Source organism: Aquarana catesbeiana, linkage group LG04 (genome assembly GCF_042186555.1).
Source record: "Aquarana catesbeiana isolate 2022-GZ linkage group LG04, ASM4218655v1, whole genome shotgun sequence".
NCBI classification, from domain to species: Eukaryota; Metazoa; Chordata; class Amphibia; order Anura; family Ranidae; genus Aquarana; species Aquarana catesbeiana.
The window spans coordinates 52,427,893-53,519,074 of NC_133327.1; the positions used below are offsets into that span (position 1 = coordinate 52,427,893).

At 43.3% G+C, this 1,091,182-nt stretch overlaps 5 protein-coding genes and 10 non-coding genes across 38 annotated transcripts; 4 read left to right on the plus strand and 11 right to left on the minus strand.

Annotated features, from left to right (window-relative positions):
- Window positions 1–110,271: 110,271 nt before the first annotated feature.
- On the minus strand, window positions 110,272–177,651 carry LOC141139242 (uncharacterized). Of its 2 annotated transcripts, XM_073625179.1 has the most exons (9): window positions 177,396–177,642; window positions 150,889–150,996; window positions 138,239–138,477; window positions 136,007–136,187; window positions 131,455–131,561; window positions 125,612–125,758; window positions 123,175–123,255; window positions 114,297–114,509; window positions 110,272–110,613 (listed from the first exon to the last, which is right to left on the minus strand). In XM_073625179.1, the coding sequence occupies exons 1-9, from the start codon at window positions 177,397–177,399 to the stop codon at window positions 110,494–110,496; spliced, it is 1,200 nt and encodes a 399-aa protein (XP_073481280.1). In that variant the 5' UTR covers window positions 177,400–177,642; the 3' UTR covers window positions 110,272–110,493. The 2 variants fall into 2 exon arrangements, with proteins under 2 accessions (XP_073481280.1, XP_073481281.1); XM_073625180.1 differs by lacking the exon at window positions 150,889–150,996 and having other exon boundaries at window positions 177,396–177,651.
- Window positions 177,652–214,902: 37,251 nt separating this feature from the next.
- On the minus strand, window positions 214,903–214,974 carry TRNAT-CGU (transfer RNA threonine (anticodon CGU)). Its single transcript has one exon. It is a non-coding gene; the product is annotated as a tRNA-Thr (tRNA).
- Window positions 214,975–235,187: 20,213 nt separating this feature from the next.
- TRNAT-CGU (transfer RNA threonine (anticodon CGU)) lies at window positions 235,188–235,259 on the minus strand. Its single transcript has one exon. It is a non-coding gene; the product is annotated as a tRNA-Thr (tRNA).
- A 2,103-nt stretch (window positions 235,260–237,362) lies between these two features.
- On the minus strand, window positions 237,363–237,434 carry TRNAT-CGU (transfer RNA threonine (anticodon CGU)). Its single transcript has one exon. It is a non-coding gene; the product is annotated as a tRNA-Thr (tRNA).
- A 360-nt stretch (window positions 237,435–237,794) lies between these two features.
- Window positions 237,795–237,866, minus strand: TRNAT-CGU (transfer RNA threonine (anticodon CGU)). The gene has a single exon. It is a non-coding gene; the product is annotated as a tRNA-Thr (tRNA).
- A 294-nt stretch (window positions 237,867–238,160) lies between these two features.
- TRNAT-CGU (transfer RNA threonine (anticodon CGU)) lies at window positions 238,161–238,232 on the minus strand. Its single transcript has one exon. It is a non-coding gene; the product is annotated as a tRNA-Thr (tRNA).
- Window positions 238,233–241,735: 3,503 nt separating this feature from the next.
- TRNAT-CGU (transfer RNA threonine (anticodon CGU)) lies at window positions 241,736–241,807 on the minus strand. Its single transcript has one exon. It is a non-coding gene; the product is annotated as a tRNA-Thr (tRNA).
- A 26,795-nt stretch (window positions 241,808–268,602) lies between these two features.
- Window positions 268,603–315,144, minus strand: CIMIP2C (ciliary microtubule inner protein 2C). The gene is made up of 4 exons (XM_073629038.1): window positions 314,939–315,144; window positions 279,700–279,973; window positions 275,833–275,945; window positions 268,603–269,764 (listed from the first exon to the last, which is right to left on the minus strand). Exons 1-4 carry the CDS (start codon window positions 315,010–315,012, stop codon window positions 269,758–269,760), a joined length of 468 nt encoding a protein of 155 aa, XP_073485139.1. The 5' UTR covers window positions 315,013–315,144; the 3' UTR covers window positions 268,603–269,757.
- On the plus strand, window positions 274,287–274,358 carry TRNAT-CGU (transfer RNA threonine (anticodon CGU)). The gene has a single exon. It is a non-coding gene; the product is annotated as a tRNA-Thr (tRNA).
- TRNAT-UGU (transfer RNA threonine (anticodon UGU)) lies at window positions 297,514–297,585 on the plus strand. The gene has a single exon. It is a non-coding gene; the product is annotated as a tRNA-Thr (tRNA).
- On the minus strand, window positions 304,027–304,098 carry TRNAT-CGU (transfer RNA threonine (anticodon CGU)). The gene has a single exon. It is a non-coding gene; the product is annotated as a tRNA-Thr (tRNA).
- An 11,070-nt stretch (window positions 315,145–326,214) lies between the features above and the next one.
- Window positions 326,215–326,286, plus strand: TRNAT-CGU (transfer RNA threonine (anticodon CGU)). Its single transcript has one exon. It is a non-coding gene; the product is annotated as a tRNA-Thr (tRNA).
- Window positions 326,287–329,850: 3,564 nt separating this feature from the next.
- OTOF (otoferlin) lies at window positions 329,851–830,120 on the plus strand. 22 transcript variants are annotated; one of them, XM_073625194.1, is made up of 50 exons: window positions 329,875–330,094; window positions 402,872–402,930; window positions 503,729–503,817; window positions 522,982–523,081; window positions 546,137–546,354; window positions 606,502–606,522; window positions 613,009–613,044; window positions 625,447–625,488; window positions 687,339–687,412; window positions 700,037–700,163; window positions 701,383–701,437; window positions 705,459–705,590; window positions 711,606–711,668; window positions 712,629–712,713; window positions 712,805–712,964; window positions 718,011–718,197; window positions 726,478–726,664; window positions 728,163–728,386; window positions 731,167–731,275; window positions 735,164–735,347; window positions 736,416–736,536; window positions 742,301–742,401; window positions 744,575–744,665; window positions 745,441–745,557; window positions 750,529–750,681; window positions 756,774–756,963; window positions 757,420–757,544; window positions 758,726–758,860; window positions 759,503–759,664; window positions 761,145–761,264; window positions 762,192–762,353; window positions 767,017–767,179; window positions 767,869–767,939; window positions 771,173–771,202; window positions 773,855–773,980; window positions 776,072–776,138; window positions 780,253–780,371; window positions 782,993–783,127; window positions 784,031–784,168; window positions 787,647–787,774; window positions 789,083–789,253; window positions 789,929–790,089; window positions 791,921–792,063; window positions 792,173–792,261; window positions 799,311–799,409; window positions 807,345–807,586; window positions 807,956–808,134; window positions 814,128–814,228; window positions 819,364–819,559; window positions 823,385–823,523. In XM_073625194.1, the coding sequence occupies exons 1-49, from the start codon at window positions 330,016–330,018 to the stop codon at window positions 819,542–819,544; spliced, it is 6,051 nt and encodes a 2,016-aa protein (XP_073481295.1). In that variant the 5' UTR covers window positions 329,875–330,015; the 3' UTR covers window positions 819,545–819,559; window positions 823,385–823,523. The 22 variants fall into 22 exon arrangements, 21 of the variants coding, with proteins under 21 accessions (XP_073481294.1, XP_073481293.1, XP_073481301.1 ...); XR_012243739.1 differs by lacking the exon at window positions 799,311–799,409 and adding an exon at window positions 799,620–799,718 and having other exon boundaries at window positions 329,876–330,094; window positions 767,809–767,939; window positions 780,223–780,371; window positions 819,364–819,599; window positions 823,385–823,454; XM_073625184.1 differs by having other exon boundaries at window positions 329,876–330,094; window positions 767,809–767,939; window positions 780,223–780,371.
- Window positions 830,121–832,503: 2,383 nt separating this feature from the next.
- Window positions 832,504–914,811, minus strand: DRC1 (dynein regulatory complex subunit 1). The gene is made up of 18 exons (XM_073625204.1): window positions 914,681–914,811; window positions 910,059–910,228; window positions 897,926–898,013; window positions 894,605–894,717; window positions 891,118–891,301; window positions 888,106–888,243; window positions 885,971–886,057; window positions 881,731–881,853; window positions 878,844–878,983; window positions 877,002–877,136; window positions 872,522–872,760; window positions 867,414–867,532; window positions 853,657–853,746; window positions 846,619–846,702; window positions 845,385–845,494; window positions 840,113–840,259; window positions 835,999–836,101; window positions 832,504–832,653 (listed from the first exon to the last, which is right to left on the minus strand). The coding sequence occupies exons 2-18, from the start codon at window positions 910,190–910,192 to the stop codon at window positions 832,591–832,593; spliced, it is 2,097 nt and encodes a 698-aa protein (XP_073481305.1). The 5' UTR covers window positions 910,193–910,228; window positions 914,681–914,811; the 3' UTR covers window positions 832,504–832,590.
- A 17,706-nt stretch (window positions 914,812–932,517) lies between these two features.
- Window positions 932,518–1,017,986, minus strand: SELENOI (selenoprotein I). 2 transcript variants are annotated; one of them, XM_073625205.1, is made up of 10 exons: window positions 1,017,834–1,017,986; window positions 980,013–980,081; window positions 970,899–971,007; window positions 967,109–967,183; window positions 958,109–958,371; window positions 957,913–958,021; window positions 956,292–956,340; window positions 951,139–951,319; window positions 949,397–949,579; window positions 932,518–942,352 (listed from the first exon to the last, which is right to left on the minus strand). In XM_073625205.1, exons 1-10 carry the CDS (start codon window positions 1,017,924–1,017,926, stop codon window positions 942,239–942,241), a joined length of 1,245 nt encoding a protein of 414 aa, XP_073481306.1. In that variant the 5' UTR covers window positions 1,017,927–1,017,986; the 3' UTR covers window positions 932,518–942,238. The 2 variants fall into 2 exon arrangements, with proteins under 2 accessions (XP_073481306.1, XP_073481307.1); XM_073625206.1 differs by having other exon boundaries at window positions 942,287–942,352.
- Window positions 1,017,987–1,091,182: the final 73,196 nt, after the last annotated feature.

Genomic DNA, 1,091,182 nt, shown 5'->3' on the forward strand with positions numbered 1-1,091,182 from the left:
GGCCACTCACACCTGATAAATTAAAGTAGATCTTCACCCTCAAATACATTATTCCTCCTCTCCACCCCTCCTCTGGTCCTCTGCATGAATAGTGGTCTTTTTAAAAAAATGTTTTTTACCTTTTTTTTTTTTTCCCGTAAATTGTCCAGACCTGCCCCCCTGTCCTCTCTGATATAGGCACATGCGGCAACAGGTCTCTCAAGCTCTGAACTTAAGACACAGCGACTCTCTGTGGCTCAGTTCTCGGCTTCACATGCTCTCTGGTCACACTGAACACCAAAATGGCACTCCAGATTCCACACAGGCTCTAGTCTCTGGTGTAGAGCACAGACCCCCGGCAGCAGGTCTGCACTAGACAGACTACCCAGACCTCCAGTAAATTGCCCAGGAAAACACAACAGCAGAACACCCTGCTACACTTACAAACCTTGGGTAGTCAGAGCATGTTGTACTGCACAGGGACACCATGTGGTGGCAACTTTGGCATAAAGGACTTTTTATTGATCTATCCTAACAAAAGGTCCTTTTCCCTATTATTATTATTATTATTATTATTATACAGGATTTATATAGCGCCAACAGTTTGCTCTGCAAAGGTTTATGGCCAGATTAAAACTAAAATCTTGGGCTGACTCTCTGAGCCTGCACATAAAACATTATTATCTGAGCTGTCTTCATACTATGTATAGTTTGTGATTGTACTATTTTTACACAGAGGCAGCCATATTTTCTTATTATATACATAGGCCCTGCTTTATAGTGCTACACAATGGTTGTGCTTCATGGCTCCTTCTCACAAGTGCTTGCATCATTAGAATCTTTGGAAACAATGCACACCCCGTGTGGTTAGTATCTCATCACAGCACTTATTAAAGCTGAAGTTTTTCCCTGGTCCTCCTTTCTTTCTTTTCTCAGCAACAGGCTAATAAACTTCAAACAAAACCTTTCAGTTTTTATTGCATGCCTTATTATGTATCCAGTGGTGTCATCATTGTGTCTCTGTATATCTCTATGCAATACAAGCAGATCATGGCTAGTAGGTGGGGCATATCTTCTTGAAACCATCACAGCACCCTCCCTCAGTACTCCTCTCAAGGGCCCTCAGCCCATATGCAAGCATTGGGCTGGACCTTGCGAGGAATTATGCAAATATAAAAATGCCCTGATGGATGGGTGTCAGTCTGGAGGAGTGGGTGTTCCTAGGTAGACTGTATTTGCTCTAGGTAAGGCCCACATATGATGCTGAGCCACCCTGATTTAAATGAATGAAACGGGTGAGCCAGAGACAGGCTGGGGAGGAAAGTGCTAGATAATGCTGGATGTCCTCCAGCCAGGAAATTAGTTGATGAGGTGGGATCTAGCTTGCTGTAGCTTCTAATGCACATTGTGAAAAGTTCACAGTGTGCAGTGAAATTAGAGTAAGTAATTTCAGTACAGGAGAGGAGCCGGTACAACTGTGCAAGACAGAAGTCGGAGTTCAGATTTAGGAAGAAAACAGTCTGATATCATAAGTTATAGTGGCCAATCAGCATATTTTTCCATTCAGTACAATAACAAAAATATGAAAGAGCAAGTATGTAAAAAAATGAAAGTCGAAAAAAAAATTTAAGGTCACGTCTACCATTGATAGCGCGACATATGTGCACAATGAAAATATGTTATCCTTTGCATTTGGTAAAAATAATGAGTGTGATGGGAACATGGGAACTTCTCCTGGGGCAAAGACTGGTGTCAATGGTTCAGTGCTGCCGAATATAACAGAGCTATAGAAATATGGGACATCAAAAAATATATGCCTACTCATAAGAAATACAAAAAGCACTATTCTGCAGCTGAGAGGTAGAGGTTATATTTCAAGGATATGCATGGAGGCTGTAGTAACACAGACATTTCCCACGCTTAACAGCACTGTTAATACTTCAGCACACAAACATGTCAGACAATTGTATGCTTCCAAACCGGTGACAACAGCCAGGGAACTAGCCCCCTCCCCCCCAAAAAAAATAACCTTTCTAAAACACCCTAATTATCATGAAAAGCTACAGAGGACTGAATAGTACAGCACATTGTTCAGAATGGAGTGGTATGGAATATAAAATGAACAGCACAGAGTATAAAATGGGTCAGTGTGGGATCTAAAAATGTACAATACAATGTATAGAATGGGTCAGTGTGGGATATAAAATGTATACATTAAGTATAGAATGGTGAAGTGTAGAGTATAAAATGCACAGGGTAAGGTACAGCACAGATGGGTAGGTGTGGGATATATCTTTGTGAATGGGTGGAATTGGCATGATTGGGTGAAATTGGCGTGGATGGGTGCACCTGGTGTGATTGGCTGGAATTGTCTTGGGTGGGTGGAATTGGTGTGGTTGAATGGAATTGTCTTGGTTGGGTGGGGTTGGCCTGGTTAGGTGGGATTGGTGTGGTTGGGTGGAACTGCCTTGACCGGGTGCGATTGGTTTGGTTGGATAGAAGTGGTATGGTTGGTTGGAACTGGCATGGTTGGGTGGAACTGGAGTGGTTGGATGAAACTAGCGTGGTTGGGTGGGATTGTCTTGGTTGGGTGGGATTAGTGCAATTGGGTAGAAGTGGTGTGGTTGAGTAGAATTGGTGTGGTTGGGTGGAATTGACGTGGTTGGGTATAATTGGCATGGTTGGGTGGAATTGGTGTGGTTGGGTAGAATTGGTGTGGTTGGGTGGGATTGCTGTGGTTGGGTGAAGGGGTTGAGGGGAGGATGGATTATGCCCAGAGATGGTTTTACCTTATCCATGAGATTGACAATGCTTTCATAAATTATAGAAAACGAACCTAAGATGTTGCCTTTGGATCCACTTAAATTAAAAATCGAAATCCAAAACTGTTTTAATGTTGTCCAGGGGAGTGTTAAAAACCTTCTCAGGCATTTTTTTATTTTTATTTTTTTGTCCCCATCTCATTTCTAGTGATGAAAGCACAACAGGAAGAAAGAAAAAATCTTTCCAAATGCACGGGAATCCCCTGTTAGAGAGATATAAATTCAAAAGGTGTCCCCGTTACAGGGATTTCCCTCACTTCCTGTTCCAGTGACACCTATAAAATTTTGGATCTCCTATCACTTTATGCCCTGGTGACAAGTGGGGACACAGACAGCAACAAAAAAACCTGACAGGGGTTTTATCATTACCATACTGTGCACAAGTATTTGGCATCAGATACACTTTAAAATGCTTATACAGTATAGTGAATTGACCCCTACGTGTGAGCAGTCCTGTGGGAAGTAATGGTGGAGTGACATGGTAACATTGTTGAAGGACTCTGACATTTACATGGCTCCTGATTACTTTCGCACAATTTAATTCCCTCCGCCCAACCTAATCTGCCTGTGGACCTCATTTAATAACACCGAGGTCCCGGCATATTTTAATCATGATGTTGTGTGTAATCTGTGTAATCCACTCTGTTCCAGCAGCAAACACTCCCTGGAAGATCCATAAAACAGAAAACGCTCTTCATGTAATGCTCTGTTCAGAGGATAATAATGGAGTTCTTAGATAATGGGTACAAATAACAGTGCACACAGAACTCATTCTGCAGAGTGTACTTATTGTGTAAAAGGGAATTACAGAGGCTTTATACAATAAATAGGCAATGTATGAACACAAATAAATAAGTATGGACATAATGGAAAAATTAGAGCATGCTAAAGAGCGAGAGAGAGAGAGAGAGAGAAGGAGAGAGAAGGAGAGAGTGAGAACGAGAGAGAGAAGAGGGGAGAGAAACAGAGGGGAGTGGACGATAGAGAATGGAACAAGGGGGAAGAGAGACAGAGAGAAAAGAAAGAAAGACAGGGGGTGGAAGAGAGAGACAAGTAGAGGAAAAGAAAGGAAGGAAGAGAGAGAGAGAGAAGAAGAAGAAGGGGGAGAGAGAGATAGGAGGGGGGAAAAGGGAGAAGGAGAAGGAAGACAGAGTAGGAGGGGGAGAGAAAGAGAGGATAGAGTGGAAAATAGAGAAAAAAAGGAAGAGAGAGAAGGAGACGAAGGGGAGAGAGAGAGAGAGAGAGAGAGAGAGAGAGAGAGAGAGAGTGAGAGAGAGAGATAGAAAGAGAAGAAAGGGAGAGAGAAGAGGGGGGAAGAGAGAGAAAGGTAGAGGACGAAGAGAGAGAAAGAGAGAAAAAAAAGGGGGGGAGTCAGACAGAGAAGAAATAAGGACTGGGGAGAGGAGGAGAGAGTGGCAAGTAGAGGGAAAGAAAGGGAGAGAGAGTGAGAAAAAGAGAGAGGGAGTGAGAGAGAAAGAAAGAAGAAGGGGAGAGAGAAGAGGGGAAGATAAAAGAAGAGGAGAAGGAGAGGAATGGGAAGATAGAGAAGGAGGGGGAGAGAAAGAGAGAGAATGTAGAGGGGAGAGAGAGAGAAAAAATAAATAAGGACAGGGGTAAAGAGGAAAGGGTGACAAGTAAGGGAAACGAAAGGAAGAGAGAGAGAGAAAGAGAAGAAGGATAGAGAGTTAGAGAGAAAGAGAGAAGAAGAACAATGGTAGAGAGAGAGAGAGAGAGAGAGAGAGAGAGAGAGAGAGAGAGAGAGAAGGGGAGAGGGAGAGAGAAAGGGAAGATAAAAAGAAGGAGAGGAAGAGGAAGATAGAGAAGGAGGGGAGAGAAAGGAGAAGGGAGAGAGACAGAGATAAAAGAAATAAGGACAGGAGGAAGGAGGAAAGCGTGACAAATAGGGGAAAAGAAAGGTAGAAAGAGATTGAGAAAGGAGGATAGAGGGAAAGACGGAGAGACAGACGTAGGGGAGAGAGAGAGAAAGAAAGAGTGAGAGGAGGGGCAATAGAAGGAGGGGTGAGAGAGGGAAAAAGGAGAGAGAGAGAGAGAGAGAAGGGGGGGGATACAGAGAGAGAAGAAATAAGAACAGGGGGAGGAGAAGAGAGTGACAAATAGAGGAAAAGAAAGGAAGAGAGAGCAAGAGGAGAGAGAGAGAAAATAAGAAGGGGAATTAGAGAGAAAGAGAAGCAGAAGAGAGAGAGAAGAAGGGAAGATAAAAGAGAGGGGAGAAGGAGATGAAGATAGAAAAGGAGGGAAGAGAAAGGAGAGGGGAGAGAGACAGAGAGAAAAGAAATAAGAACAGGAGGAAGGAGGAAAGGGTGACAAGCTGAGGAAAAGAAAGAAACATAAGAAGGTGAGGAAGAGAGAAGCTAGCAGCTAGATGAAGGGTAGAGAAAGAGAGCAAGAAACTGAAGGAGGAGGGAAGGGATAGAAAGAGAAAGAGAGAAAAAAAGGGGGGAGGAGGGGGGCTGGAGGTGGGGGGGGGGAGGGAGAAGAAAGGGAGAGGAAGGAAGGGAGAGAGTGAAGCAGGAAAGAGAAAGAAGTGGGGGGGGGGGGCAGGAGAGAAAGGAAGAAAGATAAAGCAATAGGGGGACAGAGAGGGAGAGGGGAGCCAGAAAATGGGAGAAAAATGGAGAGTGATAGTGAAGGAGGGGTGAGAGAGAGAAGGGGGGGTGTAGGATCAGGAGAGAGAGGGATAGAGGAGGGGGGAGAGAGATTTGGAAGAGAGAGGAATAGAGAAAGAAGGGAAAAAAGAGAGATAGGGGAAGGGAAGAGAGAGAGGGGGGTTAGAGAAAGAGGGGATAGGGGGAGAGACAGAAAAGGGGGAGAGAGGGATAGAGAAAGGGGTGATAGTGGAGGGGGGTGGGGAGGGGACAGCAAATGGGCAGGAGAGGTAGAGATAGCGAGAGAAAGTGAGAGGGACAAGTAAAGGGTATGGCATCCTGCAATTAAAAAAAACACACTTCTTTCTTTTCTTTATTTAGAAGACACTGTGGGGTTCATTTACTAAGAAAAACGGGAAGTAATGGTCGCTCTACATTAAGTTACACCCAATTAAGCCAATTAAGACTTCAGCTAGGAGAACATGCGAATGGAAAAGCACGCTAATACTGGCGAACATGCCTTTTTAAATGTCAAATCAGCATATCCGCAAATTTTCAAGTGCCAATTGCTACCGAGTTTATTATATGCAACTGCACTGCAGTCATGATCACATCAATGTGAATAAAACATTTTTATGTGAGATGTGCTCTACTTAGTGTGCATCTATTTATGTATAATCCAATTGGTATTCCTAGTTTGTTTTCTTCTTTTGCTAACAAATGCAGTTATGAATGAGTATAAGGCCCCTTTCACACTGGGGCGGTGGGGGCGGTAAAACAGTTATTTTTAGCGCTGTTTTACTGTCGTTTTTGCGGCGGTATTCGCCCGCTAGCGGTGCGGTTTTAACCCCCGCTGGCGGCCAAAAAAGGGTTAAAACCGCTCGTACAGGGCGGCTATATCCGCGGTATAGCTGCGCTGTCCCATTGATTTCAATGGGCAGGAGCGGTTTAGGAGCGGTGAACACACCGCTCCTTCACCGCTCCAAATATGCGGCTGACAGGACTTTTTTTACCGTCCTGCCAGCTCACCGCTTCAGTGTGAAAGCCCTCGGGCTTTCACACTGAACAAACAGCGGAGGCTGTTTAGGGGCGGTTTGCAGGCGGTATTTTTAGCGCAATAACGCCTGCAAACCACCCCAGTGTGAAAGGGGCCTTACAGAGTAATGTCTGCTAATCTGTAAAGTTACATCTATTGAACATTTAAGTTACATACCTTTTATGTTTTTTTTCATGCTAATTTCATTTTTTATGAGACAATAAAGTAGTAATTATTTATGATCATTAATTATACTACACTATTATGCAGGTCTCAGCGTACTTAGCACAATGGCTTGGTGGAGTGCATAGTCTACAAAGCACTCAGGTTACAAGTTCAAATCACAGTCAACCTACCACCCACCTAAGGCAGCTGTGTTGATTTTTTCCAGTGCACAAGCAAATAAAAAACAAAACAATAAATAATGTAAACTAACACCCTTTTCTGGAATTCCACACCATAATATTATTGAATACCATTGCATGCATTTGAAGAGTTAATATTATAGAATCAACCAAATCGATGTGACGTTGGCTATTAGGCATTTGCCTATTTTCAGCATATGCTGCTGAGTAAAATGCAGTCATACAAGTGATACCATCCATGGGATTTGAACCCATGGCCTGAGTCCTTCAAGGAAGGAGTGCAGACCACTAGGCTACTGAGTTGAGCACAAGCATTCCTAGAAAATACATTTACTAGTGTTTGACTCTTTTAATTCTATACAATAATGTGCTGCATTTGAGGCATTATTATTATGGAAACAACCATGCCCATGCTGATGTGGCATTGGCTATAAGGCATTTACTTGTTGCAGGTAAAACATTCTAGCGAATATGCGAACACTATTATAGTCTATGGGACATGAACATGAAAAATCCAAAGTCCTTATTTTAAAGGTTTATATGCAAGTTATTGCCATAAAAAGTGTATGAGGACCCAGGTACTGCCCTAGGGCAGTGGTCATCAACCCTGTCCTCAGGGCCCACTAACAGGCCAGGTTTGCAAGATAACTGAAATACATTACAGGTGATATAATTTGCGGATCAGTGATTGCAGTATTCTAGTCTGCATCTCCCTAAGGTAATACATAAAATCTGGCCTGTTCGTGGGCCCTGAGGACAGGGTTGATGACCACTGCCCTAGGGACATGTATCAATGCAAAAAAATTAAAACAATAGTTTTTAAAGGAGCAGTGATTTTAACCACTTCTGGACTGCCGCATGCCGATATAGGTCCTAACTTTGAAGAGGAATATCGTTGTTATGGCAGCAGCTAGCTGCCATAACCCCGGTATCCTCTTCTTAGGCCGGCGGTCCAGTTTCCGATAATAGTGGCCTCTGTGGGGGAGAGGGCCCCCCTCCCGCCATGCTCCGGTGCCCTCCGCCGCTTACAGGAGCCGTCAGCAGTGGCGGAGGCGATCGGATGTTGTCCCTTGTGTGACATGGAGACGAGTGAGGGGAAGATGGCCCCCACCCGCCTCCATATCATTGCAGGGCGGAAGCGACGTCAAAACGTCACTTCCGCCCATAGCTCTTAAAGGCCTTTTTTTTTGTGATTTTTTTACCCCAGATATCATATTTAAGAGGTCCTGCCATGCTTTTTTCTATTACAAGGGATGTTTACATTCCTTGTAATAGGAATAAAAGTGACACCATTTTTTTAAAAAAAAGAACAGGGTAAAAATAAAAAATAAAAGGTAAAATAAATAAGAAAAAATGTTAAAAGCGCCCCGTCCCGCCGAGCTTGCGTGCAGAAGTGAACGCATACGTGAGTAGCGCCCGCATATGAAAATGGTAAAGAAAATTCAAAAAGGTAGCGCACAAACAAAATACACACACAACACACACACACACTTATGTTTGGAATTATCGGGAAGCTTCCTTTTAATCTAAACATAATTCTTCCTTTTAATCTAAACAATAATATTACATAAACTAGATTAACATTAACAGTTGTAAGTCTAACTTGTGAGATTTAGAAGTAACTAGAACAAGATAAAGGTCTGTTGAGGTTCACAAACAATAAACACATGGTCAAACTGGACAAAAACACAATTTGGAAACCATGCCCACAAAAACACACTTTTGAGGACCTTAATTCAAAACTATACAATCAAACATACCTAAAAATAACAAATGTCCAAGGCTCTGGCCACGAACAGTGATACCAAAAATCTACAAATTAAACTTGCACGTTGTTGGGCACGTGAGGCGTACAAAACAGGAAATTACAACTTTGTGAAGGCTGCTTCACACAAATTGTTGACAAAGCGCATTTGTCATTCATCATCAGCATACAACATTAAAATATGTGTGCAGGATCACACCAGACACATCCATATCTTTCCCCCAAAACACACAGTTTTACATTTGGTCCAAACCCACACTCGCTTGATTTATAATGTAATTTCTTGGGTTTCCATTATGTGAAACTCATCAAAAATGTAATCACTGGTGAAAAAAAACCATCGACTCCATTGCTGCTAAGCAGAAGTGCTAACCAGTTAGCCACTGTGCTGCCACATGGATGGAGGCTGCATCTCTGTAGTGTCAAATCGTCCTAAGTCCCAGGGGGTGCAATAAGTTAATCAATGCAGATGTCTTGTGGAAGGTCAGAGAAACATTGAACAACCTGTTTCTCTGATATGCCATCTGTTTTGAAGGCTGGGTATGGCTGATTACTGTCAGCATGCTGCTAGAGAACAATCTCTAATTTTGTTGCTTTTTGATTTGTAAGAGGGTGCAATTAGTGCCGGTGGGGAAATATTAAGGCTGATTATTGTCCTTGCCCATGGAAAACATATGGCACAATTTGCAATGGTGATGGAACCCTCCTCTACATAAATACTACATTTATGCATAATTTGTGTAAGGGCATGAGTTATGTTTAACAACATAGGGAGAACAGACAACTTCTCTACATGAAGTGGCATACTTGGGATTTGAACCAACAACCTCAGCGCTGCTAAGCAGAAGTGCTAACCCTTTAGCCAGTGTGCTGCCATATGGATGGAGGCTGCATCTCTGTGGTGTCAAACAGCCCTAAGTCCCAGGGGTGCAATAAGTTAAACAATACAGATGTACTGTGGAAGGCCGGAGAACCATTGAACAACCTGTTTCTGTGATATGCCATCTGTTTTGAAGGCTGGGTATGGCTGATTACTGTCAGCATGCTACCCCATCTTTAATTTTGGGGCTTTTTTAATGAATATTGCATTTTTTTGGACATATACCTATAGGTGGTGGAATGATGTTAGTCAGGAGTTATGCTTCTTGATTTATTCTGTTATATTTGGTGGTTCTTGGTGTGTGAGTGTAGAATCGTGATGTTACCCTCTGAATTTTAGGAATAACATTTTGATTTCTGATGTTGGTACACATATCACATTTTTTGGGGTAAATTATGATCATTTGGAAATACTAAACAACACACAAAATTGGGACTCATTTAACATTTGCATCAGCAATGGTATTGTGTGTGGTTTGTGAAGACACCTGTGGGAGATTTCTTACACATTACTAGCATTCTTAAAAAAAAAAAAATATATATATATATATATATATATATATATATATATATATATATATATATATATATATATATATATATATATATGAAGAAGAAGCAACGTAAAAACCCAGCAAGGACAATATATTTTAGATAAATAAACAATTCATCTCAAAATTAAAAAGTAACAATTGTACAATTATAAGCAATGGTTGAGACGCACATTTTCACTATTACAAATGCTTTTTAACCACACGCAAATTTGCTATTGCACTCTTTAAAAAAATGAATGGGAGTTAAATTGTGACTATTTTGCAAGTCTGAGCATACGCACTTGTGCTGGTACATAGTTGTAGAAAGAAGGGCAATTTATCTCTTCTCAGTTTTTCAATGATATTTTAGTTTATACATCAGTTTTTTCAGCAGTTTAAAAGCAGATTGTCTTTAAACAATATACCACATATTTAAGAACCATTTAGGTGATCATATCATGCTGTAAACATTATTTCCATTTGCAATTCCCATGTTTCGATCATGACTACTGATTTAGACTGTCTCTGTTGTCTGTGACCTATAGTGAATTCCATTTTTTGTCAATTTTTTCCCGAGCGCTATAGTGAATTCCATTTTTGCGCTAATTTGCACGGTTTTAGCCATTTTGCGACCATTAATTTGCGCATTCGCAAGTTTGCGCTATAGTAAATAAACCCCTGTGTGTTCTTTTCCTTCTCTATTTACAGGATGTGTTTTGGGTGCATTTATGGGTAGTTTTGTAATCTAATGTTAGTTATTTATCAGTGTAGTTGCTTTATTTCTGTATTTGTATTTTTTTTTGTTTTTTATTTGATCACAATATGTGAATTGTCTCTTTAAAGTAGCTTTTTTCCCCCACGATCTTTGTTTTTTATTTTTCAATAAAATAATGAAGCTAATTAAGGGTTAGTTTTTGCATAAAACAGAGCCAGGACAGTTGTAGGGACTTTTGTAACCCTCAGAAGACATTTATATCCAATTTCACCCATAAACACCTCAAAGTGTATCTAAACCCAAGATCAAAAATGATCAGATTTGGTGGCTGCACTAGTTTTCTCTTTTTCGTTTTTCCGTTATTTTTTTCTTTATTTTTCCCTTTATTTTCACCTGGTTATCCTGCCAGTAACACACTTCCTGTGCTAGGATGGCAAAGCTCACTCACTGCAGTGTATCTATAAAGGAGCAGCGTTGTTACCTCAGAAAAGAAAATGCATTAAAACTACAGTACACCTCCCCCTCTCCTTATCTCCATTACATACGGAGAAAGGGTACAGGTTCTGAGAGGCTTCCCGGGACAGTTTAGTAAAAATGCATGACTGTCCTGGCAAATCCAGGACAGCTGGCAAGTATGATGCAATGCAAGATTATCATGGGGCCCCCGTGCACCGGGGCCCCTGGCCAGTGCCCATGCATTAAGACAACCCTGCTTGTAGACAAAGTACTTATGCTGAAAATAGAAACCTAATGCAGCCACTGCATTCTATGCAGTTAAAACATATTCTGTGTGCAGCAGCCCCCCTAATACTTATCTGAGCCCATCTCTATCCAGTGATGTTGCAGGAGAGACTCGGCTGCCCGCGACTCCCCCTCCTCATTGGCTGAGACAGTATTGATAAAAGTCAGTGAGCCAATGAGAACAGAGAGGGGGCGGAGCCTAGCCACGGCTCTCTGAATGGACAAACGATGCTGCAGCTCAGCTCGGGTGCCCCCATAGCAAGCTGCTTGCTGTGGGGGCACTCAGCAGGATAGAGGGGCCAGGATCGCCAAAGAGGGACCCGAGAAGAGGAGGATCTGAGCTTCTCAGTGCAAAATCACTGCATACAGCAGGTAAATATAACATGTTTGTTATTTTTAAACACAAAAAAATAGACTTTAGTATCACTTTAAGTATGTATTCTTAAGGCCCCTTTCACATGATCTGACCGATCGGGTCCGCCTGTCCGTTTTTCAGGCAGATCTGATGGGGCCACCCATTTTCCTCTATGGGGAAGTGTATGTCAGCAGACAGCATGTGTCCGCTGACATTTGATCCAACAAAATCCGCTAAAAACAGACGGGCGGCGATACATTCGACATCCGTCCAGTGAGTCGGATCAGATGGGGTCGGATGAAAAGGATCCGCCCCGTGTGAAAGGGGCCTTACTCGAAATCTATATTCTATAAGTCTGTAAAAACTAATTTCAGAGGGGGTGGCAAACTAATTTCAGGGATTTCACCAATTTAACCCAACTAGAGGATGATCAAATGAAATGGAATCAGTATACACAGGTTTACTTCTTCTGAGAGATATTAAAGGAACACTCTAACCACCATAACCACTTCAGTGATTTGAAGTGGTCATGGTGGTAGGAGTCAGTATGTGCAGTGTTTCTGCTTGAGACCGGTAGGGGGGGGGCTGAGAGAGGGAGAAAGAGAAGTGAGGCTGAGAGAGACGGAGGGGCTGAGAGAGGGGGGCAACTGACAGAGAGATGGGGGGCTGAGAGAGAGAGTGGTGGACAGAGAGGGGGGCTGAGGGAGAGAGAGGGTGGTTGAGAGAGAGGGGGGGGCTAAGAGGGAGGGGGCTGCCACTTTCCACCCGCAGCTTGCCACCAGATGCAGCGTGCCACTTTCCACCCCCAGCCTGCCACCAGATGCAGTGTTCCACTTTCCACCCGCAGCCTTCCACCAGATGCAGCATGCCACTTTCCACCCGCAGCCTGCCACCAGATGCAGCGTGCCACTTTCCACCCGCAGCCTGCCACCAGATGCAGCGTGCCACTTTCCACCCGCAGCCTGCAACCAGATGCAGCTTGCCACTTTCCACCCGCAGCCTGCCACCAGATGCAGCGTGTCACTTTCCACCCCCAGCCTGCCACCAGATGCAGCATGCCACTTTCCACCCATAGCCTGCCACCAGATGCAATGTGCCACTTTCCACCTGCAGCCTGCCACCAAAAGCAGTGTGCCACTTTCCACCCACAGCCTGCCACCAGATGCAGCTTGCCACTTTCCACCCGCAGTCTGCCACCAGATGCAGCTTGCCACTTTCCACCCGCAGCCTGCCACCAAATGCAGCTTTCCACTTTCCACCCAGAGCCTGCCACCAGATGCAGCTTGCCACTTTCCACCCGCAGCCTGCCACCAGATGCAGCGTGACACTGAGCGGTATGTCAGGGCAGACCTGTTTGATGGGTTGTACATTGCTGCTCTTTACACGCATTAAGGAAGCTGGGGCAGTGAATCCTTGATAAGTCCAATTTCTCACAGTCAGGACTTTGCTACATGAAAAAAGGAGATGCCATCTTTTTCATCTAACAACAAATTTTCTATCTAGTAGCACTGTCCTGATTGTGAGTAATTGGGAGATGCAGTTTAACCCCCAATTTCTCACGGTTCACTGTTGTGCTGCATAAAAAAAAGGAGATACTGGCATTTGCAGACGTTTACTTTTAGCAGTGAGTTATGGCAATGATCTGCAGTTAGTCACATCCTGAAAATGAAGATGGGCTAGGCCTGGGCGTCATCATCTCTCACCCCATCAAACTGCAGGACAAAGCCTCGCAGGCTCCGCCTTGGGGATGTTCAATACGGAGTAAGTCTCCAATGAGAGCACCTCTTCAACTGCTGGGGGAGGAGGTGGGGGGAGGGATATGTCCCGACAATGTTCCTTGTCTCGTGTGGGCATGGCATGGCACCCCGCCCAGCAGCACAGCTCCTCACTGTCAAATGCATGCTTCCCTCTGTAGTTACGCGGCAATCCTGTGGAGAGCACTAGGTGCAGAGGAGGAGCTCTGAATGCTGGGCAAAAATCACAGCTGTGACTTTATTGATTGCTAGATGCCAGGTAGTCGGGATATCGCGTGGCACTTGTGGGTGTCAGGGAGCCGCAGCCGAAATGCGGGAGACTCCCACGCCTCACGGGAGACTTGGGATGTCTGCATATTGCTCCAAATGGTAAAAAACAAATACTGCGCTTACACTAATTAACATGAGCTGCGACTAAAAAGTAGTAAACCGTAAATCTAATAAAAATCAAAAAGTCGCGCTGAAAACAGGGTGGCAACAGACAAGTGCCTAGAAAGTCTCATAAAAATATGAGGATAGGTAGTGGTCACTGAGTGAATTAATTTTTAAAAGTACTAGTCGGTGTATAAATGCACTATAAAAATAAACAAAACAAAATATAGCAATTGGTTGATGGGACACAGATATTACTTGCTGTGTCCGTGAGGGATAATCAATATTGCGTGACTATATAGATAACAGGTGAATATCTCAAATACCAAAGATAATATAATATTGTGACAGATCTGTGGCTATGGAAGCTATATTGCTCCAAATGTTCGGATTCCTTTGTTTTGCTGCTGTGATCTGACTTTCTGTTAGAGATTGGCTACATTCATTCCCCATGCTCCCACTGTATGTTGGAACGTAGCCACCGTCTCATTCTATCTCCTGAGATGGACTATAAACTATGGGATTTTTAGTGAATATAGAGAAACATTCAGATGCAGAATACTTTATAATTCCCAAAGGGAAATGATTAATATATACATGACCGCAATTAACATGCCCAGCTTGTTACAATCAACAGGAAGTGAGTGTGAAAAGGAGAGGTCCAGGAGCTCACAGAGGATGTTACAAGGAGGCAGAAAAGCACAGTAAGAAATTATTTCATGAAAAATAGATTGCAGGGCAGTAGGTGGTGGATGTGTATGGATCATTTTTGGAGAATAAGAAAATCATTTAATGTCCTTCACCATTTACTTCAAAGCACGATGCCAAAAACCTCTGATATTGGGGTCAAGGAAACACTTGATTTGGCTCATTGACCCCCTGCTGAACTCACTGCAATGTCTGAGGGCTAAACAATGATATGAGGCTAAAGAGGGATTCATATTCAGCTTTGCATGCAAATCTAAAACGAAGAGAAAATCTACTGAGTGGAAACAAAGCACATTCAACACGGAAAATGACATTTTGGCAATCTTGCATGCAGGATCAAAGGACAAAAGGCCCGTAGGCCCTCAAGGAGAGAGAGAGAGAAGAACAAACACAAAGCAGCCCAGACTGTGTTTCCTCAATGTAATTACATTGTATGCAGTAGCTCAGAATGGGGCCATTGTGAGGGAGCGATAGAAGATGGAAGACCTGAAAAGGGCAACTGGGGAAGGGGGGGGGGGGGGCAGATGGACGACTGCCCTGAAAAGGGAAACCTAGGAGGGGTAGGGGTAAGGGAGGGAGATTGAAGTCTGCCCTCAAAAGGGCAGCCTGAGATGGGGTGGTTGGGGTGGGAGTCATGCTTACCTCTAATGCTGGTGGTCAGACACTATCACTAGCTTCTGTGTTCTTCACCTTTAGCAGCCCCATTTCCCATAAGGCAAGCAGGCCTACTTGCACTCGGTTGCCCCAGGACTTATACACAATGCTAGGGCAGGCGTGAACTCAGCACAGCAAACAGATACTTGCGGTTGGCAGACAGGCAGAGTGGTTGAATTACAGTTTAGGTTCAAGGCAGGCAAGGTTCACCATAGATAGGGCCACATCTGTAGTCAAAGGGCAGACAGAGTTCAGAGAGTAGTCGATATTCGAACCAAGGTCGTCCACATAGAATCCAATCTAGGAGAAAAGAGCAGACAAACAGTGAGCTTGGAACACGTGTAACAAACGCAGTATCATAAACATGAGGCTTCAGACTTGAATGGCTTAAATCAGGTTTGGTCTCCACCCAGAGGTAAACATGAGGTAAAATATTTGCCACTCCCAAAGATTATGTGCAACCCTGAGTGCCTGCATACTGTTCTTTAAGTGTGTTGGAATACGCTGTTCATGTATTTTGTGCAACAACTACATCAGCCAGTAGATGGCAGTGTTTATAAGTTTGTAGCTGAATCTATGGTACTCTATACTCTATTGTTTTTCTCTGATAATAAAGTTCCTGTTTTCTGTGTGCAGTTAGGCAGCAAAGCCCATGTGGACTGTGCACTGTCTGTTCTGTAGGGCTATATACAGAATGCGGTTAAACCACAGCTCAACTGCCTGTCTTCACTGCCCTTGGTTGCCCAGAAGGGCCCGTGCCACAACTGTGAGCCAAATGCTTGCCTTGCGACTGGCACATCGTAATAATATAATAAATCCCCATTTGGCTGTGATAAAAATTTGGCACTTAGGAGGTAACAGTATCATCTCCTGAATGCCTGACAGCCGCATAGGGGCAGCAAAGGCCGCCGCCCATGTGAATAAGCCCTAGAGCAACATAAAATTTCATTTTACCCCCTTATAGTAACACATGTCACGTGCTGTAGATGTATTGCAGCTCGATAATTAGCTGCTTGCCTAAAGTTGAGCTTTAAGTCCTCATTCACACGGCTTTTAAATCGTGCGACTTCATCTGAACTTGCATAATTTAGTTGTCAGGTCTGACTTAAAAGACATCTGTGCGGCTTCATGCACAGATGTCTATTGAAGTCGCATCTGAAATTGACAAAAGTAGTGCAGGAGCTACTTTTGCAAATTGGTGCGGCGCCGCAAACTCGGTGTCGCACCAATTGGAACAGGGCCATTGCCAGGAATAGGCTGCGACTTGGTGCGATTTGACCTGTTTAATCGCATAACAAATTGCTTCATTGTGAACAAGAGCTAAAAGAGCTCATGTGTTTTTAAGATACAGTGCATCAGGAAAATTTACATTTTCATTTTTTCCACATTTTGTTATGTTACAGCCTTATTCCAAAATGGATTAAATTCATTATTTTCCTCAAAATTCTACAAACACCCCATATTGACAACCTAAAAGGCATTTGTTTGAAATCTTTGCAAATTTATTAAAAATAACAAAAACGAACAAATCACATGTATATAAGTAATCACAGCCTTTGTCATGACGCTCAAAATTGAGCTCAGGTGCATCCTGTTTCCACTGATCATCCTTAAGATGTTTCTACAACTTGATTGGAGTCCACCTGTGGTAAATTCAGTTGATTGGATATGATTTGGAAAGGCACACACCTGTCTATATAAGGTCCCACAATTACCAGTGCATGTCAGAGCACAACCCAAGCCATGAAGTCCAAGGAATTGTCTGTAGACCTCTGAGAGAGGATTGTATGGAGGCACAGATCTCTGGAACGATACAGAAACATTTGTGCAACATTGAAGGTCCCAATGAGCACAGTGGCCTTCATCATCCGTAAATAGAAGAAGCTTGGAAGCACCAGGATTTTGTCCTAGAGCAGGCCCCCCCCCTTACATGTTTTGCGCTCATGCGCTTTTGTCAAAGTCACCTTTGACAAAGCACTTAGAACAGTGGACGCTTACACAACTGACTTCAGGACTCCTTTCCCCTTCATCTCCGCCACAGCAGTGACGTCACAGATGGCGCATAGGTGCGCTGAGAATATCAACCCTGCTCGTCTTGGTTGTTCCTTCTGGGGCCGTTTACATCACACAGATTGCCTTTCTATCCATCCTGCTGACCACCATCCAGCTGTGGCATCCACCTGGAGCTGGCAGGTTTTGCCAGCAGCCAGTACGCTCTCCTCTGGGAACTGAATTTTCTCCTCTCCATTTCCTTGGATGGTGATTGATGTTCAAACCATCTCCAGGCAAGCCTCCTGGATGATTGTTTTCCCCTTATCCACTCTGAGGTCAGTGGTAACGTTCACTACCATTTATTTTCAACTTTGACTGTTTAACCATTTTTTTACTTTATGGAATAAATAGCATTGTTTATACATACAGTACTACGTTGGAATTTATTTGATCATTCTTTCAGAGCGCTGCATTTTGTGTTTTTACTTCACCAATGAGGCCTGTATGGAAGAGTGGCCAGAGGGAGGCTACTCCTCAGTAAAAGGCACATGACAGCCCATCTGGAGTTTGCCAAAAGGTACCTGAAGGGCTCTCAGACCATGACAAACTAAATTCTCTGGTCTGATGAAACGAAGATTGAACTCTTTGGCCTGAATGGCAAGCATCATGTCTGTAGAAAACCAGGCACCACTCATCACCTGGCTAATACCATCCCTACAGTGAAGCATGGTGGTGGCAGCATCATGCTGTGGGATGATTTTCAGCAGCAAGAACTGGGAAACTAGTCAGGATCGAGGGAAAGATGAATGCAGCAATGTACAGAAACATCCTTGATGAAAACCTGCTGCAGAGTGCTCTGGACCTCAGACTGGGGCAAAGGTTCATCTTCCAACAGGACAAGGACCCCAAGCACACTGCCAAGATAACAAAGGAGTGGCTACAGGACAACTCTGCGAATGCCCTTGAGTGGCCCCAGCCAGAGCCCAGACTTAAACCTGAATGATTATCTCTGGAGAGATCTGAAAATGGCTGTGTACTGACCCTCCCCATCCAACCTGAAGTGGTTTGAGAGGTCCTGCAAAGAAGAATGGGAAAAACTGTCCAAAAATAGGTGTGCCAAGCTTGTAGCATCATACTCAAAAAGTCTTGAGGCTGTAATTGGAGCCAAAGGAGCTTCAACAAATTATTGAGCAAAGATTGTGAATACTTATGTACATGGTATTTTTTCGTTTTTTTATTTTTAATACATTTGCAAAGATTTCAAACAAACTTCTTTCACATTGTCATTATGGGGTGTTGTTTGCAGAATTTTGAGGAAAATAATGAATTTAATACATTTTTGGAATAAGGCTGTAACATAACAAAATGTGGAAAAAAGAAGCACTGTAACTACTTTCCTAATGCACTGTATATTGTTCTTTCAAACCCCATTGAAGAGACTTTTTGTTAAAATGAATTAATTCTCAATATGCATACCCAAACTAAAGAAAGCAGTGAATCTGGCATTTACCAAACATTCACTGCAGGTGACTCTGCTAGGTGCATGTGTTTTAAATCAGTGGTTCTCAACCTCAGTCATCAAGAACCCCCAGCGGGTCATGTTTTGGGAACTCCCCTTAGATAAAATAGCTCTTATTAATACCATGTCATTGATATTAATTTAAAGCAGTTGTGCAAAGTAAAGGAAAACCTGAAAACATGGCCCGTTGGGGGGTACTTGAGAACCACTGTTTTAAATGACAGTGATAGACCCACCACCAGTGATTGTTGAAATATAAATATGCTTAAAAGTGTATTGTACAGGAAGCCAGGGTTAGCTCCTGGAAGACAGATACACTATATTGTCAAATGTATTGGTACACTTGCCTTTATATGCACATGACTTTTAATGCCATCCCAGTCTTAGTCCGTAGGGCTCAATATTGAGTTGGCCCACCCTTTGCAGCTATAACAGTTAAACTCTTCTGGGAAGGCTGTCCACAAGGTTTAGGAGTGTGTCTTTGGGGATGTTTGACCATTCTTCCAGGAGCGCATTTATCAGGTTAGGCACTGATATTGGACGAGAAGGCCTGGCTCGCAGTCTCCGCTCTAATTCATCCCAAAGATGTCAGGACTCTGTGGAGGTCAGTCAAGTTCCTCCACCCCAAACTGATTCAACAATGTCTTAATGGACCTTGCTTTGTGCACTGGTCCAAATCATTTGGTGGAGGGGGGATTATGGTGTGGGGCTGTTTTTAAGGGGTTTGGCTTGGCCCATTAGTTCCAATGAAGGGAACTCTTAAGGCATCAGCATACCAAGACATGTTGGACAATTTCATGCTCCCATCTTTGTGGGAAGGATGGCCCCTTCCTGTTCCAACATGACTGCGCACCAGTGCACAAAGCAAGGTCCATAAAGACATGGATGAGCCAGTTTGGGGTGGAGGAAGTTGATTGGCCTGCACAGAGTCCTGATCTCAACCTAATAGAACACCTTTGGGATGAATTAGTGCAGAGACTGCAAACCAGGCCTTCTCGTCCAACATCAGTGCCTGACCTCACAAATGTGAAGAATGAAGAATGGAAGAATGGTCAAACATTCCCATAGACACGCTCCTCAACCTTGTGGACAGCCTTCCCAGAAGAGTTGAAGCTGTTATGGCTGCAAAGCGTGGGCCAACTCAATATTGAACACGGACTAAGACTAGGATGCTATTAAAGTTCACATGCATGTAAAAGCAGGCGTCCCAATACTTTTGACAATATAGTATATGTGTCGCCATTATTTGGGTTGTGGTCCCATAAAGGGGCACGACTCAAAGCACAGTGCAGGGTGACAAGTTCCAGGGTGAGCCAATAGATAAACTGATTTGCAGCTTTTGCAGGATTATTAAAGGGATTGTAAAGGCTGAAGGTTTTTTATCTTAATGCATGCTAAGAATTAGGATAAAAAGCCTTCTGTGTGCAGCCCCCCCCCCTAACACTTACCTGAGGTCCCTCTCTGTCCAGCGATGTCCACGAGTGTTTCAGCTGTTCAAGATTCTCCCTCCTGATGGGCTAAGACACAGCAGTGGCGCCATTGGCTTCTGCTGTCAATCAAAGTCAGAAAGCCAATCAGGGGAGAGAGGGGGCATGACCAGGTTGGGGCTCCGTGTCTGAATGGACACAGGGAGCTGTGACTCAGCTCAGGTGCCCCCATAGGAAGCTGCTTGCTGTGGAGGCACTGAACAGGAGGGAGGAGCCAGAATCACAAAAGAGGGACCCGAGAAGAGGAGTATCCGGGCTTCTCTGTGCAAATCCACTGCAACAGAGCAGCTAAGTATAACATGTTTGTTATTTTTATAGGAAAAAAACAAGATTTTACAATCACTTTAAGTTCTCATGTGGGACATGGAAGTTGGAAGCTTTGAAAGATTTTAGGTGGGAAAGAGCCTCCAGTCCTAACTATAGGTATTTAGGTCCAGAAATGGTTAACCTGCTTGCAGGAGAGGGCTGAAAAGGGCAGGAAACAGTCAGCAGGTGTCCCTGAGGTTTGAGGCAGAATATGACACACCTGTGAGAGGAACTGTGTACTGTGTACTATGTGCACTACTGAGACTCTGTTGGACTGTGGTGGCCTATCTTTGGACCCCTGGAGCAGACAGGGACTTCAGACCCTGTTAAGTGACAAGGTTCTTTTCTGGTGGCGAGACAAAAGTTATACCAAAGGTGGATGCGCTCTTTTGTTTGTTTTCCTTGCTGAAGTAAGCCATTTCAATTTATATATTGAAAAGTAAAGACTCTTTGCTTTTAACAACTCTGCTGGCTGGCGATCCCGGGCTCCCATAAATAATACAGTGTATATAGACAGACAGTGGGCTGACATCATTCACAGGTGCTAAAGACAGCGTGATGCCTAAATAACCATCTTACAGAAGTGGCTGGTGAAGAATGGGCACTTCCCAGGTTCTACTCATTTGTAGGCCCATGACTACCACTGATGACACATGTAGCACCCTTGTAGACATGTAAAAGGGTAGGTGGGAGTTAATTGTGTTTCCCGATTCTTTCTTAGCGGGTTTTTCCTGGGTCCAACCCCCCCAGTCCTGTGTGCTACAAAAGGGATGGAGGCTCAAACCCTGAGGGGTGTTGTTGCTGTTCTGTTGGTTCGGCTCCAGCCAGTTTGTTTTGGTGGGACCCGTCCGTTGCCGGAGTCTGGATTCCTGGTAATATGCTGAGGTCAGAGTCCACTGTCTAGGAGAATTGCTGGAACTTGGAGCCCTTCCTGAACATACCATCCATGGACTCTGCCAAGAATGGACTCTTTCCTGTACAGGTACGCTGGGGCAGCTGGACAGTAAGGCATTACTGTCCACAGATGCCCCAAGATACATGTGTGGTGACTCTGGTGACTCTGCTTGAACAACTCGGCCTCAGCACTCTCAAACACAGAGTCCCTGCTTGCAGATCCAGGCTGGAGTCCCAAGTGAGTGATCCAGGCCTAGGCCAACCCTTTTATCTCTTCTCCCAGCAGTCTGTTCTTCCTTCTCAGCCTCTGGTAGTTGTAGTTCCAAACAGTTCAACTGAAAGGGAAATCCCAGCAGTCTGAATTACAGGTCCCAAGATGCTTTGCTTAGTTAATACATTCAGGATGTGACAGCACAGAGTCCAAGCTCAACACTGGAGGGAAACAGCTCCACAACAGTAAGACTGCACAATGTCTCCTGATTGCAGGCACAGATAGCCGGTTCCTGGCTACACAGGTGAAGGGATCCAAGATGGAGGACACAGGAGAGTGACCCCACTGGAACTGCAGTAGTCTGGTAGCAATTTGGCAGAGGCTTCCCACATTTGTTGGGTTTTTTGACCCCTGGTCTAAATGGTAAAGTATCTCTACCCAGGGCCACCAGACCAACACATTTTATAAGAACCGGCCCAGGGGACAAAGTCCATCCCTCTTCGGGTTTATAGCTACTTTAATTCTGAACAAAAAAATAAAGCAATGTCCCCAGCAGCAACCAATGGGAGCTTTCCTTTCTCAGATACATTACTTTAGGTGTGACTTTCTGTTAAAGCAATATCTTGCATTTTAATTAGACTGACAGTCTTCTTTAATCTGTTCTTACTTAAAAAGTCTGTGACTCCAGGCCAGTCATTTTACATTTATTTCTTTATTAGAATGGGCTGTGCATAAAAATATCTTAGTTTTTTGTTTTATGTAGTTCAGAGTTCCTGCCTTATTGCTGTACCGCCAGGCATAATACTATATCACCAGCCCACACAGCAGATGGGCAGGATCCCTAATGAAATCATCAATTTCTTTGAGTGGAGTCGCTGCTGTTTTTATGTCACACGGCAGAGCTCCCTGATACCATTTGGCGTACTCGGCAGGACCTGTTTATAATGAAAGAGAAAGCACAACAAAAGAATTCCATCTCTGATGGAAAGAAGACGGCAATGGAAAGTTTTCTCGTTGAAAGACCTGTTTATGAGATGAAGGGTTGTGAATTATTACTCTAATGATTTATTAAACCTTCGTTCTAAGTGACCTTTAAGATTTAATAGTTTACATAGTCTTATGCTCCCTAGATGTAGTATTTGGAATATAAAAGTTGTGTCTTACAGCATTACTCACAGTGCTGTTAGTTGACTTTTGGGATGAAGCTACATGCCAGAACTTTTTTTGTTTTTTTTTAGATTTAGTTTCTGGTATAATAGCAGGGGGGATTTGGTAATTGTCACAGCTCATACACCTGAAAATATTACGTGGTATTTTTTCCAGGATGGCAACAAGTGGGTAAGGTCATCACTGTTAAGAAAAGGGTTGGTTCCGCTCGGGCAGTATAGAGATATATTTACCAGTAAATATGATAATGGCGGATAAACTACACATTGTGTCTTGGAATGATAGGGCCCTGAATCACAAATTTAAAAGGGCCTCAGTGTTCCAATACCTAAAACAGTCGAAACCACACATTATTTTCCTACAGGAGATGCACCTTGATGGAAGCAGGGTGATGACTCTACACAAACCGTGGATTCAGAGAGCCTTACACTCTACTTACTCCACGTTTGCCAGAGGGGTCTCTATATTTATTAACAGAACAATCCCCTGTACCATTCATCAAGTTATATCAGACTCGGGGGGAGATATGTAGCGGTGGTGTTGGAAGTATATCAGTGTCAACTATTATTGGTAAATGTATACATGCCTCCTCCATTCCAGGCCCAATTGTTGTATGACATGCTAACTTGATTGACATCGTGCTTGCACCTTCCCATGTTTCTGATGGGAGATTTCAATGCCGTCCTGGACGCAGCGCTGGACTCTTCCAATCTGAATAGGGGTGGCTCGGCAGACTTAAATGATTGGGCCTCCATGGCTGGTATAGTCGAGATATGGAGATGGAAACATCCGGCAGTTAGATGCTTTTCCCACATCTCAATGACACATAGATCCTCGGCCAGAATTGATCTGGCATTTGGTAACGATGGAATTTTACAGTATGTGGCAGGGGTTGAATATTTAGCAGGGGGACTGTCAGACCATAATCCTCTCTCTCTGACTCTGTCCTTTTCGGCGGGGAAGAGAAGGGAAGGATGGCATATCTCACCTAGCTGGTTACAAAATGAACAGGTGGCAGCCCAACTAGAGGAAACAATTAAGACATACTAGTCCACGAATGTTGATACTTCAGAACCACCAGTAGTGTGGGATGCCTTTAAGGCGGTTACAAGAGGGGATTGTATATCAGCCATTAAAACAGCACGCGTTAATGATAATGAGGAAATCAACCATTTAAAGCAGAGGGAAAGGGAATGTGCGGAGACTCATGCGGGATCCCCTACAAGGGCCTCTTATGAGACTCTACTAGAAGCACGGAGGCGCTTATCCTTACATGTTAAGGGACTGACAAGCTCGTAAATAACCAAAAATGCACATACAGTATTTGCAGAAGGTGATAGGAATGGTAAAATCCTGGCTATGTTGGTGGCAGATCACCACCCAATTGCACATATTCCAGCTATTAAAGATAAAGGGGGAACACTGGTCACTGACCCATCACTCATAATGCACGAGTTTATTGATTTCTTTTCAGCCTTATACTCACCTATCCCTAGCTATGACTCGCAGGCATTAGACTCGCTATTAGCAAAGTTACCTCTCACAAGATTGTCTGAGGAGGACTGTAATATGCTGGAGGCCAAGATCACGATTAAGGAAGTGCAGGCAGCAATCTGGAGGCGTAAATGATTCTCCTACTAAAACCAGGAAAAGACCCGACTGAATGTGCATCATATTGCTACATAGCACTTCTGAACACGGATCTGAAGATCCTAACCAAATTGATAGCGACCAGACTACCTCAAGTTATCCTGACAATAGTCAACATAGACCAGATGGGGTTTATGCCAGGGAAATCGACTGACACGAATTTAAGGAGGCTTTTCACTCACCTGCAACTTTCGCCAACTGACTCAGATACCAGAATTGTAGTGTCTACGGATATAGAAAAAGCCTTTGATTCTGTTGATTGGACGTTCATGTTTAAGGTTTTAGAAGTAATGGAATTCAGGCCACAATTTAGAAAATGGATCTGTATTCTATATAGAAACCCAAAAGTGGCCATTAGACTGGGATCGGCGGTGTCTGATTTCTTTGGGTGGGCAGGGGCACCAGACAGGGATGCCTGCTGTCCCCTTTCCTTTTTGCCCTGGTGATGGAGCCCCTGCCCACCGCTACGAGTTCTTACGGGGACGCACAGGCAATAAAAGTAAGTACGATTCATGAGACTTTGGCTTTGTACGCAGACGACATGCTCCTGTTTCTCAACGACCCGGGAGACTCGCTAAAGGCAATCCTGGCAAACTTGGACGAATTTGCAGGATTTTCGGGTCTGAGGGTGAACTGGAGTAAGTCGTCAATCCTTCCATTGGATGTAAAAGCCAAAGAGTGTGCAGACCCAAATTTGCCATTGCAGTGGGTAACGTTTCTCAATTATCTTGGGTTGAAAATTACTACGAATGTGCATGATTACCTTCCCTTAAATTTACCCCTGTATTTAGGCATTCATCTCTCAATGAAGTGGAGAGGGTTACCTGTCCAAGATCCCCCCCCTATAATGTTAGAAATGGCCCATGAGGGGGGGAGGGGGAATATGATAGGTGTACCTTATACTTTGGTGTTGTAAAATTCCCCTTAATAAATGCTATCTGGAGGTTGGCCAAGAATGTTTGTGTCTAATCTGCTTGCTATGTTTATGTGCAAAAATACAAATTTTTTTATGTTTTCCTCAACAGTTTCCTTCCACGCCACAGGAATGGCAGACTGTGGCCTCCCACTTTGCCCAGCGGTGGGACTTTCCTAACTGCGGAGGGGCAATTGATGGGAAACATGTCCACATCGTCCCACCACCGAACTCGGGGTCGTACTATTTCAACTATAAGGGGTTCAATAGTATTGTGATCTTGGCGGTGGTGTCGGCTAATTACGACTTCTTGTATGTGGACGTGGGGAAGAATGGCCGGATGTACGATGGTGGAGTCATCGCCCAGACGGAGTTCTACAGGCATCTCCAGAATGGCAGCTTGTACTTGCCACCTCCAGAGGACAATGTGGAAGGACTCCCATTCGTCTTTGTTGCGGATGAAGCATTTGCGCTGGGGGACCACCTTGTGCAGCCATTCCCGATGAGGACCCTCACCCCGGAACAGAGGGTTTTTAATTACCGGCTGGCCAGAGCCAGAAGAGTGGTGGAGAACACATTTGGAACCATGGCCAGCCGGTTCCGCCTATTTCTGACACCCATCCATATGGCGGAGTATAAACTTAATCATATAATCCTGGCATGCTGTGTTCTACATAACTTTTTACGCCAACATTCTGCCAACTATGCTGGCTCAGTTGGGCCTGAGGCCGGAATTCTACATGATACAACCCTGACGGCGCTTGAAAGTGGCCGTCCTGGCTTGCCCTCCCTGAGTGCCCATGATGTCCGGTTAAGATACCTTGAGTTCTTTGCGGGTAGGGGGGCCATCAATATGCCAGACAATTTGTGAAGCCTTTATCAAATAAAAAAAAAAAGCTAATCTTTGGTGACATTTACTGCTTGTGTTTGTTTTAGCTGACCCTGACAGCAATGTGGGGAGTCCTGAAAATGGCGTGATTGTGTAACCTTTTATACAAAGCACTGTTGGGTGTTATTTACTAAAGGTGTAGACACTTTGCACTACAAGTGCACTTGAAACTGTACTGAAACTGCACTTGTAGTGCAAAGAGGATTTGCCCTTAGGAAATAACCCCCATTTTCACAGAAAACAGCAATTACATCACCACAAAAGTGTTGTAGCGTTGAGACAATAATCCACACATTCTTGATTAACAAACTTTTTAATACCTGCACAATCACATGTGCATTTAGAAAAGGTTTTTAAAACAAACCAACATGTTTGTTGTATAACAATTTTTGGGGTAGCATTATCAAAAATAGAAATGTCCATTTAAGATAAAACAGGCATGTGTAAAACCAACAAGAAAGACAAAAATCTTGAACTTACAAAGTTCACATATGGTAAAACTTGAAGGCAATATCAGACATGAGTATTTAGGAACTGTGTTTGATATTGCGTTCAGATGGGGTGAAGTCACCCCTTGAAAAGCCAAATTTGGAAGATGCACACCAATTTACGAATGTCAACATGTGCTAGCTGCCATCATGGGGGTTCAAGGGACGTGTTTTGGGGGAGCAACCCCTTCCTCACAGCTACTTTATTATTGAGGAAGGGGTTGCACCCCCAAAACGCGTGCATTGATCTCCCGTGAAGGCAGATAGCACATGTTGGCATACTGTGTGCATCCTCCAAATTTGGCTTTTCGAAACCTTGCTAAAAAATTTTTTAGATTGTAGCACACAAAAAAACAAAGTGATTTTGTGGGGTTTTAAATTCGCGCCAAAACATCAATGATGTTATTATTTTTTTGAATAACATCATTGATTTTTTTCTTGAGGTTTTCCAATTCTAAATTACACCCCATGATCTCCCCGATCAGAATCTGGGCACTTTCTGATGTGAAAGGATCTCGATCCACAACATCAAGATCACCTAAAAAGAGAGAAACCAAACAAAAACAGGTATCAAAAATCTTCCGGCATCCATCTCTTACCTGAGTCTGTGGTCGCAGACACTCACCTGTTATGGTGACAATTTCCACCACATCTTCTTCCTCCTCCTGCTCAGCTTGGGTTGGGGGTATTTCCCCTTCTTCCAGAGGTGGGGGGTCTCTGATCTCCTCGGATGAGGGGTGTCCTCCGAGTCTTTTCTCCCCTATGTAAAACAAAAATGGTATAATTAGCACACAGATATTTGATGGCAGAACTATAAATAGGAAACATTGCTTGGAAGTGGGGTACAATTGTCTATTTGGGCAGAGTTCCAAGATGTAGCATTTTTATTGTCCTTTGTCAAGCTTCAATACTTTACCTGTCTTGTACAAGCTTCACAGATGGAGACACCCCTATAGTATACACTGGAGCACCTGTATGGGCTCCCTAATAAAAAGGGTGTTCTTGTGTCCCACACTAGTGCTCCAGCGTCCAGATGTGAAAACAGCTGCTGAGTGCCCTCTCCTTACACAGAATCTAGTTTGCATTTCATTCTAGTAACAAACCCATCTACACAACCAAATATTTTTCATACAAGTAGGCCCTAAAAAATGTTGGAAAATGCATATGGCCTAAACAATGGTGTTTTAGAGGCCGAAAGAAAAATGTTTGATACGAACGAATAATGTGCCCATGAACATTAAAGTTGCCATTTTAAACTGTACAACACTTAAGAAAAGCATATGGAGCAGCACGAACGTAATAAAGACAAAAAGAATAGGAACACAGCACAACTACTTACTTTTTTGCAGCACTCTCCGGATCTTTCGGTACTGCTCGGGCTCTCTTAATTTCAGGTCCGACCACTGCTTCCTGAGCTGATCTTTCGATCGACGTACCCCGAAATTCCGGTGCAGACTCTTGACCACTTTCGCAATGATCTTGGCCTTTCTGATATTGGGGCTGGGGTAAGGCCCATACTTTCCGTCATAGTCGGCCTTCTTCAGGATGTCGACCATCTCCAACATCTCCCCAAAGGACATATTTGTGGCCTTAAATCTTCTCCTTCTGGATCGGGACTTTTCCGGATCCGGGCTTTCCTCCTCCTCGTTGCTATAATTAGCACGCACCTGCTCTGACTCCGCCATGTGCTCTTCACCCACTGCGCCGAACGAAAAGGGGCGGGGAATAGACTAGAAAGAACGCCAGGGGCGGGCGGAGTTACACGCATGCGCAGTGTGTATAAAGCGTAACACACGTGCGTATTACGTACGATCTGTGAGCGGAGGAAGGAGCATTGGAGGTGCCGATCGTAATAACGAAGGTAAGAGACAAACTTGGGCCTATACTGCTTCTAGATTGAGGCCTATATTGTAACAAGATTAGGAGAGTTTTGGCTGACATTAGGGTTTGTCTTGTGTTGTGTCTTGCAGTGAAAATGGATATCTTGAATGATACAGATTTCATGGCAATCTTCATTGACATGTTCAGGGAGCTGCCTTGTCTGTGGGAGATCAACCACCCACATTATAGGAACCAAACAAAGAGGAAGGCAGCGCTGGATCAGTTGTTGGAAATTGTGAAGCAGGTGATCCCCACGGCAGACATCACATATTTGAAGATCCTAATTGGTGGCCTGAGGAGCACATATGTAAGGGAGTGCAAGAAAGTCCAGGATTCGCAGAGATCCGGAGCAGCAGATGACCTCTATGTCCCCAGGACGTGGTACTATGACAGGCTGCATTTTCTGGCAGGTCAGACTGAACCCGGGTCATCACTCTCCAGTCTTCCTTCCACGCTTCCTTCCCCTCCAGCTGAGGCTTCTGACGCCCAACCTGGGCCTTCCAGGCAGCAACATGTGGAGGAGCCCAGATTGAGCCAGGTATAGCATTCCTCTAAATAGTTCAGGTTGTCCAATCAATGATGTTAACTAGATGTTAGTTTGGAGTACTAATTTATGATTGTGATTGATGATGCAAAACATTACAACCATGTTCCTTTTTCATACACAGGGAAGTCTCAGCCAGGAGGTGGCCGGGCCGAGCAGGCTGCCTGATATGCCGGTCCCTCCCCTACACCCGCAAAGAGAAAGTGGCAGGAGGAGGAGTACCCTAGAGGAGGCTGCCATAGGCCTCTTTTGGAAGGCTACAGAGGCCCTGGGAGCACCACACACTGTGGAGGAGGACTTTGCTGCCATCATTGCCTGTAAAATGCAGCGGATGGAGGAGGGGCAACAACTCATGTGTGAGTTATTAATGTTGGAGGCTCTCAATAAGGGTTGAGGGCCCAACTAACATCTGATACCCACCTTTGTGACCTCACACATGGTCCTCCTCCTCCTCCTCCAGGTCCTCCTCCTTCTCCTCCAGGTCCTACTAGTCCTCCTCCTCCAGGTCCTACTCTTCCTCCTGCCACATCTCGAACAGCAGAGCCACAGCCAGGAAGGAAGCGTGGAAGGAAGACCAGAAAGTGATTACCCTGGATCCAGTCTGGTCTGGCAAAAGATGCAGCCTCTTGTGGTACCACAGCCTGGGGACACAGATGTCATCTGCTGCTTTCCAGATCTCTGGGACTTCTGGACCAGACTGCACTTCCTTACATATGGACTCCTCAGGCCACCAATTTTGATGTTCAAGAATTGATGTCTGCCCTGGGGGTCCCAGGCTTCGCTAATTTCTCCTGTTTCTCCAGCGTTGCCTCCCTCTTTGTTTGGTTCTGAGCCCTTAATAAAGGAATTTTGGTTTGAATTACACTTGCCTATGTGTGTTTTACTTCAAAAAGGACAGTTTGTTTGTGAGGATTCAGGTACATTTCAAATATACAATGTGAAATTAACAAGGGACACCAACACCAAGCAATCTCCTTGAGATTAAATAATAAAAGATATCAATGGTGTTGTGGTAACTTGACACACAAAACACACACAAAAATATTATGGAGTAAAACTAAAAATAAAATTAAACAAAGATCAGCCTTTGAAAAAATACAAACATAAAATCCAAAAAAAAACTGGCTTTAAAAAAAAAAAAAAATTTTGTCAGATGTGACAAATCAAAATATATTAAGGGAATCCCGATAAATAATAAAGAAAGAAGTTTGTGAGAAGTGTGTGTGAATATGAGCAGCAAAACTACTTCATTCTTCTCACATTATAAAGAAGAAGAGAGTGCGCTGTATTAAACCATTTTTTACATTGCAACTTGACGAAAGTGCTGTATCCATTGCGAACGCTAAGTTTACCAGACCGAGCTGTTCCGTGTCGGAATTTCTCCTGAGCATGCGTGGCACTTTGTGCGTTGGAACAGGCCACACACGGTCGGAATTGACGCGATCGGATTTTGTTGTCGGAAAATTTTATAGCCTGCTCTCAAACTTTGTGTGTCGGAAAATCCGATGGAAAATGTCCGATGGAGCCCACACACGGTCGGAATTTCCGACAACACGCTCCAATCGGACATTTGCCATTGGAAAATCCGACCGTGTGTATGGGGCATTACATATTTTTGGTAAAAAAAAATCCTAATAAGCGTATATTGATTGGTTTGGCCAAAACTTATAGCGTCTACAAACTACGGGATAGATTTATGGACTTTTCATTTTTTGGGGGTTTTTACTGGTAATGGCGGCTATCAATGATTTTAAGCAGGGCTGTGACACTTTTTGGGGGCCAGAGACAGTGACACCAATACAGTAATCAGTGCTAAAAAAAAATGCGCAGACACTGTATAAATGACACTGGCAGGGAATGGGTTAACTACATGGGGTGATCAAAGAGTTAAATGTGTTCCCTCAGTGTGTCTCTAACAGTGTGGGGGAAGTGCTGACAGAAAGAACAAAAGGATGGCTGTTCCTGATTACTAGGAACAGATAATCTCCATGTTCTCCCCTGTCAGAACAGGGATCCGCATTGTTTATATTGGCAGATCCCCGTTCTGCTTCTCTGTAAAGTGATCGCGGGTGGCTGGCGGACATCGCGTCCACCAGGCACACGCATCGGCTCCTCCTCCGTGCAGCGAGCGCGGGCCAACCATATCTTTTGAATGAAACAATGTACAGGTACAGTGGGGCAAAAAAGTATTTAGTCAGCCACCAATTGTGCAAGTTCTCCCACTTAAAAAGATGAGAGAGGCCTGTAATTGTCATCATAGGTATACCTCAACTATGAGAGACAAAATGTGGAAACAAATCCAGACAATCACATTGTCTGATTTTTTAAACAATTTATTTGCAAATTATGGTGCAAAATAAGTATTTTGTCAATATCAAAAGTTCATCTCAATACTTTGTTATATATCCTTTGTTGGCAATGACAGAGGTCAAACGTTTTCTGTAAGTCTTCACAAGGTTGTCGCACACTATTGCTGGTATGTTGGCCCATTCCTCCATGCAGATCTCCTCTAGAGCAGTGATGTTTTGGGGCTGTCGCTGGACAACATGGACTTTCAACTCCCCCCAAAGGCTTTCTATGGGGTTGAGATCTGGAGACTGGCTAGGCCACTCCAGGACCTTGAAATGCTTCTTACGAAGCCACTTCTTCGTTGCCCGGGCGGTGTGTTTGGGATCATTGTCATGATGAAAGACCCAGCCACATTTCATCTTCAATGCCCTTGCTGATGGGAGGAGGTTTGCCCTTTGCAGAGAAACAGCCCCGAAGCATGATGTTGCCACACCCATGCTTCACAGTAGGTATGGTGTTCTTTGGTTGCAACTCAGCATTCTCTCTCCTCCAAACACGACGAGTTGTGTTTCTACCAAACAGTTCTACTTTGGTTTCATCTGACCATATGACATTCTCCCAATCCTCTTCTGGATCATCCAAATGCTCTCTATCAAACCTCAGACGGGCCCGGACATGTACTGGCTTAAGCAGGGCGACACATCTGGCAGTGCAGGATCTGAGTCCCTGGTGGCGTAGTGTGTTACTGATGGTAGCCTTTGTTACGTTGGTCCCAGCTCTCTGCAGGTCATTCACTAGGTTCCCCCGTGTGGTTCTGGGATTTTTGCTCACTGTTCTTGTGATCATTTTGACCCCACGGGGTGAGATCTTACGTGGAGCCCCAGATCGAGGGAGATTATCAGTGATCTTGTATGTCTTCCATTTTCTAATTATTGCAGTTGATTTCTTCACACCAAGCTGCTTGCCTATTGCAGATTCAGTCTTCCCAGCCTGGTGCAGGTCTACAATTTTGTTTCTGGTATCCTTTGACAGCTCTTTGGTCTTCACCATAGTGGAGTTTGGAGTGCGACTGTTTGAGGTTGTGGACAGGTGTCTTTTATACTGATAACAAGTTCAAACAGGTGCCATTAATACAGGTAATGAGTGGAGGACAGAGAAGCCTCTTAAAGAAGAAGATACAGGTCTGTGAGAGCCAGAAATCTTGCTTAAAATAAATAAATATGTGGCGCTACCTCATCTAAAATATGATAACTGATGAAAAAAGTGGATAATCAGTAAAAATGATCAAAATAAAATAAAAAATCTTCAAAGTAGCGTACAGAAACCAGGTAAATAACAATGGCATAAATAGTGTAGTATATTAGAAGTTTTATTCATAAAAAATAGCAGTAACTTGCATAAAAGAGTCATGCGTTCCACATTAAATACAGGAGCTTCCGTGTTCGGCCGTACCCGGAAGCAGCAGCACCTGGCTCCCCCGATGGGTTCGATTCGGCCCATTGGGGGCCGCAACTACAGGTGAGAGGCTGGGGGAAACGCTCAGTGCACCCTGGAACCTGATTGGATTGACTAGTGACTATCGGACACTGGCCGTCACAGAGCTCTATCCACTGCACTTGCACTTTCTTCATCATCTTTAAAAGACCCTTACCTGCACTTTTGAAGATCTGCACCGTGCTGTTATCGGGAGCTGCACTCTATCATTTTATTGAATCACACTTTGCGTTTTGTTTGGACATTCTTCTGTCTTTATACTATATTATATATTATTAGCTCACCCAGCATCTTTTGCACATTTATATTTTTATTTACACTGATTATTGCACTTGCACTTTTATACCATTTGTTGTTAGATCTTTTCGGATTGCTACTTAGAGCTGCTTGGATTTTTCTGAATTGTGTAATTTTTGATCTTATACACAGTGTATGGTTATACTATTAGGAGTTTACACATTCCCTTATTATGTTTATGTCATTGCTCTTTAAGCTAGAGTTTCACTAGATGGAGTCTTCTTTTGGATTTTATTTTTTCTGAATTTATAGTTTTAATTTTTGGCATTCTTTATTTATGCACTAAGCACTTTTGCTAGTGAGGTCAAGACATTAAGTATTGTTTTGCACATTACTTTACGTCATTGCTATTGACCTGATTATTCTACGATTTTATTGTTCATTATATGCACCTTTGCACTTTTATTAGTGAGGTCACGTCATTTATCATCATCTTCTTTGCACATTTATTTATGCCATTGTTATTTACCTGGTTTCTATACGCTACTTTGAAGATTTTTTATTTTATTTTTGATCATTTTTACTGATTATCCACTTTTTTCATCAGTTATCATATTTTAGATGAGGTAGCGCCACATATTTATTTATTTTAGATTTGTCTTGAGTTTTGTGAGTACACTTCTTTATGTTGGCGGCTTCCCGTGTCTATTAGAGAGTGTGGTTTTTGCGCACTAGGTTTACTGTTTGTTGCAGAAATCTTGCTTGTTTGTAGGTGACCAAATACTTATTTTCCACCATAATTTGCAAATAAATTCTTTCAAAAATCAGACAATGTGATTGTCGGGATTTGTTTCCACATTTTGTCTCTCATAGTTGAGGTATACCTATGATGACATTTACAGGCCTCTCTCATCTTTTTAAGTGGGAGAACTTGCACAGTTGGTGGCTGACGAAATACTTTTTTGCCCCACTGTACGTTGTTTCACGCACTAGAGCCGCCTGGCCCCAGTATATGTGCAGTTGGTGTTCTTTAACTGTTTAAAGGTTAACTACAGTTTAATGGGAAAAGTCATATTGTAATTGAATGTTAATAAAAATTACCTTTCCCTTTTAATTTGTAGCTCTGTCATTTTCTGTAAGATGCAACATGGCTACCTGGAGGTTTTCTGTACACAGAATGTGTACAGAACTCCTCCCAGAAACATAATTTCCCACTTGTGTGATTGGCTCACTGATTTTCCCAGAAGTCTGCACTAAGATAAAAGTCAGATATCAGGCATCCCCTGCAACAAAATGTAATTTTTGGTGAGATATCCCCAATAGGAAATCACATCTAAATGGATGCTGGCCCTGCCACTTTTTTTATTAGAGCCCTACATGTGCAACAGCTGGTTGATAAATATGAAACCACTCCCATAAGACTCACTCTACACATGAGCACAGAGAAACACACAGGAATTTCTTCAGAATAACAAAAACTAGGGATCTGCAAGAAAGCTTGTTAAAATCCTTTTAATGTACATGGATTACCCAGAGGGGAATGTTTTTCCAAAAGTGGAGTTACTCTTTAAGTTACAATGGGGTGATATTATGTGTAGATGTACAGAGCGCTTAGCAAGGCCCTTTTTTAATGTGTGTTCAGGCGATCTCTCTGATGAAATTTCCCTCCAATTCAATAGGACTTTATGATGATAAACAGGGCTGATTATATTGACGACTTGTGTTCCTAACTGACTATGACAGCAGCCAATGATAAGAACCACTGTAACAGAGCAATATTTATATACAGCTTGACGATTATCTCCTCTGCTGTCCTTTTCATTAAAGTAATGAATATAAATGCAGCCAGCTTTTGCCTCTAAGATATCCAGCACACTAGGCATCTATTCAGGTAATAAATGACCAATGGTGTCCGGGCCGCGTAGATGGGTTTAGGTCTTGAATATTTGTTTGGTTTGCTGAACTTCTACTTGCTCCAAATGACTTCCCCTTCCAGAAAATTACCACAGGTCTGGCCATAGTTTTATACTTTTTAAGAAAGATGCATTGTATATTAATATTTTGTATCCCTATTTTTAGCCAGTAGGTGGAGCTTGTGACTCCTTTTGTAGATGTTTCTCAAGATTTCTTTAGCCCCATTTATTGTGAAAGGCCCAACAGATCAGACTCTTACATACAGTAGTGAACGAGTCAGAACCATGGCTCATCACAATAACTTATATCGGATGGGTATGTCTAGTTAATGTATTTACTCAATACTGTATGAACAAAAAATATATATAAATATATTTATATATTACATGTGTACATACAGTAGAGCTGCACGATTCTGGCCAAAATGAGAATCACAATTTTTTTGCTTAGAATAAAAAGATCACGATTCTCTCACGGTTCTTGCGACGTAAAATCTTTCACATTATACAAAAAAAAAATGGGCTAACTTTACTGGTTAGATTTTTTTTTTTTTTAAGTTCATTAAAGTATTTTTTTCCAAAAAAACTGCATTTGAAAGACCGCTGCGCAAATACAGTGTGACATAAAATATTGCAACAACCACCATTTTATTCTCTAGGGTGTCTACTAAAAAATATATATGTTTAGGGGTTCTAAGTAATTATCTAGCCAAAAAAAAATGATTTTAACTTGAAACCAACAAATGTCAATAAAGGTTTAGTGTTTAAGTGGTTAAACTTTTTTTCACTGACACTGGAAGTCTATTCCATTGACAAATTGTTACAATGTTTATACTTAAGTTCAACTGATAAAGAATGTTTTGTTTCTTGGCAGACTGTCTGTTTTTTCTCTTCCTTTCTTTTGAGGGCTGTGGCTTCCGAAGAGCAGAGAGGATTCTTTGCATAGAAAGAATTGTGAAACACTTTAGTCAAGATCGCGATAACGATTCTTGGTGATTAATTACGATAACGATTCTTGACGATTATTTGTGCAGCTCTAACATACAGCACATATACGTATACATTTTTTTTCTCCTGCCTTGTCTCGTGGCATCACGTGTCCTTCCTCTTCTGCTCCAGCAGTGGCATAAAAAAGTGTAGGAAGTGTAGCAGTAGCAGTAGTTCTGAGCTTAGGCTGACATGAAAAAAACATTCCCAGGGGGTGGGTCCATGACAGCTTGGACTCACAAGTAGTGGGTTCAATGACACTGCCCGTCATTCAATCTGGTAGACTGGTGACACCTAGTGGCAGAAAAGCACTGCTCAAAAGAAATTGAAGTTCTTGTGAATAAGTAAAACTCATAGGATTTCCAAAGCTTTCAGCCAGAGCCTGCACAAAACCAGTGAAGATCTCCAGACAGTGATGTTGTAAGTAAGTACTGTACAGGTTATGCTCAAAATGTTCCATTATGTTCCATTATGTTGAAAAGTGCATTTATTTTTTATTGGGGAAGCATATAAAGGTTTGGGTCAAATTTTCATGTACTTTTTAAGTTGATATACTGTATTTTTAAACTATTGTATATCTATTTCTATAACTATGTACAATCTTTGTTCACGGATAAAATTATTCAAGACAAAGGATGTTCAGAGCACTGCGGATTGAGGACAGCACAGCCAGAAGCTGCTTACCTGAGCAAGGTAAGTGATGAGACACTATAAAGTGTTAATTACTTGCACATGTACATAGCGTGTACTTAGCATGTTGAGCTGAGTTTAATAAAAAAAAAAACAAGCTATTTTCTTCAGAAAAGGAACAGAAACCATAAAGTAGCCTCATGCCTGCTGAGTCAAAAAGAAAATGCCAAATATGCAATATTTCAAACATACTTGACCTTAAAAAAAATACAAAATAAATATTATATATATATATATATATATATATAAATATATATATATATATATATATATATATATATATATATATATATTAGTTCTGTATGCTGCCTGCACTGTATTGTACATTTGACACGGCTGTCTGTGTCTCAGCAACATATGGAAACAAGAGCTGAGACCAGGAAGACCACCTCACAAGTAAGGGCTATTGTACAAGTGAAGGGTGTGTGTGTGTGTATACACATGTGAGGAGGGGGCTGAGTGCGTACAGGTGTGTGTGTGTGTGGAGGGGGGGGGGCTGAGTGAATACAGCTGTTGGATTGGGCCATCTCTTTGCTGGATTGGGATGTCTCTTTACTGAATATATTAGTTTTTTTTTGTTTAGGAGTCTTTTTGCTTTTTTTTTTTTAGATCTGCTAGGGGAGGATAGATTTTTTTTTTTGGGTGGGGGGGTCATTGAAAAGGTAGTGAGTGCAGTTAGTGTTAGTATAGTGTCCTGCTCAAAAGAGTCCACTTTGTCATAGTGGCAGACTTCATATTTTTTGGCCAAAATATAATTCCTTACTCTTAAATCTTGAAAGCACTGATGACTTGGGATACTCTTTACACTTTTTCTTTTCATATATTACGTTGTAAGAGTGTTAAAATAAAAGTGGGTGCACTTAAGGACTTGGTGGGATGGCCAGTCAGTGGGTCCTGGAGAATGTTGGGGGTCAGGACTGGGGAGGCCCAGGCCTAAAGCTGTGTAAGGGGCCCCAAAATTGCTGACGGCTGCCCTGGGAACAATATTTTTCCCCCTTCTATTTATAGTACATTTGATATATTGATCATAGTCTGGGTAACATCTGTTATTTATGAAATGTCTTGTATGGATTTAGTTAACAGACATGTTTATATGTACCATCTGTCCATTGTTGTTACTATACTTGTGTCCTTACAATGCATATTTATTGTTATGCCTCTATTCGTATACCTTTTACTTTTTGCAAAAAAATGTTTTTAAATAGTCAGATGTATGAATGAAATCAGAGGATATAGATAATTAAGGGCAAATATATAAACAGTATCTAAAAAAAGTGAATACTGTCCCCTCAAAATAACTCAACACACAGCTATTAATGTCTAAACTGCTGGCAACAAAAGTGAGAACACCCCTATGTGAAAATGTCCAAATAGAGAGGCCTGGAGCAAGAGGAGTGCAAAGGAGCTAGCAGAGGGCCAGCATGACAGGGGTGATAATGTACAGCAAGGGTTAAAGGAAAGTTGTTTAGGAAAGGTGGTGAGCGGGGGATTGGTTAGAAAGTGTGGAGAGTGGAGGGGTTTAGTTTATTTAGGGGGCAGGAGGAGTGTCCTGGGCAACACTGCAGGGAGAGTTTTTGGAGGAGAAGTTTTGCAGCCCCGAGCAGCGTGTAATGGCCGACATCGAGAGCTACGGGTGGCCACTGCCAACAATGGCCCTGAATAGCTCCACAGCCAGGTGGCTATGCTCCTTAGAGACAAGGCGGGAGCGGAGGTAGGGGGACAGGACCTCCCACGCGCCCAGAGGTCGCGGCCTCCAGAGCGTTTTTCACCGGGAGCCTCCCCCAGAGCATCACGCCACGTCACGAGCCCCCCCAAGCGGGACCTGTCAGGCCCACCGGCGAAACGGCACCCGGTTTCCACCGCGGTGGGGCCTGGACGGAGTCCTCGTCATTGGCGGAGCTCAGTGGGCGGGGCCTCGGCGCGAGCCAGCGTCTCCCCCCCGCCCACTCGGCGAGGTCAGCGAGCTTCAACGGACACCCCCTCATCTGCTTCTGCAGCCAGGGGGAAGGTCTCAGCGTGGGGGGATGACCGTAATGGCCACCGGGCCTACCGCATCCCCGGCTGGCGGCTCGGAGGCCCGGAGATGCACCCCTGCCAGGAGGAGTGGACAGCCCAACAGCTCTGTGTCCAGAGCCCCTGGTAAGAAGATGGCTAAATTGGGGGGTGGAGCCAGTGACGGGAGGCGTGGCCAGCGCAGGCAGGAGACGGCAGCGTCCAGGCCCTTATCCCTGGGGATGGATGACACAGAGCCCATGCAGTCGCCCAGTGACCGGTCTGAAGGAGAGCTGAGTGGATCAGAGGCAGATGAGATGCAGGAGCATCTGGCGCCATCGGATTCGGGGGCAGCGGCGACGGGGACACCCCCTGGTTGGCCCGGTAAATCACCTTCTGTATCATCTGTATCACTTACAAATGCATTGCAGGGGTTATTAGGGGTAGCTGCTGTGGGGGGGGTCAGGGACCGCAATGGGTGGGCCGCAGTCTCTATTGGCCACAGTAGGCGGGCCCGGTTCCCGCCTCTGGGGGGCCCGACGCACAATTGCAGGCTTTGTTGGGGGGCTTGCGGGACTTGGTACAGCGGTTTGCACCGGGCACGAGCGGGCAAGTGCCGCAAGCGTCAGTGTGGGTGCCAAGTGACGTATAACCCTTGGGCAGGGGGGGTTGCCCCCCCTGGTTGTTACGGTGGCGACAGGGCCCACTGGGACGGTGCCCCTGCCGGGGTCTTCCCCATCTCCTACGGTGGCGACAGTTGCGGGGGGAAAAAGCGAGTGCAGCACAGGAAGGTGGAGGCAAGACAGACGTGGTTCGCATTGCGGATGTGGCAAAATGCGAAGTATACGTCTGCTTCGAGGGGCCGCTGGGGTCACACCTGAAGCCAGAGGTCAGGGAGAAGATCGTGAAGGGTGAGTATGTGGAGATTTTTTCCCTCTTACCTCTGGAGAAGTTTAACCTGGATAGGGTTAAGCCAGATGATAGCAAAAAGGAAGATGAGGAGAAATGGTGTTACAGGCTAATCCCGCGCACGTTTTCAAACTGGCTGCAAGCGTTTGCCATTATGGCGAGCGTGATAGGTGAGAGGAACCCCGAACATTGTTCGGTGCTATTTTGCTACATGGATGCGATAGGGGAGGCCTACAGAGTGTACGGGGGTACGGCGTGGCTCAGGTACGACGAGCAGTTCCGGCAATGCAGGGTAATACGTCCCTCCCTGCGCTGGGACCATAAGGATATTAGCCTCTGGATGAAGCTAATGTCCTCAGCGCGGGCCCCAAACCAGTTTTTTCCAGGGGGGGCTGTAGGTTCATCTTCCCCCAGACAGCCGGCTGCCAAAAAATGGGGCGTCTGCTGGCAATATAATGAAGGAACATGTAAGTTTGGAGGCGCCTGTCGCGGTGGATCTCATCCCAGATCCCGCTGTTTTAAAAAGGGGAAGGGTCGCCCTGGAGAGAGTTTGGTAACAAAAGGGAGGACACCAGTCAGGGGTAAAAGGATGCAACCTTTCCTAAATAGGTATACGGACCGGGGCGGCCGCTCGGCTTTTGCGGGAAGGATTCTTGGAGGGTTTCAGAATCCCTAGTTCATTGGCTGTCATCCCACCAGTTGTGAAGAATTTGCGATCAGCATTGCTTCACCCCGAGGTGGTGGGGGAGAAATTGGGGAAGGAAGTAGCATTGGGTCGCATGGCCGGGCCGTTTCAGGAGCGGCCTATGCCGAATTTGGTGATTTCCCCTCTAGGAGTGTTACCCAAGAAGGAGCCGAATAAGTTTCAGCTGATACACCATTTATCATTCACAAAGGGGGGGCTTGGTCAATGACGCGATCGACCCGGATACCTGCTGTGGGATTGGTGTGCCGCTGTGGTAAGGGCTCGCTAATGGCTAAAGCGGACATCCAATCGGCCTTCCGCCTGCTCCCTGTCCATCCTGACAGTTTCTGGTTGTTGGGGTGTTGCTGGCAGGGTGAGTTCTAAGTCGATCATTGCTTGCCTATGGGCTGCTCAATCTTATGCGCGTTGTTTGAAACCTTCAGCTCCTTTGTGGAGTGGGTGATCCGGGACGTTTCGGGATTGAATTCTATAATTCATTACCTAGACGACTTCCTCTGTGTAGGACCCCCATCGTCGAATGTGTGTACGGTACCGTTATCCACTTTGCAGCATACGGCGGGTACATTTGGTATCCCGCTAGCAGGCGATAAGACTGAGGGCCCGACTACCGCTCTTAGCTTCTTGGGTATAGTCATCGATTCAGAAGCTATGGAGTGTCGATTACTGGAGGATAAGTTGGTGGCTCTTAAAGGGGAGATTCGGGCGATCCTGGGGCTACGAAAGATTCAGCTTATGAAGCTGCAGTCCTTATTGGGAAAGCTGAATTTTGCATGTCGTATCATTCCCATGGGCAGGGTGTTCTGCCGACGGCTGTCGGCAGCCACCGCGGGGGTCAGGTCTCCCAACCATTTCATTTGCATCACGCGGAAACATCATGAAGACTTGAAAGTGTGGGATACTTTCTTGTCACACTACAATGGTAAATCGTTGTGGATGGCCGGCCCAGTGAGTAACTGTGATTTGGATCTGTTCACAGATGCAGCCGGGTCTACAGGGTACGGGGTGTTCTATCAAGGGCAATGGAGCGCGGAGCCTTGGTCCAGTGATTGAGTGGAGGCTGGCTTCTGTAAAAAATCTGGTGCTGCTGGAGCTGTTTCCAGTGGTGCTGGCAATCGAGATATGGGGTGAGTCATTCAGGAATTCGAAGGTTAGATTGAATTGTGACAATCTGGGAGTGGTGCAAGTCATTAACCGCATCTCAGCGTCGTCACAACCTGTCGTTCGGCTGCTGCGGCACTTGGTGCTGCGTTGCCTACAGCTGAATATGCTTCTATATGCGGTGCATCTCCCGGGGGTGGATAACACGTTGGCTGACGCCTTGTCTCGTTTGCAGTGGGACAGATTTCAGGAGCTGGCTCCGACAGCAGAACGGCAGGGTGTTCCGTGTCCCTGATGGATGTGGTCGATCGCCTTGGAGCCCTCGCAGGATGGATAAGGGGATCGGTGAGTGGGTCCACGTGAGGGTGGGCGCTGGTCAGGCAGGTCGGCATGGATCCAATGTCTGCGGAGGTAAGGTTGTTAGTCGTCTATTTTGTTTCCAGGAATCTGGAGCTAGGGGTGTCGGTTTCAGCGATGGACCGCAAGCTCACAGGTCTGGCATTTTTGTTCAAGTTACAGGGTGCAGCAGATTATACAAAGGACTTTTGTGTTCGACAAGCAATGAAAGGCTACCGTCGGTCACGAAAATGTAGGGATGTCAGGAGGCCAGTGACTTTTGGCAACCTGCGAGTTTTATCGGATCAGTTGGGTACGGTATGCACATCGGCATACGAAGTGTCCTTGTTTCGGGCCGCGTTTTCGCTGGCCTTTTTTGGTGCCTTCCGGATAAGAGAGCTGGTTAGCTCTTCCAGATGGGTTCCGGAGGGTTTGAGAGCACAGGACGTGACGTTCAAAGGGGTTAGCGTTGAGGTATTGCTGAGATGGTCCAAGATGGATCAGGGTGGCAAGGGGGTGAAGGTGTGGCTATATCAGTTGCCGAACTCTCCGGTGTGCCTGGTGAGGGCGGTGAGGGACTTCCTGGGAATTCGCCCAGTAGCGGACGGGGTGTTGTTGATTCACAATGATGGGTCACCTTTGTCAAAATTTCACTTCGTGGCAGGTTTCAGGAAATGCTTGAAGGCAGTGGGTCTGGATTGCACGCAGTATGCTTTGCACTCCTTCTGCATTGGAGCGGCCACAGAGGCTGCTCGATGTGGGTTGAACGAAGATGCTGCTAAGCGGATCGGCCGTTGGGACTCACGGAGATTCCGTACCTATGTTCGGCCGCACTTGGTGGTCGAGTAGAGAGCGGCCCACTGATTTGGAACTTGAAGGGGAGGAGTGGTGATTAAGGGGATTGTTCAAGGGTTACAGGATGGGGGTGGTTAGCTGTTATGTTACCTTGGTTATCTATGATTTTTTCTTCCTTTCTTTCAGATGGAATCCAGAGGGGTCTCGTCTGGATATTGGGCCACTCTTATGTGTTTTGGAGGGCAAGACGGGCAGACATGAGACCTAATGGCAGGCAACTGGGGATTTCCAGGGATGAGGCATGTATCTGCTGGATAGGAAGGCCAGGAATGCAGTGGGCTAGGGTGTTGCCTGAGGTGCAGCATTTTGCGCGCCTGGACAGACCGCCTCATGTGTTGGTGCTTCACGTCGGTGGTAACGACCTGGGGGGGTCGTCCCATATGGGAGCTCATCAAGGATGTTAAGATTGACTACTTATGCTTGAGAACTTCCTTCCCTAGGATGTTGATCATTTGGTCTGATATTGTGGCAAGGACAACTTGGAGGTTGGCAAGGTCTGTGGACCGCTTAAACAAAGCCTGTATTAAGGCAAACAAAAGGGGGGGCCAATTCGTGATCCGGAAAGGAGGTTTGGTGGTCTGCCACTGGGAGTTGGAGAAGGATGTTGGGCTTTACCTTCGAGGGGACGGGGTTCACCTGTCCAAGGTAAGAATTGATCTCTGGTCCCTGGGGTTGGAGGAGGGGATACAGAGGGCACTGAGAGTGTGGAGGGGCTCCCAAGGGTAAGGGGGTCACCCTTGTTAGCTGTGGCGGTCTTTGATTGTGGTAACTAACCCATGAAATGGAAGTGTGGGGGACTCATTGGTGGTATGGGCGCCCTTGGTGTGTACAGTTAACACGGGTTAGCTGAAGATGGTAATGGTGACACTGTGGGTAACGAGTTGTCTTCGGGCTGGTGTTATCACGGCCGTAGGCCTAGTACGGTAAAAGGCCTGCAGTGTAGAAGTGGAACAGAGTTATGTTGGGAAGTGCCGTCAAAGACCACCGGGAGAAGAAACTGATATTTGAGTTTTGTTATGGTTAAAATGTTATATATATATATTTTTATATACCTTATATTTGTGAATAAAAGGCTGCTATAGCCAGTTTTACTCCAACAAAGTGTGGCTTCGTCATTATAGGTAAGGTTAAGTGGGAGTTTAAGGTTGGAGCATAATAAATGGCGGCAGTCATTAAAAGGGGAGGTGTGCATCTTATCTACACTGGTCATGAGCCTAATTAGCCATTTTCCCTCCCTGGTGTCATGTGACTCATTAGTGTTACAAAGTCTCAGGTGTGAATGGGGAGCAGGTGTGTTAAATGTGGTGTTATCGCTCTCACTCTCTAATACTGGTCACTGGAAGTTCAACATGGCACCTCATGGCAAAGAACTCTCTGAGGATCTGAAAAAAAGAATTGTTGCTCTACATAAAGATGGCCTAGGCTATAAGAAGATTGCCAAGACCCCGAAGCTGAGCTGCAGCACAATGGCCAAGACCATACAGTGGTTTAACAGGACAATTTCCACTCAGAACAAGCCTCACCATGGTCGACCGAAGTGCACATGTTCAGCGTCATATCCAGAGGTTGTCTTTAGTAAATAGACATATGAGTGCTGCCAGCATTGCTGCAGAGGTTGAAGGGGTGGGGGGTCAGCCTTTCAGTGCTCAGACCAATACGCCAATTCTAAAGATGATGCACAAGAAAGCCCACAAACAGTTTGCTGAGGACAAGCAGACTAAGGACATGGATTACTGGAACCATGTCCTGTGGTCTGATGAGACCAAGACAAATTTATTTGGCTCAGATGGTGTCAAGCGTGTGTGGTGGCAACCAGGTCAGGAGTACAAAGACAATTGTGTTTTGCCTACAGTCATGCATGTCAAGGTCTGGGGCTGCATAAGTGCTGCCGACACTGGGGAGCTACAGTTCATTGAAGGAACCATGAATAACAACATGTACTGTGACATGCTAAAGCCGAACATGATCCCCTCCCTTCGGGGACTGGGCCGCAGGGCAGTATTCCGACCTCAAACACACCTCCAAAACAACCACTGCCTTGCTAAAAAGCTGAGGGTAAAGGTGATGGACTGGCCAAGCATGTCTCCAGACCTAAACCCTATTGAGCATCTGTGGGGCATCAAAAAATATGTAAGAAATGGGATTTTAAAAGGTACCCCTGATGTAGGAAAGAACACTATCAACTAAAAATATACCAAATATTTATTAATACAGTTTTACAAAAAAATGCGGTAAAATGTGAGAACAGTTTTACATTCACAGTCAAAGGTATACATCCTCAACCTAATATTGACAATGAAGGAACTGTGGTCACAAAGGGTTCAGGACATAACCATGTCCACAAAATTTCAACATGTTTCGCCCGGAAGGCTTCATCAGGAAAATGGACGAGGCTTTTCAATTATCCAATAACAAAATTCACGATAAAAACAACCTTGGATGTTCAAAAAGAAAAAAAGGGAAGAAAATACATGAAGCATTCACATTTATACAACTTGAGAGCTCTTTAGCTTGTGCAACCATAACTCCACCAAAGCCCCCCTCCAAAAACAAAAACAGAAACAAAGCAACCCCACCCCCCATCCCACTCCCCCCCACCCACCACCAACCCCCATCACACAGGCTCACTCCCACCCAACACAACCCCCGTGTCAACTCCATACCTCTATATAGAGTTCTGGGGAAGTCGCAGGATACGAGGTGTCAACTGAGAGAAGAAGGGAGGAGGGGTACCCCCAGAGTTGACTCCCCCCTGTAGTCCAGATGGATGCCTGATCACCCGTAGGGAGGGATGTATATTCTTATGGATGAAGACCATCACAGGCAAAAAAGATGATTACAGTATCTGTAACATATATCATAGATAGTGAGATTCCACACATATTGCGGGTGAGGAGAGAGGTAATCCACAAGAAAAACTAAACAGTGGACACTACTCACCAACCCTCGAAGAGTAGAAGAGTATTTATATTGGGAGCTCATGAGGACTGAATGGCACAATATCAATTGTGAAAGAGCACCTGTGCAAGAGAAGACAGAGCTGCTCCACAGTTTCTGAAAAAAGTATATAGAAATGCATGTAGCTATATTAAACTTAGATGCAACAAAGAACATATGTACACTGCGATTTTAAATCTTCAAGAGCACCTGCTCACCTTAAAAAAGTATCACATCGTTATGTAAAAAGCTACAACATTGTACCACTAATCTACATCCACATATGGAAAGCTGTATCAGTATGCACATCATTATAACTGACTCCATGTTATGTTAGTATCCCTTTTCCGAAAGATGTATTGTTTCCAATAGAGGCAACCCTGGCCTAAACAACCAATCTGGAATTAGTCGCGAGAGAAATAATAAACGTCTGGTGGTCCCATGGTATTCAAACGCAGTAAATGTTAACAAAGCAGAGGAAGAGGAAAGGCACTCAATGGGGCACATTCTCCCAAGAAGACATGAGTGAGCAGATCAAAAAAGGGCTGATGTTTATAGAAAAGGCTTATAGCTAATCCCCTCATTGGGGCCAGGGGACCGAGTAGCCTGTAAACAATAGATCCATCTCGTCTCCAATTGGAGAAGTTTATTGTCTATATCACCGCCACGTTCATGTTCTGGGATGTGTTCGAGACTGAAAAAAACAATAACTTTTAAATCGAAATTGTGGTATAGCCCCACATGACGGCTAATAGGTGTTTCCATCCTATGTTTGGAGATAAGGGACACATGGTACCTAATTCTACAAAAAAGTGGGCACTTTGTTTTTCCCACGTAAAATGCCCCGCAACGACATTTCATTAAGTATACGGAACCAACCGATTGGCAGTTTGTTCTATATTTAGGGGTCCAGATGTTGTTATTGGGAAGAATGACATTGTTCCCTTCTAAAATGAAGGGACAATAGTTGCACCTGCCACAAGGGTAGGTGCCTGTGGGGCATCCTCAAACGGAAGGTGGAGGAGCGCAAGGTCTCTAACATCCACCAGCTTTGTGATGTCCTCATAGAGGAATGGAAGAGGACTCCAGTGGCAACCTGTGAAGCTCTGGTGAACTCCATGCCCAAGAGGGTTAAGGCAGTACTGGAAAATAATGGTGGCCACACTTTGGGCCCAATTTGGACATTTTCACTTAGGGGTGCACTCACTTTTGTTGCCAGTGGTTTAGACATTAATGGCTGTGTGTTCAGTTATTTTGAGGGGAGAGCAATTTTACACTGCTATACAAGTTGTACACTCACTACTTTACATTGTAGCAAAGTGTAATTTCTTCAGTGTTGTCACATAAAATGATATAATAAATATTTACACAAAATGTGAGGGATGTACTCACTTTTGTTAGATACTGGCACCTGTTTGAACTTGTTATCAGTAAAAGACACCTGTCCACAACCTCAAACAGTCACACTCCAAACTCCACTATGGTGAAGACCAAAGAGCTTTCGAAGGACACCAGAAACAAAATTGTAGACCTGCACCAGGCTGGGAAGACTGAATCTGCAATAGGCAAGCAGCTTAGTGTGAAGAAATCAACTGTGGGAGCAATAATTAGAAAACGGAAGACATACAAGACCACTGATAATCTCCCTCGATCTGGGGCTCCACGCAAGATCTCACCCCGTGGGGTCAAAATGATCACAAGAACGGTGAGCAAAAATCCCAGAACCACATGGGGGGACCTAGTGAATGACCTGCAGAGAGCTGGGACCAATATAACAAAGGCTACCATCAGTAACACACTACGCTGCCAGAGACTCAGATCCTGCAGTGCCAGACGTGTCCCCCTGCTTAAGCCAGTACATGTCCAGGCCCATCTGAGGTTTGCTAGAGAGCATTTGGATGATCCAGAAGAGGATTGGGAGAATGTCATATGGTCAGATGAAACCAAAGTAGAACTGTTTGGTAGAAACACAACTCGTCGTGTTTGGAGGAGAGAGAATGCTGAGTTGCAACCAAAGAACACCATACCTACTGTGAAGCATGGGGGTGGCAACAACCTGCTTTGGGGCTGTTTCTCTGCAAAGGGAACAGGACGACTGATCCGTGTACATGAAAGAATGAATGGGGCCATGTATCGTGAGATTTTGAGTGCAAACCTCCTCCCATCAGCAAGGGCATTGAAGATGAAACGTGGCTGGGTCTTTCAGCATGACAATGATCCCAAACACAAACACGGCAATGAAGGAGTGGCTTCGCAAGAAGCATTTCGAGGTCCTGGAGTGGCCTAGCCAGTCTCCAGATCTCAACCCCATAGAAAGCCTTTGGGGGGAGTTGAAAGTCCATGTTGTCCAGCGACAGCCCCAAAACATCACTGCTCTAGAGGAGATCTGCATGGAGGAATGGGCCAACATACCAGCAATAGTGTGTGACAACCTTGTGAAGACTTACAGAAAACGTTTGACCTCTGTCATTGCCAACAAAGGATATATAACAAAGTATTGAGATGAACTTTTGATATTGACAAAATACTTATTTTGCACCATAATTTGCAAATAAATTGTTTAAAAAATCAGACAATGTGATTGTCTGGATTTGTTTCCACATTTTGTCTCTCATAGTTGAGGTATACCTATGATGACAATTTTTTTTTAAGTGGGAGAACTTGCACAATTGGTGGCTGACTAAATGCTTTTTTGCCCCACTGTATCCCATAGTTTGTAGGTGCTATAACTGCCAGACAAACCAATCAATATACACTAATTGAGATTTTTTGCCAAAGGCTTGTAGTAGAATACATTTTTGCCAAAATTTATGACGATATTTGATTTATTTTTTTATTGGAAATGTTTTATAGCAGAAAGTAAAAAATATTGTTTGTTTTTTTTTCAAAATTGTTGTTTTTTATTTATATAGCAAAAAATTAAAAACCCAGAGGTGATCAAATAACACAAAATGAAAGCTCTATTTGTGTGAAAAAAATTATATATATTTTAGTTGCATACAGTGTTGCAAGACTGCGCAATCGCTAGCTACCCTGTTTCCCCGAAAATAAGACCTAGCGTGATTGTCGGTAATGGCTGCAATATAAGCCCTACTGCCCAAATAAGCCCTAGGTAAAGTCCTTGTAGGTCTTATTTTCAGGGTAGGGCTTATTTTCAGGCAAACAGGGTAGGGCTTATTTGGGGGGTAGGGCTTATATTGCAGCCATCACCGACAATCACGCTAGGTCTTATTTTCGGGGAAACAGGGTAAGATAACGCAATGCCGAATAGCAAAAAATGGCTGAGTCATGAAGGGGGGGGGGCTTCCGGAGGTCAAGTGGCTAGGGAAGCACTTTACTGACATCTCCCCCTGAAAATACTAATTCACTGGCTGTCATGGTCATCCTCTGGCTTCAGCATTTTCTGACCTGGAAAAAGGTGAGTGCATCAGGAATTCAGACCTTACTGGATACATTGTAGATCAGGGTCAGTGTAAAAGATGACCGCCGTTGTCACAGGAAGATCAGCAATGGCGGCCTATGGAACGTTGGAGATCAGCAATGGTGGCCTACGGAACGTTGGAGATCAACGATGGAGGCTTATGGAACATTGGAGATCAACGATGGAGGCCTATGGAACGTTGGAGATCAGCGATGGCAGCCTATGGAACGTTGGAGATCAACGAAGGCGGCCTATGGAACATTATTGATCAGCGATGGCGGCCTATGGAACATTGGAGATCAGCGATGGCGGCCTATGGAACGTTGGAGATCAACGATGGCGGCCTATGGAACGTTGGAGATCAACAGTGGCGGCCTATGGAACGTTGGAGATCAACGATGGCGGCCCATGGAACATTGGAGATCAGCGATGGTGGCCTGTGGACTGTTGGAGATCAGCAATGGCGTCCTATGGAACTTTGGAGGTTCAAGGTCACTGCACTCCCAGGCTATGGTAATGCCATTATGGCATAATGGAAGGGATGTGGTGCGTCAGCCGCCACCTCGGAAATAAAATTACCAGCAGATATACGTTTCATATTTGCGATCTTGGCGTTTACAGAGAACAGGAAGTAGATTTAATTAGCTGTCACTGCATACGGCGTGGATTTCACGAGGTGTTTGCACAAGCCAGCCGTCTGACACAATTATACAAATAAGGAAAATATGAAAGTGTCTAATGAGCTTTTACTGCAATTCCATGAATCTGCTGAGAGATAAAATCACATTTAGGGATGAGCCGAACACCCCCCGGTTCGGTTCGCACCAGAACCTGCGAACGGACCGAAAGTTTGCACGAACGTTAGAACCCCATTGACGTCTATGGGACTCGAACGTTCGAAATCAAAAGTGCTCATTTTAAAGGCTAATTTGCATGGTATTGTCCTAAAAAGGGTTTGGGGACCCGGGTCCTACCCCAGGGGACATGTATCAATGCAAAAAAAACTTTTAAAAACGGCCGTTTTTTCGGGAGCAGTGATTTTAATGATGCTTAAAGTAAAAAAAAAAAAAGTGAAATATTCCTTTAAATATCGTACCTGAGGGGTGTCTATAGTATGCCTGTAAAGTGACGCGTGTTTCCCGTGTTTAGAACAGTCCCTGCACCAAATGTCATTTTTAAAGGAAAAAATCTCATTTAAAACTGCTTGCGGGTTTAATGTAATGTCGGGTCCTGGCAATATGGATGAAAATCAGTGAGACAAACGGCATGGGTACCCCCCAGTCCATTACCAGGCCCTTTGGGTCTTGTATGGATATTAAGGGGAACCCCGCACCCAAATTAAAATAAGGAAAGGTGTGGGGCCACCAGGCCCTATATACTCTGAACAGCAGTATACAGGCTGTAGGTTTGTTGTTAAGTAGAATCTCTTTGTAATTTTGAACGGGTACATTTTTAACGTGTTTAGCTCCAGCCAAAAAATCTTTTTTAAGCTTTTTGGAAAACATAGGGAAGGGTTATCACCCCTGTGACATTTGTTTTGCTGTCTTTCCTCCTCTTCAGAAGATTTCACCTCACTTTTTGTCCCAATGGATTGGAAAGCATCAGTGGAAAGGAGAAATGTTTTTCCCATATTAACTCTTACAGGAGAGAATTTCCCTTCCTAGGGGTAGATTTATTCTCACTTCCTGTTGTCTCCTTCCGTTTGCAATTAGGAGTCGTTTGTAAGTTAGTTGTTTGAAAGTAGGGTCCTGCCCTATATACTCAGCAGAAATTTGGGCCTTAGGTGTTGCTGTGGCCACAACACTGTAAGCCCTCACAGGGCTCTGCTGTGAAATATTAGATCAAGAATTGTAATTACATGCCCCTGTTGAACAGGAGCTGAAAAATTAGGCCTTAGGCACTGGTGCTGGTGCCACAACACTGCAACCCCTCACAGACACTCTAGTTGGAATGCAGGAACGAGCCCTGCTGCAAAGTATTGCATCAAAAATTGTAATTACACGCCCCTGTTAAACAAGGGCTGAAAAATTGGGCCTTAGGCACTGGTGCTGGTGCCACAACACTGCAACCCCTCACAGACACTCTAGTTGGAATGCAGGAACGAGCCCTGCTGCAAAGTATTACATCAAAAATCGTAATTACACGCCCCTGTTAAACAGGGGCTGAAAAATTGTGCCTTAGGCACTGGCGGTGGCACCCAGAACCAAAAATGTTCTTACAAGCTATCAGCGTGATGATTGAGGAGGAAGAGGATAATTACTCAGGGATAGTTACTCAGCATCAGCATAGGCAGTCTTTGAAGGGATCTGAGATTTCAAAAAAAATTATTCGGTTACATCAGCATCAGGTGCTTGGTAGCTGGTGGTGATCCAAGACTCATTCATTTTTATGAAGGTCAGTCGATCGACCGAGTCAGTGGACAGACGCACCCTGTGATCGGTTACCACGCCTCCAGCAGCACTGAATGTGCGTTCCGAAAGAACGCTGGATGCAGGACAGGCCAGTAGCTCAATTGCATACTGTGCAAGCTCTGGCCAGTGATCCATCCTCAAGACCCAGTAACCCAGAGGATTTTCGGTGGGAAAGGTGTCCAAGTCTGATCTTGCCCCTAGGTATTCCTGCACCATGTAAAACAGACGCTGGCGATGGTTGCTGGAACCGATCATACCTTGGGGCTGCGGACCAAAAAATTGTCTGAACGCATCGGTCAGACGGCCACCTTCTCCACCGCTCCTTCTTTGACTGACCGAAGCCTCAGCAACACGTTGTCCAGAAACAGGAGTTTGTAACCTCCCAGTCTCTGGGAACGCGTTGCACAGACCTTTCTGCAAGGCCTCCCGAAGATGTTTCATCCTCTGCTCCCTCTGCGATGGCAAGATAAGGTCCGCAACCTTACCCTTGTAACGTGGATCAAGGAGGGTTGCCAGCCAGTATTGGTCCTTCTCCTTGATACCACGAATACGAGGATCCTTACGCAGGCTTTGCAGGATCAGGGAGGCCATGCAGCGTAGGTTTGCTGAGGCATTCGGTCCGGAGTCCTCTGGGTCACTAAGGACGACATGGTCCGCAGCCACCTCCTCCCAGCCACGTACAAGTCCATGTGTTTCTTGGGACTGATCCCTTAAAGACTGCTGCTGATGCTGAGTGCCAGGCTCCACCTCCATACTGACACAATCTTCCTCCTCCTCCTCCTCCTCTTCCTCCTCGTCCTCTTCCTGTGTGATCGGCGGGCACGCAGGAACACTGTCTGGATAAAGGGGGCCTTGAGAGCTAAGGAAGTCCTCCTCTTCCTGCCTCTGTTCTGCCTCAAGTGCCCTGTCCATTATTCCACGCAGCGTGTGCTCCAACAGGTGGACAAGGGGGACAGTGTCACTGATGCATGCACTGTCACTGCTCACCATCCTCGTGGCCTCCTCAAATGGTGACAGGACAGTGCATGCATCCCTGATCATGGCCCACTGGCGTGGGGAAAAAAAACCAAGCTCCCCTGACCCTGTCCTGGTGCCATAGTCGCACAGGTACTCATTGATGGCCCTCTGCTGCGTGTGCAGCCGCTGCACCATGGCCAACGTTGAGTTGCACCTGGTGGGCATGTCACAGATTAGGCGGTTCTTGGGCAGGTTAAACTCCTTTTGGAGGTCCGTCAGCCGAGCACTGGCATTATATGACCGGCGGAAATGCACACAGACTTTCCTGGCCTGCCTCAGGACATCCTGTAAGCCCGGGTACCTGCCCAAGAACCGCTGCACCACCAAGTTAAGGACGTGAGCCAAACAGGGCACATGGGTCATTTGTCCCTGTCAGAGGGCAGAGAGGAGGTTGGTGCCATTGACGCAAACCACCATTCCTGCCTTAAGTTGGCGTGGCGTCAACCACCTCTGAACCTGCCCCTGCAGAGCTGACAGAACCTCTGCCCCAGTGTGGCTCCTGTCCCCCAAGCACACCAGCTCAAGCACCGCATGGCATCTTTTGGCCTGCGTACTTGCGTAGCCCCTTGAACGACTACGGAGCACCGCTGGTTCCGAGGAAGAGGCCATGGAGGAAGAAGAAGAGGAGGGGGTGGAGGAGAGAGGTGTGTCACAATCATTAGCATTTTGGAGGCGTGGTGGCGGAACAACCTCCAACACTACTGCACCTTGTCCTGCATCCTTCCCAGCTGCCAGCAGAGTCACCCAATGCGCCGTGAAACTTAGGTAACGTCCCTGTCCATGCCTGCTGGACCATGAGTCAGCGGTAATATGCACCTTACCGCTGACCGCCCTGTCCAGCGAGGCATGGACATTGCCTTCCACATGCTGGTAGAGAGCCGGAATCGCCTTCCGTGAGAAAAAGTGGCGTTTGGGTACCTGCCACTGAGGAACCGCACATTCCACAAACTCACGGAAGGGGGCAGAGTCTACCAACTGAAAAGGCAGCAGTTGAAGTGCTAGCAATTTTGCCAAGCTAGCATTCAACCGTTGGGCATGTGGATGGCTGGGAGCAAACTTCTTTCGGCGGTGCAGCAGCTGGGGCAGGGAAATTTGCCTGGTACAATCTGACGTCGGTGTACCAAAATCAGATTGCCCACAAGTACGTGGCTGTGACACACCTAATTCTACACCTTCATTCCTCTCAGTGCAGGTCTCAGAGAGGACTGAAGGTCTAGTGGGGTTGGAAATCTCAGCTGATGAGGAGCAAGCAGAGGTCCTCTTTGTTCTTTGGTGTGGGTCTTTTAGATACGCTTGCCAACGAACTGCATGGCAGGTCAACATATGTCTGGTCAAGCATGTGGTACCCAAGCGGGAGATGTTTTGGCCACACGAGATACGCTTGAGACATATGTTGCAAATAGCAGCGGTGCGATCTGATGCACTCGTCTCAAAAAAGGCCCACACCAAAGAACTTTTTGAATAACGCGCAGAGACTGCAGCGCCCTGCACATGTGGAGCTTTGGGGTGTGATGCAGTCAATGTGCTGCCCTTAGGCTGGCCCCTGGAGGGCATCCTGCCTCGTTGGTGATGTGCCGCCTCCTCCTCCTCCTCCTCCTCCTCTCTCCTATCAGGCACCCACGTTGAGTCAGTGACCTCATCATCCCCTCCCTCCTCATCACTGGAGCAAACCTGGCAGTATGCTGCAGCAGGGGGTGCAGGACTGCCAGATTGTCCTTCTTGGGCACCCCCTCTGTCCGTGCTCGTGTTACTGCCTTCATCGAGCTCAGTATCATCATCAGAGCCTTCCAAACGCTGGGCATCCTCCTGGAGCATGTACCCAACACTGTGGTCAAACAGTTCGAGGGACTCCTCAGGAGGACATGGTGGGGCTAGGGAAGGAGTCACTGATGACATTGAGCCAAGGGAAGAGGCCGCTGCTTTGCCAGACAAAGTACCCTGGGCATGGGTGAGAGAGGATGAGGAGGATGAGGACGGCTTGGTCATCCACTCGACCAAGTCTTCCGCATGTGGCGGCTCAACATGGCCAGCTGCCGAAAAAAAGGCCAAGCGTGTCCCATGGCCACGTGCTGATGAGGATGCACCGTCTCCACGACCAGCACTAGACACAGAGCCTGCTTGCCCTCTCTTATTGGCTTGTGACTGTCTGCCTCTCCTTCTTGGCCTTCCAGACATACTAATGGCCTGTAGCTGCACTAAGCTGGGATATATATATATATATATATATATATGTACTGATACTGCAGCTAGCAAAATCAACTGCCTGCCTGTAGTATGAGAACACCACCAACCTTCTACAGGTAGCTTTAGCTGAACACTGTGAGGTGGACGCACCCCACTAACTTGTAGGTTTAGCTGAACACTGTGAGCAGGGCGCACCCCACTAACTTGTAGGTTTAGCAGAACACTGTGAGCAGGACGCACTGCACTAACTGTAAATAGTCTAGCTGCCTGACTGTGGTACTAATAGGATCAAAAGAACACCAGCAATTTTCTTTAAAATACTGTAACAAGACAAGCCTGCCTGTCAGTAAGAAGATAACAGGAACGGATCTAGCTGAACACTGTGAGCAGGACGCACCCCACTAGCTTGTAGGTTTAGCTGAACACTGTGAGGTGGACGCACCCCACTAACTTGTAGGTTTAGCTGAACACTGTGAGCAGGACGCACCCCACTAACTTGTAGGTTTAGCAGAACACTGTGAGCAGGACGCACTGCACTAACTGTAAATAGTCTAGCTGCCTGACTGTGGTACTAATAGGATCAAAAGAACACCAGCAATTTTCTTCAGGTAGCTGTATTTACTGTAACAAGACAAGCCTGCCTGTCAGTAAGAAGATAACAGAAACGGATCTAGCTGAACACTGTGAGCAGAACGCACCCCACTAGCTTGTAGGTTTAGCTGAATACTGTGAGGTGGACGCACCCCACTAACTTGTAGGTTTAGCTGAACACTGTGAGCAGGACGCACCCCACTAACTTGTAGGTTTAGCAGAACACTGTGAGCAGGACGCACTGCACTAACTGTAAATAGTCTAGCTGCCTGACTGTGGTACTAATAGGATCAAAAGAACACCAGCAATTTTCTTCAGGTAGCTGTATTTACTGTAACAAGACAAGCCTGCCTGTCAGTAAGAAGATAACAGAAACGAATCTAGCTGAACACTGTGAGCAGGACGCACCCCACTAGCTTGTAGGTTTAGCTGAACACTGTGAGGTGGACGCACCCCACTAACTTGTAGGTTTAGCTGAACACTGTGAGCAGGACGCACCCCACTAACTTGTAGGTTTAGCAGAACACTGTGAGCAGGACGCACTGCACTAACTGTAAATAGTCTAGCTGCCTGACTGTGGTACTAATAGGATCAAAAGAACACCAGCAATTTTCTTCAGGTAGCTGTATTTACTGTAACAAGACAAGCCTGCCTGTTAGTAAGAAGATAACAGAAACGGATCTAGCTGAACACTGTGAGCAGGACGCACCCCACTAGCTTGTAGGTTTAGCTGAACACTGTGAGGTGGACGCACCCCACTAACTTGTAGGTTTAGCTGAACACTGTGAGCAGGACGCACCCCACTTACTTGTAGGTTTAGCAGAACACTGTGGGCAGGACGCACTGCACTAACTGTAAATAGTCTAGCTGCCTGACTGTGGTACTAATAGGATCAAAAGAACACCAGTAATTTTCTTTAAAATACTGTAACAAGACAAGCCTGCCTGTCAGTAAGAAGATAACAGGAACGGATCTAGCTGAACACTGTGAGCAGGACGCACTGCACTAAATGTAAATAGTCTAGCTGCCTGACTGTGGTACTAATAGGATCAAAAGAACACCAGTAATTTTCTTCAAAATACTGTAACAAGACAAGCCTGCCTGTCAGTAGGAATATAACAGGAACGGATCTAGCTGAACACTGTGAGCAGGACGCACTGCACTAAATGTAAATAGTCTAGAAGATAACAGGAACGGATCTAGCTAAACTGAATACAGTGTATATATATATATATATATGCAACACCTGGGATGCATATATATACACAATACACTTTAAGTGCAGCTAACTGACTGACTGTCCTGCCTAATCTAGCTAACTCAAATGAAATGACACTGTCTCTCTCTCTCTCTAAGCACACCGGAACACACTGCACAGGGCCGCCGTGCAGGCGGCCTTATATAGTGTGGGGCGTGTACTAAATCCCCTGAGCCATAATTGGCCAAAGCCTCCTTGGCTTTGGCCAATTATGGCTCTCTGTTAAGGCGGCGCTGTGATTGGCCAAGCATGCGGGTCATAGTGCATGCTTGGCCAATCATCAGCAAGCAATGCACTGCAATGCCGCAGTGAATTATGGGCCGTGACGCGCCACACGAATTTGGCGCGAACGGCCCATATCGTTCGCAATTCGGCGAACGATCGAACAGCCGATGTTCGAGTCGAACATGGGTTCGACTCGAACACGAAGCTCATCCCTAATCACATTGTTCCATTTACTGACCATCCGACCTTGGAGGACGGAAACCACAGAGAGCAGTGCATGTCATCACCCATTGAAGTGACCCTGATTTCATTTTAAAATGGATTGAATGCCTGAGTGTATATAGGCTGAGTAATGTCAGTATAACAGTTCCGGGTATTTACTACCACACACTGAGCTCCCTGCTCCCCCTGACAATGCCTTCATCCGCTTCTCTCTCCAAAAGGACAGAGCCATTTTTGTTCAAGCATCATACAGTGTCACCATCTACTTCCTGGACTAAGATGCCAGCTCAGAGATGACAAAGTCATGTAAATTACGAGGCTGTGTTCACAAATGCTTGACATAGATCATCCACTGCTGCAGCCTTACACCTTGTGACTTGCTACTAAGTTGCAACATACAGTCTGATTACTGGGGTATTGGAGATTGGAGAAATGCTTCCTCCTGCCTGCAGCAGACTAATGATATCAGTGCAGCCTAGACAACCCGTGCCCTTCAACACAAGGTAGTTGTTAAGTACTCACACACCACCACTCACACACCACATAGAGTACACACACACAAAGAGCACACACCACATAGAGTACACACACAAAGAGCACACACCACATAGAGTACACACACACAGCATACACCACATAGAGTACACACACACAAAGAGCACACACCACATAGAGTACACACACACAAAGAGCACACACCACATAGAGTACACACACACACAAAGAGCACACACCACATAGAGTACACACACACAAAGAGCACACACCACATAGAGTACACACACACACCACATAGAGTACACACTCAAAGAGCACACACCACATAGAGTACACACACACAGCACACACACACACCACATAGAGTACACACACACACACCACATAGAGTACACACACACAAAGATCACACACCACATAGAGTACACACACACAAAGATCACACACCACATAGAGTACACACATACACAGAGCTAGACATGTGCGGTTCGTTTCGTTCCGAATTAATATTCTGACAATTTTTTTGTTATTCAGAGATTCGGACATATCCGAATATCCAAATTACAATATAAACAAATTTTACTGAATGCTCCGAATAACGTAACGAAATTCTGGACCACTGTCATCATTACGTGTGTCTTCAGCTACCTTCTTATTACTACATCAGATATCATTGCGGATAAGTGTTGGTTGTTCAATTTTGTGCACCGTTCCAAGGAACTATGGTCCCACTTGATTGGTCCAGGACCACTTCCTATCAATCCCTTGCAGGAATATAGCCAAGCATTGACTCCCGTATATACACAAATATATCCATCCCTCTGTGTTGGCACTATTTTTAGGGTGTAAGCAATACAACTGGGTTTCATATATGTCATAGATCTCATTTGTTATACATATATGGTCATTGGGTATTGTCATGAGAGGTGGACATGGAGTCTTACCTGTATGGATGTCACGTTTGAATGATTTGGATTTTAATGTTGGCTTTACTATGCATTTGATACAATAAAACAGTTTTTGCAATTCTAATATGTACAATGGGCTGTGTTTATAGGTACACAATTGGGTTGGTAGAGCTCATACAGGTTTTTTAATTATGAGTTATATACTAATACACAGAGCACAAACACATACACAAAGAGCACACACCACATAGAACACACACAAAGATCACACACCACATATAATACACACATACACAAAGAGCACACACCACATAGAACACACACAAAGATCACACACCACATATAATACATACATACACAAAGAGCACACACCACATAGAACACACACACAAAGAGCACACACCACATAGAACACACATATACAAAGAGCACATACCACATAGAACACACATATACAAAGAGCACATACCACATAGAACACACACAAAGAGCACACACACCACATATCATACACAAAGAGTACACACCACATATAATACACACATACACAAAGAGCACACACACCACATATCATACACAAAGAGCACACACCACATATAATACACACATACACAAAGAGCACACACACCACATAGAACACACATATACAAAGAGCACATACCACATAGAACACACACAAAGAGCACACACACCACATATCATACACAAAGAGCACACACCACATATAATACACACATACACAAAGAGCACACACACCACATATCATACACAAAGAGCACACACCACATATAATACACACATACACAAAGAGCACACACACCACATAGAACACACACATACACAAAAAGCGCATACCACATAGAACACACACACGCATACACAAAGAGCACATACCACATAGAACACACACACACACAAAGAGCACACACCACATAGAACACATACACACACAAAGAGCGCATACCACATAGAACACACACACTACATAGAACATACACACACACAAAGATCACATACCACATAGAACACACACACACATATAGAGCATATACCCCACATACACAAAGAGCACACAACACACAGGAGCACATACAAAGAGCACAAACCCACAGAACACACACACCCAGCATGCACCAAACACACTCGTTCACATATGTGCATGTGTATAAACCAGGTTAGGCACAGGACTCTTGTTAATAAAGATCGATCACAACACACATTCTATCTTTGTTTCAGTTTTACCTAAGATGACCTCGCTGGGGTTACGTTAATATGCTGCCAACAGAAAGGGCTGCGGACGCAGGTTAGATTGTCAGCTCTGCATTCCCTGACAAGCCTTGTACAGCACTGCAAGAGCCTGCATGCAGTAAAGAAATAAAAGGCCGCAGTGATACAGAATAGAATTGATTTAGAAAGAGCTTTGGAGGAGAGATCCATTTCCTGAAGTGTTTTTTGCCAGAGAGATGAGGCTGGGACCTGGGTGAGTCAGTGAGGACCTGTCACTATCAGTACCTACATGAATTGTCCACCTGCGTAGATGGAGCATGACTCATTCCCGCTGTCCCCTCTCCAGTCCGTTCCATTAGCCGGGATAATAAGTCATAGGCGGTATGTGGAGAATAACACCGGGGACTTATTTGTCACCTGAAGGGACCGGCAGACCTCTGTTGTTTAACCCTCTTCTACTTCACTGTCTGTAGAGTGTGGTGCTGTGTTAGGCTGGCCATACATTATACAATTTTCTTATTCAATTTCCTTTAGATTTACCTTCAACTATGTAGATCAAGGGCCTGCCTGATTGCCTACAAATTGAAAGTGTTTAGGTTTGACCTCATATTATATAGTTTTGGTAAATCTAAGTTCCATTTATACATAAAGTTGAAGTTTAATCTGCTTTCATTTTGCCTTCCCTTGTTCCTCTCTCTCCCCCTCATCAACATGCTACTATTTTTTTTTTTAATAAAACATTTTCAACACATATCTTATTTTAGACCCAGTGACACCATCACTGGGTCTCTGAGGCTTCTCTATTCAATGTGGCAGAACATGGCTGGTAGGAGGGGCCAGCAGAGTGCTGTACGTGGCTTCCTGAAAACATCACAGCACCCGGCCTGGCTCTTAGGAGGAGATATGGGAAGATCAAAATGGATTGCTGGATGGATGTCAGTCTGGAGGAGTGGGTGATCCTAAGCAGGTTGCATCTGCACTAGGTAATGCCTACATGTAATGCTGAGCCTCCGTGATTGAAAGAACTGAAATCCAAAGAATGAAAGGGATGGGCCAGGCACAGTCCAGCTGGGCAGGAAAGTGTTGTATGATGCTGACTTGCTAATTGAAGAATCAATCACTGCCATTTAAAACACATGGACCCAACTCTTTTGATGTTTCCAAGAACTTTTAACGTAGTAATTTAGGATATTCTGTTCTCACTTACTTCAAGTTTAAAAAAAATAAAAATCAATAAAAAAAAAAAAAGCACATGGGCCCCCGAAGATTCTACAACAGAGAATGTTGGGTGAAAGTCAGAATTTTTGCTTTTTTAACAGAACCTCTTGTGATTTGCAACAAAGTTACAATGCATTGTCTGATCATTGGGGAAGAGGAGACTGAGGAATAGAGTTGCCACCTCATCATTTTAAACCCGAACACCTTTGAATCACACAGGTTCTGAGGCTAATTAAATGCAGATAAGGCACCAAGTGAGTTTAATTACCACCTTAATCAGCCACAGAAATGGTGTAATTAATATGTGTTTGGGTTTAAATGGATGAGGTGGCAACCATACTGAGGAAATGCTTCCTCCTCCCTCCGGCAGACTGAGGAATAGGGATGACCTTGGGTGTGTTCCAACGAGGATCCAAACCCTCATGTGTGGGCCCACCAGGAAGCTGTCACCTGTATGGGCCAAACACTTGCAGCCGGTGCATTCCCCCGCCCCACAGCCACGTGTAGGGCATGGAATTCCCTGACCACAAATTATTGGCTTGTACAGGTGGCAGCTTCCTGGTGGGCTCACACATGTGGGTTTGGATCCTCGTCTGAACATGCCCAAGGTCATCATTACTGATAACTTAATCCCAATCTAGGAAAAATCCATAACTAGAGATCAAGGACAGCTTTAAAAGGCTAAAAGATAGATGGAACTTTTATTATATTGGCTGTATATTGTGACAGATTTTTTTTTTCAGTGATTGAAATGTTCTGTATGTATCTGTGTGTCCTGAATGACCGTTGTGGCACTCATTTGGCCAAATTGTTGTCATTCTCATTAATCCAATGTGGCAGATAGAGCACAACCATTATTAGCAACCTAGAGCATCTGATGCCTCCCAATAGTTGTCTATCTGGCTTTGGGCTCATCAGGATGAGATACACTTATTACTGTTCATGATTTGGAGTTAGTGTAGACCAACTGGCAGACAGCCCAGCAGGGTCTGTCACATTAGGCTGCTTAAAGGTTACCTGCTCTGTAGTTGGTGGCATTGCTTTCTTAGAGTAGGAGCCATGCACCCAAAATTTGTATTCCTATCTTCTTTTGGAAAGCCAAGATCACCTAAGGCAACCCCTTCCACTTCATTGAGGACATTGTGTTATGGTTGTGACTCCTGGTGTAGAACCAATCTCCTGGCTGTGGTTGTGTGATTGTAACAAAACCGCTGCGTCACCAATGTCAGGATGAGCCTTGTGAAGAAACGGAGGTATGTCTATTTAGGTGTAGCACCCTCTTACATAGGTGCTAGGTTAGGTAAATGTAGTTCAGGCTCACTGTAATCAGTGTAGATGCATGTGATTATTCAGGTCTGTTCTGTGTTTCTCTGGCTACAGGATTGACTGCTTCCTCCTGTCTGTCTGGAAATTTTTGGAAGATAGTAGGCAGGGAGAGTCTAATCAGCACCTGAATATTTATGCAGCCCAATCCCTGGGACCATGTACCCAGATACTTGCACAGGGACGTTTCGATATATTGATTGGACAGTGCGCCATTTTTTCACAAAAACCACGTTAACAGGGAATTCCCTCCCACTGAGCCATTATGTTCTTCTGGCTATAATAGCTGCTGGCAACAATCGCATGTAAAATCCGACAGGTTGTACAAAAGTCTCTCCCTTTCCACCACATCACAAAGGTGCTCTATTGGATTGAGATCTGGTGACTGTGGAGACCATTGGACCTCATTGTCATGTTCAAGAAACCAGTGGTGAGATGATTTGAGCTTTGTGACATGGTGCATTATCCTGCTGGAAGTATCCATCAGATGGGATGGGATCAATCAACTTGAGTAAATTCAGCCTGCCCATACATGGTTCAAATCTTGGCCAATTCCTGCTGAACTGTCTATGGCCGGCTTAAGAGAGGTAATTCCCAATGAGGCAGAGGTAGGGGTGCAACTGATCTGCAGCCAGATGAGATATCCTTCAACTGTCATAACTAGTGTTTAGGTACAAATTTGATGAGTTTGGCTCCCTACAATTGATTCTTCTTCCCCCTTGGATTTTTTTGGAACTGGAAACTATTCTGACATCTGTCAGCTGAGATATCCTGAGGATAAGGCGATCAGTCTCTTTATCTCCCATTGTTCAGAGTCTTACTGAAAGTTTTCAAAATTCACCAAAGTCTTACAAAGACAATCTCATAAAATCCACAGAGCTTATAATATTTCTGTGCTGCCAAGCTTTAAATATTGATCCATTTCTATGAATGTTTAATGCCATTATGACAGCCGGTAAGAGCGAGATTAATAATGTCCAACCACATTGCTTGCGTCATTTAAAAACCACGCTCACTGACGGCATGTTGTTTAGAATAGCAGCCACAGACATTTTAATGAAGGGGTAGAAAGGTCATTTTAACTTGCCCCAAGTACATCATTATTTAGATGCCACCACCTAAAGGGGGGTTAGATGTTAATTCTGAAAAGGAGACTTTCTCTCAGTCCCTGAGGGAGTCCCAGAGGTGAACCTATAGTGTATTCAGTACAGATCCTGAGTGACTTTTATAAAAAAAAAATTCTTAAAGGTCAGTTGTGGCTTTTTTTTTGTAACATTTAACTTTGTATTGGAAAAATAATAATTATATTAAAATGCATGAATCCCAATGATATATTTTTCAGTACGGTTGATATCACGTTTCACTGTACACAGTTTTATTTAAAAAATATTCTTTTGTGAATCCATTGCAAAGTTTCTTACCCTGAGATCCTGTTGGTAATAGCATTTTCTGTTTAAGGCACACAAAAAGAAGCAGTGTTGTCAGCCTGGTATGAAAGCTCCTGAATGTCCAGGCCACTCCAGTTACTACAAATCCCAGAATCTTCAATGTGCCCCCTGATGACGTAATTTGTGACGAAATGCGTTGGTCGGAGCCGGAAGCCACAACATCGCAGCGCATGCATGCAACACTTAGGATTCTGGGAATAGTAGTATGATGTGGCTTACTATACCTTATGAGGATGGAATTTTTTTTTAACCATTTTTAATCAACATAATCATTTAGATTTACACTATTGGAAACACTTTTTGTTTCTACATGAATAGGGGAAAAGCTGTCTGGAAAAAACAATGGTTTTTGCTCTGAAAGCATGGAAAGCATGCTAAACAGAAATTGGGTTCCTGAGCTGGTGCATGATTAGGAATTACAGATAAGTTGTTGGAGCAGAAGCAAACAGTACGGTAGCTGTGATAAACAAATATGATCAATGCTTGTAAGTCAATCCAATACTCAGAAATTCCAACAGCTGGTAGAGGAACCATCAGGACAATGTATTTGGAGACGAGAAGCAAAACAGCACTCTATAATTCAGACTATTCTTAGTATCTCCACATTCTCTAAAGTACCAGAGAAAGTCATGTTGATACAGTAAAATTATTACCCTTGTCAGCACCTGGGCTTTACAAATGTCATGGAAATTTCCTGAGTTAGTTGTATATCAATGTGATAATAGAGTATAAAAGAGGCCAGAGCGAACATTAAACTTTGAGGCGTACAAAAAACACAACCCATCCGTCAAGGTCTTCAGTTATCCATTTAATAATTCGTTGCAGTTGACCCCGGAGCACATGCAAAAATCCCAATATTGACTATATTGTGGCTTTCTGGGAACACCATCATGCAACACAGGGTGGGCATGAATATACCTGTGAGTATTCCCGAAACCTGACTAATATAGCCTACTATACTACACTTACTGGCCACTTTATTAGGTACACCTGTTCAATTGCTTAGTAACATAAATTGCTAATAAGCCAATCACATGGCACCAACACAATGCAATTTGGCATCTAGACGTGCTAAAGACGACTTTCTGAAGTTCAAACCCAGCATCAAAATGGGGAAGAAAGGGGATTTAAGTGACTTTGAATGTGCCATGGTTGTTGGCACCAGACAGGCTGGTATTTACAAAAACTGCTGATCTACTGGGATTTTCACGCACAGCCATCTCTAGGGTTTACAGAGAATGGTCTGAAAAAGAGAAAATATCCAGTGAGTGGCAGTTGTGTGAAAGAAAATGCCTTGTTGATGTCAGAGGAGAATAGGAAGAATGGTTCGAGGTGATAGAAAGTCAACAGTAACTCAAATGACCACTCGTTGCAACCAAGCTATGCAGAAAAGTCATCTCTGAATGCACAACACATCAAAACTTGAAGCAGATGGGATACAGCAGCAAAAGACTACACCGGATGCCACTCCTGCCAGCTAAGAACAGGAAACTGAGGCTACAATCTGCACAGGCTCACCAAAATTGGACAATAGAATATTGGAAAAACATTATCTGGTCTGATGAGCCTCGATTACAGCTGCGACAATCAGATGGTAGGGTCTTTAATTTGGTGTAAACAACATAAGAACGTGGATTCATCCTGCTTTGTATCAACTGTTCAGGCTGGTGGTGTAATGATGTGGGGAATATTTTCTTGGCACGCTTTGGACCCCTTAGTACCAATTGAGCATCATTTAAACACCAGAGCCTACCTGAGTATTGTTGATGACCATGTCCATCCTTTTATGACTACAGTGTCCCCAACTTCTGATGGCTCCTTCCAGCAGGATAATACACCATGTCACAAAGCTCAAATCATCTCACCACTGGTATCTTGAACATGACAATGAGGTCACTGTGCTCCAATGGCCTCCACAGTCACCCGATCTCAATCCAATAGAGCACCTTTGGGATGTGGTGGAAAGGGAGATTCGCATCATGGATGTGCAGCCGACAAATCTGCAGCCACTGCGTGATGCTATCATGTCAATATGGACCAAAATCTCTGAGGAATGCTTCCAACACCTTGTTGAATTTGTGCCACAAAGAATGAAGGCAGTTCTGAAGGCAAAAGGTGGTTCAACCCGGTACTAGCAAGGTGTACCTAATAAAGTGGCTGGTGAGTGTAAGTGTCATTGCACTGATGATGGAATTTAGATGGTACTATGAAGTGGTGGACATGTAACAAATATAAAGTAGACGTTATCCTCATTTGTCTGCAAAAGAGGAAATACACGTTAAATAACTATAATTAATGCATAATTATATAAAGAACTGTAAACCTATAAGATTTATTCTTTAACCACTTCAGACCCAAGCCGATTCTGACATTTCTCATATGCTTGTAAAAATCTGCATTTTTTGCTACAAAATTACTTAGAACCCCCAAACTATATTTTTTCTGAAAGCAAAGGCCCTGGAGTATAAAGTAGTGGTTGCTGTATTTTTTTTCTGTTAAAAGATATTTGCACAGTGGTTTATCAAATACAAATTTTCAGGAAAAATGAACTTTAATGAATTTTAGTGCACACAAACACAATATAACACCAAGATGATGTTATGCCGAGTAAATAGATACCAAACATGTCACACTTTAAAACTGCGCACACTATGGTACATTAAATTATTCTTAGCCGGTCGCCTGCATCCTTAACAACCATGAGTCATCATCTGTCAGCGGGCTTCCCCACTGACAGATGAATGAATGCCGGCATTGCCTGTCAATAGAAAATGGTGTAGGGTCCCCCCCCTAGTCCATACCAGGCCCTTCATGTCTGCTATAGATTTCAAGGGGAACCCCACGCAAAAATGTAAAAAAAAAACAACAGCGTGGGGTCCCCCCCAAAATCCATACTAGACCCTTATCTGAGCATGAAGACTGGGAGGTCAGAAAAGGGGGGGGGGCGCTCGCTCATGAATCATACCAGTCCACATGCCCTCAACATGGGGGGGTGGGTGCTCTGCACCCTCACCCCAAAGAACCTTGTCCCCATGTTGATGGGGATAAGAGCCTCTTTCCAACAACCCTGGGTTGTGGTTGTCAGGCTCTACGGATGGGGGGCTTATCAGAATCTGGAAACCCCATTTAACAAGGGGGCACCCAGTTCCCGCCTCCCCCCCATATGAATCGGTATTGGGTCACTTGTCCTTTTGAAGAAGTCACATGACAAGTGATGCAATGCAATGGGTGGAGCTGGTGACGTCAATTTCCGGTGTTTCGTGCATTGGGGTTGAGGCGAGGAGCTCACAATCTGGATTACTATTTTCTGCTATTTTACAAGATGTGGAAAGTGTGAGTGCAACATCCATGTTTTTATACAATAAATCTTTTAAATGATATTGCGCACTGATCTTTCCTTATATATTTTGAGTACTATTGGAGAAATCGTTCGGTCTAAAGAGAGCATGTGTCCCCCCCCCTCCCCCCCAGCCATATTGGAGCTGGCGTTCCTGATTACAGAGGATCTTCCTATGTTTAAAACAAGGCTTGATTAGGGGCCTTATTTTTAGGTGAGCGGCCAATATACTTAAAGGTGGTGGTGTTGTTGACGACAATTTATATTCAAGCACGTATTGGAATTTCACTTTTCAGTGAGAGGGACTATTTGCTCACTTTCTTTGAATTACAGTGGGGACGGAAAGTATTCAGACCCCCTTAAATTTTCACTCTTTGTTATATTGCAGTCATTTGCTAAAATCATTTAGGTTCATTTTTTTTACTCATTAATGTACACACAGCACCCAATATTCACAGAAAAACATTTTTGCAGATTTATTAAAAAAGAAAAACTGAAATATCACATGGTCCTAAGTATTCAGACCCTTTGCTCAGTATTTAGTAGAAGCACCCTTTTGATCTAATACAGCCATGAGTCTTTTTAGGAAAGATGCAACAAGTTTTCACACCTGGATTTGGGGATCCTCTGCCATTCCTTCTTGCAGATCCTCTCCAGTTCTGTCAGGTTGGATCGTAAACATTGGTGGACAGACATTTTTAGGTCTCTCCAGAGATGCTCAATTGGGTTTAAGTCAGGGCTCTGGCTGGGCCATTCAATAACAGTCACAGAGTCGTTGTGAAGCCAATCCTTCGTTATTTTAGCTCTGTACTTAGGGTCATTGTCTTGTTGGAAGGTAAACTTTCGGCCCAGTCTGAGGTCCTGAGCACTCTGGAGAAGGTTTTCGTCCAGGATATCCCTGTACTTGGCCGCATTCATTTTTCCCTTTGCAACCAGTCATCCTGTCCCTGCAGCTGAAAAACACCCCCACAGCATAATGCTGCCACCACCATGCTTCACTGTTGGGACTGTATTGGACAGGTGATGAGCAGTGCCTGGTTTTCTCCACACATACCGCTTAGAATTAAGGCCAAAAAGTTCTATCTTGGTCTCATCAGACCAGAGAATCTTATTTCTCACCATCTTGGAGTCCTTCAGGTGTTTTTTAGCAAACTCCATGTGGGCTTTCATGTGTCTTGCACTGAGGAGAGGCTCCCGTCGGGCCACTCTGCCATAAAGCCCCGACTGGTGGAGGGCTGCAGTGATGGTTGACTTTCTACAACTTTCTCCCATCTCCCGACTGCATCTCTGGAGCTCAGCCACAGTGATCTTTGGGTTCTTCTTTACCTCTCTCACCAAGGCTCCTCTCCCCCGATAGCTCAGTTTGGCTGGACGGCCAGCTCTAGGAAGGGTTCTGGTCATCCCAGACATCTTCCATTTAAGGATTATGGAGGCCACTGTGCTCTTAGGAACCTTAAGTGCAGCAGAAATGTTTTTGTAACCTTAGCCAAATCTGTGCCTTGCCACAATTCTGTCTCTGAGCTCTTCAGGCAGTTCCTTTGACCTCATGATTCTCATTTGCTCTGACATGCACTGTGAGCTGTAAGGTCTTATATAGACAGGTGTGTGGTTTTCCTAATCAAGTCCAATCAGTATAATCAAACACAGCTGGACTCAAATGAAGGTGTAGAACCCTCTCAAGGATGATCAGAAGAAATGGACAGCACCTGAGTTAAATATATGAGTGTCACAGCAAAGGGTCTGAATACTTAGGACCATGTGATATTTCAGTTTTTCTTTTTTAATAAATCTGCAAAAAAGTCAACAATTCTGTGTTTTTCTGTCAATGTGGGGTGCTGTGTGTACATCAATGAGGAAAAATAATGAACTTAAATGATTTTAGCAAATGGCTGCAATATAACAAAGAGTGAAAAATTTAAGGGGGTCTGAATACTTTCCGTCCCCACTGTATATTTTCATGGAACTTTTACATATTCATGGACTTATATAATGCACTTTTATGGCTTCACATTAATGCGCTGCAATATATATTTTGTATTTGCCTTTTATCATTTAATCAATTTGAAAGTTGATTATTGAGTAAGCGCACCATTATTTGCTTTGTATATTCTTGTGAGGTCACTTTTAGAATGTTAGCAGCTGATCCTAGTTAATTATTCACAGTAATAGGTTCATTCACATAGCAATGCGCAAGTTATTTACTATATTATTTTACATGACATCACGTGATGTCAGAAGGGGGCAGTACCACCGGGTGATGTAACCTGGTGGCCCCACCCCTTACCTATATAAGACCTGTTAAAGCGCAGGGCGGGCAGATGGCAGAAGGCCTCCCAGGAGGTGAAGCGTTCTTATTTTTTCTATTTTTTCAGGTCCAGCAGGCGTAGTGATTGACAATAGATTTACATCGAGGGACACTATTTATTTTTCTTAATAAAAAACTTATCAAAAACTGTTTCCTGTCGTTCTTACTTTTTGAGACCCAATACCTATACACATGGGAGGGAGGCCGGGATTTGGGGGCCCCCTTGTTAAATGAGGCTTCCAGATTCCGATAAGCCCCCCGCCCGCAGATCCCGACAACCACAGCTCTGGGTTGTCGGGAAGAGGACATTGTCCCCATCAACATGGGGACGTGGTGCTTTGGGATGGGGGGGCTGATCGCTCGCTCCCCCCCTTTCCTGATCTGCTGGGCTGCATGCTCGCATAAGGATCGGGTATGGATTTTGGGGAGAACCTCACGCCATTTTTTAAAAAAAGTTTGGCGTGGTGTTTTTTTCTTTTTTTTTTAACTAGCAGGTGTCGGCAATTGTAACCGAGAGTCCATTTAAATGTCATTTGACTTTTTTTTTTCTTTAGAAATTTTATTTTTGCTGCAGCATATGTTATACATGCTACAGATGTGCCACTTTGCAGACAGACTAAGGGGACCCCCAATGCACTATATTTAAAGGAATTTTTCATTTTTATTGTTTTACTTAAAGTGGGGTTCAGCAAAAATGACTTTTCTAAAGAAAAAAAATGCATGAAATGACAATTAAATTCCGGGCACTACAATACCATTGCCAGCCATATAAAAATGTTTTTAAAAACGGCGTGGGGTCCCCCCCAGTCCATACCAGGCTCTTCGGGTCTGGTATGGATTTTAAGGGAAACCCCACACCAAAATTAAAAAAAAGTGTTGTCCCCCAAAATCCATACCAGACCCTTATCCGAGCATGCATCCCGGCAGGTCTGGAAATGAGGGGGTGGAGTGAGTGCCCCCCCAAACCATACCAGGCCACATGCCCTCAACATGTGGGGATGGGTGCTTTGGGACAGAGGGGGCTCTGCGCTCCCCCCCCCACCCCAAAGCATCTTGTCCCCATGTTGATGGGGACACGGGCCTCTTCCCGACAACCCAGGGCTGTGGTTGTCGGAGTCTGTGAGCAGGGGGCTTTTTCGGAATCTGGAAGCTGTCTTTAGCAAGGAGGGCCCCAGATCTCGCCCCTCCCCCAAATGTGAATGGGTTTCGGGTACATTGTACCCCTTCTCATTTACCAAAAAATGTGTCAAAAAGTAAGAACCACAGGAAACAGTTTTTGACAAGTCCTTTATTAAAAGATAAAAAAATAAGTGTCCCTCGATATAATCCATTGTCAATCACAACGCCCGCCGGTCACAAAAAATAGAAGAAAATTAAAAACGCTCCGACTCCTGAAAGGCCTCCTGCCATATAGGCAAGGGGCGGGACCACCCATCTACATCACTTGGTGGCACCGCCCCCTTTTGTTGTCACGTGACAGTCTGGTATGGATTTTGGGGAGGACGCCAAAGCACCCACCCCCTTATGTTGAGGGCAGGTGGCCTGGTATGGTTCAGGAGGGGGGCACTCACTCGTCCCCTTTCCTGACCTGCCAGGCTGCATGCTCGCATAAGGGTCTGGTATGGATTTTGGGGGGACCCTACGCCAATTTTAAAACATTTTTCTATTGTCGGCATTCTTTATCTTTACATTCATCTGTCAGTGGGGAAGCCCTCTGACAGATGACGACTCATGGTTGTTAAGGACGTGGGCGGCTGGCTTCCCAGCCTGCTGCTTAACAACCAGCTATTTCTTCACACAAAATTCGGATTGGTCGATCGTTTTTCGACAGATTTGAATTCTAATGGTTCTGAAAAGTTGAAATTCGTAAGAAATTCGTAAGAGTAACGAAGCTCCTAGCTGGGAGAGTAAGTTCCTGCCAGTGACGATGGGTAGCCCTGACAGACGCACCCTGCGGCTATCCATCGTCACTGGCAGGAACTTACTCTCCCGGCTAGGAGCTTCGTTACTCCCTTCTATAGATTCTTGCCTGCAATTGTGTGGTCCAGTTCCCCTGTTGGCATTATCCTATTGGGATCTGGCACCCAGGGATATTTTGCACCAATTGGTACAGTAGATGATGTTTGGCAATGGTGGTGATTGCTCTGCTTTCTAGACTTGCACTAGTAGTAAAAATGAATCAGTGATGTCGTTTTATGCCCTGATGAAGCGAAAAATTCTTTGCGAAACATGTTGGCTGACAATCACGAATGAATTTTGAACATACTACTGGATGGTCATATTTTTTGTATTTGTACATGTTATGTCTGATATGCATTTTTTAACTATGTTTAAATAAAAATCCATATATTTTATTGATCTGACTGATCTTTACCTACTACCAATAGACGCACTATCTCTCTATAAAATCCCATCCCCCCTGAAAGAGTACCATCTTTCTTTTTATTTGTAAAATAAATTAATAATATGTCATAATAAATAAACAAATAATCCCTAACCTTAAAAAAGATCTTAAATAAATTATTATTATTATTATTATTATTATTATTATTATTATTATTAATAATAATAATAATAATAATAATAATAATAATAATAATCATAATACTAATAATTTATTTATTTTGTGTTAGGGTTAGGGTGTTTATTTATTATCATTATAAATGTATTATTATTAATATTTTATCTTTTTAGGGGTTAAGGTTGCGGGTTCATTATGTATTTATGTATTATTACACAGTATTCATTTATTGTATTTATTATTTATTTATGATTATTTGTATTTATATGTGTATTTATTTTACATTTATTTATTTCTGTATTATTATTATTAGTAGTAGTAGTATTAACACCCTAAGGCTAACAAAAATAAATAAACAAATAAAAAATAATAAATAAGACAATAAATAAAATATTAACCCCCTAACCCAAACCCTAATCCTCTTGATCCTGCCAACCCTTGTAACTGCCATTTTTGGGTTACATGTAAATGTGGAGAAGAATATTTGTTAACGTCCACTTCTCACTTTGTTGCAGGTTGATCTTATTTGATGACTTTGCTTATACTAACCTTCCCTGAACTCCATCTGGCCTGACCCCTGCTAGTTTCCTCAGCTACTCATTTGCCCTTTTGATGTCTGTTTACCCCTGGCAACATTGTCTTCCATCTGACCTATTAGTATTGTCTCTGTCTACCTGGATATGGTCCTTGGGCTGACCTGTATCTTATATTGCCTAACAACTGGTACATACTTACCAACATTATGGTCCTGGATACCAGGACAATGTTAGCCCTGCCCATGGTCCACATTTCATTACCCACTTTCTGGGAGTGTGTACCCAAATCCTGCCTACTTCATGGGATGGCCCTGTCCAGATCCCCCAACCTCTAAATATGCAGGGACTGTCCACCCTTTTTTTTTGCTTCTTGATGACAACGATCAGCAGTACAAATAGACAAGGCAAAGCTCCTCAGTGGGGAAACAGACAGCATTAAAAACCTGACATAGGGCCTAGAGCTTCCACACTCTAATGCCCCGTACACACGGTCGGATTTTCAGACGGAAAATGTGTGATAGGACCTTTGTTGTCGGAAATTCCGACCGTGTGTAGGCTCCATCACACATTTTCCATCGGATTTTCCGACACACAAAGTTTGAGAGCTTGCTATAAAATTTTCCGACAACAAAATCCATTGTCGGAAATTCCGATCGTGTGTACACAAATCCGACGCACAAAGTGCCACGCATGCTCAGAATAAATAAAGAGATGAAAGCTATTGGCTACTGCCCCATTTATAGTCCCGACGTACGTGTTTTACGTCACCGCGTTCAGAATGATCGAATTTTCTGACAACTTTGTGTGACCGTGTGTATGTAAGACAAGTTTGAGCCAACATCCGTCGGAAAAAATCCTAGGATTTTGTTGTCGGAACGTCCGATCAATGTCCGACCGTGTGTACGGGGCATAACTGAAACCAAAAAGATATGCCTTAAATTATTTTTTTTAGCAGAAGAAACTTTATGTGTCTTTTCTTCTAAGAACTTTCTCATGGCCATGTTCTTTTCTTTTTTAGGTGTATACAATGCATGTGCAGTGCACACTTCCTGTCCAACTCCAGAATCTGCAAGATCCTGAGAATGCTGAGAATGGAGCTGGATGGCAAGCAGATGGACCTGGGTGCCACAGAGTACCATAGATGGTACCCAATGGCAAATACATCATAGTTATACCATAGGTGGTACCCAATGGCCAAAAAGGAGCAACAGGAACCCAAACGAAGATGCGGGGTAAATAGTGGTGATGGACAGAGTGATGGACAACTCTGACCTGTCAGTACTTGAAAAGGACAACTAGCTTGTAAAGTCTACCAAAATGTGCAACTACCAGAATGCTAGCTCAATCATCCTTTCATCTGTTGAAATTCTTCAAAATGGTAATTGCAAGAATGAGGTACCATATGACCTTCTCCCCTTACCTCCAGGCATGGAGTGGTCAACCACCACCCGAAAACGCTTTCACATGGTGGACAGAAGGAGATCATTAACCCTGTGTAAGTTCCAACATGAAACTTACTAAGAGAGCAGACCCATGACATAAGAAAGTAACTGATCAATGGGGTAGCTGGGAATATCAATTAGAGGAGGGGGACTACAAGAGAACCTGTCTCACTTTTACCCCAAATGCAACGAGACATCTTTTGTTTAATGCATTAAATTAAATCAATGCTTCCTGTTCTCCATCTGTTAATATTACCTGTAAGCATTGTGGAAGTTACAAACATAAACTTTCAAGAGCTGTTTATCCAACAGAAGCCAAGAACCGGGACACCCAGTTTACCGGTTTACACTGTTCGTCTCAGAATATAAAGAACAAGCCATCCTAGATCCAGCCAATGCCACCATCTTCTAGAATATTTAAGAACCTTACATCCTGAAATAATCTATTTAGAGACTTTCACAAACATTCCTTCTTGTGTCTGTGAACCGGCAAAGCTTCTACTTTGGTTGGCCCCCTCAACGACGGAGCCGCTTGCTGATAAACGTCCGTAGATTAAGACGGTGGATTTTAACTGGCGCTGTTTTATTTGAAAATGTGATGATAATCATAAGTGTGTGTATATGGCTGTAGAAATTTTCCACTGTTTTATTAGTGTAAGGAGATGTCTGTGTTTATGAGTGTCAAGTACATTATTTTGACCTATAATCCTGTGTACGCCGCCTTCAAACACAAGATGTTAAACGAAACAGTCTTCCCAGTCTGCAGAAACACCAATCTATCAGGCCTATCGACAGCCAATAATACAGGAACCATTTTGTGGCCTTTAGAAATTTACCTGTCTTCTGACTACAGCACAACAGATGTGAACCTGAACTGGATGTTTCAAAAAAGTGGAAACAGAGCCGCACTCTATAAATTCACACTGTAGTATTTATTCCAGGTAGCTGGTTTCCACAGACAGTCTGCCTTACGCCACACTCCACTAGCACGTTTCATCCCGATTTTGCTTACAGTGGTATTAAAGGTTCGGCTTTTTTAAAAAAAGAAAAAATAATAAACATGTTATACTTACCTGCTCTGCGCAGTGGTTTTGCACAGAGCAGCCCCAAACCTCCTCTTTTCGGTGCTCCCGGCTCCTCCCCCTTAACCAGTACCCCCATAAAGCAAGCTGCTTGCTACAGGGGAACTGGTCTCCCAAGACCTGCTCTATGCGTCCATAAGACACATTGAGCCGTGGCTCCCCCCCCCCCCACTCTGTCCTCATTGGCTCACTGGATGTGATTGACAGATGCACACCAGGGTGCATGTGACAGGGTGACAACACAGGTGTACCATTAGGAGACAGTTGGCACCAAACAGAAAGTGCCTGTACAAGAACCGTAAATTCTGGATCACCAGGTATTATTTTAATGAAAGCTGCAATTTTAAAAAAGCTGTAAATGCTTCTTAAATTTGCATTGACATGTTAACCTCTTGCCACCCACGTAACGCATATGTGTAGAGACAGAGGGTGAGCTTTAACGCCCGCATACCACACATATGCGTCCACGGACAGCCAAGGTTTCTCTTCACTACCAGCACGCTGACCAAGCTGTCAAACAGCTCTTGGTTCCTAGTCATGATCAGGAGCCGGTGGGAAGTGCTCCTGATCAGGTGACCACTGTGACAGCCAATCCCAGTGGTCATTTGATCGGGAAGTCCATGCTTCCATGCCAGCAGAAGCCCCAGGTGCCACTAAAAACAGACAAAATCTTTTTTCCAATGTCAAGTTGGTGTCTGGGTAGTCTGCCTGGTGGACTTCTGGAGAGACAAGTACAGCTCATTATATCCAACAGAAAATCATGATATATGAATGGATGGGTTGACCTATCAATCATCCACCCATCTTCTTTTCATAAATTACATTTCTTTTCAAATATTTTTTGATGCTTAGACATAATACTTTAAACAAAAACATGAAAGGTAAAAATCAAGGAAGTACAGGTAATGGTACTAAGGCAGAGATACAAGATCATACCAAGCAAACCGTAACAGATATAATTAATTGAAGCTGTAGTATTGTTTTCATGAATGGAGGGTCTGGACTGAAAGGGTGACCATAGTTGGGCTATCTTGATGACAGCCTTTGACAGCATAAACAGTTACATAGTTACATAGGTGGTTAGGTTGAATTAAGACATCCATCTATCCAATTCAACCTGTGTGGGTGTGTGTAAATAATTATGTCCTTTGCATTTCCCATATATCTGTAGATGGTTTTCGATAAGATGCCCATCTAAAAATTTCCACACTTTCTGCTAACACCACCAAATGTGGAAGGGAGTTCCACATCCTAACCTTCTTGTCCAACTTCAGTGAATGGCCTTGTGTCTTCTTAAATTACCTGATAATAAAAAAATGTTTTCCCTATGCTAGCACCACCATTAAGATAATTGTAATTCATTCATAACAGCTGTGTTTCCTATGCTGTGATTGGCCCACAGCTATCACATGGTACCTGGGCCAATTACAGAACCCTGTACCATGTGATAAGCTGTAGCCAATCACAGATCGCTAGTAATCACAGCTGTTATGAATGTTACCCATCAATGACAGTACAAATCATTGCTGCTACAATGATTATAGTGTAAAAAAAAAAAAAAAAAACGCTGATCACTCCCCCCCACCCAGAGTAGTACAGTGTTACTATGGTGACACTGAACTACTCTGATGACAGTATATAAAAATATAGGAAAAAAAGGGAAAAAAAATGAATCAAGAATTATTTATTTATTTTTTAGCATACTGTCATCACTGTAAAAAAAAATGTGAAAAAAAAACATTTATTCAATTTCTTCATATTTGAAAAAATTGTGACAAAAAAATAACATCCTTAAAAAACTCGCCATGCCTCTTACTAAATGCCTCCAACTGCCTACATTCCAAGAAGGGGGTACTTGTACTGTCCTGGTAATTTAAGGGCCTCAAGAATTGAGACAGGCCATCAGTACATCAGAATTAATCAATATTCAAATAAATATACCATAGTCTGTAAACGCTATAACTTTCACACAAACCGAGTAATATACACACTGAGCCACGGGCAGGGTTAGCGGTAAAACGCTGCTAGTTTTAGTGGCGCTTTACCGTGGTTTTAGCTGCGCTATTCGCCCACTAGCGGAGCGCATTTAAAACCCACTAGTGGCCAAAGAAAGGGTTTAATGCGCCCGTGTACCGCCGGTGCCGAAGAGCTTTGCAGGTGCTTCGGCAGCTGTGCCTATTCATTTTGCTCCAAAGATGCTGCTTGCAGGACTTTTTTTAATGTCCTGCCAGCGCAGCCCCCCCAGTGTGAAAGCACTCGGACTTTCACATTGGGGTGGCAGGGGAGGCGTTTTTCAGATGCTTTAAAGGCATTATTTTTAGCCCTTTAGCACCTGAAAAATGCCTCAGTGTGAAAGGATCTTATTGGGATTTGTTTTACCAAAGACATGTAGCAGAATACAGTGGAAACTCGGTTTGCGAGTTACCCGGTTAACAAGCGTTTCACAAAACGAGCACTGTATTTCTAAAAATCCTAACTCGGTTTGCGAGTGTTGTCTTGCAAAACTAGCAGGATTCAGGCCAAAAGCTGTGTGCAGTGCCGCTTTTGGCCTGAGGTGGGGGGCGCCGAACCGCACCGATCGTCGCCATTCGGAAATGCACGGAAAAGCCCGAGGACAGTTCAGCTGACCGCGACAAACCTCGGAAAGGCTCATGAACGGAGTCTTTCCAAGGTTTGCTCGGGCCTTTTTGGCAGTTTCTGAGGCTCTCCGGCGCCCCCCGCCTCTGGCCACATGCATCCAATCGAAGTCAATGCAGAACGAACTATTTTCGTTTCCATTGACTTCAATGGGAAAACTCGCTTTGATATGCGAGTACTTTGGATTATGAGCATACTCCAGGAACGGATTATGCTCATAATCCGAGCCTCCACTGTACATTTTGGCTCTTAATTATGAAGAAATGAAATTGCTAGTTAACCACTTCAGCCCCGGAAGAATTTGCCCCCTTCCTGACCAGGCCATTTTTTGCAATTCGGCACTGCGTCATTTTAACTGATAATTGCACACTCATGTGACGTTGTACCCAAACAAATTTGATGTCCATTTTTCACAAATAGAGCTTTCTTTTGATGGTATTTGATCACCTCTGCCTTTTTAATTTTTTGTGCTATAAACAAAAAAAGAGCGACAATGTTGAAAAAAACCACAATATTTGATAGTTTTTGCTATAATAAATATCCCAAATAAAAAAAAAAAAAAAAAACACTTCCTCACTTTAAGCCAATATGTATATTTCTACATATTTTTGGTAAAAAAAAAAAAAAATTTGCAATAAGCATATATTGATTAATTTGCGCAAAAGTTACAGCGTCTAAAAAATAGGGGATAGATTTATGTCATTTTTATTATTATTATTTATTTTTGTACAAGTAATGGCGGCAATCTGCGATTTTTATCGGGACTGTGATATTGTGGCGGTCAGATCGGACACTTTTGACACTATTTTGGGGCCATTGGCACTTATACAGCGATAAGAGCTAAAAATAGCCATTGATTACTGTATAAATGTCATTGGCAGAGAAGGGGTAAACAGTAGGGGGCGATCAAGGGTTTAACTGTGTTCCCTGGGTGTGTTCTAACTGTAGTGGGGATGGGACTGACTATGGAAGGAGAGACATCAGTGTTCATACTTAGTAGGAACACACAATCTCTCTCCTCTCCCCTGAGAGAACTGGTATTTGTGTGTTTAAACACAGATCCCAGTTCTTGCTCTGTCATGAGCGATCGCGGGTGCCCGGCGATCACCGCGCCCGCCAGGCACGCTCATCGGCTCCAGGGACATGCGCCGGGCGCACGCGCACCTGCTGTCATGTCTTAAAGGATCGACGTACAGTTACAGCGATTTACCCAGCCGAGCCAACCTGCCGCAGTATAACTGGGGTGGCTGGTCGGCTAGTGGTTAAAGCATATGTTACCCCAACATTTCATGCTCCAATTGTGTGCCTCCTGTACCATATACCTGTAGGAATAAGTATCCTGTTCTCCTTGTATTGCTTCCTTTCTGTGAAATACCTGGTGTTGACCACACTAAGCAGGAGAGCACATCGTTGTCAGTTCTCTAGCCTGCTCTCCTCCAATGATCAAGCATGTCCTGACACGCCCCCTGCTGTCTCTCCTATCCCCAGCTCTTTTATAGCTGAGAACAGAGGGAAAGAGAGGCCTGGAGTAATAGAAAAGCCTAGACGGAGGGCCAACATGACTGGGTCAGAAGGGGTTTGAAAATAGGAGGAGTAGTTACTAGGTAGGGAATGTAAGAGTGGGCACTTACCTGATTGGTAAACGAGGGGAGCGGGAGTGCCTTCAAGAGTTGGTATGTGGGAAGGGTCTGGGTGGAGCTTAGTCAGAAGAGAGCTTGGACGGGACATCTTCCCATCCTCCATCCTTAGGGGTTATTGGGTTGTTGTGTTTGTTTTGTTTTTTTTTTGTTTTTCTTGCAGGTCATGGAGCTGAGGCGATTTTGTCATAGTGGCTGGCGGGGTACGAGGTCCTTGGATGTGTGATAATTAGGGGCAAAAAGGTACATTTGCAGGGTCCCGCCTGAGGTATGGCTCCCATTATTTTGGCTGGTGGTTCCTGCAATGTTGGTTTGTCTCCGAGACGGTGCTTTCTGCAGCTGGAGGCCTAAAATGGTGGTTACACAGGTACTTGGAGTGTATGCCCACAAGGACCTCAGGGGGCCTCTGGAATACTGTCTGATGTTCATGTGTTAATGTGTGAATATGTGAATATGTTATGTATATATTTGGTTATTAAAAGGCTGCTATGGCCATTAAACTCCAGTTTGTGTCATGTCTGGTCAATTTATCATAAGTGGTTGGTGGAGTGGTGGTCAGGCACTGGGTCAAAGCCTCTTTGGTACCCTAGTCATGTCTTTTTTTTTAAAAAAAAGGGGGGGAAGCTATTTATAATGTTTTTATATCTATACACAAATGTTTTGCCTTTCATTTCTATTTTAAACCGAATGGATTATTTTACAAGGTGAGGGTTTACATACGCTTTAAAGTAGTGCTGAATAGCAAAAAATGCTCTGGTCATGAAGGGGGTAAAACCTTCCAGAGGTCAATTGGTTGAACTCAAAAGTTACTGTAGATATCCATAAAAAATATTGAAACATTTGGTTGCTGAATATTCTTGGAAAAAAAAGACGCTGTCTAGGAATATGCGCGGTTGTTTCTTTGTACGTTTTCTATTAGATGACAACGTCTTCTTCTACTAATGTCCCAAATATTCACAAAAACAGCGCACCACTGGCTGGCCAATGGGCTGCGCACTGTGACAAACAAAACCCCTTCTTGTATGCTTTGAACACTACATTTGACTTAAAAAAGTGTTGCCGACAATAAACGCTATTATGCTAAATGCATTCATTGAAGTGCGGTCCCAGCTTCAAGGTCATTACACTGTATTCATAAAACATTGTTTAAATGCTGATCCCAAAGAGCCACGTTCATCCTATTTGTGTTCATGAAATGACTCCCTTCAGTTCATGACATTTACATGCATCTACTTAATTGGTCCCGCACCGGCTGGGAAGCTTTAATAACGAATAGCGGGCGAGCCATACCTTGTGAAATTACTTGTTCCAGGATCTCTCTAATTATTTACAATACACGAGGAGAGGTTGCATTGTAAATAAGCTGCTGTATATTTCCAGAGAGTGCTTATCCTATTTTGTAATATTATCTGTTTTTTTTATGTGGCTTATACAGTAGGTTTTTTTTTCTTTTTTTTTCAATTTTTTCCCCAATTTTTTATAAACGTATGTAGCGCTTCCCCCAAAGGAGCCCCTTGGTAATTTGGGTTCTCTGTTCTGCATCTTAACGCTAAGAACAACCTAAGTCCCATTGACACATCCTGCCTGAGTGAAAGTTACTGCAAGCACTTATAGGAACACGAGTATAGATATCTTTAACTTGGCTGTGAGTTTGCACCAGGAAATAGTCACAAGACCGTTTAGTGGTAAATGAACTCAATGTAATGGTATAGGTTAGAATAAATGGTGGTTTGAGCTTAAATGAGCATACAGAGGGTATTTTCAGACACAGTCCACAAGACAGTATAATTACTATGCCAAAGTAACTTAGAACAAAGTTCTGTACCACTAGACTAGAATTAACTCATGAATCAGTAAAGTCAGCAATAAACAGTGCATGTAAGCATTAACTGCATAATAATATTACAACAAAGTTAGAGAGTGGTCTAGGAGAGTGGCATATGATATGGGGCAAACTCTAGTCCTAACTCTTCAGCTGATAGCGTTGAGACCCAATTGTGCTGTTGGTGCACATGAGAATAGTTCCAGTCAAGCCTGCAGGCTGCAATAAGGCTACTAGATGACTGTAAGGTCAGTTCCTAAAGGGCTCAGTCTCTAGCAGCAGAGAGTAAACCCCCACATTAGAAGCACACCAGTCCCAGGGATATTACAGCTCACCATCTGGCCACATACAGTGATTAGACCACTCTCTGTTCTCCACTCAAGTGACTTTGTCTGTTGGCACCCTCAAACTCCGCACTCTGGCTTCCGCTCAGGCTGTTGATATGCAGCAGTAATGGTGCAAACTGAACAGCGATGTGCACTCTCCGAACTCCCTCACGGCAAGAGGAAGCCTTTTCCTGTACAGCCTGAGAAAATGTAGCTCTTTGCCCTCTTCCTGGCAATATCTCTCTGGAAAATGCAGTTAAAAAGCTCTTGATCACAGTAGAGTCATTTTCCTTATGACTACAGTTCCCACAGTGCAGTGCTGCCTGACTCAGTCTATTGAACTTTTCCTGCTCAGCCACTCCCCCTTCTTGCTGATATAGCTGTTAACCAGTTCAGCACCGCAGAGCAGCAGCCATAGAGAGCAGCTGCTGCCAGTGTTCCTCTTACTCTCCATTTTTAGCCAAGCATCTGGCTACATTTAGATGTAGGATTATGTAGACTTTCTCTCTAGTTAATACCTGTATACCAGACAGTGCTATCAGCTTCTTTGCTGAATAAGTCTCCTGAGGTTTTTCACTAAAGAGTAATTTTAGCCATGTTCCTATTTTATCTGTTAAAGCAGAACACCATTTCAAAAGTGAAAAAAAAATATAGCTCATTAAAAGATAAAATATAAAATCATTTTGCTGCAATACTCACCTTCAATCCACATATATGTTAAAGGTGTATAAATATTAGCGAACAAAGCAAACAAAAAAAATGTAATTATTAATAGTTTATAAATAGAAGTGAACAAAAAAAATCAGCAGGAAAATAATAATTAAATGGAGAGGGAAAATAAGGAGTTAATAGGGCTGATTAGAGTAACTTAAGGGTTAATAGGGGGTTAAACAGAGAAACATTTAATACAAAATAAACATTGTTTTTTTTATTTGACAGGTTGCTTTAAACTGACTTCATCTGCAGATCGAAGTTCATTCCTTTGATCCTGTAGATGTATAAACAAAAAAAAATGTTTCTTTTGATAAACATTGCCCGGCTGCTTTTTTTTTTTGACAACTCAATATCTGGGACTTAGTGTACACTTCAGCTGTCAACAGAGGAACCCCACTGACAGCTGAATGAGTCATCAGTTGTTAAGGAAGCAGCAGCCCCGCTCCTTAACAACTGATCATTTCTGGCTTTTTTTTTTTTTTATATTTCAGCTGGCAGTGGGGGAATCCCGCTTACAGCTGAAAAACCGAACCTGAAAGGATCGGTTTCAGGTATCGGAGCATTTGCACCGATACTCATGCAAATGCTTAGTATCGGCACCGATACCAGTATTGGCGCAACCCTACTCTAATGTAAGGGGCTTTTGATGGGGACACTAATGTAAGGGAGGACTTTCATGGGGACACTAATGTAAGGGAGGACTTTCATGGGGACACTAATGTAAGGGAGGACTTTCATGGGGACACTAATGTAAGGGAGGACTTTCATGGGGACACTAATGTAAGGGAGGACTTTCATGGGGACACTAATGTAAGGGAGGACTTTCATGGGGACACTAATGTAAGGGAGGACTTTCATGGGGACACTAATGTAAGGGAGGACTTTCATGGGGACACTAATGTAAGGGAGGACTTTCATGGGGACACTAATGTAAGGGAGGACTTTCATGGGGACACTAATGTAAGGGAGGACTTTCATGGGGATGGTGATGTAAAGAATGAGGAAGCATGCTGTGCTTACATGCAGATTTTGGTTTTTGAATGACAAAAGAGTCTTCTGACTCCTCTCACAATCCCTTAAACACACTTTTCCCTTAAATTTGTCTTGCTGAATTTAGCCCCAAATGTCCAGAGGTGGTCAGAGGAGCCAAATAATGTGTATAAGAATAGAATACACATATTACAACCACATCCCAAAGAAGGAGTATTATCCAGAGCCCATGAGATTTAAGGGGTGGCAATACCTTCTCCACCCGAACATGACTTTTTTCCTCCTTGAAAGAAATCTGCCAGCTTTGCCACTTTTGCTGTTCCCTGACATGACTCTGTGTTCATGTCTGTGAAATGTACTTTTTTAGCCCCCTCTCCAGAGTGCTCTTCCTGCTCGGCACTTAGATTGTGGCCGTGTGCGTCAGAAGTTACGGTAAAAGCGGGGATGTTTGCCAAGTAAGTATATGAATAATTTATCAGGGCTATAAAACAAACACAGTCACATAACACAGTGCTCCTTGTATCGGCATTACTATAAAGGCACAATCTGCGAGAGGCTCTAATTCTCAAGCTGACCTCCAAGCAAACCGCTAAATACACAGATAAAATCCATATAATGAAGCTGTTTTACCTGACAAAGAATTCGTATTTCTGTCCATCCAGTCTTGAGATTTGCACAGCTTTGCCACAAAGCACAGCCAGCTTAGTGACCTGACTTTTCTCTGCTTCAGTTATGGAATTTAGATAGCTCACCTACCCACCCCTAGCCTGTGATTGGACAGTGAAGAAGCAGCAACAGGTTGATGAGTTGCTCCATACACCCTCCTCCTGGGAGAATGTTCCTTACCAGCTTATGTGCCGAGCCCCTCTCACTAGTTTGAGTTGTACTGTACAGTGAGCAACAAGGGACATATTACCTGAGGCTACCAAAAAGGACTGCTGTTACCCCTTTAAAAATTCAATGCTCCCACTCCTACTAGAGAATTCTAAGGTCCAAGAGCCACGCATCAAGCACCAACAGGCTGCATATGGGCTTTGGGCCAAGCGTTGGGCACCAGGGGGCTAGAGAAGCTCATGGGTTGCCTACTAGGAGTTGTCCCTGCCCCTACTATCGACAACTTTGGTGGAGACCAGGCACATCCAGTCCCCACATTCGATGAGAGACATTTACCATCAGACAGCAACATAGTATACTTCTGTCTGTCTAGTGTAGGGATGTGTTACCCTCATTTGTACTAGTTTATCCAGTTTTACTGTAATGCAGGGACTTCTCCAGTGGGGTGCGTTTAGCATCTTTCTACGATGTGTAGCACTTACCTGCACAGAAGCCGTTGGTGATGATGGGTCCTCTTTTCTGCCACGGCTCTAAAAACCACTCGGTCCCCACTATCTTACTTGGTCATACACTAAAGCCGTTTACACCTGTGGGTTTAAGGGTTAGTAGGCCACTACAAACAGGAGGTAAATCAATAAACAGGAAATTAAACACACCTAAAGATGCTATAAAGGGTGAAATGGTTAATTGCCCACTAATTAGCACTCAAACGTTATAGCAAGACTAGGTTAACTTACTACCGGTAACCAGGCCTGCTGTTAGAAATCACAGGGCCCCATACAGCCTATCTGACAGGACCCCCTTCCCCCCATCCGAAAGTGATGGAGGACATAAATTTATCAGTCCCTTTTTCTGTAGCCTCAGCTGCACAGATGAATGAATAGGAAGCGCTCCCAGGCAGTTTAGTTTACTGTGCTGCAGTGATGAATAGACACAGGGGTGATTGGTACCGATCGCTAACTGTGTTCATTCACGAAAGGAAGGGGCCAGTAAATGACATATTTAATGGCTCCTTACCCTGTTCTCCATCTTAATATATTTCCCTGTGTGCCCACAGCAGCTCCTGGTGTGAGAGGAGAGGAAGGAAGTTGGAAGTGCTGTGAGCAAAAGGGGCACACAGGGGGCCCGCACAGTAGATGGAAGGAGCGCATGTGCTAGAACCAATCTCCATGCAGTGCAGCTGGAGGGAGGAAAGAAGAGGAGAAGCCAGTAGCGCTGCAGGGGGAGGCAGAAGAGGATCGGTGTTTGTAATAAGACAGTACAGCCGGACCTCCTGTTCAAATGGTGCCCGGGCCCCCCTTTTGAACTGATGGGGCTTGAGCCCAGCAGAGGAGAGCTGGCCATACTGCCTTATCAATGGACTTGCCGGTAGCTAGAGTCTCTAAACAAACTACCAGTTCAGAAGAGTAAAAAAGGGCCCCGGTGTACACCTTCTGCATACAACCCCATCAGCAGGCAAAAAGGTGTTTTTTTTTAGGCTTGGATAGAATGCAGAGGGATTAGAATACCTGTTCTAATCTGGGGGCCCCTTTGTTAAAGGGGGCTTCCAGATTCCGGTAAGCCCCCTCCCCGTATACCCCCACAACCACAGCCCAGGGTTGTGGGAAAGAGACAATTGTCCCCATCAACATGGGGAGAAGGTGCGTTGGGGTTGGGGGGGCTGAGCCCCACTGCCCCAAAGCACCCACCCCCCCATGTTGGGGGCATGTGGCCTGGTATGGTTCAGGAGCGGGGGTTGCCCGTCTGCCCTCTTTCTTGACCTGCCAGGCTGCATGCCCAGATAAGGGTCTTGTATGAATTTTGGGGGCTCACGCTGTTTTTTTTTATTTTGGCATGGGATCTGGAGGGGACCCCACGCCGGTTTTTTTTCTTCAGGCAAATGTTTTTTGTTTTATTCAGCTGTCAGCGGAGAAACCCATTGACAGCTGATGACAGAGATTGAACTGTTTATCCCATCCTCCAGGTCGTTTTTGAACAAATTAAATAGGATTGGTCCCAGCACAGAACCCTGGGGGACCCCACTACCCACCCCAGACCATTCCGAGTACTCCCCATTTATTACCACCCTCTGAACTCGCCCTTGTAGCCAGTTTTCAATCCATGCACTCACCATATGGTCCATGCCAACGGACCTTATTTTATACAGTAAATGTTTATGGGGAACTGTGCCAAATGCTTTTGCAAAATCCAGATACACTACATCTACGGTCCTTCCTTTATCTAGATGGCAACTCACCTTCCTCATAGAAGATTAATAGATTGGTTTGGCAAGAACGATTCTTCATGAATCCATGCTGATTACTGCTAATGATACCGTTTTCATTACTAAAATCTTGTATATAGTCCCTTATCCCCTCCAAGAGCATGCATACTATTGATGTTAGGTTAACTGGTCTGTAATTCCCAGGGATGTATTTTGGGCCCTTTTTAAATATTGGTGCTACATTGGCTTTTGTCCAATCTGCTGGTACCATTCCAGTCAGTAGACTGTCGGTAAAAATTAGGAACAATGGGCTGGCAATTACTTGAATGAGTTCCCTAAGTACCCTCAGGTGCAAGCCATCCGGTCCCAGTGATTTATTAATGTTAAGTTTCCCATGTCTAATTCTAATTCTGTCTTCTGTTAGCCATGAGGGTGTTTCCTGTGATGTGTCACGAGGATAAACACTGTAGTTTTGTTTAAGGAAGCCACCCAATTCCCTCGTGAAAACTGAGGAGAAGAATAAATTCAATACCTTTGCCATCTCCCCATCATTTGTAACTAGATGTCCTTCTTCATTCTTTATGGGGTCAATATGGTCTGTCCTCATTTTTTACTGTTTGCATACTTACAGAATTTCTTGGGATTTTTTTTGCTCTCCTCTGCTATGTGTCTTTCGTGTTCTATCTTATCTTATCTATCTTGCACCCTTAGATTTCTTGTTGCATTCTTTAAAAAGTGTGAATGCTGATGATGATCCCTCAACCTTGTATTTTTTTAAGTCCTTTTCTTTTGCTTTTACATTTTATGCATTTTTACATTGGCGTTAAGCCATCCAGGACTTTTGTTCACTCTTTTAAATGTATTACCCAATGGGATGCACTGGCTAATGCTCTTACTTACTTATGCCCTTAAATCAAACCCATCTCTCCTCCGTGTTCTTTCTTCCTAAGATTTTATCCCAATTTATATCATCTAGCAAGGTTCGTAGTTTAGGGAAATTCGCTCTTTTGAAATTCAGTGTCTTTGTATTTCCCTTATGTTTCCTATTTGTGTGATTTAAACTGAAGCCAATTAACCTGTGATCGCTGTTCCCTAAATTGCCCTGTATATCCACATCCGTGATCAGGTCTGTATTGTTGGTAATCAGTAGATCTAGTAACGCTTTATTCCTAGTCTTTTTCTACATTTGCATTCTTGTTGAATACACAGAAACAACTTACAGCCTTACAAATATTTTTTTAGGTAAAAGGTTCATATCTCTCTAGGCCAGTGGTTCTCAACTCCTGTCCTCAGGATCCACTAACAGGCCAGGTTTGCACAATAACTGAAACACATCACAGGTGATATCATTTGCTGCTCAGTGATTGTAGTGTCCTAGTCTAGATCTCCCCTAGGTAATACTTAAAATCTGGACTGTTAGTGGGTCCTGAGGACAGAAGTTGAGAACCACTGCTCTAGGCTATATGGCCAAATGTTTGTGCACACCTGACCATTATACCTACACTCTCTTTGTCATGTTACAACGAAATATGTAAATGTATTTTATTGGGATTTTATGTGGTAGAACAACACAGAGTGGCACATAATTGTGAAGTGAAAGGAAAAAGATAAACTGTTTTCCAAATTTTTTACAAATAAATATGTGAAAAGAGTTGCATGCATTTGTATTCAGCCCCCTTTACTCTGGCCTTTATGAAAGAGTGGCCAGAAGAAAGCCATTGTTGAAAGAAAGCCATAAGAAGTCATGTTTGCTGTTTGCGAGAAACCATGTGGGGGACACAGCAAACATGTGGAAGAAGGTGCTCTGGTCAGATGAGACCAATGTTGAACTTTCTGGCCTAAAAGCAAAACACTATGTGTGGCAGAAAACTAACACTGCCCATCACCCTGAACACACCATCCCCCCCGTGAAACATGGTGATGGCAGCATCATGTTGTGGGGATGCTTTTCTTCAGCAGGGACAGGGAAGCTGGTCAGAGTTGATGGGAAGCTGTATGGAGCCTAATGCAGGGCAATCTTAGAAGAAAACCTGTTAGAGCCTGTAAAAGACTTGAGACTGGGGTGGATTTTCACCTTCCAGCTTGACAACGACCCGAAACATACAGCCAGAGCTACAATGCAATGGTTCATATTCATGTGTTAGAATGGCCCAGTCAAAGTCCAGACCTAAATCCAATTGTGAATTTGTGGCAAGACTTGAAAGTTGCTGTTCACAGAAAATCTCCATCCAATCTGACAGAGCTTGCGCTATTTTGCAAAGAAGAACGGGCAAAAATTTCACTCTCTAGATGTGAAAAGCTGGTAGAGACATACCCAAAAAGACTTGCAGCTGTAATTGCAGAGGAAGGTGGTTCTACAAAGTATTGACTCAGGGGGGCTGAATACAAATGCATGCCACAATTTTCACATATTTATTTGTAAAAAAATTTTAAATCCATTTATCATTTTCCTTCCACTTCACAATTATGTGCCACTTTATGTTAGTCTATCACATACAATCCCAATAAAATACATTTACATACCTGCTCTTAAAAATAGTTCCCCCTGTGTCCCCGCTGGCACCACTGGGTGGGTTCCTGTGGTTCCCCCCAGGCGAGCAGATGGCCTTTTTTGGGCCTTGGGTGGTGGATGGAGATGCCAGTTGCAGCAAACTCATGAAAGATGGTAAGCTCCTGAGCTTTGACGCCCTACAGGCCAGGCATCAGGGCTCATGAATGAACTTTTGGAGGTATAGACAACTACACCACTTCTTTGAGATACATGGCCGCACAATTAGAGATCCCTCACCCCGTTTGAGCACCTCTTCATAAATGAAGAACCTATCCCTCACATGGTGTCGGAATTGTACCGACTCCTAGGCTCTGCTGCCCATCAATCCAAACCCGCCTACATTCGGAGGGCAGGAATTCACCGATTTTCAACTATCCCACCTATACCACCTCACACACTCGTCTTCTGCAGACATGGCACGTATCTACCCTTCCGGGTCAGAGCTTTGCTGGCGAGGCTGTGGACACAGAGGCACGCTTGTTCATATATGGTGGGAATGTCCTATAACCTTGCCATTTTGGGAGGATGTCAAGGACCAAATAAAAAGCATAACAGGGATAGATGTACCTTTCTCTCTGGCGCACTTCTGCATATCCCCCCACTGAGCTAATATAAAAAAAAGTGTGCTGCCCCATTTATTGAATGCAGCAAGGCGCCTACTTCCTACTTATAGGAAGCAGTCCAGAGTCCCTACCCAGGAAGAGTGGATCAGCAGAGTGAGTGCAGTCAGAGAGGCTGAGGACTGGATAGCGACCTGCAGGGGCTCCTGAGACCGGTTTATCAGTATCTGGACGCCCTGGACTGAATACGCCACAGACTCTAGAGATGTACCCTCTAGCTTAGATATAGCTTTACTAGAACTGGCAGACCCAACCCTTAAAATTCGCAGGCTGTTAAGAACTTAGAAGACAAGGAGCTACCCTTCGACACATGGCGGCTATTGGAGTCCAACGAGGTTGACTGACTCATTCGGAGATGGTGTGCTTGGTGTGGTCATGACTAAGGCTTCCTACAGGATTTCAGGTACGCCCAGATTGCTCCCTGCCCCTGCTTCCCTTCTCCTTTTTCCCTCTTCTTCCCCCCCCTCTTCTTTTTTTTTTTTTATATCCTATGGGTTGAATATGTCCTCCGCTATATTGATACCGGTTTAAGGACTAAACGATATGCTGTTGGCTACCGTATATACCTAGAGTCTCTACACTCACGGGATGGGCCCTCTATTTATGGAGGGCACTTGATGTCCTGCCCGAGAGTATAATGTGACTCTCTGGTGCCCATGGGGCGTGCGGGGGGTAGGGGAGGTTAGACGGAGGCTATTGGGCACCCCTCCCTCTGCCCCAGCCGCAGGCCAGGGGACCATATCATTATCATAGTTTAATTGCTAGCCGCCTCTGGCCCACCACCAGAGGTAGGGCTGTCATGCAAGAGGCCTATACACCCTATTTACCCTCCGCACCTGCTACAGCTATACACAACACTGCCACCAAGGCGGCGTTTCTAATCTATTAACCGGTGATGGCCCCTCAGCCAACCCACACATTACCCACACGATATTTATTTTATTGTTTTATTTTATTTTATTTCTCTGTTCAACCTGTTCATCTGTGCCGTTTACACACGCCAGACCCATGTGGGTCAGCGATTTCATTCTAATGCAAAATGTTGGACATGTCTTGTTATATGTGCTTTAAAAATAAAGATTATACAAAATACATTTACATTTTGGGTTGTAACATGACAAAATGTGGAAAATTTCAAGTGGCATGAATACTTTTTCAAGGCACTATACATTTATGTATAATGAACACCAGCAAGAGTATAGACTGAAAGGATTGTAAAGGAGTTCCTATCTAATGCAGGAAGCTACCACACTAAAGGGGATTTCCAGGCTGGCCTATGCAACTTTAGGACCCTAATGAGAGACCAGACACAATAGGAATAGGATGGGGTCTCATTAAATAGTAACAACAGCAATGTCCAGGATGCAGGCCTAATAATCTTCACCGGCAGTTGGAGCTCATTAGATTAAATCCACATGGAGTACAGTAACATGATGGTGAGCAGAGTAGCTTAAACAGGCTAGTAATACTCCTGGGAGAGGTGTGGGGGAAAGGCGTCTATGTACAGCGTCTTATGTAACGCAGTAAAGTGTTCCCAAAGATAAGGTGTCTGTACACAGTGTTCTAGCAGAGTAACCAAATAGGGGTTGCAAATGATGGGCGATTGCTCTCTCACCACCGACTGGACCGGATGGTTGCCCCGTGAATAATGACCTTGAAAGAGACCCCCTTCAGGTTGGCGAACAGCGATGACGGACATACGGCGATGAGCTGGATACGGACAGTCGGAGTGTCAGTCTGATGAATAGGTGGATGTCTGACGGACAGAAAGCAGAGATGGGCCCTCCCAGGCCAGGCTGGAATCACTTGATAACTTGATAACTGTGTAGTAGGCCGCAACCCTCCTTCTCGGCCACAGAGAGGTGTGCACTCCGCAAGGCACAATGAGAAGAGAGCGCAGGGCAGGTCCACTTGCTTCTTTATCCTTCCTCCCAGGGATCTGTTTGTGTTGCAAAGGGATCTCTGGGATGTGTAGTCTGGGGATAATATCACAATAACAGACTCACTGATCTAAAAGACTACTGGTCCTAGAATCCTCCTGGCTTGGCTCATGGCTATGATCACAGTTATTGCTGCCCAGCACTAGAGGGACATCAGAATAAATGCAGAATGATGAGGGTGGTCTGTACCATAATATAACTGTAGTCCACTGTTACTACACTTTCTTTCTCTCTTTCAATTTAGTCTATCTGTCTGTCTATCTATCTATCTATCTATCTATCTATCTATCTATCTATCTATCTATCTACAGTATCTCACAAAACTGAGTACACCCCTCACAGTTTTGTAAATATTTTATTATATCTTTTCATGTGACAACACTGAAGAAATGACACTTTGCTACAATGTAAAGTAGTGAGTGTACAGCTTGTATAACAGTGTAAATTTGCTGTCCCCTCCAAATAACTCAACACACAGTCATTAGTGTCTAAACCACTGGCAACAAAAGTGAGTACACCCCTAAGTAAAAATGTCCAAACTGGGCCCTAAGTGTTAATATCTTATGTGGCCACCATTATTTTTCAGCACTGCCTTAACCCTCTTGTGCATGGAGTTCACCAGAGCTTTGCCACTGGAGTCTTCTTCCACTCTTCTATGACGACATCACAGAGTTGGTGGATGTTAGAGACCTTGCTCTCCTTCACCTTCCATTTGAGGATGCCCCACAGATGCTCAATAGGGTTTAGGTCTGGAGACATGCTTGGCCAGTCCATCACCTTTACCCTCAGCTTCTTTATCAAGGCAGTGGTCGTCTTGGAGGTGTGATTGGGGTCATTTTCATGTTGGAACACTGCCCTGTGGTCCAGTCTCTAAAGGGAGGGGATCATGCTCTGCTTCAGTATGTCACAGTACATGTTGGCATTCATGGTTCCCTCAATGAACTGTAGCTCCCCAGTGCCGGCAGCACTCATGCAGCCCCAGACTATGACACTCCCACCACCATGCTTGACTGTAGGCAAGACACACATGTCTTTGTACTCCTCACCTGGTTGCCGCCACACACACTTGACACCATCTGAACCAAATAAGTTCATCTTGGTCTCATCAGACCACAGGACATGGTTCCAGTAATCCATGTCCTTAGTCTGCTTGTCTTCGGCAAACTGTTCGCGGGCTTTCTTGTGCATCATCTTTAGAAGAGGCTTCCTTCTGGGATGACAGCCATGCAGACCAATTTGATGCAGTTTACAGCGTATGGTCTGAACACTGACAGGCTGACCCCCCACCCCTTCAACCTCTCCAGCAATGCTGGCAGCACTCATACGCCTATTTCTCAAAGACAACCTCTGGATATGACGCTGAGCACGTGCACTCAACTTCTTTGGTTGACCATAGCGAGGCCTATTCTGAGTGGAACCTGTCCTGTTAAACAGCTGTATGGTCTTGGCCACCGTGCTGCAGCTCAGTTTCAGGGTCTTGGCAATCTTCTTATAGCCTAGGCCACCTTTATGTAGATCAACGATTCTGTTTTTCAGATCCTCAGAGAGTTCTTTGCCATGAGGTGCCATGTTGAACTTCCAGTGACCAGTATGAGAGAATGAGAGCGATGACACCAAATTAACACACCTGCTCCCCATTCACACCCGAAACCTTGTAACACTGATGAGTTACATGATACCGGGGAGGGAAAATGGCTAATTGGGCCCAATTTGGACATTTTCACCTAGGGGTATACTCACTTTTGTTGCCAGCAGTTTAGACATTAATGGCTGTGTGTTTTGAGGGGACAGCAAATTTAAACTGTTATACAAGCTATACACTCACTACTTTACATTGTTGCAAAGTGTCATTTCTAGTGTCATCACATGAAAAGATATAATAACATATTTACAAAAATGTGAGGGGTGTACTCACTTTTGTGAGATACTGTAGGTATAGTAGTCAGGTGTTTTGACTTTGGACTCTATCTATCTATCTATCTATTCATGATATAGCTATCTTTCTACATTTCGTGTTTATGTCTTTCTCTTTTTCTCCCTAGTTCATCTATCTATATACAGTATCTCTCTTAGGACAGTAAAACTCTCATCTGACTCGGTGACACCATGCAGTGTCTTCTGGTGGATTGGATGACACCATGCAGTGTCTTCTGGATTGGGTGACACCATGCAGTGTCTTCTGGATTGGGTGACACCATGCAGTGTCTTCTGGATTGGGTGACACCATGCAGTGTCTTCTGGATTTGGTGACACCATGCAGTATTTGTCTGAGGTTATTTTTGTCACTTTCCTAGTCTTTAGAAGAAGGTGAGTGCACACATGCAGCCTAAGGCTGGGCCAGGACAGAATGCACAGGGACCTGGACACTGTTTTTTTTTTTTTTTTGTTCAGAAGTCACCTCTTACCTACAACTGGAGAGTGCAGCAAGTGAATAATGCATCCCTCTGCTTTCACCTCCTGTCAGCATGCTGTCTGTTAGCCCAAGTATACTGCAACAAAGCCTAATTGGCACCAACACCTCCACTCCCTTTCCCAATTCTGATACTTACACCAATTGAATTTTATTTTTTTTCTAAGTACGTTGTTTATGGATTCTTAATTGCATTTTTAATTAATTTCTTAATTAATTTCTTAGTTGCATTTTTTTTTTATTTCATCACATTTCTTTACACTCATCCTTTTGGTGGCAAAACAAAAGCTGGGGGCAGCCTTGGCAATTTTGCTATTTAGTAGAAGAACATCTCCTTCTGCCCCCCAGCAGGCTGTCGGATCAATCCCCCGGTTCCTCCCCCACCAATCAGAACTGTGGATGATATTAGTTGCTGCTGCTCCTTTTTTTAAATTCCAATATTGTTTTTCCCATCAACTGCTTTAGACAATAAAGACAATCCACAGCTTAACAATCCTATTGATTTGGGACAAACAAGGCTTCCATTTTGGTGATATTGACCTACAGTTATTATTTTATTTTAAGACAAGCCCAAAAGGAATACAAATAGATAATTGTTTTTCAGATGCATCATTAAAAGTGTTACTGTAGATACAATGTAGACATTTTATGGTGTGATTTGTCCCATTAAGGGCCAGTTCACATCAGAACAGTGTGGGAAACCCACATTACAAAGTAGGGGGGATTAAGGGCTAATCCACACTAATCCTCCTTTAAATCGCAGAGCAGCCGGATCGATTCACCACTCCAGGTGCTCAACGTTGCCACTGCTCTAGGGGGCAGTGTGATGCACGAATTATCACATCATGTTGCCCATTAGCGGCACTAATGGGCACTGACAGACTGCTCTGATAGACATCACTGATGGGCCCTGGTTGGCAGCACTGGTGAGCACTGTTGGGGCTGCACTAATCATCAGGAAACTGATGATCAGTGCCCTGATTATCAGTGCAGATGTCCCATGTGTGGATTTGCCAGTTTCCCGCTCTTCTCACGCATTGTTAGCGGGAGGAGAGGATTGCCTATAACCGGCAAATCCTGTTTACATCCATGACCAGCTCTGATTTGACACAGCTGATCACGTGATAAAGAGCTGCTGTGATTGGCTCTTTACCCAGATCTGTGATTAGTTGCATCCAAGGAACTCATCGATCACAAATCACTGCCGATGTGCGTCGAAGGGGGTGCGCAGGCAGCGCGAGCATGGTAGGACTGTGTGGCCGTGCTGTAGCCGTCATTCGACTATAGAGCGGTCATTAAGGGGTTAATTGCAGTTAGAAGCTGATTGGCTACAATGCACAGCTGCACCAGATTTTGCACTCTCCAGTTTTAGGCTGGCCATACATTATTCAATTTTCTCATTAAATCTTCCTTTAGATTTACCAAAACCATATAATATAAGAAACAAAACAAACTTTTTGCCAGGGATGAGAGGTCTTAACACAAGCACCGCCTACCCAAGATACAATTATAGAGATTGAGCAAGCAAGAATGGGAGTTTAAAAGTGCAGAATTAATGAACTTTGAAACATTATCAATTTCATAATTTTATCGAACAAACATATATAAAATTTAAAAAATTATTTTTAAAAAAGAATCGTCCTCTTCATGTTCGGCCTATACGCATGGCTTCTTCTGGAGCTCTTGTAAGACCTTTATATACAATATCACTAAAAAAAAAAAAAAAACATTTTAATAGACATGTGTAGACAAGGGAAATTATTTGGCGGGATTTTTAAGGGTGCCAACAAAAAAGAAAAAAAAAAAGTAATTACAATACTCCATAGTAAGTATGTAAAATTACAAGATTTTTATTGTTACATACAAAACATAATTAAAAAGATTCGGTATAGGTTATATGCACGTGTACAAGGATACATCTAGAATTCACAGCAGATGATAAAATATAATCACTCGGTAATAGCGTTGGAGTGATTGTCCCGACATGTTTTGCCACTCTTGGCTCATCAGGGGATGTTTTAAAGACAATTAGATGTAACACTGCATAGAACAGAACAAAGTAAAAAGCATTACATTAACTTTGGAACTCCAGCGAACCACGGGGAGAGCCATTATCCACAAATGGAGAAAACTTGGAACAGTGATGAACCTTCCCAGGAGTGGCCGGCCTACAAAAATTACTCTAAGAGCATGACGACAACGACTCATCCAGGAGGTCACAAAAGAACCCAGAACAACATCTAAAGAACTGCAGGCCTCACTTGCCTCAGGTAAGATCAGTGTTCATGATTCAACAATAAGAAAGAGACTGGACAAAAATGGCATCTATGGGTTCCAAGGCCAAAGCCACTGCTGACCAAAAAGAACACAGAGGCTCATCTCACATTTACCAAAAAACATCTTGATTATCCCCAAGACTTTCAGGCAAATATTCTATGGACTGAGACAAAAATGTAACTTTTTGGAAGGTGTGCGTCCCATTACATCTGGCATAAAATTAATACAGCATTTCATAACAAGAACATCATACCAACAGTCAGACATGGTGGTGGCAGCGTGATGGTCTGGGGCTGCTTTGCAGCTTCAGGACCTGGATGACTTACCATAATTGATGGAACCATGAATTCTGAGCTCTATCAGAAAATCCTAAAGGAGAATGTCCGACCATCAGTTTGTGACCTCAAGCTCAAGTGTACTTGGGTTATGCAGCAGGACAATGATCCGAAACACAACAGCAAGTCCACCTCCAAATGGTTCAAACAAAGCAAAATGTAGGTTTTGGAGTGGCCTAGTCAAAGCCTGGACTTAAATCCAAATGAGATGCTGTATGATGACCTTACACAGGCCGTTCATGCTGGAAAACCCTCCAATGTGGCTGAATTCAAACAATTCTGCAAAGAAGAGTGGGCCAAAATTGCTCCACAGCAATGTGAAAGACTCATTGCCAGTTATCACAAACGCTTGATTGCAGTTGTTGCTGAAGAGTGACACAACCAGTTATTAGGTTTAGAGGGCAATTACTTTTTCACATAAAGTCAGGCAGTGGTTTGGACAGCTTTTTTGCCTTAATAAATTGAATCATCATTTAAAAACTGCATTTTGTATTTACTCGTGTAGCTTTGTGTAATAATAAAATTTGTTTGATGATCTGAGTCATTTATGTGTGACAAATATGCAAAAAAAAAATAAAAATCAGAGGGGGCAAATACTTTTTCAAACAACTATATATATATATATATATATATATATACACACACATATATATATATATATATATAAGGTTGTTTCATTTTTCCAAAGATCAAAGATGTGATTTTCATATGACTTTGCTTACGCCCCATGTCTCAGTGATGCAAAAGATATATATGTCAAATTTCAAGAAGATTGGATAATATTTAGGGGTTGCACACATAGATCACTTTTATCAAAGCAAAGTCTGTGGGCTTCACTTGATAAGTAGTCATATACAACAATGCTGGATGAAGAAAGTTCCGTTCAAGGCTTTCTAGAAGAACGAGTGAAAATGGTTAAACTACATCCAAAATGTCCTAAAAGACGGGAGTCATCCAAGAGAAGACAACAAAGAGTTATTACAACTCTCACTCCTGTACCTAGGAGGTCGGTCTAAAAACTACTTCAGTTTCAGGATCCCAGGGGAACTGCATCAAGCAAAGTGGATGGCAAAGGCAATATATGCACTTAAAATTATCCTCTTCACTAAACAGTTGAATATTCCTCAACAACAATTAGAAGGAATGAAACGGGTTTAGCAAATTTTGTCAGCCTCATATATATTCGCTTTTGGCCTGAGGAAATTGTAATTGTAATCAATGGGCTCCAAAGAATGATTTGGATATGCTACAGCTTTTGAGCACTTACACAGATGCAGACATCAAAAAATGTGCTCTCGCAGTTGCTAAGAGACACCTTTGGTATCTGTCAGAAACAAATGTAGGATTGGCTTTTTTGGACGAACGTATTACTCAGGCTGTTAAGGAAAATATGACTAAAAAATTTAGAAACCAAACCTGCAAAGAAAAAGTAAGTGAAACGATTAGAGGGTGAAAACATGGCTTTTAAAGGAAAAGACCTGATCCATTTAATTACTAATAAAACAAAGACGTTCTTTGAATTGTTTGGGATCCACGACGTGACAGAATACTGCAGTGATTCTCTAAGAAGCCATGTGAACGCTCTTAACCACTTACCGTCCGCCGCACGACGATGTACGTCCAAAGTGTCAGAGGTAAGGGTAGCCCCGAGGGTCTGGGATGGCCAGTGGGAAAGTGAACAACTTTGCAGCTCCTAAGGGAGTAGTGCGCTACATTATATATATATATATATGTATATATATATATATATATATATATATATATATATATATATATATATATGTAGCGCACTACTCCCTTAGGAGCTGCAAAGTTGTTCACTTTCCCACTGGCCATCCCAGACCCTCGGGGCTACCCTTACCTCTAACACTTTGGGTTCCATCCTTGCAGTAACACAAACTTTTACAAAGTTTACTCAAGAATATTAAACATAGACACAAGGATTTTACTCGAACAAGTGTAACAGTGATTACTATAACTGTACCGCTACATAAACGTAATGCAGCAATGCAAAGAATATTCACAACAATCTGTACATATAAAGTTGTCTTGGATGACCCCTGAGAGTGCGTCTCCAAGTGGGACTAATGCTCAGAGTGACAACGCCTTAACTCTGGGCACCTTCCCACTTCCAGCACACCTAGGTAACCACAGGAGTGCAAAGTTATCAATACAGTGCAATGCAATTACTAGGGAGCTCCCCCTACTTTATGATGCAGTCCCTCTTAATACCAATAGGATGCAAGGCCTTGCAATAAGAGATGCAGTCTTTAGTCTTCTGTCTTCTGCTAGCTATTTGTGTTGTAGTAATTGTAATCCACACAGTTGAACAAACAAGGATTATTGTAGGGTGAGCGTTAGAACTTCACTTGCCACGCAGCACACTTACAACTGCCTTTGGTGTAAGTGGTTCTGAACTGCACAGTGTCAGTAATCAATGGAGTGTAGGCTTGAGGCCTGTTTAAACTCAGTCCTTTAGATAAGATCTCCTCTGTGGGACTACAGGTCCTAGCAACACTGTGTTTAGAGTCTAATGCCCCGTACACACGGTCGGATTTTCCTTTGGAAAATGTCAGATCGGAGCGTGTTGTCGGAAATTCCGACCGTGTGTGGGCTCCATCGGACATTTTCCATCGGATTTTCTGACACACAAAGTTGGAGAGCAGGAGATAAAATTTTCCGACAACAAAATCTGTTGTCGGAAATTCCGATCGTGTGTACACAAATCCGACGGACAAAGTGCCACGCATGCTCAGAATAAATAAAGAGATGGAAGCTATTGGCCACTGCCCCGTTTATAGTCCCGACGTACGTGTTTTACGTCACCGCGTTCAGAACGATCGGATTTTCCGACAACTTTGTGTGACCGTGTGTATGCAAGACAAGTTTGAGCCAACATTCGTCGGAAAAAATCCTAGGATTTTGTTGTCGGAATGTCCGAACAAAGTCTGACCGTGTGTACGCCTTATAAGTGTGAAAAGGTGCGTTGATAACTATGGGCGGCAGCCCTCTCACCCAAACAGGCCTGGAGAATAGAACAGCTCCGCACTGGTTGTCTCAATCTTGCTTCACGACAGCCGGTGCCATCACACTGCTCTGTCCTGCGAGATGAACCGGGACCTTCTGATGGCTCTGACAGGTGCCTCTGGATCCTTCCGAATCCGGTCACACAGTCTTTCCAGCACATAGTTTCTGCAGTTGGTGTAGGCCACGCTCTCTGGAAACCTCCTCACAGGTCCTTGTAGGCAGGCCATGCGTCCAGAAGAGAAAGAAAATGGCCGTGTGTGTCCTTTTATAGCCTACCCAGCATGCAGTTCAGTGCATGCTGGGTAGGTAGGTTCTTGTATAATGTTAGCAAACAGTCACTTCCTGTGACATGTTCTTTAAACAAAGAATAGATAAAGGTGTGAAAAAATGCTTTAAATTAGGAATGCTTTCAGAAATAGAATTGCTAATCATTTGTATTACATTATTATTTTTTTATTAATGAACACAATCCAGAAAATGGAAAGTAAATCAACAGAAGAGATATCCAAATCAAATCAATATTTGGCTTGAGCACCCTTTGCCTTAAAAACAGCATACATTTTTCTAAGTACACTTGCACACAGTTTTTGAAGACACTCGGCAGGTAGATTGTTTCAAACATCTTGGAGAACTAACCATAAATATTCTGTGGATGTAGGCTGAATCAAATCCTTTTGTAATCCCAGACAGACTTCATTATGTTGAGATCAAGGCTCTGTGGGGGCAAACCATCACTTCCAGGACTCCTTGTTCTTCTTTACACTGAAGATAGTTCTTAATGACATTGACTGTATGTTTGGGGTTGTTGTCCTGCTGCAGAATACATTTTGGGGCCAATCACATACCTCCCTGATGGTATGGCATGATGGAGAAATATCTGCCTGTATTTCTCAGCATTGAGGACACCACTGATCCTGACCAAATCTCCAACTCCATTGCATAAATGCAGACCCAAACTTGCAAGGAATATCCACCATGCTTCACTGTTGCCCGAAAACACTCATTATTGTACTGCTCTTCAGCCCTTCAGCAAAAAAACTGCCTTCTGCTACAGCCAAATATTTCATATTTTGACTAATTAGTCCAGAGAACCTGCTGCCATTTTTCTGCACCCCAGTTTCTATGTTTTTGTGCATAGTTAAGGCTCTTAGCCTTGTTCCCACGTCGGAGGTATGGCTTTTTGGCTTAAATTTTTCCATGAAGAACACTTTCGGCCAGACTTCTCCAGACAGTAGATGGGTGTACCTGGGTCCCACTGGTTTGCACCAGTTCTCTGCTAATGGCACTGCTTGACATCTTCTGATGTCGAAGGGAAGTAAGCATGATGCTTTTGATTTGAGACTGATGGAGTTGTGGTTTGTCTCTGAAACATGTTTCCCATGAGTCACAGCGCTGTGATAGCTCTCTCTGCTGCAACACTTGGGCGTAGCAGTTCTAGAGATCCTTATGCTGGAGCCTGTGAGTGACTTCCGATGGCTGTAATGGTCCTCCTGATGTGTTCAATCCACGTGTATTATATCCACTACTCCTCCATTCCTGGATGATATCCCTTCACCCCTTTTGAGAAAAAGCTGTGCTACATTGAGCCCTTGCATTATTTACTTTTGTTGTTTTTACGTTAATAAAACTTTCTACACTATATGGCTGTGTGGTGCCCCTCTCCCCCCCCCCCTTTCTCTTAAGTAAGCATGAAGTGTCTTTCATCTGCTGCATTAGGTTTCCTTGGCCAACCACTGTGTCTACGGTCCTCAATGCTGTCCGCTTTTTTGTGCTTCTCCAGAAGAGTTTAAACCGCACATCTTGTAACCCCAGTCTGCTTTTTTTTACCCCAGTCTGCTTTTAAGTCTTTGCCTGGGAGAGACCTTGGTGATGCAGTATAACTACCTTGTGTCTTGTTGCTCTGCTCAGTCTTGCCATGCTGTATGTATGACCTGTGACATGAAACTGTCTTCCGCAACCTCATCATAGTAGCAGAGTTTGGTTATTCCTCACCCAGTTTTAAGCCTCCTACTCAGCTGTTTGGGTTTTAGTTCATGACTTTGTTTCAACCTACATATGAAATTGATGATCATAATCTTCTTGGTATAATTGGTTAAAGATACAACTGAATCTAATCCTACAAAATCCGTGACAAGTGTGCAAGTGTTCAAAGTGTCCAAGTGTAAGAACTGATGCTGGTTTGAAGCTAAAGGGTAGTCACGCCAAATATTGTTTCGATTTTTATTCTGTTCGCTCACTTTGTATTTTGTAAGTTGCTAAAAATAAATAATTAAAATATATTTTTGAAAGTATTCTCACTTTAGAGCTCCATATATCTTTCTTGTCTCTCTCTCTCACTATCTATCTATCTATCTATCTATCTATCTATCTATCTATCTATCTATCTATCTATCTATCTATCATTTTTTAAGGAATGTATAATTTCTTTAATATTATAATTGGTTCTCACAAGGTTCCAACAACTATAGTTTATTTTTTGTTTTGTTTTTTACATTGTATTTGTCAGCCTATAATAAAAAACAGAGCAGGGCTTTATTAACAATATATAAAATTAAATCCTTAAATGTCGGTTAAAAAATTGAAAATTTTTTTAGGTAGGCAAATTAGTTTTAGTATTAAGATTAAGTTAACCAGACATGTGGTAACACTGATGAATTTGCAATTTCTAAGCTTCAGTGAAACCTGGGCATGAAAGGGTTAAGGATTTATGTTACCAGGTAGACAGGTACGCCATGTGTTGGTATGCAGGTCAATGGGGGTTAATTGTTTCGACGTGTTGATGATAGATTTCATGCTGCACACATCTTCATTTACAATTGGCGTTGGTATGAGCAGAGCCCAGCATACCGTGTGTTTTGATTATAGACTCCATGCAGGAAGAGAATAAGGACTATATAATTGCACACCATATACTCACCCACATATAGCATACATATGGTATATTGCTTGGTATAGGGACAGGCAAGGGAGGTTTTACCGAGACGTAGCTGAGTGCCGGCATGTAAGTAATCTTGTTGAAAGCAACAGAACGTGTTTTAAATGAACCTGTTGGGGAATGGCCATTTTCAGCGTGGCTCCAGGCTAGCACTGTCCCAGGACACAGCCTGGATGGAGCCCCTGATGCTGACAGATAGCAGTTTACCTTTAAAGGCTCATCCCACTCAAAACTGATATTTCAGTGTTAGGTGAATTATGGGGAGTTAACCCACCTATCAATCTCTTCTATATCTTAAAGAGATTCTATTTGTGAGATCTCTGCACTGAGTTCCCAGGTGTACACATCTGCCGTACCCATTATGAGGGGCTCCCACCATCCCTGTGCAGAGTTCCTGGGTCTACTTACCTGGTGTACCCAGTATGACAGGTTCCAACCATCCCTGTGCTGAGATCCAGGTCTAAACACGTGCTGTACCCAGTATGAGGGGTTCCCATCATCCCTGTGCTGAATTCCAGGTCTACACACCTGCCATACCCATTATGAGGGGCTCCCACCATCCCTGTGCAGAGTTCCCGTGTCTACATACCTGTTGTACCCATATGGAGGGGCTCCGACCATCCCTGTGCAGAGTTCCCGTGTCTACATACCTGTTGTACCCATATGGAGGGGCTCCCACCATCCCTGTGCTGAGTTCCCAGGTCTGCACACCTGCCATACTCGTTAGGAGGGGCTCCCACCATCCCTGTGCTGAGTTCCTGGGTTTACACACCTGCTTTACCCAGTATGACAGGTTCCCACCATCCCTGTGCTGAATTCCCATGTCTGCACACCTGCCGTACTCATCAGGAGGGGCTCCTATCATCCCTGTGCTGAGTTCCCAGGTCTGCACACCTGCTGTACCCATTATGAGAGTTTCCCATCATCCTTGTCCTGAGTTCGTGGGTATGCACACCTGTTGTACCTAGTATGACGGGTTCCCAACATCCCTGTTTGATTCTTTTTTATTTCATATTATAGGGAATATAACAGGAGGAGCTGAAACACCAAAAAGTGCCAGGTGGATTGACTCAGCTCATCAGGCTTTACTTATAACTCCTAGATTGTAAGCTCTAACGAGCAGGGCTCTGATTCCCCCCTGTATTGCATTGTATTGTAATTATACTGTCTGCTCTAATGTTGTAAAGTGCTGCGTAAACTGTCGGCACTATATAACCTCTATATAATAATAATAACTAACATTTTACTTTTGGGTGATGTGAGTCTTAATCTGTGATCAGAATAATAATACTTATTTGCTGCATGGGTTATCCGCAGACACAATGCTCTCAAGGAATTGGGCAATATTGTAGGAAGGGGAATAAAATATTTTTACTGCCATCTAGTGGTCAGATAAGCATATGCACTTTTACTGAAAATTGTCTCTTTCTTGTGTTACAGTTACGCTGGCCACCTACCTTTAATTCCTTGTTTATTTTCTGCGCAGCTTTGTTACAATCAATGGCTTTCATGCTTAATGAATACTGCTCCTCTATCTAAGCACATTGTAACACCAATTTGGGGCGGTGTGTGTGTTGTATGAATACCGGGTATCATGACAAGTATAGAAATATTACACATATAGTTTGAAAACACTGGAGCATTTTACAACTAGATTCCAAGCTAGCTCCCACTCTGCCATCCGTCCTTTACATTATTTTTAGAGAGTTCAGAAACCTTAAAAATGCCATTGCACCAAGTAAATTGAAAACCCTAAATGGAGTCAGAGCTATGGATATCTGGTTTTTCTTTGACCAAAGGACTGGGATTTTCCAATGCAAAAGGGGCTGTCCGACTTGCCAATTCATTTCCCATGGAAGGTTCAATTTTTCTAATAAGGATGGTACGATATTATCCATTAAACATTTTATTGCATGTTCATCAGAATACGTAGTGTACATCCTGCGTTGTCAGTGTAAACTCTTTTACGTAGGTCGTACTAAACTATACACCACGTAAACCTAACGGTAAACATCGTAGGTTCATCAAAGAGGGATGTGTGCCCCAGCATTTACTTTTGTGCCATAATAAAGATTATAGATGTTTAGAGGTCCTTGCTATTGAGTGTACAGCATTTCAGATAAAACCTTAATTGACAACTATGCAAAAGAGAAACTTTTTGGATTTTTAAGCTCAATACATTGTCTCCACATGGCTTCAATGAAGAACACTAACGAGTCACATGACACCGGGGAGGGAAAATGGCTAATTGGGCCCAATTTGGACATTTTCACTTAGTGGTGTACTCACTTTTGTTGCCAGTGGTTTAGACATTAATGGCTGTGTGCCGAGTTATTTTGAGGGGACAGCAAATGTAAACTGTTATACAAGCTGTCCACTCACTACTTTATATTGTAGCAAAGTGTCATTTCTTCAGTGTTGTCACATGGAAAGATATAATAAAATATTTACAAACATGTGAGGGGTGTACTCACTTTTGTGAGAAACTGTATAGCATGGTATGACATTGGGTTAAATTGTGCTTTAACGTAATCTTGTGTTGTTTTAATCATGTAATTAATTCATTTTTAACGTATATCTGTTTGCATAATTTATCTTAAATGCATAGAATTTTAATACATAGAGCTATAATGAATTTAGCAATCTTAATTGGAATTACTATCTCCCTTTAGGAATTGACATTTTGAGATCAACAGAAATATCCACAGATGGTAATCAGATTTATTTTCTTATTTATTCATTATGTATCCATAATTATTTATAGTAGGTGAGGTTTAAAAAAGACACAAGTCCATCAAGTCCAACCTATATGTGTGCTTTTATGTTAATTTTACATTGTATATACCTGTATGTTGTGGTCATTTAGGTGTCTATCTAATAGTTTTTTGAAATTATCGATGCTCCCTGCTGAAACCACAGCTTGTGGAAGAGAATTCCACGTCCTTACCGCTCTTACAGTAAAGAACCCTCTTTACTGTTTCTTATTTAATTATTATTTATTTTGTATGCCTATTAGCAGATTTTTTTTTCCTTTATATTGTTTAGTTTTATTATCTCATAATTTCTTTCTTTAACTGGCAATTATTTAATCAATTTTTACACATATGAATTATTAATCTGATTGCAGATGTTTTTAAGTGCGGTTATAATAGGTTGGAGATGATGTTATTAAGCCTGAGGTTCTTTGATTATTTTTTTTATTCATGCTCCTCCTCTTCCTTCTATTTTTTGCCCTTTATATTTTGGAGTTTTTTACTGTGATCAAATTGCTTGACAAAGCGCATGTGCGCGAAACGCTGATCCTGCAAACCAAAAAAAAAATATATACTTCTTTTTCAAGCTTTGACAAAAAAACAACTTGAAGCTGAATTTTCTGGTTTCTATGCAGAGCTACACCAGATTTTGCACACTTCAGTTTTAGTAAATCAACACCAAAGTTTTTTTGTTTTGATTTCTTTAACTCTTCTGTCTTTTAAATTATATATATATATATATATATATATATATATATATATATATATATATATATATATATATATATATATATATGTAATGCTTGGCAGCCAATACTAATAGAAAAAGCCTTATTTGTCCTCGAAATGCAGTTTTTCCTAGTAACCCATCCTCATACCGCCCAGAACTCTGCAATACTAGCTAACTGGACATAATGTACTTGAAGTGTTAAAGTCATCCTGCACACATAATAATTAGGTGCCATAGTAAATGTTGTCACTGTTATCACCACTGTACAGAACATGTTAGTGGCGTCTTCGGAAATAAACACACGCTTTTGAAGTTATACACTGAGAGATCTTATCTGATCCCGTCAAAGTGTGTATGCTTTCCCATGATTCTCAGAGGGTCGCCATCTTGCCCCATGTATCGCCTCTCTCATTGTCATTATTTACAGATCTTTCATGGGAAATAGTCATATCAAAGAGGGTAGGTTATGTATCACATGAATTGGCGCTGTACATTGCCCAGGTCATAGCGGACTGTTGTATGTGAAGCTGGCAGAGGATTAAAGACTATACACTGAAATAGGCAGATTTACTCATCGGCTGCCAAGGCTGTGTCAACGAACACAGAAAAAAAACAGCAAAAAGAGGAAACAATACCTTGTAATATGAGATCATTGTTCCCATTCACACTGAAGATGGAAAGGCGTGGTGACCAGATTAATGGCATTCAGAAGGGAGATATCAGAGATCAGGAGTCCTTACCTCCATAGGATCCCTTTATTCAAGAAATCCTCCTTCCTACTCTGAGAGAGTAAGTGGAGGTCTCTCCGTGGTAAACACTAAAGCTTCGTACACACGATCGGACTTTCGGACAACAAAACTGTGGAATTTTGTCAGAAAAGTGTTGTCTCAAACTTGTCTTGCATACACACGGTCACACAATTGTTGGCCAACAATTACAAACGTAGTGACGTACTACGTGGTTATTCAGATCTTTAGCGCCACCCTTTGGGCTCCTTCTGCTAATTTCGTGTTAGTAGAAGTTTGGTGAGTGTCGATTCGTGCTTTTCATTTCGCACTTTTCATTTTGCGCTTTTCAGTTCATTTCTGAACGGCCGTTCGTCAACCAGACATGTTGCGGAATCGGAGGAGATAACATGTTATTTATTATTGTCCTTGGAGTTATTGCTTTGACATTATTTTTTTGGTTAAATAATGATTTGATATATTTTTGGATGCATAGAATGCACTTTTTGGATAAGTTCTATTGGCAGATAGCATGTCTAATTTTATTTGTTTTCTTTTTTTAATGCACAATAAAAAAATTGTGTAGAATAATACTTGGCTATGTGTTTTACTTAAAAATGACAGTTTGGGAGTAGGCAGTTAAATTTAAAATAATACAATGTAAAATTGACAAGGGACACCAACATAGTTGTATCTTTGATCTTAAAAACTACGGGATAATGGTGTTGTGGTAACTTGCCCAAATAAAAAAAAATATATAATAATATTATTCTTGATATCACTAGAAAAAAAGAAGCCTTTGAAAATTCGTTTGCAATAACTCCATCAGTATCACCAGCAAAGCAGCTTCATTATTATCCCATTAAAGAAGAAGAGAATTGTGCGCTGCAGTTAGAGATTTCATAATTTGCCACGTCACGAATGTTAATTCTCCATTACGAACTCTAGTTTACAAGACCGACCGCTTCTGGCTCGTCCTTGATTTCGAGCATGCATGTTTGCACTTTGGACTTTTGTCCGACAGACTTGTGTACACACGATCAGAAAATCCGACAACAGACATTTGTCCGCAGAATATTTGAAGACATGCTAACCAACATTTGTTGGCGGAAAGTCCGACAACAATTGTCCGATGGAGCATACACACAGTCGGATTTTCCGCCAACAACCTGTCATCACACATTTCCATCAGAAAATCTGATCGTATGTACGAGGCTTTAGGGGTCTACTTTGCCACATTCACACGGGACGATTAGCTCTATGCCCCATGCAGGGCTGTCTTTTATTGAGGTGGGGATGCACAAGGTGTGATGTTCATCCCTGTCCCAGTTGTCCATTGGGACAAGCGACCACATGGACACAGCCGCTGTGTTACAATATGACATGTGTGTGTGGGTCCCCAAACTCGCCCTGTGTACGTTGGGGGACCCAAACATGCAAGCACCTACATGTTAGATTGTAAGCTCTAAGGAGCAGGGCCCTCTGATTCATACTGTATCAAAGTGTATTGTATTTGTACTGTCTACCCTCAAGTTGTAAAGCGCTACGTAAACTGTTGGCGCTATATAAATCCTGTATAATAATAATAATAATAATAATGTCATACTGGGACACAGCATACACAGGTGTCCCAATAAACAACACCTTTTGCATCCCCATGCCGGTAAACAACTGCCTTGCATGGTGCACACAGCTAATCAACCCGTGTAAACAGGACCTTTATGGAACATTCATTCAAATGTCACAAGCATTTGTGCAAGTTGAACTAAATGTCCCATATTCTTTATAAGAGATTAATGCTTGTATTATCTGCTCCATCTAGTGGCCAAAATTCAGTATAGTTTTCTGAATACCTCAATGAGAAAACTGTACCGCATATTGGCTACTAGATGGAAACGATACTTTTGCTACATTGGAATGGTGTGTATGATCAACATAAGTTCCTGTGTCATGGCTCCACCCCCTCACTCTGCTGTTCCATTCATAAAACAAAGCTTTGTGACTCTAAAATGTAACCTTATCCTCTTCCGGACTGACCCATGCATATATACTGCGGCAGGGCAGCCCTCCTGGGCGAAATCACATAGCTGTACGTGATTTCTAGTTTCGGCCTGGGGCGCGCCACCAGTGACCCGCTCCTGCTGTGTAATTGCACACAGCGGGGGCTAATCAGCGGGTCCAGCAGACCCAATGTTCACCTGCACCCTGCGATCTTTCCCATGAGAGGCAGAACGGCAGTCTGCCTATGTAAACAAGGCAGATTGCCATTCTGTGAGAGGGGAAAATGAAGATCTTTTGTTTCTGCTAGGCAGGAACACAGATCTCTGTCTTCCCCCAGTCAAAGTACCTCCCCACTGTTAGAAAGCACTCCTAGGAAACACATTTAACCCTTTGATCACCCCTGATGTTAACCCCTTCCCTGCCAGTGTCATTAGTACAATGACAGTGCATTTTTTTTTTAGCACTGATCACTGTATTGATGTCACTAGTCCCCAAAAAGAGTCACTTAGGCTACTTTCACACTGAAGGCCGTTTTTAGGCATTTTAGCGCTAAAAATAGCATCTGTAAAGTGCCTGAAAACTGCCTCCCATGTCACCCTAGTGTGAAAGCCTGGGTGCTTTCACACTGGGACAGTGCACTTTCGGGACGGGAAAAAAAGTCCTGCTAGCATCATCTTTGGGGCAGTTTGGGAGCACTCCTAAACAGCCCCTGCCCATTGGAATGAAAGAGCAGCGCTTTCCGAAGCTCCTAAAAAGCACTTCGGAAGTGTTACAACACAAAAGCTTTTAACCCCTTGTAAGGCCGCTAGCGGGGGTTAAAAAGCACCATGCTAGTGGGCGAAAAGTAAAAACTAAATTGCTGCTAAAGCGAGCAGCGATTTACCGCCAACACGGCCACAGTGTGAAAGTAGCCTTAGTGTCAGATTTGTCTGCCACAATGTCCCAGTCTGACTAAAAATCGCTGATCACCGCCACTACTAGTAAAAAAAAAAAAAAAATCTATAATCTATATCTATAAAAATAACCCATAGTTTATAGACGCTATAACTTTTGCACATATATACGCAATACACGATACGCTTATTGGGATTTTCTTTTACCAAAAATATGTAGAAGAATACATATTGGCCTAAACTGATGAGGAAATTTGATTTTTTACATTTTTTTATTGAAAGTGTTTTATAGCATAAAGTAAAAAATATTGATTTTTTTTTCAAAATTGTCGGTCTTTTTTTGTTTAAATCAAATATCACCAAAAGAAAGCTCTATTTGTGGGAAAAAAGGACATAAATTTTATTTGTGTACAGTGTCGCATGACCACGCAATTGTCAGTTAAAATGCTGTATCGGAAAAAATGGCCTGGTCATGAAGGGGGTACAACCTTCCCGGGCTGAAAAGGTTAAAGTGTATCTAAACTGAAGAGCAGAAAATGTAATATATTGCAGATTTTCAGTCCTTTGGTGCTTCGGTCTCATTTGTTTTTATTTTCCAGACCTTTTCATCTTTTATTTTGCCCATGAAACGTAACAATTATACTTAACCTGTCCCTAAAACATAATCTTAACACTTTGTGACTTCTTTTGGTGGGAGCTCCAAGGCTAGCATCCTGGCTCCATTACTTGTTGGATGACTGGGTGGAGCAAACAAAAGCACACCAGGCATTCTTTTCTCCGAGAATGATGAGTGGTAGAAGAGAAGACCTCCTCCTTTCTAACCATCTAATGGCTGTATTCTCTCAATAGGGCCCCTTGTACTATAGGGCCCTGTTCAGGAGTATGGTACACTATCTCCCAGCATGCACCATGTCCTACATTGAATATTTGGCTCCCAGTACACAAGTGTGTTTGTTTATAGCTTTAGTGCATCTGCTGGCACCAGGAACTAATGCTCCTCACTCAACATCTTCAGTGGAGCGAGCCGAATGTAATTCAGTGGAATAAAACCAGATGCTTAAGCAGCAAAGAGGCTTAACCATCGTCTGTATTTACTGGATACATTGTAAAGAAAGAATACATAGAAATGCAACTTGTTAACACTTTAAAGGACTGATACATAGAACTATGTTAAACAATAAAGTTAATGAACCTGCTTATAAAAAAATACATTTCTCCAAATAATTTCCAAAAAACCCTGCACTCTACATCTTTGGTCATTATGGCCATGACAATCATCCTATCTTTAAGGTCAGCAGAGCTCTGCGATGTGAAGATTTCCTCCAACTCCTGCTACTGCCATGGCCTGGCCACTAGGGGCAGCGTCTACTGTCTGCACAGCTTTGTGGGACAAGGACACCTCTCCAAGGACCTGTAAAGGATAAAAAAAAATTTACATGAATAATTTTTGTTTTTGAAAATGTTGGAGAGTTTATGTTTTCTTATAGTGTCTTATAGCTCTCAGTCCTGCATATTCACTGCAGCCATTACAATAGGTTAACTGGCTCAAACATTGTTCCAGATTAATAATTCACTACATAGTAGGACCAGAACGGAGATAAAAGTGCTGCAGCCTTGAAGCAGTTAGGTTTAGAGCTAAAAGAGTGAAAAAAAAACCCCTTAGCTGTACTGGAGACACACAAGAGGTCAGCTGCTTGGCACGGGCGCCATTCAGAGAATGTTTTGCATTTTCTCAATAGATGCCAAGCATTCTCTGATTGGACAAGGTGGGGAGTGTGACATCACCGTGGCGCCTCGTCACTTTGCCCAATTAGAGAATGTGAAAAGCATTCGCTGAATGGTGCCCATGCTGAGCAAACAACCTCCTGTGTCCATAATGCAGCTGGGCAGCCAATCAACACAGGACTCAGAAGCTAATGGAAACCACTGGAAAACAATGTATACTACAGCTATTTTCAGCTTCTATAGGGATCTCACAGGTATGGTATATGCATAGTTACATTGGTATCACCAATAATTGGACCCACGTAACTATGTAAAACGCAGAATTCAACTTTAAGGGAAATGTAAGGCAAAGGGTGGCAACAGCCAGTGAGGCAGTGAAACCATACAGAACTCCATAGCCAGAAACTATGGCAGATGGATCTCACTGTAGCCACATAATGCCTTGTTAAAGGGACCCTGCACAGTCCCCAAACATTGGCTATTATAACCAGAGTTCTAATACATCACTCTGCATACTAAGAAGGTGTACTGGCGTAAAATGTATGTTGTAACCTTCAAGAGGAATAAGACACCAAAGGTTAACTCCACCAATCATACTCTACCTCTAAATAAAATACATTATGGCCAAAAGTTTATGGACAACTGCCCATCACACTTATATTAGCTAATTGGACATCCCATTCCAAAACCATGGTCATTAATATGGAGTTGGTCCCCTTATAACAGATTTAATTGTTAAGGGAGAGCTTTCCACATGATTTTGGAGGGCGTCTATGGGAATCTGTGCTTCAAAAGAACGTTGGTGAGATCAGGTACTGATGTTTGATGAAAAGACCTGGATTGGAGTTGGTGTTCCTATTTATTCCAAAAGTGTTCAGTAGGGTTAAGGTCAGGGCTCTGTTGGGGTCACTCGGGTTCCTCCACACCAAACTCATCTAACAAGGTCTTTATGGAGCTGGCTTTGTACACAGGGGCACCATCATGTTGGAACAAAAAAGGGCCTTCACCAAACTGTTACCACAAGGTTGGAAGAGCACAATTGTGCCCTTCAATGGAGACACCTCAACTCATATATTTAAAAGGGGTATGTACACACTCTTGGCTATTTAGTGTATCACTTACCAGCAGGAATGATCTAAAGCAGGGGTCTCCAAACTTCCTAAACAAATGGCCAGTTTACTATTCTTCAAACTTTAGAGGGGCCGGACTGTGGCCAGTGGGAGTAGAAAATGTCTTGGCATCAATAACACCATTCGTGAGAGGAATGGTGCCCCATCATTGTTGTCAGTGGGGGGAATAGTATTCCATTGTTGGTGTCAGTGGGCAGAAAAGTGCCGCATCATTGGTGTCAGTGGCAGGAATTATGTTCCATTGTTAATGTCAGTGGGAGAAACAGTGCCTTGTATCAGTGGGGGATACAGTCCCCTGAGGGCCAGATAAAGGCAAGCAAAGGGCTACATCTGACCCCAAGGCTGCAGTTTGGAGACCACTGATCTAAAGCATGTATGGATCTTAATCCAAGCCCACCTGAGATATCTCGCCGGAAAGCTGTCTCTGCAGACCGACATTCATAAATGGCTAAGGCATACCCCCACCCTACATATAGAGGGAGGTGTATACCTGTGGTTGCGTGGCAAGGAATGCCTCAGCTCCTTATTATTGCCAATCCACAGCTTCCTGGCAAGATAGTTCCAGTGGGTTCTGACTAAGATCTTAAAATTCCTGAATTCTTCCATGCCTGTGGGCAATGCTGACCCTTTAGCCTAGGTTCACACTTGTGTGGGTTAGGAATGCTCTCAAATTTACATGCATTTCTGACCCACAGGCAAAATGCGCTGCTCTTAATTCTTAATGGCACCCCTACGCATCGGCAAAATGCCATGGCGCGATTTGAAAAAAGGATCAGCGATTTTTTCCCCCACTTTTCTGCGGGTAAGGCATCCCGTTAAAATGAATGGACTGCCTTACATGCAGAACGCAGTGCGCAGTGATGTGAACCGAGGCTTAGAGAGTAATCAGCTTCAATCAGTTGTAGTTATCTGAGTTTCTCTGGGATTGGAGTTGATATGTACAATGGGAATGGGATTATCCAGGAATGTGACCTCCGTGCTGAATACTAAACACACACGTATGTTCCATACACAAACTGTGCGTCTTTGTTTGGAGTCACATTACATGTCTGAATTAGAGCACGTTATGTTCTATACCTTCCCCGAATCTTACACCTTCGCTCCTTATTCAGAGTGTTGAGAAATAGGAGTAAAGCCAGAAATTAATCCTAGATTATCTGTGCTCACAGCAACCAGAAAACACAATACAAAGGCTATGTGACACAAAACACGATATCATCTAAATCTCCCCTAATACCCTCATACAGGAGAGCCATTCAACGTAAATGTGAAACGCGTTGTTAAAGTTATCTAAACCCTGACCATGAACTTCTCCTATTTGCTTCCTTGTGGCCTGGTCAAGTCTATTCTACCTGTAAGTTTAAATCCGCTAAATACATTCCCAGAGTATCAAAATAAAATTTGTGCAAAGTCTAAAAGTTTTGTTTTTTTAAATAAAAAACATGTTATACGTACTTACCCTGTGTAATGGTTCTGCTCAGAACATCCCCAATCCTCCTCTTTGGTCCCCCGCCGGCGCTCCTGGGTCCCACTCCTTTCTGAGTGCCCCCCGAGGAAGCCGCTGCTTTCTATGGGGGCACTTGTTCAGGCTCAGTCCTAAAACAGGCTATGCGTGTCTATTGACACACACACACATTGCTACTAAGCCCCGCCCCCACACACTCCTCACAGGATTTGATTGACAGCAGCTAGAGCCAATGGCTCCCACTGTTGCTTCTATTTCCAGTGAGGAGGGGGAGAGATCTGCTACTCTCAGGAACAGCCCCAGACTGGGATCGGGCTCATCTAAGTATTTAGGGGACGGAAGTGATTACAGAGGATTTTTTATACCTTAACTGCTTACCGACCACCTAGTGTATATGTACTGTGGTAGGTCGGCTCTATTGCACGAAATCACGTACCTGAATGTGATTTCGTGCAATAGCCACTGGGTGGCGCACGTGCACCGCGATCGCACGCTGATTGGATAGAGGGGAGCCAATCAGCGGGTGAGGCGGATCCAATGTTCCCAAGAGAGACAGATCGCCGTTCTGACAGGGGAGAAGATGAAGATCTTGTGTTCCTGCTAAGCATGCTGGGTTGAACAAAAAAAAAAAAATGAGTACCAGGCTTTAGAGTGAAGGTCCAATTTAATTTATCGTCTCATTGCAGTGCATGAATGAGAAGATATGCAGACAAATGGTTATTGTACTGGTGAGAAGTCTGTAGGTGAGATAAGTATTATCTGTTATTATCTTACCTCTTGAGTCTTGATATTGGCCGCACGAGCGCTGCAGGTTCCGCTTCCCCCAGCAAGCACCACGCTATCCGTACAGAATCTGGCTGCATACAGGAACTCGCCCTGAAGGTGGGGCGCTGGAAACAGGATGTCTTGTAGCAGATTACCGGTGCGGAAGTCCCACAGCTGCAAAGCGTTGTGTGCCACCCAGGAGGCGGTGAGGACATAGTTGTTCTGTATGTGGGAGAAAAATTTGCAAATGACAAACAATAGTAACAGCACAACAACCAATCGAAACCTTTGTCTCCATATGTGTGAATGCGGTTTGTCATGTAAAAAGAAGCTTACAGTGCGACTGCTCTTCCCTGATGGAATGTGCTACAAGAAGTCATATTGGTGAAAAAATAGTCTTCCTAATGCCGGAGATGCCCTGGGGTGAGCTCTGTTCACAGGCCTGGACTTCTCATCATACTCAGAGCTTTACATACTTCACTATCCAAAAGATCCAGAGTTAGGGCCCTTTCACACTGCTTCATTGAAAAAAAAAAATGCAGTAAAACGCATATGGGTTTTTGCTGCGTTTTTTTTTTTTTTTTTACTCCTGATTTCAATTATGCACCTGTGAAACTTAGACATGTGGCTCAAAAAATGCACCAAAAATTGTGTTGTTCTTTATGCATTTTCCATTTATTTCAATGGGGGGGGGTGTTTTTAGTCCAGTTTTTAACCAGTTCCCGCCCGGCCTACAGTCAAATGACGGCTGGGCAGGACTTTCCTCATTCTGGGTGAATGTCCTATAACGTCCTCCCAGAACACTCCTCAAGCGTGGCCCTGTAGGTGAAATCTGTCACCCGCCAATGAGAGATCACTGTACGGGCCTTATGCCAGTACCATGTGATCGCCGTGATCAATCACAGCAGATCACTTGACAATTGTAAACAATGGATGGTTTCCTTTCATGCCCACCAATGTATACAATTGTGTTGCTAGCTGTGATTGGTCACAGTGATCACATGATACAGACAGGACCAATCACAGCTAATCACATCAATACTCACTGAATGAATCAGTTTCATTCAGTAAAAATTATTGATTTACCAATAAAATGTATTGGTATAAGCAATCATAATGTGTAAAAAGAAAAAATCCTGATCACTTCCCCAGAGTAGTACAAGGTTACTATGGTAACATTATATTGCTCTGGTCACAGTGTGTTAAAAAGAAAAATTGTAAAAAAATAAAAAAATAAAAAGTAATAAAGAATAAAATTACTACATTTTTTTTTTTTTTTTTTTACATACTGTCACCAGTTAGTCTCCCTGATCACTACCACAACAGTTATATGATGACACTGTACTATACAAGTAGCAGTATAGAAGAAAAAAAAAAAAATTACAACTTTAAAAAAATCACCATGCCTCTTACTAAATACCTTGGACCGTCTACAGTTCAAAAAGGGGTCATGTGGGGATATTTGTACTGTCCTGGCCTTAAAAAATGAGTAAGGCCATCAGTACATCAGGATTGATCAATGTTCAGATATATACCCTAGTTTGTGGACTCTCTAACTTTCCTACAGTCTAAAAAATATACACCGATTTGGGTTATTTTCACCAAAGAAATGTAGCAGAATACATTTTGGCCTAAATTCATGAAGAAAGATTATTTATTTGCAAAATTTTAAAACAGAAATAAAGAAAAACACATTTTTTTGCATATTTTTCAGTCGTTGTTTATTTAGCAAAAGATAAAAAAATCTTGTAGTAATTAAATACCACTAAAAGAAAGCTCTGTTTGTGTTAAAAAAAATTATAAAAAATGTCATATGGGTACAGTGTTGCATGATCGCGCAATTCATTCAAAGTGTGACAGCGCTGAAAGCTAAAAATTGGCCTGGGCAGGAAGTGGGGGGGGGGGGAGGGGAGGGGTAAAGTGCCCGGTATTAAAATGGTTAAGCACGCTAAAAAGAAGGAAGCATGCAGGACTTTTAAAAACGCACCATACCCACAGCGCACTGGTGTGAAGAGTACCATAAGATTTCAAGGGATGCATTTTTCTTCTGTTTTTTTACCCAAAAAACACATGAAAAACAGATCCGTGTGAAAGGGCCCTTAGCCACACTCACAGTAGGGCACCTGAAGGTACCAGCATGGCTGATCCAAGCCCATGATGAGCTGAGTAGAACAAGGGCTTAAACTGACACTAAATAATATCCTTATTCTCCAAATATCATCTATACACATTCACTACTTAAAGTGTTACTAAACCCAGGACCTTGCATTCCCTATATCTGGTCTCCCAAAGTACACAGAACATGGAAATGAAATCGTTTTAGTAAATAGAAACTGCTAAATACCCTTTCTCATCAGCTGTATATAGCAGTCATGTGACTTCTATCTGTGTCTGGTTAAAGCTTGTAGGAGGAGTTTTAATTCTGATTTTACTGTCCTATGAGGCTGCAGGACCCCTGACCCTCTGTCTGGACAGTGCTGATTGGCCCTGTGCTGATCACGTGCACCCCACCAAGAGAAAAAGAAAAAATTCTCTAGCAATACACGCCAAACTGAGCATGTGCAGCTTGTCCCCTAGTCTCTGTTCTATCAGCAGATGGATTGGGGATAGTAAAAGAATGGGAGGATCAGAGAAGAGAGGATCAAACAGCCTTTTTACACAATGCAGAGGATTAACCCCTTAGGTTTCACAGTGAGTATAACAGGTATGTTCACTGCATATACAGACTGATTTTACTGTTGTGGGTTTAGTAACACTTTAATGTCCCTCTAATCTTTTTGTTCATGAAATTGTTTTTTTGCTGTATTTTTCTGCAGCCTTGTAATGTATTGAGCTCCTGAACCTATTCTCTCCCCCACCCCACTTCTATGTATTTGGAAAGAGCAGCGCATGTTAGTTGCTCTATGTACATAACACATCCTGTAGTCCATAGTCTATTTGGGGAGTGAGCAAAAGAGGGTGGCTACATTCCTACATATAGAGGACAAGCGTAGCCACCCTCCAACAGCATCACAATAGCAAAAAAATAGCAATTTGGAGATATGGAGGAGACTGAGAGCAATAGAAGGGTGGATATAAATAAAAAAAAAAAAAAAAAAAAAAAAAAAAAAAGAAAAATGAGAGGCAATTTGACCTAGTACGCTGGAAATTTGTGTATTACACCTGTGGTGCCATTCATTGTTAATGCCACTCCAAATGCACTAAGCAAGAAGTGTGGTTCTGTCATGTGCGAGAACACGCAGTAGACGCAATGAAACTTGCCGTTAAAACCCGTATGAAACCCAAAGCACAAGAAGGTGAAAGAACTGCTGAAATGAATACTGCCTTAAATGCAAAGTCTGATATTGTATAAGTGTAAATGAATTATAAATAAATTAAAATTTGTACACTAGCAAAATATATAATGAAGTAGTACAATTAGGAAGCTCCTTGGGATAATACCTGGAGCCACAATGTGTTTAAATCCCAACACAAAAAAAATATCAAAACGGCAGATACAAGTAGTGCATTAAATCATATCTCCATAAAAAATGAAACAATGAAAGAATGTAAAAAATATTTGAAAAGAGGTGAAAGTTCTGAAGGTACGAATGGTCACTCAATCATTTAAAAACACCACATTCAGTCCATGAAACCAAGATTAGCAAAAATAAGTGAAAAAGAAAAGGAAAAAAGGAGACGTTCCTTTGGTGTGCCACATCAAAAGCAGAAAAGTGAAAAGGTGCGAGAGCACTTCCAAGCCACCATTGATTGCAGGAGAGGAGTAATGGATGTGCCCTTACCCCATTCGTTGGACCTCCTCTATGGCGAGGTCATACGGGCTTGCAGATATAACCCTCTGCGGGGACAGATGGAATATTGGTGTCCGGGTCTTGTTAGCGTGCACCACCGACTCCGAGCTGATCCGACTGCTACAGCATCAGAAGGGAGACTCAGGATTCGGAGGATCCATAATTAAGAAAAGAAGGGGAAAACTCCAATAGTGTAGTAGTAATATCAGGGATTATTCGTCACGTATGACGAAACATGTAGGGCGTGGCCTCGCAGTGCTTGCCATCACGTGTTCTTTGTTTGCACGGGCGTTCAGCCTCTGCTTTTTTATGCTGGCTTTTTAGATCTAATGATTTTCATACTTGAATTTTTTGTATACATACCTTCGCTTTATTTAACTAATAAATCCCTGATATTACTACTACACTATTGGAGTTTTCCCCTTCTTTTCCTAATTATGGATCCTCCGAATCCTGAGTCTCCCTTCTGATGCTGTAGCAGTCGGATCAGCTCGGAGTCGGTGGTGCACGCTAACAAGACCCGGACACCAATATTCCATCTGTCCCCGCAGAGGGATATATCTGCAAGCCCGTATGACCTCGCCATAGAGGAGGTCCAACGAATGGGGTAAGGGCACATCCATTACTCCTCTCCTGCAATCAATGGTGGCTTGGAAGTGCTCTCGCACCTTTTCACTTTTCTGCTTTTGATGTGGCACACCAAAGGAACGTCTCCTTTTTTCTTTTTCACTTATTTTTGCTAATCTTGGTTTCATGGACTGAATGTGGTGTTTTTAAATGATTGAGTGACCATTCGTACCTTCAGAACTTTCACCTCTTTTCAAATATTTTTTACATTCTTTCATTGTTTCATTTTTTATGGAGATATGATTTAATGCACTACTTGTATCTGCCGTTTTGATATTTTTTTTGTGTTGGGATTTAAACACATTGTGGCTCCAGGTATTATCCCAAGGAGCTTCCTAATTGTACTACTTCATTATATATTTTGCTAGCGCACAAATTTTAATTTATATGTTTTTTACTTTATGGATATTTGGTGTATTTTGTTGCAGCTGCATTTTTGTGAATTTAAGTAATTTTTATTTACTGTGTTTTGCTCATTAGCGCAGGTTTTTTCCACCATTTCTTAGTTCTAACTAAATGAATTATACAGTAAAATAACAGTATATTCCCATTATAGAAAAACTCAAGCCACTAACGAAACAACCTGTATTCAAGCAGTTATTATTATACTGCCATCTAGTGGTCAGAATAGATATATATTTTTGGTGAAGATTTTTTTGCTGCAAACTGATCTTTCTGCACCCTTCTATGTATGGACTTTTCATGTTAAAGTGGAACTTTACTCTCCCAATCAACATTCATTATTTTTAATCCTCATGCTGCTAGCATTAGTAAATAGATAGGATAATATAAATATCATATTACTATATTACTACTATTAATTACTTTTTTAAACTTCTTTCTTTTTCTTTTCTTTTTTTACAGTTCTTCAGTTACTTCCTGGTTGCTTGTATAGGCAAACAAGGTCATACATCCCAGGAGTCTTCAGAAGGAGAGGAGAGGAGAAGGGGTTTTCCCAGCTAAACACACACTCCTGCATGCATGCTTGAGCTAAGGGCAGATGGATTCCAGGAAGTAAATGCTACATGAATCATTTGCCCTTACTCAAGATGGCAATGGCCAGAAATGCTAGCGGGGGTGTTTTTCCAAGTAATTTCTCAACAAAATAAAGCATGGCGACATGGATGGAAGGGGGAGTTTGCTATGAATATATGTCTTTGCTTGTGGTGCTTACATGCAGTAAAGTTCCTCACTACAACTAAAGGCTCTGTATGACAGAGACAAAACATGGAACCATATGCTGTTACTGTATGATGCTCATCTTGCCCATCTTGAGATATCGAACAAATCGTCCTCTCCGCTTCTCCCAAGGCTCCCTAAAGGCCTGGTTCACACCTATTCAGGTGGCAATTTGCATATTCCAGGTGCATTTTGCATTTTTCAATACACAATTTTGATCCATTGAAGTCTATGGAACCAAAAACCAGAAAAAAAAAAAGTCCCTGGCTCTTTCCATAAAATGCACAGATGTGAACATGACCCATGTTACATGGACTGTAGTTTGTGTCTGCAAAACGGAAAACGCACTAAAAAATGCATAGGCGTGAACCAGGCCTAATTATCTCTTTCCATGCTCACCTCCAGGACTTCTCCAGAAACATTACCATCCTCTGGAACTCCCTATCTCAATCCATCCAGTTAACTCCTACCCTGTCTGCCTTTAGCCGATCTTTGAAAACTCACTTATTCAGGAAAGCCTACCCCACCTCCACCTTAAATCTGTATGTCAACAACCTCTATCAGATCTTTACCCACAGCACTTCCCCCCTTTTCACTTTAGATTGTAAGCTACATGAGCAGGTCCCTCCTAATTCTATTATATTGAACTGTATTGTAATTGTACGGTCTCCCTTTATATTGTAAACAGCTGTGCACACTGTAGGAGCTATATAAATCCATATTAATAATTATAATAATATCCTCAATAATATGATGCGCAAGCCTCATAAAGTAAGGAAAAATCTTCCTTCATCTTTTAATCTTCCCTAACTGAGCCAAATCCTCCTTCGTTTATGTCTCACACGCTCCTCTTCCCAGGCTCTGCAGCTCACAGTTGAAGGGTCTCGGCAACAGAGGCAATGCTGTCAATCCAGAAAGCAGTGGGCGGGACTGGGTGTGACCAGGTGCTGATTGATAGGCTTGTGACTCAGCAGTGACAATAATGATAGCTAAGCCCCTGCAACATTTGTATATTCCACTTTAGCGTAAGCAGGCACAGCCAACATGAGAGTGACAACTCTACTCCGAATTCAGGAGCAATGCAGCATTGTTGCCATCCCATCACAGAAAGTTGCATGACGTTTGTATGAGTTTCCTTCCACACTCTGAAGACATGCTGGTCGGTTAATTGGCTCCTGTCTAATCTGGCCCTAGTATGTGTGTATGCATGTGAGACTCTAGATTGTAAGCTCCTTGGGGGCATTATCAGTGCTTTAAAAACGGCTATAATAAGAAATATGTTATTCATTTTTGGTTGCATTTTTCAACCAAAGTGCCAATGGTAGTTTTGTATGATTGTACAGCCAAAAATGAATGTCCACCACTTTTTTTTTTCTATTTTGCCACCTCTTCATGCACTTACTTAGGGATGTACTTTAACCTCAGAGCTGTCCTAGAAATTATAAGAGTACTATTCTGCCTCCAGTAGGGAAATTCAGACCGCAATATTCAATTTGGCCACTAGATGGAGCCCTGCATTAATTCACTGTTTTGCAGAAGCCAAAGACTGTTCAAGTTTAATAAAAATCTCCTATCATTCCTTTAGGCTAAGAAAATGAAACAGGCACATCATGGGAGCTCAGGCTCCATTTTAGGAACTGGCATCATATATGCAGCGCATGTTGTGGACTGAACTTACATTCCCTGCCAGCAGTATTGCTGGTAAGCATGGTCGTATTGCCGCCTGCAGCCTAGTTATTTCATTGTGTTCTCTATGTTTTATACATTAATTGTATGCGTACCTCCCACCTTTTTGAGATGGGAACGAGGGACATCTGTTAGAAAAAGTATGTAGGCATAGGACACAGGGAACTGATAGACTGCACCGATGGGCACTGATAGACTGCACCGATGGGCACTGATAGACTGCACCGATGGGCACTGATAGGCTGCACCAATAGACTGCACCGATGGGCACCGATAGACTGCACCAATGGGCACCGATAGACTGCACCAATGGGCACCGATAGACTGCACCGATGGGCACCGATAGACTGCACCGATGGGCACTGATGATGCGGCACTGGTGGGCACTTATTGGCAGCACTGTTGGGACTGCACTGATAATTAGTGCCCTGGCCGCACCTGGAGTATGCTGTCCAGTTCTGGGCACCAGTCCTCAGGAAGGATGTACTGGAAATGGAGCGAGTACAAAGAAGGGCAACAAAGCTAATAAAGGGTCTGGAGGATCTTAGTTATGAGGAAAGGTTGCGAGCTCTGAACTTATTCTCTCTGGAGAAGAGACGCTTGAGAGGGGATATGATTTCAATTTATAAATACCGTACTGGTGACCCCACAATAGGGATAAAATTTTTTCGCAGGAGGGGAGTTTAACAAAACACGTGGCCACTCATTAAAATTAGAAGAAAAGAGGTTTAACCTTAAACTACGTAGAGGGTTCTTTACTGTAAGAGCAGGAAGGATGTGGAATTCCCTTCCACAGGCGGTGGTCTCAGTGGGGAGCATCGATAGTTTCAAAAAACTATTAGATAAGCACCTGAACGACCACAAAATACAGGGATACAATATGTAATGCTGACATATAATCACACACATAGGTTGGACTTGATGGACTCGTGTCTTTTTTTTCAACCTCACCTACTATGTAACTCTTAGAAGTGTACATGTCCATTTTTAATCGGCTTTCTTCTTCTCTCCTCATGCTGTCAGCAGGAGGAAAGGAGTGCCGATAACTGGCTTCTGTTTACATCTGTGATCAGCTGTGACTGGACACAGCTGATCACATGGTAAAGAGCTGCTGATTGGCTCTTTACCTCAATCTTTGATCACAGACCGTGCCGCCCACACCCGCAGAGGGCGTGATCACGGGAGGCTGTCATATGACGGCCTCCCAGAACTAGTTGTCCGTGCTGTAGCCGTCATTCGGTCGTTAAATGGCCTGGTCATGAAGGGAGTAAAACCTTCCGGTGCTGAAATGGTTAATAAAGCTTCAAGATTACATTCAGTCTTGCTTATTGCCGAACAGGAGAGTTTAGCTGCATGTCGAGTTGAACATAAGGAAATGTATAGAGAGGACAGAACAAGTACCTAGGAGCACTTTTATATTAACTTTCTTATGGGCTCAATTATTATGCAAATGCCGATTTACGTTCATTTTCATATGGGCTCCTTTATTATGCAAGATGCATACAAATAATAAATCTGTTCCTAAATTACTTAAAATAGGACAAGCAACAGATTAACAGCAGCTCATTAATGTGTACCATGAGATCAGGCCGAGACACACTCACCCTGATGTCAATTCCAGGGCCGCAGATGTGAGGGCCGTTAATGACACGCCGCGCTTCTTTCGCCATGCGCTTGTCCCAGATCTACAATCAAACAAATCTTCAGCCAATAAAAATTTAACAACGTATAAATAAGAACACAAAAGGAGAGCACAAAACCATGTAGCAACACTGCATCTTTATTTCCAGTAAGTCTAGGTTCACAACTATGCAGCTGTGTTTGATGCGTTTTTTCAGTACATTTTGCGTTTTTAAACCAGCAGTTTTCATGCATTTTACGTTTTTTTTTCCTCTTTAAACACACTGTAAAACACACTTTATAAATCTGGTTGCTAAGGATGGGGCCGGGAAGTCGGCCACCGGGTCCTTAGCAACCAATGAGTCATCAGCTGTCAGCGGGCTTCCCAGCTGAAAGCTGAATGTTGAAAAAAAAATTGTGAAAAAAATGGCATAGGGTAAAGCCCTTTGGGTTTACTATGGATTCAGAGTGGACCCCCACACCAAAATTTTTTTAAAAAACGGCATAGGGTTCCCCCCCAAAATCCATACCAGACCCTTATCCGAGCATGTCGCCCGGCAGGTCAGGAAAGGGAGGGGACAAGCGAGTGCCCCCCTCCTGAACCATACCAGGCCGCATGCCCTCAACGTGGGGGGGTACCGGTGCTTTGGGGCAGGGGGGGCTCAGCAGCACCCCCCCACCCCAAAGCACCTTGCCCCATGTTGATGAGGACAAGGGCCTCTTTCCGACAACCCTTGCCCGGTGGTTGTCAGGGTCTGCAGGCGGGGGGCTTATCGGAATCTGGAAGCCCCCTTTAACAAGGGGACCTCCAGATCCCGGCCCCCCACCCTATGTGAATGGGTATCAGGTACATCGTACCCCTACCCATTCACCAAAAAAGCAGTGTAAAAGTTTAAAAATACAAGAGCCAGTTTTTGACAATTTATTTATTAGTAAAATAGCTCTGAGCCGCCGTCTGTCCCGATGTCGTCTCTCCTGGTGCCCTCCCCTTTTTCCGCCACCACTTTCTCCCCGAGCTGTCATCTCCCGGTGTCGTTGTCTTCTTTTTCCTCCTCCTCCTTAGCGTCGTCACTGCTGTCTTCTTCTTCCTCGCCAACTCCGCTAAAAAACAAAAAAAGGCTGGTTTTGTCTTCCTCCGTTGTTATGTTCCCTGCTCTCCGGCGCCTCTTTTATAGGCATGGGGCGTGGCCATCCAGTAACGTCACCCAGAGAGCCCACCCCATGTGACATGCAATGTCACATGTCACAAGGGGCGAGCTCTCCGAGCAACGTCATTGGATGGCCACCCCCCCATGCCTATATAAGAGACGCTGGACAACGGGGAACATAAGAACGGAGGAAGACAGCTTCACGAAAAGACCAGTTTTTTTTTTTTTTTTTTAGCAGGTAACCGGCGAGCAAGAAGAAGAAGACGTCGGTGATGACAGGAGGAGGAAGAAGACGATGACATCAGGAGATGACAGCTCGGGAGAAAACGGTGGTGGAAAAAGGTGAGGGCTCCGGGAGAGATGACATCAGGAGAGACCACATCGGGAGAGACGGCGGCTCAGAGCTATTTTACTAACAAAGGAATTGTCAAAAACTGGCTCTTGTTTTTTTCATCTTTTCACTGCTTTTTTGGTGATTGGGTAGGGGTACGATGTACCCGATACCCATTCACATAGGGTGGGGGGGCCAGGATCTGGGGATCCCCTTGTTAAAGGGGGCTTTCAGATTCCAGTAAGCCCCCCCGCTCGCAGACCCCGACACCCACCGGGCAAGGGTTGTCGGGAAGAGGCCCTTGTCCTCATCAACAAAGCACCCATACCCCCCCATGTTGAGGGCATGTGGCCTGATATGGTCTGGGGGGGGGGGGGGGGGCGCTCGCTCCTCCCCTCTCTTTCCTGACCTACCGGCATGCTCGGATAATGGTCTGCTATAGATTTTGGGGGGGACTCTACGCCGTTTTTTGTTTACATTTTGGCATGGGGGTCCCCTCCAAATCCATACTAGACTCGAAGGGCCTGGTATGAAGCTGGGGGGGGGGGGGGCCCCTACGCCGTTTTCTTCACAAATTTTTTGGACGGCAAATTACAATTTTTTTAAATTCAGCTGGAACCCCGCTGACAGCTGATGACTCATCGGTTGCTAAGGACGCGGCGGCCCGCTTCCCAGCCCTTCTGCTTAGCAACCAGCTATATACAGTGATAAAAAAAACGCAAAACACCTTAAAAATTGCATCACAAATGCACCACTTGCGTTCCTGGTGTAGCTCCATTGATGACTAATGTCAGAGCTATATAAATATATAATAAGAATAACGTGACTGTGGTAGGAATATTAGAGTGTGAGCTCCTCGGATACAGAGAGTGATGCGATTGGCTCAGTGTAGTGTGAGATATGTCAGAGCTATATACATGCATACAGCACAATTATCCTCACCTTGACAGAGTCATCCCATCCCCCAGTTAGGAAGATGTGATATTCAGAAGGGTGGAACCTCAGTGCGAAGATTCTGCGTGTGTGGCCGCTGGTCAGGCTCAGGTCATAGTCATGGAGGAAATCTGGGGCCATCAAGATGTTCAGAATCTGAAAAAAAAACACCAAATCTCAGTCAGTAAAGACTGGTCACATTGGGGCTGATTTACGAAAGCTGTGCGCCATCAGTAGAGGCGCACGGCGAGGCGCAACGCACATTTTCATATTTATGAAACGGTGCGCCAGGAACAGAGCGTGAATCCCCCATTTACTATAGTGATCTCAGCGCACAGGAGAATGCAATCTGTGCGCCACTATGGAAAATAGAAACATTTTCCACACCGTCTCCCAGGGGCACACCTATCTACTGCAAAGTTAAAGTAGTATGTGCCAGTTCTACTACATGTCACTGCTGCTATCTTGAACATTATCAAGGTCTCTCCCTTGTTGGATTTTGGACCCCTCTATTTTCATCTGGTTACTCCTACTATTGGATATCTGATGTACACCTGCCCCTGCTAGAGCTATATATATATATATATATATATATATATATATATATATATATATATATATATATATATATATAAATAATGAAACATTTGTTATAAGCATTCCACACTTTTGGAAACCTCCCGGCTGCTATGAATTTGTACATGAGGCTCACTCTCTTGAAGATAGTGAGATTCGCTTTTTTCCTTTGTTACAATTTTGAACCTCGTCTGAGTCCTGAAGAAGCCCCACGGCGAAACGCATAGACACATGACGCATAAGGGCTCAATGTACAAATTGTATCATTTGATTCATATTTTTATCTCTTTTTTTTTTAGCACTGTCCATGAATTGATGTACTTTTTCAATAAATATATTGAACAATATTAGTTGTGTTACTTTCCCTATTGTTTCAATGCCTATAAAGTCCGATTTTTTTGGTTACTATTTAGTATCCCCTTCTTCTCTGTGCGACATGGCGCACAGCATCTTCAATTCAATATTAACAGAAGATGGAGATGCCAATATTATGGGGTGATGTGAGGAAGTTTAGTAACAACTGCCCAAGTAACAAATATGCCCAAAATAGAATGAGAAAGTAACTTTTTTCGAGCAAGCCTGCTGTGCTTGCAAGTACGTTTAGAACTGCGTGAGATCAATGTAAACACTGCGCATGTGCAAGTGGCTCTTGCGCTCGTTCAAATGAGTTTGTTTACTGCGCGGCCAAAATCTTAGTAAATGTCAAGCAACGCAAATGCAATTGCGTGGGTTAAACGTGCGCACCTCTAAACATTTTTTTTTTTTTTTTTTTTTTTACGCTGGTTCACAATTTATGTATTTTTTAAGGAGATTTGCACACAGGTCATGTTAGCATGTTACGTTGCCAACATGTGAGACTTGCACCTTGTTAAAATTATGTAAAAAGACTCTCACTCCTCTACCTCCTTCTAAAAGGGCATTTAACCTTCCCCCTCTAATGCATATGATTTCCTTGGGCTAGCTTTTGCTTTTAAAGGGGAACTCCACACTCCACTCCATTCTCCAATGGCTGTGAGCTGCCTTCACCAATCCAAACCACATCCTTTTTCAGAGCATACAACAGGGCCAGCTAGGAAAGGGGCGAGAAGAGAGATCGCCCAACCCCATCCTGAACCATACAAGGCCACATGCACTCAACATAGCTGGCTGCCTTTGGGGCATGTTGGGCTCAGCCCAATACCAACCACAAAGCACCGTAAAGCCCCCTGTCTGCAGCCCCCCATAACCCCATGCTAGGGTTGTGTGGAAGAGGCCCTTGTCCCCCTGAATATGGGAACAAGGTGGTTGACTTTTGGGGTGCCCGAGCCCCTCCTGCCCCCGAGCATCCATCCCCTTTCATGGGCTGGCTTGCTGTGTGTTTGTTAGTGTTTTTGGGAGGGGCACAATATTTTGTGAGTTTGGGGTGGTATTTTTCACATGGGGGTTCTCATTTTAAGCCTTAACAGACCCAAATGGCCTTGTATGTATTTGGGGGGCAGGCTATTTTTTGTTTTGGGTTAAAATCTTGCAGCTGCAATATAGATTTGTAACTTTTCTCTATAACCGTACACCGTTGAAGAAGTATTTTGGATAAATGCTACAGATACACCACTTTACAGGCAGAGTGAGCCCCAAGTTACTATCTTTTAAGCAATTTTGCATTTTTAAAGGCACTTTTCCTTGTTTCTTTTTTTTGGCTGTCCAAATTGGTGACATTGATATATGTCCCTCAGGGTGGGACCTGGGCCCCCATACCCATTTTAAAGCCAATAACTAGAAGATAAGCCAAGATATTGTTATACAATATTAAGGATCTGGCGATCTCCCTTTAAGAATTCAGGTAGGAATCACAATTCTCAAAGTGAGTAATTGAACAACACAAACAGAACATTTTTCAACATACTTACCAGCCAGCCTGTGTAACAAAAAAATGCCCTGTCTAACAATTAACATTAACCACTTCAGCCCTGGAAGGATTACGGCTCTCATGACGAGGCCATTTTTTGCAATACGGAACTGCGTTACTTTAACTGACAATTGCGCGGTTGTTTGTCGTTGTACCCAAACAAAATTTATGTCCTTTTTTTCCCCACAAATGGAGCTTTCTTTTGGTGTAATTTGATCACCTCTGCGGTTTTTATTTTATGCACTATAAACAAAAAAAGACCAACAATTTTATAAAAAAATATTTTTTGCTTTCTGCTATAAAACATATCCAATAAAAAAATGTAAAAAAATCTAATTTCTTCATCAATTTAGGCCAATATGTATTCTGCTACATATTTTTGGTAAATATGGGATATTTTTATGGCATTTTTATTTTTACTAGTAATGGCAGTGATCAGCGATTTTTAGCGGGACTGCGACATTGCGGTGGACAAATTGAACACTTAAGTGACACTTTTTGGGGACCAGTGGCAGTGACACTAACACAGGGATCAGTGCTTAAAAAAATGCACTGTCACTGTACTAATGACACTGTCAGGGAAGGGGTTAATATCAGAGGCAATCAAAGGGTTGTGTGCTCCTAGGGAGTGATTTCTAACTGTGTGAGGGGTGGCTTAACTGGAGGAAAAGAGATCTGTGTTCCTGCTTAGCAGAAACACAAGAACTCTCTCTGACAGAACGGCGGTCTGCCTTGCTTACATAAGCAGATCGCCGTTCTGCCTCTCCTGTCAACTATCAGCGGGTCCCAACAGACATTGTGTCTGCTGGACCCGCTGATTGGGTCCCGCTGGTTCCAATTACAGCAGGAGCGGGTCGTCGGCCGTGCGCGCCCTAGACACAGGAAGAGACAACAATGTACAGGTACGTTGTTTCACGCAGCTGGGCCAACCTGCCACAGTAAATGTCTGGCGGACGGTCCAGAAGCAGTTAAAAAAAAAAAAAGAGAGAGAGAGTATAGTTGCACACATTTGCAAATATATGTGAAAGCCGCAGTGCATCCCCAAGGCTCCTCTCTATACTGCAGTCCTAACTTTATATTTGAGAATCTCCAAGTTGGAGTATATATATATAGCAGTGTACAGAGGAGCTGTGGCGAAGCACTGTGGCTTCCACATATATTTGTAAACGTGTGCAACTAAACCCTCTGTTTTTAACGTGAACTGTTAAGGTTCATGTGTTGTTATTCATGTGCACCTTACTGCAAAGGCTAGTTATAAATTGGGGTTGTTGCCATCTTTTTGTATAGCGAGTAAATCAACAACCAGCCCATGTACAGTCAATGCTTTCAAAAAGCTGGTATATAACAAATTGAGTGTTTCCACAACCTCAAAACAGTCCATTCAGAAATTAAAATGTCATTGAAATTCACGTGCGTTATATACAGAGTACAGAGTTTAGGGGTGCGTTACATACAGAGTGCAGAGTTTAGGGGTGCGCTACAGAGTTTAGGGGTGCGCTACATACAGAGTGCAGAGTTTAGTGGTGGGCTACATACAGAGTGCAGAGTTTAGTGGTGGGCTACATACAGAGTGCAGAGTTTAGTGGTGGGCTACATACAGAGTGCAGAGTTTAGTGGTGGGCTACATACAGAGTGCAGAGTTTAGGGGTGCGCTACATACAGAGTGCAGAGTTTAGGGGTGCGCTACATACAGAGTGCAGAGTTTAGGGGTGCGCTACATACAGAGTGCAGAGTTTAGGGGTGCGCTACATACAGAGTGCAGAGTTGAGGGGTGCGCTACATACAGAGTGCAGAGTTGAGGGGTGCGCTACATACAGAGTGCAGAGTTGAGGGGTGCGCTACATACAGAGTGCAGTGTTGAGGGGTGCGCTACATACAGAGTGCAGTGTTGAGGGGTGTGCTACATACAGAGTGCAGTGTTGAGGGGTGTGCTACATACAGAGTGCAGTGTTGAGGGGTGTGCTACATACAGAGTGCAGTGTTGAGGGGTGTGCTACATACAGAGTGCAGTGTTGAGGGGTGTGCTACATACAGAGTGCAGTGTTGAGGGGTGTGCTACATACAGAGTGCAGTGTTGAGGGGTGTGCTACATACAGAGTGCAGTGTTGAGGGGTGTGCTACATACAGAGTGCAGTGTTGAGGGGTGTGCTGCTTACGGAGTGCAGGGTTTATGGTGTGCTGTGATTTCCTTTCAATTACTGTTTGGCTATGGGACAGGAATTTAAAGCGGTAGTAAACCCGCTGACTTTTTTTTTTTTCTTTCCCTACACCTGTAAGGGAAAAGGCATAATGAGCTAGTATGCACCGCATACTAGCTCATTAGGAGATACTTACCTTAGAACGAGGTGCCAGCATCTCACCCGGTCCACGGCGAGGGAGCTGACATTTCCCCTCGGCGTGTCTTCCGGGTATCGCGGCTCCATCGCTGTGAGTGGCCGGAGCCACGATGTCGTCACTCCCGCCCATGCGCGCGGGAGACTTCTTTCCGGCAAGGTCCGGCATCTGCCGGTCTTTCAGCCGAGAATCCTCTGTGCGCATGCGCCGCTGCAGTCAGCGGCTCATTGCGAGGGGAATATCTCCTAAACCGTACATGTTTAGGAGATATTTTTTTTACCTACAGGTAAGCCTTATTATAGGCTTACCTGTAGGTAAAAGTTTAAAAAATAGGTATACAACCGCTTTAAGGAAAATCATTGCAATGGAACACAGATGATGAAAAAAGAATCTGATGGGAGTTAGAACCCTCCTTTGCTCTATCAAAATGAAAAAAACTTTTTGCCTATAGTTCTATTTTAACCTTTTCTTGTGATCAATAATTACCAATCTTCCAGAAGAGTCCACATGGAGGCACCTTTTTATTTAACAGATGCCTCTCCTGAATATGTATTTCCATTTTGGGGATGTTCTCTTTTACTGTTGTTCCCTTGACCTGACCACTGCTTAGAGCAATGCAGAAATCTCCAGAAAACCCCAATGACCATCAAGTGCGACCATCCACACTTCTCAATGAAAATGAGACAATCATACCCCCCACATGTGCTAAAATAGGTTGCTTGACCCTTTTGGACGGACATCCACTAACCTTATGAATGTACGTATACACGCACTACACTTTTTATGATAATTTCCATAGACGTACAACAGAACATAAAATCCTAAGAGAGATTCTTCTATTTTTTTATCTCTCTTTTTCACCTTTAATCCGCTCACCTAGAGCACCACCAGCTTATGGGGAAAAAATAATATACAAAAACACTACAGAATGTCTTCTGGGATCCTCTTATACGGCTCGGTGACACTGCCACCAAAAGTGGCCACTATGATATTCCACGCCTGGGCCATTCAAACATCAGACCATTGATCATGCATGTGACAAAGGACAATGTGTTACCTCACTAGTGTGACTGTCATACAGACGAATGTGGCGGTCTTTCCCAGCCGTGGCAAAAACACTACCGTCCATGCTGTAATCCATGGCATGGATCTCATTCTCAGGCTCTGTAATGATAAAACAGTAAAAAAAATGTTAAAAAAGGTTCAAAGTCAAAACACTTGACTATTATACCTACAGTATCTCACAAAAGTGAGTACACCCCTCACATTTTTGTAAATATTTTATCTTTTCATGTGACAAAACTGAAGAAATGACACTTTGCTACAATGTAAAGTAGTGAGTGTACAGCTTGTATAACAGTGTAAATTTGCTGTCCCCTCAAAATAACCCAACACACAGTCATTAATGTCTAAACTACTGGCAACAAAAGTGAGTACACCCCTAAGTGAAAATGTCCAAATTGGGCCCAATTAGCCATTTTCCCTTCCCGGTGTCATGTGACTCATTAGTGTTACAACATACTGGTCATCAGAAGTTCAACATGGCACCTCATGGCAAAAGAACTCTCTGAGGATCTGAAAAAATAATTGTTGCTCTACATAAAGATGGCCTAGGCTATAAGAAGATTGCCAAGACCCTGAATCTGAGCTGCAGCATGGTGGCCAAGACCATACAATGGTTTAACAGGACAGGTTCCATTCAAAACAGACCTCGCCATGGTTGACCAAAGAAGTTGAGTGCACATGCTCAGCGTCATATCCAGAGGTTGTCTTTGGAAAATAGACGTATGAGTGCTGCCAGCATTGCTGCAGAGGTTGAAGGGGTGGGGGTCAGCCTGTCAGTGCTCAGACCATACGCCGCACACTGCATCAAATTGGTCTGCATGGCTGTCATCCCAGAAGGAAGCCTCTTCTAAAGATGAGGCACAAGAAAGCCCGCAAACAGTTTGCTGAAGACAAGCAGATCAAGGACATGGATTACTATAACCATGTTCTGTGGTCTGATGATACCAAGATAAACTAATTTGGTTAAGATGGTGTCAAGAGTGTGTGGCGGCAACCAGGTGAGGAGTACAAAGACAAGTGTGTCTTGCCTACAGTCAAGCATGGTGGTGGGAGTGTCATGGTCTGGGGCTGCATTAGTGCTGCCGACACTGGGGAGCTACAGTTCATTGAGTGAACCATTAATGCCAACATGTACTGTGACATACTGAAGCAGAGCATGATCCCCTCCCATCGGAGACTGGGCTGCAGGGCAGTATTCCAACATAACAACCCCAAACACACCTCCAAGACGACCACTGCCTTGCTAAAGAAGCTGAGGGTAAAAGGTGATGGACTGGCCAAGCATGTCTCCAGACCTAAACCCTATTGAGCATCTGTGGGGCATCCTCAAATGGAAGGTAAAGGAGCGCAAGGTCTCTAACATCCACCAGCTCCGTGATGTCATCATGGAGGAGTGGAAGAGGACTCCAATGGCAACCTGTGAAGCTCTGGTGAACTCCATGGCTAAGAGGGTTAAAGCAGTGCTGGAAAATAATGGTGACCACACAAAATATTGACACTTTGGGCCCAATTTGGACATTTTCACTTAGGGGTATACTCACTTTTGTTGCCAGTGGTTTAGACATTAATGGCTGTGTGTTGAGTTATTTTGAGAGGACATCAAATTGACACTGTTATACAAGCTGTACACTCACTACTTTACATTGTAGCAAAGTGTCATTTCTTCAGTGTTGTCACATGAAAAGATATAAAAAATATTTACAAAAATGTGAGTGAGGGGCGTACTCACTTTTGTGAGATACTGTGTATATGTATGTGTGTAATTATATATATATATATATATATATATATATATATATATATATATATATATTCTTTTTTGTATGCTATCGCTTTGTAGATATAAGAAAAAAATACTCTTGTTCAACCATGTATCATATGCTTATGAGGTATGCTTTGTTTATATGCCAATTAAACAATTTCTCCTACCACGTGTCTTGTGCCTCACTGAAAGTCCCACAAACCCCTTACTTTTTTCTAATTTAGGGATGGAGGTGCATGTTACCATGCACCTCATTTAAAGTCCCAAAACCCCCTTTGCTTTCCATGTATGCAATCTCTGACTGTCCCATGTGCCATGGATGCAATCTCATACCACAAGCAGTCTTTATATAAATGTTATTTTAAATTTATTTTTACTTATAGAACTTGCCCAGAGAGTAGAGTGTTTTTTGATGGTTTTAATTTGAAAAGTACCTTGGTTTTCTTACCTTTTGGAAAATGTCCGCCACAGCCTTGGTCCATGCCTATCTCTGATCCTGCCTTCGGCGGCTGTGGGATCATGTGATCTCTGTGCAATCACATGATCACAATGTTAACAAAACTGTTATAAGTTAATTTCATTCATAACAGCTGTGTTTCCTATTGAGTGATGCTGTGGTTAGCTATCACATGGTACTTGGGCCAATCACAGCACCTTGTACCAAGTGATTAGCTGTAGCCAATCACAGATCACTAGTAATCACAGCTGTTATGACCCACTGGTGACATTTCAAAAGATTCCTGATCACCCCCTCCCCAGAGTAGTACAGTGTTAGGCCCCTTTCACACTTGTTGCGACTTGTCCTGCAACTTGGGACTGCAAAGTCGCATGACAAGTCGTACTCTATGATTTTCAATGAGGTCCATTCATATCTGTGCGACTTCAAATCGCAGTGACTTCAAAGTAGTCCCTGCACTACTTTGGTCTGATTTTGAGGCGACTTGAGGTCCCTAGACCTCAACATTACACAGGCATTGCTTCAAGTTGTGTCAAAAATCACATCAAAGTCGTGGCAAAATCACGTGACTTTCAGGTCGCACAAGTGTGAAAGGGGCCTTACTATATTGACACTGAACTACTCTAATGACAGTATGTAAAAAAAAAAAAAGAAAATGGTGTCCCTGCTCACTGACATAACAGTCATATGCTGTACTGCACAGGTGATAGTATGTGAAAAAAAAGGTATTTCATTTCTTCATTTTACAAAAAAAAAATTGACAAAAATTTGTAACTTCAAAAAACTTGCCATGCCTCTAACTAAATGCCTCAGACTGTCTACTTTCCAAAAAGGGGTCATTTGTACTGTCCTGGTGTTGTCGGGCCTGATGAAATGAGATAGGCAGTCAGTACATCAGGATTGGTGATGAGGTATGAGGGTTCTTAAAAAAGTTTCCACATTTTTTTTAACTCAAGTATAAAAAAGTGCAGAAACGTTTTGAAGACCCCTCATATATAGAAATTAGATAGGCCAGCAGTACATCAGAACTTATCAGAATTGATCAAGTTTCAAATATATATACGATAGTTTGTAGACTCTATAACACAGACCAATTAACTAGTTCCGGCCTTTTATTGTTTATATAATAAAAAATAAAAAACCCAGTGGTGATCAAATACCACCAAAAAAAAGCTCTATTTGTGTGAAAAAATTATATAAAATCCCTTCCAGAGCTCAGGTGGTTACTAAAGGAAATTAAAGTGAACCATCCACATGACGTCATGTATGACGAAACGGGCTGGGAGGAGTTACGCACATACGCTACTGCCCATGCGCGACCGGAGTTCGGCCATTTTGCTGATCAGCCCTGGATATGATGTGTATACTTGCCTTTTAATGCCGTTTTCATGTAAGTGCACTACGATTTCATTAAATGTGAAGCTTCTACAGTATTGTGCTATGTGGAGTTTTATGTCTTTCATGCACCACATATATTGAGTGTTATGGAGTGTCTCTGGAAGTTGCTTACTAGCTTGCTTGGGAGTTCACCATTGTATATACCATTTGTGGCCATCCCAGAGGACACATAGGACAAACAGGCTACTATTGAGTGGATTTGAAATCCAATTGAACGCTGTATCACCCCCTGAGTAAGGGTGGTCTCTGGTTTTCAGGTAAGCCTTCAACTGTTTTTGTGTGGATGGTGACACACTGGTGATTCTTCTGTTTCATACTTACCACACGGATCCTTTATCCTTAGTGGATTCCTGGGACTTTTTTTTGACTTTTGATTATTTTTGTTTGATTACATTTATATTGACTCATGCACTTTATATAGCAATGTTTGCAGTTTCATTTATTGAACTGCACCTTTAGCGCTGCACTTTTATATATGTTTTATGTGCCTGGTATCTGAGTACAGTGTACAGCTGCTTGTTTTTTATTCTGAGCACCTTTTCTTCTATTAACATATGCACGCAAGGTCCACTTTAATACACCTCTGCATAGCTTTCTTCTTTACTCTCTGCTGCAGGCCGATGGTATGGTGAGAAAAGGCTCTCCCATTTCTACATCTCACAACACAGTACCTGACCTGTTACCAGACCTGGGCAATTTGTGAGCACCAGAGAAGCTGGAATTGGCAGAGCATTTTTTGGGGAGACAGACTGTCATGTTAATGGTATGACCTGGCATCTCATGGTGTCTATCACCCAACAGAAGTCTTACTATGTTATCTCTTTATTCATAGCAGATTTTTATATTGTCATGTATGTGAATTTATATACCAGTCTATCCATACAATGATGGACCACGGCATCTCTCACAGAGGCAGGAGTACCGTACCTGTTAGAGTGAGAACATTTATCTGAGCCTGGAGGTCATAAAAGGAGACCAGGCCGTCCGCTCCGGCCCCCACCAGGATGTTGTTATTCTTAGGGTGGTAACTGAGCGCAGTGATGGCTTGCCTGGTGCGATGTCCAGAGAAGAGAGTTGAGACCAGGGAGCCGCTCTCTGTGTTCACGATCTGAAATAATCATTAGAATTAGCTTATGAAGTGCTGACACATTCCACAGACCTACTGATATACAGAAAAAAATCTCTGCATTTTTAGAAGCAGAGGTAAGCAATTGCAGCCTCCACATTTAAGTCATAAGAGTTTCCTGACGTCTGCCGTTTGCTTCTGTTACTCTAAACCACTCTGTCTTATGTACTGTTGTCCAGGTTCATCTATGTTCAAAACAGAGAACTATTTAAAGCTAAAGTTTAAACCTGCTTATGTTTTGGATGTCCTATTTTCCCTCTTCCCTTCATCAACATGAAGCACCCTGCTAGTGGGGAATAGGCAGATTTTGTTTTGCGGCTCTGCTGTAATCAGTGGAGCAGAGTGTAATTGCTTTAGGCCGCCCTGGGCTCTACAGGCTGCGAGTTTGATTGTTTTCCCCTGTTTTCTGAAGATTTCCAGAATATAGTGGGTGGAAAAGTCAGATAAGCAGCATGAATATGTATACTGCTCCAGCCAACCCCTTGGGAGGTGTGCCCAGATAGGGTAGTGCATAAATAAATTAGAGTACTAGAGAGCAGGGTTCTTTTCCAGGAGGAGAGGTTCCCAGCCAGAAGGGCTACCAGCCCTTCCTGGTCGCCCTACTGAAGGTTTTTGCCTGACTCATCAAGGTCCCAGCTGTGCTTAATCCTTTGGGAGCCAAAAGAGGGGTGCCACTGAGAATCTGGGATCTCTGCAGAAGAGCCCGCCTGCCTGAGTCTAAGGGAGGCACCTAAGCCCCAGGGACAGAGTACAGACCTGAGGGAGAAAGGATCTCAGTGACTGTTGCTAAGCCCTCGCTACACTCAGTTTAAGGCTTGCATGGCCTGGGACACCAGCTCTGTCCACTTCATGTCCTAACGCTTGGAGAACCATGTTGGAAGGTAATAAGTGCCCTCACATTCCTATTTAGTGTTCTGGAGTATCCCACAGCTCCCTAAACCCTATCCAAGTTATTCTACAATAAACCCCTAAACTGTTTTTTGAGGAGTGAAAGTTGCAGTTTGCCTGGCTTTTTCTGCTCTAGCAGGAAGAGAACCTGAGATGAATTAGCTGCCCTTTCAGGGGTGAGTGCTACAACATGCTAGGGAAATTGTTAAATAAAACCATCCCATTTTCATTACATACCTTATCATAGATCCAGTTATGTCATCCATAGGTCTTTGTGCTTCTCTGTGCGATGCAGGCAGATCATGGCTGGTAGGAGGGGCCGCCAGGGTACTGTACATAGCTTCCTGAAATTTCCCAGCACCCTACCTTATGAGGTACCAGTGACATTGCTATGGGGGTGACACACGCCAGAGGGGTGGCACTATCAAGTAGCACTGTGGCAGGCTGGGGGGGGGCACGCTGATGCGCCAGCCTGCTCAGTGCCCTACTGCCTGTCCTGCTGTCACTCCGCAGGTTACGAGGTGTTTACAGCACCAGGTGACACCAACCCTAGTGATGGCACTGCTCACTACTGCTCTCAAGAGCCCTAATGCAAGCAGTCGGCTGGCTCTTATGAGGGGTGGATGTCAGTCTAGAGGAGTGAATGTTCCTAGACAGGCTACATTTGCACATAGACCACCCTAGGTAACACCCACCTATGATGGTCTTCCATGATTGAACTAAAATCCAATGATCCAAGGGGCGGGCTGGGGAGGAAAGAGCTAGGTGGTGCTGGATGTCCTCCAGCCAGGAAATTATGCGGGCTTCATCTCACTTTGTTCAGCTTGTAATGCACAATGTGAGAAGCTCACAATGTGTAGTGAAAGCGCATAATTTCAGTACAGGAAAGAAGCCTGAATGGAAGGCAGGAGTTCATCTTGCTCTCTGTGTGGAAGCAGCAGTATCTATACAGCGGTCCACCACTCCCCTTGCTGAGCCATACCTATAGCTCTTTAGTCAGCAGGGGGCAGTACATTTTCTGATTGCAGAGCTCTAGCTGCAGCCTTACAACGCTTAATAAACATTACTATTGTTACTTCCTTAAAATGTTGTGATTTTTCTAATTTTCCTTTAAAAAACAAAGCTTGATGTGGACAATCCCTTACCTGAATGGCACCATTTCCAAATCCCACAGCCAGTTGTTTTCCACTAGGGGAGAAACGGAGGCTGTAGATACTGTGTGTGTCTTTGCTCAGTGGGATGCGGTGTCTTACAAAGAGCTCTCCATATCTCTCATCATCGTCAGAGCCCTCCTCTACGCTCTCTCCAGAGCTCTCCAAATCCTTGGATCTAAGAATGGCTTCCTCCAACCGTCGCCGAGACATGGCGGCTGAGATGATCCCAACTGCAAACCAAACCATTTTACAGATATGAGACAAAATGGACTGAACCAGGCTGCATAGGTGGTCTGTGATAACTTTGAAGTGGCACAAGATGACATCATGGAGAGAGCCTTTCATTCACTATAATGTATCCAATAGTCCAGCCATTCTCAACTAGGGTTCTGTGAAACTCTAGGGTTCCTCTAGAGCTGTGGTTCTCAACTCCTGTCCTCAGGGCCCACTAACAGGCCAGATTTGCAAGATAACTGAAATACATCACAGGTGATATCATTTGCTGCTCAGTGATTCCAGTATTCTAGTCTGCATCTCCCCAAGGTAATACATAAAACCTGGCCTGTTAGTGGGTCCCGAGGACAGGAGTTGAGAACCACTGACCTAGAGGTTGCTAGGGGTTCCTTTGTGTTGTGGCTAATTGACCTCCCATATGATGGTGCCTGCATCGTTCTGGGTCCAACACCACTTTGAAGGAGCAAGCTGCATGACATGACACCATCTATTTGACCATGATCTGCATGATCTATTTGACCATCTGTAAGGGTAGCATTTACCCACTACTGTAAGTGGAGCATTCTTCTCTGATCATCATTGTAAGGGGCATACTACAGACTTATTTATTTCTGATAAATACATTTTAGGTGGGGTTCTCCGAGACCGGAAAGTTATTTCAATTGTCCCTCTGAGGTAAAAAGGTTGTTAGGCACTGGATACATCTAATAGGTTCCAAACAACTGGCCACTGCCCCCACCCATTACTGGCATTTGCATCAAGGAGCACATCAAAGGGGTGAAGCATGTCAAACAAAACCAAAGAAAATTCCCAGCTCAACTCACCAGCCAGCCTGCAACCAACCAAATAATCCAAAGCACTCGCATATCAAAGTTTCCCCATAAAAGTCCATGGAAACAAAGATAATTTGTTCCGCATTGACTTCTATTGCATGCAATACCGCATGTGGCCAGAGGTGGGGGGGATGCCGGAAAGACTCGGAAATACTCTGAGACGGCTCGGCTGCATTCGGAAAGCTCAGAAAGGCTCGGAAACACTCGGCATCGGAGTGTTTACGAGTATTTCCAAGTGGCTCTGAACCATTCTGAGTATCACCGGCGCCCCCGCACCTCTGGCCAAATGCGGTACTGCACACCGCAGAGGCTTAAATCCTGCTTGTTTTGAGAGACAACATTTGCAAACCAAGTCTGGATTTAAAAGAAAAAATTGCTTGTATTGAGAAATGCTCGTTAACCACGTTACTTGCAATCCGAGGTTCCACTGTATTTGCAAAATTTTATAACAAACTGAGAAAAATTTGTTTTTTTTCCAAAATGTTCAGTCTTTTTTCTTTTTTTTTAGCAAAAAATAAAAACTCAGTGGTGGTTACCACCAAAAGAAAGCTTTATTTGTGTGAAAAAAAAAATTATAAAAATTTCATATGGGTACAGTGTTGCATGACTGAGCAATTGTTATTCAAAGTGCCACATCGCTGAAAGCTGAAAATTGGCCTGGGCAGGACGGGGTGAAATTGCCCCATATTTAATCAGTTAAAGTGCAGGTAAACTGGTACTAAATAGGGAGTATAGTCCTGCATACTAAAAACAAGCTCTTCCAAATGAAGCTACAAGTCTCCAAGTCTGAGGGGCTGGTACTCATTGTGTCCTGAATACTGTGTCCTAGATCCTTAGATGAGCTCTCTGCAAAAATTCTGGAAGCTAGGCCAGAGCTCCACCAACCAAAACAAAAGCTAGGACCCCAAAAAGGATTCTTGCAGACTGCAGGTGTCTCCCAGGGATGCCACAGGCCTCAGGCTGGATCTTACTCTCCCAGGAACAAAAGACCTCTGCTCTAGGTTCCAGCCTATTTATACCCCTCTCAGCCCCCTGCTGGTCACACACTCCACTAACCAGGGATTGACTGAAGAGGCACTTCAATGCAGGCATGGAGCTGTGTTCTTCCATATATCCCATACCTCAATGGGATGTAGGAAAAAGTAAGTGAGCCTGCACCAGCAAAACCCAGAGCAGACACTATTAACCACTTGCTTACTGGGCACTTTAACCCCCCCTCCTGCCCAGACCAATTTTCAGCTTTCAGTGCTCTCACTCTTTGAATGACAATTGCGTGGTAACACTGTATCCAAATGAAATTTTTATAATTTTTTCCCCACAAATAGAGCTTTCTTTTGGTGGTATTTGATCACCTCTGGGTTTTTTATTTTTTGTTAAATTTTGAAAACAAAACAGATTTATTTTTTGTTATAAAATTTTGCAAACAGGTAATTTTTCTCCTTCATTGATGTACGCTGATAAGGCGGCACTGATAGGCGGAACTGGTGGGCACTGAGACGGCACTGAGAGGTGGTACTGGTGGGCACTGAGGGGTGGCACAGTTGGGTGGCAATGAAGGGCATTGATAGGTGGCACTGAAGGCACTGCTGGGTGGCACTGATGGGTGGCAGTAATGGGCACTGGTAGGTGACACTGATAGGCAGCACTGCTAGATGGCACTAATTGGCATCACTGGTGGGCATTGATAGGTGGTACTCTTGGGCATTGATATGTGGTACTGATTGGTGGCACTGATTCACTGGTGGGCACCGATTGATGGCACTGTGGGCACAGACAGGCGGTACTGGTTGGCACAGATGAGGCGGCTGTGCCTCTTCCTCTGCAGGACCAATGAGGAGAAAAAAAAAAAAAAAAAAGATTACCGAGTTTCTGTTTACATCACATGATCAGCTCTCATTGGCTGACAGCTGATCACATGGTAAGGGGCCAGGATCGGCCCATTACTCCGGTCTGTGATCACCCGAGTCTCAATGACTCGGTGATCACAGGGCACGCAGGGAGCGTGCAAAGGGGAGGACGTCTGTTGACGGCCTCCTGGCAATGTAGGTCCACGCTGTTGCCGTCATTCGGCTATAGCACGGATGTGAAGAGGTTAAGCAATTATCGCTCTCCCTGGCTACAGAGAAGCCAAAAACTAAATTTAACACTAGTAGCCTACTATGGCGCTACATGTACGTGAGGAATTCTTCTCTGACCATCAATGTAAGGGGCATACTACCCACTTACACCCAATAAATTAATTTTAGCTAGGGTTCCCCAAGACCTGAAAGTTATTCAGTGGTTCCTCTGGAGTAGAAAAAGTTGTTAGGCACTGGGTACATCTAAGATGTTCCTTGATTGGGGTACCTATTCCCTCGCTCACTTATTTTCCTCATTAGAAACCCTAGGGTTGCTAGGGAGTTGTGGCTAAGTGACCAAATCAATCAGCATAGGTGGTCTGTGATAACTCCACTGTGGCACAAGATGCCATCAAGGGGCGAGAACCCACAGCTGAACTTTCCCTTCACTATACAATATATACTATATACTTTACTACATAGCCAATAGGCCAGCCATCCTCAACCAAGGTTCTGAGGAACACTAGGGATCGTCCAGAGATTGCTAAAGGGTCTATTGAGTTGTGGCTGATTGACCTCCCATATGATGGCACCTGCATAGTTCAGGGTCCAATGCTACTTGGCTGAGCCAGCTACATGACACCAATGATCTATTTGTGTAAGGCTAGCATTTTGACCACTACTGTAACTGGGACATTATTCTCTGACCACTAATGTAAGGGGCATACTACTCAATAAATTTGGTTTAGCCTAATTTCAGTAGTTCCTCTGGGGTATAAAGGCTGCTAGGCACTAGGTACATCTAAAGGGTTCCCTGAATGGGGTACCTATGCCCTCACCCACTTCCCTTACTCATTGGAGGGGCCAAGAATAGTGGCATAGCCGGTCAGAAAGTACTGTATGCATGCTGCCAGGTATCCCCTCCAACTGGTGACAGCAAATCAGAAGGAAAGTCTGGAAAGAGGCTGCACAAGATATGATAAAAGTGTGTATAAGGGCGCTCTGAGTAACAGACCAAGCAGATATCAGTCTGTGTAGAAATAGAAGAGGATCTTCGTGCACTTCCGGCAGCACTTGAAGAGAGAAGCAAACTCTGGAAGTAAAATGAAAAGAAAAATAGGCACTTCTAAGTGCAGAAGTAAAACTTTATATTTCCCAAAAGGGTTAAAAAAACTTACAAAAGGGTGGATGGGTAGGAGCACATCATATAAGTAATATGGCAGGTGGTCCGGCATTCTGGTAGTCCCAAGGAGTCTCAGGGATGTCTGGAGGTGTAATTCTAAGGTAGCATATTCTGAAGTGGATGGAGGCCACAACTCTTCTGGATACTGGGAAGACAGCAAACTGGAAGTGATGTCATGAAACTGAGACGCTGTCTTCCCAGTATCCAGGAGAGTTATGGCCTCCATCTGCCGGCCACTTCAGAATATGCTACCTTAGAATTACACCTCCGGATATCCCTGAGACTCCTTGGGACTACCAGAATGTCAGACCACCTGCCATATTACTTATATGATGTGCTCCTACCAATCCACCCTTTTGTAAGTGTTTTTAACCCTTTTGGGAAATATAAAGTTTTACTTCTGCACTTAGAGGCGCTTTTTCTTTCTTTTCATTTCGCTGCTCAAGATATGAGATGTGAGTGACATTTGCAAGATCTGCAAGGTTATTTTTTTTTAGGGATTGGGTGGCTCCATAATAAAATATTGCACAAGGCTCTAACTTACTGCATAGGCTAGACGTGAATAGACCTGTCGGTTGGTGACAACCGTGACTTGGCTGAAAAGCATTGCAAAGATGCCAGGTCTCATTTTGCAATCCAACGCAATTACAAAGACCTGACAAGGGATACTTGTCTCATGCCACACAGGAAGGGGAAAAAGGAAATAGCAGTTGAAAGTATATCTAAACCCGAGAAAAATATATTCCAGTTTACTAGATACAGTGGCTGCTTCAGTTTTCTGTTTTTAGTTTTTTTTTTTTGATCCTGCCAGTAACACACATCCTGTCCTAGGGTGAAAACAATCACTCATTGTACTGTACCTTTGGAGAAGCAGCACTGTCATCCTAGGACAGGCTTACAAAACACCCCCCACCCACCTTCATCTCCATAATATAGCATGGAGGTGTTCTGTAGTCTTCAAGTCTTCAGAGAAAGCTGTGAACAATGTAACTGATAAAAGAGCAGCACAGGCAGAGAGTACAGGAGGTTAACAGCTCTCCATATTTCTGATAAGACCGGCATATACAGTATGTGGCAGTATGGCGGTGGGCTTTAATGCCATGTTGCCACATATAGGCGTACAGCCCGTGGCACTGTTCTGTGTTGGGAGTGTGCTCACCCAGTACTGTGACTAAGGTGTCACCAACAGGTCACTGTTTATGATAAGTAGCATTTTCCAGTTTAGAGCTGTCAAACCCCGGTGGCTCTGGTCAGGGTAAGAAATAGGTTGAACCCATTTTATGCTTGCTCTGCTAAGGTGGAGGGCAGGGAAAACAAGATGGGTCTAATAAACTCCTAATGTCTCAATTAACCTTTGATGTCTCAATAAATCCCTGATGTCTCAAACCCCGGTGGCTCTGGCCAGGGTAAGAAGCAGGTCAAGCCCATTTTATGCTTGCTCTGCTAGGGTGGAGGGCAGGAAAAACATTGGGGTCAAATAAATCCCTAATGTCTCAATAAACCTCTGATGTCTCAATAAACACCCTGATGTCTCAATAAACACCCTGATGTCTCAATAAACACCCTGATGTCTCAATAAACACCCTGATGTCTCAATAAACACCCTGATGTCTCAATAAACACCCTGATGTCTCAATAAACACCCTGATGTCTCAATAAACACCCTGATGTCTCAATAAACACCCTGATGTCTCAAATCCCAGTGGATCTGGCCAGGGTAAGAAGCAGGTCGAGCCCATTTTATGCTTGCTATGCTAGTGTGAAGGGCAGGGAAAACAATAAACCCCTGATCTCTCAATAAAGAGAACCTATCACTTCCACAATACTATCACAATGGGGTTTGTCCGCCCTTTTTTGATAGCAAAAAATTTTAGTGAACAAAAAAATGTTAAAAAGTGTTTTAAATAATCTATAATATATAGCGGGGAGGGGAAAAGGACCCGCCATGTCCACCCCCCCCCCCCCATATATTATCGCACATACACACACTCAGGATACGTGTTCAGATGTAAACAGTGATCAGGTAACATATATTAGTTATTGCTGCCTATGTCGCAATGAGAGGAATCATTTTAGGGTAAACGTTAAACCAAAGCACTCAAGTATGTATTCTTCACTTGAAAAGTCCTTCTATTGCTTCACAACCTCTTCCAATGCAGCCACCTCCTCTTGCTCACTCCTGAGGACTGCGAGTGCACGTTGGTCTGTGAGTACCTGTGCATTATCTTGTTAAGTACCTGTGTATTGTCTTGTTGAGTATAATGCCCTGTACACACGATCAATCATTCAAACAACAAAATCCATGGATTTTTTCCGACGGATGTTGGCTCAAACTTGTCTTGCATACACACAGTCGCACAAAGTTGTAGGAAAATCCAATCGTTCTGAACGCGGTGACGTAAAACACGTACGTCGGGACTATAAACGGGGCAGTAGCCAATAGCTTTAGTCTCTTAATTTATTCTGAGCATGCGTGGCACTTTGTGCACACACGATCGGAATTTAACAGATCAGATTTTGTTGTCGGAAAATTTTATAGCCTGCTCTCAAACTTTGTGCGTCAGAAATTCTGACAGAAAAAGTCAGATGGAACCCACACACGATCGGAATTTCCGACAACACAATCCAATTGCACTTTTTCCGTCCGAAAACCCGACCGTGTGTACAGGGCATTAGTGTCAGTAAGCTAGTTGTTAGGTTGTCTTGTTGAGTATTAGTGGCAAAAAGCTAGTGGTTAGGTAATTTGGACAGGGTATAATCTCCAATCCTCGTTAAATTAGTAGGTACGATACCCGGTGGGTGTGGATGCGACTCTGTGTACATCTTGTGGCATGTATGCGTTCCTTGATCATCCGATCGAGGGCGAATACTGCTGTGCAAAATGTAAGCACATTGTTTCCCTGGAAGCCCATTTTCTAAAACTCGGGAAGCAACTGTCAGCACTGAGAAGACTCTCCATACTAAAGGAAAGTCAGGAACGTACACAGCAGGTACCAGCGCAGAGGTCGGTGGAGACAAGGAGGTGCAGGCACTAGGAAGGAGTAGATGGGTGACAGTCAGGAAGAGTAGAGGGGGAAGTGCCAGGGAGGCTGAGATGGAGTACCTTAAAGAATGATTTTAGGGACTTGGGAGCTAAATTGAGGAAAACAACCTCCAAAGTAGTATTCTCAGGAACACTACCGGTACATCGAGCCACACCAGAAAGGCAGAGGGAGATTAGGGAAGTAAACAAGTGGCTGAGGAGCTGGTGTAGTAAGGAGGGGTTTGGGTTCCTGGAGGACTGGGCCGACTTCTCAGTCGATTACCAGTACTATAGAAGGGACGGACTGCACCTAAATGAGGAGGGTGCAGATCAGCTGGGAGTAAAGATGGGCAAAAAGTTAGAGGGGTTTTTAAACTAGGTGACGGGGGAGGGCCCAAAAGGTAGAGATAGTCAGCGCAGAACATATTCCAGAGGGTAGTATTGGTGGCATTAGTGGTAGGTTGACTAAAGCACATAAACCCAAGGTAAGTATAGTAACAAGTCCTAGTTGCATCCATCTCGGAACACCCAATAAGAGGATAGTATGCGACCGATCTAAGCTACGTGGCATGTTCACCAATGCCAGGAGCCTTGCGGACAAGATCGGTTAACTAGAGATGCTGTTGTACAAGGAGGATTTGGCTTTTGTGGGAATTTCAGAGACCTGGTTCAACAGCTCTCATGATTGGCTGGCAACCATTCAAGGGTATTCCCTTTATCGCAGGGACAGAGAGGGTAAAAAAGGGGGAGGAGTATATCTATATATCAAAAATAATGTACAAGTGAATGTGAGAGATGACATCACTAAGGGAGCTAGAGAGAAGGTGGAATCTTTATGTGTAGAGAACCAAAGGGATGAAGCTAAGAGGAAAATACTGGGAGTATGCTATAGGCACCCTAACCTGAGGGAGGCGGGGGAGATGAATCTCCCATCACAAGTTGGATTAGCAGCAAGGATGGGAAGTATTATCATAATGGGGGATTTTAATTATCCTGACAGAGTGGGTGGAGGGAACCACGTATTCGTCTAAGGCTCGCCAGTTCCTAAATATCTTGCAGGACAATTTTATGGGCAGATGGTAGACGCACCAACTAGAAATAAAGCTTTACTGGACCTACTGATTACCAATACAGACCTGATCACGGATGTGGAAATACAGGGCAATGTAGGAAACAGTGATCACAGGTCAATTGGCTTCAGTATAAATCACACAAATAGGAAACATAAGGGGAATACAAAGACACTGAATTTCAAAAGAGCCAACTTCCCTAAACTATAAACCTTGCTAGAACACATGAATTGGGATAAAATCTTAGGAACAAAGAACACAGAGGAGAGATGGGTTTGCTTTAGGAGCATATTAAATAAGGGAATTTGCCAATGCATCCCATTGGGTAATAAATTTAAAAGAGTGAACAAAAGTCCTGGATGGCTTAACTCCAATGTAAAAATGAATATAAAAGCAAAGGAGAAGGCCTTCAAAACTTACAGGGTTGAGGGATTATCATCAGCATTCAGAGTTTATAAAGAATGCAACATGAAATGTACGGGTGCAATTAGGGTGGCTAAGATAGAACACAAAAGACACATAGCGGAGGAGAGCAAAAAAAAAAAAAAAAATTTGCAAGAAATTCTTTAAGTATATAAACAGTAAAAAAAAGGAGGACAGACCATATTGGCCCCATAAAGAATGAGGAAGGACATCTGGTTACAAAGGATGAGAGATGGCGAAGGAATTGAATTTATTCTTCTCAGTCTTCACGAAGGAATCGAGGGGGCTTCAGTAACCAAAACTGCAGTGTTTATCCTCATGACACATTGCAGGAAGCACCTCCATGGTTAACAGAGGACAGAATTAAAATTAGACTTGGGAAACGTAACATTAATAAATCACCTGGACCAGATGGCTTGCACCCGAGGGTACTTAGGGAACTCAGTCAAGTAATTCCCAGACCATTGTTCCTAATTTTTACTGACAGTCTACTGACTGGAATGGTACCAGCAGATTGGACAAAAGCCAATGTAGCACCAATATTTAAAAAGGGCCCAAAATACATCCCTGGGAATTACAGACCAGTTAACCTAACATCAATAGTATGCATGCTCTTGGAGGGAATGATAAGGGACTATATACAAGATTTTAGTAATGAGAACGGTATCATTAGCAGTAATCAGCCTGGATTCATGAAGAATCGTTCTTGTCAAACCAATCTTTTAACCTTCTATGAGGAGGGGAGTTGCCATCTAGATAAAGGAAGGCCCGTAGACGTGGTGTATCTGGATTTTGCAAAAGCATTTGACACAGTTCCCCATAAACATTTACTGTACAAAATAAGGTGCATTAGCATAAACTATAGAGTGAGTACATGGATTGAAAACTTGCAACAAGGGCGAGTTCAGAGGGTGGTGATAAATGGGGAATACTCAGAATGGTCAGGGGTGGATAGTGGGGTCCCCCAGGGTTCTGTGCTGGGACCAATCCTATTTATTTTGTTCATAAACGACCTGGAGGATGGGATAAACAGCTCAATCTCTATATTTGAGGAGGATACTAAGCTAAGCAGGGCAATAACTTCTCCGCAGGATGTGGAAACCTTGCAAAAAGACCTGAACAAATTAATGGGGTGAGCAACTACATGGCAAATGAGGTTCAATGTAGAAAAATGTAAAATAATGCATTTGGGTGGCAAAAATATGAATGCAATCTATACACTGGGGGGAGAACCTCTGGGGGAATCTAGAATGTAAAAGGCCTAGTAGATGATAGGCTCAGCAATGGCATGCAATGCCAAGCAGCTGCTAACAAAGCAAACAAAATATTGGCATGCTTTAAAAAGGGGATCAACTCCAGAGATAAAACGATAATTCTTCCGCTCTACCAGACTCTGGTCCGGCCGCACCTGGAGTATGCTGTCCAGTTCTGGGCACCAGAAGGAAGGATGTACTGGAAATGGAGCGAGTACAAAGAAGGGCAACAAAGTTAATAAAGGGTCTGGAGGATGTTAGTTATGAGGAAAGGTTGCGAGCACTGAACTTATTCTCTCTGGAGAAGAGACACTTGAGAGGGGATATGATTTCAATATATAAATACCGTACTGGTGACCCCACAATAGGGATGAAACTTTTTCGCGGGAGGGAGTTTAACAAGACACGTGGCCACTCATTAAAATTAGAAGAAAAGAGGTTTAACCTTAAACTACGTAGAGGGTTCTTTAGTGTAGGAGCGGCAAGGATGTGGAATTCCCTTCCACAGGCGGGGGGGCATCGATAGTTTCAAGAAACTATTAGATAATCACCTGAACGACCACAACATACAGGGATATGTAATGTAATACTGACACATAATCACACACATAGGTTGGACTTGATGGACTTGTGTCTTTTTTCAACCTCACCAACTATGTAACTATGTAACTATGGGATTTGTAGTGTGCATAGAGCAGTGTACACGACCACAACTGACATCCACTGTTCATTCCAAACAAACAGAAGTAAGAGGGAAAGGAAAGGTTCGGGAGCTCATAGAGGATGTTACAGGGAGTCAAAAAAGCACATAACCAAACAATTTCCTGAAACATAGATTACAGGGCCATTAAGCAGTGAATGTGTAAGGACTATTTTCAGGGAATAAGGATATTGTTTAGTGTCACTGTACCCACCAGGTACATTTATAATGACATGATGGACAAGTGAATAAATGAAGCCAGCTGTAGCTGTGAGCTTTGTACTGGCTTTAAGAGTGACACTAGCCCAGGCAGAACATCCATTCTCTAGTCCCTCCTGCGACTAATGACCCCAGAATTGACATGTATTACGTCACTTCCAGGGTCACAGCTGCCATTCCTTGGCTAGGATGCAACAATTATAATCTGTGCTGGAATAGCTGCATTACAGGGCGGGAGAGTCATAGGGAGTCTATTAGACACTCAATGTCTCCATAAAGGAGTGCCTGTTACCTGGCCAAGCTACCACATTGGAGGCTTCTTAGCTCCCTAGTATTAGTAATAACGTTAAAAAATAAATAATAATAATTTAAAAATTAAAAAAAAAGAATATAAAATAAAAACATCTAAAAAAATGGTTTAAAGCACTCCTGTCACCCCCATACACACCACATATAAAAAGCGCAGCATACAGCGAGCACATGTACAGTATGCAAACAATAATCGCTCCGCACAGGCGAGATATCATCGGACTGGGAGCAATCATTTTAGCACCATAATTCACTGTTAAAGGTAACTCCACTTTCGTGGGGAAAAAAAATAGCAAATAAAGAAATAACAAATGTCATTTTTGGAAAGATACTTTGAATAGGAACACGTCTAAAGGTATGCAAGCCCAGCAGATTTCCTTATTAGTGCCCTGTAGCTGCACCCCTGACAGTTAATTATAAAACCACTCCTATTAGACCCACTCAGTACAGAAGCACAGACAAACACATTTGGATTTCTTCAGAATAACAAAAAGTAGGGATCTGCAAAAAAGGTTGTTACAATCTTTGCAATGTACATAGATCACCAAGAGGGAAAAGTTTTTTTCTCAACAAAAGTGGAGTTACGCTGTAAGTATAATGATAATTTACAGTATAAAATCTTTTAAAGCCTCAGCAATGGAGAATTTTGGGTACTATAGCTTTTTACTCTTCCACGGGCATGTGCAATTTTAGGACTTGACATGTTTGGTATCTATATACTTGATCTTTTATTTTTTACCCCCCCCCCCGCCCCAAAAATTAGGTATAATATTGATTTCAATTTCTTCTGTTTGATAAATAACTGAGCAAACATAAATGCGACATAAAAACATTGCAGATACCACCATTTTATTCTCCAGGCTCTCGGCTTTCAGAAAGGAGGGGGGAGGTTACAGTTTTTTTCCTAGTAAAACAATGAGATTTTAACATGTGTGCAAAAAAAAAAAACAAAAAAAAAAAACCCCAGTAAACAAGTGGTTAAGGTTTTAAAGCAACACATATTTGGTATCTATGTACTTGACGTTGTTTTGTCTTGCATTTTTTTTTTCTTTGCTTAAGGTGAATTACATTGTGTTTTGTGCACAAAATTAAACTTTAATGTATTTTTTATGGAAAATATTGGTTTAAAAAAACAGTTGTGCAAATTTTGTGCAACTTAAATGTTTGCAAATACCATCTCTTTATTCTACAGGTCTCAGAAAATTTACATTTTGGGTTTTTTGAGTCCTTTTCAGATTTAAAATGATTTCAAACGTTTTAATATGTGTGCGAAAAAAGAAAAAAAAAACAGCTCAAGTGGTGAGAGGATTAAAGAGGATTTAGTTTGTGGAGACTTACCTTTGTCTGGACTCAGGAATCCTGAGCTGACATTGCCGATGGCGTTGGTCAGTGGCGCAGGGTGTCGTTTGCCATCTCCTCGGCTCTCAGAGAAAGTTTTTGGTTGAGCTAGAATATAAAGACAGGCAAAGTGTAGAGGAAGGCAGGGAGGAGAGTGTGAGCCGGGAATGTGTTATATGCATTTCCCAGGCAACGGCTTGGACACCTTCTACACACAGGAGACAAAGACTACAAACAAAGACAGTGCTCCTCCCCGCACCACCCTCCATACAGTGCATAGAGGAATCTCTGCAGGTCAAAAAGGTTACACTGTAAAACTAAAACAAAAAAGAAACTGTACTAATATTTAAAATGTATAAAAACAACAATAAAACAATATAAGTGCTGTCTGATTTTTGACTACAACCAGCAAACTGTTGGTGATACATAAATCCTGTATAATAAAAATGGTAATAATAATAATAAAAATAGAAGTAGTAATATTGAGAATAGTAATAAAAATAATAAAAGTAGTAATATTGAGAATAGTAATAAAAAATAAAAGTAGTAATAATAATGAACAAAAAAAAGCAGCAATTACAACAATTATCATATTAATAATTAATTATTATGCCCCTCCCCCTCCCGGTCCCGCTGACCTGTACCACCCATGATCGCCGGTTCTAAGCCCCGGTATGTCCGCGCCAGAAGCCCAGGGCTTAGAAATCCTCTCTGCAGTCTCCTTTCTGCTCCAAAGCTGACAGGACAGGCTATGCGGCTACTGATTGGTCGGCGTCACCCATGTGAGGGCGCTGACCAATTAGAATGCTCCAAAACGTCCCCCTAACGAGAGACGTTTTGGATATTCACCTCAGAGGATTTCTAAGCCCAGGCTCCAGCCTCATCAGCGCACATCAGTGAAGGAGAAAAATTACTTTGTTACAAAATTTCATAACAGAAAATCGTTTTTCTACATTTTTTCGTTTGTTTAGCAAAAAAACAAAAACCCCGGGGGTGATTAAATACCACCAAGAGAAAGATCTATCTGTTTCAAAAAAATGATAACAATTTTGTTTGGGTACAATATTGCATGACCGCGCAATTGTCATTCAAAGTGTGACAGCACTGAAAGCTGGAGATTGGTCTGGGCAGGAAAGGGGTAAAAGTGCCCAGTAGGCAAGTGGTTAAAGGGGAAAGGCGCTCTATGACCCATAAACATAAATGTGTCAAACTTGTCTGGTGAGTTTTCTCATACAGTGAGGGGAAAAAGTATTTGAACCCCTGCTGATTTTGTACGTTTGCCCACTGACAAAGAAATGATCAGTCTATAATTTTAATGGTAGGTTTATTTTAACAGTGAGAGACAGAATAGCAACAAAAAAATCCAGAAAAACGCATTTCAAAAAAGTTATGAATTGATTTGCATTTTAATGAGTGAAATAAGTATTTGACCCCTTCGCAAAACATGACTTAGTACTTGGTGGCAAAACCCTTGTTGGCAATCATAGAGGTCAGACTTTTCTTGTAGTTGGCTACCAGGGTTGCACACATCTCAGGTAGAGGTGCGCATCTTCTGGTCTCACCATTTGATTTGATTATGATGATCCTGTCAACAATTCAATTAGATTCCATGATGCATCACAATTAATGCCCATGGTTTTTATCTGAAAACTCAAGCAGTCAGAAGAACTCCGTTTCTTTATTTTCATTTGCTCTTTTAATCAGATTTTATTTGATTGAATTTTTTCCTTAAAACAAAAAGCACAGATATAAAATAGCCATATCACATAAACCTACAAAAAAAACAAAACAAAAAAAAAAAAAAACACCTATAAGACCACTTATACAAAGATATTTATAGTTTGTAATTTGGAGTTACCTACTCCACTAATGGGGACATAGACTTTGTCCATTGTGCACAGATGGCATCATACTTGAGTTTCTTAACAAATATGTATGTTTTTCAAAGGAAATAAGCCTGTTAAAGATTGTAAGGGTTTTTTTTTAAATAACAAACAGAGTGGCCCCGAACCCAGGCCCGGATTTACTCCCTTTGCCGCCCCAAGGCCGGGCCCTTCAATGCCGCACACACACACACACACACACACACACACACACATACACATACACACACACACCACCAGAAAGAGCCCCCAGACATGATACGGTCAAAGACTGCAGACATGATACAAGAGATGGTCAGAGACTGCAATCATAGTACAGGAGATGGTCAGAGATTGCAGACATGATACAGGAGACGGTCAGAGACTGCAGTTCCTATGGACATTAGTAGATAATGGCCGATAGGCCCTCTCACCTGACCCAGCGATACAGCAACGGTTCCCTCTGATCAGGAGTCAGCTCACTCTGAATTGCCCGTGGCGAGTCTGTTGGGTAGCACCCAGATCTGTATTCCTGCAATGACTCCATTCCTTTCTCCGCCAGGGATGGCGCCAGGCTGTGTGGCTTTCCCTCTGGTGGCGCAGGGCAGCGGGGTTCTCTCTCTGATGGTGTTCCCTCAGCACTGCCCTCTCCCTCTGGAGTCCTGGGTGTACTTTCCTGGGTGTAGACCCCCCCAGGACAAACCACCCCCCTCCATTAGTACAGACCCCCCCCCAGGACAAACCCCCATCCATTAGTACAGACCCCCAGCAGGACAAACCCCCCTCCCATCATTAGTACAGGTCCCCCCAGGACAAACCCCCCTCCCTTAGTACAGACCCCCCCCTAGGACAAACCCCCCTCCCTTCATTAGTACAGACCCCCCCAGGACAAACCCCCCTCCCTTCATTAGTACAGACCCCCCCAGGACAAACCCCCCTCCCTTCATTAGTACAGATCCCCCCCAGGACAAACCCCCCTCCCTTAGTACAGACCCCCCTAGGACAAACCCCCCTCCCTTCATTAGTACAGACCCCCCAGGACAAACCCCCCTCCCTTTATTAGTACAGACCCCCCCAGGACAAACCAACCTCCCTTCATTAGTACAGACCCCCCCCAGGACAAACCCCCCTCCCTTCATTAGTACAGACCCCCCAGGACAAACGCCCCTCCATTAGTACAAACCCCCCAGGACAACCCCCCTCCATTAGTACATACCCCCCAGGACAACCCCCCCTCCATTAGTACATACCCCCCAGGACAACCCCCCTCCATTAGTACAACCCCCCCAGGTCAACCCCCCCTCCATTAGTACAAACCCCCCCCAGGACAACCCCCTCTCCATTAGTACAAACCCCCCCCAGGTCAACCCCCACCCCCTCCATTAGCACAGACCCCCCCAGGACAAACCCCCCTCCCTTCATTAGTACAGACCCCCCCAGGACAAACCCCCCCCCCCTCCATTAGTACAGACCCCCAGGACAACCCCCCCTTCATTAGTACACCCCCCCCCCCAGACAAACCCCCCCTTCACTAGTACAGAGCCCCAGGACAACCCCCCCCCCTTCACTAGTACAGAGCCCCAGGACAACCCCCCTCCCAGGACAACTCCCCCTCCATAAGTGAACAGATGGAACAGATGGAGACAGGCTTGGGCGGGAGTGAGAGACACAAGAGAACACGCGCCCCCCCGCCCCCCGCACAGAGACCAGCCGCTCCGATCTCCGGCGGCTGCTCTCCTTCTCTGACAGGAGGAGGGAGGGGGGACAGGCTGAAGCCTCGAAAAATACAGCAGCGGCGGCGGTGGGAGCGGAGGGAGCCGCGTCTGGACACAGAGAGTAGGAGGAGGGAGAGGAGCACTCTAGCGCTTCAGCGCCCCCACCTCTCTGGTGCCCGGGTGCGCTGCATGCTGCTAGGTTAGTGTGGGGGGCAGCCGAGAAGTCATTGCAGGAGCGGCGCCGGGCCGCCCCTGTACCACTGCCACCCCGAGGCCTGGCCTCGGTGGCCTTGTGGGAAATCCGGCCCTGCCTGAACCTGCTCTTCTGGGATCCCCCGGCGGCTCTTGCGGCTCCTCCCCATATCAGATAACCCCCTCAGAGAAAAGTTTCAGCATTTGCGTCCATAGTCACGAATGCCGGACTCGGCCCCGTGGGAAGTAGGAACCACTTCAGAGATACTGACACCCATAGTGGATAGTCCATTTGGGAGAGGATGAGGAGTGCCAAGAACACTGCTGGGGCCAGGACCAGTTGTGCACACTCGCACCACCATCTCTCAGACCAGGGAGACCCAGGAACCCGAGGTGCAATGTCTGCAGGTCATGAAGGCTGACTCACGGCCACAGGGTGCATCAGTGGCAGCCTCAGCAACCAACAGTCCAGCTCTTAAAGAGGAAGAGGGGCTTCAATGGATTCAGAAGTGGAAGTCATCCAGTGAGGAGGAGGCAGGGATCGTTGATGTGAGGTCATCCTGATTCGAGTACCAATTTGGGTCCCTGGAAGAGGGAATCGGTGATTGGAGGTCAGAGGCTGAGACTGAGTGGGATTGGGGGCCGAGGGAAGAAGCTCCCTCAATAGGGAGGCTCCAGCAATAACAGCAGCCCCCCAGGAGAAGTTTTGTTGCCTCGGTGTCACAGAAGGAAGGACACTGTGGGCATCAGTCGGATGGACTCCACACCTCTTCATCCTAACTTGAGGGTTTGACTAGGATAAACAAGAGTCAGTACCCTGGTGATTGAGTGGGACGGAGTCTATTGCTAATCATATGGTTCAAACGTGAAACGTGTCTAGTTAGTCAGACTAGGATGTTGTTCTGTTAATCCAATTCATGCCTGAGGTTGTCCTCAGTTGATTATATATATATATATATATATATATATATATATATATATATATATATATATATATATATATATATATATATATAGTACATATGTAAAAATATACATATATAAAAATGTTATGTGTAGCATAGTTAGTTATGGGTGATCAGCCATTTCTCCGTCATCCAGCTTTGTTTGGCGGGGGGGTGCACTGATATAGTGCTTCTGGCAAAAATGCTCTTCTCAAAAAAAAAAATAATGTAAATATTTGAGCAGATGTCTATTTTTCTACGTAATTTATTGTGCTACCTGGCCACATATGGGGGATGCCCCATGGCCTTGTACATATGTTACTTCCCTTTTCCCCCTTTCCAAGTTTGTTGGATACTCCTTGTATATTTTTGTACAGATATTTTTGTAGGGGCGGATGCCCAAAGCCAATAAGGACATAACTTGTCTTGGTGGGGGGTGGATGTAGCACCCTCCAAGGTAGGTGCTAGAAGAGAGTATAGTTTTTGATATTTCTGCTTACCATAGGGTTGACACATTTTCTTCAAGTCAAACCCGAACACTTTAGAGGCGCCCAGTAAATTTGTTTTTGTTTTAGTGTACACTATAGGATTGTAACAGACTGGGACACCTTTGGGTACTCCAAAGAGAATGATAATAAGGCACACATAGTGCCCCCTCACCTCCTTCAGGCCCTGTTCTGAGCCACATTCCTGCCTGAATAATGTGTCCGGGTTTCAGGTGGACTAAAACCTGGACACATGATTCAAAACCCGAACTGTCCGGGTGAACCCCGAACAGATGGCATCCCTAGCTTACCAGGAAGATGGTCAGGTAAAACAGAGCGCTCTCTGCCTACCAGAGAGCAGGATCTATTGATTAGGGTCTGCTCACTGTACTCAGGTGCAGCTCAGCTTGTTTTGATTGCCCCCCACTGATCCAATAGGGAGGCATATAGGACAGTAGGAAGGAACCTGACAAGTGAGTGCACAGGCTTTGTTACAGTCCTAGCAAATGGCAGAGGACAAGTGCTGTATTGCATGTTGGGCTACTGTATATAAAGCCAGAGTACGTGTGCTCAGAGTTAGTTGAGCCGGGAAACAGAGTCCTGGAGGGAGGGTTTGGCTGCCTTCTCCTCCGCGGAGGCGGTCTTGCTGCCAGGGGTAGTAGACCCAGGGGCCTAGAGAGAGAAGCTGAACCCAGAGGTCCTGCAGAGCTGACTGGAAGGGAGACACCAGAAAGCATCTGATTCTGCCTACTGTGAATACAGATCTGTGTCTTTGGGGCCTGTGAAATGAGGGCCACCCCCTTCAGCTAGAAGAGTCAGTGGACGGGTGTCAGTAAAGGGGATGCTAGAGAGTGTCCTGAAGATAATGTAGTGCGTTAAGTCTGCTGCTAGTGAGAGCAAGAAGACTTAACCCTTCCATGCATGTGGCTGTATGGTCAAAGCAGTGTGACTGCTTCAACTACCAATCCGGTGAGGCCAGTGAGAGTTGTCCTTATCCTTTGTGAAAAGTTCCAGTTGGAGTATCCCACTCATCCCTTCTCCCATCCAAGTTCCAAAATAAAATATAAAAACACAAATACCCTGGACTGGTTATTGAGAGTGACGAGCAGTGGAGGGCACTCCATTAGGGGCACCCGGGCGCCACCCCCTTTCTCCACTCCACCCCCCTATATGGTGATAGATTCATGCATAGCATGAATCTATCCAAGGCCGCCGTGATCACCCCCTATTCATGAATCCGGCCTCTTTCAAGTCACCGGGTGCATGAATTACAGCAGTAGGTTTTTTTTTTTTTAAGCACCTGATTAGAGCCAGAGGTTTAAACACTGATCCTCAATATGGCCTATCAGAAGCGGGTGTGAGACCCGTTTTCCGATTGGCCAAAAAGAGAAGACTCCCAATTGGCCGCCGAGGAGGAAGGAAATGGAAGCCGCCGTGATGACCCGGAGAACGAGAGGCCGCAGGCAAGCCGCCGCCAAGCAGGAGAAGCCGCCAGTGATGAGGTTAGTGTGACTGACCGCCCAACCGACCCGGGGGGGAGGGATACTGTTTGCCACCCCACCCTCCCCCCAAAAGAAATTTGCCACTGGTGATGAGTAAACAGGAGTAAGGTTGGGACAAGCGGGAACTCCTAGCAAATAAGCGGAAACCCCTAGCAGCCAACTGGGAACTCTCAGCAATCAAGTGGGAACTATTAGCAACCAGCTGCAGGTAACCAGAGAGAGGCCTATGAAGTCAACACTCAGCAAGCCCTATAGGGACACTGCTACAGTGAGAATAGTAACACAACATGATACAGTCACAGACTGTGGGCATGATACAAGAGATGGTTAGAGACTGTAGACATGCTACAAGAGATGCTCAGAGACTATTGGCATGATACAAGGGATGGTCAGAGACTATGAACATGGTACAAGAAATGGTCAGAGACTATAGGCATGGTACAAGAGATGGACAGAGACTATGGAAATGATACAAGAGGTGGCCAGAGACTGCAGACATGATACAAAAGATGGTCAGAGACTGCAGACATACTATAGGAGATGGTCAGTGACTGCGAACATGATACAAGATATGGTCAAAGACCGCAGACAAGGTACAAGAGGTGTCTAGAGACCACAGACCACAGACATGGTAAAAAAGAGACTTAGAGACTATGGACATATACAAGAGATGGTCAGAGACTATGGACATGATACAAGAGATGGTCAGAGACTGCAGACATGGTACAAGAGATGGTCATAGGCTACAGACATGGAACATGAAATGATCAGAGACTATGGACATGATACAAGAGATGGTCAGAGACTGCAGACATGATACAAAAGATGACCAGAGACTGCAGACATGATACAAGAGATGATCAGAGACTGCAGACATGATACAAGAGATGATCAGAGACTGCAGACATGATAAGAGATGATCAGAGACTGCAGATATGATACAAGAGATGGTCAGAGGCTACAGACACGGTACAAGAAATGGTCAGAGACTACGGACATGATACAAGAGATGCTCATAGATTGTGTATGTTATATAGGAGTTGCAGGGGACTGGGAAAATGTTTCAAAACAGTTATAGACTGCAGACACATTACACAAGACTGCTAGAGGTCACTGCCATAACAGGGCAATAGGGAGATTAGTGTCTGCAGGGGCACTGAGGGCCACACAAAAAATTCCAAGGGGCTGCATGTGGCCCCCAGGCCATAGACTGGGCAGCAGAGGTCTGGATGGATCCCACAGGTATGGTATTTCCATAGTTACATATTTTGCTGCAAGCTAAAGCAATGTAACTGTATATAAAATCTCCAACCCTGGTGTTCTCCTTTAATGAATCCTACTCCCTGTCCTCCGTACACCCCTCCCCTCCCAATCTTCCCCATTGAGACCCGGGTACATCTTCCAGAAATGTGTGTTTGTTCTAATGTCTGATTCATTTCTCCCTTCTCTAGGATGTACAAAGAATTAAAAAAAATTGTGCCCAGATGGAGAAGGTGTGAAAAAAATAACAATCGCAGAACTGTTTGAATTTCCACCTTTGCAGGTAAGGATGCACATAATAAGAATATACTGTACACTTCCTCCTCCCAGGTCAATGGAGGACAGCGCTGCTGTCAAACACAGCCAATGAGCACGGGGAGAGAGATGGGGCGGGGCTGAGCCAAGGCTCTGTGTGTGAATGGACAGGCAAAGCCACAGCTCGGGATCGAGCCTGCTCGGGTGCCCCCACAACAAGCTGCTTGCTCTGAGGGCAATCGGGAGAGGCCGGGAGCGCCAGTGAGGGACCCGAAAAGAGGAGGATTGGGGCTGCTCTGTGCAAAACCATTACACAGAGCAGGTAAGTATGACATGTTTGTTATTTTTTAAAATGAAATAAAAAAAGCCTTTAATATCACTTTAATAATAATAATCTATTTTATTTGTTTATTTTTTGTTTATTTTTCTTTTCCATATGTTTTATTTTATTTCAAAAGGTACAAATATAGTGTACAGGCAGATGCCCAAAAGCTGAGTAACCGACGTATCAACAAAATATTGATCATGTCAAGGTAATACAGACAACAAGGTATCATCAGCAACATACGGTCAGTAGCACAAACCAATGAGAAAACCAGTGGTCACAGGATCAGTATGGAAAAATGGCCTTGGTGTCTAACACAGCATCAATCCATCATGGAAGAACTAGCTTCCAAAAAGAGAAGAGAGAATATAAAAAATATAAAACATAAAAAAAAACAAAAAGGGAAAAAAAAGGTGAGGGAGGGGGAAGGGTTAGGAGGTAAGCGAGAGAAGAGGGCATCAGGGGTATGACGAAGGTGGTATCCAGTCCACTAGAAGTCCTCTTACACAGCTGCCAAGGAAATCCTTGGGTGTCGGTATACAAGCCATGGGCTCCAAATTTTTAGGAATCTGGTATGAGTGTTAGTCGGAATACTGGTCAGTCCGTTAGTAAAAATGCCATCTAGGTGATATCACGCGGTCCAGCGATGCGGCCGCCCCAAGGCTCCCTCCTTTCCCCCTACTCTCCGCGGCGCCGGAATTGCAAGTGTGGGTGCCCAGCTGTGACAGCTTGCGGCTTCACAACCGGGTGCGCATGCACGAGTTGCGCTGCACTGCCTTGAATGGCCGGGCAATCTTCTGGGACCTGTGACTTGTCCCAGAAGATTGCAGGGAGGGAGGGGGAAGAGGTGAACTTCCTTTCGGTGCTGCGGCGCCGTGAGCGGAAGTGGGAGATGGGTACCTGTCAAAACTAGGTACTCACTCCCCCCCACAAAAAAAATGTGGCATGTCAGGGGTCACGAGTACTTAAAGCAGAAGTTTCACTTTGGGGTTGAACTCCGCTTTAAGAGTTCCCTTCACTGTAACTAAGGGGCCAAGCCTAACCCCTTAAAAACAACCCCACTCCATAATCCCCCCTCCACCAAATGATTTGGACCAGAGTACAAAGCAAGGTCCATAAAGACATGAATGAGTGAGTTTGGGGTGGAGGAACTTGACAGGCCTGCACAGAGTTCTGACCTCAACCCGATAGAACACCTTTGGGATGAATTAGAGCGGAGACTGCAAGCCAGGCCTTCTTGTCCAACATCAGTGCCTGACCTCACAAATGCGCTTCTGGAACAATGCCCAAACATTCCCATAGACACACTCCTAAACCTTGTGGAAAGTTTTCCCAGAAGAGTTGAAGCTGTTATACTGTAGCTGCAATGGGTGGGCAAACTTAATTTTGAACGCTATGGACTAAGACTGGGATGCCATTAAAGTTCATGTGTGTGTAAAAAGCAGGTGTCCCAATACTTTTGGTAATATATGTTATATGCACAAAGGCATTTAGGTGCGTTTTATGAGTGTTCAGTGTTTTTACTGCCCAAACGCTCCTCTACTGAATGCATTGGTGATGATTTTGTTTCTTCAGATTGTAAATGTTCTTCTTCTAAAATGCTTGGAAATGCCTTTGTGTGCATGGACACATAGGCTAACATAGAGGTGCATTTACAGGCTGAAAAATAAAATGTTAAATGCCTGTAAAAGCAAATTTAAAAAAAAAAATTTTTTTCTGCTCAGTGCGCATGAGAGCTTATGGGCATCTGTACACAGCAACTATGTATCTCAGGCGCAGAAATACATGTGCAAATTATGTTGTACGCACAAAGTTGCCCGTGTGCATGAGCTCTAAATAAACACCTGAAATGTAACCACTTCACCATAACCTGGTCATTTGCCCTCTTAATGACCAGGTCATTTTTTGCGATACGGCACTGTGTCTCTTATCTCTAACTGACAATTGCACGGTTGTGCGACGCTGTACCCAAACAAAATTGACGTCCTTTTTTTCCCCACAAATGGAACTTTCTTTTGGTGGTATTTGATCACCTCTGCGGTTTTTATAATTTGCGCCATAAACAAAAAAGAGTGACAATTTTGAAAAAAAAAAAATATTTTTTACTTTTTGCTATAATAAATATCCAAAAAACATATTTTAAAAAACACATTTCTTCATCTGTTTAGGCCGATATGTATTCTTCTACATATTTTTGGTAAAAAAAAAAAAAAATCGCAATAAGTGCATATTGATCGGTTTTCGCAAAAGTTATAGCGTCTACAAAATAGGGGAAAGATTTATGGCATTTGTATAATTTATTTATCTTTTACTAGTAATGGCGGCGATCTGCGATTTTTAGTGGGACTGCAACATTTTTAGTGGGACAGATCGGACACTTTTGATACTTTTTTCGGACCATTGACATTTATACAGCGCTATAAAAATGCACTGATTACTGTGTAAATGTCACTAGCAGGGAAGGGGCTAACACTAGGGGGCGATCAAGGGGTTAAATGTGTTCCCTCATGTGTGTTTCTAACTGTGGGGGGACGGGACTGACTGGAGGAGGAGACAGAACGCTGTTCCTAATTACTAGGAACAGCAGATCTGTCTCTCCTCCCCTGTCAGAACGGGGATGTGTGTGTGTCTGCAATCACGTACGGCCGCGCGCATCATGTTCCCTGCCGTGCAACGCGCCTACCATGGCTCTTAAAGGAGCCGATGTACCAGTACGGCAATTCGGGGGAACGAGCCGACCTGCCGCCATATAATGACAGCGGCTGGTCGGCATGTGGGTAAAGGATCCATGTTTTTAAATAAAATAATGTAAAAAGGTGACCTCCCCTATGAATCAATACTGCAGCAGTGTCAAGAATTAAATAAACTGAATGCAGAAGAGTAAATAACCCTTTCATGACTAAGCCTATTTTTGAAATTTGGTGTTTACAAGTTAAAATCCATATTTTTTGCTAGAAAATTACTTAGAGTTCCCAAACATTATATATATTTTTTTAGCAGAGAATCTAGAGAATAAAATGGCGATTGTTGCAATATTTTTTATCACACGGTATTTGTGCAGCGGTGTTTTAAACGCAAATTTTTGGAAAAGGGACACTTTCATGAATTTTAAAAAATCCAAAGAGTAAAGTTACCCCAATTTGTTTGTATAATGTGAAAGATGATGTTACGCCGAGTAAATAGATACCAAACATGTCACCCTTTATAATTGCACGCACTCGTGGAATGGCGACAAACTACGGTACCTATGAATTTCCATAGGCGAAGCTTTAAAAAATTTTTACAGTTACCAGGTTTGAGCTAGAGAGGAGGTCTAGGGCTAGAATTATTGCTCTCGCTCTGACGATCGCGGCGATACCTCACATGTGTGGTTTGAACACCGTTTACATATGCGGGCGCGACTTCCATATGCGTTTTCTTCGCTGCGCGAGCTCGCGGGGACAGGGGCACTTTAAAAAATTTTTTTTTTTTTTTTATTTATTTTATTTATTTTTTTACTTTATAAATTGTGTTTAAAAAAAATTTTTTTTTTTTTTTACTTTTATTGCTGTCACAATGAATGTAAACATCCCTTGTGACAGTAATAGGTGGTGACAGGTACTCTTTATGGAGGGATCCCTCCTTTACACTTCAAAGTATTCAGATCGCCGAAAACGGCGATTCTGAATACTGTGTACTTTTTAAATTCGGCGCCATTGGCAGCCGAGTAAACGGGAAGTGACGTCATGACGTCGCTTCCGCGTTTACAACGAGAAGGCTGGAACGAAGCCACTCACAGCTTCGTTCCAGCCCGCCCCCAGCCGCCGAAGGCAGCCGAATGGACACCGGGCCTCCCGATCGCATGGGAGGCCCGGTAACAGCGGCGGGAGGCGGCGGGATGTCCCCTCCCGCTCCTCCGGTATAACAACCGAGCGGCTTTTAGCCGCATCAGTTGTTATACATGGGTAGCCGATCGCCTGCTGTAAACAACGGTACCGGGATGATGCCTGCAGCTGCGGGCATCATCCCGGTATAACCCCGGAAAGCCGAGTACGCATATCTGTGTACGGTCGGCGGGAAGGGGATAAAGTTCACATGTTCATGTGGATGTACAAAGAGAGAAAAGCTCTACAAAGTCTCCAATTCCTTAAAGTTGACAGTATTGAGTGCAATCAACTATTAAAAAAAAAAATCATTAATAAGTCCAAAAACATAGAGTGACAGTTTTTGGACTTATTAATGATTTGTTTTTTAATTGTTGATTGCACCCAATACTGTTCACTTTGTTTTGGTGTTAAGACATTTTCCACTCTTTTATTCACATCACATGTGATACACACATATGGGCACACTATTATAATATTGGGCCAATAGATTTATATTTATGTGCTATTAATTTTTTCTAGCGCAATTCCACATTTTTTATTTTTCCAATACTGTGTTTATGTTGTGCAGGTGAATCGCTGCTTCAAGAGATTTATGATATTTCACCAGTACTCTTAGTGCCAATTCACACAGGGGCAACACGACTTCAATGCGACTTTGCAAGGCGACTTCAATGCAACTTTAAGCAACTTACAACGCGACTTCAAGTCACCTCCAGGACAGGTGACTTTGGCTGTGGCCAATCACAGAATAATCAGCTCTCTGGGAGGGAGGGGTTTGCCTGGGTAAACTAATTTATTTTCCTGTAAAGTCGCTTCAATATAGATGGAGATCCGACTTCCATTCAATTCTATGGGTACAGGTCGCCTAGAAGTCGGATTGAAGTAGTACAGGAACCTTTTTTGAAGTTGGAGCGACTTCAGTAGTGTCGCTTAAGACGCTCCCATTGACTATAATGCATTTCCCAAAGTCAAGCGACTTGAGGGATGACAAGTCGTTGTAGTGTGAACCGACCCTTAGGGTTTGGGTACACGTGTTTTATAATTTATTTACCATAGCGAAGTTTCTTCTTTCTTTTTTTATAATTCCTTAAAGTTGAACACCAATTTCATGTGTGATGCTTTCATTGTTTTTATGCTATATAAAATAGAGATCTTTTACTTCATTAGAACGGTTTGAAGACTGCAAATGAAGATCGGTTTTACTTCTCTCTTTTGCAACTCATTCATATGATTGATTACTAGAAAACAGGAGCCAGAAGAATTTCCCTGAACCTTCTACAACTTAGTTGTTTCTTAAGGCCTGTACACACGATCGGACTTTTTGACAACAAACATGCAAATTAGCTGTTTTGGAGCAACATCCAACCGTGTGTACGCTCCATCAGACAAACTTTTTCTGTTTCCATCGGACTTTTATTGGCTGTGCGAACGGACAAACTCTCCGGCAACAAAAGTCCGATGGAGCAAAGTTTGATCGTGTGTACACAAAAGCATTGGACTTTTGTACAAACTACAGTACGCGGCCGCGAGAATGTTTCCAGCGCGAACCCATTGCGCTGGTTCTCGGTGGCAGGGTACTGTACATCTTGCGCTGGCTGCAATAAGAAAAACACATTTTCCTATTGCGGCCAGTGCGAGAGGGAATTCCCCTCTGGGGGAATACCAGGCCCTTAGGTCTGGTATGGATTCCAAGGGGAACCCCCCTACGCCGAAAAAACGGCGTGGGTCTCCCCAAAATCCATACCAGACCCTTATCCAAGCACACAGCCCGGCCGGTCAGGAAAAGGGGTGGGGACGAGCGAGCGAGCAAGGGGTACATGGTACCCCTACCCATTCACCTAGGGAAAAAAGTGTCAAGAAAAAAAAAAAAAAAAAAAACACAGTACTCGGGTTTTTAAAGTAATTTATTAGGCCGCTCCGGGGGTCTTCTTCCGACTCCGGGGGTCTCTCAAGCATCTTCTCCCTCTCTCCAATGTCGTCTCTGCGCTCTCTGGTTCTTCTCCGGTGCCTTCTTCCTTCTGCCGGGCTCCTCCACTATCTTTTGCCGCTCTTTTTCTAGCGGAGGAGCCCGGACATCTGGATCGTCTTCTTCCCTCTTCTCTTCCAGAGATGTTGACACGACGCTCTCTCCGGCTATAATGCTGTCTGTGTGCTCTATGACTTATATAGGCTGTGACCCCGCCCCCCTATGACATCACAGTCCCAGGGCATGCTGGGACTGTGAGGTCATAGGGGGCGTGGTCATGTCATCCTATGACCTCGCCCCCTTATGACCTCACGGTCCCAGCATGCCACGGGACTGTGATGTCATAGGGGCGGGGTCACCGCCTATATAAGTCATAGAGCCACCAGAGAGAGGGAGAAGATGGAGAAACCCCCGGAGTCGCAAGAAGACCCCCAGAGCGGCCTAATAAATTACTTTAAAAACCTGAGTACTGTGTTTTTTTCTTGACACTTTTTTCCCTAGGTGAATGGATAGGGGTACCATGTACCCCATACTCATTCACAAAGGGTGGGGGGCTGGGATCTGGGGGCCCCCTTATTAAAGGGGGCTCCTGGATTCCGATATGCCCCCCGCCCGCAGACCCCGACAACCAACGGCCAGGGTTGTCGGGAAGAGGCCCTTGTCCTCATCAACATGGGGACAAGGTGCTTTGGGGTGGGGGGGCCGCAGGGCGCTCCCTCCCCCAAAGCACCCACCCCCCATGTTGAGGGCATGTGGCCTGGTATGGCTCAGGAGGGGGGGGGGGGGGGCGCTCGCTCGTCCCCACCCCCTTTCCTGACCGGCCGGGCTGCGTGCTCGGATAAGGGTCTGGTATGGATTGGGGGGCACCCCCACGCCATTTTTTCGGCGTAGGGGGTTCCCCTTAAAATCCATACCAGACCTAAGGGCCTGGTATGCCCCTGGAGGGGAACCCATGACGTTTGTTTATATAAAATTTGGCGTGGAGTTCCCCCTCAAGATTCATACCAAACACAGTGCCTGGCATTGGCAGGGATCCAAGTCGGATCCCCCCACCAGTGTGAACTCGGCTCACAAGGTGTCAATCTCGCCAATAAAAGTGGCGAGATTGACACAATATCAGACAACAATACAGAAGTTGACCAAAGGGTGGTGGTGGTAAAGAGCGGAAAAACCACGTGATTTGGTGAAAGTTGGCGGGAAAAGTCCTGCCGTCTGTATGCAAGACAAACTTCTGAACAACGCCCTTTGTACAAAAATCCAAAGGGAAAGTTTGTACAAAGTCCTATCGTGTGTATGGGGCTTAAGTTGTTTGTTTTTTACTTATGTTATAGTTCTTGTTATTTCTTAGGTATTTTTGGAAAGGCACACACCTGTCTATATAAGGTCCCACAGTTAACAGTGCATATCAGAGCAAAGACCAAGTCTTGAAGTCCAAGGAATTGTCTGTAGACCTCCAAGACAGTATTTTATTGAGGCACAGAAAAATGTCTGCAGCTATGAAAGTCCTAATCAGCACAGTGGCCTCCATCTTCCGTAAATGGAAGACGTGTGGAACCACCAGGACCCTTCCTAGAGAGGGCCGCTGGTCAAAGACAAAGACTGAACTCTGTGGCCTGAATGGCAAGCATCATGTCTGGAGGAAACCAGGTGCCACTCATCACCTGGCCAATACCACCCCTACAGTGAAGCAGCATCATGCCGTAGGGATGTTTTTCTGCAGCGGGAACTGGGAGACTAGTCAGGATCGAGGGAAAGATGAATGCAGCAATGTACAGAGTCATCAATGAAAACCTGCTCCAGAGCACTCTTGACTTCAGACTGGGGCGAAGGTTCATCTTCCAACAGGACAATGACCCTAAGAACACAGCCAACATAACAAAGGAGTGACTATGGGACAACTCTGTAAATGTCCTTAAGTGGCCCAGCCAGAGCCCAGACTTGAACTCTATTAAACATCTATGGAGAGATCTGAAAATGGTTGTGCACCGACGCTCCCTATCCAACCTGATGAGCTTGAGAGGTCCTGCGAAGAAGAATGGGAGAAACTGCCCAAAAATAGGTGTGCCAAACTTGTAGCATCATACCCAAAAAGACTTGAGGCTGTAATTGGTGCCAAAGGTGCTTCAACAAAGTGTTGAGCAAAGGCTCTGAATACTTATATACGTGTATGATAATATAATATGTGATTTTTTTTATAATTTTTTTATTTTTCATAAATTTGCAAAGATTTCAAACAAACTTCTTTTGCGTTATGGGGCATTATGGGGTGTTTGTAGAGTTTTGAGTAAAATAATGAATTTAATCCATTTTGGAATAAGGCTGTAACATAACAAAATGTGGAAAAAGTGAAGTGCTGTGAATACTTTTTCGGATACACTGTATATCTCCTGCCATATACTCACTTCACTGATTGAGGATATTTAGCGACTACACTTTGTATAATATGTCCATTTATATTACATTCATGGAGTGCTTTTTCTTGTGCTTTATTGGAGGTTGTTATATGTTACATTTCTCAAAGATCAGACTTCACTTTTGTGCTAACCTATGGTTTTAAATTGTTCAATAAAAATGTGTGGTTTTTAAATTATTTGTGGTTCTTTTTGGGGAAGTATGTGCACCCTTTGAAAGTTCCATACTCTGCTCTGCATACTGATTTATAGGGATGTGGTGCATTTTGCCCTTACCAACACCACATTTCGACACTAAAATCTTCATCAACCACTGGGACTATATGCAGGGCTCTGCAAGCTCATTTCAGATTATTGACCCAGAGTTTGAAATACTCTGTACTGCTGGAGGACTCTGCTGATCTTTTATTAAAAAGAATCAAGCAACAAATTGTATACAAAAGTAAAAAGCAAAGCCATAATACAATCATACTTCAACAGAAAACAAAAGAATACACATCCATGTTCAAAATATATGCCTTTCTCAATATGGCAGTCATCAACTCATTATGCGGGGCTCCCACCATCCCTGTGCTGACTTCCTCCTGGGGCTGTACCCATTATGAGGGGCTCCCACCATCCCGGTGCTGTGCTCATTATGAGGGGCTCCCAACATCCCTGTGCTGTGCTGACTTCCTGGGTTTGTACCCCTGCTGCGCTCATTATGAGGGGCTCCCAACATCCCTGTGCTGTGCTGAATTCCTTCTGGGGCTGTACCCCTGCTGTGTTCATTATGAGGGGCTCCCACTATCCCTGTGCTCATTATGAGGGGCTCCCACTATCCCTGTGCTGTGCTCATTATGAGGGGCTCCCACCATCCCTGTGCTGTACCGACTTCCTCCTGGGGCTGTACCCCTGCTGTGCTCATTATGGGGGGGCTCCCACCATCCCTGTGCTGTGCTGATTTCCTGGGTTTGTACCCCTCCTGTGCTCATTATGGGGGGCTCCCACCACCCCTGTGCTGTGCTCATTATGAGGGCTCCCACCATCCCTGTGCTGTACTGACTTCCTCCTGGGGCTGTACCCCTGCTGTGCTCATTATAAGGGGCTCCCACCATCCCTGTGCTGTGCTGACTTCCTGGGTTTTTAACCTCATCATAACGAATAATCGTAATTATGACAATAATAAAACAATATTAACGAAACGAACATTCTTATTTTGTCCGATTCTGAATCTCCCATCCACTACCAGTACCAGTCTCCTGCTCCCATATTAAAAAAGGTAATTTTCCCAACCCTCACTCAGCAGCAGAAGAAAACCTCTGATTGGTCAACAAAACACCAGTCACGTTTCCGTTGTAACGGAATTTGGATCCGAAATTCATCAATGAAATTTCGTATTTCGTATACAATTCGGAAGCATAGAAATTCGTATTTCGGATGCTTCCCGAATGTACGAATTTTTGGAAATTCGTACGAAACGAACAGCAGATGTCTAAAACACAGTTAATTTGCTGCACTGCAGTACTGTGCGATTTGGTTACAGTGCATTTTTATAAGTAGTGCATGCACTACTTTTGGTGCAATACACTAATGCCTCGTACACACGAGCGGACTTTACAGCAGACTTTTCGACGGACTTTCTGAATGAACGGACTTGCCTACACACAATCAACCAAAGTCCGTCGAATTCGTACATGATGACGTACGACCGGACTAAAATAAGGACGTTCATAGCCAGTAGCCAATAGCTGCCCTAGCGTGGCTTTTTGTCCGTCGAACTAGCATACAGACGAGCTGACTTTTCGACCGGACTCGAGTCCGTCGGATAGATTTGAAACATGTTTCAAATCTAAGTCCGTCCAACTTTTGAGAAAAAAAAGTTCGCTGGAGCCCACACACGATCGAATTGTCCGACGAAATCCCATCCGCCAGGCAAAGTCTGCCGTAAAGTCAGCTTGTGTGTACGCGGCATAAGATTTCAGCTCATTCAAATGAATGGGCAGAAAATGGCATTACACGGATTCGCACATAAATTCCTGTGCAGTTCCAGTGTGAACCGACACCCTTCCTATCTCCACCCTCTAATGTAGCCTTTCTCAACCTTTATACCCCAGAGCCACCCTTGAAATAATGTTCAGAACTTAGGGAACCACTTCTAAATCCAATTCATGGGGGTCAGTGGGAACATCTGAACATCTTTTACCAAGATGTTCAGAATGCCTCCCTTAGGCCCCTTTCACACAATCGGACCGTTCAGGTCCGCGCCTGTCAGTTTTGACGGCGGACCTGAACGGGCGATCCATGTTAGCCTATGGAGCGTCGGATGTCAGCTGACATCCGACCCCGTCCGATCCGCTAAAAGCAGAGGGATGGCTCTACGTCCAGGTCCGTCGCTGGCGGATCGGGTGAGATCTGACGAAAACAGACACGCTGTCCGTTTTCGTCCGATCCCTCCATAGGCAGCAGCGGCGCCTGACAAGCCCCTCCCCGCTCAGTGAGCAGAGAGGGACCTGTCATCCGCCGGCTCAGCGGAGATCAACGGACTGATCTCCCGCTGAGCCGGCGGACCGAGGCAGGCTCCGTAGAAACGGAGTCCGCCTCGTGTGAAAGGGGCCTTAGACAGCTAAAAGATCATTATTGTCCCTGGTGTCTAATATGTGGCCCAAGGGCCACATATAGTCTTATAGTATATGATGACCTCAGCAGTCTTTAGTGGGAACATTGATTAGGGTAATAGCATTGATCTCTATTAGCCTTGGGTAACATTTTCCCAGTTGTTTATTGTCTTCTGTAGCATATCCCCAGTCAAAAATAGAGCATGTGCACACTCTCTAAACCAGGGGTCTCACCCTCATTTCCTCTATTAGGTCTGCAGTTTACATCCTCTCAAGCATTACATATAGTGAGCATTATGTGCAGCCCTTTGGTAATGCCAGGGGCTGCAAAGCCCTCTTTAGTTCGTAAGTTGACAACCACTGATTAATGTCATGCAAAGGGGTAGGTCAATCAGCCACAATTCAAGGAACCAATACCAACCTCTAGAAGAACCCTAGGGTTCCACGGAGCCCTGGTTGAGAAATGCTGCTCTAATGCATTAAACATGGTGGTCCTGCTTTCATTTAGGGTCCTTTCACACTGAGGCAGTTTGCAGGCGCTATTGCGCTAATAATAGCGCCGCAGACCGACCCGAAAGTGCGGCTGCTTTGATTCCAGTGTGAAAGCCCTGAGGACTTTCACACTGGAGCGATGCGCTGGCAGGACGGTAAAAAAAAGTCCTGCTAGCAGCATCTTCGGAGCGGTGAAGGAGCGGTGTGTATACCGCTCCTGACCATTGAAATCAATGGGATGGCGCGGCTATACCACCGGCAAAGCGCCTCTGCAGAGGCGCTTTACGGTGGTTTTTAACCCCTTCTCGGCCGCTAGCGGGGGGTAAAACCGCCCTGCAAGCTGGGCCGCATACCGACGGTAAAGTGCCGCTTACAATAGCGGCGCTTTACCGCCGACGCCGCAGTGTGAAAGGGGCCTTAGAGGGAGATGTATGAGTGGACAGATCGTGATAAAAACTTTGCTTCATTGCTCTTGCTTTGTTATCTGAAATGCAAAAATTAGATAAAGTGGAATATTCATCTCCAGCCACAAATATTATGGGAAACATTTCACTATGAACTTTCACAGGAGCCGTTGCTTGGTTTGATTCATTTCCTCATTAGCGGCAATTTGCGTGCGATGCAGGTAACTTATTACTGCAGAAAGCAATTGAGGACAAACAGAAAAACAAACCAAAAAGTCGGAGAGAGAAGTATTTCTCAATGCAAATTTACATTCTTACACACAGAGCGCGTCTCTGAAATACGAACTCAGTGGAACTTCTTCTTATTATAGAGGACTTGTCATTAAAATTCACACTTCACGTGGATTGATAGGTCACATGGCAGCATAACCAAATCACTTTATAAAAAAAAACAGCTCTTCTCTCAAGAAAAAAAAAATAATTCCTTAGGCTAGGGTGACCAGATGTCCCCAGTTTCCACAGACAGTCCCCAATTTTAGACTGACCCCAGGAAAAAAAGTGTCCCTGATTTATCCCTGGTTAAAAGACTTTTCTTTGATTGGCCTAGAGCATGAGGAAGGAGGGGAGGGGTTTGTCTGCTCTCGGCTGTGTCCGGGGTTATTGATCATGTTAAATGTCGACATTACGTGGTTACATATAGTTAGCCTGGTTGAAAAAAGACACAAGTCCATATAGTTCAACCAATAAAAGGGGATCCAGAGGAAGGCAAAAAAACCCCAGCAAAGCAATAACCAATTTGCTCCAGCAGGGGAAAAAGTTCCTTCCTGATCCCCCGAGAAGCAATTTGATTTTCCCTGGATCAACTTTACCTATAAATATTAGTATCCATTTATATTATGTACATTTAGGAAAGAATCCAGCCCTTTTTTAAAGAAATGGCTAGAAACAGTTCGAGGGAGTCTATTCCACATTTTCACAGCTCTTACTGTGAGGAACCCTTTCCGTGTTTGGAGAATAAATGTATTTTCCTCTAGACATAAAAGGATGCCCCCTTGTCCTCTATGATGACCTTAAAGAGGAAGTAAAGGGCCAGATCACATGAAAATGACTGCTGCCTTCTGCCTGGGAATCTACAGTATACAATCTCCCTGTACTGATCGTGTTGTATTAAACCAAGTGACATTATACAAGAATAAACCATCATTTCTACAGATTATTAAACTAGATCAGAAGAGCATGGGCTACTTGAAGTGGTTCTAAAGGCAGGTTTTCTACCGGAATACATTCTCTGCATTAAAAGTAAAAAAACCTTTCACTGTTTGTACCTTTCCATCCCACCCTAAACACTTACCTGACACCGCTCTCCATCCAGCGCTGTCCCCACCTGCAGCCCCACTCTGCTCTCTCTTCCTGCATTCATGGGCTTGGCTGAGAGCAGTGGAAGCCATTGGTTCCCGCTGCTGAGAGTCAAATTTAATGAGGAAGTAGGGGGTGGGGCCGAGCCGTGCATGTCAATGGACGCACACAGCCTGGCTCAGGATCAACCCCGCACGAGTGTCCTCAGAGACCAGGAGGAGCCAAAAGTGCAAGGGACTCCAGAAGAGGTAGTACGGGACCACTCTGTGTAATACTTGCACAGAGCAGGTAAGTATAATATGTTTGTTTTTCTAATTTAAAAAAAAATAAATAAATTATAACTTTGCAATCACTTTAAGGCAGAACACCAGTCAAAAAAAATTTAATTATTAAAAGATACATAAAAAAATAATTATATATATATATATATATATATATATATATATATATATATATAAGCTTCTGTAATCTGTAATCCGGAGCTTTGTTAGTTTTGCTTGATTAAATGATTTCCAGCATCGTACAACCAAATTGTCCTGACCCCAGTCATACCTGTGACTGGATAGTGAAAGAAAAGCTTCTCTCCCCTATTGAAATGGCTTATTCTGATTTCATTGCACACTGTGAGCTTCTTACAGTTTACATCAGAAGCTGCAGCAAGTCACACAGAGCAATAATAGAGGCTCAGCATTACTTGTGGTCATTGTATTCAAGATTCTATGGACAGCCTCCTGCCAGCCCCTCCCACCAGCTGTGATCTGTCATAGAGAAGCACAGAGACCTAGTGATGATGTCATAGTCTAAAATGAGGGATGTCATGAAAATAGAAAGGTTTTCTTTTTTTCTTAGCGTGTTGAGGAGGGTGGAAAGGAGGAATCGGCCCAAGTTCAGACTTTTTTTTTTTAAGCCTCTGACATTGTGAGAAAAGATTAGAACTTCCCTTCCTGTCTTAGTGAGAGGACATTAGAGGAGAGGGAAGAGATGGAGACTCTCCATTAGCAGAGACAGCATTTCTCGTCCTTCTGAGGGGGGAATCTCAGAAAGCCTGCCTGCTCAGCGGTGATTAGCTGACAGATTCCCTGCTGTGCAGACAGACTCCAATGGAGCCGCTCCATGTGGAAGGGGCCCAACACATCTTAGTGCCTTTTGCAGTTTAGACACTAGGGGGAGCCCTCATAGTCTCTGTGTTATTACTCTGCTTTAACTTCTGAGACAAATTATACCCCACATACTCCCATACTATCATTGTGAAACAAAGCAGTAGAGCACAATTATTGATTCAAGAGGTAAATCGGAAGTCCCACTGACCCGGTCACCCAACAAATACTAGGGGTGAAACAGTGTATAGAGCCAACCAGTTCCACACACAAGAACACAGCACAAGAATATACTTCACCCCATTCTCTGGAAGGTGCTGCAGGCAGATTCAGGGTCACGGTTTCCTTTGGGAGAAAGTGTCCCAGATATCTCATGGATGTCCCCTCCTCTTCCACACCACGAGTACTAAATCTTGTGTATAAGATGAGCAGCAAGAGGTAAGGAATACATTCCCCGGGTGTAGGATCTCCGCACTGCTAGGACTCCTCATTACACCTCACAAACCAGAATGGCAAAACAAGCATTATGGGAACAAGGAAATACTTCGCAAGTCTAGCTCTGGGTTCATGCTTATAGAGTGATAGATATAGATAGAGAGATAGAGATATATATATATATATATATATATATATATATATATATATATATATATATATATATATATATATATATATATATATATATTCTTGCTGGCAGTAATACCCTATACAACACCTGTCATGTTACATGCACGAAGTTCAAATGTACCCGATTTGCTAGGAAGCCCCGCCCCCTAACCTCCTAGACACAGGTAGCCCCCCCGCCGGCCGCACAGCATTTCTACAAGCTAAGACACAAACTTCCATTCAGGCCACTTGCAAGCGCATTCAGGGCTGATAGCGTATATTTACACTCACTACTGTATGCATGTAAATGTAAGTACAAATGTTCACATCATTAACCACTTCAGCCCCGGAAGAATTTACCCCCTTCCTGACCAGAGCAATTTTTACGATTCGGCACTGCGTCGCGTTAGCTGACAATTGCGCGGTCGTGCGACGTTGTACCCAAACGAAATCAACGTCCTTTTTTTCCCCACAAATAAAGCTTTCTTTTGGTGGTATTTGATTGCCTCTGTGGTTTTTATTTTTTGCGATATAAACAAAAAAAAGAGCGACGATTTTGAAAAAAAACAAAAAAAAAAAAAACACAATATTTTATCATTTTTGCTGTAATAAAAATCCCCCTTTTTTTTTTAAAAGCAATTTTTTCTCAGTTTAGGCCGATATGTATTCTTCTACATATTTTTGTTAAAAAAAAAAAAAAAAAAATCACAATAAGCGTATATTGATTGGTTTGTGCAAAAGTTATAGCGTCTACAAAATAGGGGATAGATTTATAGCATTTTTATTTTTTTACAAGTAATAGCGGTGATCTGCGATTTTTATCGTGACTGTGACATTATGTTGGACACATCGAACAATTCTGACACATTTTTGGGCCCATGGGCATTAAATAAAGCAATCGGTGCTATAAAAAATGCATCGATTACTGTAAAAATGTCACTGACAGTGACGGGGTTAACACTAGGGGGCGCTCAAGAGGTTAACTGTGTTCCCTGGGAGGTGATTCTAACTGAAGGGGGAGGGGACTGACTAGAGGAAGTGACAGATCATGGTTCCTAGCTAATAGGAACACACGATCTGTCATTCCTCTCAGAATAAAACACGGATTTGTGCGTTTACACACACACTTCCGTGTTTTGTCCCCCGTGCTCGCGATCGCTCGTGGCCGGCAGTCATCGCGACCGTCGGCCATGAGCATCGGCACCCCCCGCTGTGCAGGGGGCCTGCTATATCGATCCCGCGAGCCGACCTACAGCTACCACGGTCCGCGGGATTGTGCCCACCTGCCGCAGGATAATGACAAGCGGTTAAATATAAATCATATGGAGGACGGAGGGGGCTGATTTTTTTTTTTTTTTTTTTTTATAAACACAGATGAGAGAACCGTGCTCAGCTGTGTGCACCATAGAATAACACACAGCTGCCTTCCGATCCATATAAAATGTACACATTACAGACCTGAGTGCAGAATATGTTGTACCCGTGTACATAGGCACTCTGTCTGGGCATTCTAATACGTTTTCATATAAAAAAAAAAAAAAAAAATCTCAAAGTCTGCACATTTCCTGATGCAGCCACACCACTACTTCTTAAAAAATAAGTTCACCTTTGGAAGATGTTACCTGTTCCTTCTGTATTTAGGGTAACCCACATAACATGTTCCCACTCCTTAACCACTTCCCGACCGGCGCACGCCGATGTACGTCGGCAGAATGGCAGGGCTGGGCAAATGGGCGTACAGGTACGTCCATTTGAATTCCCCGCCGTGTCATTGTGTGCACGCCGGCCAGGAGCTCCGTGAGTCGGGTCGCGGGTCCCGCGGACTCGATCGCTGCAGGGATACCCACGATCGTCTCACGGAGAGCAGGAACGGGGAGATGCTGATGTAAACAGCATCTCCCCGTTCTGCCTAGTGACAGTGTCACTGATCTCTGCTCCCTGTCATCGGAGCAGAGATCAGTGTACTGACACACACAGCCCCTCCCCCCTACAGTTAGAAACACCTCCCTAGTACTGATTTAACCCCTCCCTGCCCCCTAGTGGTTAACCCCTTCACTGCCGGTGTCATTTATACAGGAATCAATGCATTTTTATAGCACTGATTGCTGTATAAATGACAATGGTCCCAAAAATGTGTCAAAAATGTCCGACGTGTCCGCCATAATGTCGCAGTCACAATAAAAAAAAAAAAATAAAAAATAAAAAAAATCGCTGATCGCTGCCAAAACTAGTTAAAAAAAAAATTATTAATACAAATGCCATATCCCCTATTTTGTAAACGCTATAACTTTTGCGCAAACCAATCAATAAACGCTTATTGCGATTTTTTTTTACCAAAAATATGTAGAAGAATATGTATCGGCCTAAACTGAGGAAAAAAAATGTTTTTTTATATATTTTTGGGGGATATTTATTATAGCAAAAAGTAAAAAATAATGCGTTTTTTTTCAAAATTGTCACTCTTATTTTGTTTATAGAGCAAAAAATAAAAATTGCAGAGGTGATCAAATACCACCAAAAGAAAGCTCTATTTGTGGGGAAAAAAGGACGTCAATTTTGTTTGAGAGCAATGTCGCACGACCGCGCGATTGTCCGTTAAAGCGACGCAGTGCCGAATCGCAAAAAGTGCTCTGGTCAGGAAGGGGGTAAATTCTTCCGGGGCTGAAGCGGTTAAACCCCCCCCAGAGACAGTGACCTGTACGGGATCTTTTTCTTCAGCTCCGGGGCGAGCTCTGCTGGAGCCCCAGAAACAGCGGTAGCCAATCAGCGGATTCCTCAGATACAATGTCCACCAGGACCAGCCAATCGTTCTGGAGAGAGGCAGAACAGCGGTCTGCCAATGTAAACAAGGCCGATCACCGTTCTGCCATAGGGGACAATGGAGATCTTGTGTTTCTGCGAAGCAGAAAACACAGATCTCTGTTTTCTTTTAGTCAAAGCATCCCCCACAGTTAGAAAGCCCCCTAGGGACACACTTAACCCTTGGATCGCCCCTGATAAACCCTTTCCTGCCAGTGTCATTAGTACAGTAACTGCATGGGGGGGTGACAGAGATGAGACACACACAGGAGGGGGAGGGGGGGTATATCTCTCACATACAGAGCACTGTCGTGACACACACACACAGCCCCTCCACCCCCCAGACACTCCCCAGCCTCCACACTGCACCTACCCATAAGACATGGTACCCCTGTGTTCCTCCTCCGGGATCTCCGGGAGGAGAAATCCGAATCTTCTCTTCAGCTTCTACAGCTGCCGCTACTCCGGTCAGCGTACATTGGAAACTCACAGCGCGCGCGCTGCCTCTGATTGGCGGAAAGGGCTGACAGATGCGTCATACCAACCGCCCGAAGGCTGCCGGCGCCATTTTGACTTCGGCAGCGACCAGGAAGGAGGCGTCTTCTCGGATCTCCTGTGACAGGACAGCGCCCTATAGCGGAGTCATCTGGGACTACACCACAGCTCTTTTATCGGAGATAGTAAGTATCATTACTTTCCATGTAATCTTGTCAGTGAGGCCGGCATCAGGGGGGGGGCAGCCAGAGGCGGCTCTCTAATTTGCCTGATGGGTGTGTGGGAGAGAATGTCCCCAAGCTGGCGGGGTGAGCGGGCCGGACTGGTGAAGTGTCTTTTAGTATTGAGCGCTGCCTGCTGTGAGTTGTAGGGGAGGAGGGCGGGGCTTCCGGTCACTGCTGAACCCGTCAGGAGTGAGGGGGCGGGGCGGACTGGGGGGCGGGGAGGGGCGGACTGGTGAACTGTCTTTTTTGTATAAAGCGACGCGTGCTGTGAGTTGTAGGGGAGGAGGCGGGGCTTCCGGTCACTGCTGAACCCGTCAGGAGTGAGGGGGCGGGGCGGACTGGGGGGCTGGGAGGGGCGGACTGGGGGGCTGGTAGGGGCGGACTGGTGAAGTGTCTTTTTTGTATAAAGCGACGCGTGCTGTGAGTTGTAGGGGAGGAGGCGGGGCTTCCGGCCACTGCTGAACCTGTCAGGAGTGAGGGGGCGGACTGGGGGGCGGGGAGGGGCGGACTGGTGAACTGTCTTTTTTGTATAAAGCGACGCGTGCTGTGAGTTGTAGGGGAGGAGGCGGGGCTTCCGGCCACTGCTGAACCCGTCAGGAGGGAGGGGGCGGGGCGGACTGGGGGGGGGGCGGGGCGGCCTCTGATGCCTCGTAAAAAAGGCCGTTCGCTCTGCCCTGCTGCAGACAGACGAGACACCCGCCCCGCCCCCTGTGTTCTATGTGGGCGGAGCATATAGCGGGTGTGTTCTCTGTACATCACCAGCACACAAAGTCCATAGCAGTCACTTGTGTGAGGCCGAGTTATCTCCACCACACAGGAGCTACTAGTCCCGCCCACCCTGATGTCATGTAGAGGCCGGGATGCGGGATGAGAAGGCTGAGGAGCTGCTAAAAAACCTGCGAGGAGCCAGTGAAGCCCCGAGCAACAGTGCAAGAGGGGGGAGGGGTCGTTCATTTGTAATGCTATTAGTAATATACAGCATGGAGGGGGATAATGTACTGCCACTGATGTATTAGTGATCAGTGTCAGTTCATTAACCCCTTGTATGCTGGAGCATCAGTGCCATTTCTGTACTACCCCTAGGGAAACTAAAAGTGAGCGCCCCTCCCCCATCTATATGTGTCCCCCCAGGAGCAGTATATATACTGGGATTGTCTCCTGATAGGGAAGACACAGATATTCACAGAGATCACCCCGAGACATGAGGGCAGAGGATGGAATTATGACAGGAGGGCACTGATGGGCACTGGTTGGCACTGATAAGGAGGTGGTGATGAAGCTCGCTGCCATAACCCCGGTATCCCCGTTTTCGGACGGCTACAAGATAAAAGTGGTCTCTGCGGCGGATTTGCCTCAAGATCGCTTTTATCAGTGGCGGGAGAGGCCCTCTTCCCGCCGCGATCCGGTGCCCTCCGCCGCTTACCGGAGCCGTCGGCAGAGGCGATCGCGTCCTTTCCCTAGCTGTGCCTGGAAACGAGTGAGGGGAAGATGGCGCCCACCCGTCTCCATGACACTGCAGGGCGGAAGCGACGTCAAAACATCACTTCCGCCCATACGTCTTAAAGGTACATTTTTTTCAATGTCATTTTTTTAAATGAGTTTTTTTAATTTTTTTTATTGCATTTAAATATGAGATCTGAGGTCTTTTTGGCCCCAGATATCATATTTAAGAGGTCCTGTCATGCTTTTTTCTGTTACAAGGGATGTTTACATTCCTTGTAATAGGAATAAAAGTGACACAATTTTTTTTAAAACAGTGTAAAAATAAATAAAATCAAGTAAAATAAATAAGAGGAATTAAAAAAATTTTTTTTCAAAAGGCCCCGTCCCAACGAGCTCACGCGCAGAAGCGAACGCATATGAAAACGGTGGTCAAACCACACATGTGAGGTATCGCTGCGATCGTTAAAGTGAGAGCAATAATTCTAGCCCTAGACCTCCTCTGTAACGTAAAACATGCAACCTGTAGAATTTTTTAAACGTCGCCTATGGAGATTTTTGAGGGTAAAAGTTTGATGCCATTCCACGAGTGGGCGCAATTTTGAAGTATGACATGTTTGGTATCAATTTACTCAGTGTAACATTATCTTTCACAATATAAAAAAAATGGGCTAAGTTTACTGTTGCCTTATTTTTTTATTCAAAAAAGTGAAGGAAGGGGGTTTGTAAATTACATTTACCAGCCCCTTTTCCCGGCCTCCATCCTAAAGATCCCCTATAGCAGTCAGCGGGGGAGAAGCCAGCAGAGCCGTGGGGGAGGGGCACACAGTTATTTTTTTATCACATTTTTCCCATTATGGGTGTGAGTGGGGCCTGATGTCTAAGTTTTACCTAAGGCCTCACAAAGCCTAGAGCCGCCTCTGGGAACAGCCAGTACAGATGTAGGGGCCCCGAGTGTCACCAGAGGCCCCATGAGACTCTTCTGTCACCTCCGTCCTGACGAGTTTGTGCTGAATAAAGTCCGGAACCCAGTGCAAGTTCCCACACTGACCTCCGGTAACCGGATGGCCTGAAGAGGGCGCTCTAGTGTGGTCACCCCGGACACCTTCCCCCGTTCCCCGCATCTCTTGTAGGATGCCTGGACCCCCCACACACAGCGATCACCCCTCCATCCCTCCTCCCCGCTGACAGGCTGTACACCGAGGAACCCTCCCCCCCCCCCCCTCCGATCTTCTCATCTACACACCCAGGAGGAGGGGGAGGGGACAACGATCGGAGGTCTGTCACTGTGTATAGTTTATGGATGGATACATGGGGGGGGGGGGATTTGTGCAGACGGAATCAAAGATATTCAGTCTGCCACAGAGAACCAATGGGCATAGGACATGTCAGAAGGTTCCCTCTGTGTCCTCATCACAGGGGCCCCTCTCCTGCCCCAGACCTAAAGTTGTGTAAGGAGCCCCAAAATTTCTGATGGTCCATGTGTGTCTGGGGGGGCAATAGAGAGCTGGACCCGGCTTGTGCTGTGATGACCTGTCAGTGTTTTATTTTCTCTCCTTTCTGGTTTGAGGGAAGAGAGATCACTTTTCATACTCAGGATCAGAGCTGTCATTAGAGATCACAGGGGCCCCGAACACCCTACCTGACAGGGGCCCGAACACCCTACCTGACAGGGGCCCCGAACACCGTACCTGACAGCCCCCCCCCTCTGCCCAGTTCAAATGTTTGCCCCCCCAATCCCAACTCACATCATCCCCATTTCCCCCTCCTAGCAGGAATCTACTCCCCAAAAATTCCCCATAACAGCACAAATCCTTCCCAATCCCTCCTCCCAGCACAAATCACTACTTCTAGCGTAGATCCCATTAATTTCTCCAACCAGCACAAATCCAACCAATTCCTCCTCCTTACACCCCCCCCCCCCAATCCCTCCTCCTAGCACAAAAATTTCCCTCCCCATCCCTCCTCCTGGCAAAATCCCTCTCCCCATTCCCCCACTTAGCACAAATCTCCCCCCCCCACCCCTCATCTTACCACAAATCCCCCTCCCCTCCCTCCTCTTAGCACAAATCCCCCCCCATCCCTCCTCTTAGCACAAATCCCCCCATCCCTCCTCTTAGCACAAATCCCTCTCCCCATCCCTCCTCTTAGCACAAATCCCTCTCCCCATCCCTCCTCTTAGCACAAATCCCCCCATCCCTCCTCTTAGCACAAATCCCCCTCCCCATCCCTCCTCTTAGCACAAATCCCCCTCCACCATCCCTCCTCTTAGCACAAATCCCCCTCCCCATCCCTCCTCTTAGCACAAATCCCTCTCCCCATCCCTCCTCTTAGCACAAATCCCCCCATCCCTCCTCTTAGCACAAATCCCCCTCTCTATCCCTCCTCTTAGCACAAATCTCCCCATCCCTCCTCTTAGCACAAATCCCCCTCCCTCCTCTTAGCACAAATCCCCCTCCCCATCCCTCCTCTTAGCACAAATCCCCCCCATCCCTCCTCTTAGCACAAATCCCCCTCCCCATCCCTCCTCTTAGCACAAATCCCCCCCCATCCCTCCTCTTAGCACAAATCCCCATCCCTCCTCTTAGCACAAATCTCCCTCCCCATCCCTCCTCTTAGCACAAATCCCCCTCCCCATCCCTCCTCTTAGCACAAATCTGGGTGGAAATTAGCACCCCCCTGGATCCGCCTTGTCTGTGTCTCTCCATCCAGCAGCTGAAAGCTGGAGAGAGGAAGAAACCGGCTTTAAGTTGCTGCAGAGATCAGCACAGGGCATCGTTCTGCAATTGCTCTTACCCACCCCACCGTCCAATCTGCCTGCTGTCTGAGCCCCCTATAGGAGAACCGTGGAACAACCCTGATGATCATGCTGCTCAGGATCATTCAGTGACACAGTATAAAGTCACATACAATAATAAGTTACTAAGAATTACACCCAGCATATGAGATAAGAGAAGTGGTGCTGTGCAGGGTCCATACATACAAAATAATAACAGATACTGAGAATTATGCCCAGCCATTAAAATTACCATAGTACAGTTTAACTTCTTCAGATCCGCGCTATAGCCGAATGATGGCTACAGCGTGGACCTGCTTTGCCGGGAGGGCGTCTATTGATGTCCTCCAATGCCCGAGTGGCCTGCGTGCCTCCTGCAGGGAGCGCTCTGTGATCAGCAAAATTTTATAACAAACTATGAAACATGATTTTTTTTTTTTTTTCAAAATTTTCCATTTTTTTTGTTTAGCAAAAAATAAAAATCCCAGCTGTGATTAAATACCACCAAAAGAAAGCTCTATTTGTGTGAAAAGAATGATAAAAACTTAGTTTGGGTACAGTGTTGTATGACCGCGCAATTGTCATTCAAAGTGCATCAGCGCTGAAAGCTAAAAATTGGTCTGGGAAGGAGGGGGGTTTAAGTGCCCTGTAAGCAAGCGGTTACCCACTTGCCGCCCGCCCGCCATCAAATGACGGCACGACGGTGCGGCTCTTGTTCTGGGTGGACTTCATATGATGGCTCCTGCGCCGTCAAGCTGACATGGCTCTGACAGCCGGTCACATGTAAACAAAGAAGTGCCGGTGATGCACTCTTCTCGCCTCACAGTGACAGAGTGTGTTGTGAGGAGAGACGATCAGCGGCATTTCCTCGCAGGGGACAGTGAGAGATGTAATCAGGGCACCAGTGCCCTGATTACATTAGAGCGCAACCAGTGCCAGCAACCCATACTAAGCCCACCACAGCCAGAAATCAGTGCTGCCTATCAGTGATGCCCATCAGTGCCACCCATTAATGCATATTAGTGCCGCTTATCCATGCCGGCTATCAGTGCCCACTAGTGCCAGCTATCAGTGCTGCCTAACAGTGCCAGCTATCATTGCCCATAAGTGCAGAATATTAGTGCCGCCTCATCAGTGCAGCCTATTAGTGCCCATCAGTGCTGCCTCATCAGCACCCATTTACTGACAGAAAGGAAAACTTTTTTTTTTTCAACATTTTCGGTCTTTTTTTAGGAAAAACATAAAAAATCCCAGCAGTGAATAAATACCAACAAACGAAAGCTCTATTTGTGTGAAGAAAATTTCACATGGTTACAGTGTAGCATGACCGCGCAATTGTCATTGTCAAGTGTGACCGCACTGAAAGCTGAAAAATGGCCTGGGCAGGAAGGGGGTGAAAGTGCCCGGTAGATAAGTGGTTAATTATATGTAAAATCTATAAAAGGTTATAATATTTATTTGGTTACAGCGTTACTTGAAGAGAGAGAGGGGGGCGGAGCATTTTGCAGTTTAGACACTAGGGGGAGCCCTCAGTGGCTCCGTGTTATTACTCTGCTTTAACTTCTGAGACAAATTATACCCCACATACTCCAATACTAGCATTGTGAAACAAAGCAGTAGAGCACAATTATTGATTCAAGAATGTATTCAGGAGGTAAATCGGAAGTCCCACTGACCCGGTCACCCAACAAATACTAGGGGTGAAATAGTGTATAGAGCCAACCAGTTCCACACACAAGTACACAGCACAAGAATATACTTCACCCCATTCTCTGGAAGGTGCTGCAGGCAGATTCAGGTTCACGGTTTCCTTTGGAAGAAAGTGTCCCAGATATCTCATGGATGCCCCCTCCTCTTCCACACCACGAGTACTAAATCTTGTGTATAAGATGAGCAGCAAGAGGTAAGGAATACATTCCCCGGGTGTAGGATCTCCGCACTGCTAGGACTCCTCATTACACCTCACAAACCAGAATGGCAAAACAAGCATTATGGGAACAAGGAAATGCTTTGCAAGTCTAGCTCTGGGTTCATGCACACACAGTATCTCACCAAAGTGAGTGCACCCCTCACATTTTTGTAAATATTTTATTCTATCTTTTCATGTGGCAATACTGAAGAAATGACACTTTGCTACAATGTAAAGTAGTGAGTGTACAGCTTGTATAACAGTGTAAATTTGCTGACCCCTCAAAATAACTCAACACACAGCCATTTAAACCTCTGGCAACAAAAGTGAGTACACCCCTAAGTGAAAATGTCCAAATTGGGCCCAATTAGCCATTTACCTCCCCGGTGTCATGTGACTCATTAGTGTTACAAGGTCTCAGGTGTGAATGAGGAGCAGGTGTGTTAAATTTGGTGTTATCGTTCTCACTCTGTCATACTGGTCATTGGAAGTTCAACATGGCACCTCATGGCAGAGAACTGTCTGAGGACCTGAAAAAAATAATTGTTGCTCTACATAAAGATGGCCTAAGCTATAAGAAGATTGCCAAGACCCTAAAACTGAGCTGAAGCACGGTGGCCAAGACCATACAACGGTTTAACAGGACAGCTTCCACTCAGAATAGGCCTCGCCATGGTCGACCAAAGAAGTTGGGTGCACATGCTCAGCGTCATATCCAGAGGTTGTCTTTGGGAAATAGACGTATGAGTGCCGCCAGCATTGCTGCAGAGGTTTGATTGGTGGGGGGTCAGCCTGCCAGTGCTCAGACCATACGCCGCATGCTGCATCAAATCGGTCTGCATGGCTGTCATCCCAGAAGGAAGCCTCTTCTAAAGATGATGCAGAAGAAAGCCTGCAGTGTGATGAAGACAAACAGACTAAGGACATGGGTTACTGGAACCATGTCCTGTGGTCTGATGAGACCAAGATAAACTTATTTGGTTCAGATGGTGTCAAGCATGTGTGGCAGCAACCAGGTGAGGCATACAAAGACAAGTGTGTCTTGCCTACAGTCAAGCATGGTGGTGGGAGTGTCATGGTCTGGGGCTGCATTAGTGCTGCCGACACTGGGGAGCTACAGTTCATTGAAGGACCATGAATGCCAACATGTACTGTGACATACTGAAGCAGAGCATGATCCCCTCCCTTCGGAGACTGGGCCACAGGGCAGTATTCCAACATGATAATGACTCCAAACACACCTCCAAGACGACCACTGCCTTGCTAAAGAAGCTGAAGGTAAAGGTGATGGACTGGCCAAGCAGGTCTCCAGACCTAAACACTATTGAGCATCTGTGGGGCATCCTCAAACGGAAGGTGGAGGAGCGCAAGATCTCTAACATCAACCAGCTCTGTGATGTCGTCATGGAGGAGTGGAAGAGGACTCCAGTGGCAACCTGTGAACTCCATGCCCAAGGGGGTTAAGGCAGTGCTGGAAAATAATGGTGGCCACACAAAATATTGACCCTTTGGGCCCAATTTGGACATTTTCACTTAGGGGTGTACTCACTTTTGTTGCCAGCCATTTAGACATTAATAGCTGTTTGTTGAGGGGACAGCAAATTTACACTGTTATACAAGCTGTACACTCACTACTTTACATTGTAGAAGAGTGACATTTCTTCAGTGTTGTCACATGAAAAGATAGAAGAAAATATTTACAAAAATGTGAGGGGTGTACTCACTTTTGTGAGATACTGTGTATATATATATATATATATATATATATATATATATATATATATATATATATATATATATATGTACTGTATATATATATATATATATATATATATATATATATATATATATATTACACATATGTGTGATCTTGCAGGTAGTAATACCCTATGTAACATCTGTTAGACATGTGCGATTAGTTTTGTACGAATTCGTACATTCGTGAGGCTCTGAAATACAAATTTTTATGCATACGAATTTTGTACGAAATACGAAATTTTCGTTTGCGAACGTCGGATAAATTTATCATGACGAACTTTCGTTATTGTTACAAAAAGTTAACGAAACTAAAAGTTAAAAACCCAGGAAGTCAGCACAGCACAGGGATGGTGGGAGCCCCTCATAATGATAAATTCATCATGACGAACTTTCGTTATTGTTACGAAAAGTTTACAAACCTAACAAAAATTCGTATTTTGTACGAATCCGAATTGGATTTCGGACACAAATTACGATTTACAAATTAATTTTAAAACGGAACGAAACGAAATGAAACAAATTTATTGACGGCGCACAGCATCCCCCCCCCCCCCCCCCCCGCCGCACAGCATTTCTACAAGCTAGGACACAAACTTCCATTCAGGCCACTTGCAAGTGAAAATGCTTGGCGGCCAGGGCTGATAGCGTATATTTACACTCAGTACTGTATGCATGGAAATGTAAGTACAAATGTTTACAAGTGTACATCATTAATAAATATAAATCATATGGAGGACCAAGGGTACTGATTATTATTATTGTATATAAACACAGATGAGAGAACCGTGCTCAGCTGTGTGCACCATAGAATAACACACAACTGCATTTCGATCCATATAAAATGTACACATTACAGACCTGAGTGCAGAATATTTTGTACCCGTGTACATAGGCACTCTGTCTGGGCATTCTAATCCGTTTTGTTTTTATATAGAATAAGCAAAGTCTGCACATTTCCTGATGCAGCCACACCACTGGGGGGGTATGTTCTCCCCCCCCCACACCCAGTGCCCCAATTTAACCGCTTAACCACTTGCCTACCATACCAATTCTGACACTTCTCTCTTACACGTAAAAATCATTTTTTTGCTAGAAAATTACATAGAACCACCAAACATTATATATGTTTGTTTTTTTTTAGCAGAGAACCTAGAGAATAAAATGGCGGTCTTTGCAACTTTTTATCTCACACGGTATTTACGCAGCAATTTTTCAAATGCTTTTTTTGGAAAGGAAAACTGTTTCAAGGTTTAAGAAAAAGAAAACAGTAGTTAGCTCAATGTTTTTGCATAATGTGAAAGATAATGTTATGCCGAGTAAATAGATACCCAACATGTCATGATTCAAAATTGCACACGCTCATGGAATGGCGCCAAACTTCGGTACTTAAAAATCCCCATGAGCGACACTTTAAATTTTATTATTAGATCTAGGGCTAGAATTATTGCTCTCACACTAACGTTCGCGGCGATACCTCACATGTGTTTACATATGTGGGTGTGACATACGTATACGTTCGCTTCTGCATGTGAGCACATGGGGACAGGGGCGCTTTAAACATTTTTTATTATTGTTAATTTTACTTTTCTTTTTCTAGTTTGAAACTGAGAGGCACACAGGAGGGGGCAGAAATGAGAGGCACACGGGAGGAGGGGGGGGGGGGGGCAGATATGAGAGAGACACGGAAGGAGGGGGGGGGCAGAAATGAGAGGCACACAGGAGGAGGGGGGGCAGAGATGAGAGAGACACGGGAGGAGGGGGGGGCAGAGATGAGCGACACACGTGGGGGGGGCATTGCACAGCAATGATCTGAGGTCTGTCACTGTGTATAGTTTATAGATGGATACATGGGGGGGGGGGGGCAGGTAACAGGGATGCACATCACACATGGTGTGCACAACCCCCCCAATCCCCCTCTTAGCTCAAGTTATCCCCCCCTAACCCCCACTTCTTCTAACATAGATCTCCCCAATCCCCCTCCCCTAGCACAAATCCCCCCAAATCCCTCCTCCCATCACAAATCCCCCCCCCCCCCCCAAATCCCTCCTCTTAGCACAAATCCTCCCCAATCATTTCTTCTAACATAGATCTCCCAATCTCCCTCCTCCCAGCACAAATCCCTCCTCCCAGCACAAATTGCCCCAATCCCTCCTCCTAGCACAAATCCCCCCCCCCCCATCACTTCTTCTAGCATAGATCTCCCCAATCCCCCTCCCCTAGCACAAATCCCCCATTCCCTCCTCCCAGCACAAATTGCCCCAATCCCTCCTCCTAGCACAAATCCACCCCAATCACTTCTTTACCAAATCCCACCAATCCCTCATTCAAGCACAAATCCCCCCACTCCCATCCCTCCTTCTAGCACAAAATCCCCCCCATCCCTCCTAATACCACACATCTCCCCCCGTCCCTCTTTATAGCACAAATCCCCCCCAATTCCTCCACAAATCCACAACCCCCTCCAAATTACCCTTCTCCTAATACAAATTCTCCCTCCCTACCCAGCTCTCCCCCAGCACAAATTCCCCCCTCTTAACAGAAATACCCACCCCCTCCTAGCACACAGATTTCCCCCAATCCCCCCCAAATCCCCCCAAACTCTCCTCCTTGCGCATATTCCCCCCCCCCATTCCTCCTTCTAGCAAATATCCCCCCCCCCCAATCCTGATTACACTTCTCAGCACAGATAGCTTCCCACCCCCCCCTTCTCCACAAACGCACAAACTATTATTCCCCCTCATTGTGTACAATTTTCCTGTAACCTTCCCCTCTTCACCCTCTCTTGTCACTACAGCACTCCTCCAGCACATGAGAGAGGATCGCTCTTAGATGGCATTGGACTGCACACAGACACAGTTTGATTACCGCCCCTATCCACATTTCTTAATGCTGGGAGATGAGCAGCCCTTGGAGGAGATGGGGGGCGGTAATCAAACTGTGTGTGTGTACAGTCCGATGCCATCTCCCCACTCTGCCACTTCTCCTCTCACTGCTCCAGGATGCCATTTCCCTTTCCCGGCTTTGAGTGCGGGCGATGGCGGGGGGAGATCAGCAGCCAGTCAGGCATCACATCGAAGGGAGGGCTGGGGAGGGGGCACAACTGAAATCTGGGTGGAAAATAGCACCCCCCTGGATCTGCCTTGTCTGTGACTCTCCATCCAGCAGCTGAAAGCTGGCGAGAGGGAGAGAGGAAGAAACCGGCTTTAAGTTGCTGCAGAGAGCAGCACAGGGCATCGTTCTGCAATTGCTCTTACCCACCCCACCGTCCAATCTGCCTGCTGTCTGGGCCCCCTATAGGAGAACCGTGGAACAACCCTGATGATCATGATGCTCAGGATCATTCAGTGACGCAGTATAAAGTCACATACAATAATAACTTACTAAGAATTACACCCAGCATATGAGACAAGAGAAGTGGTACTGTGCATTGTCCATACATGCAAAATAACAGTTACTGAGAAATATACCCAGCATACAGGACAAGAGAAGTGGCACTTAGCAGATTCCATACATACAGAATCAGAACCGATACTGAGAATTACACTCAGCATACGGGACAACAGAAGTGGTACTATGCAGGATCCATACATACAGAATAAGAACAGATACTGGGAATTATGCCCAACATACACAGCCATTAACCCACGTGCCGTTGTACGACGGCAGAATGGCAGAGGTGCGCAAAAGGTCGTAACCATACGTCCCTTCATAATCCCGGGCCGGCGGCGCGTGCCTGTGGGTCCTGCGGACTTGATGTCTGCCGGTGGCCCGCGATTGTGACAAGGAGAGGCAGAATGGGGAAATGCCTATGTAAACAAGGCATTTCCCTGTTCTGCCTAGTGACATGACAGAGATCTACTGCTCCCTGTCATCGGGAGCAATGATTTCATGTCCTAGGTAGCCCATCCCCCCTACAGTTAGAACACAGTGAGGGAAAAAATTTGACCCCTTGATCGCTACCTAATGTTAACCCCTTCCCTGTCAGTGACATTTACACAGTAATCATTGGCTATTTTTAGCTCTGTATAAATGTCAATGGTCCCAAAATAGTGTCAAAAATGTCTGATCTGTCCGCTGCATCATTTTCACAGTCCTGATAAAAATCACAGATCACCGCCATTAATAATAAAAAAAAAAATAATAATAAAAATGTAATAATGCCATAAATCTATCCCCGATTTTGTACACTCTATAACTTTTGAGCAAACCAATCAATATACACTTATTGGAATTTTTTTTTACCAAAAATATGTCGAAGAATACATATTGGCCTAAACTAAGAAAGAAATTTTAGTTTTTTTAATATATCTTTTGGGGTTATTTATTATAGCAAAAAGTAAAAAAAATATTACTTTTTTTCAAAATTGTAAGTCTTTTTTTGTTTAAAGCGCAAAAAATAAAAACTGCAGAGGTGATCAAATACCACCAAAAGAAAGCTATATTTGTGGAAAAAAAAGGACGTTAATTTTGTTTGGGTACAAGGTCGCACGATCGTGCAATTGTCAGTTAAAGCGACACAGTGCTGAATCGCAAAAAATGCTCTGGTCATCAAGGGGGTAGAATCTTCCGGGGCTGAAGTGGTAAAATGACCATAGTATAGTTTAATTGTATGGAAAATCTATACAATGATATAACATTTATTTGGCTACAGTGTTACATGACCGAGGTATTTTCAGTCAAAGTTTCCAGGCCTGAAAAGTGTCAGTTGGTATGATCAGTTATTAGCAATTTATTAATAGCACCCCCCTAAATATTACTCAAGTTAGCGTTGTGTACACTTTGGGGGGAGAAGCTCTTATTAATCACTAATTCTTAATTTATCATAGAGCAAGGTTCACACTTAATTTTCACATTGTCAGATTGTGTTTCCTGTGGTTATTAGCGTTTTTATTTAAATTTTTTGCTATTATAATATTATTATTGTATATATTACTATTATTATTAATATTAAATATTTTTAGTCTTTTTTTTTTTACTTACACCAGCATTAAGATGCCACGACACCGGACCCGTGGAAGGCGATCCCGCCAGGAGGGAGGAGCGTCTCCAATTGCCCACCGGACACGAGGACAGCTTCGGAGGAGACGAGAGGACGGAGCCAACAACATGGGCCATCCTCCTGGAGACAACAACAGGGATCAGCACCCAGCGCCTCTGAGGCCGCCGGCAATGGAGCAGCCTACCTGTTCCATTTGCCTCAGTGAGTATAATGCAGAGGACTCTACCGAATTACAATGTACTCACAAATTCCATTCTGATTGTATCCACAGATGGGTAGAACAAAATGCGACTTGTCCCTTGTGCCGAACATTTATTCCATCTGGTTTCGTTGCATCGTATGAAGGTAATGTATACATTATTCTCGTCCTGGGGCTTGATGAAAATGGAGCCCCCATCCTGGATATCCAGAATGCATAGTATCCTCAGGCTATTAACACTGAAAAGGAGTCGCTTCATCCTGATTGAACTACCACCTCTCAGATGAACACTCCAAACATTTACCACTGAAAAGGAGTCGCTTCATCCTGATTGAGCTACCACCTCTCAGGTGAACACTCCAGACATTCATCACTGAAAAGGAGTCGCTTCATCCTGATTGAGCTACCACCTCTCAGATGAACACTCCAGACATTTACCACTGAAAAGGAGTCGCTTCACCCTGATTGAACTACCACCTCTCAGGTGAACACTCCAGACATTCACCACTGAAAAGGAGTCGCTTCATCCTGATTGAGCTACCACCTCTCAGATGAACACTCCAGACATTTACCACTGAAAAGGAGTCGCTTCACCCTGATTGAACTACCACCTCTCAGGTGAACACTCCAGACATTCACCACTGAAAAGGAGTCGCTTCATCCAGATTGAGCTACCACCTCTCAGATGAACACTCCAGACATTTACCACTGAAAAGGAGTCACTTCATTCTGATTGAGCTACCACCTCTCAGGTGAACACTCCAGACATTCACCACTGAAAAGGAGTCGCTTCACCCTGATTGAACTACCACCTCTCAGGTGAACACTCCAGAGATTTACCACTGAAAAGGAGTTGTTTCACCCTGATTGAACTACCACCTCTCAGGTGAACACTCAAGACATTTACCACTGAAAAGGAGTCGCTTCACCCTGATTGAACTACCACCTCTCAGGTGAACACTCCAGAGATTTACCACTGAAAAGGAGTTGCTTCACCCTGATTGAACTACCACCTCTCAGGTGAACACTCCAGACATTTACCACTGAAAAGGAGTCAATTCACCCTGATTGGACTACCACCTCTCAGTTGAACACTCCAGACATTCACCACTGAAAAGGAGTCGCGTCATCTTGATTGAACTACCACCTCTCAGATGAACACTCCAGGCATTTACTACTGAAAAGGAGTCACTTCATCCTGATTGAGCTACCACCTCTCAGGTGAACACTCCAGACATTCACCACTGAAAAGGAGTCGCTTCACCCTGATTGAACTACCACCTCTCAGGTGAACACTCCAGACATTTACTACTGAAAAGGAGTTGCTTCACCCTGATTGGACTACCACCTCTTAGGTGAACACTCCAGACGTTTACCGCTGAAAAGGAGTCGCTTCACTCTGATTGAACTACCACCTCTCAGGTGAACACTCAAGACATTTACCACTGAAAAGGAGTCAGTTCACCCTGATTGGACTACCACCTCTCAGGTGAACACTCCAGATGTTTACCACTGAAAAGGAGTCGCTTCACCCTGATTGAACTACCACCTCTCAGGTGAAGACTCCAGACATTTACCACTGAAAAGGAGTCGCTTCATCATGATTGAACTACCACCTCTCAGGTGAACACTCCAGACATTTACCACTGAAAAGGAGTCGCTTCATCCTGATTGAGCTACCACCTCTCAGGTGAACACTCCAGACATTCACCACTGAAAAGGAGTTGCTTCACCCTGATTGAACTACCACCTCTCAGGTGAAGACTCCAGACATTTACCACTAAAAAGGAGTCACTTCATCCTGATTGAACTACCACCTCTCAGCTGAACACTCCAGACATTTACCACTGAAAAGGAGTCGCTTCACCCTGATTGAACTGCCACCTCTCAGGTGAACACTCCAGACGTTTACCACTGAAAAGGAGTCGCTTCACCCTGATTGAACTACCACCTCTCAGCTGAACACTCCAGACATTTACCACTGAAAAGGAGTCGCTTCACCCTGATTGAACTACCACCTCTCAGGTGAAGACTCCAGACATTTACCACTGAAAAGGAGTCGCTTCACCCTGATTGAACTACCACCTCTCAGGTGAAGACTCCAGACATTTACCACTAAAAAGGAGTCACTTCATCCTGATTGAACTACCACCTCTCAGCTGAACACTCCAGACATTTACCACTGAAAAGGAGTCGCTTCACCCTGATTGAACTGCCACCTCTCAGGTGAACACTCCAGACGTTTACCACTGAAAAGGAGTCGCTTCACCCTGATTGAACTACCACCTCTCAGCTGAACACTCCAGACATTTACCACTGAAAAGGAGTCGCTTCACCCTGATTGAACTACCACCTCTCAGGTGAAGACTCCAGACATTTACCACTGAAAAGGAGTTGCTTCATCCTGATTGAACTACCACCTCTCAGGTGAGCACTCCAGACATTTACCACTGAAAAGGAGTCGCTTCACCCTGATTGAACTACCACCTCTCAGATGAACACTCCAGACATTTACCACTGAAAAGGAGTCGCTTCACCCTGATTGAACTACCACCTCTCAGGTGAAGACTCCAGACATTTACCACTGAAAAGGAGTCGCTTCATCCTGATTGAACTACCACCTCTCAGGTGAGCACTCCAGACATTTACCACTGAAAAGGAGTCGCTTCATCCTGATTGAACTGCCACCTCTCAGGTGAACACTCCAGACGTTTACCACTGAAAAGGAGTCGCTTCACCCTGATTGAACTACCACCTCTCAGCTGAACACTCCAGAAATTTACCACTGAAAAGGAGTCGCTTCACCCTGATTGAACTACCACCTCTCAGGTGAAGACTCCAGACATTTACCACTGAAAAGGAGTCGCTTCACCCTGATTGAACTACCACCTCTCAGGTGAAGACTCCAGACATTTACCACTAAAAAGGAGTCACTTCATCCTGATTGAACTACCACCTCTCAGCTGAACACTCCAGACATTTACCACTGAAAAGGAGTCGCTTCACCCTGATTGAACTACCACCTCTCAGGTGAAGACTCCAGACATTTACCACTGAAAAGGAGTCGCTTCATCCTGATTGAACTACCACCTCTCAGGTGAGCACTCCAGACATTTACCACTGAAAAGGAGTCGCTTCACCCTGATTGAACTACCACCTCTCAGATGAACACTCCAGACATTTACCACTGAAAAGGAGTCGCTTCACCCTGATTGAACTACCACCTCTCAGGTGAAGACTCCAGACATTCACCACTGAAAAGGAGTCGCTTCATCCTGATTGAGCTACCACCTCTCAGGTGAACACTCCAGACATTCACCACTGAAAAGGAGTCGCTTCACCCTGATTGAACTACCACCTCTCAGGTGAACACTCCAGAGATTTACCACTGAAAAGGAGTCGCATCATCTTGATTGAACTACCACCTCTCAGATGAACACTCCAGGCATTTACTACTGAAAAGGAGTCGCTTCACCCTGATTGAGCTACCACCTCTCAGGTGAACACTCCAGACATTCACCACTGAAAAGGAGTCGCTTCACCCTGATTTAACTACCACCTCTCAGGTGAACACTCCAGACATTTACTACTGAAAAGGAGTCGCTTCACTCTGATTGAACTACCACCTCTCAGGTGAACATTCCAGATGTTTACCACTGAAAAGGAGTCGCTTCACCCTGATTGAACTACCACCTCTCAGATGAAGACTCCAGACATTTACCACTGAAAAGGAGTCGCTTCATCATGATTGAACTACCACCTCTCAGCTGAACACTCCAGACATTTACCACTGAAAAGGAGTCGCTTCACCCTGATTGAACTAGCACCTCTCAGGTGAAGACTCCAGACATTTACCACTGAAAAGGAGTCGTTTCATCCTGATTGAACTACCATCTCTTAGGTGAAGACTCCAGACATTTACCACTGAAAAGGAGTCGCTTCATCCTGATTGAACTACCACCTCTCAGGTGAACACTCCAGACATTTACCACTGAAAAGGAGTCGCTTCACCCTGACTGAACTACCACCTCTCAGGTGAAGACTCCAGACATTTACCACTGAAAAGGAGTCGCTTCATCCTGATTGAACTACCACCTCTCAGGGGAAGACTCCAGACATTTACCACTGAAAAGGAGTCGCTTCACCCTGATTGAACTACCACCTGTCAGGTGATCACTCCAAACATTCACCACTGAAAAGGAGTTACTTCAGAGTTTAGTGTCACTTTACATCTTTAACAGCCTAGAGATTTGGGCAGTGCGTCTGGCTCTAAAGACCTGGACAATCCTAAGGGATTGTTCTGTCAGGATCCAATCCGACAATGCCATGGCTGTGGCCTATATCAATCACCAAGGGGGCACCAAGAATCTCTCAACTCAGAGAGAGGTGAACCATATTCTAACTTGGGCAGAAACAAATGTCCCATACCTATCAGCAGTCTTCATTCTAGGAATAGAGAATTGGCAGGCGAATTACTTAAATCGACAGCAGTTATTCCCAGGGGAATGTTTTCTTTACCCGACATGGTTTCGGGCTATTTGTCAAAGATAGGGAACTCCAGACGTAGATCTTCTAGCATCCAGTTCAGCATAAAGTTAGTCAACTTTGTGTCCACAACAAAGGATCCATTCGCATGCAGAACAGATGCGTTCATAGCCTAAATCTATGCGTTTCCCTCTATTCAATTGCTGCCTCGATTTCTTTGCAGGATCAAGCTGGAAAGAAAACCGGTAATTTTGGCAACCCCAGCTTGGCCTAGAAGGTCATTGTATGCAGAAATCATAAAGATGACAGTGGAGGATCCATGGTCCCTTCCACTAAGGCCAGACCTGTTCTCACAGGGGCCGATATTCCATCCTACTTTACGAATGCTAAATGTAACGGCCTGGCTATTGAAACCCACATTCTGAAGAAACGTCGGCTTTCCGGGTCAGTTTTCTCTACTTTGATTAATGCAAGGAAACCAGCTTCCAGAGTTTTATTAGAGTCTGGAAGGCTTATGTCTCCTGGTGCAAATCCAAGGGTGACACCCTTGGAGATATATCATAGGCAGAATTCTTGCCTTTCTACAATTAGGCGTAGAGATGAAGTTGGCCTTGAGTTCTGTTAAAGGCCAAGTCTCAGCCTTATCGATTTTACTTCAAAAACCACATTCTTAAACCAGGGTTTTATGCAAGGGGTGATGCAGATTAATCCACTATTTAAATCACCTTTAAGCCCTTGGGACTTGACTTTAGTCAGTCTAGTCTAGTTTTGTCAGTTACAAAAACAGCCAGTGAACCGATACAGCATATTCCCTTAGTCCTTCAGTCAAGGAAGCTGGTATTTGTGGTTGCTATATCCTCAGCGAGGAGGGTTTTCAGAATTGGCTTCTCTTTCTTATAAAAAGCCATATTTGATTATTCATCAGGACAGAGTGGTGTTACGCCCTCGTCCAGGCTTTTTGCCAAAGGTGGTTTCAGGTTTTCAGCTGAACCAAGATATTTTCCTGCCATCATTTTTTCCAAAACTATGTTCCAGGAAAGAAAAGTCACTACATTGTCTTGATGTGGTGAGAGCAGTGAAAATCTATTTAAAGGCAACTGCTCAAATTCTTAAGACTGATGTCTTATGTATTCTGCCAGAGGGTCCTAAGTGGACAGGCAGTGTCAAAATCCACTGTTCCTAAGTGGATTTGGCAAATTATAATTCTAACTTATGATTTAAGGGGTAAGATTTCCTCTTTTCAAGTTAAGGCGCACTCTACCAGAGCCGTTAGTGCTTCTTGGGCAGTGCGTCACCAGGCCTCCATGGCTCAGATCTGTAAGGCCGCAACTTGGTCTTCAGTGCATACATTCGCCAAAGAGTTTTTATCAGGTGGATGTAAGGAGGTATGAGGATATCGCCTTTGGGCGCAGTGTACTGCAGGCAGCAGTATAAGTCCTCAAGTCTGTGGGTACCCTGCGGGTTGCTTCTCCCTCCCCTCAAGTAGCATTGCTATGGGACGTCCCATTAAGTAATTACTTAAGGCTCTGTGTCCTATGATGTACGATAAAAAAAATAGGATTTTTATAAGAGCTTACCTGTAAAATCCTTTTCTTGGAGTACATCATAGGACACAGAGGTCCCGCCCCTCTTTTGGGATTTAAGTATATTGCTTTGCTACAAAAACTGATGTGCTCCTGGAAGGAGGAGGGGTTATATAGAGAGTGAACTTCCTTGATTGGGTTTACCAGTGTCAACATCTGAAGGTGGCCCATAAACCCATTAAGTAAACACTTAAGGCTCCGTGTCCTGTGATGTACTCCAAGAAAAGGATTTTACAGGTAAGCTGTTATAAAAATCCTATTTTTTGGATTAAGAAAACATACTTAAATTTAATATATTTTCTAACCACTTGCCGACCGCCTCACGCAGATATACTGCGGCAGAATGGCACGGGCAGGCAAAATCACGTACCTGGTACGTGATTGCCTTCCCGCGGGTGGGGGTCCGATCGAACCCCCCACCGGTGCCAGAGGCAGCCGGCATTTGTTCGCGGGTAATCAGAGGTGAGGGGGAGGCCATCCATTCGTGGCCACCCCCTCACGATCGCTCCCGGCGAATGAAATCCTTTCTCTTCCTCTGTAATGTAAACAGAGGGAGAGGAAGTGATGTCATCTTTCCTCGAGCCGGTCTTTTCGTTCCGGCGCCGAGGAGAGCAGACATCAATGTGAGTTTGCACAACACTACACTAACAGTAGAACACGCAGGCACACTTTTCACCCCCCAGTCACCCCCCGATCACCCCCTTGTACCCCCTGTCACAGTGACACCAATAGCAGTTTTTCTTTTGCATTGGTGTCAGTTTGTGACAGTTATAAGTGTTAGGGCTGTTAGGGTTAGCCCCCTTTAGGTCTGGGGTACCCCCCTTTAGGTCTAAGGTACCCCCTTAACCCCCCCTAATAAAGGTTAACCCCTTGATCACCCCCCGTCGCCAGTGTCACTAAGCGATCGTTTTTCTGATCGCTGTATTAGTGACACAGGAGACGCTAGTTAGGGAGGTAAGTATATAGGTTCACCATCAGTGTTTTATAGCAACAGGGACCCCCATATACTACCTACTAAAGGTTTTAACCCCCTGATTGCCCCCTAGTTAACCCTTTCACCAGCAATCACCGTATAAGTGTTACGGGTGACGCTGGTTAGTTAGTTTGTTTTTTATAGTTTATTATAGTTTTAGGGCACCCGCCGTTTATTACCTTATAAAGGTTTAACCCCCTAATTGCCCGGCGGTGATATAAGTTACGTTTTTAGGGTCAGATAAGGTCTGCGTCGCCCCAGGCAGCATCAGGTTAGCGCCAGTACCGCTAACACCCACGCATGCAGCATACACCTCCCTTAGTGCTATAGTATCTGAACGGATCAATATCTGATCCGATCAGATCTATACTAGCGTCCCCAGCAGTTTAGGATTCCCAAAAACGCAGTGTTAGCGGGATCAGCCCAGATACCTGCTAGCACCTGTGTTTTGCCTCTCGGCCCAGCCCAGCCCAGCCCACCCAAGTGCAGTATCGATCGATCACTGACACTTACAAAACACTAAGCACACATAACTGCAGCATTCGCAGAGTCAGGCCTGATCCCTGCGATCGCTAACAGTTTTTTGGTAGCGTTTTGAATCAGTCGCTAACAGTCAGGGGCTTTTTTGCCTGTGAGTCTCACTAGTGTACCCCTAAATTTAGAGCCCAAAATGGCAAATCGAAGGTACACTAGTGAAGAGGCCTACACGTTTCTGAGCATGACAGATAGTGAAGAGGAAGTCACTCATCTGTCAGATTCAGGCTCAGAATACGATCCTGTAGAGGACAGCGGCTCCATGACAGATAGCTCTGACGACGGAGTTGTGGTCCCTGCCAAGGTCAGGCGTACCAGACCCCAATCTTCTTCTTCTGTCCTTGAAGTGCAAGAACCGCAGGGCTATTGTATGGAGCAGAGAAGTACTAGTGCCGCTATTCCTTCTGGTGAACTGGCAAGCACCAGCGGCCTAGTACACCCTGGTCGTACATCCAGCACTGCAGTAACACTTGGTGACGTGGCGAGTCCCATAAGTGCAGTTCAAGCTGGCGAGGTGGCAAGCACAAGTAGTGTCCCGCTTCCACCAAGAAGACGAACACAGGCCCGTCGTGCCCATAGTGCCCTTCCTGCTGCATTCGCCAATCTGAATTGGGTACCCACCACTTCTGCAGCACCCGTACTTCCCCCATTCACTGGCCAACCCGGAATTCAGGTGGAAACAGTTTATTTTACGCCACTGGATTTTTATTCGCTGTTTTTCACCGAAGATCTCTATAGAGCTATTGTGGACCAAAGCAATTTATACGCTGGTCAACACATCGCCGCTATTCCCCAGTCCTCCCTTGCCAGAAATTGGAGACCAATTACAGTCTCCGAATTTAAAGCGGGGGTTCACCCACACCGCCAAAAAAAAAAAATATTAAAAGCCAGCAGCTACAAATACTGCAGCTGCTGACTTTTAATACATGGCCACTTACCTGTCCCGGGGTCCAGCGATGTCGGCAGGGGACGCCGAGAACCCGCTCGGTTCTCGGCAGCTGCCGCCACCATCCTAGGTGAGGGAATCAGGAAGTGAAGCGTTGCGGCTTCACTTCCCGGTTCCCTACTGCGCATGCGAGAGTCGCGCTGCGCGTCCCAAGTGGTCCCCGCTTTCTGCTGGGAGCTGTGTGTTCCCAGCAGACAGCGCGGTGGGGACAGGAAGAGGCATAGACTCCCATGGGAGTCTATGCCGGAAGTGGGTGCAAATACCTGTCTTAGACAGGTATCTGCACCCCCCTCCCTCCTGAAAGGTGCCAAATGTGACACCGGAGGGGGGGAGGGTTCCAAAAAGTGGAAGTTCCATTTTTGTGTGGAACTCCGCTTTAAGATCTTTCTGGGCCTTTCCCTCAACATGGGCATAAATAAAAAGAGTGAGTTGCGGTCATATTGGTCCACTGACCCAATTTACCATATGCCCGTGTTCTCTGCTTCCATGGCCAGGGCACGATACGAGCAGATTTTGTGGTTCATGCACTTCAGTGACAATGAACTCTGTCGTCCTCGTGGAGACCCTGGATACGATCGGCTCTACAAAATTCGGCCCCTCATAAACCACTTCAACCAACGTTTTGCAGACTTGTTTACTCCCCATCAAGTTGTCTGCATTGATGAGTCCCTGATTAAATTTTCTGGCCGCTTGTCATTCAAACAGTACCTTCCCAGCAAGCGTGCCAGATACGGGGTCAAGATGTATAAGCTCTGTGACAGGGCCACAGGCTATACATGTAATTTTATGGTTTACGAGGGCAAAGATAGTCACGTAGAGCCGACAAACTGCCCTGACTACATAGGAAGTGCTGGCAAGATTTTGTGGGACTTGGTGTCACCCTTATTCGGAAAGGGGTACCACTTGTACGTGAACAATTATTACATGAGCGTGCCACTTTTTAGTCACCTTTTTGATCATCAGATTGGAGCATGTGGCACCGTGCGACCTAATCGCCGGGGCTTTCCCCAGCGGCTTGTAGATTCCCGTCTTAGGCTGGGGGAGAGAGCCTGCTTGCAGTGTAATAATTGGAGGGACAATAAGTGGAGGGACAATAAGCCTCGGTTCACACTGGGACGACTTGTCAGGCGACCTAGGTCGCCTGACAAGTAGCGTCCCATTCAGTACAATGGAACCGTTCTAAGGGGAGCGACGCAAGTCGCTCCGACTTAGAAAAAGGTTCCTGTACGACTTCGGGGGCGACTTGGGGCGACTTGCATAGACTTCTATACAGAAGTCGTTTTGCAAGTCGCCTGGGCAGTCGTGTGCAGGTCGTGCCGCCTCTGGTGTGAACCGAGGCTCAGAATGTTTTCGTTCTTACCTCCCTTCATGCAGACACGACGGTCCAAATTCCTACGGCGACTGGTGTTGTGGAGAAACCCCTCTGTGTCCACGAATATAACCAAAATATGGGAGGGGTGGACCTCAACGACCAGTTGTTGGCGCCGTACCTAGTTGCCCGCAAGGCCAGACGCTGGTACAAAAAAGTGTCTGTTTATTTATTTCAGCTTTGCTGAACGCTTATGTGCTATACAGAGCTTCAGGATGGACTGGATCCTTCCTTAAATTCCAGGAAGAGATCATAACAGCCCTTCTGTTTCCAGAGGATGCTCCACCTCACCTTCCCCAACCAAATGCAGTAAGCCGGCTGCATGAGAGGCATTTTCTTTATGTCCTCCCGAGTACCCCTACCCAACGAGCCCCCCAAAAAAGATGTCGTGTCTGCAGCAAGCGCGGATTTAGGCGTGACACCCGGTATTATTGTAACTCCTGTCCTGACAATCCTGGTCTTTGCATTGGTGAATGTTTTGAACGCTACCATACACTAGTTGAGTATTAGCGTAGGGTACAGCACTGCACAGACTAGGACACACTTTCACAGGGTCTCCCAAGATGCCATCGCATTTTGAGAGACCCAAACCTGGTACCAGTTACAAAAGTTAAAGTTACAAAAAAAAGTAAAAAAAAAAAACAAAAAAAAGTAAAACAAAAAAAAAACACAAAAAAAATATAAAATAATAAAAACCAAAAATAGTTGTTGTTTTATTGTTCTCTCTCTCTATTCTCTCTCTATTGTTCTGCTCTTTTTTACTGTATTCTATTCTGCAATGTTTTACTGTTGTTATGTTTTTATCATGTTTGGTAACCATTTTTTTGTTTTCAGGTACGCCATGCAGCTGCAGAGGGGATTTATTTATCTTGACAGCAACAGCGTTTGCTCCCACGATACATAAAGCCGTGACTCCAGCGCTGTCGGAGGTGATTTCACCACCACAGTTACCTACTTCAGCATATATGCCGAAGCGTGGGGGCAGTAGTGGGTGGAGGAGCGATTTGCTCCTGCCTTTTGTGGGAGGATGCCCCCATGCTTCGGCATATATATATTTTAGGTAGGCACAGGTTGCATTAAATGTTTTATTTTTTATTATGTTTTTTTTTTTATTTGCTTTGCAGGTATGGTAAGTATTACTGTTATACTGTAATGTTACTTTGTTTTTTGTTAATCATCATTTGCTTAGCAGGTACGCCATTCAGTTGCAGCGCGGATTTATTTATCTTGACAGCAACAGCGTTTGCTCCCACGATACATAAAGCCGTGACTCCAGCGCTGTCGGAGGTGATTTCACCACCACAATTACATACTTCAGCATATATGCCGAAGCGTGGGGGCAGCAGTGGGTGGAGGAGCGATTTGCTCCTGCCTTTTGCGGGAGGATGCCCCCATGCTTCGGCATATATAAACGGTGCATTTTATGCCCATCATTAGAAGTGGGTGGATGAAGGGCGGTATTCTAATTGTGGGCATACCCACCAATCAATATCTTTTTTTCGTTCAGCCCACAGGCTGCATGAAAAAAAAGTTTACAATATATGCCCAACAAGGACCAGCAACGTACTGGTATGTTGCTGGACTTTGAGTGGTTATACCAGAATGATGCCTGCAGGTTTAGGTATCATCTTGGTATCATTCTTTTCAGCCAGCGCTCAGCTTTCATGTAAAAGCAATCCTAGTGGCTAATTATGCCCCCCCCCCCCCCCCCCCCACCGTCTTCCATGTTTTTCTCTGGCTCTCCTGTCCCAACAGGGAACCTGAAAATGCAGCCGGTGATTCAGCCAGCTGACCATAGAGTTGATCAGAGACCAGAATGGCTCCAAACATCTCTATGGCCTAAGAAACCGGAAGCTACGAGCATTTCATGACTTAGATTTCGTCGGATGTAAACAGCGCCATTGGGAAATTGGGAAAGCATTTTATCACACCGATCTTGGTGTGGTCAGATGCTTTGAGGGCAGAGGAGAGATGTAGGGTCTAATAGACCCCAATTTTTTCAAAAAAAAGAGTACCTGTCACTACCTATTGCTATCATAGGGGATATTTACATTCCCTGAGATAAGAATAAAAATGATTAAAAGAAAATAAAAATGAAAGGAACAGTTTAAAAATAAGATAAAAACGCAAAAAAATAATAAAGAAAAAAAAAATAATAATAAAGAAAAAAAAAAAAAAAAAAAAGCACCCCTGTCCCCCCCACTCTCGTGCAAAGGCGAACGCAAGCGTCGGTCTGGCGTCAAATGTAAACAGCAATTGCACCATGCATGTGAGGTATCACCACGAAGGTCAGATCGAGGGCAGTAATTTTAGCAGTAGACCTCCTCTGTAAATCTCAAGTGGTAACATGTAAAGGCTTTTAAAGGCTTTTAAAAATGTATTTAGTTTTTCGCCACTGCACGTTTGTGCGCAATTTTAAAGCATGTCATGTTTGGTATCCATGTACTCGGCCTAAGATCATCTTTTTTATTTCATCAAACATTTTGGCAATATAGTGTGTTTTAGTGCATTAAAATTTTAAAAAGTGTGTTTTTTCCCTAAAAAATGCGTTTGAAAAATCGCTGCGCAAATACTGTGTGAAAAAAAAAATGAAATACCCACTATTTTAATCTGTAGGGCATTTGCTTTAAAAAAATATATAATGTTTGGGGGTTCAAAGTAATTTTCTTGCAAAAAAAAATATTTTTTTCATGTAAACAAAAAGTGTCAGAAAGGGCTTTGTCTTCAAGTGGTTAGAAGAGTGGGTGATGTGTGACATAAGCTTTTAAATGTTGTGCATAAAATGCCAGGACAGTTCAAACCCCCCCAAATGACCCCATTTTGGAAAGTAGACACCCCAAGCCATTTGCTGAGAGGCATGTCGAGTCCATGGAATATGTTATATTGTGACACAAGTTGCGGGAAAAAGACACTTTTTTTTTTTTTTGCACAAAGTTGTCACTAAATGATATATTATAATATATTATATTGCTCAAACATGCCATGGGAGTATGTGAAATTACACCCCAAAATACATTCTGTTGCTTCTCCTGAGTACGGGGATACCACATGTGTGAGACTTTTTGGGAGCCTAGCCGCGTACGGGACCCCGAAAACCAAGCACCGCCTTCAGGCTTTCTAAGGGCGTGAATTTTTGATTTCACTCTTCACTGCCTATCACAGTTTCAGAGGCCATGGAATACCCAGGTGGCACAAACCCCCCCCCCAAATGACCCCATTTTGGAAAGTAGACACCCCAAGCTATTTGCTGAGAGGTATAGTGAGTATTTTGCAGACCTCACTTTTTGTCACAAACTTTTGAAAAAAGAAAAAAAACAAATTTTTCTTGTCTTTCTTCATTTTCAAAAACAAATGAGACCTGCAAAATACTCACCATTCCTCTCAGCAAATAGCTTGTGTTGTCTACTTTCCAAAATGGGGTAATTTTGGGGGGTTTTGTGCTATCTTGGCATTTTATGGCCTTCGAAACTGTGATAGGTAGTGAGGAGTGAAATCAAAAATTAACGCCCATAGAAATCCTGAAGGCGGTGATTGGATTTCGGGGCCCCGTATGAAGCTAGGCTCCCCAAAAGTCCCACACATGTGGTATCCCCGTACTCAGGAGAAGCAGCAGAATGTAATTTGGGGTATAATTCCACATATGCCCATGGCGTGTTTGAGCAATATATCATTTAGTGACAACTTTGTACAAAAAAAAAAAAATTGTCACTTTCCCGCAACTTGTGTCACAATATAAAATATTCCATGGACTCAACATGCCTCTCAGCAAATAGCTTGGGGTGTCTACTTTCCAAAATGGGGTCATTTGTGGGGGTTTTGTTCTGCCCTGCCATTTTAGCACCTCAAGAAATGACATAGGCAGTCATAAACTAAAAGCTGTGTAAATTCCAGAAAATGTACCCTAGTTTGTAGACGCTATAACTTTTGCACAAACCAATAAATATACGCTTATTGACATTTTTTTTACCAAAGACATGTGGCCGAATACATTTTTGTCTAAATGTATGACTAAAATTGAGTTTATTGGATTTTTTTTATAACAAAAAGTAGAAAATATCATTTTTTTTCAAAATTTTCGGTCTTTTTCCGTTTATAGCGCAAAAAATAAAAACCGCAGAGGTGATCAAATACCATCAAAAGAAAGCTCTATTTGTGGGAAGAAAAGGACGCAAATTTTGTTTGGGTACAGCATTGCATGACCGCGCAATTAGCAGTTAAAGCGACGCAGTGCCAAATTGTAAAAAGTGCTCTGGTCAGGAAGGGGGTAAATCCTTCCGGGGCTGAAGTGGTTAACCACTGAAACCTCCCAAGCTAATGTGATAAAAACTTTGCTTCATTGCTCTTGCTGTGTTATCTGAAATGCAAAAATGAGATAAAGTGGAATATTCATCTCCAGCCACAAATATTATGGGAAACATTTCACTATGAACTTTCACAGGAGCCGTTGCTTGGTTTGATTCATTTCCTCATTAGCGGCAATTTGCGTGCGACGCAGGTAACTTATTACTGCAGAAAGCAATTGAGGACAAACAGAAAAACAAACCAAAAGTCGGAGAGAGAAGTATTTCTCAATGCAAATTTACATTCTTACACGCAGAGCGCGTCTCTGAAATACGAACTCAGTGGAACTTCTTATTATTATAGAGGACTTGTCATTAAAATTCACACTTCACGTGGATTGATAGGTCACATGGCAGCATAACCAAATCACATTATAAAAAAAACAGCTCTTCCCTCAAGAAAAAAAAAAATAATTCCTTAGGCTAGGGTGACCAGATGTCCCCAGTTTCCACAGACAGTCCCCAATTTTAGATTGACCCCAGGAAAAAAAAGTGTCCCTGATTTCCGTAGTTTGGACACCCCCTAGAGCATGAGGAAGGAGGGGAGGGGTTTGTCTGCTCTCGGCTGTGTCCGGGGTTATTGATCATGTTAAATGTCGACATTACGTGGTTACATATAGTTAGCCTGGTTGAAAAAAGACACAAGTCCATATAGTTCAACCAATAAAAGGGGATCCAGAGGAAGGCAAAAAAACCCCAGCAAAGCAATAACCAATTTGCTCCAGCAGGGGAAAAAGTTCCTTCCTGATCCCCCGAGAAGCAATTTGATATTCCCTGGATCAACTTTACCTATAATTAATAGTATCCATTTATATTATGTACATTTAGGAAAGACAGTTCGAGGGAGTCTATTCCACATTTTCACAGCTCTTACTATGAGGAACCCTTTCCGTGTTTGGAGAATAAATGTATTTTCCTCTAGACATAAAAGGATGCTCCCTTGTCCTCTATGATGACCTTAAAGAGGAAGTAAACCCTGATGGGTTTACTTCCTCTTTGTTTCCCTGCAAAGGTAAAGCATAATGGGCTACTATGCATCGCATAGCCCATTATGTGTCACTTACCTGACACAGGAGCCTGCGATGTCACCTCTGTCCCTTCTTCCACAAAGTGTCCATCTTCCTTCCGGGTATCACAGTGCCAGAGCCGCGATGACGTCACTCCCGCGCATGCGCACGGGAGCCGCCGCTAACAACATATTGGCATTAGCAGCGGCATGCTCAGTGTGCCTTGCGCGCCGCTGTCTACGGCGCATGCACCGTATACGGCGGTGCCTGTCTTTTTGCAAATATCTCCTAAACCGTGTAGGTTTAGGAGATATTTCTTGGACCTACAGGTAAGCCTTAATCTAGGCTTACCTGTAGGACAAAGTGGTCTGTAAGGGTTTACAACCACTTTAAAGTAAATAACATAACACCAAGTTCATTGATCACATCCCCCTTAATCTCTTCTTCTCAAGAGAGAATAAATGCAGTTCCTCTAATCTTTCCTCATAGCTGACCTCATACTCCATGCCTCTTATCAGTTTGGTTGCCCTTCACTGCACTTTTTCCAGTTCCTCAATATCCTTTTCGTGAACTGGTGCCCAAAACTGAACTGCATATTCCAGATGAGGTCTTGCTAATAATTTGTAGAGGGGCAAAAATGATATCTCTCTCTCTGGAGTCCATACCTCTCTTAATACAAGAAAGGATTTTGCTCGCTTTGGAAACCACAGCTTGGCATTACATGTTATTATTAAGCCTATGATAACCCAGAACATCCAAATCCTTCTCCACCATTGATTCTCCCAGTTGTACTGCCCTTATTATGTATGATGCATGCACATTCTTAGCCCCCAAGTGCATAATTTTTCATTTTTCAACATTAAACGGTATCTGCCACATAGTTGCCCAATTAAACAGTGCATTGAGGTCGGCATGTAAGGGGGAGACATCCTGTAAAGATGTTATTCCACTGCATAACTTGGTGTCATCTGGTACTTTTAATCCCAAACCCTATATCATTTATAAAGGTATTAAAAAGTAAGGGTCCCAACACTGTACCTTGGGATACACCACTAATAACCTTAGACCATTCAGAGTAAGAATCATTAACCACTTCTCCCATAATTCGGTCTTTCAGACAGTTTTCTATCCATTTACAAACTGATTTTTCCAAGCCTGTAGACTTTACCTTACACATGAGCCGTGTGTGCGGAACTGTATCAAACGCTTTTGCAAAATCCAAGTATACCACGTCCACAGCCACCCCTCTGTCCAAGGTTTTACTTACCTCCTCTTAAAAAGAAATCAGATTTGTTTGACAACTTCTGTCTTTCATGAATCCATGCTGTCTGTTGCTTGACCGCTTGCCGACCAGCCACCGCAGTTGTACTGCGGCAACATGGCTCGGCTGCGCGAATTGCCATTATGTTACGCCTCTGGTGGCCACTAGGGGAGCGCACCTGCAGCTCGCCCCCAGAGTCAATGCGAATACTGGTGGTCTCGATGACCGCCAGGCTCCCGCGATCGCTTGTAACACAGTGAGAACTGGGATCTCTGTGTGTAAACGCAGAGATCCCAGTTCTCTGAGGGGAGAAGTGACAGATCGTCTGTTCATACAAAGTATGAACAGCGATCTGTCATCTCCCCTAGTCAGTCCCCTCCCCCCTTCAGTTAGAACACACACTAGGGAACACAATTAACCCCTTGATCGCCCCCTAGTGTTAACCCCTTCACCTCCAGTGCCATTTTTACAGTAATCAATGCATTTTTATAGCACTGATCGATGTATTAATGCCAATGGTCCCAAAAATGTGTCAAAATTGTCCAATGTGTCCCCCATAATGTCGCAGTCATGATAAAAATCGCAGATCGCCACCATTACTACTAAAAAATATATATATAGTTTAAATGCTATAAATCTATCCCCTATCCCTATAGACACTATAACTTTTGTGCAAACCAATTAATATACGCTTATTGCTTTTTTTTTACCAAAAATATGTAGAAGAATACAGCCTAAACTGAAGAAAAAATAGTTTTTTTTATATATTTTTGGGGGATATTTATTATAGCAACAAGTAAAAAATAATGCGTTTTTTTCCAAAATTGACGCTTTTTTTTTGTTTATAGTGCAAAAAATAAAAGCCGCAGAGGTGATCAAATACCACCAAAAGAAAGCTCTATTTGTGGGAAAAAAGGGACGTCAATTTTGTTTGGAAGCAACGTCGCACAACCGCACAATTGTCAGTTAAAGCGACGCAGTGTCGAATCGCAAAAAGTGCTCTGGTCAGGAAGGGGGTAAAATCTTCCTGGGCTGAAGCGGTTAAAGTATTTTTTTTTATCAGCAGGAACTCATCTATGTGGTCTTTTATTAAACTCTCCAGTATCTTCCCAAATATAGAAGTTAAACTAACAGGTCTATAGTTACTTGGTAAAGACTTTGATCCCTTATTAAATATAGGCACCACATTGGCCCTACGTCAATCCAGTGGTACTAGTCCAGTCATTAAAGAGCCCCTAAAAACAATGGCTTTGAATAGACAGAGCTCAATTCTTTTAGGAACTCCATGTCCTTCCCCTCCCGGCTTGTGCAGACTTTGTTGCGAAAGTTAAGGATGTAGATTATTTGGCACCTTGCCCTTGCTTGTGATGGTGACCTGAAGAGCACTCCTGAGCACACTTGACCCTGAGCAAAGTAGACTCAGTTACTCGCCACCAGTTGCCCCACCCAACCCCTACCCTGCTTCACCCCTAAACACGCCCTCATAAATAATCTCATGAAATTACACTATTAAATGTTTATGCAGAATTAAGTTACAAAAATAAATATTAACAACAACTTTATCAGTGTCCATTGATGTAGCCTCATCAGTGTCCATCAATCCAGCCTATCAGTGCCCATCAGTGCAGCCTATCAATGCCCATCAGTGCAGCATATCAGTGTTCATCAGTACAGCATCATCAGTGCCTCGTTGTCAATGCCCATCAATGCAGCCTATCAGTGCCCATCAATGCAGCCTATCAGTGCCCATCAATGCAGCATCATCAGTGCTCATCAATGCAGCCAATCAGTGCCCATCAATGCTGCCTCATCAGTGCCCATAAATACAGCCTTATCAGTGCCCATCAATGCATCCCCACCAGTGCCCATGAATGCAGCCTCACCAGTTCCCATCAATGCAGCCTCACCAGTTCCCATCAATGCAGCTTGATCAGTGCCCATCAGTGCCCATTAAGGCAGCCTGATCAGTGCCCATCAATGCAGCCTGATCGGAGCCCATTAATGTAGCTTCACCAGTGCCCATCAGCGCAGCCTCATTAGTGCCCATCAAGGCAGCCTGATCAGTGCCCGTCAATCAGATCAGCCTCATCAGTGCCCATCAATGCAGCCCGATCAGTTGCCATCAGCGCAGCCTCACCAGTGCCCATCAATACAGCCTCACCAGTTCCCATCAGCACAGCCTCACCAGTGCCCATCAATACAGCCTCACCAGTGCCCATTGATACAGCCTCACCGGTGCATGGGAATTAGAGCGAGGAGAGCCACCGGACAACACAGAGCGGGGATCTCCCACTGTGACACAGCATGCATTTGAATGAATTGACTGGTGGCCACAGTCAAACAAAGACCCGCCTCCTGGACCAGCTCCTATGATAGACGTCCCAACATTGGACCAGTGTGCTGTCCATCATAGGACGCGGGACTTCACCCTCACGTTTTTTCCACTCGCATGCACGCATTTGGGGGCTGTTCTAAAATACATTGCTAAAATTATTTACATTAGGCTTACATCTTTTCTGTGAAGGTTCATAAGGTCATGGTAGACCTAGTAGTAGGTATTCACATTCAACTGGACTTGTTTTGTAACGTTGAAGATGTTTGATAGCTGCTTCTTCTTCAATTATAACGAGTGTCATGAAAACACTCCAACATTTCTGTACACCTTAAAGAGGACCTCCTCCCATCTATAAAACAGACAATAACATGTAAAGAGGGGGAAATAAACATGTCCTATTGAATTGAAATGGCTGTCCTAATGCAGCTCATGTTAATGCATGCAAAAATGCACATTAATGCAGTGTGTTGGGACTCCAAGGTGCGCATGAGCCATTAACCCGGCAAGAAAATTTGATGGCCTGAGCTTTCCATAGTACTTGAACTGTCTGTTCCTCTTGTTGTATTTTGCTTAGTATAAAATACATGAAAACACTTTTGATGATTCCATGGGGAATGCCCTCAGCATAGTTTCAGCTTCAAACCTTGAAGCTTTGGGTTGTCAAGAGTATTCCTAATATTTTCTTTATGATCTCAAATTAAAGAAATCCAACAGGCAATGTTCGTCCATTGTTACAGCTCACCTTCTTAGGCTACGAGTTGTCTGTTAATTTTTTTGAGTCACTGTCTGAAAACAAGCATGCATACACTATATGGCCTGACCATCATTCATATATGAGCTTGTTGGATATCCTACTCCAAAACCATGGGCATCAGTACGGATTTGTCCTACTTTCCTTCCAACAATATCATCCTCCTCTTCTGGGGAGGCTATCTGTTAGTTTTTGGAGCATGTCTATGGGAATTTGTGCCAAAAGAACATTTGCAAGGTCAGGTAACTGCTGTTGGATGGGAAGATCTGGCTCACAATCAGCATTTGGTTTATGCCAAAGAAGTTCAGTAGTGTTGAAATTAGGGCTCATCAAAACTCATCCAACCATGTATTTAAGGAACTAGCATTGTGCACATGGATACCTTCATGCTGGAACAGAAAAGGGCCTTCACCAAACCTTTACCACAAGGTTGGAAGAGTACAATTGTCTTTGTATGCTGTAGCATTACCAGTACCCCTTACTGGAAACACTTGTACTCAATAATTTGGAGATGTGTCTACATAATTTTGGCCATACTGGTATGCATGATAGTCAGGCGCCCACAATTGTTTGACCATATTGTGTATTATAATGCCAAAATAAAGTCAGTATTTCTGATCTTAGTTGTAGGTCATTGTCTCAGCACATGATGGAGACCAAGGCAGAAAATATCAAAGCCTTTGGATAAGCATGACAGCCAGGCAAATGGTATTTTCAGGAGTAGAGGTCAGTAGTGGAATTTTACATATCCTTTTAGTAGGGGTAAAATGAAACTTTCCCTGCCAAAAAAATAAAAAACTGCTAGCAGGTCATACTATATATCTTCTGCAATGAAAGCCTCTTATATGCCAATTAGCAAATTCGTTTACCTTAGTGTGCAGCTCGGAGTACAATCGTGGCATGCCTTGGTACCAGGATGAATTAATTCCTGTGCGCATGCATGGGATTTACGGCATTCTGGGCTGGCCAATCAATATGGCTGAGGATGCAGATCTGAAGAAGACCCTTTGACACCTTTGTAAAAAAACAAAAAAACAAATGAACATATTTTTGCAGGTGAAAAAATGTGCATTTATTATTTTTTTTACTATGAGCCTGCAAACCGTTGCACACGCGATCATCAGATGCTATGCAGGACCCCTGCAGACCATCTGTGTAAGCTGTCTGCTCATACCTCACCCTGGTAGTTCATTGAGAACTACAAGCTAACAGCCACAAAGGCTGTCAGTACTTGTAGTTTTCACATTCGCAGAACTTTTTTTTAAATTGTGACAGCGAGCAGGGGTAGAAGATACCCCGATCGCTGTCAAAACAGGAGATCAGAGGGGTGCGGGGGCTGGTGCATCTGTAAAATGAATATGGGTGTAACATGTTACGAAAGGGGAACTTATTTAAAATATATTTCTATGTAGCGTTAGTGATAAGAAGTATGAAGTAGCCCCCAGTGACCACATGGTGGCAGCATTGAACAACACATAGCGGGCAGCTCCCGCTTGGTTTGGACTCGGCACCCTCAGGCATTTCACCTTCAGTAGAGAAAAATAGATCAATGTGAATGGTGAGCTATTAATGTTCCAGAAAATGAATGATGTTATACAATGTGGAATTAACGTGGGAGCTCAGGTAATATTGCTGTACGGTTTGTTCATCATAATGAAGCAAATGGATGTCATTTATTTGCCAGCCTGTTTTACTAGCAATTTACAAAGACAAATAAAGACGATAATAATTCATATTCAGCAAAAGAATGCAGGTTTCACTGACAGCTTCAATTACCAACCTAGCTATTATGATTACAAGCATTATATAGGATCCAAATATTTCTATTCATTAAAGGAAAACTGTATGGAGAGAAATATAAAAGCTGCCAATTGCCTGGTTGTCTCTGCGTTTTAAACACTGAAACACTTTCTGGAGCATACATTAAAGCTGAACTCCGGGCACAAATACCTCCATTTAATATACCGTATTCCTCAATAGAAACAAAGGATATAAATCCACTTTGTGTGCACCAAATGCCTTTGCAAGCCTAGATACAGTGCATGTGGAAACTATTCACAGCGCTTCACTTTGTCCACATTTTGTTATGTTACAGCCTTTTTCCAGAATGGATTAAATTCATTATTTTACTCAAAATTCTACAAACAATACCACATAATGACAACATGAAATAAGTTTGATTGAAATCTTTGCAAATTTATTAAAAATAAAAAAATGAAAATATCACTTAATAAGAAATGAAAAAAATGAAAAAAATGTACATAAGTATCACAGCCTTTGCCATGACACTCAAAATTGAGAGGTGCATCCTGTTTCCACTGATCAACCTTGAGATGTTTCTACAACTTGATTGTGGAGTCCACCTGTAGTAAATTCAGTTGATTGGACATGATTTAGAAAGGCTCACACCTGTCTATATAAGGTCCCACAGTTACCAGTGCACATCAGAGCACAAACTAAGCCATGAAGTCCAAGGAATTGACTGTAGACCTCCGAGACAGGATTGTATTAAGGCACACATCTGGGGAAGGATACAGAAAAAATTCTGCAGCATTGAAGGTCCCAATGAGTACAGTGGCCTCCATCATCCATAAATTGAAGAAGTTTAAAAACCACCAGGACTCTTCCTAAGTGGGTCACCTGGCCAAACTAAGCGATTGGGGAGAAGCATAAAAATTATTGCGGCGCTGAAAAGTTCAAAATGGAATTGAAGAGTGGGAGGAATCCAATCGCCAAATATATTGTGCAGATGTAGAAAGAGTCACTCGTCACCACGTGGTAATGTAGTCTGCTTACCAGAAGGTGTTAAGGATTAGGCATAGATGATAAATTCTCAATAGCATCCAGCAAATCCAGCCCACTGGAACCCCTCATCAGACCACAACATCCGTGGGATTTCCTTCACATATAAACATCTCCCAATGGTCACTTCAGAATTAGGCATTCAGGCATGTAGTCATCATATATCCGAGAAAAGAAAATGAAGGACCCATAGTGAAGCCTTTTCCCAGCAGTGCTTCTGTGCTTTTACATGGTTTTCTCGGGTCTTACTCCCAAGCAGAGGGACTTCTCGGGGAGAAGGGCCTTAGTCAGGGAGGTGACCAAGAACCCAATGGTCACTCTGACAGAGCTCTAGCATTTCTCTGTGGAGAGAGGAGAACCTTCCAGAAGAACAACCATCTCTGCAGCACTCCACCAATCAGGCCTGTATGGTAGTGGCCAGATGGAAGTCACTCCTCAGTAAAAGGTACATGACAGACCGCCTGGAGTTTGCCAAAAGGCACCTGAATGACTCTCTGACCATGAGAAACAAAATTCTCTGGTCTGACGAAACAAAAATTGAACTCTTTGGCCTGAATCGCAAGTGTCATGTCTGGAGGAAACCAGGCACCTCTCATCACCTGGCCAATACCACCCCTACAGTGAAGCATGGTGGTGGCAGCATCATGCTGTGGGGATGTTTTTCAGCAGCAGTAACTGAGAAGAATAGTCAGGATCAAGAGAAAGATGAATGCAGCAATGTACAGAGACATCCTTGATAAAAACCTGCTCCAGAGCGCTCTGGACCTCAGACTGGGGCGAAGGTTCATCTTCCAACAGGACAATGACCCTAAGCACACAACCAACATAATAAAGGAGTGGCTACAGGACAACTCTGTGAATGTCCTTGAGTGGCATTATACTCAAAAAGACTTGAGGCTGTAATTGGTGCTAAAGGTGCTTCAACAAAGTATTGGGAAAAGGCTGTGAATACTTATGTACATGGGATTTTTTTCATTTTTTATTTTCAATGAATTTGAAAAGATTTCAAACAAACTTCTTTCACATTGTCATTATGGGGTATTGTTTGTAGAATTTTGAGGAAAATAATTAATTTAATCCATTTTTGATATAAGGCTGTAACATAAAATGTGGAAAAAGTGAAGCGCTGTGAATACTTTCCGTATGCACTGTATTACATTGCAAAGTAGCAGCGATATTATCATTGTGCTATACGTAGCCTGTGCAGAGAGAGCAGAGCTGTGGGAGGGACCCAGCAGTCCCCGCCCACTACTGGATTTCTGTAGAAAACTACAGGAGGGGCGGAGACAAGACCAGTCACACTGCACAAGGAGAGAGAGCAGCAATGACCGGTCTTTATTACAGGAAGTCTCACACTGGATTACTGCACACATTTAGAAGAAATACACAAAGCACACCAAGATTCAAGGAATTATACACACAACAAATGTATTTAGACAATGTTTGCTTATCCCAGAGTTAAGCTTAAAAGAGACCCTGTAAGGTGGGGGTGGGGGTCTCTACCTCAATAATTAGATAAGGATTCACACCTTCACCTCCTCAGCAATATAAATCAAAGGATTAAAAAGTTGCGAAGCCTTTCTGACACCATTGATGGTATTACGTAACACAAAGCACATTGGTTCTTGCCTTGGACAAGCTACAAATGAGAACCTTTTGAGACAAGCAGGAGATGTACATCTTCCACAATTCATAGGCACAGATGGGAATTAAACCCATGATCTTTAATTTACGAGACCAATGCCTTACCACTTGGCCACTGTGCCTGCTGCTTGCTGCAAGAGGAATGGGAACAGGGGTGTGGGTCTTCAACACCATTTTAACATCTCTACCTCAGTAATTAGACAATAATTTACATCTTTAACCATGCACATCTGTAGGTAGGTTGAAACAGTGTTTAGTAAATCAGCGGCCAGTCCAGGCTGGGGAAAGGGCTAATCGTTTTAGATCAGCTCCCGGGCTTTTGGTCCTAACCAGCCCACCTGTGCTATAAAAAAGAGGGACAGCCAAGGTCCAGGAGCTGGAACAGGAATGTAGGTACCATTCGGTTCAAGTGTTGGAGTCTCAGCGTGGCCCTAGTAAAAAAACCTGGAATTGCAGAGGACATCCAAGCCATGGACATTGCCATTATGGACTTTCACCTCATGGAGTTATGCCTGGACCACTACATTATCTTAGTTAGGATTAGGGACAAGACGTTGTTTATAATAAATTGTATGCTGCATCAGGTTCAGTAAAGTTATAGTGACCATCATGTGCCTGGTCTGATGTTACTTGGTTCTGGCGTATTCCAAAGAACCTGGATCTGTAAAGCACATATGGGGTATAAAGTAACACTACTACATAAGGTTAACTTGGCAAGACAAGAAGAGGATTGTAATTGCTATGGGTAACTAAGTGAAGGAACAAGTGACAGGCAACCAGTTGTTAGGCATGGTACCTGGTAAGGAGACATGTCCCCTGGTAGCAAGGGGGTCATTGTCTGGCTCCCTCCCTAGCGGTCAGTATCAAATAGCAGCTTGATACGAACTTGTGTTATGGAGATCTTTGACCTGGTCATGAGTTATGGAAAGGGAAGCGTTAAGTGAGAGCATGCATGAGGTCCGTATTAGGTGCTTGGCAGGACCCCATTGTGTTACTGAGAGTGAGGTAACAGAGGTGCGCTGACTGATGAAGTAGGCTCAGGCTCAGCATGCTTTCCTAATGCAAACATACAAGTTATGTTGTGTAGTGACATGGGACAAGTCACTTTTCAGAGGAACTCTGTACTTTATTGCTGCACACAGGGAAGGCTCATCTCTGAGTCAGGAAGCTGCCTTAATGTTTGATTCTTCACATGAACGCAGCCTCCGCCTGGTCCCAGGCATTGATGAGCGCACTCTGCGCGAGAGGTACTCCCGTATTCACAAGCAGATGATCCCACCCACACACTTGGTGTAGTCATACACACCTTCCAACACATCAAAGGATTAAAAGTTACAAATGCTTCCTGATATTATGCAATTAGAACAGGGTGGTTACACACCTTGGACAAGATACGAAATATCTTTAACATTATAGGACAAATCATCAGCTGAATGTGACTAACAACTACTTCTGACCTGTACAAAAGGAAGCCTTTAGTGAGAAGCAGGAGATGTATATTTCTAGGGAACAGCTTCCTTCATACACAGATGAGGATTGAACCCATGATCTTTGGTTTATAGGCCCTCAAACATTACCACTTGGCCACTTTGCCTACTGTTGTCAAACTTTTAAAGGAATATCCAAATGCATATCACTTTTAAATATTTGCTTGTAGACTGCCCATGGTGACGCCCACATGTAATGCTGTGCCTTCATGCTTGAATGAACTGAAATCCAATGAATAAAAGGGACAGGCCAGGGCAGTCAGGCTAGGGAGGAAAGAGCTAGATGACACTGTCATGAACCAGCTAGGAAATGAGGCCAGGACATGGTCTTCATAGAGCTTTTACAGGCTTGTAGGCCATCATTGGTGCAGTATATGAAGACCATGGGGGTAATGTACTAATACTGGAGAGTGCAAAATCTGGTGTAGCTCTGTATAGAAATCAATCAGCTTCCAGGTTTTATTGTCAAAGCTTAACTGAACAAGCCAAAGTTAGAAGCTGATTGGCTACCATGCACAGCTGCACCGGATTCTGAGTGCTCCAGTTTTAGTAATTCTACCCCCACTGCTTGAAAGATGTATGGGTTTCAGTAAAAAAAAAGCAAGTATAATAGCGTGAAAAGTCAATAAAGGTTTTTGTTTATCCAGGTCATGGTGTAGCTAGACATTCAACTGGACTTGTTCTGTAATGTTGAGAATGTTTCATAGGTTATCCAAAGCCACTTCTTCAGGTCTAAAGAGTTTCAGGAAAGCATAGAATGCATCGGTGGGCTGTCCAAGATCCTGCTCTTGGATATTGCAAAAGAGACAAAATGGAATATCTACAGTTAAGTATAGATTGGGGGGAACCCACAACCTTTGGTTTATAGGACCAACACCTTCCTACTTTCCACTGTGCCTGGTATCTCTGTGCGTTAAATTAGATATTTAAGGTCTAATATATTTTTTTTTTTATTTCCAAAAGAAAAAAAAAACAAAACAGGAGCAAAGGGGGTACAGAATGAAGAAAAAAAAAAAGGGGAGGGGGATGGGGGAGTAACGGTGTTCATGAGATATCTATATTACTTTGGTTACAGGTAAAAATACATAACTTATGAGTTAACAGTCGAAGGGGGGCATAGGAGAAGGAAAAGAAGGGGGTAGGACAGGGGAGAGAGGGGGGAGACCCAGCAGTATATATATATATATATATATATATATATATATGTTAAATTCCTGACTTCAGGTTGGGGACCCGAGTGCATTTGGTAGCCTTAGCGGGGGGGTAAGCAATATTATAGATCAGGTCAGTGGATGATTTGTGAAGCCATATGTACCCTAATTTCATGTGCTTATCCCAGGTATCCCCCATCTTTGGCTGTAGTTCCTCCATAAGCATGGTGTCATTGATGATGTCTATTCATCTGCTGATGGAGGGGATGACTTCTGTTTTCCAATGCTGCGTTATGACATGGCGAGTGGTGGATAGAAAGAATCTGAGAAGATGGCAGTTCATTGGACCTGGTAGAATGGATAGGAGGGTCACCTTAGGGGAGGGAACGAGAGAGACATTATATATATCATTGTATATGTTAAAAACCTGGTTCCAGAAAGAGGGAACTCGGTCGCATTCCCACCACACATGGAGGTAGGAGCCTTTTCTTCTGTGACGTCAAAACGTCTGAAGTATTGGGATACATTTTGTGTACCATGACTGGATCCCTGTACCACCTAGATAGGAGCTTGTAATTCTTCTCTTGTGTAAACCCGGAGATTGAGGATTTGTGTGTGAGTGTGAATGAGGTGTGCCATTGTTCCGGGGGTATTTCCATGCTCACGTCCCTGGAATACCATTGCGTGAAGTTAGGTAATGTGATGTAGCTATGGGACTGTACTTCTGTAGATTAGAGAGAGGGGGTGTTTGGGGGTCTGAGAGAGACTACAGATATCCTCAAAAGCTGTGAGTGGTCCGTGGATCTCTCCAGAAAGACATAGAGTTTTGTTAAGTTGCGACAGAGACAGCATGGATAACCAGTCAGTCCAAGTGGGGGATTGTGCGTCCTGTTACAGTTGAAATCGGCCTGTGGTGGACCAACTGTCGTGCGGTGGGCCACTGCGTTATCGCGTAGGAACCACAGTGTCCCTGAGTGTTATGGGTAGGGTGCACCAGGTTATCAAATAGCGAGCTAGGGTCTGTGGACAGAGCGTAGGTGTTTTTTTTTACCATACCATAGGAAGAGTACCGCCAGTGTCAAGGGGGAGATCTTGGTCATTGAGTTTAGCGTTATACCCCCATAAGAGAGCTTGAAGGTCTGTTTGTGCCATATCTTGCTCAATAGAGGGTTTGGTCAGGGGACAGGGGAACCATTAGAGAAATCTTGATATTACGGCGGAGGCATGATATAACAGAGAGTCTGGGAGACCGATGCCTCCCCTGAGCCTGGGGGCACACAGCATTTTATTTTTAAGTCTAGAGGAGTGGTGGTGCCAGATGAACTTGATCGCTGTGGAGTGCGTGGAAAAAGGCATTGGGGAGGGTGATAGAAAGAGCTTGGAACAGGTACAGTAATTTGGGGAGAATGCCCATCTTAAGGACATTCATACAGCCGAACCATGAGAGTTTAAGGTGGTGTCATGATTCCAGTGAGCATCTAATTTTGGTCATGAAAGGGAGTAAATGTCGTGAAAGTCTCGAGGGATCTCAGTCCCCAAGTATTTAATCGAGCAAGGTTGACAATGAAAAGGGAATTACTGTAGTTTTGTGGATACGGCTGTCGGAGGGAGAGAGATATTTAGAGCTTCTGACAATATTTAGTTTGAAATTGCTGTGGGCTCCAAAGCGATGGGGATACTAATGTGTGGTTGCGTGACGTAAAGTAGCAAGTCATTGGCATATAAGGAAAGCTTGCAATGTGTGGAGGGTGAGGGGATCCCGTGAACGGCGTCATTACGACGGATCGCTTGAGCTAGGTGTTCAATCGTGATCGCGAACAGTAATGGGGACAGTGGGCAACGCTGTCTAGTACCATTCCTGATCTCAAATGCCTCCAAGACCTCCCCATTAGCCCTGGCTTTTGTTGATATATAGGGACATTATTTTGGTCAATAGTTTAGGGCCTAAGCCTATCTGTTGTAGGGTTGCTTGTAGAAAAGTCCAGCTGACTCTATCAAAGGCTTTCTCGGCGTCACATGCCAGTAAACATGTGGGGATATTCTGACTCTAAGCGTAAGATATGAGATGTGGTGTCTTTGTGGTGTTGTCCCTGGCCTCTTTAAGATCAACATTCAATAAAGATATGGGTCTATAATTGCCGCACTTCAAGTGGTCTTTTCCAGGTTTGGGCAATACTACTATCTGAGTTTGGAGAAGCTGTGGTGAAAGTGGGTGTGACTCATCCACCTCCTCAAATGCTCGCGCCATAACCGGGGCCAATTGGTGAGCAAACGCTTTATAGAACGGGTATTCCCGTCTGGGCCCGGGCTTTTTCCATTCTTGAACCCTTTAATCGCGTTCAGTAAGTCTTAGGACGTAATAGGTTGTTCAAGACTTCCCACATCGGGAGGGGGGATCCTAGGTAGGGCAGTGTCCTGTATATATTGTTGTAGGTCTAAAGGGACGGGGTTGGGTGAAGCACTCGTTGTTGAGGGAGGGGGCAGATTGTAAAGTGAGGCGTAGTATTCCTTAAATTCCGAAACAATTTCCGAATTCTTATATAGTTTTTGGTTGGATGGGGTGACAATGTGGGGTATGTTTTGTCTGGGGTGTATAACCAGGGCTAGGTGTTTCCTGCAATTATTAGCTTGGGAGTAGTGGATGTGGCTCCCTTTTGTTTTTGGCAGTCAACAAGCGTTCCATGAAAAGGCGTAGGTGGTCTCGACGTGCATTAGACAGTTCAGCCAGCGTCTTGGGGTCAAGTGTGCGTTTATGCATTGTTTCGAGAGAAGCGATTAGTGCGAAGAGGCGTTTAATGTCTTCTGTGCAAGCTCGCTTCAGTCTAGCGCCACGCTGAATAAAGATCCCCCTTAAAACACATTTCAAGGTTTCCCATTTATTTATGGCGGAGGTCTCATCTCTAGTGTGAGATAGGACAAAGTCCGCTATGGCTTTAGATACTGCTGCCGTGCATGCTGCGTCTGTGAGTAGGTTATCACTCATTCTCCATGAAGTTCTACGTGTGTGTTGTGGGAGTCTACCTAGGGTGATGTGTACTGGAGTGTGGTCCGACCTTAGTTTTAGTCCAATCTTGCTAGTGGGATTGTGGTCCAGTAGGGATTGTGAGAGAAAGATGTAAACAATCCCACTATAGGACTTATGTGCAGATGAATAGAATGTGTAGTCTCTCAGTGGGGTTGAGTAGTCTCCATGTGTCCACCAGGGAGAGATCGGTGAGGGTAGTGCATATTTTGGTTAGAGTGGCAGGGGAGATGTGTGACTTACCAGTGGAGGAGTCCAGTCTCGGGATAAGGGGGACGTTGAGATCACCTCCCAGGATCAGATTGAGGGTCCCAAAGGACCTGTCACAGAGGAAAGGAAGTGGAGCTGCTCCTGGTTAGGAAGATAAACATTTGCAATTGTGAATATTGTTTGCTTGTATTGAAATTTCAAAAACAAAAAGTGTCCCTTGGGGTCTATCTCTGAGTCTAGCACTTCTGGGGTGAAGGAGCGATGAAAAGCGATCGATACACCCTTAGATCTGGCTACAGGATTCATGCTATGGTACCAGGTGGTAAAGTATTTATCAGGGAGAGGCGGTATTGTGTCGGAGCGAAAGTGTGTTTCTTGGAGTAAAAGTAGCTGTGTTTTGGATTTGTGGAAATGGTAGAGTAACTGTCTGTGTTTTTCAGGGGTGTTAAATCCTCTGCAATTAAGCGAGGATATCTTTAAAGCTACGGTGGATGCCATGGGAAGGGGGGTGAGGATCTGCAGATTGTGATATTTCGTGAGATAGCGTGATCAGACACAATACTATGACTTATAGCTGGGAGGAGGGGGGAGGTGAGAAGAAAGAATAAGGAAAGAGGATTGGTGATCCGGGTTGGTTGTACCAGGTGCGGTTCAGTGTGCAGTTCTAGTGCAACAAGGTCCCGAAGTGGGTAAGGTTGAGAGCAGTGTGATGTTTGTCTTGACTGCTTGGAGCGAGGCGTTCTGCTCCCTCTAGTGACCATTATGGGGGAAGGCAATGGGCACTACAATATAGAACTAAAGTAAACTCTAAATACAGAGGCAGTAAAGGCTCTGCAAACCCTAATGTGGCAAAACTGGCTTGGGGCTTCCCGCCCCGGTCAGAAGATAAACTGGTTATGCGAACAGTGGTCACGCAACACCATTTAAGGAACAGAAAAGTAACCAATAGATGGATAATACATGTGAAATATATAACTGAACAAATATGCCCTATATAACTTAACCTTCAGGGCAGCTTTGTGGGCTGCCGTGTCCATTTATTCCTAGGGGTCCAGGTGGGATGACCTGTAAAAAGGGGGTCACCTACCTCTCACGGAGCCCTGGGTTCAAATGTAGAGAAGGGACGGACTCTTCACCAGCCGGTGAAAGGTGTGAGTTTGTCACCCTGCGGGAGAATTGTAAGCCCTGGAGCGGGAACGTTTCTTCTTTGAGTATGTTTCCCATCCTGAGAGAAGAGGGAGGCCGGGGGTCGCAGATCGGAAAGGCCAGTCCGGAACCTGTATTTGCAGCAGTTCAAAGGTTCCTAGGAAATTAGCCAGGTCTCCAAGTGAGCGGAAAACAGCCGATTTGCCGTTGTGGGATGCTAAGAGTTGGAAAGGGAATCCCCATCTATATTTGATATGTTTGGCTTGTAAGGCATCTGTGACTGGTTTCAGTGCTTTCCGCTTGGACAGGTCGGTGAGCAACATGACAGGGGTGTCATTGAATAGAATGGTTTCTTAAGAGCAAGCTGCCTGCATGATGTCCACTTTCATGTTGAAAAAAATGGATCCTACAGGATTCGGGTTGCTGGGTCCCAGAGACCTGTGGATTTAGTCTATTTCAATCGTTACATCTCTGGGTTTGCCCAGAAGCTGGTTAAACATGGTGGTAGCTACAATTGCTAGGTCCTTATTTTCCACAGATTCTGGTAAGCCGCGTATGCAGATATTATTGCAACGGCTTCTGTTCTCTTGATCATCTAAACCGTAGAATAGTTGTTGGATTCGATTTGTGTGCTCCTGTAGGATTTCTTCACGCTCAGAGATTCTAGTGACTGACTCTTCCACAGAGTTTTCACCATGCGGTGGCCTATGTCTTTGTGGAGGTCACTAATCACTCTCCTATATGATCTCTCTCTATCCTGTGTTCCCGACGCTCACCGTCACATACCCCCACTTCTTCGCCTGGCGCCTTTGATAGACAGAACACCGGTCCGAAGTGGGACCTGTGATGTCATCAAAGGCGTTGGGCCTAGAGGTAGGGCTATGTGGCGGTTAGCGTCGGGAACACAGGAAATTCTAAAGAAAGCTTTTACAGCGGGCAATCCCGCTTTCTGCTGATCCAAATGGCTCGCCTCTTCCTCTGCACAGGTTAGGCTGCATTGGGCACAGGTCACACTGTATTGGGCACGGGTAATGCTGCATTAGGCACAGGTGAGGCTGCATTGGGCACAGGTGAGGCTGTATTGGGCACAGGTCACGCTGCATTGGGCACAGGTCACACTGCATTGGGCAGAGGTCACGCTGCATTGGGCACAGGTGAGGCTGTATTGGGCACAGGTCAAACTGTATTGGGCACAGGTGAGGCTGTATTGGGCACAGGTTATGCTGTATTGAGCACAGGTGAGGCTGCATTGGGCACAGGTGAGGCTGCATTGGGCACAGATGAGGCTGCATTGGGCACAGGTTATGCTGTATTGGGCGAAGGTGAGGCTGCACTGGGCACAGGTGAGGCTGCATTGGGCACAAGTCACACTGTATTGGGCACAGGTGAGGCTGCATTGGGCACAGGTGATGCTGCATTGGGCACAGGTCACGCTGTATTGGGCACAGGCGAGGCTGCACTGATGGGCACTGATAAAGTTGTTAATATTTATTTTTGTAACTTAATTCTGCATAAAACATTTAAATGTAATTTCGTGAGATAATTTATGAGGGCGTGTTTAGGGGTGGAATTAGGGGCGGGGCATGGTAGGGGTTGGGTGGGGCAACTGGTGGCGGGTAACCTTAAGACCTGGCTAGTAGCTCAGAACTTGGAATTTTGAGCCCTGTTGGATGTCCTCCAGCCAGAAAATGAGTCTCTGTTTGACTTGCTGCCGTTTCTAATGCAGGCTGTGGGAAGCTCAGCCAAGTTCTCCTCTGTGAAATATACAGATGAATTGTGTGTGAGAGTGTTCTGTAGTCTTACCATGATTCCTATCCTAAGGTGCCAACTCTTCTCCTCCAGAGATACAGTGATTGAGAGTTGTCACCCTAGGATAGGAAGTGTGTTAGAGCCCTTGCACACTGGGGGGGTTTGCAGGCGCTATTGCGCTAATAATAGCGCCTGCAAACCGCCCCGAAAGTGCCGCTGCTGTGTATCCAGTGTGCAAGCCCCAAGGGCTTGCACACTGGAGCGATGCGCTGGCAGGACGGTAAAAAAAGTCCTGCCAGCAGCATCTTCGGAGCGGTGAAGGAGCGGTGTGTATACCGCTCCCTTACCGCTCCTGCCCATTGAAATCAATGGGACGGCGCGGCTATACCGCCGGCAAAGCGCCTCTGCAGAGGCGCTTTGCGGTGGTATTTAACCCTTTCTCGGCCGCTAGCGGCCGCATACCGACGGTAAAACGCCGCTAATAATAGCGGCGTTTTACCGCCGACGCCGCCCCCCGCCCCAGTGTGCAAGGGCTCTTACTGGCAGAATCACCAGCTGAAAATAAAGGGGGAAAGAAGCCGGTAAGCTGCAATATATTACAATTTGGTTCTTGGGTTTAGATACACTTTAAACTTTAAAGCTGAACTCTGGGCACTTTGAAATCTCCTGAAAGGAAACCCATTATTTTTTTTTTAATAAGCCTCTATGACCTTTGAAGGAATACTTACAGCAGGTGAGCGAGAGCATATTTTTACATCCATGCCCTGCAGACCTCCTTTATAAAGTTTTGCTGACAGCAGATAATTCTCTAAATTAAGAGATTCAATATGAAAAAGTGCTTTATATTTAATGAGCAGCGGGGTACGCTCAGACTCATTCCGTATTCCCAGCTTCAGCATTTGCGTTTGGCCGCCGAAGCATTAAGTTGAATTTTTTATCTGTTGTTTGGTAAGAGAAGAGAAGAATGCGAGGCTCGTCTTCCACTTCAACTGGGAGGTTAATTGTCACGTTTTCAGACAGAGGAGAATTAACATATACACAAAGGTTTAGAGTCAGGATTTTATGCAGTTGAATAAAAGTGACAAATAATGGGTAAACTGTACCATAAAGCTGTGTAATGTGTCATCCTAATGAATACATGGTGCAGCTGGAAAGGTCATCCACCCAAATTTGATATTCTCAGTAGATGCTAGAGTGCTAAACCACTTAAAGTAGATCTAAGCGAGTGTAAGCACTTTGTACCATAACCATTGCCTTTATCATTTTTTTTTTTTTTTTTTTTTGCATATTAGTGTTGCTGATCTCCTGCAGCCTCTTTCAGCCACTTCCTGTCTACATGCACTACTCACTCTGGAATGGCTTCCTGATAAAATTTCTTATTTTTTTGCAATTACGATGGAATCGAGATATACAATTACTTTTCCACTAGAGCTGAGCTCAGGCATCCTCCACACTCATCTCTAACCCAAACTCTGAACTTCTGCTTTTTGGTACTCCAAAGAGCTGCGCTGGGTCATTCCCTGCCCTGCAGCTCACATTGACCATCATTGGTACATTATATCAAAACCATGGCTTCTATAGAGGAGGACTTACAGAGTATTTTTAATGTAATGTATTATAATACAGTGGAACCTTGGATTACGAGCATAATCCGTTAAAGGAGAATGCTTGTAATCCAAAGCACTCGCATATCAAAGCGAGTTTCCCCATAGAAGTCAATGGAAACTAAGATAATTAGTTCCGCATTAACTTCTATTGCATGCAATACCGCATAAGGTGGGGGGGGGGGGCGCCGGAGAGCCTTGGAAATACTTGGGAACTGAGTTTTCCCGAGGGTTTCTGAGTATTTCCGAACAGCTGTTCCCACACACCTCTGGCCAAATGCGGTACTGCACACCCCATTAGCTTGAATTCTGCTCATTTTGCAAGACAACACTCGCAAACCAAGTCCGAATGTTTTTTTAAAAAGTTGCTCGTCTTTCAAAACGCTCGTTATTCACGTTGCTCGTAAACCAAGGTTCCACTATATAATTCCAATTAATAGCAAAAAAAATAAAAAATTATATAAAAAAAAAAGACATTCAGTTGTTCTTGTCAAATTGATGAATAAAATGATTCAAATTAGGCTATATGAAACTAAAATTAAAATGTAAAAAAAAAAATACAAAACATTCAACTAAAATAATCATGTAAGTGTAGCGCTACCCCCGCAGGAGCTGCTGGTTACTGATTCCCCTCTTTCTGCACAGCCAGGCAACATGCATTTCCAACTTGCATCCAGACACAAGAAATTAGTCTATGAGATTATTTTTGTTGTTTTATTGGGGAAAACAACTCGTATAGGTTATAGGAATTATGGGATGCCCATCATGACTTGAAGAGCAACAGAGATGAGGACAACTTCCTTCCTATGTACAGAGAAAATGTCCTAGACTGCTCTCCTTGCTAGAAACACCCAGTCTCTTGGATCAGTGGCAAAGTCCCTTACAGACTAGGAGCTCTCAGCTCCCTTTGGAAAATAGCACAACATGTTGCAAAACTGCATGCAGGAGTATCTCCTCTCCTGTAGAACTGTAGAACTGCTCCCAGCTCCACTGCCTGCAGTAACTACCAGCCCTCCTGTCTGCTTGTCTACCAGCCCACCCGGCTGTTCTGAAGATCTCACAGGACAAGGAATAAAAGAGTTAAGCATGGCGCTGTCTTTTGAAAGCCTGCTACATGTGGCAGTCTCTCCTCTTGTGAATCCCTGGGTGTGCTGATGTACTCATTCTGTCCTCCTTGCTCCCTGCTTCTCTCAGGCAAGATTCCTTCTCAAACTGGATGCTGAAAGGATTCTTCCAAGCCAGCCTGAGCTTCAGCCTGGAGGCAGAGCCCCTTCTAGAACAGAGGGTCCCCTCCTAGGCCACTGACAGCCTCCTCAGCACTCCATCTTCCAACTCCCCTGTTGGCCAGGCTCCACCATATTTAAGGACTGACCCAGGCCCTCTGCCTGGGGATTGGCCAGATTCCCACAAGTAAGCAGATCAGAACCTCCTGGCCTCTGCCCACTAACTTCCAGAAGCTTCTCCAAGCTTCTAGATCCAGGGGGAGGTACCAGAGACCCACCCTGTAGAGCCATCCAGTCTGCAGTAACCCAGCCCAATTACAGACTCGCACAGTTACCATTAACTGTGTGAGTCTGGAGGGTTAATGGTAACTAGAGGGTGCTGCATAAGCAAAAATAAAAGTTTTAAAATTCTTCTCCAAAAGTAATTATAAGAGAAGATTAAAACTCTCTACACCTTGTCAAATAAATGTTAAGCTTTGTATGTACGAGGGTTCTTCAAAAAGTTAAGTTTCCGCACTTTTTTAAACTAAGTTATTTATATATATATATATATATATATATATATATATATATATATATATATATATATATAAGAGTACAGAAACCTTTTGAAGTCCCCTTGTACATGTACTTCATTGTGTATGCTTTGTCTACTGCAGCCAACATCCTTGGCATTATACTAACTCTTTTTCCACATACCCACATTCCTTAGACCCTGATAAGAAAGTAACCTGCCTATGTACTGCTTACAATTCTAACATTAATGTGATACATACATACAGTATCTCACAAAAGTGAGTACACCCCTCACATTTTTGTAAATATTTTATTCTATCTTTTCATGTGACAACACTGAAGAAATGACACTTTGCTACAATGTAAAGTAGTGAGTGTACAGCTTGTATAACAGTGTAAATTTGCTGTCCCCTCAAAATAACGCAACACATAGCCATTAATGTCTAAACCACTGGCAACAAAATTGAGTACACCCCTAAGTGAAAATATCCAAATTGGGCCCAAAGTGTCAATATTTTGTGTGTCCACCATTATTTTCCAGCACTGCCTTAACCCTCTTGGGCATGGAGTTCACCAGAGCTTCACAGGTTGCCACTGGAGTCCTCTTCCACTCCTCCAAGATGACATCACAGAGCTGGTGGATGTTAGAGACCTTGCACTCCTCCACCTTCCATTTGAGGATGCCCCACAGGTGCTCAATAGGGTTTAGGTCTGGAAACATGCTTGGCCAGTCCATCCCCTTTACCTTCAGCTTCTTTAGCAAGGCAGTGGTCATCTTGGAGGTGTGTTTGGGGTCATTATCATGTTGGAATCTTGCCCTGTGGCCCAGTCTCCGAAGGGAGGGAATCATGCTCTGCTTCAGTATGTCACAGTACATGTTGGCATTCATGGTTCCCTCAATGAACTGTAGCTCCCCAGTGCCAGCAGCACTCATGCAGCCCCAGACCATGACACTCCCACCACCATGCTTGACTGTAGGTAAGACACACTTGTCTTTGTGCTCCTCACCTGGTTGCTACCACACACGCTTGACACCATTTGAACCAAATACGTTTATCTTGGTCTCATCAGATTACAGGACGTGGTTCCATTAATCCATGTCCTTAGTCTACTTGTCTTCAGCAAACTGTTTGCAGGCTTTCTTGTGCATCATCTTTAGAAGAGGCTTCCTTCTGGGACGACAGCCATGCAGACCACTTTGATGCAGTGTGTGGCATATGGTCTGAGCACTGACAGGCTGAACCCCCCCCCCCCCCTTCAACCTCTGCAGCAATGCTGGCAGCACTCATATGTCTATTTCCCAAAGGCAACCTCTGAATATGACGCTGAGCACGTGCAACTTTTTGGTCGACCATGGTGAGGCCTGTTCTGAGTGGAACGTGTCCTGTTAAACCGCTGTATGGTCTTGGCCACTGTGCTGCAGCTCAGTTTCAGGGTGTTGGCAACCTTCTTATAGCCTAGGCCATCTTTATGTAGAGTAAGAATTCTTTTTTTCAGATCCTCAGAGAGTCCTTTGCTATGAGGTGCCACGTTGAACTTCCTGAGACCAGTATGAGAGAGTGAGAGCGATAACACCAAATTTAACACAACTGCTTCCCATTCACACCTGAGACCTAAGAACACTAAGGAGTCACATGACATCGGGAAGGGAAAATGGCTAATTGGGCCCAATTTGGACATTTTCACTTAGGGGTGTACGCACTTTTGTTGCCAGCGGTTTAGACATTAATGGCTGTGTGTTGAGTTATTTTGAGGGGACAGCAAATTTACACTGTTATACAAGCTGTACACTCACTACTTTACATTGTAGCAAAGTGTCATTTCTTAAGTGTTGTCACATGAAAAGATATAATAAAATATTTACAAAAATGTGAAGGGTGTACTCACTTTTGTGAGATACTGTAAGCACAGTTAAAAAAGAAAAACTCAAATGCACCAAATAAACAGAACAGTTATTTGGAAAAAATGCTGTGTATCTTTTTGTATCTGTTCCCTATTGTAGTAGTTCTTATTATTTGGAACCATTGATCAATATTAGAATAGTAGTTGCCTATCTATAAAATTTCCTAGACATTTTAAAGGGTGGTGATAAATAATGTGTACTGGTCTGGAGTGGTAAGTGGGGTACCCCAAGGTTCTGTCTTGGGACCAATTCTTTTCAATGTATTCATAAATGATATAGAGAATGGAATAAATAGCTCAATCTCAGTTTTTGCAAACAACACAAAAATAAGCAGGGCAATAACTTCACATCAGGATATAGAAATTTTACAGAAAGACCTGGACAAAATAATGGGGTGGGCAACTACATGGCAAATTAGGTTTAATGTGGAGAAATGTAAAGTAATGCACTTGAGGGCAAAAAACATAAATGCAAACTACTCACTAGGGGGAGAACCTCTGGGGGAATCAAGGATGTAGAAAGATCTGGGGGTCCTAATAGATGACAGAGTGAGCAATAGCATGAAATGTCAAGCTGCAGCTCCCAAACCAAGGCAGAATATTAGCATGCATAAAAAAAGGGATATACTCCAGAGATAAAACAATAATCCTACCACTTTATAAAACTCTGGTTCAGCCACATCTGGAGTACTCTGTCCAGTTCTGGTCACCAGTCCTCAGAAGGGATGTGCTGGAACTGCAGAGAGACCAAAGAAGGGCAACAAAACTAATAAGAGGACTGGATGCTCTCCATTACGAGGAACGCCTGCAAGCACTTAATTTATTTTCGCTGGAGAAACTACGCTTAAGAGGAGACATGATAACGATTTACAAATATCTCAAAGGTGATCCCAGCATAGGAAAAAAACTATTCAGTCTCAGGGAGTGTAAGAGGGCACGTGGCCACACAATGAGGTTGGAGGAGAAGCTGTTTAAGCTTAACCACTTGCTTACAGGGCACTTAAACCCCCCTCCTATCCAGACCAATTTTCAGCTTTCAGCGCTGACGCACTTTGAATGACAATTGCGCGGTCATACAACACTGTACCCAAATGAAATTATTATTATTTTTTCACCACAAATAGAGCTTTCTTTTGGTGGTATTTGATCACCTCTGCGGTTTTTACTTTTTGTTAAAAAAATGTAAAAAACTGAATTTTTAAAAAAAAAAATGTTTATTTTTTTATATTTTGTTATAAAAAATTTAAAATGGGTCATTTTTCTCCTTCATTGATGTACGCTGATGAGGCAGCGGTGATGGGCACTGATAGGTGGCAGTGATGGGCACTGATGGGTGGCAGTGATGGGCACTGATGGGTGGCAGTGATGGGCAGCACTGCCAAGTGACACTGATTGGCACTACAGGTGGGCATTGATAGGTGGCACTTGTGGGCATTGATAGGTGGCACTTGTTGGCATTGATAGGTGGCACTTGTGGGCACTGTTAGGTGGCACTGTGGGCACTGTTAGGTAGCAATGTGGGCAGTGTTAGGTGGCACTTTTAGGTGGCACTGATGAGGCAGATGTGCCTCTTCCACTTGGGGACCGATGTCCCTGACATCCGAGCCGGGGATCGGCTTTTTTTTCTACTCACGCTGTCAGCGTGAGTAAAAAAAAAAACGATTATCTTAGGTCCCCCCGCTGGTCCTCTGGGCCCATCAGTTCTGACGAGTGCCCCCATAGCAAGCGCCGCGGCTTTCTATGGGGAACCCGAGCAGGCTCGCTCCCAAGCCGCTGCTCTGTGCGTCCATTCACACACAGGGGGTGGCTCGGACCCACCTCCATATTCTCCTTATTGGCTGTAATTGACAGTAGTGGGAGCCATTGCTGTCTCTTCCAATGAGGAGGAAGAGGGGAGGAGAGCTGCTGCTCTTGTGCACATCGCTGGATTGAGATAGGGCTCAGGTAAGTATTTGGGTGGGCTGCAGCACACAGAATGCATTAGGGTAAAAACCTTGAGCCTTTACAACCACTTTAAACTTGTTTTTTATGTGATTTTTGTGTGGTTTACGTATAATACATTCATTGTGCAGATCTGATATACCTGTACATTCACAAAATCAGGGCACAAAGTGTCATATTTCCACTATTGTGTGGGATTCCTATATTGTCAGTGCCACCTAGTGGCAATAATGCATTTTTTATTTAATAATAATCATAATAATAATATTAGTCAGGAGAAATAGTCTTGATGGCACTTGACTAAAACTTAAATCAACAAGTATTTTTCTTATTTCGACACTTGGCTGGACATTTTGTAATGTTGAAAACGTTCCATAGCTTATTTAAGCCATTATCTTCTGTTCTAATGAGCGTCAGAAAACATCCTGCGCCATGGAATGCATCAAAGCAGATGTGGGTTGTCCACGATTTTGCTGTTTGATATTGCAATATAGACCGGTGTTAAATTATATTGAAAAAATCCACTATAGGGAACCTATTCCATTTTCACCACTAGATGGCAATAATGAGGATTATTTTAACAATTGGTGAACATGGAGGGTTAATACCTTCAAAAGGCAGCATATGCAGTCAATTATAATTAGTAGCTGCCATTAATTAAATTTAGTAGTTCCTGGTTATTGGTAGTGAAATATTATTTATATCTGATAATGTATTCATTCTTTCTAATATATTTTTTGTAAAAAGTGTTTTGTAATTGCTGATGTGCCACATAGCCTAGACGTGAATTGCATAGGTTTAATTAAACTCCTATTCTAGTGAATTAAATCCTGAAGTGAATACAGTTGATTGCTAAGTGGTTAATGACCAATGGGTAAAAATGCCAGTAACAAACATGGCGGAATCAGCTTCCTGAAGACGACCAATCAGGTAGAAACGCGTAGGGGCTTTGGTCACGTAAGCATGACACAACTCCGCTGACGTCAATTCCAGGCAGTGAACCCGCAGCCAACCTCTGGCAACAGAACGAGGGACGCCCATCATCTCCACACACACACAATGCTGTTTACACCTAGTGCCAGGGTTACATGCAGTGCGGGCTAAATCTCCTTTACTGCTGAAGGTTATATTTTCTGTCCTGGGTAGAGATAAGGAAGCAGTACCAATTCAAACCACATTAGTTTTTAGTCAAAAAAATAAGACACAGAGTAGAAGTAGAAGTAGAAGCCTCCAGCCAATGCCTGGTAACTTACCTCCTCCTCTGCTCTGTAATTTTACACTTGCTACGAGTCTGAGCTGCCATGCCTCTGCTCTGATCCAGCACTGGATTCTCACTCTCCTCTCTTGAATGCTGGCGGTGGGGACGGGAAATGCACCAGCCACCAGGACGTCACGCTCAAGTACCGCCTCCGCCACACCCGCCCCTGCTGCCCAAACACAGTAGCAGTAGTAGCCGGTGTTCTGCCGAGAAAGTTCCGCTCGGCATATAAGTTCCCCCCTCTACTGCGCCTGCGCAGTAGGTATCGGCGGAAATAGCTGAAGCAGAACAACTGAAAATCAGCTGTACACGGCACCTGTAAGAGGGCCCCTCATGGGCTCGCTTCGCTCGCCACGCTTCGGGCACGGCCTCGCTGCGCTCGGCACTTTTAGATTCCCCCTCTAGGTCCACTTGGATGGTGGGGAAGGAACCTGGACCCAGAGCGCAGGCGCCGTGTACAGCTGATTGAAGCATTTGAGCTTCGGCTATCTCCGGCGGCTCACAGTAGTATGTACTGCGGAGGCGCTGCGCCTGCGCAGTACAGGGGGGGAACTTATCCGCCGAGGGAACATTCTCTGCAAGACACCGGCTCCAGGACTGCACGAGCCAACAGTCACGCATTTAAGGACAGGAGAAAAGTGCCCGATTGTTTACAAACAGTCCATAAGATAATAGATGGTTGGCAGCAGTGATATAGACATGTATTCGAGGGAACAACTACTATTAGGCACAGGCAGGGAGAGAACCTGTGATATTTGGTTCACAAGAACTTCTTTCTACTAGGCCATTTTGCCTAGCATCTGCTTGTCTTTAAAGGCAGACCTGTAAGTTAAAAAGGAAAGATTCCTAAAAATGGGAAATGGGGGGAAAAAAGTACCCAGGAGAATTGGTCTTGATGCCACTTGACTGAAACCTGAATCAACAAGTATTTTGATAAATACTTGTAAAAAGTAAATTTTGCTTTGTAGAAAAAGGACCAGAGACTCCAGTGGTATAGGATAGTGGACAAAGTAAATTGTGTCTCTAGATACAGCCCAATGTTATAATGTCATTTATTCAAAACTGCGTAGAGCTGTTAGTGGCTTGTTGGCCATCAATGGTGTAGTATATCAAAACCATGGTTGTATGGGGAAGGATTTATTGGCTTCAGTAAAAAAAAAAAAAAAAGTATAAATAGCGTGCTAAAATCATTGAAGACTCTTGTTTATCTAGGACTAGGTCGTGGTGTAGAAAGAGACATTCAATTGTACTTTAGAAGATATTCTATAGCTTACCCAAGGCACTTCTTCAGTTCTAATAAGTGTCAGAAAACATGCTGCACCATGGAATTCTTCAATGCAAATAGTCCAAGATTCTACTCTTTGATTTTGCAATATAGACATGCATTCTAGGGAACAGCTGCCATTAGGCACAGGCAGGGATTGAACCCATGATCTTTGGTGCACATGAACATCTTCCGCTTGGCTTTTGTGTGTAGCACACCACAGAATGCATCAAAGCATATGTGGGTAGTTTAGGATTTAGCTTGAAACCAAGGAAACAGACACCACTAGGCACAGATGGGAATTTGACCAACACCCTATCACTTGGCAAGTGCACCTGCTGTCATTGGCTTGTTAAAGGGATTAAAAAATATGCAAACCCATGACAAATGGGTGAAGTTTTGAAGGTTTTCTAAAAAAAAAAAAAAAAAAATAGTGCACAGCAGAATCGGTCCTTCCACACAATTATTTGAAACTATAGATGGAGCCCTTAGGGGAGATTAGTTATTGCTCTGACATATTCGGTGGTATGTGTAAGTTCTGTCTTGAGCTGTTGACCTCAGTACACAATGTGCTTTTTTTCCATGAAATGTGTTTTAAAGATAGTTAAATACAAATAAATAAATCAGAGTGTATGAAGGGGGGGGGGTATTAAAACCAGAGCAGACAGAATCTGGTGCAGCTGTGTATAGGAACCAATCAGCGTCTATCTTCAGCTTGAAAATGAAAGACAGATACTGATTGGGTACTATGCACAGGTTTTTTCCACTCTGTAAATCCCCCTATTACTATATAATCAGTTTTTGGTCACAAATGAGTATAATGAAACATTAACCTTATACAAGACAACCATTCCTCCCCTTCATTTGCTAAACATAAATTATAATGGTTTGGGGTTAAAGAGAAATGGTTTGTCAAAGCGTTTCAGCCAATAATTGAGTCATGATTAAGGCCATAATTGGCTGAAACACATTGACATTTGTGGCTGTTACCATGCATATTCACTAAATAAAGCCCATGTTTGCAGAGGATATACCGTGGTGCCGACTGTCTTTCTGGATTGATGTGGATGAGGCGTCAGCTGCCTAACCCTGGGCATCGGTATAAGACCCCTTTCACACTGGGGAGGTTTTCAGGTGCTTTAGCGCTGGAAATAGCCTCTGCTAAGCGCCTGAAAACAACCTCCCATTCATTTAAGTGTGACTTTTGACACTGGGGCAGTGCGCTTGCGGGACGTTCCGAAAAGTCCTGCAAGCAGCATCTTTGGGTCGGGTTGGGTGCGCTGTATTTAGCGCTCCCAAAACACCCTCCCCATTGGAATGAATGGGCAGCGCTTCGGAAGTGCCACAACACAGGAGTTTTTAACCCCTTCTTTGGGGTTAAAAGCGCCCCGCTAGCGGCTGAAAAGCACTGCTTAAACAGAGGTAAAGCGTCACTAAAACAAGTGGCGCTTTACCGCGAACGCGGTCCCAGTGTGAAAGGGGTCTTACAGTGGCAGGATTTAATGGGAGGTAGCAGTAACTATATGATTGTTTGAACTACAAACCTCTACACCTGGGATATGCAATTAGCGGACCTCCAGCTGTTGCAGAACTACAAGTCCCATGAGGCTTAGCAAGACTATGAGAGCCACAAGCATGACACCCAGAGGCATGATGGAACTTGTAGTTTTGCAACAGCTGGAGTGCCACTAATTGCATATCCCTGACCTTGGTCAGAACTTCCTGATTATGAGCTACAAGACACACTATACTCTTTACAGCGAATTGTACATTTTCATTTTGGAATTTTGTTTACTTTTCAACAAGCAGTTGTGGCTTATACTGAGACCCTGGCATAAATATTTTAGGGAGGTGTTAACCTCAGGCACAGATGGGGATTGAACCCATGATCTTTGGTTTACGAGACCAACGCCTTACCACTTGGCCACTGTGCCCAATGCTGACTTCTGTGTGTATCCCTTATGTGTAGTATATGTAGCGCTGACCCCTCAAGGAGCGGCTTAGAATTGGCTATATCCGTAATTCACATTTACTACTCAACCCTCGCAGCCCATAGATTCAAAGTCACAGTCCTTAGTGCTTTTTTTAACGCTTTATTCATTAACACAAACTGGGATAGGAGAAGGACTTCCTTTGAGATGCTTTCTTTGTTGCATTGTCATCTTATTATGGTTCTTACAGGAAACATCAAAGAATAATTGCGGATGGTCAGACAAAACATTTCAAACAATCTCTTTGATCAGGGAAGATGGAAGTAGATTTAATAGAGTATTAAATGATAAAGAGTCACTCTGAATAACTTCTTCATCTGGATAACTTAAAAGGAACAATCCATTTCTCTATGTGTGTGCTTCACCGCTACCTCTTTGCCACTACTTCCCACTTGCATGGTACTTTCAGATTAAATTACAGGAGAGCCATTCTGGTGACCTCCTAGCTTGACTGATTGGAATCCCAGGGCAATGTTGAACTCTAAGTCATGGGCCATAACCACCCATCTCACCGACTTGTGCATCAACAACCTCAGTCTCTGACAGTACTCTTCCCTTGGGCTTTCACTCACTTGATCAATAGTCCATGTGCCACTCATAAACGATCGATCGCCCAGTTTCCTTCCGTTTTGCTGCCACTTCATCCGAAATGATTCTTGGTTCCTCTGTCTGTCTACGGCCCGCTCCCCTCCCCGCAGGGGCGGCCTACGACATCCATTACTACATGTCGTCTGTTCCTCCATGAGGACCAGACCTCCACCCCTCTGGCTAGGGTGAAGCTCCGTTGGCTCCCCGGATGGGGAAACTCTCCCCTCCGGGAACCAGGCTGGGCCGCTCCGGCTCTCGCTGCGAACAGGAACAAAAACTCCTCCCTGACTATGTGACTCAGCTTTTTATATCTGAGTTCCGAGGCCTTGTCCAACAAATCAATGATTGGCCAGGACTCGGATACAAACACCTGCCACTCAAATATAGAAATCAACAAACAGACCTGTTGTAATAGCACAAGCCTGTCTAAATTTACCTGACATAGGAAACTGACAATAAAGGTCACCTATCTGAAAGTAGGTGCCCGCTACATATATATTTGGGGAAATTTGTGTATATACACAAACTGTTATGACCAGCCCAGGCACTGCCAGTTTATGACCTTGATTTGATCACTGATTTTAAGCTTTGTTCTTCTATTTTTCACTTTGCACCTCCAGTGTATAGCTCAAATCTGATTACACCCCTACCTGATCTTCTATATCTTTTATTTTCAGTCTGGTTTAAACATATTTGCGTTGTCTCCTTTTTAAGGGGTTGCCTGTTTAGTTTTTTTTCATCCAGATATGGTAATCTGGTGCCAAGTCATGATGATCAGTAAATCCATTGGAACACATTTCGATCATCCTAAAACGTTTTCTGGGCTCAACTGTGATTACACCTTTGCCTAATATTTGGTCTGGTTTAACAAATTGTATCATTCATGCATGATAATATGGTGCCAAGTATTGAGGATAACTGTGTCTAGTAGAACATTTTCCAATGTGGCTAAAGGTGAAGAGCACATGGTATGGTTGGCACATCCGGCTACGATCTTTTTTAAGGAGACCAACACCTGTACCATCTTTTAAAGCTTGTTTGGACAGGCTTTATCAGGCTGATACAGTGTACCATCTATGTGTAATATGTATTCAGTGAAATTTGAGTATATAGAAATTGTTCTTCACCACTTCTTATGCATCACTAACCATGGCCTTTCCAGTTTTTTTTAACCCATATTTGATTTCAAACTTTGTTCTCAAAGCTCTTCTAGTTTACAGCTCAGTCTGATTATTGAGCTATTTAATCTCCTGTGGTTTTTGAACTACAAACCTCTACACCTTGTTACTACGGTGGTCAGAACTTCCTGATTATTTTTCTGTCTATGAGCTACAAGACACACTATACTCTTTACAGCAAATTGTACATTTTCGTTTTCTAATTTTGTGTACTTTTCAACAAGCAGTTGTGGCTTATACTGAGACCCTGGCATAAATATTTTAGGGCAGTGGTAACCTCAGGCACAGATGGGGATTGAACCCATGATCTTAGGTTTACGAGACCAATGCCTTACCACTTGGCCACTGTGCCTAATGCTTACTTGTGCATGTATCCCTTATGTGTAGTATATATATTTGGGAAAATTTGTGTGTATACACAAACTATTATGACCAGCCCTAGCCAATTGTACATTTTCGTTTTGGAATTTTGTTTACTTTTCAACAAGCAGTTGTGGCTCAATAATCGGATTGAGCTGTAAACTAGAAGAGCATATATTTAATCTCCTGTGGGTTTTTGCCAGTCTTGTTTATCAACCTTGGCTATGTCTTCCTTTTGAGTTGTCACATTCATGTTCAGGTATATCACCCAGGTGTGATAATCTGGTGCAGAGTCCTGAGGGCCATTGTGCCCAGAGAAACACAATTCAATCATCGAAAAAAGGTGTGCATCAGGCACAGATGGGGATTGAACCCATGATCTTTGGTTTACGAGACCAACGCCTTACCACTTGGCCACTATGCCTTCCCTAAAACTATGCTGTTTGAATGGTCTTTATTTGTTCAACTGACGTGTATTGTATTCAGTGAATTGTGTGTATTTCCATACACCATATGATTGTTTGAACTACAAACCTCTACAACGTGGTCAGAACTTCCTGATTATTTTTCTGCCTAGGAGCTTTAAGACATGCTATACTCTTACTCTTTACAGCCAAGTGTATATTTTCGTTTCGGAATTTTGTTTACTTTTCAACAAGCAGTTGCTTGTACTTATACTGATACCCTGGCATAAATATTTTAGGGAGGTGGTAACCTCAGGCACAGATGGGGATTGAACCCATGATCTTTGGTTTACGAGACCAACACCTTACCACTTGGCCACTGCGCCTTATAAAAGTAAATGCATAAAGTAGCATACAAAGGAATAATTAAGCTTAAATAATATATAGTTTTCTAATTGACTAGGTTTTATTCAATACCCCTGTAGCCTTCTGTCATCCAGTGACCCCCGTTTGAAAGTTAGTTTCAGGGCCTTTTAGACATACAGTGTGCAGAGACGGACTTGTCATCCGCTGACTAAGCGGGGATCAACGGAGCGATCCCAGCTGAGCAAGCGGATGGCTGGATACAGATCCGCGTGTCTGAAAGGGCCCTTATACAAAATTAACCAATCAGCATAAGCACTGAGAAATGTAAGAAATATACGGTAAATGCAAGCTGAACACTGCAGGTTTCAGAGTACCTCTCAATAAACAAACAGAAATGTGCAGCACAGTTAAAAATATATATATATATATAAAAAATCCAATATAAACCAGATGTTACCAATGAGAGCAACCAGTGTAGATGATACATTTCACATCAAAGTGATAAATGTGCTGGATCCCACCACCAAGGAGCAAATCAGCCACTCGCCATATAATCATGACCTCTTAACCAACAGGAAAGTCATGAGAAGCATCCCCCTATGGGGTAAAACTGGAAAGAACCGCTGCAAAATGATGCTCCAGGCATGGCATGGTACTCCGATGCCGGATAGACATGTGCGATTGGTTTTGTACGAATAGAAAATACTAATTTTTATGCATACGAATTTCGGATCCAAATTCATAATGAACATTCGTAAGTGTTACGAAAAGTTAACAAACCTAAAAGTTAAAAACCCAGGAAGTCAGCACAGCACAGGGATGGTGGGAGCCCCTCATAATGATAAATTCATCATAACGAAAATTCGTAATTGTTACGAAAAGTTAACAAATCTAAAAGTTAAAACCCCAGATAGTCAGCACAGCACAGGGATGGTGGTAACCCCTCATAATGGACACAGCAGGTGTACAGACCTGGGAACTCAGCACAGGGATGGTGGGAACCCTATGGGAATTTCTATGCTTACGAAATACGAAATTTGTTAACGAATTTTGGAATTTCGAATCCAAATTCCGTTACAACAGAAACGTGACTGGTGTTTTTGTTCACCAATCAGAGGAAGTCAGCACAGCACAGGGGTGGTGGGAACCCATCATAATGATAAATTCATCATAATGAAAATTCGTAATTGTTATGAAAAGTTAAGGAACTTAAAGGTTAAAACCCCAGGAAGTCAGCACAGCACAGGGATGGTGGGAACCCCTCATAATGGACACAGCAGGTGTACAGACCTGGGAACTCAGCACAGGGATGGTGGGAACCCTATGGGAATTTCTATGCTTACGAATTTTATATGAAATACGAAATTTCATTAACGAATTTTGGAATTTTGGATGCAAATTCCGTTACAACAGAAATGTGACTGGTCTTTTTGTTCACCAATCAGAGGAAGTCAGCACAGCACAGGGATGGTGGGAACCCCTCATAATGATAAATTCATCATAACGAACATTCGTTATTTTTACGAAAAGTGAACGAACCTAAAGGTTAAAAACCCAGGAAGTCAGCACAGGGATGGTGGGAGCCCCTCATAATGATAAATTCATCATAACGAAAATTCGTAGTTGTTATGAAAAGTTCATGAACCTAAAAGTTAAAACCCCAGGAAGTCAGCACAGCACAGGGATGATGGGAACCCCTCATAATGGGCACAGCGGGTGTACACTCAGACCAGGGAATGCAGCACAGGGATGGTGGGAACCCCTCATAATGGGCACAGCGGGTGTACACTCAGACCCGGGAACTCAGCACAGGGATGGTGGGAACCCCTCATAATGGACACAGCAGGTGTACAGACCTGGGAACTCAGCACAGGGATGGTGGGAACCCCTCATAATGGACACAGCAGGTGTACAGACCTGGGAACTCAGCACAGGGATGGTGGGAACCCCTCATATTGATAAATTAATCATAACGAACATTCATTATTTTTACAAAAAGTGAACGAACCTAAAGGTTAAAAACCCAGGAAGTCAGCACAGGGATGGTGGGAGCCCCTCATAATGATAAATTCATCATAACGAACTGTCATTTTTTTACAAACGTTTACGAATCTAATGAGAATTCGTATTTCGTACGAATCTGAATTGAATTTCGGACACAAATTATGAAACACGAATGAATTTTCGTACGAAACGGAACGAAACTTAACCAATTTTTGTTGACGGCACACGTGTCTAACATTGCCGGATGTAATAGTTATGTGAAATCAAAAAAGCAAACAAATAGTGCTCTCCATTTTAAACGTTTAATAACACTATCTTTACAATCCCACTCATGGCATAGGCACTGTCCCCAGAAAAAAAGCGGTGGGGCGATCACAAGATAGTTGCGGGTGACGTCATCCATAAGGCTCCACCTTATCCTGGGACTACCTAATGATTAACCTTTACACTGGAGATATCTAAAAGTGGGTGCGTCTGAGTAATATAGCAAAAGAAAATCAGGCAGAGCTGACACCACTCAGTCCACTTAGTCCACATAGACTGCTAGTTCTTATTCTGGGACTACAGAAAGATTATCCTTTATGTTATTGAGCTATAAGAGTGGGCGTGTCTTAGTAGATTAGCAAAAAAAAAAACTGGGCATGGCTGATACCACTCAACCCACTTAGTCCACTAAGAGCAGGGGTCTTCAAATTACGGCCCTCCAGTTGTTCAAGAACTACAATTCCCATCATGCCTAGTCATGTCTGTGAATGTCAGAGTTTTACAATGCCTCCTGGGACGAGTAGTTCTGCAACCGCTGGAGGGCCGTAGTTTGAGGATCCCTGATAGACTCCTAGTTCTTGTCCTGGGACTACAAAAATGAACCTGTATGTTATGGAGCTGTAAGAGTGGGTGTGTCTTAGAAGATTAGCAAAAGAAATCTGGGCATGGCTGACACCACTCAGTCCAGCTAGTCCACAAAAATGATTTGTGTTGTCTGAGCAGATAGAGCCTAATATTACAGAGGCATTTATTCCATAGCACTGTTTAGGTTTTTTGACCATCAATAATGTAGTGTATGGAAACCATGGCTTCTATGGAGTAGGGGTGGTGGGTTTCAATGAAATACCATAAACCCATAAATTGTCTTGCTAAAAGCACTTTCTTTTTCAAAATATGTGGAGAAACGTATAGATTATTATAATGACTATTAATAATCAATCCATTTAAGCATAGAAAGGTTTTAAAAGTTGACGGAAGAAGGCTACAACTATTACTAGTACTTCTTCAGGATTATCAGGTGTTTTTCTGCCTATGGCCTTCAAGACATACGATAATGCTTTAGGTATATTTTATTTGGTCTTCCTTTAAAACTCAGAAGTGTTTCAGCCAAGTATTAATATTGATTTTCTGTTACGATCTGTGTTCATAGTAGTATACGAGCAGATGATGACTCCTCGGTAAATGCTTACACATAAAGCCAACAAATAGGGTATTATAGGAGGCATTTGGAAGATTTTGGACAAAAGTAGCCACCAGGCACAGATGGGGATTGAACCCATGATCTTTGGTTTACGAGACCAACGCCTTACCACTTGGCCACTGCGCCTTGCATAGGTAAGTAGAGAACAGGCTTTGATTGCACATTGAGTAACCAATAGACTATAGATATTTCTTTTACAAATATGGGAAGGAGGGAACACCCATAACACAAAATTCGCAATGTTTATTTATATAAAACATATTCACATATTCCACGAATACCATACATGGGCTGCCTTAACACAATGCATGTTATTGAACAATATAACGTAACAGACTGGACTAGTGTGCAATGTGCATGGGCCCTAAAGCTTGACTCCAGATAGACAATTTAAAGTGTTTGTTACCCCAACACTTCATATTCCTGATATGTGCCTGCTGTACCATGTACTTGTATGAGAGAGTCTCCTGTTCTCTTTCTATTGCTTCCTTTATGTGAAATCCCTGGTGTTCCTCACTTTCCTATTAAAAACTAACCATGCTAAGCAGGAGAGCACAGCGTGCTCAGTTCTCTAGCTATGCTGAGAACTCAGCCTGCTCTCCTCCAATGATTAGACCTGTCCTGACATGCCCCCGCTGCACCAATATTCACTGGCATGCTCAGTGTACTGCTGCCCCCCCCCCCAAGCTCTTTTGCAGCTGAGAACAGAGGGAATGTGATCACTTAAAAAAAAAGGGAAAATAGGTATTTAGGTGTTTATAATGTTTTTTTTTTCATATCTATACAAATATGTTTAGCCTTTCATTACTGTTCATTACTATTTTAAATTACAGAAACGGTAGTTGTTCCACTCACCAAAAGGATTGTGTATTTCTGTCCACCCAGTTCTGAGATTTACACAGCTCTGCCACAGAGCACAGCCCTGTCTGGTAGAGGAGAGGAGCTGCTTTTTTTCTACTACAGCTGTACTTTCACTTGCAGGTCTTCTTTATTATCCAAAGCATGTGACTGGACAGTGAAAGAAGGAGCTGATGAGGTCATATCTCTGTCACTCAGTTCTCCCCTCCTTTCAGCATGCTCTAACCTCTTGCCGACTGCCTGCCGTCGGCAAGAGGCTCCCCTGTGCGAATTGCCATAGCTGTAAGGGTGGTCATTTTAAGGGATATAGGGGGTATAGCTGTATAAATGTCAATGGTCCCAAAAAAGTGTCAAAAGTGTCCGATCTGTCTACCGCAATGTCCCAATAAAAATCAGATCGCCGCCATTACTAGTAAAAAAAAATAATAATTAAAAAAATGCATAAATCTGTCCCCTATTTTGTAGACACTATAAATTTTGCGCAAACCAATTAATATATGCTTATTGCGTTTTTTTTTTTTTTACAAAAGAATATATATGGGCCTAAACTGAGGAAGAGACTGTTTATTTTTAATTTTGGGATATTTATTATTTAACCTCTTGCTGACCGACTGCCGGCAGAATGGCTCCCCTGCGCGATCCGCCATAGCTGTACGGCGGCCGCTTTAAGGGGTATAGGGGGCGCGCTTGTGCCCGATGTGTCTGAGGTGTGGATGCGTGTGCCTGGCGGTCGCAATGTCCGCCGGGTACCCGCGATCGCTCCTGACAGACCCAGAACAGGGATGTGTGTGTGTGTATATAGTATATATAGGAACAACGATCGGTCTCCTCCCCCAGGCAGTCCCATCCCCCCTACAATTAGAACACACATGAGGAAACACATTTTACCCCTTGATCGCCCCCCTTGTGTTAACCCCTTCCCTGCCAGTGACATTTATACAGTAATCAGTGGCTATTTTTAGCTCTGGTCGCTGTATAAATGTCAATGGTCCCAAAAAAGTGTCAAAAGTGTCCGATCTGTCTGCTGCAATGTCACAGTCCCAATAAAAATCAGATCGCCGCCATTACTAGTAATAAATAAATAAATAAATAATAATAAAAATGCATACATCTATTCCTTATTTTGTAGACGCTATAACTCTTGCGCAAACCAATCAATATTTTGAGATATTTATTATAGCAAAAGGTAAAAATAGTGTTTTTTTCAAAATTGTGGTTTATAGCACAAAAAAATAAAAACCGCAGAGGTGATCAAATACCACCAAAAGAAAGCTCTGTGGGGGAAAAAGGGACATAAATTTTGTTTGGGCACAACATTGCACGACCGCGCAATTGTCAGTTAAAGCGACGCAATGCCGTATCACAAAAAATGGCCTGGTCAGGAAGGGCTGAAGTAGTTAAGCAGCACCACACCTGACTGGCACCTTGTGCTGTTTATTCCTCCCTTTCTGCTCTATGGTAGGCTCTAAGAGGCTGAAACCAAGTCAAATCCAGGTACTTACACTGCTTGCATTTAAAGAGAACATTCATTTTGACAAACCTTCCTGTAATATTTATGTGTGTGATAAAAGAACAAAAAGGGGTGCCTACTAAGTGCAATATGTTTAAAATGACGGTTTATTAATAGTGTAATCAGCCAAATGGCTACTCACATAACAGTTGTGAGAAACAAGCATGGATGTATCTGAGTATGGGGCGTGCAGTCACTCTGGGGTCCGGGGATACGCCCTCAGCATGGTACCAGTACGCTGAGCTGATCCTGGATAAGGAGAGGAGATCCAGAGAATGGGGCCAGCCGGCTTGCGTGCTGCTGGGCAGGGGCGAGCATGTGAGCCAGCCTGTGTGGATCCCTGCCGGCCTGTATGTTGCTCGGCGGCGGCGTGCGTGTCAGCCTGGAACGCACTCATTGCAATCCGGAATCAGAAGTGATGTTGGGGCATGTCAGATGACGCATTTCAAAGCTTCTGCTTTTTCCTCAGATCTGATTGGTAGTAGGGGTGTAGCATCACATATCACATTTGGCTGCCCGCTGGAGTGCGCATGCACCACCCCTAAGTCCAGGTTCAAACCCCACCATCCAAGTGGACATAGAGTTAGATTATAATTATGCCGAGCGAAGCGAAGCTGTGCCCCAAGCGTGGCGAGCGAAGCGCGGCGAGCGAAGTGAGCCCACGAGGGGCCCTGTAGCAACGCATATGGGGAACTTACGCATGCGCAGTGCGTAATTTCTCAGCGGAACATCACTTCCGGAGCAAAATGTGATGGGTCGCCGAATGTGTCATTACAGGGGCTGTCAATCTTATATAGGCTCCCGGGATGGAGCACAACAAATATGTAACACTAATTGCTATTGGATGAAAGTCACTGTATTACTGGCATACACTAGGTTACTGTCAGCAGTGTAGTTAAATGTTAAAACTCTTATGGACATACACATTAGCATTCATATCAATATATATATATATATATATATATATATATATATATATATATATATATATATATATATATATATATATATATAAATATGAGGAACAGAAATAGAAATAGATTATAATTTTTTTAATTGTATCTAGATATAGATATATATATCTCTCTATATATAGATATATCTCTATATATCTATATATATATCTATATAGAGATATATCTATATCTATAGATATATCTCTATATAGATATATATCTATATATATATCTCGATTCGTTGGTGTCCTTGGTGATATGAATGCTAATGTGTATGTAGGCACCCCCTTTTGTTCTTTTATCTTGCCTTCTAGAGTCTGCTTCATTCTCAAGGAAGCTGCCATCAGTGCTATTGTTTTATTGTTTTATGGACTTCTTGTTTTATACTGGGACTTTGCTCCTTTTAGGCTAATTCACTTTATTATAGATTACATTATATCTTGTACATAGCCCTTTGTTTAACACATGTTTTCTTATGCATTGTGTTTTCCATAACACAGTGCTTGTGCCCGTCTTCGCGCCATTTTTCCCTTTTTATTTAATATTTATGTGTACATTTAATGTATTTTATGCATGTTATTTATAACATTCAGAGGTCCGTTGCACCAGATAAAATGTGTGTAGGGTGAGGCCAGTGGCATATGATTTTGTAAATACACCGTTGATCCCTGGTGTGGTGCGTTTTGCCTGTGTAACTCTGTATCCTTTTGTAAGTATATCTACTTTTAATAAATCATGTGGTTTTAGCATACTACTCTATGGTCTTTTGTTATTTCTCCCATCATTACTTTGAGGTGCTGGCTTTGAAATACCAGTGAAGTACCGTGGAGGCGGCGGGGTCAGCGGTTTCCTGAGTGGTGGCCCCCTAATTGGATGATTTCTGTGCTGTTGATCTTTTATCATTTGGTTATCTTTACTGTTTGTTAAGGGAACTGGCACACTTGCCTGTGAGGTGGTTTGGGATTCTTACATGTGGACTTTCATTATTTTCAAGATTTCACATTTGGGCTTTTATATTGTAGCACTCTCTAGTGCTAGAAATGTAGATAGATTTTGGTATAAGTGTAGGTAAATTTTTGCAGGCTCGGCTCGCAGCCAAGCCTGTCTGTTTTTTCCTGGGTTGGGCAGAAATCCAGGGAGAGCTGGGTGGCTCACAGGCAGCATCACTAAGACCTCCCCCCTACTTCTCGAATGTTCTGGAAGAATGGGAAGGGAGGCAAGGTGGAGCTGCCTGGAGTATTCTGAGGGCCCTGACCAATCCCCAACTTGAATTGGCAGGTGGCAGCCCCCCTCAAATACTCGGGGTCATCCCAGCTTGGGAGGAGTTGTTCGGTTGGAAGCTGGAGATGGAGTGTTAGGCAGTCTCGGCCTTTGAGGGAGCTACCCAGTCTGGGAGGCAGGATGACCACAGAGGTGTCCTGGACAGAAGGCACGGGATCAAGGAGGAAAGTGGGAGAACCCTGCCAGGCAAGTCTCTAGGAGCAACAGCCAAGAGGGCTGGTGAGTGATACACAGTCAGGAGGACTGGGAGGCACGCCTGAGAGGACTGAGATGGAGCAGTCTGGGATGGGTGAAGAGCCAGTCAGGAGGACTGTGGTGGCACGGGCAGTGGAAAGAGGCAGCTGCAGCCAGGAGGGCTGGCAGGGCCTGAAGAGGTGGTACTGGGAGCAGTAGTTATATGTGGGACAACTAGCACTAAGGACTACCTATTTTTGCTACACCATAGGGGCCCGTGGTCCCTGCCTGCAAAGGGCATTTGATTTGGGCCCGAGCCAGTGTCAGACCCTCAACAACAGTGCTAGCTTGTCTTGGGATTGATAGTCTGCAAGCAAGTGTATGTGCTAGAGGTGAAAGGAGAGGTTGTATATATCGGAGTGTATATAGTTCAGTACCTACTAGAACTGCACGATTTATCGTTAAGAATTGTTATTGTGATTTTTTTTTCCCCCTTGCGATCTTGACAAAGTATTTCCTGATTCTTTCTATGCAGAGAATTCTCTCTGCTCTGCTGAAGCCAACAGCCGTCAAAAGAAAGGTAAAAAAAAAAAACGGGCAGTCTGCCAAGAATCACAACATTCTTTAGCAGTGGAACTTAAGTATAAATATTGTAACAATGGAAAGGAATACACTTTGGTGTGTAAATGAGGGAAGTTTAAACACTTAAACACTAAACCTTTTTCTGACATTTGTTGGTTTAAAGTTAAAATCATTTTTTTTTGCTAGAAAATAACTTAGAACCCCCCAAACAGTATATATATATATTAGTAGAGACCCTAGAGAATAAAATGGTAGTTGTTGCAATATTTTATGTCACACTGTATTTGCGCAGCAGTCGTTCAAATGCAATTTTTTGGGGAAAAATGACACTGAAATGAATTTTTAAAAAAACTAACCAGTAAAAGGTAACCCAATTTTTTTTTTTGTATAATGTGAAATATTTTACGCCGCGAGAATCATGAGAGAATCGTGATCTTTTTATCCTAAGCAAAAAAATTGTGATTCTCATTTTGGCCAGCATCGTGCAGCTCTAGTACCTACATATTTCATCACTCAAGGGGGCATCTCATATGCTCCCTATCTCCATCCAAGTTTTATACCCCTAATAAAACAAAAACAAAACAAAGTAGAAAGACTGTTTCTTGACTTAGTGTGTCAGGAAATTCGTGTGCCGCTACAATATATTTCTCTTTGAAGTTTACTTCTTTGTTATGCATAAGTGAATTATTTGTTATTTCCCGTTCACCTCCTCTTGACAGCTATTTTTAAGGTTATGTAGTACCCCCCCCCCCCCCCCCCCTTTACCCCTGGGCAGATGAGGAGGACCCCAAGGCGGCTCAGTTGACTAAAGTTTCAAGCCCCAGGGTTTAATTATTGTCTCTGTGGAGTGGAAGGAACTGGGACAACAGTCAATGTAGAACATTTGACAGAGCTTATTGGATAAGGGAACAGGATACCCAAAAAGCAACAAAAATGCAACTACATACATTTCTGCTAAGAACAAGCAATACAGAAATGTGGACTTTTAAACGAAGACTGGCAAATCATAACACCTGGCTGTACAAATACCTACAAACACCTACCAAATACAGCTGAGCCACCAGAATTCATCCACCAGCAGCAGTGTGCACCCAGCTCTTCAGGATTTTCTTTAGCATTGAAGTTACTTGCCGTGGGGCTCCATCCAGGCGCCAGCTTCACTCCTTCTGGATGTACCCTCCAGCAAGGCAGTGTAGGCCCTCCAGGCCCCAAACTCAGACCAGCTATTGGCTTCATCCTCCTCAGGAAGCAGACTTGGGAGTCAGAAGCCTCAACTTCAACCCTTTCTCTTGCCAGCAGCCCAGGAGGCAAGGACAAAAGACCTTTCTGAAAGGTCACCCCAAATATTTATAACCTCCCAAAAACTAGTAGTAAACTACCAGCAATTGGTCAGAGAGAAATTATTATATTAAATGATTGTATCTTCTTGCTCTGTTGCCAGGGACACTTTCCAACAGCAGAAATAATGTAGGCTTAGGGAAAGCATAACAAAAGCAAAATGAATTATTCATGCTCAGGCTGACTACAGCCTAGCAACAACACATAATGTAAACTATGGACACTCTTGCTTGGGGAAGGATCCTTACAGTTATGTATGAAGATGAAGGTAGGGGTGGAGGAGTTGGACCAGAATCTATGACATACAAGGAGGGAGGGGACTATGGTAGGGAATTGACTCTTCCTGGGGTAATCACATTTTCTAGCAAGTTCAAAGGCACATTGCTAGTGAATAAAAAAAATTTATAGAAAGGAAAACACTGCATGTAAACATTCAAAATACTTGATTCTTCTGTGCTTTCACCTACAGATTTTGAAGTTGGTGGCAGGGTCTCTTTAAAATAAACATTTAATGATGTATTAATGAGTACAGAGCTGTGTTCATTTGTGTCTCTTCTAAGTTCCTGGAGTTCAGTCTTAAAGTATTCCTGTACTAAGAATAATGAACTGTTCCTTGCTATTGACATATGAATGTTGTCAGTCGATAGAGTTCATTGTGGATGAGGCAGAACACAACATACATTAGAGTCTAGATAGCTTTGTTATTCAAAATTGTACAATGAGAGCAATGATTTATTCCTGGTAATTCCTGCTAATGGGAGGCCAGCTTGTTCAAGGTTCCCAGTTATATAACCAACATCCAATTTCCACTAATTTGAAGGAAAGCTACAGTATAAACTTTTTGGATCAACTTTATCTTTCTTAGTGTTTTTGAAGTTTTTAAGCTTGGTATTTTATTTAGTAGCTGTTGACTTCTGGGTAAATGTTAAGACAAAGTGAGACATAGATAGTGATAAGTACATGTAGTATTTTTGGAAAGAGCTACCATTAGGCACAGACATAATTGAACTCATGGCCTTTGGTTTGCAAGGCCAACACCTTACTGTTAGGAATGTAGATTGTCTAGGGGTATATTTAGACCCTCGATACCTCTGCATAAGGTGTACCTTCCAATCCCCACAGGCCTGTGAGATTAGCCCATTGAGACACTGATAAAAGACAATGACAAGGTCTCTCCGAGCAAATCTAAAAGTTTATTCTGTCTCTGTGAATATAAAGGGGGTATTGTGAGAAGGTACAGCCCCCTGAACATCATACAGATTGTCCAATCAAATACAGAGACATTTTATGACAAAACCGAAACTCAACAAAAATAATCATACATAGTCATTTCACTTACTACTTGGCTACCATGCCTGGTGCTTATGGACCTTTAAAGGGTTAAAGAAGGGTCAATCCAATGACAAAAGGTTTGCAGAACATATTCCCTTCCTGTGTTTGCTAAAGACAGATGATGGTTTTGGGTTTTACTTTTACAATTTGGCCAAAATTAGAGCTGTGTATGAAATCCATCAATGAAGTAGGAATAGGTTATGAGCTATTGAACTCTCTACCAGTGGTGTATTTAGATTTTGTGCTGCCCTAGGTCTGACTAAACTCATGCACCCCCTAATTTAAATACGACCCACCCTTCCTGTCAAGGCCACACCCAATACTATTTAAGACATGTCCTGTCATCTGTAAACGACACCCCTACCTCTTTCAATTGATGGGCACAGTGGCTGCATTTGATGGCACAGTGGTGGAAATTGTTGGGCACAGTCGTGGCAATTGATGGGCACATTGGCTGCGCTTGATGGCACAGTGGTGGCAATTGATGGGCACAGTTTCTGCGTTTGATAGGCACAGTGGATATGTTTGATGGCACAGTGGCTGAGTTTGATGGCACAGTGGCTGCGTTTGATGGGCACAGTGGCTGCGTTTAATGGGCACAGTGGCTGCGTTTGATGGGCACAGTGGCTGAGTTTGATGGGCACAGTGGCTGCGTTTTATGGGCACAGTGGCTGCGTTTGATGGCACAGTGTCGGTAATTGATGGGCACAGTGGCTGAGTTTGATGGGCACAGTGGCTGTGTTTGATGGCACAGTGGCTGCATTTGATAAGAACAGTGGATATGTTTGATGGCACAGTGGATATGTTTGATGGCACAGTGGCTGAGTTTGATGGCACATTGGCTGCGTTTGATGGGCACAGTGGCTGCATTTAATGGGCACAGTGGCTGCGTTTGATGGGCACAGTGGCTGAGTTTGATGGGCACAGTGGCTGCGTTTTATGGGCACAGTGGCTGCGTTTGATGGCACAGTGTCAGTAATTGATGGGCACAGTGGCTGAGTTTGATGGGCACAGTGGCTGTGTTTGATGGCACAGTGGCTGCATTTGATAAGAACAGTGGCTGCATTTGATGGCACAGTGGATATGTTTGATGGCACAGTGGCTGAGTTTGATGGCACAGTGGCTGCGTTTGATGGGCACAGTGGCTGCATTTGATGGGCACAATGGCTGCGTTTAATGGCACAGTGGCTGCGTTTGATGGGCACAGTGGCTGCGTTTTATGGGCACAGTGGCTGCGTTTTATGGGCGCAGTGGCTGCGTTTGATGGCACAGTGGCTGCGTTTGAAGGGCACAGTGTCAGTAATTGATGGGCACAGTGGCTGAGTTTGATGGCACAGTGGCTGCGTTTGATGGGCACAGTGTCGGTAATTGATGGGCACAGTGGCTGAGTTTGATGGGCACAGTGGCTGTGTTTGATGGCACAGTGGCTGCGTTTGATAAGAACAGTGGCTGCATTTGATGGCACAGTGGCGGTAATTGATGGGCACAGTGGCTGCGTTTGATGGGCACAGTGGCTGCGTTTGATGGGCACAGTGGCTGCGTTTGATGGGCACAGTGGCTACGTTTGATGGCACAGTGGCGACAATTGATGGGCACAGTGGCTGCGTTTGATGGGCACAGTGGCTACGTTTGATGGCACAGTGGCGACAATTGATGGGCACAGTGGCTGCGTTTGATGGGCACAGTGGCTGCATTTGATGGCACAGTGGCGGCAATTGATGGGCACATTGGCTGCATTTGATGAGCACAGTGGCAGCATTTGATGGCACAGTGGCCCCGTTACTAAAGCTGCCTGGGTAAATAAGTTTTTAAATAGGTCCTGACTCCTGGCTCGCTGTTTCAATCCACCTATATTATATAGATGGATTGAAACAGCGAGCCAGGAGTCAGGACCAATTTAAAAACTTGTATACCCAGGCAGCTTTAGTATATATCCATTCACTCACTCTCATCAATTTGTACCTGAGGGTTCCCGCTGCTTCCGTCGTCCTCTTCTCTCTTGCTCCTCCTCCTCTGGTTATAGAGAGACCTGTCCCAACTCCCCGCCCCAAGCTGGAGAGCATTCAATGATGCCGCGTGGAGGTGAGTAGGCAGGGCATCAAGCTTCGCCTCCGCCTCCACCAGTTAGCAGTGCACCAGGTATGGCCATTGGCCAGTGACACTGACAGTCAGTCATGGTCCATTTTATGGGGGCGGCAGTCACTCCCCCCCCACCAAGTACGCGCCCAAGCCACCCATACTCCCAGTGCTGAGTGCCCATGATATATAGCAAGGCAAGTCAGCCCCGGGAGGCTGTATCTGAGTGGGACCGGCTGCGGGAGGCTATATCTGACATGGGGAGGACGGGCCGGGGGGTTTTTGTGCAGGGGCAGCAAAAAAGCCGCCATTCCCCGCAAAGTGCCGCCCTAGGTCTAGGCCTTGTCAGCCTAGGCCAAGACACAGCACTGCTCTCTACACTAACAACTGATGACTTTTGGGTAATTGCTGAGACAAAGCGAGATGAATATTGTGATAGGCATACAAAACATTTTTAGGAAGAGCTACAGACAGGTGTTAAACGCATGATCTTTGGTTTACAAGGCCTATGCCTTACCACTTAGTCACTGTACCTGGTACAGAAGGGCCTTGTGTTGCCTGCCTACAAATCCAATTGTGCAACTAGCGCCTAATTACTGAGCCAATTATTCCAAATTCCGTAGAGCTGTTTCAAGCTTTTTGACCATCAAATGCAATGCAAATTTTTATGTTGGTAACAGGGTCTCTTTAAAACAAACATTTATTGATGTATAAATGAGTATAAAGCTGTGTTAATTTTTGTCTTTTCTATCTGCCTGGAGTTCAGTCTTAATGTATTCCAGAATAATGAACACGCTCTGTTGCTATGAACAGATAGCGTTATCTGTGGATATACGGTAGTTCATTGTAGATGAGACAGAACACAACACACATTAGCATCTAGATAGCTTTGTTTTTCAAAATTGTACAATGGGAGCAATAATGGTTTATTCCTGGTAATGGGAGCACACCTTGTTCAAGGTTCCATGTCACATAATGCTAACAAAGCCATACCCGTCCATTCTACATCGAAGACTGAGAAGGAAGGTGTCATTTTGGAGTCATAAAATTGAAGCTGTTATTCTAGACACAGCGGTTCAAATGCTGAGTAATTTATTACTTAAAAACTAATTTACTAGATCTGAAACCTAATTTTGAAGAGTATCTAAACCAGTGTTTCTTTTTTGTCTTGCGGTGCACCAAAAAGATCTAAAAATTTTCACGGCACACCTTAAAAGATTTAAGAATTTTTCCGGTGAAGAACGTATTTATTTTTACATATACTGCATATTTAATTTTACATTTAATGTGAAGGATGTGCCTGCTTTCGAGAGAAAATCAGAATGAAGCGAGGTTCCAAAGTCCACAAAAATGTGTGCATTTCAGTGTCGGTTTTAAGAAGTCTCTCTTTTTTCATTTGATTTCAGTCAATGCTGAAAATCCAAACTCACAAAACCTCGAAGACACAAATGGCAGAATTCCTTTGCTTGCTTTTGAACTGATTGAACGGTCTCTATTATTATAATATAATTAGAGCGATCGAGTTCTCCCAAGATCTCACACAAGTCTTGCGTTACGAAAGGAACCAAAGAATGACAGACTGACAGAGATTGAATGTTTTTATATGTTACTCTTTTAACTTTTGCGACATTGATTTCCCATTTCATTTTACGATATGTTCAAGGTTTCAAGACGCTAGCAATTGTAAATATTTTTCAAAACTCCCACGGCACACCTAAAAATCTTAGTGTAGGCTGTCATGCTAGGAGCAGACTACAGAACATCTCCTCCTCCTCCACATCTACCTATCATAGAGGGGACATATTCTGTAGTCCCCAGGAAATAACTAGGAACAATGTCATTGAGAAGAGAGCAGCACAGGCAGAGAACACAGGAAATTATCATCTGACAAGGTTGCAGGATCAAGAAGAAGGCATTTTTCTGCAGTCATCGAACAGATATAGCAAACGACTTTCAATGGCATGTTTAAAATGGAACAAAACCCATCGATTTAACGGTTTCAAAAAACAGTTAGCAATCCTGGCATGCAGGGAACGTAACTGTTACATTTGCTTGGGTTCTCAACCAAACTGTCAAACCATCAAATGTCAGGTGTCATAACTGATCCCATGTGTAGCACCATGGCAGTTGAAGATCAAACAGAGGCCAAGGTGGCAGCTTCCTTGGTTGAAAACTATAGGAGGGTTTAGTTCCGCTTTAACAAACTAAACTAAGGCAGATAAGAGAAGCTGATTGCTAGGGTTTATATATCCTTTAAGCATATACATATACTAGTTCCTTTATTAGATGCACCTTTCCAAAATAAGCTAGGACCCCCTACATACAATGTAGACAAAACATTTTTTGTTATAGACACATGTTATTAAAATGTGTAGATATGGAAACACATCTTTATATAGGATTTTTTTTTTTTTTTAGGAAAATGCATATGTATTGTGTATTTTGGGCAATATTAGGACAGCTGGTCATATCCACCACATAGTAATTAGCACTTGAAAAAGCCTAGTTCGATTCAAAGTCTTTCAAATTTAATTTGATAATAATCATAGAGAAAACTTTTATTTGTTATTAGCTTGGTCATTCTCCTATGATGACCAGAAAGGCTCATCAAAAATGATCACCTTTTAGGAGCAGCTGCTAGTGACAGAAAATTAGTATGTACAGTCTTATAACATAGTACCGGAATTTTATTCATGCCAACAAGAACCATCAAAGAACTGCTTTGAGTGACAACATTATCTGAACATTACAATTCAGATGGTTTTGATAGAAAATTACTACATAATGATAGTTTGGCTGGAAGAGATTTGAAAAGGAGAGGAAAGAAAGAACAGATCGAGCCTGAAACTTGAAGCAAGCTTTGTGACGAGAAGCTATACTTTGTATTGTGTTAAGTAAACTATACAATAACGATTTTTCTTTAAGTGTTTACATTCTAATGTTAGATTCTTTATATAACAGACTTTTTTGCTAAAATTACTTTGCAGAAAAGTGTTATTGAAACAAATTGTTGCTCCCCATCTCTTTGGAATGTCCTTTTGTGCAGTGTGAAAAGACTGTTAGTTTCCAAGTTCTACAAGGTGTTTGAGAGTCCGGATCACAGTGAAATGAATAAGGTGTTCCAAAATAACAGAAATTAAACTTTCTTGTAATTAATGTGCTGCTTGTGCAAAGTCTTAAAGTGATTGTAAAGTCTTGTTTAAAAAAAAAAAATCAACAAACATGTCATACTTACCTCCTATGTGCAGTGGTTTTGCACAGAGCAGCCTGGGTCCTCCTCTTCTCGGGTCCCTCTTCGTTGCTCCTGTGGCCCCTCCCTCCTGTCAAGTGCTCCCACAGCTAGCAGCTTGCTATGGTGGCACCTGAGCCGAGCTGCAGCGCCATGTGTCCATTCAGACACGGAGCTGCTGTTCTGCCCTGTCCCCTCTCCCCCCTGATTGGCTAACTGACTTTGATTGACAGCCGCAGGAGCCAATGGCGCTGCTGCTGTGTCTTAGCCAATCAGGAGGAAAGTCCCAGATGGCCGTGGGATTTGTGGAAATCGCTGGACAGAGATGGAGCTCAGGTAAGTATTAGGGGGTGCTACACACAGAAGGCTTTTTATCTTATAGAATGCATTAAGATAAAAAAAAAAAACTTCTGCCTTTACAACTCATTTAAGTGGTATAAAATGTTTATATTTAGGAGGTCCTTCGTGGAAGTTGTCTAGGATAGGAGCTTAAACGCCTCCTGTCTTGGTCAAGGGATTTGGACCTTAACTTGGCCCATGCCTTGTTTGAGGATCTCCGTGCACATCAATCTTATTAATTTTTACTTTTACTTTGTAACTCTTCTAAATAAAAGTTCCAAACCCTCACTGTGAGCAGAGGTTGTTGATTTCCTTTTAATTTGTTATATATTGTCCTCTCATAGATTTGTCCTGTACAGAGAGGGAAAAAAACATGCTGATTTTGTATGTTTGCCCACTGACAAAGAAATAATCAGTCTATAATTTTAATAACAATAACAATAACAACAAAAAAATCCAGAAAAACGCATTTCAAAAAAGTTATAAATTGATTTGCATTTTAATGAGTGAAATAAGTATTTGACCCCTTCGCAAAACATGACTTAGTACATGGTAGCAAAACCCTTGTTGACAATCACAGAGGTCAGACATTTCTTGCAGTTGGCCACCATGTTTTCACATATCTCAGGAGAGATTTTGTCCCACTCCTCTTTGCAGATCCTCTCCAAGTCAATAAGGTTTTGAGGCTGATGTCTGGTAACTCCAACCTTCAGCTCCCTCCACATATTTTCTATGGGATTAAGGTCTGAAGACTGGCTAGGCCACTCCAGGACCTTAATGTGTTTCTTCTTGAGCCACTCCTTTGTTGCCTTGGCCGTGTGTTTTGGGTCATTGTCATGCTGGAATATCCATCCACAACCCATTTTCAATGCCCTGGCTAAGGGAAGCAGGTTCTCACCCAAGATTTGAAGGTACATGGCCCCGTCCATTATCCCTTTGATGAGGTGAAGTTGTCCTGTCTTCTTAGCGGAAAATTACCCCCAAAGCATAATGTTTTCACCTCCATGTTTGACAGTGGGGATGGTGTTCTTGGGGTCATAGGCAGCATTCCTCCTCCTCCAAATAAAGCGAGTTGAGTTGATGCCAAAGAGCTCGATTTTAGTCTCATCTGACTACAACACTGTCACCCAGTTCTCCTCTGAATCGTTCAGATGTTCGTTAGAAAACTTCAGATGGGCTTGTACATGTGTTTTTTTTTTTAGCAGGGGGACCTTGAAGGTGCTAAAGGATTTCAGTCCTTCACAGTGTAGTGTGTTACCAATTGTTTTCTTGTTGACTATGGTCCCTTGACAGTTATTTTGCATTTCTTCCGTTTGCGAATAATTGCATCAACTGTTGTCACCTTCTCACCAAGCTGCTTGGGGATGGTCTTGTAGCCCATTCCAGCCTTGTGTAGGTCTACAATCTTGTCCCTGAAGTCCTTGGACAGCTCTTTAGTCTTGGCCATGGTGGAGAGATTGGGATCTGATTGCTTGCTTCTGGTGGACAGGTGTCTTTTATACAGGTAACAAGCTAAGATTAGAAGCACTCCCTTTAAGAGAGTGTTCCTAATCGTTACCTCTATAGAAGACACCCATTAGCCAGAAATCTTGCTGTTCGATAGCAGAGGTTATCGCAATAACAAGCTCTTTGTAGAAGATGTAACAGAAGAAAATATATTTAAAAAAGCATTGTTCTGCTTGATGCATTTCCTCACTAAGGGGATTTTTTTTTTCCGGTGTTTTTTGATATTTCTGCGGACAGTGGAGGCCTACCTATTGTTCTATATGAGTGGGAATCTTTGCACTAATTCTTTCTGAGATCTATACAGACCGTGGACGGCGTCACTTTTGATGGTTTTGCGTTTCCTCTAGACAGGGCTTTTTTTCTCAGAAAATAGGTGCAGGAACTCAACCACGACCTCTCAAAAAAACCCTCCATCACCCCACACAAACCCTCCTAACCGCATCAAATAGTGAGTGTGGTCAGATTTCACTAACAGTGGAAGGGGTGTTCTGACAAAACAGGCAACTCGGCAGAATATCGAACCACGTCACTTCCGGTTTATTTAAAACATGATTAATTGCAAATTCCTATTAAGTAATTTCACATGATGAGAAATACGTGTTTTGACACAAGAGCGGCAACCGAATGAAGTCCGATGCACGGTATTATGAACGGAGATTGTTGCTCCGCTCCAACACTAACCAACAAAATGGCTGCCTCCGAGGCGGTGACAACTTCATCCCCGTTATCCTCTGTGCTGTGAAAACATCCAAATGTTCCTTTAGCTGACTGCATTTGGTTGTTACTGTTGTGTCCAAACCCAAATTAGTCAAAATCTGCAATTACTGTGGGTTTTAAGAAACCGGATGCAACGTGGTTCTATATTCTGCCGAGTTGCGTATTTTGTCAGGACAGGGGCAATGAATACCTGGAGTGCATTATGTACAGAGTGCAGAGTTTCGAGGGGGGGGGGATGGGGGTGTTACACAGAGTGCAGAGTTCAGGTGGTGTGTTTGGGGGTGGGTTATGTACATAGTGTAGAGTTTAGGGGTGCACTGCATACAGAGTGCAACGTTCAGGGATGCACTACACACAGAGTGCAAAGTTCAGGGGTGCACTACACACAGAGTGCAGTGCTCAGCCTTCTTGAACAGCTGTTTACCTATGCATCCCCTATCCTCTTCACTTTCCCCCCTCTTCAACTCTGACCTCTGCATGCAACCCCCCTTCCATTGTCTCCATCTTCTCCTTCCTTCCTTAAAAGCCATCTTCCACATGTCTTACTTGTGTTGGTGTATTAAGCTGAAGCACCCAGCCAGCCCTAGTACCTCCCCGCACACTGTAGGTGGCTCTGCCTCTCTCACTTGCAGGGGGATCATTCAGTTGGGGTGTTGGGGTGTTGTTGTCCCCATTCTGCACTCAATGGCAGTCACTCAGGAGATCAAATCTATGGGAGCCATTGGTAGACAAGCTTACACTTGTAAACACAGAAGAAGACTTCTGTGTTTGCAAGTGATAGTGGTGAGTAGGGAGCAGAGTGCCTGAGCCAGAGGTGGTGGAACTGAGTTCCACCAAGTTCCAGCTGAAAAAAAGCCCTGCCTCTAGATGTTTGGTATACACAGAGTACTAAATCTTTCTTGTATTACATTTTGCAGTTTAAAGCGGAGTTCCACACAAAAATGGAACTTCCGCTTTTTGGAACCCCCCCCCCTCCGGTGTCACATTTGGCACCTTTCAGGGGGGAGGGGGGTGCAGATACCTGTCTAAGACAGGTATTTGCACCCACTTCCAGCATAGACTCCCATGGGAGTCTATGCCTCTTCCTGTCCCTCCGCGCTGTCTCCTGGGAAACACACAGCTCCCAGGAGATAGCGGGGACCAGTTACGATGCGCAGCTCACCTAGGATGGCGGCGGCAGCTGCCGAGAACCGAGCGGGTTCTCGGCGTCGCCTGCCGACATCGCTGGACCGTGGGACAGGTAAGTAGCCATGTATTAAAAGTCAGCAGCTGCAGTATTTGTAGCTGCTGGCTTTTAATATTTTTTTTTTAGGTTGATGTAGGTGGACCCCCGCTTTAACCTGATTGTTATATAGCTGCTAATGCTTTAATGTTTCCATGTTTTAGTCATTGTAAATAAAGGGAATAATAAGGTTTTAAAGTATATGTCAAGATCTGCTGAACCCCACTCTCTGTCCCTCTCCACATGCTACTGCTTTTTACTCCCAAGAGCCTGCCCACAAATTGTGTGTAGGGAAGGGTCACTCAGGAGATGTAGTTCCGGTGGCTTGCCAATGTCAAACAGAACTGAGCTCCCAGCAGCTGCCCCGTGACAATTTTACAAGCCTGGTGATGATTCATAGGGAGTAATAAAAACGGTTCCTTGTCACAGGAACACAGTTGATCTAGAAAAGAAGGAGATTTGGGGGTAATTATGGGTCATGCTTATACATATCCTTTATTTATTTATTGGTATTGTAATCCAGTTGGGTCATACAATAGTTGTATCTGTGTTCATATCTATGTGTACAATATTATTTTTTTATATACAGTCATTGTATTTCTCTTTCCTTTGCGGCCACCTTCAAAGCTTGCGGAAAAACTATATTGTTCATATTTTATTTATGTGCGTATAATAAGTAATATTTTTCTTGAAAGAGTAGCCTGAGTACTTTGCACTACAGAGTCATCATGATTCAGAGAATGTTACCAAGGGATTTTGGCCCATCATGGCCATCCACCGTTCCTTAGTAGGAAATTAAACATGTAGGCAGGTGCCTACAAGGGGAATGTTTTTTTCTAGCAAGTGAGACAGACTGCCTAGGTTGGGGAAGGGGGAAGGGTTAAGCTGTGGGTTGCTGGTTTCCCGGGTGATTTTTAGGGTCCTGCATTCCTTATTGGTCCATATATACTGTAAATAGTGCGAAGGTCATGCTCAAGGGAGCTTCTGAGCGGGATCAAATGGGGGCAAGAGGATCCATGTCACCTGGAAGGAGTAGCCTTCATCAGCCACCCCAAGTGAAGTCACCAGCCATGAACACCAATTATGGACTGGACTCACACCTTTACAGGTATGCCTGGGAAGGAGTTGGACTGTGTTGCATTTTATGTTGTAATTTTCCCAAGTATTTCAGTAAAACGTTGTTAACTGTTGCAAGCCTGGGCTGAAGTCATTCAAAGGGGTGCATGGCTGTAAATGGTGTATGAAAGCAACAGGGCCTGTAAAGCACCACTCGAGGAATGAGAGCAAGGTCTCTACAGAAGGTTGACTTGGTAGAAGAGTTGAAGCAGGAGAGCATTTGCCATGGGTAACCATGAACTGGTGAGAATGTATAGCAGACGCTCGTAAAGCGTGGTACCTGGTGTAGGTGACAGGTCCTCCATTAATGAGTGGATATACGAGAGGAAAGGAGAGCAGAGGTACCCCCCACATGTGTGCACGAGCGAGCCTGCCCACAAACAGACTTAGGACTTTTAATGTGCACAATTACAGTACATAAATGAAAATTGAAGATATGATTAATACCTGATTTTACAAAGGCACATAATTAAAAATATGACTTTAAATCATATGCCTATATGAGCCATTGCAGCATACAGATTTTATTGGTCATTCGAGCATTCTCAATTGGACTGCCATCAATCAAACCCTTATAGAAAATGGTAATACATAAGCCTATGTGGTTAATTAAGATATTTCATGTCACGATCAAGGGGTCAGGCTCGAAGACCAGTTGCTATAGCAGTGGAAGCTCACAGAGGAACCGGCAGGATAGGATAGGGACTAGGGTTGCCACCTCATCCCTTTCATCCCGAACACAGATGAATTACACAGGTTCTGAGGCTAATTTAATGCAGATAAGGCACCAAGTTAGTTTAAATTCCAACTTAATCAGCCACAGAACCTGTGTAATTAATATGTGTTTTAAAGGGAAGTATGGAGCAACCCTAATAGAAACACAGGGAGGTCACCCTGGCAGATGAAACAGGTTCACCTGAGATGTGGAATCTAAGTACTAACGGGTGTTCACCAGAGCTCCTGATGGTGGAGATGGATTTTGCTGCGTGTTAGCACCAGATCGCAGTCCTCAGGATCGCCCCACCAGGAGCAGGGCCGTCTTTAATATTGATTGGACCCTGGGCAAAACTTTTCCTGGGCCCCCCTCCATGCAGTTTCGCTCTCCACCTGCTCTGAGACATAAAATTGATAGTAGCTAGACTCAAAATCAGTTTACTGAATCAGATCAGACAGCTATTGAGATTGGTTGCCAGAGGTTACAGTGTATCATTACCGCTCATTGACTGGTTGCCAGAGGTTACAGTATATCATTACCACTCATTGACTGGTTGCTAGAGGTTACAGCACACATTACGGCTCACTGATTAGTTGCTAGAGGTTACAGCACATGATTTCTGCTTGTTGATTGGTTGCTAGAGATTACTGTAGATATGACCTCAGGGGGGCATGATATACATATCATTGCCGCCGGCCACCACTATTTACATATGAATGCCGCTGCTATTTACATATGAATGCCGGTAATTTACATGTAAACACAAGGTCTGTAGGTGAGTCATCTGTACACAATAGGGCAGAGCTGGGCAGCATTAGTAACAGCACTTCACACAGATTTTGGGACACAGCACAGGACTAAAACCTCAAGGGATGAGGGAATTTAAGCCAGGATAGTTGGCAAGTATGAGGCAGCTGCTTTGGGCCCCACAACAATGACAGGGCCCAGGGCAGCTGTCCCTTTTGCCCTGCCTTAAAAACAGCCCTGACCAGGAGGTGAGCAAGCCAGGGTCCAGTAGCAGATATAGCAGATAGGGATCAAGCAGAAGCATAGTTGAGGAACAAGCCAAAGGTGATTAACGAATAGTTGCAGGTTGGGATTAAGCAGAAGCATAGTCAAGGAGCAAGCCAAACATCGATAACGAATAGTAGCGAAGATACTGATGGCAGCAGGAGAGACAAAAGCAAGATATTGGCTGGAGAAGGCACAATATTCTGGCAACCAGGAAGTGCAGAGACATGGCTTAAATCAGGAAGTACATGGGAGGAGCAAAGAGTTCAAGGTTCAAGGCAAATAAGATTCACAGCAGGATCATTAAAGGAATTGTCCAGGGAGCTGTTAATTATGTCGGGTGGCTCAGAAAGCAGAGCCATTGCCAGACACAGCAGAGGTCCCAGATTCAAGCTCAGGTCCCGACATTCCAATAAAGACAAAATTTCAATTATATACAAGGGGCGACGGAGGTGTCCTATTCTTCTGCATGTTTTGCATCCTAGCTTCATCAGGAAGATATGTTGGCAAGATCTGTAATGTTATATGCTGCACCCGTCAAACCTAAAAAGTAAGAAGCTCTGAAGATTCCCACAAGACGAACAAGTTCTCTAAAGAAGGATACATGCAGCAGAGGGGACTGCAGGGGAAAGCAAGTGAAAAATGTATGATATCCTTATTAAGTATGGCAAGTGATGAATGAAGGATTAAACTTCAAATCTTGCCCCAGCTATTAAAAAGGGATTTGTTGTATTACACAGCTACCACAGCATGTCCCTCCCAGCGCCTCCAACCTTGAAGGTTGGCTGGGAAGATATCCAAATGTTTTGAAGAGCAAAACTGCCTGTGGATCTCATCCAGTAAGCAAGCGCCATACTGTCCGTACAAGCTGGGTCTAAGGAGGTATGTCTTTTCACATTTTTGAAACAGAACATAACCTCTTGCCTTTTTCTTCATGTTTAACCACTTGCTTACTGGGCACTTAAATCCCCCTCCTGCCCAGACCAATTTTCACTTTGAATGACAATTGCGCGGTCATACAGCACTGTACCCAAATTAAATTTTTATCATTTTTTTCCCACAAATAGAGCTTTCTTTTGGTGGTATTTAATCACAGCTGGGATTTTTATTTTTTGCTAAACAAACAAAAAAAGATGGAAAATTTTGAAAAAAAAAATCATGTTAAATAGTTTGTTATAAAATTTTGCAAACAGGTAATTTTTCTCCTTCATATGTGAGGATGAGGCGGCACTGGTGGGCACTGATAGGCTGCACTGATGGGCACGGATAGGCACAGTTAAGGCGGCACTGATAGGCACAGTTAAGGCAGCACTGATGGGGACAGATAAGGCGGTACTGATGGGCACAGATAAGGCGGCACTGATGGCCACTGATGGGCTCTGATGGGTGGCACTGATGGGTGGCACGGATAGGTGGCACTGATGGGCACTGATAGGAACCACTGATGGGCGGCACAGATGGGGGCACTGATGGGCAGTGATGGGCGGCACTGATGGGCACTTATGGGCACTGGTAAGTGACACTGATGGGCACTGATAGGTGGCACTGATGTGCAGCACTGTTGTTGTGGCACTGATGTGGGCACTGATGGGTGACACTGTGGGCGCTGATGGGTGGCACTGTGGGCACTGATGGGTGGCACTGTGGGCACTGATGGATGGCACCATGGGCACTGATGGGTGACGCTGGTGGGCACTGGTAGGCGGCACTGCTGCCTATTGCTCTGTCACTGGCAGGGGCAGATGATCGCCGTGATCGGGACTGATGTCCCTCTCACGGCCGCCGGTGATCGGCTTTTTTTTTCCTCCTCACGCTGCCAGCGCATTACCGGCTCCGTTTACATCACATGATCAGCTGTCATTGGCTGACAGCTGATCATGTGGTAAGGGGTCGGGACTGACCCCTTACTCTGATCTGTGATCAGGCGAGTCTCATAGACTCGCTGATCACCGCGCGTGCCGCGCGCGCCCTGCAGGGGGCGCGCAGGTCGCTTGTGCACGGGACAACGTCAATAGACGTCATCCCGGCAATGTAGGTTGTCGTCATTTGGCAATAGCGCGGATCTGAAGAGGTTAACATATTGATTTGCAGCAACTTGATCTGCAATGTGACTGTTGCATTAACAAGCAGTTGTGGGCACTGACCGAAACCCAATCTAGAGGTCATCATTTTTCTTGGAGCTTTATAAAATTATAGCTTGCTCCAGATTGAAACAAAAATCTAATTTTAGTGTTAGTATATTACAAATAGTATTGGTTAGCAACATATGTTCCTTTTTAGTTACACTATAAATAAATGTAAGCTTGACTTAACTGTGCAAGATGGACTTGGTGCTGGCTGAGCTGTACCTTCTCACCCTACTTCTGTGCATTTTATACTGAAATTGAATGAAAATGGGTCAGCGTAGTTGAATGCAGCAAGTTTTACTGATGGTTTATGGCTAGAAATTACAATCTAGAGAGTTATTACAGAACACGTGAATGAATCCTAGTCATGGGGACGAGCGGACAGATGTTTGATGCTGAACGCCTGCCAACAATAAGATCCCGGGTGTAAACAATGGCAGAGCGAGACATCTACTGTCCCAGTTCTCAAATTTTAAGCCTGAATAGAGATACGATGATGAATGAAGCTGGAATTCCCTCACCTGGGTTGAAACTCAGAACAAATGTAGAAAACACTACTTAACCCTTTCAAGCCAAGATGTCAAAACCAAATTTAGCAGCCTTAGTATGCTTGGATATACTGAATTATAGCACAATAACTAATGGCATACCTTTTTTAAGGACATATAAAAATGTTCCTATGTTTTATCCTGAAGATCACGTTTATTACTACAATTTTTTTTCATTTTATAGGAAATAACAATGATCATATTATAGGAGCACCCCATGGTTTTTCTCCTTTGGAAGCTAAAGCAGAACTTTACCCATAACAGCTTGATAAAAAATATTCTTTAAGGACCATACATTCACATTAATAATTATGCTGTCAAAATTAATGTGCTGTATATTGCCTCCAGCATTGTTCCTGTTTCTTCTTGCTAGACTGGACGCTGCCATTTTGCTAAAACCCAGAGCCCCTGAGCAGCAGTAAATGTTTAGGCTGTCAGCAGCTCAGCTTCTAGTGGCTCTTATTTTTAGCACAGTACCAAAAAAAAAATGAACAGCTGAGCATGTGCAGAGAAAAGTGAAACAGTGTATTACTGGACATTTAAACAGTATGGGTACTTATTTTAATGTTTTACATACCCTGCTATACCTGCAAAAGTATTACTTTAACAACAGATAAGAAAAACTACGCTATAGTTAGAACGGAAATGTCTGACCATTAAATGGGCCCAGTGGCGACTGGTCCATAAAAGACGCAGAGGCACCACCCCCCTAGTTTGCATAATCTAATCATAGAACTATTTATTTTTAAATAACTGATAATATGACTAACAAGTTTTAAAATCTTAATTAAAAAATGTTGGTGATAATATAATTTATTTAAAAATCAGTCGTTCTATGTGTGTGGCTGTGCACTGTGCGGGGCGCCGGACTAATAGGTTTCTATTAGGTCCATATTTTTTTTACAAGCATGTGATTAGAGCCTGAGGCTCTAATTGGCTTGTTTTAGCTTGTCCTCAGGGCGCAGAGCACTGTGCCCCGAACCTCTCACTTGTGATTTTAGCAAATCAATATTTGCCATTTGCTTCTGGCTTCTCATCCCGGCCAATCAGGACAGAAGGCTGAAGATTTGGAACCCGAAAAGAAGACCGGGTTAACATGGAAGCTGCGGTGTCGGGTATCAGGGGAGCTGTGACCGCTGGAGGGCTCCGTTTGTGGGATAAGTGCAGACCTGGAGGGGTTTGTTTGCGCCCCCCAGAATTTTTTTAGCACCAGCCACCACTGAATGGGCCTTTGAGTCGTTCTGATATTACCTCTTAAGATGGCCACAGATGGACTGAAATTTGGTTGGTTCAGCAGGGACCTAATATTTATGCCTGTTCCCTTTTGACAGAAGTTGATCTAATGATTGACTTCTGTCAAATGGGACTGTTGGAAATCTTTCTCCATCATTGGCTGCAGCACTGATCAGTGTATTCTGACAGCATAGGAGTCCTGACTTGCTTGCGTGGTTCGGGGAATTTGTTCATTTTTTTTTCGATCAGCCTGCTTAAGACTGTCAGTCTTAAGCAGGCCATAGATTTTACAATTTTCTTTCCTTCCACCATGGGTGGAATCCTCCCGCAGCCCTATTGTGGGAAGCCAAATGGCAGAACTTCCCACTTCCTTGCTGACAGAACACAATGATTAGTGTTGCCAGGCTGCAGCCAGTGCCACTAATCGTTTGAGAAAAGCCCAACAGGCTGGTTGTGGTCTGATCGACTTGTGTACAACCAGGGTGTCCATCAATGTATGGTTGACTTCAGGAATGAAGTTGTCGCTGATTATGCTCCTCTGATGTGCTTGCAATGAAATAAGGGGGAAAATGCATGGATAGCCTGGTGGTTCTTGGTACTCCAAAAGTTCTGTTTTTTGGTGGAGCATAGACCCAGGAAACTTCATCAACATGTGTATAATCTTTTCTGGGTCCATTGTTTGAGCTCAATTGACATCTATACCTCCTCCAAGTTGAGGTTGATGGGGGGATATGTACTGCCACAAAGGATGTCCTGGATGGCAGGTATGTATCCCCTCGGTGTGTCAGGTGGTGAACTCTCTAGGAGACACAGTAGGTGTTAATAAATGAAGGCGCTGATAAGTCCGAAGGAAGCATTAACAGGTAGTGAGATGTGTGCTGCACATTTGAACTGTAGAAACCAGCTAGGAAGCTCCACGTTTGGCTGGTTCTTGTAGTATCTCAGACATTTGGACTTTGTTACTTAGTTCTGTATTGTTATGGAGCTATGTTAAACTGGCATAGAGCATTTAAGTTGGTTTACAGAGACGTGGATTGGTATTTTTGTTTTAAGAAGTTTGTATCTAGCAATCTTGCTGATCCCTATAATATATATATATATATATATATATATATGTGTGTGTATATATATATATATATATATATATATATATATATATATATATATATATATATATATATATATATATATATAATTTTTTTTTTAATACTGTAATTGTATTTAGCAACTGTCATATTGTTCTAATGTCTGCTGTGGTCATGAAAGGGGCAGTTGCTGTGGTCATGAAGAAGACAGTTGCCCTGGATGAGAAGCAGTGAAGTTCAGTTTATGGATTTCCAATGTTCTCTGCACACTGTCAGTGTGAAAATAAAGTGTGAGATGTCTGTGATGTGGGTGAGGTACAGACGGCACAGCTGTATTCTCTGTATATACAGGCTGTGTGATGAATGCATGATCTGCTGCTGAGATGAGTCTGTTCGAGAAAACTTGAAACAATGACATTATTGAAGGTCAATATACTATTCATTCTGTGTACTCACTCCGTGAAGCCATGTGAATATTTCAGAGTTAAAGCAGTGTGAATATTTCCTATAAGAATACTACTTAGAATAAAGAATGTTATAGAAAATCTGTACTTTGCCTTTCTTGGCCATATAACAGGTTCACATTAGAGCAGGAAGGGTAAGTAACACAGTACATGTAAACCCAAAATGAACGCCATGCATTGTGTATCATAAACCAGCCTTTTTCAACCAGGGTGTCTTCAGGGGTGCCATGGCAAAATGTCTTAAAATTGCCGAAAAATGTTATACAAGCCAGCAGGTGGATCAAGTCTAACTTTTAGTTACACAAAGCCACTATTGTGCACCATTAGAACCTTCTAGCCAAAGGTGTCCTAACAACCAATGACTTCATCAGTTAATAAGGAGGAAGTCAGGCGCTTGCACAGCATCCTTGTTTCCCCCTCTCCATCAGCAACGAGGTTACATTAGCTGAGTAAGGGTGAGAAACTGAGGGAGAGGAATGTTGGAATATTAGCCGGTATCAGTGTGCAAAGTTGTGTTTGCTTTGGAAGAATAAATCACCTCTAACGTTGGGTGTCCTGCATGTGTGGATGTTGCTGCATTATGTTTAGTTTAGTTTTCTACAATTTAGAATGGGGTGCCTCAAGATTTTGCATAATTTTAAAGGGTGCCTTGATTGAAAAAAAGGTTGGCAAACTCTGTCAAAAACAAGTGATTTTTTTGTTATAGGACCCCGTCAGGTTAAAGTATATTTCAGACAAAAGGTCCCTCCAAAAGAATGCCAGCTGTCAAGAGAGTGAGAAATAAGGTATATCTCTCTGTTCTATTCCCCCCAGATCTAACAAGCTTTTGACCCTTACAATTGGGATGAGGGACACCCAAATAGGATTTCTATATGCTGATCAGAGTTTGGCTTTTATGATAGTATGTTTTATAGTACTTGAGACACTTTTTACCCCCGAGAAACCCTAGAAATAATTTTCAAGTCTTGGGGAACCCCTGCTTAGATCAGTTAATTGGGGATAGTGGAAAAAAAATTTCCCACTATCCCCAATTAACTGAACTAAGTGGGGGTTCCCCAAGACCTGGAAATGATTGCAGGGGTTCCTCTGGGTTAAAAAGGTTGAAAAGCTGCTCTAGTGTCTCAAGACCAAAACACAACAACTATACACTCAGCCCTACATTTGCTGCCAAGGGTAATTGTATGCAATTAAAATTAAATAGTGTATGAGGGATAGATTTTGTATTAAATAAAGGGTAGCTGATCAGTGAACTGTAAAAGTTAAAAAAATTTATAAACTAGTTAAATTAGAGATAAATCTGTTTGTAAGTGTTTTTTTACTTGTACAGGCTGACAGTTCACTGATGAGCTACCCTTTATTTTATACAAAATCTATCTCTCATACACTATTTAATTGTAATTGCATACAATTACCCTTGGCAGCAAGTGTAGGGCTGAGTGTTTAGTTGTGTTTTGGTCTGGAGATATTAGAGCAGCTTTTCAACCTTTTTACCCCCGAGGTATCCTTGCAATAATCTTCAGGTCTTGGGGAACCCCTGCTTAGTTCAGTTAATTGGGGTCAGTGAGAAAATGGCTCTTACTTTGGTGGTCAGCAGGAAGAACACTTCCCTTACAGTGGTGGTCAGAATGCCGCACATACAGACAGCTAAAAATATTATTGGTGTTATGTAGCTGGCTCTGCCATGTGGTGTTGGCATGTGGTATGCAGGCACCATTACATAGGAGGTCAATCAGCCATAGCTTAAAAAACCCCTAGCGATCTTTGGTGGAACCCTAGAGTTCCATTGAACTCTGGTTGAGAATGGCTGCACTAGAGTGTAAGCTCCTCTGGGGCAGAGATTGATTTAAAGGAGAAATACAGCCAAAGCTCATTTAGATGTACTTCTGTGGATCATAGAAGTGCAGTTCATTCTGCACTCCTGTGACCTGTTCTCAGCAGACAGCGGACTGATGGCGGCTGTCGGCTGACATCACAGTGCCAGTCCAGGCTCGGGCAAGATCATGACAGTCAAGTCAGGATCCGCCCACATGCCAGAACTGGCAACAGGCTCAGCCTCTCATCGAGCTGCTGGAGGGCCTGGGTCAGCCACTCCTGCCCCTCTACAGCCCAGCGCTCCAGTGAGCGAGTAGGGGGCAGAGCAGACAGTGGTGACTGATAGCCATCAGCTCTCTGCTCAGGGAAATGTGAGAACCAAGAATCGTGGTGTTTGATTGCTCGGTTCTCAGCATTAAAGTCGGCGGGGGACAGATGCAGCATCCACCTAGGTAAGTATGATTCTACTCAAAAAAACGAAAACATACTTCTCTTTTAAGACCTAAAGGATATTTTTGAGCTATGCAATATACAGTGTTCTGGCATTTGTTTTTGTTTTATATTGTCACCACGTATCACTGTATCCTACATGTGTATGTATAAAGAAAGATGTATTTTATTTTTTCCCCAAAGATAATCATGTTCAGTTTTAGCAGTATTCCATTAACTCTCCCAGTGGATAAATACACTTAAATGCATATTCCCTGATTTGTCTTTGATGTTCATTCCCATAGGACACAAGTTGATTTCCTGATAAGACTCAATATTTATTAATTATATCAGTTCTTTGATGGCAATAATGAGGTTTTTGGGTTCCTTGTATTCATGGAGGAAAGTAAGGCCATTTCAGATCCTGTTTAAAAAAAAAAAAGGAGAAAAATGTAAATTAATATAAATACAAACAAATCAATTCATAAAAACCATTATAACCTATACTGTCTACAAAAAAAAAAAGGTTAGTCGAAATAAAAGTCATATTTTAGTTTTGGTAGATTGTGAAGAGTTAAAGTGAAGATTTATTAAATTATAGGGAACATCTAGAAAAGTCAATTATGCCTAAGCAGCACCCTGGAAGATTTCCCTTTTTGTTTTACATTCCCCCAGAAAAATAGCAGTGCACTTCCTGTGCCTACAGCCTCGTAACTGTATATATATGTTTTATTAGGTGTCGGTTCCTGAAGGTTTCTCCTGTGTGGCTGACATTTGTCCACTTTTTGACTTGAAATGTCACAGGGGCACATATTTTTTTGTTAGTACTATGTATGTGAGCACTTTCAGATATAGTGTATTTACCCCGTGTGGGGTTCTGGTATTTCTTCGCTATTGTTTCGCTATTGTTATATATTTCTGTATTTTTTCTAAGAAAACAATAAAAACGATTGAAATAGAAATGTCACATGAGATAAAGGGTCAGTATCGGTAGCATCCTCTCCAACCCTAATGATACAGTATTGGATTTGTGTTTTTTTGCACACAGATTTCCTGTTTTTAATTTGCCTCAACATCCTCCCTAATGGAGCCTCGTTCCACCCCCGGGTCCTATAGCAGCCACTGATCACCCTGTTTGTTGCTTGAAGGTCAGGGGCTCACTTATCTGAAATCATCAATATTAACTACGTACTTGAAGTATTAGGCCCCTGTTGCCTTGTTTTCTACATATATAAACACATGTCTTTAGATGGCACTGTTCTATGTAACATTTGTTGATTTTAAACTTTTTTGTCTATAAATAAAATATGGATTTTTTAATAGAAATATTGTAGTCCTAAGTGCCTTTAAAGTCTGACCAAGTGGCCCCCTTCTCCCTTTTCTGTTCATAGTTAGATTTACGGATGTGGCAATGGAGTGATTCTAGTATTTGTATCATATGTGGGTTGAAAACAAAGACGGTTGCGCTCACCCAGGACTTCTTCAAGAACATCTGGTAAAAGAGGACTATCACTTCCAGGAACTTCGAATGAAATTACGGGCACCCCTGGACTTGAGTGGTGCTGTATTTATGTATTTCATCATCTGAAATACATCTTTAAAGTGGAGTTCCACTCCTAAAATTATTTTTGCCTAAATCAGCTGCATTAAAAACGAGTAATAACATTTGGAAAAAAAAAATTTTTTTTACTCACCTCTTAATGCCAGTTGTTTGGAGGTCCCTCGTATTCTGCCTCCTTCCTCATCTCGGCTGCTTACATCACTTCCCTCTGCGCCTCCGCTCGCTAGTGCTCCTGGGAGATGCTTGTCATCATTTCCCAGGAGTCACTGGGCAGCGCCGAGGGCTTCGTTGCCATCACAACGGAGGTGGGCACTTCCGACACCACCGCCCATTGTGATGGCCCGTTGTGATGGCATCGTCTGAAGTTTGCGGCGCTGTGCCGTACATACGGCGCATGTGTGAGAACGTGCGGTGCATGCTGGTCGCTCAGCTGCACCAGAGCCCGGCACTGTTTAGGAAATATTCACACAACATGCAGCCAGTGACATTACTCGCATGCGCTCTGAAGGATCGGCATACTGTGCCAGAACTTCAGAGCTCTACCCTGGAGCTGAGAGCTCCCACGCACATGGGTGACGTCTTCATGGCCTCGGCCATTCATACAGCCGGAGCCTGTGAACCTGGAAGGAAGACCGGGTGAAGAGGGCTGCCCTGGAGGGCTCCGTGTACAGGTACTGTAAGTCTGCCTTAATGTGCTAGTATGTGGTGCATACTAGTACATTATGACTTAAAGCGAAGTTCCACCCAAAAATGGAACTTCCGCTTTAAGGGAAGGTGACCCCCTGACATGAAACATTTGGCATGTCATTTTTTGGGAGGGGGGGCGAAAACCCTCTTTTGAAAGGGTTCCAGCTCCCACTTCCTCCCGGGCTCCGCGGCTCCACGCAGTGCTGGAAGTCCGTTCACCTCTCCCCCCTCCCTCTTGGCAATCATCTGGGACACGTCACAGGTCCCAGATTATTGCCCGGCCAGTCACAGCGCGCCGCGCTGCTTGCGCATGTGCGGTGCTTGCCCGGCTGTGAAGCCACAGCCGGGCGCCCACAGTGACAATGCCGGCACCACAGAGAGGAGGGAGAGACAAGCGGGGCTTCGTTCCCCCACATCGCTGGACCCTGGGACAGGTAAGTTTCCGATTATTAAAAGTCAGCAGCTGCAGTATTTGTAGCTGCTGACTTAAATTTTTTTTTTTAAGCGGGACTCCACTTTAAACCTGCAGGGGAGCCCATTGTTTTTTATTTTTCTGGCCGTTTACTACAGCTTTAAACCAAGCTATGTAAATTCCATATCATACAACTTTTGAGTTGTTTGAATTATTGCACCATAGCCACATATCTGAAAGGTTAAATGCAGCAACTTGTTAAAATGTAATAAAGTTTAACTCTTTATTACAGCGTCTAAGCCAAGAAATGCAACCTTGTCCTGGGTCAGTGATGCGAAAACTATTGAAGCCATTTGTGCAGCATTAAAGCCAGACAACTAGCACTTTTGGAAAGAACATTGAGCAATGGCAACCTACATGTGCCCTGAGAAAAGGCGGTCCCCGGGTTACAAACACGATAGGTTTCTGTAGGTTTGTTCTTAAGTTGAATTTGTATTTAAGTTGGAACAGGTACATTTTTTTAAGTGTAACTCCAGCCAAAAAAAAACATTTTTAAGTTTTTTTTGGATAGCATATGGAAGGGTTGACACTTTCTGCCCCTGTGACAATTGGATTTTGAAAATTTTGGGTTGTCGTGGAAACAAGGATTGGTGATAAAGCTTCAGTGGAGACACCTTTTTTCAATGATAACTCTCATGCCGCGTACACACGAGCGGACTTACCTACACACGATCACACCAAAGTCCGATCCTTTCGAACGTGATGACGTACGACCGAACTAGAATAAGGAAGTTCATAGCCAGTAGCCAATAGCTGCCCTTGCGTCGTTTTTTGTCTGTCGGACTAGCATACAGACAAACAGATTTTTTGATAGGAATCGAGTCAGTCGGAAAGATTTGAAACTTGTTCTATTTCTAAGGTCCGTCAGATTTTTAGACAGAAAAGGTCCGATGAAGCCCACACACGAACAAATTGTAAAACAATTGTCAATTGACCTTTGATGCCGAAAAGTCCGGTCGTGTGGAAGCGGCATTACAGGAGTGAATTTCCCTTCCTATGGGTAGATTTCCTCTCACTTCCTGTTGTCTACCTCCATTTGAAAGTATGAGTTGGATGTAAGTCGGGTGTTTGTAATGCCGCGTACACACGAGTGGACTTTTCGACGGACTAGGTCCGACAGTCTTTCCGACGGACTTTGCAGCTTAGGTCCGCCGGACTTTCAAACGAACGGACTTGGACACACACGATCACACCAAAGTCAGACTGATTCGTACGTGATGACGTACGACCGGACTAAAATAAGGAAGTTGATAGCCAGTAGCCAATAGCTGCCCTAGCGTCGGTTTTAGTCCGTCGGACTAGCATACAGACGAGCGGATTTTTCGACCGGACTCGAGTCCGTCGGAAAGATTTGAAACATGTTTTATTTCTAGGTCCATCGGACTTTTGGGAAAAAAAAGTCTGCTGGAGCCTGCACACGATCGAATTGTCAGACGGAGTCCGGTCCGCCGGACCAAGTCTGCCGGAAAGTCCGCTCGTGTGTACGCAGCATAACTCGGGGACTGCCTGTATAGGTTTTTTAAACCACCTGATGGATTGTAGCTAAGCTCTCTATTAGTGGCAAATTTTGCGAGGCAGAGAATTAGAAGGCATAAAATTATAATAAGTACAAGATAATTATACATGTATGATTTATTGATTTCTCCAGTCTGCTGTAGTATACTTTACTTTTCATGGTTAAAGTTTAAAATATTAGATAACAGTCAATATTTTGTGCAAAGTTGAGTTATCATGCAAGAGTGCCTATAGCTCCTTAAAAGTTATATAAAGCCCCAAAGGTGACACTTTGTAGATTTTCTTTGGACTGCTGTACCACTTTATTTCTGTATAAAACCACACAAGGTGCACTTTACCTTTAATAGCCCCTTTTTTTTTTTTTGGATGGTTGAATGGTATTTAACTGGACACAGTTGCCCTCGGGACTTAGCATACATTAGCAATGCAAGAGAAAGACAAAGCCAACCTTGTTAAACCAGATTGACAACAAAAGGCAGAAAAGATTAGGTAGCAGTGCAATTCGAGTTGAGCTGTAAACTGGAGGAGCAGACATACCAGAACAAGATTTGAAATCAAAATATAAAATCAAGGTAAAAACAATGGGCAGGGTCTGGGCTGTAAATGGCACAAAGGTTGTCAGTAACAATGTGTAAATACACACAATTCACTGAATACAATACACATCAGTTGAACAAATAAAGACCATTCAAACTGCACCATTTTTGGGAAGGCACAGTGGCCAAGTGGTAAGGCGTTGGTCTCGTAAACCAAAGATCATGGGTTCAATCCCCATCTGTGCCTGATGCATGCCTTTTTCGATAATTGAATTGTGTTTCTCTGGGCACAGTGGCACTTAGGACTCAGCACCAGATTATCACACCTGGGTGATATACCTGAACATGAAAATGACAACTCAAAAGGAAGGCATAGCCAAGGTTGATAAACAAGACTGGCAAAAAACCACAGGATATAAAATGGCTCAATAATCAGATTTGGGTTGTAAACTAGGAGAGCATATATTTGAAATCAAATACGGGTTAAAAAAAAACAAAAAACTGGAAAGGCCATGGTTAGTGATGCATAAGAAGTGGTGAAGAACAATTTCTATATACTCAAATTTCACTGAATACATATTACACATAGATGGTACACTGTATCAGCCTGATAAAGCCTGTCTAAACAAGCTTTAAAAGATGGCACAGGTGTTGGTCTCCTTAAAAAAGATTGTAGCCTGATGTGCCAACCATACCATGTGCTCTTCACCTTTAGCCACTTTGGAACATGTTCTACTAGACACAGTTATCCTCAAGACTTGGCACCATATTATCATGCACGAATGATACAGTTTGTTAAACCAGACCAAATATTAGGTAGAGGTGTAATCACAGTTGAGCCCAGAAAACGTTTTAGGATGACCGAAATGTGTTTCAATGGATTCGCTGATCCTCATGACTTGGCACCAGATTACAATATTTGGATGAAAAAAAACTAAACATGGAGGCAACCCCTTAAAAGGGAGACAGCGCAAATATGTTTAAAGCAGACTGAAAATAAAAGCTATAGAAGATCAGGCAGGGGTGTAATCAGATTTGAGCTATACACTGGAGGTGCAAAGTGAAAAATAGAAGAACAAAGCTTGAAATCAGTGATCAAAATCAAGGTAATAAACTGGCAGTGCCTGGTCATAATAGTTTGTGTATATATACACACATTTCCCCCGAATATATACTACACATAAGGGATACTCATACACATCAGCATTGGACACAGTGGCCAAGTGGTTAGGCCTTGGTCTTGTCAACCAAAGATCATGGGTTCAATCCCCATTTGTGCCTACATTGACATCTTGTTGTGTGGTTATTCTCCTCCAAGGTAGATTACTGAATTTAGTGCCTCTTAACACCTGGCACCAGATTTTCATACCTGGATCGTAAAACTAAACATGGAGGCAATTACTCAGAAGGAAGACAAAAAATGTAATTGGACCATTGTCCCAGTTCACCTTTGTATGCCACACTACATTTTGGGTTGTGAGACCCCTTCTAACTCACACTCTTAATATGCAAAGTTTTTCAGACTATTCTTGATGAGCAGATAGATGGCATTGTGATGTAGGCTCTATTATTTGGACTTATCTGAAAACTTACCTCTTACTTCTTCACCACAGGCTGGTACAATACCTGCTAAAGTGTAGTCACTAACCTAATTTACTGTAAAACAACGTGGATTGATATTGATGATTTCAATATATACTTTTTTCATTAAACAATCTTACCATTGTTGGGGTAGAGGGTAATTGTCCTCATTCTTCACAGGTAAGATGAAGTGGGGCACTTGTGGCACAGTTCCGGTTTTGTCTCGGTAGTGGTCTCTGTGTTGCTGAGCACTCTAAAAAAGAAGAGGAGTATATTAGTGTGTACGGTGCAAAGACATGAACATAGTGATAAAAATAAGGACTACCCTGTTTCCCCGAAAATAAGACCTAGTGTGATTGTCTGTGATGGCTGCAATATAAGCCCTACCCCCCAAATAAGCCCTACCCAGTTTCTCTGAAAATAAGCCCTACCTTGAAAATAAGATCTACAAGGACTTTAACTAGGGCTTATTTGGGGGGGAAGGGCTTATATTGCAGCCATCACCGACAATCACGCTAGGTCTTATTTTCGGGGAAACAGGGTAATTGGTCACATCATGTTTGGAAGAAGTAGCTAAAAGGGTTTGTGAACTTTTAATGTACTTAACCTTAGTGATCCCAGTGTCTTTCCCATCACCTCTGCTCCTCCCAGAAGAGTGGGAAGTTTCCTTTGTTACATAGTTACATAGTAGGTGAGGTTGAAAAAAGACACAGGTCCAACCTATGTGTGTGATTATATGTCAGTATTACATTGTATATCCCTGTATGTTGCGGTCGTTCAGGTGCTTATCTAATAGTTTTTTAAACTATCGATGGCCCCCTGCTGAAACCACTGCCTGTGGAAGGGAATTCCACATCCTTGCCGCTCTTACAGTAAAGAACCCTCTACGCAGTTTAAGGTTAAAACTCTTTTCTTCTAATTTTAATGAGTGGCCACGTGTCTTACGTGTCTTATTAAACTCCCTTGCACAAAAAAGTTTAATCCCTATTGTGGGGTCACCAGTATGGTATTTGTAAATTGAAATCATATCCCCTCTCAAGCGTCTCTTCTTCAGAGAGAATAAGTTCAGTGCTCGCAACCTTTCCTCATAACTAAGATCCTCCAGACCCTTTATTAGCTTTGTTGCCCTTCTTTGTACTCGCTCTATTTCCAGTACATCCTTCCTGAGGACTGGTGCCCAGAACTGGACAGCATACTCTAGGTGCGGCCAGACCAGGGTCTTGTAGAGCGGGAGATTTATCGCTTTATCCAAGGAGTTAATCCCCTTTTTAATGCATGCCAATATTCTGTTTGCTTTGTTAGCAGCAGCTTGGTATTGCATGCCATTTGCTGAGACTATCATCTACAAGGACCCCTAGGTCCTTTTCCATCCTAGATTCCACCAGAGGTTCACCCCCTAGTGAGCAGATTGCATTCATATTTTTACCACCCAAATGAATTATTTTACATTTTTTCTACATTAAACCTAATTTGCCATGTAGCCCACCCAATTAATTTGTTCACATCTTCTTGCAAGGTTTCCACATCCTGCAGAGAAGTTATTGCCCTGCTTAGCTTAGTGTCATCTGCAAATACACAGATTGAACTGTTTACCTCATCCTCCAGGTCATTTATGAACAAATTAAACCGGATTGGTCCTAGCACAGACCCCGGGGGGGGGACCCCACTACCCACCCCTGACCATTCCGAGTACTCCTTATTTATCACCACCCTCTGAACTTGCCCTTGTAGCCAGTTTTCAATCCATGTACTCACCTATGGTACATGTCAATGGACCTTACTTTGTACAGTAAACGTTTATGGGGAACTGTGTCAAATGCTTTCGCAAAATCCAGATACACCACGTCTACGGGCCTTCCTTTATCTAGATGGCAGGTCACCTCCTCTTAGAAGGTAAATAGATTGGTTTGGCAAGGACGATTCTTCATGAATCCATGCTGATTACTGCTAATGATACCGTTTTCATTACTAAAATCTTGTATATAGTCCTTTATCTTCCCCTCCAAGAGCTTGCATACTATTGATGTTAGGCTAACTGGTCTGTAATTCCCAGGGATGTATTTTGGCCCTTTTTTAAATATTGGTGCTACATTGGCTTTTCTCTAATCAGCTGGTACCATTCCAGACAGTAGACTGTCAGAAAAAATTAGGAACAATGGTCTGGCAATTACTTGACTGAGTTCCCTAAGTACGCTTGGGTGCAAGCCATCTGGTCCCGGTGATTTATTAATGTTAAGTTTCTCAATTTGTAATTCTGTCCTCTATTAGCCATGGAGGTGCTTCCTGTGCTGTGCCATGAGGACAAACACTGCAGTTTTGGTTACTGAAGCCCCCCGATTCCCTCGTGAAGACTGAGGAGAAGAATAAATTCAATGCCTTCGCCATCTCCCCATCCTTTGTAACCAGATGTCCTTCCTCATTCTGTATGGGGCCAATATGGTCTGTCCTCCCTTTTTTACTGTTTATATACTCAAAGAATTTCTTGGGATTTTTTTGGCTCTTCTCCGCTATGTGTCTTTCGTGTTTCATCTTAGCTGCCCTAATTGCACCCTTACATATCTTGTTGTATTCTTTGTAAAGTCTGAATGCTGAATATGATCCCTCTGGCCTTGTATTTTTTTAAGGCCTTTTCCTTTGCTTTTATATGCATTTTTACAATAAACCATTCAGGACTTTTGTTCGCTCTTTTAAATTTATTTCCCAATGGGATGCATTGGCTAATGCCCTTATTTAATATGCTCTTTAAGCAAACCCATCTCTCCTCCGTGTTCTTTGTTTCTAAGGTTTTATCCCAATTTATATCTTCTAGCAAGGTTTGTAGTTTAGGGAAGTTGGTTCTTTTGAAATTCAGTGTCTTTATGTTCCCCTTGTGTTTCCTATTTGTGTGATTTATATTGAAGCCAATTGACCTGTGATCGCTGTTTCTAAATTGCCCAGTATTTCCACATTTGTGATCAGGTCTGTATTGTTGGTAATCAGTAGATCTAGTAACGCCTTGTTTATAGTCGGCGCGTCTACCATCGGATCCATGAAATTGTCCCACAAGACATTTAGGAAATGGCGAGCCTTGGACGAATGCGTGGTTCCCTCCATCCAGTCTATGGCTGGATAATTAAAATCCCCCATTATGATAACACTTCCCATCCTTGCTGCTAATCCAAATTGTGATAGGAGGTCTGTCTCCCCCTACTCCCTCAGGTTAGGGGGAGATTGTGATCAATGGAGGTTGCAACGCGCAGGAGAAGCAGGATGTAACACTGAGGGTTTTCAACTAGAGGCTGTACAGTACAGGCAAGTATGTGACTTGCCAGGGACCCTGGGGGGGAGAGCACTTGGCAAGTGCACTAAAAGTGGATTTACTCTTTAATGGCCAGTGTTTTCTTGGCTCTGGAGGCACGATGAGTTACCTGACATTCATTATTTGATTTTTGGCCTTTCTAACCAATCTTGACTTTTTGTTTTGAGATTTTTTTTCACTGAGCACTAAAAAATGTGCACAAAGTGTGTTTAGACTGTCAGATGGTGTCAAGTTAAATTACATTGTGGGCCACATCAGCAGTATAGTTGCCCTCAAAGGGCCAAGTTGTATCTGTGGTGCAACATGTAAAGAGTGCAGAGTTCAGGAGTGCATTATGTACACAGTGCAGTGTTCAGGGGTGTGCTGTGTACAGAGTGCAGGGTTTATGGGTGTGCTATGCACAGCGTGCAACCCTCCCATATAGGCCGCTTGCAGGGAGATCATTCTCTTTCTCAGATTCTGAAGATTTGTCCCCACCATGCCATTAGTGAGTGCAGGGATCTGTTAGTTGGGTGAGAGGCAGAGGTGGCAAAATGGAGTTCCACCATCATGGCCCAGCACTGCCACCATGTTCTGGCTGCAAAACTGAGTGCAAAGGCCATATGATAAGGTCTGGTGGGCTGGATTCGGCCTGTGGGCCTTGTGTTTGACATATGTGGTGTAGACTGTAAGATGGTGTAGTTTATGAATGCAGTAAAGTGTTCCAAACCTTTCTGAACTGGTCCAGCTCCTGGGTCCTGTTATAGTCTACATGGTATCGGGACCAGCTAGGACTGTATAAGAACCTGTCCCAGCCACGGGATCGATTGCTCAGCACAAGTGCAGGGTCATTGGAGTAGCTGGTAGGGAACTGTCCTCCTTTGCAGTAAGGACTCTGGCTTGAACTGAGAGCTGAGGAACGGAAGTCCTGGAAGCAGCGCGCTGTGGTGTTTCCATACGTATCACCATAGGTGAATGCCTCAGTTGGAATATGTCCACGGTACCTGTGAATACAGTAAGATAAACTTTCTATAGATGAAATTGAATTACACCTCCTTTTGTAATGCTACCTATGTCCTTTGGTCCATCTCTGCTGCTACCATCCAGTTTTCCCCATGTCATCTCTTCTGTTCTACAGCATGAGGTATTATACAGCTTTACCAGTCAATCCCATTGTCTAACTATTGGTCTGTGAGAGATCACAGACCACAATAGGAAGATTTGTGCGAATTTGCCAGACAGCAGCTGTAAAAGCTGTCATAAAGCAAACGCTTAGCTGGAGCTTGTGGCATAAGTTCTCATTGAAATAGCTTTCAGATTCTAACTCAAGCTATAGAAGGAGAAATGGCCACATACTGGAGTTTACTATTCTGAAGATGAATGCATGCAATAAGGATTTACAATGCTTTCTGAACGTTTCAAGTGACTTTCTTCAGCTTCTTCTTTCTATTATTGGTAAATACAGATCTTAGTGGGTTTCTTGACTGTAGCTTGAAACATGGTATTTCCAGACTTCATAACTACCTGGAGCTAGCTAAAAGCTACAGCCAGCAAATTACATTGGATACCTGTGTATGTGTTTTACACTAATGCCCTGTACACACGATAGGATTTTCCAATGGAAAATGTGTGATAGGACCTTGTTGTAGGAAATTCCGATTGTGTGTGGGCTCCATCACACATTTTCCATAGGAATTTCCGACACACAAAGTTTGAGAGCTTGCTATAAAGTTTTCCGACAACAAAATACGTTGTCGGAAATTCCGATCGTGTGTACACAAATCCGATGGACAAAGTGCCACGCATGCTCAGACTAAATTAAGACGAAAGCTATTGGCTACTGCCCCGTTTATAGTCCCGACGTACGTGTTTTACGTTACCGCGTTCAGAACGATCGGATTTTCCGACAACTTTGCGTGACCGTGTGTATGCAAGACAAGTTTGAGCCAACATCCGTCGGGAAAAATCCTAGGATTTTGTTGTCGGAATGTCCGATCAATGTCTGACCGTGTGTACGGGGCATTAGACTGAGCTGGAGGGTGTTCTCAAGGAAGTATTTCCTGAGAGTAACTTGGGGTCTACTATTGCTGACCTCACCTTCTAAAAATGTTTGATGGCTGGATGGAATACAGAGTTATCTACTTAAATACTTAAACTTAAGAGCCTAGGATAAAAAAAAAATGGTATCTTCAGACTTGCGTACCTGTTCTGCATACTTGATCTGTGTTATTGATTCATAAGGTATTGAGGTATGCAGTGGCTCAGCATAATAGACAAGCTACTAATATTTTAAAAAATTATGGCTTCCGTGTTTCTCTTAGTAAAGATCCTTAGTGCTATTATATTTAGCTGATCCTTACCACATCTAAAAATCCTCAAAACAGGGGGGCACAAATCATGACCTTGGCTGTCCATTAACACTTTTTGACTAATTCCTCATGCCTTCCTTATTTTCTTATTGGCAAAAGGTAACATTAATGGGCAACATGAAGGTTTGAAGGGTACCAGTAGATTAGCCACAACAGCCTCCAGAAAGTTGTAGTTGCTACTTGTTTTTGGGAACCCAGGGGCACAGTGGAGATAATTGTAAGGAAAAAAACTGACTTTAAGAATGACTACATCCGTTTTTATTTCCGCCAGCTTTGTTCTGTAACACTTATCCTGTATCCATTACAGTTACGTTGCATTTAGTTATGTATGTAATAATCTCATCTAGCAGCAATTCAGTGTAACTACAGCTTGTTATTTTATATCTGTAAATGGTATAATCCCAATTTCCAGTATCTTGGGGCCAGTTGGTTTAGCCCTTAGATAGACCCCTTCTTCTTCATGTTTCCTAAATAGGCTACCAGCCTTTATAGCACGCATAAGGCTTAGAAGATTACACCGCAAATGACCAGTAAACATCCCATGTACTGCATTTTTGTGCACCCTCCCCCCGTCCCACTGCCACATTTGCTACTTTTTGGGGGGGAGTGGGTACCTTGTGTTGACAGGTACCCACTCCCACTTCCGGGTAAGATCGGCGATCTATGTGCATTTCTGGCACCTCTCTCCCCCCCCCCCCCCCCCCCCGCCTTCTGGGACACACACAGGTCCCAGAAGATGGCGGAACCATTTAGAAAGTGCAGCGCAACTCACACATGAGCAGTAGGAAACCTGCAATGAAGCCAGTTTCCTTTACTTACAATGCCGGCGCCTGCACCCTAGGCAGATTGATGGACAGGTAGAGTTAGGGAGGATAGGATAGGATAGGATAGGGAGAGTTGAACTGTCTGTTGAGGGTGCTTATTTAGCAGGTGACTATAATAGCCAGACAGACTGAGGTCTAAAGGCGGTATTTCAATGCATAAAGCAGTGTTTGAAGCAGAACAAGCATATAAATTCTTCACAAATCAGCAAGTGAGGCATACCTGTGTGGTTTGCTGCTGTAGGTAGATGTTAGGTTGGAGATGCCCTTTAGGTAAAATGCCAGTGGTCACTGGAGGAAAAAGCAATACTCTCCTGAACTAATGAGCTTGCGAGGGAAGATAGTGCATACTGAAACACCAACACTATCTCAATCTCCTTGTGACTTAGTTTAATCACCTTCCAAAATGAACAATAATTGTTTTTCTTCCAATGAAACCAATCTGGCAGCTCCATGTTCAGAATGCGTTTCTGCAGAGGCAAGCGATTATCTGGGGATTGCCGTGTAATTAGGCTATAATTGATTTCTAAAGCTTCATTATGCTGCAGAGATCATTTAAAGTCAAGGGAAAAATAACAGTCAGATAAATCAGATTTATCTTTTTCTTAAAGAATTTTTCCAGTCACCTACAATCATTTTATAGTAAAAGAGGATCTATCATCAGAATTCACATTTCACGTGACTCAACAGGGTAAATTTCCAAATTATAGTATTGCGTGGAGTAAAGTATCTCTTCCTTGCAGCTCCCCATCTTTCTGCCTAGGCAGCCCTGATCACATTGTCTGTGGCTACTATTCATTAATGTGGAGAATCTGTGGTTCTTAACCAATTAGACCTACCCTCTGAAATAAAGCTGCTCGTAAATGAGAGGATCAGAAGGACTGTGACTCTATTCATAATTAAGCTATTTACATAGAACCAAGGCTTAACTGACTGATTGAATAATGACTATTCAAACCACTTCCTATGAGCCCAAGGCATCAAGACGCCACCCACTACCCTGGATTCACAGGAGAATGCGGCAGAGAATGGCCCTATGTCATTACATGGTGATGCACTGTACAGAATTCAGAATCTACCTGTAAGCAGGTCTCTTAGTGCTCGCCAGCAATGCCCCGTGCTGGCCTAGGGACACCCTCCTAGAAGGGGAAAAAGATTTAGGACCCTCCTACTCAAAAGGGAAGTTCTGCCATCTTGTTTCCATACACATGCTCCTGACCCAAGGCCATACGACAGGAATAAAGGCCCCTTTTATCAATAAAGAACTTCCAGTCAGGTCCCTTTCAATGTTTTACTGGCGGAAAAAAGATACAATACATCCTGGGTTTATAGAACAGTACATGTTAATAGAACAGTGTGTCCTGCCAGCCAGCATTCCATACTTCACTCCTAATCCTCAGACCTCGAAATATAGAATATTTCTGCAAGCCAAGTGGGCCCATAGAGCGAAATATAGTCTTGGCACAAAACTACCACATCTCCTCCTACTCTCAAACTGCCTCTTTCCACCAGCCCGTGGCTACTCTGCGTCTCCTCTTTTATACGGGGGGAAAAAGATTCCAACCTTCATCCAAAAAAAAAAAAAAGTCCTGACCCCTGTTTACATGCCCACTGCTGTAGGTAGAAGAGGCTGGAGATGACCTGTCCTGTCCTCCACATCTACTCATTAACTTTTCCCTGTTTTACATGGCTGGACTTTCACAATAGAGAACTTTACAGCAGGGCTTGCCTAACTGTATGGAAACTGCTGTGGCACTGCCTGGCCAACAGAATCTATTTTTCTTTTGGTGCCCTATGCACCCTGACCTCTGCCATCAGACATAAGGCAGCTGTGCACATGGCAAGTCAAGCTGCCTGTGAACTGTACACCTAATTTCACAGGGGAACTCCCATGGTCCAAGAACACAGAGGAAGAAGGCATTATGTGGGCCAGGCAGTTCCCCTGCATTCTGTTATGCATTTTAAAGTAAACCCTGCAAGAGGTCTCTTTTTTGTCCAAGTCTAACCTTGGTAAATCAGAAGAAGCTGAATTTAACTTTTCCTTTAAATCTTTAGTAGTAGCAGTAGTATATTTCTTTTCCAAAAGGTCCCAAATATCACCCTGTGAAAATGCTGGCCAGCAAGGTTCCAGTTTAAGAGCCTTGTTCATCGAACTTCTCAGACAGGAAATCAGAGTCTAAAATATTTCCCAGGGCCAGAGATGCAATGAGAAATTTTCCTGCTCCATGACTAATTTGCATACAGTACCTAAATCACTTCCATATATATATATATATATATATATATATATATATATATATATATATATATATATATATATATATATATATATATACTTTATTGTCAAAAGTATTGGGTCACCTGCCTTTACACGCACATGAACTTTAATGGCATCCCAGTCTTAGTTCGTAGGGTTCAATATTGAGTTGGCCCACCCTTTGCAGCTATAACAGCTTCAACTCTTCTGGGAAGGCTGTCCACAAGGTTTAGGAGTGTGTCTATGGGAATGTTTGACCATTCTTCCAGAAGCGCATTTGTGAGGTCAGGCGCTGATGTTGGATGTCGGGTTGAGGTCAAGACTCTGTGCAGACCACTCAAGTTCCTCCACCCCAAACTCACTCATCCATGTCTTTATGGACCTTGCTTTGTACACTGGTCCAAATCATTTGGTGGAGGGGGGATTATGGTGTGGGGTTGTTTTTCAGGGGTTGGGCTTGGCCCCTTAGTTCCAGTGAAGAGAACTTTTAAGGCATCAGCATACCAAGACATTTTGGAGAATTTCATGCTCCCAACTTTGTGGGAACAGTTTGGGGATGGCTCCTTCCTGTTTCAACATGACGGCGCACCAGTGCACAAAGCAAGGTCCATAAAGACATGGATGAGCGAGTTCGGGGTGGAGGAACTTGACTGGCCTGCACAGAGTCCTGACCTCAATCTGATAGAACACCATTGGAATGAATTAGAGTGGAGACTGCGAGCCAGGCCTTCTCAACCAACATCAGTGCCTGACCTCACAAATGTGCTTCTGGAAGAATGGTCAAACATTCCCATAGACACACTCCTAAACCTTGTGGACAGCTTTCCCAGAAAAGTTGAAGCTGTTATAGCTGCAAAGGGTGGGCCAACTCAATATTGAATCCTTCGGACTAAGACTGAAGTGCCATTAAAGTTCATGTGTGTGTATCGGCAGGCGTACCAATACTTTTGACAATATAGTGTATTTAGGACGTTTGTTCAGTACACTATTTTAATAACATCCCTGTTCTTTTGTTGTACTGACAAATGAGCAAATGTAAAAAAAAAAAGTAGTATACAGTACAGGCGGTCCTCGAGTTATAGGGAAGGGTTAACACCCCTGTAACATTTGTTTTGCTGTCTGTGCCCCTGTTCAGAAGATTTCACCTCACTTTCTGTCCCTGTTACAATTGGATTTTGAAAATTTTGGGTTGTTGTGGAAACAAGGATTGGTGATAAAGCTCCAGTGGAGACACCTTTTTCTCATGATAACTCTTATGCCCCGTACACACGGTCGGACATTGATCGGACAATCCGACAACAAAATCCTAGGATTTTTTCCGACGGATGTTGGCTCAAACTTGTCTTGCGTACACACAGTCACACAAAGTTGTCGGAAAATCCGATCATTCTGAAGGCGGTGACGTAAAACACGTAAGTCTGGAATATAAATGGGACTGTAGCCAATAGCTTTCGTTTCTTAATTTATTCTGAGCATGCGTGGCACTTTGTGCGTCAGATTTGTGTACACACAATCGGAATTTTGTTGTCGGAAAATTTTATATCAAGCTCTCAAACTTTGTGTGTCGGAAATTCCGATGGAAAATGTGTGATGGAGCCTACACACAGTCGGAATTTCCGACAACACGCTCCGATCGGACATTTTCCATCGGAAAATCTTTCCGTGTGCACAGGGCATCACAGGAGAGAATTTCCCTTCCTAGGGGTAGATTTCCTTTCACTTCCTGTTATCTCCCTCCGTTTGTAAGTATGAGTCATTTGTAAGTCGAATATTTGTAACCTGGGAACCACCTGTATATACAATATATATATATATATATATATATATATATATATATATATATATATATATACAGTGGGGACGGAAAGTATTCAGACCCCCTTAAATTTTCCACTCTTTGTTATATTTGCTAAAATCATTTAAGTTCATTTTTTTCCTCATTAAAGCGGATGTCCACTGACGGTTTGTATTTTTTTTTTCAAACACTTAAAACATCACATAATGACAATGGCACACTCACGTTTTGCGTTAATTTCCTCCCCAGATGTCCGGTTTCGTTGCAAATAATAAGTTTTTAAAAATGTGGACGGCCGTTTTCATCTTGCTTGTGGGCATTTGAAGCCCACAAGCATTCACTTCCTAGTTCCAGTGATGCTGAGCTACCAGCATTCCTTGCTGGTTCCCGCGCATGCTCAGTTGTAACGGCGCGGAGTGTCGTAAGCATCCTGGTTGCCATCACAACGGGCGGCGTCCTAGGAAGTTCCCGTCCCATTGCAATGTCTAACCTCACTTCTTCTTTTCAAATCCCGCAACAAAATCTCGCGGGAAAAAAAAAAAAAAAGTTTTGCATTCTATGCTGTTGTCTAATATGAATGAAAACTTTAAAAATTGTGTGAACATCCGCTTTAATGTACACACACAGCACCCCATATTGACAGAAAAACACAGAATTGTTGACATTTTTGCAGATTTATTAAAAAAGAAAAACTGAAATATCACATGGTCCTAAGTATTCAGACCCTTTGCTGTGACACTCATATATTTAACTCAGGTACTGTCCATTTCTTCTGATCATCCTTGAGATGGTTCTACACCTTCATTTGAGTCCAGCTGTGTTTGATTATACTGATTGGACTTTATTAGGAAAGCCACACACCTGTCTATATAAGACCTTACAGCTCACAGTGCATGTCAGAGCAAATGAGAATCATGTGGTCAAAGGAATTGCCTGAAGAGCTCAGAGACAGAATTGTGGCAAGGCACAGATCTGGCCAAGGTTACAAAAAAATTTCTGCTGCACTGTGGCCTCCATAATCCTTAAATGGAAGATGTTTGGGACGACCAGAACCCTTCCTAGAGCTGGCCTTCCGGCCAAACTGAGCTATCGGGGGAGAAGAGCCTTGGTGAGAGAGGTAAAGAAGAACCCAAAGATCACTGTGGCTGAGCTCCTGAGATGCAGTCGGGAGATGGGAGAAAGTTGTAGAAAGTCCACCATCACTGCAGCCCTCCACCAGTCGGGGCTTTATGGCAGAGTGGCCCGATGGAAGCCTCTCCTCAGTGCAAGACACATGAAAGCCCGCATGGAGTTTGCTAAAAAACACCTGAAGGACTCCAAGATGGTGAGAAAAAAGATTCTCTGGTCTGATGAGACCAAGATAGAACTTTTTGGCCTTAATTCTAAACGGTATGTGTGGAGAAAACCAGGCACTGCTCATGACCTATCCAATACAGTCCCAACAGTGAAGCATGGTGGTGGCAACATCATGCTGTGGGGGTGTTTTTCAGCTGCAGGGACAGGATGACTGGTTGCAATCGAGAGAAAGATGAATGCGGCCAAGTAAACGGATATCCTGGACGAAAGCCTTCTCCAGACTGCTCAGGACCTCAGACTGGTCCGAAGGTTTACCTTCCAACAAGACAATGACCCTAAGCACACAGCTAAAATAATGAAGGAGTAGCTTCAACTCTGTGACTGTTCTTGAATGGCCTAGCCAGAGCCCTGACTTAAACCCAATTGAACATCTCTGGAGAGACCTAAAAATGGCTGTCCACCAACGTTTACCATCCAACCCGACAGAACTGGAGAGGATCTGCAAGGAGGAATGGCAGAGGATCCCCAAATCCAGGTGAGAAAAACTTGTTGCATCTTTCTCAAAAAGATTCATGGCTGTATTAGCTCAAAAGGGTGCTTCTACTAAATACTGAACAAAGGGTCTAAATACTTAGGACCATGTGATATTTCTGTTTTTCTTTTTTAATAAATCTGAAAAAATGTCAACAATTCTGTGTTTTTCTGTCAATATGGGGTGCTGTGTGTACATTAATGAGGAAAAAAATGAACTTAAATGATTTTAGCAAATGGCTGCAATATAAGAAAGAGTGAAAAATGTAAGGGGGTCTGAATACTTTCCGTCCCCACTGTGTGTATATATATATATATATATATATTTTATATTGCCATTGTGTCTGACAATTTCAGTATTAAACAAATAAACACTACCAGTCTCTGTATTTCCATATGCAAGCTGAAAGATCATTTTGTCGGTGAAGAACCCAACCTGCATGTGATCCCTTTGATTGGGAACCACTCTAATGGTACACTTAATGAGATTATCGAACAAATGATCGTCCATTTTTTTTCTCAGATCGAACCTGAAGAGTTTACTAAAGTCGCGAAAATTCTCGTACGACAGAAAAAAAATTCTGAAGTTGTGTAATGAGTTGTAATGTATTTGTATTGCATTTTCGAACGACAACTGTACTGATTAAACAAAAAAACGTATGATGCCAGATGGCAAAAAAATTTTTGTGCATGTCCGATTGGATAATATCGGATGAACTGTCATGATCGGCTCTCGAAAGCTCTGTACTAATGATCCGATTATCGTATGATTGCTTCAAAAGCTGTATTTTTCGTGCGATTTTCTGATTGTATGTATGGAGCTTAAATGGTTTCTGGTCATAAGTGGAAATTGGAGCTATAGGCTCTCAAAGAGAAGATTTTTTTTTTTAATAGCCCCAGCACAGGACATTCTGCCGAGGAACACAGATTCCGAGAGGAAGAGGTGTGAAGTCATTTTTGATGGGACTTTCTTATTTTGACATACTCACTATATTTTTGTCCTTATATTGAATATAGAGATATGTAGTTTAATCACTAGAGGGAGCTCTGTATTGCACTGTGATTGCTCAGCTTCCCTTCTGAGATAAGGAATTAGCCGCACGTGCAGTGCATTGCTTTAAACTGTTCTGGTGACTTGTAGACTTGCACAGTAAGGTAAAACCAGTAACACTGTTTAATCCTGACTCTCTGTGAGTTAGCAAACTTTTTTCCATAAGAATGTTTTTTTAATGATTCTTTGGGCCTCTAGACTTTCTCTATTCCAATCATTTCATCCATGCAAAACTCTGCTGTGTATCCTATAAATTAAAATTTCATGGCTCAGTGTATAGACATATGTGTATATATTGTATATATTACATCTAGAAGGCCCGTCGGTGTACATAGAAAGCACATACCAGCTGCCACTTCACCATACATGCAATGAATCCTGTAGCTATGTAAATATTTAAAAGAAGCCATATATAATGTAACAAGCCGGGTGATATCACATCTCCGGAAACAAGGGCACACTTCATGCTTAACATTGTACCAATCAAACAAAATAGAGAAACACAATGTAAATGGTTTTAGGACATACACAATGTAATTAATGACGGGTCACTGAATACCTTTAATAGGATATTTGTGCCCATGAACAGAGTGCTTGGGTTTCTAGCAGCTTACTAATTAGATAAATTAAAGTGTTTTTTTTTTTTACGCTGAGTCTGTGTCTGGATTAATGTCACAATGTAGTAGCAGAAATCTGGCCAGTTTTCTACCACAGCCAGAGGGGGCGTACTGCAATATTTCCTATCAGTGAAAGTGTATCTACAGCTCGGGCAAAATATTTAATATATTGCAGCTTATCAGTTCTTAGATATGGGACTGCCTTAGTTTTATTTTTTAGTCTGTTCTCCTTAGGGCATAAGACACAGAGAGCGTGGCCCCACCCCCCCACTCCCGCCTCATTGCCAATGGCTACTGCTGCTGCATCACAGCCAATGAGCCAAAGACACAGAGAGCGTGGCCCCCCCCCACTCCCGCCTCATTGCCAATGGCTACTGCTGCTGCATCACAGCCAATGAGGACAGAGAGACCCGGGAGGGCTGCTGTTCTTGTGCACATTGCTGGATCAGGATCAGGCTTAGGTAAGTATTAGGGGGGAGCTGCACACTGAAGGTTTTTTTACCTTCCTGCATAGAATGCATAAAGGTAAAAAACCTTCCGCCTTTAGAACCACTTTAATGTCTGTATTGTCACAATGAATAGTGGTAAATCAGCCTTATTTTTACCTGGTGATCCTGCCATAAACACTGGAGGAGTAGCCTTGTTATCCTAGGTCAGGAAATGTGTTAGCACTAGAATCATTTCCCCTTCTCCTCATCTCTAACATAGGGGATGTGTTCTGTAATCCACAAAAGAAAACTGAATAAACTGATTACACTGTTTGGGATTTTACAGACAGTGACAAGGACACCACATTTCTGCCAGCATTAACAGGTATTTTCTGTACTTGCAGAAAATCTCCTTAGCTTGAAAAAAAAGACAAATGCAGACACTACATCTAAAGACTGGAAAGCTGCAATATACACATTTATGTTCCTGGGTTTTGACGTACTTTAACCAAGCAAAGTGTGGAAATCTCCCCCACTTTTGTCTTATTTGTCCTGCCTTGGATCAGTACTTAGGTGTTGCAGCAGTGTCCTTTTAGCGTAGCCCCCCCGACAGCGCAGGAGTTTCCACTTTCACATTGAAATCTTTGGTGCCGCATCAAATTGACACAATTTGTAGCCAAGGCTGGTACAAAGTGTTGGCAAGAAATTAGCTGAATAAGTACGTTTTGGCAAACCTCCCAAACTTGGAACTTGAGAAACAGGGACACCTTGGGATAAAGAGCACATGCCTGACGCATAACACGCTGCACAAAAAATAAGAATGCCTAAATGGCACCGAATATTGGGCATAGCTTCAGAATAGTAAACAATAACCCGCTGCTCAAGAGAAGTCCACTGCTGTTATCCTTCAACCCCTCACATATTCGGGTACCAGCCCAGTTCGCATAACTGCATGCATAAAAACACTCCAAAAATCCAGACAACTGCACTCTGATAAAACATCCAACTTTATTGAGACATAAAAATTTGAAAATAGCTCCTAGACAATGCAGGAGTCAGGAGAAAGGGTCAACACGTTTGGAGATATCTCAGGGCTTAATCATGACACATGAGTGGTCTAAGTGGCAATGAATATTGGGCATAGCTTCAGAATGAGTGGCTAAATGGCACTGAATATTGGGCATAGCTTTGGAATAGTAGACAATAAGCTGGTCCTCAAGAGAAGTCCACCGTTGTTATCCTTCAATCCCTCACAAATTTGGGTGCCAGCCCAGTTCGCATAACTGCATGCATAAAAACACTCCAAAAATCCAGACAACTGCACTCTGATGAAACATCCAACTTTATTGAGACATAAAAATCTGAATATAGCTCCTAGACAATGCAGGAGCCAGGAAACAGGGTCAACACGTTTTGAGATATCACAGGGCTTACTCATGATACATGAGTGGTCTAAGCATTAACATTTCACCAAAGCTCCTGATGGCGGAGATAGGTTTGCTGCATGCTAGAACCTGGTTGCAATCTTCAGGATCACCCCACCAGGAGGTAACAGATGTAATAGGTAGGGATCAAGTAGGAGTGTAGTCAGTAAACAAGCCAAGGGTCAGTAACAAGTAGTTGATGAACAAGCCAAAGGTAGATAACAAGTGGTAGTGAAGATACAGATAGCAGCAAGAGCAGGATATTGGATGGTGAAGAGCACAATAATCTGGACAGGAACAGGAAGTGCATAGAAATGGCTTAACTAGGAAGTTCATGGGAGGAGCAAAGAGTTCAAGGTTCACCACAAGCAGGGTTGTCCAAAGGATCAGGCAGAGAGCTGTCCAGCATCTCAGGAGGCACAGCAGTAAAAATCACTGCCAGACGCAACAGAGGTCCTGGGTTTGGATCCAAACAATGATGCTTAGTGAGGTGGAAGATCACTATGCCACACTGCCACACAGGCTCTACATTGAGCTGGAGGTGGATGAAGGGACAAACGATCTATCACTTCACTCTGGGACATAGCCTGGTACAGTGGAACATGGGATTGTGTTAAAATCTCAGGGCAGTCCTGCAGGATTTGGTATATTTGGGGGATATAAGTTATGGGTTTATCAGGTATTGATCTTAAGTTTATTTCTTGGGGTTAATAAGATATAGGTGGTGAAAAAGATAGTTACTTCCAAAAAAATACACCACCACTTCAATAAAAGGGACATCCTTATTGCATCCAACAACATGGCTCTCTCCATGTCCTTGCTGAACATGTCCAAGCAGAGCTTACTCAGATCCACTTTAAGGATAGGTGTTCCATGTCTATCCAAACCTTTTTTTTGTTTGTTTTGAATAAATCGGGGAAGGATTGGAAATCCCTGTTGGAATTTTACTTCTAAACAAGAAAGAGGGAAGTGAGCAAAAATTTCCAACAGCAACACAGGCAGAAAAAAAAAATGTGTGTGTGTTTTTTTGTTTTTTTTTGTAGAGTGGGGAAAGGTTAGAACCCCTGTCAGATTGTTATTTCTGTCAGTGTCCTTGTTGCTGATTTTCTCTCACTTCCTGTCTGGTTAAACAGCTGTCAGCAGAACAGGAAGTGTGGATAAATCTCTTATGTGATAGCAGTAAGAACCAACTAGGGTTATGGTTCTTGCCTAATCCTTCCTTAACTAAAAAAGTGTTGGCTGGACATACATTTTAACTTTTCCTGTCTACTACACCCTAAACTGTCCCACTTGTCTTTCTTTTCTCTGAATTGGAACGGAAAAAGGCTGCAGCTTACTTGCTGGATGAATGTTTTATCAGCCTTCTTACATGACACCCAGCTCAGCTGGAGCAGGATAATCTTACAGGCTCACCTAACAAGCTTTTCTGTTTCAATTGCAGTTTAACTGGCTGATTTGTTTAGCGTTCCCTTACTGTATCCTCATATTGTACCCTCATACTGCATCCTCATACTGCACCCTCATATACTGTAACACCCTCATACTACACTCTCATACAGCAACCTCATACTGGAACCTCATACCGACCCCAATACTTCATCACCCTCATACTGCACCCTCATATTTCACCCTCATACTGCACCCTTATATCGCACCCCAATACTTCACCCTCATATTGCAACCTCACACTGCACTCTCATACAGCACCCTCATACTGGAACCTCATACTGCACCCTCATACTTCATCACCCTCATACTGGAACCTCATAACTTCATCACCCTCACACTGTACTCTCATACAGCACCCTCATACTAGAACCTCATGCCGCACCCCAATACTTCATCACCCTCATACTGCACCCTCAAATTGCACCCTCATACAGCACCCTTATGCTGCACCCTCATATTGTACTCTCATACAGAACCCTCTTATCACACCCCAATACTTCACCCTCATATTGCACCGTCATACTGCACTTTCATACTGCACTCTCATACAGCTCCCTCATACTGCACCCTCATACTGCACCCCAATACTTCACCCTCATATGGCACCATCATACCACACTCTCATACAGCTCCCTCATACTGCACCCCAATACTTCACCCTCATATTGCACCACCATACTGCACCCTCATACTACACTCTCACAGCTCCCTCATATTGCACCCTCATACCGCACCCCTATACTTCATCCTCATATGACACCATCATACTGCACCCTCATACTGCACTCTCATACAGCTCCTTCATACTGCACTCTCATACCCCACCCCAATACTTCACTCTCACATGGCACCATCATATTGCACCGTCATACAGCACCCCAACATCGAACCCTATCAGTGTTAAATGGTTTATCTGAACCTTGTAAGTGCTACTTTTGTTGGACAGCTTAGTCTGTTAAAGGAAGTGAAAAAAAAAAAAACAGACTTACTGACTGGATCACCAGGAGAAAATAAAGGGGGAAAAAAAGCAGGAAAAAAAATGAATACTTATTCAACAATGGCATCTAAGATTTGGTAAGCTGCAATATATTATATTTTTTGTTTTTGGATTTAATACCACTTTCAATTTTCAGGACAAACTTATAGGGGTTTCTCCTTTCTTTTCACAAAACTTTTGTGCATCGGTAGGACTTGGACAAAGTAGAAAGGGGTAGACACCCAAAAGCTAGTCCTAAAAAATTTAAAGTGTAAATTAAAAAAAAATGTATCAATTGTGTGCCGAATGCAACAGCAAGGATAATTTTTGCTGCACTTTGATGCAAATCATCACAGCCATGACATATGTACACTCCTCTCCACTCAATTGGCAACTTAAGGGAGAGCAGTACAAATGTGGCGCAATTGCCCATTTTTACCATCCCCCATATTTATTGATGTAAAAGTTGTCAAAAATGCCTCTATATTTTGTCCCCAAATAACAATAACCTATACCATTGCTCCAAGGGTTTGCATATAGTATAAAGTATCGCACTGGCCAATTTCCTGGATTTTTCAGCTGCTTTGTCAGAATGCTAACAATCTGATATTCATTGCAAAATGACATGGCCCTATAATAAATAATTGATCTGGAATAAATAAATAATTAACTCAAACGAATTACACAGCAATGAAGTTTTACTTGTCTCTAGAGAATTGTTGTTCACTCAGCTCCCAGTATGCAATCTGGGAAAGTGGAGAAAAGGTTGGTTTTCATGAAATGTATGCAGTGTCGCTGTATCCAGTACACAAAAGTTGCACCAGGGAAAGCCCAGCCCAGGGGTGACTTGCAACCTTTCCCCCTGAACTGGTAGAATTGTTATAAGGGTTACCAAACTTAATTCTTTTTTTCCCAGGTCAGTGGCTTAATTGTAGTCACCCTGCATTTCGAGAGTGTCTAGTAAATTTACCCTTCCTAGGTAGTAGTTTGCCAGAGACAATTTGTAGCTTCTCATTTGGTTTCTCCCCTATGTTCTAGAATTGCTGCTTATATGGACCACTGACACTGAGGGCCATTGTCCTGGGATGGTAGCAAATATTGTGCTGTTGAGTCTTTATCTCCCTTCTGGCTCCCACTTATATTTTCCTGTAGAGGTGCATGCTTGAGGAAGCCATAAAAGCTTGGGGAGTGGTCTGGTGAGCCTCTCTTTCCACCAGGCTTCAGCCTAGGGAGGATGTGTGCAAAGTATTTGTGCTGTGTAGGCCTGAGTCCTATAAGTCCTACCATATGAGTCTTTAAGCTGCCCTGCCTGGTTGAGAAGGGTGTGTTTCAAACGTAGAAGAGCTCAGTGGATGTCTGCTAGAGGGGGATCTATATTCGCCCTCCGGAGATCCTGGCACTTTCTTGGACTAATGAAGACTAATGAAAACTCAACTTGTCCAAAATCAAGCTTATAAGATTTCCTCCCCCATGTGCCTCTTCCCCTGACTTGTCTGTCAAGAGCAATGGCAAAACCATCCACCCGTCCCCACATGTCAGGGTGCTAGGTGTTATCCTGGATTCTGAACTCTCCTTTCGACCCCACATCCAATCACTTTCCAAAGCTTGCCGCCTCAACCTCCGCAACATCTCTAAACTACATCCCTTTCTAACCAATGAAACCACAAAGCTCCTGATTCACTCCCTGGTTATCTCTCGCCTTGACTAAACTCCCTCCTCATTGGCTTACCTTTAAATAGACTATCCCCCCTTCATGAATGCTGCTGCCAGACTCATCCACCTTACAAACCACTCAGTGTCTGCTACCCCTCTCTGCCAATCTCTCCATTGGCTGCCACTCTCCCAACTAATTAAATTCAAAATACTAACAATAAGTTACAAAGCCATCCACAACTCTGCCCCCAGCTACATCACTAGCCTAGTCTCAAAATACCAACCTAATCACCCTCTCCGTTCCTCCCAGGACTTCCTGCTCTCTAGCTCCCTCATCACCTCCTCCCATATCTGCCTCCAGGACTTCTCCCGAGCCTCGCCCATCCTCTGGAATTCCCTACCCCAATCTGTCAGACTGTCTCCAAATTTATCCACTTTTAGGCGATCCCTGAAAACTTTCCTCTTCAGAGAAGCCTATCCTGCCTCCATCTAACAACTGCACTATTTTCTCCATTAGCTCATCCCCACAGCTATTACCCTTTTTGTATAACTTGACCCTCCCTCCTAGATTGTAAGCTCTAACGAGCAGGGCTCTCTGATTCCCTCCTGTATTGAATTGTATTGTACTTGTACTGTCTTCCCTAATGTTGTAAAGCACTGCGTAAACTGTAGGCGCTATATAAATCCTGTATAATAATAATAAAAAAAAAAGACTGGAAATCCTTTTTGCTAATGGAGACCTAACACTTTCTCCCTGTGAAGCTGGAGCAATAAAACTCGAAAAGGTCAAAGTGACTGGTGCCCTTCTTTGTCGTGTGACACTCTCCACTGCGGCCATGGATCCACCCTCAGGTAAATTCTAGCCTTCTCTCTGCTAGATGTGAGTCCACTCCTCTACCCCATGCAGGAGGTGTGCTACTAATTGGTAAGACTTTGGTCTCATATAAACAAAAGATCATGGGCTATTCCATTTTTTCAAACGCATAAACAGAATGGCCGGTAACTCTGGAGATTCCATCTATAGTGTTTATTGTAACATAACCATGTTAAAAGTAACGGCTAACCCCCATTAATGCATGAATGAGATGTGACTTCTCGTGAGATGAAAAAAATAAACAAAAGAACTTTGATACAGTAGAATAACTCTTTAACAAGAATATGAGTTATATATGTATGACAAATATGTTCATTATGACTTATGTATTTTTATTACATTATAGATATATGATACACCTCATACCACTGATGAAGGAGATGTGAATTCTCTGAAACATGTTGGATAGAGGAAGACTCATTGTATCATCACAACTCTCATAGTTGGTGTACTAGTAGCTCTTTGGCCATGTACTCATTTTTTTTTTTATCCATTGATGTATTATTAAATATTGTTTTTATTTACCTTATATATTTTTGTTATTCAAGTGCCTTTAAAATCCCACCTCCTTGGGGAATTTTCTGTTTCATGTATTGAATCCTAGGGATGTGGCACATAGCCGAGTTAAGTCACCATTAGTTAATGAAGTCCTGCCTGGGTGACAACCATATGCCTCTTTGTGGTATCATAAAATAGAGGACTACAGGAAATAAAGGATTTCACAATAAAATAAACTCAGCTGAGGTGCCTTGGCACAGTGGTTCTCAATCTTGGCCATGTTTTGAGAATTTACAGCGCTAAAAACTGTGCCCTCATGTGCAGCTCTTGGGGAAGGAAATTTTTAACAAAGATTCAAAGAATAGCCAAGTAGTTGTTTTTTTTTTTTAAGTGAATAAGCCTAGACCATTTCGTAGCCCACCAGAAGGTTTTAGATCTTACAATTAGCCAAGTGTGCTACAAGCCTCAGTATACTATTATTAGATTTTGGGTTACAGCAGCTGGGGGCTCAGTGGCCAAGTGGTAAGGTGTTGGTTTTGTAAACCAAAGATCATGGGTTCGATCCCCATCTGTGCCTGCATTAGACAATTGCTTAAAAGCTTCAGCTTGTGATTTGAGATTGGTCGTGATGCACTACATACAAATCTAGTAATTTAAACATTTCTAGGTGTTATTCTAAAGCATAGTGTAGCAGTTTGACAATTGCCTGCATCATGAAAACATATGCCTCTTTGTGACACCATAAACTAGAGGACTATTGGAAATAAAGGATTTCATAATAAAATAAACTCAGCTGAGTGGTTCTCATTCTTGGACCTTAAGTGCCCCCAACAGGCCAATAGCTGTCCAAAATACCAAGCCATTGACTCTAATTTAAAGCACCTGTGCAAGATAAAGAAAAACCTGAAAACATGGCCTGTTGGAGGGTACTTGAGAACCACTGCTTTAGCACACCCTAAGGCCCCTTTCACACTGGGGCGGTTTGCAGGCGTTATTGCGCTAAAAATACTGCCCCAAAACAGCCTCCGCTGTTTGTTCAGTGTGAAAGCCCAAGGGCTTTCACACTGAAGCAGTTAGCTGGCAGGAGAAGAAAAAATCTCCTGTCAGCCGCATCTTTGGAGCGGTGAAGGAGCGGTGTATTCACCGCTCCTGCCCATTGAAATCAATGGGACAGCGCGGCTATAGCCGCGCTATACGAGTGGATTTAACCCTTTTTCGGCCGCCAGCGGGGGGTTAAAACCGCACCACTAGCAGCCGAATACCGCGGTAAAACAGCGCTAAAAATAGCGCTGTTTTACGCCCCCTACCACCCCAGTGTGAAAGGGGCCTTACAGGTAGCATACCCTGGATCAGTGTTTCTTAACTCCAGTCCTCAAGGCGCCCCAACAGGTCATGTTTTCAGAATGTCCATTATTTTGCACAGGTGATTTGATCAGTTTCACTGCCTTAGTAATTACCACAGCCATTTCATCTGAGGGAAATCCTGAAAACATGACCTGTTGGGGCGCCTTGAGGACTGGAGTTGAGAAACACTGCCCTGGATACACCTGTTGATCTTGCCAGATAAGTACACACATTGAGCAATCCTCCACTAACTGCTGACATTGTAACTGTACAACATTCACCACAAATCATTGCCCTATGCATTATTACTCTTCACTTGGCCACCGTTTCCACCCTGAGCATCAAGTGTCAGAGGAAGTTTCAACAAAACATTTAAGCACAGCCATACAAACATAAGGAAATAAGCCTTTTCATTCCATATTAAGAGGAAAGAGAGTTTAAAATGTCCCTATGGCGTGTTCCACAAGTCTCAGTATAGTGTTTGAGTTTGGGTTCAGACACAAGGCAGAGGAAGGCACAGTGGCAAAGTGGTAAGGTGTTGGTCTTGTAAACCAAAGATTCATGGGTTCAATCCCCATCTGTGTGAAGCCCTGTGCTTTATAAAGTACTACATATGAATATAGCTAATGTGTTAAATACCTTCTTTTAAACATTTCTAATTAGTGTAAGAAAGGATAGTACATGACTTTTTGGTGGGTAGTGTACTGGTACCTTGGTGGCAGTCTGTGGAGGCGTGTGTAACCTACAAGTAGATATGCTGTAATATATACTCCAATGTAACTAAGCTAGATGAAAAATCAGTTTTTTCAAAACAACTTAAACCAGTGTTTTAACGTAAATCAGCAAAAAACAATATAACATAAATCATGAAGAGCAAATCATCAAGTGTCCATCAAAAGTGTCCATAGAATCATGCAGTGCTCTGTGCTCCTCAATATACTTCAACAATCGAGCAGCTTCTTCTGTGTAGATAAGTCACCCATGTGTAGCACCCTCTACCAATAAGTAGGTGCTAGTAGTAATAGGATTTTTACTAGGAGACTGTCAGCACAGGCAAATTTAGACAGGCCTATGCTGTAAGCTAGGCCTGTCTGTTTTGATCTGGGGGGATGGGAGTGGTTAGTGTAGCAGTGGGTGTGACCACCTGTGCTCTAATTCTGAGGCGCCTCCCCTGCTTCCAGGGAGAATGTTCTGGAAGAGGGGTAGGGCCTGGGACTGGAGTGGCAGGCAGCTCATGTGGAAGTCCTGACCAATCCTCAACTGGTATTGTCAGGGGGCAGGCCTCCTATATAAGCTGAGGTAACATGCCACTGGGGAGGAGTTGTCAGCTAAGTGAAATGGAGGATGGAATACTAGACAGCAGCAGGGGGGCACCCCCATCTGGGGGGGGAGCGGTGCGCCGATCGCAGGAGGAGGCCCAGGGAGAGCTGTGAAAGAACTTTGCCATTATATGGTCATTGGCAGTGTCTTTATCATTACACAGTCATTGGTAAAGAACTCCTGGAGCAGAGGGGCAGGTGAAGCTGTCGGAACGTATGGTCCGGTCAAGTTCTCCATCAAGGACTGAGGGTAGAGAAAGGTCGGTGAGTGTACCACAGTGGTGGGCTGGATGTGCCAGGAAGTCTGTGAGGGAACTTTGTTTTTACACGGTCATCAGCAAAGTCTTCATCATTACACGGTCAATAATGGGGAGTCCTGGATCAGAGGAGAGACTGTGGGGATATGTGTCAAATCGATGTGGCCTGAGGGCACAGGAATTGCAAGCTGGGCTGGCTGGGAAAAGTAGTCCCCCAAGCAACATGTGCTTTTAAACTACTAGGCCTCCGGTGAGAGTTGATGCAGGCCTCTGGCCTAGTAGCAGTGAGCAATCAGAGCCAGCTTAAGGATTTATTCAGAGTGGGTCCTTCTTGCTTACAGAAGAGGATGTGACATTACTTTACTTCAGGATAAGCTTTGTGCAGGAGAGGAGTTCTGGGAACATCACCTTTACACGGTCAAGAGTGAGGTCCTCATTCCTTACATGTTAATGGTTCAGGAATGCCTGAAAACAATAGTCTGCGGGAGTTATGCAGAGGAGGAGCAACAGTCTGCATTGTGATGCAGGAGGAAGATCATAGCAATTAATAAATGCACATCATCTCTTCTGGCTCTAACTATGTGCTAGTGTGTGAAATCTTTAAAATATGATGGCAAATGAACTATCCTATGGGCATCCCATATAACCTTTTCCCCAACCAAGTTGTACCCCCCAATAAACAAAAACAAAACCAGAAAAAGACCGTTAATTGTCTCTGCAAGTGATGTTTGGGAGTCTGGCAGCGGGATGAATGGGTGGATGTTTGTTACTAGTGGTAACTACACCGCTACACATGTATTTTATCCTTTAACACAGACCACTCACCGGATCGCCATGACCCTCTATTGCAGGGGACTCAAACTGGCGGCCCTCCAGCTGTTGCCGAACTACAAGTCTCATGAGGCATTGGAAGCCTGACAGTTACAAGTATGACTCCCCACAGGCACAGGCATGATGGGACTTGTAATTTCACAACAGCTGGAGTGCCACCAGTTTGAGACCCCTGTTCTATTGTAATGTGGGTCATACAGCTCTTTTCCCCTTTAAGGGAGGGGGACCCCGGACCAGTATCTCTCTCTCCTCCAAAGAAAATCACTCTCCCAAATTAGAAGTCACCAAAAAGGAAGAAAAGCTTACATTGTGTAAAATCCTCACTTTATTAAAAACACTTCAGCTTATGATTTATATTATATTGTTTTTGCTGATTTACATTGAAACACTGGTTTAAGTTGTTTTGAAAATCCTGATTTTTCACCTAGCGCCGCTACATTGGGCTATATAATATAGCACTTATACACTGGGTGTGTAAGGGTAGCAGCGTTTAGTACATACATATATGGAAAGTTTTTGTATATTTTGTCATTTTTCTTGGTTAGTCCGAGGCTCGGGTTTATTGATTTGTCAGTTACAAGTAGATCAAAGAGCAAAGAATAGACAGGTAAAACATTCTAGAATATGTAAAGGGGGTGCATTAAACACTATCTACATCCTCTGAGCATTTCTTACACTGTTGGGAGCTTCTAGGCTACACAGCTAGCCTATGCCTCCAGTCAAATGTGGGTTCTAAGATCCCCACCTTACCACTTGGCCATGGTGCCTTCCTCGAGTGGCTCTTGGGTATGGAAGTTTTCAATAAAGAATCTAAAGACAGCCAAGTAGTTATGGTTTAAAGTAAATAGACCACCTGAAGGATTCAGACTTTTCAATTAGCCGTCCAGGTCTCCTACAAACCTTAATATACTGTCTATTAGACTTAAGCTTGCTATAGTTGAGGCTACAGTGGCCAAGTGGCAAGGCTTTGGTCTCAACAACCAAGGATAATGGCCTCAATCCCCATCTGTTCCTGTTCTAGGCAATTGCCTGAAATCTTGTGATTTTAGTTTAGTCATGATGCACTACATAAAAAAACAGTAAATGTGATAAAAAAACATTTCCTAGTATTATAATAATGCATCAGTCTAGTCCCATTTATCAGGAAAACACATGCCTATCGAGGGCTACCGGTATGAAAGGAGTTCATAATAATATAAGAGGCACTTAGATCGGCAGGGGTATCTTAGCAAGCATCCCCTTGGTACATGACCAAGATACACATGTTGGTCTTGCCAGACAAATGCACACACATGCATCTGAACAACCCTCTACTTGGCCACTGTGCCCTCTCTGAGTGTCAATTGTGGGAAGAAGTTCCAACAAAACATGTGAGCACCACCACATTAACATATGAAAAGAAAGACTTTTCATTCCCTATTATGAGGAAGAGGGTGTCAAATGTCCCTGCTGTGTGTCCTTTGAGTCTCAGTATAGTGTTTATGTTTGGTGTCTGACCTGAGAAAGGTGAAGGCACAGTGGACAAGTGGTAAGGTGTTGGTCTTGCAATTCTAAGATCATGGGTTCAATCCTTATATTTGCCTCAAATTGTGTGATTTTAGTTTTTAGTTTAGTCTTGATGCACTACGTTAAAAAACAGTAAATGTGTTGAAAAACATTTCCTAGTCTTATAATATTGCATCAGTCTAGTCCAGGGGTCTCAAACGGGCCCATTGATGCCTAAATGCATTGAGTTGCATTGGGTTGCAACCTAATAAAGTGGCCAGTGAGTATATTTATATATATATATATATATATATATATATATATATATATATATATATATATATATATATATATATATTTTTTTTTTTTTTTTTTTTTCTGTATATATGTAGATATATTTTTATTATGTTGTATGTTTAAAAGATTTTTAACCCCTTGCCCCTTAACCCCTTGCCGCCGAGCGTACGCAGATGTGCGTACTCAGCTTTCGGGGTTATACCAGGATGATGCCCGCAGCTGCAGGCATCATCCCCGTACTGTTTTTTAGAGCCAGCGATCGGCTTTCTGGCGATAACAACCGATGTGGCTAAAAGCCGCTCGGCTGTTATACCGGAGGAGCAGGAGGGGACGCCCACCTCCCGCTGCCTCCCGCCGCTCTTACCGGGCCTCCCGTTCCACCAGGAGCCTCGATCAACAATTCGCCGCCTCCAGCGGCTACTGACAGTCTGGAAGCCTCCTAATTGTAAACACGGAAGGGACGTCATGACGTCACTTCCCGTTTACTCGGTTGCCAATGGCGCCAGTTTAAAAAAAATATACAGTATTAAGAATCGTCGAAAACGGCGATCTGAATACTTTGAAGTGCAAAGGAGGGATCGGGGGTCTGAAAGACCCCCGATCCCTCCATAAAGAGTACCTGTCACCACCTATTACTGTCACAAGGGATGTTTACATTCCTTGTGACAGCAATAAAAATTATCAATTTTTTTTTTTTTTGAAAACACAATTTAATTATATAAAAATAAATAAAATAAATAAGAAAAAAAAAATGTTTAAAGCGCCCCCCCGTCGCCGCGAACTCGCGCAGCAAAGAAAACGCATACGGAAGTCACGCCCGCATATGTAAACGGTGTTCAAATCACACATGTGAGGTATCGCTGCGATCATCAGAGCGAGAGCAATAATTCTAGCACTAGACCTCCTCTGTAACTCTAACCTGGTAACCATAAAAAAAATTTAAAGCGTCGCCTATGGAAATTCTTAGGTACCGTAGTTTGTCGCCATTCCACGAGTGCGTGCAATTATAAAGCGTGACATGTTTGGTATCTATTTACTCGGCGTAACAGCATCTTTCACGTTATACAAAAAAATTGGGCTAACTTTACTGTTTCGTTTTTTTTTTAATTCATGAAAGTGTCCCTTTTCCCAAAAAGTTGCGTTTAAAACACCGCTGCACAAATACCGCGTGACATAAAATATTCCAACAATCGCCATATTATTCTCTAGATTCTCTGCTAAAAATATATATAATGTTTGAGGGCTCTAAGTAATTTTCTAGCAAAAAATACGGATTTTAACTTGTAAACACCAAATGTCAAAAATAGGCTTAGTCATGAAAGGGTTAATATACAATATGTACACACACTGACACATGAGCAATTCTCAAAGGCCACTGCTTGTCTATAATATTAGGACATTTTTAAGTAACTCAGCATTTTTCCCTGTTAATAAATAACAGATTATATGTAACACATCATAAAGAAACCATCAGATATTGGCTTCAGGCACAGATGGGGATTGAACCCATGATCTTTGGTTTACGAGACCAACGCCTTACCACTTGGCCACTGTGCCTAGACAATAAACATTGGGGGAGGAAAGTTTCAACAAAGCAACTTAGAGTAGTCAAGTAAACATATGATAAGATAACTTTACATTCCCTATATATGTTTTTGGAGAGCAATTTCAAGCAACAAAAGAAACCAATCAGTGAACAGTTAGCCCCGGTTCATACTAGAACACAATGCCGGAAAAAGTGCAATCGGTGTGTGTTTCCTGCACACCTTTAGATTTGCAGCGGGTTTTAGTGCAGTGTTAATGACATCCCAAAACGCAGGTCGCAAACGCAGTCTGTTTGCCTGCACCGGATCGCATGGAAAAAAAACAACCATGTGACCTGGTTGCAGTCTGTTTCAAAAAGTGGGAAATTTGAAAGAGAACTTAAATTGGTATCAAAGTTTTTTTGGAAGTTTGAATGTAATTAGTGCTAAAGGAAGTGGAATGACAGCGGGGGGGGGGTTGCAGGGTGAAGGGTTTAGGAAGTACACTCCCAGTGACCCTTTGAGGTGCTGTTTGGTTTAAAGTAAATAATAGACGTGTGCAATTCGTTTTTCCGAATTCGTTTTTTAACTAATTTAAAAAAAATTGTTAATTCGGAAATAACCGAATTCCCGAATTTCCGAATTTTTCTGAATATTTGGAAATTCGAAAATTCGGAAATTCAGAAATTAGAAATTTCAGGAATTAGAAAATTAGAAAATTTGGAAACCTGGAAACTTGAAAATCCAGAAATCCGAAAATAACAAAGGAACAAAAATCTGAACATCCAAAAATTTGAAATAATAACTTACTAAAAATAACTAATTATTAAATTATAGGTATTGCTTTCTTTTCAAATTTGGCTGTTAGCGAACGTAATGAATCCGAATTTATCTGAAGTTACGAATTATCCGAAAAAAAAGGAATGCCGCATCTGAACGAATGGAACAGAACAAAATAATAATAAATAATAATAATAATAAGTTATTATTTTTATTATTTATTTCTATTAATTCGTAATGTTCCATTCCTTTAGATTCGGCATTTGTTATTACGGATTATTTGTAACTTCGGATAAATTTGTATTCGTTATGTTCGCTAATCGCCAAATTTGAAAGGAAGTTCCAATACCTATAATTTAATAGTTGGTAATAGCTATTATTAGTTAGTTATTATTTCATATTTCAAATTTTCGTTTTTTCTAATTTTCAGATTGTTGTTCTTTAGAATTTTCGGATTTTCATTCTTATTTTTGGATTTCCGAATTTTCGAACTTTTGTAATGCGTAATTATAAAAATAAAAAAACTACTGACACAGTCCACGCCTCATCAGTGCCACCTATCAGTGCCCATCGGTGCTGCATATTAGTGCCAATGTCACATGACATACAAAAGTATCGGTACTTGTACTCGATCTTAAAGCGGTTGTAAAGGTGTTTTTTTTTTTTTTTTAAAATAACAAACATGTTATACTTACCTTCACTGTGCAGCTCGTTCTGCACAGAGTGGCCCCGAACCTGGTCTTCTGGGGTCCCTCGGCGGCTGTTTCAGCTCCTCCCCGCAAGCATTCACCACCTTCATGCGAGCTCCCTCGCACGGTGGTGAGTGCTTGCGGGCGCGCTCCCGTGATACAGCCGGCGGCTATAGCCGCTCGCTGTATCACTCGGCCCCGCCCCCCGGCGCGTCGCGTCATCGGATGTGATTGACAGCAGCGCGAGCCAATGGCTGCGCTGCTTTCAATCCATCCACTGCAGCCAATCAGCGGCCAGGGTGAGCGGAGGAACAGATGTCGGGAACGCGAAGCTGACTTTCGAGGCGTCAGGTAAGTAAAACAGGGGGCCTGGGGGCGGCGGTTCTGTCAGAAGTTTTTTCACCTTAATGCATAGAATGCATTAAGGTGAAAAAATTTTTACCTTTACAACCCCTTTAAAAAGTGCTATTGGTGCTATCCTAGTATTTATAGTTTTTTTTATATCTATACAAAAATGTTTTGTCTTTCATTTCTATTTTAAGCGGAATGGGTTATTTTACAAGGTGATCATTTCCAATCGCTTTAAGAAGTCCCGGTACAGACAGCGCCATTTAAAAGCAATGTTTCTAAGTAGTAGGAAAAGCGTTCGGTCTGCAGGCGGTAGGGATGGCGGGGAGTAAATATCTCTGACATGGAATATCTTTGTAATAACCGCTGTGAAGGAAACTCCGCTATTAAAAGAAGGAATAAAATGAGCCCCCGAGGGGCCCCCCATCCAGTGTGTAACTATTATCACAAATGATGTGATTCCAATCCTCATCAGTATGAGCGGTGAGAGGGCTGCCAGCCTGCCATCCATCGCCAGTCAGGATTGCCCCCCTGTGCTTCATTATACAGCCAATAAAACAAAGCCCAATTACGGGGGATGTCTGGGAGGACGGCTTCCATACACAAGGTTTAATGAAAGATTCAAGACATTTCCATCCTCTCCGCCGGGACTCCACCAACAGATAACCCCCCCCCCCGCGGTATTCACCCTCAGTGCCAGGCTTCTGTACACACCATCAGGAGAGGGCGCTGCCACCATGGGAGGGCACAATACAATCCCTTATAATGATCATTGTTCTCAGCTAACCAACGTATGACTGAATACAGGAACCTTTATAGTATAGAGGACCCATCAATAATGTATCCTGACTTCAGAATTCCACAGGAGACCCTGACACTGACCACCAATGTATAGGGGCACTACACTGACCACCAATGTATGAGGACACTACACTGACCACCAATGTATAGGGGCACTACACTGACCACCAATGTATGGGGGCACTACACTGACCACCAATGTATGGGGGCACTACACTGACCACCAATGTATGAGGACACTACACTGACCACCAATGTATAGGGGCACTACACTGACCACCAATGTATGGGGGCACTACACTGACCACCAATGTATAGGGGCACTACACTGACCACCAATGTACGAGGACACTACACTGACCACCAATGTATAGGGGCACTACACTGACCACCAATGTACGGGGCACTACACTGACCACCAACGTACGAGGACACTACACTGACCACCAATGTATAGGGGCACTACACTGACCACCAATGTACGGGGCACTACACTGACCACCAATGTACGGGGCACTACACTGACCACCAATGTACAGGACACTACACTGACCACCAATGTACGGGGAACTACACTGACCACCAATGTATAGGGGCACTACACTGACCACCAATGTACGGGGAACTACACTGACCATCAATGTACGAGGACACTACACTGACCACCAATGTACAGGGCACTACACTGACCACCAATGTACGGGGCACTACACTGACCACCAATGTATAGGGGCACTACACTGACCACCAATGTACGGGGCACTACACTGACCACCAATGTATGGGGCACTACACTGACCACCAATGTACAGGGCACTACACTGACCACCAATGTACAGGGCACTACACTGACCACCAATGTACGGGGCACTACACTGACCACCAATGTATAGGGGCACTACACTGACCACCAATGTACGGGGCACTACACTGACCACCAATGTATAGGGGCACTACACTGACCACCAATGTACGGGGCACTACACTGACCACCAATGTACAGGACACTACACTGACCACCAATGTACGGGGAACTACACTGACCACCAATGTATAGGGGCACTACACTGACCACCAATGTACGGGGAACTACACTGACCATCAATGTACGAGGACACTACACTGACCACCAATGTACGGGGACACTACACTGACCACCAATGTACGGGGACACTACACTGACCACCAATGTACGGGGAACTACACTGACCATCAATGTACGAGGACACTACACTGACCACCAATGTACGGGGACACTACACTGACCACCAATGTACGGGGGCACTACACTAACCACCAATGTACGAGGACACTACACTGACCACCAATGTACGGGGGCACTACACTGACCACCAATGTACGGGGGCACTACACTAACCACCAATGTACGAGGACACTACACTGACCACCAATGTACGGGGACACTACACTGACCACCAATGTACGGGGCCACTACACTAACCACCAATGTACGAGGCCACCACACTGACCACCAATGTACGGGGACACTACACTGACCACCAATGTACGAGGGCACTACACTAACCACCAATGTACGAGGACACTACACTGACCACCAATGTACGGGGACACTACACTGACCACCAATGTACGGGGACACTACACTGACCACCAATGTACGGGGACACTACACTAACCACCAATGTATGAGGCCACCACACTGACCACCAATGTACGGGGACACTACACTGACCACCAATGTACGGAGCACTACACTGGCCACCAATGTACGGGGGCACTACACTGACCACCAATGTACGAGGGCACTACACTGACCACCAATGTACGGGGGCACTACACTGACCACCAATGTACGAGGGCACTACACTGACCACCAATGTATGGGGGCAATACACAGACCACCAATGTACGGGGGCACTACACTGACCACCAATGTATAGGGGCACTACACAGACCACCAATGTATGGGGGCACTACACAGACCACCAATATACGGGGGCACTACACTGACCACCAATGTACGAGGACAGTACACTGACCACCAATGTACGAGGACACTACACTGACCACCAATGTACGATGACACTACACTGACCACCAATGTACGGGGGCACTACACTGACCACCAATGTACGAGGGCACTACACTGGCCACCAATGTACGAGGACACTACACTGAGCACCAATGTACGGGGGCACTACACTGACCACCAATGTACGATGACACTACACTGACCACCAATGTACAGGGGCACTACACAGACCACCAATGTACAGGGGCACTACACTGACCACCAATGTACAGGGGCACTACACTGACCACCAATGTACAATGACACTACACTGACCACCAATGTACGGGGGCACTACACTGACCACCAATGTACAAGGACACTACACTGACCACCAATGTACAGGGCACTACACTGACCACCAATGTACGGGGCACTACACTGACCACCAATGTATAGGGGCACTACACTGACCACCAATGTACGGGGCACTACACTGACCACCAATGTACAGGACACTACACTGACCACCAATGTACGGGGAACTACACTGACCACCAATGTATAGGGGCACTACACTGACCACCAATGTACGGGGAACTACACTGACCATCAATGTACGAGGACACTACACTGACCACCAATGTACAAGGACACTACACTGACCACCAATGTACGAGGAGCACCACACTGACTGACCACCAATGTACGAGGACACTACACTGACTGACCACCAATGTACGAGGACACCACACTGACTGACCACCAATGTACGAGGACACCACACTGACTGACCACCAATGTACAAGGACACTACACTGACCACCAATGTACGAGGAGCACCACACTGACTGACCACCAATGTACGAGGACACTACACTGACTGACCACCAATGTACGAGGACACCACACTGACTGACCACCAATGTACGAGGACACCACACTGACTGACCACCAATGTACGAGGACACCACACTGACTGACCACCAATGTATGAGGAGCACCACACTGACTGACCACCCATGTAAGGAGGAAGGGCAATTATTAGCTGTGTGTTTCTTTTCTGGTTCTTCTTATTTGCACACAATACTATGCAATGTACATATTTTGGTTATACTGATAAATGCTCTTCTTTAAAAATCACAAATGCCATCAATTAGAATTTGGATGGAAGTCGGACTGCAGTAAAAATCTTTCTTCATATATAAAGTATTTGGCAGGAAGGTGATCACATCAGACAAGGACCGGGGGGACATCTGGGATGAATTAAAGGATAATATGACATCATGTCAATGTGACAGCAGGGGGCGGTAGTGTACACACAATAATACTCCAAGGGATCTTTTTCAAACCGTAGTATGTGAAAATGTTTTTTATTCCTCTGATTGGTGCGCACAATCCTATCTATTCCCTGAGATCTCTGCTACAAATGACTTCGAATTAGAACACAATGCTCTGAAAGGAGACTGTGTGGTTCTAATCGGTGTTAAGTTCGCATTGTAAAGGATCAGGGTAATGAAGATGAAATGATCACATTCCTGTATCACACACCTTGCTTCTATGTATACAGTAGGTAGTAATTATATACCGGATGAAGATGAGGGCAGACCTGCTTTCTGCCTTACACGGTGGCCATACTGATCCTTCAATCTCACTGCAAGGTCTACCACACCGGGCCTGCCTGGATATTGTCCACTATCTGCAGTCTTTAATGATGGCAATATAATCATGGGGATCATTCACAAAGGTGTAGAAGGGACCCTTAGGGACAGTGGCGTTGCTATGGGGGTGCGGCCCGCACCCGGGTGACACCCATCAGAGAGGTGACACCAGAGCTTTTTTTTGCCCGGTGACCACCTCCGGCAATAGCCCCTTACGCGCGCTCACTGCTTTCACTTTCACACAGAACAGGTGACAGCGCCCCACTGTCCTTCCACCCTGGCTGTACATGGCAATCCTTGCACCCTGTACATAGCAAACTTCTGAGCCTTGCACCCAGTACATAGCAAACTTCTGGGCCCTGCACCCTGTACATAGCAAACTTCTGGGCCCTGCACCCTGTACATAGCAAACTTCTGGGCCTTGCACCCTGTACATAGCAAACTTCTGGGCCCTGCACCCTGTACATAGCAAACTTCTGGGCCCTGCACCCTGTACATAGCAAACTTCTGGGCCCTGCACCCTGTACATAGCAAACTTCTGGGCCTTGCACCCTGTACATAGCAAACTTCTGGGCCATGCACCCTGTACATAGCAAACTTCTGGGCCTTGCACCCTGTACATAGCAAACTTCTGGGCCTTGCACCCTGTACATAGCAAACTTCTGGGCCCTGCACCCTGTACATAGCAAACTTCTGGGCCCTGCACCCTGTACATAGCAAACTTCTGGGCCCTGCACCCTGTACATAGCAAACTTCTGGGCCCTGCACCCTGTACATAGCAAACTTCTGGGCCTTGCACCCTGTACATACCAAACTTCTGAACCCTGCACCCTGTACATAGCAAACTTCTGGGCCTTGCACCCTGTACATACCAAACTTCTGAACCCTGCACCCTGTACATAGCAAACTTCTGGGCCCTGCACCCTGTACATACCAAACTTCTGAACCCTGCACCCTGTACATAGCAAACTTCTGGGCCCTGCACCTTGTACATAGCAAACTTCTGAACCCTGCACCCTGTACATAGCAAACTTCTGAACCCTGCACCCTGTACATAGCAAACTTCTAAGCCCTGCACCCTGTACATAGCAAACTTCTGGGCCCTGCACCCTGTACATAGCAAACTTCTGGGCCCTGCACCCTGTACATAGCAAACTTCTAAGCCCTGCACCCTGTACATAGCAAACTTCTGGGCCCTGCACCCTGTACATAGCAAACTTCTGGGCCTTGCACCCTGTACATACCAAACTTCTGAACCCTGCACCCTGTACATAGCAAACTTCTGGGCCCTGCACCCTGTACATACCAAACTTCTGAACCCTGCACCCTGTACATAGCAAACTTCTGGGCCCTGCACCCTGTACATAGCAAACTTCTGAACCCTGCACCCTGTACATAGCAAACTTCTGAACCCTGCACCCTGTACATAGCAAACTTCTGAACCCTGCACCCTGTACATAGCAAACTTCTAAGCCCTGCACCCTGTACATAGCAAACTTCTAAGCCCTGCACCCTGTACATAGCAAACTTCTGGGCCCTGCACCCTGTACATAGCAAACTTCTAAGCCCTGCACCCTGTACATAGCAAACTTCTGGGCCCTGCACCCTGTACATAGCAAACTTCTGCACCCTGTTTGTATCACATTCCTGAACGCTGCACTCTGTAGTGTACTTCTGAACCCTGTGCATAATGCACTGATGGTATTTAACAATGCCTTTGTATGGCCCTCCCATTGACAGCACACCTACCCTTGATCGCGGTGTGCTCTCCCCCTGTGAGGGGGGGATTGTGGTGGGGGCGTGGTTGAGCCCTGGGTGACACCATCAAGTGTATTGTGGCAGGCTAGACAGGAGAGAGCCTTATGCGCTACCCTGCCAAGCCCTGCTGTCACTCCACAGCGACAGGACAGAGCACAGCAGCAAGCTAGGAAGTGAGAGCTGTGATGGTGCGGTAAAACATAGTATTTCCCCCCCAGGGGGGGGGGGGGTGAAACCATGTTTTACCGCACCAGGTGACACCAACCCTAGTGACCCTCATTCTGTGTGAATTGGGCAAAATTGAATCTTATTAGACTATTTCCTGTGCGGATCAAATTTTTTTCATTGATTTAAAATGGAATATACTGCATTTGGCCACTATATGGCGCCACTTATTGGACTTTCCTGTAATACTTAGCACCATCTAGTGGACAAATGTTTTATTTTTACATTTTAAATCAATTAAAAAACATTCAACAAGCACAGGAAAAACCTAATAACATTTTTTTTTTTGCCTCATTCACACAGAACGAATGTACATGAACTTTCACTGGTTGAATTACTATGCATTTTTTTATTTATTTTTATAAATACACCCTTTGCTATGTATGTGTAAATTGCTCAGTGTTTTGAACAACACTGTGGAATATGTGAGACCTAAATAAATATAAAATAATAGTGTATGACTGTGGTAGAGATATTAAAGTGCAAGCTCTTCGGATGGGACTGGCTCAGTGTTCTCTGTACAACACTGCAGTATATGTCAGAGCTATATAAATGTACAATCATAATGTATGACTGTTGGATGACATTAGAGTGTAAGCTCCTCTGGTACAGAAAGTGATGTCACTGGTTTAGTGTTTTCTGTACAGCGCTGTGGTCATACCTCCCAACTTTTCGAGAAGGGAACGAGGGACACCTTTTAGCAAATGTATGTAGGCAGAGGCCACGCCCCCTTAAAGGAGAATTATACGTTTAAAAAAAAACGATTAGGTAGCCCACAAGTGCTTTTTTTTTTTTTACTACTATTATTACTTCATACTGGTTTTGAAATTTACAAATGTAGAAATTAAGAAATTGGATGAAAAGTTTAACACTGAGAAACACTTTTTGATATATAGATCAGAGCAAAATGAGGGACAAATGAGGAGGAAAGAGGGACAGAGGGACATTGCTCCAAATCAGGGACAGTCCTTCCAAATCAGGGGAGGTACGGCTGTGGTATATGTCAGAGCTATAGTATCGTATAATAATATTGTGTGTGACTGTGGTGGGGACATTAGAGTGTAAGCTCCTCTGGTGCAGAGACTGATGTGATTGGCTTAGTGATCTCTGTACAGAACCATGGAATATGTCAGCGCTATATAAATGTATAACAATAGCGTGTGACTATGGGAGGACATTAGAGTGCAAGCTCCTCCGGTACAGACAGTATTGTCACTGCCTTGGTGTTTTCTGGTACAGTGCTGTGCTGTGGTATATGTCAGAGCTATATTAATGAATAATAATATTGTGTGACTGTGGTGGGAACATTAGAGTGTAAGCTCTTCTGGTGCAGAGACTGATGTGACTGGCTTAGTGAGCTCTGTACAGCACCGTGGAGCTATATAAATGTATAATAGTAGTGTGTGACTGTGGGAGGACATTAGAGTGTAAGCTCTTCTGGTACAGACAGTGATGTTGCTGGCCTAGTGTTTTCTGTACAGTGATGTGGTAGATGTCAGAACTATATTAATATTGTGTGAGTGCGGCGGGGCATTAGAGTGTAAGCTCCTCTGATACAGAGAATGTTACTGGCTTAGTAGCAGAGCTGTGGTATATGTCAGAGCTATACTAATGTATAATAACTTTGTTATTTGTTGTAACATTGTATAATATCATTGTTAACATTGTGTGTGACTGTGGTGGAAACATTAGAGTGTAAGCTCTTCTGGAACAGAGAATGCAACTGGCTTAGTAATCTCTGTACAGCACCATGGAATATGTCAGAGCTATATAAATGTATAATAGTAGTGTGTGACTGTGGGAGGACATTAGAGCGTAAGCTCTTCTGGTACAGACAGTGGTGTTGCTGGCCTAGTGTTTTCTGTACAGTGCTGTGGTATATGGCAGAGCTATATAAATGTATAATAGTAGTGTGTGACTGTGGGAGGACATTAGAGTGTAAGCTTCTCTGGTACAGACAGTGATGTTGCTGGCATAGTGTTTTCTGTACAGTGCTGTGGTATATGTCAGAGCTATATAAATGTATAATAGTAGTGTGTGACTGTGGGAGGACATTAGAGTGTAAGCTCTTCTGGTACAGACAGTGATGTTGCTGGCATAGTGTTTTCTGTACAGTGCTGTGGTATATGTCAGAGCTATATAAATGTATAATAGTAGTTTGTGACTGTGGGAGGACATTAGAGTGTAAGCTCCTCTGATACAGAGTATGTTACTGGCTTAGTAATCTCTGTACAGCACCATAGAATATGTCAGAGCTATATAAATGTATATAAAAAAAAAATGTGTGTGACATTAGAGTGTTAGCTCTTCTGGTGAGAGTCTGATGGGAAATGTGTTTATTGTACAACAGTGTAGCATATGTCAGCGCTATATAAAAGTATGATACTATTGTGTGTGTGGTGAGGCATTAGAGTGTAAGCTCCCCTGGTACAGAGAATGTGACTGGCTCAGTGATCTCTGTACAGCACTACGGTATATGTCAGAGCTAATACACTTTCCTTCCCCTCATTCAGGTCTGTGTATATAGTGCATTAGGCAGTGAGCAGGTGGGGAGGGGAGAGGGATCAGTTGTCCTTTAGGTGTGCAGACATGGAGCACATGTCATCCACTGACACTTACCCAGGCATGAGAGCAGGTGGGATGTAGGTGGCATTGTTGAGGGTGATCAATGTGCCGGCACTCCTGGACGCCATCTGTCACCCGGTGCCGTGACCAATGTGACTCACAGGGAAACCCAAGACCCTTGGCTGGAGGCTTCAGTACCCAGGACACACAGCTCTGTCCTCACAACGCTAACCTGCGTCTCCCTGGTAACCGTCACCGAGCAACCCGACAACACCACACTGTACACAATACACGCCTTCAGCCTGTGACATGCCAGGGGTTACTACTAACCAGAGAAACCAGTGGGTCAAAAACTACATAAAAGCAGACAAAAACGAATGACAGGTCATAATAAAGTCAATTCTTACTAGAGAGGGACCATGGGAGGGACCGTGCTTTGTACAGGCCATACACCATACAATGTGATTGAAAATTAGATCTACCTAAAAACTATATGTGATTGGAAAGTAATTGAATGGATTGTATAGGTTTGTCCTCATATTACATAGTATTAATAAATGTATATGAGATTGTAAAGGGATTGTACAATCAGATTGCAACAATTAAAAAGGGGTGCAGAGTAGAGAACATGTTAAAATCATTTCACCCAAGGCTGAGCACTAAAGTGTATAAAGCCCAAACTAGCTACACTCTTGGTCAGGGATGTAATTATGTATTGTGGGGTTTCATAGCAAAATTCTGATGGGGCCCCTAACTAAAGCCTTGTACACACGGTCAGATTATTGGACGAATTTTCGTCAGTTTTTTGTTGGATGCCACAATGGAAAGTGAAGAGGGTACTCACCATCAGAAAATTTTCTGATGACAGAATTCAACGTCAGAAGTGACGTAATGTGTTGAAGTGTCTTGTATGTGTTCTTTCATTTCTGAGCATGCCTAGTCTTGCTCTTCGGATTTTTTTTTGCCAGAAAATCGTACTAATGAAAAGAAAATCGGACGTTGTGGTCACATCAGACAAAAATTTTGGAGCCTGCATATCCAGTTTTTGTCTGCCGAAAATTCGTAATCGGCTGTCAAAAGCAGCATACTAACGATCAGAAAGTCGGCAGATCGTTCATCGGACGAAATTTATCTTCAAATTTTCTGACATTGTGTACGGGCCTTAAGACAGGCCATAGATGATGCGATTTCCATGGTTGCAGGAAAGAAAATTGCTTGATTCCCCCCATCAACACTGACTGTGGAATCTCTCTTGTGGAGCTATTGTGTTCTCCCAGAGTGTGTGTTTGTGTGTGTGTGTGTGTGTGTGTGTGTGTTTGTGTGTGTGGGGTGGGGAGATCCCCGCCAGGAGAACACAGTGATTATTGCTAGAGGCTATAGCATGTAAAAATCCAGCATGCTGGCTGTATCCAAGTCAATCGATGGATCAACTTGGGTACAATCAGCCTGCCCATAGATGGTTCAAATCTCTGCTAAGCCAGAGATCCCAGGTCCCTGATGAACCGGCCGTGATTTGAACCATCTGTTTGAACCAAACTTTTTGTAACTATGACAATACACGTCGTTGATCGTAACATCATTTATTATTTGCTCAGCTCCCCTTAACGCCTTTTCATTTTGCTCATGCATCTAAATGTGTATAGGCACGTCAAGCTCTTTGAGCATTTATGGATTTTATTAGCCAGAATATGAATTTATTCTGGCCATTGGAATTAATGAACACTCAAGCGCTAAACACAGCTAGCGTTTAGGCATTTATAGGCGTATTTGCACGCCTCAAGTGTTTTCTCGTCAAGCAGTTGTGGCCAGAAGCTAGACACGTGCACTGCCGAAAAGTTTGTTCATTTTTGTTTGATTTTTTTCGTTTTTAGGGTCATTCGTTATGATCACAACTCGTAAATTGGAAAATTTGTAAATTCGAAAATTTGAAAAATCCGAAAATAAGAAGGAAAATCCGAAAATTCGAAAGAATGAAAATCTGAAAATTCCAAATATTAACTAACTACTGTATGTACTCACTTATAGGCCGACCCGAATATAAGCCGAGGCACCTAATTTTACCACAAAAAACTGGGAAAACATATTGACTCGAGTATAAGCCTAGGGTGGGAAAATGCAGAAGCTACTGGGTAAACAATGCCCATCTGCAGCCTCACTGTGCCCCTCTGCAGCCTCACTGTGCCCATTTGCAGTCCAATGCCCCGTACACACGATCGGACTTTCCGATGGAAAATGTGTGATCGGAGCTTGTTGACGGAAATTCCGACCGTGTGTGGGCTCCATCAGACTTTTTCCATCAGAATTTCCGACACACAAAGTTTGAGAGCAGGATATAAAATTTTCTGACAACAAAATCCGTTCACATAAATTCCGATCGTGTGTAGACAATTCCGACAAACAAAGTTCCACGCATGCTCGGAATCAAGCAGAAGAGCCGCACTGGCTATTGAACTTCATTTTTCTCGGCTCGTCGTACGTGTTGTATGCCACTGCGTTTTTGACATTCGGAATTTCCGACCAACTTTTTTGTGTGACCGTGTGTATGCAAGACAAGTTTGAGCCAACATCCATCGGAAATAAATCCAGGATTTTGTTGTCGGAATGTGCGATCGTGTGTATGGGGCATAATTGTGCCCATTTGCAGCATAATTGTGCCCTCTGTAGTGTCACTGTGCTCATCTGTAGTGTCACTGTGCCTATCTGTAGTAACACTGTGCCCATCTGTAGTGACACTGTGCCCATCTGTAGTGACACTGTGCCCATCTGTAGTGACACTGTGCCCATCTGTAGTGACACTGTGCCCATCTGTAGTGACACTGTGCCCATCTGTAGTGGGGGGGGCTTTGTTACAATAGACGGCCAAACAGGTTGCATAACACAGCGGTAGACACACGCTGTTTTAGTAATGAAAGGTACGGCTCATTCGAGTATAAGCCGAGGGGCTGAAATACTCGGCTTATACTCGAGTATATACGGTAACTACGGTAACTAATAATAACTAACTATTAAATTATAAGTACTGAAATTTCCTTTCAAATTTGACTGTTAGTAAACGTAACGAATATAAATTTATTTGAGGTTACGAATTATCCGAAATACCGAGTGCCGCATCTAAACAAATGGAACGGATCAAATTAATAATAAATAATAATAATAAAAAGTTTGTATTAATATTATTATTATTATTATTGTTATTTATTATTATTAATTTGTTACGTTCCATTTATTTAGATACTTCATTAGTTATTTTGGATAATTCGTAACTTTGGATAAATTCGTACTTGTTACGTTGACTAACAGCCAAATTTTTAAGGAAATTCCAATACCTATAATTTAATAGTTAGTTATTATTTCAGATTTTCGAACTTTCAGGTTTTTGTTTTTTCGAACTTTAAGAATTTACGAATTTACACATCTACAAATTTTCAAAATTTTTACGAATTTATGAATTTTCGAATATTTGAATTTACGAATATTCGTAAAAATTTGTTAAACGGGTTTTCGTTAATTCAGATGTTTCCGAATTAATAAACTTGTCAAAATTAGTTAAAAAACAAATACATACGGAACTAAACATATTGCACATGTCTACCAGGAGCCTCCCAAACCACTCTTCACAATTTGGCATCGTTCACTACAACACATTTTTGGAGATTTTGGTTTAGTTTCCTATAAACTTCATTAGATCTTCCACTTTAAAGTTTAGGAATTTTAGGGTTTGCAATTTTTAGAAAAAAAAAATAATTCCAGAACTGATTGAATATTGTAGAAGTTCACTGAACCAAGGAAGCTACTTGGGTATAATACCTTCAGTTAAATGTGACTCGCTAGGCTACCCTGCGTCTAAAAGTACTTTTCAGTAACTCTTGAAATAAATCAAAATCTGTACTGGACGATTGTTCTGAAACTTGCAATACTCTATTGGTCACATTCTATAGAACAGTGGTTGTCCACTTATGAGCTAAAGGGGGCTTCCAATGTGACCCCTGACATCACCAAGTACATAATGTTCAATATACAGTATGTAATGCGTGAGAGGACGATCAGAAACTGCAGACCTAGTAGAGGAAATCAGAGAGTGTGGCTAGGCTTAGGCTACATTGTTGTCTGGGGATATGCTGCAGAAGACAATATGAAACTGGGAACATGTTACCTGAGGCTAGTAGAGATCAATGCTATCACCCTAATCAATGTTCCTTCTACAGACTGCTGAAGGCCACACATCCTATACCAAAGTGCCCCACGTGGCCCTCGGGTATAGGTTGGACACCAGGGCTATAGATGATCCGGCTGTTACCAGACATCTTTTAGGCTGTTCAGTGCATGTTGGCTGGTACCCCCGTTACTAGTCATTATTGAGAGCGGAGATATTCTCAATATATCTCCGCAACTATCCCAGATTAATAGAAGATCAAAGAGACATTTCCAACCTGCTACTTCTGATTCCATCTCCTTCTTCAGTTGCTGCAATTTGCAGGGCAAGATTGCTGCGTAATCATTTTAATAATTATTCAGAATTTGTTTGATTCTATGAATAACCCTTTTTGAGGCCTTTTGTACATGTATGCTACAAGCCCATTCATGTTCAACCTTCCCTGACATCCCTGATGGAAGATCTGGAGAGACAATGATTGAGTCCAGCTATAAAGAAGAGGCTTCCTGCAGTATCAACATCTGCCAAGGAGGGCAACTTCTAATGCCAAAATCTTTGAGGTTGTGCTTTGCCAATGCAAAAACCATAAAACGTATATAATCTTCAACTATATTTATGATATATATATATATATATATATATATATATATATATATATATATATATATATATATATATATATATATATACATATATATATATATATATATATATATATATATATATATATATATATATATATATGTATATATATATATATATATACAGTATATATATACAGTATATATGTACAGTGCCTTGAAAAAGTATTCACACCCCTTGAAATTTTCCACATGTTGTCATGTTACAGCCAAAAATGTAAATGTATTTTATTGGTATTTTATGTGATAGACCAACACAACGTGGCACATAATTGTGAAGTGGAAGTAAAATGATAAATGGTTTTCAACATTTTTTTTCAAATAAATATGTGAAAAGTGTGGTGTGCATTTTTATTCACCCCTCTTTACTCTGCTACCCCTAACTAAAATCTAGTGGAACCAACTGTCTTCAGAAATCACCTAATTAGTAAATAGAGCCCACCTGTGTGTAATTTAATCTCAATATAAATACAGCTGTTCTGTGAAGCCCTCAGAGGTTTGTTAGAGAACTTTCGTGAACAAACAGCATCATGAAGGCCAAGGAACACACCACCGAATGATGGCTACAGCCCCGGGAATATCCTTGACCGTCGGATCCGAAGGACCCTGCGCGTCATGGAATGGGGTAAAGAGCCAATGACAGAAGCCCTTTATCACGTGATTGCTCCATCCCAGTTGTGAACATACCGTAGCATGTCTGGTCCAGCTCCTCCCCTCTCCTCACATAGATCGGTACAGCGTGTGAGAGGAGGGAGCCAGGTGCTGCAGGGCTGTGGGTTGGATCTGAAGTGCCCACAACACTGATCTGTGCTTATTCATGCCCATCCATGGCTCATCCTATGCCCTTCCATGCTCATCCGTGTCCATCTATGCTCATCCGTGCCCATCCATGGCTTATACGTGCCCATCCATGCTCATCCGTGCCTATCCATGCTCATCAGGGCTCATCAGTGCCAATCCATGGCTCATCCGTGCCCATCCATGGCTCATCCGTGCTCATCTGTATCCATCCATGGCTAATCGGTGCTCATCTGTGCCCATTCATGGCTCATCCGTGCTTATCCGTGCCCATCCATGGCTAATCCGTGCTCATCTGTGCCCATCCATGGCTCATCCGTGCTTATCTGTGTCCATCCATGGCTAATCCGTGCTCATCTGTGCCCATTCATGGCTCATCCGTGCTTATCCGTGCCCATCCATGGCTAATCCGTGCTCATCTGTGCCCATCCATGGCTCATCCGTGCTTATCTGTGTCCATCCATGGCTAATCCGTGCTTATCTGTGTCCATCCATGGCTAATCCGTGCTCATCTGTGCCCATTCATGGCTCATCCGTGCTTATCCGTGCCCATCCATGGCTAATCCGTGCTCATCTGTGCCCATCCATGGCTAATCCGTGCTCATCTGTGCCCATCCATGGCTAATCCGTGCTCATCTGTGCCCATTCATGGCTCATCCGTGCTTATCCGTGCCCATCCATGGCTAATCCGTGCTCATCTGTGCCCATTCATGGCTCATCCGTCCTTATCCGTGCCCATACATGGCTCATCTGTGCTCATCCGTGCCCATCCATGGCTCATATGTGCTCACCCATGCCCATCCATGCTCATCAGTGCTCATCCATGGTTCATCCGTGCCCATTCATCAGTGCCCATCCATGGCTCATCTGTGCCCATCCATGGCTCATCCATGTTCATCCATGCCCATCCACGGCTCAACCATGCTTATCCGTGTACATCCATGCTCATCATTGCTCATCCACGGCTCATTCATGCTCATCCATGGCTCATCCACGGCTCACCCATGGCTCATCCATGGCTCATCCATGCCCATCCATGGCTCATCCATGCCCATCTATGGCTCATTCATGCCCATCCATGGCTCATCCATGCTCATCCATGGCTCATTCATGCTCATCCATGCCACATCAGTGCTCATCAGTGCTCATCTGTGCCCATCCATGCTTCATCCATGCCACATCAGTGCTCATATGTGCCACATCAGTGCTCATATGTGCCACATCAGTGATCATCCGAGCAACATCCATGCCACATCAGTGCTCATCCATACCGCATCAATTGATCACACCTGACGGCCTCTCATTTCTTGAGACACTAACAAGCCAGGGCAGTACAAATACCCCCCAAATGACCCCTTTTTGGAAAGTAGACATTCCAAGGTATTTAGTATGAGGCATTGTGAGTTTTTGAAGTTGTATTTTTTTCCCACAATTCTTTGCAAAATGAAGATTTTTCTTTTTCACAAAATTGTTATATAAACTGGTTATTTCTCACACACAGCATATGCATACTTGCAACTACACCCCAAAATACATTCTGCTACTCCTTCTGAGTATGGTGATACCACACGTGTGAGAGTTTTCCACAGCCTGGCCACATACAGAGGCCCAACATGCAGGGAGCACCGTCAGGCGTTCTAAGGGCATAAATTTCAAATCTAATTTGACTACCTATTACACTTTTGTGAGACACTGATGGGCACTGTAGTGGCATGGATGTGGCACGGATGAGTACTGATGTGGCATGAATGTGGCATGGATGAGCACTGATGTGGCATGGATGTGGCACGGATGAGTACTGATGTGGCACGGATGAGTATGGATGTGGCACGGATAAGTACTGATGTGGCACGGATGAGCACTGATGTAGCATGGATGAGAACTGATGTGACACAGATGAGCCCTGATGTAGCATAGATGTGGCAGGAATGAGCACTGATGTGGCATGGATGAGCACTGATGTGGCACGGATGAGCACTGATGTGGCATGGATGTGGCAAGGATGAGCACTGATGCGGTGTGGATGAGCACTGATGCGGTATGGATGAGCACTGATGTGGCATGGATGTTGCACAGATGATCACTGATGTGGCACATATGAGCACTGATGTGGCACGTATGAGCACTGATGTGGCATGGATAAAGCATGGATGAGAGCAGATGTCGCACGGATGAGCACTGATGTCGCATGGATGTGGCAAGGATGAGCACTGATGCGGTATGGATGAGCACTGATGTGGCATGGATGTTGCACAGATGATCACTGATGTGGCACATATGAGCACTGATGTGGCATGTATGAGCACTGATGTGGCATGGATAAAGCATGGATGAGAGCAGATGTCGCATGGATGAGCACTGATGTGGCATGGATGTGGCAAGGATGAGCACTGATGCGGTATGGATGAGCACTGATGTGGCATGGATGAGCACTGATGTGGCACGGATGAGCACTGATGTGGCATGGATGTGGCAAGGATGAGCACTGATGCGGTGTGGATGAGCACTGATGCGGTATGGATGAGCACTGATGTGGCATGGATGTTGCACAGATGATCACTGATGTGGCACATATGAGCACTGATGTGGCACGTATGAGCACTGATGTGGCATGGATAAAGCATGGATGAGAGCAGATGTCGCACGGATGAGCACTGATGTCGCATGGATGTGGCAAGGATGAGCACTGATGCGGTATGGATGAGCACTGATGTGGCATGGATGTTGCACAGATGATCACTGATGTGGCACATATGAGCACTGATGTGGCATGTATGAGCACTGATGTGGCATGGATAAAGCATGGATGAGAGCAGATGTCGCATGGATGAGCACTGATGTGGCATGGATGTGGCAAGGATGAGCACTGATGCGGTATGGATGAGCACTGATGTGGCATGGATGTTGCACGGATGATCACTGATGTGGCACATATGAGCACTGATGTGGCATGGATGTTGCACGGATGATCACTGATGTGGCACATATGAGCACTGATGTGGCATGGATGAAGCATGGATGGGCACAGATGAGCACTGATGAGCACTGATGTGGCATGGATGAGCATGAATGAGCCATGGATGAGCACGGATGGGCCATGGATGAGCATGAAAGAGCCATGGATGAGCATGGATGAGCCATGGATGGGCATGGATGAGCCATAGATGGGCATGGATGAGCCATGGATGGGCACCAATACCGTCTAACCGCCAAAGCCTCATGAACCGCTAGGGTAAACACTGCATGAGGCCTCACTGCTCTTTCTTACAATACAAGTCTAAATGTAGTCTGATTCACTAAAGCAATATCTTTTTTTATTGGTGTTCTTTTTTCTACGCTGTCATGCAACTGCAAATCTCCATCTCCCCTTTGTAATGTGAAGGGCTGGCAACCAGGATGAATTCTACAGCGCAGTGACATCACTCCCTGGCATCTACTGCTCTAGTCAGTACGAAGGCAGAGAGATGCCTCCTAGCAACTGCACCAGATGCGAGAGAGCGGAGCTTTGCGGTCACATGATCACATAGAAAAAATGCTAAAAAGGGTATTTACATAGGTATGTATAGAGGGCCAGGGAAGGGAACATTTAAATGTTGGTTTATTGCTTAGCCTTTCCCTCCACTTTAATCAACTGACATCCTTAGAGGCTTGAGAAAAAGGCATTACTGATTTGAAATGCGTAGTCACACTTCCTTCATGCCTCCCGGCATCTGGCCACGCCCCTCTTCACACCTCTCTATGTCTTATGTCTATAACTCGATTCCCACACTGTCAGGTCTCTGAGTTTGTTACTGAAGATTACTGCTCCATCTGCCTTGGATCGTCACAAAACTGTCCAGGATTTACTGAGGATGGCCACATAGCTTATGATATGCGCTTTTCTACTTATTACTTGTGAGTGCCCAATTTGCCTTTTTTTTTTTTTTTTTTTTATTATTATTAATAAATGATCTAATTTGCTGCCCTTAGATGGCACCCTCTTATGTTTCTTTGTGCGGCCACTTGACCGCATTGAACAAAGTGCTAAAAAAGGCATTTACTACATGGAACTTTGGAATGTAGTTATTTCACTGCTGTTATTGTATTTTGATGCAGTGACATGGTCTTCAGACACTACTACTAGGCGATGGCTGTCTACCTGACCCTATCCACTAACTTGTTCTCAACTGTTATTAGTATTACCTTGTTCATACATAATATGTCAAGTTATACCTGGATTTGTAGTTCATATATAAACCTTTCTTTTTCTTCAATAAACTTTAATGGGAAAAAAAGGCATTTACGTAGGGGGCTGTTATAAAATGTATTGGGGGGGGGGGGCAGGGAAGAGCACATTTAAAGTGTTACTAAACCCACAACAATAAAATCAGTCTGTATATGCAGTAAAGCATGCTTGTTATACTCCCTGTGGAATCTAAGTGGTTAATCCTCTGCATTTGTGTATAAAGGCTGCTTGATCTTGTATGCACAGATTCTCCTCTTCTTCCACTGACTCCAGAACATGTCCAGATAAGACAGAGCCTTTGAAGTCAGGCTGCACATGCTCTGTTTGGTGTGTATTGCTAGAGAGTTTTTTTTTTTCTTGGGAGGTTGCATGTGATCAGCAGAGGGCCAATCATCACTGTCCAGACAGAGGGTCAGGGGTCCTGCATCCTAATAGAACAGCTCAGTGCAGTATGAAAACTCCTCTTACAAGCTTTATCAGGAACTGATAGAAGTCACAAGACTGCTATATACCACTGATGAGAAAAGTTATTTAGCAGTTTATATTTACTAAAATAATTACATTTCCATGTTCTGTGTACTGTGGGAGAACAGATATAGTGAATACAAGGCTCTGGGTTACTGGTTGGTTTATTGCATAGCCTTTCCTTCCACATTAATCATTTGACATCCTTAGGTGTTTTAAAATTTTCTGGACTTCAATTGGTAAAACAAGCTTATGGCTGCAGCCGATGTCTCCCTAAAACAGGGGTCTCCAAACTATGGCCCTCCAGTTGTTCAGGAACTACAATTGCCATCATGCCTAGTCATGTCTGTGAATGCCAGAGTTTTACAATGCCTCATGGGATATGTAGTTCCACAACAGCTGGAGGGCCGTAGTTTGGAGATCCCTGCCCTAAAGAGAACCTGTCTGTGCTTCTTTAGCCCCCTTGTCATAGTAAAAGCATAAAAATTGTAATAAAAGAAATAATTTACCAAATTTTAAAGCACCCCCATTCTCCCCTGTATATACTTGTGAATGCATACACATGTGTAGATGTGTATGTAAACATGCACCACACATGTAAGGTATCACAAATGTCAGAGTAAAAGCAATCATTCTAGCTCCATAACTCTTGATTAACTCTAAACTGAAATAATTATGGTACCTAAAAATTTTCATAGGTGACACTTTAAAGTACCGTAATTTTTAGCTATTTCACGGACATGCACAGTTTTATGTCTTGACATGTTTGGTATCTATTTACTCAACACAACCCCATCTTTTATATTTTACCAAAAACGGGAGTGTGTTGTGATTGTGTGCACAAAGATTCATTTTAGTGTTTTTTTTTTTCCTGAAAATATGCGTTTGATACATAACTGTGCAAATATCCTGGGACGTAAAAAAACTGTAACTGCCACTATTTTATTCTCCAGGGCCTTTGCTTTCAGAAAATGAATGTTTGGAGGGTGTCAAGCAGTAGCTTAGCTGTCCTGTTGGAAAGGTCATTATGCAGTCCCAGCAAGTGGAGGGCGCAGTGGCCAAGTGGTAAGGCGTTGGTCTCGTAAACCAAAGATCGTGGGTTCAATCCCCATCTGTGCCTGGGTGATTTTCAGCATTTAAAGCTGAGTTACAGGCAAAAAACTTTCTCTTTTTTTATAATCCTCAATAGCCACAAAGGATATAAATCCACTTTGTGTGTACCAAATACCTTTGCAAACCTAGATATTTATTTGTAAAAGTAGCAGTTACATACAGTAGTTGGTAAGGTTGAAAAAAGACACAAGTCCATCAAGTCGTGTGTGATTATATGTCACTATTACATTGTATATACCTGTATGTTGTGGTCGTTCAGGTGCTTATCTAATACATTTTTGAAATTATCAATGCTCCCCGCTGAGACCACCGCCTGTGGAAGGGAATTCCACATTCTTACCGTAAAGAACCCTCTACGCAGTTTCCGGTTAAATCGCTTTTCCTCTAATTTTAGTGAATGGCTGCGAGTCTTTTTAAATGCCCTTTCACGGCAAAGATTTATCCCTATTGTGGGGTCACCAGTACAGTATTTGTAAATTGAAATCATATCCCCTCTCAAGCGTCTCTTCTCCAGAGAGAATAAGTTCAGTGCTCGCAACCTTTCCTCATAACTAAGATCCTCCAGACCCTTTATTAGCTTTGTTGCCCTTCTTTGTACTCGCTCCATTTCCAGTACATCCTTCCTGAGGACTGGTGCCCAGAACTGGACAGCATACTCTAGGTGCGGCTGGACCAGAGTCCTGTAGAGCGGGAGATATATTGTTTTATCTCTGGAATTAATTCCCTTTTTAATGCATGCCAATATTCTGTTTGCTTTGTTAGCAGCAGCTGGCATTGCGTGCCATTGCTGAGCCTATCATCTACTAGGACCCCCAGGTCCTTTTCCATCCTAGATTCCCACAGAGGTTCTCCCCTCTCCAGTGTATAGATTGCATTCATATTTTTGCCACCCAAATGCATTATTTTACATTTTTCTACATTTTCTACATTAAAGGGGTTGTAAAGGTATTCTATGCATTAAGGTGAAAAAACATCCGACAATACCGCCCCCCCAGCCCCCCCGTTTTACTTACCTGACCCCTCGAAAGTCCCGCGCTCGCTCCCGACATCCTCTTCGCCGCTCAGCCTGGCCATTGATTGGCTAGAGTGGATGGATTGAAAGCTGCGCAGCCATTGGCTCACGCTGCTGTCAATCGCATCCAATTACGCGGCACACCGGGGGTGGGTCTGAGTGATACAGCTATGGCCGCCGACTGTATCACAGGAGCGCGCCCGCAAGCACTCAACACCATGTGAGGGAGCTCGTATGAAAGTGTTGAGTCCTTGTGGGGGGGAGCCGAGACAGCCGCCGTGGGACCCCAGAAGACCAGGTTCGGGGCCACTCTCTGCAAAACGAGCTACACAGTGGAGGTAAGTATAACATGTTTGTTATTTAAAAAAAAAAAATGTATCTTTAGTGATCCTTTAAACCTCATTTGCCATGTAGTTGCCCAACCCATTCATTTGTTCAGATCTTCTTGCAAGGTTTCCACATCCTGCGGAGAAATTATTGCCCTGCATCATTACTATGCAGAGAGCAGAGTTGTGGGAGGGACCCAGAAGGCTCGACCCACAGGCTGCCTGCAGAAAACGACAGGAGGGGGTGGAGACAAGACCAGTCACCCTGCACAAGGAGCGAGAGAATCAGTGAGCGGTCTTTATCACAGTTAGTTGTTAGTTGTTAGTTAGTTGTTAGAAGGTGGCTACGCTCGTTCTCCATGGCCCTACTGTATGTAGGAATGTAGCCTCCCTTTCTTGCTCGCTCCTGAAATGGACCATGTGGATTTGTAGTGTACATAGGGCATTGTACATAACTACAACTAACATGCCCTACTTGTTCCAAACAAACAAAGTGAAGGGGGAAAGGAAAGGTTCAGGAGCTCAGGATGTTACAAGGAGGCAGAAAAGCACAATGAGAAATGAGCTCATGAAAAATAGTGGATGTGTACGGATGATTATTGGAGAATAAGGATATCGTTTAGTGTTTTTAAGCTGGACGTACACGTGTAGATATCTTTTGAGCAGAAATCTAAGGCGAAGTTTAGGTGCACAGCTAAATTCTCTGTGTTCGGATCGCTTTTCAGAGGTGTTTAACAGGCAGTGACTAGGCGATATAACAATAGATGACGATTTAACCCTACAAAATGGAGAAGGTTTCCCTATGGGGTTTTGTATTGCAGCAAAATATTCAAAGTAAATAGTAAAAATATGTTTATTACAAAAATGTAAAATACAGAGGCATAAATATCTGTTAAAACGTGAGCTCTGTGATAGTGGCTAACACACATACATCATAGTACAGTCGAAAAGTAAACATTTAAAATGTGGCATGATATACATATATAATGATAGTGAAACCACTCTGACGCGTTTCGACCGTATGTAGTAGAGGTCTTCTTCAAGGGGAAAAAGTACAGAGTTCTAGAAAATAGGCGCTAAAAACAAAGCTCCGCTGCTTATTTTTGATGCAACCCAACCACAAGTCTAAACAGGCACTAACATAATCCTCCAGAGTGTGGATGGAAGGATCCCCCCCCCCACTATCTATTCTATTCTGCCCCCCTGCAATCAGAGAACCCCTCATAATGGGCACAGCACGTGTAAAGACCCAAGGACTTGAGAATTTTAGATTGTAAGCTCCTTGAGAATAGGGACTGATGTGATCCTACGGTGGGCAGTGCAATGGTGTAGTGGGTAGCTCTCTTGCCTAGCAGGATTGCTGGTTCAAATCCCAACCATGACGCTACCTGTCCGGAGTTTGCATGTTCTCCCTATGTCTGCATGGGTTTCCTCCCACACTCCAAAGACATGCTGGTAGGTAAAATTGGCTTCTGTTTAATTTGGCCGTAGTATATGAACGTGAGTTAGGGACCTTAGATTGTAAGCTCCTTGAGGGTAGTGAATGTATATGTAAAGTGCTGTGTAAATTGATGGCGCTATATAAGTATCTTAAATAATAATGTAAAGCTCTGCATTAATTGTCTGCGCTATAAAAATACCTATAATAAAAAAAATACAGTGCAAGAGTATAGGGTAATGAGAGGAAAGTCTGGATGGCTGCACAACAAACTGAGATCCAAATGCCTTTATTCATAAGAACATGAGGAGCACTACATGTGCAAGGTAGGAACGGCTTACATGTTTCGTACATGTAATTGTTCTTTATCAATTGTCAGCGCTATATAAATACATGTAATAAATAATAAAAAAATTCAGTACAAGACTATAGGGTAATGAAATGAAAGCCCAGATGGCTGCACACCAAACTGAGATCCAAATGCCTTTTTTTCATAAAACCATGAAGAACACGAGGAGCACTACATGTACAAGCAAGGGAGAACGGCTTACATGTTTCGGACATGAATTGTTCTTTATCAATTGTCAGCACTATATAAATACCTGTAATAAATAATAACAAAATACAGTGTAAGACTATAGGGTCTTGGATTCCATTGGCGTATCTGGGACGTATTTGAGACGCGGCGCAGAGATCTCCAGTTACGGCGTGTTCTGCGGAGGGAAGACGAAGGCTGGATACAGAGTGAACAGAAATTGTGAATAATTGAATGGTCTGGTTTGGGCAGAAGGAAGGAAGAGGGGACAGAGTTTAGTGGTTGTGACTATGGTGGGAGGAGAATGAGACTATACAGAGTAGAATCCCCCTCCTCTGTCAGTGTGTGAGAGAGGGAGAGAGGAGCCGAGCTCCGGAGACAGGATTATCGCACTGCCTGGATGAGCCGTCCTCCCATCCATCGCTATGGCTTTAATAGTACACCTGAAGACCGTCAACGACCTGCGCGGGAAGGGGGACCGCATCGCCAAAGTCACGTTCAGAGGTAGAACGCTTCTTCTGCATGGCTTGTGCTGTATGGATCCTGTCTGAAGGGTGCACCATCCCTCCCTAGATATCATCTATTTATATATATATATATGTGTGTGTATATACATCAATGGTGGGGGGGGAGCAAAAGTTCTCCGCAGAACCGGAGGAGGGGAAAGGTGGCAGGGTAGCCTTTAACCCTTGCTGAGCAGGACGGGACCTACATCCCCTTCTTATACATTGCTGTTTATTATTATTATCATAGTGCTGCCTTATTCTACAGAGTTGTGTGATCACTTTGTCTGAAAAGCTTGCAATCTAATACCCCTCCATGGTCACATACACTGACAATATTATTTCATTTACATAGCTCTGACATGTTTTGCAGAGCTGTGTGATCTCTTTGTCTGAAGAGCTTGCAATTTAATACCCGTCCATCAATGTTTTTATTATTATTATTATTATTATCATAGTGCTGCCTTATTCTGCAGAGCTGTGTGATCACCTAGTCTGAAGAGCTTGCTATCTAATGCCCCTCAATGGTCACATGCACTGACAATATTGTTTCATTTACATTGCTCCGAGTTCTGCAAAGCCATGTGATCACTTTGGCAGAAGAGTTTGCAATCTAAAGCCCCTCCATGGTCACGTACACTGATAGTTCTGTAGAGCTGTGTGATACATTTGTCTGAAGAGCTTGCAATTTAATACCAATCCATTTATTATTATTATTATTATTTTTATCATCATCACCATAGTGCTGCCTTATTCTGTAGAGCTGTGATCACTTTGTCTGAAGAGCTTGCAATCTAATGCCCCTCCATGGTCACATGGACTGATAATATTATTTCATTTACATAGCTCTGACGTGTTCTGCAGAGCTGTACCATCCTTTTGTCTGAAGAGCTTGCAATTTAATACCTGTCCATCTAGTTTTTATTATTATTATTATTATCATAGTGCTGCCTTAATCTGCAGAGCTGTGTGATCACTTTGTCTGAAGAGCTTGCAATCTAATGCCCCTCCATGGTCACATACACTGACAATATTTTTTAATTTACATAGCTTTGACATACTCTGCAGAGCTGTGTGATCCCTTTGTCTGAAGAGCTTGCAATTTAATACTCTTACATCTATTTTTTATTATTATTATTATTATCATAGTGCCGCCTTTTTCTGCAGAGCTGTGTGATCACTTTGTCTGAAGAGCTTGCAATCTAATGCCCCTCCATGGTCACATGCACTGATGATATTATTTAATTTACATAGCTCTGACATGTTCTGCAGAGCTGTACCATCCTTTTGCCTGAAGAGCTTGCAATTTAATACTCGTCCATCTAGTTTTTTTTCTTCTTCTTCTTCTTCTTCTTCTTCTTCTTCTTATTATTATTATCATAGTGCTGCCTTATTCTGCAGAGCTGTGTGATCACTTTGTCTGAAGAGCTTGCAATCTAATGCCCCTCCATGGTCACATACACTGACAATATTATATTTCATTTACATAGTTCTGACATGTTCTGCAGAGCTGTGTGATCCTTTTGTCTGAAGAGCTTGCAATTTAATGCCCCTCCATGGTCACATGCACATATTATTTCATTTACATAGCTCTAGCTCTGACGTACAGTATACGGTGGTGCCCCAGGAACATACACTATAATGTCCAACTACAGTCACACTATCTTTATTATTATTATACAGTTATAGTATATGGCTCTGACATATTCAGTGGTGATGTACAGGGAACGCTGAGCCAGTCACGTCACTGTCTGTACCAGAGGAGCTTACATTCTATTGCTATTATTATTATACATTTATATAGCATTGACTTATTCTGTAGTGCTGTATAGAGAACACTGAGCCAGTCACATTAGCCTCTGCACCAGAAGAGCTAACACTCTAATGCCCCAAACGCAGCCACACACACTTATTATTATATACTTTTAGAGCTCTGATATATTCCGCGATGCTGTACAGAGAACACTGAACCAGTCACATCAGCCTCTGCACCAGAAGAGCTAACGCTCTAATGTCCCACCACAGTCACACACTATTCTTAGTTTACATTTATATGGTGCTGACATATTCTGCGGTGCTGTACAGAGTACATTAATCTAGGTAGATCTGTTTCTGCCCCGGAGGGGATGACATGACATCCTCTGTTATTATAATTACTGTACATGACTACAGTGCTGATATAGTTACATGGTTTGTAAGCTTGAGAAAAGGCACAGATCCATCCAGTTCAATTATATATAATGACCTAGTCTGTGTCACTGTACAGGGGGCAATGAGCCAGTCACATCAGTCTGTGCACCCGAGGAGCTTACACTCTAATATCCTCATTATAGTCATATAGGCACTGTTGTTTTAAACCTATAAAGTTCTGACATATTCCATAGTGCAGTACAGTATATTTAAATACTTCCATCAGTTGGTGTATCAGAGGAGCTTACACTATAATGTCCTTATAACAGTCACACACTATTGTCAGATTATATAACGATTATATACAGTAGCTCTTACATTTACCACTGTGCTGTACAGGGAACACTGAGCAATTCACACCAGTCTCTGCACCACAGGAGCTTACACTCTAAAGTCTTTATAACAGTCACATACACACTGTTGTTAGTATGCCGTTTTATAGCTCTGACATGTTCCGTAGTGCTGTACAGAGAACAGTGAGCCAATCACTGCAGTCTCTGTACCAGAGGAGCTCACACTCTAATGTCCCACCAGAGTCACACTCTATTATTGCTATACAATTATATAGCTCTGACACATACTGCAGTGTTGTACAGGGAACACAACAATTCATATCAGTCTCTGCACCAGAAGAGCTTATACTCTAATGCCCTTATGACCGTGATGCATACGCTATTGTTAGTATGCAGTTATATAGCTCTGACATATACTGCAGTGCTGTACAGAAAACGTGCGCCAGTCACATCATCGTCTGCATCAAAGGAGCTTACACTCTAATGTACCCCCACAGTCACACACTATTCTTATATATTTATATAGCTCTGATATATTCCATGGTTCTGTACAGAGATCAATAAGCTAATCACATCAGCCTCTGCACCAGAGGAGCTTACACTTTAATATCTCCACCACAGTCACAAATACTATTGTTATACATTATTATAACTCTGACATGTACCACATTGCTGTACAGAGAATACTGAGGAGTTTACACTGTAATACAGTGCCTTGAAAAGTATTCATACCCCTTGAAATTTTCCACATTTTCTCATGTTACAACCAAAAACGTAAACTGACAGGCCAGGCAAGGAGAGCATTAATCAGAAGAGCAGCCAAGAGGCCCATGGTGACTCTGGAGGAGCTGCAGAGATCCACAGCTCAGGTGGGAGAATCTGTCCACAGGACAACTAGTAGTCGTGCACTCCACAAATCTGGCCTTTATGGAAGAGTAGCAAGAAGAAAGTCATTGGTAAAAGAAAGACATGAAGTCCCATTTGCAGTTTGCGAGAAGCCTTGTGGGGGACACAGCAAACATGTGGAAGAAGGTGCTCTGGTCATATGAGACCAAAATTGAATTTTTTGACCTAAAAGCAAAACGCTTTGTGGCGGAAAACTAATGCCGCGTACACACGAGCGGACTTTCCGTCAGAGTAGGCTCTGATGGTCTTTTCAACGGAGTTCCGCTGAAACTGACTTGCCTACACACGATCACACTAAAGTCTGATCGTTTATGTACACGGCATAACACTGCACATCACCCTGAACACACCATCCCCACTGTGAAACATGGTGGTGGCAGCATCATGTTGTGAGGATGCTTTTCTACAGCAGGGACAGAGAAGCTGGTCAGAGTTGATGGGAAGATGGATGGAGCCAAATACAGGGCAATCTTAGAAGAAAACTTGTTAGAATACTTTTTCAAGGCGCTATATACCCCTGCAGTCACACACTATATTATTATACATTTCTATAGCACTGACGTACTCTGTACAGAGAACACTGAGCCAGTCTCATCAGTTTCTGCACCAGAGGAGCTTACAATCTAATGTCCCACCATAGTGAAATTATTAGTGGCGATTGAAGCAGAAGACATGAGTTCAGGAGATGGATATACACACTTTGTGGTGGAAGTTGAGCACAGGACCCTGGAGCTGTAAGGCTACAGCATTGATTATGGAGATTGGTGCCCCGTGTGAAGATCTGGACCGTCTGTTGGAGAGGACTGAGCACATTTATTGGATTCTTCAATGTCGGAGAAATCATTGAGTTCTGTTTATCTCTGAATTTATAGAGGGAAATTGAACTCCAGGTCATAGAACATTGAAATAGAAATGATTAACGGTCAAGCGGGAAAAAATTGGATGAAAAATAAACAGACTGGAAAAGGAATATTAAACAGAGTAAAATCCAATAATCACCCACCTTGATTGAAGCTCCTTCAATAGTAAAGGCCTCAGCATGCTACGCATTGCGTGAATGCAGCCCATTAATGTGAGTGGAAGGTAAGGTAGTGTCTTCATTGAGAAGGGGCTGGTGGTGCACCTGAAAATTTGGATATGCCCCCATATGTCCATGGCTGGCTACTGTAGGTCTGTAGACCCAGGAGCTCAATGCAGGCAGTGGCGGCCCGTCCATTTTTAATTTTTTTTTGAAGCACGTGATTAGAGCCAGAAGCTCTAATTGACTTTAAAAAAGGGTGGGCTCGGAGCGCAGTGAGCCCACCCAGTTGTGTGACAATAGCGAATGAACATTCGCTATTGTCACACTGATTCTCCTCCCAGCCAATCAGGAAGTGGGTCGTGACACCCATTTCCTGATTGGCCGAAAGGAGAAGCGATCTTCATGGCCAAGGAGGAGGATCAGGGAGGAGACGCATGGCTGGAGGTGAAGCAGGGGAGGCCGGACGAACCGACCCACCAGCCGCCACTGTGACTCCAGGGATGGCTCACCCACAGCGGCTTAGCCATCCAGCATCCAGCAATCCCGAGCTCGGACAGGGGAGGGAGGAGGAGGGGAGATCGGAGGTAAGGTAAGGAGGACGTTGGCGTTGGTTTTGCAAATTATTGAGCACCAGCCGCCACTGAATGCAAGGATGGTGAGAACTACTCATAATGGGCCCATGGAGTGTATAGACCTGGGAACCAAGTGCAGAGATGGTGAGAACCCCTCATAGTCAGATCTCTTCCAAGGAAACTTCTTGAGAAGCGGATCATGAGCTCTGCTTTTTGCGAGCCACTGGCCTTGAGGGATTGCCCAAGCCTAGTTTTGGGGGTGGGTTTGTGATTGATTAATTTGGAGAGAATCCCAATGAAGTTTAGGGATCAGGCTTGGCTTGCCTTTCATGGAAAACTATTTGTGAAGGGCAACTTGAAGTTTCTTTCCATGAGTGATCAGGGCTGCCCGAGAGTGGAGTGTGGAGGAGTGGTGGAGTCTATGGATCACTTTCTACTTCAATGCCCTTTTAATATAGAGGTGTACAAGAGGGTTGGGAGGGCTTTGAGTATACCCTTCCTCCCCCATATGAGTTATGCAGAGTGGGTGTATGGGGCATTCCAGACTCGTCGGGATTATGATTTGGAAACACAGTTTTTAGTTAGTCTAGTAGTCCGTTATTTCACATGGAGTGCACGGTGTCAGGTATCCTTACGGAGTAAAATCCTCCCTGTCGAAGTAGTGGTGCAGGACATTCTGTGTGAGGTTGGGAAGATTCGGGGTCTTGAGAAAGGCAGGTGGCAGCAGGAGGCCTGGATAAGGGCGTGGAGGAATATCAGGACTCTGTAGCTGCTGCCTGGTGATCTCGGGGTGTGCGGCTTTTCTTTGTATTCTTGATTCACTCCCCTAGATTTTCAAGATCAAGTATATTTTTGATAAAAGGCTCCATGCATGGTGACGGTGATGTTCCTTAGTCTGTCTCTCCCGTAGGGATTATGTTGTGTGCAATTTGGTTTGTACCATTTATTATGTTCTTGTTTTGTATTATCATATTCAATTATTTTGTAAATATGTTTTATTTATTTATTATGGTTTTATTGTATATATAAGTTGTTGGTTGTAAGATTTTTCAATAAACAAAATTAACCCCTCATAGTGAGCCCAGGGGGGTGTATAGACCTTGGAACTCAGTGCAGGGATGGTGGAAACTCCTCATAATGGGCCCAGGGGATGTATGGACCTGGGAAATCAGTGCAGGGATGGTGGGAACCCCTCATAGTGAGCCAAGGGCGGTGTATAGACCTTGGAACTCAGTGCAGGGATGGTGGAAACTCCTCATAATGGGCCCAGGGGATGTATGGACCTGGGAAATCAGTGCAGGGATGGTGGGAACCCCTCATAGTGAGCCAAGGGGTGTGTATAGACCTTGGAACTCAGTGCAGGGATGGTGGGAACCTCTCATAGTGGGCCCAGGGAGTTATAGACCTGGCAACTCAGTGCAGGGATGGTGGGAACCCCTCATAGTGAGCCAAGGGCGGTGTATAGACCTTGGAACTCAGTGCAGGGATGGTGGAAACTCCTCATAATGGGCCCAGGGGATGTATGGACCTGGGAAATCAGTGCAGGGATGGTGGGAACCCCTCATAGTGAGCCAAGGGGTGTGTATAGACCTTGGAACTCAGTGCAGGGATGGTGGGAACCTCTCATAGTGGGCCCAGGGAGTTATAGACCTGGCAACTCAGTGCAGGGATGGTGGGAACCCCTCATAGTGAGCCAAGGGCGGTGTATAGACCTTGGAACTCAGTGCAGGGATGGTGGAAACTCCTCATAATCGGCCCAGGGGATGTATGGACCTGGGAAATCAGTGCAGGGATGGTGGGAACCCCTCATAGTGAGCCAAGGGGTGTGTATAGACCTGGCAACTCGGTGCAGGGATGGTGGGAACCTCTCATAGTGGGCCCAGGGGGTGTATAGACCTGGCAACTCAGTGCAGGGATGGTGGGAAGCCCTCATAATGGGCACAGCAGGCTTGCAGACCTGGGAACTCAGCACAGGTATGATGGTTATCCTTCATAATGGGCACAACAGGCATACAGACACAGGAATTCAGCACAGGGATGGTGGAAACCCCTCATAAAGGGCACTGCAGGTGTACAGACCCAGGAACTCAGCCCGAAGATGGTGTCTCTGAACGACAGAAGTGACTTTCAGATGGTTTATCTCTCCAGCATCCTCCAAACAGTGAATATCAGGTTTGGGTGGACTGACTCTAAGGGAGATTGTAACATATGTGACCATTTTATGGAATATTTACAGTACATAATATCACACCTTGTTTCTGTTGAGAAATGATTTTGCAATACTTAACCCCTTCCCGACTGCCAGAATGGCATGGGTGGGCAAAAAGGCATACAGGTACGTCCCCTTTTAAAAGCATTGTTGTGTGCGCACCGTGAGCTGCGTGACCGCGGGTCCCGCGGACTCGATGTCCGCCGGGTGCCCGCAATCGTGTCACGGAGTGGAAGAACGGGGAGATGCCTTTGTTCCCCGTTCTGCCTGTCACCGGGAGCGGTGATCGCTGTCATGTTTATAGTAGCCCACCCCCCCCACAGTTAGAATCACTCCCTAGGACACACTTAACCCCTTGATCGCCCCCTAGTGTTGAACCCCTTCCCTGTCAGTGTAATTTACACAGTAATCAATGCATTTTTATAGCACTGATCGCTGTATAAATACCAATGGTCCCAAAATAGTGTCAAAGTGTCTGATGTGTCCGCCATAATGTCGCAGTCCCGATAAAAATCGCAGATCGCCCCCATTACTAATAAAAAAAATAATAAAAATGCCATAAAACTGTAAAACTGTCCCCTATTTTGTAGACGCTATAACTTTTGCGCAAACCAATCAATATACGCTTATTGCGATTTTTTTTTACCAAAAATATGTAGAAGAATACATATCGGCCTAAACTGAGGAAAAAAATGTTTTTATATATTTTTGGGAGATATTTATTATAGCAAAAAGGAAAAAATAATGTGTGCTTTTTTTCAAAATTGTTGCTATTTTTTTGTTTATAGTGCAAAAAATAAAAACCGCAGAGACGATCAAATACCACCAAAAGAAAGCTCTATTTGTGGGAAAAAAAGGACCTCAGTTTTGTTTGGGTGCAATGGCGCACGACCGCACAATTGTCAGTTAAAGCGACGCAGAGCCGAATCTAAAAAAGTGCTCTGGTCAAGAAGGGGGTAAATCCTTCCGGGGCTGAAGCGGTTAAACAGACCTAGTCACCACACCTAATATTGTTATATTAAATGTCATAAATTTGTACTTATTCATATTTCAATTTTTTTTTTTTTAATCATTGTATCTATGTTTGACAGCTCCATCTAGTGGCCATAATGCAGTAATTTCCTGATTGAAGTGTTTCAGGAGAAGACCACAATATGGCCACTAGATGGAGCTGACGAGCATAGGAAATTCACATATTAGACACATTATGGGGAATATTTGCAGCAGCTGTAAATGTGGTGATAGGGATTTTTTTTTTGTATAAATAGACCCTTTAGGCTCTTATTATATGAGATAAATATTTTGTTTGGAATCTCAACAATCCAAATGGCGCTCTTTTCATATTCTTGGTGGCTTTATCTGAGGTGACCCTCTTGTCTCTCGGTGTATCTAGATCTGCTTCATTAGAGAGACTATACACCCTGTTATAGATCATCAGCATCTAAAGGGAAATCCAATATATTAATATAAATGATATAATACTGTGGGAACGATTTCTTTCTTCATTTCTATTATTGATTATTATGGGTTCAGTATAGGTATTGATTCTTTGTAGATTTCCTTACAAGGGTTGTTTTTCTAATATTTTCCAAATCCCATATATTATTTGTATCCAGGTTCTCCCACTTACAGTTCCAAAAGCAATACAAATCTCACACGTATTCTATTACTTCCATACTCCAAACAAATAATACAAGTTTTGGCTATGCATACACTTTAATTAGATTCAGTCAGAGCCTAACTTGGGTTTAAATATAGACAACTCTTCTGTACTGAAATTACTTACTCTGATTTCACTGCACACTGTGAGCTTTTCACAATGTGCATTAGAAGTCAGATAGAGCTAGCTGCATTTCCTGGCTGGAGGACTTCCAGCATCATCTACCCCTTTCCTTATCAGCTTGATTGTCCCTGGGCCAAGTGGTATCTCCAGGTTGTGGCAGCTAAGGCACATGCCCTGGGTGCCACTTGAAGAGAGACACTGCAGCCATGCCATTCAGGGGCCTGGGTGACTGCTAGGATACCCCCTATCCTAGCAACCAATCATGCATCTGTCAATATGCACAGCTGGGCAGCTCCCAGCCTCCATCCAGTTCTTGCTCCACCTCTCCACCATGCTGCCGGGAAGTTGTGTAAGGCGGCAGTGTGAAGAAGAGGATTTGATGTGAAGGGGGAGCATTGATGTGAAGGGGGGCTGTGACGTGAAAGGGGGGGGCTGTGAAAACTGATATGAAGGGAGAAAGGCTATAATGTAAAGGGGGGACTGTGATGTAAAGAGGGGACTGTGATGTAAAGAGGGGACTGTGATGTAAAGGGGTACTGTATTGTAAAGGATGGACTGTGATGTAAAGAGGGGACTGTGATGTAAAGGGGTACTGTATTTTTAAGGATGGACTGTGATGTAAAGGGGTACTGTATTGTAAAGGCTGGACTGTGATGTAAAGAGGGGACTGTGATGTAAAGGGGTACTGTATTTTTAAGGATTGACTGTGATGTAAAGGGGTACTGTATTGTAAAGGATGGACTGTGATTTAAAGGGGTACTGTATTGTAAAGGATGGACTGTGATGTAAAGGGGTACTGTATTGTAAAGGATGGACTGTGATGTAAAGAGGGGACTGTGATGTAAAGGGGGGGGGGGGGCTCTTATGTAAAGGAGGGACTGTAATGTAAAGGGGGGGGCTCTGATTTAAAGAGGGGACTGTGATGTGAATGGGGCTGTGATGTAAAGGGGGCTAAGAAAACTGATGTGAAGGGGAGGCGATAATGTAAAGGGGGGACTGTGATGTGAGGGGGGACCCTGATGTAAAGGGGGGACTGTGATGTGAGGGGGGACCCTGATGTAAAGGGGGGACTGTGATGTAAATGCGGGGAGAGGGTGGGGGGCTGTGATATGAAGGTGACTGGGAAAACTGATGTGAAGGGGAGATTACAATGTAAAATAGGGCCGTGATGTGAAGGAAGGACTGGGGACACCAATGTAAAGAAGAGACTGAGATGGAAATGGGGGAATGGTCATGTGAAGGAGGGACTCTGATATAAACAGGAGACTGTAATGTGAAGGGGGGATTGAGAAGCGAAGGGGCAAATGTGATATGAAGGGGGACGCTGATGTAAAGGGGGGGCTGTGATGTGCAGGTGGAGGGCTATAATGTAAAGGGGGCTGTGATGTAAATGGGGTACTGTGATGTGAAGGGGGACTGTTATGTAAAGTGGGGCTATGATGTGAAGAGGAGGGCTGTGATGTAAAGGGGGGCTGTGATGTGAAGGGGGACTGTAACGCAACAAAAAGGGGAGCTGTGATGTGAAGGGGGGCTGTGATGTAAAGGGGGGCTGTGATGTAAAGGGGGATTATGATGTGAAGGGGGAGAGCTGTAATGTAAAGAGGGGACTGTGATGTGAAGGGGGACTGTAATGTAAAGGGGAGATGTGGTTTGAATGGGAGGGGGCTGGGCAAACTGATGTGAAGGGTGAGGTTACTAAGTAAAAGGGGGCTGTGATGTGAAGTGAGGACAGGGGACACTGATGTAAAGGGAAGACTCCAATATAAACAAAGGACTGTAATGTGAAGGGGGGACTGAGATGTGAAGGGGGGACTGAGATGTAAAGGGTGGACTGATATGTGAAGGGGGGACTGAGATGTAAAGGGGGAACTGTGATGTGAAGGGGGAACGTTATATGAAAGAAGAATGCTGATGTAAAGGGGGGCTTTGATGTGAAGGGGGGACTCTGATGTAAAGAGGAGACTGTGATATCAGAGGGGACAGAGATGTGAAGAGAGGAATGTGAAATGGGGGGGGCGCTATTATAAGTGGGGGACTGTGATGTGGAGAGGGTAATGTGATATGAAGGGGGACGCTGATGTGATATGAAGGGGGCACTCCGATATGAAAGGGGTTCCTGACCTGAAAGGGGACCTCTAATGTGAAGGTGGGACAATCCCTGCAGTACCAGGGAGAGAGTGATATCTTCATCCAGTGCAGATGTCAGAGTCTTTTAGCCCAATATTTACTGTGTCAGATGTGTGGACAGGGGTGTAATATCAGTGCTTGCCATTGGAGCTCTTTTCCGTACATACACCCCTGCCTGGCCCACCCCTTTCATTCATTGGATTGCAGTTGTTTCAGTCATGAAGACTCAGCACCACATGTAGGCACTACCAATGGTGGTCTACATGAAAATACATGCCTGGGAATGCCCACTCCTCCAGACAGGCACCCACCTATCAAGACATTTTGATATTTGCAAAATTTCACTCCAGAACCCACCCACTGCTTGCATCAGGATTTATGGCTCATGGGCTCACTTTAGACCTTGGGGTGGGGGCCGGGATACTCCAGGTTAAAGCGGATCTCTACACAACCCCCTCCCGTTCTTTTTATTAATCCTCACTTACTGGCAGGGGGTATCTGCTTATAGCCTCTTGCAGTCCCTGCCAACCAGTTCATGTGCTGAGAAGAAGCATGCTGATAGGAGAAAGCAGAGTGACACTGTACTGCTTCTACTTTCGCTGTCCAGTCAAAATCTGGGGGTGGGTCCAGGATGACCTGGGCTGAGAAGAAGTGGGTTTAATGATGCTGGCCATCACATTGAAGACATCTAGTGGCAAAAAAAAGGTACTGCAGGGAAATCCCTGGATTTAAGTTATATGTTGCAGCAGAAGCTAGTGTTTTTGTATCCTTTAATGGGCTATTCATTTTCATTTCTTGTGATTTTTGGCTGGCGTTCTGCAGGAACATAAGTCAGTGAGCAGTTTCCCACCGCATATATACTGCGGTAGGGCGGCCCTATTGCACAAAACGACGTACCCGTACGTCGTTTTGTGCACGAGTTACTGTGGGCGCCCATGTGCCCGCTGCACAGTGGGGGAGCCAAAGCGCAGGGGCCATCGGTCGTGATGTTTGCCGGTGACCCTGCGATCGCTCCTCAGAGAGCCAGAACGGGGATCTTGCAATGTAAACAAACAGATCCCTGTTCTGACAGGGGAGTAGAGGGAGATCTGCTGTTCCTAGTGATCAGGAACAGCGATCTCTCTGTACTCCCAGTCAGTCCACTCCCCCCCCCCCCCCCCCCACAGTTAGAAACAACTCCCTGGGGAACACTTAACCCCTTGATCGCCCCCTAGTGTTAACCTCTTCTCTGCCAGTGACATTTATACAGTGATCAGTGGATATTAGCATATAGCACTGATCGCTGTATAAATGTCACTGGTCCCAAAAAACTGTCAAAAGTGTCCGATCTGTCCGCCGCAATGTCGCAGTCCCATTAAAAATTGTTGATCACCGCTATTACTAGTAAAAAAAAAAAAACGGCATAAATCTATTTTCTATTTTGTAGACGCTATAACTTTTGCGCAAACCAATCAATATACGCTTCTTGCAATTTTTTTTACCAAAAATTTGTAGAAGAATACATATCGGCCTAAACTGATGAAGAAATGTTTTTATTTTTTTGGGGGGGATATTTATTATAGCAAAAAGTTAAAAATATTGTATTTTTTTCAAAATTGTCTTTTTTTGTTTATAGTGCAAAAAATAAAAACTGCAGAGGTGATCAAATACCATCAAAAGAAATCTCTATTTGTTGGGGAAAAAAAGGACATCAATTTTGTTTGGGTACAGCGTCGCACGACCGCGCAATTGTCAGGTAAAGCGACGCAGTGCCGTATCGCAAAAAAATGGCCTGGTCATTAAGGGGGTAAAACCTTCCGGTCCTTAAGTGGTTAAAGCAGTAGGATAAATATATTTAATGTGTACCTCCAGCTACAAAGGATTTGCAATCTTTCAGTCTAGTTTATACATGCTTGCCATGCTACTTAGCCTGGACATGAACTCTTGGAAACCTTTGCTGAATGACATTTAGCTTACTAAAGCACCGTGCATCAAAAACAATTTCCATTATTACTTAAATACTGTCTTTACCATTTTTTCTTCTCTTGTTGCATCTCAGTGCTAATCTTCTGCAGCCACTTTGTAGCCACTTGTAATTCGGAAATTCGGATAAATCCAAATTTCAGATAAACAAAAAATTTGTCGAAATGTTAATTCGGAAAGGAAACGAACGGCACATGTCTAGTAACCATGTCGGTGTGATGCATATGTAGCGCTGACCCTGACCTCCAAAGGCCTAATGGTGACCTCCAGAACCAGGGAGAGTTGACATCCTTCCTTGTAGAGTGGGTTACTAGGTATAATGGGTGTAATGCGAGATAGAATGATGGGCACCAGTCACTTTTTGGATGTAAACAAAATAGATTTATTGTCTCTTAACAAAAACTGGAGGAGAGAGGGTTAAGGCCAGGGCACCCTTAGGCAGATGTAATGGTAATTGGCAAACTCCGAGACAAAGCAGGCAGACAGCTATACAGGTTGAGGGCCTTCGGGCAGGATACGGTATAGGTCTTCTCTTACATCTCACAGTGTCCCACTCACTGAGCTCCCAGTCTTTCACTAGACTTGCAAATCCCAGTCGTCACTGGATCCTCTGAGCTCTTCCACAGCTAACTCGCTGTATACTCCTCAAGCGTCACCCCCACTAACCCGCCGAGTCCCTGGCTTGGCACTTGCTGAAGCTTTGCCACTTCTTCAACATCCCCGGTTAGTGAAAAAGGCTGCTCTGGTACTTCTTTCAGACTTCCATAAACTGGCCTCTGATAACAGCAGAAATGGTCCCTTGGTGGTGATTACTTCCCTTTTACCTCTAGCCTTGATCCGTGGTTGCCGCTGGCAACTGGAATGATCGTTCCCGATAGCAACAACTTGGTTCCCCATCTGGCTGAACCTCTGCAACTTGGTTGGACTCCAGGCCTGAAGTCCTAACCCCACGCTTTTTCTCTTACTCCTGGATAGGTCTCAGGCCGCCTAGCAGCCAGGTACTCCCGGGATAGGCCTCAGGCAGCCTAGCAGCCAGATACTCCTGGGATAGGCCTCAGGCAGCCTAGCAGCCAGGTACTTTCGGGATAGGCCTCAGTTAGCCTGGCAGCCAGGTACTCCCGGGATTGGCCTCAGGCAGCCTGGCAGCCAGGTACTTCTGGGATAGGCCTCAGGCAGCCTAGCAGCCAGGTACTCCGGGGATAGGCCTCAGGCAGCCTGGCAGCCAGGTACTCCCGGGATTGGCCTCAGGCAGCCTGGCAGCCAGGTACTCCTGGGATAGGTCTCAGGCAGCCTAGCAGCCAGGTACTCCCGGGATAGGCCTCAGGCAGCCTAGCAGCCAGGTACTCCCGGTATAGGCCTCAGACAGCCTAGCAGCCAGGTACTTCCGGGATAGGCTTCAGGCAGGCTAGCAGCCAGGTACTCCTGGGATAGGCCTCAGGCAGCCTAGCAGCCAGGTACTCCCAGGATAGGCCTCAGGCAGCCTAGCAGCCAGGTACTCCCGGGATTGGCCTCAGGCAGCCTGGTAGCCAGGTGCTCCCGGGATTGGCCTCAGGCAGCCTGGCAGCCAGGTACTCCTGGGATAGGTCTCAGGCAGCCTAACAGCCAGGTACTCCCGGGATAGGCCTCAGGCAGCCTAGCAGCCAGGTACTCCCGGGATTGGCCTCAGGCAGCCTGGCAGCCAGGTGCTCCCGGGATTGGCCTCAGGCAGCCTGGCAGCCAGGTACTCCTGGCATAGGTCTCAGGCAGCCTAGCAGCCAGGTACTCCCGGTATAGACCTCAGGCAGCCTAGCAGCCAGGTACTCCCCGGATAGGCCTCAGGCATCTGGCCTAGCAAACTGGAGCATTTTGACACACATCCACCCAGACAGCCTTCCAGGTGGCACAAAACAGCGATCACCTGACTCCACCCAAATAAATAGGCTCTCCCAGCAGCCCAAGGGGCTAAAGACCCCTGCCAATTGGCTGATACAACCCATCAACTCATAGTCTGGCTTCGCTATGCCCTTGTCAATCAAATGTTACCGGCAACAGTGCCAACCAGTGACAGAAGAGAGAAGTGCAGCAAACCCAGATTTAGGAACAAATTTGTGGATCTTCTGACAATTAGCCAGGACACTTACTACCTGGCAGACTAAATTTGTTAGCAACCCTGCCTAAACACCAGGGTGCTACACTTGTCATTGAAAGTACAGCTTGTAGCCTCCATTTGAAGCCCGTGTGACAGGGTGACAATGCATAAACACAGCTGAGAGACAGGGACAGAGAGTTGTCACCTTATAACAGGAAGTGTCTGAACAATGATCTTCATGGCAGGATCATCAGGGATTATTTCACTTAAAGTTGCAGATTTAAAAAGAATACTGTTAATGATTGTTGCAGTAATGTTAAAGTGGAACTCTGGGGAACTGAAGAAAGACCCACCACACTGCAAGGGTTGAATGCCCAGGATTCCAGGAAAAAGGACATTTTTACTCCCCTTACCCCTCATTCTCCTTCTGCTCTTCACTTTTCTCTGATGCTCCAGGCTATAGGCAGGCTGCTGGTCCTGTATTGGATGTGATGATGTCACAGCTGCGGAGGAGAGGCTACAAGGGATAGTTCACATGGAAGGAGGAGGCTGCAGGAGAGGGGGATAAGGTAAGTAAAAGTCCTTCTTCCTGCCCCCCCTAGGCAAAAAACAAGCATATAACCCTTGCTCTATCGTTTCTAGCACCACAAGTGGTGTGAACTTACCTTGAATACACTTAGGACCGCTTCACACCAGAATCGCACAGGAACGTGGTTCCTGTGAGTTCCCCTGCAGTGCGATTTTGCAGCCCATTCTGCTGCACCAGAACTCAGAAAAAGTAGTGCATGCGCTACTTTTGAAAAATGTGCTGCATCAAACCCCATGGAACTGCAGTAGCTGGTGATTTGGTGCCTGCAAACGCACTGCTTTCGTGCTCTGCACTTGGGGCTGCCATTAACAATGTATTGGCACCCACACCCGTATTTATTGGCGTATAACACGCACAGGCGTAGAACACGCACCTTCATTTTAAGAGGGAAGTTTCAGGAAAAAAACTTTTTTTTAAAATAAACTACTTTGAAGCAAAAAAATGGTCAGTGCCCATCAATGCAGCCTTATCAGTGCCCATCTGCAGCCTCGCCATTGCCCATCATTGCAGCCTGATCAGTGCCATCATTGCAGCCTTGCCCATCATTGCAGCCTGATCAGTGCCCATCTGCAGCCTTGCCACTCAAGCACGGGAGGACGTCCATGGATGCCCTCTCGGCAAATTAGGTTCCCGCTGCAGCCGTCTTTCAGCTATAGCGCGGATAGGAGTTGGTTCATGGCCTGCATGCTGCATCTTTGGTGTGCTTTTCAAAAGCACACCAAAAATTTACCGTCTATTTTAAGTCAATGGAGACACTCCGAAAACCGAGGGTGTTTTTTTTGGTGCATTTTTGGAGGTCACATGATTTTTTTTTTTTTTTTTAAATGCTGGTTGATAAAGTGGATGTAAACTCTCACACATAACCAGTGAAGTGAACAGCCTCAGAAGATACACAGAGATAAAACAAATCTCCCTACATAAGTTTTACATGTATACCTGCTGTCTTTCGCTTTATATAGTCTTTAGAAGGTGCACATCGTGTTACAAATCTTTCTTCCTGTTTCAGCAGTGGGTGGGGAGTCTAGGCATACACTGTGTGACAGCTGATTGGAGGAAAGGCACACACCCTCCCCTCCACATAGGCAGAGGAACAAAGAAACATGCCAAGCTGTGCTGTGAATAGACAAGCTCTCTGCTTTTCTATCTTTAAAGTGGTTGTAAACTCTCCCCCACAACTTTGTCCCATGTAAATCAGCATAAAAAACCCTAATGGACACTGCTTGTAGATATTTCCTTACTTGCTTAGTATTGTTGTAATCCTTTTTGTTCTTTGGAATGACATCACTGAGCATGCCCATATCTCCCATGATTTACGGCACACTCTGTGTGCTTGTCTGTCTATTATCAGGACTTCCTACGACACAACACTGAAATCCCACGAGACTGCATAATCACTCAGAGCTTCCTACTACTCCCCATGCGACCATGTCCTGGGCATAGGACAGCATTACTGCAGTCTTATCAGCTGAAGCTGATAAGACTGACATAGGCAATCACTAGATAATCAGCACAAGTTACTATGAAATAAAACAAGTCAGCTATGAGCAGGGAAGCAGGGTTGCCATAGAAACGTTGGATTGAGAAGGAGGCTTGGTTAACAGTACAGGAAGTGCTCAATGTAAGGGCGGAAATACACTCTACTGTGGACTCAGAAAAGAATACTTAAGATGGCGCTGCCTTACCCCTGGAAACAAGTTTTTTTAAAGTTTCTTTAAACAGTAAGTAATATGCGATTTGGGCTGGATTACAGTGGCTATAGTTTGATAATTACTTATTATAATGGACTAAATGAAAAGACGCATTAGAGTGGGAGAGTTTACTTCCTCTTTAAGTTCCTTCCCCAACACAAATTTTCAGGCTGGTTTTATCTCGTGTGTCAGAGAACTTGTCAGAAGTTATCATGCTGATAACGGAGGAACGAAGCAGCAGAAAGAGACGGGACTTAGGGCTTTGGAGAGTGATAAGTAAACACTACAGATATATGTGCCCAGGTCAGATTTCATGAATGGGGTTTACATTAGATATGTGCATTTCGTTTAGTTCCAAATTAGTTTTTTTAACGAATTTCGACAAATTCGTTCATTCGGAAATATCTGAGTTAACGAAAACCCGCATTTTTGTGCCTCTGCGTTTTTGAAAAGGGTCAGGGACTTTTTTCCCTCAAAATGCAGCATTTGCATGTAATAGACTTCAATGAACCTGCATCCAAAACACAAGTACTGCATTTTTAACATGATTTTGCTTTTTTTGTTTTTTTTTTTTTTTTTTTTTTTACACTGTATATAGCTGGCTGCCGCATCCTTAACAACTGATGAGTCATCAGCTGTCAGTCGGTTTCCCCACTGATTGTAAAAAAAAAAATTGTCGGCTAAAAAGAAATCGTGTTTTTTTAAATGGCGTGGGGATCCCCCTCCAAAATCCAAACCCCTATCCGAGCATGCAGCCCGGCAGGCCAGGAAAGGGAGGGGACGAGCGAACGCCTCCCCCGTACCATACCAGGCCGCATGCCCTCAACATGGGGGGGGATGGGTGCTTTGGGGCAGGGGGGGGCATCATCTCACTAATTATGTGACTTCTGAAGGTAATTGGTTGCACCAGAGCTTTTTATGGGGTTCATAACAAATGGGGTGAATACATACGCACACGATGCCAATTATCAGTTTTTTATTTCTGAAAAATAGTTTTATGTATATATTTTTCTAATTTTACTTCACCAACTTAGACTATTGTGTTCTGATCCACCACATATAATTCAGATTAAAAAAAACATTGAACTAAAGGCTGAAATGTAACAAATAGGTAAAAAGCCAAGGGGGGTGAAAACTTTTACAAGGCACTGTAGAAAAAAACGTCTGAAGCCAAAAAACAGCAGCTGTAAAAATGTCCAAAAACGTCCAGTGTGCGTGAGGCCTTACTTAAAGTTAAATAGTTGGAATAACTAGAACCAAAGTGATATCTAAAACCAGAGTGTTGTCTTTCAGTTCTGGATGGAGTAAGGAATGGTAAAATCTCCTGATGGATTTGGTTTTATACAAAGTTGATCTAACGATCGTTTGCGATCTGTGTTTGGAGTGCCTTTAACAATGTATTGGCACCCGCAGCAAATTGCAAAGGCAGAGCGAGTTCAGTGCGAGAAGCACACACTGAACGTGCCTTTCCTGCATTGTGTTCTGGTGTGAACTGACCCTTTCAAACCCGCATTCCAGTGCGAGTTCAGAGGGTGATTTGAAAGACATTTGTGCGGGTTCATGCACAGATGTCTATTGAAATGGCCCCCCAAGTCACCAAAAGTAGTGCAGGAGCTACTTTTGGAAATCGATGCGGCGCCAACGATTGGAACAGCGCCGTTGCTTGCAATAGGCTGCGATTTGACATGTCAAATTGCGCAGATGTGAACAGGGGCTTAGGCTTAAATTCCATTTGATTGCTTACAGTGCCTTGCAAAAGTATTCAACCCCCTTGGCATTTTTCGTGTTTTGTTGCCTCACAACCTGGAATTAACATGGATTGTTTGAGGATTTGCATCATTTCATTTACAGAACATGCCCACAACTTTGAAGATGTTTTTTTTTTATTGTGAAGCAAATAACAAATAAGGACAAAATAACAGAAAAAGTCAATGTGCGTAACTATTCACCCCCCTAAAGTCAATACTTTGTAGAGCCACCTTTTGCGGCTATCACAGCTCCAGGTCGCTTTGGATGGTCTCTTCCTCCTTGCAAAACTGCTCCAGCTCCTTCAAGTTGGATGGTTTGCACTTGTGAACAGCAATCTTTAAGTCTGACCACAGATTTTCTATTGAATTGAGGTCTGGGCTTTGACTAGGCCATTCCAACACAATTACATGTTTCTCCACTTAAACCACTCAAGTGTTGCTTTAGCAGTGTGTTTGGGGTCATTGTCCAACTGGAAGGTGAACCTCCGTCTTAGCCTCAAATCACACACATACAGGTTTTGCTCAAGAATATCCCTGTATTTAGCACCATCCATCTTTCCCTCAACTCTGACCAACTTTGCGATTTGACATGTCAAGTTGCGCCAATGTGAACAAGGGCTTAGGCTTAAATTCTATTTGATTGATTACTGTATATAGGGGAAATTGGATGAAGAAATGTAACTGGAGTATGCTGTGTGCCTGTGTGTGTCACCAACATTGAGAGACTTCTGATGTCACTAGGTTTTTTTGGGAGATACTGTACGTGACATATTCGGAGGTATGATTTAAGACAGCCATACATAGATCAAAATTCAGCTGGTTCAGCAGAGACTGGCCGAATTTTCATCCATATATGGGCTAGCTGGTTACACACAAGTCAATCTATAGATCAACTGGTACACAACCAGGCAGTCTGAGTTTTCCCAAACGATCAGGTTATAACCGGCGATAATTAGTTCTGCCAGCCTCACCGGAATACACTGATCAGCTGCTGCAGTGCAGGGAGAACGTTGCAAAACACAAAACAATGCTGGACTCCATGGACTAGTAAGTATACAGTGGGGCAAAAAAGTATTTAGTCAGCCACCAATTGTGCAAGTTCTCCCACTTAAAAAGATGAGAGAGGCCTGTAATTGTCATCATAGGTATACCTCAACTATGAGAGACAAAATGTGGAAACAAATCCAGACAATCACATTGTCTGATTTTTGAAAGAATTTATTTGCAAATTATGGTGGAAAATAAGTATTTGGTCAATATCAAAAGTTCATCTCAATACTTTGTTATATATCCTTTGTTGGCAATGACAGAGGTCAAACGTTTTCTGTAAGTCTTCACAAGGTTGTCACACACTGTTGCTGGTATGTTGGCCCATTCCTCCATGCAGATCTCTAGAGCAGTGATGTTTTGGGGCTGTCGCTGGGCAACATGAACTTTCAACTCCCTCCAAAGGTTTTCTATGGGGTTGAGATCTGGAGACTGGCTAGGCCACTCCAGGACCTTGAAATGCTTCTTACGAAGCCACTCCTTTGTTGCCCGGGCGGTGTGTTTGGGATCATTGTCATGCTGAAAGACCCAGCCACGTTTCATCTTCAATGCCCTTGCTGATGGGAGGAGGTTTGCACTAAAAATCTCACGATATATGTCCCCATTCATTCTTTTATGTACACGGATCAGTCGCCCTGTTCCCTTTGCAGAGAAACAGCTCCAAAGCATGATGTTGCCACCCCCAGGCTTCACAGTAGGTATGGTGTTCTTTGGTTGCAACTCAGCATTCTCTCTCCTGCAAACACGAGTTGTGTTTCTACCAAACAGTTCTACTTTGGTTTCATCTGACCATATGACATTCTCCCAATCCTCTTATGGATCATCCAAATGATCTCTAGCAAACCTCAGACGGGCCCGGACATGTACTGGCTTAAGCAGGGGGACACATCTGGCACTGCAGGATCTGAGTCCCTGCTGGCGTAGTGTGTTACTGATGGTAGCCTATGTTACATTGGTCCTAGCTTTCTGCAGGTCATTCACTATGTCCCCCGTGTGGTTCTGGGATTTTTGCTCACCGTTCTTGTGATCATTTTGACCCCACGGGGTGAGATCTTGCGTGGAGCCCCAGATCGAGGGAGATTATCAGTGGTCTTGTATGTCTTCCATTTTCAAATTATTGCACCCACAGTTGATTTTGTCACACCAAGCTGCTTGCCTATTGCAGATTCAGTCTTCCCAGCCTGGTGCAGGTCTACAATTTTGTTTCTGGTGTCCTTTGACAGCTCTTTGGTCTTCACCATAGTGGAGTTTGGAGCGTGACTGTGAGGTTGTGGACAGGTGTCTTTTATACTGATAACAAGTTCAAACAGGTGCCATTAATACAGGTAATGAGTGGAGGACAGAGGAGCCTCTTAAAGAGGAAGATACAGATCTGTGAGAGCCAGAAACCTTGCTTGTTTGTAGATGACCAAATACTTATTTTCCACCATAATTTGCAAATAAATTCTTTCAAAAATCAGACAATGTGATTGTCTGGATTTGTTTCCACATTTTGTCTCTGATAGTTGAGGTATACCTATGATGACAATTACAGGCCTCATCTTTTTAAGTGGGAGAACTTGCACAATTGGTGGCCGACTAAATACTTTTTTGCCCCACCGTATACAGTGCTGTGAAAAAGTATTTGCTCCCTTTCTGATTTGTTTTTGTTTTTTTGCACATTTGTCACACTTAAATGATTCATCTCATCAAACAAAGTTTAATATTACACAAAGATAACCTAAGTAAATACAGAATACAGTTTTTAAATTATGATTTCATTTATTAAGGGAAAAAAGCTGTCCAAACCTGCCTGTGAAAAAGTAATTGCCAACAAAACCTAATAACTGGTTGTTCCACCCTTGGCAGCAACAACTGCAATCAAGCGTTTGCGATAACAGGCAATGAGTCGCTGTGGAGGAATTTTGGCCCACTCTTCTTTGCAGAATTCATTTAAATCAGCCACATTGGAAGGTTTTCGAGCATGACTGGCCTGTTTAAGGTCATGCCACAGCATCTCAATCGTATTTAAGTCTGGACTTTGACTAGGCCCTTCCAAAACCTTCATTTTGTTTTTTTTTGAGCTATTCAGAGGTGGACTTTCAGATCATTGTCCTACTGCATAACCCAAGTGTGCTTGAGCTTGAGGTCATGAACTGATGGCTGGACATTCTCCTTCAGGATTTTCTGGTAGAGCGCCAAATTCACGGTTCCAACAATTATGGCAAGTGATCCAGGTCCTGAAGTGGCAAAGCAGCCCCAGACCATCACACTGCCACCACCATGTTTGACTGTTGCTATGATGTTCTTTGATGTAATAGGTCGCACACCTTCCAAAAAGTTTACCTTTTGTCTTATCAGTCCACAGAATATTTGCCCAAAAGTTTTGGTAATAATCAAGATGTTTTTCGGCAAGTGTGAGAGAAGCCTTTGTGTTCTTTTTGGTCAGCAGGGGCTTTCACCTTGGAACTCTCCCATGGATGCCATTTTTGCCCTGTCCCTTTCTTATTGTTGATTCATGAACACTGACCTTAACTGAGGCAAGTGAGGCCTGCATTTCTTTAGATGTTCTTCTGGGTTCTTTTATGACCTCTTGGATGAATCGTTGTATTCTTGGATTAAATTTGGTAGGCTGGCCACTCCTGGAAAGGTTCACCACTGTTCCAAGTTTTCTCCATTTGTGGATAATGGCTCTCACCATGGTTCGCTGGAGTCCCAAAGCCTTATGCCGTGTACACCAGACTGAGTCTGGTGGACAATTCGCCGTGTGTGGGCTTCATCAGACCTGCAGCGGACTTTTTCGGTCGAAAATCTGACGGACTTTAGATTTGGAACATGTTTCAAATCTTTCCGACGGACTCGAGTCCGGTCGAAAAGTCCGCTCGTCTGTATGCTAGTCCGACGGACGAAAACCAACGCTAGGGCAGCTATTGGCTACTGGCTATCAATTCCTTATTTTAGTCCAGTCGTACGTCATCATGTACGAATCCGTCGGACTTTGTTGTGATCGTGTGTAGGCAAGTCCGTTCATTCAGAAAGTCAGTTGGAAGTCTGTCGAAAGTCCGTCGGATAGTCCGTCGGACCAGTCCGGTCAAAAAGTCCGCTCGTGTGTACGTGGCATTAGAAATGGCTTTCTAACCTTTTCCAGACTGATACACGTCAATTACTTTGTTTCTCATCTGTTCATGATGTGTAGCTTTTTCAAATATTTTAGCGTGCTTCACTTTGTCAGATAGCTTCTATTTAAGTGATTTCTTGATTTAACAGGTCTGGCAGTAATCAGGCCTGGATGATTTAATATATAAAACTATACCTTTGATCAGCAGATGTTTAGAGAGTTTTTGTTACAAATATAATAGGGCTTTACCTGCGGTTTTAAGTGTTCTTGTTGCACGTTTTTTTTTTTAATCTACATCTAAGATTACCAGCTTATTACTCTTTTTACATACAAGAATTTGAATGTAATTCTCAAAACAATCTCCAGTTTTTGACCTGAAATAGGATTACTGCTGATCATTTGGTGCGCTGAGTGCTGTTGGCAAAGCCAATCTCACGGGCGGCTGATTGTTGGAGGCCTGGGTTATAGCTGCCAGGTCTGTTTTCTCCATCGTCACATCTCTCTCCTTTCTCCCTCCCGTCATACCGTTAATTCACTTTCATTCCAGCTGCTGCTGGATTCTCAGCAGTAAAAACCTCTTTTCCTTTGTGGTGCAATCAATAGTTGGAGGTGACGAGGAGCCGGGAGCCAAGGGAGCTCTTTACTACATCATCATTGACATGTCGGAGATGGATAGGACATATTACACAATACAATACAATTGCGGAGTGTCAGTGTTACTTTGTCGCTATAAACCCTCTCTGACATGAATATACTATGCTGCAGGACAGGTGATGATGATTTGGGTCATTCTATAGAAAGAAAATATGAACTGTCTGTCTTTCACATGTAAACCTTTCTGTCCCGCTTTCCGAAACAACAATTCCTCTCTCTAGTAAACAAGGCCCCCGCTCACTGCTTCAATAACACTGTTGGGGGCCCATAGAAATGATTGGTGACTGGTAACATAATTGGTAAAATACACATATAGTGTGTTTTGTTGTATTTTAACATCTTCGTCCCAGTCCCCGGGACTTTGTCACCTCCACCAATGGCCCAAACTTGATACTCCCACCTTCCAGATGGTCCTGCCTAGATCCTGTCCACTTCTGGGTGGTCCTGTCCAGATCACACCCTCTTTCTGGGTGATCTAAAGCCTAATTATTAGGAACTGCCCATTCGCAGCTGCAAACCCCTCAGCTATTGCCCTTCAGTCTGATCAGCTGTCACCCCCGCCAATGGCCCACACTTGATACTCCCACCTTCCAGGTGGTCCTGCCTAGATCCAACGCACTTTCTGGGTGTTCATGTCAGGTAATCCTTCCAAGATCCCACCCAATTTCTGGGAGTTACTGTCCAGGTCACACTCACTTTCTGGGTGGTCCAAAGCCTAATCATAAGGAACCACCCGCTCATGGCTATGTAACCCACTGTTAATACCCATAAGTCACATCAGCTGTCACCACCCGCCAATGGCCCGCACTCGATACTCCCACCTTCCAGATGACCCTACCTAGATCTTGTCAACTTTCTGGGCAGTTCTGTCCTTATCACACCCACTTTCTGGGTGGTCCAAATTATAATTATAAGGGAACCACCCACTCACTGTTGGAAAAGAACAACAGCATGTAATGTAAAGTTGTTAATAAACTGACAATACTGCATGCATTATACCTATCTATGCAGCAGGTGGCGCTGTAGTATCATAGTGTATAGTTCATGTTTTCTATGATATAACAGGATGTATTGTCTATCTCAGTGCATGTCCTTGTATATTCCTGTTTCCTGCTCATGTTCTCCATGCTGTAAGACATGTAATATATTTCTCCATGAAAGTAAAGCCGTATTACTGCATCCAAGAAGCTTCCAGGGCTTATTGCAATACTCTGCACAATACTCACAGCTGTGAACCCCTCAGCTAATACCCTTTCATCAGATCAGCTCTCACCCCACCAATGGCCCACACTTGATACTCCCACCTTCCAGGTGGTCCTGCCTAGATCCCACTTACTTTTTGGGTCTTCCTGTCAAGGTCACACCCACTTTCTGGGTGGTCCAAAGCCTAATCATGAGGAACCGCCCACTCATGGCTGTGAACCCATCAGTTAATACCCTTCAGTCACATCAGCTGTCACCCCTGCCAATGGCCCAAACTTGATACTCCCACTTTCCATATGGTCCTACCTAGATCCTGTCAACTTTCTGGGCAGTCCTGTCCATATCACACCCACTTTCTGGGTGGTCCTGTCCATATCACACCCACTTTCTGGGTGGACCAAATTATAATTATGAGGAGCTGCCCACTCACAGCTGCAAACCCCTCATCTAATACCCTTCCATCAGATCAGCTGTGACCCCCACCAACGGCCCACACCAGATACTCCCACCTTCCAGGTGGTTCTGCCTAGATCCCTTTCACTTTCTGGGTGTTCCTGTCCAGGTCACACTGACTTTTTGGGTCGTCCAAAACATAATTATGAGCAACCGCCCACTCTCTCCAAAAGAAGGGATGAGGCACAGAAAAAAATTGCTCTCCATTCCTTTTATCAAACACAACTGTTACTATTGAACCATTGTTCAATAGTACCATGTGTTGATAAAAGGAATTAAAGGAAAAAGCTATTTTTTTCTGTGCCTCAGTCCCTTGTTTTGGAATTATTTGTATTTGCAGCGCATGAAGGTGAATGGATTGCCCCGTGTGCAAAGCTATCTCCATAAAGATATGTTTTAATGAGTTTGATTTGGAGGAACTTCAGTGGCCTGACCCCTGACCTCAACCCTACTGACCTCACAATGCTCTTTTAGCCTACTAGGCATAAATTCTCACAGACACCCTCCAAAATGTTGTGAACAGCCTTCCCGGAGCGCAGGCTGTTATAGCCACAAAGGGGGAGCCAACTTTATAACACTCATGGTTTTAGAATGTGATGTTCAACAAGCTTATATATATATAGGTGTGGTGGTCTGGTGTCCACAAAGATTTGACTATTTAACCACTTGGTGCCACCTACTGCAGATATACTGCAGCAGGGCGGCACCACTGCACCGGAACATGTAAAAGTACCTGATCCGACTTTTCTGGGTAGGGGCTGGCGAGCCCACGCCTGCCGCCCTGGCTGTGCTACCATTCGCTCCAGCAGATGCCAATCAGTGGGTCCCGGGCCAATGATTTATGGACAGAATACGCTGATCAGCTGAGTGAATGACAACCAACACAAGGTGATGTGCTGTTTTTTTTTCTCCCTGCAAAGCACATTACTTAGTGAAAACAGCACACAGTAAACCCAATACACATTGTTAGGCACACAGTTAACCCTTTGATTGGCCCTGCCAGTGTCATTAGTACAGTATTATTAGCACTGAATATTGTATTAGTGTTACTGGAGATGTCAATGTCATTTAGCCAGTTCCCACCCAGCATCAGTTAGTGTCAGCTTGCCCGCTGCACCATCACAGTTCCACTATAAGTAGCTGATTGACGCCATTACTAGTATTAAAAGAACACAAAATCCCAGTATCTATACCATAGCTTGTGTATAGTCACTACAACTTTTACGCAAACCAATTAATATACACTTATTGAGATTTAATTTTTACTAAAGACATGTAGCAGAATACATTTTGGCCTAAATTTATGACAAGTTTGGTTTTTAAAACATTTTTATTGGATATATTTTATAGTAGAAAGTAAAAAAGTATTGTTTTTTTTCCTAAACCTGTCCACAAGGTTTAGGAATGTGTCTATGGTAATGTTTGACCATTGTTCCAGAAGCGCATTTGTGAGGTCAGGCACTGATGTTGGACGAGAAGGCCTGGCTCGCAGTCTCCGCTCTAATTCATCCCAAAGGTGTTCTATCAGGTTGAGGTCAGGACTCTGTGCAGGCCAGCAAAATTCCTCCACCCCAAACTCGCTCATCCAAGTCTTTATGGACCTTGCTTTGTGCAGTGGTGTGCAGTCATGTTGGAACAGGAAGGGGCCATCCCCAAACTGTTCCCACAAAATTGGGAGCATGAAAATGTCCGAAATGTCTTGGTATGCTGACACCTTAAGAGTTCCCTTCACCGGAACTAAGGGGCCAAGCCCAACCCCTAAAAAACAACCCAACGCCATAATCCCTCCTCCACCAAATGATTTGGACCAGTGCACAAAGCAAGGTCTACAAAGACATGGATGAGCGAGTTTGGGGTGTAGGAACTTGACTGGCCTGTACAGCTGAGTCCTGACCTCAACCCGATAGAACACCTTTGGGAAGAATTAGAGTGGAGACTGCGAGCCAGGCCTTCTCGACCATCATCAGTGCCTGACCTCACAAATGTGCTTCTGGAAGAATAGTCAAACATTCCCATAGACACACTCCTAAACCTTGTGGACAGTCTTCCTAGAAGAGTTAAAGCTGTTATAGCTGAAAAACGGTGGGCCAACTCAATATTGAACCCTACGGACTAAGACTGGGATGTCACAAGTGTGTGTAAAGGCAGGCGTCCCAATACTTTTGGGAATATAGTGTACTTCTGAACAAACAGATATAACACATACGTTTTAAAACTTTTACGATGAAAAATAAATTTGACTCAAAACTTTGATATTCTCCAAACAACTATATCACAATGTCCTCCTCAGTATCTCCAGTCTTTTGTTCTAGAACAGGGGTATAGAGGACTTGTAATAAAATGTTTCTATCTCCGGTGTTCTCACTGACGTTAAATTGACATTGCTTTCACCATATCGAGCGTTGAAGGATGGTTTTATAACTATGAGAACAGCCTCTTATATAGATTATTGGGTGTCAAGATCTCCTCTTCTGGTGTAAAGTGATTTCCTCCATGGTAATGAACAATCCCTGGGTGGTCAATTATTCCTCATGTCTCATCTGTCTAGGTCACTCGGCCACCTTATTGCTGCAATTAAGATATGTTGTAAGTTAAAGTACGTTTTCAGTGACAGGGAAATTATAGAGTGGGAGATCCACACAGGGAAAGCATTAAAAGGACCTGCCACCGAAATCAAATGGACTAGTGTTTGTGATTGACACCTTAAAGGGAGTCTGGACCCCCCCCCCCCAATCTCAGAGCTGGAATGGATGGGAGGTATGGAATGAATGTACAATGTCCAGGGAGCGTAGAAATGACAGCGGCCTATGAGGGATGATCCTGACACTGAAGATTGCTACAGATAATGTAGGATCTGGGAAGGAATAGCCATTTCTATACTTCATAGGTAAACATGTACACAGCATAAACTTGCTGTAAATATTCTTTTGGAAGTGTGCTAATGAATATAAACGTATTTTACTCCCTTCATGACCAGAGCAATTTTTGCTATTCAGCACTGCACTATTTTAACTGGCAATTATGCATTAATGCAATACTGTATGCAAATGAAATTTTTATAATTTTTTTCCCATAAATAGAGCTTTCCTTTTTTTTATTTTGAGATATAAATAAAAAAAGACCGAACATTTTGAAAAAAACAAACAATATTTTCTACTTTCTATTATAAAATATATCCAATAAAATCAAGTTTCTTTATAATTTTAGACTAAAATGTATTCTGATTCCAGTGTTTTTATTCCGAATTTCAAAGAAAGATTGTGCGTGCAATGTAGTACAGCCAAAATGTATTCTGGTACATGTCTTTGGTAAAAGAAAAATCCCAATAAGTGAATATTAATTGGTTTGTGTGAACGTTATAGTGTCTACAAATTGAATATATAGTGTCTAGTTACAGTGTCTACACATTGAAGTACAGTGGAACCTCGGATTGGGAGTAATGCGGGTAACAAGCGTTTTGCAATAAGAGCACTGTTTTTTTTTTAATTCGTAACTCGGTTTGCAAGTGTTGTCTCGCAAAATGAGCACTATTCAGGCCAAAGCGGTGTGCAGTACCACTTTAGGCTTTAGGCCTGAGGTGGGGGGGTGCCCGAGCCGAGCAGAGCCAAATGTCGCCGATCGCAGCCGATCTGCGCTGTTCGGAAATGCACGGAAAGGCCCAAGGACAACACGGCTGACCTTGGCAAATCTCGGGTAGGAAGTCTTTCCGAGGTTTGCCGAGGTCAGCCGAAGTGTCCTTGGGCCTTTCGGCCGTTTCCGAGGCTCTCTGGCGCCCCCGCCTCTGGTCGTATGTGGTATTGCATCCCATTGAAGTCAATGCAGAACAAATTATTTTAGTTTCCATTGACTTCAATGGGAAAACTCGCTTTGATATTCGAGTACTTTGGATTACGAGCATACTCCTGGAACGGATTATGCTCGTAATCCGAGGTTCCACTGTATATTTTCTCCTAAAAAATTGTTTTTGAAAAGAACGCTGCGCAAATACCATGACACATAATATATTGCAGCCATCTCCATTTTATTCTCTAGGGTCTCTGCTAAAACAAAAATATATATAATTGTAACGAAACGTCCCACACTCCGCTTATGTGCTTTCGCCATATACCGCTTCCTCCCAGTCTGAATATAGATATCAGATATTCCAACCGCTCCCAACAACAAGACAATACTCATTTGGTTGCTGAACATGGACTGTTTATTGAAAACACAGGTACATAGGTAATACTCTGGACAATCCCCCCCCCCCCACCTTTGCATTCCAGGCGGGGTAGACTGTCCAATCAGCAGAGAGAGCTGTTGGAGGAATTTGCGCCCACCAATCTCACAGCTAATTTACATACACATCTCATAATATCCAAGGCAGACAGACATAATAGAACATTGAAATACAGCCACACCCCAAACGACCCAGCAAAGAGTAGACAACAAAATGAGACAATATACCAACCACCCCAAGCTGGCAGAGACCTTCATGGCCTCCTTAATAATGTCCTTTTGCATTACATAACATAATATCTACCTAAATGCTTGTAGCTCCCTCAAATGCCAGGGCCCATAGTCGGTAGGCAAGAGGCATTCAGTGCCCTCCAAAAGCCTCTGTCCCGTGTGAGTCTGTCACAATAATGTTTCAGGGTTCCAAGTCATTTTCTAGCAAAAAATACAGATTTTAACTTGTAAGCAACAAGTGTCAAAAAAGGTTTAGTCTTTAAAGCGGAGTTCCACCCAAAAGTGGAACTTCCGCTTATAGGATTGCCACATTTGGCACCTTTCAGGGGGGAAGGGGGGAGCGGGTACCTGTTTTTTACAGATCACTGTCCCCACTTCCGGGAGACCAGGCTGCGGCGAATTACATCAGAAGCTCGGTCCCCCTCCTCCTGCCTCCTCCCTCCCTTTCTGCTGGGCCAGTGAGAGAGCGCATGGGTTCCCTTACATCGGCTGCGGTGCCGACATCGCTGGACTCCAGGACAGGTACGTGTCCTAATATTAAAAGTCAGCAGCTACAGTATGTCTAGCTGCAGACAATTAATTTTTAAAGGGGAGGGTGGAACACCGCTTTAAGTGGTTAAACTGACCTTATTTACAGACAGAAGTTCATTCTTTTGATCTAAAAGAACCAAGAGATACATTGTTTCTCTTTATCTCTGTTGATAAGAATTTGCCGGCTGAGGTTTTTTTTTCTTTTGACAGCTCTGCTTGGCTCTGCACTTGTTTAACGTGAATCGGGGAAATGCTGTATTACGATCGTGAGGGGGGTTGAATCGCGATAACGATTTTTTAATGATTAATTGTGCAGCTCTACTACAAACTATGGTATACAGTGCCTTGAAAAAGTATTCATACCTCTTGAAATTTGCCACGTTTTGTCATGTTACAACCAAAAACGTAAATGTATTTTATTGGGATTTTATGTGATAGACCAACACACAGTGGCACATAATTGTGAAGGGGAAGGAAAATGATAAATGGTTTTATAAATGTTTTACAAATAAATATCTGAAAAGTGTGCCGTGCATTTTTATTCAGCCCCCTTTACTCTGATACCCCCAACTAAAATCTAGTGGAGCCAATTGCCTTCAGAAGTCACCTAATTAGTAAATAGAGTATTTAGAGAGTATTTTAAAGTATAAATACAGCTGTTCTGTGAAGCCCTCAGAGGTTTGTTAGAGAGGTAGGGAGTACCCTCATCATGCCAACATCCAAAATATATATATAAGGATTGACCAAATCAAAAAATTGGCGGACTTTGTGGGCACACAATGAGAGGGAAACTTGATAAAAAAGTATACATTTTATTACATCATTAAAATTACAAAAAACATATAACCAACATATAAACAACACCCTGTATGGACACAGTTACCTATTACCCAATGATGCAGTTACAGAGGGCTGGATCTAGGGTATAGAAATTGATGTCATAATGTATCAAAGTAGGAGAAAAATTTCTGATCCAGTAATGCCTCCAAAAACGTCCTAGTTGACGCGTTTCACTAATATATTAGCTTCCTCAGGACAAAGACTTGGTAGGTGCTGATGAACTTGTGGCTCAGGGTATGGGGGAACCTCACAGAACTAACAGGTGACCGAGACAAACAAAAATTCAGATTTTCATATGTGTGTATAGAGACATGCATATCCTATGGTCTATGATAAGTATCACTGGTATGTAGCGGTTATTTGGAAATATATTAGAATATAGGTCACACACAGCGGTAAGTAGTAACAAATTTCAGCTGTAAATGTATACAGTATCAACAGTACCTGAGTGCTTAAACCCTTTAGGTATAGAAACCGATAGTATGTCTGAATATATAAATACTGCACTTGCTTAATTCAGTGTTGCTGCATAAGCAGGGGAAATGTACCCCCTTCAGCGCTGCACCCCTATGTATGGACTTCCTCGCTGTGTGAGGTTTGTTAGAGACCCTCAGTGAACAAATAGCATCATGAAGACCAAGGAACACACCAGACAGGTCAGGGATAAATTTGTGCAGAGTTAGGTTATAAAAAAATATCTCAAGCTTTGACATCTCACGGAGCACTGATCAATCCGTCATCCAAAAAGGGAAAGAGTATGGCACAACTGCACATCTACCAAGACATGGCCGTCCACCTAAACTGACAGGCTGGGCAACGAGAGCATTAATCAGAGAAGCAGCCAAGAGGCCCATGATAACTCTGGAGGAGCTGCAGAGATCCACAGCTCAGGTGTGAGAATCTGTCCACAGGACAACTATTAGTCGTGCACTCCACAAATCTGGCCTTTAGGGAAGAGTGGCAAGAAGAAAGCCATGCTCTGGTCAGATGGGACCAAAATTGAACTTTTTGGCCTAAAAGCAAAACGCTATGTGTGGCGGAAAACTAACACTGCACGTCAACCTGAACATACCATCCCCACTGTGAAACATGGTGGTGGCAGCATCATGTTGTGGGGATGCTTTTCTTCAGCAGGAACAGGGAAGCTGGTTAGAGTTGATGGGAAGATGGATGGAGCCAAATAGAGGGCAATCTTAGAAGAAGACCTGTTAGAGTCTGCAAAAGACTTGAGACTGGGGCAGAGGTTCACCTTTTAGCAGGACAACGACCCTAAACATACAGCCAGAGCTACAATGGAATGGTTTAGATCAAAGCATATTCATGTGTTAGTATGGCCCAGTCAAAGTCCAGACCTAAATCCAATTGAGAATCTGGGGCAAGACTTGAAAATTGCTGTTCACAGAAGCTCTCCATCCAATCTGACAGAACTTGAGCTATTTTGCAAAGAAGAATGGGCAAAAATGTCACTCTCTAGATGTGCTGGTAGAGACATCCCCAAAAAGACTTGCAGCTGTAATTGCGATGAAAGGTGGTTCTACAAAGTATTGACTCGGGGGGGCTGAATACAAATGCACGCCACACTTTTCAAATATTTATTTGTAAACAAATTTTGAAAACCATTTATCATTTTCCTTCTGCGCACATGACTAGGGTAGGTAAGAGATCACCTGAGACTGCCCCTACCTATGTCTGCCCCAATTATCTCCCTTTACTTATAAGGAATGACCACATAAAACATAAGTGGAGTTAAAATGGCTGAACATGGCCTTTTATTAAACATACACATTCTTTATAAAACATAACATAACTTATCCAGATATCAAGATTCAAGGTCTCTGACGGTGCTATATTGCCAATTTTTTGTGTCTGAGGCAGTGGCGTAGCGTGGGGGGTGCAGGGGGTGCCGTGGCCCCGGGCGCGATATTTAGGGGGGCGCCAGTGTGTGTCACTGGCTGCCTCCTCCTAATTTCTAATTTTGTGTCCCCGGGCTCCGGCCGCCATGTTAAGTGTCCGGCGCCCTGTGATTGGGTGTATGGGGGTCATGTGAGGCGCCCCGCCTCCGCACATGACCCCCATACACCCAATCACAGGGCGCTGGATACTGAACATGGCAGCAAGCAGAGCGCAGGGGAGAGAAGAAAGTGAGCCACCGCTGTGTTCTCCTCCTTATCCGGATCGATGCAGCCAGGATAAGAAGGTAAGTGTGTGAGAGTCATGTTACTGGGAGGGGGAGGGAGGGGGGCGAGAGAGAGACTGTAGGCAGGACAATGTAGTGTAGTATAGTATGGAGGTGTCCGGGGGAGGGGCGCTGATGTCCTATCCAGCAGGAGCCCGGGAGGAAGGACATCTCCCATGCTGTTATGATAAGGTCAGTACATTTGTTAGGGGGATGTTGTGTAATTATTGTGCTAGGGGACAGACTGCTGCTTCCCCCATGTAATGTGCTCTCTTGTGCCCAGTGCCCACCATGTCATGTGTCTTGCAGTGTCCCCCATGTAATGTTCTGTGCCCACCATGTCCTGTCATGTGCATTGCAGTGCCCCCCATGTAATGTGCTGTGCCCACCATGTCATGTGCCTTGCAGTGCCCCCATGTAATGTGCTGTGCCCACCATGTCATGTCATGTGCCTTGCAGTGCCCCCCATGTAATGTGCTGTGCCCACCATGTCCTGTCATGTGCATTGCAGTGTCCCTATGTAATGTGCTGTGCCCACCATGTCATGTGCATTGCAGTGCCCCCCATGTAATGTGCTGTGCCCACCATGTCCTGTCATGTGCATTGCAGTGCCCCTATGTAATGTGCTGTGCCCACCATGTCATGTGCATTGCAGTGCCCCCCATGTAATGTGCTGTGCCCACCATGTCCTGTCATGTGCATTGCAGTGCCCCTATGTAATGTGCTGTGCCCACTATGTAATGTGCTGTGCCCACCATGTCATGTGCCTTGCAGTGCCCCCCATGTAATGTGCTGTGCCCACCATGTCCTGTCATGTGCATTGCAGTGCCCCTATGTAATGTGCTGTGCCCACTATGTAATGTGCTGTGCCCACTATGTAATGTGCTGTGCCCACCATGTCATGTGCCTTGCAGTGCCCCCCATGTAATGTGCTGTGTCCAGTATGTCATTTGCTGTACGTTGCAGTGCCCACCATGTAATGCGCTGTGCTGAACAATGTCATGTGCTGTGCATTGCATTGCCCTTCATGTGATGTGCAGTGCCCACTATGTCATGATGTGCCTTGCAGTGCCCACCATGTCATGTGCAGTTCCTAACATGTAATGTGCAGTTGCATTTCCCACCATGAAACGTGCTATGCCATGCAGTGCCCACCATGTAATGTGTTGTGCCCACCATGTAATGTTATGTTCCATTCAGTGCCCACCATGTAATGCGCTGTGCCCACCACGTCATGTGCTGTGCCATGCAGTGCCCACCATGTAATGCGCTGTACCCACCATGTAATGTGCTGTGCCCGCCATTAAATGTGCTGTATCCATGTATCCACCATGTAATGTGTTGTGCCAACCATGTGATGTACTGTGCTATAACCCCCCCTCCTGTGTAATGTACTATGCTGTGCCCCCCACAGACTCACCCACTCACTCCCACCCCCCTCTCTCTCTCATCCCCTCTCTTTCACCCTGTTCTCTCTCTCACCCCCTTCACCCCCTACCACCCTCTCTCTCTTTCACCCTCTCTCTATTCCCCTTTTCTCTCTCTCTCTCTCTCTCTCTCTCTCTCTCTCTCTCTCTCTCCCCCTCTCTCTCCCTCTCTCTCTCTCTCTCTCTCTCTCTCTCTCTCTCTCTCTCTCCTCTCTCTCTCTCTCTCTCTCTCTCTCTCTCTCTCTCTCTCTCCCCCTCTCTCTCTCTCTCTCCCCCCTCTCTCTCTTTAATTTAAATTTCACAAAAAATTGTTTGCGTTTTCATTTTATTTATTTTCATAAAAAGGCCCACCAACATCCTTAGCACCAGGCCCATGATGCTCTTAATCTGGGCCTGAGTATAGTGGTTAGTGTAGTATAGTATAGTGGTTAGCATAGTGGTCAGTATAGTGTAGTTTAGTATGGAGGTCAGTGTAGTGTAGTGGACAGTGTAGTGTAGTGGACAGTGTAGTATGGTGGTCAGTATAGTGTAGTGTAGTGGTCAGTGTAGTATGGTGGTCAGTGTAGTATGGTGGTCAGTGTAGTATGGTGGTCAGTGTAGTATGGTGGTCAGTGTAGTATAGTGGACAGTGTAGTATGGTGGTCAGTGTAGTATAGTGGACAGTGTAGTATGGTGGTCAGTGTAGTATAGTGGACAGTGTAGTATGGTGGTCAGTGTAGTGGTTAGTGTAGTGGTCAGTGTAGTATAGTGGTCAGTGTAGTATAGTGGTCAGTGTAGTATAGTGGACAGTGTAGTATGGTGGTCAGTGTAGTGTAGTGTAGTATGGTGGACAGTGTAGTATGGTGGACAGTGTAGTATGGTGGTCAGTGTAGTGTAGTGGTTAGTGTAGTGGTCAGTGTAGTATGGTGGTCAGTATAGTGTAGTATAGTGGACAGTGTAGTATGGTGGTCAGTATAGTGTAGTATAGTGGACAGTGTAGTGGTTAGTGTAGTGGACAGTATAGTATGGTGGTCAGTGTAGTATAGTGGTCAGTGTAGTGTAGTATGGTGGACAGTGTAGTATAGTGGACAGTGTAGTATAGTGGACAGTGTAGTATAGTGGACAGTGTAGTATAGTGGTCAGTGTAGTGGTTAGTGTAGTGGACAGTGTAGTATGGTGGACAGTGTAGTATGGTGGACAGTATAGTGTAGTGTGGTGGTCAGTGTAGTGTAGTGGTCAGTGTAGTATGGTGGACAGTGTAGTATAGTGGTCAGTATAGTGTAGTATGGTGGACAGTGTAGTATGGTGGTCAGTATAGTGGACAGTGTAGTATGGTGGTCAGTATAGTGGACAGTGTAGTATGGTGGTCAGTATAGTGTAGTATAGTGGACAGTGTAGTATGGTGGTCAAGTGTAGTGTAGTATAGTGGACAGTGTAGTATGGTGGTCAGTATAGTGGACAGTGTAGTATGGTGGTCAGTATAGTGGACAGTGTAGTATGGTGGTCAGTATAGTGTAGTATAGTGGACAGTGTAGTATGGTGGTCAAGTGTAGTGTAGTATAGTGGACAGTGTAGTATGGTGGTCAAGTGTAGTGTAGTATAGTGGACAGTGTAATGTAGTATGGTGGTCAGTGTAGTATGGTGGACAGTGTAGTATGATGGTCAGTATAATGTAGTATAGTGGACAGTGTAGTATAGTGGTCAGTGTAGTATGGTGGTCAGTATAGTGGACAGTGTAGTATGGTGGTCAAGTGTAGTGTAGTATAGTGGACAGTGTAGTGTAGTGTAGTATGGTGGTCAGTGTAGTGGTCAGTATAGTATTGTGGTCAGTATAGTGGTCAGTGTAATATAGTGGTCAGTGTAGTGGACAATGTAGTGTAGTGGTCAGTATAGGAATCAGGTAGGTCAGTACTATTGTATTTGAAGGGACTCAGGGATAGCTAAAAGTCCGCAGGTTGGGGGGGCGCAAATTACTTGCCTTGCCCCGGGTGCTGACAACCTACGCTACGCCACTGGTCTGAGGCACCAGATAGCTGAGTTGCGACCCCAGCCACAAAGCACCAGCTCGGAGCCTAAACCAGATGACCTCAGACACCCACCGGTCTTAACACCAATATGCATTGTACCGTACACACTCAAGAACTCCATACCTCAGATGGATCCCCACCGTTTTCCCAATAACCATAAATAGACCTCCATCAGGGACCCCAACCGCCAAACAACAATGAAGGAAAACAGTACAACCATAAAATCAATAATAAGAAGGGTGGGTGGGAGGGATGCTCTTCCAACGATTTCCTCTCTGCAAATGAGCCAGGACCTCCCCTTCCGGACAACTGAACTCCCGGCCACTCTCTGTCACACCGTCCTCTGTGCCAATAAGGTAAGTGCAAGGACTGACCATGCTACATTACAATAGATCAACCCCTGCCGACCGGTTCACCTTTTCACCCTGTTATGTATGCCCTTTACTGACTTTGTTCCTCCTCTGTTCCGGGCATGTCTGGAGTCACTGTTTACAACACAGATCTCTGAAGGAATGTATGCTGTTCCTTCAAAACGCATGCGCCGGTGACGTCACCGGCTGCTGCTCACTAGAATATCTCCTAAATGCTGCACACTTAAGAGATATTAATTTTACCTACAGGTGAGCTATAATATTAGCAGACCTGTAGGTAAAAATCCCTGACACGACTTTACTACTACTTTAAGCTGAGAGGCTTTGATTGCACTGAGAGCTCCCTACAGTGCACACTACACTAACTACCTGCCTAATCTACATTCATTCACTAAATAAGGCCGCCGTGTAAGCAGCAGCCTTATATAGTGTGGGGCATGGACTTGCCTTTGGCCAATCTTGGCTATCACAGCACATCTCGCTGTGATTGGCCAAAGCATGCAAGTCAGGTACATTATGGGGTGCTCCGCGGCGGGCGAACTTTCCGCGAGCGCCCCATATGTTCATTTTTTCTAAGAACAAACGAATAGCTGATGTTCGAGTCAAACTTACGTTTTATTTTGAAAGCCTATGGCGGGCATAACACACCCAAAAACTTCACCCGGTGCCAAAAAAATGTGCACACACATAAAGAGTGAAACACAAAAAAGAGCAAACGGGTACACAAGTGTGCCTTGCCCTGAATCCCCCGGGGCCTTAGACTCCAACGGGGACAAGGGTACTTACAGTTGGTCCATCTGGCCGAAAACCAGACGGACCCCGTTCAATGGAGGGTCTGCTGAAACAGACCCACCCAAGTACTAGGTGAGGCTCCCCCGAAGGGAGACCACATGAGAGAGGGTGAACCAAGCCAAAAGGCCATGTCCACCCCCTCCCAAGACTTTCAGGGCTGGCCCGAGGACCTGCAATCCTACTAATCACACAGTGCAACAAACCCTGTACAAACATAAAAATACAATAAAGTGACAAACATAGGCTTAATAAATAAAATAAAGTGGGGAAGGAATAAGTGAAGAGGAAAGCGAAAAAGTGGCCATTGTGTGAAACAACGACCAGGCCCTCCGGCCAGGAATAAAAAATTCCTCTGGTACCAGCCAAAAGGCCCGGCCCAATAGGCAGGTGCTAAAAAAGCGTGTTCTAGCATATTATGCCAGAGGGTAAACGCCTTACATTTGACGAATTGCGTAATACCTTCCAACTCCCTACCAAAATGTTTTTCCGCTATTTACAGCTGAGACACGCAATTCAGGCTCAATTCCCTTCAGAAATTCAACTACATTCACATATGGTGGAGCGCTTCCTTATTTCCAAACATGTGGACAGTATCCTTTCCTCTTTGTATCTCCGGGTGTCCCTGGGAACTGATAACCAGGGGACTAGGCTACTTAACAAATGGAGGCTGGCTGTGCCCTCCCTGACGGATGACGACTGGGAAGAGGGAGTCCAACAATATATTCCGTTAATGATATCCGCCAGGGACAGGTACATCCAATTAAAATTCCTTCACCAGGCATACTACACACCCCAACGGCTTGCTAAAATTTATCCCTCTCACTCTGATAGGTGCCCAAAATGCAATACGGATATAGGTACTTTCTTACATGTGGTGTGGTCGTGCCCCCTTCTTCAACAGTTCTGGAGGGAGGTGGTGCAGTACATCAATTTAATTGGGAACCTGACACTTACACTGGATCCCCGGGTCCTTCTCCTGGGGATCTGTGATACCCTTATCGCGAACACCCATAAGAGGCTATTCGTTTTCTACGCTCTATTCTATGCAAGGAAAACCATTTTATTTAAATGGAAACAGACAAACCCCCCAACAGTGGGACAGTGGGAAACACTTATTGATAGGACCCTCCCTCTATATAAGCTCACATTTATGAGCCGGAAATGTCCCAAAAAGTTTGAAAAAATTTGGGGTGCATGGGTTTCTAGATGAATGGCCTCTGATGCGGATTCCCCCCCGGGAGAACTCGCTGAACTTATACACCACCAGTTCGGTTAAGAAATATTTAGAACACACTTAAAATTACCACTAAAATATACCTTTTTTCTTTGAGGAGGAGGTATTGCTCCTAAAAATATAACTTTGCAGTGATATGTATACATGTAACTAAGATGTGAACTGATGTGCCTTGCTAGCTTTTTGATGTAATACTGGAGACTATTTGGGTTTTTTCTTTTTTTTTCTTCCCCTTTCTTATATTTTTATGTATATGTATGGATATATGTATATTTATATATATATTTGTGAATGTACTTCCTTTTTATGTTTGTACTGAAACATTTCTCTGTTGGAGATAAATAAAAACGTAACTGTTAAAAAAAAGCGTGTTCTATGGTGCAGTGACCGTGGTGCCTCAAATCAAAGTGAATGCCACTCACAGTGATTTTTTGGCACCCCTAGACTGCCACTCCAGGGGCACATACTCCATAGGCTTTCAGTTTGACTCAAAGATCGAGCCCATCCCTAGTGGTTATACTGAATTCCTATCGGACAGTTGCACACAGTCTTGAAGTGGGAGGGTTTGCTTTGGAGAGACATGGATGGGTGGGATTCAGGGGCGTTGGGAGGCGGGGCCGTGGCGCACTCTGCAGAATTTGAGACTCTGCAAACAGTAGATACATTACTTTAAAAGTCATTTGCAAATAAAGATTTTACCTGTATATTATAATCTGGGAGTTCATCCACTCTTGGCTCGGAGACAGAGCTTCTTTTAAAGCGACTCCTTTGTAATCTGATGAGCTCCGAGCTTTAAACCTTTCCAGCTGCAGCTCTTCTGAGTGTTCTGAGATCCAGCTAATTACATCTACAGAGGAATATCGCTCCCCGCTGTCTAACACAATTGTTCCTGCTCCATTACCTCTCATCGCTTGGTCATCTATGTAGAGATGTTCCTGTGCTTTAGAAGGATACTACAATGTAACTTCAGTGGGCAAATATTTTCCATTATTAGTCTTAGGCCTTGTTTACACACGCGGAAGGTTTGCAAACACCACTGAAAAGTGGTTAGCGATGGATCATTTTTCAGAAGAGCCAGTCAGCAAGTGTTCAGGAGGCACAATGCCGCCGCCTTCTGAACGCTCATTTTTATTATTCACAAGGGGCATTTTAAATTGAAATCCCGCCAGGCTGTGCTGCAACTGCGTGCCTTAGACGTTGTTGTGGTGCAGTCCCATTGCCAAATAATAACACCACAATGAAAAAAAAAATAACACCGCAATAAAAAATACAGAACATTCCTTTTATATACTCATAATAAAAAAATGCAATAGAAAAAAAGATCAATAAAAAAAGGCCTTGTAACTCTAAATACACAAATACTACAGCATTAGTTGGGAGACTCCTTCAAAACACTGTGAAAATAAATACTGTCACAGACCTCCCTAAAACAATTATCATTCACACTTTAGGTCCCTTTCACACATGCAGATCGTTTGTCTGTTGACTAATGAAAAAAGGACATCAATGCATCGCTATGGAAAAACAAATGTAAATGGATGATCATCCATTTACATCCGTTTACATCCACTTCCATCAACATCCGTTTTTTGGAACGGATCAAAACTCAGTTTTTCTTCCGTTAAAAAAACAGATCAGGTGAAAAACGGATATAAACAGACGACACGGTCCGTTTTTGCATGAAAAAATGGCTCTAGGACTCACGTGGTTAAGGACTCTCAGATGTAAAACACGGATGTAAAAACAGATGAAAAACAGACAAAAAAACAATTAAAAACTGATGTAAACTTCATCTGTTTCTTCTTTGAAAAAAACGTGACTGAACAGGGCTTTGGACAGGCTTTGTTAAAGCTTTCTGAATGCTAGTCAAAGCTCCTGTCACTAAATAAAATGGTTAGCTTATAGTCCTGTTTTACACCTGCTTTTGCTTGGTTCTTCAAGGAGGCTTCGATGAGGCTTTGGTGGGGCTTCAAGTGAGCTTTGCGTTGAGGCTTTGAAGACGCTTTGAAGCACAACTAAAGCAACATCGGGTATAGTTTTTAAGCGAAGCAGAAGCAAAGCAAAGCAAAAGCAGGTGTAAATAGGACTGTAAGCTAACCATTTTATTTAGTGACAGGCGCTTTGACTAGCGTTCAGAGAGCTTTAACAAAGCTTGTCCGAAGCCTTGTTTTGAAGCAAGTGTAAACTAGCCATTAATGTGTGTTGAAGCCAAAGCAAGTGTAAATGAGCCCTTAGTGTTTTTCTGTTCCTTTCCCTAGCGTCTGACTAAGCAGAATTCAAATTGTTCTAATTGCCCCTGTTCATACTTGTATGCTCAGTCACTCCTGAACTCTGCACTCTGTACGTAGCACACTCCTGAACTCTGCACTCTGTACGTAGCACACTCCTGAACTCTGCACTCCGTACGTAGCTTACTCCTGAACTCTGCACTCTGTACGTAGCACACTCCTGAACTCTGCACTCTGTACGTAGCACACTCCGGAACTCTGCACTGTGTACATACTGCACTCCTGAACTCTGCACTCTGTACGTAGCACATTCCTGAACTCTGCACTCTACGTAGCACACTCCTGAACTCTGCACTCTGTACATAGTGCACTCCTGAACCCTGCACTCTGCACGTAGCACACTCCTGAACTCTGCACTCTGTACATATTGCACTCCTGAACTCTGCACTCTGTACGTAGCACATTCCTGAACTCTGCACTCTACATAGCACACTCCTGAACTCTGCACTCTGTACATATTGCACTCCTGAACTCTGCACTCTGTACGTAGCACATTCCTGAACTCTGCACTCTACATAGCACACTCCTGAACTCTGCACTCTGTACATAGTGCACTCCTGAACCCTGCGCTTTACGTAGCACACTCCTGAACTCTGCACTCTGTACGTAGCACACTCCTGAACTCTGCACTCTGTACGTAGCACACTCCTGAACTCTGCACTCTGTACGTAGCACACTCCTGAACTCTGCACTCTGAAGGTAGCACACTCCTGAACTCTGCACTCTGTACGTAGCACACTCCTGAACTCTGCACTCTGAAGGTAGCACACTCCTGAACTCTGCACTCTGTACATAGCACATTCCTGAACTCTGTACTCTATATGTAGTGTACTCCTAAACTCTGCACTCTGTATGTAGTGTACTCCTGAACTCTGCACTCTGTACATAGCACACTTCTAAACTCAGTATTCTATATGTAGCACCCCCCGATACAACCGGCCCTTTTAGGGCAATCATACTGCTGATGCGGCCCGTGATGAAATTGAGTTTGACACCCCTGATCTATGCCCTACTCTCAAAAAAGTACATGACGTACAGTACAGGGATTTTTGGTCTTATGAAGTTCAATAGGAACACCTGTAAAAGCTCAAAATGTTTTTGTGCATTTTGCTAATGTTTTTTATATCTGAAGAATTCCTCATCTTCTATAGAACTGCTCTTCTCTCCTTGCACCCCTCTATATGTAACACAGTCCTGTATCCTGTACTCTGTATGTACGCACTCCTGAACCCTGCCCTCTGTATGTAAAGCACTCCTGAACTCTGCACTCTGTATGTAACACACTCGTGAACTCTGCACTCTGTACGTAGCACACTCCTGAACTCTGCACTCTGTATGTAGTGTACTGCTGAACTCTGCACTCTGTATGTAGCGCACTTCTGAACTCTGCACTCTGTACATAGCACACTTCTAAACTCGGTATTCTATATGTAGCACACCCCAGATACAACTGGCCTTTTTAGGGCAATCACACTGCTGATGCGGCCCGTGATGAAATTGAGTTGCTGATGTTTTTTATATCTGAAGAATTCCTCATCTCTCCTTGCACCCCTCTATATGTAACACACTCCTGAACCCTCTACTCTGTATGTAACGCACTCCTGAACCCTGCCATCTGTATGTAACGCACTCCTGAACTCTGCACTCTGTATGTAACACACTCCTGAACTCTGCACTCTGTATGTAACACACTCCTGAACTCTGCACTCTGTACGTAGCACACTCCTGAACTCTGCACTCTGTACGTAGCACACTCCTGAACTCTGCTCTCTGTACATAGTCCACTCCTGAACTCTGCATGTAGCACACTCCTGAACTCTACACTCTGTACCAATTTTTTGATTGGTTTAAAGTACCATTGACCATCAATGATTATGGGATAATCTTTTGATTGGCTTACAGTGCCACTGACCATCAATGATTATGGAATCATTTTTTCATTGGTTTAAAGTGCCACTGACCATCAATGATTATGGGATCATTTTATGATTGGTTTAAAGTGCCATTGACGAACAATGATTATGGAATTATTTTTTGATTGGCTTACAGTGCCATTGACCATCAATGACTATGGGATCATTTTGTGATTGGTTTAAAGTGCCACTGACCATCAATGACTATGGGATCATTTTTAAAGGTAAAGTAATCAAAGATAATTGTGATCAATCCCAAATGTGTGGTCAGCGATTATTAAATACTAGCAAAAGAAAGCTCTACCTGTCCCAAAAAAATTAGATAAAATTAATTTGAGTACAGTGTTGCATGACGGACGGAGTATTTGTCAGTCAAACTATCACAGCACTGTAGGTGGAGCCTCTAGTTCAGGGGTAGCTAACCTTGGAATTTTAACTGTTGTGGAACTACAAATCCCATGAGGCATTGCAAGGCTCTGACAGCGACAGGCATGACTCTCAGAGGAAGAGGCATGATGGGATTTGTAGTTTCGCCACAGCTGGCCAGCCGAGGTTGCTTACCCCTGCAGTTATCATTACCAAAGTTCTAAACATAGAGAGAAACCAACTCTCAGGCATCAAGGGAACAGAAAAACACGTTTAGTCAGTTGATTTGCCTGATTTGTTGTGGTGCTCATTATGCTGTGATTGTAGATATAAATAGTGCTTAGGGCAATTTTCCTTTAATGAAAAGAAATGCTTTGTATACACTGCACCTGTGGCCGGGGGGCAGTGACAGGTGCCCTTTATCGGGCATTTCTCCGCAGACGTGCTCCAGCTGCCTAAACAGACCATTAGATGGTGCCCAGGCAGCCGCACAAGCTAATGAGCCAACGCTGTCAGATGGGAAACACAGCTGAAAAGAAAGAGATCTTCTGAAAGAGTTTGGATGAATAATTTAGAGAAGAGCTCAGTGGTAACTGGAGGAGCGGTATTGTATGGCGCAGGGCGTAATGTGATGCCAGGAGACTGCAGGTAGCCACAAGGGGAAGGGGGCAGCTGCCAGCCTGGCACTCTGCAATGACCTGGAACCAGCCAGCTCCTGAACAATGCATTGATAAAAGACTTATTGTACCTATGGTTACAGTACGATCCCTGGGGGAGAGGAGACTGAGGAAATGCATCCTCCTGCCTGCAGCAGAATGGTGACATCAGTCCATCCCAGCAAAGTTACAGTCATTGCAAAGTGCAGGCTTGATGAAAGAGAGAAGTAGAGTAGCGCAGGAACGTGTGAGCAGGTAAGTTAACCCCTGAATTCCAATGCTGGGATGGGGTCATTTTATTACTGCAATTGGCAAGTGTTTTACTCCTACTGACACCAATAATTGGGGCTTATTTATCCCACTGACACCAATAATTGGGGCTTATTTATCCCACTGACACCAATAATTGGGGCTTATTTATCCCACTGACACCAATAATTGGGGCTTATTTATACCATTAACACCAACAATTGGGCTTATTTATACAATTAACACCAACAATTGGGCTTATTTATACCATTAACACCAATAATTGGGGCTTATTTTTACCGTTAACACCAATAATTGGGGCTTATTTTTACCGTTAACACTAATAATTGGGGCTTGTTTAGACCATTAACACCAATAATTGGGGCTTATTTAGACCATTAACACCAATAATTGGGGCTTATTTATTCCAGTGACACCAATGATTGGCACTAATCATACAACCAACAACACCAATAATTGGGTTTATTTTACCTCACTGGCACCATTGATTGGGGATTACTTTATTCCACTGTTACCAATAATTGGGATTATTTTATCCCGGTGACACCAATAATTGGTGCTTATTTATCCCACTGACACCAATAATTGAAGCTTATTTGTCTTACTTACACCAATAATTGGGACTTATTTATCCCACTGATGCCAATAATTGCCGCCTATTTATCCCACTGACACCAATCACTGGGGCTTATTTATCCCATTAACACCAATAATTAGAGCTTATTTATCCCACTGACACCAATGATTGGCACTAATCTTACTACCGATGACTCCAAAAATGTGGTTATTTTACCCACTGACACCATTAATTGGGAATTAATTCGACTTGGGGATTATTGTATCCCACCAACACCAATAATTGGGGCCTATTGATCTTACTGACACAAATAATCAGAGGTTATTTATCTTACCAAGCCAATAATTGGGGCTTATTTATTCCAGTCTTGACAATATTCCTATCGCACACGTTCCTGGCAAATAGTTTTTAGAATGGTGGGTGCTGCAGAGATTACCAGCTGGGTCCTGGAAACACATTATTTATCCCACTGACACCAATAAGTGGGGCTTATTTATCTCACTGATACCGATAATTGGGGGTTATTTATGCCATTGACACCAATAATTCACACTTATCTTACTACCAATGATTGAGGCTTATTTTATCCCTCTTACACCACAGATAAGGAATACTTTATCCCACTAAAGCCAACGAGGAGGCTTATTTTCTCACACTGGTACTAGTTTTATTTTATTTCCCCGATACAACAACTGAGATCATTTTATTTCACTGACACCAACAATGAGGCTTATTTTATCCCACTAACACCAATGATTGGGGCATTTTTAATTACCACTGACATCAACGATATGACTCATTAAATATCGCTGATACCAACGCTGATACCAACTACGGGGAATATTTTACACCAACAATGGGGCTCATTTTACTCCCACTGGCACCAATGATTAGGGCTTATTTTATCCCACTGACACTGACTGAGGCTTATTTTATCTCAGTGGCACCAATGATTGGGGATTATTTTATCCCACTGAGGGTTCTTCAAAAAGTTTCCGCACTTTTTTAAAACTAGATTATATTTATAAAATTGCAGAAACTTTTTGAAGACCCCTCGTACACTATATTGCCAAAAGTATTGGTACGCCTGCCTTTCACGCACATGAACTTTAATGGCATCCCAGTCTTCGCCCGTAGGGTTCAATATTGAGTTGGCCCACCCTTTGCCGCTATAACAGCTTCAACTCTTCTGGGAAGGCTGTCCACAAGGTGTAGGAGTGTGTCTATGGGAATGTTTGACCATTCTTCCAGAAGTGCATTTGTGAGGTCAGGCACTGATGTTGGATGAGAAGACCTGGCTCGCAGTCTCCACTCTAATTCATCCCAAAGTTGTTCTATCGGTTGAGGTGCAGGCCAGTCAAGTTCCCCCACCCCAAACTCGCTCATCCATGTCTTTATGGACCTTGCTTGGTGCACTGGTCCAAATCATTTGGTGGAGGGTGGACTATGGTGTGGGGTTGTTTTTCAGGAGTTGGGCTTGGCCCCTTAGTTCCAGTGAAGGGAACTCTTAAGGAGTCAGTATACCAAGACATTTTGGACAATTTCAACTGTTTGTGGATAGCTCCTTCATTTTTCAACATGACTGAGCACCAGTGCACAAAGCAAGGTCCATAAAGACATGTATGACCGAGTTTGGGGTGGAGGAACTTGAGGCCTGCACAGACACAGAGTCCTGACCTCAACCCGATAGAACATCTTTGGGATGAATTAGACCAGAGACTGTGAGTCAGGCCTTCTCTCCAACATCAGTGCCTGACCTCACAAATGTGCTTCTGAAGAATGGTCAAACATTCCGATGGACAAACTCCTAAACCTTGTGGACAGCCTTCCCGGAAGAGTTGAACCTGTTATAGCTGCAAAGGGTGGACCAAGTCAAGATTGAACCCTATGGACTAAGACTGGGATGCCATTATAGTTCATGTGTGTGTGTAAAGGCAGGTGTCCCAATACTTTTGGCAATATAGTGTATACAATTTTGCCTTCCTCCTGCACAAAGTTGTGTCCAAATGAAATAATGGACGAGAATACATGCCCAGAAGAGCCAGGAGATATGAGAACACAACAAAGGAACCAAAGATTCAATCTGTGGCCTTCGCTTAGGAACATGGGAATCAAATCCTAGCACTGATTATAAAGAGAATGTTGGGTTTCCTGACCATGTTGCTCTGATAAGGCTGTTAGGTTCCAATAATGCTTAGCCGAGTTCTTTGTCATAACCCGTCAGCACTGCCTATGTCCCAGCCTGACGGGCGGATTAGGACACTGTTGATTGCTGGTGACCAGACAATGACTTCTAACAAAGGACTGTGGGGGAACGAGACGTTCTCTTATCAAGGAACCCACTTCTTCCTCGCCTTCCTGCAAGAAACTGACAAAGAACTCTTTAAAGCTTATTAAATCCATTAACTTGACGTCCGTCACATTCCACATCCTGCGTCTCTGGAAGTGACTTCACTTTATTGTCAGACCTAAAAATGAAATTCCAATGTTTTAATGTTTTTTTTTTTTTAACAATCTCTATATTGAGATTGGTGTAGGCCAATCTCAATAGGTGTAGGCCATCCTGGACTAACAAATGTTCTTGCCAACAAAATTCCCAGAACCAAATAGGTGAATAAAAACAAGCAAAAAAAAAAAAAAAAAAACCACAAACAAACAAGTATGTGTGGGCTCGCGATGAGCTCATTATCATAACAGTGACAACAGTCTACTCAGGTGTCCCTAAAAAGCAGGATACGGTTAAGGAGCAGATGATCAATCACATCCCCGTCCCCTAGTCCTCAATGTCCTAATGTTACTGAGAAAGAGAAAATAATCCCCTCTAGGTCAGCTACATTCATTTCATGGATTCTATTTTATTTGCAGTTCTTCACCTGCTTCTGTTCTGTAGATACCACGAGAGGCTACTCCTTTGGCTTTTATTAAAATCATACTAAATCAGTTTGGATTGTGTCGTAGAGCTCATTCATATATGCAGCAGATCTTGCCGCCCTTCTGAAAAGCGATCAGCGGTGGATATGTTGCCTCTTATAACCCTAAAAATGCCAACCTACTGCACTGTAACCTTATGCATTCCATGCAGTTGGGGTGCGGCCCCCAACTTGAATGGGTCACTTTCGACAGTGGTACCACTCGCCAAATGCGACATAACATTAAAGTTTTGCCACGGGCGTGAAGCAAAGCATCATGGCCAGAGCATGTGAACAGCCTTAAGTGGATGTATCTACTTATTCAGATGGGTATTTGGGGGCAGTAAGACTGTGGCTCATCCTTCTGCTTATACTGCTCCTCAGCAACATGTAAGAACAAGCCCTTACTGGATTCAGCTTTGGTACTCACAGGCATGCACCGCCCAGTACAAAAACCTCACCAGACATTAAACCGTAAACTTGAAGATATTCATGGGGATGCCACTTACTATACAACATGCTGCTAGTAATAGTAACTCAAGCTCTGTGCTCCGGATAATAGTCTAGGGCAGTGAGGGTGAACCGGTGTACACCATTCCGACGCACAAAGTTCTACCCTCGGAATCAAGCAGAAGAGCCGCACTGGCTATTGAACTTCATTTTTCTCCGCTCGTTGTACGTGTTGTACGTCACCGCGTTCTTGACGTTCGGAATTTCCGACAAGATTTGTGTGACTGTGTTTATGCAAGACAAGTTTGAGCCAACATCCGTCGGAGATAAACCATGGATTTTGTTGTCAGAATGTGAGATCGTGTGTACGCGCATTAGAGTTCTTTTGTTCAGTCCATAGGCTGAACAAAAGAAATCTATAGGTTTATATTTAGCTTTAGGGTGTAAAATGCATCAGCGAGGGGTGTGGATGGAATGTACCCATTCCTACTCGATCAGTATGGTTGATTTTAATGTTTTTCAGAGATAGCATTAGGATCTATTTAGGAAAAAAACATTTCTTCAGCTTGAAGGCTGAATTAAAAAAACAAAACAAAACATAAGCGCATATGGACAGCTTAAGGGCCCTTTCACACTGGGGCGGTTTGCAGGCGCTATTGCGCTAATAATAGCGCCTGAAAACCGACCCGAAAGTGCCGCTGCTTTAATTCCAGTGTGAAAGCCCCGAGGGCTTTCACACTGGAGTGGTGCGCTAGCAAGATGGTAAAAAAAGTCCTGCCAGCAGCATCTTCGGAGCGGTGAAGGAGCGGAGTGTATACCGCTCCTTCACCGCTCCTGCCCATTGAAATCAATGGGACGGCGCGGCTATACCGCCGGCAAAGCGCCTCTGCAGAGGCACTTTGCGGTGGTTTTAACCCTTTCTCGGCCGCCAGCAGGGGGTAAAACCGCCCTGCTAGCGGCCGCATACCGACAGTAAAGCGCCGCTAACAATAGCGGCGCTTTACCGCCGACGCCGCCCCAGTGTGATAGGGGCCCTAACTGTCAGGACTCTCCACAGCCTCATTAGTCTCACTGCAGGAAATGCTGATAGACAAGAGAATGTTAATGAATCGCTAGTATTGGTGATGGCCATAGGCACTTCTCCCCTCCCTCCTGTTATTGTATAATATTATTTGTCATTCAGCCCCAAGACCATCTCTGTGTTTACTGATGAAATAATCTCCTTCAGAATTTGTGTTTTGCCATATTCCATATTGTACAGTCTTTTCCTTATACCGCGTACACACGGTCGGACTTTCCGGCAGGAAAAGTCCGACGGAATCTTTTCAGCAGACATTCCGATCGCGTGTGGGCCTCATCTGACTTTTTTTTTCGAAAATTCTGACGGACCTAGAAATAGAACATGTTTAAAATCTTTCCGACGGAATCAGTTCCTATCCGGAAAACCGCTCGTCTGTATGCTGTTCCGACGGACCAAAAACGACGCATGCTCTGAAGCAAGTACGAGACGGCAGCTGTTGGCTACTTGCTATTGAACTTCCTTTTTCTAGTCCCGTCGTACGTGTTGTACGTCACCGCGTTCTAGACGGTCGGACTTTGGTGTGATCGTGTGTAGGCAAGACAGTTTCAGCGGAACTTCATCGGAACTCCGTCAGAAAAACCTTCAGAGTTCATTCCGACGGAAAAAACGGTCGTGTGTACGCGGCATAAGAGTAGCCGAACTGCTGTAACCATCACCAACATAAGTTTCACACCAAAAGTATCCTTATAGGCACTTATAAAAATGTATAAAACAAATAAAAAGCGTATATGATTGCAAAGTTTATAATAGGTGCTATCTCATAGATCCCAGGTACTAGGAAGTATTTGTACGTAAAAAAATCATTCAGTTGATGGTCATCATATCTTTATGGAAATTAGTTTTGTACAAATGGGGTAAAATCAAATATTTTCTAGCTATATTCTCTGCTCTTTGACTGTGTGAATGTGGAAAATACCTAATTATTGCCAGTAGATGGTGCTGACAATCGTAGAAAATGAGTATGCTCCTCAGCTCAACCTAGTGGCCCATAACGTGTAATAATCAACCAATTCATACGTTTGATAGCTTGACTTCACCTACTATGTAACTATGATCTGCCCAAAATATAGCCTGAGAACATTCGATTTTTCCCTGTGCACACAGAAATACTTTAGATAATATTTTGATAGAGGAAAAGCTATGCACATTTTTTTTTCTGATATACTTATGTCTGCTATGTATCTGTGTCTGTTGCCATGTTGTATACTGCTCAAGTTGGCATTTGCTATATAGTATTATTTTTTTTATATGTGGATATTACAAGCTTTCTTATATAAAGCTATTTTCTGCTGTAACTAATAGCAATTTTGTGGGCAAATAGAAGAAATTTAACACCGGTGAATGAAACCCATCAATAGAGAGATTTGGAGGCTTCCAGTGTTGACCTTCCTCTAATGAATGCTGGTTGGATAGCTGTCATTACAATTCTTTGGCTTCTGTACTTTTTCAGTCACTGGCCCAGAATAAAGGTGCAGATCAGAAGTGCCCAACTATTACTATTTTTTTTGGGGCACCATTTCTCAAAAAGAATATCAGAAAACTGCAGAAAGTGCAGAGAAGGGCAACCAAACTGATAAGAGGCATGGAGGAGCTCAGCTATGAGGGAAAGATTAGAGGAACTGAATTTATTCCCTCTTAAGAAGAGGAGATTAAGGGGGGATATGATCAACATATACAAACGCATAAGTGGTCCATATAGTGAACTTGGTGTTGAGTTATTCACTTTAAGGTCATCACAGAGGACACGGGGGCACTCTTTACGTCTAGAGGAAAAACGATTTCATCTCCAAATATGGAAAGGTTTCTTCACAGTAAGATCTGTGAAAATGTGGAATAGACTCCCTGCAAAGGTGGTTCTGGTCAGCTCAGTAGATTGCTTTAAAAAAGGCCTGGATTCTTTCCTAAATGTACATAATATAACTGGGTATTAACATTTATAGGTAAAGTTGATCCAGGGAAAATCCCATTGCCTCTCGGGGAATGAGGAAGGAATTTTTTCCCCTGCTGTAGCAAATTGGATCATGCTTTGCTGGGATTTTTCGCCTTCCTCTCGATCAACTGTGGGTGAAGGATTGCATATATGGGATTGTATTTTTTGTTTATTTTTTGGTTGAACTGGATGGACTTGTGTCTTTTTTCAACCTAACTATGTAACTATGTAATAAAGGAATTGCACTCTGCTGCAAGCTCAATATCTCTCCTCTCCCCAGGTTGTAGGAGCAGGCTCCTCATGGCCGTGAGCTTAGAGTTGCCACCTCATCCCTTTACACCTGAATACCTTTGAATTACACAGGTTCTGAGGCTAATTAAATGCAGATAAGGCACCAAGTGAGTTTAATTACCACCTTAATCAGCCACAGAACCTGTGTAATTAATATGTGTTTGGGTTTAAAGGGATGAGGTGGCAACCATACGTGAGCTGCAAGATATCCACATACAAGTCCTCCAAACCATCACCTTGACAGCCGCTATAACTTTATTGTAAATCAGAAGGATGCAGCATTCAAAGCCAAACCGTTGTTATGGCTACTAATGCATTTTCCTCCATCCTCCCAGGGGGGCACCATCACATTACCCTTTATTTGCAACTTATTGAAGAAGTCAGCATCACTCTCTGCACCTGGGGACCACCCACCACCAGGAGAAGGCCCAGAATGGTTTGGGACCATCATGATGACTTTCCTGGTTTACCGACAGAGCAATGTCACATTTAGAGCGATGTAGAATTGTTCTACGGGGATTGGAGTGTGCATGGGCAGACAGAGGTGTAGGGGTGAGAGGAGGAGGAGCAGATCAAGCCCTCTCTCCTCTCCTGTCCATGTATGGGAATGGGTCCTGTGCACACCCCTATGCACTTGGCGGTTGTGGTACTCGGTTACTTGGGGAGCCAGAGTCCATTATGAATGTTGTGTCCGGTTTAGGAGGTCTGAAACCTGGACACACAATTCAAAGCTTGAACTGTCCGGGTGAATCCCAGACAGGTGGTAACCCTACCTGTAAGCTTGTTTCTATTCCGTTACTTCCCCTCTGTAATATATAGCAGAAGTACAAGGCACATTGTCTTGGCATGAAGGGTGTCTATAGGAGCAAATTGCTACTGAAGTTCGGCTTCTCGGTTACCTCTTCACCCCGAAGACTCTGATAGGACAATGGAGGAGCAACATTAAACTGAAGAGGTCTCCCCCCTCCACCTTTTCATAAGTGTGCTCATAGTGCTAGACAGACAGCATTGTGAAAATCACTGCCCCTCTCTATGCTGTACAGGAGGCTAATATCAGAACAGATGCAGGTACTGTACTTATACTAGCTGTACAAAAAAAAAGACAATGAATATTTTTATTTTAAATGCAGATTTGGATAAAATGATTCTTATATTTGCTCGGAGGTCTGCTGTAAGGGCCCATTAACCCCTTTCTAATGCAGGCATTGGCCAGAACGCACACAACGGACGTTAACACATATTAAGTGAATTAGCGTGTTGCACCCCAATTTATTAACCCAATGACACACATGCATTGCAGTGCACCGCAACATAACATAATACATTACTATGTGTTGAGGTGCATTGCATAAAAAAATATATATAAAATAGCACATGTCCAAAGTTTTTCTATTTTGGTGCATTGCCAGCTCATTTATTTGAATGTGCTTGTAGGCAGGTGCCATCTCCCCTGCAGGTGGCATTCTATCGCAGTTGGAGAGGAAGTCAAGAAGAATTCAGTTCCTCTATGGTTTCCTGGGTCACTGTGGAAGCACCCAATTGGATGTTGCCACCCCATGAGACTCTGGCAGCGATCTTGGGTCAGCCAGAGCCTATTTAAGGGCCTGGCTCCCAGGTTTTGGCACGCTTTTTGTGAGTTGGTAGAGAAGGGACAGGTACTCCGCCTGTAAGGCGGTAGTGGTAGGGAAAGGTTCCTGACAAGGAAGAGTCTAGGGCCTAGGGTCTCAACTTTTTGGGCATCTTCCCGCTTTGGCACAAGACGGCCAGGCCACTTTCCAGACACTGTCAACCTGGCTGATACCTGTCATCTTTACATAGTTGGAAACCGTGAGTGTACCCGGTTGGGCGTACATCCCTCCGGGTTGTTGTGAACTGTCATTGCATTACTTCAATACAAGTTTTCCGTTGCACCTGTCTGAGTGAGTTACTGCCGCTGCACACGCCGCCCACATTAGCGAACGTGCAGTGTTGCCGCAGTGCACCAAAATAGGCAGGTGTGAATGGACCCTGTTGTGTTTTATAACCTCCAGGCAAAATAAAAAGATAAAAATAGACGGGGGGTCGCTGTATGTCGCCGGGTCCCCTAGAAGAGACACTGCGGATAATAGAAGTAGTTATAGAGAGGAATGATGATGTTAGCTGGAGGACGGTAATTCCATCTCATAGCCGGTAATGGGGACAGATCCTCTCCACAAATAAAAGCAGGAATCACCAGCTTGGGAAGAACAGCTGCAATTTTAGCATCAACGAAAGTGTCACATTGATCTTGTGTGAGGCCAATCATGGCTTATAGTCAGGAGAGAGCTTTGTAAACTAAGCATTGTGTCATTGTCATTTACTGTGCAATAAAAGAATGTCATCCATTACTGATCCACAAAGGGGGTTATTCCATACCATGGGAGTCCTTCCTCTATTCCCCTCTAATGCCGCGTACACACGGTCGGACTTTTCGTCTACAAAAGTCCGACAGCCTGTCCAACAGACTTCCGACGTACCTTCGGCGGACTTGCGGCAGACTTTCTTACGAACGGACTTGCCTACACACGACCACACAAAAGTCCGACGGATTCGTACGTGATGACGTACACCGGACTAAAATAAGGAAGTTCATAGCCAGTAGCCAATAGCTGCCCTAGCATGGGTTTTTGTCCGTCGGACTAGCACACAGACGAGCGGATTTCGGGGTCCGTCGTACTTACGACGTAAAGATTTGAAGCATGTTTCAAATCTAAAGTCCGTCGGATTTGAGGCTAAAAAAGTCCGTTGAAAGTCCGGAGAAGCCCACACACGATCGGATTACCAGCCAGCTTTAGTCCGTCAGCGTCCGTTGGACTTTTGTAGACGAAAAGTCCGACCGTGTGTACGCGGCATAAGACAACTACACATCTGCTGCTGCACAGATACAGCCTACAATATAGACATTTATTTATTCCATGGTACAGGCTGACTTTAATAAATCCTGAAGTTGTTTCAATCTTGAATTGAAGGCTAGTCCAACTTTTGTAGTACTTTTGTAGAACCTGATCTAATGATCAGTGTGCATTTACTCATTTTTTAAATGAAATCTGTAATTCCAAAGCTTTACATTTAGGGTCCATTCACACCAAATGTGTTGGTACATTTTTTTAATGTATGCCAAGGCTAGGACCACCTGTAAAAATAATGTATGTAAATGGGAGCAGTTTACACTGGTGCATTGCACTGATATGCGCTGGTTTGCCACAGAAAAAAAAGTAGAGCAAGCAATGCATGGTAACGCGTGCAATCGCAATGCAGCACGCATTGACGCACAGGAAAAACAGCAGGCCACCGTTGCTGTGTGAAAGAGAGAGAGATGAGGGTGCTCTTGTGGAGGTGGATGACCGGCCCTAGAGAGATGTGAGGGCGCTCTGGTGGAGGTGGATGACCGGTCCCAGAGAGATGTGAGGGCGCTCTGGTGGAGGTGGATGACCGGCCCTAAAGAGATGTGGGGGCGCTCTGGTGGAGGTGGATGACCGGTCGTAGAGAGATGTGAGGGTGCTCTGATGGAGGTGGATGACCGGTCCTAGAGAGATGTGAGGGCACTCTAGTGGAGGTGGCTGACCGGCCCTAGAGAGATGTGAGGGCGCTCTGGTGGAGGTGGCTGACCGGTCCTAGAGAGATGTGAGGGCGCTCTGGTGGAGGTGGATGACCGGCCCTAGAGAAATGTGAGGGCGCTCTGGTGGAGGTGGATGACCGGTCCTAGAGAGATGTGAGGGCGCTGTGGTGGAGGTGGATGACCAGTCCTAGAGAGATGTGAGGGTGCTCTGGTGGAGGTGGATGACCGGTCCTAGAGAGATGTGAGGGCGCTCTGGTGGAGGTGGATGACCGGTCCTAGAGAGATGGGAGGGCGCTCTGGTGGAGGTGGATGACCGGCCCTAGAGAAATGTGAGGGCGCTCTGGTGGAGGTGGATGACCGGTCCTAGAGAGATGTGAGGGCACTCTGGTAGAGGTGGATGACCGGTCCTAGAGAGATGTGAGGGCGCTCTGGTGGAGGTGGATGACCGGTCCTAGAGAGATGGGAGGGCGCTCTGGTGGAGGTGGATGACCGGCCCTAGAGAAATGTGAGGGCGCTCAGGTGGAGGTGGATGACCGGTCCTAGAGAGATGTGAGGGCGCTCTGGTGGAGGTGGATGACCGGTCCTAGAGAGATGTGAGGGCACTCTGGTAGAGGTGGATGACCGGTCCTAGAGAGATGTGAGGGCGCTCTGGTGGAGGTGGCTGACCGGTCCTAGAGAGATGTGAGGGCGCTCTGGTGGAGGTGGATGACCAGTCCTAGAGAGATGTGAGGGTGCTCTGGTGGAGGTGGATGACCGGTCCTAGAGAGATGTGAGGGCACTGTGGTGGAGGTGGATGACCGGTCCTAGAGAGATGTAAGGGTGCTCTGGTGGAGGTGGCTGACCGGTCCTAGAGAGATGTGAGGGCGCTCTGGTGGAGGTGGATGACCGGTCCTAAAGAGATGTGAGTGCGCTCTAGTGGAGGTGGATGACCGCTCCTAGAGAGATGTGAGAGTGGTCTGGTGGAGGTGGCTGACCGGTCCTAGAGAGATGTGAGGGTGGTCTGGTGGAGGTGGATGACCGCTCCTAGAGAGATGTGAGGGTGGTCTGGTGGAGGTGGCTGACCGGTCCTAGAGAGATGTGAGGGTGGTCTGGTGGAGGTGGATGATGCTGTGATGACCGGGATCGTTCCAACTGGAGCAGCAGCCAGGATGCTTCAAAATGGAGATGCAGAAAGGGAGAGAGATGGGGGCGCTCTGGTGGAAGTTGCCCTGTGAAAGGACCCTTAAGGTTAACCTGTTGCTGCCCACATAACACATACTGTAGGTATGTGTTTTACTGCCAACATGCCGTAAATATACTTCACTGAGCAACCAATTGCTGAGAGCGTTCATAGCTGGCAGAAATGGCTCCCGATCATGTGACCACTGTGACAACCAATCACAGTGGTCACATGGTTGCTGATCCTCTCTGACCCCAGCTTTCAGAACCTTTTAAAGGAACAAAAAGAGTTAACATACAAGCCAAAACTTTTTCATTAATTGTGTGAAACAGGGAATGGTTAAAATCCCATTTAGGATATTTTTAGTGTCTGCTTTAGTATGTGCTGAGCTCTCATCCAACAGTACTAAGATCTCACCCACCAGTCCCAAGATCTCATTAACCAATGCAGAGATCTCATCCACCAGTGCCAAGCTTTTATCAACCAATGCTGAGGTCTCATCAAACAGTACCAAGATATAATCAAGCAGTGCAGAGATCTCATCCACCAGTGCCAGGATTTCATTACCCGATGCCAAGATCTCATCCACAAGTGCCAAGATCTTATCAATCAGTGCTGAGATCTCATCCACCAGTGCCAGTATTTTATTACCCGATGCCAAGATCTCATCCACAAGTGCCAAGATCTTATCAATCAGTGCTGAGATCTCATAAGCCAGTTCCAAGCTACAATCCACCATTGCTGATATCTCATCCATCAGTGCCGAGGTCTCATCAAACAGTGCTGAGATTTCACTGACTAGTGCTAAGATCTCATCAGCCAATGCTAAGATCTCATTAACTACTGTCAAGATCAACCAATGGCAAGATCATACCAACCAGTGCAAAGATCTCTTCTATCAGTGCGAAAATCACATCTAATAGCACCTAGATTCAATCTATCTGCACCAAAATTGAATCTACCAGTGCCAAGATGTCATCTCCGAGAGGGCCCCATTCACATCTGTGCTTCTGTTGCGTTGCTGCACAAACCTTAATATACGTTCTGTTACTTTTTCTGTCCAGCCAAAATGTTTTTCTTAATTTGCAGAAAATAGGGGAAGTATTGGAGCCCCGTCAGACTTTTATTTCTGTGTAAAAAGTGGAAATGCTGCGCTAAACCAAAAATATATGTAAAGACAAAAAGCAGCTGACACACAAACAAACCAAGTCCACTAAGAAATACAAATAAAAAAGTGTAGCGCTAGAAAAACATGCAATGGTAAACATGTAAAAATAAGACAAACACACATTCAAGTGCAAAAAGTCTTATGCCCCGTACACACGGTCGCACATTGATCGGACATTCCGACAACAAAATCCTAGGATTTTTTCCGACGGATGTTGGCTCAAACTTGTCTTGCATACACACGGTCACACAAAGTTGTCGGAAAATCCGATCGTTCTGAACACGGTGGCGTAAAACACGTACGTCGGGACTATAAACGGGGCAGTAGCCAATAGCTTTCGTTTCTTAATTTATTCTGAGCATGCGTGGCACTTTGTGCGTCGGATTTGTGTACACACGATCGGAATTTCCGACAACGGATTTTGTTGTCGGAAAACTTTATAGCCTGCTCTCAAACTTTGTGTGTCGGAAATTCCGATGGAAAATGTGTGATGGAGCCTACACACGGTCGGAATTTCCGACAACAAGGTCCTATCACACATTTTCCATCGGAAAACCCTATCGTGTGTACAGGGCATAAGAAAAAAATGAAAAAAATAATCAAATGTCCATATGTGAAATATGAAACAGCAAAATGTGAAAGTCCTCATGAAGTAACAGTGAAGGGATATCTCCTCAAATTTCAAAGCAGAGGTGAACACCAGAAGGCGTATGGATATTCAATAAGGAAGGATGGGTACCCTTACCGGATCAGTAGGACGCACATACCATATAGCAGTTTGTCAAAAAAGCATAGGGAAGATCTCCCGTGATGTCCAGCCAGACAGTATCTTGTAAGCCACGAACACCGATGGACGCAAGAGGGAAGGTGATCCCAGATGGAAATTCGACAGCTGTTATCAGCCTCTTGCAATCATCTCTATAGCAGTGCTCAGGTTTGGGGAGGATGGAGCAGCACACAGAGCCAATCAGAAGTGTTGTAGTACAAAGAGTATGCAGATCTCCAAGTTATAAGAGAACACAAACAGCGTGAGATTGCAGAGCTTCCTTCCACCTCCCAGATTCAGCTGTGCATCAGCATTGTTTACAATGTATTGGCACACACTCACGCTGTGTATTCTTGAGAAAAAAAAAAATAGAAAAACCTGCTTTCCTGGTTAGTATTTTGCACCGGTACACGCAAATGTGCTCAAATATGTGCAAATGCACGCAAATATGCGCATATGAGCGTAAATGTGAATTTCCCCAGGAATGTATTGTGTGTGCGAATGTGAAAACGCGCATTTACGTGCATGAGTATGCACGATTAAGGGGAAGCAAATGCCTGAAACTACTTCCAAAAAAGCAGTTGCGCAAATATCAGTACCGTGTGCAAGAGGCCTTAGCCATGCCAAGGCAATGGAGCAAACACTGGGCATGCATCTCCACTACATTTCAATAAATACACATTGGGACCTTTCTCCATTTTCGGAGGTCAACCCATCAATTTAACAGTTTCAAAAACAGTTATATTCCCAGCATTCCAGGATGGCTAACTGTCACATTGGTTGTGCTCTCAACCAAACTGTCAAACCACCCAATGGCTGGTGTCATAACTGATCACATGTGCAGCATCCTGGCAGTTGAGGATCAAACAAAGGCCAAGATGGCAGCTTCCTTGGCTGAAAACAATAGGAAGGTTTACTTCCACTTTAATGTTGACTTATAGCACAGATGGATAATGTGGGAATATTTTAGGTCCAATCAAAAATCTAGAATCTTTACGTAAAGAGGCGGACCACCTCTATAGGAACCCCGATCACCTGACTCCACCCAAATATACAGGTTTTTCCAGCAGGCCAAGGGATTTAGGAAAACCCCTGCCCATTGGTTGAGATACCCCATATACTCCTAATCTGTCCTTGCTTTGCCCTTGTCCTATCTAATGCCACTTGGTACCCGGCCACCTAGTGGCAGAAGAGAGAAGTGCAGCAATTCCAGACTTAGGGTGAACTCAATTGATCCCTAACAACTGGCCAAGGCAACTACACCTGGCAGGTAAATTTAGGAGCAACCCTGCCTAAACACCAGGGCGCTACAGATACAACATTTGTGTTTCATGTAAGAGAAAGAACGTGGAGCAGTGCTACCCTATAGATGATAAACTATATAAAAAATGGCAAATGATGTACAATCATAGTAAACAAAACAAATACTATTGCAAAAAATGTGTAAAATGCATCAAAATATCATAAATAAATAAGTATATTACAACATTTAGCATAAGTGTAAACCAGTAATATCGGTCTGCAGACAGTTATTAACTGCTTAGTGACTACCCCAGGTACATGTAGTGCGATAGGGCGGGCGCTGTGCACTGGACCATGTATCTGGTACAAGATCAGCGCTTCTGGGTAAGGGGCATGCGCCCGCCCACCACCCCGGTTGTGCTGTTATTTGTTACAGCGCACAAGCCAATCAGCAGGTCCCGGCCAATGAATGATCGCTGGGACTTGCTGATCGGCTCCGTCATTCACAGAAGAGAGCGCGCTGTTGTAAACATAGAGCTCTGTACACTGACAGGCAATTTTGCTGTTTTTTTATTCCCTGAAAAGCAGGGAAAAAACAACAAGGTCGATTAGTAAAAGCAGCACATATTACACACATTACACATAGTTAGGCGCACAGTTAGCCCTTTGATCACCCCTAGATGTTAACCACCTTCCCAGCCTGTGACATTAGTACAGTGATAGTCTATAGTATTAGCACTTGTTAGGTTCAACTTTTAAATAAGTTGCTTATAGTTTATATTGCTTTGCCAAATTATTACTTCATATAGGAATTAAGACACAGAGTCAGGTATGTCTGTATCAAAGTTCTGAGCATCCCCAAAAAAGGACTGCTCCCTTTACTTCTTTTATAGGCAGTTCCAAAAGCAGTAATCTTATCGGCATTACCAAATGAGGTTAAGGTACAAAGAGTTTCTCATCAGCGAACATGTAATGATTATTCAGCAGTTCCAAATTCCATCTAGATACAGATTGATAGAACAATTGATACGTACACAGGTAAGAAAGGAGCACAAACAATTTAAATAGAACAATTGATACGTACACAGGTAAGAAAGGAGCACAAACAATTTAAATAGAACAATTGATACGTACACAGGTAAGAAAAAGCAGAAACAATTAAAGTGGAACTCTAAGTCATTATCAACCCTATCAATTTCCCCCTTTGACATCATCCTCTCCTTCCCCCTGGGTCCTCATGAATAAGTTCTAGTCAGTTTTTCCCCAGAGTCCTTTTCCTGACCGCGAGTTGTCAGAGGGGTAGAACCCATCCCCCTAGGTATTACCAACATCTTAAAATTCAAGAAGAGGAGTTTTATAGGAGTAGGGTGATGTCAATACACATTTATCAGTATACCCTGTCTATTCTCCTAATTTTCCTATTTATTTTCCTGTATACACATATATTCGTGATTGTAAGTGATATTAATATTAGAATAATAATTACCATTGGACTTAACAACCAGTGAAAGGTATTGGTTGCTGTAGAAGACATTCCACTAAATATATCCCACCAATGTGGTGCAGTATCCTGTTGTATCTGTGAGGAAAGATGTACTAGTCTACCTTTGTCAATAATAATTTGCTACTTTAGGATCATCTATAGCCCATTCGAAAGTTGTTGTTTCCTCTACTTCAAGTACATTAATACCAGGAGTCCATGCATATATTTGTAAAACAACAATCTTCAACAAAAAATATGTAAGTAGATATTTCATCATGTTGTTTTCTCGGGTTGTTTCTTGCAATGTGATGCGTGTATCCAGGTAGGTTTTCCTTCCAGCTTTACTGAGGTGGCTGTGGTCAAGAGTACTTGGTAAGGACCTTCAAACCTGGGTTCCAATGTCTTTCTGGTGTATTTCTTCACATATACATAATCCCTTGGTAGCAGAGTATGTGTACCTGTTATTGAATTAGGGTCTGGAAGAGAAGAATACACACTTTTGTGGATCTTAGTTAGACGTTGTTGTAATTGTATCACATATGCAGTCAAACTATCACATTGCAATTGCATAATCTGTGGAAAGTATAAACCCAATCTAGGTGCATTCCCAAAAAGTATCTCATATGGGGATAATCCTGTCTTTCCTGTTGGAGTGTACCTTATAGAGAACAAAGCCAAAGGCAGGCATTCTGGCCAAGGCTTGTTTAACTCTTGCATGGCTTTTTGTATTTTTAACTTTATTGTCCCATTTACTCTCTCCACTGATCCTGAACTCTGTGGGTGGTAAGGGGTGTGAAAACTTTGTTGAACCCCTAACATGGTCATCACATTCTGCATGATTTCTCCTGTAAAGTGTGTCCCCCTATCTGATTCTATGGTTTCAGGAAGACCAAACCTAGGTATTAACTCAGTGATCAGTTTCTTAGCTGTGGCTTTAGCTGTAGCCGATTTTACTGGATAACTTTCGGGCCAACCTGAGAATAAATCGATACACACGAGGACAAATTCAAAAGGGCCGCTCTTAGGCATTTGTATGTAATCAATCTGCAGTCTCTGGAAGGGGTATTGGGCCCGGACCTGGTGTTTACGTGGGGTTTTTACTCTCTGTCCTGGGTTATTCAGGAGACAGATTTGGCAGGCTGCACAGTAGTTTCTTGCAGTGCTACTGAATCCAGGGGCGAGCCATCCTTGGTTCACAATCCTATACATGGAATTGGAACTGACGTGTGTGGGTAGGTGAACTGCCGCTGCCATTGCTGGGTACAGAGAGGCAGGCAGGCATATTTTGCCTCCTTCCCTCCATACATTGTCAAGGTCTGGTGCTGCTCCCATCCTGACCCACTTATCTTTCTCGCTCTCCCCTGCTTGCTCCTGTAATTTACTCAGCTGCTGCCATGTTGGTTCTGGGATACTCACCTCTACCGCTGCTAAGGTCTCAGGGCTTCCTTCCCCTAGAGCTGCCTGTTTTGCAGTCAAATCTGCAAATGCATTTCCTTTTGCCTCAATTGTTTTTGCGCTCGTGTGTGCCGCTATCTTCATAATGGCTACTCGTTTAACCTTTTGAAGATTGTTCAGGACTCTCTTAATCCCTTCTCCATGTTTTACAGGTGTACCTGCTGCTGTCAGATAACCTCTAGCCCTCCATATGTGGCCATAATCGTGCGCTACACCATAAGCGTAGGCAGAGTCAGTGTAAATATTCCCTTCTCGTTCTTTTAAGTATTCTAGGGCTTGTTCTAAAGCTTTTAATTCTGCTTCCTGTGCTGACATGTGGGCTGGTAAGGCCTGTGCTTCAATTACCTGCGTATCAGTCACTACAGCATACCCTGTGTGATATTTACCCTTGTCATCAGCAAACCTACTACCATCTATATACAAGGTGTACTCAGCGTTTAAAATTGGTGTATCTGTAACGTGTGGGAATCCCATTGTCTCCTGTTCCATGAGCTGAAAACAATCGTGCTGATCTACTTCTTTAAACAAAAGAGTGTCAGTGTCCTCATTTCTTTTCTCACTAGTACTATTAGTACTATCATTCCCCCTTGCCAAATCTGGTGACTGAAGAGGCAAAAAGGTGGCCAAATTTAAGGTTGTACAGCGCTGAAAAGTAACATTTGGAGGTAAGAGTAAAGTACACTGTAATCTTAATTGCCTAGCCATTGAAATGTGTTTGGGCTGTACCTGAGACAAGATTGCATGTATGTCATGTGTGGTATGCACTACAACTGGATTGTCTAGAACAATCTCTGATGACTTATCTATGATAATTGACACTGCAGCTACCGCCCGTACACAAGACGGTGAACCTCTAGATACTGGATCTAATGCTGCTGAAAAGTAAGCGACTGGTCTTTGTTTTACATGTGCCTGTGTCAGAACACCTGTGGCGTGTCCAGTGATCTCAGCAATGTACAGATTAAATATCTTGGTGTAATCTGGTATACCAATAGCCGGGGCAGAAATCAACAACTTTTTCAAAGTGATAAACGACTCATAAGCTACTTCTGTAAGCACATACGGTACAATTTTCAAACAATCGTATAATGGCTGCATCAAAGCGCTAGCATGTGGTATCCACTGTCTACAATATGACACGATACCTAAAAACATACGCAATTGTTTGAAATTCCGTGGGGGTAACATTCCCTTTATCACTTGAACCCTCTCCTCGGTGAGATGTCTCGTACCCTGTGATATACAATGTCCCAAAAAGATAACTTTTTCCTGACACACTTGCAACTTTTTCTTATTAACCTTGCAACCTTTTTCTGCCAAAAATCGCAACAAATTAAGGGTGGTGGCCAAACAAGTTTCTTTGTCAGGGCAGCATAACAATAAATCATCCACATATTGTAACAATACACAGGAATCTGGTGGTACCCATTCTCCCAACACCGTTTGCAATGCTTGCGAATACAAGGTAGGTGAATGCGCCATACCCTGAGGTAGGCGTGTCCAGGTTAGTTGCCGATTTTTTATTGAAAATGCAAACCAAAGTTGGCATTCTTCAGCAAGCGGGACGGAAAAGAAAGCATTCGCTAAATCTATAACCGTAAAGTACATACTGGTTGATGGTATTTGTGACAGTAATGTATGTGGATTGGGTACTAAAGGTGTCATCGGGGCTAGTATTTTGTTGACCGCTCTAAGGTCTTGGACCATTCTATACTTAACCGGACTACCGGCTACTGATTTCTTTTTAACCGGGTACAAGGGAGTGTTTGCGGGTGATTTTACCTCTTTTAGAACTCCACTTTTTAAGGATTGGACCTGCATTTCTATGGCCGTCTCTTGGGGTGCACTAAGTGGATACTGCTTTTGTTGGGGAAGCACTGCTCCTGGAATCAGCTGTAGGGTAACCGGAGGTATGGGCAAAAGTCCAACATCAGCTGGATGTTTTTCCCATAGTTCTCCTGGAAGGGACGACAAAATCTGATCTAAGTCTGAAGGAGGTGTGCCGGACAATTCCGATTCCTCCTCTAGGTATTGTATCAGGTTACACATCTCCATGTGTTCTTGATTATCCCCTATAGCTAAGGTGACAGTGCCATCTGGGTGATAGGTAATGTTAGCTCCTATTTTCTGCAAAATGTCAGCTCCTAACAAATTAGTGGAGGCTCCTCTGGATACCAGAAAGCGTGAAAGGAACATGTGGTTTCCTACTTTAACTTTCAGAGGTTTTGTAAGCGGGGCGTCGGCTAAAATGCCATCATATCCAGTTATTAGTAAAGTGTCAGGTGATTTTTGGCCAGGGAGTAGTTCAGAGTCAGAAAGTAACGAGCGTGAAGCTCCTGTATCGACTAAACAAGAGATTTTCTTATTACCGACCGTTATATTTGTCTTAAGCATTGTTGTTTTGGATTTTTCTAAAACCGGGGTGAGTCATGCTCGTGGACCATCTCCCTGCTGCCTGATATGACTATTTTTGTTGTCCCTGGGCTGGTTCCTTCTCTGATTAACTGGAGAATCAACACCTTCCTCTCCTTCATCCCTTATTCTTTTCTTACAGTTGCGTCTGATGTGACCAATCTTGTTACAGTAGTGACAGGTACGGGGTTTGCAAAAGGAACCTCTACCTTGCTCTTGGGGACCCCCGAGTGCGTTGATAGCATGAGATTTCCTCCCTTTGGTTTCTGCTAAGTCCGCCTCTATGCCTTGCGCTTTTTGTAACAACGTCCCTCTATCTCTAGTTGCCCTCCACTCTGGTGTGCAGGCTTTCAGTCTCTCACTTATCTGTGGAATTAATCCCTCCATAAATTGTCTATTGAAGGCTCGGATTGTGACTGGCAGGGCCAAGTCCAATCCCTCATCTGCCATCATACTTTCCATAGATAAGTAAAATTCCGATACAGTCTGTCCTGGCATTTGCTTCATGGGTGATATGGACCCCCTCTCCTGTAGTTTTGCCTGACAAAAAGCTTCTAATCTAGCAATAAAAGGGGCCCTTGAGTCTATATGTCTGACATGTCCTGTCTCTAAATTGCCATCCCCATCAACTTGTCCTGCAGGTCTGTGTGGACCTATTTCTGTCATAAACTGGTTAAACAGGGTCAGAGTCATTTTGTGTCTGCATAGATCCTCCCCATCCTGCCAGGTCGCTTCATGTGTATTCATTAACTGTGTCACAAATCTACAAAAAGCAGCTGGCTTTACTATAATGCATGTATCAGTGCGTACGGGGGCTACAGTTTCTGAATGAAATTCTTGTACTCCACAAACCTGAAAAACCCATTCTCTACCCTTAAGTACAGGATATATCTTGTGTGGTTTACGTTCTATGTCAGTGTATGGGGGTGGGATGGCTGAGCTGGGAGCCTCGACATTTTTTGTTCTTCTATCTTTCATATCCCAACCATCACAATCTGGATTATACTTCCACCCCTCTTCTTTCGCTCTATTTGAGACCTTAATTAAGCATTGAACCTGACGCATCCATTGCTTCTCTAACACCTCTCCTTGTCTGTCCCTTTTTATTTCACTCCATACATCCGGGTCTAAGCCCGCTGCTCCTTTCACCTTAAATTTACGAAGGACATCCTTTAAGTCCTGTGCTTCGGTTTTCCCATAAATGTTCTTAATTATCTGTGGCACCGTATAGTGCGCCACAATTCCCTGACGGGGTTTTGTGTTCCTCTGGCCCATTCTAACAGTCCTGCCTAGGTAGCGTGTGGGACACTTAGTGTACAATATAAAGCGGCTACAACATATACAAGAATGAATAATTACTTTATATGCTAGCCCAATAGCAAACCAGCTAAGTTACACTAGTTCCTCGTTGCCTTCCTCCTAGGGTGCTAGAATTCTAGAAACCTCTCCGGAATGAGATTTCTGAAACCGAATTACTTTATATGCTAGCCCAAAAATAAATAATTACTTTATATGCTAGCCCAATAACAAACCAGAATGCGGCTACAACATATACAAAAATGCGGCTACAACATATACAAGCATTCCTTTAAGTGGCCAGGTATCCGACTAGATCTCGGGACTTTGTTGAGACCTTATTCCCTCCCCGTATCTGGGAATCCCTCTCATACACTCTTATCCCTGCTTTATGGAGCAGACAGGGCTTATACTCTCAACCCGTCTATGGTTTATGAGTTAGATGTGAGGTTAAGCATAAGCGTCAGACCCCCAAGCTCACAAGCCCTTAGGTTCCCAATCGTGTGAGGTAAGGCGCATTCCGTTGCTTAGTTCGGCAATCCCCTTCTAACTCATACCATCCTTGACAAGGCTCATTCACTTTCTCAACAAGACAGACAAGACAAACACAGATAACAAAACAAACAAATAATTCCAGCAATCTAAACTAAAATATGCAGTAATTCTAGACTCACCACTACAGAGGCTGGTGTTTTAAAACCAGGAGAACCGTAACTGACAGAACGGATAGGCACAAATCAGGGGAGCACAGAATATAAGAAAAATAAAGCTTTTTCTTACCTGCGCAGGTTTTTTTTTGATCTGTGGTTCCCGGAATGCCTGTCTTTTTGTTCCGTCAGCCGCGTTTGTCCACCTCTTGTAGTATCATCGGTGAGTCCCTGTTTCGGGCGCCAAAATGTTAGGTGCAACTTTTAAACAAGTTGCTTATAGTTTATATTGCTTTGCCAAATTATTGCTTCTATAAGAAAGATGACACGGAGTCAGGTATGTCTGTATCACAGTTCTGAGCATCCCCACAAAAGGACTGCTCCCTTTACTTCTTTTATAGGCAGTTCCAAAAGCAATAATCTTATCGGCATTACCAAATGAGGTTAAGGTACAAAGAGTTTCTCATCAGCGAACATGTAATGATTATTCAGCAGTTCCAAATTCCATCTAGATACAGATTGATAGAACAATTGATACGTACACAGGTAAGAAAGGAGCACAAACAATTTAAATAGAACAATTGATACGTACACAGGTAAGAAAAAACAGAAACAATTAAAGTGGAACTCTAAGTCATTATTTCAACCCTATCACACTGATCACTGTATTAGGTCTCATGCACACTGGGCATTATAAAAAAAGCCAGTAGCGTTAGCTGTAGAAAGCTGTAGCTGTAGAATGAGTTTTTCAGTGTTTTTGCAGTAGTGTTTTTTAGCTGTAGCATTTTTTAGCTCTTTTTAATAAATTATACTCCCACAAAAGCTTAAAGTGGTGTTCCGGCCGAAATTATACTTTTTAAATAAAAATACCCCTATAATATACAAGCTTAATGTATTCTAGTAAGGTTAGTCTGTAAATGAAGGTCTGTTTTGTTAGTTTATAGCAGTAGTTTGTTATTTTATAAACTTAAAGCAGGCCGTGGTCATCTTAAGTGTGGGCATCTGAAGCCAGACTGTATTTCTTCCTGGATCTCATTCTTGCAGATCTCGCACATGCTCAGTGCAGCACAATCAGTGTAAGGTTTCAGGTCAGGTTTCCATAGCAATGGCAGTTTCAGAGGAAGTTGCCGCCCCTTCCCAGAAGGCTTTGCAAACAGGAAATGATGCGATGGGCCGCGGCCATAGAGGAGGAAGTGAAAAATGAACACAGCAGATATACAGTAGGTGCTGAGAAAAAAAAAAAAATATCCAATTTGTTTACAGTGCACAGTTTAGTGAGGGATGCTGAAGAGTTGTAAAAGTGGGTGGAACTCCACTTTAAGGCTCAAATATGCTGATAAGCGCCGAATAGCCAAGTTTTTCAGTATTTTTAGCGTTTTTAAGGTTTTTTCAGCTTTTTTCAGAGTTAGAGCAGTTTTACAGCTGAAACTCTTCTCAAAACCCACTAGTTCTGCTTTTTTTTTTTCCAGACAGAAAACACCCCTGCCAAAAACTGCTGATAACAGCCTATGTGTGCATGGAAACTAAGGATAACATGCTGAGGAGTTTATTGACTGTAGAAAAAAAAGTCTGAAGCCAAAAACAGCAGCTGTAAAAATGTTCAGTGTGCATGAGGCCTTAGTGTTACTATTGATGTCAGTGTCAGTTAGTGTACCCCCCCAGCTAGTGTCAGATTGCCTGCCACACTATCACAGTTCAACTATAAGTCGCTGATCACTGCCATTACTAATATATATTAAAAAAAAAAAAAAAATTCCAGTATATATACCATAGTTTGTAGACACTATAACTTTCACGCAAACCAAATAATGTACACTTGTTGGGAATGTTTTTTCTTACCGAAGGCATGTAGCAGAATACATTTGGCCAAAATTTAAGAAGAAATTAGATTTTTTCATTTTTTTTTTTTTGCAGAAAGTAAAATATATATTTTTTTTAAAAAGTTGGCATTTTTTTGCTTTATATAATAAAAATAAAACACCCTATATAAAAAAAAAATAAAACACCCTATGGTGATCAAATACCCCCAAAAGGAAGCGCTATTTGTCTGAAAAAAAAATGATATAAATTTAATTTGCATACCATGTTGCATGACCTCACAATTGTCAGTTAAAGTAGCGCAGTGCCGAATAGCAAAAAATAGCCTGGTCATGAAGGGGGTAAAACCTTCCGGAGCTCAAGTACTGTAGTTAAAGTAATACAGCGCCACAATGTGCTAGAGCTGAAACAAACTCAAATATGTACAATAAAGTCCTCCAAACAAGTGTCCATGTATGCTCCATGTCAAATCTTTACCATTTCTGAATTTTGTCATATGTGCTCTGGAGTGCCCATTTAAAGTGCTCATATACTTTCCTCCTCTTATATGGTTCTGTAAAGCCAGCTCTTTAAATCCACCAAGCCTCTTTCTCCCCCACTTAGCCACCACAGACCTCTCTGGGAGACACAGACCATAGGGATCTCATCATTTACCACTTTAGTTAAAATTGTTAAAAACACAAAATTATAAAATGCACTCACATACTACGGTGCCCCTCCAGCACCTCTGGAATTACAAGTCTGCTTGATTTGTTAAAGAGTGCTGCTGCTCCCCTATGCCCTGGAGCCAGCATGCATTCCAGCAAGCAGGAGAAAATGACCTAAATCACCTAGAATCCCACCCTACGTGTTTCATCACATCTGGACGTCTTCAGGAAGCTTAGGTAATTATCCACTTCCTACCCGTAGGACATCATATGCTGCTGTCCTAGAGTTTTGGTGGTTATACCGGGCTGCAGGCATCATCCTGGTATCAACATTTCTGGCTGATGATGGTCTTTAATATAAAACTGATCCTAGCAGCTAAATAGCCATTGGATCGCTTTTAGAGATGGCAGAAGAGGGTTACCATTACCTTCCAGTGCCATTACGGGCTTTCCCATCCCTCCAGGGAGCCTGGGACTGAAGCTGGTGGTTCTGTCTGCTTACCATTAAAATAACCAAGGTACGGAACTTCCCTGATCATCTTTATGGCATAAGAAACTAGAAGCGACAAGCTTTTTGTCACTTCTGGTTTCGCTCAGATGATAACAGGCCATTATTGGCTTGTGAAAGAATCTGATCAAACCGATTTCTGTTTATTCAGATGCTTTTAAGGGCAGAGGAGAGATCTGGAGTCTAATAGAGTCTCAGTAAAGAGTACCTGTCACTGTCCATGCTATCACAAGGGATGTTGTTGTCCATTGTTTGTGACTGCAATAAAAGTGCTAAGAAATAAATAAATAAAGATAGAGTGTAAAAATTATTTTTAAATAATATAAATAATACAATTCAAAAAATGTAAATTTCCCTTCATGCTTGCGTGCAAAGTCAAACGCATACGTAGGTTTCCCACGCATATGTAAATGGTGTTCACACAACACATGTGCGGTATCACCACGAACATCAGAGTGAGAGCAATAATTCTAGCACCAGACCTCCTGTGTAACTCTAAAATGGTAACCTGTAAAGGCTTTTAAAACATTCACTATAGAGATTTTAAGATACTGTAGTTTGGCACCCTTCCACAAACGTATACAATTTTAAAGCGTGACATGTTAGGTATATATTTACTCATCGTGTACCACCATCTTTTATGTTTTACAAAAAATGGTTATTATATTGTGTTTGTGTGCACTAAATTTGATTAAAATGTATTTTTTCCCTCCAAAAATTGAAAAACTGCTGCACAAATACCAAGTGACATAAAAAAAAATTGCAACACACACCATTTTATTCTCTAGGGCCTCTGCTTTAAAAAATGAAATAATGTTTGGGGGTTCCAAGTAATTTTCTAGCAAAAAATGATGATTTCTACATGTAGAAAATAAATGTCAGAATCGGCCTGGCTGGCAAGCAGTTCGGGTGTTTTTGTGTTTCATAACCTCAACACTGAAGTTTACAGTACCTGTGGAGCCTAATGAATAAATGTGAACAGTCATTTGCTGGGACCAAATGTAATATTATACCATATTTCATTACATTGGGGGTGACAACTCTGTTATATTGATCTTTGTGGGTTTATTATTCCATATACAAACAATGCTCATATATATAAAGGAACTAAGAGTCCCGGTGGACTTTATATTGGAACTTTAGGATTGTGCTTATTCTGGAAGAGATGTTCAAACTCCCGTGCGCTAAGGAGAACACTTATGAATGAAGCTTGCTGCTTTACATCTTATTCATTACAGATAAATGTATACATACCTCCCAATGTTTTGAGATAGGAATGAGGGACACCTATCAGCAAAAGTATGCAGGCATAGGACACACTTCTTTCCACACCCCCTTAAAGGAGAACTCAGATGAAAGGTCTAGCACCGCTTTTTGAAAGATAAAGTGCATTTTCTATACAACTATATAGATCAGATCAAAATGAGGGACAAATGAGGAGGAAAGAGGGACAGAGGGACATTGTTCCAAATCAGGGACATTCCCTCGAAATCAGGGACAGTTGGGAGCTATGTGTATATATAATGTAGAATTATTATTGGAAAGTTTTCACAGTATGAAAACCCTTTGAGGTCTCCAGTATTTACAGTTTACCAATGAACATTGAAAAATATCCTTCATGCTGAGAATTTATAGGGTGCGGTATATAATTTATATGAAAGGTTAGCCATCACTGAAGAATATTATAAAGGACATGGACATAAATTGGGCTTTAGCAAATGTTTTTATGTGTTTTATGTGGGCAATAAAGGTACTGTTTTTACAAATGCAGTGAATAGTTTATCATGTATGGTATAACGTTTGACATTGGATAGATATTTAAAGCCCAACTGAGGGAAACTTGGAAACTATCCCTAGCGGTAGGGCTACACCCGCACTGTAAGGGTTACTGCTTGTTTAGTCCAAAGGGGAATAACAGTACTTTTACTTACCAGACCCTCTGCTCCTCGGTAGGGGGTTCTCCCCTACTCTCTTGGTGTCATCATGTCCAATGCAAGCCATTGGTCTTGATGATGTCAGAGCCTTAGACTACTGGAGCATGGGGGAGAAGACACTGCAGGAATCGGTATAGCAGCATGGAGGAGTGGAGGATCAGGTAAGTAAATCTAATTTAAGAAGTCCCCTAGACCTAAACGAGCATTTAACACTTGTAGAGTTGGGCTTAAATTTTATGAGACTTCCATAGATATTAGATGATCTCCTGGTCCAGGTGAAAAAAAATACAAATTGGAGGATGTCATCTAATGTCTACTGGGGGTCTTTAGCCACAACTCTCGAAGAGGTTTGGTGTAGTGTGAACTTGAGACCCAAAATATGGGTTGTCCAGTTTGTTCCAGATCTGAACCCATAACAGGCTAAGTGGTGTTACCTAATAACCATGTTATCTCATTAGACTTCTCACGCTCTGATAAAACGTCTCCTCTTATGTTTCAGGCCTCTCGTTTTACACCCGTGTGCTGGAGAACTGTGAGGATGAGGCCAGGTTTGATGAGGTATGAGATTATATTCTTCAATAATAACTGCAAAGTATCTCTTGATTGCATTCCCAGCCAATCAATACACTCAATTACAGCATTTGCAATGTCTACTGGATGATACTTTCATAGGGAAGATGGGAGAATTACCTAGTTTTCAAATAGTGGGGACAGCTTCTGCCAGGAAGAAATTATTAAAAAGAAAAAGAAAAAATAAAGATAAAAAGAGGAAAACACTTTAAAAAAATATATACAGTATCTCACAAAAGTGAGTACACCCCTCACATTTTTGTAAATATTTTATTATATATTTTCATGTGACAGTAGTGAGTGTACAGCTTGTATTACAGTGTAAATTTGCTATCCCCTCAACACACAGCTATTGATGTCTAAACCGCTGGCAACAAAAGTGAGTACACCCCTAAGTGAAAATGTTCGAATTGGGCCCAAAGTGTCAATATTTTGTGTGGCCACCATTATTTTCCAGCACTGCCTTAACCCTCTTGGGCATGGAGTTCCCCAGAGCTTCACAGGTTGCCACTGGAGTCCTCTTCCACTCCTCCATGACAACCTCACAGAGCTGGTGGATGTTAGGGACCTTGTGCTCCTCCACCTTCCATTTGAGGATGCCCCACAGATGCTCAATAGGGTTTAGGTCTGGAGACATGCTTGGCCAGTCCATCACCTTTACCCTCAGCTTCTTTAGCAAAGCAGTGATCATCTTGAAGGTGTGTTTGGGGTCATTATCATGTTGGAATTCTGCCCTGCGACCCAGTCTCTGAGTCAAGGGGATCATGCTCTGCTTCAGTATGTCACAGTACATGTTGGCATTCATGGTTCCCTCAATGAACTGTAGCTCCCCAGTGCCGGCAGCACTCATGCAGCCCCAGACCATGACACTCCCACCACCATGCTTGAATGTAGGCAAGACACACTTGTCTTTGTACTCCTTATCCGGTTGCTGCCACACACGCTTGACACCATCTGAACCAAATAAGTTTATCTTGGTCTTATCAGACCACAGGACATGGTTCCAGTAATCCATGTCCTTAGTCTGCTTGTCTTCAGCAAACTGTTGTGCATCATCTTTAGAAGAGGTTTCCTTCTGAGACGACAGCCATGCAGACCAATTTGATGCAGTGTGTGGCGTATGGTCTGAGCACTGACAGACTGAGCACCCACCCCTTCAACCTCTGCAGCAATACTGGCAGCACTCATATGTCTATTTCCCAAAGACAACCTCTGGATATGACGCTGAGCACGTGCACTCAACTTCGTTGGTCGACCATGGCGAGGCCTGTTCTGAGTGGAACCTGTCCTGTTAAACCGCTGTATGGTCTTGGCCACCGTGCTGCAGCTCAGTTTCAGGGTCTTGGCAATCTTCTTATAGCCTAGGCCAGAGATATGCAATTAGCGGACCTCCAGATGTTGCAGAACTACAAGTCCCATGAGGCATAGCAAGACTCTGACAGCCACAAGCATGACCCCCAGAGGCAGAGGCATGATGGGACTTGTAGTTTTGCAACGGCTGGAGGTCCACTAATTGCATATCCCTGGCCTAGGCCATCGTTATGTAGAGCAACAATTCTTTTTTTCAGATCCTCAGAGAGTTCTTTGCCATGAGGTGCCATGTTGAACTTCCAGTGACCAGTATGAGAGAGTGAGAACGATAACACCAAATTAACACACCTGCTCCCCGTTCACAAATGAGACCTTGTAACATTAATGAGTCACATGACACCGGGGAGGAAAAATGGCTAATTGGGCCCAATTTGGACATTTTCACTTAGGGGTGTACTCACTTTTCTTGCCAGCGGTTTAGACATTAATGGCTGTGTGTTGAGTTATTTTGAGGGGACAGCAAATTTACACTGTTATACAAGCTGTACACTCACTACTTTACATTGTAACAAAATGTCATTTCTTCAGTGTTGTCACATGAAAAGATCTAATAAAATATTTACAAAAATGTGAGGGGTGTACTCACTTTTGTGAGATACTGTATACTAATCTTGTTTCTTGTTTGTTCAAAAAGTACTGGTAATATGTTCTGTGCAGCTGTGTTTGCCAGTTTAGATTTCCTGTACCTAAAGGCTGATGTTGTTCTCCATTACTGTTGTCACAGCTCCTCCCACTATCAAATTGAGCAAACAATGGGATACCTGATCGGAAATACTATGCATGTGTTAATTATTTATTATCCTTAGTTAGATCTTCCCCTGTGTGTCATGTAATAAATCCTAAAGAGTTTGTAACATTTCACATTCCCGATATGTGCCTGCTGTACCTTGTACTGTATGAAAAACAATCCTGTTCTGTTTGTATTGTTTCCTTGTGAAAACCCTGGTGTTCCTGCCAGTCCCTCTGCTTTCCTATTAAAAACTGACCACACTAGGCATGAGAGCACAGTGTGGTCAGTTCTCTAGCTATGCTGGGAACTCAGCCTGCTCTCCTCCAATGATCAGACTTGTCCTGACACGCTATCTATACAAATTTAGCAAATGTGGAAAGGGAAAGTTTAATGGAAATGTAATATAAATTAATGTTTTATCTGTGTTGCCCAAAGTAATCAATATGAATCTGTAAAGTTATGATAGAAGTTATGGAGTGGGCATTGCATATGCTGAAGTGTAAATGGTCATATATGGTACCTACAGAGCTCGGGGTCCTAACTTCTAAGGGCTAATGACTGGTACATTGTTCTATAGATTTGAGACCTTGGCTCTGTATGATCTTGATGAGAGGCCACCAGAGTTGGGACATGCATGCATTGTAATAAATTTCCATTGATTTCAATGAAAAACACATCCATCAAAAATGCAAAGATGTGGGTTCAGTCTAAGGGGTATATTTATCAATGATTTTACCTGTTATTGATCCAAAATTTGCCCAGAATTCTTTGGTGAACATTTACAGTATCATGTCAAATTAGTGTTAAAAATTGCTCAAGATACACTAATTGTCATTACATTTCCAGAGATCCATCAATATCTATTCTTCAATAGGAAAAGGTCTTGATTGTAACATTCATCTTCTGTAACAAAAGGATGAATGTTATCTCCCCTGAGCATTGATATGACATTGACTTATTTTTACTAATGTTTGCCTGATTTTAGCTGTTGAATCATTACATTTTCTACTGAACATGCAACAATTGTCTAAAATCATAGATTAGGGGTGGCGCTCCAGGCCCCTTATCTGTCCAAGTCCGGTGACTCACGCTAAAGAGTTTAACCTCGGGAAGAGCTTGTTTCAATGTGTAAACATGTAATAAGAAAAGATCTCAAGTGCCGCACATCCAGGAAAACCTAATAATGTCTATAGCAAAAGCAACCTCAGGCCAAGCTCTGTCCAGGCCATGCCCTCCAATGCGTTTTGCTCCATTGTTGGGTTTTGCTGGATGTTCGACACTTGGGATATTTGCTTCCTATGTGTCTATGGAAAGTGCTGGAAAATACACATATTTGGTATTAGTCCAAGATGGGCAGTGATGTCGCAGGGTACTCCTTCCACAGAGGTGGGTGCTTACCATGACAGTGGCAGGAACTTCCGTTGTGCTCAAATGGATTTTGATCATTAAGGAAGGGGGGACCCTATTCTTTCTTCCCCTGACCTACCACTGCTAGATCGGGTGTCATGGGATATCTTCGGAGATTGCTGGAAGCTTTAGTTTAAACTAGATTAATATGGGTTTTTAAAATATGCATGGGGTGTGTATTTATGTTTAACCTTCTTATCTGCATTCATAGTGATTAATGGTCGAGGGGTCCCTAAAACCAGTTCAACATGAAGGGGCAACCATCTACTTGCCCTCTTGAGTAGATAAGGCCCCCTTCCCTGCCACTTGCTGGAGCTTCAGGCAGCTGTGTTTTGTGGAAGGCACTCATATCTATTGGGCAACTACTTTTAAAGCATACCCATCCAATTATGAAGGACATACGAACTGGTGTTAACATAGCAGGGTCCCTTGCTATGAGGATATCATCCCACATGCTTGGCATGTTTGGCTGCTTAGCTCTGGGAGGGGAGGAGAGGAGAGGGAAGAGGACACTTTTTTATGTAATGTTTTATATTAGAAAAAGAGTTAACTATTGACAACCTATATCTATTTTCATATGTACTCTATAGGGGAGATTTGAAGGATGTTCAACAGATGCTGCATTTGCCAGGTGATCATTCATCCTATTGTAAATAGAGTGAATGTAACTGTGGAATTCAGGATGACTGACTCTCAATAAAGGATTTACTGGGAAAATTCCCCATTGCATCCTTTATAAATAGCTCCCGAAATCTTACCCTAACTCAAAAACGTGAAGTCTTCCATAACACAAAATGAACCCTTTTCTATTCTGAGCTGAGATCATACAGTGCCCAGATACTTTCGCCAGAAAAAAAAACCTGTTGTGTCTAAGTATTTCTTTGCAGGATTTTGTGCTATGCATGTAGATATTATCTTGAAGATTATTAATTATCTACATCAGCCTTTCTCAAATAGGAATGTTCCAGAGATTGCTAGGGGTTCCTTGAGCAGTGGTAGAATAAACTCCCACCTGATTTTGCCTGCATAGTTCTGTCACCAATCCCACTTGGCAGAGCTGACAGCATAGGACCAGTGGAGCTCGTCCTCTCTTTTGTTAGTAAAGAAACTGCTGGCACCAATGATCATGTTAGCTGCCCCTGGAGGAGGGCATTCTTCTCACTTCTGACTGACCATCAATCCAAGGAACATTCTTTCCACTGATCACTAGTGTAAGGGGACCACCTTTCATTAACCACCAATATGGTGTGGCTTACATACCACAATTTGTATATAATTTTTTTTTAGCATGGGGTCCACAGAATCTGAATATTATTGAAAGGGTTTCCTATGGTAAAAGGGTTGAGAAAGGCTGATCTATAACATGCATATGATTTTGGATTATTATTTTCTAAAGATGAGTGGGTTTGTCCTTTTTGCCTTGTATTTTATTTTGTCCAGAACTTTTGGCTGTTTGCTTTAGCATTCAAAAGTCACCTTTAGCCATAGCCTTTTTTCAGTTTTGGATACAGTGGGAAATTGGTAAGGAGACATTTTACCTATAGGGACACTTATCTAAGAGGAGATTCCCCTTACTTTGTAAAGATTTACACTCACTTTATTCCATGTCTCTGGAACAGGACATGGAGGAAATTTCTGCAATAGGGCTTTAAATGAGAAAAAGGAGCTTTGGCTATAGCTCTAATTGAGATTAAATGTATGACCCCCCCCCTTCATTACATTTTTCAATTGAAGGTCAGAACGTAAAAGCAGACAAATCCAATATATCGCTGCCCAACATACCCAGGCTAGATCCGTATGTATGGAACCTAAGGGCTCATTTACACTTGCTTCGGCTTTAACACACATTAAAGCGCCCACCGCTTCAACATGCTTTTATGTGTTTTTGATGCTTTGCTGGTGCTTTGATGAAGCCTCAATGATGCTTCGGTGGTGCTCTGAAGAAGCTTCAGTGATGCTTCAGTGGTGCTTCGATGATGCTTTTTTGAAGCTTTGTTGAAGCTTGGCAGATGCCCTGTGTGTGTGGGGATATCTCATACCTGCATTTTCTCCAAAACAAAGCAAAGCTAAAGTTGAATTAAAGCCTCTCAAAAGCTGCAGGTGCATCAAGCGAGCTTTGCCATTGACTTCTATGGAGGCTTCGAAGATGCTTTGAAGCACCACTAAAGGGACATGGGGTATAATTTTTGAACCAAACCCGAAGCGAAGCAAAGCAAAAGCAGGGTGTAAACAGGATTGTAAGCTAACCATTTTATTTAGTGATGGGGCTTTGACTGGCGTTCGGAGAGCTTTAACAAAGCCTGTCATGTTTTGAAGCAAGTGTAAACTAGCCCTTACACTCTAGAGCAGCCATTCTCAACAAGGGTTCTGTGGAACCCTAGGGTTGCGCCAGAGGCTGCATGAGTCTGACCACCACCGTCAGAATGGCATTCTTCCCTCTGATCCCCAAAGTAAGAGGAATTTTTCCCCACTTACCACCAGTGAATTGGTTTTAGTAGAGATTTCCCAAGACCTAGAAATTATCTGTAAGGGTTCTTCCTGGGTATAAAGGTTCAACAAGGCTGCTAGAGTGTCTTCTGAAGTCATTGGTACATGACCAAGCCGTTGGTTATTCTCAATGGTCGGGCCCAAAGTCTGAACAATTTCAGAGAATGTCAGATCCCTAGTTGATGTACACTACTTCAGTCCTTGTGCAGGCCAGGTGGTGAAAACCTGGGTTTGTCTACATATGAATCATATATTATAGCTGAATCTGAGTCGTGTGGCTGGGGGGCAAACTGACAGTGTCCCTGGAATTCTTAATAGTCACTTACCAGCACTCCCCACAGCTCCTGCCCACATTGAAGACAGTGTCTCCGGTAATGGGGAAGCATGTGATTTCCTACCCAGTGACAATGCTGGAGCCTAGCAGCCAGTCGTTTGACTCACCATAGACATGATGTCACTGCTCACTTAGCATCTGACCCCAGCGAACACTAGGGATTTTAGTGTTGGTTGCAATGGAGGCAGGAACAGTAGGAAGATGCCAAAGTATTTATAAGAGTTTGGGGGGGGGCATTTATATGGATATTGTCATCCTACATCGACATGTCAAGATGACCATGTCTCTATAAGAACAGTGTGTGGCGTTTAGGAAACATTTATGTTTTTATCTGGCACTTAGCTTTCAAACTACTTTGTGCTTTTGCAGATGCCACAGGTATCCTTTGTGCATTTGAAGAAGCATCAGAATTTTCTGATTGTCATAGAGGAAGTACAGCTTGTGTAAGAAGAAAATCCGGCAAATTATAGCTTAACAAAAAAGCGATAATTGTAGGTGATCATTATAAATAGGCTTCCTAGTTTAACTATTATGTGCCTGTCAAAGCGTAGTGAGTACATTTTGAAAATTAATAGAACTGTATAGTATTTGCAACCAGGTTTGCACAGACTAGGTCCTACATTTTTTCAAAAACACTCAAGGATATATATAACCTAAAGGTGTGCTTAGGTGGCTTTTCATTGACGCCTCTCCATAGTATGGCTTGTAAATCTCTTAGTATGGAGAAGATCAATGTCAATAAACCACGGTGGTGGAGATCATCAGTAAACTTTAATGCAGTAAGACAACATTGTGCTGACACAAGTAAATACTGGAATGTGGCACATTAAAAACATGCTGAGACCACACTCTATTGTATCTTGAACAATAGATGACAATACCCAAGAGGATAAAATCTTCTTGTGTTTTATATATGTACAGGATGTGGCCAAGTAGATGTATAGAGAGCTAGGCTCTGTGTAAACACTGCAGACCATAAACAGGTCCCCTATGAGTTGGATCAATGACAGATCTGCACAATCACTTACAAGTCTGTATTTTTTTTTTTTTTTTGCTGCAGAATACCAGCCATGTATTCAATAAGAGCTCATGTAGATGGGCAGTACCTACCTGGTGGGGACTGAGTTGATGATCTTTGCTTAGATGGCTTTTCTTTGATGTTTCTTTATTGTATGTCTTAGGAGTAGATCAATATCTATTAACCATGGTGGTAGAGCTAATAAGTAAACATTGCAACTGCAAGACATCATTGTGCTGACACAATTAAATATTGGTATGTGTTAGATTAAAAATATGCTGAGACCACACTCTATTGTATCATGAACGATATTCAAAAGGTATAAAAGATTGTTGTGTTTTATGTATGTACAGGATGTGACCAAGTAGATGTATAAAAGAGCTTCCCAAAGTTCTATGTCAGCACACTACCGACCATTTACAGGGCTCCAGTGGGTTGGATCAGGGACATGTCTGCACAGGATGTGGCCATTGGCCAAATAGATGGATAAGAATAGATGTATAAGAGAGCTTTCTAAGGTTCTATGTAAACACACTGCAGACCATCGACAGGTCTCCCATGGGTTGGAATGGGGCTAGGTCTGCACAGGAAGTGGCCAAGTAGATGAGTTAGAGTGCATGTAAAAGAGAGTTTTCTAAGATTTTCTGTAAACACACTGCCAATCATCGACAGGTTTCCCATAGGCTAGATCAGGCACAGGTCTGCATAGGATTTGGCCAAGTAGATGTAAAAAAGAACCAAAGGTTCTATATGAACACACTGCAGAGCACAAACAGGTCTCACATGGGTTGGATCAACGACAGATCTACACATCGAACTCACAAGTCTGTATTTATAGTTGCTGTGAAACACTATCCAAGGAGTCCACAAGGACTTGTGTAGATAGCTGTTATGTACCTTGTGGAGACCAAGTTGATGACCCCTCTTCAGGGGTGTTGCTCCTCCAGTCCAGCTTCCCTAGAACTGCCAACAGGAATGTAAGGACACAGATTGGCACAGGTGCAGGTGTTAAAGCCCAACTCCAGTCAAAAAAAAAAATTCCCATGCAGTGGGGCTGGGCTCACACTGCATGGGTTAAGTGCTTGTTTTTGTCTAGGGGAGAGGAGAAAGGAGATTCACCTACCTAATCCTCTGATCCTCCCAGCACAAGACCAGTCCGGCGTCCCCAATGCTCCAGTGGCCCAGAGCAGACTTCATAGACCAGGAACTGTGCACCACTGGACCGTGGGGGAGCACAGTTTTCCAGTGAAATTAAGGATTGGGTGAGTATAAGCTTTCTCCACACCCCTAGACAAAATTAGCAGTTGAGCGGTGCAGTCCAGGCACAGCAGGATATGGCACTGCTTGGGCACAGATGTGGCATTGATGTGGCACTGCTGGGGAAGTGCTGGGCACTTGGAATATAGAAAAAAAAAACTCAAGCAGCCTCACGCTGCAGCTTCTCCCTGGAGAAGAGCTGGACATGATGCCGGTTTGTTGACAGTGATCGCTCCATCATTGGACGGAGCGATCACGTGGTAAAGGGCTGCTGGGATTGGCCCTTTACCCCTATCCGTGACGCGCCGAGTTCCGAGAACCCAACGGTCATGGACACTGCTGGATGTGCGCCCCAGGGGGCGTGCGAGAAGCTTTTCCCGGGAGGACGCCATTGTACGACCTCCCAGAATTAGCTGGTCGCGCTGTAGCCATCATTCGGCTATGGCCTGGTCGGCAAGTGGTTAAAGAAAAAAACATTTATAAAGATTCCAGACCTCTTTAATTCTCTGTATTAATGTAGTGTGATATGAAGGATTTGGCTCCCCCGTACCATTGTCCTGGTAATAATACAATCTCTGCCAGGGCTTATAAGGCGTTTTTCCTTCACATATTTGTTTTATCTGCTGTGTTGGGGTCATTGTTTGATCTGTGGCGGTATTATGCCCTTCATTTCTCTTGGCGAGGACAGTAAAGTCATTACACTGTTATCTAATGAGCTGGGCTGGGGAACAGCGAGTGCATATTTTCTTACACATTGGAACATTTTTAATACGGCAGTCACATTTTATGTAATTTCCCAGCGAAGTATGAACAGGGGGTCACTGCGGTTACATCTACATCCAGGCTGCTGTCCTTTTCTTTCCTTATAATGATGACTGCTTCATATACACTTTTGTAGAGTTTCCTTCCTGTATATCAAAAAAATTGTTCTCAAGCAGACTGAGCTAATTGAACAACTAATGGAAATGCTCTTCTGACCTTCAGCTTTTGAACTCTGTAAACAACATTTTTTACAGCAAAACAGTTAAAGTTTCTGAGTAGCCAAGACTTTCTTTAGGTTGGATTTACCGCTATCCAGTCTGCATTAGAACGATTTTCCTTTACTTCCTGTTCTGCTGGTTTCAGTTTCACCAGACATGAAGTTAAGGGGAAAAAATCTCCAACAGAAACAAAGAAATACATTTTTTTTGGAGTAAGGGCTGGTAACACCATAAGGGTGCGTCTAAGCACACCTACTTTTCTGCATTGCTCGTCTAGGGCAGTCTTTTTATTTCAATGGGCTGGCAAACACGTAGACACAATTTATTTTTTTTGTATACATAGTTACATTGTTACATAGTAGGTGAGGTTGAAGAAAGTCCATCAAGTCCAACCTATGTGTGTGATTATATGTCAGTATTACATTGTATATCCCTGTGTGTTGCGGTCATTCAGGTGCTAATAGTTTTTTGAAACTATTGATGCCCCCCGCTGAAACCACCGCCTGTGGAAGGGAATTCCACATCCTTGCCGCTCTTAAAATAAAGAACCCTCTACGTAGTTTAAGGTTAAACCTCTTTTCTTCTCATTTTAGTGAGTGGCCACGTGTCTTATTAAACTCTCTTCCCCCCAAAAGTTTTATCCCTATTGTGGGGTCACCAGTATGGTATTTGTAAATTGAAATCATATCCCTTCTCAAGCGTCTCTTCTCCAGAGAGAATAAGTTCAGTGCTTGAAACCTTTCTAATATCCTCCAGGCCCTTTATTAGCTTTGTTGCCCTTCTTTGTACTCACTCCATTTCCAGTACATCATTCCTGAGGACTGGTGCCCAGAACTGGACAGCATACTCTAGGTGAGGCCAGACCAGTGTCTTGTAGAGTAGGAGAATTATCGCTTTATCTCTGGAGTTAATCTCCTTTTTAATGCATGCCAATATTCTGTTTGCTTTGTTAGCAGCAGCTTGGCATTGCATGCTATTGCTGAGCCTATCATCTACTAGGACCCCCAGATCCTTTTCCATCCTAGATTCCCCCAGAGGTTCACCCCCCCTAGTCAGTAGATTGCATTCATATTTTTGCCACCAAAATGCATTATTTTACAATTTTCTACATTAAACCTCATTTGCCATGTAGTTGCCCACCCCATTAATTTGTTCAGATATTCTTGCAAGGTTTCCACATCCTGCGGAGAAGTTATTGCCCTGCTTAGCTTAGTATCGTCCGCAAATACAGAGATTGAGCTGTTTACCCCATCCTCCAGGTCGTTTATGAACAAATTAAACAGGATTGGTCCCAGCACAGAACCCGGGGGGACCCCACTACCCACCCTTGACCATTCCGAGTACCATTTATCACCACCCTCTGAACTCGCCCTTGTAGCCAGTTTTCAATCCATGTACTCACCCTATGGTCCATGCCAACAGACCTTACTTTATACAGTAAACGTTTATGGGGAACTCACCCTATGGTCCATGCCAACGGACCTTACTTTGTACAGTAAACGTTTATGGGGAACTGTGTCAAATGCTTTTGCAAAATCCAGATACACCACATCTATGGGCCTTCCTTTATCTAGATGGCAGCTCACCTCCTCATAGTAGGCTAATAGATTGGTTTAGCAAGAATGATTCTTCATGAATCCATGCTGATTACTGCTAATGATACATTACTTTCATTACTAAAATCTTGTATATAGTCCCTTATCATCCCCTCCAAGAGCTTGTATACTATTGATGTTAGGCTAACTGGTCTGTAATTCCCAGGGATGTATTTTGGCTTTTTTAAAAATACTGGTGCTACATTGGCTTTTCTCCAATCAGCTGGTACCATTCCAGTCAGCAGACTGTCAGTAAAAATTAAGAACAATAGTCTGGCAATTACTTGACTGAGTTCCCTAAGTACCCTCGGGTACAAGCCATCTGGTTCTGGTGATTTATTAATGTTAAGCTTCCCAAGTCTATTTTTAATTCTGTCCTCTGTTACCCATGAGGGTGCTTCCTGTGATGTGTCATGAGAACAAACACTGCAGTTTTGGTTACTGAAGCCCCCCGATTCCCTCGTGAAGACTGAAGAGAAGAATAAATTCAATAACTTTGCCATCTCCCCATCCTTTGTCCCCATCCTTCCCCATTCTTTATGGGGCCAATATGGTCTGTCCTCCCTTTTTTACTGTTTATATACTTAAAGAATTTTTTGGTATTTTTTTGCTCTCCTCCGCTATGTGTCTTTCGTGTTCTGTCTTACCCACCCTAATTGGACCCTTACATATCTTTTTTTTTTTTTGCAGAATCATGTTTATTGTCTTTGAAAAGTCAAGTTATACAGCATCATAACATCAGGCATATACATAAGATTGTGATGTTGTAAAAGATGTGATACAGAAAACATCTCATTCAATACAATACATCCAATTCAGCTTTGTGAGCAAATACAGAAAGAACGATACATAATACATTTTTATGTATGATAAAACAATGAACAACCAAACATCAGTTATAAACAAAGAGACATGCGGGTCTGTGCCCAGAGGCATATCTATGAAAATGTGTTCTATTGGGGACCAAGAGATATCCTCTTATTATTCGAATGATGAACTTGGGCAATGTGTAATTGGATCCATCGAGTGGGACGTAAGTTATCTCTTATCTTAAGAACGGAAGCTTAAGAAGGGCATTGATAACGGCTTAGATCTGTCAAGCGTGTGTGAATATAATCATGGGTCCGCTCCTTATTACTATCAAATTGTCAGTTTGTAGAGTAGCTTCCTGGATACCTCTTCGTGTGCAGAATTGCTTTGTCGTGTAATCTGCCTCTGGGTTGTTGGCTTGTGATAGGATTGCGGTCATCGGACCACAAGCAATCCTAATCTTAGTTGGGGAAGCAGGGGTATTAGTCCTGTCATGATGGGGTAGGGAGGTTGGGAGGAGCAGAGTATGAAGTAGGTGAGGAAGGGTTTGGGTAAGGTAATGGTATGCAATGTGACTCGGTGGTCTGTAAGAAGGGTCCTAAGCTTTAAGCATGAAGACATGAAGTAGGGTGAACTATACAATGGGAGGGAGAGTGTATGTGTATGTAAGATATGAAAAGAAAGAGAAGGTCTTAAGTGTAGTGAAAAGGAGTGTTAGGAGTCCTCCTCCGACAGAGTCCCAGGCATTGTTGTAAGTTCTTAGGACAGGAGATCCTTATATTCAGGTGTCGTTTGGAAATGTTGCCAGCAAGACCAAATAGTTCTGAATTTGGGGGACGTATCTTTGGCTTGGTGGATCAGTTCCTCCATTTCGGCTATTTTAGATATACGCTTGAGCCAGTCTGGAATAGTCGGGGGTTTAGTAGATTTCCAGAGAGGTGGGATGCACATTTTGGCTGCATTTAACATATGTAGTGCTAGTGAGCGATGGTAGTCTTTTTTCGATATAGAGGAGTGGTGCAATAACATTTGGGCAGGGGAATATTCAATTGGATAGGTGGTTATGTTAGTAGTGATACGTTGGACTTCTTTCCAGAAGGGTTGAATAAGTGGGCATGACCACCATAAATGGACCATGGAACCCTCTGCCTCTGAGCATCTCCAGCACGTCGGAGGTATGGAGGGGGACATTTTGTGTAGTTTAAGGGGGGTTTTGTACCACCTAGAAAAGATCTTAAATCCGTTTTCTTGTGCTGACACATTAATCGTACCTTTGTGTATATAGGAGTAGATGTTTTCCCATTCTTGGTCTGAAAGATCTAAGTCTAAGTCTTTTTCCCAGGCACGTGTGGCTATGTTGGATTTAGGTGTGTGTTCCGAGAAAAGGAGAGCATATAATTCTGAGATTACATGTCTCTGCGGTTCTGTCTGGGAGCATAGCACTTCAAAGGGAGTGAGCTGTCTAGAGTAATCCGTATTTTTGGGGGGGTGGGCAAGAAAGTGTCTGATTTGGTTATATATCCAAGACGGGAAGGGTTTTCCAGACACGTGTGCGGGTAGGTTTGTGATTGCTTGGAAGGTATTTCCTGAGAAGAAGTGTTTTGCGCGTATGTCGTCTTGGGGCCAGTATCCCTTGAGAAATGTGGAGTGTAAACCCGGTGGAAAGTCTGCATTATTTCGGATTGGTGTTAAGGGGCTTGGGTTGGATGAAATGTGGTGTTTTTGGCACATTGATTTGAATGATTGAAGTGTGGAGGAAATTAAAGGATGTTGTGAGCATGTCTGGGGAATCCGTCTTGTGGGCGTCCAGGGTAGTGATTTAACGGGGGTCAATGAGAATTCATTTTCAATTTGCGTCCAGGCTTTAGTGTGGGAGTGGACAGACCAGTCAACTATTCTGGACAGTTGGCATGCTTGGTGGTATTTTGCAATGTCTGGGAGGGCCAATCCTCCTTTTAACTTGGGCAGGGACAGTCTTTCGAAGCTAAGCCTGGGGCGGTTTGTTCCCCAAATAAACTCGTTGCAAGCCCTGCGGTATGAAGCGTAAAAGGCTTTTGGTAATCGTATAGGGACTGTTTGCATGACATATAATACTCTTGGGAGGATGTTCATTTTAAGTATTGCTGTTCTCCCAAACCAGGAAAAGAGTCCCGTTGACCAGGACTTAAGATCTTTTTGAATTTGTTGGAGGATTGGTAAGTAGTTTTTAATATACAGGTCAGAAAGGCGTGTTGGTATACGTATCCCGAGGTAGGTGATCGCCTCACGAGTCCACTTGAAGGGGAAATTAGACTGACATGTTTCAAGGGTCACTGTTTGTAAAGAAACGTTCAGGGCTTCTGATTTTTTAAAGTTAATTTGTAGGTTGGTCAGGAGATTGAATGTATTAAGGTCTTTAAGTAAGTTAGGTAGAGAAATGTGGGGTTCAGTCAGAAACAGAAGGATGTCGTCTGCGAATGCGGATAGCTTGTATGTAGTCCCTGATATGGATACTCCTTTGATATCCGAGTTGGCTCTGAGGCGTTGAAGGAGTGGTTCTAGGGTAAGGATGAATATCAACGGGGAAAGCGGGCATCCCTGACGTGTCCCGTTTGACATGGAGAAGGCATTCGACAGGTGTCCATTAACACGGACCTGTGCGGTGGGGGAGGCGTAGAGGGCTAATATAAATTGTAGCATACGTTCTCGTATACCGATCTTTTTGAGTACCTCCTCCATATAATCCCACGCAACCCTGTCGAATGCCTTCTCCGCGTCAAGTGACAAGAAGAATCCTTGCTGTTGTTGTGAAGTTAACCATTTGTGTATGTTGATGGCCTTAATAGTGTTGTCTCTAGCCTCTCTGCCCGGTATAAAACCAACCTGGTCCAATGAGATAAGGTTGGGTAGGAGAGGTAAGAGACGATTGGCTAGTATCTTGGCGTATATTTTTAGATCGACATTCAATAAGGATATAGGTCGATAGTTCGCTACCATAGACGCATCTTTGTTGGGTTTAGGTATCACCGATACATGTGCCGCAAGTAGGTCTCTAGGTGGGGGATTACCTGAGGAGACGGAATTAAATGCCTGCAGGAAATGTGGTTTGAGTATGTCAATGTAGGTTTGGTAATATCCGGTCGTTAAACCATCTGGGCCAGGGCTCTTCCCAGGTTTCAATTGTTTTAAAACCACATCCAGTTCAGCTGGGGTTATGGGTCTTTCTAGATTGTTTGCTTCATCAATAGGTATGTGTTGAGGGCAGTAATTTGAGAGAAAGTCCTGGATGGCTTTTCGTCTGTGGTTGTCAACCTTCTGTGTGTCGTGGGGATGCAGGTTGTAAAGCTGGGAGTAATAATTAACAAATTGTCCGGCTATTTGATCATTGGAAACTAGTCTATTCCCGGTAGGATCCGTTATTGAGTGGATTGTTGTGTTTGCTTTTTTGGCATGTAGAGCTCTGGCCAAGATTTTGCCAGATTTGTTGCCATACTCATAGAATATTTTTTGGGAAAGTATATAATTGCGTTTTGTTTGTTTGTTAAGAGCTTCTAAAAGCTCGGATCTAGCTTGGAGCAATTCCGGGAGAGACGTCACTGCCATGGATGATTTGTGTGCTGCTTCTAAGGCTTGTATTCGTGAGGTCAAGGTATTTATGTGTGTCTGTCTGTCCTTCCTACGTTTTGCTGAAAGCGCAATTAATTCTCCTCGAATGGTGCTTTTATGCGCTTCCCATCTCATCATAGGGGAGATTTCCGGGGAGTCATTTTCTTTAAAGTAAAGCAGGAGGCGTTGTTGTATGGCTGTCATGGTTGCTGTGTCCGTGAGAAGCGAGGGGTCCAGACGCCAAATATGGTGTCTGGGCTGAGTGTGTGAGAAAGCTAGCATCATGGAAATAGGGTGATGGTCGGAGAGATACATGGGGTCTATGGTGGTCGTCGTTATCATTGGCAGGTCTCTTTGTGAAATAAATAGGTAATCTAATCGGGAGTATCTGTTGTGTGGAGTCGAGAAAAAAGTGAAATCCTTCTCGTTCGGGTGGAGAGTGCGCCAGGAGTCGTGAAGTGATAATTCTGTCAATTGTGATTTAATTGCGCGTAGTGCGCTATATGGTAAGCTGGATGAACCGGTTGAAGTATCGTGTAGTGGATTTAGCGGGACGTTGAAGTCTCCTCCTAATATGAGAATGCCGTCTTGGAACAAAGTGAGTTTTCTTAAGGTGGACCTGAAGAAGGGTACTTGTTTCGTGTTGGGTGCATATATGTTAGCTAGGGTTATTCTTTTGCCGTGTAGTGTGCCCTTGACAAAAAGATATCGCGCTTCTGAGTCTATGCATGTGTCTGTAACGTGAAACGGGCAGTTTTTAGCAAATAAGAGGGAGACTCCTTTCGATTTTGTAGAGTTGTTAGATGCGTGTATGGAAGTTGGGAATCGATAGTTGGAGAGTTTGGGGATGGAGCTTGTTCTAAAGTGTGTCTCCTGGAGAAAGACAATGTCCGCTTTATTTTTATGCATGGAAAGTAGCAACTGAGAGCGTTTTTCAGGGATGTTAAGTCCCCTTGCATTTAGAGATATTATTTTGATTGATTTGTTGTTGGGTGATGGTGTGTGCTGCATATTGCTGGCGGGTTTGAACTGTGGATGAGCTGAGTAAGGATAGCGTGAAGAGTCCTTATACCTGAGCGTCTCTGTCGGAGGGGGACGAGAAAAGAGTTGTAGAGGGGATTAGACAGAGGTGTCAGAGAATTTGTGGCTCTGGAGGGGGTTTCGAAAATTATCCGGGTGTTTAGAAGATGTATGGGGATCTGAGGATACAATACTATTATGTTAGAGTGCAGTGCGTAAGTGGGAGTGAACAGTCGGGTGACTTCGTTTATGGGTGTGGTCGTTTCCGGTGATCAGCGAGATCCTGCTCGCTGGTCCGTAGGGACAAACTACCTAAGGTTAGGTAGAACCGGAGTGAGTCTGTGGCGTGTAATGAGATCTGAGATATATATCAGCTTAAGTGCTTATGGGCGCCACTGAAGTGAGGAGCGACTGACGTCGGAATGAAGGGGTGTGTTTTCGAATAGGAGAGGCTACCCGCTTGACAGGGAGGTGGAACAAGCCTATGTGGGAGGTGTAAAATTATGGTAAACTAGTGGAGAGGGGAACCTGGGTAATGTATGAATATATATGAGGAGTAATAACTAATGGGCGCCGAGGTGCTCGTTTAGTTACAAAGGCGTGCCAAACATTTGTGAGGAATTACCTGTATGTCTGAGGAAGAGTGTCGTCTGAGGTTTTGATTCTTATGTCCCTGGTCCGTGATAGTCTCTATTCAGGGTACCGTCTAGGCAAGAATAATCTAGTGTATGTTTCGTAAGTGTTACTAAGGTTTTGATTATCATAAATCGGCAGGAATCATAAACACTTCTTAAAAATGACCATCGGTGCTGGATTAAAGTCAAATACGGCTCATAACCGTGGAGACTCCAACCTATCATGCTATCATCCTTGATCCAACAATTGTGTATTGCGTTGGCTACTGCCCCCGATGTTGGGCGTGTATGTTTAAGCTCTATGTTTTGGTTTAACCGGTAGCAGTGAGATGTGCGTGTCTTCCATGACAAGTCGCGGCTAGCTGCTGTGTCACCAGCTGGAGGGTAGGAGACCGGGAATTCTAATCAAGAGGGAACATGGGCCTTCCCTCAGTCATGTCTAGGATACGTCTAGATGTGTAGTACCTTCCGTAACCTCTATATACTGGGTGGAGTTTCAAATCTTACGTGGCCATGAATAGAGTAGGGGCCCGTAGAGACACCATGCCCCCACGCCACAGGTCAATAGTGCATGCGTCATTGAGCATACCCTATGCTGGGTATGATGAGATGGGACGCCGAGGTCACCAAGCCCCTCAACCATCTGTGTAGATTGGCGTTTAGTGGAGATATTTTCCAAGTTAATAAGAACCCTGTTTGTCACGTTTTAATGCAACCAGGGTTAGTCTAGATTGGCGCAACCTGCTTCATTACTTGAACAGAGCAGTATATTAGTGTGTGTTGTAGGTAGCATGATGCCTCCGGGGCCCTCCCCTCCACCCATGAGCATAGGATAAATTTATGTGCATGCTGATCTACCAATTATGTGCTCATCGCTTTTAAAAGTTGGTACCAAAACCTAAGCCTTTCACATCATACATTCTAAGTATCATCCATACCGCATAGGAGGTGATGACTTGCGGGAACCGAATCTCCCCCACCTGCATGCTGCAAGTGGTGTAGCCGGGGTAATGTTTGACCGAGGAGTGGTAGTGTAATCAATGTTCAAGATAACCGTGTGCCACGCATCGGGCAATATCCCAGATTAATCTGATCAAACTTGTATTAAATTGCACATAAATTCGTGTATGAAGCATCGGTCTTATATTGTGTAAATTTGGCAATATCATGTAGGAGATCATTTATATCATTCCCGCGAACCATCACCCCCTCCATTCTTGTCCATTCAATTCCAGACTAGAGATATTAAGCATTAATGGTTAGCGTAAGACATTAAAAGGTTAGTGTTAGCACGAGAGCTTTTACGTTTCAGTTGGCTCTTAGAGCTACCCGTTCTCCCTCACTCTCCGATCAAAGTGCGTGTGAGTAAGGGATCAGAGGCGGAAAGGATACTGTGACTGTGAGCACATAGCTGGCGAGAGTGACCAAAGCCGTGTGATCTAAAATGTCATATCTTGTGTGATCTTGGTTTCTTCCTATGTTGAAGATAGTGTTGATCCGGGGTTCCTGATTCTTCTCTACATCAGCAGTCCCTGTGGTTTCAGTGTTCTCACTCATAGGGTGACGTTTCGAGCGGATTGGTTAGGTCTTGAGCCGACAGTTAGGACTGCAGGGGGCTTGGCGGTTAGCGGCTGGCGCGGTCAAAACGTAACATAAACCAGAGAAGGAGAAAAGAAAAAAAAAACAAAAAAAAAAAAAACAAACTGGAACGGAACTCACTGTAACCCGTGAGACAAAAGACAGATAGCGAATAGAGACTCCGTGTGTCATGCGATCCATCTTCGTTGATCAGCGGTCCCGGCGTGCTCGTCTGGTCTGCGGTGTGTCTAGCGGGCTGGGGCCCCTGGTAGTACCAGGTCCATGGAGTCGTTGTCCTGTTTCGGATGGGGATCGCTGCCGTCTGTAGCGGTGCGGCTGAGTGTCCATTGGTTCACTGTCAGGCGGGAGTCTTCTGGAGGCCGGAGGGCGGAATTCCGCATACCATTCGGGGACATCCGTGAACGGTATGTCAAGGGTTTCGCAGAAATAGCGTAAATCTTCCGGCACTCTGAGCAGTGCAGTGCGGCCCTGGTAGGATGCTGACAACCCGAAGGGAAATTTCCACCTATATGCGATGTCCTTGGAACGAAGTACTTCCAGCAGGGGGCGCAGTTCTCTCCGGCGCTGTAGTGTTATTGTGGAGAGATCTTGAAAAATGCGTATGTCGGCGCCATTGTGTGAGAGCTTTGTAGCCAAACGGGCCTTACGAAGCAGTTCTTCCTTCAGATGGTAGTCAATAATATGACAAATCACATCCCTAGGCGGGTCAGCTTCTCTCCCCCGTGGGCGTAGGGCGCGGTGTATGCGTTCCATACCTATGGGGGTGGTTGGTGGTTTATCCAGGAGACTGTTAAAGAAGCTGGATATCTCTGCTTGGAGCCTGTCAGCCTCAATCGATTCCGGCAGGCCTCTCACCCGCAAATTGTGGCGCCTGCCGCGATTGTCCAAATCCTCCAAGTGTCGATTCATATCTCGCAGTTGTAGGGTGTGTGTATCCAGGGCCTGGCATGTACGGCGGAGCACTGTAGAGTGGGTCGTGGTCGTCTTCTCCACTTCCTGGACTCTGCCTGCAATCGCTTGAATGTCGATCTTGAGATCCGTGATTGCCGCTGTTAGAGCTGCCGTGAGGGTGTTTTTTATATCCTGCGCTACGGAGTGTAGGTCTTGGAGGCTGGGTTGGGAGTTCGGCGTTAGAATCACTGCTCCATTTTCCTCCGGTAGGCCTGTTGTCTGAGGTAGGCCTCGTGTGGGCGCCATGTTGCCAGACTGTGAGCGGAACATTTCTGGTATAATGTGGCTATTCCTACCAGTCAAGTCGCGAGGGGACCTTGATCTGGATGCGGAGGAGCTGCGGGATGAAGTTCCCATGGTTTTTTCGCGTTAAGGCGGGCAAATAACCTCCGTTTTAGCTAGAAGATCCTCTCTGTCAGCGGGAGCAGAAGATTTAAGCTGCCATCTTCTCCCGAGGTCAGGCCACGCCCTGACCCTTACATATCTTGTTGCATTCTTTGTAGATTTTGAATGCTGATGATGATCCCTCAGCCTTGTATTTTTTGAAGGCCTTTGTCCTTTCCATTTATATGCATTTTTACATTAGAGTTAAGCCATTCAGGACTTTTGTTCACTCTTTTAAATGTATTTCCCAAAGCAAAACCCATCTCTCCTCCGTGTTCTTTGTTTCTAAGATTTTGGCCCAATTTATATCTTCTAGCAAGGTTCGTAGTTTAGGGAAGTTGGCTCTTTTGAAATTCAGTGTCTTTGTGTTCCCCTTGTGTTTCCTATTTGTGTGATTTATACTAAAGCCAATTCACCTGTGATCACTTTTTCCTAAATTGCCCCGTATTTCCACACCCGTGATCAGGTCTGTATTGTTGGTAATCAGTAGATCTAGTAACGTCTTGTTTCTAGTTGGTGCATCTACCATCTGACCCATGAAATTGTCCTAGAAGACATTTAGGAACTGGTGAGCCTTAGATAAATGCGTGGTTCCCTCCGCCCAGTCTATGTCTGGATAATTAAAATCCCTCATTATGATAACATTTCCCATCCTTGCTGCTAATCCAAATTGTGATAGAAGGTCCGTCTCCCCCTCCTCCCTCAGGTTAGGGGGCCTATAGCATACTCCCAGTATTATTTTCCTCTTAGCTTCATCCCTTTGGAGCTCTACCCATAAGGATTCTACCTCCTCCCTAGCTCCCTCAGTGATGTCATCTCTCACATTCACTTGTACGTTATTCTTGATATATAGAAATACCCCTCCCCCTTTTTTACCCTCTCTATCCCTGCAATAAAGGGTATAACTTTGAATGGTTGCCAGCCAATCATGAGAGCTGTTGAACCAGGTCTCTGAAATTCCCACAAAATCGAAATCCTCCTTGTTCAACAGTATCTCTAGTTCACCCATCTTGTCCGCCAGGCTCCTGGCATTGGTGAACATGCCACGTAGTTTAGACCGGTCGTATACTGTCCTTTTATTGGGTGTTCCGAGATTGCAAATAGGACTTGTTACTATACTTACTGAACTATATCAGGTTCACGATATCAACTATCCACTGTTAGTGATGCACCTCATTTAAAGTCCCACAAATCCTTCCCCCCTCTTTACATATACATAGGGATAGAGACACATGGTTTCATGGGCCTCATTTAAAGTCCCACATTTTCTTGTCATTGCATTGATCTACAGTTTATAGAAGTGAAGGGAGAATCAATGGTGGAGAAGGATCTAGGGGTTTTGGTAGATCACAAGCTCAATAATAGCATGCAATGCCAAGCTGCGGTTTCCAAAGCGAGCAAAGTCCTTTCTTGTACTAAGAGAGGTATGGACTCTAGAGAGAGATATCATTTTGCCCCTGTTCAAATCATTAGTAAGACCTCATCTGGAATATGCAGTTCAGTTTTGGGCACGAGTTCTCAAAAAAGGATATCGGGGAACTGGAGAAAGTATAGAGAAGGGCAACCAAACTGATAAGAGGCGTGGAGGATCTCAGCTATGAGGAAAGATTTGAAGAAGTGAACTTATTTTCTCTTGAGAAGAGGAGATTAAGGGGGGATATGATCAGCATGTACAAATATATAAGGGGTCCATATAGTGAACTTGGTGTTGAGTTATTCACTTTAAGGTCATCACAGAGGACAAGGGGGCGCTCTTTAAATCTAGAGATAAAAAGATTTAATCTCCAAATATGGAAAGGTTTCTTCACAGTAATGCCGCGTACACACGATCGGAATTTCCGACAATAAAACTGTGGATTTCTTTCCGAAGGATGTTGGCTTAAACTTGTCTTGCATGCACAAGGTCACACAAATGTTGTTGGAAATTTCGAACGTAAGAATGGGGCGACGTATAAGAGGTACGATGAGCCGGTAAAAAGGAAGTTCAATAGCCAGTGCGGCTCCTTCTGCTTGATTCCGAGCATGCGTGAGCTTTTGTGCGACGGACTTGTGTACACACAAGTTGTCGGAAAATTTGAGAACCTGCTCTCAAACATTTGTGTGCGGAAGTTATGACCGCAAATGTTCGATGGAGAATATACATGGTCGGACTTTCCAACAACAAGCTCACATCGAACATTTCCCATCGGAAATTACGATCGCGTGCATAAGATCTGTGAAAATGTCGAATAGACTCCCTCCAGAGGTGGTTCTGGCCAGGTTGGTAGATTGCTTTAAAAAAGGTCTGGATTCTTTCCTAAATGTACATAATATAACTGGATACTAACATTTATAGGTAAAGTTGATCCAGGGAAAATCCGATTGCCTCTCGGGGGATCAGGAAGGAATTTTTTCCCCCGCTGTAACAAATTGGATCATGCTTTGCTGGGGTTTTTAGCTTTCCTCTGGATCAACCGTGGGTGAAGGATTGTGTAGATGGGATTGTATTTATTTTATTTTTTTGGTTGAACTAGATGGACTTGTGTCTTTTTTCAACCTGACTAACTATGTAACTATGAAGGAGTTAAACCAGCAACTCATCAGCTGCACTGTGTACTTGCTATACACTAATTTTACCAACTGATTATAGGAAAAACAAGTATAAAAATAACTGGCTTTGGCTGCCATGTAACCATGGATCCAGCGTATTTATTTATGCTATAATGTTTATAAATTGCATACAGCTAGCCTTGATCTGTAACATTGACCCTCACAGCTGTGTGCGCTACCTTCAGTTATTGCCAAATGCATCGCCTGGCTGTGTTATCATGGCACTGATACCTTTTTAGGGTTTTATAGTCAAGGCAACAATATAGAAGTATTATGAATACAAAAGAATTTAAAGGATAAACATTAAGTGGCAAAACATTTCACTAGGATGCACTCAATCAAACATTCGTCTTCTCTACAACTGGAAAACGATTTACAAAATTTACAGCCAAGGACCATAAGGGCCCATTACGAAATATACAGCCAAGGACCATAAGGGCCCATTATGAATTTACAGCCAAGGACCATAAGGGCCCATTATGAATTTACAGCCAAGGACCATAAGGGCCCATTACGAATTTATGGCAAGGACCATAAGGGCCCATTACGAATTTACAGCCAAATACCCCAAGGGTGCATTACAATGGTACATGCATTGAAAATAATGGGCTGCCAACATACCCAAATGACCCAAACATTGGACACACCATGTTGTGTTGTAGCACGCTTGGACGTTATTCAAAGTGAGAGGCAAATTCAGTGGCGGCCCGTGGATTTTGGATGCACGGGCGCCGCCCCCCCATCCCTGCTGCCGCCCCCCTATCCATGCGTCTGGCCCCCTTCAGGACGCTTGGATTCCTATGGCAGGGGCAGGAGGGGGTGTATTTTTTGAAGCACCTCATTAGAGCCAGAGGCTCTAATAGTCTTCAAAAAAGGGTGGGCTCGGGGTGCAGAGAGTGCGCCCTGATCCCACCCAATTTTGTGACCATAGCGAATGACTATTCGCTATTTTCACACCGCATTGCCTCCCCACCAATCTGGAGGCAGGTCAGTGTGACCTGTTTCCTGATTGGCCAAAGCGCCAGGCATCCCTATTGGATGCTCAGCGCTTTGGCGGAAGTGGGACAGGGCGGAGGAAGCTGACTGGAGAGGAGACGCCGGAGAAGAGGCACCCGGCAAGTGCCGCGGGGGTGTGTGTGTGAGTGGGGTGTCCCGCGATCTATCCGCGCTGGGGGGTGTGAGCGATGTGTCCCGTGATCCATCTGGGGGGGGGAGTGACACTGGCAGCATTTGATGAGATGGGCACACTGGCAGCATATGATGGGCACACTGACAGCATTTGATGGGCACACTGATAGCATAAGATGGGCACACTGGCAGCGATTGATGGCACAGTGGCAGTGTTTAATGGGCACAGTGGCAGCGTTTAATGGGCACAGTGGCAGCATTTGATGGCATAGTGGTAGCGTTTGGGCACAGTGGCAGTGTTTGGCACAGTGGCAGCGTTTTATGGGCACAGTGACTGCAATCGATGGCGCAGTGGCAGCATTTGATGGCACAGTGGCAGCGTTTGGCACAGTGGCAGCATTTGATGGGCACAGTGGCAGCGTTTGAGGGCACAGTGGCAGCGTTTGATGGGCACAGTGGCAACATTTGAGGGCACAGTGGCAGCGTTTGAGGGCACAGTGGCAGCATTTGATGGCACAGTGGCAGCGTTTGGCACAGTGGCATCGTTTGATGGGCACAATGGCAGCGTTTCATTTGTACACAGTGGCAACGTTTGAGGGCACAGTGGCAGCGTTTGATGGCACAGTGGCAGCGTTTGGCACAGTGGCAGCGCTTGATGGGCACAGTGGCAGCGCTTGATGGGCACAGTGGCAGCATTTTAGTGCACAGTGGCAGCGTTTGATGGCACAGTGGCTGCAACTGATGATTTCTTTCAACATTTTTTTGCACCCCCCCCAAAAAAATTTTTGAGTACCAGCCGCCACTGGAGGCAATACAACACATGTAATGTGGATCATGGCAATGCACACATTCCTGATGCAAATGGAGAGGAGCTGGATATTGCAGACATGGCTTTTTTTTTTATTTTACCGAAGCTAAGGAATGATTTTTTTAAATGTATTTATGAAGCTGGAGTTGGGCTTAAAGCCCCCCAGGGTGACCAGAAACGGCTGAGCCGAACAACATACTCTTTAGAAAAGATCAAAGTGGAACAGATGAAAATCTATTATGCTGATTGCATTTTCTTGCCGCCGGCTGCCCAGTTGCTTGTAAAAAACACATTATATAGAATGCAGAATTGCGCCTGATACCCAGTTCTCGGTCACCGATGGCATAATTCAGAATGGGACATGAAAAGGAGGTTTGCGAGCGCTGATCACATTGTGCGGAGTCAGGAGTAAATGATTGCTGGGAATGTTATGGCTTATGTCAGCGAAGGATGCTCATTATTTTCCCAACAGCCATCCAAGGTAGTGTATGCGCTCAGTGGGGCTGCTTTGTGTGCTGGGCCAGAATCTGCGAGACTGTACCACTCTGATAACAATTAACCATGCCGCTACCTAGTTGAAGATTATCTAGCAGCTTGCACTACCAAAGTCATCATTTTATTGTCAAATACATCTGAAGAAACACAAAGCTGAGCAGTTAGTGGAGCTGGTATTAGATATTATTGTGTGTTAAATCTGTGCATGCTTATTAATGTGTCATTGTAACATGTGTAGGTATTTATTACTTCTCTCAGAGATCACAGTGCTCCCCTGGCAATGCCTTCACTGACTTTACTCTTCAGAGGGAGGGCACCATGTTTGTTCAGGCATCATCCAGGGTCAAGGAGTGTGGAGAATATTGTGCTCTGGATAACAAGGAGATTTTAACAAACAGTACATGACCGGCTCTTGAGATGTGATTATTGCACCACAGCAGAACTTCAGAAGAGGGAAGCACACTCTATAGGAAAAACAAAGCAGAGAAGAAGGCGCTTCTAAGTGCAGTAATAAAACACTTTAATGACAAGGAAGGATTAAAAACACTTACAAGATGGAAGTGAAAAGCAGGCAAATCAATGGATCCATGGTGTCCAACGGGATGCCTCCTGTGAGTAAGGACAGCTGCAGGTGGAAGTTCCAGCCAACCAGCGATGGTAAATACTGTCTCTCTGATCCAAGATGGAGGGCCATGCTGTCAGGACCAGCATGGAGTCTAGGCAACCGGAAGTGACGTCACAGTATACATGCTCAGAAACATATGGATAGGTAAAATACCGCGCCAATCTAATAAATCAAAGCAGCAGCCAACACTACAGAACGACTAGGACTGTGTAGAATAAATAAACAAAAAAGTGTAGCGCTAAAGTATATGCTGTGGAAAAAAAGGGGGTTTTAGAGCAGGGGGAGGTCAATCCACATTTGAAGTGGCACGTAACCCCATCCAGGCCAAAACCAAATAGGTGTGTAAACAAACAATATCACCACCTAAATAAAAAGGTGCAATGCTCTTTCTTTTAGGAAAGATGCAGATATACATAAAAATGAAAATAAAGTGAAATATATCAACAAATAATAATCTCAAAAGTCCACATTTTTGATAATGAGGAAATATAAAAAATGTCCACAATAATGGTGGGCAAGTGTAAATCCCAAGTGAATAATAAAAGCTTAATAATTTAGTCCATATATTGCATAGTGCAGTTGAAACAAATGGAACCCAAGGCAGATATCCTCACAATAAAGAGACTCCAAATCAAAGTGAAAGGTAGAATACTCTTACCAACTTCGGTGGACTCACAAGTCGTGGGCGGTGAGTCAAAAGAGCTTGTACTGTCTCACGATGAATGACAGTGTAAAGATGGGTTGTGCGCCGGAAGGTATCCTCCTTGGATGGGGGGCCCGGAACCTGTCCTGAAGGTCTGCACGATCACCGTTTTTGTCAGCATACATGGACCATATAGAAAAAAACAACAACAAGGAGCCTCCACATAGTGTGAATCCAAAAAATTGCTTCTCAATTGGCATTTATTAGATCATTCAAGATCATCAAAAACAATCCATAAAAATTTGGTTTAAAAGTAATAGAATCGATTCAGGTAAAATTGAAGAAAAATAAGCGTGGTGTGGGTGGCTGGGTACAAATTTTTGGAATTACACTATGTGGAGGCTCCTTGTTGTTGTTTTTTTCTATATGGTCCATGTATGCTGACAAAAACGGTGATCGTGCAGACCTTCAGGACAGGTTCCGGGCCCCCCATCCAAGGAGGATACCTTCTGGTGCACAACCCATCTTTACACTGTCATTCATCGTGAGACAGTACAAGCTCTTTTGACTCACCGCCCACGGCTTGTGAGTCCACCGAAGTTGGTAAGAGTATTCTACCTTTCACTTTGATTTGGAGTCTCTTTATTGTGAGGATATCTGCCTTGGCTTCCATTTGTTTCAACTGCACTATGCAATATATGGACTAAATTATTAAGCTTTTATTATTCACTTGGGATTTACACTTCCCCACCATTATTGTGGACATTTTTTATATTTCCTCATTATCAAAAATGTGGACTTTTGAGGTTATTATTTGTTGATATATTTCACTTTATTTTCATTTTTATGTATATCTGCATCTTTCCTAAAAGAAAGAGCATTGCACCTTTTTATTTAGGTGGTGATATTGTTTGTTTACACACCTATTTGGTTTTGGCCTGGATGGGGTTACGTGCCACTTCAAATGTGGATTGACCTCCCCCCTTTTTTTCCACAGCATATACTTTAGCGCTACACTTTTTTGTTTATTTATGCTCAGAAACATGTACTGCCCACTCTGACATCACTTCTGGGTTGTCTGGATTCCATGCTGGTCCTGACAGCACCGCCCTCCCAGGAGGCATCCCGCTGGATGTTATGGATCCATTGATATCCCTGTTTTTCACTTACATCTTGTATGTGTTTTTAACCCTTCCTTGTCATTAAAGTGTTTTATTACTGCACTTAGAAGCGCCTTTTTCTCTGCTTTGTTTAACATCCAGGGTCAGCAGCTGCTTACTGGACTGAATTGCCTGATTGCTGGCTCAGGGATGGCACAACCATATGAATTGCGACAACATTACAATTTCACAGTCGGGTTAGTAGGGGAGAGGAGACTAAGGAAATGCTTCCTCCTGCCTGTAGCAGACTGATGACATCAACTCAGCCTAAGGAAAGTCACTGGACATGGAGTCAAGGACGGCTTTTTAATGATAAAAGGCAAAGCTTTGAAAGAATGATTTCATGTGACATATAAAGTTACAGAAAGGTCCACTTGGTCTTAAACATTTCAGTACTGCGCCTTGTGGTGGCTTTAAGAACATGTGTCCATATGTAGCACCCCTAGCATTGCTAAAGTGCTAGAGTAAGGTTTTTGTTGTTAGTGTAAGTAAATTCAGGCTTGACTGGCAGCCAAACCTGTGTGTTTTTCTGGGTCAGGGTTGAGTGACTCAGGGAGGCTTGTATGACTCTCAGGCAGCATCTCAGATACCTCCTCCTACTTCTGGAAACTAGCAGAAGAGTCTAGAAGGATGGGTGTGAAGGGGAGGAGGAGCTGCCTGGAGTATTCTGAGGGCCCTGACCAATCCCCAACAGGGAATGGCAGGGGGCAGGCCCCCTCTCAAATACTCAGGGTCAGCCCAACTCGGGGCAGTGGAGTTAGGGTGGAAGATGGAGATGGAGTGTTAGGCTGTCAGAGGCCTTTAAAAGTGGCCCTCTAGTTTTGGGGGGGTGAACTCAGGCCTGGCCTCGGGTGGCCTATGTCCTGGCTGTAATGTAGGCTGTACATGATTAAGACCTTACAGTGATTTGAAAAAGTATTTGCCCCCTTCCTGATTTTATTTTTATTTTTTTGCATATTTGTCACACTTAAATGATTCAGATCATCAAACAAATTTTAATACTACACAAAAATAACCCAAGTAAATACAATTTGCAGTTTCTAACTAATGATTTAATTTATTAAGGGAAAAAGCTGTTCAAACCTGCCTGGTCCTATATGAAAAAGTAATTGTCTCCTATCTATAATAACTGGTTGTGCCACCCTTGGCAGGAACAACTGCAATCATGTGCTTGAGTTAATGGGCAGCGAGTCCTTCACATTGCTGTGGATGAATTTTGGCCTGCTCTTCTTTGCAGAATTGTTTTAATTCAGCCACATTGGAGGGTTTTCAAGCATGAACGGCCTGGTTAAGGTCATGGTACAGCATCTCAATCAGATTTGAATCCGGAGTTTGACTGGGCCACTTCAAAACCCTATTTTTTTTTTTTTTAGCCATTCAGAGGTGACTTGCTGGGGTGTTTCAGATCATTGTACTGCTGCATAACCCAAGTGTGCTTAAGCTTGAGGTCATGAACTGACGACTGGACATTCTCCTTTAAGATTTTCTGCTAGAGAACAGAATTCATGGTTTAATCAATAACAGCAAGTCATCCAGGCCCTGAAGCAGCAATGTGAGACGAGCCTTTGTGTTCTTTTTGGCCAGCAGTGGCTTTGGCCTTGGAACTCTCCCATGGATGCCATTTTTGCCCAGTCTCTTTCTTATTGTTGAATCATCAACACTGATCTTACCTGAGGCAAGTGAGGCCTGCAGTTCTTTAGATGTTGTTCTGGGATCTTTTATGACCTCCTAGATGAGTCATCCTTGTGTTCTTGAAGTAATTTTGGTAGACCAGCCACTCCTGAAAAGGTTCATCACTGTTCCCAGTTTTCTCCATTTGTGGATAATTCCTCTCACCATGGTTTGCTGGAGTCACAAAGGCTTTGTAACCCTTTCCAGATTGATACATGTCAGTTAATTTGTTTCTCATCTGTTCTTGAATTTCTTTAGATCGTGGGATAATGTGTTGCTTTTTGAGATATTTTAGCATGCTTTACTTTGTCAGACAGCTTCTATTTAAGTGAATTCTGGATTCAACAGGTCTGGCAGTAATCAGGCCTGGGTGTGGCAAGTGAAATTTAACTTAGCTTTCCAAAAAAATGTGGTAATCACAGTTCATTCATGATTTAGTAGGGGGGGGGGGCAATTTCTTTTTTACATAGGGCCAGGCAGGTTTGGACAGCTTTTTTCCCTTAACCACATCCCGCCCGGCCTATAGCAGAATGACGGCCGGGCAGTGGTTCAGTTATCCTGACTGGGCGTCATATGATGCGAGTAGAGGAGAGCTGATCGGCGGCTCTCCTGACAGGGGGGGTCTGCGCTGATTGTTTATCAGCGCAGCCCCCCTCGGATGCCTACACTGGACCACCAGGGAAGCCATAAGGACCCCCAGTGAAGCCCCCAACATGTGGATGGCCAGGTACGTACCCCATGGCCATCCACATATACAAAAATATGCCAAACATATGCCAATCAGTGCCCGCAAATGGGCACTGACTGGCAACATTAGGCAGCAGATCAGACAAGTGATACCCAGCAATGCCACCCATCAGTGTCCTTCAGTGCCACCTCTCAGTGCCCATCAGTGCCAACCTATCAGTGACCAGTGCCCATCTGTGCCACCCATCAGTGCCACCCATAAGTACCCATCAGTGCCACCTTTGAATGCCCATCAGTGCCGCCTATGAGTGCCCATCAATGCCGCATACCGGTGCCACCTATCAGTGCCCATCAGTGCCACCTATCAGTGCCTAGCATCAGTGCCACCTCATCAGTGCCCCCTCATTGATGCCATCTCATCGGTGCCCATCAGTGCCACCTTATCAGTGCCCATCAGTGCAGCCATATCAATGCCTGTCATTGAAGGAGAAAACTTACTTATTTACAAATCATTTTAACAGAAACAAAGAAAAACTTGATTTTTTTCAAAATTTTCAGTTTTTTTTTATTTGTTCAATAAAAATCGCAAAGGTGATCAAATACCACCAAAAGAAAGCTCTATTTGTGGGAACAAAATAATAAAAAAATTGTTTGCGTACAGTGTAGCATGACCGCGCAATTGTCATTCAAATTACAACAGCGCAGAAAGCTGAAAATTGGCTTGGGCAGGAAGGTGTATAAGTATCTGGTATTGAAGTGGTTAATAAATGAAATCATAATTTAATACTGCATTTTGTATTTACTCGGGTTATCTTTGTGCAATATTAACATTTGTTTGATGACCCGAATCACTTATGTGTGAAAAATATGCAAAAAATAAAAAATCATGAAGGAGGCAAATACTTTTTCACAGCACTGTAAATCTTTCCAGTGTTAAATTTTGCAATCAATCATTAAAGTGTCAAATGCTGAAGTCTCTACAGCCCACTGAAGTTCTGTTGTTTTACCACAGTGGTTCTTGCTAGGAGAGTGTGGGGTTTCAGTTTGACTTGGGTAGAAGTCTGGGTCCGATATAAAGGCTGGGTGTTGGATCTATGGGGGGCTCCACGTGGATACAGGGATCCATTTGAAGACCAATACAGACATTTGCAGGTATCTCAAGGCAGAGCATTCTTGTTACCAGGTTAGGTTCATATCAAAAAGAAGGAAAATCTGAAGGAAAGAGCAGGAGAAGCAGACAGTCTACAATTCTGTCACTGTGTGAAAGAGGGTATCTCTAACATCCATGTGGAGGAGCATTCATACCTTCAGGAGATGGGGATTGTGGAAGACACCTCTTGAGGGATGTCAAGGATGTTTTCTTTTTTTCATGAGTAATCTGTGTGAAGCTCTCTGAAGCCACCTTCCTATCATCTAATAGCTCAGTATGAGAACCTCCACTGGCAATTAGGGTTCTGGCTTTGGACCACTGTTAAGGTATCCTCTGGCAAGTGGCACAGGCTCACCCTAGGTGAGGATCTAAGTGACAGTTGGTCTTCACCAGAGCTCCTGACTGTGGAGATGGGTCAGAAAGCCTAGTGCTGGAGATTCCTGCGGCAGGCAGCAGAATAATCAGGTCCAGGCAGGCGTCAAGGTAAATGGCAGGCTGGAGACAAGTCAGGTCCTGGTATTAGCCAAGACAGTCAACAAGCAAAAAGTATTCCGTTCCAGGCAATGGGTCTTGACAAATTAAAACAAAAGTGTCCTTCGCGCTCGTCGGATGATAAAATACAAATAACAGTAATAACTAGGCTATTTTAAAGTGAAATTAAATCACATAGCAGATTGGTGGCAATATTGCAGCAAAATGAGGGTGTTCACACCAACACTTAGTATAGTAAATAATCAAATAAATTTTGCGCAGTATTAGTGAATTGTAAATCAACGTGTAAAATCAGTGAAAAAAGCGAACAAAATTGTGGCAATTAGGGTAGTGGTCAATGGGGCTACTGCTGCAAGGATCAAATGTCTCTGTATTGCAGCATATAGCTATGGTCACTATCTTATAATTATGGTGATATATATTTATATCCAAAAATTACCGTGAATAAAAAACATTAATTCCTGCAGCCATTATTAATTAGTGATGGGTGATATGTGCAAACAATGCAATAAATATTACCATAAAACATCAAACATAGTATCAAAAGTAATAGTGCAAGAAAGTCCACTTCAGTGCTCAATTAAAGTGCAAATACTAAGAATGAAAGTTCTTAGAGGAGATAGATGGGTAGCAACATAGAAACAGTCTGTAAAATTCTTCTATTCAATTCTGGCACATAGAGTGTGGTGGATATGTGTCCCTGCTGGTGTTGTCTCCTAATGTGGTCTCACAGGACCCTCACCTTCAAATTGTAGTAAACAGGCATTCAGTGATTATAGGTTTCTGATGTAGAAGTTGTCACTGGAATCCTCGCTTTCTTTGTTATTATTCCTCCATCGTTCTTTCTATATATTTCCGATCTAGTTCTCTCAGCAGTGGAGGAGATAAAACAAATAGGGGAGGGGGAGAAAAGAAGGCTCCACTAGCGTAATAAAGTTTAAAATCGGAGGGGGGGGTATTTATTTTAAGTAATGCTCTTACATTTAATACATTAAAAACAGGCAGAGTAATGAAAAAAAGGTCTGGCGTTCTCAGCGCCCTCTCACTTGTGCTTCAAAACGTGTGTACCACTCCGGCCACTCCCTAAGCGTTACGACACTGTCACGTGTCTTCATCTGGGGAACCGGATTGGCTGTTGTGTGTTAGCTTAAATACTATAGGACCGGAAATTCTTAAGCCGCCATCTTACTTGTGGTTTGTGTTGGTTTGTTATTGCGGCCATTTTTCTTGAGTCTAGGGAAATTAGATATCCTCCATTTTGTTAATGGATTCATACTTTACGAACCCTTGTACCTGGGGGCCTGAACGTAGAGTTCGATTTGAACTGCTTTTTAAATAATTTTTACATTTTTATCCTTAATAAATATGTCCATGCCCCTTTCCATAGGATTGAATATGGAATTGCTATTTTTTAATGTACATGTATTTTAGATTAAATTTGGCATTTCCATCCCAGTATTTCAATACTAATGATCTTATAACTAGTCCATAATGCAATTATAATATATATTATATTATGTCCTTTATTAGTTATTAGAAGGTTTATTAATATTTTTTACTATTAAAATTTTTATTATTATATTCTATTACAATTGTTTTTTAACAATCTATTTTCCTATAATTATATAACCATGTGTATAGAATGAATTATTGATCCATTGGGTGGATTGTCAGAGCACTCTCATGCCTGCTGCATTCACATATAAGAATACATTGTAAAATTAACTAATTTCAAACTATACCTATGACGTATTACTGAATTATTGAATCCAGGGACGCCGTAATATATATCTGTGTTTATATACGTATTCCCAATATTCATGAGCTGTTTAAATCATTATCACAATCTATCTTATTGGAATTTATTATAAATCCCCGTAATATAACATCTCTTGCGATATATTGCAGCTAAAATATGCCATGTTATTAAAGTAAGTTGCCACCAAAAAAATGGCCGCCCGCATTGACGTACACAATATAGAGGAATAACAACATACATCCTCAACAAAATGGAGGATATCTAATTTCCCTAGACTCAAGAAAAATGGCCGCAATAACAAACCAACACAAACCACAAGTAAGATGGCGGCTTAAGAATTTCTGGTCCTATAGTATTTAAGCTAACACACAACAGCCAATCCGGTTCCCCAGATGAAGACACGTGACGGTGTCGTAATGCGTAGGGATTGGCTGGAGCGGTACACACGTTTTGAAGCACAAGTGAGAGGGCGCTGAGAACGCCAGACCTTTTTTTCATTACTCTGCATGTTTTTAATGTATTAAATGTAAGAGAATTACTTAAAATAAATACCCCCCCTCCGATTTTAAACTTTATTACACTAGTGGAGCCTTCTTTTCTCCCCCCACCCCTATTTGTTTTATCTCCTCCACTGCTGAGAGAACTAGATCAGAAATATATAGAAAGAACGATGGAGGAATAATAACAAAGAAAGCGAGGATTCCAGTGACAACTTCTACATCAGAAACCTATAATCACTGAATGCCTGTTTACTACAATTTGAAGGTGAGGGTCCTGTGAGACCACATTAGGAGACACCACCAGCAGGGACACATATCCACCACACTCTATGTGCCAGAATTGAGTAGAAGAATTTTACAGACTGTTTCTACGACTGGACTAAAATAAGGAAGTTCATAGCCAGTAGCCAATATCTGCCCTAGCGTCGGTTTTTGTCCATCGGACTAGAATACAGACGAGCGGATTTTTCGACCGGACTCGAGTCCATCGGAAAGATTTGAAACGTGTTTTATTTCTAGGTCCATCTGACTTTTGTGAAAAATAGTCCGCTGGAGCCCACACACGATCGAATTGTCCGACGGAGTCCGGTCCGCCGAACCTAGTCCGTCTAAAAGTCTGCTCGTGCGTACGTGGCATAACACACAGTACTAGACACTTCAAACACTGAAGCTTAAACGTGAAGTACAGCCAAAGCTTGTTTTGCCTTACTTCTCCTGTGGCTCACTGGAGTGCAGTTCGTTCTGCATTCCTGTGACACATTTTCAGCAGACAGCAGGCTGAAACCCACTGTCGGCTGACGTCACAGAGCCGGTCCAGGCAGGGAAAGATTGCGACAATATGGTCGTGATCCGCCCACAACCCTGGACCGTCACACGGTTCAGCCTCTCAGCAAGCCGTGAGAGCCTGAGACAGCCTCTCTCACCCCCTCAACAGCCCAGCGCACCAGTAAGTGCAGGGGGGGGGGGCAGAGCAGAGAGCCGAAGTCCGGGCAGGGTTTCTGTGAGTACCATTGGGCATCCTGGCAGGGATGCTGCAAGTACCATTGGAAGTTCTGGAAGAGATGCTGTGAGTAACATTGGAAGTCCTGGCAGGGATGCTGCAAGTACCATTGGAAGTCTTGGCAGGGATTCTGTGAGTACCATTGGAAGTCTTAGTAAGGGAATTATGTGAGTACAATTGGAAGTCCTTGCAGTGGATTTTGCGAGAACCATTAAAAGTCCTGGCAGGGATACTGCGAGGACCGTTGGAAGTCCTGACAGGGATACTGCAAGGACCATTGGAAGTCCTGACAGGGATTCTGCAAGTAACATTGGAAGTCCTGCCAGGGATTTTGCAAATACTATTGGAAGTCCTGGCATGGGATTCTGCAAGTACCATTGGAAGTTCTGGCAGGGGAATGTGCAAGTACCTTTTGAAGTTCTGGCAGGGATTATGCAAGTACCGTTGGAAGTCCAGGCAGGGGATTATGCGAGTACCCCTGAAAGTCCTGGCAGAAACTTTGCCAATACCATTGGAAGTCCTGGAAGGGATTCTACAAGTACCATTGGAAGTCCTGGCAGGGATGCTGCAACTACCATTGGAAGTCTGGGCAGGGATTCTGCAAGAACCATTGGGAGCCCTGGCAGGGATTCTGTGAATACTATTGGAAGTCCTAGCAGGGGATTCTGCAAGTACTATTGGTAGTTCTGACAGAGATTATGTCAATACCATTGGAAGTCCTGGGAGAAATTCTTCAGGTACCATTGGAAGTCCTGGCAGGGATTCTGTAAGTACCATTGGAAATCCTGGCAAGATAGAGTGGAAGTTCTGGAAGTCCTGGCAGAGACAGTACCGTAAAAATCGCTGAATGACGGGCCTTTGTTCAAGAATGGACATGCTTAACTCTGCATAAATGGCATTCTTATGTTCCAGTCACTCCCGAGGCATACAGACGTAGTTGTGGAATAACATCAAGGTGCCTCCACCGACTCTAAAGCTAGCTTAGTCACTTTTGACATCTTATAGGTCTACTTTGGCTAGTTGATTTAGGTTTATTTCACTGCCAAGTTTCCCCCGTTCATTTGTCCCAGTTTTCTTTGTTTGCTATCACGCTGCTGAATTTTATTCTACACATGTGAGAGTCCCACTTGGTAGCACCCAGGGAGTTCCATGGCGAGGTCTCCTCACAAATATTTATTTGTTTTTAACATGACGGCTCCGGGCTGTGCCTGGTAAACAGCGGCTTGTATACAAATAGGATGTGCGTGTAGGCCGGGAGCTGTCCTCTGGGTTGCAGTGCTGATCATGATATGACAAAACATAAAAGGCAGCTCAGAATTATCCCAGCGTATAACCAATCCATTAGGCCCCATTCACACTTGTGACTGAAGCTGTTTGCAATTACCCGCAGGAGACTCAGTGGGGTTCCCTGTGATTTGCTGCGGGTGGGAAGATCTATTAAAAGCAATGGAAGCCTGACCCACAGATTTTCTTGGCCCTTTGCATGACTAGACTATCTGTTTCCAGGGTCGATCATTCACAGGTTACTGAGGTTAATGAGCGAACGAAGGCAAATCCAATTGCTTTCACTGGGGCTGCCCGCTTGCAGCTAATCATAGGGAACCCCACTGAGTCTCCTGCAGGTAATCGTAAACAGCTTTATTTGTAAGCGTGAATGAATGCTAAATCACTATATACAGTACATATATATGTAAAATAGTCACATCATAACAATAGGTCATCATTATTATCAATATATTTCTTTAGTTTGTCCTCCTGGTTCCCAATCGGTAGCCTGATGGCCATGTGCTTTGTTTTTGTACATGCCGTGCCCACCCTATACCCCAGCAGTCAGAAGTCACATCATTGATTTATAAAGGCCAATAATAGTAGTGATATTTAGCAGTCTCATTCAACATGTCTCCGACTGCTCCTACAGCAAGTCTCCAATCAGACCTGCAGTATGTCAGCAGTCTCTGATGATCTCCTGTAGCATGTCATTAGTCTGTGACATTCTCCTTGTGTGTGTCTACAGTCTCTGACTATCTCCTGTAGTGTGTCTGCAGTCTCTGACCATCTCCTGTAGTATGTCTGCAGTCTCTGACCATCTCCTGTAGTATGTCTGCAGTCTCTGACCCTCTCCTCTAGTGTGTCTGCAGTCTCTGACCATCTCCTCTAGTATGTATGCAGTCTCTGACCATCATCCTCTAGTATGTAAGCAGTCTCTGACCATCTTCTGCAGTATTTCTGCAGTTTCTGACCATCTTTTGGTAGTATGTCTGCAGTCTCTGACCTTCTCCAGTATTATGTCTGCAGTCACTGATCATCTTCTGCAGTATGTCTGCAGTCTCTGTCCATATCCTGTACAATGCCTGCAGTCTATGACCATCTTCTGTAGTATATCTACAGTCTCTGACCATCTCCTGTACCATGTCCCCAGTCTCTAATCATCTCCTGTACCATGTCTGCAGTCTCTGACCATCTCCTGTACCATGTCTGCAGTGTCTGACCATCTCCTGTACCATGTCTGCAGTCTCTGACCATCTCCTGTACCATGTCTGCAGTGTCTGACCATCTCCTGTACCATGTCTGCAGTGTCTAACCATCTCCTGTACCATGTCTGCAGTCTCTGACCATCTCCTGTACCATATCTGCAGTCTCTGACCATCTCCTGTACCATGTCTGCAGTCTCTGACCATCTCCTGTACCATGTCTGCAGTCTCTGACCATCTCCTGTACCATGTCTGCAGTCTCTGACCATCTCCTGTACCATGTCTGCAGTGTCTGACCATCTCCTGTACCATGTCTGCAGTCTCTGACCATCTCCTGTACAATGTCTGCAGTCTCTGACCATCTCCTGTACCATGTCTGCAGTGTCTGACCATCTCCTGTACCATGTCTGCAGTGTCTGACCATCTCCTGTACCATGTCTGCAGTCTCTGACCATCTCCTGTACCATGTCTGCAGTCTCTGACCATCTCCTGTACCATGTCTGCAGTCTCTGACCATCTCCTGTACAATGTCTGCAGTCTCTGACCATCTTCTGTACTATGTCTGCAGTCTCTGACCATCTTCTGTACTATGTCTGCAGTCTCTGACCATCTCCTGTACTATGTCTGCAGTCTCTGACCATCTTCTGTACTATGTCTGCAGTCTCTGACCATCTCCTGTAGTATGTCTGCAGTCTCTGACCTTCTCCTGTACTATGTCTCCAGTTTCTGTCCATCTCCTGTACTGTGTCTGCAGTCCCTGACCATCTCCTGTACTATGTCTGCAGTCTCTGACCATCTCCTGTAGTATGTCTGCAGTCTCTGACCATTTCCTGTAGTATGTCTGCAGTCTCTGACCATCTCCTGTAGTATGTTTGTAGTCTTTGACCATCTCCTGTAGTATGTTTGTAGTCTCTGACCATCTCCTGTAGTATGTCTGCAGTCTCTGACCATCTCCTGTACTATGTCTGCAGTCTCTGACCATCTCCTGTACTATGTCTGCAGTCTCTGACCATCTCCTGAAGTATGTTTATAGTCTCTGACCATCTCCTGCACTATGTCTGCGGTTTCTGACCATCCTCTGTAGTTCTGTATATCTGCAGTCTCTGACATTCTCCTGTAAGCATTACATCCACAGTCTCTGAGAGTCCTTTGTAGCATTACATGTACTGAATATTATGTGCAGCAGCCCCTTGGTGACATCAGGGACCCCTTTTACCTTGTCAGCTGACAACCACCGAACTAGACCGTTCTTCCAGCATACTATGGCTGCACCGGGAAGGAGAAACACTGAAGCTCTCATCGTAAATTCTCCCCTGCATGAGTTTTGCTGGCTGTCAGTACATTGGAGGGGATGTGCACATGTATCTTATGAGAGTGTCAGATACTGAACATTTGCAGAGTAGAAGCTGGTAAGAATTAGGAAAGTTTGCTGTAATCCTTGCAATGTATAAATTAGACTAAAGGGAAGTTTCATTTCTGGCTCCATGTGCATTTTATTTTGTATTGAAGTCTTATGATAAATTCACATTATTGGGCGTAAGTCCCCCCTGAGCCTCTCAGAAGCCCATGCTGGAACGGATAGCCCTGTCTGGTGACCTTTGCTCCAGCACAGTGGTTGTATGCAAGTAATCTCCAGGCGCTGTCTGTAGTTCCAGGAATGGATTGTTAGCCTTTAGTCCATGACTCATGCCGCTCAGCGTGGGAATTACCAGGGAATTAAAGTTTACAAGAAGCTCTACAAGCATGCTGGATACACTTCAGTGCAATTACATGGGGTCAGTCCCTGAAGTGGGATCTCAATTGAGGTCACTAGTCAATCTTATTTACACTGCCAGAAGGACTGAAGAAGTCAAGGCAAATGTCTCATATGGAGAACCCGGATCAAATCTCTCCCCTAATCAATTGTTGCAGATCGTGTGTCCCTGGGTGATGAATAGTAGAAAACCAAAAGAAAAAAAAAAAAAGAAAAATATCTAACGCCAGATAAACTTGACTTAAAGGGAAACAAAAACATATAAAATTACATATTTACATAGCATAGACCAGGGGACTCCAAACTATGGTGGGTGGGCAAAATCTGGCTAGCTGCAAAATGTTATCTGACCCGCAATTCGGATCAGTGGCCTCTTGTATATGTCATAGGTCTTACTTCAGGCCAGCCTAACTCCCACCATCCCAGTATCCAGCCCAGATTCCACTGGCTGCAGTGTCATTGTATCGTTGGTTTCTAGGACCTCCAGCATCCTAAAAGTCAGTCCCATGCTTGCCCCTGTGATGCCACTTCTGATGGGGAATCAGATATAAAGAAGGCTCTGATGGGGACTTTAATGTAAGATGGGACTCTGATGAGGACCCTGATGTAAGAGATGACTCTGATGGGGACCTTTGTTAAAGAGGGGACTCTGATGGTACCTCTGATCGAAGGGGGGACCCTGTCTAGCATCATCTAGCCCAGGGGTCTCCAAACTTTTCAAACAAAGGGCCAGTTTAATAACCATCATACTTTAAGGGGGCCGGATTGTGTCCAGTGGGGGTAGAAAAGGTCTTGGGCCCAGCATACATGAGAATAAACATGGTCTCTGGGTTGATGATTAGTAGGATGAGGAGTAGTGCCCCATTATTGGTATCAGTGGGAGGAATAGTGCCCCATCATTGGTATCAGTGGGAGGAATAGTGCCCCATTATTGGTATCAGTGGAGTGAATAGCACCCCATCATTGTTATTAGTGGAAGTAATAGTGCCCCATCATTGGTATCAGTGGAGTGAATAGCACCCCATCATTGGTATTAGAGGGAGGAATAGTGCCCCATCATTGGTATCAGTGGGAGGAATAGTGCCCTGATCATTGTATTAGTGGGAGGAATAGTGCCCCATTATCGGTATCAGTGGAATGAATAGTGCCCCATCATTGGTATTAGTGGGAGGAATAGTGCCCCATTATCGGTATCAGTGAGAGCAATAGTGCCCTGATCATTGTATTAGTGGGAGGAATAGTGCCCCATTATTGGTATTAGTGGGAGGAATAGTGCCTCCTCATTGGTATCAGTGGAGTGATTAGCACCCTATCATTGGTATTAGTGGAAGGAATAGTGCCAAACTATTGGTGTCAGTGGAGTGAATAGAGCCCCATCATTGGTATTAGTGAGAGGAATAGTGCCCCATCATTGGTATCAGTGGAATGAATAGTACCCCATTGTTGGTATTAGTGGGAGGAATAGTGCCCCATCATTGGTATTAGTGAGAGGAATAGTGCCCCATCATTGGTATCAGTGGAATGAATAGTACCCCATTGTTGGTATTAGTGGGAGGAATAGTGCCCCATCATTGGTATCAGTGGGAGGAATAGTGCCCTGATCATTGTATTAGTGGGAGGAATAGTGCCCCATTATCGGTATCAGTGGAATGAATAGGGCCCCATCATTGGTATTAGTGGGAGGAATAGCGCCCCATTATTGGTATCAGTGGAGTGAATTGGGGCAGCACAGTGGTGTAGTGGGTAGCACTCTTGCCTAGCAGTAAAAAGGATCGCTGGTTTGAATCCCAACCACGACACTACCTGCCTGGAGTTTGCATGTTCTCCCTGTGCCTGTGTGGGTTTCCTCCAGGTACTCCGGGTTCCTCCCACACTCCAAAGACATGCTGGTAGGTCAATTGGCTTCTGTCCAAAATTGGCCCTAGTATATGAATGTGAGTTAGGGACCTTAGATTGTGAGCTCCTTGAGGGTAGGGACTGATGTGAGTGTGCGATGTATGTGTGGAGCGCTTCATAAATTGACGGCACTATATGGGTACCTTAAATAAATAGGGATAATTGTAGACACACACCCACACTCACTCAGGTTGAACTGGATGGACTGGTATCTTTATTCAACCTTACTAACTATGTAACTATATAATAGCCCCCCCATCATTGGTATTAGTGGGAGAAATAGTGCCCCATTTTTGGTATCAGTGTAGTGAATAGCCCCCCATCATTGGTATTAGTGGGATGAATTGTGCCCCATCTTTGGTATTAGTGGGAGGAATAGTTCCCTATCATTGGTATTAGGGGGAGGAATAGTTCCCCATCATTGGTATTAGGGGAAGGAATAGTGCCCCATCATTGGTATTAGGGGGAGGAATAGTTCCCCATCATTGGTATTAGGGGAAGGAATAGTGCCCCATCATTGGTATTAGGGGGAGGAATAGTTCCCCATCATTGGTATTAGGGGGAGGAATAGTTCCCCATCATTGGTATTAGGGGAAGGAATAGTGCCCCATCATTGGTATTAGGGGGAGGAATAGTGCCCCATCATTGGTATTAGGGGGAGGAATAGTTCCCCATCATTGGTATTAGGGGGAGGAATAGTTCCCCATCATTGGTATTAGGGGAAGGAATAGTGCCCCATCATTGGTATTAGGGGGAGGAATAGTGCCCCATCATTGGTATTAGGGGAAGGAATAGTTCCCCATCATTGGTATTAGGGGGAGGAATAGTGCCCCATCATTGGTATTAGGGGGAGGAATAGTTCCCCATCATTGGTATTAGGGGGAGGAATAGTGCCCCATCATTGGTATTAGGGGAAGGAATAGTTCCCCATCATTGGTATTAGGGGGAGGAATAGTTCCCCATCATTGGTATTAGGGGGAGGAATAGTGCCCCATCATTGGTATTAGGGGAAGGAATAGTTCCCCATCATTGGTATTAGGGGGAGGAATAGTGCCCCATCATTGGTATGAGGGGGGAGGAATAGTGCCCCACTGTTGGTGTCAGTGGGAGGAATAGTGCCCCACTGTTGGTGTCAGTGGGAGGAATAGTGCCTCATATCATTGGGAGGAATAGTGCCCAAAGGGCAGGGATAAAGACTAGTAAAGGGCTGCATCTGGCCACAGTTTAGAGACCACTGATTTAGCCCTTTCCTCCCCAGCCTGACTGTCCATGGCCCGCCCCTTTCATTCACTGGATTTCAGTTCTTTCAGTCATAGAGGCTCAGCATTACATGTGGGCATTACCTAGGGCAGTCTGCATGCACATACAGTCTGTCTATGAACACCCACTCCTCCTGACGGACATCAAGGCATTTTTCTATCTGTCCAATTCCCCCTAAGGGGCAGCCCACTGTTTTCATCAGGGCTGAGGCCTCTTGATAGCAGTACAGAGCAGTAGTGATGTCCAGTTCATGAACGAATCGTTCTTTTGAATTGATTCTTTTCAGTGAACTGGATGAATCGATTCATCTGAGTGAACAGATCCGTTTGAAACAGTTCACTATGCACTCAATACATAGTATAGGAGAGCAGAGCAGGCCTGGTAATATGATCCTAGAGTGAGAGAGCTTGGCCCCTCCCTGCAACCAATCAGCATGCTCAAGGCACAGTGACACTCAGGAACTGGATACAAACTTAAAACAAGGGTCAAGAGTACACAGTACACCGAGTTAAAGAATCATACAAGTTACCAGAGTTAAAGAATCATAGGAGTTGTTAGAACATAGTACACTGAAAGAACCATGAGTCGCCACCAGTAGAACAATACACTAAATCAATGATCAGGTAGCAGCACTACACTACAGACTGCTTTAAAGACAGAGAGGACAAAGTCAAGATAACAAGTCTCTATATGATAGTTTGTTGAAGTGACAGGTTCTCTTTATTGCATCTTGGGTCTGTTATATGATCATATCAGTATAGGATTGTGCTCAGTAACCTGGGTAGCAGGTGTTCTGTCAGATCAAGCAATCTATAGGAGTAGCCAATATTGCCACTTACATGGTGCACAAACAGCTGTGTAAACGAAAAGCGGGTTTTTGTGCATGTGAACTGCATTCTGATGAGCCAACTTCACAGTTAAGATTGCTAGCCATCAGATTTGTCCGTAGTCTTTACAGTGCATAATGAGGCCCCTTTCACACTTGTGTGACTTGTCCTGCGACTTGGGACTACAAAGTCGCATGACAAGTGGTACCCCATGATTTCCAATGAGTACCGTTCATATCTGTGCGTCTTCAACTCACAGCGACTTCAAAGTAGTCACTGCATTACTTTGGTCCTATTTTGATGCGACTTGAGGCAGAGACCTCAAGATTACATAGGTAATTCTTCAAGTCGCATCAAAGTCACGGTAAAAATCGTGGCAAAAATTGCACGACTTTCAAATGGCACAAGTGTGAAAGGAGCCTAACGATTGGATTTTACTACCGTGGGTACTTCGCCCACCCGTGGTAGTAAAATCCGATCATTTTTCCTGTGCATGCACTGTAAAGATTACGGAAAAATCTGATGGCTAGCAATATTAACTGTGAAGTTGGCCCATCAGAATGAGGTTCACACGCACAAAAACCCGCTTTTCATCTACACAGCTTTTTGTGCGACACCAAAATTGATGACGCTGGTTGCTCTGACGGTCTGACACAATAGTATTGTGCTTGTGCTCTGAGCAGCAAACTAAATACAAGTAAACCTCCCCAGGACCTGCCAACCTTCTGTGAAGAATCATTCTTTTGATTCTAATCATTTAAGGTCGAGTCAGAGATTTGGTTCACTTGCTTGTCAGTAGACTCAGCAAGTGAACCGAAGAACCGAAGAATCGATTCATTGAATCGGTTCATTTCAGTGAGTAGTTCGAAATGAACCGATTCAATTAAAAGATCCGGACTTCCCATCACTACAGAGCAGGGTGCTGTACACATCTTAATGAAAACATCCCAGTACTCCGCCTCAGTACTGCTCTCAGGTCAGACACTCCCACCAGCCATGATCTGCCTGCAATGAATAGAGAGGCACAGAGGTACTGACAGTGGTATCTAGGGTTGAGCTCAGGTGATCTAAGCTTCTAATCCTTCTACAGATTACTACAAAGGAGCGTGTTGTAGAAGAGAATGTACACAGAATGCTTTTGCAGTGATGTCACAAATGACAATATGTCAATATGGCAGCTCCGGCAGACCTATTACATCTCTGCCCACCTCCCCTGCAGCAATAGGTACACAAGCGTCAAAATTTACTGATGTTTACTTAGGAACTTGTGATGCCCATGGCAGTGGCAGGCGCCCCAACCCCCCCCCCCCAACACCGCCGCAGCCCTCCCTATCCATGTGCCCGACCCCTTTCAGGACGCCGGACAAATGAATTACAATTGCAGGGATAGGACTTATGCCCTGTACACACGGTCGGATTTTCTGACGGAAAATGTGTGATAGGAACCTTGTTGTCGGAAATTCCTACCGTGTGTAGGCTCCATCACACATTTTCCATAGGAATTTCCGACACACAAAGTTTGAGAGCAGGCTATAAAATTTTCCGACAACAAAATCCGTTGTTGGAAATTACAATCGTGTGTACACAAATCCGACGCACAAAGTGCCACGCATGCTCAGAATAAATTAAGAGACGAAAGCTATTGGCTACTGCCCCGTTTATAGTCCCGACATACATGTTTTACGTCACTGCGTTCAGAACGATCAGATTTTCCGACAACTGTGTGACCGTGTGTACGCAAGACAAGTTCGAGCCAACATCCGTCGGGAAAAATCCATGGATTTTGTTGTCGGAATGTCCGATCAATGTCCGACCGTGTGTACAGGGCATTAGAGTGGTGGGGGCCCCTGGGCTTGAGTCACTTTCGGGCCCTACCCTTCTATACATTACTTTAAACCTTTAGTTTTCTTTTAAGCTCGCCACTCTGATACCGTTTGTCCACAATTACATCACTGTCTAATGCAGACAGGTTTTCTCAACGGCAGTAAATGAGGCACTACGTAACTGCCAATAACCAATCAGCAAACCTCAAGATAAGAGTTTAAGGAATTTTAAGGAAAAAACTATTTAAGGAAAAAAACTTACATTTAAATGCTCATCAAGGCAGCCTTATCAGTGTCATTTGCAGCCTTGCCCAGGCTGCAGTTTAACCGCAGTGACATGTCAGTGTCACTGCAGTTTAAATATGGCGCCGCCGAGATACACAGAGCCGGTCCTGTGTATCTCGGCTCCTGTCGGCTTTTCTCGGCTCCTCTCGCAGTCCCGCCCAGTCCATAGTTGCCAACATTGTAAAAAAAAAATGTGGGACACTTTTGTGGCTGTAGGCAGAGCCGTACAATAATTAGGGGGCGGGGCATTCGTTTGTAGGCGTGGTTTAGGAGAAATATACAAGTGCGGCGCGCGAAGCATGGGCGTGGTTTACGTGAAATAGTGGGTGTGGCTTAAATGGGCGTGGCTCAAGAGGGTGTGGTTAGAGTCTGAGATGAATGAGGGATGGAGAGGGAAAGGGGGAAAGGGGGAGAGGGAAATGACGGGACAGCAGCCCCAGATCCTACACAATAAAAATATGTGTATTCTAGAAAGTTTAACAATCAGCAGATAAAGATACTCCAAACAACTGGTGTTAGCACTTCAATCATCCCGGCACCATGGTTGTTATGGTGTCAGAATGATTGAAGTGCATTATTTCTGTTATTTCATTGTAATATAAAATGAAATCATTCAACTCACCATAATGCAGAATCAGTGGGATCCCTGAACGTGTCACTAGCCACGTCGCCTGCCACCAGCCGTCCGTCCTTGCGTCAAATGTCCCAGCAGAGTCCGTCCTTGCAACAGGTGTTCCAGCAGAGTCCGTCCTTGCATCAAGTGTCCCAGCAGAGTCCGTCCTTGCATCAGGTGCCCCCAGCGGAGCCCCCCTTACATCAGATGCCCCCAGCGGAGCCCCCCCTCACACCAGGAGTCCCCAGCGGAGCCCCCCTCACACTAGGAGTCCCCAGCGGAGCCCCCCCCCTCACACTAGGAGTCCCCGGCGGAGCCCCCCCTCACACCAGGAGTCCCCGGCGGAGCCCCCCCTCACACCAGGAGTCCCCAGCGGAGCCCCCCTCACACTAGGAGTCCCCAGCGGAGCCCCCCCCTCACACTAGGAGTCCCCGGCGGAGCCCCCCCTCACACCAGGAGTCCCCGGCGGAGCCCCCCCTCACACCAGGAGTCCCCGGCGGAGCCCCCCCTCACACCAGGAGTCCCCAGCGGAGCCCCCCCTCACACCAGGAGTCCCCGGCGGAGCCCCCCCTCACACCAGGAGTCCCCGGCGGAGCCCCCCCTCACACCAGGTGTCCCCGGTGGAGCCCCCCCCTCACATCAGGTGTCCCTGGCAGAGCCCCCCCTCACATCAGTTGTCCCCGGCGGAGCGCCCCTCACATCAGTTGTCCCCGGCGGAACCCCCCTCACAGCAGGTGTCCCCGGCGGAGCCCCCCCTCACATCAGTTGTCCCCAGTGGAGCCCCCCTCACATCAGGTGTCCCCAGTGGAGCCCCCTCACATCAGGTGTCCCCAGTGGAGCCCCCCTTACATCAGAGCGGAGCGGGGCGGAGGGTGGGCGGCGACGCAGGAGCTCCGTCTAGCCCCCCCAGCCGTCTTCCTGATCTTCTTTAAAATGGCTCCACCGGCCGCGGACTTCTAGCGGCGGCGGTGGCGGAGAAAATCCGTGAAGAACCAGATTTCTCGGGACATTTCCCAGGACACCACAAATTCGGGAATGGAGTCTAAATCCCGGGAATGTTCCGGGAAATCTGGGACAGTTGGCAACTATGCCAGTCCTGCCCTTTGATGGACATAACACAGGTCCAATGGCAGGACTGGGCGTGACTGTGAGCGGAGCCAAGCGCCGCTGATATACATGCATAGCCGAGAGTACTCGGCTATACTTTGGCTAGCTCCGCTCACAGGCACGCCCAGTCCCTGTGTTTTGTCCATCATAGGGCAGGACTAGGCGTGACTGTGAGCGGAACTAGCCAAGTATAGCCGAGTACACTCGGCTGGGGCCCGCAGCGCCCCCTATTGGTCGGGGCCCATGGTTTTGAGCCCAGTCAAGCCCAATGGTAAGTCCGGCACTGATCGCAACATAATTCTCGCCTAGGGAAGAAAGGAGGAAGTGCAGCACAAAAAAGGAAAAAATAAATAAACAAAAATATCCAATTACGGGAGATAGAGCCAGATACAAACACTTTGTTTTTGGGGTGTAATATAGTTTTTATAAATCCCTCTATGTAGAAGGGTCACTTTGTTGTCCCTGAAGTTGAATGACCAATCTATAAAGGCCTGATTGGAGCAGCTTGCTATTTCCGACTCTTACATAATGTAGAACAAATTGATGCCATAAAAAATTGGAGCGTGAATGTTCTGAGGTGTCAGAGACGGTGAGAAGGAGACGCTGTCTCCCCTGTCATCACATATTACTCAGGCATCACCCAGAACCGGAGACGGGTCTATCACAATTCATAAAGAATCTATCATTATAGAGGAAACTGTTCTATCACTTACCCTTTACAGAGCTTCTGTGATTTCAAAATAAAGAATTTTCAATTATTGGGTCTCCGTGGCAGTCCTCTGCTTCTCTTTGTTTAGCCCATTGTAAATGTAACAGATTTATTCTGGCATTTTTCAAATCCCCCCCCCCCCTTTCCCCAACACTCCTTTAGCTATGCACTAATTCATAATCCTGTCCATAGATGGGATCAATGAACAGATCATTCATTGCTCAGGTCATGATGACTATGGTAAGACAGATGCAAGCTAGCCTGATACCTTTGCACCTACCCTACTATTATGTTGACCATCTTAAATAACCAGACGGCACCCTTTTGGAGTAAACTTGGCCATACCGGCCATTTAATTAACAATAAACCATGAACATATTATTTACGAACAATACTTTTTCAGATCAATCGTAACCATGTTGTAGATCTTTGAAGGCACTCTAAAGACCGTAAATTTATATAGTATCAGCGTGACACACCAGGTCCCCAGTCGCAGTATGCCGACTCGGGGACAATACCAACTCTTCAACTTCCAACACTGATGCCCATATCCAAATGCCCAGTTAAACCTCGGTTAACTGGCATCTTCCCGAGGATCCCATACCAAGATGGTTCCCCACTATGCCATACTGGTCTTAATTTAGAAGGCCTCCAAAGATCTCAACCTCTATGACTTACAACAATAAATGCCAAACATTCCAAATATAATACAAACAACAGGGCGGGAGGGTGGGAGCGGTTTCTTCGTCCGATGACCTCCGACTGACCACCAGACACTGGCTTCTCCCTAACTATGCTGTATACTATTCCTGCCACCCCCTCTACACTAACCAACTAAAAACACCCAGTTAACCCTTAATTGGTAAGCTGGCTCTGCTACCCTGTCATGCCAGCCCTGCGCCTATTCCTGCGTCTTTTGCTACGGGCTTCTCTTTATATCTTAAAGTGACTCTGTCACTATTAAAAAAGTACTGTGGCTGCATGAGCATTATGCTCAGATGCAGGGCCTTTTGAGATCACCCCCCACAATTCTCTAGGTTCCTGGACACATCCAGGGAGTATAAATTCTTCAACTTCCCTCCATCAGTAGCCCACAGAAACTCCAGCAGAGGTATCTTGGTGAATGATCTGCAGCCAGGTGAGTGGCCCTCCACTGTCAGAACCAGCATGTAAGCTGCTGGACAGATGTGTAATAGCTCACAGCTTATCCAAAATACACAGGTACTGTGGGAAGCCCCTCCCCAAATGCTACCAGAGTACTACATCTCCAGTGGTGTGCCCCTCTGTGTCCTTGGGGCTTGGATCCCGCCAGTTGTTTTCCTGGACTACCAGATCTACCCTGGACTTCACTAAAAAGGATGTTAAAGTGATACTAAAGTCTCATTTTTTTTATTTAACCACTTAAGGACCGGAAGATTTCCCCCCTTAAAGGTATTGCAAACCCTCGTGTTTTTTCACCTTAATGCATCCTATGCATTAAGGTGAAAAAACTTCTGTCAATGACCCCCCAGCCCCCCGTTTTACTCACCTGAGCCCCGTAATTCCCACGCCGGAGACGCGCTCTTCCCCTCTGCCCGTTGTCTCGGCTCTTGATTGGATAAATTAGTATAAGCGCAGCCATTGGCTCACGCTGCCCTCAATCAAATCCAATGATGCGGGCACCGGGGGGCAGACAGAGTCCGGCATTCTGCGTCTATGGACGCAAATGCTGGATTCGGGAGCTTGGCTGCAAGGTAACCCCCCGGGAGAGTGCTTCTCCTAGGGGGTTATACGATGCGAGGAGGAGCTACCAGTGCCGCTGGGGGACCCCAGAAGTCGAGGATTGGGGCCACTCTGTGCAAAACAAACTGCACAGTGGAGGTAAGTATGACAAAAAAAAAACGTAGCTTTACAATCACTTTTAAGACCAGGCCATTTTTTGCGATACGGCGCTGCGTCATTTTAACTGACAATTGCGCAGTCGTGCGACACTCTACCCAAACAAAATTTATGTTCTTTTTTTCCACACATATAGAGCTTTCTTTTGGTGGTATTTGATCACCTCTGCAGTTTTTATTTTTTGCGCTATAAACAAAAAAAGGGACAATTTTGAAAAAAAAAACAATATTTTTTACTTTTTGCTATAATAAATATCCCAAAAAATTAAGTAAAAAAACAAATTTCTTCATCAGTTTAGGCTGATATATATTCTTCTACATATTTTTAATAAAAAAAAATCACAATAAGCGTATATTGATTGGTTTGCGCAAAAGTTATAGCGTCTACAAACTAGGGGATAGATTTATAGCATTTTTATTATTTATTTATTTTTTACTAGTAATGGCAGCGATCAGTGATTTTTAGCGGGACTGCGACATTGCAGCGGACAGATCGGACAGCTAACTGACATTTTTTGACACTTTTTTTGACACATTATTACAGTGATCAGTGCTAAAAATAAGCACTGCTATTGTACTAATGACACTGGCAAGAAAGGGGTTAACATCAGGGGTGATCAAGGGGTTAAATATGTTCCCTCAGTGTGTTTACTAACTGTATGGGGGACTGTGTGACTGAAACACACAGATCCATCTTCCTGCATAGCAGAAAGACAAGACCTGTATGATCTCCCCCGTCAGAACAGAGATTTGCCTTGTTTACACAGGCAGATCCCCTTTCTTTCACTGTGGGGAATGATCGCAGGTGGCCGCAGACATCGAGTTCGCCCCACCCGCTGATTGGCTCCCCCGCTGGCCAGTGGGCACACGAGCGCCCACAAATCGCTGTGTACGAGCCGACGTACAATGACGGCGATTTGCGGGAAGCAGCCACATTGCTGCAGTACAACTGCGGCGGCTGGTCATTAAGTAGTTAAAAATAACAAGCATGTTATACTTACCTGCTCTGTGTACAGAGCAGCCCAGATCCTCCTCTTCTCGGGTCCCCCACCAACACTTCTGGCCCCTCCCTCCTGCAGAGTGCCCCCACAGCAAGCAGCTTGCTATGGGGGCACCCGAACCACTGCTCTGTGTGTCCATTCCGGTTTGGCCCCTCCCCTCTCTCTCTCCTCATTGGCTCACTGACTTTGATTGACAGCAGCGGGAGCCAATGGACAATAAGGAGGGCAGCCAAGACACTCCTGCAACATCGCTGGATCGAGATGGGTTCAGGTAAGTATTAGGGATGCTGAGGGGGGAAGCTACACACAGAAGGTTTTTTTATCTTAATGCATAGAATGCATTAAGATAAAAAAAAAACCTTCTGATTTTACAACCACTTTAATGAGGATACTCGCAAAGTAGCTGTTTGTGTTCTGAACTCTTTTACTATGGTAGTAATTCTCAGCTAGGTTCCCTACTTTTATTGTCTTATAGAGAGACTATGCTATGCAGCCACATGTTACCCTGATTGAATCATGTAGAAATTGCTTTGAAGAGTCCATGTTTGTGCAGCTTTCATTATTCTGCAGTGCATGCATGTTTTGTTTTAGCCACCTGAACCAGTTTTTTTTTTTCCTTACATTTTCACACCTGTTGTATAAACTGCAGGTGACGGTTACTCTCTGTCTGATCATTCAGCCAATTAACAGATTAACTGTTCTGTTAAAGAACTAAATGTTAGTATCATTGCAAAGAAAGCAACAAATACTTACCTATCCCATGCCAATGGTATAAGCTGTAGATCCAAATTTACTAAAGAATGTTTCATATTCAACACGTTGTGAAGAGTCAAATGCAGGTTTTGCAGTAGTGACGTAGAGGCCTGCTAAGGGGACTTGTGGTTGGCTGTGTGTTGTCGTCAAATTGTGTAAGTCTCTGCCCCGATTTTTCTTGGATGGCCCAGCTATCCTCCTGCTGGTAGATGGAGACCTTCTCCTTATTGTACCAAACTCCTGGCCATAGGCCTGCTCATGAAGGCCTCTTGAGCCCCCTTAGGGAAAGAGAGCCTTGACTGATGGGGGCATGGCCAGGTGCAGGACAAGGTGGCCGAGTGGTCTTCAAAGATTAGTTGTACTATGGGGGATGGGATGGGCCTGTGCTCAGGAAAGTATTGCCCCAGGGAATTCTGGGTCTTTGAGGAAAGTGGTTGGAAGAGCTGCCCACACTCCCGTCCCTTTTTTCTATGGTATGTCACAGCTTGCTGTGGTTTCTTGACCTCGCCAGCATAAATGTTGCTGTAATGGGCTATGCCCTTGATGGAAATTGGAAGTAGGCGGCCTGTCCAGCACTTATGGTAAGAACAGGCCCCCTTTTGGAATTGCGTGCTCACAGTACAACTGTGACTGGCACCGGTTTAAAAGTGTTCACATGTTTAATAAAGCTGTGGCCTTGCCCTTTCCAACCTAATGGTTGTAAGTGTGTTTATTTAATAGGGTGAGGGTGCAAGGGTGAAGGTTTTCTATACATTTACGTAGGGCTGCAATGATTAATCGATAAAATCAATAATAATTTATAATGAAAATCGTTCTCAACTATTTTCATTATTGATTAGTTAGTCTAACTCCTCCTTCCTCCCTGCCACCAGTCCCGCCTCCGGGGACTGTCCCAGTGAATCCTATGTACAAGGCGGCGGCGCCTCCGTATTCTCATGAGAATACAGCGTATCAGAGATGTACTTACCGAGGCCGAAATGCCGAGAGCGGTTCACCCTTGCGACTAAGCACAGTCCGCCCCCTGGAGGTGAGACAGTGGATGGCACAAAGAGGCACAGGCTACCCAGAAGGCAGGGGGTAACTTGCGTGTAGTCCTTGCAGGGATGAGTAGCTGTGCAGAGACTGGCAGATGAGATAATTTGCCGGAGCGGTTACAAGAGAGTCCAGAACCAGGCTGAGGGTCAAACACACAGCAGCTGTATTACTATAAGAGCTGAGGTGAGGTGTCAGGAAGACACAAGGAAAGTCCAGGACAAAAGCAGAGGTTCTAGGGCAAGGAGACAGTAGGCAGATCCGAGTCACAGGCAGAGGGTCAAACTCAGGAGAGGAGCGGAATCCGATATAACAAGCCAAGGGTCAGGTCCAGGAGAAGAACAGAAGTGTCGAGGTCAATCCGGGTCACAACAGGTAATCAAGTATCAAGCAACAGGAACAGAGAGTATCACAGGAAGCTGAAGACAAACCAGCAATTTGTTTGTGCGCCAGAGTCACTTTTATAGGCCAGCCCCAAGGGTCACGTAGGGCGTGCGCCAATGCGCATGTGCGTGCGGCGGATTGCCAGGTCGCGAATGCGCATGCGCGCAGGAACACGGCTGAAGCTCCTGGAAGCAACATTCTCCTGACACAACGGCGCTCATGTGACCAGGCACATCCGCCTCTCTCCTCCTCGCTGACGTCAGCTCCCCCCTCAGCCCCGCCCGCTGCTGCCTGAGAGAGGTGAGAAGCAGCCGTGAGAAGAGGTGAGAAGTGCCCCATCATTGGTGTTCCTGGGGGGGAATAGTGCCCCATCATTGGTGTTCCTGGGGGGGAATAGTGCTCCATCATTGGTGTTCCTGGGGGGGGAATAGTGCCCCATCATTGGTGTTCCTGGGGGAGGTTTCTTGTACTATAAACCCCATCATGATCGGATACCTGTATATGACCTATGACCTATATGACCTATGTATACCTGTGTAACACTCCGTTTTTTTCATCATTATTTTAAATAAATGAAAAAAAATTGCATATTATGTTTTTTTTAATTATTTTTTTTGAATAATTCGAAAAAATAATCGGCCAACTAATCGATTATGAAAATAATCATTAGTTGCAGCCCTACATTTATGTTACATTTAATTTGTACCTGGGCCCATTGCGCCTCAGCAGTCATGATATCCCTAGCCTGAATATTTGAGAATAAAAGAAAGTCCACACATTGAATACATTTTCTGCACTTTACTGTAGCATCTGAGAGATGGCGGTGAAATCTGACATCACATTGACATACAGGTAGAATCCTTCAGTGCGGAAACACCATACACAGGAGCAGATATTCTGTAGCTGCCATTTAGACACAGAACACCAGAACATAACTTTGTAAGCCATCTTCCATTATCTCACCTCCTCTCCCTCGTGTGTACTAAGTCCACAGCATTCAGCTTTCCTCAATGAGTAGAAGCAAAGTACCTTCATTAACCGCTTCCGGACCGCCCCGCGAACATTTACTGCGGCAGGGCGGCCTGGGTGCGCCACATCACGTACCTGTACGTGATTTCCTGCACGCGGTTTAGGGGGCACGCCGCTGTGATTGGACACAGCGGAAGCCAATCAGCAGGTCCGGCTGCCGCGATGGCCGCCGCGACCTGCCGATCGTTCACAGGAGAGACTGAGCAACGGTGAGCCGATGTAAACGAGTACATGAGTACATACATGAGTATATGAGTACATACATGAGTATATGAGTACATTCCCGATAAGCGGTCTTTGCTCTCCTCTGTGCCTGGAGTCAGATAACACTCCGGAGGACCGCGCCGAATTATGACAGGTATATTATTCAAACCCAGAGACTCCAATCTAATTTTACTTCCCGCTGAGCTTTCAGCCCCAGTGCTGTATTGTTCATTGAACAGTAAGTTCATCGTTCACATCGTCAGACTTCTGAGAACTAATGAGGAGAGAATTGATTTCAGCGGAGATAGAGACTTTGCAGGAAAAGGTTTTACAATCCCGAATACATATTTTGGTGCATTGGTTATATACCCAAGCACTATGGACTTTTTATATAGCCTTCTTATCTTATAGACTAACATTTCCCAGTGATCTTTGGTTTTTGGTGAATAGGAATGCCATGCATCATGAAAATCATTCTATTAACCACTTGCTTACTGGGCACCTAAACCCCCCTCCTGCCCAGGCCAATTTTCAGCTTTTAGCGCTGTCACGCTTTGAATGATAATTGCGCGGTCATACAACACTGTACACAAATTAAATTTTTATCATTTTTTCCCCACAAATATAGCTTTCTTTTGGTGGTATTTGATCACCTCTGGGTTTTTTATTTTTGTTAAAAAAATTTAAAAAGACTGAAATAAAAAAAAAAAATACTAAACTGTTTTATATTTTGTTCATAAATTTTGCAAACAGGTAATTTTTCTCCTTCATTGATGTATGTGAAAGAGGCTGCACTGATGGGCACCGATAGGCTGCATTGATGGGCACTGATAAGGCGGCACTGATGGGCACTGATAAGGCAGCACTGATGGGCACTGATAAGGCGGCACTGATGGGCACTAATAGGTGGCACTGGTGGGCACTAACGAGGTGGCACTGATGGGCATTGATAGGTGGCATTGGTGGGCACTGAGAGGTGGCACTGATGTGTGGCACTGATGGGTGGCACTGAAGGGCATTGATAGGTGGCACTGAAGGGCACTAATAGGTGGTACTGATAGCTGGAACAGATGGACATTGATGGGTTGCAGTGATGGGCACTGATGGGTGGCAGTGATGGGCATTGATCAGCACTGGTAGGTGACACTGATAGGCAGCACTGCTAGGTGGCACTGATGAGGCACTGATTGCCACCACTGGTGGGCATTGATAGGTGGCACTGATTGCTGGCACTTATGTACTGGTGGGCACTGATTCGTGGCACTGTGGGCACTGATTCGTGGCACTGGCAGGCGGTACTGGTGGGCACATATGAGGCAGCTTCGCCTCTTCCTCGTCGGGACCGATGTCCCTTCAATGGAAGCCGGTGATCGGCTTTTATTTTTTCTCCTCACGCTATCAGTGTGAGGAAAAAAAAAAACAATTACCGATCCTCTGTTTACATCACTGGCTAAGCTGTCATTGGCTCACAGCTGATCACGTGGTAAGGGGCCGGGATCGACCCCTTACTCCGATCACCCGAGTCTCATTGACTCGGTGATCACAGCATATGCCGCGCGCGCCCTGCAGGAGGCGCACGGGGAGCGCGTAAAGGGGAGGACATCTATTGACAGCCTCCCAGCAAAGCAGATCCGCGCTGCAGCCGTCATTCGGCTATAGCGCGGATCTGAAGGGGTTAACACAGTTTATGGTTTTAATGGGACTCTGTTGCTTGAAACATCTAATAAAAGCTCAATGCAAGGAGGACTCTTAATACTTACCTCTCCAATGGGTGACAAGTCACTTTTTTTCAAGATCTACTGTCTCCAGCAGAATCCTTAGCATCCAACACTTCAAGGAGAGCTGGACTCCTGGGTCACCAGATGCCCACTTTGGTTTCTCCCCCCGCCCCTTCCCCACCACTGAAGGACACAGAAGTGACATAGGAGCCGGTGGAAGGGACCACAGTTAAGTAAAGGCGAAATAGTTTTTAGCCGCAGTTATTTGGGATACACTAATATGCATTTCTGCCACTCTGCTTTAGCTGGACATTTGGACACACTAGAACTGTTCTGTCTCATTAGTTACTACGAAACACCGAAAAATAAGACCGGGTCTTATAATAATTTTGGCTACGAAAAACACACTAGGGCTTATTTTCAGAGGATGTCTTATTTATCGTGGCATCTTCTGGAAAAAAAGAATAAATATCCTGATCCTTTAAAGCATGATAGACAGCACAGTGCTTGTGCTTTTATCATTTACCCCTCTCTGTTCTAAAAAACCTGGAATAAAACAATAAAATGTTTTTAAAAAGATTCCTCTGTCCCCTGTCTGCTCTTCCCCTCTTCCCTTGTCAGCTCAGGAGTCAGCATTATGGAATTCTGTAATCCCAAAACCTTGGTTAAAGTCCTTGTGAAATTATGTAATCCGTTCTGTAAAAAGATGATATAATGTGCAGTGTGCCTTCTTGTGGAAAATACCTTATTTACAGCGATGCTGGGCGCTCACGTGACTCGCCGGAGCTCTTCTTCCCCGCTCCGAATACTGCAGAGGGAGGGGCCGAAATCCCCGCTGATACCAGCCCCGCTCTGAATACTGCAGAGGGAGGGGCTGAAATCCCTGCTGATACCAGCCCCGCTCCAAGCACTGCAGAGGGAGGAGCCGAAATTCCCCGCTGATACCAGCTCCGCTCCGAGCACTGCAGAGGGAGGGGCCGAAATCCCTGCTGATACCAGACCCGCTCTGAGCACTGCAGAGGGAGGGGCCGAAATCCCTGCTGATACCAGCTCCGCTCCGAGCACTGCAGAGGGAGGGGCCGAAATCCCCGCTGATACCAGCCCCGCTCTGAATACTGCAGAGGGAGGGGCCGAAATCCCTGCTGATACCAGCCCCGCTCCAAGCACTGCAGAGGGAGGGGCCGAAATTCCCCGCTGATACCAGCTCCGCTCCGAGCACTGCAGAGGGAGGGGCCGAAATCCCTGCTGATACCAGACCCGCTCCGAGCACTGCAGAGGGAGGGGCCGAAATCCCCGCTGATACCAGCCCCGCTCTGAATACTGCAGAGGGAGGGGCCGAAATCCCTGCTGATACCAGCCCCGCTCCAAGCACTGCAGAGGGAGGGGCCGAAATCCCTGCTGATACCAGCCCCGCTCCAAGCACTGCAGAGGGAGGGGCCGAAATCCCTGCTGATACCAGACCCGCTCCGAGCACTGCAGAGGGAGGGGCCGAAATCCCTGCTGATACCAGCTCCGCTCCGAGCACTGCAGAGGGAGGGGCCGAAATCCCTGCTGATACCAGCTCCGCTCCGAGCACTGCAGAGGGAGGGGCCGAAATCCCTGCTGATACCAGCTCCGCTCCGAGCACTGCAGAGGGAGGGGCCGCTGACATCAGCCGGGAGGAGAGGAGAAGATCCACGGCGGGTCACGTGAGCGCCCAGCAGCGCTGTAAATATGATATTTTCCACAATAAAGTTACACAATGCAACACACTGCACATTATATAATCTTTTTACAAAACAGATTACATGTTTTTACAAGGACTTTAACTAGGGCTTATTTTCAGGGTAGGGCTTATATTGCAGCCATCCCCAAAAAACACGCTAGGTCTTATTTTCGAGGTAGGGTTTATTTACGGAGAAACAGGGTATATGCAAAGGCCATATCTCCCGAGACCCAATCTGAATGGACAGTATGATCATTTGCTAACTTGACAAGTTCCTCAGGTAGTGTCAACTCACTAAGAAGGATCAGAAGCCTCAGGGCGTGCATATGTGTGCATGAGGCCTAATGCTCAGTACACACGATGAGATTAACGGACGAATGATCGTTCGTTTGGTTTTTTTTGCATGTTAATCTCAAATCGAATCTGATGAGTTTACTAAAGTCATGAAAATTTGCGTACAACAGAATAAAAATTTGGAAGTGATATCATGTGTTGTAATGCATTTGTATTGTATTTTCGAACGACAGCCGTACTGATTAAACAAAAATCGTACGATCTGGCATCATCCGGAAAAAAAATTGGTGAATGTCCGATCAAATAATATCGGATGAACTGTCCTGATCGGCTCTCGAAAGCTCTGTACTAACGATCAGATTATCGTATGATCGCTTCAAAAGCAGTATTTTTCGTACGATTTTCTGATCGTGTGTACCGGGCATTAGAAGCATTATATGTATTAGCAGTTGGTCAGTCTGCTCTATGAGATGAGCACTCCCAGACACATGCAGAATCCCCAGTGAACATAGGAAGTTTTCTTTTCTGCAATGCCTTTTAATAATAAATATGGGATGAGAAGAGCAGGCAATAAGTATAGGATATATGCATGGGGCAGCCATGTTTGTTTTGTCCATAAGCAGCTTCTACCTCCTTCTTTGTAGTGGTGTACACTGACTGTGCCCTACTGATCCTTCCTGACTCAGATGTCTACCAGTCTGCTGAGATTGACTGAAAACAGCAGACCCTCTGCGTGACATTAATAACTTCTTCTCAGAAGTTGCCCAGTGGGAATGATGACGGCTAGGAATGATTGAATTGATTTGCAAACCAACAAAGATATATACATGAAATTCCTTAGATGCTTTCAAATTAAAAACAAAATGTCTTAGATGCATCTCCTCCAGATTTGTTTCTGACAGCTGACCACCCTCCCCTGACATATAGACGGTGAATAAATTGCAATTGATCAAATATCAAACAGAAAGAAGGTAAATATGTGGAAGCCCCATTAATTAATATGATATTTTGATAAATGTAATGGTTCCCTTCACCAAAAACTGGTATTTCATTTCTTAGTGAAGTTTTTATCAGACTCACTGATTTTGAGCCATATAAACTTATTGGTGAAAACACAATTGTTCAGTGCAAAGATGTGCACAAAAAATTGGTGGTGACTTGAAAGGTGATCAGTACAGTGCTCCAGAATAATCCACCGCGCCCCTGTGAAATGGACACTCACCGGAAAGGCTGGCTGCTGTTACAGCAGCAAACACGTACTCATTGTAGATCCGACGTCTGTTGTGGAGAAGGCTGTTCAGCAACTCGCACCATCCAGATTTAGCTGTAATAAATAAAGCTCATCAGGAGCCAGATGAAGTCTTCATAGTGTAGTATTTATTGGATTTGTATGTTAAAAGCCAAAATAAAAAAAAAAATTTTTAAAAATGACAATTGGTGCCACTGCCGACCCGGTATCGGAAAGTGGCCTGACGTCAGCACTCGTGCCTCCTCCCGACACGTTTCGTCCAATAGGACGTTATCAAGGGGTCCTCTAGTGTCAGACGTAAAACTAGTTTATATAGCCTCTCAAAACTGCTCAAATCATAGGGTCTCCTTAGAGAAATTGCAAACAGGAAGTGATCCGTCGTCCGTTTAGTTTTTCTTAAAATGTACATAACTGACCTTCCCTTAAGTCTTAGGTTTTTGAAGGCAAGCGTGGTCTACTGAATCAGCTGTATTCCTGGGTTAGAACACCTGCTGTGCCCATTATGAAGGACACCACAATCCCTGAGCTGTGTTCCTGGGGTCTGCACACCTGCTGTGCCCATTATGAGGGGTTCCCACCTTCCCTGTGTTGATTTACCAAGTCTCTACACCTGCTGTGTCCATTATGAGGGTCTCCCACCATCTCTGTGGCGAGTTCCTGGGTCTGCACACCTGCTGTGCTCATTTTGAGGGGCTCCCATCATCCTTACGCTGATTTTCTGTGTCTATACACCTGCTGTGCCCTTTATGGGGGGGGGGGGGGTCCCACCATCCCTGTGCTGTGTTCCTGGGTCTGTACACCTTCTGTGCCCATTTTTAGGGGCTCCCAATATCCTTATGCTGATTTTCTGGGTTTATACACTTGCTGTGCCTATTATTGGGGGTTCTCACCATCCATGTGCTAAGTTCCTGGATCTGCACACCTGCTGTGCTCATTATGAGGGATTACAACCATCCCTATGTTGAGTTACTGGGTCTGTACACCTGCTGTGCCTATTATGGGGGGGGGGTTCCCACCATCCCCGTGCTGTGTTCCTGAGGTCTGCACACCTGATGTGCCCATTTTGAGGGACTTCAACTATCCATACACTAATTTCCTGGGTCTATACAGCTGCTCTGCCTATTATTGGGGGGGAGGGGCACCATCCCTGTGCTGAGTTCCTTGATCTGCACACCTGCTATGCCCATTATGAGGGATTACCCCCAGTTCTATGTTGAGTTCCTGGGTCTGTACACCTGTTGTGTGGATTATGAGGTGTTCCTGCATCCCTGTGCTAAGTTCCTGGGTTAGAACACCTGCTGTGCCCATTAAGAAGGGCACCCACAATCCCTGAGCTGTGTTCCTAGGAGCTGCACACCTGCTGTGCCCATTATGAGGGCTTCCCACCTTCCCTGTAATTATTTCTCAAGTCTCTACACCTACTGTGCCCATTGTGAGGGGTTTCCACCATCCCTGTGTTGTGTTCCTGGGTCTGTACACCTGTTATGCCCATTTTGAGTGGCTCACACTATCCTTACGCTGATTTCCTGGTTCTATACACCTGCTGTGCCTATTTTGGGGGGTTCCCGCCCATTATGAGGGATTATAACCATTCATATAGTGAGTTCCTGGATCTGTACACCTGCTATGCCGATTATAAGGGGTTCCTACATCCATGTGCTGAGTTCCTGGGTCTGTACACCTGCAATGCTGATTATGAGGGGTTCCTGCATCCATGTGCTGAGTTCCTGGGTCTGTACACCTGCTGTGTTCATTATGAGGGGGCCCCACCATTTCTGTGCCAGTTCCGGGGTTTGAACACCTGGTTTGCCCATTATGAGGGGTTCCCACCATCCCTGATGCATTTTTATTCAGTTTTTATTATGAAGAGTTTACCAAGTGGAGCTGGAACACAGAAAACTCCCAGGTGGTCAGAGACAGAGTCTGGATATGTAATCATGATATTGCACCATTATGGGATGTTCCCACCATCCCTGTGTGGTGTTCCTGGGTCTGTACACATGCTATGCCCATTTTGAGTGGTTCCCACTATCCTTACGTTGATTTACTGGTTTTATACACCTGCTGTGCCTATTATGGGGGTTCCCACCATCCCTGTGCTGAGTTCCTGGATCTGCACACCTGCTGTGCTCATTATGAGGGATTACAACCATTCATATGTTGAGTTCCTGGGTCTGTACACCTGCTATGCGATTATGAGGGGTTCTTGCATCCCTGTGCTGAGTTCCTGGGTCTGTACACCTGCTGTGTTCATTATGAGGGGGCCCCACCATTTCTGCGCCAGTTCCTGGGTTTGGACACCTGCTTTGCCCATTATGAGGGGTTCCCACCATCCCTGATGCATTTTTATTCAGTTGTTATTATGAAGAATTTACCAAGTGGAGCTGGTACACACAAAACTCCCAGGTGGTCAGAGACAGAGTCTGGATATGTAATCATGATATTGCATGATTGGAGTATACGTACATGACATAAGAAACCAAGAGTTGTAACTAAAATATCTTCTGTGAGTGGGTTGAGCTGTTGAATGTGAGCTTACAGAAAACACACTAAAGTTTCTCTGTAAGCAAGATGATTTATTTGTTGTGTAGCAGAGTCCCGGGTCGCTTAAGGCCTAATCGTGACCTCCAGAGTTAGGGACAGCTGAGATCCTTCTGTGTAGAGTGGGTTACAAGGCATGGTGGATGTAATGCAAGATGAAATGATGGGCACCAGACACTTTTTGAATGCAAAGATTTATTGTCTCTTGAACAGAACTGTGGGAGAGAGGGTTATGTCCAGGACACTCTTAAGTAGATGCAATAACAATTGGCAGACTCCTAGACTTCTATAGGCAGACAGCTATACAGGTGAAGGCCTCCAGCCGGACACCACTTATGTATAGGTAGGACCGCTGTCTCCTATGGCAAAAATGTTGTAGCAGTTACTAACGGTAGTCATATTCAACTATTGGCAACACAAATAATTCTCCACTTACTCCACAGTCACTCACTGTGGGTCTTCACTCAACGAACTCCCAGTCTTTCACTAGACTTCGGATCCAGTAGCCACGGGATCCCCTGAGCTCCCCCACTTTTAGCACTCAGTATCTTCCTCAAGCGTCATCCCCGCTTCCCTGCTGGGTCCCTGGCTTGGCACTCACAGATACTCTTCAAGCGCCACCCCTGCTGACCCGCTAGGTCCCTGGCTTGGCACCCACTGATGCTCCGCAAGTGTCACCTCTGCTGTCCCTCGGGTCCCTGGATTGGCACTCGCTGAAGTTTTCCCACTTCTTCACCGTCCCTGGCTGTTGAGAAGACCGCTCTGGTACTGGCTTCAGCTTACTCACTGTGGTCTCCGGTAACAAGGTGGATGGTTCCTTAGTGGCAACAGCTTCCCCTCTACATCTGGCCACAGCTGGTTCCCCATCCGGCTGAACCGCTACTTCTGGTTGGACTACAAGCCAGCAGTCCCAACCCTACACTGCCCTTCATTTCTGGAAAGGCCCTCAGGCAGCCTAGCAGCCAAATGTCCCTGGGATAGGCCTCAGGCTTCCGGCCTAGCAGCCCGGGGCAGCACAACACACGTCCACCCAGACAGCATTCCAGGTGGCACCAAACCCTGATCACCTAACTCCACCCGAGTAAATAGGCTCTCCCATAAGGCCAAGGGACCAAAGAAAACCCCTGCCCATTGGCTGAGACACCCCATCCATTAATGTCTGAGCCTGCAAAGCCCCTGTCGTACCTAATGTCACTAGCATAGTGCCACCTAGTGACAAAAGAGAAAGATTGCAACAAGTCCAGATTTAGAGAGGCGTCAATTGATCTCCTAACAATTGGCCAAGGCAACTATCGCCTGGCAACTAAATTTGATAGCAACCCTGCCTAAACATCAGGGTGCTACAGATGTATAGGGTGCATGTCATGTAAAAACCCTCCTTGTCCATGTATAGAACACTGCCTTTGCAAAAAGATGCAGAAAGTGCCACATTCTGCCATAATGTCATTTATTTTGCATGGCAAAGTCTCTGCGGCCCTCAGTACACAGAATAGGAAATGTCAGCAGTGGTGGGAACAGCAGCACAGAAGGAGTAATAAGCTGGCTCTCCTCCCTCTCCCATGAACAGGCGCTGAGCCGTGTTGGAAATCTGTGATAACACACAAATGAGGTCTTTGGGGGTTTCTCACTCCCGTATTGTCTCTGCATTTCTCCAGCAGGCTTTCTTCTTCATTAGCTGGAAACGCAGAAGATACAATCAGATAAACGTGGTAATAATGAGGGCCAGGTCACAATTGTGTGTTGTGGCAACATGCACCAAAACACGAGCAGTAACACAATGCATGGCAATGCATCTGCTGTGTGTGTGGCATATTTATTGTGAATTGTACCCCAACACATTGTACAGTAGAGCCCAATGCACAATGCTGTGGTGTGCTGCATTGTTAAAAAAGAGCCATGTGGTGCATTGACAGCTCATTCATAATAAATAGGCTGCTTTGCCCCAATATACACTATCCCGTTCTATAATGTGCGTTAACACATTATCACTTTGCAATAGAGCACTTATGTGTAAATGGGTCCGAACTCATAGGGTGTACTTTGCAAAAATACACTATAGTTGTCCTTTTAATTACTAGGGCTCTTACACATGGGCAGCTGGGGGGCACTAAAATCAGACGGCTGAACCGCAGTTTTTCTGCTCCTTAACCATCCATCTAAACTAGGGCATGCAGTCGCTCGGGCCAGTACACGTCGCAGCTTCACAGGTGCAGCAATAATTTAAATTGTTTGTTGCATTCATCAGGTGGTACTACCGCCAAACTTAACCCATTCGAGTGAACCAGGCTATGTCGCAACCACCCTGCATGTGTGTGCAATGCACAAGGTTGTGGGTTGGTAGGTAGGCATTTTTAAGGTTAAGCCAGTCAAATACCTCTGAAAAGGGCAAGGGTGGTAAGGGCTGTCGCATGTATGAACGAGCCCTTAAAGGGGTTGTAAAAGTTTCAGTATGCTGCCCCTCCGCAGCCCCCTCTAATACTCACCTGATCCCGATCCAAAAATATGCATGAGAGTGGCTGCTTTCCTGGGTCTCTGCCCACTCATTGACTGAGAGACATTGGCTCCCGCTGCTGTCAATCACAGCCAGTGTATAACATGTTTTTGTTTTTTTATTATTATTTAAGGCATTAATATCACTTTAAAGTGATGTTAAAGGCTATTAAAAGATGTTATGCTCACCTGTTCTGTGCAATATCGTTTGCCTCCTTTTTGGTGATCCTTCAATGGCGCTCTCCACTCCTCCTTCCTTTGGGTGCCTTCCCAGCAAGCTGTGTGCTATAGGAGCACCTGTGTGCACGTGCTGCTGAGCCAGGCTATGTGCGTCCATAGACACACACAGTACCAGTAAGCCACACCACTGCTCCCTTATCACAGAATTTGACTGACAACAGCAGGAGCCTATGGCTTTCACTTCTCTCTGGGTCTCTTTTAAGACCAGGAAGTGAGAAAATTGATGCTGCATCTGGGACAGCGCTGGGTCGGTGACAGGATCCAGGTAAGGCTTTAGGGATGAGGGTGAGTAGGACAAGTAGAGGAGAGTTTTTTTTTTACTTTAATGCAGAGAATGCATTAAGATAAAAAAAATACATTTAGAGTTTAGAAGGACCAACTAATGAACCTTCAGCAATCTACAGGAAATATACAGGTTTCAATGTGAGCAATGGCTGGAGGGAGGAGCCACTGCTGTATGCAACTGTATTGTGTGTAATGGCTACCATTATTCCCGGTATAGAGACCGAGGATGTACTCAGTCTTTATTTCCTTCTGCATGTGGGGGTAGGTAGGTGGTTGGTCATCATGTCCTCCATGTTTCCTTCCTTGTTGGCCACCAAGCAAGGGTCACATGAGTGGCCTATCCCGGGGTGGGTTTTTCTGGGCTACGCTAGGCACCTTGTACAGAGTCACTTTACTACACATGGGGTACCTTTGTTTTCTGCCATCTTCACTAGTGGGCTTGGATAAGGCTGAGGCTGCTGTGTGTGAATACTTGACCTTAAGGTGGGCCTCTACTTAGATATGAACGTACACCATGTACACTTGCACTAAAACTGTTCTCGAGTTAAGTCTTAGCTCCATGTGACAGTCTACACCTTCTCTGTTATCTGCATTTAGGAGGGACATGCTGAGTCAATGTCCACATCCACCTCTCCAGTGTTTTCCACTACTACTCCCCAGTAGCGGAGTGAGCCCCGCTGTGTACTCTGCACAGGCTCCACACGTGCAACTTAACACTTGAACCTCCGTACCTCTGTACAGGTTGGGAACCTCTGCTGTGTGAATCTGCTCCTGTTGCTCTGGGAAATGGACTGCTGGTGGAAGGAGGGCTGACAACATCTCCATCGCTGTTCTATCCCTAACAGGTACATGCTACCGACAGTCTGCTTGTTAAACTTCTGTTTAGCCTAGGTAACCACTTGTGTCTTCACATAACTCCACTCCACATGGATTCCTTCATACCCCAATGTGTTCAGACCCACTCTATAAACTATGTGTGCCAGCTACACCTCTTTAGTAACTTCCAACCAGGAAAGGAACAATGTTTCAATACTTTACTTAGGAAAAGTGCAAATTGAACATTCCAAAGCCCAACATGCAAGTACATGTTTTTTTCTTCGTCCCTACTCCTAACTACAGGCTTGTGCTGCCCCAGCATACCTGCAAAGGCGAAGTCCAACAATTACAGTCCTTCAGAGGCACTTTCATGAAGATGTAAGTCTTTCAGAGGCATGCTCCAGTCCTGGTGTCTTCGGGGCGAACCCCCAGGTTCAGATGATTTTACATCTCGATGGTGATAGACAAGCTCCTTCTGCTCCTCGCGGGCATCATTCTCCGTCTCTCTCCCTTACAAGCCCCAGCTTTCTCTCTTGGGCTCCCCAGGGGGAAACTCCCTGAACTCTCTTTTCCCTGGCCGGACATCTCCCATGGGTAACCTCTCCACTCCAGGGGGTTTTCTTGTACCAGACCATTGTAACATATTTATGTCAAAGGATTAGTGGGCCGGACACAAAGAAGAACCCACCAAAAGACCAAAGAAACGGGAAAGGTATTAACTCCTACCCTCCCGGCCGTGACAGCACCGATCTAGCTATTTCAACCTGCTTACATGCAGGCCCAGAATTCTGTCTATTCATTCTTTAGGAAAGAGCACATCCAATACCACAAAGCAGACATGGTTAAAGTAGATGGAAACCCAGTCACTAAAATCTTGCATAAACTTTTCAAATGTCATTTTCAATTATTTTTCAATTAAAACCCAATACTAAAACCTTCCTCCCCTTATTTAAAAAAAAATATCTCATTCACACGTGAGGTGCTCTCTGAAGTATGATTTGTATTCAGAACGCTCTTCAAAGAGCATTTGATGAGGTGACATTGTATCACCTCCTCACTGCTTTAACCCCTTGCTCACTGCACTAGTACCCTGCAACAGGGGTTGCACAGGGCTCTTGTAGAGCAGCCCCATTCACTTGAATGGGTCACAGTCAGCGGGCAAAAGCGACATGGAGTGTAGATTCTGCCATGGCCACGAAGCAAAGCATCACAGACACGGCATGTGTACAGCTGCTACCTTTGCAGTTAAGGGGGTAGCTACTGGAGGGCGGTAATGCCCCCAATCTCATGTGTTAAAGGGCCCTTAGTGTTGTAAAAAAAACCCAGAACTTTTAGTACTTGAATAGTAAATTTTCATAGATATCGGTACATCAGACCAAAAAGAGGAACAACTGACTTACTGCAATATAGGCAATGTACAATGGTGCAGTGTGGTGCTATTCATTTTAAAATGTAGTTGGCCATTGAATGGCACCCCAATAGACCTTGCCAACAGTGCTGTGCTGCAATGGTGTTCTGCCAATAATGGTACTTGCACCTTTTTTGGTGTGTTATGGTGTGTTAGGTAGCCTTTTAAATGATTGGTCTGCCTTAACACAGCCCACTTGGCATTAGGTGCTTGAACTAGCATGAGCCCTTTAACCTGCCAAGGTCAGATCACCCTCTTATGAGTACATGTGAGCTTGGATAGTGATTGTCCTAATAAGCTATGCTGAAAATTATACAAGTTTAATAAACGTCTTGCAGATGTATGAATGCGGTATGTTCCTCCATGCTGTAGAAGGGAATCCTCTATCTGGTCCTCACAGAGACATGGATATATTTTTACTTTATTGGAAGACACAGCCAACCTGCACGTAAAGCCTAGCTTTAGGCGGACCATTAGCTTCAGGTCCACGGGGATGAGGCTTTATATATGATGAATGTCAGTGTACAGTATGAGATTGATCTTCTTCACATCAGGCTCATTATCTCAGCAGGGGAGATTTAAAGAGCAACTCTTGGCAAGAGACCGGTCAATCCGATATATAGGAGTTCCTCTAAAACTGTACAGCCAGATGAAGGTACATGAACAGTAAGATGGTTAGAAATATACGTGCCTTTACTGGACACTTCAACAGGAGGACAAAAATTCCTAGAGGAGCTGAAAACATCCTTCACGGATCTTACCCAAAAATCGATATTCCAGTATTTGGTAGATGCCGGAGAATGAAACCAGCTGGTAACGTCTTCTTTCATTTGGGGGCTCTGTTGCTGAAATTCTAGATATACTGTAAATAAAGGAGAAATGTAAATTCCTCTGAAAGCCTCGCTGGAATTCCAGCATTGGCACAGCTTAGAGACAGTCATCAGACCGAGGACAGACTCATTACCAGTGAGAATGATGGAATTAATGAAGTCTTTACATAAACAAGTCATAAATCAACTCCCTGAGGGGGAAGCAGATGACAAGCCGATCTTGTGGTTAATCACATTTCATCTCTAGAGAATGATCTGTGACCTGCAGAGCAGAAGGGGGCCGATTCAATGCAACATATATAAGAAAGAAAGAGAGAAAAAGTATGTGGGGGGGGGGGGGGTTGGCTGATTCAATGTAATGTATACAGTATATGAACAGTATCTCACAAAAGTGAGTACGCCCCTCACATTTTTGTAAATATTTTATTATATCTTTTCATGTGACGACACTGAAGAAATGACACTTTGCTACAATGTAAAGTAGTGAGTGTACAGCTTGTATAACAGTGTAAATTTGCTGTCCCCTCAAAATAACTCAACACACAGCCATTAATGTCTAAATGGCTGGCAACAATAGTGAGTACACCCCTAAGTGAAAATGTCCAAATTGGGCCCAAGAGCTTCACAGGTTGCCACTGGATGCTCAATAGTGTTTAGGTCTGGAGATATGCTTAGCCAGTCCATTAGCTTTACCCTCAGCTTCTTTAGCAAGGCAGTGGTCATCTTGGAGGTGTGTTTGGGGTCATTATCATGTTGGAATACTGCCCTGCGGCCCAGTCTCTGAAGGGAGGGGATCATGCTCTGCTTCAGTATGTCACATTACATGTTGGCATTCATGGTTCCCTCAATGAACTGTAGCTCCCCAGTGCCGGCAGCACTCATGCAGCCCCAGACCATGACACTCCCACCACCATGCTTGATGGCAAGATACACTTGTCTTTGTACTCCTCACCTGGTTGCCGCCGCACACGCTTGACACCATCTGAACCAGATACGTTTATCTTGGTCTCATCAGACCACAGGACGTGGTTCCAGTAATCCATGTCCTTAGTCTGCTTGTCTTCAGCAAACTGTTTACGGGCTTTCTTGTGCATCATCTTTAGAAGAGGCTTCCTTCTGGGACGACAGCCATGCAGACCAATTTGATGCAGTGTGCGGCGTATGGTCTGAGCACTGACAGGCTGCCCCCCACCCCTTCAACCTCTGCAGCAATGCTGGCAGCACTCATATGTCTATTTCCCAAAGACAACCTCTGGATATGACGCTGAGCACGTACACTCAACTCATTTGGTCGACCATGGTGAGGCCTGTTCTGAGTGGAACCTGTCCTGTTAAACCGCTGTATGGTCTTGGCCATCTTGCTGCAGCTCAGTTTCAGGGTCTTGGCAATTTTCTTATGGCCTTGGCCTTCTTTATGTAGAGCAACAATTCTTTTTTTTCAGATCCTCAGAGAGTTCTTTGTCATGGGGTGGTATGTTAAACGTCCAGTGACCAGTATGAGACAGTGAGAGCAATAAAACCAAATTTAACACACCTGCTCCCCATTCACACCTGAGACCTTGTAACACTAACGAGTCACAAGACACCGGGGAGGGAAAATGGCTAATTGGGCCCAATTTGGACATTTTCACTTAGGGGTGTACTCACTTTTGTTGCCAGCGGTTTAGACATTAATGGCTGTGTGTTGAGTTATTTTGAGGGGACAGCAAATTTACACTGTTATACAAGCTGTACACTCACTACTTTACATTGTAGCAAAGTGTCATTTCTTTAGTGTTGTCACATGACATGAAAAGATATAATAAAATATTTACAAAAATGTGAGGGGTGTACTCACTTTTGTGAGATACTATATATATATATATATATATATATATATATATATATATATATATATACAGTGGGGACGGAAAGTATTCAGACCCCCTTAAATTTTTCACTCTTTGTTATATTGCAGCCATTTGCTAAAATCATTTAAGTTCATTTTTTTTTCCTCATTAATGTACATACAGTACCCCATATTGACAGAAAAACACAGAATTGTGGACATTTTTGCAGATTTATTAAAAAAGAAAAACTGAAATATCACATGGTCTTGGAGTCCTTTAAGTGTTTTTTAGCAAACTCCATGCGGGCTTTTATGTGTCTTGCACTGAGGAGAGGCTTCCGTCGGGCCACTCTGCCATAAAGCCCTGACTGGTGGAGGGCTGCAGTGATGGTTGACTTTCTACAACTTTCTCCCATCTCCCGACTGCATCTCTGGAGCTCAGCCACAGTGATCTTTGGGTTCTTCTTTACCTCTCTCACCAAGGCTCCTCTCCCCCGATAGCTCAGTTTGGCCAGACGGCCAGCTCTAGGAAGGGTTCTGGTCGTCCCAAACATCTTCCATTTAAGGATTATGGAGGCCACTGTGCTCTTAGGAACCTTAAGTGCATCAGAAATTTTTTTGTAACCATGGCCAGATCTGTACCTTGCCACAATTCTGTCTCTGAGCTCTTCAGGCAGTTCCTTTGACCTCATGATTCTCATTTTAGCAAATGGCTGCAATATAACAAAGAGTGAAAAATTTAAAGGGGTCTGAATACTTTCCGTCCCCACTGTCTATATATATATTGGGTGTAAAGAGAGGCAGGCAGGAAGGAGAGAAGGAGAACAAAATAGAAAAGAAAGAAGTGTGGATGGAAGGATGAGAGAGAATGGTAGGAAGCGAGAGTGAAGGATGAATGAGGAAAAGTAACGAAGAAAGGAATAAATAAAAGCATGTAGGGGGAAGCATAGGTGAAGGAGAGAGAAGAGAGAGAGAGAGAAAGAGAAAAAAAGAAGGAAGGAAGGAGGGAGGGAGGGAGAGAGAGCATGAATACTAGTACAGTGGAACCTTGGATTACAATAATAATCCTTCCAGGAGAATGCTTGTAATCCAAAGCACTCGCATATCAAAGCGAGTTTCCCTATAGAAGTCAATGGAAACAAAGATAATTTGTTCCGCATTGACTTCCAATTCATGCAATACAGCATATGGCCAGAGGTGGGGGGGTGCCGGAGAGCCTCTTAAATACTCGGGGACAGCTCAGCTGAACTTGGAAACCCTCAGGAACTGAGTATTTCCAAGTGTTTCCGAGTGATTCCAAGTATTTCCGAACAGCTCCGAACTGTTCCGAGTGTCACCGGTGCACCCGCACCTCTGGCCAAATGCAGAACTGCACCGCCCATTGGCTTGAATCCTGCTCGTTTTGGGAGACAACACTCGCAAACCAAGTCAGGATTTTAAAAAAAAAGTTGCTCGTCTCTCAAAGCGATCGTTAACCGCGTTACTCGTAAACCAAGGTTCCACTGTACTATATGAAAAACTTACCTGCATACAAAGGCCCTCATTGTCACCGCTGGAGGCCGCAACCATCTTCACCGTCTTCCTTCCGGGTCCGCGAACTCCGGTTATGTGACTGGCCTGAGTCATGTGATGTCACTCCCACACATGCCTGCGGGAACCCCCCAGTCACGGCACAGGGTCATTCCTTCAGATCGCATCAGCTGCATATACAGTAAACATCTCCTAAACGGTGCACGTTTAGGAGATATTTACAGTACCTATAGGTAAGCCTTATTATAGGGCTTACTTATAGGTACAATTAATCAATACTTCCACTTTAAATAAATTAAGAGAATGAAGGATTTCCAAAGGAAAAGGAAGAAGGAAGGAGGGAAGGGAGGTAGTAGAGAGCAGAAAAGGAAAGTAGGAAGGAGAAAGTAAAATGGAACTAGAATGGAACTAGAACAAATAAAGAAAAAGAAAAATGGAACTAGAACAAATAAAGAAAAAGAAAAATGGAACAAGAACAAATAAAGAAAAAGAAAAATGGAACAAGAACAAATAAAGAAAAAGAAAAATGGAACAAGAACAAATAACGAATAAGAAAAATGGAACAAGAACAAATAACGAATAAGAAAAATGGAACTAGAACAAAGAAAGAATAAGAAAAATGGAACTAGAACAAATAAAGAAAAAGAAAAATGAAAATAGAACAAATAAAGAAAAAGAAAAAAAACTAAAGCTGACAGCTATCACTTTGTCCATGAGAGGAGTTCAGTGCGGTCACACTGTCTCTGTGGTAGGGAACACAACGCTGGGTTAATAAGTCATACCCATTGTGTACTATGACAATGACAAGCTGATCTCGTGTTCTCACTGTAAAGTAATGTAAAAGCCAGAATGTACTGCACTTTACTGCAGAGAAAGTATTCAAATATTTCTACAACATCATTGCAGTTGAAAATGTTTTTGATTTAAAAGTGATCCATGATGGTTTTGGATTGGTGCGGATGTGTCCAATGACTCATCCCTATATTATTACCTGATCTCCTGAAGACTCTAGTGACAAGATCCCTTTAAAGATGAACTCCGGATATAAATATTTAAATATGTTCCTTAACCACTTGTCTACAGGACACTTTCACCCCCTTCCTGCCCAGGCCATTTTTCAGAAAAAAAAAAAAGACCGAAAATTTTGAAAAAATACATATTTTTCTTTGTTTCTGTCAGTAAATTTTGTCAATATGTAATTTTTCTCCTTCACTGTGCGCTGATGAGGCGGCACTGATGGGCACTGATGAGGCAGCACTTATGGGCACTGATTAGGTGGCACTGATGAGGAGGCACTAATATGCTGCACTTATGGGCACTGATAGGTGGCACTGATGAGCACTGTAAGGCGGCACTGATGGGTGGCACTGGTGGGCACTGATAGCTGGCACTGGTGGGCACTGATAGGTGGCACTGATGGGTGGCACTGATAGGCGGCACTGGTGTGCATGGATAGGTGGCACTGATGGGCAGCACTGATGGGCATTGATGAGCAGCAATGATAGAAATTGGTGGGCAGCACTGATAGATGGCACTGATAGCCAGCATCACTAATGGGTACCGATTGGTGGCACTGGTGGGCACTGATTGGTAGCACTGTTTGCTTGCACTGGTGGGCAGCATTGATAGATGGCACTGATAGCCAGCATCACTAATGGGCACCAATTGGTGGCACTGGTGGGCACTGATAGGTGGCACTGATGGGTGGCATTGATAGGTGGCACTGGTGTGCATGGATAGGCCACACTGATGGGCATTGATGAGCAGCAATGATAGAAATTGGTGGGCAGCACTGATAGATGGCACTGATAGCCAGCATCACTAATGGGTACCAATTGGTGGCACTGGTGGGCACTGATTGGTGGCACTGTTTGCTTGCACTGGTGGGCACTGATTATTGGCACTGGTGGCACTGTATTGTAATCAGGGCACTGATGATCATTGCCCCAATTACATGTCTGGATGTCCCCTGCGAGGAAATGCTGCTGATCGGCTCTCCTCCCCACACACTTTGTCAGTGTGAGGTGATGAGAGCCGATTATTGGCATTTCTGTGTTTTCATGTGACCGGCTGTGATTGGAAACAGCCGATCACATAGTTAAAGATCCGCAGCCACGGCTCTTTACAGAGATTGGGGGCGCGCTGTGTCCTAGCAACAGATTGGGGGCGCGCTGTGTCCTAGCAACATGGCGCGGCCCGCAAACGCCGTGCTGCTCACCCCCGCGGGCACGTGGCAGCGGCCGCTCGGGTGCGCCGTCATCTGACATCCACCCAGAACGAGAGCCGCACCATGCCTCCGTCATTTGACAGTGGGCGGATGACAAGTGGGTAATAACCCCAAACTATTTAAATCCACTTTGTGTGCACCAAATATCTTTACAAACCCAGATATCAGTGTGCTGTACATAGCCTGTGCAGAGAGCCGTGCCCAACAGGCTCCACCCACTACAGACTGCCTGCAGAAAACAACAACTTTACCTCTGTCCAGCATCCTGAAATAAAGACCGCTCATTGCTACTCTCTCTCCTTGTGCAGGGTGATTGGTCTTGTCTCCACCCCCTCCTGTAGTTTTCTGCAGGCAGCCCGTAGTGGGTGGAGCCTGCTTGGCCCCTCCCACAGCTCTGCTCTTTGCACAGGCTATGTACAGCACAGTGATGATGCCACTATACCTTTAATAATGTAATATCTGGGTTTGCCAAGGCATTTAGTGCACACGGGGGTATTTTTATCCTTTGTGAGGAATATTTTTAGATGAAAGTTTTTGTGCCCAGAGTTCAGCTTTAAATGCACCAAATATAGATGATTGCAGCTCCCTCCCACACACTTCTGCTTTAAGTAGTACTGGGATCTGGGAAGGCAAACTGTGTTTATTGTATTGTTATCAGCGTGGAAGTGAACAGACAGAAATATTTGCTGCATTAACTGGGCTTCTCTGGGCCCGTGCCAGCTCCGACTGAGGCCAGATGGGACTTTTCTGTCATTGGCAAGATACGGCGATGCCATGGTCTCTGATGGATGGGGAGGAAAGGGTTAGCAGTATGGCCTCCTTTTGCCATACATTTCTGACTTCATCAGATCAGGAGACATCAATGAGGCAGAGTTCCCTAGAATAGACACCACAGGTCAGACTAGACAGCTGAGACTCAGGCCAACTGAAGATAAGAGGAACACTAAAACAATGCAAATATATGAACAGAATGTCATCATTTGTATTAAAACTGATGAAATAAATTGTTAGCAAAGTGACTGGTTCTCTTTGACATCCTGTATATCTCAAGCAAAAACTTCTCTATTATGGATAGAGGGTTAAAGCTAAAATCCCAACATCTATAAAAGGCATGAATGAATGGCAGCTCTGTAATCATTAATACATCATTTAACGTATTTTAGCATGACCAGTGTAGTCTAAATGTCCCCTTCATTCTTATTGCTGTTACCCACTTATCTCCAACCCGTACCTTACCCACCTCAAATAATGAGACCACACTTATATTTTATGGAGTAAAATGGCCATAACAGCCTATTTTATTAAAACAAACCAACTAAATAACTCCAAACCACTATATATATTATATATACTGTATATATAAATATAATAAACAATAACATAACCTGTTAACCCCAGTCTGATGGTCTCTGACGGTGACCCACCTTTTAACCACGTATAACCACATACCACACCAATGCACTGTGGGACCTTTTCCAAACTGATAGGCCTCCAGCTGTGACCGCTCGGAGACAACCCCTTCCCACAGTGCAACCATTCCAGTATTCCATCCACCGTTCAGGAATACACCGGAGGGGCACATACAAACGATGAGCCCCCCACCCCTTTTTGATCCCTCCGTTTACTGCCACCGTCAAAGAGCACCAGAAGAACACCGCCACAGCCCGAAAGGGTGACAACCTTACCCTTGAGGGCACCTCCACACCCTCAGGGCCCGTTCTATTCCTTCCTGTAAACCCATAGCCATAAGTCAATCCCCACTTCAGAGAGACGAACTCCATCACTCCTCAAGTAGAGCCCCACATTTTTTCCAAGCTCTCTGTGCCTAATCACAATACCCCCATTCTGTGCCACGAACCTACCCACTACTTTGTTGATACGAGTCTTACTGATGCTCACCACAGATCTAGCCCAACGCCATGTCGTTCTAGCCACAATGTCAGACCACAGCAAAAAGGGGTACCCGGGAATTTAGTGCGCAAGTGCGTGAAATCGGATTTAATATCCGCGATCAGGTCCCTGACTGTCCGGATCCCCAAATCATTCCTCATGTATCACTAACACGTCAGGTGGTCTATCCAGCCTTACGTACCTCTCCACCTCCACCATCACTCTACCCCACCTCATCCCGGGTATCCCCAACCATCTCCGATAAGCCTCCCTCCTGGAAAATACCCAATTGCCTGCCATCCGGTCTTACGTCTCCTCTCCTGGCCCCCCAACACACCTAGGAGTGCCCTATGATCCAGACAAGGCGTACTGAACCTCCATCTGAAACGACAAACAAATAACATAAAGGCAGCAACACACCTGTCAACTTAACAAAACCATATCACAACATGCGAATCCCACATGCACCCTCCTTTTCCTGTAAACATCCAAGATAGTTTTTTTTTTTTTTTTTTTTATATCTATTCCACGGCCAAATGAGGCCTAATATAAGACCGAAATCTCACAAATCCCATCTTCCAATTCTGCGCACAGCCGCCTCATCCAACCCACATCTGGCAGCTTCTGTAGCCGCCCCTATGCGGAAGGAGTGTGAAGCGTACCCTGCCCCGTCCAACCCAGCTGCTTTACGACATTTCCTAAAAATTGATATGAACTGAAACTTTGACAAGTAGTACCCATCCTCATGCCTCAGGAATGGCCCTGCCCCATCTGTTCTAATCTTCGGAAATTCACGCACTGCCTCAACAGGGCACACCCTAGACCCAGGTAATGCGAACAGCGACACATCCACACCCTTACCCTGGTGATCAGTTTTTGACCTGGGCAGCCGCAAACACACTCTATCCACCTCCACCTGCACATCTTGCTCCCAACAGGCCCACTGCCAAACACTTCGATGGGCTAACCAACTCCCCTGTCCGAAAAACCCCAAAAATGCTAGCGAGAACACTGCTGTAAACAGCAACGCTTCATACCGCGATTTACATATTGAACCCAACATCGCACATACGGACCCCAGGTTCGCAAAAGTGACAGGCCGTCTCACATCCTTCCACATATGCTGTTTTCGATAACCCTTTATGGCCTGCTTCACCCAAAATCTTTTTTCCAGTCCTCCCCTCCCATTAATTTGAAAAGAAACGATAAGCCCGCCATTTTTTTATCGATAGAAGAGACCGAAAAAACATTTTTCAATGTTCCTAGCTACAAAATACAATACCAGTAACCGTCCGTCAGACCCCATTTTCCCAGCCCCTGCCTCCTGTACCAACCCTGACCATTCTTTCCATACCTTCGTGTAGGCTGACCAAGTGGACTCACTTAGACTGCCGAATCCATCCCGCGGTGACTCCAAGGGCAGCTCCCAAATCCAGTCCGGGCAAGGAACTCCTTCTTTTTTTGCACCCGGAGCCAGCTCCCTGAACTTGTTCCATTGAAATCGAGACAAGGAGTCAGCTAGCAAATTGTCGACACCCGGGATGTGCACCGCATAAATAAAATATTTAATCTCAAACACCTCAACACCAGTTTCCGCAAAAGCCGTATAACTGGTTGTGGTGACGCAGACATGCGATTGACCACCTGCACTACTCCCATGTTGTCACAATTTATTCTCAACTTTAGAATCTGGCATGCCTCCCCCCACAGTTCCAAAGCCAGCACCACTGGAAAAGTTCCAGTTGCACTAAATTCTTAAGGAACTCCGCCCTCTCCCAAGACTGCGGCCAGGGGTCCACGCTCCACTGCCCTTGGAAAAAATGCACCATAGCCCATGGAGCCTGCAGCATCTGTAACCAGCTCTACATCGAAATTACTCACCGGGCCAGACATCCACACCGCCCTGCCATTGTATGAGGCTAAAAACTCATACCACACCTTTAAATCCTCCCTGTGTTCCCCGGTCAGGCGAATAAAATGAGTCGGGGCCTTTACCCCCACGGTGGCTGCCGACAGCCGTCGGCAATACCTGCCCCATGGGGATGATCCTGCAGGCAAAATTCAACTTACCCAGCAACGGCTGCAGAGTCCTCAACTGAACTTTCCGCAGTCCGTGGATTTCCCGAATTTCCTTCTGCAAGTCCTCCAACTTACCTCTGGGCAATCGGCACTCCATCGCCATTGAGTCTATTACTATCCCCAAAAGCTAAGTTCAGCCGTTGGGCCTTCCGTTCTTTCTGCGGCCAATGGTATACCAAACCTGCCTGCGATGTGCTGCAACGTGGAAAGTAGAATCGCACACACAGAGGAAGCAGGGGGGCCTATACACAAAAAGTCATCCAAATAATGTATGACTGAACCTAAGCCGGAAACCTCCCTAATCACCCACTCCAAAAACGAGCTGAAAGCCGCGAACATGGCTTTTGGAAAAGATAAGTGGTGTATCACGCGGAACTTGTTCGGTTCCTTCTTGGGCACCACCCCCAATGGTGACACCACCAAATCCTGCCAGGGTTTGTTGGCAAAGGGCCCCCCCATGCGCCTCATGGCCACTTCTCTTCCCAATTTGTCCTCCACCACCCCCGGATGCTGTAAAGCAGATGTCAGATTCCTTGCCTTTGGCAGAACCATCGCCAACGAACACGGGTTCTTAAAACCGTCCTGAAACCCCGAAGCCAATAACTTTGCCGCTTCCCTGTCTGGATACTTACTTAGAAAAGGAAGCATCCTTTCCACCCTCACCGGCGTCGTCCCTCTTTTGAGCAGAGTCACCGGCATGCTTCCCTCTCTTAAAACACCTGGACAATATATGGGCTCCCCCTTACCCAGAGCACTCGTGCTTGAACTTTTATGCTGCTCCAAATTTACAGGAGCCCTCATTGCACTGCCAGCATACTCCCCACTTCTTTCCGGCCGGCAGTCCTGAGGAATGTGTACCCCCGGCCTTCCCCTGAAAAAACTGAGGCGGGGCCCTCGCTGAAGACATAAGCCTCATCCAGAGGCTAATATCTTTATGATCCCAATGCAGAGACGGGCGGACTGCTCTGCGCTGTCTGAACTGCTCGTTGTATCTAAGCCAAGCAGTATCACCGTACACCCCATGTGCCCCTCCTATAGCGTCCATGTAACAGAACAAAGCCGAGCAATGCTCGGGGTTCTTCTCACCAATAACGCTCACCATAATGGCAAACGCTTGCAGCCAGTTAACAAATGTACACGGTATAAGCCTGTACCTCCTTCTTTCCTCGTTCTCCTTCTTGGAATCATCAGGTTTCACCCTGTCCAAGTTAATTTTTTCCAATGGCAGTAGCGAAAAATCTCCACATACTCGCCCTTGTAAATCTTATCCCGGACTTCCTGTTTTAGATGAGCTCCCAGCAGGCCCTCTAAGTAGAGGTATACCTCGCACTTTGCCGCGTTCGCAGTCCTGACCATATTGGTCCTCTCCGCCTTCTCCGTATCCCCTTTTTCCCCTGCCTTCTCGGTGACCACTCCTACCCCTGACTGCACGGGTATCGGAGCTGCCGGGGGCATCTCCACCCCAGATCCCCCAGTTCCTCCAACCACTGCCTCAAATCTACCTAACAACGCCCGCAGGCCCTCCAATAAATCCGTCAGCTGCCTGTGCCCTGCCCCCTGCTGGCCCAGCGTATCCCCCCCGACTGTATCAAAGGAACTGCTGGCCTAACCGTACCCGCAGCTACCACCCCTAACACATCCTGCAATGCATCAGACAAAGACAAATTAACCATTGACTTACCGGGCTGACCAGGAGCTCCCCCAACAGCCGCCGCGTTGCTCTCCATCGCTGGTACTAGTGGTTCCTCCTCCCCTGATGCTTTCCCTTCTGACCTCTCATCCTGTTCCAGGATGGGTGGCATAGCAAGCCCCCCGGGAGATGAAATCCCTAAGGCCGTGGTGCTTGGCAGTTGTGGGGCCCGCTTCACCCCCGAAATTCCTCCTTCTCCAGACCGGCGTCACTGACCTGACCTGGCGATGTCCTGGCTGTCATGTGTTGTTCTTCCTCCGCCATCTTGTCCCACCGAGCGCTGTCCCGGTAGGCTCCGCCCCCTCACCGACTTCCCGATCTCCCGCTCCACCACCTCCGTGTCTCTGCTCGGCTCTCCGTCCCTCATCATCTCCCCCCTCTGATCGCTGTGTGCGGATGGGGATGCCGCCCTGCTTCCTGACCCACGATGTCCGTGCGGGGAACCGGCGCCATGTTGGCCCGTGGCCTCACCCACTGGATTAGGCAGGCGGCGTGTGGACCACCCAGGGCCTGCTGAAAGCTGTGGCTGATGCTGTTTTGCCGGGGGAAGCGATCGCTCCTCTGTCGGGCTTCTGGGGAGGTGAATGGGTCTAGATGCAGGCCCTGGTGAAAAGCACGCTGGAGGCCGCGACCTCCGCGATGGGACACCTCACCTGACGGGGATCCGTCTGTCTCATCCTCCATGAGCTCAGCGCCTGTCTCTGCAGCCACTCTGGTATTGCTTCAATCTCTGCCATCATGGAGGAGCAGTGAGAAAAACTGCCTCCTCCTGTAAGTTCATCTTCACACTGACCCTTTGCACCGCCCCCTCTATAAATATAACCACTCCCCTTTGGCAAAAACTTCTTTCTTACCTTCCCCTTTCTTGCCACTCCCATTACTCCTTTCCACATTAACCCCATATGTGTCTCCCTTAGACACACTGTCATGCCCGGCCCTACACTATCCCTCCTTGCAGTCCTTTCGTTCCGGGCCTCACTTTACAAGCAGTGTAAGTACCTGTATGTGATTTGGTATCAGCCTCTTGAAAAGAGGGAGAAGCAGCAGAAGGAACCAATCAGGTGCAATGCAGCATACCTCCTAACTGTCCCTGATTTGGAGCAATGTCCCTCTGTCCCTCATGCCTCCTCATTTGTCCCTCATTTTGGTCTGATCTATATAGATGTATATAAAATGCACTTTTTATCTTTCAAAAAGTGTTTCCCAGTGCTGAACCTTTCATCTGATTTCTAAATTGCTGCATTTGTACATTTTAAAAGCCAATATAAAGGAATAGTAGTGGTACAAAAAAAAAAACACTTGTGGATTTATTTAACCTTTCTTTTGGGTTAATTCTCCTTTAAGGGGGTGTGGTAGGGGGCGTGTCCTATGCCTACATACATTTGCTAGTAGGTGTCCCTCATTCCCATCTCAAAATGTTGGGAGGTATGATGCAGTGTTCATGTAATAGCGAGGAACATGCTAATAGGAGGTGAGAGCAAAGTGACAGAAGGAGGAGCTCACCAGCCTGCTGCTTTCCATTTCAGTGTCCAATCACAGAATGGGGGATGGGCAAAACTTATAAGTGCTACTTAAAGTGGATGTAAAACCTCACATATACCCAGTGAAGTGAACAGCCTCAGATGATACACAGAGATGAAAAAAATTTCCCTATATAAGTTGTACATGTATATCTGCTGTCTTCAGCTTTATATACTGTTTAGAAAGTGCACGTCCTGTTAGAATTTTCTCTTCCTGTTCCAGCAGGGGGAGGGGAGTCTTGCCATACACTGTGAGACAGCGGATTGGAGGAAAGGGACACACCCCCTCTCCTCATAGGCAGAGACTTGCAGAGCTGTGCTGTGAATGGACCAGCTCTTTGCTAATCCATTTATAGCACCCGCCCTGACACAAATTTTAGGCTGGGTTTTATCACAGTTGCTGATAACAGAAGAACGGAGCAGGAGAAAGCAACAGGACTTAGTGCTTTAAAGAGAGATAAGAAAACACTACAGATATGTGTGTCCAGCTCAAATTTCATGAATCGGGTTTACATCCACTTTAATTAAGCAAAGAAAAATCAGATCTCCTACCTGGCTGTGTGGCAGAGCTGTGTAAATCTCAGAACTGGCTGAACAGAAATACAAATAACTGGCAGGTAAAAAAAAGCTCCATTATATGTATTTCATCTGTTTGCCTGGAGTTCAGCTTTAAACCCTCTGTCAAGTTTTTATTGCTGTCTTTGGGGAGATTCACTTTCTTTTTTTATCTCTCTAGTTATCCACTTTAACCACTTTAGGACCACTGACAGTGCTTTTACTGAGGGCAGGCGGCGCGGGCAGGCTTAGCAACGTATAAATATGTTGATGCGCACTGATGCACCCCCTGGGGCGCACAACGCACTGCTCCCGTAACTGCTGTGTCCGCCAGACACAGCGGATTATAGTTCCAAGTTCATTTGGTACAGTAATGCATGACCCCGCAATTGTCAGTTAAAGTGTGGGTGGTTGTTGTTGGAGAACAAAGAGAGGGGTTGAGAGAACTTTAGAACTTTGAGCCTATTTTGGAGGATTTAAAATGTTTTATAATATGTATATTCTAAGGAATGATACACATGTTTGTGAATGTTATGTTATGGGTTTTTTTTATATAAAAATGTAATAAAAAAGAGTTTAAACACTAAAAAAAATAAATAAAAATAAAGAGGAACTGCAGTCTGCTCACATAATTTGTAATAAAAACATTTTTGCCATTCTAAAGCTTCCCTCCAACCACTTTGCATATTATTTTATATATACCTCGATTACTGCAACTCCCTCCTCATTAGCTTACCTCTACAAACTCTATCACCCCTTCAGTCCATCATGAATGCTGCTGCCAGACTCATCCACCTTACCAGCCGCTCTGTCTCTGCTACTCCTCTATGTCAATCCCTCCACTGGCTTCCGCTCACCCAACGAATTCAATTCTAAATACTAACAACTACCTACAAAGCCATCCACAACTCTGCCCCCAGCTACATCACTGACCTAGTCTCAAAATACCGACCTACTCATTCTCTTCGTTCTTCCCAAGACCTCCTGCTCTCTAGCTCCCTCATCACCTCCTCCCATGCTCGCCTCCAGGACTTTTCCAGAGCCTCTCCAAGCCTATGGAACTCCCTACCCCAATCTATCCGTCTATCTCCTACTCTATTAGCTTTTAGATGATCCCTGAAAACCCTCGTCTTCAGAGAAGCCTATCCTACCCACACCTAACAGATGTATTTTCATTTTGTCCATCTGATCATCCCCCACAGCTACTACCCTTTGTTCCACTTGACCCTCCCTTCTAGACTGTAAGCTCTAACGAGCAGGGCCCTCTGATCCCTCCTGTATTGAATTGTATTGTAATAATACTGTCTTCCCGATGTTGTAAAGCGCTGCCCAAACTGTTGGCGCTATATAAATCCTGTATAATAATAATAATAATAATAATAATAATATACTGTGATTCTGTACTTGCCAAATATGCTGCAAAAATCTCCCTCCACTGAGTCTGGCTGCAACCATTTTAACTGTGGGCAGCTGAAGCTGCTGCCTGTCCACTTCCTGGATTTACACAGACACACACCTCCAGCTCTGCAGCTCTCATTAACCCTCTTATGACTCACCCCCCCCCCTCCCTTCCTGGCAAACTCTCACGAGTGATAGAGAGAGCTGTGCATGATGTTATATGCCTAGGCTAATGACCAGACAAGAAATGGGAAATGGGCCGGCTAAGGTATTTACTGGCAGAAAAAAATGTTTTACTATCCAAAGTTAAAATAACAAGGGCAGAAGATTTAATAGATGGAAAGTTTAAAAAAAAAAATGACTGAAGGTCCGCTTTAAAGTAGCGCATCGCTGTATAGCAAAGAACGCCCTGGTCATGAAGGGTGTAAAACCTTCCAGAGGTCAAGTGGTTAAAGCTGAACTTCAGGATAAGCAACTATTATCTATATACAAAAATCATGTGTATTTATCCTGGGATCTCTGTGTGCTTTGTGTATTTCTTCCAGATCTGTGCAGTAATCCAGTGTGAGACTTCCTGTAATAAAGACCGATCACTGTTGTTCTCTCTCCTTGTGCAGAGTGACTGGTCTTGTCTCCGCCTTCTCCTATAGTTTTCTGCAGGCAGCCTGTAGTGGGTGGGGCCTGCTGGACCCCTCCCACAGCTCTGCTCTCTGCACAGGCTATGTACAGCAGTTTTTACATGGTAATATCTGGGTTTGAAAGGCGTTTGGTGTACAGAAAGTGAATGTGTGGCTGTTGAGGAATATATATATATATATATATATGTGTGTGTAAAATAAAAAATTGTTCTTAAGCCTGGAGTTAAGCCTTAACCTGAAGGAAGAGTTGATGACCATCACCATCATTGCCAGTGTTTTTGTCAGGAAAGCTGGCTATCGGGTAATTACTTGTTTTGGTTGTGCCACAAATGAGCCATCTAGGCACAGACTTGCTGTAAGGAAATGCCATCGTATTAGCTGCAGCACCGGCAATCCTTCGGAGAGGTTTCCTGAATGTGGGCTAATCGTAGACCTTTCCCCGTAGGAAAAGCATTTGACATTTGAGCTCCTCACACAAATCGTGTTGGCTTATTAAGAGCCATACAATGTACACACGAGTCTATTCATCCCCCAAACAACAGCTGCGTTGGATCCTAACTCATTAGCCGCAGCTGGAAGCCTCCAGCTAGAAGATGAAATGAAGGCCTCGGCTTCCAGAAAGTGAATTACTTCAAACGTTCACATAACACGGCAGCGTGTTCCCTAATGGGGTATAAACCGCGGCATAGGTTTTATTTCCTGCTTACCCGTATCCGCCACTAAATAAAGATTCCTACAGAGGCAGGAACACACATCGGATGCGTTATTATGTCTGTGCTGGCCAAAACAGCAGGAGGAGAGGAAGGAGGACCTAACGAGAAACTAGGATGGTTTGGGGTCAATATTAGTTCAATTTTTTTGTAAGTTTGTATAAACTTTATGAATTGCATAATGTACCGTATTTATGGGTGTTTAACACGCGCCCCAAGTTTAGGAGGGAATTTTAGGAGGGAATTTTAAGGAAAAAAAATTTAAGGAAAAAAACTTTTTAAGGAAAAACAACTTACATTTAAATGCCCATCAATGCAGCCTTATCAGTGTCCATCTGCAGCCTTGCACAGCGTCCATCTGCAGCCTTGTTAGTGACATTTGCAGCCTTACCCAGGCTGCAGTTAAACTGCAGTGACTTGTCAGTGTCACTGCAATTTGAAAATGGCCGAGATACACAGAGCCAGTCCTGTGTATCTCAGCTCCTGTCGGCTTTTCTCGGCTTCGCTCATAGTCCCACCCAATCCCGCCCTATGATGGACATAACACAGGTCCAATGGCGTGACTGGGTGTGACTGTGAGCGGAGCCGAGCGCCACCCATATACATACATAGCCCAGTGTACTCGGCTAGGCTCGGCAAGCTCCGCTCACAGTCACGCCCAGTCCCTGTGTTATGTCCATCATAGGGCGGGACTGGGCGTGACTGTGAGCGGAGCTTGCCGAGCCTAGCCGAGTACACTGGGCTATGTATGTATATCGGCGGCCGCACTCGCTCCACTCACAATCAGCGGGGGGGGGGGGGGATCGGCGTATAACACGTACCCACCATTTTCCCCTGATTTTAAGGGGAAAAAAGTGTGTGTTATACGCCGATAAATATGGTATATCATATATGTAGATATACATGTGTAGCCAGGTGCTTGGCTAAGAACAGAGAGTGAGAGAAACTGACTGCAGCTGCTCTCTGTAGAGACGAACTGGTTATAAGCTATATCAGCAAGAGGAGTGAGCTGCTAAGCAGGAAGAGTTTAATAGACTGAGTCAGGCAGCATTGCACCATGGGAACTGTTGTCCAGAGGAGGGAAAATGTAAAATATATTGGTGGCCCTGCGCTTATGGCAATAAATGAACTGCTGCCCCTACTGGTACAACCACCTAAGTGGAATGTACAAGTGTTCAATAAGAAAAGGTAGGTGTGGAGCTGTTCTAGGGTACAGTAATTACATGCTCCTGTGTGACACTCTGGGGTTTATTTACTAAAACTAAAGAGTGCAAAATCAGTCACACTTGTGCATAGAAACCAATCAGCTTCCAGGTTTTATTGCCAAAGTTTAAAGCGGGATTCTGGCCAGCGAAGCATTTTTTTAAAGTCAGCAGCTACAAACACTGTAGCTGCTGACTTTAAATAAGTAGACTTACCTGTCCTGGGTGCCCGCGATGTCGGCTGGCCGAGGCCGACCCGTCCCTCGGCTCTCGGGTCCCGACACCGCCATCCTAACTAAGGGAAACAGGCAGTGGAGCCTTGCGGCTTCACTGCCAAGTTTCCTACTGCGCACGCGCAAGCGGCGCGGTGCTCTGTGAATGGCCTTGTGTTTTTCTGGGAACACACACAGTTCCCAGAAGGCAAAGGGGCCGCTCACCGAGGAGCAGGACGCGCAGCAGAATAGGAAGAGGCAGATTAGGAAGACTGCCTAGCAACAAGGGTTCAGGTAAGTTTAAAAACATTTTTTTTTTCAATTTTTTTTTTTCAATTTTTTTAGGATTTTTGGGATAGGTTTTTTTTTAGGGTGGCCCTCCACTTTAATTGAACAAGCTGAGGTTAGAAGCTGATTGGTTTCTATGCAGAAGTGTGACTGATTTTGCACTCTTTAGCTTTAGTAAATAACCCCTCTGCGTATCCCTATATTATTCTCCCACTAAAAATAATAAAAATCAGGGTTATTAAAACATGCTTTAAAGTTTCAAATGCTTAGTGCAAACACTACTATGTGCAGGTGCTGTCAATGCACATATGCAAGAGTAAATGAGTGTGTTGTATTTAGAAAAGTAAAAAAACGACTAAAGTGACAGGTGCTCTTCAAAGCTGTGCTTTAGGGTCCTTTCACACTGGAGTGGTTTGCAGGCGCTATTGCGCTAATAATAGCACCTGCAAACCGACCCGAAAGTGCCGCTGCTGTCTCTCCAGTGTGAAAGCCCTCGGGGCTTTCACACTGGAGCGGTGCGCTAGCAGGACGGGAAAAAAAGTCCTGCTAGCAGCATCTTCGGAGCGGTGAAGGAGCGGAGTGTATACCGCTCCTTCACCGCTCCTGCCCATTGAAATCAATGGGGCAGCGTGGCTTTACCGCTGGCAAAGCGCCTCTGCAGAGGCGCTTTGCGGTGGTTTTTAACCCTTTCTCGGCTGCTAGCGGGGGTAAAACCGCCCCGATAGCGGCCGCATACCGACGGTAAAGCGCCGCTTACAATAGCGGCGCTTTACTGCCGACGCCGCCCCAGTGTGAAAGGGGCCTTAGTGATATTCATATATATAAAAACATATTTTCATGCAAAAAGATATATATACGCTGTGATCATAAACAGTCCATATTTCATTACAGAATATCAAAATAGAGAAAATAAAAAAAAATGAAAAAAAGTTGAAAAAAATTATTAAATAAAGTGACAGGTGCTCTTCAAATCTGTGCTCCATGCTCCTTATAGATCCCCTATAGGTATTACACTCAACGAATCATTCACCCCACACGGGGTATCTCGCTTTCACAATATCTGCCACTGTGCAGCAATACTATAGCAAGATATAGCTGACACAGCAGATAAAGATCTACTGATTGCTGCACAGTGGTAGATACTGTGAAAGCGAGATACCCCTGTGTGGGGTGAGTGGTTCGGGTGAGTGCAATACATACATATATATATACTGTATTTATTGGCGTATAACACTCACTTTTTCACCAAGAAAATCAGGTGCAAATAGTGTGTGCGTTTTATATGCCAATACTTCAATTTTAGCTGCCTCGGAGGGGACAGGGAGGGAGCGGGACGAGCGTCATCAGATTACATACAGTGAGAATCTCCTGTTTACTTGGCGTCCTTTGTAATAGGAAGTCCCGTCTCCTGGGCCACCATTGGACCACTGTTCTGTCTATCATAGGAGATTATCACTGTATGTAATCTGTCGGTGCTCGTCCCGCCCCCCCCCCCCCCTCCCCCATCCGCTCTAGGCTGTAGATGGGCATCGATCAGACAGCACTGATTCCAATGGTGAGGCTGCTGCATTGAAGGCCATGGTGAGGCTGCTGCATTGAAGGCATTGGTGAGGCTGCTGCATTGATGGCAATGGTGAGGCTGCTGCATTGATGGCAATGGTGAGGTTACTGCATTGATGATGAGGCTACTGCATTGAAGGCATTGGTGAGGCTACTGCATTGAAGGCATTGGTGAAGCTGCTGCATTGATGGCAATGGTGAGGCTGCTGCATTGATGGCAATGGTGAGGCTGCAGATGGGCATTAATCAGGCTGCATTGATGGCACTGGTGAGTCTGCAGATGGGCACTGACCCTTATTTTGTTTCAAAGTTCCTTATTTAAAATGTAAGATTTTTTCCTGAAACTTCCCTCTTAAAATGAATGTGTGTGTTATACCCCTGTGCGTGTTATACGCCGATAAATACAGTATATATATATATATATATATATATATATATATATATATAATATTCTGGAATGAATTATGGACTGTTTATGATCACAGCGCATATATATCTTTTTGTAGGAAGATATGTTTTTATATAAACTAGTATCACTAAGGCACGGTTTTGAAGAGCACCTGTCACTTTAGTGTTTTTTTGTTTACTTTCTGATTACAACACACTCATTTACACTTGCATATATGCATTGACAGCACCTGCACATACTAGTGTTTGCACTAAGCATTTGACACTTTAAAACACGTTTTAATAACCCTGATTTTTATTATTTTTAGTGGGAGTATAATATAGGGATACACCGAGGGGTGTATTTACTAAAGGCAAACTGACTGTGCACTTTGCAATGTGCAGTTGCACTCTACAAGAGCAGTTGCTCCAGAGCTTAGTAAATGAGCAGAAGCTCTGCTGACTTCCATTATCCAATCACATGCAAGCAAACATGCTGTTTTTTATTTTCCTCTGCATGTGATTGGGTGTTCTTTGCAAAGTGAAGCTTCACCTTATTTACTAAGCTCTGGAGCAATTGCACCTGCAGAGTGCAACTGTACTTTGCAAAGTGCAGAGTCTAGTTGCCTTTAGTGAATCAACCCCAGAGTGTTACATAGGGGTTGCAATCATTGCACCCTAGAACAGCGCCACACCTACCCTTTCTTATTTAACAGAGGAGGGAGACTCTACTGTAATTAAGAGCTTTTGATCTTCATTTCTTAGAAAGAGATTGTCAGGAGCTGAAAGAGCTGAATTTTCTCTGTACAGGACACAGCTTTCTCTTGCCATGAGGGAGACCGAAGAGTGCACATCGTTGTCCAGTGTGCACCACCACTGCTGCATCTCAGTGGCATGAGCGGGATTCAGAGAGCTGAGTTCCAAAAGCTAGACTCATCTAGGTGCAGAGCAGAGAGTGGACTAATTGGTGTATGTGACTGCATGGTGAGCTGTAATATCACTTGGACTGGTGAGCTGCTTCGGTGAGGATTTACTATCTGCTGCTAGAGAGAATGAGCCCTGTAGGAACTGACTTTAGAGCCATCTAGTAGCAGTATTGCTGCCTGCAGGCTTGACTGGGACTTTTCTCATGTGCACCACTAGTACAACTGGGCCCCAACTAGCTGGCTTAAGAGTTAGGAACAAAGACTTTCCCTTTACAGCTGCTACACAGACTTACACCTATTGCTTATGTTAAAGGGTACCTGTGTTAAGAGGTACCTCCCAGGGGACAGTGGGGGTTATTTACAAAAGGCAAATCCACTTTGCACTACAAGTGCACTGAAAGTGCACTTGGAAGTGCAGTCGCTGTAAATCTGAGGGGGACATGCAAGGAAAATAAAAACCATAATTTTAACTTGCACATGATTGGATGATAAAATCAGCAGAGCTTCCCCTCATTTCACATCTTCCCCTCATATCTACACTTGCAGTGCAAGGTGGATTTGCCTTTCATAAATAACTCCCATTGCACCATATCCTAGGCATTGTCCTATAGTGTACTCTAGACTATTGTATTATTAGTCACATTGCAGTTAATAATCATATGCACTATTTATTGCTGACTTTCCTGAGTTATAAATTAATCCCAGTCTAGTGGTACAGAAATCTGTTCTAAATTACCTTGCATTATCATTATGCTGCCTAGCCGACAGTGTCTGAACCTACCTACTGTATGTTCATTTATTCTCAAAGCACCATTTATTCTAACCCGTACCAATACATTGAGTTCATTTACCGCTAAATGGTCTGCTGTCTATTTCCTAGATTCACAGCCAAATTAAAAGTATGTGTACATAGGTGTGTGCATCCTATTGCATTAGAGTGTGCACCCCAAAGCTCAAGCACACAGTTATGAATGAACACAGTGAGTGAGTGTGTTCACTGTGTTCATTTAGAAAAGGAAGGGGCCAGTAAATTACATATTGGGGTTGATTTACTAATGGCAAAAAACTGTGCACTTGCACAGGTACAGTTGCACTCTGAAAGTGCAGTTGCTCCAGAACTTAGTAAATGTAGTAAAGCTCTGCTTATTTCCATCATCCAATCATGTGCAAGCAAAAATGCTTTTTTTTTTAATTTTCCTCTCATCTGATTGGGTATACATGGTAAGTTGAAGCTTTACCTCATTTACTAAGCTCTGCAACTGCACCTGTGCAAGTGCATAGTCTATTTGCATTTAGTATATCAACCTCATTGACTAGCCCTTTCCCCCCGCTCTCCATTCTGAAACATCCCCGCAGCAGCCAAGGAGAGAGGACAGAAGAAGAGGAAAGCCAGCAGCACTGCGGAGGGGGGCAACAAGGGGAGAGGTCCAGAAAATAGGGTGAATTTGCACTGCACAGAGAGATTAGCGTGTGCCCAGGCACACCTAGCACAGCCTCTGTACATGCTTATATATTTGTACATGTATTCTTATAAGTGCTTGTAGTAACTTTCAATCAACCAGCTATGTTGGAGGGTCTGAGGATGCTTTTGGAGCCATGGGACAGAACAGAGAACCCAAATTACTAAGTGGCTCTTGCCAGGGTAGTGTTATGTGAAGGATAAGCATGAGTGTGGTCTGAACTTGGTTTCAGACCAAACCCAGAAGAAAGCTGCCAGTGCCACCCGTTTAACTGTAGCCATGGCAATGTGGGGTGTTGTGAGGGCATCAACACTTTATAGCTATGTACCGGAATTTTAATTCGCTATTGTCCCACAACTGGGTGGGCTTGGGGCTCAGTGAAATTTTTGACATTTTGTCATGTTACAACCAAAAATGTAAATGTATTTTTTGGGGATTTTATGTGATAGACCAACAAAAAGTGGCACATATTTGTGAAGTGAGAGGAAAATGATAAATGTTTTTCAACATTATTTACAAATAAAAAAATATCCGAAGCTGTGAACATCTCACGAAGGACTGCAAACCTGACATGGCCGTCCACCTAAACTGACAGGCCGGGCAAGGAGAGCATTAATCAGAGAAGCAGCCAAGAGGCCCATGGTGACTCTGGAGGAGCTGCAGAGAACCACATCTCAGGTGGGAGAATCTGTCCACAGGACAACTATTAGTCGTGCACTCCACAAATCTGGCCTTTATAGAAGAGTGGCTAAAATAAAGCCATTGTTGAAAGAAAGTCATAAGAAGTCCCATTTGCAGTTTGTGAGAAGCCATGTGGGGGACACAGCAAACATGTGGAAGAAGGTGCTCAGGTCAGATCTGACCAAAATGTAACTTTATGGCCTAAAAGAAAAACGCAATGTGTTGCAGAAAACTAACACTGCACATCATCCTGTACACACCATCCCAACCGTGAAACATGGTGGTGGCAGTATCATTTTGTGGGGATACTTTTTTCAGCAGGGACAGGGAAGCTGGTCAGAGTTGATGGGAAGATTATTGGAGCCAAATACAGGGCAATCTTAGAAGAAAACCTGTTAGAGTCTGCAAAAGACTTGAGACTGGGGTGGAGGTTCACCTTCCAGCAGGACAACGACCCTAAATATACAGCCAGAGCTACAATAGAATGATTTAGATCAAAGCATATTCATGTGTTAGAATGACCCAGTCAAAGTCCAGACCTAAATCCAATTGAGAATCTGTGGCAAGACTTAAAAATTGCTGTTCACAGACACTCTCCATCCAATCTGACAGAGCTTGAGCTATTTTACAAAGAAGAATGGGCAAAACTGTACCTCTCTAGATGTGCAAAGCTGGTAGAGACATCCCCAAAAAGACTTGCAGCTGTAATTGCAGCGGAAGGTTCTTCATCAAAGTATTGACTCAGGGGGCCTGAATACAAATGTACACCATACTTTTCACATATTTATTTGTAAAAAATGTTGAAAACCATTTAGCATTTTCCTTCCACTTCACAATTATGTGCTACTTTTAGTTGGTCTATCGCATAAAATCAACAATAACATTAATTTACATTTTTGGTTGCAACATAACAAAATGTGGAAAATTTCAAGGGGTATGAATACTTTTTCAAGGCATTGTGTGTATATATATATCTATATATATATATAGATATATATATATATATCTATATATATATATAGATATATATATATATCCTTATATACAGTATATCTGTGTGCAATGAGCAAATGTATCTTAAGTATAGACCCAATCACTAAAATCTCATACGAGCTTTGACATGTTAATGTCCTTTTCAAAAGTCATATTTAATATTTTTAAATCCGTTATTCACCTTTATCTGGTGATCCTGCCATGAAAGTCTTTAGTCAGACACTTTCTGGTAAAAGGTGACAACTGTCTCCCAAATGTGCCTTTGTGTTGTCACACTGTCACAAATGCCCCTGTTAAAGACTACAAGAGGCCATTTCAACACACATTAAGCAGATGACTGTTGTCACCATCAGGAACCTGCCCTCAGAAATGTAATGCAGCCATTACTAGAGCGTTTAGAGACAGACAGTGGCTACAAAGAGGCTGTAGGACATCAGCAGTACTTAAATGCTACAAAGATTTTAAAAAAAAAGGGGGGGGGGAGCCACATATTTTATTTTTCATCATGCCAATTGTTTATATAACACAAGCTAAAGCTAAATGTCATTCAGTTAGGGTTTACATCTACTTTAATATTAAAGGGTCAATATAGTGTGCATTCTTTCTAATCTTAGTAGATTGTACTATAAGACTATAATACACATGGCCACTTCAAGACTGAGTGAGACAAATGTTGGCCCCAGAGCTTGCACTTTATCCTGATGGCAGCAGTGCAGAGGAGGCAGGTGGTATCCAGCTATGACTATGAATTAGAAAGGCTGGCACAAGGAGAAGATAACATTTGCTGTGCCCAAGGGGGGTGCAGGTTGCCTGCCTACACTGAGCAGACAGATGGGGCACACAGGATCTGGAATCAGATATTCTCATGTCATCAGACAGGACTCATACAGCAATGGAGACAATGAATAAGTATAGGTAAAATAGACCCAAGCCCAATCACCAAAGTCTTATATAATCATTAACATGTTATTGTCATTTAAAAAGTCATTTTGAATCTTCCTAAATCTGCAGCGTTCATTAAAACAATACCCAATGATCCTGCCATGAAGGGCCTTGTTTAGGTGCTTCCTTCTCCCAGTTGCACTCCTGTGTTGTCACCCTATCACATTGCCTTTGATGGAGGTTGCAAGCAGCCATTTAAATACACATCAAACAAGCATGCTCCAGTGTTGTCACCATCAGGAAACTGACCCTGGAAATAACCAAACAACCATCTCTGGAGACATGGCTACAAATAGACTGCTGATGATCAGCAGCGCTGAGTTGGAACAAAGGATCAAAAAAAGCAAGTATTTTTTTAAAAAGAAACACAATAAACAAAATATAGAACAGCAAGTTTGTAATAAATTAAAAAGCCAAGTCAAAAAATACTTGTTGGTAAACTTTACAATAATATTGCTGAGTGTTCTCACTGATAATAATCTGGTACGTGATTGGTTGGGCAGATATCATTCAGCGTTCGGTTACTTGGTTGTCCACCCAGTTTGGGGTGAACTGGGGTGATGTGCAGGGACCGTAGTATGGTCTTAAAGTGGCCATAGATGGATAGAATTTCAGTAGAACAAGTCTTATGCCACGTACACACGACCGTTTTTTCCGGCAGAAAAGAAGGTCCGACGGAATCATTCCATCCGACATTCCGATCATATGTGGGCTTTATCGGACTTTTCCTTTCGAAAATTCTGACGGACCTAGAAATAGAACATGTTTCAAATCTTTCCGACTGAATCAGTTCCTATCGGGAAAACCGCTCGTCTGTATGCTGTTCCGATGGACCAAAAACGAGGCAAGGGCAGCTATTGGCTACTGGCTATTGAACTTCCTTTTTTCTAGTCCCGTCGTCTCTAGTCATCGTGTTCTAAACGATCAGACTTTGGTGTGATCTTGTGAAGGTAAGTCCATTTCAGCGGAACTCCGTCGGAACTCCGTCGAAAAAACTGTCAGAGTTTATTCTGACGGAAAAAACGGTCGTGTGTATGCGGCATTAGGAAAATTCTCCGAACATTCTGTAGTTCGAAAGATTTTGTTTGTTTTTAAAATTTGATTTTAGAATGAATGGACTTTACAGAACAAAATCCTCATGTACTGACATTCGTTCATTTAAGAAAAATTTTCATCCTCCTCCTTTGAATTTCTTGTCAAAAACAACATCGGTCTTGACTACTAATGGTTTGAAAAATGAACAAACTTACTTAGAACCTTCTTTTCCCAAGAATTTTCATTCAAAATTCTACCCATCTATGGCTATCTTTAGACTACTTAACTCCTAATAGAACCTGTGGGGATGTGGTTCATGAGAAAATTGATCTGTGAGAGCTTGGTGGGGAGCATCTAATACAGATAGTCATACAACTTGGCGATTAGCCATTATTGGTTGTAGATGAAGTGCTACTGCCAACATGCTTTGGGGGAGTGGGTCTCCTCCTTCTTCAGGGCTTGGACAGATATTGATCAGGGTTCTGTTGCTTTTTTGTCCACCCAGCTTGGGGTGCAGCCATGCAGCGGTGGTCATGTGTGGTGATTGTGTTATGGTTTTATGCTGCTCAACTCCTGAAAAAAACAGTAGGGATGTAGTTCAGGAGACAGTTTATCTGTGCGAGCTTGGTGAGGAGCACCTAATACAGATAGAACAACTTGGTGATTAGCACTTTTTGGGGATTATGTCTCCCTTGCTTCTGGGCATACATGTCAAACACAAGGCCCATGGGCTGGATTAAGCCCACCAGGCCATTTCATGTGGCTCTTGCACCTCTTCTGCAGCTTCGGCATCCCCCTCATCTCCACCCCTACCTTGTGTCAGCAGTTGACAGAAGAGAGGGGGACAGAACTCCCCTGCCAGATCCTGTGCTTCTCCGTGCAGCCAGGGAGAGGCTTGTCTCTGTCCCCCCCATCTCAGCAGTCAACCGCAGAGAGAAGGACAGAACTCCTCCCGCAGATCCTTCACCTCTCTGAGCAGTCGCAGTACCCCTCTCGTCTCCGCCTCCTCTGGTATTACATTTAGCAGACTCTAGCAGCTGACTCCAGCCCTCCTCTGGTCCTCCTCCAGACCCTGAAATTTCTGTTTCCCAGCTCCACCATAAGCTTTTTCCTGTGAAGTAAGGGAAGGTGGGGGACGCCTAACTTCGGATAGTAGGGGCGCTCTTGACATCCAAAGTTTGGGGGGTCCACTTGACATCTAGTCTTACATATACAACCGGCCCTTTGAGAATAACCATAATGCTGATGCGGCCCGCAATTAAATTGAATTTGACACTCCTGCTTTAGGGCTTGACCAGATATCGATCAAGGTTTAGTCCCTCAGTTGTCCACCCAGCTTGGGGTGCAATTTTGCAATGGTGGTGGTTTGCAGTGATCGCGTTATGGTCTTAAGCTGCAGGACTACTTCAGAACCAGTGTGGATGTACTTCATGAGACATTTGATCTGTGAGTGCATGGTGTGGAGTCACCAATACAGATAGTCATTCAACTTGTCAAACAGTCTTCATTGGTTGTTGATGGTTTGATACCGCCATCACGCTTTGGGGGTTTGGGTCTCCCCTTTCTTCAAGGCTTGGATAGATGTTGATCAGGGTTAGGTTACTTCTTTTGTCCACCCAGCTTGGGATGCAACCGTGCAATGGCAATGACCATGTAATGGTCTTAGGCTGCTCCACTGCAGGAGAACCAGTGTGGATGTAGTTCATGAAACAATTGATCTGTGAGTGTGTGCTGTGGAACACCTAATCAAGTCATACAACTTGGCAATTTATTTAAAGTCTTCATTGTTTGTTCATGGTGAGATTGTTTGTCATATGAGTAAACTGGCCTCTGAGTTCAGAAACTTGTGTTCTGTGTCGCCTCCAGTGTCATCATTCTTCAAACTGCCATTTTGTCATTAGTTTCTCATTTTACTCAGAAATCTCTCCTCCGGTCCCTGATACAGAAAGCTCGCACAGTGAACAGAAAATGTTAATCGCAGTGCTGGGAACGCCAGCGTAGAGCATAACTAATAAGTTGTTTCTCCTTCCCTCTCCAGTGTACAGTCTGTGTGCCATGATAAAGCAGAAATGAGGCCTTTGGGGTTTTTCTTCTCATGTATTGTGTCTCTATTCCTCTCTTGCCTTCATTAGCCACAAACTCTTTGTACCCAAATCTGCACTGATTATTTTCTGCCCTGTTCTTCACAGTCTGGAAACAATTACCAGCGTTGTCACTCTGGAATATTAAGATGCTTCTGGGCTTTGAATGGATTTCAGTATGGAAATAACCCGATGGTCTCAAGCTTGGCTGCGGGTTTCATTTTATGTCTTAGAAAGGAATATCAAGAACAATGGTGTAAAGGGTTCTGCGTATCAATACTATAATGGAGAATTCTGTTATATACAGTACTTAACTTTCCAGTAATATAAAGATGTGCATGCTTTGTAATGTATAGTGGGGAAAATAATTATTCGATCCCCTGCAGATTTTGTAAGTTTGCCCACTTACAAAGAAATTAAGGGTTTGTAATTGTTATCATAGGTGTATTTTAAATGATAGAGACATAATCTCAACCAAAAGTCCAGAAAAAAACACAGGATACAATTGTTATAAGTTGAGTTGCAGTTCATTGACTAAAATAAGTATTTGATTCCCTACCAACCAACAATAATTCTGGCTCCCACGGACTGGCTACGGTATGTACTCATGTGGTACACAGATTAGTCCTGTCAATTTAGGAAGGTGCTCCTAATGACAACTTGTTATGTGTATAAAAGACACCTGTCCACAGAATCTCTTTCTTCCATTCAAACCTTGCCATCATGGGCAAGACCAAAAAGGTCTGTCAATAGACGTCAAGTACAAGAATGTAGACCTACATAAGGCTGGAATGGGCTACAAGACCATCAGCAATAAGCTTGGTGAGAAGGAGACAACTGTTGGAGCGATTATTCGCAAATCAAAGAAATACAAAATAACCATCAATTGCCCTTGCTCTGGAGTTCTATGCAAGATTTTGCCTCATGGGGTAAGGATGATCATGAGAAAAGTGAGGGAGTAGCCCAGAACTACACGGGAGGAGCTTGTGAATGATCTCAAGGCGGTTGGGACCACATTTACCAAACAAACCATTGGCAACACAATACGCCTCCATGGATTGAAATCTTGCAAGGTCCCCCTCCTCAAGAAGGCACATGTACAGGCCGTCTGAAGTTTGCCAATGAACATCTAAATGATTCAGAGAAGGATTGGGAGAAAGTGCTGTGGTCAGATGAGACCGAAATTGAGCTCTTTGGCATTAACTGGACTTGCCGTGTTTGGAGGAATAAAAATACTGACTATGACCCTAAGAGCACCATCCCTACAGTCAAGCATGGAGGAGAAAACATTGTTTTGGTGCTGTTTCTTTCCTAAAGGCATATCTGCTGACTTTGCCGCATTGAGGGGCCAATGGACGGGGCCATTTATTGTAAAATCTTGGATGAGAACCTTCTTCCCTCAGCCAGGACACTGAAAATGGGTGGGGGGGTGGGTCTTCCAGCATGACAATGATCCAAAACATACCACCAAGGCAACAAAGGAGTGCCTCAAGAAGAAGCACATTAAGGTCATGGAGTGGCCTAGCCAGTCCCCAGAACTTAATCCTATAGAAAATGTATGGAGGGAGCTGAAACTTTGAGATACCAAGCGACAGCCAAGAAATCTTAAGGATTTAGAGAAGATCTGTAAAGAAGAGTGGACCAAAATCCCAGAGATGTGTGCAAACCTGGTAACCAACTATAAGAAACATCTTACATCTGTGCTTGCCAACAAGGGTTTCTCCACCAAGTATTAAAAAGGAGTTCCGCCCGCCCCTTTAAAAATGAAAAGTCAGCAGCAAGTGGGGAAGGGGACCTGTCAAAAACAGGTCCCCATTCCCCCCATTCCCCCCTCCCCCCTGAAAGGTGCCAAATGTGGACCGGGGGGGGGGGGGGGGCGTATGGAGCAGACGAATAAGCGGAAGTTACACTTTTGGGTGGAACTCCGCTTTAAGTCATGTTTTGCTTGGGGATCAAATATTAATTTTGTTCACTGAACTGCAACTCAATTTATAGCATTTGTATCATGTGTTTTTTCTGGATTTATGATAAAAATTATAGACCCTTCATTTCTTTGTAAGTGGGCAAACTTACAAAATCTGCAGGGGATCAAATAATTATTTTCCCCACTGTACATGTTATCAACTTGTAATAAGACACAATGTGGTCTATGAACACCTGACCATCACACCTTTAGTAGCTTGTTGGAAATCCCATTCCAAATCCTCGAACACTAATATGTAGTTGGTCTCTCTTTGCAGCTATAACAGCTAGGGATGCACCGATACCAATACCAGTATCGTTGCCGAAACCGAGTATTTTCACTAGTACTCGTACTCTTGAAAATGCTCCCTATACCAAAACCAATACTTTGCGCTGCGATTTATGTCAATACAAAATGAGTGAGCGCAAATTGCACTGAAAAGAATTGCATGTGATTTGAACAGGAATGCATTGTGATTTATGTAAAAATTGCATGCTGTTTCCCGCACTGCTCCTGTGTGAACCCAGGCTTGTCATAGTGAAGTTCATACAGGAGCGGTGCGGGAAACCGCCCTGCATGATGGGTTCCACCAACTCCGGCTTTCATCTGAATGTGGACATCTGTGGCTGCGGCTCCTTGCCTCTCCCATGGCTTTGTTCTCTCCCCCAGCCTCCAGTGCTTTGAGCCATCTCCTAGTGCTGACAGTATGGATTACAAGGATTTTAATTAATCAGCACCGTCACATGGACAGTGCTGACCATTTAGAAGCCGTCTAGCCCGTACTGTCAAGAGAGGAGAGAAAGCCGTGGGGATTTCAAATCTCCAGACTGGTGAAGTGGCATTTCAGCATCTGACAGCGGGGGATCGCGGCAATCTGGTACAGTGGGACCGGGGGGAGTGCGGAAGGTGGTCCAAAGTGGATGGCTCAAACCGCTGGAGCCTGGGGGGGGGGGAGCTACTGGAAATGTGGGGAACAAAGCAATGGGAGAGGCAGGAGGAGCCCAAGCTGTAGCCGCAGTTGTCCGCAGTCGGATGGCAGCCGGAGCTGGTGGAACCTGTCATGCAGGGATGTTTCCCCACTCCTTTGTGAACTAAGGCTCAAAATCACTATGACAAGCTTGGGTTCACACAGGAGCGGTGGGGAAACTGCATGCGATTTGGACAGGAATCGCACTCCATTCCCGTTCAAATCACGTGCAATTTTTGCAGTGCGATTTGTGCCCATTCATTTTGTATGGATGTAAATCGCACTGCAAAGTATCGGTACTCGTTATTGGCTAGTACTTGACCGAAAGTATCAGTACTTGCCGATAAAACAAGGGTATCAGTGCATCCTTAATCCTTCATTCTTCTGGGAAGACTTTCCACGAGATTTTGATGTATAATATCTCACAAAAGTGAGTATACCCCTCACATTTTTGTAAATATTTTATTATATCTTTTCATGACAACACTAAAGAACTGACACTTTGCTACAATGTAAAGTAGTGAGTGTACAGCTTGTATAACAGTGTAAATTTGCTGTCCCCTCAAAATAACTCAACACACAGTCATTAATGTCTAAACCACTGGCAACAAAAGTGAGTACACCCCTAAGTGAAAATGTCCAAATTGGGCCCAATTGTCCATTTTCCCTCCCCGATGTCAAGTGACTTGTTAGTGTTACAAGGTCTCAGGTGTGAATGGGAAGCAGGTGTGTTAAATTTGGTGTTATCGCTCTCACTCTCTCATACTGGTCACTGGAAGTTCAACATGGCACCTTATGGCAAGGAACTCTCTGAGGATCTGAAAAAAAGAATCGTTGCTCTACATAAAGATGGCCTAGGCTATAAGAAGATTGCCAAGAACCTGAAACGGAGCTGCAGCACAATGGCCAAGACCATACAGCGGTTTAACAGGACAGGTTCCACTCAGAACAGGCTTCGCCTTGGTCGACCACAGCAGTTGAATGCACGTGCTCAGCGTCGTATCCAGAGGTTGTCTTTGGGAAATAGATGTATGAGTGCTGCCAGCATTGCTGCTGAGGTTGAAGGGGTGGGGGGTCAGCCTGTCAGTGCTCAGACTATACGCTGCACACTGCATCAAATTGGTCTGCCTAGCTGTCGTCCCAGAAGGAAGCCTCTTCTAAAGATGATGCACAAGAAGCCCGCAAACAGTTTGCTGAAGACAAGTCCACTAAGGACATGGATTACTGAAACCATGTCCTGTGGTCTAATGAGACGAAGATAAACCTTTTTGGTTCAGATGATGTCAAGTGTGTGTGGCGGCAACCAAGTGATGAGTACAAAGACAAGTGTATCTTACCTACAGTCAAGCATGGTGGTGGGGGTGTCATGGTCTGGGTCTGCATGAGTGCTGCTGGCACTGGGGAGCTACAGTTCATTGAGGGAACCATGAATGCCAACATGTATTGAGTGAAAAACAGAGGCTTCCCCTCTGAAAATGGTAATTGTTTGGCCTTCCCTGACAACAGTACTTTCTGAGAACAAACAGGCTTCAGGTAAAGTTAAGCTAGTCGAGCAGAATGCAGCCTAGTCGGTCTGCACCCAAAGGGAAGGCTTTCAGGAAGGATGGCTTGTCCCTGCACTTTCCCTACTTCTCCTGACCCTTTCTCTGACACTAAGCACTGTCCCTTGCAGACGGTTGACCTGTCCCTACTCTAGCCACTCACAAAATGCTTACCAAACCTGGGAGTCAGGTGCTTAAATAGGCTCTGCCTGATTCAAGATGGCCATGAATGTCACATGGAGTGCCAGTACCCAATCGGTAAGCTGCCTCTCTGTGACCGAGGAAACCAGAGAGGAACCAGGTTCTTCTCGACTTCCTCCTCCACCTGCACTGTCGCTGTGAATGAGCGCTACCTGCAGTGGAGAAAATAGACTACACCTGCCTACATGTTCCTGTGAAATTACCTCCATACACTGGCACAGAGCTGTGGCCACTGTTAGCCTGTTGTTCCTTTGTACAGGCTTCCCAGCTTCTGTTGTCTGCACACACACGTGGGCTCTCAGCCTCAGTTTTCCATAAGATACTTGCTGCACCATGCCCAGTTTGGTAGTGTGAATGAGGCCCAAAACTCAACTCAAGTATACTAGAAAATTAGCCTGGAGTGATTACCTTACTCTTTGCTCCTCTAACAGTCACCACTCTCCGATGCCCCCAGGATGTTGGCAGGCCTTCAATGTCCTCCCGTACAACGCAGAACTACTGGTCCCGCATTGTACAAGATGACATTGGAGGGCTTTTGACTGGAGGAGCAGATTTGGGGGAAAGGTCCTGTAGAAAAAAGCTTGTGGGAGCAAGCAAAAAGGTTTGTATTATTGCCCATTCCCTAAACAATAATTGAACCCTAGTAGAATTTCCCCTCAAGGTGATAATCTGTATTTACCACTATACAGCCTAATTCCTGAATATTTTGTGGGATGGTAGAAATGATTGCTATGAAAGTAGGACATGTGTAGTGTAGTTCATTGTGTGCAGGTAAGGCTCTGTTTGTTGATGGCTGCCTTCTCTTTTTGCAGACTTTCCGTTGGCCGATCGCCAGTAACATAGACGGGAATGAGATGCTGGAAATACAAGTGTCTAACTACAGCAAAGTCTTCACAAACAGGTCAGTGCTCCGTGTCCTCATCCCATGGCCTGTGGGTGCCCAGGTGATGCCATCAAGGTCATTGTCACACTGCAGGAGAGGAAACCTGCTATTACTGCATAAGATGTATAACATTAGAAGGAAAGTAATACACAACTGATTAACCTATTCTAAATATTTATATTTATCAAACTAAAGTCTTCCTATCCTGCCTTCTAAATCCATTCTATCAGTGCTTATCTCTGATCTACATTCCTCCCTCTTCTTCTTCCCCCATCCTTCCCTTTCTCTTTTCCCTTCCCTTTTTTCTTTTTACTTCTGTTTCCCTCTTTCCTTCTCTCTCTCTCCCTCCCGCCTTCCTTTCTCATTTCTCCCTCCTTTCTTTGCTTCCCTTTCCCTCCTTTCTTTACTTCTCTCTTCCTTCTCTTGCTTCTCTTATTACCATTCTCTCTTCTCCCTCCTTTCTTGCCTTCACCTTCCTGCCTCCTTCTTCTTGCCCTTATGCCGCGTACACACGGTCGGACTTTTCGTCTACAAAAGTCCGACAGCCTGTCCGACAGACTTCCTGCGGACTTTCGGCGGACTTGCAGCAGACTTTCTAACGAACGGACTTGCCTACACACGACCACACAAAAGTCCGACGGATTCGTACGTGATGACGTACACCGGACTAAAATAAGGAAGTTCATAGCCAGTAGCCAATAGCTGCCCTAGCATGGGTTTTTGTCCGTCGGACTAGCACACAGACGAGCGGATTTCGGGGTCCGTCGTAGTTACGACGTAAAGATTTGAAGCATGTTTCAAATCTAAAGTCCGTCGGATTTGAGGCTGAAAAAGTCTGCTGAAAGTCCGGAGAAGCCCACACACGATCGGATTACCAGCCAGCTTTAGTCCGTCGGCGTCCGTTGGACTTTTGTAGACGAAAAGTCCGACCGTGTGTACGCGGCATTATACATACCGTATTCCTACTCTTCTCCCCCCTCCTTCCTTCTCTCCCTTCTCTCCTTCTTTCCTTGCCTCTCTTCTCTCTTCCTCCTGCCTTTTTCTTTCTTCTTTCCACCTCCTTCCTTGTTAACCCACTCTTTGCTTCCATCCTTCCCTTCTCTCTTGCTCCTGGCTTCTTTTCCTTTTATACACCTTTTGTTATATTCTCTCTCCTTCTTTTCTATTTTTTTCCTTCCTTCCCTTCCCTTCCCTTCCCTTCCCTTTCCTTCCTTCCTTCCTTCCTTCCTTCCTTCCTTCCTTCCTTCCTTCCTTCCTTCCTTCCTTCCTTCCTTCCTTCCTTCCTTCCTTCCTTCCTTCCTTCTTTCTTTCCCCTTTTCCTCCTATCGTTTCTCCCTCCTTTCTTTAATTTTCTCCCCTACTTCTTCTTGATTTCTTGCTTTGCTTCATTTTATCCTTCTTTCCCATCCTCCTTACTTTGTTTGTTCCCTTCCCTCTCCTTTCTTCCATTCCCTCTCCTTTCTTCCTTTCCCTCTCCTTTTTTCCCTTCCCTCTCCATTCTTCCCTTCCCTCTCCTTTCTTCCCTTCCCTCTCCTTTCTTCCCGTCCCTCTCCTTTCTTCCATTCCCTCTCTTTTCTTACCTTCTCTCTCCTTTCTTCCTTTCCCTCTCCTTTCTTCCTTTCCCTCTCCTTTCTTCCCTTTCCCTCTTCTTTCTTCCCTTCCCTCTCCTTTCTTCCTTACCCTCTCTTTTCTTCCCTTTCCCTCTTCTTTCTTCCTTTCCCTCTCTTTCTTCCTTTCCCTCTCATTTCTTCCTCAGTACTTCCTTCCTCTCCCCACCAGTGGCTTACACAGTAGTTAATACATCACAGAGGTTCCAACCCTTCACCACTCTATTAAAACATATCACTGGCTGTGTCTGCAAATCCTTATTAGCTCTAAAGGTTACCACACATCTCACTGACTGTGCAGACTGTAAAGCCGGCCATACATGGTGCAAATTTCTTTCCTGCAACCACAGGTTGAAAGAAAGTTGCTTGATTCCTCCATCAACACCGATAGTGTTGACAGGGGAATCCCTCCTGCTGAGCCATTGTCTGCTCCCGGCGGGGGTTGAAGTGGTGGGGGTAGCCGTCCCTGCCAGGAGAAGACAGTTATTATTGCTAGCACCTATACCTGCTGCTAGTGATAATCGCAAGTAAAATCCAGCAGGCTGGTTTTACCCAATTTGATTGATCAACTTGGTACATTCAGCCTGCCCATATACGGTTTGAATCATGGCCGGTTCCTGCTGAACCGGCCAAGAATCGAACCGTCTATGACCGGCATTACATTTAGACAGGTTTGTACATAATTACTATGTACTGTATGTGGTTTCACATAGAACCTAAACATAATTCATAAATATTGGAAGAGGTTATATGAAATAGTGATTATACATTACAGCTATCATTAAAATCTCATCAGTGAACAGGGCACACGTTTGCATTAATAAATCTTTTATTATTCTAAGTTAAAAAAAAAGGCACTGTATGTAAATGTACGTTATGACAACTTGATGGCAAGGGGGTAGCTGCACCATCCGAGAAGGGGAGCATTATAACCCTATACTAAATGAGCATTAGATACTTAGCATCCAGGAAGTGGGATGGAGGAGTTTACCCAAATGTAATATTTATAAGCTGACCTGAGATCAGCTGTAAAGTAGAACTGAAGGCAATTTTTTCATTTTGGATAGAGTAAGGGAGGGTTATATCCCCTGTCGTTTTTTTGCCATATGTGTCCAATTGGGGTCGGATTTCTTTTGACTTCCTGTCCCATAGCCACAGCTGAAGGATGTTGTCACCAGGGTCACCAGAACCTATTGGAAGGTTTCCCCTCTATTCCTATACTGGTGACTACTCAAAATCTGGGATTTCATTTCACTTTCAAGTTCAGGGATAGAGTTAACCAGTTTGGCCTTCAATTATTCTTTAAGTCAGAACTCTGGCAATTCTTTATGCACCTCACTCTGCAATGTAGTTGAGGTACATACCTTGTATTGCTAGATATTGGACCGAGAGTATTTGTTTGAGCCCCAACTAAGAGCCATGTCAGGATTGTCATACTACACAAACTACAGGTTTGGGTGTCACATATTTAGAGATATATATTTTGAGACAGGTTCCCTTTAATAGGAGTCATTTAAAATACATTAAAGATTTTTTTAAATTTTCCATAAATAACAAAGCGAGAGGTCCAATATTAATAAAATAAATGAATATAGAAACCAACTTCCTGGACAGCTCCTGCCTTTGACTCCAGAAAAGAATGGGCTTTGACTAAAACGTCTGATTCAACAAAGAAGCGTTGTGACAACGGAGGCTTGTGATGAATAATGGACACCGTTCGGCAGAGAAATAATAGACATCTGATAGTGGTCCGAGTGATACAGAGCGGGGATGAATAATTAAATAATAAAGATAAGAACAAGACCTACGCTGGTGTCACCTCTGAGCTGACTAATGTTCCTTCCCGTCACTCGTCGCATGGCTAATCACCGGAGAATCTGATCTCTGCTGATGACTGGAACTGAGCCAAAGGCTGATGAACACTCATAATTAAAGTGCACCTGTCACGTGTTTCCAATGGGAGGAACCAATAGGCTCTCTGTCACTCAGAACTAGTCGTCACTCTCTGAGAGTGTCCTTGTTTGAAGTGCCTTTATGGTGCTGGGTTATGTAGGCTACAGCCTTTACGAATGCACTAAATATGGCTACTCACATGTAAAAAAGAGATCATGCCAAAAAAAGATATAGAAAAATAATGTATGTTATTGTTTTCATACACCTGGTGGAGAGGTAAAATAACAAGGGCAACTTGTCTTGCTTTTCCATCCCAAACTCCCCTGATGAGGTAATTTGTAATGTTGGAGCAATAGAGGGTTATGAGTGCCCACAGAGTAGTCAAGGATAGGCTTAAGCCTGTAGAGTAGAAACTGGAGTCGAGCCACTGAAGATTGATGAGCAGATTCATTCATGCAGACGTGCACAGAAACAGTGCCAGGAACAAACTGGGTTTGGCAAAAGTCAAGTAAAGCAGATCCAGAATCGACAAATGGATGTGGGGTCAGGCCAGGCCAATGGCCAATGCTGGCTTACAACTTGCTTTTGAAACACAAGGCAAAAGTAGGGTCAGAAATCACGCCTACTTCAGTAATGAAAAATTGGAGAATTAGGCAGGCAAAAAGAGTTCAAAAGCAGAGCCCAGCTTCTGGAGAGACTGGGGTTTAAATAACATGTTTGCTGGGAAGACCATTGCATGCTGGTTAAATGACTGCACTCCTATACAACAACATTCACCCAACCATGGAAGGCAGTGCTGGGGCACATTTTCAGGTTCCAGTACCAGTTATCTAGTGAGACTTTTTTTTTACAAATATCCAAAACCATACAACTTTAGGTGGAGTGCAGCGTCGTGTGTTGGCAGTAACACGCACAGTCCAAGTGCGATAAAAGAACCTGTATTGAAATAATGCAAAGCCAGTTCACAATAAAACCAGGCAAAAAGAGTTCAAAAGCAGAGCTCAGCTTCTGGAGAGACTGGGGTTTAAATAGCATGTTTGCTGGGAAGACCATTGCATGCTGGTTAAATGACTTCACTCCTATACAACAACATTCACCCAACCATGGAAGGCAGTGCTGGGGCACATTTTCAGGTTCCAGTACCATTTATCTAGTGAGACTTTTTTTTGACAAATATCCAAAACCATACAACTTTAGGTGGAGTGCAGTGTCGTGTGTCGGCAGTAACACGCACAGTCCAAGTGCGATAAAAGAACCTGTATTGAAATAATGCAAAGCAAGTTCACAATAAAACCAGTGGAAAAACAGCCCAACCGGTTACACTCACAGGTCCAGCAGGTCTCTGCCAAACGGACAATGGCTGTTGAGAGGGGCAGAATGTGCCCAAACAGGAAGATGTCCAGGGAAGTTGCAAGCGCTAGGCTTTCCCTCCTTGTCAGGAACCTTTCACTGCCGTTAGACCTGTCCCTACCAGGTGGGGTACCTGTCCCTACTCTACCCACTCGCAAAATATGTGTCAAGCCTGGGAGCCAGGGCCTTAAATAGGCTCTGCACAGCCCAAGATGACTGCCATCCAATTGGATAGCTTCCCCAGTGACCCAGGAAATCATAGAGAATCCATGTTCCTCTTGATTTCCTCTCTAACTGCAATGCCGCTGCAGAAGAGCGCCACCTGCAGTGGAGAAAGTAGACTACACCTGGCTACACAGCTATAGAAAATGCTTTATACCATAGCCACTAAAACACATTAGTTTCTCAGGTAACCAAAAGCAATTGCACCAATATCACAGCTAATAGTATGTATGTAATGAAACTGCACTGTGGTGTGGGGTGCTTTCTTTGTATGTAGGGGTCTTTTTCCTATTTTGGTTGGAAAGCTTTAAGAAGTATGAATCTTATCTCTTGTTGTTGTGGCACAGAAAGAACCATGTCAAAACTGTATTCTGTGCATTGTACATACAGTCTGTGTGTGGGACAAACAAGCCAGGAATCCAGGCAAATTTAGCTGTGGGCCACCAACCTATGCAAGTTAGGGGCTTTGGAGAAAGCTTGAGTTTTCAAGGATCACCTAAAGGCAGACAGAGTAGATAACTTTGAAGAAGCACTATTGACAGTGTGAAATGCGTCACCTCTCCTGGTTCCTGTGTCTCTGTCTTGGTGGCTGTTAAGTGACTGTTGTTTGAAAAATAAACTACATTGGAATGGCTTTGTTGGTGTGGATCAATTTTCCTTCTCCCTAGAGTAGATAACTGGACTGAATGGGGTAGGGAATTCTAGATGAAGGGAGATGCTCTGGAGACATCCTGGAGGTGAGCATGGGAAGAGGAGATACGGGGACTAGAGAGTAGGAGATCTAAGGAAGAGTGAAGAGCATGGTTTGGATGATATTTTGAGATGAGGTTGGAGAGGTAGCTGGGGCAGAATTGTACATGGCTTTGTATGTTGTGGTTAGTATTTTGAAATTTATTTGTTGGACGAATGAAAACCAGCAGAGGGATTGGCAGAGAGGAGAGGAAGACACTGAGCGATTGATTAGGTGGATGACTCTGTCAGCAGGATTCATGGTAGGCTGAGGAGGGAGAGTCTATGTAAAGGTAGGCCAGCAAGAAGGGAGTTACAATTATCAAGGAATGTGTGTCCTATATATTAGATACAGTATACAGTGTGTGCTGTAAGTATGCAAGGTATATCATTTTTGTTCAGCTTTATAAAAAACAAGACTTTATTGTCCCATAGAATTCAAATTTTCAGTTCTTAGGCTGGCCATAGATGGTTGGAATCTTGGCTGGTTCAGCAGAAACCGGCCGAGATTGGAACCATGTATGGGCAGGTGGAATGTACCTAGTTGATCGATCGATCAACTTGGGTGCAACCAGACAGCAGGTTTTTACATATTATTATTAAAATCACAGAATACAATGGCTCGGCGGAAGGGATTCCCCTATCAACACTGTCATTCTGTGGTTGCAGGAAAGAAATTCGCTCTGTCTATGGCTTGCCTTAGGTAGATAAGTATTAATGATCTTGACTTGAATTTCAGTCCTTAGGCAGATAAGTATTAATGATAAGGACTCAAATATCAGTCCTTAGGCAGATAAGTATTGGTGATAAGGCAATCTACTTACAAGTTAGGGGATTTTGTTTAATACAAATGTCTTGATTGGACTGATGCTGTGCATGTAGGTTTTTTTTCGTATGTTATGCTGCTTCATTGGGACCTCAGTTCCCACACCGGGAGATCATTGCTAGTAGTTGAGGCTAAAGTTATTTAGGTATTTGAAAGTCAATAGTTTGACTCTGAAAAAGATTTACTATTTTATGGGCAACCAATGGCAAATAAGTGAGTTGCTGACGTGAGAGCATAAGGGGGTTAATTGGTTGATATCCTAGCTGCTGTATTTGAGCTACAGTAATAGTAGCTTCTTTAGGTCATGGGATTACAACAATGCAGCCGCAAGATAGTGGGTTGGGGGATCTACTGGAGATACTGAATGTTAAAACAATGATCATGCTGCAAGTGCAGTAATCAACATCAGCCAATCACAATTGTTTACTGTAGTAAAATCAGAAAAGGGTGAGATCCAATTATTTAACATGGGTTACCATACTTTGCATATAGTCTTTGCGCCTTACACTACCTAATAAAATAAGTGTAGTACCCTCCTAGGTGGGTGCTAGGATTAGTGTATAAAAGTTTTTGGCTTCTCTGCTTAACAGGGAGACAGGTAAAGTGAACTGCGGTGTGCTTAACAGAAAGCGGTGATCGGCTAGTGTAGTCTTCTCAGTGTGCTCTGGTTTTGCTCCTGCTGCCTTGAAGTTTCACCGTATCCTAGCAACTAAGGAAAGTGATGGATAATAGGCAGAAACCATGCAGTTGGGGAGCAATATTCATACAGCCCTGGCCAATTACAAGGGGAGGTGCCCCTATGCCTGCTGGGTGCCTGTATTTATGTTCTAGGAGCTCATGGGCTCTTGGTATTTTTCCTGCAGTTGAGAGGTCCAGTTGGGGAGGGGGGCCTGTTGCCTCTCCTAAGCACAGGCTGCCATGTGGCCTCAGTTAGGCAACCTGAGGGCTTGAATGCTGACACTTGGGGTTTTTCTGAGATCTTACTGAAGGAGAATGTCCATGGATTCTGTCTGGTATCATGGAGGAAGGTCATCTGCGACCAGGGCCTTATGAGTACAGACCCCCTAAAGGCATGCAAGAAGTCAGCTGCTGGGTGTAAGCTGGAGGGGACACCGTCTGGTCAGGGAAGAGCGGGGTCTAGTCAATTCATACCAGTTGCAAGGGACTTTGCTCAGTCTTGTATAGTCTGTTTCACAGTTCTGCTAAGAAAACTTTCCTCAAGTGTGAATAGTTGAATTTGGAGTATCTTACTAAATCCTCGTCCCTATCCAAATTCTCCAGAAATAAAAAGATAAAAACAAAACCCCTAGACTGATTATTGAAGACGAGTGGAAGAGTGTGTGCACCTGGTTGTGTGAATCTACCTTGTGCCTGGCTGCAGAGTAAATGTGGAGAAGACCTGGGCAAAATACCAGCAGCTCCTGTGGGGGCAGTGCTACATAAGTCATAAGAAGGCAGCTATTTATTGTCAAAGGGCCATGTAATTGGGAAGTCCTGGTTTGGAGTCCCCTCACGTCTTCCAGAACTTCCATCTTCCTGGGGAATTTTACTGACATGCAGAAGTCAATAATTCCTTTAAACCTCATTCTCCACATTGTATCCCCTCCGCTGTGAAAAGCGATTCTCTTGACTTGTATTGCTTTCATTTAGCAGAAGGAACAGTTGTTTTTTCTCCAGAACTTCTTTATTCTTCCAGCCTCTGACTGTGCGAAATCCATTTGTCGACAAGTTTTTGCGTTGGCTGAGTAATTATACAGCCTGTGGTGTGATCGCTAGTCTACAAAACAATCTGTTTCTTTTAAGTGAGTTCATTTTAGAGGGTATTTAGGTAAATTCACAAGGCTTTGTTTCTTCTTCTTTTTACATTTTGGATAGAGAAAGAAAGGCTTAGAAGTTCTGTGAGGTTTTTACAGCTATCTTTCGTTTCACTTCCTGTTCTGATGACACAATTGAATGTGATGGAACATCTTCTTAGCTGGGGCACAAACCATAGAGAGGAAAGTACCAGCCCAGTGGGATGAAGTCCAGATGTGATTTTATTATGAATTATTACATAAAAACCAACATGTTCTGGGGCTCAAAAGTTCCCCTTCTTTAGGTAGTTAGGTAAAGTACTCTGAATTTAGTAAACCAGAAAAATCCTGAATTCGGACAGGAGGCAGGCCAGCAGGCAGAGTTATGGTCAGGAAGCAGGCTGGGGTCACATTATGAAGACGGCCAGAGGCAAGATGGAGTCAGGAACTAGCTCGGCCAGCAACAGGTAGGTAGGACAGAGCAGGTCAAGATGAGCCAGGTCAGCAATGGGTAGACCAAATCCAAAGGCAAGTTGCATCAGCAGCAGGCAAAAAGAGCAGAGGAAGGGGAAGACAAGCTGGGTCAGCAACAGGTAGGTATTATTAGAAACAGGTTTAAGAATAAGCTGAGTCAGCAACAAGTAAGCAAACAACAGAACAAGGTTTCTCAAGTCACAAGGTGAATAGCTGCACACAGTAATATCTTACTTCAGCACTGAATCTTAAATAGGCCTTTTGGTGCTAATGCTGAAATCGGGCATGAGCTCTTTGCATGCTCATGTATACAGTATGTGCAAGCACATGCAAGGAGCTGGTTTTGACCATATGTCAGAACATGCGCATACACATGGCGTCCTATGATGCTGTCCTGACAAGACTACTGATCAGTGGCGGTTGGTGCTCAAAATTTTTTGGGGGGGTGCAAAAAAAAATTTGAAAAAAAAAAATCAATTGCAGCCACTGTGCCCAGCAAACGCTGCCACTGTGCCCATCAAACGCAGCCACTGTGCCATCAATTGCAGCCACTGTGCCATCAAATGCTGCCACTGTGCTCATCAAACACTGCCCCTGTGCCCATCATATGCTGCCAGTGTGCCCATCAAATGCTGCCAGTGTGCCCTTGAATGCCCCCAGTGTGACTCCCGCCTGCTCACCGTCTGCCTGGCACTTACCCTGTCTTTGTGGGGCAGCGGGTGACGGCGACGAGCTCAGTTCTCCATGCGTCTCCTGCCGTCCTCATTTCCTGTCCTCTCTCCTGATAGGTGTCCAATAGCGGCGCCCATCGTTTCAGCCAATCAGGTGACAGGTAACAGACCTGAGCACCTGATTGGCGGAGAAGCGGTTTAATGTTAGGAAAGCGAATAGTCATTCACTTTTCTAACACAGCTGAGTGACCTGAGTGTCACTTTTTTTGAAGCCTATTAGAGCCTATGGCTCTAATCAGGTGCTTCAAAAACACCCCCTCCGCTGTAATTCAGGCGCCCTGCGCCCGAAAAGGGGCCAGGCGCCTGCATAGGGGGTGGCAGCAGCGGCCATAGATAGATTCATGAATCTATCTATTGGTGATAGAGGAGGTGGCAATGTACTATGTGTAGGGGGGCCTTAGCTGCAGCCCCTAATATTACTTAGGCCTGGTTCACACCTATGCATTTTTTAGTGCATTTTAAGTTTTGCAGAAACACACTACAGTCCATTTAACATGGTTTCCTACAGGTGTAGTTCACATCTGTGCATTTTATGGAAAGGGCCAGGGACTTTTTTCTGGTTTTTGGTTCCATAGACTTCAATGGATTAAAAATGTGTATTGAAAAATGCTAAATGCACCTGCAATATGCAAACTGCAACCTGCATAAGTGTGAATCAGGCCTAAGAGGTCATCCATAAAATCACCATATGTAATTCTATAGCCTGTCAGGGAATGGTAGCGACTGCAGACATGCTACTTGAAGACAGGAGACATGCTGCAGGAGACAGTTAGCAACTGTAGACATGTCACATAAGACTGCTAGAATTTACTACCATCAGAGCATTATTCCAAATTCATGCTCCCAATTATTGACTGCCTGGGACAACAGCCACGTACCAAAGGGTTGCATGCGACCATCGTGGTAGTAACACAGGGAATGTACTAAACGAACAATCAAATTTAAAAACAATTGTAACACATTGGGAAAATAAAAAGTAAGGCGCTAGGACACAACTACAGTCTACATATGAGCAATATGTGAACTACAATCCAATATTCGTGACACATTCAAATAAAAACAAATAACAAAAAACTGCACAGTCTATAAAACAAAAATAGTCCTTACTGTAAAACCCCAACCACCATGCTTTATGGTGTTAAAGTGCTCCTTTGATTACTGCTCCACTACAGTGTGTACGAATTGCACACCTACCAACCACCTCTATGAAATAAGCCTTTGGTAACTTAGGTTACCAACATTTTTCTAGTTGTATTCATGATGTTCCACATTTAAAATGCTTAATAGGAATATGCCAGTCGCTGTCCTCTCAGATGGTCATCCTCATACCCCAGCAGACCCAGAAAAAATATAATGGTCCAGGATAGTGTAATACTGTTTATTATAAAGGCCAAAACAGAGATAAAATATTAATTTTACATTTACAGGTGCTATGGTCAGCACTAACACAAACAGCCTGATATTAGTTGTCCTGCCAGCTGCTCTATCTGAGCCGGCGTGCGTTTCAAACGTCCGAATGACCTAACCAGATCCATCAGGAAGTGACATCGCGTATGGCGGACGCGCAGCCTCAATGCATTTTGCTTATCAGTGTCATCAGGCAGTGCACCATGGTGAGCATTGAGGCTGCGCGTCCGCCATACGTGATGACACTTCCTGTTGGATCTGGTTAGTACATTTGGGTTGGCGCTGATAGCGAAATGCATTGAGGCTGCGCGTCTGCCATATGTGACGTCTGATGAGACCAAGATAAACTTATTTGGTTCAGATGATGACAAGCGTTGGGGTGGCAACCAGGTGAGGAGTACAAAGACAAGTGTATCTTGCCTACAGTAAAGCATGGTGGTGGGAGTGTCATGGTCTGCGGCTGTGTGAGTGCTGCTGGCACTGGGGAGCTACAGTTTATTGAGGGAACCATGAATGACAACATGTACTGTGACATACTGAAGCAGAGCATGATCCCCTCCCTTCATAAACTGGGCCACAGGGCAGTATTCCAACATGATAACGACACCAACAACACACCTCCAAGATGACCACTGCCTTGCTAAAGAAGCTGAGGGTAAAGGTGATGGACTGGCCAAGCATGTCTCCAGACCTAAACCCTATTGAGCATCTGTGGAGCATCCTGAAACGGAAGGTGGGGGAGCGCAAGGTCTCTAACATTCACCAGCTCCGTGATGTCGTCATGGAGGAGTGGAAGAGGACTCCAGCGGCAACCTGTGAAACTCTGGTGAACTCCATGCCCAAGAGGTTTAAGGTAGTGATGGAAATTAATGGTGGCCACACAAAATATTGACACTTTGTGCGATACTGTATATATAAAACCATAACATGGCTGGTTCTTCGTACATATACAGTGCATTACAATATATACATATGGATACCCAATATCCCTTGTTAAGAATAATTATCTGCTGTCGTGCTGGCTTGTCTTTGTGTTGCTGTTAACACAGGATCCACTGATGCGTTTTAGAGAAATAACTCCTTCCTCAGGCACAAAAAAAGGGGTATACCATATATATCACAATTCAAATTATAAAACCTCATACACACGATCGGACTTTAAACAAACTTTTCCGTGGATTTCTGTCCAAACGGCGTTGGCCGTGAACTTGGTATGCATACACACGGCAGGACTTTTTAGGCAACAAACACGAACGTAGTGACGTTTCAAGGTACTGAGGACACTTCAAAAGAGGACGTTCAATTCTCCGGCGCCACCCTTTGGTCGACTTCTGTATTGTTGTCTGATCTTTTGCATTGGTTCTGAGCATGCGTGTTTGTACTTTGGACTAAAGTCCGATTGTTTTGTGTACACATGATCAGACTAGCTGGCGTAGGACTTTTGTTGCCGCCAAATTTGTCTGTTCGTACAGCCAACATTTGTCCGATGAAAACCGAAAAAGTTTGTCCGATGGAGCATACACACGGTCGAATGTTGCCTTAAAACAGCTAATTTGCATGTTTGTTGTCAAAAAGTCAGATCGTGTGTATGGGCCTTAACATACAGTATATACTGTACATCTGTGCTTTTTGCAAAGTTTGTACATAGGCTACCCTCTTACATTGCAAATTGCACAGGAACAAAAATTCCACTTTTGCAGGACCTGTAGGAATAGTTCTGATCTCCTCTCCACGGCTCACTGCTGAGATGGGGGCAGAGATGAACCTCCCTGCGGCTGCATGGAGAAGTACAGAATCTGGCAGAAGAGTTTTGTCCTCTTCGCTACTGCTGACTGCTGAGACAAGATGGGGGGCCAAGAAGCTGCAGAAGAGGTGCGGGGACCACATGAAATGGTCTGACAGTCCCGATTTGGCCTGCGGGCCTTGATTTTGACACATGTGATATAGATGGTTTGTTTCCACCTTAAATCCCATAGAAAAGTAAAATTAAAAACAACTGATTTCCACATGTCAAGTAAGAGGGGGAATATATTGGCCTTATCAATAGTAAAAAAGGGAAAAAGCTCAACATTTAACAAGCTGAAAAAGGTATAATTTAGACTCCCATAAAGTATGATGTAACAATAGGGAAAACCATCTCACCTTTTGTATATCTACATGTGCATGAGAAGAATACTTTAGAGCCTGGTCAGTCATCATAATGAGAAAGAAAGAGTGACAGCAATACAAGACAAGCCATAATGACAATTGCCACCCTTTGCTAAATAACGAATGAACTGTGATTAACCAGATTTTTTTGAAAGCTGAGTTAAATTTCACTTGCCACACCCAGGCCTGATTACTGCCAGGCCTGTTGAATCAAAAAAATCACATAAAAAGAAGCTGTCTGACAAAGTGAAGTACGCTAAAAATCTCAAAAAGCAACACATCACACCGCAATCAAAAGAAATTCAAGAACCGCTCGCTAAGAAACAAAGTCATTGACATGTATCAGTCTGGAAAGGGCTACAATTTTTAAGGCTTTGGGACTTCAGCGAACCACGGTGAGAGCCATTATCCACAAATGGAGAAAACTTGGAACAGTGGTGAACCTTCCCAGGAGTGGTTGGCCTACCAAAATTACTCCAAGAATACAACAACGACTCATCCAGGAGGTCATAAAAGAACCCAGAACAACATCTAAAGAACTGCAGGCCTCATTTGCCTCGGTTAAGGTCAGTTAAGGTCAGTGTTCATGATTAGACAATAAGAAAGAGACTGGGCAAAAAATTCATCCATTATAGAAAGGGGGGTGGCCAGAATTTAACTGGAACAGCTGCAAAAGCCCAAAGATGTAGGGGGGGTGGCACTCCCAAACCCTTGGTTATATTATTTAGTTTCCCAGATCCAGTATTTGGTAGGTGGACTGGCCCAGACATCACCCTCTAGCACTTTATCATATAATTCTATGCTGGCCATAATGTTGTAGCTTAGTGGGGCACCCTCTTTAGTGGAAGGATTGGAAGCACAACTCTTCTCCAAATCCAATAAACAGTTCCCAACATACAGGCTCCTTCAAAAAGTGTGGGAGAAAGCTAAACTGTTGCAAGGGGTGAAGGGTCACACCAGCTATAGCCCGATTTGAGACAATCACACTTATCCTGAACTTCTTAAGTCTTAAGCTACAGCATGCTGCTAGGTAGTGCTATGGGCATATTTTTGAAAATGGTGAACCGTTATCATTTGCTCAATTACAGTCTAGATTTGGAAGAATATGCTTTTTTACTACATACAGTTGAGCTCAGAGGTCTATGGATAACCTATGGATAACCTTGCATTCTCCTCCACACCAGTGTTCGCTCTTATGCAGCAGTCTAGCTCCACCAAAGGCTTTATTTCTAACTGTTATGCCTCCCTTCTGGGAATGTACTTGGACAGGTATCCTAGCTCGGCCTGCGATAGATGGGTAACAGATGTGGGAGACATACCAGGATATTAATGGGAGTAGGACTTAGAAAACGTTTGATTGTGCTCATTGAATGTCTCGCAGAGGATGTCTCAGCTCTGTATATTACTTAGGACCCACTGCACCTCACTTAAGCTCCATCATATGGTGTTTGTCCAAATTCGTTATGTGGTAGATGTGAGAGGGATGTAGGTAATTTAATTCATCTCATATGGAGATGTCCAAAGCTCCTCCGTTATTGGGGTACAGTAGTTTAAACGATCAACAATGCCCTGCAGGTCTCAATTCCAGTGGAACCTAAACACTGTATTTTGGGTATACAGTACTTGACATCGTTGTCCAGGATAAATATCTAAGGGAGGCAGCAGCGAGGGCACTATTTCAGGTCCGCAGACTTATACTTATACTTATACACTGGATTTCTCCAGACCCTCCTACAGCTAAAATGTGGCTTGAACAGATGGGCACCATGCTGCGGTTTGAAAAACGAATATACCAACATAGGGGTAGCTCCTTCAAATTCAAGAAGGTATGGGGGAGCTGGTACTCCAGGTTTGGCTCCAACTGATTTAATTATGGAAAGAGTACTCCTCTGATTGACAGGGGGTATCCCTATCCCATTTTTTCATGTCTACTAATAGGACTATAGGGGATAATGAAGGGGGAATATTGGTGGTGGATTGGTAACTCTAGATTGCTTGCAATGTTGCTTGTTATACTGACTGGTTATATACTCGTTGGTGGTATGTGTATTATTTTACTTGTATTGGCTGTTTGTATTTGACAGTGACATCTAAATAAACTTGTTACTTGATTTTAAAAAAATGGCATACACGGGGGAGTTTCAAAGCCAAAGTCACTGCTGACCAAAAAGAACACAATGGCTGATCTCACATTTTCCAAAAAAACATCTTGAATATCCCCAAGACTTTTAGGCAAATATTCTGTGGACCGAAAAGACAAAAGTTTTACTTTTTTGGACAGTGTGCATCCCGTTACATCTGCTGTAAAGCTAACACAGCATTTCATAAAAAGAACATTTTAGCAACAGTCAAACATGGTGGTGGTAGTGTGATGGTCTGGGGCTGCTTTGCAGCTTCAGGACCCAGATGACTTGGCATAATTGATGGAACCATGAATTCTGCAATCTACCAGAAAATCCTGGAGGAGAATGTCCGGCCATCAGTTCATTACTTCAAGCTCAAGCACACTTGGGTTATGCAACAGGACAATGATCCGAAATACTCCAGCAAGTCCACCTCTGAATGGATCGAAAAAACTAAATTTAGGTTTTGGAGGGGCCTAGTCAAAGTCTGGACTTAAATTCGAATGGGATGCTGTGGCATGACCTTGCTCGGAAACCCTCCAATGTGGCTGAATTTAAATAATTCTGCAAAGAAGAGTGGTCCAAAGTTCCTCCATAGCGATGTGAAAGACTCATTGCCAGTTATCGTAAATGCTTGATTGCAGCCCCCATGGGTGGAACAACCAGTTATTAGGTTTAGGGGGCGATTACTTTTGCACATAGGGCCAGGCAAGTTTGGACAGCTTTTTTCCCTTGATAAAATAAATCATCATTTAAAAACTGCATTTTGTATTTACTCGGGTTATCTTTGTGTAATATCAAATATTGTTTGATGATCTAAATCATTTAAGTGTGACAAATATGCAAAAAAATAACAAAACAGGAAGAGGGTAAATACTTTCACAGCACTGTAAATCACTGTAAATCTCACAGCACTGTTTATATTGTAATGCACTGGGTATGTACAAAGAACCAGCCGTGTTATTTTGTGATACAATAAAGACTGACATGATTGTCTTTTAAACATATTTTGTGATATATTGCCTTAAAAATTTCAAATGTGGAATTTAGATTTTTCATTATCAGTCTGAGGGATGTTGGCAATATCAGAGCAATCCTTAGAATTTTGACTCCATCCTACATGTATACTTTATGGATGCAGCCTGTGAGGATTGGGAAGTGTGCTGTGAATTATGAATGATCTGAAAGTAAAATAGTGTATAGAGAGCAGATTAATATTTTATTGCGAAGACGAGGGAAGATCACAGGAGGAAACACCTGACACAACACTTTTCTCAATTATTAACCACTCCACTCTGAAAAATATTCCTTACTGCAATTTGCAAACCATGGCATACAGGGATCATAAAATGGGTTATATTTAAAAGGAAAAACAGATTGTAGTTTTCTTTTTTCGTCTTTCTTTATTGTGTTCAAGGCTAAAAATACATAAAACAAAAATAAAGATTAAAAAGAATAAGCAGCTAATTGTGAAATATTGCATAATAAATATTTAGTGGAAAAACAAACTGCTATTTACAGAGCTCAATAGCTGAAGCTGAATTTTAAAGACATAGGCCATATGTTTACCTCTATATGGCTTCCTCCAAGATTTAAATCAAAGACTGAGTGACTGAAAAGAAAAAACTTCTAAAGTGCCCTTTCTTTAGAAAACCTATGGTGCTCTGATAATCCTTTGTCTTATATTAAATGGTTATTTTTCAAAAAGTGTATGCATACAATAAAAAAAAAAAACTATAAACCTAAATACAATTGAAATTAAATTGACCCCAAACCATTGTAGATTCTATTAGGTTAACAGCATTCAAACATTCTAAAAATACTTTTAAATTCTTTTAAAACATTAAATAGGTTGGCAGTCGTTTATAACTTTGCATTGCATCGACAACATGGCAATCATTAGGCTTGGTGTACATTTGCGGTTTTGTGACAGTAAAAACAGGTGATTACGCTGCATTTCCCCACCTCACCCCCCCTCTCGCCCCACTAGGCCACAAAGGCAGGGTATACACATGCCACATTGCGGCAAACATTATCCCTGTTGTCACATTCAGCAAGCAATACCACCCACAGAATGCTACCCAATCATTGGCCGTGCTGCAATGCAGTGCAGGCTTTTACACATTAAACTAGGCAGTGGCAAGGCAACATAACATCTCCTCATGGCCTGTAAATGCCCTCTAAAAAGTGATCCACTTTGGAACCATTTTCAGAGGGTGATGCTTGAGTAAATGAACCCTTAGTCATGAATTTAAAGTGGTTCTAAAGGCTGGACATTTTTTACCCTAATGCATTAAGGTAAAAAAATATCCCTGTATTTGTATCACCCCTCACCCCCCTGTATATTTACCCGAGGCCGTTCTCGATCCAGCACTGTGCCCGTCTGCAGCGGCTCTCTCTCTGTGCTCACAGAGGCAGCAGTAGGAGCCATTGACTCCTACTGTCAATCAGAACCATGTGAGCAGAGAGCGGGGGGAGGGGCAGGGCTGCGCTCTGTGTGTCGATAGACGGCTCTGGGGCGAGCCCACAGGCGCAGCTTCCTATGTTGGTACACCAAGAAGAGGTGAAGCCCAGAGTGCCGGCGGGTGACCTGAGAAGAGGGAGTTTGAGGCAGCTCTGTGCAATACCATTTTACAGAGCAGATATAATATGTTTATTATTTTATTTAAAAAAAATTAAGCTTTTTAGTCACTTTAAGTGTATGTATAGCCTATTTTTTGTTTTAAATTAGGAAAGGGTTAAAACTCTTCCTAGTTTATTTTTCCTGCCCTTAACCTGCTGGGGAGATTCCTCTTTACTTCACATCCATTCCCTGATGTCCTCTGCAGAGTGTGAACCTGGAGGTGCTCAGCTCTGATCATTAGCGGGCTCAGAGCTGTCAAAATCCAGCTGAAAATCCAGGTAAACAGCAGATCAAGTACAGTCTGAACTATATCGGGTGTAACAGGGAGCAAGGGAGATGTTTAATAGACCCCTAATGTCTCCATAAAGACAAACTTTTACCCACCCACTGCCATCACATAGGGAGCAAGTTAACAATAAAGTTTAGTGAAAAAAAAAACATAAAAATGTTAAAACATTTAAAATTTTATAAAAGATAAGAATTATTACCGTAGGTTTCACGGTGCATTCAGGAGTGAGAGAATTAATTCTAGGTCTTTCATTTACAGTTGACTCAGAACCGATGAACTGCAAAGCCTTTTAAAGCATTGCCTATTGGTGATTTTGTGTATTGGAATTTTTCACAGTTTTGAGGCTTGACATATTTGGTATCTATTTACTCCATATGCCCATATCTCCTATTTTATATTAAAAATTGAGGATTATATGGTGTGTGTGTGTACTAAATTCAATTTTAGCATAAATTTCTCTGAAAATAAAGATTTTATAAGCAGTTGTGCAAATAAGCAACATAAAAAATTCCAGCTACCATCTTGTTATTTTCAAGGGGCCTTCGCGTTCAGAAAATCTATAATTTTCTGGCGGTTTTAAGTAAATGTATAGCCAAAAATGCAGATGTGTGTGAAAAATGAAAAAAATAAAATTGCTCCAGAGACGAAATGGTTAATGTGAGATGGGGGATGCTTTTAATGCAGTATTGCCGTTCACTTTATTCAAAAGCCACTAAATCATTGTTAGTCCTGATTACATAAAATGCCAATTTGCAAGACACCAGCTAAAAGCATATATCAGGTCATCTCATTACAGGTGGTGATGAGCATTTGCCTGCAAATATGGAATCTGCTGAAATGAAAAGCGCAAAAAGTGTTGTCATCCTCATTATGCAGGTTCTCTTTAAAGTCCACTTCATCAGACTGTTTTTATGCAATATCATATAAACACTTGGCATAAATTTCTGACTGTATTATATCCCTACAGACTCATTGGAACATTCCGCATGGTCCTCCAGAAAGTGGTGGAAGAGGCTCAACTGGAAGTGACCGACACGCTCATTGATGACAATAATTCAGCAATCAGAGTATGTATCTAAAACAGAGTTTAAAGAGCAATTTGCTGTAATACTAAATCATTCTGTCAACTACTGAGATTGGGCAGAAAATAACAGTTGAACAAATCCTTAGATTACGTTTAAGACAATTTCTACTAGCCTAACACCTAGGGGGTGATTTACTAAGACGAATGCGCTGCGCCGGTTCACATCTTAATTGGTGCGCCGGAAAAATCATTGGTTGAACGTGTGAACCGGCGCAGCCAGACGCGGAAAACGATAATAAATATGTAAATTGCAACTGGTGCTAGGGTAACTGTAGTTTTCTCATTGATAATAGCCCACACCCAATACAATTGGTTAATTTCATCTTATTGGATGTGTCTTGTTAGGCAATTAGTAGGTGTTCTCAGTTAATTAACCCTTTTGATGCTAATCACATTCCTATTACTTCTAATATATCTTTGAAATGTGTTTTTATTTCTATTTTTACCCAAATCTTTCAATACATTACAAAAAACAGAGAAGTGTTTCTAAACCCAATAAATTAATATTTTCAGATCTTGATCTTTAAATGTGACCATACACTGCAACCAGTTAGATCTTAAAAAAAATAGATTTAGTGCAAGAGCCTGTTTGATTTCCTATAATTTGAATTGATTGTTCAAGTGCGTCTTCCTCTTACTTATTTTGCCTAATTATTGAGTTGTACAGAGATTGGCCAATCAGATTGCATAGTGCATGACCATCTTAAGTGCCAAATTTGGAATGTAGATGTGCCATGACCCACTTGTATTTTCCTAACGATATTTCTTGGGCATTATACAAGGCACATGAGAACACGCCTTTTTTCAAAACATGCTAGAGTGATCAGGAATCTTCAAACTACGGCTATACAGCTGTTGCGTAACTACACATCCCATGAGGCATTGTAAAACTCTGACATTCACAGACATGACTAGGCATGATGGGAATTGTAGTTCCAGAACAACTGGAGGGCCTCTGCTAGACCATTATTATGCCTCCAGAATTGGGAGCTTGGCATCTACCCAACTTCTCACTGCTGGTGGACACAAGAACCTACATCTATAGATATATATTTGGGCAACACTGTGGTGTAGTGGTTAGCATTTTCACCTAGCAGCAAAAAGAGTCACTGGTTCAAATCCCACCCATTACACTACCTGCCTGGAGTTTGCATGTTCTCCCTGTGCCTGTGTGGGTTTCCTCCAGGTACTCTGGTTTCCTCTCACACTTTTAAAACCTGCTGGTAGGTGAATTGGATCCTGTCTAAATTGGCCCTAATATGTATAAATGTGTGTTAGAGACCCACACAAACATCACCCCATGTTAAAAAAAATTAAAAAATGTCTTAGTTTGCAAATAAGGATCATCTCTTCCTCAGAGAACAGTGAGCGGGGCATGGTGGTGGTAAGAAATTAGCAGCAGTACAAGCAACTTCCTGTAGGGGCGTGATGTCATTCCTGTGTGCTGGCCACCACTTCCGGGAACCAGATATGAGCCACGGGTACATACCTCCGCGCACACAGCAGTTGCGCATCTCACATACACAGCGGTTGTGCATCTAGATGCAGGAACCCAATTTTTATGGAAATTAATAGTAAAGCAGATGCAGATTTCCAGGACTGGACTAACAAATGTTTCTAGTGAGCTATTACCTTTTGTACCACCACCCCCTCCCTTTAGAATGTAAGCTCTACGAGCAGGGCCCTCCTGTATCTTGTGTATTGAACTGTACTGTAATTGTGTTGTCCCCCTTGTACATTGTAAAGCGCTGCGTAAACTGTTGGCGCTATATAAATCTCGTATAATAATAATAATAATAATAGTGAAAGGCAACTGGTGTTTTCTATTAAACGAGGTCTAAATGGGCCATTGACATGCATCACAGTTAATCTTAGGAATGTGTCTTTGCAAAGTTAAACTAAATTAAATCCTTTCTTATTTTTGCTTGGGGATAGAGTGCAGAGGGATTAGAAGTCTTCTCAGTTTTTGGGGATGTCTGCACCCCTGATAGGGTGAAGACATCTCCCAAATTTTGTCACTTTCTCCTTCAAATTTATTCACTTCCTATCACATAGCCAAACAAGGAGTGAGGGTAAAACCCTACCAATGTCTTTCCTTGGGGACACACAGGTCAGTCTAAATAGTTTGCACATTAGGTAAATTGCACTCTAGCATTTTGCTGTGTACACCCCAAATTATTAGGTATCTTAGACTTTGGAGTTTATTTACTAAAGGCAAATCCACTTTACACTACAAGTGCACTTGGAAGTACAGTTGCTGGAGATCTGAGGGGGACAAGGAAAATTAAAAAAAACAATATCTTTGCTTCCACATAATTGGATGATAACATCACCAGTGCTTCCCCTCAGATTTACAGCGAATACACTTGTATTGCAGAGTGGATTTGCCTTTAATAAACCCCAAATGACCTAATAATGTGGGGTGTACACAACAAAGTGTTAGAGTACAATTTTCCTAATAGGGACACTAGTTAGATTGACCTATGTGTCCCCAAGTAAAGACATTGGTAGGGTTTTATCCTCACGTCCTGTGTGACAGGAAGTGAAGCCAATTTTTAGAAAAGGGACACAAAGCCCAACCTAAAATAGACAAGCAGGGGTTCTAACACTCACTTGGTTTCCCTCAAATGCCCACAGTTAGAATAGGATTGTCTTGAGCTCAATTTTAGCTCAGTGTTTCTCAAGCCTGTCCTCAAGTACCCCCAACAAACCATGTTTGCAGGTTTTCCTTCATCTTGCCCAGGTGCTTTAAATCACAGTCAATGGTATTTTGGACAGCTATTTTAGCCAAAATAAATTCCCAAAACATGTCCTGTCGGGGGTACTTGAGGACTGAGGCTGAGAACCACTGCACTAAAATGGAGAATTTAATACTTACCTCTCTGTAATTTTCCTTTCCTGGTGCCTATCCATGGCAGCATACACACAATCCATGAATATGCTACCATGAAGGCACCAGGAAAATAAATTTTAGACAAATCACACCTTTTTTTTAGTTTTGCCATGCCAATTAACCTAGTTAAGCTGCAGCTGGGAAATCTGTTGCATGAAAATTAACAAAACACATAAAATATAAAAATTTGCTACAGATTTTATTGTTCAACAAAACAGGACTTGGAAAAGAGCAAGGAAAGCAAAAAACACATGTATGTTAATTTGAGACACTAACAGAATATGGTTTTGAGGTCTGACCATTTTGCAGAGGAAATTAACAGGAGTGTGCCCACAAACAGACATCTATTAAGGATTTAAACATTAGTCACAACATCTTGAGGTAGATTTTGCTAAATAATGCAGCACAGACAATTAAATCAAAGTGAAACAACCTACAAATGACACACATTGACAACATTAAAAATATTTCAGGGGAAAATATCCCCCCCTCTCAGCCAAAAAAATACAATAAACCAAACTAAAAAAAAACTTGCTCTGAAACACATCTGTTTTGCAAAGACATAGCAAACAAAATACAAAGAGAAAATACATGTTACAAACTCCCAAGGACACCCAAATGTACTCTCTTGCCGGCCCCATAAACACAATCTTGCTGCTTTTCCGGGTAAGGTAAAGAATGCTATCTGCAAGCTGAAAGAATTTTCTTTTGAAAATCAGAAAATTTGTGCATTTTGTGATCCGATTGATTTAGAAATTCAACCAAACAAGCCTTCAATTTCACCTCATGTTGCTACAGAAAATATTTTTTGTGGCTGGGAATCTTTTTTTCTTTCCAGGAATTTTCTTTTCTTGCACATGCGCATTTCTTTTTCGATTACATTTCTCACACAATTCTCCCATCATTGATTAGAAAATCGTTCATTTTTCCAAAAATTTCCAACATGTCCGATTACTCAAATTCAATGGCTGCCCGAAAATTGGCTGTTGCTGCAGACCACTAATGGCGAGAAATATGAACGAAAATTCTTAGATAAGATTTTCAAAAGAAAATTCTTTTGAAATTTGACCCATGTAAATAAAATAGGTTTGTGTGCTAATGAGGCAATTGAAAACACATGCACAGTCTATGAAACACACAAAAATGCAAGTTCACCCAATGTAGAAACAGAACTTAAAAGTGGGTACACCTGTTATGGATGCACTTAAATTACTAACCCAAAAAACACACTCTCTGAGCATGCCCAGAAACATCCATATGCTGCTCTCACACAAAAAGAAGAACAAAAAAAGGAAAGTCCCTGAGCATGCCCAGACCAACCCAAATGCAGCTAGCACAAAATAAGCCACCCCCCTGTCCAAAATTAAGCACATCACCCAGCATGCTACAAAATTACAGATGGGACAAACACCCCCGGTCCGGGGGGGGCAAACAGAGAGCCTAACAAGGGTAAAAGTTATACAAATTTAGAGTTACACCCATTCAACCAACACAATTGCATTTACATTGCTTGACATTTACTAAGATTTAGGCCGCACAGTGATCTCACGCAGTTCTAAACGTACTTGCAGGCACAGCAGGCTTTCTCTGAAAAAGTTACTTTCTCATTCTATTTTGGGCATATTTTTTACTTGGGCAGTTGTTACTATACTTCCTCCCATCACGCCATAATATTGGCACCTTCATCTTCTGTTAATATTGAATTGAAGATGCCATGCGCCATGTCCATAGCGACGCACAGATTGCATTCTCTCATGCGCTGATTTCGCTATAGTAAATTGAGGATTCACGCTCGTTTCGTAAATATGAAAATGTGCGTTGCGCCTCGCTGTGCGCCTCTACTGATGGCGCATGGGTTTCATAAATCAGCCCCCTGGTATTATATAGAAGAGCTGTCTGTTCAGCCAGTCTTGTTATTCAGGCACCTCTGCTAGACAACATACACTATATTACCAAAAGTATTGGGACACCTGCCTTTACACGCACATGAACTTTAATGACATCCCAGTCTTAGTCCGTAGGGTTCAATATTTCATCGGCTCACCCTTTGCAGCTATAACAACTTCAACTCTTCTGGGAAGGCTGTCCGCAAGGTTTAGGAGTGTGTCTATGGGAATGTTTGACCATTCTTCCAGAAGAATGTGAGGTCAGGCACTGATGTTGGACGAGAAGGCCTGGCTCAAAGTCTTCGCTCTAATTCACCCCAAAGGTGTTCCTTCGGGTTGAGGTCAGGACAGTAAAGTTCTTCCACCCCAAACTTGCTCATCCATGTCTTTATGGACCTCAAGCCGATAGAACACCTTTGGCATTAATTAGAGCGAAGGCTGCGAGCCAGACCTTCACGTCCAACATCAGTGCCTGACCTCACAAATGCGCTTCTGGAAGAATGGTCAAACATTCCCATAGACACACTCCTAAATCTTGTGGACAGCCTTCCCGAAGAGTTGAAGCTGTTATAGCTGCAAAGGGTGGGTCAACTCAATATTGAACCCTACGGACTAAGACTGGGATGCCATTACATAGTTGCATAGTTGGTAAGGTTGAAAAAAGTACATCAAGTCCAACCTGTGTGTGTGCGCTTTTATGTCAATATTACATTGTTTATCCCTGTATGTTATGGTTGTTTAGGTGCCTATCTAATAGTTTTTTGAAATTATTGATGCTCCCTGCTGAAACCACTGCTTGTAGAAGAGAATTCCACATTCTTACTGCTCTTACTGCAAAGAACCCTCTACACAGTTTCCGGTTAAAGCGATTTTCTTCTAATTTTAGTCAATGGCCGCGAGTCTTTTTAAATGCCCTTTTGCGGAAAAGATTTATTCCTATTGTAGGGTCACCAGTACGGTATTTGTATATTGAAATCATATCCCCTCTCAAGCGTCTCTCCAAAGAGAATAAGTTCAGTGCTCGCAACCTTTCCTCATAACTAATATCCTCCAGACCCTTTATTAGCTTTGTTGCCCTTCTCTGTACTCGCTCCATTTCCAGTACATCCCTCCTGAGGACTGGTGCCCAGAACTGGACAGCATACTCCAGGTGCGGCCGGACCAGAGTCTTGTAGAGCGGGACAATTATCACTTTATCTCTGGAGTTAATTCCCTTTTTATTGCATGCTAATATTCTGTTTGCTTTGTTAGCAGCAGCTTGGCATTGCATGCCATTGCTGAGCCTATCATCTACTAGGACCCCCAGGTCCTTTTCCATCCTAGATTCCCCCAGAGGTTCTCCCCCCAGTGTATAGATTGCATTCATATTTTTGCCACCCAAATGGATTATTTTACATTTTTCTACATTGAACCTCATTTGCCATGTAGTCGCCCACCCCATTAATTTGTTCAGGTCTTCTTGCAAGGTTTCCACATCCTGCAGAGAAGTTATTGCCCTGCTTAGCTTAGTATCGTCTGCAAATACAGAGATTGAGCTGTTTATCCCATCCTCCAGGTCGTTTATGAATAAATGAAATAGGATTGGTCCATTAACCTCCCTGGCGGTAATCCTGAGTGTGACTCGGGGTGAATTTTCATTACCAAAAGCGGTAACCCCTGAACCACACTTGGGATTGCATCGCAGGATCCATGTACAGTGTACTTACCTTGTCCCCAGGATCCTGCGATGTCCCCCCGCTGTGTACTCCGCCAGATCATCCGCCCAATGTATTACTGTTTCTGGCTCCATTCCCTGCGAGCGTCACGACGCACAGGGGCAAATTCAAAAAGTGAAAAACACATAACACATACAGTACACTGTAATCTATAAGATTATATTACTGTATTAAATAATTTCACATCCCTTTATTCCCTAGTGCCTTGTCCGGTGCCCTGCCTGCATTTTTTATTATATATACTGTTCTTTCTGCCTAGAAACTTGAGAATGTCCATGGCAAACAAAAAGCATCCCTTTCAGTGGCGGCCCGTGCAGTGTGGGTGCACGGGCACCGCCCCCCCCATCCAGTCCCCCGGCCCCTTTCAGGACGCCGGACGCATGGATTCCTATGGCGGGGGGCGGGAGGGGGTGGTACTTATTGAGGCACTTGATTAGAGCCAGAGGCTCTAATAGGCTTCAAAATAGGGTGGGCTCGGGCGCAGAGAGTGCATCCTGATCCCACCCAATTGTGTGATGATAGCGAATAAATTTTTGCTATTTTCACACTAACCTTCCTCCCCGCCAATCCAGAGGCAGGGCGTCAGGAAGAGGAGCAGAAGAGACACAAGCTGGAGCGGAGGTCACTGCTGCTCTGGTGCACTTGGAGAGGATCTGATGCCTGGCGGTAAGTGCCAGGGGGTCTGTCAGAGCCGCACGAGCAGGGGGAGTGCTGTCAGAGCTGCGAGCCCCGCGAATAGGGGGGCTGGTGGGCACAGTGGCTGTATTTGGTGTGCACAGTGGCTGCATATTCTGGGCACAGTGGCTGCATATGATGGGCACAGGGGCTGCATTTGATGGGCACAGGGGCTGCATTTGATGGCAAAGTGGCTGTATTTGATGGGCACAGTGGCTGCATATGATGGGCACAGTGACTGCAGTGGCTGCATTTGATGGCACAGTGGCTGTATTTGATGGCACAGTGGCTGCATTTGCTGGGCACAGTGGCTGCATTTGATGGGCAGAGTGGCTGCATTTGAATGGCAAAGTGGTTGAATTTTATGGGCACAGTTGCTGTATTTGATGGGCACAGTGGCTCCATATGTTGGGCACAGTGGCTGCAGTGGCTGCATTTGCTGGGCACAGTGGCTGCAGTTTATGGCACAGTGGCTGCATATGATGGGCACAGTGGCTGCAGTGGCTGCATTTGATGGCACAGTGGCTGCATTTGCTGGGCACAGTGGCTACATTTGATGGGCACAGTGGCTGCATTTGATGGGCAAAGTGGCTGAATTTGATGGGCGCAATTGCTGTATTTGATGGGCACAGTGGCTCCATATGATGGGCACAGTGGCTGCAGTGGCTGCATTTGCTGGGCACAGTGGCTGCAATTGATGGGCAAAGTGGCTGAATTTGATAGGCACAGTGAGGCTGATGTTTTTTTTTTTTAAGTATTTTTCAGAATTTTGAGCACCAGCCACCACTGGTCCCTATTACGTCAAAAGAGGTATTAGACCAGCTAGAAAACAGCGATAGTGAATTAGAATCAGTTGCAGAATTGAGCGATAGCGATTTGTGGGGAAATTCATCATCAAACACTGAAAGTGACGACAGCGACAATTCTGCAACTGAGCAAATTTCATTGTTTTTGATTTGATTACATTATTGAATAAAATGTATTATTATTATTTGTTATAATTATTTATAGTTATTTATTATATTATAATTTTATGAATTCGTGTTTCAAACTTTATCATACCCAGTATGTCTACTAGACTCTTGTTTGGACAGATTTAAGTGAGTTATTCCTAAGAATTACAGGCCTACCATATAGAACGCCAAATTTCTATGCAAAACAATGTACCACGTTGAGCTTCAAAAACCTGACATAATCATACCGCCAGAGAGTTAAAGTTCATCTGCGTGTAAAGCCAGGCGTTCCAATACGTTTGTAATATAGTGTATTTCCTGAAGGGTGATCTTAGATCAGGCATGTCCAAAGTCCGGCCCGCGGGCCAATCGCGGCCCGCGGTCCGGTTTCGGGCGGCCCGCCTGGTAATTTTGACATATATATCTTTTGTGGCCCCCAACGAATCCCCGAGTGCCGGGGGCCACAAAAGATAGATATGCTGGCTGCCTTGGAGGGGGCGGGACAAGCTCCGTAGAGGATACAGGAGAATTTCCTGTTTACACGGCGTCCTGTGTAAAAGGAAGTCCCGTCTCCTGTGCTGCCATTGGACAATTGTTTTGTCCATCATAGGAGGCGGGACTTTCAATTAAAGAGGCTGCCGATAAAAACAGGAGTTTCTCCTGTATATCTGTTGGCGCTCATCCCGCCCCCTCCCTGTCTCCTCCAAGGCTGCAGATGTACATGAATCAGGATGCACTGAGGGCAATGGTGAGTCTGCATTCATGTCAATGTGGGGGCTGCATTCATGTCAATGTGGTGGGGGCTGCATTCATGTCAATGTGGTGGGGGCTGCATTCATGTCAATGAGGGGGCTGCATTCATGGCAATACGGTGGGGGCTGCATTCATGTCAATGTGGGGGCTGCATTCATGTCAATACGGTGGTTGCTGCATTCATGTCAATATGGTGGGGGCTGCATTCATGTCAATATGGTGGGGGCTGCATTCATGGCAATGGAGTGGGGGCTGCATTCATGGCAATGGAGTGGGGGCTGCATTCATGTCAATGTGGGGGCTGCACTCATGGCAATACTGTGGGGGCTGCATTCATGGCAATACTGTGGGGGCTGAATTCATGGCAATACGGTGGGGGCTGCATTCATGGCAATGGAATGGGGCTGCATTCATGGCAATGGAGTGGGGGCTGCAGATAGGCACTGATTAGGCTGCATTGATGGGCACTGACCCTTTTTTTGCTTCACAGTTCTTTATTTAAAATTTAAGATTTTTTTCCTGAAACTTCCTTTTTAAAGTGAAGGTGCGTGTTATAAGCCGATTAAATACGGTATATCCAAATAACATGCCAGAGCTCATCTATTTACCACAAACAGCACAAAGGCAAGAGAATGCTTGTTGGGCCGTGTATTAGCGCTCGGACGGACACACTTAGACCAAATTTTAATGGTTTAAGAATGTCAGGCAAAATGGTCGGCCCTCAAGCATGTTCTATTCATCAAATCTGGCCCACTTTGAAAAAAAAAAGTTTGGACACCCCTGTCTTAGATGGTTGATTCTAATTATTGCCAGGGACACAATCAACCACTTCCCTTAACGGGTGTCACTTCCTCAGTGACATTACATTGTGTTGGTTCAGAAATTGAAGGACCAGGCTGGCAGGTTGCCACCAGTGACAGCACCCCTAAAGATGATCTTCATTGTGGCCCCCATTCCTCAAACTCTGCATAGAAGAACCTGGAAAGTACAGATGGCTGACATTAAGAAAGAATTTTGTTCTTTTGCCTGCAAGAGTTTTTTTTTTTGGTGGGGTTTCATAATCCAGATCTATTATATCAGCAACAATAGCGTTCTCAAGGATTTGAGATGGTCTGCTCTAGAGATAAATATTTTATATAATGGAAGCTAACATTTTCTGGGGCAGAAAACTGACAAGTTCAATTTTTTTCTCTTATTTCTATATAGTTCTAAATATAATATTTTCTAGTTGCCATAACAACCCACAAAGAATTTATCACTGTCCAAAAATGTATGTTCTGCAGCGGTAGAAGCCAAAACGACTTTAAAAGAAAAGTAAGTCTACCTCTTGTTCTCTGCAAGCTGTATCTTCGCTCCAACTATCACTGAGCCAAGGTGACTGGAGTCAATAGTGCACCTTACTGGGACGGGCAGTGGAGGCAGCACAGTCAAATGTGTATACTGTGCCACAGGTGTTCCTATATATGTGGTTCCTTGTGGTGTCACCCTTGCTGCTCTACACACTTTCCTGTGTGGATTACACAGTACTGACAAATGATATACAACTCTAGGTGAGCGCTAGGTTCTAAAAAAAACAAAACGTTTGATTATAAATGATAAATCTACAATTAAAATAAGTCTTCACAACATAAGCAGTGAGTAAGCCTTTGCAAAGTGCAAACAATAACGTGATGCCACGTGATGTTGATATCAATTAACCCCTTCCTACCCACGCTATAGCCGAATGACAGCTACAACGTGGGCTTGCTTTGTCAGAAGGGCGTCTATTGACATCCTCCCATGATCGTGATGTCCACACACCCCCTGCTGAGTCCTTGGGAGTCTTGGAACTTAGCTGACCATAGATTGTGGTAAAGGGCCAATCACAGCGGCCCTTTACCACGTTATCAGCTGTGTCCAATGACAGCTTATCATGGATGTAAACACAAGCCGGTTATCGGCTTTTCTTTCTTCAGGCTGACAGCGTGAGGAGAGGAGAGCCGATAACCAGCTTGTGTTAAAGGGACATTGGCACTGATAACTAGGGCGCTGATTATCAGTGCAGTCCCAACAGTGCCCACCAGTGCTGCCAATCAGTGATTATCGATGTTGCCAATCAGTGCCCATCAGTGCCACCTCGTCAGTGTCACCTATCAGTGCTGCCTACCAGTGCCCATCAGTGTCGCCTATGAGTACCTATCAGTGCCACCTATCAGTGCCCTTCAGTGCCACCTATCAGTGCCTATCAGTGTCACCTATCAGTGCCTCCTCATCAGTGCCCATCAGTACCACCTCATCAGTGCTCATCGGTGCCCATCAGTGCCACCTATCAGTGCCCATCAGTGCAGCCTCATCAGCAAATTACCTGTTTGAAAAAGTTTATAACATATTATGAAAAACAGACAGGAAGTGATGTCAGATACAGACAGGAAGTGATATAGAACAAAGACAAGAAGTTCCATGCGGCAGGAAATAGAAGACATTACTGGAAGTGGCAGCAGAGGAGATGGTTCTTCAGGCTGGTAGAAATACTATGCCGACTATCCTAGGATGTCTTGTGCTGCTTCAATCCATGCTTGTTTGATCTGGTGTCGCTGACATCCAGATCAACACGTTCCGGTAAGAGTAACCATTTTATTCCTTCTGGGTGATATCTGCTGACAACAGTTTATTTGATGTCTCCGATTGCCCACATGAAGATGTTTATTATCTGACGGACTCCTTGGTTTCTCCACAAACCTCCTTTTCTTTTGGGACATTAGTTGTCAAGGCATTCACTTTTTTGTCCTTTTTTTACACTAAGTTGTCCATCATTTGAAGGACCATTTATTGTCATCACCATTACTTTTCATCCGAGATTCACCCTTCCTTTTTATTACACTTGTGCTTTGTCACCTTATTAGGTTCATGTGCTTAGATTTCTTACATGTTTATCCACATGTTTTTTATTATTACCTTTTTCAGTATTTTTCAGATTATGTAGCTGTTTCACACAGCTTTTCTTAGCGCTACATTCACATTCACCTTGAGTTCACATATTATGAAAAATGTTTTGTTTTTTTTTTCAAAATTTTCTGTATTTTTTTCCTTTGTTTAGCAAAAAAAACCCAGCGGTGATTAAATACTACCAAAAGAAAGCTCTATTTGTGTGACAAAATTATAAAAAAATCATTTGGGTACAGTGTTGCATGAATATGCAATTGTCATTCAAAGTGTGACAGCGCCGAAAGCTGAAAATTGGCCTGGGCAGGAAGGGGGTGAAAGTGCCCAGTAATTGGTTAAAGTGCATATACTGTAATGCCATCATCAATTAAAGTGTATAACAGTAAAAAGTTCATCAATAGTGCCAAAAGTCTATATATATATATATATATATATATATATATATATATATATATATATATATATATATACTGTATGTATATATATATATATATATATATATATAAAATTATTTCCAAACGTGCTCTTCACACTCCATGCAGATGTCTTCTGTACACTCCCCATCCCCCTATGTGGTTACTCACCAGGTCCCTAGACCCAGGGTGAAATGGGTCTAGTAATGCTTTTTTGGGAGTTCCATCTTCCTTCACGTGTCCTCATACAGAAGAGTAAACCAAAATGGCAAGATCATAGTGCAACCCACTTTTATTGTATATAATATATCCACAAAAACATATAAAATGCCCACTCACCAGCATGATCCAGCAGTGTGCTGTTCTGTTTGTGTCATCGTCCACCCCACCAGCAAGATGGCAGCTCGGCATGTGTTCCACCGCCCGAGCCTCATGAACTGGATGTGACGTCAGATGTACCATGTCCCATCTCAACGCATTTCGCTGCCCACAGCATCATCAGGAAGCCTTATTTTAATTGTGGATTTATCATTTATGATTACTTTTTTTTTTTTTTAGCACCTAGCGCTCACCTGGAGTTGTATATCAGTGGAGGCAGCTGCCTAGGGGGCAAATAATTCAGGGGCACAATTCCTCATTGGAGAAAATTATTTTACCTGTGTGTGTGGCAGGAAAGGAAATCAGGTTATTACAAGTATTATATTGTGCCCAGATGGGACTGTGAGGCTTTGTGTAAGGCTTCATTCACACAGGCACTGAGGCCAACAGACCAGGCCTTGGGCCTCAAAGACCCACATGCCTGTCAAATTTGGCTGTGTTTAATGGCTGGTTGCAATTGTGTTATTGTGCTTTGTGTGCCGTGAGTTCAGCATAATGTTTGTAATATGCAAAGCCATAAATAAAGAATTAAATAAAAAATTAGGCTGCGTTCGTGCAGCCACTGCATCCCCATAAATCTATATGGGCTACCTTCATGCAGCACCTGCCAATGTGGCCCATTTACAGTCTACGACCCTTAGTACCCATGTGAATGAGGCCCCAAAGGTCAGATAGCAAGCAACATGGCATAAGATGTTAAAACTTTGCTATTAAAGATGAGCAAATAGATGATCAGACTTTGTGGCCAATAGTGATAAAGGGGACTTCATTACCTTCATTTAAATCAAGTTTAAAACAAAGTATATTTAAGTTTATAGAAAGCAAAAAAAAATTCAAATTACATTTATAATATATATATATATATATATATATATATATATATATATATATATATATATATATATATATTGTCCTCCTAGTGCTGACACTGTTTAAACGATACACCTTATAGTTCATAAAAAAAAATTAATTCAACCTTATTTTCATTTTTTCCAGTAGACAAAGATTTTTTCATACAAAAGACAATAAAATGCAATCCATAAATACATATTCAACCTTCCCACACCACCCACTTCCCATCTCATTTAGGATTAGTAAATTCTCAAAATAAACTTTCTAGAAATTCACACTCTAGGGCATCAGTCCTGGGGTTTCTACCCATACTTTCCATATCTTTTCAAATCTGCCTCCACCTCCCCTTCTCATATATACCAGTGTTTTTCTTATTATTGTGGTGTTAACCATTCTCAGCCAATCCATTGTAGAACGCAGTCTAGTGTCTAACCATTTCCAGGTAATCACCTTTCTAGCTTGGTAAAAACATCTCACAATGGCTGTTTGTATGGCCCCAGTTCCCACACTCTGCTCCATATATCCCAGTACACATATTATCGGATCCAAGCATAAATTTGTCCCAAAAACTGAATTTCTTTTGTCCAGCACCTCTTCCCGTGTATCTATATAGTTTGGGACAACTCCCAAGCATATGAATCAGATCCACAGTTTCATCCCGACAGCATGATCTTCTGGGCTGATGAAAGGGATAATCGGTCTATTGAGGCCACTATACAAGTCCATTGCGCGTCTGTTAGTTTCCCCACGTTCTCCTCCCATTTTACTCTACTTCACAACTGAGAGTCTTTTTCCATTTTGATTAAACATTGAAATTAACCCCATTAACTACGGTTTTCAGTAAGGGGACACTACTCCATTCTAGTATCCCCTCCTTAAATTTCCTTAAGGAACACCCCTGCCTTGTCCCCTGAGCTAATGGAAAACATTCAGCGACTCCATCATTAATCCTCACTTTCGCCCTTGGGCCCGTATACAGCAACTTCACCCATTTTATAAATACAGGGCCGATATTAACCACTTCAGCCCCGGAAGATTTAACCCCCTTCCTGACCAGAGCACTTTTTACAATTTGGCACTGCGTCGCTTTAACTGGTAATTGCGCGGTCGTGCAATGCTGTACCCAAACTAAATTTGTGTCCTTTTTTTCCCACAAATAGAGCTTTCTTTTGGTGGTACTTGATCACCTCTGCTGTTTTTATTTTTTGCGCTATAAACAAAAAACTGACAATTTTGAAAAAAAAAAATTAGATTTTACTTTTTGCTATAATACATATCCCCAAAAAATATATAAAAAAAAAACAAATGTATTCATCAGTTTAGGCCGATATATTTTCTTCTATATATACGCATACGCAATATACGCAACAGGCGTATATTGATTGGTTTGTGCAAAAGTTATCGCATCTACAATCTACGGGTTAGCTTAATGCCCCTTTCACACGTGCGAACCATATGTCCGTATTTCATACATGCATCCCTATGGGATAGCGGGTGTCAGCGGACGAACATCTGCTGGCACCCGATATCATCCGTCCCCGCTATAGTCCGATTGTGCAGACAGAGGAAAATCCTATTTTTCTATCAGTCTGCAGAGCGGATTGGATGAACATGGACAGACGGTCCGTGTTCATCCGATCCCCCATAGGGGAGAGTGGAGATCTGACAGGGCGGTCCCTGCACATGTGTGTGCAGGGACCGCCCTGTCATCTGCCGGGTCAGGGGGGATCAACGGAGAGATCACCGCTGAGCAGCAGATGTTCACGGGGCGGAACATCACGGATCCGTCCCGTGTGAAAGGGGCCTTAGGGACTTTTATTTTTTTTTTTTTTTTACTGGAAATGGGGGCGATCTGCGATTTTTAGCAGGACTGCGACATTGCGGTAGACAAATCTGACCCCAAATGACACTTTTTTGGGGACCAGTGCCATTATTATATTGATCAGTGCTAAAAAAAATGCACTGATCAATGTAAAAATGAAATGAAAATACTAGGCAGAACAGGGAAATGCCTTGTATACATAGGCAGTTCCCAGTTCTGCCTCTCCTCGCCTTGATCGTGGGCTGCTGCGATCGTGGGCCGCCGGAGGACATCAAGTCCACACACCCGCTATCCTGCTTTTGTGGACTGACATACAGATACGTCAGTTTGCGCAGCAGTGCCATTCTGCCTACGTATATCGGCACGAGCCACTCGGCAAATGGTTAAATGCCTACAAGGCCTCCCACAAATACTGCCACTCGACGCTGTCAAATGCTTTGACAGCATTGAGGAACAGTGCAGCTCCAGAGCCCGGCTCTTCTGATGGAATTTATAGTTTTAAAAGTAATCTCCTAACATTTAATGATGTCGATGTACCTGGGAAGAAACCACATTGATAAGGGTGGATTATGGTATGGATTAATTTACTTAATCTATTAGCCAACACTTTTGCCAGTAATTTAACATCTGCACAAAGCAGAGCAATCAGAGTTGGGTCCTTCCCCTCCTTTGGTATTATTATAATCGTAGCCTCTGTCATGGATACCGGTAATTCTCCCTTTTCCAATGCCCCATTTAACACCTCTAATAGCTCTGGCAGCATTATCTTTCCATATTCCCTATAAACCTCATTTGGTAATCCATCTGGTCCTGGTGTTTTATGATTAGCTGATTCCAATACCGCGTTTTGTAGCTCTTCAATAGTAATCTGTGTTTCTAACGATATCCTATCTTCCTCCAATAAATGTGAAATGGTCAACCCCTGTATAAAATCCCTCGTTTCTTTATCTACCTCTCCAACATCTAAAACAGATAAAAATAGTCTTTTTTAAAAACGTTAATTATTTCTGCTGAACACGTGGTCCCCCTTCCAGCATGAGTCTCAATGGACATTATAGTAGACATAGAGGGGCCTTGAGACCTTGCTTGTATTCGGTATAGTTGTTGTGCCTCAGTCCATTTAGCTAGATTATCTGGCGATTGGGTCTTCTACATATACTTTTTCAATATCAGTAACTTTCCCCATTAAATCCAGTTCATTAAAGTTCATTAAATGAACCCTGTTGCTGGTATAACAAGATCCAAACAGAGCTATCCTTTAAAAGAACGTGTTAAACTGGAACTAAGCTTAAAGAGTTTGTAAACCCAAAAAAGAAAAATGTAGATTCTGGTCTCTTAAAGCAGATTACACAGCACAGCACTTGTGCTATGTAATCTGCCCCGCTCTAAACTGTAAGAAAAAAAACCCTAAACCTACCACTTCCTGTATGCCCTCTCTAAACAGACCACGATAACCAGGGCAGCTCCACCCTGATCACTGTGGTCTGAGTGCCCTCTTCTGTGATAGGCTGCCTGCTCTCTGATCTCCTCTCTCCCCCCTCACCCCCTCCTTCCTCCCTGTCACCACCCCCTCTGTCTGTCTCCGGCCCGGCCCCTCCCCCCCCCCCACTGCTATTATTTTAATATTAAAATATAAAATTTGTCACTGCCAGCCCCTCTGTTAGAGGCTGGAAGAGCACACTCTGTATGCTTTATTTAAAAACGAGCGCTGTAAATACTGAATATCAGCTGTCTTCAGGCCGGTCACGTGACTCGTGGCTGCTTTACAGCTCCGATGGGTGTCTTCTGCGGAGGAGACGAGCAGCTATGTGATCTCCCTCTGACGTCAGAGGGAGATCACGGCCCCTCCCACAGAAGACATCTATCAGAGCTGGAAAGTGGCCACGAGTGATGAGACCGGCCTGAAGACAGCTGATATTCAGTATTTACAGCGCTCGTTTTTAAATAAAACATACACAGTGTGCTATGCCAGCCTCTAATAGAGGGGCTGGCACAGACTTATATATATATATATATATATATATATATATATATATATATATATATATATGCCTTAACAAACACTTTAAGTAGAAAAAAACTGTGAGCAGGCAGCTTTTTATTACAGAAAAGACATGTAGTGACTCTATCAAAAACGTACTTGCCTGCTTGCAGTCTTCTACTGAATGTACAATGAGCTGTACCAGAATCACTGACTCCCATGGGCATGCGTGGGATGATGTCATTCCTCCACTGGCCAATCAAGAGGCCAAAACTCTGGCACCAGAAGTAGCCAGGGAAAAGATGATAGCAGCTGGCAAAGGATGTAAATATAGGGGAAATACCGCTCCAGGGGAGCAAGAAAAGCCAATTCCGTCACTGATCCCTCCTAGCAGGTGCTGACCCGGCTCGCCACCATAGTAAACCAAAAAGATAGAAGGAAATAGCTGCACATCGCAACAGGATACTGAATAATGCTTCTTTATTTCAAAAGATGACAGGTAAATCAGCACAGGGTTCCAAGGATGTTAACACATTTCACACAATGCTTAATCGTAAGCTCTATGTTGTGTGAAACACGTTGGAACCCTGTGGTGTATTACCTGTCATCTTTTTGGAATAAGTAAATATTGTTCAGTATCCTGTTGTGATATGTGGCTAGTTTGTTTGGGTCTTCCTGCCCTGTACTAGGGATGATCCGCCATGTATCTGGAACCAAATGACTCAGCCATACCTAGAAACAGTTTAAATGGGCTTTATTTACAGCAAAAGGCTTGGAAAGAAAGAATGAGTTAGACAATTTGTATAAAAGACTTGAGATATAGGGGTTGATTGACTAAAATTAGAGAGTACAAAATCTGGTGCAACTCTGCATAGAAACCAATATCCAGGTTTTATTATCAAAGCTTAATTGAACAAGCTGAAGTAGAAGCTGATTGGCTACCATGCACAGCTGCACCAGATTTTGCACTCTCGAGTTTTAGTAAATCAACCCCACAGATTGCTATGATAGCAGTTTGTTCCCCACAACTACCTGTGAAGTAACCGGTCCAGAAAATACACTAGGCCAGCGTAAGGGAACGACACTGACACAATAAGCAGAAATTACTTTCCTCACCATTGTAAAACAGTATACAAGTAAGGTCACTGACGGCAATAGATAATACCATCTATCTAGACCCTACTTAGCCACTGTCCTGTTGAATACTATCTCATTTCTGACAGCTTTGAGGCGCTTCTTTACTTGTAGTGAAGTGCTCTCTCCACAAATAAGGAGATTTTAGTAATAGCATAGTCCCCTCGTGGCAGAATGCCCCTGTGGACAGCAACACTGGCAACAACAATCAACTGAACACTTTAAAATGGCGAACAGGCCTCACACCACTGCAGTAGTAGTAGTGGCGTTCTCCTGAAGACAAAGCCTGGATGGCACACTCCTACGCTCAGATCGTTATGTATAGGAACAAATTTAGCTCCTAAGTGAAGTCAGGTGAAAGAAAGACCATTGGGCCTTAGGCCTGCCTCTTCAGCCTGAGCCCACTGCCCTTCTCTCAGTCCTCTCTTCTGGTTCTGCACCCATCTTAACTGCAATCTCCCAGTTCTCTCAGGCGTGCCTTCCCAGTCTTTCCAACTGCCAATCCAAGTTGGGGATTGGTCAAGGCTCCTTAAGATACCCCAGGCAGCCCCACCTCTCTTCCCCTCCTCTCCTTCTAGAACTTTCTAGAAGGAAGAAGGAGGTGACAGTGAAGTGATGTGGCCTGTGAGTCACCAGCTGCTACCCTAAACCACTCCCAGCAAATTTACCTACTCTGCCAACAAAGATGCTAACTCTAGCAGCTACCTAACTAAAGGGTGCTATACTACCTTCATGTCTTTAGAGTACAGGAAGAACCAGGGTTCCTGAAGAACATGCAATCAAAATTGAACCGAGTTAGCAGAAGTGGTGCCCACTAAGCCACTGTGTTTCTCCTGCTCTCCAACACTCCTATGGGCATGGCATAGCACAACTTTACTGGGCACTCTGGCATCATGTGTACTTTGCAGTGATTCAGCAGCCGGTGGGAGGAACCACAGTACCCAGAGGGGGACACGCTATGCCATATGCTTGAAGTGTTGACGTGCAGAGGAAGCTATATCTTTCCAAGACAGTGAAGTGTGGACTCACCAGCAGCATGACATGTTCTTTTACATGGTATCGCTGTTTGGAATATGCTATACTAATGACAGGCTCACTTTCAGTAACTTTAAGTAACTTTGAGTTCACTAAGCAAATCGCTTAAGAATAAACTTTCTTCAAATAAAATATTTAATTGTGCTGTCTTCAGATTTTTCTTAACAAAAGTGTCTTGTAAAGAGTTTAGATAACACTCTATGGAATATAATTGTCCTATTCCTTCATACGCTTCAACTGTCTGTGTAGACATTCTCTTTGTAAAATTTTGAAGTTCCAGACCATTTGACTTGCCTGATCTCGTATTATCCACTTATATTCTCCACTTGAAATTGAGACAGTTTTCTAAGTGTACAAAAAGTGTTTAAAAATAGCATGTCGTTAAATGGATGTCAGAAGAGTTCAGAGCTTACACAAAACTCCAAACTTGTCATTGTCAGAGTAAATTGTCTAAAGAAAATGAACTTTGCCAAAATCAAGTTATTTCAGTATGCCAGTATAAAGTTGTGAGAGTTTGTTAAAGGGTATGTGAAGGCCTTCATTACTGTTGGAGCATCATGGTTGGATAACCCATCAACGCCTACAGACTTTCAAATGTCAAACCCTATTATATGTCTACATAGCTCATCTTCTACAGCGAAACCTCAGTTATACAACACTCACCCCCATGTTAGTGATGCTGGCTCCTTAATTACCGTTCAATAATCATTTACAGCTGATGTAGGATACTGGGAGCTCCCCCCCAATTTCACCAGTCTCAATACTGTTACACAAAATATCTCATAGGGAGTGAAATAGAGAGCTTGCTGCACTTAAAAAGACTTAGCAAACTCCTTATCATGTATGAACCAAATTGTAGCATTATTATTGTTGCATTATCTTCATCCCAAGAGGCTCTCTCTGTGTGGAGGAGGCCTTATGAAGTATGTGCCCCTTTCTTTTTTTCAAAATCAGTAGAAAAGCTTTAACAAAAAAAGTGTATGCAATGGCATTTTTTTTTTGTTTCAGATAGAGTAGGGAAGGGTTATACCCCTCGGCATGTTTTTATTGCTGTCTGTATCCCTGCAAGTGAGATGTACCCTACTTGTCCTGGTGACCATTGTCACCATGACTGAAAGTAAGAGGAAATCCAAAGAATTTGAGCTGTCATGAAGCAGTAGGTGAAATCCTCGAATGTTGGCACCTGTTCCTGTGACAGCTCTCTAAAGCTGGCCTTAGTTGGTTTGAATCTCAGATTAACTCAAAAGACACCGCGCTTGCTCTATCAAAGCAGCTCACACACAAAGTAAGGAAATTTGTAAACAGTATGGATATAAATAGTGTAGCGCTAGTATTAAATCACAAAAAAAAGGTAAGAATTGCAAGAAGCATAGTATCCAACTTGGACCACCATAAATTTAGAGAGTGGTGCCAAGGAGGATTTGGATAGATCTCTATTCCCTAATAATAGGGAATAGAGATCTATCCAAATCCTCCTTGGCATCCTCCTTGGCACCACTCTCTAAATTCCTGGTTTGAATCTCAGCCGGTTCAGCAGGGACCAGCCGAGATTTAATCCATCTATGGACAGGCTGATTGTACCCAAGTCAATCCATCAATCAACTTGCGTACAACCAGCATGTCGGATTTTTTGCATTCGATTATTGCCAGCGGCTATAGCCGCTAGAGATACTCATTGTGGAGGGTCTCCCCATGCCCCTCCAACCTAGAGGACACAATAGCTCCATGGGAGGGATTCCCCCAATAACACTGAATGTGTTGATGGGGGAATCAAGCGATTTTCTTTCCTGCCACCCAGGAAAGAAAATTGCATAATGTATGGCCTGCCTAAAATGGGAATTTTGATTAGTTTTGAGACATTTCCTCTTATTTCCTTTTGTGTCTTTAGGACGGAAAGTGAAGGGAAATCTCAGCAGAACATAGAGAGTAAAAATAAATTTATAGAGGTTTTAACACTTCCCTACTCTACTTCCCTTCCCAACCAAACAAAAAAAGAAAAGGTTGGCTTTACATACACTTTGAAGAAGATGAGAAGTTCAGACATTGCAGTTTTGTTTCACCTGTTTTTCTATCATCTAAAGGTGATATTTGAGTTGTAGGTAGACACTGGTGGGCTGAGTCAGTCCCTGGTTTCTTGTAGAACTCGCATATTCCAAAAGTTGTAGCTTCCATAATTGCTGACTGTTCCTGTCCACTTGGGAGTTTTGGGTGTTCCCGTCCACTTTTATGTGTTCAGGCTCCTCCTGTTACACTCCCCATAAGAAATAAATAAAATAACGCAGTAGTGATGGTGGGACCCCGACCACAACCAACCTCTTATTCTTCACTTTTGTGATGGCATCAAAGTTTGCTTCTTATTTTCTTCAATTATAATATAATTAATTATAATAGTGCTAGGGTGGCAAACCTCCGTAATCTTCTAAAGGAGCAGCTTTGTCACCCTAGGATAAGCAGTACATATGGCGTGGGTTCAGAAAGCCAAAACAGCTGAAGAAAGCAGATTGGACAGACACACTGCATTGACTTTTCACGCAAATAAGGTAAGTATTACAGAATCATGCATGCTAGGGACATTCTCTAATAGGATAGGGCATTTTTTATGTTGAGGTTTAATTAGTCATTATTTTTCTCTTAAATCCATCGTGAACCAGCAAATATGTATGCTCCTTGTTCTGAGACCACACAGGCCAATCAGCGCTGGTTCTCACATATGTGATCACTGTGATAGCCAATCTTTTTAGATTGTTTACATGCCAACCTGCAGAAAACACTGGGCCTATCCCTTTGAGCATAGAGAATGAGTTACAGTGTTAGAAAGCATTACAGAATGTATAAACTATATTTGTATGTTATTTTTTATTTTTACCTATTGTATTTGTTTTATTATTGTGATAAATAATATCTAATATTTAGTCAGCAAATTAGAGTTATTATCAAGCTTATGGATGAAGGTGCTAAATTTGGTTTGAGCACCTAGGATTCAATGACCTTTGGTCAGATGGGATTTAACAGGCCTATGTTACTAATTGTGGATTGACAAACCCTTCACTTCACTGCTAAGGTCTGAAGTCTAACCAGATGGATACCGAGCCGGTAATGTTGCTTTATCTCAAAGTGGTTGTAAACCCGATTCATGAAATCTGATCTGAGCACATATATCTGTAGTGTTTACTTATCTCTCTCCAAAGCACTAAGTTCTGTGTCTTTCTGCTGCTCCGTTCCTCAGTTATCAGCATGATAACTTCTGACAAGTTCTCCGACAAAGGAGATAAAAGCAGCTGAAAATTTGTGTTGGGGAGGGTGCTATAAATAGATTAGCAGAGAGCTGGTCTATTCACACTGCAGCTCTGCTAGTTTCTTCATTCCTCTGTGTGCCTTTCCTCCAATCAGCTCACACACAGTGTATGCCTAGACTTCATTCCCACTGCTGAAACAGGAAGAAAGACTTCTAGAACGATTTGCACTTTCTAAAGAATGCAGAAAGCTGAAGACAGCTGATATACATGAAAAATGTATGTAGGGAGATTTGTTTAATCTCTGTGTATCATCTGAGGCTATTCACTTCACTAGGTATAGGGGAGGGTTTACATCCACTTTAATGTTTCATTGTCTTTGTTATTTTTCAGACCAGTGTCAGTATCGAGCTCAGGTATCAGACCATGGACGGCTCCGTGGGCGCCTGGAACGATGGCGAGTTTTTGGGCAACACAAACATACAGTCTGAACTGGACATTAACTACCACTTAGAGACGGACAGCTTGCTTTCTGGGCATAGCCAAAATTCTGCCACGTCACCAGGCCGGTCACACCAAAGTCTGCACTCTGGGGAGAGGGCGTTCCGAAGGTAACTATTATTCTTCTCCCCCTATTGTTCCTGACTTACTTTTAAGGACAGTTTCAATGGATGGTATTGCATGCCTTGTTGAAACTTACCTTCAGCCCTTCTTGTCTTAAATCAGAACTCATGATAGGCTATAACCTACCCAAGTATCTATGTTCAACCTTGTCTTGTTGGAGAACAGTCCACTAACATACTGTAGCCGGCAACTCAATAATTCTGAAACAACTGTAATGGCTTTAAAATGTTAGGCTGTATCTGGGCTATAAATGTGTGGTTCTATATGTGATGTGCCACTGGAGATTTGTGGAATGCTCTTCATAGTTCCTGCCGCAGTCTTTAAATACAGACCAAACTTCTTGTTTGTTTGCATTTGTAATTAGTAGAGCTCATAAGGGTGGTTTTCCCTCAGTGTGTTAAAAGAAAAAAGGAAAGATTTTTTGCTTTGATTCTTTTGTAACTTTTTTTACAAGTGTTGTGGCTATACCAGTGACTGTATTTGTCTCCGGATTTCTACTAACCCATCGAATGATGACAGGCAGTGCCCAACTACTGCTCAGATTGCTGGATTCATTGTTATTACCGGTATACAGGCTCAGCAAATGAAGCTCATCATGTTGACAATTGAAATCAATGTTTTAAATGATATAGCTATTTTTTTTTGTTTATTAAGTGTTTATTGGAAAATTGGCAAAAGTAAAGTACATTCTCATGTGGGGAGGTGCAGCGGTAGTAAACACACCAGATGCAGTACCAGAACTGTATTGTGATTAAAGTCCAAACAAGCACAATTACCCAGTGGGAAGACAACTGGTCTGGGTGCACTCACAGAATGTTGTAGAGAACAGTGTACAGCAGGTCTCAGATGTTCCGACAGCATCTAGATCGCAGCCTAGCTGGTCTGTGCCCAAATGGGGAGGCTTCCAGGAAGGTTAGCGTGTCCGTGCTCTCCGTCTACTCGTCTGGAACCTCTTCCTGCCACTAATACTGACCCAGTTAGACAGATGACTTGTCCCTACACTATTCACATGCAAAATGCGTGCCAAACCCAGGAGCCAGAGTCTTAAAAAGACTCTGCCTGTCCCAAGACGGCTGCCAGAGTCACCTGGGGTGGCAGCATCCAATCAGATAGCTCCCCCCGTGACCGGGGAAACCATAGAGGAACCACCTTCCCCTCAACATCCTCTCCCTTTGCACTGCTGCTGTAGTTGAGCGCAACCTGTGGAGAAAGTAGACTGCACTTACCTACACTCATGCCAAAATAAGAAACTAACTTAGAGTGAATAGTTCCATTAGTATACAATAAATAGTACTTTTGTAGATATGTACACAATGATATCCAAGTATTACATCACGCATAGGCTATCTATAAAAGACGTGTGGGTGGGTGTAGATTAATTAGAAAGTAGAAGAGTATGAAAAGGAAAAGGAGAGTTGAGGATAGGGAATTTTGGGGAGCCTTGGTCCTTACTACAGCAGACAGGCATCAAATGGATTACCATGTATGTACATTTGTTCTCGGGTATGGAGTCAGGAGCACCTAGAAAAACAATCACGGAGCTCGCCGATTGCCTAAAATGTTTATTAAGAAAAGCTAATGAGTTTCAAGGGAAAAACCTTGCCCTTCTTCAGTGCTAAACATGTAGGAAACAATAAAGAAGGCATTATTAACATAAAACCCCTATGAATTTTTTATGTTTATATTGTGTAACATTTTATATGATTGTATATTTCATAGATCTAGGTGTTATGTGAAAATTCATATTAAGACTATTAATCAGATGATTTATAGTACATACCATTTTATGAATATACATAGCTATACTAAATTAAAAAAAAATATCTGTAGATGGTATACAGTTTCATTTAGCACCATTTATTAACTACCATATTTCATGGATGTATGTTTTCAATTGTCTTCTATATTGTTTTCGGTATGTTTAGCCCTGAAGAAGGGGGGGGGGGCTCCCTAATGGAACATAAAAAAAAAAGGGTTTTTCAGCATTCTTTACTTTCTGAAAAAAAAATGGCCTTAGATATATATTATTTTAACACAACTGTGAGAATGGAAATTGCAAGCCGTGCATTTTCTCTTGCACAACAGAACATTCTTCATTGCAGTCTAGTTTTCTGTTTTTTGGACTTATAGAAAATCAAAACAAATTAATATTTCCAAACCACATTAAAGTGGTTGTAAACCTCAGACATGAAATATGAACAAAGCACATCCCTATATAGTGTGTACTTGTCTCAATCCAGAACACTAAGTGTAATTTCTGTCTGCTGCTTCCTTCCTTTGCTATCAGCATGAGTCTGACAAGTTTTCCTGACACCAAGAGAAAACAGGTGAGGGAGCTCCAGTACACAGCCTGTGATTGACTGCCTCAGCTCTGTTCCTGTGTGAAGAGGGGTATGTTCCTTCCCTCCCATCAGCTCTCAGAGTTCTCCTCACTGAACTCTGCAGAGTGTAATTTCATCTTTTCGCCCCCTGTTTTTGAACAGGTCCTCCTAGGCATCCAATCCAGTGTAAAATCGCGCTTCTTGATTGTCGGGAGGAGGATCAGTGTTACAACAGCGAATATTCAGAGCGCACTCTCTGTGACCTGAACCCACCCTATATTGTAGCTTATTAGAGCCTCTACTAGAGCCCCCCCACATTGGAATTCATGTGCCGGTGTCCTGAAAAGGGCCAGACGCATGGATAGGGGAGGGGGGGTGGCACCAGTGCGTCCTTAATGGACGGGCCGCCCCTGGTTGGTCCCATGTAAATTTTCTACAATTATGTGGGCATCCCATATACCCTTACCCCATCCAAGTTAATTCTCCTCAATAAAAATACAAAACAAAGTGCATGGACTGTTTTCTGTCTAAGAGTGACTGAAAATCGCGTGCCTGGCTGTGCGGGGTGACAGGTGGAGTACAACACTCAGCAGCCCTCACGAGGGTACCGCTACATAAAGACTAATTTTGTTCCTATAAAAACAACAAGCATGTTATACTCACCTGCTCTGTTGCAGTGGATGTGCACAGAGCAACCCGGATCTTCCTATTCTCGGGTCCCACTTTGGTGCTCCTGGCCCCTCCCTCCTGTTCAGTGCCCCCACAGCAAGCAGCTTGCTATGGGGTCACCCAAGCCGAGTCACAGCTCCCTGTGTCCATTCAGACACAGAGCCCCAGCCCCGCCCCTCTCTCCCCTGATTGGTTCGCTGAATTTGATTGACAGCAACGGGAGCCAATGGCACCACTGCTGTGTCTCAGCCAATCAGGAAGGTGAATCTGGATGGCTGAGACACTCATGGACATCGCTGGACAGAGAGGGACATCAGGTAAGTGTTAGGGGGGCTGTTGGGGGCTGCTATACACAGAAGTTTTTTTATCCTAATGCATTAAGATTAAAAAAACCTTCTGCCTTTACAACTCCTTGAAAGGAGAAGTACAGCTCAATTGGCTGTAGTACAGCTCTCTGCTCACAGAGTTGTGAGAACTGACCGTTTGGTGGTGTTTGATCACTCGGGAAGCTGGAGGACAGATGCAGCATCGGACCGATGCTGCATCCACCTAGGTAAGTGTGAATCTAAAAAAAAAAAAAATACCCATATGTTTGTGGTGGTTATGTTTTAAAGCCTACAGTCATTTTCACTAGAATATTTTTATTTTGTGTGAAAATGCATTGTAGAGTGTTTTCAATACCTGTATTTCTCTTACAACTTACTATGTTTTTGATAAGAGTGTAATCTTATCAAAAACATAGTAAGTTGTAAGAGAAATAAATACATAGTCCAAAAATACATAGTCTGTTGCTAAGCATCACCAGACACAGATGGTACAAAAAAAAAAAAATTGGGGGGGCCGGATCGTTACATGACCACTGCTATGGGGAGGTAAAAAGGACTATTAGGCGTTTTTTAATGTAGGGATTAGTTAGATTTTTTCCCAGAGTGGGACTTTCATTTGATTAAAACAGATCAATGTGTGCAGCATATATATCCAACACATTTCAGGGGTCAGAAGGAACACATTTCATCAGGGTTTGGGGTATAATGATAAGAATGAAGATTGTGTTCACAGAATTCTTGGTGGGGGAAATAAAATTGATAGTGTAGTCTGTGTAGACACAGTAGCTGGATCTGGTAGCCTAAACCAGCTGCTGTGATGCACTGTGACACCCGCAAAAAACACATTTTGGCTTTTGGCATACTTTAGGTTCATGAACTATACATATAAGAACATTTTGTATTATAAAACAGTGCACAATAGAGCAGACACAGCACTAACTATAACCCTAGTGTGAAATTATACCTAAGGACAAAACCTTTATGGGCGGAGTAGGGGAGGGTTAAAACTGCTGTCCCATTAGGGAGATTTTCTTTCACTTCTTGATCTTTCGTTCATGGTGACATTAATCATTACAATTCGAGAAGGTGAATATCCCAAAGAGGACACCTTCTCGAATGTTCAGGAAGTGAAAGGAAATCTCCCTAATGGGACAGCAGTTTTAACCCTCCCCTACTCCGCCCACAAAGGTTTTGTCCTTAGGTATATAACCGTGGTTCTAAACCCTCACCAATCTATCCAAAACCCCCCCAAAAAATGCCTTTAGTTTTTTATATCTATATATCTATATAGATATATCTATATAGATATATATATAGATATATAAATAAAAAAAAATGCCTTTAGTTTAATATATATATATATATATATATATACGTAAAAAGTGCTGTCTTACTCATGGTAGATGACCGGCTGCTTGTAATAAACTGGGCCTTTTCTTGTTAAGGCTTTGTATGGTGATGAGTTTCAGGAAGTGATTCCCAGAAGTGTTCGGATATAAGCGATCGCCGATGATATGCTGTAGACAGGAAATCCCTGTGTCTAATCCATATCAATAACACATTCTGTTTACCCAACATAAATCCACTTAGTCAGTGAGTCATACATAACAGGTCTGGGAAAATGGCACAAATTTTATTGGAAAAAAAGTCTTTTGTTTCCTGTATATAATCACAAATACAAGATTTTTCACACGCTATAACTACAAATGGTCAGAGTGGATTGACACATGGGGGTTACTTACTAAAACTGGAGAGTGCAAAATCTGGTGCAACTCTCCATAGAAACCAATCAGCTTTCAGGTTTTACTGTCAAAGCTTAATTGAACAAGCTGCAGTCAGAAGCTCATTGGCTACCATGCACAGCTGCACCAGATTCTGAATGCTCCAGTTTTAGTAAGTCTACCCCATGGGGTCTGAACTGATATGAATAATTCAGTTGTGTACAGTGCCTTGAAAAAGCATTCATACCATTTGAAATGTTCCACATTTTGTCATGTTACAGCCAAAAATGTAAACATATTTTATTGGGATTTTATGTGATAGACCAACACAAAGTGGCACATAATTGTGAATTGGAAGGAAAATGATAAATGGTTTTCAGATTTTTTTACAAATAAATATGTGAAAAGCATGGCGTGCATTTGTATTCAGCCCCTCTGGGTCAATACTTTGTAGAACTACCTTTTGCTGCAATTATAGCTGCAAATCTTTTTGGGGATGTCTCTACCAGCTTGGCACATCTATAGAGTGAACATTTTGCCCATTCTTCTATGCAAAATAGCTCAAGCACTTCAAGCGTTTATGAACAGCAATTTTCAAGTCAAGTCAAAGTGATTTAGGTCTGGACTTTGACTTGGCCATTCTAACATGAATATGCTTTGATCTAAACCATTCCATTGTAGCTCTGGCTGTATGTTTAGGGTCGTTGTCCTGCTGGAAGGTGAACCTCCCCCACAGGTTTTCTTCTTAAGCCGCGTACACACGAGCGGAATGTCCGACAGAAAAAGTCCGAAGGAAGCTTTTCATCGTATATTCCGATCGTGTGTGTGCCTCGTCTGACTTTTTTTTTTTGAAAACTCTGACAGACCTAGAATTAGAACATGTTCTAAATATTTCTGATGGAACCAATTCCTATCGGGAAAACCGCTCGTTGCATGCTCTGAAGCAAGTACGAGTCGGAAGCTTTTGGCTACTGACTATTGAACTTCCTTTTTCTAGTCCCATCGTACGTGCTGTATGTCACCCCGTTCTGGACGGACGGACTTTGGTCAGACTTTGGTTTGACCGTGTGTAGGCAAGACTGCTTGAATGGAGTTCCGTCGGAGAAACCTTGGGAGTTTATTCCGACGGCAAAACCGGTCATGCGTACAGGGCATAAGATTTCCCTGTATTTGGCTCCATCCATCTTCCCATCAACTCTGACCAGCTTCTCTGTCCCTGAAAAGCATTCTCACAACATGATGCTGCCATCACCATGTTCACGGTGGGGATGGTGTGTTCAGGGTGATGTGCAGTGTTAGTTTCCGACACACATAGCATTTTCTTTTTAGGCCAAAAAGTTCAATTTTGGTCTCATCTGACCAGAGCGCCTTCTTCCACATGTCTGCTGTGTCCCCCACATGTCTTCTCGCAAATTACAGATGGGACTTCTTGTGGCTTTCTTTCAACAATGGCTTTCTTCTTGCCACTCTTCCATAAAGGCCAGATTTGTGGAGTGCACGACTAATAGTTGTCCTGTGGACAGATTCTCCCACCTGAGCTGTGGATCTCTGCAGTTCTTCCAGAGTTACCATGGGCCTCTTGGCTGCCTCTCTGAATAATGCTCTCCTTGCCCCGCCTGTCAGTTTAGGTGGACGGCCATGTCTTGCTAAGTTTGCAGTTGTCCCATACTCTTTCCATTTTCGGATGATGGATTGAACAGTGCTCCGTGAGATGTTCAAAGCTTGGGATATTTTTTTATAACCTAACTCTGCTTTAAACTTCTCCACAACTGTACCCCTGACCTGTCTGGTGTGCTCCTTGGCCTTCATGATGCTGTTTGTTCATCAAGGTTCTCTAACAAACCTCTGAGGGCTTTACAGAACAGCTGTATTCATACTGAGATTAAATTACACACTGGTGGACTCTATTTACTAATTAGGTGACTTCTGAAGGCAATTGCTTCCACTAGATTTTAGTTAGGGGTATCAGAGTAAATGGGGCTGAATACAAATGCATTCCGACCGTGTGTAGGCTCCATCACACATTTTCTATCGGAATTTCCGACACACAGAGTTTTAGAGCTTGCTATAAAATTTTCTGACAACAAAATCTGTTTTCGGAAATTCCGATCGTGTGTACACAAATCCGACGCACAAAGTGCCACGCATGCTCAGAATAAATTAAGAGACGAAAGCTATTGGCTACTGCCCCATTTATAGTCCTGACGTACGTGTTTTACGTCACCGCGTTCAGAACGATCGGATTTTCCGACAACTTTGTGTGACCGAGTGTATGCAAGACAAGTTTGAGCCAACATCCGTAGGAAAAAAACCATGGATTTTGTTGTCGGAATGTCCGATCAATGTCCGACCGTGTGTACGGGGCATAAAACATTTTGAAAACCATTTATCATTTTCCTACCACTACACAATTATGTGCCACTTTTTGTTGGTCTATCACATAAAATCCGAATAAAATACATTTACGTTTTTGGTTGTAACATGACAAAATGTGGAAAATTTCAAGGCCAAACGTTTGTGGACAACTGACCATTACAACTACCTATATGGCCAAAATTATTAAGTTCTAAGGTTTCCAGTGGAAGGTACTAATATTGGTGCAGCAATAGAAAGACAGATTGGACAGTTGTACACTTCCAACCTTCTGGTGACAGTTTTGAGAAGGTCTTTCTCTGTTACAGCATGACTGTGCTCCAAGTGTAGCACACCCCCGAAAGAGCTGCCAACTTTGAATGGTCCCATTTCCCCACTTAGTGCTCACTTAGCCAGGCACGCAGTATTTTCACAGCCTAGGGGTATTTTTTGTATTGTTATTGCTGAGTGAGACTTGGTTAGGTATGGAGGAGGCATGGGATACCCCAAAGAAACTGAAGTAACTGTGGACTCTTCTCACTATACTGGCAGGGAACTTCCACAAAGTCAATACTTGCTAGGAAAAATGCTTTAGATTTGCCTCTGTGTAGAACTAGTAGCTGCATACATTCTCCGAGGCACAGGACTTAGGTCAGTACTCACAGGGCTCAAGATTATCATCTGTCATCTTATGATATCCAATGGGCACTTCTTAGTGAGGGAGATGCAAACTCACAGTAACACCAACAACTGCACCCTCTTCTGTCCAGCCTCCCCCAGATATCCTCCAGAGTGCTTCTCAAGACCATATGCGAGAAACCCCAGATTTTAAGGAATAGGCCCCCAGCCTAAGCTATGGCTGGGACTTATGATTTCCACACAACGTCTCAGCAGTCTTCCCAGAGCAGCAGAGCCTTGCAGACAGGGGACTTCTCTGCCAGGGCTGACCCAGGATCCAAGAACCCTTTGCTCTGGTGCTTCAGACCATTTATGGGATCTCCAACCACTTTCTTGACCCATCCTTTGACACCGGCCGTGTATACGGGTCATTACACTGAGCAGGCTAGAACAATGAACCCCTGCTCCACTGATTACAGAGGAACTAAACTTAATTTACCTAGCAACCTGTACTAGCTAGGAGGGTGGTTGAGGACAATCCAGGTAATGCCCACACAAAACTAGAAAAGAGAGAATTGCACTGCGTGAGCAGAGGATATGTTCTCTCAACTCTTCTTCTTTTCTAATTGTAAGCCGTGTTCTTCCGATGCCGAAGAGCCAGAAGAGATAAGCCAAGAGGTCCCGACAGGATTCAGCTGTAAAGCAATATAAACAACTCGCAGACTTTATATCAACAGAAACTGGCCTTATTGGCCAAATGTCTGCAGAATAGGCACAGAAAGAAGGTCAGTCCACCCAAAATTATTTCTGCACACTGCGGAGTATTTGGTTAGAGAAAACTGATACTATGAAGATGACTAAATAGTAAATACCACAACGTTGGCTAGCTCGCAAACCTAACACTTAATACAATACAAAGGAAAAAGGAATTACAGTATATAAGTGAACTGTTGTGATCCAAAAAAAAAAAATATTTATAAAAAATAACATAATTGACTGTGTCTCCCAATCAAAAGAGGTTAAATTACAGTCAATGTTGTCAGAAAAACCAAAGGGTCAAAAACAAGCCCCATGCACGGTATTATCTCCACCATGGCAATAAAAGTGCACATTCTTCCGATTTGTTTCAAATGTCTTGATGGTTCATTTATGGGATCTCCAACCACTTTCTTGACCCATCCTTTGACACCGGCCGTGTATACGGGTCATTACACTGAGCAGGCTAGAACAATGAACCCCTGCTCCACTGATTACAGAGGAACTAAACTTAATTTACCTAGCAACCTGTACTAGCTAGGAGGGTGGTACACCAGCCAGCTCCATAAAGACATGGTTTGATGAGCTTGGTGTGAAGTAACTCAAGTTACCTGCACAGACTCCTGACCTCAACCCTACTGAACACCTTTGGGATGAATTGGAATGCTAACTGTAGACCATTTCTCATCCAACTTCAATAACTGACCTCAACAATGCTCTTTTGGCCAATTCCCACAGACATGCTCCAAAATCATGTGGAATACTTTCCCAGAAGAGTGCAGGCTGTTAGAGCTGCAGAAGAAGGCAATTTAATTCATTATTGGCCATGGTTCCAGAATGAGATGTCCAACAAGCTCATGGAGGTGTGATTGTCAAGTATCTACCAACTTTTGGCCATGTAGTGTATCTAGCTGCAGAAGAATACTGTGTCCAGTTCTGGAGACCTCACTCTTTGTTACTGTGTTTTTCGACCTCTTCAACCTCTCATTTTACCCCCTCACTTACATTTTTTTGGAACAAACAGCGCACATTAGTTGCTGTCGTGTGCACTGCTCTGTGCACACTACAAACCACATAGTCACAAAGTTCCAAGGCTTTCTCGGGAGCGAGCAAGAGAGGGTGGCTACATTCCTAAATACAGTGGGAACATGGAGGACAAACATAGCCACCCTATTAAAGAAAGTCAGATCACAATAGCAAAAATAAGAAATTTGAAGATTTGAGAGTAGCTGAAAAGGCTTTTCTAAATCAAGAATACATACTTGAATATAATTTAAATTTTTAAACTGGAGTTTAACGTCACCTTATACTTAAAATTGGCAGCATTATGAAGATACAGTGTGAACCTCTTATTCTTCTGTGTGATGGGGAATTACTCTTGGGCATGGACTTGCATCTGGGGACAGAGCCAGACATAGTCTGCAAGCACAGCGGTTGGAATGGTGGACCTGATTTCTGGTTGGGCCCGGTTGGACCTTTCTCTGAGTTTCCAGGGGTGAGGTTTTTATTGCTGCCCCCGTTTCCTATGGAGACTCTGGGGGAGCCCATGCAAAAGAACCCAGAGTGCCACAACAGTAATGCAGAAGGGAAAGAGGTAACTTGCCTGCACATGTTTCTGTTTGCAACACCCTCACTTTTGTTCCTAGGGACATAGCTGGCCAGGACAACTAGAAGAGTGAACAGACACACCGACCTCAATAAAAATCTGACAGGTGTTCCAACCCACCACTGCTCTATCTAAATCTAAAAAAAAAAGTATTGCCTTTAGTTATACTTTAGGCTCCCCCCATGTCTGTTTGTCTCTTAACAGGTTCCCTTTAGGTTGGGCTGCCCTCACTGAGTTCATATCTGCAGCCAGCCTTTAATTGTCTATCTTTCACCAACTTGTTATCTCAAAGGCAAATGTCTCCAGGACCACTGATCATTCTTGTTTAATTAATTGCCTTTCTGTCTGTGACTGATACATATGAACCTCCTTCCAGCCCTCAGCCAGCTGGCGCAGCGAGATCGTTCCTTTGCTCGGGTTGTCCCGTGCTCGTTACTTGTGACAGCCCTGCGGAGATTCTCTGTGTTAACGAGAAAAATCCTTCCAAATCCTGACAGATGAACTCACCGCTGACCAGTGCGGAATACAAATCAAACAAGCTGCTTTTCCTTCCGATCGTCCCTTGCATTATCATTAGAGCTTCTGTTGGGGTTCTACGACGAACCAGAGGATGGACGCAGTGGGGGCACCAGATGTCGTGTTTTAAGTTGGGAACAGACTGAAAAATTGACTAGTAATTCCTAATTATTTTATTGCTGTCTTTACAAAGTGGATGGGCAAAGTTGCTTAAACAAGAATAATTAAAACTTTAGATGGCAATGACTGACAAAGCATTAGACCAGTTTGAATGTGCCAGAATATTTTCTTGCAGATCTTGCTGATATTTATATAATCCATAGTCCTGGTGGTCATGATTCCTAAAAGCTGAAAGTAGAACTATACGCAAATTTTTCACTTTGGATAGAGTAAGGGAAGATCATATCCCGTGTCAGTTTTCTTCCATTTTTGTCCTTTTAGGGAGGTTTCCCTTCACTTTCTTTCCCATAGCCACAACAGGAAGGGAGAGGAAATCTCTACAAAGTTATGAAATCTCTGGTTGTCAACAGAGCTAGTGTCCCCATAGGGGAGCTCTTCCTTTACTTTCTGTCCCATAGCCAAAACAGAAAGGAAGAGGAAATCCTTCCAAAGTGAGGAAATCCCTGGCTGTCAACAGAGCTAGTGACCCCATTGGGGAGCTCTTCCTTTACTTTCTGTCCCATAGCCACAACAGGAAGGGAGAGGAAATCTTTCCAAAGTGAGGAAATCCCTGGTTGTCAACAGAGCTAGCGTCCCCATTGGGGAGCTCTTGCTTCACTTTTTGCATCATAGCCACAACAGAAAGGAAGAGGAAATCCTTCCAAAGTGAGGAAATCCCTGGTTGTCAGTAGAGCTAGTGTTCCCATTGGGGAGCTCTTCCTTTTCTTTCTGTCCCATAGCCACAACAGGAAGGGAGAGGAAATCTTTCCAAAGTGAGGAAATCCCTGGTTGTCAACCAAACTAGTGTCCCCATTGGGGAGCTCTTCCTTTACTTTCTGTCCCATAGCCACAGCAGGAAAGAAGAGGAAATACTTCCAAAGTGAGTAAATCCTTGGTTGTCAACAGAGCTAGCGTCCCCATTGGGGAGCTCTTGCTTCACTTTCTGCATCATAGCCACAACAGAAAGGAAGAGGAAATCCTTCCAAAATGAGGCAATCCCTGGTTGTCAGCAGAGCTAGTGTTCCCATTGGGGAGCTCTTCCTTTACTTTCTGTCCCATAGCCATAACGGGAAGGGAGAGGAAATCTTTCCAAAGTGAGAAAATCCCTGGTTGTCAACCGAGCTAGTGTCCCCATTGGGGAGCTCTTGCTTCACTTTTTGCATCATAGCCACAACAGAAAGGAAGAGGAAATCCTTCCAAAGTGAGGAAATCCCTGGTTGTCAGTAGAGCTAGTGTTCCCATTGGGGAGCTCTTCCTTTTCTTTCTGTCCCATAGCCACAACAGGAAGGGAGAGGAAATCTTTCCAAAGTGAGGAAATCCCTGGTTGTCAACCAAACTAGTGTCCCCATTGGGGAGCTCTTCCTTTACTTTCTGTCCCATAGCCACAGCAGGAAAGAAGAGGAAATACTTCCAAAGTGAGTAAATCCTTGGTTGTCAACAGAGCTAGCTTCCCCATTGGGGAGCTCTTGCTTCACTTTCTGCATCATAGCCACAACAGAAAGGAAGAGGAAATCCTTCCAAAATGAGGCAATCCCTGGTTGTCAGCAGAGCTAGTGTTCCCATTGGGGAGCTCTTCCTTTACTTTCTGTCCCATAGCCATAACGGGAAGGGAGAGGAAATCTTTCCAAAGTGAGAAAATCCCTGGTTGTCAACCGAGCTAGTGTCCCCATTGGGGAGCTCTTCCTTTACTTTCTGTCCCATAGCCACAACAGGAAGGAAGAGGAAATACTTCAAAAGTGATTAAATCCCTGGTTGTCAACAGAGCTAGCATCCCCATTGGGGAGCTCTTGCTTCACTTTCTGTATCATAGCCACAACAGGAAGGGAGAGGAAATCCTTTCAAAGTGAGGAAAACCCTGGTTGTCAACAGAGCTAGTGTCCCCATTAAAGAGCTTTTCCTTCACTTTCTGTCCCATAGCCACAACAGAAAGGAGGAGGAAATCCTTCCAAAGTGAGGCAATCCCTGGCTGTCACCAGAACTAGTGTCCTCGTTGGAAGATTTCCCCTCGATTCCTGCTTTGGTAACACTTTTTCACTTTTTTCACTCACAGATTTAGCGGTAAACAGGACAAATAGAGAGGGTGAATCTCTCTAACGGAGGCATAGACAGCAATAAAACCTGACAGGTGTACTAATCCCTCTCCACTCTGTCCGGAACGAAAAGAAAAGTTTTGCCTTTAGTTACACTAGAACTCCATCCTTCCCTTCAGTCTAAAGCTGGGTATACACGCGGAGGGTTTTTTTTTTTTGTTCAACCAGTGGGTTGAACAAATGAAAATGCACAGATCCCTGCATCCACATCCTCATCTCCCCTGCTATGCTATTGTATTCTGACAGCGGGCCCCCACCCCTGCCAAAATACACAGATCAGTGGTGTAGCCATTAGCTGCATGTGCTAATTGAATGCTGGTTTTCCAGTTTAACAGAAGTCGGTTGTTTGAAATGGCTTATCAGGTTCTAGGGATTGGGTTTAAGTCTACGAAGGGCTGATATTTTTATGATAGGTTGCTGCTAAGCTAAGTTAAATTAAATCTGAACTCCAGGAAATTTCTAAATCTACCCTTGCACCGGGGTAAAAAGCAGTTTTATTTACCTTATCCTCTTGCAGCCAGCACTCTCCAACGCTTTGGGGGTGTCGAGCGCCGGGCGGGCCATCGCTATACTTACTTACAATGGAGGACTGCTGGTCCTGCATTGTACTTGATGATGTCAGAGAGCACCTGATAGTGGGCCAAAGAGAAGCAGCTTTAGGGGTCCTGAGCCTGAGAGGAGGAAGCCTGTGAGAGCAAGGGGTACCCGTACCCTAGACAAAAAAATTAGCATTTATCCATTGAAGTGTGTTGAGCACCACTGCAAGGGTAGTTTTGAGTTTTCCCTAGAGCTCAATGCTAAACACTTCTGCCGCGTACACACGATCGGAAATTTTGCCAGCAAAAGTCCAATGAGAGCTTTTGGTCGGAAAATGCGACCGTATGTATGCTCCATTGGACTTTTGCTGGCGGAATTCCAGCCAGCAAAAGATTGAGAGCAGGTTCTCAATTTTTCGGTCGGAAAAAAGTTTCGATCGGAAATTCCAACGTGCAAAATTCCTACGCATGTTCGGAAACAATTCGGCGCATGCTCGGAGGCATTGAACTTCATTTTCTTGGCTCGTCGTAATGTTGTACGTCACCGCGTTCTTGACGGTCGAAAGTTCAGAGAACTTTTGTGTGACCATGTGTACGCAAGCTAAGCTTGAGCGGAATTCCATCGGAAAAACCATCCAAGATTTTTCCGACGGAAAATCCGCTCGTGTGTACGCGGAATTAGGGTCACCACACATCTGACTGTACAATCTCTGTACAATTAACATTACATTTAACAAAACTATGTAATATTATTATTATACAAGATTTATATAGCGCCAACAGTTTACGCAGCGCTTTACAATGTATAAGGGGGACAACACAATTACAGTACAGTTCAATACAAAAGGTACAGGAGGGCCCTGCTTGTAGAGCTTACATTCTAAAGGGTGGGGGTGGTGGTACAAAAGGTAATAGCTGCAAAGAATGATTTGATGGGGGTGGCTCAGGGACAGTTATGTGGGTGTGGGATAGGCTTCCCTGAATAAATGAGTTTTCAGGGATCTCCTAAAGGAGGACAGGGTAGGGGCTGATCGGACATACTGGGGCAGGGAATTCCAGAGGATGGGAGAGGCTCTGGAGAAGTCCTGAAGGCGAGCATGGGAGGAGGTAACAAGGGAGCTAGAGAGCAGGAGGTCCTGGGAGGAGCGGAGGGGCCGATTTGGGCGATATCTGCAGATGAGGTTGGTGATGTAGTTGGGGGCGATGTTGTGAATGGCCTTGTATGTTATGGTTAGCATTTTGAATTTTACACGGTGGGGAAGGATGTAATATGAAGGCCTACATAAACTATGCAATCAGTCCATATGTAGATTGGCAGACACTCAATCTAAATACATATTGGTAGATCTAAAGCTGGCCCGGCACTTCTGTACAATTCTGATTGTACAATTTCCTTTAGATCTACCAACAATTGTGTAGTGCACAGGCTTTCCGGACACAAACTGATTGGATAGATAAGGTAGTTTTGGTAAAATTGATTGTACAGGGACAATCAATAAATGGTACAGGGATTTTAAATAAATGGGCTTTCAATCCACCAAAATTACCTGAAATGTGGAAGTTTTGTAACGCAATGCACCACAATGCATCATCATGTGTTGCAACATGCTGGTGGGTTGAGGTGCGATTCAACATGTACGACACTACAAAGTAGCAATGCAAGTAACATGCTTTTCCGTGTGCTGCGGGAACCCCAACTAAATTAAATTGGCCCAAAATAAAAAGTATTTATACTGACCAGAGGCAGCAGAGGATGCTCAGCCACCAGTGGGTATATATATATGCGGGGGGTGGGGGGTTGGGTTCTGTTGAGGACAATCCAGGTAATGCCCACACAAAACTAGAAGAGAGAGAATTGCACTGCGTGAGCAGAGGAAATGTTCTCTCAACTCTTCTTCTTTTCTAATTATAAGCCGTGTTCTTCCGATGCCGAAGAGCCAGAAGAGATAAGCCAAGAGGTCCCGACAGAATTCAGCTGTAAAGCAATATAAACAACTCGCAGACTTTATATCAACAGAAACTGGCCTTATTGGCCAAATGTCTGCAGAATAGGCACAGAAAGAAGGTCAGTCCACCCAAAATTATTTCTGCACACTGCGGAGTATTTGGTTAGAGAAAACTGATACTATGAAGATGACTAAATAGTAAATACCACAACGTTGGCTAGCTCGCAAACCTAACACTTAATACAATACAAAGGAAAAAGGAATTACAGTATATAAGTGAACTGTTGTGATCAAAAAAAAAAAAATATTTATAAAAAATAGCATAATTGACTGTGTCTCCCAATCAAAAGAGGCTAAATTACAGTCAACGTTGTCAGAAAAACCAAAGGGTCAAAAACAAGCCCCATGCACGGTATTATCTCCACCATGGCAATAAAAGTGCACATTCTTCAGATTTGTTCCAAATGTCTTGATGGTTCACTTGTTGGCCACAATCTGTGACAGCTCAGATCTTTCTGCAGACAAATAATCCATGGGTATACATACCCTGTGTGTAATGAACCTAGCTACAAGTATGTGGGTGGGGTCATCTGCGCCCGTGCACGTGGGGATACCTCTCATGTGGAGCATGCTCATCAATGGCCGGAGACTGTGGTCATGTGAAGAATCAACTATTAAGACAGTTCCCAGGCTTAGAGATGAGCTTTACTGTGTGTAGAAAACAAAATATAGAGTTCCTCTAAAAAGCGACTTGTCCCACTGCACACTGTAACTTATATGTTTGCATTAGGATGGACTTGCTGAACCTCCGCCCACTCCACCAGTCTAGCGTACCTCTGTTACCTCATACCTGTAACACAGTGGGGTCCCGCTGTGCACTTAGCATGGACTTGATGCATGCTCTCACTTAGCTCTTTCCTTCCCGTACCTCATGACCAGGCCAAAGATCTCTGTAACATAAATTCGGATCCAGTTGCTGTTGGATACCGGCCGCTAGGGGAATAGTCAGAACACCGACCCCTCAGTACTGGAGGACCTGTCACCTTACTAGGTACCACACCTAACGACTAGTTGCTGTAGCTTGTTGCTCCACTTGGTTACCCATAGCAGCTACACTCCTCTTCTTGTTCTACCAAGTTAACCTTTTTGTAACTGTTACTTCATACCATATATGTTATTTACAGCCCCAGGTTCTTTGGTATATGTCAGAACCAACATGGACCCATTTGAATAGCTTCAGACCAGGCTCGCAATGGTTAATGTAACATTGTAAAAACGCAACATGACAGTACAAAGTCAACAACATCCTTTCCCTGATCCTAACTAAGATAGTGTAGCGCATCCCCCGTAAGAGCCGCTGGTGAATAGGGATCCCCCACCCTGCACAGCCAAGCACACCGACTTTCCACAGGCACAGTTGAGACAGGAAACAGTCCAGCAACTTTGTTTTTGTATTTTATTCATTTATTTTAATAAACTTGGGTGGGGATGGGATGATTATGGGATGCCCAATTGACTGGAACAAAACTTCTTCAGGGACACTTCAATTATATACACAGTCTATATACACTCCTTTTCTTCCTCCTACACAATCTTGCTTGCAGATCCACTGTGGTGTCACCCTAAGAAAGTGCTACACCAGCATAGTGTCCTAGGCATACCTCCATGAGGCGAGAGTCCATAATGGCAGTGTCGATGGTTGGATTGCTGTCTGTGATCCTCAGTTTCTTCAGCGCCATTCTTGCACCCGCCGGTGAGTCTATGATACACCTATACCCAAGTTCCCGTTCTCTGAAGCCCATGGATCTTTCCTGTCCCCCTTTTTAGAGCACAGGTGGACACGCCAGAACCAGAAGCCCAGAAACGGAGCTGAAAAAGTTTAACTCTTTCCCCAGCCTCGGTTGGCTGCTGGACAACTAACTACACACATACATCTTCAACCTGCCTACAAGTACAACTCGAACAGTGGTGGTTGGCACTATGGTCCCAGATCAGTATAGCTCTTCATGCATTCAACAACAAGTTTAACAATTATATTGCATTTGGTATGATCTTGTCTACTTTGGCATGCAGCATTTTGCCAAATATTATTAAAATATACCTATGTCATATTAGGCTGTAGCTGTACTGTACACCAGCAGTTCTTGCTGTACAGTTGGCCATTGGGGCAAAAAGGCATGACTGCCATGGCTTTGCACACTATACTAAAAATGAGGAATGTTCCTTTTATTTTTGGTATATGTGATCTATTAAGACATGGAAATACTTTCTGCAAAGCTAGGTTTACACTGGCAGATGCAACTGGTAAAAACATGCAGTCGAGACACATTTTTTTTACCACCCTCCAACCCATCCCCTGTAAGCTGCAAAGGCAGCAGACAGGGGTGTACATATGCTGTGGTGTTTTGCATCTAGGTGCAGCAAAAATTATCCCCCTGTTTCACATACCTCTAAATCCCTGTTATGTATTGTAGATGTACTGCAGTTCCTAATTTCACCAAAAGGCAGTGCTGTTGATATACAGTAGTACATACAAGAGGTTCACAAAAATTTACCTGGAAATTCACTTTTAATCTCTCTAAAACCCAAATTACAAGCTACATTTAGATATGTTTTTCTTAAATTTGTACAAGATGCCAAGCTTGCTCACACATTCAGATTTAGGAATGGTATTTGTTCGGTGTTTAGTATTGAACTTGGCTCTGAAGTTATTTAAAGCCCTTTCTTCTGAGACAGAAGGAAATTAAGCTGGGCAAAGCTACTGGTTAGCAGTCAGCAGACCATACATGCCAAAACACCAGTCTATGAGTATGACCACTTATTTGGTAGCAGTCATGTGGGGAAACCCAGATAGCATTCTGACTATACAATCCTGGCAAAGGCATCATTTCTCTTGAGACCAATTCTAAATAGGACCTGTAATATCTTATACAGTAATAGTTAATGGACTAATTCAGTTTTTGGACTGCCTTTTTTAATTTTATTTTTATTTATTTATAAAACTGGAATAAAAATTCTACATTAGAGAGCAGCCATTCTCATCAGGGTTCCTCCAGAGGTTTCTAGTGGTTCTTTGAGAAGAGGCTATTTGATCTCTCATCTGCCAAGACATGCATAGTTCCAGGGCCAACACTACTTGGCAGAACCAATGACTTGACACTAGTGATTCACTAGTGATTCTTCACCCCCCCACCCCCCCCCCCCCCCAAATTATTATTTTTTTTACACTGACCTGTAATGTAAGGGGCACTTACTCCCACAGAATATAGATGTAAGAAGACACCTTTCTCACTGAACATAATGGGTCTCTTCTCCCCTGACCACCAATATAAAGGCATCCTTCACTAAACACCAATAAAAGTAGCATTTCTTCCCTGACTAACAATGTAAGGGCACCCTTCACTGGACACCAACGTGAGGAGCATTTCTCCCCCGAGCACCAATGTAAAGGGACGCTTTACTATACACCGAGGTAAAGAGCATTTCTCCCCTGATCCCCTGAGCATTTCTACCCTTCACAGATAAGAAGGCATTTTGCCACTGATCACTAATCTAATGACGCATACACACGATCGGAATTTTTGTCGGAAAAACCTTGGAAGGCTTTTCCGACGTAATTCTGCTCAAGCTTGGCTTGCATACACACGGTCACACAAAAGTTCTCTGAACTTTCAACCGTCAAGAAAGTGGTGGCGTACAGCGTATAGAACGGCACTAGGAAAGGGAAGTTCCATACGAAGCGTGCCAACCTTTGGGCTCCTTCTGCTAATCCAGACCGAGCGCTTCCGTCTCGTACTTGATTCTGAGCATGCGTGTTTCTTTGCGCGTCAGAATTGCATACAGACGAACGGAATTTCCGATAGGAACCTTTTCCGACGGACAAAATAGAGAACCTGCTCTCAATCTTTTGCTGGCGGAAATTCCCGCATACACACATTCGGAATTTCCGTCCAAAAGCTCACATTGGACTTTTGCTGGCGGAATTTCCGATCGTGTGGGGAACTGTCACCGAATGCCAATGTAAGAAAGAATTTCTCCCCTGACCAGTAAAGTAAGGAGAACCTTCAATGAATATCAGTGTAAGCAGTATTCCTTTCCTTACTACCAATGTAGGGAGGCATTCTTCCTACTGCCCTCCAATGAAGTGTTTTTTTATTTCTATTTTTATTTACTGACTTCCAACCTAAGGGGTATTCTTCCTCTTACATAATATAGATGTAAGAAGACACCTCTCACAGAACATAATGAAAAGGGATGTATTTTCTACTGGCCACCAACGTAAGGGGGGCCTTTACTGACCATCGATAAAAAGGGGCATTTCTCCACTGACCACCGAAGCAGGGGGACCCTTCGCTGGATACCAATGTAAGAACTGCATTTCTTCAATAGCCACCAATGTAAAGGGACCCTCAACTGAACACAGATATAAAGAAAATCCCCCCCCCCCCCCCGCCTGACTAGCAGTGTAAAGCCGCATACACACGAGCGGAATGTCCAACAGAAAAAGTCAGACGGAAGCTTTTCATCGTCTATTCCGATCGTGTGTATGCCTCATTGAACTTTTTTTCCGAAAATTCTGACGGACCTAGAAATGGAACATGTTCTAAATATTTCCGACGGAACCAATTCCTATCAGGAAAACTGATCGTCTGTATGCTGTTCCGACGGACCAAAAACAACGCATGCTCTGAAGCAAGTAGGAGATGGAAGCTATTGGCTACTGGCTATTGAACTTTCTTTTTCTAGTCCCGTCGTAAGTGTTGTACGTCACCGCGTTCTTGGCGGTCGAACTTTGATCGGACTTTGGATTGACCGTGTGTAGGCAAGACCGCTTGAATAGAATTCCGTCGGAGTTCCGTCAGAGAAACCTTCGGAGTTTATCCCCACGGCAAAACCGGTCGTGTGTACACGCCATTAGGAGGTATTTATCCCCTGACCACCAACGTAAGGGAGTCTGTGTTTCTTTTTATACTTTATTATTTTTATTTAAATTTTGTGATTATTACTTACAATGATTTTATCATTTGAGGAGGGAGGTAGTAAAAGTGATCTATCCTTGCTGTCAAATACATTAGGTATGCCACATGCTTTATTCTTTCATTTATTTATATATTATATGTACAACCTACTGATCACACTACATGAGTTGTAGCTATTAGTTTTAGCAGGTATTCCCTGAGACCTGAAATGTGTTTTAAGGGTTTGTCTGGGCTGAAAAGGTTGACAGCGGATGATAGAAGAAAACAATGCTTATTCCGCACAAAATGTAAGCACCAAGCAGAGTCGAAGAAAAGGATCTCCATTAACCACTTCAGCCCCGGAAGATTTGGCTGCTCAATGACCAGGCCATTTTTTGCGATTCGGCACTGGGTCACTTTAAAATGACAGTTGTGCTACGCTGTACCAAAACAAAATTGTCCTTTTTTCCCACAAATAGAGCTTTCTTTTAGTGGTATTTGATCGCCTCTGCGGTTTTTATTTTTTGCGCTATAAACAAAAGAAGAGTGACAATTTTGAAAAAACACAATATCTTTTACTTTTTGCTATAATAAATATCCCCACATTTTTTTATCAAAAAAACACATTTTTTCCTCAGTTTAGGCTGATATGTATTCTTCTACATATTTTGGAAATGTTATACTCTTTGGGAAGGCCTTCCACAAGATTGTGGATTGTGTCTGTGGAAACTTGTGCCCATTCAGTCGAAAGAGATATTTTAAAATAAGAGTTCCAATTCATCCCAAGGGTGTTCTGTAGGCTTGAGGTCAGGGGTCTGTGCAGGCAGTTCCTCCATGCCAAATACATCAGAGGCACAAAAACTGAAAAAAGCCATCCCCAAACTGTTACCATGAAGCCAGAAGCCCACAATTGTGTAAAATGCCTGCAGGATTATACTCCGTACTGAAAATGCCTAAACTCAATCATTTGGAGGGATATTCACGCAGTTTTGGCTATGTAGTATACCTAAAGGCAACACATTTTTTTAGTTTTTGATAGTGAAGAGAGAGTAGAACACCTGTCAACTTTGTATTTCTGTCTGTACTCCTGTTAGATTCACCCTTTCTATTTTTCCTGTGTACCATTATCTTTAAAAGTAAAAGTGAAAGAAAATTAAAAATTTTGGATTGTCACCAGAACAGGAATACAGGAGAAATTCTAATGGGATTTTCCCTCAGGATATGTCCTCTCACTTCCCAATTTGGCTATGGGACAGAAAGTGAAAACTCCCCAATGGGACACAAATGCCAAAAAAAAGACACCAGCAAGGGTTAGAACGCTCCCTTATGCCGCGTACACACAAGCGGACTTTTCAACAGACTGAACACCGAAGGACTTTTCGACGGAGTTCCAACAAAACGGACTTGCCTACACACGATCACACCAAAGTCCGACTGATTTGAACGTGATAACGTACGACCGGACTAAAATAAGGAAGTTCATAACCAGTAGCCAATAGCTGCCCTTGAGTCGTTTTTGGTCCGTTGGACTAGCATACAGACGAACTGATTTTTCGATAGGACTCGAGTCCATCGGAAAGATTTGAAACATGTTCTATTTCTAAAGTCCATCAGATTTTTCATCAGAAAAGGTCCGATGAAGCCCACACACGATCGAATTGTCTGACGGATTTGTTCCGTCGGACCTTTGCTGTCTAAAAGTCTGGTCGTGTGTACATGGCATTACTCTATAAAAGATTGAAAAAAAGTTTTGCTTTTAGTTCTACTTTTAGGTCATATAGGGTAACCTATTGCTATATATTATTATTAATATTGTATGACTGTGTTTGAGTAAATACAGTATAATCTACTGGGGTTATGAATTAATGTGAATGGTACAGTGTTTCATAATTCAGTAATTCTGTGCAGTATCTTTTCAAAATCCGACACCTTTGCTAGACATCACAGCCAGAAGTGTGACACTATGTTCTCTTAAAGCCCAACCATGGAAGATATGAAAATTTCACCAAGCAGTTGGGCTACACCCACACTATAAGGGTTAACTGCTAGTTTAGGTTTGGGAGAGTAAAAGCACTTTTACTTACCCGATCCTCCACTCCCCAAGCGGACGGCGCTTCCCCATGCTTCGAAGCTGGAATGTCCTTCAACGTCATCATGTCCAATACAGGACCCAAGACTGCTGGAGCATTAGGGAGAAGATGCTGAGGGGAACAGTCTAGCAGCACAGAGTAGCGGAGAATCGAGTAAATAAATCTTCTATTCTATGCCCCCCTAGACCTAAACAAGTAATTAAACCTTGCAGTGCAGGCACAGCCCGACTGCATTGGAGAATTTTCAAGTTTACCAGAATTGGGCTTTGAGGAATACAGTGGTGTCACCAACTTGCCTACTGGTTGGACAGTGAAGGAGTACAAACACCCTGATAAATCATCAACTCTGTTTATTCTGCTCTGCCACAGAATATGTTACTGTGTGAACCTCCTATATACAGTATTTATCATTGGAGTCAGTGATAGCTGGTAGTACGATCTTCTAAGTTTGGGGTGAATTCTCCTGATCCATCTTATGATACAAAATGGCTCATGTTCCAAAGGGAAAGCTTTAAATACAATTTATTTGTCAGACACCCATTAACATGTCTGCAGATGCCTATAATAATAGCCTGGTATGTGACAATTTGTACCACAGACTATAGATGTTTATAATTTATGGTGTTAGTGATCGGCTTTAAAATATCTTCTTGCCGAGAGTAACGACGGTTGACATCTCTGCATCGTCTAATGGTGTGGAAATTGACAGCACGCTCGTTTCTGCGGCGTGCTTTGTCATTGATGCATGATTGCAGTCCTTGTAGACAATTTTCAGATCAATGCCGTGTAAACTTGGATTGTCTCATTTATAAATACCAGTCAGTTTCTATTATATAGCTATGAGGAAGAGCAACACCCAGAAAATTTTGCAGCAAATAATTAATGTACTGTAAATAGACATTTATGGAAAAGAGGAACGACCAGGGCCAATTAAACTCTAAGTGCAGACTGTGTAAGTGCACTGGGGCCATCTGGTGACATGTATATTGGATGTGGAGAGAAGACTGACTCCTTATTCTGTAGGCCTGGACACTGTTCACTTCTAGGGCAGGTTAGAAGCAGGAGGCATTCTTTATGATGACCTAAATGAGCTCCTGGTTTGTTCTACCAACCAGTGACCCTTTCCTTCACGTTCTGATTGACCAGTACAGAGACACACAGAAGGCCTCTCCCAATTGCTCTGGACACCACTTGGACTGAGGCTCAGTTCACACCAACTGTATGGCTAAAAAGGCATTGCATGTGCACCAAAATGGTGCAGTACCCTTTTTTTGGTCTGCACTGAAATCAGATCCAATGGGTGTTCACACCTATGTGATTCAATTCCTGCAACATTTGGCAGTTCACGCTGCGATCTGCGAACCGATCTGGGGCCTCATTAACTTTATATTGGCATCCCCAGAGGTTCTCAGATGTCAGTGTGAACTAGTGTGTGATTCAGGTGCAATGCGGGAACCGGCACTGAATCGCAGGGTTTCCAGCATCGCACCAGTGTGAACCCAGCCTGAAAGTGAAGTGGTTTTCACTGTCTGAACTCAGTTGTACAATATTCACTATACACATGTCAGAATATTGTTTGGACAACTCCTCAGTTCTATGTATGTACATCTATCTATCTATCTATCTATCTATCTATCTATCTATCTATCTATCTATCTATCTATCTATCTATCTATCTATCTATCTATCTATCGTATTCAAAAACATAGGGGCCCTTTGGCGCTTTTTGTTCCCCAAAATGAGGAACAGGGTAATACTGGAAATGCAAGGGGGAGCCAGGATTGGGATCAGGGACAAGGGGAACAGCTATGAGGCAGCCGGGTACAAGGTACAGGTAAAAGACAGGAGCAGAAATCAGGTTCTGAATTAAACAGCAAACAGTGTCTGGCTAGCGGGACAAAACACTGAAGCATAAGGAAAATGTAGAAGAGGGTGCATGTGATCAGCACAGGGCCAATCAGCACTGTCCAGACAGAGGGTAAGGGGTCTTGCAGCCTCATAGGATAATCAGAAAACTCCTCCTACAAACTTTAACCAGTTCTTCGCTGGACACTGAGAGAAGTCACAAGACTGCTACATACTGCTGTTAAGGAAATGGAATTTAGCAGTTTATACTTATATGTCAGAACACAATAGCTCAGCGGGGAGATTGTTGTACTAACATTGGATTGTTAGTACAGGATCTCCTCACAAGCTCTTCAGTTTTTGTTCCTTTCAGCCTGCTGGGAAAAAAAATACTGATGGCACATACTAGGCTTTAGAACTGACCTTTTACCTTTTAGTGATCTCTTGTACAAGAAGATACTGTTTAAAAGTTAAAGATAACCTATAGGATAACCCCCCCCTTTTGAGTAATGCTCTTCTCCATGGGTCTCCGATCTGATGACATGATATCAGGAGCCTTCTATCTGATGACATGATATCAGGAGTCCTCTTCCTCTAGTGGTGTCAAGGTCCTCAATGCTGCAAATTGTAACACCATACATCGAAATGGTACTGCTCTCTGCAGTATTCTTCTGTGAAATCAGGACAGTTTAATGTTATAACCCCCAGGGGCGGTCCCCTGACACCCTGGTCTCACACCAAGTGGGTTGAATTAAACCAGGAAGAAGACCAGTGCAGATTCATGAATTTGAGGGAGAGGGAGGGAGTGCCTGAGCGATGCAGAAAACACTGCTGGTTTCCTATTATAACTGATCCTGGGGAATTATTTTTTACATTTTTTATTTGCACTAGAGTTGTACTTTAAACCAATTAAAGCAGATTAGCAATATTGTCTGTTAGAGTCTATTATTATTTCAGGTATAATTTATATGTGCAACAACCACGCAAGTTGATGTAACTCTTTGCCTCCATTAATCACGATCCGAGTGAATGCATAATTGCATCCACTTCTCCCTATCAGATCTCCATGGATAATGCATCTTGCAGCCCAGTCTCACCTCAACCCCTCCCCATCACCTCTGCTGGCATCTGCAAGTTATTGAGCAGTAAAACACTTTCTATAATAGACTGTAAATGTGTTTTAAGTAGCAGTTTGGCAGGGGGACGATGCTCATAAAATATACTGTTAAGCAGCTAATTACTGCTAAGTGCATCTTGTAATAAGAAATGCAGGTCTTAAGGTCTAGTATGTAGTAAATTCCAGAATCTCCATTGCTATTCAGCCCGGAGTGGGGAGAGCCAAAAAAGGTTCATTTGTTTATTCTGTCACCAATGCACTTCTTCAATCACCATGTTTTGGGTGCTTAAAGTGAACCTGTGCTTTTGCCTATAGAGCAGTGGTCTCCAAACTGCAGCCTGAGGGTCAGATCTGGCCCTTTGTTACTTTGCTAGCCTTTATCTGACTCTTGGGGCAATTTGATGCCCCCTGACACCAACAAGGGGGCACTATTTCTTCCACTGATACCAATGATGGGATACTATTCCTATTACTAATAGGGGCACTACTACTTCTCCTACTGACCTTCAACCTTAAGGCCATATTTATTCTCACCGATGCTGGGCCCAGGACATTTTCTGCCCCCCCGTTGGCCACGATCCGGCCTTTCTAAATTCTGAAGGGCAATAAACTGGCCCTTGGTTTGAAATGTTTGGAGACCCCTGCCATAGAGGATGGCAACAAGTTCACTTAAAGCCTAATGCCACATACACACAGTCGGATTTTCCGATGGAAAATGTTCAATGGGAGCTTTTTGTTGGAAATTCCGAACGTGTGTAGGCTCCAACGGACGTTTTCCATCGGAATTTCCGTCTTGTAAAACTAGCATTCATAATGGAGATATCACGTAGTCTTATAAGTCACTACGTTCGTAATTGTTGGGCAACATTTGTGTGACCGTGTGTATGCAAGACAAGTTGGAGCCAACATCCTTCAAACAAAATTCCATGGTTTTGTCGTCGGAAAGTCTGATCATGTGTACGGGGCATAATACTTGTTGCTTCAGGATTCCTATACCATAGAGCTCAGTGGAGGACTTCCGGGTCCTCGCGAGCTCTATGACAAGCCAGCGAAACCACCAGTTTCATTCTGGTCTCGCCAGTAGGACGGTAGACCCCTACCCCACCAACCACCTATAAAAGCCATCCAGTGGCTAATTTGGCACTTGGATGGCTTTTACATAAAAGCTGATCGCTTCCTGAAAAAAACAAAACCGGGATGATGTCTGTAGTTCCAGGCATCAACTCGGTATAACCACGTGAAATCAATCACGTAAATGTACATGGTTTGGCGGCATATGTAAACCCGATTACTAAAATTGCATATTTTTTAACATGTGTTTTCAAAAGTAATTTTCAATCTATTTATATCTGCAGCTTTCATTAAAATAATACCTGGTGATTCTGCCTTGAATGTCCTTGTTCAAGCACTTCCTGCGATAGGTTGACAACGCTCTATCCCTATCTATCAGTGGTGCTCCGGCATTGTCACCCTGTCACATGCACCCTTGGTGTAGGTGTAGACAAGCCCTTGCTCTATTCTGCTTCTAGGAGCAAACATAAATACATGGTACTTGTAAGTATGAAGGCTCACTCCACTTCCTCCCATGTGACAGCTTTGGTGCTTAGTAATTGGCTGCCTAAGCCCCCAGTACTGTCACATGGATGCAAAGAGAAGGTTCTCAACCCCATGTTAGCTCGGATGGCACCTGGGGAACCCCATAAGCCCTGAAGCTCTACTAGGCAGTTATTGTCCACAAAAAGGAAGGAGGGTGACTTTTCTAAGTGCTGTTTACCATTTGCACTGTACTGATGTAAGAGATCAATATGTTATCCAAGTTGTACATGGACAGTTCGAAAAAAATGGGGACTTTTAAGGTGCAAATAAACACATAATAATTATATATATTTTTTTTTATTTGAATCATTTTAATATTAATATAAATATTAAATAATAAATAAATAATAATATGTAATTTTTATTATTATTATGTGTTTATTTGCACCTTAAAAGTCCCCATTTTTTTCCAAACTGTCTATTTACAATTATTGGGATGTGGTGCCAAAATATCACTTCGTTTAGGAGTTAATAGTAGTATGTTATCCAGGTTGTCCAGACTTTTTCAGTGTTCTCTATACTATAACACCGCATAGTTCAGCTCATGATTTCCCCAATGTTACTTATTTCTTCAACTTTTATTGACAGCTTGTTTCTTTGCTACATTCCAGAGATATAAACCTGCCAGACAATCTCTTGTGTCTTCTAAATGTAATGTAACCTCTTATTACAGCAATCTTTTAATAACAGTATACTGAAACCGACGTTGATATGGTATTACTCAATATTTTAAACCTTTCCTGGTTTTTAAAACCGAACTCCAGCCAGATATAACAATCCCTAATTAAAGGTTATGTAAGACGCTGGATAGTATTACTCCACCACGCAGTCAAAACTAAAGCTGAACTCCAGCCTTCCCTTCAATCTTGTACGGTTGTACAGGCTCCTCTATTAAAATAGCTTACTCTGATTTAATTGCACACTGTGAGCTTCTGGCAATGTGCATTAGAAGCTGCAGCACGTCCGATAGAGCCCATCCCATTTCCTGGCTTAAGGATGTCTGATTCCTCCCCAGCCTGACCGTCCCTAGCCCACCCCTTGCATTCATTGGATTTCAATTCTTTTAATCGTGAAGGCTCACACATGGCCATTGCCTAAAGGGCTGTCTGCATGCAAATAAAACCTACCTAGGAATGCCCACTCCTCCAGACTGACGTCCATCCATCAAGGTACAGTATTTTGATATTTGCAGAAATTCTTCAAGAGCCAGCTCACTGCTTGTAGGGATGAGGGCACTTGAGAGGAGTACTCTTGTGCTGCTTCTTGCTCTCCTTATGCTGCGTACACACGACCGGTTTAGCCGTCGGCATAAAGGTCGGCATCCGAAGGTTTCTCCGACGGAATTCCATTCAAGCGGTCTTGCCTACACACAGTCAATCTAAAGTCGGACCAAAGTCCGACCGTCCAGAACACGGTGACGTACAACACGTACGACGGGACTAGAAAAAGGAAGTTCAATAGCCAGTAGCCAATAGCTTTCGTCTCGTACTTGCCTCAGAGCATGCGTCTCTTTTGGTCCGTGGGAACAGCATACAGACGATCGGTTTTCCCAATAGGAATTGGGTCTGTCGGAAATATTTAGAACATGTTCCATTTCTAGGTCCATCAGAATTTTCGAAAAAAAAAAGTCAGATGAGGCACACACACGATCGGTATATACGATGAAAAGCTTCTGTCGGACTTTTTCTGTCGGACATTCCGCTCGTGTGTACGCGGCTTTAGTCTGAGTTCTGCTGTACAGGTACAGGGGCTGATACTAGGCTATATTCAGGCACTTATAGGAATGCACCAATACCGGTATCAATGCTAATACCGAGTATTTTCTTGCACTCGTGAAAATGCTCCGATGCCCGAAACCGATACTTCGCTGTATGATTTGCGCCCATACAAAATGAATCGACTCAAATCGCACTGCACAGAATCGCATGCAATTTGGACAGGAATGTGGTGTGATTCCTGTCTGAATAAAATGCGGTTTCCCGCACTGCGCCTGTTTGAACCCAGACTGAAATCACTATGGCAAGCCTGGGTTCACACAGGAGCGGTGGGGAAACCGCATGCGATTTGGGCAGGAATCGAACTTTATTCCTGTTCAAATTGCATGTGATTCTTTTGAAGTGTGATTTGAGCCCATTCATTTTGTATGAGCTCAAATCGCACTGCAATGTATCGGTACTAGTATCGGTATCAGCGAGTACTTGACCGAAACTATCGGTAATCGTACTTGCCGATAAAAAAAGGGTATCGGTGCAGCCCTAGGTACTTTCGCTGCTTGGAAGAAAAGACTGGACAGCCACACTCTGTTGATACCTTTATTGAAGTTGGTTTTAAAAATTCTTCTGGTACAAAGACATCAGAGGCACAGGATCAATGAAAAGCTGACATGTTTCACACCACTACGGGGTACTTAGTCATAGGCTATGATTAAACAACCCAATGTGGTGTGAAACAAGTCAGCCTTTCATTGATCCTGTGCCTCTGATGTCTTTGTACCAGAAGAATTTTTAAAACCAACTTCAATAAAGGTATCAACAGAGTGCGGCTGTCCAGTCTTTTCTTCGATTCATTCCTACATGCAGAGCCAGCACCTGTTTCCATTAGCAGGTGGGATGCATCATGACATGTCTGCCTAGAGCGGTGTTCTTTTGTTGTACCTTCACTGCTTGTATTAAATCAAAAATACCATTGGGGCCAATTCACACCAGGTTTGGTAGGACTATTCCAGCGCAGTCCGACCACAACACAAGGCAAAATGCCTCGTCTCCTACTTGGCTGGTTTATATCACCACATTGCGGTGGTGTGCGCTAAAAAAAAGTACATGGCTAGGGTAGTTCAGATAACACCTGCTACCATATGACTCAAACCTGTACCCTACCATCCCCTTGATCTTCAATAACGACACCGAGTTGTAGTTAAATGGCCGGTTTGGCCTTTTATTAAACCAAAAACCATAATTGAACACAAAACATTCGTAAATACTCCAGCTCAAAGACGAAGAAACGGTTGCAGATCCTTGAGGACACCATCTCCTACAACTTTGGAATCTGTGATACTGTTAAGTTAGGTTCTGTCCCCAGCCACCAAACACCACTTCGAGGACTACCCTAACTGACCACAGACGCCTTCCACCTTAACTACCCAGTCAGTCTAGACTGAACAAGACCAAACGGAGGACTCCATACCTGAGATGGGTCCCACCGTTTCATCAATATACCTCATGTTTTATACCCTCGTCAAGGACCCCAACTGCCAGCGACCATCCTCTTCAGGAACTTTCAACAGACATCTTCGCCAGGGTGGGAGGGAGAGACGTTCCTCCTACAAATTCCAGTCTGAAAGTGACGCCCCTTCACTCCCCCCCTCAACTACTATCCATACAGCTCCTCCTCATCACCCATAGCTTATCCAATCAGGCAAGAGCCCCTGACTTTTATATCTACCCCTTAAATTTAACCTACTACAGCCTGATAGTTACTTCCAATCTGTCATGTATGTCCTTCACTTATCATTTTATTCAAGCTCCATACTTGTCTGAAGCTATATTTTTTTATTTTTTTCCAACATAACGCAATGCAAGGCAATCCACTGCCTCACACCATGCAGCGGTATTAGAACTTAATGAAATGTCATTGTGTGACATTTCATTAAAATTCATTTAAAAAAAAGTGCCGCAGTTGACGCAACAGCACTGCTGTGATCCCATTGTATACCACCACACAGCAGATGCTGTGCTGTAACGATGCGGCTGGTGTTAATAGACTTTGAATGATGTATAAAGTATAACTAAAGGCAAAACTCTTTTTTTTTTGGTTTTGGATAGAGTGGAGAGGGATTAGAAACCCTGTCAGGTTTCATTGCTGTCTGTGCCCCCGTTAGGGGGATTCACTCTCTCTATTTGTTGTGTTTACCATTATCATTAAAAGTGAAAGTAAAAGAAAATCCCAAATTTTGGGTTGTCTCCAGAACAGTAATAAAGGGGAAATCTTCCAATGTGGACACTAGTTGTGGTTACCTGTGGATCCCTTAATTTGCAGGGGTTTCTTCTCACTTCCTGTTTGTCTATGGGACAGGAAGTGAAGGGAAATCTCCCCAATGGAACACAGAAGGCAAAAAAAAAAACTGATATGCCATGTACACACGGTCGGACTTTTCAGCAACAAAAGTCCGACAGCCTGTCCGACAGACTTTCAACGGACTTTTGGCGGACTTCCGATGGACTTTCTAACGAACGGACTTGCCTACACATGATCACACCAAAGTCCGACGGATTCGTACGTGATGACGTACACCAGACTAAAATAAGGAAGTTGATAGCCAGTAGCCAATAGCTGCCCTAGCGTCGGTTTTTGTCCGTCAGACTAGCATACAGACGAGCGGATTTCTGGGTCCGGCGGAGTTACGGCGTAAAGATTTGAAGCGTGTTCCAAATCTAAAGTCCATCAGATTTTCAACTGGAAAAGTCCGCTGAAGGTCCGGTGAAGCCTGCACACGATCGGATTGTCCGCCGGATTTGGTCCGTCGGCGTCCGTCGGACCAGTCCGGTCGAAAAGTCCGACTATGTGTACGCTGCAATAGAAGTTATAACCCACTCTATCCAAAATGAAAAAAAAAAATTGCCTTTATTTCTAATTTAATGAATTTTTGGACTTCATTAATTTGTGTCTTTTATATCTGCTGGGAGTTCAGGTTCAAGTCAGATAAAATAGCCGTAAAGGAAATGCTATTCATAGAGACAGTAGCTTATTACTGAAATTTTCAGGATGGTTGCTTTCCAAGCAAGAGATTCTATGCTTTGCTTATAGTGCATACAAATCTTTCGTTAGAAGCTGAGTTCTCTGTGTGATATGATCATTATATTCTTCCAGCTTCCTCACTAGCTGAGCCGCGATCTCCGGATCATCAGAGGAGCAGCCGTGCGCTCTGCCCTGGGCTGTCATGTGTGCTGCATTGTGGTTTTGTACATGGGGTATGCATTATTCATCTCTGTGTTTTATTTACCTCCAGGAATGAAGAAGATGGGGAGGAATTTAACAGTGAGGATGATGGGGGAGAGGGAGATAATAACAGCCAGTGCTCCTTACTCTCTAGGTATATGGTGTGCCGTTATTCCTGCATGGTGTGCTGCCTTGCTGTGACTTCATCTGTGTGCTGTGACTTTCAACATTATACAAGATATCCAGCAAGATTCAATGCTGAAATGGTATACAGTAGATCAGCCTTTCTCAACCATGGAAGCCTGAGGTTCCTCCAGAGGTTTCCAGGGGGTTCCTTGAGCAATGGGCAGTTCCTGCCTCTCAGAAACGTAATCTTGTAAAGGGAGATTATTCCCAATGACCACAAATGTAAGGAGCATTCTTCAAAGTGACCATCATGTTAATGTACTGCGTGCTGTAGATATAGTAATTTTTAGTTGGAATCCCCTGAGCCTGGAAAGTTATTTCAAGGGTTCCTCCAGGTTAAAAAGGAAAAAGGCTACAGTAAATAATGATACACCATACCATTTCAGAAGACCACAGATCAATTTGTGTGTGGAATTTTCTGTTTGAATCAAAAGGGAAAGTCATATATGTATATATACTAGTGTGTGGCAGTGTTGTACCTAGTCATGGTGTCAGAAGGGTGTCTGTTCTGATTGAAGAAAATGGGTTTTTCTGTTTTCTCCAGGATTGATAAAGCCTGAGCTTGGTTCTGGAGTCCAGAGACTTTGTAGAGACTTGCAAGGGATGAAGCTCCTAACCCACATTTTTCTGGAAACCAGTAACCTAACTGTGCAGGTGCACATTATAGATAGTCATCATCAATAGTTTTGATAGGGTATTCTGTTTTAGGTTGTCCTTGTATAATATAAAGACATTTGTTAGGTTTAACCTTATGATTAAAATATTAGAAAACAATTTCCGATATTGAAAGAAGTCTTACTGTCTTAAATTTTGGGGACTGGCCACTTTAAAATATTAGTCCTCCTGAATCACAAAGGAGCAGCTTCATGAGCTAATTTTATAAAAGCAGCTATGAGGTCCCTTTTACTAATCGTTACATATAGTTAAAAATAAAACATGTCCGCCGAGTTCAACCAAAAGACAAAAAAATTAATCGTGAGGAAAAAAACCCTTGCACCCTCAGAACCTTAAACCTGCAGTTGACTCAGAAGAAAGCAACCACTTCTGCATAAAGTGTGGTCTGGTTTGGTCTGATGGACATAGTTTCTACCTGATTACAAACAACAATACTGTACTTTATATGTGTGTGTGTGTATATATATATATATATATATATATATATATATATATATATATATATATATCAAAAATACAAAGTAATATTCCATGGACATATTAATATCAAGTTTTGAGCATTAAAAAACACATGAAGACCATTTTATTGCCCTACCAACAGAGAAATTTTCCCCAGACCTTAGTGAATGAAAAAGTTTCACTTTGCAAAGAATCACATGCAAGGAGAAGAAAAAAAACAGCATTTTTTTTTTTTTTTTTGCACATGATTGGTTGATGAAAGCCTTTAGAGCAGGGATATGCAATTAGCGGACCTCCAGCTAAGGCATTGCAACACTCTGACAGACACAAGCATGACACCCACAGGCAAAGGCATGATGGGACTTGTAGTTTTGCAACAGCTGGAAGTCCGCTAATTACATATCCTTGCATTAGAGCTTCACAACATTCACTTCTGGGAAAATTCCCAGGCAAAGTACAACTTTCCCATGCAAAGCCAAGGACAGGGCCCAATTGCCCCTTGAATAAAATACAGACGTCTTGGAATCTATAAAGGAAACAGCAGAGGGCACCAACTAAGTGCAGTCTATAGAAAAAAACTTTAAAAAATATCACATGTGGCAACTTACAAGATGCATATAGATAAGAGCATATAATCCATCCAGTGCCATTTGCTGATGAACCTCAATGTGTCTTCAGGAGCCAGAAAGCAGTTGCGGCTATTAGGAGCTGTGTAGGACACCAGAAACAAAACTGGACTACGCAGGACTGGAAGTGACGTCACATCTAGGGGGAGTGTGGCTACATGTTTGGGAGCGTAACATCACCTTTTTCAAGCCAATGTTTTGGAATCCACTGCCTTATAATGATCAGCTAGAGCGACCATGTCCTACTGAGATGAAAAAGAGTGCCAAGGGCGATGGATAACCCTACAATATGTTAGACTTAAGTGCCGTGTATACATCATTGCTAAAAGTTCTACCATTTAATTTATTACTTATAAAATATTAACTTAACATAATCTGGTACATGTCAAGGAGTGGAGTATCAGAATGTTTTATTCCAAACACCATATACAACACCAACCAAATGCCTTGATAAAATTCACACTACCACGCTTGGTCATAAGGCCTTAAGCTATAAGCCATAAGTTCCGTAGCGGGAAAGGCGACAAGGCATTTGGTTGCTGCTGTTTGAATTTAAGTGTTCCTGTACTCCACTCCTCTCACGGACCCTACCTGTGTTGAATTCAAAGCCTAGCAAAGCAGGAGAGTTGGCAATCAGAAGAGAGCATGATTGTACAAATGTAACTTGAAACATTTTCTAAACTGCAAAATTATGTAAGAAAGACTTTGACGACCCGGGGACCCTTTTAAGGCCCTATTTAAATTGGACCTTTAAATTCCTGGCATGTCACAATATAAAGCAGCTGTATATTTTTCAGAAAAGCTCCACCTTTTATCATTAAAATGCTCCAGTCTATTGACTTTGCCTAGGCTGAGATGATGACTTCAGTCTGCTGTAGACAGTAGGAAGCATTTCCTCCAGACTCCTCTTCCCCAGTGATTAGACAGGATCATTGTTACTTTGTTGCACAGGCACCAGGATTTACATGGCTGTGTTATCTCCGAGCTGCCAGCTCAGTCCAGGATTTAGTTGTTGACCCTGGGTGATGTCTGAACAAAGATGGCTCCATTCTATTGGAGAGAAAATTAAATAAATGCATTGTCAGGGGGATTACTGTGGTCTTTAAGAGGTATTAAATACTAGACATGTGCAATTTGTTTAGTTCCAAATTCGCTTTTTAACGAATTTTGACAAATTTGTTAATTTCCGAATTTCCGAATTTTTCAATTTCCAAAATTTCGAATTTCCGAATTTCAAATTTCTGAATTTCAAATTTCCAAATTTCGAATTTCCGAATTTCGAGTTTCTAATATCCGAATTTTGAATTTCAAATTTCCGAATTTCGAATTTCCGAATTTTCACATTTCCGAATTTTCAAAAGTTCGAAATTTTGGAATTTCAGAAATTCAAAATTTCCGAAATTCAAAATTTCGGAGATGTGGAGATTTTGAAATTCTGAAATTCTGATTTGGAAATTTGAAATTCTAAATTTCGCAAATTTGAAATTTCGCAGAGTTGGAAATTCTAAATTTCGGAAATTCGAAATTCAGAAATTGGAAAATTTCAGAAATGTGAAATTCGGAAATTGGAAAATTTTGGAAATTTGAAATTTTGGAAATTTGAAATTTCTGAAATTTGAAATTTCAGAAATTGGAAAATTCGAAATTAGGAAATTCCAAAATTCCAAAATTTGAAAATTTGAAAATCCAAAAATAAGAATGAAAACCTGAACATTCAAAACAATGAAAATCTGAAAATTCAAAAACTCCAAAATCTGAAATAATAACTAAGTAATAATAAATATTAAATTATAGGTATTGGAATTTTCCTTTCAAATTTGGCTGTTTGTGAACGTATTTGAACGAATTATCTGAAATAACGAATGCCGTGTCTAAACAGATGGAACGTAAAGATCTAATAATAATAAATAACAATAATAATAATAAAACCTTTTTATTATTATTTTTTATTATTAATTTGTTCCGTTCCATTTGTTTAGATGTGGCATTTGTTATTTCGGATAATTCGTAACTTCAGATAAATTTGTTCTCGTTATGTTCAGCCAAATTTGAAAGGAAATTCCAATACCTATAATTTAATAGTTAGTTATTATTAGTTAGTTATTATTTCGAATTTTACTGATTTTCTTTCTTTTTTCAGATTTTCGGATTTTTGAATTTCTGAATCTCCGAATTTTTGAATTCCGAAAAAAGCACAAAACGAATGAAATGAAAACAAACAAATTTTTTGTCAGTGCACATGTCTATTAAATACCCGGAGGTGTTACTTACAAATACCAATAAGTATTACCTATTGATTATTGAGCATGTTGCACTTAACATGAAAAATATCTGATGCTAGGGTCCATGCTATTTTAAAATCCTAAACTGTCAAAAAGCTACAAAGAAGTAGAAAAAAATCACACAGGCATCATGCAAATCAGCAGCAGCAGGATCGATAAAGAGGCCGCCTGTCTGTCCCTATGGAGCTGCTCACACTGTAAGCAAGATACTGTGAAATGTCGCTCTGTCGCTGGCCTGAACACTGCTGAACCTCGATCGCTAGCAATGGGAGCGAAATTTGCTCTAGCAAAATAAAGAGCAATTCCTTAAAGACAAACAGCTTACTTCTTAGTGGTCCTGCCAACAAAGTGCCAACAACGTGTTAGCCAGCGACAGAGTCACCCGTCTGAATTCAGCATAAAAGCAGCGTTTTATGTCAGTGACAAAATTGCCAGAAACAATCGCTCTGCATTCACCTCTATGGCTTAGCTACAAATTGCTGAAAGAGAATGATTTGTAGCAAAGCACACCAACCCAATTCTGGAGCACTAGTTTGACTTGTGACAGCAACAAATCGCTCCTTATTGACAAACCGATCCGGTGTAAATCACTAGCTACAAATGACTGTTAGGCAGGCCATATCATTTGCAATTTTCTTTCCTTCTTTCTTTTCCTTGATCAATTCCCCCATCAACACTGACTGAATGCCCCCGCTATTGTATTCTGACAGCGGGAGGTTTCCCAGCAGTCGGAATACATCGATTGAACACAGTGGCGGCTGGTGCTCAAAATTTTTGGGGGGCACAAGCAAACAGAAAAATACTGAAAAAAAAACATCAATTGCAGCCTCACTGTGCCCATCAATTGCAGCCACTGTGCCCATCAAATGCAGCCACTGTGCCCATCAATTGCAGCCACTGTGCCCATCAATTGCAGCCACTGTGCCCATCAAATGCAGCCACTGTGCCATCAATTGCAGCCACTGTGCCATCAATTGCAAACACTGTGCCATCAATTGCAGCCACTGTACCCATCAAATACAGCCACTGTGCCCATCAAATACAGCCACTGTGCCCATAAAATACAGCCACTGTGCCCATCAAATACAGCCACTGTGCCATCAATTGCAGCCACTGTGCCCATCAAATACAGCCACTGTGCCCATCAAATACAGCCACTGTGCCCATCAAATATAGCCACTGTGCCATCAATTGCAGCCACTGTGCCCATCAAATATAGCCACTGTGCCCATCAATTGCAGCCACTGTGCCCATCAAATATAGCCACTGTGCCATCAATTGCAGCCACTGCGCCATCAATAGCAGCCACTGTGCCCATCAAATATAGCCACTGTGCCCATCAATTGCAGCCACTGTGCCCATCAAATATAGCCACTGTGCCATCAATTGCAGCCACTGCGCCATCAATAGCAGCCACTGTGCCCATCAAATACAGCCACTGTGCCCATCAAATGCAGCCACTGTGCCCATCAAATGCAGCCACTGTGCCCATTGAATGCAGCCACTGCCCGCCCGCTCGCTGTCTGACTGGCACTCATGCCATCTTGGTGGTGGGTCAGGTGGCGGGTGACGGTGGTAAGCTGTGGGACGGGCAGTGTGTCAGGCATCGTCGAGCTGTGTCCTCCATGTGTCTCTTTATTCCTCCTGCTAGGCGTCCAATAGGAGCGCCTGTCCTTTCAGCCCTTTAGTTGACAAGTATTAGACCCGTGCTTCCTCATTTGCGGAGAGGCGGTTCAGTGTTAGAAAAGTGAATATTCATTTGCTTTTCTATTACACCTGGGTGGGCTCTGAGCGCAAAGCTCTTCGCTCCGAGTCCACCCTATTTTGAAGCCTATTAAAGCCTATGGCTCTAATCAGGTGCTTCAAAAAAACATTCCCGCCGCTGTAATTCAGGTGCCCGGCATCCGAAAAAGGGGGCGGACGCCTGAATAGGGGGTGGTTGTGGCTATGTATGAATCTATACATTATACATTTAGGGGGGTGGCATGATAGATGGGGCGGTGCTTGTGCACCCTTAATGGACGGACCGCCACTGATTGAACAAAAAAACCCCTGACAGACAGGTTGTACTTCAGTACAACCATCCTGCCAATAGATGGATCGAAATTCGTCCAGTCTCTGCTGAAACGATTAATTGCTCCTACAAAATCGCCGGTCTAATATGGCCCTGAGGCCCCATTCACACCTGAGTGTAGCGTTTTCAGGCAGAAAGTCGTGCGCTTTACCGCAATATTTGCAGTGTTTTTACCGCGTTTTTGCAGCGATTTTTACGCACATTTGCAGCAATTTTGTACAGGCCAAAAGGTCATCAACGTAAAAAAGCAGAAAAATGCCCATATCTGCCTAAAAACAAAGTTCCAGAACTTGTTTGAGCTTCAGGCATTTTGGAGCTTCTGGCTTCAGACGTTTTGGAGTGGATATGTGAACCATCTCCATAGAGAATAATTGATTTTTTCCCCTCCAGTGTTTTGTAGCTTCAGGCTTCAAGCTACAAAACGCTCAGATGTGAATGGGGCCTAAGGCTCCATTCACACTTATGCGACTTGTCATGCAACTTTGGACATCAAAGTTGCATGACAAGTTGTTCCCCATGTTTTCCAATGATATCCATTTATATATGCGCAACTTAAAGTTTGCAGCAACTTCAAAGTAGTTCATGCACTACTTTGGTCCCACTTTCATGCAACTTGAGGGCCATAGACTTCAATGTTAGCCCTTAGAAGTTGCATGAAAGTCGTACCTGAATGTTATACAATGCAACTTGTGTGCAACAGTTGTCCACTATCACTGGTCAAAGCCAAAGTCGTTTCCAAGAACACCCATCCAAAGTTGCACCAACGTTTGCACCAACGTTGCACTCCAAATTATGCGCAAGTGTGAATGGAGCCTAAAACCCCTTTCACACTTGTGCGACTTCAAAGTCACGTGATTTTACGGCGATTTCGCGGCCGCGATTTTGCCGCGGTTTTGTGCGACTTTGCCACGATTTGGGATCAGTACTCCTTTGTACAACTTTACAGGGTTGGGGTTTACAAATGCTTTGACCCTCAGCTTGTGCTTACAGCTTGTGCTTACAAAGTCGTACTCGCATTGAAGTTGGACCAAAGTAGCGCAGGGACTACTTTGAAGTCGGTACGACTTAAAGTCGTGCCAATATGAATGGTAGTCATTGAAAATCATGGAGAATGACTTGTCATGCGATTTTGCAGTACAAAATCGTGGGACAAGTCGTATAACTTATCAAGCTAAGGCCCCTTTCACACTTATACGACTTGTCCATTGATTTTGTACTGCAAAATCGCATTCAAGGTCATTCTCCATGATTTTCAATGACTACCATTCATATTGGCACGACTTTAAGTCATGCCGACTTCAAAGTAGTCCCTGCACTACTTTGGTCCAACTTCAATGCGAGTTGATGTTCATAGACCTCAATGTTAAACCCTCAAGTAGCATGCAAATCGTACCCGAATAATATAGACACGATTTCAGTACGACTTTGTAAGCACAAGCTCTAAGCACAAGCAGCTTTTGTAAACCCCAACCCTGTAAAGTCGTACAAAGTAGTACTGATCCCAAATCGCGGCGAAATCACGGTAAAATCGCGGCCGTAACATCACGCGACTTTGAAGTCGCACAAAAATGTTCAAATGTGAAATGAGTGTACCTAGAAAGAATAGATTGCTGCACTGAACTTCTTACCTCACTAGATGGCGCTAGAGATGAAGTACAGGTGAGCCTTCACTGCACAGTGACGGATATGACTTGTTCAGTGTAGGATGATCGCTGTATCTCCAGTTCATAATTACAATGCTAGAAATAAAGCACAAAAATGGCCTAATTAACTACTGCTGGTCTTATTGCATCCCGGTCTATCCTCACAGTCTGCTGTCAGCTGACGAATTTAGCATTTAATGGCAGACACAGTGGAGCATACCCACCTCCTTATTTTATCAATCCCCCCTCTCCTGGAATAAAAATAATCACAAACTGTGTTAGTTAGCCAAAGAGTTATGCCCTGTACACACGGGCGGACTTTTCGGCAACAAAGGTCCGACAGTCTTTCCGACGGACTTTCGACAGACTTTTGGCGGACTTCCAACGGACTTTCGAATGAACGGACTTACCTACACATGATCACACCAAAGTCTGGCGGATTCGTACGTGATGACGTTCGACCGGACTAAAATAAGGGAGTTCATAGCCAGTAGCCAATAGCTGCCCCAACGTCGGTTTTCGTCCGTCAGACTAGCATACAGATAAGCAGATTTCTCGATAGGAACTGGATCCGGTGGAGTTCCAACGTAAAGATTTGAAACATGTTCCAAATCTAAAGTCCGTCAGATTTTCGACAGAAACAGTCCGCTGAAGGTCCGATGAAGCCCACACACGGTCAGATTGTCCGCTGGATTCGGTCCGTTGGACCAGTCTGGTCGAAAAGTCCGACTGTGTGTACAGGGCATTACCCGTTTCCAGAGGGAGTGTGTACAACAACTTGAAGTTGATTCATTTTTTTTTTTTGGCACAGCCTAGAGTTGGACTTCAAGGGCAATAACTAATAAATATTAAAACCCTACTACTGTACAGCCAAACTCTAGTTGAAAAATACATTTTTATTCTGAATTACTGAGGAGTGAACTTGGTGTTGAGTTATTCACTTTAAGGTCATCACAGAGGACAAGGAGGCGTCTGGAGGAAAAAGAGATTTCATCTCCAAATACGGAAAGGTTTCTTCACAGTAAGAGCTGTGAAAATGTAGAATAGACTCCCTCCAGAGGTGGTTCTGGCCAGCTCAGTAGATTGCTTTAAAAAAGGCCTGGATACTTTCCTAAATGTACACAATATGACTGGGTACTGACATTTATAGGTAAAGTTGATCCAGGGAATATCTGATTGCCTCTCAGGAGGATCAGGAAGAAATTTTTCCCCCTGCTGGAGCAAATTGGATCATGTTTTGCTGGTTTTTTTTGCCTTCCTCTTGATTAACTGTAGGTATAGGATTGTGTATATGGGATTGTATGAATATTTTTTTTCTTCCCTTTTTATTGGTTGAACTAGATGGACTTGTTTCTTTTTTCAACCCGACTAACTATGTAACTAGCTACAGGACACATGCACTGGGAACTAGTTACTTTAACCGGTTCCCGACCGGCGCACACCGATGTACGTCAGCAGAATGGCACGGCTGGGCAAATGGGCGTACCTGTACGTCCATTTGAATTCCCCGCCGTGCCATTGCGTGCACGCCGCCGGCCGGGAGCTCCGTGAGTCGGGTCGTGGGTCCCGCGGACTCGATCGCCGCTGGGATACCCGCGATCGCCTCACGGAGAGGACGAATGGGGAGATGCCGTTGTAAACAGCATCTCCCCGTTCTGCCTAGTGACAAGTGTCACTCGATCTCTGCTCCCTGTCATCGGAGCAGAGATCAGTGACGTCACACATACAGCCCCTCCCCCCTACAGTTAGTAATCACTCCCTAGGACACACTTAACCCCTCCCCGCCCCCTTAACCCCTTCACTGCCAGTGTCATTTACACAGTAATCAGTGCATTTTTAATCGCACTGATCGCTGTATAAATGACAATGGTCCTAAAAATGTGTCAAAAATGCCCGACATGTCTGCCATAACGTCGCAGTCACAATAAAAATCGCTGATCGCCGCCATTACTAGTAAAAAAAAAAATGATTAATAAAAATGCCATAAAACTATCCCCTATTTAGTAAACACTATAACGTTTGCGCAAACCAATTAATAAACGCTTATTGCGATTTTTTTTTACCAAAAATATGTAGAAGAATACGTATCGGCCTAAACTGAAGAAAAAAAAATGTTTTTTTATATATTTTTGGGGGATATTTATTATAGCAAAATTTAAAAAATAATGCGTTTTTTTTCAAAATTGTCGCTCTTATTTTGTTTATAGCGCAAAAAATAAAAATCGCAGAGGCGATCAAATACCACCAAAAGAAAGCTCTATTTGTGGGAAAAAAAGGACGTCAATTTTGTTTGGGAGCCACGTCGCACGACCGCGCAATTGTCAGTTAAAGCGACGCAGTGCCGAAATCGCAAAAAACGCTCTGGTCAGGAAGGGGGTAAATCCTTCCGGGGCTGAAGTGGTTAAAGAGGAACTGCAGTCTGCTCACATAATTTGTAATAAAAACATCTTTGCCATTCTGAAGCTTCCCTCCAACCACTTTGCATATTATTTTATATATACTATGATTCTGTACTTGCCAAATATGCTGCACAAATCTCCCTCCACTGAGTCTGGCTGCAACCATTTTAACTGTGGGCAGCTGAAGCTGCTGCCTGTTCACTTCCTGGATTTACACAGAGGCACACCGCCAGCTCTGCAGCTCTCATTGGCCCTCTTATGACTCACCCCCCCCCCCCTCCCTTCCTGGCAAACTCCCACGAGAGAGAGAGCTGTGCATGATGTCAAACGCCTAGGCATTTTTCCAGACAAGAAAGAGGAAGTTAGCTGTATAAGGTATTTACTGGCAGAAAAAAATCTATCCAAAGCTAAAACAACAAGGGCAGAAGATTTAATAGATGGAAAGATGAAAAAATGACTGAAGTTCCGCTTTAAAATATTTACTGCCATTGCAGTCCCTTTACAAATCAGCACTCCTACTACTACAAGGGCCACACAATACATACCAAAGGACCTCATGCTGCAGATATTAAATTTCCAATAATATAACATTATTTTTATTATTATTATTATTATTATTATTATTATTATTATTATTATACGAGATTTATATAGCGCCAACAGTTTACGCAGCGCTTTACAATGTATAAGGGGGACGACACAATTACAGTACAGTTCAATACAAAAGGTACAGGAGGGCCCTGCTCGTAGAGCTTACATTCTAAAGGGAGGGGGTGGTGGTACAAAAGGTAATAACTGCAAAGAATGATTAATGATATAACATTAATATATAATCCAGCTGAGAAGATGGGAGCTCCTCAAAATGGGTACAGCAGGTAGGCAGACCTGGGAACTCAGTGCAGAGATCTTATCAAGAGTACCAGAGAGAAAAAGGAAAAAGTCAACATCTACCAAAAAATGTCCTTCAACCTTTAAAGCAGTGGTCATCAACCCTGTCCTCAGGGCCCCACTAACAGGCCAGGTTTTATGTATTACCTTGGGGAGATACAGACTAGAATACTGCAATCACTGAGCAGCAAATGAGATCACCTGTGATGTATTTCAGTTATCTTGCAAACCTGACCTGTTAGTGGGCCCTGAGGACAGGGTTGATGACCACTGCTTTAAAGGATGCCCTTGCCTTACCAAGGCTTAGTGGTCCCTCCATCATTGCCTCAGTACCTAGGAAACCAAGGACATTCCTAAAATTTGTATTCTACTCTGCAAAGCCCAAACCTGCCACCCTCAGGCCATGGAAATCCAATCTTCTGATCTGTAGTTATGCAGCAATGGCACACAGCAATACTGAAGTGCAGAAGTCATTAAAATTTTCCGTGATCCAAGTGCAGAGTTAATTTAAATCTAAGAACGCATGATCAAGAATTAAATGTAGCAAAGTAAATGAAAAGCTAAAAAAAGCTAATATGGAAAACAGTCAAGAAGAAAAATAATAACTAAAGAGACTGCGTGAGTATTTATAAAAATTAAAAAAACAAGGAAGCAATAGAAAATGGGGATATGCAGAATGATTAAATGAAAATGAATGATAAAATAGAAAAAAAAAAAAAACGTAAGGAAAAGAAAGTCAATGATGTTGGCAGGGGAGGCCGTGGGGGAACCTAGGCTGAGGTTCTGGTCTACTGCTACTATGGATTCATAGCAAATCTTTGAGGTTCACAAAGTCCACAAATCTCAAACCTATGGATTCAAATGTTGCCACCAGAAATAAGTGTGTGGCCTTCTACATCACCCTTATGGTCTGTGTGTGTTGGAACTTTAGGGGAAGATTCAGTTTATTTACTTATTTTAGTACTTGGCTTCCATGTTATTTGTTTGACAATAGCTTGCCTATTAGCCCTGCAAATAGCCTGAGCTAAATAACAAACGACTCCCTCCCCACCCCCTATGGACTTCAATGGGCTTCCCCAAAAATGTCTGCGAACTACAAGCAAAATTCATAAAACTGTTTGTGAACCAAACCCAGGCAGATTTGCTCACCCCTACTGCATACCTCCCAACTGTCCCTGATTTCGAGGGACTGTCCCTGATTTGGAGCAATGTCCCTCTTTCCTCCTCATTTGTCCCTCATTTTGGTCTGATTTATAAAGTTGTATATAGAAAAGGAATTTTTAATCTATCAAAAAGTGTTTCCCAGCAGTAAACCTTTCATCTGATTTTTAAATTGCTTTGTAAATTCCAAAAGCCAATATAAAGGAATAGTAGAGGTAAAAAAAAAACACTTGTGGGTTTAACCAATCTTGTTTTTTTTGCACAATTCACCCTTAAAGGGGTGTGACAAGAGGTGTGTCCTATGCCTGCGTACTTTTACTGATAGGTGTCCCTCATTCCCATCTCAAAAAGTTGGAAGGTATGCCTACTGCACCCCCATACATACTGCTTAAATCCATGCAAACAGATACCTGGACAATTGAAATATATTCATACTCAAATTTTGGCTCGCCAATGCAGTCTACACTGCAGATTAGCAATGCAGCCTGGTTCCAGTTTGTGATTGGATAATAGAGGAGGAGCAGCAGCATATACAGTGGTTACCCTTATGCTCTCTCCTCCTGTGTGCATGTTCAAAGACAGCATTGAGCAAGGCAAGGGGGCCCACCTTTTCCAGTGGAGGGCTATAGTTTCACTGCAGAGAGGCTGCTGCTTCTACACAGAGGGTATGAGTCAAGGTATGTATCAGTTGCAGTATGGCAGAGACTTGCAAGCTATTTTATTTTGGCTATGGCTACTTTACCAACTAAACAAACAGAAAGTTAGGTTTAAAGTAGTATCTAAACTGCCACTCCTCTTAAGGCCTCATGCACACAGAAGTTTTTGCAGCCGCTTTTTTGAGCATTTTTTGCAGCTTAAAAATGCCTCTCCATGTTAGTCTATGGCCTCATGCCCACCATGGCATTTTTGAGCTGTAAATGGCATATCCGTTCCTAATCTGCAAAAAAACCCCAGGATCAGTGCGTTCTGAGGCTCCAGTGCTAGAGCTGTAAAAACGTCAGACGCCGGCAAAAAGTGTTAAATGTGAATTAACGAGGCTTATGCCACGTACACACGACCGGACTTTACGGAATACTTGGTCCGGCGAACCGGAGTCCGTCAGACAATTCGATCGTGTGTGGGCTCCAGCGGACTTTTTTTTCTCAAAAGTTTGACGGACCTAGAAATGAAACATGTTTCAAATCTGTCCGACAGACTCGAGTCCGGTCGAAAAGTCTGCTCGTCTGTATGCTAGTCCGACGGACAAAAACCGACGCTAGGGCAGCTATTGGCTACTGGCTATGAACTTCCTTGTTTTAGTCCAGTGTACGTCATCACGTACGAATCCGTCGGACTTTGGTTGATTGTGTGTAGGCAAGTCCGTTCATTCGGAAAGTCCGTCGAAAGTACACCGGACAAAGTCTGCCATAAAGTCCGCTCGTGTGTACGCGGCATTAACGCTGTGTTAAGCCTTTCTGTCTCTATTCAAAATCAATGGTTCCCTATGGGAGCCCATTGATTTGATTAGAGGTCGCACCAGAAGTCGGATCAAGAGGATCCGACTTGCGGTGCGACTTGTGTGCTGAGAATCTTGAAGGGGGAACCCCGTGAAAATTTAAAATAAAAAATTTGCGTGAAGTTCCCCCCACCAAGACGATACCAGACCCTTCGGTCTGGTATGGATCTTAAGAGGAACCCCCACACCAAAAAAAAAAAATGGCGTGGGGGTTCCCCCAAGATCCATACCAGACCCTTATCCGAGCACGCAGCCCAGCCCCCCCGGACCAATAAGCCATATGCCCTCAACATGGGGGGGTTGGTGCTTTGGGGCAGGTTGGGCCCTGCGCCCCCCACTCCAAAGCACCTTGTCCCCATGTTGATGAGCCGTTGGTTGTCGGGGAATGCTGGCGGAGGGCTTATCGGAATCCAGGAGCCCCCTTTAATAAGATCCCGGCCCCCCACCCTATGTGAATGAGTATGGGGTACATCATACCCCTACCCATTCACCTGGGGGAAAAAAGTGTGAATAAAAAAACATACTAGACAGGTTTTTAAAGTAATTTATTAGGCAGCTCAGGGGGTCTTCTTCCGACTTCGGGGGTCTTCTTCCGACTTTACCACTCTCTCCGGCCTCTTCTCCCGGTGTCCAGTTCTCCTCCCGATCTCCGGCCTCTTCTCCCGATGTCCGGTTCTTCTCCCGCTCTCCGGTTCTTCTGCCGGGCTCCTCCACTATCTTCTGCTCTTTTGCCACTCTCTTGCTAGCGGTGGCCCGGTCTTCTCCGTCGTCTTGTTCCCTCTTCTCTTCTTCCGATGTTGACACGACGCTCTCTCCCGCTGTAATGCTGTGTGCGAGGTGCGCAACGACTTATATAGGCTTGGGGCGTGGTCAGTGGGTAATCTCATCCAGTGACCCCGCCCCCTTATGACGCCACATCACTCGGTGACCACCCCATGCCTATATAAGTCATTGCGCACCGCACACACGGCATTACAGAGGGAGAGAGCGTTGTGTCAACATCGGAAGAAGAGAAGAGGGAAGAAGATGACAGAGAAGACCGGGCCACCGCTAGCAAGAGAGCGGAGGAGCCCGGCAGAAGACACCAAAGAGGGAGAGAGCGTCGTGTCAACATCAGAAGAGGGAAGAAGACGAAAGAGAAGACCGGTCCACCACTAGCAAGAGAGCGGAGTAGCCCGGCAGAAGACACCGGAGAGCGGGAAAAGAACCGGAGACCAGGAGAAGACAGCGGGAGAAGAGGCCGGAGAGCATGGAGAAGTCAGAAGAAGACCCCCGGAGCTGCCTAATAAACTACTTTAAAAACCTTTGTGGTGTGTTTTTTTATTGACCCTTTTCCCCCAGGTGAATGGGTAGGGGTACGATGTGAATGATGTACCCCATACTCATTCACATAGGGTGGGGGGCTGGGATCTGGGTGCCCCCTTACTAAAGGGGGCTCTCAGATTCCGATAAGCCCCCCGCCCACAGACCCCGACAACCAATGGCCAGGGTTGTCGGGAAGAGGCCCTTGTCCTCATCAACATGGGGACAAGGTGCTTTGGGGCGGGGGGCGCAGGGCCCCCCTGCCCCAAAGCACCAACCCCACCATGTTGAGGGAATGTGGCTTAGTATGGTCCAGGAGGGCACTCGCTCACCCCCCCTTTCCTGACCTACCGGGCTGTGTGCTCAGATAAGGCTCTGGTATGGATCTTGGGGGAACACCCACGCCATTTTTTTGGGTGTGGGAGTTCCCCTTAAGATCCATAACAGACCGAAGGGTCTGGTATCGTCTGGGGGGGATCTTCATGCAATTTTTTTTGTTTATTTTCGCGGGGTTCCCCTTCAAGATTCTCAGCACACAAGTCGCACTGCAAGTCGGATCCTCTTGATCCGACTTCTGGTGCGACCTCTATTCAAATCAATGGGCTCCCATAGGGACCATTGATTTTTGAATAGAGACAGAGAAATGCATCTGAAAGCTAGCGCGGATTAACGTGCATTGAATTAAATCAGGAAAAATTGCCCTTTTAACGCTGCTTTTTTCCTGGCGTCTGTACTAGCTTCACAGCACGTTTTTTAAAATGTCCGTGTGCATGGAGCCTAAAAGTTATCCGCATTCAAATAGCCTTAGACAGGCTTGCTGTGTGAAATGTTGGATCATTTTTGATGCATCACATCCTCGGCATGTGAACACCCGTGACCGATGCCATTGCACAGGGGGGGATTTTTAATGTGTTTTTAATTGCCCCCCCCAACTGCAAGTCTACATAAGCCCCAAGACCACTGTTCTTCTGCACCTGCAATCTGTCCCTAAAAGTTAGGCTTTAAATGCCATTTGATACTCTTTGTAAAAAAGAGGTCTTTCTCTTCGGAGGGATTTTTGGAGTACTGTAACACACAAGTTGCGACTCAATACGCGAAGCGGCGCTTGATAATGTTCTGAAATTTTCAAACAGCTGGCTTCTTCTGATTCTTAATTGGATTTCCCTTTGCTGATAGTGTAGATTTGCATACTAATTTAGAATGGGGGATCCAGCAGAAAACCCCTCATAATGGGCACAGCAGATACGCACAGCCAGGAACTCCACATAGAGATCTCACCAGAAGAAACCCTGAGAGATATATATAAAACCATCAGGTATAAAGCAGTATTAAACCCAAAAGCAATAATTTACTATATTGCAGCTTACCAGTTCTTATATGAGATGGCTGCATTATTTATTTAGTTTTTTTTTTTAGTTTTTTTTTTTAGGCTTTCTTTTTTTTCTTTTCATCTGGTGATCAAGTAAGTCTGTTGCTTCTCAACAGAGCAAGCTTTCCTGCAGATGTAACAGTAATGCCCTGTACACACAGTCAGACTTTCCGACGGAATATGTGCGATCCGAGCTTGTTGTCGGAAATTCCAACCATGTGTGGGCTCCATCGGACTTTTTCCATCGGAATTTCCGACACACAACGTTTGAGAGCAGGCTATAAATTTTTCCGACAACAAAATCCATTTGCGTAAATTCCGACCGTGTGTGGACAATTCCAGCGCACAAAGTGCCACGCATGCTCAGAATAAATTAAGAGACGAAAGCTATTGGCTACTGCCCCGTTTATAGTCCCGATGTACGTGTTTTACGTCACCGCGTTCAGAACGATCAGATTTTCTGACAACTTTGTGTGACCGTGTGTATGCAAGATAAGTTTGAGCCAACATCCGTCGGAAAAAATCCATGGATTTTGTTGTCGGAATGTCCGATTAATGTCCGATCGTGTGTACAGGGCATAAGAACTTTGAGACAAACCATTTACCACTGACAGGGGTAAACGGTGATAATGATCAGCTGTTAATTATTTTTATAAAACCTTTACCCCCCCCCCAAAAAAAAAAAAAACAGTTTGCTGTAACAGCTTACAAAGTGTTAGCTGGAGTTTGGCTTCAAACTTGGGTAATTGACTCCAAAACCACAGGGGTAGACAGATAAGGATAATTGGTGAAATCACAGAGGGAGGCACAATGACGCTCCTATTGGCCCATCTATATCAACAGCAAGCAGCAATAACTCTAATTGGAGAGTAGTATATCCAAAAAAATTCCCTGCAGTTTCTTTCTCCTTAAATATATGATGTAATGATCATTACATCATATCTTTAAAGAAAAGGAAACTGCTGAGAAATTTTTGATATACTACTCTCCAATTAGAGTTATTGCTGCTTGCTGTTAATACAGATGGGCCAATAGGGGGCATCATTGTGCCTCCCTCTGTGATTTCACCAATTATCCTTATCTGTCTACCCCTGTGGTTTTGGAGCCAACTACCCATTGGATTTATTTTAAAAGCAAAATACTTATCAACATTCAGTGATCATATATAAAGTGCCTGATAAAAGTGCCCTGAAGAAGCCATCGTTTGGTGAAACATGTAGAGATTAGAATCAGCTGTATCTGTTTCATGAATTGTATGATCATTTATGACAACTTATTGATTTTTAGATATTTCTAAATATAATTTCTATATATTTTTTATATATTGTTTGCCGTTGTGTTCCGGAACCTTAAAAATCCCATATTCTGTTCTCTTGTTATGTATTTATCAATCAAGGGATGTGGTACTGATGACTCTCAGACATTCAGCAATTCTCTTTTTCAATCCATCTAGGGTCAGCTACGACCACTAGTTCTGCCAAAAATGGTCTTGTCCCTGTAAAAACCACCAAATAACGTTGATACCTCCAGCGTCCTCGTAGTGCCAGTACTTTACTGTACTTCATTTCATGCATATTCAGCTTCTCATCTCTGAAACACACCCAGAGACATAGCCCAGCTCCTCAGCATTACAAGCCTCTGACACCTGTCAGCGAGTGAACATTATATTAAACTGTAATCACTGTACATTTGCCGGGAGCAGAAATCACAGATGTCAGACACAAAACTCTTCATTATGAAAACCCCCCTTGGTGGAATTAGAAGAACCCCGCTCCTAGGGACCTGCACACAATTCAATTTCCTCTACTCCTATATCACACCACTAACAAGATTTGTCGCTTAGAATTTAGCTCAGTCGTTTAGGGCAGCGAATTGCTGCAGAGCATCGTGAAACATTGGCTTCAGTATTTCCTTATGAGTTTTTATTACCGATATTGCAAGGCGAGGACAAAGGAAACACAAGGACTTTTCTTGTTGCATCATCAACTAAGATTTTTTTTCACTCTAGATCAGACCTAGATGTGAGAAACAGAACCTTAAAAGAAATGTTTGGGTTTTACAAAAAAAATTAAATAATTGTTCTCACCTAGGTGAATGCAGCATCATATTGATGCCCCCTGCCTCCTCTACACTGAGAACTGAGCGATCAAACACTGCTGATCACTCGGTTCTCCTCTCAAATCTGAGCAGAGAGCCCTGACTGTCAGTCTCCGGCTCTCTGCACTGCCCATCTAGCGCTAACTGGAGAGCCAGGCTGTGGAGGGGACAGGAACAGCATGCTGAGAGGCTGAGCCAGCTGGCAGTCCTGGCTGCTGGGTGGATCCTGACTGTAAAGATCCAGCACTTGGACTGGCTGAGTGATTTCAGCCAACAGCAAAGTTTAAAATGGGTCACAGGAGTGTACCCCTGTGATTTATAGGGGAGGTAGGGCCAAAAAAAAAAAATCATTGGCCATACTTCTCCTTTAAAGTGGAGCTGTACTCTGGAAGCTGTTCCCAAAAAGTGCAGGCAGAAGACAAAGGACTAGTCAACAGTATTGCCTGTGGTCTCCCTGCAGCTGCTCTTTTCCCCATTATTCATGGACTATACCTTGTTCTGCACTGTTTTTGCTGTGGAGACAGCCATCTTTGTAAAAGCAGGGCTTTTCTTCCTCTTGTCAGAGCTGCCTCCCTGATAACTGGCAGAAAGAATTTTCAAGCAGCAGGAGGGGAAATGATATAAGCATAGCTACATAATGAAGAGAACAGATGCAAAGAGATACATGGCTGCCGGTCTTCAGGTACAGCTTCCTCTCCAGCAAGGAGAACAGTATGCATCACAGTAGGGGCATCACCAAATGTCACTCCAAATTTACTGAGACTAGTAGTCAGAGGCAGCTGCACAGTGGATGATCTCAAACTGCACTTATACAGCTATCAGGCTACAGAACAGGATTGCCTATGCACAGCAATTGCACTATTATTGTTCCGGAGAAGCTCAAGAAAAAGTTATAGCTTTCAGAGTACTGCCCTAGCACAATTAACATCTAGATGTTCCTTATAACAAAGCAGATCTTCAGTTTTTAATTCAGATACTCTTTAATTCTGGGTGATGCGGCCCCATAACAAAACCACCTGTGGCCCCCTGCTTTTCTAACCTCTATCTCAAACGCAAGTCCTCTATTGATACAGAATATGGCCTTGCGATCCCTGTACAGAGGTTTCTAAACCAAATAGACATTGATTCTTTTCTCAATGTATCAGAATTTGCCTAACACTATTGCTACCTGCACAATGTACTGTATTGCTAGACCCTACTGGGCCCCCTGTACAGTAGAATGGTTTGCTATGGCTATAGATTTGCCCTTTGTGAAAAGATCATTGCACCTTCCCAGGACATAGTCCTATAGATCTCTGCTGGGATTAAAATTTGTGTGTTAGGTGCTCAAAGTTTCTTTTGCCTTTTTTTTGCATGTTTGGGGTGTTGCTTGCATTTTGTTTGTTTCCAGATGTGTACAAAATGGTGACTGAATGGAATACATTGTGTATCAGGATGAGGGTACACAGCAGAGGTGGAAACAAAAATAAGAATATAATGTAATTTATTCTACTCTCCTGATACACATGGTGGAGGGCATGTCTACTAAATGGTGTAGTAAATGACCTGGTCTCTGTACTCGCCAGTCATGTTGTAGATTAAATGATCACCCCAAGTTTGCGTATCTTTGCTCCAAGTTTCTCCCACAGTCCGAATATATCTTGGTAGGCTAACCAGATGGCATCTACAATCTCACAATTAACATTGATGATTTGAGAACATTAATTAAAATTTTAGGTGAAAACTAGGAATGTGCACAATTGTAGTTCTTACACCCTGCTGTGGAATTACAGCTGCCAGGTCTCTGCTGTCATTTAAAAGCTGATCAGCGTGGTTCCTGATTATGTGATCGCCATGACATTCATAATGTTGGTCACATGCAGGATATAGGCTTATTCACAAAATAAACATTTTCAGCCTGCAGATGCCACTGCAGCCTGAAGGTGGCAGCGTGACTGTGTTTCATACTGTTATTGTCAGATGCATTTAGAGTATTAAAAAAACATTAATTAAAAAAATGAATTAAAAAATATAAATTTTTCCCCACATTTTTCTCCTTTTTTTTCAGCCTAGGTAGGAAATCAGAGTTATTGTTGAGTTAACCAATGCATTCTGGTGCTACTAAATCTAATCTGCTGGGCATCTAGGCTTCAATGACCTCTGGTCATGAAGAAGTAAATACACATTTAACTTAATTATCCTTTAAATTAATTTCCTGAGCACAAGACAGGACTAGCACTCTAGCCCAAAGGACCCAAACCAAGTAAATCAGCAAACGGCTACACATCAGACAGTTCTACACGCAGATTTTGCAGCTGAAACACAAAGTGCTAAATCTGTGATTCCCCTGATTCAGTTACCCCTAATAAGGGCAGCTGCCACCAGACTAGAAAGACAGATTATAACACCTGTCTTTTAAATACTATCACCATTTAGTAGACATGAACCAAAACCCTTACACTTTGTATTCAAATAATTTTAGCCACGATGAAGATCGCCAGGAAGATAATAGACGTCTGGTTGGGTAATTATGCCTGTTTATTTCATTGTAAAACAAAAACACATAATTTGTTGCTTGCAAGTTAATTAGGAATTACAATGAAATGAAATAACAGTTCAAAGCAGCAGTTTGATATTAAGAGAAATGTAGAAGTTTAATTATTTGTAGAATTGTTCTTGAATGCATTCTCTAATGCCCTGTACACACGGTCGGACATTGATCGGACATTCCGACAACAAAATCCTGGGATTTTTTCCGACGGATGTTGGCTCAAACTTGTCTTGCGTACACACGGTCACACAAAGTTGTCGTAAAATCCGATTGTTCTGAACGCGGTGACGTAAAACACGTACGTCGGGACTATAAACAGGGCAGTAGCCAATAGCTTTCGTCTCTTAATTCATTCTGAGCATGCGTGGCACTTTGTGCGTCGGATTTGTGTACACACGATCAGAATTTCCGACAACGGATTTTGTTGAAAATTTTATAGCAAGCTCTCAAACTTTGTGTGTCGGAAATTCCGATGGAAAATGTGTGATGGAGCCCACACACGGTCGGAATTTCCGACAACAAGGTCCTATCACACATTTTCCGTCGGAAAATCCGACCGTGTGTACAGGGCATCAGAAAGAGGTTACAACCACACAGACCCATTCAGCAAAGCAGTGCATAGACAAAACGTGATGTGGAAAGTACAGTACTAACCCATAGCAACTGGGTTTAAGTTAACTGAAGTGAAGATACTAAAAGGGTCAGTCCACCTAAAATTGATCACTTTGCCCATTTGCTCTTCTGCTACTTCTGAATTATACGGTGGGCTTAGAATATAACAGATTGAACCATTTTGGGTAGAATTTTGCTTAAACAGTGATTTGCAAAGCATTACATTGATGCAGCTCTAGAAAGGTTATGCAATTTGGACAACTGTTTGTCGACAACTAGCCATCATACCTATATGATCTTAACGGACATCCTTTTCCAAAACCATGGGTTTTATTATGGCGCTTTGCAGAAGGCTTTCCATAAGATTTAGGCGTATATCTGTGGGAATTTTCCAAAAAAGCATATAAGGTTGAGAGTTGCATAAGGTTGAGGTTAGAAATCTGTGCAGACCACTCAAGTTCCTCCACAGCAAGCATATCAGTGCTCAGCAGGGTTGAGGTAGATAAATGGCAAGCATAGAAGCACAAACCCATTCCTGTCACAGCCAACAGCTCCAGTAGAGGGGGGGGGGGGGGCAAGCGTGGGTGGACACAATTCATTACCAAGGTGTTTTTAAGTAGGGTTGAGGTCGGCACTCTGTGCAGGGTGCTCAAGCTCCTGCACACCAAAGTCATCATTGCTCAGTAGGGTTGAGGTCATGGCTGTGTGCAGGCTACTCAAGATCCTCCACACCCAACTCATCAAACCATGTCTTTATAGAGCTGTTAACACAAGGTTGGAAGTGCACACTTGTATAAAATGTCTTTGTATGCTGTAACATTAACAGTACCCTTTGCTGAAAACACTTAAAATCAACCATTCAGAGGGGTCAGTTTACAGATATTCCAATAATATTCCAATAGCTGCACTTCAATTTACAAATATATACCCTCCAGATTCAGCACTCAAAGGTTAAACCTGAAGGTCTATAAATGCTTGAGTTATAACCTCCTTATCATTGGTTCTCCAGGTAATCACCAGTAGTAACAGGAACCGTCTCATGCTGCTCCTTCTCCTAGCTTACATAAAGTAAAACAATGCCAGCTCCAGCATGGCTAAGACATTTTGACTTCATCTTAAATGGAGAACCTGGGGACCCATTGATTGCTAGGCCATAACACATCATTTATAGACCTTTGCCGTTATAGCCCTCCTGAATTGTGGGTCTGACATTTCCAGTGAGTGTTGAATCTGATGAGTATATATTTGTAATTGAAAGAACTGCTATTAGAAAATTATTATTGCCATTTGAAAGGGTGTCCATATACTTTTGGCCATATACAGTGCCTTGCAAAAGTATTCACCCCCCTTGGCTTTTTAGCTATTTTATTACATTACAGCCTTTAGTTCAATGTTTTTTTTTTTTTTATCTGAATTATATATGATGGATCAGAACACAATAGTCTAAGTTGGTGAAGTAAAATTAGAAAAATATATACATAAAACAATTTTTCAGAAATAAAAAAATGATAATTGGCATGTGCGTATGTATTTACCCCCTTTGTTATGAAGCCCATAAAAAGCTCTGGTGCAACCAATTACCTCCAGAGGTCACATAATTAGTGAAATGATGTCCACCTGTGTGCAATCTAAGTGTCACATGATCTGTCATTACATATACACACCTTTTTGAAAGGCCCCAGAGGCTGCAACACTTAAGCAAAAGGCACCACTAACCAAACACTGCCATGAAGATTAAGGAACTCTCCAAACAAGTAAGGGACAATGTTGTTGAGAAGTACAAGTCAGGGTTAAGTTATAAAAAAATATGCAAATCTTTGATGATCTCTAGGAGCACCATCAAATCTATCATAACCAAATGGAAAGAACATGGCACAACAGCAAACCTGCCAAGAGACGGCCGCACACCAAAACTCACGGACCGGGCAAGGAGGGCATTAATCAGAGAGGCAGCACAGAGACCTAATATAACCCTGGAGGAGCTGCAGAGTTCAACAGAGATAGAGACTGGAGTATCTGTACATAGGACGACAATAAGCTGTACGCTCCATAGAGTTGGGCTTTATGGCAGAGTAGCCAGATGAAAGCCATTACTTTCAGCAAAAAACAAAATGGCACGTTTTGAGTTTGCAAAAAGGCACGTGGGAGACTCCCAAAATGTATGGAGGAAGGTGCTCTGGTCTGATGAGACTAAAATTGAACTTTTTGGCCATCAAAGAAAACACTATGTCTGGCGCAAACCCAACACATCACATCACCCAAAGAACACCATCCCATGGTGGTGGCAGCATCATGCTGTGGGGATGTTTTTCAGCAGTCGGGACTGGGAAACTGGTCAAAGATGGATGGTGCTAAATACAGGGATATTCTTGAGCAAAACCTTTACCACTCTGTGTGTGATTTGAGGCTAGGACGGAGGTTCACCTTCCAGCAGGACAATGACCCCAAACACACTGCTAAAGCAACACTTGAGTGGTTTAAGGGGAAACATGTAAGTGTCTTGGAATGGCCTAGTCAAAGCCCAGACCTCAATCCAATAGAAAATCTGTGGTCAGACTTAAAGATTGCTGTTCACAAGCACAAGCCATCCAACTTGAAGGAGCTGGAGCAGTTTTGCAAGAAGGAATAAGCAAAAATCCCAGTGGTAAGATGTGGCAAGCTCATAGAGACTTATCCAAAGCGACTTGGAGCTGTGATAGCTGCAAAAGGTGGCTCTACAAAGTATTGACTTTAAAGGGGTGAATAGTTATGCACATTGACTTTTTCTGTTATTTTGTCCTATTTGTTGTTTGCTTCACAATAATAAAAAAAAAATCTTCAAAGTTGTGGGCATGTTCTATAGATTAAATGATGCAAATCCTCAAACAATCCATGTTAATTCCAGGTTATGAGGCAACAAAACATGAAAAATGCCAAGGGGGTGAATACTTTTGCAAGGCACTGTAGATAGGTTTGATGGTCAAGGGGCCACATGCTTTTGGCAATATGATGTATCTCTTCCTTCTTTCCTCCAGATTATTACATTTGTGTTTCTCTTTTCCTGCATATCAGCAAGGTTTCTGACATTCATAACAAGGTGAATGATGGGTATAAGCCAGTAACAAGGCAAGTAATGTGTGCAGCGGTTTGTTTGTTCCCATCATCTCTTGCATGGTTTTCTAATTGTTTTGCAGTGAAATATAATATATTTAACCAGAATGTGCCTAGGTTGATTGACATCTGAGGCGGTTGTTTTTGACCCCCCCCCCCTGAAACATTTAGAAGGCAGTACGATCTCCAGCAGGCATCCTTCTTGCCATGTCAACCAACCCAAAATACACCAAACAAGAAGCAGAAATTTTCAAAAGCCAATTTTTAAGCAGGCATCCCCTTGACAACCCACCCACAATCTACCAAACATTGTTTCTGTTGCTTGTCTGGTGGATTGTTGGTGGGTTACCACAGTAATGGGGAAACCCACTGGAGATCATATAAGCTCCCAGTGTATTTCATTCCTAGAAGGCTGGCAACTGGGCTGCACAGCATCATTGGTTGCTAGTATGCACGAGGCCAGGCAGTACAGCAATCAATGGTTGTAACAACGGTACCACTTGCAGAGCTACCAGCTTTCTAGCAACCACCACAGTAACGCTGTCCTGTGTATACAGGGCAATTTTAATGAGCTGCCGTGAGGACAGAGTGTATGCTATGGATACTCTTGCCTTAGAGTTGCCCTCCACTAAATGTCACCTGAGGAGGTCACTTCACTTTGCTTCATTGGTAGGCATCTCCATTAGGGAGGCAACCCACCAACAATCCACCAACCGGAAACATTTAAAACCTGATACAATCTCCAGCAGGAGTTCCCGTTACTATGGTAACCCACCCACAATCCACCAAAGAAGAAGCAAAAACAATGTCTAAGGCCTTATTCACATGAGCATGCTACAGCATACGTTTGCGTGTGGGCCAGTTCCCCACAGAGGGATGCACAGGTGTTCCGTGCTTCCCTGTGCAGGCAGTCCCATTTATGTCAATTGGAATGCAGCGGCTGCATGGCCACAGAAGCATGCTCCCATTTGGGTGCATGGCCCTGAATGCAGATGGCGTGTCATATTATGTGAATGAGACCAACAGGGATGCTTGTTGGTGATCATGCCAACTTTTGAGTGTTTCTGGTGACCCTGCTTTACTGTGCCATGGACATTCTGGATGTCACCCCATTTTGCCCCCACCACTTTTGATTGCTAGAATGCTGGCACAGAGCCAATAATGCTGTAGCCCAGCTGCTGTGTAGCTGTGTGTCATTGAATGCTAGGACTCTGACAGCAGGTCCGCACACCATTTTTGGTTGCTAGGATGCAGGAGGCTGGGCATACAGCATCACTGGTTGTTATGGTGCAGGCACCATACTGCCCAGCACAACAGCTTCCTAGCAACCACTGGTATGGAAACACTGGCCTTAGAGTCGCCCCCACTGAGTGCTGATTGAAGCAGTCACCTCACTTTGCCTCATTGGCAACATTCTCCTGCATATAATATCTCTTGTGTAGAACAAACTAGGCAACCTGTCCTAAACCACATTTATTGCAGATATTAAGGTCTAACTCCAGCCATGCATGTTTTTGTTGTTTGGGCACAGTGGGGAAGGTTTGCAATCTTTGTCAGGTTTGTATTGTTCTCTGTCTAGAGAGATCTACTCTCACTTCCTATCATAGTGACATGATATCTATAGGACATGAAGTGATGTAATATCTTTCTGATTGGGACTAAGACAGCAACAAAAGCCATATAAAATGGTTGTTGATATCCTCACCATCTTTAAGGGGTTAGCTTACCCTTACCAAAAAAAAAACTGCTTATGCAAGCAAGGAGTGCCTGTAGGTAAAAAACAAACTGTACAGCCCAGACCAAAGTTGAATAATTCTTAGTGTAGGCCATTTACGTACCTCTCAAAGCCTAGCCAAAAATACTCCCCATCTTGTTTTGCCTTGTTGCTAGAGCGTTGCTAAGATGCTCCAAGCCATTACAGCTGACCCTCACCATCACAGGAGCAAGCTCAAACCCCCTTGCATGCGCTCTCTCTCCCCTGGTGTAGAAGCTCTGAGCTCAGTGATGTTGCCACAAAGTGAACCACGTATGTGTGAGGTTTAAGAGTTTGGTCCGGTAAGGGAGGGGATGAGCAGTAACAGCTGCGAGTGCCTTAGGAACATCCTAGCAACAAGGCATAACAGGGACTTGCCATCTCCAGGAGTTTTTCAGCCAGGCTTTGGGAGGTACGTAAATGGCCTACACTTATAGCAAGGGCATTACTTAACTTTGGTCAAAGCTGAACAGTTTGCTTTTATCTACAAGCTCCCCTTACCTGCATAGGTAGTTTTTTGGTAAAGATGAACTAGCCCTTTAATCCCTCGTGTGTCTGATTATCTCTCCAGCCTAGGAACTGGCTGTGAGTGGGCGGTCAGTAAACCCTGAAACATAGATTGTCAAAACAAAGTGGAATCAAACGTCAACTGCATGGTGCCGTGTAAAATCACACTTCAGCATTGTCAAGTATGATGTAGTGGATAAACAGCACACAATGGGATAAGTACGGCGTCTGCTGACAATTGGATTGTACACTGTAATCAGCTCTGCACCCCATTCACACATTGTTATCTGGATTTGTTTTGTTCAGAAGACGAGGAGTTTATTCCACATAAAAGTAATACACTGAATGGGATTACAGCCATTTGTGCATAAAGAAATGTGGTGCTGTTTTTTTGCAAAACCAGCGATGGTCAGAAGAAGAAAAACAGTGGTACAGGTGATAGAACTGGGGGCAAATAAAAAGATACTTTGCATTTAACGGTCAGCCTGCATAAAATGAAAGCTGGACATACATGTGCTTATTTGGCCGATACCTTTGAACCATGTTTGGTCACCTTAAAATGTAAGGTTTTGGTAGATCCCTCAAGGATCATTCACTGCATTGTGGAGCGCCAACACATGCCCTTTGACATGCGATATGCCTTGTGTCAATGTGCGTTGCATTGAGACAACCCATTCCAATATTTAAAAGAACAGGCTGCTGTACCCGTGACATGCTCCCACTAATGCGCATGCGCAGCCCGCACAATTGTGAACCTACTCTTACTCTTTGTGATCAAGTAATTAAGGACAAGGACCGATCATATTTACATTTGTTTTTTTTTATTCAGAGAGGAGCTGGATGAGCTCAGGTATTTGCATGGTGTTTTATTTTGATTTTTTTCATTTGTTTGCTGATTGGTTGTCTTTCCTCCTTTCTGAGTTTTTTTCTTTAATAATAAAATATATTTGAAACCTCCAGCCATGGAAAGCGCACAGGCCTATCGGAACTCTTGTCTGATTCTCTGCTCTGATGATACAGTGAATTCTGATTGGTCGCTGATGTCCATGTGTATTCCATTGCAAGCGATTGGAGTTTTTTCATCCAGACTGTAACCACAACAGATGCCGAGATCATAGCAGTTGCTATGACAGTTTTCCTCTGCACTGGCTTTATAAATTATGGTAGCCATACATGCCTCAATTTTTTTTTTTTTATCCGATCATTATACAATTTAATGAAAGGGAATATATCCGCAAACAATCGAAAAGCCATCATTTTCCCTTTGACTGAATAGATGGGTAGATGGATTAAACTGAGTAGATGGGTAGACTACAGGGTGGAATATTGTCAATCATTTTGCAACAGTCGGCAGTACTGAGATACTTGTTCATGAATATGATCACATTTCCATCGATCAGAGTCTAAGATTACATGGTGGAAGCAGAGATGCGGCCAATAACTTACAATCGTAAGGTACGATCATATCTTCAAATTATTGATTAAAATCCACTTCCCCATGTGTGGCATACTGATCATATGGGTTTATCGACTATAGATCAATTATTACTATCGGAAAATAAATCAATTATTTATTAAAGCATGTATGGCCACCTTAAGACCCGTTCCTGTGCACTGGCTTTATGACTTAAGGTGGCCATAAATACTTTTTTATTTTATTTTTTTATCCAATCAGTATGTGATTTGATCAAGGCAAACAATCAAATAACCATAACTTTCCTTCCAATTGCTTTAGACTCATATTAGATCAAATTCGATCAAATTAGTTATTATCGGTTGTCTTGTCAGCACTGAGATACTTTATTCATGAATATAATCATATTTCAAGAGATCAGATTATGAGATTACATGGTGGAAACAGAGAATTTAGGATCATAAGTTACAATGGTATCTTAACTATCAATCTAAATCTATTTCCCCATGTGTGACATATGGATAAAATGGAATGTTGACCATAGATCAATTATTCCTAAAGGAAGAAATCGATCAAAAAATAAAATGATAATTTATCGAAGTGTGTATCGCCACCACCTTCATGATATTGCAGCATCATCAGAAATGAAAATGAGACAAGAGTTCCTATTGGTTACCATATGTATCAAGAAATATTTCCACACTTTCCATCCATGTGTTTGCAGTGTACTGTGATTGTCTTTAATATCTCCAAGGTCGAAGAAATGAATCAAGCTCCCATTTCACAACCTTGATTTGTAGAATGACTTTATCAATGGAGAGAACCATGGGCATCTCAGACCTATTCTTCGGCATAGTGTGTTGTTGATGTCTAGCATGGAGTACTGTATATCTATAAACGATTAGATGGGCAATTTGCCCATTGTTCACCCAATGTATAAAGCAAAATTAGTAGACATTCACCCAAAATTTTCCTAATGAATCAAGACATTTCCTTAACATTCGAAGAAAATAGCGTAAAAGTTCTGGGGCCCTAGGATTATACTTTTGATATAGATGATTAATATGGTAGTTTTGTTGAAGTATTGGGATTGGGGGAAGGCTGCCCCTCCATACCAGGGGATCTCCACTGACCCCCCAGCCTGCAACTTAAAAAAAGACAATATTCCCACACCAAAAAATGTGCAGTTCCAGATACAGCTTTATTTCAAAATCAAAGGAATGGTCACCAAGCCATCACTTTTTGGGGATAACACAATGCCCTGTTCATCAGGACTGAAAAGGATATTTCCACTTTTGTAGTCAAATTTCAGAAAACCCCACTATATGTTTGTTATGTTTTCCCATTCACACAGCATACCTAAAAAAAAAAAATTCTTACGTTTTTAGGAGTTTCTAAGGAGAAGGTGTCATGGTTGGCTAAGAATTTCTTTTGGGTTTAATACCACTTTAAGTTGTGCTTTGTTAATGGGAACATGTAACAAAGTAGGTATTATGTTAGTCCAATGTGGCTGCAAAAGTGGAAATATACTTTAAAAATTATAAAAATGAAGCTCTAGGCTGAAAACTGCCATTGCTGTGAACGTAAGGTGTCAGCAGTTGGTTTAAGCGACCTACTGCTCACATACTGTGTATTCCAATAATAAACCAGTGTATAGGATTCCGGGGATGAGTCCTGGATGGGATGTATGTATTCGCTTTGTTTGGGTTGTGTTCCCTTTACGCGCATGACAAGTAGCAGGTAATTCTCTCCTATGCAGGGTGAGGTGTTCTTGGGTGATCCGGTGAAAGGGAAAAATTGCAATTTTCCCAGGATTTTGGGTGGGAAAGAGCCTTCAACCCTGACTACGGGTAGTGTGGTCCACAGGTCGTCAACCCGTCTGTGAGAGAGGGCTGAAAAGGGACAGGAAGCAGTCAACAGGTGTCTGTGAGTTGTAGTGTGGAACAGCACACAGTTGTGAGAGGACTAGAGGCTGTTGACTGGCTGAGACCCTGCTGGGCTCTTGCAACCTTGCTGAAACAGGCATGGACTTTAAACCCCTGTTAAGGGACAAGTGTTACTGGTGGTGAGCCATAGTTTTGTTTTTGTATACCAGAAGCTATGGACTGTTTTATGTTGCTCATGCTGGCAAGAAGCTAGTGTATTTTGTCTTTTTGCTGAAAATAAAGACAGCTTTGCTTCTACAAAGTATTACGTACCTGGTGCTGGAGGCCAATAGAGAGAGGGCTTCCCTTGAGGCTAAGCTCCAGACTCCCCTGAAGGTGGAACAGGAGGAGTCGGGCTTAAAGAAGCACGGGTTGCCCGCTGGAATTGCTTGCAGGGATGTTCTGAGTGGAGTGCTGTCAGATAAGATATCCAGGTACTCAGATGTGTCTGCAGACAGCTGGCGCCCATGGGAAGTAGCAGGACTCAGGCAGAGCAGGAGTCAGGAGAGAAGCCAGTTCAAAGCCAGAGTCAGGTACCAGGTGTGGGCAAGAGTGAGCGTGGTTAGGAGGGTAGCCAAGGTCATACATAAGACAGCAGGATCAGACAGTCCATGTAACAAGCCATGGCTAGATCAGGATGCAGGCAGAAGACAGGTCCAGGGGCAAGCCAAGTGGGTAACAGGTATTCACAGATGCAAGGGTTTCACAGGAACAAATGCACTGGAGAGCTAAAGATCAACCAGCAATCACAGAGAGAAACTGGCTCCCTTATAAAGGCCGTTTGGCACCAGTCCGAGCCGGGCATGTGGCAACACGCATTGGTGCGTGCACCTGTGCACATTTGTGCGCTAGCGTGCATTTGTGCATGCCGGCATACATTCGTGTGCCCATGTAAGATACTGGCAGGAATGCCAGGTCTCTGCGAGCTTCTGCTGCAGATAGTGTTCTGACACAAAGTCCGTTGGCTGGAGATCCTGGGCTCCCCCCATATCACCCCAGGTACAACTCACCTTAAATTCGCATCAATAGCAGTTTACAGTCCAGTACTAAGTTTTAATAATTTTTAAGCCATGATGAAGTGGGCATTGTCTTGACCCCAGAAACGCCTTGGAATGGTGACCATTCTTTTTTTCTGGTTTTGGAATAAAGTTGATCCGGATGTTCAGTTTTGGAGAACAATTTCTGTTTTTTTTTTTCTATGTGACCCAATTTGAGAGATTTGTCTTCACTTCATACCAGAGGTGGGGGACTTGAGTCACATGACTTGACTCGAGTCAGACTCGAGTCACCTATTTGAGGACCTGCGACTTGCTTGAAAAAAATTAAATAAATGACTCGACTTGTCTTTGACTTGTCACTAATGACTTGCGACTTGACTTTGACTTGGGCTATTTGACTTGCAATGACTTGGCACCACCAGTGCTGTGTCTTGGCCTAGGCAAAAGTCGCCCCCCCCCCCACAAAAGAAAGCTCCCCCCGGAGTTCTGGCTTCGAGGTAGATCAGTATTTTGACTTAATTTGTGACTTGACCAAAATAAATGACTTGACTTGACTTGCTTGACTTCTAGCAGGGACTCGACTTGACTTGCTTGCTTTTCGCCACAGTAACTTGGGACTTGCTTATGACTTGAAGGTTAAGACTTGAGACTTGCTTGTGACTTGCACATGTGTGACTTACTCCCATCACTGCTTCCTACCCCTCTTTTGCCCATAAAAGAAATATGGGGAGTGGTTGTTATGGGCACAAAACAACATGAACACCAATAAAAATGTTATCAGATATTCTAACCCAGTGCAGCACCTCAATCTTGATTTTCTTTTATTTGCTGACATTCAGCAGCATCTATTCTCATGTGCACTGCCGGAAAATGTGTTAGTTTTCGTTTCATTAGCTTATTTTTTTTCATTTTTCGGGTCATTCGTTATGATCGCAATTTGTAAATTCGTGAATTCAAAAATCCGAAAATAAAAAATAAAATCCGAAAATTCGACAGAAAAACTAACTAACTAATAATAACTAACTATTAAATTATAGGTATTGGAATTTCCTTTCAAATTTGGCTGTTAGTGAACATAACGAATACGAATGTATCCGAAGTTACGGATTATCCAAAATAACGAATATCTAAACAAATGGAATGGAATGAATTATTAAAAAAAAATATATATATATATATATATATATATATATATATATTTTTTTTTTAAATTATTATTATTGTTATGTATTATTATTAATTAGTTACGTTCCATTTGTTTAGATACAGCGTTCGTTATTTTGGATAATTTGTAACTTCGGATAAATTGTATTCGTTATGTTCACTAACAGCCAAATTTGAAAGGAAATAGGAAATTCCAATACCTATAACTTAATATTTAGTAATAGTTAAGTTATTATTCGTTAGTTATTATTTCAGTTTTTCGAATTTTCGGGTTTTCGGATTTTTGAATTTCGAGATTACGAATTTACGAATTTTCAAAGTTACGAATTTTGGGATATTCTAATATTCTAAAAAATTCATTAAACTAGTTTTCGTTAATTCGGACATTTCCGAATTAACAGATTTGTCAAAATTTGTTAAAGAACGAATTCGGAACGAAACAAATTGCACATGTTTAGCTGTAACAACTTCCAACTGGTCACAGTGGAAAGATATGTTGGAAGTACATCAACAAACTAGTTTCCAAGTGAAAACTTCCTTTTATTGCATGACCACATAGATAACCAACATTTCAGGACTACCCATGGGACCTTTCATCAAGAATGTGATGCCTGATGCATGGTCCCAAAACATTTTGTGGAGTACTGACAACATAGCCTAACAAAAAATAGCATAAAAAAGTGCATGCACCATTTTTGGCAGCACAGCACACCACAACGCATGGTAGCGTGTTACTGTGTGTTGTGCTTTCCAGTGCAGCTGTGCCGGGAAGGAGTGTTAGGTTTCCATTCAGAGGGTATGGCACTGCAGTACCCCAACATGCATAATGCTAATGAGTAGCAACACGCCTCCTCAAAGGGGGTTTGTTGGACTTCTGCAGAGAGACCACTGCTTCCACACAAAGGGTCGTTTTCTGCAGCATGCCACCACAGGATGGGCTTCTTTACTCCAGCTGGGTCTGCTTGCTAAAGCAAATGGACTGCAAGGGTCCTTTCACACCATATGCATTGGGCAGCTTTGCACAATGCAGTTCCATTGCATAGACAACACAGTTTGCCTTATGTCCTATTAGTTTAGTTCATACCAATGCACTGAGTTGGGGTGTAGTAAAAAAAAAAGTAGAAAATGCTGCATTTTTATGAATGAATGGGCCCTAGACTTAACATCTTTTGTTTTGGTGCAATTGGATTGGATTTAGTTGATTTAAAGCGGAACTAAACCCTCCTATCCTTTTCAGCCAAGGAAGCTGCCATCTTGGCCTCTGTTTGTTTGATCTGAACTGCCATGGTGCTGCACATGTGATCAGTTATGAGACCATCCATTTAATGGTTTGACAGTTTGCTTGAGAGCACAAGGAAATGGGACAGTTAGCATTCCCGGCATGCCCAGAATGTAACTGGTAAATCAGTGGGTTTAGTTCAACTTTAAAGGGAAAGTTCTATTGGGTTTTAAGAAAATAGATTTAATTTTTTTTTTCTAATGGAGATATGAGTACATTTTCAGCCCCCATAAGGTGGGACTGATGGGACATTTTGATAGAAGATATTACATTATTTTTCAGCCAGATAAGGATAATCCCAGGGCAAGCCCATAATTATTGTCACCATTACATGGTAATGGACATCTCCGGCATCCTCAGCTAAATGACATTTAACTAAGCCAGTTCTCTCCCAATGATTAATCAGACATCATCTACATTCATGTGCAATGTGGCTCAGCTTAGCCTGAAATGTGGAGAATTTTTTCCTCTCAAATGCATGAGCTTGATCCATTTCTTATTCCATATCTGCCATTGTTTGCGCCGTCTCACATCTAACTGCTTCTTGTGGTTTCAGAGCAAAAGGGAAGGAGAAAAAGACAGGAATCTTCAGGTACAAATTATACTAACAAAGTAACTTTGTCTATAGATTTTTTTAATGTATCATGTTCAGGGCTAAAAAAGATCAACTTTAGGAATATGTTTCATATTTTTAATCTGCCCCGGTCTGGACATATTGTCACATACCTGGTCAAGGTTGAGTTGACGAGAGGGCTTCCCTTACATCTCCTGTCCCGTTTCCCCATTTCCCTTGCAGTTGATGACAGGGTATAACAGGGCACAGAGTGGCTGTTGGAAAAATAATACAGGGGGAAGGGGGACCCCCTGAAAAAGAAGTCACGGGCAGACCAAGCTGTTTATATCAGGGAAACTATTTATTGCACAATGAAAAAATAATACAAAGCTATACAAAAACTAGGCACCCACCACCAACATGGTCATATTGTCACATACCTGGTTGACGAGAGGGCTTCCCTTACATCTCCTGTCCTGTTTCCCTTGGGGTTGATGACAGGGTATAAAAGGGCACAGAGTGGCACAGGTGCCTGTAGAAGATCCTAGCCAGAAGACACTGTAGCAGGTGCAGAACTGAGCAACTGGCAGATGCAGGGTCTCGGATGCACGGTCAGGCAGGCAGAAGTTGGCAACAATTGGGCAGCAGGTGTACAGAATCAGGAAGCAGAGTCAGAGCGAGACCAATGTTGGTATCGGCAGAGAAAGTACTGCAAGAATGGGCAGTAGGTAGACAAGGTCAAGTCACAAGCCAAAGTCTGCAACAGGATTTTAGGAGCAAGCAGAGTCAACCAAGCTCAGAACAATCATGGGATCAGGTCTCTATGCGCCGCCCCCTAATCTACATGCGGGGCGCCGGACACATAGATTTCTACAAGGTTTTTTTTGTTTGAAGCACATAAGAGCCTGAGGCTCTAATTGGCTTCAGAGCACTGCGCCCTGAGCCCACCCACTTGTGACATTAGCGAATCAACATTCGCTATTGTCTTCCTGCTTCTCCTCCTGGCTAATCAGAACAGGAGGCGGGTCCTAAGACCGGATTGGCTGGGAGGAGAAGCGACCGGATTGGCCAGGAGGAGAAGCGACTGGATTGGCTAGGAGGAGAAGCCGGGCAAGTTGCCTGTGACCTGGATGAGGTAAGTGCAGGGCTGGTGGGTGAGCGGGTGGGGGGTTTGTTTGCGGCCCCCCGAAAAATGGAGCACCAGCCGCTACTGGATTACACCTAGACATTTTTCCCTCTGATGCGTTTTCCTTTGAAATTAATAGCATTGCATTGCAATGTTGTTTATGAAACTGAATAGCTAAAGCTCAGATCACACACACAGCTAAGTCAGAGAAGAGTCATCCTTCTCCCTGCCCCTTGCTCTGTAGGCTCTGTGTTCTCTCTTTAGAAAACCCAAAATGCACTTCAAAACCAGCATAATGGGTTGCGATGTGTGTTAAACGTTTATAAGTAAGATAAATACATTTTAGAAATAAAAAAAAATCTTTAAAAACCTGTTAAACAGCAAAACCGACCAAACCATTTCAGGTTCCCTTTAGCCATACAACAAGATTTTACCCTGTAAGTATGTAAGTATATCACATAGTGCTTTATACTTTATGTAGAAACAATAAAATCTGGCCACGCCCTAGAGGAACTTACTCTCTAAGGCTAGGTTCACACTTGTGCGGTTTTGGAACGATTGCAAAATTGAACACGTTCCCAACCCTCAGGCAAAACACACTGCTCTTTAGCAGATGCATTTAGCCTGTTTAGCAGATTATTTTCACGTGCACAAAACTGTATGGTGCCGCAGCTCTATGCAGTTCTGTGCGGTGCATTTTTAAAAAATAATCAGGGACCTCTTTACACGTCAAATGAACAGGCTGCTGTTCATTTGCATGCATAAGTGTAAACCTACGCTAATACCGCTAATTCATACATGCACACTCTAGGGTCAGTTTGGTTAAAAGTGGTGGTCTTAAAGCTAGAGGCTCAGGCTGCAGAAACATTAAGGCCGGGTTCACACTTATGCGAATTGGATGCTTCGCATGTCAAGAGATTGTGACTGGCTCTCTATGGAGCCGGTTCACACACTTCCGGAGGGGCTGCGGAGCGAATTGCACAGGAGTCCTGTGCGTCTTCTGGTCTGTTTCAGGTCCAAATTCAGGCAAAAATTTGTACCGAAATCGGATCAGAACCATTGATCAGGGACGCACCGTGCCCCTGCTGTGAGCCGCTCTGTACTGTGGTGTGAACCCAGCCTTAATGGAGGACAGATAAAAGACTTTTCTAATGAACAAGTAATCAGGTGACCCTCCAGATAAAACCTATTTTTTTAATGGATTCAGACAAGGTTAGACACTTTCTTGCGTCTGTCCTTCACTTAGTGGCCTTATGACACGACAGCAGGTTAGGATAAAATTTTCCACCAGTGACTAGGGTTGCCACCTGTCTGGGATTCACCCGGACAGTTCGGGTTTGGAATCATGCGTCCAGGTTTCAGACTGTCTGAACCCCGGACACATTGTTCACACTGGACTATGACTTTCCAGCAGGTTTGCTGGCTGCAGTTGTCTAAGCCAGAAGTGTCTGTTACACTCTCTCTCACACTGCCCAGCACTAACACCCCCCCCCCCCCCCCCCCACATACAGATGGGAGAGGAGAGAGGGATCGATCTGCACCTCTTCCTCCCGCCCCTCTGTGTCTGCCCACACTCCAATTCCCGGTGCTGTTCCTCAGAAAAGGAAAGTGGGGGCTGGAAATTTGAAGCCCAGCAGCCGCAGATGCATCTAGATGAGAAGTGCTGACTGCTAAGGGGTGAGTGAGCTCACCATCCATCCCTGTCTGTGACTGAAGTCTCCCCCTCCCTCCCCCATTTTCTCTCCTGCCTCTGAGTGAGTACACTAAGGTAAATCAGGGTTCTCAGAGCACCCCTTACATCAGAGTTCCTCTTTACACCAGAGGCAGCAATGTTCCCCTTACATCATATTCCTCTCCATACATCAAAGTTCTCAGTGTTCCCCCTTTAATCAGGGTTTCCAGAGCATCCCTTATGTCAGAGTCCCCAGAGTTCTCCCTTACATCAGAATCTACAGTGTAAGGGAAATCTGCAAGTTCAGATGTAAAGGGGGACTTTGTGGATTCAGATGTAAAAGAGGGACTCTGTGGACTCTGATGTAAAGGGGGATCTCTGTGGACTCTGATGTAAAGGGGATCTCTGTGGACTCTGATGTAAAGGGGATCTCTGTGGACTCAGATGTAAAGGGGGAACTCTGTGGACTCTGATGTAAGGGGGGAACTCTGTGGACTCTGATGTAAAGGGGGAACTCTGTGGACTCTGATGTAAGGGGGGAACTCTGTGGACTCTGATGTAAGGGGGGAACTCTGTGGACTCTGATCTGAGGGGGGAACTCTGTGGACTCTGATGTAAGGGGGGAACTCTGTGGACTCTGATGTAAAGGGGGATCTCTGTGGACTCTGATGCAAGGAGGGAACTCTGTGGACTCTGATGTAAAGGGAGGACTCTGTGGACTCTGATGTAATGGGGGACTCTTGTGATTAACTTCATACGATTAGAAATGTATTAGCAAAGTATACATATAGTTTATACCATAAAAAAATTGCTGTGCGCCGCTAAAGTGTTCAGGTTTGACTTGAAGAAAAGGTGGCAACCCTACCAGTGACACGCACAGGATTAAAATCTGGGAGAGGTTCTGTTTATTCTCCATTCTGGAGTTCTACATTTAAAGCATATCTAAACCCAAAAACAAACACTTAACATATGGTAGCTTTTAAGCTTTTAGATGTGTTGGCTGAAATAATTTTCTTCTTTGTAGGCTTTTTTTCCCTTTATTTCCACCTAGTGATCCTACCAGTGACACATTTCCTGTCCTAGGGTGACAACTTTTAAAGTTATATCAGACAAATCACAAATGTCCAGAAAAAGTCGATGCCACATCCCTGAAATAGATAAGGATAATAAAAAATACTGTGGATGGGACTTTAAAATTAGGGATGAGCCGAACACCCCCCCCGGTTCGGTTCGCAGCAGAACATGCGAACAGCAAAAAGTTTGTCCAAACACGCAAACACCGTTAAAGTCTATGGGACACGAACATGAATAATCAAAAGTGCTAATTTTAAAGGCTTATATGCAAGTTATTATCAAAAAAATTGTTTGGGGACCCGGGTCCTGCCCCAGGGGACATGTATTAATGCAAAAAAAGTTTTAAAAACGTCCGTTTTTTCTGCGATTTTAATAATGCTTAAAGTGAAACAATAAAAGTGAAATATTCCTTCAAATTTCGTACCTGGGTCTATAGTATACCCGTAAAGTGGCGCATTTTTCCCGTGTTTAGAACAGTCCCTGCACAAAATGACATTTCTAAAGGAAAAAAAGTCATTTAAAACTACTCGCGGCTATAATCAATTGTTGGTCCCGGCAATACAGATAAAAGAAGTCATTGAAAAAAACGGCATGGGATCCCCCAGTCCATTACCAGTCCCTTTGGGTCTGGTATGAATATTAAGGGGAACCCCGAACCAACTTTTAAAAAAGAATTGCGTAGGGGTCCCCCAAATTCCATGCCAGGCCCTTCAGGTCCGGTATGGATATTAAGGGGAACCCCGGCCATAATTAAAAAATAAATGGTGTGGGGTCCCCCTCAAATTCCATACCAGACCCTTCAGGTCTGGTATGGATTTTAAGGGGAACCCTGTGCCAAAATTTTTTAAAAAATGGCGTGGGGGTCCCCCCAAAAATCCATACCAGACCCATATCTGAGCACGCAAAGTGGCAGGCCGCAGGAAACAAAGGGGGGACGAGAGAGCACCCCCCCTCCTGAACCGTACCAGGCCACATGCCCTCAACATGGGGAGGGTGCTTTGGGGTAGCCCCCCAAAGCACCTTGTCCCCATGTTGATGGGGACAAGGGCCTCATCCCCACAACCCTTGCCCGGTGGTTGTGAGGGTCTGCGGGTGGGGGGCTTATCGGAATCTGGAAGCCCCCCTTAACAAGGGGACTCCAAGATGATGGCCTCCCCTGTGTAAAATGGTAACGGGGTACAAATGTACCCCTACCATTTTACAAAAAAAGTGTCAAAATGTTAAAAATTACAAGACACGGCTTGGGACAAGTCCTTTATCAAAAAATAAAGAAATTAAAATGTCCCACGAAGTCCATTCTTCTTCTTCTCTTTCTCCACCAACGGACCGAAAAAAAAAAAATGTGACCGACCCGCCTCCATGGGAGGCTCCCGCCGTATGACGTGTCTTCGCTTTGACAGTTCTTTTATAACTGAGGGCGGGGCCACACCGTGATGTTCCCGGGTGACCCAACCCCCTTCTGATGCACAAGGACTTCCCTATGGCTTTCCCGGGCGGGGCCACCCGGTTACGTAAATGTTCCCCATGTTGAGGGCCTGGTACGGTTCAGCAGGGGTGTTAAGTTAAAAGTGTTAATTTTGACGTCAAATTTCAATTTAGTTTAAGACTTATGCTGCGTACACACGATTGGACTTCATGGCATACTTGGTCCGGCGTACCGGATTTCGTCGGACAATTTGATCGTGTGTGGGCTCCAGCGGACTTTGTTTTCTCAAAAGTTTGACGGACTTAGATTTGAAACATGTTTCAAATCTGTCCGACGGACTCGAGTCCGGTCGAAAAGTCCGCTCGTCTGTATGCTAGTCCGACGGACAAAAAACGACGCTAGGGCAGCTAATGGCTACTGGCTATCAACTTCCTTGTTTTAGTCCGGTCGTACGTCCTCACGTACAAATCTGTCGGACTTTGGTTGATTGTGTGTAGGCAAGTCCGTTCATTCGGAAAGTACGTCTTAAAGTCCGTCAAAGTACGCCGGACAAAGTCTGCCGTAAAGTCCGCTCGTGTGTACGCGGCGTTAGTCTTTTGAATAAAATGGCATTTTAGTTTTGGTCCCATTTTAGTCTTTTGACTAAAATGCCATTTTAGTTTTAGTCGTATTTTAGTCATCTCAATTGTTTTAGTTTAAGTTGTATTTTAGTCGACTAAAATGTTTTAGTCAGTTTTAGTCGACGAAATTAACACTGGTCATAAGCCTAGGCTTTTTACCAGACAAGAAACAGGACGTGGGCTGTATACATTTTTTACTGGCAGAAAAAAAATGTTTAATTATCCAAAGTTAAAACAACAAGGGCAGAAGATTTAATAGATGAAAAAATGACTGAAGTTCCACTTTAATTTAGCTCTGTATTCAATAATATGTCCTAAATTCTAATTTGTAATTGAAAGCAGTGTAGGTTTGTGAATTTGATCTGTGAAATATTTGGGGTTTTTTTCTCTAGATAAAATCTTTATTCTGCCACCCTGCTCTGCTAAAAGTATTAGTGATAATAGGAATATTAATAAATTATAATAATACACACAATGCTCAAAGACGCAAATGTCTTATTTATTTGCAAAGAAAGTAAAACACGAATACATACAGAAATCTAAGGGAATATTACAAAGTAAACAAGAATAAAAGAACAGAGATGTTCGGTGGCTGGGCTCCAAAAATTAGAGAGATTAGAAATGGTCACATCAGACACCACCCATACCTACACCCCTTGCCCGCCCCTTCTCTATCCAGTCCTCAATATTGGTGGGATTCTGCCAAGATCATCAACATCCTCCAGCAGATGGCGCTGTGACACTGCAGGCAAACTTCTTGACCTGGAGCAACATTAGACCGCTTGCCCTCAATGATGGGCAGCTCAGCCCGGTGTGCCCATCTTCCCATCCACAAGTGCTTTTACTGCAAATATACCCCCATAAACCACAGTAATGAGGCTATGTGAGAACATTTTTTTTCCAGGATATCATTCCCTAACCTGTGACCGTCTGCTGTTAACCCTCCCTGCTGTGTAATCCTGTTTCCCAGGTTTTAACTTTTTTTATTCAGTCATGTCCACAGATATCTTAGTGATATCCAAAATAGATTTAAAAAAAAAATGTTAAATAGCCCAACAACCTTATCAGCCCCTTGCAGTCCCTCTACAGCAGAACTCAGAGTGGAGAAGGTAGAAAATAGCAGAAGGAGGAAATAAATTGGGCTACAGTGCAAGGCACATACTGATAGGAGGAGAGGGCGGGGTGGGGGTCCACTGCATGCAAAATTTTAAAAGCAGCCCCTAGTTGGGCTTTACGCTTTAAATCTTCAGAGAAAAAAAAAAAAAAAGATCATATAACCACAGCCACAAATAAACTCAATCTAAATATTTCCAAGTCGCAGACTGCCAATTAATTTATCTGTCCCTCGCTTGCCATAGGATGCGTTCTCAGTTCTAATACTGTGTGTTTTTTTTTCTGCTAATTTGGCTGACGGATCCTTTTTAATGAAGCCCCTTTGGCCGGAGGCTGAGCGGTGGGGAATGGAGTAGAAATTCTAAATAAAATCAGATGTAGAATCGTCGTGCCGAATCCTCCTACACAATCATCTGACTACTCTCCTACACTGTTCAGTGATTCCCAGCCACCTCATTTCATTATCATCCCAACTAACCCAATTAAATTTCATTAGAGCGTCACTTTGGTGCCACCGATTAATCCTCTTTTTCTCAATGAGCAGAAAAAAAGAAAAAAAAATGGAATGAACCGGTCTTAACAGCAACTGTCAGCTTAGCACTAAAGAGTAGAATTTCACATTATTAACAGGGAATAAAACTGTGCATTAGACAAAGGAGGTGATTCATTGTATAGTTAAAGCTAAACTCAATGCAAATAGCTACAATACACAAAATACAAGATGAAATGCATATACGGGAGCCAAAAGATTAGTATTTCTGTCCACCCAGTGCACAGCTTTACACAGCTCTGCCACACAGCACAGGGGACCTGGTTATCTTCTGCTGTGGTTCAGTAACACTTACAGGTCTTTACCCTCCTTACCCTGTGACTGGACAGTGAAAGGACAAGCAGTAGACCTTTTAACTCCTCTCTCTGTCACTCTGCTGTCTTCTTCTATCAGCATGCTCCTTGTTAGCACATGGAACATTGATTGCACTGATTGGCTCCTTGTGCTGCTTCTCTTTTTCCCACTCTGGGCTCTTCTGTACAGGGAACTGCAATAGGCTGATACCAGGTCACAATCAGATATTTAACATTGCTTGGATTTAAAAATACATTTAGGGGGATCAGCTTTAAAATTCAATTCAGGGGAAAAAAAAAAAAAAAATTCCCCTGCAGTGGGGCTCCCCCTGCACTGTAAGAGTTAAAAGATTCTTTATGACTAGAGTACCAAGAAAAAGGACTCACATGCATCGCATACTAGCACATTATGATAGATGAAGCCCTCCAGCGCTTCATTGTCAAAGCTGAGATGGCTGACATCTTCCCCCGGTCTTCCTTCTGGTTTCGTGGCCTCTGGCTACATGAGTGGCAGGGGGCACAATGATGTCACTCCCGCACATGGGACGTCGTTTCGGGCACAGGCTCTGAAGTTCCGGCACTGTAAGCCAGACCTTCAGAGCACATGCGCCGGTGATGTTATCGGCTGCATGCACTCTGAATATCTCCTAAACGGTGCAAGTTTAGGAGATATTTACAGTACCTATAGGTAAGCCTTATTATAGGCTTGTGTCAGGAAAGGTTTTACCTGCTGGTGGCGCTGTCAGACCTTTGGCTTGCAGTACTGGTGTCCACCAGCGGGTGTCACCTGGCAGTCTGGAACTGTCAGGAAAGATTTCACCTGCTGGTGGCACTGTCTGATCCGTGGGCCACAGTACTGGTGTCCACCAGTGGGTGTCTCCCAGCAGTGTGGAGTCAACATTATCTCCTGCGATCAGTCGTCACCTGAGGTTGATTGCAGGAGATGTGTATTAATACCTGGCAAGCACTCTCACACTTACCTTGGTATTGTCCTTGAGCCCTGACCTGTATCTGCGATCCTCTGAACCCTGAACCCTGTACCTGGAACCTGAACCTGAGCCCGAGCCTTGAACCTGTCCCTCCTGTGACCCTGTTACCTTTATCCTTGCCCTGCAGCCTGATCCGTCCATCCTCTCCCTGTCCTGTTTGCTCCTTGCCCCATCTGCTGATCTCCCGTTGATGACCGTGGCCTGTCTATGTTTACGATTCTGGTATTCCCCATCTATTGTATATACCAGTTTGACTGTTGTTACTTGTGGGTCTCTGTCTGGTGGTTGGTTTGTTGTGCACTGTGTTGTATTTGAGGTGTTTGTATCTATATTCACTTACCTTAAATAAATTACATGATCTCACTTTACATACGTTTGGTTTCCTCTGGTGTTGTCCACGCAGTTCTGGTCACACCTGATTCATGACAGCTTGCCTGTAGGTACAAGTGGTAGAACAGACTTTACTACCACTTTAAGTGATTCTAAAGGTAAAATTTAAAAAAAAATAACAAACACGTTATACTTACCTGCTTTGTCCAATGGTTTTGCACAGAGCAGCCCCAGTCCTCCTCTTCTCAGGTCCCCCACCGGCGCTCTTTGCTCCTCAGACCTGCCGAGTGCACTTGTGCATGCTTGTTCCCGAGCCTGCTCTGTGTGTCCATTGACACAGATCGTAGCTCGGCCCTGCCCCCCCCCCACTCCCTCTTCACTGGCTGTGATTGACAGCAGCAGGAGCCAATAGCTTCTGCTGCTGCCTTTCTGTCCAATTAGGAGAGTGAGAGCCGCTGCTCTCTTGTACATCGCTGGATCAAGAATTAAAAGGCGGGACTTGGGGGGAAACCGCTTGCAGGAGTTTTTTTTTTTTTTTTTATCTAATCCATAAAATGCATTAAGGTAAAAAACCTTAAACCTTTAAATCAAGCTGTACATGTGAAGCCAATCAGCTTCACATATACAGCTAAAGCTATGTAGAGGACTAATGCCGCGTACACATGACCGGACTTTCCGGCAGAAAAGGTCCGACGGAATCATTCCGTCGCACATTCCGATCGTGTGTGGGCTTTCTCAGACTTTTTCTTTCTAAAATTCTGACGGACCTAGAAATAGAACATGTTTCAAATCTTTCCGACGGACTCAATTCCTATCGGGAAAAACGTTCGTCTGTATGCTAGTCTGATGGACGGAAAACGAAGCAAGGGCAGCTACTGGCTATTGAACTTCCCATTTCTAGTCCTGTCGCACGTCATCACGTTCTAAACTAACGGACTTTGGTGTGATCGTGTGTAGGCAAGTCCGTTTCAGCGGAACTCTGTCGGAACTCCGTCGGAAAGACCGTCAGGGTCTACTCTGATGGAAGGTCCGGTCGTTTGTACGCGGCATTAGTCTTGTCTTCAAAAAATCATCTTGTACCTACATAAAATGACCGCCTTTGTTCTGTATCCAAACAGGTCCTCTTCAGAAGCTATAGAGCACGACTGTATGTCATCTCCAAGAATGTATTGATTCATTCTAAATCTATACCACATATACATCATTAGAATATGACTTTCGATTCTGTTTAATTGAATCATATATATCCATTAAGATAAAAATTCTATAACCCCCTCCACAGAGGATGAAAAATAATTGATATTTATGAAGGAGGTATTTCCTGGTCAGCGGTTTATGATTGAAACTGTATTGATCAGGTGGGTGCAGGAGATACAAAATAGGAGCCAAGAGGGGTTATTATTGAGAAAATCATAATGGCTCAGGTATGCCGATTAGATAAAACACATCAGAATAATTATTACAAATGAAGCACAGGGCAGCCGGTTCAGCTGTATCACTGCCAGCGGACAGTATGTGCGGGAGATCGGAGGCTGCAAAGGGTTCTCCAACAAGAACAGCTTCCATCAGTCTTGTCTTCTGTTCCTCCATTGTTTCACAAACAGACTGCTGAGGGCGGCTTATTCACAACATACACATTGATGGTGCCAGATAAAAACAACATGTGCTATAATTTCCCTTTGGGATTAATAAAGTATTCTGAATATGAATTGAATTATCTGAAAGTGATTGTAAAGGCAGAAGGTTTTTTTTATCTTACTGCATTCTATGCAGTAAGATAAAAAGCCTTCTGCCCCCCTCAGCCCCCCTAATACTTACCTGAAGTCCCTCTAGATCCAGCGATGTTGCAGGAATGTCTCAGCTGCCCGGGACTCCCATCCTCAGCCCAGGGGGCTGGGCGGGGCTGGGCCGCGGCTCTGTGTCTGAATGGACACAGGGAGCTGTGTCTCAGCTCGGATGCCCCCATAGCAAGCTGCTTGCTGTGGGGGCACCCAACAGGAGGGAGGAGCCAGGAGCCCTGAAGAGGGACCCGAGAAGAGGAGGATCTGGGCTGCTCTGTGCAAATCCACTGCAACAGAGCAAGTAAGTATGACATGTTTGTTATTTTTAACTAAAAAAAAAACAAGACTTTACAATCACTTTACAGTCTACGTAAACCCAAACAATAAACGTCTCCCTCTTGCTCCCTTTCGGCCTGGTAAATATATGATTGGAAAAGTTTTATTACACCTATTCAATAAGTGCAAAGAAATACCTGTCGATCATACCAGAAATCTTGCGAGCTGAAAACTTTCTGTGCTCTCCATGTAAGCTAACTGTTATCGGTTACATTGTTAGGACAGGAAGTGTGTTACCAGCAGGATCAAAGAAAAAAAAGTCTAAAATCAAAGAGTAACTACTACATCTAAGGACAATCTATAATATATTATGTTTCTTGGGTTTAGATATGCTTTAAAAAGAATCTTTGGCCATGCCCCGCCTAAAGCAGACATCACAGTATTCCTGCAGGTTACATTTGTCAGCAAGGAAAAACTCTCCTCTATGTGCCTTTCTAAAACTGGCTTCACTAGCTTTGACCAGATCATTAACTTGTGCTGTAGCTGAGCTTAGTGAAGGAAACCCTCCTAGCCCATTGGTTGAGCAGTAAAGGAGCAGCAGCACAATGACCCTAACAGCATGTGCATATGTGTACTCCAGAAGAGTCTGATTGGCTGCTACTGTTCCTCCTTCACCTCCCAGTCTGAGCACTCCTGGGCAGGAAGTGAATAAAAAAATTCAGGGACATATACTACTTGCAGATGGCATTTTTAATATTTGCTCGATGCTTGGATTTTAAGTTAACCTTACTGTACCCGTAAAGATGTTGTCATAATTTTTTGCTGCGGTAGTCATCTTGTAATACATTTTGATTGTTGCCGTTTTCTATATTTTCTCAATATCCCTGAATCTGAATTTATCAAAATGCCTTTGAAAGAAAGGTTACATTTGTGTAAATCGTGTGAAAGGAAGTTGCAGCCCCATAAAAAAGCACTCAAAAAAATTGCAAAATCTGGCTAATATATCCCATTTAAAGTTGGGAAAGAATTCTGGTTTTAGCACAGATCCAAACTTACATGGAAAACATTTGCAATTCATTGATTGTTTCAGGTGGCTTCCTGGAGTTCATCCTTAGTTGTATTATTTATCGATATTGTATTTTTAATGCTCTTGCCTTATGTTTTTACATCCTGTCTACATTCCTTTAACAGTAAGAGTAAAGACAAGAACAAGGCTAAGGATGGCAAAGAGAAGTACGTATTGTGTGTGTTCAGTAGGTCCAGTAGATGAACATCAGTGTTGGACTGGCTTTCGAAACTGCCAGAAAATTCTTCACTTGTTTATGATCCTAGGCAAGACCAAAATGGGCTTTAACAGAGAACTTACCAGTTGACTCCAACCCTACTAGGGCATCCTTTAGGGGGCCATGACCCTACCAAAGATATTGTAAGAAGATTCTGATCCAGCCAGAGATCCCAGATTGGCCCAGGGAACCCACCAGTAAATTTAAACCTCAACCAATGTATCATCTAGTGGGCACTGACCTTACCAGGGATCCTCTCCTTTACCAGTAGCTACTGACTCTACCAAATATTCATTCAATATACCCTTGGATAAATCCAAAATGGGCTGTGACTCTACCAGAGAATCTTTGTCACCCATGAGCCTACAAAAGAGAACTTCCCCATGATACCTAGGGTTGTGACTTGAAGTCCTATTAGAGAACTCTAATAGGCTGTGGCCCTTCCAGAGAGACAACTAGTGGGTCCCAATCCTGGCAAAATATCCTCCACTGACCCTACCCTGCCTAAGAGTCCCTGAATGGGACCTGACTCTACCAGATAACTCCTCCATGTGAACTATCTCTTTCTGAGAGTCCTCCAGCGGGTTCTTACCCTACTAGAGAATCCTACAGGTGGAGAGCTCCTTAGTAAGCCCTGATCCTTACATACTCCATAGCCCTCATGTGATTTGTCTTTAACTAATAGATGTCACCAGTAAGCTATGGGCTCTTTGATGGTTTATTCATATTTTATCACAGCCATCATCAATGTTCCAGGGTGTGCCTGGATGATAGAAAAATGTTGGTGTTGATAATAAATCAAAAACTTTCCACCAAAGAGTCTAATCGTCTGATCACATCTGAAGTATAGATAATAGAACCTAGATAGACTCCAGCTTCTGTAAGCATAGCAGAATCACAACAAGATAATACATTCTTTCAATTGTAGCTGCAACCAGTTTGAAACCAGCACCAAATATGTTTTTCCTAAAGCAGTTTGTTTCTGTGGCAAGCCTTTCGTACCCTAGTCCAACACTGATACGTAGAGCTTTAGAGTTACTTAAGGGAATTTGTCATAAAGCATTATAAATGGGTGAGAGATGCTTCCAAGGAAGGTTGCAATTCTCTAGCTCCTTTATAGTTTTTGGTGAAGCTGGACCTGTTCGGGTTCACTACCATTGGTGTCACTGCCAAAAGACAAACCTGAAACACAGGACTCAGGAAACAGCAGCTTTCTTAGGAGGCATCTAACGCTAATATTTAATTCATTGGCAAAATTAAGTGATCCCACCATTGCATCCACTATGCAAATTTACCTTTACCAGTTGATCTGCCGGTTTACGATTTGCAGAAGGAGACCTGGTGGATCGTCTATCCCAAAATTTGTACATCTGTAACTATAACTGTTCCCTTTAAGTAGCTTGTGTGAGGTTTTTTTTGAGTGATAATAGTGCAGTGTTTGTTTTGATGTGACTGGCTCTCACTAAATGGGAGAACGTTTTTTACTGGTTTGCTGATCTACAAAATCAAAGAAAAGGATATACCACTTGCATGTCAACTTTACTGCCATAAAGAGTGCCTAGAGCTACACTGAGCTATAGAGCTATACTAACAGTGAGCCTGTTTTACATATCCTGGTGGAAATGTAAAATCTGTTCAAATGCCAACTTATATCCACTTGGCTTTTGGCTTGGTGAGCTGTTCAGTTTGTTGGACAGTATTTCAAAAGTATAGCCCTCCCGCACTCCACCAGTGGGTTGCAGGATTTCCACTTCAGTGTAAACGTGGAAAACATTGGTAAATGTGACATCAAGCCGAGACATTGAAAAGCTCTTTTAAATTGTTCAATAGAGGCAGAACTATTGGTATATCTCTATATCCATTGAATCGTAGAGTTCCTCCTTAGGTTTCTATGGGTTCCTTGAGGAATGCCAGATTAACCTACTACACCAATCCTCAATGCAAGGAGGCACACCTACACTGACAGCTAAGATTAGGAGACACCACCATTTTAACTGTCTATGTTACTTTTCTATTGCTGTTATTATTAATTTAATGTTAAAATTATTATTGAGAATTATGTTTTATAGAGCAGGAGGGTACAAAAAAATCATCTGTTCTCAAGTTCTCGGTTTAAAATATGGTAAATATTCCATATAACTTATACTTATATTTAAAATGTTCTGCAAAGTGAGCAAACTAATAGACCACAAAAAGAAGTCTTTTAGCAGGAGCTCCCGAAGATATGAAAAACATGTCAAGGGTTCCACTTGGCAATAAAAAAAAAAAGTTGAGAAAGACTTGTATGTATTGTGTATAAAGATATACAAATATGGTAAAGATCAGCTTCAAATAGAGAGTTTATAATAAGCCCGACCACACAACAGTGCGTGTTTTATTGCTTTCTTCCTACAATCTTTTCACACCAAAGCTGCTTAACAATTGGATTAACCTCACAGGGGCTTTTCCACATCCTACGGATACAGACAATATTCAACCACCTCACTGTTTGATCTCCAACACTGACTGAATTTTCCTTAGACATGGTCTGGTTTGGGTGTCTGTCTTGTTGGGTCAGACAGTTCTGAACAGACTGCAGGAATCAGTCTTTGCAGCAGGAGGCCAGACTAAGTGCAAAAGCTCATTTGTGGGCAAAACTAGGGCCGATCCACTAGGTGGCTGCCTCAGGTGGCACTCATGGAGCCACGATGGGGGTGGCACTGACGCTTTAATGTCTAAACTGGACACTCCATCCTCAGTGAAGCTCAGTAACACTGAGTTTGATAAAATCACAGTCTCAGCATCACTATGCTACCCATCTGGCCACTGCATCTGCACACAGGCAGGAGTGGGGGTCGAGCCACTTAAGAGACACAGAGACAGTAACAATACAGGCTCAGAGTCACTAAGCACAGCTCTGCTGGCCACTGCACATGACTACAGTATGTGACAGAAGCAGTGGCCAAGTAGTAGAGAGTTCCTTAATGAGCCTTGATCCCATCATTGAAACCCCCATAGAGGTTGTGTGATATGTCTTCAAATAATAGATGTCACCAGTGTGCTGTGGGCTCTTTGATGGTTTATTTATGTTTCATAATCATTGTCAGTGTTCCAGGACCACTCAGGGTGCCTTTCTTAAGGTGGAGGTGATTGTGAACATAATGTTGATAATATACCAATAACTTTCCACCAAAAAGATTGATATAGACAGTGGCTAGAGATATGTACTTTAAAGTGAACCCATTTCCACACATGGGCAGAAAGTGTATAGTGCACTTATCCTATCCTGCCGGAAATGGAAAGTCTGCTCATGTGCCAACTGATTTCTGATTGCCTTTTGGCTTGGTAGCTAATCAGCTTCTTTATGACTCAACCCATTTTGGGATTCCAGTTTCCTGAGGCTGAACTGTTTTTTATCGAAGATATCAGAGCAACTCCACACTCCAGATCTGCTTAACGTTACTAGTAAAATGGCCTGTTAGAGGCTGTTTCAAAGGGACAGTCCCCCGCCATTGAGTTGCATGATTTCCGCTTCAATCTAGATGAGGAAAGCCTCTAATGCTGAAACTTTGGTGCTTCGGCCAAGTAGGGTGAGTAATTGAAATTTTACATTGTTCAACAGAAGCTGAACTGATAGTATATATCAGCCTTTCTCAACCAGAGTTCTGTGGAAACCTAATGTTCCTTTTGAGGTTACCTGAGGTTCCTTGAACTGTGAGCAATGGTAAATTGATCCCCTATCTACACTGACCATCATGCTAAAATGCCAAATTATTTATTCTTATATTTTAAATGTTCTACAGTGAGCAAACTAATAGACCACAAGTGCTAGGTATGTCATATTATGGGGTTGATTTACTAAAACCGGAGAGTGCAAAATCTGATGCATCTGTGCATGGTAGCCAATCAGCTTCTAATTTAACTAAATAAATTAAATAATAAAATTATTAATAAAATAAAATTAAATAATAAAAGCTGGAAGCTCATGTGAATAAAAATAAATGATACACTATACACTCACCCTCACCAATAGTGTAATCAAATAGCAGCGCTAAAAATTGCTAAAAGAACCTAAAAGAAAAATTTACAGTGATTGCTCAATGTGATACCTATATAATAGCTGTTTAGTAACAGCACTAAATAAACCAAAAAGTGTATTCTAATCCCATGAATAAATCCTCCGTGACGAAACATGTCGGGGCGTTTTTATTCACATGAGTTTGCAATTTTAAGTGGCTGCTTAGAGTTAGGAGCTAATCCCTTGAGCGCAGTGTTTTGGCACATAGAAAGGGGCGGATCATCTGTGTACCATATCAGCAATATAAAAGCTGGAAGCTGACTGTTTTCTGTGCAGAGTTGCACCAGATTTTGCACTCTGCCAATCAGCTTCTAACTTCTGCTTATTCAATTAAGCTTTGACAAAATAAAAAAAAACTGGAGGCTGATTTGTTTCTATGCAGAGCTGCACCAGATTATGCACTCTCCAGTTTTAGTAAATCAACCCCTATGTATTATATTTAAAATGTTCTACAATTTTGTGATCAAACTATTAGACCATGAACTGTAGTCATAATCAATTTTAGCAGGGGCTCACCAAGATATAAAAACTATGTCAAGAGTTCCTCTTGGGGGGGGGAAAGTTTTAGAAAGGCTGGTATGTATTGTGTATAAAGGCATACAGATATTATAAGCATCGGCTTCAAATGGAGAGTTTACAGCAGTGGTTCCTAACCTTTAATTATCTGATGAAAGCTACGATGAAAGCTCCTATGATATGTCTTCATACATTTATGTAAACCTCATTTAATGTTGCCTTTAAAGTCCTGACTACCTATGGGGGTATTTATTTTTTCCTAATATATCTGGGATGCTGGCAACGCATTTATGGTTCTCCAGAGTGGAACGTCTTCAAGTAATAGATGTCACCGGTGCACTCACAGGTTGAGGATGAGCTCACAGTGCCTCTCACTTCTTGTCAGAGGCACTGAGTTTAAGGGACAGCTTGGAGCCTTGGACCAATGGTAGAGCACCATTGGAACAAGCTGTCCAATAAAAATGCTGCAGTGGAGGCGCTCCTCTCACTGCAGTGTCATAGAAGGGGACATGTGTCTTAAAGACCAGCCCTTTTAACTAGAAGGAAAAAGCATGTGTTTATAGGTATAAGATTTACCCACAATCCCATGTTTTTCTCATACAGTTAAGAGGAAGAATCTTCTGCTGCTGAAAAGGTACTGTTTTAATCAAGCTAAATAATATATTATTATGCTATATGTTATAACATAATAATTTATTATTTATCTATTAACTGTGAAATTGCTGGTTTGAAGTTATAACTGCTTGAGTACAGTATTTGTAAATATAGTAAATTACCTTAAAAACAATATATAATAATTATTTGTATATTACTTACTTATGGTAATTACCGGTAACCCCTTGCCACCCAGCCCAATTCTGACACTTTTCTCCTACGTGTAAAAATCCTCTTTTTTATGGCTAGAAAATTACTCAGAACCCCCAAAAATTATATGTATTTTTTTTAGCAGGCACCCTAGGGGATAAAATGGTGGTCATTGCAACTTTTTATGTTACGCGGTATTTGCGCAGCAATTTTTCAAACACTTTTTTTGGGTTAAAAACAGTTTCATGAATATAAAAAAAAAACAAACACTAAAGGTAGCCTGATTTTTTGTATAATGTGAAAGATAATGTTACGCTGAGTAAATAGATACCTAACATGTCACGCTTTAAAATTGAAAGCACTCGTGGAATGGCGCCAAACGTCAGTACTTAAAAATCTCCATAGGCGACGCTTGAAAATTTTTTACAGGTTACATGTTTAGAGTTACAGAGGAGGTCTAGTACTAGAATTATTGCTGTGTATCTGGCTCTAATACTAGCCAGTGCCTCACCAGCCAGTGACTTCACCACATGTCCCTGTTTTTCAGTACTTTCACTCATTGCAGTGCATTTTTGATGTGTTTTACATGAATCTCTATATTCTCTTCAGAGGAACAGAGGTTTTGTTTGTAGTTCTGCACCTTAACCACTTCAGCCCCGGAAGGATTTATCCCCTTAATGACCAGGCCATTTTTTGTGATAAGGCACTGCGTTAATTTAACTAACAATAGCGCAGTCGTACGACACGGTGCTCCCTAAAAAAAAATGTATGTCCTTTTTTTTCCCCCACAAATAGAGCTTTCTTTTGGTGGTATTTGATCACCTCTGTGGTTTTTATTTTTTGCGCTATAAACAAAAAAAGACCGACAGTTTTGGGAAAAAAAACTATATTTTTAACTTTTTGCTACAATACATATCCAATGAAAAAATTAAAAAAAAACTCATTTATTCATCAGTTTAGGCCAATATGTATACTATATATTTTTGGTTAAAAAATCACAATAAGCGTATATTGATTGGTTTGCGCAAAAGTTATAGAGTCTACAAAATAGGGGATAGATTTATGGCATTTTAATTTTTTTTACTAGTAATGGCAGTGATCAGTAATTTTTAGCGGAACTGCGACATTGCAGCGGACAGATTGGACACTTTTGACACTTTTTTGGGACCAGCAGTGACATTATTACAGTGATCAGAGCTAAAATTGTGCACTGATCACTGTATAAATGACACTGGCAGGGAAGGGGGTAACACTAGGGGGGGGGGGGCGATCAAGGGGTTAAGTGTGTCCTAGGGAGGTGCTTTCTAACCGTGGGGGGAGTGTACTGACTGGGAGTACAGAGAGATCGCTGTTTCTGACCACTAGGAACAGACGATCTCTCTGTACTTCTCTGTCAGAATGACCTGAATGACCGCAACATACAGGGATATACAATGTAATACTGACACATAATCACACACATAGGTTGGACTTGATGGACTTGTGTCTTTTTTCAACCTCACCTACTATGTAACTATGTAACTATATGTAACTATGTAGGATCTGATTTTATAACATAGGCAGATCCCCGTTCTGCCTCTCTGAGGAGCGATCGCGGGTGCAGCCTATCAGTGCCCATCAGTGGTGCCCCATCAGTGCCCATTAGTGCAGCCTCATCAGCGCACGTCAGTGAAGGAGAAAAATTACCTGTTTGCTAAATTTTAAAACAAACTATGAAAAAGTTCTCTTTTTTTTTTTTTTTTTAGTTCTTTATTTGTTTATTTAGCAAAAAATTAAAAAAAACAGGAAGGGGGTAAAAGTTCCCAGTAGGCAAGTGGGTAAATCACAAGACAGAAATCCAAGTCCTCTGGCAGTTAGAATAGCTCTCATGTATTTATTTTATCTTTAAAACACACCATGCTAAAATAATAAACACCTTCTTACTAATATAGCGACCAGTGGTAGATCGAGAAAAGCTACCCAGCTTTTCCTGACAAGTTGAACGTTTTTAAAATGAGGAAAGTGTCCCCTGGTAGATGTCATTACACAGCCCGGCTTTCACTGGCAGAATGGAGCACACCACACGCTACTCGGCTCGGCGAATGCAATCTATATTTATGAATGGAACCCCAGAGCACCATTGAGTGAGAGTTCCCTCCTCCCTGACATTCATGGCCAGGACCATTACAGCGCTGCATGTCTCCATCTCCCACCACTGTGACTATATCAGAACAAAGCACTTTAGAGGAGGATTCTGTAGTACTTTGAAATCCTGATCTTGACATAGAAATAGATATGCAGTCAGGTATACATTGGACTTTGATTCTATTTTGTCAGTGTCATCTCCACTTTCCTGTTGTAGCACATCTACAGGATGTCTAAATATGACTATGCAGTCCAATAATCACCAAAGTTAGTGCACCCAGTAATCTACACTCAGAAACAGACCTGGTCAGCCAATGCCCCTCCCCTTCCTGCAATACAGGTCTGTGTGAGGACACTTGGGGGGTGTGGCTGTTACTCAGCTCTGCCACTACAGAACATTGCACTGTGAGGGCAGGAAGCATCATTTTTACTGACGTGTTTAAAGGCAAATCCAAGCAAGAATAGGCCTCATATCATAATGTGGGGGTACAGGGCAATATAGAGAAAGAAAAAGGTCTGAAACTTTACATGGGGTTTAAACTCCTGGTGGCCATAGGAATGCACACACTATTCCAGAAGAAATTTCAGCTTATCCAATGTGTGCTCTTAAAGCTGACCTTCAGTCATTTTTTCAACTTTCCATCTATTAAATCTCCCCCCCCCTTTTTAACTTTCAAAAGTAAAACGTTTTTTTTTCTGCCAGTAAATACCTTATACAGCCCACTTCCTGTTTCTTGGTCATTAGCCTAGGCTTATGACATCATGCACAGCTCTCTCTCTCACGCTTGTGAAAGTTTGTCAGGAAGGGAGGAGGGGTGAGTCATAAGAGGGCCAATGAGGAGAGCTGCAGAGCTGGAGGTGTGCTTCTGTGTAAATCCAGGAAGTGAACAGGCAGCAGCTTCAGCTACCCACAGTTAAAATGGCTGCAGCCAGACTCAGTGGAGATTTCTGCAGCATATTTGGCAAGTACAGAATCACATTATATATCAAATAATATGCAAAGTGGTTGGAGGGAAACTTCAGAATGGCAAAGATGTTTTTATTACAAATTATGTGAGCAGACTGCAGTTCCTCTTTAAAGAGGAGCTCCAGTCTCCCCCAAAAACAAAATCTAAAGTCAGCAGCTACAAATACTGTAGCTGCTGACTTTTAATATAAGGATACTTACCAACCCAGGGATCCGGCGATGTCGGCACTCGAGCTGATTCTTCAGTTGGCTTTGGGTGCAGGCACCAGCATCTTTACTAAGGGAAACCAGAAGTGAAGCCTTCAGACGTCACAGCTGGTTTCCTACTGTGCGAGTCACGTTTTGCTTTCTGAATGGTCCCGCAGTCTTCAGGGACCTGTGTGTGTCCCAGAAGGCAGTGGGGGGAAGAAGGAGGGTCTGGTCAAACTTAAAGATTGAAGTGGCGATCTTACCTAGAAGTGGCCAATGTACCAAATGTGGCAGTGTGGGGGGGGAGGGGGTGAAGAACAAGCAGAGCTTCCCCTTTTGGGTGGAGCTCCGCTTTAAGGTATAGGTAAAGCTGGCCATACATGGATTGAAATTTGTCAGGTTCATCAGAGACCAACCAAGATTTAATCCATGTGTGTCCACTGTGGTTAAATAGAAGTTGACCTACCGGTTGATTTCTGTTCATTTGCAGCTATTGGTATATTATAGCTAGATCAACGCTGCAGCAATTGGTTGCAGAACGGATCTGTGTATTCTGACAGCAGGGAAGTCTCCCTGCTGTCAGAATACAGTAATACCCCGTACACACGATCAAATTTTCCGACAACAAATGTTGGATGTGAGCTTGTTGGCAGAAAGTCCGACCGTGTTTATGCTCCATCGAACATTTGTTGGCGGACTTTCCGCCAACAAATGTTGGCTAGCATGCTCTCAAATTTTCCGCCAACAAATGTGTGTTGTCGGATTTTTTTTTTGTACACAGGTCCGTCGCAAAAAAGTCCAAAGTACAAACCCACGGTTTTGTTGTCGGAAAATCCGATCGTGTGTACAGGGCATGACACAGCAGGGAGGATTCCTCCATCCACATCGAATGTGTGGATGGGGGAATCAGGTCAGTTTTTTTCATTCAAACCGCTGGTGGAACGAAAAAAACACCCATGTATGGCCAGCTTAAACTGGTGCCGATTTGCAAGGAAGCATGTTACATGCTGATAGTTTGAGTCCTATAAAGCTGGTTGACAGTGTCCTTTGACCTGTAATGTTTCCAAGGTATTTGGGTTATTCCCAGCTCATTTAGAAGAAGGTGAAAAATCGTGAAGGCTTTTTAGGTATACTGTTATATTTAAGTGACCATTAATTTTACATTTAGTTGTGGAAATGCTCATCAACCCTTGTGGTTTGCAAATGCAGTTGCACAAGCTTACTTACACTTCTCTACATTCCTCCATCATTCCAATGTTTAACCACCCGGAATGAAGAGAGTTAGACCTGTATAAGGTTCAAGTCATGACTTCAAACTTAGACAAGGCTGAGATCTCTGTCCCCACACCTCATATGAAAGCACTGGGTGCCTAGGCGCTGTCATTTGTGAGAAGGGGCTGTAGTTACATTGTTCCCATACCGGAAAGTACTTAATATCTTCCTTCACACTTGCCCATTCTCTGAAAAGCAGCCACTGTCAGGCGTTCAAAAGGTGATGTATAAAAATGTATATACCTGCGCTCGGTTAACCACTTCAGTCCCGGAAGATTTGGCTGCTCAATGACCAGAGCACTTTTTGCGATACGGCATTGAGTCGCTTTAACTGAAAATTGCGCGGTGTGCAATGCTGTACCCAAACAAAAATTACGTCCTTTTTTTCCCACAAATAGAGCTTTCTTTTGGTGGTATTTGATCATCTCTGCATTTTTATTTTTTGCGCTATAAACAAAAAAACAGCAACAATTTTGATAAAAAACACAATATTTTGTACTTTATGCTATAATAAATATCCCCAATTTTTTTTCTCAGTTTAGGCCAATATTTATTCTTCTAAATATTTTTGGCAATAAAAATCGCAATAAGCTTATATTGATTGGTTTGCGCAAAAGTTATAGCATCTACAAAATAGGGGATAGATTTATGGCATTTTTATTATTATTTTTTTTTTTCTTAAAAAACATATACCACTGATCGAGAGGCACCTCGTATACATACTATTATAACATCTTTACAATGCCGTGTATAAATTCACACTTAAATAACCTTCAATACATTAATATACCCAGTTTATATTTTTATTATTATTATTTTTCTACTAGTAATGGCGGCGATCTGTGATTTTTATCGTGACTGCGACATTATGGTGGACACATCGGACACTTTTGACACATTTTTGGGATGATTGACAATTATACAGCGATCAGTGCTATAAAAATTCACTGATTACTGTATAAATGTCACTGGCAGGGAAGGTGTTAACACTAGGGGGCGATCAAGGGGTTAACTGTGTTCCCTCACTATGTGTTATAACTGTAGGGGGAGGGGACTGACTATAGGAGATGACAGATCGTTGTTCCTAGCTATTAGGAACTCACGATTTGCATCTCCTCTCAGAACAGAACAGGGATTTGTGTATTTACACACACACACGTCCCTGTTCTGCCTCTCGTGCCCGCGATCGCTCGTGGCCGGCGGTCATCGCGACCGCCGGTCACAAGCATCGGCACCCCCCGAGTGCAGTGGGCGAGTGAGTGTGCCTGCTATCCCACATATAGTTACGACGGCTCGTGGGATCGTGCCAACTTGCCACAGTACAGGGGGTCCCCGGGTTACAAACAAGTTAGGGACTGTAGGTTTGTTCTTAAGTTGAATCTGTTTGTAAGTCGGAACAGGTACATTTTTTAAGTGTAGCTCCAGCCAAAAAAACTATTTTTAAGCTTTTTGCATAGCATAGGGAAGGGTTAACACCCCTGTAACATTTGTTTTGCTGTGTGTGCCCCTGTTAAGAAGATTTCACCTCACTTTCTGTCCCAATGACACTTGGATTTTGAAAATTTTGGGTTGTTGTGGAAACAAGCCTTGGTGATAAAGCATCAGTGGAGGCACCTTTTCCCCATAATAGCTCTTACAGGAGTGAATTTCCCTTCCTAGGGGTAGATTTCCTCTCACTTCCTGTTGTCTCCCTCCGTTTGTAAGTAGGAGTCGTTTGTAAGTCGGATGTTTGTAACTAGGGGACCCCCTGTATAATGACGGAGGCTGGTCGGCAAGTGGTTAAAAAGGTAATCTTGCCACCTCCAGGATGCATTTATTTGCACCCTGCCAATATTCAATGGACTAATTTTCCCGGAGGCACAAACCAAGCATTTGGCTCACATTTGTGGCACACCCCCCCATTGACTTGAATGGCCAAGTCTGACAAGTGATGCTCTCTGTTAACTCAACATATCATGTTAAATTTGCAACCACAACACAAATCATTGTGGCTGAGGCCTGAAAACTGCCCTTTCTGGCTGTATTGTAGGCTCATGGTGGGAGGTTGATGGGGCGATACAACTGCAGTGTCAGTGGAAGGAATATGAATATTGCTCTGTTGATGGTTTCATTGGAAGGAATAGTGCCCCATCGATAGTGTCATTTGAAGGAATAGCGCCCCATTGTTGATATTAGTGGGAGCAATAGGACCCCATCGTTGATGTAATTGAAAGATTTAGTGCCCCATCACCGGTACCATTGGATGAAATAGTGCCCCATCGCTGGTATCATTGGAAAGAATAGTGCCCCATCGCTGGTATCATTGAAAGGAATAGTGCCCCAACTTTGATGTCATTGGAAGAAATAGTGCCCCAACTTTGATGTCATTGGAATGAATAGTGCTCCATTGTTAATGTCATTGGAAGGAATAGTGCCCCATCGTTGATATCAGTGGTAGAAATAGCGCCCCATCGCTGGTATCATTAGAAGGAATAGTGCCCCATCCTTGATGTCATTGGAAGGAATAGTGCCCCAATTGAAGTTTTTTATATACATGCTTACGTAGGTATCACATTAATATTACAATTGTGCTTTTATGGTAACATGGGGCGTAACATAGGCAGGCTAATTTGTTATCAGGACTAGAAAGAATGTGAATATGTAATCAATATATTATTACTGCCATGTGCACAATAAGTACAGTGTGCAATACATAAGCAAAGCATACAACATGGAATACAGTTCTATACAGAGTTTACAATTTCTTTCACAGTTGGTGGAGTAATTTGCCCCATCGTTGGTGTCAGTGGGAGGAGTAGTGAGGCAAGCTAAGGGCCACATCCCAGCAGCAGGCCACAATTTGGAGTCCTTGTACCACACCAACAAGAAAATGAAAGTTTGGGCTTGATTCAGAGTTTTGCAAATTGTAGACAGATGGTTCTAATCACCAGCTAACGTGGGAAGTGAGTATGATATTGACAGGTCAAAACCAGCAACGTACGACTGTGAACAACTATTTACATTCATTGTGGGCTAAATTCAGAAAAGCAGAAAAAATAAAACAATTAATATGCCGCTCGTCTTGAATTTTAAAAGGTGCTGTGTGGGAAAAATGCGTTAGGGTTTACGTACAAAGTAGAGCTGTGGTTGTATAAAGAATAGGGATGGGTAATATAAAGAGCTTTATTTTTTTCTGCAATTTCAGAGAAAATCAGGGGATTCGATTTGTATTAGTTGAAGCAATTCTGGACCTGTTCTAGTCCAAAAATTAACCCCTGGTTAGCCTTATTATTCTACATTTTTTTTTCACAAAACTTGTGGGAAAAAATCTAAAATGTAAAGTGCCTGTACACAAATAATCAAATACACAAAAAAAGAACAAAACCACAAATCCAAGAAAAAACGAAATTAAATAACCTATACTATTTTACAGAGACCCTATTGTCAGATTATTCATTTCAAGAGCAATCTTCCAATTAGATTATATGTCTATTTAATATACACTATAATGTCAAAAGTATTGGGACACCTGCCTTTACATGCACATGAAATTTAATGGCATCCCAGCCTTAGTCCGTAGGGTTCAATATTGAGTTGGCCCACCCTTTGCAGCTATAACAGCTTCAACTCTTCTGAAAATGCTGTCCACAAGGTTTAGGAGTGTGTCTATGGCAGTGATGGCGAACCTTGGCACTCCAGGTGTTTTGGAACTACATTTCCCATGATGCTACACTACACTGCAGAGTGCATGAGCATCATGGGAAATGTAAAACAACTGGGGTGCCAAGGTTCACCATCACTGGTCTATGGGAATGTTTGACCATTCTTCCAGAAACACATTTGTGAGGTCAGGCACTGATGTTGGACGAGATGACCTGGCTCGCAGGCTGCACTCTAATTCATACCAAAGGTGTTCTATCGGGTTGAGGTAAGGACTCTGTGCAGGCCAGTCAAGTTCCTCCACCCCAAACTCGCTCATCCATGTCTTTATGGACCTTGCTTTGTGCACTGGTCCAAATCATTTGGTGGAGGGGGGATTATGGTGTTGGGTTGTTTTTCAGGGGTTGGGCTTGGCCCCTTAGTTCCAGTGAAGGGAACTCTTAAGGCATCAGCATAACAAGACATTGTGGACAATTTCATGCTTCCAACTTTGTGGGAACAGTTTGGGCATGGCCCCTTCCTGTTCCAACACGACTGCGCACCAGTGTACAAAGCAACCTGATAGAACACATTTGGGGTGAATTGGAGCAGAGACTGCGAGCCAGGCCTTCTCATCCAACATCAGTGCCTGACCTCACAAATGCGCTTCTGGAAGAATGGTCAAACATTCCCATAGACACACTCCTAAACCTTGTGGACAGCCTTCCCAGAAGAGTTGAAGCTGTTATAGCTGCAAAGGGTGGGCCAACTCAATATTGAACCCTACAGACTAAGACTGGGATGCCATTAAAGTTCATGTGCATGTAAAGGCAGGAGTCCCAATACTTTTGACAATATAGTGTATTTTATGCTTACTATTTACCTGTAACATTCTCCCTTGTTTAGACATCCACAAACCTTGAGATGGCTGTTAGGTGCCGCCATCTTGAATGTGATGTCATCAGCTCTAGCAGATTCAGAGCTGTCATTCACTGTAGTATTCTCCTTTGCTCCACGCTTGGTAGCTACATAAAAGGTCATGTAGGCAGGGGAGGGGAGAAGGAGCTTTTCCAATCCAGCACAGACTGTGAAAACACTCCCAGGACAGGAGAGGGCTTTCATGTGCATGGAGGGACGGGACTGTGCCAGTGGCATAACTAGAACCTTCAGGGCCCCGGTGGGAGAAACCATGAAGGCCACCCCTGACTCCCAGCCAGCGCCCTTCCCTCCAAGTCCGGTGCGACCTTTGTCACTCTAGTAGTTGCACCACTGGTGTCAGTATTTTTATTTTATTTTTGCTATTTTATTTATTCATTTATTTTTTAATTTTATTTTTACAATATTATTATGTTTTTTATTTTTTTTTTACAATTGTTAAGGAACCCTGTTGGGGTGGCTTTGGTGAAATACCAGGGGTCTAAACAAACCTCTGATGTTCCACCTTTGAGATAGAGAATGGAGGTTGAGGACACAGCCCTCAATCTCCTTCTCTACAGCCTAAACTGCACTGAATGAATGGATAGGAATAGCTCTGTATGGGACTTCCCCTCCATTCACAACCTGAAACATGGCAGGAGAGAGCACAGGGGGGCTGGAGAGAACATGGGGGGCAGCAGAAGGAAACCGGAAAGGAGGAGCGGCAGGGGCAGCTGCATATATAGGAACCGATCTGTACATTGTACTCCTGCAGCCGTTGAATGCCTGTTTCTTCTCCTCTCCCTCCCGTAAAAGGAAAAGGAAAATGTACAGATCAGTTCCTCTATACACAGCTGTGCCCGGCGCACCTCCAATCCAGGCTAACGGGGGCCGAAACGTCACTTCCGCCAATAGCTCCTAAAGGGTCATTTTTTTTTTACATTTTTTTAAATGACAATTTTTTTTTTTTTTGCATTTTAGTGTAAATATGAGATCTGAGGTCTTTTTGACCCCAGATCTCATATTTGAGAGGTCCTGTCATGCTTTTTTTCTATTACAAGGGATGTTTACATTCCTTGTAATAGGAATAAAAGTGACACAATTTTTTTTTTTTTTTTAAAGAACAGTGTAAAAATAAAAAATAAAAGGTAAAATAAATAAGAAAAAAACATTTTTTTTAAATGCGCCCCGTCCCACCGAGCTTGCGTGCAGAAGCGAACGCATACGTGAGTAGCGCCCTCATATGAAAACGGTGTTCAAACCACACATGTGAGGTATCGCCACGATCGATAGAGCAAGAGCAATAATTCTAGCCCTAGAACTCCTCTGTAACTCAAAACATCTAACCTGTAGAATTTTTTAAACGTCGCCTATGGAGATTTTTAAGGGTAAAAGTTGGTCGCCATTCCAATTTTGAAGCGTGACATGTTGGGTATCAATTTGCTCGGCGTAATATCATCTTTCACAATATAAAAAAAAATTGGGCTAACTTTACTGTTGTCTTATTTTTTAATTCAAAAAAAGTGTATTTTTTCCAAATACGTTGTGACAGAAAGTATTGCAACGACCACTATTTTATTCTCTAGGGTGTTAGAAAAAAAATGTATAATGTTTGGGGGTTCTAAGTAATTTTCTAGCAAAAAACTTTAACTTGTAAACAACAAATCTCAAAAGGAGGCTCGGTCCTTAAGTGGTTAAAATACATATATTTTTCTATGATTTTACCTGCAAATAAGTTGGGTCTCTTTAAATACACCTTCTTAGACACCCTAACCTACACTATCTACTGCTTACTCATCTTGGTTCCAGCAGCGCAGCTTTTCCATTTTTTTTTTATTAGCTCTATTGAAAATCTCCTCAGCACTGGCCTCGCTTGCATACTGTGCCCCCATAGGCTTGAATACATTTTATACTGTACAGAGACTTAGTATGAATTTAATAAAGCCTATGGGAGGTTAATCCAGAGTAGCTTAGAGTAGAAGGATGGATATATCTAAAGTAACTTAGTCATATCAGGCCTTATAGTGTAAATTCTGACATATTTTCCTGCCAGGGAACCCACAGGTGCTGCGTACAGTCACCTGTAGAAGTCCATCCCTGTATGCAGCTATATGCATGTATACACAAGTACCAGTGTAAACATGCCTATGAGCATGGGCATATGACTCTAGACCAGGGCCAGTGGTACCACTAGGCAAACTAGGCAACCGCCTAGTGAGCACTGCTGCCTGGGGCGCCCGGCCACTGGTGTTCCTACTCTCTTCTCTCGGCAGTAAGCAACTAAGCCTCAGCATCAGCAGGCAGCCGCCGCTCTGTTGGCACATAGTGCCAGAGGCGCAGCAGCAGTGGAGGACTGTGTCTGTGTCCCGACTCCCCAATGAATGGAAGAAAGCAAACATTCATTGATGGGCACTGGTAGGTTGCATTTGATGGGCGCTGGTAGGCTGCATTGAAGGGCGCTGGTGAAGCTACATTTGATGGGCGCTGGTGAAGCTGCATTTGATGGGCGCTGGTGAAGCTGCATTTGATGGGCGCTGGTGAAGCTGCATTTGATGGGCGCTGGTGAACCTGCATTTGATGGGCGCTGGTGAGGCTGCATTTGTTGGGCACTGGTAGGCTGCATTGATGGGCGCTGGTAGGCTGCATTGATGGGCTCTGGTAGGCTGGATTGATGGGCGCTGGTGAGGCTGCATTTGATGGGCGCTGGTGAGGCTGCATTTGATGGGCGCTGGTGAGGTTGCATTTGATGGGCGCTGGTGAGACTGCATTGATGGGAGCTGGTGAGGCTGCATTTGATGGGCACTGGTAGGCTGCATTGATGGGCACTGGTAGGCTGCATTGATGGGCTCTGGTAGGCTGGATTGATGGGCGCTGGTGAGGCTTCATTTGATGGGCGCTGGTGAGATTGCATTTGATGGGCGCTGGTGAGGCTGCATTGATGGGAGCTGGTGAGGCTGCATTTGATGGGCACTGGTAGGCTGCATTGATGGGCTCTGGTAGGTTGGATTGATGGGCACTGGTGAGGCTGCATTTGATGGGCACTGGTGAGGCTGTATTTGATGGGCGCTGGTGAGGCTGCATTGATGGGCGCTGGTGAGACTGCATTTGATGGGCGCTGGTGGACTGCATTTGATGGGCACTTCATTAAAAAGGTGGGGTATACAATGGGCAGGGCGAAGGGGGTAGAGTTAGGGGTGGAGCCAAGAATGGGGGGGCGACAAAATGAGGTTTCGCCTAGGGTGTCAAAAATCCTTGCACCGGCCCTGCTCTAGACACAGAAATTTATGTTGTGTTGTACACCCATATGCATGTTTATGCAAATACTTGTGTATTTAGTTCATAAAGGTACAGCTGATATTTTTTTATTCTTTTACAGTATATAAATATTTTTTTATTTATTTACATTAAAAAAAATAATTTATTTATATGCTATTCATTTTTTATTTTTTTCCGTTAATATATACATTCATTTATTTGTGCTTTTTATTAAATTCCTGATGTTTTAACTTTAACCTCTGCCTATAACACATCCTTGCCTGAATGCTGCCCACCCTGATCGCAGCCTACAGCAAACTTCCTCAACCTTTTAGCAGGGAGGAACTCCCTGAAATAACTTTCAGGTCTCAGGGAACCCTTTCTTATATTTACTATATCTACATATCTACGGTACATTAGTGTGATGGTCACTGGGAATAATGCTCCCTACACTTGTAGTCATTGAGAAGAATCCTGCTGATACCTAAAAAGGCCATTGTTCTCAGTGGTTACCAATCTGAGAGGGAGAAGTTGCTCATTGCTCAAGAAACCCCTAGCAACCTCTGGAGGGTTCCATGGAACTCTTGTTAAGAAAGGCTGGTCTTCAATATAGACCAGTGGTCTCCAAACTGCGGCCCTTTGCTTGCCTTTATTCGGCCCCCCAGGGCACCATTCCTCCCACTGACACTTTTTGTTTTAACATTCCTAATGACACCAGCAATGGGGCACTATTCCTCCCAATGACACCAGCAATGGGGCACTATTCCTCCCAATGACACCAATGATGGGGCACTATTTCTCCCAATGAAGCCAACCATGAGGCTTTATTACTCCCAATGACACCAAGGATGGGGCACTATTCTTCCCAATGATAGGGCACTATTTCCGTTCCTACTGGCCAGAGGTGCTATGTCTTTTTTTTAATACTCCCACTGACCACAAAGTCTGAGGCATGGTTTACTCCCACTGATGCTGGGGCAATTTCTACTCCAAGAGGACCACATTCCAGCCCCCCTAATGTCAAAAGACAAAATATTGGCCCTTTGTTTAGAAGTTTTGGAGACCCTATAGACAATGACTTTGTTTACTTATTAGGTCTGCTTATTTCATATCCCTTTTCTGGCCACCTCTGGACATACGCAACTAAAATCTGCTCAAGAAGGAGGGAAGTGCAGAGGATTGAATGGGAGTCAGCAGTCTTTGTATAGTTCAGGAAACAGGAAAATATCTCTGCTATTTGTCATTGATGGTCTGCTGTTGTGTATATAAAGCAAACAATATGCTGCCTCCAGTAGTACATTCTAGCATTGTTTTTTACCAAAGGGACCACACGATGCATGGGCTGGAGCTTGTATGGAATAGCAGAATTATTCAGCGGTACTTCAGACAGCATGATGTCTAGATATTGAATGGCTTTTGCAATTCACAGATGCTCCTATTCATCTATGTAGGAAGTGTTTATTTGGAATTGTAGGAATGTGTATTTGCTGTGAAAGGGGAAATAGAACAGAAGAGCCGAAAAGGGAGGTCTACGGTGCAGTGTGCACACACAAAACTAACACCAGGGCGGTTATTTACGAAAAGCAAATCCACTTTGCACTACAATGCACTTTCAAGTGCAGTCGCTGTAGATCTGAGAGGGACATGCAAGGAAAATAAAAAACAGCATTTTAGCTTGCACATGATTGGATGATAAAATCAGCAGAGCTTCCCATCATTTCAGATCTTCCCCTCAGATCTACAGTGACTGCACTTCCAAGAGCACTTTCAGTGCACTTGTAGTGCAAAATGGATTTGCCTTTTGTAAAAAAAAAACCCCATGTGCAGTAAAAAAGTGAGCACACAAAAAAGTGTACAGAATATAACACATGGTCCTCCAAAGAGAAAGGACCTTGGCCCTGTGTGGCCTGTAGTTTTCACCTACGCTGCAAGGTACACACACTACAATGTCACCCCCCTTATGTGATATAAATGAAGATAAGTTAAAACAAAAAGTAAAAAAAATTCAAAAGTACAATAAATGAATGAAATGAAAATGTTAAAGTCCCCCACCCCCCACACATATGCATATATGAATGCAAACCCATGCACTTGGGTGCACCTAAGTATAAAAGTGCAGATTACGCCCCACATATTAGGCACCATAGCACACAGAGTTAGATGAATAATTGTCATTTATGGTTAAAGCAGAGTTTCACCCTAAAGGGGAAGTTCCACTTTTCTGCCCTCCTCTTATGTTTTTTTGCAATTTTTGCGGGGTAGGGGGAGTACTTGTCAGGGAGTACTTTGACAGTTATACACTCCCACCTCTGGCGATCCACCGGTAGTTTTCATCCCTCCACCCCCACTCGCAACCTTCTGGGACATGTCACAGGTCGCAGAAGGCTGTGGGACCATTCACAAAGCACAAAGCGCAGTGGGCATGCCGGCGCTGGGGACCCGAAGACCGAAGAACCGGTTCGGGTGAGCATGGCGATGGACAACTGTACAGGTGAGTGTCCATTTATTAAAAGTCAGCAGCTACAGTATTTGTAGCTGCTGACTTCCATTTTCTTTTCAAACAAGGCAAAGAACCGCTTTAACTTCAAACTGATAACCTGTAAAGGTTTTTAAAGCATCTCCTGTTAACAATTTTGGGTACTGTCGTTTGTTGCTGTTTCGCAGGCAATTTTATGCTTGATATGTTTGGGATCTATTTACGCGATCTCATCTTTTATATTGTACCAAAAAATTGGGTATTCTATTGTGTTTGTATGGACTAAAATTCACTTGAGTGTATTTTTTTACTGAAAATTTGGGTTTCATAAACATGTGCGCAGATATCATGTGATGTAAAAAACTGCAGCTACCCCCATCTTATTCTCCAGGGTCTCTGCTTTCAGAAAATATTTATTTTTGGGGGTTTGAACTAATCTTCAGGCCTAAAATGTGAAGACAGTTAATGTTACCAGCCTTTGGTATCCCCTTTTCCTCCAAGTCGTCTCATTCCACCTAGATATTTACTGAGTGGCCCCTGGGAGCCACAAAACCTCAAGACCGAATGTCTAATCCACAGAAGAATCTACATTGATTCCTATGAAAAGTCTGTCTATTATTTGTCCCAGTGGTGGATGGATTTTTCCACAGAAATAAATGAAGTTTCTTCCACATGTGTGAGAATAAAGAAGCCCAAATAGGAAATAGTTGATGTATAAGCTTTGCAGCACCCAGCGTAGCATACATCTTGGAGGAGAAGGATTTGGTAAGTATAAGACTTTGGGCTGGTGCACATTGAATAGTACCTTATTATGCATAAGGTACAACTTCAATGTGCGCCAGACCAAATTCTTATACTTACCTAATCCCTCTCCTCCAAGATGTATGCTACGCTGGGTGCTGCAATGTAAAAGACTCATTGAAGAGCCGAAACCCAAAGCCATATTTGTGTGTTATCCTTTCAACAAATAAGACAAATCCACATTTAAGGGCTCTTTCACACGAGCAGTAAGGCTGAACGGCCATGAAAGAATACAGTTCCAATGCGCCGATCCTGGCACATCGCACTGTTTACTTTTTTCTTTTTTTTTGTTAGAACTTTATTGAAAAGTCACAAGTGACAATTAAGTTCTGTTGGCTTACAGTTTAGTGACTGTGTTACACATGCCCAGTGCATCTGATGTGAAAGAAAAAATCCAATAGCTGAACATAAGCTGAAAAGGTTGGTTTTGATTGAGATAGAAGGGCACCACTATTCAGATTCCTGGGGTAACTCTTCTTGTTGTCAGTCATTTAATCCTCCTCCCTTTCGAGGCATGTGCTACAGGTTACCCAGATTGTTCTCCCATCTTATTGCCAAAAATAAGATATCAGTCTCAGGCACATCTGCAACATAAAAGACTCATTGAAGAGCCGAAACCCAAAGCCGTATTTGTGTGTTGTCTGTCGGTAAATATTTAATGTCCTCAGAGTAACCGGATCCAAAACTCATCAGCCTCTATGACACGTAATGAGGGGAAGTTGCCATAGAAACAGGTTCCTACAAACGGGCACTCTAGAGTTTATTGTACCAAAACAGCTGTGTTCAGAGGAACTTGGAAGAATGGTCAACATTAATGGTGTTTTGGATCATGTGACCCAGGAAAAGATGGCTGCAGCTGTCATGTCTGTCTTCTCTGTGTCACCTGGTCTAGTTACAGAGCTGTGCCCAGCCTTGTCTCAGGTTCTGTAGGCCTCATCCAATATTCATGTTGGGTATCACCTGACAGCAGCTTCAATCTCTCTCAGACCAGCCCTTCCTCTGTTCCTGGGACACTTTCTGCTCTTTTTATCCCAATATTACTGAAAGGACGAAGGCCAGGGGACAAGGCCATGGGATAATTTGTATTTTATACTTATTGGCCAGCTTAACGAATACAAGGGTGATATCATTGGTGAAAGAACAGTTTCGTTGGTCAAGGAAGGTCGGCCCTTGGTAAGTAGGATGTCAACTGTCTTTTTGTTCAGAAATGGTCCCTGTTTCCAGGACCATCTCTAATCTTCCTTTCCCTTATTACTGAATCAGGCTAAAGAATGTGACCATGATATGTGTCCTTTAATCAAACTCAAGCATAGTAGAAACATGGTTGAGTTGATTGGTGGATTATGACTATGGTTGGTCAGGAAAGTTTGACTCTTGATGAGTAGGGTGTCTTCTGTTTGGATCAGCTCCCTCAGAATATGGGCAAAATTTTATTACACTGTCTTTTCATTTTATTATAAACTTGCTGTACTGAACTTATGTAGATGCCCACTTTCATTGCCTTGCTCTTTATTTATCACCAATAATAACTAGACCACATATGAAGTTAACAAAAATGCATTTTACTTATTGTTGCGGGTATTATTTTGCATGAGGTTACAATATGTGGTTTTATAAGATCCAGTCCAATCATACAAATTTAATGAGGTTGCATGAGATAGCAATTTGATGAGCCTAACATTTTTTTTTACATAAGCTCCATGCAAATTGTATTGTGTGTGATGTGATTATGCAAGTAGTCACAATGTTCTCTATGACAGTTTTTAGGACTGTACAAGCCTATCTGGTGATATTCTATTATTTAGCAATAGACCAGTCTGATATGTCTGTAGTGAGGTAGACAATCGAATTCCAGGAAATAAATATACTACATTGCCAAAAGAATAGTACTTCTACAAATGATTGAGTTCAGGTGTTTCCAGTGAAGGATAACCCAACTGGAGGCCAATATATACAACTGTAGTGTTGATACTTGTGAGTAGACCCCTTCAAATGATTGAGTTCAGGTGTTTTAGGTGAAGGGTTACCCAGCAGGAGGCCAATATTTACCAGTGTGGTGTGGATATTTATGAACTGACCCCTATGAAATGATTGAGTTCAGGTATTTCCAGTAACGAGTAACAAAGTAGTCATTGGATGATCTATAGCTGGGGGGCCATATATATAATTGTGGTGTGGAATTTGTGAACTGACCCCTTCAAATGGTTGAGTTCAGGTGTTTTAAGTGATGGGTGTATTGTTATTTCTACAGCATGCAAAGACATTTTAGACAATTGTGTTTTTCCAACCTGCGGGGTCAGTTTTGGGAGCCTTTTCCGTTCCAGCAGGACTGCGCCCCTGATTATAAAGCCAGCTTCATAAGGACATAGGTTTGTGTGAAAGAACTCAAGTGGCCCACACAGACCCCTGACTTCTGCCCTATTAATTGTAATGCCAGCTGTGGACCATCATCACCTGACCTCACAAGCGCTCCTTCGGCTAAGGGAGAACAAATTCCCATAGACACACTCCAAAATCTTGTGGAAAGTCTTCCCCGAGGAGAAGATACTGTTATAGCTTCAAAGGCTGGGGCTCTTTATTAACCCTTGCATGAAAGAGAGTGTTTGACGCTTAGATGCCAAGACCAAGCTTAGCAGTGTTAATATGTATCAGTTTACTTAAAAATAACTAATTTGTTTTATAATGAGAACTAGGAACACACACAATTGCACATTCCTAGTTTACACAGCAAGGGGTATTTTTCATTTGGACATTAAAACGTGTATTGCAGTCACAAAGGGGTTCTTTGGCCATGGTTTTGGAATGGGATGTTCAGCAAGCTCATATGTGATTTGATAGCCAGGTGTCTACTAGCTTTTGACCATATAGTGTATATTATTCTCTTACAGTAATCTCTGAGCGCATTGTATTTGTGTGCATTAAGCCTCGTACACACAATCAGATTAGCGGACCAAATTTTGTCCATTTTTTGTTGCATGCTAGTCTTATGTCGAAAGTGAAGAGGTTACTTTCATACGAAAATTTTCATAAGACAGAATTCAGCTTCAGAAGTGATGTCCCGTGTTGAATTGTTTTGTATGTATTTTTCCGTTTCCGAGCATGCGTAGTCTTGCTCTTACGATTTTTTTCGAATGAAAGTTGTACTAATTATGCAAAAAATCAGACGTTGTGTTCACGTATGACAAAAATTTTATAGTCTGCACATACAGTTTTTATCGTCCGAAAATTCATAATCGGCTGTCAAAAGCACCATACTAACGATCCGAAAATTGGCAGATCGTTCGTCAGATGAAATTTTACTTCTGATTTTCGTAACATGTTTACGGGCCTTTAGAAGTGAGTGAAGGTGGCTATACATTAGAGAGCAGTTGTCAATGAATGTTCATGTTAGTCAGTGCATTTGGTGATTAGCGGTTTCGGCTGAATGTTAGTGTTTTTACTGTGTTAGTAATCAGAGTATCCGTTGAGTTTGTTATTATATGTCTGTAACCAGTTCTATTTTCTATGTGGTGTGATGTGGTGTGTGCATGGTATTGTAGTAGTTAGTCTCTCCATCAATACGTAAATATGCATCTGTTAGTAAGTGCGGATGTTATGTCAGTAATTTATGCACTTAGCTATATGTCAGTAAAGATTTATACTGTGTTAATAATAAAGTGTATCTACTAAGAAGTCATTCATTGTGGCAGTTATCAGCAGTGATATGAGAAATGGTGGGTTCTGCTGTATGGGTAGATACTATCACCTTGGTAGATAGACAGATTTGGTCTGGTCAGGTTGCACAGGCATGGTCTCAGTAACTCAGTTCATCGGTGATTTGTGACACCAACGTCTATCTTTGTCTATCTTTGACATTAACCACTTCAACACCTATGGACTGGAGCACTTTGTGGTTTTCTGCTATGGGCCTACTCATTCGGCAATAACTTTGTCATTACTTTAAGGAGAAGTATTGAATAAGTAAAAAATAAAAAAGGTCATACTTACCTTCATATTGCATCATCTGTGTCAAGATACAGCTATGCCACACCAGCTCTTAGACCGAGAATTGAGCATTCACATGACCACTGATCTCTCAGTTCAGAGGGAGCCGGAGCGGCTGGCTTCAGCTTTCAGCCACACTTTATATGGTGGAGCCATCTGTCAGTCAGACAGTCAGGTGGATCCTGACAATATTGTAGGGATCCTTCAAGAACTCGGCTCAGCTTTTCCCCTGAAATTTACCTAGTGCTGTTGTATTAGAGGTCCATGATCTGTCTGTGTTGTCCAGCTGGTGTGCCTGGATTACACAGAATTACAAATCATTAAAGCAGGGCATATATATAATATAATTTGAATATGCATTTAGCTGCCTGCCTGGAGTTTAATGCATTTTTATTTTAATAAAAGCAGTGTAAGTATTTGAATCTGACATCAGCCTCTTATGCCCTGTACACACGAGCTGACTTTTTGACCGGACTAGTCCGGAGGACCGAGTCCGGCGGACAATTCGACCGTGTGTGGGCTTCATCGGACCTGCAGCGGACTTTTTCGGTCGAAAATCTGACAGACTTTAGATTTGGAACATGCTTCAAATATTTACGTCGGAACTCCTCCGGACCCAGTTCCTATCGTAAAGTCTGCTCGTCTGTATGCTAGTCCGACGGACAAAAAACTACGCTAGGGCAGCTATTGGCTACTGGCTATGAACTTCCTTATTTTAGTCCGGTCGTACGTCATCATGTACGAATCCATCGGACTTTGGTGTGATTGTGTGTAGGCAAGTCCGTTCATTCGGAAAGTCCGTTGAAAGTCCGTCGAAAGTCCGTCGGACCAAGTCCGCTCGTGTGTACGCGGCATTACAGTCCCTGTACAGCAGAGTTCAATCTGGGAGAGGAAGAAGCAGCAAAATGAGATAATCAGCTGTGCTACAGTACAAGGAGCATGATTATAGGAGCCTGCAGGGGGTGAGGAGGGTAGCTCATTCTAGAGGTTTTGCAGGCAGACTGGGGTGGGACCACTTGCACTCTTAGGCCTCACCTTCCCCTGCCATAGCTCCCAAGTGTCCCTGATTTTTAGGGACAGTCCCTGATTTGGGACAAAGTCCCTCTGTCCCTCTTTCCTCCTCGTTAGTCCCTCATTTTGGTCTGATCTATATAGTTGTATATAAAATGCACTATTTATCTTTCAAAAAGTGTTTCCCAGTGCTAAACCTTTTATCCAATTTCTAAATTGCTGCATTTGTAGATTTCAAAAAACAGTATAAGGGAATAGTAGTGGTAAAAAAGCACTTGTGTGTTTAACTATTAATTTTTTTTTGTTGAATTCTGCTTCAGGTGGGCGTGGTAGGGGGTGTGTCCCATGGCTACATACTTTTGCTAATAGGTGTCGTTCCCATCGCAAAAAGTTGGGAGGTGTGCCCTGCATATATCCATTCTCCCAAACCATGAGTGACACGTGCCAGAGAAGGTACACCATAACACACATTAACCTCTAAAACACCCCTAGGGGGTATACTGGGATCCCCCATCCTGCACAGCCAGGTACACTGAATTCCCACAGGCACTCGGAGTCAGAGAACAGTCCATGACTTTGTTTTTGTTATTTTATTGAGGAATAATAACTTGGATAGGGATGGGAAATTATGGGATGCCCATTCGACTTCAGAACAACCTCCAGGGGTGGCAAATTTACCCTATATACAGTCTCTATATACAGCTCCTCTTCTTCCTCCAGCCCTCACTTGCTTACAGATCCCAGCTGGAACACTATGAATATCCAACAGTCACTTAGTTAGATGAAGAGGTTAGCCCATTACAGACAGGAACCCGAGGCCCCTTAGTTGTGTAGCAAAAGTTCAGTGTCCAGCATACATTACTCCTGTGGCTACTGATCCCAGCACCACCTTTTCAGGCACTGCCAACCTGCCTGGCTGCAGCTGCCCCTTTCACTAGCCCTCCAGGCTAACTTCTCCACACAGTCCTCCAGAATGACACTCCACCTGGCTGACTCTCAGTAGATCTCCCGGCAATGCTGACCTGCTCCTGCTGTCCTCTCTCCTTGCTCCCGTTCCTCCAGGAAGGGCCTCCTCCATGTGTTTTAGATGGAATCTTCCAGCACCCAGGCCCCAGGTCACCCCCTTCCCCAGACTACTGGGCACCCTCCAGGGCCACTGACAGCCTCCTCAGCACTCCATCTCCATCTGCCACCCAACTGCCCCTGCTGGCATGGCCCATGTCTATTTTTGAGGTGGCCTGCCCCCTTCCAGACCCTCTTTGCTGGGGGTTGGTTGAGGTCCTCATAAATATGGATGGAAGCCCCACCTTACTCCCACCCTCCAGCTCTGGAAGGTTCGGAAGGTTCTACCAACTTCCAGACCAGGGGGAAGTGTCAGAGAGAGCAGCCAGATGAGTCATCCAGCCCCTGAGTCAGTAAACCCTGACCCACATTCACAACCCAAGCCTGGCCCTCAGCCAACCTAAATTTTCCTACACTCCTTCTACCACTCACTAGAGGGTACTACACACCACACATTAACCCATTGTAATACAACACATAAGCACCTGCCCAAAGGCGGGGTTATCAATTTAGCGTGTTTCGGGACCATAATGTTGGCAAGTATAGATTCCACTCACTTCCTGTGTATGTGTCATCAGGTCAGGAAGTGATAAGAAGTCTCCCCAACGGGGACACAAACAGAAAAACTTAAAAGAGGTTCTACATTTCCTCCCTTTGTCCAAAGCTAAAAGAAAAAGGTTTGGATTATATCTGGGCTTTTAAAACCAAGTACTTCATGGAAGACAATTTCAACTTGTTTTATTTCTATTTTATCAGCCTTTCTGTTTTATTTATGTGCTTCCTCATCTACTGTCAGAGTCTGTTCAGATCTGGAGCACAATGTCGGGATTACAAGCCCCAGCAGGGGGTTTGTATGGTAGTCTCACTCGGTGCGCAGTGGAGGGAGGGGGGTTGTAGTACTGGCATCTCTCAGCTGTAATGTGAAAAGCCTTATGTATTCTGTAAGCTCCAGCTAATCCCGCAAGCAATGATGCCGGCTTCAATAATGCCAGCATAGATAGGACGACGCTGCCACTTGTGTCTATGAGTGCTGAATGCTGAAAAACCTGCGAGTACTGATGTAATTACAGGGAGACAACAAAAACCAGCGCCCTATTATAATATTATTCCCTATATTTTACGTCCTAAGTCACATTTCATGGTCACCGATTATCTCTATGGAGAGTCATCTGACTGACTTAGGGACATTTTTATAAAGTAGTGAAACTGACATTCAGCAAATAATCACTATAGTGGTCCATATTTTCTCAATTAAAGTTATTGATTCTCCACCAGAGAAGGTTTAATGAAAGTCACATTCACTTGGAATGCATAATAGTTTTATACTTGTTTTCATTATTTTATTTTTATAATTAAGAACAAAAACATAAAATTACTAAAAATATATATTTTTTATTCAAGTTAATAAGTATTGAATATGAATATTATGTATTTTCAAAAGCTGCCTGCAGCTTGAGCTTTAGGTCACTTACCAATAGGGATGAGCTTCGTGTTCGAGTCGAACCCATGTTCGACTCGAACATCGGCTGTTCGATCGTTCGCCGAATTGCGAACGTTATGGGCCGTTCGCGCTAAATTCGTGTGGCGCGTCACGGCCCATAATTCACTGCGGCATCGCAGTGCATTGCTGGCTGATGATTGGCCAAGCATGCACTATGACCCGCATGCTTGGCCAATCACAGCGCTGTCAGTAGAGAGAGCTGTAATTGGCCAAAGCCAGGGTGGCTTTGGCCAATTATGGCTCAGGGGATTTAGTACACACCCCACACTATATAAGGCCGCCTGCACGGCGGCCCTGTGTAGTGTGTGTTCCGGTGTGCTGAGAGATAGAGAGAGAGAGAGACAGTGTCATTTGATTTGAGTTAGATAGATTAGGCAGAACAGTCAGTCAGTTAGCTGCACTTACAGTGTATTGTGTATATATATGCATCCCAGGTGTTGCATATATATATATACACTGTATTCAGTTTAGCTAGATCTGTTCCTGTTATCTTCTATCTAGACTATTTACATTTAATGCAGTGCGTCCTGCTCACAGTGTTCAGCTAGATCCGTTCCTGTTAAATTCCTACTGACCGGCAGGCTTGTCTGGTTACAGTATATAAAGCTACCTGAAGAAAATTACAGGTGTTCTATTTGATCCTATTAGTACCACGGTCAGGCAGCTAGACTATTTACATTTAGTACAGTGCGTCCTGCTCACAGTGTTCAGCTAGATCCGTTCCTGTTATCTTCCTACTGACAGGCAGGCTTGTCTGGTTACAGTATATAAAGCTACCTGAAGAAAATTACAGGTGTTCTATTTGATCCTATTAGTACCACGGTCAGGCAGCTAGACTATTTACATTTAGTACAGTGCGTCCTGCTCACAGTGTACAGCTAGATCCGTTCCTGTTATCTTCCTACTGACAGGCAGGCTTGTCTGGTTACAGTATATAAAGCTACCTGAAGAAAATTACAGGTGTTCTATTTGATCCTATTAGTACCACGGTCAGGCAGCTAGACTATTTACATTTAGTACAGTGCGTCCTGCTCACAGTGTACAGCTAGATCCGTTCCTGTTATCTTCCTACTGACAGGCAGGCTTGTCTGGTTACAGTATATAAAGCTACCTGAAGAAAATTACAGGTGTTCTATTTGATCCTATTAGTACCACGGTCAGGCAGCTAGACTATTTACATTTAGTACAGTGCGTCCTGCTCACAGTGTACAGCTAGATCCGTTCCTGTTATCTTCCTAATGACAGGCAGGCTTGTCTGGTTACAGTATATAAAGCTACCTGAAGAAAATTACAGGTGTTCTATTTGATCCTATTAGTACCACGGTCAGGCAGCTAGACTATTTACATTTAGTACAGTGCGTCCTGCTCACAGTGTTCAGCTAGATCCGTTCCTCTTATCTTCCTACTGACAGGCAGGCTTGTCTGGTTACAGTATATAAAGCTACTTGAAGAAAATTACAGGTGTTCTATCCCAGCTTAGTGCAGCTACAGGCCATTAGTATGTCTGGAAGGCCAAGAAGGAGAGGCAGACAGTCACAAGCCAATAAGAGAGGGCAAGCAGGCTCTGTGTCTAGTGCTGGTCGTGGAGACGGTGCATCCTCATCAGCACGTGGCCATGGGACACGCTTGGCCTTTTTTTCGGCAGCTGGCCATGTTGAGCCGCAACATGCGAAAGACTTGGTCGAGTGGATGACCAAGCCGTCCTCATCCTCCTCATCCTCTCTCACCCATGCCCAGGGTGCTTTGTCTGGCAAAGCAGCGGCCTCTTCCCTCAGCTCAATGTCATCAGTGACTCCTTCCCTAGCTCCACCATGTCCTCATGAGGATTCCCTCGAACTGTTTGACCACAGTGTTGGGTACATGCTCCAGGAGGATGCCCAGCGTTTGGAAGGCTCTGATGACGATACTGAGCTCGATGAAGGCAGTAACATGAGCGCGGACAGAGGGGGTGCCCAAGAAGGACAGCAATCTGGCAGTCATGCTCCCCCTGCTGCAGCATACTGCCAGGTTTGCTCCAGTGATGAGGAGGGAGGGGATGATGAGGTCACTGACTCAACGTGGGTGCCTGATAGGAGAGAGGAGGAGGAGGAGGAGGAGGAGGAGGAGGAGGAGGAGGAGGCGGCAGCACATCACCAACGAGGCAGGATGCCCTCCAGGGGCCAGCCTAAGGGCAGCACATTGACTGCATCACACCCCAAAGCTCCACATGTGCAGGGCGCTGCAGTCTCTGCGCGTTATTCAAAAAGTTCTTTGGTGTGGGCCTTTTTTGAGACGAGTGCATCAGATCGCACCGCTGCTATTTGCAACATATGTCTCAAGCGTATCTCGCGTGGCCAAAATATCTCCCGCTTGGGTACCACATGCTTGACCAGACATATGTTGACCTGCCATGCAGTTCGTTGGCAAGCGTATCTAAAAGACCCACACCAAAGAACAAAGAGGATCTCTCCTTGCTCCTCATCAGCTGAGATTTCCAACCCCACTAGACCTTCAGTCCTCTCTGAGACCTGCAGTGAGAGGAATGAAGGTGTAGAATTAGGTGTGTCACAGCCAAGTACTTGTGGGCAATCTGCTTTTGGTACACCGACGTCAGATTGTACCAGGCAAATTTCCCTGCCCCAGCTGCTGCACCGCCGAAAGAAGTTTGCTCCCAGCCATCCACATGCCCAGCGGTTGAATGCTAGCTTGGCAAAATTGCTAGCACTTCAACTGCTGCCTTTTCAGTTGGTAGACTCTGCCCCCTTCCGTGAGTTTGTGGAATGTGCGGTTCCTCAGTGGCAGGTACCCAAACGCCACTTTTTCTCACGGAAGGCGATTCCGGCTCTCTACCGGCATGTGGAAGGCAATGTCCATGCCTCGCTGGACAGGGCGGTCAGCGGTAAGGTGCATATTACCGCTGACTCATGGTCCAGCAGGCATGGACAGGGACGTTACCTAAGTTTCACGGCGCATTGGGTGACTCTGCTGGCAGCTGGGAAGGATGCAGGACAAGGTGCAGTAGTGTTGGAGGTTGTTCCGCCACCACGCCTCCAAAATGCTGATTGTGACACACCTCTCTCCTCCACCCCCTCCTCTTCTTCTTCCTCCATGGCCTCTTCCTCGGAACCAGCGGTGCTCCGTAGGCGTTCAAGGGGCTACGCAAGTACGCAGGCCAAAAGATGCCATGCGGTGCTTGAGCTGGTGTGCTTGGGGGACAGGAGCCACACTGGGGCAGAGGTTCTGTCAGCTCTGCAGGGGCAGGTTCAGAGGTGGTTGACGCCACGCCAACTTAAGGCAGGAATGGTGGTTTGCGACAATGGCACCAACCTCCTCTCTGCCCTCCGACAGGGACAAATGACCCATGTGCCCTGTTTGGCTCACGTCCTTAACTTGGTGGTGCAGCGGTTCTTGGGCAGGTACCCGGGCTTACAGGATGTCCTGAGGCAGGCCAGGAAAGTCTGTGTGCATTTCCGCCGGTCATATAATGCCAGTGCTCGGCTGACGGACCTCCAAAAGGAGTTTAACCTGCCCAAGAACCGCCTAATCTGTGACATGCCCACCAGGTGGAACTCAACGTTGGCCATGCTGCAGCGGCTGCACACGCAGCAGAGGGCCATAAATGAGTACCTGTGCGACTATGGCACCAGGACAGGGTCAGGGGAGCTTGGTTTTTTTTCCCCACGCCAGTGGGCCATGATCAGGGATGCATGCACTGTCCTGTCACCATTCGAGGAGGCCACGAGGATGGTGAGCAGTGACAGTGCATGCATCAGTGACACTGTCCCCCTTGTCCACCTGTTGGAGCACACGCTGCGTGGAATAATGGACAGGGCACTTGAGGCAGAACAGAGGCAGGAAGAGGAGGACTTCCTTAGCTCTCAAGGCCCCCTTTATCCAGACAGTGTTCCTGCGTGCCCGCCGATCACACAGGAAGAGGACGAGGAGGAAGAGGAGGAGGAGGAAGATTGTGTCAGTATGGAGGTGGAGCCTGGCACTCAGCATCAGCAGCAGTCTTTAAGGGATCAGTCCCAAGAAACACATGGACTTGTACGTGGCTGGGAGGAGGTGGCTGCGGACCATGTCGTTCTTAGTGACCCAGAGGACTCCGGACCGAATGCCTCAGCAAACCTACGCTGCATGGCCTCCCTGATCCTGCAAAGCCTGCGTAAGGATCCTCGTATTCGTGGTATCAAGGAGAAGGACCAATACTGGCTGGCAACCCTCCTTGATCCACGTTACAAGGGTAAGGTTGCGGACCTTATCTTGCCATCGCAGAGGGAGCAGAGGATGAAACATCTTCGGGAGGCCTTGCAGAAAGGTCTGTGCAACGCGTTCCCAGAGACTGGGAGGTTACAAACTCCTGTTTCTGGACAACGTGTTGCTGAGGCTTCGGTCAGTCAAAGAAGGAGCGGTGGAGAAGGTGGCCGTCTGACCGATGCGTTCAGACAATTTTTTGGTCCGCAGCCCCAAGGTATGATCGGTTCCAGCAACCATCGCCAGCGTCTGTTTTACATGGTGCAGGAATACCTAGGGGCAAGATCAGACTTGGACACCTTTCCCACCGAAAATCCTCTGGGTTACTGGGTCTTGAGGATGGATCACTGGCCAGAGCTTGCACAGTATGCAATTGAGCTACTGGCCTGTCCTGCATCCAGCGTTCTTTCGGAACGCACATTCAGTGCTGCTGGAGGCGTGGTAACCGATCACAGGGTGCGTCTGTCCACCGACTCGGTCGATCGGCTGACCTTCATAAAAATGAATGAGTCTTGGATCACCACCAGCTACCAAGCACCTGATGCTGATGTAACCGAATAATTTTTTTTGAAATCTCAGATCCCTTCAAAGACTGCCTATGCTGATGCTGAGTGACTATCCCTGAGTAATTATCCTCTTCCTCCTCAATCATCACGCTGATAGCTTGTTGCAGTGTTGTGGCACCAGCACCAGTGCCTAAGGCCCAATTTTTCTGCCCCTGTCTAACAGGGGCGTGTAATTACAATTTTTGATGCAATACTTTGCAGCAGGGCTCGTTCCTGCGTTCCAACTAGAGTGTCTGTGAGGGGTTGCAGTGTTGTGGCACCAGCACCAGTGCCTAAGGCCCAATTTTTCTGCCCCTGTCTAACAGGGGCGTGTAATTACAATTTTTGAAGCAATAATTTGCAGCAGGGCTCGTTCCTGCGTTCCAACTAGAGTGTCTGTGAGGGGTTGCAGTGTTGTGGCACCAGCACCAGTGCCTAAGGCCCAATTTTTCTGCCCCTGTCTAACAGGGGCGTGTAATTACAATTTTTGAAGCAATAATTTGCAGCAGGGCTCGTTCCTGCGTTCCAACTAGAGTGTCTGTGAGGGGTTGCAGTGTTGTGGCACCAGCACCAGTGCCTAAGGCCTAATTTTTCAGCTCCTGTTCAACAGGGGCATGTAATTACAATTCTTGATCTAATATTTCACAGCAGGGCCCTGTGAGGGCTTACAGTGTTGTGGCCACAGCAACACCTAAGGCCCAAATTTCTGCTGAGTATATAGGGCAGGACCCTACTTTCAAACATCTAACTTACAAACGACTCCTACTTGCAAACGGAAGGAGACAACAGGAAGTGAGATGAAATCTACCCCTAGGAAGGGAAATTCTCTCCTGTAAGAGTTAATATGGGAAAACAAGTTCTCCTTTCCACTGATGCTTTCCAATCCTTGTTCCACAAAAAAACCCAAATTTTCAAAAAACATTTTTCATTGGGACAAAAAAGTGAGGTGAAATCTTCTGAAGAGGAGGAAAGACAGCAAAACAAATGTCACAGGGGTGATAACCCTTCCCTATGTTTTCCAAAAAGCTTAGAAAAGATTTTTTGGCTGGAGCTAAACACGTTAAAAATGTTCAAAATTACAAACAGATTCTACTTAACAACAAACCTACAGTCCCTGTCTTGTTTGCACCGCCTGTATACTGCTGTTCAGAGTATATAGGGCCTGGTGGCCCCACACCTTTCCTTATTTTAATTTGGGTGCGGGGTTCCCCTTAATATCCATACAAGACCCAAAGGGACTGGTAATGGACTGGGGGGTACCCATGCCGTTTGTCTCACTGATTTTCATCCATATTGCCATGACCCGACATGACATTAAACCCGCAAGCAGTTTTAAATGAGATTTTTTCCTTTAAAAATGACATTTGGTGCAGGGACTGTTCTAAACATGGGAAACACGCGTCACTTTACAGGCATACTATAGACACCCCCCAGGTACGATATTTAAAGGAATATTTCACTTTTTTTTTTTTACTTTAAGCATCATTAAAATCACTGCTCCCGAAAAAACGGCCGTTTTTAAAAGTTTTTTTTGCATTGATACATGTCCCCTGGGGTAGGACCCGGGTCCCCAAACCCTTTTTAGGACAATACCATGCAAATTAGCCTTTAAAATGAGCACTTTTGATTTCGAACGTTCGAGTCCCATAGACGTCAATGGGGTTCTAACGTTCGTGCGAACTTTCGGTCCGTTCGCGGGTTCTGGTGCGAACCGAACCGGGGGGTGTTCGGCTCATCCCTACTTACCAACATGTTTTTCAGGTTCTGTGCATACAGAGCTCAAAAGCTCAAGCTAAAATATACTTATACAAGTGACTAGAACAGTAACTTCTCCCTCTCCAGAGCAGTGATCGCTCCCCTTACTCTCCTTCTGTTCCTTCTGTCTGTATAGCTGGCTGGAATTTACAATCAGAAAGGAAACAGACACTTCAGTGCTCTCTCTTGACATAACCCCCATTGCTCTAGGAATCCTTTGTCATATAACCAATGTTTATCTGTAAAACAATGTTTTTTACATATATATTTGGTTCCACATGCAGTTTACCTTTGCTTTTATTATACGATATGGAAGGGGGGTGTTAAGAGGCGTTGTGATGCCTGTTCACTGCCTGTTTTAACCCTGTAATTGCTGCACCAACGAGCCACAACACATTTGTGGGGCATTTTGTGGCACTTCCCCATTCACTTGAATAGGTTGCATTTAACTATCAGGTAAACATGTCAGGAGTGATAGTTTTTGCAAAATAAATCATTGCAACTGTGGCATGTGAACACCCCAGTCTGCGCCTTTGCAGCTTAGGGGAGGGGGAGGCAGTTGGGGGGGCACTATAAGCGCGGCTAAAACAGATGTTTTTTACACCCCCCCCAAAACGCATATCTAAATGAGCCCTTAAAGTGTTACTAAACCCACAACAGTAAAATCAGTGTGTATATGCAGTAAAGCATGTTTGTTATACTTACTGTGGAACCTAAAGGGTTAATCCACCGCATTGTGTAAAAAGGTTGTTTGATTATTTCTTCTCTGATCCTCCCATTCTTTCACTGTCCCCAATCTATCTCCTGATAAGACAGAGCCTTGGGAGTCACTCTGCACATGCTAAGTTTGATGTGTATTGCTAGAGAGTTTTTTTTTTTTCTTAGAAGGGTGCATGTGATCAGCAGAGAGCCAATCAGCACTGACCAGATAGAGGGTCAGGGGTCCTGCAGCCTCATAGGACAGTCAGAGTAGAATGAAAACTCCTCCTACAAGCTTTACCGTACACTGATAGAAGTCACAAGGCTGCTATATACTGCTCAAGAGAAAAGGTATTTAGCAGTTTATACTTAATAGAATAATTGCATTTCCATGTTCTGTGTACTGTAGGAGACCAGATATAGTGAATGCCGGGTCCTGGGTTTAGTAACACTTTAAATTCATGACTTGGAACTTACACAGAACTGAGAAATCTGTGACAGTGCTGGTTGCTTGAGCAATTTTCCATCACCAGTGTTGTTATGTGGCAGGAGGTGGAGTAAGTCAAATGCTCCCTCATACCTCGAAGTACTGGGTGCGTAATCTCTCTTTTCCTGGGAAGGTGAGTAAAAGGCAGCTGTGGGGACTGCCACTAAATCACATTGCTTTGCCCTGTAGGAGCAAAGCACCAGCTAATGCTAAACTGATGAGGAATATCCTCATACTTCCTGATACTTACTGGCATGGGGTGTGCCGGTTGTGCCTGGGCACACCCTTATCACCTGCGCACCAAGGCTTTTTCTCTGTTCAATCACAGTGCAGCAGCAGCGATGCTGGATCCCGGATCCTAGTAGTCAGTGTCTCCGGTCCTTGGCAGAGTCCCCAAGCACACTAGTAACACATGGCACCTGATCCAGGGACAGCACCCCGCAGCCCTTCACCACCACATCTCCCCACTGACATCCAGGCGACTCCATCTATGGGAGGACACACAGCCATCCTCAACCCTACCTACTCTTCCCTCCTCCCGGGAACTCATCAGCCGAGAGAGGTGGCAGGAACAGCACCAGGGAGAGGAATAGGATAAGGACTGACAGGGGGGATCCTCTGCTAGGACTGTGCTGGACCGACAGAGGGGATCCTGTGCTGGGACTGACAGAGGAGATCCTGTGCTGGGACTGACAGAGGAGATCCTGTGCTGGGACTGACAGAGGAGATCCTGTGCTGGGACTGACAGAGGAGATCCTGTACTTGGACTGACAGAGGAGATCTTGTGCTGGGACTGACAGAGGAGATCCTGTACTTGGACTGACAGAGGAGATCCTGTGCAGGGACCGACAGAGGGGATCCTGTGCTGGGACTGACAGAGGAGATCCTGTACTTGGACTGACAGAGGAGATCCTGTGCTTGGACTGACAGAGGAGATCCTGTGCAGGGACCGACAGAGGGGATCCTGTGCTGGGACTGACAGAGGAGATCCTGTACTTGGACTGACAGAGGAGATCTTGTGCTGGGACTGACAGAGGAGATCCTGTGCTGGGACTGACAGAGGAGATCCTGTGCTGGGACCGACAGAGGGAATCCTGTGCTGGGACTGACAGAGGAGATCCTGTGCTGGGACTGACAGAGGAGATCCTGCACTGGGACTGACAGAGGAGATCCTGTACTGGGACTGACAGAGGAGATCCTGTGCTGGGACTGACAGAGGAGATCCTGTACTGGGACTGACCGAGGAGATCCTGTGCTGGGACTGACAGAGGAGATCCTGTGCTGGAACTGACAGAGGAGATCATGTGCTGGGACCGACAGAGGGGATCCTGTGCTGGGACTGACAGAGGGGATCCTGTGCTGGGACTGACAGAGGAGATCATGTGCAGGGACCGACAGAGGGGATCCTGTGCTGGGACTGACTGAGGGGATCCTGTGCTGGGACTGACTGAGGGGATCCTGTGCTGGGACTGACAGAAGAGATCTTGAGCTGGGACTGACAGAGGAGATCCTGTGCTGGGACTGACTGAGGGGATCCTGTGCTGGGACTGACTGAGGGGATCCTGTGCTGAGACTGACAGAGGAGATCCTGTGCTGGGACTGACTGAGGGGATCCTGTGCTGGGACTGACAGAGGAGATCCTGTGCTGGGACCGACAGAGGGGATCCTGTGCTGAGACTGACAGAGGAGATCCTGTGCTGGGACCGTAGTGGAGATCGTGTGCTGGGACTGACAGAGGAGATCCTGTGCTGGGACAGACAGAGGGGATCCTGTGCTGGGACCGACAGAGGGGATCCTGTGCTGGGACCGACAGAGGAGATCGTGTGCTGGGACTGACAGAGGAGATCCTGTGCTGGGACCGACAGAGGGGATCCTGTGCTGGGACCGACAGGAGAGATCCTGTGCTAGGACTGACAGAGGAGATCCTGTGCTGGGACAGACAGAGGGGATCCTGTGCTGGGACCGACAGAGGGGATCCTGTGCTGGGACCGACAGAGGAGATCGTGTGCTGGGACTGACAGAGGAGATCCTGTGCTGGGACCGACAGAGGGGATCCTGTGCTGGGACCGACAGGGGAGATCCTGTGCTGGGACTGACAGAGGAGATCCTGTGCTGGGACCGACAGAGGAGATCCTGTGCTGGGACTGACAGAGGGGATCCTGTACTGGGACTGACAGAGGAGATCATGTGCTGGGACCGACAGAGGGGATCCTGTGCTGGGACTGACAGAGGAGATCATGTGCAGGGACCGACAGAGGGGATCCTGTGCTGGGACTGACTGAGGGGATCCTGTGCTGGGACTGACAGAAGAGATCTTGAGCTGGGACTGACAGAGGAGATCCTGTGCTGGGACTGACTGAGGGGATCCTGTGCTGAGACTGACAGAGGAGATCCTGTGCTGGGACCGACAGAGGAGATTGTGTGCTGGGACTGACAGAGGAGATCCTGTGCTGGGACCGACAGAGGGGATCCTGTGCTGGGACTGACAGGGGAGATCCTGTGCTGGGACCGACAGAGGGGATCCTGTGCTGGGACCGACAGAGGGGATCCTGTGCTGGGACCGACAGAGGAGATCATGTGCTGGGACCGACAGAGGGGATCCTGTGCTGGGACCGACAGAGGGGATCCTGTGCTGGGACCGACAGGGGAGATCCTGTGCTGGGACTGACAGAGGAGATCCTGTGCTGGGACCGACAGAGGAGATCCTGTGCTGGGACTGACAGAGGAGATCCTGTGCTGGGACCGACAGAGGAGATCCTGTGCTGGGATTGACAGAGGAGATCCTGTGCTGGGACCGACAGAGGGGATCCTGTGCTGGGACCGACAGAGGGGATCCTGTGCTGGGACCGACAGGGGAGATCCTGTGCTGGGACTGACAGAGGAGATCCTGTGCTGGGACCGACAGAGGAGATCCTGTGCTGGGACTGACAGAGGAGATCCTGTGCTGGGACCGACAGAGGAGATCCTGTGCTGGGACTGACAGAGGAGATCCTGTGCTGGGACCGACAGAGGGGATCCTGTGCTGGGACCGACAGAGGGGATCCTGTGCTGGGACCGACAGGGGAGATCCTGTGCTGGGACTGACAGAGGAGATCCTGTGCTGGGACCGACAGAGGAGATCCTGTGCTGGGACTGACAGAGGAGATCCTGTGCTGGGACCGACAGAGGAGATCCTGTGCTGGGACTGACAGAGGAGATCCTGTGCTGGGACCGACAGAGGGGATCCTGTGCTGGGACTGACAGAGGAGATCGTGTGCAGGGACCGACAGAGGGGATCCTGTGCTGGGACTGACAGGGGAGATCCTGTGCTGGGACTGACAGAGGAGATCCTGTGCTGGGACTGACAGAGGAGATCCTGTGCTGGGACTGACAGAGGGGATCCTGTGCTAAGACTGACAGAGGAGATTCTGTGCTGGGACTGACAGGGGAGATCCTGTGCTGGGACTGACAGGGGAGATCCTGTGCTGGGACTGACAGGGGAGATCCTGTGCTGGGACTGACAGGGGAGATCCTGTGCTGGGACTGACAGGGGAGATCCTGTGCTGGGACTGACAGGGGAGATCCTGTGCTGGGACTGACAGAGGAGATCCTGTGCTGGGACTGACAGGGGAGATACTGTGCTAGGACTGACCAAGGAGATCCTGGGTGCGCCATCATTATTTTTCTGTCGGAATGTGTAGGAACTCTGTTCTGGCACCTCCGCTGATGGACACTGGCAGGGGCTCATTCACATGTGCTTTGATTTGGGAGTCAGTGAGGAGGTGTTGTATCGCCTCCACACTGCCTGCTTTAACCACTTAAACTCTGCATTGCACGTGCTTGTGGGGTGCATGCAGAGTGCTGCCATTCATTTGAATGGGTCATATATATTCTGTATACACACATCAGGTGCCCCCGGCAGAGTCTGTATAGACCCCCTCAGTGCAGACCCCCTCCATCAGTGCAGACCCCCTCCATCAGTGCAGACCCCCTCAGTGCAGACCCCCTCCGTCAGTGCAGACCCCCTCCATTAGTGCAGATCCCCTCCATCAGTGCAGACCCCCTCCATCAGTGCAGACCCCCTCAGTGCAGACCCCCTCCATCAGTGCAGATCCCGTCCATCAGTGCAGAACCCCTCTATCAGTGCAGACCCCCTCCATCAGTGCAGATCCCCTCCATCAGTGCAGACCCCCTACATCAGTGCAGACCCCATCTCTATTAGTGCAGACCCCCCCTCTATTAGTGCAGCCCCCCCTCAGTGCAGCCCCCCCTCTTATAGTGCAGCCCCCCCTCTTATAGTGCAGCCCCCCCTCTTTTAGTGCAGCCCCCCCTCAGTGCAGCCCCCCCTCTTTTAGTGCAGACCCCCCTAGGTGCAGCCCCCCCCTCTATTAGTGCAGACCCCCCCCTCAATGCAGCCCCCCTCACCCCAGGTGCAGCCGGTGTTCTGCCGAGAAAGTTCTGCTCGGCGGATAAGGACCCCCGCCTGCGCAGTAGGATCTGGCGGAAATAGCCGAAGATGAATAGGGGAAAATTAGCTGTACACGGCGCCTGTAAGAGAGCCCCTCGCGGGCTCGCCACGCTTCGCTCGCCACGCTTCGGGCATGGCCTCGCTTCGCTCGGCTCCTTTTTATTCCCCCTCTAGATCCACTTGGATGGTGGGGAAGGAACCTGGACCCAGGCGCCGTGTACAGCTGATTGAAGATTTTGTGCTTCGGCTATCTCCGGTGGCTGATAATAGTTCGTACTGCGCAGGCGCTGCGCCTGCGCAGTAAAGGGGAGGAACTTATCCGCCGAGGGAACTTTCTCGGCAAGACACCGGCCGGTATTCTGCCTGCCGAGAAAGTTCCCGTCGGCAAGTATGGACCCCCTGTACTGCGCAGGCGCAGAGCTTGCGCAGTACGGGGCTGGGGAACTTTCGGCAAGACACAGCGCCATCGCCGTTGTCTTCTCCTTCAGTGTAAAGGGGAGGGGCCATGCAGCCGCTTCATTGGCTGCACGGATCGAGCCCCCTTCCTCTCTCCACTACACAACACACAATCTCTAGGAGGAAGATCGAGTGGCGGCGCCGGCCGCCATTTTCCTGGAGCCAGCTGCTCCAAAACAAAAAAAAAAACATTCCCGATTTTCCTTATGGAAAATCCCGATTCGGGACAGCCTCCATCCGGGACGAGGGTCCCAAAATCGGGATTGTCCCGGGAAAATCTGGACTGTTGGCAACTATGCACACGAATGTGTGTTTGAGCTATGGAGTGCACACCCTAATGCAATAGTCTGTGCACATCAATGCTTACTGATTTGTACCACCAAAGAGAATTGTATTAATTCCCTATTAGACTGTTCATTCTAATGAACAGGACCCTCATACCTCCTGGTCTTTTTTAGACTGCAAGCTCTACACTTTAATGGGCAGGGCCCTTATACAGTACAACCTGTTCTCTCATAAATAGTAGGGTACAATGAGAAAAACATCATGCCTCCTGTTCCCTCTGTTAGATCTAATGAGCAGGACCCTCCTACCTCCTGTTCTCTAGTAAACCTCATGCTGTAACGAACTGAACCCTCACACTTCTGGTCCTTTCTTAGAATGTAAGCTGTAATAAACATGACCCTCAAAGCTTTGGTTATCTCTTAGATAGTAAGATCAAATGACCCTCATATCTCCTGTTCCCTTGGAGACTACAAGATGCAATGACCAGGATGCTCCTATTTTCTTTTCTCTATTACACTGTAAGCTCTAAGAGCATGACCCTCATACATCCTGTTCTCTATTAGATAGTCTGTAAGCTCTCAACTACCCATTCCCTATTAGACTTGCCCCCATATTTAGCTTTACATTGTCAGAGTCTGACTCTCCCTAGCCTGAGAGTCAGGGATCATACTTGAAGTCTGACAGCTGCTGCTCTAACAATTGATTGATCTCAAATACTGCCTCTCATCTTCTGAGTATATACAGTCCTGGCTAAAAGTTTTGAGAATGGCACAAATAAAAACTTCACAGATGGCTGCTTCTTGTTCTTGCGTCAAAGGCTTTTATTGACAAATACATTAAGTTTATGCAAAGAGTCAGTATTTGCAGTGTTGACCCTTCTTTTTCAAGACCTTTGCAATCTTCCCTGGAATGCTGTCAATCAACTTCTGGGCCACATCCTGACTGATGGCAGCCCATTCTTGCATAATCATTGCTTGGAATTTGTCAGAATTTGTGGGATTTTTTTGTTTACCCACCTCTTGAGGACTGACCACAAGTTCTCAATGGGATTAAGGTCTGGGGAGTTTCCTGGCCATGGACCCAAAATTGCGATGTTTTGTTCCCCAAGCCACTCAGTTATCACTTATTACTTATGGCAAGGTGCTCCATCATGCTGGAAAGGACATTGTTGATCACCAAACTGTTCTTGGATGGTTGGAAGTAGTTGCTCTCGGAGGATATTTTTGTACCATTCTTTATTCATGGCTGTGTTCTTAGGCAAAATTTTGAGGGAGCCCAATCCCTTGTCTGAGAAGCAACCCCACACATGAATGGTCCCAGAATGCTTTACTGTTGGCATGACACAGGACTGATGGTAGCACTCACATTTTCTTCTCTGGACAAGGTTTTTTTACCAGATGCCCCAAACAATCGGAAATGGGATTCATCAGAGAAAATAACTTTACCACAGTCCTCAGCAGAATATCAGTCTGTCCCTGATGTTTTTCCAGGAGAGAAGTGGCTTCTTTGCTGACCTTCTTGATGCCAGGCCATTGTCCTCATCAACACTGACACGTGTGTTAACAAGAGAATCACGGACATGATGTCAGCTGTTCCTTTTGTGGCAGGGCTGAAATGCAGTAGACATGTTTTTTTATGGGATTAAGTTAATTTTCATGGCAAAGAGGGACTTTTCAATTAATTGCAATTCATCTGATCACTCTTCACAACATTCTGAAGTATATGCAAAGTGTCATCATAAAAACTGAGGCAGCAGACTTTGTGAAAATTAATATTTGTGTCATTCTCAAAACTTTTGGCCATGGCTGTATAACAGTGTCCGGTAGCAAGATTACTGACATTGTAATGCACTTTCAGCTGTAGTTCAGCGGTGCAAATAAACCAGAGCAGGGATAAATTATTAAGGTACCTGCACTGCATGCATGTGTGGATACACGTGTACACAGAGTTTGCAATACCTGAACCTATCTAGCTGATCGTACACTGATTTTTATTGCATAGCTTGCCATACATGTTGAACATAAAGATACTATGGGGGTTGATTTACTAAAACTGGAGAGTGCAAAATCTGGTGCAGCTCTGCATGGTAGCCTATGAAGTTAGCATGCCAATATTTTACCTAAAGTCTAGATTTTTCCTAACCAATCTTGAATATGCTCCCTCCCCCTCCTGACACCTTTGCTGACTAACCTGTTAAAGAAAGACATATATACTTACCTATTGTCAGGCTGCTTCAGTCTGGTCACATGATTGGCTCCCCTGTGTCAGCCAGTGGCGGCTGCAGGGGAGAGTGGGCAGTGCTGACAACGGATGGGCCAAGGGAGCCTATGGGTGATGCCACCACTCCAAGCTTTACCAGCCTTTGTCAAGCACCCTCCATTGAAGCTGGCACAGGGGAGATCATGTGACTGTTCTGGCGTGCCCTGAGAAAAAGTAAGTATATACATTTTTCTTACACAGGTTAGCAAGGATAGGTAATAGGAGAGGGGAAGGAGTATTTTTAAAGTGGTATTAAAGCCAAAAACTAAAATGTAATATATTGCAGCTTTCCAATCAATAAATATGGTGTCTGCATTCGTTTTCAGATTTTAGGCTTTTTCTCCCTCTGTTTTCACCTGGTGATCTGGCCAGTAAGACACTTCCTGTAGTAGAGTGCCACTACTGTGAATGAAGAAGCACAGGGGGCACAGAAGACAGCAGCATTGACAGTCTGGGGGGAGGGTAGTGATAGATGTTCTAGTAGATTTAAATAAACAAACAAAATAAATAAAATAATAAATAAAATAAAATAAAAAAAACAAAAAAAATAAACAAACTATTTTTTTTCCTTTTGGGATAAAAGTTTTACATTAAAAAATAAAAACGGATTATTGTAAGCACCCCTGCCAGTGTTAGATAGCTTATCCCATCCCTGTAAACTGATACATCTGGAAGAGAGCTTGTTCTTTTGAAAAATAACAGACTGGCTGGATCGCCAGATGAAAATAGAAGAAAGAAAGGCTACAAAAGAAAACTAATGCAGCCATCACATTTAAGTGTAGCCAGTTTCTGCTGATAAGGACTGTCCACTCCCCCCCCTCCACATCGCCGCTGGGAAGAGGCTTCCTGTGTTACTGCCCTCTACACCCCCCGTCTGCAGTGGGCAATTCATAATGCTCGCTCTAATCCCCCTCCCCTTTTGCAGCATGATCAGGTCCAATCAGGGGCAAGTGTCGAGCAGCCGCCAAGCATTATGGGATATGTAGTCCTTTAAGGGGAATGGCACAATTCTATTGGGGCTATGGGTGGCAAGAACTACAATACCCAAGATTCCTTGCATCCCAGAGGAGGAGAGAACAAGATGTTTGCCTGGGCAAATTCTATGAAAGGACCAGTGCAGTCCAGACCATGAGAGCGAGAGGACCATGCTGGGAGGTGCAATATCAGAGAGAGAGCAAGAACGAGACTGCAACTGTGTCATGGGATCCCATTGCTCTGTGTGAGGAGGTAATATTATGCAGAGCCATGACCTGATTGTGGAGAGCCGGAGCCACTGCCAGGATACAGACCCTGCCACATACGTAGTATATGTAGTATCTACCTTTGTATAAACCCATTTGTTTACAATAAACTTTTTATTATTATTATTATGAGTCATGCATCAGGCCACGCGCCTTCCTTTTCCTTTTCTACATAGCAATATAATTAATGTTTGTTTTTGGATTTAAAGCGGACTTCCACCCAAAAGTGGAACTTCCGCTTATCTGATTCCTCTCCACCTCCGGTGCCACATTTGGCACCATTCGGGGAGGAGGGAGGAGCGAGTACCTGTTTTTTTGTAGGTACCCTATCCCTTCCGGGAGACCGGGCCGCGGTGAATTACGTCAGCAGCTCGGCCCCCTCCTCCCTCCCCTTCTGCCAGGCCTGTGAGAGCGCAGCACGCTTCACGCATGCGCAGTAATGACCCGGTTGTGAAGTTGAAAGGCTACACTGCCGGGTTCCCTTACCCGCAATGGCGGAGGCAGCACCCGAAAAGCCGATGTAAACATCAGCTGCGGTGCCGACATCGCTGGACTCTAGGACAGGTAAGTGTCCTAATGTTAAAAGTCAGCAGCTACAGTATGTGTGGCTGCTGACTTTTCATTTTTAAAGGGGTGGGCGGAAATCTTCTTTAATACCTCTTTAAGATTAGTTAGGTTTAACCTGTAATTCTACCTAAATTAATTAAAATAATGCAAAAAGATGTACATATGTAATTGAATTGCTAAGCAATACAATGCACATTTGCCAAGCAAAATGGCAAGCCAAAAGACCCCATATGCTTTGATGTTACAGGAAGCAAGCATATGTACTCAGATGCACAGAACACATGTGCATCCTGTGCGAGCAAACAGGGCCCTCAAACAGATGTATACTTAAAGAAAAAGGGCATGCTCCGCTTATTTGCCTCCCCCCCCCTCCGCTGCCACATTTGGCACCTTTCAGGGGAAGTAGGTACCAGGTTTTGACAGGTAGCCGCTCCCACTTCCGGCTGACTTTGCCGCAGCGTAGTCACCCAGAAGTTCGACCCCCCTCCTCCTTCCCCCCGTTGCTTGGCCATTCACAAAGCGCAGCTCGCTTTGAGCTTGTGCAGTAGGGGACCGGCTGTGAAGCCGCAAGGCTTTACTGGTGCTTTCCCTTACCCGAGATTGCGGCGGCAGCACCCGAGAGCCGACTGAAAAATCAGCTCAGGTAAAGACACCACTTGATTCGTGGACAGGTAAGTGCTGTTCTCTCCTGGCCCCCCTATACTGTTCCCTCCTGGCTCCCCTAAACTGTTCTCTCCTGGCGCCCCTGTACTGTGCTGTGATCTCCTGGCCCCCTATACTGTTCTCTTATGGCCCCCCTCCCTATACTGTTCCCTCTTGGCCCTCCTGTACTATTCCCTCCTGCCCACCCCTTTTACTCTTCCCTCCTGCCCCCCCCTATGCTGTGCTCTCCTGGCCCCCCTATACTGTTCCCTCCTGACCCCCCTGTACTGTTCTCTCCTGGCCACCCTGTACTGTAATTTAATGGTCCCCCTGTATTGTTCTCTAATGGCCCCCCTATACTGTTCTCTAATGGTCTCCCTATACTGTTCTCTAATGGCCCCTCATTCTGTTCCCTCCTGGCCCCCTGTGCTCTTCTCTCCTGCCCCCCCTGTAGTGTTCTCTAATGCCCCCCCCCCTGTACTGTTCTCTAATGCCCCCCCTTACTGTTCCCTCCTGACCCACCTATATTATGCTGTTCCCACCTGGCCTTCCTGTACTGTTCTCTCCTGGTCCCCCTGTACTGTTCTCTCCTGGTCCCCCTGTACTGTTCTCTCCTGGTCCCCCTCTACTGTTCTCTCCTGGCCCCCCCTGTACTGTTCTCTCCTGGTCCCCCTGTACTGTTCTCTCCTGGTCCCCCTCTACTGTTCTCTCCTGGCCCCCCCCCTGTACTGTTCTCTCCTGGTCCCCCTGTACTGTTCTCTCCTGGTCCCCCTCTACTGTTCTCTCCTGGCCCCCCTGTACTGTTCTCTCCTGGTCCCCCTGTACTGTTCTCTCCTGGTCCCCCTCTACTGTTCTCTCCTGGCCCCCCCTGTACTGTTCTCTCCTGGTCCCCTGTACTGTTCTCTCCTGGTCCCCCTCTACTGTTCTCTCCTGGCCCCCCCTGTACTGTTCTCTCCTGGTCCCCCTGTACTGTTCTCTCCTGGTCCCCCTCTACTGTTCTCTCCTGGCCCCCCTGTACTGTTCTCTCCTGGTCCCCCTCTACTGTTCTCTCCTGGCCCCCTTGTACTGTTCTCTCCTGGCCCCCCCTGTACTGTTCTCTCCTGGTCCCCCTGTACTGTTCTCTCCTGGTCCCCCTCTACTGTTCTCTCCTGGTCCCCCTGTACTGTTCTCTCCTGGTCCCCCTCTACTGTTCTCTCCTGGCCCCCCTGTACTGTTCTCTCCTGGCCCCCCTGTACTGTTCTCTCCTGGTCCCCCTGTACTGTTTTCTCCTGGTCCCCCTGTACTGTTCTCTCCTGGTCCCCCTCTACTGTTCTCTCCTGGCCCCCCTGTACTGTTCTCTCCTGGTCCCCCTGTACTGTTCTCTCCTGGCCCCCTTGTACTGTTCTCTAATCCCCCTGTACGGTTCTCTAATGCCCCCCATGTACTGTTCTCTCTTGGCTCCCCTGTACTGTTCTCTCCTCGCCCTCCTGAACTGTATTCTCCTGGCTCCCCTATATTATGCTGTTCCCTCCTGGCCCCCCTGTACTGTGCTGTGCTCTCTTCCCCCCCCTTTAATGTTCCCTGCTGGATCTCCTATTCTCTGCTCTGCTGACCACCTGTACATTGCTTATCTCAAGTTTGACCCAGAATTGCGCATCTGTGCAAAAAAGCAAGCACAAGTTGTATTATTTATTCTATTATTTAATGCTATTTCTAGGAATAATTGTTATATCTACAGCTTGCTGATCGCATTAATTGTTCCGTGAGCTGTAGACATGAAAATTTATTTCAAGGGTTCCATGAGATCCCAGACTTTTGCCAGGGGTTCCTCGAAGGTAAAAAAAGAGGAGAAACACTCCAAAAAAAAAAAAAAACAGAAAGAAGAAACAGGAGCCATACTGGAGGCAATTTACAGAACACACTAATTTTGGTATAATAATTATTAATGTGGGATGTATGTTCCTTGCTAAAGAACATTATTTTTATCAAGTTGTTATGGGTAAAGTTCCACTTTAAGGTAGTTTTATTCCTACGTGATATATGACGACGTTATCAGATGACATTTGCATTTAAAAATGCTAACCGTAAAGAAAAATGGGGAATTTTGATTTTGGGCACACCAAGGCTCAGCTAGCTTATTTAGACATCTGGAGTAAATTCCACATAGACGCGCCGTAGCCTGTGCACACATGTGCCTCGTAATTACTACTTGTCCGCACACGTTTACCTGCACACGTATCCTTTAGTAAATCAGGTGTATGGTGTAACTAAAACCAATATATAAATAAAAATAATAACACAACTAACTGAATAAACCAACAATTCGATATAAAATACATACTACAACAATCGAATATAGAAATCAAGTAAAAATATGAGTCTTCTCAAAAAATGACCTGCATGTCCATGTTACGATAATAGCCTAACATAGCTTTCCCAAAATAATTCCAACACCTATCATTTGCCATACCACATCCCAACGGAAGCCTCCCCATTGTCCTATGACAACAGAGGAGGGCTCGGTGATTCGATTACTTTATTATATAGAGAATGTCGTCGTTCCAACGAGGAGAAAGAAAAGGTAATTATGTCATAAAATCTGGGCAGATTCATTTTACACTTTATTAATTATTCATTAAAACCATAACACTAAGCAATTAAGAAAATCGCTGATCCTATTATCTGCAATTAAGACGGCAAATTTAAATGAGAGATGAACAGGGCTCTGCGAAGTGCGCACCGTTCCCTGGGAAACTCCGACTCCTGCTAACATTCCTTCCGTGGGAAATGGACGATTTAAAGAGTAATTTCACCTTCTCAGTAAATTAGATATCATAGGGCAGGCAGGTTAAAAAAAAAAGTCCTCTTTAAGTGTATGTAAAGCCATTTTTTTTATTGGATGGAGTATGGGAAAGATTAACCATAGTTACATAGTAGGTGAGGTTGAAAAAAGACACAAGTCCATCAAGTCCAACCTATGTGTGTGATTATGTGTCAGTATTACATTACATATCCCTGTATGTTGCGGTCATTCAGGTGATTATCTAATAGTTTCTTGAAGCTATCAATGCTCCCCGCTGAGACCACCGCCTGTGGAAGGGAATTCCACATCCTTGCCGCTCTTACAGTAAAGAACCCTCTATGTTGTTTAAGGTTAAACCTCTTTTCTTCTAATTGCAATGAGTGGCCACGAGTCTTATTAAACTATCTTCTGCGAAAAAGTTTTATCCCTATTGTGGGGTCACCAGTACAGTATTTGTAAATTGAAATCATATCCCCTCTCAAGCGTCTCTTCTCCAGAGAGAATAAGTTCAGTGCTCACAACCTTTCCTCATAACTAAGATCCTCCAGACCCTTTATTAGTTTTGTTGCCCTTCTTTGTACTCGCTCCATTTCCAGTACATCCCTCCTGAGGACTGGTGCCCAGAACTGGACAGCATACTCCAGGTGCGGCCGGACCAGAGTCTTGTAGAGCGGGAGAATTATCGTTTTATCTCTGGAGTTGATCCCCCTTTTAATGCATGCCAATATTCTGTTTGCTTTATTAGCAGCAGCTTGGCATTGCATGCCATTGCTGAGCCTATCATCTACTAGGACCCCCAGGTCCTTTTCCATCCTAGATTCCCCCAGAGGTTCTCCCCCCCAGTGTATAGATTGCATTCATATTTTTGCCACCCAAATGCATTATTTTGCATTTTTCTACATTGAACCTCATTTGCCATGTAGTCGCCCACCCCATTAATTTGTTCAGGTCTTTTTGCAAGATTTCCACATCCTGCGGAGAAGTTATTGCCCTGCTTAGCTTAGTATCGTCTGCAAATACAGAGATTGAACTGTTTATCCCATCCTCCAGGTCGTTTATGAACAAATTAAATAGGATTGGTCCCAGCACAGAACCCTGGGGAACCCCACTGCCCACCCCTGACCATTCTGAGTACTCCCCATTTATCACCACCCTCTGAACACGCCCTTGTAGCCAGTTTTCAATCCATGTACTCACCCTATGGTCCATGCCAACGCACCTTATTTTGTACAGTAAACGTTTATGGGGAACTGTGTCAAATGCTTTTGCAAAATCCAGATACACCACGTCTACGGGCCTTCCTTTATCTAGATGGCAACTCACCTCCTCATAGAAGGTTAATAGATTGGTTTGGCAAGAACGATTCTTCATGAATCCATGCTGATTACTGCTAATGATATCATTCTTATTACTAAAATCTTGTATATAGTCCCTTATCATCCCCTCCAAGAGTTTACATACTATTGATGTTAGGCTAACTGGTCTGTAATTCCCAGGGATGTTTTTTGGGCCCTTTTTAAATATTGGTGCTACATTGGCTTTTCTCCAATCAGCTGGTACCATTCCAGTCAATAGACTGTCTGTAAAAATTAGGAACAACGGTCTGGCAATCACCTGACTGAGTTCCCTAAGTACCCTCGGATGCAAGCCATCTGTTCCCGGTGATTTATTAATGTTAAGTTTCTCAAGTCTAGTTTTAATTCCGTCCTCTGTTAACCATGTAGGTGCTTCCTGTGTTGTGTCATGAGGATAAACACTGCAGTTTTGGTTACTGAAGCCCCCTGATTCACTCGTGAAGACTGAGGAGAAGAATAAATTCAATACCTTTGCCATCTCCCCATCCTTTGTAACCAGATGTCCTTCCTCATTCTTTATGGGGCCAATATGGTCTGTCCTCCCTTTTTTACTGTTTACATACTTAAAGAATTTCTTGGGATTTTTTTTGCTCTCCTCCGCTATGTGTCTTTCATGTTCTATCTTAGCCGTCCTAATTGCATCCTTACATTTCTTTTTGCAATCTTTATAAAGTCTGAATGCTGAGGATGATCCCTCAACCTTGTATTTTTTGAAGGCCTTCTCCTTTGCTTTTATATGTATTTTTACATTGGAGTTAAGCCATCCAGGATTTTTGTTCGCTCTTTTAAATTTATTACCCAATGGGATAATGCCCTTATTTAATATGCTCTTAAAGCAAACCCATCTCTCCTCCGTATTCTTTGTTCCTAATATTTTATCCCAATTTATGCCTTTTAGCAAGGTTTGTAGTTTAGGGAAGTTGGCTCTTTTGAAATTCAGTGTCTTTGTGTTCCCTTCATGTTTCCTATTTGTGTGATTTATACTGAAACTAATTGACCTGTGATCGCTGTTACCTAAATTGCCCCGTATTTCCACATCTGTGATCAGGTCTGTATTGTTGGTAATCAGTAGATCCAGTAATGTTTTATTTCTAGTTGGTGCGTCTACCATCTGACCCATAAAATTGTCCTGCAAGACATTAAGGAACTGGCGAGCCTTAAATGAATGCGCGGTTCCCTCCGCCCAGTCTATGTCTGGATAATTAAAATCCCCCATTATGATAACACTTCCCATCCTTGCTGCTAATCCAATTTGTGATAGGAGATCCGTCTCCACTTCCACCCTCAGGTTAAGGGGCCTATAGCATACTCCCAGTATTATTTTCCCCTTAGCTTCATCCCTTTGGAGCTCTACCCATAAGGATTCCACCTCCTCTCTAGCTCCCTCAGTGATGTCTTCTCTCACATTCACTTGTACATTATTCTTGATATATAGGCATACCCCTCCCCCTTTTTTACCCTCTCTATCCTTGCGGTATAGGGTATACCCTTGAATGTTTGCCAGCCAATCATGAGAGCTGTTGAACCAGGTCTCTGAAATTCCCACAAAAACCACTTGCTTACTGGGCACCTAAACCCCCCTCCTGCCCAGACCAATTTTCAGCTTTCAGCGCTGTCACTCTTTTAATGACAATTGTGCGGTCATACAACACTGTACCCAAATTACATTTTTATTATTTTTTTACCACAAATAGAGCTTTCTTTTGGTGGTATTTGATCACCTCTGGGTTTTTTATTTTTTGTTAAAAAAATTAAAAAAGACCAAATTTAAAAAAAAAAAAAATACGAAACCGTTTTATATTTTGTTAATAAATTTTGCAAACAGGTAATTTTTCTCCTTCATTGATGTATGCTGATGAGGCTACACTGATGGGCACTGATAGGCTGCACTGATGAGCACCAATAGGCTGCATTGATGGGCACTGATAAGGCGACACTGATGGGCACTGATAAGGCGGCACTGATGGGCACTGATAAGGCGGCACTGATGGGCACTAATGGGCGGCACTGGTGGGCACTGAGAGGTGGCACTGATGGGTGGCACTGAAGGGCATTGATAGGTGGCATTGAAGGGCACCAATAGCCAGCATTGATGGGTGGCAGTGGTGGGCACTGATGGGTGGCAGTGATGGGCACTGATCGGCATTGGTAGGTGACACTGATAGGCAGCATTGCTAGGTGGCACTGATTGGTTCCACTGGTGGGCGTTGATAGGTGGCACTGATTGCTGGCACTGATGTACTGGTCGGCACTGATTGGTGGGCACTGTGAGCACTGATTCCTGCCACTGGCAGGTGGTACTGGTAGGCGGTACTGGTGGGCACATATGAGGCGGCTTCGCCTCTTCCTCTTTGGGACCGATGTCCCTTCAACAGAAGCCAGTGATCGGCTTTTTTTTCTCCTCACATTGTCAGACGAAAAAAGAAGCGATTACTGATCTTCTGTTTACATCACATGATCAGTTGTCATTGGCTGACAGCTGATCACGTGGTAAGGGGTCGGGATCGACCCCATACTCCGATCTGTGATCACCCGAGTCTCAATGACTCGGGTGATCACAGCGCGCCGAGCGCGCCCTTCAGGGGGGCGTGTTGAGCATGTAAAGGGGCAAGCAGATCCGCGCTGTAGCCTTCATTCGGCTATAGCGCAGATCTGAAGGGGCTAAAGGGTGCTTTTACTTTTGCAGTCAAATTTGAGAAAACCCCACTATATGTTTATGTGTTCCCATTCACACAGCTAGCCTAAAAAGAAACAAAAAAACAAATTCTTAAGCCGGGTACACACTACATTTTTTTTTTCGTGCAACCCCGTGGGTTGCATAAAAAAAAAAAAAAAACTAACAGCTGCGGTCGGGAGCTGCTGTACTAACCATGCAAGGTTAGTACAGCGATCTCCCCCACTGAGCTGTTGTGTTCTGACAGTGCCAGGACACTCCGATCAGCGCTCTCTGCCATTGGCTGACAGTGCTGATCGGAAGTCAGTCAGCTGCTGGTTTTCCAGCATGCACATCTGAGAGAAGCTGGCCGAATGGACACATGGGCAGAATGCCAGAGGTTTTTCTTTTTAACTGGCAAATGACATTCTGCCCATGTGTACGGGGCTTTTTTAGAGGTTTCTAAGGGGAAGGTATCATGGCAGATTCTAAGAATTTCTGGACCAAGCCATCCGCCATTAACATACAATGCAGGAGGGCGGTTTCTAAATTTTTAACCCTTTGTTAAGACAATATTCAAATCTAGTTTACAGCTGATAATGAAGAACTTTGAACATAGTACAGACAGGATTCATTCTGTTAAACATTTCTTAACAGCACCCTCCTAAACATCACAAAGTAGGCAGAGCATGTAAGGGGATTTTAAATTGATCATGAAGGCTGAATTAGAAAACGAAACAACAACAAAAAAACAAACAAACATGTTATACTTACCTGCTCTGTGCAGTTGGTTTTGCACAGAGCAGCCCAGATCCTCCTGTTTTTGGGTCCCCTGCTGGCGCTTCTGGCCCCTCTCTCCTGCCAAGTGCCCTCATAGCAAGCTGCTTGCTATGTGGGCACTCATGTGTGCTCGCTCCCAAGCCCTGCCCAAGCTTGCCCCTATACTCCCACTACTAACAACTGCGAGGCACCATTCCTTTCACTGACACCAACAATGGGGCATAATTCCTCCCACTAATACCAATGATGGGGCAGTATGCTTCCCACTAATACCAATGATGGGGCGCTATTCTTCTCACTAATACCAATGGAGGGGCACTATTCTTCACACTAATACCAATGATGGGGCGCTATTCTTCTCACTAATACCAATGGAGGGGCACTATTCTTCACACTAATACCAATGATGGGGCAGTATGCTTCCCACTAATACCAATGATGGGGCGCTATTCTTCTCACTAATACCAATGGAGGGGCACTATTCTTCACACTAATACCAATGATGGGGCACTATTCTTCCCACTAATACAAATGGAGGGGCACTATTATTCCCACTAATACCAATGATGGGGCACTATTCTTCCCACTAATTCCAATTATGGGGCACTATTCTTCCCACTAATACCAATGGAGAGGCACTATTATTCCCACTAATACCAATGGAGAGGCAATATTCTTCCCACTAATACAAATGATGGGACGCTATTCTTCCCGCTAATACCAGTGATGGGGCACTATGCTTCCCACTAATACCAATCGAGGGACACTATTCTTCCCACTAATACCAATGATGGGGCATTATGCTTTCCACTAATACCAATGATGGGGCACTATGCTTCCCACTAATACCAATGATGGGACACTATTCTTCCCACGAATACCAATTGAGGGACACTATTCTTCCCACTAATTCCAATGGAGAGGCAATATTCTTCCCACTAATACAAATGATGGGACACTATTCTTCCCGCTAATACCAGTGATGGGGCACTATGCTTCCCACTAATACCAATCGAGGGACACTATTCTTCCCACTAATACCAATGATGGGGCATTATGCTTTTCACTAATACCAATGCTGGGGCATTATTCCTACCACTGACACCAATGATAGGGCACTGTTCCTCCTCCTACTAACCCATTAAGCCTAAGGCATTGTTAACTCTCACTGACGCTGGGGTATTTTCAACTCCCACTGGTTCACAATCTGGCCCCCTAAAGTCTGAATGATGATAAACTGGCCATTTGTTTAGAAAGTTTGGAGACCCCTGACTTAGATCATCCCCTTCTGCCTCCCATGTGAGAGACCTAACTAACAGAAAGAGGCAAGGCCACGTATTTTCCTGAACTACTTTAATTAGGAAAATACAGCATTATAGCCACTAGATGGAGCTGACAATAACAGAAAATAAACATATTAGACACATTATGTGGATTATTTGAGACGGCTGTGCGAATGCTGAGACTGTTTTTTAAAAATAGACCTCCTAAAGATTTGTATATCATTTCAGCTGTCTATTTCTGAACTCTCCCAGGCTTGGGACAGACAGGTCTACTTTAAATTAGGAACCGGACAGAGCACATTCCTTGTCTACCCATCATCCCTCAAACTCCATTTTTGAAATCCTTCAAATCCTGTCTCTGTTCTCCGCTATGTCCTTTTTAGTGCAGGGGATTTCTAAGATTGACAAGGAAAAGGCAAACTTTGTATTATATTTCATATCGCCTTCTACTTCCACCCAAAATTAAACTTCTGTTTTTGGCAAGGATTAGCCTTTAAGACTGATGACACTGTCCAAATATCAGCACATCTGTCTCTGAGCAGTGCCAGTACATTGCCCTGTGTGGGCAGCACTAATCCCACAAATATTGAGTTTTCACCAGCTGATAATGAGTTCCTGGGAGCTGTCAGCAGAAGATTAAAGCTTTACAACGACCAACATGGTGTCATTTATAATATGCAAAATGAAAATTCTCATTTTAAAAGAAAATTTTACATCATATCATTTTTCAAACAATAGAAAAGCACCAAAACTTTTAAATGCGTTGCTAAACAAAAGACGCTGTAGGGAAATACAAGATGAATCATTTCCCTAAATGTCTAATTGGAACAGCTCTCTGCCTTTTTTGTTTGCTAATTCTTTTGCTGTACTGTGTTAAAATGTACTGTTTACCTCCCAAAGGCTCTCAATATGGAGAATAACCTTCTTAGATATGCCTTGTAGTTGCTTGTTCCATGAGAACGTTAAGTTACATTGCAGATTTTAGTACACACCTTCTAAGAATGTGCTGTCACTGACATCCACAGACCTCAGACTAAGGCTAGGGCCACACATCTGGGCTTTGTCCAGGTCAATTTCTACAGACACAGAAACCCATTCATTTCAATCGACTGCTGTATCTGCGGAAAACACGGGGGAAAAACTCTCCAAGGCTTTTTCCCAAACACACCTACAGGGCAGCTGCAAGGAAACTGTATGATGCTGCGGCATTATGTCGTTCCCTGCACCCAAGTGTGGGAGTGCCATTAAGAATTAATGACACCCCCACACATCTTCTACAGATCAACGCGTTTTGTCTGCTGGTTGAGAATCAGTGCGACCAGCATTGTCACCAATCATGTGATCAGCATGACAGCTGTGGAGATTACACAAAGAATTATGGAAATTACATTTCTCTCCTTCTTTATTTATCACTCTCCCTCTCTATTTCTTTCTTTCTTTCTTTCTTTCTTTCTTTCTTTCTTTCTTTCTTTCTTTCTTTCTTTCTTTCTTTCTTTTTCCTACTCCTTCTTTGTCTTTCTTTCTTTCTCGCGCTCTCTCTCTCTCTCTCTCTCTCTCTCTCTCTCGCTCTCTTTCTTTGTTTTTCTTTCACTTTCTCTCTCTTTCTTTCTCTCTCTTTCTTTCTCCCTCTTTCTTTTTCTGTCTCTCTCTCTGTCTCTCTCTCTCTCTCTTTTTCTTTCTGTCTTTCTTTCTTTCTTTCTTTCTTTCTTTCTTTCTTTCTTTCTTTCTTTCTTTCTTTCTTTCTTTCTTTCTTTCTTTCTTTCTTTCTTTCTTTCTTTCTTTCTTTCTTTCTCTTTCTTTCATATCCTCTCTCTTTCATTCTTTCTTTTTCTGTCTTTCTTTCTCTGTCTCTCTCTCTTTCTTTCTTATTCTTTATCACTCTCTCTCTATATATTTCTTTTCTTTCTTTCTCTCTCTCTCTCTTTCTTAGACCCCTTTCACACCGAGGGCGTTTTGCAGGCGCTATAGTGTTAAAAATAGCGTCTGCAATCCGCCCTCAAACAGCTGCAGCATTGTCTCCAGTGTGAAAGCCCGATGGCTTTCACACCGGAGCGCTGCGCTGGCCCCGCTAGCGGCCGAAATGAGGCGCTAATCCGACGTTAAAGCGCCGCTCTCTTTTTTTCTCTTTCTTTCTTTCTTTCTTTCTTTCTTTCTTTCTTTCTTTCTTTCTTTCTTTCTTTCTTTCTTTCTTTCTTTCTCCCTCTCTCCTTCACTCTCTCTCCCTCTCTTTCTTTCTTTATCTTTCTACCTCTCTCTTTTTCTCTCTCTCTTTCTCGCTCTTCTTTCTTGCTCTCTTTCTTTCTCGCTCTCTCTCTCCCCTTCTCTTTCTTTCTCTCTCTTTCTCCCTCTCTCTTTTTCTCTCTCTCTTTCTTTCTCTCTTTCTTTCTCCCTCCCTCTTTCTTTCTCTCTTTCTTTCTCCCTCCCTCTTTCTTTCTCTCTCTCTCTCTCTCTCTCTCTCTCTCTCTCTCTCTTTCTTTCTTTCTTTCTTTCTTTCTTTCTTTTTCTGTCTCTCTCTCTTTCTCGCTCTCTCTTTTTCTTTCTTATTCTTTATCACTCTCTATATATTTCTTTTCTTTCTTTCTCTCTCTCTCTCTTTCTTAGACCCCTTTCACACCGAGGGCGTTTTGCAGGCGCTATAGCGTTAAAAATAGCGCCTGCAATCCGCCCTCAAACAGCTGCAGCATCGTCTCCAGTATGAAAGCCCGAGGGCTTTCACACCGGAGCGCTGCGCTAGCCCCGCTAGCCGCCGAAATGCGGCGCTAATCCAACGGTAAAACGCCGGTGAGAAAGGGCTCTTTCTTTCTTTCTTTCTTTCTTTCTTCTTTCTCTCTCTCTCTCTCTCTCTCTCTCTCTCTTCCATTCTCTCTCTCTCTCTCTCTCTCTCTCTCTCTCTCTCCTTCTCTTTCTTTCTCTCTCTCTCCATCTCTCTTTTTCTCTCTCTCTTTCTTTGTCTTTTTTTGTCACGCTTTCTTTCTCTCTTTATCTCACACACTTTCTTTCTTTCTGTAAGTCTGTTAGTAAACAGCTTCTGCTGTTCTCTCTCTTTAGAAAACCCATACTTTCTTGGAAGCCCGTGTCATGGGTGCACCCTGTATTAAAGTGGAGCTGAAGACCATCTTAAAAAAAAAAAAAAACACATCAGTTTATGTTTTTTCTGAATCCCCTTGGTCAGTAACATAGTTTTATTACCTGCCAGCAGATCTGTTATTTTTCTTCAGGCTAAATTGTCCAGAATAAGTAGGAGTTGCAGAAAGTCAACTAGCAGGTAACATTATCTGCGGCAGATTGGATGTCACCCTACTTAAGGAAGGATTCATGGAGAGCAGAAACTGATAATTAAAAATGAATTTTCACCAATTTAAAAAAACTTTAAACGACTACATTTACAAGTTAAAAATGAAACTATAGCCACAACTTTAGCTTTTATGTTTGTACATGCAAATAAAATGGGTGGCGTAGTGGTTAGTACTTCTGCCTTATAGCACTTGGGTCCTTGGTTCAAATCCCAACCATGACACTATCTGCATGGGGTTTCAATGTTCTCTCGCGTAAACACTTCTCTTGTGGCAAAGCCGGTAAGATGGAGATCTTTCCCATCTTCCCACTGGCACACAGAGCAATAATGCTAATGCGCATGGGGTGATCAGGCACATTCAGCACACCCTGTGTGCATGTCTATGATCATAAACTGTAAGCTCCATAAGGGCTGGGATTGATGTGAATGCATGAACAGTGCTGTATAATTGCTGTCCCTAATACCTGTGATATAACAAATTATTGAGAAATTTACCTTAACCATCACGGTTTCCATGCATTACACTTATCTTAGTGCACCCCGCCCAATCTTATACTCACCTGTTCTTAATCCAGTAAGAAATCAATGACTTGGCCGTTTGGTAATATTTCCGCCAGACTCACAAATGCAATGTGCAATCCTATTCCTGCCTAGGAATTTCCGAGTACAGACTTTCCAATTCATGCCATTAAAGTCGACCAATGCTTTTCTTGTGGTTCCCAAAAATGATTCCTCCCCCTTTTTTATGGCCATGTCCAAGCGATGAGTTCTCCGGTTCTTCAGTGTCCAGTTTCCTATATTCACAGGTAAAGGTAATTATTCTTTAAAAGTGCCAAAGTTACCATTGTACAGAGTTTGCTGAGATTGCCGCAGTAGGCGGCTATTAAAAACACGCTCCTTCTCTACCTGTCTAGGGCATCTGTTTGTCGATCTCAGGGTGAGCACAGATGGGCAGATCTCCTATTGAAGATGACAATTGCTGAGAGTCATGTTTTTTCCTCTCTAGACTCATCCTGATATTCTTTCCTGTATCTGCAGATGATGGAGGTGTTTTCTTTTTTCATGAGCTTTCATTCTCATTTCTTATTGAGACCAGACTCAGGTTTCTGCATTGCATTACCATGCACATAACCACAACGCTTAGTAATGCACCTAACATGCATATATCTTGAGTGGCACCCCAACAAACTAGGGCAATGCACCTGTATTGTAATACACTGCAATGGTCAGCACTGCCCATTAGTGCCATGTGCCATTTTAGGCATGTTGGGGTGCCATTCATTTTGAATGGGCTGCCCTAATACAATGCACATTAACATGTGGCATGACATGCTTTAATGCACTACAAAAAAAGTACATGACCCCTTTTACTGGCCCATTTACTTATTTGCAGTGCTTTAGTATGTATTATGTCACAAGTCAATGCACAATTCATTAAGGCAGCTCTTTCAAAATGAATGGGCTGCCAGTGCACCCTAACACACCTACACTTGCCTTCAATACTTGCTGGCTTCACTGCCTGTGGGCTTGACCCAGATTAGTAATTCAGGAAGTATTTAAGCCAGGGGTAGCCAGACAAGAACAGGAGGGGCAGAGTACAGGGGAGTTCCTTTAGCTGTGGCAGGCAACAAGGCAGTGGGGTCATGGACAGTGATGTAGAACCAGCAGGAGATCATTTGTTTTCTTTTTCCAGGTTGAGTACATTTTCTTAGAACAGAAAAATACCTGTTGACCCTCCCAGGATCCCATAGCTCCCAACTGTCCCTGATTTCGAGGGATTGTCCCTGATTTGGAGCAATGTCCCTCATTCGTCCCATAGCTTCCAACTGTCCCTGATTTCAAGGGACTGTCCCTGATTTGGAGCAATGTCCCTCATTCGTCCCATAGCTTCCAACTGTCCCTGATTTCAAGGGACTGTCCCTGATTTGGAACAATGTCCCTCTGTCCCTCATTCCTCCTCGTTTGTCCCTCATTTTGGTCTGATCTATATAGTTGTATATAAAATGCACTTTTTATCCATCAAAAAGTGTTTCCCAGTGCTAAACCTTTCATCTGATTTCTAAATTGCTGCAGTTATAAATTACAAAAGCCAATATAAAGGAATAGTAGTGGTAAAAAAGCACTTGTGGGTTTAAGCAATCTTGTTTTTTTGTACAATTCTCCTTTAAGGGGGCGTGGCAAGGGGTGTGTCCTATGCCTGCATACTTTTGCTGATAGGTGTCCCTCATTCCCATCTCAAAAAGTTGGGAGGTATGGGATCCCAGTGTCCTTATAACTATATGTGCAGTAAACTGATCTATCAAACATGTTATTAGCTTCCCCAGCTATCTTTTGTGAACTACTAAAGAATGCCCCCTTATGTAATGTAGATTGAGAGAGGGGTTTGTAGTCCAAATCAGGAGAACAACCTAGGGTGACAGAGCTGCTCCTCCATAGTCCCAGTTCAGTGAGTGAGCGTTGTCATCCTAGGGCAGGAAGTGTGTTAGGCTCCTTTCACACTAAGGCGCTTTGCAGGCGCTAAAGTGCTAAAAATAGTGCCTGCAAAGCGCCCCGAAAGAGCCGCTCAATGCACTCCAGTGTGAAAGCCCCGAGGGCTTTCACACTGGAGCGGTGCGCTTGCAGGGTGGTCAAAATAGTCCTGCAAGCCGCATCTTTGGAGCGCTGTAGGAGCGGTGTATTTACCGCTCCTAAAGCGCCCCTTCCCATTGAAAACAATGGGGCAGCACTGCAAACCCGCCGGCAAAGTGCCGCTGTTTTAACCCTTTTTTGGCCGCTAGCGGGGGGTTAAAACCGCCCCCGCTATCACCGCTAAAACGACTGTAAAGCGGCGCTATATTTAGCGCCGCTGTACCGCCAGCGCCCGCACGCCTCAGTATGAAAGTAGCCTAAAAGTGGTAGTAAACTCTGTACTCCCACTTGTACCTACAGGCAAGCCTATAATTAGGCTTACCTTTAGGTACTGTGAATATCCCCTAAACTTGCACAGTTTAGGAGATATTCAGAGTGCATGCAGCGGATTAAATCACCCGCGCATGCGCTCTGAAGGTCTTACAGTACCGGACCTTTCAGAGCCTGTGCCGGAAACAGTGGCATGCACGGGAGTGACGTCATCGCGCCCCCCGCCCACTCATGTAGCCGGAGGCCGCAAACCTGGAAGGGAGACCAGAGGAAGATTTCAGCCGTCTCAGCTGTGACATTGCGGCACTGTAGGCCTTCGTTCCAAGGTAAGTCTACTAGCACATTATGACATTGCCTTGTAGGGAATTTTTTATTTTTTGCTATCACCTGCAGTTTACTACTGCTTTAATGGCAGGATCACCAGGTGAAAAAAAAGCCTGGAAAAAAACAAATGACTGCAGCCATCATATCAAAGGACTGTTAATACTGTATTTTAATTTTTTTTTCTTGGGTTTAGACATACTTGAAGCCATACATGGCCTCCCCCTTTGAAATGAATTAATGATCTCTGTTTATTATTTGACAGAGTTGGTAAAGGAGTATTTTCTGCCATGAAGCTCGGCAAGACACGTCCACCGAAAGATGACGGCAGGAGACAAGGTAATGAGATCCCGCTTCTTCTACTGATCCCCCTCTCGGCTCACAATAATTATTTAATGCAGTGCTTGATCCAGGACCTCTCAGGGAACGCTTTCAACACCTTATGTGCTTCTCCAGCAATGCTACATTTCACAATTTCATTTACTTATTATTGCGCCATTTTTACAAATAGTCAGTCCACCCTAAACAGATATTTTGGTTGCAGATGCTGGGAACAGACGCGTACCAAGGGTGGGGGCATCAGGTGTGCTCCCCCATAGGTGCCACAAATCGAAGGGGGTATTGCAGGCACCAATGGGTGCATGGATATATGTCTCTGTTTGGAAAAGTTTTTTTTTTTTTTTTTTTACTAAATCCATATTTCAGTGTGGTTAGCAAAATCTTCACACCCAAAACTGCACACCCAACTCTCAAGCCGCTTACCAGCTACTCTGATCCCAAGATGGAGTCAGGAGCCGAGATTCCAGGATGGGTTACCATACAACCAGGATGTTCAACAGTGGGCTCAGCAAAAGGGAGAGACAAAGGAGGAACTCATAGGGGGTTATTTACAAAAGGCAAATCCACTTTTCACTACAAGTGCACTGGAAAGTGCAGTCACTCTAAATCTAAGGGGTAGATCTCAAATGAGGGGAAGCTCTGCTGAGATTATCATCCAATCAAGTGCAAGTTAAAATGCTGTTTTTTATTTTCCTTGCATGTCCCCCTCAGATCTAAAACGACTGCACTTCCAAGTGCACTTTTAGTGCAAAGTGGAGTTTCCTTTAGTAAATAACCCCCATAGTGTAGTAATTAAAAACCCAGGCTTTTTTACTACTTAAGGACGGGCCTATTTTTCAGACTCTGTGTTTACAAGTTAAAATCAGTTTTTGTTTTTTTTAGAAAATTACTTAGAACCCCCCAAACATATATATATATATATATATATATATATATATATATATATATATATATATATATATATATATATATATATTTTTTTTTTTTTTTTTATTAGAATAAAATGGCAGTTGTTGCAATACTATTTGCGCAGCGGTCTTACAAGTGCACTTTTTGGGGAAAAAATACACTTTTTTGAATAAAAAAATAAGACAACAGTAAAGTTAGCCCAATTTTTTTTTTTTATATTGTGAAAGATAATGTTACACAGAGTAAATTGATACCCAAAATGTCACGATTCAAAACTGCACCCGCTCATGGAATGGTGACAACCTTTTACCCTTTAAAATCTTCCCCTCACTCTGTAGCCAGCCAAGCAGGAGAGAGGACCCAATCGTCTTCGCCGCTACCGGCGGCTCCGGTAAGCAGTGGAGACCAGCGGAGAGCGCCGGGTGGGGGGCCCCTCTCCAGCTCCAGGTATAAGTAATCTCTCGGCGAATCTGTCGCAGAGACCACTTTTATCTGAAAGAGGACCGCCCGCTGAAGAAGAGGATACCGGGGTTATGGCAGCTAGCTGCTGCCATAACAACGATATTCCTCTTCAAAGTGCCGACGTACTGTATAACGACGGTGGGCAGTCAGTAAGTGGTTAATGAAAGTTAAAACTACTTACGAGAAGGCAGGAGTAAAATTGCATATAAAACAATCAATCACATGCAGACACTCCAGTGGGTGTAATAAAGTCACCGTTGTAGCTCCTCCCAAAATAATTTTACTCCTGCCTTTTCTATAAGTCAGGCATGTCCAAAGTCCGGCCCGCAGACCAATTGCGGCCCACGTTCTGGTTTAATATGGCCCCCCTGGTAATTTGGATATATACATCTTTTGTGGCCCCCAGGGCCACAAAAGATATATACTGTATTTATTGGCGCTGCCTCGGAGGGGACAGGGAGGAGGACAATTGCTGTCAGATTACATACAGGAGAATCTCCTGTTTACTCGGCGGTGTCTGTAATTGGAAGTCCCATCTCCTGGGCTGCCATTAGACGACTGTTCTGTCTATCATAGGAGGTGGGACTTTGTATTGAAGAGGCCACAGAGTAAACAGGAGATTCTCCTGTATGTAATCTGTCGGCGCTCGTCCCGCCCCCCACTCTGTCCCCTCCGAGGCTGCAGATGGGCATCGATCAGGCTGCACTGATGGCAATGGTAAGGCTGCATTCATGGCACATGTAAGGCTGCAATTATGGCACATGTAAAGGCTGCATTCATGGCACATGTGAGGCTGTATTCATGGCAATGGGGAGGCTGCATTGATTGCAATGATATGGATGCTTTGATTGCAATGGCAAGGCTGCATTCATGGCAATGGTGAGGCTGCATTCATGGCCATGGTGAGGCTGCATTGATGGCAATGGTGAGGCTACATTCATGGCCATAGTGAGGCTGCATTGATGGCAATAGTGAGGCTGCATTGATGGCAATGGTGAGGCTGCATTCATGGCAATGGTAAAGCTGCATTGATTGCAATGATAAGGCTGCATTCGTGGCAATGGTGAGGCTGCAGATGGGCACTGATTAGGTTGCATTGATGGGCACTGACCCTTGTTTTGCTTCACAGTTCTTTATTTAACATTTTTTCCTGAAACTTTCCTCTTAAAGTGAAGGTGCGCATTATACGCCGATAAATACGTTATATCCAAATAACACGCCCAAGCTCATCCTTAGTCCTGAGCAGCGCGCTGGGATTAGTTGGAGACCACAAAAGATATATATATATCCAAATAACATGCCTGTGCTCATCTATTCACCACACACAGCACAAAGGCAAGAGAATTCTTGTTGGGCCGTGTATTAGCGCTCGGACAAACACACTTACACCAAATTTTAATGGTTCAAAGAATGTCAGGCAAAATGGTCGGCCCTCACGCATGTTCACTTCATCAAATCTGGCCCTCTTTGAAAAAAGTTTGGACACCCCTGCTATAAGTAGTTTTAACTTTCATTAAAAAGCCTGGATTTTTAATTACTGCACTACGAGCTCCTCCTTTGTCTCTCCCTTTTGCTGAGCCCATTGTAGAACATCCTGGTTGTATGGTAACCCATCCTGGAATCTTGGCTCCTGATATCCATCCATCCCATGGGGATACTGGGATAAAGTGCAGCCAGACCCCCATCTTGTGGTCAGAGTAGCTGGTAAGCGGCTTGAGAGTTCGGTGGGCACTTTTGGGTGTGAAGATTTTGCGTTCCACACTGAAATATGGATTTTTGTTGCTACACAAGTATAAATGAACTTTTTACACAAAAGCACTTCTTTTCTTCTTTTTTTTCTGATGGACTTTACAGGATTATTTATGAATGATTTTTTAACACATTTTTATTTACAGTTTTTTTTTATATATATATGAATATTTTACTTGACTGATTAATTGTTATGAATTGTTTCACTATATTGATAGCACAACATGTTTTTCAGTAATATTAATATGTATAATGTTTATGTTGGCATTTTGTGAGTGCAGCTGTCACTGAGAAATTATTCTTTTTTTTTTACGATTTGGTGACACTTTTTGCGCAACTTGTTTTTTGGTTTACATTTTTTTTATATTCAGATTTTATTCATGAAAAATGTTTCTATATAACAAATACCAAGAGAAAAGAAAAAGAAACAAAATGTACAAAGAAAAAACAAACACAGAAAAAAAAGCGGCTTACAGGCAGTCCCCGAGTTACAACCATCCGACTTACATACAACTCATACTTGCAAACGGAGGGAGAATACAGGAAGTGTGAAGAAATCTACCCCTAGGAAGGGCGCTTTTGCCCTTAATATACATAAAACGGGGTCTAAAGTCAACACAGAGCCATATACAATATTTAGGGTGTTTTCAAAACAAATGTATAAAAGAGCCAAGAATTTAAGCGCATCTTGTGCATTGGGAATTATCCCTACAGACAGTTTCATACAAAAATTCAGGGGTTCTGTAGACCCTATACAGAATGAAAAGTTGGGTCACCCTATGAGTTGGAGACAGTGAAACCAGCTGTACATTCTGCAGTATTTAATCCCATACCTCTCATTAAATTTCATCCATATCCGTCTCCCATCTGCACTTACGTAGGGAATTTAAAAAAAGATTTAAGTAACAGTTGTGTGTATACCAGAGAAATAAGGACTTTAGTAGTACCTGCTTGCCCTATAATATCTAGAATGGAAGTAGTGGAAAACAAAATGGTCAGAGTCAGGCCCTAGGTCTTTAAAACATGTCTTAGGCCAGCCATACACGGAGCGAAATTCTTTCCTGCAACCATGGGTTGCAGGAAAGAAATTCACTCGATTCCCAGATAGTGTTGATGCGGAAATTCTTCCTGCTGGGCCATTGTCTTCTCCCGGGCAGGTGCCTGGCATGGGAAGCCGCCCCCACCAGGAGAACACAGTGATTATCACTAGTGGCTATAGCAGCCATTTTCGATACTCGCATCAACTTGGTACATTCGATCAACTTGGTACATTCAGACTGTCCATTTAACGATTCGAACCGTGTGTGGCCAGCCTTAGTTGCAAATATTGATAAAACCATTTCTGGTCTAGGGTATAATCAGAACAGAGTTGTTGATTTGTTTTTACCCCCCCCCAGAATATAATTGCATGAGGGTGGTGATCCCCGCACACTCCCACCTGGAAAAATCTTCAAGTCGGAAGATTTCAGGAAACGCCCTCCTTGTCCAAAGAGGAGTGTATCTCGTATATTCAGAAATACCCAATAATATTTTAGTAGACAGACATTATAGAGCAAATGCAGTGTGAGGTAAGTCGATTGATTAGGAGGTGGAGAGGTAGAATCCAGGGCCAACAGAGGGTTTACAATTATGCAATAAAAAACAAGTATATTTTATGAAGATATTTATAAACCTCTATTTTCCCAACCTGAAAGATGTTGAAGTTGGGTCGCCAAAAAATATACCAGGATTTGGTGCTGCTAGGCCCGCTTGATCTTTCAAAAAATTTTAAAAAATGCTATTTAATTCTATGGAGCTTTTTATGCCACATTAGGCTCCCAAAAACAGTACTAATGTTTTTTAAATGCTTTTAAGGAATCCAGCAGGGTAAATTGTGGAAAAAGTACAAAAACTGAGGCATCCATATCATTTTTAAAAAGTTAGTGTGGCCACCCACAGAAAGAGGCAACTTACACCTCACTTTGCCCTGGGATTTAAATCTGAAAAGTAAAGCCCCGAGCACACGACATGCTTCTCGTGTGTATGGCACCCTGTCCAACAGAAGCTGGCTTCTGTCAGACGAGCATGCTGGAAAACCGGCAGCCGACCAGCTCCTGACCAATGACTGAGAGCACTGATTATAGTGCAGAACACAGCATCTCAGTGGGGGAGATCGCTGTACTAACATCAGATCGGTAGTACACCGGCTCCGACTGGAGCTGAGAGGTTTTTTTTTTTCATTCATCCCGCTGGTTTTTATCACTTGCCGATCGATGCACACTGATATACGTCGGCACAATGGCAGCGGTGGGCAAATGGGCTTACCTGTACATCCCCTTTAAATGGCGGGGCTAGCGGGCGCACGCTGCTGGTGGCACGCACCCACCGCGTACAGCGTGACCGTGCCCATGGGAGTCGCGGACTCAATGTCTGCCGGTCTCCTGGCGATTGTGTCACGGAGCCGCAGAACCGGAGATGCCTATGTAAACAAGGCATTTCCCCGTTCTGCCTTGTGACACGACAGAGATCACTGCTCCCTGTCATCGGGAGCAGTGATCGCTGTCATGTGAGTGGAAGCCCATCCCCCCACAGTTAGAATCACTCCCTAGGACACACTTAACCCCTTCATCGCCCCCTAGTGTGTAACCCCTTCCCTGCCAGTGTCATTTACACAGTAATCAGTGCATTTTTATAGCACTGATTGCTGTATAAAAGACAATGGTCCCAAAATAGTATCAAAAGTGTCCGATGTGTCCGCCATAATGTCGCAGTCACGATAAAAATCGCAGATCGCCTTCATTACTAAAAAAAAATTAATAATAAAAATGCCACAAAACTATCCCCTATTTTGTAGACGCTATAGATTTTGCGCAAACCAATCAATATACGCTTATTGCAGTTTTCTTTACCAAAAATATGTAAATACCGTATATATTGGCCTAAACTGAGGAAAAAAATGTTTATATATTTTCGGGGGATATTTATTATGGCAAAAAGTAAAAAATATTGCTTTTTTTTCAAAATTGTCGCTATTTTTTTGTTTATAGCGCAAAAAATAAAAGAGGTGATCAAATACCACCAAAAGAAAGCCCTATTTGTGGGGAAAAAAGGACATCAATTTTATTTGGGTGCAACGTCGCGCCGCAGTGCCGTAGCGCAAAAAGTGCTCTGGTCAGGAAGGGAGTAAAATCTTCCGGGGCTGTAGCGGTTAAAGAGGGCCCTCCTGAGGGTCCCATGGAAGTAATATGGGCTTATCCCAAATTATTGTAAGGCCAGAGAAAACACTTAAGTTCCTAATGATGGACATTGCAGTAGACAAAGATGCCTGGGTATTGGCCATGAACAACAACATGTCATCCGCATATAAAGCTATCTTATCTTCATGTTTTCCCCTGCAAAAGCCATGCACCTCAGAAGAAAAGGGGCAACAGTGGGCACACTTGTCTGGTCCCACCGGACAAAGGAAAAGGAGTGGACATCATCCCGTTAAGCGCTACGGAGGCTCTAGGGAATGAATATAATGCTGTGTACACACGACCAGACTTTCGACGGGCTGAATCACGTTGGACTTTTCGACGGACTTCCATCGAATCGGACTTGTCTTCACACAATCACACCAAAGTCCGACGGATTCGACCGTGATGACGTACGACCGGACTAGAATAAGGAAGTTCATAGCCAGTAGCCAATAGCTGCTCTAGCATCGGTTTTCGTCCGTCGGACTAGCATACAGACGAACGGATTTTTCGACCAGACTCCAGTCCATCGGAAAGATTTGAAACATGTTCTAAATCTAAAGTCCGTCACCAGGGGCGGACTGACAACTCATGCGGCCCCCGGACAATAGGAGATTATGGGGCCCCCGGGCAATAGGAGATTATGGGGCCCCCAGGCAATAGGAGATTATGGGGCCCCCGGGCAATAGGAGATTATGGGGCCCCCAGGCAATAGGAGATTATGGGGCCCCCAGGCAATAGATTATGGGGCCACGCAGTATACACACACACACATACAGTATACACGCACAGACACACAATATACACACATACAGTATACACACACAGAATACACATACACACACTGAAAAGGTACTGGAGAGGCAGGGCAGCTATAATCTTGGGATTTAAAAAAAAAAACACAGATTTTTACATATTGTCCCTGGTTTTATTGAGGCTGGCAACCCTGATGGGGCCCCTTGGAGGCATGGGACCCTCGGGCACTGCCCGAGTGCCTAAATGGTCAGTCCGGCCCTGTCCGTCACTCTTTCGACAGAAAAGGTCTGCTGCAGGTCCGATGAAGCCCACACACAGTCGAATTGTCTGACGGATTCCTTCCGTCGGACAAGTTTGGTTGAAAAGTCCAGCCGTGTTTACATGGCATAAGGGTTTAACCCAGTTGCAGAAGACGTTGCCGAAGCCAAAGCGTTTAAGCACTTCCCATAGATAGCACAAATCTATGCTATCAGATGCCTTGGTGGTGTCCAGAGACAACAGTTTATTGAGTTATCAGCAGGGGTTTGGATATTTAAAAAAATACGGAAAAGTCACATTAAGCAGACCAATATAACAATAAATAACTAAGAACATCTAATCCACTGTTTGTTTTTCGTTTAATTTCACAAGCTGCAATGGGGCTAATAAAAACATGTAATTCTTTTTGGATTATTGGCTTTTCAAAGTTTTCATAACAACAGAGATAGATAGCGAGAAGTTTAATGTTTAATGAAGTTCCAGAAATGGTAGTATATGAATTGGAAATAATAAGGCATTAAAGCTGAATTCCAGCTAAATACACAGCTGAAATTCATAAAAGGAAGCTGTTTAATCTGACAAAGGATTTGTATTTCTGTCCATCCAGAACTAAGATTTACATAGCCCTGCTACTTAGCATACAGATCTGTTTGACAGGGCAGGAGATTGCGTTTTCTTTGTTGCAGTTCAAGAAGGAGAGGCAGGCTGATGAGCGCCTCCCTGTGTCACTCTGCTGTCTCTTCCTATCAGCACGCTTCTTGAACGGCAACACAACTGATTGGCTACTGCTTTTTTCCTCCCCTGCTGTTCAGGGATTGCACTAGTATGATAATTCAATTTCAGGTCCTTACACTGCTTGCATTTAAAAAATGTATTTATGGTGTATTAATAAATGGAGAGGTGCATTTATAGCTCAAAGAAAACTAAAAGAAATCTAAAAGCAGGTGCCGCTCTACCCACAAATCTACAGTGCAAACAATCATACAGAAATCAATTATTTGTGACTAGGTGACAATGTGAAAGCCAAAATGGAACAAATAAAACCTTTGCATCAAACAGTATCATTTGTGCAAAAGAATCTTTATTAAAAGTGCTGTGAATAAAACAAGTCTCTCTTTGTACAGTGTTCTTTCTTCCAAACCAAAACTTCTTCTCCAAGGATCATGCGTTGTGAACTACAATACACCTCCAAAAATAACCACGTGCTCTATTGTGCTCACACCCATAATGTGCACTCACCGGAATCCAATGACCCTTTTACTTCAATAAGGGGATCTAGAATAGCTTAAATCAAAGCTGTCCTTCCAGGCAGCCTTTCAGGTCACCTCCTCTCCTCCAAGCAATAGGTCCCTTTAGGCTGCTATTTCTCCTGTTCACACATTGGCCATTTCAAAAAATAATAAGCAACACAAGAGATACCATAGGGCAGTAATCTTTATTTTAAATACAGTTGTGCTCAAAAGTTTGCATACCCTGGCAGAAATTGTGACATTTTGGCATTAATATTGAAAATATGACCGATCATGCCACCAAAAAACTGTCTTTTATTTAAGGATTGAGAATGGGCGGGGGCGGGGGGGACTTGTGGGACTTTAAATGAAGCACACTACTAAATAAAAAAATGCAATCATGTTTGATTCCTAGCAAACAATCATATAGTAATGATAAACTTTATATAATCAATGACAATCAATGACAACTTATACATATATTCCAGCATAAACTAGAATTGTAAATGAATGATAAAGGTAATGGTAAGTTGCCCATTGATGTGATAGGCATATGAATCTTAAACATATATTTTGCAGTGATGTAGCATGTAACAGTAGCTCTACGCATTTCATGGCTATTCAATACCCATAAATTGATTATATAACGTTTATCATTACTATATGATTGTTTACTAGGAATCAATAAACATGATTGCATTTTATTCTTCAGTAGTGTGCTTCATTTAAAGTCCCACAAGTCCCACCCCTCTATTCTCAATATATTAGAAATGGAGGCATATGAACCTATCCATTAATTGCCTCATAAAAAGTCCCACCCTTGTTTTTCCCCCCGTTTCATTTTATTTAAGGATAGCAATCACATGAAGCCATTTATTATTACATAGTTTTTTGGATCCTTTTTAAATCATGATAATAGAAATCACCAAAATGGCCCTGATAAAAAGTGTACATGCACTGAATGTTTGGCCTTGGTACAGACACAGAAGGTGGCACACACAGGTTGAAATGGCAATTAAAGGTTAATTTCCCACATTTGTGGCTTTTTAAATCACAATTAGTGTCTGTGTATAAATAGTCAATAAGCTTGTTAGCTCTCACATGGATGCACTAAGCAGGCTAGACACTGAGCCATGAGGAGGTAGAAAAGAATAGTCAAAAGACCTGTGTAATAAGTTAATGAAACTTTACAAATATGCCACCTTCTGTGTCTGTAGCAAGACCAAACATTCCAGGGTATGTAAACTTTTCATCAGGACCATTTGGGTGATTTCTGTTTTTTGGATCCTTTTTAAAATCATAATGATAACAGAAATCACCCAAATGTCCCTGATGAAAAGTTTACATGCCATGGAATGTTTGGCCTTGGTACAGACACAGAAGGCGGCATCTTTGTAAAGTTTCATTGCCTTGTTACGCAGGTCTTTTGACTATTCTTTTCTACCTCCTCATGGCTCAGTGTCTAGCCTGCTTAGTGCATCCATGTGAGAGCTAAAAACCTCATTGACTATTTATACACAGACACTAATTGTGATTTAAAAAGCCACAAATGTGGGAAACTAACCTTTATTTGCCATTTTAACCTGTGTGTGCCACCTTCTGTGTCTGTACCAAGGCCAAACATCCCAGGGCATGTAAACTTTTTATCAGGGCCATTTGGGTGATTTCTGTTATCATTATGATTTACAAAGGATCCAAAAAACTATGTGATAATAAATGGCTTCATGTGATTGCTATCCTTAAATAAAAGATAGTTTTTTGGCATGATCAGTCATGTTTTCAATATTAATGCCAAACTTTCACAATTTCAGCCAGGGTGTGCAAACTTTTGAGCATGCCTGTACATTAAAACCAAATCTCCAAAGTGCACACTAACATACAGTATATTTAAAAACAAATGGTTCTTTACCACAGCATCCAAGACGGCGTCCGGTTACACAACTTCTTCGTACTTCCGGCATGTGAAAGTGAAGTAGGTGGAAACATTTGGAGATTTTGGATATTAATTATACATTCTCTGTATTGTGGTAAAAAATGCCCCACATCCTGTCCTACCCCCCTCTGTCCCTAAACACTTACCTGGCTCCTGTCACTGCTCCTCACTATCTCGGCTCTAAAACCGCTCCTCTCACTTCCTACTTTTACAGGAGAAACGGAGGGGAGCTGAGCCATAGGCTTCTGCTGTCATCAAACTGTTGTCAGTAGAGTAGACCCACTAGCCTGACCCAGGACCAAAATGGTGGTGCGCATTCACAGGTGACTCCTTAGCATCTGGCTTGCTACAGGGGGCACCCAAAAGAAGGGAGGAGCCAAAAGTTTCAATAGGGACTACAAGAAGATATAATTGCACAGAGCAGGTAAGTATAACATTGTTTTCAGTATCACTTTAACCCTTACAGCGTGGGGGTAGCTTCACTGTTAAGTGGATTTTTACTTGCCCCGGAGATTGGCTTTAGCATTTCTAGATATTCCCTATGACATAGCACATCTTCACTTTTTGAAGGTCCACTTCAACAGTCTAAAACCAGTGTGTTGATCTTGTCTAAATACTGCAATATAACAAAAACAAAATAAATTCAATTTGCCCACATTACTGTCACTGCACTAAAAAGAACTTTACGAGTCGGGAAGCTTCTCATTTCCCTTTGAATGTGCGGATGTTTATTTCTTATATAAGTTTTATTGACTTTTTTTTTCCTTCCTTTCATTATACTCATATAACACAATCATTTCCAGACAGCATGATTTATGAGCTGGTGCAGTAAATTTAGTTTATTTGATATTTTTAGGACATTAGTATATAGGGAATACAGAAGGTACAACTTGTAATAACTTAGTGTTAATTTACCGTTTTAAATGCAACCCAATCCAAAAACGTGTTTTCCCATTTTGGGTGGAATGGGTAGAGACAGTGTCTTCATCATCAGCCCTGGAGCAGCCTTTTTCAGTATTTTTATCAAGGAGGATGCTTCTTACTTTGGTGGTCAGTGGGAGGAATGGTGTTAACGATTAGATATCTAAGAGGTAGAAATTGCTCCTGGAAACCCAAGGAACCGCTGGATGATCCCTGGTTGAGAAGGGCTGTCCTAGTGAGTACATGATACAATTACACTGGAACCTTTGTGTCACCAGTGGTATGGATGGGTTTCCTTGAGGTATGAGTTTTCAGTCATCTCTGGGAGCCCCACAAGAAGATAAGGGTATTATGACAGGTCATGGCCCTCAGGTTTGTTCCTTGTGGTTTCTCATGTGGTCAACAGCCAATGCACAGGCAAGGAGCTGACACATAATGCCAAGACCATAAGCAGAAGCATACTCTATACTCATACTCCTTGTAGCCTTGTGCCGCATGTGTACGCGGCATAAGGCTACAAGGACTGTGGAGAACCACCTTGCTCAGATGTCTCCTGCTAGGTAAAGAGGACTCAGGAATTTACAGCTGCAGAGTAGGCTAACTAAAACACCCCTCCACTAATCCAGTGCACAGCATAGTAAAGTTTTTACAAAACAGAAGGTATCTGCAATTGTCTCTTCCATCATAAATCCAATAGGTTTATTCCTCATTTTAGGATACTGAGCAGATTCTGGGCTGTATTCTTCATAATTGCACTTATGGGCCAGTTTTGAAGACAGTGTTAACCTCAAAATGTATAAATTGTGATATATTTATCTAAATTTTCCTAACATCTTCTGTCCATCTCTGCACATTTGTGGCTAAAGAGAACTGTAGTGGGAGGGGGACACAGGGGTTATTGAGAGGAATCGTAGGACTCTATAATTCAGGAAACATGAAATCATCTTTCCTTTCTTTGGTGGTATGTACAGTTAAACAATAACTGTTTATAAAGCAGAGCCCACATAAATCAGTAGACTCCTATAGCACATTCTATCATTAGTTTTTACTTACATAAACACTTGATGCAATTGGTGGAGCTTGTATAAAAAGGGTGCCCTAATTTTAGGTGTTCCTAGGGGGGACAAATGTCTAAACACATCTCAAAACTATGTAAAAATAGATCTCTAATTTGCATTATATGTATTTACAGATGAGCCGGCCGTCTTGGAGACAGAAGACCTGGACAGGAAGGCGATGCGGCTGGGGGGTGGACTGGACCCAGACACCATATCCCTTGCCTCTGTCACGGCCCTCACAACTAATGTCTCCAATAAAAGGTAAAACGATGACTCCTTCGTAGGTGCTATAGGATATTCCGGCATTTTATAAACTTTGTACCTATTCCTCCATCCCCTACGCAAACACCTGCCTCATCACTATGGCAAGTGCAATGACATCATCATGGCAAGTGCAATGACATCATCATGGCAAGTGCAATGACATCATCATGGCAAGTGCAATGACATCATCATGCAGTCTCAGGCATCCCAGCATGTGCAATTAAGTCATTTGGGGGTGCCGCTATCACACATGTCTGGTAGTCTTTTGTGTGCAAGGTGCTCATTCTGTTATTAAATTGCTCCTCTATAGATTATTAAGAATTTTTATGGTTAGGGACAATTAATTAAAATTTTTAGGGACAATTAATTACATTTTTTTTTAACTGCCATTTAATATCTGAGTATGGATGAGTGGATCTTTTAGGTTTGGTTTATGAACAGTTTTGCAAATCTTGCTCAAAGTTTGAAGTTTGCAACCTTTGTAGTGAATCCCAATGAAGTCTATAGGGGGCAAATCTTGTTATTTAATTCGGGCCATATGTAGGGCAAAAAACAAGCTATTGTCAAACAAAAAGTATGGGAAGCCTGACACTGTCATGGGCACATACAAGTGTAAAAAAAAAGAAAATAAACTAAAAAGCAAAAAAACAAACAAAAAAAAAAAAAACAGTGTATCTCATTTTGCAGAATTCTCAGCTCTCTCTAAAGCTGACCACAGATGGATCAAATCTCATCTGGTTCGGCAGGGACCGGCCAAGATTTGATCCATCTATGGGCAGGCTGGTAGTACTGAAGTCAATCCAAACGTCTATGTCTTGCTTAACAGCTCCATAAAAACAGAGACAATATGGCTGTTGGGAGCCTGCTGTTTTAAAGTGAGGAGAAAATTATTGGCTCTTGTCACTCAGCTGACCAGGGACAATAACAAAGCACTGCATTATAGGTCGTACCTTATTTCTAGTGGCGAACATGCAACGTTTTAAGTCAAATATCCCTTGGATTTGCCGCAAAACCATGGTAGCAGCAAATCCCTCTATGCTTATATACAAAATGTGTTCTATATCACAGTGCAGGAAATCTGTGTCAATATTTGTATTGTGAGCCAGAGACATAACGAGCCCCCTGAGATTTCCTATACTGTGTATATTAAATCCCTGCATTTATTTGTAGGCTTATTTTAATGTTAATGTTATGTAACTTATTTCTTTTTCTGTAGATCTAAGCCTGACATTAAAATGGAGCCCAGCGCTGGGAGGCCAATGGATTACCAAGTAAGTCTTCAGGAAAATTTTCTCTTCTAATTTTTGCAAATATTTTGCAGTTTAAAGTGAACCTGTGGCCAGACTATGGACATTATAAAAAAATAACAAGTATAAAAATGACTCTCAGAAAAGCTGATTCCAAACCATGCATACACTGAAAAATAATTTGCATGTGAGTTACCCTAATGCCGCGTACACATGGTCGGAATTTCCGACAACCAATGTTCGATGTGAGCTTGTTGTCGGAAATTCCAACCGTGTGTAGGCTCCATCGGACATTTGTTGTCGGAATTTCTGATAACAAAAATCTGAGAGCTGGTTCTCAAATTTTACAACAACAAAATCCGTTGTCGGAAATTCCGATTGTGTGTACACAATTCCGACGTATAAAGTTCCACGCATGCTCGGAATCAAGCAGAAGAGCTGCACTGGCTATTGAACTTCATTTTTCTCGGCTTGTCGTACGTGTTGCACGTCACCGCGTTCTTGACGTTCGGAATTTCCAACAACATTTGTGCGACCGTGTATATGTAAGACAAGTTTGAGCCAACATCCGTTGGAAATAGAATCCAGGATTTTGTTGTCGGAATGTCCGATCGTGTGTACGCGGCATTAGGAGAAAAAGGGCAGAATAAAAGCACCAGCACGAAAGCTAGTAGGTAGTGATTGGTATCTATAACCTGTCCCTAGGCTCTCCTTGAGGAATCCAAGATGGCGGCAGACAGTAAAAGTCCTGTGTAGAGTCTAAAGATTAAAATTAGATGTTGTGCAGTACAATACAATTATGTTCAGTCGTTACCTTTGAGAATCGATTAGTATTTTCATGGCCTGAGAACAGGCTTGTTTTAATTATGATTGAAATTAATTGGGGTAGTTGAAGAGTAAACAGCTCTTCCTGGGCCCATAGATCAGATGTTCCTCTCCTCATGTACCAACCATGGGCTCACATTACATTCTGTACAATAAATATCTCTAATTCCTATGAGTCTCTAGAAGGCTTTTGTGGTAACCCCTTCTAGACTTAAACCATACTCAGCTGGCCCTTCACTCAACCAATCTTATCTGTTGATACAGGCCATACACTGAAGATCACAAGTTAATAACTTTAATGTAGATTCACTCCACTAACCTTTTCCAGGCAATCTGGATTTCCAATAGGTGGAACATCTTTCAAAGCATTGAAACCTTTACAGTGACATTAGGCATCTACAGTGCATGGAGGGATAGTAGGGGTATTCCCATGCTCAACTTACTGAAAACTCAATAATCTGCTTAGAATTTGTTTAGGACTCCTGGGGCAGACAAAGAAGGTTAAAGCGGAGCTCCAAACAAAAGGGGAAGGTCTACTTGTTTGCACCCTCCACTGCCACATATGGCCCTTTTTTGGGAGGAGCAGGTACCTGCTTTTGACAGGTACCCACTTCCGATCAGAACGCCACAGCGATCTACGATGATGTCTGGCCCATTCTCCTTCCTCCAGCGGCCTTCTGGGACACACACAGGTCCCAGAAGACTTCAGGACCATTCGCAAAGCACAGTGGGACTCATGCATTTACATTAGGAAACCGGCTGTAAAGCCAGAAGGCTTCACTGCCTGTTTCCCTTACCTAAGATGTCCGGCGCCTGCACCCGGAGCTGATTGAAGAAACGGCTCGGGTGTGGACATCGCTGGATCCCTGGACAGGTAAGTGTCATTATAAAAAAAAGCCGCCAGCTACAGTATTTTTGGGAGGAGACTGGAGCTCCTCTTTCAGTTATTTTTGTATGCCAATATTAAGGTGACTTATGAATGAATTCTCTTACAAAAAAATAGAATCTCATGAGCTAAACAAAGTGTGTCATTTATTGGGCACTAGTTTAAATTCTGCACCCTGAGATATAAATTGAATGAAAATATTTAGTATGTTGGTTGTCTGGCCTAAGATCCCGGCCCCATGTAATTCTTGGCAAACACAAATGGAAAAGTAGAGTGAGTACCCATAACTCCAGCCAAAAGATAATTTTTTGTTTTGGTTGGAGTGAAGAAAGGTGAGAGCCACCACCAGGTTTTTTTTATTTTTACCTTTTTCTACAGGTGACCATACCCTTCCCTAATCTATGTAAAAATTATTAAATTCATAAAAGAGATTATTGGACGAGATAGAGATCATTACATCACTGCTACACTTCCCCACTTTGTCTAATCATGGAACATTTTGCATTCAATGAGATTAGACATGTGCGGTTTGCTTTTTAAAATTCGGATGAATATGTCATTACTCAGAAATTCAGACGTATCCGAATTTCTGAATGACAATAGTACCGGAATTTAAATGGATCTGAAATAACAAAACAAAATTTTGGATGAAATTTGAATTTAAATAGCTTTCAAATTGAATTTGAATAGTTTTCGAATTTAAATCATTTTCAATTCGAATTCGAATTTCCAAAGAGAATAAAATAGAATAGAAAAAAAAGGAATAAACTAGAAAAGAATATAATAGAATAGAAAATAAAGAATATAATTTATTAGAGTAAAAAAGAATAGAATACAAAATAAAGGAATAAAAAAAATAGAATAGACAATAAAGGGATAGAATAGAAAATAAAATAATAGAATATAATAGACTAAAACAGAACAAAATAAAATAGTAAATTAAAGAACAGAATAAAATAGAATGGAAAATAAGACAATAGAACAGAATAAAAAAAAATAGAAAGAATATAACTATATTCTAAAATTCTAAATTTCAAATAGAATACATTTGAATTTGAATACAATAGAAAATAATAAAATAGAAAAAAAGAATAGAATAGAAATGAGTAGAATAGAAAAAAATTTATAGAATAAAATAGAAAGAAAATAACCTCCTTCTAAAATTCGAATTTTGAATAGAATACATTCAAATTAGAATAGAACAGAAAATAATAGAAAAGTGAAGCATATAATAGAATTACAAAAACAATAGAATAGAAAGAAGATAACCATTTTCCAAAATTCGAATAGATGAAATTTGAAATTGAATAGAATAGAAAAGTATAGATTAGAATAGAAAATAAAAATAAACTAGACTAGAATAGAATAGAATAAAACAACAATAGAATAGAAACGAAGAATACAACCATCTTCTGAAAATCCAATTTCGATTAGAATAAATTTGAATTAGAATAGAATAGAAAAGAATAGACTAGAAAAGTATAGAATAGAAAATAATAGAATAGAATAAACAATAGAATAGTACAGAATAGAATGAATATAACTGTTTTACGAAATTCAAAAAAGAATACATTTGAATTAGAATAGAGTAGAAAAAAATAGAATTTAATAGAAAATAAAAAAATAGAACAGAAAATAAAAGAATAGAATAGAAAAAACAATAGAATAGAATAGAAAGAATACAACCATCTTCCAAAATTGGAACTTTGGATAGAATAAATTTGATTTTGAATGGAATTCGATTCAAATTCAATTCAAATGGAATTATATTCGATTTTGAATGCAATTTGAATGGAATTCAAATTCTAATCGATTTGACTTTGCTGAATTCGGTTGAATTGAGTTAAATTCGACTGAATTTGGAAAATTCGAATCGATTCGAATAAACGAAACAAATTCTGAAAAGGATTTCAATGAATTTAACTAAATTAATTTATGTAAATAACGCATCAAAACAAATTTTTTTGTTCTGCACATGTCCAATTGAGATAGTGAATGGTGACCATGCTGAGCGAAGGGACCACAATGCAGAAGAGCAGCCGCTCAATACAGGACCTGGAAGGAAGTGGAGATCACTGTAGTAGGGGTTTCTACTACAATCATTTCCAGCTTTCTAGGGTATCCCACAGCTATGCAACACACATGATGTATAAACATGTATAAAAAAAAGAAATAACGGGCAGACTCGATGGACTACTTGGTCTGTTTTCTGCCATCACTTTTCTATGTTTCTATAATTACATTGGTCTAAGTTGTACCAATATAACAAATTGCCATATCTAAACTTCAGCGTTTCTCTTTCTATCCTTTAATTGATGATTTTCTGACCTGCAGGTTAGTATTACAGTGATCGAGGCTCGGCAGCTGGTGGGATTAAACATGGATCCCGTGGTTTGTGTTGAGGTTGGAGATGAGAAGAAATACACCTCCATGAAAGAATCCACCAACTGCCCGTACTATAATGAGGTAAGTACTTTGAACCGCAGACCATTATCTGCTTCCAAGGATTGTGAGAGATCTTCCAGGAAACAAACCTTATAAATAGCTAGACTTTTCCTCTTGATTACAGCCAGGCTGACAGTATACACTGGAGGGATGTTATTCAAGCTAGTAATTGCTTTATAACACTAGTGTCTTTTTATTTTTGCTTTTTATTTGCTTTGTGTTTGCAATGCATATTAATAAAAATGTACTAACATTACATCAGAATACAGAGTGTTCCTACCTTCAATATATGCAAACTAAGGCTTAGATATTTACAGGTTAACATGGATTATATAACCCCTATGAACGATAGCAATTTTCTGGTCCTTAAGGTGGTGATAACTCTCTGCGTTTTGTAGGTTTAACATATTGAGCACAATAAAATAAACATTCTCCAGTAAGCTGCTTTCTAAAATTCTTACCCAGCACTTGCAATGTATACCTTTCAATCCTGCTGGCTCCTGCTCTCTCAGTGCTGCTTCCTTGAACTTCTGGTCTTCAAGTGTTAACAGCGGACAGTGCAGTCTGGAGCCAGTCAGTTCTCTGGGAGAAAATAGGAACAGGGGAGTGCCTTGCCAATCCTAGGCTAAAGGGCTGTGTGTTTCTATTGATGCACCCAATGTAGGGAGACATAACTCTAGTTCCTGCATGCAAGGGTGTCTCCATTGGATGCTGCAAGAGAAAGGAGCCACCCTGAAATAAGAAACCTGGGACTGCAATCATGGCGGCAGCTTAAACTGGACTATAGACAAGGATTAAAAGATACAGAAGCTGCATACTTAGTAAATGAATAAATCAGCAGCTGAGAGTGCTTAAAAACTGAGGGTTCAATATCACTTTATCCACGTGCCGACCAGCGGCCGTCATTATACTGCTGCAGGACGGCGCGTTCCCATGAATCGCCGTAGCTGTACGTCGGCCTTTTAAACAACTTTAGCAGGCGCGCGCCCGCTGCACGGTGGGGGACTTGATGCGCGTGACCGGCGGCTGCGATGTCCACCGGCCACGTGCGATCGCGGGCACGAGAGCCAGAACGGGGATGTGTGTGTGTAAACACACACATCCCCATTCTGTCAGGAGAGGAGAGACAGATCGTCTGTTCCTACTAAGTAGGAACAACGATCTCTCTCCTCCTCTAGTCAGTCCCACCCCCCCACAGTTAGAAACACACATGAGGGAACATATTTACCCCTTGATCGCCCCCTAGTGTTTACCCCTTCTCTGCCAGTTACATTTACACAGTAATCAGTGTGTTTTTATAGCACTGATCTCTGTATAAATGTCAGTGGTCCCAAAAATGTGTCAAAAGTGTCCAATCTGTCAGCCGCAATGTCGCAGTCCCGATAAAAAACGCAGATCGCCACCATTAATAGTAAACAAAAAATAATAATAAAAATGTCATAAATCTATTCCCTATTTTGTAGACGCTATAACTTTTGCGCAAACCAATCGATATACGCTTATTGAGATTTTTTTTTTACCAAAAAATATATAGAAGAATACATATCGGCCTGAACTGAGGAAGAAATGTATTTTTTTACATTTTTATGGGGGATATTTATTATAGCAAATAGTATAAAATATTGTGTTTTTTTTTTTTCAAAATTGTCGCTCTTTTTTTGTTTATATGGCAAAAAATAAAAACCACAGAGGTGATCAAATACCACCAAAAGAAAGCTCTATTTGTGGGAAAAAAAGAACATTAATTTTGTTTGGGTACAGCGTTGCACGACCACGCAATTGTCAGTTAAAGCGATACAGTGTCGTTTCGCACAAAATGTCCTGGTCATTAAGGGGGCAAATTTTTCTGGTCCTTAAGTTATAAAGTGTATCTAAACCCAAGAACAAAAAATGTATATATTCCAGCTTACCAATCCTTAGATTGGGTGGCTGCATTTGTTTTTTTTTACACGTTAAGCACATTTTTCCATAAAACTACCTGTTGAATCTGACAGAAACATGGCATCCTTGTACTCACATACAATATAATCATCCTTCCCAGCTATCTTCTGTGAACTACAAAACAACCCCCCTCTATGTAGTGTAGTTGGGGATAAGGGGAAGTTTTGCAGTCCAAATCAGTAGAGTAGCCTGGGGTGACAGCATTGCTCCACGCAGGGCAGCTGCCCCTCCAGCCCCCTTCCCTCTCTTTAGTCCCGATGTTCTGTCAAAGTAGCCAACTCGTCAGAAACTCCAACCACGTCACTTCCTGCTGGTTTCTTTAAACCATCAGTAACTGGAGATTTTGACAAATTGCTGTTTGGACACAACACCAGCCTCTATGTAGTGTAGTTGGGGATAGGGGGAAGTTTTGCAGTCCAAATCAGGAGAGTAGCCTGGGGTGACAGCATTGCTCCACCATAGATACAGTGCAATGAGTAAGTGCTGTCACCCAAGAACAGGAAGTATGTTACTGGCAGGCATTGCCAGGACAAAGTCATCTACTGCCCAGGGCGAAGATGCCAAACTGTGCCCCCCCTCGGGAACCACCGATCGTCTTTTGCACTTGGGATCTATGATACTAACATAACTGTGCTCCTTCTGCCTGTCTGGCAGTTGTAAGGTGCAACAGAGATAAATGTTGGGCAGTCAGCTGGCCGACACCCAATGTAGACTGCACCACCACACCACCCTACGTCCACCACTGGTGCAAACAATGGACCTCACCACCAGAAATATCACTGCTCCTCTGCTTGGGCTTCTCTGAGGTAGGGCAGCCCCCAGGCAACAGGGTGGGTCAGTAACGGATAGAAGGGGTAAAGATTGGTTGAAACTACTCTATGGGTTGCTGCCTTGCAGCACTCCCTACCCTTAACACCTAAAGACACTGCGCGCAGGACAGCTGCCCCTCCAGCCCCCTTCCGTCTCTTTAGTCCCGATGTTCTGTCAAAGAAGCCAACTCGTCAGAAACTCCAACCACGTCACTTCCTGCTGGTTTCTTTAAACCATCAGTAATTGGAGATTTTGACAAATTGCTGTTTGGACACAACACCGGCAACCGAATAATGTGCAGTACAGGAAGATTTAGCTGTTTTTACAGCACAGCGGCTAACGAAGACAAAGTTGCCGCCGCCTCGGAGGCAGCCATTTTGTTGGCTAGTATCAGAGCGGAGTAACAATCTCCGCTCATAATATCGTGCATCGGACTCTATTCGGTTGCCGGTGTTGTGTCCAAACAGCAATTTGTCAAAATCTCCAATTTCTGATGGTTTAAAGAAACCAGAAGTAAAGTAGTTGGAGTTTCTGACGAGTTGGCTATTTTGACAGAACATCGGCCCTGCTAGAAGGATAATTAGGTTAATATGAAGGGCAAAAAAATGAAAATGAATGCAGCCACCACATCTATGGATTGGTAAGCTGCAATATATTATTTTTGTGTTTTGGGGTTTAGATACACTACCACCTATAATAAACTAAACGTTTGTGGTTCTTGGTTGTTATCATTTAGTCAGTAAAGTCATGCCAGATGTTTGTGGAACTGCTCCCTTGTTTTTATTTCACTGAATTCATCTGGTAGGTCTTCTTGAGAATTTGGGGTTTAAATGCACACTGGTGTTAAACGCTCCTAAACGCCTGTACAAAAACGCTCTATATGAGTGGTTTTTTTTTTCTGCCAAAAGACCTGGCGTCTTTTTTAAGCCCAGTGTCCATGAACCCTGAAACGGAACCATATGTTTCAAAACTTTTGTGGGCAATCTCTGACCTCACAGGTTACCATGTACTTTCATAAGGGATAGTTTATCCTTCTTTTTCATTGAGTTGTTTAGTTTTTTAGCTTACTGCTAAAACTGGCCATGCACAGGTAAACTTTTGCATGAAAATATCAATTATCAAGAAATTTGTTCGATTTTCTTAGTGGGGTCAAATCAAAGTTAGTTTTCAAGCCTAGCAATGAGAAAATCTGAAGATGCAGGATGGCTATTTCTCTCAATGGAAGAAATTTTAACTGTGAATGTGGAAAAATAATATACTGTATATTGTAATGTCCATTCAAATAAATGGGATATCATTCAAGTAGCAGGTTTGAACAGAACATTAGGAACTTTTGAACAAAAGTAGCTGACTATGATGGCAAGTAAAAAAACATTCTGATGAACAATATTTCAATAACATTCGGACAAAAATCATCTGTATGGCCAACTTTATAGACTTTCAGGCATAGAAGAAGAGATGGGAGAAGAATTTACAAGCACCATCTATTTCCAAATCATTTATTATACCTAATAACCATGGAGTGGAGTTGCACATATAAAGAGAAATGAGAAATGAGAGAGGCTTGAAATGTCAGGTTGGAATGGTTGTACTTTGGAAGAGTTCCAGACCACATGAATAAAGTTCCCCTCTGCAGCTTGACTTTAATGGTGCTCGGGATTCTCTCTACTTCCCATGTTACTAAACTCTATAATATGCTTGATAAAAGTAGCATAGCTGCATAAGTTTGTCTCTAGAGCAGTGTTTCTCAACTCCAGTCCTCAAGGTGCACCAACAGGTCATCTTTTCAGGATTTCCCTCAGATGAAATGGATGTGGTAATTACTAAGGCAGTGAAACTGATTAAATCATCTGTGCAAGATAATTGAAAGCCTGAAAATATGACCTGTTGGGGCGCCTTGAGGACTGGAGTTGAGAAACACTGCTCTAGAGCAGCCATTCTCAACCAGGGTTCCAGGGAAACCATAGAGTTCCTCCAGAAGTTGCTAGGGATTCCTTGAGCTGTAGCTGATTGACTTTCCATTTGATGGTGGTTGCTGCTTAGTTCAAGACCAACACCACTATACAGAGCCCGAAGCATGACACCAATAGTCTTTTTAGCTCTCTTTAAGGGTAGCATTCTTACCATTACTGTAATGCCGGCCATAGATGGAACGATTTTCTTTTCCACAGAAAACAAAATTGCTTGATTCCCCCAATAAAACCAGTCAGTGTTGATGGGGGAATCTCTCCCGTGGAGCTATTGTGTGCCAGTCAGATTTACACAGTAATCAATGCATTTTTAATTGCACTGATCGCTGTATAAATGTGAATGGTCCCAAAATCGCGCCAAAAGTGTCTGATCTGTCCACCATAATGTCGCAGTCACGATAAAAAGCACTGATCGCCGCCATTACTAATAAAAAAAAATTAATAAAAATGCCATAAATCTATCCCCTATTTTGTAAACGCTATAACTTTTGCGGAAACCAATCAATAAACGCTTATTGTGATTTTTTTTACCAAAAATATGTAGAAGATTACATATCGGCCTAAACTGAGGAAAAACATTTTTTTTTATATATTTTTGGGGGATATTTATTATAGCAAAAAGTAAAAAATAATACGTTTTTTTTCAAAATTGGTGCTATTTTTTTGTTTATAGCGCAAAAAATAAAAACCACAGTGGTGATCAAATACCACCAAAAGAAAGCTCAATTTGTGGGAAAAAAAGGACGTCAATTTTGTTTGGGAGCCACATCGCACGACCGCGCAATTGTCAGTTAAAGCGACGCAGTGCAATCGCAAAAAGTGCTCTGGTCTTTGGCCAGCCAAATGGTCCGGGGCTTAAGTGGTTAAGGGTTGCACTCCTCCCGACCACCTATGTAAGGGCAGGTTTTTCCTTTAGTTTTACTTGTCTTAGCGAACAATGATCACAGTACTGTATCTATAGATGAGCAGCGTTGTCTCCCTAGGGTAGAACTAGAACACCTCCCCCTCTTCTCTCCTTTATAACATAGTGGAAGGTGTTCTTCAGTCCTTAGAGGGAGCTGGGAATAATGCTAATGGAAAACTGGCAAGGTACAGACAGCACAGAAACTTGTAAGCTCACTGGATTTCTGGCAGGGTTATTATATTATTTTTGTATTTTAATTATCGAACAGATATAAAATATATTTAATGGCATATCTAACAAATCCCAAGGAAGCCCATAAGATACATTCATTGTTAGGGTTTAAATACGTGTCTCTCTGCATTCTGTTATCTGAATTCCGTCTCTTATAATCAATGTCTCTCCTTCCCACAGTACTTCGTCTTTGATTTCCACGTGCCTCCGGACGTGATGTTTGACAAAATTATCAAACTGTCAGTAAGTAACAATGTTTGCCGTTCCCTATCGACACAAAACACTGAGCAGTGTGGTGAGCGATCACTTCTGCCATCAACACAAACACATTTTACAACCTCAGTTGGCTTCATTCGAGGCTCCAGGGAATATTGATTTTATTTCTCAGTGTTCACCAAGAATGCGGAGCGATATTTATGCATCCAATAATGAGTATGGTGACTTAGTTTGAGAAGAAAAACATGGAAACAAAGGTGTCTCTTATGTATCATATCAGTTCACAGATAAAATTTGTATTAGAAAAAGATCGTGGCTAGAGTTACTAGGTGGAATGACATTGGCAGCAGCCCGATTTACCTGTTTGTGGTGTCAATTTTTTTCCTATCTAGATCAGATAGTACAAGTCGAATAAAATATTCCCTTTTATCCTGGGAATTTAACTGACAGTAAACACTTGCTGAGATTGTGACCCAAGGCTAGCCAAAACTTTTTTATTTTGTTTTGGATAGAGCAAGTTTTTCTGCAATCTCCCCTATTGGGGAGATTTCCCATCACTTCTTGTCAGACAGAATGGGCTGGCCCCTTAAAGCCCCTTCACACCTGTCTGGTGTGCTGCAGTGTGTTACTGCACAAACATTATTGTGCGTTATTTCATATACAGGTTAATTATTCATTTTGAATGGGCTGCCAATTCACAACAGTGCACAGAAAAATAAAAATAAACCTTTTTTTTTATGCGGTGTATCACATCTGGTTCCCCTCTGTGTGGTTTGGTACGCTACAATGCACATGTGTTTGGGTGTGTATCTAAGGCGTGTTGAAGTTGCGTTATCTCAATCAACACATAAGTATGAAGCCAACCTTAAAGCTGCAGCTCCCTTTTGTTTATTGGTAAACAGAGAGTGAAAAAATAAAGTAAAAACTTGATCTGTGAACAATATTTGTTATAACTTACTGTATATTTGTCTTTTTGCTTTCCCATAGGTCATCCATTCCAAAAATCTCCTGCGCAGTGGCACGTTGGTCGGATCATTCAAGCTGGATGTGGGGACGGTCTATACACAACCTGGTACGTACTTGTAGGCTGGTGCCTAAGATTTTATTTAAATTTAACTTTGTAAATCAATGTTTAACTTCCATCTCTTGCATCATCATTCTAGAACACCAATTCTACCACAAATGGGCCATTCTTTCTGACCCTGATGACATCACAGCGGGGGTTAAAGGTTACCTGAAATGTGACATTGCCGTCGTTGGAAAAGGGGACAATATAAAGACACCTCACAAAGCTAACGAGACTGATGATGATGACATTGAAGGGTGAGTGTATTGGCCCTTGTACCTAGCTGCTTCCCTTTATGTTCCCTATTTTGGTGGCTTCATTTTTCATTTGAGGTTTCTGTGTGGCACTATGGGACTTCCGCAACACATTTCATGGTATCGGCTTTTTTAGCCTAAAGAAGCCATGAAAGGAACCTTCTAACATTTTAGAAATGGAATTCAGGCCCAATAGGGGCGCCACAGCATGGATAGTGGGATGGTGGCTGGGCAGGAGATAGCTTTGGAGTTGGGACTTATCTTTGAGGTTGGAAAAGGCAAGCCCCTGCTAACAAAGTTGACTTGTGACCCTCTAAAACTATTAAAAGAAGAAGTCCAGGTATGGACATTTTTACATGATTACATTGGTCCAGCTTGGACCATATATGACCATATATCATACCTGTAGGATCCCTCTGTAAAAAAAAGTTTTGCCTTTAGTTCTACTTTAACTACGTTCCCTTATACTGGCTTTTTAAAATAATAAATGCAATATTTAGAGGTTGCATGAGAAGATTGAGGCAATAAAACACTTGATAGGTAAAATTATTTTTCCAGAGGTCTAGACCAAAAAAGAAGGACAACTGGGGAGTAAAGAGGGATGGAGGGGTTTGGCAGAAGAACAGTCCCTTTCAATGAGGGACAGTAAGGAGCTATGCCTAAAGGTTAATTAAGAAGCTGATAATCTCAGTAGGAATGAGAGTACGGCTTCCTTTACATCCATCTAATGTTTTATATGTCATTATCTTGTATTATAGACATAGTCTTCCTCCTTCAGCTGTAAGTCACATGCACTACATGAAATGAGGCCACTGCATGGCATACCTCATTAAATCCGGTGTATCTGGCACTTCATTATCACCAGCCCCCAGCCTTCATTATGTCCATCGCTTACGGAACAGAAATGTTAAACTGATTGAATTACCCGATCGTTTTGTTTATTGTCAATGTTTCATTACAGTCACCTCACTAACATAAAAAGATAAAAGTGTCGCTGAAAGGGGAAACCTTGCTTTTTCTGGAGGCCAATGCAACCGGTTCACTTAGAGAAAGTAGAAATCCAGGTTTAATTTCACTTGAAATTGTTTATTTCATATAAGAACACACTTCAGGCCTGGTTTATCCTGCTTTATATAACATTTGAAATGAAATTGTATGATCCCATCCCATGCTTCCAATAGAAGAGTAGTTAGGTATGTAGAACATGTAAATCCTGCCCTCCTTAAGCTTCTCAATCCTCTTCATCTTTATAACATGAAGAGGGGGACCTGGTGTGCTGATCAGAAGGGCTTCAAAGCCATCTTGTACATCTGGGAGCCCCCACAGCTCTCACACGTCTCACCGGGGATTCTGCTAGAGGACAAAATGACAGCTTTGAATTCAGGATGGAGTAAATAGCTAAGCTTCGTGTAGACTGTGACAGACGTGGAGTTAAGAGGATATGCTAGAATAAATACTTGTTAAAGCATGATAATAAAAATAAAACAATCACTGTAATCTAAACGCTAAAAAAAAAAAATATTTGATAGCGTTGTAGCTTATCGGTCCTCAGATGTGGTGGCTGCATTCGTTTTCTTTTTTTAGGCTTTTTTTTCTTTTGTTTTTATCTGGCGATCTGACCAGTCACACATTTTCTGTCCTAGGGTGACAACACTCACTCAGTGTAATATGGAGGAGCGGTGTTGTCTCTCTAGGACAAGATTTCAGCACACAACCCTGCCTGCTCTTACGTCACAGGAAGGGGTGTTATGTAGTCTAGAATGAGAAAAGGGAATGATGCTAACTGAAAAGAGTGCAGTACAGGTAGATAGCACAGGAAGTCATCAGCTCACAAGGTTTCTGGCAGGTGTATTTTTGCACTGATGGAACAAATAAAACAATTTCAGTGGTGCACAATATTTAACAGAGCAAAAAGCAGAAAGTAACCAAAGGTCATTCAAATAAAAGTTTCCCATTACTACTAAGCCCTAAATAGGGAATCCTTATGTCTGCTGATTGGTTGCAAATGCCAAGAGGGGCTTGTTCTTACTCCAAACTGCCAACACATCAAGGGAAAACAGCACACCATAATGCAGGGATCCTCAAACTACGGCCCTCCAGCTGTTGCAGAACTACACATCCCATGAGGCATTGTAAAACTCTGACATTCACAGACATGACTAGGCATGATGGAAATTGTAGTTCCTGAACACCTGGAGGGCCGCAGTTTGAAGACCCCTGCAATGTACGATGGTAAAATTTTATTCCAGGACAAAACTAAAAGGATCCACAACTGAGACCTCCTCACTGATGCATACCACCCAACAGGGGGCTTAATCATAGAGATACAGCACTGGGACCTCATCCACTGATATGTTTCACCCAACAATGGGCTTAATCGTAGATATACAACATTGGGACCTCTTCACCGATATGTTTCAACCTTACAATGGACTTAAGCATAGAGATACATCACTAGGACCTCCTGCATTGACATGTACAACGGGCTTAACTGCAGATATTCAACACAGGGACCACCTCCACTTACATGTTTCACCCAACACTGGGCTTAATCATAAAGATACAGCACTGGGACCTCCTTGACTGACATGTTTCACCCAATATCAGATTTATTCATAGAGATACAACACTGGAACCCCTTCCATTGACATGTTTCACCCAACAGGAAGCTTAATTGTAGCAATTCAACACAGGGACCTCCTCCATTGGCATGTTTCACCCAACACTGGGTTTAATCATGGAGATACAGCACTGGGACCTCCTCCATTGACACGTTTCATCCAACATCAGAGTTAAGCATAGAGGTACAACACTGGGAATCTCCTCCACTGATATGTGTCACTCAACAAAACTGATATGTTTTCACCAACGATGGACTTAATCATAAGGGTGCAACACTACTGACTTGTTTCACCCAACAGCTGACTTAATTGTAGAGATACAACACAGAGATCTCCTCCACTGACATATTTCACCCAACACTGGCTTATTCATAGAGATACAACACTGGGACCTCCTCCGCTGACACATTTCCTCCAACACCATGCTTAATCATAGAGATACCACACTGGGATCTCCTTCACTGACATATTTTACCCAATACTGGACTTAATTGTAGCGATACAACACTGGGACCTCCTCCACTGACTCTATTCACCCAACACCAAGCTTAATTATAGAGATTTAACACTGGTACATCCTCCTTGTTTCACCCAACACATGGACTAATTGCTTTAGTGATACAAAACTGAGACCACCTCCACTGACACATTTCACGAAACACCTGGCTTAATTGTAAAGTTACGACACTGGGACCTCCTCCACTGACATGTTTCACCCAACTCTAGGCTTAATCATAAAGATACAACACTGGGACCTCCTCCATTGGCACATTTCACCCACCACTGGGCTTAATCGTAGAGATGCAACACTGAGACTGCTCCCACTGATGCGTTTCAGGGCTAGTTTGATCTAGACTGTTTTAACAAAAAATATATTTTTATTATTTTCACTGTGACAGGCTATTGAAGCTAATTGATGTTTTAATGTTTCAGTGGTTTTCATGAAAGAGGTTGTGCAGATGTGACGAGACAACAAAACTTATGTTGAGAGACATTGGAAAGTACATATACAGCACTTATACAGATCATACATTCCATCAGACAGACACAACTGACAAGAAAATGGTTCTAGTAGGCGTTCTCAAAGAAATTATCCCAGAAACAATATTGCAAATGCTTCCCATATGCTATTACATTGTTTTAGAATTACTGTAAAATGACCTCCAACATTTAGCACTTTAATTCCTTATATAATTCTTTATATACATTTCTGCACATTTTACATGAATGGACAGGATAAAACATTAATAAATGTTCTTTAGACTTCCCTAAATATACAGCTCCTGTCCTGCAACTGCTGTGAGCAGCTATGTTCTGCGGCACCAGATGCATCCTGTTTAGGGGATCCAGCAGCCATTGCTGGACACTGAAGAGTTATTAAATATTCTAATTACCAGTACAATTAAAAAAAAAAATTAAAGGAGTCAAAAGGGCGAAGTGCTATCATGAAAGAAGGAGGGGGATAAATATGTTAAAAAGGATTTAAAGCATGAAGAATAGGTGATGAAGCAGATATTTTGGAGGTAACAAATGTAAATAATGGACATAATGTGTGTTAAATCCTTAACTAAACTTTCGGCCACAGCCTGAAAAGAAAAGACTGTCTCCTGCTAGCACTCCGTTTGGAAGCAGTGGTGTTTCTGCAGAGATCTGAGTCTAATGCCGCGTACACACGGGTGGACTTTTCGACCGAACTGATCCGACAAACTTTCCAGCGGACTTTCGATGGACTTTTGACGAACTTCCGACGAACTTTCTAACGAACGGACTTGCCTACACACGATCACACCAAAGTCCGCCGGATTCGTACGTGATGACGTACACCAGACTAAAATAAGAAAGTTGATAGCCAGTAGCCAATAGCTGCCCTAGCGTCGGTTTTTGTCCGTCGGACTAGCATACAGACGAGCGGATTTCTGGGTCCGGCGGAGTTACGACGTAAAGATTTGAAGCGTGTTCCAAATCTAAGGTCCGTCAGATTTGCGACTGGAAAGGTCCGCTGAAGGTCCAGTGAAGCCCACACACGATCGGATTGTTTGCCGGATTTGGTCCGTCGGCGTCCGTCAGACCAGTCCGGTCGAAAAGTCCGACCATGTGTACGCGGCATAAGTCAGAGCTAGAGCTCTCCAATCAGCGAAGCTCATGCTTCCTACTAATTGGCAAGACACTGGTGTCACAGAACATTATACATTTTATAAAGAGAAAATACTACTGAAGCCGTCTGCTTTGTGGTGCTGCAAATTTGTCCTCCTGTCTTTAAGTCAACTGACTCATTAAAATCAATGTATTCCTTGTACGATTGATGTCAACATAAAGTGCTGACATCTGGAACAGAGCCATGGAGCTGCTGATGTAAAATTCCCATTCTCGCAATTGTTATATATGTACGTCTTCATTAAAATGATTAACGCTTTTTTTTTTTCTCCAGAAACCTGCTGCTTCCAGATGGGGTACCTCCAGAGCGTCAGTGGGCTCGCTTCTACGTTAAGATCTACCGCGCTGAGGGGCTACCCAGAATGAACACTAGTATCATGGCCAACGTTAAGAAGGCACTTATCGGGGAAAACAAGGACTTGGTGGATCCCTATGTCCAAGTTACATTTGCCGGGCAAAAGGTAATTGATATGAAAAAAGTGTGGGAAAATAAAAAAAAATACATATTCAGCTATCTGTCCCCACCGCATCTAATGCCCCGTACACACGATCGGAAATGCCGCCAGCAAAACTTTGATGAGAGGTTTTGGTCGGAAAATGCGACCGCGTGTATGCTCCATCGGACTTTTGCTGGCGGAATTCTAGCCAGCAAAAGATTGAGAGCAGGTTCTCTATTTTTCAGTCGGAAAAAGTTCCTATCCAAACATGTGTTCGTCTGTATGCAATTCGGATGCGCAAAAAATCACGCATGCTCGGAAACAATTCGACGCATGCTCAGAAGCATTGAACTTCATTTTCTCGGCTCGTCATAGTGTTGTACATCACCGTGTTCTTGACAGTCGAAAGTTCAGAGAACTTTTGTGTGACCGTGTGTATGCAAGGCAAGCTTGAGCGGAATCCCATCGGAAAAGCCATCATACCTTTTTCTGACCAAAATTCCGATCATGTCTACGCGGCATAACACCGAGAACTGAGCAATCAAACACCACTGATCGCTCAGCTCTCAGCCTGCAGAGAGCCGGTGGATGTCAGTCTCCACTCTCTGCTCTGCCCGTAAGTCCCCCCTGCCCCAGTGCTCACTGGAGCAACAGCTATGGAGAGGGTGGTAGCAGGCTGGCACAGGCTCTCAGCGGCACACTGAGAGGCCAATTTAGCTGCCCGTCCAGATGTTTGGGTGGATCAGGATTCTTCGAGGGCCTAGAACTGGCTCTGTGACTTCAGCTGAAAGTGGGTTTTAGCCCCCTCTCCACTGAATCTGGGTCACAGAAATGCAGAAAGAAGTTAACTTCTGTGATCCAGAAGAGAAGTATGGCCAAAAAAGCTTCCCTTTTAAAGGGCCAGTCCAAGAAGAACTGATATTTCATAATTTGGTAGATGTTGAAGAGTTAAAACCTCTTATAGTTCCTTTCTCTTATGGACTTTGCTTTGAGATCTCAGGTCTGTACACCTCCATTATGAAGGGCTCCAATCATCCTTGCCCTAAGTTTCTGGCTTTGTACCCCTCATGTGCCCACATTAAGGGGCTCCCACAATCCCTGCTTCGAAATTTGTTTTGTTTCGGATTCTATAGTTAGGTTAATCACTTTGTTTCATCATAATCGTTATGTTAATATGATTAATTTTCGTAATTCGTTTTGTATATTTGTATATTCGTGGTTTCGAATTGATCTGTATTTCGGAAGTTATTTCAGAAGATTGGCTATATTTGTTTTAACGTGTTATTTCGGGAGATTACTTATGCGCTCTGAGTCATCCCTGCTAGTCTAAAGCACAAAGAGAAATTGAATGAGCTGATTGGACTATATCGACTGGAGTCGTATGAATCCAAAGGAACGAATTGAACAAAATGAATTTCGGATTTATTCATTATGTTATGATTCGGAGATTCTGATGGATTTATCTCAATCAAACTCAAACATGATAAGTAGGAATCATCTTATTTCACTTTTATACCTGACTGCATTTATTGTAATATCTTTCCATTTTATATGTAGTGCATTTTTTACAATAATGAAAAATGTTAATTGCAAAATGAAAACGAAATGGATCCGAATCAATATGGATCATTCGTTATGTCGTTATGCTATTTCGGATCCAAATGAAGTGCATGAATTTGTTTTTTCAATTTAATTTGTTTTGAATTCATTGACATTTGTTACTATTATGATTTGGAGATTCAGATACTTCCGAATCCCCAAATAACAAAAATGTAATCCAAATTTTGATTCATAACGAAACGAATCACACGTCTATTCAGGAATTATGACAGGGATATCTCACTGTTGGAGCATCCAAGGTAATACTCAGCCCACCAGGCTCTAATACAACTAAAATATCACTTTTGTACTGACTGGTACTTCAAAGGAGATTACCAAAATAACCTTCCTCTATATTCATAAGCTAAGATCCAGGCCCATTAGAGATTAAATTAACTCTGGAGCCACTCGATCAATTCTGCGGGCAGCAGAATGTGCCCCCCCCTCCTCCCGCCACTGGCGCTGCCACTCCCGGGCGCTTCTCACCGATCCCAGAGACCGACTGTGATGGCTGCACAGAACAGTGAGAGAGGAACTGACGTTGTTCCTCCTTCTCTGTGGCCCCGGGAACCAGAGGCGATGAGTTTTCGGCATTTCCGGTTCCACCTCTCTGTTTACCTGGTAAACATGCACATGAACTTTAATGGCTATAACAGCTTCAACTCTTCTGGGAAGGCTGTCCACAAGGTTTAGGAGTGTGTCTATGGGAATGTTTGACCATTCTTCCAGAAGCACATTTGTGAGGTCAGGAACTGATGTAGACGAGAAGACCTGTCTTGCAGTCTCCATTCTAATTCATCACAAAGGTGTTCTATCGGGCTGAGGTCAGTTAAATCCCACCACCTCAAACTTGCTCATCCATGTCTTTATGGCCCTTGGTTTATGCACTGGTCCAAACCGTTTGGTGGAGGGGGGATTACGGTGTGAGGTTGTTTTTCAGGGGTTGGGCTTGGCCCCTTAGTTCCAGTAAAGGGAACTCCTAAGGTGTCAGCATACCAAGACATTTTGGAAAATTTCATGCTCCCAGGGGGATGGTCCCTTTCCTGTTCCAACATGACAGTGCACAAAGCAAGGTCCATAAAGACATGGATGAGCGAGTTTGGTTTAGAGGAACTTGACTGGCCTGCCCTCAACCCAGTAGAACACCTTTGGGATGAATTAGAGCAGAGACTGCAAGCCAGGTCTTCTCGTCCACATCAGTGCCTGACCTCACAAATGCGCTTCTGGAAAAATGGTCAAACATTCCCATAGACACACTCCTAAACCTTGTAGACAGCCTTCCCAGAAGAGTTGAAGCTGTTATAGCTGCAAAGGGTGGGCCAACTCAATATTGTACCCTACGGACTAAGACTGGGATGCCATTAAAGTTCATGTGCGTGTAAAGGCAGGTGTCCCAATACTTTTGGTAATATAGTGTATATTGGCTGTCTTATTGTGCACCATTAAAACAATTTGGACTTTTACACTTTTGGTCTGGCGTTTCTGCTGGTTTATGTGTTGTCCTGCACTGTGTCTCTGTGTGGAGGCAGCCTTCTTCGCAGAGGCAGGGCTTTGCTTCCTTATTTGAAATCCTCCAGCAAGGAGAACAGTGAACAACACCTTAGATGATCTCACACCGCAGATATAAAGGTAGGATACCGCAGATACACTCACATACCAGGAAGTACGCTGCTATTTTTTCAGAAGGAATTTCAGACCAACAGTTTTTCAGGGCACTGCTCTGGTACACTTCTAGATGTTCTCTAAGCTATAACATAGTAAATCTTCAGGATAACAAATCTTTTTGAGTCCAGGCCTACTTTAAGACGACATGGATACCAGCAAGCTCAAGACTAAGTTAGCCTGCCATCCAGCTGAGCAAAGTGAATGCCAAGATCTGGGCACTCAGGATTGAAGCTGCTCCTCTAAGTCATTTTATCTGAAAAATGCCCGCGTTTGTCTTCAGTACATCTGTACAAATAACAGCTCAACATAAGAACTTCAAACTTCTCACTTGTTAACGTTTTTAGAGGAATGCGTACAATTCTCAGGATGTATCTCCTTTATTTCACAGTTATCATCCCTTAATGTCAGCGAACAGGAAGACTAAGACAGAGTGAAAGCTTTAATAACCCCCAGATCCTGGCAGAAGCAATTATTTTATATCCCTATGGCTCAGCGCTGGCAGTTAAGGGCAGGAAACAGCACAAATTTAATAATGTCACAACCTACCACCAGTTTTTAATTCAACCAATAAAGCATATTTCACTGGAACAAGCCTACTCCTCAAGTCTTTTCCATAAATTAACTCCGGCACAAGAAGCATTTTAGCAATTCATGAAACGGCCCCGTATTCCTGGGAGGATTTGATGATTATATTTTACGCTGTCAGCGAGTCGAAACTACCTAGAGTTAAATTTGTCCAACTTTAAAAGTTGGCATCAATTATGGAGGACTGGAGCAAGACCGGAGGGGGGTGATAAGGCAGGATTGCCATCTAGTGGACTAATGGTAGTATTGCACATTAACTTCTTCATATACACTACTTATTTCCAAAATGCATTGGACCCAATTAACTATGAGCCCTGTGAGATTAAGGCTTCATGCACATGGTAAAATTAAAATACTTCTATTTACACTGGATCTTTCTACTAGTGGCTCGCAGAAAAATCCATTGTATAAATTGCTTATTTCGGTGAGGAATTATGAGTGTTTATAGGCGTTTATAAACGTATGCTCATAAACTCATTCTATTTGCTACAATATTCATTTATTCTAGCCACTGGAGTTAATTTACATGCCTACACACCTTCTTACATGCGTTTATGCATATATGTGTGTAAATTATATCAGTATTCTCCTCTCTGAACGCAGCTTTATTGCATTCTTTTTTTTTTTATGCACATAAATGCTGCTCTGAAATACGAACCTAAACGCCACAATGTGCATGGACACATTGGCCGAAATAGTGCTGCGTTCAGAAGCATAAAAAAATAAATAAAATGCCTTTAAGCCTTTGTTCACACTAGAGGCAAGGACTACCGCTCCTCTGAAAAGTGATCCATGCTCAAATCACTTTTCAGAGGCATTTGACAGGCGGGGAGGGGGCAATGGGATTGATTTACTAAAACTGGAGAGTGCAAAATCCGGTGCAGCTGTGCGCAGAAACCAATCCGTTTCTAAGCTTAATTGAACAAGCTGAAGTTAGAAGCTGATTGGCTACCATGCACAGATGCACCAGATTTTGCACTCTCCCAATATGTCGCCTGCTCACTGCCCGTTTTAATCCCCTAAGGCTAGTCCGTTCATACCTGAGGGTTTTTGTAAACATGAGCAGAATCTTGCATCTTTGCTTGTGTTTACAAAACGCGCAAAAAACACATGTCCCATTTGCGCTGCCATCTATTGTTTATGGCACCCCAAATACAACAAGCAGACAGAAAAATGTGCAACAAATGCAAATCTAAACTGCAAAAGGCTCAACATTGGGAAAGCTACATGCAGAGGTATACGTACAGGGGTTTGCGACCGGCCTCATGCTGCAGGGGGTCTGTCCGGCACACCTGGATGGGAGAGGCGGTGGGGGTGGCAGCATGGCCGATTCCTCCATGCAGCCTCTGAATGTCCACTGCTCCTCTCCCTACTGCAGACAGCAGCTACAGGAAGGAAATCGAGGGCATTAATTGCTCTACATGCCACAACCACCGCCTCCCTATCCCTGTCCTGCTGCCCCGGCATAGCTCCCAACTGTCCCTGGTTTCGAGGGACTGTCCCTGATTTGGAGCAATGTCCCTCTGTCCCTCTTTCCTCCTCATTTGTCCCTCATTTTGGTCTGATCCATAAAGTTGTATATAAAATGCACTTTTTATCTTTCAAAAAGTGTTCTTCAGTGCTAAACCTTTCATCCAAATTCTAAATTGCTGCATTTGGACATTTTAAAAGCCAATATAAAGGAATAGTAGTGGTACAAAAAGTCCTTGTAGATTTAATGAACCTTTTTTTTGGTTAATCCTCCCTTAAGGGGGTGTGGCAGGGGGCGTGTCCTATGGCTACATACGTTTGTTAGTAGGTGTCCCTCATTCCCATCTCAAAATGTTGGGAGATATGCCCTGGGCCCCTGTGTACTCCCCTGGCCCTCCCTCGCCCCCCCCCCCCCCGCAGCGCTGCCAGGTTTCCCCCTCCCACCTCCCGCCGGCTGCTGCGGGGGATCTGTCAGGCTGGCGAGCGGGTAAGGAGCCAGTAAATGTGTTATTTACCAGCCCCTCCCTTGTCTTAATGAATAGAGTTAATGATCAGTAACGATCACTGACTGTTTTTTTTTTTTTCTTCTTTTTTTTTTTTCATTCATAGCTGAGGCAAAGTAAACTGTGTGTGTGAATGAACAGGAAGCTCTGTACAGAGCTATTCCTGTTCATCCATTCAGTGCTGATGAGACTTCAGAGATAGAGACTGTGGTGTCCTCAATCTCCTTTCTCTGTCTCAACAGTGAAACATCAGAGGTCTGTTTAGAGCCCAATGGGGGTCCTAAAATTTAAAAAAATAATAGTAAAAAATACAATTATAACAAAATAAATAAGATGGTAAAAAAATAATTAAAAAATTAAAGTGCATGTAAACCCTCACATATACCCAGTGAAGTGAACAGCCTCAGACAATACACAGAGATGAAACAAATCTCCCTATATAAGTTTTACATGTATATCTGCTGTCCTCAACTTTCTACATTCCATAGAAAGTGCATATCATATTAGAAATCTTTCTTCCTGCTTCAGCAGGGGGAGGGGAGTCTGGGCATACACTGTGCGACAGCTGATTGGAGGAAAGGCAAACTCCCCCCCCCCCCCCCCCCCCGGCCCCCCTCCACATAGACAGAGGAATAAAGAAACTTGCAGAGCTGTGCTGTGAATAGACAAGCTCTCTGCTCATCTGTCTCAAAGTTTCCTCCCCGACACAAATTTTCAGTTGCTTTTATCTTCTGCCTCGGAGAGCTTGACAGAAGTTATCATGCTGATAAAAGAAGAACGAAGCAGCAGAAAGATATGGGACTTAGGGCTTTGGAGAGAGATGAGAAAGCACTACATATATATGTGCCCAGGTCAGATTACATGAATGGGGTTTACATCCACTTTAAATAACAAAAATTTAAAAACTACTGACACAAGTGGCGGAAGTACCGAGGTCCCAAAAGTCGCACTTGTAGCTAAAGGGGAAGTGGTTGTGGGGTGGTAAAAGTGTGACTCAACCGTGTGGTTTTACTGCCTTTCAACCTCATGTGTAAAAGGGTGCTAAAAGCTGCATTTTCTTTTGCCCGTGTGATGCCTAGAGCTCCCATTCACACGGAACGCTGTGCAAGGTGTGAGCAATGTGTTGCAATGCAATGAAAATAATTTTGGGGAACACAAACACACATAAATGTGTGTAAATGCATGGGAGCACGTGTAAACGCAACTCTGGGAACAAAAAAATAATAATTTAGTTTTCTTGATGACCTGTCGTTCTCCACGACAAAAACTTCACATTTGTCATTTTAGGATCTCCTGCGATTTTAAATTGCTCTACAATCACAAAACAATTTACATTTACATCACAAAACACGTTCGGGTGCCATTTATTTTCAATGACACCTAAAAGCGGTGTGGTTTTGCTGTGATTATCACGTGGCAATGGCAGCAAACTGCTCCTGCTCCTTTTTTTGGGCCACCAGCTTCCCACGTTGTGGTTTGCCGCAATTGCTAAAGTGCTAAAATGGCGGCAAAACCGCACTTGGCTTTAGGTGTCGTTGAAAGTGAGTGCCACCTGAACATGCGTTTTGCGATTCTAGTGTGGTTTGAGGTTGCGATTCTGCCTGAGATCTGAAAACGCCAAATGTAATGGAGCCAAATGACATGTAAAAGCGCACGTGGAAATTCCTGCAAAACACTTGTTTTTGTGAATGGGCCCTAAAATAGGACCCATGCCTAATACACCAGTGCAACCTTTGATACCTAAGGCCCCCCCCCCCCCCTAGTCAGGGTGCAGGGTGGTTGTGCCAGTTTCATTCTGGGACACTGTCCTGGGCAATCCGTGAAACATGGTCACCCTATCCTCCTAGGGCTTAGCTCCAACCATCTACTCCAGCCTCTGCTGTGGCGGCCCCCTGCTCAGAGGAAAAATAACTGCATTTGAGAGTCTTATTCTACTCAGTTTGAGGTGAGGCCGGGTGCCACGGATGGAACCACATGTCATGAGAGAGCCAAGCAGAGACCCATACAGAAAGAATGGCAGCTGAGCTGGTGCTGAAGGAAGACCGATGACAACCATGGATGGATGGGAGGAGGAGGTCACATTCTTAGATCTCAGGGGTTCATGCTAAGACATGTAGCCCTTCATTTTTGGGGGATGTGACCCCTTAAATTTGAAGCACTACAGGTCCCAGCATGAACCTCTCAGAGCTGAGGATAGGACACACACCCAACTAGTGAAGGACAAGAAGTCCCAGCATGAACCCTTGAGGTCTAAGGATGTGACCCCCCACCAAGAGTTATCAGTAGTTGGACTTGGACTGCAAATCACATGCTTTTTTTAATATAATAGTGTTTTTCAAGATGTTGAAGTTTTTTTTTTGGGGGGGGGGGGGGGGTGGCTGGTAGTGCAAGTAGCTGGTCTTGCCAAGGACACAAAATAGTCTACCACCCCTTACTCACTTTGAACCCCAACAATGTTTCAGGCATGCTCTTTGTGTTGCAGGGGAAGACGTCCGTCCAGAAGAGTAGCTATGAGCCCATGTGGAACGAGCAGATTATATTCACTGAGATGTTCCCACCTTTGTGTAAGAGGATGAAAATACAGATCCGAGATTCTGACAAAGTCAATGATGTCGCCATTGGGACTCACTTCATAGACCTGCGCAAAATCTCCAACGAAGGCGACAAAGGTAAGGCTGACATTTCCAGGGACCATTAGGTGGATTTAAGACATTGGACTCCATTCACTAAAGCCTTCACTATTTGGGTCACGTGACCCTTTTTTTCCCAAATATTACATGCAATACTGAACCTGTGAAATCCTTATCCCTTTATGCGGTATTTACATCAAAAAGCAAAGACGCTCAGGAAAATATCGCATAAAACAGCGGTAAAATCAATTCACTAAAATAAATAAATAAATGCATGTGTTAAATAAGAATTGGTCTTCTTCGGGTCTGGTATGGATTTTGAGGGCGACCCCATGCCAAAATAATTTTTAAAAAAATAGTGTCGGGTCCCCCTCCGAATCCATACCTGACCCTTAGCCTAGAATGCAGCTGGCAGGCCAGGGAAAGGGGGGATGAGCGCCCACAACCCCCCCCCCCCCACAAACCATACTGGGCCACATGCCGTCAACATGGGGAGGGTGCACTTTGTTCCCATGTTGATGAGGACAAGAATCTCCTCCCCACCCACAACCCTGGCCCAGTGGTTATGGAGGTGTTCTCAGAGTTTGGAAGCCCCCCTTAATAGGAGCCGCCAGATCCCACCCCACCGTAAGTGAGCAAGGAGCACATGCCCCTACTCATTCACCAAAAAAAAATGGTCAGAGCAAATAAAAACAAAGACATAGTTTTTGACAAGTTCTTTATTAACCCCCCCAAAAAATGAAATGCCCCCCAAAGTAAATCCAGCTTCAATCACAATGAAAGCCACTGCCTACCCGCCACTAAATGCAGTAAGGGGCGAGTCAGCACTGACCCCCATCCCCTTGTGACGTCATCGACCCACTATTCCCCAGTTCTGTAGATCAGGGAATACAGAATTAGCGGTGATAATAGATAGAATAGGAATTAAACCAGCCATACAGGGTTCAAAATTCATCTGGTTCAGCAGGAACCAGCCAAGTTTTGATCCATTTATGGGCAGGTTTGTTGTACACAAATTATCTATCAATCAACTTGTGTACAACCAGCCTATTGGAAACATTTTACTCGATCAGCGCCGCCAGCTGCAGCCGGCAGTGCTGATTAGTGTTATCTGACAACAGGGAAATCTCCCCACTGTCAGAACTCAATAGCTCAGCGGGAGGGATTCCCCCATTCTAGCATCCTTAGCAACGTCCTAGCAATAAGGCATGATAGGATGGTGCTATTAGATTGTAAGCTCCTTGGGGGCAGGGACTAATGTGAATGTGCAATATATATGTAAAGAGCTGCATAAATTGATTGCGCTTATTTATTAAATAATAAATAAATCTCTGGGGGGTTTTCTGCCAGGCTTCGGGAGGTACATTGATGGTCTACTCTACACCTATAGCAAGGGCATTATTCAACTTTATTCAAAGCTGCACTGTTTGTTTTTATCTACAGGCCCTCCTTACCTACTTAATCAGTTCATTGGTAAAAGTGAACTAACCCTTTAAATTACATTTTAGTTTGATAACTTCCTCTCTGTCTTATGCAGGTTTCCTCCCAACCCTGGGTCCAGCTTGGGTTAACATGTACGGCTCCACACGGAACTACACCCTAATGGATGAGCACCAAGATCTGAACGAGGGGCTCGGAGAGGGGGTGTCATTTCGGGCCCGGTTGCTCTTGAGTCTTGCTGTAGAGATTTTAGACACAAGTTCTCCTGAGCTCACCAGCTCCACCGATGTGACGGTGGAAGGAGCGTCCCCGGTGGCTGATGTAAGTATTGATCCTTTCTGAGCTCATACATTTAACAATTCAGGTGCAATACTTGTACAACTCACCTGTGCACAATTAGGGTCACCACACACTCTGCAATCTGCCTCTACAATCTCTGTGCAATCAATTTTATGATTTTTTTGATTATGATTTAACCAGTTGCCGGCTACAGGGCAGCCGTGCTGCGCAGGATCACGTTTATATACGTGATTCTGCACTTCCGGATATCGGACGCTTCCTCCTGCTTTGATTTTACACAGGGGGAGCTGATCAGCAGGTCCCATGGACCCGATGTCCGTCGGCACCCGCTGATCGTTCAGCACACAGGCAGAATGGAGGTCTGTCTATGTAAACAAGGCAGTTTGCCATTTTGTCAGTACAGAAGGCATGGATCCTGTGTTCCTATAAAGCAGGAACACCGATCCATGCCTTCCACTAGTAACAGCACCTCCCCCACTATACTAAAACACCAGCTAGGCACACAGTTGACCCTTTGATTTCCCCTTCCCAGCCAGTATCATTAGTATAGTGACAGTGCATATTTTTAGCACTGATCACTGTATTAGTGTCACTGGTCCCCAAAAAAGTGTCAAAAGTGTCCGTTAGGTGTCTGTTTTGTCCACCGCAATATCACAGTCCCTATATAAGTTGCTGATCGTCGCCATTACTAGTAAAAATAAATAAACAGAAAATCCATAAAAATATCCCATAGTTTGCAGACGTGATACCTTTTGCGCAAACCAATCAATATACGCTTATTGGGATTTTTTTATTGGATGTGTTTTATAGCAGAAAGTAAAACATATTGTATTTTTTTTTTAAATCGTCGGTCGTTATTTGTTAATAGCTCAAAAAATAGAAACTGCAGAGGTGATCAAATACCACCAAAAGAAAGCTCTATTTGTGGGAAAAAAAATGACATTGTTTTTATTTGGGTACAGTGTCACATGACCATGCAATTGTCAGTTAAAATAATGCAGTGCCGTATCGCAAAAAAATGGCCTGATCATGAAGGGGAGTAAACCTTCTGGAGGTCAAGTGGTTAAACAAGAGTTTAGTGTCGCTTTAATAATAACTGCCATGATCTTATAATGTGAATGTTTAAAAAGTGGAGGTTTAGTTGCACTCTTCACACCCAATGTCTTCACTTCTTATAGCATGTCTGTTGCCTCTGACCATCTCCTTTGGCATGTCTGCAGCTTCCAACACTTTTCTGTAGTATTAAGCTCGCCATACACTAGTAGAATTTTGAATGAACCAATATTTGTACAAACATTCGTATAAAAATTCTCAGCACATTTCATGACTTGACAAATTTTGTTTAAAGTACTTTAAAATTACATTTGCTTTTACCATTCGATTTTGGAACAAAGGTAAATGAATCCACATACACTGTTAGAAAATCTTTAATTCGAGAGGTAATTGCAGCCATATTAGTGCACAATTGAGTACTGTCCGTGACCTTCAATATCACAGGATCAAACAGCTGTACCTCCAGTAATATTGTGTACCTCATCCAATGCAAAAAATACAGCAAAGCCTCGTACACACGATTTTCGGCAGGGAATTACGTGATTACAGACTGTTTGCCTAAAATCCGACCGTTAGTACGCTCCTTCAGACAATTTTTGTCCAACTTTACGCCAACAAATGTTGGATGGCAGGCTATTAAATTTTTGGGCGGACAACGGTCTGTTTTCGTATCGTGTGTACACAAGTCCATCACACAAAAGTCCAAAGTACAAACACGCATGCTCGGAATCAATGCTCACCAAACACGACATTAGCAGAAGGGACCCAAAGGGTGGCGCTCAAGAGCTGAAATTCCACGTAGTACGTCACTATGTTCGTGTTTGTTGGCCGACAATTGTGTGCCGTTAGTATGCAAGACAAGTTCCTAGCACACACCCTTCGGGGCAAAAGTCTGATGCTCTGTTGGCCAACAATCCGATCGTGTGTATGAGGCTTTACATTGACGAAACAGGACACAAATTACAAACAAGAACGAACTTACACAGACACACCATTAAAGAACATAAGGAGGATGATCTCTGCACACCTATGAGACATCACTTTTCACAACCAGACCACACAATGGAAGACATGAGTGTTTTAGTTCCTAAAGGGAACTTCAAAACTACTCAGGAAAGGAAAACGTTTGAATTACCAAGGATAGGTTCACCTTTGGGAACATGTTACATGTTCCACCCGATTTTAGGGTGGAATATGTAACATGTTACCAATGCTGCATGCATGCCCCCCCCTCCTCCCCATAGCAGCAGTATGGGGAGAAGTTCCAGTACTAGCTGCCTATATGGCTGCATCATTCAGACACTCAGTTTTCTAAGGCCTTGTTTACATCTGGTGATTTGCGGTTTTACTGTGATTGTTGCACAATAAATCATGTGCCAATCGCGGCATATCGCAACATGCGAAGCTTTTCGCCCAAAAAGGAGCAGGAGCCTTCACGTGAGGTGGTTTGCCAGAGATGCCGCGTGATTTAACTAGTGACAGTCATGGCAAAACCACACCGCATTTGTGGAGCCATTAAAAATGAATGCATAGTGTGTTTTACCACTATTACTGTGTGATTTAGAATCCTAAATCGCCACATGTGAACGGGGCCTTAATCACTATCCAACAATTTTATGACCTACCCCCTACCTCTGTGACTTTTCCTTTTCCCATTCCATAGCTCTATAAATCTCTATACTTAGGGTGTATAACAACATTAGAATGTGCCCCTAATTCCAGCCATTCTTTTTTTTATGTGTCCTCAGAATTGTACCGGTAAGATGGAGGAATTCTTCCTCTTCGGAGCTTTCCTGGAAGCCACCATGATAGATCGCAAGAGCGGAGATAAACCCATCAGCTTCGAGGTTACAATAGGTGAATGTTTTACCCTTCTCTGTGTATCTAGTGAATTGAAGAGCCCCTGTCACACATATACGAGAGAAGCGGGTATTTCATCAGATTTAAAATAGAAATGTAAAAACTGCGTTTAGAGACTACTTAGCAGCTAACACTTCACTAGACATATAGTGCTAATAATCATATAAACATTAGTGCAGCACCCAAATAATTGTGAACCAAAAGTAAATTATGAACAAAGTAATATATGTATATGGGACCCAGGTCCCCCCAACACTCAGGATGGTAGAGGATCCAACAGGATCATATAATAAATTAGAAATGTTGAATCAATAAACACTGCAAAAAATTTTAAAATATGAAAAGAATGTGGAAAAATTGTATTACTCAAAGTCCATGAATACGTCATCATGTAGTAGTCTACCATAGAAAATGAGTTCCATGAGTTGGAGAGAAATCACCCTTGAAAGGACACAGCAGGTTAAAACTTTTTCCTCTTAGAGCAGTCCGCCACCATATCATAAAATTGGCACACTTACCAGATGGTGTGGACTCTTATACTGATCAGTATTGAGTCAATCATGCAGTTGTGAGGAAACACCTCCACCAAATCCAGCATGGACAGACCAATGTTATGGAAATCGCCCCATCCACGGTTAAAGGGAGAGGTTCCACCTTCAGACAGCACGCTCCCAATACACGGCAGACCACATCAAGAGGGAAGGCAATTCATGGTCAAATGCATAAAAAATAAACAGCCACACATAGTGTAAAACTGCAACGTATGATTTAATGTAAAAAACGGATGTACACTTACAAAAATCCAAGTAAAATTGCATGATGTAATCCTTCAACAATTCATGAAGATCGCAATGACTCCACGAGCATCATCTGACGTGTTTCGTCCTATTGGACATCCCCAGATGATATCCAATAGGACAAAATGTGCCTGGTGACGCTCATAGAGTCATTGTGATCTTCTTGAATTGTTGAAGGATTACATAGTGGGATATAAATTGGATTTTTGTAAGTGAACATCCGTTTTTTACTTTAAATGATACTTTGCAGTTTTACACTCTGTGTGGCTGTTTGTTTCTTATGCATATGACCGTGAATTGCCCTCCAGTTTGATGTGGTCTGCCGTATATTGGGAGCGTGCTGTCTGAAGGTGGAACCTCTCCCTTTAACCATGGATGGGGCAATTTCCATAACATTGGTCTGTCCATGCTGGATTTAGTGGAGGTGTTTCCTCACGACTGCATGATTGACTCAATACTGATCAGTATATGAGTCTACACCATCTGGTAAGTGTGCCAATTTTACTATATGGTGGCGGAAGGCACTATGGGGAAAAAGTTTTCACCTACTGTGTCCTTTCACGGGTGATTTCTCTCCAACTCATGGGACCAGGGCTTTTTTTTCTCAAACAATAGGTGCTGGAACTCAACCAGGACCCCCCCAAACCCCTCCCCCCACACACACCCTCCAAATCACATCAAATAGTGGGTGTTGTCATAGTTCACAAACAGTAGAAGGGTCTTAAAGGGGCATTAAATATCAGGATTGCATTACATACAAAGTGCAGAGTTCAGGGGGTTACACACAGAGTGCAGAGCTGTCACTTGTAAACACAGAAACCAGACTTCTGTGTTTACAAGTGATTGTGGTGAGCAGGAACCAAAGGGCTTGAGCCAGAGGTGGTGGAACTGAGTTCCACCAAGTTCCCCCTGAAAAAACGCCCTGCATGGGACTCATTTTCTATGGTTGACTACTACACGATGATGTATTCATGAACTTTGAGTGACACAATTTTTCCACATTCTTTTCATGTTTCAACATTTTTTGCAGTGTTTATTGATTCAACACTTCTAAATTATTGTATGATCCTGCTGGATCCTCTACCAACTTGAGTGTTCATAAGCCTTGGGGGACCTGGGACCCATATACATATATTAGTTTGTTCATAATTTACTTTTGGTCCACATTATTTGAGCTCTGCACTAATGTTTATATGATTTCATCAGATTTATTTAATAAAAATAATCTTACAGGTGTCTAAAAGTATACAGAAGTTTCTAATATTTTTGTAAAATGTTTTAATCCCTTGGAGTGAGATCAGTGCACTGACTTAATTTGTTTTGAATGAGAAGTGTATATTTGTGCATTGTGCTAATGACAGAAATGTGCTAAAATACTGTATATCAATTGTTTGCTTTCAAAAATGTCATGCTCCCTGTTTCAATCAACACGGAGCATGACATGTGTTATTTGGAAGCTCTAACTGTCTCAGCAGGGGGAATATGGACCTCTCAGAGAGACCACTGCTTCCACACTAAGAGCATGGGTCCACACTGAGAGCATGGGGACAGACTTTACTACTCAGGCTGCGGCTGCTTTCTAAAGAAATCTGTAAGACTTTGCACACCTTTTCGATACACCTGGAATGTATTTAGCTTATAGGTAAAATTATAGTTAAAGCCCAACTTGGGGCACATAAAAAATGATCCCTTGCAATGGGGCTGCACTTCAAAAGTTAATTGCTCTAGGGGAGAGGAGAAACGGTTTTATTTACCTGATCCTCTGCTTCCCCTGCAGATGGTGCTCCCACACAATCAAGCAGTGGACTGTCCATCTGTGTCCTCCTCAAGTCCAATGCAGGGTTATGGACCATAGGCGTGCGCACAGGGTGTGCCAGGTGTGCCTGGGCACACCCTAATCGCCTTGTGTGGTGCATATTCCCCCCTGTTTAGACCACTGATATTTCATCAAAAAAAAAAATGTTACAAAATAAAATAATTTTAAAAGAATAAAAATACAACTACTGACACTGTCCCCTGCCCTACTGACACCATCAGTACATATAAAACATGCATATGTATTTGAGCTTTGGGGTGCACACCCTAATGCAATAGGCTGCGCACACCTATGTTATGGACCCTTCTCTGGTCTTGATGACATCAGGATCTTAGACCGGTGGAGCGTGGGGGTGCAGACGCTGCTGGGACAGGTCTAACTGTGGGGAGGAGCAGAGGATTGGGTGTGTAAATCTCTTTTTATCTTTCCACAGTCCCACTGCAAGGGATCTTGTTTTATTTCAGTTGGGCTTTAAATTTACATTTAAAGATGTAAGTACAGTATATATGGTTTTTATGTGTTTTTTTAAGTATGTTTAGGACTTGTAGCATCTTTTTTTGTTAGCCATGTTATTTTGTAACATATTGATTAACCAATCTCAAAGTGCAATTTCACCTAAAAAAGAAAATCCTGCTTATCCTCCTCCTACCTCCCCCCTCCTCTTATTGTAAACTCGCTCTTCTGCTTAGACAGGTCCCGGGAGGCTGTGGGATTATTCCGATAGCACAGCTTTTGCATGCACAAAGGGGAGCTGGCTGTGAAGCATCAGGAAGTCACAGCCGTCTTCCCACAGTCAACATGGTGGCACCGGGCACCCGAAGCCTGGAGAAGACAGTGCTGGATAACTAGACTGGTATTAGCAGCTGCTGACTTTAAATTTTTTGTTAACCTGGCTGAAACTCATCTTTAACTGTGCTTTACTGTGCGCAATGGTTTAATACATTAAACTTATATATGAATGAGGAAGTGGAGAAACTGATCCCCTGAGCCACCCACCATGTTGCTCTTTTTGCACAGCTCTGCACAGTACGTCAGTTAGAGAGAGACAGTCTGAAAGCAAGCAGTTTCTGCTGTATTTTTTCTTTTTAAAATCTATGATGCTTTGCGATACCATTGTCATAGGTTCACTTTATATTCAATTGTTAAAATATGTTTATATATAGTAAATAACAATACATTTAAAACATTTAAAAAACAACAACTCCCAAACCAAGATGGTTTGTTGTTAAAGATTAGGCTATTTAATGTTCTTGCTGTCGTTGTATTTTATAGGAAACTATGGGAACCAAGTTGATGGGACGACCCGGCCAAGTCTTCGGAAAAAAAAGGAAGGCGGGGATGGGGTAGAGGAAGAGACAGAACTCTTACAGAACTCCAGTGAGGATGAAGCAGAGGATGATGGGGAAATGCAGTCCGTCTCCTCTACACCAGCAATGAAACCCTTTATAACAGACAGGTCAGACAGACACACACCAGGTCTGATCATCAAAGACCGACCCACAATTTGTCTTTCAGTGACTATTATCCTGTTATGCTGAACCTCTGGCTTCACTGCTTTCTGAGTCTCTAATCCTTAACGAGTATCCAGTCTTCCTAGTACACGTTTAGTATTCATGTGTTATACAGCCCATTAAAGAGACCATAAATTGATTCACATTAGACCTTCTACCTTGCAACCTGAGGTCCCTACCACACTCATATACAACCAAAGGCCAATTTGGGAGAAAGCAAACTAACCTACCAGGATACTTTATGCTTGGTGGAAAACCTACAAAGACTCATAGAAAACAGACACTCTCTATGAGGATGTTGTCCCCGTGTGATTTCAAGAAGTGGTCATCTTGAAAATTTTTGGTCTTCTGTAGATGCATCTTATAATGGTGTATTTCACAGTCACAAAATCACCAAAAAATATAAAATCCAAAGCAAAACATGTATGCCATATTTATAATATTAAAAAATAAATATTCTTAATGCCGTGCCTTTCCTTCGATCGATAAATATAACAAAAGCACAAATAACAGTCAATATTCCAAAGAAGCCACCTCCACCAACCTTTACCCACAAACAGTAAAGTGCCTCAAGTCCACAGATAAAACACATTGCCTAAATTTAAAATTGAAAATGGTAATAGTGATGATAATGTCTTCACAGTATATCAGTAAATGTATCCAAGGCATTTTCATTGCAAGACATAAAGCAGTGTATTTATTAAGAAAAATTGCTGTGCTTTCACACAGCCATCACAAATAATCAATGTAATGTGTCTAATATGTGTATTTCTTATGATCGTCAGCTCCATCTAGTGGACATAATGCATGATTTCCTGATTATGACCACTAGATGGAGCTGACAATCATAGAATATATGCATATTAGATACATTATAGGGATTATTAGCGAAGGCCATGATTTTGTGGTGTGTCTCTCAGTGAGATGTGAGATTCCCTGTATGGAATGGCCTCTAGATAGCCCTTATTGTGTCAGCTGTCACTCATCCGCCTGTTGTACGTGTTTATCTGCAGAAACTACTTCCACCTCCCGTACTTTGACCGTAAGCCTTGCATATATATTAAGAGCTGGTGGCAGGACCAGAGGAGAAGACTCTACAATGCCAACATCATGGACAAGATTGCAGACAAGCTGGTCAGTAATAGCAAAATTTATTCAGCTGTTTCTGAAATCCCCTTGCCCTAGAGGGGTGGGCTCCTTTTTTAAGTTTTTGAAAACTACCCTTCTAGAGTCTTTTGTTGAAACCCAATTCAGAGAAACCTGAAAATTCTCCATAGCAGTGGGGCTGTTCCTTCACTGTAAAGGTTAAATGCTCATTTAGTCTAGGGGCTGCAAAAGCACCTTTAACTTATCCAATTGTTCACTCTCCTGGAAGATAGTGCTCCCTCATGCTCTGGCAGTGGACTGTCCCTCTGCATCTTCATGTCCAATGCAGGGCTATCAACCCTGCATAGGTCATGACGATGCCAGGACTTTAGACCACTGGAGCATAGGAGAGAAGATGCTGCAGGGACCAGTCTAGCAGTGTAGAGAAGCAGAGGGTTGGGTAAGCAAATCTACTTTTCCATGTCCCCTAGACCTAAAAAAGCAGTTAACCCTTGCAATGCAGGCACAGCCCCACTGCAAGGGAGAATTTTCAAGCTTCCTGAGGTTCAGCCATAATGTCTTCTACTATAATGCCCCCATACCTGGAGTGAAGTTAAAGCTGAATGAGGCAAAGGCAACCCTTTCAGTGGAGCTCCCCAAACTACTAGGGTTAAATACTTGTTATCATAGAGGATAAGTCTAAGGGATAAGCGTGTAGGCAGGTGCAGTCTACTTTCTCCCCTGCAGGTGGTGCTCTTCTGCAGCGGCACTGCAGTTGGAAAGAAAGTCAGGATGAACATAGTTCCTCTATGGTTTTCTGGGTCACTGTGGAAGCATCCAATTGGATGCTACCACCCCATGTGACTCTAGCATTCATTTTTAATCAGGCAGAGCCTTTATAGGGCCCTGGCTCCCAGGTTTGGCACACATTTGCAAGTTGTTAGAATAGGGACAGGTACCCCGCTTGGTAGGGACAGTACTAGCGTCAGGGAAAGGTTTCTGAAGAGGAGGGAATGCGTAGGGCTGGGAACTTCAATGGACACCTTTCCGCTTGGGACATGAGACGGCCAGGCCACATTCCTCCCCTCTCTATAGACAGCTTGGCTATATTCTGCTCTCTACACGCTGTTGGAAATGTGAGTGTTCCAGTTTGGGCTGCCTTTCCACTGGGTTATTTGTGAATTGTCTCTGCACTATTCCTGTGCATGGTCTTTCATTGCACTGGGACCGAGTGTGGGGTTTTTTTTGCTGCACCAAGCTGCACCCCACCTACAAACTATATTACTGTATTCTAACCCATGCTCCAGCTGGATTCAGATCTTTCCTCAAGCTATAGGCAGTCTCTGGGCATTATTACTTACAGCTCAGAGTTGGAAGTAAATGCCTGAATTTTTTTTTTACCTACAGGTAAGCGTATAATAAAGCTTACTTGTAAGTAAAATGAACATGAATGAATGAGTGACTTGTATAGCGCTACCTATGCGAACTGAATCGCCTCAGGGCGCTTTTTTGCTGCCGGTGTCCATCTGCAATATAGCACGGTCCATTTTCCCCATGGGGTCCTGACATGCTTACAAACACATACACATATTTGGCCAATTTTTCGACAGGATCTAATTAACTTACCAGCATGTCTTTGGAGTGTGGGAGGAAACCGGAGTACCCGGAGGAAACCCACACAGGCACAGGGAGAACATGCAAACTCCAGGCAGATGGTGTTGTGATTGGGATTTGAACCAGCGACCCTATTGCTGCTAGGTGAATGTGCTAACCACTACACCACTGTGCTGCCCTAAATACACAGTTTATGCACAGTTTAGGAGATATTCCAGTTAACAGCAGCCGGTGATGTCACCGGCGCAGACGTTCTGAAGGAACGGCATACCCGTGCAGTTCCTTCAGAGCTCTGTGCCGTAGCTGTGACGTCATCGTGGCTTAGCCATTCAAGCATGCGAACCCGGAAAGAAAGACCGGGTGAAGATGGAAGCCTCTGCAGCAGTGACAGCATGTAGCTGGAGGGCTTCGGTGTAAGGTAAGTCTTTCATAATGTGCTAGTTTGCAGTGCATACTAGAACACTATGCTTTAACCCTGCATTGTACACAAGGAGGTGAGCATGCATCTACAGCCCGAAGCTCCTTAGAAAGGAAGCTTGTGTAGGACCAGTTGCTTGGATGGAGGGAGTCTGCCAGAGCCAGGAATAAGGTAAGTATTACACCTTCTCCCTGCACCCCTAGACTGAATGAGAATCTAATATTCACATTGAGGAATGCAGCTGTTGTAGCCTCAGAAGTCCTGACATCTGCACTGTAAGAACCATTAATTACAAGTGTAGCCATGTCTGACGGCAGCTCTTGAGAGGGACTTAATTGCACAGTAGCATAGGAGACCTTGTAATGGGACTAAGCTGTATTAGTTAATTGTCAGAAGAACCCAGGAGAGAAAAGGGATTATAATTACACTGTTCAGACAGTGGAAACAATCTCAGAATGCATGTGTAGCACTACTGGTACTGATCTTCTATGACCAACGGCTACATTGTGAATGTCCTAAGCCATAGGTGTGTGCAGCCTAATGCATTAGGGTGTGCACCCTTAAGCTCAAACACACATGCATGTGTATGTATCTACGTATATATGACTCTGGCACATTGATCTCTCTGCTGGCACAGTGAATGAGAAAAGGATAAACACTTCTCTTATGGCAGACCTGGTAAGAGGGAGATCTTTCCCATGTTCCTGTTGCTACACAGAACGATAACACTAATGCGCATGGGGGGATTAGGGTGTGCCTGGGCACACCCGGCACACCCTGTGCGCACGCCTATGTCCTAAGCCCACTTTCTTGGCAATAAGGTCCCAAGCACATTTTTCCCAGGCAAGGGTTCTTTTCTCCGGATGGAAAAATGATGGGCACCATCCACGTTAAATTTACATTTGAACAGAATTATTGCACCAGTGTATGGACGATAGGATGAAAGGTTGATGGAGCACAGAATATCTGCACATTCTTCTAGAATCTCTGGGTCCCTCTCTCGCAGTGCTATGCTGGCTGGACACTTAACTTAGACTGTGGCTCCTTCTCAATTGATGTTCAAGGGTTGTCTCATGTTGTCTTCATGTTCAAAGGAAGGACAACATAGGAAGGTTCCTGCGTATACTTTTCAGTTACAGCTTGCTTCCTTTAAGCCTGAACAGGACATCACCTGCAACCAACATCTTCAGGGTTTCCTCCTAGGAAGGGAGATACCTGCATCACTCCATTCCCTCTAGACCCAAAGGCCTGGGAGCAAGACAGTTCTCATAAAGGCATTCTCACCAGGTAGAAGTCCAGGAGGGTAGATAAAGTGCCAGGAAGTGCCTCAATTATTTAATACCTTCCCAGCCAGCTTACTGGGCAGAAACCCAGGTGTGCAAGTACCTTCCCAACCAGCTCGCCAGGCAGAAGCCAAGGGGGGGGGAGGCACCATGTACCTAAACTATTTAAAACCTTCCCAGCCAGCTCACTGGGCAGAAATCCAGGAGGAAAAACCATATGCTAGTACCTTCCCAGCCAGCTCACCAGGCATAAGCCAATGGCGAACACCAAGTACCAGGAAGTGCCTCGACTATTTAAAACCTTCCCAGCCAGCTCACCAGGCAGTAACCCGGAAGATAAGACCATCTACCAGTATCTTCCCAGTCAGCTCACCAGGCCCCCCCAAACCTGCTGATTGGCTGAGTCACTAAACAGCCATAACAAAGAATGCTACTAGTCTTGCACACCCTGCTGGAGCAAGCTCAAACAGCAAGTGACTAAGAAAGCACACCCTTGCTTGGAGAACACTAACAGGCACATACAGACAGGCTGGACTTACTGCCCTTTGCTTCTTACAGAATAACAAAAAAATCTAAAATCTAGCACAGACTTAAAGGGGTGCTCAGTGGAAGTTTTTAGTTCCCACCACAATGACTACTGTGTCCGAAACACATGAACAGTACAGTGCCTATGTCCTCGATAGCCAACCATTGTGTTGTGTAATGCTCAACCAAACACTGCTTGGAACGTTTGGACGCTGTTATCATACTGAATTCACAAATGTAGTTCTTACAGAAGCACGCCATCCTTCTCCTGCCAGGAGAGCAGTCAGGGAGGGTGAAAGAGAACATACAATACATGCTTTTCTATGTCTAGTGAACCATGTGAACTTACCCATACATTCTTTAACCTGTTAGGCTCCATGCACACTGGCTTAAAAAATGTTGCTTCTACTGGATTTTTGTGTTCTGCCTGTAGAAGCAACTCAATGTTATCCTATGTGTCCATGTACATTAGGACGTTTACAGGCATATTTTGAGCTCAACGTTTAGAGGCAGGAAAAACAAACCTTCTGGTTCGCGTTTCTGATTGGAGCTCACTGGCAGAAAAAACGTAAAACTCTTTTAAACTCATCTAGACATTGTACAAAAAACGCTCCATATGAGCGTTTTTTACTCCCAAGAGAACAGACGTTTTTTTAAGCCCAGTGTGAAGGCAGCCTTAAAGGTAATTTCAAAAATAATTTTTGTTCTCTGTAAATCTGAAGCTTTCATTAAAATAATCGCTAATGATCCTGCCATAAAGGTCGTTCTTCAAGCATTTTCCGTTATAGGGTCACATGTGCTTCTGGAGGAGGCCAGTGGCCAATGTTCATTTATGCCATTGTCACCATCAGGAAGCCCAGCCTAAGCAATGACAAGCAGCTGCCATTTGGGTGAATGTATAAGAAGCATAGCTCCCAACTGTCCCTGATTTCGAGGGACTGTCTCTGATTTGGAGGATTGTCCCTTTTTCCTCTTCATTGTCCCTCATTTTGGTCTGATTTATAGTTGTATATAAAATGCACTTTTTATCTATCAAAAAGTGTTTCCCAGTGCTAAACATTTCATCCAGTTTCTAAATTACTGCATTTGTAAATTCCAAAAGCCAGTATAAAGGAATAATATGTGGGAAAAAAAAAGCACTTGTGGGTTTAACTAATCTTGTATTTTTTGTACAACTCTCCTTTAAGGGGGCGTGGCAAGGGGTGTGTCCTATGCCTTCATACTTTTGCTGATAGGTGTCCCTCATTCCCATCTCAGAAAGTTGGGAGGTATGCAAGAAGTGGTTAAAGATTCTAAGTGATAAAAGAAGGAAACGGTATTATCTAAAAAAAAAAAAAAAAACAGTAATTGTCTATTATTTAGAGTGCTTTAGTAATATAAATGTTCTCCAGTTAAGGATTACATCTGCTTTAAAATAAAAGAGTGCCAGACGATACAACTTTTCTGACCTTATTATGACTTAAAAGAGCCTCTCTGTTGTGCTGCAAGATTGCATAGCTCCCAACTATCCCTGATTTCGAGGGACTGTCCCTGATTTCGAGCAATGTCGCTCTGTCCCTCTTTCCTCCTAATTTTCCCTCATTTTGGTCTGATCCATATATTTGTATATAAAATGCACTTTTAATCTTTCAAACAGTGTTTCCCAGTGCTGAACCTTTCATCCAATTTCTAAATTGCTGCATTTGTACATTTTAAAAGCGAATATAAAGGAATAGTAGTGGTAAAAAAAAAGCACTTGTGGATTTAATTAATCTTTTTTTTGGTTAATTCTCCTTTAAGGGGGTGTGGTAGGGGGCGTGTCCTATGCCTACATACAATTGTTAGTAGGTGTCCCTCATTCCCATCTCAAAATGTTGGGAGGTATGTGAATTTTATGGGCTTTGCTTGTGCCGTGTGATTTATTTCATGTTTTTTTCATCAGTAAAGTGAAATTTATAAAACTGAATTTAGCCTGTTTGCTCTGCTCCTGCAGGAGGAAGGGTTGAATGATGTCCATGAAATGATAAAGACAGAGAAGCCATATCCAGAGAGGAGACTTCGGGGGGTACTGGAGGAGCTGAGCAGTGCCAGCTTGTAAGTACACTATACATCCACATACACACCTTTGAGATAATACCTGGAATAGTTAGAGAATCTAGGGTGTCCACAACGTTTTAATAATGTGTCTGGTGATCCCTGTTGGATACACTATGGCTGTTGTGCATGATGCCCCCTGCTGGATACATTATGATTGTAGAATCTATTGCCCCCTTTCGGATACAGGTAAACAGATGGGTTCAGTCAGCGCAAAACCACAATAACAATCCTATCATAAGCTGCTGAAGACTCAAGGCCAATATATAGCAATCCTTGAATAAGCACATAAAATAGAAAAGTGCAGCGCTAAAAACAAAAACAAAAAAACACAAAAAAGATATTGAGGTAATAACTGATAAATCAAAGACATATAAACAGTCCCAGTTCATATAGTATGAGAGCCAAGGACGACCTAAAAGATGACACCAACAGGTAAGAATTATCTCCTCAGTAGTCATCAGAGTGCTCGGAAAATGTTGCAATTAATGTGCATCCTCATTAGTGCTTCCACCACCGTATATACAGGCCGTTCACCTCACCCTGTGGACGTGTGAATTAACAGATAGGTCATTCAGGCATTCCCCACAGGGTCACAAGGTAAAAATTTGCCTCAACGGTCCGAGGATCGGAATCCAGCATCATTAGTGCAGCAGCAGGATGATACTCTCATACACAGTTGATGGGAAGGTAGTAGTCATGTAAAAATCAATAAAACATACATAGTGCTAAAACTTAAAGCATCTTTTACTTAAGGTAAAAAATGTTACTCACAAACACAGCACTGTATCCCCAATGCTAGGATGCATAACGTGTGTAAAACGTCTCATAAAGACTAGGAAGGTGGCTGCAATGACGTCACGGAGTCCTCCCGCACGCGTATCGTCCCTGTGGGCTGGACTTCCTCAGCGAATTCACTCTCTCATTATGTGCCCACAAAGTCCGCTAATTTTTTTGACTTGGTCAATCCTTGAACGCATTCCTTGGTTGTAACGAGTGGTTATTTGAGTTACTGTTGCCTTTCTATCAACTCTGCCCATTCTCCTCTGACCTCTACAATTAACAAGGCATTTTCGGCTACACAACTGACGCTCACTGGATATTTTCTCTTTTTCAGACCATTCTCTAGAGAGATGGTTATGTGTGAAAATCCCAGTAGATCAGCAGTTTTTGAAATAGTCAGACCAGTCCGTGTGGCACCAACAACCATGCCACGTTCAAACTCAAGTCCCCTTTCTTCACCATGATTGGTTTGAACTTCAACAAGTCGTATTTTCCACATCTAGATGCCTAAATGCATTGAGTTGCTGCCATGTGATTGGCTGATTAGCAATTTGTGTTAACAAGCAATTGAACAGGTGTACCTAATGAAGTGGCCGGTGAGTGTACATCAGTGAGGTGGTTTGGTGTATTTGCACCTAAAAGCCTCATCAGCTTCTTCTGGCTCTCCTTTTCTTCTCAAAATATTAAAATAAAATAAATCTTGCGCTTAGTTCAGAACAGCCCAAGGCTGCTGCACCTGGCAAATCCTGAATACCGGAATAAAATAAAGTACATAAAGAAAAGGTGTGCATGCTCCTTTAAGTGCTTAAATAACAAATAATAGATTTAAAAAAGTGTATTTCAGATAAACATAAATCCTAAATCAGTAAACGTGTCACTTTTTTTTACATATATAAAAAAAAATTCTTTATTCATTTCAAGTGCCACTTAGTGCTCAGTGATGAATAAGGACAAACTAATCGCAAATACTTTTTCACAAATGTGGAAAAGTTCATAAACAAATGTGAAAGTCCAGCTTCACATAAGTAGTTCCAAGTGCCTTTAAGTGCTCAGTGATGATTAAGGGCAAAATCATTCTCCGGTGCTAAAAAGTGTTTTCCCACAGCCAAGTCTGGCATTGTCACTGCTAAGTAAGCATGTCAATCAGCACCTGGCCACACCCAGTCCTGCCCACTGATTGGTGGATTGGCAGCACTGCCTCTGTGGCTGAAGCCCTCCCACTGTGAGCTGCAGTGCCTGGGAGGGGGAGCATGTGAGACGCAGTGATGGAGGATTTGGCTCAGTCAGGGAAGGTAACGGAAGTTTTTTGTGCATCCCATAGTACCTGTATTTTGTACTTTTTAGATTGTCTTGCAGGGACATTCAGTTGTTCTTTAACTTTCTTTTGCAGTCGCTTCGTCACATTGGCCAACAAGGATCAGAATACGAATGGCCGGACTAAACTGGACCGCGAGCGATTAAAATCCTGTATGCGAGAACTAGTAAGTCCTGGCACAGCTTTCATTTCTCATTTAATTAGGCAAGATAAAGGGGAAAGATGATAAAAAAAGGCGCACTAACATCCATCGGCCAATCAAAGTTTATACTGCAGAGGTCAGATCAATAGTGTAGGATGTTGACTGATTTGCCGTTGTCTTCTATTCTTTTCAAGTTGACCTTAAAGTGTTACTAAACCCAGGACCCTGCATTCACTATATCTGGTCTCCCACAGTACATAGAACATAGAATTCAATTATTATAGTAAATGTAAACTATTAAATACCTTTTCTCACCAGCAGTATATATTGTGACTTCTATCAGTGTCTGGTTAAAGCTTGTAGTAGGAGTTTTCATTCTCCTCTGACTGTCCTATGAGACTGCATGACCCCTGACCCACTGTCTGGACAGTGCTGATTGGCCCTGTGCTGACCACACACCCCTACCAAAAAAAAAAAAAAAACCCTTCCCAATACACACCAAACTGAGCATGTGCAGAGTGCCCCCAAGGCTCTGTGCTATCAGGAGATGGATTGAGGACAGTGGAAGAAGGGGAGGAACAGAGAAGACAGGATCAAACATCCTTTTTAGACCATGGAGAGGATTAACCCCTTAGGTTCCACAATGAGTATAACAAGCATGCTTTACTGCATATACAGACTTATTTTACTGTTGTGGGTTTAGTAACACTTTAAATTTAAAGTATTTAAAGAATGTATTTCTTTCTGTGCCAATGCTGCATATGCAATGTGTGTCCTTGCTCTGTTTCCATCTCTGCAGGAGAACATGGGGACCCAGGCCAAGACAATGAGGTCTCAGGTGAAGAAGAACACCGTAAGAGATAAACTGAAGTTGGTCCAGAACTTCCTGCACAAACTGCGATTCCTGGCTGATGAGGTGAGCTACGTCATACATCACTTTACTACACACATATTTTTTATAACGTTTGTTGCACAAATATCAGAAGTATTCCTGCAGGCAGAATGAAATGCGACCGTCATTTTTGTCAGAGAATAATGCTTGTATCTTCAGCTCCATCTGTTGGCCAAAATGTGGTATAGTTTTCTCTTTAAAGAGGAACTGCAGTCTGCTCACATAATTTGTAATGAAAACATCTTTGTCATTCTGAAGCTTCCCTCCAACCACTTTGCATATTATTTTATATATACTGTGATTCTGTACTTGCCAAATATGATGCAGAAATCTCCCTCCACTGAGTCTGGCTGCATCAATTTTAACTGTGGGCAACTGAAGCTGCTGCCTGTTCACTTTCTGGGTTTACACAGACACACAGAGGCACACCTCCAGCTCTGCAGCTCTCATTGGCCCTCTTATGACAAATCCCCCCCTCCCTTCCTGGCATACTCTCAGAGAGCTGTGCATGATGTCATAAGCCTAGGCTAATGACCAGACAAGAAACAGGACGTGGGCTGTATAAGGTATTTACTGGCAGAAAAAAAAAATGTTTTACTATCCAAATGTAGCACTAACTCTCGGTGGAGCTGCTGGTTTAAGCGGGCTTGTTACCTTCACTCTCGACACCCCTGCTTCACCGGCACCGGGTCTAGGGTTCCGTTGAGTTTACTTCTGGACGATATAAGCACCAAACACTTGAATACATTTTCAATGCGTTATTGAACCAAGTAACGAAGGAAGTAGCAGGAAAGAGGCAGGAGGGAAGCTACAGGGAAAGCTCAAATACCTTTCTTTAGGATTCTTGAGAACGTCCTTTAAAGTTGAATATTGTAATCAGGTGCAATCCCCTTGTGGGACACAATCTTTGCCCGCCTGGATAGGCCTCTCTCGCTAGCCTAGCAGCCAGTACGTAGCACGAACAAAAGTCTCGGCCACAGACTTGCTTGAAATAAATCCGTACAATCCTCTGCCACAGGATGTATTAAACTTTACGATGAATGTCAGACACAGTACTTGGACCTTTAAGCCAACCTGGCAGTACTATGCTGTAAAACTACTTTAGGATACGTCCTCCAACCGAGTCACCAGGCCCCTCTCCAGACCAGCACTCTGCGTGATCCTTCCATGACGGGTCCTCCCCTGGGATCTCCTCGGTTGTCTAGCTTCTTCACTCTGGATAGACAGCTCAGGACCATTCCTCGGTTGCTGTGGAAGGCCCCAGACAAGCTTCTGGGCCCACCCACATGCCGCAGCGATGCGGGCCTCCGGAACGGAGGACTATGAGGTAGCACTCTAACGCATACCTGTCGGCCAGGAGGGCCAGCAGGTGGCTGAAAACGAACCCCAAAACATGGCGTCTGTCCCATAAATACCCTCTCCCAGAATGCAACTCAGAGGACCACCTCCACCGAGTTGTCCCCGGGACAGAGGAGCACTCATACGCTTCGACACGTTGCCTTTCCAACACTAGCCAATGGTAACAGCGACACCCACCTGCTCAGTGTGGAACCACACGCAACGTCAGCCAAGCTGGAACAGAGGCAAATCTAACTTCCTATAACGAGCAATTTACTAAATTTACCTATCAGTTGGTAGATCATGGCCACTAGATGGAGCTGAAGATACAAGCAATCTCTCACAAAATTTACAGTCACATTTCTTTACATGCTTCTGACATTTGTGCAACAAATGTTTTATAAAAAGACCCCATAGGATACACGGTTGTAGGGTGCATAAAAAAACAGTGTGAGCATCAGCCTCATATTTAAGGAATATCTAAACCCAAGAGCATGCATGTCATATATTGCAGCTTACCAATTTATAGATGTGGTGGCTGCACTCATTTTATATATTTTTAGGCTAAGAACATTTTCTGCAAATACAGAAAAAATTTGCTGATACTCACAGAAATCCAGTGTCCTAATAACTTTTTGTGTACTCAACTGAAATCTCAGACAATGTTATCAGATTTCCTTGCTATCTTCTGTAAACTATAAAACACCTCCCTCATGTGGAGGAGAAGGGAGAGATGTTTGTAATCCAAATCAAGAGGTCACCCTGGGTGACAGAAATGCTCCTCTATATCTATAGAAGGTCAGCCTGGGGTGATCTTGCAGCTCCTGTATAGATATGGTAGGGCAGCATGGGGTTACAAAGCTGCTCCTCTAAAGATATGGTAGGTCAGCCTAGAGTGACAACGTTGCTCCTCTATAGATATAATAGGTCAGCCTAGGGTTACAATGCTGATCCTCTATAGATATGGTAGGTCAGCCTAGATTGATCACCTTGCTCCACTTTAGATATAGTAGGCCAGCCTAGAGTGACAATGCTGCTCCTCTTTAGATATGGTAGGTCAGCCTGGGTGACAACGCTACTCCTCTATAGATATATTAGGTCAACCTGAAGTTACAATGCTGCCTGCTCCTCTGTAGATATAGTAGGTCAGCTGGGGTTACAACGCTGCTCCTCTATAAATATAGTAGGTCAGCCTAGGGATACAACGCTGCTCCTCTATAAATATAGTAGGTCAGCTGGGTTTACAACGCTGCTCCTCTATAAATATAGTAGGTCAGCCTAGGGATACAATGCTGCTCCTCTATAGATATGGTAGGTCAGCCTGGGTGACAACGCTGCTCCTCAATAGATATAGTAGGTTAGACTATGGTGAAAACAGTACTCCTCTATAGATATGGTAGGTCAGTCTGGGTGACAACGTTACTCCTCTGTAGATATAGGAGGTCAGCCTGGGTTGACAATGTTGCTCCTCAATAGATGTGGTAGGTCAGCCTAAGGCTACAACGCTGATCCTCTATAGATATGGTAGGTCAGCCTAGAGTGACAACGTTGCTCCTCTTTAGATACAGTATAGTAGGTCAGCCTAGGCTGACAACAGTGCTCCTCTATAGATATAGTAGGTCAGCCTGGGGTGACAATGCTGCTCCTCAATAGATATGGTAGGTCAGCCTAGAGTGGCAACGTGGCTCCACTATAGATATAGTAGGTCAGCCAAGGGTGACAACAGTGCTCCTCTATAGATATACTGTGGTAGGTCAGCCTGGGGTGACAATGCTGCTCCTCAATAGATATGGTAAGTCAGCCTAAGGTTACAATGCTGCTCCTCTATAGATATGATAGGTCAGCCTAGAGCACAGGTGTCAAACTGGTGACCCTCCAGCTGTTGGGAAACTACAAGTCTGATAAGGCATTGCAAGGCTGGCAGTTACTCCCACAGGTGCTGAGGCATGATGGGACTTGTAGTTCTGCAACAGCTGGGGGGCCGCCAGTTTGAGACCCCTGGCCTACAGTGAAAATATTGCTCCACTATAGATATAGTAGGTCAGCCTAGGGTGACAACAGTTCTCCTCTATAGATATGGTAGGTCAGTCTGGGTGAAAACCTTACTCCTCTATAGATATAGCAGGTCAGCCTGGGGTGACAATGACTCTCCTCTATAGATATAGTAGCTCAACCTAGCGTTACAACGCTGCTCCTCTATAGATACTGTAGGTCAGCCTGGGTGACAATGAAGAAAAAGTCTTACAAATAGAAAGTCGTGCTGTGATCACATCCAAGGACTGGTAAGCAGCAATATATTACATTTTTATTCTTGGGTTTAAATACATTTTTTAGTGGAAGTTCTGCCATTTTTTTGGTTTCAGACGGAGTTGGGGAAAGAGCTAGAACTTTTGTTGGTTTTTTTGGGAAAAACGGGGGTCAGAGTGATCTTACTCCTGTTCTGCTGACACTTGTAATATTATAGATTTCCCCTCATGCACCCCTCCCTGACAATGACCATCAGGACTGATTGTTTGTATGGATGTACCCAAAGGAGACAAAGACAGCAATAAAAACCTAAAAGAGCTTCTGGACCTTCCCTATTCTGTTCAAAATTAGAAAGGTTTGGCTGCAGTTCTTCTAACACAATAGAGAGCTGTTCTATGATTTTAGAACCCTCAGCTCATTCAAGGATCCTTCTCAGGGACACAAAGTTATCAAAGCTGTTTGTACCCTGTTTCCCCGAAAATAAGACCTAGCGTGATTGTCGGTGATGACTGCAATATAAGCCCTACCCCCCAAATAAGCCCTACCCTGTTTCCCCGAAAATAAGCCCTACCCAGAAAATAAGACCTACAAGGACTTTAACTAGGGCTTATTTGGGGGGTAGGGCTTATAGTGCAACCATCACCGACAATCACGCTAGGTCTTATTTTCGGGGAAACAGGGTATATCTTCAGATGCAGTGCCAAGAACTGTGTGAAGTCCTAGCCCTTATCTGAAATGAACCATTCTAAAAGTGACTGTTCAGTCACTGGTGTAGCTACAGACCAATGGGCCCCAAAGCAAATTTTGGACCAGCCCCACTATCCTTTACTGCCCCCAACACTTTGGGATCTACTTATAAAACATTCACTGGACAAAAGTCACAGATATTCACCCAGCTTCTACAAATTCTGACTGGTGATTTCCTATGATCGTCAGCTCCATCCAGTGGCCATAATGCAGTATTTTTTTCCTGATCCTCAGTCAGGAAAAATGCAGCATCATGACTACTAGATGGAGCTGATGATCATAGAAATAACTGTATTAGGCAAAATACAGTCAATATCCGTGAGGCGAATGCCTGTTCCTTTTTGTCCAGTGATTTTTTTTATAAATAGATCCCTTTGTGTTCGTCAATCTAAAGTTGGCCATAAACAGTTTGAATCTCGACCAGGTTCAGTAGGGACCAGCCTAGATTCAAACCAGACATGGGCAGGCTGATAGTACCCAAGTCAATCCATTAATCGACTTGGGTATAACCAGCATGTTAGATTTTTATGATGCGATTATATATAATAATACCAAATAATATAAATACTTTCATTATACAGTTTTGTCCATAGACACAGTTTTAGGTTCTATTTGGATGCTCCTCTATGAATTCATCCTTGATTCTTATTACTTCCCCCCCAGCCCCAGTACAGTATCCCGGATGTCTTCATCTGGATGATGAGTAATAACAAGCGTATCGCCTATGCCCGCATACCATCAAAGGATATCTTGTACTCCATTGTGGACGAGGAGACTGGAAAGGATTGTGGGAAAGTCAAGGCTGTCTTCCTTAAGGTATGTGAAGAGTTTGGCTTTAAATTATATGTCATGAAGTACACCCTTAGAAGAGAAGTTGAGGAAGACTGCCTTGTTACAAGAGAGAGTTGCCTTTTAAAAGGAAATTAGTTACATTACATGAGGCTGTCATGTCTGTTGTATTAAAGCTAAACTCTGGGATAAGTAAATATTGTCTAAATCCAATCGTCACGTGTATTATTCCTTGACTCTTGGTGTGTTTTGTGTATTTCTTTCAGATCTGTGCAGTAAACTTTACCTCTGTGCAGGAGCTTCCTGTAATAAAGACCGCTCACTGCTGCTCTCTCTTCTTGTGCAGGGTGACTGGTCTTGTCTCCGCCCCCTCCTGTAGTTCTCTGCAGGCAGCCTTTAATGGGTGGGCCCTGTCGGGCCCCTCCCATAGCTCTGCTCTTTGCACATGTACAGCAGAGTGATGATGTCAGTACTACATAAAAAAGTAATATCTGGGTTTGAAAAGGCATTTAGTGCACACAAAGTGGATTGATATCCTTCGTGGTTATTGAGGAATATAATTACATGGCAGTTTTTTAGCCTGAAGTTCAGCTTGAAAAATTTCTCTAACTCTCTAACCGCTTGCCAACTGTATAACCTACATATACAGCGGCAAGGCGGCTCTGCTGCGCAGGATCACGTACCTAGTACGTGATCCTGCACTTCTGGGTCTTGGGCGCAGGAGCTGATCTGTGGGTACCGCTGACTCAATGTCCTCCAGGACCCGCCAATCATTAGGTAGATCGCCATTCTGTCAGTAGGGAAGGCTTTGATCCTGTGTTCCTGCAAAGCAGAGACACAGATCAATACCTCCCCCTAGTAAAAGCACCTCCCACACAGTACACAAGCACTGGCTTGGCACGCCGTTAACCCTTTGATTGCCCCTGATGTTAACCCCTTCCCAGCCAGTGTCATTAGTACAGTGACAGTGCATATTTTTTGCATTTTGGTCCCCACAATGTGTCAGTAAGTGTCCAATTTGTTTGCTGCAATATCGCAGTCCTGCTATAAGCCACTGATCGCTGCCATTACTAGTAAAAAAATAAATAAATAATAATTTCATAAATACAGTTGTGCTCATAAGTTTACATATCCTGGCAGAATTTTTGATTTCTTAGCCAATTTTCAGAGAATATGAATGATAACACATAAACATTTCTTTCACTCATGGTTAGTGTTTGGCTGAAGTAATTTATTTTCAATCAACTGTGTTTACTCTTTTTTAAATAATAATGACAACAGAAACTACCCAAATGACCCTGATCAAAATTTTACATACCCTGGTGATTTTGGCCTGATAACATGCACACAAGTTGACACAAAGGGTTTGAATGGCTATCAAAGGTAACCATCCTCACGTGTGATCTGTTTGCTTGTAATTAGTGTGTGTGTATAAAAGGTCAATGAGTTTCTGGACTTCTGACAGACCCTTACATCTTTCATCCAGTGCTGCACTGATGTTATTGGATTCTGAGTCATGGGGAAAGGGGGCAATACATGGTATTAAGAACTGGAGTATGTAAACTTTTGATGAGGGTCATTTGGGTAGTTTCTGTTGTCATTATGATTTAAAAAGAGTAAACACAGTTGATTGATGATAAATGGCTTTAGCAAATTGTGTTATCAATCATATTTTCTGAAAAATTACCAAGAAATCATAAATTCTGCCAGGGTATTTAAACTTATGAGCACAACTGTATATCCCATAGTTTGTAGACGCTATAACTTTTTTGCGCAAACCAATCAATATACACTTATTGGGACTTTTTTTTACCAAAAATATGTAGCACAATACATATTGGTCTAATTTGATGAAGAAATTAGGTTTTTTACATTTTTTTATGGGATTTGTGTTATAGCAGAAAGTAAAAAAATTTGTTTTGTTTTTTTCAAAATTGTTTTTTTTGTTTATAGCGCAGAGGTGATCAAATACCACCAAAAGCAAACTCTATTTGTGGGGAAAAAAAGGACATACATTTTATTTGGGTAAAGCATCGCACAACCGTGCAAAAGTCAGTTAAAGTAACGCAATACCGTATCGCAAAAAATGGCCTGGTCATGTCTTCCGGAGGTCAAGTGGTTAATCCATTAATGTGAAGCTGCTGACTGGCTGTTGGCAATTTTCTATCTGTGTAAAGCTGGTCTGCCCTTCCTCAAATGTACAACACTGTATCTGGTAGACGTGTACGATTCTCCCTCACAGAACAGTGTGGGTATCAATATGTGAGTGCACTGAGCCCTGATATATGCCCTCTATTAAAGCGGGTAATGGAGCAGGTTATTACTATCTGAACGCCCTGACTCAGCTTCTCATATACCTTCTGTGTAGCACAATTACTTTGTTAAACCCGTAATAGATATTATGACAGAATAAATTCCTGTTATGATGAGAAGACATTTATCAGGACAGCTACAAGTGTCACCCAACTCTCATTACAATGCAGTGCTGAATCTCCCAGGAGCGGGGGTGACATAGGGAGGCTGATTATAAAGATCAGCAGAATCATTTCTTTTTGTTATAGCGCACGTTTTCTGGTGTCACCGCCAATATTTTTTCCTGTATATGTGAAGGCGAAATGTAAAAGTTGTGATGTTTAAATTGAAATAATAAAATTGGTGAAAAGCATTGAAATAAATAACGATAACAGCAAAATACAAATAATTACACACATATGACCTTTTTTTTCCAGAAAGCAAACCTGTCAGCCATTTTAAGCCATATTTATTAATTACATGCATTTATATAGCTTTAATAATTTTCCCAGTGCTTTACATATTGTTCTTTTAACATCAGTCTCTACTGCCATGGACCTTACAGTTCAAAGCTGGGTATATACTAGTAGAATTTTGTTTGGCATTTTTCAGTGTTGAAAGAACATTTGTTTGCTCATTAGTGGGGTGAAATCAACAATCATTTTCAACTGCAGTGATAAAATAACTCCAAGGAGCAGGATGGAAAATTCTTCTCAAATGTATGAATTTTTAACAGTGTATGCCGTTTTCGTTTGGTCCATTCATTCCAAATTTGATTGTTAAAAGCAAATGAAATCTTGAACTACTTTCAAAAACATTTAATGAAAGATTTTCTTCAAAATTCTACTAGTGTGTAGTATACCCAACTTAAGTTCTCCATATACTGTATACATTAATTAGGGTAAATTATCCTACCAGCATGTCTGTGGTGTATGGGAAGAAATACAAGCACAGGGAGAACATACATGCTGATAGTGTTCTGGCTGAGATTTGAACCAAGGAACCCACTATTGCAACATAGAAGGGCCAACAACTAAGCCACTGTGCGGCCAGCCTTTTAGAACTTTGGTACCTTGTCCTTATCTTGCAAGTGTTAAGTTACTTTTTGGACATGAATTAGGAGCTGGATATAATAAAAAGTTAAGACCTATCAAACAGTGAACTTGATGAAAATGTGTTTTTTTTAGTAATGGTAACTGAACAGCAGGAATCTGTGGATGGGAAAATACATCTGGACCAGTTTACATCCCATCAATATTGTTCCTACTATGAGCTTCCGAAGCTTGACAATAATTAGGGCACCAAAAATTATGTTTCCATAATTGGACAAATACCAGGAGAAAGAACAAAATCGTTACCTAATAAACTTTAGGACCGCCTTTGGCATTCAAGACGACCTGAATTTTCCTGGAAATCTACAAATATAAGTCTTGGATGGGGGTTAATGAAATATGATACCACTCTTTATGCAAAAATAGCTCCAGATCGCGCAGAGATGCTGGGGGTGGAAAACGAGCCTAAACCTTGTTCTCCAAAATTGACCATAGTGGCTTATGATATTGAGGTCTGGCGACTGTGACGCCCAGGGTGCAAGGTGCAAGACTTCATCTGCATGCTTGTCGAACCACGATTTGTTAACACCTGCTGTGTGAATCAGAGCATTATGGTCTTAGTAAATGGCGCTGTTTTAGCAAAACAATGTCTACACCTTGGAAGGCAGATGATCCACCAAAATGTGTACATAGTCATTGGCAGTGACTCTTTTTTTCAAGGTGATGATGGAGTCTGCAGAATGCCAAGATATGGCTGCCCACCATGCTTTACCGTTGGCACAAGGCAGTCCTGGCTGTAAGCTTGGGACAGTGTTTGTCACACATGAACACGTCCGGTGGTTGGGAACAGTGTGAAGCTCGATTCATCAGACCATATTACAGTCTTCCATTGATCGATAATCCACAATTTATGGGTGTTGCACCACTCTCTCAACTTCTGAGCTTTATTATCAGTCACTAGTGGTTTGGCAATTGCAGCTTGCCCGTGAATGTTTTGCTTATGGAGTTCCCTCCTCATAGTTTTTGTGGACACGGGTTTTGAAAGACGTCTGAGGGCGAAGTCCGGGAGTGACGAAACGCATCAGAGATGTGATCTACCGGAAGTGATGTGTGCGCTCCACGGGCCGAGGAGGAACCAGGAAGTACACCGCTATTGTACACAGCAGAGGTTTTCCTTCATCTTGCCGGTGTCCGGAGCATCATACAGGCACAGTGCACTTTTATACTTGCTTCATTACAATTGCATTCTGGTACGCATATTCTGTTAGGGGGGCATCTTTGATGAAATAAAGTTTTTTAAACGGTATCACACTATGTGGACATTTTAGTCCTCCCATATGGCTCATTTGGAGCGCCAGATAGCGTGACTGACACCTGGTGGACACATTCATTGGAGCGCTGGAGAAGTTTTATCATGTTCTAAGGCGTGTTATTGCTGTACTTCTGGTGAGTGCATCCCCATAGGGGAAGTTTTCCCTCAAGTGGTGAAATATATGGTGGAAGTTCCCTGTACAGAACACTGCAAAAGTCACAGCTAACCTCCTCCACTGCCTATGTTGTCTCATATATAGACGGTATATGATAGCTGGTCCTTCTGGAACAGTTGGTACATGAAGCGCTGCTGCAATATTTAAAGAGACTTTTTACCTTGTTTTCTTATTCTGTGTCACAATCCTGCATGTCCTTTTGTCTCTTTCGGTCAGTTGACTATGACAACTGCGCTTATACTTATCAGACAATGTTTTCCTGGAAACTGTATATGCCGTCATAACCTTTGATACTGTACCTCACAACACCGCAAATAAGTTGGCAACTTCAGTCTCAGATGCACCAGCTAAGAGGGCACCTCTTTGAAACTTAGTAAGCTTTGATAGAAAAGTGAAGTAAAAGTACCATTGGGACTTTGGAGGCCCATCATGTTTACATAAAATATTCATTCTTTAGTAGAAACATTTATAAAACAGTATATATTTTATTGTGATTTAAATAATTTATAGAATATCAAAATACAACCATTAAAATCAACTACTAGTCAAATAGAACATTCATATCACAAGATGTAAATTTCCAATGGGCGACGCGTTTCATGGATGTAATCAACCACTGCTGACCAGCGCATTATGGAAATGCTGATTTCATTTTCCAGCAAGACTTGGAACCTGCCCACACTGCCAAAAGTACTAATACCTGGTTTAATGATCATGGTATCACTGTGCTTGATTGGCTAGCAAACTGACCTAAACCTCATAGAGAATCTGTGGGGTATTGTCAAGAGGAAGATGAGAGACACCAGACCCAACAATGTAAACTAGCTGAAGGCCACTATCAAAGCAACCTGGGCTTCCATAACACCTCAGCAGTTCCAGAGGCTGATCCCCTCCTTGGCAAGCCGCATTGATGCAGTAATTCATGCAAAAGGAGCCCCGACCAAGTATTAGTATAGTACATGCTATACTGTACATACTTTTCAGTAAGCTAATATTTCTGTATTAAAAATCTTTTTTTTATTGGTCTTATATAATAATCAAATTTTCTGAAATACTGAATGTTGGGGTTTCAGTAGCTGTAAGCCATAATCATCAAAATTAAAAGAAAGAAATACTTGAAATATATCACTGTGTGTAATGAATCTATATAATATGAAGTGAATTACTGAAATTAACTTTTTGATGATATTTTAATTGTTTCAGGTGCACCTGTATATATACAGTAACAAGAGAGTGTGTGAGCCTCTATGCACATTCATTTCTCTTTCTCCTTATGTTTCTCTCCCAGTTGCCTGGAAAGAGAGGTTTTGGCCCTGCCGGTTGGACTGTACAGGCCAAGATGGAAGTCTACATGTGGCTGGGCCTGAACAAGCAGAGGAAGGACTTTCTGTGTGGTCTTCCATGTGGGTTTGAGGAAATTAAAGCAGCAAAGGGGCCAGGCCTGCAATGCTTCCCTCCTATCAGCCTCAGCTATACAAGTAAGAACCAGTACAACTATTTAAGATTTCTGTCTCTTCATACAGTTATACAATGCCTGTCTGTGAAGGTTTCACTGGGGACTTACGTGGAAGAGTACCCCTTCCTACACATTTTAAAGCCCAGCTCCAGACAAAACTTTTTCTGATGACCCCATTGTAGAAATTCTCTTTGATTGCTGACAGGACAGGAAGTGATGGGAGATCTCTCCAGTGGGGACACAAACTGCAGTCAAACACTTTTTTCTAAAATAAAAACGGGAAGGCATTTGTGTTATTATTATTGTCTGTATCTTCTTGTCCTGGTGAAACTGTTCCTGTCCCTTCTTCTCCTGGGTCAAAAAAGGGTTATTATGTGGAACTTGTGAAATTTTATGAACTTTTATGAAATTTTATGAAATATTATGAAATGTTTAAACTATGCGGAATTTGATGACTCTTATCTTTTGTGTCTTGCAGAGAAACAAGTATTCCAGCTGCGTGCACACATGTACCAAGCACGTAGCCTGTTTGCAGCAGATAGCAGTGGTCTTTCAGATCCCTTCGCTCGAGTTTTCTTCAATACCCAGAGTCAGTGCACAGAGGTGAGTTGGAGAATCTGATTTCTTGGGTCAGTTCAATACACTTGGCATATTAACTTATTTTGTTTTACAAATAAGAGAACAATTCTCTTACAGACAGACTACTTCTTTGGCAGTCGCTGGCTGGTTAGCTCATTATGTCACACTTTAATTTTTCTCTTATGAATTATGATATTCCCTGCTCTTAAGTTCCCTGTTTTTAAGGGCATCCTTGGGTAAAAAATAGAGCACTGTATAAAAGCAAATTAGTATAAGTAATGCTACTACCTCCATACTCATGTGAGATAGCCCTCAAGTAAAAGGTGTACACTCCAAATGCCCCAGTCCACTTACTCCAATGTAGCTCTACAAATCTTTCGCTCAGGGCTGGATCCTTGGCATGTAGTGGGTGCAAACTAGATGGCCCCAGTCACTTTAGTAGATTTTGTTAATTTTCGGTACTAAGGCACTAAACAAGACAGATAACTGAAAAACAGAATAGCCAACACAGCCACAACTTGATAGCAACATCTGTGTTTTAAGACATTATAGCACTTTCCTTCTTGCAGGCCCCATGCACACATAGGGTAGCTGGGCTCAACAGGATCCTCCAAAATAAAGGTTGTGGTGCCTGCTCAACTATTCTAGCTGCAGTTACGGGTCATCTGTTCTCCCCATCAGCTGGTTCACCTTCACTTTTTCTATATGGGCATTTGCAGGTCCTTCAGTCTTAGTTGCAGTGGATTACAGTATTTCAAGTTCTCAAGTGCAGCTGTACCAGCTGGGGGGAGTTCTCAGACGGATCTTCTCTGAATAAAGACCTAGGCAACATCAGCACAGCTCCCTCTGGACAGGATCCCAAGGGGGAAGAACTTAGTACACATCCACTGGGCAGGATCCCAGAGGAAAAGAGAACTCTCTAAAAGGTTGTTCCAAATATTTATCAACTTCCCCAACTTACATAACTGGGCAAACTGCTCAATAATTGGCTGAAAGAATAAATATTTATGACATTAGCTATTAACCCTTTTCACACAGACTACTGAAGTCTATTCAATAGTAGTCAACTAGTTTAACACTCCAGTATCCAACAAACACTGAACCATCAGTTTTGGTTGCAAAGTGGTTATTCCAGTCTTGTCAATTCTAGATTTACCATCTACAAGAAATCATATTTCTTTACTTTTGTTTATCCAACATTTCAGGTCCTGAACGAGACTCTGTGCCCGACATGGGACCAGTTGCTGGTGTTTGACAATGTGGAGCTTTACGGGGAGGCCAATGAAATGCGTGATGACCCTCCCATCATTGTCATTGAGATCTATGATCAAGATACTGTGGTAAGACCATCCATCTATTGTAAGTTATATTACAGCAATACATACAGGTTCAAACTTCTAATTTAGGGCAGCAGATAAAAATTTTGATGATCCAATAAAAACTCAGATATAAAAAACAGATTGGCCAGAAGAGATGTAAGTTGCATCCTTGCTTGTAGCCAATTTGTAGCCAGTGATACACTTTATGGCCAAACGTTTGTGATAACTGAGCATCATACCTGTATGATCTATCTGGACATCATATGTCAAAACCATGGTGATTAATATGGTGGTTCCCTCCCTTTGTGGCTATACCAGCTTTTCAATCTATAGTAGAATTGTGCTCCCATTCAGCCAAAAGACAATTTCTGAGATCAGGTACTGATGTTTGATGAGAAGACCTGGTTCGCAGTGAGTGCTGAAATGCATCCCAAAGTTGTTCAGAAGGGTTGAGGTCAGGGCTCTATGCAGGGCATTTGTGAAAATAAGTTATGTCTAATGAAATGTGTAAAGAGTTGCGTAACTAAATATACAGTATGTTATAATCAGATTAAGAAAGAAGGCCCAGCCGGCCGGCCCCCAATAGGTTTTCCCCTTTTTAGATCATGGTCTATGTGACCTGTCCACTGATCTGAGCTTGATCACAATATCACCATGTTTCAGGGAAAGGCGGACTTCATGGGCCGGACGTTTGCCAAACCAGTGGTGAAAATGGCTGATGAGGGATACTGTGCACCTAGGTTCCCACCGCAGCTTGAGTATTACCAGATATACCGTGGAAACTCCACCGCTGGGGACCTTCTGGCGGCCTTCGAGCTACTCCAGGTATGAGCCAATCTCTGACTGGAGTTTCTAGTCTAATACTAAACCATTAAAAGTGTTTGAGTTACTGTGTTACTTCACAAATGCATTCTAACACGAGGCTAAACATAATGATATGTTAAATAGAAAAGTCATGAGCAAATATGAAAAAAAGTTGAAGGTTATTTGAAAATGAAAATAACTTAAAAGAAAGTGGTATCACAGGGAGTGACATTCACCCACTTTTAACTGTCTCTCTATCCATTAATCGCTAGTCAACATAATATGAACACTTGTAAGCTTCCTGTTGCCTAAATTTAGTATTGAATGATAAGTGTCCAAACCAGGCTGTCAAGTTAGATCCTGGCTGGACCAGACATTGTTGCTTACTTGCAGTGTAGTTTGCAGGAAGGTCTAGGATCTTACTGTGCTGTTTGGAAGAAGTGCCTGGATAACAAAACTGGCTAAACAGAATTGCAAATCCTTTGGTATTTTGAATAATTTGCATATATAGATTTTAACTGTGTATTTGCAGCATTCAGCTTTTAATCTATGCAACCTTAAAGCATAGCCAAACTGGATGAATGCCAAGAAAATGCCAATATTTAAAAAATAAACAATATGGTCAGGATGACTTTTAAAGGTGGTAAAGAGCATGGATAATGTTCAAACTAACTTCATCCGCCATAGATAAAGGAAATCACATTTTGGCTTTCATATGGCCAGAGTAGATAGAGAAAAAACAATTTCGGTACTGCACTTCACCTGAATAAATCTATTTCCAAACATTGTAAAATAAAACATTGGTTGCTTTGGAGTAGAAAAATCTCTGAATACATTTAGTAAATCTTTATGATAGACTTAGGGTGAACACAAAAGTGTAGATTACCTGTGGACAGCCTGAAGAACCACCACAAACCAAAGAACCACAAGATCCACAATTTCCTGATAACTCACATTTCCAATAAATCGCATATTACGATTTGCAATTACTTAAAAGTAGCCTAGCCCAAAAAAAAGTAACCTATATTGGCATGTATAATTAATAAAGAGGAAGACATAAAAGAGCTGCAATATTTACCAATCTTACCAAACTTCTGCAGTGGCTGTTCCTCAGACTAGCCATCATCATTTGGATGTGACCTAATGACATTTCAAGAAGCCTAAAGTATGACTGCTTTGCCTTAGCATAACTCCAAACTCTCAAACCTGAGTATTGTAACGGGGGGGGGGGGGGGGGGGGGCTGAAGTGTATGCCTAATCAAATACTAACATCCACATAGTATGCATTTGTATAGTAACTTCTGCAAGGTGCAGTGGAGCTTTATTGATGGACACAGTTTAACGGATGGTATGGTTTAGCAGCTTGTGTTGTCTGATAATGCTGAAAGAGTTTAGTTTTAGCTTGAGTTTTAGTTAATTAGGTGGACCATAGGTTTGCATATCAGCTGACTATGAGTTTGTTTTTATACCTTGATGAATTAATGTTTTTCTACGCCTAAAGATTGGCCCATCTGGAAAATCTGATCTTCCACCTATTGATGGACCAACAGACATGGAGAGAGGACCCATCCTTCCAGTCCCAATGGGCATTCGACCTGTTCTCAGTAAATACAGAGTCGAGGTATAGACTGCATAATGCATGATTATATAGAATGTACAGTATGTTAAGATTTCTTGTAATGAAATAATGATATTCAATCCACTCCTCCCAAGAGCCTTCCCCCTATTGAACAGCTTCTGTCTTCCCCTGTGGTCAGCACTTCTCACTGATGTCACAAGGGTTGGTATTTTAAACATGGTAAACTACAATAGAATAAAAACTTGACTGGTTGCTTTGGAGTAGGAAAGTATCCTTGAATGTACTCACCAACATCTACATTTTTAAAGGGTTTGTCCAATCAAAGATGGTATTGGCCCCCGTTTACACTGGTGCATCTTTGAAATCGCGCTACTTCAGCACAATTTCAAAGCCACACATCAGTGCAATTTGCACTGCCACTTTAATTGCGGCTTACAACTTCATTTAACAGAAGTCCATGCAAGTCGCAATGAAATCAATAAAAAGTAGTGCAGAAACCTTTTTCATAATCGCTGCGACATGAGTTGCAGCAATATGAACGGGGTGCAACTTGTTGTGCCATTTGGAACTGTCAAATTGCATGACAAGTCGCACTGGTGTGAACGGGGGCTTACAGTATATTTTAGGTGCAATGTATAGATAAGTTCACCCACCAATCTTTTATTCCCCAAAATTTATGTAATTTATGTTACTATTGGACTGAGAGAAACTTGAAATCCTCCCTTATAAGTTACCTTTTCTCACAGCATTAAAATCTGATTCACAAAATGCCAGATACGCTATGACATTCACAGTATAACATCTGCTTGTGGTCAGAATTCTATTCATGTATGTTTAATGTTATTATTATATTCCCTATATATCCCTTTTTGCAGTGCTGCAGAAGATGGCCATGCTATATAAATATATAAATAAAAAAAATGATAGATTCGTCTATTACTACATTGACTATAACATGTCTATCCACAGATCCTCTTCTGGGGATTGAGAGATCTGAAGAGAGTGAATCTTGCCCAGGTGGACAGGCCAAGGGTGGACATTGAGTGTGCGGGGAAAGGAGTCCAATCTGCCCTCATCCAGAACTACAAGAAGAATCCAAACTTCAGCACTTTGGTGAAATGGTTTGAAGTGGTATGTGGAAAATACATAAAGGAACAAGTCTAGAAAACTGAGGAGACTGAGGCTTTCCAGGGGCCAATGTTGAGCCTATTAGAAGCACAGGCATTAAGTTGATGACTGTCCCTGTTTGATCCATAGAAACATTTCCAACCTAGAAAATTGTCTGCATAGTTTTTTTTTCCTCCCTGCTTTGTCGCGGATGTTCGTGATCCAAACATCTACTGGCTTCCACCCAAGTTGATCCAAGTGTATATTTCTGACTGACTGTAGCAGGGGCATTAGGCTTCTTTGGGAGTAGAGTCTGATGTAGATGGTTTAGTGTCCTCTACAAGGCATTCTGGACTATACTGACATACAAATGAAAAAAAATAAAAAATTCTAAGCTTTGCTCAATTATTTTGGCTGATGTTCTTGATCATAATACCACAGAATGTCCAATGGCCAAGCCCAAAATATCCTTTTGTAGCCAGTCATGTCTTGTTTTTTTTTTCCTATAATAAGCCCTGTAAAATTTGGGGGTATTAGCAGCTGTGGTAATGCTCCAGGACCACAGCCATTTTTTTTTTTTAAACAAACAGAAGGTTTTTATTCCCCTAAAGGCAACCAAAGCAATACTTCCTGCAGAAAAACAAAATGGCTTAACTTCAGCAAAACTGAAAAATAAAAGTCAGCACAAATAATCAAGTGTTTCACTGACACAAAACTTTTACCATAGGAAGTATAATACATATAGAACATGTTTAGGCAGCTCTCAGCAGCTCTCAGTAGTTCTGCAGTACTTCAGATACTTATCCACTCTCAGCTGCTCACTACTCCACACCTGCTTTAGGAGCTTCCTGTCTTTAACCTCCCTGGCGGTATGATTATGTCGGATTTTAGATGCTGAAAGTGGTACGATTATTTTGCATGGAAATTTGGCATGTTTTATTGTAGACCTGTAATTCTTAGCAATAACACACTTATATCTGTCCAAACCAGAGTCTAGTAGACATCTCGGGTGTGATAAAGTTTGAAACACAAAATCATAAATTATAATATAATAAATAACTATAAATAATTATACCAAATAATAATATAATAATAATAAAACATGTTCAATAATGTCATCAAATCAAAAACACTGAAATTTACTCAGTTGCAGAATTGTCGCTGTCATTACTTTTCAGCATTTGATGACGGATCTCCCCACAAATCACTATCACTCAATTCTGCGAGTGATTCTAATTTATTATCGCTGTTTTCTAGCTAGTCTAAAACCACTTTTGATGTAAAGGGACGGTTTTGGTTGCTATGGACAATCTCCAGTTTCCAGGCAGAAAGAACAGTATATATAATATAAAACTGCATGCAGGACACTGGAGAAACCACTAGGGACAAAAGGGAGGTGAAATAATTACATACAGTAATGTAATCTGTAAGATTACAGTGTACTGTATATATTGTGTGTGTTTCACTTTTTGAATTTGGCGCCGTTCTCTGTCCCCGTGCGTCGTAACTTTCGCAGGGAACGGAGCCCGACTCCATGATAGATCGAGTGGAGGACGAGCCGTTCACACTGCAGGGAGACATCGCAGGATCCAGGGGACAAGGTAAGTAAGATCTTCCTGGATCCTGTGATGTGATCCCGAGTCTGGCTCGGGGTTACCACTCTTGGTACTGAAATTCCACACCGAGCCGGACTCGGGAATACCGCCAGGGGGGTTAAGAGCCTCTTCCTTGAGGTAGCTTAAATGCTTCGCTATCAAAGTCCCTGTAATCGGGGTTGGGGGCTCTTTACCCCCAAAAATCTCCAAATACTGTGTCCTAAATGAAGACTTACCAACCCAGAGAGCGCTGTAAGATTTCCCTTTGCTTCCTGTCTTGTAGACACAATGAGAGAAATTCTCTCCAAATTGAGGAAGATACCCTCTAAGACAGCAGTTAACCAGGACAAATATAGAGACAGTGAATCTTCTAAGAAACGACACAGACAGAAACAATAGAAACAAAATCCAGACAGAAGCTCTAACCCTTCTATGCTGTGCCTGAAAAAAAAAAGTATGAAAAAAAAAAAATTAACAAAAATTGTTAAATTTACTTTAACCGCTTGCCGACCAGCCGACCAGTTTTACTGCAGAATGGCACGGCTGGGCGAAACATTACCTTACGTCTATAATAATTGTTGAATAGTGCAGCGATATGAAATAAACTATAAAATATATATACAAATATGAAGTGTACAATGCTTATTAATAGTGATTGTCTCACACTCTAGTCAGTCCTTGTGTGACCGCTCAAAAAATGAAGAAAGAAAAAATAATAAAAATAATAATAATGAAAAAAAAAAAAAAACAACTCCTGTAGTTTCTGAAAAAATGTTCTCATAAAATGTGCACACCATCACCAGTCAAAATGCCCGCTCACCTCAAGGATGAGTTAAAAACTCATAGGAAAGATCCTGCATTCAAATCCTCCTCATTCCTTTCTACTTCACGGCTAATTGGTGGTAAGAACCTTATGCTCCTTAGACTGTCCGTTCACGCTGGTGGCTTCACTACAGCTAATTCCAGGGAACACCCTCCTTCACTCTCTCATTCAGGTTCAACTCCGCTTTAATCAGTGTGGTTTTGTAACATGGAACAACAAACACAACTACCATAGTGTTTCTCTGTTGCTACATTTATTAAACCACCCCCAAAGAGTTATGCCGCGTACACACGAGTGGACTTTACGGCAGACTTTGTCCGGTGGACTTGTCGATGGACTTTACGACGGACTTTCCAAATGAACGGACTTGCCTACACACAATCAACCAAAGTCCGACGGATTCGTACGTGATGACGTACGACCGGACTAAAACAAGGAAGTTCATAGCCAGTAGCCAATAGCTGCCCTAGCGTCGGTTTTTGTCCGTCGGACTAGCATACAGACGAGCGTCCTTTTCGACCGGACTCAAGTCCGTCAGACTGATTTGAAACATGTTTCATTCCTAGGTTCGTCGAACTTTTGAGAAAAAAAAGTCCGCTGGAGCCCACGCATGATCGAATTGTCCAATGGTCCCCGGTTCGCCGGACCAAGTATGCCGCAAAGTCCAGTCGTGTGTACGCGGCATTACACTTACAAAGTAAAAACGTCAGATAAACATATAAAACATTGATATGTTCAACGCAGGTCTCACCCACAGTGATTAATGTGTTCTCACAGACTCGGCTCCTCCCCTCTATTCGCGATTCGTCCTCTCGTTGAGCATCTACCGAGGAAGCTCAATGAGATGGCGAATCGCAAATAGATGGGAGGAGCCGAGTATGTGAGAACACATTATTCAAATGTTCACTCATGTAAGTATTTGGCGCCGATTGCTTTTTTCACAGTTTACATTACCTTACGTTGCTTCGCCTTTTGGCCACTAGGGGCGCAGTGTGTGCCGTAACAGAGCGAGAACCGGGATCTGTGTGTGTAAACACACAGATCCCGGTTCTTTAAGGAGAGTAGAGACAGATCATGTGTTCTTACTAAGTATGAACACCGATTTCTCTCTCCTCCTAGACAGTCCCTTCCCCCTTACAGTTAGAACACACCTAGGGAACACAGTTAACCCCTTGAAGGACCCCTAGTGTTAACCCCTTCCCTGCCAGTGATATTTATACAGTAATCAGTGCATTTTTATAGCACTGATCGCTGTATAATTGTCAGTGGTCCCAAAAATGTGTCAAAAGTGTCTAATTTGTCCGCCGCAATATCGCAGTCCCGATAAAAATTGCAGATTGCCGCCATTACTAGTAAAAAAAATAATAATAATAAAAATGCCAAGAAACCTCTATTTGTGGGAGAAAAAAGGACATCAATTTTGTTTGGGTACAATATTGCAGGACCGCGCAATTGTCAGTTAAAGCGTCGCAGTGCCGTATCGTAAAAAATGACCTGGTCATTGGCGATTGGAGCGAAAGTGGAGGAGGGGTACCTCTGAAAATTAGGTACCTACTACCTAAAAAAATATATACCCGTATTTATCGGCATATAACACGCACAGGTGTATAACACGCACATTCATTTTAAGAGGGAAGTTTCAGGAAAAAACCTAAATTTTAAATAAGGAACTTTGAAGCAAAATAAGGGTCAGTGCCCATCTGCAGCCTCACCATTGCCATCAATGCAGCCTGATTAATGCCCACCTGCAGCCTCACAAGTGCCATCAATGCAGTGTTATTAGTCCACATCAATGCAGCCTCGCCATTGCCATCAATGCAGTAGCCTCACCATTGCCATCAATGCAGCAGCCTCGCCATTGCCATAAATGCAGCAGCCTCGCCATTGCCATAAATGCAGCAGCCTCGCCATTGCCATCTATTGACTTCCTATTACAGAGGCCACCAAGTAAACAGGAGATTCTCACTGTATGTAATCTGACGGCACTCCCCCCCCCCCCCCCGATGCCTCCGAGGCAGCTGCAATTGAAGTATTGGCGTATAACACACACACGCTATTTGCACCTAATTTTCATGGTGAAAAAGTGAGTGTTATACGCCAATAAATACAGTATTTCAAATATGGCGGGGGGGGGGGGGGGTGAAAAGTGAAACTTCCTCTTTTGGGTGAACTTCCACTATAAGGTTAATTTTGCAACTTCTATTACAGAATAGGTATTGATGTAGTGAAAGTAAACATTGTTTATCTTTGAGCAATTGTCATTTTACAGGATCTCCCAGAAAATGAGCTGCTTCATCCTCCTTTGAATATTCGGGTAGTGGATTGCCGTGCATTTGGCAGATATACACTGGTGGGCTCCCATGCTGTCAGCTCACTGCGTAAATTTATCTACCGTCCCCCTGACAAGAAGTCTCAGCAGTGGAACACCACCGGTAAGGTTATTTTCAATGTCTCACTCACTATATAGTATACTGTAACCTAATAATCTTAAATGGCCTGATTTATACAGTACAGTTTTGCACAAACATATACTTGGCAAAAGGAAAAGTTTTTTTAGCATTGTACTGAGAGCTATTGTAAGTGACCATCCCTCCCTTGTTGCACTCCCTTTCAGTGCTGTAATTTAGGTTGTATGAGTAAAAAGGAAAATGGTCTTTTCAAGAGGATGAGACAGCCAAGAGCACTGGAAAAACACTTGTATTAAACCACCTCATAGGGAAAGCCAGGACCAGTGATATGAATTATAGCCAGGAGACCATATCTCTGGAGTCCTCAGGAAGCCAGTGAGGGACTTGGCTCATCAGACTCTAACTGTAACTGAAATATGACATTTGAGTCGAATATCCATTGCTCTTAGTGCACTATGATTTATGTTAGAGTATTTTTTTTCCATGATTGCCGATTACCTGTTAGTTAAATTCAGCTCTTATTTCTGCCTTATTTTCAGTCTAAGCATGCATTTTCTTTGACTTCACACTGTTGTGCATGCTGTGACTTCTCCCTACCTTATCTCTCGTCTTGAGTTTGTGCTGTGCTCTGTCCTTTTCTGTCCTCTGTCCAGCTAAATTGATGAGTGGCTATATGGCACTGGCCAACGGAGGGACCTACTCTCGCCCCACAGGTGAAATTGTTGTCAACATGGAGCCTGAGGTGCCCATTAAGAAGATGGAGACTATGGTCAAACTAGAGGCGGTGAGTAACCAGATGTATGAAGCTTGAAAGAATAACAAAGTACCTTAGTTTTTGTTATAGAGGTTTTCTATTTTATCTGTTCATTTATCCAATCCATTATCATGACATCCTCACAAAATCAGTGTGTTTAATAATGACATGATCCTGATGGCCTCTGACCTAATCTTCTCTTTACCTATACTCCAAAGTGCCTTGCCATCATTTAGCAATGTTTCATACTACAAGCTCAAGGAGCACACATCCCAAATCCTGGCTCTAAACCTACCCGTACTCATTCAATTGCACCTTCAATATAACTATCCATGCACTTGGGCTCTTACCTCCATATAATATTTATGGATTTGAATTTCCACTAACATCTTACAACTCTACAAGTCTAATTACAAACCTTTTCTCCTATTCCTAAACCTTGATCTTCAGTACCTATCATGAACTCTCTGTAAGTCAAAAAGCATCATATTAAAATATTGACCTTACCTAAACTTCTTTATTCTGCAAAATAGTTATCCCCCTGCCAACACAATATCTAAACTTCCTATCTCTAGGAAAAGATATTTATGCTCCGAATACAGAAAGGCATCTTCACAGTAAGAACGGTGAAAATGTAATAGACTCTCTTAAGAGCTGGTTCTGGCCAGCTTAGTAGATTGTTTTAAGAAAGGCCTGGATTCTTTCCTAAATGCACAAAATATAACTGGATACTAATTTTATAGGTAAAGTTGATCCAGGGAATATCCGATTGCCTCCTGGGGGATCGGAAAGGAATTTTCCCCCACTGGAGCAAATTCAATTCATGCTTTTATTGTTTTTTTTTTCCTTCCTCCTGGATCAGCTGTGGGTATTGGATAATGAATATGGAGGTTTTCTATTTGTGTGTGCGTGCATTTTTCTTTTTTCTTTTTTTTTTCTTTCTCTGTTACATAGTTAATTTGGTTGACCTAAACTGGATGGACTGGTGTCTTTTTTCCACCAGCCTAAAATGACTTGTTTTACTATATGGGAGCATAAGAAATCTAGATGCTCACACTCCATCATGGTAAAACATAAGCACTCAGGAGGAATGGGATGGGTCTTCCCCATATCCATCATTATTATACCACAGCTCTGCTAGATCAGGCTCAACACTGGTGGAAAACCTCCCCACACAAAATCTAGTCAGTAATGGAAACTGGCCAGGCAATGACCACAGATTGCTTTTAATTAATTTAAATGGGCCCCTCCCTCTAGTATCTTTCCCACATTTCAAGCAATGCTTGGAGCAAACCCAGTCTACATTCACCTCACATGTAACCAATATCATTGAGTACTTTATTCCAAATGTACCTTCATAAGTGGGTCAAGTGTGGAATAACACTCTTGAATGGTAGGAAGTCCTTTGATTTCATTTGCACGTAATTCAACCTCCCATCTTCTGAACACTCAAATTATTTGCAATTTCACAACTTTTTACAGAAGCATATTAATCTTCCCAATTTCTAGTTCCTAACCCTAATCCTTAGACTAAGGGTATATCTTTATTCTAAAAAACACTAATTACCCAAGCATTTTTGAACAAAACCTCCACAATGATTAAATGGGGATTAAAACTAAAAACGAAAGTCCTTCGATTTCATTTGCATGTAATTCAACCTCCTATCTTCTGAACACTCTAATTACTTGCAATTTCACAGTTTTTTGCTGAAGCATTCTTTACAGATGGAACTTCATATTATTCTTGCCAATTTCTAGTTCCTAACCCTAATCATTAGACTAAGGCCTGATTTACACCTATGCATTTTTAGTGCTTTTTGCATTTTGCAGATTTGCACCACAGAACGTGTTCCATAGGAAACCATGTTAAATGGACTGTAGTGCAAATCTGCAAAAAGCACTAAAAATGCATAGGTGTGAATCAGGCCTAAGGGTATGTCTTTATTCTAAAATACAACAATTACCCAAGCATCCTTTATCAAAATCTCCTGAATTAACTGTACTGATCGCTCCTGCCTTCATTTTTAACTAAATCATAGTAAACTATGTTTACTGCAGGCTGCAGAGAAAGGGACTGAAGAATCCCTGTCCTCAGTTTCTTTCTCTGTCTCAAAAGTGAGACATCAGAGGTCTGTTTAGACCCTTGATATTCATCAAAAGTCCCATAACGGGCTCCTTAAAAAATTGTAAAACATTTATAAAAAATAATATTTAAAAAAACAATAAAAAATAAATAAAAAACTACTGACACTGTCTACTGTCCTTCTGACATCAATCTTTGCTTTAATGACAGCATCCACTGCTCTGCTGATACACACATGTGTGTTTGTGCTCTGGAGTGCACACGCTAATGCAATAGGCTGCGCACACCAATGTGCTGCATATATGCATTATATAACCGAATGATCATGGACATCTGACCATCACACCTACTAGATGCTTGTTGGACATCCTGTTTGAAAACCATTAGCATTAATATGGAGTTCTACCTCTTTGCAAATATAACAGCCTGCACTCCTCTGGGAAGGCTTTCCACAAGTGTCTGAAGTGTGCCTGCGCACATTTGGCAAAATAGAGCATCTGTGAGGTCAGATACCGATGTTGGATGAGAATGACTCACAATAGGCTTTCAATTCATCTCAGTAGAGTGCTCTGTAGGGTTGAGGTCAGGGCTCTTTGTAGGCCACTTGAGTTCCTCCACACCAGGAGGTGTCTTTATGGAACTGGCTTTGTATACAGGGCAAAGTGATGCTGGAACAAAAAAGGGCCAAGCATACAATTGTCTAAAATGTGTTTGTATGCTGTAACATTAACATCACCCTTCACTGGAGACACCTCATCTCTGTAATTTGGAGCTTTTGGTCATATAGTGTAAGTAGACAGCTTACATATTTTTCTTTAGTGACTTTGCCAACTCTAGGGTCATGGATGAATTTTATAGTGTATGTCCATATCATGGATGTTTGCAGAACTATGCTCACAGGTGAAATGTTTTTCAGACAAATGACCCAATGAATGGAAACAAAAAGGTAGCAGGTAGAAAGTTTACAATCTAAAACACAAACGATCTCTCTGGAGGTACAAGGAAGACAAAGACATATCTATTGCATAATAATTCTTTGTTTTGAAATGTAAATATGTTCATTTTTTATAGACCTATCCATTTTGTGCAGTGTTTTCCTTGTATTTTGTCTGCCATTGTAATTGTCTGTCTGTAAACATGGTTTGTTCTCTTTCCATTCCCCTCCACCTCTGTGTGACAGAATTCCGATGCAGTTGTTAAAGTAGATATGGTAAGTTGTTATTGTTTAACATACCATTGCACATACCATTGCACATACCTTGCACGTAACACGACTTGTTCACCACCATGATGTATTTCCGATGAGTGTTTGAAAATGTAAAAGAATCTGCATGAAATTGGGACTCTGTCGCTATTTAAAAAAAAATGAAATGCCATTCCTGCAAAGAGTACATGCCTGTACCGCTGCCTGTGCTTTGTTGCAGGTCCAAGAAAAGATCTTCAGCATCCTGTTCATTTCCAGATGTGTTGGATGCCTGATCCCCCCTGTTGTGCTCTGTGGTTCCTATTGCCCACCGCTGTGTCCTGTAATGACAAAAGGGCTGGCGGAGGACACCACAGAGCACAATGGCGTACGCAAACATCTGTCACTCCCAGAATCGTTGAATGCTGAACATTCTTCAGCAGAGCTTAGACTTTCAAAGAACCTTATTTTGATAGTGAGGGCAGTGGGGACAGGTAAGTCATTTCTGTATTCTTGCAGGAATGGCTTAAAGAGTCACTTTAGGGGTTGCATGACATTTAATCAAAATCAGAAAAAAATAAAAATAACTAACTTAATCTGATATATACACTGCTTATGGATTGCAGAATGTTTTTTTTTTTTTTTAATTTCAAGTGCAGTCTGTGTCACACACAGGCTAACAATTGATTTGATGGCCACAATTCTAAATTAGGAATACATTAAACCTAGATCATATTGTTTCACTGGACTTTTCTAACCCTAAAAAAATTATATTGCATTTAGTGCTTTCCAGCAGGAGAGTGAAGGGAGTGATAAGTATGTGCTTCTGGTGGGGTCTATATGAAAGTTAACCTGTTGCTTTGCATTTCATGATTAAGCCAGAAGTTGGCCTGTAAAGGGTAACTTAAAATATATCCCAGCTGAACAGAATATCCTGACTCTGTATCTCACATTTTGTAAACACAAGGAATTACACTTTGCTACAATGTAAAGTAGTGAGTGTGCCGCTTATATAACAGTGTAAATTTGCTGTTCCCTCAAAATAACTCAACACACAGCCATTAATGTCTAAACTGCCGGGAACAAAAGTAAGTACACCCCTAAGTGAAAATGTCCACATTAGGCCCAAAGTGTCAATATTTTGTGTGGTCACCATTATTTTCCAGCACTGCCTTAATCCTCTTGGGCATCAAGTTCACTAGAGCTTCACAGGTTTCCACTCCATGATGACAACACGGAGCCTGGTGGATGTTAGAGACCTTGCTCTCCTCCACCTTCCGTTTGAGAATGCCTCACACATGATCAAGACATGCTTGGCCAGTCCATCACCTTTACCCTCAGCTTCTTTAGTAAGGCAATGGTCATCTTGGAGGTGTGTTTGGGGTTGTTATCATGTTGGAATACTGCCCTGCTTCCCAGTTTCCAAAGGGAGGGGTTCATGCACTGCTTCAGTACGTCACAGTACATGTTGCCATTCATAGTTCCCTCAATGAACTGTAGCTCCCCAGTTCCGGCAGCACTCATGCCGCCTCAGACCATGACACTATCACCTCCATGCTTGACTGTAGGCAAGACACACTTGTCTTTCTACTCCTCACCTGGTTGCCGCCACACACACTTGACACCATCTGAACCAAATAAGTTTTGGGGGCGTGGCCTGGACAGCGATGGAGTAGGAAGCAAGCAGAGTGAGCTCCTCTTGTTCAATATCCTTCCAGCCATCCTGCACACAAACCAGCCTTAAAATTATACAGCCAACACGAGCGCAACACCGCGGAGTGGACCGGGAACATGTCACCGCCCAAAAGGACCACAGAAATGGTGGACAAGCTGGCAAAATTCTGGCATCAGGACAAGGCCCCGCCAGACCAAGATGGCGCCGACATGTGCTCCGCTCCGGAGCATCAGGGAGCAGACACAGCTAAGGTACTGGACGCCATAGCCACTCTCCAGGGGACACTAACGGCTAAGATTGATAAAGTTAAGATAGACATATCCTTACTTCGCCAGGATCTATCTAAAGTGAACCAAATAAGTTTATCTAGGTCTCATCAGACCACAGGACATGGTTCCAGTAATCCATGTCCTTAGCCTGCTTGTCTTCAGCAAGCTGTTTGCGGAATTTCTTGTGCATCATCTTTAGAAGAGGCTTCCTTCTGGGACGACAGCCATGCAGACCAATTTGATGCAGTGTGTGGCATATGGTCTAAGCACTGACAGGCTCCCCCCCTTCACCCCTTCAATCTCTGCAGCAATGCTGGCATCACTCATTTGCCTATTCGCCAAAGACAACCTCTGGATATGACGCTGAGCAAATGCACTCAACTTCTTTGGTCGACCATGTCAAGGCCTGTTCTGAGTGGAACCTGTCCTGTTAAACCGCTGTATGGTTTTGGTCACCATGCTAAAGCTCAGTTTCAGGGTCTTGGCAACCTTCTTATAGCCTAGGCCTTCTTTATGTAGAGCAACAATTCTTTTTTTCAGATCCTCAGAGAGTTCTTTGCCATGAGGTGCCATGTTGAAATTCCAGTGATCAAACTGTGTTGGGTACTTGTTTAGACCATAAAATAGGAGACTTTAGTTGTATTTTAAGTAATAAGGCACTCCGAGAACTCAAAGTTTGTGCAGATTTAAGTTGACATTGATATTTTCACTGACCTTTCATTTGTTCTCCCTCAGACTGAGGATGAGAAAGAAAAGAAGAAGAAAAAGAAGAAAGGGGAAGAGATTGAAGAAGAGGAGCCAGATGAGAGCATGCTGGACTGGTGGTCCAAATACTTTGCTTCTATCGAGACACTGAAAGAGGTGAGACATAGGAAAGCATTCCAGGAAAATTACGTTTTTTTTTTGTTGGGTGGAGGTCAGCCAAAAGACAGTTAGTGATAAGTGAGAAGTATTAGTCATTGAGGTGGACCTGAACCAAGTACACCATGAAACTCAGGAGTTTCCTCCTCAGATTTCCTTCTTCATGGTTACCCTGCTAGGTCAGATGACTTTCTGTACCATTTTTCATTCTCTTTGCAATAATCCCTTCACCCCCCTTCATACAATCTTTATTAGCACTGCTGCACACAAGGATCATACCACTGAACTGGTAATGTATAACATCTTGCCTTTTGACCAGGTGCAAGCTGGAACATAGTTAACAACATCTTCATTTGTCATAGATTGTCAGTAGTCTAGTTGGTGCAATTAGCAGTTAGTATCTCCAGAATCTCTCATCATCTTCTTCCATCTTTCCGATATCTCAGGGAAAACATGCTCTCTGGTCCAAGTCTCTCTGTCACATAATGGGCCAATTAAGATATCCCAGGTTGTACATGCTCCCTGACCTGTGTTTGCCCAGGAAAAAGAAACACATGCTTTGATCACATACTGGACCTAGTAATATATATCAGGTTGATCATGCTCCCTGATCTGTAATTGCCCAGGGAAAAGAGACAGCCTTTGATCACATTCTGAACCTAGTAAGATATCCAAGGTTGAACATCCTTCCTGGTCCGAACTGGCTCAGGGAAAAGAGACACCCCCTCTCAGTCACATGGCGGAATATAGAATGGAAAAGGACCTGTAGGTCCTAGTAGATGATAGGCTCAGCAATGGCATGCAATGCCAAGCTGCTGCAAGCAAAGCAAACAGAATATTGGCATGCATTAAAAAGAGATTAACTCCAGAGATAAAACGATAATTCTCCCACTCTAGAAGACTCTGGTCCGGCCGCTCCTAGAGTATGCCATCCAGTTCTGGGCACCAGTCCTCAGGAAGGATGTGCTGAAAATGGAGTACAGAGAAGAGCAACAAAGCTAATAAAGGTGGACATTAGTTATGAGGAAAGGTTACAAGCACTGAACTTATTCTCTCTGGAGAAGAGACGCTTCAGAGGGGATATGATTTCAATCTATAAATAACGTACTGGTGACACCACAATAAGGATAAAACTTTTCTGCGAAAGGGAATTTAATAAGACATGCGGCCATTCACTAAAATTCGAAGAAAAGAGGTTTAACCTTAAACTGCGTAGAGGGTTCTTTACTGTAAGAGTGGTAAGGATGTGGAATTCTCTTCCACAGGCAGTGGTTTCAGCGGGGAGCATCGATAATTTCAAAAAACTATTAGATAAGCACCTGAATGACCACAACATACAGAGATATACAATGTAATACTGACATATAATCACACACATAGGTTGAACTTGATTGACTTGTGTCTTTTTTTAACCTTTGCTACTATGTGACTATGATGGGCGTAGTAATATATCATAGGGGAAACATGTTCCCCGATCCGTGTTCACCCAGGAAAAGGTAGCACAGTTTCAGTCACTTGATGGACCGAATAGGATATCCCAGGTTGAACATTCTCTCTGGTCCATATTTGCCCAGGGAATGGAAACACACTTCTTGGACACTTGATGGGCCTATTGTTTCACAGCTTTTAGAGAGCATGTTTTCTCTCTCTGACTACCTCTCCAGAACTTCTTCTCCAACCAGAATCCTTTTACTTTACCTGGTTTGAGGACTTAAATCACAGAACAAAACCTCAGTTACTCACAGTGGGGGGAAAAGGGGGGCAAAATGCTCTGCAATATCATATGATTTTCAAGCCAGTGACCCTTTTATTCCACCATTAGCTTTTATACAAGTTTCCAATGACATGCCACCTTTCATGGTTCTAAGGATGAGATGTTTACAATGAATAACATGGCCGCCTCTCCAGTTTATTAGACTGATTTCACAGTAAACCTACAGATAACTTTGTACAACAGATGGCAGAATTACACTGGAACCAAATTGTCAACAAAGGCTCTTCCTATTAAATTTTTCAAATGATGTCTGGTATTAATTTCATGTATTGTGCTTTTGTAACATTTCTCTTTTTTGTATTTGCTGTCAAATTCAGCAACTGCGTCAGCAAGAAGCCGCAGCAGCAGAAGCTGAGGAAAAGGAGGAGATGGAAATCGCAGAGGGTAATTCTTGAAAAAGTGATATGTTCACTTTCCCTTTTATGTTTAGCTGACATGTTCTCAGGCACAGGGGATTCTGGGAAGTAGTAATGCCCCGTACACATGATCGGACTTTCCGACAACAAAATCCGTGGATTTTTTCCGACAGGTGTTGGCTCAAACTTGTCTTGCATACACACGGTCAAACAAATCTTGTCGGAAATTCCGAACGTCAAGAACGCGGTGACGTACAACATGTACGATGAGCCGAGAAAAATGAAGTTCAATAGCCAGTGCGGCTCTTCTGCTTGATTCTGAGCGTGCGTGGAACTTTGTGCGTCGGAATTGTGTACAAACGATCGGAATTTACGACAACGGATTTTGTTGTCGGAAAATTTGAGATCCAGATCTCAAATTTTGTGTGACGGAAATTCCGATGGAAAATGTCCGATGGAGCCTACACATGGTCGGAATTTCCGACAACAAGCTCCCATCGAACATTTTCCGTTGGAAAATCCGACCGTGTGTACGGGGCATTATAGTGATTTTTTTAAAGTATTTTCATAGAAGAAAAATGTCTAAAAAATGTGAGAATGAGCTGTTTTTCTTTGTCTACAACTTCACTCCATCTCCATGACTTAAAGCTATGAAAGTTGGCACAACATGGCTTCCACATGTACAGACAAATTTTAGATCTGATTCTATGAAATGTTATGATCAATGTAGTTTTAGTTAGTGTACAGCTTATCTGAAATATTTAAATATATTGTATTATTATTTATTATTGATGTCAAGGCATGCTAGGGCATCACCATAATAACTTTATCATACAATAACTTCTAATTAAAAATGAAAGGCTAAGTCCAACCAAAATTGATATTTCATTTAAGGGTGGAGCCCAGTGGGTAAAATCATTTGCTGACTTTTTTCTTTTATCTCTCTGGGACTCTGATTTTCAGATACCCTTATTGTAAATCTGGCTCTGCACACTCCTTGAGGCTTTACCGACACAGGCACTTTTCACTTTCAGGCACTACTTTTCCTAAAGTAGGAGGAAATTAAAAACAAATTAAAAAAATGACAGTGGTGATAGTGTGACACCCAAGCAAGGGAAGGTGTGGGGTGATCCTTTCAGTAACTGCATGAATAAAGTCTTGATTGGTTACAATTTACAGAAAAACAATATTTTCATATAGATTAAAAAATTGGGACAATTCATCATTGAAAAGCCACGCCTGAGTCAGTGACTTTGTCTAGGACTCTAGGCTGACATGGTGTCATCAGTCTGCTGCAGGCAGGAGGAAGCATTTCCTCAGTCTACTGTTCAGTGATAATACTGTACATTGTAAATTTGTTGCAAATCAGAAGAGTGAGAGTCTGCAGCAGGGGCTGATCTGTGTAATGGCCTTATTTACCTGGTCAGCCAATTGGCGGTTGAGCCACAGTTTTAGCTGATTTGAATCCCGCAGATTGTGCAATATCATCATGCCCCTCTTATCGTATTGTAAGAGTAGTGGAGGAGAGAAATATAAGGAATATTTATATCAAACTTTTAAATTGTAATATGTGACAGTTGTCTTTTGAGTTGGAGTAGATAATTAAAGATATACCAGCATGTGATTCAACCTGCTAAAATCCACCCAAAAAATGGTATTGGTTTTGGAAGGATGTTGCTTTTTATTATAAAACAGACTTGCCTTATCTCAAAATTTTTTATATATTAGTACAATATGTAGTTTGAGAGAGCTATATGAGTTAAAGTCATTCAGTTACTTGCTTAGAACCTTCATTGTGATAACTTAAAGGAGTCACCCTTTTCAGTCTCTAACCTTTCAAGATCAGCATCTTTATCCAGCTTTTTACTTTTACTTGGCAAACTGAATTTAGTGAGTTAATAAACTCCTTATTATTACTAATAGTAATAATAAATAGAAACATTTATGTGAAAGAGACCTGCGTTTTGTGTCACAAGTAGTATTAGGGCCCTTTCACACCAAACGCAGTTGGATGCAGTTGGCTGCGCTCCAACTGCAAAGACAGCCCAAAATCAAAGTAATCCTATGGGCATAGTTCACACCTTTGCAGTGCAGTTCAACGTAGTTAAAAAAAAGTAGATCATTCTGCATTTTTCCACACCAGAAATGAAGGGGACGCACTACAAATGCACTAGAAATGCCCTTCAAAACTCCCCGCACTGTGCCCCTTTAAGGCCAAGAAAGCCAAGCCCAAAGTAGAAAAATGCACTCAAGTGTGCTTCAAACGCTCTTCAAGTGCATGTAAACATGCAGTCAAATGTGTGCAGTTATGTGCAGTTTAAGGTGTGACTGGGCTCTTAGGCTGGGTTCGCACATATGCGAATTGGATGCGGGTTTCCCCACATCCAATTCACATTACAGGCAAGTGTGATCTGCTCTTAATGGTTCACACATGTATAGGGTGGCTACCTTTCCAGATTGAAAAAGGATCCGGTTGAGGTGTGAATTCATGCAAAAATTTGGACCTGAATGGCACCTGAACCGGTGAACAGACACGCACTGGACCCCAGGCACGAACCCGCGGCCGCACATGTGTGAACCAAGCCTTATATTTTGAATGTATTTTTCTTGTTATCTGTCAACTCTCCTTTTCTTGGCATTTCTTGGAAGTAGGACTCAACCAGTAAAAAACATTTAGCCACCATGGCACAATTGAATATTTTGGTGCTTTGCTTTGTGTAACTTGAGCTGCCAATCAGAATACTATAGTGAAAGGGGTGGGTGCAGGCTCAAACTATCTGAAATTATTCTTAATGCCTGGCTGAACCAATGCCAACAGCCCAAATCATTATTTCTGAATTGTACTTGCCTTGTATGAAATTCTTGGACGAATGTACATAGAAAATGTAAGGGTAGGGGAGGAGAAAATTACAGGAAACTATGTATATAAGAAGACATCCCTTTGGATATAAAGTCATTAGATTAGCCTATGGAACATGCAGAGCTAGATTTGATAAATTGAGTTACATAAAAATTCATAGATGCACAGGTCATATGGTAGGTGAAATCCAGAATTGCTTAAATGGTAAAGCTGGCCATAGATGGGCCATAATTTGGCCAGTTCAGCAGGTACAGGCCAAATTTTGATCCTTGTGTAGCCACTCACACTTGACAGAAGTTGATCTCATAATATTGATGAATAATGTCGGAATAGACTGTCTCATGGGGAGGATTTCTCTGTCTACTTCAATTGCGTAGATGGAGGAAGCTGTTCATTAAAACAATTCATCTATGGCAAGCTGAAAGTGGTTATAAAGGCTCAAGCTTTTTTACCTTCATGCATGCTATGCATAAAGGTAAAAAACCTCCCTAATGCTCACCTGAGCTCCCTCTCGATCCAGCAATGTGCTTGAGAGCATCTCCTGGATGTCTCATCCCTCATTGGCTGAGACAGCAGCGGGAGCCATTGGCTCCCGCTACTCTCAATCACAGCCAGGGAGCTAATGAGGAGAAAGCGGGGTCGAGGCCGAGCCACGGATCTGTGTGTCTTATGGACGCATAGAGCAGGGCTCGGGAGCAAGCATGCCCCAGTGCCCCCAGAGCAAGCTACTTGCTATTGGGGGCCCTGGCTGAAGAGGAGGAGCAGGAGCCCTGGCTGGGGACCTGAAAAGAGGAGGATGGGGGATGCTCTGTGCAAAACCACTGCACAGAGCAGGTAACTATGACATGTTTGTTATTTAAAAAAAAGAACCTTTAATGTCACTTTAAGACTCCTATTAGTTATCATAATGAAGGGATTGATGACTAATGGCTAGATTTAAAAAAAATTACAGTACACTTTAAGACATGAATAAATGTTATACATTATAGTAGAAAATAAGGCTGGTAAGTATTGTGGCTTCTACAATACATGTATTATTTCTGTTGAGGTTTGATTACCTCTTATCCTACCTCAGTGTGCCCTTCATAGAGAAAGAAATATACATGAATTTAGAAGGTGATAGCTGGAGCGGGAGGTCTTAGACCCATCCCCTGCTCCGAACTATCTGTCAACTTTCATGCACATTGTGGTTTAGTGTCTTGTGTTGGTTCCTTCCATCTCCACTCCATCCAACCCTTGTGTGATGGCTCAGAGATCAAAATTGATGAATCTCCCATGAAAGGCGCCAAGGGTCAGGCGAAGAACAAAGAAAAAGTGAAAGTATCCAAAGAGGACAAGAAAAAGAAGCAACTAGCTGAGCAAGCAGAGAAGAAGAACAAACAGAAGATTGATGAGTTAAAGGTACTTAGGGAGTGGATGTAATCTGTGCATTTTATGCAATCCCTGTGCCTTTTATTATTAGAGCTTCTTGAAAGACTTCTTCACTTTTTAAATGTATTTATGGTTCCCAAGAAAATACAAAAAAAGTGCCACTCTTTCCAGTTGATACTGTTCTCATGTCCATTGAAGACATCCTTCCTATAATAATTGACTGGTTGATGTCAGGCAAGAGAAATGTAGGAAAGCTGAGCAGTGGAATAACCTGGCCACACATTTATAATATTCTTAAAGCGGAACTTGTATCAAAGTGCAAAGTTAATTTATCTTGTAAGCCATCTAAAAACCCCATAGAAAATAAAGCATAGTTAAAAACATTTTAAAAAAGGGAAAAGGTTCCCCAGCTTTCCCAGAAATCCAGAAGAAGGCTCTGTGATGTCACTTTCACCTTGGCAAGCTGACCAGAACCCGGGGTACACCCAGGGTAAGTATTTTTTTTTTTTTTTTTTAATGTAGCTATGTTTTTTTTACACATGGTGGGTCTTTAAGTAAAGAGGAGAGCTTGCATTTTCATAAAAGGTCTGCTTTAAAAAACATTTGATAGTTTCCATCACTGGCTTTCTAGTTATCTGGCTGTTATGCTGATTGTTTGTCTTCAATAATGACCCAGCTCAATTGTGTAGACTAGGAAATTTGTTGAAAATTTTAAGTCCTTATCTTCACACTTGCTCCAAGTTAGTAACTCAAAATACTTAAGCCAAAGGATCAGTTTAGCAGCCAATAAACAAGATTTTTTTTGGAAGAAAGTCAGCAATGGCAGTCTCTATGATTAGTTATTCTATGATAAAATAAAAAAAGGGAGGGAGAGAGAGGGGCCAGGCGATCACTGGTGTAGCACAGTTTATTAGAGACAAATTAAAAGCCAATAACAAATTCCACTCACAGGGCATCAAGAGTGAAGATCTGGGACTGGAGGGAGCTCAGGAGGGCATACCACACGGTATCATGTAGTCAGTACTCGCCGCTGTCGTGGTGGAGGCCCTGATGGACGGATAGCATAAGACGCTGAAGAATGAGCTGTCATGAACCAGTAACCACCTGTCAACCCATTCCTCACCTGAGTGTGGCTAGCTAGCCTCCGAAACACGTTCCGATTTGCTGTTCTATCCCGTGGGTTGACAGGTGGTTACTGGCTTGTGACTGCTCATTCTTCAGTGTCCTCTCCTGTCCTTCCATCGGAGCCGCCAAATTATTGGCTTTTAATTTGTCTCTAATAAACTATGCTACACCAGTGATTACCTGGCGCCTCTCTCTCCCTTCCCTTCTCTATTTCAGTGCAGGTTCCCAGACCCTAGTACTGCCTCTGAATACATAGTCAGCGTTTGGACATCTATCAATCCGGTCAGATCTATGTACCAAAGGCACCCCCCAACAGGACCATTTTTAAAAAACTTTTATTAGCAGCCCTGGTGAAGGGGGAGTCCTTAGTCCCCTGAAATGCGTTAGCCTAATTTTATTGCTGAAACTTCAAATAAAACATCTTTAATGCCTGCATTTGCTGGATACCGGGTGCTCCTTTACTTTGACTTCTTTCCAAGAAAATGCGGCGCCGACCACAAGGCCGTACCCCAAGGTAGCAGCCCAGGCCCTAACAGGGCTCACCACCACCTTTCCCTCCAACCGGGCATGAACCTCTGGAAACCAACTCTTGCCATCTGCCCACACCCTACATAACTTACAGCAGTGACTTTTTTTTTTTCTTTTTTTCTGGGCCTTTATAATCTGACAATCCAGGGTAGCGCTGAGAGTTTTTGTTTGTTTATGATAAAATAAAAGAATATGAATTTCTAGGATGGATAAGACAGCATTTCTCCCAGTCATTAAATAGTTTTCCTACCATTAGACTTAAAAAATGATTTCATTCTATGTCAATGTAAATCTTTTACTGGAAGCCATGGCCAGATCTTAAAGTTCAGTTGAAGCCATTTATTATATCTGTTATGCAATCAGGTTGCATAACAATAAAGATTATGTGTTTTATGTGATAAAAGTGCTTTCAAACTATAATATTATATTTCAAACTATATGCTTGAGACCAAGACAGAGCATGGTAGTCCAGATCTCCAGTGGTCCTACATGCCCCCTGAACAATACTCCAGTCAACAATGCTGCCCACAATGTATGAAGTTTGTTGATAGGAGAACTATACAGGGGGTGTCAGACTGCTGGAAACCCAAACTAAATTACTTAAAGTGGAACTACGTTGCTTCTGAGCAGCACAAAGCAAAAATGCTACTTAATTCATTTTTAATATTCAAAGCAAACTTTGCATACTAGCAGAAGGGTTTGCTTAGCTGAGAAACCCCTCCTTCCCTCCAGAAGACTCCTGGGATGTATGACATTATTTGCCTAGGCAAGTAACCTGGAAGTAACTAAATAACCATAAAAAAAAAATGGTTAAAACAAGGAAATATGATATATGTCCCTATCTATTTACTAATGCTAGCAGCGTGAGGATTAAAAATAGTCAATGTTGATTGAGAGAGTGAAGTTCCACTTTAATTTGGGTATTATGATTTCTACACATGTGGATTATGAATGTTTGCTATCTCCTGACTTTAGCCCTTATGTTTGGCCAAATCCAGGTCTTCAACAAAGAACTAGAAACGGAATTTGACTGTTTTGAAGACTGGCTGCACACATTCAACTTACTAAGAGGGAAGATCGGGGATGACGATGACACAGTCAGCGAGGAGGAGCGGATAGTGGGAAGGTTTAAAGTGAGTATCAAACAGTGCCCAATAGGTGCTGTGGGGCTCAATAACACTGGTGGACACAATAAAAATAATGGACATAACAATATTTATTTCATTTTGTGACATAATGGGTTTGATTACTAAAGTCAAATAGACTGACCTTTGTTAAATAAAAAAAAGGCAAATAGACTGCATACTTTGCAAGTGCAGTTGTTCCATAGTTTAGTAAATGAGGGGAATCTCTGCTGGCTTCCAACATCCAATCATGTGCAAGCAAAATGCTGTTTTTTTTTTCTTGCATTTGATTGGGTATTCCTAGTTAGTGAAGTTTTATCTCATTTATTAGGCGCTGGAGCAACTGCGCCTGCAAAGTGCACAGTCTATTTGCCTTTAGTAATCACTTTTTTTTAAAGAAATAACATGATGCTTGGAATAAGAAAAGGGAAGTCCATTTTTTGGTCAAAATCGCAAAGCAATCAAAGACATAAAATGATGGTTTCAAATGGCCACAAGCAGACAAAAATCAAAATTTCCCTGTTGGAATGCTGGAAAAGCTGGATCGTTTTTGACAAAATTATCAATTTTTTCCAGTTAAAATTCCATATCAATTAATTCTATTGAGGCTGTCCATTCATTTAGCAGTTTTGACTTCACCATCAACTAAACATTTGTGATTGACCAAACTCCTGGTTGTTTGACTGCTCAGTATCTGATTATTATTTTGGTTTTTATGTACAATTCCCATTTCCTCAAAAAGTTGCTGAAATTGATAGAAAATTGACAGGTGTATAGTCAGCTTTAGACATTAGACTGATGTTATACTTAACTTCCAATTGGGTGTTAGAAGATTACACCAAACAAAGTTTTTTCACTTGTGTTTTTCTGATTCATGAATCCAGCTACAAATATGAAATATTTTCTCCACAGGGTTCTATGTGTGTGTATAAGGTTCCACTACCTGATGATATCACCAAAGAAGCTGGCTATGACCCCAACTTTGGCATGTTCCAAGGAATTCCCAGTAATGATCCCATGAATGTACTAGTACGAGTCTACGTTGTGAGGGTGAGCAGCAGTTCCAATGTGTTTTGCATGATAATATGCTCCCAATGAACATTATAAAGCCTGTGCAGAAGAAGTGTAGGAAAGGTGGACCCAACCTTGGTTTTTCCAATAATTCATGTTTAGAGCACCTACATGGTTAACAGAGGACGGAATTAAAATTAGACTTGAGAAACTTAACATTAATAAGTCACCGGGACCAGATGGCTTGCATCCGAGGGTACTTAGGGAACTCAGTCAGGTGATTGCCAGACCGTTGTTCCTAATTTTTACAGACAGTCTATTGACTGGAATGGTACCAGCTGATTGGAGAAAAGCCAATGTAGCACCAATATTTAAAAAGGGCCCAAAAAACATCCCTGGGAATTACAGACCAGTTAGCCTAACATCAATAGTATGTAAACTCTTGGAGGGGATGATAAGGGACTATATACAAGATTTTAGTAATAAGAATGATATCATTAGCAGTAATCAGCATGGATTCATGAAGAATCGTTCTTGCCAAACCAATCTATTAACCTTCTATGAGGAGGTGAGTTGCCATCTAGATAAAGGAAGGCCCGTAGACGTGGTGTATCTGGATTTTGCAAAAGCATTTGACACAGTTCCCCATAAACGTTTACTGTACAAAATAAGGTGCGTTGGCATGGACCATAGGGTGAGTACATGGATTGAAAACTGGCTACAAGGGCGTGTTCAGAGGGTGGTGATAAATGGGGAGTACTCAGAATAGTCAGGGGTGGGTAGTGGGGTTCCCCAGGGTTCTGTGCTGGGACCAATCCTATTTAATTTGTTCATAAACGACCTGGAGGATGGGATAAACAGTTCAATCTCTGTATTTGCAGACGATACTAAGCTAAGCAGGGCAATAACTTCTCCGCAGGATGTGGAAATCTTGCAAAAAGACCTGAACAAATTAATGGGGTGGGCGACTACATGGCAAATGAGGTTCAATGTAGAAAAATGTAAAATAATGCATTTGGGTGGCAAAAATATGAATGCAATCTATACACTGGGGGGAGAACCTCTGGGGGAATCTAGGATGGAAAAGGACCTGGGGGTCCTAGTGGATGATAGGCTCAGCAATGGCATGCAATGCCAAGCTGCTGCTAATAAAGCAAACAGAATATTGGCATGCATTAAAAGGGGGATCAACTGCAGAGATAAAACAATAATTCTCCCGCTCTACAAGACTCTGGTCCGCCCGCACCTGGAGTATGCTGTCCAGTTCTGGGCACCAGTCCTCAGGAGGGACGTACTGGAAATGGAGCGAGTACAAAGAAGGGCAACAAAGCTAATAAAGGGTCTGGAGGATCTTAGTTATGAGGAAAGGTTGCGAACACTGAACTTATTCTCTCTGGAGAAGAGACGCTTGAGAGGGGATATGATTTCAATTTACAAATACTGTACTGGTGACCCCACAATAGGGATAAAACTTTTTCGCAGAAGAGAGTTTAATAAGACTCGTGGCCACTCATTACAATTAGAAGAAAAGAGGTTTAACCTTAAACTACGTAGAGGGTTCTTTACTGTAAGAGCGGCAAGGATGTGGAATTCCCTTCCACAGGCGGTGGTCTCAGCGGGGAGCATTGATAGCTTCAAGAAACTATTAGATAATCACCTGAATGACCGCAATATACAGGGATATGTAATGTAATACTGACACATAATTACACACATAGGTTGGACTTAATGGACTTGTGTCTTTTTTCAACCTCACCTACTATATACTACTACTATATGAGTTAAGTTTCATGTTTAAATGGAAAAGATAATATATCCTTTCTATTGTAAGCTCAGGACTTAAAGTATAATCAAAAGCTCCTGTTTGACAGTCTTAGGGCCGATTCACACTGGTGCGACATGCACTCCGACATCGAGAGCACAAGTTGCATGACATGTCAAAACAAATGAAAAAAAAATGGCGTGGGGTCCCCTCCAAAATCCATACCAAACCCTTATCCGAGCATGCAGGCTGCCATGTCAGGAAAGGGGGGGATGAGCAAGTGCCCCTCCCAGGCCATACCAGGCTATATGCCCTCAACATGGGGGGGGGTGAGTGCTGCGCCCCCACCCCAAAGCATCTTCACCCCAAGTCGATCGGCCTCTTCCCGACAACCCTGGGCGGTGGCTGTGGGGGTCTGCGGGCAGGGGCCTTATCGGAATCTGGAAGCCCCCTTTACACATCCCTCTGGTGATGTGTTCTTCCTACGGTCTTCTCCCTGCTCTGCTGTCTTCTCCTTCTGGAGATGTGGTGTTCTTCTGGTCTTCTCCTTCTGCTGCTGTCTTCTCTGCCGCCAACCCGGTCCTCCTCTAATGCTGGCTCCTGCCGTTGTGTCATCTCCAGTGTCTGTCAGTTCTTATATAGCCATGGGGCGTGGCCATTCAGTGATGTCACCATGAGACTCCCCCCCCCTCTTGTGAGGCCACGTATAGCGGCACTCCTGTGCAGAATCACGTATATGTACGTGATACTGCTCTCATGTCTAGGGGGCATGTGTGCATGCTGCTGGTGGGCTGCTTCTGCTTAGATTACTCACAGCAGAAGCAGATCTGTGGGTGTCGGGCAATGGATGTCTACCCGCCAGTCGTCAGGCAGAGACACAGCACAGAGATGTAAACAAGGCAGTGCTTTGTTCTGACAGGGGGGAAATTATGGATTTTGTGTCCCTGCAAAGCAGGGAATAAAATCCATCACTTCCCTTAGTAAAAGCAGCACACAGTTTACGGATAAACACTGGCTAGGCACGCAGTTAACCCTTTGATCGCCCTAGATGTTTAACCCCTTCCCAGCCAGTGTCATTAGTACAGTAACAGTGTATATTTTTTAGCACTGATTACTGTATTAGTGTCACTGTTTCCCACAAAGTGTCAAAAGTGTCAGTTAGTGTCAAATTGTTCATTGCAATATGACAGTCCCGCTATAAGTCGCTGATACCCGCCATTACTACCCAGTTTCCTCGAAAATAAGACCTAGCGTGATTGTCGGTGATGGCTTCAATATAAGCCCTACCCCCCAAATAAGCCCTAGTTAAAGTCCTTGTAGGTCTTGTTTTCAGGGTAGGGCTTATTTTCGCTGAAACAGGGTAGAGCTTATTTGGGGGATAGGGCTTATATTGCATCCATCACCGACAATCACGCTAGGTCTTATTTTCGGGGAAACAGGGTAGTATAAAAAAAAAATTATAAAAATTCCAGTATACACCATAGTTTGTAGACGCTATAACTTTTGTGAAAACCAATCAACATACGCTTATTGGGATTTTTTTTACCAAAAATATGAGGCAGAATACATATTGGGCCAAAATTGATGAAGAAATTAGATTTTTTTCAATCTTTTTTATGGGATATGTTTTATATCAGAAAGTAAAAAATATTGTTTTGTTTTTTTTTTCATTATAAAGTGGACTATTATTGATAGAGAAACCTATCAACAAAAGGAGTAATAGTGAAAAATATAAACTTTTCATTTACCTTGTAGGCTACAGATTTACATCCTGCTGACATCAATGGGAAAGCTGATCCTTATGTTGTTATAAAACTGGGCAAAACTGAAATCAAAGACAAAGAGAACTACATCTCCAAACAACTAAATCCTGTCTTTGGAAAGTGAGTCACCCATTTTATATTATTTGTTTATCATATTAAAGTTGGCCCATCTAGACCAATTTAATGAACCAGACAGAAGCCATGTTGATCTTTCAAAGGAGCCATTGAGTATAATATGTCCTGTGTTTACAGAAACAACATGCAATACATAACATACATCAATCTGCCGTAGCATTATCTCCACCCACCATAACCCATCAAGGTATAGACTCCACTAGACCTCTGAAGGTATGCAGTCGTATATGGCACCAAGACATCAGTAAAATATCCTTTAGTCCCTTACCGGCCCTTAAAGTGGACCTCAATGCCGGGAGGCGGAGGCAGGCATTTAAATCATGTGACTGCTGTGATTGGCAGTCACAGCAGTCACATGATCAGAAAGCTCCTGATCACAAGTATGCATCAGGAGCTTTCTGGTACCCATTCGTTACTATGCTGAGAGCTCGCTTTCAGCACAGTAAAGTGTTTAGGTAGGGCCTCATATATGCAGCTGCTCGGCATTAAAGCCCACCTGCCGAGAGGCCGCATATATGCGCCATATCAGCAGGAAGTGATTAAGCCCTGTTGCAAAGTGAGAATTTGGAGGCTAAGGCAACACGTCAAACTTATTGTTGTGTTCCTCAAACTATTCTTGAATTCATCAGACCAGGTCACCTTCTTCCATTGATCTATGGTCCAGTTCTGAAGCTCACATGCCCATTGTAGGCACTTTTGGCTGTGGACACGGGACAGCATGGGCACCCTCACTGGTTTGCAGCTATGCAGCCGCATGTGCAGCAAACTGTGATGCACTGTGTGTTCTGACACCTTTCTATCAGAACCAGCCATAACTTTTTTAGCAATCTAAGCTACAGTAGCTCTTCTATCGGATCAGACTACATGGGCTGGCTTTGCTCCCCACATGCATCAAGGAGCCTTGGCTGTCCATGACCCTGTCACTGGTTCGCTGGTTTATCTTACTTGGATCACCTTTGGTATGTCCTGAGCACTGCAGACTAGGAACATCCCACAAGACCTGCAGTCTTGGAGGTACTCTGGCCCATTCCTCTAGCCATTACAGTTTGGCCCTTGTCAAAGTAACTCAAAACCTTACACTTTTTCAGCTTTTAACACATCCACTTCAGGGACAATATGTTCACTGGCTGCCTAATATATTTCACTCACTTTTGATTGTAATGAGAGAATCAATTTTCACTTTACCTGTCCATGCTCATACTGTTATGGGTGATCGGTGTATATTTCCAAGCTTGTTTTTCCTAGTACCTTCTGATGATATATTTTTTTCTATATTTAAATTGCTGTTACTAGGTCATTTGACATCGAGGCCACATTCCCCATGGAGTCCATGCTAACAGTGGCAGTTTATGATTGGGACTTGGTGGGGACTGATGACTTGATTGGAGAGACCAAGATCGATCTGGAGAACCGTTATTACAGCAAGCACAGAGCAACATGTGGGATAGCACAGACATACGCCATGTATGTATAATCAGATATATTGCCTTATATGTTATCTATTATATGTTGTAATTGTTTATCTCGTAGTACACATCATTTGTCCTATTCTTTTAAACACCTAAGGAAGCCATCATTTGTGCTTAGTCCTTATATAAATTTCCTGAAAATAATTGCACAAATTTTACAACCAACACAATATAATCAAAAATACATGAAGAAAAAGTCTTTAAAGAGAAACCGGTTGGCATCTGTTGATACTTTTGTCAAATAAGAATTTGGCTGAAACTCTCATGTGTCATGAACTTTCATAGTGTGCACTCCTGAATATCCACCCCAAGCTTTGATATCTACTGCAAGTCCTCTTTTGGGAATATAGGTGATAGCAGCCCAGGACAAGGTCCATTCTACACAGCACAGCCGCTGTTTCCCAGTCCATTTGAAGAAAGACCCAATCTGGGTCAAACCCAAAAGCACCAGCACCTCACATCTAGTAGTCCAGTGCTACCACATGCACCAGCTTTGAAGCATGGCAGGCACAGACAAATATATTCTGTGTTTAGGGTATCAGTTAATGTTCATTTTAGCAATGCTCTTGGGAGTAGCCAAAAGCACAAAACATAATTTAGGTCCAAACAGCTCTGACGTTAGAGTTTACAAGAAAGATAAAAGTAAGTAAAGTTTTGGTTCTGTTTTCAGACATGGTTATAATATGTGGAGAGATCCCATGAAACCTACCCAGATCTTGTCCAAACTCTGCAAAGAAGGGAAAATTGATGGCCCCCACTATGGCCCCGGAGGACGAGTCAAAGTTCTAAATCGCGTTTTCACTGGTCCCACGGAGATTGAAGATGAAAACGGTGAGGCGATTCTCTTACTCCACTAAATGTTTGCATTTGGTTCAGTGCTAAATATGTACTTTTCAGCAAAGTTTACAAGTATATAAACTGATGTATTTTTTGTATGATTTATTAAATAACTTCAATCAAAACTTTTTTTTTTTTTTTTAATCTGATCCCCCTGGTACTATTTCACAACAACATCTTTTCTTTGTGCCTTCAGAATGCTACTACTACATACACTTTCTCATCTTTATACGAATAAAAAACACATTTATTATTTTTTTATTTTGAATCCTAAGTAGATTAAAAAATAGTAAAAACTCTACAGTGTACTTAAAGCTGAAGTTCCATCTGGTTGCTCCTTACCCCTCCCTCCTCATTGACATACTGTTGAAATGTTTTTTTTTTTTTAAACTTTTAGTTGTCCTCACATACTGTTATCCCTGGGTTTCTGTGCTTCTTTATGCAATGCAAGCATAAAATTGGTGGATGGAAGGGGCTGTAAATAGCTTCCTGAAAACATCACAGCACCCTGCTTTAGTAGTCAATAGTCCTCTTGAAGTGTTTGTAAAATAAATTTAAAAAAAAAGTAACATGTTATACTTACCTGCTCTGTGCAGTGGTTTTGCACAGAAAAGCCCCGATCTTCCTCCTCTCGGGTCCTTCGCTGGCGCTCTGGGACCCTCCCCCTTGCCTAATGCCCCCATAGCAAGCCGCTTGCTATAGGGGCCATTGTGCATGATTGCTCCTGATTCTCTGTGTCCAGAGAAGACATAAAGAGCTTGGCTCAGCCCCACCGCCCACTCCCTCCTCACGGGCTGTGTTAGAGAACAGAGTGAATCAATGGCTCCTGCAGCTGCATCTCAGGCAATGTGGAGGAAGAGCCACTGCTCTCATGCACATCGCTGGATCGGGATCTGGCTTAGGTAATAATTGGGGGGGGGGGAAGGCTGAAGGGGAAGCTGCCCACTGAAGTTTTTCAACCTCCAGAACCACTTTCAGTTCTGATGCAAGCAGTTGGCTGGCTCTTGGGAGTCGTTATGCAAATATCAAAACTCTTTGATAGGTGGGTCTTAGTGTTATGGAGTGGGCACTCCTAGGCAGACTACGTTTGCATGTGATGCTGAGCCTCCAAAAAAGTCTAATGAATAAAGGAGGTGGACCAAGGACAGTCAAGCAGAAGAGGAAAAGGCTAGATGATGCTGGACATCCTCTGGCCAGGAAATGAGGTGGACTGTATCGGACTTGCTGCAGCTTTTAATGCACATTGTGAGAAGCTCACAGTGTGCAGTGAAATCAGAGTAAGCTGTTTCAGCTAGTTATACTCTGATTACAGACCTTATTTTTATTGTGAAAGAACCTAAAATATATGTAAACTAAATCAATCTTCTGATCAGCTCCTGGGCCTTTGGCTCTCAGCTAAGTGTCATAAAGAGGTAGTTGTATGATAGTTGTATTGTAGAATTAACACTTGTTCTTGTGAAAAATGTATTAACTAGTAAAATTGTACTAACAGTCCCTCTACTGAAGTCTACTCAAACCTTGAGTTCAAAAGAAAATAGGTTATGGATTTACGGACACCTACAGTTTCATTGTTGAGCAGTTTATCTGTTGGTACATCTAATGTGATGATATTATAACAGTGCCAATGAAACACCTAAAAGGGATAGATAACTTAGGATTGTGTTCTATTGAGAAAGATCCTGCCAGTAGACTACCATTTCCTCAAATCGTCCTTAAAAATTGAGTTGGTTTAAATCAGTACTGTTTCTCTTAGAAGGAGAGTTAATTCTCAAACACGTATGATTCTATTACCCTTTGAGATCTTCTAACAATATTGTACCTGCAGGTCAGAAGAAACAAACAGACGAACATTTGGCCCTTTCGGTTCTTCAGCACTGGGAGGAGATTCCGCGAGTTGGCTGCAGGTTGATTCCGGAACATGTAGAGACACGACCCCTGTTAAATCCAGACAAGCCAGGAATTGAACAGGTGAAATAAATGTTCTTAATCCGCAAAATCTGCACCAATTTTACATACATAATGAGGTCAGCTATTTTGTTCAATGAAGCAATTTTCAAGCAAGGCTTCTTTCTTGCAGGGTCGTATAGAAATGTGGGTAGATATGTTTCCCATGGACATGCCAGCTCCGGGTCCTGCCATTGATATCTCTCCAAGGAAACCAAAAAGGTACAAGAAAACCTTTTTCTATGTGATAAAATTGTTCTCCATTTCAAAATCTGATCTTTTTTATATCAATTGAATCAAGTTATAATTAAGACAATGCTTGTTGTGAAATGTCCAGTGCTGGACACACATTTTTTTCAACTAGTTATCAATAGTTAATTTCATTCCTTGTGATACCATCATATTTAATGATGGTGTCACTCTCACTGCTAAATTATTAATTATTAAAAAGGAGCGCTTTGGGGATAAATAGTTAGCATAACTTACAGGGATGTGCCCTTTGGGCTGATTGCACTCAGGGACACACTTCTCTCAACTATTGGTGGCAACTGGTCAGCATCTAAATTTGTGTGAAATAAAGGTTTGGGAGTATATTTCCATTCTGTGTCTTACCAACTTCCCCCATCCCTCCCCAGTGAATAGTTCCAATAGAACAGCTGAAGAGTTCCCATGAGTCAAGCTTAACTCAACCGTGCTATATAAGACTGGAGAACCTACTGAAGTGGCCTTGATGCAGGCATTCAATTTTGAAATTATATTCTAGTTGGGACATATAGGAGACACGAGAAACACAGCTAATAACATAACAATAAAACCTGAAATACAGTTCCTTAAAAAAGTATTCATACCCCTTGAAATTTTCCATATTTTATCATGTTGCAACCAAAAAGGTAAGTGTATTTTGCTGGAGGGTGAACCTCCGCCCCAGTCTCGAGTCTTTTGCAGACTCTAACAGGTTTTCTTCCAAGATTGCCCTGTATTTGGCTCCATCCATCTTCCCATCAACTCTGACCAGCTTCCCTGTCCCTGCTGAAAAAAATCATCCCCACAACATGATGCTGCCACCACCATGTTTCATGGTGGAAATGGTGTGTTCAGGGTGACGTGCAGTGTTAGTTTTCGGCCACACATAGCATTTTTTTTTTTAGGCTAAAAAGTTACATTTTGGTCTCATCTGACCAGAGCATCTTCTTCCATGTTTGCTGTGTCCCCCACATGGCTTCTGGCAAACTGCAAATGGGAGTTCCTATGGCTTTCTTTTAACAATGGCTTTGTTCTTGCCACACTTCAATAAAGGCCAGATTTGTGGAGTGCACAACTAATTGTCGTGCTTTGGACAGATTCTCCCACCCGAGCTGTGGATCTCTGCAGCTCCTCCAGAGTTACCATGGGCCTCTTGGCTGCTTCTCTGATGAATGCTCTCCTTGCCCGGCCTTTCAGTTTAGATGGACGGCCATGTCTTGGTAGGTTTGCAGTTGTGCCATACTCTTTCCATTTTCAGATAATGGATTGAACAGTGCTCCGTGAGATGTTCAAAACTTGGGATTTTTTTTTTATAACCTAACTCTGTGTTAAACTTCTCCACAGCTTTATCCCCAACCTGTCTGGTGTGTTCCTTGGCCTTCATGATGCTGTTTGCTCACTAAGGTTCTCTAACAAACTTCTGAGGGCTTCACAGAACAGCTGTATTTATACTGAGTTTAAATTATACACAGGTGGACTCTATTTACTAATTAGGTGATTTCTGAAGGCAATTGGTTCCACTTGATTTTAGTTAGGGGTATCAGAGTAAAGGGGGCTGAATACAAATGCAAACCACACTTTTTTCACATATGTATTTGTAAAAAAAATTTAAAACCATTTATCATGTTCCTTCCACTTCACAATGATGTGCCACTTTGTGTTGGTCTATCACATGAAATCCCCAAAAAGTATATTTACGTTTTTGGTTGTAACATGACAAAAATGTGGAATATTTTAAGGGGTATGAACAATTTTTCAAGGCACTTGCATCTGTTTTGAGAGGAGGCTTAGGGGCTGCCACGCACCTTTAAGGGAATACATTTGTTATGTAATTTATGTAAAATCTATATGCAAATATCTGATTTATCCAAAACCTTTCCCTGCTACCAGGACCATATTTCCAAAAAATAGTTTTGTTTTAAGCTTCCATGTAAACCAAAGGTAGTTTTGTATTGTACTTGTTGCTATTGTTGTAAGGTGACCTTGGGTGTTCTGCAAGGCGCCTATAAATAAAATGTATTATTATTATTATTACTTTGCTTCATAAGTATGTCAAAGCTGATCTGTAGCCATTTAGAGAAACCCAGGTCATGTAGCTGTGCCAGTGTTATTCTCTGAAGATGTTACCGTGTAAAGTCTTTACATTTTACTTGCTTCAATTGGACCATTGGCTCCCCCTCAAATTGTACGACTGTAGAGCAGTAATACAAGCACTGGTCTGAAGGATGGATTAAGGAAAACATGCTCTGCTCATGCTATGGTTTATTAATGTAATGTTGCTATGGAATAACGATGACGGCGTCTTGGTGGCTGATCTGTGCTAACTCACAGGGACTTCTGTACACAGTGGTCTCGGACATTCTTCAGCTGCTGGCATGGGCTTTCAATAGGGAAAATAGCAAGTGATTTCAAATGCAATAACTTGGAATTCACAGGTAATACATACATCCTACAAAATACCTAGTCATTAGAAATACAAATACTGTATGAGGGTGGCTACAGATTCTCTTTGAGGCCTCATGCACACAGGATTTTTTTTTTTTTAACTCTCCTAGAAGCCAGCAGCGTTTTTGCAGAAAAAATGCCTGACGCTTGTAAAAGTGTCCAAAGCTTTTACAAGCTTTTATGCCCCGTACACACGATCAGAAATGTCGCCAGCAAAAATCCAATGAGAGCTTTTGGTCGGAAAATGCAACCGTGTGTATGCTCCATCGGACTTTTACTGGCGGAATTCCAGCCAGCAAAAGATTGAGAGCAGGTTCTCTATTTTTCGGTCGGGAAAAGTTCCCTATTTGAAAACGCGATCGTCTGTATGCAATTCCGACGTGCAAAAAATCACGCATGCTCGGAAACAATTCGACGCATGCTCAGAAGCATTGAACTTTATTTTCTCGGCTCTTTGTAGTGTTGTACGTCACCGTGTTCTGGACGGTCAAGTTCAGAGAACTTTTGTGTGACCGTGTGTATGCAAGCCAAGCTTGAGTGGAATTCCGTCGGAAAAAACATCCACGATTTTTCCAATGGAAATTCCACTCGTGTGTACGGGGCATAGGGGGCTTTTACAGGTGTCAAGCTCTTGGACGTTAATTCATTTCATTGGCCAGAATAAATAATTTCTTCTGGCCATGGAAATTAATTAATGCTCAAGCACTAGCTTGTAGGCAAATTTAGCAGCTTCTAGCAGCTTTTAGTAGCATCAAGCGTTTTTCTGACCAAATTCTGCTGCTCCTGGATGTACTGGCATTGGGTTTTTTTTCCTGCCTCTAAAAGGCTCTTTAAACAAAAAATCTCCTGTCACTAAACGCTGCTGAAAGCCTCATGCCCCGTATACATGATCGGATTTTCCGACAACAAATGTTGGATGTGACTTGTTGGCGGAAAGTCAGACCATGTGTATGCTCCATCGAACATTTGTTGGCGGACTTTCCGCAAACAAATGTTGGCTAGCAGGTTCTCAAATTTTCCACCAACAAATGTTTGTTGTTGGACTTTCTGATCGTGTGTACACAAGTCCGTCGGACAAAAGTCCACGCAGGCTCGGAATCAAGTACGAGACGGAGATATAACTAGCGTTCGTAATGGAGATATCACATACGTCTTGTACATCACTACGTTCGTAATTGTTGGCCAACATTTGTGTGACCGTGTGTATGCAGGACAAGTTGGAGCCAACATCCTTCGAATAAAAATCCACGGTTTTGTTGATGGAAAGTCCGATTGTGTGTACGGGGCTTAAGTGTGCATGGAAACATAGGCTAACATGAGGGGCCTTTGGAGGCAGGAAAAATAAACGCCAAATGCCCCTAGAAGCAGCTGTAAAAAAAAGTCCAGTGTGTATGAGGTTTAATTATCCAAATGCCAATAAAAATGAATTATTTAAGACGTTGCCTGCATATTTTGTAATATGAATAAATCCTGTATCAATGAGTGTTGAAGCTACAGGAAGAATGCTGCTATTCTAGGCAACTGGCAGGACACCATGGGATTGATTTACTAAAACTAGAGAGTGCAAAATCTGGTGCATCTGTATAGAAACCAATCAGCTTTCAGGTTTTTTTTTGTCAAAGTTTCATTGAACAAGCTGAAGTTAGAAGCTGATTGGCTACCATGCACAGCTGCACCAGATTCTGCACTCTCCAGTAAAACAACCCCCATGTTTAGATACTGGTATAGTGAGTGAGCCTTTCCCAAGGACCACTTTATGTTCTTTTAGGATTACACTGTATTTCCTTGTAGGAGCATTATAACTAGGGTTGCACGATACCTTTTTTTTTCACCAGCTAGTACGAGTACGATACTTTCGGCCAAGTATTCACAGATTGCGAGTACCAATACCTTTGCAGTGCTCTTTGAGCCCATACAAAATGAATGGGCTCAAACCGCACTGCATAGAATCGCATACGATTTGAACAGGAATCAGACCGCAAAGGTATCGGTTTCGGGTATCGGAGCATTTTCACGAGTACCAGTACACATGAAAATACTCAGTATCAGCACCCCTAATTATTACAATTCAACCAATTATATTTTAATAAGGAAACCTTACACACAGTGTTCCATCTGTAGAAATTCAACATCATTTCTGAAGGATTTGCTTAAATGTATTTTCTGCTGTGTTCAGACACAAAACTTACCATTGTACATTGTATTGTTTGAGTTTAAAAGTGTTTGAAAATATATCACCCTAAACTGGCCAATTAATAGCTTGCCAGATGTACCAGTTCCTCCAGTTGACAATTGTTATAGAACCCAACTATCCACTTCTCTGGACAATAGGCATTACCTATTGAAATAATAATATCACTTGGACTTTTGTTCATCAACTGGGAGGATTCAAGATTACAAAATAAACTATATGGTCTAGAATCTCCAAACAATTTACCGTGTTCTCAGCTGTGTTATGTGGCTGTGCCCACATCTCTGGGCATTAAAAACATGAATAAAACTGTATTAGGGAGGCTACAGACCAGTGTTACATTTTCAAATGACATTGCAAATGAATTATTGAAGAAGTGACCTTGTATAAAGTAACTCATATAGTGCAGCACAACTGAATATACCACTTTAAACTCTTATGTATTCTGTGTTCGTAAAAAAGTCCTTTGCATAAAAATCAAATCAAAAGTGTCATAAGACTATATATATATATATATATATATATATATATATATATATATATATATATATATATATATATATATATATATATATGATCCACCGCAGTGTTCTTCAATCACCAATCGGCATATGACACCATTAGTGAACACCACCACCAGTTGAAATACCTGCTCACCCCAAAGATGAGTTCAATAGACTCTATGTAAAAAATACTCCTGCGATATACCCTGCTTCCTCCCCTCCAGGGATGCAACTCTGTTAGCACGTCTCTTAGCTCAGTGAACCACATGCAATCAAAAAGGCAGACTACATAATGCTCTCCATTTCAACTAATTTATTAAAACGCCCCCATAAAAACACACTGTGGTCTGATGAGACTGTGGTCTGATGAGACCAAGATAAACGTATGTGGTTCAGATGGTGTCAAGCCTGTGTGGCAGCAACCAGATGAGGAGTACAAAGTTAAGTGTGTCTTGCCTACAGTCAAGCATGGTGGTGGGAGTGTCATGAGTGCTGCCGGCACTGGGGAGCTACAGTTCATTGAGGAAACCATGAATGCCAACATGTACTGTGACATACTGAAGCAGAGCATGATCCCCTCCCTTCGGAGACGGGGCCACAGGGCAGTATTCCAACATGATAACGACCCCAAACACAACTCCAAAACTACCACTGCCTTGCTAAAGAAGCTGAGGATAAAGGTGATGGACTGGCCAAGCATGACTCCAGACCTAAACCCTATTGAGCATCTGTGGGACATCCTCAAACGGAAGGTGGAGGAGCGCAAGGTCTCTAACATCCACCAGGCTCCGTGATGTCATCCTGGAGGAGTGGAAGAAGACTCCAGTGGCAACCTGTGAAGCTCTGGTGAACTCCATGACCAAGAGGGTTAAGGCAGTGCTGGAAAATAATGATGGCCACACAAAATATTAACACTTTGGGCTCAATTTGGACATTTTCACTTAGGGGTGTACTCACTTTTGTTGCCAGCGGTTTAGACATTAATGGCTGTATGTAGACTTTGTTTCATGACACTTTTGATTTAATTTGATTTTTATGCAAAGGACTTTTTTTAAGAACACAGAATACATAAGGGGTTTAAAGAGGTATATTCAGTGGCGCTGCACTATATGAGTTACTTTATGTGTTATTTGGTGGAGTGAAATCAGTATGAGTGTACAGCAGCAACTGAACACGCTTGAGTAATAAATATTGACACAGGATTTTGTCATATACTGATATAGGATTAAAATGGGTAAGAGCATCACATTTTAGAGGTAGCGCTGATTGTATTTCATACCCAAGTGACCTTGTATGTTTTGCATTATGTATTAACCTTGTATTGGTGGGTACTAAAGCTACAGGAAGAACACTGCTCTTCTGGGCAACTTCTAGGACATCATGTTTGGACGTTGGTACATTGGTTAAGGGTTTGCAGTAAACCACTTCTGCCCTTTCAGGGATTTACAGTACAGGCCATAACTTATTAATAAGGAGACCTTCCATTGTACCAGTGTCTAAGAGAACAGTGTTCTATCTGTAGGAGTTCAACCTCATTTCCAATGGTTTTACTGAAGTGTATTTTCTGCCTTGTTCAGACACAAATGTTGATATTGTATTGTCTTAGTATAATCTTAGTTTAATCATTTTGATATCACTCTGAACTCGCCAAGTAATATCCTGGCAGATAAACCAGTTCCTCCAGTTGACAATCATTATAGAACCCAACTATCTACTTTGCTGGAAAATAGGCATTACCTCTTGAATTAATATCACTTGGACTTTTGTTCATCAACTGGGTGGATTCAAGATTCCAGAACAAAGGAGATAATGTAGAACCTCCAAACAATTCCCCGTGTTCTCAGTCCCTATGTGCCCACATCTCACTTGTCTCACTATCTCCTTGCCAGATACGAGCTTAGAGTGATAATTTGGAATACCGATGAGGTAATCCTGGAAGATGATGATTACTTCACAGGAGAAAAGTCTAGTGACATTTTTGTCAGGGGGTACGTACCAGTGAAAAAAGGTTGACTTTGTGTTGTGTGTGGGCTTCTGTGTACACTTGTGGCGCACACACCAGTTCCCATGCTACCTTTGTTGCCGGTTTTACGCTTTTGTGTTGTGTGTGAATAACAGAATTTTGCTTTTTTTGCTCCCTTTTTTTTGTTTGATTTCTTTGTCTACCTCATGTTTACCGTCGCACTCTTGAAAACTAGTTTTGAACTACGTGTTATAATTTGGAACACTGATGAAGTGATTCTAGAAGATGATGCTTTCATGACAGGAGAGAAGATGTCAGACATCTATGTCAAGGGGTAATGATGCACGGCCCGGACCCTTCTAACACCCACACCCTACCCTACTCCCACCCCCATCCCTTCTAACCTGCCTAACCCTCTTCCCTGGGCGCAGCAATTGTGCATATCCCCTGTCACTCATCACTGCTTGTGTCACTGCACTGAACTGCACTGGTCTGCTACACCCTTTTGCTTGCTCGCTCCCATCTCTAGCTGGTCTTTGGGTTGCAATGTGGTGGATCTATTGGGTTTTTTGATGCCATGAAAATACTCTTCAGTTTTTGAGGTCCTCAAATTGATTTATGTTTCACCAATTTATTATGTGTGCAGGAAAATTACTGGACACTTCCAGTGTCATAACTCAAATTGCCACCACCTTTCGCAGGTTTATATACCCTGATTTAAAATGAATTCCTTGCTTTGACCACCATAAATTGGAAATCTCTTCGATCCAAAATTTTCTTTACCAAAACAATTAAACAAAAGTCCATGTAAAAAAAATGATCTGATGATAAAGATAGGTGATCCATTGGCCTAGCTTTTCTGCAAGCACAGATTGCATTATGTTGATCTGTGTCACCAATTAATTTAGGTAATCACAGATATGTAGATTAATTTTTAAACACTTTCCACTACTATAAATGGTTTTTAATTAACCTTTTCATAAGTTCATAATATTCATTACCAGGAAAAATATATAAAATTTGCTGAAGGGAACATCAGCTAAGAAGCTGGCATTAATTCCAAATGACTTTACTATTCGTAAATTGAATCTTCCAAAAAAGCTTTAAAAGTAAGTAACAGAAATACAATTTAGGTCAAAACACAAGAAAATATTTACGTAATAAAATATATATAATGATTTACATCATTCTTATTCTGAGTTGAGGTACTTGATACACTGGAACCAACTTAGGTACACAAGCAGAATTAGCCACAAGTAAAAATAAATTATCAATAATTCAGATATAGATACACAACTTGCACCCAAGCTAACTTATTTGGATTTATAAAGATAAGGTAAAAAAAACTCTGGCCGTCTCACGTTTACTAGCAGAAATATTTAAAGGGACTATTATGTATTGATCCTAAACATAAAAAGTTACGTTGTTCAGGATCCAATATCTTCCTTTCTACTTAATACGGGGTAAAATGTTTTGAACCAAATCTATTTCTAATCCCGACTCCTGGTGTGATGATGTCCACCCTCAGCACTGGAGAGGTCTTTCTTGCCCTGGTTCCACCACACAATCCCACTAGCTAGCGATGCCTCCAGGAGTGGGTGTGTCTGCATACAGTGTGATTCATGTGTTTGCACCAAGGTTTACAATAAGAGGGCTTTTATTTGCACAGTATGAAATTGTTTTTGCATTGTGTTCCCAGATTCCAGGTAAGTGCCTTTCACACCTCCTTGTTTCTGAGAGAGCCCTTAAATGTAGCTGCTGACCATGGCAAAAACAGCCATATTTCAGGAATGCAAACCATGAATTAACCAAGATCTAGGACAAACACCATGGTTGTATATTGGACTGATATTTTAGAACAGGTAAAATCACATTAATGTGTGGACTATATTGTTGGTTTGTCCAGTAATTATTACATGTAGCCAAATCATTGGATACAGTGACATTTCTATATTTTATGTAAAGGTACACTTCAGTCAAAATAAAAAATGTATCCTGTGTCACCTCTGACAAATCAGTTCGGAGCTTACACAAGACTTTCTTTTTCCGAGTCTGATGGGTGAGTATATCTTGTTGGGGAGCGGAGAAGTTTACGTGACTCTTATCCTTTAACTTTCATGTATAAAGGAAGGGGTCACTTCAAAATAGAACTATGGCCTCTCATTAAAGGAGAAGTACAGCCAAAGCTTGTTTGGCTGTACTTCTCCTGTGGATCACAGGAGTGCAGTTAATTGTGCACTCCTGTGACCCGTTTTCATACCTCCCAACTTTCCAAGATGGGAATAAGGGACACCTATTGGAAAAAATATCTAGGCATAGAACACACCCTCTGCCACGCCCCCCCTGAAAGGAGAATTGTACAAACAAATGATTGGTTAAACCCACAAGTGCCTTTTTACCACTACTATTCCTTTATATTGGCTTTTTGAATTTACAAATGCAACAATTTGGAAACTGGATGAAAGGTTTAGCACTGGGAAACACCTTTTGAAAGATAAAAAGTGCATTTTATATACAACTATATAGATCAGACCAATATGAGGGACACATGAGGAGGAAAGAGGGACAGAAGGACTCCAAATCAGGGACAGTCCCTCAAAATCAGGGACAGTTGGGAGCTATGTGTTTTCAGTAGACAGCGAGGTGAGGCCCACTGTTAGCTGATGTCACAAAGCCGGGCTAGGCTCGGGAAAGATCGTGACCATAAAGTCGGGATCTGCCCACATGCCTGGACTGGCACCCGGCTCAGCTTCTCAGCGAGCCGCTGAGAGCCTGAGCTGGCTGCTCCCACCCCATCCACAGCCCAGCACGGGAGGGGGGAGCCAGTGACTGACAGCAGCTCTCTGCTCAGGGAGCTTTGAGAACCGAGCGATCGGCGGTGTTTGATTGCTCGGATCTCAGCCTTAGAGACGGCAGGGGGACATATGCAGCATTGGACCGATGCTGCATCCACCTAGGTAGGTATAATTCTACAATGAAAAATATTCCCATACTTCTCTTTTGATAATATGTGCCACATCACTTAATTATTAATGCATTTGCACTTGTGGTTTTCTTTTAGTCCCCCTAAAAAGTCCCACAAATTCCAGTTTAAGCCTGCTAGTGAAGCCCACCTAATCCAGATTTTTGAAATGGAGTGGCAATGATGCTGCACCTCTCCTGAATTCAGAGCAGAGTTGCCACTCTAATGTAGTCTGTGCCTGCTTGCTTCGTGGCTATCGTCATTGACACTGCTGATTCACAAGCCTGTGGATTGTCAGTCAATGCCTGGACACACCTAGCCCTGCCCACTAATTTCTTGATTGACAGCACTGCCTTTATTGCTGAAACCCTCCCCCCTCCCGGTGTGAGCTGCAGTGTCTGGGAGGAGAAGCGTGTGAGACACAAATGATGGAGGATTTGGCTCAGTCAGAAAAGGTAAAGGAAGTTTTGAGTTTTGAGACTTATGTACAGTATCACATAGTAACTACATTTGGGACTTGTTAAGACTGACTGGGACTTGTTAAAATTCCCCAGAAAACAATGGCTGCTTCCCTTTTTGTGTATGCAACATATACACATTTACAACTCATTTTGGACCTTCCAGTAACAAGGAGGTTTTCCGCAGAGAGAAAGCTGACTGTGAAGGCGAAGATGATGCATCAACGGAGTATACTGCATGCAACATTTCCTCTCATTTTCCTTCATTCGTGTCTACACTAATATCTGTTAACGAAATATCTATATGCATAGCTCTGTACTTCCTTCCTGTGTGGGGCATGTGGGTTTATGTCTGTGTGTATTTTCTGTTTTGTATGTTTAGCATGTAAATGTTATCTTGCCTAAGAATGTCTATTTAATATGTACATAAATGTTTATGTCAGAAAAAAAAACTATTACAGGAGTTTTGTCATCAAAGGGTCAGTCCACTCTAAACGAATAAGCTGACTCCCATACTGGGATATTTTACCAATCAAGTACTGTCCTTGACAGTTCACAAACTAAGCCTTCTCCTGCAACCATTTTGGTCCAAAGATCAATCTTCAGGGCCAGGTTTACACTTCCTCCCCTCTGTAGGCCAACCGTTCTACCTCACTTGACTGGCTAGTCTTATTGTTATATGAACAAGCTAAGATGTCATAGCCACACAAGGTACACAAATCTTTGGGACAGCGAGGCTAGAGGGGGTTTGTTTACCTACTAATCAGCACACTTAAAACTGAAGACTAGAAGACTAGAGAGAACTAATGGTGTTTCTTCATAATTGTATTGACCTAAAACATAGAATACTAGTCCACCAACAAAAAGTACAAATTGTGCAGGGACAAGATTGAAGGCCCAGCTGCATCATTCTTGGCAGCAACACCACACTAGGCTATGGCCTACATTGGCTGTACATAAAATGGGACCTGTCTGTCTTTCTTTTGTGTATTTGTTGTAAAGTATCCAGAAGTGTCAGCAAGCCTTAACTGGATATGGAGCTGTGAAGTTAACTTTACAGATAATAAAAAGCCATTGGATGATGCAACCTGTATGGGTGAATCAATGTAAGCCCTCAGAACTGTAGACCCTCTGGCTATTTATATATCTACAGGATTTCAGGAATAAATGTTACCTCAAGAGCTGACTTTGTGGGGTCCCCTGCCTTCTGATACATAGTATTAATCTAGCTGGGAAAGTGAGATCTTCCCCAACCTTTGTAAAGGTTGCAACAGGAACATGGAATTGGGAACCGTAATCTTAAAGCCAAACTCCAGGAAGCTTGAAAGATTCTCTGTTGCAGTGGGGCTGTGCCAACACTGCAAGGGTTAACTGCTCATTCAGGTCAAGGCGGCATAGAAAAGAAGATTTACTTACCTGATCCTCCACTCCTCTGCACTGCTAGACCAGTCCCTTCAGTGTCTTTTCCACCATACTTCAGCATTCTAAAGCCAGCCATAGATGATTTGATTTTCTTTCCTGGAACCACGGGTTGCAGGAAAGAATGTTGCTCGATTCTTCCATCAACAGCCGGGAGAACACACAGTGATTATTGCTAGTAATAGCATAGCCCCCTGGCAATAATAGCATGAAAAATCCAACAGGCTAGTTGTACCCAAGTTGATCGATCGATCAACCTGGATATAATCAGCCTGCCCATTAATGGTGATCGATCGATCAACCTGGATACAATCAGCCTGCACTTACATGGTTCGAATCTCAGTGAAAAAAATGTGCTAAATACCGCGCTGTCCAAAGAAGGGGGGGAAGCTGCTAGCACGCAAATGACAATTGCAAAAAGTAAAATGGGAAAGTGATGGTACAGCGCTAGTGACAATTTAAAATTTAAATGGGTAGTCTAAAATGCAGAGATGACCTAATACACATCTAAAATATATCAAAATTAGAATAATTGTGAAGATATCAAACAGTATACATGTGCAATATTGAAAAAAATATATCAGATGATTAAACCAATGTATAACATGCATATAAAATGCAGTGATATCAGGTGATTAAACCAATGTATACCATACATATAAATGCAGTAATGTCAGGTGATTAAACCAATATATACCATACACATAAAATACAGTGAACAACTTACTGTAAACTCAAAAGCAATAATAGAAAAAATGAGCAAAGAAAACGTCCATTGAGTGAGAAAAAAGTGTTTGATGAAAATGGAAATGTCCAAAACATATGTATCTTGATGCCCCAAATGGTAATTAACAAGCCACCGCTAAACGTGCATGAAAAGGGGGGGATGGAACACCGCCACCAATAACACTGAGGCTTACCGGAAAAAGTGGATTCAGTAGGACATACGCCCTATGAATCAAACAGACTTGTCGGTGATTCTTTACCAAAGATAATAAGGCCCAGATGGATATAGGCATTGGTAGAATTGGGTAAAATAATCTTCTCACAAGGACCACCGGTCAACAAGAAAGGAGGCCCCAAGATATATAAAACGTCTCGTGGATTCAAACTTTTAAGGTCAAAAAGAAATAAAAAACGCACATAGTGTGAATCCGCATAACACAAAATTTATTAAAAAATGAAAGATTTATACTCACATTTAGAAGAAGTAAAACAAGCGCTTGTTAATCAATAAAATTACGCAATGAGAACAGCAGGCTCGACCTGGGTAAAGAATCACCGACAAGTCTGTTTGATTCATGGGGCGTATGTCCTACTGAATCCACTTAAGCCTCAGTGTTATTGGTGGCGGTGCTCCATCCCCCCTTTTCATGCACGTTTAGTGGTGGCTTATTGATTACCATTTGGGACGTCAAGATACATATGTTTTGGACATTTCCATTTTCATCAAACACTTTTTTCTCACTCAATGGACGTTTTCTTTGTTCATTTTTTCTATTATTGCTTTTGAGTTTACAGTAAGTTGTTCACTGTATTTTATGTGTATGGTATATATTGGTTTAATCACCTGACATCACTGCATTTATATGTATGGTATACATTGGTTTAATCACCTGATATCACTGCATTTTATATGCATTTTATACATTGGTTTAATCACCTGATATCACTGCATTTTATATGCATTTTATACATTGGTTTAATCACCTGATATCATTATTTCAATATTGCACATGTATACTGTTTGATATCTTCACAATTATTCTAATTTTGATATATTTTAGATGTGTACTAAGTCATCTATGCACTTTAGACTACCCATTTAAATTTTAAATTGTCACTAGCGCTGCACCATCACTTTCCCATGGTTCGAATCTCAGGCTGGTCCCTGCTGAACAGGCAGAGATTTAAACGAGATTGGACGTGGTGGCTCTGAGGGACATTCCACAGCTGGAGCATAGGAGAGCATCATCTGCTGGTGGAGCAGAGAATTAGGTAAGTAAAACAGTTTTTACTATCCCCTAGAATAATGCCTGGTACACGCTGTAAGTTTATTTTACAGGAGCTTGCGAGGAGCTCACCGTACTAACTATGTGATGTTAGTACATCAATCTCCCTGCTGTGCTATTGTGTTCTGATGAGGGGGTTCCCCCGCCAGAACACACTGGTCAGCGCTCGCAGCCATTGGTTGCAAGTGCTGATTGGATGCCGATTGGCTGCTGGTTTTCCAGCATGCCCGTTCAACAGGGCTGTATGTTAGGCTGCTTCTGTCGGACAGGCTGCTACACACACACACACTGGTCGAATGGTGGCAGGTTTCTGTTGAACCAGCTGATATTTGGCCCGTGTGTACCAGTCTTAAAGCAACAGTTAACCCTTGCAGTACAGGTACAGCCCCATTGCAAGGGAGGATTTTCAGAATTCCTTGAGTTGGCCTTTCAAAATACCAACTTCTATTTAGAACAGTAATATGTTTTGGCTGGACTGACTCTTCAATAGGCGGAAATAATTTGGAGTATTGAATGTAGCTTCAAAAGTGGGGTAATATATAGCTTCAGACAAAGTTTAGGCTTTTAGAAGTCTTTGTTGGTCTAAGGTAAGTGCCTGTTAACAGTTGAGCACTGCTGTTTAGATTTCCTAGGCAGAGCAAACAACTATCTAGATTAAATGTACTATTTTTTAAATAATGGCAGTTTCCTAGTTCTATGTATGCTGTAGAGATATGCTTGGAAGTATACTAGAAAGTGTTCCTTCTGATGCGGATTTTCAGGACCCACTTTTGGACTGTGCTGGACCTCATATCTGTCATACCTAGATAATGTTGGCATGCATTTAGTCATCATACAACCGGATTTTTCATCCACCACAATCTGAGCAGGTACTGCCTGGCAAGACAGTTGTTTGTCCCCCATGACCATGCCAAGTACTAACAAGTTAAGCCTAAAACAACCCTATCTGCTAGAATATGGAGGTAGTGACCTGTATAAAATTCTCCTTACACAAGTACTAGTAAGTAACCCCCACTCTCCCCAGTATTAGAGCATGCCATTACAGTTAATGATCCTTAGCATTTTGTATGTAAGTATGTCTACTGACTGTCTCTGGATGGGACATGTAGGTGGCTGAAGGGACAACAGGAGGACAAGCAAGATACAGACGTCCACTATCACTCTCTTACTGGTGAGGGCAACTTCAACTGGAGGTTCATTTATCCATTTGATTATCTGATGGCGGAGGAGAAGATTGTCATCTCCAAGAAAGAGTCTATGTTCTCCTGGGATGAGACAGAATACAAGATTCCAGCACGACTTACCCTACAGGTCTGGGATGCTGACCACTTCTCTGCTGATGACTTCCTGGGTATGACTGTACAATACATAATGCGAATTGTACTGACGGGGAATAATGGTGTATATTTTACTGAACATTGACCATGTAGTGCTTACTATCCATGGGAGTCAGCCCTCTTAAAACTGATGATATTTTTGTGACAAGCTAACGGAGGTTTGGGAATACCTTTGATGAAAATGTGTGCCAAGGTTGCATGATTAAGCCATTGCAAGGGGCTCTTACATTATCTATTGTTATTTAATATATTTTACTATTGAAAAATTGCTGCAGTAATTAGGGCAAGGTTTGGGACTAAATTAGTGTCATGCCTATGAAAATCTTTTAAGGGTGTTTCAGTTTGTAGCATGTTACTGCATTGGTCATATTTCCCTCCTATAGGCGCCATCGAGTTAGACTTAAACCGTTTCCCTCGAGGAGCAAAGACAGCGAAACAATGCTCCATAGACATGGTGGCACCTGAGGTGGATTTGCCAATGGTCTCTATCTTCAAACAGAAGAGGGTGAAAGGATGGTGGCCGTTCGTTGCCAGAAATGAAAATGATGAACTTGAACTCACTGTAAGATGCCAAATGTTTTCTCCTTGTTTTTAGCATCTGTTTTTAAAATTTGATCCAGGATTCGTGATTTCATTGAGTTTTCCATTAAAATATAGCTTTTCTGTTGGCCTTTCTGCAAATTGAACAATTTCAAAAGTGTTGACAAAAACAGGAAAATGTGCAACATAAGAGCCATTTTAAAAAAGTGTACGAAGAAGCATTTTTTGTTAGTTTTGATGGAACAGTTAGCCCTTTTGTCAACTTTTTATAACTGACTGTATTCCCATTGGGGAGATTCACTCCTAATTGGTATGGGTGACCATTGTTGTCACTGAGACAGAAAGGGATGGACAATCCAAACATTTTGAGTTGTCAATAAAGTGAAACTCTTCCAATAGGAATGCCTTATCCAGTGACAGCTCCCTTGGATGGGAATTCCATTAACCTAATGTCACGCTTACCCCTAATGGAGGTGGTCAGACACTATAGCTGGCTATTGTGTTCTTCACCTATAGCAGCCCCCTTTCCCATAAGGCAAGCAGGCCTACCGGTACTTGGTTGCCCCAGGACCATGCTAGGGCAGGTGCAAACTAAACAAAGCACACAGGTACTTGCAGTTGGCAGACAGGCAGAGTGGTTCAATGACAGTCCAGGTAAAAGGCAGGCAGAGTTCAGAGAACAGTCATTATCTGATTCGAGGTCATACACAGGGAAATCCAATCTAGCAGAGCAGGGCTGACAAACAGGCAGCTTGATCAGGTATTACACAATCTATCACAATCATAAGACTGCAAGCTTGGCTAGCTTAAAGTGGCTGTAAAGGCAGAAGGTTTTTTATCTTAATGCATTCTACAGACAGACAGACAAGGAGAATACCACAGCCAAAACCAGGATGCTGGAATGATGAACAGGAGCCCTAGACGCTCCTGATGCCTTGGAGAGATTTCCTCTCATTTACTGAGTTTCATCTCCAGGATAGGAAATTAAGGGAAAATTTCCCCAGTGGGAAACGGGAAGCAAAAAATAAATTAACAAGAGTGTAAACACCGGCCTGACACCACTGAGCATGCAATAAATGATGAAGCCCCACACTTGAATTAAGTCTGGTGTGAAGAAGCAAAGACTGGCTTCAGCTAGTCTCCTCCCTTGCTACGCCCCTCTAATGTGTTTCGCCCTCCTGTGGGCTTAGTACAACTATTAGTCCATACCCTCATGCCAGGGTACTAGGTGTAATCCTAGTCTCAGACCTGTCTTTTCAGCTCCAAATCCAATCATTGTCAAAAAACTTGTAGACTTCACCCCTGTAACATCTCTAAAAATTCACCCTTTATAACTAATGAAACCACCAAGCTACTTATTCACTTCCTTGTTATCTCTCGCGTTGACTATTGCAACTCCCTTCTCCTAGAACTACCTCTACACAGACTACCCCCCTTCAGTCTATCATGAATACTACTGCTAGACTCATCTACCTTACTAAACCGCTCAGTGTCTGCCACCCCTTCCTTTCAAAGCATCCACTGGCTTTCCATTGCTAAGCAAATTAAATTCACAATACTAACAACAATATACAAATCTATCCACTACTCTGCCCCAGCTACATCACCAATCTTGTCTCCAAATATCACCCAAACCATCCTCTCTGCTCCTCCCAAGCCCTCTTACTCTTTAGCTCTCTTGTCTCCTCCTCCCTTGATCGCCTCCAGGACTTTTTCAGAGCCGCTCCCATCCTCTGGAACGCTCTACCTCAATCAAGACTGTATATTTTCTACTCTGGCCACCTTTAGGCGATCCCTGAAAACTCATCTAAATAGGGAAGCCTATCCAGCCTCCACCTAACAACTGAACTTTGAATTCATCCCTAATGCCGTGTACACATGAGCAGAATGTCCGACAGGAAAAGTCCGACGGAATCATTTCATCATATAAACCGCTTGTGTGTAGGCTTCATCGGACCTTTTCTTTCGAAAATTCTGACGGACCTAGAAATAGATCTTTCCGCCGGAACCAGTTCCTATTGGGAAAACTGCTCGTCTGTATGCTGTTCCGACGGACCAAAAACGACGCATGCTCTGAAGCAAGTAAGAGACGTAAGCTATTGGCTGCTGGCTATTGAACATCCTTTTTCTAGTCCCGTCGTACGCGCTGTACGTCACCGCTTTCTGGACGGTCGGATTTTTGTCGAACTTTGCATTGACCGTGTGTAGGCAAGACTGCTGGCATGGAATTCTGTCGGAGTTTCGTTGGAGAAACCTTCGGAGTTTATTCTGACAGACAAACCGGTCGTGTGTACGCGGAATAACAGTTATTACTGTGTGTCTAAGGATTATATGCATCATCAGCTGTCAGATGCACTGAAGCACAGCTGGGCAAGGAACGAAGAGAGAAACCACTCTCACTAATTTCAAAGGCACTGCTTCAAAGTGTAAATACATATGCAGCGCTTGAGATTACGAGCTTAAAAGAGACACCAGATGTAGACCATGAAAGGAGAGGGATGATAAAAATAAAATGCTTAGCTGAAACACTAAAATAGCATAAAAAACCCAGACTGAAAAAACATCTTTATTGGTATATTGTTTAAAAAACAAAATGAATAGAAGAAAAAGAGCTTCAATACGGATAGCCAGAAAATGACACTAACTAAATCAATCAGAAATATATAAAAAATATATAGAAGGTCCAATAAAGGACTCAAAGAGGGTAGGCTAGAGAGATATTGATATGATATATACAGTATACGTGGCAGAAGAGTTAATATGTTCCCAAGGATGTTTGCTGCAGTAAACAGAGAGTACAAAATGAAATACATGTACCGTATTTATCGGCGTATAACACACACAGGCGTATAACACGCACATTCATTTTAAGAGGGTAGTTTCAGGAAAAAAAAACTAAAATTTTAAATAAGGAACTTTGAAGCAAAATAAGGGTCAGTGCCCATCTGCAGCCTCACCATTGCCATCAATGCAGCCTGATCAATGCCCACCTGCAGCCTCACAAGTGCCATCAATGCAGCCTCATCAGTCCACATCAATGCAGCAGCCTCACCATTGCCATCAGTGCAGCCTGATCAATGCCCATCTGCAGCCTAGAGGGGACAGGGAGGGGGGTGGGACGAGCGCCGACAGATTACATACAGTGAGAATCTCCTATGTTAGACAGAACAGTGGTCCAATGGCGGCCAAGGAGACAGGACTTCCTATTACAGAGGCCACCAAGTAAACAGAAGTTTTTCACTGTATGTAATCTGACGGCGCTCGTCCCGCCCCCTTCCCTGACCCCTCCGAGGCAGCTAAAATTGAAGTATTGGCGTATAACACGCACACGCTATTTGCACCCAATTTTCATGGTGAAAAAGTGAGTGTTATACGCCAATAAATACAGTATATACAGGGTTTCAAATTCATTTCAAACATTAAAGCAAAAACCAACGGTCACTATTCCATACTCCTAGGCTTCATGTACACTGCTGCTGGTAAACAGATGTTTAGGAGCAGTTAGGCGTTTTTTTTTCAGCTGCCCCTGAATTCTCCTCTGTTATCTTATCAGTACATGTACACAGGGTCCTTGAGACCCCTTTCACACTGGGGCGGTTTGCAGGCGGTATTGTGCAAAAAATACCGCCTGCAAACCGCCCCTAAACAGCCTCCGCTGTTTGTTCAGTGTGAAAGCCCGAGGGCTTTCACACTGAAGCGGTGCGCAGGCAGGACGGTGAAAAAAGTCCTGCAAACCGCTTTTTTTTGTATTCACCGCTCCTTCACCGCTCCTGCCCATTGAAATCAATGGGACAGTGCGGCTATACCGCGGCAATGCCGCGGCTATAGCCGCGCTGTACGAGGGATTTTAACCCTTTTTCGGCCGCCAGCGGGGGTTAAAACCGCACCGCTAGCGGCCAAATACCACTGCAAGAACGACGGTACAGCAGCGCTAAAAATAGCTCTGTTGTACTGCCGACGCCCCCACCGCCCCAGTGTGAAAGGGGCCTAATAGTCGTTTCTAGGCAGTTGAGTTCAGAAGAATTTTTTGGAAAGCAAAAAAATGCGCTTAGAACAGATGTTCAGAGGCATTTGAAACACCAAATGCCTGTAAACTTTTTGACTATTTGCAAAAATAAATAAAAAATTTTTTAAACACTTCTAAACGCAAACGCGGCTAAACGCGGCATGTAAAGGCAGCAAAACTGACTTTTTTAAACATTGTTTATTATCTGTCAAGTTAAATCATTTAGACATTATTGGTTTATCTTTTAGAATAGTTTAGACATTTATACCCCCCCCCCCCCCCCCCCGAGCCTGACCACCAACATTCTCCAGGGCTTGCCCACGGGCCATCCTACCGGATCCGCACACTGGCCACCCCACCTGTACGCATTCAGCCCCCCTTAATCCTGTATATATGTCAGCCTTCCTCACACCTGTATATATGTCAACCCCCCCACACACCTGTATATATGCCAGCCCCCCCACACACAACCGTATTCCCCAAAGTTCTGTCCTTGGATCACTCCTATTCTCAATCTACACCTCCTCCCTGGATCAGCTGATAGCCTCCCATGGCTTCCACTACCATTTCTATGCTGATGACACCCAAATCTCTCTCTCTACCCCTCAGCTCACCCCATCAGTTTTCTCACGCATCACTGATTTACAAACAGACATATCTGACTGGATGTCTTACAACCGATCTATCTAAAACTAAGGTCATAATATTTCCTCCCCCACGTGCCCCTTCCCATTACTTCTCTGTCAAGATCAATGGCACAACTATCAGTCCGTCCCCACATGCCAGGGTACTAGGTGTAATCCTGGACTCTGAACTGTCCTTTCAGGCCCACATCCAATCCCTGTCCAAATCATGCCACCTCGACCTTCTGCAATTTCTCCAGAATACGCTCCTTTTTAACCAATGACACCACCAAGCTTCTAATTCACTACCGGGTTATCTCTCACCTCGACTACTGCAACTCCCTCCTAATTGGATTACCTTTACATCGGCTATCCCCCCTACAGTCCATCATGAATGCTACTGCGAGACTTATGCACCTTACCAACCATTTAGTGTCCTCCACCCCTCTCTGCCAATCCCTCCACTGGCTTCCACTCACCCAAAGAATAAAATTAAAAATACTAACAATAACATACAAAGCCATCCACAACTCACCCCAGCTACATCACTAGCCTGGTCTCAAAATATCAACCAAGCCGCTCTTTTGGATCCTCCCAAGACCTCCTGCTCTCTAGCTCCCTTGTCACCATCTCCCATGCTCGCCTCCAGGATTTCTCCAAAGCTTTTCCCATCCTTTGGAACTCCCTACCCCAACCTGTCCAACTGTCTCCTAACCTATCCATCTTTGGACGATCCCTGAAATCCCTTCTCTTTAAAGAAGCCTATCCTGCTTCTAACTACCCTGTTTCCCCGAAAAAAAGACCTAGCGTGATTGTCAGTGATGGCTGCAATATAAGCCCTACCCTGTTTTCCCGAAAATAAGCCCTACCCTGAAAATAAGACCTACAAAGACTTTAACTAGGGCTTACTTGGGGGGTAGGGCTTATATTGCAGCCCTCACCGACAATCGCGCTAGGTCTTATTTTCAGGGAAACAGGGTAATACACTGTGTTTTACCAATTTGTATTGTAACTGTAATGTCTGCCTTCATTTTGTAAAGCGCCGTGCAAACTGTTGGCACTATATAAATCCTGTATTATAATAATATTATTAGTAATTAAAGACTAAAGCAACTTTTTCTTTAACCTTAAATGATTGTGAAAAATGCTCACTTTTCATTTGCACATAAAAACTCAGGCCATAGTAATAACAACAAGATGCCTTCAAGCTGAACCCCGTTCTTCCTGATAGGACATTTTTAGGTAGGATTAGAATGACAATTGCTGACTCCCTATTTCTTTATTCGAGTATCACAGAATCATGTCTTTTTTTCATTCTGTCAGGTACTAAAAAATGTCAGGCTTTAGGCTTAAGTAATAATATTACCCACTATTCTTTTTCCTCAGGGTAAAGTGGAGGCAGAGCTCCACTTACTATCAGCGGAAGAGGCGGAGAAATCACCGGCAGGTCTCGGACGCAATGAGCCGGATCCTCTGGAAAAACCAAAGTAAGTGAGATAAGTATAAAATCCTTGTGTGTAATAATGCTATATAAAGTAGTGTGCTCTTTTAATTCTGAGGAGCCTCCTGTCATTCTAATCCACACTGTGACATGGGTGGAAGATATCGCTCTGACACAGGGAAGGTTTGACATCCCGTGCAAAGCGGAAGCTACCAAATCCCTCTCTGCAGCAATCAACCGGGTAATATACAGTATAGTAGAAGTGCAGGAAATAGTCACTGCTCAAAAATATCTTTATAGTGGACTTGAACTCAAAAACTAAAGATTTGGTGTGTTATGGGAACATGTAGAAGTGTTGATTGTACCTAAGCAGTACCCGAAAAATTGTCATTTTGTCTGGAATTCCTCCTGAAAAATAGCAGTGTACTTCCTAGTATGTGAGTGTGCCTAGGCACTCCTGTACCACATCCTTATAGCTGTATATGTGTGTATATACCAGTATATATACACTGAGCAAAATTATAAACGCAACACTTTTGTGTTTGCCCCTATTTATCATGAGCTGAACTCAAAGATCTACATCTTTTTCTATGTACACAAAAGGCCTATTTCTCTCAAATATTGTTCGCAAATCTGTCTAAATCTGTGTTAGTGAGCACTTCTCCTTTGCTGAGATAATCCATCCACCTCACAGATGTGGCATATCAAGATGCTGATTAGACAGCATGATTATTGCACAGGTGTGCCTTAGGCTGGCCACAATAAAAGGCCACTCTAAAATGTGCAGTTTTATCACACAGCACAATGCCACAGATGTTGCAAGTTTTGAGGGAACGTGCAATTGGCATGCTGACTGCAGGAATGTCCACCGGAGCTGTTGCCCTTGAATTGAATTTTCATTTCTCTACCATAAGCCATCTCCAAAGGCGTTTCAGAGAATTTGGCAGTACATCCAACTGGCCTCACAACCGCAGACCACGTGTAACCACACCAGCCCAGGACCTCCACATCCAGCATCTTCACCTCCAAGATGAGACCAGCCACCCAGAGAGCTGCTGCAACAATCGGTTTGCATAACCAAAGAAATTATGCACAAACTCTCAGAAACCATCTCAGGGAAGCTCATCTGCATGCTCGTTGTCCCCATCGGGGTCCTGACCTAACTGCAGTTCGTCGTTGTAACCGACTTGAGTGGGCAAATGTTCACATTTGATGGCGTCTGGCACTTTGGAGAGGTGTTCTCTTCACAGATAAATCCTGGCTTTCACTGTACAGGGCAGATGGCAGACATCATGTATGGCGTTGTGTGGGTTAGCGGTTTGCTGACATCAATGTTGTGGATCGAGTGGCCCATAGTGGTGGTGGGGTTATGGTATAAGCAGGTGTATGCTATGGACAACTAACACAGGTGTATTTTATTGATGGCATTTTGATTGCAAAGAGATACCATGACGAGATCCTGAGGCCCATTGTTGTGCCATTCATCCACGACCATCACCTCATGTTGCAGCATGATAATGCAAGGCCCCATGTTGCAAGAATCTGTACACAATTCCTGGAAACTGAAAACATCCCGGTTCTTGCATGACCAGCATACTCACTGGACATGTCACCCATTGAGCATGTTTGGGATGCTCTGGATCGGCGTATACAACAGCGTGTTCCATTTCCTGCCAATATCCAGCAACTTCGCACAGCCATAGAAGAGGAATGGACCAACATTCCACAGGCCACAATCAACAACCTGATCAACTCTATGAGAAGGAGATGTGCTGCACTGTGTGAGGCAAATGGTGGTCACACCAGATACTGACTGGTTTTCGAACCCCCCGACCCCCCGAAAACAGTAAAACTGCACATTTTAGAGTGGCCTTTAATTGTGGCCAGCCTAAGGCACACCTGTGCAATAATCATGCTGTCTAATCAACATCTTGATATGCCACACCTGTGAGGTGGATGGATTATCTCAGCAAATGAGAAGTGCTCACTAACACAGATTTAGACAGATTTGTGAACAATATTTGAGAGAAATAGGCCTTGTGAAAAAGTCATAGATCTTTGAGTTCAGCTCATGATAAATAGGGGCAAAAGTGTCGCGTTTATAATTTTGCTCAGTGTGTGTATCTATCTATCTATCTATCTATCTATCTATCTATCTATCTATCTATCTATCTATCTATCCACACTATATTACCAAAAGTATTGGGACGCCTGCCTTTACACGCACATGAACTTTAATGGCATCCCAGTCTAAGTCCGTAGGCCCACCCTTTGCAGCTATAACAGTTTCAACTCTTTTGGCATGCTGTCCACAAGGTTTAGGAATGTGTCTATGGGAATGTTTGACCATTCTTCCAGAAGTGCATTTGTGAGGTCTGGCACCGATGTGGACAAGAAGGCCTGGTTGAAGTCTCCACTCTAATTCATGCCAAAGGTGTTCTATCAGGTTGAGGTCAGTCTGTGTGCAGGCCAGTCAAGTTCCTCCGCCCCAAACTCGCTCATCCATGTCTTTATGGACCTTGCTTTGTGCACTGGTGCGCAGTCATGTTGGAACAGGAAGGGGCCATCCCCAAACTGTTCCCACAAAGTTGGGAGCATGAAATTGTCCAAAATGTCTTGGTATGCTTACCCCTTAAGAGTTCCTTTCACTGGAACTAAGGGGCCAGGCCCAACCCCTAAAAAACAACCCAACACCATAATCCCCCCTCCACCAAATGATTTAGACTAGTGCACAAAGCAAGGTCCATAAAGACATAGATGAGCAAGTTTGGGGTGGAGGAACTTGACTGGTCTTACCTCATCCTGATTGAACACCTTTGTGATTAATTAGAGTGGAGATTTCAAGCCAGGCCTTCTTGTCCACATCAGTGCCTGACCTCACAAATGCACTTCTGGAAGAATGGTCAAACATTCCCAAAGAAACACTCCTAAACCTTGTGGACAGCATTCATATATATATATATATATATATATACACCAGACAATAAACTCTCCTCTGTGTGCCTTTCTGAAACTAGCTTCACTTTTTACTAGGGGCCAGACTCCAAGCCTGACTAAGCATCTCTTAATGAGTGCCTCAATGGCCTTTGTGTTGCTTGGGCTTAAAGAGACCCTGTTGTCTGACCATTCATTTCAACAAAAATCTTCCCATAAGATTATATGTGCATGTAACACGTTTTAGGCATGTTATTTACCTGTAAAATCCTCCATTGTGTAGACATCCAAAAGCCTTGAGACTACTGCATGCATGGCATGGACCTTAATTTGGGCTGCCACACACATATATATATATATATATATACTTGCTGCACGCTCCCAGCACACTGACTGAACTATCACTGACAGCTCCCAGCCACCATCAAAAATGCAATGCACTGATGCATAGAGCTTCATAGATTAAAATGGCAACAGTCGCATAAAAGGAAGGTTTTTTGTAATTGGTCAATAGGGATGAGGTTCCTCGTGTTTTACCAGGTTCACAAATTGCAAACCTTTGACTTGAAAAGTTTGCAGGTTTGCTGCCAGGAAAAAGGAAGAACCCATAATGCAGTGCATAGCCTTTTCCCTAGACATCTAAGTCACAAGAGCTAATGATTGGAAGCAATGTATAACCCATCCCCCTCCGCTCACTATAAAAGGTTGGGCTCACAGCAGACATATTGTCTGTATGTGAAGTTATGGAGGGATACTGTCTTTTTTTAAATTTATTTGGCATTGGTACATCCCCCATAGCAGTGGCAGGCTCCCCGTGCCTTTTGATTGACAATAACTTGCTTATTATGCCTACAAATGGCCAGAATTGAGTAATTAGATTTGCCACCCACCATCAAGAAAGTTTGCCACAAAGTTCACAAAACTTTGAGTAAGGTATGTGATGAACGAATCTGCCTTGGTTCAGTTCCGGTAGGCAGATTCACTGCTCATCACTATAAGTGAGCACTGAGAATCAGAGAATTTACAATGACCAACACCTGGCCCAGACTCTACAATTTATGGGCAGCTGGCAACTATACTATTAATATAAGGTGTCTAATGCTGCGTATACATGACCGGTTTAGCCGTCGCAATAAACTCTGACGGAACTCCGACGGAATTCCATTCAAGCGGTCTTGCCTACACACGGTCAACCCAAAGTCCGACCGTCCAGAACGCGGTGACGGAGAACATAGAGATGGGACTAGTAAAAGGAAGTTCAATAGCCAGTAGCCAATAGCTTCCGTCTCGTACTTGCTTCAGAGCATGCATCTTTTTTGGTCCGTTGGACCAGCATACAGACGATTGGTTTTCCCGATAGGAATTGGGTCCGTCGGATAGATTTAGAACATGTTCCATTTCTAGGTCCCTCAGATTTTTCGAAAAAAAAATTTCGATAAGGCCTACACACGATCAGTATATACAACTTTTTCTGTCGGACAGTCCGTTCGTGTGTACGTGGCATTGGAGTTCACTGTATTTTGTCAGACATCTTTTTTTGCCTTGTCAAAAGGAACCTCACATCAGTGGTATTAGTTTATAGTGACCTGATAGGTTGCATTCATGATATAAAAAATCAGTAAGGATGTCAGTTACACTTTAAAGTGAAAATGTGGCCAGTCTATGGACCTTAAGGTGTTTACATATACTTATGCCCTGTACACACGATCGGACATTCCGACAACAAAATCCTGGATTTATTTCCGACTGATGTTGGCTCAAACTTGTCTTACATACACACGGTTGCACAAATGTTCTCGGAAATTCCGTACGTCAAGAACGCGGTGAAGTACAACGCGTATGACGAGCCGAGAAAAATGAAGTTCAAAAGCCAGTGCGGCTCCTCTGCTTGATTCCGAGCATGCGTGGAATTTTGTGCGTTGGAATTATGTACACACGATCGGAATTTCCGACAACGGATTTTGTTGTTGGAAAATTTGAGAACCAGCTCTCAAATTTTTGTCAGAAATTCCGACAACAAATGTCCGATGGAGCCTACACACAGTCGGAATTTCCGACAACAAGCTCATATCAAACAAAAAAAAGTCTAATTGCAGCTTTTAACTCCTCTGGCAGAAGAATAGAAAGTGTCATGCATGCAAACATTCTCTCACTCACACATGTAACCCTAGGTTGACTTTCTCATTACTCTCCTCCCTTTATTTTTGGGTTGCCTGTCTTCTGATTTCCTCCTCCTCCCTTCACCAGCCGGCCAGACACAAGCTTCCTTTGGTTTCTCAACCCCCTGAAGTCTATCCGCTACTTTATCTGGCATACTTACCGCTGGCTGATTCTGAAAATCCTCATCCTCATCCTCCTTCTCCTTATGGTGGGCCTGTTCCTTTACTCTATGCCTGGATACCTAGTGAAGAAGATCCTCGGAGCCTGAGGAGGGTCTGCCATGGTACTGTCCTCTCCTATCTCACTGTCATTCTCTAAATCAGGTTTCCACCATTTATTTTTCACTTTTTTTCTGTCATTCCGACTTTCACAGTGCTAACGATCAAAGCTGAACTCCAGGCAGATATAAAAGACACAAAATAATGAAGCTTTGTATTCACAAATTCATCAATAAATTTACCTGAATCTACCTCAATTTGACTTGCTCTTGCTATGCAGCAGAGCTCAGGCTGAGAGAGGAAGTAGCAGCACAGGTAGCTAATCAGTTATTCTGCAGTTCTCATGTGCTAACAAAGAGCATGCTGGAAGGAGGAGAGATTAGAGAAGAGCTCATCAATCACTCTATTGCTTTTCCTTTCACTGTCTAATCACAGGTTTGGGGTGGGGAGTACAAGAGGCATACAGCACAGCCCTACAAGAGCCCTGCAGCAGTAAGGGTTTCCTGTCCTGTGAGATAGAGCTGTGCTGTAAGGCAGAGCCGTATTAATCTCACAACTGAATGGGCAGAAATAAAATCTTTTGGCAGCTCCCATATATAAAATTGAAAAGTCGTTTGCCTGGAATTCAGCTTTAAAGGGTCAGTCCACCCAAAAGTGATGTTCTGGTTGTAGTAAGTGTCTGGTGGGCTGGCTATCTGTCCATTGGCTACATCTTCTTTTTCTGCGTACCTTGTCTGTAGACACTTACCAAAGAGTTAGTCCCATTCTTTCTGACACGTTCTCCTCAATATAAAATTAACTAAGATCTAAATAGGGAAAGTGGGACTCCCTTGTAATGGTTGCAGCAGATGTGTGGAACTGGGAACTCGAGAGGAAAGATCTCACCAGCAGAGCCCCCTACACCAGTGTTTCTCCACTGCCATCCTCAAGATCCCTCAACGGGTCATGCTTCCAGGATCTATGAGTTGATCCTGGGCTGGTATTACAATCAGCATAGCTGGTGTTAGTAACTACTACACCTGTTTCATATGGGGTAATTTAGAAAACAGGACCTGTTGGCTTGGGGAAGGACTAGAATACGCATTCAGAATAAAAAAATAACTAGTAGGGCCCTTAGGGAGCTTATGGATGTAGGAATGAAATATTCTGTAAGTATTGTGCTAACAAGAAGACTTGTCCACAACAGTCAGTGTAGAAAAGCACAATAACTATGCAGGACTACTAGGCAGGAGGTCTCTTCTTTATGTTTAAAGTGAAGCTGCCAGCTATTTTAGCTATTAAATGATGCTCACAATTACCTGGTTAGTCACAAAAGTCAGTATTTGCATTGGACAGAGAAAGATGGGTAGGCAGCGCTTACCCCTCAATTCAGGGAGGTATTGTAGATCTCTTGGTAAAAATGTGAAGCCAGGATGAGAGTAACACCTGAATGGGTAAAGTGATAGTGTATTTGAAGGTAAAATGTACAACACCATAAGCTTAACATACTTAGCATGTGATTACAATTCATCTCTAACTGACATAATGTAAAATGAACTCTCTGATATGTACATTATCATTTCTACCCATAGCTCCTAACTGTGGGTACAAGCCAATAGGTTGCCATTGCAGAATACTCCCATACTTTTCATTGGCTACTGATACAAGCCAATATGTAGCCATGTCAAAGTAATCCCTTACCTTCCTTTGGCTTCTGATACAGATCAGTGGGAAAGCAATAGAAGTGTACTCCCTTACCTTCTATTAACTTCTGATAAAGGCCAATGAGAAGCATTAGAAGCATACTCTCTTACATTCCATTGGCTTCTGATACAAGTCAGTTAATAGCCATTGCAGAATACTTCCTTATTTGCCATTGGCTTCTGATACACACCAATGAGAAGCAATAAAAGAATACTGGATTATCTTCTATTGCTATCAGATAAATGCCAATGAACGGCAGTAGAAGAATACTCCTGTGCCTTCCACTGGCATCTGATAAAAGCCAATAAGTAGCCATTGTAAAATACTCCTTTACCTTCCATTGGCTTCTGATACACACTAATGGGAAGCCATAGAAGAATGCTCCTTTACCTTCTGTTGGCTTCTAATAAATGCCAGTGAGAAGCAGTAGAAGGATACTTACCATCTCATCTCTAACTGACCATTGCAAAATTGTTGTTTACCTTCCTTTGGCTTCTGATACACGCTAATGGGAAGCCAAAGAAGAATACTTCTTTACCTTCTTTTGGCTTCTAATAAATGCTAGTGAGAAGCAGTAGAAGGATACTCCCATGCCTTCCATTAGCTTCTGATACAAGCCAATAGGTAGCCATTGCAGAATACTCAAGTTATCCTTCATTGGCGGCTGATACAACCCAGTGGGAATCAATAGAAGAATACTCACTTGCTTTCCATTTAGTTATAATAAATGCCACTGAGAAGCAGTAGAAAAATACCCCATTACCTTCCATTGGCTTCTGACACAAGCCAGTGAGAACAAATAGGTTAGCCGGGGTATCAAGTAAGACCTCAAAGGACTTTTGCCATGGCAGTTTAGGTATGCATAGAAAGTTAAACACCACTTCCTAGGAAGACAGTGAATAGTATTTGCAGAGCCTGTTACTTGCCATTTAGCTTTTTATATAGCACCAAATTATCTGAGCCTCGAGATATTCATAGTGTTCATTTATTGGTGTTCAATGTTAGATCCAGACAGTGAAAATTTCATTACATTTAAGATAGAGAAACATTTTTAAACAAGCTTACGATTGCTGTACAGCAAACCCATTTTATAGGATATTCTTATGACTGGATATATTAGAATGGCAGTAGTACAATTTGAAAGCAAAACCAGCTTTCTCGAAATTAGAGTATTTCTTACCTTTGAAGGTTATAAAAATCTGAGATATTTCTTTCAGGAAAGAAAACAACAGGTTCTCTTTAATAGTCCCCATCTTAGCAGCACATACTCCTTCTCCCCCCCTCCATATAACTAATATGAGCAAAGAAAATGACTTACACCTCCTGTCATGTGTCATTACTTGTGCTTAATGACTGGCCCTGTGCTGTCACATGTAGACAGAGAGTTAGAGTTCTCAGGTCTATGCAACTTACAATTATAGTGACTCATACATTACACAGAGCTTCCTTTCCTCACTCCTGCCAACTAAACAGAGTGATGGGGAAGTGAAAGCTAAGTAGGCAAGTACTGCTGAGGAATGTGGCAAACAGTAAAGCAAACGTTCACTGAAAAGGTATCTACCAACATAAAATGATCACCCAATCCAGTTGGATTGAGAGATGATAGTATGTGTGTGGGCACTTCTTTAACTTCCCAGACATCTCCTGGATGAAGAATTGATTGCCTGGGTTGGATGACCCTTGCAGATCAATAATGATTTTGAACTGCGCCTAAAGATTTCCTCCTGAATGCATACAGTAGTTGGCCAATTCATTTCTGTATGTTAATGGAGAGATCTTTGGGCTGTTAGATTGTTCCATCATGTCCATAATATATCTGAAGGAAGCTTTAGATCCTTGTCTATTCATCACTAGCAAAAAAAATAAAAGTCCACTGGTAAGCTCAGGAAGAAAATGGCTATTAGTGACTCCACCAGAAGACGTAATCACAGACCAGAATTTGGGTGTAATGTTTTAATAGTACCATGAAGGGTGACATCAGCTGTGTTCCACTGAAGTCTAAAACAAATCAGGAAGACTGTGGGGGCTAATCCTCACCTTCTCTTTTACCTCTGCTAGCCCTCCCTCTGCATGTTTTTGTTGAAATAACAAACTAATTTTACCTTTCAGAGACATCACTGCTAATATGTTTCTACTAACCACAACTATTTCTCTCCTGTCCTCCATCTTTGCTGCCCACATTGCTTGGTTCTTGTCACCTTGGACAGTCGGCCCGACACATCCTTCATTTGGTTCCTTAACCCGCTTAAGTCCATCAAGTACCTCATCTGTAATCGCTACAAGTGGCTCATCATTAAGATCGTCTTGGCCTTGCTGCTACTGGCGATGGTGGCACTCTTCCTGTACAGCATGCCAGGCTACATGGTCAAGAAGTTGCTGGGAGCATGAAGAGAAGCCCAAGAAGAAAAGACTCTGCAGTGCCTATCCTTGCTCAAAACGTTTGTCCTTTCCATCATAGACTGTATAGTATTGTGATGGGTTTCAGCAAAACATTTCCTGTGTGAATTTTTGTTTATTTGTTTCTACTGAGAAGTGACTGAAAGGGGGAAAAGCTAACATTTGCCGAAAAAGATGAGGCTTCATGGTTGGCCTATAACAGTTTTTTTTCCTTTAGCAACAAAAGCTTGCTTCTTTTTAGATAATAACCTGGATTATTTACAGAACATTCAAATCTAGAACAATTCTCTTTGGTGAGATTTATATAGGTTAGACCTTCACTGAATTTATGCACATTTTTGCCCAACACAAGGCATAACACTAACCAAACCAAGACCAGCAGAATTTTCCAATCTGCGACTGTCTCTTTAACGCTGACCAAAGGTATACAAGGGGTAAAGATGTAAATGTTGGTTAGGATTCCATAATGCAATACAGGGACCTTTCAGTTAAGACAAAATATGGTTTTATGAGCCTTGTTCAAAGAGTAGGACACTTAGGCTTGCTTTATTATTCAAATGCTAGTAGTTTTGAGATTATCCTCATGATTTCTTGGCTAGTAGGGCATGACGAGGATTATAGTTTCATAGTTGATAGAGAGCCAGACAGGGATATTAGTTGATATGGTTTTAGAGTCATGCAAATTTACTCATAACTGCAGGAACTGGATATTTTTCCCCACTTGCCAGTATTCCCGATTCTAAATCCTTAAAGTGGGAAGGGGACACTTTTAAATACACTGAAGTGGACATCTTCCCTATTTTTCAATTTAAACCAAACACCTCAAGATACCACAACCAATCATACTGAGTTAATTCACTCCCCAACCAATCCCACTCTCTAAAACCCATAAATGGTAGCAGAAACCACAATCTGCTTGACTCTAGAAATGGCTGCTCTAGAATCCCTCAGCTCAAGTGCAATATCATTGGTTGACCTTCTCCTTGACAGAGAACACACAGGCAAATAGGTTTGGCCACATGTCCAGTTAGCTATGGAATCTCAGATACGAAGTCTCTACAGCCTAAAATAGTATTTTATTGTTCTAGTGCCTTTCATGGGTTTAAACAAGTGGGGTGGGCAGTGAAACAGTGGGTCATGTTTTAATGATATCCACTTTCAAATATCCAGTGGGAAATTGTTAAATAAGTTCCAATCAGTTGCAAATATATCTTTTGAAGGAAAATGTATCCTCATAGAATGGATCAACAGCTTATCTTCAGCCCCTCACATGACCAAGCACAATCAAGCAAACAAAACGTGTAAAATTATTATTATATTCAGATCTGATCTTTGCAAACCCATAGACAGCCAGTCTTCCAAAACAACTAGAATCGATCCATATGTCCAATTTTTGCTTGTGTATGGGTACCCCAAGGGTTTTATTTTAAGAGACGGTTATCAGAATGTTATGTTGTTTTGAAATCTGTAATTCAAGAATACTCTTTGTAGTTCTTTTTTTATTCCCCCAAAATTGAACGTTTTCTGTGCACAAATGAACATCATTCATTTCCAGTTGGGTTTACTATTTATCATTTTGACAAAATGATCAATTAATCTGAGCCTTAAGGTATCAATTATTCCAGTATAATAACTGGAAAGCAAATAGTAATAACAATAATAATAGTAGTAGTAATAATAATAGTAATAATAATATATTTAAAATACTTCTGGCAGGTTCCAGTTGGTCTTGTGGATATGATTTTAAGGCACTTTTAATTATATATACCTAAAGCACAATTTTCTCAGTAAAATTTTACAGCTAACAGCCTCACAACTTACATCCTATTATTAAAGTCCAACTACACCCCCCTACCCTCCAGCCCCCCTGCACGTTTTATTTTTAATACATTTGTAAACATAACTATTTTCCAGCAGTCTTTGGTACAGTAGTGTAACATCACAGGTCCTCTTCCTTTAGCGATGTGCTCTTCCTAAAAGCCATAGAGAGAGGCACCACATCATGATGTGTCGCCAGTCTCTACAACATTCTCCTGTGAGGTCATTGTGACCTGGTGACATGCCTCCAGGGGGCAGGTCATTGACACTGTCCGCTCGCAGGAATCTGGTTTAAAGACACTGGGCGCCTAGAGCGATAAGTCTACAACTGGAGAGAAGGTGAGTATTGTAGCAAGAGCTGCATATTTTATCTTAACAAGGTCTAGGTCTTTCATATTTCACTTAAAGGAAAACTGGCAGTTAAGATTTAATAAACCAGTAATTCTCAACCACTTTCATTGGGCCCCTCATATTGGAGGATTGTTGCTCTGAAACCTTTAAGAAGAATTCCAGGTATGGCATTTTTTGCATAGTTACATTGGTCCAGCTTTGGACAAGGTTGGAGAGCATGATGTCCCCACCCCGCCTCTCCTATTTCAAACAGAGAACGCTTTGCAATCATTGAGCAAAGCATTCTCTAAATGGCACCCATTCCAAACAGCCAACCCCCTATTAAAGCTCAACAGTGCAGCTGCTTGGGATGGGACCCAGAAGCTGGTGGAGATCTCTGGAGTAGTGGTGCCTACTACAGTGATTTCCAGCTTCTAGAGGGATCCAACAGGTACTGTATATGCCTAGTTACTTAGATCCAAGCTGGTCCAATGTAACTATGTAAACAAATCCATAACTGGAACTGTTCTTTAAGTTTCATTGTCGTATGTGTTCCAAAACTGCAAAAAAAATTGAAAGCTTGCAATCCATGGATCTCAAAAATAGAATAGGTTTCAGTATCCCAAAAGGGTTGAGCACCAAGGCCTTCTATACAGTCTCAATATTTTTCATTCTACTCATGCAGACAAGTTGCAACTTCAAGAACAGGGGATATGCAAAATTATTTGACATGAAACACAATGCAATAAACCCCATGCATTCAGTGATGATCAAAGCACAATATCCATTACAGAGCACAGGGTAAAGTCTCTCAATCCACACATCGTTCACCATTGTTTGCATTTAAGGTGTGATATCATGACATTTCTAGCAGTGTTTTTTTTTTTCCACCATCATGCCTCTGTTTATTTCATTGTTACTTTCTTCCTTCTTTATGATATAGGGAAGTACCTCCCTGCCTTGCACTAATTTGAGTTTGTGTATGTTGTAAAGAATTTTATTTATAAGTTTTATTGTGTGAAATATAATTTGTTGTTATTTTCTTTTTCTTTTCTTTTTGTTTTGTCTATTTTTGTGTTTGTTGTTGTGGCTGTTATTTGCCTTGTTTGTTACAATAAAATGGTGACTCCATCCATCGTCCAGTCGTCCTAATACTAGTCTGACGTGGCTGCTGAACCCGCTGCGTATAGTGTGCGTACTAGTGTGGAGGAATTACAAGTGGCATGTCTTTGGTCTGTTGTTGACCTGCATGCTGTTGGCGTTTTTGGCCTTGTCTTTGTACACGTTACCAGGGGTGCTCAACCAGAGATTAATAAATCCTGGTAGATGAATTGAACACTGAGGACAGACATGCTAGATGTAACCAACTATATTGAAAAGGTGCTGATTATGCCAATCCAGCTCTATTATTTGCTACCACAGGCAACCACAACTGGTTATCCTGTTTCCCACCTTAGTATTGTCAGTTGTAGAAAAAATTTTAAGAGATGGTGAAGAACACCTTTTAGAGACCAAAGATGCATCGTTGATATTTTTCAGAATGGTAAGTCCATCATTTTAGCCCAACTGCAGCTACATTTGGATAAGGGAGAAATAAAGAAGAATTCGAACTTCTATAAAATCTATGCTAATGACTGTGAATGCATTGGAGACATTTTTCCTCACTTCTTGTTTCTGTAACAGAAAGAATTCACATTTGGGGAATGGGCATCACTGGGAAATCAAGAAAATGAGAGCAATTAGAACAGGGGTCTCAAACTGGTGGCCCTCCAGCTGTTGCAGAACTAAAATTCCCATCATGCTTCTGCCTGTGGGAGTCATGCTTGTAACTGTCATCCTTGCAATGCCTCATGGGACTTGTAGTTTCACAACAGCTGGAGGGCCGTTAGTTTGAGACCCCTGAATTAGAACCTGAGCAGGTGTTCCCAATGGAGAGATTTTCAATCATGTCATACGACATAAAAGCAATTTAAACTTGCTCACTGCAATTGAGAATTGTCAAAGCAAAGACCTTTCTGGAATTATGTTCCCAGGCCTGTTCTTGCAACTTCTGTTCCAGTTTCTGATACCTGTTAATGGGAAACCCCTGTTTGCCTCCTGTCCAGACCTATTTGACCACAATCTCAACTCTCAATTCTGTACTACATCTCATTTTTTTTTCGGCTTTTGCAATTCTGGTGAAGCTATCTGCAACCTGGGTGTAGAACTCAAAAAAATCCCATCACTGCATGCGGGTGCATGTGTGAATACTGAGAGGCTGCTTTAAATCTGAGCACTGGCCACCTTTAGGGTCTACACTCATTTAGCAGCGTGGAGGGTCCACTACCACTGTGACTGGCACCTTGCCATCAGCAAAAGGGAAGGAGGGGAGATCATTTCTACTGGCACACAGACAGTAGTTACTAAAACCCATCAGAGGCTCTATTTAATATTCTATCCAAGTTGGGCTTTCATGCTTCATGGGCAGAAGGCACATTTTACATATTCGCATTCACAGACAGTCCAGATTCCCATAAGTGTTAAAAAGTAAAGACTTTGCCCGAGGCTGTACTGTTCGAAGACCGTGGAGTTTGAAATAGCCGCCCAACAGAGAGGTATGTTTTCGGTGTCTTCTATTGCTGGAGCAATGGTTGCTTAAAAAGAGCTACAAGAACATCCAAAGTCTGCAAATAAACAAGACTGTAGAATTGCAATTCATTTAAACATGCAGTTCTTTTTTTTCTGTGGAGACTGGAAGCACACAGAGCCTAACCTCATTTTGTCTGATAATTCTCTGCAGATTACAGTCTAGAAATTTAGATTTCAGTTTTTAAAGGAGATCTATAGACCCCTTGGCCAGCTGTTGCCATTCTCTGTGCTCTGCTGTTACCTAGCTTATACTTACTGACATCTGGTCAACAAACAAATCGGCCAGTAGATAAATGTGTATTATAACGATAGCTTAACAAACAGACTCATTGGCTTGCCTAACCAAATTCAACATATAGTCCATTGTAAATTTGGAAACGTAAAATGTCTACCATAAAGCAGACACTACAAGAAGCCTGCTACTACCTTCATTAGCCAGAAATGTTTCTGTGCCCCTCTATGATTTCGTTTCACTTTATAACTGGGGCATGACTTTATCTGACTAAGCTCTGCTGGCAAATTAGAATGCTTTTACTGGTCACAGAGTCCAATATTATTGCCAAATTTAGAAGAGTGGGGCTTCTATGTATTCCTGTGTGTTTATCGGAGGTTGACAGGCAGCTCTGCTGGTTATAGGCCATCTATAGTTGGTCCTTACGGGGATAAAGATGAAAGAAAAAACTAATTAGGAGCGCCATTCCACTTATGTGAGTCCAGAATTCAGTTTGATTTGTAGTTCACAAGATAAGCCAACAAGTTTCAGGGGTTAGAGGTCTCCCTAGCTATAAACATACTGTATATGAATATATAAAATTAATCTAAATACGTGGTCTGACACAATATTAAAAAATGATCAGCTGTTATATCCTTGCAAAAGCTATACATAAACTACACTGTTCAACGAGACTGGATCGTGGAATGGCAGCTAGCAGGGTTTGTGGGGGAAAATTAGGTCCCAGTAACAAAAAGACACTAAATCAAAGAGAAGCAAAGAAGAGGCTTTTCCGGGTACTAAATGTAGTAGCAAAAATCTTGTAGTGGCATCATAGGCAGGAATTTACCACCGTTAAAATGGAGTGCAGGTTTACTTTAAGTCATTTTTTGGACTGGCAAAGTTCAAGGATCAATTGAGTAGATCCAGCTATTTAGCAGCGTGTAAGGGTATATAGAAAATGCCCAAGTATGGTTTGAATATTTTGAAGATATGACTGAAAAATCAAAACAACTGGTTTATCGAGTTCGTTTAAATGCGTGTTATCATCTTAATACTGGTAGTAAATAGGGGAGAGGATCTATTTTTTGGGCCCTCTCACCTCATAAACTTGAGCTCTATAGTACGCTATCTTCAAATTCAGTTTATAACCTCCATACATGCATAGGTCTTGTAAATTCTATGACTGGCATGAAGCCCCATTTCTAAACAACTTTTTCATCTCCACCAGGGGCAGTCAAGGTACAGCTCATCGGTGTGACCTGTAACCTACCTAGATGCCCCAGAGTAGCCTAACTAGTCTCTATAGTGCAACACTGAATGGAGTAAAATACACAGTACCTCATTTAAGGTTTGTCATCTAAGTACCCACTTAGATGACTGTGATGTTTACAGTTAATGATGTAATCAAGGCGTCATATAGGTCCATTATTGGAATACAGAGATTTAATATTGAGAGAGAAACTGTGTTCTGTATATGATTATTTTTCTAGCCTGTGTTTTGTATTAACAATTTCACTCATTGACATTGGATTAAAGGAACATATTTGAAAACAAAAGGTGGCGATTCTGTTTATTTTTATGCCTAGATTGTTAATAGTGTCTTGTAGTCCAACCATTTCATTTTTATAGGACTATCAGGCAAGATCTCCCTGACAGTGTTTATGGTCTGCCACTCCTGCCATAGTCATTATGAAATCACGAGAGAGTTTCGCTTATATGCATTCTTAGTGGTGTAAAATAAGGAAAATTCACCTGCAAGAATAAAATACACTGTATGGCAAAAATCTGACACATGAAAATCACACCCATGTGAGCTTGTTGGACATCCTATTCCAACACCATAGGTATTAATGTTGAGTCTCTCCCCTCAAAGCTAGAACAGCCTCCAACCTTCTGAAATGTCTTTCCATAAGAGTTTGGAGTATGTCTGTGTGGATTTTGTTAAACAAGAAGACCTGGCTCACAACTGGTGTTCAGCCACCTGGCTTTTGGTCAGGGCTCTGTGAAGGCTACTCAAGTTCCTTTTCACCAAACCCAGCAAGACATGTCTATATGGAGCTGGCTTTGTGCACAGGGGCAAAGTTATGCAGGAGCAGAAAAGGGCCTTCACTATACTGTTTACCACAAGTCTGGAAACTGTTGTCTAAAAAGTCTTTGGGGTTAAATTAACTAAAATTGGAGAGTGCAAAATCTGGTTCAGCTGTGCATGGTAGCCAATCAGCTTCTAACTTCAGCTTGCTCAATTAAGCTTTGACAAAAAAAAAAAAAAATGGAAGCCAGTTTGTTTCTATGCAAGGCTGCAGCAGGTTTTGCACTCTCCAGTTTTAGTAAAATAACCCCTTAGTGTTCCCCGAGACTCTTTTTGGAACAGTATAAGTCTGATTAAAATGAAGAAGTTTGGGATAGGAAGTATCGCATAACACTTTTTAAAAATTTAAGATTTCAAAGGCTCTTACATTAGGAGACATTTTGGATCTTTAAACTGTACATCTGTATTCCTAACATTTTAAATGAAGATCTAAAAGTCCATACCTTTTTTTTTTTTCTAGAGAGAACTATGAACTATGCAGACAAAAGCAGTTAGACATGTATAGGTATATAAATGAATATAAAATAAAGATAAAGTTAAGATTACATAAGGTTAACATAAAGTCCTGTTTGCTAATGGAATCAGAGACCAGAACTAACAGAAGCTAAGAAATGCATATTGTATATATTCACTTACTAGGACAGCCTGCCTAAATCACGTGTTCATGTGTTTGTGTGTATATGTACTGTTTATTGTAAAGGCAGTTTTTATGTACTAAATATTTAATAAAAGCACATTAGTATTAAACGGATCTGTTCCCTAGGAGGTTTTATACAATTTAAGACTAAGACTAGGTTCACACTGATGCGAGTTAGAAATCATGCAAGTTCAGCTGAACTCGCAAGATTTCAAACCGGCAATGCAGTCCAACTTCGGGGGCGATTTGACAGACATCTGTGCGGGTTCATACACAGATGTCTATTTAAATCGCCCCCCCGAAGTCGCAGGTAGTACAGGAACTACTTTTGGGAATCAGTGTGGCGCCACACTGATTTGGACAGTTCCATTGAAAATAAGAGCCGTCGATTTGCATGCGATTTGACCCAATGTGAACGCGGGCTAAAAGAAGCGTAGAACTATGTACCAGACTGCAAAAGAAAGGTAAGACTGGGGTAACCAAGCCCTAAAATGCCATCATAACACAGTGACCAAGTCCTTAGCCCAATTAGTGACTTTACTGATAAAGGCAAATGAAAAGATACCTGATAGTAATTAATGTTCAACTGGACTTGTTCTGTAATGTTGAAGTCATTTTGTTGCTCATCCAAGTAGCTTCCCTGGCTCTAATGAGTGTCAAGATATACCCCCACCTTTTTTAGTCACACAAGAGACTCAGTCACCTTGTTGCAAATGTGTCAAGGCAGATGCCGATTGTCCAAAAACAGAATGGTGCAGGGTGAAGGGTTGTGAAACCATCCTGTTCTGAAGTTGTGAGTTATCAAATCACCAGGGTAGAGATGTTAAAACAGCATTTCAAATAGGTGACAGATGGCGTTGAAGGCCCCCACTCCTGCTTAGGGATAATTGTTCCAGTATGACATAGATAGTCTCTCTCATGCCTCTTGATAACCAAATGTTCTCTCTGTCCATGATGTGGCCCTCGCTGTCCTTGAAAGAATGTCCTTACTCCATTACATGTAGAAAGACTGCGGAGCTCTGGCCTGCAGAGTTTGCCCTCCAATGTTGGACATTTGTTGAGTGTACTTATGAATGCTGTGGTTTATTCCTGCCATTCTTTGGAACTGAGGAAGCTACCAAGTATGCTAATGAGATGAAATGTAAAATGCATTCCACATTAAAGAACAAGACCAGTTGAATACAACTAACTATGTATAGCATGACCAGAATAAATTGAGAACCTTCACAGACACAAACAAAAAACTAAGTTTATTGTAGTTTTTCTTTTTACACAAATGATAAATTTACTTCCTGGTGACTCAACTCTGACCGAAATCCACCTTCATTATCTGCGTCGGAGGGATCTCAAGCTCTGTGTTGATCTTTAAATGGAAACAAACAGGACAATATGAGTGATCTGACATAATATAAAGTCAGAAGGTTTGACAGGGGGATCACATTACTCTGGTGTACCAGCAAGGAATACAAACAATGCAAAGTGGTTCTAAAGGCCCTGCAATGGACATGAGGGTGCCGAGGGACAGTCCACTGCCGGAGCGTAGGGAATTTTGCACTTTTATTCTATGAATGTAATATGTGATCTAGAAATATGATATTATAGGTCTATTTTAATTTTACTGTTTTGTGAAATAAAAAAAACCCTATTACCTTCAATTTCTATTTAGTGTTCATCCATAGGGACTTCCTATAATCCTATACAGTTAAATATTTTTCTGCAGCCAGCAAATGATGAGGTGACTGTCCTTACAGACCCCTACTGATATTTATAAGGCAACCATTTAGCAAGTCGACTCATCACTGGATTGGAATTTCCCATTGTTTAATGTTAAATCCAGGTCTCAGTAATATCTGTCATGCATATACTACAGCAAATGTTACCACAAGCCCAGGTCTGATGATTTCTGCATTTTATCAATGATTTGGTCTTTAATTCCTATGCAGGACTTGCAGCACATCATTCAAGTGATTGCAAAGGTGCTTTTTTTCTTAAAATAACAAACATGTCATACTTTCCTGCTCTGTGCAATGGTGTTGCACAGGGTGGCCCCAAACCTCCTCCTCTGGGGTCCCCTGCTGGTGCCCCAGGCTCCTCCTTTTCTGAGTGTGTCACCTGTGTAGCTCGATCCCAAGCCAGGCCATGTGCATCTTTAGACACACACAGCATAGCTCAGCATTGCCACCTGCTCCCTCCTCACAGGATTTGATTAACAGCAGCAGGAGCCTCCTGTGAGATGAGGGGAGAGAAGGACAGAGCTGCTGCAGACGGGCACAGCGCAGGATACACATCGGGCTCAGGTAAGTATTTAAGGGGGGGTGAGGTGGTGATACACGTACTGGGACATTTTTGACCTTAAAGCGGTTGTATAACCTCAAAAAAAAAAACAAAACCCTGTAAGGCAAAGGCATAATGAGCTAGTATGCACTGCATACTAGCTCATTATGAAATACTCACCTTACAACGGAGGTCCCCATATCGCAGGAGCGGTCCACGCCAAGGACCGGCGTGTCTTCCTGGTATCGCGGCTCCGGCATGCGCGCGGGAGTCTTCTTCCCAGCAAGGTCCGGCAGCGTCTGCCGGACCTTCAGCCGGTTATTAACAGCGTATGCACCGCTGACGTCAGTGGCTGCATGCAAAGTCATTTTACCTACAGGTAAACCTTATTATAGGCTTACTTGTAGGTAAAAATGAAAAAAGTGGGTATACAACTATTTTAAAGTGGATGTAAACCCTCACATATACCCAGTGAAGTGAACAACCTCCGATGATACACAGAGATGAAACAAATCTCCCTGCCTAGTATTAACATGTATATCTGCAGTCTTCAGCTTTATATATTATTTAGAAAGTTCACATGGCGTTACAGATTTTCTCTTCCTGTTCAGCACTGAGTGTGAAGCCTGGGCATACAGCCAAGACAGCGGATTGGAGGAAAGGCACACACCCCCTCTCCACATAGGCAGAGCTGTTCAGTTCTCTGTTAATCTATTTATAGCTACCTCCCATGACACAAATTTCAGTCTGGTTTTATCTCATGTGTCAGAAATGATCATATGGATAACAGAAGAACGAAGCAGGCGAAAGACACAGGACATTGTACTTTGAAGAGAGATAAGAAAACACTACAGATATATGTGCCCAGCTTAAATTTTATGAATCAGGTTTACATCCACTTTAATGCAGAGAATGCATTAGGCGAAAAAACGTTTGCCTTTAGAACCACTTTCACACCCAATGACTTGTAAATGTGGATTTTGGCCTTAAAGGACCCTTTCACCAGCCTTCATTTTTAAATGAAATTATTATCAGCAGTAGGTAATAATAAATATTAAAAGAATTTGCTACTTTTTCTTCACTCTTCCGGGAGTGTCAGATCCCTGTAAGTGCAGAGCTCCCCTGTGTATGTGCTCCCGCTGTCAGCCTCAGCTCTATGAGAGGACATCGGGAGGCTGCCCTGAGAGCCACACACAGATACAAGACACAAAGCAGTTCTATCTCTTGTCTCTGTGTCCAGGGGCATATGTGTCTAAGGGGATTTCATTGAGGCCCTTTTTACCTCTAACCAGGAGACAAGCTTTCTTACATAGATCTCCCTTATAAGCAAGAGGCTGGGAGGGTGACAATGGGAATACAGCCCTCAGCTACATCAGGGAGGCTGTGTGATTGGCCAATGATGAGCACTAATGTGGAGCTTGGCACTGTGGTACAAGTTTATGTCAGGTTAATATTATTAAAAATATATAAAAACCTGCATCAGATATAAGGCACAGGACACTTATAAAGACCACCCATAAACATATATTTCATCAAGAAAAAAATGGCTAATGCAAAAATTAGAAGGTGTGATGGAGACTTTAATCCAGGGGTAGGCAACCTTAAAGAGGTGGAGATCCACCTGAACAACATGGGAGAAGTCAAAGATCACCGGGCCCAGTGTCGCCACCTGACACACAGCAATCGTGGATGGTGAAGAGGCAACATATCGCCTCCTCACCACCTGTCATACAAACTTGGTCGCTTTTCAGAGGAGCAGCAGTTACTGCTGCACTTGTGAATGAGCCCTTAGTTGCATTTGGCAGCGGCACCCTTGGGCTCGTTCAAACATAAAGGGGGGTGCTGGTGCTAAAACTCTGTGGTTGAGTCATGGTTTTACCACTCCCAATCCGTACCTCCTTTGGTGTACACATTGCCGCAGTAGGAATTAGGCCCCCTTTTGGTGGGTGATACTGCCTGCCAATCGTGACCCATTCAAGTAAATGGGGCACTTCTGCAAGCGCCCTGCAACTGCATGCTTCTGCGGGGTCCAAGGGGTTAAAGCAGGTGGTGAGAAATCAGAACAACGTTGCTATTTTGCCCAGTGTATTGCTTCACACTGACCTGAGGACTTCTTCTTTCCTGCTGCTGGCACTCTGGAAAACGCCAGCTGGGATAAGGGGTGGAGTGCAGTTGGTACTCCACATGGGACAGGAGCCGGCACTACAGTGGAGGCACCAGCTTATGCGGCTCTTGCTCCCTACTACAGCTCCCACTATACAAGCAGTCCCTCTGCATTGCACTCTGATTGATGCTCTGGAATGGCGTGTCAGCAAGCCCAGACTGCGATCTACCAGTCACCTGTCCGAGATCTAATGGTAGATCAAAATCTACAGGTTGCTGAGCCGGCCCCCCCCGCCCCCCGCTTTAAATGAATCAAAGTGACATTTCTTACCTTGGAGTTGAGGTACTGATGTAACAACATCCTCAGCTCTCCATTCTGCTGTCTCAGCGCTGAAGTTTCAGAGATAAGCTGTCCTCGATTTGTCAGAACATCACTAAAACACAGAGTGAATTTCGGATCAAATTTATTGTACCAACACAAAAACTGCACTTGGAAAATAATAACAAATCACAGTGAAAAATTATAAATAGTACAAACAGAAACATAAGCAGCGGCTCTGCTGTGAGATATCTTCACAGGCCGGAACTCATAAATCAAACAAATCAAGTCTATTCCTAAAAGTGTGATTGATGGAGGAAAGATCCATTGTAATGCCGCGTACACATGGTCCTGACTTTTCGGCTACAAAAGTCCGACAGCCCGTCCGACAGACTATCAACGGACTTTTGGCGGACTTGCGGCAGACTTTCTAACGAACGGACTTGCCTACATACGATCACACAAAACTCCGACGGATTCGTATGTGATGACGTACACCGGACTAAAAAAAGGAAGTTGATAGCCAGTAGCCAATAGCTGCCCTAGCGTCGGTTTTTGTCCGTCGGACTAGCATACAGACGAGCGGATTTCTGTGTCCGGCGTAGTTACGACGTAAAGATTTGAAGCATGTTTCAAATCTAAAGTCCGTCAGATTTGCGGCTGAAAAAGTCCGCTGAAAGTCCGGGGAAGCCCACACACAATCATATTGTCAGCCAGCTTTGGTCCGTCGGCGTCCGTCGGACTTTTGTAGACGAACAGTCCGACCGTGTGTACGCGGCATAAAAGAAAACTATAATTGTTTGGGCGTCAGTTTTGGTTTTTAAATATTTTTAGGATGTTCCAATTTTTTTTGTACAATTTTTATTTTGTTTTTCCTGGATGTTACGAGAATTGAAAAGAAATTACAATGCTTTTTCCCAGTGTTAAAAGATAAAAATATTCAAGAATATGCAAAATAAAGATACTTAACAGTGTCACCGTCACTCTCTAACTGAAAATTGTACAGAGATATCTGAAGATAGGAAAAGATAGAAAAGATAGAAAAAGCAACAGGTTTGTTTTACAGCCAGCCTAAGAAACAGCATGTACAATACCTACCTACCCTGTGCTCCCCGCTGCTTCTTTCATGGGCAGTGAGAAGAAGCCTTAAGTAATCTCCAAGTCAAACTAGTCAGAGCTTACTCAGGGCCAAGTCTCTTCCTACCCCCATGTGACAATTAAGGTGCCTCGGTGGTCATCCACCAAGAACCAGTGCTTTAATGTGGAAGGAAGTGTAATGAGTCACATACTTCCCAATACTCAGAAGCACCACATATTTTACTCTAAACCTAGTAGTAAAAGAGTGAGAAAATGAGTTAAAGTACAATTAAAGCTGATCTGGATGACCAGCCAGCCAGCACGCATGGGTCATCTGGTGGGACGGAAGAGCCCAAGCAAGCCGCAGAAGGTGGCTGGAGGGGGAACGCCCCCTTTTGCTGCTTGTAATAGCAATTGAGCGGCTAGTTAGCCACTTCGATTGCTATTACAAGAGAACTGACCACGTGCTCTAAAAAACGGTACCGGCATGACGCCTGCAGCCGAAGGCATCATCCCCCTACAACCACTTGAAGAACGATAACGTACCAGGTATGTGACTGGTAGGCAAGTGGTCCACAGAACTGTAGCGAAATACCTTAAGTGGTAAATGTAAAATACACAAAAAAGAAAATGTGTTCAATATTTTGATGTATTTATTCTGCAGAAGTGTTAATGTTAATCCCTACAGTGGCCACCTGTATCCAGTATATCACATGTAAATAAGGCTAATTTACTCATGACAACCAATCACATTTTAGGCATCAGTGATATTGAATTTTACACACAGTCTGGTGCGATCAATGAGTCTTGCACTTCTGATACGTCTCGGATGCTCCAACAGTGAGATCTCCCTACCGCAATCCACAACTCTGTTCCTGTCCACCTGGGAGTTTTGGATGTTCCTGTTCACTTTCGTGTGTCCCTCCTGTTATATTCTCCTTAATTTAAAATAAAACAAAATCCGGCAGGGATGGTGGAAGCCCCTCATAATAGACACAGCAGAGCCAGAATTCAGTATAGAGATCTCACCAAAAGTCCTCAAGAGACAGAATACACTCTCCTGTGGTTAATCTAGAAATATGGGTTTAACTACTTCCTGACCAAGGTACGTCATATGACATCATGGACTTTGAGTGGGTATAAATGAATGATGCCTGCAGCTACAGATATATGCAGATATCGGCTTTTTCAGCTGGTGATTCCCTACACCATAAGAACGATCATAGCGGCTGTTCCGCCGCTTGATTGTTCTTACGGCCAGCGAGAGGGGACGTCTCCCCCCCCTCCACCCTCCAGGCTTCTACAGACTCACAGCTTCCATCAGTGAGTCAGAGACAGGATCCGCCGGCCCCGGATGGTGATCAGAGATTTCTGGCGGACCAGATGGTCGCCGAAGTCTCTATGTTCGTTCGGAGGCCGGGCGCGATGTTATGACATCACGCCCAGCCTCTGCATTCAAACAAATGGAGCCGCCTCAGCTGGGAAGCCGAGATCGTTTTTTTTTTCTTTTTTAATTTCAGGCTTCCCAGCCTAGAGGTGAGATGTGGGGTCTTACTGACCCCATATCTCACTGTAAAGAGGACCGATCATGCCATATTCCTATTACAAGGATGTTTACATTCCTTGTAATAGGAATAAAGGTGATCAAATTTTTTTTTTTTTTTTGAAAGTGTCAAACTAACAAAAGAAAAGTAAAATTAACAATAATAAAAAATTTAAAGCGCCCCTGTCCCTGTGTGCTCGCACGCAGAAGTGAACACATACATAAGTCCCGCCCACATATGTAAACGGTGTTCAAACCACACATGTGAGGTATTGCCACGAACGTTAGAGCGAGAGCAATAATTCTAGACCTAGACCTCCTCTGTAACTCAAAACATGTAACCACTAAAAACTTTTAAAACATCACCTATGGGGATTTTTAAGTACCGAAGTTTGGCGCCATTCCATGAGCGTGTGCAGTTTTGAAACGTGACATGTTAGGTATCTATTTATTTGGCGTAACTTCATCTTTCACATTATGCAAAAAAATTGTCCTAACTTTAATGTTTTGTTTTTTTTTTAAGCATGAAACTGTTTTTTTTCCCCCAAAAAAACATGTTCGAAAAATTGCTGCGCAAATACCGTGCGAGATAAAAAGATGCCACAACTGCTATTGTATTCTCTAGGGTCTTTGCTAAAAAAAACATATATAATGTTTGGGGGTTCTATGTAATTTTGTACATGTAGGAGAGAAATGTCAGAATTGGCCTGGATGGGAAGTGGTTAATTTAACTTTAAATGTTTGGTTTTGGAAAAAATGGTCCAAACTAAAACTTTCTTTTACATAACTAGGCTATTTCTGTATGTGCTGTAATGGATTGTAGTGGCATAACCTACATGCAGTAAGCTCCGCTGTGTTCCTGCAGCAGTACAGGCGACGTCCCATCTGCTTCAAGAATTAAATAAAGTTGGGCTGAATGCTTTTTTGCAATTTAGAGAAGCCTTGTAAATTTATAAATGAATACAAGGCTTCCTTTGATTGGCCAAGATAGTGAGGCAGGGTCACAATTTCCACCTCTGCCAATCACAGGAAGCCTAATACTCATAGATAAAAATACAAGGATTGCTCTGAATGGCTGAGAAGCACTCAGACCGATGCTATTTTGATTCTGGCAGCAGACAAAAGGCACCTATACACTAGCTGCTGGACTATTTTGCCGCTTACTGTATGTAGTAATTGCTACTATAGTACAGTACATTACAGCGCTCAAGCCACATGTCTATGTATTGGAAATAGTTTGAGCCAGCTTGACCCAAACAAACTATTTAATGTCAAATCAAACATGGAATTCTACTTTAAACTATTCTGCATCCACTAAAAACTGAAATATTAAATGTGAGGGGACTTGTTATTTAATCTTTTACCAGTCAGTACAATTGAAGATTGACAAAGAAGATGATTGGTTGCCTTCTTAAATAAATCTGGTAATATAAAACATTTGCATTACCAGCTGATGCAAAGTCAGTGACAGGACTGCAACCTATCATTACTAGTCACCAGACTTACTGGTATTTCTCCATGGCGGACTCCAGGGCATCCCACACTTTGAGTCGGGACTCGGGGATGACGTGTGCAAACGCCTCCCAGTAGGCAGCATCCTCACTGCTGTCTCTGCCTTCTGCCCTGTCCTGTCTCATATGGGAGAGCTTTTCTCTGAAATGCAATTTAGAACATTTTTAGTTAATTCACCTTTTTATACAGCTCCATATAACTTTACACAGAGCATTGCAAGTATATATTTATATACAGTAGCTGTGCATAGAACTGCACGCAGAATCATTTATATCAGTCTCTGGACCAGAAGAGCTTACATCCTAATGTCCCATCACAGTCACACACTATTATTATTCATTTATATAGCACTGACATATACTGCAGTGCTGTACAGAGAACACCAAGCCAGTTACACCAGTCTCTGCACCAGAAGAGCTTACACTCTAATGTCCCACCACAGTCACACAATATTATTATGCATTTATATAGCGCTGACAAACTCTGCAGTGCTGTACAGAGAAAACCAAGCCAGTCAAATCAGTCTCTGCACCAGAAGAGCTTACACTCTAATGTTATTATTATTACACATTTATATAACTGTGACATCTGGATATCGCCCAAGCCAGTTATCAATAAAAATCTGACAGAGGCTCCAACCCTTCCCCACACAACCAAAACAAAAAAAAGTTTTGTCTGGAGTTCTACAACTCTAGCCATAAGGTTGGCCAGTCACTGAGACAAGCAGTGTGTAAAATCTCTCCAGATAGAAGACAAATCGTGATAAAAAAATGTTTTTTTTCAAGTAACAGTAACGCAAAGTTACTTCTCTGATAGGAAGATCTCCTCACTTCCCATTTGGTCACTAGGACTAGATTTAAAGTGTCATTAAAGGCAAAACTTGTATTTTATTTTTGATAGAGCAGTGCCAATAGGCCACAGCCAAAACAGGAAGTGAGAGGAAATCCCTCCAAAGTGAGGGAATCCCTGGTTGTCACCAGAACTAGTGTCCCCATTGGAAGATTTCCCCTCTATTACTTTTCTAGGGACAACCCAAAATTTGGGATTTTCTTTTACTTTCACTTTTCGATGATAATGGTTAAGAAAAAAGGAAATCCTCCTTTGTTGGGACTTGAGGCAACACACACTTGGGTAATGCAAACAAATCGAATTTATTACGTGTACATAAAAATAATTGATCATGGAAATGATCGATGGTTAAATAACATCACCGTTTGTGCAGCTACTTACAAGAAAAACAAAAAACAAAAATGTAAAAATGTTTAAACAAAGTATGATTATACTTACTCCTATCCTATAGCCCCGGACCATTACTCCTATCCTATAGCCTCGGACCATTACTCCTCTCCTATAGCCCCTGGACCAATACTCCTATCCTATAGCCCCTGGACCATTACTCCTATCCTATAGCCCCGGACCATTACTCCTCTCCTATAGCCCCTGGACCATTACTCCTATCCTATAGCCCCTGGACCATTACTCCTATCCTATAGCCCCTGGACCATTACTCCTATCCTATAGCCCCGGACCATTACTCCTATCCTATAGCCCCTGGACCATTACTCCTATCCTATAGCCCCTGGACCATTACTCCTATCCTATAGCCCCTGGACCATTACTCCTATCCTATAGCCCCTGGACCATTACTCCTATCCTATAGCCCCTGGACCATTACTCCTATCCTATAGCCCCTGGACCATTACTCCTATCCTATAGCCCCGGACCATTACTCCTATCCAATAGCCCCTGGACCATTACTCCTATCCTATAGCCCCTGGACCATTACTCCTATCCTATAGCCCCTGGACCATTACTCCTATCCTATAGCCCCGGACCATTACTCCTATCCTATAGCCCCTGGACCATTACTCCTATCCTATAGCCCCTGGACCATTACTCCTATCCTATAGCCCCTGGACCATTACTCCTATCCTATAGCCCCTGGACCATTACTCCTATCCTATAGCCCTGGACCATTTCGCTGATGAAGGTGTTTAACCAGAAACGCGTTGGGTACCGGGGATTACTATATACTGGAGAGTATTATTTTATTTAAGTAAAAAGCCTAAACAAGCTAATGGCAGCGCTAAAAACTGATTAGTCCTAAATACAACAACCTAAAAATTGTCATATAATAAAATCATATAATAGAGTCCGTGTCTGTAGAGTCCGACTCTATTATATGATTTTATTATGTGACAATTTTTAGGTTGTTGTATTTAGGACTAATCAGTTTTTAGCGCTGCCATTAGCTTGTTTAGGCTTTTTACTTATGTTTTAGCAGAGTTGTTTCTAATCTAGAGGCACTTTTTCAGGCAGCAGCTGTTGCCATTAATTTTGGCTGCTTACTTCTATCTTGCCTTACACATACTTCCTTTGATTGCTTGTGGTTGAATGTGACATTAGGCCTTGTCAGATTCAAGTTTGCAGTATTATTTTATTATCAGACTGTTCATGTAAATTTTTTTTCGTTTTTTCTTGTAAGTAGTTGTTGCATAAACTGTGCTGTTTTTTAACCATAGATCATTTCCATGATCGATTATTTTTCTGTACACTTAATAAAATTTGATTTTTTTGCATTACCCAAGTGTGTGTTTCCTACAAAGTCCCAACAAAGGGGGATTTCCTTTTTTCTTAATCATATATTAGGGATGTGGCAACCACACTTTTTGCATCTGACATGGTGAAACCCTTTCTTTTGTTCTTTTGACTTTAAAAAAGTCAAAACTTTAAAAAAGTTTTGCCTTTGGTGACACTTTGAAATACATGGACACAAATGGCAAAAAAACCTTGACAGGGGTTATAACCCTTCCGCACTGTAGCCAAAATGAAAATAATGCATTTTGCCAAGAGTTGGGCTTTAAATTATAAGATACTTAAAAAAAAACTATGCAGAAATCAATGGTATTCAGTTGCTCCCACTCTTTCTCAATGGTTGCTTGTACTGAAACAATCCTTCTTCTGTTCTCTTGCCCTTTAAACTAATCAGAGGGACACTATTACATTGCTCATTCACTAGGACAGAGCACATGGCTAGGCTCTCCTACCAGTCCTGGTGCCAGCTGCAAGGGAGAAGAGGGCAGTGAGGAAGTGATGGAAAGGTATCAGTGGGTTGGGGGATTCAAAAGACACCCTACATTTGTCCTAAATGGGTAAAATTACAGTGTATTTCCAAGGGAAAAAACATTAATTAAGGCTAAGTCCTCATAAAGTGCCTAGACCCAGTGGTACTTTCGGGGATGGGTCACACATGCACACACCCTTGTTGCCTCTCATAATTCAGAGCTGGGTGCTTAAGTGGCTAAATTGCCGAAAAATTAGTGCTGAGAAATGAGGATGGACTCAGGTTTTACATAGTGTGGCTTGGCTGACAAAGTCAAAATTTACATTTTCTACAAGGCCCGTGGCTGTAGGAGTACAATGTACAAATAAAACATATTTTTAATCCGATAAATATAATATAATACCAGGGCTTTTTTTCAGCGGGAACGCGGGGGAACGCAGTTCCTGCACCTCCACCACTGAATGTATGTAATGGCAAGGAGTGCTGGATTGTGCTACAGTGTCTATTGATGCTGGCTGCTGATGGATCTATTGTTGCTGGAGGGGATCTATTTCTGCGGGAGGGTTGATTGCTGCTGGGGAGGTCTATTTTTGCTGGTGGGGGATCTATTGTTGCTGGGGTGGGTCTTATGTTGCTGGGGGGTCAGTTGTCGCTGGGAGAGATCTACTATTGAGGGCGTAGTCTATTATAGCTGGCTGCTGGAGGGTCTATTGTTGCTGGGTGGTATTTTGTTGTAGGTGGTCCATTGTTGCGGGGGGGGGGGGGATCTATTGTTGCTGGTGGGTCTATTGTTGTGGGCTGTGGGGGGTCTATTTTACTGCTTTTCTTGTTATCAATAACAAATTCCATACGACTTACTTAGTACCACAAATGTTACTTGGTTCTGTATTCTCTAAAAGGGGCAGTGCTAGGAGGTGGGTAGGGGGTGGAAAAAAGGACTGGTGCTCAGAGGTAGGTATGGGCAAAGACAATGGGTAACTCCCAAAAGGGGGAGTTCCTGCCCTTATTCTCTGAGAAAAAAAGCCCTGTATATTACTATTATGAATAGTTCATAGTAGATAATCACATACAACTGGACTTGTTCTGTAATGTTGAACACACTGCTTAGTTAAGTTGTGAAACGTCCTAAACATTACAGAACAATTTCAACTGAATGTGACTATTATGAGCGATGTCATGTTGTGGATAAATCACATATATTACATGTGGATATATTTTATTTTTAATATTTTTTAACCAGCAGATAGAGCTCTACGCAGCTGGAGTCCCATATAATAACTGTTTTGCTATACAGACCTGAATGATCTGCTGGTGCAGATGACAACATCCTAGTGTATTAATACAGAAAGCATAAAAGGTATTGCTGGGCTTTCTTATTAGACACCTATAAAAAAAATTATGCTTCCAAACTTAATGTTATGTATACGCCATGTCATAAATGTTTACCTTTAAAATAAAGACTTATAAAAATACTGAAAAAATAAAATTACTGTATTTTTCGCTCCATAAGACGAACTTTCCCCCCCCCCAAAAATGGGGAGAAATGCCTGTGCGTCTTGTGGAGCGAATACTGTCCGTCGCCACCATGTCACAATACAGGGTGGCTGTCTCCCACCAGCGCCGGGCAATCTCCTGTCACTCAAAGAAGACAGAAAACAGAGCAGCCCCAGCGGCGAATGTAGTACTGCCGCTCGGGCTGCTCTGTCTTCCGAGTGACAGATGGACAGGCGACTGTGATAACGTCCTCGCCAGTCGCCAGGCGCAGAACAGGCTGCATTTAATGGACACAGGTAAGGCTGCAAGTCAGGCTGCATTTATTGGGCACAAGTCAGGCTGCATTTAATGGGCACAAGTCAGGCTGCATTTAATGGGCACAAGTCAGGCTGCATTTTGTGGGACTGGTAAGGCTGCATTTATTTGGCACAGGTCAGGCTGCATTTCATGGGAACTGGTAAATATTTTGGTACACCATTTCGTTTCAGAATATTTTTTTTCTTGTTTTCCTCCTCTAAAACCTAGGTGCGTCTTATGGTCTGGTGCATCTTATGGAGCGAAGAATACGGTAAAAAAAAAAACTTTCTAAACATAAAATATTACCCAAACTTATCATAATTTCCCTTTTCCGTTACATAATTTGGGTAATTATTTTATTTGGGAATCTGGGAACTCTACTGTTTGACAAATCTTATGATTCAACCGAACCTAGAATGGTGGAACGCCATGGTGAAGTCTCTCAAGGCTTGAAGGACATCATTGGGATGAATGAGATCACTGGGGGTTGATGCAGGAGGATGTTGGACACCTGCCTCTTCCTGAAAAAACAAAGACCATCAGAAGACACAGGAACTGAAGGCATAAGAGAAATATATAGATACACTTTATGAACAATGCCTTCATAGAAATTCAAACAATTCTACTAACGAGAAAGTGTTCATATACTCAGTTCCAAGTACACACATGATTTAGTTGTACTCCATCAGTAGTCAGAGTTTACATCATAGCTCTTACAGAACAAATCATGTTATTCCTTAAACCTAAGAGGAACCTTAATTGGATGATCCAATGTCCCCATCACACACTTAAGCCAATTTCTTGTGCTGCTAATTAATCCTTTGGTATATTTTGGGGTTGTGGGCAATAACTGATGATCCTGAAAGAAGTCCATACAGCATACAGTCTTCATGTAGACCAGTGGTTCTCAACCCCATCCTCAAGTACCCCCAACAGGCCATGTTTTGGGAATTTCTCTTAGATAAATTAGCTGTCCAAAATACCAAGCCATTGACTCTGAATTAAAGCACCTGTGCAAAATAAAGGAAAACCTGCAAACATGGCCTGTTGGGGGTACTTGAGGACGGGGTTGAGAAGCACTGATGTAGACAACACTTAAAGCGGAACTTCACTCTCGCAATCAACATTGACTAATATTGACTTTATTCCTTATGCTGCTAGCATTAGTAAATAGATAGGAAAGTATATCATATTTGCTACTTTTAAACTTTTTTTCACATTTCTTCAGTGACTTCCTGGTTTCCATGCCTAGGTAAATGATGTCATACATCCCAGGAGTCTTCAGAAAGGGGAGGAGGGGCTTTCTCACCTAAGCACACCCTCCCGTTTGCACACCTGAGCTAAGGGCAGATGGATTCCAGGAAGTAAATGCTACATGAATCGTCTGCCCTTACTCAGGATAGCCACGGCTAGAAATTCTAGGGGGGGTGTTTTTCAAATTGATTTCTTAGCAAAATAAAGCATAGACATGGATGGATGGGGAAGTTTGCTTTGAATATTACAAATTAATTAAATAGCGTTTTTGGTGCTTAGATGAAGTGTAGTTTAATTCTGTTAAACAATATCAGAGGGAAAGAAAATACAAACTGGACGTGACTGAATTGCTTTACATTTCAGTGCTTGGGATAAAGGTGGGAAGTTTTACCTGCAGAGACTCATCATGTTGTCTGTACTTCAAGAAAAAGTCCACCAGTTTGTACACATCGTCCTCCACCTCTATCCGGAGGGCCTAGAAAACAACACATATCTCACAAGTCATCTAATACCACACCTCCCAACTTTTTGAGATGGGAATGAGGGACACCTATCAGCAAAAGTATGCAGGCATAGGACACACCCCTTGCGACGCCCCCTTAAAGGAGAATTGTATAAAAAAAAAACAAGATTGGTTAAACCCACAAGTGCTGTTTTTACCACTACTATTCCTTTATATTGGCTTTTGGAATTTACAAATGCAGCAATTTAGAAATCAGATGAAAGGTTTAGCACTGGGAAACACTTTTTGATAGATACAAAGTGCATTTTATATACATCTATATAGATCAGACCAAAATGAGGGACAAATGAGGGACAATGCTCCAAATCAGGGACAGTCCCTCCAAATCAGGGAAGGTTGGGAGCTATGTAATAATGTATGAGTCCTCACAACTGAAGATAGTTATATGTCATCTTTTCCAGTGCAAATTTGAAAAACAAGGGTTTTTTTTGGATGAAGTCATGCGAGTCACCTGTGTAATATCTAAAACTGAATACTGATCCTTGTAGCCTTTTGGCTCTCATCAGTGCAAGGTCTAAAAAACAGGAGTCTTTGAATTGGGCCTACAAGGGGAGACATATGGGACTGCTAGTAAGCTTATGGTCTTATGGTAAAGCCGAAAAGAAGGAACCAGAAATCCTCAACACTTAAAATAAAGTAATATAGCATCACTTGCAACAAGTACACAAGATCTGTTTTGTAGCGGACCTTCAGTCATTTTTCCATCTTTCCATCTATTAAATCTTCTGCCCTTGTTGTTTAACAATGGATAGTAAAACATTTTTTTCTGCCAGTAAGTACCTTATACAGCCCACTTTCTGTTTCTTGTCTGGTAATAAGCCTAGGCTTATGACATCATACACAGCTCTCACTCTTGTGAATGTTTGCCAGGAAGGGAGGGGGGATGAGTCATAAGAGGGCCAATGAGAGCTGCAGGGCTGCAGAGCTGGAGGTGTGCCTCTGTGTGTCTGTGTAAATCCAGGAAGTGAACAGGCAGCAGCTTCAGCTGCCCACAGTCAAAATGGCTGCAGCCAGACTTAGTAGAAGGAGATTTCTGTAGCATATTTGGCAAGTACAGAATCACAGTATATGTAAAATAATATGCAAAGTGGTTGGAGGGAAACTTCAGAATGGCAAACATGTTATAACAAATTATGTGAGAAGACTGTAGTTCCTCTTTAATAAAGTATTATATGCTTTTCTGAAGTGCAGACCTTGACATCACCTATGGACCACACATAATATTCAGTCAATGTAATGTTGAAGGAGCTGTCGGAGACTGCAGAACCATCTGGTCATGCCATACATAAGCTAACCACACATTAATAGAGAATTCTTTTGTCCTCCGGAAGTAACTACGAAGTCACAGGGACGAGTCTGATGCGGGGTGTTCAACTGGGGTCTGTACACACCAATTTTTGGTTAAATAAGTAGGAGAGGAAAAGAACCCCAAGAAAGGGTGAGAATGAAAGAGGGAAGAGAGGAAAAGCAAAAGAAAGGGCAAAAAAAAAAAAAAAAAACAGGGAAGGGGAGCAGGGTGGGAGAGGGAAGGGAGTCGCCCCCGAGGAGCAGGAAACCTCATTACCAATAAGTTAGTGGAAATCGCAGGTAAGTGTTGAAAGTCATGCATATTGGAGGAATTCATCAGAGAAGCGGAAAAGATTCCAGTAAAACCATCTGGTTTTAAGCTCTGACTTATCCTGGAGAGCAGAGGCCAGATCCTCCATCTGTTCAATGTCAACTACTCCCATGAGCCATTGGGCTACTGTCGGCACCGTAGAAAAAATTATCTGCACTCCGGTTGTTGCTCTTAATATTTGTTCATTTTATTGAATAGCCACAGTGAACAAACGCTGATTAAGTCAGTTGACGCGTTTCAGCTTAAAAGGGCTTAGTCATAACCACGTCAGTCATGGTTATGACTAAGGCCTTATAGGCTGAAACACGTCAACTGACTTAATCAGCGTTTGTTCACTGTGGCTATTCAATAAAATGAAGACATTTTAGGAGCAACAACCGGAGTGCGGATCATTTATTCTACATTACTCTACTCAGCAAGCGACTGTGGATCGAGCACCTGGGAGCTCTGCTATCTATGTGGTGTATGGGTAGTAGCACTGACTTTTCTGTTTATACTTTCTACTGTTGGCACCACCTGTTGCTTCCACTGGCACAGAATGCACACCGCTACCAGGTATTGAAAGAGACTGCAAATGTGCTAAGGCAGTTGTCGGAGACTGGGGGGCATGCTTCAAGAGACCGTTATAGACTGAAGACACATTACAAGAAACTGCTAGAGGTCACTGTTATTACAACCCCTTTACAAATGCACCCACATTTGTATACCCAACAACGCCCTTAAAATATAGAAAAACTGAGGAAAAAAAGATGAAAATAAAAAAGGGATGGATAGCACTGAAAAAAGTAACATAGTGTCAACAGGGTAGCACAGGGTTGGGAAACTGCAGCCCTCCAGTGTTTGTGGAACTACATGTCCCATGAGACATTGCAAGAATGAGAGTTAACAAGCATGACCCCCAGAGACATGACCCCCAGAGACAGAGGCATCATAGGACTTATCGCTCTGCAACACCTGGAGGGCTGTAGTTGCCCACCCCTTGGGTAGCATGTTGCTCCTAGGCCTCAGGACGGGCACCAGAGTTTTAAACAGAAGCTGAAATGTGGTACGCATTAGAGTGCCCTGTACTCTTCTTACATGTTTTTTAAACTTTAGTCTGCTATGTTGCTTTTTCTTTATCAATTATCTTTACATCTCATAAAGCTGTAGAATGTTCCAGCTTTTGCCGACTGATACAATGATGAAAAAATATTAAGAGAGAGAGTAACATTTCAGAAAGATCTCAACATATGGACAGAATAGGGAAGGAGTTTAACTCTCTGTCAGGTTTTTACAGTTGTCTGTGTCTCTGCTGGGGAGACTGACCCCCCCCCCCCTCCTTTTTTTTTATATAACCCTTCCCCACTATATCTATCACTGAAAAAAATATGTCATTTTTAATTTCTACCACTAGATGTCATGGGTGAGTGTGTTATACACAGTTTAAATGGAAGTTATGACTATAAACACACACACACTGTGTATGTATATACATATATATATATACACACACACACTCATGTTATATATAAAAGAAAAAAAATTATATATATATATATATGCAGCACAGTGGCGCAGTGGGTAGCACTCTCGCCTAGCAGTAAGAAGGGTCGCTGGTTCGAATCCCGACCACGACACTACCTGTCTGGAGTTTGCATGTTCTCCCTGTGTCTGCGTGGGTTTCCTCCGGGTACTCCGGTTTCCTCCCACACTCCAAAGACATGCTGGTAGGTTAATTGGATCCTGTCTAAATTGGCCCTAGTATAGGTATGAATGTGAGTTAGGGACCTTAGATTGTAAGCTCCTTGAGGGTATAGGGACTGATGTGAATGTATAATATATATATATATGTAAAAGCGCTGCGTAAATTGACGGCGCTATATAAGTACCTGAAATAAATAAATAAATATATATATATATATATATATATATATATTAAAATATATATATATACATATATATATGGGATTATGTGGGTTGCAAACCATTCATTTTTCACATATTCACATACAATCATCATCATTAATTCAAAACAGTATTAAGCCCAAAAGCAAACATTTATTATATTGATGCTTACCAATTCTTAGATGTGATGGCTGTATGCAATTTCTTTCCCTCATTTTCACCTGGTGATCTGGCCAGAAAGTCTGTTATTTTTCAAAAGAACAAGCTCTCTTGCAAGATGAGACAAACCATTTACCTCTGACAGGGGTGCTTACAGTGATCAGCTTTTATTTATTAGAGAATTTTAACCTCCCTGGCGGTATGATTATTTCGGATTTTAGGTGCTGAAAGCGGTACAATTATTTTGCATGGAAATTTGGCGTTTTATATTGTAGGTCTGTAATTCTTAACAATAACACACTTAAATCTGTCCAAACCAGAGTCTAGTAGATATCCCGGGTATGATAAAGTTTGAAACACAAAAACATAAATTATAATATAATAAATAAAAATAAATAATTAAAAAAAAAAAAAGTAATAAAATAAATTTCCCCACAATTCACTATCGCTCAATTCTGCAAGTGTTCTAATTTACTATCGCTGTTTTCTAGCTGGTCTAAAGCCACTTTTGACGTAAAGGGACACTTTTTGGTTGCTATGGACAATCTCCAGTTTCCAGGCAGAAAGAACAGTGTATATCATGTAAAACTGCATGCAGGGCATGGGCCAGAGCACTGGGGACAAAAGGGATGTGAAATCATTTCATACAGTACTGTAATCTGTAAGATTACAGTGTACTGTATGTGTTATGATTTTTATTTTTTTTTTAATTTGCCGCCAGGCTCCGCCCCCGTGCGTCGCGCCGCTCGCAGGGAACTGAGCCTGGCACGGAGAGGCTTCGGAGGAGGACGGAGCCCTCGGACACTGCGGGTGACATCGCAGGATCCCGGGGACAAGGTAAGTAACGCCGCCCCAGGATCCTGCAATGCGATCCCGAGTGTGGCTCGGGGTTACCGCTAATGGTACTGAATTTTAACCCCGAGCCACACTCGGGAAAACCGCCAGGGAGGCTACGTAATTTGTAAAAATGTTTGTAGTTATTATGTAAAACCTTTATCCCAAAAGGAAAAAAAGAAAGGGTTTGCTGTAACTGTGAGCTGGAGTTACATATAGTTACATAGTAGGTGAGGTTGAAAAAAGACACAAGTCCATCAAGTCCAACCTATGTGTGTGATTATGTGTCAGTATTACATTGTATATCCCTGTATGTTGTGGTCGTTCAGGTGCTTATCTAATCATTTTTTGAAACTATCAATGCTCCCCCACTGAGACCACTGCCTGTGGAAGGGAATTCCACATCCTTGCCGCTCTTACAGTAAAGAACCCTCTACGTAGTTTAAGGTTAAACCTCTTTTCTTCTAATTTTAATGAGTGGCCACGAGTCTTGTTAAACTCCCTTCTGCGAAAAAGTTTTCTCCCCATTGTGGGGTCACCAGTCCGGTATTTATAAATTGAAATCATATCCCCTCTCAAGCGTCTCTTCTCCAGAGAGAATAAGTTCAGTGCTCGCAACCTTTCCTCATAACTAAGATCCTCCAGACCCTTTATTAGCTTTGTTGCCCTTCTTTGTACTCACTCCATTTCCAGTACGTCCCTCCTGAGGACTGGTGCCCAGAACTGGACAGCGATCAATGCCCCCGCTGAGATCACCGCCTGTGGAAGGGGATTTTACATACTTGCCACTCTTACAGTAAAGAACCCTCTACTTAGTTTAAGGTTAAACCTCTTTTCTTCTAATTTTAATGAGTGGCCATGTTCGGTTTCAATTTATTAGTGTATCTAAATCAGCTATAGTACATTTAGCACTCAACCCCCACCCTCCCAAGCCCTGAAGATTAACAGCTTAAATACAGGGCACTTTTACCCCCTGCCCAGGCCAATTTTCAGCTTTCAATTTTCAGCGCTGTCGCAATTTGAATGACAATTGCGCGGTCATGCGACACTGTACCCGTATGAAATTTTGATCATTTTTTTTCACACAAATAGAGCTTTCTTTTGGTGGTATTTATTTAATCCCCACTGGTTTTTATTTTTTGCTAAATAAATGAAAAAAAAGACCAAAAATTTGGAAAAGTAAAATGTGTTTATTTCTTCGTTTCTGTTACACAATTTTGCAAATAAATATGGTATTCTTCATAAATATAGGCCAAAATGTATTCTGCTACAGTTCTTTGGTGAAAATAACCCAAATCAGTGTATATTATTTAGTCTGTAGGAAAGGTAGAGTCCACAAACTATGGTGCATATATCTGAACATCGGTCAATCCAGAAAATGCCAGGACAGTACAAATATCCCCCAAATGACCCCTTTTTGGAAAGTAGACAGTCCAAGGTATTTAGTAAAAGGCAAAGCAAGTTTTTTGAAGTTGTAATTTTTTGTTACAATTTTTTTGGAAAATTAAGAAATTTAAAAAACTGTTTTTTTAACTTTTTTTTTGCCCCTTTAATTTTTTTTAATTGCATATTGTTTCTTTTTTTTTTTTTTTTTTTTTACGAATTTTTTTTTAACATACTGTGACCAGAGCAATACAGTGTTACTATAGTAACACTGTACTACACTGGGGAAGTGATCAGGTTTTTTTTTTTTTTACACATTATGATTGCTTATACCAATGAATTTCATTGGTATAACCAACCGTTTTTACTGAATGAAACTGATTCATTCAGTGAATTTTGTTGTGATTAGCTGTGATTGGCCACAGCTAATCACATGGTACAGATGGGCTGTGATTGGCCGTGTGTACCATGTGATCACTGTGACCAATCACATGTAGCAACACAAATGTACACAATGGATGGCATGAAAGGAAGCAATCCATTGTGTACAATTGTCATGTTTGGTCACAGCGAACACATGGTACCGGCAGCAGGATGGTGCAGTGATCTGTCATTGGCTGTTTCCCGTGACGCTTTCATATCACGTCCACCCGGAACGACAAAAGTCCCGTCCGGCTATCATTTTGCAATAGGCCGGGGGGGAAGTGGTTAACAATGCTGCTGTCCAAAGGTGACCCTGTGCTCCTTCGTTCAGAGTGGGGGCGCTCTAATACAGAATGTGTGTTACTGGCCAGATCACCAGGTGAAAACAGAAGAAAGAAAGCCTAAAAAAAGAAAACTAACGCAGCCACCACATCTAAGCATTGGTAAGCTGCAATATATTACATTTTTGATTTTGGTTTTAATACCGCTTTAAGCTAAACATTTAAATATACATTTTGCAAAGCCATTGACCCTGAGTTAAAGTTTTAAATTCAATAAGAAATGTTATAATTACAAGCATTAACTTTTTCTGAATTTCTACACACCCCAAATATGGAGTCCAGCTTCATAAGGGAGCGATCGTCTTTCTCCAGAGGAGACAGGAGCTGCAGCAGTTTATTCTCTATGAGAAAGCCCTAAAAAGAAAAAAAAAACGAAACAAAAAAAAAAAAAAAACAGAAACAATCTCAATGGTGACGTAAATGACAAAGGCATACAATTAGCTCAATTTACCAAGCTTCAACGCCAGCTTAAGAGTCCATGTGGACAGAAGTTCTAGTCAAAAGTAGTGTTTTCTATTCAAAAAACATGCAGCTGTGTTTAAATAGAAAAAGCATTGTTTGCCATAAAAAGGCTGCAATTGGCCTGCTTTGTCTACAGTTCAAGTGCACCTTAAAGGATAAGTCCACCCCAACACTAAAATCTCTACATCTACAGACATCCACAATCTAACACTAACCTATCTAACCCTGTAAAGAAGAAATTGCTATATATACCTTTTTTGAAGCCTCTCCGGTCCTGTCCTACACTGAGCTGTCAGCTGTGGCTTCTATGTAGAGGCGGGTGCAGAGGAAGCAGCCGACAACGGAAGCCCCAAAGTAACTCTATGTGTGACGTCACTTCTTGTTCATTTGACAGCCGTTCTTGGCAGTGTCCTATGCAGAGCTTCCGCCGCTGGAGACCGGACCGGAGCGGCTTCATAAAAGGTATGTATACCGATTTCTTCTTTACAGGGTTAGATAGGTTAGTCTTAGATCATGGATACCTGTGGATGTAGCGATTTAAGTATTAGGGTGGACTTCCCCTTGCCGATCAGCCGTCATTATACGGCGGCAGGTTGGCTCTCCTTTGCGAATCGCCATAGCTGTACGTCAGCTCGTGCAGGCACAGTTGCGGGTGCGTGCCCCACAGGTCGGGCGGACTCGATGCCCGCCGGCGACCTGCGATCGCCTAGTACAGAGGCAGAACGGGGATCTGCCTTTGTAAACAAGGCGGATCCCCGTTCTGACAGATGACATGTCAGAGATTTTATTTTCCCAGTCATTCGGAACAGTGATCTCTGTCACGTCCCTGGCAGCCCATCCCCCCTACAGTTAGAACACACCCAGGGAACACAGTTAACTCCTTGATCGCCCCCCTTCCCGTGTTAACCCCTTCCCTGCCAGTCTCATTTTTATATTGATGAGTGCATTTTTATAGCACTGATCAATGTAATAATATCACTGGTCCCCAAAAAGTGTCATTTGGGGGTCAGGATTTGTTCGCTGCAATGTCACAGTCCCACTAAAAATCGCAGATCCCTTCCATTGCTAGTAAAAACATTTAAAAAAAAAAACGTAAATCTATCCCATAGTTTGCAGACGCGACTTTTGCGCAAACCAATCAGTATACGCCTATTGTGATTTTGTTTACCAAAAACATGTGGAAGAATAGATATCGGCCTAAAATGATGAAGAAATTTGTTTGTTTTTTTTTATATTTTTTTTTTGGATACGTCTTATAACAAAAAGTAAAAAAAAAAAAAAATTTCTTCAAAATTGGTCGCTCTTTGTTTAAAGCGGAAAAAATAGAAACCGCAGAGGTGATCAAATACCACCAAAAGAAAGCTCTATTTATGGGAAAAAAAAAAGTATGTCAATTTTGTTTGGGTACTGCGTCGCAGGACCGCGCTATTGTCAGTTAAAGCGATGTATTGCCATATCGCAAAAAAATGGCCTGGTCATTAAGGGGGCGAATCCTTCCAGGGCTGAAGTGGTTAATAGGACATGCTTCATCTACAGAAATGTGGCAAAGTCAAACGCAGCCCCTGAACTGCCGTGTGCCCTACTCAGTCAAAGCCATTAGGATTTTGCTGGCCTGACTTCCATATGCACGTAAAAATGCACAGAAACAACACCCATCGAACCTGTATAACTTCAGCCATGTGACTACATGAAAATAACTGCCACTTTTTGAAAATTAACCAAATCAAGCTCCGGAAGGTTTACCCCCTTCATGACCAGGCTATTTTTTTGCGATACGGCACTGCGTTACTTTAACTGACAATTGTGCGGTCGTGCGATGCTGTACACAAATAAAATTGATGTCCTTTTTTTTCCCACAAATAGAGCTTTCTTTTGGTGGTATTTGATCACCTCTGCAGTTTTAATTTTTTGCGCTATAAACAAAAAAAGACCGACAATTTAAAAAAATATATATATTTTTTACTTTTACTTCTATAACATTCCCAATAACATATATATGTTATAACATTCCCAATAAAAAAAATGTAAAAAATCTAATTTCTTCATCAATTTAGGCCAATATGTATTCTGCTGCATGTTTTTGGTAAAAAGAATCCCAATAAGTGTATATTGACTGGATTGTGTAAAAGTTATAGCGTCTACGAACTATGGGATATTTTTATTTTTTAAACTAGTAATGGCGGCGATATAGCGGGACTGCGATATTGCGGCGGACAAGTCAGACACCTGACACTTTTTGGGGACCAGTGACACTAATACAATGATCAGTGCTAAAAGAAAATATGCACGGTTACTGTATTAATGACACTGGCAGGGAAGGGGTTAACATTAGGGGCGATCAAAGGGTTAAATGTGTTCCCTGGGACTAGGAGTGATTGCTAAATGTGGGGAGAGGTGATTTGACTGGGAGGAATGTAAAGGTCCGTGTTCCTGCTTAGGACATTCTCTTCTCACAGAACGGTGATCAGCCTTGTTTACTCCTGTTTCTCCTGAGCAATCAGCGGGTCCCAGCGGACATCGCATCCGTCAGACCCACTGATTGGCTCCTGTTGTGTCCAATCACAGCGGGAGCGGGCTGACGGTGGCGCGTGCCCCAGACCCGGAACCATCAGATCACGTACCAGGTACGTGATCTAGTGCAGAGCGGCCGCCCTGCCGCAGTAAATCTATGATGGGTGGTCGCTAATCGGTTAAGCTGCTTATTCTGGTGTGCTAGGCTCTGGGAAATGATTCTATTGGCCCTTTTTTACTAAAAGGGTGGAGCAAAGTCACTTATTTCAGTAAATCAGATAAAACAAAGTGCTAATTCAATTTGCAAAGAAAATCTAAAAAAGGGATTATTGCTTGTACATGATTGGATGATTCAATTCAGCACAACTTCACCCCATTCACTAAGTTAACCACTTGACCTCCGGAAGATTTACCCCACTTCATGACCAGGGCATTTTTTGCTATACAGCACTGCGTTACTTTAACTGGCAATTGCGCAGCAATGCGACGGTGTACATAAATGAAAATATTTTTTTTTCTTTCGGTGGTATTTGATCACCACTGCGTTTTTTATTTTTTGCGCTTTAAACAAACAGCGAAGCATAGTAGCTGAGCTGATTGTGTTGGTGCCTCGTAGGCACCCGCAACATGTGAGTAGTCTTTGGATGGGTTTTATTGTTAGCAACCGTTTTTAATTAAACTTACTACACTATGGTATATGGTACAGTCTCTGGTATCCTTTTAACCCTATTACATTGGAGAGAAGTTACTGGGGCGATTACAAGTGGAAGAGATCAAGCAGCAGGGATCACAGTGTATAAAAGGCTTGCCTAAGGCTCGGTTTCCACTATTGCGGCCCCAAAGTCGCGTGATTTACAGTGCGACTTTGCAATGCGATTTTTGATGCGATGTCATGCGACAACCATGGAAGAACAAGTTACACCGAAGTCAGAACAAAGTAGTACAAAAACCTTTTTTGGAGTCGCTGTGACTTGAGTCGCAGCAATTAGAACAGGGACCATTGAAATACATGGGTTTTGACTTGTCATGCGACTTTACATGTGTCAAGTTGCACAACAACTTACAGTAGTGGAAACAGAGCCTAAAACTCGCTTTTGGTAACTGTACCTTTCACCTGGGCTGTGGAAAGAGCACCTGTTCACTAGATAAGAAGAAGTTTGTGTGTCACGTCATGTACTAAGGGAACTTTGGATAAAAGACTGATTGGAACTGGTCCCATTTTTCGTCAATTATATTTTGATCTGGAATTGTCTGCTGTTGAAAAAGATTAGATAAGTGCACTACCAAAAAATGTATTCATTTTAGTTTCATTCGTTTTTTTTGTTTTTCGGGTCATTCGCTATGATCGAAATTCATTATATCAAATAAATTCGGAAATTCGAAAATACGGAAATAAGAAAGAAAATCCGAAAATTCTAAAGAACTAAAATAAGAACGAAAATCAGAAAATTCGAAATTCCAAAATAATATCTAACTATTAAATTATAGGTATTGGAATTTCCTTTCAAATTTGGCTGTTAGTGGACGTAACGAATACGAATTTATCCAAAATAACGAATGCCGCATCTAAACGAATGGAACGTAAAAAAATTAATAACAATAAATAATAATAATAATAAAATGTTTTTATTATTATTATTTGTTAATATTAATTCATTACATTCCATTTGTTTAGATGCAGCATTCGTTATTTCAGGTAATTCATACATTCAGATGCATTCATTACATTTACTAATGGGAGATGAGTACAGCGCTGCACCAATAATAATAAAAGATGGTTTACACAATAAGCAGCTGACACTCCTCTTAGACAAAGGAAAAATAGAATTAGGAAGTGTATAAAGTGTAGCGCTATATGCGTGTAAATGAAAAACGTAGTGAGCTAAGCCCAAACCATTCCTGGAGGGCCCACAAAAAAAATAATATAATTCAAAGTTGCATATAAATGACTAAACACAGTCAGAAATGTACTGAGTGCCACACACTGTCATATAAATTGGTACTAATAGACCAGTGAAAAAACAACATGAAAAAATTATATAAAAGTGAAGAAATAACAAAATGTCCATAAATGTTGAAAATTATGAAATGAAATTCAACACCCGCCACCAAAAGTCTCTGAGGGTTGGATAATGAAAACAACGATGGAAAGCTTCTGCCAAGTGAATAGATAAAACACCAGATAAATAAGACGTCTCAATGAGTGTCGGGACCACCACCGGAGCATCAGAGGAGGCTTACCGGAACCAGGTGACTTGAAAAGACATACGTCTTACAAGTCTCAGAAAACTTGTTTAGCCACCAAGGCTGGCAAGATGGATCCTCAGTTGTCCTCAACTTCAAATGGGGGGGGAGAGAGATAGAGATCCCGTCACAGCTTCAGCCGTCCAGACTTATCAACAGGCCAACCGGATATATTTACATGCCATGGGAGAAATAAAGCTCACATGGCATGATATCGTTTAAAAACATGAATTTATTAAAACAATAAAAAGGAACACTCACATGTTAGGAGATCAAAATAGGCTCAAAACTGTATATCAATCGCGGTGATTGTAGGGAGTCCATCCAATCACCGCGATTGATATACAGTTTTGAGCCTATTTTGATCTCCTAACATGTGAGTGTTCCTTTTTATTGTTTTAATAAATTCATGTTTTTAAACGATATCATGCCATGTGAGCTTTATTTCTCCCATGGCATGTAAATATATCCGGTTGGCCTGTTGATAAGTCTGGACGGCTGAAGCTGTGACGGGATCTCTATCTCTCCCCCCCCCCATTTGAAGTTGAGGACAACTGAGGATCCATCTTGCCAGCCTTGGTGGCTAAACAAGTTTTCTGAGACTTGTAAGACGTATGTCTTTTCAAGTCACCTGGTTCCGGTAAGCCTCCTCTGATGCTCCGGTGGTGGTCCCGACACTCATTGAGACGTCTTATTTATCTGGTGTTTTATCTATTCACTTGGCAGAAGCTTTCCATCGTTGTTTTCATTATCCAACCCTCAGAGACTTTTGGTGGCGGGTGTTGAATTTAATTTCATAATTTTCAACATTTATGGACATTCACTTTTATATAATTTTTTCATGTTGTTTTTTCACTGGTCTATTAGTACCAATTTATATGACAGTGTGTGGCACTCAGTACATTTCTGACTGTGTTTAGTCATTTATATGTAACTTTGAATTATATTATTTTTTTTGTGGGCCCTCCAGGAATGGTTTGGGCTTAGCTCATTACATTTACTAACAGCCACATTTTGAAAGGAAATTCCAATACCTATAACTTAATAGTTAGTAATATTTATTAATTTTAGATTTAATTATTATTATTTTAGATTTTCGAATTTTCTAACTTTTGGATTTTCGTTTTTATTTTCGGATTTTCTGATTTCCGAATTTTACAACTTTTCGAATTTTCAAATTTCGTAAAAATTCATTAAATGGGTTTTCGTTAATTCAAATATTTCCGAATTAATGAACTTGTCGAATTTCATAGAAAAAAAACAAATTTGGAATGAAAGAAATTGCACATGTCTAAAAAAGATATTAACTAGAATCTATGTAGTTAGGGTAAATGACCTTTTGGGTTCTAGAAGTAATTGTTTCCAAAATATTCAACTAAGCGCCTACCTGTTTGTTTTCACATTGGTATTTGAGGTGTACAAGCCTTTTGAGGAACTGTATGAGGAGGCGCCCTCACATTCATGTACTTCATAAACAAAAAAAAAGACTGACAATTTAAAAAATAGGATTTTTTAAAACAGCTTACCTGTAAAATCCTTTTCTTTCGAAGGACATCACGGGACACAGAGCCACAGTAATTACTGATGGGTTATATAGGTATCACTGGTGATTGGACACTGGCACACCCTATCAGGAAGTTCAACCCCCTATATAATCCCTCCCCCTTGCAGGGATACCTCAGTTTTGTAGCCAAGCAATATAAGTGTATTAGAAGAGGGGCGGGACCTCTGTGTCCCGTGATGTCCTTCGAAAGAAAAGGATTTTACAGGTAAGCTGTTTTAAAAAATCCTATTTTCTTTCTCGAACATCACGGGACACAGAGCCACAGTAATTACTGATGGGATGTCCCAGAGCAATGCTACCTGAGGGGGGGGGACCACGACCAAGTAGGGTGCAATCAGACCTGAGGACCCTGTACCGCTGCCTGCAGCACACTACGCCCAAAGGCGATATCCTCATGCCTTCTCACATCCACCTGATAGAATCTGGTGAATGTATGAACTGAAGACCAGGTTGCGGCCTTGCAGATTTGAGCCATAGAGGCCCGGTGATGCACTGCCCAAGAAGCACCAATAGCCCTTGTGGAATGTGCCCTGATCTGAAACGGAGGAATCTTCTGTTTCAAACCGTAAGCTTGAATGATCAACTGTCGAATCCATTTAGAAATGGTAGCTTTTGACGCTGCCTGTCCTCTATTGGGACCCTCTGGCAGCACAAACAAAACATCCGTCTTGCGGATCTGAGTAGTTGCCCCTAGATAGGCCTTAACTGCTCTTACTACATCCAACGAATGTAGAGATCTCTCTTCCGGAGAACAGGGATCTGGAAAAAAGGAAGGTAGAACAATGTCTTGGTTTAAATGAAAATCAGAAACCACCTTCGGTAAAAAACTAGGATGAGGGCGTAGTACCACTCTATCCTTGTGTATAATCAAATAAGGCTCCTTACAGGAAAGAGCTGCTAATTCTGATACTCTTCTAGCAGAAGAGATGGCCACCAGAAAAATTAATTTCCTTGTCAACAAGACCAAAGGAATCTGACTTATTGGTTCAAAAGGCTGTTTCTGTAACACAGCCAGGACCAAATTCAAGTCCCAGGGGTTTAGGGGCGCTTTAACCGGAGGATTAAGACGCATCACCCCCTGCATAAAGTTTCGGACCAAAGAATGCGAAGCAAGTGGCCGCTGAAATAATACTGATAAAGCAGAAACCTGGCCCTTGATGGTACTCAAGGCCAGCTTCATCTCTAATCCCATCTGTAGAAAATCAAGGATTCTACCTATGACATATTTCCTGGGATGCCAACCTCTGGATTCACACCAGGTTATATAAGCCTTCCAGACTCTATGATAAATCATCCTGGAAGCTGGCTTCCTTGCATTAATCAAGGTAGATATGACAGGACCTAAGAGCCCACGACTCTTCAGAACGTGGGTCTCAATAGCCAAACCGTCAAATTTAGCATTTGTAAGGCAGGATGGAACACTGGACCTTGAGATAACAGGTCTGGGCGTACCGGTAGGGTCCACGGGGAACCCACCGTCATCCTTACTATTTCTGCATACCAAGTCCTTCTGGGCCAAGCGGGGGCCACCAGAAGTACCGACTTCCTTTCCTGCCTGATCCTGCGAAGGAGTCGTGGTAGTAGCAGAATAGGCGGGAATGCGTAAATCAGTGAGAACCGATGCCACGGAATCACCAACGCATCCGTCCCGCATGCAAGAGGATCTTTTGTTCTTGCCACAAATCTGTCTATCTTTTTGTTGAATCGGGATGCAAAGAGATCTACATCTGGAACCCCCCATCTTTGGCATATGGCCCAAAAGACGTCGGGATGCAGAGACCATTCCCCTGGAAGTAACTGCTGGCGACTTAGATAGTCCGCCTGCCAATTTTCTATTCCCGGGATGAAAACTGCCAATATGCATGGCACATGCATCTCTGCCCAGACTAAGATCTGGTTCACCTCTTTTTGAGCAGCTCGGCTCCGGGTGCCTCCCTGATGATTGACATAAGCCACTGCTGTGGCATTGTCGGACTGGATCCTGACCGGACAACCCTGTAGCCTGATAGTCCAGGCTTTTAGAGCTAGATGTATCGCCCCGGTCTCCAGAATGTTGATGGGTAAGGTCCTCTCTGTCTTGGACCATACCCCTTGGACCGCAGCCTGTTCCAGAACTGCTCCCCAACCTGACAGACTGGCATCTGTTGTTACCACCGTCCAGGTAACCGGTAGAAAGGATTTCCCCTTCTGCAGGTTTTCGGGTATGAGCCACCAATTGAGGCTCTGACGCACCGCATGCGACAGGTGCATCGGAAAGTCTAATGCCTGAACCTTCTTGTTCCAGGTCGACAGAATACTGTGTTGCAGCATTCTTGAGTGAAACTGAGCATAGGGAACTGCTTCGAATGAAGACACCATCTTCCCTAGTAGCCTCATACAAAGGCAGACTGAGGGACCCTTCTTGGTCCTTACTGTCAGAATCAGCTCTCTCAAAGCAGTGATCTTTGCCTGGGGTAGAAATATCTTCTCCTGGCTTGTATCTATAATCAGACCTAAATACTCCAGTCTTCTTACTGGTTTTAGGAAAGACTTTTCTAAGTTGAGGATCCAACCCAGGTGTTCTAGATACCTGACCGTGGTCCTCAAGTTTCCCTTCAAAGAGGCTACCGACCGGTCTATCAAGAGCAGGTCGTCTAGGTATGCTATGACAGCTATACCCTGAGCCCTTAATCTGGCCAGAGGAGGAGCCAAGATCTTTGTGAACACTCGAGGTGCAGTGGCTATCCCGAAAGGCAGAGCCACAAACTGGAAATGGCGCCCTCCTACCTCGAAGCGCAGAAACTTCTGATGAGCAGGAAAAATGGGCACATGCAGATATGCATCTCTGATGTTTATTGATGCCAGAAATTCTCCTCCCTGCAGGGTGAGAACTACTGTTCGAATTGATTCCATGCGAAAGGATTGAATCCTTAGGAATCGGTTCAGATCCCTTAAGTCCAGAATGGGCCTGACATCCCCATTTGGCTTTTGGACCGTAAAAAGGTTGGAATAGAAGCCCAATCCCTGGTCCTTTGCGGGAACTATCATAATGACCTCCTGCGACAAAAGTCGCTCTAACGCTAGAAGGAGCGACTGCTTCTTCTCTGGGTCTCTGGGAACATTTGATCTGAGGAACCGAGGAGAGGGGAATTCCTGAAACTCCAGCTTGTACCCTAAGGTTACCGTGGAGATTACCCATCTGTCCTGGAAGTCCTCCTGCCAGAGCTCTGAGAACTGTCGCAGTCTTCCCCCCACTCGAGTGAGCGGGGGCGCCCCCTCATGCAGAGGTCTTAGTGTTTTGCCTAGTAGGCTTCTTTCCCCAGGACTTCTTTTGTCCCTGGGGTTGACTCTTGTCTCTGGACCCCGATGGAGGCGGCCGTCGAGACTGCCTGGAGGCTGAAGCCCCCGGCGCTGGGGAAAGAGTCCGTTTGAAAGAGGGACGCTTACTCTTCTTCTTGACAGGTAAGAGAGTGCTTTTCCCACAAGAGATTCTCTTGATATAGTTATCCAAGTCCTCTCCAAACAACCTTGCACCACGAAATGGAAACCCAGCCAGTAGCTTCTTACATGGTGCTTCGGCTGACCAATTTTTCAACCATAGGATTCTACGTATATGCACCAACCCCAGTGAAAGACGGGAGGTTTGCACGATAGAATCTCTAATGGCGTCAACCACAAAGCATAAGGCCGCTGGAAGGTTAGCAAACCCCTGGGCCTGCTGTTCAGGTAATACTTTGATGACCTGCTTAACATGGTCTCTTAAGTATTGACAGACTCCAATCGCTGCTACTGCAGGTTGGGCCACTGATCCTGCTAAGGAGAAAACATCCTTCAATAGGGATTCCATCCTTTTATCTACAGGATCCCTGAGCATCTGAGCATTGTCTACAGGACAAGTCAGGCTATTATTTACGGAGGAAATGGCGGCATCAACAGCCGGTATTCCCCACATTTTAATAAACTTTTCTTCCATCGGATAAAGTGTTGAAAACTTTCTCGGCGGAAAAAAACGTTTGTCTGGGTGATCCCACTCAGAATAAATAAGCTTTTCAAGTAAAGTATGAACAGGAAAAGCATGTGCTGCTTGGAAAGGTTTCAGTGACCCCAAAGCAGAAGAGGATTCTTTAGCAGTTTCAGGTATGGGCAACTTAAATGTTGAGCGGACCAATCCAGTGAGGATCTGCACTAAGACTTTCTCCTCTTGGGAAGTCGCAGAGGGTCCCTCTCCACCTGAATCCTCCGAAGAGGAATCATCCATCCCATCCCGATCCTCTGAAAGGGATTCATCTCCTTTATCCCAGAGCTCCTCTGTCTGAGGGTCTTGGGGAACAGAGGAAAGCCTAGTGCGTTTTCTTCCACTGAGTGAAGACATAATCACGGCCATTAATCTTTCCTCTAGATCATTAATGGTTGAGGAAAAAACCTCTTGTGTAATATATACAGGGGCTGAAGTGCCAGAAGCAGGTGTAGCCCCTGACCCCGATGGCTCTCCCTGGCTAGCCGTCCCTGGCCCATCTTTAGGGGGGGAGGATGCTGCCGACAGGGGGCCCTCAGAACCTGAACGAGATCCCCTAGTGTCTCTGGTTCCTGGGGTGCTTGAACCTCTTCTACCCATAGTGCAAAGCAACAAGGTGTGAGGTATACAAATGAACACTGCCCGCTGAGCGATGTAGTCTGGCTAAAAGCCTTGCTACCCAATGCTCAGTCTGGTGTTACTTCAGTAAATGCTGCCTAGGAGAATGCCTGTGTCCCACCTTACATGCGACCGTCAGCTCTGTGTCTCTCAGAAGGCTGAGTGCACCTGTACAGAGTGCCTCTAATAGCCTGCAGCTGGCCTGAGTGGGAGTCTAAGCACCTGTGCTGACGTCCCGCCCCCTCCTCTACTGCCACCCCCCCTCGAGTTTTGAAAAAAACGAGCGCTTCCCGCGCTGCCGACTCTCCTGTCATGCTTCCAGAGAAAGGCTGGGGATGGGGGGGGGAGGGAGGGAGGCTGGTAACAAGATCTGCCTGAACGGCTATCTTGAGAGATGGTGGCCATTAGGCCGCAGAGCCCGGGTGGTATAACCACTTTCTAGACCCCTGTGGCCCCTCTCTAGCCTGGGGGGGAACATTCAAACATGAGAAATCCCCCTTTCCACCTTACCTGTTTGCAGCCTGCTTGAGACGCTGGGACATAAACAGCGATTACAACACCTGAGACAGAGTCAGCATGTGTAGGTTTGTGCTCTTGGCAGCCCCCGGTGGTCACAATAGGCATAGCATGCATTTACCTTAAAGGAGAAAAGCCACTAGAACTCAAAAATTCTGTGGAATCTCCTCTTACCTTATCCAGCCGCAGGGTGCTGTTTACACAGACCCAATCTTCACCTCTCACGGTGGGCTCCGTTTGAAAAAACCGTCAGAGACTGGGGCCCCCATCAGTAGGGGGATCCAACAGTTCTGGGACCGTAAAGCACCTCGCCAGAAATTAGGAAGTTTAAAGCCATTTTCTGATCTGCGGGGTCCAGCTCTCTAAAAAGAGAAGCGTTACGGGTAAAACCTCGTTTCTTCGGACACGAGGCCCGGGTACCATTCAATTCGGCCATGAAAAGACACTTTGAATGGATCCGGTTCGCCTGGCTTGCCCCAGTATAGGATCTTAGGATATTCCCTTTGGAGCTCAGCACAGGACATCTTTACACGTCCAACACCTAAGACACTGGCGTAAAAACTGAGGTATCCCTGCAAGGGGGAGGGATTATATAGGGGGTTGAACTTCCTGATAGGGTGTGCCAGTGTCCAATCACCAGTGATACCTATATAACCCATCAGTAATTACTGTGGCTCTGTGTCCCGTGATGTTCGAGAAAGAAATATATATATATATATATATTTTTTTTACTTTGTGCTATAAAACATATCCAACAGAATAGTTTTAAAAAATTTGAATTTGTTCATAAATGTAGGCCAATGTGTATTCTGCTACATATTTTTTGGTAAAAAAAAAAAAAAAAATCCCAATAAACGTATATTGACTGGTTTGTGCAAAAGTTATAGTGTCTACAAACCATGGTATATATACTGGAATTGTTATACTAGTAATGGTGGTGATCAGCGACTTACAGCAGGACTGCAATATTGCGGCAGCCAATCTGACACTAACTAACACTTTGTGGGAACTCTAATACAGTGATCAGTGCTAAAAATATGCACTGCCACTGTACTAAGCACACTGGCTGGGAAGATGTTAAACATCTAGGGCGATCAAAGGGTTAAATGTGTGCTAACCAGTGTTTTTGTGTGTACTGTGTGCTGCTTTTACTAATGGATGTGCTGGATTTTATTCCCTTTGCAGGGAAATAAAATCCATCACATCCCTGCTGACAGGACAGAGTTCTGCATTGTTTACATATGCAGAGCTCCGTCCAGCCTCTCTCCTTACAGGTCAGGCATCCATTGGCTGGCACCTGCTGGCTTCTGTTGTGACTAATCACAACAGAATCGGCGCGCCCCCAACCCAGAAGTGCAGAATCACGTATATATATGTGATTCTGCTCAGAACGGCCGCCTTGTAGCAGTAAATCTGCTATAGGGCGGTTGGCAAGTGGTTAAAGCGGAGTTCCACCCAAAAATGAAACTTCTGCTTTAAGGGAGGCGACCCCCTGACATGCCACATTTGGCATGTCATTTTATTGGGGGGGGGGAGCGGATACCCTCTTTTTAGAGGGTCCCAGCTCCCACTCTTCCCAGCGCACCGCGGCACCGGAAGGGAGATCACCTCTCCCCCCCTCCCTCTCGGCAATCATCTGGGACATGTCGCGCATGAGCAATGGGTGCCGGCTGTGAAGCCACAGCTGGGGGCCCACAGTTACAATGCCGGCGCCGCAGAGAGGAGGGGGAGACGAGCGGGGCTTCGTTCCCCTGCAGCGCTGGACCCTGGGACGGGTAAGTGTCCGATTATTAAAAGTCAGCAGCTGCAGTATTTGTAGCTGCTGACTTTTATTTTTTTTTTTAAACAGAACTCCACTTTACGGAAGAAAATTCACTTTGCAAACAGAAAACTCAGTTGTAATTTCATTACTTATATGATTGAGAACGCAAGAGAAGAAGTGGGAACACCCTTGAGTGGAGGTGAACTCCAGAAGTCCAAATTGGGCAGGAACAGTCAAGAACTATGGTTGAGGGACTGGGAGTTCTCTGATCTGGAGTCCCTAAGAGATAGAACAAGCCTACAAGACTCCACCTACAATTAAATTACCCCTTCCCTTCCCTGCTCTCTTACAGATTCATCACACAGCAGTTCCAGGATCTGTTTCACAGTCCGCGGGGAGAATGGCTGAGATGCAGCACTCTGGCTTTCATCATCCATAGCTTTTACCGGATCTCTCTGTCCATCAGCAGCTGACACAAAAGAAGAAAGAGAGACATTAACCCTAAACCAAACTTCTGAAATAATGAGAACATTTACCGGTGTATTATATAGAACATGCATATCTCACCCATGGAATCAGCATGAACCTTTATTTCTCCTTGTTTTCTTCACTTCCTGCCTCGTTTATACATTAAAAAAAGACCTATACACACATTTTCAAGTTGGCGTTTGTTTATCTTTGAAATACTTAATAAAAATTATTGGAAACAAAAAAAAGACCTAAACATAAATCAGAACTCCAGGATTAAAAATAAACTGCCCAGCTGCAGCATAAAATAAGAAAAGCGACTTGTTGCTGCTAAATATTTCATTTTAGATAAAGTAAGAGAGGGTAAAAACCCTTGTCCATTTTTCTTTTTTATTTGCCATTCATTTCCTGTTGAGATTTCCTTTCATTTCCTGTCCCATTGAGATTTCCCTTCACTTCCTGTCTCATTGAGATTTCTCTTCACTTCCTGTCCCATTGAGATTTCCCTTCACTTCCTGTCCCATTTAGCTTTCCCTTCACTTCTTGTTCCATTGAGATTGCCCTTCACTTCCTGTCCCATTGAGATTTCCCTTCACTTCCTGTCCCATTGAGATTTCCCTTCACTACTTGTCCCATTGAGATTTCCCTTCACTTCCTGTCCCATTGAGATTTCCCTTCACTTCCTGTCCCATTGAGATTTCCCTTCACTACTTGTCCCATTGAGATTTCCCTTCACTACTTGTCCCATTGAGATTTCCCTTCACTTCCTGTCCCATTGAGATTTCCCTTCACTTCCTGTCCCATTGAGATTGCCCTTCACTTCCTGTCCCATTGAGATTTCCCTTCACTTCCTGTCCCATTGAGATTTCCCTTCACTACTTGTCCCATTGAGATTTCCCTTCACTCCCTGTCCCATTGAGATTTCCCTTCACTTCCTGTCCCATTGAGATTTCCCTTCACTTATTGTCCCATTGAGATTTCCCTTCACTTCCTGTCCCATTGGGATTTCTCTTCACTTCCTGTCCCATCACCACAGCAGGAAGTTAGAGGAAACCCTTTCACAGTGAGGGGGAAATCCCTGGTTGTCACCAGAGCTACTGTCCCCATTGGAATGTTTCTCCTCTAATTCCTGTTCTGACAGCTCAAAATTTGGGATTTTCTTTCATATTTACTTTTGGCCATAACAATCACCACGTCAATTAGTAGGAACAAGCCTCTATAACAAGGAGTACAAACAATAAAAAATAGTTTTTCTTTCAGTTCTACTTTAAAATTGGATATAAAAGTGTTAGACATGTGCAGAATGGAAAAATGTGTTTTGTTTTGTATATATACGTTATATTTTGTTTAGTTACGGAATTCATTTAGTATCGTTCAGAATTCGTTTTGTTTCATTTTCGTTATATTTTGTTTCGTTTATTAATTTTCTAAGAAATTACAAATTTTCAAAACGATTATAATTCGGATCGGTCGAAAAATGATCAACCAGTTTTGAATTCCGTGTGAAGAATAGCTGGTTGTTACAAAGCCAGACGCCACGTCCTTAACAACCGATGACTCACAGCTGTCAGCGGGCTTTCCCATCGACAGCTGAAATGTAAACAAAACAATGTCAGTAACAGAAAATTCAGAAAAAAAAAACAGCGTGGGGTACCCCCCAATCCATACCAGTCCCTTTGGGTCTGATATGGATTCTAAGGGGAACCCCACCTCAAAATAAAAAAAAAAAAAAAACGGCGTAGGGCCCCCCCCCCAAAATCCATACCAGACCCTTATCCGAGCATGCAGCCCGGCAGGCCAGGAAAGGGGGGGGGCAAGCATGCTGAACCATATCAGGCGACATGTTCTCAACATGGGGGGGTACTTTAGGGCAGGGCAGGGGTGCTCTGCCCCACAACACTGGGCTGTAGTTGTGGGGGTCTGCGGGTGGGGGATTATCGGAATCTGGGACCCCCTTTAACAAGGGGGCCACCAGATCCCGGCTCCCCGCGCCCATGTGAATGACCCATTCACCAAAAATGTGTAAAAAGTGAATATAGACAGTACACGAGTTTTTGATAATTCCTTTATTAAAAAATAAAAAACAATGTCCCCCGATGTAGATCCATCTCGCGCCGCACACCGCATCGCCGAACCTGACTGCCTAATCCTCCGTCTGACATTTCCTAAATAGCTGATGACATCACCGGGTGACCCCTCCCTCTTGCCTCTTATGACGTCACCGACTGGGGCATGCTGGGTCTGTGACGTCACAAGGGGGCGGGTCACCAGTTAACGTCACAAGATGACCTTACCTATTTAAGTACTGTCACCCGGCAGAATAGGCATTAGGCGGTCAGTCTTTGCCACGGGCGGAGCTTCTTTTTTTTTCTTTTTGGGTCTGGGGGTGTGGGGGGGGGGGGGCGTTGTGATTGACGATAGATATCTTTTTTTTTTAATTCTTTTAATAAAGGTCTTGTCAAAAACCGTCTACTATTTTTTTTTTTTAATATTTGACACTTTTTTTGGTGAATGAGTAGAGGTGCAATATACCCTATACTCATAGGGTACATCTGGGGGCCCCCTTGTTAAAGGGGATTCCATATTCCGATAAGCCCCTGCCTGCAGACCCCCACAACCACCCCTTAGAGTTGTCGGGAAGAGTCCCTTGTCCCCATGCACTTGCAGAGCCCCCCTGCCCCAAAGTACCCACACCCCCCCCATATTGAGGGCATGTGGCCTGGTATGGTGCAGGGGGGGCGCTTGCTCGTCCCCCCTTTCTGGCCTGCCAGGCTGCATGCTTGGATAAGGGTCTGGTATGGATTTTGGGGGAGACCCCACTTTTTTTTTTTTTTTTCATTTTGGAATGGGGTTCCCCTTAAAACCCCAAAGGGCCTGGTATGGACTGGGGGGGACCCCACACCATATTTTTCTTAATTTTAAATAGTCGGGCTGGCAATTGCAACTGTGAGTCCATTTAAATCTGATTTGACTCAATTTTTTTCTTTAGAAATGTAATTTTTGCTGCAACAGATTCTATACACGGTACAGATGCGCTACTTTACAGGCAGACTAAGGGGACCTCCCAGGCACTATAGTTAAAGGAATTTGTCATTTTTATTGTTTCACATAAAGTGTGAACTCCACTTAAAGTGAAACAATAAAAATTATATGGTTTGGGCGCTCACTTGTTTCCCCCCCCCCCCCTCTCCTGACCTGCCAGGCTGCATGCTCGGATAAGGGCCTGGTATGGATTGGTGCCGTGTATGATTTGTATTCGGACCAAAGCGAATTGCACATGTCTAATAAGTGTTAATGGTAAAATAAAGCTGTCAATGGTCTTGAATAAATGAAAAGTAACAGAAGGACTTGAATACTTTTTTTTTTTTTTTTTTTTGGAGAAAAGGTGATGGCCACTGGTCTTCTGTAGGTCTCCAAACTGGGTCATGTAATCTCAGCTAATCATAGATTGGCTGATAACTCCTTTAATCAAAGATCATGTGACCCAATACTTACACTTTCAGGTATGTGACAATTACTAAAGCAAGCCCAGAGGCATGTTTTCCCCAGGTATGTTTTTTAAACCTTATTTCTCAATACTCTTTATGTACTCCCAGCTAAAGATAGCTGTAAATAAAGTGAATTTCCTTCAGTAAAAGTTTCCACATAAGTTTCTACATGGCCCTTCCCAATGCCTTAAAATAGTAGGTTTGCTTCTTCCCTCGCCATTAATCTCACTGATGCAGAGCGGACACAGACACAGCCCGCTGTCCTCTATGGGCTGTCGGATGGAAACAGACCACGTGTCCGTTTCCATCCGACTGTCATCCAATCTGCCACATTGATAGGGAATGGATCCCCATCCATCTGTTTTTAGCGGACAGAATCGGATTGGATGTCGGCACACATGTCACACATGTCCGTTGACATATGCGGCTCCATTGAGGGCAACGGATGGTCCGATAGGGTCCAACTGAAGAACTGACAGGCGAACCTGATCGGTCCAACCGTGTGAAAGGGGCCCTAGGTGAGAATGAGGTTTCACTCTCTGCTTAAGTGAAGGGATATGTGGTGTTCCAGGAGGCATTACTATACTCCATTCTCAAGATCTGGCGCTGTGTCACTGGAGAAAGCAGGAAGATAGGGGACTCTGCATGACAGAAAAAGAAAGATGATGGGCACCGGACAGGACGTGTAGCAGGACATCTGGGTGAGAGAAGAGGACAACACTGGATCTACTGGGCTTGCAAGTACGAGATTACAGCACAAAAATAGAAGCAGCAAGAGGGAGAATATATACAGTATATTTCACTTGGTGGGTGAAGTTCCTCCTTAACATATCAGCATACAGTAGATTTGTTTTAAAGACAAATTCCACCAAAAAAATAATAAATGCACATATATTAGCAGAAATAAAAATGTGCATTTATTATTTTTTTGCAAATGAGCCTGCAAAGCATTGCAACCATGATCAGTGGATGGCGGGCGCAATGCCAGGCTCCTGCGCACTTTTCCTTCTGCTCTATGTTCATACTGATATAATTAACCATTAAGAACTACAAGTCCGTTGTCTCCTGTGGTAGAAGGTGGGACTTGTAGTTTATTTATTCACAGACCTGCTTGGCACCGTGTTAGGTTACAACCTAAATATGGGTGTAACATAGTCATAAAAGTGGTTAGCCATTAAAGAGCTTAACTAAAGTACCGTTTGTATGTATAATGGCCACATATTATAACCCCCATAATATAACTCCAAATACATACACTGGGTTTCAGGGTTTATGAGTTCTTTGGGAGTGAGGGGGGTTTTCTACAGTTATTACTGAATCTCTGAAATCAATAATTATAGTAAAATCAATGAGTATTTTATTACACATATACTTTAAATATCACATTACAATTGTTTGATTAAGAAACCCAACCTTTCAGGAAAACTTCATGTAGCTCCATATTTGTGTTTGCCACAATATTAGTGTGGTCAGGTTTATCTAATACAAGACACAACTCTCACCTGCAGCAGACATGACTTCCTGTGCCAGCTGGCTGGCAGTCTTTTGCTGCTTGAGTTGAGGTACCAGAGGCCCGACATTGTCCATAAACTGAAGATCTGGAGCAATCCATGGCAGACCAAGCTGCTGCTCTTGGATGATTCGATCGGCGTCCAGTGCTCGGTACACCAGCTGTTTGATCTCCTCCTCATTCATTATCCAGATGTCATGGAACTTCTTAGCATCCACAGAGGCAAAATGTCTACCAAGAAAGTTGCATGTTCAGTACACCGCCCAATATCTACAACCTTAGATATAGTAACAATATTTAAAAAAAGGGGTATTTCTACCTCCTCTGTGCAATGGTATTGCAATGGTATTGCAATGGTATTGCAGAGTGGTCTCTTACCTCCTTTCCTGGAATCCCCCGCTAAAACTGGTCACTCTTCTCCTCTGGGTGCCCCCTCAGCAAGCCAAATGCTGGGAGAGCACCCATGCAGGCGTGCTCCCAAGCTGGGCTGTGTGTGTCAATAGACACACATGTGTTATCACAGCTAAGCCATGCCCCCTGCTCCCTCGTCACAGGATTTGACTGACAGCAGCAGGAGCCAATGGTTCCCGGTGCTGTAAAGGTCTCCTATGAGAGAGGGAAGACTGGGGAGAATAGCTACATTGGATTGTGAGAGGAGACAGGTAAGTATTCTAGGGGGCGAGGAGTGAAACATTTTGCATACATGTGACCAGTACTAACGGGATCTTGGATCAGTGTTTTTACCAGGTAAGTACTTCATTTCTTCTGTTCTCTCTTTTTACTCATTCCAGAAAGTCTTATGTCTTTATGTTAACATTTCAACATAGGTCTGCTTCAAGGAGCTCAATAAAGCTCTGTTTGTATCATAGGTGTGCGCACAGGGTGTGCCAGGTGTGCTGCAGATTCCCCCTGTTTAGACCCCTGATATTTCACCAAAGCCCCCTAAGGGAGCTCCTAAAAATATTTTAAAATAATAATCTAAAAAAAAAAAAAATAATTAAAAAAACTACAGACACCATCCACTGCCCTACTGACACCAATCTCTGCCCTACTGATATTGTCCACTGCCCTGCTGACATCGCCCACTGCCCTGCTGACATCGCCCACTGCCCTGCTGACATCGCCCACTGCCCTGCTGACACCACCCACTGCCCTGCTGGAACCGTCCACTGCCCTGCTGGAACCGTCCACTGCCCCGCTGGAACCGTCCACTGCCCCACTGGAACCGTCCACTGCCCCACTGGAACCGTCCACTGCCCCACTGGAACCGTCCACTGCCCCACTGGAACCGTCCACTGCCCCACTGGAACTGTCCACTGCCCTGCTGACACCGCCCACTGCCCTGCTGGCACCGTCCACTGCCCTGCTGACACTGTCCTACTGACACCAATCTCTGCTCTACTGACATCGTCCACTGCTCTGCTGACACCGTCTACTGGCCTGCCGACACCGTCTACTGGCCTGCCGACACCGTCTACTGGCCTGCCGACACCGTCTACTGGCCTGCCGACACCGTCTACTGGCCTGCCGACACCGTCTACTGGCCTGCCGACACCGTCTACTGGCCTGCCGACACCGTCTACTGGCCTGCCGACACCGTCTACTGGCCTGCCGACACCGTCTACTGGCCTGCCGACACCGTCTACTGGCCTGCCGACACCGTCTACTGGCCTGCCGACACCGCCCACTGGCCTGCCGACACCGCCCACTGTTCTGCCGACACCGCCCACTGTTCTGCCGACACCGCCCACTGTTCTGCCGACACCGTCCACTGTTCTGCCGACACCGTCCACTGTTCTGCCGACACCGTCCACTGTTCTGCCGACACCGTCCACTGTTCTGCCGACACCGTCCACTGCCCTACTTGCACCGTCTACTGCTCTACTGACACTGTCCACTGTCCTACTGACATGTCCACTGCCCTGCTGACACCGTCCACTGCCCTGCTGACACCGTCCACTGCCCTACTGACACCAATTTCTGCACTACTGACACCGTCCACTGCTGTGCTGACACCGTCTACTACTGTGCTGACACCGTCCACTACTGTGCTGACACCGTCCACTACTGTGCTGACACCGTTCACTGCCGTGCTGACACCGTCCACTGCCGTGCTGACACCGTCCACTGCCGTGCTGACACCGTCCACTGCCCTTCTAACACTGTCCACTGCCCTGCTGACACCGTCCACTGCTCTACTGACACCGCCCACTGCTCTACTGACACCGCCCACTGCTCTACTGACACCGCCCACTGCTCTACTGACACTGTCCTACTGACACCAATCTCTGCTCTACTGACACCACCTACTGCTCTACTGACACTGTCCACTGCTCTACTGACACAAATCTCTGCCCTACTGACACCGTCCACTGCCATACTGGCACCATCGGCTGCCATACTGGAATTGTCCACTGCCATACTAACACTGTCCACTGCCCTACTGGCACCGTCCACTGCCTTACTGGCAAAGTTCACTGCTCCACTGACACCGTCCACTGTCCTACTGACACCAAATCTCTGCCCTACTGACACCGCCCACTACTCTACTGACACCGTCCACTGCCAATACTGGCATTGTCCACTGCCCTACTGACACCGTCCACTGGTTGTCCTACTGACACCAATCTCTGCTCTACTGACACTGTCCACTGCTCTACGAACACCATATATACACATGCACACTCACATATGTGTTTGAGCTTTGGGGTGCACATCTATATAAGCATGCTGGATTCATTCAACATTCCAAAACCATGGGTCTTAATATAGAATTGCCCTCAATTGTGGATATAACAGCCTTCACTATTCTGGGAAGGCTTTCCTCAAGATTGTGTCTTGAGGATTTGAGCCTTTATGTGGTCAGGTACTGATGTTGGATGAGCAGAATTGGCTTGCACAATCAGGATTTCTAAATCCCTAATCCGTAGGGTTGAAATCAGGGCCATGTGCAGATCAGTCAAGTTCCTCCACACCACACTCATCAGTGTTCAGTAAGTGCAGAGGTCAGGGCTCCGGTCACTACTCCTCCACACCAAATTCATCAAACCATGTCTTTATGGAGCTGACTTTGTACAGGGGCACAGTCATGCTGGAAGAGAAAAGGACCTTCCGAAACCACTACCACAGATTCGAAAAAGCACAATTGTCTACAAGGTCTGCTGTAGCATTAATAGTGAAACAGTACCCTTTACTGGAAAAAATTTCAAGGGGTCCCTAAATACTTCTGCCCATATAGTTTCAACAAAAGCAAGTTGTGAATTTTACTAAATATGGACTTTATATTAGGCCAATAGTTTTGCTGCACATGCTATGGTAAGGGCGAAGGGCTTATACCTACCCTGGTGGAAAGGATGGAGATAGTTTTCTCGCCATGGTTACACTTATGTAAGTTTCTGGACAACGGAAGTGAAGGCAAGAAACAAAAACTATGATATACTAAGACTGGCCATACTGTGACCTGTCAGACCTTGTAGCACCGCTCCAAGCAAGAGTGCAGTTTGATTCCATGCTGGTGCTCAGAAATAGGGGTGCGGTTGTCAAATCTCACACATCCTGAGGTGCCAGTAGAAAAGTTTTAAGACACCAATCAACCAGCCTGATCCATGTAGAGTGTATATGACATCCTCAGTCAGCGCTGCTCCACCCCCTACGCCTACTGATGCATCTCGCTCTGCCCACCGGGGCTCAGTCATAGAGGTCAGTGGAGCAGCGAGGCCGTCATATACACAGATATGTACATTTACATGGATTGGGCTGGATAAGCGACATCTTAAACCTTTAAGACTGGCCATACATTTTACATAAACCACGGGCTGAAGGAAAGAAAATCGCTTGATTCCTTCATCAACACAGTCAGTGTTAATGGGGGAATCCTGCTGAGCTATTGTATTCTGACAGCGGGAGATTCAATTCCAGTACAACTAGCCTTCACCCATAATTGGATCAAAATTTGTCTGGGTCCTGCTGAACCGGATGAATTTCGATCTGTCTATGACCGGCTTAGAGCATAAAACACTCACTGAACAGGCATCTTGCATTAGCTCAATTACATTAGCTGGATTTGCTAATAAGGGAGGAGGGCATGATGATGGAAGGCACCCAGCTGAGAATTTAGGTGACATGAAATAAGATGTCAGTCTGAGTGATATTGGTATCTTTATCGGGTTTGTCCAGTATCAGGACAGGCTCATCCAGCATCCAAGGCAAGGATCAAGAATTGTGCCCCCTCCCCCACTGTTAATACTTGTTGTAGAATGGGTGTACCACTCTGCATCTATTTGTTGCACTTTTGCTGCGCCCAGGGCAGGTGACCCTCCTGCCCACCCCTTGTCCCATCTATGGATTTAGTGAGTTATATTTTGGAAGAAATCTCAACACTCACCCAAAACCTCTTTCTCAATCTCTCTCTCTCTTTCAACATTGGCTTAATAGACAGTATTCCAGCAATCAAGTAATAGAAAATAACTGACCTTATCTTCCTCTGCAGTTCCTTGTATTGCTCCACAATCCTCTTAAAGTCATCAGTCAGTGACTGGTTTTCCTCCTTATATTGCTTGATCTGTTTGTCCAGTTTTATTCTCAGATTGTTCAAAACATCTTGCAACCTGGCCAAGGTAAATGAGATGTTACATGCGCTGGTTATCGATTTCTGATACTTGACTTGGTTGTTTTTGTCCCACAGATGTTTAGTAGGTTATATAGGTATATAGATATTATAGGTTGTTCAATTTGTGTTACACAACTGTTACACCTGAAATATGAACTCATCACATCCGAAAAAGTAATTGCAAACTAATGGTGAAAGCTGAACTCCAGACAAACAGCAAAGTGCAGATTAAATACATACACAGAAGCTGTGTTACCCACCAAAGGATTTATATTTCTGTCCATCCAGTCCTGAGATTTACACAGCTCTGTCTGGCAGGCCAGGAGACCTGATTTATCTGCTGCAGGTTTATTTTTCACTCAGGGGTCTTGTTCCTCCACCAGCCTGTGAATGGACAGTGAAAGGAGAATCAGCACACGTATGAGCTCATCTTTTTGTCACTCTGATCTCCCCTGCTATCAGAATGCTCCATGTTAACACATGATCATTGCGGCGCACCCGATTGGCTCATTGTGATGATTCTCCTTTCCCAGTCCAAGTTCTACCATACAGTAGACTGTAAAGCCTGTACACAATATAAGTTTTTTTTTGTTCAACCCAGTGATATCTACTGTTGTGCTCTTGTGTTTTGACAGGGGGACTAATACCACCAAAAGAAAGCTCTATTTGTGTGAATTTTTTTTTTTATGGGTACAGTGTTGCATGACTGTGGAATTGTTATTCACAGCATGACAGAACTGAAAGCTGAAAATTTACCTACGCAGGAAGGGGGTGAAAGTGCCCAGTAGGCAAATGGTTAAAAACAAAAACCATTGTCACCAAGATAGAATCTGGTCTAAATTTTTACAGCTGTCACTAGAACGAGTGGTGACAGGAACACCTGTTCTGGTGACAATTGTTCTGGTGACATTAGGAGCGATCAAAGGGTTGTCAAAATGTGTAACTAGCCTTTGTTTGTGTACTGTGTAAGAGGTGCTTTTGCTAGGGGAAGGCATGGATCCCGTGTCCCTGCTTCGCCTACTGACAGAACGGCAATCTGCCTTGTTTACAGCAAGACAATGATCCCAAACACAAAACCAAGGAAACTCTCAATTGGTTTCAAAGAATGAAAATAAAGCTGCTAGAATGGCCCCAGCCAATCACTTGACTTGAATCCAATAGAAAATTTATGGAAAGAACTAAAGATCAGAGTTCATAGAAGAAGCCTACGGAACCTTCAAGATTTGAAGACAGTGTGGAAGAATGGGCCAAAATCACACCTGAGCAATGCATTTCTCCATACAGGAGACGTCTTGAAGCTGTCATTACCAACAAAGGATTTTGAACCAAGTATTAAATACATTTCAGTTAGCGTGTCTTTTTGCACCTCCCTTTCTTCGTGTGTTCAATACTTTTTCCCTGTGTCATTCCATTTTATTATTCATAACTTGATTTCTGAACTTATTTGTTTTGGTTTCTTTATATGTATGGATTGCATTGGTGGTTATCAACAACCCTTATATTTGCCTAGAAAAATGGTGACTTGTTTAAGACTTATTTTACCCACTGTATATACGTGATCCGGCACACAGGTGCCGCCCTATTTCAGTAAAACTGCTGTAGGGTGGACTTGAACTGGTTAATGAGAGGTTCCTTTGGATGTGTCGGATTGCTCTAAAATTTGTTTTTTTTCCCTTCCCCTAACAGTGGTGGTTGGTAAAGTTACCTTGTGATCTTTCTCTTCTGCTGGGATTTAGTGATGGTGTTCTCCTCATCCCTCTTCCTCAACACTTGGAAGTTGTACTCCAATTTTTCTTGATTCAATTGAAAGGTGGCTTTTATGTGTTGAAGCTGTTGCTGGAGGATCTGTGACCATCAGAGAAAGGAAAATGATTAGATATGGTATCTGAGTGTGACCTCCAGACCTCAATTTATTTATTGGTATTCCTGCTCCTGTGACGGCTCTCCCATAGATTAAAGTGGGAGCACAATTTATATAGGCACTTAGACTTTCAAGTGGGACACACTTTCTATAGGCACTTCAACAATATAGTGCAACCACACTTTATATAAAAACTTTGACATTAGAATGGGACCACACTTTCTATAGGCACTTCAACAATAAAGTGGGATTGAGCTTTATGTAGGCACTTTGACAATAGAATGGGGCCACACTTTATACAGGTACTTTGACATTGGAATGGGACCATACTTTACATAAGAACTTTGACATTAGCATGTACTATACTTTATATACTGTGTAAGATTCTCGTTTTTACGGTAATAATAACGATATTTCAATAATTCATATTGATGAGGAAAGTTCCAAGAAAGTCCATTAAGTTCTCATGTAAAAACTCAAAAATTGATTTAATAATAAAAATAGCAAAATATTACAAGAACAATATCAACGTATAGAATGTCATTATTAATGTATTATATTCTTAAGATGAAGATTGAATCAGATGTGTGTGTGTATGTAGATGTATTCAATGTCTCGTGGAGTGAGTGTCTGCAGCAGAATCCTCGTGATGTGAGTGTCTGCCAGAAAAAATCTATGTTTAACTCCTTTTACTCCTAAATTCAGCCCCCACCTTCTCCTAAAAAGGCAGGCTTGTCTTAAAGGTTCCTAATTGACATGTAGTCCTAAAGAAAATCGTGGGATTTCCTGAGACATATCTTTCCTTCCACCTCTCACAAGGGTGGGGGTAAACATTCCTGAGGAGTGACCAAAAACAGTGTGTAAACCTATTTTAACATATACAACATAAATTTCCTTTAACTTCTAAATCAAATACTACATATATCAGTATGTATATTATATTCATTTAAAACGCAATGTTCTTATTAATATCCTAATCAAGAAATGTTGTAATATAAAGGACTTATTATGATCTTAACTATGATGTGATAGGGGGCGGTGAGAGCTCAACTCACTCTTAATTACTAACACATGTTGACTCTACATAGAACTGCTTATGAAGTTTATAACAATGTATATTTTAACAGATATAAAAGTCTTATATAATTGCACTTTTTCCATACATATACGAGATATAAATATATATATTAATTTAACTCAATTATTCTGTAAGATCTAATACATTCATTCTTTTGTTAATTGATGAATAATAAATTCTAACATATTGTAGGCAGGTTGACATTATAATGGAATCACACTTTATATAGGCAGTTTGACATTAAAGTGGGACCACACTTTGTATAGGCACGTCAACAATATAGTGGGGCTGTGCAGTATATAGGCACTTTGATATTAGCATGAGACCACACTTTATACAGCCACTTTGACATTGGAGTGGGACTATACTTTACAAAGTTACCTCGGTTATGAGTGGGACTACACTTTATACAGGTACTTTTACATTATACGTGGGATAATACTTTCTATAGGCACTTTACCATTAGAATGGATCCACACTTTCTATAGGCACTTTGACATGATGTTAAGGTTATTTTTAACAAACATGTGCAATTGTTCTTACAAAAATATATCAAGCTGGTTTTAATTAGGACTCCCTGATGGCAGCAGGTGGGAAGTTAGGGAATTTTACACTGGGTACACCCTCACCTGACAAACACACCTATATGAGCTTGTTGGACCCTCCAAAACTATGGGCATTAATATTGGGTTGGCCTGCCTTTATGGATATAACAGACTCCACTCTTCTGGGAAGCCTTTCTACAAGACTTTGGAGTGGGTCTGTGGGAATTTGTGTCCATTCAGGAAAAAGAGCATTAGCATAGTCTGGTGCTGAGTTGGTTGAGAAAACCTGGCTCACAATCAGCATTCCAATTAATGCCAAAGGTGATCGGTAGGGTTGAGATCAGGACTCTGTGCAGGTCACTCGACTTCCTCTACACCAAATGCATCAAACCATGACTTTATAGAGCTGGCTTTGTCTACAGGGGCACAGTGATGCTGAAACAGAAAAGAACCTTCCTGCAAACTGTTCTCACAAGGTTGGAAGTGCCCATTTGTCTAAAATGTTTTTGTAGAATGTAGGATTAACAGAACCCTTCAATGGAAACATCTGACCTCAATAATTTGGAGGGGCTTCTACATATTTTTTGCCAGAAAATGTGACGGTTTTCACAAACTTTTGGTCATGTAGCGCAGAAAGAGGGGGATTACTTATCTGGCTGTTACAGGAGAAATACTGGGTCCCATGAATTGTAAACCTTATGATCAAGCATGTCTTCTGGAAACACTCATTAACTACAACTGCCACTAAGCCTCTCTCTTTCATTGTTATGTTATAGCAGTAGTAGAGTCTTGTACTGTGTTAGTCTTAGATTCTACTTTGTTAAATTAGTAATGAACCTAGGAAGATCTGGGGTCTGCTATGAGACACTTCTACAAAGAAAAAACTCCTTGTCCCTTTAAAAAAAAAGGGAGCACAGTGACCGCGGACACAGAACGAAACTAGTATCACACATCTATATTTGAATGAGATAATATCACTGATATATGGGGCCTATAGGTCAAAATTAATATGCTTTTTTAAGGTTCTCATTTTATGAACCTTGTTACAGCAATAAACAATTCAGCATGTGGGCATCATGTGAACATGGACAGAAAATGTAACACTGACCTGCACATCGGTCTCCAGTTTGATCTTGATAATGTTATATTCCTCGCCATCCTGCACCCGGAGCTGGTTCAGCTGTTTCTCGCACTCCTCCACCTTCTTCATACGGTTTAACAGATTCTCCAGCTACCATATACAATACACCCAATTAGAGGGCAGATTATTCATTTACACTGATATGATCACCATTCTGATTAACACACTGCTGTACAAATGTAGGGTGCTGAATCTCCCTAGTGGACAGGGGTTCTAACCCTTCCAAATGATCACATATATCCAAAACAAACAAAAAAAAAAAAGAAAAAATTTAGTTCTCCATTCCCCCTCCCTCCCCGCAATTTTCTGGGACATGTCACAGGACCCAGAAGCTTGCCCGGCCATTGAGGAGGCACAGTGCAACTCATGCATGCGCAGTCCACACCCGGCTGTGAAGCCCCAAGCTGTCACAGCCGGGTGCCTACACATGTAATGCTGGCGCCGGGGAGAGATGAGGGAGAGAAGTAAGGATTCGGGTGGCCGCATCGCTGGATCGTAGGACAGGTGAGTGTGTGTTTATTAAAAATCAGCAGCTACACTTTTTGTAGCTGCTGACTTGTAATAAACTCAAAAACGGCTGGAACTTCGCTAATATTTTTTTTCAGAAAGCCTAAACTCTCTCATACAGTGCTGTGAAAAAGTATTTGCCCCCTTCCTGATTTTTTATTTTTTGCATATTTGTTACACCTAAATGATTCAGATCATAAAGCAAATTTAAATATTACACATAGATATCCAGAGTAAATACAAAATGCAATTTTTAAATGATGATTTCATTTATTAAAGGGGGAAAAAATCTGTCCAAACCTGCCTGGCCCTATGTGAAAAAGTAATTCTCATCAGTCCAATTCTGTGGACTGATGCGACAAAAGTTGAACTTTTTGGAAGGTGTGCGTCCCGTTACATCTGGCGTAAAACTAACACAGCATTTCATAAAAAGAACATCATACCAACAGTCAAACATGGTGGCGGTAATGTGATGGTCTGGGGCTGCTTTGCAGCTTCAGGATCTGGATGACTTGCCATAATTGATGGAATCGTGACTGCTGCTCTCTATCAGAAAATCCTGAAGGAGAATGTCCGGCCATCAGTTTGTGATCTCAAGCTCAAGTTATGCAGCAGGACAATGATCCAGAACACACCATCAAGTCAACCTCTGAATGGTTCAAAAAAATAAAAATAAAAATGGAGGTTTTAGAATGGCCTAGTCAAAGTCCAGACCTAAATCCAATTGAGATGCTGTGGCATGACTTTAAACAGGGCATTCATGCTGGAAAACCCTCCAATGCGGCTAAATTAAAACAATTCTGCAAAGAAGAGTGGGGCAAAATTTCTCCACGGCCATGTGATAGTTATAGCAAACATTTAATTGCCGTTGATGCCAAGGGTGGCTCAACCAGTTATTAGGTTTAGGGGGCAATTACTTTTTCACATAGGGCCAGGCAGATTTGGACAGCTTTTTTCCTTAATAAATAAAATCATCATTTAAAAAATTGCATTTTGTATTTACTCGGGTTATCTTTGTGTAATATTTAAAAAAAAAAAAAATTAGTAAGGGGGCAAATACTTTTTGACAGCACTGTACCTACCTGTGCAATGGTCCAGCACTGGCGCTAGGATCTTCTGAGCACTGGTTTACAGGCCTCTTCATTGGCCATCGGGGGATGACAGCACTCCTGCGCATTCGGCACTCGGAGACTGGCCCAGCACTGTAAGCTGAGCTGCACATGCGCAGCTCAGTTTACAGTGCCAGAAGAGATGCCGAACAGGCAGGTTGGGGGCATTTTATTGAAGGAGAGACTGTGCATGTCGCTTCTGAAATAAAAGCCTGACTGGTCACAGTTTTTTTAACAGCGGGACTTTAGTTCTGCTTTAATATATGGCCTAGTACTTACATTTTATACTACTTAAAGGCACTTGTCCTGGATTGCTCAGGGTCACTTCCCTAAACTTCTGGTTGGGGAGTGAGCACAAAAAAGCCTCACAGAAATGTCACATGACCTCATCAGGACTACACGTCACATCGTCGCTAGAGCCATCTAGACAAAAATCACAAGTGTCCTGTCCTTACAGACTTGTAGAGATGATGCAATCACTGACTTTGAACCGGATATCCTGAAGAGTGAAGTTAAGTGGGCCTTAGAAAGCACTGCTAATAACAAAGCTAGCGGAAGTGATGGTATCCCAGCTGAATATGCCAACAAATTTGGAAAACTCAACAATGGCCACAAGACTGGAAGAGGTCCGTTTACATTCCGATACCAAAGAAAGGCAGCGCCAAAGAATGTTCAAACTACCATACGATCGTATACATTTCACACGCTAGCAAGGTTATGCTGAAAATTCCAAAAGCTAGGCTTCAGCAGTATTGTATGTGAACCGAGTGTTACCACAAGTACAAGCTGGATTACGAAGAGGTAGAGAGAAAATTGAGTACTGTCCGTGATACTTTTTTTATTTGCACTTTGCATTTTTCAGGACAAGCTTTCGGGGTATTTCGGAAGAGCTAGAGGAAATTGCCAACATTCGCTTGATCATGGAGAAATCAAGAGCGTTACAGAAGAATGTCTACTTCTGCTTTATTGACCACAGTAAAGCCTTCGACAGTAAAGCCACAACAAGATGTGGCAAATACTGAAAGAAATGGGAATACCAGACCACCTCACCTGTCTTCTGAAAAACCTGTATGCAAGTCAAGAAGCAACAGTTAGAACAGGACATGGAACAACTGCCTGGTTTAAAATTGATAAAAGGAGTGCAGAAAAGACATATATTGTTACCCTACTTATTTAACTTATATGCAGAGTACATCATGCAAAATGCCAGGATCGATGAATCACAAGCCGGAATTAAGATCACAGGGAGAAATATCAACAACCTGAGATATGCAGACAATACCACACTAATGGCAGAAAGTGAAGAAGAACTAAAGAGTCTCTTAATGAAGGTGAAAGAGGAGAGTGCAAAAACTGGCCTGAAATTGAACATTAAGAAAACTAAGATCATGGCAACCGGTCCCATCACTCCTTGGCATATAGAAGGAGAAGAAATAGAAACAGTGACAGATTTTATCTTCCTAGGCTTCAAGATCACGGCAGACGGTAACTATAGCCATGAAATTTAGAGACGCTTGCTTCTTGGGAGGAAAGCAATGGCAAACCTAGACAACATTATTAAAAGCAGAGACATCACCCTACCGACAAAGTGCCGTATAGTCAAAGCTTTGGTATTCCCAGTAGTACATTATGGCTGTGAAAGTTAGACCATAAGGAAGGCTGAACCCCGAAGAATTGATGCTTTTGAACTATGGTGTTGGAGAAGACTCTTGAAAGTACCTTGGATGGCAAGAAGATCAAACCAGTCAATCCTGAATGAAATCAACCATGAATATTCACTGGAAGGACAGATCCTGAAGCTGAAACTGGAATACTTTGGCCACCTAATGAGAAGAGGGGAATCATTGGAAAAGACCCTAATGCTGGGAAACATGGAAGGAAAAAGGAGAAGAGGACGACAGAAAACAAGATGGATAGATAGCATCATCGAAACAATGAACATGAAATTAAGCAAGCTCCGGGAGGCAGTGGAGGACAGAAAAGTCTGGCGCTATGGTCCATGAGGTGATGAAGAGTCGGACACGACTAAACAACAACACCACCAAGAAACTCAGGAGCCACTGTCCAACACCTGCTTTGGAGGAGACACGGGAGAGAGGCTTGATGTCACGGGCTTTGGGTTTGTCTGTGTGTGTCAATACATGCAGAATTGAGAGGTTGGGATGTAGCTCTTCGTCAGGAGCAAGCACACATGGTAGTTCCTGTCAGGAAAGCACACAGAACACTTGGTAAATTGTGTTCAGTAGGGATTAGCTCAGGTGTGTTTGGAACCTAGGCCAATCCTCCCTGAGTGAGCTTGCCAAGAAGCTGTCACTTGTACTGTGCCAATCATCTCCAGCCTGGGCATTTCTGGGCCCGTAGCCAGTTGTACACAAGTAATGTGTATACGCATGGTGGGGAATGCCTCAGGTGCTTATGATTGGCCCAGTACTGTTACAGCTTCCTGATGGGCTTGGTCAGGTGTATACAGACTAGGATCTGAACACGTCTGAGCTCATTCCTCATCTGCAGCCCTTTTTTTTTTTAAGTGGGTTTAATAACACTTTATACTTTTAAAATGCTTACTCAGAAATATGGAATTCAGCCATTACCTCCTTGTCCTGGCGACTCTGCATGCCCTGCTCCCACCTCTTTCGATCCTTGTCTAACAACTCTCTGCGTTCTTGTTCAAATGATTTCTACAAGACATGGGAATTAAGGGTTAGTGTACAGGTTAGGATGGGGAATGAAACAGTTGGGGTTATTTATCAAAGTGGCACAATGCCAATGAGCAGTGATGTAGTTATTTAAAGGGGTTGTAAAGGTATACATTTTTTCACCTTAATGCATTCTATGCATTAAGGTGAAAAAACTTTTGATAATACTGCCGCCCCCAGCCCCCCCGTTTTACTTACCTGACACCTCGAAACTCGGCCGCTCGTTCCCGACCTCCATTCAGCCGATCAGCCTGGTCGTTGATTGGCTATAGTGGATGGATTGAAAGCAGCGCAGCCATTGGCTCGCGCTGCTGTCAATCATATCCAATGACGCGGCGCGCCAGGGGCGGGGCCGAGTGATACAGCGAGCGGCTATAGCCGCCGGCTGTATCACGGGAGCGCGCCTGCAATAACTAACCACCATGCGAGGGAGCTTGCATTAAGGTGGTTAGTTATTGCGGGGAGGAGCTGAGACAGCCGCCGAGGGATCCCAGAAGAGCAGGTTCGGATCCACTCTGTGCAGAACGAGCTGCACAGTGAAGGTAAGTATAACATGTTTGTTATTTTTAAAGAAAAAAAAAATTTACCTTTACAACCCCTTTAAGAGTTCACCCTAAAATGATATTTCAAGAGTTACACCACATGAATGCTCAAATAATTCAGGTTGTCTAAAACTGGGCAAACACGAATAGATTTTTAGGACAAATGTTTGTATTTCTCAGTGCAAATTCTCATTGCATTCAATGACTTAAAAAAATGTCATTCAAAAGTACTTAAAAATGTTGTTTGCTTTTAACATTCACATTTGGAACAAATGTAATTTCCCAAACAAAAATCACATACACAGAAATGTATTCATTTGATAAAATCTTCCATCCTGCTTCCTCCTTACTAAGGTTGAAAATGAACATCGGTGTGACCCCAGTAAAAATTGAACAATTGAATGAACCCGTCTCAAAACGAAAAATTTCAAATTAAATTCTACTAGTGTACGGCCAAGTTAAAGGCCAAGTTCACCTTTTAACCTAAAAATAATACATGCACATGTTTTTGCAGGTAAAAAATGTGCGTTTTTTTCTCAGGAGCCTGTAGAGCACTGCACCTGCGATGAGCAGATCACAGGTGCAATGTCAGGCTTCTGCAGACACTGCCTGAAGCTTTCTGCCCATATCTGTGTACAGGCTTTCTGTTTCAAAGCTGGAGGAATTGTCAATGAACTACGAAAGTGCTCATCAGCACCCTCACAGTTAATTGAGAACTACAAGTCGTCTGTTGTAGTGGAAGATGGTACTTGTAGTTCATTAATTCACAGATTACTGTGGATCAATGACGCAGCTGTACAGGCAGAACCCCACACAGCCGCGCTGTTTTTAAAATGTGACAGAGGGTGGGGGGAGAAGAGCCCCAGCCTGCTGTCACAGGGGAGGGGATTGGTGGCTGCGGTTGGAGGTGCTGGAGCATGTTAGAGGTTATGCCCTAGATACGGGTGTAATGCCCTGTACACACAGTTGGACTTTCCGATGGAATATGTGCGATCGGAGCATGTTGTCGGAAATTCCGACCGTGTGTGGGCTTCATCGGACTTTTTCCATCGGAATTTCCGACACACAAAGTTTGAGAGCATGCTATAAAATTTTCCGACAACAAAATCCGATCCTTTAAATTTCCGATCGTGTGTACACAAATCCGACGGACAAAGTGCCACGCATGCTCAGAATAAGTTAAGAGAGGAAAGCTATTGGCTACTGCCCCGTTTATAGTCCCGACGTACATGTTTTACGTCACCGCGTTCTTGGCATTCGTAAATTCCGACAACTTTGTGCGACCGTGTGTATGCAAAGCAAGTTTGAGCCAACATCCGTCCGAAAAAATCCATGGATTTTGTTGTCGGAATGTCCGATCAATGTCCGACTCTGTGTACAGGGCATAACGTGTATCATGCTCCAAAAAGGCGAACTTATCTTTAAGTCTGGTACAAGCAGCAGCAAATTAAGTATTACTAATAGAGATAAGGACAAGGTAGGCTGTACCTCGATGAGCAGGAGTTCCTCCCGATAGGTCTTGATGAGGCTTTTCACCTGGTCCTCCATCCTCTCGATAAGCAGGTCAATGTCTTCGGCCTGTTTCTTGAGATCTTTCACATACTGGTCATCTTTCCTCTTCAGCTCCTAAAAAAGTTCAGGAGTCCATATACAAATACTTAAACCTCTTGGATACAATCGGTGCACAAACATGTCATCAGAATCCTCACCTCAGTCATGTAACGTAGTCTGAAATTATTTGCTCTTACAACCCTTTCATCTTAGAGCCTTATTTATGACTGACACATTATTTTTGTTTTAGTGCTCATTAGCTTGTTCTCACCTCATTTTCCTATTACGTTTTTCTAAAATCCGAATGTTGCGCTGGATAAATGAATATCAATAAACGTAAAACTGCTCTTTTAATGCATCCAGGGGCAACAAACAAGTTTTCAAATAGAAGGTCTGACTTTGTTTTTCCTGCACTCTGAGAGCTATAATCACAGGGCCATATCAGTAAGACGAATATATGTCTCCAAATCAGGATCATAAAGGATCACAAAGAGTATCAAGGATCCTCTAGATGTGCATTCTGCTTTGCACATTGCTTGACTGGACTGGCATGCATTTGGGGATGGGCAGTGCTCAGCTGCACCCATACAGGGTCTGCCTGCCTTGTTCAGTTTGTGCTGTTTCTCCAGTGATTACATGAGTGCACTACAGTATAATAATCCTCATTTATGGCTCTTGGCATTGAAGAGGGTTTATTAAAGAGGTAAACTTCCCTTGTTTGTTTGTACCTATAGGTAAGCCTATAATAAGGCTTAAATAATGATATTTGAAGCGCTTCACAATGTGCATGAAAATGAATATATAAGAATAAATATAAATAGTCAAATAAATCCAGCGGTGAGTAAAAATTCCTATAAAATCCAGCAATCAAAATAGTGTAAAATTATTAAAAATTAGTGACACCAAATGTGTAAAAAATTCACATAAAAAATCCACAGCCAAGGAAGCTCTGTGCAGATCAGCAGTTTCACACAGTGTACTGCACTGAATCTGCTCCTGTCTAAGGCGGCTGACTGCTATAGTAAAACCTGCATATGCCTTATCATTATAAGGCACACGTGAGTGGATTGAAGTTTGCCTGTGTACCTTGGTATCCTAACTATTGCACAATGATTGGTTTTTTTCTCTTATCTGCCTGTTTATGATTCCCACATTGGTTGTGAATAGAAGCAAAAAACACATTGGTACTATCAATGAGCACCTTAATTAAGCAAGTGTTTTTAAACAGCTTTGCTAGTGATCAAAAGCTCTATACCAATCAGGATTCTACACCTGTATAATTGAACCTTCTGAATACATCCCTATATATTTATTTTTATGTGGATTTTTTATGTGAATTTTTTACACATTTGGTGTCACTAATTTTTAATAATTTTACACTATTTTGATTGCTGGATTTTATAGGAATTTTTACTCACCGCTGGATTTATTTGACTATTTATATTTATTCTTATATATTCATTTTCATGCACATTGTGAAGCGCTTCAAATATCATTATTTATTCTTTTTAAGTGACTCTGAAAACACTCTCTTTTGATAGCAGCCTCACTTGGTTTTATGTGTAATTATCAGCTATTTAGCATCACAGCGCTTTGTGTTTTATATATATTTTTTCCACCTATAATAAGGCTTACCTATAGGTACTCTAAATATCTCCTAAACTTGCACTGTTTAGGAGATATTTACTGTATATGCCACCGATTAAGTCTTCAGAGCCCTGTGTTGTGACTGGCGGCTCACGACCGTCATGCGGCCAGCCAGTCACACAGCCAGAGTTTGTGGACCCGAAAGGAAGACAGGCGAAGATGGATGCAGCCTGCAGCTGAGACAACGAGGGCTTTGATGCATACTAACACATTATGCCTTTACTTTTGCAGGTCAGAAAAAACAAACTACGCTTTACTTCCTCTTTAAATGAGTAGACGCTGTTCCTCTACTTTAAATGAGTAAAGCGAGGACTGCAAGCCAGGCCTTCTCGTCCACATCAGTGCCTGACCTCACAAATGCGCTTCTGGAAGAATGGTGAAACATTCCCATAGACACACTCCTAAACCTTGTGGACAGCCTTCCCAGAAGAGTTGAAGCTGTTATTTTGATTATTATTATTTAAGGTACTTATATAGCGCCGTCAATTTACGCAGCACTTTACATATACATTGTACATTCACATTGGTCCCTACCCTCAAGGAGCTCACAATCTAAGGTCGCTACCTCACATTCATATACTAGGGCCAATTTGAACAGAAGCCAATTAACCTACCAGCATGTCTTTGGAGTGTGGAAGGAAACCGGAGTACCTGGAGGAAACCCACGCAGGCACAGGGAGAACATGCAAACTCCAGGCAGGTAGTGTCGTGGTTGGGATTCTGGGATTCGAACCAGCGACCCTTTTTACTGCTAGGCGAGAGAGCTACCCACTACACCACTGTGCCACCCAGTTATAGCTGCAAAGGGTGGGCCAACTCAGTATTGAACCCTACAGACTAATACTGGGATGCCATTAAAGTTCATGTGCGTGTAAAGGCAGGCGTTCCAATACTTTTGATAATATAGTGTATGCCATATCTGCAATATTTATTCGTTTCTCTGGATATATAAAAAAAGAAAGAAAATAACTTAAATGAGAAATATGGCCATACTTCTTTTGTGGGTTTACCTTTGTTCTCCTGTGACCCAGAGTCAGCTAATAGGGGGCTATTGTCCACTATTAGCTGGCAGGGCAGAGCCACACCAAGCTCAAGAAAGATTTCGACAATATTGCCAGGATCAACCCTGCTGCCTGATTGACAGCTGGCACTGCCTTTCAATACACAGCTGGCAAGATGAGGATGAAGGGAGAAGGGTGGATTTTGTGGTATTTAATATAAAGATACACACTTGTCTTTCAAAGAAAGAGCGTGGCCTTGTAATTGTGTAGAAAACATAATCCCAATGTCAGTTGTGCCCACCTGCTGCAGCTCCCCGATCAGCTTGTTCTTGGCCTCAATCAGCTGTGCACATTGTTTTTGCTGAGAGTCCAGTAGAGCCCAGAGCTCCTGGGGAATCTGCTTCTCTCGGCTTAGCAGCCACTTCTTGGTGATTGTCTGAAACTTCTCATAACTGCTCTTGGCTTCATTGTCTATCTTCTCAACCCTGGAGGAGGAACACAAAGGACACATCAATCCTACAATCCAGTTGAAAGCCACAGAAGCCCCCACTTGAATCTACAGAAAAGGTCTGGGTTATCATTGTAGTAACAACAGAGGACTATCTACCTACAAATCATTCACACTGACATTGCTAAAAGCAAACTCTGCACTGCCAGTATGCATAGTTATCGAGTTGGTAAGGTACAACTTGCAGTGCCGCTCTAAGCTGAGACAAAGATCTCCCCGCCGGTTGCAGTGAAGGGAGCAGGCACCTATGCACCATTCAGGGATGTCGAAGCATCATCAGAGAAACCCAGTGCATGAATATGTGAATGAGTGTGGCCTCAGCCAGTGTTGCTCCAGCCACGGTCATAAGCCCTGGTGTCGAGGGCGAAACATATCAGAGGGTGTGGCTGGAGCAGCACTGGCTGAGGCCACACTCAAATCACATATTCATGTACTGGGTCGGTGAGCGGTTTTCCTTTCTTTCTATGAGGATACATAGTTGGTAAGGCTGAATAGATTTTCTTATTTATCTCCACTCTCCACTGGCACTACCAACCATGCAAGGGAGTTCCGCATCCTTACCACTCATACTATAAAGAAACCCTTACACAGTTTAAGATTAAATCGTTCTCATCCAACTTCATTGTATAGCCACGTGTCTTCTAGAGACCTTGGATTAAATAGTTTCCTCCCAATGCTAGAGTCACCATTTAGAGATTTGTATATTTTACGAACATATTCCCTCTTAAGTGTATCTTCTCCAGGGAGAATAAGTTTAATATTTGTAGCCGTTCCTTATAACTGAGGTCCTCCAGCCCCCTTATTAGCTTTGTAGCCTTTCGCTGGCCTCATTCGAGTTCAAACACATCCTTCCTGAAGATTGGTGACCAAAACTGGATGGCATACTCAAGATGTGGCCGAAACAGAGTTTTGTAAATTGGTAGAATTATAGTTTTATGTCTTGAGTAAATACCCTTGTTAATGCATGCTAATAGTCTGCTGGCCTTTGCTTGCTGCAGCTTGGCATTGCATGCTATTGCTGAGTCTACCAGGACCCCCCAGATCCATTTCCAACCTCAAATTCCCCAGAGATTCTCCCCCTAGCAAGTAACTTGCATTCATATTTTAGCTCCAAAGTGCATACCTTTACATTTTTCAGTATTAAACCTCATTTGCCATATAGCTGCCCACTTTTTAACAAGGTTTTAACTAGGTCTTCTTGTTGCCATATCCTTTTGTGTGAAGTTATTGCCCTGCTTAGCTTTGTATTATCAGATAAAAACATACATATATCTGAACAGGCTGATATACAAAACAAAAATGAGGTTACGTTTGTGCCACTATTAGACCCCTTTGACACCGAGGGCGTTTTGCAGGCGCTATAGCGTTAAAAATAGCGCCAGCAATCCGCCCTCAAACAGCTGCAGCATCGTCTCCAGTGTGAAAGCCCGAGGGCTTTCACACCGGAGCGCTGCGCTGGCAGGACGGGAAAAGAAGTCCTGCCAGCAGCTTCTTTCGAGCGGTGAAGGAGAGGTGTGTTTACCGCTCCTCCACCGCTGCTCCCCATTGAAATCAATGGGGCAGCGCTGGGATCCGCCGGCAAAACGCCGCTATTGCGGCGCATTGCGGGCGGTTTTAACCCTTTCTCGGCTGCTAGCAGGGGGTAAAAGCGCCCCGCTAGCGGCCAAAATGCGCCGCTAATCCGACGGTAAAACGCCGCTAAAAATGGCGGCGCTTTACCGCCGACGCTATGGGCGGCCTGGCGTGAAAGGGCTCTTACATGCATATAGCAAGATGTCAATATATATGAGAAAGACATTGCATAAAAATATTTACAGTTGAATAATGTATGCAGTGTGAGTCGGCAGGACATAGGATAAATGCATATGTTTGACTGATATTTTCTACCTCTCTCCATTAAAGTGTTTGTAAACCTCTGACATGAAATATGAACAACACACATCCTTCTATAGTGTGAACTTGTCTCATATAAAAACACTAATGCCGCATACACACGAGCGGAATGTCCGACAAAAAAAGTCAGACGGAAGATTTTCATCGTCTATTCCGATCGTGTGTAGGCCTCATCTGACTTTTTTTTTTTGAAAATTCTGATGGACCTAGAAATACCAACTCCTATCGGGAAAACCGCTCGTCTGTATGCTGTTCCGATGGACCAAAAACGGCGCATGCTCTGAAGCAAGTACGAGACGGAAGCTATTGGCTATTGAACTTCCTTTTTCTAGTCCTGTACGTGTTGTTCGTTCCCACGTTCTGGGCGATCGGACTTTGGTCGGACTTTGGATTGACCATGTGTAGGCAAGACCGCTTGAATGGAATTCCATTGGAGTTCCGTCAGAGAAACCTTCGGAGTTTATTCCGACAGCTAAACCGGTCGTGTGTACGCGGCATAAGTGTCAATTCTGTCTGCTGCTTCATTCCTCTGCTATCTGCATGAATCATTTCTGACAAGTTTTCCTGACATCAAGAGAAAAAAGGTGACAGAAGAGGGAACTCCAGCACACAGCTTGTGATTGACTGCCTCAGCTCTGTTCCTGTGAGCTGTGTGAAGGGGGGGGGTGTCTCTTCCCTCCAATCAGCTCGCAGACCTCCACTCACTGAGCTCTGCAGACTGTAACTTCAGCTCTCCAGCCCCTTTTTTCTGAACTCTCAGACAAGCTGTATAATTTCTGCACTTTGAACAGATGTAGAGGAAAAAAAGACTGCAGATAGACAGATACAACTTATGTATGAGGACTTGTTTTGTCTCTATCACCTGAGGGATAGTCACTTCACTGGGTATATGTAAGGGTTTAAAACAGCTTAAATTTGAAACATATCTACTAGAGACAGTTATGCTGCCTGCATACTAGGCAATATTAGTATGTGGGCTGATTGGAGGAGGGTAAAGTCACCACAAAATTGCCTAGTATAGGAGCATTAAAAAAAAAAGAAAAAAAAACCATGCAGAAATGAGTGGTTAGCACGTCCATTGCGCAGCTCTGGGGTTGTCGGTGCGAATCCCAACCACAGCACCACCTGCCTGGAGTTTGCATGTTCTCCCTGTGCCTGCGTGGGTTTCCTCCAGGTACTCCAGTTTCCTCCCACACTATAAAGAAATGCCGGTAGGTTATTTGGCTCATGTCTAAATTGGCCCTACTATGTGACCTATGACTTTATATTGTAAGCTTCTTGAGGGCAGGGACTGATGTGAATGTACAATATATATGTAAAGTGCTGCGTAAATTGAGGGCGCTATATAAGTACCTGAAATAAATAAATAAATGAACTCGTCCTATACCTCAATCTCTTCAGCTCTTCCTCTGTGGCCCGCCGCTGGGTTTCTCTGGCATCTGCAGCAATCTGTATATTTGTCACCAGCTGTGTGCCGTCACTCACCAGTTTACCGAGCCTCTGTGGTAAAAAGACAATTGGCATAGCTTTTAACTTTCCATTTAACTTGACAGTGAGATTCTATAGTCTTTGATGCCCCCTACAGGTAGGGGAAGCCGAGAGTAGTGCTTGAAATACAATTATAAGAAAGATTTGAACTGTAGAAGCTGGGCCCAAAAAAGACAAGCAGGGGGCAAAAGACTAGTCACCAGTATTTTCTGTTGGCTATCTGCAGATGATTTTTTCCCCATTACCGAGTTACACCACCCTTCACTTGTTCTGCACTGTACCCCTCTGTGGAGGTATCCATTTAGGTGGAGGAATGTCCTTCTTTCCTAATATCAGAGCTGCTCCCTCCGATAAATGGAGATCTGGCTGGCTGGAGGGTAATGTTCAGGAAGGAGCAGGAGAAGTGGAAAAAGCACAAAACCACTGAATCAAAAGAAGTATTCTTTTACAGAAAAATGAAAAATCATACTCAACTAGATGGCTGCAGCACCAAACCCAGCTGCAGTTGCCCCCCGCCGGCTCTACAGCAAGAACTGAGCGTTCAAACAGCAGTTCTCCCCCTCCACTCTGAACAGAGAGCTGGTGACTATCAGTCACCGGCTCTCTGCTCTGCCCCTCCAGAGCTCACTGGAGTTCCGGGCTGTGGAAGGGGCAGGAGCTTCTGGCCAAGTTTCCCAGTGGCTCATTGAAAGGCTGAGCCAGCTGCTGGTCCAGGCTTCTGGGTGGATCCTGACCGTAAAGTCGGGATCTTTTATGAGCCTGGACAGGCTGAGTAATGTTGGACTTTAGCCCGCTGTTGGCTGAAAAGGCAGAATGAACTACACACCTGTGATCCATTGGAGACATACAGCCAAATGAGCTTTGGCTATACTGTAACAGCAGAAAAGCCCTATGAATTCTGGGGAACCAGTAATGGACCACTGATTGTGGAAGAGAGTTCCATATCCTTACCGCCTTGACAGTGAAAAACCCCTTACACAGCTTAAGGTTAAATTGCTTTTCTTCCAGTCTCATTGTGTGGCCCCGTGTCCTCTTACACTCCCTGGGACTGAAAAGTTTCATACTTCCAGTCCACACGATAGTTATATTTGAGTTATACCCAGAGCAAGGTGGGCTATCACCCAATGGTACTATATGTCTTCAGGGAACTCTAGCAAGAATACCTCTGCTTCAACTTTACAATTCTATCACCAGAATGAAAAGGGACCATTGAGAGAGAGCTTTGAATTCCTGATTTGCAGATTAGTTCCGAGGAAATTACACAGTAATCATGACAGTATCATGACAGCCAGCAACTAGCTTTTTAAGAGAGGTCAGCAATGTAGCATCCATATTTCACCACAAGTTTCTTTTAAAGTGTTTGTTAAAGCGGAGTTCCACCCAAAAATGGAACTTCCACTTTTCGGAATCCCCCCCCCCCTCCAGTGTCATATTTGGCACCTTTCAGGGTGGAGCAGATACCTGTATAATCCAGGTATTTGCTCCCACTTCCGGGCATAGATAGCTGCAGTATCCGCGGATAACTATGCTATATCCGGCGCCTCCTCCTCCGACCCCCCCCCCCCCCCGCTGTCTTCTGGGCGACACACAGGTCCCAGAAGACAGCAGGGACCAGTGGAATCGTGCAGCGCGACTCGGGTATGCGCAGTAGGGAACCAGGCTGTGAAGCCGCAAGGCTTCACTTCCTGATTCCCTTACCAAAGATGGAGGTGCCTCCACCCGAGAGCCGAGGAACAGATCGGTTTCGGGTGCCGACATCGCAGGCGGCCTGGACTGGTAAGTGTCGATATTTTAAAAGTCAGCAGCTGCAGTATTTGAGCTGCTGACTTTTAAAGAAAATCGGCGGAACTCCGCTTTAACCCCCCCCAAAAAAAAAAAATACAGATCCTGGTCCCTTAAACCAGATTAAAAAGCACAGTGCTTGTGCTGTGTAATCTGCCCCCCTTTAAATGGTAAAAAACCTCCCTGATCCCTCCACTTCGTGTGTCCCCCTCTCTCTACGCTGACCACGAAAATCAGGGCTACGTCCCTTCGTCATCCACAGCTGTCCCCTCTGCTCTCATCTCTCCCCCTCACCCCCTCCTTCCTGCCATCTCTGCGTCTGTGTCTCTGCCCCCCCCCCAGCCACTATTCGTAAAGAAAAAAAGTTATAGATTGTCACTGCCAGCCCCTCTATAATAGGCAGGCATAGCTAACTGTATAAATCTTTTATATAAATGAGACTTGTAAATACAGATAGCGCGATCTTCAGGCCGGTCATTTGACTCTCGGCCAGTTTCCAGGGCTACTGCAGGAGGGGCTGAGCGGCCATGTGATCTCCCTGGCTGACATCAGAGGGAGATCTTGGCCCCTCCTGCAGAAGCCATCCATTGGATCGGTACAGCAGCCGCAAATCATGTGACCGGCCTGAAGAAAGCTCTAAACAAGTATTTACAAGCCTAGTTTTTAAAAAAAGACAGGTATAGTGTGCTATGCCATGCTCTAATACAGGGGCTATCATAGACTTCATAATATGGATTAACAAACATTTTAATGCTGAACTCTAGCAAAACAGTTCAATACACAAATGAAATACATACTGTATAAGAGAGCAATTTTAAAAGATCAGGTCTTCTCCAATGTGCTGTGGGACAGAGCTGTGTAAAACCTCAGTACTGGATAGAAAGTTTTGCATTTCTTTCTATCCAGCACTGAGGTTTTACACAGCTCTTCCCCACAGCACATTGGAGAAGACCTGATCTTTCTCTGCAACAGTTTGACTTTACATACGTTTTTTCATTGTATACATCAATGAAGCACAGCTGTGATGTGATTTGGGAAAGGGTCCTGTGCTACTTTGGTGTGACTTACAATGCAGTTTGCCCCATGCAAACCACATCCAAAACACAATCAAAGTCGCAAATCAGATCAAAATGGCATTGCAGTAGTGGGAACCAAGCCTAAGAATATTGTTTAGTGTCACTTTAAGACCTGTCATAACTGTGAATTTCTTCAAACATAAAAGAGAAATTTGGCTTGAAAACATACAAAGAAGGTGTGTGAGGAATGTCTGAGAGGGGCCTATATTAAGTTGAAGGGGCCACTAACAGGGCTACTCCAGTTGTGGATTCTTATCTAGAAATGTATGGAATGTTTGATTATCAGTATAGATAAATCCTCAGACATGCCACTTATGTGAAGTACTACGTATATGTGAACATTTCCTTCATTGGACTCTCACCTGTCTGCTGTCCTCAATCTGCTTGTAACTCTTGCGTTGTTCTTCATTCTGCTCGAATATGGAAGCCGGGTCCTCGCCAAGTGCCTCCCTGAATGCCAAAAGAGAAAAAAGAATTGATTGGCCACTTACACTGACTGTAAACAAGCTGATTTTTTTTGACCATCATGACAAAGATTTTAAAATGGCTGAGGCCAAAGGGAATGATTTTAAAGTGGACAACTCAGCAACCGACAGGTCAGCAATGATACATTTTGACAGAACACTATACAGTATACAGCAACATTGGCATTTTTCAAACAAAGCTCCGCCTTTTCTAAATAAAAAAGAAGCCCAATCGGGTGGCTGTGTCATTGTATTCCCAGAGCGGGGATTCTTCCACTTGCCAACGTATATTGATCAGCCCTGCAGCCGCTGATCAAAATACATTTTCCAACAAAGGTCAATCATCAGATCAACTTCTGTTGAGCAGGAATGGCCACAGATGGATTCAAATTGGGCCGGTCCGTCCGAGTCTCGATCCATATAGGTTAGGTACACATTCTTTTAAATCAAATAATTTTTATTTTATTTTTTATGTTGTAATACATATAATCAAAATAAATCAAATTAATCCATAAGATATTTTTGTTGTAATACATATAAACAAATAATATATCAAATTAGTCCATAATATATTATTATTGTGATACATATAAACAAATAATATATCAACTTAATCCATAAAGTGTCATAAAGTAAGAAAACACACAAAACAAACAAATCTCGCACCCCTCTGACTATAATAACGTAACATATAATAAGGGAAACATAGTAGAAACATAGATACATTCTGCACATTAAACTCATCCAATATCAATCATCAGTCTATGGCTACTTCCTCCAAGTGGATTCAATTTATATTTTCCCATCATTCTTCTACTCCTCACCCTTCTACCCCAGCTCTCTACTCTCATCTATCTCCTCTACCTTCACTCCTCTCCACTAGATAAATCATCATTTAATACATTATTAGAGTCTATCCAATGTGACCATATTTTACCAAACCTATGGGGTGTACCTCTATGCTTAAATGTTAATTCTTCTCTTTTAAGTATATAATTAAGTTTCTCAGCCCATTGCTTATGGGTTGGAGGGGCAGCGGATGTCCATTTTTGTTGAATGACTTTTCGTGCTAAATATAGGGATCTTATCCACATAGTATGCATATCTGCTCCATCAGGTATTATACCCAGTAGTGCAAGTTTAGGATTCCCTATTATCTCAGTGGAGCACAATGAATTTTAGGTACACATTCTGTTTATACAAAGCCCACAACATTGAGACTATCTCACGGCCAAAAGTTGGCACATAGGCAGGCTGAGAGGACTGGCAGCCACAGCGTTTCAGGAACTGTTTGTATTACCAATCAACAGAGTTGCAATGTATGGATGTAGTCCCAGTAGACTTTTTATATGTTTTTAACATTTTTATATGTTTGAATAGTTAGTGACAAAGAGCGCAATCTATTGTTTTATGTTCTCCTTTAATGGGTGATCGTACCCAAGGACTCATTTACACATGCAACGCTCTGTGGCGGTGGTTCGCTTTATGCAGAGTGGCGCAGGCATGGCTGTAACTGTGGTCATATGATCAGAAGCCAATCCCGCCAGCTACTGATCTTTAGTCAAGGCCAAGAACTCATTTTGTGCTCGGAGTGTGCAGTGAGGATGCTCTCAGCACATAAACATCGCCCGCCCAGTGATGCATATATGCGGCATGTGTGCATTAAAGCCCACTCTTTTGCCACCACACAAATTTTGCATAAGATGTAGGGGTGTTCTAAGGGTTTAGCATTGCACTTATTATTTATATTGCCTTATTTACATGACTTCAGCATCTAGGGAAAACTCTGGGAATCTCAATCTAGGAATGATCTCTTTGAAAGGTAATGCATATATGTAGGTGTTCCAACATCCATTGCATGTAAAACATTTTTTTTATCTGATACTAGGTTTGCTTTAATGCCACACCTTGCATCTTTTATACTGTATATATTTCTATAACTGCATATTATATAATTCCATCTGCGGGGAGAGACTAATGGCGCGTACACACGAGCAGAATTTCCAACAAAAAGAGTCCGATGGGAGCTTTATATCGTATATTCCGACCGTGTGTATGCCCATCGGACTTTTTCCTTCGAAAAATTCAGACGGACTTAGATAGAGAACATGTTCTATATTTTTCCGACGGAACAAATTACTATCGGAAAAAACGCTCGTCTGTATGCTGTTCCGACACACCAAAAACGATGCATGCTCTGAAGCAAGTACAAGACGGAAGCTATTGGCTGCTGGCTATTGAACTTCCATTTTCTAGTCCCTTCATACGTGTTGTACGTCACCGTGTTCTGGACGGTCAGAATTTGGTGTGACCGTGTGTATGCAAGACAGCTTGAGCGGAATTCTGTCGGAAGTCTGTCGGAAAAACCTTCAGAGTTTATTCCGAAGGCAAAACCGGTCATGTGTACGGGGCATTAGTGGTTCAATCTGAATATACAGTCAGTTCAGGGGCCTTCACAATTTGCTCTTCCTTATGGTGTTCCTTATGGGTAAGATAGAAGTGCTGTTAGCCCTGAAGAAGGGGGGGGTCCATTCCCCTGCAACAGGGTGGCTTGATGTACACATTTACACTTTTAATAAACATCTTACAAACCATACATCAAAGTTGCAGTCTTTTGGACACCAAGCGCTCCTTCTATCCTACCCAAATATACCAATGACAGAAGAAGACCTCCACCAGGACAGAACTCGGGGGGGGGGGGGGGGCATTTTTCCCCTGGGTCAATACAAAGAAAATACACCATATGTTGGGCTGGGGGCCCTGTGCGGACATACACCCCCACTAAGACCTCATTTAGAATGGGGCCACAGTCAGCGACAGCTGCTGAGTGTTATATATCTACCTGCTCCCTTATTAGACTTCTGATCTTCCAGTATTCCCTTTCCTTTGCGGCTCTGAGACGCTATGAGGTTGATTTACTAAAGGCAAATCCACTTTGCATTACAAGTGCAGTGCAAGTGCACTTGTAAGTGCAGTCACTGTAGATCTGAGGGGGACATGCAAGGAAAATAAAAAACAGCATTTTTGCTTGTACATGATTGGATGATGAACTCAGCAGTATGAATATTCTGAGTATTTATACCACTTTTGTCTGTTTGGATCAGCCATTTTAGGTGTTGCAGCAGTGCCCCTTAGCATAGGTATTTCCGATAGCGCAGGAGTTTCTTCATTATTTATCGATGAAATCAGCAGTGCTTCCCCTCATTTCACATCTTCCCCTCAGATCTACAGTGACTGCACTTACAAGTGCACTTGCAGTGCGCTTGTAGTGCAAAGTGGATTTGCCTTTAGTAAATCAACCCCACTATGAGCTAATGCAGAGCGCTGCAAAGAAAGTTAACGCTGGAAGGATGTAATACTGTAAAATGTGTTGTGCTCATTTGCTAAAAGAAGTTCAAAGAGGCAATAAAGTCTGGTGTTTTACTTAGTATTTTGTTAATCTCTTGCTGCCGACATACCCCATAAACTATATTACCAAAAGTATTGGGACGCCTGCTTTTACACACACATGAACTGTAATGGCATCCCAGTCTTAGTCCGTAGGGTTCAATATTGAGTTGGCAATTTTTTTTATTTGAGAATCTTGCAAACAAGAAACACATTCCAACTTCTTTTTTTTTATACAAAAATATAAAAAAATAAATATTATACATATATACATACATACATATATACATATACACACATACATATATTTCCTCTTTTCTTTTTTTTTTCAAATATGCATAACATATTGTATATACGACTAAACATAATAATAAAGGCTTACTTCAACCTATAATATATGAACAAAAGGGTTTTTTTTTCAACCAAGAGGAATATCACTGTATTGTATTATATTATACTATATTCATATATCACTAAATAGCACAGACATCTTCAACAATTCTACACATTACTCAACTTGATTAACATTCAGACCAAGAAACATAGATTATCATGTGTATGTAGCCTTTCTTCAAAATTATGTTTATCCTTGAAAATCTAAAGGAGTGTCCAGAGAGAAAACAGGGAAAGAACCCAACACCCAGAGATCAACAAACAGCAGCTACAGGCATGATATTCCTCCACGCCTTTATCCAGACCCTTTGCCGCCATCTGTCTTTCTCGAGACCCCGAATTTTCCCTACCTCACCAAGAATCTCACACACCACCACCGGAACAGGAAGGACTTTCTGCCGAAGGGATACCTGACACCGTGCATTCCAGGTGTAATATCGGACTACTAAGCTGACTAGAAAAAGAGTGTCCAAATCAAATCCCTTGCGATTCTGCAATGCTCCATACACTCACTCAGCATAAGACATGCAAGGCAGGAAAGGAATATTCAGAGCCCTCCCCACCTTTTTATAGACTTCTATATTGAAAGGGCACTGAAGCAAGAAGTGGTCCATGGTTTCCACTTCACCCTGACACTCCACTCTTGGACAACCACGATTGTCCAAAGAGCGGCACTTCACGTTCCCCCTCACATAGAGCCTACCGTGGAAAGCGAGCCAGGCCTGGTCCCTAAATTTCAAGGGAATCCGCTCAGAATTTATTAAACGTAAACCCTCCCTCATAATATGACCTGGGCAATCCCTTAAGGCCAGTGGCGCATGAAAGACAGTACCCACGATCTTCTCCCCCAGGAGTCTCCTAGGAAGGGACCTGATATCCTCCGCTGTCACATGTCACCGTTTAAGAATTTTCAGGCACAGGGCAACATAAGCTGGGAGCTTACCATGCTTGATCCTTAGGCTTTTCACTGGCCCGCCACTCTCCCAACAGCCCAGAAAAGGTCTAAACCAGATCTGGAAAATACCTACCCATCCAGGCGGTCTCTCTGCTAGCATGTTACCAAAATTGTGTTTCAAAAACATCAGAGAGAAGAACACAACCGGGTTGACCATCCCTAGGCCACCCTTCCACCTAGATAGGTAAGTCACATTCCGCTTCACAAGATTCAGCCTGTTCCCCCATAATAATTGGAAGAAACAACTATAAATCCTGGTATAGCAAGACTCTGGCAAGATGCAAATAAAGCTGACATACAAAAAGGTAGGAATCAGGTAGGTCTTAATCAAGTCCACCCTTTCCCTCAAGGAGAGCCGCCACCCTTTCCAGCATTTCACCTTGACATCAGCATCATTCAGCCTGGCTTCCCAATTTGACTTACTGTAATCATCAGGGCCAAACTCGATGCCTAATACTTTGACTTTCTGCTGAGGCCTCGGGAAGGTGTCCGGAAGTGCAAAGCTCTCACCTCCCTCGCTCATCCAAAAAACTTCACTTTTATCACGGTTGACCTTGGAGCCTGATGCCTCGGAATACTGCTCTATAACTGAAACCACCTCCTGTGCCTCCTCTGTCCCAGAGATAAAGACAGAAACGTCATCAGCATAGGCTACAACCCTCAAGGGCGGCTCACCAGTAATGCCCACCGGCACCCTGCACAACGGTCCGCTCTCTAGCCTTCTGATGAAGGGGTCGATTGCGAACACGTATAGCAAAGGGCTCAGCGGACACCCCTGGCGCACCCCCGATCCAACCCTGAAGGGCCGTCCAACCCAACCGTTAACAAGCATGAAGCTCTCTGCCTCTCTGTATAAAGTCTTAAGCCATCCAATAAACCCACCCTCCAGGCCATACTTGTCAAGGAGAAGCCAGAGGTACTCATGATTGACACGATCAAAAGCCTTCGCCTGATCCAGTGCCAGCAAATACTTTCCCCAGCCTTCAGCCCTGCAACGTTCCAGAGCCTCCCGGACAGCTAACACCGCTGAGAAAGTGCTTCTGCCCTGGACCGAACAGTGCTGCTGACGAGAAAGCAATCTGTCTGCTACTGACGACAAGCGCCAGAAAATTATCTTCGCCAGAATCTTTCTATCGACATTGAGAAGGCTAATGGGGCGCCAATTCTCAATCATTGAGGGATCCTTGCCTTTTGACAACAGAATCACAGCAGATTGTCTCATGGAGGGAGGGAGCGAACCCTCCTGCAGACAGCCGTTAAATACCTCCACAAGATAAGGTACCAAGCTGGATTTGAAAATCTTATAAAATTTAGCCGTCAATCCGTCTGGCCCAGGGGTTTTCTTAATAGCCAGACCATCTATAGCTTTGACTACCTCTTCTGCTGTGATTCCCCCTGTCAAACTTGCAAGCGGAATGTTATTTCCCAGACCTGGTGTAGAATCCAGAAAACTCTACATCTTTGCCCGATCGAGGTACTTCTCCCCCAGAAGATCCACATAAAAAGACCTTGAGACCTCCAGGATCCCTGACCTGGATTTCGTCAAAGAGCCGTACTATCCCTTAGCCCAACAACCGTCTTAACTGCTGCGCTTTGTTTGCAGTTCTGATAAGGGTCAGGCGAGTGATATTTCCCGTAGTCCCTTTCCAGAACCAAAGAAGCGTGCCGGTCATACTGATACTTCCTAAGGAGAAGTTTCACCTCAGAGATTGCCCCGGAATCTCCACCACTCGAGACAAGGCGATCAAGTTTTCTCCGCAGCTGCTGGTAGGCAATGTACTTACCAAGCTGTTTCCTTTTTCCTATGGCCTTGAAAAACCCACTAATCCGGCTTTTGGCAAGCTCCCACCACTCCGACTTACTGCTGCAGAAATCCAGGATGGTTACCTGAGCCTGAAAAAAATCCTCAAAAGATTGTCTTACCTCCTCGTCATCCAGCAGAGCCGAATTCATCCTCCAAATACCCTTTCCTTTAGGTGGCATATCTGAAGCATTGAGAATCACAGACAGCAAAAGGTGATCAGAAAACTCCACCATACGACACTCAGGAGCCGAAAAGGCAGAGTCCCCTTTTAAAAAAAAACCTATCTATCCTGCTCTCACAACTGCCTCGCCTAAATGTGTACCCCGTGCTGTCTGGGCAACGCTTAATATGCGCATCTTCCAGACCTGCTTCCCTGGCTATCGTATTAAGAAAAAGGCTATCATATCTCAGGCTGTCAGTGGAGCCTTTACTGTCTTTGGGCCTAGTAATGGTGTTAAAATCACCTCCAAAGACAACTTGCTGAGATGTAAAAAGGAAAGGCTTAATCTTTGTAAAGAGGCATTTCCTCTCCCATCTAGTCTGTAGTCCATAAATATTTATTAAACGCAGATCATGCCCCTTCACAGAGACGTCCAGGACCATACACCTTCCAATCTCTACCTCGATAACCCGCCGACACGTTACCATGCCAGTAAAAAGTACTGCAACTCCGCTGTAAGGCTCAGCCACAAGAGACCAGAAGGAGGGCCCACGCCTCCACTCCCTCTTTGCCAGGTGGACATAGGCAAGTCTATTTAGCCGGGTCTCTTGCAAAAATAAAATATCAGCATCCATCTCGCTGAGCAAAAATAAGGCCATATTACGAGCCCTTACAGATTTTATGCTGGCAACATTAATCGTTGCCAACTTTATCGGAGTGGGAACTGCCATCAGGATGATTGAGCTAGGCGTTTCTTAGCCTGAGCTCCCTCCCCCCTTACTGGAGACCTTGACCTCTTTAGAGAACACTCTACCTCATCTTCCTCCATCTGAGACACGGAATTAGAAGACTCCTCCTCCCCCTCGGATAAGGACCCAAACTTGTTTCCCAGCGGTAGATCATCTAAGGATGAAACCGAGGAGGCAGAGGTCAGGACTATCTTATTCCTCCTTCTCCCCACCTTGGTCCACTCTCCCTCCTCCCCTGAAACATTACCCTGAAAGACCTCATCTACATTATTAGCAGTGGCAACTTCCCCCTTCTTCACCTTAGAACCTCCACTAGAGGTTTTACGCTGCCTTAGGGAAGGCCCTGATGAAGCTGCCACCTCAGATCTGTACGAATCTGCCCCTTTGGCAGCCTCAGACAATCTGGATGACTTATTTACTTTTGGAACACTGGGCACTTGAAACACTGGGGAAGAACACACAACAGAAGTAGACACAGGCACAGCAGGGAGCACAGACTGGGGAGCAGACACAGTAGGGATCACACCTTCAGGCTGGGAAACTGACACCTAGGGGGGGTCCTCAGGACTAGCTGAAACAGCTCCACCAACCCCTTGCTGCCCCCCACGTTCCTCCTCCTCCATCCTCAGAAGTTCTTCCACCACCTCTGGCTGATTATGGAGGGCTTCAGGGCAAAGACTATAGGGGTGACCTAACTTGTTACAAAGATTACAATGAATACTATTGCAGTCTTTTGCAACATGCCCTGAGCCCTGACAGAGGGAACATTTCTGCACAGAACATGAGCTTGAAAAATGCCCCTTTTCACCACAGCGATGACACAACTTTGGTTGCCCTGCATAAAAAGTAATAATCCTATCACGACCTATGAAGGCAGACGAAGGGATGTGCTTAACAACATTACCCGTGACATGCAGTTTTACCAACACCGTCCAACCTCCTGTCCAAATCCCCCTATCATCTACAACTTTCCTCAATGGAGCTTGGACATCAGCATATCTCCCCAACCACACCACCAGATCCGCAGCAGGAATGGACTCATTGCGTACTAGAATGGTGACGTTCTTATATAATGGCTGGCGAGAGATTACTTTGGGTGACAAACCTGCCCATTTTGGGGAATCCTTCCACCTCTGCTCATACCTCTCCCAAAAGACATCTAATCCTTCCGCCTTGACAAAGGAGAGGTCATACTCATATGACCCAACTGGGCTGATAAGGGCAAAAACCTCCTCTGCTTTAAAACCCATCCCCAGAATACGGTCCACCACATCTCTCCTATTTGGGGTGGGGGCCTTCTCCAGTCCACCTCAATTGAACCACATTGCGGCGTTTAAAGGAGCTACCAGATGGTGTCAGATTGGCCTGACCTTCACTCACATCAGTCCTAGTGACCGCAGAATAACTGGCCCTACTCACCCTTGGGACAGGTGCAGCCACCGCTGCAGCATAAGAAATAACTGCACTCCTTGCAACATCCCGCACATCACTCTTAGTTACAGACCCCTCTTTAGAAACAACATTATCATCAACAGATGGAACAGAGACTTCTGACACAGAAATATCATTTACATTACCCTTGGTAATTCTTACTTCATTACCAGTAACTAAAGGGTTACTAACAGCAGAGATGTCTTTATCAGCACTCTTCACAGCAGAGTCTGCACACCCCTCACTGGCTCTCTGTACACAGGTGGTAGTCTCAGCCAGGAGATGAGCTTGCTCTCCACTGCCCTCTACAGCACCATCTATAGGAACTACATCTCCATTATGTTGTATAGGCAAATCTTTAACAAAAACGGCTTTTTCAGCCAACCGATGTTTCAAAGGTTTTGGGGGGACATCACTATCCTCTTCTTCATCCTCAGATGATCCAGACACGGCAAACTTGCGACCATGCAAAGGGGATTCCATTTCTGTTATTAACTTAAGCATTCCTGCTCCCTTCACAGGCTCAGATGGATCATCTTGCTCCATAGCCTCCTGCTGCGGTGACAAGGGCACAGAACTTCCTTGGCCCAGTGGCATACTGGCAGTCAAAACACCTGACTGCTGATCACCCGCAGCCTGTGTGCCAGAGCTTTCTCCACTTTCTACAGGCATACTGATACTTGGCTCAGAATGTAAAGATTTTCCAGCGTGCTGGCCAGAAACACAGTCCAAGCCCGAAGAAACTTTTTTGCTTTGCACTGACCTTTCTTTCTCGCACTCCGGTGATGCTTCTCCTCCACTGGACTCTATGGTCCCTCTGCGCATTGTACGGAAGCGATCATCATTGCCATATTTCTCCTTGAAAGCTCCGCTGGTTTCTTTCAATGCGGCCACCAGCAGACTCTGCTTTTCCACTTTAGCCTCCAAAGCCATTAACTCAGGCCGCATCTGTCTTCTCTTAGAACTGTGAAGCCGGTCATTTGCAATTTTTTTATGTTTGAAGTCAAACTTCAACTTCGCCAGTACTTCCTCCTCCTTGGTAATTCTCGCAATCCTAGCACAAACCTTCTTTCTGTAGGCTGACAGGCTTTCACCTTTAGCTGGGCCATTTCCCAGGTCCTCAAACACTGGTATGGGAGGACCGGTACTCTGGCCATCCGGGGGATCCTCCCCTGGGTCCACCCCAGATTCCTGCATCCACTCTGGGTATAGGGAGTAATCAAGCTTCCTGGATCAGTAGGCCTCTCTGGAGCTCAGGAGATCAGCAGTAGTGCAGCCACACCCTTTGCAGCTATAACAGCTTCAACTCTTCTGGGAAGGCTGTTCACAAGGTTTAGGAGTGTGTATATGGGAGTGTTTGACCATTCTTCCAGAAGCGCATTTGTGAGATCAGACACCGATGCTAATATCACTTTAAAAGCGGTGTTCCGCCAAAAAAAATAAAGGCCAGCATCTACACATACTGCAGCTGCTGGCTTTCAATAATAAAACACCTACCTGTCCTGGAGTCCCGCGATGTCGGCACTGCAGATGGTGTTACCATAAGCTGTCAGGTGCTGCCGCCGCCATTGCGGGTAAGGGAGCCTGGCAGTGTAGCCTTACGGCTTCACGCCGGGAATCCTTCTGCGCATGCGCGAGGCCCAGCTCCTCTCTCCTACTGGCCCAGCGACAGGGAGAGGAGGAGGGAGCCCCGCAGTGGAATCGCGGGCCGCGGCCAGACTCCCGGAAGTGGGTACAGGATACCTGTGAAAGAAAGGTATGCTGTCCCCCCTCCCCCCTGAAAGGTGCCAATTGTGGCACCGGAGGGGGAGAGGAGACAAATGAGTGGACGTTCCACTTTTGGGTGGAACTCCGCTTTAAGGTATCATTTAAGGCTATTTTTTTTTTTTGTTTTTTTTGTTTTGGATATAGTGGAGAGAGATTAGAACCCCTGTCAGGTTTTTATAGCTGTCTGTGCCCTCAAGAGATTCACTCTCTTGATTTGTCTGGTTTATCATTATCAGTGAAAGTAAAAGAAAATACTAAATCTAGGGTTGTCACCAGAACAGGAATAGAGAAAAAGTCTTCCAATGGGGACGCTAGTTCTGGTGACAACCAGACATTGCCTCACTTTGGAGAGATTTCCTCTCCCTTCCTGTTGTGGCTATGGGACCGGAAGTGAAGGGAAATCTCCCCAATGGGATGGAGATGCCTAAAAAACTGACTGTTCTACTTCAAAGGGACGGGCTGGAAGCGGGTAATACACATAGAAATAGGTAGGCGCTTGTTAGCACACCAGCCTATTTAACACATGGGGGATGGGGATGGTCAGGGAGAATATTTAAAAATAAAATGACTAATAAAAAGTCCATAAAGTCCGTGTACTAGCACCTAAAAGGCAGCCCAGTGAAAGGTAAGAAGCAACATCTGGAACAGCTAAGGATAAAACACAGGCGCCACTCTAAGTGCAGTATAAAAGTAAATTGAATTCACAAAGGGGTATAGGTACTCACAAGAGTAAGGTAGTAACAGGCATTAGGCACAAATGCCGAGTGTCCGTGAAGGGAGTACATCCATGGAGCTGCTTGCTAGTGGCTCAGAGCGGGCTGCGCCGGTGGTCACCGACACTTCCTGGATCTGGAACACACAGGGGGCCCTGCACCTATACCCGTTTGTGAATAAAATTCACTTTTATACTGCACTTAGAGTGGCGCCTGTGTTTTATCCTGGAAGCGGGTAATGTAGGTTCGTATAATTTTCAGCAGCCTCCTATTTCAGTTCATAACATACTTCACCATTTACAATCCATCCCTTACAATCCTCTTTTTTAGCACATACTATATATGTGAAAAAATGTTATAATAAAATTCTGTTCACCATGATCACAAATCACAGCAGTGCAGTCTGTGTGTGGCAGTCTGTGTGTGGTGCCCTTTTCTTAGCCAACTGGAATCTGTCCCCACTGTGAAAGGACCGGTTGTTTGTGTTTGCCTCCCAAAAGGTTCCAGTCCTCCCCTGACCTCCACCACAGTGCAGGAAGAGGACAGATTGAATGGTAAGGTACTCACAGTACTTGGGGCATCTCAAATTACAGTGAAGATTTTGTGCCAATCATAAATGTCACCTGACAATGGGAATTTGTCTATGATATCTGGATGTGTGTAGCATCTCACCGTCTCTTGGCTTCGATCCTGGCATTGATGCGGAGCCTTCTTGCCTGGATCCTCTCTTGCTGGTCCTCGGAGTCTAGGGAGGGGCCGGTGTTTGCAGTTTCCTCCCTGTCCGCAGCTGTAGAGTCCCAGCTCATGATGTGTATGTGACAGTGCCAGCAATTGCAGGAATTCTGAGGACAAAGAGTTATTAATACTTAAAGAACAACCCCATTTTTGTTAAGGAAAAAAACAATCCCCTCTGGGTCATGTATGTACATTACAAGGAGTATAACAAAACGTTGTTGCAATTTTCTACCTGTTTCTGCTCTGATGAAAAAGTGGTTTGATGCCTGCAGAATGAATCTAAATAAGAGTGACTTTTTCAATATTAATCAACTGATGCTCCTGTAGTGCTCTAATGAGGAAAGTGGTGGTGTATGCATCTCTTTAGATATGAGTAACCCCTTGGGACTATCTCACCAAAAATGAATTGTATGTTGCAGGGGATGCCTAAAATCTGATTTGTACCTTAATGCAGACTTCTGGGAAAATCAGTGAGCCAATCACAATCAGAAGCAGGAAACATTTCTGGGGAAATTCTGTACACCATCTGTGTACGGATCACCTCCAGGTAGCCATATTGCATTGAATTTTACAGAAAATAATAAATATGTAGATTGAAAAAGAAAGTAATTTTAATACCATTCAGTTACAATATGGCTTGGGTAGCAATTGTTTATGCTAGAGCTGCACGATTCTGGGAAAAATGAGAATCACAATTTTTTTTGCTTAGAATAAAGATCACGATACTCACGGCGTGACATCATCTTTCACATTATACAAAAAAATTGGGTTAACATTACTGTTTGGTTTTTATTTTATTCATTAAAGTGTATGTTTTTCCTAAAGAATTGCATTTGAAAGACCGCTTCGCAAATACAGTGTGACATAAAATATTGCAACATCCATTTTATTCTCTAGGGTCTCTGCTAAAAAATATATATATAATGTTTTGGGTTCTAAGTAATTTTCTAGCAAAAAATAATGATTTTTAACGTGAAACAAACAAGTGTCAGAAAAAGGTTTAGTCTTTAAAGGAGAAGTCCAGCCTGAGCTCGTTTGGCTGGGCTTCTCCTATGGGTCACAGGAGTGTAAATCATTTTTCACTCCTGTGACCCGTTTTCAGCAGAGAGCAGACTGAAGTCTGCTCTCTGTTGACGTCACAGGAATCAGTCCAGGCACCACATCATCCCGAATCTGGAAGTCTGGACTGACACCCATCTCAGCCTCTCAGTGAGCCACTGAGAGGCTAAGACGGCCGCTCCCCGCCCCTTCACAGCTCAGTGCTCCAGTGAGCGAGGAGGAGCAGAGAGGAGAGATGCTGACAGTCAGCAGCTCTCTGCTCGGGGAGCTGTGAGAACCGAGCCATCAGTGATGTTCGATCGCTCGGTTCTCAGTGTAGAGGCGCCAGGGGACAAATGCAGCATCGGCCCGATGCCGCATCCACCTAGGTAGTATGATGGGGGAAACCCCCCCAAACCCATACTTCTCTTTTAAGTGGTTAAACTTCCCACATTTTCTAAAGAACAAAACATTACAATGTTTATAGTTAGCTCAGCGGCTGAGGAACGTTGTAAAACTTGGCAGACTGCCTGTTTTTTTGGGGGTTTTTTGACAGCTGTGGGCTTGAGAAGAGAACTCCGCATAGAATTGGGAAAATGCTTTGTTAAGATCGTGAGGGGGAAAGATCGCAATCTCGATTCTTAACGATTATTCGTGCAGCTCTAGTATATGCTATATTATTTTCTTACGTGCTATTTTTTTGCACAAAAATGAAGTTACCCTTTAAGTTGTAAATTTAAGCTTATAAAAGGAAGTTTTCTGGTGTAATGGAAATTTGTAAGTTCTGTATATAATTGTATTCTATTTTGTATGTATTGCACACTGCCCTCACTGTGTACACGGCACTGATAATGTTTTTAGTACGTTTGCATTCTTTCAAGTCCTGATTAGAATTAGTCTGCCTATGTTACGCCCCTTGTAATAATAGCAAAGAAGGTAACATTGGTGGGTTGCGTGGAAGTAAGAAAGTTAAGGACAGTAATACTGGGGGTACTTGGGAGCAATAATAGGCAGGTCAGTAACACTGGGGGTACTTGGGAGCAATAATAGGCAGGTCAGTAACACTGGGGGTACTCGGGAGAAATAATAGGCAGGTCAGTAACACTGGGGGTACTTGGGAGAAATAATAGGCAGGTCAGTAACACTGGGGGTACTCGGGAGAAATAATAGGCAGGTCAGGAACACTGGGGGTACTCGGGAGAAATAATAGGCAGGTCAGGAACACTAGGGGTACTCGGGAGAAATAATAGGCACGGCAGTAACACTGGGGGTACTCGGGAGCAATAGTAGGCCGATCAGTAACACTGGGGGTACTCGGGAGCAATAATAGGCAGGTCAGGAACACTGGGGGTACTCGGGAGAAATAATAGGCAGGTCAGTAACACTGGGGGTACTTGGGAGCAATAATAGGCAGGTCAGTAACACTGGGGGTACTCAGGAGAAATAATAGGCAGGTCAGTAACATTGGGGGTGCTTGGGAGAAATAGTAGGCAGGTCAGGAACATTGAGGGTGCTCGGGAAAAATAATCGGCAGGGCAGTAACACTGGGGGTGCTCAGGAGAAATAATAGGCAGGGCAGTAACACTGGGAGTACTTGGGAGAAATAATAGGCAGGGCAGTAATACTGGGGGTGCTCGGGAGAAATAATAGGCAGGGCAGTAACACTGGGGGTACTCGGGAGAAATAATAGGCAGGGCAGTAACACTGGGGGTACTCGGGAGAAATAATAGGCCGGTCAGTAACACTGGGGGTACTCGGGAGAAATAATAGGCCGGGCAGTAACACTGGGGGTACTCGGGAGAAATAATAGGCAGGGCAGTAACACTGGGGGTACTTGGGAGAAATAATAGGCAGGGCAGTAACACTGGGGGTACTCGGGAGAAATAATAGGCAGGGCAGTAACACTGGGGGTACTTGGGAGAAATAATAGGCAGGGCAGTAACACTGGGGGTGCTCGGGAGAAATAATAGGCAGGGCAGTAACACTGGGGGTACTCGGAGAAATAATAGGCAGGGCAGTAACACTGGGGGTACTCGGGAGAAATAATAGGCAGGGCAGTAACACTGGGGGTACTCGGGAGAAATAATAGGCAGGGCAGTAACACTGGGGGTACTCGGGAGAAATAATAGGCACGGCAGTAACATTGTAGGTACTAGGATGTAACCATGGTAAGGGCAGTATCAGTGGGAGTAGTGGGGAGCAAAAGTGGTAAGGGTAGTAATATTGGGAGTACTAGGAAGTAATAATAGGAAGGACAAGTATCAGGGGAGTAATAAAGAAAGGACAGTATTATTGGGGGTACTTGGGAAGGTATAATGAGGATAGTTCTAGTGGGGGCAAATTGTGAGCAATAATGAGAAGGAGTTATGACAAACTGTAATATTGAGAGTTACCAGGGGAGCAATAATTGGAAGGACGGTAATATTAGGGGTACGGAGGGAGTAATAATGGCAAGGTGAGCAATACTGAGGGGTGATGGAGAAGCAATAATAGGGAGAACAGTAACATTGAGGATAGTAGGGGGAGTAATAATAAGAAAGACAGCAGTGGTGTGAGGGATGCACACCACACAGTATCGATAATGTAGTGGGGGGCACAGTTTAGGGGTGCGCACAGTCTATCAGGGTCAGGTACAGGTCATGTATGTAGTGGGGGCACAGTTTAGGGGTGCACACAGTCTATCAGGGTCAGGTACAGGTCATGTATGTAGTGTGTGTGGGGCACAGTTTAGGGGTGCACACAGTTTATCAGGGTCAGGTATCGGTCATGTATGTAGCGGGGTGCACAGTTTAGGGGTGCGCACAGTCTATCAGGGTCAGGTACAGGTCATGGATGTAGTGGGGGGCACAGTTTAGGGGTGCACACAGTCTATCAGGGTCAGGTATCGGTCATGTAGTGGGGGGCGCAGTTTAGGGGTGCACACAGTCTATTAGGGTCAGGTACAGGTTATGGATGTAGTGGGGGCACAGTTTAGGGGTACACAGAGTCTATCAGGGTCAGGTATAGGTCATGTAGTGGGGGGCACAGTTTAGGGGTACACAGAGTCTATCAGGGTCAGGTATAGGTCATGTAGTGGGGGGCACAGTTTAGGGGTACACAGAGTCTATCAGGGTCAGGTATAGGTCATGTAGTGGGGGGCACAGTTTAGGGGTACACAGAGTCTATCAGGGTCAGGTATAGGTCATGTAGTGGGGGGCACAGTTTAGGGGTGCACACAGTCTATCAGGGTCAGGACAGGTCATGGATGTAGTGGGGGCACAGTTTAGGGGTGCACACAGTCTATCAGGGTCAGGTATAGGTCATGTAGTGGGGGGCACAGTTTAGGGGTGCACACAGTCTATCAGGGTCAGGACAGGTCATGGATGTAGTGGGGGCACAGTTTAGGGGTGCACACAGTCTATCAGGGTCAGGTATCGGTTATGTAGTGGGGGGGGGCACAGTTTAGGGGTGCACACAGTGTAATAATGAAGCTCGGTGTATAAATATAATTTATATAAAAAATATTTCGTCTCTCCTCTCACCTGCTCTCTCTGTGCTGTTACCTTCTGTTGCTAGGATACTCGGCCCAGTATCCAGCCAATCACCTGGCCTCTCTCCGGACGTCCCTCCCCGTCCACGCCCCCACTCTCCTGTGCCTGCTGCAATAGGCGCTGTGTGCCGGGGGATGATGTGCATGGAGCATACTCCGGAGCATCATGGGAGTTGTAGTTCCCGGAAAGACTCAGGCTGGGTTATCCCGTACAGTCACCGGCAGGGGCGGTATTACAGAACTACAAGTCCCATCAGCGCCATCCCCCGCACGGTCTAAGTCTGACAATCAGCTGTTACTAGTACGGAGCACGATCCTCCTTCTTATGACTGTAATCGGTTCCAATGCTATGTGACACACACTTCTCTCCTTTACCTGTACAATGTGCAGCCAATCCGCGCCTCCCACACTTATCTCCTACATGTCTTTTTGGGTCAGGGGACCTGCGAAGTACAGACATGGGGCTGCACCATATTAGCACAACTAATACGGGGAGGATCAGGGAAGGAAATCACCAATATAAGGTACCTAGGGAGTAGAAATACTGACTGGTGAGAGTACAGCAACACTTGGTGGGGATCATGGAAATCACAGTAATATTGGAGGGAGGTTACTAATAGGAAGGACAGTAATAGATGGCTCACCAGGGTGGTAATTCTGCAAAGAGCAGCAATGCTGGGGGTACACATGGACAGAATCAATAGCAGGACAGTAATATGGGGGGGGAGTACCAGGGTACCGTACTAATACTGGGGAGGACAATAATAGCGGAAGGGGGCGGGTAGGTGTACCGAGGAAGTAATAATGCAAAGGGCAAGAATACTAGGGGGTATCAGAGGAGTAACAATGGGAAGGACAGGAATACTGGGGTACCAGGGGTGCTCCCCTCTAAAGCATGCATAGATCACCCCCATATTTAAAAAGCCCTCACTGGACCCCAGCATCCTGAACAATTTAAGACCCATCTCATTGCTCCCATTCATCTCTAAACTTTTAGAAGGCTTATGCTGGCCATACACTATACGAAAAATCGGCTGAACACATTTTCGAAAAACGAACGTTCGACCGTGACCGCAAACGATCGTGCCATCATGTAATGACCGATAAATTGTTCAGTGGACATGAATAAATAATTTTTTGTTTGTTTTTTTACATATACCTAGTGCAGACAGTTCGGACGGGAAACACATTAACCTTGCAATTTATCGTACGTTCGGCAGAAATTTTCCAAACTTCCCGTTCGTTTTTTTTACCACAAAAACGTTATTGATTTGTGCCCATTAACTTGCCGAAAAACGAACGAAGTGTCTATATGAACGATTTTTCGGCCGATTTTTCGTATACTGTATGGCCAGCATAAGTCTACAAGGGCTTAGCTCCTACCTCACCACAACCTTCTTGACCCCTTACAGTCTGGTTTTCACTCACAGCACTCCTCAGGAACTGCCCTACTAAAACTCACTAATGATTTACTAACTGCTAGAACCAATGTCCACTACTCCACACTCTTCATGCTGGACCCTTCTGGAGGCTTTGATACCGTTAACCACCCTCTCCTTCTCAACAAATTCCAATGCCTTGACCTCCAAAATTCTGCTCTATCGTGGTTCTCCTCCTACCTCTCACAGTACTTCTTTAGTGTTACAACTCTGTCTCCTCCTCCCCACTTCCTCTTTCCATGGGGTCCCCCAAAGGCTCTGTTCTTGGACCCCTATTCTTCTCTATCTACACTTCCTCCCTTGGTCACTTGATAAAAAGCTATGGCTTCCAGAACCATCTCTACGCTGATGACACCCAAATCTATCTCTCTACTCCTCACTCCATCAGTCTCCTCTCGCATTACCAACTTATTCACTGACTTTTCAGCATGGGTGTCGCGCCACTTCCTCAATCTTTCTAAAACCAAGCTGATAATATTTTCCCCTGCGCGTGCTCCTCTCCATGACTTTTCCACCAAGATTAACAATTCCACTATCAGTCCTTCCCCTCATGCCAGGGTCCTAGGTGTAGTTCTAGACTCTAACCTGCCCTTTCAGTCCCAAATCCAACCGGTCAAAAACTTGTAGACTTCACCTCCGTAACATCTCTAATATTTGTTCCCTTTCTAACTAAGGAAACCACCAAGCTACTCATTTACGCCCTTGTTATCTTTCGCCTTGGCTATTGCAACTCCCTTCTCCTAGGTCAGTGATGGCGAACCTTGGCACCCCAGATGTTTTGGAACTACATTTCCCATGATGCTCATGCACTCTGCAGTGTAGTTGAGCATCATGGGAAATGTAGTTCCAAAACATCTGGGGTGCCAAGGTTCGCCATCACTGGCCTAGGTCTACCTCTCATGCTATCCCCTCTTCAGTCTATAATGAATGCTGTTGCCAGACTCATCTACCTTATCAACCGCTTAGTGTCTGCCACCCATCTCCGCCAATCCATGCACTAGCTTACCATTGCCCAGAGAATTAAATTCAAGATACTAACATGCAAAGCCACTCACAACTCTGCCCTGAGCTACATCACCAATCTTGACTCCAAATATCATCCAAACCGCCCTCTCCGCTCCTCTCAAGACCTCCTGCTCTCAAGCTCCCTTGTTCCCTGCTCATTTCCAGGACTTCTCCAGAGGCTCTCCCATCCTCTGGAACTTTCTACCTCAATCTGTCTGGCTATCTCCTACTCTGGCTGCCATTAGGCGATTCCAGAAAACGGATCTCTTCAGGGAAGCCTAGTCCATCAGCTTACCCCCACAGTTATAACTTTTTTTTACCGCTTGCCCCACCCTATTAGATTACAAGCTCTTATGAGCAGGGACCCTTAACCCTCTTGTATTTTATTGTATTGTAGCTGTACTGTCTCCCTTTATATTGTAAAGCGCTGCGTAAACTGTTGGCGATATATAAATCCTGCATAATAATAATACTAAGGATAACAGGGAGCAATAATGGAAAAGACAGGCATACTTGGGTACAGGGAGTGGTGGGTGGAGTAGTAATGTATAGAAAGGTAATACTGGTACAGAGAAAGTAATAATAGGAAGGATGGTTGTACCAGGGGTGGGGGTAGTAACAATGGGAAGGGTAGCAATACTGAGGGTACCAGGGGAGTAATAATGGGAAGGAAAGTAATACCAGGGGAGTCATAATTAGGACAGTAATACTGGAGGTACCAAGGGAGTAATATTAAGGATGACGGCAATACTGAGGGTAACAGAAGAGTAATAGGAAGGACAGTATTACTAGGGATACTGAGGGAGTAATAATGGAAGCACAGTAATACTGAGGCTACAAAGGATGTAATAATGGGAATGATGGTAATACTAGTGCTAACAGATTAATTATAAGGACAGTAATATTAAGGGCATCTGGGAGCAATAATGGAAAACACAGGAATACTGGGGTACAAGGGGTATTATTACTGGGGGCAGTGGTGGTCTGTGAAATAATAATGAGGACAGTAATATTGGGGTACCAAGGGAGTAATAATAAGTGTTACACAATTGTGGTGCAGCATACGTTGACTTATGTATATACATTGGGGTGAGGAATCTGTTGTGCTATTGTTGTGAATTGAGCTATTGAGCACTGTAACCAATTGTCAGGGGTGGGAAAGAGCGCAGTTGTGGGGGTGGGGGATTGGAAGGGGAGGGGCAGATGAGTAGAGGGCAGTTGTTGCCATAGGGCTGGGGAAATCAAATCCAGCCTCCCCCGGGGAGAAGCACTCACAGTGTCATCCTGGTATCTGTAGTCCCAAAAGATCTCTGATGGTTAGGTGTCTCCAGGGGTTGCAAACACCTCTGCTTTTGATCCAGGCAGAGGCACGAAGTATGGAGCCTCAGCTGCGGTCTGACAGAGGGCAGGGACTTCCCAACCCACACCTGAAATAAAATAGTCAGGCTGAGAACTGCTCAGCTATTCCATGAATGAATACAACACATCCTCTGATTGGCTAAGGCAGACAAATGATGTCACAATCTGTGCTTCAGCCAATCAGAGGAACTCTTGTGTTCATTCTTAGAATACAAACCTCCCTGGTTGTAGCCGAGGCTATATACAGATAATACAGAGCGCCAAGCTAGCACACCTATTAGTGCAGTAAACTGTTTGGACCAAATAGGCCAAAATTAACTATTTAAAGGGAGATTAAATATGGAGTGAGGCTTTACCTGGAAGCAAACAAGGAGGACCTGTCTACATCAGGTAGGCTCATTGGAAGGAATGGTAGACCTGTGTACACAGGTCTAAAATTTTAGATAAAAAGCACCTTTAAAAGGCCAATACCACTTTTGGGACCACAGCTTGAAACATCTATATTTAGGGTGTAACATAATACATAATAGCATTCTCCAGCACCCCCCACCCTTACCTGAATCACCGTGGGGTGCTTCTCCCTGCAGGCTTTCGTTTTGAACTTCGCACAGCTTTGTATGGCTCCATCCACACAGTTGTGTCTTGCAATCACAAATAGAGGCTACACCTCCAATCTGCCACCACGGCAGAGGAACTTGATCCCAAAGAAGCACATATGGTGGCATACCAACAGTTGTAGTCCACTTTTTTACATTATCCAGCCCCATAACAGTAGTTCTATACTGCAGTACAGACCCGGGGCTGGGGGGGAATTGCAGGACCTTGTGCATTGCACCCACCATTCACTGATCATGACTGCAATGCTATGCAGGATTCAAAGCAATTGTATTAAAGGCACATTATTCTTTTTTTAACCACTTCACCTCCGGAAGATTTAACCCCCTTCGTCACCAGGCCATTTTTTGCTATTTGGCACAGCGCTACTTTACCTGGCGATTGCACAGTCATGCAATGCTGTACCGAAACATAAATCGCATAAAATCAACTACCTACTTCTACTACCCTGTTTCCCCGAAAATAAGACCTAGCGTGATTGTCGGTGATGGCTGCAATATAAGCCCTACCCCCCAAATAAGCTCAACCCTGTTTCCCAGAAAATAAGACCTACAAGGACTTTAACTAGGGCTTATTTGGGGGGGTAGGACTTATATTGCAGCTTATATTGCAGCCATCACCGACAATCACGCTAGGTCTTATTTTTGGGGAAACAGGGTACCTACTTCTCATTGGGATCCCCATTGAGAACTTCACCTATGACAAAACACGTCTGGGAGGGCACACACACATGTAAGTGTATTACCATTGGAAATCTTGCGAGGAGCACCTAGTTGTGGCTCGTTTATAGTGAAATTATGTTCTTTCCCTTTCTGGATTATGGCCCCAACAGTGCTCACTGGAACATTCAGAAGCTTAGAAATCCTTGTGTAACCAATGCCATCAGTATGTTTTGCAACAATAAGGTTGCAAAGGTCTTGAGAGAGCGCTGTGCTGTTATCCATCATGAGATTTCTTGTGCGACTCCTTGGTAATGAGACACCTTTTTATAGGCAATCAGTTGAGACTGATCCAGCGGATATTCATTTGCACCGACAAGCGGCAGGATTGCTTTCTAATTACTGATAGATTTCAGTTGGTGTCTTGGCTTTCCATGCATTTTTGCACCTCCCTTTCTTCACATGTTCAATACTTTCTCTCTGTGCCATTCCATTTTATTACACATAACCTAATTTCTGAACTTGTTTTGATGTCTTTGTGTGTATGGATTGATTGGGTTGTTACCGACATGTGGGGAACATTTCACATCAATAGCACCTTTAGAAATATATTTACCTAGAAAAATGGTGGCGTGTTCAATAATTTATTTTACCTGCTGTATATACTGGATTTTTTTTTTTAATACTAGTAATGGCAGTGTTCAGAGACTTATAGCAAGATGATGGGCAATCTGACACCAACTGCCACCTCCAGTGAAACTAATACAGTGATGAGTGCTAATAATATACACTGACTAGGAAAGGGTTAGAATCTGGGACAATCAAGGGGTTAAAAGTTTGCATAATTTTGTAACCAAACTAGTTCAATTACAGTTTATCTATGTTTAAGTCCTGTTATCAAGATTTATATACTTCCAGGGCTGATTTCACCCTTGCACCTCTCTCTTCTATTGAAATAGCCGGGAGATCAATACTGGCCATGTAACTAGATATAGTTACATGGCCAGTATTGATCTCCCGGCTATTTCAATAGAAGAGAGAGAAATTCTCAATGCTCCACTTACTTTAACCACTTGCTTACTGGGCACTTAAACCCCCCTCCTATCCAGACTTATTTTCAGCTTTCAGCACTGACGCATTTTGAATGACAATTGCGCGGTCGTACAACACTGTACCCAAATGAAATTTTTATCATTTTTTTCCCCACAAATAGAGCTTTCTTTTGATGGTATTTGATCACCTCTGTGGTTTTTATTTTTTGTTAAAAAAAAAAATGTAAAAAGACTGAATAAAAAAAAAAAAATTTATATTTTGTTATTAAAAAATTAAAACAGGTAATTTTTCTCCTTCATTGATGTACACTGATGAGGCGGCACTGATGGGCACTGATAGGCGGCAGTGATGGGCACTGATGGGTGGCAGTGATGGGCACTGATGGGTGGCAATAATGGGCACTGATCTGTTACACTGATCGGCAGCACTGATTGGCACTACTGGTTGGCATTGTTAGGTGCCACTTGTGGGCACTGATAGGTAGCACTGTTAGCTGGCAAAGATGAGGCAGATGTGCCTCTTCCACTTCGTGACCTTTGTCCCTCTCATCTGAGCCAGTGATCGCTTTTTTCTCTACTCACGCTCTCAGCGTGAGTAGAAAAAAAAACGATTACCGATCTTTTGTTTACATCATGTGATCAGCTGTCATTGGCTGACAGCTGATCACATGGTAAGGGGCCGGGACCGGCCCCTTACTCGGATCGGTGATCAGCCGAGTCTCAGTGACGCCCTCGGGGCGCGTGCACAGGGGAGGCTGTCATATGACGGCCTCCCAGAAATTCAGGTCCGCGCTGTGGCCGTCGTTCGGCCATAGCGCGGATGTCAAGTGGTTAATAGAAGTGGAAAATGCGGTGGCTAGTTTTCCCAATGCCAAGGCCCCAGGGACTGATGGTCTCCCTATTGAGGCCTATAAAAATATAATAAAGAACTGCTTCCAGCTCTTCTTAGCACACTAAATGAGGCTTTTCATATGGGTCGGCTCCCAGACTCTATGGGACAATCCGTAATAGTAGTCATACCCAAAAAGGATAAAAATTTGCTACACCCTGAATCTTATAGACCAATTTCTCTATTATCTACGGACGTTAAAATTCTTGCGAAGATACTTGCAACTAGACTAAATAAGGTTATTAACAGTATTATTCATCCAGATCAGGTAGGATTTATGTCCAACAAATCAACCGCATTTAATATCAGACGTGCATATTTAAATATGCAGGTTCCAGCCCTGGGCCATTCAAACCGTGCTTTCTTAGCAGTAGACGCAATCAAGGCCTTTGATGGTGTTGAATGGCCATATCTGTGGGCCATTCTCGATAAATTCGGGCTTGGCTCTGGTTTTTGTAAGTGGGTCCGGTTGTTATACACCGCTCCGGGGGTATCCGTTAGGGTGAATGGCTTTCAATCTCCTAGTTTCAGACATTTCCGGGGCACTAGGCAGGGGTGTCCGCTGTCTCCCCTGCTTTTTGCCCTGGCCACAGAGTCTTTGGCATGTCTTATATGGGCCTCTCCTGATGTTACTGGTCTGATTAGAGGATATCACTATATGCGGATGATCTTCTCTTTTTCATGTCTAATGTCTGTTCATCCTTGTCGGTACACGTTAAGGAGTTTGGAAGGTTTTCTGGTTTAAGCATAAACTGGGAGAAATCCATGTTGATGCCTTTAGACCCCCTTCCGGATCCACTACCACCTATACCTTCTCATTTTAAGGTTGTATCGTCTATAAAATACTTGGGTATAACTATGTCAGACTCCCCACACTCATCTATTGTGGATAATATATTTCCATTACTTATTAGATTTCAAAATCAGAGTAATGCCCCGTACACACGGTCGGATTTTCCGATGGAAAATGTGTGATAGGACCTTGTTGTCGGAAATTCCAACCGTGTGTAGGCTCCATCACACATTTTCCATCGGATTTTCCGCCACACAAAGTTTGAGAGCAGGCTATAAAATTTTCAGACAACAAAATCTGTTGTCGGAAATTCCGATCGTGTGTACACAAATCCGATGGACAAAGTGCCACGCATGCTCAGAATAAATAAAGAGATGAAAGCTATTGGCCACTGCCCCGTTTATAGTCCCGACATACGTGTTTTACGTCACCGCGTTTAGAATGATCGGATTTTCCGACAACTTTGTGTGACCGTGTGTATGCAAGACAAGTTTGAGCCAACATCCATCAGAAAAAAATCCTAGGATTTTGTCGGAATGTCCGAACAAAGTCCGACCGTGCGTACGGGGCATAAAACCTGGACTAAGCTCCCTTTATCGTTAATAGGTGGCATCAATTTAATAATAATGATATGGATGCCTCAGCTCCCCTATTTTTTACATAATTCCCCAATTTGGATACCTATCCGGATCTTTATTAAGATACACTATATTTAGGCGATTAATATGGTGGAACAAAACCCCCCGTATCAAACTGGAGACTTTACAGCATCCCACAAATGCCAGCGGGCTGACAGTTCCTAATCCAAGGCTATATTTTCTCACCTCCCAATTACAGCATTTTGCTGGATGGGAGTCTGAACAGATATCCTTTCCTGCTTGACGATTATTCTCTTTTGCATTTAAGGGGCGGTCTCCACTCTTTGTCCTCGATGGTGCAAGGGGGGTGTCTCGCTTGCTGATATGCCTACTTGTATGTTAATCTATAAAGTTTTTCCCCTCTATCCCTGTCTTAGATAAATTAGTACGGGCAGGGTCAACAAAGGGTCTTACCTCGGTTACTTATAGGGTACTGTCAGATAGGTTCCTATTGAACTCCCCCATCCGTTCTCGGTCTGGCTGGAAGAAAGATATCGGTCCCATCTCTGAGGAGATTTGGGACGATGTCCTCCGGACCCTATCCAGGGTGTCTCTTTCTCCATCACACAGACTGACCCAGATTTTTATTCTCCATAGGGTCTATACAACTCCGCAGTTTCTCTGTGCAACTGGACTGAAATCTGAGCCAGCCTGTGCTAGATGCAGAAACACAGGTACATTAATACATCTTTTGTGGCGATGTCCGAAACTTCTAAAGATACTGGGTGGAGGCGATTGGTACCTTAAATAGGGTATTGGACATTAACATTCTGGTTGAACCGCTTATATGTATATTGGGTTACTGTGACACCTCCCCTACTGGTAATACTATAAGGCGCGCACTTTTTGTTGCCTGCAGACAGATTGCTCTTAAGTGGACCTCTCCACAACCACTGACTCACCGATCTACCACTGGATTGTAGATCTCAATAGGATCATTCTCTTTGAAAAGCATACATATTCCCTAAGGAACTCCCTGAATAAGTTTGATGTTATCTGGTCTGGATGGCTTCAATCTATGACTTAGGTATCATGTCAACCAATGGGTACTGTGTACTTTGTAATACTGGATATTGTTATTCTTTTTTTTCGTGTATCATATATACTCCAAGTGAGCAGGGGGTGGTGGGATTTGATGAAGGGGGGGTGGTCTGGGGGGTTTCTGGTTTGGTGTGATTTCTATTTTTGTGGTTTTGTCTGTATTGTGTCAATGTTGTTTTCATATAAAATAATAAAAAGGATTTGCTTTAAGAAATGTTTGCATAATTATGTTTACTGTGTGCTGATTTTACTAAGCAATGAGCTGTTTTTTATCCCCTGGTTTGCAGGGAAACAAAAACCGGCACATCGCCCCTCTCAGAAGAGAACTTTGTGTTGTTTACATACACAAAGCTTTCTTGTCACTCGCTCCGACGATTTGCGGGCCCTGGTCCTAAAACATTGGCCATAAACCGCTGATCGGCGTGTGCTGGAGCCAGTGACAGCACGGGCAGGCATGCCCGCTACCCAAAGATGCAGAATCATGTACTTATACAGGATTCTGCATGGCCGGCCCGCACTGTTGAAGTAAAACTACAGTGCGTGGTTGGAAAGTGGTTACTCCAGTTATGTGGGTCCATTGATTACATTTTTGCAAAAGGTGACACCCCTTTAAATGTGAACTTTTAGTGTTTGTTCACACTTGGTGCAACAAGTAATGCAGGCTCAACACGCTAAAAATGATTTGTCTGTACATGTGACTTAGTCTTTAACTCTCCAGCCTTGCGCTGGGCTCCTTGGTTCGAAATCCAGCCAGGACACTACCTGCATGGAGTTTGCACATTTTCCCTGTTATAGGCTAAGTGGTCCTAGCATGGGTTTGTGTGTAATGGGAATAAGGACATTAGAATGTAAGCTCTTTAGGGCAGAAACTGATGTGAATGTACGGTAAAGGAAGGATGGCATTCTATAAAGATTTGTAATAAATATATTAAAAAAAAAAATAAGAATCTTGAGGAAAATTGCAGGCATCTTGCATTTTTTAGGCCTCGTTTACACGGTCGTACTTAGGTTGAAAAACCTTCCATGAACCCATTGAAGTGACTGGCCTCAAGTGATACACAGAGATAAAACAAATATACACAGAGATAAAACAAATCTTCTTACATAAGTTGTACCTGTTCATCTGTTGTTTTCTCTACATCCGTTCAAAGTCCAGAATTCATAAAGCTGGTCTGAGCTTTCAGAACACAGGGGACAGAGAGCTGAAATTACACACTGCAGAGCTCAGGGAGGTGAGCTCCGAGAGCTGATTGGAGGGAAGAGACACATCCCCCCCTCCTCACTGGAAAAGAGCTGAGACAGTCAATTAGAGCCTCCCTCATTTTTATTTCTTTTGGTGCCAGAGAAACGTGAGAGCAGAGGAATGTCACTTCGTGCTCTTTATTGAGACAAGGATGTCAAATTGGGAGCAGCAACTGTGTCTATGCAGCCACTGCATCCCAATGGACACGAATGGGGCAGCATACACGTGGATGGCATGGAACACTTGTGAATCTCATGTGGGCAAAACACAGGCCTCATAAGGGGGTACGTTTAAAACCGTATCAAACCCCCAACCAAAAATGTAACATATTGCAGTTTACCAATCAGATGTGGTGGCTGCATTTTTGTTTTGTTTTTTCCCCTCTATTTTTACCTGGTGATATGGCCAGTAACATGCCCTCTGTATTAGAGTTCATGGGCTCTGGATAAAGGAGCACAGGAGGCACAGCAGCATTGTCAATCTGGGGGGAGGGGAATGCTAGGTGTACTAGCTGATTTAGATACACTAAACCCCAGCTAACACGGTATAAAAAGTTACAGCAACAGCTTTTTCTTTTTCCTTCTGGGATAAAGGTTTTACATAAATAAGTTGATCTTTGTACGCACTCCTACCAGAGTTAAATGGCTTGTCTCTACCCTCTATCTGCAAGAGAGCTTGTTGTTTTGAAAAACAACAGACTTACTGGCTGGATCACCAGATGAAACTAAAAGGAAGGAAATCCTAAAAAAAGAAAATGAATGCAACCATCACATCTAAGAATCAGTAAGCTGCAATATAAACAAATGTTTGGGTTTAATACTGCTCTAGTAAAGCGGAGCTGCACCCTTCCCCCTTTGGCACTTGTTTTTTTTGGGGGGGGGTTGGTGGGGCAGAGAGCTGGTACCTGGTTTTGACAAATACCTGCTCCCACTTCCAGCTCAGATCGGTGCAGCCATCTGGTTCCATAGGAGATCAAAGAGTTACAACTCTTTGTTCGACCCTATGGCCGAGGACGTCACTTCCGGTCCAGGTTGAAAGCAGAGGTGATCAAATACCACCAAAAGGAAGCGGTATGTTCCGGTACAGCGTCACATGACCGCGCAACTGTCAGTTAAAGCGATGCAGTGCCACATCGCAAAAAAAGCCCTGGTCATGAAGGGGGGGCAAATCCTCTCGGGGCTGAAGTGGTTAAAAGGTAAAGAGATTTGGGGTCTTTTTGAGCCCAAATCTCAAAAAAAAAAAAAAAAGACCTGTCATGCCCTATTCCTATTACAAGGGATGTTTACATTCCTTGTATTAGGAATAAAAGTGATAAACCAAAAAAAAAAAAAGGGGCCCCCATCCCTCCCTGCTCACGCACAGAAGCGCATGCATATTTAAACAGTATTCGACACTCAACACAAGCTATCACCACAAACATTAGAGCGAGAGCAATAATGCAAGCGCTAGACTACCTCTGTACTCTGCAAACAGGTAACCTGTAAAGGCTTTTAAAGTGTTGCCTATGGAGATTTTTAAGTACTAGTAGTAGTTTGTCACCATTCCACGAGTGTGCACAATTTAAAGCGGCATAATATCTTCTTTCACATTATACAAAAACATTGGGGTAACTATTGTGTTTTGTTTTTGTCATTAAAGTGTATTAAAAAAATTACGTTTGCAAAACCGCTGCACAAATACCTTGTGACATAAAAAATTGCAACGATCAACCTTTTATTACCTACGGCAGTGATGGAGAACCTTGGCACCCCAGATGTTTTGGAACTACATTTCCCATGATGCTCATCTACACTGCAGAGTGCATAAGAATCATGGAAAATGTGGTTCCAAAACATCTGGGGTGCCAAGGTTCACCATCACTGCCCTAGGGTCTCTACTAAAAAAAAAAAAAAAAAAAAATGTATGATTGGCATTTTTAATTAATTTTGTAGCAAAAAATACTGATTTAATGTGCCAAAAAAAGCCTGGTCGGCAAGTGGTTAATGATTATAAGAAACAAACTTTCTTAGAACTTTCTTTTCCTTAGAATATTTGTTTGAAATTTCACCCATCTATGACCAGCTTAAAGTGGAGTTCCAACCACTTTTACAACTCTTCAGTATCCCTCACTAAACTGTGCACTGTAAACTAATTGGATATTTTTTTATCTTTTTTCTCAGCATCTACTGTATATCTGCTGTATTCATTTTCCCTTCCTCCTCCCTGGCCGCGACCCATCGCAGCATTTCCTATTTGAATGCCTTCTGGGAAGGGGCAGCAACTTCCTCTGAAACTGCCGTTGCTATGGAAACCTGACCTGAAACCTATTACACTGCTTGTGCTGCACTGAGCATGTGCGAGATCTGCAAGGATGAGATCCAGGAAGAAATACAGTCTGGCTTCAGATGCCCACACTTAAGATGGCCACGGCCTGCTGTAAGTTTATAAAATAACAAACTACTGCTATAAACTAACAAAACAGACCTTAGTTTACAGACTAACTTTACTAGAATACATTAAGCTTGTGTATTATAGGGGTATTTTTATTTAAAAAGTATAATTTCGGCTGGAACACCACTTTAAGGAGACAGATTTCCTGTTGAATTGTATGCTATATACTGTCTGGAATTCTCCTTCAAGTTTTTTGATGATCCTCCAGGAAGGTGTTTCACAACCCACAAAAAGTCAGACTTTGGTATGAAAAGTAAAAGACAAGACTTCATATGAAAAAGGATAAAATGTGATACTTCTATTCACACATAAGCTACATACATGTACATGGCACAACATACATTGAATCAGTATAGCACACGGGGTGGATGTATAAATTAATTACTACCCGTATACCTTACAGAGATCACTTTACGCATGTTTAAAGTGCAAGTTCACCCTGATATAGAGGGGAAAAAAAAAAAAAAAGGGAAACTATGGTCTTAAAGATACAACACTAATCAGAAACCTCGTGATACATTGAGAACAGTTAACATGTTGATCGACACATTGCTAAAATGCACCAATTCACCTCACTCCCATGTCTAATCTGGTGATCCTGGAACACGCCTGGTGGTAACCATGGAACTAGTTGTCTGAATGTGCTTGGTGAAGGAGGAAGTAGAATAGGAGGTTACACAGAACAGGTTCCAGAGCACTCCTACAGACCCTGTATAAGGGTACATTCACCGCAACGTCTAGTGTGCAGGGGGATGGGAGCTTTTCCGATGCGTCGATCACTGTTTTTTTTTTTTTTAATTAATTTTATTGAAATGTTCAGTGATATTTCATTAAAGCAGAACTTCACCCCTAAAAGAGAAGTTCTACATTTCTGCCTTCTCCTCCCCTCCCCCATTCAACTTGGGGGGGGAGGGTTCCTGGTTTTGACAGGTACCGCTCCCACTCCCATCCAATTTTACCTAGGCGATTCAAGCAGAAGCTGGCCATCTTCTTGGGAAACATCATAAATCCCAGGAGGCTGCTGGACCATTCACAGGACACAGCACGGCTTGTGCAGTGGGGAGTTGGCTGTGAAGTGGCAGCTGGCTTCCCACAGTCAGAATGCAGCACTGGGGAGCTGAAGACTGGTGTAGAACTGGGCCGGATGAGGACAGTGCTGGATCGCTTAACAGGTAAGTGTCCTTTTGTTAAAATTCTGCAACTACAGTAGTTGTTGTTGCTGCTGACTTTAAATTTTTATTTTAGGGGAGGGGGTGGTGCTGAAGAACCTTTTTAAGCTCCATTAGCTGTGCAAGGTGGTAGATTGCCCCACACTGTGATAGATAGATATACAGTGGGGATCGAAAGTTTGGGCACCCCAGGTAAAAATGTGTATTAATGTGCATAACGAAGCCAAGATGGAAAAATCTCCAAATGGCATCAAATTACATATTAGACATTCTTATATGTCAAAAAAAAGTTAGATTTTATTTCCATCATTTACACTTTCAAAATGACAGAAAACAAAAAAAATGGCGTCTGCAAAAGTTTAGGCACCCTGCAGAATTTATAGCATGCACTGCCTCCTTTGCAAAGCTGATTCCTGCCAGTGTCATGGATTGTTCTCAATCATCGTCTGGGAAGACCAGGTGATGTCAATCTCAAAGGTTTTAAATGGCCAGACTCATCTGACCTTGCCCCAACAATCAGCACCATGGGTTCTTCTAAGCAGTTGTCTATAAAACTAAAAATAGTTGACGCTCACAAAGCTGGAAAAGGCTATAAGAAGATAGCAAAGCGTTTTCAGATGTCAATATCCTCTGTTCGGAATGTAATTAAGAGATGGCAGTCATCAGGAACAGTGGAAGTTAAAGCAAGATCTGGAAGACCAAGAAAAATATCAGACAGAACAGCTCGCAGGATTGTGAGAAAAGCAATTCAAAACTCACGTTTGACTGCACGATCCCTCCAGAAAGATCTGGCAGACACTGGAGTTGTGGTACACTATTCCACTATAAAGAGATACTTGTACAAATATGGTCTTCATGGAAGAGTCATCAGAAGAAAACCTCTTCTACGTCCTCACCACAAAAATCAGCGTTTGAACTTTGCAAATGAACATATAGACAAGTCTGAGGCATTTTGGAAACAAGTTCTGTTAACCGATGAGGTTAAAATAGAACTTTTTGGCAGGAATGAGCAAAGGTGCGTTTGGAGAAGAAAGGGCACAGAATTTAATGAAAAGAACCTTTGTGCAACTGTTAAGCATGGAGGTGGATCAATCCTGCTTTGGGGTTATATTGCAGCCAGTGGCACAGGGAACATTTCACAAGTAGAAGGAAAAATGGATTCTATAAAATTTCAGCAAATTTTAGATGGTAACTTGATGCCATTTGTGAAAAAGCTGAAGTTAAAGAGAGGATGGCTTCTACAAATGGCTAATGATCCTAAACACACCTCAAAATCCACGGGGGATTACATCAAGAGGCTTAAACTGAAGGTTTTGCCATGGCCTTCACAATGTCCTGACCTCAACATTATTGAAAATCTATGGATAGACCTTAAAAGAGCAGTGCATGACAGACAGCCCAGAAAAAGAACTGGAAGACTTTTGTAAGGAAGAATGGGCAAAGATACCTCAAACAAGAATTGAAAGACTCTTGGCTGGCTACAAAAAGCGTTTACAAGCTGTGATACTTGCCAAAGGGGGCAGTACAAGATATTAACTCTGCAGGGTGCCCAAACTTTTGCAGACACCATTTTTTTGTTTTCTGTAATTTTGAAAGTGTAAATGATGGAAATAAAAGCTAACTTTTTTTTGACATATTATAAGAATGTCTAATCTGTATTTTGATGCCATTTGGAGATTTTTCCATCTTTCCTTGGCTTCGTTATGCACATTAATACACATTTTTACCTGGGGTGCCCAAACTTTTCATCCCCACTTTATATATCTATCTCTATCGAACGGACGGAGTGGGGCCTTATGTCTAAGTTTTGCCTAAGGCCTCACAAAGCCTAGAGCTGCCTCTGAATAAATGAGCTGCCTGTCTCTTGCAAATAATTTACAAACCTCTACATGTTCCACAATAATAGAAATACAGAACAAAAAGTACAGGAAATGGTACAAAAATAACACAAGTGCTCACTTCAAATAAACCATAGTTTCCCTTTAAATTGCCCAAAAGTCCTTCAGTTGGTTTAAAAGGGGATAGGGCTTTGTGCTGTATTTATACACAAAAAAATAAATAGCTATTTGTCCAGCAAAACTGCTGGTAAATTTTGTGCTGTGAGAATGGGGCAAAATCGTTGTTAAAGCTGAGTTCCACCCAAAAGTGGAACTTTGGCTTTAAGCACTCCTCGCCCCCTTACATGTGACATTTGGCATGTCATTTTTTTTTTTTTGGGGGGGGGGTGTCTAGTTTTGAGTGGGACTTCCTGCTTCCGCCTACGGGCCACCTAGGCTACTCCTCCTTCTCGGCAATCTTCTGGGACATGTCACAGGTCCCAGAAGATTGCCTGTCCACTCGGAGAACGCAGTACGACTCACGGAGGCGCAGTGCGTGCCTGGCCATGAAGCCGCAAGCTGTCACGACCGGGTGCCCACAGTTTCAATTGAGGCGCCGCGGAGAGGAGGGGGAGAGGATCGAGGCTTCCGTGCGGCCGCATCTTTTTGTAGCTGATGACTTTTAATAAAATGAAAAAAAGCCTGGAACTCCGCTTTAAGGAACATACCACATTAGGGTCACTAGATGGAGCGGAGGACCAAAGGAATAAAAATAATCAGCTCCAACTAATGGCTAGAATGTGGTGTTTTCTGTTGAGGAAAGAAGAAGAAACATTTGCACAGAATAAATGTACCAGCAGTTTTGCTGGACAAATATCTAAGCTTTTTTTTTTTTTTTTTTTATTTAAGAACTCCTTTGTGTTCAAAAAATAATAATTTCCATGCATTGCTTCTCATGAATCTGCTGTACGCTGCAATGTGCATGAGTAGCAGCTACAGAGAGGTTGTGGCGATTCCAATAGCCACTTGGATATGTATACACATGAGGTCCCCCAAAATCAGAAAAAGTAGGCGGGGCCAGACGGAATTGGCAATAAAAAGAAATCAGGAAGAGGGTCAAAAAACATGAACATGATGAAAGTTTTTTTTACCTTAGAGATGAAGATGCACTTTAAAAACACTCAGTAGTTTGTCAGATAAGAAAAGTTGAAGCCATACTAAAAAAAAAAAAAAAAAAAAAAAAAAAAAAAAAAGAAGAAGACCTGACAACTCTGGAATGATATGTCTCGTTTTAGGCCTCTTGCACACGATAACTCCTGTTTGAGTCTTTTTTTCTTTTATGTATTTGTACGCAATTTCGCACACGCGTGTGAAAAGAATGTATTCTCGCGCTTTTGTTCTGCACAGTAGGTAAATGGCCATTTGCGTGCATGAGGCGTAAATTACTGACCAAAAATTCAGATTTTTCTATTTTTACTGAATACACGGCGCTTGCTTACACGCCTGTGTGCAAAGGCACATTACAATTAAAGGGCTGTATTTTAGATATTAAAAAAAGCTGTACTGAGCTTTTTCAAGCTGCAGTGTGTAAGAGGCCATAGATGTATACTAGAATTATATTTACACAGATGAGTAACTGGCTTCTTGTTCAGTTAAAAAAAAAAGAAATAATAATGGAGATTTCACATTTAACAATCGCATTTATAAAGCTATAAGTAACAACTGAATACTAAACAGAGTCCATTTCTGCAGCTAGCAATAGTATTCACAGATCACACTACAGCCGGGAGGGGATTCACAATACGTTTCCAGTCATAGAAAGGCGAAGCCAACATGAACCAGTAGTTACTGGGAATCTGTCAGGATAAAAAAAAAAAAAAAAAAAATAAGTGGGGGACCCCCACTGCTGACGCTTTTGTTTCTCAGCACTATATCAGTTCATACTTATACAACTATTTTAATACATTTTATTTTAGTTTTAATGTGTTATCGGATGTTGTAGATGCTGTATTCTATTCTCGCCATAGCCCTGATGAAAGGGGCATCTGACCACCAAAACGTGTTGGAAAGTTCCCAACAATAAATAAAACGGACAATCTATTGACTCTTCGTTTTGGTGTTTCTACGTATCTTTTTTTTCTGGCTTGTTGCTTTTTTCTTTGCTTTCTTACTTAATCACTAACCCAGAACAATGCTGATAGGTCTATGCATGTTCCAGGTCAAAGACTCCATGCTGAAGGATAAAAGCAAAGAGCCCTGAGATGAGCAGTCCCACTCCCATACTTCTATTCTGACAGATTCCCTTTAAAACCAAAGTATCAGTGGGGTGAGGACACACTAGTGTACCATTAGCGGTTTTTATTTTTAGCTGGATGATTAAGTCATTAAGGTCCAAAGATGATCACAGAAATTAAAATGCTATCCTGCAGGAAAAGCAAGTTGGCAATGTAAACATTGCACCTCATCCCATCCTTTTGCTGTCCTCGGATTTTACTCAGCCATCTGCATTCATCCTCAAAGACATTAGGGGGTTGATTTATTAAAACTGAATAGTGCACAATCTGGTGCAAACTCTGCATTGAAAACAATCAGCTTCCAGCTTTTTTTTGTTGTCAAGGCTTAATTGAACAATCTGAAGAAGCTGATTGACTTCCATGTACAACTGCACCAGATTTTTCACTCTCCACTTTTAGTAAATCCACCCCTAGAAGTCGATAGTTAAAGGAAAACCTTTCCTTTACACATTAAAGAGTTGATTCGCCTTTCAGAAAAAAAGGAAAAAAGGTGAACGAACACTGTACACTCTCCCCACATACCTGGTCCCCGCTGCCCTTACCTCTGTGGGTGCTAAGCTGTCAGTGCCCATGCAGCCAGTGTAGCGGTCCAGGGATTTGAAATCCCCGCTCTTCTCCCTCTCCTTTCTGTAGGGCTTCCAGGACAGACTGATGGGTCAGTGCCGACAGAGCGTCGCTCCGATCCACCCTGTAGAAAGAAGGGGGAGAGGAATGGGGAATTGAAATCCCCCGACCACTGCTACTGGCTGCGTGGGTACTGACTGCTCATCACCCACAGAGGTAAGTACAGTGGGGACTTGGGTTGGATGTAGGGCTTTTTCATTTTTTTTGAAAAGATGAACATTAAAGTTAACAGGCCACAGTCAGAGAAAGCAAGTCCAAAGGGATGCTTAGATTGCTTTCCCCCAATGTCCTTCTCCCTTAAATGTAGTGTATGTCTAAACAAAAACAAAAAACCCACACACACGTAGTAAATCTCTGCAAAACACACACATTTCTCCATGTTTTGTCTCCAAAAACTACCGGAAGCACTGAACTTTGAGCTGAAAACGCTGCCTTTTGCTGAACTGAAATCCTGTTCTGTAGTCAAGCAGTGGAAAACTCCAGCAAGGCCTACAACACTGGTTGGGAAGTCGGTGCAGCAGAGGCAGCGTCGTCAGCTCACTACGGGAAGTTTGAATCCAACTGGCTTTGTGGAAGATCACTGGGAATTCTTATAGCAGCCCTTTTAAAGAGGCACAACACAGGGTAACATGAATGTATTGCAGAGGTACTGTGTGTGGTTTTTAAGGAAACCGGCGTTTTTTTTCTAGGTTACCGCTTAGAACTCCAAGTTCCTCTCGAAGGACTATAAGAAAATACAAAACCTGTCTTTTGTGTATATCTATACACGTATATGCTCCTGACTATATGTATATATAAATATAAGCTGTCAGGAGCAGGGCCCTCCTAACCCTCTTGTATTGAATTGTATTGTCACTGTACTGTACTTGTCTCCTTTTATTTTGTAAATTGCTGCAAAAACTGCAGGCATTCTTTAAATCTTGTATAACAATACCTCCCTGATGGGCAGCACATATTTGCATCAATTTTTGCTCTTGAAACGCTCTGCGGACCGCACCTGACACTTCTGTGTTTAATGGTTAGTGGGTCACCTCCTGGGAGCTTTGGCTTCTCCTGTTGACCCCTACATCACTACTGTGTCCTGTAGTGAAAGAATGGTGGTGGTGGTGGTGGTGGGGGGGGGGGGACCACAGCACACAGCCAAGTTTCAATGCACTGTCTGCCAAAGGGGCAATTCTAAAGCTTTCTCTATTAGAGGACTGATGTTGAGTGTTCTACATTCTTTACCTGGTGACAGGGTCCCTTTTAAACACAGCTTTCTTGGAAAGAGTAGACAGCTGCATTATAGCTCTCAAAGTCTGTGCACAATTTCACAGTACATTGCTGAACTCAAGGACAAGTCCTCCTGCCCATATATTAAAGCAGACGTCCAGTCTTGCACAGTCTTCTCTCCTGTACCGATCTTACTAACTCTGATTTCACTGCACATTGTGAGCTTTTCACACTATGCATTAGAAGCTGCAGCAAGTCAGATAAAATCTGCCTAATTTCCTGGCTGGAGGATGTCCATCAATATGGGATGGCTTACATCTGAGAGTCCTCAAGAACTCAGTTGGGTAATAGCCAGACCACCATTTCTAATTTTTATGTACAACATACTGACAGGAATGGTACCAGCTGATTGGCGAAAAGCCCACTTGGTACCAATATTCAAAAAAAGGGCGAGATATATTCCTGGAAACTACAGACCAGTCAGTCTAACATCGATAGCATGTAAACTATTGGAGGGGATGATAAGGGACTATTATCCAAGATTTTGCTGATGAATACAGTATCATTAGTAGTAATCAGCATGGATTTACAAATGGTCGCTCATGCCAAACCAATCTGTTGCACACCCACACAGGTTGAACTGAATGCACACTAGTGTCTTTATTCAACCTTACCAACTATGTAACTGTAATTATGTAGTCGTCTTCCCCCCCCCCCCCAGCCTGACTGTCCCATCCTTTTTTTTTCAATGAATTCTAATTCTTTCAACCATAGAGGCTCAGCATTAAATGTGGGCATTACATAGGGCAATCTGCATGCAAATCTAGCTTGCCTAGGAACCCCCACTCCACCAGAATGGCATCTGCACAAAAACCAGCCCACTGCTTGCATCAGGGCTGAGGCCTCTTGAGAGGAGCACCGACGCCAGGTGCTGTGACGTTTTCATCAATCTATGTACACCACCCTGCAGGCCCCTCCCACCAGTCATGATCTTCATCCTTTACAAAGAGAAGCACCGAGAGCCAGTGATGACATCACTGGGAGGAAATTAATGTAATTAAATAAAATAACAGTAAGATTTTATTTGAAAGCGTCTGTCATTAGTTTGTTGATGATGGGGGAGAGAGGAACGAGGGAAGGCAAAATTGAAGCATATTTTCAGCTTCAACCATCCCAACTCGTAACAAAAGTTAAAAAAAAAAAAAAAAAAAAAACAGATTTAGATATATTTTGAGTTCCTTCCGTTTTCAATCTTGCAACAGCAGGGAGTAACAATGGAAGTTTTACACAACATGGAATGCTAAAAGATTTTCCTTTTTTTTTGGTAAGCAGACTTCAGCTCTAATGTTAGAAGAGTCATCGCAAACTACAGCACTCGGGGGATTCTTGGTATCATTTTGCTCACTGCTTGAGCATATATATGCATTAATCTATAAATAATGCAATAGGACAGGTTTAAGATATAATGCATATTTACCATTTTCTTCATAAATAAATATAAAGACAAAAGCATCAGTTTATAAATTTGCTTTTCTAATATTTCAGCTACACTGGAACCCCAGTGTGTCCTCACCCAAACTCAAGTAATCATTGTTAAAAAAAGACAGTCACAACATGAAACATACGGTATATTGTACATGTACATATTTAAAAAAGAAAATAAGTTATTGGCAACTATTTCTCGTGGTTGATATCAGAATCCACCCACAGACACCTTTAATAAAAGAAAAAAAATGCATCTGCGGATCCCACACTGAGCAACACTATTAAATTACATATAATACCACTTGACCGCACTTGGTACCTCCAAGTGTACCCTGTCCAAAATAAAACAATGGGTTTAGATACACCCTTCATTCAAGCACGGGGAAGAAGGCTTTAAATAGAATACAAAGAATAACCTACCAAATAGAAGAGAAAAAAAAAAAAAGAAGAAGAAAACCGGCATGCTATGCTTTCCCACCACCGAATCTGGGCGAACCAACCTAGAGTAGAAAAATTAGCACCAGACGAAGAGAGACAATGGCAAAAAGAGGGAGCAGATTGGAAAACAAGCTGGGGAGGGGGTGGGGGGAGTGTCCCTGATTTACAGACGGAATCATGTTTTCAACACAGATTATTTCAATAAAACCAAGCATTAAAAAAAAAAAAAAGGTACAGCTTATTTACATAATAACATTGCTATGGAACACGTCGTGCATTTGCTGCGTTCTAGTATCTCTGGAGTTGCCCCAGTGTTTTGTAGTCTAAGGCTGCACTGCAAGACTTGGGCACAATTCACATTTAAATTATATGCAAAACTGTGTGCAAAATGAAGGTTGAGATTTGTACCATGGTATGCAATGGAGCGGTTCTCATCTATGCAGTTCTGGTGGCATTGACTATTATTATGCAACGATCACCATCTTTGCCTTTAGCTTTTCATGTATTTAACTGCATTACAAATGTAAACAGATAGAGCCCCATATAGAAAACAACTTCCCAAATCATATGCATCTCCTGGTTTCTGTAGTTCGTGTCTTTGGAGGACAAAGGATTGGTGACCTCACACGACCAGCAGACCAGGAAGTCTAAGCTGTCTTAGTAGGTCACAGAAATTTGCTTTAAAAGGTGCAGTACACATAGGGTTCTCGACTCCACATGTACAAGAAACTTTCACCTACTTTGTACAGATGCAGGAAGACTGAATTTGAAAGAATTTTAATGCGCCGCCCAAAACCAATTTAGGTTTGTAACTGGTTGTCAATAGGCTAAAAAAAGGACATCTTTGCTTGTTAAAGCAGAACTAAACACCCAATCAATATGAACCATTTTTAATCCTTATGTTGCTATCAATAGTAAATAGATAGGACGGTATATTCTCTTTATGTGTTTTACTTTTTTTTTTTTTTTTTTTTACTACACATTTCTTCAGTTGCTTCCCGGTTTCTGGCCTAGGCCCAAATGTTGTGATACATCCCAGAGGTCTTCTTCATGGACACTTTTTTTATCCAGAGGGGAGGGCTCTCTCAGCTAAGCACACCCTCGTGCCTGCATGCCTGAGCTGAGGGCAGATAGATTACAAGAAGTAAATGCTACATGAATCAACCTCCCTTACACAAGATGGGCACGGCCAGGAATGCCAGGGGCATGTTTTTCAAAGTAATTTCTCCGAATAAAAAAAGAGAAAAAAAAAAAAAGAGAATGGAAACATGAATGGATGGGCAAGTTTGTGTTGAATATTAAAAATGTATTAAACAGCAATTGTGCTGATCAGATACTGTTTAGTTCAACTTTAAGCAGCTTTTATAGTGGCTGTCCACTTTTCTGGCATGTTTGACATAATAAAACAATACAGTGAAATAATCAAGTCATGTTTGATACTTTTTCTGCTCATTCATCTCAGTCACAACTTCCTACAGGTTATGTACAGACCGTCTGTTAAAGCGGAAGTAAACCCATCGATTTAATTGTTTCAAAAAACAGTTACATTCCCGGCATGCCAGAAATGCTAACTGTCACATTGGTTGTGCTCTCAACCAAACTGTCAAACCATCCAATGGCTGGTGTCATAACTGATCACATGTGCAGCATCATGACAGTTGAAGATTAAACCGAGGCCAAGATAGACAAGGAAGCTGCCAAAAAACGATAGGAGGGTTTACTTCCACTTTAAGGTCCTTTTTGCATCTCTAACCTTTTGACCTATTTTACTAAATTCATTCTGACAAACTGATCATGGGCCACTATAATGACCAATCTGAACAACACCTTTGGCCATGCGTGGGCTTGCATTTTGTCAATTCTGCTGCATGATTAAAGATCTGTATGTCATGACGGCGGCGGCTGACCCGGTTACAGAACTCAAAAATAATTCTTCCTTTGAGTCTCTGGGTGTTGCACTTGTTTGAAAAGGTATGTCCAGCCAGTGTTGGATAGAACGAAGGAGGATTAGATTCCCTGTCAATTTTCACTGCTATCCAAGGCCTGGCAGATACATTTACTCCCCAGCTGACATTTTACCAGACAAGTAGTGAGGGGAACTCTCCAACAGGAGCACAGACAGAAATAAAATTACTTTTCTTTAGTAGAGTATGGGAAGGGTAGACCTCTCAGTCAGATTTTGCTTTACTTCCGGTCTGGTAAGACCTTTGTCAGCAGGACAGGAAGTGAGAGACAATCTCTCTAACGGGGCTCCGGATAGCAGTTTAAAAACTTGATATCACTTCTAATCCTTCAGCACTCCATCCAAAACCAGAAAAAAAAGTGTGCTGGCTGAGGTACATAACAGCATAGTGGGAAATATCTGACTTCCACTCTATGCCAATGCTCATAGCTTGCCCTGAACACTAGCGATGAGTCGATTTTTGGCACCACAAACACAGACATCCACCAAAGTAAAGCATAGTTTCACCACTATGGTGAGAAGATCTAATTCTCACTGAACATAAATTATTTAAGAACTTGGATGAACAACGGGAAAGAAAATATGTGGTAATTTTAAAGCATCACCTATGGGGATTTTTAAGTACCGAAGTTTGGCACCATTCCACGAGCGTGTGCAATTTTGAAGTGTGACATGTTAGGTATCTATTTACTCGGCGTAACTTCCGCTTTCACATTATGCAAAAAAATTGGGCTAACTTTAATGTTTTGTTTTTTTCATAAAGCATGAAACTGTTTTTTTTCCCAAAAAAAAAGTGTTCGAAAAATCACTGCGGAAATACCGTGCGAGATAAAATGTTGCAGTGACCGCCATTGTATTCTCTAGGGTCTTTACTAAAAAAACATATATAATGTTTGGGGGTTCTATGTAAATTTTCTAGCAAAAAAATGATGAATTTTACATGTAAGAGAGAAATGTCAGAATTGGCCTGGATGGGAAGTACTTAAAAGTTGATTATTTCAAAGTTTTACAATATCACATCTGCCAGAAAAGAAAAGTGCAATAAGTAATCTTAGATCTTCCTGTCACTGAATGTCCCTGTAGATGGGTTGAATTTTAAGCAACTCCTGCTGAATCGAATGTAATTCAAAGCACCGATGTCCTTGCAAGCACTAACTTTACAAACGTAGATGCAAAAATCTACTGAACCAGGTGGAAACTGGTCAGCCAGATAGGGACTAGATCCTATCAGATGCCGTCACTGTTCAGCAAAGCTACTGCACTCAGGCTGCCCGAATGCAACAGCCAATATTAGGATTCTTATATCTACGCTGTTATTAAAGTGGATGTAAACCCAATGTCATCCTTTCTAAACTAGTGCCATAGGTGTTATCTATAAGGATATATATGCCTCCTGCATGTATGTTTACCTGTCAAATGTCTTCCCTCTGTCTGTTATGAGAGCCGAAAAACTGCATATTCTGTGGGTGGGTCTGTTGTCTGGAGCTCGGTGGGTGGAGTTGTGATGTCAGACTCCCCGCCCACCTCTACACTCCCCTTGCCAATATGCATTTTCTCCTGTATATTTCTTACACTAAACTTCTGCTATGATCTCTAACATCCAGTGAAAAGACAGGAAAGTAACCACATGACTTCAGCATGTCAAATCATGCTGAGGTGTGGAACAGCCAATCCTTGCAGAGCTGCTGAAGAAAGGAGTGGGGGAGGGAATTAAAAAAATACTGCATGTGTCTTAGGCTAGTGCACGAGATATAAATCACCTGTCACTCACAGCAAGGGGGAGGATTTGACAAAGTTTTTCTCAGTTTGTCAAGATTTATCTCACTCAATAAAAGGGGATTGCTCAGAGATGGATTAACTCTGTGTGGCAAGGCTGGGCTCAAATGATAGGAAATATTATACTCTACAGTATGATAAAAAAAAAAAAAAAAATTCAGGTTTACATCCACTTTAATTTGGATTGGAAAAATCAACTGCTTTTCTCTAATTCAGGCTAAACAAGAAAAAAAAAAAATTGAGGTACCGTATGTGGTGACCTTTACAATACAGATGACAGGTATAAAAGTTTCATTTGCCTGTCAGCAGAGGTAGCCAATACACTAAGTATGTAACAGATCAGGATAAAGCAGCCAGTATCACATATAGTGTTCTGTATCCAGTTATCCATTTCCCCTTACACAGACCCCCTTCGGGCTTTGTTCTGGTGTCAAACTTCCTTTGTAAAGCATTCAAAATGTATACAGCAGTGAAAGGGGTTTTGTTGAACTCTCAGATGATCGCACCTGCTTATATCTACAGGAAACCTATAAGACTGCACTTGTGTGTTCAACTGTGATTGGCTTGATGTAAATAATCTTATCATATGTGAACATTTTAAAAACCCTTGTTTCTAGGTAGTGGTTGAATTTTACAAGCACAGGGGGTCAAGATAAATATACTTAACCATATAAAGGTTGTGATTTCAGTTAATTCTGTTATAATGGTGTCATAACTGATCACATGTGCAGCACCATGCAAACTGCAGATCAAAACACCAAGATGGCAGCTTCCTTGACTGTAAAGGATAGGAAGGTTTAGTTCCGCTTTAGCCATTTGCAAAACAAATCAGCCTAAATAAAAGTCTGGCAGTACCTGTGTACTGTGATGAGCAGGAAATACCCTGATTATATTTTACACAGAAAGGTTTGTTAAAAAACAGGTCATGATAAGCTACTCTCAGCTTTCCACGTGTACCGGTAGGCAGATCGCTACAAAACGTACAAGAGCTCATGAAAGTGTGTGAAGTCGGGACAAGCCCCAAAAGACCAGCTGGACTTCCGGCATAGAGCTCCTATTGTTGGGGTTTATTTAGGCATCACTTAAACTGCTGTCCTGTCGCTCTTGGCCATTAAGCCCACCCTTCTTTCTAGGTCTTGTTTCTAATAGTATACAAGTGTCTATACTATCAGACGACGGCAGAGAAGGGAACCACCTAGGGGGCACAACCTGATTAAAAAAGAATAATAAATCTAGACCTCCTGACTATAGCATGATACAAATATCACAATGTGCTTCAATGTGCTGAAGACTCACTCATTTGGCTCCTGTGCCATGACCTTCAACTGGATAATAGACACAGCCTGACTCCAGTTACATCTCATGTGCATAAGAGCAGGTAAAAAAAAAAAAAAAAATTAAAAAAAGTAATCCAAACATAAATAGAGACGATGGGAAAGGGGCAGGCTGGTCCAGGAACATTCAATTGGTCTAATATTTACAATAAAGCAGTCCTGTCATGTTCTCCAGCGGCCCGTTAAAAGAAAGAAAAGCGGACTGTTGGTTTCTAGAGACCCAGCGGGCCAACGCTGTTCTGGGTGGTGATGGACAAAGTTCCAGAAGGTGATTTTTACACAACTTCTGCAGACTGCAAGCCGATTTTCTCTTCCTCCTCTAGTCAGTCCGTGTTGGGTTTTCTGAGTGAAAACGGTAAGATGTTGAAGTGTTTACTTAGCTGGTTAACCTGTAAGAGAAGAAAAAAAAAAAACAGATGGTGAGCCGTGAGTGACAGTTTGTAAAACCATCAGAGAGATTTACAGGAGGTCAGTTTTGCATTGGTGTATATCCATAACACAGGCAGGATATTCACAGAATCTAGATTATAGACTGCTACCTTCAGATGATTTGACACTGGCAAAGCTTTTGGACATGCCCCCTTGGGCGTACCTTTATAACCCTAACCTTACTCTGTGGGATCTAGGTTTTTTAAGCAAGCAAACTAGAACAACTTAGGAACAGAGGAGAGGGTGGCCTGTGTCCTGAACTGTACTATAAGTATGGAATGTATAGGCAAGTCAAAATTCCTTTTAATTGTACAGTAAAAGACACTAGGCTAGAGACTCATAGATCCTGGGACAACCCCAAGCAATGAATTAGAGAGATGGGCAACAACAAGGCAAATAGAACTGAGCAAATGGGCCTAACAAAAGACAAGGACCCAACTCAGTGCTGAAGGCTGCATCCGCAGAGGCCTGGACATCCACCCGGTAGAACCTGGAGAAGGCATGAATTGAAAACCCAAGTGGAGGCCTTACTAAGTTAAGCAACAGACACTTCATTTACTTATATTGAATAACCCATGCTGACGGTGGTAAAAAACCTGCGCTGAATAGAGCCTATACCTGGTGACTTTCAAAAAAAAAAAAACTTAACAGTGCATAGGTTGCTGAATTATTGCTTTGAAGATGAAGCCTGAAGAGAACAGATGGTGCACCTTGCATTTAGAGGAGGTAGACACCCCTGAAGAGGGTCTTTCGAGTTTTCTGCTGAGGAAGGAGGACCTTTACTCCTGTGACTTCCTTTATGTACTTGTCACAAGCATCATTAAAGAGATGCCGTTTACGGGCAGCTTCAGCCGACCAGTCTTTCAGCCATAAAAAGTCTGTGCATATGGACAGAAATGAGAGCTATTAGGGAAATCTGTGCCATGGACTTCTAAAGCCTCAAACACAGAAGAGTAAGGCAGAAGGTAGTGTTGGTCAGTGTTCCACAAGAGTTTGCGTCTGGAAGACAGAATTCTGTTGATTGTTAGTTCAATTAGGTGCAGTTTGACAAACAAATTGCAGCAATAGGTGCTTTTAGGGCTGGATCTGTAAGAGTAAAAAGATTTAATAGTATCTCAAATGTTTATAGCCATTGCTATAAGTGAGGGTACTGCCCTGTGGGGAACAAAGAATGGTACAGAAGTGGTATAAGAATGTTCAAATGTGGAAGTAGTGAAGATATTAAGACTCATACTTGCTATAAGGCTACAGTAATGTTCTGATAATAGGCAGAACCTGTCTTACCTTTCCATGTCACCAATTGCTGTGTGGGTCCAGGCTTCGCCTGCTACAATTGGCGTAACCCACTGAGGGGTCTGGGAACCATAGTAATGGACCTGTATAACACCTGCAGCTAGCTACATGCATTGCACTCAGTATCCAGGTGAGCACCCAAGCAGAAACAGGCTATCCCCACAGCATGGGGTCTGGGTATCAGACCCTAAGGTATCATCGAGGTTGCACCGATGCAGTGCTTTGCTTCTATTGTTATAGTAGAAGGCTATGAAGAGTTGATTGAAGGATTCAGAGTAAAAGAACTAGTTAAGCATAGAAACTTCTCAATAAGGGAGAAGAGATCCAGCAACTAAGAACTCTAGCAAAAAAACTGAGATCTTATGAAGTGGGTTCGAGGGGGTGTCCAAAAGCTTTGTCGGTGTCCAATCACATGAAGGTAGCAGCCTATAACCCAGGGTCTATGGATATCCATCCTGGGTCCTGTATTGTACAATTAAGATAAAATATGTGCAGTACATTGCTGCAATACATGTATATTTGGCCATGCGTTATCACTTTAAAATAGCCGGCCTGCACAGTGTGTAGAGACAGAGCTCTTGAAAAAAGCAGCTCTAAATGGGTGCCTACATCAAAAGGAACAGACCGAAGGGGCACCCTGCCGCTACGGTCCCTGCAAGAATTTTACCAATCCTGTGGTCACATCACAGGGGATTAATAAAAATGGTTTCTCACTACAGAAAAATGTACAAGACAAAATTCATGCTAGGACATGCTCTACAGGGGGAAAGGCAAATTTGGAGGAAAATGTAGGTTATTCCTAGAGATTGTGTCAAAAGAATATATTTTGCGCTAACCATATAAAGATCCAAACAGGTGCAGCTGCTCGTGTAAGTCAAAAATACAAAAAAAAAACCCCAAAAGAATAATGGAAAATTACAAGTGCGCCACCAATGAATATATATCGTGATACAATGTATACAACAGCTTTATCCACGTGATTTACCACTATTTTTGTGAAAAAATAAAAATTGTGATACATTGTTGTACCTAGTGTTTATATATCACAAATAAAGAGCAACTAAGTTACTCTATATACTAGTAACCTAATACGGATGGGCTGTCTGTGTGCATCCGGCCGGTGCCACAGACTGTTCTTCTCCAGAGAACGTTTTTCCTTGATCTATATGTGAGTGTATACTTTATTTTATTATAATAAAGCCGTATGATTTTACACTATCGGAGCCCTCCCCTTCTCTTTTTATGGTTACACTACTCCGCTGAGGGTAAAGTTTTTTCCTGGGGATCCTTCCATCTGCACCACAGTCGCTCATGTCCCATTCCAGCTTCCATCTTGGCTTTATGGTGGTCCGGAACAGCAGGATCTAACAGCTTACTCAGACCCTCTGTAACGGGTGGTCATGGGTTTCTGGTAAGCGGCCAGGCACTCTATGGTGGTGGACCCAAGCACTTATGTTTCCATATAATTGGACTTTCACTGGATTCTTATATCTGGGCTTTTTAAATAAATTTGGGTGTTCTTATATGGACTAATATTCACTATTTTTCAAAGTTTTGCACAACTTATTGCAGCCTTTGTTGCTTACACTTTTTTGCATACATCTTTCTTTGGACATATGACTATATGCATATTTGTATTTTGGTTAAGGTGATGTTTGATTACCTTCATATTTACATTCACTGTGTTCTGTCAAAAGCGCGAGTCATCAGTTTTACATTGTTTGTGTTGTGTGTCTGTGTCACATATAGGATTTCGCAGCTTGTTTTTTTATAATTTACTTATAATCACTTTTTTGATGCGCAGTTATTTCCACGTTTCTTTTTGATCTAAAAATTATTTTACACACCCTGTCTGTCAGTTATCCTTGTAGTGTATAAAATAACCTAAATGAATCCTAAAAAAGTGCAACAAATACAGTACAGTGCAAAATAAGACCCCTTTCACACAGACGGTTTTCAGGCGATTTAGCGCTAGAAATAGCGCCTGTAAACCGCACCCCATTCATTGCAGTGTGTCTTTTCACATTGGGGCGGTGCGCTTGCAGGACGTTAGGAAAGGTCCTGCAAGCAGCATCTTTGGGAGCGATGTATACAGCGCTCCCAAAATGCCCTCCCCATTGAAATGAATGGCATATTTTCTGGTTGGGGGAGACAGCCTCCCTACTTCCTGCTGTGTGCTGGCTTTCACTGTGGAGCATGCTCCATTTGAAATGTTAGTGGCGCGCACAGATTGAGTAAGTTTGTTTTTGTGATGTCACGAAGACTCAGAGCGAGGTGTGGTTGTATTAGAGATCCATATAGTGAAAGAGATGAGCGAGGCTTGGACAGCGACCAGATGTATTTATAGGGATGACAGGAAGAGACACCTATGCCCGGAAGAAGTTCTATTGTAACAAAATGTGTTAAGTAAAAAGGTTTATCTCTTGTCATCGCATTTAGATTGAACCAACGTCCTTTACTTTGGACCGAGGAAGATAGCATGCCATTACATGGGTACAATGCGTTACCTAAATAAAGCCGATTTTTAAGGATTTTACACTATTGGCATTTATCTTTATATTGAAACATCCTACTGGACATCTTGCTTCAGCAGCGGAAGTGTACCGTTTAGAGGTGACTGCTGGACAATTCCTCTTGTTCTTTGACGTGGAACAGCAAGCGTGAATGGAACATATAAGATACACAAGCCTTATTTGACCCTCACAATAGGTGGCCAATACGCTCTGGTAAGTGTACATCCTTTATTGTGGTGGTTATCACAAGGTGGAGGAATTGAATGAACAATCGTTCGTGCACTTTTTATCAAAGTGAAGGCATTACACTGATGTCAGTTGGAAGACTCATCGTTTTACATTTATATTTTTGTTTAGCGCAACACTTTTGCTGTACATCTACTGAAATGAATGTCTAGCAACTCAGGCGCTTTTAACCCCTTCTTCGGCCACTAGTGGGAGTTAAAAGTGCCCCAGTAGCGGCTGAAAAGCGCTGCTAAAATGAGCGATGCTTTACTGCTAACGCTCGAGCGGCCCCAGTGTGAAAGGGGTCTAAAATGCAAAAAGAGCTCAAAATCAATGACAATATGTGATATATACAGTAAATTTCATGAAAAATCTAGTCCATAAATGTAGCGATCCAAAAATGTATAATCATCCAAAAATGATAAAAAGTATTGCAAATGCGAGCGTGATCCTAGTTGGTGCACTGGCGGGGCAGGGACGCTAACGTCAGCATGCCAACTGGGATCGCACTCGCGGCTCTCATTTGAATGCAGCGGCCGGAGATGATTCAAAACACACAGATGCTTTTATTCCCTAGTGTCGGGTCTGACGCTTATAAAATGTGAGTGGATTATTTTAGTATTTGTTCTAATAAAGTCTTTTAAAACAATATACTGTTGGAGCCTCCTTCTTCCATTATATATATCGTGAATCGTGCAGCTCTAATATATTTATATATATATATATATATATATTTATTAATATTAGAGCTGCACGATTCTGGCCAAAATGAGAATCACGATTTATTTGCTTAGAATAAAAAGATCACGATTCTCGCAACGTAAAATCTTTCACATTATACAAATAAAAAAAAAAAAAAAAAAAAATGGGCTAACTTTACTGGTTAGATTTTTTTTTTTAATTCATTAAAGTAATTTTTTACAAAAAAATTGCATTTGAAAGACCGCTGCGCAAATACAGTGTTTACAGTGTGACATAAAATATTGCAACAACCACCATTTTATTCTCTAGGGTGTCTACTAAAAAAAATATATGTTTAGGCGTTCTAAGTAATTTTCTAGCAAAAAAAAAAAAAGATTTTAACTTGAAACCAACAAATGTCAGAAAAAGGTTTAGTGTTTAAGTGGTTAAACTTTTTTCACTTACACTGGAAGTCTATTCCATTGACAAATGGTTACAATGTTTATACTTAAGATCAACTGATAAAGAATGTTTTGTTTCTTGGCAGACTGCCTGTTTTTTCTCTTCCTTTCTTTTGAGGGCTGTGGCTTTAGAAGAGCAGAGAGAATTCTTTGCATAGAAAGAATTGTGAAACACTTTAGTCAAGATCGCGATAACGATTCTTGGCGATTAATTGCGCAGCTCTAAAATATATATATATATATATATATATATATATATATATATATATATATATATATATATATATATATATATATACACACACACATACATACATACATACACACACACCTCACATTTTTGTAAATATTTTATTATATCTTTTCATGTGACAACAGTGAAGAAATGACACTTTGCTGAGACCTTGTAACACTAACGAGTCACATGACACCGGGGAGGGAAAAAGGCCAATTGGGTCCAATTTGGACATTTTCACGTAGGGGTGTACTCCCTTTTGTTGACAGTGGTTTAGACATGGCTGTGTGTTGAGTTACTTTGAGGGGACAGCAAATTTATATTGTTATACAAGCTGTACACTCACTACTTTACATTGTAGCAAAGTGTCATTTCTTCAGTGTTGTCACATGAAAAGATATAATAAAATATTTACAAAAATTCGAGAGGTGTACTCACTTTTGTGAGATACTGTATATATGGGTCGTGGACCCGGGATCTCGAGAGGACAGCTTGCAGCCAAAATAGTGATGTGGAACAAAGCATTGAGTGCTTAAAAGGCACAGCTGCTGGTTAATAAGTTTACCAGCCATTTCATCTGGCGAGTTTGTTTAGTACGACTGGTGGAGGATCACACTGGGTGGCATGTTTACACATTTGATCAACATCTAAAAAGGAATCACTGAGTTTCACTATTTTTTTTCACATTGATGAACTTGTATTAAAGCGGACTTCCACCCAGAAGTTGAACTTCCGCAGATCGGATTCAAATCCAGGTATCTACTCCCACTTCCGGGGAAAGATCTACGCAATGTGACTCCTCCCCCCCCCCTTTCTGGGAGATACACAGATCCCAGAAGACAGCAAGGACCATTCAGAAAGCACAGTGCGACTCACACGTGTGCAGTAGGAAACAGGCTGTGAAGCCATAAAGGCTTCACTTCCTGTTTCCCTTAGTAAGGATGCCGGCGCCTGCACCCGGACCCGAGCGACGGGTAGGCTTCGGGTGCTGATATCGCGGGCTCCCTGGACAGGCAAGTGTCCATATATTAAAAGTCAGCAGCTGCAGTTTTTGTAGCTGTTGACTTAGTTTTTTTTTTTTTTTACCCAGGTGGAACTCCACTTTAACACTTGCAATATTTTATCATTTTTGGACGATTATAACTTTTTTGGATCACTATATTTTTTTTTTCATGAAATTTACTGTATTTGTTGCACTTTATTTAGGATTAATTTAGGTTATTTTATACACTACAAGGATAATTATTGACATAGAGGGTGTTTAAATAAGGACTTTGAGATCAACGCTGCTTTTCTTCCCCTTTCTACATCACTATTTTTGTTTTCCAAAAATTAGGGGGCTGCGATCTGTAGTTTTACTGAATTGTTGCACCCCAGTTCCCATCTATGATCTTTGGCACTGCACTGTGTGTGTTGCCCCTGCATGGGCAATTTTTTTTTATACCTTACCCTGAAGATAAATAAAAAAAAACAACTGAAAGGGAAAATGATCTTCTGAATGGGTACAACGTCCAGTACATTCTTCTAAGCATGCAAACCAGGAAGAGCTGCGATAGGGCCTAGTAACTAGAGAAAGAAGCCTTCCGCTTTACTCACCACTGATACTCCGTAGTGTATGTGTGCCATGGTTACTAGCACTGTCAGTAGAACTAGCAGGAGAGCTTCAGTTTCATTGGCGAACCCTGAGACCACAACAACTACCACTAGTGCCAAGGGGACGAGCAGCCAGGTTAGGGGTTGGCATCTTGTATTACTCATCTGACATACGATCAGCTTACACTGCAAAACAAACAAGAACAAAGACACATTAGGGAAGGCAGAAAACTCTGTTTTGAGTTTTGCACTAATAGAAAGCTACTGGGGTACAAATACAACCCAGAATCTAGATTGGATTAGAGACTCTACAATACAAATACATTCTCCATGTTTATGACCTAAACCTAACATATACAATGATCAATAATAGTGCATCTTGAGTAAATGGGGGGTTGCAAATTAAGTGATTCTTGAAATGTTATTTTTATTATTACACCACACAATATCTCTATACTTTACCTGCAATGGAATCGCGCAGAAGGGCCCTAATCCTCCTCTTCCCATGGGGGCACTTGTGCATGCTCACTCCCAAGCTCCGCTGCTGCTTCCACTGACACAGAGTGGGACTCGGGCCCTCCCCCGCCACTGGCTTTGATTGACAGCAGATCCCGATGGCCCAGCAAAGCCAGTGAGATGCGAAAGTGTGGGGAGAGAAGAGCTGGAGACGTGCACAGCAACGTGCACAAAACCGATGCCTAAACATTTTTTACCTTAATGCAAGGAATGCATTAGGTAAAAAAAATAAAACTAAAAAAAAAATGGTTTTAGAACCACTTTAAACCCATCCCAAAATATAGCCATGTTAAAACCGTTTGGTCATCTGTTGCCAAATGCCATTTGCTGAAGCAAAATCACTGATTAGTCTCATTATTTCAGAGTGATGGTGTAAATCGCATCGTACACTAAGGCCTAAGCAAACCTTTGTTTTTTTGCACATTTTGAGGCATAGCCTAGGACCCCTTTCACACTGGGGCCGCTCGAGCGTTCACACTGGGGCCGCTCGAGCGTTCACGCTAAAGCGCCGCTCGTATTAGCGGCACTTTACCGCTGTTTAAGAGGCGCTTTTTATTCCTGGCTAGTGGCTGAAGAAGGGGTTAAAAGCACCCTTGTTGAGGTGCTTCTGAATCGATTCATTTCAATGGGCAGGGCATTTTGGGAGTTCTGTATACATAAGGACATAAGCAGGGTGTTCTGTTTGCAAACGCAACAAGAACAGAAAAACCCCAACGTGATCTGAAAATGCTGCCTCTGCCGCACTCAAATTCTAAGCAGTGTTGTCATCTCTGCTGGAGATTTTCCCAACTACACAACATACCACAGCCACTTTCCTTATCTCCATAAGGGAGGGGTAGGTCTGTAATCCTGCAGGGGAGAACTACAGAAGGAATGGCAACACCATGTGGGATATCACAGATCATGCTGCAATCAAGCTGTGTACGACTACACAAAACACAACATATTTTGATTATTGTATTTGTATAGAATTGGATAAAAAAAAAAACAAAAACAAAAAACAAACAATCAGTTTCTCTGAGGAATGCCCCTGCTTGCATCAGCAATACTACAACAGCTTTTCCTGCATTTACCCTTTACACATAAGACCTACCAGTCTCGTCTGAAGTAAAAGAGGTAGAAAACTAGCATGAAATGTGATAAAAATAGCATTTTCAGTCCTAAGAACATGCTGTCCCCTGAATGTGCCTAACTCAGAGTAGCCTGTAGGCTTCTGAAAAATGACTTACAGTAATATTGGCAAAGGTGGTCCCCACCATGTAGTAGAAAAGACGAGGGTAGGCATCCAGGATCTTAGTTGGAGAGGCAAAGATCCAGATTGCAGACAATATGAAGAGCAGCACAGGAGAGATGATTGGGAGCATTGACTCGTATAAAGTTGTATGCTTCAAAGTGTTGTTGCGATAACCTCTACAAAGATAAAAGAGTTAAATAAGTTATTACAACATACAAAACAAAGCTAGACTGTTAAAGAAAAAGAAACTGCTAGCACATCTGTAGGAGAATGGAGTCACTAAGTGTCAGTGCAACCACCGTCTGCGGTTAGCAAAATGATAAGACATTGAGCCCTGGTTCACAATTATGCGATGCAGGAAACACAGTGAATCCTGTGCTTTCCCCGCACCGCGTAGCAATCGCACGGCGTCAATTCGATCTGCTGCAGGTGTCAATGCTATCTTAAAGTGTTACTAAACCAAAAAACATTTTTACCTTAATGCATTGTTTGCATTAAGGAAAAAAAAAAAAAAAAAAAATGTAATTTCTCTGGGGATGTCAGAATCGCATTGCATGGTGTGGAGAAAAAAAAAAAAAAAGGGTCCCATGATGTAATACTAGACAAAAGTGGTTTGATCATTACCTCTGGTGGGTTGTTAGATTTTAAGATTAGAAGTTTAGTGGACACACAAGAGGTGTGAGCACTGTGGCGGAAGATATTGTTTGACAGATAAAGCTTTTTGCACTTTATTGGAGCACAGGCCACTTCAATGCACTTTTTTTTGCACTAGACACAGATGAATTCATGGATTTGGAGAATGATATCACATGGGACTTATGTAAATTTAGTATTAAATGATTCTAGTGCATTATGTATATCACATATTGATTACCGTATATACTTGAGTATAAGCTGAGTTTTTCAGCACTTTTTTTGTGCTGAAAGTGCCCCCCTCGGCTTATACTCAAGTCAAGCACTTTTCTGGTGCAAAGAATGACATTTTCCGAACCGACTTTGGGGCCCCGTATCTCGGGACCACTTGGTGATAGGACCCCCAAATTTGGTGTGCAAAACCAGTGGAACTAGCACTACAACATATCCAGTTGGGGTTCCTAGCACCAAGTGGCCCTGAGATACGGGGCCCCAAAGTCGGTTCGGAAAATGTCATTCTCTGCTGCAGAAAAGTGCTTGACATTTTCCGAACCGACTTTGGGGTCCTGTATCTTGGGACCACTTGGTGCTAGGACCCCCATCTTGGATATGTTGTAGTGCTAGTTCCACTGGGTTTGCACACCAAATTTGGGGTTCCTAGCACCAAGTGGCCCTGAGATACGGGGCCCCAAAGTCGGTGTCCATCTGCAGCAATGTCTTTTCGGGACCCTTTGGGTCCAGAGACCCCAAATTTTGGCTGCAGCTAGGGGACATCTAGGAACCCTTACCTACCAAATTTGAAGTTCGGGGGACCTATGGCTGCAAAATGGGCACAGTGAGGCTGCAAATGGGCATTGTTGACCCTCTTTTCCCATTTACAGCAGCTGCGCATTTCTCACCCTAGGCTTATACTCGAGTCAATAAGTTTTCCCTTTTTTTTGTGGTAAAATTAGGTGCCTCGGCTTATATTCGAGTATAATGTACGGTAAGTATAAAGTATTTTTAGTTACTCATTCACATATGAATTAAGTACAATAATTTTCAGTTTTATTTATTCACTGTAGTTTACGTAGTTAGAGTAGTAGCAAGGCCATATTTATTTGTGAGGTGTAGAACTGTGTGAGAAACGTAGTGATCTATACGTAAAAGCAGCACACTGTACACGCATTACACACAGTTAAGCACACATGTAACCCGTGACAGTGTATAATGTTATCACTGTATTCGTGTCACTGGTGATGTCGGTGGCAGTTAGTTCCCCCCAGCGTCAGTTAGGGTCAGATTGCCCACCACAGTCCCATTATAAGTTGCTGATCACCACCATTGGTAATATGAAAATAAAAATTCCAGTATATATCCCATAGTTAGTTGTAGGCGCTATAACTGTCACGCAAGATCAATATACGCTTCTTGAGGCTTTTTTTTTTTTTTTTTAAATCAAAAGACATGTAGCAGAATACATTCTTGCCAAAGAAGAAAGTTGATCTTTTTTTTAAAAAAAAAAATATTGGATAGCTTTTAAAGCAGAAAGTAAAAAAACTGAATTTCGTCATACTTACCTGTAAAATCCTTTTCGTTGAGTACATCATGGGACACAGAGTCGGGCTAATATTCATTACCTGCTGGGTTATACTCCATCTCCAGGTGATTGGACACTGGTAGACCAAAAGGCCTTTAGACAGGAAGTGATCCCCTATATAACCCCCCCCCCCCCCCCACAGGAAGAACTTCAATTTTGTAGCAAGCACTGAATCCTCAAAAAAGAGGGGAGGGATCTCTGTGTCCCATGATGTACTACACAAAGAAAAAAAAATTTACAGGTAACACAGAGTCAGGCTAATATTCATTACCTGCTGGGACATCCCAGAGCAATAGCCTTGAGGGGAGGGAGACGCTCTGCCAAACAAAAGCCATAATAACTTATACGGCAGCCTGCAGTACACTGCGGGCAAAAGCCGAATCCTCGGCTGCTCGAACATCCACTTGATAAAATTTTGTGAACGTATGCACCAAAGACCAGGTAGCAGCCTTACAAATCTGAGCCACAGATACCTGATGGCGAAAAGCCCAGGAGGTTCCTACACCCCTGGTAGAATGACCTCACCCTAAAAAGGGGATGAGATTTATGTTTCAGACTATAGGCCTGAATGATCAATTGACGGACCCAATTGGCAATGGAAGCAGCCTGCCCCTTCTTGGGTTCTTTTGGTAAAAGAAAAAAAAAAGGAGTCCGATCCTTAGATCTCTGCATATCTAGACAAATAAACCTTGACTGCCCGAACAATGTCCAAAGAATGCAATCGTCTGTTCCGCTGAACGAGGCCGAGAGAAAAAAAGAAGGCAAAAATAATGTCCTGATTTAAATGAAAGGCCGATACCACTTTTGGCAAAAAGAATGGAACAGGTCGTAACACGACCCTGTCGTGGTGAAGGATCACGTATGGTTCCCTGCACGAAAGGGCCGCCAACTCCAACTCCCTTCTAGCCTAGGTGATGGCCATCAGGAAGGCTAGCTTGTGTGACAGCAAGTCTAATAGAATTTCCTTAATAGGTTCAAATGGTTGCTTCTGTAACACAGACAGCACCAAATTCAAGTCCCAAGGACACATAGGTGACCTAATTCTCCCACGAATTTCCGAGGATGCCATTTTCTGGCTTCACACCAAGCAATACAAGTCTTCCAGACCTTATGATAAATCTTCCTAGTGACCGCTTTTCTAGCATTCACTAGGGTAGACACTACTGGTCCCCAGATGCTTCAATAGCCATGCCATCAAATTTAGAGATTGTAAATTGGGGTGGAATATAGGACATTGAGACAGTGGATCGGGACGACATGGAAGTGTCCATGGCCTGTCTATTGTCCGTCTCACAATCTCCAGGGACCAGGACCTTCTGGGCCAGGCTGGTGTCACCAAAATGACTGGAACCCCCTCTCCCCGAATCCTGCGCTACAAAATGTGAAAGGAGAGGGACTGGAGGGAAAGCATAAACCAGGGAGTACTGGCTCCATGAACCTATCAGAGAATCTGCTCCAATTTCCAGAGGATCTCTTGCCAGTAGGTTAATCTCTGGCCATCACCAACGTTGGTAAATTTCCTGGAACACCTCCGGTTGTAGGGACCATTCCCCCCGGGCAGATCTGCTGGCAGCTAAGATAATCTATATATAATAGAAAATACCGCGCTGGAGCAAAAAAAAAATATATAAAGCGGCAGTATACAGTGTGACAACACAAGATAACAATAATAATAAAATAAACTGCACTAAGTATCCTTTAGTGGATATTGACATAAATATGATGTATAGTCCAAATATCGCTTAGGGTAAGAAAAGGCACCACAGATCCTCCAAATGGTACAACATGCATAGGAATGGTTAATAATCCAAAAGATCACGACCATAAATTGCCCTTACCAGAGCGCAAAATATATTGAGCAGACGGCTTAAACCCAGCCGGGGCCTTTAGGGATAAGGATCGATCAAATCTGTCAGAGTTCAGGCGCAGTCCCCTCAGTTCATCACGAAAGAGAAACAAAAATGCTTGCCATAGTATAATATTGTTTTGCAACCAAGTTAAAAACACACCTGAAACCAACACCCTATTGTGCATATGGGATAAAGGTGATAACCCACCACCACAGCTGTAGATTGTGCTTACCAAATCTCAGGCTTTAGTATTCATTGAGCTCTATATCACTGGGAGATCGGTGGCTGTGTTAGGAAATCCTGCTGCAATGGTGCCGCTGTAGTTGCCGGGTGTCTGTGGAGATGAAGCCGCCGCTTGCTTTGCTGGAGGGGGGTTTCTCCACCGGGCAGAGCACAGACACACACACACACACACACACACACACACAGGGCAAGGGGAGAATCCTCGCTGTGTGCAGAGCTGTGCAGCTGCCAAAGCCAAGGAAAAGGACGGATGTGTGTGGGGGGCACACGGGGCTCACTCGTGCTCCCGACTGGTCCCCCCTTAGTTAAAAAAACAAGATTGGAAATGAAGGCTCAGATAATCTGCCTTCCAGTTCTCTACTCCCGGGATACTGACTGCCGATATAAATCAGCACGTTCCTCTGCCAAGGCTAGTATATAGTTCCCCTCCTTCAGAGCTGAACGACTCCTGGTACTGCCTTGGTGGTTTATATAGGCCACTGCAGTGGCATTGTCGGACTGAACCCTGACAGAGCAGTCCTGAAGCTCCACCGTCCAGGACCGTAGGGCCAGAAGTACTGCCCCCGTAACTCCAGGACATTGATGGGCCGGATCTGTTCTGTCCCTGACCATTTCCCGAGATAGATATATATATATATATATATATATATATATATATATATATATATATATATATATATATATATATATATATTTATTACACACACAATACATTAATAAAAAAAATAATATGCATAGAATGCTGCTGCTGCAGTAGCAATGCAGCTCATTAATGAGTAAATTATCCAACTTGCTCATATGTACTGATCAACCTAGCCATAAATATCTTACCATATAACTTACTTAATAACGTTGTACAGGCTCATAGGAAGAGTGACCGTAACTGCACAACCTGAAAAATAAAAGGAATAGATTTAAAAAAACATATAAACAGCAATCACATTCTTTCAGAGCTGTTTAGATCTCTAAATATAATCCAATCTTGCTTTCTGAGGGATGGTAATTTACAATTAAGCTGATCTTCTGAAATCAGACACCCAGGATAACCTGTAATCTGTGGCTACCCGGTGTGCCCAAAGCGGATTACTGCTCAGTGAAAATCAAATGTTCCTGTACAGCATCTAGTGAAAGTGTTGGAGTAGCATATGTTAAAAAGATTAAATGAGATGCCACATGTGGTGTTGCCTTCTTGAAACTCAAGTACCTGAAGCAGACAGCAAATTACCTCAAATTAACTAATTTCAAAGCTTAGTATGGAATTCCTAAAGCAGAGTCCTAGGCAAACTGCTAATTACACAACTAGAATATGCTATATAGGCAAACTGGCCGGCCCTCCTGCAGGAATGAGGCAAACCGGCCGGCCCTCCTGCAGGAACGAGGCAAACCGGCCGGCCCTCCTGCAGGAAAACGTGTAATTCTTCTCAACCTCTAAGTAGGTTCTCAACTCAAATCAGCAACAGGTCAGGTTTTCAGGATTCTCCCCAAGATGAAGCAAATATGGTAATTATTCAGCCTGTGGCATTAAATTGAATTAACTGTGAATGACCAAGGGCATTGGATCATCACAACTCAATGCAAGGGCACAGATAAGACAACTGAGGATCTGCATCAACACAGGAACCCATAGAGCTGAAAAAAGGGAATAAAGTGAGAAGAAGTGAATAGCAAGAGTGGGTGAACACAATTAGGTAATAAAGCCTTCAACATATATGTATTTCAGACAGCTCAGTACCAGCTTCCTTATGGGGAATTAAACCTAAAATGTTATTTTTCAGCTTACCGGTTCTTGTATAGATAAAATGACTGCAATAGTTTTTTTTTCAAGCTTTGTTTTTCCTTTGTGATCCTGGCAGTAACACTTCCTGTCCTAGGAGGACAAAGCTCACTTACAGTACTGAATCTATGGAGAAGTGTCACCACCCTAGGACAGGAAGTGCCCTATGCTGGCCATACACTGTATGAATTTGGGTGGGTAGCCCTGTTGGCCACCTCCCACCCAGCATTTCTCGATCGAAAAATCATAGGAGCCAGGTGAAAAATGATCAGCTGAAAGGCAGATGCAGCCATAGTTTGGGTATTTTAACACCTGGTGGGGCTGGCTTTCATACATTAGGCACAGCGGGAGTTTGCTCCACTTATACTGTAAAGAGGAATCTGCAAGCTAAATGAAAAAAACAAAACAAAAAAAAAACCACTATCAGTGTATGGCCAGCTTTGGGGCTACAGATCTCCCCTTCTCCATAGGAGGGAGTAGTTCTATAGTTTACTTAAGCAAACTGGACAGAATGGATAACACTGCTTGAAATTTCTTTTTCCCATTTTTTGAACTAATAAAATAAAAAGCTTTGGTATATTTATCAGACCAAACAGTTCATTTAGGGTTTACATACATTTAATGTCCTACAGAATGATTAAACAGCGGCAGCTTTCTTAGAGCTCCACATCATGTACACAAGGATCTTACCAACTATCATGGTAGTGAAGAAGTCACGATACAAAATGTTAAATACAACGGGCTTGTACCAGGCCTCCACTCCCACCACTGCAGTGACTAGGTACACCAGTGAAATGGTCTGAAAGAACAAGAAGAATGGTCTCTTCAGGTGTGAGATCAGAAAACACTGTTGGAAAAAACGGAGGGCAGGAAATGCCGGACTCACCACTTGGCTGAGGTCATATCCCCAGGGCAGGAAGAGGATCCCGGTGTTGTATTTCTCCCAATGTGACAGGATGAATGAGAACAGCACCACCCACAGGAGGAGATAAAGTACCAGGACACTGACTCCTGTATCCCCGCGCCCGAAGATTGAGTACACAGTCACTACAAAGTAGATGCAGGCCCAGCTGTCCAGCCCATGGTCAAAGAGTTCTCCCAGTGGAGTGCTGGAGTTTGTTCTGCGAGCCTGCTTGCCATCAACTCCATCTGCAAATAGATTATACAGTACATTGAAAACACAGGTTAGGTATGCAGTAGAGCCCAAAAACAAAAAAATCATCACATTAACTTACACTGGAATCTATTGTTAAAACATCCTGCTTCTGCACACATAGGTTGTATCTGTAGGTTATCCTTTATATATAGCCATTGCAAACAGAACAATTTAAGAGCAGTGCTTTATTAATAAAAAACGGGAGACTTGCACTTTGCAACTTTAAAGGCCAAGTGCACCTTAAAAAAAAAAGTCTAGCAAAATCCTGTCTACTTGCCATTTGTTCTCGCTGTGGATTCGCTGGTGTGGATATTCTTCATATGTTTTGGAATTGTCCAGGACTGACAATGTTTGATTTATTTTCTCTTTGAGCATAAGATTAATCTTCCAATACGGCAGACCCCGGAAATCGGACTTTTAGGTATCTTGAATGACTTTGTTTCTAGGACTCATGCTCAAATCTTATTACGTATGTTACTATTTTATGCACAAAAAGTGATCTTGTTGCACTGGAAAGAAGCTCATCCACCCACAGCTCAACAGTTTATCGCATGGTAAATGGGGAATCTGCCCAAGTTTAAATTAATATACAAGAGTAGGACATGCCCTAAGAAATTCTGTAAGATATGGCAACCATGGTTGGATGTCTGAGTCGTTTTGGGGTGAGGTCTTGCCATCTCAACCAAATTGAATGTAGATGCTCTAATTCAGTTAGCCTATACATGTTATGGTCTGTAGCTTTGTCCGGGTTCATTATTTCAGTCCTCTATTGTGGTATGTTGGAGGAGACAGGGCGCTGGTGTGTGGGTACTTGTGCAAGTATGAATGTGTTCTGGGAACTGGCACCTATTTTATTTATTTGGCATAAAGAGGGTTGACATCCCCTTTATAGCACTTGTATTGGGTCCACTGATGTGTGAATACTCAGGTTTACCCTAGGCATTGTATGTACAGTATACTCATTTTTTTATATCGCAAGTTTATGTACATTTTACCTTGGTGCCAATATATATATACACTACCGTTCAAAAGTTTGGGGTCACATTGAAATGTCCTTATTTTTGAAGGAAAAGCACTGTACTTTTAAATGAAGCTAACTTTAAACTAGTCCTAACTTTAAACAAATATACTCTATACATTGCTAATGTGGTAAATGACTATTCTAACTGCAAATGTCTAGTTTTTGGTGCAATATCTACATAGGTGTATAGAGGCCCATTTCCAGCAACTATCACTCCAGTGTTCTAATGGTACAATGTGTTTGCTCATTGGCTCAGAAGGCTAATTGATGATTAGCAAACCCTTGTGCAATCATGTTCACACATCTAAAAACAGTCTAGCTCCTTCCAGAAGCTACAAAACTGACCTTCCTGTGAGCAGATTGAGTTTCTGGAGCATCACATTTGTGGGGTCAATTAAACGCTCAAAATGGCCAGAAAAAGAGAACTTTCATCTGAAACTCGACAGTCTATTCTTGTTCTTAGAAATGAAGGCTATTCCATGCGAGAAATTGCAAAGAAATTGAAGATTTCCTACAACGGTGTGTACTACTCCCTTCAGAGGACAGCACAAACAGGCTCTAACCAGAGTAGAAAAAGAAGTGGGAGGCCGCGTTGCACAACTAAGCAAGAAGATAAGCACATTAGAGTCTCTAGTTTGAGAAACAGACGCCTCACAGGTCCCCAACTGGCATCTTCATTAAATAGTACCCGCAAAACACCAGTGTCAACATCTACAGTGAAGAGGCAGCTGCGGGATTTTGGGCTTCAGGGCAGAGTGGCAAAGAAAAAGCCATATCTGAGACTGGCCAATAAAAGAAAAAGATTAAGATGGGCAAAAGAACACAGACATTGGACAGAGGAAGACTGGAAAAAAGTGTTGTGGACGGATGCCAAAGGTGTGCAATGCTGTAATTGCTGCAAAAGGAGGATTCTTTGATGAAAGCAAAGTTTGATGTAAAAACAATGTTATTTCAAATACAAATCATTATTTCTAACCTTGTCAATGTCTTGACTCTATTTTCTATTCATTTCACAACGTATGGTGGTGAATAAGTGTGACTTTTCATGGAAAACACAAAATTGTTTGGGTGACCCCAAACTTTTGAACGGTAGTGTATATATATATATATATCTATATCTATATCTATATCTATCTATATCTATCACACACCTATTTAAAAAAAAAAAAATCCTGTCTACTTTAATTTCAGGGGCGTTTTTACTGTCCTGGCTTTTTTTTATTAGACATGTTGGATAACAGAAAGGTAGATATGTCCAAGGAAACAAATAATTAGTTATGATTGATGGCGCTTGCCTTGGGCCCCAGGTGCTTCCCTGAGATAAGTGGCATCACAATGGGGTCGATTTACTAAAACTGGAGTGTGCAAAATCTGGTGCAGCTCTGCATAGAAACCAATCAGCTTCCAGGTTTTTTTTGTCAATGCTTAACTGAACAAACAAGCTGAAGTTAGAAGCCAATTGGCTACCATGCAGAGCTGCACCAGATTTTGCTCTCTCGTTTCAGTAAATCGACCCAGATGTATGCAGGAAGGGGTATGTCAGCCCTATGCACAAATTAAAAAACAAAAAAAAAAACAAAAAAAACCACACAGCAACAAGGAGGCGCACTCACAGAGTACTTTTTTCGTTGCCATCAGTGCATGACACAGGCATGCTCATTACACAAGTGGGTGGTGGCAGCTGTGCTCAGCCCCAAACTGGCAACAGGAACGCCCGCAAATCTGCAATCTTTATAGGGAGGAGCAAATACACTGAAACTAAATAAAAAGGAGATTCTTCCAAGAAACAATTCCAATTCATATACTTTTTCTGGACTAAAATGTTATTTTAAAAAAAAATGACCATGAGAGTGCTTCTTTAAAGAGGTGGACTGTGCCTTTAACTCCTTCATTGCTTGACTAACATACAATCACTTCACTTCCTTAGGCTGTTTTAAAAAGCCCTGGACTTGAAGGGGTTAAAACAAGCTCACAGTGCGATATCTTTTTTTTTTTTTTTTTCTTACAACCGGTGATTGGCTGTTCAGTAAAAGTGATCCGGGCAGCTCTACAGCCACCCAAACCACTTTTACAGTAGTGTGAAGTACTGAGAGTGTTTGAAAAACGTAAACATCTCCCCGGACGTGAAGTGGTTTAACCACTTGCAGTCCGGGCCATAGCCAAATGACTGCTACAGCGCGGACCTCAATCTCCGGGAGGCCGTCGTGGGACGTCCTCCCCTTTCCTCATTCCCCGTGCGCGTGAAATTCTGTGCTAGCCGTGTCCCTTGGACACAGCCAGTCACAGATCGCGGTAAACGGCCAATCACAGCGGCCGTTTACAGCGTGATCGGCAGTGCCAATGAGAGATGATCTCAAATGTAAACATTTGAGATCATCTCATTGCCAGCTCTTTCTCCTCACACAGAGACTGCGTGAGGAGAGAGGATATCTGCAGCGATCTGTGCCTTCAGTGAGTGAAAAAAACAATTTTTACAGTGATAAAAGTGCCTAAACAGTGCCCCATCAGTACAGTGGGATCTGTGCCAATCAGTGCCCACCTGTGCCAATCGGTGCCCACCTGCGCCCATCTGTGCCATTGGTGATCAGTGTCCGGACATCTGTGCACATCTGCAATCAGTGCCCATCTGTGCCACCTCATCAGTGCAATCATTCAGTGCCCATCTGTTCCGCCTCAGTGCCACCAATTAGTGCCCATCTGTGCCACCTCATCAGTGCACATCTGTGTAATCAGTGCCCCTCTGTGCCACATCAGTGCCCCATCAGTGCCACCTCATCAGTGCTCATCAGCGCTGGCTTAGCACACACCTGTGTAGTCGCATCACCACCAGCAAGCATGTCCAAAAGAGGCTTTTCCGCCGAGGAGGCATACCAGATTCTTTCCCTGGCCGACGAGAGCAACGGGGAGCTCTCTTGTTCAGATTCCATTTCAAACTCCGATTCTGAGTCGGACATAAATTATGAGCCAGTCCTCAGTAGTGGAACACTGAGTGACTCAGAGGAGGAAGATATTCGGCCCGCCAAACGAAGGCATTCTAGTGAGGAGGCAGTGGCATCCACCAGCACCGCAGTGCCATCCACCAGCACCACAGTGCCTCGGCAAGAAAGGCCAAGGACCCATGCCAGCCTTCCCTATGCCCTTCAGAACCCCTGGTGGCTTTCTCCTAATTCAGGAGAAGCTAACATTCCCTCTTTCACTGCCCAGCCAGGATTCCAGGTGGACACGGAGAATTTTTCCCTAATCAATTTTTTTGATTTTTACAGAGGACATGCTATCAACAATTGTGGCCCATAATCGAACGTCCTATTATGCCCGTACCTATGAGTGGAGAGACCTAACGGTGGAGGAGTTGAAGGTTTTTTTAGGCCTCACATTTTGTATGGGACTCACCAAAAAAAAAAAAAAAAAAAAAAAACACACCTTGAATTCCTTTTGGTCAACCCACCTCATCCACCACATGCCAATCTTCTCCAAGGTAATGCCCAGAACCAGATACCAAATGATAATGAGGTTCCTTAATTTAAATAACATCCAGTGCCCTCCCCGAAATGACCAAAATTATGACAGGCTTTTCAAAATTCGGCCACTTCTAAATTATTTTTCTGAAGTATTCCCCCAGCTGTTTACCCCGGACCAAAACATATGTGTGGATGAGTCCCTTGTTAAAATTTAGTGGCAGGCCTAAAATCAAACAATTTATTCCCAGCAAAAGGGCCCGCTATGGGGTGAAGGTATACAAATTATGTGACCGAGTCACAGGGTACATGTATGCCTTCAAAGTGTACGAAGGGAAGGACACCCAGCTGCAACCCCCTAATTGCCCAGACTACTTGGGATGAAGCAGGAAAATTGTTTGGGACCTCATATACCACCTACTGGAGAAAGGCTACCACCTGTATGTAGACAACTTCTACACATCTCTGCCCCTGTTCCACAACCTTCACCGGAAGAAGACGCCAGCATGTGGCACAGAACCGGAAGGGCTTTCCTCATAGTCTTGTCAATATGAGGTTGAGGAAAGGAGAAACGGCAAGTCTGCGGAACAAGGAGATTTTGGCAGTGAAGTGGAGGGACAGAAGGGATGTGTACATGTTGTCTTCGATCCACAATGATACCTTCGTGGAAATCCCTAGAAGAAATGGCCCCATCCAAAAACCAAAATGCGTTTATGAATATAATTTATTCATGGGGGAGTCGACTTCAATGACCAAATGTTGGAAGTGGAACCATACCTTGCCACAAGACGGACATACCACTGGTATAAAAAAGTCGCAATTTATTTTTTTCAATTGGCCATATACAACTCATATGTACTTTACCGCAACTCTACCCAAAACCCCAAACGCTTCCTTGGCTACCAGGAGGAAATTTACACTGCCCTTATATTCCCGAACGGCCCACCAGAACACATCCGATCAGATGTTCTTAGTCGACTCTCTGAACGCCACTTTCCAGATAGATTCCCACCCAGACCAACAACGTCAAAAAAAAATGTAAGGCGTGTACCAGAGCAGGAGTCAGAAGAGACACATATTATTGTGCAAAATGTCCTTCCGAACCAGGCCTCTGCATAGGTGAATGTGTTCGCCGTTACCATACTTCAATAAATTATTAGTGATGTATGGTAAACATAATCCTCAGTTCCTGCCTTCACACCCCTTATGCCACTGCCTGTTCTGTAACTGACCCTGGCTTGTTATTCGACCACGCTTCTGTACATACCGCTGCCTGATCTGGAACTGACCTTGGACTGTTTGACCATATTTGTCTGCCTCTTGGACTGATCTTGTACCCTACAACTGGACTAGTGGGATTCAACACAGGGGTCTCACATATGTGAGGGGCTCCAGAATTGTTTTTCTGGATGAAGAAAACCTTTTTTTTTGTTTTCTCATTCCTAGATTAGGGTCTGTAGACTTGGAGGCTTCAAAGAGATTTGGGTGGGAGAAGCCTCTACCCCTGTCCCCATTCAGTCCTGAACGAGGCCCTACTTCTGCCTCCTGTAGGACTTACTGCCATTATGTCCCTGCCTGTTACACTGACCACACCACATGTTCCTGCCTACTACCAGGACCAATATTTTTGGCACTTCTGACAATATCTCCGCCTGCACTAACCCTGGACTGTATATGGACAGTATCCCTGCCTGCTGCCTGGACAATTGTGTTTGCCATTGCTGACCGAGTCCCTGCCTGCTGCCTGGACCAGTGCTATCCTCCTGTGTACAACTGCGCTACTACAACCACAGGTGATCTTTTGTTTATGCTTTGCTCAGCATAATGTATTTTGGGGTGTAATTCTTGGTATGTGCATGCTATGTGTCCCTGGAACACCTGACGGTGTTCCTTGCATGTTGGATCTCTGTATGTGGTCAGGCTGTGTAGAAGTCTCACACATGTGGTATCGCCATACTCAGGAGTAGCAGAATGTATTTTGGGGTGTCATTTTTGCTATGTAAATGCTATGTGTTGGAAATATCTTATAAATGGACAACTTTTTGTTAAAAAAAAAAAATAGCTTTTTCATTTTTTTCCACATTTTCCAAAAACTTCTGGAAAAAAAAAAAATGAACCGTTCAAAAGACTCATTATGCCTCATAGATTATATGTTGGGGTGTTAGCTTTCCAAAACGGTGTCATTTTGTGGGTGTTTCCATTGTCCTGGTGCTCCAGGGCCTTCAAAAGTATAATAGGTGGTTGAGAAATGAGATGTGTAATTTATGCTCCTAGAACACCTGATGGTGCTCCATGCATGTTGGGCCTCTGTATGTGGCCAGGCAGTGAAAAAATCTCACACATGTGGTATCGTTTTACTCAGGAGGAGTAGCAGAATGTATTTTGGGGTGTCATGTGTGGTATGCACATGGCCACGTTAGAGAAATAAGCTATTACAATGACAATTGAAAAAATAAAAATATTAATATTTCAAAGAATTGTGGGAAAAAATTACAACTTCAAATAACTCACAATGCCTCTTACTAAATACCTTGAAATGTCTACTTTCCAAAAAAGGGGTCATTTGGGGGGCATTTGTACTTTCCTGGCTTGTTAGGGTCTCAAGAAACGATAGGCCACCAGTACATCAGATGCGATACATTTTTTATGATTTGCACAATAGCTTGTAGACTCTAAAACTTTCACACAGACCAAATAATTTCCACTAATTTTGGGTTATTTTTACCAAAGATATGTAGCAGTATAAATTGTGGCCAAAATTTATCAAGAAAAATTACTAAATTTGCAAAATTTTATCACAGAAATTAAGAAAAATTCGTTTTCCCCCAAAATTTTCGTTTTTTTTCATTTATAGCGCAAAAAATAAAAACCCCAGAGGTGATCAAATACCACCAAAAGAAAGCTCTATTTGTATGGAAAAAAGGACAAAAAAATCATTTGGGTACAGTGTTGCATGACTGAGTAATTGTCATTCAAAGTGTGGGAGCACTGAAAGCTGAAAATTGGTCTGGACAGGAGGGGGGTTTAAGTGCCCAGTAAGCAAGTGGTTAAAAATGCTCATTATACACTTAAAAAAAAGTTCACAAAACTAAACATTTTCTGAAAGCGGAGGACCTATAGAATAAAAAGAGGATAGATCCAATACTGTTTTTTGTACAATATTCACACAAAGTTGAATAAAATGGACATTTTCAAAAAAACACAAAATACTCAACAACAAATTTTTAGTGTATAAACACACACCATAAAATCCCCACATTTTCCATAATATAGAAAACACAAGCCTGTAATAAAGACCAAATACATTAAGCCTCAAAACTGCGTGCGCCTGTGAAACAAAATTGCTGACACGTTCTGGTTTTGTAAGGGCTCGTTCACATTAGCAGTTAGGGGGCAGTAAAACCCCATGGTTGAGCCTCATATTTACTTCTTCCTCAACAGTGCTCCCTTTAAAGCAGAGGCAGCAGATAGGGGGTGTACACATGCTGTGGCAGAGATGCTTTGCTGCCACGGCAGGAATTATACCCCGTCACTTTTGGCAGGTGCTACCGACCGCCAAACACAACCCATGCCAGTGACTGGGGCTGCACTGCAACCGCCCCCACAGTGGATGCAGTGTGCTAGTAAGGAGTTCAAGCAGGTGGTGAGGAGGAGATATGCCATCTCCTCACTGCCTATTATATTCTTTCTGAAGAGTGATACGAACGCGGGTTGCTCTTCAGAGAGCAATGCCAGTGTGAACGGGCCCTAAGAGTGATTGGGATGTTTTACACAACCAGATCACTTCTATTCAGCAAGATCATTTTAAAATAGAAGCTATGAGCTTGTTGTAACTCTTTGATTGCCACAGAGAACACATCCTTGGCAGTCAAAGGATTATTACCTCATATTTCTGACATAGATCACATCAAGTTTTTTTTTTTTTTTTCAGAACACTGATCATATACATAACAGTAAATAATTAACTGGTCATAGATTAGATTGTTCTGTACCCAGTGATCTCTTGCTCAATAAGGATCACTCAACACAACAAAGTAAAAACATTTGGCTGAATTTGACTTGGTTTTTTGCCAGGTCCAATTATCTTCAGTAAAAATGATAACTGACTCAATCACCCATTTTGTGTTATCAATAACAGATATGATTTATTCTGTGGAATAGCCATTTGGTCAAACAATGGTATTGTGTTTATAGCCAGTATGTAGCATAGTGTAGACATGGACGCACACAGGGTCAAAATTACCAGGGACTCACCTAGAGTGTACGCTGTGAAGTTTAGCAGTCCAGCAACTATCCACACCCAGCTGGGGACATGGTTATGACCTGGTGCTGAAAAATAGAGACCAAAGGTAAACCAGAGCTGAAAAAGGTTACAGAAGCACAAACAAAAATAGAATCTGGAAACCAACATTCTAAACTTTTTCTACTGTTTTTTAAAGCACGTTCACTGTCTGCATGAGAACACCTGACTGGGCTAAATGGCTCCCTAAGTTTTGAAATGGTTTGCCCATTGCTGTGCTAAGCCAATAATGAATTACTGCAGCGATTGTCCTCAATTGTGGCTCTGCAGGGCTGCCCATAATTTTCAGTATATGGAGTGCTAAAGGGGAACTGCAGGCATACTAGGGAAAAGGACAATCAGATACTACTGATATATCACAGGTTTGGTTGGAGACAGCAGACTTGCTACAGGAGGCTGAGAGAGACTGCAGACATACACTCACCAGGCCCCTTTATTAGATACACTAGTTGCTAGGATTGCGTTGGACCCCCTTTTGCCTTCAGAACTGCCTTATTCTTCACGGTATAGATTCAACAAGGTTTTGGAAACATTCCTTGGATTTCGGTCATATTGACATGATAGCATCACGCAGTTGCTGCACATTTGTCCGCTGCACATCCATGATGCGAATCTTCCATTCCACCACATCACAAAGGTGGAGGCCATTGGAGTACAGTGACCTCATTGTCATGTTCAAGATACCAGTGGTGAGATGATTTGAGCTTTGTGACATGGTGCATTATCCTGCTGGAAGGAGCCATCAGAAGATGGATACACTGTAGTCATAAAGGGATGGACATGGTCAGAAACCATATCCAGGTAGGCCATGGTGATTAAACTATGCTGAATTGGTAGCAAGGTGCCCAAAGTGTGCCAAGAAAATATTCCCCACACCATTACACCACCACCAGCCTGAACAGTTGATACAAAGCAGGATGGACCCATGCTCTTGTGTTTGTGCCACATTCCCTACTATTTGAATGTCACAGCTGAAATCGAGACTCATCAGACCAGGCAAAGTTTTTCCAATATTCTATTGTTCAATTTTGGTGAGCTTGTGTGAATTGCAGCCTCAGTGTTCTGTTCTTAGCTGACAGGAGTGGCACCCAGTGTGGTCTTCTGCTGCTGTAACCCATCTGCTTCAAGGTTTGATGTGTTGTACGTTCAGAGATATATTCTGCATACCTTGGATGTAACGCGTTATAATTGAGTTACTGTTGCCTTTCTATCATCTCGAACCCATTCTCCTCTGACCTCAATAATGCATTTTTGTCCACTTTGTCCGCTCACTGGATATTCTCTTTTTCGGACCATTCTCTGTAAACCCTAGAGAAGGTTTTAGGTGAAAATCCCAGTAGATCAGCAGTTTTTGAATTACTCAGACCAACCCATCAGTCTGGCACCAACAACCATGCCACGCGCAAAGTCACCTAAATCCCCTTTCTTCCCCATTCTGCTGCTCGGTTTGAACTTCAGCAAGCCATCTTCACCACCATACCTAGTTGCTGCCATGTGATTGGCTGATTAGCAATTTGTGTTTCCCAGCAATTGAACCTAATTGTACCTAATAAAGTGGACGGTGAGTGTACATGAGGCAAGTAAGCTATCACTGCTGTTTCCAATGCTCCCACTCCTAGTACAGACTGCAGGGTCCAAGGGCCACACAACAAGTTCCAAATGGTCACATGTGGCTCTCAGAAGCAGGTTGGGCTCCAGGGAAGATTTATGTTTAAGCACAGTAAATTTAAGAATCTGAAGATGTACATTTAGATTTTTACATGAACGTGGGAAGTGACACAGGTGGTATATCCCAAACTATTTCTATGCTCCTGTCCAGGAATAGGGAGTGGAAGCCCCCAGATATTCCTGCATAGCTGTGATAGGGGACATGAGATATCAGTCATGTTTTCTGGACCCACATGAACTGGACCAACAATCTCCCATCTATAACAGCGGATACTCTCTGTCTAGCTGCTCTGGCTGAACAATGAATGTAATGTCTTAACACGACTGAACCTTGTGATCTCCTGTCTGTCCACTGGAATTAACATGAACATTCACCAAGAGTATACTTTTAAATGCAAACCGGCAGCTAGTGGTTGCCGAGGATGATAATCATGACATAAACAGGTAAATAGATATGAGGTAGGTATAGAGGTGCAGAGACAAAATGCATTCAGTATTACCAAAGTAGAATTATGCTGGCTCTGTCACAAATGAAGGACCTCTGTGTGAATATGTTCTGCTAAAAGCTGTCATTTCTCCAGCTCATTTCTAACAAACCAATTATGGCAGAATCCTCGGAGGAGTCATTATCAGCGCAATCTCCAGCATGACAGGACCCTAAAAAAATACCGGGACCAAAAGGGATTCCACTACTCCACTAGGGTTCTAGGCCGACTTACTATAAAAAACTGCAGGGGAGTTGGATTTAGACTAAAAACCTCTTCCAATTAAAACAGAACATGAGGGCAGTTTAACATCCTTTAAATAGAAAAAAATTCCAAGAGAATAATATTTCTCTTAATCAGCATGATCAACGTAACGAGGCAGAAGAGCTGGCAAAATGAGATGATTGCACAGAGCAGATGGATGCCTTCAGCAAACAAGGCTTATTCGGGTTTAACTTCTCAATTTTCTAGTTAAAATGCATTAAATATTGTATATTTATCTTTGGTACAGTGCAGTACAAACTGTCCATATTACAGATAAACAGAACAAAATATCTAAGAGCCCTTGCACACTGGGGCGGTTTGCAGGCGCTATTGCGCTAATAATAGCGCCTGCAAACCGCCCCGAAAGTGCCGCTGCTTTCATTCCAGTGTGCAAGCCCTGAGGGCTTGCACACTGGAGCGATGCGCTGGCAGGACGGTAAAAAAAGTCCTGCTAGCAGCATCTTCGGAGTGGTGAAGGAGCGGAGTGTATACCGCTCCTTTACCGCTCCTGCCCATTGAAATCAATGGGACGGCGCGGCTATACCGCCGGCAAAGCGCCTCTGCAGAGGCGCTTTGCGGTGGTATTTAACCCTTTCTCGGCCGCTAGCGGGGGGTAAAACCGCCCCGCTAGCGGCCGCATACCGACGGTAAAACGCCGCTAATAATAGCGGCGTTTTACCGCCGACGCCGCCCCCGCCCCAGTGTGCAAGGGCTCTAAAAAAAAAATCAATAAACACTGATGTAGATACAGGAAGGACAGAGAGAGGGAAAGGAGAGAGAGCCCATAGAGAACGTAAGAAAAAATAATTTATGTATAAAAAAAAATGGGGGAAAAAAAAAAAAAAAAAAAAAAAGGGGGGGGGGGGGGGATAGGGAGGAAGAGAAGGAAAGAGCGCAACTGTGCATTAGTGAGTGAGAGAGGAAGGCGGGCGGGGGCAAGAGAGGAAGGCGGGCAGGGACAAAACTGCCTCTAAAAGAATCCCCCTCCAAAAATAAAGACAATGGAATACAAATATACAGGACCACAAATTCCACTGCCCAGTTCATTGTCCCCTTTTCCAGGATGTATATATAAAAAAAAATTTTAAGGAAAAAACACACATCTAAAGTACAGGTGTTTCTTGTACTTTCAAACTCTGTATGGATTCCCCTTTATCCCCAATAAGATTACATGTGTGTGTTTCTTTAATCATCGTGTAGCAGGAATCTAACATTCATAAACCCTCTACACAGCATGTTAATGGTTCACCACCCTGGTGTGATATTTGTGCTCAGTGTAAGGAATGTGACAGATCAGTGAAGAGATGGTGTCTACAATAAAACATACCAGATGCATAGAAGTCAGGATCAAAGTACGCCATCATCAGGAAATTGAAGACCAGCAGCAAGAAACCACTGAAAGTAATTAAATTGGGAGCCAGCCATGTGGGAACAAACTGGAAGAGAAAGATTTGAAACAACATTAATAGCAAGAAAGTATGATAATTACAATCTCTGTGTGAACACTTCTATGTGTAAAACAATAGCCTAGGACATGGGATCTTCTTCACACCCTAAACGTCTGGATAGTCCAATTCTGGGAAAACAACAAGTCTTCTCTTGCCCACCCGCACTGCAAAGATTAGCTTCTCCTTTCTATCTAGGGGATAGGAACAACAATTTTACTTGCCCAATTATCCACTACCCCAGCAGACAATGCTCTCCTCTACACTGGACTGCCCCTTAGCATCCTCACGTCCAATGCAGGGCTATAGGCCCTACATCGGTCTTGGTGATGTCAGAGGACATTAGACCACTGAAGCATAAAAAAAGAAGACAATGCAAGGACCAGTCTAGCAGCACAGAAGATCTGGTAAATAAAACTGCATTACATGGTCTCCCAAGACCAGTGGTTCTCAACCCCTCCGGGGGCCGAATGCCGGTTTGCCTGGGGTCACCAAATCCTGGGCTGTTCCTAGAGCCCTCATCACTCTCTCAGCCTTTTCACGGCTGTCCAGTAGGGCTGTCCCTGGAGCCTGCGGCCGCCCATTCATTTCACGGCATGGCTAGGGGGCGGAGACTAGAGACAGCTGACTGGTGAGGAACGTGAAGTGGGAGGGGATGGAAGAGACCCTGTGACAGACCTAGCCGGGACAGAGGCTTTTGGAGGGGACTGAATGCTAGCCTCTTGACTACCGATTATGGGCCCTGGCATATGGGGGAACGGTGCTCTTTGTGACCTGTATGCCTTGGGACCCTTGAGGTGGCGTTACTTTAGATTCCGGTCCATATCCCCCCAAGAGACACAGACTCTGGGGACCCTGTATTTGCCATATTACAAATAGTGACTGATTCATACTGTTGGGACACATAGTGAGGAGATGCTGATGTCAAATTACAGCCACCTGTCTGTCTGCTATAATGTAAATTAGTCTAGTATGACTTGTCACAGCTTCTAAAGAGTCTTTTCATCCAGTGTGCTAATTAACCCGGCAATTGTCTGAAGGAGTTCTGTGTTGAGATGTATGATAATGTATTGTATAGTCGGTGAGCTACAAGACATGAAGTCTGTCCTAAAGGTCATGTCTCTGAGCAACCTAGGCTGTCTAAAGGATTAGATAATTAGCTCATGTTAATTAGGTGTCTGCTTACAGGTTGCATTTTCATCCTGCTGTATATATTTGTGAGAGATCTCAAAATAAAGATTCAGTCCTGTTTGAACCTCAAGACAGAGCCTCGTCTCGTACTTGGGGGAGAATTATTCGTATGGGTTACTTGTTCGGCTGCTGCCTTTGTGTTCGGAAATGGAATGTCTTAAACTGCTTTAACCCCTTTCATACTTGGGGTGTCGTTACAGACCCCATCTCCTGATTTCGGCATAGATGTCACTGCTGCAAGACAACACAGAGCTGGAGACACAGTGCTCCCCCCAGAACTGCCACTCATCATTGCTCGGGGCGCACATTGCAATGGCTTCTTTCTCTAAGTGATTCTTTCTACAAGTGATGCACTTCAATCTCTGCATTAAGTTCTGCCTCACCTGATCATTCCTTCTCTGTCTCTTTACAGGTATGTGTCAGCTAAACCACATCTTCCACCGTTAACTGAAATTGGGATCTGCTTGCTGTCTCTGTGTTGGTATGTGTTGGTATGTGTCAGCTAAACCACATCTTCCACCGTTAACTGAAATTGGGATCTGCTTGCTGTCTCTGTGTGTCTGTGTTGGTATGTGGCCTTCTCTATCTATTGCCCTGTGTGCACAACCATGACATTATTTGTAGCTCTGGACTGTCTTACCTAAGTTTTATGTGTTGATCTTATCTTGGCCTCTGGCCTTTTGCTTTCCTGACTTTAGAAGCAAAAAATCCACTTTTGATTGTTAGGCATTCTTATAGTCACTCATGATTAATTAACGAACTTCAACCCCACCCTTATAACAGTATATATTTGAGCATCCTTAAGGGGTGAGCACATTGCTCGAGGTGCACATTGCAATGGCTTCTTTCTCTAAGTGATTCTTTCTACAAGTGATGCACTTCAATCTCTGCACTTCAGCGATTGCACGAAGCAAACAAATTCAGCAATCTGCACTGGAAAGCACCTAACAGACTGCAGGTGACTCGTCTCTCTAATAAGCTCTCCTTCCACTCTGTAACATGCACTCTCTACCACTGCTTCTGACACTCCTGTCCTCTCTCCTCAAACTCTCTTACCTTCACCCCCCCCTCTCCACCCGCCTGCTTATACATATCACCCTGCCTTCTGTCTTCTCCCTACTACTGCTCCTACCAACTCTCGCTCATTCTACATCCATACACTGATAAAACCTCCAGTACTCTGAGACATGCCCCTTCACATAAATCACATTCCCACATTACCTCCCTCACCCTCCTGCTTATCCTAATCTCTGGTGACATATCCCCAAACCCTGGGCCACCATCATCTGTCTTTGACCATCGCTCCCATCCCCCTACAACCTCTGGCAGGAGCCGTAACCCACAGTACTTGGTCTCTATTCCTCTTTCCAAAACCGTCCCCCCCTTTTCCTGCGCCCTGTGGAATGCACGTTCTGTCTGCAACAAACTCACCGCCCTTCACGACCTCTTTATCACAAATTCCTTTAACCTACTTGCCATTACTGAAACCTGGTTTCATGAATCGGACACTATTTCTCCTGCTTCCCTCTCCCATGGGGGCCTTCTCTGGACTCACTCCCCCAGACCAAGTGGACGGAAGGGAGGTGGAGTGGGAATCCTTCTAGCCCCATGCAGCACCTATCAGGTACTTCACACACCTCCCTCTCTGACACTCTCCTCTTTTGAGGCACATTGCATTCTTCTATTCTCTCCCATTTCTCTAAGAATTGTTGTCATCTACCGGCCCCCTGGACCAGTATCTGCCTTTCTTGATGACTTCTCTGCCTGGCTACCCTACTTTCTCTCTGCTGAAATCTCCACAATCATTCTTGGGGACTTCAACATCCCTGTTAACACTAACACTACTATTACTTCTAAACTTCTCAGACTCACCTCATCGCTTGACCTGAAGCAATGGATACAGGCTGCTACCCACTCCAACGGCAACACCCTTGACCTTGCCTTCTCCTATCTGTGCACTCCGTGCAACCTTTCCAACAATCCACTCCCACTCTCTGATCACCACCTTATTAGTTTTTCTCTCTCCTTGTCTTCCACCTCTTCTCCCTCCAACCGCCTAACGGTTACCCGTAGAAACCTTCGCCACCTCAACCCTTCTCTTCTCTACTCTGCTACTGATCACCTCTATGACAAAATCTCACCTCTGTCCTGCCCCAACCAAGCTACTTTCATCTACAACAGCTCACTGTCTTCCTCCCTAGACAAGCTTGCCCCCCTCACTACACGCAGAATTAGGCCCCGACTGCTACAACCCTGGCAAACAGATGACACCAGAAGTCTCAGAAAACGTAGCCGCGCTCTTGAGCGCCTGTGGCATAAGACTAAGACCCAGGAAGACTTCACACAATATAAATCTGCCCTCCTAAAATACTACTCCTGCCTTCACACTGCCAAACAGACCTACTTTATCACACTCTCATCTAGTCCACGTCAACTCTTCTCTACCTTCAATACTCTACTCTGTCCTCCACTGCCTCCACCCACCAACTCACTCACTCACTGCCCAGGAGATTGCCAATCACTTCAAAACTAAGATTGATACAATTCATGAGGAGATCACCAATGCGCAAAAACCTCCCCCATGCAACACCCCATGTCCACAGATACAATCATTACTTCCCTCATTCAACCCTGTTACTATTACTGAGGTTGCTAAACTTTTATCTAGCACCCATCTAACCACTTGCCCCCTGGATCCTGTTCCCTCGCAAATGCTACGCTCACCCTCTGACTCGATTCTACACTCTCTAACTCACATTTTCAACCTCTCCCTCTCCTGTGGCATCTTCCCAAACTCTCTAAAACATGCGCTAGTCATCCCCATTCTAAAAAAGCTCTCACTGGATCCCACCAATCTCAACAACTTACGTCCAATCTCCTTACTCTCCTTCTCCTCCAAACTTCTTGAAAGACTGGTCTACAACCGACTAAGCGACTATCTGACCATGAATAAACTTCTAGATCCCCTCCAGTCCGGTTTTCGCCCTCAACACTCCACGGAAACTGCTCTCCTTAAACTCCCAAATGACCTACTAATGGCTAAAGCCAATGGACACTATTCTGTACTACTTCTCCTGGATCTCTCTGCTGCCTTTGATACAGTGGACCACCCCCTCCTCCTCAAAAAACTCCACTCCTTTGGTCTCCGTGACTGTACTCTTCGCTGGTTCTCATCCTACCTATCACACCGCTCCTTCAGTGTCACTTAAACTCTACTTCCTCCTCTCCTCTTCCTTTTTCCATTGGGGTTCACCAAGGTTCTGTTCTTGGACCTTTCCTTTTCTCAATCTACACCACCTCCTTGGGTCAGTTGATTGCCTCCCATGGCTTTCAATATCATCTCTACGCTGATGACACCCAAATCTATCTCTCCACCTCCCAGCTCTCTCCATCTGTCTCCTCACGCATTACCAACTTACTAGCAGACATATCAGCCTGGATGTCACATCACTTCCTCAAACTCAACCTATCCAAAACCGAGCTCATGATATTTCCTCCCTCAGGTGCCACTTCCCCTGCTTTCCCTGTCAATATCAATGGCTCAACTATCAACCCATCTCCCCACGCCAGGGTCCTAGGTGTAATCCTGGACTCTGAACTAACCTTTCGACCCCACATTCTATCACTATCCAAAGCTTGCCGCCTCAATCTCCTCAACATCTCCAAGATACGCCCCTTCCTAACCAAGGTCACCACAAAGCTTCTAATCCACTCCCTGGTCATCTCCCGCCTCGACTACTGCAACTCTCTCCTCATTGGTTTGCCTCTAAATAGGCTATCCCCACTTCAGTCCATCATGAACGCTGCTGCCAGGCTCATCCACCACACAACCGCTCAGCGTCTGCTACACCCCTCTGCCAATCCCTCCATTGGCTGCCACTCAGTCACCGAATTAAATTCAAGATACTAACTATAACTTACAAAGCCATACACAACCTGGCCCCCAGCTACATCTCTAACCTAGTCACAAAATACCAACCTAATCGTTCTCTTCGCTCCTCCCAAAACCTCCTGCTCTCAAACTCCCTTGTTACCTCATCCCATGCTCACCTTCAGGACTTCTCCAGAGCCTCCCCCATCCTCTGGAATGCTCTACCCCAATCCGACCGATTTTCTCCTACTTTATCCACTTTCAGATGATCCCTGAAAACTCATCTCTTCAGAGAAGCCTATCTGGCCCCCACCTAACAACTGTACATTTATCTTCTCAATCAGCACATCACCCACAGTTATTACCTCTTGTATCTTTTGACCTTCCCTCTTAGATTGTAAGCTCTAAGGAGCAGGGCCCTCTGATTCCTACTGTATCAAAGTGTATTGTATTTGTACTGTCTACCCTCAAGTTGTAAAGCGCTACGTAAACTGTTGGCGCTATATAAATCCTGTATAATAATAATAATAATCCAATCCCCCCCCCCCCCCCCCAAAAGGAGCAAAAGATTAAAAAAAAAAAAAAAGAAATATATGGGAGAGAGGAAAAGGAGGGGAAGGAACAAAGAAAAGGGGAGAGAAATAATTAGAGAAAGAACAATAATATAGATAGAGCGAGAAATGAGGGAAAAAAATTAGGATAGAGAGGGATAATACTGTACAAGTGGAAGGGACTCAGGGAGCACTAAGTGTCCACGGGTTGGGGGGGGGCAAATTACTTGTCTTGCCTTAGGTGCTGACAACCCACGTAATGAAAATAATTTACGACTAAGGCTATTGCCGAAACGCGTCAGCTTTGTTTTATTGTCACTCTGATGTACCAATAAACGTCACATCAAGGATTACAGTTTTGCCGGCTCTCCTTATTACTGTTGCATTGGAGTGTGTTGGGACACATCGAGCCTCGGCACCTGTGAGTGGACCTGGTGTATTGATTAAGTTGTCCCTGCAGAGAGCGCTGTTACCTTTCTTCTTTTCCACGAAAATAATTTTACTGTTAGGGGTCCCCACAACTTCAGAAATTTTATCAAGGGGTCACGGCACCAGAAAGGTTAAGAACCACTGTCCTAGACATAAACAAGCAGATAATTGTAGCAGTGCAGGCACAGCCCCAATGCGAGGGAGGGCTTTTCATTTTGCTGGATTTCAGCTTTAAAGCATATCCAAGTTCAAGCACAAAAATTTATAGTATTGCAGCGTACCAGTTCTTAGAGGCCGTATCTGCATTCGTTTTTAATTTTCACACTTTTTTTTCTTTTTTTTTTACCTGGTTATCCTCCCATTAAGTGGAATAAATAAGCACAGCGCTAAAAATACATAGAGTGTGTAAATGTCCAAAAAACTAAAATAAGTAATCAGTTTGTGAATAAAATTGCATGTGAATAAACTTGGTGAATCACTTCATATAGTTACTTATCCAAATATGGAAGATATCAGGACATGTAGTCACCAACAGTTGAAATAAAACATCCTCTCTAAACGATCCACCAAAAGTGTGCGATATGATGGAACTTTGCGGTGAAATCCCACCATCAGTATACAGCGCACTCAGCAAAAACTGGATGTGAACAAGCCTTGTATGGGTATCTTTTGTCCAAACCGTGATGTCTGGTAGATGTGAGTATCCTCAGTCAACATCCAGGTGGATATGGAATCAGAAAATTAATCCATCCACAATAACCCCGATGGGATGAGTACTGTGTAAAAAAAAAGCTCACCAGGAGCCAAGGAGAAGCTAATATGGTGTAGTATTTATTGAATTTCAATAGTAGTACATGTACAAATGGCCAGTAAAAACCAAGCATATCCTATAGGCAGATCCCTTTGACAATGTGCTTGAGCACGAAACGCGTCAGTAAAAAGTCCTATGCACTGATATTTTCATTGCTGCAGCCTCGTAAAGGAGAGGCATTTTTTGAATGTGTTTTTACTGGCCATTTGTACATGTACTACTATTGGAATCCAATATTACACCATATTAGCTTCTCCTTGTGAGTTTTTTTTTACACCGCTCACCCCATCGGGGGGTATTGAGGATGAATTCATTTTCTGATTCCAAATCCACTGGGTGTTGACTGAGGATACTCGCATCTCCCAGACATCACTGGTTGGACAAAAAGATACCCATACAAGGCTTGTTTAAATCCAAGTTTGTGCTGAGTGAACTGTATACTGGTGGCGGGATTTCACCACAAAGTTCCATTATATCGCACGTTTTAGGTGGATCATGATTTTCTCCACGGAGAGGATGTTTTATTTCAACTGTTGGTCACTACATGTCCTGATATCTTCCATATCTGGATAAGGAACTATACAAAGTGATTCACTAAGTTTTTTACATGCAATTTTATTCACAAACTGCTACTACTTATTTTAGTTTTTCGGACATTTACATGTTACCGGTATATGTATTTTTAACACTGCACTTATTTATTCCACATTTGGTTTGAGGATTGTATAGTCACCTTTTTAGTGCTAGCGGCTTGATTATCATTGTTTTTTTTTTTTTCTTTGAATTAATATCCTCCCCATTAACTCACACTTCCTGTCCTAGGGTGACAACCATACTGAGCATAATAGGTTAGGACATAGACTATATAAAACATAGCTCCATCTCTTCTCCAGAACAGGGGGAGGTATTTCGTAGGCCACAGATATAGCAGAGAGCAATGCTAACTGATGCTGGTGTGATGTGCTGTGTAGGAAATTCAGACATGTTCTCTGAGCTTTCTTCCTCGGTCTATATTTTTCCACACTGCACATCTCACCGGCACTGTGAGGTGAATGGGGCATAAAGAAAACAACTGTTTTTTTTATGTGCCCTTACAGTGATTTGCTTTGACCTAGTGCAGAGAAATGCCAGTCACTGCACATAATGTCAACAGGGCCTCAGAAAGAGGAGCTCATTTACACATTCAAATTAGATAATGTTTTTCTGTAATCCCCTACACAGGGGAACAGAGTGAGGGGCAGTGCTGGGCTATGGATCTGCACAGTACTCTTTCACACTGCCTGTCAACAGGACAGACCAGAGTGATGACTTGACCAGTGTGATGCTCCTTCATTCTTCTTCCGGAAGGCTGAGGTTAGATTAACAACCAAGTAGTTCCGCTTAAAGACAACCTAAATGCAGAAAATGACTTGAAAGTGACTTTAGAGTCACCTCCCTCACCCTCCACCTAGAATGCTCATAAAGATGGCAGCAGGTTTTCTGACATGGGAACTCAAGCTTCAGCGTCTCAAAGAGATATAAAGAAGCCGTTGGGTTGTTCTACACCAACATTTACCAAAAAACGTGATCATAATTATGGAAACACTGCCATAAAAGTGGGATATTGCAGAGGCAGGAAAACCTTAGTAAGTTATTGCACAGCATTCATGGTTATTGAAAAAGATGATCCTGGGCTTCTTGTAAATATCAAGGTACTCAGAATTGTCCAGGATGCTTCATGCAGCCTAATATTCCCAGTAGAGGAAGGCTAATATAGTGCCGACTTTCAGCGAGGGGAACATACACTATATAACCAAAAGTAATGGGACACCTGCCTTTACAAGCACATTAACTTTAATGGCATCCCAGTCTTAGTCCGTAGGGTTCAATATGGAGTTGGCCCACCCTTTGCAGTTATAACAGCTTCAACTGTTCTGGGAAGGCTGTCCACAAGATTAAGGAGTGTATCTATGGGAATGTTTGACCATTCTTCCAGAAGTACATTTGTGAAGTCAGGCACTGATGTTGGACGAGAAGACCTGGCTGGCATTCTCCACTCTAATTCATCCCAAAGCTGTTCTATCAGGTGGAGGTCAGGACTCTGTGCAGGCCAGTCAAGTTCCCCCACCCCAAAATCCCTCATCCATGTCGAATAAATACTCACTTTGACTATAAAGTTCCAGAATGGGTGCATAACATACAGGGAGAGGGGATTGGTGTCCACCGCACTGTACTGTAAGAAAAAAAAAAAAAAAGTAGATTGATAAATGTAAAATCATTATATATTATATTACACACATATAGTCAGTCTTAATTTTAGCACAAAAGGGGACACCCAGCACAAAAAAAAGAAAAAAAACAAAAAACAAAAAAACAAAACACACACTAAATCTGTTTTAACTACTCAGGTTAAACAGAGGCTTTAGTTGCCTGCATTTGCACATGTGGAGGACATGCCAAGACACCTCTGATAAAGTGTGGTCCCTAAAGCTTCATTCACACTGGCAGTTCTGAATTTAGCTTTTCTAAAGACAAGTTATCAGAGTATGAACTACTTTTATTATGCTTCCCATATCACCTTTCCCTGCATTTTTTAGTTTCCAAGATCCCTTTCACACTGCGGGCACTGGCCGTTAACGCTAAAGCACCGCTTGTTTTAGCAGCTCTTTAGCGCTGTTTAAGCCACGCTTTTAACCCCAAAAAAGGGGTTAAAAATGCAGCGTTTCTTTTCAGGTGCTTTGGAAGCCCTGCCCATTCATTTCAAGGGGCGGGGCCTTTTCAAGCAAGTGATCTGCCCCAGTGTGAAAAGTCACACTGAAATGAATGGGAGGTGGTTTTCAGGCACTATTTCTAGCGTTAAAACGCCTGAAAGCCGCATCAGTGTGAAAAGGGTCTAAAGCAGGTTCAGTTGTGTTTCTATTAATATAGCTGTGATAATACCTTCCAATTAAATTTTGGATGACCAGAATTCAGCTTTTTCTAAATACTGCTATACTGAACGTTCAGCCTTAACTTCACCATTGAAAGATCATTACCTGCATTTAAGTGTTTAGAAAAGTACTCTTATGCCCCGTACACACGGTCGGACTTTGTTCGGACATTCCGACAACAAAATCCTAGGATTTTTTCCGACGGATGTTGGCTAAAACTTGTCTTGCATACACACGGTCACACAAAAGTTGTTGGAAAATCCGATCGTTCTAAACGCGGTGGCGTAAAACACGTACGTCGGGACTATAAACGGGGCAGTGGCCAATAGCTTTCATCTCTTTATTTATTCTGAGCATGCGTGGCACTTTGTCCGTCGGATTTGTGTACACACGATCGGAAAATTTTATATCCTGCTCTCAAACTGTGTGTGTCGGAAAATCAGATGGAAAATGTGTGATGTGTATATTATTTATATATGATAGATTATATATATATATATATATATATATATATATATATATATATATATATATATATATATATATATATATATATATATAGGACACATGTGGCCTGCAGGTACCAATGTAAAAGGGGACCCCAATGTAACGACGATTCTGATGGGGACCCTGATGCAAACGCTGATAAAATTAGGACCCCGATATAAGGCAGGTGTGAGGGGGGCTTCTAATCCGGAGCCCGATTTAAAAGGGGATGAGGAGAAAGGTGCAGGCTGAATGTATTTTTTCTCAACCCTTATTAACAGCTCAAGTTTATTTGGAATTTCTTTGCTTTGTTTTGCTGAAGCTCCAAAGTAAAAAACGTATTCATGTAAATTAGATTCATTTATAAAAACTTTTCTGTGGCCTGTGAATGTTTACAAAATACACAACATCTACGACCCCTGGACTCCAGCTCTAAAGCATCCAAGTTTCCCCAATTATGGGACAGACTGTATATAGCAACGTGCAGGGAGACAAGCCCACCTGGAGACAGGCCTTTCCTCATTCTAAACTGCAACAGGCATCACCTAACTCTGGTAACCTTATAATGCTGGTAACTTGTGTTTCCTTCTCTCAGGTCATCGGGGATAAAAGGATGAGCTGTTAACAGGAGCATCAGTGTGAAGTTTCATCATTTCTGGACACAATGCACCAAGAAGAAACCAGATACAGTATAGTCACTACAGTCAGAAGAAAGTTAATAATGGACATTATAATTTTAATTACATACAGCGAAAATAGATAAAAAGTAAACTACCACTATTCCTAAAAAACTATGAAACGGCTAAAACTTTTAGAATGCCTTAAAAAGGAGTTTCCTCAAATTTTAAGGCCCCTGTCACACTAGCGAACTGCCTGTCTGTTTTTCGTGCGGACTCGATCGGATCACCCATTGATCTAAAAATCAGATGGATGGCAATACGTTTGGATCACAATCGGATGGCAACAGACATACATGCAGTCTGTTTCCAGCTGACCGCCCCATAGAGGAGAGTGGGCTGTGTTCGCTCTGCATAGCGGAGCAGACACCGACCTGTCATCTGCCTACTCAGCGGGGATCAGCTAACAGATTCCTCTGTGAGCCGGCAAATCCACTCCATCTGAGAGGAACCTAAAGGAAACCTTTGATGATAGACATGAGAAGGCCTCTGTGGCTGATCTCCTGTGCACTCTGCAGTGCTATATAAACAAGGTCACCAGGTGTGTTAGGTAGGCTGTATTGAATTCAATTTTATGGAGGTCCGATCAGTAAAAAATTTCCCCAGCCAAGGTCCGAAATCGCATGTTTGTACAAAGACTCCTTTACATCACAGCCCATCCCTTTTATCATAATAATCCCGTTCTTACATCAGTGTTCTCAGTTCCCATCAAATCACAGTCCTCCACTTGGTTTCACAGTTTTCCCTTCAGTAGTGTTCTCAAGCCGTCTTCACATCATCCCCACCCTCCTCACAGTTCCCTTTATATAAATACACACCCTTTATTTGTCCTCACCCCCTTCTCAAGTATTAGGGGAGCTGAAGGGGACTGCTGCACACAGAAGGCTTTTTATCTTCATACATTAAATGTATGAAGATAAAATAAAAAAAAAAAAACCTTCTGACTTTACAACTCCTATAAAAGCGGAGGTCCGACAATTTTTTTTTTTTTTTTTTAAACATTCAGACCTTTACATATGGTCAATGTTACACTCACTTGTTTGGTAACCTATATCCCCAGATGTCCGGTTTCGTACGAAAAACGTACTTTTATAATCTGTTGATGGCAGGTTTCATCTTGCTTGTGGGCATGTGAAGCCCACAAGCATAGACTTCCTGGATGCAGTGAATGCCGAGCTACCAGCATTCACCGCTCCTTCCCGCGCGCATGCTCAGTTTGTATGGCGCGCAGCACCGTAAACTTCCACGTTGCCATCATCCAACGGCCGTCGTCGTTGGAAGTTCCTGCCACGTTGTGATGGCAACGAAGATAACATGGTTTCGGGATCTCGCGGGAATTGGTGGCGGTCATCCGCACTGACTCCTGGGAATAATGACACTTAGCTCCCAGGAGACAGTGCGCCGCCAGAGATGACGACGATACCCGCGGGGGTCAGAAACGACACCTAAAAACACAGCTAGACAGGTACCCACTACGAAAAAAATATATTTTTTGTCATTTGACAATGTATGATATGCGAGGATGAGATTAAGGTTAGCTTAAAAAAATTGTGTGGACCTCCACTTTAACTTCTCAGCTGCAGAATACTAGACAGTGAGCCAGGGATTGTGGGATATGTCATTTCTTCACAGAAAGTGTCAGTCCTTAGGTTACAGACAGGAGTAATGCATTAACCCATATAGTGCCATGCCCCATGTTTAGAGTATATGTAAACGATCACCTAGTAAAACAACTATTCAGTTTAAAATAGAAATTAAAAGGTAAAACTTTTTTGAACAGTTATAAAAAACCATTATAAAAAGACCCCCCCCCCCCTCTTTTATAAGTGATCACATTCCCCCTGTTCTCAGCAACATAAGAGCTGGGGGAGGAGAAGCAGAAACACACTGAGGGCGTGTCAGAACAAATCGGATCATTGGAGAATGCCGAGTTCCCAGCATAGCTAGAGAACTGACTATGATGTGCTCGCCTGCTTAGTGTGGTCAGTTTTTAATAGGAAAGCAGAGGGATTGGCAGAAACAGCAAGGATTTTCAGCAATACAAACAGAACAGGATACTTTAGCATACAATTACATAGTACAGCAGTCACATATAGGGAATATGAAGTGTTGGGGTAACAAACACATTCAACACAAACAAAAACTGGCGACACAGGAACTATGAAGATTGAGCCTAGGTTCACACTGACAGCGGGTTAGGAATCGTGTTAATTCAGCTGAACTCGCACAATTTCATACATAGTTCGACTTCAGCAGTGATTTCAGAGACATCTGTGTGGGTTCCTGCACAGATGTCCATACAAATCGCACCCCAAAGTCGTCAAAAGTAGTACAGGAACTATTTTTGGAAATCGGTGCGGCGCTGAAAAGTCAGAGGGTGCCACTGCCGGCAGTAGCCGCCGATTTGGCCTGTGATTTGACATGTCAAATCGCACCAATGTGAACCTAGGCTTACTCTGCTATAGACTGCGTACAGGGCAACAAATGACACCATGAAACCACACGATCAATGCACATCTTATGAAGATGTATAAAAAAAAAAAAAAAAAAAAAAAAAAACACACACATACACCACCACAAGGTGCAGGTAGGAATGTTTATAATGCATTTAAGCAAGGTTGTTATTTACATTCTTTAATACAGAGACTGCCACTAGAGGAACAATCTAGAACACATGAAATACAATCCAATTGTGGAAAAGCCAGCATGTACAAATACAACGCTATAGAGGAAAAAAGAAAAAAAAGAAAAAAAAGAAAAAAAAAAAAAAAAAAAAGGATTCAACTGAAAGCCAAGAAGACTAAAACCCCTCTATTTCATATTATGATTGCAAAAGAGATCAAAATCCAGTCCAGTCACAGTACTTGTGTTGGCAGCCATGTGAGAACATGACGACTTCTAAAGATAAAGGGCGAATTCAGTGCCAACTTCCAGGCTAACAGATAATTTACAATGGATTAGTTATCGCTAATACTGATAGAAGAGTGTAATAATACATCCTACTTTCAACTGAAAGCTCAAAAGGTCAAAGCTGGCCATAAACATCTCAAACTGCACCCAATTCAGGGCTCGACGAATCCCAGGTGCCAGGTCACCATAGCAACTAGAAATTGCTCCCTGGTGCCTGGGCTTTTGTCAGCCGGGTCTCTACTTAACAGATAGAAGCATTCGGGTGGCTGTGTTGCCACCTGAACGCTTCCAGACACCCCTCTATGTATCCCAGGCTTCGCTTGCCCACCTGCAGGACCGGCATAACAGGTGCCACCGGGGAGAGAGGAAAGCCAACACACAACTGCTCTCCACCCCTTTTGAGTATCGGCTGACAGTTTCCCTGGACAGCATACCCGGGAAACAATGTAATGCAGTGCGATCTACATTGTATTACATTCAGTAGAGCACAGGGGAGACATTCGGGGTCTTTTAGACCCTGCATGTCTCATTAAAGAGAACCTAACAAGATGTCTTTTTTGCATGTGTGCGCTGTAATATTTTTCTCTGCTCTATGGTCTTATGGCTGCACCAGCTTTAATGCATCTTTTAGGGTGTGCCCCCCAAATATCTTGTTTGTTTATTGTATGGATTCTGACCAAATCCCTTTGGGTGCGGAGCACCCCACTCTTTCATTAAGTGCCTCTCATTAGTGTCCACTTGTGTCATAGGTGGAGACCTCAAAGTTCTCCCATATAGAAGAGTGTTTGCTCTCATGGTTCAGAGATGCAGGATCTCCCAATCCATGGATAGTGTAGGACCCACTGATTATGGGGTACTTTGTCGCAGTAAGTGGGCTTAGCACCATATAGCAATATGGTGTGACCAAATCCCTATATTTTTTAGATTGTCTAGGTGTTTTAAACTAGCCCTGCTGGAGGTAAATGTCTTTTTTGCATGTGTGCGCTGTAATATTTTGCTCATTAAAGAGAACCTGTCACCAAAAAAATCATCACATTAGGGGACTTTTGTCTCGCATGTGACAGATAAAAAAAAAAAAAAGAAAAAGATACATGTTACAGATCACTGTACACCAAAAGGTGAGCAATAATTCCAGCACCAGAACTCCTCCATAACTCTAAACTGATGACCTATAGGGGGCTTTTAAAGCTTTGTCTTTGGAAAATATAGGGTACTAACATTTGTCGCCAAAAACAGGCACACAAACTAAAGTGGTTACAAAGGCAGAAAGGTTATCTTAATGCATTCTCCTTTTCAAAACCAGGTACCCGCTCCCCCCAATAGGTGGCAAATGTGGCAGGGGAGGCAAATAAGCAAAGCTTCCACTTTTGGGCGGAGCTCTGCCTTCAAGCGGAGCTCCACCCACATTTTTCACTCCTCCCCCTGCAGCACTGATGTGCATCCTTAAAATGAATTGGCAAATTTATTTATTTTTTTTCTATTCGCTTACCTGATTTATGCCTATATCCAATTTCACTTCCTCCTCTAGGGGGCTGCGGCGCTGTGCGTCATTTCCAGTTTTGCATTGGCTCCAGGGTGATCTTGGTCAGCTTAGCATGGCGTCTATGGAAATTCTTGGCCAGCTTGGCATAAATGTTCAGTAACATTTAACATTGGCGTCTATGGAAAAATCTTGGTCAACCATGCCAAGCTGACCAAAATTGCACTGCACATGTGTGAGATCGGCAGGTGCATGCTGGGTAGCCAGCAAGCACGGAATCCAGGAAGGAGGACACTGTGGCTTCAGATGCCCACACTGGAGATGGCCGCGCTGTGCAGAAACTTCACAAAAGTAAGAAAACAATGCCGCACAAATAGAAAACTGGGCAAAGTTTATAGCATACCTTTGTTACATTGCACGAGGCATGAGTATTCTAGGGGTATTTTTATCTTGAGTCATATTTTGGCCAGAAATCCACAAGGCCTGTAGGCCGAATCAGGCCCTCCAGGCCCCATTTCATGTGGCCCTTGCATCCCTCCTGCTACAGTGGCACTGCCCTCATCTCTGCCCCCACCTTGTCTCAGCAGTGGGCAGCAAGAGAAGATGACGAAAAGCCTCCTACAGATCCTGCACCTTTCTGTACAACCACAGGACCCCCTCGTCTCTGCCTCCCCTGGTCTCAGCATTCAGTAGACACCTGCAGCTGACTCCAGCCCTCCTCTGGTCCATCTCCAGACATTGCACTGCTTCCCAGCTCCGTCCCCAGCTTCCGCCTGGCAGCAGCACACAGTAATGGGAGTACACTGATGTAAGGGAGGGGCTCTTGACATCTGATGTAAGGGCAGGTGGGGTGCTCTGGACATCTGCATTTAATTATAATACAAATTCTAAGCCATTTGAAAAGGCAGGTCACACAGTGCCAGAATCATCCACAAGAAACCTCATTAGAGACTGCTCAGGCAGAACACCACGGCAGGGCCATGTTCTGTCTCAGCAGTCTCCCATTAAGTTTCTTGTGGATGACACCAATGTTATGGGACCCTCCTTTTAAAACTTGCATCATCTCCTACAGGAGTGAGTGGGCTCCGTCCTGGTATGCACCTGTCCTTCACAGCTTAACCCCTTCAGCCCCGGAATGATTTACCCTCATAAGGGCCAGGCCATTTTTTGCGATACGGGCGGCACTGCGTTACTTTAACTGACAATTGCGCGGTCATGCGACACTGTACCCAAATAAAATCGATGTCTTTTTCCCACAAATAGAGCTTTCTTTTGGTGATGATATTTAATTAGCTCTGCAGAGCAACAATTTTGAAAAAAAGAACCAATATTTTTTACTTTCTGCTATAAAACAGAGCCAATAAAAAAAAAAAAAAAATCTATTTTTTTTATCAGTTCAGGCCAATATGTATTCTGCTACATATTTTAGGTAACAAAAATCCCAATAAGCGTATATTGATTGGTTAGCGTCTACAAAACGATGCATCATTTTTATGTAATTTTTTTTTTTTTTTTTACTAGTAAATGGCAGGATCAGCGATTTTTTTTTTTAGCAGGACTGCAAAATTGCGGTGGACAAAATCGGACACTTTTTGGGCACCAGTGACACTAATAGTGATCAGTGTTATAAAAAAAAAAAAAACCCACACAACAACACACCACACACAAAAAAAACATGGTACTGATTTTTAGGAAACATTTGCAGATGTATCTCCACAGTTCTATACGCAGGATTCAGAACATCCTCATGTATGTAATTAAACACTTCAGCCCCGGAAGATTTGGCTGCTCAATGAGCAGGCCATTTTTTGCGATACGGCACTGCGTCCTTTTAACTGACAATTGCACGGTGGTGAGACGCTGTACCCAAACAAAATTAACGTCCTTCTTTCCCCCACAAATAGAGCTTTCTTTTGGTGGAATTTGATCACCTCTGCGGTTTTTATTTTTTGCGCTATAAACAAAAGAGCGACAATTTTGAAAAAAAACTCTTACTTTTTGCTATAATAAAATATTCCACTTTTTTTTTTTTTTTTTAACAATTTTTTTTCCTCAGTTTAGGCCGATATGTAGTCTTCTACATTTTTTTTTTCCAAAAAAACTGATCGCAATAAGCGTATATTGATTGGTTTGTGCAAAAGTTATAGCGTCTACAAAATAGGGGATAGATTTATGGCATTTTTATTAGTATTTGTTTTTTACTAGTAATCGCGGTGATCTGCGATTTATATTGGGACTGCGATATTGCTGTGGACAAATTGGACACATTTTTGGGACCAGTGACAATTATACAACGATCAGAGTACAGCTGCACGATTCTGGCCAAAAATGAGAATCACGATTTTATTGCTTAGAATAAAAAGATCATGATTCTCGCGCCGTAAAATCTTTCACATTATACAAAAAAAAAAAAAAAATACATGGATTAACTTTACTGGTTAGATTTTTTTTTTTAAATTCATTAAAGTAATTTTTTCCAAAGAAAAAAGATCGCTGCGCAAATACAGTGTGACATAAAATATTGCAACAACCACCATTTTATTCTCTAGGGTGTCTACTAAATAAAATATATATGTTTGGGGGCTCTAAGTAATTTTCTAGCAAAATAAAAAAAAATTATTTTAACTTGAAACCAACAAATGGCAGAAAAAGGTTTAGTGTTTAAGTGGTTAAACTTTTTCACTTACACAGGAAGTCTATTCCATTGACAAATTGTTACAATGTTTATACTTAAGTTCAACTGATAAAGAATGTTTTGTTTCTTGGCAGACTGCCTGGTTTTTCTCTTCCTTTCTTTTGAGCGCTGTGGTTTCAGAAGAGCAGAGAGAATTCTTGGCATAGAAAGAATTGTGAAACACTTTAGCAAGATCGCGATAACGATTCTTGACGATTAATTGTGCAGCTCTAGATCAGAGCTATAAAAATGCACTGATTACTGTAAAAATGTCACTGGCAGGGAAGGGGTTAACACTAGGGGGCAATCAAGTGGTTAAGTGTGTTCCCTCAGCGTGTTCTAACTGAAGGGGGAATGGGACTTACTAGAGGAAGAGAGATCTGTGTTCATACTTTGTATGAACACACGATCAGTCTTCTCCTCTGAAAGAACCAGGATCTGTGTGTTTACACACACAGATCCCTTTCTCGTTTTGTCACAAGCGATCGCGGGTGCCCGGCAGTCATCGCACCTGCTGGGCACTCACATCGGCTCCAGCGGCGCGCACCCCTATTTGCCCAACGGAGCCAACCTGCCACGGTAAAACTGCGTCGGCTGGTCGGCAAGTGGTTAAATGTGTAAACATTTTAATCCATGTTTAATGGAAACATAAAAGTGGAAGGAGCCATACTTAAGTCTTTATTGCAGGTTCTTTGTTCTGCTTTGCAGTGTTTAGGAGTAAGAGCAATTGCATTGTTCCTCTTTCACAGTCTGGGTTTTCTCACATCGACTACAACACAGCTGTAGTGCTGTCCATGGTACTTTTATTTTATATGCGGTTACATTTGCAGAATAATGTTAGGGCCTCATGTACAATGGACGTTTAGCGTTTTTCCACAATCCCCCCCCCCATGGATCAAAAACGTTCAAAACCACTGGCGAGACGCGTTTTTAAGCGTTTATCTGGGTTGTTTTTGTTTGTTTTTTTACTTTAGAGCATTTTTTACAGCTGAAAAACTTTCAGAACCGACTAGGTTTTTTTTTTTGACAAAAAACGCACCAGCCAAAGACTGCTGATAACAGCCTATGTGTGCATAGACACATAGGATAACACAATGGGGAGTTTATTGATGGTAGAAAAAAAAAAAAAAAAAAAATTATATATATATATATATATATATATATATATATATATATATATATATATATATATATATATATATATATATATATATATCTGAAGCCAAAAACAGCAGCTGTAAAAATGTCCAAAAATCATCCAGTACATTGGTAGGTATCATCCCTCAAACTATGGTAAGGTATATCTAAAATCCCACATCTTCTCTTTGGAACTTTTTTTGCTCTGTGAACGCCAGTAAAAGGTTGTACTAAATGACTCAAAACGTGCCCTTGCTGGTCTTAGAGATTTCTTCACACCATTGTGCTGCAGTAACATCTAAAAAGCAGGTGTGCAGCAATGCAGGGCAGCCCTGCACAAGGCACAGTATCCCTGAAGGTCTTTTATGTCAAAGCTCATTTTTTTGCAGTTTTTTTTTTTTTTTTTTAAAAGAGAGAGATCTGAATGTTTCTTCTCCCAGTGGCCACTGGGGCAGTGTGCTGTTTAATTCTGCTGTGTACTTCTTAGTCATGTGGGCTGCTGTTTTTCCTCAAGCCACTCGAGGGCGCAGGCTCGCTCAGTATTTTTCTATAGACAGGAAGCGTCTTTTGCAAAGTATCCAGAAGGGGGTAACACTGATAATAAATGTTAGCCGAATTAGCCCAGGAGGGCTTGGTACACTGACATATTGAGTCTTGCGGGGGGGGGGGTTTGTCGCTTCTGGGACACTCCCAGTTCAGGGGGACCTAATAGCCTTGAGTCCTGTATCTCAGCACTGTTGAGCCCCTGGAAGCAGCTTCAGGGAACTTCAATTACAGGACTTGGAAATATATTTTTGCCTGGGGTGAAGCCAGGAAGTGGCACCCGCAGAAATATGTAAGTGGGAGATTTTCTTTTTCTTCTCCAATCCATATGGGAAAGGAGATTGGCCTTAAGTACCGTTAAGGGTCAGGTTTCGTCCCTATACATTTTTTCTCACTACTTGATTCATACTTCATACAGCGTGCAACGTAGACAGTCTCGCCTGTCAGGCCATTCTTGTGTCCTTGGGATCTTGACTGTCCTTGCAGAGGCTACTTTTTGAACCAATCAAGAGATTCTGTTTGTCCTTTATCTCGGAAGGTGGCTACTTTGGTTGCTATCACTTCACTAAGTGGAGAGTTAAAGTTGGCGGCTCTTTCATTCAAGGAGCAGTTTTTGGTCTTGCATCATGTTAAGGTGCTGTTGCGTCCTCATCCATTTTTTGCCTAGTATGGTGTCTGGTTTTCACTTGAATCAAGACAATGTCTTGCCTTCTTTTCTGGTCCTCAGTTGGCAGGAGTCGGATCACTGCATACTCTGGGGGGTAGTTCTGGTGGTCAGACATACTTGATTTGTACAGGTCAGGAATCCTGGTTTGTGCTGCCAGTAGAGCCTGGGATGGGCAGGAGGCATCCAAGTTAACCATTTTCATTGTATTTGCCAGTTAATTATTAGAGCCTATGGCTTGAAAGGGCAAGGTCCCCCATCCCTTTTTTTGGTAAAATCGCTCGCTACCAGGTGTGTGGGGGCATCTTGGGCCATCCGCCATCAGGTGTCAGTGGCTCAAGATTTAAGGTCATTACATGGTCTTTTGTTCATGCATTCACAGACTTTTACCAGATAGATATAAAAAGCCACAGAGGAGACTGCTTTGGCCGCAGTATGTTTTGGGCGGCAGAAGAAGTCCTTCTCAGGTGGCAGTTCCTGTGATTGCGTTTCTCTACCCTCAAGGGCATTGCTTTAAGACATCCCATATAGTAATTTTTATGGTTGCTCTGTGTCTCGTGATGTACAATAAAGAAATTAGGATTTTTCCATCATACTTACCTGTAAAATCCTTTTCTTGGAGTACATCACGGGACACAGAGGTCCCTCCCATCTTTTTTGGGATATTCATTGCTTTGCTACAAAACTAAGGTCCTTCCTGTGTAGGAGAAGTTATATAGGGGTGGACTTCCTGTTTGACTATCTGCCAGTGTCCATCCACCAGTAGGTGGCGTATAACCCATATAAGTCATTATTATGGTTGCTCTGTGTCCCATTATGTATTCCAAGAAAAGGATTTTACAGATTAGGAAAAATCCTAATTTTTCGTTTTGAATAGAGTGGGGCGGGATCTGAACATTTGACAGTTTTTATCACTGTCTGTGCCCCTTTATGGAGATTCACCCCCTCAGTGTTTCATGTTTACCATTTTCATTGATAGTGAAAATAAAAGAAAATACCAAATTTTTGGCTGTCCCCAGAAAAATGGGGACACTAGTTCTGGTGACCGCAATGAATTCCCGTAATCATTTCAGCCCAGGAAAGGTTTACCCCCTTTCATGACCAGGCCGTTTTTTTGTGATACGGCACTGCGTTACTTTAACTGACAATTGAGCGGCCGTAAAATTGATGCCCTTTAATTTCCCACAAATGGAGCTTTCTTTTGGTGGCATTTGATCCCCTCTGCGGTTGTCATTTTTTGCGCTATAAACAAAAAAAGACTGACAATTTGGAAAAAAAAAAAAAAAAAAAAACAATATTTTTTACTTTATGCTATAAAACATATCCAATAAAAAAAAAAAAAAAAAAAACACAACCACACGATAAGGTTGCGCAAAAGTTATAGCGTCTACAAACGATGGGATATTTTTATGGAAGTTTTATTTTTTACTGGTAATGGTGGTGATCAGCGATTTTAGTGGGACTGCGATATTGCTGCGAACAAATTGGACACCTGACACGTTTTTGGGGCCAGTGACACGAATACAGCACTGTCACTGTACTAATGACAGGAAACGGGTTAACAGCAGAGGTGATAAAAGGGGGTGCTTAACTGTGTGGGGGGGGGGGCTTTGACTGGGGGGGGGGGGGGGGGGACGGACAGAGATCCGTGTTCTGGCATAGCAGAAACACAAGATCTTCATCTTCCCCTCTCACAGAAAGGCAGTCTGCCTTATTTACGTTCTGCCTGTCCTGAGAACGATCGCAGGGTACTGGTGAACATCAGGTCCGCTGGACCCGCTGATGGCTCCCGTATGTCCAATCACAGTGGTAACGGATCCAGTGCACAAAATCACGTACAGGTATGTGATTTCATGCAGGAGGGCCGCCCTGCCGCAGTATATCTACGTGGGGCAGTCCAGAAGAGGTTCATTTGCAGAGATTTCCTCTCACTTCCTGTTTGGCTACGTGACAGGAAGTGACGGGAAATCTCTGCAATAGGACACAGATGGGGGGGAAAAAGTTAAAAAAGTAAATAAATAAAAAAAAAGGGGGGGGGATTTGGAGGAGGCTGAGGGCAACAGAAGGGACTTTGAGTTAAGATTACATACTGGAAAAGTTTGGTGACTTTAAAATTTCAACAAACACTACAATGATAAAATGAAAATGTGTATCCTCTGAAATTGCATCACAGTCCCTCTTTAAAATGACATGTTGGCTTCAAGATTGTACAGGCTGCCTTGGGAATACTGAAAGCATTTGTCCACCCAGATATAAAATATACATAAAAAGATGGTGCACACACAGTATTGAATGATCAGCGGGTCAGGTGTTTAAATAATAATGGCATCCTGTAAACCGCTTCAAGGATTCAGATTGCTCCTTTTCATGTAAAGATCATTAAAGTTTCATGCCATGCAGCAGCTCAGCTGAGCTCACGGCTCTTTATCTGAGGCTTTGCCAATCTCCACAGTCCATCTATCTTGTACTGATTAACGGCAACAAAACAAAACACCCTGTTACAAGAATAATCATCTGGACATTAAAGCGCATATCATATGGGTGTTTTTGCAGCAATAACCCCCCACCCCCCCATTTCTCCCCCTCCTGTTTTTTGGTTTCTCACTAAGAATTTCAATCCGATTTTCTATGGAATTAATAACTCGTAACTCTTCATATTTTTAAAGCGATTTGTTGCTCAGTGTTAGTCAACATTAAGAAATCTGGCTACAATTACTCTATCTTCATCTCTATGGATTAGTTCTGCTTCAGTGATTTGTAACAGAGTACAACCCAATGCTGTACTGTATCACTATTATCAGTGTTTCTAATAATTAAATTGCTAGCTGAAAATCACTGTTGATAGCTCACATTAGCGATTTGTAGCAGTGTTTATGCTACCAAATCACAACAAGGTTTTCAATACTAATTTTATTTTTTTGAGAAAAAAGCAAACCAAATTTTAACATTTAGGGTGTGTGCAACTATATCATCATGGAGATGTATGGCTGTGCTCCTCTACTGCACATGCTCGCTACTAATGACTTGTGACAGTTTTACTTTTTATGTGGAGCTACCAGTAATTGCCGATATGGCAAACAATATTAACCAGAAAGGATGTAGATGAAGTACACTGAATCCCCAACATCCAATATGGAAGATTTATAGGAAAAAGGGGCACATTCTGCAAGTCTTAAGGCTGCATTCACACCTGAGCGTTTAAAAGTCGCACAGTTTTACTGCGATCTTACCATGATTTTGTTCAGGTCACCAATGTAAAAAGACGCCTGTAATCTGCGGAAAAAGACGCCTGTAATCTGTTCCAAAGACGCTCATGTTCTTTTTTGAGATTAGGGCGTTTTTCAGGCATTTTGCTTCAGGTGACAAAATGCTCAGATGCCATTGAAATGAATGGGATTTTGCTTGTGGGCGTTTTAGGAGCTGAAAAAGCTCAGGTGTAAATGCAGCCTAAGGCTAGTGATGAGCTTGGGTGTGGTAGGACTACAATCTGAACTCACATGTGCTAGCCTGCAAGGAAGCGGTTACCTGTACAGGCCAATCATGTGCTGCCAGGACACTCACCGCCTCGTGTATACAAGGGGCGTGTATACGTGTGGCTGCGGGTCCCATTCGCAGATGGTTGGACCATACAGCTGACAGTTTTTTTGGCAGGCTTACATACGGGGATTCGGTTCCCTGTCTAAACACATCCAAGCTCATCACTGCCTGGAAACTGCTTTGCCTTAAGCTGTCTTTGTATAAGAGCCAAGAGGTGTGTACTCCACACTGATCCATCTGGTCCTGCAGGTGGTGAGGTGACATCCTGGTGGTTTCCTATTACCATTACTTACATTTTATCATTTAAAAATCTAAATACTTGTCATTTTGCCCTACAGCAGAAAAAAAAACAGCCATAAACACAATAGAGAATGAAAATATTATATTATATTATACAGTGGCTTGCGAAAGTATTCGGCCCCCTTGAACTTTTCAACCTTTTGCCACATTTCAGGCTTCAAAACATAAAGATATCAAATTTTTATTTTTTGTGAAGAATCACCAACAAGTGGGACACAATTGTGAAGTGGAACAAAATCTTTTGGATTTTTGAAACTTTTTTAACTAATAAAAAAATGAAAAGTGGGGCGTGCAAAATTATTCGGCCCCCTTGCGTTAATACTTTGTAGAGCCAACTTTTGCTGCGATTACAGCTGCAAGTCGCTTGGGGTATGTCTCTATCAGTTTTGCACATCGAGAGACTGAAATTCTTGCCCATTCTTCCTTGCAAAACAGCTCGAGCTCAGTGAGGTTGGATGGAGAGCGTTTGTGAACAGCGGTTTTCAGCTCTTTCCACAGATTCTCGATCGGATTCAGGTCTGGACTTTGACTTGGCCATTCTAACACCTGGATACGTTTATTTGTGAACCATTCCTTTGTAGATTTTGCTGTATGTTTGGGATAATTGTCTTGTTGGAAGATAAATCTCTGTCCCAGTTTCAGGTCTTTTGCAGACTCCAACAGGTTTTCATCCAGAATGGTCCTGTATTTGGCTGCATCCATCTTCCCCTCAATTTTAACCATCTTCCCTGTCCCTGCTGAAGAAAAGCAGGCCCAAACCATGATGCTGCCACCACCATGTTTGACAGTCTGGATGGTGTGTTGAGTGTGATGAGCTGTGTTGCTTTTAACATATCGTTTTGCATTGTGACCAAAAAGTTCGATTTTGGTTTCATCGGACCAGAGCACCTTCTTCCACATGTTTGGTGTGTCTCCCAGGTGGCTTGTGGCAAACTTTAGACGAGACTTTTTATGGATATCTTTGAGAAATGGCTTTCTTCTTGCCACTCTTCCATAAAGGCCAGGTTTGTGCAGTATACGACTGATTGTTGTCCTATGGACAGACTCTCCCACCTCAGCTGTAGTTCTCTGCAGTTCATCCAGAGTGATCATGGGCCTCTTGGCTGCATCTCTGATCAGTCTTCTCCTTGTCTGAGCTGAAAGTTTAGAGGGACAGCCAGGTCTTGGTAGATTTGCAGTGGTCTGATACTCCTTCCATTTCAAAATGATCGCTTGCACAGTGCTCCTTGGGATGTTTAAAGCTTGGGAAATCTTTTTGTATCCAAATCCGGCTTTAAACTTCTCCACAACAGTATTACGGACCTGCCTGGTGTGTTCCTTGGTCTTCATGATGCTCTCTGCGCTTTCAACAGAACCCTGAGACTATCACAGAGCAGGTGCATTTATACAGAGACTTGATTACACACAGGTGGATTCTATTTATCACCATCAGTCATTTAGGACAACATTGGATTATTCAGAGATCCTCGCTGAACTTCTGGAGTGAGTTTGCTGCACTGAAAGTAAAGGGGCCTGAATAATTTTGCACGCACCACTTTTCAGTTTTTTAATTGCTAAAAAAGTTTAAAATATCCAATAGATTTCGTTCCACTTCACAATTGTGTCCCACTTGTTGGTGATTCTTCACAAAAAATTAACATTTTATATCTTTATGTTTGAAGCCTGAAATGTGCCAAAAGGTTGAAAAGTTCAAGGGGGCCGAATACTTTCGCAAGCAACATATATATATATATATATATATATACACATACATATACCTCACAAGAGTGAGTACACCCCTCACCTTTTTGTACATATTTTATTATATCTTTTCATGTGACAACACTGAAGAAATGACACTTTGTTACAATGTAGAAGTAGTGAGTGTACAGCTTGTATAACAGTGTAAATTTGCTGTCCCCTCAAAATAACGCAACAAACAGCCATTAATGTCTAAACTGCTGGCAACAAAAAGTGAGTACACCCCTAAGTGAAAATGTCCAAATTGGGCCCAAAGTGTCAATATTTTGTGTGGTCACCATTATTTTCCAGCACTGCCTAAACTCTCCTGGGCATGGAGTTCACCAGAGCTTCACAGGTTGCCACTGGAGTGCTCTTCCCCTCCTCCATGATGACATCACAGAGTTGGTGGATGTTAGAGACCTTTCGTTTGAGGAAGCCTCACTGATCCTCAATAGGGTTTAGGTCGGGAGACATGCTTGGCCAGTCCATCACCTTTACCCTCAGCTTCTTTAGTAAGGCAGTGGTCATCTTGGAGGTGTGTTTGAGGTTGTTATGTTGGAATACTACCCTGCGGCCCAGTCTCCGATGGGAGGGGATCATGCTCTGCTTCAGTATGTCACAGTACATGTTGGCATTCATGGTTCCCTCAATGAACTGTAGCTCCCCAGTGCCAGCAGCACTCATGCAGCCCCAGACCAGGACACTCTCACCACCATGCTTGACTGTAGGCAAGACTTGTCTTTGTACTTCTCACTTGGTTGCTGCCACACACGCTTGGCACCATCTGAACCAAATACGTTTATCTTGGTCTCATACCACAGGACATGGTTCCAAGTAATCCATGTCCTTAGACCGTTTGTCTTCAGCAAACTGTTTACAGGCTTTCTTGTGCATCATCTTTAGAAGAGGCTTCCTTCTGGGATGACAGCCATTCAGACCAATTTGATGCAGTGTGCGGCATACGGTCTGAGCACTGACAGGCTGACCCCCCACCCCTTCAACCTCTGCAGCAATGCTGGCAGCACTCCCAAAGACAACCTCTGGATATGACGCTGAGCACGTGCACTCAACTTCTTTGGTCGACCATGGCGAGGCCTATTCTGAGTGGAACCTGTCCTGTTAAACCGTTGTATGGTCTTGGCCACCATGCTGCAGCTCAGTTTCAGGGTTTTGGCAATCTTCTTATAGCCTAGGCCATCTTTATGTAGAGCAACAATTCATTTTTTTCAGATCCTCAGAGAGTTCTTTGCCATGAGGTGCCATGTTGAACTTCCAGTGACCAGTATGAGAGCGATAACACCAAATTTAACACATCTGCTCCCCATTCACACCTGAACCTTGTAATGAGTCACATGACACCGGGGGGGTGGCTAATTGGGTCCAACTTGGACATTTTCACTTAGGGGTGTACTCACTTTTGTTGCCAGCGGTTTAAACATTAATGGCTGTGTGTTGAGTTATTATGGAGGGGACACAAATTTACACTGTTATCCCCCCCCCCCTCCCCCCACGAGAAGACAAATGCTGATTCCCCTGTCAACAATGCATGTGTTGATGGGGGATTTGTGCAAATCTCTTTCTTGCAATCACAAGAAATTTGCACTGTGTATGGCCTCTCTAGCGATCGGCTTCCGTTGAACAAAGAAGGCTAAACACAGATTGAATTTGGCCGACTCCTGCTGAATTTTGATCCACGTATAACCAACTTTACTCGGGAATGATTTTGACCTTGAAGAGAAGATTACATTGAACTTAAAGCGGAGTTCCACCCAAAAATGGAACTTCCGCTGATCGCATACCCCCCCTCCGGTGTCACATTTGGCACCTTTTTTTATAATACTTCCTATGAATGGCAAATCCTCCCAACATCTGTTTATGCTGTCCTTTCCCTGCTAAGATGACTAGTGTACATGTACCAAAATATCCTTCACTGCCACTGATCCTTATACAGCAATGTTGTCTGTTCAGATCTCTCATTTGTACAGTATAATGCAGGGATATGCAATTAGCGGACCTCCAGCTGTTGCAAAACTACAAGTCCCATCATGCCTCTGCCTCTGGGTGTTATGCTTGTGGCTGTCAGAGTCTTGCTATGCCTTGTGGGACTTGTAGTTCTACAACAGCTGGAGGTCTGCTAATTGCATATCTCCGGTATAATGCAATGCTCTGCACAGGCTCCAGCAAATTCTTTCCCCAGCCCCACAGTTGGGTATAAACCTTCATTTATGGTGCTGGACAAAGTCATCACTGGCCAGGGAGGGCAGTGATGTCAGCATACTTGTGCTACATTGAGATCTACAAGTCCCTGTGCTGCGGTGGTAGAGGGAACTTGTAGTCTCTTCATTCACAGACCTCTGTTGTAGGGAGATGAACAGCACAATTTAGAGTAATTGTTACAAACAGGTTTACATTTACCTGCTCTGTGCAATGGAGTTTCAGAGCAGCCCCAAACCATCTCTTCTCGGGTCCCCCGCAGGCGGTGGATATCCCCCCCCCACGGCAAGTTCCCCTATAGGAAGCTGCATCCTATGGGGGCACTTGTCTAGGCTCACTCTCGAGCCCTGCTACCTGTGTCTATAGACACATACAGCTGGACTTAGCCCGACCCCTCATCACTAGCTGTGAGTGACAGCAGCAGGAGCCAACAGCTCCTGCTGTCTTGGCAAAGCCTGTGAGACCCAGAAGTGAGGAGAGAGAAGCACTGCAGATGAACACAGCGCTGGATCAAATAAGGGCTCAAGTAAAAAGGGGAGGAGGTTGATACTGATACCTAAACATCGTTTACCTTAATGAAGGAATGTTTAGGCTTTAGGACCACTTTAACCACTTGCCGACTGGCTCACGTCGATATACTTCGGCAGTATGGCACCCCTGCGCAAACTGACGTACCTGTACTTCAGTCCGCAAAAGCAGGATAGCCAGAGCGCAGACTCGATGTCCACCGGTGGCCCGCGATTGCGGCGAGGAGATGCAGAACAGGGAACTGCCATTGGCATTTCCCTGTTCTGCCTAGTGACATGACAGGGATCTGTCAAAAAAAAATTTTTTTTTTCCCAAAATTGTCGCTTTTTTTGTTCATAGCGAAAAAAATAAAAACCGTAGGGGCGATTAAAGAAATTTCTATTTGTGGGGAAAAAAAGGACGTCTTGTTTTGTTTGGGTACAGTGTAGCACGACGGCGCAATTGTCAGTTAAAGCAACGCTGTGCCGTATTGCAAAAAATGCTCCGGTCATTAAGGGGGTAAAATCTTCTGGGGCTGAAGTGGTTAAAGTGTTTGTAAAGTCTTCTTTTTTTTTCAATAAAATGTTTATTTGCTTATATAATTGGCAGGGTATTGCACAAAATGGTCCCTTACCTCCTCTTCTGGGGATCCCCGCTGGTGCTTTCTGCTCCACTATTTTAAATGCAGATAGGGCACCTGCACAGGCATTCTCCCAAGCCAGGCTGTGTGTCTCCACAGAAATACACAGCGTGATTTGGCCACACCCTCGCACTCAGGATTTGACTGACAGCAGCAGGAGTCTATGGCTCTCAGTGTGCTCAGTGAGAGCAAAAAAAGAGCACTGCTGCAGATGGGACAGAACTAAGGATGATGGCGAAATTGGTGCCCAACAAGCAGTGAAAAGCAAAAGTGTAGCTGCTGACCTTTAATAATCACTTACCTGTCCCATGGTCCAGGGATGTGGGCACACAAAGCCTCACTCCTCTCCGCGGCGCAGGCATTCTAACTGTGGGCGCCCGGCTGTGGCTTCACAGCCAGGCGTGCACTGCGCATGCGCGAGCCGTGCTGCAAATGGCTGGGCTATCTTCTGGGACCTATGACGTGTCCCAGAACATTGCGGGGGGGGGGATTTGATCATAACCTTCTGGTGCCAGGGGAGGAAGTGGGAGCCTCTAAAAACAGGGTACCCGCTCCCCCCCCCCCCAAAAAAAAATGACATGCCAAATGTGCCATGTCAGGGGGTCACCAACACTTAAAGCGGAAGTTCTATTTTTGGGTGGAACTCCGCTTTAATGCAGGGAGTGCATTAAGACAAAAAAAAAAAAAATCATTTAGACTTTAGAACTATTTTAAAGAGCAGTTCCAGCCTGACGAAAAAAATAAATGTAAAAATCAGCAGCTAAAAATACTGCAGCTGACTTAATATAAGGACACTCACCTGTCCAGGGATCCCACGATGTCGGCACCCCAAGCCGATTCATCCATCGGCTTCGGGTGCAGGCGCCGGCATTGCAAGAAAGGGAAACCAGCAGTGAAGGAGGGGGGGGGCGCATTACGTAGATCACTGTGCAGTGATTTGACCAGGAAGTGGAAGCGGTTATCTGTCAAAATCAGGTACACACTTGTAGAATAAAAAAGGGAGGGTTGGACCATTATAAAACAGCAAGCGTTTTTAAAATTTATAGTGAGAAATCTACTTTACATCTACTTGAACAAGACAATTACTAATTATTACCAATTACTATTTCAAATGGGCGTAATAGTACTAGTACTGTTCTGACACAAGTTAAAGGGGATACGTTACCCTTTACAAAAAAAAAAAAAACAAAAAAAAAAAAAACACACTTTTTTTGCAGGTAAAAAAAAATAAATTGAAATGAATAAAAAAATAAAATAAATGCATTTATTATTTGTTAGGGACCTTTAAAGCATTGAACCCATGATCAGCAGACTGTGGGTGTGATGCCACGGTCCTGTCTGTAGCCGTCCCCCCATATCTCCGATAAGGACAGGCTGTTACACTGACAGGAAGGCTCCATGAACGAGTAGAGAGCTCAACAGTGCCCTAGTAGTTCATTGAGAACTACAAGGAGACAGCTGCAAAGCGTAGCTTTCACATTAACAAAACACTGTAAAGGAATGACGCAGCCAGGGCTGGGTGGGCAGAGCCCCACATGGCTGCATTTTTTCTTTTTTTTTTTTTAGATTGCGACAGCGAGTAAGGGAAGAAGATGCACCGCTTGTTGTCAAAACCAGGGATTGGGGGGTGCGGGGGCTGGTGCATCTGTAACATGTTACACCTGGAATATGGGTGTAACAAAAGATGAACTTACCCTTTAAAATTAGGACAGGTAAATTTGTTATTAAAGTAACATGTCACAAGGTTTATAGAATAGTTTTTCAATTTAGCATTGGAAACATTCATGAAAATTAAAAAAAAAAAAAAAAAAAAAAAAACACACCACACTATAAAAAAAAGGTCTTTAGCAAATATTTCTGTGAAAAATGGAAGGCAGCTTAAAAGCTGTGAAACACAAAAATGTCATTGTGTGATACGCACACTTTGTTCCTAAAAGAAAATCTGTTGAATAACAAGGCTGTTCCTACAATAATGCGGCTGTCTACACTCCATAGCAGACACTATGAGCTCTGACTGGATAAATGCCACCTTCTATGTAGCAGTGAGATGACAGATCACTGGCATGGGTAGCCAAATAAATGCTGAATTCAACAAACCAACCCAATCGATAAGCCAAGAAAGCAATCTTTCCTGGCACATGTTCAGCTCTGCATGCTGGATGTTTAAAATAACCTGCTACCCCCTCATATACCCATCAACAGCCACACCATCTTATCCCCCACAACCTGCCGCCCCATTTTATCCCCATCTTCTACTCATCTGTGGTAGAAAACGCAAAATCTGATCATACAAAGACCTTTAAATATGTACAGAGTACCTAAAAAATAGAAATGGGATTTGATTACAACATAGTAAAGTGGAACCTTCACACCCACTTTGTCATTCCAATCCTACCCCCACCTAACATGATTACTTTTCCTAGGAAACACTTGGGCATAGGGAATCTCCAAACTTCCTCATCCCATTAATTGAAGATACTATTGGAAAAAAAAAAATGGTACTGGACTTTATAGACACTGAGATAAAAAAAATTTATATTTATCTTCAATATTTTGCATTACAAATTGAATAAAGGAAAAAAGGACAACCAAACATTAGTTTAAAAACTTTGCAAAGTAAGTTTTTTTTTGAAAGCCTATGGCGTGCATAACACACCCAAAAACTTCACCCAGTGCTTCACTACTTTACATTGTAGCAAAGTGTCATTTCTTCTGTGTTCACACATGAAAAGATAGAATAAAATATTTACAAAAATGTGAGGGGTGTACTCACTTTTGTGAAAGATATAATATATTCATAATCTATATTTATCTCACACAATTATACATACATACGCACACAGATATATATATATATATATATATATATATATATATATATATATATATATATATATACTGCCTATAGACAAATACATCACAAAACCCAAACACCAAGAATATACTCCTGAGTGAATATGGCTGAGTCCTTGTGGAGACAATAATGATTTTTCCAACAGGCTTGGTGTGAGTAGATCAAAACATGTAGTGACTCGGCTCTACATGTTACAAGTAGGAACGTTTCTTCATGATCTTAGGCATACATTAAATATGCACATCAACCAGGAGTAGCTATCAAAATATAAAGACATCCAGGGTACGGCGGATGTAGTAGACAAGTGTCATCACATGAATAAATTTTAGTGGATACAATATGGAACCCTAATAGTTAAAGAAATAGCATAGTGTAGCACACTGCGTAGAGGAAAGGCATGAAACAAGCCTAAATATCCTGTACGGCAGTCAAAGCTTCAAAAACATCTAAAAGAACATTTGATTCTCAGGAGCTTCTGCTGGGGGGTAGTAGTATATCCTGATCATAGGTGTACAACTACATCGCAGGTGGCAAACACAAGGCCCGCGGGCTGAATCTGGCCTGCCAGGCCTTGTCATGTGGCCCTCTGCCAGGTATCCAAGGCAACGATAAAACATCCCCCCTCTCGCGAGCGGCGCAGCCGGTCAGTCTCCATGAGAACAAGTAAACATCTCCCCCTCCGTGCTGTCTCCGCCTCCACCCCCGCCTCCCCGAGCTTTGTCTCAGCCAAAGATGCCGCTCTGTCTCCGCCTCCACCGTCTCCGCCTCCCTCAGCCAACGATGCCACTCTGTCTCCGCCTCCCTCAGCTTTTTCTCAGCCAACGATGCCACCCTGTCTCCGCCTCCGCCCTGTACCCGCCTCTGCTCTCTCGCCTCCCCAGTACCTCCAGCGATGCCGGCTTTTTGCATAGTGGCATTTTTCGTGCATAGTGGCATTTTTTGCATAGTGACATTTTTCTTGCATAGTGACATTTTTTGCATAGTGGCAGAGATTTCTGACAGCTCTGTTTTTTTTTTTTTTCCCCATCCAGCGGGCTGCGTCCTGAGGGCTTTTTAAGCACTTGTGTTGATGAAGTGTGTGCTGCTTATTTTGAAGTGATGGTGAAAAAAAACATAGCAAAACTGAGTACTGATACTAAACACAGAGATCCTCCCACAAAGGGAGGTACCATATATAGCCCAATAAACAGGAAATTACTAACTATAGCCCAATACAAAGGGAGGGAGCCGCCTATAACGGGAGGTACCAGAGCTGGGCCAGGTAGGAAGGTAGGAGAGAGAACAGATGTGAGGAAACTTGGGGCGCACTCCAGACCCCTGCACTCTGCACGTAGCGCACTCCTGACCCCTGCACTCTGCGTATATACATAGTCCTACAGATACAACTGGCCCTTCAAGGGCAACCATACTGCTGATGCGGGCGCTGATGAATTTGAGTTTGACACCCCTGAACTACATCATGACATCTGCAGCATAAGGAGTAGGTTTAGCATAGTGAGGAGGAATCCACTTCCTGGATTCTTGCCTAGCTGAGAAGAGCAAATTCAGGTGCCCGGAGCCTCCTGAGATACTCGCATGAAGCATTCCAGAAGGCTTCATGGTAGTCTACAATGTATCAGGGGGCCAGCTGTCTGTTCCTGTTCCAGTTCTCCGATGATGACAAACGAAGTGCAGACCCTAGTGCATTAAAGCTTTTAATATGAAACCAAATGACAAAGTATAGCACAGACATTTAGAAGAATAAAAAGGATCACGTCAACATAGGATGAAGAAGGTGGGTGGTAGTCGTATAGTCCTCTGTGAACCTGTCGATACATGCAGACAACAGACCAATCAGAGCAGTCTTTGCTCCCTCACCTGTCCAACCACTAAATCTATGAGCCTGAGCTGCAGGCTTTTTGTAAAGATTGCAGGCCACACAAGCAGCTGACAGGAGAAGCTGATAATGCTCTTCCACGTGAAAGCGGGGAAGACTGGGGGGGGCACCAACAGAAGCTACAACATTGCTCCCTGATGATGCACTGTGGCACATTCACATCGTCAGCGAGATGGCTGCAGCAAAAACCCAAAGAGAGACTACTGTTGATGCCAAAGAACGTGAAACCTACAAAGCTGGGCTCACCACGAGTATATCTTTGGTGGATAAACTGCAAAAAAGTTAAGAGTGAAGAAAAAAAAAAAAACACAACAACAACAACACACGAGGCGAGAAGTGTGAGAGTGTGCAGTAATAGGAGAGAAGTTCCTACTTAAGAACTAGAAAGAATATTATGGTTACACCTAGAGGTCGACCGATATATCGGCCGATATTTGGTGTTTTTTTCTTAATCGGCATCGGCCGATTGTGCTGATAAAAAAAGGCGCGACTTGCAAATGACTTCTGAAGTCAATACAAGTTGCCTGTAGTCTTCTGTGAAGCACTTCTCTCCCCTCTCTGGGCAGCCTGCCAAATCTGATAAAAAGAACCTGAATTGATACAATGTTTACACTTCTGAATGAGCTGAACTCCCTGTGTAGAAGTTCTCAGTTTAACCATTTAAAGACTAAATCTTTTCTGACACTTGTTGCTTACAAGTAAAAATCCTGTATTTTCTGCTAGAAAATCACTTAGAACCCCCAAACATTATATATATTTTTTTTTTTAGCAGAGACCCTAGGGAATAAAATAGCGGTTGTTGCAATATTTTATGTCACACGGTATTTGCGCAGCGGTCTTTCAAACGCAATTTAAAAAAAAAAAAAATACACTAATAAATTTTAAAAAAAACTAAGCAGTAAAGTTAGCCCATTTTTTTTCGTCCAAAAGTTTTGATTACCTGTTTTTGTGTATTTATTTTTAAGATATAGTTTTTTTTTTTATATATTTTTTTTTTTATCTAAATTATACATACAAGTGAACTGATTGGAGGTTTGTTTTGTTTAATAAATGTTTAAATGTAAAAAATTTTCTGTATGACTTTAGGTTGCTTTCACACTGCAGCGGGCATGCGTTGACGATAAAACGCTGCTAGTTTTAGCGGCGCTTTACCGTCATTTTAGCGGCGCTATTCGGCTGCTAGCGGGGAGCTTATAACCCAGCTAGCAGCCGAGGAAGGTGTTAAATGCGCCCCTGAAGCGCCGCTGCCGAAACGCTTTGCAGGCACTTTGGCAGCGGTGCGCATTCATTTCAATGGGCAGGAGTGGTGGTATACACCGCTCCAAAGATGCTGCTTGCAGGACTTTTTTTAACATCCTGCCAGCGCATCGCCTCAGTGTGAAAGCACTCGGGCTTTCACACTGAGACTGCAGGGGAGCCGTTTTACAGGCACTTTATAGGCGCTATTTTTAGCCCAAAAGCGCCTGAAAAATGCCCCAGTGTGAAAGGGGTCTAACTGTTAAATTTGATGAGATGAAGGAAAAAAAAAAAAAAAGAAAAGAAAAGAAAAAAAAAAAAAAAATCGGCCTAATATATCGGCCCAAAAAAATCGGCATCACATATCGGCCACCGAGATTTCTAAATATCGGCATCGGCCAGAGAAAAACCCATATCGGTCGACCTCTAGTTACACCAACCACAAAACTGTGAAATTGGTTCTACAAATAACAATCCAGGAAGGATTCCCTCCTGAGCTTTGTAATTCCCAGCCAAGTATTGCTGGCAGTTCCTCTCCTGTTTTTTTTATATGAAGTTTGCTCCAAAGCTGGATACAACACTATACAATTTTCTGTAGATTTGTTTCCTTCAGATTTACCAAAACCATAGAATATGAAGTCAAACCTTAAGAGATTCAATTTGTGTGCAATCAGGCAGGCCCTTGCACTACATGGTTTTGGTAAATCTAAAGGAAATCAGACAACAAAAATTGCATGATATGTATGGGATCATACCCAACCATTACACATTTTAGCACACTTCGAATAACACTTCTTTATAAATCACATTAAAAAAATACTATATATTTGTGTGTAAAGTGGCATGTTGATCATAAACCCATACACATGCATGGATCGCTCTTCAGAGACCAAAGCAAGCATGAATGAGCCCTAAAGAATTTGTGCGCAGAATGCCTGCGATAGAGAGATAAACATATTCTGTTAGGCTCCTTTCACACGCGGCAGACTCAGTTTAGATCAGCTGGGCATCTGTCCGTTGTTCCCCTGCCAATCAGGGCAGTGCAGGCAGTCTGTGTTTGCTCACTATATGCAGAGCAGAGTCCATCCTACTCTATGGGCAGCTGTCCATTTACACTCGACTCACCTCTGATCTACCTAGGTGGAAGGTGAAAGATCCCGAGCCAATTTTTTTTTTTTTTTTTCAGGACCGAAACAGATTGGAGGTAGGCGGGTGTAAACAGACACAAGTACGTTTACACCCACTGGTCCATAGGGGTGAATGGAGGGTCTGGTCAGGTCCACCTGAAAAAACTGACAGTCGGACCTTATCAGATCCTGTGTGTAAAAGTGGCCTTAGGATTCTTCTCTAGGTAACAAAATATACAAACAATAAGCCAAATGGGACACGCTGGTGAACAAACAGGTTCACTAATGTCATCTCTTCATATATTGTACCGTCACCACCAGGACTGTTATGCCCTGTACACACGATCGGACATTCCGACAACAAAATCCATGGATTTTTACCGACGGATGTTGGCTCAAACTTGTCTTGCATACACACGGCCACACAAAGTTGTCAGGAAAATCCGATCGTTCTGAACGCGGTGACGTAAAACATGTACGTCGTGACTATAAATGGGGCAGTAGCCAATAGCTTTCTTCTTAATTTATTCTGAGCATGCGTGGCACTTTGTGCGTCGGATTTGTGTACACACGATCGGAATTTAACCGATCAGATTTTGTTGTCGGAAAATTTTATAGCCTGCTCTCAAACTTTGTGTGTCGGAAATTCCGACGGAAAAAGTCAGATGGAGCCCACACACGATCGGAATTTCCAACAACACAATCCGATCGCACTTTTTCCATCAGAAAATCCGACCGTGTGTACAGGGCATTAGTGTTATCCTTTAAAAGGTCCCCCCAACCCTCCTGTGTAAGCCATATATAGCTAAATACTGCAGAGCCTTTGCATAAAAAAGTCCTGGCTGCGTTCTGTGCATGCGACCCATGTGTGCCGCCACCTCCTCTATTCATTCCTTTAGCTAGCAGTCCCAGCATTCAGAGCAGTACAGCCCCAGTCCAAGAAAATAATAGTAGAAGTGATATACATGTGCAGATTTCTATGCTAAAGCAATGCAGCAATGCGATGTGGTCTTAGTGGCATTTAACTTTGTTTTTTAAAGCATCTCCCCCCCAGCTCTGCATGCACATCTATAAAACATGTTAGAGTCCAATGCAAATTACATTCCAAATTCACTTTTCTGAGGCATTGGTGACATAACCTAGGCTTTAGAGCTGCCCATTGGGATGGCTTCATCACCAGTACATTCCAGGGAAACCTCATGAATAAACTGCACAAACCTGCAAGATCTGGAGAAAGGAGGCATTTTTTAAAATGATTGTTTATATGTTAGGGCTTCAGGAACGCGAGTGTCAACTGACATGGTGAAACTCTCCATAGCAATGTATAAACCATAGAAAAAGGAGCCAGATCTGGTACGATCTGGTATGAACCGTATCTGGTGCAGGAATCAATCATCGGTGGGCCAGCAGAGAACAGGGAAGATGCTGGCCACCAGTGACATCTTTTAAAGGGGCAGCACAGGATTCCTGGTAGAGGTGGAAAGGAGCACTGGAATTGGGCAAAACTTAAAATAAAATGCAGCAAGTAAAAATAAATACATTTTTTGAGGCAGTTTAATATGGGGGGGGATCTCCAGGCACCCCCATCACATCAGAATCCCCACTTTCACATCAGAGTTCTCAGTCCCCTCCTCTTTCACATCAGAATTCTCAATTTCTCAAGGGAGTCCTATCTTCTAATTTTCATCACAGAATGGCAGTGGGTGGGAGGTGAAGTAAGTCTGAACAGAGGTAGATTTCTGCCCCTTTTTAATTTTTGTGATGCCCTGGATTAGTGTCATGCTTTTCTATGTTGTTGGTGGCCATCCCACCTGCACTATGGAAACGCACGGCGCTGTGCAACAACATCAGCGCGTCACCCCTGAAAACCCCAAACAGAACTCCAGAGTGCCACAACACTCCAGCATGGAAAGGCTGTTATAGATCCATCAATAATTAACCTGAAAAGGAAAAGTTGAGAATTCTTTTCATTCATTTTGCCTTTGTTGCAAAATGCAATGAAACATGATGACACATCTGTGTATACAAGATCCCAACAATCGACAGCTGACAATAAAAAAAAAAAAAAAAAAAAAAAAAAAACACACTTTTTTTTTGTAACAGTTGAAAACAGCAAATGAAACCATTATTTCTTTTACAACTCCTGTGCCGAGAAAAGCCATTCCCCCTCTTTTAGGCGACAAAACATACTATAAAACACGAAAGCGAAGTACAAACGCGTGCTAAAACATTATTATTAATCTACCTAAACATGACGACGGCCATAAAACAGTAACACCACTAATCTGCTTCTGTCAGGAAAAGTTGGTATCTCTGTAAAGCACAATTCCGTGCTTCAATGCAAACAAGTCACGTGTTTACAGAGAACTAGATAAAAAGATAGTGGCAGCTATTACATGTCATTACTAGAAGCTAATCACTGAGAAGAAGATACGATTAGATTAGTCACTTAAACAGTTCACAGCATTTGACATCCGTTTCAAGGTACTAATTTCCACATCTATATCTTAAAGTAGAAAAAAAGGATGACGACAAAAGCTGGCCACGCATGGATCGAAATTTGGCCAACTCAGCAGGAACCGCAGCAGGACATTAGGACCAGCTTGGTCAAGACGAGCTTTCCACACTCAGCTTTAAGGGCCGGTTCCCACTGGTGCGATGCGGAAACCCTGCGAATCTACTGCGGGTTCTCACATCACAAGTCTACCGACGGCAGTTCACACTGCCCTATACGAACTGCTGGGAGTGTCAGTTAAAAGTTAATTACACCCCCAATTCAGTTTGCATATTGCAGTGCGATCTGCAAACTCGGACAGGAATTGGATCGCATGGGTGTGAACACCCATGCGATCCAATTCTGCTGCGGACCAAAAAAAGGGTCCTGTGCAAGTTTGATGCAAATTCAGCCATACAATCTTTATGGCCGAAATCGCACGCATTTGATTTTCACTGCTGTGTGGTGCGAATCACATGCGATCTCAGACATCGCACCAGTGGCAATCGGCCCTAAAAGAAGAAGTGTGGCCAAGGTTTTTTTGGCTGTACTTCTATGGATCACAGGAGTGCAGTTCATTTTGCCCTCCTGTGATCCATTTTCATCTGACGGTGGGCTGAAGCCCGCTGATGTCACAGAGCCGCTCCAGGCTCTGAAAAGATCCCAATCATATGGTTGGTATCCACCCAGAAGCCTAGATCGGCACCTGGCCACCTGCTGAGTGACTGAGCAAGCTTCTCCCACCCTTAAACAGCCCAGCACTCCAGCGATGGCTAGAGGGGCAGAACAGAGAGCTGGTGAGCGGAGCAAGAGAACTGAGCAATCAGCGGTGTTTGATCGCTCAGTTCTTACAGCAACATAGTTGGTAAGGTTGAATAAAGACATCAGTCCATCCAGGTCAACCTGTGTAGGTGTGTTCTCACTGCTGAGCCAGTGAGGGATCGATGTTGCATCCACCTGGGTCACAATAAATGTTTGTTTTATTTTTAATCCTGAACTTCTCTTTTAAATAGTAGGTTTGGTGAAGACCCCAACATTTAGTTTATAACTTAAATCAGAATTCAAATCTGAAAACTGCCCAATAAAAGAAAGGCAGAGGGGGGAAAAAAAAAAAAAAAGACTAGTCACCGTTATAGTTGGTGGGCTCCCTGCATCCAACTTTTCTCCATTACTTACTTACCATGCCTTGTTCTGCACTGTGCTTCTCTGTGGAGGCGGCCATCTTGGTGGAGGCAGGGCTTTGCTTCCTCAGGACAGAGCCTCCAGCAATAAGAACAGTGAGCAGCACAAAAATGACATCACCAAATCTCCTGACACTAGCAGTCAGAGACTGGAGTGCCAAGGCACACTCATACAGTACACAGCTATTTTTCACAAGGAATTCAAGAGAAAGAAAAAGAGAGGGTATTGCTTGGACACAACAAAACAAATCATGTACTTTTGGAGTTCAGGGCCACTTTATTATGCATAACAAATAAAAGACTACAGGGTCGCAGTGCTTGTACTAAATAAGCTATAAGATTTATTTGTAAAAAAAAATAAGCTATAAGATAAACCACCAAGGAGAGTGTAATTTACACCAGGAATTCCTTTGACCTTGGTTATACTCGGCTGGGTCTTGCCTTACAAAAAATAGGACATCCGACACACACATCCTGTGATTACATAAACTAAACTTGCAGGGTCACAATGCCCTGTGCCGCCATGTGAGAAGCAGTAGATGCCATGCTAATGCAGAAGAGGTCAGCTGACTTCATGTCAAAGTCAGATCTGATAGAAAACCACTAAATCTGTAAAGACTTTGACTTGGGACAAAGGAGCACCAGAAGAGACTCCTTCCCTGCATGGAGAATGTACTGAAATGGTGTATTTATGCTGTTCCACAAAATGCACCATCTTTCCATTTAAGTCTATGCGTTTTCCAATTAAATCAATAGAAATGCATCAAAATGAGTTACAATGTACGGTGCAACGTACTTTGTATATAATATTAATGCCCTTGCTTTTCCTAAATGGAGCCTCGGCCAAGCCCCAGCTCACTCAGGAAAAATTTAGTGTGAGTGCTATTAGAGTTCCAGCTAGCTTTAAACATGATCCCCCCCCCCCCCCCAAAATAATCATACTGACTAACCCATGTAGAAAACGTACTCAATTCAGCCTGCTTTGGACATGATCCCCTGGTATCAGCCAGCGTTGGCTGCAGGGGAGAAGAAAGAAGCTGGAAGTGATGGCGTCACCCAAAGGCTCCCATGGCGCAGACTTTGACCTTCTCCCCTGTAGCCATGGCTGGCCAACACAGGGGAGCATGGAAGAAGTATAATGGAGAATGATACATCACATCCGCTCACTGTGAGGCACTACTACGAGAAAGCACAATTTCCCTTTTATGCATTGAAGCTCCCATCTTTGTGTTGTCTTCCTGAGCTCACGCTCTCCAGACGCTTAAATGTCTGGACCGTGATGTCACTCCCACACATTGACTCCTAACTAGCCTTAAAAATCCACCCCCCCAACCCCCCCCCCCCCCCCCGAACACCTATGCTGACAAACCTGCATCAAATGTAAATAATAAAAAGGAAGGAAGTGTATACTTATTGTCAGCCTGCCCCGGATACGTGATCTCCCATTGCCAACCAGTGGTGGCTGCAGGGGAGAGAAGAGAGTGCGCTTCAACAATGGCTGGGAAGGCTTGAATTGATGTCACCCATAAGGCTACGGTGCAACCACTGTCAGGACTCCCTCCTCTCCCCTGCAGCTGTGGCTGGCTGACACAGTGGAACACAGAAGAGGTATAATGAATGGAGGCAGATACACCACATCAGCCCTCCATTACCTGGCACTGCTATGAGAAACTGCAATATCCCTCTTTCAATGAGGCCTTCATCTTCGCCTGGTTTTCCTTATGGGTTTCTGCTGTCTCAGCTAGGAAGCTATAGAGAAACAGGGCTTGGCTCATTTGGAAAAAATGTGTATACATGACATCATCGGGTGTCATCTCCTGGTCCTTCAACCTTCCAATAGTCAAAATCAGGATGTCGGCTTTTATGTCAAGGACTAGAAGAAAACCATTACAACCCAATACATGGAGGGGAAATGATTATACTGCAAGTACAGTACAGGGAAAGGGCTCTGTACAGTGACAACAATCATTCTGGTGCCAAAAACACACTTTGACACGGATTCAGGACAAATTAGTATTGGATTCAGGTAAACAAATAGATTGAAAGCACTCTCACTCTTAGGTGCAGTAAAAAGGGACAAAACTAAAAACCAAGTGTAATATTCTAGGCAGATGGGCTGTCTGTCTCCAGGGATCTATCCTGCCCTGATGAAATGAAAATCGAAGATTCCACAACCCCCCACCAAGCAGAATTATTTCCCTTATAGAGCAAACAACCATATGCCACACACACCTATTACCACATATACCACAAGAAGAAGAAAAAAAAATAAACAAACTTCCTCATCCAACCACAGAAAAAACTATTACCATATGGTTAACAGCGGACAGAATTAAAATTGGACTTGGGAAACTTAACATTAACCACTTCAGCTCCGGACCATTTGGCTGCCCAAAGACCAGTGCGTTTTTTGCAATTCGGCACTGTGTCGCTTTAACTGACAATTGCGCGGTCGTGCGACGTTGCTCCCAAACAAAATTTACATCTTTTTTTTCCCCACAAATAGAGCTTTCTTTTGGTGGTATTTGATCACCTCTGCGTTTTTTATTTTTTGCGCTATAAAAAAAAAAAAAGCGACAATTTTGAATAAAAAAAAAAAAAAGCATTATTTTTTACTTTTCACTATAATAAATATCCCCAAAAAATATAATAAAACATTTGTTTTCCTCAGTTTAGGACGATACCTATTCTTCTAAATATTTTTGGTAAAAAAAAAAAAAAAAAAAAAATCGTAATAAGCGTTGATTGCTTTGCACAAAAGTTATAGCATCTAAAAAATAGGGGATAGTTTTATGGCTTTTTTTTTTTTTTTTTAAACTAGTAATGGTGGCAATCTGCAATTTTTATTGTGACTGCGACATTATGACGGACAGATCAGACACTTTTGGCGCTATTTTGGGACCATTCACACTTATGGTGATCAGTGCGATTAAAAATGCACCAATTACTGTGTAAATGTGACTGGCAGTGAAGGGGTTAAGTGTGTCCTAGGGAGTGATTCTAACTGTGGGGGTGGGGGCTACATGTGACACGACACTGATCACCTCTCCCGATTACAGGGAGCTGTGATCAGTGTCCTGTCACTAGGCAGAATGGGGAAATGCTTGTTTACATCAGCATTTCCCCATTCTTCCTCTTCGTGAGACGATCGCAGATATCTCCGCGGACATCGAGTCCATGGGACCCGTGATCACACTCACGGAGCTGGCGGCGGTGCACACCCACAATGCCGCGTCTTAAAGGGCAATGTACAGGTACATTAATATGCCTGTACATGCCCTTCTGCCAATGTATATCGGCGTGAGCCGGTCGGCAAGAGGTTAATAAATCACTGGGACCAGATGGCTTGCACCCGAGGGTACTTGGGCAACTCAGTCAAGCAATTGCCCAACCATTGTTCCTAATTTTTACTGACAGTCTACTGACTGGAATGGTACCAGCTGTTTGGAGAAAAGCCAATGTAGTACCAATATTTAAAAAGGGCCCAAAATACATACCTGGGAATTACAGACCAGTTAGCCTAACATCAATAGTATACAAGCTCTTGGAGGGGATGATAAGGGACTATATACAAGATTTTAGTAATGAGAAGCGTATCATTAGCAGTAATCAGCATGGATTCATGAAGAATCGTTCTTGCCAAACCAATCTATTAATCTTCTATAAAGGAGGTGAGCTGTCATCTAGATGAAGGCCCGTAGACGTGGTGTACCTGGATTTTGCAAAAGCATTTGACAAAGTTCCCCATAAACGTTTGCTGTACAAAATAAGGTACGTTGGCATGGACCATAGGGTGAGTACATGGACTGAAAACTGGCTACAAGGGCGAGTTCAGAGGGTGGTGATAAATGGGGAGTACTCGGAATGGTCAGGGGTGGGTAGTGGGGTCCCCTAGGGTTCTGTGCTGGGACCAATCCTATTTAATTTGTTCATAAACGACCTGGAGGATGGGATAAACAGTTCAATCGCTGTATTTGTGGACGATACTAAGCTAAGCAGGGCAATAACTTCTCTGCAGGATGTGGAAACCTTGCAAAAAGATTTGAACAAATTAATGGGGTGGGCAACTACATGGCAAATGAGGTTCAATGTAGAAAATTGTAAAATAATGCATTTGGGTGGCAAAAATATGAATGCAATCTATACACTGGGGGGAGAACCTCTGGGGGAATCTAGGATGGAAAAGGACCTTGGGGTCCTAGTAGATGATAGGCTCAGCAATGGCATGCAATGCCAAGCTGCTGCTAACAAAGCAAACAGAATATTGGCATGCATTAAAAGGGGGATCAACTCCAGAGATAAAGCGATCATTCTCCCGCTCTACAAGACTCTGGTCCAGCCGCACTTAGAGTATGCTGTCCAGTTCTGGGCACCAGTCCTCAGGAAGGATGTACTGGAAATGGAGCGAGTACAAAGAAGGGCAACAAAGCTAATAAAGGGTCTGGAGGATCTTAGTTATGAGGAAAGGTTGCGAGCACTGAACTTATTCTCTCCGGAGAAGAGACGCTTGAGAGGGGATATGATTTCAATTTACAAATACCGTACTGGTGACCCCACAATAGGGATAAAACTTTTTCGCAAAAGGGAGTTTAATAAGACTCGTGGCCACTCATTAAAATTAGAAGAAGAGAGGTTTAACCTTAACCACTTGCTTACTGGGCACTTAAACCCCCCTCCTGCCCAGACCAATTTTCAGCGCTGACGCACTTTGAATGAGAATTGCGCGGTCATACATCACTGTACCCAAATGAAATTTTTATCATTTTTTCCCACAAATAGAGCTTTCTTTTGGTGGTATTTAATCACAGCTGGGGTTTTTATTTCTTGCTAAACAAAAAAAGAAGTACATTTTTGAAAAAAAAAAAAAATCATGTTTCATAGTTTGTTATAAAATTTTGCAAACAGGTAATTTTTCTCCTTCATTGATTTGCGCTGATGAGGCGGCACTGATAGGCACAGATAAGGCGGCACTGATGGGCACAGTTATGGCGGCACTGATGGGTACCACTGATGGGGTGATGCTGGTGGGCACTGGTAGGCAGCACTGCTGCCTATTGCTGTGTCACTGGCAGGGGCAGATGATCGCCGGTGATCGGGACCCATGTCCTGATCACGGCCTGATGGACTGATGTCCCTGATGTCCCGATCACGGCCGCCGGTGATCGGGTTTTTTTTTCCCTCCTCATGCTGTCAGCACGAGGAGGAAAAATAGCCGATTACCGGCTCTGTTGATGTCACATGATCAGCTATCATTGGCTGACAGCTGATCATCTGGTAAGGGGTCAGGACCAAGTTGCTGCCATGTGATTGGCTGATTAGCAATTTGCGTTACCAAGCAATTGAACAGGTATGCCTAATAAAGTGGACGGTGAGTGTATAATGAACTTTAGAGGGCCTGGTGCCTGAGGGGCCCCATAAACCGATCCCAGGGGGCCCCCCATATAATGATCTCCAGAGGATCAGTGCCTGAGGGAGCCACATATGATCTTTAGGGGTCCCTGGTGCCCACATTTAATGAACTTTAGAGGGCCTGGTGCCTGAGAGGCCACATATAATGATCTATAGGGGGTCAGTGCCTGAGAGAGCCACATATGATCTTCAGCGGTGCCTGGTGCCCACACATAGTGAACTTAAAGGGGCCTAGGGCCTGGTGCCTGGGGGGGGGGGGGGGGGGGAACACATGTGATGTCCAGGGGCCCAAAGACTAAGGAGCAATATATAAAGGTCCACAGGGGGCCACATAGAATAGTCCCCCCAGGGCCCCCCTGTGCATAAAGGGAGATATATAAATCCAGGGGAATGCTGTGCCTGACGGGCCATTATATATAGATTTATTCGGAGGCACCCAAAGGCCTTAAGGGGGCAAAAAGAACATTTGCGGGGCCCTGTGCCTCAGGAGCAACAGATAATGAACCTGAGGGCCCCAATCAATAACCCCAGGGGCCCTATGGCTGAAGGGTCATGTACAGTGATCTCCAGGGGGGGGCCCGTGTCAGAAGGACAACATATAAAGATCTTCAGGGGGCCCCATGGGGAAGGGGCAACGTAGAAGGATCCTAGGGGGGCCATGCCTGATGGGGTAACATGTACACTTAAGGGGTCCTGTACCTTAAGGGCCACATATAATGATCTCCGGAGGTCCCTATTCCTCATGTGCGACATATTATGGACCTAAGGGCCCCACTCAGTGACCTCAGGGGCCATATGACTGAAGGGCCACATATAATGATCTCCAGGGGTCCCTATTCCTCATGTGTGACATATAATGAACCTGAGGGCCCCACTCAATGACCCTAGGGGCCCTATATATTGATCTCCTGGGGCCCCTATTCCTTATGTGCGACATATAATGAACCTGAGGGCCCCACTCAACGACCCCAGGGGCCCTATGACTGAAGGGCCACACATAGTGAACCTGAGGGCCCCACTCAATGACCCCAGGGGCCCTATATATTGATCTCCAGGGGCCCCTATTCCTTATGTGCGACATATAATGAACCTGAGGGCCCCACTCAATGACCCCAGGGGCCCTATGACTGAAGGACCACATATAATGATCTCCAGGGGCCCCTATTCCTCATGTGCGACATATAATGTACCTGAGGGGCCCAATCAGTGACCCCCATGACTGAAGGGTCATGTATAACGAGGTGAGGGGAGTGTGACGTCTGTAGTAACATTGGTCCCATATCCTGTCACCACACCTCAGCCCCGCACAGAGGAGATGACACACTCAATGAACCCCATTCAAACCGAGAACACCGGAGCCCCGCCCTCCCCCGGGCGCCACACCCACCTTATAGCGGTCGAACCCGCTAAGCTGCTCGGCGGTGACGTATTCCCAGCGCGCGACCATGGCGGGAAGCGGCGCAGACACCCGGGGCTTCATACAGGACTGACAGTGACTGGGGCACCACGAGCCGACACGTGACGTCACCTCCGCTCGTAGTAAAAGGAGGTGGGAGGGGACACATCGGCCGATGCCACAGCTGGTCGTGGCGTCACGTGGCCCGCCCCCTTATACCCCGCCCAATCTCTTTCAGCCTGGGACGGAGGAACTTCAAGTCCCAGCGTTCACCAGGGACGGTACTGCGCATGCGCGGCTCTTGAACCCAAGCTCTGCATAGCCAGAACTCTTAGTCGCGCGCCCTCTGCTGGTAAATGATAAATACAGTATCTATAAGTAATATAGTGCAGCACTATAAAGCAACTTCAACTTCCCTCTCCCCACATGTCCTCCAATAGGAAGGTTCAGACAGTCTGTCCACACTCACAGCCATGGGAGGAGCCAACGACTGTAAATCAGGAATCGTTCACGGTCCTTCCAACCAAAATGGAAAAATAGAATCTCGATGACCCCACCCAAAACTGACAGCAATAAAAATGTTTCTTAATCATTATAGATGTGATCACATTCTACAGACAAGAAAATCTGTTGTCATTTCTGAGATGCTTCATCCACGCTATATGATATATCATGTGACGCTTTTTTTTTGGATGGAGTCATTAAAAATCATTTCAACTTTGAGTGGAGCAACTGAAAATCCAGACGGATTTGTTGGATATTCCCGTGGATTTCTTACATAGTTGGCAACATTCGGAAAAAATCTTTAGGAACACTTTTTTCGTATGTAGGCAGAGTATTTATTTAATTAGGGGTGGGGCATTCATCTGTAGGCGTGGTCTAGAAGAAATTACACTAAATATTGGGTATGGCTGAAAGGGGCGTGGTTAAATAGAGTGAGATGACTTACATAGTGGAGAATGTGGTAATATATAGGGATAGAAAAAAAGAGAAAGATGGGATGGAGGGAGAGAGAAAGAAAGAGATAGTGAAATAAAGAAAAAGGGATGAGGAGGAGAGAAAGAAAGAAAGAGGACTGGAGGAATAGCGAAAGAAAGAGAGAGAGAGAAAGAAAGAGGGATGGAGGGAGAGAGAAAGAAAGAAAGAAAGAGGGATGGAGAAAGAGAGAGCGAAAGAGAGAGAAAGAAAGAATGATGGAGGGAGAGAGAAAGAAAGAGAGAAAGGAGGAAATAAATAAAGAGGGATGGAGGGAGAGATAAATAAACGGAGAGAGAAAGAAGGAAATAATAAAAGGGAGAGAAAGAATGGAAGGAGAGACAAATAAAGATAGAGGGATGGAAGGAGAGACAAATAAAGATAGAGGGATGGAGGGAGAGAGAAAGAGGGATGGAGGGAAAGAGAGAGAAAGAAAGAGGGATGGAGGGAGAGAGAAAGAAAGAGGGATGGAGAGAAAGAAAGGAAGGAAGGAAGGAAGGAAGGAAGGAAGGAAGGAAGGAAGAAAGAAAGAAAGAAAGAAAGAAAGAAAGAAAGAAAGAAAGAAAGAAAGAAAGAAAGAAAGAAAGAAAAAAAAAAGAAAGATAAAGAGAGAAAAAAAGAAAGAAAGAAAGAGGAATGAAGACAGAGAGAGAAAGAGAGAGGGATGGAGAAAGAGAGGGGGAGGGAGGGAAAAAAGAAAGAAGGAAAGAAAGAGGGATGGAGGGAGAGAGAAAGAAATAAAGAAAGAGGGATGGAAGGTGAGAGGAAGAGGGACAGATGGAAAGAAAGAGAAAAAAAGTTAGAAAGAAAGAAAGAGGGATGGAGAAAGAGAGAAAGAAATATAGATAGAGGGATGGAGGGAGAGAGTGAGAGAGAAAGAAAGAAAGAAAGAAAGAAAGAAAGAAAGAAAGAAAGAAAGAAAGAAAGAAAGAAAGAAAGAAAGAAAGAAAGAAAGAGAAATTGAGAGAGAGCGAGAGAAAGGGAGAGAAGGAAATGGGGGATGGAGGGAGGGAGAGAGAAAGAAAGAAAGAGGGATGCAGGGAGAGAGAGAAAGAAAGAAAGAAAGAAAGAGAAATGGAGGGGGAGAGAGTGAGGGGGGAGAAATGGGGGTGGAGGGAGAGAGAAAGAAAGAGAGAGAGAAAGAAAGAAAGAGGGATGGAGGGAGAAAGAAAGAGGGGTGGAAGGAGAGAAAGAGAAAAAAAAAGAAATAAAGAAAGAGGGATGGAGGGAGAGAGAGACAAAGAAAGAGAGAGAAATAACAAGGGATGGAGGGAGTGACAAAGAAAGGGAGAGCGAAAGAAAGAGAAAAAAAAGAAGAAAGAGAGAGAGAAAGAAAAAAGAGGGATGGAGGAAGAAATACATAAAGAAAGAGGAATGGAGGGAAAGAGAAAGAGAGAGGGAGAAAGAAAGAAAGAAAGAAAAAGGGGTGGAGGAGGAGGAAAAGAAAGAAAGAAAAAAACGAAAGAGAAAGATAGAGCAATGGAGGGAGAAAGAAAGAAAGAGGAATGGAAGGAGAATGAAAGAAATAAAGAAAGAGGGATGGAGGGAGAGCGAAAGCAAGAGAGAGAAAAAGAAAGAGGGATGGAGGGGGAGAGAGAGAGAGAGAAAGAGGGATGGAGGGAGAGGGAAAGAAAGAGAGGTAGAAAGAAAGAGGGATGGAGAGAGAAAGAAAGAAAGAAAGAAAGAAAGAAAGAAAGAAAGAAAGAAAGAAAGAAAGAAAGAAGGATGGAGGGAGAGAGAAATAAAGGTAGAGAGAAAGGAAGAAATAAAGAAAGAGAGAGAAAGAAAGAGCAATGCAGGGAGAAAGAAAGAAAGGGGGATGGAGGGCGAGAGAAAAAGAGAAAGAAAGAGGGATGGAGGGAGTGAGAAACAAAGAGACAGAGAAAGAAAGAAATAAAGAAAGAGAGATGGAGGGAGAGAGAAAGAAAGGGAGGGAGAGAGAAAGAAAGAAAACAAGAAAAAAAGCAAGTCAAAGAAAGAAAGAGGGATGGAGGGAGGGAGGGAGGGAGGGAGAAAGAAAGATAGATGGATGGAGGGAGAGAGAAAGAAAGAGGCACAGAGGGAAAGAAAAAGAAGGAGGAATGGAGAACGAGAGAAAGAGGGAGGGATGGAGGGAAAGAGAAAGAAAGGGAGAGAGAAAGAAAGAGGAAGGGAGGGAGAGAGAGAGAAAGGGTGAGGGAGGGAAAAAGAAAGAAAGAGGGGGTGGAGGGAGAGAGAGAGAAAGAAAAAAAGAAAGAAAGAAAGGGGAATGAAGGGAGAGAGAAATAAAGAAAGGGGGATGGAAGGTGAGTGAAAGAAAGAAAAAGGGACGGAGGGAAAGAGAGAGAAAGAAAGAAAGAGGGATGGAGAAAGAGAGAAAGAAAAGGGGAAAAATAAGAAAGAAATATAGAAAGAGGGATGGATGGAGAGAGAGAGAAAGAAAGAGGGATGGAGGGAGATAGAAAGAAAGGGAGAGAGCAAGAAAGAAAGAGAAATGGAGGGAGAGAGAGAGAGAGAGAGAGAGAGAGGGAGGGGGGAGGGAAAAGAAAGAAGGGGGGACGGAGGGAGAGAGAAAGAAAGTAAGAAAGATGGGTGGTAGTAGAGGGAGAGAAAGAAAGAGAGAGAGAGAGAAAGAAAGAGAGAGAGAGAAGAAAGAAAGAAAGAAAGAAAGAAAGAAAGAAAGAAAGAAAGAAAGAAAGAAAGAAAGAAAGAAAGAAAGAAAGAGGGATGGAAGGAGAGAGAAAGAGAGAAATAAAGAGGGATCAAGGGAGTGAGAAAGAAAGGGAGGGAGAGAGAAAGAAAGAAAGAAAGAAAGAAAGAAAGAAAGAAAGAAAGAAAGAAAGAAAGAAAGAAAGAAAGAAAGAAAGAAAGAAAGAGGGATGGAGGGAGTGAGAAAGTAAAGGAGGTGGTGAGAAAGAAAGAAAGAGATAGAGAAAGACAGAAAGAGGGATGGAGGGAGAAAGAAACATAGAGGGGTGGAGGGAAAGAGAACGAAAGAGGGATGGAGGGAGGGAGAAAGAAAGGGTGAGAGAACGAGTGATGGAAGGAGAGAAATAAAGAATGGAGAGAGAGAGAGATTGATTTGTAGTACAATTCCAACCTCTCAGAAAACAACAGTCAAAGATCACAGAGGATAAATATTTATTATTTCTAAGCATATTTCACTACTCCGTGGTAGCTAGTATTGTGTTCTCAATGAAAAAAAAATACTAGAAAAAATACTATTGAGTCACCAAAAACAGTTTCCTCACTTCATGCTTTTTTTATTTCAACTTCTTTGCAGAGCAGCTCCATGCTCGAATAGCACACCCATTGGCTGTGACACAGTACAGCCCGTCTCCTGCTACCTCCTCAGCCAATAGCTGCTCTTTGCTGTTGCATCACTCATAATCTCCCAACTTCCAGCCCACCCAGCTTACTATGTAGGTGGGCTGGAATGACACCTTGACCTGACATAGGACAGTACATTAAAGTGCGTTAGTGCACGTTTACGGCAGTATATTTAAGTGTGTTAGTGCACGTTTACTGCAGTATGTTGAAGTGCATTAGTGCGCGTTTACTGCAGTATATTGAAGTGCGTTAGTGCACATTTACTGCAGTATACTGAAGTGCATCAGGGTACTTTTACGACAATATATTGAAGTGCATTAGTGCACTTTTACGACAGTATATTGAAGTGCATTAGTGCACTTTTACTGCAGTATGTTGAAGTGCATCAGGGTATTTTTACGGCAAATTATTGATGTGCATTAGTGCACTTTTACGGCAGCATACAAGTGTGTTAGTGCACTGCAGTATATTAAAGTGCATTAGTGCACTTTTACTGCAGTATATTGAAGTGCATTAGTGCACGTTTACTGCACCATATTGAAGTGCGTTAGTGTACTTTTACTGCACGATATTGAAGTGTGTTAGTGCACTTTTACTGCAGTATATTGAAGTGTGTTAGTGCAATTTTACTGCAATTTTACTCTCACAGTGACACTGACAGCTGTGTGCAGCAGCACAGATGATGATGACACCTCACCGACATGTCCCCTTCTAAATCACAGTGACGGTCTCTCTCCAAGCCAGGTGGTCCCTTCAGTCCACTCTAGTCCAAACAGCACTGACAGTCCCGCTCCCGAATTGCCTTGCTCCCATCCTGCAGGATTGCACACAAGGCTCCAGCCGCTCCGCTTGGCTCCTTTGCACCATGGCATCACACAGCATGCTCAGGTACTGCCTCCGCCAGACCCGCCCCTGCCAAACGTCACAGCCATTTTTTTTTTACTGCCAAACTTTTCCTGTCACTGGCATTTACTGGCAGGAGAAAAAAGCCCATTTTTTTCCTAGCTGCCAGTAAAAAAACTGACAGTTGGCAACACTGAAATGCACTCATATTTAAAGTAGTTGTAAACCCTTACATATACCCAGTACAGTGACTATCGTCAACTGATACACAGAGATGAAACAAATCCTCCCACATAAGTTGTTCCCGTTCATCTGCAACCCTCTCTCCTCTACATCCTCCTAAGGCACACATTTTACACAGCATATATGAGTTTTCGAAGGTGGGAGCAGGGATCTGAGGTTACACACCACACAGCACAGTGCTGGGTGTAATCTGAGACCTGAGTGGAGGGAATGAACACACCCCTCTACACAATCTCACAGGGAGACATGCACAGCTGAGGCTATCAATCACTCTCTGAGGGAGTGTGAATTCTGCATTGTTGGTATATTTTTAGAGGTAACTCATGCAGATAACAGTGGGAGGAGAGAGCAGTGAGGAGCCACACTAGGTGCTTTGGAATATGGCTAGCGCACACACTAGAAAGGGGTATGTTTTGTTAATTTTTCGATTCAGAGGTTTATAACCACTTTAAGTGCTGAAGCACATTATTTTTTTTCTAAAGGGGGGTCATAGTTTGACATTAAGATCACAACTGAACCAATGTCAGGTAGTGAGTTTAAATACAATGAATAGCTTCTTTTCAAGCCATCCATTGTGTACGATTGTGTTGCTAGCTGTGATTGGTCACAGTGATCACATGGTACAGACTGGGTCAATCACAGACCATCTGTGCCATGTGATCAGCTGTGGCCAATCACAGCTAATCACAACAAAACAGACTGAATGAATCAATTTCATTCAGTGAAATGCTTGTTTATAGCAATGAAGTCCATTACTAAAGGCAGACATAATGTGAAAAAAGACAAAAAACATATATAATGTTACCATAGTAACATTGTACTACTCTGGGGAAGTGATCACTATTTTTTTTTTTTTTGCTCTGGTCAAAGTGTGTTAAAAAAAAAAAAAAATCGTAAAAAAAAAAATAAAATAAAAAATAAATATATATATGTTTTTTTTTTAGTACTGTCGCCAGTCAGTGTCCCTGATTACCGCCACACCAGTTATATGATAACATTGTATTTCACTGATGAAAGTATGTAAAAAAATTTTTTTTTTTTTCATTTCTTCATTTTCCAAAAAATTATGACAAAAAATTTCAACTTCAAAAAACTCACCATGCCTTTTACTAAATACCTTAGACTGTCAATTTTGCAAAGAGGGGTCATTTGCGGGATATTTGTACTGTCCTAACATTTTTGGGCCTCAAGAAATGAGACAGGCCATCAGTACATCAGGATTGATCAATTATCAGATATATATATATCGTAGTTTGTGGACTCTATAACTTTCCTACAGACTAAATAATATACACTGATTTGGGTTATTTTCACCAATGAAATGGAGCAGAATACAATTTTGCCTACATTTATGAAGAAAGATTATTTATTTGCAAAATGTTATAACAGAAAAAAAGAAAAATGTTCAGATTTTTTTAGTTTATTTAGCAAAAAAAAAAAAACCCAGTCGTGATTAAATACCACCAAAAGAAAGCTCTAGTTGTGTGAACAAAATGATACAATTGTAGATTGGGTATAGTGTTGCATGACCGCGCGATTGTCATTCAAAGTGTGACAGTGCTGAAAGCTGAAAATTGGCCTGGGAAGGAAGAGGGTAAAAGTGCCCGGTAATGAAGTGGTTAATATAAAATGTAAGATGATCTTAGAAAACAGTAACCATGGAAGCCTCAGTGCCTTGGTGCCCCTGACCAACCAAACAGCACACTTTGTAATTCAAAGTGTAACATTAAAGTGGTTGTAAACTGAAAATAAAAAAAATAAAAAATAAACCCTGTAATTCCGCGTACACACGAGCGGACTTTCCGTCAGAGTAGACTCTGATGGTCTTTCCAACGGAATTCCGACGGAGTTCTGCTGAAACGGACTTGCCTACACACGATCACACCAAAGTCCGTTAGTTTAGAACGCGATGACGTACGACGGGACTAGGAAAAGGAAGTTCAATAGCCAATAGCTGCCCTTGCATCCTTTTTGGTTCATCGGACTAGCATACAGACGAGCGGTTTTCCCAACAGGAATCGAGTCTGTCGGAAAGATTTGAAACATGTTCTATTTCTAAGTCTGTCAGAATTTTCGAAAGAAAAAGTCCGATGAAGCCCACACACAGTCGGAATGTCCGACGGAATGATTCCGTCTGACCTTTTCTGCCGGAAAGTTCGGTCGTGTGTACGCGGCATAAGACAAAGGCATAATGAGCTAGCATGCATCGCATGCTAGCTCATTATGAAATACTTACCTTAGATCAAAGCTTTTCCTGCGGCCCCTCTCATTACTGTGACCGGCGACATATCTCCCGGAGTTATTTCCGGGTCTGCGGGCTCTGGCGCTGTGATTGGCCGAAGCCGCGACAATGTCACCGGTCATGGCGCACTGCTGAAGAAACAGCACGAGTGAGCCGTTTCTTCAGTGCGCATGTGCCGAAGATGTTGGTAAATATCTCCTAAACCTTACCGTACCTTACTGTACGCTAGGGGTAGCGTGTTATATGCCCTTTGTATTAACAAAGTTGATCAATGCCCCGCTTTAGGAACGAGTTCTGGGGGTCCTTGATAGGCTGGCTTAGAGCCATCTTTAAAAAGGGGGGGGTGTTTGTATTGGGTAGGGTGGGTTTATCCCCCTGTGGGGATTGTGTCCCCCACCCCTCTGTCTTTTTTACAAGGGGTGGTGCATCATTGTCCCATACAGGGTGCGGTACTGAGGGGTTGTTTTAGAGGGAGGGGGTATAATTGGGGGGGGGGTTGGATTTGTTGGGGCCCTGGGGTTTGTGCTAGAAATATTTTGTATAGCTTTTGATGCAATAAATGATGTAGTTAACTCTATAGGGTGTGTAGAATCCTTTGTTTTTTGTGTTATATCCTTGTCTATTATATTTGATTACACCCCCCCCCCCATTCTTATAGGGTGAGTATTACACACAGGTATTAGGTGGGATTCCCATTTCTTTCTGATTTTTGTTCATAGAGATGACACCACGGTGTTTCAACAATTTCCAACTTGTGCTCCTTTCACCAGGTGAAGTGCAAGCTCACCTTCATTAGAGACTCCAAAGAGGTCAATAAAGCATAAAGGCAGATCAATCTGTTGGACCAAACTCTGATGTTCAGGCTCCCTTAAAGTGGAGGTCCGCCCACCGCTGCAAAAATTAAAAGCCAGCAGCTGCACATACTGCAGCTGCTGGCTTTTAATAACAGGGCACTTACCTGTCCTGGAGTCCAGCAATGTCGGCACAGCAGCTGATGTTTTCATCAGATGTCGGATGCTGACGCCGCCATTGTGGGTAAGGGAACCCGGCAGTGTAGCCTTACAGCTTCATCCCGGGAACCCTACTGCGCTCTGCTCCGCTCCTCTCTCCTACTGGCCCGGCGGCAGGGGAAGGAGGAGGAGGGATGCAAGTGGTGACGTCAATGGCCACGCCTGTGGCTCCTGGAAGTGGGGACAGGATACCTATTGAAGACAGGTATCCGCTCCACCCCCCCCGAAAGGTGCCAAATGTGGCACCGGAGAGGGGCAGAGGAGACAAATGAGCGGAAGTTCTACTTTTGGGTGAAACTCGGCTTTAAGACCAATGAAACTCCTTCTCCAGACAGGTTCCACACAGCTCACAAGTAGGTCATAGGCAATAAACAGAAATGACAGCCTCCAACAGTGCAGTACCCGGGATATAAAACTCCTCAAAACGCACAGAACCCACTTCATAACATACACTCACATTTATTTGATAAAAAAACAAGCATGTAACCACTTGTCGCCCGCCATATAGCAGAATGACGGCGGCAAAGTGGTTTCAAAATCCTGACTGGACGTCATATGACGTCCGCAGGATATTGAGCCGCTGCGCGCCCCCGGGGGGGCGCATCGCGGCGATCGTTGTTGCGGGGTGTCAGTCTGACACCCTGAGGCACCGATCTAGGTAAAGAGTCTCTGACGGAGATTCTTTACCACGTGATCAGCCGTGTCCAACCACAGCTGATCACGATGTAAATAGGAAGAGCCGGTGACCGGCTTTTCCTCACTCGTGTCTGACAGACGCGAGTAGAGGAGAGCCGATCGGCTGCTCTCCTGACAGGGGGGGTCTGTCAGGGGATCCCGCCCAGGACCACCAGGGAAGCCGTCCAGGACCACCGGGGAAGCCGCCCAGGACCACCAGGGAAACCAGTCACACTGGACCACCAGGTATGCCCCCTAGATCCCCAGGGACATACTAATCAGTGCAAAGGCAGCTGCCAAACAATGCCCAGGCAGCTGCCAATCAGTGCCCACTCCAATGCCTACCACCAGGGATGCCTATCAGTGCGGCATATCAGTGCCCATCAGTGCACGTATCAGTGCCCATCAGTGCCGCCTATCAGTGCCCATCAGTGCCACCTATCAGTGCCCATCAGTGCCGCCTATCAGTGCCCATCAGTGCCGCCTATCAGTGCCACCTGTCAGTGCCCAGCAGTGCCACCCATAAGAACCCATCTTTGCAGCCTTTCAGTGCCCAGCAGTGTCGCCCATCAGTGCCCACCAGTGCCACCCAGTGCCACCCATGAGTGCCCATCAGTGCCGCCTATCAATGCCCATCAGTGCTGCATTTCAGTGCCACCCATCAGTGCTGCCTACCAGTGCCCATCAGTGCCGCATATCAGTGCCCATCGTCAGTGCCCAACAGTGCCCGCTCATTGGTGCCACCTCATCGCTGCTGCCTTATCATTGCCTGTCAGTGCCGCCTTATCAGTGCCCATCAGTGAAAGAGAAAACCTATTTATTTACAAAACTTTTAAACAGAAACAAAAGCAAAACTTTTATTTTTTTCAAAATTTTCGGTCTTTTTTTATTTGTTTCGCAAAAAATAAAAACCGCAGAGGTGATCAAATACCACCAAAAGAAAGCTCTATTTGTGGGAACAAAATGATAAAAATTTAGTTTGGGTACAGTGTAGCATCACCGCGCAATTGTCATTCAAACTGCGACAGTACTGAAAGCTGAAAATTGGTCTGGGCAGGAAGGTGACTAAGTGCCCGGTATTGAAGTGGTTAATAAAATCCAGCATCTGACGTAATCCGTAATAGTCCCGCCTAGTCAACCTCTACGCATTACGCCACCAACGCATATGGCTTCATCTGGAGGGCTCTCTTCACTCTTCAATATTAATTTTACTGTGCATGTGGGAACACATTTGGTGATTGCAGCAGCTGTATTTTTTATTTATTTATTTTATTTGAAAATCAAATAATCTGCCACATTCAATGCTAATAGACAAAGTATTGTGAAATAAAGGACACGGAGAGCTGGTCACTGTCATGGGGAACATGTAACAATGCAAAATTGTATTCTTTAATACCGTTTAGTGTGGAGATGCAACTTTAAGGGGGCAACATGGGAAAATAAATATTCCTTTCCATTGCATGCTTGGAGGATGCTTTAAAGCTGTATGAGGTATTACGGAGCAATATAATGCTCACAGACAGCATCACTGACACCTTATTCTGTTACCACTACACTTTATTACCAAAAGTATTGTGACGCCTGCCTTTACACACACATGAACTTTAATGTCATCCCAGTCTTAGTCTGTAGGGTTCAGTATTGAGTTGGCCCACTCTTTGCAGCTATAACAGCTTCAACTCTTCTGGGAAGGCTGTCCACAAGGTTTTTGGAGTGTGTCCAGAAGCTCATTTGTGAGGTCAGGCACTGATGTTGGACGAGAAGGCCTGGCTCGCAGTCTCCGCTCTAATTCATCCCAAATGTGTTCTATCAGGTTGAGGTCAGGACTCTGTGCAGGGCAGTCAAGTTCCTCCACCCAAAACTCGCTCGTCCATGTCTCTATTGACCTTGCTTTGTGCACTGGTCCAAATCATTTGGTGGAGGTCGGATTATGAAGTGGGGTTGTTTTTCAGGCGTTGGGCTTGTCCCCTTAGTTCCAGTGAAGGGAACTCTTAAGATATCAGCATACCAAGACAATTTTAGACAATTTCATGGTCACAACTTTGTGGGAACAGTTTGGGGATGGCCCCTTTCCTGTTCTAACATGACTGCGCACCAGGGCAGAAAGGAAGGTTTTCAGGGATAGATGAGTTTTCAGGGATGGGATTTTATTTTTAAAAAATATCAAAAAGGGGGCAATAAATCAAAAAATGGATGCAGTATAAACTATTAGAAAGTGTAAAAAGGTATTGTTCACGAATTATGTGCATTCTTAATATTTTTTTTACAAAGATATTGTAAAACAATATAAACACCATTATTAAAAATGACCAGCAGAGGGAGACTGAGTACAGTAACAAGAGGCATGGATGTTGTAGATACATTGTATCAATTAACTTTTACACAAAGGGAAAATAAATATGGGATGAGGATAATCTATTTGCATTTAACACTCTGGAAGAACTATTAGATAACTATGGGAACATAGAGATAAATTGGCTTTCAGGTAATAATTTACCTGTTCAACACATTAGCATCAGGCCCAAGTCTAATTTTTATCCCACTCACACAAAGGTTTCCTTTATTGATACTTTTCACCACATGTCGACTTGCTTAAAATGTGTCACCTTGATGGCATAAAAATCAAAAAGATTAAACCTAATTTAGATAGACAAGAATCCCACTCACTTCAAGCCCCTACTTAAGCCGGCCATTAGAGATGAGCCAAACACCCCCCGGGTTCGGTTCGCATCAGATCCTGCAAACGGACCGAAAATTCGCACGAACGTTAGAACCCCATTGACGTCTATGGGACTTGAACGTTCGAAATCAAAAGTGCTAATTTTAAAGGCTAATTTGCATGGTATTGTCCTAAAAAGGGTATGGGGACCCGGGTCCTGCCCCAGGGGACGTGTACGGAACGAAAATTCGCACGAACGTTAGAACCCCATTGACGTCTATGGGACTTCAACGTTCGAAATCAAAAGTGCTAATTTTAAAGGCTAATTTGCATGGTATTGTCCTAAAAAGGGTATGGGGACCCGGGTCCTGCCCCAGGGGACATGTATCAATGCAAAAAAAAACTTTTAAAAACGGACGTTTTTTCGGGAGCAGTGATTTTAACCAGTTGACGACCGCCGCACGGCGATGTACGTCGGCAGAATGGCACGGGCAGGCAAAAGGACTTACAGGTAAGTCCTTGCCTGCCCGCGGGTGGGGGGTCCGATCGCCCCCCCCGGTGCCTGCGGCGGTCGGATTCAGGTCAGGGGAGATCAAAGGTGAGGGGGAGGCCACTCATTCGTGGCTCCCCCCTCGCGATCGCTCCTGGCCAATGACGGGCTTCCTCGGCTTCTGTGAATGTAAACAGAAGCGGAGGAAGTGATGTCACTCTCCTCGAGCCGGTCTTTTCGTTCCGGCGCCGAGGAGAGAAGACATCCAAGTAAGTTTGCACCAACACTACACTAACAGTAGAACACGCAGCCACACTTGTCACCCCCAGTCACCCCCCGATCACCCCCCTGTACCCCCTGTCACACTGACACCAAAAGCAGTTTTTTCTTTTCTGATTATTGCATTGGTGTCAGTTTGTGACAGTTATAAGTGTTAGGGCAGTTAGGTTAGCCCCCTTTAGGTCTGGGGTACCCCCCTAACCCCCCCTAATAAAGTTTTAACCCCCGTGATCACCCCCCGTCACCAGTGTCACTAAGCGATCGTTTTTCTGATCGCTGTATTAGTGACACAGGTGACGCTAGTTAGGGAGTTAAGTATATAGGTTCGCCGTCAGTGTTTTATAGCGACAGGGACCCCTGTATACTACTTACTAAAGGTTTTAACCCCCTGATTGCCCCCTAGTTAACCCTTTCACTAGTGATCCCCATATAATTGTTACGGGTGATGCTGGTTTGTTGGTTTGATTATTATAGTTTATTATAGTTTATTTTGGTTTTAGGGCACCCGCCGTTTATTACCTTATAAAGGTTTAACCCCCTGATCGCCAGGCGGTGATATAAGTTACGTTTTTAGGGTCAGATAAGGTCTGCGTCGCCCCAGGCAGCGTCAGGTTAGCGCCAGTACCGCTAACACCCACGCACGCAGCTTACACCTCCCTTGGTGCTATAGTATCTGAACGGATCCATATCTGATCCGATCAGATCTATACTCCCCAGCAGTTTAGGGTCCCCCAAAAAAACGCAGTGTTAGCGGGATCAGCCCAGATACCTGCTAGCACCTGCATTTTGCCCCTCGGCCCAGCCCAGCCCACCCAAGTGCAGTATTGATCGATAACTGTCACTTACAAAACACTAAACACATAACTGCAGCATTCGCAGAGTCAGGCCTGATCCCTGCGATCACTAACAGTTTTTTGGTAGCGTTTTGAATCAGTCGCTGACAGTCAGGGGCTTTTTTGCCTGTGAGTCTCACTAGTGTACCCCTAAATTTAGAGCCCAAAATGGCAAATCGAAGGTACACTAGTGAAGAGGCCTACACGTTTCTGAGCATGACAGATAGTGAAGAGGAAGTCACTCATCTGTCAGATTCAGGCTCAGAATACGATCCTGTAGACGACAGCGGCTCCATGACAGATAGCTCTGACGACGGAGTTGTGGTCCCTGCCAAGGTCAGGCGTACCAGACCCCAATCTTCTTCTTCTGTCCTTGAAGTGCAAGAACCGCAGGTCCCTCGTATGGAGCAGAGAAGTACTAGTGCCGCTATTCCTTCTGGTGAACTGGCAAGCACTAGCGGCCTAGTACACCCTGGTCGTATATCCAGCACTGCAGTATCACGTGGTGACGTGGCGAGTCCCATAAGTGCAGTTCAAGCTGGTGAGGTGGCAAGCACTAGTAGTGTCCCGCTGCCACCAAGAAGACGAACACAGGCCCGTCGTGCCCATAGTGCCCTTCCTGCTGCATTCGCCAATCCGAATTGGGTACCCACCACTTCTGCAGCACCCGTACTGCCCCCATTCACTGGCCAACCCGGAATTCAGGTGGAAACAGTTGATTTTATGCCACTGGATTTTTATTCACTGTTTTTCACCGAAGATCTCTATAGATCTATTGTGGACCAAAGCAATTTATACGCTGGTCAACACATCGCCGCTAATCCCCAGTCCTCCCTTGCCAGAGATTGGAAACCAATTACGGTTTCCGAATTTAAGCTCTTTCTGGGCCTTTCCCTCAACATGGGCATAAATAAAAAGAGTGAGTTGCGGTCATATTGGTCCACTGACCCAATTTACCATATGCCTGTGTTCTCTGCCTCCATGACCAGGGCATGATATGAGCAGATTTTGCGGTTCATGCACTTCAACGACAATGAACTCTGTCGTCCTCGTGGAGACCCTGAATACGATCGGCTCTACAAAATTCGGCCCCTCGTAAACCACTTCAACCAACGTTTTGCAGACTTGTTTACTCCCCATCAAGTTGTCTGCGTTGATGAGTCCCTGATTAAATTTTCTGGCCGCTTGTCATTCAAACAGTACCTTCCCAGCAAGCGTGCCAGATACGGGGTCAAGATGTATAAGCTCTGTGACAGGGCCACAGGCTATACATGTAGATTTATGGTTTACGAGGGCAAAGATAGTCACGTAGAGCTGACAAACTGCCCTGACTACATAGGAAGCGCTGGCAAGATAGTGTGGGACTTGGTGTCACCCTTATTCGGAAAGGGGTACCATTTATATGTGGACAATTATTACACGAGCGTGCCACTTTTTAGTCACCTTTTTGATCATCAAATTGGAGCATGTGGCACCGTGCGACCTAATCGCCGAGGCCTTCCCCAGCGGCTTGTAGATTCCCTGGGGGAGAGAGCCTGCTTGCAGTGTAATAATTTGCTCGCTATGAAGTGGAGGGACAATAAGAATGTTTTTGTTCCTACCTCCCTTCATGCAGACACGACGGTCCAAATTACTACGGCGACTGGTGTTGTGGAGAAACCCCTCTGTGTCCACGAATATAACCAAAATATGGGAGGGGTGGACCTCAACGACCAGTTGTTGGCATCGTACCTAATTGCCCGTAAGGCCAGACGCTGGTACAAAAAGTGTCTGTATACTTATTTCAATTGGCTTTGCTAAATGCTCATGTGCTATACAGAGCTTCAGGACGGACTGGATCCTTCCTTAAATTCCAGGAAGAGATCGTCAGAGCCCTTCTGTATCCAGACGGTGCTCCACCTCACCTTTCCCAACCAAATGCAGTAAGCCGGCTGCATGAGAGGCATTTTCCTTATGTCCTCCAGAGTACCCCTACCCAACGAGCCCCCTAAAGAAAATGTTGTGTCTGCAGAAAGCGCGGATTTAGGCGTGACACCCGGTATTATTGTCTCTCCTGTCCTGGCAATCCTGGTCTTTGCATTGGTGAATGTTTTGAGCGCTACCATACACTAGTTGAGTTTTAGCGTAGAGTACAGCATTGCACAGACTAGGACACACTTTCACAGGGTCTCCCAAAATGCCATCGCATTTTGAGAGACCCAAACCTGGAACCGTTACAGTTTTAAAAGTTACAGTTATAAAAATAAATGTAAAAAAAAAAAATACACAAAAAAATATGAAATAAAAAAAACTAAAATAGTCGTCGTTTTATTGTTCTCTCTCTTTCTATTTTCTCTCTATTGTTCTGCTCTTTTTTACTGTATTCTATTCTGCAATGTTTTATTGTTATGTTTTATCATGTTTGCTTTTCAGGTATGTAATTTTTTTATAGTTTACTGTGTTTTAACCATTTTTTTGTCTTCAGGTACGCCATTCAGCTGCAGCGCGGATTTATTTATCTTGACAGCAACAGCGTTTGCTCCCACGATACATAAAGCCATGACTCCAGCGCTGTCGGAGGTGATTTCATCACCACAGTTACATACTTCAGCATATATGCCGAAGCGTGGGGGCAGCAGTGGGTGGAGGAGCGATTTGCTCCTGCCTTTTGCGGGAGGATGCTCCCATGCTTTGGCATATATAAACGGTGCATGTATGCCCATCATTAGAAGTGGGTGGATGAAGGGAGGTATTCTAATGGTGGGCATACCCACCGATCAATATCTTTTTTTCGTTCAGCCCACAGGCTGCATGAAAAAAAAGTTTACAATATATGCCCAACAAGGACCAGCAATGTACTGGTATGTTTCTGGACTTTGAGTGGTTACACCAGAATGATGCCTGCAGGTTTAGGTATCATCTTGGTATCATTCTTTTCAGCCAGCGGTCGGCTTTCATGTAAAAGCAATCCCAGCGGCTAATTAGCCTCTAGACTGCTTTTACAAGCAGTGGGAGGGAATGACCCCCCCCACCGTCTTCCATGTTTTTCTCTGGCTCTCCTGTCCCAACAGGGAACCTGAGAATGCAGCCGGCGATTCAGCCAGCTGACCATAGAGCTGATCAGAGACCAGAATGGCTCCAAACATCTCTATGGCCTAAGAAACCGGAAGCTACGAGCATTTCATGACTTAGATTTTGCCTGATGTAAACAGCGCCATTGGGAAATTGGGAAAGCATTTTATCACACCGATCTTGGTGTGGTCAGATGCTTTGAGGGCAGAGGAGAGATCTAGGGTCTAATAGACCCCAATTCTTTTTAAAAAGAGTACCTGTCACTACCTATTGCTATCATCGGGGATATTTACATTCCCTGAGATAACAATAAAAATGATTAAAAAAAATAAAAATGAAAGGAACAGTTTAAAAATAAGATAAAAAAAGCAAAAAAATAATAAATAAATAAAAAAAGTACCCCTGTCCTCCCCTACTCTCGCTCAAAGGTGAACGCAAGCGTCGGTCTGGCGTCAAATGTAAACAGCAATTGCACCATGCATGTGAGGTATCACCGCGAAGGTCAGATCGAGGGCAGTAATTTTAGCAGTAGACCTCCTCTGTAAATCTAAAGTGGTAACCTATAAAGGCTTTTAAAGGCTTTTAAAAATGTATTCAGTTTGTCGCCACTGCACGTTTGTGCGCAATTTTAAAGCATGTCATGTTTGGTATCCATGTACTTGGCCTAAGATCATCTTTTTTATTTCATCAAACATTTGAGCAATATAGTGTGTTTTAGTGCATTAAAATTTAAAAAAGTGTGTTTTTTCCCAAAAAATGCGTTTGAAAAATCGCTGCGCAAATACTGTGTGAAAAAAAAAAATGAAACACCCACCATTTTAATCTGTAGGGCATTTGCTTTAAAAAAATATATAATGTTTGGGGGTTCAAAGAATTTTTCTTGCAAAAAAAATAATTTTTTCATGTAAACAAAAAGTGTCAGAAAGGGCTTTGTCTTCAAGTGGTTAGAAGAGTGGGTGATGTGTGACATAAGCTTCTAAATGTTGTGCATAAAATGCCAGGACAGTTCAAAACCCCCCCAAATGACCCCATTTTGGAAAGTAGACACCCCAAGCTATTTGCTGAGAGGCATGTCGAGTCCATGGAATATTTTATATTGTGACACAAGTTGCGGGAAAAAGACAATTTTTTTTTTTTTGCACAAAGTTGTCACTAAATGATATATTGCTCAAACATGCCATGGGAATATGTGAAATTACACCCCAAAATACATTCTGTTGCTTCTCCTGAGCATGGGGATACCACATGTTTAGGACTTTTTGGGAGCCTAGCCGCGTACGGGACCCCGAAAACCAAGCACCGCCTTCAGGCTTTCTAAGAGCGTAAATTTTTGATTTCACTCTTCATTGCCTATCACAGTTTCAGAGGCCATGGAATGCCCAGATGGCACAACCCTACCCCCCGACAAATGACCCCATTTTGGAAAAAAGACACCCCAAGCTTTTTGCTGAGAGGTATAGTGAGTATTTTGCAGACCTCACTTTTTGTCACAAACTTTTGAAAATTGAAAAAAGAAAAAAAAAAAAATTTTTCTTGTCTTTCTTCATATTCAAAAACAAATGAGACCTGCAAAATACTCACCATGCCTCTCAGCAAATAGCTTGGGGTGTCTACTTTCCAAAATGGGGTCATTTTGGGGGGTTTTGTGCTATCTTGCCATTTCATGGCCTTCGAAACTGTGATAGGTAGTGAGGAGTAAAATCAAAAATTTAAGCCCTTAGAAATCCTGAAGGCGGTGATTGGATTTCGGGGCCCCGTATGAAGCTAGGCTCCCAAAAAGTCCCACACATGTGGTATCCCCGTACTCAGGAGAAGCAGCAGAATGTATTTTGGGGTGTAATTCCACATATGCCCATGGCATATTTGAGCAATATATCATTTAGTGACAACTTTGTGCAACTTGTGTCAAAATATAAATAATTCCATGGACTCAACATGCCTCTCAGCAAATAGCTTGGGGTGTCTACTTTCCAAAATGGGGTCATTTGGGGGGGTTTTGTGCCATCTGGGCATTTTATGGCCTTCAAAACTGTGATAGGTAGTGAGGAGTGAAATCAAAACTTTACGTCCTTAGAAATCCTGAAGGCAGTGCTTGGTTTTCGGGGCCCTGTACGCGGCTAGGCTCCCAAAAAGTCCCACACATGTGGTATCCCCATACTCAGGAGAAGCAGCTAAATGTATTTTGGGGTGCAATTCTACATATGCCCATGGCCTGTGTGAGCAATATATCATTTAGTGACAACTTTGTGCAGAAAAAAATAAAAATTGTCACTTTCCCGCAACTTGTGTCAAAAAATAAAATATTCCATGGACTCAACATGCCTCTCAGCAAATAGCTTGGGGTGTCTACTTTCCAAAATTGGGTCATTTGGGGGGGGGGGGGTTGTGCCATCTGGACATTTTATGGCCTTCAAAACTGTGATAGGTAGTGAGGAGTGAAATCAAAAAATGTATGCCCTTAGAAATCCTAAAGGCAGTGATTGGTTTTCGGGGCCCCGTACGTGGCTAGGCTCCCAAAAAGTCCCACACATGTGGTATCCCCATACTCAGGAGAAGCAGCTGAATGTATTTTGGGGTGCAATTCCACATATGCCCATGGCCTGTGTGAGTAATATATCATTTAGTGACAACTTTTTGTAAATTTTTTTTTTTTTTTTTGTCATTATTCAATCACTTGGGACAAAAAAAATAAATATTCAATGGGCTCAACATGCCTCTCAGCAATTTCCTTGGGGTGTCTACTTTCCGCTATAACTTTTGCGCAAACCAATAAATATACGCTTATTTACATTTTTTTTTACCAAAGACATGTGGCTGAATACATTTTGGCCTAAATGTATGACTAAAATTGAGTTTATTGGATTTTTTTTATAACAAAAAGTAGAAAATATCATTTTTTTTCAAATTTTCGGTCTTTTTCCGTTTATAGCGCAAAAAATAAAAACGGCAGAGGTGATCAAATACCATCAAAAGAAAACTCTATTTGTGGGAAGAAAAGGACGCAAATTTAATTTGGGTACAGCATTGCATGACCGCGCAATTAGCAGTTAAAGCAACGCAGTGCCAAATTGTAAAAAGTGCTCTGGTCAGGAAGGGGGTAATTCCTTCCGGGGCTGAAGTGGTTAATGATGCTTAAAGTAAAAAAAAAAAAAAAAGTGAAATATTCCTTTAAATATCGTACCTGGAGGGTGTCTATAGTATGCCTGTAAAGTGGCGCGTGTTTCCCGTGCTTAGAACAATCCCTGCACAAAATGTCATTTTTAAAGGAAAAAAAGTCATTTAAAACTGCTTGCGGCTTTAATGTAATGTCGGGTTCTGGCAATATGGATGAAAATCAGTGAGACAAACGGCATGGGTACCCCCCAGTCCATTACCAGGCCCTTTGGGTCTTGTATGGATATTAAAGGAAACCCCGCACCCAAATTAAAAAAGGAAACAGCAGTATACAGGCTCTGTACGCTGAACAGCAGTATACAGGCGGTGCAAACAAGACAGGGACTGTAGGTTTGTTGTTTAATAGAATCTGTTTGTAATTTTGAACTGGTACATTTTTAACGTGTCTAGCTCCAGCCAAAAAATCTATTTTAGGTTTTTTGGAAAACATAGGGAAGGGTTATCACCCCTGTGACATTTGTTTTGCTGTCTGTGCTCCTCTTCAGAAGATTTCACCTCACTTTTTGTCCCAATGACAAATGTTTTTTGAAAATTTGTGTTTTTTTGTGAAACAAGGATTGGTGATAAAGCATCAGTGGAAAGGAGAAATGTTTTTCCCATATTAACTCTTACAGGAGAGAATTTCCCTTCCTAGGGGTAGATTTCATCTCACTTCCTGTTGTCTCCTTCCGTTTGCAAGTAGGAGTCGTTTGTAAGTTGGATGTTTGAAAGTAGGGGCCTGCCCTATATACTCAGCAGAAATTTGGGCCTTAGGTGTTGTTGTGGCCACAACACTGTAAGCCCTCACAGGGCCCTGCTGTGAAATATTAGATCAAGAATTGTAATTACATGCCCCTGTTGAACAGGGGCAGAAAAATTGGGCCTTTGGTGGTGGTGCTGGTGCCACAACACTGTAAGTCCTCACTCGCTCTTGGTGGGCGCAGAAACGGGCCCTGCTATGAAATATTAGATCAGGAATTGTAATTACATCCCCCTGTTGAACAGGGGATGAAAAATTGGGCCTTAGGCACTGGTGCTGGTGCCACAACACTGCAACCCCTCACAGATACTCTAGTTGGAATGCAGGAACGAGCCCTGCTGCAAAGTATTGCATCAAAAATTTTAATTACACGCCTCTGTTAAACAGGAGCTGAAAAATTGGGCCTTAGGCACTGGTGCTGGTGCCACAACACTGCAACCCCTCACAGATACTCTAGTTGGAACGCAGAAACGAGCCCTGCTGCATAGTATTGCATTAAAAATTGTAATTACATGCCCCTGTTAAACAGGGGCTGAAAAATTAGGCCTTAGGCACTGGTGCTGGTGCCACAACACTGCAACCCCTCACAGGTACTCTAGTTGGAACGCAGGAACGAGCCCTGCTGCAAAGTATTGCATCAAAAATTGTAATTACACGCCCCTGTTAAACAGGGGCTGAAAAATTAGGCCTTAGGCACTGGTGGCGGCGCCCAGAACCAAAAATGTTCTTACAAGCTATCAGCGTGCTCATTGAGGATGAAGAGGTTAATTACTCAGGATAGTCACTCGGCATCAGCATAGGCAGTCTTTGAAGGGATCTGAGATTTCAAAAAAAATTATTCGGTTACATCAGCATCAGGTGCTTGGTAGCTGGTGGTGATCCAAGACTGATTCATTTTTATGAAGGTCAGTCGATCGACCGGGTCGGTGGAAAGACGCACCCTGTGATCGGTTACAAAGCCTCCAGCAGCACTGAATGTGCATTCCGAAAGAACGCTGGATGCAGGACAGGCCAGTAGCTTAATTGCATACTGTGCAAGCTCTGGCCAGTGATCCATCCTCAAGACCCAGTAACCCAGAGGATTTTCGTTGGGAAAGGTGTCCAAGTCAGATTTTGCCCCTAGGTATTCCTGCACCATGTAAAACAGACACTGGCGATGGTTGCTGGAATCGATCATACCTTGGGGCTGCAGACTAAAAAATTGTCTGAACGCATCGGTCAGACGGCTACCTTCTCCACCGCTCCTTCTTTGACTGACCGAAGCCTCAGCAACACGTTGTCCAGAAACAGGAGTTTGTAACCTCCCAGTCTCTGGGAACGCGGTGCACAAACCTTTCTGCAAGGCCTCCGAAGATGTTTCATCCTCTGCTCTCTCTCTGCGACGGCAAGATAAGGTCCGCAAACTAACCCTTGTAACGTGGATTAAGGAGGGTTGCCAGCCAGTATTGGTCCTTCTCCTTGATACCATAAATACGAGGTTCCTTACGCAGGCTTTGCAGGATCGGGGAGGCCCTGCAGCGTAGGTTTGCTGAGGCATTCGGTCCGGAGTCCTCTGGGTCACTAAGGACGACATGGTCCGCAGCCACCTCCTCCCAGCCACGTACAAGTCCATGTGTTTCTTGGGACTGATCCCTTAAAGACTTCCAGGCTCCACCTCCATACTGACACAATCCTCCTCTTCCTCCTCCTCCTCCTCCTCTTCCTGTGTGATCGGCGGGCACGCAGGAACACTGTCTGGATAAAAGGGGCCTTGAGAGCTAAGGAGGTCCTCCTCTTCCTACCTCTGTTCTGCCTCAAGTGCCCTGTCCATTATTCCACGCAGCGTGTGCTCCAACAGGTGGACAAGGGGGACAGTATCACTGCTGCATGCACTGTCACTGGTGACAGGACAGTGCATGCATCCCTGATCATGGCCCACTGGCGTGGGGAAAAAAAACAAGCTCCCCTGACCCTGTCCTGGTTCCATAGTCGCACAGGTACTCATTGATGGCCCTCTGCTGCGTGTGCAGCCGCTGCAGCATGGCCAACGTTGAGTTCCACCTGCTGGGCATGTCACAGATTAGGCGGTTCTTGGGCAGGTTAAACTCCTTTTGGAGGTCTGCCAGCCGAGCACTGGCATTATATGACCGGCGGAAATGCACACAGACTTTCCTGGCCTGCCTCAGGACATCCTGTAAGCCCAGGTACCTGCCCAAGAACCGCTGCACCACCAAGTCAAGGACGTGAGCCAAACAGGGCACATGGGTCATTTGTCCCTGTCGGAGGGCAGAGAGGAGGTTGTGCCATTGTCGCAAACCACCATTCCTGCCTTAAGTTGGCGTGGCGTCAACCACCTCTGAACCTGCCCCTGCACAGCTGACAGAACATCTTCCCCAGTGTGGCTCCTGTCCCCCAAGCACACCAGCTCAAGCACCACACGGCATCTTTTGGCCTGCATATTTGCGTAGCCCCTTGAACGGCTACGGAGCACTGCTGGTTCCGAGAACAAAGCACAGGAAGAGGCCATGGAGGAAGAAGAAGAGGAAGGGGTGGAGGAGAGAGGTGTGTCACAATCATTAGTAGTGGCATTTTGGAGGCGTGGTGGTGGAACAATGTCCAACACTACTGCACCTTGTCCTGCATCCTTCCCAGCTGCCAGCAGAGTCACCCAATGCGCAGTGAAACTTAGGTAACGTCCCTGTCCATGCCTGCTGGACCATGAGTCAGCGGTAATATGCACCTTACCGCTGACCGCCCTGTCCAGCGAGGCATGGACATTGCCTTCCACATGCCGGTAGAGAGCTGGAATCGTCTACCGTGAGAAAAAGTGGCGTTTGGGTACCTGCCACTAAGGAACCACACATTCCACAAACTCACGGAAGGGGGCAGAGTCTACCAACTGAAAAGGCAGCAGTTGAAGTGCTAGCAATTTTGCCAAGCTAGCATTCAACCGCTGGGCATGTGCATGGTTCAGCGGTGCAGCAGCTGGGACAGGGAAATTTGCCTGGTACAATTTGACGCCGGTGTACCGAAAGCAGATTGCCCACTTGGCTGTGACACACCTAATTCTACACCTTCATTCCTCTCAGTGCAGGTCTCAGAGAGGACTGAAGGTATAGTGGGGTTGGAGATCTCAGCTGATGAGGAGCAAGGAGAGGTCCTCTTTGTTCTTTGGTGTGGGTCTTTTAGATACGCTTGCCAACGAACTGCATGGCAGTTGTAGCTTTAGCTGAACACTGTTCAGAGGACGCACTACACTAACTTGTAACTTTAGCTGAACACTGTGCAGAGGTCGCACTATACTAACTTGTAGTTTTAGCTGAACACTGTTCAGAGGACACACTACACTAACTTGTAGCTTTAGCTGAACACTGTGTAGAGGTCATACTACACTAACTTGTAGTTTTAGCTGAACACTGTTCAGAGGACGCACTACACTAACTTGTAGCTTTAGCTGAACACTGTGCAGAGGTCACACTACACTAACTTGTAGTTTTAGCTGAACACTGTGAGGAGGACGCACTACACTAACTTGTAGCTTTAGCTGAACACTGTGAAGAGTACGCACTACCCTAACTTGTAGTTTTAGCTGAACACTGTGCAGAGGTCACACTAAACTATAAAAACAAAAAAAACGCGCTATAAAGTGTTACAAATGGTGATTAGGTTGAATAGTCCAATACACAAGAAAGTCCCACAATCATAAGTGAGTGACGTGAAAAATCCTCAATACTTCATCTGTTGAAGGATGATAATTCAAATATAACACATCTATGTGGTGAAATGCTTACCAGAGAGTAAGCCAAAATCAAACGAGTGGCTTAAAACCCAGCCTGGGCCTTTAGAAGGCGATCCCACTGGAACAGGATGGATCCCACTCCTGCCGCGTGTTCGGGTCCACAAAGGGTTACCCAAAAGTATATAACAAAAACATAGCATAATACTGATACCATAAAAAACTCACAAACGAAAAAATAGTGCAACACTAAACAAAACCAAAATAATCATATAAACATCCAGTGTCATGCGTACACATGGGAGTGTTAAGTGAGTGACATGCAAATCATGCAAAAAAATTTTATTATTTTGGTGCACTTAAATGGGGAGAATTGTATGTGCACCTACAAAAGAATCTGCTTACCAGATATCAGAGACAAGTGAGCACACAATTGTCACCCGGATAAAGAAGCGTGAAGAAATCCCACCAGGTGCAACAAACCACATATATACTGCTTACCAGATAACAAATTAATGTGAACAGACTCCACACAACTGAACACTTAACACCATAAGCAGTGACAGAGATCTATCTTTCCAGCGAACCTTTGCAAATTCTTGCTTACCGGATGACAGATGAGAGTGAGCAGATTAGCATAAGCCCAGACCGAACATCTTGGTAAAAAACAGCATGGGTACGTCCTGGTAATCTTGTCACGGGCTCCGCAGTGCATATAGTATAAGAAAAGCAGCCAATAGTGTAATACTATATAAAACCGGAATTTATTTAAATGAAATAGCACTTACAATAAAACGATAGATAAAAAACGATGCCGGCTGGCACTCAAACAAGCTCCCGTCCACAACAGGGCGACGTGGTGACGTCAGCACGTCCCTCCCAGACGCGTTTCGTCATAGGCTGACGTTTTCATTAAACTAACTTGTAGCTTTAGTTGAACACTGTGAGGAGGACGCACTACACTAACTTGTAGTTTTAGCTGAACAATGTGCAGAGGTCGCACTACACTAACTTGTAGTTTTAGCTGAACACTGTTCCGAGGACGCACTACACTAACTTGTAGTTTTAGCTGAACACTGTGCAGAGGTCGCACTACACTAACTTGTAGTTTTAGCTGAACACTGTTCAGAGGATGCACTACACTAACTTGTAGCTTTAGCTGAACACTGTGCAGAGGTCGCACTACACTAACTTGTAGTTTTAGCTGAACACTGTTCAGAGGACGCACTACACTAACTTGTAGCTTTAGCTGAACACTGTGTAGAGGTCACACTAAACTAACTTGTAGTTTTAGCTGAACACTGTGAGGAGGAAGCACTACCCTAACTTGTAGCTTTAGCTGAACACTGTGCAGAAGTCACACTAAACTAACTTGTAGCTTTAGCTGAACACTGTGAGGAGGACGCACTAGGCTAACTTGTAGTTTTAGCTGAACACTGTGAGGAGGAAGCACTACCCTAACTTGTAGCTTTAGCTGAACATTGTGCAGAAGTCACACTAAACTAACTTGTAGCTTTAGCTGAACACTGTGAGGAGGACGCACTAGGCTAACTTGTAGTTTTAGCTGAACACTGTGCAGAGGTCACACTAAACTAACTTGTAGCTTTAACTGAACACTGTGAGGACTCGAACACGAAGCTCATCCCTACCGGCCATACATGGATCGAAATTTGACTGGTTTAGCAGGGACCGGCTGAATTTCAATCCGTGTATGAGCTAGCTGACTGTACACAAGTCGATCTATGTATTGTTGGGTTTTTCCTGAACGATCAGTGCCACCTGTTATAGCTGGTTTTAAAGCAGAATTGAAGCCCTTGTTGGATACAACCCTTAAGGACAAGAAACAGGGACTTGCATTCTTATTTCAAGACTATTATAGTGTGTCCTTCTTCTGCCATCTTCCTAAGATCCAAAAAGATTTCACAAACCCACCAGGTAAACCAATTATAGCCACAATGGACAGCATCACTGGCTGCTTATCCATTTACAGTGCCTTAAAAAAGTATTCATACCCCTTGAAATTTTCCAAATTTTGTCATGTTACAACCAAAAACGTATATGTATTTTATTGGGATTTTACGGGATAGACTAACACAAAGTGGCACATAATTGTGAAGTGGAAGGAACATAATAAATGGTTTTCATTTTTTTTACGAATAAATATCTTAAAATTGTGCCATTCATTTGTATTCAGCCTCCTTTACTTTGATACCCCTAACTAAAATCTAGTGGAACCAATTGCCTTCAGAAGTCACCTAATTAGTAAATAGAGTCCATCCGTGTGTAATTTGATCTCAGTATAAATACAGCTGTCCTGTGAAGCCCTCAGAGGTTTGTTAGAGAACCTTAGTAAATAAACAGCAGTATAAAGGTCAAGGAACACACCAGACATGTCAGGGATAAAGTTGTGGAGAAGTTTAAAGCAGGGTTAGGTTACAAAAAAATATCCCAAGCTTTGAACATCTCACGGAGCACTGTTCAGTCCATCATCCGAAAATGGAAAGAGTATGGCACAACTGCACATCTACCAAGACATGGTTGTCCACCTAAACTGACAGGCCGGGCAAGGAGAACATTAATCAGAGAAGCAGCCAAGAGGCCCATGGTAACTCTGTAGGAACTGCAGAGATCCACAGCTCAGGTGGGAGAATCTGTCCACAGGACAACTATTAGTCGTGCACTCCACAAATCTGGCCTTTATAGAAGAGTGGCATAAAGAAAGCCATTGTTGAAAGAAAGATAAGAAGTTCCATTTGAAAGATGCAAAAAGGAAACCTGTGGAAGAAGGTGCTCTGGTCAGATGAGACCAAAATTTAACTTTTTGGCCTAAAAGCAAAACGCTATATCTGGCAGAAAACTAACACTGCACATCACCTTGAACACACCATCCCACCATGAAACATGGTGGTGGCAGCATCATGTTGTGGGGATGCTTTTCTTCAGCAGGGACAGGGAAGCTGATCAGAGTTCATGGGAAGATGGATGGAGCCATATACAGGGCAATCTTAGAAGAAAACCTGTTATGCCACATACACACGATCGGAATTTTGGTCGGAAAAAGGTATGATGGCTTTTCGGATGGGATTCTGCTCAAGCTTGCCTTGCATACACACGGTCACACAAAAGTTATCACAACTTTCGACCCTCAAGAACGCGGTGACGTACAACACTACGACGAGCCGAGAAAATGAAGTTCAATGCTTCTGAGCATGCGTTGAATTGTTTTCGAGCATACGTGATTTTTTGCGAGTCCGAATTGCATACAGACGAACGCATTTTCGGATAGGAACTTTTTCCGACCAAAAAATAGAGAACCTGCTCTCAATCTTTTGTGGCTGGAATTCCGCCAGCAAAAGAGCATACACACGGTCGCATTTTCTAACCAAAACCTCTCATCTGAGTTTTGCTGGCGGTATTTCCCATCGTGTGTATGGGGCATAAGAGTCTGCAAAAGACTTGAGACTGGGGTGGAGGTTCACCTTCCAGCAGGACAACGACCCTAAACGTACAGCCAGTGGTACAATGGAATGGTTTAGATCAAAGCATATTCATGTGTTAGAATGGCCCAGACCTAAATCAGATTGAGAATCTGTGACAAGACTTGAAAATTGCTGGTCACAGATGCTCTCCATCCAATCTGACAGAGCTTGGGCTATTTTGCAAAGAAGAATGGGCAAAAATGTCACTCTCTAGATGTGCAAAGCTGGTAGAGACATCCCCAAGAAGACTTGCAGCTGTAATTGCAGTGAAAGGTGGTTCTACAAAGTATTGACTCGGGGGGGGGGGGCTGAATACAAATGCACGTCACTTATTTATTTGTAAACAATTTGGAAAACCATTTATCATTTTCCTGCCACTTCACAATTATGTGCCACTTTGTGTTGCTCTATCACTTAAAATCCCAATAAAATAAATTTACATTTTGGGTTGTAACATGACAAAATGTGGAAAATTTCAAGGGGTATGAATACTTTTTCAAGGCACTGTACATAGGCCACTTTCTACAACCGCTAGTGACCTACTAACCATCTTATATTATTATAATCTTTTGGATCATCTCAAACAATATGGATGGGAGCCCTCATACAGTTGGTTGTCTTTAGATGTGGCATCCTTATATACTGTGCTTTAAGTACGATTGAATGCTGTGAATTTTTTCCTTCCAGCTGCCTCCGATCTACATTCTAAACACGTCTGATTCAGGGGCGTGGCCTGAAGCTTCACGGAGTGAGGAGTGCAGTGAGAGAGCTCCAGCTGCAAATATCCTGCAAACTCATCCTTCGGGGCTGAATAAACCCCTAAAACTTGGCACCAAGTACCACAGATCACCCAGCCGTCCTCCGCGACCATGTCTCCGCCTAAGCGAAACACTGGGACGCTCGGGAAGCTAGACAAATACCGCTATGAGGAGCGGGAGTCGGCGAGTGAAGATGGCGCCCCCCCGGCTCCAGGGGAAGAGGCCCTGGCATCCGGAGACACTGCTCAGATCCTGGAGGCAGTTTCAATTTTGCCAAACGACCCTCACCTCAATGATAGAAGAGGTCAAGGTGGATATCTCACTTATCCGGCAAGATATCCACAAGCTAAGGGAGAGAGTGTCCGAGACGGAACGCAGGATTGGCCAGGCAGAGGATGAACTCCCGCCATTGCAGATCAATGTAGAGAGGCTACAATATCAACTGAACACAGTCCTAAGTAAACAGGACGAAATGGAGAACAGATTGCGTCGCTGCAACCTCCGGTTTGTGGGACTTCCAGAAAAAGCGGAGGGCTCTAACCCCCCGACGTTCCTGGAGAATCTCCTGATTAACAACTTCAGCAGAGAGGCCTTCTCCTCCACCTTCGTGGTGGAGCGCGCGCAGCGGCTGGCGGCGCGACCACCTGCTCCTAGAGCCCCTCCGCGAACCTTTATCGCGAAACTGCTAAACTTTCGAGATAGAGACACCATCCTGCGCCTTACCCGGGAAAAGGGTAATATCCCATTTGGAGATACACATGTAGCGGTTTACCCCGACTTCTCCACCGAGGTGCAAAAAAAGAGGGCACAATTTTCGGAGGCCAAGCGCCAACTACGCAACCGTCACCTGGCATATGCCATGCTGTTTCCAGCGCGCCTCCGTGTAGTCCGGGACGGCAAGGCGCACTTTTTCGAGGATCCCTCGGCGGTCATCTCCTGGCTGGAGGGCTGAGCCGCGCCAATCCAGACGACATCATGCACTGAACACCACTCCTTCGCTCTTCCACCCCGCGATGCGCAGAAATCTACCATCCTGGAGATTTACACCATCCTAACAGTGAGTTACCCTGTTCACTCTCCCTCCCTCATGCTAAACCCAAACTCCCTGCTGCTTTAAAGGATGCCTGTACTGTTTGACTGCATATCTCTCTCTTTCAACACCTAACCGGTTTTAAAGCCATCCCCAATTTTTGTCAATCCGACATCTCATTCAGCCCCCTAAGACGAACTGAATGCCCAGCCGGGCTCAAGCAGGGTGAGGCACCCCCCCTCAGACGTTCGGATGCTGATTTGTTTAGCACCGCCATGTTCTTCAGTTAACTTTTGTTCGCCCTCAACAGATCATGAGGTGGCACCTGTTCCAGCTATATCCCTGGTTTTAAATCCCCTGCTTATGGTACTAATCGGTCTGGGTGCCCCCCTGTATCTGCATAAAGAAATGTTTCCCTGGCCAGCAACAACCCCCACGGATGTGGAGGGTTGCCACAAGTTTGATGAGCCACGCTGGTCCAGAGTTGGCACAGTTTTTGTTTTTTTTCTTCTTTTTTTATTTGTTAATGCTATTGGTTTCTTTACATACGAGCAATGTCTGACACTTTATGCCATACAACACACAGATAGTCTGTTTATGTCTGTATTCACTGTACTGTTGTTATGTGGGGCTTCCTACAGACTGGCGGAACCTACGCTATGGTGCTGGTTTGCCGGTCTGTGGGACCTCCCAGCTAAGACCTCTGAAGTTGGAAATGTTTATTACTTTTATATTATGATACCCGGTGCGGGAATTTCTGTGATAGCTAGGGTGGTGGGTCTTCTCCTGCTGGTCCGACTTGTCATCACATTTCACTCAATTACCTGATGGCCTCTTTAAAGATAGTCACATGGAATGTGAGGGGGTTGTGCGATAAGTCCAAACACTTAGCCGTGCTGTCTCACCTTAAGCGCATGCGCGCGGATATATCTGTATTAGTGGAGACACACATCACAGGGCAACTTCAAATGGCCCTAAAAAAAACATGGGTGGGCTGGACTTACCAGGCTCCATTTACCAACAACTCCAGAGGTATAGCCATCCTCATAGCCAAAACAGTTAATTTCCAACTGCACAATATAAGGTCGGACCAGCAGGGGAGGTTTTTGTTCTTGCATGTAACTGTGGGGGGTCTTGAAACCCTTTTACTGGCTTTTTATATACCTCCACCCTTCCAATTTACTGCCCTCAGAGAGGGGCTAGCCTTTATGTCTGAACACCCCACGGTACCAGCGATCTGGATGGGGGATTTTAATATGGTAATTGACCCCCCCCTGGATAGGCTTCACCCATCAGATACGCCACAAACCAAGCAGACCCTCACTAGATTTGGTAGATTCCTTTCGGAATTTGCCCTATCCAACACATGGAGACTTAAGTATCCCAACACAGCCGCATACTCTTGCTTCACACCTGCACAAAATGCAATGTCCCGCATAGACATGATCATGCTCACCCCCACTCTCATTCCGGGCCTCCTTGCAACGGGGTTCGGCGTGAGAGTTCTCTCTGACCATTCACCCTACTGGATTACTCTGAGGCTCCAGTCCTCCCCGTCGTCTCGCCTGTGGAGACTAAATCCATTTTGGCTCACAACCCTCACTGACATAGAGATCATACAGCGCGAATGGTCTCTCTATTTTCAGACTAACCAGGGGTCGGCCTCGCCCGGAGTGGTATGGGAGGCCTTCAAGGCCCATGCCCTCCTGATTCTATCCACCCATATCAACAGGCACAAAGCCTCCTCTAACAACATTCTACTACAGGCCGAGGAGCACTTGATATACCTCCTAGATGGTATAGACTTTCCCTCCCTCTCAACCACCCAGGTAGAAACCTTGGAGGCACCTATAACCGAGGAGTGCATCAAAGCGGCGATAGCGAGCCTTCCAGCGTCAAAGGCCCCTGGCTCAGACGGCCTTCCTCTGGAGTTTTACTCCCAGTTCCAGGAGGTCCTCATTCCCAGATTAGAGGCTTTATATTCACACATATACGCATCAGGCACACTCCCGCGCACCATGAGTGAGGCATTGATTGTCCTCATTCCCAAACCCGGCAAGGATCCCCTTCAACCCGAGCCCTACCGCCCAATTTCTCTCCTTCAATTGGATGTGAAAATTCTTGCTAAAATCCTAGCCATGAGACTCAACAAAGTCATTCTTAGCCTCATCCACCCTGACCAAACAGGCTTTATGCCCAATAAGAAAACTGCATTTAACCTGAGAAGGCTATTTACCACTCTTCAAGCTACACATGATGAAACTGGGTCCAGGGTAGTGGTCAGCTTGGACGCCGCCAAGGCGTTTGATTCTGTGGAGTGGAGCTACCTTTGGGAGTGCCTCCATAGATTCGGCTTTGGCCCCAGGTTCATTAAATGGCTCCAACTCCTTTACCAGGCTCCCACTGCTCGGATCCAGGTCAACGGGAAAATGTCCACCCCATTCTTACTGTCAAGGGGAACACGTCAGGGTTGCCCAATCTCTCCCATGTTGTATGCCCTAGCTGTTGAGCCATTGGCCATAGCCATCAGAGCGCATCCTGGCATTAAGGGCCTCCGTCGGGGGCAGTTCACAGAGGTACTTAGTTTATATGCTGACGATATGCTACTCTATTTATCAGATGCTGGTCCCTCGCTGGCTGCGGCCCTGCAGCTTATTCAGCAGCATGGGACCTACTCAGGGCTACAAATCAATTGGTCTAAGTCCCAAATACTCCCCATCGATATCTCTGTCCCAGCGAATACTCAGGTGCCCCTCCCATTGGTAAGAACCAACCAGCTCAAATATCTAGGCATACAGTGCTCACGATCCCTAGCAGATTACATACACCTGAATATTGAACCAATTTTCAAGTATCTTAAAAATAAGACGCAAATTTGGTCCAGACTCCCTTTGGGGGTGATGGGTCGCAACAGCTTGGTGAAGATGATTCTACTTCCCAAGCTGTTGTACCTATTCTGGCATGCCCCATTGTATATCCCAGCTCATGTGTTCAGGTCCCTTGAGTCCATACTCAACACATTTATATGGGGCACATCCAGACACAAGCTATCATGGCAGACCCTTAAATGCCCTACCCGCCTGGGGGGCACGGCCACCCCAGATCTCGCACTTTACTATTTAGCTTCCCAGCTGTCCCACTTTTACTATTTTAACAAGCACGACAGGCTTCGCTACACTATCCTTGCATGCAAACGAGCCTCTGACGTAGTGGCTCACCCCTTCCAGATAATCTTCTGCAAACATAGGGGTATCTCTAGTCCTGTGGGCGGGAACCGACTATTACAACATCACAGCAGAATCTGGCACCGTGCACTCACCACTATTGGAGCTCCCCCTATCCACGCTCATACTCCGCTATGGGATAATCCTCAGCTCCCTGAACTATTGACCATCCCTGACTACAAGCTATGGATCATCTATAAAATCATATACCTGCATCAGGTCGTTGCGGGGGGGAGAGGTCAGGCCCTTTCAGGCTCTGAAAGATGAATTTGCCCTTCCTAACGATATGTTTTTTAGGTATCTCCAGATACGCCACGCCCTTCAATCTCAGTTTAACAACTCTATCCCCACGCTAGAAGTGGTAACAGTCACAGATTTACTCCTGGGTGATGACCCCAAAAAACTGATCTCCACCCTATACAATATCCTCCTCCTTCCCGCGGCCACCAACCACACACAAAAATTAATAGTTAAATGGGAGGCAGACACCGGAGCCTTTGACGATGACCAGTGGGGGGACATACTTGAGACTTGCACAAAAGTTTCCCCGAAATTATCAGACCGCCTCACTCACTTATACATCCTCCACAGATCTTATCTCACCCCCGCACGCATCCTTAAATATAGGCCGGAGGCTACTTCAGACTGCCCTCGATGCGGAAGCACCCCCAGTACATACTATCACTTAATATGGTCTTGCCCAATTATTCAGAACTACTGGATGCAAGTAGTCAAATTTCTCCATGACCAAATGGGCTCCCCTCTGACACTATGCCCTCGCCAATGTTTACTTGGTCTGCTCGTGGTCTCGGAGGAGGAGAAATATTTATCAATATTTATGCAGGAATCCCTCTTCATAGCCAGGTTGCAAGTTGCCCAACTATGGCTTCGGCCTGACCCCCCCACGGTGCAACAGTGGAAGAGAGCAGTGAATCTTACCCTACCCTACAAAAAAGTTCTGTATACCCACCGCAGTTGTCCAGCCAAATATCACAAAATATGGGATAGATGGATAAACGAGGCCTCTACGTGCACGGACTGGTAATACATAGTATGTATATGACTGTTGGTTTAATGGCATTTAACTTTACTTATGACCAAACCTCTTACTAATCTAATTAAAAGGTACACCCTGACATTGGTTTGTAATAATCTGTCAAGACTTTTAGTGTAAAAGCTAGTCCATCCGTTTCCAGTGTATGTTATACATTGTACTTTAATATTTCCAATATGTACTGTCTATTATGCTCAATAAACTTTATCTTTGATTTAAAAAAAAAAAAACACGTCTGATTCATCTTTAACTGTACCAGATATTGTTTGGAACATAATTATTTCTGTTTTGTGGGATCCTACTACCTACAGACCCAGGACTCATTTTGTGGCCATTTACATCAACCTGGCCATGGGTCTGAGGGAGCACAATTTCAACTGGAACAACAGTCCCTTCTCATCCCAGTTGATACATTGATGATATTGTTTTTAACTGGGACAGTGAACCTTCTACAGTTAAGTATACAATTTGTTATATGTTGTAACAACAACCCCATGGGGGTTATTTACTAAAGGCAAATCCACTCTGCACTACAAGTGCACTTTCAAGTGCAGTCGCTGTAGATCTGAGGGGAATATCTGAAATGAGGGGAGGCTCTGCTGATTTTATCATCCAATCATGTGCAAGCTAAAATGCTGTTTTTTATTTTCCTTGCATGTCCCCCTCAGATCTACAGTGAGTGCACTTCCAAATGCACTTTTAGTGCAAACTGGATTTGCCTTCAGTAAATAATCCCCCATGTGTCTCAAATGTACTTATTAATGTCATCAAACTTTATTAGGTTTCTTAGATCTCAAATTGGGTCATCTGGAACACATTATCACCACTAAAAATCACTTCAAGACTGTTGCAGGAAACTCTTACCTTCATGTCAATACTGTAGTTGTCATCACCTCAAATGAGCCAATTGCGCTATTTTATGAAGAATTGTACCTGTTTACGAAGTGAGGTGTTAAGATATTCTTAGATAAAGGATATCTGAGGGAGTAGGTACATCGTTTCTATTTAGAACCCCAAGTTGTCAGTAACACTTCATCCAACAAAGTCTTTAACGAGTAACTCCACTTTTGTTGAGAAAAAAAACATTCCACCCCGAGTGAGCTATGTACATTGCAAGGGTTTTACCATACTTTGTTGCAGATTCCTACCTTTTGTTATTCTGAAGATATAGCTGTTTGTTTGTCTGTGTCCATGTGCAATCTGTATGGGAGGGGTTTTATAATTATCAATCAGCTGCTGTACCTGCAGGGCTCTAATGAGGAAAGTTGCAGGGTCATCCTCCCTTTAGACTTAAATTTCCCTTTGGAAGTATCTCACCAAAAATGACATTTTTGTTGCAAGGGATGCTCAAAATCTGACTTGTACCTTTTGGTCTGTCTGCAGTGCTGTCTCAAAGGTGGAACTACAAGTCCCGGCAAGTGGTCCTGTGGCAAACAAAGACAGCTGCTGAAGCTCATTGGAGGTGGAGTCCACTGAGTCAGAACAAGGAGGGGGGCCAGAAGCCTCCTCCTGCTGTTGTTAGTGTAGCCCTCTTAACTAAAAGAAAAAGGATTTCTGCGCTGACCTTATATAAGAAAAAACGGTGCAGCTGCTTGTGTTATCCTAAATACAAAAAAGCTCAAAAACACATAATTCAAAATAAACAAGCGTGCATCCACTAATAGTTCACTAATTATCAAACAGTGAACATGTATATGAACAAAAATAACCATAGACCACCTCAGTAGTATGTGTTACCATGTGTAGCTGTGTAAAAACAATAGTTAATATATACAAGTGAACAAACATCTGCAAATGAGAAAAACGCAACACAAAACGTCCATGTGAACAGTGGTCACACCGTGGGGCCTATTCACGAAAACCCGTTTAACACATTTTTCCGAATATTCCTAAATTCGAATATTCGAAAAATTTGTAAATTCGTACATTCTTACATTTGTAAATTCGTACATTCGTACATTCGTAAATTTGTGCATTCATAAATGTATATGTGACAGACCTAGCCGGGAGAGAGACTTTTGGAGGGGACTGTATGCTAGCCTCTTGCTGATCGATCGGGGGCCCTTGCATTTGGGGGAACGGTGCTCTTTGTGAGCTGTATGCCTGGGGACCCTTGAGGGGGTATTACTGTGGATTCGGGTCCTGGTCCCCCAGGACACACAGACTCTGGGGACCCTGGATTTGCCATATTGGAATAGTGGCTGATTCATAATGCTGGGACAGATACTGTTAGAAGATGCTGATGTAAATTCCAACACCTGTCTGTCTATTGTCTGCTAAAATGTGTATTGTAAATAAGTCTACTATGGGATCTAAGAGTCATTAGATCCCCATTGTTATTTGTGTTAATTAAGTCTGCTATTGTGTGAAGAAGAGTCTATGTTGATTGTGATAATGTTGATTGGATTTCTGAACTACAAGACGGCTAGTCTGGCCTACTGGTCATGTCTGAGTCATCTAGGCTGTCTAGAGGGATTAGTTAATTAGCTCATGTTAATTAGGTTAATTAGGTTACAGCTGTATTGTTAGAGTAATATTAGCAGGAGGTCTGCACCTCCACTTTGAGTGTATAAAAGCCTGTATTTTGCAATAAAAGAGATTCCTGTTTGAACTTACATACAGCCTGCCTGGTGTTTGTTCTGAGCTATCACAACTGGGTTAGAACGGCACATAGCTGAAGTTCTAATCCCGGAGCATTGGATGACCGAACCATCAGACGTTGCAATCTGATTCAATAGCTGCAGAGGAGTGTCGGGAGAGTGGAACCGAGCGAGCAAGGGGCTCGTTACTGTATACATTTGTAAATTCGTACATTCGTAAATTCGTAAATTGATGAATTCGTAAATTTGGAAATTTGGAAATCTGAAATAATTATGCACTAATAATAACTTAACTATTACTAACTATTAAATTATAGGTATTGTAATTTCCTTTCAAATTTGACTGTTAGTGAACCTAACACATACAAATTTATCCGAAGTTACAATTATCCGAAATAACGAATGCCGTATCCAAACGAATGGCACGTAATGAATTAATAATAATAAATAAGAATAATAATAATAAAAACTTTATTATTATTATTTATTATTAATTTGTTCCGTTCCATTTGTTTAGATGCAGCATTCGTTATTTTGGATAATTCGTAACTTCGGATAAATTCGTATTTGTTACATTCACTAACAGCCAAACTTGAAAGGAAATTACAATACCTATAATTTAATAGTTAGTTACTATTTCAGATTTTCGAATTTTCGAGTTTTTGGATTTTAAAATTTTGAATTTACAAATTTACGAATTTTCTAATTTATAAATGTATGAATTTACGAATATACAAATTTTCTAATTTATGAATTTCTGAATGTACGAATTTCTGAATGTACGAATTTACGAATTTACAAATGTACGAATGTGCGAATGTACGAATGTACGAATTTACCAATTTACGAATTGCGATCATAACCAATGACCCGAAAAACGAAAAAAAAAAAATAAACGAATGAAACGAAAACGAACAATTTTTTTGGCAGTGCACATGTCTATTATAGAGATCATAATAGCCTGATGCGTCAGCCTGCGGGCAACGATAACCTTCACCTGTCCTTCAATTCAGGGAATGCGCTCTCATCCAGCCCCAACGACCAAAAGTATGTACTCTCTTTTCACAATCTTGAATACCAAGATCCAGGAGTAAACCGCCTCAAACCAGGGTCATTATACAGAGATAGTCCTGAAAAATTGCCATTCAATAGGGGAAAAAAAGAAGGAAGGCTTCATAGTGGAGATAAGCTTCAAAAAAGGGGTTTATTTCACTAAAAAATCACAGCAAGCATACACAGCAAGCATTGCAATGATAAAAAACAGGAACAAAAAAACGGTTAAAAAATGCAGAAACAGCCAAGGATCAAACCAAAAAGCTGGATGAAAAAAACGTGATGACATCAGAATAAATTACTCCACCCAACGAGTTTCTCCATAGAAGGCATCAACTGGGAACGGAGGCATGATTCGACGTCAGCACATCACGCTTAAATACTCAGGAGGCAGGGGAGACACAGGAAGTAACATTTTTTCATCTTCCTCCCATTATCATCCGATAAGTTGGTTATCCTCTTGGCAAAATTACCACAAAAATTGCCAAAAAAACATCCAGTACCTCAAAAAGTCTTCAAACAAATGAAGTACAAATTGAAAATTATAACTTAAAAGCATTTTAAAAGGAAGAATGTGATATTTTTCCATTTCTTAATGGAAAAAACCCTATTTGACATTGTTAGCAAAAAACATAATTTATACATAAATTGTGCAGCATTCTGATCAAAAATATATATAAAAAATAAAAAAATATATATTTTTCTTCTCATATACATTAACAAAGAAACTTCTATACATAAAAAACTCTCTTCTGTCTAGTGTCTATGAAGAGTCAAAAGCAACATGAGAGATGAATATATATCTAGACAGACAGAATCTCTAAAAATTATAAAGAGGATGTATAAAAGCATACAAATATAAATATATATATATATATATATATATATATATATATATATATATAAATGATGTGTATATAGTGGAATACCCAAACAGATATAGCAGAACAATCAAAATATGTGTCTGGGAAATCATCTATTATCGATATAACATAACGATAACGTAACATAACGACTAAAACATTGGAGGTCATATATCCATTTAGTCTCATAATGGGAAATATGCCTTTTTAAATTATTGCCCCTCCAATGTGGAGTATATTTCTCTATTGCTATCACCTTAAGTAAAGTAGCATTCCTAGTATGATGCAATAGGAAGTGTTTGGACACGCTATGTCCAATAAAACCCCTCCTAGTATTACCTAGATGCTCCCCTATCCTGATATTTAGAGCACGTGTTGTCCTCCCAACATACTGTAACCCGCAAGGGTAAATAAGCAAATAGACAACTCCTACAGTTCCACAGGTAATAACGTCTTTGATGTTATATGATTTAGATGTAACCTGGGAAGTAAAAGAAGAAGTTCTAATAGTTTGAGAAGTTCTACATACCTTACACTTCTTACAGGGACAAAAACCCTTTAGGCCTCCGAACATACTAATTTTGGGAGGAAAGTCTATTGCACTGGGTGCTAATATGTCCTTTAGAGTTTGGTTCCTTCTGTACACAATGTTGGGTATACTAAGAAGGAGTGGGCCCAAAATCCCATCTCCTGTAAGAATTTTACAGTGCTTCTTCATTATCCTATTTACCCACCAATGCTGGGAAGAGAACGTAGTAATGAATGCCCATTCAAAACCTTTCTTATTGTCACCATCTAAACTTCTTTTAGTGGTAAATATACCATTGCTGTGTACATAGATGTGTGTGCACTACGAAATATTTTGAATTCTGAGTTTTTGATGTATATCCTTTTAGAGCAATAATCCCCCCGAGGAAGATCATGACTGTAGGGGTCGAAACGTGTTGGGTATCAATGTGGCTGGCATTCTGTAATGTGATGTTTTGCTCCACTGTATCAATATTGCTACATATGATGGAATTTCCTTGTATTGTATTTTATAACCAGAGCTCATATTTTAACCAACACATGATACTGAACTTCATTTTGGAATAATAAAGAATTTTTATAAATAATTGCCTTTTTTGACCAATGTACTCTGGTGCTAAAAAACCCCTTGGGGGAACCATCCCATATTACAGTGCTCTGACTTGTCTTTAACACTCCGGGGATATCACTCTTATATAATGCCATGTGGTAATGTTTTGCTATTCACTGTATGTTCTGGTTACCAAGTAGCCTACTGAGCTTCATTCTCTTTAATGTTTGCATTCCCATTTTCTTTGTTATTATTCGAAAACTTAATAAATTCTTTAAACAAGAAAAAGGAGCAGGAGCTTCATTTCAGGCGACAAACGTTCAAAGGGAAGCCCATTCAAGTGAATGCGTTGGTTGACTCTATGCGACATGCAGATTCAGGCTTTGAAAATTGCATAGTGGGGACACTTGTTTCTGCTATGCGATATATGAACGGGGCCTTATTGTAGTCCCTCTTATTTATTGTACCTCCTCTCATGTCATGCACTTTATGTTATAATAAATACTTTCCCTTCATGTAGAAGTTTCATTGATACAATATATTTACATTCATACCTCTTTTTACTGTACTTAGTCTCCCTCTGCTGGTCATTTTTCAGTAATGCTGTTTATATTGTTTTACAATATCTTTGTAAAAAATACCTAGTATACACATAATTAGTGAACATTGCCTTTTATTACTTTCTAGTTTATATTCCATCCATGTTTTTTTTTTTTTAATTTCCATGTTTTTATCTGTGACCCTGCCCTGCCTTTTTAGGCCTTTCCTGCCCTTTAGCTTGTAAATAATCTTCTTTGGTTGTCTGTCCCCAGGCTTGAGAAAGGGGCTAGATGCCCGCAAACTCATTGCCATTATTTTATATACCGCTGAAAGTCCAGTGTAGCTGCGCGCTATGTCTCTCACCTTCAGCTTCATAGCTCTGGTCCAAAGTGCCTCCTATGCTGCCTTTGCCGGTTGCTGGAACATAACTTCTTTAAGATGAGGCTGCACTGTGGATCCTGGATCTTTTCATCTTCAACGTGTCAAAGTTGCAGTGTAGTATCTGTTCTTAACAGTGATCTAGTGGAGGTTCTGTGCTGTCATTCTGGCCTGACCAAGGTCAGAATCTATGGCTATGAATCTCTTCTAGAGTGATGGGGGCTTGGAAGGTTAGTGCCGGCTGGAACAGTAACCTGGGTGCCCACAGACAGTTGGGGTATGGAAGTAATTCCCTCTGGGAAAGTTGGAAGAGCCCATTACCTCCTGATTTGAACGCTCTATCTTGTCTGGCCATGGGCTGGGAAGGCAGAAGGTCCGTCCTGTCTTTACCCCCTGGAAGTGGTCGCCCTAGGGGCGCTCTTAGTAACACTTGGGTGTGGGACCCTAGTGTGTGGTGGTGCTGATGATATCGGAACTACCTATACAGTAAAACCTTGGTTTGAAAGTAACTTGGTTTGAGAGCGTTTTGCAAGACAAGCAAAATTTTTTCATAAATTTTGACTTGATATACAAGCAATGTCTTGATATACAAGTAGCGTCAAGTCACAACTGAGCATAAAAGAGAAGAGAGGAGCCTCTAAGTGTGGCAAATGGTAACATTTAATGAAGGTACAACATTTAACAACTCACATCCTCCCAACTCATCATCCCCCGCACCGCCATCGATGTAATCCCTTCCACGAGCGCTTCAAGCCTCATTTTCAGATCGCTCTACTGCAGGGTAGTTTTCCCGGTCACAATTGCAGACTGACAAACTCACATAACTCTGGATACTCTGCGCTTTGTGTAAAAACAATCAGCCGCTTGTGCATCTTACTTCCTCATACCGCTACTATCGAGCTGATGACCAGTCTAGATAGTGTATGTCACTGGCTCCTCCTATGCGTTGCGTCACCCAACATGTGACTTTTTCAAGCATGGCCATGTGACGCTAGAGCCTCCATATTTAAGCCTGTATGAGCGTCACAGTTACTATGGTTATCATTGGATCATCATGTTGTTTCTACACAGTTAGGGGTGCTGATCATATTACAAAATAGGACTAAATACACATACCTTTATTATTGGCATATTTAAAATTTAAGAAGACTTAAACGTCCATATGAACAAAACCATCCATATATAAACCAGAGCAAAACGACAAAACAACATTGTCTATTGCACACCTTGCTCTAGTGGTGGCTGCTGTTAATATCCATAATAAATACAAGATGTTAATCTAATTCATATGTAAACTACCATTGATGTTAGCTGTTTATGGGGGGGGGGCCAATCCTAATATCACAAAGATAATGTGCAATATAAAGTACAGGTTGTTACATAATTGACAATAAAATATTCATATAAAAGACTGAAAGCTAAATTACACATAATAAAAAAATAAAAACAGGTAAAAACATTTTTTCCCATCAAACAAAACTCCCTCTTGTGGTGAATACCAATATTGCACTTGCTCAATACAAGCAACAACCAGGTTCAGTAAAAGCTCCCAATAATATTAATAGGTAAGATATATGTAATCAAATATAATCATATATGACATTTAATTAAATGTAATAATAAAATAAAGCCAAATGAATACGACTTAAAACACCTAATAATCTGATATAAAACAATTGAAATCAAAGTCAATATTCAGGCCCCTGGGTGAGAGAGTACCCATTTCAAATATCCACTTGGATTCATTTTTACTTAATTCTCTGATTTTATTAGTTCCCCTCCATCCAATGTGGTTTATAGCTATCAATTGCCCAAAATTTTAAACCTGTGGGATCTTTATTATGATGTACTGCGAAATGTCTTGAGACGCTATGCTTGGGGAAACCATTTCTGATGTTCTGTATGTGTTCAAGTATACGCTTCCACATAGGACGTTTTGTTCTACCTATATACTGTAGAGAACATGAACACTGCAGTATATATATATGACTCCTTCAGTTCTATAGGAGATAAAATCCTTAATTATATATCCTTTTTGCGTGCTTGTAGATACAAAATTAGTACACTTTTGTCCATTAAAATTAGTATTTATACATGCAAAACATCTCCTGCATGGATAAAAACCTTTACCCCGAAAGAAAGATAGTCCTGTTAGTTTTTTTGGGGGGTCAGCAACATTTTTTACTACTAAATCCCTCAAAGTGGGTGCTCGTCTATATGTAAAACGAGGTTTATCAGGTAGGATACTTTGGAGCGTTTTGTCAGCTTTAGGCCCCTTTCACACTTATACGACTTGTCCCACGATTTTGTACTGCAAAATCGTATGACAAGTCATTCTCCATGATTTTCAATGACTACCATTCATATTGGCGCGACTTTAAGTCGCGCCGACTTGAAAGTAGTCCCTGCACTACTTTGGTCCAACTTCTATGCGAGTTGTAATCCATAGACCTCAATGTTAAACCCTCAAGTAGCATGCAAATCGTGCCTGAATAATATAGACACGATTTCAGTACAACTTTGTAAGCACAAGCCTGGCTCGCTGATCGGGAAAGGAAAACTTTTTCCTTTCCTGATGAGTGACAGGTTGTGCTGACAGCTGTCTGGTATGAATCCTGAGGGGGAACGCCGCGCCAAGTTTTAAATGAAAAAAACGGCGTGGGTTCCCCCCAGGGGCATACCAGGCCCTTAGGTCTGATATGGATCTAAGGGAAACCCCCTACGCCAAAAAATCAGCATGGGGGTCCCCCCCAAGATCCATACCAGACCCTTATCCGAGCACGCAGCCTGGCCGGTCAGGAATGGGGGGGGGACGAGCGAGTGCCCCCCCCTGGACCGTACCAGGCCGCATGCCCTCAACATGGGGGGTGGGTGCTTTGGGGCATGGGGGGCGCCCTGCGTGGCCCCCCCACCCCAAAGCACCTTGTCCCCATGTTGATGAGGACAAGGGCCTCTTCCCGACAATCTGGCCGTTGGTTGTCGGGGTCTGCGGGCGGGGGGCTTATCGGAATACGGGAGCCCCCTTTAATTTTTTCTCCATTCCATCTAATATATTTAATTTGATTTATAATTTGATTGGATTTTATTATACACATACATTGACTGTAAGGTTAATTATAGCGCATCATTTTTGTTCACTACATAATCTTTTTATATGGACTATAAACTGAAAGACCTATGAATAAATGGTTGTGGAATGAATCATCTGAGTTCCCATTATTTCTTATGGGGCTTATTTTATCCAACTGACACCAACAACAGAGATTTTATTATTTTATCTCACAGACACCGGCCATGGGGTCATTTTTATTACACTCACATCAACAATGGAGCTTATTTTATTCTATAGACACAATCCAAACAGAGTTCCTTTTTTTCCCCGCTGATGCCAATAGTTTATCCTTCGCACACCCATACCTCCCAAAATTTTGAGATGGGAATGAGGGACACCTACTAGTAAACATATGTAGACATAGGACACACCCCCTGCCACACCCCCTTAAAGGAGAATTAATCAAAAAAAAAAAAAAAGGTTTAATAAATCTACTTTATTAAAGCTTTTTTTTTTTACCACTACTATTCCTTTATATTGGCTTTTAAAAATGAACAAATAGAAAAAAAAAAGGGGGGGGGGTTCCGGCACTCCGTAAAATGTGATGTCTAAAGTAAATAGTAAAATGGTAGCTGAGGAAAACTCAAAAGGAAAAATATGGAAAGTATAAAGATTTTCAACTTATCCACCCATATATTATCTATGGAGGAGACTTCACTTTTGAGCAAAGGTCTCACCTTTGCACCCACCATCCGCCCAAACCCATTCATGTTATTCAAAGACCTTAATACATTTATACGAGACTTGACTGTGAAAAGATTCTACAATGTCCAATCCTCTCTGAAACCCCCACCCTGGCAAGAACTCACTGAAACCATCAACCATGATGTCCTCTCAATAGATACAGACACAGATTCCTCCATCATCTTGGACCCAGATGAACTCCATACAGAAAATGCCTTTGCAGATATGGAATTGTACACTCAACACTATCAAATATCCCCTCCGATTCAACATACAAAATTCAAACCCAAGTCCATCTTCAACCCAGTACATAAAAAGGCCCCTATTTACAGACATTCTATCAAGTCATGTATACCAACCTTGTCCAAATGTGTAAATCGGCTCCCAAGAAAAGAGCCTCTCTAAAACAGAACAGAAGGCCCTGGATGAATTAACCAACAATCACAACATCATCATAAAGGCAGCAGACAATGGAGGCGGCATTGTAATACAGAACGGTTCAGACTACATGGCGGAATCACTCAGACTATTATCCGACACCAACACTTATTCTAAACTCACCCATGATCCCTTACCAGAATTCATCCAGAAAGCTACGGAATTAGCCCACAGAGCCCTAGAAGATGGTATTATTTCCAAAGCTGAACTGTCATTTCTCATCAAAGGTTTTCGTAAAACTCCCTATTTTTACCATTTACCAAAAATCCATAAAGATCAGTCTAACCTACCAGGCCGTCCCATAGTAGCTGCTATGGAGAGCATCACCAGCGGGTTTTCCATGTACATAGACCATTTTCACCAATCTCTTGCGCAACACCTCCCATCTTATATTAGAGATAGTACCCACCTATTGGAGATGCTTTCCTTCTACACCTGGGAACCCACCTACCAGTGGGTGTCCTTGGACGTTACATCTCTATACACTTCCATCCCCCACGCAGTAGGCCTCAGAGCAGTGGAATATTTTCTCTCTGAGGACCCCCTCATCAATCCCAGACAGGCACAGTACATCCTGGAGGCCACACAATTCTGTCTAGAACACAACTATTTTGAGTTTGACCACACCTATCTACAAACTCAAGGTACTGCCATGGGTGCCAATTTTGCCCCAAGCTATGCCAACTTGACTATGGGCTACTGGGAACTACAGTACGTCTCACATAACAACCCTTTTGCTGCCCATATCATATACTATGGGCGCTACATCGATGACATAATTTTAATCTGGGAGGGCACATCAGAGAGTGTAGAGTCCTTTGTCAAGCATTACAATTGCAACACCCTAGGGTTATTCTTCACCCATGTCATAGACCCCGAAAAACTAATCTTCTTGGACTTAGAACTTTTTCATAGTGAATCTGAAATACATGCTACAAACTTTGTCAAACCCACTGCTGGGAATTCCTATATTCACTACCAGAGCTGTCACATCCAACATGGATTAATAACATACCGAAGAGTCAATTCCATAGAATTCGGCAGAATTGCACCAAGGACGAAGATTACCACATACAGGGTAAACTCCTTTCCGACAAATTTCAGGACAAAGGATACCCACCACATCTGGTGCAAGAGGCCTTCCTCCAACAGGCAAAGAAACCTCCACCCAAACCCAAAACACCAGATAATCCTCAACCAACACGTTTCACCACCCAGTTTCATGATTGTTACAAGAAGATGGAGAACATCATCGCCAAACATTGGTGCATCTTGCTTGGAGACCCCTTTCTAGGTTCTTCCCTCACCCAACTACCCAAGGTTTCATATCGCAAAGCAAAAAATATTAAAAGTAAGATAGCACCCAGTAAAATCCGTAATGTTCCACCCACTCCAGCCTCACTCATTCCCCTAATTCCATTAGTGGGAATGTACCAATGCAGGAAAAAATTATGCCTTCTGTGCAAATTTGTTGACCATGGACAAAAAAACTTCACTGTCAAAAACAAAACATATACCATAAAAGATTTTTATAATTGCTCCAGTGAATACGTGGTGTACTGTCTTACCTGCCCATGTGGCCTCTTTTATGTGGGCATGACCATACGCCCCCTACGCCAACGTTTTGGCGAACATAGGCCTTTCATAGAAAAGGGCTGGGACAAACACAGTGTCCCTCTTCATTTTTTGAACGAACACCAAAAATCTACCATGGGCCTCAGAGTTTGGGTCATTGAGGCCATGCCCAGAGGTCTTCCTGCTGCAGAACGTTTCAAACGCTTGTGTCAGCAGGAGGCCTACTGGATATATTCATTGGGTACTCTCTCGCCAGGGGGACTCAATTAAGAATTAGAAACACATTCTTTGTTGTAGCTTACTTTCTTCCCCTCCCCCTTCCCCTTTCTCATTATTCATTTTATTTTTCACCTTCTCATTATATATATATATATATATATATATATATATATATATATATATATATATACCTTGTTCATCACCATACATACCATGTAGAAGTTTTTTACAACATAAGAATACCTCCATGGTCCTTTGCTGTCGTATCACCCAGTCACCTGGGGGACCGCTGTCCCCTCACGGACCTAGATAGCAAACCCACCGTCCAATATAACAACTCCTCCCCCCCCCCCCCCCCCTTCCCTCATGTCCCTCCTGAGCTCATCCTCATAATGTGTATTCCAGTGCATTTTAATCCAATTTTTTCTTTTTTTCCTACTTTTTTATTTTTGTTTTTATTTTTAATTTTATTTTCATGTCTATTTTTATTTCACTTTTATCTTTATCTTTCAATCTTTATTTCCATTCTTATTTTTATTTTTATTTTTTTTTTTAATTTTTATTATTATTTTTATTTTATTTTTTCATTTTTTTCATCTTTTAAATAAATGTTTTATTCCAATTCCATTTACAATTATTATCCTTATATTTATTAAACTTACCCCCAATTCATCATATTTTTAATTCTTTATACTTTTACTTTCAATTTTTTTGTGCTTTTGGAAGATTTTGGGTCCGCTGGCTGTTGTGGTTCCACAGCCACGGACCTCCAGCCCATACACTTAAACCTAATTGCCTCCACCATATATTCAAGCTGCTCTCCTCCTGAGAGCAAAAAGGCCAGTAGAAGGAGCTGTGAGCCCCGAGCACGTAGCCTGTACTATCCCTGTACCATCCCCAAAACCAGCCTGGACGCTTGCCGTGCATCAGTGACGTCATTTCCGCTTACGCGCTCCAGAGTAGTCAGCGTGGAGCTTTCCATACACTGGATGCAGCGGTTCAGCCTGTGAACAGGCTCTACACCCAGACGGCTGCAGGAATGAGATCTGAGCCGGAAACAGGAAAACAGCATATCCCAGGACACTGCCCATCTTAAAGAACACTTCCACCCTGCGGACCAGTAAGTGTAATCTTTACACTAACTTTCATTTTTGCATAAATAAGCTACTACAGTTGGCGCCTCCACAACCCACCCCCCTTTCTCAACAAAAATGTACAAATGCAGCAATTTAGAAATGGGTTGAAAGGTTTAGCACTGGGAAACACTTTTTGAAAGATAAAAAGTGCATTTTATATACAACTATATAGATCAGACCAAAATGAGGGACAAATGAGGAGGAAAGAGGGACAGAGGGACATTGCTCCAAATCAGGGACAGTCCCTCGAAATCAGGGACAGCTGGGAGGTATGCGCACCATTAATGGGTTTTATTTTATCCCACTGACCAGTGATAGGATTTATTCTATCCAATTCACAATATGGATAGGGCTTATGTAATCCTACTAATACCCACAATGTTTTTTTCTCAAACTTGTTAGAAAATGTTTGGTGAACAATATTAGAAGGGTTCCCCTTAAAATCTATACCAGACCCCAAGTATGGTATGGATTGGGGGGGGGGCACCCCGTTTTTTTTCCACTTTTTTCTAATGCCGGCAATGTTTTTTTTTTCATTCAGCGTGGAAGCCTGTTGACAGCTGATGACTCATCCATTGTTAAGGATGCAGCGGCCAGCTTCCCAGCCTGCTCCTTAACAGCAGGCTGGGGAGCTATGCATAACTATGCACTATACAGCACGCAATGCATTGTGGGGCGCTTGGTGGACGAGCACCCTGCAAATCCGGGTGTTTGCCAAACAGGCAAACAGGCGATGTACGGCCCACACTTTTGCTCGGCTCTAACTGTTTGCCCAACTCTATCCCTTAATTTGCAGGAATTTCCTATCATTTCCTATTTTGTCTATGGGACAGGAAGTGAAGGGAAATTTCCTCAATGGGACACAGATGGCAAAAAAAATAAATTAAATCTGACAGGAGTTATTACCCTTCCTTATTTAAGTTTTGCCTATAGTTTTACATAAAGATCTTCTCAGAAGGACAAAATGGTCAAGGTGGAATAGTATCTTACTAGATGTCACTTTACTTTCTGCCGCAATTGTCACATGTTAAATCGCACTGCAATCGCGGCAAACTGCATCGCATGAAGCTTGAATCTATCCATTCGTCATAGAGGGGCAGTGGCTGGAGAGAGGGGGTGGCACCTATGCTCCCTTAGTCCCTGCGCTAAATGCATCTGAAATTTGCATTGTGTGATTTGTCATGTTAGCAGAATATTTTGAAATTGTGGGCAGAATCACTGCAATTCTGCCCATGATTCAAAACTCCCAGGTGTGAATGCAGCCTTATTGGTTATCACTTCTGGCTTGCAGCACTGGGGTCCTTGGTTTGATTCCCAACCAGGACACTATATGCATGGAATTTGCATGTTGTTCCTGACTTTGGCCACTTTCACACTGAGGAGCTTTACAGGTGTTTTGGTGCTAAAAATAATGCCGGCAAAGCACCTGTAAAGCGCCTCTCCTGTCACTCCAATGTGAAAGTCCGAATGCTTTCACACTGGAGCGGTGCGCTTGCGGGACGTTAAAAAAAGTCCTGCAAGCAGCATCTTTGGAGCGGTTTAGGAGCGGTGTAACAATCACCCCTGCCCATTGAGATGAATGGGCACCGCTGCCGAAGCGGGAGCGGCGCTACACAGGCGCTATTAACCCCTTCTAAAAGTGCCCCGCTAGCGGCCTAAAACAACGGTAAATCGCCACTAAAATTAGCGGCGCTTTACCTCCGACACCCTCACCGCCCCAGTGTGAAAGTAGCCTAATGCCCTGTACACACGGTCGGACATTGATCGGACATTCCGACAACAAAATCCTAGGATTTTTTCCGATGGATGTTGGCTCAATCTTGTCTTGCATACACACGGTCACACAAAGTTGTCGGAAAATCCGATCATTCTAAACGCTGTGACGTAAAACACGTACGTCGGGACTATAAACGGGGCAGTAGCCAATAGCTTTCATCTCTTTATTTATTCTGAGCATGCGTGGCACTTTGTGCGTCGGATTTGTGTACACACGATCGGAAATTCCGACAACGGATTTGGTTGTCAGAAAATTTTATAGCCTGCTCTCAAACTTTGTGTGTCGGAAAATCCGATAGAAAATGTGTGATGGAGCCTACACACGGTCGGAATTTCCGACAACAAGGTCCTATCACACATTTTCCGTCGGAAAATCCGACCGTGTGTACGGGGCATAAGTGTGGGTTTCTCCTGGGGACTCCAGCTTCACGCTCCAAAGACATGCTAGTACAGCCTTTTTCAAACATTTTAACTTGGTGAAACCCTTGGGATAACTTTCAAGGCTCATGGAACCCACACTAATTAATTACTATTTCTACAGGACACTAGCTTGAGGGTCACTGGGAATAATGTTCTTTACATTTGTTGCTCAAGGAACCCTTGGCAAACTCTGGAGGAACCCTGGTTGAGAAAGGCTGTGCTGGTAGGTTAATTGGCTCCTGTCTAGATTGGCACTATATACTGTAAATACCTGTAATAAATAAAAAATTATATTTTTTATCTGAAGAGTCACGTTATCTGGTTCTGAGTTTGAAAACAATACAGGTATGCTAGACCGGTGTACAAATTATATCTTTTGTATATAACCCTTTTTTTTTTTTCTTTTTTATAAAAGAAGCAACTTACCAAAAGGAGGGAACTGAGAATTCTGAGCTGCAACAAAAGACAAGATCCAGGTGCAGGGACGCCATTCCAAGATAGCAATACGTACATGTGAGAGACAAAATCGGATACTTCTAGCAATCTGCAAAAAAAATAAATGTTTTGTGATCTCTCCAGACACATTTTTCCTAAGATCTTTTGTTTTTTTGGAACTTCTTGTGATTCCACAGTATAACAGTATAGGAAGCTAGTTGTTAGGTAATTTGGACAGGGTAAAATCCCCAAATCCTCACCAAATTTAATAGGTACGATGCCCGGCGGGTGTGGAGAGGCGACTCTTTGTACATCTTGCCGCATGTATGCGTTCCTTGATCATCCGATCGAGGGCGAATACTGCTGTGCAAAATGTAAGCACATTGTTTCCCTGGAAGCCCAGGTTCTGAATCTGGGGAAGCAACTGTCAGCACTGAGAAGTCCCTCCATACTAAAGGTGAGCCAGGAATGTACACGGCAGGTGCCGGCAGGGGCCAGCACAGAGGCGGGTGGAGACAAAGAGGTGCAGGCACTAGCAAAGAGTAGATGGGTGACAGTTAGGAGGGGTAGAGGGGGAAGTGCCAGGGAGGCCGATCTAGGACTGGAGCATTCCAATAAGTACGCTCCATTGAGTGACATTGGTGTAACCAGTCAGGGACCAGCACTGCTGGAGATGAGGGACTCTCCTAGCTGCCAGGGGAAGAACTCCTCCAGTAAGAGTGGGGGGGCAGCAAAGGGAAAGGAAAGACAGATTCTGGTGGTAGGGGACTCAATTCTTAGAAGGACAGAGAGGGCAATCTGTAACCAAGACCTGAAGCGCCGAACAGTATGTTGTCTACCGGGCGCTTGGGTTCGGCACATCACGGATCTTGTGGACAGATTACTGGGAGGGGCTGGGGAAGACCCGGCTGTCATGGTGCACGTTGGCACCAATGACAAAGTCAGAGGCAGATGGAGTGTCCTAAAGAACGATTTTAGGGACTTAGGAGCTAAATTGAGGAAAAGGACCTCCAAGGTAGTGTTCTCAGGAATACTACCGGTACATCGAGCCACACCAGAGAGGCAGAGGGAGATTAGGGAAGTAAACAAGTGGCTGAAGAGCTGGTGTAGTAAGGAGGGGTTTGGGTTCCTGGAGGACTGGGCCGACTTCTCAGTCGGTAACCGGTACTATAGAAGGGACGGACTGCACCTAAATGAGGAGGGTGCAGATCTGCTGGGAATGAAGATGGCCAAAAAGTTAGAGGGGTTTTTAAACTAGGCGATGGGGGGGAGGGTCCAGAGACAGTGATAGCCAGCGCGGAAGATATTCCAGAGGGTAGTATTGGGGGCATTAGTGCTAGGTTAACCAAAGCACAAAAACACAAGGTGAGTATAGTAGCAAGTCCAAGTTGCAATCTTGAAACACCCAATACGAGGACAATATGCGACCGGTCTAAACTATGTGGCATGTTCACCAATGCCAGGAGCCTGGCGGACAAGATGGGTGAACTAGAGATACTGTTGTACAAGGAGGATTTGGATTTTGTGGGAATTTCAGAGACCTGGTTCAACAGCTCTCATGATTGGCTGGCAAACATTCAAGGGTATACCCTATACCGCAAGGATAGAGAGGGTAAAAAAGGGGGAGGGGTATGCCTATATATCAAGAATAATGTACAAGTGAATGTGAGAGATGACATCACTGAGGGGGCTAGGGAGGAGGTGGAATCTTTATGGGTAGAGCTCTAAAGGGATGAAGCTAAGGGGAAAATAATACTGGGAGTATGCTATAGGCCCCCTAACCTGAGGGAGGAAGTGGAGACGGATCTCCTATTACAAATTGGATTAGCAGCAAGGATGGGAAGTGTTATCATAATGGGGGATTTTAATTATCCAGACATAGACTGGGCGGAGGGAACCGCGCATTCATTTAAGGCTCGCCAGTTCCTTAATGTCTTGCAGGACAATTTTATGGGTCAGATGGTAGACGCACCAACTAGAAATAAAACATTACTAGATCTACTGATTACCAACAATACAGACCTGATAACAGATGTGGAAATACGAGGCAATTTAGGTAACAGCGATCACAGGTCAATTAGTTTCAGTATAAATCACACAAATAGGAGACATGAAGGGAACACAAAGACACTGAATTTCAAAAGAGCCAACTTCCCTAAACTACAAACCTTGCTAAAAGGCATAAATTGGGATAAAATATTAGGAACAAAGAATACAGAGGAGAGATGGGTTTGCTTTAAGAGCATATTAAATAAGGGCATTAGCCAATGTATCCCATTGGGTAATAAATTTAAAAGAGCGAACAAACATCCTGGATGGCTTAACTCCAATGTAAAAATGCATATAAAAGCAAAGGAGAAGGCCTTCAAAAAATACAAGGTTGAGGGATATACACAGCATTCAGAATTTATAAAGAATGCAATAAGAAATGTAAGGGTGCAATTAGGATGGCTAAGATAGAACATGAAAGACACATAGCGGAGGAGAGCAAAAAAAATCCCAAGAAATTCTTTAAGTATGTTAACAGTAAAAAAGGGAGGACAGACCATATTGGCCCCATAAAGAATGAGGAAGGACATCTGGTTACAAAGGATTGGGAGATGGCAGAGGTATTGAATTTATTCTTCTCCTCAGTCTTCACGAGTGAATCGGGGGGCTTCAGTAACCAAAACTGCAGTGTTTATCCTCATGACACAACACAGGAAGCACCTACATGGTTAACAGAGGACGGAATTAAAATTAGACTTGAGAAACTTAACATTAATAAATCACCGGGACCAGATGGCTTGCATCCGAGGGTACTTAGGGAACTCAGTCAGGTGATTGCCAGACCGTTGTTCCTAATTTTTACAGACAGTCTATTGACTGGAATGGTACCAGCTGATTGGAGAAAAGCCAATGTAGCACCAATATTTAAAAAGGGCACAAAAAACATCCCTGGGAATTACAGACCAGTTAGCCTAACATCAATAGTATGTAAACTCTTGGAGGGGATGATAAGGGACTATATACAAGATTTTAGTAATAAGAATGATATCATTAGCAGTAATCAGCATGGATTCATGAAGAATCGTTCTTGCCAAACCAATCTATTAACCTTCTATGAGGAGGTGAGTTGCCATCTAGATAAAGGAAGGCCCGTAGACGTGGTGTATCTGGATTTTGCAAAAGCATTTGACACAGTTCCCCATAAACGTTTACTGTACAAAATAAGGTGCGTTGGCATGGACCATAGGGTGAGTACATGGATTGAAAACTGGCTACAAGGGCGTGTTCAGAGGGTGGTGATAAATGGGGAGTACTCAGAATGGTCAGGGGTGGGTAGTGGGGTCCCCCAGGGTTCTGTGCTGGGACCAATCCTATTTAATTTGTTCATAAACGACCTGGAGGATGGGATAAACAGTTCCATCTCTGTATTTGCAGACGATACTAAGCTAAGCAGGGCAATAACTTCTCCGCAGGATGTGGAAATCTTGCAAAAAGACCTGAACAAATTAATGGGGTGGGCGACTACATGGCAAATGAGGTTCAATGTAGAAAAATGTAAAATAATGCATTTGGGTGGCAAAAATATGAATGCAATCTATACACTGGGGGGGAGAACCTCTGGGGGAATCTAGGATGGAAAAGGACTTGGGGGTCCTAGTGGATGATAGGCTCAGCAATGGCATGCAATGCCAAGCTGCTGCTAATAAAGCAAACAGAATATTGGCATGCATTAGAAGGGGGATCAACTGCAGAGATAAAACAATAATTCTCCCGCTCTACAAGACTCTGGTCCGGCCGCACCTGGAGTATGCTGTCCAGTTCTGGGCACCAGTCCTCAGGAGGGACGTACTGGAAATGGAGCGAGTACAAAGAAGGGCAACAAAGCTAATAAAGGGTCTGGAGGATCTTAGTTATGAGGAAAGGTTGCGAGCACTGAACTTATTCTCTCTGGAGAAGAGACGCTTGAGAGGGGATATGATTTCAATTTACAAATACTGTACTGGTGACCCCACAATAGGGATAAAACTTTTTCGCAGAAGAGAGTTTAATAAGACTCGTGGTCACTCATTACAATTAGAAGAAAAGAGGTTTAACCTTAAACTACGTAGAGGGTTCTTTACTGTAAGAGCGGCAAGGATGTGGAATTCCCTTCCACAGGCGGTGGTCTCAGCGGGGAGCATTGATAGCTTCAAGAAACTATTAGATAATCACCTGAATGACCGCAATATACAGGGATATGTAATGTAATACTGACACATAATCACACACATAGGTTGGACTTGATGGACTTGTGTCTTTTTTCAACCTCACCTACTATGTAACTATGTAACTATGTAACTCAAAGTGTATGTAAAACCTAACAATGAACTTCTCCTATTTGGTCCCTTTTGGTCTGTTATATGGCGTGGGGATCTTCAAACTACAGCCGGAGGGGCCACATACTGTATGGCCCACCACATGATTTTATCTGGCCCACAACTAGAGTGCATGGCCTATGGGCAGAGCGAGTTGTATGGTACCCAGCTTCAGGAAGTAGCACACTCAGAGTCCAAGGCAGTTTATCAATATTGTATTTAGTGGAGTGCAAATCCAGGAACAACACTGTCACTTGCAGAGCACAGATGTTAGCTCTAGCAGTATTGCTTAACACAAGCACGATATCTCTTGCAGTACAGGCTCTGCAACACTTTAAACCAAAAACAAAAAAGCAAAAAATTAGCATAGTAATCTTTTTCAATATGATTATTAATATGTACCAGGTTCTCCAAATAATTAATTATGAACAAGATCCCTACAGAGAAAAGGATTTTAAGGTACCACAAGTTTTTCACATTTACTGTATATAAAACATGGAAAGTTTATTGTTGTAACAATTAAAAGACTGAAGAAGTGTGCTTTGACCTGTGAAATGTGTTGAATGTGGATATTTCAACTTGACTTCTTCATTTATGATAAAATCTTGGAGTGTCAATTAATGCATTATGTAAGCTAACACCAGCAACATAACACGTTTGGTGGATTTTAATGTTGGGTTTTAATTGTTAACAATAATGTTTTGATGCTTTATATATAATGTGAAAAACTTGTGGTTCGTTTAAAGTCTTGACTAGTTATCTCTAGAGGGATCTTGTTCATCTATCAGTAACACTCTGGTAACAGGTTCAGCAACACTTTAGTAACAGGTTCAGTAACACTTTAGTAACAGGTTCAGCAACACTTTAGTAACAGGTTCAGCCATACTTTAGTAACAGGTTCAGTAACACTTTAGTAACAGGTTCAGTAACACCTTAGTAACAGGTTCAGTAACACTTTAGTAACAGGTTCAGTAACACTTTAGTAACAGGTTCAGTAACACTTTAGTAACAGGTTCAGTAACACTTTAGTAACAGGTTCAGTAACACTTTAGTAACAGGTTCAGCAACACTTTAGTAACAGGTTCAGCCATACTTTAGTAACAGGTTCAGTAACACTTTAGTAACAGGTTCAGTAACACCTTAGTAACAGGTTCAGTAACACTTTAGTAACAGGTTCAGTAACACTTTAGTAACAGGTTCAGTAACACTTTAGTAACAGGTTCAGTAACACTTTAGTAACAGGTTCAGTAACACCTTAGTAACAGGTTCAGTAACACTTTAGTAACAGGTTCAGCGACACTTTAGTAACAGGTTCAGTAACACTTTAGTAACAGGTTCAGTAACACTTTAGTAACAGGTTCAGCGACACTTTAGTAACAGGTTCAGTAACACTTTAGTAACAGGTTCAGTAACACTTTAGTAACAGGTTCAGCAACACTTTAGTAACAGGTTCAGTAACACTTTATTAACAGGTTCAGCGACACTTTCTGGAATCGGTAAGATGGTCGCTCAATGCCAGTTTCAGACGAATGCTGGCGCAGTCCTTAAGGCACAGGGGTGGCAGAGCAGTATGAGTAGGCTGGCTGATTCTGGGGGTTTGTAGTCTAGCACAGGATGTACTCAGGCACACTAGGTTACAGCACAGACTGCATTGGTCTTACTGGGGTGGCATCTGCTGAAGGGGTGGCTGACTGGCAGGTTGCTAGCACAGGTGGCAGCTCAGAAAGGCCTGCAATAAGTGGCGGCAGCGGTACTGGAGATTGGTGCTGTATACAGCATGCAGCAAAATCCCCTACTCTGGCACTTTTCACACTGGAACCTCTCCCTGACTGCAATTCTCTGTCTCTGCCAGATGGGGTTCCTTTCCCTATACCCTCCACTCTACAGCTATTTATAAGCACTGCTCCAACCAAGATGGCCACAGAAGGTCAATGAAGAGCGGCAGCATCCAATAGGACAGCTGTTTCCCCCTTTGACACCTACAGGGAAACATTATTCTCCTTAGGACTCCAGTCCATTCCCAAGGCAGCAAGGAGACACCTGCTTGGTGGAGTGGGAACTACTCCTGCCTACAGGCATATCCTCAATTTTCACAGATAGCACAGATTTTGATGGAACTCTGATGTAAATGGCACTCTGATGGGGAACCTGATGTAAATAAGGAACTCTAGTGGGAACCCTTATGTAAGGGATAACACTGATGGGGATCCTGATGTGAGAGGTAACTCTAATGTAAGAGGGACTTATAAAGAAATCTTAATTATAAAAAAAAAAAAAAATGGTGTGCAAATGCCTCACATTCCCACAGCTGTCTAATAATATGGCTAATATGTGCATTTCCTATGATCACCAGCTCCATCTAGTGGCCACAATGCAATGCAATATTTTTCTGAAGTATCGCAATCACGAAAATACCTCTTTATGGTCCCTAAATGGAACAAGTGATGATGGGAAACACATATTAGAGACATTACAGGGAATCTTTTACAAATAGACCCCATAAACTGAACAGTAGACGCATGATACAGCAATTAAGTAAATCTTCAAATAGCTAATTAAGTAGATTTACAATACAATGTATTAGAACTATGGTGGAAGTTACCTGTTTCTGAGTGAGGGTCTGAATTTCTCAGTTGACTGGCCTTTCTCTCCTCTGCTCTGGAAAGCACAGCAGGGGGTATAAATATAAGCATTTGTACAATTATCAGTAGTATATGGGAAATACCACGCTGAATAGTTATTTTAATAATAAATGCATAAAGAGCAGCGGCTCTATGTGAGATACACACAGATTAAGTAAAAATGAAAAAGAAAGCCATGCTAATGTTGCAACCTAATACATACATAAACAAGTATATATATATATATATATATATATATATATATATATATATATATATATATATATTGAATATCAATTAAAAAGTGATTATGAATTAATATAGATATAATAAAAATTAAAATGAGTCCATCAACCACAAGTGAATGTGAGTAACTTGAATCGTTCAGATGACTTGAAACAACTCCCAGACACCGCTACAAATTTGTGAACCTCCACCGCATAGAGTGTGTGCTTACCAGAAGGCAAGCTAAGATTAGCTTGCAGTTATCAAGCCAGCCAGGGCCTTTATCAAGGGCGTGAACAGCTCACAGATAGATTCTTTGCATTAAATGGGCAGGACACCCGCCATTCAAACCAGGGAGACTCGATGATCCAGTGATCGTGGACATAGACCAGGCAAATTTACACAGGTTTATTAAAAATAAAGGTTGCACTTACACAAGAAGCAAGAAGTAAAGCATCAAATATTAAAAAATCCGGCCGGCTAGCGAACACCCGTCCCACTAGGATCACAATGCGATGATGTCAACACGCCACTCCTCCCGAGGTGCGTTTCGTCACAAGCTGACGTTGTCCTGGGACACGGGCAATACACTGACTCATCGCATTATATAGTAAACAGGAAAAACCACGCCTCAATCTGAGTGTCGGGAGGCAGATCTTAATTCATGCAGGAGACTGGCAAAATAGCTCATACGCCAAATTACCAATGAACATAAAAGGAAATAAAAAATGTTTGCGTTTTTAATAAAAACATTTAAAATTGGTTAGAGTGAGATATACCAGGATCAATTTCTAGCATCGCATACTAGCACATTATGTTAAACTTACCTGAAAACAAAGCATTCCAGCGATGCACTGTCACCGCTGGAGGCCGATTCCATCTTCACCCGTTTTCCTTCCGCGTCCATGGACTCCGGCTGTGTGACTGGCCGGAGCCAATATGACGTCTCTCCTGCGCATGCACGAAGGAGCCGCCATTTACAGCACAGGACTCTGAAGGCATGGCCCCGGGTAGCCGTTCCTTCAGGTCGCATGTGCCGGTGACGTCATCGGCTGCATATACAATAAATATCTCCTAAACGGTACCTATAGGTAAGCCTTATTATAAGCTTACTTATAGGTAAAAGTCAGAGATGGAACTTCAAACTAATAAGTCTGCACAGGTTCATATCATTTTAACCTTAGCAATTAAAGCAGAGTTCCACCCAAAAATGGAACTTCCGCTTTTTGGAAACCTCCCTCCCTCCAGTGTCACATTTGGCACCTTTCAGGGGGGAGGGGGGAGCAGATACCTGTCTAATACAGGTATTTGCTCCCACTTCCGGGCATAGATAGCCGCAGTATATATATCTACGCCATGTCCGGCGCCTCCTCCGTCCCCCCCTGCTGTCTTCTGGGAGACACACAGGTCTCAGAAGACAGCAGGGACCAGTAGGATCATGACTAGCGCATGCGCAGCAGGGAACCAGGCTGTGAAGCCGCAAGGCTTGGCTTCCTGATTCCCTTACTAAAGATGGGGGCGCCTTCACCTGAGAGTCAAGGGACAAATCGGCTTCAGGTGCCGATATTGCGGGCGCCCTGGACAGGTAAGTGTCCATATTTTGAAAAAAAATATGAAAAATTTGAAAAAAATTTGGCGGAACTCCGCTTTAAGTGTGGACATTGTTTGATTGCACAAGCAGCATGACAAAAACCCTCCGAGGATTAATGTACAGCGCTTTGTCATATGTTGGTGCTATGGTACGGACTCCACCATAGTGGTTAGTACTGACCTTTTGTACTGTATATACATATATGCCTACACCTAGATATTGATCAGAGCTCAGGTGAACACCCGTGTTTTATCACATTATGGCTTTTTTTTCTTATCAGTTTTGATTAAACCAATCCCTGGTACTGGGAAGCAGGAGAGGTGAAGTGTAGGCAAATATTGGACATGATATTCAAACAATCCTGCAGAGATTCTTTCTTCAATCCATGTTTGTCCTCACATTTAATGCTAAACACCCAGTCTATACACATTAGTTTGGTGGTTTAGAGATGTTAAAGTTGAACTCCAGGCAGATATAAAAAAATATGCATCTATGCAGCTCTGCAATCATTAATACATCGCTGAATGTATTTTTTTTTAATATAAGCAGCCTGGGTACCTGTATTTGACTTAGTATGAGTGCATATCAGGGCCGGGGTAAGAGAGGAAGAAGCAGCACAAGGAGCCAATGATGGTGATAGGAGGAGAGAGCAGAGTGACAAAGACATGAGCTCATTGCTGTGCCCCTCCCACTGTCCAATCAAAGGCTTGGGGCGGGTCCAGGACGTCTTGAATGATACAGCAGAAAAAAGTACTTCGGGTGGAAATCTCTGGGTTGAAGTTGAATTTTCCAGCAAAAACTTTTTTCATTTTATTAACGGGCTCCTCTTTTTTATCTTGTTAATTTTGGATGGAGACCTGTTTAAATAAATTATATATCAGTGTATCCTTACTGTTCTAATGAAAGTGCAAATATGAATGAGGGCAGTTTTGTAAAAGTATTTCTGAAGCCAAAACTTTTTCCCCCATCTGTTTCTTATTGATTCTCCTTCACTTCCTATCCTGCAGACAAAGCAGGAAGTGAGGGGAATGCTCTAAACCTTAGTTAACACTTGTGGTTGGGGATAGTAAGAACGCATGGTTGAGCCTTATTTTTACCACTCCCTTAAGATGCAAAGGCAGTGGAGAGGGGTGTGCATATGCTGTGGTAAATCATAGCTCTTATTGTGTTAGGCAGGCAGTCAGGGCTGGTGCAAGAATTTTTGACACCCTAGGCAAAACCTCATTTTGCGGCTCCCTGGCTCCACCCCTGACTCCACCCCCTTTGCCCTGCCCATGTATACCCCACCTTTTTAATAAAGCGCCTATCAAATGCAGCCTCACCAGCCCCCATCAAATGCAGCCTCACCAGCGCCCATCAATGCAGCCTACTAGTGCCCATCAATGAATGTTTGCTTGCTTCCATTCATTTGGGAGTCCAGACACAGACACAGTCCTCTGCCGCCGCTGTGCCTCTGACACTATGTGCGAATGGAGCGATGGCTGCCTGCCTGCTGATGCTGAGACTTAGTTGCTTGCTGCAGAGAAAAGAGAGTAGGAACACCAGTGGCCGGGCGCCCTAGGCAGCAGTGCACCCTAGGTGGCTGCCTAGTTTGCCTAGTGGTAACACCGGCCCTGCAGGTAGGCCTACCTGCTGAACGCACCCAATCAACTGAATGGGAACACCCCATGCAATGCACACAGTTGCACCATGCTAGTGTGGGGTTTAAAAGGTTTAAAACAAGCAGTGGGAAGGAAATATAACACCTCCTCCTTAACTTTCAAATGCCATCCAAAAAGCAATCTGATTGTGGATCACTCTTCAGAGGGCAACACATGTAGAAAGGAGCCCTTAGACCAGAGATCTCCAAACTACGGCCTTCCAGCTGTTGTGGAACTAAACGTCCCATGGGGCATTGTAAAATTCTGACATTCACAGACATGACTAGGCATGATGGGAATTGTAGTTCCTGAGCAACTGGAGGGCCATAGTTTGGAGACCCTTGCCTTAAACCATGGGTGTCCAACCTGTGGCCCTCCAGCTGTTGCAGAACTACAGGACCCATGAGGCATTGCAAGACTGACATTTGCAAACATGACTCCCAAAGGCAGAGGCATGATGGAACTTGGCTCCCAAAGGCAAAAGCATGAAGGGACTTGTAGTTCCACAATAGCTGGAGGGCCACAGGTTGGACAGCCATGCCTTAGACAGTTATCACTAAACAAGTGTCCCCATTGGTGGATTTCACCTATTTGATCAGTGTGACAACATGTTGGATTTCCCCTCACTTCCAGTCCCCGTGACAGTGATCATTAGGTCAAATAGAGAGTAAGACATCATTCTCACGAGGCGGATCCACTGCCTCGTAGTCCCCCTCTGTCCGCCATCTCAGCGGGAGATCTCTCCGTTGATCTCCGCTAAAACGGCGGATGACAGGTCCCTCTCTGCTCACTGAGCGGAGAGGGGCCTGTCGAGCACCGCTGCTTCCTATGGAGAGATTGGACGAAAACGGACAGCATGTCGCGGCGCGCGCGCCCGCAAACCGCTTCTTAAAGGGCAATGTACAGGTACATTAATCTGCCTGTATGTGCCCTTCTGCCGACGTATATCGGTGTAAGCCAGTCGACAAGTGGTTAATATATATATATATATATATATACAGCCTTGTATATATATATATATATATATATATATATATATATATACATATATATATTCTGCATCCAGTGTAGCCTATATCAACAGTGCATTCCCCTCACATTAAATACTTTATTATATATTTTCATGTGACATCACTAAAGAAATGACACTTTGCAATGTAAAGTAGTGAGTGTACAGCTTGTATAACAGTGTAAATTTGCTGTCCCCTCAAAATAACTCAACACACAGCCATTAATGTCTAAACCACTGGCAACAAAAGTGAGTGAAAATGTCCAAGTTGCACCCAATTAGCCCCCCCCCCCCCCGGTGTCATGTGACTCATTACAAGGTTCAGGTGTGAATGGGGAGCAGATGTGTTAAATTTGGCGTTATCGCTCTCATACTGGTCACTGGAAGTTCAACATGGCACCTCATGACAAAGAACTCTCTGAGGATCTGAAAAAAATGAATTGTTGCTCTACATAAAGATGGCCTAGGCTATAAGAAGATTGCCAAGACCCTGAAACTGAGCTGCAGCACAATGGCCAAGACCATACAGTGGTTTAACAGGACAGGTTCCACTCATAGTAGGTGAGGTTGAAAAAAGACACACGTCCATCAAGTCCAACCTATGTGTGTGATTATGTGTCAGTATTACATTACATATCCCTGTATATTGCGGTCATTCAGGTGATTATCTAATAGTTTCTTGAAGCTATCAATGCTCCCCGCTGAGACCACCGCCTGTGGAAGGGAATTCCACATCCTTGCCGCTCTTACAGTAAAGAACCCTCTACGTAGTTTAAGGTTAAACCTCTTTTCTTCTAATTGTAATGAGTGGCCCCGAGTCTTATTAAACTCTCTTCTGCGAAAAAGTTTTATCCCTATTGTGGGGTCACAAGTACAGTATTTGTAAATTGAAATCATATCCCCTCTCAAGCGTCTCTTCTCCAGAGAGAATAAGTTCAGTGCTCGCAACCTTTCCTCATAACTAAGATCCTCCAGACCCTTTATTAGCTTTGTTGCCCTTCTTTGTACTCGCTCCATTTCCAGTACATCCTTCCTGAGTACTGGTGCCCAGAACTGGACAGCATACTCCAGGTGCGGCCGGACCAGAGTCTTGTAGAGCGGAAGAATTATCATTTTATCTCTGGAGTTGATCCCCCTTTTAATGCATGCCAATATTCTGTTTGCTTTATTAGCAGCAGCTTGGCATTGCATGCCATTGCTGAGCCTATCATCTACTAGGACCCCCAGGTCCTTTTCCATCCTAGATTCCCCCAGAGGTTCTCCCCCCAGTGTATAGATTGCATTCATATTTTTGCCACCCAAATGCATTATTTTACATTTTTCTACATTGAACCTCATTTGCCATGTAGTCGCCCACCCCATTAATTTGTTCAGGTCTTTTTGCAAGGTTTCCACATCCTGCGGAGAAGTTATTGCCCTGCTTAGCTTAGTATCGTCTGCAAATACAGAGATTGAACTGTTTATCCCATCCTCCAGGTCGTTTATAAACAAATTAAATAGGATTGGTCCCAGCACAGAACCCTGGGGAACCCCACTACCCACCCCTGACCATTCTGAGTATTCCCCATTTATCACCACCCTCTGAACACGCCCTTGTAGCCAGTTTTCAATCCATGTACTCACCCTATGGTCCATGCCAATGGACCTTATTTTGTACAGTAACGTTTATGGGGAACTGTGTCAAATGCTTTTGCAAAATCCAGATACACCACGTCTACGGGCCTTCCTTTATCTAGATGGCAACTCACCTCCTCATAGAAGGTTAATAGATTGGTTTGGCAAGAAGGATTCTTCATGAATCCATGCTGATTACTGCTAATGATATCGTTCTTATTACTAAAATCTTGTATATCTAGTCCCTTATCATTCCCTCCAAGAGTTTACATACTATTGATGTTAGGCTAACTGGTCTGTAATTCCCAGGGATGTTTTTTGGGCCCTTTTTAAATATTGGTGCTACATTGGCTTTTCTCCAATCAGCTGGTACCATTCCAGTCAATAGACTGTCTGTAAAATTTAGGAACAACGGTCTGGCAATCACCTGACTGAGTTCCCTAAGTACCCTCGGATGCAAGCCATCTGGTCCCAGTGATTTATTAATGTTAAGTTTTTCAAGTCTAATTTTAATTCTGTCCTCTGTTAACCATGTAGGTGCTTCCTGTGTTGTGTCATGAGGATAAACACTGCAGTTTTGGTTACTGAAGCCCCCCGATTCACTCGTGAAGACTGAGGAGAAGAATAAATTCAATACCTTTGCCATCTCCCCATCCTTCGTAACCAGATGTCCTTCCTCATTCTTTATGGGGCCAATATGGTCTATCCTCCCTTTTTTACTGTTTACATACTTAAAGAATTTCTTGGGATTTTTTTTGCTCTCCTCCGCTATGTGTCTTTCATGTTCTATCTTAGCCGTCCTAATTGCACCCTTACATTTCTTATTGCATTCTTTATAAAGTCTGAATGCTGAGGATGATCCCTCAACCTTGTATTTTTTGAAGGCCTTCTCCTTTGCTTTTATATGCATTTTTACATTGGAGTTAAGCCATCCAGGATATTTGTTCGCTTTTATTACCCAATGGGATACATTGGCTAATGCCCTTTTTTAATATGCTCTTAAAGCAAACCCATCTCTCCTCCGCATTCTTTGTTCCTAATATTTTATCCCAATTTATGCCTTTTAGCAAGGTTTGTAGTTTAGGGAAGTTGGCTCTTTTGAAATTCAGTGTCTTTGTGTTCCCTTCATGTTTCCTATTTGTGTGATTTATACTGAAACTAATTGACACAAAGATATAATAAAATATTTACAAAAATGTGAGGGGTGTACTCACTTTTGTAAGATACTGTATACAGTCTCGTATATATGTATATATATATATATATATATATATATATATATATATACTGCATTTATTGGCGTATAACACTCACTTTTTCACCCTGAAAATTGGGTGCAAATAGTGTGTGCGTGTTATATGCCGATATTGCAATTTAGGCTGCCTCGGAGGGAACGGGGAGGGGGACGGGACGAGCGCCATCAGATTACATACAACGAGAATCTCCTGTTTACTCAGCGGCCTCTGTAATAGGAAGTCCCGTCTCCTGGGCCAGCATTGGACAAGTGTTCTGTCTATCATAGAAGCCGGTCCAGGAGGCGGGACTTTGTATTAAAGAGGCCGCCGAATAAACAGGAGATTCTCGCTGTATGTAATCTGAATCTAAAATGTAATCCCGCCCCCCTCCCTGTCCCCTTGCGAGGCAACAGTAATCTGATGTGAGGCTGCAGATGGGCATTGATCAGGCTGCATTCATGGCCATGGTGAGGCTGCATATGGGCATTGATCAGGCTGCAGATGGGCATTGATCAAGCTGGAGATGGGCATTGAGCAAGCTGCAGATGGGCACTGATCAGGCTGCATTGATGGGCAATTGGGAGGCTGCAGATGACATTGATCGGGCTGCATATGGCATTGATCAGGCTGCAGATGGGCAATGGTGAGGCTGCATCGATGGGCACTGACTCTTATTTTGCTTCAAAGTTCTTTATTTAAAATTTTAGTTTTTTTTCCAGAAACTTCCCTCCTAAAATGAAATTGCGTGTTTTACGCCTGTGCGTGTTATATGCCGATAAATACGGTATATACAGTGGGGAAAAAAGTATTTAGTCAGCCACGAATTGTGCAAGTTCTCCCACTTAAAAAATGAGAGAGGCCTGTATTTGTCATCATAGGTATACCTCAACTATGAGAGACAAAATATGGAAACAAATCCAGACAATCACATTGTCTGATTTTTGAAAGAATTTATTTGCAAATTATGGTGGAAAATATGTATTTGGTCAATATCAAAAGTTCATCACAATACTTTGTTATATATCCTTTGTTGGCATTGACAGAGGTCAAACGTATTCTGTAAGCCTTCACAAGGTTGTCACATACTGTTGCTGGTATGTTGGCCCATTCCTCAATGCAGATCTCTTCTAGAGCAGTGATGTTTTGGGGCTGTCACTGGGCAACACAGACTTTCAACTCCCTCCAAAGGTTTTCTATGGGGTTGAGATCTGGGGACTGGCTAGGCCACTCCAGGACCTTGAAATGCTTCCTACGAAGCCACTCCTTCGTTGCCCGAGTGGTGTGTTTGGGATCATTGTTATGCTGAAAGACCCAGCCACATTTCATCTTCAATGCCCTTGCTGATGGGAGGAGGTTTGCACTCAAAATCTCACGATACATGGCCCCATTCATTCTTTCATGTACACGGATCAGTCGTCCTGTTCCCTTTGCAGAGAAACAGCCCCAAAGCATGATGTTGCCACCCCCATGCTTCACAGTAGGTATGGTGTTCTTTGGTTGCAACTCCCATTCTCTCTCCTCCAAACATGACGAGTTGTGTTTCTACCAAACAGTTCTACTTTGGTATCATATGACCATATGACATTCTCCCAATCCTCTTCTGGATCATCCAAATGCTCCCTAGCAAACCTCAGATGGGCCCGGACATGTACTGGCTTAAGCAGGGGGACACATCTGGCACTGCAGGATCTGAGTCCCTGGCGGCGTAGTGTGTTACTGATGGTAGCCTTTGTTATGTTGGTCCCAGCTCTCTGCAGGTCATTCACTAGGTCCCCCGTGTGGTTCTGGGATTTTTGCTCACCGATCTTGTGATCGTTTTGACCCCACAGGGTGAGATCTTGCGTGGAGCCCCAGATCGAGGGAGATTATCAGTGGTCTTGTATGTCTTCCATTTTCTAATTATTGCTCCCACAGTTGATTTCTTCACACCAAGCTGCTTGCCTATTGCAGATTCAGTCTTCCCAGCCTGGTGCAGGTCTACAATTTTGTTTCTGGTGTCCTTCGACAGCTCTTTGGTCTTCACCATAGTGGAGTTTGGAGTGTGACTGTTTGAGGTTGTGGACAGGTGTCTTTTATACTGATAACAAGTTCAAACAGGTGCCATTAATACAGGTAATGAGTGGAGTACAGAGGAGCCTCTTAAAGAAGAAGATACAGGTCTGTGAAAGACAGAAATCTTGCTTGTTTGTAGGTGACCAAATACTTATTTTCCACCATAATTTGCAAATAAATTCTTTCAAAAATCAGACAATGTGATTGTCTGGATTTGTTTCCACATTTTGTCTCTCATAGTTGAGGTATACCTATGATGACAATTACAGGCCTCTTTCATCTTTTTAAGTGGGGGAACTTGCACAATTGGTGGCTGACTAAATACTTTTTTGCCCCACTGTATATACTCGAGTATAAGTCATTCTGAGTATAAGTCGAGGCCCCTAATTTACCACAAAAAACTGGGAAAAATTTATTGACCCGAGTATAAGACGAAGGTGAGAAATGCAGAGGGTCAACAATGCCCATCTGCAGCTGCCTGCCTCCCTGTGTCCTGTGCAGTCTACCTGTACCCTGTACATGTGTCCTGTGTCCTGTACATGTGTGTCCTGTACATGTGTGTCCTGTACATGTGTGTCCTGTACATGTGTCCTGTGTCCCTGTGTTCCTGTGTCCCTGTGTTCCTGTGTCCTGTACATGTCCTGTGTGCATGTGTCCTGTGTGAATGTGCAGCTTACCTGTGTCCTGTGCAGTCTCCATGTGGCGATCTCCATCCTCCCTGTGGCGATCTCCATCCTCAAACGGCGGCCGGCGTGTGATGATAGTGTTCGGCGGCCATTCCACAGTTCAAAAGCCGCGCCTCCTCCTCGTCTGTGATAGGCTGACCGCTGACTGCCTATCACGGACATTCTCTCATACTCATACCACGGACGAGGATAAGAGAATGTCCGTGATAGGCTGTACACTGACAGCTGTTCAGCCTATCACAGACGAGCAGGAGGCGCGGCTTTTGAATGCTGGAATAGCCACTGAACACTATCATCACACGCCAGCCACCGTCTGCCTGCATGACACGCTGATCATGCAGACAGACGGCGGTGACTCGAGTATAAGTCGAAGGGGACACTTTCAGCCCAAAAAAAAGGGCTGAAAAATTTGACTTATACTCGAGCATATACGGTATATATATATATATATATATATATATATATATATATATATATATATATATTCTGCATCCAGTGTAGCCTATATCTACAGTGCATTCTACTACACTTCTGGTGGTGTACACAGTACACAATACAGTGCAGCCGTAGTACAGTTGTTAATACAGTGCAGGCGGTGTACACAGTATCTAATACAGTGTGTACAGTGTCTACTACACTTCTGGTGGTGTACACAGTATAAAATACAGTGCAGCCGTAGTACAGTTGCTAATACAATCCAGGCTGTGTACACAGTATCTAATATGCCCCGTACACACGGTCGGATTTTCCGATGGACAATGTCCGATCGGAGCGTGTTGTTGGAAATTCCGACCGTGTGTGGGCGCCATCGGACATTTTCCATCGGATTTTCTTTTCCATCGGATTTTCCGACACACAAAGTTGGACAGCAGGAGATATCCGATCGCGTCAATTCCGACCGTGTGTGGCCTGTTCCGACGCACAAAGTGCCACGCATGCTCAGAAGAAATTCCGACGCGGGACAGCTCGTTCTGGTAAACTTAGCGTTCGGAATGGATACAGCACTTTCGTCACACTGCAATGTTCAAAATGGTTTAATACAGCGCACTCTCTTCTTCTTTATAATGTGACAAGAATTAAGTAGTTTTGCTGCTCATATTCACACACACTTCTCACAAACTTATTTCATTACTATTTATCGGGATTCCCTCAATATATTTTGATTTCTCACATCTGACAACAACATTTTTTGTTTTTTTTGGACTTTAATGTAGATTCTTTTTTTGTGTTTCTCTTTTTTATTTTTTATTTTTTTGGTGATTTTGATTTGTATTCCCGAAAATGTTTGTGTGTTTTTGGTGACAAGTTCCCACAACACCATTGATATGTTGTTCTATTTAATCTGTAGGAGATTGTTTGGTGTTGTTGTCCCTTGTTAATTTCACATTGTACTTTAGAAATGTACCTGAATCGTCACCAACAAACTGTCCTTTTTGGATGAAAACACACATAGGAGAGTAGAATTTACCCAAAAAAAATTTAGTAAGGGCTCACAACTATAAACAAAGAGGGAGGCAACGCTGGAGAAACTGCAGAAGTGGGCGAAGCCTGGGACCCCCAGGGCAGACATCAATTATTTAAAAGCAAAATTGGTGGCCTGAGGAGTCCATATCATAAGGGAGGGCAGTCTGGTCCAGAAGTCCCAGAGATCCGGAAAGCAGCAGATGACATCTGTGTCCCCAGGCTGTGGTCATACGAGAGACTGCATCTTCTGCCAGACCAGACTGAACCCAGGGCCATCACTCTTTGGTCTTCCTTCCACGCTTCCTTACAGGCTTTGGCTGTGGTGGTGGAGTTGTGGCAGCAGGAGGAGGAGGAGGAGGAGGAGGAGGATCGTCCCTCTCAATGACATCCGTCTTGTGTGTCAGTTCCCCACTCTCCCCCTTACGTAGGACTTTATAAATCAGGTCCTCAGAGATCTTGCGTTGACCCTCCTGCATGCCCTGCAATTTTGTGGCAGCCATGCAGGCAAAGGCCTCTTCAGGACTGGGGAAGGCTCTGAGGGACGCAGAAGCCTCCTGGATCAGCCTGTACGCTGAATCCTGCACGGGACTCGGAGTGGCCTTCCTGGCTCGTTTATATGGCAGGCGGAGAGGAGGGACCTGAGACTCAGTCAGGCTGCGACTTGTCCCAGGCTTCTCTTGGCTGCCACTTAGCCCCGCCTCCTCCTGGCTGACACTAATCCCCGCCTCCTCCTGGCTGACACTAATCCCCGCCTCCTCCTGACTGCCACATTCCACAGCCTCCTCCTGGCTGAGGTCTTCCTGTGTATGAAAAAGGGACATAGTTTTAGTTTTTTATTCATCAATCACACACAATTTTCACCTCCTGACTGCTGCAAATTGAATGTTAACAAATATAACAGACTATCCTTCTGAGCCCAGCAGTTTTCATTCTTGTCCCAATTTTGGGTGCCCACTACTGTCTATTGATATGTAAAGCACTTTTTTTAATCAGCAATTAGTGATCAATAATAACATCTAATAAACATAATTTATTTATTGCCCAGAAATCTGTAGAAGAATGCTATACCTGACTCCAGCTGGGCTCCTCCACTTCTTCCTGGCTGGAAGGCCCAGGTTGGACATCGGAAGCCTCAGCTGGGATGGAAGGAAGCGTGGAAGGAAGAGTAGAGAGGGATTCCCTGACTTCAGTGTGGTCTGACAGAAATCGCAGTCTCTCATAGTACCACAGCCTGGGGACATAAACGTCATCTGCTGCAGCTCCGGACCTCTGGGAATCTGTGACCTTCTTGCGCTCCCTAAGATACGTGCTCCTCAGACCACCAATTTTAGCTTTCAAATAAGGGATGGTTGCTGTGGGGACCACCGGCTTCACCAACTCCAGCAGTTTCTCCAGCGCTGCCTGCCTCTTTTGTTTGTGGTTATAGTGGGGGGTGTCTCACTTGCCACAGACAGGGCAGCTCCCTGTACTTGTCTATGAACAGGGGCAGGAAATTGTGGTCGTTGAACCCATCCATTTTCTCTGTAAGACACAACACAAGACAAAGCCTAATGTCAGGCCAAACTCCCCTAATCTTGTTACAATATAGGCTTCCATTTCGAAGCAGTATAGGCCCAAGTTTAGATCCTACCTTCGTTAGCACGATCGGCGTCTCCGATGCTCCTTCCTCCGCTCACAGATCGTACGTAAGACGCGCGCGTTATGATTTATACACACTGCGCATGCGTATAACTCCGCCCGCCCCTGACGTTCTTTCTAGTCTATTCCCCGCCCCTTTTCGTTCGGCGCAGTGGGGGAAGAGCACATGGCGGATAGACAGCAGGATCGTGCTAATTGTAGCAACGAAGAGGAGGAGGAGGAGGAAAGGCTGGAGCCTGAAACGTCCCGATCCAGAAGGAGATTAAAGGACTCAAATATGTCCTTTGGGGAGATGTTGGAGATGGTGGACATCCTGAAGAAGGCCGACTATGATGGAAAGTATGGGCCTTACCCCAACCCCAATGTCAGAAAGGCCAAGATCATGGCGAAAGTGGTCAGGAGTCTGCACCGGAAATTCGGGGTACGACGAACGAAAGATCAGCTCAGGAAGCGGTGGTCGGACCTGAAATTACGAGAACATGAGCAGTACAGAAAGATCCGGAGAGTGCTGCAAAAAAGTAAGTAGTTGTGCTGTGTTCCTATTCTTTATGTTTATTACATTCGTGCTGCTCCATGTGCTTTTAGGAACTGTTGTACAGTTTAAAATGGCAACTTTCATGTTCATGGGCACATTATTCGTTCGGATCACACATTGTTATTTCGGACGATAAAATACCATTGTTTAGGCCATATGCATTTGGCCACCATTTTGACGCCCTATACTTGTCTTCAAAGAATTGGGTTGTGTAGATGGCTTTGTTACTAGAATGAAATGCAAACTAGATTGTGTGTAAGGAGAGGACACTGAGCAGCTGTTTTCACATCTGGACACTGGAGCACTAGTGTGGTACACAAGAACACCATTTTTATTAGGGGGGGCACACAGGTGCTCCAGTGTATACTATAGGGGGGGCTACATCTGTGAAGCTTTTACCAAACAGGTAAAGTATTGCAGCTTGACAAAGGACACTAAAAAAGCTACATCTTGGAACTCTGCTAAAATAGACAATTGTACCCCACTTCCAAGCAATGTTTCATCTTTATAGTTCTGACATTAAATATCTGTGTGCTAATTATACCATTTTTGTTTTACATAGGGGAGAAAAGACTCGGAGGACACCCCTCATCCGAGGAGACCAGAGCCCCCCCCCCCCTCTGGAAGAAGGGGAAATCCCCCCAACACAAGATGAGCAGGAGGATGAAGACGTGGTGGAAGTAGTCACCACAACAGGTGAGTGTCTGCGACCACAGGCTCAGATAAGAGATGGATGGCGGCATATTTTTTAGACCTAATTTATTTTGGGTTTCCTCTCTTTTTAGGTGATCGTGAGGTTGTGGATGAAGATCCTTTCACATCCGAAAGTGCCCAGATCCTGATCGGGGAGATCATGGGGTGTAATTTACAATTGGAAAACATCAAGCAAAACATCAATGATGTTATTCCAAAATAGAAAAACATCATTGATGTTTTGGGGCGAGTTTAAAACCCCTCCAAATCACTTTCTTCTTTTGTCTGCTACAATGTGCTAAATGTTTTTGTGATTTTTCCCAAAGCCAAATTTGGAGGATGCACACAGTGTGCCAACATGTGCTATCTGCCATCACGGGAGATCAATGGACGCGTTTTGGGGGTGCAACACCTTCCTCAATAATAAAGTAGCGGTGAGGAAGGGCTTGCTCCCCCAAAACACGTCCCTTGATCCCCCGTGATGGCAGATAGCACATGTTGACGTTGTGAAATTTGTGTGCATCTTCCAAATTTGGCTTTTCCAGGGGTGATTTCCCCCCATCTGAACGCTATATCAAACACAGTTCCTAAATACTCATGTCTGATATTGCCTTCAAGTTCTACCAAATGTGAACTTTGTAAGATCAAGATTTGTGTCTTTCTTGTGGGTTTTACACAGGCCTGTTTTCTATAAAATGGACATTTTGATTTTGGATAATGACACCACAAAAATTGTTATACAACAAACATGTTGGTTTGTCAGAAAAACCTTTGGTAAATGCACATGTGATTGTGCAGGTATTAAAAAGATTGTTCATCAAGAATGTGTGGATTATTGTCTCAACGCTACAACACTTTTGGGGTGATGTAATTGTTGTTTTATGAGAAAATGGGGGTTATTTCCTAAGGGCAAAGCCACTTTGCACTACAAGTGCAGTTTCAGTGCAGTTGCAAGTGCACTTGTAGTGAAAAGTGTCTTTGCATTTAGTAAATAACAGCCAACAGTGCTTTGTATAAGGTTACACAATCACGACATTTTCTGCACTCCACACATTTCTGTCAGGGTCAGCTCAAACAAACACAAGCAGTAAATGTCCACAAAGAAGAGCCTGGGGGGAGATGCCTGTCGAGAACTTGAGGTCCTGCAGGCTTCTCCCTGTGGCCAAATACCGCAAGGTAGCAACCAACCTCTGCTCCGGAGTGATGGCTTGCCTCATGCAGGTATCCTGCCTGCTAATATAAGGGGTCAGCAAAGCCAACAAACGGTGAAACACGGGGTCCGTCATCCTGAGAAAGTTCCTGAAATCATCAGGATTATTCTCACGGATCTCACGGAGCAAAGGCATATGACAGAACTGGTCACGCTGGAGCAACCAATTCTTGGTCCATGAACTCCTCCCCACCCTGTTCATGGACTGGACTTGTGTCAAGGTCAGGACCCCAACACCAAGCCCCCGCACAGCACGAACTCTACGAGGAGTACGCATACGAAACATGGCTAGAAAACGGTCGGCTGCTCAGAACGAAGTAACAGAACGCACTGAAGAACAGCAAGGCCTGTGAAGAGCGACCTGAAAAACAGCAACGAGCGGGCAAGATCGCACAGAAAACTCCGATACGAACTGACTGCACGCACTGAAGAGCAGATACAAACCCACAAGCATAAACTGAATGGCAGAAAACGATCTGAAAGCCACGAGTCTGAAAAAGCGCGAATCGTCTCTCACCAAACTTTTGCTAACACGAGATTAGCAAAAGGAGCCCAAAGGGTGCCGCGCTTAGTTCTGAACCGGCCTTTTCTAGTCTCGTCGTACGTGGTGTACATCACCGCGTTCTTGGCGATCGGAAATTCCGACAACTTTGTGCGACCGTGTGTACGCAAAACAAGTTTGAGCCAACATCCGT

Excerpts from the sequence above, each read along its gene's own strand:
- SELENOI (XM_073625206.1), bottom strand. The coding sequence starts at position 1,017,926 with ATGAAGCCCCGGGTGTCTGCGCCGCTTCCCGCCATGGTCGCGCGCTGG. Across the intron at positions 971,008-980,012 it reads TCTGGAACTTTATAGTCAAA|TTTGTTCCCACATGGCTGGC; the intron begins GTGAGTATTTAT and ends TTTCTCTTCCAG. Across the intron at positions 956,341-957,912 it reads CTTCACTACCATGATAGTTG|GTTGTGCAGTTACGGTCACT; the intron begins GTAAGATCCTTG and ends TTTATTTTTCAG.
- LOC141139242 (XM_073625179.1), bottom strand. Across the intron at positions 123,256-125,611 it reads GATGGGATGACTCTGTCAAG|ATCTGGGACAAGCGCATGGC; the intron begins GTGAGGATAATT and ends GTTTGATTGTAG. Across the intron at positions 114,510-123,174 it reads GCCCTGGAATTGACATCAGG|AACAACTATGTCCTCACCGC; the intron begins GTGAGTGTGTCT and ends TCCCACATACAG.
- CIMIP2C (XM_073629038.1), bottom strand. The coding sequence starts at position 315,012 with ATGGCGTCCAGGAGTGCCGGCACATTGATCACCCTCAACAATGCCACC. Across the intron at positions 279,974-314,938 it reads CCACCTGCTCTCATGCCTGG|GTACCGTGGACATATTCCAA; the intron begins GTAAGTGTCAGT and ends CTGTATTCACAG. Across the intron at positions 275,946-279,699 it reads AGCTGGACCAGTTCAGAAAG|AGTGCTCAGCAACACAGAGA; the intron begins GTTTGGAACACT and ends CTTCTTTTTTAG.
- OTOF (XM_073625182.1), top strand. The coding sequence starts at position 330,016 with ATGGCTTTAATAGTACACCTGAAGACCGTCAACGACCTGCGCGGGAAG. Across the intron at positions 330,095-402,871 it reads CGCCAAAGTCACGTTCAGAG|GCCTCTCGTTTTACACCCGT; the intron begins GTAGAACGCTTC and ends CTTATGTTTCAG. Across the intron at positions 776,139-780,222 it reads GGAGATGGAAATCGCAGAGG|AGATCAAAATTGATGAATCT; the intron begins GTAATTCTTGAA and ends GTGATGGCTCAG.
- DRC1 (XM_073625204.1), bottom strand. The coding sequence starts at position 910,192 with ATGAGCTGGGACTCTACAGCTGCGGACAGGGAGGAAACTGCAAACACC. Across the intron at positions 898,014-910,058 it reads AGGATCGAAGCCAAGAGACG|GGAGGCACTTGGCGAGGACC; the intron begins GTGAGATGCTAC and ends TTTGGCATTCAG. Across the intron at positions 832,654-835,998 it reads ATCAGTACCTCAACTCCAAG|ATCAACACAGAGCTTGAGAT; the intron begins GTAAGAAATGTC and ends TTCCATTTAAAG.